General features: G+C 36.9%; 3 protein-coding genes, 1 non-coding gene and 1 pseudogene across 4 annotated transcripts; 2 read left to right on the top strand and 3 right to left on the bottom strand.

Moving 5' to 3' along the window:
* Positions 1 to 82,131: 82,131 nt before the first annotated feature.
* Positions 82,132 to 82,204, bottom strand: TRNAW-CCA (transfer RNA tryptophan (anticodon CCA)). Its single transcript has one exon. It is a non-coding gene; the product is annotated as a tRNA-Trp (tRNA).
* A 366,469-nt stretch (positions 82,205 to 448,673) lies between these two features.
* On the top strand, positions 448,674 to 952,252 carry IL1RAPL2 (interleukin 1 receptor accessory protein like 2). Its single transcript, XM_057717591.1, has 9 exons — positions 448,674 to 448,987; positions 492,578 to 492,764; positions 509,267 to 509,420; positions 686,409 to 686,483; positions 909,944 to 910,073; positions 925,303 to 925,448; positions 933,693 to 933,836; positions 939,556 to 939,726; positions 951,555 to 952,252. The coding sequence occupies exons 1-9, from the start codon at positions 448,674 to 448,676 to the stop codon at positions 952,250 to 952,252; spliced, it is 2,019 nt and encodes a 672-aa protein (XP_057573574.1).
* Positions 469,320 to 470,584, bottom strand: TEX13A (testis expressed 13A). Its single transcript, XM_057718841.1, has 2 exons — positions 470,126 to 470,584; positions 469,320 to 470,024 (listed from the first exon to the last, which is right to left on the bottom strand). The coding sequence occupies exons 1-2, from the start codon at positions 470,582 to 470,584 to the stop codon at positions 469,320 to 469,322; spliced, it is 1,164 nt and encodes a 387-aa protein (XP_057574824.1).
* On the bottom strand, positions 806,171 to 807,095 carry LOC130841815 (60S ribosomal protein L5-like; annotated as a pseudogene).
* A 58,498-nt stretch (positions 952,253 to 1,010,750) lies between the features above and the next one.
* NRK (Nik related kinase) lies at positions 1,010,751 to 1,153,066 on the top strand. The gene is made up of 29 exons (XM_057718596.1): positions 1,010,751 to 1,010,807; positions 1,017,872 to 1,017,937; positions 1,075,340 to 1,075,396; positions 1,076,721 to 1,076,792; positions 1,082,429 to 1,082,554; positions 1,089,327 to 1,089,437; positions 1,090,938 to 1,091,028; positions 1,093,940 to 1,094,070; positions 1,095,728 to 1,095,782; positions 1,100,138 to 1,100,216; positions 1,101,295 to 1,101,470; positions 1,106,259 to 1,106,322; positions 1,107,136 to 1,108,303; positions 1,110,272 to 1,110,379; positions 1,113,731 to 1,113,798; positions 1,115,626 to 1,115,720; positions 1,126,494 to 1,126,591; positions 1,127,611 to 1,127,972; positions 1,129,505 to 1,129,841; positions 1,132,868 to 1,133,054; positions 1,133,504 to 1,133,659; positions 1,135,725 to 1,135,868; positions 1,137,735 to 1,137,893; positions 1,142,492 to 1,142,596; positions 1,144,221 to 1,144,363; positions 1,144,655 to 1,144,804; positions 1,147,637 to 1,147,796; positions 1,151,168 to 1,151,307; positions 1,152,971 to 1,153,066. Exons 1-29 carry the CDS (start codon positions 1,010,751 to 1,010,753, stop codon positions 1,153,064 to 1,153,066), a joined length of 4,761 nt encoding a protein of 1,586 aa, XP_057574579.1.
* Positions 1,153,067 to 1,153,433: the final 367 nt, after the last annotated feature.

Raw genomic sequence — 1,153,433 nt, 5'->3', positions numbered from 1 at the left:
AAATATTATGACTTCTTCCTTTACAATGTTGATCAAAGGGTTTGTACAAAAGAAGAAGGCAGGCCTATCTATTTGTGAGTTCTTTTAAACTGAATTGAGCCAAGTTTGCTGAGAGTCCTAGAGAGAAGTAGCTGAGAAGTATTCTTAACTTAGTAAAAGGAGTTAGACCATTTATCTATAAAGTATATGTTAAGCAAAATCAATATACAAAATCCAAGCTTACAAAATAAATCAGGAGAGGGGTAGTATTTGTTCAGATACTCATTCAACAAACACATACTGAGTACCCATGGTACATGCAGTCTTAGATTTTGAAAAATGATTTACTTCAGAGTTAAGTCAAGGATCAGCAAACTTTTTCTGTAAAGGGCCCGATAGTGCCTATTTTAGCTTTGTGGGCCATATGGTCTCTGTCATAGCAACTTAATTGTGCCATTGTAGTGTGAAAGCAGCCACTGACAATAAAGAAATGAATGGGCATAACTATTCATAATAAAACTTTATTTACATAAATAGACAGTGAGCTGTAGTTTCCAACCCCAGCATTTAAATAGTGATACTTCCTGGTGAATAAGCAAGTTGAAAGACATCTATGTACCATGAGTTGAGCAAAGGCAAAGAAATTTCAAAACTGTCAGTGATGGTCCATTAGAAACAAAGACAAAACTACCCTCAAATGGTAAGTTAAGTCCATGGGAAAAAGGATTTGGTTAATTTATCATTTTTCACAAATGATTGACATTTTATAACAAATTATATCTGAGCCTGTCAGTTAGGATGCTTTTTGTTAAGGGAATAGAAAAAAAAACTCAAACTAGCTTATGTATAATTATGAGTGCATTGGCTTATGTGATTCAAAAATTCAGAAATTGTCTTCATGTGTAGTTTCATTAGAGCCCCGGTCCTATTTCTCTTTTGTTCTCTTGACTCTACCTTTTTGCCAATATCAGCTTTTTCCTTTGTCCCCTGGCTGGGTACTCTCATGATCACATGATGGTTTCCAGCATTAATTGGGGCTACTACTTTCATATTCACATTTCAAAGAGAGAATGGGCATCTCTCCTTTAGCCATTGGATGAAAACAGTGGACTTCCTCTGTTACCTATTCTTAAACCAATTAATATGGCAAGGGAATATAATTACTCTTAGACCCATCAGAGTGCATTGCTGAAGCTAGGGATAGGATCAAGCCCACTCAACTGAAAGACTGAATGAATATTGAAGAAGCAACCCTATTACCTTCCATATTGAATTCTCTTTACTTACCACTTCATCCTCTTGCAACTTATTGTAGCATACGTGTAAGAGAGGTAGGATGCCATTAAAGATTTTTTATTATCAGCAAGAACCTCAAGCCAGAGGTCTTTAAATGTAGGTATCATGTTGCAACTTTTGCTGAAAGCCATTTATATACAATGCAAGATGTCCCGAGTTGCCTCAGGGAAGATCAGATTTCTTGCTGGAGGGAATGGTGGTCACAAAGGTCATTGGCTATTTCTGTGTGATTCCTGCTGGGATAGCCAAACTGGGCATAATTAAGGTATACAAGAACTGCAAAGAAATAAATGTGTTATCAGGGGACTAAACAGAGAAGGGTAAGCTGATATCCAGTGCTACATCAAAATATCTCAATCTGAGCCCATTCTTACAGTATTTTATTTTACACTCCAGAATGCTTCATTCATTTTTGGTTGCCATGTCTCAAAAATGCATCAGAGTTGAAAAATGTCCAGAGAAAACTACAGTAGGCATGTCTCTCACAAAATCCAGAATTAGAGGCAAACCTACATCACTGGGTTTTATTAGCGATGTAACAGCATCTGAAAATTTCCAGTGTAATTTAGAATGAACTGAAATATTGATACTTTTAAATCTGGACAAATGAAGGCTGAAGTAACATGATTAAAACATGTAAAATAACAAACGAAACAAAGATGGTATGTGCAAACATTCACTAAATCCTAGTATATTCGAACCAAAAGACACATATTTTATCTCAACAACTGGAAGGCAAATGAAAAGATATCTCCTTTCATAAAATGAGAAATCGATTGAGAGAAGTCGTAACTCCCCCCACAAATTGCTACCAGCTGAGAACATACTGTCTAAAAACAAGTTTATATTAGTTTGACTGATCTTTCTGTAGTGAATGATGAAGGGAAATGATGTTTTCTAGACATCCTTAAACTTTGAGATTAGTGGCAGAGAGAACAGCTCTCATGGTACAAGGGCTATACCTTGTACCATGCCCCTCTATGGCTCATGTAGTAAGGCTTGTGTTTTCTTCTAAAAATCTACTGTTTTAGGCCTGCTGCACCTGTTTATGCACAGCCTCCAAGCAGGTCAATTTTAGAACACTCTCACCTTAACTCCCTGATGAACTGGGAAGAGTTTCAAAGAATGTGTAGAAATATAAGCGAGTGGAATACCGACACAAAGACATGACCAAAGAACTATACAATTTTACAAACACTCTTCTCTGAGACTTTGGAACTCATTCCCAGTAGAAGTTATTGACCATAATGCTGCAGCTATCAAAGTGTGGATTTTAAAAAAAGATAGGTTTGAATTCAGCCACGTATTTTGACAAGCATGATTATGTAGGAATTGGGGTGCGCTCTCATTCCTGGAGGCTTTTTTGTTCTCTGGACAACATACAAAACATGATATCATATTCTAATAGCTATTCTTGACTGGGCTCAGGCAATAGCATTTCCTTGCCTTGTTCATGGGTGCCTTGCTCAGTACCCTGCCAACATCAGCCCTCCCTATTCCTGATTCTGGTAAAAGGGGGTGAGTGTTCATAGCAGGGGTCAGAAAACATTTCAGCAAGGGGCCAAATAGTAAATACTTTAGATTTGCAGGCTGTACAGGCTTTATTACAACTGTTCAACTCTGCCACTGTAGCATGGAAACAACCATGGATAACATGTAAAGAAATGAGCGTAGTTATATTTCTATAAAGCTTTAAGAACACAAAATTTAAATTTCATGTCATTTTCATTTATCATGGAATAGTCTTCTTTTTTTTCTAGGTCATTTAAAATGTGGAAAACATTCTTAGCTCACGGGCCATACAAAAACATGGAGTGGCCTGGGTTTGGCCTGGGGTATAGTTTGCAGACCCCTAGATTATGGTGAGAGTATCAAGAGGGAGGAAGGGCTGATGTTTTGACTTTGCTCAACTTTCTTTACTTGCAGTGTTCCAGTATTGTGAATATCAGCCTTGTTTCATGCCAGAACATTTCCTTGGTTAAGGAGATAACTGTGTCCATGTGTTCAAAATATAAGTGGGCTTCAACTTAACCAGAGGTGGAAGTTCCTATTTTGTCTCTCATTACATTAATTTTGCACAGAGTATGTTTGGAAACTGTGTAGTAAAGCAGATCAGACAATTTCTCTGTGCATTGTTTTATGGTAAAAGCCTACAAGTAGCATCACCTGATATATATGGTATATATGGTAATGTAATGCATAGGGTGTATTCTAATGACATTTTATTGTCAGAAGGCTTATTACTGTTGATTACAAAATATAATTAAGTTTAATATTAATGGTAATAATATAGAAGGTAAATCATAGGGAACCTCTGAGAATGTAGATTCTTTTTCTATCATGCTATGATAGGATGGTCATTCTCCTCTCCCCAGGTTGGTATGCAGCCAGATTAAACAGGTACAGCTGTACCAGTTATTTATGACTGACATCCATTTTGATCAGGCCAGTACCCATTCTGATTGGTCAGTGCCTATGATCTATCCTTGAACTTAAATGTGTGTTAATTAAAACTACTAGATAGAGTCCTGGGAAGAAGCATAAAAACAAAGCTAAAGTGTGAAGTTTTGTCACCAATTGTAAAAAATTAATATGGTTCATTTCTAGAAGTATGGCAGATAAAATACAATTATGGTCAATTTTCAGAAATATTTCAGATCAACAGAAACATTTTATTACTAGCCCTTAGAAATTCTGGTAAAGTATAACATGATCAAGCAAGAAATTCCAACTTGCTAGAATGAAAAAAGAAAGAAAAACTATGACTGCCAGGGGTGGAGTGCAGCATGGTCAGATTGTGTAAACTAGGAATGTGGGTATTAATGGCCATGTAGCAAAGGAGATGAAGCCTTGGGTCATCGTAAAGTTAGGTTTTGGAGTTATAGACCCTTGAGGATAGCTGGTACCCTTGAATTTATGACCTTTTGTAAGATAAAAAAAAATTCTACCCACAGAGAAACAAGGAACTTGGCTCTTTGCCTGAGACTTGGATGGGAAAAAATCTCCTACGAAGGTTTGTAATCATGGGCTTAAAACTCACCCCAAACCTGAAAAGTAGCATAACAATTGGTTCTGAACTTGTGGCTCCTCTGGTAATCTAGGCAGAAGCAAAGTCAAAATAACTTTTGAGGAACATGCAATGCAGGATATAAGGTATTCTTACAGAAAACAAATAGTCTTCTAAAACATTAATTCACAATAAAAATGTGGCCAAACATATGAGGAAATAGTATACCATTATGAAAGTCAGTAGACATAACAAACAACAGGATTATATCTCCAAGAAACAGAGTTAAATAGAGATAAAAGAGAAACTCCAAAACTCAGAAACCCTAAAAACTGAATAAGAGTCTATGACCAGAAGAATCAAGATGGCAGAGTAGGAGGATGTGCGCTCACTCCCTCTTGCAAGAGCACCGGAATTACAACTAACTGCTGAACAACCATTGACAGAAAGACACTGGAACTCACCAAAAAAAAAAAAAAAAAAAAAAAACCACCCTGCATACAGAGACAAAGAAGAAGCCTCAATGAGACGGTAGGAGGGGCACAATCGCATTAAAATCAAATTGCATAAATGCTGGGTGGGTGACTCACAAGCTGGAGAGCAGTTATACTGCAGAAGTCCTAAGGGTTCTGAGCCCCACATCAGGCTTCCTAACCTGGCGGTCCAGCAATGGGAGGAGGAATCCCCAGAGAATCAGACTTTGAAAGCCAGTGGGATTTGATTTCAGGACCTCCACAGGACTGGGGGAAACGGAGACTCCACTCTTGCAGGGCACACAAAAAAGTGTGCTCAGCAAGACCCAGGGGAAGGAGCAGTGAGCCCATAGGAGACTGAACCAGACCTACCTGCTGGTGGTGGAGGGTTGCCTGCAGAGGTGGGAGGAAGCTGTGGCTCACCAAGGAGATGGGGCACTGACAGCAGGGGTTCTGAGAAGTGCTCATTGGCATGAGCACTTCCAGAGTCCACCATTAGCTCCACCAAAGAGTCTGTAAACTCCAGGGCTGGGTTGCCTCAGGCCAAACAACAGCCACGAGGGTGGGAACACAGCCCCACCCATTAGCAGACAAGCAGATTAAAGTGTCACTGAGCTCCACCCACCAAATCGGATTAAAGTTTTACTGAGCTCCACCCACCCAGCCCAACCCACCATGAGTCCCTCCCATCAGGAAGCAGCCACGAGCCTCCTAAACAGCTTCCTCCACAAGAGGGCAGACCACAGAATCAAGCAGTATCAGCAGTATTTCATCTTGTGGAACTAAAAATCACAGCCACAGAAAGACAGAGAAAATGAAAAGGCAAAAGACTTTGTACCAGATGAAGGGACAAGATAAAACACCAGAGAAACAACTAAATGAAGAGGAGATAGGCACCCTTCCGGAAAAAGAATTCAGAATAATGATGGTGAAGATGATCCAGGACTTTGAAAAAAGATTGGATGCAAAGATCGAAAAGTTGCAAGAAAAGTTTACCAAAGACCTAGAAGAATTAAAGAACAAACAAACAGAGATATGCAACACAATAACTGAAATGAAAAATACACTAGAAGGAACTAATAGCAGATGAACTGAGGCAGAAGGACGAATAAGTGACCTAGAAGACAGAATGGTGATAATCACTGATGCGGAAAAGAATAAAGAAAAAAGAATGAAAAGAACTGAACAGCCTAAGAGACCTCTGGGACAATGTTAAATGCACCAACATTCGCATTATAGAGGTCCCAGAAGGAGACGAGAGAGAGAAAGGACCCAAGAAAATAATGGAAGAGATTATAGTTGAAAACTTCCCTACCGTGGGAAGGGAAATAGCTACCCAAGTCCAGGAAGCGCAGAGAGTCCCAGGAAGGATAAAACCAAGGAGAAACACGCCAAGACATATAGTAGTCAAACTGACAAAAATTAAAGACAGAGAAAAGTTATTAAAAGCAACAAGGGAAAAACAACAAATAACATACAAGGGAACTCCCATCAGGGTAACAGCTGATGTCTCAGCAGAAACTCTGCAAGCCAGAAGGGAGTGGCATGATATATTTAAAGTGATGACCGAGAAGAATCTACAACCAAGACTACTCTACCCAGCAAGGATCTCATTCAGATTTGAGGGAGAAATCAAAAGCTTTACAGACAAGCAACAGCTAAGAGAATTCTGCATCACCAAACCAGCCTTACAACAAATGCTAAAGGAACTTCTCTAAGTGGGAAACATAAGAGAAGAAAAGGATCTACAAAAACAAACCCAAAACAATTAAGAAAATGGTAATAGGAACATACATCTCGATAATTACCTTGAATGTAAATGGACTAAATGCCCCAACCAAAAGACACAGACTGGCTGAATGGATACAAAAACAAGACCCATATATATGCTGTCTACAAGAGACCCACTTCAGACCTAGGGACACATACAGACTGAAAGTGAGGGGATGGAGAAAGATATTCCATGCAAATGGAAATCAAAAGAAAGCTGGAGTAGTGATAGTTATATCAGATAAAATAGATTTTAAAATAAAAAATGTTATAAGAGACAAGAAAGGACACTACATAAAGACTGAGGGATCCATCCAAGAAGAATAGATAACAATTATAAATATATATGCACCCAATATAGGAGCACCTCAATACATAAAGCAAATGATAACAACCATGAAAGAGGAATCTGACAGTAACACAATCATAGTGGGGGACTTTAACACCCCACTTACACCAATGGACAGATCATCCAGGCAGAAAATTAATAAGGAAACACAAGCTTTAAATGACACAATGTCAGCTGGATTTAAATGATATCTATAGGACATTACATCCCAAAACAGCAGATTACACGTTCTTCTCAAGTGCACGTGGGACATTCTCCAGGATAGATCACATGTTGGGTCATAAATCAAGCCTTGGTAAATTGAAGAAAATTGAAATCATATCAAGCATCTTTTCTGACCACAACACTATGAGATTAGAAATCAATTACAGGAAAAAAACTGTAAAAAACACAAACACATGGTGGCTAAACAGCATGCTACTAAATAACCAACAGATCACTGAAGAAGTCAAAGAGAGAATCAAAAAATACCTAGAGAAAAATGACAATGAAAACACAATGATCCAAAACCTATGGGATGCAGCAAAAGCAGTTCTAAGAGGGAAGTTTATAGCGATAGAATCCTACCTCAAGAAACAAGAAACATCCCAAACAAACAATCTAATCTTATACCTAAAGAAACTAGAGAAAGAAGAGCAAACACAAGCCAAAGTGAATAGAGGGAGAGAAATCATAAAGATCAGAGCAGAAATAAATGAAATAGAGACAAAGAAAACAATAGCAAAAATCAAACTAAAAGCTGGTTCTTTGAGAAGATAGATAAAATCAATAAACTTCTAGCAAACTCATCAAGCAAAAGAGGGAGAGGACTCAAATCAATAAAATTAGAAATGAAACAGGAGAACTTACAATGGACACCGCAGAAATAAAAAGCACCATAAGAGATTACTACAAGCAACTATATGCCAATAAAATGGACAACCTGGATGAAATGGACAGATTCTTAGAAAAGTATAACCTTCCAAGACTGAGTCAGGTAGAAATAGAAAATATGAACAGACCAATCACAAGTAATGAAATTGAAACTGTTTTTAATAATCTCCCAACAAACAAAAGTCCAGGACCAGATGGATTCACAGGTGAATTTTATCCAACAGTTAGGGAAGAGCTAACACCCATCCTTCTCAAACTCTTCCAAAAGATTGCAGAGGAAGGAACACTCCCAAACTCATTTTATGAAGCCACCATCACCCTGATACCAAAACCAGACAAGGATACTACAAAAAAAGAAAACTACAGACCAATATCACTGATGAATTTAGAGGCAAAAATCCTCAACAAAATACTAGCCAACAGAATCCAACAACATATTAAAAGGATCATCCACCATGACCAAGTGGGGTTTATCCCTGGAATGCAAAGATTCTTCAACATACGCACATCAATCAGTGTGATACACCACATTAACAAACTTGAAGGATAAAAACCACATGATCATCTCAATAGATGCAGAAAAAGCTTTTGACAAAATTCAACACCCATTTATGAAAAAAAACTCTCCAGAAGGTGGGCATAGAGGGAACCTACCTCAACATAATAAAGGCCATATATGACAAACCCACAGCAAACATCATTCTCAATGGTGAAAACCTGGAAGCATTCCCTCTAAGATCAGGAACAAGACAAGGATGTCCACTCTCGCCACTGCTATTCAACATAGTTTTGGAAGTCCTTGCCACAGCAATCAGAGAAGAAAAAGAAATAAAAGGAACCCAAATTGGAAAAGAAGAAGTCAAACTGTCACTGTTGGCAGATGACATGATACTATACATAGAAAATCCTAAAGATGTCACCAGAAAACTACTCGAGTGAATCAATGAATTTGGTAAAGTTGCAGGATACAAGATTAACACACAGAAATCTCTTGCATTTCTATACACCAACAATGAAAGATCAGACAGAGAAATTAAGGAAACAATCCCATTCACCATTGCAACAAAAAGAATAAAATACCTAGGAATAAACCTAACCAAGGAGGTACTCAGAAAACTATAAGACACTAATGAAAGAAATCAAAGAAGACACAAACAAATGGAGGGACATACCATGTTCTTGGATTGGAAGAATCAAATTTGTGAAAATGACTATACTACCAAAAGCAATTACAGATTCAATGCAATCCCAATCAAATTACTAAGGGCATTTTTCACAGAACTAGAACAAGAAATTTTACAATTTGTATGGAAATGCAAAAGACCCCGAATAGCCAAAGCAATCTTGAGGAGGAAAGACGGAGTTGGGGGAATCAGGCTTCCTGACTTCAGGCTATACTACAAGGCTACAGTGATCAAGACAGTATGGTACTGGCACAAAAACAGAAATATAGATCTATGGAACAGGATAGAAAGCCCAGAGATAAACTACAGTCAACTAATCTATGACAAAGGAGGCAAGGATATACAATGGAGAAAAGGCAGCCTCTTCAATAAGTGGTGCTGGGAAAACTGGACAGCTACATGTAAAAGAATGAAATTAGAACACTTGCTAACACCATACACAAAAATAAACTCAAAATGGATAAAAGACCTAAATGTAAGGCCAGACACTATAAAACTCCTGGAGGAAAACATAGGAAGAGCACTCTTCGACGTAAATAACAGCAAGATGTTTTTTGATCCACCCCCTAGAGTAATGGAAATAAAAACAAAAATAAATAAGTGGGACCTAATGAAACCTCAAAGCTTCTGCACAGCAAAGGAAAGTATAAGCAAGACGAAAAGACAACCCTCAGAATGGGAGAAAATATTTGCCAACGAATCAACAGACAAAGGATTGATCTCCAAAATATATAAACAATTTATCCAGCTCAATATCAAAAAAAATAAACAACCTAGTAAAAAAATGGGCAGAAGACCTAAATCGGCATTTCTGCAAAGAAGACATATGGATGGCCAAGAGGCACATGAAAAGCTGCTCAAGATCACTAATTATTAGAGAAATGCCAATCAAAACTACAATGAGGTATCACCTCACACCGGTGAGAATGGGCATCATCAGAAAATCTACAAACAGTAAATGCTGGAGAGGGTGTGGAGAAAAAGGAACTCTCTTGCATTGCTGGTGGGAATGTAAATTGATACAGCCACTATGGAAAACAGTATGGAGGTTCCTTACAAAACTACAAATAGACCTACCATATGACCCAGCAATCCCACTGCTGGGTATATACCCAGAGAACATCATCATTCAAAAAGACACATGCACTCCAATGTTCATTGCAGCACTATTTACAATAGCCAGGACATGGAAACAACCTAAATGTCCATCAACAGATGAATGGGTAAAGAAAATGTGGTACAGACATACAATGGAATATTACTCAGCTGCAAAAAGCAATGAAACTGGGACCTTTTTAGAGACATGGATGGACCTAGAGACTGTCATACAGAGTGAAGTGAGTCAGAAAGAGAAAAACAAATATTGTATATTAACACATATATGTGGACTATAGAAAAATGGTACAAATCAAGTGGTTTGCAAGGCAGAAATAGAGACACAGATGTAGAGAACAAACATATGGACACCAAGTGGGGAAAGCGGGGAGGGTTGGGGGGGAGAACGAATTGGGAGACTGGGATACCAAATTGTACACTCTAAATATATGCAGTTTAATATAAAAATAAAAAAATAAAAAGTTAAAAAAAGTCTATGAAAACAGGACTGGTGGATTTACAAAAGATGAAAATAAAGTTTTAGAATTGATAATTATTATTTGTGTGCTAATCATCTAATAACGTAAAGCTAGTAGAAATTAAGCTGTTAAATGGATTAAGGCAATCATTTATAATGCAACAGAGGGGGATAAAGACATAACAAAATATGAGGTTAAGAGACATGAGAATGAGAAAATTCAAAATATATCTAAAAGGGATTCTAAAAAGAGTAATTAAAGAAGATGGCAAAGAAGCAATTTAAAGAGATAATGGCTAATAATTTTTCAAGACTGATGAAAGATATGATATCGATTTAAGAAATTCAGCAAGCATCAAGCAGGACAAGTAAAAAATAAACTACATATAGAAATCTTGTAATGAAACTGGAGAACACCATAGAAAAATTTAAATGTTAAAAATCTACCAAAAGAAAGATTATCTGTAGAGAAGCAACAAATATACCAACTATGGTCTTCAGAACAAAAATAATTGAGACTGAAAGAGAAAAAACAAATACTGTATGCTAACTCATATATATGGAATCTAAAAAAATGTTACTGATGAACCCAGTGACAGGGCAAGAATAAAGATGAAGATGTAAAGAATGGACTTGAGGACACGTGGTGGGGGGTGAAGGGGAAGCTGGGACGAAGTGAGAGAATAGCATTGACATATATACACTACCAATTGTAAAATAGATAGTGGGAAGCTGCTGCATAACATAGGGAGATCAACTCGATGATGGGTGATGACTTAGAGCGGTGGGATAGGGAGGGTGGGAGGGAGCCACAAGAGGGAGGGGATATGGGGATACATGTATAAATATAGCTGATTCAGTTTGTTGTACAGCAAAAATTGGCACAACAGTGTAAAGCAATTATATTCCAAAAAAGAGCTTAAAGAAAATAATTGAGACCAAAAGAGAAAGGAATATCCTCAAAGTGCTGAGAAAAGTAACAATTTATCTAGAAGTTCCATACCTCGTAAATATCATAAGTGTATGAGCAAAATAAATGCAAACGGAGCTGAAGACTAAGCAAATATCCTACTCTTAGAGAGTGAAAGAACATATATATATATATATACCAGGTGAAAGAAAACAGAATCCAGAAAGAATGAGATGCACAAAGCAATGGTGAACAGTGAAATTAGTAATGGTAGCTAAATCCAAATAAGTACTGATTATAGAAAACAATAATAACATTAATGATTGAATGATAGATTGTAAGCATGATATGGGTTGAATTATATCCTCCACAGCCAAAATTCATATGCTGAGGTCCTAAGCCCCCCAGTACCTCACAATTTTACCTTATTTGGAAATAGGATCGTTGCAGATATAACTAGCTAAGATGAGGTCACACTGGAGTAGGGTGAGTCCCTAATACAATATGAGTGGCATCTTTATAGGAAGGGGAAATTTGGACACAGACACACATACACACACCAAATACTTCATCATGTGAAGAATGGAATTATGCTACCACAGCTCAGAAATACCAGGAATTAGGAGCAAGGCTGGGATGCAAATGCGTCCCTGGTGTCTTCAGAATGACCATGGCCCTGCCAGAACTGTGAGGCAAATTTCTGTTATTTAAGCCACTCAGTTTGTAGTACTTTGTTATGGCAGCTATAGGAAACTAATGTAGACTTCCCTGGTGGTCCAGCGGTTAGGGCGTGGTGCTTTAACTGCTGTGAGCCCACGTCTGATCCCTGGTCAGGGAAATAAGATCCCGCAAGTTGTGGCGTGCATCCAGAAAAAAGAAAAAGAAAACTAATATAAACTATGAAATAAATAAATTAAAACACTTGAAAACAAGAATAGTAGAGAAGTATATAATAATAATAGATAAGTATACGAGAGTTGTGTTTTTCTAAGTCTGTTGTATTATAGTCTGGGAGAAAGAGTAGAAATATAGATCAACTTTAGTCTTTAAGTCAGTATGCATGTTAGATATTTGAGGGCAATCAACAAAGAATTTAAATAGAAAGTTTAGAGCCAAACCAGTCAAGATTGACAGAAGGGAATTGTATTGATAAAAACTTAATAAATACATTATAAAGGAGGAAGGGGGGAGGAAGAAACAAAGTAAAAGTATGGTAAATAAAACAAAATAAAATGGTAGAAATAAATTCAAGTATATAATTAAATACAATAAATGTTAAGGACCTAAACTCATATGTTAAGGGCATAGAAGTTCATAATGAAAAAAAATTAATTAGTTATATTCTAAAGACAAGGGATAAATGGGAAGCAAACATGGTAGAGTTGGACACAAATGGATAAAAACAAAAGGTTGAGGCACAGAGTAAAGAAAGCTGGCACTGAGATGGTGATATAAGAAAAAGTATTTAAGTCAAAAGATTTTTAGTGATAATGAGGTTCACCTTTTAATGATACAGAGCAAAACTCACTAGGAAGATATATTTTTGAAACAACCTAGCTTCAAATATATATAGCAAGATTTGATAGAAATACAAGAAAACATTGACATATTCACATTCATATTTGAAGATTTTAACATACCTACCTCAGTAGTTAATAGAACAAGCAGGAAGAAAACAGTAGTACAGTTAAAGAGCAAACTTGACCTAGTGAACATAGCTAGAACTCTAGGTACAATAATTACAAATAATGCTTTTTCTTTTCAGTTATACATAAACTATTTCTAAAAATTCTATACAAGATTACAATGAAGTCTTGAAAATGCCCAAAAGTCTATATAAAATCTACTTTCTCTGATCACCCTGTAATAAAGGTATATGCCAATTTTAAGTGTGGGGGACTTCCCTGGTGGCATAGTGATTAAGAATCTGCCTGCCAATGCAGGGGACATGGATTCCATCCCTGGTCTGGGAAGATCCCACATGCTGTTGAGCAACTAAGCCTGTGCACCACAACTACTGAGCCTGCTCTCTAGAGCTGGAGAACCACAACTACTGAGCTCATGTGCCACAACCAATGAAGCCTGCACACCTAGAACCCATCCTCTGGAGAAGCCACCGCAATGAGAAGCCTGTGCACCACAATGAAGAGTAGCTCCCACATGCCACAACTAAAGAAAGCCTGCATGCAGCAATGAAGACCCAATGCAGCCCATAAAATAAACAAATAAATAAATAAATAAATATTTAAAAAATTAAGTGGCAAGAAGACATACATTTTGAAATTTAAAAATTATTCTTTAATCCATTGGTTAAGAAAATTATTGTAAATTATAAATCAATGAGACTTGAACAACAATGGTACTACATATTAAAACTTATGAGATGCTCCTAAAGCCACATTTAGAAAATTTCAGCTTCAGATGAATGTGTAAGAAGAGAAGGAAAACTAATATTAATGAACTGTGTCCACTTTAAGAAGTTACAAAATGAACAACAGAGTTGATATCGCCCCCTAAAAAGGAGGAAAATAAAGTTACAAATTAATAAAATAAGAAATGAAAAAACAATAAGATCAACAAAACCAAAATCTGGTCTTTGAATAGATTAGTAGACAAGACTAACAAAATAAACTTATTGTAATATTGATTTTACAAAGAAAATTGATAAGTGATCAGTAATAGGAATGAGAAAGAAAACACTATCATAGATACGGTTGAGTTTAAAATCATACTAACAATACCTTGAATACTTTGTAAATAAATCTGAGAATTATACAAATGGGCACTTTATCAAAAATAAAAATTATTAAAACTGTATCAGGAGGAATAAATGATCCAAATACATCTATAACCAGTAAAGAAATTCTATCAGTAGTCAAAAATCTGGTACAAAAATTATCCTCAGATCTAGAGGATTTCGTTAGTTTACCAAACTCTTTCAGAAAACAGAAAAAGGAAAACTCCTTTCAGCTAACTTTTAGAGAATAATATAATCTTGTCACCCAAATTAGACAGATATACTTTGAGAAATATGTTACAGGATTACCTCATTTATGTACATGGATGCAAAAAAAATCACAAATATCAGCAAATTAAATCCATTAATGGATTTGATTAATGAAATACTGCCTCATGCCAGTTTGGATTTATACCAGAAATATTAAAGAATGTTTTAACTTTTAAAAATGTATTAATGTCCTTCATCACCTTAAAAGTCATATAATCATTTCAATGGATTAAAAAAATATTTAATATAATTCAGTATCATTTTATGATTAAAAAACTGGCTAACTGGGAATACAATAGGACTTTTAAAATTGGGTAAATATTATTGACCAAGGAATATTTGCAATAAAATATTGTTGCCAACTATCATTACCTTCATGCAACAGGCAATAAGAAAAGAAAAATAAATAAAAATTACAGGTATTGGCAAAGAGAACCAAAACTATTAAGAAAATGATTGTCTTAATAGAAAAATGTAAATAATCTTCAGGTAAACTGTTAGAACTAAAAATAATTCAGCAAACTTTCTGGATAAGAATACAAAACATTACTGTAAAACTTCTAGAATAGTACATATGAATCTATCATCATGACCCAGAGTTCTTATGAAAAGAATTCTTCATCAGCATTATAAATTTCTGCTCTGCAATAGACACCATGAAGAGAATGAAGAGACAAGCCACAGACTGGGTGTTATATTTGCAAATCACATAGCTGATAAAGGACTTGTATCCAGAATATATTTAAATAATCTCAAAATGCAACAATAAGAAAAGCAACAAGCGAAGTAAAAATGGCAAACTATTTGAATAGCTACTTTACAAATAAGATGAACAGATGGCAAATAAATACATGAAAAGATGCTCAATGATATTAGCCATTAGGTAAATGCAAATTAAAGCCATAATGAGATACCACTACAAAACTATCAGAATGGCTAAAATAATAATTTTTTAAAATATAATACCAGTGTCAGTGAGAATGCAAAGCAATTGAAACTTTCATATGTTGCCAGTAAGAATGTAAAATGGTACAGTTACTCTGGAAAACAGTTGGTAGTTTCTTATATCCTTATATGTAATTCCAATACAACCCAGCAATTGCACTTCTAGGTATTTATCTCAGAGAAATGGAAACTTGTGTTCACATGCAAACCTGTATATGACTGTGTAGAGAGCTTTATTAATAATAAGCCGAGAGGGAGAAAGATGGCAGCAAAGTAGAAGGATGTGGAATGCATCCTTCTCCACAGATGCATCAGGAATACATCAAAAGATTCAATAATTCCCACAGAGAACCAGCTGAACATCAGCAGAAGACCTCGGACACCAGAAAGGACTGCAAAGATCCCGACATAACTGCGTAGGACAGAGAGAAAAAAAACAAAAGGGGAAAGAGGAGGAGAAGAAAGGATAGGGATGACTCCCACACCCTAGGGTGGGGGGATCTGAAACAGAGGGGAGATTGCCAAATTTGGGGAGACATCTCTTACCTGATGGGGAAACCCCTTCTCCAACAGGGAATTTCCCTGGGTCAAAAGGGAGACATTTGGGACTGTTCAAAGAGGGTGAAGCTGCTGATCTGTGGCAGACAGGAAAGTGTGAGAAACACACGGAGTGTCTGCACCACGGCTCAGCTTATCCAGACTGAGACGTTGGTTCACAGCTGAACAAGGGGTCTGGGAGCTGGAACGTGGGAACCGGAGAACTGGTTCAGGGTGAGAAACATTGTTGGCAGTGGGGAGACGGACTGAGAGGACAGGAGGGAAGAAATTTGCAGCAGAGAGTGCATACCATGGAAAGCTGGGTGGCTCAATACTGCTGACTCACAAGCAGGGGGGAGGAGTCACAGGTGTAGCTTCTCTCTCGGCACCTGTGATGGACAAAGGAAGGACCCCTCCAGGCCTGGCTAACACACTCAGGGATGACAAAGACCCCCTGGGTGGGCCTGGCATAGTGTGCCTGCAGCCAAGAGCCAAAAGTCCGCAGAGTGGCACAGCTCTGGAGACATTCTGTTTACACTTGAGCCATTGATGTCCCTCTGCAACAGGCACCACCACGGCCGACTGAGCCATCATGACTCAAACAGGGTGCCCCGGCGGTGTTGTAGCAGAGGGGAGGAGCCACGGTTGTAGTTGTTCTCTGGGCCTGAGCCACCCACGTCCCTCTGCAACTGGCACCGCCTGAGCCACCCAAGCCTCTGTGACCCAGGCAGGGCACCACTGCTCAATAACTCCCAGGGTAAGGAGCCACTATTGTACCCTCTCTATCCCCACACACCAGCACTTATAGACAAACAATAAAGGAAGCTCTGCTGGTCACAGAGTAACACAAAAAGCCCAAGGCAGATAGAAGGACACTTACAGCTGAGACCCCAAGGAAACAGAAATATTATTATTAATTCTATTGATCTGGTCCATTCTGGGTCAGTACTAGCTTTTCTTTTAATTAATTATGATCTTAGTCCTAAGGGATCTACATGTTTTATAACTTATTTTTTTCTATTTTTCTTCTATTTTTATTTTTATCCTTTTTATATATTTCTATTTCTAGCTGTTTTTTTGTAGTGCTGACTGTATCTCTCCTACCTTCTTTTCATCTCTTTTATACATTTCTATTTTTTTCTTTTTCTTTTCATATTTCCAGTCTCACTGCACTCTTCTGTTGCCCTGTCTTCTATCCTTTTTTAGGTTCTTTTATCTTATTATACTTACAATCAATATTATTAATTGTCTCTGTTTCCTTGCTTTATTCTCCAGATGACACACTGCTTTGGTTTTTATTATTAGGTTTGATCTTTACCTTAGTTCTGATTATAATTGTCTGACTTTGTTTGGGAATTTTCAGTCTGTTTGATTGTACTCTCACTCTTTATTTTATTTGATCCTAGCTTTCAAAATTTCCCTGGATATGTGTTTGTGTGTGTTTGTGTTTTAATTAATTACAGTCTTACTCCTAAGGGATCTACATGTATTACAACTTATATTTTTATTCTTTTCTTCTATTTTTACTTCTATTTTTATATTTAGACTTTTCACATATTTCTATACCTAGCTAAGGTTTCTGTAGTGCTAACTTTACCTCTCTGACCTTTCCTTCTCTATCTTTTATACATTTCTATTTTTATCTCTTTTATTTTTCTTTTCATGTTTTCAGTCACACTACACAATTCTGTTGCCCTGTCTTCTATCCTTCTTTAGTTTATTTTATCTTAATATAGTCATAAGCAATATTATCAGGCTGCACTGTTTCCTTGTATTATTCTCCAGATGACACACTGCTTTGGTATTTATTATTAGGTTTTGTCTTTATCTTAGTTCTAAGTATAATTGTCTGATTTCATTCTGAGAATCTTCAGTCTGTCTGGTGGTACTCTTTCTCTTTATTGTATATGGAAGGACACTACATAATGATCAAGGGATCCATCCAAGAAGAACATATCACAATGGTAAATATCTATGCACCCAACATAGGAGCACCTCAATACATAAGGCAAATGCTAACAGCCATAAAAGGAGAAATCGACAGTAACACAAAAATAGTAGGAGACTTGAACACCCCACTTACATCAATGGACAGATCATCCAAACAGAAAATAAATAAGGACACAAAAGCATTAAAGGACACATTAGACCATCTCGACTTAATTGATATTTATAGGACATTCCATCCAAAAAAGACAGAATACACTTTCTTCTCAAGTGCACACAGAACATTCTCCAGGATAGATCACATCTTGTGTCACAAATGAAGCCTCAGCAAATTCAAGGAAACTGAAATAATATCAGGCATTTTCTGTGACTACAACACCATGAAACTACATATCAATTACAGGAAAAAAACTGTAAAAAGTACAAACACGTGGAGGCTAAAAAATACAGTATTAAACAACCAAGAAATCACTAAAGAAATCAAAGAGGAAATCAAAAAATATCTAGAAAAAAATGACAATGAAAACAAAATGCCCCAAAACCTATGGGATGCAGCAAAAGCAGTTATAAGAGGGACGTTTATAGCAATATAATACTACTTCAAGAAACAAGAAAAATATTGAATAAACAACCTAACCTTACACCTAAAACAATTAGAGAAAGAACAACAACAACAAAAAACCCCAAAGTGAGCAGAAGGAAAGAAATCATAGAGATCAGATCAGAAATAAATGAAAGAGAAATGAAGGAAACAATAGCAAAGATCACTGAAACTAAAAGCTGGTTCTTTGAGAAGATAAACACAGTCGATAAACCATTAGCCAGACTCATCAGGAAAAAAAGGGAGAAGACGCAAATCAACAGAATTAGAAATGAAAAAGGAGAAGTAACAATGGACACCACAGAAATACAAAAGATCATGAGAGGCTACTACAAGCAACTATATGCCAATAAGTTGGATAACCTGGAAGAAATAGATAATTTCTTAGAAAAGTACAATCTTCCAAGACTGAACCAGGAAGAAATAGAAACTATGAGCAGACCAATCACAACTATGGAAATTGAGACTGTGATTAAAAATCTCCCAACAAACAAAAGCCCAGGGCCAGATGGCTACACAGGCGAGTTCTATCAAACATTTAAAGAAGAGCTAACACCTACCCTTCTCAAACTCTTCCAAAATATAGCAAGAGGAAGATTCCAAACTCATTCTTCAAGGTCACCACCACCCTGATACCAAAACCAGAAAAATATGTCACAAAAAAATAACGTTACAGGCCAATATCACTGATGAATATTGGTGCAAAAATCCTCAACAAAATGCTAGCAAACAGAATCCAACAGCACATTAAAAAAATCATCCACCATGATCAAGTGGGGTTTATCCCTGGAATGCAAGGATTCTTCAATATATGCAAATCAATCAATGTGATACATCATATCAACATATTGAAGAATAAAAACCATATGATCATTTCGATAGATGCAGAAAAAGCTTTTGACAAAATTCAACATCCATTTATGATAAAAACTCTCCAGCAAATGGGCATAGAAGGAAATTACCTCAACATAAGAAAAGCCATATATGAGAAACCAAAAGGCAACATTGTTCTAAATGGTGAAAAATTGAAAGCATTCCCTCTAAGAACAGAACAAGACAAGGTTGCCCACCCTCACCATTATTATTCGACATAATTTTGGAATTTTTAGCCACAGCAATCAGAGAAGAAAAAAAAAATGAATCCAAATTGGAAAAGAAGAAGTAAAATTGTCACTCTTTGCAACTGACATATTATACATAGAAAATCCTTAAATATTCAACCAGAAAGCTGCTAGCACTAATCAATGACTTTAGTAAAGTAGCAGGATACAAAATTAATGCACAGAAATCTCTTGCATTCCTATACACTAACAGCAAAAATGCAGAAAGAGAAATTAAGGAAACTCTCCCATTTACCACTGCAACAAAAAGAATAAAATACCTAGGAAGAAACCTGCCTAAGGAGGCAAAAGACCTGTATGCAGAAAACTATAAGACACTGATGAAAGAAATCAAAGACGATACAAACAGATGGAGAGAAATACCATGTTCTTGGATTGGAAGTATTAACATCGTGAAAATGACTGTACTACCCAAAACAATTTACAGATTCAGCGCAATCCCTATCAAATGACCACTGGCATTTTTCACAGAACAAGAACAAGAAATCTTACAATTTGTATGGAAATGCAAAAGACCCCAAATAACCAAAGCAATGCTGAGAAGGAAAGACAGATTTGGTGGAATTAGGCTTCCTGACTTTAAACTATACTACAAGGCCACAGTGATCAAGAAAGTATGGTACTGGCACAAAAATAGAAAGGAAGATCAATGGAACAGAGTAGAGAGTCCAGAGGTAAACCCAAGCACATATGGGCACCTTATCTTTGACAAAGGAGGCAGGAATATACAATGGAAAAAAGCCTCTTCAATAAGTGGTGCTGGGAGCAATGGACAGCAACATGTAAAAGAATGAAATTAGAGCACTTCCTAACACCATACACAAAAATAAACTCCAAATGGATTAAAGACCTACATGTAAGGCCAGACACTCTAAAACTCCTCGACAAAAACATAGGCAAGAACACTCTGTGAAATCCATCAAAGCAAGATCCTTTTGGACCCACCTCCTAGAATCATGGAAATAAAATCAAGAATAAACAAATGAGACCTCATGAAACAAAAGCTTTTGTACAGCAAAGGAAACCATAAACAAAACAGGAAGACCACCCTCAGAATGGGAGAAAATACTTGCCAGCAAAGCAATGGACAAAGGATTAATCTCCAAAATATACAAACATTTCATGCAACTTAATTCCAAATTAAAAAACCCAATCCACAAATGGGCAGAAGAGGTAAATAGTCATTTCTCCAAAGAAGACATACAGATGGCGAACAAACACATGAATGACCATCATTAAAAAATCTAGAAACTAAGTACTGGAGAGGGGGTGAAGAAAAGGGAAACCTCCTGCGCTGTTGGTGGGAATGTAAGTTGGTAAAGCCACTATGGAAAACAGTTTGGAGGTTCCTTAAAAAACTAAAAATAGAACTACCATATGATCCAGTAATCCCACTACTGGGCATATACCCAGAGAAAACCATAACCTAAAAAGAAACATGTACCGTAATGTTAATTGCAGCACTATTTACAATAGCCAGGATGTGGAAGCAACCTAAATACCCATCGACAGATGAATGGATAAAGAAGATGTGGCACATATATGCAATTGAATATTACTCAGCCATAAAAAGGAATGAAATTGAGCTATATATAATGAGATGGATAGACCTAGAGTGAAGTAAGCCAGAGTGAAGTAAGCCAGAAAGAGAAAAATATTTTATGCTAACTCATGTATATGGAATCTAAAAAAAAAAAAAGGTACCAATGAACCCAGTGACAGGGCAAGAATAAGGATGCAGATGCAGAGAATGGCCTGGAGGACATGGGGTTTGAGGGGGGGAGGGGGAGGGCAAAGGGGAAGCTGGGAAGATGTGAGAGAGTAGCATAGACATATATACACTACCAACTGTAAAGTAGATAGCCAGTGGGAAGTTGCTGTATAACAAAGGGAGATCAACTCGAGAATGGATGATGCCTTAGAGGGCCAGGACAGGGAGGGTGGGAGGGAGTCATGGGAGGGAGGGGATATATGTGTAATACAGCTGATTCACTTTGGTGTACCTCAAAAGCTGGTACAAGTGTGTAAAGCAATATATTCCAATAAAGAGATTTGACAAATAAAAAATAAAAATAAAAATCTTATTCTCGAAATGGAAGACAAGAAAGAGAAATATCAACAGCCCAGCAGAAAAGTGGCCAAATAACATGGACATTTCACTGAAATAAAAATGCAAATGTTTTCAAATATGGGAGAATATTTTCAATATCTCTCTTGAAAAGAATACAAAGTAAAGATACACAATGATATATTTTTCACTTTTGAGACTAGCAAAATTTTTAAACTATGATAGCAAACTTTGTGAGCGATATTTATGGGGAAATGAACACCACTATATATTTCAGATGGGAGTAAACACTGGGACTAGCTCTGTGTAGAGCAGTCTGGCAACAGGTCTGAACATGTGAAAACCTTTGACTCAGTAATGCCACTTTTAAGGAAGTCAGATACAGTATTTTGTAACATCAAATGTCTGAAAGCAATCTAAATGTTCACAGTGGGGGACTGAATAAATTATGGTACAATCATACAGTGGAATATAATGCAACTTTTTAAAAGAATTCAATAGATCTGTACGTTTTTTGTTTTTTTTATTATTTCTTTTGAGGTACACCAAGTTCAATCATCTGTATTTATACACATATCCCCGTATTCCAACCCTCCCTCCCTCAACTCCCCCCGACCCTCCCCGTTGCAGTCCTCTAAGGCATCATCCATCCTCGAGTTGAAATCCCTTTGTTATACAACAACTTCCCACTGGCTATATATTTTACAGTTGGTAGTATATATATGTCTATGCTACTCTCTCACTTCGTACCAGCTTCCCATTCACCCCCCACCCCCTGAAAGTTAGAGATCTCCAGTCCATTCTCTGCATCTGTGTCCTTGTTCTTGTCTTGTCACTGAGTTCATCAGTACCATTTTTAGATTCCATATATATGAGTTAGCATACAATATTTGTCTTTCTCTTTCTGACTTACTTCACTCTGTATGACAGACTCTAGGTCTATCCACCTCATTACATATAGCTCCACCTCTTTCCTTTTTATAGCTGAGTAATATTCCATTGCATATTTATGCCACATCTTCTTTATCCATTCATTTGTTGATGGGAATTTAGGTTGCTTCCATGTCCTGGCTATTATAAATAGTGCTGCAATAAACATTATGGTACATATTTCTTTTAGGATTATGGTTTTCTCTGGGTATATGCCCAGGAGTGGGATTACTGGGTCATATGGTAGTCCTATTTTTAGTTTTTAAGGAACCTCCAAACTGTTTTCCATAGTGGCTGTACCAACTTACATTCCCACCAACAGTGCAGGAGAATTCCCTTTTCTCCACACCCGCTCCAACATTTGTTGTTTCCAGATTTTGTGATGATAGCCATTCTGATCGGTGTGAGGTGATACCTCATTGTGGCTTTGACTTGCCTTTCTCTGATGATGAGTGATGTTGAGCATCTTTTCATGTGTTTGTTGGCCATCTCTATGTCTTCTTTGGAGAAATGTCTATTTAGGTCTCCGTCCATTTGTGGTTATTTGCTTTCTTTGGTATTAAGCTTCATGAGCTGCTTGTATATTTTGGAAGTTAATCCTTTGTCCATTGTTTTGTTGGCAACTATTTTTTTCCCATTCTGAGGGGTGCCTTCTTGTCTTGTTTATGGTTTCTTTCGCTGTGCAAAAGCCTTTAAGTTTCATGAGGTCCCATTTGTTTATTCTTGATTTTATTTCCATGATTCTAGGAGGTGGGTCCAAAAGGATCTTGCTTTGATGGATGTCATAGAGGCTTCTGCCTATTTTTTTGTCGAGGAGTTTTATAGTGTCTGGCCTTACATGTAGGTCTTTAATCCATTTGGAGTTTATTTTTGTGTATGGTGTTAGGAAGTGCTCTAATTTCATTCTTTTACATGTTGCTGTCCAATTTTCCCAGCACCACTTATTGAAGAGGCTGTCTTTTTTCCATTGTATATTCGTGCCTCCTTTGTCAAAGATAAGGTGCCCATATGTGTTTGGGTTTACCTCTGAGTTCTCTATTCTGTTCCATTGATCTTCCTTTCTATTTTTGTGCCAGTACCATACTTTTTTTTTTAAATTTTTTTATTTATTATTTTTTGCTGGTACACCAAGTTCAATCATCTGTTTTTATACACATATCCCCATATTCCCTCCCTCCCTCAACTCCCCCCCCACCCTCCCTCGAGTCCCCCCCACCCTCCCCGCCCCAGTCCTCTAAGGCGTCTTCCATCCTCAAGTTGGACTTCCTTTGTTATACAACAACTTCCCACTGGCTATCTATTTAACAGTTGGTACTATATATATGTCTGTGCTACTCTCTCACTTTGTCTCAGCTTCCCATTCACCCCCTGCCCCCCCAAACCTCGAGTTCTCCAGTCCATGCTCTGCATCTGCATCCTTGTTCTTGTCACTGAGTTCATCAGTACCATTTTTAGATTCTGTATATGTGAGTTAGCATACAATATTTGTCTTTCTCTTTCTGACTTACTCTGTATGACAGACTCTAGATCTGTCCACCTCATGACATATAGCTCCATCTCATCCCTTTTTATAGCTGAGTAATATCCATTGTATATATATATGCCACATCTTCTTTATCCATTCATTTGTTGATGGGCATTTCAGTTGCTTCCATGTCCTGGCTATTGTAAATAGTGCTGCAATAAACATTATGGTACATGTTTCTTTTGGGATTATGGTTTTCTTTGGGTATATGCCCAGAAGTGGGATTACTGGATCATATGGTAGTTCTAGTTTTGGTTTTTTAAGGAACCTCCAAATTGTTTTCCATAGTGGCTGTACCAACTTACATTCCCCCCAACAGTGCAGGAGAGTTCCCTTTTCTCCACACCCTCTCCAACATTTGTTGTTTCCAGATTTTGTGATGATGGCCGTTCTGATTGGTGTGAGGTGATACCTCATTGTGACTCTGACTTGCATTTCTCTGATGATGAGTGATGTTGAGCATCTTTTCATGTGTTTGTTGGCCATCTGTATGTCTTCTTTGGAGAAATGTCTATTTAGGTCTTCTGCCCATTTGTGGATTGGGTTATTTGCCTTTTTGGTATGAAGCTGCATGAGCTGCTTGTATATTTTGGAGATTAATCCTTTGTCTCTTGTAGCATAGGAAACTATTTTTCCCATACTGAGGGGTGCCTTCTAGTCTTATTTATGATTTCTTTTGCTGTGCAAAAGCTTTTAAGTTTCATGAGGTCCCATTTGTTTATTCTTGATTTTATTTCCATGATTCTAGGAGGTGGGTCCAAAAGGATCTTGCTTTGATGGATGTCATAGAGGCTTCTGCCTATTTTTTTGTCGAGGAGTTTTAGAATGTCTGGCCTTACATGTAGGTCTTTAATCCATTTGGAGTTTATTTTTGTGTATGGTGTTAGGAAGTGTTCTAATTTCCTTCTTTTCCATGTAGCTGTCCAATTTTCCCAGCACCACTTATTGAAGAGGCTGTCTTTTTTCCATTGTATATTCGTGCCTCCTTTGTCAAAGATAAGGTGCCCATATGTGTTTGGGCTTACTTCTGAGTTCTCTATTCCATTGATCTTCCTTTCTATTTTTGTGCCAGTACCATACTTTCTTGATCACTATGGCCTTGTAGTATAGTTTGAAGTCAGGAAGCCTGATTCCACCAACTCCGTTTTTCCTTCTCAGGATTTCTTTGGCTATTCGGGGTCTTTTGCGTTTCCATACAAATTGTAAGATTTCTTGTTCTAGTTCTGTGAAAAATGCCATTGGTAATTTGATCGGGATTGCATTGAATCTGTAAATTGCTTTGGGTAGTACAGCCATTTTCACGATGTTGATTCTTCCAATCCAGGAACATGGTATGTCCCTCCATCTGTTTGTGTCGTCTTTGATTTCTTTCATCAATATCTTAAAGTTTTATGCATACAGATCTTTTGCCTCCTTAGGCAGGTTTCTTCCTAGGTATTTTATTCTTTTTGTTGCAATGGTGAATGGGAGAGTTTCCTTAATTTCTCTCTCTGCTCTTCCATTGTTAGTGTATAGGAATGCAAGAGATTTCTGTGCATTAATTTTGTATCCTGCTACTTTACTAAACTCATCAATTAGTGCTAGAAGTTTTCTGGTAGAGTTTGTAGGGTTCTTTTTTTTTTTGGCACACGGGCTTAGTTGCTCTGTGGCATGTGGGATCTTCCTGGAGCTAGGATCAAACCCGTGACCTCTGCATTGGCAGGCGGACTCTTAACCACTGCACCACCTAGGAAACCCTGTAGGGTTCATTATGTATAATATCATGTCATCTGCAAAAAGTGACAATTTTACTTCTTCTTTTCCAATTTGGATTCCTTTTATTTCTTTTTCTTCTCTGATTGCTGTGGCTAAAAATTCCAAAACTATGTTGAATAATAGTGGTGAGAGTGGACACCCTTGTCTTGTTCCTGTTCTTAGAGGGAATTCTTCCAGTTTTTCCCCATTGAGAACGATGTTGGCTTTTGGATTTTCATATATGGCTTTTATGATGTTGAGGTAATTTCCTTCTATGCCCATTTTCTGGAGAGCTTTTATCATCAATGGATATTGAACTTTGTCAAAAGCTTTTTCTGCATCTATTGAGATGATCATATGGTTTTTATCCTTCCTTTTGTTGATATGATGTATCACATTGATTGATTTGCATATATTGAAGAATCCTTGCATCCCAGGGATAAACCCCACTTGATCATGGTGTACGATTTTTTTAATGTGCTTTTGGAGTCTGTTAGCTAGTATTTTGTTGAGGATTTTTGCATCTATATTCATCAGTGATATTGGTCTGTAATTTTCTTTTTTTGTGACATCCTTGCCTGGTTTTGGTATCAGGGTAATAGTGGCCTCATAGAATGTATTTGGGAGTGTTCCTCCTTCTGCAATATTTTGGAAGAGTTTGAGAAGGATAGGTGTTAGCTCTTCTGTAAATGTATGATAGAATTCACCCGTGAATCTATTTGGCCCTGGGCTTTTGTTTGTTGGGAGATTTTTAATCGCAGTCTCAATTTCCATACTTGTGATTGGTCTGTTCATATTTTCTGTTTCTTCCTGATTGAGTCTTGGAAGATTATTCTTTTCTAAGAATCTGTCCATTTCATCCAGGTTGTCCATTTTATTGGCATATAGTTGCTTGTAGTAATCTCTTATGGTGCTTTTTATTTCTGCAGTGTCCATTGTAAGTTCTCCTGTTTCATTTCTAACTTTATTGATTTGAGTCCTCTCCCTATTTTTCTTGATGAGTCTTGCTAGAGGTTTATCAATTTTATTTATCTTCTCAAAGAACCAGCTTTTAGTTTTATTGATTTTTGCTATTGTTTTCTTTGTCTCTATTTCATTTATTTCTGCTCTGATCTTTATGATTTCTCTCCCTCTACTCACTTTGGCTTTTGTTTGCTCTTCTTTCTCTAGTTTCCTTAGGTGTAAGGTTGGATTGTTTATTGAGATTTTTCTTGTTTCTTGAGGTAGGATTCTATTGCTATAAACTTCCCTCTTAGGACTGCCTTTGCTGTATCCCATAGGTTTTGGATCATTGTGTTTTTATTGTCATTTGTCTCCAGGTATTTTTTGATTTCCTCTTTGATTTCTTCAGTGATCTATTGGTTATTTAGTAGCATATTATTTAGCCTCCATGTGTTTGTATTTTTTGCAGTTTTTTTCCTGTAATTGATATCTAGTCTCCTGGTGTTGTGGTCTGAGAAGATGCTTGATATGATTTCAATTTTTTTGAATTTTTCAAGGTTTGATTTGTGACCCAAAATGTGATTTATCCTGGAAAATGTTCTGTATGCACTTGAGAAGAAAGTGTATTCTGTCGTTTTTGGATGGAATGTCCTATAAATATCAATTAAGTTGAGATGGTCTAATGTGTCCTTTAAAGCTTGTGTGTGCTTTTTTATTTTCTGTTTGGATGATCTGTCCATTGATGTCAGTGGGGTGTTCAAGTCTCCCACTATGATTGTGTTACTGTCGATGTCCCCTTTTATGGCTGTTAGCATTTGCCTTATGTATTGAGGTGCTCCTATGTTGGGGGCATAGATATTTACCATTGTGATATGTTCTTCTTGGATGGATCCCTTGATCATTATGTAGTGTCCTTCCTTGTCTCTTGTAATACTCTTTACTTTCAAGTCTAATTTGTCTGATATGGGTATTGCTACTCCAGCTTTCTTTTGACTTCTATTTGCATGGAATATCTTTTTCCATCCCTTTCCTTTCAGTCTATATGTATCCCTTGGTCTGAAGTGGGTTTCTTGTAGGCAGCATATAGAAGGGTCTTGTTTTTGTATCCATTCAGCCAGGCTGTGTCTTTTGGTTGGTGCATTTAATCCATTTAAATTTAAGGTGATTATTGACATGTGTGTTCCTATTACCATTTTCTTAATTGTTTTGGGTTTGTATTTGTAGGCGTTTTCCTTTTCTTGTGTTTCCTACTTAGAGAAGTTCCTTTAGCAATTGTTGTAAGGCTGGTTTGGTGGTGCTCAATTTTTTTAACTTCTGCTTGTCTGGAAAGCTTTTGATTTCTCCCTCAAATCTGAATGAGAGTCTTGCTGGGTAGAGTATTCTTGGCTGTAGGTTTTTCTCTTTCAGGACTTTCAGTATATCCTGCCATTCCCTTCTGGAACTGCAGAGTTTCTGCAGAAGGATCATCTGTTATCCTTATGGGTTTTCCCTTATATGTTGTTTGTTGCTTTTCTCTTGATGCTTTTACTATTTTTTCTTTGTGTTTAATTGTTTGTTTGATTATTATGTGCCTTGGTATATTTCTCCTTGTGTTTATTCTGTATGGGACTCTCTGTGCTTCTTGGACTTAGTTAATTATTTCCTTTCCCATGTTGGGGAAGTTTTCCACTATAACCTCTTCAAATAGTTTCCCAGACCCTTTCTTTTTTTCTTCTTCTTCTGGGATGCCTATAATGCGAATATTGGTATGCTTAATATTATCACTGAGGTCTCTGAGACTGTCTTCTATTTTTTTTATTCTTTTTTCTCCTTCCTGATCTATGGCAGTTATTTCCCCCATTCTATCTTCCAACTCACTTATTCTTCTTCTGCCTCAGTCATTCTGCTGGTTATATCATCTAGAGTATTTTTAATTTCATTTTTTTGTTATCCATTGCTGTTTGTTTTTCTGAGTTCTTATGAACTGTTTCTTGTGCTTTCTCTATTTTGTTATTAAGATTTTGTATCATTTTTACTATCATTACTCTGAATTCTTTTTCAGGCATTTTTCCTATTTCCTCTTCATGTATTTGTTCTTGTGGGTTTTTTTCCTGCTCCTTTGCCTGCATGGTGTTTCTTTGTTTCTTCATGGTAGTCCAAACTTCTGGGGTTGCTTGTCGTGGCAATAAAGGGGCTCATAGAAGACTGTTCAAGCCCCAGACTAATGTCCGAGTGTTTGGTTAAAGAAATACTAAGTCTAGAAAACACATATATGTATAAGACACACAATTATTGAATCCATTAGGACATAAGGCTCTGGAAAGACCTGACAGAAGAACCCCAGTATGCTATCGGATATTCAAAGAGAAAACCAACAGAAATTGAAAACCAAAACAGAACAAAAGAGAAACAAAAGCAAAAACCAACAAACAAACAAATAGTACCTTACACTTACAAACACTAATCCAGGGAGATACTGTAAGCTAGGATCAACTATAAAAAAGAGCTAGAGTACCACCAGACAGAATGGAGATTCTCAGAATGAAATTAGACAATTGTGCTAAGAACTAAGATGAAGACAAAAACCTAATATTAAATACCAAGGTGGTGTGTCATCTGGAGAATAGAGCAAGGGGTCTGAGTAGATCGATAGTGTTGCTTATAAGTATGTTAAGATAAAATAAACTAAAAATGGATGGAAGACAGGGGAACAGAGAATTATAGTGTGACTGAAAATATGCAAATAAAAAGAAAGGAATAGAAATGTATAAAAGATAGAGATGCAAGGAAAGTAGGAGAGATAAATAGTCTGTACTACCAAAAACTTAGCTAGAAATAGAAGTATATAAAAAGGCAAAAAAATAAAAATAGAATAAAAATACCATTAAAAATGTTTTAAAACTTGTAGATCCCTTAGGACTAAGATCATAATTAATAAAGGAAAAAAACACTGATCCCAAAATGGACCAGTTCAATAGAATTGATGCTAATATTTCTGTTTCCTTAGAGTCTCAGCTGTAAGTGTCCTTCTACTCGCCTTGGGTTTTTTTCATTATTCTGTGACCAGCAGAGCTTCCTTTATTGTTTGTCTATAAGCATTGGTGTATGGGGAGGGAGAGGGTACAATAGTGGCTCTTTCCCCTGGGAGTGAGTGAGCAGTGGCGCAGTGTTGTTTCAGTCGGGCTTGGAGGTGCCTGTTGCAGAGGGACACTGGTGGCTCAGGTGTAAACAGAAAGTCTCAGAGTTGGGCCTCTCTTGGGTTTTTTTTTTTTTTTCTCTGCTGCCTCCCTGTTGCCAGTGTTCCAAGTGGTTTTAATCTAGCCCCGCCCAAGGGCCTGAGGGTCCCAGTTATCCCTGAGCACCTTAGGTGGCCCACAGCGGGTCCCTCCACTGCCCCCTGCAGGCACGAAAGAGAGAGAGAAGCTATGCCCACAGCTCCTCCCCCCTGCCTGTGAGCCTGTAGCATCCAGCTGCCATCATGGCCGGGCAGCTCTCAGGGGCAGGCACTCCTCGCTGAGGACCTCTTCCCTCCTTTCCTCTCGGTCCGTCACCTTACTGGCAACAATTTTTCTCACCCTGAACCAGCTCTCCAGTTCCCACGCTCCCGCTCCCAGACCCTCTGTTCAGCTGTGAATCGACATCTCAATCCAGGAACACTGAGCTGTGGTGCGGACCCTCCGTGCATTTCTCACTCCCTCCCGCCTGCCACAGCTCAGCCACTTCACCCTCTTGGAGCCGTTGTAGATGCCTCCCTACTGGTTATGTTGGGATCCTTGCGGTCCTTTCTGGTGTCCGAAGTCATCTGATGGTGTCCAGTTGGTTCTCTGTGGGAATTATTGTGTCTTTTAGTGCATTCCCAATGCATCTGTGGAGAGGGATGCATTCCACATCCTTCTACTTCACCGCCATCTTTTCTCTCCTGTACGTTCTGATATGGAAAACTCTCCAAGATATATTGTCAAGTTAAGAAAAAAAGAAAAGGTCCACAAAAGTATTTTCCCATGCTACCACTTGCATATGAGAACATAAATACATAAATACAAAAATAAATGCTTGTACATGAGGAGAATATGTCTGGAAGCTGGCAGCAGTGATTACATGTAGAAAGGGAAAAACAGGTAGCCAAGAAACTGAAAACAGGGACTTCCCTGATTGTCCAGTGGTTAAGACTCCGTGCTTCCACTGCAGGTGGTGAGGTTTCCACCCTCCCATCCTTCCAGAAGTAAGAGCCTGCATGCCAGTGGTGCGGCCAAAGAAAGAAAAAGAAGAAAAAAGAAGCTAAAACAAGAGGCACATAAACCATTAAAAAGTGTGTGTGCGAGCATGTGTAAATAAAAGAAACATTAAAGTTCCCAGAAAAAAAAAAGTGTAAAGCAATTATATTCCAATAAAGAGTTTAAAAAGAAGAATAATAGAAAAAAAATAAAAACAGCGGCACTAGAAAAAAAAAAAAAGCCGAAATTGGAAGCAACCTAAATGTCCATTAACAACAGATGAATGGGTAAAATATATCAAGATATATTCACATAATGAAATACTCTTCAACAATAAGAAAAAAGTGATGTTTTGATACATGCATCAACTTTGATGAATCCCAAAGGCAGCACGCTCAAAGGAGCCAGTCTCAGAAGGTTATAATACTTTAAATTTTCGTTTATATAACATTCTCAAAAAGACAAAATTATAGTGACAGAATGGTTGTCATGGTTTAGGAGTGGAGGGAGAGTGTGACGACTGCAAAGAGGTAGCATGAAGTGGTGTTTTGGGATGATGGAACTGTTCTGTATCCTGATTGTGGTGTTTATTACATTTATACATGTATTAAAATTCTTAAAACTATACAGCAAAAACCCTCAATTTCCCTGTATTTCAATTTAGAAAATAAAATTAAGAAACTAAAAAATTGCTTTGTAAAAAAAAGGATATGTTCAGTGCCAGAAGGATGATCATTGGGCCTGGAACATTGGGCCTGGAACAGCTCCATTTCATACCTTTACCCTGGTGTACTTATTAATAGTGTCAGTCTCAAAATGTCTGGCTAGAATAGTACATTATACAGTCATCCTAATTATGAATCCATTTGTTTTCATTAAGTTATGCAAAGCAATAATAAAGAAAATATTGCCTTTTTTTTTTTACCATTCATATAACGAAGCACAGAACTTGCATGGCATATACATTTTCCTCTAGGGAGAGAGAAAGGAGAAAGGAATGGGGGCTTTAGCCAAAGTAAATATGACAAAATTTTTTTAAAAAGTGGCTCTCAATGGAAAGAAAACAAGGTATTTTTTTTCTTATTCTAGAACTTGATCAGTTTGACTAAAGTGGGTGATTGAAAATATTGGTGGTCCTCTCAGGTTGTTGAAATTGAAATGGTGGGTGCTGATGTCACCTCTCATCTAACTATTCTGACTGAAACTACCCCATTCTCTGATACCCATGAATGGTGTTTGTTAAAAAAAAAAAATGCCTGTGTTTGACAATTATATTAACAATAGCCATCTTGAGGAAGGGAACCACTATTACCCTAATGCAGAGAGAGAAATTACAGACACACTAGTTACCCGAAGACTAGAGTATATTATTGTCACCCACTGCTTTAATGGGTAAATAGAGTGTGTCATTAGCATCAAGTGCATCCTAGAATGAGTTCTCTTTAGAAGAATTATGCCATGCAATAATGTGACTTGCTGTTTGCCTTTGACTGGAAGAAGATAGAGGGTTTGATTAAATGCAAGTCTTATATGGTAACTTTAGGTAAACATTTGTTCTACAATCCATTTGCAGAAGTCCTTTAAAAGACAGATTTTTCACAGAACTAAGATTTATTTTGAAATTCCCACTTCAGTCAAGGCAATGCAGGGGAGGCCTTTCCCCTTTCCGCATATCTAAAAATGCCATCATAGACCATCAGCATTCTTCCTCTCAACCCACTCTATCTTAAAAAAGAGACATGGCTCTCATTTAGGTATTACAATAATCTCTCAATTGTTGCTTTCTTTTATTTGGTCCTCTTTTCCTAAAAACTCCTCTACTGAGATATAATTCATATACCACGCAATCCACCCACTTAAATTCTACAATCCAATGGGTTTTTAATATAGTCACATATATATGCACCCATCGCCACAATCAGTATTAGAATATTTCTGTCGTCTTACAGAGAAACCCTATACCCTTTAGCTATCATCTCCTACCTCCTCAACCCTCACGCTTGGCTCTAAGCCACCATTAATGTACTTTCTGTTTCTATAGATTTCCATATTCTTTATTTTCATATGAATGAGATCATATATTATGTGGGCTTTTGTGAATGGCTTCTTTCAGTTAGTATAATGTTTTTAATATTCATCTATATTGTGCCACATATCAGTACTTCATTCCTTTCTCTGGCTGAGTAATGTTCAGTTATATAGATATACCATATTTTGTTTATCCATTTGTCTCTTGAACATTTGCGTTGTTTTTATCTGCTCGCAAATTGTGAATAATCCTACTATAAACATTTGTGTACTAGTTTCTGTGCAGATGTAAGTTTTCAACTTTCTTGTTTGTATACCTAGGAATAGAATTATTGGGTCGTATGGTAACTCTATTTAATCACTTGAAGAATTGCCAGATTGTTTTCCAAAGATGCTGCACCTTTTTGCATTCCTATCAGCAGTGTATGAGTGTTCCAGTTTCTCCACATCCATGCCAACATTTGTTGTTTATCTGACTTTTTGATTCTAGCCATCCTAATGGATTTGAAGTGGTGTCTTATTGTGTTTTGATTTTATTTCCCTGTTGACTAATGATGTTGAGCATCTTTGCACAGACTTATTGGTTATTTGTATGTCTTCTTTGGAGAACATTTGTTTAAATCTTCTGCACATTTTAAAGTTGGATTATTTGTCTTTTATTTTTGACATGTAAGAATTCTATATATGTTATAGGTGCAAGTCCCTTATCAGGTATATGATTTGCACAAGTGTTTTCTCATTCTATGGGCTGTATTTTCACTTTATTTATGCTGCCTTTCAATTAGAAAAGTTTTAATTTTTTTAAAATTAATTTTTATTGGAGTATAGTAGTTGATGTAGAATGTTGTGTTAGTTTCTGCTGTGCAGGAAAATGAATCAGTTATACGTATACCTATATCCAATCTGTGACTCTATTTCTTTTTTGTAAACAAGTTCTTTTGTACCATTTTTTTAGTTTTCAATTGTAAGCAACATCATATGATATGTCTTTCTCTGACTTACTGCACTCAGTATGACAATCTCTAGATCCACCCATGTTGCTGTAAATGGGATTATTTCATTCTTTTTTATGATAGAGTAATGTTCCATTGTGTATATGTACCACATCTTCTTTATCCATTCCTCCATCGTTGGACATTTAGGTTGCTACCATGTCCTGGCTGTTGTAAATACTGCTGCAATGAACATTTGGTACATGTACCTTTTTGAACTATGGTTTTCTCCAGATATGTACCCAGGAGTGGGATTGCTAGATCATATGGTAGCTCTATTTTTAGTTGTTTATTTTTTTTTAAAGAACCTCCATACTGTTCTTCTTTAAATTTTGATGAAGTCCAATTTACCTATTTTTTTTTGTCACTCATGCTTTTGGTGTCATAGCTAAGAATCTTTGCCAAATACAACATCAGGAAGACTTTCCCCCTATGTTATCTTTCAAAAGTTTTATAGGTTTGCACTTACATTTACGTCTTTGATCCATCGTGAATTAATTTTTTATGTGATGTGAAGTAGGGATCCAACTTCATTGTTTTGCATATTTTTTTGCAGTTGTCCTAGCACCATTTGTGGAAAAAACTCTTCTTTACCTGCTGAATGGTCTTGGCACCCTTGTAAAAAAATCATTTAGTTATATACGTATGAGTTAATTTCCAGATTCTATGTTCTGTTCCATTGATCTGTTTGTCTATCTATGTGCCAGTAAAACAGTATCTTGACTATCCTTTTTTTGTAGTAAGTTTTGGAATTGGGAAGTATAAATCCTCCTACTTTATTCTTTTTTTCCAGGATGATTTTGGCTGTTCTGCTTCTCTTGCAATTTTCTATGAATTTTAGAATAATTTTGTCAGTTTATACAAAGAAACCATCAGAGATTGTGATAGGGATTGCACTTAATCTGTAGATCAGTTTGGTTAGTATTGCCATCTTAACAGCGTGTTCTAATCCATGAATATGGGATGTTTTTCCATTTATTTAGATCTTCTTTGATTTCTTTCAATAATATTTTGTAGTTTTCAATGTGTAAGTCTTGCACTTCTTTTGTTAAATTTATTCTGAAGTATTTTGTTCTTTTTTATGCTTTTGTTAATGGAATTGTTTTCTCAATTTCATTTTCACACTCTTCATAGATAGTATATAGAAATAATTAGTTTTTGTATATTGTTCCTGTGTCCTGTACTGTTGCTGAACTAATTTATGAGTACTAATAGTTTCCTAGTGGATTCGTTAGTATTTCCTTTCTGTATACAATATCTTCTATGAATAGAGATAAGTATCCAGATTGGAAAGGAAGAAGCAGAACTTTTATTTTTTTCTTGTGTAATTGCCCTGGCTAGAACCTCCAGTAACGATAATGGAGTGGTAAGAGAAGAAATACTTGTCTTGTTCCTGGTCTTGCTGGGAAAGCATCCAGTCTTTCACTATTAAATATAATGTTAGCTGTGACTTCTTCATAGATGCTTTTTATCAGATTGAGGAAGTTCTGTCCCATCCCTTATTTGCTGAGTATTTCTTATCATGAAAGACTGTTAGATTTTGTCAGATCTGAGTCTATTGAGAGGATCGTGTGATTTTTAAAAATTCTGTTGATATGATGTACTAAAATACTTGATTTTCAGATATTAAATCAACCTTGCATCCCTGGGATAAACCCCACGGGGTCATGGTATAGAATTGTTTTTATATATTGCTAGATTCAGTTTGCTAGCATTTTAGTTGTAGTTATTTGGTACTCTTTGTAACAGTTCTGCTCTTTTATACTCTAGGGAAACATTACCATAGTATATCATTTCTTTATTTCTCTCTTTATAATCTTGGTCTAATGGGATGCTTAATTCTGAACCTACTAGATAAATACAACGATTCATGCTAATAACCTGTTTCATTGTTATATTCCATTTGTAATCAAAATGCAAAGCTACTTGTAAAATATAAGATGGGAAAGTCTATTTTATTTATTTTTTGTTGAGATTAACTCACACGTGACACTAAATTAGTTTCAGATGTAGAACATAATGATTCAATACTTGTACATATTGTGAAATGATTACCGCAATACGTCTAGTTAGCATCTATCACCATAGCTACAAATTATTTTTGTGTGTGATGAAAGCTTTCAAGATCTACCCTCTTAGCAATTTTCGAATATATAATACAGTATTATTAACTATAGTCACCATGTTGTAAATTTCATCCCCAGGACTTACTTATTTTATAACTGGAAGTTTGTATCTTTTGATGCCCTTCACCCACCCACCCCCACCTCTGGCAATCACAATCACAATCTCTGTATTTATGGCTTTGGTTTAAAAAATCTATTTTAAAGTTTTGATTTTTCTCTAACGTTCATTCTATTTGTGAGCTGAATTGCAGCTACTGTTTCTTCCTCCTCTAACTTATCTTTTATTATGTTTTCATCTTTGATTCAAGAGTGAACTAGATAGTTCATTCTTTCTGACTGAAACTGAATTATTTAGTAACTATTGTAATAACATGGCACTGTGTTGAAGTATAAAGGGTTAAGGCAAGAACAAGTCTATAACCTACTCCTTCTGTTTCCTCAATCAGATTTAAATAGTTTATTCCCTATCTCTTAAAGCTGCTTTTCTTTTCCAGTTAATGTCAATAATGTTGTGCTTCATTACCCTTGACTGATTTATTCTTTCCTTTCTGTCTTCTGGGTATGCAGTACACATCTTTCAGTTAGCATGGTTTATAGAAACTTTTTGTGTATACTGACTTCTTGTGCCTGAAGTGACAATTTTAGCAAAAGTGCAAGGACTGCTGCATTTATATATCTCTGATTTTAAACATGATTCAATTGGAGTCAGTAGGTGTGAGCCTGTTGTTCAGGATAGGACTTTGCATAACTGGTAACTCAGGCATCTTTCCTAAACAGTGCTTTCATTGTGTCAGGTTCTTATCCTTAACATCTTCAGTGATTTGTTCCTCTTACAATAAGTCAGACTTCTTTAACTCAGCTAAGACCCTCCATAATTTGGTCCACTTTGTCTGTACAAGCTCACTTAGCATTGTTTTTCATCGCGCACAATTTGCTGTAGTTTGGCTAATTTCCTCATTGTCCTAGAAGCACAGTGAGTTCCCTTTTACCTTGTTTTCCTTAGATGGAATAATTATCCTCTCTTTCACACTAATCTAAACCCTGCAAGACCCAGTCCAAACCTTGCTGGTCCATGAAGCCGTTCTTGACTAGATCAGCCCTCACTGATCTCCTCTGAACTGTAGCACTTACAATTCTGATTCGAGATTTATAGTAATGACAATTTCCATTGTTAGCTGTTATTCCTCATGTGTTAGTATTCTCTTTCTCGGTATATTATATAGGCTCCTGGAAGGGAAGTGATCCTATCTCATAACTCTTTTCTCCTCCTTGTAGAACATGATAGGTGTTCAGTCAACTTTTCTAATTGACTAGAATACCCATTCCAAATTTCATTTAACGTTTTAAAAAACAAGAATTTGATCACTCTTATCATCAGTTTTTCCCAGAACTTATTTTCTCCTCTGTGCCTTTCACTCTTCAATTATTGAGTATATTTTAGCAATATGAGACTGAAACGATGTATGTACCGTGAAGGTACTGTGCAGTGCCAGGCCTCTATCTGAGCTTTCTTATGTTGCTCTCTATCTTATAAGAACAGCATGATACCAGAAGCAAAGGTAATTTCTTAAGGCAATTTAAAAAATAGCCTTTCCCCCTTAAAAACAGTTTAACCTCTGCTCAAGAACAAGCAAGTAAGTTCAGAATCTGACTAAATTTTGCCAAGAGCCTAAAGCTTCTTGGTGAATAGTATAATAATTATGCTGTTCTTGGTGGTGATTATGATATTAGCAATCTTAGCCTGGATAATATGTCACCATAAATATAGAACATAAACCTTGTGGCATGCAAAAATAGTGGATGATGATCTGTGGTGGAGGCAGAACAAGAGGTCAGAACCAAGAGAATTAAGGCTTTGGCTGAACCCAGAGGTCTGTGCAAAGGTTTGAGTCAGTATAACTAGGCATTCAAGATCCAGACAGTGCACAAGATCTGGTGGTTTGAACATAGCAGAAATCATAGAAGAATTCAAAAGAGCAACAAAGAGTTCTTTACGTTAAATCAGTGTTTATTCAGAACCATTTCATTTATCTCACATTCTGGCAAAAGTCAATCATAGTTCTAACCAGCTCAAAGCCTTGTAAAGCCACAAGTGTCTTAATCTGCTTTGAGTGAGGGATGTGGAGCCACAGAAAAAAGATGGTCCTTACAATCTAGCAAAAGAGAATTCCAATAACAGAATGTAAAGAAACTGAAGCAAGCAATGTGTGTATTTAGGATTTATTTGAGGTGTGGCCAAATACATTGTAAATTGGAATGCAAAACTTCTGCTTTATAGCAAATCCAGTGACTATTGATTTTGATACTGCTGAAATAAGAAGTTATTCATGCATATAGGTTCAGTCTGGTACAATTCACAGCCCAATTGATTAGCCTCCAATAAATCAGGAAAAAAGGAGGAAGGCAAACTCTGCTCTAAGTAACTGAGAACCATTATAGCTTATTAAGGTATTCTGGCATGAGGACTGAATCTGTCTTAGCATTTCTTCCAGCATAGAAAAGTGGGCCATCTGAATACTAAAGTCATGTTAGAGGAGGTGAATAGATGACCGTTGCTGTTCATGATGTCCTTCGTGTAGTATCTGGCAGAGTAGATACTCTGGACCTGTCATGACTTGGCCTTTCAGCTAGAGAGACGACTATTGATTCTCACAATTAGAGATGAGAAGTTTCTTATTATTCCTGGACATCAGGCAAAGTTTATGAGCTCATGAATCCTTTGGCTAGGCCTTGGTAGCCTTCTTTTCTTTCTTCTACCACTAGCATTGCTTATGTTGTTCTCCCTTCCCCATGCCAAATACTCTCTCACTTTCTAACTCCAAGTTCTATCCATCCTTGAAGGCTCAGCACAAATCTGACCTTCCTGCAAAGGCACCATATGTTATTCTTGTGCACATGGTTTTCCCTGCTTGCTCTGATCCTATAGCTTCCTTTGGCAGTAAAATACCCATCAACATTCAGTCATTGTGGTCACCTTTCTTGACTTACCTCATTCAAATACAATTTAAGTTGAATATTGAAGCTCACTCAGATATTTGTCTGGATGTGTCCTCAGTGGTTAGTACCATTCTAGGTACACAGCTACACATAGCACGCTTATTGTCTAAACCAGGATACTTTTGAGAGTAAAAGAGTGTTCCATTAATAATTATTGTGGGCTTCCTTTGAAATGCATAAAAAAATAGGATGGGCTGCTAGAAGGGTAGAGAGAGGAGGATAAATGAATAGATATGTTATAAAGCAAGTACAGCAAAATATTAATGGCAGATTTTATTTTACTTATTTTTATTTTTTTTGTCTGTGCCGCGCGGCTTATGGGATTTAGTTCCCTGATGGGGGGTTGAACCCAGGCCCTCGGCAGTGAGAGGATGGAGTCTTAACCACTGGACTGCCAGGGAATTCCCTATTGGCAGATTTTAGATGGTTATTACTATGAAATCACTTCAATTTTTCCTGTATGGTTAAAAGATTTCATAAGAAAATACTGAGAAAATATAATTATGCTGGGACCAAGAGAGTAAACCAAGATGAGTATGGTCACGCTAGCTTGGAGTTACTACAGAATTGATCTCAAAAAGAAAACCATGAGTACATAGAGGGATGAAAAGGAAGGAATAAGAAGCAATGTAGCTAGATAGGTAGCCATGGTATAAACTAATAGATGAATTTAAGACCTAGGATTAGGATCCTGGGTTTAACATCAAAAGTAACATTCCATTCTTTTGAAACTGACAGTGATGTAGAAGCTTTTGACCATTACATTTTAAAATGGATCATAGGAGGGAATAATGATATGACTAGGGAGGAGGACCAGATAGGAAAATATGTTACCTTAGCCTCCAATCTGGCACTATTTATGTAGCACCAAGCCAGGCTACACAGAGGCCAGGCCTCTATGAAGCACGTATCCTCAGGAAGCAGACCTTTTCGTTTGTTGACTTCAGTAACAGCAGTTGGCATATCAGGTGGTAAAGGTAGAAACACCTCATTGAAAATCCCCAGGAAATCTTGGCTCACTTGTTTGTTTCTTTACTTTACACAGAGATGTGTTTCTAAAAAGAAAATGTGGATTTTACTTATTTTTTTAAAACCAGGTTCTGTTTTCCTAGGTTCTATCCCAACGCTTCTCAAACTTGGCTTCACACTATAATCATCTGGGTAGTTAAAAAAAAATAACAGTGCCTGGGATCCACCCCCTAGAGCTTCTGATTTAATTGAATATACAGTGTGGACTGGGCATCAAGATTTTCAATATCTCCCCATATGATTCTGAAATTTGAGAGCCAGTGATCTTACTCTTAGAGATGTTGATAGATCTTTAATTCAAAGGAGCTCTTGACCATATGGATAGCTCTCAATCAGCTATGCGGGGGAGAGGGTTGGATGCATAGAGAGGGTTTTCCTGCTTCTGGGAAAGAAAAGCTAGGGCGAAAGAGAATTGTGTGAAATTTTGCTCCATGAACCAGAATTTAAGCTGCAGCACTGCTTCTAACAATTTACGTGTCTTATATTCTATACCCTACAATACATAAATAATCAAAAACTGAATAAATGTAGAATCATTTTATCATGATAATACACTCCTAATTTTTCCATTATGTATATTTGAATATTTATTCTTTTTTCTTTTTCCAGGTTGCAGCCCCCCTGTTGTTTTAGAGCATTATAAATCTAATTAGGCCAAGTAATGCAATACACCTTTATCTTGTCATGGCTAATAGTGAAGCGTGGCTAGATGGGGTAGTGAGGAACATTGTACTTTCCTGTTTCACCTGTTTGATAGAAGTGTCTTAGGAAGTGGATAAAAGTATTTTACTGGAAACTAGCAGCAGGAAACAGATTGTAAACAGTCTGTTTTGGGCACCTATATTTTTCTCCCTTCTTGGTCAATAAGACCAGTCACTACTTACGTTATCTATTGCCTATCTGTCATTGCCCGCACCAGTGACATATACATCCTCTTTGCAAAGTCCTGGTATATGGCTGCGGGTCATCAGCAACCTGTGACCTGAGTGGTTCAGTCACCTGTCAGGTAGAGATGTCACTGGTTAGACAGTGTGTTTGATTTGCTGGCCAGGATCTGGGGATTGTGGTTTCAAAAGTCATTACTCACTTCATGTGAAATATCTGCTGAAGTTGTATTATGACGATTTTTCAACTTTTATAGGACCTCAAACATTAGACCAGAAAATTGCTGTCTATTTTACATGTCCATTTCATATTATCTTTAATCTGCTTAGAAATGTCAGATCTTCTCTAAGTATATTTTCAAAGCAATAACCTGAGCTTTAATGGAATTAGAATTCATACTTTAGAAATTAAGGGCTTTGATATTATGAAAATCCATTTATTCTATCTACTTTTCCTTTTATTTTTTTTTCTTTTTACTTTTTACAGCTTGGTTTAGAGTTACTGCTCCAAACCTAGTTGAATATTTATCAGGGAAACCCAACTCTACTTTTAATTGGCCTTGGCTTTATTCAATCTAACTATAATAATTTGATTTTTATATAAAATATTCAATCATGCTTTACCATATGGTGAACATCATTTATACATAAAAGCTACTTGCTGTTCTACCTTTGGAAATTGTTAGAGAATCTCAGTACGGGTTTTCTAGCCATCTGCTTCTCTTTCAAAACTTGTGCTAATGTAGACATCTGCAGTGGTGACTTTAGGGTTATTAAACTGCAGTGTCCAGTTGAGTGCCCTTGTGCATAACTCTTTAGAAAGCAGGCCTGCATGAAAAGATCACTTCTCCTGCTTTGATCCTAATGTGTCCCGAGGTGGATTTCACTGCACAGGAAGGGTGTTTATACGAATCTCACATGTAGCTCTCCGTTCAAGTGTGGTAGCTCCCTTTAAGAAAGCCATTGCAGTCAGACCCAAATTTACCAAATAAATTGGTTGTGGTGCAAGTGATCACATTACGGAAGTCTTCTTCATTTTTTTGGAAATACTTTCCCATGGAATTTCTTTAAATTAGAGTTTCCCTAGTGTATTTAAATAGTTGTGTATAAATCTGTAATTGACAGAAAATGGAGGCAAGAAAAATTGGCAGTAGTTTATAGCACCTAAGCCCACCGAAGTCCAGAAATGGAAACAATCTCTAATACTGTAATATAAACCAATGGGGAAATGATTGCATTTACAAAAATTCATTTTAGACTCAAATTTTCTGGAGCACATTTATTGCACAGGGTGATGAATGTTTGTATTTGGATTAATAGTCTCACCATTTTTTAATGAAAGGCTACCTCCTTCAGCTATCTAATAATTTAACTATTTTATTTAAAGGAAAATGTGTAGCAGGATAGGAAGTGAGACCTATTGTCTCTAGCCACAGTATTCATTTGCAATAATATCTATAAATTTTTGTTTGCAGTATTCATAAACATTTCACATTTTGATGGGAATCAATTTAAATGAGATGTCAACCAGGGGGCAAAGAAACAAAATCAAGGGGAATTTTTTGTTTTTGTTGTTTCAGCACTGAGGATCAGCAAAATAACTTAACATCTACGGACTGATGACTAAATTATTCAGTTATGAGAGTAACCTTCAAGTACTGTAGCTAGGAGTATCAATTTTGAAATTCAATGTAGGAAAAATCACTTTTATATAATGAAATATTATGGCAGATAAATAGTGAGATTCCTGTAATCCTGTAATTCATGACACTGCACAGCTATTTTGATCTACTGAGTCAATTGGTAAGAAACGGTAAGAGGTAATTTTCTCATTATGTCCAGAGATTTTCCATTCTCTCTATCGTGAAACACAGATCTCTGAAATAAATTATAGGCACAGGGTAATATTCTGGGTGGATGAGGAGACCAAGCAATTTAATGACAGTTTGTGTGATTAAAAACTGGAGCAACGCTCCTGAGCCTGATAACCACAAAATCTGTTTATTGCCAGCATAATCTTGGCAATGTTATGTTCATATTAGTCAATGAGAAAAAGAAGGGTCAACTATTTTTTAAAAAACATTTTTCTTGCTTTATAAGCATTTGGAAGTTCTTGCTGCTGTTTCCCCAGGGCTTTCATTGACCTTACATTTGGGATATATTTTGAAGTATATAACTGTGAGGTTTAGTGGCCTAAAGGAAAGAAATCACGAGGCCTCTTAGACAATCTTTTCATTTCACTCAAGGTTGAATGTGTTTGTAAACCTGTAAATTAATTATGTTTCTTTGCCCAATTGTAAATGCCTGAAGGGCAAGGATCTCAGTTTTAGATTTATTTGGAATTTCACAGTAATACTAGATTGGCTCATAGTAGGCACTCAGTAAGCATCTATTTAATAACACTGAGAAAAGGAGCCTTGTGAGTGTCTAGGACAGTGCCAAGTTCACAGAACACAGAGTTGATTTTTTTTTTATAGTAAACCAAGTCATTCATTGCTTTGAGATTTTGGTTGACATTCCCAAGGCATGTGTTCAGGTTAACTGCTCACCGCTTCAGAAGGTGCACCTGATATTTTAATGCCAAACTGTTACTGCTTAACTATTTCTAACCTCCAAGGAAGAACTTTGACCCATGGTGATGGAGCATTCATGAAGCAAGGACAAATGTCTTTCAATATGACTACAGAATCTGGCAGAGAATTCATTCTAGATTTCAAAGGCAAGAAGGATATGTGGAAGTAACAGTTGAATTTCCAATAAAAAAAAATAATGTGACTTCAGTTTAACACATTTCAATGCCAGTTAGTTCTAAGTGTCTATTCTAAATCCAGCTGACCTGCTTGGCATATACCAGTTTAAATGAAGCCTGTTATTCTACTTATAAATTTTATAGAAATATAGACAAATTACTGTCTGCTTAGAATCTGCTTGAGACCAACTTAAAAGGTTGAGTAGTAGCTGGCATGGTTCATTAAAGGATTTAATTGACCTTGAAATGCAGTGAGTTGTGTGTGTGTGTATTTACTCTCAGTTTGAGGGGTTGTGTTTACTTTGGGTGCCTCTTTTCAGGGTTCTTAAATATACAGTAATATATATTTCAAAGTTATTATTGCTGTTATATTCCCTCTTTGAGGCCACTTGTTTGCTTCAGACTTTTCTCCTGCCTCTTCTGATTTTGGTTTCAAAATCTTTCTTTTTTTTTTTTTAACATTTTTATTATTCTTGCACAATGGTAATTGAAATTGGTTTAGAGAGCCTTTTAAAGAACACTTTTCGAGCTCAGAGTTTACCTCCCTCTGATTGAAAACCACAGTAGAGCAATGGAGAGAAAGTAAACACTTCGGCTTATATAGTAATAATCACCACTTTACAATTTTTAAAATTATCATTAATTCAAAGAAACTTCAAATGCTCTCTGGTTACACAGCATAAAATTTTAGGACTGGAAGAGAGTTCCTATGGTCATTTGGTTCTTCTCTGTGCCTTCTGGAAACTTAATAGCCTCTGAGCTTTCCTTTAGCCGGAGGCGCAAAAGGATCCTGCTGCTTGCTTCATTGGGCTTGAAAACTGTGGGCAAAAGAAAATCTTGTGCAAATACAGTATGCAAAGTCTTTCATATACAGATAACTTTACAGACTTCCTTTCTGTAGAAAGTGTGCTTCTTTTCCAATGACTGGGTAAATTTTGCTGAACCAATGGTACCCTCTTGTCTACTGCATCTTTAGACCCAGGGCACATATTTTTAAGATGGCTGATGACAGAAGTTCAGAGATTCAGATCCAGACTGGAGAGAGCAGCAGAGGAATCCAAGCCTACGCAGGAAGCAAACCAACAGCTTTGGCCTCATTAACACATACTTGCAGGCAGATAACAAAGTAAACTAACCATAGGGCAAGTGTATAGTTCTTGGGTTGGGGGATACTCTGTGTTGAGAACTAGAATGCAGGATACTGAATGAGTGAATGTGTTTGCTGTACACAGAAGGATCAGTGGCTGGGGTGGAGGTGGGGGTCAGGAGACAGAAAAGGGTGAAACTGGAAGATGTGGAAGGCAGAAATGTAGGCTGAATACATTTAAAGCAGTTGATTGTTTTGGGGAGAAAATAGCAAGAATGACTGTACTTTAGAAAGAAAGAATATTATGAACTACTGCTGGTTTTAAATGCATTTAAATATTTATAAAAATATTTTATTTAGATTATCTTTAGTATCATTCAGGAAATCAAAGGTGGTTTCAAATTTTATTTATATATTAATCTCTATGTCTGTTTATGCAAATTCCTCTTGGGAGGCTTTGGCATGCAGACAACACTAACAAGCTTCTCGATGCGTAGTAGGTTAATTCTCCTGTGGCCTTCATCAAGTAACTTATCTTTTTGTGGGTTTTTAATGGTGGATCTACCATTCTCAGACTATAAGACTAAACAATACATGCTGTTTGTTTATCCATGTGTTTACTTACTCATTCAGCAAGTATTGAGAACCTCATATGTGTGCCATGCACATCACAGTATAGTTTATTCATTCAGAACATTTATTGAGCAGTACTCTGTACTGTTAAAACCAGCAAGACTTTTTCAAGTCTTTCAACCTCTCTCTGCCTTTTAAAACTTTACTTTGTACTTCTTTACCTAGATTTAGCCATTCGAATTAATTTCAAAGTTTCCTTGGATGTAGGTGTCATCATTTACACATAAATAAATGAGACAATTTACGTGGAATCACTTTGAAAAGTATAAAGCAGTGTATACATGCAGAGTGGTGTTGCTGTTATTTGTAGTCACTTATCATCCTTGATGGGACTGTGGTGAACTGTTCACATAGAAGCAAAGAGTGACTGGATCCCCTCACACCAGAAAGTAGGATGGTAACAGCCAGATGGATCAGAAAAAATGTGAAAAATGGAAATTAAAAAAAAGGAAAGTTTCTCTTCTCTCTAGTCTCTCATTCCATTTTACCAAAGCTCATCTACTTTGGGACAGAGAGTGATTGTTAAGCCTCCCTGTGGGTTACAAGTATGCTCTTAACTGTGACTATTGATGCTGCTGCTACAGACCCCTCTGACTTTCTTTTGTGTGTTTTATTCTGTCAAGGGATTTTTAAAAAAAGATCCATCTCTAGCTCTCTCCCCATGAACAGGGTAGATCAGATTGGTTTTGCAGGGCTGAGTTTTCACTAGTACTTGAGCGGTACTGGAGTCAAATGCTTGCAGGGAACCCCCGCTGAATTGTAAATGTCCTGATCCCCAGAGTGTAGCTCAGTGTACCTCTGAAAGCAGTCAGTCGTTTTTCATTAAGCAGTGATTTGATTAGATAAAAATAAAAGTTGCTTGAGCATTCACTTTTGCAGCAGCGCATAACAAATTTATGTAAATTCCCATGCCACTAATCTGCATGCAAAATATAAAAGTGTGATCCCAAGCCATGTGCACCTGTATTGAAATTTAATCAGGTACAAATATTAATGGAAAGACTAAAGCTTTTAACAAAAGTCACAGCTGTTTGAGGTTTGTAAAATACTGCAAAGAAAGCTTTAATGTATTAATGATAATTTTGGTGTTTTCAGACCAAACAAAATTTTTTTTTTAGAAGGAAATCCCAAACAAGACAATTTTTTTTAGTGGCACTAGAGAAATACAGACAAACAAAGATTGGGCTAAATGACTTGGCTGATTTAATGAAAAGTTGCAACTGAGTTATTTGCAATGTGTCAACTAAGAAGGGGTCTTTATTAAGAATTTTATTTCTTACTCAAGGACAACTAGAATAGTTCTACACATGGAGTGGATATTTAACACCTAGAATGGTTCTTAGCATATGATAGATGCTTATAAATGTTAGTTAAAATTATTCTTAACTCATGTTGATTAATTGAATTTTAAATATTTGTAATTTATAAAGACATGGCATATCAACTTCCAAGTAAATGAAAACTGTGCATTATACTTCAAAATGGTAAGGAAAAGAAAAATAATATTTATTGAATGCTAGGAACTTTCATTAATTATCCTAACAATCCATGAAATAATAGTCCACTTTTACAAACAAAAGACTGAGCCTAAAATAAGTTGAATACATAACCAAAATTTGTGTAGCTTGTTTGACTCGAAGGTCCTGGTCTTTCCTCTGTATCACGGTGTCCATATTATTCCATTCAGTAACTCAGAGAATGTGTGGGTCCTTCCAGGAGGCCGACTGTGTTACTTTTGGCGACCAGTATCAAGTTTATCTGAGAACTTAAGAATTTAAATTAGAACCCCACAAATCTTTAGAACTAAAGTATGAACTTCCAAATGTAGAGAAGATACTGCAGTGGAAGATTAACCTCTGTCAATGCCTTTCTCTTAACATTATATTTTTAATTAATTTTGTCTGGTCTTCAGGATAGTGATCCAAAAACAATTGGGTAAGAGAGAGTCTAAAAGGTGATTTTATAAAGTCTCTGTTGCTCATAATTTGTGGTTATGTGAAATGAGTTAGAAGCTTATTTCTGAATTTGTTCTTTAAAATTGAACATGATACCACCTTCATTTGTGACAGGCCTGAAAATTAAAAGGTATGGTTTAATACTACAAGTTTTCTGTGCTGGTGAAAGATAGGGAGCAGGGGCCCCCAGCCCCATCCCTGTCCATTTTAAGAGGAAGAATAGAGTGATAAAGCAGGTAGTTTCTGGACTCAGATCTGATGTGACTTTCATACCTTGATAGAAAAAATCTACTGAAGTGGAAAGAAAGCGAGGGAGCCAGGATTAAGCCACTGTGATTCAGGTAATTTGGAAGACAAAAATTTTTCTCTTCTATACCAATGTCATTCTTTATCTCAAAAATACTGGCTACTTACTAGTCCTAACTCCTTATCCAAACATGTAAAGCTCTAATGATCTAGCTTGAGTTTACCCCTTTGGGGTAAATTCAGGGTTTGGTTATTCTTCTTTGCTCACACCTTTTCCCCCCCTTTTTTGGAATGTCCTCCCTCTACTCCTCTTCCATTCCTCACTCCATCTATATATGAATCTTTTCCTTTAAGGTCCAACTCAAATCTCATCTCCACAGACTCTTGCTTGAAACTTCAGCTGACAGCAAATTCTCTTTTCTATGTATTCCTGTAATATTGTATTTTTAATTACCTATGCCTTCACCCTCCTTCCCTCCCTCTCTTCTTCTTTCCTTCCCTCCCTTTCTCCTTCTCCCTCCCTTTCTCCTTCTCCCTCCCCCACCTCCCTCCCTCACTTGCTTGTTTGCTTCCATCCTTCCTTCAAGAATTATTTGCTGAGTGTCTGCAAATCAGTGCATATTTATTTCTGGGAACACAGTGTTTGTCTCTAGCAGACACAGGCCTTGCTCTTATAGAGGTCACACTTAAATAGAGCAGAAAACCACTGATAAAGAAAAAAACCTATAGCTGCTCTGAAGTAAAAGAACATGCATCCAATAGAATATATGATAAAGGGAAAACATAGATTAAGAAAATCAACTAGAGGGGGGTACAGAGAATGCCTCCTGAAGAATTGATTACTAAACTAAACTCTGAAGTTTGAGTGGTCATTAACAAGGTTGTGAGAGTAAAACCTGGGAAGAACATGGTAGGCATGGAAATTGCATATGGAAATGTCCTGTGGTGAGAGAAGGAGTGGAGCAAGTTCAAGGTAATAAAAGACCACTGTAGCTGGAATGTACTTATATGACTCATTTTTATTTTGCTCATGCTGTCTCCTCAAACATATTATATGATACTTTTAGACAGGGATGATCTGTTGTATTTATTTTTACCTAATTCTTTTGGAAGGACTTTAATGATCATTGAGTCCAAAGTCCAGTATGCCCTAAAAGGCTCATTGGTTTGCTGAAGGTCATAAACATAGAGTCATGGGTCTCCTGTACACCCCATCCCCACATCCAGTATTCTTTCATTGAAATGATTCTTTATAACCTCGTAAATAGTCAGTGCAGCTCTGGAATAAGCCTCTGCATGTGGGAGATGGCTGAGAAATGCTTTCATTTATAATTGGTGACTATGTGATCATCTTTAGAAGAGGGGAGAGCAGGAAGTATAGAATCAAATAGTGTTTCATAATCTTTCTCCTATAAAACTCTTCCATGAATAGTTCATGCTTAGGGCAGATAAGCGCATGTTTGGGAGGGAATCTACATTTGTAAAGGATCCTGATAACTAACCTTTGGAATACATAGAATAAGGACTCATATCTTCGAAGAAAATCTGTGAAATAAGAGATGAAGGACATTTTAATAGTGATAATTCAGAAAGCCTTGGATTTAATCCTATTCCAAATAAGCATCTTGAGACTGAAAGATAAAAAGATAAACAATGATTTAGTCCAGGCTGCATTGGTGTGACAATTTAAAAACATGGTCCTAAAATTACTTGATATTCTAACCATCTACAGGTGTGGATTTATGTCTCCCCCACTTGAATCTGGGCTCTCTGATGGCTTTGACCAATAGAATACAGTGCAAATGATACAATGTCAGCTTCTGAGCCTACTGTTTAAGAAACTGGCTGTGTTCACTTCCTTTCTACTCTTAGGAGGCTCATTCTTATAACCTGGCCATCATGCTGTGAGGAAGCCAAGCAGCTCATGGAAAGGCCCACATGGAAAAGAACCAAGACCTCTAGCTCACGGCCCTGAGTGAGCTTTCCACACCTACCTACCAGCCATGTGAATGAAACATCTTCAAAGTAGATCCTACAGCCTCCAGTTGAGCCACCTCAGCTGACACGTCATAGAGCAGAGCAAAGTAGTTCCTGCCAAGATCTGCCAAAAATTACAGATTTATGAGGAAAGTAAATAATTATAGTTGTTTGAAGCAGCTAAGTTGCAGAGTAGTTTATTAGATAGTAATTGATAATCAGTACATTTTGGAAAGATCTTTCAGACCTGCTGAGCACTGGACAAGTTCGAAAGACCTCAGTTCTCATAAAAGGGCCTTCAGTTTTAAAAGTGGAAGGCGAATTGGGGACGCTGAGAACAGCCTGGTAAATTGAAAGAACACCTAAACACATTCATCAGTTAGAGGGAGCAATTATGCGGTCCCAGGGAAATTGTAGCAGTAAGGATTTGATTTAGGATGAGTGTATGGAAAGTATAGAAGAACTAGAAACTGTTTTTAGGATTCCTGGAGAGTAAAGTTAGAATGGTGCAAGAAGGCAAATTACTTGTTTAAGTACATAGGTAAAATAGGATAGGGCCAAAGAGGGAGGTAGCAGGGAGGTGAGTGCCTGAGGTCCTTGAATATCTGGCTGCACCTTGGAAGTGTCTCTTCCTCAACCAGACTCTGGCTCACAATTTAGCCTTGCATGCCTAGCCCATCTGCTTTCCTACGGGGTCTTGACACATACTTTTCCAAGCACCCTAGGGGCACTGAGGGTTTCAGTTTGCACAACCTGGTTGAGATCTCTTTCAGTCCATGTATCTGAGTTTGTAAATTAACAAGACAAAGAACAGAGTTGATATATTTCAAAGTTGTATGTCAAATATAGGTTTGGAAATTTTGAAAGTAGGGTTTACTTATATGTGCATAAAATTCTCCTTCATTTACATGCAATGTCATTTTTGCCATGAACTGTTTGTGGAGTAAGGTTAAGTTGATGTAATTTAGAGTGAGAGTTGGGGATAAACCAGGTCCAGAAAAGAGTCATTCTTCATTTAGAAAAGGTGGAATATATATTCCTTTAAGGGATTTTGGGTCAAATTTTCATGACTAAAACCATGGAGTAAATATTTCATACCATGTCTGGTACCAATTAGTTCCTGCCTTTGATGAGTGTATTGATTTTAATAGGTGAATATATAGAATACATTAAGACAGTTGAGAAATGTATAGTACATAAATGCTGAACTATTACTAAAAATGGTTTCATGTTTAAGTTAGGTCTTGGGGAGTGCAATCACTTCATCTGCCATTAGTTCAGGAAAGCTTAGTGTTAGTTGGATAGGTGAAATGGCTGCCTGGCTAGGAAAAGGCAGTAGAAAGTACAATTTTTGAAAGTATTTTGGATCAACTGATGCTCCTGAGAAGTGAATGATATTTATCCTTTTCTGAGGCTCCCTCACCAGCTATTCTAAATGGAGTGCTTTACAGATTCCAGACATATGCCACATTCATTTTATCCAGATGATGAATGACTTATTGATAGTCCAGGCTTTGTACTATTTGTGACTCCAGTTCTTGTAATAGCTGTGATGTCATGGAGATGACTGTTACTGGGATAGATATTATTAATGGTCACTATTCAGTCTTTTATTGGCAATGAAGCCAAAGGGCAATTGGAGGGGCACAAGGTCAGCTTGAATAACAGATTCCTTGAAGTTATCTATGTGTTCCCATTTTAGGATCTTGTGAAAAAAACAGAAGCCAATTTGAACACTACCGCATTTTGGATGAATTTCCATTTGAGGAGCTTCAGAAAACTCCCACAAGTCAGATTCAGAGGAGTTTTCAGAAGATTGCCAAAGATTGTGCAGTGTTGCTGGCAGGAGGAGAAACAACAAGCAGATGTTTTAGCAGAGAGGAGCCCATTCTGGGAAACTATTCCTGGGCATTCAATGAGAGAGACTGGGAGGGAAGCTAGTTTAGGACAAAGATGAGAGAGCCTGACTTGGGCATACACCTGCCTAAAAATAGACTTAGACAGTTTTGACTTCCAAGCCCCTACAGTAACTTCAGACAGTTATAGTCATTAATTAGTCTCTTGAACTTTGTATGAAAACTGTCTGGCATTGTAACTAATCTTGTCACAACTTGCTGTTATTTTGGTAATGGTTGGCTTGGTTTACTTCTATTTTTTTAAACACTTCTCTCTACTTATCACATTTTTTGACAACCTGAATAGTTAGAAATTCATAGCTGCTTTCATCATAGACTTGTTGCATGACCTTTGGTAAGTCCTTCATCTCTCTAGCCTCACTTTCCTAATATAGAAGAGAAAGAAAATAAACTAGATGGTATATTAGCTCTATTCCAATTCTAGAATCAATGATTTATTTGACCCAAGCTATAAATCATGAGCCAGAGAGGCCAAAATTTATAAATTCTGTCTCCACCTCTGAATACTGATGAAAATGGGAGGAATGTAGAACTCATCACTTACTGGCAGAATAATCACTATAACAATAAGCCAGTGATCAGAGGGCATAATTTTCGTGTATATCACTGTTTGGATACATATTTGCTGAGTAAATATTAATTATAAACTATATACCAGGCACTGTGCTAAGTGCTGAAAATACCACAGTAAGCAAGTCGTACATGGTCCTTGCCCTCAGGGAGTTTAAAGACTAGTTGAAAAACCACAAATAATAAATAGTGTAATTATATAATTACAACTGAGATTAATTGGTAAGAAGGAGAATCAAGAAGGGTGAACCTAGCCTACTGAAAAATGGGGGTTAGTGTGAGGTCATGGGAAGGCTTCCTTGAAAAAGATATATTCCCAAGCATTATAGGACTCAGTAAGAAAGAAGTCCACACTGGAGGTTTGATTACTGAACTAGTGGTTTTTGCTCTGTTCCACAGCTCTAACTCCAGGCAACAAATTCCAAATCTTCACTGTTTGTCCAGATGGGTTTGGGATAGAACAAGTAAATGGCTCATAGAAAACCATATCTGTAATTAGAAACAAAATTCAGAAAGGTCACATTATAATGTAACATTCAAGGGACATTCTATATGCAAGGGTTAATGCGAAGGCATAGTAAATTTTTATTTTTCTCAAGGAGGATTTGTAAGATACATTAAAATTTTGTGGATGCATGTGGACTGAGCCCAAGAGTCCATATAGTGTAGTTATTTAAAGTTTGGACTATTGAATGAGATGACCTGGATTCAAATCTTGACTCCTCAAACTTTCTAGCTATGTAACCTTTGGTAAGTTATGTAATCTTTCTGGAAAACATGAGAGTTAAATGAGATAATCCATGGGAAGGGTTAACACAGTGCCTGGCACCAAGTGAAAGTCAATAAATGTTAACTGTTACTGCTGATAGTATTTAACAAAAACAATAATCATCTCCTCCATCTTTCTGGAAATAATACATAAGAAACATACCAAATAACCATTACCCCTTATACTTCCTACCCTGAAAAATGGATGTCAACTTGACCAAGAAAAAAGACGAAAGGGAGCTGCTAGGGGTTTTAGGAAAATGTCAGTGGAATAGGACAATTCTTGCTATAGTTGTGTGTGGAAAGAGGCTGAAGGCAATTCAGAGGCAAGTTTTAACTGTCATTGTAATCTAACTTTAGAAGCACTGAGGTTGCTTACTATTTAAAATAATGTTGTTTTGGTGGAGGTAGAAATGTGCGTGTGTGTATGCACACGCACACATGCACGTGAGAGGCAGGGATGGGGGGGAGAGAGAGAGTCAGTCTCTAATTGGTCTTTCTAAACATTTTTGGATTATCATTTATTGGAGTTGCTTAAAGTAGGATTAGCTTATTATGGCAAAGGTCCTGATATCCTTCCTTGGAATCGTGGCTATAATTTAACTGTCCTAGTACAAGCATTACACATATCACATTTTCAGTATATAATCACTTATGAGGAGAATAATGATCTATTGAGTCACATTATATGGCTTAATGGTGATAATTAATATTCAAGAAAATATTTACCGATTTTCTTGGTGTGGTTCTTGTTACATATTCTGTGGGTCTCTCTTAGGTATGTTATGGAGTAAAAAGGCAGAACTTAATTGCATTTTTTTCCCTCAAAGCAGGTATGGATGCATTTCCTTGCAATTTGTAGGCTCATAATCAGCTCTGTATCTTCGGCTTTGTTACCAATATGCTTCTCTTCAATGCTGGGTGAACATGGTTCTGTATTCCACTCTGAAACTCAGAGAGATCTTTCTTTTGGTACTAGTGCCCCAGTCCTTCAGACTTATGTCTCTCCTTTGCCGACACATACCTTTTGCTAAAGTCATGGCCTTCCACACAGATCTTGGTCATCCTCACTGTCACCTATACCTTTGCTCGTCTGCCCTATGTGCATGGAACAATTTCCCAAACCCCTTTAGCATAGATAATTCTATCCCATCAATCAAGTCCCTCTCCTGCTCAAAGTTCCTATCAACTATTCTTAGGCCACACTGGGCTTTTATGCTATAATATAAAATCCTAATAGAATATAAGGCTCCATAACACCCATTTTTTTGGAGAGCCCCTTGCTCTCCAGACCTAGCACATAACTGCTCTGCAGGGAGATGCTCAACAAATACATGATGGGTTGAATCCTGTCCTCTGAAGCAGTGCAACATAAGAAGACTTAATGCGAGATAAGAGGAAACAGTATACAGAGCATTTGCATCCTAATCTCTTCACAGTTATGTCTATTCAGGGAAAGGAGGAGGAGCACATTTCAAATCCTTACTAGTCATATGAAGAGAGAGCTGTCACTTTCTTCTGGTTAAAGGCAAGTGTGGGCCCTCATACAGCTGGATTTGAGAGGCTCTAACGTTATGGCGTTGGTACCAACATTGTTTAAAACATCTGAATCTTTCTCCTTGGTCATCATACCTCATGATTTTGCCTTAGTTTGTGTACTGATGAATCACAAGGCCAGAAAAATTGATTTGACATTGTTTTCCGGTAAGCTTACTTTTCGCAAAGTTAAGAGCAGCAGTTTGGAGTGTGAGTTTTCCTACAGAGTCTGCATTTCAGGACCTAAAGTCTTGGTTAGGAGTGCAGACAACGTGACTGTTTAAATTGTGTTTGTTTTCAAACCACTAGAATGGCTATAATGTGTCAATACAGGATCTAATTTAAATTCCTTCTGTTGGATTAGAGGCCCTTGAAAACAAAACTCATGCAGCTGTGGGATACTGAGATATTCCATATGCATGTATTTGCAGCCTATTTTCTGGAGAATTTTACATGTTAGCAAATCTAGCCAATCCCTTTTCAATTTCTAAGACTTTACCTTTTCTTGTTGTTGTTGTTCTGTTTAGGTTTTAAGACTATTTATTTCCCCAACTTGTATTTTAGCTTAAGGAATAAAAACAATGAGTAACTTTAAAGCCTTTGTGGATGCCTTGAGTAGCAGTGAATAAATGGAAAGTTAAATGACTGGCATAGGGCCCAGAAGAAAGTCAGCAGTGGGACTGAGACAGGACTCCTGTCCTATTTTGCCAGTTGTCTCTCAGATACACTCCACCAATGAATCTGCAATGGAGCAGTTTCTCCCAATGTTTTATAGTAGCCAAGTAACTCATCAAATAAAGGGAATGATCATGGTGATTTAAAATAAATGTCCATCTCTTTCGCATTTTTCTCCAAAATGTATTTTGAATGTGTAGATCAAGGAGGTGGTTTTTACAATTTAAATCTGATTGGCACCACTGCTATTAAATGAAAATGTGGCTACTGGGTATTGAAATATAATTTTTAAAATTGGAAATCAAAAAAGCTTGTTAGCATTTGTGCCAGTTTCCTGGGGAGTTTATAGTGCTTTAAAATTAACATTGATTAAATGATGAACTGATTGAAGAGAGGCCACTTATAAAATTGGGGATAGAGAGCAGGGGCAGTCACGGCAATTTTTCTGCCAGCCTACAGTATCATAAATGATTGCTCCTATTACAATGAAATTGGTAGGTCAGTGGACATTATAATATGGTATTTATGATTGTATCTGGTTATACTATTGTGGAAGCTAGGTCTTTTTACCATGGAAATAGTTTAGCACTTATAATGTGTTCTTTTAATCAGATGCCTATGTGCAATGGCATTTTATATGAATCGTAAATGTTAAACAGTAGACTAAATTGGACTACTTTCAAATTAAAAATTGTAGATTATCAAACATGAGTTTCATTAGCTAATTGGTAGTATAACGCACTTGTTTCCTTTGAGCATGAGTGTACCAGACTGTGATATAGAAATGTTTGGGCTTAAACCAGCATTGAGCTACTCCATAGTGGAGCCTGAGTGATTACAAGGGTTGGGATACCGGGACACAATCTAGAGCCTGCAACAAATCATTTAAAGTGACATTGCTAAAAGCTCACCTAATGTTTCGTAATTTTTTCCTTCCCACAATTTATGTGATTATTTCAAATCTAACCAAATCTCTGAAATGATCAACAGTGTCACATTCTGGGTATCTTATAACAGATGCCACAGTCTGGGCAGGGAGTATCACAACAATCTTTTCTGTCTGGAATAGCAGGGGAATGTAACGGGCAACTTTCCCAGAGGTTTATTTTTTCATTGATCTTAGGGCAGCCCTGGGATGAAGGCAAGGGCTATTATCCACAATTCGTAGGTTAGGATACTGAGGTGCCAAGAAGGTGTATGTAAATGACAAAGTGCGAACCTGGATGTTCAGCCCCTAAATTCTGTTTAATATCTATGATGCATGAATAACATGGAGCACAGAACTGTAGTTAAAATTCTCAACTCAAAGTTACATTACTACCTCAATTTAGTCTTTTTTATGTTTCTGTTCTTAAATATCTGAAAAATTCATAGCTTGAAAAATAGTGTCTGTCACCCTTAGTGCCCCCAACTAGTAAGAATTTTACCAAGAAAAACCACTGGACTAGAATTTACTGGGATTACTTTGCACTAAACCCAGAGCAGATAGGCCTTGATTTAAGTAAATGCAATATAACTAAACTCACATTTACAACCTAGATAATATACCAAAGAGTTGCTTTAAATAGAAGATTGCACTTGTATATTTTACATCAAATTATCCATCTCTAGAGACTTTGAGGGAAACACACGTTATATAAGGCAAAATTCATCAGTACTACCCAATAGTCATGCAAAAGTGATAAATGAGATTATTGTTCAAACTAAATCTTAACTCCTGCTTGTGTGATTTTTTGCATATCTATAGTGATGTAGCACTCTTCCCTAATATTTACCTACATGTGGCATCTACATGATGACAATTGATTGTAGATTTTTACAGCAAAACGGCATCAAACAGATTTACTTGTGTATCTTCATATTGGAGTGTACAGAGAAATGTGTAACTTAGAAGGAATGTGATGTGACGTGCCAGGTAATAAAGAGCTACTTTCTAGTGCTTTTCATCCAATTTGTTTCTTGTTTAGGGAAACTTTTATTTAAATAACCTCCAAATAAAGCCCTTAATATTATGTGACACAATGGAAAGACCCTCTTGTGAAGTGGTTGGATCTTTAGAATGATCTTGAAGGATATGGAGTCACTTTAGTAGTATTAGGGAGTTGGGCCTCATCCCAGAAAATGCCCAGATGATCATTTTTGGGGAAGATCGAGTACACCTTTATTTATTTATTCTACAAATATTTTCTGAGCATACATTATCTGCCTGGTACTGTTCTAGGTGCTGGGTATATAACCATTTTAAAAAATGGAGGAAAAAAACTCTGCCCTCATAGAGCTTACATTTCTGTGAGGAGACAGGCCATTATCAAGATAAATGAGTAAAATATGTGATAGAGAATGTTAGAAAAAATTAAGGAAGTAGGATATGAAGTGTATGGGTGAAATTAAAAAGTCCAGGGAAAGCCTCACTAAGAATGCCTTCTCTAAAGGATATGAGGGATCAAGTAATGAGGATACCTGGGGGAAGAATATTCCAAGCAGGGGGAACAGCAAGTGCAAAGATCCTGAGGTGGGAGCATACCTGCAGTATGGGTGGAATAGTAATGAGGCCAGTGTGTTCAGAGGCACAGAATGAATATAGACAAGTGGAAGACAAGAACAGGTAAGAGAGGTAACAGAGGTCCTGGGGGATAGATGGAGGTCTAGATTGAAGAGGGCCTTGTAGGTCCTGGTAAAGACTTCTATCCAAGAGAGAGAATGGAAGACAGAGTGTGAAGAGCTAACTTCGGTTTTAATGAGAACCTTCTAATTGCAATGATTGCAACAGACTAAAGAGTGCAGGGGCAGAAACAGACCAGTTAGGAGGCTTTGCAATAATCCTGGTGAGAAATGATTGGTGATTCCAGGTGGTAATAGTCAGGGGAGAGTTCTCAAGATTTTCTCACAGATCAGATGTGGGATATGAGAGAATGAAAGGAATCAAGGTTTTTGGAGGGCTAAATAACTAGAAGGATGGCTTTTAGTGTTAATGAGATAGGAAAAACAGAAGGAGGCTGGTTGGGGAGGGTGGCAAACATCAGAGCTCAGTTTTGAGCATGTGTGTCTTGAGATGCCTATCAAACAGCTAAGGGAAATGTTTAGGATGTTAATATATGAGTCTGAATTTGAGAGAGACACTATGCTGGTTATGTTAAATTGGAAGTCATCAGCAAGTAAATTGTATTTAAGACTATGAGGTTGGGTGAGTTTACCTAAGGAATATACAGAAAAAAGGAATAGGTCTGGTGACATGAGAAAAAAGATTACAAAATAGTATGCATAGGATAGTCTCTTTTCCTTGGGAAAGAGAAAAGAGTTTTTAGAAAGAATAGAAGAACGTATACCAAAGTCATCTCTGGGTACTTGGAATATTGGTGATTCTCATTTTACCCTATTATGTTTTTCCATATTTTCCACATTTTCTTTGATGAAAATGGATTGCTTTTATAACTAGAAAGCAGAATGGAAAAATAAACAGTATTAAGAAGACTTTTATCTAGAATTGTTCTGCAGTGTCTAAAGTAAAACATTTTATTTGTGTCAACACCCCCACACACTCACATACACATACACTCACAGAGAAAACAGGCTGAAAAAAGATTATTTGAATCAAAGTATATATGACATGATTGGGGCTTGCCATCAGATGCTTCTGTCCTTACACAGAGTTCAGTTAATCCAACTGGATAAAAATGTGCCTGGACAGTAAAGAATATGAAGACCTGGGGACAGCTCAGCCCAACAGGACTACATCCAACCAGAGTAGACTGGGACCCTTGGGGCTGAGTCAAAATCACATCCCTTGGGAAAAGAGAATTAATCGAACCCTTGTTCCACTCTCTTGTGACATTCTCTTCCCTGAAGGCCTTTTGCCTTCTTTCTCTAGCAGTTCCCATTCAGGGAACAGGGTATCTTATCTGCTAGTTCAGCAAGCCACTCTGAAATGTTTATAACTTATTCTTGGCCAATTTTTCACACATGGGAAAGTGTATCATCTTATCATTTTGAGTTTTAAGTTCAGATACTTCCTTTTTTTTCACTTTTGGACACAGAAACGCTAACAGTTCCCTTTACATTCTCTTCCTCTCCCCGTTTGATTATAATAAGGATCTACCCCACCTTTCCTGGGTGACTCAGACATAGCTAAAGGGGGCTCTTTTCACACTTCTTTCGGAAAAGGGAAAAAAGTCAGTTTTTGCCCTGAGGTCAAATAGAGAATATTTTAGCTAAGATTCAGGATGGTTGATGCAGTTATGAGTGACTGAAAAAGGAATTGTAATGGAAAAGGCATTTGCATTTTTGAGCTGTAGCATTTGCTACTGTGAGTGTTGGCACTTTGTGAAAAGTGTGTACATGCATGGTAAGATTTTTAAGCAGAAAGTTGGAAAATTGGTACAGAAATTTATTTTTGCATATGCCTGTCTTTCCATTAAGTGGTAAGTGTAATCCTTTCCCTGATGATCTGATGATCTACTTTACTTCTTCCTCTTCTTCCTAACAGTGCCCTGATCAGCTCTAAAAGCTTCATGGAACAAATGAGAAATTCCAAAAGTTAGACCAGGATCCCTCCAATATTCTATTAATTTTGGTGATTTTCATCAAAGTTAGAATAACAAAGAATGAATTTACATTCATTGCCAGTCTCTTGCTCTGAGATACCTAGCACGCGTGTGCGCACGTGCACACACACACGCACATACACACTTCTACCTTTACATTCAACTATTAACTACAGAGATTGAGTACCAAGAGGACCCACACATTGTTGAATGTAGATCAACAATGTAATCAAAGACATCAAGTTATCAACTTTTTTGCCTAAAACCAGAGTCAGGATCTTATAGAATGAGCACAGGTCTTGAGGTTTCAAGACCTAAGTGTAAACCCTGCATCTACCATGTACTAGCTGGGCAACCATTGGCGAATCACTTAAGCATTTATTTAATGCTAAAGCAGTGTAACACTTGTTCTGATGGTAACCAATATGATGGGCATTAAAGTCAGACTGACCTCGATTCAAATCTACTTCTTCAACAACTTGAGTTACATGGCTTATTGTTTTAGAGTGTATCCTTGCTGATGGTATTAGAGTAATACCCTGCTTTTTCAGGGATTTTTGTGAGGATTAAATAAGTCAATATTGACAATGCGTCTAGGACCAGTTTGAGACATATGATATATTACAATGTTTTATCTATTGTTACTATTGTTGTTCTGCTTCTTTGTAGTACAAGTATTCTCATACCTGTGACAACCAGTAGGCTTTTACTAAGTCAAGCCAAGCCTATAGCAGGAGAAAAAACGTTGGATTTTTAAGTCAGGTTGTCAGTTAAAGAATAGTTGTTACTTGAATGGATAGGAAGAAAAATTTGAGAGGGAGCTAGAAGAATCTCTTTCATTTATAGAGCACTTAAAAATCCTTTGTGTGAGTAGTAAGAGAGTAAAAGGTTAAATTTTGCCACTGAGAGAATGGGAGTGAAGCCACAGCTAAAATTTTTCTTGGGGCAAAATACAAGACCTTGTACATCACAAAGGTAATGGTAACTTGGCTCCATTTCTACAAGAAGCCTGAATATCCCACACTCATTTCCTCATTTTGTCTTCACTTTATGGACTGTGATGAGGTTGGGTAGCATAATGTTTAATAGCCCGTACTTTAAAGCCAGATAGCCTGGGTTCGAAGTCTGACTTTGCTAGCTACTAGCAATATGACCTTAGGAAAGCTACTTAATCTCTCTCCTTCATTTGTAAAATGGAGATGATAATAATACTGTCTGCCACATAGAGTTGTGATGATTAAATTAGTTAACTACAGTAAAGTGCTTTGAACAGTGTCTATCACACAGTACGTCCTATGGCAACATTTATTAAATAAAATTAGTGAAAGATATTTTTGAAAAGAGTTGATTTGTAGGCTCTACCTACTGTCGAAGGAGATAGGATTTCATGTGTCATGCCCCCATAAGTTTAGCAAATATCTTTAAAGTCAATTACCGATTTGTAGAGAGCTTATATATTTAGTGGATTGCCATTTATGTGTGTGCGTTTGTGCACATGTGTGTGAAACTGGATTCCCTCCCCTTTTCTTATTATAAATATCCATAGAAGTATAAATAAGGTCTTTGAGCACACTGGGAAAAACAAAAAAGCATCAGAAGACCTTTGAGTCTTTTAAATTAGGCTGGATTTTAAAAGAAAAATCAATTTGAGCTTTTGCGTGAGGAACTATTAATATGTTAATATTTCTAAAATGTTCCACTTTGTGCTTTTCTTGGTACAAAGTCACATTTATAGTGGTAAACACATGTAAAGGCCTCTGCCTCCTACTTCCCTAGTAGGGACACTGAACACATAAGAAACACACAGTGACCCTGCATATATTTTTACAACTTGTATTTTAGATTTTTTTCTGGTCTATGTAGCATGACTCTCACATGAAAAGTATTTGGGGAATGACCACTTATTTGCATTAGTGAGAACAAGACACCGTACTTTGTTTTGTGGATTTTTGCAGCTGCAGTCAAAGTAAAGTGTTTACAAGGTCTTGAGTAGAATTGAACACTGAAAATACTTGCATCAGGGGTATTGATCTTAGATACCTCCATTTCCCCCATGCTTTGCTAAAAATATTTGTCCTCTGTTTCTGAATAACTGGCAGGGATGCCCTACTGAAAAATGCTGCCCATTAAGTGACATATCATCTTGATGAATTATTTCAAAGCTCTAAACTCTTTCCAAATATCTAGCAACCTACTGAGGCCATTCAGGTCCTGATTTTCAGATAGGACTTGTTTTCTTGATAACAGTTGGGGAGGGTATACAGTGAGAACTGACCCTCTGCATTGACATGGTCAGAGGGATCTTGGCTCAGCAGTTATTTGTCAGTTAACTAGAAACCAAACAAATACAGCATTTTATGAGGTATTTGTAGTAGCTGCTGCAAATAAATGAACATTTCATTACAAAAAAGAGCTAAGGAAAGCGGTTGGCTCAATTTGCCCTACTGAGATGGGAAAGCCAGCCTTAGACAACCCCTTCCCAGATATCAGAGATTCTAAGGCCCATTTCAGTGCTTAAGGGATTTAAAGAAAGGGTAGAAATCCTAACATGTCCCCTTAGAATAATTTGTGGTCTTCCTTTCCTTCTTTCTCTCCTTCCTTTTAATTAATATCAGATAGAAAACTAAACTGTCCCTTCCAGATTCTATTTTCACTGATTTTTAGACACCTTTCCCATCGTATGATATCATCATCATCATGATTAACATTATTGGACACTTATTATGTACTACACACTGCTCTAAGTGCTTTGCATTGTATTGGCTAACCCTCACAATGCTATGAGCTAGATGTTATTGTTTTTCTCAGTGAGGAACAGAGACACAACATGCCTAAGCCCTCTCAGTGAGAAAATGGTGTAGCCAAGGTTCAAACCTAGGGAATGTGGCTCCAGAGTCCATCATGTTAACCATTGTGATACCAACCTCAAGTGATATGTATATGATGACACAAATTAACCATTATTTTCAGGCCAAGGTCCATTTTTATTTTTGTTTTGTTTTCTCATATTGGGGTTGATGTTGCACTAAACAACAGTCTCTCAGATGCTATTTAGTTGATTAAGGTTATACATTTGCAAGGTGACTGGCTAGTGCTAGGGGTATAGTCTGTTGCCTTGGGACTGATATGATGGGATGTCAAATGATCTTTGGATGGAGAATATTAGCTTGCTAGATGTACCCTGGTATGTTTTTTTTTTCTCCCCAGGATTCATCTAGAAGTTTCTGTAGTGTGAGATATATTTTCAATTTTTTTTTTTAACTAGTACATTTCAGAAAATTAGAACCGGTGGATTTCTGGGGCCCATCCATCAAGTACAACATCAGATGCTGATTTGTCACTGACTAGCAGGCTCTTTGCTTTGCCATTTCAAAACATGAGAGGGCTCCACAACTTTTTGTGGTTGGAGTGTGCCTGGAAGTTGATTCAGGTTCTCATTGCGATTTCTTTTACATGGCATCTTGGCATAATGTCTTTGACTAAAAGGGATATTTTTCTAATGTCTCTGCTTTAATTTAGAAACAACCAATCTGATGTTTTCCAACTTATCTCCAAAACTGAAAATACACGTGCTTAGGAAAACAGAGATTTCTAATGAAAATGCTGACAATCTCATTAACACTAAGGTTTTGCACAGCCTGCCATTCAGTAAAGTAGTATTTTTGTGTCCTATAAAATACCAAACATCTGCTTGCAATGAACATATTTAACACCTTTCGGCTTTCTTTTCAGCTAAACTGAATGCACCAGGGAACAAGTGAAATTTTAGATAACACAGGCAAAAAGTTTGAAACAAGGCATTTTTATTTGAAAACCATTTTGTAAGCATGTTGGAACCAAAGCTCAAGTTACAAACACCATTCAAAACAACACGGTGGGATGAAGTGAGCGAGTAGCATTGACATACATACGCTACCAAAGGTAAAATAGATAGCTAGTGGGAAGCTGCTGCATAGCACAGGGAGATCAACTCGATGATGGGTGATGACTTAGAGCGGTGGGATGGGGAGGGTGGGAAGGAGTCACAGGAGAGAGGGGATGTGGAGATATATGTATAAATACAGCTGATTTACTTTGGTGTACAGCAAAAGCTGGCACAAGGGTGTAAAGCCATTATATTCCAATAAAAAGCTTAAAAAAATAAACTGAGGGAAGAAAACAACATGGTGGCAAGATACCTTTGAATGGCAGAGCCTGCCCTCAGTTCTAAGAGCCAACAGTGGGGTTTGGAACTAAGGCTGGTTAATAAGAATAAAATAAGTGAGTGACAAAGAAATACGCTATTATTAAATCTAAGAAGCCAACTTCATATTCCAAAGCTCAAAACAGAGGCCAGAAGTCAGAATCCAAAGCAGACATCAAAGCCCAGGTAGACACAGTAGTAGGAGTGGCAAAAGGAAAGAAAGAAAAGCATGTGTTGTTGTTGGAATTAGCTAACTTGTTTGCCTGCCTTCATCTCTTACCCACCTTAATTATTTCCTACATTGCTACCAGAATCCTTCCTGAAGAACATATCAAATAATGCCTTGCCCCTACTATATTCAGTGTTTCCCTGTAGTCTTGAAAAATGTAAGAGCTTCTTTCAGGTTTTTCATTATCTGAACCCAACCTACTTTCAGCCTTCTCAAGTACTATTCCTATCCCTAGACACCCCATATTTATGCTCAGTGGTTCTAAACTGGGAGTGGTGACATTTGGAAATCTCTTGGGGTGTTTAGGGTTGTCACAATCAGTTAAGATGACATGAGTGTTCAGTGATCTGGAGCAAGGGATGCCAAGCATCTTGTGTTGAGTGAAACAGACCCTCACCATTTCAGAACTGTCCCACCAAAAAGGTCAATAGCACCCTTGTCATGAAACTGCAAGTTTCTACCTAAACTGGACTGTTTTCAGGTTTCCAGAAATGACTCATGCTTTCCCACTAATACACGCATGCTTTTGTTCTTCCTTTTCCTTGCTGTGTTTGCCCGTTCACCTTTACTTGTAATATTCTGAACAATCTTCAGATTGTAGCTTTTCCATTGCAGCTTTTCCAGATTTCTACTGAGAAGTAAATTCTACCCACTCCTTCCCAGAGTTGCTGAACATACTGTGATGTAGTAGAAAAAGTACCAATATGAGAATCAAGAGCCCTAAAATTTTGCCTTGGTAACTGCCATTAACCAAGTGTATAAAAAGGATCTTCGGTTTATTCATCAGTAAAATGAGGAAGTTAAAAAAATGAGGAGATTGAATTAGATATTCCTTAAGGTTTCTTCCACTGCTAACTTTCTATGGGCTGCTTATCACATATCTCATTTTATTTTAATAACTGAGTAGGACATCTTTAGATTCCTTAAGATGGAACCTTGCACATCATGTACCTCAAATAGCTGTTGATCTTACCAGTCCAGAGAACTTTATAGTCCTTGTATTTTGTTGAAGATGACACTGGCCATTGATGGTATAACTCTGTGGTACTTAATTCAGGAAATATGCATGTGTTGGTTAAGAAAAAGGCAAGAGCCCATTTTCTGTGGTCATTTAATAAGACAGGGAAAACCATGTTGGGTAATTATTTTGTTGGGTAATTATTACTATTCCTAAACCTATATAGAAAAGTTCACAGACATTTAATGAACGCTAAAAGATGTGATAGATTTCCTTTTCCTTTGGCAGTACAGAGCAAAGTCTTCTCTGACAAAATAGCAATAATTATAAAAGATATATCACACAGGTTTATAATCCTATTGTCTGAAACAGACTGTCTTAAAATTAGAAGTTTTGTAGGCTTCAAACATGTTCAACTGGCACTTGCCTTGATATAATAGTTCCCTTAGAGATTGGCTGGAATCACATCCATGCTCTCCAGATGTGTGTTCACAGCTGTGAGCATGCATTATGATGTATGGGCATAATGCAAAGTGCCTAGTTAACATAATCTTTGCCATATGCACAGTTTTTCTTAAGCCTTTCTAAAGTGTCGTCACTAAACCTGAGCATTGTCGCTTGGTTTCTGTTTGACTCTCAGAACTACCTCAGCTGTTAACTTGGTGAAGCCAATCATGTTATCAGCTGGTATTTGTCTCCTGTTGCCACTTCCATTGAAAGATTTGGACACATGCTGAGTCCTTGCTGACCAACGTTTTTCTATTTTCTTTTGTTTTTTCTTCTCTTCTCGTCTCTTTTCTTTTCTCTTCTTTTCGTAAGTCATATAAATGTATTACCTAATTGCCATGACATCCAGGATTATTTTTTGCCCAACACCAATCATCTACCTTGAGGCAAAAATGTGAGTTAGGCTTTGAGTACCTCTTCTTCCTAGCCCAGGTTTAATTAATGACCTTTTGAACTCATGGGGCTTCTGTTTTCTCCATTTCTACCTATTCTGAGAACAATCTTAGCCCTTTCTCCACGTTGTAACCTGTGTTTTAGAAAGGAAATGCTGGAGTCGGGATTTAATCTAGGCATTCTGCCTCTAGAGTATATGCTCTGGATCATCAATCTACGCTGGAATAACTGAGATTGGGGGTGGCCAAACAGGCAAGACTCTGGGCCTCTCAATCTCTTTCAACCACTGCACCTTCACTTTAATCTCTTTTATATATTAGATTTTAGTTTGAGTTATTAGATAAAGAAAGAATTCCTTTGCTAAAAATGTAGGAAACTATTAATGGGTATAGACTTTAGGGAGGTCTTAAACCTAGGCCTGCTGGGAGGGGAGTGTTTGTGAAAAACTGCATCTTGGAAATAGGTCTTTTATTTATTTATCCTTGCAGGAAGCATGCAGGTATGTACTTGAGCTGTTTTCAGTTGTTTGCAGCCTTATGGGTGTGCAGGCAAAGTAGCCAGAGTCTCTAGAATGATTAGGAGGGGCTAAGATAATACTGAAAATGGCAAAGGATGTCTTACATAAATGGCTATGGATTTCTCATCCCAATAAGTTGGTATCATTGACAGTAAGGTACTTTCAGGGGACTTGAAGATCGAGGAAGCTTACCCCTCTAACTGGGGTGGGGCTGTCTTGCTCTGTGTACCTGCCTTCTTTGTGTAATAGGTTGTATTTGTTATCTGCATCGTTGGAACTCATATCCTTTCCCTATTTGTGTTGGGCATCTTTCTGTTAACCCTGTTACCTCCCCATTTCAAGATAAGAGGTGCAAAAGTTGAGAAGCTATATGATGAGAAGATACCTGAAATTCAAAATGCTAACTTCAGTGTCAAGACCAAGAAGCAAAGAAGGCTTTTGATAGAGACAAAAATCCTAGGACACGCCATTGCAGCTGGAACTCTGTTCTAACCAGAGGAGTTGTCATGATACTCCTGGTCCTTGGATTTCACGGAATTACCATATTTCATCCCATAGAACACAGTCCTCCTCACCAGTTTTATGTTAATTGTAAACAGGGAGTTGGAAAAGATTGTCATACTTTTGTTTGTACGGTAAGTTGAAGTTCAGTCACTAATGTGGAAAATATGAAGCGAGAGTGCTGCCTTTCACAATCATAAGTGTGCAATAAAGAAGTCAAATGAGAGTCATTTCTTTGAAGGCAGGAGTCTGGTTTGATATGATTCTCTGCACAGGTCCTTACATGTTATACGCAGTGAGTGAAAAGGAAATGCTAAATAAGAATAACCCAAAAGAAAGATAGACCTTGGTCATCCTATATTTTAGATAGCAACTTAAATCATCAGGAAGCTTAATGTAATGCTCATCAATCTCCAACCACCACCACCATAGCAACTACAACTTATCAGGTACTCTGTCAGATACCATTTTTAAAATCATGTAATCATCACAGCAACCCAATTAGACTCTATTTTGATTTCCATTTTGTGGATGGGGAAACTGATATTTAGAGTAATTAAATAACTTGCCTATGGTCATATGACTAGTAAGTGTAAGACCCATGATTCAAAGTCAGAGAGTCTGACTTCCGAACCTGTCCCTTAACTATTGTGCTGTGCTGCATTCTGTTACAGGGAGGAGTGCATTGAGGAGGCTCACCTATTTTGGTCAGCATCCAGGGGAATGTAGACTTCTGAAATGCCCAAATAACTCATTTTAAGATTGTCCTGCACTATAAATTTTAAGGAAAGTGTTCTACAGAGGCTCATGTATATTTTGAGCTTCTTTTTAAAACCTAGGGAGAAAGAACAATATCCCCATGGTCACTGCTTCTTTCTACCATGTCTTGAGGTTTTTCCTTGTTGAAAATGCTGCATCCTGAAGGAACTCTGAGCTGTAGGATCTCCTAAATTTAACTTTTAAACTCAAGTTGTAATCAGTGTAGATATACTCCCCCACACTTTCTATTTTACCAACTATATCTCCCCTCCAGCAGAGTGTCAGTCCCAGGGTTGTTGGGCAGTAGCCCAGCAGAGGGTGGCCCCAGTGTTATTTATCAGTGTATAGGCTGCAGAATGAAGTATATGTGATAATTGATTCACTCTTCATCAGCCTTTGAGGACTTATAACTCAATTAGCATGTCACATACTGACTATACCTCTCTCAAAAAAGCCTCAAAGATGATTTTGTATTTTGTATTAGATGAGGTGTGAGAGGTATTTTGGTTGTTGTTTATATTTTATTAAAAGTTTTTATTTCCTTTGACTATTCATAGTGAAAGAAGCAGTGTTACCTTAATAGCTGCGTTTCTTTCTTCTTTTTAATCTGTGTGTTTTAAGAAAGAATGATGGTATTTTGAAACAGGCAGATATATAAGAATTTAAAAATCCTAGCTGAAATAATTTTGATTCCCAGTCCCCAGCTGACAAAGAGAATGTGCATTCAGTTGATTGGCAGAGTTGCACTGCTTGGTAGCAGGTATGTCTGGATTGGAGGAGGGGTCAGAAAGGTGATGAGGGAAAGTCTGGTCCAAGTCTGGGTTATAATTTTAAGACAGTGGTCTCTCTACAAAGAATTTTGAATGGGCATAATAATCAGAAAAATTTTTGAGTGCACATGCCTGTGCAAACATATACAAAGTAAAACTCACACACAAAATATTATGGACATTTAATATTTTTTCCTTTCCTCTGCAGATCTTTTATAACCACAAAGTAAACATGCTTTACTTTGAAAACCAGTGATTTAGGAGTTATACTTTGTGTGACCCTAGGCAAGTCTCTGATATGATCTGGACCTCAGTTTTTCACATGAGAGAGATAGACTAATTAAAGTGCAATTTCAAGTTTTATTTTATGCTTATTATTTGAAAACCTTTTTCCTAGGGTATTCCCATTGACTGTAGTCATTTTTCAGGATGATGTTTAAGCTGCTGCTTTGGTTGCATTTTGAGCCAGATTATTACTGAAGAATGAGGACCATATTGTTGTTCCAGTTAGAAGTCCTCCAATAACATTTTCACAATCATATTTATATGCCTGATTATTTTAATATGGCCAAAATACAATTTACTATGCTAAGTATCACAATTTGTTTGCCCTGTGGGCTATCTTTATTTTTACTCAATCTCTTCCCTCTGTTCTTTGTTAAACCACTTAGAGATGCTCATTAAATTTATTTTGGTCAGACTTAAAGCTCTTATATGAAAGACATTTGAATCACCAAAAATTCAAAAAAATAAAGCTATCAGTTACTCGATTAATTGGTTATTGGGTGAAGATAGATATTATCTTCTTAAAGATGACCTGGGCTTTAGCAGACCTGTTTGTAAGATCTATTTTTGCTACAATTTCCACATATTTAAAGCACAGAGAAATATAATTCTTACTTTATCTATAAAATACAAAATCCTATATAAATATGAAATTTTCTTCTCTAAGTTCATATGAAAACCATACTGTCTGGACTATAGAAAAATAAGCAATCTTGTGCATGTTTCAGTATTCAAGCCAAGGTAATTCCATTTATGTTTTTGAGTAAATTACTAGGTTATTTTATAGTAGCCTTTTGAGTTTGTAAAACCAGTCCCTGCCCTTCACATGCCCATTATGAAGGCATTGTAAAAACACTTGTGTACCGTGAGAGATACAGTTTTCCAGTCTTTGATGAGTGGGAGATATATGAGTTTAGAGAATCAAGAAAATGACTTAATATGTGTTTCTCCCCCTTCTCATATCCATAAAATAAAGTTGTTATAATGTATTTCTATTCAGCTATTTTAATTTGCAACCACATGTTTCCTTGATTGAATTCTTAGGTAATTTTTATTTGTGTATGTTAATTGGGCATTGTTTATTTTGTCATCCAGAATTTATTCACCTTTCTTTTTGAAATCATACTTTTATTTACTTTTTGTAGATCACTTCTTCCCATTCTCAGCCATGTGCTTACAGTAGGCACATGATCTAGGCCTAAGCCAATTAGAGCCTCGCATTCCCGTAAGCATCAAATATTAGTTCAGAAATGGGCATATGACCTGAATAGAGAAAAAGGGATGCAATGAGACTTTCATGGACACTTCTGGGAAAGAGGTTCATTCTCTTGTCAATGGACTTAGAATTGTGTGAATGTAAGTTCTGGAGCTGTTATATCCATTTTATGACCATGACAGACAAATCTGAAATGGATAATAGTCAGAGGATAAAGTCAAGGAATGAGGTATGGGATCTTGGATACTTGCTTGAGCCATCAGTACAGACCTGTGCACCTGGAATTTTTCATTATTTGATCCAATAAGTTTTTTAAATTTAAGCCGCTTAAGAGTTATATTTTCTGTCACTTGCACCTAAAAACATCTAGTTGACTGTTTACGTCCAATCCAAGTCCCAGGCTTTATTTTATATAGCCACTCACAATGCCAAATCTTTCAACATAAATTGAGAGGCGGGGAGGGGTAGAGGTGGGGGAGAGAAAGAAAAACATGTTTAAGCACTCTGGTCTGGATTAGCAGAATAGGTTAAAATGAGACACACTTTTTTCTCTTTACATGGTACTTTATTTCACAGTTATTTAGTGATGAACGATGCAAGGCACTGTGCTAGGCACTGGGTGTTGCGAGTTGAAAGATAATTCAACTCTGGAGTTTACAAAGTAGTGGGGAGATTAGCACATAAGCCACAAGCCAATGACTCTAACACAAGAAATACTTGCCAGGGTAAAATTTACTTGTAACATTGATATGTTACTGGATAGATACCTCATTTGCAAGTCATTAGTAAGTGTGTTGTGCAGAATGGAAAGCAAATAAAAGCGTAATTTGGATAGGGAAAGGGCGAGTATCTTCAAAGTTTTCTGGTGTAGAATATAGCAGTCAGCTAGCTTCCTCTTCTGATAAAATATGATGTCTTATCCCTCTCCCTTATCATGCTCTATTATATTTTTAAGGAACTAAAGAATGCCATTCCTCCTCATGGGGAAATATCATTGTTGTTGTTGTTGTTGTTTAATTAGCCATGCTAGGAATCTTACACACTTCCTACCCCTAACTGCCTGTCTTCCTAATCCATCACTGAATTGCTAGTTAAATGGCTTTTAACATGCACTGAGTGTCAGCAGTCTTCTAGGTGCCCTAGAGGAAGAAGAGCTCTGCCTGAGCATTCATTCTAAATTAAGCATAAAGGTTAGCGCTCAACTGTGAAAATATTCAAATATTTTTGAGCTACCTTACTATCTTAAAGCTACTTTCCAAAAGCTAAGTATTAAGACTACCCAGATTCTCATGTGCTTTGGTACAAACTGCCTACAATCAGGGTTGATAGTGCTTTAGAACAGACAAACAGCTCATAGCTGTAGATGATCAAGTGATATGTGGCAGTTAAAATACACAGGGGAGCTGTGTTTGGGAATTTTAAAATGTTTAAATCAAAGGGAACATAAAAATAGTAGTAGGGAAATATAGCTTGTTATGGCTCATAGGCTATATAGGTGTGCCTGCATTTTGGAAAATTTCCCATTTAAAGATCCAAATTTAATTTAAAAATGGGGTGATTAGTTGCATTACTGAAGAATTTATTTAAGGAAGAGTTGTTAAAATATGTAATGCATTTGCTGCTTTTAAGTGTTGCTTTTATAGATTGGAGATGGATAGCAAGGAAACGAGTCAGGTATTTAACACTAATATCAAATGAAAAATGAAGAAGGACATTCCTACAATGATAATTTATAAATGAGACAAATAATTCAATTTACAATGAGAAACGTATCTACACAGGAGGAGGCACTAGTATTTTGAAGGCCATAGAAGGGAATCTCTGTATGTATAATAGCAAAAGACATAATATGCTATTGTAATCACCCCACATAATTAGTTCAAAGAAGTGGCATAAGTGAAAGAGTTTATGAATACAGGGAGGGAGGGAGGGAAGGGGAGAGAGAGGGAAAGGGGGAGAGGGAGAGGGAAAGGGAAAGAGGGAGAAGGTGAGAGAGGAGGAGAGAGGTCTTAGAAAATAATTTGGTTGATTTCAATAAAGGGTATATGGGGGAGGGTTGGGTTGCTGAGAGGGAAGATGTGCCACTTTTTGGCTACCAGACAAACAGTGGCACATCTTGGACCAGGAGTTATTCTTACTAGGGTCCACTGATGTCCCTTGCCTTTTGACAATTTGTTCATTCACTCATTCATTCTTACGTGCATTCCTTTATTCATTCAGGGGATGTATGTTTGCTGAGCAATGATGATGTGGAGGCATACAGTAACTGGGGAAGAAAGGAGACTGTTGGGGGAAGTGAATCTTCAGGGCACAAATTTGGAGGACTCTTGCAGTAGTGAATCTGTGCTATTTAGAGAGGGAGAACCAAGCTTTGGTCACATTCTTGAAATCTTCTAATCGTACTCGTACATCCTGAAAGGCTCATTAGGGAACATGCCTTTGAATGCTAAACTGGGAAATGGGAACAATGGGATTACTCTCTTGACTTTGACATCAAGTTAGTTGACTGACCTTGGGCCAACCCATAAGCTTTCTGGGCCTCAGTCTCCATGTCAGAAAAAGAGGATGATTCTGTAATGCTGCTTGCCCTATCCGCACATGGATGAACTCGGGATTAATTAGATTAAAGGAGTGATCAGTGAAGCACATTAAAACTCCTCAGAGGGTGGAATCAAGTGAGAAGGACGAATAACAATTCAAATGTCAGCTATAGAGATGCAATTGCGGTTCGTTTTAAATGGGTCACTTTGTGAAAACCAGGGAAAGTGATATTTTAAAAAGTAAACTGTATATTTTATAATAGTTTAGGTTTTCAGAACAATTAAGATAGTATAGACAGTTCAGATATATCTCACATCCAATTTCTGTTTTTATCGACATCTTACATTGGTATGGTATATTTGATGAATCAATATTATATATGCATTGAAATTAAATAAATTCTGTATGTTATTCAGACTTCCTTAGTTTTTACTTAATGCCCCTTTTCTGTTTGAAGATACCACATCCAGTATATCATATTACAGTTAGTTGTGGTGTCTAGTTAGGCTCCTCTTGCTGTACTGGCTTCTGAAACTCTCCTTATTTTTGATAACCCTGGCATTCAAAAAATTGTGGTAAAGTGTGCATAACAAAAAACTTACCATGTTAACCATTTAAAAAAATTATTTATTTATTGGCTGAGTAGGGTATTCGTTGCTGTGCGTGGGTTTTCTTTTTCTTTTCCTTTTTTTTTTAGTGTTGGTGTAGTCCTTCAGGTGTATTTTGTTTTTGTTTTTTTTTTTTTAAGCTCTTTATTGGAATATAATTGCTTTACACTGTTGTACCAGTTTTTGAGGTACACCAAAGTCAATCAGCTGCATTTATACATATATCCCCATATTCCCTCCTTCCCGCGACTCCCCCCTACACTCCCCGTCCCAGTCCTCGGAGGCATCATCCATCATCGAGTTGATCTTCCTTTGTTATACAGCAACTTCCCACTGGCTATCTATTTTACAGTTGGTAGTATATATATGTCTATGTTACTCTCTCACTTGGTCCCAGCTTCCCCTTTGCCCCCCGCCCCCCCAACCTCATGTCTTCCAGTCCATTCTCTGCATCTGCATCCTTCTTCTGGTCTTGTCACTGGGTTCATCAGTACCATTTCTTTTTTCTTTTTTCTTTTGGAATCCGTATTTATGAGTTAGCATACAATATTTGTTTTTCTCTTTCTGGCTTACTTCACTCTGTATGACAGACTCTAGGTCTATCCACCTCCATTTCATTCCTTTTTATACCTGAGTAATATTCCATTGTGTGTATATATATATATATATATATATATATATATATATATATATGCCACATCTTCCTTATCCATTCATTTGTTGATGGGCATTTCGGTTGCTTCCATGTCCTGGCTATTGTAAATAGTGCTGCAATGAACATTATGGTACATGTTTCTTTTGGGATTATGGTTTTCCCTGGGTATATGCCCAGTAGTGGGATTACTGGATCATATGGTAGTTCTAGTTTTGGTTTTCTAAGGAACCTCCAAACTGTTTTCCATAGTGGCTGTACTGACTTACATTCCCACCAACAGTGCAGGAGAGTTCCCTTTTCTCCACACCCTCTCCAACATTTATTGTTTCTAGATTTTGTGATGATAGCCATTCTGATCGGTGTGAGGTGATACCTCATTGTGGCTTTGACTTGCCTTTCTCTGATGATGAGTGATGTTGAGCATCTTTTCATGTGTTTGTTGGCCATCTGTATGTCTTCTTTGGAGAAATGTCTATTTAGGTCTTCCACCCATTTGTGGATTGGGTTATTTGCTTTTTTGGTATTAAGCTGCGTGAGCTGCTTGTATATTTTGGAGATTAATCCTTTGTCCGTTGCTTTGTTGGCAAGTATTTTCTCCCATTCTGAGGGTTGCCTATTTGTCTTGTTTATGGTTTCTTTTGCTGTGCAAAAGCTTTTAAGTTTCATGAGGTCCCATTTGTTTATTCTTGATTTTATTTCCATGATTCTAGGAGGTGGGTCCAAAAGGATCTTGCTTTGATGGATGTCATAGAGGCTTCTGCCTATGTTTTCCTCTAGGAGTTTTATAGTGGCTGGCCTTACATGTAGGTCTTTAATCCATTTGGAGTTTATTTTTGTGTATGGTGTTAGGAAGTGTTCTAATTTTCTTCTTTTACATGTTGCTGTCCAATTTTCCCAGCACCACTTATTAAAGAGGCTGTCTTTTTTCCATTGTATACTCGTGCCTCCTTTGTCAAAGATAAGCTGCCCATATGTGCTTGGGTTTACCGCTGAGTTCTCTATTCTGTTCCATTGATCTTCCTTTCTGTTTTTGTGCCAGTACCATAGTGTCTTGATCACTGTGGCCTTGTAGTATATTTTGAAGTCAGGAAGCCTAACTCCACCAACTCCATTTTTCCTTCTCAAGATTGCTTTGGCTATTCGGGGTCTTTTGCATTTCCATACAAATTGTAAGATTTCTTGTTCTAGTTCTGTGAAAAATGCCATTGGTCATTTGATAGGGATTGTGTTGAATCTGTAAATTGCTTTGGGTAGTACAGTCATTTTCACAATGTTGATAATTCCAATCCAGGAACATGGTATGTCCCTCCATCTGTTTGTGTCGTCTTTGATTTCTTTCATCAGTGTCTTAAAGTTTTCTGCATGCAGATCTTTTGCCTCCTTAGGCAGGTTTATTCCTAGGTATTTTATTCTTTTTGCTGCAATGGTAAATGGGAGAGTTTCCTTAATTTTTCTTTCTGCTCTTTCGTTTTTAGTGTATAGGAATGCAAGAGATTTCTGCGCATTACTTTTGTATCCTGCTACTTTACTAAATTCATCCATCAGTGCTAATAGTTTTCTGGTAGCATCTTTAGGGTTTTCTTTGTATAATATCATGCAAAAAGTGACAATTTTACTTCTTTTCCAATTTGGATTCCTTTCATTTCATTTTCTTCTCTGATTCCTCTGGCTAAAACTTCCAAAATTATGTTGAATAATAATGGTGAGAGTGGACACCCTTGTCTTGTTCCTGTTCTTAGAGGGAATTCTTTCAGTTTTTCCCCATTGAGAATGATGTTGGCTTTTGGATTCTCATATATGGCTTTTATTATGTTGAGGTAATTTCCTTCTATGCCCATTTTCTGGAGAGTTTTTATCATAAATGGATATTGAATTTTGTCAAAAGCTTTTTCTGCATCTATGGAGATGATCATATGGTTTTTATCCTTCAATTTGTTGATATGATGTATCCCATTGATTGATTTGCATATGTTGAAGAATCCTTGCATACCAGGAATAAACCCCACTTGATCATGGTGTATGATTTTTTAATGTGCTGTTGGAGTCTGTTAGCTAGTATTTTGTTGAGGATTTTTGCATCTATATTCATCAGTGATATTGGTCTGTAATTTTCTTTTTTTGTGACATCCTTGCCTGGTTTTGGTATCAGGGTGATGGTGGCCTCGGAGAATGAGTTTGGGAGTGTTCCTCCTTCTGCTATATTGGGAAGAATTTGAGAAAGATAGGTGTTAGCTCTTCTCTAAATGTTTGATAGAATTTGCCCGTGAATCCATCTGGCCCTGGGCTTTTGTTTGTTGGGAGATTTTTAATCACAACCTCAGTTACCGTATTTGTGATTGGTCTGTTCCTGTTTTCTATTTCTTCCTGATTCAGTCTTGGAAGATTGTATTTTTCTAAGAATTTATCCATTTCTTCTAGGTTATCCAATTTATTGGCATACAGGTGCTTGTAGTAGACTCTCATGATCTCTTGTATTTCTCTGGTGTCTGTTGTTACTTCTCCTTTTTCATTTCTAATTCTGTTGATTTGCGTCTTCTTTTTTTTCCTAATGAGTCTGGCTAATGCTTTATCAATTTTGTTTATCTTCTCAAAGAAACAGCTTTTAGTTTCATTAATGTTTGCTATTGTTTCCTTCCTTTCTTTTTCATTAATTTGTCATCTAATCTTTATGATTTCTTTCCTTCTGCTCACTTTGGGGTTTCTTTGTTCTTTTTCTAATTATTTTTAGTGTAAGGTTAGGTTGTTTATTAGATAGTTTTCTTGTTTCTTAAGGTAGAACTGTATTGCTATAAACATCCCTCTTAGAACTGCTTTTGCTGCGTCCTATAGGTTTTGGGTTGTTGTGATTTCATTGTCATTTGTTTCTAGATATTTTTTGATTTCCTCTTTGATTTCTTTAATGATTTCTTGGTTGTTTAATAGTGTATTGTTTAGCCTCCATGTGTTTGTATTTTTTGTATTTTTTTTTCCTGTAATTGATATCTAGTCTCATGGCGTTGTTGTCGGAGAAGATGCTTGATATGATTTCAATTTTCTTGAATTTACCAAGGCTTGATTTGTGACCCAAGATGTGATCTATCCTAGAAAATGTTCCCTGTGCACTTGAGGAGAAAGTGTATTCTGTAGTTTCTGGATGGAATGTCCTATAAATATCCATTAAGACGAGATGGTCTAATGTGTCATTTAAAGCTTGTGTGTCCTTATTTATTTTCTGTTTGGATGATCTGTCCACTGATGTGAGTGGGGTGTTCAAGTCTCCCACTATTATTGTGTTACTGTCGATGTCCCCTTTTATGGCTGTTAGCATTTGCCTTATGTATTGAGGGGCTCCTATGTTGGGGGCATAGATATTTACCATTGTTATGTGTTCTTCTTGGATGGATCCCTTGATCATTATGTAGTGCCCTTCCTTGTCTCTTGTAATAGTCATTACTTTAAAGTCTAATTTGCCTAATATAAGTATTGCTACTTCAGCTTTCTTTTGACTTCCACTTGCATGGAATATCTTTTTCCATCCCTTTCCTTTCAGTCTATATGTATCCCTTGGTCTGAAGTGGGTTTCTTGTAGGCAGCATATGGAAGGGTCTTGTTTTTGTATCCATTCAGCCAGTCTGTGTCTTTTGGTTGGAGCATTTAATCCACTGACATTTAAGGTGATTATTGACATGTGTTTTCCTAGTACCATTTTCTTAATTGTTGCTGATTTGTTTTTGTAGGTCTTTTCCTTCTCTTGTGTTTCCTACTTAGAGAAGTTCCTTTAGCATTTGTTGTAAGGCTGGTTTGGTGGTGCTGAATTCTCTTAACTTTTGCTTGTCTGTAAATGTTTTGATTTCTCCATTGAATCTGAATGAGATTCTTGCTGAGTAGAGTATTCTTGGCTGTAGGTTTTTCTCTTTGAGGACTTTCAGTATATCCTGCCATTCCCTTTTGGCCTGCAGAGTTTCTGCAGAAAGGTCAGCTGTTATCCTTATGGGTTTTCCCTTTTATGTTATTTGTTGCTTTTCTCTTGCTGCTTTTAATATTTTTCTTTGTGTTTAATTGTCGTTAGCTTGATTAATATGTGCCTTGGTGTATTTCTCCTTGGGTTTCTTCTGTATGGGACTCTCTGTGCTTCTTGGATTTCATTAATTATTTCCTTTCCCATGTTGGGGAATTTTTCCACTATAACCTCTTGGAATATTTTCTCAGACCCTTTCTTGTTTTCTTCTTCTTCTGGGGTGCCTATGATTCAAATGTTGGTGTGCTTAATGTTGTCACCAAGGTCTCTGAGACTGGCTTCCATTCTTTTTATTCTTTTTTCTGTTTCCTGATATGTGGCAGTTATTTCCCCCATTCTAGCTTCCAACTCACTTATTCGTTCTTCTGCCTCAGTTATTCTGCTGTTTATACCATCTAGAGTATTTTTAATTTCAGTTATTTTGTTGTCCATTGCTGTTTGTTTTTTAGTTCTTCTGAGTTCTTATTAACTGTTTCTTTTATTTTCTGTATTTTTTTTTGTTGAGATTTTGTATCATCTTTACTATTCTTACTCTGAATTCTTTTTCAGGCATTTTTCCTATTTCCTCTTCATTTATTTGGTCTGGTGGGTTTTTTTTCCTGCTCCTTTGCCTGCATGGTATTTCTTTGTTTCCTCATGGTAGTCCAAACTTCAGAGGTTGCTTGTCCCAGCAATAAAGTGATTTAAAGAAGACTGTCCAAGCCCCAGACTAATGGCAGAGTGTTGAATCAAAGAAATACTAAGTCAAGGAAACACATGCCTGTATAAAACACACATATACTGATTCCAGTAGAACATAAGGCACTAGAAAGACCTGACAGAAGAACCCCAGTATGCTATCAGACATTCAAAGAGAAAACCAACAGAAATTCGAAACCAAAACAGAACAAAACAGAAACAAAAGCAAAAACAAACAAACAAACAAACACCACCACACACACACAAACACAAATCCAGGGAGGTATTGAAAGCTAAGATCAAATATAATAAAGAGCTAGAGTACCACCAGCCAGACTGAAGATTCTCAGAATGAAGTCAGACAATTATACTTAGAACTAAGATAAAGACAAAAACCTAATAACAAATATCAAAGCAGTGTGTCATCTGGAGAATAAAGCAAGGAAACAGAGCGGACCGATAATATTGCTTATAAATATATTAAGATAAAATAAACTAGAAGAGGATAGAAGACAGGGCAACAGAAGAGCATAGTGTGACTGGAAATATGAAAATAAAAAAGAAGAAATAGAAATGTGTAAAAGAGATGAAAAGAAGGTAGGAGTGATACAGTCAGCACTGCAAAAAACTTAGCTAGAAATAGAAATATATAAAAAGGCTAAAAATAAAAATAGAATAAAAAATAACATTAAAATATGTTATAAAACTTGTAGGTCCCTTAGGACTAAGATCACAATTAAAAGCAAACAAACAAAGAAAAAAAAACTAGAACTGACCCCAGAATGGACCAGTTCAATAGAATTAATACTAATATTTCTGTTTCCTTTGGGTCTCAGTTGTAAGTGTCCTCCTACCCGCCTTGGGTTTTCTGTATTATTCTGCAACCAGCAGAGCTTCCTTTTTTGTTCTTCTATAAGCGCAGGTGTATGGGGAGGGAGAAGGTACAATAGTGGCTCCTTCCACTGGGAGTGCGTGAGCAGTGGCGCCCTGTCTGTGTCAGGATGGTTCAGTCGGGTGTGGTGGTGCCTGTTGCAGAGGGCTGTCTGCAGCTCAGATGTAAACAGAATGTCTCAGATTTGGGCCATTCTGCGGGCTTTTGGCTCTTGGCTGCAGGCACTCTAAGCCAGCCCCACCCAGGGGCCTTTGTTATCCCTGAGTGCCTTAGCTTGGCCCACAGGGGTCCTTCCTCTGTCCAAAGCAGGTGGCAAGAGAGAGGCTACACTTGCGGCTCCTCCCCCCTGCTTGTGAGTCAGCAGTATCCAGCTGCCACTATGGCCTTGCAGCTTTCTGCGGTAGGCAGTCTTCACTGTGGATTTCTTCCCTCCTGTCCTCTCAGTCCATCCCCCCACTGCCAACAATGTATCTCACCCTGAACCAGTTCTCTGGTTCCCACGCTTCTGCTCCCAGACCCCTTGTTCAGCTGTGAATCGACGTCTCAGTCTGGGCATGCTGAGCCGTGGTGCGGACCCTCCGTGTGTTTCTCACTCCCTCCCGTCTGCCACAGCTCAGCCGCTTCACCCTCTTTGAGCTGTCGTAGATGCCTCCCTACTGACCCAAGGAAATTCCCTGTTGGAGAAGGGGTTTCCCCATCAGGTAAGGGACATTTCCCCAAATTCAGCAATCTCCCCTCTGTTTCATATCCCCCCACCCTAGGGTGTGGGACCCATCCCTTTCCTTTCTTCTCCTCTTTCTCCCTTTTTTTTTTCCCTCTCTGCTACCCAGTTATGTCAGGATCTTTGCAGTCCTTTCTGGTGTCTGAGGTCGTTTGCTGGTGTTCAGCTGGTTCTGTGTGGGAATTATTGCGTCTTTTGGTGTATTCCTAATGCATCTGTGGAGAGGGATGCATTCCATGTCCTTCTACTTTGCTGCCATCTTTCAGGCAAAAAACGTGTGCGTGGGTTTTCTCTAGTTGTGGCAAGAGGGGGCTACTCTTCGTTGTGGTGTGTGGGCTTCTCATTGTGGTGGCTTCTCTTGTTGCAGAGCACAGGCTCTAAGCCTGTGGGCTTCAATAGTTGTGGCACATGGGCTCAATAGTTGTGGCTCATGGGCTCTAGAGAGCAAGCTCAGTAGTTGTGTTGCACGGGCTTAGTTGCTCCATGGCATGTGGGATCTTCCCGGACTAGGAATCAAACCCTTGTCCCCTGAACTGGCAGGCAGATTCTTAACCACTGCACCAGCAGGGAAGTCCCCCATCCTAACCATTTTTAAATGTATAGTTCAGTGGCATTAAGTACATTTTCATTGTTGTACAACCATCATTACCATCCCTCTCCAGAACTCTTTTCATCTTGCACAACTGAAACTGTATTCATTGAACACTCCACACCCCATCCTCCCTCCCCCAATGCCTGGAAACCACCATTCTACTTTCTGTCTCTGATGGATTTGACTACTCTCAGTACCTCACATAAGTGTAATCATGCAGTATTTGTCCTTTTGTGATTGGCTTATTTCACTTAGCATAATGTCTTCAAGGTTCATCCATGTTGTAGAATATATAAGAATTTCTTTTCTTTTTATAGTGGAACAATATCCCATTGTGTGTGTATTCCACATTTTTTTAATCCATTTTTATGTCACTGGACATTTGAATTGTTTCTACTCATTAGCTATTGTGAATAATGCTGCTGTGAACATAGATGTACAAATATCTCTTTGAGTCCCTGCTTTCGGTTCTTTTGGGTGTATAGCAAGAAGTGAAATTGCCAGATCATGTGGTAATTCTATTTTTAATTTTTGAGGAACCTCTGTACTGTTTTCCACAACAGCTGCACTGTTTTACATTCCCACCATCAGTGCACAAGGGTTCCCTTTTCTCCACATCCTTGCCAACAATTGTTATTTTCTGTTTTTTTTTAAACAGTAGCCACCCTAATGGGTGTGAAGTAATATTTGATTTGCATTTCCCTAATTAGTGATGTTAAGCATCTTTTCATGTGCTTTTGACTATTTGTACATCTTTGAAGAAACATTTTTTTCAACTGTTTTGTCTGTTTTATAATCATGTTGTTTGTTATTGATGTTGACTTGCAGGATTTTTTAATTTAATCTGGATATTAACCCCTTATCAGATATGTGATTTCTAAATAGTTTCTCTCATTCTGTGGCTTGTTGAAAATGCCAACTTTAAAGAGACTTGCAAAGTATTTTGACGTAAGTACTCAATTAATCAGACATTTTAGTTTTTTGACCAGATCTTCAAGCCTATCACCTTATTGTTAGTGCCTCGTACTTGTTTACCCCCACACTCAACTTAGAATGACTTGGAGATCTTTGATGCAGAAAAGAATTGCTGTGCAATGAAAAGAGACAAAAATGAAGAATAAATGAATGAATCAAATGATAGTGTCTTCTGTCCAACAGACCTCTGATCCATACAGAGTATCCCTAAGATTTTTCTTGGATTTAAATTTTTTTCCTTTGTAAAATATAGCACTTTTACTCGCCAATTAAAATTGCTTTTATTCACTGAACAGGTAGCCTGTTGTTACCTTTCCTGAAAGTTATTCCCTGCTCCGTGAACAGAAGGGACCAGATGCCTTAAAAAAAATATTTATTTGGCTGTGCCTAGTCTTAGTAGCGGCACACGGGAACTGCATTGCTGTGTGCAGAATCTTCATTGTGGCATGTGGGATCTGTAGTTGGGGTATGCAGGGTCTAGTTCCCTGACCAGGGATTGAACCCAGGCCTCCTGCATTGGAAGCACGGAGTCTTAACCACTGGACCACCAGGGAAGTCCCAGGACTGGATGCCTTTAGACCAAGTTTCAAATTGCCCAAATGTCTTATTAGGAAAGAGGAATTTGTCCCTGTGAAGAAGGGGCAGGCAGCCCAGGGAACAGGTGAATGTCAGTGAGAGTCCCTAGAGGTGATCATTATAACCCTTCACCATTCCAACCCACACTACCTCTATTCTTTTTCTATGTCTTTTCTCAAACTGCTTACTCTTCTAGTTTCCATTGATTTCTTCTCCTCCCTTTTTAGAAGACGAAACTACCCCACTGACATATTAAAGCACTAGTTGGCAGAACTCAGCTTGGACCTGCAGCTCATAATTCCAATCTGCCAGTAGGCCTCCTTCCAAAGGATAGAAATGTGTTTTTTGACAGAATTTGAAGATCATGAAGAAAATTATCTAGGAACTTTCAGCTTTCCTCCTGGGAACCATTTATTGGTTCTGAGCACATGTACTTGGACACAGTGAGAAAAATATATCTACACTGATCAGGCTGATGTTTACACCATCCTCAGGTCACAATCAGTCTCTTCACCGCTGAGGGTTCCTATCAAATATAATTAGGACTAGCAGGGATAAGACACAGGGAAGAAAGGAAGGAATGGATAGGAAGGAGGTGCATAAAATGGAACATGACAGGGTTCCATTGGTGATGAGATTGGGGGTTCACCTAGTGTCTAGAGAACCCTGCTTGCTCAGAGTGTTTAGGAAGAGCGGAATGTTTAGAGTGATGAAACCAAACATAGTGCCTGGTGCTGTAGGTATATCTCATTTAATCTTCTGAACAACCCAGTGATGTAGGTACTGTTATTACCACCCTCATTTTACAAAGAAAGGAACTAGACATAGGGAGGTTGTGTGAGTTGCCGAAGTATACAGGAAAAGTTAGGGATCAGGCCAAATTTTCTGACCCCATAGCTCTTCCTAGTACTAACCCAAATGTTTTTTGTTTTTGTTTTGCTTAATGGTGGGCAGAGGGTAAAGCAAATTCATTGATAATATGAAGGCAAAAAAAAAAAAAAGTGTTCTGTGACATGAGAGAAAAAAAGTGGGTATGAGGACATATGGTACCAGAAAGAAAACCAGAATTCGTAAAGAAAGAGAAGAATTAGATGGCAGTTAAAGGGAAACTTGAAAGAAAATATTTGGTACCTGATGTCTTAGTGGCTCCTATATCTTCTGTAATATGAACAAAGACTAAATGAAAATGATAAAAAATGATTTTTCAATTCAAAATAAGAATTAATGTGTTTTTCTTCCTCCAGTGAACATAGGTTAAGGTACATGTAAAGAGTAGTTCTCTGGCCAAGAAACAAAGTCAGGTAGGATCATATAGGTAGAAATTAAAAAAAAAATGAACATCAAACATATTTCATGAAGAACAATATTCGCTCATGCTTTCCTAGCACATTCCAGGATTGCTTACTTTATGTTATTTCTGAGGACACCTAGACTATTTTATGTTTATCCAGCTGTTTGGACAATTGCCAATGACGGCTTCTGTAGTTTTGACAAGTCACTGACAGTTTGAGAAATTCAGGAATTATGCTCATGGGTATGCAATCATAGGACATCTCAAGCTAGAGATTGTCACCTTGATATCTCTCTGTGACCAAAACAAGGCACCATATGTAGAGACTTGGTAAGCCACTTCCCAGAATGACTAGGAAGAGGATGCCTATTTCAGGTTTGATCTTATTATAATATTGCTTAAACTTTGTGGGCTTGCTGTGGTCCAACAAGTCTCGCTGGGCCATGTTTTTGTATCTTTATTGCAATGTTTCTCTTAATACCATTTCATTTCTAAGAGCTGATATTCTTTATTTTTATTTTTAACTGAAGTATAATTGACGTACAGTAATATATTAGCTTCAAGTGTACAAGACAGTGATTCTAAATTTATATACATCAGGAATTGATCTACATAGTAAGCCTAGTAACCATCTGTCACCATACAAAGCTATTACAATATTACTGACTATATTCCCTATGCTGCACGATACATCCCATAACTTATTCATTTTACAACTAGAAGTTTGTACCTCTTAATCCCCTTCACTTATGTCACATAATTCCCCACTCCACCCCCAACCCTCAGTGACCACCAGTTTGTTCTTTGTACTTGAGTCTCTTTCTGCTTTGTTTTATTTTTAGATTTCAGGTATAAGTGAAATCATATGGTTTTTGTCTTTGTCTGATTTATTTTACATAGCAAAATACCCTCTAGGTTTATCCATGTTTTCACAAATGGCAAGATTTAATTCTTTTTTATGTCTGAGTAATGATTCTATCATATATATATATATGTCAATTACAAATACAATTTTACTTAATTCTTCTGTCAAACTGAGTTTGTGTGTGTGTGTGTGTGTGTGTGTACCTCTCACATCTTTATCCAGTCATTTATTGATAGACACTTAGGTTGTTTCTGTATCTCAGCTATTGTAAGTAATGCTTGTAAGTAATGCTGCAATAAACATAGGGGCACATATATCTTTTCAATTTAGTGTTTTCATTTTCTTCAGATAACTTTCCAGAAGTGGAATTGCTGGTAGTTCTATTTTTAATTTTTGGAGGAATCTCCATACTGTTTCCATAGTGGCTGCACCAATTTACATTCCCACCAACGGTTCATGAGGGTAAGACCTGAAACCATAAAACTCCTAGAAGAAAACATAGGCAGTACACTTATTGACATTGGCCTTAGCAATAATTTTGGATCTGTCTCTTTGGGCAAGGGCAACAAAAGCAAAAATAAACAAATGGGACTACATCAAACTGAAAAGCTTTTGCACAAACCGTCAAGATGAAAAGGCAACCTACTGAATGAGAAAAGATATTTGCAAATGATACATTTGATAAGGGATTAATATCCAAAACATATTAAAGACTTACACAACTCAATATAAAAAAACAATCTAATTAATGGGCAGAGGACCTGAATATACATTTTTCCAAGGAAGACATAACAGATGGCTAATAGATACGTGAAAAGATGCTCAACATCACTAATCATCAGGGAAATGAAGATCACAACCACAGTGAGATATCACCTCACACTGGCAGAATGTCTATTTTCAAAAAAGACAACAGAAAACAAGTGTTAGTAAGGATATGGAGAAAAGGGAACCCTAAGTCTTGGTATTCCTTCCCCCTCTTTGCTTCTAGGGAGCACCCTCTGGTGTTGGAAATTGGCAAAAAGAAAGAAAAAAGTGATGCAGCCATCCCAGTCCTAGCTGAACAATGTGTTACTTTTATTTTTTTTTCTATTGGCTGTGAATTTTGCATTCTGACAAGGGCTTGACCTTTGGAGAAGCAGACTTCTCTTGGGTTGCTCCTCTGGTAAATTTTTATCTCCCAGGTGTTTGGGAAGCCATTTGCCTGTGCTAATGATTGGCCATCTAAACAGGTCAGTTCTTCACTGACTTATTCTCATCTGCGTATTCTATGGACCCCTGTTTGGTTTGAACAGGATTACATATGCATTTGGAGTTCTTTTCCGAACAAATTTCTATGGAACAGGACTTCCACATCATTTGCAACATGTCACAATGAAAGGTAGTCTCTCAAGATGTTTCCTAATATTGGCACAAAAATGATAGGAAATTTTAAAGCAAAGCTGTCTCTACTTAGAGGTTCTTGTTAGCTAGAGTCCCATCTCCCATTTGTTAATTTAATCGACAGAATTTCTTTCATTTTTCCTTTTTATTGAACCACTGTTTATATAGCTATAGGTAACATTTATTGAACAGTTAAAGTGAGAAAGACATTGTGTTATGTGCTTTGCATTCATTATCTTTACAATACCCTTAGCACATCTTTAGCACCATTTTACAGATGAAGGAATTGAGGCTCAGAGTGTTTGAGACTCTCCTAAAGGTCTACAGCTGGTAATATGGAAGCCAAGATTCAGAATCAGCCTGACTCTAGAGCATTTTTTTAAACGATTCGCTGATGTTACTTAAGATATAAGCTAAAGTATTATAAAAAAGAGACCTCCAAATACAGTGGTTTAAGTGATATAGAAATATCTTTCTCTTTGATTTTGGGGGGATAAGGCACCTCTGCTCCATGGGATACGTTAGGGACCCAGCTTCCTCCCATCTTATGACTCCATTGTGACCTAGGAATGACCCCCATCTGCATAGTCACACCTAGATCACTGTTGCATCTGCATTCCAGCTCATGGGAAGGAGGAAAGAGAGGGTGTATAGGTCAAGTATTGTCATATCTAAGGATGTGAACTAGAAAATGCACACATGACTTTTGCTTGTATCCTTTTAGCTGCTCACGTAGCAATACCTAGTTGTAAGGGACACTGGGAAATACATCTCTGACTAGGTGGGCATATGTCTGTCCAGAACTGGGAGGGGTTATATCACTAAAATGAAGAAGGAAAGAGAAAATTTCAGGGGGCCACCAGCAGTCTGTCACAGCACCATAATGACTGGTGTTATTCATCATCATCGCCTTCCAGTGTATACTAAGTCAGGTAGATGGTGCCAATAGGAGACTCTCTTCTGCAGAGGAGAGAATAGCCTGAAGTCAGATACCCTGAATATTGTAGGTTCAAGGTTCAAGGATGGGGAGCTTTATATAGCAACTGTGTTGACTTGCATATTCATGCTAATATTCAGTGGTTTTTATAACCCTTCTTGAGAAGTTTAGTTCAGGGAACATCGATTATTTAGCTATTTATGTAGTAGTCAAAGTTTTGCTCTGTCTTTAGTAATTTTTCAGTTGTTTCTCTATTACAGTATTGACAACATGAATCATCAATTTAATCTCTTTCTTTAGACTCTTATTCTTACAAACATGTATTAGCTTCACATTTTTTTCTTTTTCTTTTTCTTTTTCCTGAGCATCTTACTCACTTGTAAAGGAGAACTTTGGCTCCTGGAATATTGTTAATGCTTTTGATAAGATCATTCTCAGATTTACTCATTTCTGTATCCCAGTGTGTGTAAGTGTACAGGCTGGCAGTTGCTAAGGTAAAGGATCAGGAATAGGTTCCATGGATTTATAGCAGTCCTGTTTGAGTCCCACATGTGAATGGCATATGGATGCCTTCCCATAATAGCCACTGAAGCTATGCATTCACAGGTAACAATTCATCTCACAGAAGAGCAGGTGATAAAGGGATTGCTAGGAGGAGGAGTAGCTCTTCTGGGCTTCCTTGAGGAAAATTTCACTCTGGGAATAAAAATTTCCTCCACAGCTTGGTACAAGTGCAAATATTTCTTCAAGAGAATTTTAAAAATCCATTCAGGAAGTGTGGATTATGTAAGAAAACAGATAATTAGCATAGAAGTAGTAGAAAATGTTTCTCTGTGTGAATTCTCATTTGAGTGTTAATGTGACTAGGTGAGCAGGTAGATGAGTTATAGATTCTGATATGAGGAGAAATGTGGAGTTGATAGATTTGGCAGGTATCCCTCTTGTTTTCCAGAACTTTCTATAACTTTTTCAAATTCAGTGAGAAGTTTTTTCTCTGGAAATAGATTGCTGAAAGTGGCTAGTCATTACATGGAGAAAGCAACTCAACTGTCCGGGTTTATAGCTTATAAACCAAAGTCAACTGACTTTTTTCTTTGCCCAAAGGGACCAGAAGGTATTCTGCTTACATGCTTCTTCATCCATATCAGTATTAATTTTTATTTATCACATTATAGCTTAAATGTCAAGGCTGCCTGTTTAATTGGCAATGATCCCTATTGAACTTTTCACTTATGCTGTAAACGTGGCTGCTGGTGGCTGTTTTTATGAGGTGTTTGGTGTTTTATTTTGGCTTAAATCTGTTTTTATTGTCAGAAGATGCATTATCTCTACCGGAATTTCTACTGCTCAACGTACAGGTTATCTCCACTATGACAGCTCTGTATCTGCAATGTCAGATACACTGCTCCCAAGTCATACTAGATTTACACATCCTATTATACTTCTATTGAATAGTTCTTAATCTGCTCCGAGGAAAACATGCTACAACCAGCAAATTTTATCCCCTTGCATTTAATGGGAACCTTTCTTGGCAAGGATAGACAATTGTATTGAGAAACATTCCAACTAGATCTGGCCAGTTTTGAGAAAAGATTTTGACCGGTTAACCGTGCAAGGGTCAAAATCTGGTTGATACTGTAATATTACCATAATACCTAAATTCTAACACTATTCTGCTTACTAATTTGCTCCTTCCTCCAACTGACAGTAATTCCTAGGAGCATTGCCAAATATAATCTCTGTTTTAGTTACTGGAAGGTGGATTTTATTTATAATGGAATTTCATGCTGAAATTAGGTGACAAGATACAAATGCACTTCCTAGCATAACTTTACTGCGTAATCGTATATATTTCAAAGGATGCGTTTTCAGTTGTGGTACTCTTGGATTCATGTAGTTATGGGCTATATTACCATGGGGTTGTTCAGAATTTATTGAATGATTTTATCTCTAGAGAGACATATTTGAAATGAGGTGGGCAGAGGGCAGTGTTTTCTTCTATAGCTTGCATTCTGAGGTAGGTAATGTCAGACAGCAAGATCAATTTGTTTTTCTCATTGCTGCTTCTCTTCTAAAGCAGTATGAATGTGAAGTAACAAGGTATGAGGACAGAGACTGTTGCTAGTCTACTCATTTGTACAAAGGGGATAATAGTAATGCCTGCCTTGTAGAGTTGTGGTAATGATGAAGTGAATATAAAGATTGTAAAACATGTTTAAAATGTGGTTAATGAGGAGCTTCCCTGGCAGTCCAGTGGTTAAGACCCTGTGCTCCACTGCAGGGGGCGTGGGTTTGGTCCTTGTTTGGGGAACCAAGATCCCACATGTCATGTGGCATAGCCAAAAAATTTTTAAAAAATGTGGTTAATGATAATAGAAGCCTCTGAGGAGAAAGTAGACTCTAGCTAACTCTGAATTATCCACACATCACCCTTCCTGTATTTTCTGATTTTCCTTTTCTCCTCTCCTCTCCTCCCTTCTCCTTTCCTCCCCTCCCCTGCTTTCTACTCCCCTTCTCTTTCTCCCTCCCTTCCCCACTCTCTCCCCCTCTCCCTGTCTCCCTCTCTCTCTCCCCCACCTCTCCTTGTCTTCCTCTCCTTCTGTCCCTCTTTCTCTCTCTCCTCTGTCCTCTGCATAGTATCTTTTCCCTTTGAGTACATGTGCTGGGGCATTAACTCTTCTCATCTTTTTCTGGAGTTATCTAGTACTTCTTTTATGTTTTCTTTGACATCTTTATCCAGTGGGCATCTCTAAAAATTTAGAATTGTGCTCAGCAATCCCTTATCCCTGAAAACCCCCAGGAGGGCTAAGCAGGTACCAAAGCAGAGGCAGAAGGAGAGATTGTGAGAAAGAGGAAAGAGACCAAAAATGGAAAATAAACATTTATATTGACAACACAACCTATTTATTAAGAATCTCTTCTATGTCTGGCACTGTAGTATAAATGGAGAAGTGCTCTGAACTTCAAGGCATATCTCTTTTTCTTGAAGTGGTGTTTTAGACTTAAAAAATTAAATAATAGCTACTGTGTAATATAAAACAAATCCTAAGACAAACCAGTTTCATTATAGTTATAAATGCCAGGTATGACATTCTTGCACTAATTTAGCCTATGTTGGTGTTTTCTCTGGGGTGGGAAGATGACTAGATTATTGTAATTACTATAAAATAGTTGGGCTTCAAATGTTGGGCTCTGAGTTCTGTCTTTCTCTCTCCTTATTCAGATTCTTCTTCCTTCTGCCCTCAGTGTCTGACCTTGCATCTGCCTTTAGTTTCACAGTCCTTACTCCTTTTTCTTCCTCTAACAAATCCCGACTGTTAGTGTTTTGAATGCCATTGACTTTACAAGATATCCATTCCTATAGCTCGGCAGTCCTACCTTGTTGCAGCAACTGTATCACTTACCTCTTATCTCTTTGAAAAGGAAAGATGAACCTAAGCAGCAATTCTGGCAAAGCAAACTACTCAGAAGCTAGCTTGATGTTATCTCTGAGAGAGCTTTGCTTAGTTTGCAGAAGCAAATGTCATACATGCCTCCATGTTGCTTATTATGATTTGTCACCTGGGATTCTCAAGCATTTTATATGAGGCCTTGACTGGCTTAGCTCCTCATCAGAATGCACTACAATTTGTCCACTTCAAACCCACCAGGAGCAGAGGGCATTTACTTTGATATCTGCTTTTTGGAAGCAGTCCATTAATACTGCACTTGATGTGTCAGGGTCTTAATGAAAAGCTTTTCTCTTAGGTCTTTTATCAACAATAAGATGGCCTGGTTCAAGGTCAGTAGCAACCCTAAGCTGTTTTTCTTTTTTCTTTTCTCTTTTGACAGTCACCATATGCCCTTGCCTATTTCTAACCCGCAGCGTTTCTCTCCTTAGGTACCTATAACTGTAGTGCAAAGATTGGGGTGGGGCCAACCCTATTGATCTCCCTGGACTTTGTCCATTTTCAGAGCTGCCTCACTAATCTCCCCAGTTATCTCATGTCCTCTGCTCCTTCTCATGCCAATATCTGTTCCAAAGTGCTTCCAAAGCCAAATAGATGCCATGGTATAGTTAAAACCCATCATATGCCAGATGCTATGTTAGCTACTGTGCATATATTTTATTATCTCACTCAATCCCAATACAACTACTGTGGGGAAGGTGGAAACTGAGGTTCTGAGGGATTGAGCAGCTTGCCTAAGGTCACATGGCTAGACTCGGTAGAATCTAGGGCTGATCGTAGCTTAAAATTTTAATCCTTCTTATTATTTTCAGGTCACACATTTTGAGCTTTATTTTGTGACTTCAACTATGCTAGACATTTGGGGTAAATATAAAACATAGTGCCTTTTCTTGTAAATATCAAATATGCTAGGGGAGGGAGACAAACATATACATGAAATGTCATAAAAATAAGTGTAAGAGTAGAGACATACAGATGGTGCTATGGAAGCCCAGAGATGGGGTACTTAACCCAGCCTAGATTAAATTATCTCACAGAATGAGAATATTCACTCAAATTTGTTCATTCTCTGCCCCCCACCCCCATTCTCTCACTCTCTTTCACACACACACACACCCTATATCTCTAGATTAGATAGGTCTTCTTTCTCCCTTTATAATTCCTTTGCATATCTCTGTCACAGCACTTTTTTGTTTTTTCGTTTTATCTGTTCACTTAACAACAGTTTATTGAGTACCCACTCTGTACGAGGCACTGTTTTAGGCACTGGAAACAGAGCAGTGAAAAAAGCAAAGTTCTACCCCTTTAGATTTTACCTTATAATCTGTATACAGACAAGAAACCAATATACAAAGGGCTATAGAATAAAATGTCAGGTGATGAAAAGGAGGGGTTTCATGCGAAGATGAAAGAGTGATCAAAGTCTTCTACCAATTAGGGTCTATGTAGGATTTTAGACATCAGTGTGCAGTTTGGAGTGTTTTACACAGAATGAAAGCCGGGACATCATAGTTTGTTTGGTAGATCTGAAATCGGGAAACTTCGGCAAAGTTAGCTATCTTCTCCACCTAGATGTACAACCAGCTTTGTGCTTAGGAGACAAAGACCCTAGTTCCATTTCTGCTTTTCAGAGAGACTTTGGGTAATTAGCTTCAGCAAACCTCTGTAAGATGGGCCTGTCTTTTGGACAAAAGATGTGGATAAAGCCTAGAGCATTTCTTTGAGAGGTTTTTTTTGGACCTAGTAGTGTACACAGCAACAAAAAAGAGCAATTGATTCTGCATCAATTATTTGCAAAGTGTTCTTATCCTACCTGCTGAGAAAGAAACGTTACTTTCTTCTAAAAGCAGATAGTGGGGAAAATAGCAGGCATTTGACAATGCTTTCTAAATATGTGAGGTTTTGTGGTATATTGACTCATGGTGGTTTTGAGGAGATTTCACTCAGTCTGAGATTTTCCCATAGGCAGGTGAGATCTCCCTGCACCCCCCCCCCCCCCCCGCCAAACCTACAGGCCCTACTTAAATAATGGAAGAGGTCTGTACATGGGTCTGTGATTTTTATTAATATTATCATCATCATTATTTACAGTCTTCGAAAGAGTCTGGGGTTTTAATGTTAGGAAGCCTGCATTTGATTTCTGGTCCTTGATACTTAGTGTTGTACCCCATTAGTCGAGGTAGGTGACTCATTTGGGTTTCAATCCCCTCCCCTATAAGTGGAGGATAATAATAGTTTCTGCACATCACTGTGCGGATTAAATGAGAGTGTATGTAAATTCACATGGCACATAGTAGGTGGCTCAATAAAGGTTGACTCTGTTCCCAGATCTTCTTTAGATGTCCTTCCTGTTCTCACTATTGCAAGTGAAATTATTTTTTAATTGTGTGATTCTAATTAATGTATTTACTAGTTGTTATTCTCAGTTAATGGGACACTTTTAGTCTCTAGCTTATATATGCATTTGTTATGTGCTTGTAGTAAAAAGTATTTGAAAGGAGAAACACCAAATGAAAACTAGACTATTGATTTCTGGAATGAAATGTGAGAAAAAAATAACCACTCAAGCTGCATTTTTCTGTTGTTTGCAAATATCCAAATGGTGACTATAAAGGAGAAATATACCTTGTGGTTTGCAATGTGATTTTGGCATATGACTCGGGTAATCTAATTTTTAAGACCCGCATGTAAAGTTAAACTCAGAAAGGTACCATTTCTAATTGCAATTAAAAACAAACAGAACTGAAATATCTAAATGCTTTCATTGTACGCTTATCTTTACTTGTCACTAGTTTATATGGCCAAGGGGACTTTTGTTTGCAAAGCCGTTCCCTTAAGAGCTGAGGTTAAACAAGTGAGTGGCATGAGTTATAAATGAATTGAAAATTGCCTTCTGTTCCAGCCCACTGCAATGGGCCGTGTTTTGTAATGAGCCCTAGTTGGCGAGGTAACTCATGTCACCAGGAGAAGCTCTCTACAGACTGCTCCATTTGTCACTGCTGTCTGAAGGACACAACAGGCTGGGGAAGCTGGCTTTCTACAAAATTTTTATGGTGCTGCATGCATGCAGTGATCTCCCTTATCAGACTGTAATTCAATAATAAATACAAAACCCCTAAGTTTAAATAATTCTAGGGTTGTGACACAACCTGACCAAAGCTAGGAGAGTTAATGCTGGCACTGGGATATTAACTTACCCAGGGAGCAGGTTGGTGAGGGGAAGGAAAGGATGGATGCTGGAAGAGAGTCTCTATTCATGATGGAGTGTTCATCTGCATGGCTATTTGTTTGGAATGCTTTGGTCTGTGCCATATGGCTCAATGCAGTTTTTTGTCCTTTGGTGTCTGTTTATTCTCCATGTTTTCACCTTCCTTTTAAAAGAGAGGCCACATTGAATAAAGAGTGAGCAGAATCATTACATGAATTTTGTTGCAATAAACAGGAACCAGCCTTATGGAAAAGGTTCTCCATTTGCCCTCCAGAATGGTGAATGGTTAAAAGGAAATCACTAGGACAGAGATCAGTTGGGGAATGGAAGGAGGCTTTGAACAGTTTTTCACAAGGAAAACTGCTTTATTGTTTTCTGTTATAAAAGTAATGTACCCATGCTAAAATCTTCAAACAGTACAGAAAGGTACAAAGAAGGCTTTAAAACTGTAAAAATCACCTATTATAATCCTTTTCTCCACACATCGGAGTTAACATCTGTTAACATTTTGATATATCTTCTTCTGTCTCTCTCTGTAATCTTGAAAAAGTGGTTTGTTTATTTTCATCAAGATAAATTTCTAGAAATGTAATTCATATTTTCAGAACTTGTGATTCCTCCATAAAAATGGCCCTTCACAAGACAGGGCTAATTTACACTGCAGTACCAGTGTGTGAAAGTGCAGAAGGAAACCAGTGGTCTCTATTTATTGAATAATTGCCATACGCCAGTCACTGCTCTAAGCCTTTTGTGTGCATTAACTCATCTAATCCTCACAATAACTGCACTAGATGGGTGTTATTAGCATCTCATGGAAATTGAGGTTTAGCAGAGTTGCAAGGCTAGTCATGAGGTTGAACCACAATGTTGAATCAGGCCTTAGTATAGGAGAAAGGAATAGCTTCCCTCCTCCACCTTCCCTGTCCCTGTCTCTCTCTCTCTTTTTTTAACAGCAAGACCTGGAGAGAAACAACCAATGAAGGAATGAATAAAGAGCCTAGTGGGTAAGCAAAGTGCCCAGCGAGTCCCAAACAGCTGTGAATCCTCACACTTAGGAGTTCTAGGGACAGATATCTTTGCATTTTGTTCATTACTAAATATACCGAACAGAACTTTCTCTCCAATGCTGAGCTTCATGAGCTGAAATTGAACCAATTAGAAGAAAAATAGAGACACTTATAGATACGCTTCTTCATGTGTGCAAATATGCACACACACAGACACACAGACACAGGCAGACACACACACACACACACACAGACATGTACCTGGAAAAGAGTAACCCCTTTTAGACTCTGAATCTTACTTTTTATTCTTCCTCAGGCCAGAATACCAGGAGAAATATCAATCTTTATCACATGAAGCACTCCCACAGTTTTCCAGCATTAAACTGGAGTGGGTGTTTAAATATAAACACAGTGCTGAATTGAAGGCCTTTCATCATATTCTGCCAGTACTTTTTATGAAGTAGCAGAACATGTGACTAACTTTCTGTGTGATCTTAGGCTAGTCACTTCCCCTTTCTGGGCCTCAGTTGCTTTTTCTCTAAAAGAGAGCTATGAGACTAAGTTAAATCTGAGGGTCTCTTGTGCTCTAAGAGCCTGTTTTTCTACCAGTTCCTAACTGGTCTGACTTTGGGTTTTTCTCCTGGATCTCGCTTATTTTTAATTTTTCATAACCTCTCAAGACTGCCTAACCTTGTCTAGTGTTGCTAGAAATTGTTCTGTGGAAGATTTTGCATGATAAAAAGGTGAATCACTTCATAGTCTATCAAATGGGAACCATGAGGCTCCTATGATCCTAGAAGAGAGCTTATCATGGTATTTTTTAATTTTCAGCATCACAAAGGACTTTCAATAAGATTGCTAGAGTTTCTCATTTTTACAAGACTGATTGGGGCACAGAGATATTAAGTGATTTTTTTTTTCCCAGTCACATATCTAATTAGTATCAGGGACAGGATAGAACCCAGATCTCTTAAACTCTAGATAGGGTTTCCCAAAGTCTATTCCTCTTGATACAAGTCTCTCAATATATTCTGGGTGGGAGTGGGAACATGGGAAGGAAGATTCTGAAGTCAAATAAGTTTGGGAAATGTAGCCCTGTCTAGGGAACTCGCATATGCATTGAAGACTCTGAGAAGTCCTACAGTATTGAATCCTTATAAGCTTTATTTTTCTAAGTTTCTCAAATACATGAATAACAATGATGAGGTGATACTAATAATAGTAGTTTCCATTTATTGAATATTTACTGTGTATGCCAGGTACTGTACTAAGTCCTCATATAAACTGACATGCTTAATACTCATGAAAACCCCATGAGAGTTTTCATCATCTTCATGTTTTTTTTTTTTGGAGGGGAAAACCAAGGTACTGAAAGATAAAGTAATTTGCTCAAGGTAACACACTAGTGTGGAACAGAGCTAGGATTTCAGCTGAAGCAGGTTGGTTCCAGAGCCTGGGCTATTAAATCAGTATGCTCAGCTTACCACAGAAATGTTTTTGCATGCAATACCCTATTAACATCTTGTGGAATCACTGTTCTTTAAGAGCATTCATCTTGGTCTGTTCAGGAAGAAGTCTGCTATAACAAAATATCACAGACTGAGTAGCTTATAAACAACAGAAATTTACTGCTCACAGTTCTGGAGGCTGGAGAGTTCAAGAGCAAGGTACCAGCCTGGTAGCATTTTAGTGAGGGCTCTCTTCTGGTTCATAGCTGGCACCTTCCTGTTATGTCCTCACTTAGTAGAAGGGGCAAGTAATCTCTCTGGAGCCTCAGTTACAAAGATACTAATCCTATTCATGATGTGTCCTCCTTAATAACCTAATCACCTCCTGAAGGCCTCACCTTCTAATACCATCACATTGGGCATTAGGATTTCAATGCATGAATTTTGGAGGGATACAAACATTCAGACCATAGCAACATGTGTTAGGAAATACTGCTCTAGAATTTCCAGCATGTACGGTGAAATGAAGTTGAATAAATATCATAGAGCTCTTGAATAGCAGAGCTGGAATGGACATTAGAGATCAGCTCGCTTGGCAGAGGAGGAGTCTGGGGCCAGGTGGGAGAGTTTCTGGCTCCAGGTGTGTGGCAGCTGGAACTAGGACCCAGAGCTCCTGATTCCTAATTCCCAATTCAATGGTATTTATTTACTAGGAATCTTTGGACAATAGAATAACAGAAGATTTAGGCTTCTTCCTTGAGGAAATTGAGGGCCACATATATTATCCCTCCTCTTCCCTGAGCTTATAGAAGGTGACACCAAGACACAAGGGGTACAGAGGAGCAGCTGGGTACCTAGGAGGGAAAGACAGTCATTTGTGCAAGATGATGTGAGGATCTGATTCCTAGTATCTCCAGCATAGATTAGGCACTAAACACATTTTTGTCTCATACAGGAATACACTGCTAACATTGTTATTGCATTTTATGGTTTCAGAGCACTTTCATAGCCATTTTTAGGGGTATAATAGGAGAAACAGATCAAAGATACATAGACAGTGGATCATGGGGCTGAAGTTGGGGGAAGTGTAGCAGTGAAAACAAACACAAAAAAGGAGTGGCTGATAGTTGTGGAAGTTAAGAGAATAGTCCTGGAGTTATTAGAATAAAATTGGTGATCTGGAGCATGGCCCTGGTAATCAGCTTGCTTATCTTCATTTTGTTTTAGTTTATTTAGAGGATACCTCTAAACTCCTGCAAAGAGAAAAGAAAAAATTTAAGGGACTTTAAGTATCAGGGACCTTTTAAATTGGTTTCCATCCATCAGTGAAGAGAATTTGCTTTAATAGATACCCAAGAGTATTTATTAAATACCCAAGAGTTTCTCCTGGTCAAAACTCATTAAAAATTTGAAAGCTCATTATCCCATTAAATGTTGGTATTGTTAAGACCTTGGTCCTTTATTCCGGGTGATTGGAAGTCATATTTTACATTTCAGCTTTTCCAGCTGGGGAACTGAGGCTATGTTGGGAGTAGCTGCTGTTAAGGCCACCTTCTGGATTCTCCAGTGGTTCAGGCTATGGCCTGTCATCTTTTTCATATGTAGATTTGCTTTTTATTGTTTATAATTCAGGTTGAGAGTGAACGTAATGGTATGTTTCCTCCATAAGGCCCATTGAAAGGCTGATAATCTGCTTTTCTGCCTCTAAACTCTAAATTCAGGAGGACAAAACAAAAACAAAAATGAAAGAAAAAATGAAAATAAATAAATAAATTCAGGACAGGAGGGCAGGGTCTGTGCCAGTTCACTCCATCATTGTATCACCAGCATACAGCACAGGGGCTGAAACATAATATGTGCTCAGTAAATTAGTGTTGAATAAGTAAGAGTTCTATAGTGAAAGGTAAATGGGTTATAGGCAGAAATTGCGTACCTCTTTGTAGCCTACTCAAAGTAGACAGTTGTTTGTTGATGATATTTGTCATGATAATTGGATCTAATTTGCAAAACCTAATCTCTAGAAGCTAATTAGCTGCTGTTTAGGTTCTATGATTGGGTAGGAGGCACAGCTGGATGGTAGGAATGATAGTTTTTCTAACGAGAATCTCTTAGTGACAACACATATTAGATCAGTGAATTTCTGTAGAATTGAAATAGAGAGAAAGTGATATTCTACATTTGGATTTTCAAAACAGCAGGTATTAATCACCCTCCTTCACCACCACCATTATACAGATGAGGAAATGCGTGGTCAGTGACTTACCAGGAGCATCAACTGGTTAATGTTACAGCTGCAACTCTAAGGTGAATCTGCTGTTTCCCAGTTCAGTGTTCTTGTCACAACCCCTTACTGTTGCCACTAATTAACAATGGGAAGATTTGCCTTGCAGCTGGCAACTTGATTTCAGTGCTGGAGAATATCTCAGGGACTCTGTAAAATGTGTGATGGGCCATCAGCCCTTGGCTAATTTACATGTATGCCAGAGCCAACTGTGTTCAAGAAAATCTCACCAAGTATAAAGGTTTGCATTCATTTCCAAGCTAATAAATATTAGAGGAGGAATATGATATTACCAGGTGTTTTCTGCCCACTTCTCATATAACAGGCGGCATAGAGGATAGGAGAGTGTAGAGCAACAGTCCATGCTTTTCAGCAGTTTGCAGTTTTCTCCTGGAGATAGCATGAAGTGCCTGACATCTTCAGAGAACAACACACTCTAATACAGAAATGCTGGGAATGTGGAGCAGTGTTTAAGTGGTGCTGGAGTTTAGGGGAGGGAGCTATCATTAAGTAAACTTCTTGTGATGACAAGATAGTGGCTTTTGAGAGCAGACTTCAGCATTTTCTTTCTAGTGCAACTCCCCCCCTTTCCCATTCACACCCCTTTTCAATAAGTTCGGTGGTGGTTAATTAGATAAGCAGAGCTCCTGTCTGTACTGCTAACTCATTTTGTTGATTTCCTACCCCGTGCCTCCTCAGGGAGGAAAACAGGTGATGGGGTTCAGAATGTGATAAATATTTGGATGCCTTCATCTTGGGGACAGAGATTTTTGTACATGATACTATGGAAATAGGCAGGCTCATATTGAGAACAGTTTCAAAAAAAGAGTAAACTCTGTTGTGATGTATGTGGAGGGAGTTATGCTGTCCTTGATATCAAAATTTTATGTTTTTGTAAATATTTGTCTCTTTGTAGGTAGTATTTCCATGAGGAAATAGGTGGATGGAAGTGCTGATAGTGCTGAAGGTTTCCCCAGTGATTAGAATTAATGTATATTTTCTCTTATAGCTCAAAACAGGCAAAGGACACTTGAAATAAGGTGTTTTTACTTGGCTTAAAGAGTAGCTTCTCTGTAATTGTATTCCCTTTCCTCTTCTCTTCCTTTGTGTTCTTTAGCATCTCCTGTATGAGGGCTCTGGCTCTGCTATAGGGTCATTTCTTTATGGACCTCCAAATGTTGCTGGATGTAGAATAATACTTTAGGGACTTGATGGAAACATCGCTTTTATATTCCCATTAGCCCTTATTCCAAATGAACCTACGCCTTGGGAAAGTATAAAGTGGTTTTGTGGGAGAGTATTTGGGAGTGAGTTTCCCTTCTTTGTAGGGAAATGTTTCACCATTTTGGCCTGGAGCATGGTGGGTAGAGAGGAAAATAAGTTCCTTTGTGCCTTCCCCAGACTGACTTACATCAGGGCTCCATAGCACTTGTTCTGGACAGATGTAATTGAGTAAAAATATTTATTTTGACCCCAGAACTAGGTTTAGGAGCAAGTCAACTCTGAGGAAAGAGCCAGTTTCAGCACCCTCATTGCTGAGCAGAGCTGAGAAGAAACTATTTGTTTTCACAGAAGAAAAAAAAATTCTTTGAAGAAAGACTTCTTCCCTTCTCCTTTTTTACTTCACAACTGCTTTTTCCTCACCAGTAAATCTTAGTTCTTCAAAATCTGAAGCTATGATTGCATGTGTTTTTTTCTTTCACAATGTACACATCTCGGCAATAAAATGTGATGGATTGAGTTATTAGAAAAGGGAGCAACTGTGGCTTTTTAGGGCCCCACCTTGAGGACCTGTTCTGTTATTTGGATATCTCCAGGAGTATGAATTCTCCCTTCGTGAACCATTAGGTGATGGGGTATGTATTCATTTGTCTGCTCTAAAGTTACTTTGGTTACACTGGGGACTCAGATAAACTTCTGCTCTTGCGGCTGGGACGTAGCAGTCTCTATGAATAATTTGTGTGAACACATTGCTCCTGTATGTATGGAACCTGCTAGAGCCTTGTCCTTCCTGACAAAAAGGGATGTCATCTTCAGGTCCTCACTGACTTAAGTGGACAAGTAACATTGAAACAGATAACAATCTGAAGTTCCTACGGTGGTTTCAATATCCAGGCAGATATTTTCCAAGAAAAAGACTAAGGAAGAAGTCTGCCCTGTATGAGAACCACGCCAGGGAAGACATTTGACTGAATTCCTACTTTTCTCTGTGTGCTGCTGACCTCAGCCAGAGATCTCACTTCCAGTAGAACAAGACTGATCTTGGTGGCATTTGCAGGGAGAACACTAGACTGGGAATCAAGAGACCCGGTTTCTAAATCCATCCCTGACATTAACTGGCTGAATAACCTTGAGAAACTTATTTTACTTGTTTTGCATTTTATTTTCCCTATGAAATGAAAGTAACAATACCTACCTTAGCTATTTCATAGGGATATGGTGAGAATGTAACAAGAAAATGGGCATCCTAGCGTCCTCTGAAAGATATAAACAAAAGTGATATTCAAACTAAAGGTATTATAGGGAAATTATTATTGTTTAATATTTTTAATAGCTTTTCGGAGAAAAGCTCTTTGGTGGCTTTGCCCTGAGAAAGGAGAAAAATTGATGTGAGGCAGCACCGTAGATGTTATGGAAAATAATAAGTAAGTAATAATACAAACAGAGAAGGGCTTAGAAAGACGCTAGACATTTCTGGAGGGGCTGAGCAGATGAAGGAAACAGAGCTGGTCCAAAGAGTAAAGAAGGCTACTGGGACCCTGACTGACACATTGTGCAGGGATGAGAAGTAAAGTGCTCCCAAGCTTCCAGGGAAGAAGGTTGCTTGCTACCAGAACCTCGTCATGGTGACTCCTCCTTCCCTGTCCTAGGCAGAAAGAGACAGCCAGGGAAGAAATCCTTGCAAAGGTGGCCAGTGCTTAGGATAAAGCCAGGAATGTAAGAGCTTGTGGGAAGAAGGTGGTTCTTCCCATTTTTTCTCTCCCCTACAAATATTTAAAATCTCTTCTTTTTCCATAAAGACCAAATCTTGCTACCTAGGTTGTAATTATCTCTTCAACCCCCAAAGTAATATTTCCTACAACAAAATTACAGGAGGTCCAGAGGAGTTTGGACTTCTCTATGACTTGGTACTTGGTACAAGGCAATGTAACTTATGTTATAAAGGGGGGATAGCTGACTTGTGAGAGCTCTGCCTCCTTGTATTTCCCCCTGTGTCACTGAAAGAAGGTATAGAATAATGAGGGCGATACTTCCCAAAGTGTGTTCTATGCAATACTAATCTCTGTAGGTGTTTTTTGTTTTTTTTGTTTTGTTTTGTTTTTTTTCAGAAAAGGTGTTACATGGTCAAAGACACTGGGAAATGCTTCCACAGTATGGTCCCCTCTAGGAAATTTACCACACATTAGGATAGTGAAAATCTTGAGAAATCTAATGATAAAGGTGTTTAACTTTGCTTAACCCAGCATTTCATAAACTTATTTCCTTTTGGTGGCCCCTTTTCATATAATACTGATCAGCATTTCTCTTGTTCAATAGAAGGCTTTTAAGAGGCAGATTCATTCTTTACTATGACCATAATTCAGGTTGCTGCACTAGATAGCAAAGCCTCAGGTGATAGAATTCAGTATTGTTCCTTAGCCTTCTCCAAAATTAAAATCCTTGCACTACGACAAAGGTACAATCAGACCAGTGATGTTTTCTGTCCAAAGAAGCTGTTAAAATACTAGAATAATTCGACAACCTCTCCATTATGAGATAACCCAACAGTGAAAGCAAATCACCATTTCTCATGTGTTCCTCTGAGCCAGCCACTAAGCTAAGCACTTTCTTTTGTTACTTCTCAGTCTAACAACAACCTTGGTTGAGTGATTCCTCACTTTATACCCAAGGTCACAGACCTAATCAGAGGCAGACCTGGGATATGAATGCTGGTCTGTCGAACGCCAGAGTCCATGATTTGGATTTAAGATATTTAAAGTCAGACCCTGACTCCTAAACAGAAAATGGTGTTCCCCAAAATTCACAATTCTATAACTGAACAATGTGTCAGCCAAGACTCTACAGCATTCAGGAGTCTTTCAGTTATGGGGACCTGCACCTGTATTGCCAGAGTCCACCTGAGTAGTACTATATGTATCATTGAACTGGAGAATAGCGGTCAGTTTAAAGTGCCCTGAGGATCACAGGCTTAGGTATCTTTAGATTTGCAAACTTCTTTTTGCCCACTTACTAACTTTTATGCTTTTTTCTAGCTTTTCTCCCCATCATTGCTGGAGGTCGTCTTTTTAAACCCTTTCTTTGGGTGATTATAAATATAACATTCCTCACGTGAGTGCTTTTAATAGTGTCCCTCCTCACTCTGACTAGAACCCTATCCATTCCTTTGTAATCACTCTAGAGAGGCAGCTTAAAGCCCCCTTTCCTGGACATAATGGGAACACCTCCATGTCTCTAGACAAAACTGGCTCCAACTTAACAAAGATGACATCTATTTAATTATAGCTTACCTTTATTGCACATTCATTATATGTCAGGCATGTCCTAAGTATTTTACTTGGATTAACTCATTTAATCCACAGGACAATCCTATGAAGGAGGTATTATTGCTATTGTCATTTTACAGAGGAGAGAACCGAGGTTCAGGCAGGTTGCTACTTGCTTAAGATTACACAGCTAATAAGCTAGGTATCAAGCCTATCAAACCCAAATCTGTATGACCCCAGAGCATATACTGTTTAATCACTGTATTATACTAGTCTTGATACACCTGGATTCTTCAACCAGAATCTTGCCTTTGTAGCGAGTATATTCATACCTTCCTTCCAGCTCTGTCACTCTGGTCAATAACTATCTAGTTCAACAGCTTTTGAACTTGCTTCAGTGTGCATCAGAATCACTAGAAGTCTTGTGAAAACATGGATTTCTGGGTGCCATCATCAGAGCTTCTGCTTTAGGAAGTAGGGTAGGGGCTATGGGTGTAGGGGGTGAAAAGCTGAGAATTTGCATTCCTGACAAATTCCCAGGTGCTGTTCCAAAGACTACATTGAGAACCACTGAGAAGCTGTAATCACTACTTGGACCCACTCTTTCTTTATAAGCTGGTTTTCTGTTGAGCAAGACTGCTTTTCACTGTTTATTAAAACAAAACCAAATCTTTCTATTTTGATCCATTTAAAACATCATATAAACATGTCCATCTCCAAGTTGTTTTTTTCAAAGCAGTTTCCCCATACTGTGTCTTGATCATACTCTTGAGCAGAAGTAGTCACACAGCTGTGATTTTGAGGATTCACCTCCAAGTAGCATCATCTCTTAAATTAGCATCATCTCTTAAATATTCTATGTGACATTTAACTTGATTAAGAAGATGATAAGTAGAAGCATATTTACTACAAGAATACTTAATGGGAGACAATATGGCTTAGGGATTAAGTGCATGGACTTTGTAATTAGATCTGGTTTTGAATCTCAAGTTTGCCACTTAACTAGTTGTGTAATTATGCTCCAGTAATGCAACTTCTCTGAACTCTGTTCTTTACCTGTACAATGGGGGATGATGATAGTATCAAATTCATGACGCTATAAATAGGATTATATGTAGATAACACAGTCAGTCTACAATGATAGGCGTGAAACAAATGCAATAAACAGTGCCTAGTTTATATTAGTGGTTGGCAACCTCTTATCTGCAGACCTGTGATGTGCCATAAAGTTGTTGCAAAGGGTCCATGACACTGTGTACACACTGGTGTCTGCAGATGGAATCAGTGAGAAATAGCACATATATATGTACAATTATTTTCCAATGTATGTAGATGCTGATTTAATTAATTCATAGATATTACTGAATTGGCAATAATTTTCTGTCTTTATGTAGTCTTTACATTTCTATCAGAGGGGAAAGGAGCAATTCTGTTTTATGTCTTTATTTCTATCAATAGCTGAATTCAGCAGATATTAAAAGATCAACTTTTTTTGACATTTAAGGAGGATCCTCACAGTTTAAAAAGTTATGAGGCAGTTGTTTATCTGAATAATAATTCACTATTCCCTAGCAAAAAGCAGGCCTCTGAAAGAGGGGAGTGCAAGTCAGTTTTGATGAGCAGAGGAGAAAGAGGAAGGTACAGAGCCTGGGGTATTGCTTAAGGACAGTACGATGTAGAGAGCTGCTGTAGTGCAGCACTCTGGGAAACAAAGGGCCAAGGTGAGGATATCAGTTAGGGAAGAAGAAGGATATCAATAGTTTTTGCCAAAATGGTCAGAGAATCCATTGACCAGCTTATCTATTCTTAGGTAATGGGGCATCTCAAGTGAAAAACCATCCACACCAATGGTATATCCAGCCTTCCAGAAGGACTCTGGAAATCCATTAGGATAGCAGCATCTCCCTGGGGGACTTTTATGCCTCTTGCAGGAAAATGCATTGTTGACTTATTCTGATTACATTATCCAGTCAAATCCCTCTAGAATGACCAGCAAACGGTCCCTGAAATAGGAAAGAATTGGTGGCAGGAGTGAAATTTCGAGTCGCTTTGATAAAATAATTATCTTCAGGGGTTCGGGCTCTGATCGGTTCTTAGGCTGTGTGAAAATATTGCTGAATAAGGTGCTGAGCAAGTTCAAGTTGTCATTAAGAGGACTGTGGTTGGTATCATTAAATTATATCCATTATTCAGATAAATGTTCCATGCCCTCTTAATTGTCTGCTTCCTCATTGACTTGAACATTCAGTTGGGTTTTCGTTTTGTTTTTTGTTTTCATGTCGGCGGAAGAGGGCAGGTGGTACTCATTATATCTTGCTGGCACTTCACAGATGCCATAAATATTTGTAAATCAGCATTAAGTTGTGTGTATTTTCCTAGTCTAGAAGTGCAAGGTTAAGTTTGTTTTCATTATTTGAGGTGGTTTGGTCATGATAATAGTATGTGATTTGGTAGCAGTTGATTCAGAGGGGAAAGGAGCAATTCTGTTTTATGTCTTTATTTCTAGCAATAGCTGAATTCAGGATCATGTAATTGGTACTCAAAACACAGCTATTCAACCATTTCTTTATAGTTTCCTCTTCCATGTTTTCATTTTCATTTCCACCCACTCATATATAGGCCATTTAAAAATGTATCTCCATAACCATTAAAAAATGTGTCTTCAAATTTTCCTCCCAATAGATTTTACAACAAATATTTACTCTCAAATAGCTTCCCCCCTGCAACCTAGAACACTCCTGAATTACTTTGCGGTCCTACCTACCCTTTCTACCATCCCTTAATGAGGGCTCAGAGAATGGAAACTCATATTAACAGCAGCCTAAAGAAACAGCATCAGAAAAGTAAGTTGTCTTCCAAAGGAAAGTTATATGTTATAAAGCTGGATAGAACCGATTTATACTTTATCTGTTTTTTGTAGTTAATATTTCTACTGTTAATGTAATTAATGTTATATGACTATAATCTACCGACCTAACATAATTATTTTCATTTTTGTGTATGCCTACATAATTTTATGTCATTTCAGCCATGTTATGCACAGAGGTTTGTGTTTTGCCTTTTCCATTTACCCATCGATAAACTTCCATCATGGTACTCAGGATTCTAATTTCTGATGGCTGCTTAATATTCCTTCTTGTTTATCTAGCATAATTTACTTAGTTATTTCCTTAGCTGTTGTGTTTTGTCTGTTGTGTTATGTATTCATTTTCTATTAGAGTAGCCGAGCAAAATTTGACTTTACAATCACTATTTTCTACAATAGCAATCCCTAGGTGTTTATGCTTGACTGTCCCATCTTTCCCACTTCTACCTGGCTTGGTCTGAACTCTGCCAGGTAAAGGATCGTCACCCAGTGAAAGATCTTTACATATAGTATAAGGTTGCAAGGGGACTCCTACAGTGTAGTAAGTGCTCTGTTTGGTGTTTGACGTTATCTCATTTAATTTTCTCAATATGTCTATGAGAAGGTAGAAGTATTTACAGACACTTGGGATAAAGGAAGATGATGGATGGGTAGGAAGAGTTGCCTGCTGGTGGGGAGGAAGAAAGGGAAGAATAATGGAGGTAATGCATTCACTAAACACTGAACAAGCTGTCCTTGTGGGAGGGTAAATGTGTTAGAATATCTTCTTTTCCTTCTCCCACTCTAGATTTGCCAGCTTCTCACTACTTGGGGCTCTCAATTGTGCACTATGGAGGCTAAGATTGGTCTGGGTAAAAACATATTTTTTCCCACTCTTGAAGTCAACATTCAAAGTGTTTCTACGTGGGAGAATTTCCCTCTGCTCATCCTGATTTTTCAGTCAGCTCAAACTCTGCCCCCTGTTTATAAGAAATGTAAGAATTTTTTCACCCTGCTTGAGCAGGATTATTCTGTTTCCCCAGGCCAACCAGCCTGAAGACTTCTTTGGGATGCTAACTAGAGAATGGCATCATAGTTTATCCATCCTTCGCAATTTCATCAGAATGCCTGATGCCTTTTTGAAAAGTGCAGGGACCAAGGGTAATTGGTCCACCCTTGTTGTTATCAGCAGTTTTGAGCAATGACTACCTAGGCTTAACTTCGAAATTCTTGTGATTTTGGTCAGTAAAAACAGAATAGAGTATTTAAATATGTAAAGAGCTGCTACCATGTGGGTATCTGCTAAACTTAGCATACCATAGTATTCTTCATTAGTGGGCATGCAGAAGGATCTCAAAGGACTCTTTTTGATGGTCATGACATGAACAATCAGGAGGAGAGAGGGAACAAACTTTCTCAGGAGGTTCTGGGAATGAGTAGTGAATTTCGGATATGTTCAGGATTATTCTGCTTTTCCCTGTTTACATCAACAAGTCAAAAACTATGCATGAAGGAGCCACTCTGTGTAAGACTACGTGCAAAGCACTGTGGAAAATATGGTGATCTATTAAGCTGGTTCTCCTTCCTTCAAGCTTAGATTCTAGGTGAGTTGACAAGACATGAAAAATTAGGTAACACAGGAGATAAATAGTTCAAGGCTATAATAGAAGCGGTGTCATGAGACAAAACATTATTATTTGACAAATGAATGGTACAGACAAGTGTAGGAGTCGCAAGAAGATAGAGCTGAAAGATGCTGATATAGTACCTTTTCTCCTGCTGTTCTCTGTGCCTGAAATGTCCATTTCGTAATCCCTCCTTACCTATAAAACCCCTGTTTATCTTTCGACATACTGTGCAGATGTAGCTTCCTCAGTTCAAACTTCATCAACCCACCCAGAGTTAATCACATTATCTTCCTTGAGCTCATGGAAACTTAAATTCACTGAGTCTATAAAAACACATTATATCGCTATAATTATTTGTTTACACGTTGTACTCCTCCATGAGATGGAAACTCTCAAGGGTGGGGTCAATTTGATATGAATTTACCTTTCTGTCCCAAGAACATACTGTAGAGTTGGATAGTCAGTGTTCAATACATTTGTTGAAAAGAAACAAAATGAATATAGTGGAAAGAGCACCAGATTTGGAGTCAATTACAACAGCGTCTGGCTTAGGAAATGTTTTTAGGAAATGTGTGTCATGTCACCTCTATGAACTAAATTAGAATGATCTCTAAAGTTCTTTATAACAGTTAAAACTGTGTAATCTTAGACTGGGAGTGGCTCTTAAATTTTCCCATAACTGCTGTTGACAAGAACAACAATAATGTCTAACGTTTACTGTGAACCTGCTATGTGCTAAGCAGAGATCAAAAATGATCTCCTTCAGTCCTCCAAATAAGCTTATGTGGTCAATGCTATTACACTCATTTTCCAGATGAAGAAACTGAGACTCCAAGAGGCAGGCTAATTTTGCCCAGAGTCACACAGCTGGAAAGTATTGAAATGGAGATTCTAGTTCAGATATTTTTGAAGCTAGAAGCCTATGGTCTTAACAACCACACTAGTCATTCTCAACCCTGAATGAACGTGAGTCATTAGTTTTTTGTTTGTTTGTTTGTCTTTAAATAGTGATGGACAGGCCCAACTCTTCTAGGATTCTGGTTCACTTAGTCTGAGGAGTGGGTTGAACCCTGGCTGTTTTAAAAGCTCCCGCAAGGGATTCTGTTGTGCCACAAAGTTTGAGAACCCCTGCATTATATTATTCAGCCTTTGAGATTGCAGCCGAACCTTGTGAAATGGTAGAGTTTAGATGGGTAAGAGAAAGGTGGACATTCTGGATAGGAAAATTTTTTTAAGGTTTGAGGTGATGCGCAACTATCTGTGTGTGTCTTATTTATATGAAGCAAGAGTCCTTTGTTGCATCAAAACTACTACGACCTGAGTGCATAGATCAGACCTCATCCCTGCTGCAAGTGGATTTGGAAACAGTTTCAATGCAATTTCCCAGTTTCAGAGAGAAATGGCTTCTGCACTGGCTTATATTGGGTCTCCTGCCACCATTTTTCCTGCCAGAGGTCAATGGGACAAGCTATTTCCTTGCATGGGGACAGTAGGTCCTCTTTGCCCCATACACTGGACTGCAAACCTATCCATTGCTACATGATGGTTTTCATTTGGAATTTGTGAATCGGATTATCTGGTTGAGAAAGCTGGAATGAAAAGGATTTGGAAAAAGACATGAAATGGCCTCTCCTTGCTTTATGGTACAACACTTGTCATGGGGCTGGCTTTACAGCACTCTTGAAAACCTTCCTCTCTGGCCAGTGCATTAAAACAAGCAGCTTATTTTGGGTTTTGGCAGCAGCTGCTGCTGATGTTGGGGGTGGCTTCCTAAGGACAGTATCCCTGAGGGGATAGGAGACTGGAAAGAAATTGGTAGTAAAGCAGCTGCTCAATAACTCCTGAGTGTTCTGGAAGACTCATTGCAGCGGAATTGTCACGAAAGGGACACCTTGATTAGGAACATTTCAGCGTGCTCCAAGTGTTTGCCTTTTATAAGCATACCACTTAAACTCTGTTGGAAATACACTTCCTGCTGATGACTTAATCTTTTGGCTAGATTAACTACTGGCTTAAAAATACAATTATCCAGCTGGGAAGGGCCATTTTGGGGTTTTCTGGAAACAGGCTCCAGAGGAGGACTGTGGGTCTCAGTAAGTTGTTGTGCAGCATCTTGGCTAGGTTGCCTCTAAATGTCTTAGCTGCAGACATTTATGGTGCTTAAAAAGGGAAGAAGATCACCTTGGGTCAAACCCAGATCCATAGAATTCAGTTCATTCCCTTTCAGTTTTGACTGCTTGCTTACATCAAAATAGACTGTGGTAAATGATGTTTGGATTTGGTAACTCTTTGCACCTTGCTAGAATTTACCTTGAAATGACTGACTCCAGTTTCTCCGCACCCATAGCATTGATAACTAGGTACTTGGCTGGAAAAGAGGGCAGGGTCTCAGAAGCAGAATATCTATACTCTTACCAACAAATGGTAAAACCTGTCCTGTGCAGTGAAAGATGGGATGGTCTGAATATTGCTAAGATGCTAAATATTAGGGAGTCATGACAATTATGAAAGACAAAATATCCACAGAGATTAGGCATTCTGGAATCAAGCATATCTGGAGTTTGAGTACTGGCTTTACCACTTGCTAACTTGGATGATCCACATTAGCTTTCTGAGCCATTGCCTCACCTGACTATATTGGGAGAATTTAATGAGATGCTGCATATGATTTATTTAGTAGGTAGTGAACACTCAATAAATATTGGCTGTTATTATTAGACTGTGATTTTTCATTACTTCCATCACTGCCACATGTTTTTGCCACCTTCATCCCAGATACTCCATGGCTGCCCATTGCCCCTCAGTGCAGTGTCCTACCTCTCCTCTAGAGTGAGTACCAAGATCCAGACCTTCTTTCTATCCTAAAACCTCACCAACCTTTGGTTCAATCCTTATGATTGAATCCTTATGATTATGCTCCCTATTACATGGCAGTTGACTCCATTATTCACCAATGAGGTGACCTCTGTGAGGCTTAGTTCTTCAACTATAAAATAAAAAATGGCTTTACCTTCCTCATGTGGCTGTTGAGAGGATTAAGTGAGATAAACCATGTAAAGGGCTTAACACAGTGCCTGGTCTATGGTAGTACTCTGTAAATATTGGCTGCTTTTACTTCTCTGTACTTGTCAAAACAGGGATAGTGGTGAGACTGACAGAAAGACACTAAAAACACAGGTTGAGATGAAATTTCTTTCATGGCAAAAGATCTAGAGACATAGAGGGATGGTTATGTATAGCTGTAGATGGGACATTATGTTGCCAGCTGAAAGCATGGTTCTCAGGTTCCCATAGTTCCCCCTAGGGATGTGCAGTTTTGAGCTACACCATCTGCATAGAGATCCTTTTGCTGTTCTTATTTTGTTTTTAATTCTCTCCTGGCCTCACCCAACTGTTCTGCAGATTCTGGCTACAAATCTACCTACCTACCCACCAGGGGCAAATAAATGATCACAACTCCTTCACATACCTACGTATGTATGGGAAGACTAGGTGAGGGTAAGGTCATTTTCCTGGAAACATCAGTTAGCAGGAAAAGGCTAAGGCCTGTTTGAGGTCTACTTCTGTTGGACTATGGTGATGCTTTGTAATAGGGTTTATTTTTATTCTGAAGTAGTAAGACCTTGGCTTCAAATTAGAGCAAGCATCTCTAAATAGGATTTTTTTCCTTGGAAAATGCTCAATATAAAATAATGCAAACTTGTAAAAAATTCTATTATTACGGCAGTATGTAGCGAAGTGAAAATACCTGCCCCTTAATCTACATGCTGACCCTCCCAATCTCTACCCCACAGATAACCACTGTTAACTCTTTGTTGTGTATCCTTCTAGATTTTTCCCATCTGTAAATAAACGTATATGTCCAAAAATTGGATTCTACCGTAAATATTGATCTGCTTCCCCATTTACATAACAGCATGTCATGGAGTTATTTCTGTGTCAATACATCAAACTCTTTTTCCTTTTTTAGCAAGTGCATAATATAGACAGATTTTTGGGTAGCTTCAATTTTTGTCTTTATGAACAAAATAGATTTTAGATGGTAATGCCATTTATAAGTTAAGTTTATCGAGTTCACAAAATTATTAAGTGGGAGAGTCAAGATTTGGATCCATGTTGGCTGACTCCAGAACACATGATATTAACTGCTAGGCATTTCTTTGTTTCTGTAACTTAATTACTTTTACCCTCAGTTTCTAATGTAAGCAGCAGTTATGAGGTATCAACAAAATTTCAGAGTTGGAATAGACCTTTGAGACAGGTTATCTATTCCAACCTCTGACTCTACAAACGAATCATTAGATGGTTCCTCTTTGGGAAAATCGTTTCTGAAACTTAATTTTGGTGATATAAAACTTCATTAAATTATTTGCATTTGCAGTGGTAGAAACTCTGCGTTGTTTAAGCAATAGTTTTTCTTACAACCTTTATATTTTATATCACCATTTTTTCATATGGTATGCTAACGCTCTGAAGTAGGTAGGGTAAATTGTTATTAAGTCCATTTCACAAGTGGGGCATTTAGGCTCAGGGAAATTAAACAACTTAAATTTTTTATTGAAGCTTAGTTGATTTACAATATTATGTTAGGTTCAGGTGTATAGCGTAGTGATTTGGTATTTTTGTAGCTTATACTGCATAATAGGTTCTTATAAGATAATGGGTATAACTCCCCATGCTATGCAGTATATCCTTTTTGCTTATCTATTTTATATATAGTGATTTGTATCTGTTAATTCCATACCGCTATCTTGCCCCTCCCCCATTCCCTCTCCCCTTTGGTAACCACTAGTTTGTTTTCTATATCTGTGAGTCTGTTTCTGCCTTGCATATATATCCATTTGTATTATTTTTTAGATTCCAAATTTAAGTGATATTATACAGTATTTGTCTTTGTCTAACTTATTTCACTAAGCATAATATTCTCTAAGCCCATCTGTGTTGCTTCAAATGACAGTATTTCATTCTTTTTTATAGCTAATATTTCATCATATATATACCACATTTTATTCCAGTAGTCTGTTGATGGGTACTTGGGTTGCTTCTTTTATTGTAAAAAGTGCTGCTATGAACATTGGGGTGCATGTATCTTTTCAAATTATTGTTTTTACTTTTTTTCCTGGATATATATCCAGGAGTGGAATTGCTGGATCATATGGTAGTTCTATTTTTAGTTTTTTGCAGAACCTCCATACTGTTTTCCACAGTAAACAGTGGGAATGAAACCAGTGAAAAGGGTTCCTTTTTCTCCACATCCTCCCCAACATTTATTATTTGTAAACTTTTTGATGGTATCCTTTCTGACTGGTGTGAGGTGATATTGCATTGTAGTTTTGGTTTGCATTTCTCTAATAATTAGTGATGTTGAGCATCATTTTATTAAACAGCTTAAAGTCATATAGTCCATTACTGAAGGCAACCTGAATGGCAGGTGAGGGAGTTTTGACCCTTAGCCTTTGACCTGAAGGCAGCAACGAGTTACTGAAGGCTTTGAATAGGGGTGAGATTATAGGAGTTAGGTGGATAGGGTACGTAGAAATGGGAGTGGCAAGAGCCAAGATAGTAAGCCAGGTCAGCTATTCAGGAATGAATAGATAAGAAGCACAGATATTATTGATAGCAATCAGACTGAAAAGGAAGGGATGCATGGAAGAAATATTAGGAAGGTAATATGTCTAGGGCTTCGGGACTAGCTGGAGATGGGGGACTAGAGAAATAAAAGAGATAAGGATGACTCCAAACGTATTAGTTGGATTGTTTTGATAGTGGAACCATTTACAAATAAGAAAATCAATGTTAGAGTGAAGAGCAGTTTGGAATAGGACTTGTTAGATGCTGGTGGTTGGATATGTAAGTAAAAGTGTGCAGCTATTTTTAGATAATGTAGTACTGGACTTGGATGAAAGCAGTTCTGGAGGTTCAGGCTCAATAGTTTTCTATCTTTACAGAGCTGTTCACACACTCAGTATAGTAGGTCTGTAAGGAGACCTTAAATGTCATCTACTCTGAGTCCCTCACTTTACAGATGAGACCAATTGGTGAAGTAACTTGACCAGGGTCCTGATTGGTGATGACAAATCATATTTCCTGAGTTTCTGTTTCCTGCTCTTTCTTGAACATTAGAGGTTGCAAACTGGTAATGGACCACTGATAGTTGTGTTTGGCCAGTAGAGTAGACTGTGTTGTTGATCACAAATATTTGCTGCCTCGCTCTAGGAGAAGATTAAACTCCTCCTTTCCATTGAAGCCGGCCTTGGCCGTGTGACTTATTTTGGTAAATGAAATGTGAGCAGAGGTGATGTGCAATATTTCGGAGAGGAACTATATGACATGTTTTAAGTACATAGTTTCAGTGCATGATTCACTAGGTTTTCTTTTTCTTCTTCTATGAGTTCATCAATATTCTAGATAGAAGTAGCTTTGTTGCCTGAGTCCTAGACGAAACATGATGTGCAGCAGAGATACAACTAACCTATGATGGGATTGTAATGTGGGTAAGGAACAACATTTTGTTGTAAGCTAAGAATCTGGGATCATGTGTAAATACAGTACAACCTAGCCAATCCTAACTGATACAATCTACATCATTAAAAAAAAAAAAACTGACTCAGTGACTAACATTTTAAAATTTTGAGAATTAACAGAAAGATCCAGACTTCAGATTTCTGATGAAAAATTGGAAGGGCTGACACATTTTGCCTACATGGCACACATTGGCTGGGGCTATATAGCATCTACCCCTTTAGAAATAGAAGCTAATGCTATAGTTTCCCCCCAGCATCCTATACTCCCTCATTGTATCTTACACCCATCCATCTTTTTCTTCACTTATTTACATTACTTGTCTGGCCCTTGTAAGCACTTGAATTTGCCACTCTGGCTTTATATCAAATTTTCCCACCCCTTAGCAAGAAAATGCTAGAGGCAAAAAGAACAGAGGACTGAAGACAGAACTTTAGTTAATACCCACCTGCATGGATGAGATAAAGAATCAGTGGGGAGACATTTAATAACTGGTTAGAAAAGGAAGAAGAAAACCCGAACTGGACAGTTACCAAAACAAACAAAAAACAAGGAAGAGATGAGTCAAGAAGAGGGATGGTCAACCTCAGGGAAAACTACAGAGTTCAAGAATAAAGACTGAAACAAAGCAGGTCAAATGTGACCTTTGAGAGAATAATTGCAGTGTTTTGTTGATTGTGAAAGACAGAAGATAAGAGATTAAGGAGCAAAGGGCTGCTGAGAAAATGGAGGTGTTGGGATAAATTTTTTCACAAGTTTGGCATTGAATGGAAGGAGAAAAATAATTAATTTCTAAAATGGCAGTGAAATCAAGCCAAATGTGTTTGTTTTTTCCCTTTTCTTGTTTTAGGGGTTGGGGGTGAGGGGCAGCACATGTTTGAAAAGCATTGGCAAAAGAGCCAGTAAAGAGGAACCAGGTAATCGAGGGAACAAAGTTTGGGAGGTGGCTAGGAGGCATGGATAGAGAACACAGGTAAAGCAGTTAGTTTGGGAAATAAGGGATAATAGACTTTCATCTAAGTTTGTTAACGTCCAATATGGGCTCTTAGTGAATCATCAGTAGTGACTCAGAAGAGAGCAGTATCTGGGCCCCATGGTGGGGGTGGGGTAGTGGAAGAATGATGACCTTGTCTAGTAGTTCAGAGAAGGTCTGCTCTCTCTGGTTACAGTCTTGAATGAGGAGCAGACAGGCAGTGAATGATCTGATAACTGAGAGACTGAATGCCATTTGCGGCCGGAACCCGAGCCATGTGCCCAGATACAATCTTGGTGCCTTTCTGGTCCCTTTTTTTGTCAGTTCTACAATTGCACTAATAAGAAACATCTCATCTCCCATAGGTTAATGAGTTTGAGAAGGAAAAATGCAGTTTATTATGATGGCAGGAAGGGTAATGCAAATGGCAACTGAGAAACTTGAAATTAACCTAAAGGCTTTAAACTTCATTTCAAGAGGCAACCATACCACTCAGCAAACAGTATCCTCTGAAGAAGGAATAAAGAATGACAAAATATGCTAAATTCAGTAGTTTTCAGCCTGTGCTTCTAGACCCCCAGGAGACCCTCTTGGTGGTCTGCATACTGGGCCCTTATACTATTAGTGTTCACAATATGTCAGTGTCTATATTTCTATCAATGACATAAAATAAGGATTTACTTATGCTATATTAGCATCTCATTCTCAGGCTTGAGTTTGGACAAAAAAAATGGCAACTGACCTATAGACCTTCCCTGTCACACAGCAAAAAGAGAGAAGCCACTGTTCATCACAATGTTCGTGGAGACCATGCTGTCATTCCCACTATAACCACAATGAGAGTATTACCAAGGAATGAATTTCTAGTGGAGTCTTAGTGGAGAATAAAGGCAAATAAGATAGTGCTTTTTTCCTGCCTTAACAAAAGCATCAGCATTTATGCTGCTATAGCTGGTAAACTCTTTTGTGAAGGCACGTTGATGGGGAGAGTGCTTTGGATAGATTCTGATAGTAGGTGGCCCATAGGTTCATTTGCCTTGGAAGAGACTGGAGGATTGAAACAAAATTATACTCATTGCTGCATTCTTCTGGGGTTTTAGTTACTTTTCCGCTACTTCAGCGGATTCATTTTTCTGAATTTCAGATGGGGCCAGAATATAGAAAGGAGATTGATAGTGTGGTGGTGGGAAATGTTCTGCTGCAGGAGGGAATGTGCAGGGAGGAAAGGGACTGATTCTTGGACTGTAGAATAAAAGATGAAGAGAATGACTAGTTCTCGATTCTGTTTAATTTACCTTTATTATATCTTTCTTTGTCACTAGGCTACACTAGGCACAAAATTTAAGAATTAGTACAATGTGCAAGACTCATGGTCTGATCAGCTTATTCTTCCCATTATGACAATGACACTAAGGGCATGCTATTATAGACCTCTCCTGACATCATTTTCCTCAATTACATGAATATTATAAATTACATACTGGTTCATACTTTTATAGCTGGCTTCAGATAGGAGATTGAAAAATCCAGGGACCTCAAGGATGAGTATGAGCTAGTCAGTGGTGGTGGCATGAGGAGAAGAGGTTGTATTCTGGACAGAGGAAAAAGCATATGCACTGCTCTGAGATGACAGAAAGCAGGGAACATCTGGGAATTTGAAAGAAGGTCAGTGAAGCCTGGTGAACAAGTGGGAGGGTGGTATCAGAGGAGACTGAGGCAAGAACTGGATGCCTAAGAATATTCTTTCTAGGACACAGTGGCCTAAGCCCTGTGAACGTTCATTTAAAGCAAGTTCATATTATTAGAGATATTACACTAGAAAGTCTCCATATTCTCAAGTTTATGTTGTATTCTACAGTCACCCGTTTGAGCATTCATTTGACAGGCATATATTGAACATCTACTGTATGCCACATACTTTGGGCCAGAGTTGTATACCTCCCAGAGTTTTGTAAATTACAGGCTGCCACTTCCAATGTGGTCCCTTTGTCAGTCCTGTCATGATAGGGTCAGATTTAGCTTCTTTTCATTATTATTATCTTGGGTATAGCATTGCTGGTTTGGAGAATGTCGGTGACTTCTGCTGCCAGTAATTTGGAATACATCTTCCAAGGGTGTCCTTAAGCTCCTGGTGGGCAAGATCAAGAGAGGAAAGAAACTAGAGCTGTGTCTTTGTGCCATTGAAACAGCATTTGGGGAGATGTTAGGCTTAGTTCTCACTACTGTCTTATCCTCAGTTCCATGAGCTTTGACGAGGAGCCTATAATTGTCATTTTGAAGGTTGATGGATGCCACACTTTTCTTTCTAGCCTTGCTTTATTTAGACTGTGTTTTATTTTCACCTACTGCCTCTTTCTATTTTTTTTCATCTCTTTTATTCCCTTATCCTAGCTGTCTCTCTGAGTGTGAGTGCCAGGAGTAAAAAGTGCTCTCAATAGCAGGGAAAGCAGAGTGACTCAGATGGGCTAGCCCTGACCTGGGAATGAACCTTTATAGATATCTTCATCTTCGTCCTCATTCACAAATAGTACTTGTGTTGAAGAAATTAAGTCAGTGGCAAATAAGTAGCTTTCTCCTATGGACACCTATATAAGAAGCTTTCTCCACATACTCTGGCCTTCATTGATCTCACCTTTTTCTGAGCTGTATACTACATTGAATAAGAATCGTAAGATTTAGTTCTTGATAATATATTATATTAGGCTAGTTTCTAATTCTTTAATAGACGCTGATTTTGCTACCCTAACAGAATAGGATTGTAAACTCCCACAGGGAAGAGAGTATGACCCTACTTTATTTTCTATCACCCTTAGAATTGAGCAAAATGACAGGCTTACAGTTTGGCTATTCAGTGGCACTTAGTTGAATTAATGAGACCTGTCACATTATTGTACATAGAGGAAGACCTTTGGATTCCTACCTGCCCCTCTTTGATTGTTAGAGGGTAATAGAATTTTTGATAATTCTTCCATTGTCACCCTCCCTCAGTTGTCTTTCTCTTTGTAAACCAGTAAGGAGGCAAGGATTTAGATGAGACATCCATTTCTTCTTCATGTCAAATTCTGCCCTTTTGTGTGGCAGTTTCCATTATACAAGTATGCCTTTGTTTTGTCTCTACATCAGGGCAAGTGAAAGCCAAGTAATGTTTTTAATGAGTGGCTATATCCCTTTTTTGTTCTTATACCCTCTGAAGCAGCCTAGGAGGAAGAGAGGACAATAATATAGGAGGACAATAACATGAGAAAGTTGGAATATGGTATAAATGAAGGGGACAGATGTCACTTGAGGCTACAAATTAATTGCATCAGATCTTTGTTGTTACTAAATGACAAGAGCTGAGAGAGGAGCAGTGTGTGAAGATGAAGATATTCCTTGGTTTTGGCAGCCTGTGCTTGGTAAACCAAGATAAGAGACTGAGTTGCTGATACTCCCATTGAAAATTTGCATGAGATTAGTAATGGAGAAAGAGAAAGGGCTTAGAAATCAAAGAAATGGGAAAGGAGATGTATTTGTTTCCTATCGCTATTGTAAGAAATTACAACAAACTTGGTGGCTTAAAACAACACCCATTTATTATCTTACAGTTCTTGAAGCCAGAAGTCCAAAATGAGTCTCACTGGAATAAAACAAGGTGTGTATAGGGCTGCATTCCTTTCTGGAGGCACTAGGGGAAAATCTGTTTCTTTGCTTTTTCCTGCTTCTTGAGGCTATCTGCATTCCTTGGCTTGTGGTCCCCTTCCATATGCAAAGAACCAAGTAACCATATGTGGACAAACTTGGGTGATAAGTATCTAGATTACATAGGAGACATGGGCCAGGAAACACTGAATAAGAGCCGATGCCTTTCTAAAGATGTAAAAACTATTGTGTAAATTTTATCAGAAACAGGCAGCTTAAGAGCCTAGTCATGCTATTTAAAATAATTTCATTATGATTTATAGTGCATATGAATACATTTTACTTTGCACATGCAATGTGTTTGCATTAGAGCAAAAGTAGTACTGAGTTCACTGACTTAAGATGTAGTATAAGATAAAGTCCATGTCAGCAATTTTGTACATATTTTTACATTTAGCTTTCTAATCCATAATCCTCTGTCCTTTGCTTCATGTCCTTCTGTTTCATTCTGGGCTCCCTTTCTCCCTCCCACTTTTCCATTTTTTTCTTATTGTTTTTGGTTACTATGCTTTTCCTTTTGTTCTTCTACTGACTTCATATAAGTTTTTAACTGAGCAATTAATAGAATAAATAGAGTCAAGACCAGTATATATACATTTTGGGGGCAGAATTTCTGTTTTGGGAAACCCCTTAAATTTAATCCCATGCTGGTTAGATTTCATGTTTATAGATGAAATTTTAATGGCTCCCTGTAGCCAATCTCCTAGATCCCCTCTATGTTTTTAATCTTTCAGTGCTTTGACATGTGGCCTGATTGGGAAAAATAGCTTTTGGGGGGATACTGTATAACTTGTATGACTTTTCTCTAACATGCTTTGGCCAGAGCTATGGATTTGATTTTCCCATGAACTGTAGTGTAATTCTAGTTCATTACTACAGTTGGTGCTCTTTATCCTGGAGGTGATTTTACAGAAGTAGTTCAGATGAACACCCAAAAAAGTGACTAGATGTATACCAGCTTTCCATGTCTGTTATTAGAGAAAGAATTCCTGAGTTTGTGCCCTACTGATGGTGGGTCAAGACTCTCATCTTTGTACATGAAGGAAGCTGCACAGCCAGCCCTGCAGACAAAGAGTGTTTTCATTTTTCATCTTAGTCTTCTACTAGTCCTTCTTTCCCAGGATGGCCTCATCTCTCTCAGAATGGCTTACAAAGAAACACAGCTTTAAAACTGTTAATAGCTGCTAATGACTTTATGATCCTAAGGAAAAGTCATCTTTGCACCATAAGAGCTTGGTTGTTATTCGAGAGTCTGAGGTGTGGAGATGAGGAAATGGATGATGGGCTGTTGGAATCTGTCTGTGTGCCAAAGTCAGCAAGGTTGAGTATAGCCTGGTGGTTAAATTTTTGGTCTCTGGAATCATGAAGAGTTGGATTAAGTTCTAACTCCAACACTTACTAGCTTTATATTGTTAAACAAGTTACTTTATCTTTTTGAGCTTAACTTTCTACATATGTAGTAATGTATATCTTAGAAGATTAACTGAATCATAGGAAGATTGTCATTGAAAGCTGTTTTCCTTAAGCAAGTGGGTAGCTGCCCATCCGAAAAATCTAATAAGTACAGAGGCGCATTGTACATCAGACTGAAATAGGGCAGCCTGGTGTAGTGGCTAAGAGGATGGATTCTGGAGCCCGATGCCTTGGATTCAAATCCCAGCTTTATCATTTAATAGATGTGTGGCTTTAGGAAAGTTATTTCATCTTTTGGTGCCAGTTTTCTCATTTATAAAGTGGGAATAATGATAGTACATACCTCAAAAGCTTGGTGTGAGGATTAAATGAATCAATACAGCTATAACACTTAGCACAGTGCCCGGTACATACTAGGTGTTCAAGAGGGCTATCGCCTCTTATTATTGAAACAAGTGTTGTTAATACTACTACTAATAAATAAATAATTGAAGATGACAGATGTAGAGACTGAGATAAAGGATGACACCTCAGTTTCTAGCTTAAGCAACTGCTTCTATAGTGGTGCCATTTATTGAGATGGAGGGAGAAAACTGGGAGAGGAGTAGATTTGGGCATAAGTTGTGGGAATGGCAAAGCTTTTTTTTTATAAATTTATTTTTTATTTATTTCTTTATTGACTGTGTTGGGTCTTAGTTGCTGCACGCAGGCTTTCTCTAGTTGTGGCGAGCAGGGGCTACTCTTCATTGTGGTGTGCAGGCTCCTCATTGTGGTGCTTCTCTTGTTGTGGAGCATGGGCTTTAGGCGTGTGGGCTTCAGTAGTTGTGGCACACAGGCTCAATAGTTGTGGCTCACGGGCTTAGTTGCTCCGTGGCATGTGGGATCTTCCCGGCCCAGGGATCGAACCTGTGTCCCCTGCATTGGCAGGTGGATCCTTAACCACGGTGCCACCAGGGAAGTCCCCAAAGTTAGGTTTTTGATGTAATTGTGAGGTACCTGTGGAATATGAATATGAAAGTTTCAAATTGGGCAGTTTTTCTACAAGTCTGGGGTTCACAGAATTGTGGACCACAAATATACTTTTGAGAGTAGTCAATATACTGTTTTTTTAAGATTATGATACTGGATGACATAACCAAAAGAGAGAATTCAGAAAGAGAAACAATGAGGGCCCAGGATCAGTCTCTGAGGGTATGGATAATGAAGAAGCAGCAAAGGAGACTAAGAGGTATGGCAAAAATAAAGGAAGGAACCCTACCTTTTATGGTAGTGAAGACAGAAGAGTGTTTCAAGAAGGAGGGTATGGTAAACTCTACAAAATGAGGACAGAAATATCCATTGAATTTGACCCTTTTGAAAAGTTTGGTTGTGAAGAAGCACAGATAACAAGGATGGTAGCTAGATGTATCATCAAGGAAGGATCTCTTTTTTAAAATATAGAAAATTCTAGCACATGTTTACATGCCAGCAGAGGTGATCCATTAGAGAAGGAGAGATCAGGGAAGAGAAAACAGGAGGAGATGGAAACCAGAGTATAAATGGAAGGGTTGGTCTTTGACAGGAGCAAGAACACTGCCTTTATTTGTATGAGATAAAGTGCATAGCGCAATGCTTGACATACAGTAAGTGCTCAGTAAGAAGTAGCTGTTATGCTTGTTGTTGTTGTTAACTCAAGAGCCTTGCCGACTCGGACATGGAAAAGACAGTTTGAATATGCTCAGAGCCTAAGCCTTAGTGGAAAGAAAGCCTGGGTAAGGAGTTGGCATTTAGGGTGTGCCATTCTAAACAAAGACCAAAAAAACCGTGATTTTGAGATATAAATGCATTTGGTTAGGTTGGCCCACATAACCCAGCCATACTTTTTATATCAGGGGTAGGTATGAGGCATCTCTGATGATGACATGCACAAAAGACAGTGTACTTTTACTTTATCAAGTATACTTCTAAGACGTGGCTCTGAGAAATGGGCAGATTGAGCTCCATTGAGATTTACTGATCAGCAGCTCTCACAGTGTGTGTTGTCCCTGTAACACATGTACTTAAGGAGAGAACGAAGCGTTCCCATTCATTATATTTACCTCAGCAAAATGTGCTTCCATATGATGACATTAAGCAGTAAGTGCTTTGTGATTTATGCTGTTTCTATGATGTCATTGTCTGTGCTCTCAATACAATGAGCTGAAGGCTTTTAGCTATTACTCCTTCAGAGACAAGCACCTTTTGTTAAGGGCCGATTTTTCCTAGCATCCTGAAATGCTTTTTGCCTAATCATCTCTGAGCATAAAGGCAAGCTTTGTGATTTTTCAAAAATGCTTCACAGTTTCCTATAACGTGTGTTTTTTAATTCTTTCCTCAGGTGGACTTTATGCAACCAATAGAAGTCTAAATGTTTGATCGTTTTTTCACCCTATGTTCTTTAGATTAAAAAAAAAGTTTGATTGGTATTAGATATGAAAGATGGACTATATTTTAAAACTTTCAAACTGTCATTTGAGATCAGTATTAGAGAGAGAGATACTACTAGGCTCTTTCAACAACTATCTCTTGTCCTGGTTAAAGTTTATAAGAAGCCACCTGGCCAGGAAATGGGCTGCATTGGTTTTGAACCTGCCTTATTGTTGGTACCATGTGTCTGTTCTCCTAAATACTGAGCCTGGCCCTTTGGTTTCTGTGAATTTCCAGATTCCTGAGTATTTGCATTAGTCTCTAGGATTTAGGCCTTTCTGGTTTGCATATCTTTGCTTGGTCTGGCCTGTCATGTTTTGTCCTATGTGTTTTCAGACATGTGTGTGCTTGCCTGGTTTTATTCACTAACTTTTCTCAAATGCTCAGTCGGGTATGCCTTCTGACTTTCGAGCCCAGGACTGATCTTTGTCCTAGAGTACTAGGCTTTTTACCCTTGCCTCCATGTTATACTGTGACTCCCAGCCCCAGCATTAAGAGCTGAATAAGTCACTGATCTGACACAGTATAGCATTTCTGATTTTCATAGCAGTAGTGGTAGATTATAAAGGATGCTCCGCTTGATGTTTGAATCTCTGGGGTTAAATTCTTGTACTACCGGAAACTCACTAAATGTCTATGAGAAAATTCCTTAGCTTCTCTGAATTTCAGTCTCCTCCTTTGTAAAACAGGAAAAAATTTTGCCTTATTCATTTTCGTGAGGATTAAGTAAGAAATAAAATATCATATGTAAAAAAAAATCCTAACATGATAACTAGCACGTTTGCTAAATCTGATAGTCTCATAGACAATTCTGTTTCATTAATTAGTTTCTTTTTACAGGCAAGTACTTAATTTATTTTCAGAGCAAATACTAGCCCATAAGTAAAAAAGTATTAGTGACAAAAGTTTCCTGCTCAAAGGTCAGTAAGAAATTACCACACAAGCTCATTTTAACAAGGTCCCAAGTTTCCCAATTAATTTGTCTTCAATTCTTATGTATTCTGATCACCCTGCATTATGTCCCTTCTGAAAACAATTAATATGACAACTTGTACATTTCTTGCAGAGAAACTGAATATCTAGAACTGAACAGAAACATGACAGTGATTATAATAACAAATATTTGTGTATTTGGTAGTGAAGCTTTTTGTTATTCAGGAAATAAGTTGATTCGAACTTTTATCCATTTATAAGATGTGATTTGCTTCTGATGTTCAATGTTCCATTCATTAAAACAACATAACATGACATTTTAATGTATATATTTTTGGCGAAGTCATGCTCTTGAAATACAACTTCATGTGATTAAAATGATTGCTGTCATATTATCTAACCATAAAGAAGATGGGAAAGTGAATCAGCTCTTTTAGAGTACTTAGTGCATAGACAGGTATTTAATATACAAAATTCTATTCAATGTTCAAGGAGGAAAATATCATTCCTGATTTACGGTTGTGAAAACTGAAGCTCAAGTTGAGTAACCTGTCTATGGTTATACAGCTAGTTCAGAGTGGAGCTGAGATTCAAAGTCATGTCTTCATTATTCCAGTCCCCTGTGTCCTTTTTTTTTTTTCTTTTTTTTTTTCTTTCAGTCTTTATTGGAATATAATAGCTTTACATTGTTGTGCCAGTTTCCGCTGTACAACAGAGTGTATCAGCTGTATTTATACATATATCCCCTTATCCCCTCCCTCTTGAGCATCACTCCTACCCTCCCTATCCCTCTAAGTCATCACCAATCATCGGGTTGATCTCCCTGTGTCCTTTTTACTACTTGAGGTAAACTTGTCCTGTCTTCTGATACCAGAATGGTAAGGGAGACCGTATGTACTTGGAGCTGTTCAACGGTTAATCTAGCTCCTGGCAGTGAACACACATAGCTGAGTATGAAAGGATAGGTTAGTAAAGGAATGCAGAATAGGCAAAGGCTGGGTAGCTCACATTCAGAGGCATGTTGTATTCAGGTAATTCAAAAACACTGCACATTGGACCTGCAGGTATGTAAAACTCAATGATTACCATCTGCCATCTTCAAAAATGGGAAGAGAAAAAGGGAAGGTCAGGTTAAGGAAGTACATCACTATCATACGTGGATTGGGATCTGTTAATCACTTTAATGTCATGTCATTCCTGTTACTATCTTACTAGGGGGTGGCAGCATGGTTTTTTACTCAATGTGTGCATATATGCTGTTTTCACTGGGAAATAAATCAGCGATGCTATAGTCTTATGCCCCTAAGAGAATTGTATAGGTTTTTAATGCATTTATCATGCATCCTACAGATAAATTTCCCCAGGACAATTCAGCCATCAGTTTCATTCTTGTTGTTAAGATATACAACATCTATAACGTTATAGTGTAGATCAGATTTCATATTTCAGCTCTTCCATTTATTATTTAAGTGTCCATGATCAATTTACTTAATCTCTCTGAATCTCAATTCCTTCTATCAAATAGGTCTGAGACTACATTATAGATCTATAATAAAGAGGAAATGATGAAAAATATATGTACACATTCCCTTATATTCTGTTAAAATGTCAAATGGAGGTGAATAAAAGCCAGTTCCATTGCTCATAATGACAGCACTCTTGTAGTAACTTAAGTTCCACTAGCTCTGCACCGCTTATGTGGCAGCTATTATGTGTGTATGCATGTGTTTTGTTTCCACATCTAGACTACTATTCTTTTGAGGATAGGGAGTGTCTAATAACAATTTTGTATCTCTAGGGCCTTTTATAAGTATTTAATACATGGTGGTTACTGATAATGATTAAAGAGTTTGTGCCTACAACAACAATGTTCAGATTACCTTTCTTTTTGTTCCACATTCCGTTCCATAAAGTGCCAGAGCTGATGCAGAGATGGAGCAGTATTCAGCTTCTTTAGGCCTTCTCATTTATTTACATAGCTTTTTGCAGTGACTATCCTAGAAAAGTTATATGGTTCTATGTTGAAGATACATTATTTTGAAGATGATTATTAAAATTTTTAAACTATTTTTACTAGGTATTTTGTTTGCAATTAATGAAAGCTATAGGTGGGAGTGACTTTCATTATGTTATGTGGTTCGACTAATAGTCTTTTACTGCAAAGGTAGTTTATTGAAGAAATATTTTTTTCCAAAGATGGAAATTCCTATTTAAATAGCTAAAATTAAAGATTCTTAGTAACCACAGTATTTTAAAACCAGCCAGCTGACAATTATCAAGTGGTAATCATGTGTCATATTCTATTCTAAGTCCTCTGTGCACATTAAATTAGTTAATCCTCACAATAACTTTATGAGGTAGAATATCATTGTGATCCCCATTTTACCAATAAAGAAACTAAGGCACAGAGTGGTTAAGTAACTTGCCCAAGCTCACACAGCTAACATGGGCAGAGATTCACACATAGATTATCCAATTCCAGAATCTGCTCCTAGTTTCAAAACTATGCTGCCTCTTACTATATCTTGGTGCTAGGTTTTTAAATGAAACGAACTCTGGCTGTCATTATCATTAATTCTGAAATATTATGCATTTATTCCAGTTCTTGGTCTCATTCATAGATTTTGATTAAGATTTTTCCTTTACAATTTGCTTTCTTCTCTTAGCTGGGAATCCAAAACTTTTTTTTCCACCAACTTTGCATCAAAATCCATTGCAGGGATGTTGAATGTTCTCATCACAAGAAAAAAATTGTAACTAAGTGTGGTGACAGATGCTAACTGGACTTACTGTGGTGATCACTTTGCAATATATACAAATATTGAGTCGTTGTACACTTGAAGCTAATATAATGTTATATCAATTATACCTCAGTGAAAAATCCATTGCAGGTACCTTTCATCATGTGCTGTCTAATTAAAATATTCCACTTTGACAGTTCCTATATTTTAAAGATATGTTTAACATACACTTATATATTTATCCATCTACATTTCTGATATCTTCTCACTCTTCTTCCTATGTGAAATTGAAGCTCACGGATGTCTGTTAGTCTCGTGTAAACTTGACATTGGCATGCAGTTAGATATGCAGTCAAAAGAGAGCAATTTTTAATTTTTTTCTTCAAGAGTATCACTTTGCCTGTCTTCCTGTATAGTAATCTGTCTGGTGTGTTCAATGTTATTTGAAGTTTCTATACAATGTGTTAGCAAGTGGACCTCATCTTTTATACCCTTGGCTACATACTATTTTAGAAATGCACTTGTCATATTAATTTAAAAACCAGCAGATATGTATTCCTCCCAGACAAAAGATATTTTGAGGATAAGTTAAAAGTATGTTCACCATAGCATTTGAGTGCTTCCTTCAGTTTCTAGACAGTAAAACAGTAAACATGTCTATTCAACTCCATTTGCCTCTTATTAATCATTATGATGTTTTCAAAAATATTATTTAAAGGTAGTTAATGTCTGAGATTTCAAGCCCCAGTTTTTAATTGTGGAATATTTCATTTTGTCTACTTTCACATTGGTTTTTCTGTTAAACCCCAGAGGCTCTGCTCTTTGTAGGTCTTTCTGAGCAGGAAGATTGAAAACAAAAAGGAAGCATTTTCTGAGAAGGTGGCACAGTTTCTTTTGAGAATTTGATGTATAGGATGGGTAGCTTTCTTCTCCCTACTTTATGAAGATTTTCATGAAGTAAATTGCTTCTTTCATAGCATAGGCTAGAGCTCCTGTTCTTTAGGTGTTCTGACTACAATGAAACCTTAAACTGGAACATTTCAGTTTGAAATGAATGCTATGGAAGAATTTCTTGAGGTTCACTAAAAAAGTACTTTCCCCCCCTTTCCTTTAAACACATAGAAGTAATTCATTTTCACCTCAATCTGATTTCTGTCTGCTAATCCAGCTCTGCCTTGGATTTCATTGCTTTAAAGGTGCATCTCTTTATATACATGGGCTCAACATCAGTTGAAAAGTTGATTTTGGTTCCCCAGACAATTTCACTTTGCTCTATTTGTATTCTGAATCTCATGGAAATTTTACATTTAGGGGTTTTTAATATATGAAATGAGAATTATAAGAATGGTAATTTGTATAGAAAATATATCATATATTCTTTATGAATACAAAATTACTCCTGCACATTTTTTCCTATTATTTCATCACATTGTTCATTGTCATCTAACTTCCTCCACTCACTTGCATTTTAATATACAACATAAGTGCTGTTCATTTTTGAATGGTGAAAGCAATTTTCAGAGTGACCACGAAGAAATCCTTTCACATTTAAATTATAAGCATGTTATGAAATTGTTTAAATTTATTTAATCTGAATCTGTCTGGTGTAAAATCATTTTGTTCTTGAAAACAATCAGCCTTCTGAGTTATGCACTCGAAGCTAAACTGACTGGGTTAATTAGGAACAGCTGAGGTGCATATGGTGCCATCAGAAGCCTCTACTGCAGGAGAAGGAGTCCCATTGGGGAGGTTTGGCCTAGGAGAAGCTTGAACTATTTGTGCCAAGACGATAGCAAGAGTCAGTTAAGGACAATTCAGTAAAGTTAGTTGGAATATAGAGACTTCTGTTGGTCAAAAGGATTGTAAGGAAGATTTTTAAACAGTGGGGCTTGACTTATCTAGTGAGGAAAAACTAATATTGGGAGAGAAAAATCAATATAAAAGTGACAAAAAATTCATGAAGTTAAGAATCAACACTGCATTCTCTCTTTGAAAATGTTTTCCTTTTTGTTCTTTGCTTTCTTTAATATTACACGGTATATTGATTGTTTTTTTTCTTTTGTTTGTTGGTTGGTTGGTTTTGGTAATCTAGTTGGTTTTCTTCACTCATAATCTACAAGGCTTTTAATTTGAACCTCTAAGTCTGCTTTGCTTCCCTGAATAGAGGAACCACTGGTCTTTGGTGACAGCAACTAAAGTAAATTTGGGCATTATCTTTGAATCTAAATGGTTCATTTACGATGCATCCTAACTGATCCCTAATACCAAGCCCAACTCTTAAGTAGTTGCAGACGTGTTCACTTAGAAGTGTTTTGATCCTATCTTGGTGCAAAATTTTTCCATCTATTTTTTTCTGTTTGTCATGCCACTTCCTGTCGTTTAATATGTTGCTGAAAATCTCTTTTATAAAATCTTCCTGATTTGATGGAATGAGAGACAGTGGAGCTACCATGGTTACTCAGTCCTTTCTGTATTTTATACAGAATCCTTGCCCCACTGGTCATTTATCCCCGTGATGGTTTTAATATTCTATTATCTAACTTGTCCTTTGGCTCTTTGTCTACATTGTTATTGACTTTCTAAAGTTTTTAGATGTTAGTAGAGCCTGTGGTTTTGTTTGGTTATCTCCTATTTACAGTGATGGATCACCTGTAATAACAAATAATTGAAAAATGGCTTCTGTTGGGTTTTGGAGGATGCATTATAATACATAATAATATTAAAGTCAATTTGCATTCCCTGAACACCCACCACTGAACATTAGAGAAAAATGGCCCCAAAGCTGTGTGGGGGAGATAAGAGGAAATCAGTTATAAATATTTTACACACAAACCAAATGATTCACTTGTAGTGACTGAGAGTTGTTATTCTCCTTCATAGCCTCTGATATAAACAAACACTTTACAGAGACTTACTGATGAATAAAAATATGAAGAATGCAAAGCTTTGGCAGAATTTCATGTTCATTAGTAACAGTTTTGCTCTTGGGTCTACAACATACGGGGTAATGCAACCTGGACTCTTCCTACTCACCATGACTATATTTCTGGGCTTAGTTGGGCTTGAAATCAAGCTGGAAGTGGTCAAAGGTAGTTTTTGCTACTAACCTGCCCCCCAACCAAGCTTCTTCTTTTGGTGTTTTTCCTTACTCCTTTTGAAACATGTATCTTCTGGTTCTTTTCGTATCTTTTTAGAACATGAAAGATGAGACTATCTTCAGTTTCCTTCAGACAGGGCCCTAGTATTTGCTCCTGAAAATGGGAAATTGGGGAGAAAATCAACCTCTGTCAATGTTTATGTGTATTTCTTTTTTTAAAAGCATATTGTTAGGATAATAGTTGATCACATTAGCCTCATCTAACTCTCTTGTTCTATAAATGTATTTTTCTAAAAGCCTAAAAATCGCTTTCTAATAAATCTGTTGCTGTCATTATTGCGGCATTGAGCTATAGTATGACTTTGGATTTTGATTGAATGCTGACTCAAAAACTTGTGTAATAACCACTAAATCTGAGATACAGAGAAGGACAGTGATTTTCTTAAAGCTATTTAAGTGTTACGTGAAACAGGTATATGGGAAGATTGTGATTCTCCTTGTACAGATATTTCCAGGTTAAACAAAAAGATTCCATAAATTGATCTTACAGGGAAAAGAGGAAATTTGAGCTTGGTATTTAAGTCTCTACAACTTGGCTCAACTTTATACGGCCAAGTTTATTTCTTCATTATATGTCCCATATAGTTCATATTAGTTATATTTCGGTTGTTTGATATGTTTTTGAAATGTCAAAATTTACATCTGAAATTTTTGGCTATGTCTTTTCTTTTTTTAAAAATCCCCAGTTCCCCACACTTGGTCTGAGGCTATGCATACTATACACTCAAAAAATTAAATTTAAAAACCCAGTTATCTCCCACTTGGGTATAGTAGAAATTTATGCAGCTAATACTGGCACCATTGATACAAAGACGTTATTAAACTGATGTTTTCTTTTCTCCCTCATCTGTCACAGTTGAAGCCTTACCTGATATGCTAACAATGCATTAGAAAAAGTCCTTCTGTGGATGAAACAAACCTTTAGCCACAGCTTCAAAACAGAAGAACTTGCCTTAAGTTACACTGATTTCAATCTCATTTCCCACAGCCAGACATCACACTGTAGTAGCAGTCATGTTTGGCTTCCTTACATCAAATGCTTGTTTCTGTTTTTCAAGCATTGACATTAAGGGATCAGGTGAAAGAGGCTAATGGGATAATCCATTATGTTTGATGGTGTTTATTACACACATCAAGAAACAACCACAGTGACCTGTAGGCTATGTTTAAAAATGAATACTGTATCTTACTTATATAATGGTTAGTAATTTATTATTATTATACAGAAAGAAAAGAACATATGAGTTGTAGCTATTTCTGATTTTGGTCATTCTGAGGAATGTGTGGGATATAATAACTCCAAATAAAATTTAACATGGTCATTTTCTCTGCTTAGTTTGCTTGAGCTATAATCTAGCCTTTACCATGTAGGCTTGATTTTATTATTTATTTATTTATTATTTTTTTGGCTGTGTTGCGCCTTCGTTGCTGCACACGGGCTTTCTCTAGTTGCGGAGAGCAGGGGCTACTCTGCCTTGCGGTGCGTGGGCTTCTCTGTGCAGTGGCTTCTCTTGTTGCAGAGCATGGGCTCTAGGTGCGTGGGCTTCAATAGTTGCGGCACGTGGGCTCAATAGTTGTGGTTCCCAGGCTTTAGAGCGTAGGCTCAGTAGTAGTGGCTCATGGGCTTAGTTTCTCCATGGCATGTGGGATCTTCCCAGACCAGGGATCGAACCCGTGTCCCCTGCATTGGTAAGCAGATCCTTAACCACTGCACCACCAGGGAAGTCCCATACCATGTAGGCTTGAAAAGGTATTTCCATTTACCTTTTATTTCTTCTTTTAAATGGTCTTGGGGCTTTTTACTTGTGGTAACCTAGTATTTAGGAGATTTCTATAGGTGCCCAAGTATTGGTGGGTTTTTAATGATAATATCAAGTGGTCGCTAATCTTCCATGAGTCTTCTGATCTATCCTCTTTCCTTTCCTTTTTGGGAATTAAAATCAAGGTGCTGACATTTTCCATTCTTTCTTTAAATGTTGAGAATAAGATGATTTTTATCAAGTGGCTCAGATAAATGTTCACAGTACTTAGCAACTCCCTAGGATAATCAGTTAGGTTGGGTTTTCCCAAAGTAAGTAACTTGAATCACCAGTTCTGAGGCATGTGGGTTAATAGGTACTATATGAAAGAAGAGGAAGTATCTGTGATTAAGTCAGTTTGGGAAACTTATATTTTAATGTATACTTTTTTCCAGAGTCTTTAATATGCTAATGTACTTTGTGAATTTCCAGGAAAGAATATATTAGGCAGTATTTGGAACTTTTTTTCACGTGGTACATCTCATAGACCTAATGACTAGTGTTCCACAAAGCACATTTTAGGAAATGCTACATTAATTAAATTATATACTGTGTATGTGGAGATATGAATTCTGGTTCCTGCTCTGGCACAATGTAGTTCTGTGATCTTGGAGAAGTTGCCTTCATGCTTCTTGTGTTTCCTGATTTGTAAAAAAAAAAAAAAACAAACCTTGAAGTTGAACTAGATCAGAGTTAGGGGTGGGGGTCATGTATCAGAATCAACTCTGAGGCTTTCCCGACCACCTAACCAAGATTTAACATACTCCTTTGACCTCTCCGAAGTTCAAAGGTAGTGCTACCTTGGGAGCGTGGAGTGTTACTTATCTGTGCTGAGATGGAGAACAGAGGTTGAGAACCACAGGACTTGATTCTCCTTGAGCTCACTTCCATTTCACACATACCACTTACATTACTGAAAGCCAGGCACCCCAAAATTTTGTACAGCTGTCTGAAAGGACAATGTTTTTTGTTGATGTTATATTCCATGATAACAGAGTTTGTCGAAGATTTTCTGCTACTTAGAAGCAGTTATAAACATCCACAACTTGTCTATTTTAGAGATACTTTTGTCTTAGGTGGTGTTTCCTAGAAGCTAAGCCTGAGATTAGGATTCTTATGCAAACTGTTTATTGAGAGAGTGAGCTCAAGAAAAATATGTAAAGGAGTAAGGGAAGCAGGATAGGGCAACAGAAGAAGCTGAGTAAGAGTGTGGTTTCAGAAGTATAGCCTGATCCCATTGAGGCCTTTGGAACATGAATTACATTGCAGAGTTTGTCCTGCCCAGAGGCAAAAGAGAATGGACTTTTGTACCCCTGCATCTGTCAGTCATTGGCTGTGAGTTGCCTCTGGGATGAGAGGGGTAACCTCCCTGGAATATGCAGGCGGGTCCTGAGAAGGGTGCAGCTGTACGCTATTAGCAGCCAACACTTATAGAAGCTGGGTGGTGGGTGCACTGGCCCTATAAGGGGGATCTGGTCGGGGCACTAACAGCATCTGCTATAACTTACTTGTAGAGAATTAAAATTCCCTTTGGTTTCACCTCTGCATGTAGGCACTTAACAGATACATTCCAAAGAAAAGGCAGTTGTTAAATATAATTCAAGTCAGGTGTATATTGAGTGCCTATTATTAGTCAACCTGCATAATGCTAGGTAATGTGGAGAATATTAAGAAAAATTGATCATTATTCTTGCTCTTAAAAAGCTTACGTTTTGTTGGTGTGATGAATACTGTGTACATAATATTGTAAAATATCAAAAATAAGGATACGATTATGTGTTACATAAATGGTATCAGCTGGTATTAGAGGATGCATCCTTAGGTGATCAGAGTAGAGTGACTTTGAGTAAAGATCCAAAGTGCCAAGGCACTCCTTAGTAGGGACAGTGGGTCATTATAGTGAGCAGGTGGAAGGCCAAGAGTCATGGAGGAAAGTGGGACTTAAGCTGAGTCCACAAGGACTAATGAGAAAGCATGTGGCAGTTATATGGGGGAAGAGATGTTTACAGAGTGAAAAACCTGTGTAAACTCTTTGGGACATTATACACTATATGTGTTATGAGGGAGCATTGAAGAGCATGGCTTAGCTGGACCAGAGGATTTGTGTTGCAAGGTAGTGGAAAGAACACAGTGAGATAGGAGGCACTGGATTGTGAAAGAAGTAGAGAACCAGTCAGAGGAATCTGAATTCATCTCTTAGGCAAAGGTGAGCTACCAAAAGTTCTTGAGCACAAGAATGGTCTAATTAAACGGTGTTTTAGGAAGGATCATCTGGGCAACATGAAGAAATTATTGGAGCTGTCTTTAATCTATGCTCAATTTTTAAAATGGATAGTCTTTAATATCTCAAGAGCTAGTTTATTTAAATCCTTCATGTTAGTGACTTGTATTTGGAATGCGGTTACCTAACTCAGATCTTCCATTTGATTACATTCAGGTTTTCAGAAACAGCTGTGTAGGTCATCGGGCAGCCCTGATTTTTTTTTAAAAGGTGTCATTAAGTGATGAGAAAGAAAAGAAGACTCATTCAAAACTTTGTTTGCCTTTCAAACCAAAGCCTAGGGATAATTATTCATAATCATTCCTAAGTGTGAAATGTGACATTGTTTCATGAGTCACCATCTAGGTTTTAACCACACATGCACAAAAAAAGCACAACATAATTCCTCACAGGCTATTTGGGAAAGCATTCAGAGAAATTGTCTGCCTTTTTATGTTGACTTCCTGTGTATAAATATGGAATTCTAACAGTCCAAGGACACTGCAGTAGGAGTACATTCAGTAAACAGCATGTGTTAAGCACCCACTGTACGCAGAAAACCTGAAATGGGGGCTGGTTACAAAGAAAGAAAATATTTTTTCCTTTGAGGATGATGCCGTGTAAAGTGGTCAATAGAATGTTTGAAAAATGTATGAGAACATTTGTAAAGCAATATCTCAAGGGGATAAATAAGACACAAACTGAGGGTCAACGCCAAAGAGCTGGAAGTCACAAAATAGGGTTGAGTCATGGAGGAGTCACAAGATTATAATTTTCTGACCTGAGCCATTTTCCCCTCACATGCTGTGGGTTAACAAGAGAAGGGAACGCTGTTTTCCTTCCTGGCCAGCACTTTCAGTTGCATCAGATTTGAAAATTTCCCTTCTATTAATGTGGTTCCTTAATAGCAAACCATCACATCTTTCTAGAAGAGCCAAAATCTTTTGTGAATGAGAAACAGTAGTCCCCCCTTATCTATGGGGGATATGTTCCAAGACCCCCAGTGCAAGCCTAAAATCTTGGATAGTACCAAACATATTGTTTTTTTTCCCTATGCATACCTATGATAAAGTTTAATTTAGAAATTAGGCACAGTAAAAGATTAACAACAGTAACTAATAGTAAAATGGAATCATTATAACACTATGCTATAATAAAAGTTATGTGAATGTGGTCTCTCTTCTTAATCAACTTCCTTAACTCTGCCAGAAGTAAGGCAGTGGCTTCTTCATCGTAAGACTCAGCCCCTTCAGTAATTTGTATAGTATTCAGTCCCAATCTATTCCTGAATCTGTGCAACCATCACTTACTTGCAGCAAACGACTTGGTGTCACTCATTTCATGGGATTCCTTGCTGAAGTCTTCATATAGGCTCCATGCACAACATGTTGCTGTCAGTGGGAACATGTTTTCTGTTCATGTTTTACACCCACAAATTTAATGTCTTTTCCACCTTAACTAAGCCCTTATCATGCACGGTGGCCGTACCTTTTGCAGTTTGAGGTGTGACAGCAAAAGTAGCATGAATTTCTTTTTCCTTCTTCGCAATTTCATGGATAGAAGATTCATCTGAAACATAGATCTTAGCAACCTCAACAAATGATTTTTTTCCCTTCCTTATTAAGTTTAGAATTTTCACCTTTTCATGAAAAGGAAGTGCTTTATGTCCTCTCTTTGGCATATCTAAATTGCCAGCATCACTACTCTTGCACTTTGGGACCATTATTAAGTAGCACAAGGGTTACTTGAGCACAAGCACTGCCATACGAGGACAGTCCATCTGATAACCTAGATGGCTACTAAGTGACTAATGGGCATGTTATACTGGACAAAGGGATGATTCACGTCCAGGGTGGGATGGAGTTGGGTAGTGTGAGATTTCATCACGCTATTCAGAATGGTACGCAATTTAAAACTCATGAATTGTTTACTTCTGGAATTGTCCATATAATATTTTTGGGCACAGGTTACCACAGATAATTGAAACCACAGAAAGCAAAACCACTGATAAGGGGGGGACTACTGTGTTTTACATAAGAGGCTTTTATAGGTGACTCTAGAATCACAGAGTGAGCCTCTGTTCCTCATGCTAACATGTCCATTCACTCTGGGCTAACTAAGGGACTGACCTCTGTCCTGGATTGTAAGCAAATCCCCATCTTCTGAACTCACAAATGGAGGTTCTTAGACTGAAGTCCATATGTGTGTCCAGAAAACAAGACAAGATGTAGGATGCCAGGGTGATGGATGGGATGGCAGGGCTTGGGGCTATTGAGTCAGACTGATCTTAGCTGAAGTTGGCAACTACTTACTCAAGTGGACTGCGGAGCAAGAATATGTAATCCAAGGGGAAGGGATGGGGTGAGGGAATGGCAATGTGGAACAGAATGGGCTGGAAACCAAGGCTAATGTGTGATGAGAAAATTGTGATTCAAAATGGGGAAAGTTAAAAGGTCAGTATAGCAGAGCTTAAGCCAAAGTTAGGGGCAATTGCCCAGATTTCTCTTAGCAAAGCGTCTCACAGATTTAAAGAGATTGTATCCTTTTTTTTTTTTTCCTTTTAAAAAGAATTTTATTGAGATATAATTGACATACTATAAACTGCATATATTTAAAGTGTACAATTTGATATTTTTTCTTATTAGTCATCTATTTTATACATAAAGAGCCTGTATCCTTGAGCACAGAGTTAACAGTTCAAGTTTTAGAATCAGATAGCCTGAACACCATTCTCAACTCTGCCACCCACCAGCTGTGGTACCCTGAGTAAATTTCTTAACTGTGGTAAGGCTCAGTTGTTGAAGATGAAAACAGCTATAGTATTTGACCACAGAGATTTGTCGTATGAGTTAAATGGAATAACATTTGTTAAATATCTGACTCAGTGCCTGGCACAGAGTGAGCTTTCAGTATAAAGTAGCTGGAATTACTATTGTTGATGCTTCCCTTCCTCCACCATAGGGTCATTAACACAATTTGGAGCAGCAAAACAACTGTATAAGGTAGTCCACAAAGATTGAACCAAATGATTTGGGATGTCTTTTTCTTTTGGGAACATTCTCTAGATTAGAGATTGTAAAATATTTGAGACAGAAAATTTCAGTTACCTGCTATTCAAATATTTATTATCTCAAAGCCCAAAGCCTTCTAAGTACTGAAATTCAGCTGCGTATTTGATATGTCAACAAGACAACTTTCACATTCACAACAAGAAATCAGGACAAACTCCGCAGAAGCTTATATGAAAAATGGATGACAGAAATTAGTCTCTAACCTAAAGGGGATGGCTTGATAAGAAGTTATTTTCCACATGACCTTGAAAGGTCATGAATGATTAAAATGCCTTTATAGGCCTACATTTGTTGTTGTGAATTCTTGCATGTCTAGAGAGTATGCACACTTAATTTTGGAATCATTTCTTATACTTTTTTAACTACCTCTACTCCTGCCACGCTTAATACCAGTGTTTTACACAGAATGGTAGTGGGCGCTCATACATAGATTGGTTCAGCTTATAGAAATTGGTAGCTTTGGGGCTTCCTAGGTGGTGCAGTGGTGAAGAATCCGCCTGCCAATGCAGGGGACATGGGTTCGATCCCTGCTCCAGGAAGATCCCATATGCTGCAGACCAACTAAGCCCATGTGCCACAGCTATTGAGCCTGCACTTTAGAGCCCATGAGTCACAGCTATTGAGCCCATGTGCCGTAACTACTGAAGCCCACACACCTAGAGCCCGTGCTCCACAAGAGAAGTCACCTCAATGAGGAGCCTGTGCACCACAACGAAGAGTAGCCCCCGTTTGCCGCAACCAGAGAAGACCCGTGTGCAGCAACGAAGACCCAACACAGCCAGTAAATAAATTAATTAATTAAAAAAAAGAAATTAGTAGCTTTTTTTGTCTTTGTAAAACTTATCCTCAAAAACTAAATTAATGTATGCATTTTGTAGTTATCAAGAAAAAGGATTTTAATAGCTTTGATTCACAGATTAAATTTATAGAGGAAATGCTTTCTGTAATACTATATAAAATGTATAATCTGTGGTTTAATTTATTCTAATCATAAAGTGAGATTTCAATATAAATCTGCTTTTAACTATTCCAGGGGCTTCAAAACAATTCTGTCAAGTTTTCACCTCTGCCCTTAAACCTTGCTTTCTCTATTTGAGTGAAGTGGGCTGTCTTATACTGTTCATAAGACAGGGTGAGAACATTCCCTTAATGGTGAACTATTTATTAGAACTTCTACGTGTGACAAGCCTCTGTTGTTCATTTTAGCACTCTTCAAAAATATTTTTTAAAAAAACTAGTTATCTTACAGGCAACTGAGAAAACACTTATTTGGCCTCTGGAGGCTAGAACTCCTACCCCGAGCCCAACTCCTAAATACTTGACAAGTTTATTGAATGTTTGTAAAGGTCATGGGCCTCCCTGGTGGTAAGAGAAAGTCAGACAGGTTGGGGCATATAGGTTTAGGACTTAAGATATTAGACCTGTGGGTGGCAGGGTGTTGAGGAATGACATTATCCTTTCTGTGTGTAAATTTCTTTGTCCTTTCTTGATGCTCCAAGGGCTGGAGGGTGAAGCATTATAAAGATGTACCAGATCACAGCAGGTTAGTAATTCTCAAACATTTTTTTTTGTTCACAGAAGCAACAAATCATCTCCCATAGTGTACATATTATCCCAAATCTGGCCCTCCACAAAGAAAACTTCCACCCCATAATTAATAGAAAGACTGGAACCACTTCTATGTGATTGCAATATAGTGAGAACTGTTTCTTTATTAAATGTTGCTATTACATTTTCTTGATGGAAAGTGGTATTGAGTGGCCTTATTATAAACATTAGGGGCCAGAGTGGATTTTCTATGGAGGACTCTTGTAGTCTACCAGCAGTCCTCAGGCCACAATTTTAGAGCTGAGAACAAGTGGTTATTGGATGGCTTTTAGAACACTATTGCCTGGGTAGTAGCTTTAAGTCCTCTCACTATTTGGGTTCATCAGGGTTGCCGTATGGAATGTCATTGCTTTCTTCACCCTGAATTTATGTTTTTATCCCTATAGTACCTGATGCCAGTAGCAATCCTACAGCCACACAGTACAGGCATACCTTGTTTTATTGTGCTTTGCTTTATTGCACTTCACAGGTAATGCGTTTTCTACAGATTGAAGGTTTGTGGCAACCCTGGATTAAGTGACCTTATTGTTGCCATTTTTCCAACAGCATTATTTTTAAATTAAGGTATATACATTGTTTTTTAGACATAATGGTATTTATAATTAACAGATTATAGTATAGTGTAAACACAACTTCGTATGCCCTGGGAAACCAAACAATTCGTGTGACATGATTTATTGCAATATTCACTTTATTTGGTGGTCTAGAACTGAACCTGCAGTATTTCCAAGGTATGCCTGTAATCAGGTATGCATCCTTTTAGATAATTTTTAGAATCCTGTAGTTTTAGGGGAAAATCAGGGGCATTGTATTTAGAATTCTCTCCTATATTGCAGGAGGCAATATTCTCAAAGTTTTTTTGTTCACCCAGTGCAAGTATTCTTTCCTCACTCAGATCCTGAGGCTGAAGGATGAATTTGGACTTTAACAAAGTTGTCAATAATGATTATAAAGGCATGTATTGGTACCATGATGAAAATATAAATCAAAATGCTCCTTGATTTAATTGCTGAATAATGCAGTGTCCAAGATTTGGGATTCCTTTGTTCCTTGAGTGTAGAGACTATATTTACTTGGTATTCCTAGTGTCTAGCAGTGAGTTTTGTACATGGTAGATATTCAGAAGAAATTTTAAAATGATTGTCATTCATATTAATTTAGCATTTTGGGGAGGTACCTACAGCACAGGCTTTACAGGATTTTCAGCAGAGGGACTTGACCTCAACTGTAGAGCTCCTATTGGTGCGAACTTCACCATTTTCCTAATTTAGACCAATTGCTGATTTTCTTGGTGAGCCATAAACCAAGGCAAAGTTAAACACAAACTTGTGAACAAATTTGTTTCAAAACAAAATGCAACTTCTGTATTTCATTAAAGCTAGTAATTAAAAGAGAATAAAACTCAAATTCACTTACCTGAAGCTTTCAGGAGCTCTTACCTCTTCCAAAGAATTCATAGATCAAGAGAAATGTAAACTTAAAATTTAAACCACCATCCATGCCACCTTCACTCATCTGTTTGATTTAGGTTAGGTGTGAAGTGTGTGTCTGGTCTAAAATAAAGGACTTTTGCATTTTATAGAGAACAGTTCATAAGAAAATGCTCAAATCAGAATAATATGAATGAAGTGGTATTACATATAGAGACAAGATCAAAAGCCAAGTTTTTCCCCAAAGGATCTGAAAATATTGTCAAGAGCCAATGACCTTTCATTTAGCCTTTGAATAGAAAGAGTCATTCTTTAGCTAGACAGCTGGCTGGAAATAAATAAAAATGGGACTGCAAGGAAGACCAGACATTAATCTCTTTCCCACATTGCTAAGACTGTGAAACAGTAATATGGTACTAAATTTATACAGATAATGGCTTGATTGACCTATCCTATTCAGCTCTTCTTCCATCGAGGTTTTGTTCAAATGGCTTTTAAATTTATTTCTAATGAGGCTACTAGGGTGTGTGCTCTGTTGTTAATATCTTTTCCCCTCCATATTGAATGCTGTGTCAATCTTAAAGAGTTCACTGTTTCTAGCTGCTCTACTGAAATATCCATGGGTGTCTTTACTTGTGGGCATTTATTTACCTATGAATCTTCTGGATGTGTGAAGGCCAAGAGTAAAGGGAGAGGATGAAGTAAAGGCTTTTAGTTTGCTGAAAGAGACATGAAACAACCTGAAAGTGACACGAAGACACTTCTAATCAAGTGCTAAATTATGTGCTAAAGCAAGGTCAGAGTGGGGGCAGCAAGGTGGAGTAGAAAGAGCACAGGCTTTGGAATCACACAAACCTGGGCTCAAACTCCAGCCCTATCTGTTAATGTCTCTAAGTCTCAGTCTCCTCAGCTGTAAAAAGTGCTTATATAATGAGACTTTCTTGATAAGATTTATGTATAGATCAAATGAAAAACATGTTAAAGTGCCTAATGCAGTCCCTGAATCCCAGTTAATGATGGGTGCTATGATTATCACAGACTGGTATTAGGGAGTCAGCCAAGGAGCTGTAATTTGGGGAAACAGTAAGTTATTGGATCTGGATAGGAAGGAGATTTATTTTAACTGGTGTAAGGTAACCACCTTCTCTATAATGAACATAACGGACCTCAGAAAATCACAGCCTATCACCTGCCTGCTCTGCACAACATATGTAATATAGTTTAATGACTGTAACTTCAGACAACAGCCTAAAACTACTTGGAGGTAATATTGCTTTGCGTTGCAGTTTCAGTGAAGTGGACAGGCAGAATGGAGTTCATTTTTACAGTCTGACCTCTTGGTCATTACTTAAAGCCACAGAGCTATTTTTAATCTTTGCATTTTCTTCTTTGCAAGTAGTTTCTAAGACAGACAACATGTCATGTGCTAACTAAATTTCAGCTTTTAAAAAGACATTTAGCTCTATAACTCCAGATGATAAAAAACCCATTTAATGGAAAATGTTCTTTTGCTGTCTGCTCAATCAATAAATTAAATAGATTAATTAAGTCAAGCTGTCGAGACCAAGGACTGTCACTAACTATAGCCAATGGAGCTGACCCATTTATCAGAGATGGAGGCTGGAGACAGGCAATGTTTGCCCTGTAATTCTATAATGAATATAAAGAAATAGCTCATGGTGAGAAAACTCTTTCTACCCCCTGCCTGTATCTCAGGGTAAAGTAGATATGGTGGGGAAAACCCCACCATTGTTATTTTCACTTGCTCAGTTGATTTGTTTTTTTCTATTTTTTTCTCTGTTTCTTTGTATCTACCTTTGTCCTTTGCATGCCATATGATGTTCCTTCTGAATTTCAAACTGTCAACAGCTATTCCCCTTGCTCATCTGAACCGGAACTCTATGGGGTATACGACACACCAAAGATGTATAAAACATCACTTTTGCCTTCATGGAGCATCAAGAAAAATGATATATGATTGGAAAATTTTAAAAAAATATCTCAGTGAAGGAGCAGATTGTCCAAGTGGGAGGAAGTTAGTTAAATTGGAATCCAGGATAAGAATGATGTGAGACTACTACCAACTGCTGTGAAGGATGTAAGGCCCCCAGGTGGTGCTCCCAGATCCTCAGACTCTAGCTTTCTCATTTCCTCCTTTTCTTTCCCTCTCCTTAGACTTTGGCCTTGGTGCATATCATCTCAGACTGACAAACCTTGACCTAGACTTATGCCTAGTATTTTCCACTTTTATCTCCAGGGCCTTACTCTTAACTGTATTACCTGGATTCCTCAAACACCTAGAAGGTTCAGAAAGAAATGCTAAAATCCCCCACCCCCCGACAAAACGCTATTACAAGTCAGATCAGTGGTTTGTCTTGTTAGTATTTTAACTGACAAAGATTCCAAAACTACTTCATGGAAAATCATTTTGGTTGTGCTTTATATCATTCAGTTTCATAAGCCTAAGAGTGACCCCTAAACAACTCTACTTCTTCCTTAATAACTGAATTATTTGTCTGTTTATTAAATATTTATTGAGTGTCCACTGTATGCTGGGCACCTGGGAGGAGAGGGGGCATAAATGCAAATAGAATACAATCAGCGGCCTCAAAGAGCTCTCTATATAGTAGAAGAGACATACTAAACAATAAGAGTGTGGTAAGTTCTATCAAACATAGATACAAGGAAAAGGGTAGCCAGAAAATAGATAAAGTTTGAGCTGGGTCTACAGGATAGATAAGAGTTTGTTAGACACACAAAGGGAGGGAAAGCATTCCAGGCATAGAACAGCCTACATAAATACTTTGCAGCATGAAACAGCAAGGTACAATTTGAATAAGACTGAAATTTAGTGTAAGAAGGAGAAATGAACGATGTTGCTGAAAAGGCTAACATAGACTTGAACATGGTAGCCCTTTTATGTTATATTAAAGATCTGTACTTTATCTCAAGCCTTTCTGGTGAACCACAATTTGTGACCCGCTTATATTGAACAACTTGTTGGTTATTGTTATGAGCTAAATCATGTCTCCCCCCAAATTCATATGTTGAATTTCTAACCCCCAGTACCTAAGATTGTGACTGAATTGGAACAGGGCCTTTAAAGAAGTAATTAAAGTAAAATGAAACAAGGTAAGGTCCAAATCCAATCTGTCATTACAAGAAGAGGAGTTTGGAACACAGACAGACACAGAAGGAAAACCAAGTGAAGACATAGGAGGAAGACCGCCATCTAAAAGCCAAGGAGAGGGGCCCTTAGCAGAAACCAATCTTGCCCAAACCTTGATCTGGAACTTCTATCCTCCAGAGCTGTGAGAAAATAAATTTCTGTTGTTCAAGCTACCTAGTTTGTGTTACTTTGTTATGGCAGTCTAGAAAATCAATACAATCACTAATAATAAAGTTGTAAACTTTATTAATAATTTACTTTTTAAAATAAGTAAAAATACATTCAACTTTATTTCTATAACAATAACATGATTCCCATTTACTTGTGGTATGCTTTATTAAGTATAAGAGAAATCAGTGAAGCCATCTTAATATTTCGAGCAAGGTAGTAACAAGGTCAGATGTGTGTTAGGAAGATTATTCTAGAAGCAGTGTGGAGGGAGGATTGGAGGACATTTTGACTAGAAACAGGAAAACCAGTTAGGAAAGTGTTGGGAGTCTTTATGGGGGCTAATAAATCCCATAGCACACCTTTTCCCTGCTTGTGTTCTGAACCAATTGAGAAATAAAACACAAAATTGGGAGATAGAGATGGAAATAACACCTTTAATATCATAAAAACAAGGTGGCTGGAGAATGTCATTGGGTGTGAGAATCAAATAGGCTTATTAATTTTCTCTGCTGCAGGCTGGAACTTGGAACAGCCCAGTCAAGGGAAGTTTTAATCTGTGAAAACAGAGTACACTTGCTCAGATCACTGCCACCCTCTGGTCTAGGTAGAAAGGAAGGCAAAAAAGACCAAATCTTCTATCCTACCCAGTTGAGAAATGTGGATCATTTAATCATCCATGAATTTCTATAAAAACTTCTTTTGGGACATGACAGAAAGGGGAATAGTTATTTAGATTTATTACAGTTTCCTGAGGGGTAACAAATTCCATTATTTATTTCTGCTACCCAAGGTAGGACTTTTCAAATGAGATGATAAATTAGAAATTTGCAACTCCCAATATCTTTTTCATTTCTCTCCTCCTCAAAAGTTTACAATGACAGATTATAGAGATAAATTGTAGGATTAAATTAAGAACCAGGGTGAAGGTAGTGACTCTTCTCAGACAACGGTGACCCTATGCTCTCTGAAATTGTATCACTATCTCAAACACCTTGGCTGTGGTCAGAAGCTCATGGAATAGTTGCCAATTCTCAAAGTATCCATCTAAGCTGTGAAGAATAGTTTCCCTTTGCCACTCGGCCCAGCTAATCAGGAACTGATTTCTAGAATGAAGACTTAGCTTCTGTCACCACATTTATTATGAAAATGGTTAGTTTCATACTATTTTAGGGGCATCTTTGGTCCCTCGGTTTAACTCCTCAATCAAGGAATAGTACAGTACATATTTTGAATTGAATAATATTGACCACTTCAATTCTACCTCTGAAACATGAAGGGATCATTTTTTTCAGCCATTTTCTCACTCTGGGTGGCGAGACTTGTCTTAACATGGAAGCCATCCTTCTTGAATGACTTTCTTTAGCTTTTGGGCCCCTAAAGGCTCCCACACTTGGGAGAGACTTGATGTGAAGCTGTCATTAAGAGCTCTTGTCAAAAGGCAGAGGGGATGTAAACCAAACAACCAATTACCTTCCTTGAGTCCTAGATATTGCCCTGCTACCTGGCATTCACTTAGCTTCTAGGCTGTATTATAAAGAGCCTTTGGATTTCCACAGTGTGCTTTTCTTTTCCTTTCAATTTTGTAGCTTGATCAATTAACTTAAGAGGCCAAGCAGAGAGAGAGAGAGTCCCTCAGGCTAAAGATAGTCCTCATTCAGAAACAATTATTGTCTCACATTCTTTGCTCTTGAGCTCTTAAAACTTCAAGGGGATTCACCATGTTTCTGGAACATATCCTAAGACAGCAATGCAGGAGGAAAGTGGCAGAGAAACTGCTTTAAGTTGGGAAAAGATGCAAAGCCAGAACATTCAAAGTGGCATATTTGAGTACTTATTCAGAGTGCCTCTGGAATCTTCACTCAGTTGAATTCAGAACCTGTATTGGCAGTAGCCTTCCTTCTACAGTGACCACCCAATTGGTCTATTAATTGTAATGGTGCTTTTCCATGTGACACAGTGTCTGTTTAATAAATGTGCACTGAATTTATGAATGAATGAAAGAATGAGTATTCGAATGCTAGTTACTTAAATATAAAGTAACTTCTGCTCTGTGACTCAGGCAATGAATAAGACAGTGAAATCCATGGGAACAGTATTTTGTAAGCTATACGTCACAACTCATTAGTGGGTTTTAGAATCAATTTAGTAGGTTAAAACCATCATTTTAAAGAAATAAAATGGAAGCAGATGGAAGATACTGGGGTACATTGCACATAGTAAGGATAATATTGTCTTTGTTAAATGTTGTTTTATATATGTGTGTGTAAATATATACTGGACGGGGATTAAAATGTATTTATTTATGTGAATCACAGTCAGAATAGTTTGAGGTCAGCAAACTATGGCCTACAAACCAAACTTAGCATACCACGTGTATCTTAGTCCCTTCAAGCTTCTATAACAGAATACCATAAATCAGGTTGCTCACAAACAACAGAAATTTAGTTGTCACAGTTCTGGAGGTTGAGAAGTCCAAGATCAGGCACCAGCAAAATCAATGTCTGGTGAGAGCCCCCTTTCTGGTTGATAAATGGCAATCTTTTTCTGTGGCCTCGCATCTCAAAGGGGGAAAGGAGTTCTCTGGAACCTTTTTTTTTTTTTTTTAAAGAAGGCTCATATTTTTTTCTTTGGATTTATTTATTTATTTATTTTTTATTGGCTGTGTTAGGTCTTCGTTGCTGCACATGGGCTTTCTCTAGTTGCTGCGAGCAGGGGCTACTCTTCATTGTGGTGCGTGGGCTCCTTATTGTGGTGGCTTCTCTTGTTGCAGAGCATGGGCTCTAGGCACGTGGGCTTCAGTAGTTGTAGCACATGGGCTCAATAGTTGTGGCACATGGGCTTAGTTGCTCCGCGGCATGTGGTATCTTCCTGGGGCAGGGCTCGAACCTGTGTCCTCTGCATTGGCAGGCAGATTCTTAACCACTGTGCCACCTAGGAAGTCCTCTGGGACCTTTTTTTAATAAGGGAATGCCCTTATAAATCCCAATCATGAAGGCTCCACCCTCATGATTTAACACCTCCCAAAGGTCCCACCTCCAAATACCGACATATGAATTTTGGGAGCAAACAGACATTGAACTTATAGCAGCCTCTGTTTGTAAATAGAGTTTTACTGGATCATAGCTATGTTCTTCATTTACATATTTCTAGGGCTTCTTTTGCATTACAATGGTAGAGCTAGATAGTTATGACCCTATGACCCACAAAAGCCTAAAATATGTACTCCTTGACTGTTTATGGTAGAAGTTTGCTGACAGTGATACTAGAGACCTTTTGGACTAGAGAACCTGGTTTTGTGGTTTTAGAAGAAAATAAAACTAATATAATCAATTTATACCTAGTTGGAAGTTTATTCATCTTGTTTCTTTGGACTTGGAGCAAAGGTTACTAGGATTTAAATGCTTGTAAGTGCATTTTAATTGAGCTAATGGAAGATAATTTTAAATTTGGGTCAAAAATTAATGTGTGTTTACTGAACATGGGCATGTTCTTGGATAGGGGGTTGAGACTATCTGGTATAGTGTAGTAAAGATTCCTCACCCTGTGTAAACTTTGCAACCACTACTCAAGAAGATTCTAGAAACCAATAATATGACCAGTCCAACTTACAACCTTTATGTATGCTTTCAAAACTGTATCACTGTACAAACAAAAACCCAAATAAAAATGCCATTTGGAGTTGGGGAACTAAAAACTGTACCACAGAGAGGTAGACATGAGGAATGTGTATGTGTAAGGAATAAAGCAGAGCAAGTAGCATCCAATTGCCTCTTCTATTTCCCCAAATCTTCACCAGCAATAGAGATTGTTTCTTATACTTCTTTGTGTTTGTTTAAAACTTCTGCCATATATCCATGAACTATGATGGATGCTGGTGAGTGTAACAGTCAGCATGGCTGAAGCATGGGTATGTGGATGGTGAGAGGATGAGACTGGAGAGGTTGATGCCCACATGTTACATGAGAGGGCAATGTTAACCAAGCTAATGAGGATTTGGCCTCTGCTCTGCAGCAAAGACAGAGCTGTGGGTGGCTTTTAACCATGGGAGATAATCTGAGGTAGATAGTCAGATTGGCGTTTTAGATGCACTCTTCATAGTCTGACTGGTAGACTGGAGGGGGTAGAGACTGGAGGAAGGGAGACCAGTTAGGAGGTTATTTTAAGCAATCTAGCTAAAAAGTAATAAAGGTCCATGGTGAGTGCAGTGAACACGTAGACCAAATCATGGGCATAGATTTGAAATATATTTAAGAGGGAGAATTACAACATTTGTAGAGAGAAATGTAAAGACAGTAATCTGGAAGTTAAGCTGGAGCAGCTAATAGAGGGCCATTTATGCCACATTTAAAATTTCAGACTTTGTCCTTAAAGGTACTAGGGAGTCACTGGTGGAAAATCAGTCTGCTGCAGTGTAAAAAACAGATTGAAAATAGACAAGCCCACAGGTAGGGAGACCCATCAGAGGCTACTTCCAGTAGACCTGGTTAGAAAATGTTTTTGAGTGAGACAATGAGTATGTTCATTACATTAAGTTACCCCTATCTTCTTCTGGATTCAAGTGTAGTAATCCAGTTGTAAGAGTATATACTTTAGCTACATTGTGAGATTGAGGAGAAGGTATTCTAGACATACCAGTAGTAGGTTATTGCACTGCTCTCTCATGCAAAACTCTGAAATTCTATATGTGGCCATGTATTTTGAGAGATACTCTTCTGCAGAAGTAGATTGTCATTTAGGAATACTTTCCCTCCCTTAGAGTATTAAATTACCCGTTTCTGCTCTAAAGAGAACTGGGGGAAAAAACAATGGTCCCATTCCTTCCTTTTCATTTTGTTTGAATACTAGTACCAGAGATATTTACAACAACAGCAACTTACTGCAGGAAAGAACTTGATGACTTGTCCCCAGTGGGGCATCTGACATTGTACCATCATCTTGTATATATATGTGTTATATATTTGATCCCTTAAAAAACATGAGTGCTGCTTCTGTAGCATCAGAAATTTGCATAGCCCAAGTCCTGTTAAGCTATACCTTTCCAATTAATCTTTTTTTTAATAGAGAAAAGGCTTTATTAATCTGGATAAATATTAGGCATGTATATATCTCATTTTCCTGAAGCATGGTAAGTAAATAATGCAGTTCTTTACTTTGCAAGGTTTATATATTATCTCCTGAGCACATGTAAATATAGTTTACAAGAAATGTAGTGTTTTGCTCAAAAGAGACTTTGGGGAGAAAAACCCACTTAAAAAAAATTTGGGGGGCTTCCTAGGTGGCGCAGTGGTTAAGAATCCGCCTGCCAATGCAGAGGTCACGGGTTCGATCCCAGCTCCAGGAAGATCCCACATGCCGCGGAGCAACTAAGCCCGTGTGCCAAAAAAAAAAAAAAAAATTTCGACCAACAAGAATTGATTCAGCTGCTTTAAAATCCACCTTGATGAAAATAACATTTTTTTTGTGACTAGTGAACCTACTGATAGAAAAAGAAATAGATAAGCAAGAGGAAGAAGGAGAAAATAAAATACTTGGAGGTGATAGATTACCTGGCTGCAACACACATGTTTAAGATGACAAGGGTGCTTCCAGTACTTTGGTTGATTTTCTATCCTTTTTTTTTCTTTTTTAATTTTAATTAATTTATTTTTTGCTGTATTTATACGTATATCCCCATATCCTCTCCCCCCACAACTCCCTCCCACCCTCCCTATCCTGGCCCTCTAAGGAATCACCCATCATCGAGTTGATCACCCTTTGTTATACAGCAACTTCCCACTACCTATCTATTTTACAGTTGGTAGTGTATACATGTCTGTGCTACTCTCTCACTTCATCCCAGCTTCCCCTTCGCCCCCATCCCCCCCAACCCTGTGTTCTCCAGTCCATTCTCTGCATCTGCATCCTTATTCTTGCCCTGTCACTGGGCTCATCAGTACCATTTTTTTAATTTCGTATATATGAGTTAAAATACAGTATTTGTTTTTCTCTTTCTGGCATATTTCATTCTGTATGACGGACTCTAGGTCTATCCACCTCACTACATATAGCTCCATTTCATTCCTTTTTATGGCTGAGTAATATTCCATTGTATATATCTGCCACATCTTTATCCATTCATCTGTTGATGGGCATTTAGGTTGCTTCCATGTCCTGGCTATTGTAAATAGTGCTGCAATGAACATTATGCTACATGTTTCTTTTTGGATTATGGTTTCCTCTGGGTATATGCCTAGGAATGGGATTACTGGATCATATGGTAGTTCTATTTTTAGTTTTCTAAGGAACCTCCAAACTGTTTTCCATAGTGGCTGTACTGACTTACATTCCCACCAACAGTGCAGGAGAGTTCCCTTTTCTCCACACCCTCTCCAACATTTATTGTTTCTAGATGTTTTGATGATGGCCATTCTGATGGGTGTGAGGTGATACCTCATTGTGGCTTTGACTTGCATTTCTCGAATGATTAGTGATGTTGAGCATCTTTTCATGTGTTTGTTGGCCATCTGTATGTCTTCTTTGGAGAAATGTCTATTTAGGTCTTCCGCCCATTTGTGGATTGGGTTATTTGCTTTATTGGAGATTAATCCTTTATCCATTGCTTTATTGGCAAGTATTTTCTCCCATTCTGAGGGTTACCTTCTTCTCTTGTTTATGGTTTCTTTCGCTGTGCAAAAACTTTTGCTTCATTACATACCATTTGTTTATCCTTGATTTTTTTTTCCATTTTTCTAGGAGGTGGGTCAAAAAGGATCTTGCTTTGATGGATGTCATGGAGTGTTCTGCCTATGTTTTCCTCTAGGAGCTTTATAGTGTCTGGCCTTACATTTAGGTCTTTAATCCATGTTGAGTTTTTTTTTGTGTATGGTGTTAGGAAGTGTTCTAATTTCATTCTTTTACATGTTGCTGTCCAATTTTCCCAGCACCACTTATTGAAGAGGCTGTCTTTTTCCATTGTATATTCGTGCCTCCTTTGTCAAAGATAAGGTGCCCATAGGTGCTTGGATTTACCTCTGGCTTCTCTATTCTGTTCCATTGATCTTCTTTTCTATTTTTGTGCCAGTACCATACTGTCTTGATCACTGTGGCCTCGTAGTATAGTTTGAAGTCAGGAAGCCTAATTCGACCAACTCCATCCTTCCTTCTCAAGATTGCTTTGGCTATTCAGGGCCTTTTGCGTTTCCATACAAATCATAAGATTTCTTGTTCTAGTTCTGTGAAAAATGCCATTCGTAATTTGATCGGGATTGCATTGAATCTGTAAATTACTTTGGGTAGTACAGTCATTTTCACAATGTTGATACTTCCAATCCAGGAACATGGTATGTCCCTCCATCTGTTTGTGTTCTCTTTGATTTCTTTAATCAGTGTCATAGTTTTCTGCATACAGGTCTTTTGCCTCCTTAGGCAGGTTTATTCCTAGGTATTTTATTCTTTTTGCTGCAATGGTAAATGGGAGAGTTCCCTTAATTTCTCTTTCTGTTTTGTCGTTAGTGTATAGGAACGCAAGAGATTTCTGAGCATTAATTTTGTATCCTGCTACTTTACTAAACTCATCAATTAGTGTTATCAGTTTTCTGGTAGCATCTTTAGGGTTTTCTATGTATAATATTATGTCATCTGCAAAGAGCGACAATTTTACTTCTTCTTTTCCAATTTGGATTCCTTTTATTTCCTTTTCTTCTCTGATTGCTGTGGCTAAAATTTCCAAAACTATGTTGAATAATAATGGTGAGAGTGGGCACCCTTGTCTTTTTCCTGTTCTTAGAGGGAATTCTTTCAATATTTCATCATTAAGAATGATGTTGGCTTTTGGTTTCCCATATATGACTTTCATTATGTTGAGGCAATTTTCTTCTATGCCCATTTTCTGGAGAGTGTTTATCATAAATGGATGCTGAATTTTGTCAAAAGCTCTCTCTGCATCTATTGAGATTATTATATGTTTTTTATCGTTCAGTTTGTTGATATGATGTATCACGTTGATTGATTTGCATATATTGAAGAATCCTTGCATACCAGGGGTAAACCCCACTTGATCATGGTGTATGATTTTTTTAATGTGCTGTAGGATTCTGATAGCTAGTATTTTGTTGAGGATTTTTGCATCTATATTCATCAGTGATATTGGCCTGTAATTTTCTTTTTTGTGACATCTTTGCCTGGTTTTGGTATCAGGGTGATGGTGGCCTTGTAGGATGAGTTTGGGAGTGTTCCTCCTCCTGCTATATTTTGGAAGAGTTTGAGAAGGATAGGTGTTAGCTCTTCTCTCAGTGTTTGACAGAATTCACCTGTGAATCCATCTGGCCCTGGGCTTTTGTTTGTTGGGAGATTTTTAATCACATTCTCAATTTCCGTACTTGTGATTGGTCTGTTCATATTTTGTATTTCTTCCTGGTTCAGTGTTGGAAGACTATACTTTTCTAAGAATTAATCTGTTTCTTCCAGGTTTTCCAATTTATTGGCATATAGTTGCTTGTAGTAGTGTTTCATGATCTTTTGTATTTCTGTGGTGTCTGTTGTTACTTCTCCTTTTTCATTTCGAATTCTGTTGATTTGCATCTTCTCCCTTTTTTTCCTGATGAGTCTGGCTAATGGTTTGTAAATTGTGCTTATCTTCTCAAAGAATCAGCTTTTAGTTTCATTGATCTTTGCTATTGTTTCCTTCATTTCCTTTTCATTTATTTCTGATATCATCTTCATGATTGCTTTCCTTCTGCTCACTTTGGGGTTCTTTTGTTCTTCTTTCTCGAGTTGTTTTAGGTATAAGGTTAGGTTGTTTATTCGATATTTTTCTTGTTTCTTGAGGTAGGATTGTATTCCTATAAACTTCCCTCTTAGAACTCCTTTTTCTGCGTCCCATAGGTTTTGGGTCATTGTGTTTTCATTGTCATTTGTTTCTAGATATTTTTTGGTTTCCTCTCTGATTTCTTCATTGATTTTTTGGTTAATTGCATATTTTTTAGCCTCCATGTGTTTGTATTTTTTACAGTTTTTTTCTTGTAATTGATATCTAGTCTCATGACGTTGTGGTCAGAGAAGATGCTTGATATGATTTCAATTTTCTTGACTTTTTAAGGAACCTCCAAATTGTTTTCCATAGTGGCTGTACCAACTTACAGTCCCACCAACAGTGCAGGAGAGTTCCCTTTTCTCCACACCCTCTCCAACATTTGTTGTTTCCAGATTTTGTGATGATGGCCATTCTGATTGGTGTGAGGTGATACCTCATTGTGGCTTTGACTTGCATTTCTCTGATGATGAGTGATGTTGAGCATCTTTTCATGTGTTTGTTGGCCATCTGTATGTCTTCTTTGGAGAAATGTCTATTTAGGTCTTCTGCCTATTTGTGGTTTGGGTTATTTGCTTTTTTGGTATTAAGCTTCATGAGCTGCTTGTATATTTTGGAGGTTAATCCTTTGTCCGTTGTTTCATAGGCAATTATATTTTCCCATTCTGAGGGTTGCCTTTTAGTCTTGTTTATGGTTTCTTTCGCTGTGCAAGAGCTTTTAAGTTTCATGAGGTCCCATTTGTTTATTCTTGATTTTCTTTCCATGATTCTAGGAGGTGGGCCCAAAAGGATCTTGCTTTGATGGATGTCATAGAGTTTTCTGCCTATGTTTTCCTCTAGGAGTTTTCTAGTGGCTGGCCTTACGTGTAGGTCTTTAATCCATTTCGAGTTTATTTTTGTGTATGGTGTTATGAAGTGTTCTAATTTCATTCTTTTACATGTAGCTGTCCAATTTTCCCAGCACCACTTATTGAAGAGGCTGTCTTTTTTCCATTGTATACTCATGCCTCCTTTGTCAAAGATAAGCTGCCCATATGTGTTTGGGCTTACTTCTGAGTTCTCTATTCTATTCCATTGATCGTCCTTTCTATTTTTGTGCCAGTACCATACTGTCTTGATCACTATGGCCTTGTAGTATAGTTTGAAGTCAGGAAGCCTGATTCCACCAACTCCATTTTCCCTCCTCAAGATTGCTTTGGCTATTCGGGTTCTTTTGCGTTTCCATACAAATTGTAAGATTTCTTGTTCTAGTTCTGTGAAAAATGCCATTGGTAATTTGATCGGGATTGCATTGAATCTGTAAATTACTTTGGGTAGTACAGTCATTTTCACTATGTTGATTCTTCCAATCCAGGAACATGGTATGTCCCTCCATCTGTTTGTGTCCTCTTTGATTTCTTTCATCAATGTCTTAAAGTTTTCTGCATGCAGATCTTTTGCCTCCTTAGCCAGGTTTATTCCTAGGTATTTTATTCTTTTTGTTGCAATGGTGAATGGGAGAGTTTCCTTAATTTCTCTTTCTGCTCTCCCGTTGTTAGTGTATAGGAATGCAAGATTTCTGTGCATTAATTTTGTGTCCTGCTACTTTACTAAACTCATCAATTAGTGTTAGCAGTTTTCTGGTAGAATCTTTAGGGTTTTCTATATATAATATCATGTCATCTGCAAAGAGGGACAATTTTACTTCTTCTTTTCCAATTTGTATTCCTTTTATTTCTTTTTGTTCTCTGATTGCTGTGGCTAAAACTTCCAAAACTATGTTGAATAATAATGGTGAGAGTGGACACCATTGTCTTGTTCCTGTTCTTAGAGGGAATGCTTCCAGTTTTTCCCCATTGAGAATGATGTTGCCTTTTGGTTTTTCATATATGGGTTTTATGATGTTGAGGTAATTTCCTTCTATGCCCATTTTCTGGAGAGCTTTTATCATAAATGGATGTTGAACTTTGTCCAAAGCTTTTTCTGCATCTATTGAGATGATCACATGGTTTTTATCCTTCAATTTGTTGATGTGATGTATCATGTTGATTGATTTGCGTATATTGAAGAATCCTTGCATCCCAGGGATAAACCCCACTTGATCATGGTGTATGATTTTTTTAATGTGCTGTTGGAGTCTGTTAGCTAGTATTTTGTTGAGGATTTTTGCATCTATATTCATCAGTGATATTGATCTGTAGTTTTCTTTTTTTGTGACATCTTTGCCTGGTTTTGGTATCAGGGTGATGGTAGCCTCGTAGAATGAGTTTGGGAGTCTTCCGCCTTCTGCAATATTTTGGGAGAGTTTGAGAAGGATAGGTGTTAGCTCTTCTCTAAATGTTTCATAGAATTCGCCCGTGAACCCATCTGGTCCTGGGCTTTTGTGTGTTGGGAGATTTTTAATCACTGCCTCAATTTCCGTACTTGTGATTGGTCTGTTCATGGTTTCTATTTCTTCCTGGTTCAGTCTTGGAAGATTGTATTTTTCTAAGAATTTATCCATTTCTTCCAGGTTATCCAATTTATTGGCATATAGGTGCTTGTAGTAGTCTCTCATGATGTTTTGTATTTCTGAGGTGTCTGTTGTTACTTCTCCTTTTTCATTTCGAATTCTGTTGATTTGCATCTTCTCCCTTTTTTTCTTGATGAGTTTGGCTAATGGTTTATCAATTTTGTTAATCTTCTCAAAGAACCAGCTTTTAGTTTTATTTATTTTTGCTCGGGTTTCCTTCCTTTCTTTTTCATTTATTTCTGCTCTGATCTTTATGATTTCTTTCCTTCTGCTCACTTTGGGGTTTCTTTGTTCTTCTTTCTCTAGTTGTTTTAGGTGTAAGGTTAGGTTGTTTATTCGATCATTTTCTTGTTTCTTAAGGTAGGACTATATTGCTGTAAACTTCCCTCTTAGAACTGCTTTTGCTGCATCCCATAGGTTTTGGGTTGTTGTGTTTTCCTTGTCATTTGTTTCTAGATATTTTTTGATTTCCTCTTTGATTTCTTTAGTGATTTCTTGGTTGTTTAAAAGTGAATTGTTTAGCCTCCATGTGGTTGTATTTTTTACAGATTTTTTCCCTGTAATTGATATCTAGTCTCATGGCATTGTGGTCTGAGAAGATGCTTGATATGATTTCATTTTTCTTGAACTTGCTGAGGTTTGATTTGTGACCCAAGATGTGATCTATCCTGGAAAATGTTCCGTGTGCACTTGAGAAGAAAGTGTAGTCTGTCGTTTTTGGATGGAATGTCTTATAAATATCAATTAAGTCAAGATGGTCTGATGTGTCATTTAAAGCTTGTGTGTCTTTATTTATTTTCTGTTTGGATGACCTGTCCATTGATGTAAGTGGGGTGTTCAAGTCTCCCACTATTATTGTGTTACGGTCGATGTCCCCTTTTATAGCTGTTAGCATTTGCCTTATGTATTGAGGGGCTCCTATATTGGGGACATAGATATTTACCATTGTGATATGTTCTTCTTGAATGGATCCCTTGATCATTATGTAGTGTCCTTCCTTGTCTCTTTTAATAGTCTTTACTTTCAAGTCTAATTTGTCTGATATGAGTGTTGCTACTCCAGCTTTCTTTTGACTTCCATTTGCATGGAATATCTTTTTCTATGCCTTTCCTTTCAGTCTATATGTATCCCTTGGTCTGAAGTGGGTTTCTTGTAGGCAGCATATAGAAGGGTCTTGTTTTTGTATCTATTCAGCCAGTCTGTGTCTTTTGGTTGGAGCATTTAATCCATGACATTTAAGGTGATTATTGACATGTGTGTTCCAATGACCATTTTCTGAATTGTTTTGGGTTTGTATTTGTAGGTCTTTTCCTTTTCTTGTGTTTCCTACTTAGAGAAGTTCCTTTAGCACTTGTTGTAAGGCTGGTTTGGTGGTGCTGAATTCTCTTCACTTTTGCTTATCTGGAAAGCTTTTGATTTCTCCCTCAAATCTGAATGAGATTCTTGCTGGGTAGAGTATTCTTGGCTGTAGGTTTCTCTCTTTCAGGACTTTCAGTATATCCTGCCATTCCCTTCTGGCCTGCAGAGTTTCTGTAGAAAGGTCAGCTGTTATCCTTATGGTTTTCCCTTATATATTGTTTGTTGCTTTTCTCTTGCTGCTTTTAATATTTTTCTTTGTGTTTCATTGTCATTAGTTTGATTAATATGTGTCTTGGTGTATTTCTCCTTGGGTTTATTCTGTATGGGACTCTCTGTGCTCCTTGGACTTGGTTAATTATTTCCTTTCCCATGTTGGAGAAGTTTTCCACTATAACCTCTTCAAATATTTTCTCAGACCCTTTCTTGTTTTCTTCTTCTTCTGGGATGCCTATAATTCGAATGTTGGTATGCTTAATGTTATCACTGAGGTCTCTGAGACTGTCTTCTAATCTTTTTATTCTTTTTTCTTTTTCCTGCTCTGTGGCGTTTATTTCCCCCATTCTATCTTCCAACTCACTTATTCGTTCTTCTGCCTCAGTCATTCTGCTGGTTATAGCATATAGAGTATTTTTAATTTCAGTTATTTTGTTATCCATTGCTGTTTGTTTTTCTGAGTTCTTATGAACTGTTTCTTGTACTTTCTCTATTTTGTTATTGAGATTTTGTATCATTTTTACTATCATTACTCTAAATTCTTTTTCAGGCATTTTTCCTATTTCCTCCTCATTTATTTGGTCTTGTGGGTTTTTTTCCTGCTCCTTTGCCTGCATGGTGTTTCTTTGTTTCCTCATGGTAGTCCAAGCTTTTGGGGTTGCTTGTCCTGGTGATAGAGGTGTTTATAGAAGACTGTCCAAGCCTCAGACTAATGTCCAAGTATTGGATTAAATGAATATTAAGTCTAGGAAACACATACATTTATAAGACACACGATTACTGAATGCATTAGGACATAAGGCTCTAGAAAGACCTGACAGAACCCCAGTGTGCTATCAGATATTCAGAGAGAAACCCAACAGAAATTGACAACTGAAACAGAACAAATCAGAGACAAAAGCAAAAGCAAACAAACAAACAAATAACACCTTACACATACAAACATTAATCCAGGGAGATTTTGTAAGCTAGGATCAAATATAGAAAAGAGCCAGAGTACCACCAGACAGAATGGAGATTCTCAGAATGAAATTAAACAATTGTACTAAGAACTAAGATAAATATAAAAACCTAATATTAAATACCAAGGTGGTGCATCATCTGGAGAATAGAGCAAGGAGTCTTAGCAGATCGATAGTGTTGCTTATAAGTATGTTAAGATAAAATAAACTTAAAATGGCTGGAAGAAAGGGGAACAGAAGGGTATAGTGTCGTTGGAAATATGGAAATAAAAAGAAAGGAATAGAAATGTATAAAAGATAGGGATGAAAGGAAAGTATGAGATATATATTGTCCATAGTACCAAAAACTTAGCTAGATATAGAAGTATATAAAAAGGCAAAAAAAAAAAGAATAAAAAATATCATTAAAAACTTATGTTATAAAACTTGTTGATCCCTTAGGGCTAAGATCGTATTTAATAAAGAAAAAACAAGAGAAAAAGAAAAAAAAATCCAGAACTGATCCCAGAATGGACCAATTCAATAGGAATTGATACTAATATTTCTGTTTCCTTAGCGTCTCAGCTGTAAGTGTCCTTCTACTCTCCTTACTTTTACTTGTCTGTAAAGCTTTTGAGTTCTCCGTTGAATCTGAATGAGATTTTTGCTGGGTAGAGTATTCTTGGCTGTAGATTTTTCTCTTTCAGGACTTTCAGTATATCCTGCCATTCCCTTTTGGCCTGCAGAGTTTCTGCAGAGAGGTCAGCTGTTATCCTTATGGGTTTTCCCTTTTATGTTATTTGTTGCTTTTCTCTTGCTGCTTTTAATATTTTTCTTTGTGTTTAATTGTCGTTAGCTTGATTAATATGTGCCTTGGTGTATTTCTCCTTGGGTTTATTCTGTATGGGACTCTCTGCACTTATTGGATTTCATTAATTATTTCCTTTCCCATGTTGGGGAATTTTTCCACTATAACCTCTTGGAATATTTTCTCAGACCCTTTCTTGTTTTCTTCTTCTTCTGGGATGCCTATGATTCGAATGTTGTTGCGCTTAATGTTGTCACCAAGGTCTCTGAGACCATCTTCCATTCTTTTTATTCTTTTTTCTCTTTCCTGCTCTGTGGCAGTTATTTCCCCCATTCTATCTTCCAACTCACTTATTCGTTCTTCTGCCTCAGTTATTCTGCTGTTTATACCGAGAGTATTTTTAAATTCAGTTCTTTTGTTTTCCATTACTGTTTGTTTGCTCTTTAGTTCTTCTAAGTCCTTATTAACTCTTTCTTGTATTTTATGTATTTTGTTATCGAGATTTTGGATCATCTTTACTATCATTACTCATTTCTTTTCAGGCAATTTTCCTATTTCCTCTACATTTTTTTGGTCTTGTGCGTTTTTTTCCTTCTCCTTTGCCTGCATGTTGTTTCTTTGTTTTCTCCTTTTGTCTAATTTATAGTATTTGCTGTCTCCTTTCCCTGTGCTGCTTAGTAGTAATTCCTCTTGTTTCTGCCCTCTGCCCCCTGTGGTGGGGTTTGTCCTGTGTCTTGAGTAGGCCTCCTGGTGAAGGAGTTTGGTGTCTTCTTTCCAGTGTATGGCTCTGTGTCTTTTCTGTCTAATGAGCAGGTCCATGTCAGGTGGTGTGTTTTAGGGTATCTGTGAGGTTAGTATGGCTTTAGGTAGTCTGGGTGCTGATGGGTGGGTTTGTGTTCCTGTCTTGTTTGTAGTTTGGTGTGAGGTGTCCAGCACTGGCAGTTGCGGACAGTCGGACGAAGCCAGGTCTGCTACAGGGCTCCATGAGAGTTCTCTGCAGTTAATCTTCCCTGTGTCTGAGGACTCCCTAGTAGTCTAGCATCCTGGCTTCAGTGCTCCCTCTCCAGATCCTCCTACTTGACTTCTGATGTAGTAGTCAAGACTTCATATGTTGCTTGACCCCCAATAAAGGGGTTTAAAGAAGACTGTCCAAGCCCCAGACTAATGGCAGAGTGTTGAGTCAAACAAATACTAAATCAAGGAAACACATACATGTATAAGACACACAAATACTGAATCCAGTAGAACATAAATCATTAGAAAGACCTGACAGAAGAACCCCCGTATGCAATTAGACAATCAAAGAGAAAACCAGCAGAAATTCAAAGAAAACAAACAAACAAACAAACAAAAAAACACATGCACACAAACACAAATCCAGGCAGATTTTGAAAGCTAAGATCAAATGTAATAAAGAGCAAGAGGACCACTAGACAGACTGAAGATATGCAAAGCAAAATCAGACAATTATACTTAGAACTAAGATAAAGACAAAACGTAATAATAAAAACAGAAGCAGGATGTCATCTGGAGAATAAAGCAAGGGAGCAGAGCAGACTGATAATATTGCTTAGCAGTATATTAAGATAATATAAACTAAAAAAACATAGAAGACATGGCAACAGAAGAGCATAGTGTGACTAGAAATATGAAAAGGAAAAGAAAAGATAAAAAATAGAAATTTATAAAAGATAGAGAAGGAAAGAAGGTAAGATACATAAGTTAGCATTACAAAAAGCTTAGCTAGAAATAGAAATATATAAAAAGTCTAAAAATAAATATAGAAGGAAAAATAGAATAAAAGAATAAAAAATATCTTATAATGTGTGTAGATCCCTTAGGACTAAGATAATAATTAATAAAAAAAAACCCACAAACACACACACATATCCAGGGAAATATTGAAAGCTAGGATCAAATATAATAAAGAGCAAAAGTACAACCAGACAGACTGAATATTCCCAAAACAAAATCAGACAATTATAATCAGAACTAAGATAAAGACCAAAGCTAATAATAAAAACCAAATCAGTGTGTCATCTGGAGAATAAAGCAAGGAAACAGCAGAGCGATAATATTGATTATAAGTATATTAAGATAAAAGAAACTAAAAAAGGATAGAAGACAGGGCAACAGAAGAGCATAGTGTTACTGGAAATATGAAAAGAAATAGAAAAAAATAGTAATGTATAAAAGAGAAGAAAAGAAGGTAGGAGAGTTACAGTCAGCACTACAAAAAACTTAGCTAGAAATAGAAATATATAAAAAGGCTAAAAATAAGAATAGAAGAAAAATAGAATAAAAAATGTTATTAAACATGTAGATCCCTTAGGACTAAAATTGTAATTAATTTTAAAAAAAGAAAAAAAATGCTAGAACTGACCCCAGAATGGACCAGATCATAAGAATTAATAATAATATTTCTGTTTCCTTGGGGTCTCAGCTGTAAGTGTCCTTCTACCTGCCTTGGGCTTTTTGTGTTACTGTATGACCAGCAGAGCTTCCTTTATTGTTCGTTTGTAAGTTCCAGTATGTGCATGGAGAGAGAGGATACAAGAGTGGCTCCTTCCCCTGGGAGTGAGTGAGCATTGGCACCCTGCCTGGGCTGCAGCAGCTTGGGTGACTCGGGCGGTGTCTGTTGCAGAGGGGCACCGGAGGCTCAGGCCGAGAGAGCGACTACGACTACAACTGCAGCTCCTTCCCCCGCTACAACTCCGCCAGAGCCTCCTGCCTGTGTCATGGTGGCTCAGTCGGCTGTGGTGGTGCCTGTTGCAAAGTGACGCCGATGGCTCAAGTGTAAACAAAATGTCTCCAGAGCTGTGCCACTCTGCAGACTTTTGGCTCTCGGCTGCAGGCACTCTAGGGCAGCCCCGCCCAGGGGTCTATGTTATCCCTGAGTGTATTAGCCAGGCCCAGATGGGTCCTTCCTTTGTCCGTTGCAGGTGCCGAGAGAGAGGCTACACCCGTGGCTCCTCCCCACTGCTTGTGAGTCAGCAGTATTGAGCCACCGCCATGGTCGTGCAGCTTTCTGTGGTAGGCATTTTCCGCTGTGGATTTCCTCTCTCCTGTCCTCTCAGTCCGTCTCCCCACTACCAACAATGTTTCTCACCCTGAACCAGTTCTCCAGGTCCCACGTTCCAGCTCCGAGACCCCCTGTTCTGCTGTGAACCGACATCTCAGTCCGGGTATTCTGGGCCATGGTGCAGACCCTCCGTTTGTTTCTCGCTTTTTCCCATCTGCCATAGGTCAGCCGCTTCACCCTCTTTGAACAGTCCCAAATGCCTCCCTTCTGACCCAGGGAAATTCCCCATTGGAGAAGGGGTTTCCCCATCAGATAAGGGACGTCTCCCCAAATTCGTCAATCTCCCCTCTGTTTCAGAGCCCCCCGCCCCAGGGTGTGGGACCCGTCCCTTTCCTTTCTTCTCCTCCTCTTTCTCCTTTTCTTTTTCCCCCTCTGTCCTACCCAGTTATGTCAGGATCTTTGCAGTCCTTTCTGGTGTCCAAGGCTGTCTCCGGATGTTAAGCTGGTTTTCTGTGGGAATTATCTTGTCTTTTGATATACTCCTGATGCATCTGTGGAGAGGGATGCATTCCACGTCCTTCTATTTCACCGCCATCTTTCTTCTCCTCCCCAATTAATCTTTGCAAAGGGAAGGGATTGTAGTCATCTATAAATTACACTGCTAATTAACTTTTACACAAATCAATTTCTTTTTGCCCATATATATGGATCAGCCTTGCACAGCTCTGAATACTATATACATCCATTGCCTTAAAAACTCTCCAATCAAATCTTTATCCCATTCTTTCTCACATAAGAAAGGAAACTCACTAGATTGCGAAATATTTCCTTACCCTCTGTATTAACTTTGATGTCTGAAGACGCCTTGAATGGTCTTTTCTCTGTTTACGAACATATGTTTAGTTTAACGTCAAATATTCATTCATTTCTTTTAATATCAAATATCCTACCTTGTGTTTTCTCTGTTGTCTTTGAGAAAAATATCAGCTTATCTTGGACCGCAGTGTAACTTTCTGGCCAGTTAATTATTACAGTGCTTTTAATGCAAGTTGTTGGTTTATTTGTTTGTGGAGGAGTATCTTGTGTATCTTTAGTGTCATTCACTCAAGCCTCTGAGAAACTACTGTAAATACATTTTAGTAAAAGACTCTTCCTTTTAAAATAATTTTCCCCTGAAATTCATGTGGCACTTCATGATTCCCTATAATTTTTTTTTTTTTTTTGCTCTTTCCCACTCTTGGGATAGTTCTAACCAAACTATATTATTGAGTTGAATTAGTGACCAGTTTCATGCAGAAGGAGCTAGAGCCAACCTTTATCTATAAATCTGCAGGAATATCAGTCAAATGCAGACATTCAAAGACAGAAAAGAGGAAGAAATTGTATTGGTGAGGTTTAGTTTCTATCCTTCCAATATCATTTCTCCTTTAAGATCTATTGCATCACTACTACCCTGTGGCACATTTCTGGTAATTGTTAGAAAAACATCTATTTCACTGGATGTAGAATGACTACTTTAAAAAAAATTATCTCTGTTTGAATGGGATTATTAAATAGAGTGTCTGTTTCTTATATGCATCCCATGGAGACCTCATGGTAACACATATTCCTGGGATGTTGCCTTTTCCATTATCACTACAATAATATATTGCCCTTGCAGCCATTTTACAATCACTTCTCTGAATAAGGCTACAGATCAAAGGTGTCTGGAGCCAGGAGTCAGTTCTGTGTATAAGAACAGCAGCTGCTTGAGTGCTTACAATGTACCAGGTGCTGTGCTAAGCACTTTATATGCATTATATCATTTTATCCTCACAACTGCATGAGGGGAATATTAAGAAAACTTACTTTATTTTAAAATATAATAGGTTTGTGATTACTCATGACTAAAGAGACATGGTGGTGGGATCAGTATACAGCTTCGAATTATGTTCTTATATTTAACTGTGAATGACAATAATGACTAGAATGTATTGAGTGCCTATTATGTGCCATTTGCTATAGTAAGCACCTTATTTGGATTATTACAAATGAGAGACTATAAATTTACACATGAGGGAGCTGAGAATCAGAGAAGTTAAGTAACTGGCTCAAGGCCACATCATAAATTGGGCAACTGGGATCCACTTCCTGTTTTGGCTGATTCTAAGTCCTTGCTCTTAACTCCTACCTGCCTTTACTTGCAGTCCTAGACGTCTCCCCACCATATCCTGCAATCGTTGTAACTGTCTCTTACAGTATTAAGGAAAATTGTCAAGGTGGCATTATGTTTTCTTTCTCTGTGATTTTTCTCAGGATGCCTTGTTTTATTGGCTCTCCTGGAACTGTTCTATTCTCTCCTCCTAAGAGAGAAAATTGTCTTCAGGAAAACTTAAGTCTTTTTTATTTTGTTTCCTGTCATTTCCAAATTGTCAGTTGTAAGCATGGAAGGCATTTTTATGCCTTATGGAGCACTTCCTTCCTCTCTGTGTAAATGACACCAAGGTCCTGAGTTCTCTGTGAAAGTACTCGAACTGTGATATTACCCCAATTGTGTAACCAGCCCCTTTGTGGACTTTCTCTTGAGACTCTGGGCAGCATTTTCAGATCCTCCAAATAGATAAACATATGGGGGAAAACTCAAACTGGAAACAAATATGACTTGCAAGAGTTTCAGAGTATGTAAAAATCCCCTAGAAAAGTGTGTCCCTATTCATATAAATCTCACTAAATCAGACTGTTTACTCAAAAATGTCAGTTTGTTTATAAATATTTTATACTCAAGTTGTCTACTAATTTTTTCCTTTGTAAGGAAGTTGCCTTTACAACTGTTTTAAAATGTAGAAAGAAACCTGCAGATAGTCTCTTCCATTTTTCCACATGATATATTTTTCTGCTGTCACTTTGTAATACAAACCTGGGACACAAAAGTAGAAATATAGAACCACATACTGCCATTTAGTTTCTTTTGTCCTTAATTTCTTCACCTATAAAATAAAGGGATTGTCTTGTTGACCTTTAAGATCCTTTCCAGCTCTGAAATCATTTTTTATCCTTACCATGGGTGATTTGGCTCTAAATAACGTTTTGCATTATTTCAAAATCCTAAGTGATTATAGTCATTCTGGCTTTTTTTCCTGAAAAAAAATTATATTTTTTACTAGTCTAATGTACCTAATTCTAAACTCCCCTGTGTAAAGAGGACAGGAAGGCCTTGGAAGGATTCCAAGTAAGACACACAAAGGTAATTAGAATGCAAACTGAGACATCTTAGATGTTAACAAAATATTGGTATGAATGATTCTTCTAGTTAATCCCCATTATACATCAGAAGTTCTTGACTTTTATGGCAGTTACCATCTTGAAGGAACACTTTTATTCACTTTAATGAAATTATTTTAAACTATTTTATGGGAGTTAAACTTATAGTCTGAATTAAATGATAAGTTCTTTAAGGACAGAAATCATGGCTTTTTCTTACATTGTATTCTCCACATGCCTGGCCTCCAAAAGAACTCATGGTGGGCATTCAGACCATTTTTAAGTTGTATCTGCTGTTGAGAAGTCCTGTATAATTTAGTGTCATGAATAAATTCTGGCCAAGATGGTGGACTGAGCAGAAAGGAAATACTCTACTACTACAAACAAACAAAATGCTAGATAAAAAATATTTTAAAATGGATTATAGCCAAACCTTAAAAAAAAAAGGGGAGTATCTATATATGTTGGAAATGAAGAGGAAACCACAGCTAAAGTGAGAAGTGATTGTTGAAGCTGCACAGAGTGTGAGGGACCTGCACTCTAAACATAGCTTACGTTAGGGGCTGAGAATTAAATGCTTCACAGGTTGGCAGCATGAATAATTTCAAGTTTTCTAGGACCTGAAAATGAATACAATTTTGAAAGCTCTCCTTAAAAATTATCTTTTCAATTTCACCAAAATCCATGGACACATCTCTAGGGCCATTCCTTGGACCATGGACAGAGCCCATAGTGAGGCCTTGAAGTGAGCTTCATTAGCTATGTGGTAAATCTGTCTCTGGCCTATTATCAAGATCACAAGTTCTTTAAAGGGAAAGGAACAGGAGTTCATTATTATACCTGTTTCCCAGAGCAAAAAAATCACTGTATCATTTATGAAGAGCTATCAGAAAATCTCTGCCGGCTGGCCTAGGGTAATTCACTAAGTACCCTAAGCTTCAGGTCGTGAGAGACTAGAAACTTATCCTTGAGTTTTAAAGAACTAGAGCTAATAAATGCATTAAAAATCTGGTTTGGAAATGGTGAAACTTTTAGTACTTAGGCAGAAGCATCTATGAAATCTTGAAAGAGGAGGCCATCACAACCCAACGTCTGTTTATGTCTGATACAGAAAATATGTTCACATCTCCATAGAAGTTAAGCTCAAAAATAAAAATTACAAAACATATTAGAGGGATTTCACTGGTGGCACAGTGGTTAAGAATCTGCCTGCCCATGCAGGGGAGATGGGTTCGATCCCTGATCTGGGAAGATCCTACATGCCACAGAGCAACTAAGCCTGTGTGCCACACCTACTGAGCCTGCACTCTAGAGCCTGCAAGCCAGAACTGCTGAAGCTCATGTGCCTGGAGCCTGTGCTCCACAACAAGAGAAGCCACCACAATGAAAAGCCCGAGCACTGAAAGGAAGAATAAGTAGCCCCCACTCGCCACTACTAGAGAAAGCTCACACATAGCAATGAAGACCCAAAGCAGGCAAAAAAAAAAAAAAAGTATTAGAAACTTTAACAGCAAAAAAGATATACCACAGAACTAACATATAGGTGAATTCACATCTAAGCAACTAGAGATAGTAAAGGAATATAAATGGGACTTCAAAGTAAGAAAATTTAAAATGTGTATGTGTGTATAGACACATATACATAATATATGGTTTTTAACAAAGCCCCTTTAAATTCAGGCATATATACTATTTTGCCTCATGGAAGTTATATTTGTTAGCTGCAGCTAAGTTATGCTGTGGTAGTAAACAACCCCCAAATCTCAGTGGCTTATGAAAAGAAAGATTCATTTATCACTTAGGAGTTTTTTACAGGTTGACTGCAGCTCTGCTCTGTGTTCTCTTCACTCTGGGATCTAGGCTCAAAAAATAATCTCTCTCTGGGATAGTGGCATCTAATTTGAGGGAAAAGAGCAAGGTGTTAGATCACTTGATCATTTTTAAAAGTTTCAGGAAGCAGCACACATTACTTCCACTCATGTTACATTGGCCAAAGCAAGTCATATGTCTAGGACAGAAGACAATAGGGTAAAGGTGTATGATATTCCTGTAGAAAGGGCAGTGAATATTTCAAAGTTATAAAACTTGATTTCACAAATAGAAAAATTTCTTTTTTTTTTTTTTTTTTGATATTGACAAGTGAGTCCTTCTGGTACATATAAGGAGGCTTGAAAATCATATGTTAAGTAGTTTTTTCCCTGTAATGTTAGATACTCTTAAAACCTCTTTTGGGCTTCCTAGGTGGTGCAGTGGTTAAGAATCCACCTGCCAATGCAGGGGACCAGGGTTCAATCCCTTCTCTAGGAAGATCCCACATGCCGTGGAGCAACTAAGCCCGTGCACCACAACTATTGAGCCTGCACTTTAGAGCCTGTGAGCCACAACTATTGAGCCCATGTGCTGCAGCTACTGAAGCCCATGCACCTAGAGCCCATGCTCCGCAACAAGAGAAGCCACGGCAATGAGGAGCCCACGCACCACAACGCACCACAACGAAGAGTAGCCTCCACTCGCCGCAACTAAAAGAAAGCCTGCGCACAGCAAAAAAGACCCAACACAGCCAATAAAATAAATAAATGAATAAATAATATAATTAATTTTAAAAAAACCCTCTTTATTGGTATGATAAGGATTATTATCACTGCTTTCAAATTAGCTGCATCCAAATATACAGACATAAATGTCATTCACTCAATTCTACTTCAAGTTCAACGTTCTTTCCTAATCTTTTACTTTGTCCATGTGCAGACCTCTAAAGTATGTTTAATATTTTTTAACTCTTTCTCTTAAACTTAGGATGTACACAGGATTATGAGCAGGGTAAATGGTGTGGAACATGTTTTTCTTTACACACTAGGGTAATCTGATTTTCACTAACCTTGCCATGAATGCCAGAGCAAGATGATTCCAATGGCAACACTGATCCTCTACCCGCAAATCAGTTACACTTCTCAGACTGGTTATTGATGCTGCCAGGATAGACAAAAGTGAATAAAAAGAAAAGGCATGTTAATTTCAAGCTCCATTTAGAAACACACTAGAAAAAACAATGGCTGGTAAATAGAAATTGCCAAAATTGGCAGGAAGAATTTTTATATTTAAGCATAGAAGGAGCCGGAATATAAATCTGCACCCTGACCAGAAAATAAATAAAATGATGACGGCATTAGAAAGGCACTTGCTAAGGTTCTTTCCTAATGTTTTAGTGCCCTGAGGAATGTCTGCCCCTCAGAGTCACTAAATCAGGAGTCTGTCACTTTAAATTTTGGAATTAAAGTTTGTCATTAAGTTTTTCTAGCCTCACTGATGTCACAGAGCTGATATAGGGAGATACAGGCTCCTGGAAGGAGTGACTAACCAAAAACTTTAGTGCTAAAGGGATTTAGGAAATCTGGATTCTAGTGGGTTTACTTATGGAGGACTCTCTTTTTCAGGCTTAAAGTTCATCTTCTGTGGTGAATTTAATCTCACAGTCACTAATTCTTCAATGTTACATCTGAAAAATGGAACACTGTCCTGAGACCTCTCTAGCCTATTATAAAATAAGAGGTTTTCCAACTTTGTGAGGCTGAAGGAGAGAATTATTTCTCCCATCTCAATTCACACCCACTCCCATTACTAATCTGAGGGGCATTTTCCTCCTTGAAGCCTATCTTCATAATTCCAGCTCTCGCTTATTTTTTTTTCATTTTCTGAACTTCTGAGGAATTTTATAACTTGAAAGATACTACTGCCCTATGCACTTCAGTATTGCTTCTTAAACTGATAAATTCTCATTAGTTTATTGAGCATCTAGTCTGTCAGATACTGTGATTATCAATGAAGACACAAAAAATGGATAAACCATGACTCCTGCCTCAAGATAGACAAGTAACTGGACTGTTAATACTATGTGAAAAGCACCAGGCATTAAGCATAGGGTACAATGGGAGCATTTAGTTATATGTATTTTTTTGTCCTACCCAACCAGATACTAAGTTTCTCTAGGACGAAATCCATGCTCTCTACTTTTCTCCCTTTCCCCATAATGCCTGGCTTATTCTACCCTTGGTCTGGAATCTTTCCCCCTAGTTATCTTCATTCTTTGCTGTCTCCATTCCTTCAAGCCTTTGCTCAAATATCAAGTTCTCAGAGACACTTGAGCTGACTATGTTATTCAAAATTGCATCGCCTCCCTCACATATAGTCATGTTCTATAAGTGCATATTGTTTTTCCTTGCTTTGTTTTTCTGCTTAGCACATATTCCATCTGATATACTGCATTACTTACTTATTTAATTTTATTTACTGTTTGTCTTGCCTTCTGGAATGTAAGCTGTATGAAGACAGGGATCATATCTGTCTCATTCACCATCTCACCTCTAGAGAGGCCTAGAACAGTGCAGGCACATCATACTAACTTAAAAGATATTTGTTGAATTAGTAGCTAAGTGGTAACAGCACAAGTTGGTACTCAAGATATACTAGTTTTTTTTAATTGGCTGAATGATTTCTCTTTTGAATCATACTAGACTACTACTACCTCTACTTTTGATTTGGCTTGATATTGAAGGGCCTGTTCAGCTACTCTTAGACGTTGAAGAGTTGGCACTTTTCTGGCTACACATCACAGTCCCCATAACTTTGAAGTAACAGTCACAACCAGCTGCCTTAACTAAGCTGGCTTTGATCCTCATTCAGTATATAAACCATGCTTTGAGAATCACTGATATAACTCATGAAAACTTTCTTCTAAGATTTTTGTTTATGATCATGATCATGATCATTTCATCTTATACATTTGTTTCTATTTAGGATCCTTCACAAGCTAGGGAAACTTCATATTTAGGAAGTCAGAGATTTTTGTTTCCTCTTGCTGCACTTAAAATCAAAATATGTTTCTTATTCCTGATGTCAGTTATTAAAACCTATTTAAAATATTTTATACTCTATAATATCACTTATATGTAGAATCTAAACAGGACAAACAGAGAAACAGAGAGTAGAGTGGTGCTTACTAGGGGCTGAGGAGCGGGGGAAATGGACAAGTATTGATCAAAAGGCACAAACCCCCAGTTATAAGATTAACAAGTTTGGTGCTCTAATGTATAGCATGGTGATTATAGTTAATAATACTGTATCATATACTTGATTGTTGCTAATAGAGTAGATCTTAAATATTCTCACCACAGAAAAGAATTGTTTTCTATAAATGTGATGGAGGTGTGGTAACTAATACTGTGATGGTAATCATTTTGCAATTTATAAACTTACACAATATTATGTGTCAACTGTATCTCAAAGTTGGGAAAATATTTGGCTAGTTCCAAGGCAGAGACTGGGCAGAGGTTGAAAAATGGCAAGTTTCTGTTCAAAGATTCTTGATTATTTTCCCCAGATAAAAAAATAATAATAAATGTGATTTGTAGGCACACACACACATACACAAATAAATCACTGTCATATATTTTGCTTTTTCCTTTCCAGCATCTAATTTCAGGTAAAGTTTCTTGTTAAGATCTCTGGATGCCTTTTTGGAAAAGATTTAAAATCAGCATTATTGAAGAATTTGCACAGGTAGCTATTTAAGAGAACCCAGAACCAACTTGGAAATAATGTCTTGAGTCAGATTTTCCTTTCTTGTCTTTTTTTTTTTAGAACTTTTATTGAGATACAGTTAACATACAATAAACTGCATATATTTAGAGTGTACAATTTGTTTTTCTTATTAGTAATGTATATATGGCAATCCTAATCTCCCAATTCATTCCCTCCCAACCCTCCCCGCTTTCCCCACTTGCTGTCCTTATGTTTGTTCTCTACATCTGTGTCTCTATTTCTGCCTTGCAAGCCGGTTGATTTGTACCATTTTTCTATATTCCACATATATGTGTTAATATACGATATTTGTTTTTCTCTTTCTGACTCACTTCGCTCTGTATGACAGTCTCTAGGTCCATCCATGTCTCTACAAATGTCCCAGTTTCATTCATTTTAACAGCTGAGTAATATTCCATTGTATATATATACCACATCTTTTTTATCCATTCCTCTGTTGATGGACATTTAGGTTGCTTCCATGTCCTGGCTATTGTAAATAGTGCTGCAGTGAACACTGGAGTGCATGTGTCTTTTTGAATGATGGTGTTCTCTGGGTATATGCCCAGTTTGAGTCAGATTTTCAATCAAATGTGTGCAACAGAGCCATCAACAACTTTAATCAGTTTAGCCATTTATGCATACAGGGCATTTTTTCTTGAGATATACCCCAAGGCAAAGGAGATGAAATAAGTATAATCTGTGAACAAACAACATTGTTTGCTGGAAGAGATGGGAACCAAACTTATAGAGAATTAATGGGCATGTACAAGACCTGGAAAAAAATGAAGTAAGACTCCCAAGAAATTTGGGAAATATTTAGTAAAAATCCGTGCCTCCATATTGTAGCATATCATTAGCTTGTGTTGGAGGTGGCTTATAGGAAACTTTGTGGACTAACACTCTTGGCTTTTATTACACAGGAATCTTTCTGCCAAATGTCTTTACACTGCCCTTACTGCTTTTTCAGCACATGTTTGTGTGCATGATCAGGCTGCATAGACTGATGTGTGGTACCTTGCCTCCGGACCATGATAAACACTTAGCATAGGCCCTGGGGCATTGGGTCAGTTAGAAGGATGGTTTCACTGTACTCTGTGCCAGGTTGTAATGACCTTCCTTTCAACCTGGTTTTCCATTAATACTTTACTATTTCTTGATATGACAATTTAGTGGTTCTCATGAATTTCTTATATGTGATTAAAATTATAATAATAAACATGATTAGTCCAGTGCTTCGTATCCTGCAGGCACTGTGCTTTGTGCTTTATGTATCACTATCTGTTTTAATCTTCACAGTGACGCAATGAAGTAGACGTTCTGATTACATGCATTTCAAGGATAAAGAAACTGAGGTGCAGTGAAGTTAAATAATTTGCTCAACCTCATTTATGTTCTTGTCTGCTATGCTAGCAACTGTACTATGATTTTCCCAAATGTAGGTGTCATAGGGTATGGAATTCTTTTCTGGAGCTTGGGTCTAAACTAAAACATAAACACTGTTATGTGCATCTAGGCAGTTAGTCATGGTTAATCTCAGGAGTATGCCAAGTAATTTTAGGGGCTCAAGGAGGTCTCTTTGCTCCCCAAATATCTTTCCTACTGGATTGCTAATGGCTAAAATCTTAAAATGTAGAAACACTTTATTTTGGCTTGAAGCTTCTTGTTCACTATTTAAAGGGCAGATATTTCTGGAAGTCTAATTATAACAAACATTACTGGGCATTAACATGCATGTGTTTTGTTGGTTCTCTTTTTGAAAGAGCAAATTTTGATGGGAGTAAGTTCAAAGAACGTGAGGGGTCTGCGTACCTGAAATTGGTAAGACAAGGCCAGTATCAAGGGAAATGTGACAGAGGAAGATGTTAAGTGAATCAAATGATTAACTGTATTCCCAGTTGAGCCAGCCCCACAGTTAATAAGAGCTTTTTATTGATGTGGTATACATTACGAGTTACTCACAAAGCAGTGTAAAATATACCATTCAAAAAGAATGGGATTCTTTGTGATTAATGTTTTGTTTGATTTTAGATTTCCTATTTTTATTGAGTCGTGGATAGTCAGTGTAAATAATTGTGTAACAATCCGTTGCTAGTTGAAATTTAGAGTGGGGATTGTCCTAAGGGCATATGGCTCCAAACCATTGAAAATTCTCCTTAGTGCCACCTTTTCTCTTTCTGTTTTTGAATGCAAAGTTGAAAAAACAAACACACACATTAATCTGTAAAGGAGACCAAGCAGAACTCGTGGAAAAAATACAGGAATGAACAAAATAGATTCTTGCTCCATACAATTGATTGCTCTTTTGCATGTGCATTTTCTTGCAATATTCATTAGAAAGTCAAGTATCACATTTGTGTCAATTGACAACTTGTTCAACACATAGCAGTTTCAAGTGTAGTATATTGATTTCTTTATTGAATTATTTGGCACTTTCTTTGTTGAGTGAACTTTATTTTCCCTTGCAATAGGATATACAACATTAAATTCTTGCCCGAAGCCTCCTTCTTGCAGATACTTCAAGCTCCCCAAATCTGGTGTAAATTATGGCATTAATTCTTGTTGGCATGATATGTTGTATTTTGTAAATGTAGCCATTTGACTTCATCCTCTAAGCAGGTATGAGTTTAGATATAATGAGTTGTTTTATGACAGCATCTTTTATTTTCTAGGTTACAGTCCTATGATTTGTGTGGGTTCTTTTTGGTTAGATGGGAACAAAGTAGAGAATTACAGTGAGAAATATTCAAAAGTACGAACATGCTCGTTCAAGACAGACTAAGTCTAGACTTAGTTACCTAAGGAATGGTTTCCAGGTAGCAGAGAATGATGGTGAAGTTGGCAATCAATTAGGATAATATAAAAAGTATAGTAGTAAGTGTGTAGAGTGAGTTGATTGCTTGATAATCAAACAATAGTACCTTTCATTTTTCCCTGCTGAGTCCATGCAATCTCTTTCGCAATATTTTCCTTTCCCTCTGCTACTCTTTACTTCTTCTTTAAGTAATTGTGGTCAGACACAAATATGCCAGTTATCTTCTCTGATAATTAGGATTGGGTTTCTCTTCAAAGAATGCCTGGAACAAACGATGAAGTAAAACCTTAGGATTGGGGACATATAGCCTTAGCCCAGTAAGTTGGATTCTCTCATGGCAAGCTACTGAGTAAAGCTTCTATAGGAAAGTCCTGCCAGAGATTGGCACACTTCCTAACCCCCCAAGATGTTAGTAGGAGTTAGGGGTTCTTCAGAGAAAAAGCATAGTCTCATTGAGTACATAACCTTTGCAGTGCTCTGCCATCCCATACATAGACCTTCCAGGAATTAGATAACATTCATTTTTTTCACTCACTTTTTACACCGACTTGGAATGCATTTCCTTGTCGAAACTCTGGACAAGTGAGACTGTTTCCTACATCCATTATTTTCCAAGAGGATGGTTTCTCCTCCAAATGTCTACTTATTTATTTCCATCATCCAAGTTTACCACTTAGAGCCATTTCCTAAGCAAGAAGACAGACCTTCATGACACATTTTACAAAAAAAGAGACTAAGTAACTAGTAAATCACAAAAATCAAAATTTCCTTTAGTTCGGATAGGTCTCTGTGACTCTTATAATGTAAACTATTAGAAATAATACTTTTTTATGGAAGTGTAGTATCTACAGATTAAACAATTACATCATAAAAGTATAGCTTTTTGTTTCCCCAAATCAAAGCCCCAATAAAATAAGCAATCCTTCAAAGTGCCTTCAACTTCTGGGTCCCATGATTGATTTTTATAGATTATTTATGATTTATATTTCACAATATTTGGTGACCTAGACTGATTTTGAGTCTTAAATGTTTCAATAATGACCTTATTTTACCTAATGGTTATTAATGTGTAATGTAGTTTAACAGCCCTATATCCTTTTAAAAGCTTTACACAAAGTGATTTTGGTCATTTCAACTTTATTCCACATAAGATGAGATTTTAGTAGACGTGAAGGGTTATCTTCTGAGGTTAAGATATTTTATTAATTAAAAGTAAACGTTAATTTTCCAGCTATTTCTCCCCTACTCAGGGAATATTTTAAATGAGTGAAAAATGAGATTTATCTTTCTTTATGATTATGTTCTTTGCCAGTGAACATGAGAGTATTCATTTCTCTTCTTAGAAATGCTGCTGGATTTAATTTATTAAAAAGAAGTAGTCATTGCTCATATTTATCTGTGAATTGCATTGAATCTTGTTGTAGTCACATTAGGAAGTAATGATTTATATGCTTTCTAATTATTTATCTGCTTATATAAGCACAGTTCTATTTTAGAAGTGCTATTGAATTACATGGAACAAAGATAAATAATTTCCATAGATTAAGGTTTGCTTTTCAGCAATCTGATCTTGTTTTGCATGCCCTGCTCTGTAACATAGGTGTATGCAGGTACCAAGCTGGTGATTTATTGTAAGATTTAAATAGACTCTAGGAAGAGTGTATGGAAAATGCTTGTCTACTGAAAAGTGGCTGTTTTCCTGAATAAACATGTAGTTAAAGTATCCATCTTATTTCAGAACTAGGGACGCAATACAACTTCAGGGAGTGTCGGTTGCTATTTCCCCATGCGGAGCTATTGAAATGAGAAGGTGAATGGCAGGTGTATGCTCGGGAAACCCTGTAATATAGACAAGGGAAGGAGGTGAGTCTCCTGTTAATTTTAGAGAAACTGAGAAATAAATGGCCTTAAAAAAATAAGAGGGACACAATAAAAACTATATATATATTTTTAAAAATGCCAGTTTTGTGAGAAACCCAAGCTTAACACTAAAGAAAAAATATTCTACCAGGTGTGAAGTCTTATTTTTTATATTCAGGTTTATATGCTTCCTTTATGGAATACTTGTTTTCCTTAAAAAAAATGAACATCTCATTTTGTAAAAGAACATTACTATTTGCAAGATGTAAATATGCTTACAGAAATATGCAAATATAATACACAAATACTGAGGATGCAGAATAATAATACAAAGGTAAGGCCTGGTGTCAGATACACACTTTTAAAACCTTTTTTAAGAGGAATTTGAAGAATGGAAGGGACATAGATTGGTGTGAGGAATATGAGAAAAACAAATTGATAAGGTGATTTTTTTTCTTCAAAATAAGTACCCATTTTCAATGGTCAATCAAGAAAAATAGTTCCCTTTATTTGGAAGCTGTTTGATTATTTATTGCTGAATAACAAAGCATCCCCAAACCTATGGCTTTAACAATAATTTATTATCTCTTATTGTTCTATACATTGACTAGTCATTGTTGATCACTTGTCACTTGGGATCTCATGCAATTACAAATGAGTCGGGCTGGAATCATCTGAAGGCTAAATATCAAGACAGCCTCTTCACTCATGTATCTAGAGCCTAGGTTGGGATAGCAGGAAAGCCAAAGGCAGGAACATTTCTCTTTCCATGTGGCCTCTCCACATTGTAGCATGGCCTTCATCACAGCATGGTGGTGGTCTCAGCCTAGTTGGAATTTTTTTTAAGATTTTTTTTTGATGTGGACCATTTTTAAACTCTTTATTGAATTTGTTACAATATTGCTTGTGTTTTATGTTTTGGATTTTTGGCCCCAAAGCATGTGAGATCTTAGTTCCTCAAAGAGAGATTGAACCCGCACCCTCTGAGAGATCTTAACCACTGAACTGCAAGGGAAGTCCCTAGTTGGAATTTTTATGCAATAGCTGCTTCCCTTAGAGCAAGTATTCCAAGATATAAGAAGTGTAAGCAGCCAATCTTTAAATTCCTGGGCTCAGAATCTGGCGCAGTCACTTCCTCATGTTATATTTGTCAAAATACTCATGGAGTCTGCCAAAACTCAAGGAAAAAGGACATGGACCCACCTCTCAATGGGAGATGTGTCAAAGAATTTGTAGCCATCATTAATCTACTATAAAAGTTATGCATGATAGGTTAGCTGGATGCTGCTTATGTTTTCTTTGTTGAAATAGCAGGGACAAGAAATTAAAGCCAGCAGATCTACTTCTGCATAGGCAAAGTCAACATTAAGTACATCAAAAGCAGTTCCAAGCATCACAGTGACTGTCACTTTGACATTAGAACCACCTTGCCCACAAAAAGTACCACAGACATCACTTTTATAAGTCATATTCTGTTTGTATTCACTGGGGTTGCTGGCTATTTAAAGAAGAACCTTTTTGAAAGTGAAGAAAAATTTAAAGACATTGACCACACAGGAGATGCAATGATAAATGTTAAGTTTATTTGGCCTGTGTCGTTCCATATGAGTTTTCTTAAAGCAAAATTGAGTTCATCTTAAGACTTAACTGGGCTAGTCTTAAGCCTTGAATATAAGCTCCAGTTCTTGGTTTTAGGATTTGAAAGTGATAGGTTGTGGTGGGGTTGGGTAGGGGAAGAGGTTGGCAAAGAAAATTCTGCAAGAGACAGGAGTCCTTAATTTTCGATAAGTGAGCTACTTGGTTTCCATGGAAACTGGTTTGAGTGGTGAATCTCACTGGGTGTGTGCTTGTGTGCCTCCATGCACAGATTTTTAGGAGAGGATAAAAATAAGAGTGGGATAGTGTTAATAAAAGTTGGAAAGATCAGTACAGGTCTGGTGGAACAAAAGAGATTCCTTGGGGTCACTGGTGTTGATTTTATGCTATGAGAACTACTCTGAGGCCCATACACCTCATGTAACATGCCTAATGAGAGACAAGTAAGTATGGGAATGCTAGCATTCCAATCCCAATTGCAAGTGATACCAAGCTAAACTGAATTTAAAAATGGAATAAAGGGTATATATTTTCTAATTTTTATTTCAAGTAAGAATTAGGAAAACAAAATTATGGGGTTGACCTTTTGCCGTATTGCCTTTCATGTACTGTGGCTGAAGCTTTGGGCTTTTGTCCTGAATTAATTTGAAAATTAGATTTAAAATATTGTGTTTCTCCACCTCTCCCTCATCCCTTTTCAAGCTGTCAAAAGGAAAATAAAGGATCATTTTAGATGTTTATGCTTGCATGATTGGAAGGAGTATAAATCAGGGGAGGACTTAATATATCCATATCCAGTTACTAAAATGACGTTAACAAAATGGCATAATATAATAGAAAAATTACTTCAGACATCACCTTTTGTCTATACAGCCAGTGCCAGAACCAAATGGTTTTAATCACACTCTAGATTTTCTCTCCATTATTTCTGTTAGTCTTATGATCTGTTGTTGCTTTGATACTATGGCAACAGCAGGAAAGAGAACAAATGGAAAATAAACAAAAGGGGATTCAAGTCTGAGATACATCTTTAAGTGGTCATTCTCAGCTTAATGCCAGACAAGCAAATATATCTTTTGTTAACTCAATTTCAGCAAAAGATTTTATTTAGGGGATTTTCCTAGAGAGTTTAAGCATCTAACTTCTAGGGTACTTGATGGATAATCAGATAAAATAAATATATCAGGGAGAGAGGAATAGATATCAGATCTGTATTTTTTTTAACTGGTTAACCCTCTCTTGAAAAAGCTAATTCATGGCTTCTTTGATAAATGTGTTAAAATTTGGCTGTTTGGCTTAAAATGGTGGATTTATGAAAAAACAATTATATTCCTGGAAATGCAAATATATTTGATGAACTAATGACTCTATGTGGCAACCTTTAAAAAATGCTGAATAGGTGCCTATTGCAAGAACTTTCTGTTGTTTTTTCCTATTTACTCATTGCTTACACGTACCTACTTCCATCAGATTTGGGATGAGGTATCAATACTAATAGATACAACTCAAATAAAAATTTTAGTGTAAAAGAGGCATCTGACTAGCTTATGATATCTACAAAGAGAATTCAGTATATATGAGTGGAAACACCCAATTTTTTTCTTCTGCAGTCATTCTGGAAGGATATACTTTTTCTCCATTTGAAAGAAATGTCCAACTCAAAATACTGTCTTACTCATGATCATAAGAAATCAATTTGGTTATTGGCAAAGGAGAATCCTTCTTTTGGATCAAAAGAGTTACAATATCATCATGGTTTGCCCAGAACAGTCCTGGATTATACCTTTTGTCCTAACATAATTAATAGTGTCCCCATTCACTCTCACAAGTGTCCCAGTTTGAATGGTCAACTACATGGTCACCCTAGTTATACACTAATCCCAAAGCATTAAGGCATTGATTAAGCACCTTGCTGTTCATGCTGCTTCGTGATATGTTAATTATACTAAGAAATAGCAGAGGAAGAAGCTCTGCTCTCTGGGAACTTCATGTCTAAGAGACATAATACTACTGTGAACACACATAAAGGAGATCAAGTGCATGAAAAACAGCAACTCAGAGACCAAAGCGTGTGTGCCATACTCTGCAGAAGCATTTATTTTCCGGCCAGGGGGAGGAGGAGGGCCCTGGTTGAGAGAATGTAGGAGCTCCATATAGGAATAATATGGTGAAGAGAGGCTCTCAACCTTTTCTTAGTTTATCTGGAATGGCCTGTTGAAAAAGGCTATTTGAAATCTTTCTGGCCGAAATGTGTTGCCTTCCATGAGTAAAAATGAAAGTTAGTCTGATCTCCACTGGATTGTTTTTGTCCACCTAGGGTACCACTGGAAACTGTCCACAAATCAGGACTGAGCTTCGCTATGTGAAGGATATAATCAACAACCGTTTTACTTTCTCACAGTGCATCTGAGGTAAAAAGACACACAGTCAGGAATGATAAACTTTATCCCAAAGGACTACGTTAGCAACATGATATTGCTTTGAACACATCTTTAAAAAAAAAGATCTTAAGTAGCTTAGTACCTTCTCACATTGACTGAAAAGTGAATGTTGAACTTGCTATATATTCTTTAGGACAAGACAACTCCAACAACCAGTGAATTATACAGTGGTTTGGAAAACAGCTAGGCTAAGAGGGTACTATTGTGAAGCTCTACACACTATTTGCTTGCCCCTGGCTCTAGAGCTACTGTAAGAAAGAAGTGATGACTTCACTTCCCTAACCGGAGAGGGAGAGAGAATTTCCAGGAACAGTGGCCCATGAGGCTTTTCATGTATGCACACAAGAAATAAATATCATTAAAATTAGATTGTGGAAACATTCCTCAGTTTCTATGAGAAGGCCTTAGTTGTAAGCCAGCAGAGGTCCTATAAGGAAGCTTTCACTCCTGAGCAGCCACTCCTATAGAGGGGAGTTGGAACCTCAGCCTTAACGTGGAAGGTTATCAGTAGCCTCTGGTCTTCAAGTCATAGGATCAGGACATATTTGAAGTTGGTTGAAGGTATTTATCCTTCTGTTTCTATTGCTCTTTAGTAAATCAATTTATTTATCTGTGATGCAATGTTGCATAGAAAGGACTTGGATATTGTAAAACCTTGTTTATTGAGAATTGACCAATATTAGGGCGTTTGGGTTGTATTGAATTTTTCAACGTAAATGAGGGTTTTGAATTAAGCCCAAGACCTATTAATTAGGCATAACTGCAGTTCTCCCAAAACACCATGACTGGTCATAATTCTAGGGTATTTTTATCTCTTCTACTTGGAATATCTTCTTCATGGCTGCCTGGAGAACCCTTATTTATCTTTCAAGACTTAACTCAAGCGTCCCTTTATCTTTGAAGATAATACTGACTTCATCTTAACTCTCCTCATCCCCGTCTTCTAGGATATGTGATCTCTCTTTACTTGCATAGCTGTCTACCCCACTAGAACGTAAGCTTTTTGAAGGAAGAGACCTAGCAGAGGCTGGCACATAGTAGGGAATCAATAAGTGGCTGGGTTTATGAATGAAATAACAAAAGAGATGGGTCTTAAAGGACTAAATCATATGTTGACGCGGAGACCACTGGGCCTCTTGGGGCTATGGACATCCCTGTAAAATTCAAGTTTGCTCCAAAAAACCACTTGATCTGTCCAAAATCTACCTCTGCTACCTCTGTGTCTAGGCAGAAAAGTCTGCACTTTGCTTAACTCTTAGCAAACTAGACATGAAGCCAGATCTCCTTATTCCCTGCTGATTTTGCATAATGACACTATATAATGAAATTTTAATATCAACTTTTTTCCTCCATGAAGGCTCTTAATGGTCAGACATCCACAAACCTTTTCTTGGATTCTTTGTTTTAATTTCTGAGCTGAACATTTTCTTTTGTTCCTTTTTCCCCCCGCTGTGGGCACTCCATTGATGATAATGTGGAAAATGCATTTAAGAAAATGATACTCTCGTATTAGCACTGTAGTCAAAGAATTATTTTATTTCTTTTTCTGCTGTTGATTTCTTTTTCAGTGGATTTTTTGTGTGATAAAAGATTAATAATCAGAATATACTTGTTTATTATCATATTTTGTTTTTTCCCTCCAGCGGGAGTATCAGCATAAATGCCAAGCAATCTGAATTAAATAGCTTAAGTAGTAGTATTGCTATTCCAATTGCTTGTCATTACACAGGGGGTTATGGTTACAGCTGACTCTACAGGACTACCTGAGCCATATATTTTACATTTGCAATCAGCCTATTATAGATGAACTGTGAAAATTGGAGAGGGCTTTTTTATGATAATTGGAAGATGTTTTCCTTGAGGTATGTAAGGCTCTTGGGAGAGCTTGAATTACTTGTCTGTAATATTGTTATAAGCTTTAATGCTATTTATTTAACTTGAAATTTATTGCTCCTGAGTATATTTTCCTATGTCTTTCTATTGAGTGACATAAATGCTATAATCTCAGTAATATTTTTATTTTGAATATCATTATACATTTTATTTTGCTTGTTCTCAGCTTCAAAGAATTATCTCCCCTTAGGGAATGATTCATAGAAAAAGGCAACTACCTCTGGATTTTAAATTAAGAGTATGAATGGAAATACAAAAGAAAGTCTCTTTTTGATTCCATCTGGTTCTTTCTGTGTTCTGAGCAAAACTAACCCAACATTTCAGGTACTGACTGTGAATCTGTAGGTGATGTGTACAACATTTTATGCCACACATAATTATATGTTCTTATAGCCTTCCTTCTTACCTTTACAATCTTTCTCTGGTTTGGCTGGTCCCCTCCCTGCTCACTGCATACCCCATGCTCATTCCTTCTTTTATGTCCTTGTGCAGACCATTTCTCTGCCTATAATGTCCTTCCTCCTCCTCACAACCTATCCAAATTCCCGTAGTCACACAATTAGTAGGTGACAGAGCTAGGACCAGAACCTATTTTATTTTTCTGCCAATTAAATTCCATAAATATAAATTGGGCATCTAAGTGCAATGGGCTCTACCAAACCATACCTTGTCTGTTTGGTTTTCTTTCTTCCTAGAAAGAAATGTAAACCAAAAATGGAGGATTCTCAGTCATATACCTTGACTTCTGTTGCAAGGATATTTACACAAACACTGCTCACACGGAGTGAGAGCCAAGTATCACACTAAATTTTCAGCAACCAAAATGGAACAAATAATATTATTTATTTTATATCAAGGTAAATACTGCACTTTGCCTAGAAGCAAGCTTGGTAATTTAGGTACCCTGCTTTCAGAGACCCAAGTCTCAAAAATTCAAACTTACCAAAGAGATAAATAAGGAGAAAATTGTTCCCACTACAGAAGGATTCTTCAGCTTACAAATGGATTCACTGCACGGTTCCTTTAAAGAGGTTTTCCCTTCATACTTTTAAGTTTATGTTTGTTGATCATTGAATACTCATCAGAAAAAAACTAAGGAGCAGAAAAACAAATAGCTGAAGCGTTAGGAACTGCTGCCAGGTGATGATCATTGAAATGAGACATTATTATAATGTAAGTTGGTGGGAAACATAGTGTTTGATTTGTATAAAATTGAATTCAGACACTGATTTTCAAGAATGTGTGTACAGCGTAGAGAAGCACACTGGACTTGCATAATAAAACATTCTAGAGCAGAGGTTCCTAGTTTATATAGACGTTGAAGGGGAGAGGTCCTATGAATGAGTGTAATAGTAAACCATTGCTGCAATAATACTGCAGTAAAAACCACTACAAAATTCACTGGCTTAACAACAACAATCATTTATTCTCATTTATGCATTTGTAAGTCAGCTGGAGGTTAGCTGATCTAGGCTGGGCTCAGCGGGGCTGAGCTCTAAGCTATAGGTTGAGCCCAGGTCTACTAGATATGTTTCTCATCTTTCTTGGAGCAAAAGGCTACCTTGGGCATTTTCTTCTCATGGTTATGGCAGGAATGCCAGAGGGATAAGCAGAAGCTTGCAGTGGCTCTTAAAGACTATAGTTGGAAGTGGCATTATGCCACTTACATTGACCAAAACAAATCAGATGGCCAAAGCCAATATCAATGGGCAAGGAAATTTTCTCTACCTCTAGCTGGGGGAGCTACAAAGTCCTATGGCAAAGGCCATGAATGTAGAGAAAGGAGAAGGATTGAGGGCAATGATTCAGTCTACCGCATAGGGCTTCAGGGAGACCAAAAAGTACCTAAAGTTGTTTTTTAAGATGTTGTATTATATAAGGCTGTTTTTCTAGGGAGAAATTTCTTCCTGTTCATCAGATTCTCAAGGAGGGAATGGATTCCACCCATTTCCATTTGAGAACCACTTACTGTAGAGCCTTTTGTTATTCATTTGTTTGTTCATTTCACTATGTTAATGTGCCCCAGTTAATGACCCAGGACTTATCTGAGTATATTCTCATTGTCAGGCGATAGGGGAGTTGGTTACTTTCCATCAGGCTATGTATTTTGAGAGCCCACTTGCTTTGGCAGGGCTCTATTCAGCACCTGGTAACTCTTCTTCGCCCAAAACTTAGTTGGAGCTTTGTCCCATAATGATATGTTAATGAATTCCTTATGCAAACAACATAACTGGAGTGGGGACATTGAAACAAGAAAGACCTAGTTTCAAATTGTAGGCCTGCCATTTATTACCTGTGTGATCTTAGGCAGGTAATTTAAATCCTATGCATCTTAGTTTCCTTACCTGTAACATAGGACTAACCATCCCCATGCTACAAGGTCATCGTGAGGATTAAATACCACAAAGTGTGTATAGTACGTGTCACATGTTAGGCACTCAACAAATGCTAGTCATTCTTATTCCCAAGATTGCCTATGTTGCATTGATACTTTTATCTTTGCTTTTTAATATAAATAGTATCTCCCTGTCCTATGAGATATTAATGAAGAAATTTCTGAATCCTATTCCTTCTTATTCTTTGACTCGTAAGAACAGCAATTAGCTGTCCCCTTCAATCATCAAATTCCAGACCCAGAATCAAGCTACTTTATACTAGCCATTTCCATGAATTTCTTTTCAACTTTTCTCTCCTGGTATGAATGTTATGGAAGTGAAGTAGCATCTTGTTTTCTGGAAGGGGACTGCCAAGGCCAAAAGGAAATTGAACTTTGTCTTCCTAGCCACCTTTGGCCTTTGATGTAACAGAGATGGGGGAGGTGAAAAGTAATTCTTAGAAGGTAAAGTACTTTTTGAGGCAGTAGATTAAGCAATAATGGAAAAAGTTCTGAGATGTTGTTTTTCACAAATTACCACTGTTAACCTCCAAATTACATCAACCGAGACATTTTTTGTTCTTTGAACTCTGACGCAGATTGGGTGAGTCCTCATAGGGAATGAGAAAAACATTTCTCTAAGTTAGTAGAAATTGATCTATTTTGAATCCTATTTCAGCCAGTAAAAATGCTTTTAACTTCAAAAAGTCTATCTAGATCTAAAATGAAGTACTCCAGTATCTAAGTATTTAATTATCTTTTAAAAATTCTTTCAGCTTCAAGTTAACAGGTTTTATATTATGCACTAAATGACATTGCAGTTCTGGAATGGTAGCTCTGTAACTAATGAATAATAACTTTTATGATATTTGCTGTCTATTCTAGAAATATTACTGATGTTATAGATGACAGTTCCTAGGTTGGCCAATGTAAATAAAAATGTCAGGTTAAAAATCTTAAATGCTTTTATATTTTATTCATTAAATTCTAGTGAGAAAGGCAATTAACAAATACAAAATAAAGGAAGAAAACAGATTATAAATTGTAGCAAATGTTCTGGAGGAGATAAGCTGATGATTAAGTATATACACTATCCAAAAGAAGTGAAAAGGCTACTCTTAAAAGAGCATCTGGAGAAAAAAGATGGCGGCGAAGTAGAGAGACGTGGAGTGCATCCCTCTCCACAGATGCATTGGGAATGCACGGAAGGACAGAGTCATTCCCACAGAGAACCAGCTGAACACCAGCAGACGGCCTCGGACACCGGAAAGGGCTGCGGAGAACCTGACATAGCCGACTGAATATTCGTCTACTCCAATACTTGGACATTAGTCTGAGGCTTGGACAGTCTTCTATAAACACCTCTATCACCAGGACAAGCAACCCCAAAAGCTTGGACAACCATGAGGAAACAAAGAAACACCATGCAGGCAAAGGAGCAGGAAAAAAACCCACAAGAACAAATAAATGAGGAGGAAATAGGAAAAATGCCTGAAAAAGAATTTAGAGTAATGATAGTAAAAATGATACAAAATCTCGATAACAAAATAGAGAAAGTACAAGAAACAGTTCATAAGAACTCAGAAAAACAAACAGCAATGGATAACAAAATAACTGAAATTAAAAATACTCTAGATGCTATAACCAGCAGAATGACTGAGGCAGAAGAACGAATAAGTGAGTTGGAAGATAGAATGGAAGAAATAAACGCCACAGAGCAGGAAAAAGATAAAAAAATAAAAAGACTAGAAGACAGCCTCAGAGACCTCAGTGATAACCTTAAACGTACCAACATTCGAATTATAGGCATCCCAGAAGAAGAAGAAAACAAGAAAGGGTCTGAGAAAATATTTGAAGAGGTTCTAGTGGAAAACTTCCCCAACATGGGAAAGGAAATAATTCACCAAGTCCAAGAAGCACAGAGAGTCCCATACAGAATAAACCCAAGGAGAAATACACCAAGACACATATTAATCAAACTAACGACAATTCAACACAAAGAAAAAATATTAAAAGCAGCAAGAGAAAAGCAACAAACAACATATAAGGGAAAACCCATCAGGATAACAGCTGACCTTTCTACAGAAACTCTGCAGGCCAGAAGGGAATGGCAGGATATACTGAAAGTCCTGAAAGAGAGAAACCTACAGCCAAGAATACTTTACCCAGCAAGAATCTCATTCAGATATGAGGGAGAAATCAAAAGCTTTCCAGACAAGCAAAAGTTAAGAGAATTCAGCACCACCAAACCAGCCTTACAACAAGTGCTAAAGGAACTTCTCTAAGTAGGAAACACAAGAAAAGGAAAACACCTACAAATACAAACCCAAAACAATTAAGAAAATGGGAATTGGAACACACATGTCAATAATCACTTTAAATGTAAATGGATTAAATGCTCCAACCAAAAGACACAGACTGGCTGAATGGATACAAAAACAAGACCCTTCTATATGCTGCCTACAAGAAACCCACTTCAGACCAAGGGATACATATAGACTGAAAGTCAAGGGATGGAAAAAGATATTCCATGCAAATGGAAGTCAAAAGAAAGCTGGAGTAGCAATACTCATATCAGACAAATTAGACTTGAAAGTAAAGACTATTAAAAGAGACAAGGAAGGGCACTACATAATGATCAAGGGATCCATCCAAGAAGAACATATCACAATGGTAAATATCTATGCCCCCAATATAGGAGCACCTCAATACATAAGGCAAATGCTAACAGCTATAAAAGGGGACATCGACAGGAACACAATAATAGTGGGAGACTTGAACACCCCACTTACATCAATGGACAGATCATCCAAACAGAAAATAAATAAAGACACACAAGCTTTAAATGACACATTAGACCATCTCGACTTAATTGATATTTATAGGACATTCCATCCAAAAACGACAGACTACACTTTCTTCTCAAGTGCACACGGAACATTTTCCAGGATAGATCACATCTTGGGTCACAAATCAAACCTCAGCAAATTCAAGAAAATTGAAATCATATCAAGCATCTTCTCAGACCACAACGCCATGAGACTAGATATCAATTACAGGAAAAAAACTGCAAAAAATACAAACACATGGAGGCTAAACAATTCACTATTAAACAACCAAGGAATCACTACAGAAATCAAAGAGGAAATCAAAAAGTATCTAGAAACAAATGACAACGAAAACACAACAACCCAAAACCTATGGGACGCAGCAAAAGCAGTTCTAAGAGGGAAGTTTATAGCAATACAGTCCTACCTTAAGAAACAAGAAAATGATCGAATAAACAACCTAACCTTACACCTCAAACAACTAGAGAAAGAAGAACAAAGAAACCCCAAAGTGAGCAGAAGGAAAGAAATCGTAAAGATCAGAGCAGAAATAAATGGAAAAGAAAGGAAAGAAACCATAGCAAAAATAAATAAAACTAAAAGCTGGTTCTTTGAGAAGATTAACAAAATTGATAAACCATTAGCCAGACTCATCAAGAAAAAAAGGGAGAAGATGCAAATCAACAGAATTAGAAATGAAAAAGGAGAAGTCACAACGGACACCTCAGAAATACAAAACATCATGAGAGACTACTACAAGCAACTATATGCCAATCAATTGGATAACCTGGAAGAAATGGATACATTCTTAGAAAAATACAATCTTCCAAGACTGAACCAGGAAGAAATAGAAACCATGAACAGACCAATCACAAGTACAGAAATTGAGGCAGTGATTAAAAATCTCCCAACACACAAAAGCCCAGGACCAGATGGATTCACAGGCGAATTCTATCAAACATTTCGAGAAGAGTTAACACCTATCCTTCTCAAACTCTTCCAAAATATTGCAGAAGGCGGAGCACTCCCAAACTCATTCTATGAGGCTACCATCACCCTGATACCAAAACCAGGCAAAGATGTCACAAAAAAAGAAAACTACAGACCAATATCACTGATGAATATAGATGCAAAAATCCTCAACAAAATACTAGCTAACAGACTGCAACAGCACATTAAAAAAATCATACACCACGATCAAGTGGGGTTTATCCCTGGGATGCAAGGATTCTTCAATATACGCAAATCAATCAACGTGATACATCATATCAACAAATTGAAGGATAAAAACCATATGATCATTTCAATAGATGCAGAAAAAGCTTTTGACAAAGTTCAACATCCATTTATGATAAAAGCTCTCCAGAAAATGGGCATAGAAGGAAATTACCTCAACATAATAAAAGCCATATATGACAAACCAAAAGCCAACATTGTTCTCAATGGAGAAAAACTGGAAGAATTCCCTCTAAGAACAGGAACAAGACAAGGGTGTCCACTCTCACCACTGTTATTCAACATAGTTTTGGAAGTGTTAGCCACAGCAATCAGAGAAGAAAAAGAAATTAAAGGAATCCAAATTGGAAAAGAAGAAGTAAAATTATCACTCTTTGCAGATGACATGATACTATATATAGAAAACCCTAAAGACTCTACCAGAAAACTGCTAGCACTCATTGATGAGTTTAGTCAAGTAGCAGGATACAAAATTAATGCACAGAAATCTCTTGCATTCCTATACACTAACAATGGAAGAGCAGAAAGAGAAATTAAGGAAACTCTCCCATTCACCATTGCAACCAAAAGAATAAAATACCTAGGAATAAACCTGCCTAAGGAGACAAAAGATCTGTATGCAGAAAACTTTAAGACATTGATGAAAGAAATCAAAGATGACATAAACAGATGGAGGGATTTACCATGTTCCTGGATTGGAAGAATCAACATCGTGAAAATGGCTGTACTACCCAAAGCAATTTACAGATTCAATGCAATCCCGATCAGATTACCAATGGCATTTTTCACAGAACTAGAGCAAGAAATCTTACGATTTGTATGGAAACGCAAAAGACCCCGAATAGCCAAAGCAATCTTGAGAAGGAAAAATGGAGTTGGTGGAATCAGGCTTCCTGACTTCAAACTATACTACAAGGCCATAGTGATCAAGACAGTATGGTACTGGCACAAAAATAGAAAGGAAGATCAATGGAACAGAATAGAGAACTCAGAAGTAAGCCCAAACACATATGGGCACCTTATCTTTGACAAAGGAGGCACGAGTATACAATGGAAAAAAGACAGCCTCTTCAATAAGTGGTGCTGGGAAAATTGGACAGCAACATGTAAAAGAATGAAATTAGAACACTTCCTAACACCATACACAAAAATAAACTCCAAATGGATTAAAGACCTACATATAAGGCCAAACACTATCAAACTCCTAGAGGAAAACATAGGCAGAACACTCTTTGACATACATCAAAGCAACATCCTTTTTGACCCACCTCCTAGAATCATGGAAATAAAATCAAGAATAAACGAATGGGACCTCATGAAACTTAAAAGCTTTTGCACAGCAAAAGAAACCATAAACAAGACTAAAAGGCAACCCTCAGAATGGGAAAAAATAATTGCCTATGAAACAACGGACAAAGGATTAACCTCCAAAATATACAAGCAGCTCATGCAGCTTCATACCAAAAAAGCAAATAACCCAATCCACAAATGGGCAGAAGACCTAAATAGACATTTCTCCAAAGAAGACATACAGATGGCCAACAAACACATGAAAAGATGCTCAACATCACTCATCATCAGAGAAATGCAAGTCAAAGCCACAATGAGGTATCACCTCACACCAATCAGAATGGCCATCATCACAAAGTCTGGAAACAACAAATGTTGGAGAGGGTGTGGAGAAAAGGGAACTCTCCTGCACTGTTGGTGGGACTGTAAGTTGGTACAGCCACTATGGAAAACAATTTGGAGGTTCCTTAAAAAACTACAAATAGAACTACCATATGATCCAGTCATCCCACTCCTGGGCATATACCCAAAGAAAACCATAATCCCAAAAGAAACTTGTACCATAATGTTTATTGCAGCACTCTTTACAATAGCCAGGACATGGAAGCAACCTAAATGCCCATCAACAAATGAATGGATACAGAAGATGTGGCATATATATACAATGGAATATTACTCAGCTATAAAAAGGGATGAGATGGAGCTATATGTAATGAGGTGGATAGAACTACAATCTGTCATACAGAGTGAAGTAAGTCAGAAAGAGAAAGACAAATATTGTATGCTAACTCACATATACGGAATCTAAAAATGGTACTGATGAACTCAGTGACAAGAACAGGGAAGCAGATACAGGGAATGGACTGGAGAACTCGAGGTATGGGAGGGGGCGGGGGGTGAAGGGGAAACTGAGAAGAAGCGGGAGAGTAGTACAGACATATATATACTACCAACTGTAAAATAGTCAGTGGGAAGTTGTTGTATAACAAAGGGATTCCAACTCGAGGATGGAAGATGCCTCAGAGGACTGGGGCAGGGAGGGTGGGGGGGAATCGAGGGGGGGGCGTCAAGGAAGGGAGGGAATATGGGGATATGTGTATAAAAACAGTTGATTGAACCTGGTGTACCCCCCAAAAAAATAAAATAAAATAAAAAAAAAAAAAAAAAAAAAAAGAGCATCAATACATTTTAAAATTGATGTGAGATAATTTATTTAAATACTATTCAATGGGAAATTAAATACTGCTCAGCAAGTTCATTGTTCTATTAGAGTCGTAGCTTCTTTGTCTGGGGAGGGGCCTTAAAGGTTGATGATATTTAGTACAATACCTCAAGTCTATTCCATTATGCATTTGCTACTAATTTGTGAATCTTTAAAGGGGAGAAGTGAGCTATTTTAAGGGCTCTTACTTAGAAAAGGCTAAGTAACCAATTGTGATAAAAATTTTTTTCATTAAATGTAGTCAGCTCAGTAACCAGCATACTAAATTGTCACCTGTATATATGTTGTTTAGATGTTATTACCTCTCCTTTCCCCAACAATTCTAGTTGTAGCAAAGATGAGTTCTTAAAAAAAACTTTCTAAGATAAATCTCTCTTAGGATTTCAATGGAAATGAACTCTGGAAACACTTAGAAATATAAACACCACAGTAAAAGCTAAAGAACTAACTCTCTCAGGAAGTGATTGAGCTGACTTGTAACAAAGAGCAAATAATGGGTGTCCTCTAGGATTCCTGGACTCAGTTATATTATCCCTATTTTACAGATATTGATAATGAAACACAGAAGGGATAAGTGGTGTTCTGCTTGAAGTCATACAACTAGCGAGTGTCAAAGCCAGGATTAAAACTCAGAACATTTGGACTCTAAACTTTCATCTGTTGTGTGGATTGTTTAGTCCAAGGAGAAGAAGACGGTTGGGTCAGAAAATAAGTCAAAACTTCCAGTGTAGTCTTGCCTTCAATTTGCAAATGCTCTTCTCTTTATATTTGTATACTATCCTATCACCAACTAATGGCCACTGTTGACAGTCACTGGGTAAATTGTTCCTCTGTTGACAGTTCTGCTGTAAATTGAAAAATGCTTCTCTGAATGTATTTTAAATATTTGAATTTCCCCTTTGTATGTGGTCAGCATAGCAAACTTGCATTATTAGAACCTGAAAAGTGATATCTTGGGGTTTTTTTGTTTCTCTTTTGTTCCTAAAGATTTTTTTTTTAATTTTATAACCCTCCCTACTCTCATAGCATCCCATCCTATATACCCACCCACACATCTAATTTATGAGCACACTACACAAAAAGAAAGAACAGGAATGACTGGGGGTGTTCTATTAAACTGATATATTTGCAGATCTTCTTTGAGTAATTTCATTGCAGCCTTCTACTTCTAAGACTGAATCATGCGGTTTATTGACCTAGGGAAGGGGAAAGAAGAGAGAAAGGCCCTTGCAAGTAATATTAGGAATGAAAATAGTAAGTAATACAATGATAGATAAAATAAAGATTTGAAAAAATCAGAAGAGAATATCATGGAGCAAGTTTAAAATTGAAAACAAATGAAATGGACATATTAATAGAATATAAAATTTATCAAAATTATCTCAGGAAAAATTAGAAAAACCTTCATAAATCAATATGCTTAAATATATTGAATTAGTAATAAAAATTAAGCACCCCCACCTCCAAAAAAATACTCCAGGTCCAGGTGATTAAATGATTTTACTGGCAAATTTCTCCTAACTTTCAAGGATAATACAATCCAAATTACATTAGCAGTTTCAGAAATGGAAAAAAGAAAGCAAGCCACTCAACTCACTTTATGACACTAGTATAACCTTGATCATAAAACTAGGAAAGGATAGAAGTAGAAAAGAAAAGCATAGTCAAATCTCACGTATGGACATAGGTGAAATGTCTGAAACAAGAACCATTAGACAATTATTGTTTGGGTCCAAACCTTAAGGGTCATCTTCAATTCCCCCTTTCCCTCCTCATATCCCACATCTAATGAATCAGTTGGCAAGTCCTATTGACTCAGCCTCAGTTAAACAAATCCCAAATCTGTTTTATTTTCTCTCTCTCTACTATCACGACCACAGGCCATGCCATATCTCACTGCAGTGGCCTCCTTACTCATCTTTCCATTCTTATCCTAACTATAATACATGTCCTTTATAAATATAAGTCAGATCATTTCATAACTGGATCAAAACACTGTGAAGATTTTCTGTGATGCATAGAATAAAATTCAAACCTCTCACCATATTCTAAAAGTCCCTGTATGAGCTGGCCTCTACCTACCTTTCATCTTCTACCAGTCTCCTTCTGGCTCACTCCACTCTAGATATGCAGACCTTCTTCCTATTATTTGAAAAGATCAAGGTCATTTCCCACTCAGAGGTTTTACATTTTTCTCTTCCCTCTGCCTGGAACACTCTTCCCTCTAGCTATTTGCACAGTCATCTTATTCTCTATTGTTCAAGCCTCTGTTCAAAAATCACCTAGAGAAGTCTTCCCCAATCTATCTTGCCATGTCTTCATTCTCTCTCCCTCCTCCCCTCCGGCTGTATCCCCTTAACTGTGTTCATTTTTCTTAATATCACTTGTCAGTATCAAAAATTATCATTTTCAAATCTTTTAGAAGCTCATTGTCTTTCTCCCTCACTAGAATGTAAGCTCCAGGAGGGCAGGGATTTTTTCCCCTTGTTCTCTGCTATGTTCCTAACACCTAGAAGAGGTCCTGGTAGGCACTAAATATATATTGAGTGAGTAAATCTAGGGCATAATTCAAACTGAAGCCCAGGGAGGTAATATGACTCATTCAAGGTCACTTGTCCATCCCTTTCTCTTGAGTCACAGTCCAGTACACTTTCTACTCTACCACGTCTCTGTCTACCTCTAGCCCCATAATTCTAGTTTTAAAAGATAACCCTGTCCTTTCTCTGGTGGACAAGTATAAGTGTTAATTTGTGGAAATGTTTATAAAGCATACTGCAGACAAATTAGTATGACCATGAGACTTAGATATGGATACTGTATTACTTTGTGGCTTTCCAGTCAGCTAGTAGCTAGGTTTCATTTCACAAGCACCTTCCTTTCAGAAGCAGGGAAAATACTTTTTGTCTATGTGTGTGTCTATTAGTAAATATGATAAAGCATGTTAGGGCCACGAATGCTGGGCTAATGAAATTAACTTATCCCAAATAAGTCATGAGTCCACTGGCTCAGATTAAAGTCTCATTATTCACCAGTATGCAAAGTAATTACACAGCTTAAAAAAAAACCAGAAAAGGTCGCAGAACAAGGGTGTGCATGCATACATTCATGTGTGGTACAATTTAATTTGTTCATTATGCGAGTACTATGTACCTGTGAATGTACCAATGGAGACACAAAAGAAGCGGCAGGCATAATCCTTATAATCGGAGATCTTCCAATATAGGATCTTGAAAGAACTAAAAAATTATTCTGACGCATTATTTAAGCAATGGGGGTAAGTAAGTGTAAGACTGCATCTACCAGGGCCAGTGTGATTCAGGATAAGAAAAAAATCAGTATAAGGTAGAGTTAACCTGTACAAGCAACACAGAGGCTATGTCTGTCTTATAAGAGTATGTGTGGGCTTTCCTTCTGCTTTCCGGGCAAGGCTCACAGTGTATCAATATATCATTAAAAAGAGTTTACTTTGTTTGCATTCAGGCTGAAAGTCATTGACCAGGGCAGACAGAGTTTTCTAGGGTTTTAACATAATTCTTAGAAGATAATAAGGTCTGGTAGTTGCCTTTGATTTTTCTAGGCAGAAGCACAGTGTTTAAGTACCCTTTGTCTCCCTTCAGAAGTGAGAGTAGGGATGTTGTCCTGCCACTGTGGAATATTTCACAAGGTTTCATCAAAGTTTCAGAATATCAATTTCTTCTTGGTTTGTCATTTCAGGCCTCTGAACAAAGTGGAAGGCATATGTTCTGTTTTGTTTGCTCTGAGCAGCCATGTTTCTGGATTGTCTGTTTCCTGTCAACTGCTACTTAGAGAGAGGCTGATTAACTGCATTTGAATTGTGGGTAGAAATTTAAACAATGTTGAGGGATTCTCACTGAAACTGCTCAGCCCTCACAGGCGTAATCCTATAAACCACAGCACCGAATAATGCCCATTAAAGCTAATGGACACCCTGTCTGATGAGGGCAGTTCAGCCGACAGAGCAGTCTGAGTTGGTGGCTACAGAGGTTATTCAAAGCTTTGCAAATGCCATCCATGTCTGAGGGAAATTAGGCCTTTAGACCAGCTGCAAAATAGAGCCTTCCGTTTTCAACAGGCAAAACACTAACCACATTTCTTCTTTAAAAATGTATTAGGGAAGAAATTATGTACTAGAATATTAGTTTTGTTATAATAAGAACTATAGGGACTTTAAAAATAGATTTTGTCTACTGGGAGCAGAAATTTGGTTCACAGTGATAAATTTTCTGCATTTATTTATTTCAGAGCATTTCCTTGAGCAGTGTGTGCAGGTAAATGAAAAATACTATTGAATTTATTTTAAACGTGACAGAAGGACCAGAACAGCATTTCTCAAAATAGGGACTGCCTACCATAGAATCACCTGGGGAGACTGTGATAAATGCAGATCCCTAGGCTCTATACCAGATTTGCTGAATCAGACTCTGAAGCTGAGGCCTAGAGATCTTCATTAATAACAAAAACATGTACAAAATTGACCAGATGTTTCCGATATTCTCTAAAGTTTGGTAGCACTGGAAGTTGAAATTGGAGAGAAATTACTCAGGAGTGAGGTTTGTTACAAAGGGATCGGCAGAAGGATAGTGTGTGGGTAGGGGGTGCTAGCCAAACTGGACAGCTTTTTACCTCATTTGCATCTCAATGTTGTTTATAAGAATGAAAATGTTGTGTCCAATAAAAGTGCGCTAGATATATTGTGGCGTGCCCCTGCAATACTATACAGCAATTTAACATGATTTTATACAATGATATATAAATGCTTGGAAAGATATTCATTCCATATTGTTAATCAAAAAAAGCAAGTCACAAAACATTATGTACATTGCAGTGGATTTCAAAAATAGTATATAGTTATAGGCAAGGAAAAGTATCTGGACAGACATATAAAAGGAATTAATGGTATAGGATTACAGGTAATTTTTATAGTCTTTTTGCTCATATGTATTTTCTCTATTTTCAATAGTGAATATTTACTACAAAATTAATACCGAAGTTGTTATAAGAAGAAGAAAGCGTCTACTTCTTATGACATAATATAATTTTAATATCTTAATTGAAGCCTCTTCAGATCCCTGTTCTCTAGTACTTTAGCACCTCAGATATTACTATTATTCAAATAAAAAGTGGTTATTTGTTATATAGTAATATAAATTTACAAAATATAAATCTATGGAAGAAGTTGAATATAAATTGCGTTTTGGTCATTGAATGCTATTTTTTTTGATGGAATGGAGGATAATTCTGTTTTTGCTTTGGTCTACGTTACCTTAGTTTAAAAGCAATACTTTTCATCATTGGGTATGTCTATTTTAAATATTTTTCTTGCAGGCCAGAATAAATTAAAATGTTTGATTTTGAACAATTTTTTTACATTTGTTTTTTATTGAGAACATTGGTTTATAGCATTATACAAGTTTCACGTGTACAGCATTATATGTCTACTTCTATATACCCTACAGTATGCTTACCACCAAAAATTTTAGATTCCATCTGTCACCATGCAGTTGATCCACTTTACCCATTTCACCCTCCCCACTGCCCCTTCTCCTTTGGTAACCACTACTCTGTTCTCTGTATCTACATGTTTGTTTCTGTTTGGTTTGTTTTCTTCATTTATTTGTAAATAAATTTTTAAAAGAGAGAGGTAGAAATGTAGCATCTAAAACTGCAATGTCCAATATGGTAGTGACTAGCTGCATGTGGCTATTGAGCACTTGGTATGTGGCTAGTCTGATTTCACATGTGCTTGAAGTGTAAAATTCACAACTTCTTTTAAAGACTTAGTTGGAAAAAATGTAAAATATCTCAAAAATATTGATATTACTTACACGTTGAAATGATAATATTTTGCATATATCAGATTAAATAAAATATATTTTTTAAATTGACTTTACCAGTTTCTTTTTACTTTTTTAATATGGTTTCTAGAAAAGTTTAAATGACACATGTGGCTTACTTTATTTGTCTATGAGACAGCACTTCTCAAGTCTAGACATCACATTTTTGAAGGAAACCTTATGGATGATCCAGCTTGCCTGGAGGCCTGACCTGAGACCAGATTTCATTTGCAGTTGGACTTCTTGAAGCTTGGTCCTTAGACCAGCAGCATCAACAGGAACTGACAACTTGTTAGAGATAAAATGGTTGGGCCCACTGAGTCAAAAACTTGGAGGCAAGGCCCAGGAATTTGTGTTTAACAATCTAAGACATGCTTAACTATAAACAGCTAAACTAGAAGTATAAATAAAGGGTTATAAAAATGCAGCTAAATTTTTCGAGGAGAAGTTGTAAATGTTTAGAGAATTTTTCACCAAGAAAGTAAATCAGATAGGAGTAAATAGGGTATCACTATTAGTTGTGTGCTTTTTCTCAGCTCTCTATTTTCTCTCCTGTTTTCTAGAATGCTAGGAAGTACATTTTCTGAGTTCCTGTGTAGATTTCTTCTTCTCTTGAGTCCTTTCCTCCCCACCACATATATTTGATACTTTGGAAGCATTTTTTTCTAAGGAGCCTTTGCTGAAGTATACACAAAGACCCATTTTGTTTGTATTGCAGTGAGAATAACTTGCATTCCTAGTTGTTAGTTTATTGTTTTGCTGAACTCTTGTATAGCCCATTGATTTCTCTTCAGATTTCTTTGGGATTGACACATAACCTCTTTGTAATTAAATTCATTTTTCATGCATGGACTATAAAATAATTCTCAAATTTATTACTTCTTCCAATTTTGTCCCAATATCTCCATGTGGTAGGTGGACTACCTGGTTTAACCAACTCTGATCCCTCTATAGTGTAGTTAATGCAACCCTTACCCTTGGTTTTCAGGTGTGAAGTCTCATTACGTTTCACACAAGCCTCCCTGTCTGGAATACCTGGTTAAAGATAAGGAAGTGAATGGGGGTGTCTAGAATAGTTTCTTAGTAGGCTTTTCACCAATTTTCTCTTGAGCACCACACTGTTTTCAGATACACTTAATATCTTCAATATCTCTGTGTTTCAGGAATTACATAGGGAGAATTGGCTTGTTTCGTATTGGTTTACTGACATGGTTTAAATTTTCCCTTTCTTCAGCATGCTAAGTTCATTACTACTCATTTAGTTGTTTTCCAGCTTCCAAAATTTTGTTGCCATTTCTTTTGCTATTATCTTCTATCCTGTTCTGTTTGTGCATGTTTATTTATTTAACGTCAATTTAGTGAGATTTTGGGGAGGAGTTCAGGAGAAGAGTACGTGTTCAATCTATCATGTTTACTGAGAAGTAGCTATTTGTATTTAATAAGTAGGTTTCAGTTTCATATCAGGCAGCCAGGTTTATCAATACTTTCATATATTAATGAGCAAAGCATAAATCATGCCTTAAATTACTATATAAGTTACACATGTATAAAGATAATTTGTGAATGTGTTCATTGTTTCTCTATTAGTCATAATGCACAGTCTTGTCTAAGACTGTCACCTTGAACTCAAAACTGGCAAGCTGGTGGCAAATGTTGAGTTTCGAGCAAATTGTATAAAGGTTTGGGAGTGGTTAATGAATCCAAAAAAATAACTTATTTGCTATTCCAGGATTTTTAATGCTCTTCAATTCCCTTTCCTACATCCTATTATAAGTTCCCCAGAAGGTAGATTAAGGTGTTTATGCCATCTTCAAGAAACAGACTAAAGAGTGAGAGGTTCAATAGTAGGCAGAATAGTATAGATCATAGCAGCTGGACTGAGCACTTAGAATTTTTGATCTATCATTATCAGTTCAATTCTAAAGAAAGAAAGTCACACTTTGGGGGCTTGTCTTTTCTGATCTTTTGACTTTTTCCTAACTCAATTAGGGAAACAAGTTTGGGAGAGGGAAATACATAATTGTAGAAAATTTCCCTAAGATTGCTTTGTGAATATTTGATATTTAAACAAGTTGCTTTTAAGTGAACTGCTTTGAAGCCACTTAGTGTGAATGCCCTGTTATCAGTTAAAGAGGAACGAAAGAGAAGCTATCATCTTGTCAGTGAGGAATTATCAAGAACTTGAAGATCATGAAAAGAAAAGCTAGGAGAAGAGCAAACTTTGGTCTGTAACCTTTTATTATAAGGGATCACATACTTAGGGAAGCTCCAGAATTGGAGTGGCTAGGAAACAGGTGAACAAGAAGACAAGATCTTCTTAGAAAGGAAAAGCCAGAGGCTGAGAAAGAGGACATGATTAATACATAAAAATCATGAAAGAGGTCAAGTAGATGAATACAGGTTCTTTCTCTAAGTCTATTGATTTCATTCTCAGTCCCAGATACATACTCTCAAATCTCAAAAGAATACATTTACAACAAATGGTCCTATACTTAGGAAGAAGCTGGCTGTAAATCAAGAAGAATCAATGCAACAACCAAATGTAAATCCATTCATTTAACAAACATTTATAGAGTCTCTACTCTAGGCATTAAGTTAGGCCAGTTGGGAATACAAAAATGAATTATATTCCTTGACCTCATGGAATGGATAAATGAGTAATGCCTGTAAACAACTGAGTACAATGCAGTGTGATAAATGCTAGAGTGGTATTTAAATAATAGCGATAGTGGTGGCCCAAAGGACGTCAAATGGGTCATGAAGTCTTCACAGTAGAAGCTTGAGCTGGATAATAAAACATGAGTGGAAGTCTTGCAGGCCAAAAAACTAAGAAAGGGCGTTTAATGGGAAAGGAACAATATTTATAAACACATGAATGTGTGAAATAGCATATCAAAGTCAGAGTAGTACTAGTGGTTCTCATTGGCTGGTACATGGGCTTTGAGGCCAAAAGTGGTGTATTAGTTTTCTGTGGCTGCATAACAAAACAACACAAAGTTAGCAGCTTAAAACAACACAACTTCATATGACTTCTGTAGGGCAGAAGTTTGGACACAGCCTACCTGGCGACTCTACTCAAGGTCTCACAAAGTTATAATCAATTTGTCGACCAGTTACATTCTCATCTGGATCTCGGGGTCTTTGCCAAGCTCAGATTGTTGGCAGAATTAATTCCTTGTGGTTGTAGAATTTATGGTAACTTGATTCTTCAGAGCCAACAACAAGGAGTCTTAGCTGCTTCACGTCTCTCACTTTAGAGAAGGCCTAAGTCCACTTCTATTTATTTATTTTTTTAAAATATTTATTTTTTAAGTATTTTGTTTAATTTTTTTGGCTGCATTGAGTCTTCGTTGCTGTGCGGGCTTTCTCTAGTTGTGGTGAGTGGGGGCTACTCTTTGTTGTGGTAGTTGTGGCGAGTGGGGGCTACTCTTTGTTGCGATGTGCGGGCTTCTCAGTACAGTGGCCTCTCTTGCTGCAGAGCACAGGCTTTAGGCACACGGGCCTCAGTAGTTGCAGAGTGTGGGCTCAGTAATTTTGGTTTGTGGACTTTGGATACGTGGGCTTCAGTAGTTGTGGCTCTCAGGCTCTAGAGCACAGGCTCAGTTGTTGTGATGCATGGGCTTAGTTGGCCCATGGCTTGTGGGATCTTCCCAGCCCAGGGATTGAACCCGTGTACCCTGCATTGGCAGGTGGATTCTTAACCACTGCACCACCAGGAAGTCCCTTAAGTCCTCTTTTAAAGAACTCATCTGCTTAGGTCATTCCCATCAAGAACACTCTTTTGATAAACTCAAGTTCAACTGATTTGGGATCTTAATTATATTTGCAAAATTCCTTCACCTCTGCCATATTTTGTAAATGGTCACAGTGGTGATATCTCTCACCTTTGCTATGTTTTATTTGTGAGAAGCAGGTCACAGGTTCTACCTGCAGTCAAGAGGAAGGGGTTACAGGGAAAAGATTTCACAAGTGACTGACTCACAGAGGAGGGGTCATTGTAGGGTGTGTCTCTCACAAATGGGAAGACCAGACAGTAGAAGTTATATGTATTATGCTTAAGAGTTTGATTTTTAATATTTAACCAGTGGGGGAGACTGATATAGTGTTTGAACCAAGGAAATAACATTGTCCCTGCATATGGGCAGCTTATGAGTTGGCAAACACCTAAAGGGGAAATTGCCTGAAGAATTTCTGGCTTACCTCTTTCTTGGATCATGACGCCTCGAGTCCCTGCCATCTTGGCAGTCCCAAACTCCCAACTTCTCTCTCCCTATTACAGTGAGACTGCTGCAAGCCTCAGACTGATGCTTCCTGACTCTCTTCTCTACATTGTTACTAGGTGAATGCCCAAGGAATAAAAGCAGAGATAAACATGGAGCTCACCTCAGTGTAATTCTTTTCTATCCAGAATCTTGGCACCTCTAAGTTATGGTTTCCTTGGTTGATAACTGATGCCTTCGAAGTACATATTTAAAACTTTTTATACAGCTTTTATAGTGTCCCCAGTCTGAAGTAAGCTACTCCATCATGTCCAGAAGCAGGAAACAGTCTTGGAAGTTTTAAAGTTTGCCAAGTTGGTGCACTAGATTTTTTAAACCAATGTCTTAGCTTAAGTCTGTTATCTTGCCTTATGTTCCCAGGATGGTGACCTTTTGCTTTAGTAGACCCATCCTTGTTCTTGGGGAGGAATACTGATTAGCTGTCAGCTTTGAAAAACCTAATAGGCCGCTCCCACTACTAGGGTGGCTATAGCCTTCTGACAGTGACCCAGTGGCATTCTCTTTGTATATGAAAGCTAAGAGATTGCTAAGAAGAAACAGACCAAAGTCCAGATATTAAGAATTTCGGCAGAACCTTGGGAGGGCACAGAAGCAGCAATGTAAATAGTTTCCCATGTGATTATTGACCCACTCTTGGGTCTCACTGAAAGCTTTCAGAAACTATTTGCAGCTATACTTTTAGCATATCTTTCATTTCAAACCTTTTAATATTTTTTTGTTTGCCACATTGTATAATTATATTTCAAGGCTTGGTTAGTCCTGAAAGGTTATTCTTGGGTTTTAACCTTGAATACTCCACCATGCAACAATGTAATAATTATATTTTCTTTATGCTAATACGCCTGTACTCATGAGAGTTTATAAAGTGGATTTTTCAAAGACTAAATACCACCAATTCACTTCATGAAGCTTTATTCAGAATGTAGGTTTGAATGAAGCAAAATGAATCATTCGTGCTATTAAGACTTGCAGAATGTAACTGAAAAGATGCACAAAATCATATTTTGCTGGTTCACCTTATTGGATTTATACCTCTCCTATTTATCTGCTGTAGTTACAAACGCTCATGTAATAAACTTTAAATTTTTCTCTCTCAAATAGTAGCTTCCTGACTAAAAATTTTTTATTTTCTTAGATTAGGTGAACAAAACTATGCAACACTCTGGGGTTTAAAGAATCCTTTTGCCCATAAATGGAAAATAAATTGAACATAATTTAAATTTATGTACTAATCTTCCTCCCTTCTTTTACTCCTTCTTTTTTCCTTTGTATCAGTTTCAAAGACTAGTACAGAAAACATGACTAGATTGACCCAAAATCGATTTCCAAATTCAGAGTTAGTTAATCCTATTTGGGAATTGGTCTTATATAGAACATTGTTGCAAATTGCCTAACATCAGGCAAGTCATCACCTACTTGCTGAAGGCAAGCAAATAGAGCATATTCAGAGCAAAGTCCTGAAATAATAAGTGAACTGGGCTCAATATATGGAGAACACATGAATAGACTGGATTTGTCTAGTCTGGAGAAAAGACTGAAGGAGAGGTAGGAACATGATAGCTATCTTTAAATATTTTAAAAGCTGTCATGTCAAAGAGGGATTAAACTCATTATAGAAGGTCACAAAGAGCAGACATTGGATGAACCATAAGAAGCTACCCAAAGAAAGATTTCAGCTGAAATATAAAAATGAACTTTCTAATACTCACTGAAAAAATAGCAGTATGTTTTTTTTGTTTGTTTGTTAATTTTCTTCTATTTGCTGTTTATAAATTACTTTTGTAATTGGAAATAAAAATATTTTTAAAAGTCAGGAGGCTTTTTGACTCCAACACCAGGATTCTCTCAGCACAAACTGTCGGTGTTTTTTTGTTTTTGTTTTTTTTCCCTAAGCCCCTTTTATCTCGCTTTTTCCACTAAAGCAGTCTTGTTTTCCTGTCCCATGTTGTGAGTAACCACCCATCCCATTCCACAGCATCTAAGACACAACCAAACTTTCCAATAAGGAGCCTCCTGCAAGGCTGCCAGATGATGTCTCTGATTCAGATTCACCTGCAGTCCTGTTCTAAGTAAAGACTAGAAACACACTTTGCCTTCCACCAGATAATAGTTAGCAGTATGTTTTTAATTTATGAGGAAAATATTCCTTAAAACTTAGTGTTGATTAGGTGTTCTCAGTTATTAGCTAAAGAAATAAATTTTTTATTCAAGAAACAATTATTTGAGAACTAATTGTTGAAAGTTCATTAAGTGATACCTTTAAAATACTGAAAAAAAGCAGTTAATCTAGAATTCTTTACTCAGTGAAAACATTCTCCAAAAATAAAGGCAAATTACATTTGTGTAAAAATTCATTTTTAAAAGAAGGTGAAATAAACACATTCTCAGACAAAAATATGTAAGAATTTGGAACTTGTGGACCTACACTAAAAGTTACATTTCCTACTTCCTCAGGCAGTAGGAAAATAATCCCAGAGGGAAGAATGGGAAGGTAGAAGGAATGAAGAGCACACGAAATGATAAATAAGTGAGGAAATAAAAAAGGATATTATAAATGAATATTTATTGTCTAAAATAATGATAATATCTCATGAGGCTTTAAATATATGTAGAATAAGATGCATAACAAAAGTAGCATAAATGACATGAGGAAAATAGGGTTAAAGTATTTTAAGGTCTTTACAGTATCTGGGAAGTGGTAAAATGTTCATTTATAATGGACTGTAATAGGTCAGGAGTGCATGCTGTAATTTCTAAGGTAATAAATGAAAAATACTACCTACCAAGTTAAAATAGGGAATAACCACAAGTTAAAAGTTGGATGAAACAGAATAATAAATAACAACAGCAACAAAACTTGTTTACTCCAAAAGAAAGAAGGGAGGAAGATAGAAATTTAAAAAAACAGATAACGAAGAGTAGATAGTTAATTTAAACCAAAATATATCATAATTGCATGAAATGTAAGTAGACAACACCAAATAAATGATAAAGATGATAAAACTGGATTTTTTTTTAAAAGCTACAGTCCATTCTCTGCATCTGCATCCTTATTCTTGTCCTGTCACTGGGTTCATCAGTACCATTTTTCTTTTTTTTTTAGATTCCGTATATATGAGTTAGCATACAATATTTGTTTTTCTCTTTCTGGCTTACTTCACTCTGTATGACAGACTCTAGGTCTATCCACCTCATTGCATATAGCTCCATTTCATTCCTTTCTATGGCTGAGTAATATGGGAGCGGGGGGCGAAGGGGAAGCTGGGACAAAGTGAGAGAGTAGCATATATATATATATATATATATATATATATATATATATATATATATATACTACAAACTGTAAAATAGATAGCCAGTGGGAATTTGCTGTATAACAAAGGGAGATCAACTCAATGATGGGTGATGCCTTGGAGGGCCAGGACAGGGAGGGTGGGGGAGGGAGTCGCAGGAGGGAGGGAATATGGGGATATGTGTATAAATACAGCTGATTGACTTTGGTGTACCTCATAAGCTGGTACAAGAGGGTAAAGCAATAATATTCCAATAAAGAGCTTAAAAAAAAGCTACAAACTGTTTACAAGAGACATAACTTGAAGCGAAGATAGAAAGATTCAAAGTAAATGTCCAGAAAGTATACCATGCAAATACTAGCCAAAAGAAAGCTGGTATAGTTATATTAATATCAAACCGAGTCAACTCTAAGGCAAGCTATATTACTATTAAAGATAAAGAAATATTTCATAATGATAAAAAAGAGGTCAACCCAGCAGGAAGAACAAAGAAAATGTCTTATTCTAAATAACCTAGTAGACTCAACAGGTGTAAAGCAAAAATAGGCAGAAGTAAAACCACGTGGTTTAAACTTTGAGATACTTCTCTCAGTAACTGACAAGAGAAACAGAAAAAAAATACATAGAACATCTGAGTGAAAATATGGCAGCTTGAACTAATTAAAGTGTAGTAAACTATATACAACAACTACAGAATGCATCTTATTTTTATCAAATGCATATTAATATTTACCAAAAGAGATCTTATGCTGGGATATAAGGGGAATCTTAACAAATTTCTAAGGATGAAAATTGTAAGCATGTTCTTTAACACAATGAAGTTAAACTAGAAAATTCCCAAATGTTTGGAAATTAAGTAAAACATTTAAAAATTAAACATAGAAAAAAATGACATTTTAGTACTTCAAAATAGGGCCAAAACAGTACTTAGAAGGAAATTTATAGCCTTAAAGATGCATTAGTAAAGAAGAAAGAACAAAATCAATGGCCTAATTATTCATCTCAATAACTCAAAGAAGAGTAGAAATCAGGAAATTTATAAAGTATAAGAGTTAAAGTAAATGAAAAAGAAAATAATCATAAAATAAAGAAAACCAATAAAGCTAAAAGTTGATTATCTGAAAAGATTAATAAAATTGATAAACCTCTATAAGGCTAGTCAAGGAGAAAAGGGAAATCCAATTTACAAATCAAGAATGAGATTCCTTGGAAAAATGTCTCTTCAGGTGTTCCATCCATTCTGTAATTGAGTTGTTTGTCTTTTGGATGTTGAATTCTTTGAGCTGTGTTAAATATTTTGGGTATTAACCCCTTATCAGTCATATCATTAGCAAACATTTTCTCCCTTTCAGTAGGTTGTCTTTCATTTTGTTGATGGTTTCCTTTGCTGTGCAAAAGCTTTTAAGTCTAATTAGGTTCCATTTATTTATTTTTGCTTTTATTTCTTTTGCTTTAGGAGGTAGATGCATACACACACATATATATACATTTATATATATATATATATATATATATATATATATATATATATATATATATATACAATTTATGCCAAACTGTGTTCTGCCTACATTTTCTTCTTGGTGTTTTATGGTTTCCAGTCTTACATTTAGACCTTTAATCCAGTTTGACTTTATTTTTATATATGGTGTGAGAAAATGTTCTAATTTCATTCTTTTACATGTAACTGTCCATTCTTCCCAGCATCACCTATTGAAGAGACTGCCTCCTTTTCTTCTTTGTATATTCTTGTCTCCTTTGTCATAGATTAATTGACTGTATTATGTGGTTTTATTTCTTCTGTCTTATTGAGCTATATACCATACTGTTTTGACTACCATAGCTTTGTGGTATAGTCTGAAGTCAGGGAGCATTATTCCTCCAGCTCCATTCTTCTTTCTCAAGATTGTTTTGGCTATTTGGAATCTTTTGTGTTTCTATACAAGTTTTAAAATTATTCTAGTTCTATGAAAAATGCCCTTGGTATTTTGATACGGATTGCATTGAATCTGTAGATTGCCTTGGGTAGTATGGTCATTTTAACAATAGTAATTCTTCCAGTCCGAGAACACAGTATATCTTTCCATCTGTTTGTATCATCTTCAGTTTCTTTCAATGGTATCTTATAGTTTTCTGAGTACAGGTCTTTGACCTCCTTAGGTAGGTTTATTCCTAGGTATTTTACTCTGTTTTGATGTAATGATAAATAGGATTGTTTCCTTAATTTCTCTTTATGATAGTTCATTGTTCATGTACAGAAATCTGCATTTATATACACTAATTTTGTATCTTGTAACTTTATCAAATTCATTGATAAGCTCTAGTAGATTTCTGGTGGTGTCTAGGATTTTCTATGTACAGTATCATGTCATCAGTCTTATCAGTATCAAGCAAACAGTGAGTTTTACTTCTTCCTTTCCAATTTGGATTTTTTATTTCTTTTTCTTGCCTGATTGCTGTGGCTGGGACTTACAGATGGCCAACAGTCACATGGAAAGATGCTCAATGTTGTTAATCATCAGAGAAATGCAAATTAAAACCACAATGAAATATCACCTCTCACCTGCCAGAATGGCTATCATCAAAAAGACCACAAATAACAAATGCTGGTGAGGATATGGAGAAAAGGGAACCCTTGTACACTGTTGGTGGAAATATAAATTGGTGCAACCACTGTGGAAAACAGTATGGAGGTTTCTCAAAAAACTAAATATAGAACTACCATATATATAACCCAGCCATTCCTTGGTGTACAATAAAAAAACTATTTTGAAAAGATATATGCACCCTAGTTTTCATAGCAGCCTTATTTACAATTGCCAAGACATGGAAGCAACCTAAGTGTCCATCAACAGATGACTGGGTAAAGAAGATGTGGGGTGTGTGTGTGTGTGTGTGTGTGTGTGTGTGTGTGTGTGTGAAATTTTGCCATTTGCAACAACATGGATGGATTTGGAAGGTATTATATTAAGTGAAATAAGTCAGACGAAGACATGCTGTATGATATAATTTATACATAGAATCTGAGAAACAAAACAAAGTAGTGAATATAAAAAAAGAAGCAGACTCACAGATATAGAGAACAAGCTAGTGTTTATCAGTGGGGGGAAGTGGGGAGGCACAAGATAGGAGTTAAGAGACTAAGAGGTAAAAACTATTATATATAAAACAAATACACTACAATGATATATTACAGCACAGGGAATATAGCCAATATTTTATAATAACTATAAATGGAGTATAATAACCTTTAAAATTGTGAATCACTATACACCTGTAACATATAATATTATATATCAACTATATCTCAATATAAAAAAATGAACTGCCTTATAGATAATTAAAAACATCATTAAAATATTATGAAGAACTTTATGCCCAAGATTTTGAAAATTTAGATGAAATGTACAAATTCCTTGAAAAACACAACCTAAAAAAAACTGTCATAGGAAGAAAGTTAAAAATTGAATTTGGTATCCTTATTTTAAAACAATAAGACATAATTTAAAACCTTACTTTAAAAACAAAAACAAAACAGACCCAGATGCTAAGCAGTCAATTCTTCTAAACATTTAAGAAGAAATATCACTCTTACACAAACTCAGAACACTGAGAAAGAAGAAATATTTCTCAATTTCTTTTATGCTATTAGCCTAATATTGACATGAAATCTGACAAGAACATTACAAGAGAATAATAAAAGCCATTTCTATCATAAACAGAAACAAAAATTCCTAAGTAATAATAGTAAATTAATTATAGCAATATATGTATAAAGGATAATCACATCACAACCAATTTGGGTTTATTTCTGGGATGGGAAATTTAGCTTAACATTTAAAAACTAATCAATGTAATTCACTGTCATAATGGAATAAAGAGGGTAAAAAACCTAAATGCTTTCAATAAATGCAGAAATAAATTCAATACAGATTCATGATAATTCTTAGCAGAGTAAGAATTGAAGACATTTTCTTTAATCTAATGAGGGACAACTATAATATACTATAATAAATATTGTTAATAGTGAAATATATGAAATATTTCCCCTGAGATTGGGAGAGAAGGATGTCCACTTTTCTTTCCCTATTGTACTGCTAAATTTCCTGTTAAATTTAACATTAAAATTTTATTTAACCTTACCTGAAGGTCTTCATTCGTGAAATAAGACAAAGAGAAGAAAAAAAGTAGCATTTATAGTTCCATCAAAAACTATCACATACTCATAAAAAAAAAAACTTTAGAAAATATCTCTACACAGAAAACTACAAAGCATTATTGAAAGTAATTACATATCTAAATAAATAGAAGGACATACCATCTTCATGATTTGGCAGTCTCAATATTGAAAAAATATATATTCTTTGAAAATTGATCTATAGACAAAAAAATAATAAAAGTCCCAGAAGGATTTTTTAGCAATAGCTAACTTACTAAATGGATACATAACTGAAAAAGGCCGAGAATAGATAAGCGACTCTTGAAGAAGGAGGAAAAGTTGGGAGGATTTACACTACAAAGTAGAAATATATATTATAAAGTTTAGGTGATTAAAACGGTGAGTTATCAGTGCAAAGATAGACAAAGAGATCAAATGAACAGAGTCCAGAAACAAACCCAAACATATAAGGCCACTCAGTTTATGACAAAGGTGACACTGAAATACAGAGGAGTAAGGAATGATCTTTTCAATAAACAGATCTGGGTCAATTTGGTATCCATGTTGAAAGAAAATGTTCCCTGCTCCCTACCTCACATCATATGAAAAAAATCAATTCTGAATGAATTTTAAATTTAAGTGGCAAACAATAAAGCTTAGAAGATTATAAATCATAAGTTAATAGCTTCATGATCTTGTGTTAGGCAACTGCTTAAATAGGACACAAAAAGCACCAATCATAAAATATTGCAAATTGCACTTCATTATATTTTTAAAACTTATGTTTATCACAAAACATTATTGAGTAAAAAGGCAAGGCACTGAGTAGGAGAAGATATTTACAATACATATGCCTGACAAAGGACTTTCACCATTATACATAAAGAATATATAAAGAACCCTTTCACATAAATAAGAAGAGAAAGCTCAACTTTTTAAAACTTCAATCAAAAATTTGAGTAGACACTTTACAAAGTATGACTTCAAATAAATAACCAACAATCATATGAAAAGGTATTCAATATTATTAGTTATTAGGGAATGCAAATTAAACTACACACACGCCAGAATAAATAAACTTTGAAAGACTGATAACATTATTACTGAGCCAAGGGTGGGTCCACACGCCCATGCACAGTAAAGCAAATCTACTGCCACTGGGTTGTGTTGAAGGAAAGTACAGCATTTATTGCAGGGTGCCAAGCAAGAAGAACAGGCAGCTCATGCTCAGAAGGCCTGAACTCCCTGATGGCTTTCAGGGAAGGGATTTTAAAGGCAGTGTGAGGGAGGGGACTGCAGGGTACATGATCAGCTTGTGCACAATTCTCTGATTGGTTGACATCAAGGTGAAGTTTCAAGCATCATCAACCTTCTAGTTTCAAATGATCTAGGATTTATGTGCTTGCAGTCAGCAGTTTTCATCTGGTGGGGGTCTCCTTCCTGTAAAAAACAGCTTAGGGATGTGTATCAGGCCTTTATCTGTATCTTTTGGGGAACTGGGATTTTGGTTATTCTGCTATGTGGCAGATTTATACTCTAAGTTTTTACCAGTTTCCCCACCCAACAGCTATTCTTTGTTTCCACATCTTCACATTTCCTAATCATTAAATTTTGAGCCAGCCTTTTGAGACTCAGGGGAGGCTTGGGAAACTAAAGCAAAAGTCTTTTACTTCAAAGGACAGGGGCTTGTATATGGTTTCAACACCAAGCATTGGCAAAATATTAAACAGATTGAACTCTCATATACTGTGAGTGGAAGTGTAAATTGGCATAACCACTGGCAAAATTTTTGAATTCTAGTCATACACATATCTCATGACCAAGCAGTATTATTCCAAGACAAGTAAAAAAAGCCCATACCTGAATCAAAAGTCAAAAATATAAATGCCAGTAGCATCTTTATTCATGATAGCACTACTTGCAATAGCCAAGACATGGAAGCAACGTAAATGTACATCAAAAGATGAATGGATAAAGATATGGTACATGTATATATATCAATACAATGGAATATTACTCAGCCATAAAAAAGAATGACATAATGCCGTTTGCAGCAACATGGATGGACCTAGAGATTATCATACTGAGTGAAGTAAGACAGAGAAACACAAATGTCATATGATAATCACTTGTATGTAGAATCTAAAAAATGATACAAATGAACTTATTTACAAAACAGAAACAGACTTGCAGACTTAGAAAACAAACTTATGGTCACCAAAGGATAGAGGTCGGGGGAGGGATAAATTAAGAGGTTGGGATCAACTACTATATATAAAATATATATAAAATAATCAACAAGGACCTACTGTATAGCATAGGGAACGCTACTCAATACTCTGTAATAATCTATATGGGGAAAGAATCTGAAATAAAAAGGTATATGTATACTAAATCATTTGCTGTACCCTTGAAACTAACACAGCATTGTAAGTCAGCTATACATACAAAAAAAAAAAACTTGGTTCAACAAATAATGAATAAATTGCAGTGTATCAAACCAAATGGAATAAAATATAATAATGAAAAAGAATAAACTACTTTTAACAATATGGGTGAATCTCACAGGCTTAAAATATAGGGCAAAAGAATCAAGACACAAGAGTACATCTTGTATGATAATATTTATATGAAGTTTAAAATAGATAAAAATTAATCTTGGTAATAGAAATCAGGATTTTGGTTACCTTGTAGGTGTACTGACTTGAAGGGTGCACAAGGAGCTCTTTGGAATGCTGGTAATATTCTGTATTTTCTTTTGGGTAGTAGTTATATTCATCAATGTCTATATTTCCCTGTCTATCTGTATGCTTAAGATTTGTGCACTTTCCTGAATATATGTTCTACTTCAACAAAAATGTTTACCAAAAAAGAAAAACCCCACCAAGACTCAAACCACTGAATGAAGAGAGGGAAGTGTTGACAACGTAATGGAGAGATAGAAAGGAAATGTGAATGTTTGTCTAGATATATATACTCACATTGCTAGAATAAATGTGGGGTTTTTTTAATGACAATTTCAATTCTGCAGACTGTTACTGACAGAGAATGAAAAACTGTCTTTGTGTTAACTGGAAATTTGGTGACTTTATCTGTGAACAGAATCCAGCTTCACATTTTAGAGTGGTATAATTGAAAATACTTCAGCTCCATAATGTGGGAAACCAATGCCCTTCTGTGTTATTTGTAACCTTCAATGTATGCTTATCATCTTTGCTTCTTTGTAAAGGTCTTTCTGGGTTTTAAGATGGTGATATGAATAACTTTTTTCCCCATCTGGGCTTACATCACCCTATTTCTCCAATCTAATCTTCCTCTTTCCCCAGTAATCTTTTGGCTTCGCATTGCTAAACCAGATTCTATCATTTGACATCCTGAACACTGAGAGTGTTGCAAATCCCCTCTAACTCACATGTAAAGGTTTCTTTATATCAAATGTTCTGGAATTGTCAGCAAGAGCATAAAAGTCTGTGGAGTGTTTGAAGTAAGTCATAGAAAATAAAAATGTGTCAACTATGTTATTTAATCTAGAATATTGAAATGGCAGTAAAAGAGAACGAGATTGACACCTTTTATTTTTATTTTTTAGACCTTTGGTCTAAAATATTCTTTGTTAATATTGTATAGGAGAGAACCGAGATATCTGATGAAGCAAAATAAGGCACTGTCCCTGATGAAAATAAGTAGCTGTTTTCTAGTTTATGGAAAGAGGGAGACAGAGAAGAAGAATATAAAATGCTCAAGGTCTTCCACGTTCTTCAGATATTAGGAAAATATTAACTTCTCATTAGATTTCTGATGTTGTAATATTCAAGAGAAGCAAACTAACTCATTGCAAAAGAAGATCCCTTAGGTCAAAAGTGGTCCTGAGTGAAAATGAAACTAGGAACCCCTTCATTTGATTATTGCCTATGGGTTTTTTTAGGATAGGGAAGCTCCCAAATTAGCTATGGGTTTTGAAGTGAGGACCTTGACTAGGCAAGTCCTAACAGGCAGGAGTGAAGTAAGTTCACCAGATGGACCAGGCAAATGCAGCCCCACCCCCGCCCCAGTTCCAAGAACTGGAATAGGTTACCTCATTGCCACTAAATGAAATGCCCATTTACCCTCTGGAGCTTTCTAACCCTATTTGCAAGATAAGAATTTAAATATCAGGATTTGCAAGTGAGTGTGCCCAGTCTAGCTGAGCCAGCAGCTAAAAATTGCCTGAAAGAAAAACTGGCTTTAAAATGTCCTAGAAACAGTTAATGGAAATCCGAATATTATGAGTTTCTGACTGAATTCTATACAACATGAAGCAACTTCTCAACTTAGCAGAGTAAGAAGAGTTCAGAAAGTCTCCTATTTTCTCTTTGCCTGATCTATGTTGATTTCTAGTAGCAGCGACTTCTGATTTCATTTGAACAGATCTATTATTACTACCCTAGGTAATAAGATCACTTTAGACTCCAAAAGAAAGTTTGTGTAACAGTTTTTTATGGCTGGCCATCTTGGCATCATAGAGCATGTTCTTAATCAAGCCAAGAGTCTAGGTGTGGTTTCCTATAATAGTGGCCTTGGCCTATGACCACAGATCACATCCTAGCCACAAATAACGTTCATAAGGGGGACTGAAAAACTACGTGTCTGCTCTACATTACCTCATTTATACAACAAATAATGGCTAAGCACATACCATAATCATGGCATGTTGCTTAGAAATACAAAAGAAAAATTGGGGGCGAGGTGTTGAAAAACTATACTGTTTATGATGGACCAATAGGAATATAATGACATGTGATATTTAGTACATTCATTTAACATTTGGTGAGTTGCATAACAAAGGATGTTTGCATAGATTGCATGCCTTAGCATTTGAATTCCACAACCTATGGTCTCCACTTCTGTTGGCAACAAATAACTCAGATTATTACTGTTCAAAGTACAAGTGAAATAATTTGATTACATGTTATGGATCATAAGACAGTATTCTGACCAGTACTTTTCAGTATTTAGGAAGACAAATGGACTAAAGAGGTAAAATCTCAGTTGAGTATCCTGCTGTGTTAGAAAGCTCAGTGGATCACAGTCTGGAAACCTGGATACTATTCCTAATTCTTTTTTTATTGATTTTCAAACTTATTTTTAAAGGCATAATGCCCTTTCAACAAAATAGCCTGTGGAACTCCTCGGTGGCCCCGAAGCTATATCCACAGAACTTGAGGGATTCAATGATCATGGTTTGAAAAGAACCAGACAACTGAAAAGAAGCTAAGTGTTTATTGAGAGGAAAATGGGTAGACTGTAATACTTGCCTAAGAGGAAATAACTTTAAGCAGTTAAAATGAATTAATTAGGTCCACATATATGAAACATGAATAAGCTTCAAGTATCATATTTAATTAAAAAATGTTACAAAAGGACAAATACCATAGGATACTACATTAGACAACTCATGTCACACTTCATGTCATACTTCAGATCCTCGCTGCCTTACAAGTCTCTAGGGGCTCTTTAGCACTTCCCCCATCCCAGTCAATGTTTTAGGGACTAATTCTGTTTGGACTCATACTGACTTTACAAGGGGTACAGGCTTGCTTCATGTCGGTGCAAAGTGACTCATATCTACCACCTTGAGTCCATCCTATTGCCTCTGAAGCATGAGATGCCAAGGGACTCACTCAGCACCTTTGTCTGCACAACCCAGAAGTGTGAGGGAAGTCATGGTCCATGAGGAGACTCTGACCAGTGGAGTCTGTTGCTGCCAGATAATTTCTTCTCCTCCCTCTCACCCAGATTTACCCTTCTGAGTCACAGTAGTTGGTATATTCTTTGAGTAAATGGTCCCTAGATATTAAGTAATTGGTTGTGCTTGACATCAAGCAGCAACCAAATCAACATCATACTCTCCTAGCTCTTGTTTTATTCCCCTGCTTCTCTCCCCCTTTCCCTTACTTCTGCTGCTTTGAGATTACACTACCAAATAGTAGTAGTGGCACATAAGATTTTGCCTCAGGCTGTGCTTTCTAAGGACACCAGACTAAAAGACCATCTATATAGTAGGTACCTCTAGGTAGAAGAAGGGATAAGGAAATGCTTTAACTATATTAATAATGTCCTATTTATATAAAGAGAAGGAGAAAAATCTGAAGTAAATATGGCAAAACTTTGTTTATATTTGTAAAATCTGAGTGATAGACACATTATATCTTACATTCTTATATGTTTTTCTTTGTGTTAAAGATATCATTCAAATTTATACTCCAAGATCCATTCCAAATCTAACTTTATTTTACCTGAAAAGGGAAGAATTTTTTCAATTTATATATAATGCACAGTACCATAAAATTTACCTTCCTAACATGTGTAATTTGGTGTGGTTTCTAGGATACTCACAATGTTGTATAACCATCACGACTTTCTAACTCCAGAATATTTTAACTACCTTAAAAGTAAACCTCTTAGCAGCCATTCCCCATACCCAGTCCCCACCTCCAGCACCCCTGCCCCTTACCTCCAGAAACCACTAATATACGCTGTCCTTTGTGAATTTGCCTATTCTGGATATTTCCCCCCAAAAATGGAATCATATGATATGTGGGCTTTTCTGTCTGTTTTTTAATTATAATATTTTCAGATTTTATCCATTTTGTAGCATATATCAGTATATCCTTTATTTAAGGCTGAATAATATTCTTTTGTATGGATATACCACATTTGTATATCCATTTAGGAGTTGATAGACATTTGGATTGTTTCTACATTTTGGCTATCATGAATCATGCTACTCTGAAGTTTCCTATATAAGTTTTTGTGTAGACTTATGTTTTCATTTCTTTTGGGTATATACCTAGGAGTATAATTGCTGAGTCATACGATAACTCCGTGTTTAACCATATCAGGCAATCCCAAGCTGTTTCCAAAGTGGCCACACTATTTTACATTCCCTTCAGTGATGTCTGAGGGTCCTAATTTCTCTACATTCTCACTAACACAATAACCGTCTTCCTTGATGATGGCCAAACTAGTGGGTTTGAACTTGTATCTCACTGTGTTTTTTTATTTTTATTTCCCTGATGACTAATGATGTTGAGCATCTTTTCATGTGCTTACTGGAGAAAGGTCTATTCAGATCCTTAGTCTATTTAAAAATTGGTTTCTTGGTCCTTTTATTTCTGAGTTATAAGTGTTCTTTATATATTCTCGATACGTCTCTTGTGAAAAAAATGATTTCTAAACATTTTTTTCCCGTTCTATTGGTTGTCTTTTAATTTTCTTGATAGTATCCTTGGAAGCACAAACGATTTTAATTTTGACAGTGTCTAATTTATTTTTCTTTGGTTGCTTATGCTTTTTGGTGTCATACCTAAGAAACCATTGCCTAATCCAAGATCATGAAGATTTACCCCTAGCTTTTCATTTTAAAATTTTATAATTTTAGCTCTTACATTGGATTCTTTGATCCCATTTAAGTTAACATTTTTGCATATGGTGTAAGGTAGTAGTCCAAATTCATTCTTTTGTGTGTGGATATCAAGTTGTCTTAGCCCCATTTGTTGAAAAGGCTATTCTTTCCCCATTAAATGATCTTGACATCCTTGTCTAAAAGCAATTGACCAGAGGTGGATGAATTTATTTTTGGAATATCAGTTCTATTCCACTGACCTATATATCTGTCTATCCTTATGCCAGTACCACACTGCTTTTTATTACTGTAGCTTTGTTGTAAGTTTTGATATAAGGAAGTGTGAATCCTCCTATTTATTCTTCTTTTCCAAGATTATTCTGGGTCCCTTGAAATTTCGTTTTTAGGGTCAGCTTACTTTTTCTGCTAGAAAAGTGAGCTAGCATTTTGATAGTTACTAAATTGAATCTATATACCAATTTCAGAAGTATTGACACCTTAACAATGTTAAAACTTGTAATTGATTTACAAAGGACTGCTGTCCATTTATTTAGGTCTTAATTTCTTTCAACAATGTTTTGTACTTTTTAGTGTACAACTATTACATTTATTTTGTTAAATTTATTCTTAACTATTTTATTATTTTTATGGGTTATTATAAGTGAAATTATTTTCTTAGTTGTATTTTTGAATTTTCATTGCCATTGTATAGGAATACAATTGAATTTTCTGTGTTGTTCTTCTATCCTGCAACCTTGCCTGACTAGTTTATTAATTCTAATCAGTTTCTAGTGGATTTCAAGAATTTTCTATATAAAGATGATGTCATATGCAAATAGAGATACTTTTACTTCTTCCTTTCCAGTCTGATTGCCTGTCATTAATTTTTGTGTCTACTTGCCATGGCCAGTTCCTCTAGCACAATGTTGAGTAGAATTGGTGAGGGCAAATATCCTTGTCTTATTTTTGATATTAGAGGGAAAGCCTTAAGTCTTTCACCATTAAATATGATGTAAGCTTGTTATTATGTCCATATATATTTATACTTGTTATATCTATTTGATAGATTTTCCATTTTATCATTTTTTTTACAGTTCAAATGTGGCATGTCTAGGTGTTGATCTCTGATTATATCATACTTAGAGTTCTTTCAGCCTCCTTGCATATGTATCTTATAGTTTTTAATCAAATTTAGGAAGTTCTTGGTCATTATTTCTTCAAATATCCTTCCTACTCTTTTCTTACTCTTCTCCTTCTGGGACTGTCACAGTGCCCATGATGGTATGCTTGTTTCCCACAGGTTCCTTAGGCTCTCATCATTTCTCTTCATTGTTATTTGATGGGTTAATTTCAAATTGATGTCTTAAAGTTTCCCGATTCTTTCTTCTGCCTACTCAAATCTGCTGTTTAGTGAAGTTTTCATTTCAGTTATTGTACTTTTCAGCTCCAAAATTTCTATTTGGTTCATTTCTATAATTTCTATATCTTTGTAGATCTTCTATAGTTAATGAGACATAATTATCATGGTTTCTTATTGTTAAATACTCTGGGAATTGGGCCATGAAGGAGTTCCAACTCATTCTTCTCCCTCCAGTGACTGCTAGGCTGCTCATTTTCACTGTGATTGTGTGTATGGGCTCTTGATTTCAAATCTACTGCAGACTTGGAGAGGTTGTGGGAATAGGACAAATTAAAATGCCACAAAGCTTATTGAGGTTCAGTCATTTTTCTTAAATGAAGCCTCTCCAGATTGCTGCAAGCCTTTGATTTATTTCTACATTTGTGAAAAAGTTGATTCTGAAAATTTTTGCTTATGTCCTCATTGTTTTATGGAGAAGATTTTTGGAGGTCCTTACTTTCTCTGATCCAACCCCAGGAGAACATTTTGACAAGCAGGGAAACTTCCATGGAATGCATTAAATAAGCAAATAATCAGTTACTATTGGAGGCTGGAGGATCTCCATTACCAAAGAGAGGAAGCTCCATCTCATGATCTTTATGGTCCTCCTCAGCTCTATAATTTCCACCAATATATGAAAATAGAATTCATCCCTCTCATTTCTCGATTTGCACAAACAAAATCAGAGGATCAAGACAGATGTTGGGATTTGAAAAATGTAGCTCTTCTACCAACCAACTTATCAGTGGTATCAAAGTTGAAGATGACTGCTCTTAATCCCTTATAAACAAGTGAGCAGCAAGTATTTCCTGACCATCTTCTGTGAAGTTAGCGCCATCAGAGGAGCATTGGGTGAGATATAAAGATGACACTCTGGTCATTACCTTGATATAAACATTTATATTCCTCTTGGAGAAACAGCTCCAATATCTGAAGCAAACCTGATAAAATTATAAGGGTTAACTGCTGAAATGCTCAAGGTGTACTGGATGTGTTATTGAGGTTCAGGTGTATTTCATGGCACATTTCTGGCATGGGTATTTCCAAATTCTCAAACTATAAAGAGATAAAGATATTAACTCTATGGAAATATCTTTTTGTTCATGGTCTCCACAAATAAAATATTTATTTTTTCTGGTCATTGCTTTTTAAAAATATATTTCAGCCCCAAGTTCACATTATCTCTTGTGTGTCAAACTGAAATGCAGTGTCGGTATTTGATTTGAAGATTGCATTGTCCTTAATTTGGCCAATCTGAGTCATGTATTAGAGTCACTGTGATCGGTTTTCACTTTAAAAGCACATCTTTTGAAATCATGGTGAAATGACCACTGTTGTTCTCTCCAAGTACCTTGCATCATAGTTGATGAGGGTATTTTCAGACATGTAGACATCATATTAGCATTTAATTTTACTTCGGTTTGGGACTTTTGCTTGGCACATTGTTCCCTCATTTACTTTTGAATTATTCCATTGCAAAAAGTTCTTTGTGGCAGGTAAACAACATTGCTTAGAGCTAACTAATATTATTGAGCTCAAACTCAGGGACTCAATTTGATGATTCTCACTTTTCAGTGTCTTTAGACTCTACCCTATATAACAAGCTGTTTTGGACAAGAAATCAACCTCTTCTTCACCTTGAGCTAGGTGTATGGCTTTGGGAAGATTACACAACCTTCTGGACCTCAATTTCATTAATTGTAAATGAAAATATTTGCACTAGGTGATCTTTTTTTTCCTGCTTTAGTCTCACTTTATGATTATTATTTTTTAATTAAGGTATAGTTGATTTACAATGTTGTGTTAGTTTCTGCTATACAACAAGGTGAATCAGCTATATGTATACATATATCCCCTCCTTCTTGGACCTCCCTTCCACCCCCCCATTCCACCCATCTAGGTCACCACAGAGCACTGAGCTGAGCTTCCTGAGCTATACAGCAGGTTCCAACCAGCTATCAATTTTACAATAGTAGTGTATTTATATCAAACATAATCTCCCAATTCATCCCACCTTTGCCTCCCCACCCTGTGTCCACACATCCGTTCTCTATGTCTACTTCTCTATTCCTGCCCTACAAATAGGTTCATCTGTACCATTTTTGTAGATTCCACATGCATGAGTTAATATATGATATTTGTTTTTCTCTTTCTGACTTACTTCACTCTGTGTGACAGACTCTAGGTCCATCCACATCTCTATAGATGACCCGATTTTATTCTTTTTTATAGCTGAGTAATATTCCATTGGATATATGTACCACATGTTCTTTATACATTTGTCTGTTGATGGACATTTAGGTTGCTTCCATGACCTGGCTATTTTAAATAGTGCTGCAGTGAACATTGGAGTGCATGTGTCTTTTTGAATTATGGCTTTCTCAGGGTATATGCTCAGTAGTGGGATTGCTGGGTCATATGGTAGTTCTATTTTTAGTTTTTTAAGGAACCTGCATACTGCTCTCCATAGTGACTGTATCAATTTACATTCCCACCGAAAGTATTAAAGGGTTCCCTTTTCTCCACACCCTCTCTAGCATTTACTGTTTGTAGATTTTGTGATGGTGGCCATTCTGACCAGTGTGAGGTGATACATTATAGTTTTGATCTGCATTTCTCTAATAATTAGTGATGTCGAGCATATTTTCATGTGTCTCTTGGCCATCTGTAGGTCTTCTTTGGAGAAATGTCTATTTAGGTCTTCTGCCCATTTGTTGATTGGGTTGTTCATTTTGTTTGTTTTTATATTGAGCTGCATGAGCTGTTTGTATATTTTGGAGATTAATCCCATGGCAGTTGCTTCATTTGCAGATATTTTCGCCCATTCTGAGTGTTGTATTTTTGACTTATTTATGGGGTTTTTTTTGCTGTGCAAAAGCTTTTGTTTAATTATATCCCCATTGTTTACTTTTGTTTTTATTTTCACTGCTCTAAGAGATGCGTCAAAAAAGATCTTGCTGTGATTTATGTCAAAGAGTTTTCTTCGTATGTTTTATTCTAAGTGTTTTATAGTGTCCAGTCTTACATTCAGGTCTTTAATCCATTTTGAATTTATTTTTGTGTGTGGTGTTAGGGAATGTTTTAATTTCATTCTTTTACATTTAGTTGTCCAGTTTTCCCAGCACCACTTATTGAAGAAACTGTCTTTTCTCCATTTTATATTCTTGCCTCCTTTGTCATAGATTAGGTGACCATAGGTGCATGGGTTTATCTCTGGGCTTTCTATCCTGTTCCATTGATCTATATTTCTGGTTTTGGGTCAGTACCATACTTTCTTGATTACTGTACCTTTGTAGTATAGTCTGAAATCAGGGAGCCTGTTTCCTCCAGCTCCATTTTTCTTTCTCAAGATTGCTTTGGCTATTCGGGGTCTTTTGTGTTTCCATACAAATTGTAAAAATTTTTGTTATAATTCTTTGAAAAATGCCATTGGTAACTTGATAGGGATTTCATTGAATCTGTAGATTGCTTTGGGTAGTATAGTCATTTTCATAGTATTGACTCTTCCAATCCAAGAACATGGTGTATCTCTCCATCTGTTTGTGTCATCTTTGATTTCTTTCAACAATGTCTTATAGTTTTCTGAGCACAGGTCTTTTACCTCCTTAGGTAGGTTTACTCCTAGGTATTTTTATTTTTTGTTGCAATGGTGAATGGGGTTGTTTCCTTAATTTCTCTTTCTGACCTTTCGTTGTTGGTATATAGGAATGTAAGAGATTTCTGAGCATTCATTTTGTATCCTGCAACTTTACCAAATTCATTGATTAGTTCAAGTAGTTTTCTGGTGGCATCTTTAGGATTTTCTATGTATAGTATCATGTCATCTGCAAACAGTGACAGTTTTACTCCTTCTTTTCCAATTTGGATTCCTTGCATTTCTTTTTTGTCTCTGATTGCCATGGCTAGGACTTCCAAAACTATGTTAAATAATAGTGGCAATGGTGGACATCCTTGTTCTATTCCTGATCTTAAAGGAAATACTTTCAGTTTTTCATCGTTGAGAATGATGTTTGCTGTGGGTTTGTCATATATGGCCTTTATTATGTTGAGGTAAGTTCCTCTATGCCCACTTTCTGGACAGCTTTTATCATAAATGGATTTTGAATTTTGTCAGAAGCTTTTTCTGCATATGTTGAGATGATCATATGGTTTTTATTCTTTAATTTGTTAATATGGTGTATCACATTGACAGATTTGCCTATATTGAAGAATTCTTGCATCTCTGTGATAAATCCCACTTGATCATGGTGCATGATCTTTTTAATGTGTTGTTGGATTCTGTTTGTTAGTATGTTGTTGAGGATTTTTGTGTCTATGTTCATCAGTGATATTGGTTTGTAAATTTTTTGTGTGTGATCTCTTTGTCTGGTTTTGCTATCAGGATGATGATGACCTTGTAGAATGAGCTTGGGAGTGTTCCTTCCTCTGCAATTTCTTGGAAGAGTTTGAGAAGGATGGGTGTTAGTTCCTCTCTAAATGTTTGATAGAATTCGCCTGTGAAGTCACCTGGTCCTGGACTTTTGTTTGTTGGACGATTTTTAATTGAAGTTTCAATTTCATTACTTGTGATTGGTCTGTTTATATTTTCTATTTCTTCCTGGTTCAGTCTGGGAAGATGGTACCTTTCTAAGAATTTGTCCATTTCGTCCAGGTTGTCTATTTTATTGGCATGTAGTTGCTTTTAATAGTCTCTTATGATCCTTTGTATTTTTGCAGTGTCAGTTGCAATTTCTCCTTTTTCATTTTTAATTTTATTAATTTGAGTACTCTCCCTTTTTTTCTTGATGAGTCTAGCTAAAGGATTATCAATTTTATTTATCTTCTCAAAGAACCAACCTTTAGTTTCATTGATTTTTGCTATTGTTTTCTTCATTTCTATTTCATTTATTTCTGCTCTGATTTTTATGATTTCTTTCTTTCTACTAACTTTGTGTTTTGTTTTTTCTTCTTTCTCTAGTTGCTTTAGGTGTAAGATTAGGTTGTTTGAGATTTTTTCTGTTTCTTGAGGTAGGATTGAATTGCTATAACTTTCCTCTTAGAACTGCTTTTGCTGCATCCCATGGGTTTGGGGTTGTCATGTTTTCATTGTCCTTTTTTTTATCTATTTTTTTCATTTCCTGTTTGATTTCTTTAGTGATCCCTTGGTTATTTAGTAGCATATTGTTTAGCCTCCATGTGTTTTTGTTTTTTACAGATTTTTCCCTGTAATTGTTTTCTGATCTCATAGCATTGTGGTTGGAAAAGATGGTTGATAAGCTTTAGACTCTACCCTATATACCAAGCTGCATTGGACCAGAAATCAACCTTTTCTTCACCTTGAACTAGATGTTGAGTTTGGAAAGATTACACAACCTTCTGGACTTTAGTTTCCTTAATTGTAAATGAAAATATTTGCACTAGGTGATCTTAACTCTAAGATTCTGTGACTCTAACAAGATGGAGCAAGTGAAAGAATTTGGTGAACTTAATGCAAGCTCATTTCTCCCATTGAAGACAAAGCTAAAGTATTACCATTCCCAAGTGCACTCCTCTTTCTACCTCTCTTGCAATTTAAATGTTACATATTTTTTTTGACAATAAACAGCATATATTTAGAGTGTACAATTTGTACAATCTCCCAATTCATTCCCCCCCAACCCTCCCTGCTTTCCCAACTTGGTGTCCATGTGTTTGTTCTCTACACCTGTGTCTCTATTTCTGCCTTGCATTTCCTCTTTCATAGTTGTTAGCATTTGCCTTATGTATTGAGGTACTCCTATACTGGGTTCATATATATTTATAATTATCTCCTCTTCTTGGATTGATCCCTTGATCTTTATGTAATATCCTTTCTTGTCTCTTGTAACATTTTTTATTTTAAAGTCTATTTTATCTGATATGAGTATTGCTACTCCAGCTTTCTTTTGATTTTCATTTGCATGGCATATCTTTTTCCATCCCCTCACTTTCCGTCTGTATGTGTGCCTAGGTCTGAAGTGCGTCTCTTGCAGACAGCATATATATGGGTTTTGTTTTTGTATCCATTCAGCCAGTCTGCGTCTTCTGGTTGGTGCATTTAGTCCATTTACATTCAAGGTAATTATCGATATGTATGTTCCTATTACCATTTTCTTAATCATTTTGTTTGTGTTTTTGTAGGTCCTTCTCTTCTCTTATGTTTCCCACTTAGAGAAGTTTCTTTAGCATTTGTTGTAGGGCTGGTTTGGTGGTGCTGAATTCTCTTAGCTGTTGCTTGTCTGTAAAGCTTTTGATTTCACCATCAAATCTGAATGAGATCCTTGCTGGGTAGAGTATTCTTGGTTGTAGGTTCTTCCCTTTCATCACTTGAAATATATCATGCCACTCCCTTCTGGCTTGCATATTTTCTGCTGAGAAATCAGCTGTTACCCTTATGGGAGTTCCCTTGTATGTTATTTGTCATTTTTCCCTTGTTGCTTTTAATAACTTTTCTCTGTCTTTAATTTTTGTCAGCTTGACTACTATATGTCTTGGCATGTTTCTCCTTGGATTTATCCTGCCTGGGACTGTCTGTGCTTCCTGGACTTGGGTAGCTATTTCCTTTCCCATGTTAGGGAAGTTTTCAACTATAATCTCTTCCAATATTTTCTCAGGTCCTTTCTCTCTCTTGTCTCCTTCTGGAACCCCTATAATGTGAATGTTGGTGCATTTAACATTGTCCCAGAGGTCTCTTAGGCTGTCTTCAGTTCTTTTCATTCTTTTCTCTTTATTCTTTTCCACATCAGTGATTTTCACCATTCCGTCTTCCAGCTCACTTATTTGCCCTTCTGCCTCCATTAATATGCTGTTGGTTCCTTCTAGTGTATTTTTCATTTCAGTTATTGTGTTGCATATCTCTGTTTATTTGCTCTTTAATTCTTCTAAGTCTTTGGTAAACTTTTCGATCTTTGCATCCAGTCTTTTTTCAAAGTCCTGGATCATCTTCACCATCATTATTCTGAATTCTTTTTCTGAAAGGGTGCCTATCTCCTCTTCATTTAGTTGTTTTTCTGGGGCTTTATCCTGTGACTTCATCTGGTACAAAGTCTTCTGCTTTTTCGTTTTCTCTATCTTTCTGTGGCTGTGGTTTTCAGTTCTGCAAGACAAAATACTGCTGATACTGCTTGATCCTGCTGTCTGCCCTCTTGTGGAGGAAGCTATCTAGGAGCCTCCTGTGTGCTTCCTGATGGGAGGGACTTATGGTGGGTAGGGCTGGGTGGGTGGAGCTCCGTAAAGCTTTAATTTGCTTTTCTGCTAATGGGTGGGGCTGTGTTCACACCTTGTTGGTTGTTTGGCCTGAGGCCACCTAGCGCTGGAGCCCACAGGCTCTTTGGTGGGGCTAATGGTGGACTCTGGGAGGGCTCACACCAATAAACACTTCCCAAAACCCCTGCTACCAGTGCCCCTGCCTCCTCGGTGAGCCACAGCTGCCGCCCACCTCTGCAGGCAACCCTCCAACACCAGCAGATAGGTCTGGTTCAGTCTCCTATGGGGTCACTTCTCCTTCCCCCGGGTCCTGGTGAGCACATTTTTTTGTGTGCCCTCCAAGAGTGGAGTCTCTGTTTCCCCCAGTCCTGTGGAGGTTCTGCAATCAAATCCTGCTGGCTTTCAGGGTCTGATTCTCTGGGGATTCCTCCTCCTGTTGCTGGAGTCCCAGGTTGGGAAGCCTGATGTGGGGCTCAGAACCCTCACTTTAGTGGGTGGCTTTCCACAGTATAACTGTTCTCCAGTTTGTGAGTCACCCACCCAGCATTTATGGGATTTGATTTTAACGTGATTGTGCCCCTCCTACCATCTCATTGCGGCTTCTCCTTTGTCTCTGGATGTGGGGTGTCTTTTTTGGTGAGTTCCAGTGTCTTTCTGTTGATGATTGTTCAGCAGTTAGTTGTAATTCTGGTGCTCTTGCAAGAGGGAGTGAGCACACGTCCTCCTACTCTGCCATCTTATTCCTATCTCTAAACGTTACATATTTTAGGAAGTTCAGTGCAGTCTCCATCATCTCCATGAAGACTTCCCTGACCCTGCCAGCAACTCCTAGTGATTTCTTCTTCTTCTTTTCTACTATAGTATTTATTATCGTTACTACATTCTTAGTCTTCTCTATCACTTTGTATTGTTGTTTAACTTTCATGTTTTTGAGGCTAGGGATGATAAATTATGAACATTTGTATTCCCAAAAGCATATTGCCCAGCATTGTGCATGCAAAATAGGTTCTAGATTTGTTGAATGAATGTTGAATTTATGAAGACCATTTAAAATACCTTCTGAAACTATAGTCCTAAATTCACAATGCAAAGTGTGACTGAATTTTCCCACCTTTCTTTCCCAACAAAAATATATATTTTTCAAGATATTAAAGGAAGTGTGAAATAGAATTTGGAGTTTATCTTAAATATGAACCCATTCCCTTCTAGTCTTCACATTTTTCATCTACATAAAGTTAAGAATACTTCCTTTTTGAATTTGAGTGCCCTGCCATGGCGCTTGTTTCCTTCTATATTCTTTAGAATACAACATGATTTAATCATCCAGGTATGACTGACACATTATTTTCTATTACCTTTCTAAGAAACATGACAAAGGATGTCATCACTTAAGGGAATGCTTGGTTAGTGGAAAGCACCAGTGCCAGATCTCTAGTGTTTGATGAAAATAGATGGTAACATTTAAACCACTAAGTGTATCTCCAGTCTACAGGTCTGGAGAGGTACGAAGTCAAACTCCATATTCGGGGCAACATTTGATTAGATTCATTATAGGTATTAGCCTGGCATGTCCCAGTTCCTTGAGGATTTTTCAATAAGTGTCTTGTCAATTTCTTCTCTTTTTTAGCCTGCATAGAGAGTTTGTTGAAACACAGTGCTTAGCAACTCAAAGTTCATCTGGCCCAGGAGACTTGAAGAAACCTTTCAGATTTAGTCATGCTGAGGGAGACATGTTGTTCCTCTATCAGGTTGGGGCTGTGCCACACTTAGAGAAATTAGTTATTCCAACAAAATGTTTTTTCTCTCCTTTTCTGTGCTAGAACCAGACTCTAAGGAATAAGCAAAGTTGATATTGTTTAAAGAAATTTCAAGGCTTCCCAACTCCCAGAACTCAAGTAGCCATGGAAATAAATACTGGCCAAAAATGTACTTGGACTTGGGAACCATGTGAGGAAAGGGAACTTAAATATGTGGTATGTGATGTTACAATGTAGAATTAGAAAGACTTGTGTTAAGTTGGTATTTTAAGAAATAATGGGCTTCTTTGTGTGGGTTTGTAAGGTAGGTGATAGTGATGGTGGTGAGAAGAATGGGTTTGCTTTGCTCTATCTAAGCAGGATTGATGGTAATAACATAGATTGTATATATTTCTGTAAAAGATATTTGAAAATTAAATAAACCAATCTTAGATTCATTTACATTTCGTTTCCTTAAGGAAACAGTAATGTTTCTAATTGGGGTGTCAAGACAAAAACAGATGATTTGTTCTTTTACCATTTTACTAGAAAAAAGGTGTGCCATGTGCCATGAACCGTGCTCCCAAGTTGGCTTATGTGCAAAAATCAAGGTTATCAAAAATTAATGCATCTTGTCCTTGTGCCCCCTTTGGCATGATTAAGGATTTCAGACTGTTACAAACAGATTTAATAAATGTGACATTGGCATAATTCATGGAATTTATGGCATTTTTTGTAGTTATGACAAATGTGAGTCCCATCAAAAAACTCCTTATTTAGCCTTCTATTTGTTCATGAGCTGATTTCTCTTGACTTAAGAGACTCAACACTATATTAAGTGCTATGCCCAAAAGGACCCTCTGCAATAACACTCCAGAAGGGCTCTTTCTATGCCACCTGCTCATATCTATGATTCATACTATTGGTGCTCACTGGCTCAGTTGGGCTCTCTCTAACAATACTAGCCCCAAGAGTTTGGCTTGCCAATGTCGGTATAATATTCTCAATTCCAGAATTCTAGCATAGTGCCTTAGGTGTCACTTGTGCTACCCAGGCTTTCTTATTGCAGTGTTTATTTCTGCTACTGATTCATCAACTTTTGTTTATCTGACTCAACTCTAGGTAGTTTTTGCTCAATCTCTGGCAGGTTGTTAACCAGCATATGTGTCTGGGGCAGCAATTCATTCATTCATCTTGACATTCACACCTGACATCTTTATTGATGCCAAGCACAAATTTCTCACATTCCAGATCTATTTGGTGTCTCTGTATTCCTTCTGCATCCAGCTCTTTGCCACAAAGTATATTTCATGTAAATGCCACTTTTTTCAAATGTTTCACATGTTCTACAGTGGAACCATATGCCTTATAGAAATGATGCCTTTTCAAGTCTGTATCCAGACATAGCTTGTCAGTGACCTCTCAGATTTTAAGTCAGCTTGTAAGCTTTTGCACTTCTGAAATGTTTTCTTTAGGGCTTGTAAACTTCTCATGTTATTGCCTGTATCTTGTACTCCTGTGTTCTTTTTTGGCATTAACTACAACTACCTTACCACATTTTTATTGTCCTTTCAATTAATCTCATTCAGCTGTGCTGTTGCCTCAGGAGAATGCTTTCTGTCTATGTTCATTGAGTTTAGAGCTATCTCTGTCACAGATATTCTTCTACTTAGGACGTTCTTCAATTCTGTGACCATTTCCTAAGCTTTTAATACATCAGCGGTGTTAAGTTATCAGAAACTTACAATGAAGAAGAGATAGTGTTGCTAATTTTAGGGAATTAATTTAAGGTTTATGTTCAGGCACTATGAGTTGCTTACTTGAAGATTGTCAGGGAATCTTGGGAGAGCCACATTGACGGATTAGTAGGTTGTGACCTGATCTGTAAATGTGACTTGAGAGCTATTGGTTTTCATTGTTTACATAGTTGTCACCATTGTTGCACAATTGTTAACATTTATTGACTGTTCATTCTGTGCTAGGCACTCTGCTAAGGGCTTTATGTGAAATTATCTTATTCGATATTCACAGTAGCCCTTCAAGGTAGGTTTTATTATTATCTCAGTTTTACAGATGAGAAAACAGAGACTCAGGAGGGTAAATGACTTGTTTGAAAACATACAACCAATAAGTGGTAAATCAGGTATTCAAACCTAGGTAGTATAACTTCAGGGTCCATATTTCTTTTATACTTCACATTGAACAGTCATTTTATAATGATGTTTATTGTGCAGTTATGATGATCCGGGCACACGGTATAGTTAGCCACCCTGTATTCAATAGTTTATTGAATTGTTTCACCAGCCCTTCAAGATAGGTTACATCATTATTTTTCTTCTACAAATGAAGAAACTGAGGTTTAGAGAAAATAAGTAGTGTCTCCAAAGTGACATAGCTAGGAAGTAGCAGAAAGGATTTGAACTCATGTCCATAACCACTCTGTTATATTGCATCAATATAGGATTAAAAACCAATAAATAGAAAAGCTGATCTATGGGTTTCTACAGCAAGAAGCAAAAATCATGTCTTTAATCCTGCTGCTTACAGCACCTAGTAAATGGAAAATATTGGGATATATAACCAATATCAATAATTTATGTATAGTTACTCCTGATGTTAAAAATGATAGGATTTCCCCCAAAGCATGGAATTGAAAGATTCCACTCAAGGTATTCCAAGAATACCTTTCTTCATTAAGGAATTTGGCTTACCAAAGAATTCCAGAACCATTTTGTCAGAAGTAGCAGTAAGGAGAGGTGGAGTAGTATGTGACATGTACCCCTAGGAAAAGTGAATATATATAAATGTGTATTACAGTGGAAACAGCAACGTAGCAAGAGAAAGTGTGAATCAAGGAGCTAAAGTCTTATAATACCCCACCCTTAAAAAACAACCTGCCAGTGAACTGCTAGAATCTATCTGTAACTGTCTATTTGGCAGGAGAAATTGGCACATTGAAGAAACAGGATATTTGATTGGAGAAGATAGAAAAGATGATTTAGGAATATGAGCTGTTGCCCAAGGAAGCAGGCCAGGGTGGATTTCCACAGTGGGAAGCATGAAAGCCCTGGGTAGTAGGGGAATGTGTGGCATTAATTGTGAGAAGCCCACAGAAAAGATATGAACATACTCAGAGACACATATTAACCACTTCAGAATTTTGATCTTGGCTAACATTAATCTTAGGTATTATTTATTTCTACTTATGAGAATCTTAAAATTATCTGAAAGAAATTAAAAGACTGTATTTTTAATTCTAGAGTTTGTGTTGGGAAATTTCTACTTCCTAACCTACTGATGTTAGCAGGGATTTAGAATTTGCTGCCAGGCTTCTCTTGGAAACTTTTCCCCCTGGCATAGCCCTAGAAATGCTAACTTGGAAAAATGGCATTTGGTTGGCAGTCCCTTAACACAGACACTCTTGAATTTTTGCTAAAGTATGTATGAAGACATGAAAAATGATGAGAACTCAAAATAATGCAAAAAATTTGGACTGGCAGTCAAATTATATCCAGAACTAGGAAGAAATTTCCACTAGCTAAAAGTCAGAAAGAAATGGATTGAAAAGAACAATCATTGGACCAATTACGCTATGCTGACAGAAATTTGGTAAGCCAATACATCGAGACTAGGTAGGAAAAAACTCCTCTTTGCTCCCATAGAGTCTAAATACTGGTTCCAAAATACAAATTCTATATCCGGCAAAATGAAGTAGTTGTCTTATTGACATAAAAGGTACTATTTTAGAGGCCTAGAAGGCTGGCCATCATCCCCTAAAATATTGTCATTCTTCCTATGTATACTTGGGAACTAAAACTACCAGAAAACCACGAAAGAAGATGGCAAATGATGGTGATGGCTTTGGAAGTTTGAGTATGAAGCAGTGGTGAATCGCATCCATAAAGATCAGTCCCCACAAACAAATTGCTGTAGGTAGAAACAGAGAAAAGATGAATTTTTGTAGGAGGGTATTCCAAGGATTACATTTTTGTTGTGTATTCCAACAATTCAGATTATCAGCAAGGCAGACAATTGGGTCAGGAAAGGATCTACTCTTTTTTTGGGGGAGCAGAGGGAATTTCTTTTAATAGAAAAATATTTGATTTACAAATATCATATTGGTTTCAGGTGTACAACATAGTGACTTAATATTTTTATAGATTACACACCATACAAAATTATTAAAATATTATTGACTACATTCTCTATGCTGAACATTACATCCTGTGACTTATTTATTTTATAAATAGTAGTTTTTACCTCTTAAATCGCTTCACCTGTTTCACCCATCCCCCACCCCTCCCCTCTGGCAACCACTAGTTTATCTGTATTGGTGAGTCTGTTTCTGTTTTGTTGTATTTGTTCATTTGTTTTGTTTTACATTCCACATATAAATGAAAACATATGGTATTTGTCTTTCTCTGACTTATTTCACTTTGCATGATACCCTTCAGATCCACCCATGTTGTTGCAAATGGAAGAGCTTCCTTCTTTCTCATAGCTGAGTAGTATTTCATTGTATATATGTATATACTCACTTCTTTTTTTATCCATTCATCTGTTGATAGACACTTGGTTGCTTCCATATCTTGGTTATTGTAAATAATGTTGCAATGAACATTGGGGTGCATATAATTTTTCAAATTAGTGTTTTTGTTTTCTTTGGATAAATACCCAGGAGTAGAATTGCTGGATCCAATCTTAGTTTAAAGATGATATGTTAGATGAAACGAATTTTGACATGAGAACAGACAGTTGAGAATAGGAGATAATATACATCAAACTATCATTCAGCTGTATATCTGAGAAAGGGATTTATATAGCACCTAGTTTGAGTGCAGCCTAAGGAAAATTATTGTCTTCTAACTATTGGCAAACATACAGACAAGACAGATTGCAACTTCTTTGAAAATTAGCAATAAAAGAAAAAAAATATAGAACATATGGAAAAAATTGTAAACAGGCTAAAGGCAAAATTATTTGTATATTCAAAGAAAGAGCACATTTTTGAAAATAAGTTTTTAAAGGAGTCACAAAAATATTAGAAAATATTTTATTATTTTAACTAAAATGAGAGATGACATAGCTACTACTATGAAGAAGCAGAGTATAAAATGGCAGGTATACAGAACCTTTGGTAGTGTCATGGACCACTCTGCAAATTTGATGAAATTTCTAAACCTTCTTTCCATATAAAACAAATTCATAAATATACTCATGTTTCCATACAGTTTCTGGGCTTTCACATAACCTCTGAAGTCTGTTTATGAACTTCCATTTAAGAACCTGTGCCATAATCAAAGAAGATAAGAAAACAGAATGAATTTATTAAAAATGGGAGATAAGATAAAGAAAGATTACAAGCAATTAAAACAAAGCCACAAATTTATATCATCAACGAAGTCTTGAAGAGAGCAGAGTTGACAGTGTTGACAATCAACTCAGTGAGAATGTCATACATACTTGAAAAATATTGTCAGAAAGCAGTGAAAAAGACAAAGATGAGACTGCTGAGGGAGAAGATGATAAATCTGAAGAATGGCTATCCATCCTAATAATTTTTGGGGGGAGATGTTTTATTTTTTTAAGCTCTTTATTGGAATATAATTGCTTTACACTCTTGTACCAGTTTTAATGTACACCAAAGTGAATCAGCTGCATTTATATATATATCGCCATATCCCCTCCCTCCTGCGACTCCCTCCCAACCTCCCTGTCCTGGCCCTCTAAAGCATCAACCATCATCGAGTTGATCTCCCTTTGTTATATAGCAACTTCCCACTAGCTCTCTATTTTACAGTTGGTAGTGTATATATGTCCATGCTACTCTCTCACTTCATCCCAGCTTCCCCTTCACCCCCCCCGCCCCCCAATCCTGTGTCCTGCAGTCCATTCTCTGCATCCTTATTCTTGCCCTGTCATTAGGTTCATCAGTACTTTTTTTTTTTTTTTTTTTTTAGATTCCATATGTATGAGTTAGCATACCGTATTTGTTTTTCTCTTTCTGGCTTACTTCACTCTGTGTGACAGACTCTAGGTCTATCCACCTCATTACATATAGCTCCATCTCATTCCTTTTTATGGCTGAGTAATATTCCATTGTATATATGTGCCACATCTTCTTTATCCATTCATCTGCTGATGGGCATTTAGGTTGCTTCCATGTCCTGGCTATTGTAGATAGTGCCTCAATGAACATTATGGTACATGTTTTCTTTTGGGATTATGGTTTCCTCTGGGTATATGCCCAGGAGTGGGATTACTGGATCATATGGTAGTTCTATTTGTAGTTTTTTAAGGAACCTCCAAACTGTTTTCCATAGTGGCTGTACCAACTTACATTCCCACCAACAATGCAGGAGAGTTCCCTTTTCTCCACACCCTCTCCAACATTTATTGTTTCTAGATTTTTCTGATGGCCATTCTGACTTGTATGAGGTGATACCTCATTTCATTGTGGCTTTGACTTGCATTTCTCTAATGATTAGTGATGTTGAGCATCTTTTCATGTGTTTGTTGGCCATCTGTATGTCTTCTTTGGAGAAATGTCTATTTAGGTCTTCTGCCCATTTGTGGATTGGGTTATTTGCTTTTTTGGTATTAAGCGGCATGAGCTGCTTAATTAATATTTATGAGATTAATCCTTTGTCAGTTGCTTCATTGGCAAGTATTTTCCCCCATTCTGAGGGTTGCCTTCTTGTTTATGGTTTCTTTCACTGTGCAAAACTTTTAAGTTTCATGAGGTCCCATTTGTTTTTTCTTGATTTTCTTTCCATGATTCTAGGAGGTGGGTCAAAAAGGATCTTGCTTTGATGGATGTCATAGAGTGTTGTGCTTATGTTTTCCTCTAGGAGTTTTATAGTGTCTGGACTCACATGTAGGTCTTTAATCCATTTGGAGTTTATTTTTGTGTATGGTGTTAGGAAGTGTTCTAATTTCATTCTTTTCCATGTTGCTGTCCAATTTTCCCAGCACCACTTATTGAAGAGGCTGTCTTTTTTCCATTGTATATTCGTGCCTCCTTTGTCAAAGATAAGGTGCCCATATGTGTGTGGGTTTATCTCTGAGTTCTCTATTCTGTTTCCTTGGTCTTCCTTTGTATTTTTGTGCCAGTACCATACTGTCTTGATCACTATGGCCTTGTAGTATAGTTTGAAGTCAGGAAGCCTAATTCGACCAACTCTGTCCTTCCTTCTCAGGATTGCTTTGGCTATTCAGGCTCTTTTGCATTTCTATACAAATCGTAAGACTTCTTGTTCTAGTTCTGTGAAAAATGCCATTGTTAATTTGATAGGGATTTCATTGAATCTGTAAATTGTTTTGGATAGTATAGTCATTTTCACAATGTTGATTCTTCAAATCCAAGAACATGGTATGTTCCTCCATCTTTTTGTATCGTCTTTGATTTCTTTCATCAATGTCTTATAGTTTTCTGCATACAGGTCTTTTGCCTCCTTAGGCAGGTTTATTCCTAGGTATTTTAGTGTTTTTGTTGCAGTGGTAAATGGGAGAGTTTCCTTAATTTCTCTTTCTGCTTTTTTGTTGTTAGTGTATAGGAATGCAAGAGATTTCTGTGCATTAATTTTGTATCCTGCTACTTTACTAAATTCCATCCTAATAATTTTAAGTATTCCTTTCAGGAAGAAAAAAAAAACTAAATCATTAATGATACATATGTAAAGAAAAAGAAAATGCTTTCTTATTTGAAAAGGATTTGAATAGGCCCATCACAGTCTAGGCAAAATTAGAGGAAAGAGAGAAGAGAGCCACACTTTCTAAAGATTTTCTTTTGAAACATTGATTATTTGGCATATAAAAATATATAGCCAAGAAGGACTGTAAATAATAATAAATAAAAAGAGAAAAATTCAGTGTAGTGCTTAAAACCTTGTGTTGTAGAGCCAGGCCAGTTCTACAGTTAGCAGTTGTGTGGATTTGGACAAGGTAATTAACTCTTCTGAATCTGTTTTCACATCTCTGAAACAGAAATATTCATAGTTACCTCATAGGACTATTGTGAAAATTAAATGAGATAATTTATGTAAAATGCTTAATAAAAGGTCTGGCACTTAGAAGGAACTCTCTGTGACTAACAGTATTGCTGTTATCATCATCATCATCATCATCAGTAGTAGCAGTTGTAGGATTATAGATGATATTTAGTTTATTACTTCTATATTTTCCAATTTTTTTTTGCAATAAGCATATATTTTTTGTAATCAGAAGAACATATTGTTTTAAAATAGCTATATAGAAATTGATATATAGAGTGCAGGGCAAACATAGAGGCATTGCAGAGCTGCAGAAAGTATAGCAATGTAAAATTTTAAAATTAATTTTGCTAATTTTAGGTAACAACCAAATATTAATTCTATAATAGGAAACTTTATTTTATTTTAAAAGCTTATTTTATTTAAACAGTATATGAGCTACATATGCTCACTGTAGATAGTTAGGACCCTGCAGATGAATACAAGAATCAATATTTGGTGTCCTTTCTACCAACAAATGACCACTGATGTTTTTTGTGTGTACATTTATGTGTTCATTTTGTATGTTTGTGTTTATCTATGTTTATTGTACTCTTGAGACCATACCAACTATGGCGTTCCATATCCTGCTTTTTCTAACCTAATATTTTATTGAGAGAATTTATCCATGCATTTGAAATCTCCCTAAACATAATTTTTAATAGTTGTTCAGATGATTCAGCTATTCTGTAATTGTGGTATATGTAGGTCATTCATGATTTTTTGTTGTTATATTTAATGCTGTAACAAACATACATGTGTATGACTCTTATTCTGACTTTCTGATCATCTTGCTAAAGGTGATTCCTAGAAGCAGAGATACTAGGCCAAAAGGGATGCGTATTTTTAAGACTCTTGATAAGTCTTGATGCTTTCTGGAAAGGTTGTAACAATTTATATTCCTCTTCCAACAACTCTCAACTTTCTAATCTTACCATTCCCTCAGTCAGTAACATTACTTTATATTTTAAATCTGTATTAATTTCATAAGCAAAACATCAGTTTTAGTTGTTTTAAGTTCCATTACATTGCTTACATATTCACTTGAACATTTATTTTCATATGTTTATTGGCCAGTTGTAGGTCCTCCTTTATGAATTGCCCATGTGTGATTTTTGTCAATTTTTTGTTTTATATCCTCAGCCATTTCTTTGTTATTTGTAATAACCCTATATATTCTGAAGATATTTGCAATTAAAAAACAAACATAAATTTATGGTAAAAACTCTCAGTAAACTAAGAATAGAGGGGAATGTCCTCAACCCAAAGAAGAATATTTATAAGAAACCTACAGGTAACATCATACTAATGGTAAGAAACTCAAAGAATTCTCAGCAAAGATCAGGTAGAAAGCAAGGATGGCCCCTCTCTACACTCCTTTTTCAACATCACACTGGAAGTTTTAGATAATGCAAGAAAACAATAAAATAAAATAAAAGGTACAAAGATTGGGAATAAGAAATAAAATTTGTTTGCAGATGACATGATAATTTATGTAGAAAATTCGAAAGAATCAACAAAAAGCCTCCTGGAACTAATAAGAAATTATAGCAAGGTTGAAGATATAAGGTTAATATACAAAAGTCAATTTATTTTCTATATACTAGCATGAATAGGTAGAATTTAAAATCTAAAATACAATGCCATTTACATTAGTACCCTTCAAAATGAAATACGTATAAATCTAACAAAATACGTATCAGATCTATATGGGGAAAAACTACAAAACTCTGATGAGTTAAATCAAAACATAAATGGACACTCCATTTTCATGGATAGGAACATGGAGTCAGTTCTTCCCAACTTGACCTATAGATTCAATGCAATCCCAACCAAAATACCAGCAAGTTATTTTGTGGGTATTGCCAAAGTCACTCCAAAATTTATATGGAGAGGCAAAAGACCCAGAATATCTAACACAGTCTTGAAGTAGAAGGACGAATTTGGAGGACTGACACTGCCTGACTTCAAGACTTAGTATAAACCTACAGCAATCAAGACAGTGTAGTATTGAAAGAATAAACAAATAGATCAATGGAACAACACAGACAGCCCAAAGGTAGACTCACATAAATATAGTCAACTGAACTTTGAGAAAGGTGCAAAGGCAATACAATGGAGCAAAGATATTCTTTTTGACAAATGATGCTGAAATAACTGGATATCCACATGCAAAACAAAACAAAACAAACAAACCTAGGCACAGATCTTATACATGCCGTAAAAATTAAAATAAATTACAGACCTAAGTATAAAATGCAAAACTCCAAAACTACTTGAAGATAACACAGGAGAAAACTTAGATGATCTTGTATATAGCAATGACTTTTTAGCTTCAATACCAAAGGCATGATCCATGAAAGAAATAATTGATAAGCTGACAGCATTAAAATTATAAACTCCTCCTCTGCGAAAGACAATGTCAAGAGAATGAGAAGACAAGCCATAGACAGGTAGAAACTATTTGCAGAAGACGTATCTGATAAAGGACTGTTATCTGAAGTATTAAAAGAACTCTTAAAACTCAATGATAAGAATACAAACAACCCAATTTAAAAATGAGCCAATGACCTTAATAGACACTTCACCAAAGAAGATATAAGATGGCAAATAAGCATATGAAAAGATGCCCCATCATATATTACCAGGGGAATTCAAATTAAAACAACAATGAGAAACCACTACATACTTATTAGAATGGCCAAAATCCAGAACACTGACAACACCAAGTACTGACAAGGATGTGGAGAAACAGGGACTCTCATTGATTTCTGATGAGAATACAAAATGGTACAGCCACTTTGGAAGATTGTTTGGCAGTTTCTTACAAAATTAACTTATTCTTACTATGACCTAGCAATTTTACTCCTTGGTTTTAACCAAAAGGAGTGGAAAACTTATGTCCACATAAAAACCTGTACACAAATATTTAAAGCAGCTCTGTTCATAATTTCTGAAACTTGGAAACAACCAAGATGTCCTGCCTAAGGTAATGGATAAATAAACTGGGGTATATTCAGACAGTGATATATTATTCAGCACTAAAAAGAATGAGCTATCAAGCCATGAAAAGACATAAAGGAAACTGAAATGCATAATACTAAGTGGAAGAAGCTAATTTGAAAAGGCTACATACTACATGATTCCAACTTCTGGAAAAAGCATAGACACAGTAAAAAGACCAGTCATTTTCAGGGATTGCAGGGAATTGAGAGGGATGAATAAGCAGAGCACAGAGTGTTTTTAAGGGCAGTGAAAATACTCTGTATGATTGTCTAGTGATGGGTGCATGTCATTACACTTTTCCAAATTCTTAGGATGTACAACACCAAGAGTGAACTCTAATATAAACTGTGGACTTTGGGTGATTATGATGTGTCAGTATAGGTTTATTAATTGTAACAAATGTACCACTTTGGTTGTTGATAATGGGGAAGCCTATATATGTTGTGGTAATAGTGTGTATATGGGAAATTTTTGTACCTTCCCCTCAATCTTGCTATGAACCTAAAAACGCTCTAAAAATACACTTAATAAAAAAGAGAACTTTATTGTAAAGTGTGTAAAAGTTGACAATATTTTTGATCAGTGTGACTAGAGACTACAATCTTTATGGCAAAAAGAAAATGGAAAGAGATTCATAGAATGATATATAAATGTTCCTCTGGAGAGAATTTATGACTTCTAGCCAACACTTTCTTTCTAAGCATGTGAAAATTAACATAACATATCATCTGTTTTAATCCATAAATATACTTTTAAGCAATCATTTTCACTTGAAGAGAGTGCCATACTTGCAGGGCCAAAGTGTTTTTTCATTTGTTCTGTTATCCTGTCTTGGTAGGCCAAGAATGGACTGGACACTTTCCAAAGCTGAAATTAAGTATGATCTTACAGGATCTCAGTTCTTGGAAATTTTGTGAATGTGTATGTAACTATTATGACAGAGCAAGAATGTAGTATAGTTAGAGTATAAAATTCTTATTTAGGATGTCCCTGGCTCTTTTTTCTCAAGCTTTTTCAATGTCTGTCTCTATATTTTCAGAAGTGAAACCTCTGGCGTTAATCATACCTGAGCAGTGTGTTTCTGTACTTCCACAAACTCTATGGTTTCTACTATAAACAGAACCCAAACTCGTTCATTGAACATATGTTCCACGCTGAACATAGCTAATGGTGTGTTGTGCATTCCTTGATACTGTGTGTTCCTTCCTTCCCTTTTCACAAATGCCATTATTTCTTCCTCTACTGCTCCCACCTTTGACCACTTTACCACACCTTTCTTCCTCCATTTCAGTCCCTGTTTGCATTTCTCTTTTCCCATTCCAAAAAATAAAGCCAAATACCAGTCAGAAGGTCCATCAAAGAGTGTTTTTCAAACTGTGCTATGACCCATTAGTGTATGTGAAATCAATTAGTAGGTTTCAACCACCACTTTAAAATGAAAAAAAAGGGAAAATATCAGAGAATATCATGTATAGAAAGGCAATTACTTTTTCATGAAACAAACATAGGCGGGTACTGGGTCCAGTGTAAAATGGATTTTATACTGTGACTCAAGCTCAAAAATGTTTGAGAAACATGACCATACTAAAAGGTGCAAGACATAGATTTAGAACCAGATTAAGTAGCCTATCAACTGGGCAGCTACCCTGGGTGCCAATCTATACATATAAAAATATTTCACAGGTACTATAAGCAGATAAAGAAAGTTGCATTTAGTGGGACTCTGGTGGGGGAGTAGTATATGTGAGTAGGGTCAATGAGTTTGTAGATAGGATTATATTGCTTAGAGCAGCAGGCAATACTGAGTGCTTTCTTTCATGTTCTCCCATCTCCACACACAGCTCAGACTGTCATTTTAATTCAGGTTGAACAAATATTTAAATGAATTTAATTTGAAGGGGCATCAAATCATTAGCCTGCTGAATTTGCATATGTGTCTTGACTCAAGTCTATGTAGACTCTTTTAAGAGAAAAAAAAAACTGTTGCAAAAATGTATTTACTAGTTAAGATAGTAATAGCTTCTATAATAATAAAACATAATTTCAGTGACTTAGCACAACAGAAGAATTCTTCTTATTCATGTAATTTACATTGCAGGTGTGGGCAAGTCAGTGGGTAGCTTTCCTCCAAATGGTGGTTCAGGAAGTCAGATTTCTTCCATGCTGTGGCTCTTCTGGCTTTCAGAGTCTTCTGCGCCCAGCCTGAAGATGGGGAAAGAGAGCGTGAAGAACATACACCCTTACTAAAAACTCTTACCTGGAAGTGATATCCATCACTTCTGTTCACATTCCGTTGGCAAAAAGTTGATACATAGCCACACCTGGGAAGGTGTGGGATCAGGAAGTGTAGTCCCTGACTAGGCACCTGCCTCTCAGTAACACCACTACACAGTAAAGAGGGGCATACATTTTTGGTGAACAACTTTCTCTTTCAGTCACAAGTTACAGTACTCAAAAAGATATCTCTGGAAATTGCCAGCACAGATTTTTGGAACATGTTGTTCCTCTTCTTACCATCCCCATGTTCTTTTGCATTGGGACAGGGTTGTGTTGATTATTGCCACTTATACTTTTCTGGATAAAAATAAACCATTTCATTTCTATCTTACTAAGGTAGTAATTTTGGCCTCTTCACATTTAGCTGCATATTACTGTTTGTTTAAATGAATGTAGTTAGCAAACATAAAGTGTATAAAATAGTAAATCCTAAATTGTAGGCAGCTACCTAATGTATTCAGCTGCTTGATTTCCATTTGGTTGACCAGGCAGAGCACTTTGCATTCTATGATTTGTGATATTTGGATGCAGTAGAATGGCTTTAAGTTTTGATTAAACAGAAAGCTTGAAAAGGTTTAAACAGTAAGCCAGTAATATTGAAAACATTACAATCTGGTTTAGATAAACAATCATCTGAATGAATTGGATGTAAACACATTTATTTTGGGCAGAAAGCACTTACTTAGAAATTGCTCTTATAATTTTTACTTAGGCTTCTTAATATCAAAATAGTTCATGATTATGGGTAACAATTGTTGGCAAAGGCATTATTGCTTTATTAGAATTCTTGCTCAATATCTGTATGGTACTATTATTTGATTATCACTTTATTTATTCTCCTCTGGTAATCAAACAAAATATTAAAATTTGAAATCTCCTAACAGCAGCTAGAGTTTTCTTCAAAGATACCTGTCAACAGTGTGACTATGGGAAATTATGTTGTCTGTGTCTGAAATGCAATGTGCAAATATTTTCAAAATAATGAATGCAATAGATTTGTTAAATTACTACTGATAATATGGCTTTGCCTTCACTGAAATGATTTGAACACTAAATTTATATAATGAGTTACTCTCTCTTTTTGTTTTCTTCTCTAGTTTAGTGAGCAGGTTAATTAAGTGCTAATATTAAATTCACTGGAGTATACAAAAAAAAGGAATAGCACCCACACTTGATTAAATGGCAAGGTAGAAGGCTGGCCACGATGTTTAATTGGAAACATGGGAGCTGTTGGTTTCTTTGTCTTATCTGGCCATTGGAATGTTGATTCTTTTCTAGCAAATGACCAAGGAAAAGAGGAAAATGGTGACATGGAGAAAAAAAGCATTTTCTCATTTCAAAAGTAATTGATAAATAACCATTATGAACTTAGTCATTACTTTACATCGTTTTGCAAGGCGAATTCCATTGAAATATTTGTCCTGTGAAACACTCCACAAAAGAAAGGCCTTTAGAAGAAAATAAATTAGGGAAACACTGAATCCTTTCTTACAGATAATCGCAATGCATGCTAGCATTTCGAAAGCTTTGACAAATCCTTTAGTTAGGAAGCCTATTTGACTTTTTAAACCTAGAGATCTCAATTTGTTTTAAGCCATTATTTTTGTTTAGTAAGTATTAACCCTAATCCCTGGATCTCTGTCCAGCCTTTTTCTTATAAGAAAAAGATGAAAAATAATGCTTGTAGTTTTTAAAGAGCAGAAATATTTTGGTTTTCAAAACCCAAGGTAAGATATATACTCAAAAGAATTGAAAACAGGTTTCCAAATAAAAACTTATACATGAATTTCCATAGCAGCAATATTCACAATAGCCAAAGGTGGAAACAATTCAAATGTCCATCAATCAATGAATGAACAAATAAATGAGGGAAATCCATATAATGGAATACTGTTTGACCATAAAAAGAAATGAAGTACTGTTACATACTACAATAAGAATGAGCTTTGAAAACGTGCTAAACAACAGAAGGCAGTCACATAAGACTACATATTATATGATTTTGTGTATATGAAATATCTAGAATAGAAAAATTTATAAAGATAAAGTAAATTAGTGGTTGCTTAGGGCTGGGGAGATGGGGATTGGGGAATGACAGCTAAAGGATATAGAGTATCTCTTTGTGGTGATGAAAATGTAAAATTGACCATGGTGATTGTTGCACATGTCTGTGAATATACTAAAAACTGTTGAGTTGCACACTTAAAATGAATGAATTTATGGTATGTGAATTATATCTCAATAAGGCTGTTAAAAATAAGTGGTAGTTATTAGTCAGTAAGTACTTAAATGTCCATAAATTCTTCTTAAATATAAAGAATATCTTGTAATAGATAGTTATCTTTTAAAAACTGCTAACCATTTTATTATTTTTTTCATTTAAATCATTAATAGAAATATTATACACTTCAAAACTGGTATGTCATATGATTATATAGGCTATATAGGGATATTTGTTCATGTGCAGATTATACATCTTTTCAATAACCTAGGTTAGGGTAATATGTAAAGGTATTCCCAGTCATATTATCAGCATACTTTAATTCAAACTCTAATTCAAAAAGATACATGTACCTCAGTGTTCAGAGCAGCACTATTTATAGTAGCCAAGATATGGAACTGTCCATCAACAGATGAATGTATGAAGATGATGTGGTATATTTATACATTGGAACACTATTCAGCCATAAAAAAGAATGAAATAATACCATTTGCAGCAACATGGATGGACCTAGAGATTATCATAATAAGTGAAGTATGTCAGACAGAGAAAGACAAATATCATATGGATCACTTATATGTGGAATCTAAAAAATAATGCAAAAAAAATTTGTTGACAAAACAGAAAAAACCTCGCAGATACAGAAAACAAATTTATGGTTACCAAAGGGGAAAGTGGGAGACAGAGAAATTAGGAGTATGGGATTAACAGATACACACACTACTCTACTATATATAATATAGATAAACAACAAGGTCCTACTATATAGCACAGGGAAATCTACTTAATATGTTGTAATAACCTATAATGAAAAAGAGTTGGAAAAAATATATGTATAACTGAATCACTTTGCTGTTTGCCTGAAACTAACACAATATTGTAAATCAACTATACTTCAATTTAAAAAAAGGAAATGCAAAACAGCATAAATATTATCCCTAATTTGTGGCAATTAAAAAAATGAACAACCCAGTAGAAAACACTTAGGAGAATACAGGCCTCAAGATTTTATTGTGAATATTAAAAAAAAAGGCAGACCAATTTAGCATTTTAGGGTTTGTTTATTCTGGTTCTGATCTCTCTGGCTCTTTTAATTTATTTTCTTTTGCTGGTTGCTCTTCTTTTCTCGGATTTCTTAACATTGGAATGCCCCAGTAGTCAGTCTTTGGACTCATTCTTTTCTCTGTCTGCACTGATTCCCTTGGTGATTTCATCCACTTTCATGGCTTTAAATATCTTTGTGTTGTTAACTCCATAGTTTATCCAAATCAGACTTCTCCCCTGAACTCCAGACTTGTATAACCAACTTGCCTACTCATCATCTCTATTTGGCTACTCCATCTTTCCTATTTCTCAGGTTTTAACCATTGAATCATCTTGATTGATCTCCTCCTCTCATATTTCAAGATGCTCTCCATTTTAGGGACTTTTGGACTGACTGTTCTCTCTGCCTGGAGTGTTCTTACCCTGAAATCCACATACTTGGATACACTTCCTCCTTCAATTATTTGTTCATACACCACTTCTTTCATCAGTGAGGGCCACACCAACCACACCACTGAAAATTGCAAACACTCAACACCACTCATTCCCCTGCCTACTCTGTTTTTCCGTGATATTTACCACTATCTAACATACTATAAAATTTACCTGCTTATTATGTTAATGTTTTACTGTCTCTCCCCACTAGAATGTAAACTCCATGAGGGCAGAAATTTTTGTCTATTTTGTTCACTTTATGTATCCACAGTGCCAGAAGCTGTGACCAGCACATGTAGCACCCAATAAATACTTGTTCAATGAAAGAATGGTATTTTCATTGAGAGACCAGCATGTGGCCTCTATTGTTTTTAATGACCCTAAAAGTAGTTCTTCATGTTTGGAAGTTACTGATGTGGATTCTCCAAAACACACAAGACACTTTCTTTCATAGGATACATGATGTGTTTTCTGACTTGACCAACATGCACAATTTTTAACAATCCAAGCAGCTGTTATTTAACCACATGTCTTCTCCACCTACAGCCCATCTCCAACTCAAATTGTCAGGTTGTGATCTTTGTCGCTTACTGAAAATACTTCCAATTGTCATGCTTTCTCTACTAGAAAGTCAGTAAGGGCCTTGATTTCTGGGTTTCCTCTTCTTTCTTTTCTAAACATCTCCCCTATGCAGCTTCAAAAGTAAAATCAAGGACATTTTCTATGAAATTTCATATTACGATAACATTTAATTATCACTCATATTTCACACTGAGTGTGTTTTTTGAAAGTTCTCAAGGCTTTGTTCTCTTATCAATATTAACTTGTCTCTAAAAGCAGGTAGTTTACAGCCTAGAAAATAAAGCAAAATAATGTATGTACACAATTAGCACAAAGTAATCTTGCTATGAGAGCTTTCATTTCAGATTTGGGGACTTAAATGACTCATATTTAAGTTGTCAACATCAGAGTCTCGTTAGTCTAAATTTTACATTTAATTGATGAAGACTCTATTGCCTCCATGAATTAGCACATTTAGTTTATAAGTTATATGATGTCCAGTAGGAAACACTGCTCTAGGATTCCTTTTCCTAGGTCTTAGTTCCAGCTATTTCATTAAATTACTATGTGATTTCAGACTGATTATTTAGTCTCTGTGCATGAGGGCTTTTTCTAACAATTCAGAGAGTTTTACAGGAGGAGACATTAATGTGTGCGAGACAGAGCACAAGTTTGGAAGTCATAAGGGCCTGTATTCAGATTCTGCCTCAGCCACTAACTAACTTTGTGGTTTTAGGGAAGTCAAGATCACTGAGCCTTATTTCTATCATCTCCAAAATGATGATAAGACCTACTTGGCAAGGTTGTGAGGATTAGGTAAGTAATTTGAAAAGTGCTTAGTGGCCAGCACAAATCTCAGCTCCCCTTTTTCTTCTTGCTTCTCCACCTGTTTCTGTCCTGGCAGTAGTATGAGGTTGTATCCCATTGGTTTGAGAATGCTCACCTTCCCAAATGCCTAAAATATCCAAAAACTAAAGTCTCTGCTGCATGGATGATCCCATTATCTAACAGCCCTACATTTTGGCAAACATTTTACAAGATATGTAATGTAGACTCATAACAAAGAGAAATGTTTAAATGATCAAATCCATCATTTTGTCCAACATGTTTAACAAACAGAGTATTATCTGCTGCTAATTGGATTCATATGTACAATAAACAGGGCTCATTGACATCCTTGGAAATAATAATCTTAGGTGAATGTGTGTCTTTATAAATAGGTACCATTTAATTTTAACAATTTCATGTATGTCTCCATTTATATGCTTCCCAAGTGAAATGTATGGTATATATGAATAATAAAGATGAACATTTGCTAATGTCTTGAGGAGGAAAGGCCATTAGCAAGTTCATTGATTATGGTTCTGTTGCAATGAGTATTTGTTTGTAATACATCTTGTCTTGATTTAATTCACTATTACTCATATGTAAGTGGTAATGTGTTCCAGCCTATATAGACTTTTTTTTGATCTTCATATAATTTACTTTCTCTTTTTTTCAGCTGCTTTTATTTTTTATATTTTCAAATAAGAATTTTATTTTCCTATAGTGGTTGCCAAACAATGATATTCTACTTCCATCATTCCTTTTACATTTACTATTTCCTATTAGATCTATTTTTATTGAAGTATAGTTGATGCATGATATTATATAAGTTACAGGTGTAATTACAACATAATAATTCACAATTTTATACACTGTACTCAACTTGTAGTTACTTTAGAATATTTGGTATAGTCCCTGTGTTGTATAATATATCCTTGTAGCTTAATTATTTTATACATAATAGTTTGTACCTCTTAATCCCATGCCTCTATCTTGCCCCTCCCCCCTTTGCTCTCTCCACTGGTAACTACTAGTTTTCTCTCTAAATCTGTGAGTCTATTTCTTTTTTGTTGTATTTAGTAGTTTGTCTTATTTTTAGAGTCTACATATACGTGATATTATATTTATCTTTCTCTGACTTATTTCACTTAACATAATACCCTCCAAATCTATCCATCTTGTTGCAAATGGCAAAAATTCATTATTTTTTAAGGCTGAGTAGTATTCCATTGTATACATATATACCACATCTTCTTTATCCATTCATCTGTTGATGGACACTTAGGTTGCTTCCACATCTTGGCAATTGTAAATAATGCTGATATGAACATTGGGGTTCATGTATCTTTTTCAATTAGTGGTTTTTTTTTCATATATATACCCAGGAGAGGAATTGCTGTGTTATATGGTAGTTCTATTTTTAGTTTTTTGAGAAACCTCCATCCTGTTTTCCATAGTACCTGCGATCAATTTACGTTCCCACCAATAGTGCACGAGGGTTTCCTTATTTCCACATCTTTACCAACACATTGTTATTTTGTCTTTTTGATAATAACCATTTTGATAGGTATCTTATTGTGGTTTTAATTTGCATTTCCTGATGATTAATGAAGTTAAGCATCTTTTCATGTGCCTGTTGGCCATCTGTATGTCTTTGTAAAAATATTCATGTCTTCTGCCTGTTTTTAATCAGTTTTTTTTATGTTGTTTTGTGTGAGCTGTTTATATATTTTGGATAGTAACCCCGTAATTGGTCCTATAATTTGTAAATATTGTCTCCCATTAAGTTGGTTGTCTTTTCATTTTGTTTCTGTTTCCCTAGCTGTGCAAAAGTTTTTCAGTCTAATTAGGTCTCATTTATTTACTTTTTGCTTTTATTTCCTTTGCTTTAGGAGACAGATCCAAAAATATTGCTGTGATTTATATCAAAGAGTATTCCACATATTTTTCTTGTAGGAGTTTTATGGTTTTTAGTCTTACATTCCATTTTGAGTTTATTTTTGTATATGGTGTTAGAGAATGTTCTAATTTCATTTATTTACATACAACTGTCCAGTTTTCCCAACCCATTTGATGGAGAGTCTGTCTTTTCTCCATTGTATATTTTTGCCTCCTTTGTTGTAGATTAATTGACCACAGGTGCATCGATCTATTTCTGGGCTCTCTATCCTGTTCCACTGATCTATGTGTCTATTTTTGAACCACTGTTTTGTTTTGAATACTGTAGCTTTTTCGTATAGTCAGCATGATTCCTCTAACTGTATTGTTCTTTCTCAAGATTATTTTGGCTATTAAAGGTCTTTTGTGTTTCCATATGAATTTTAAAATTATTTGTTCTGATTCTATGAAAAATGCCCTTGGTATTTTGATCTTCATATAGTTTAATTTGTCTTCTTTCAGCTTATTTTAGAATGAAATGGGTAATTTTTTTTCTATTTTAGGATCATAAGAGTAGTTGTATACCTCTGGGCTTTTAGAACGGTGAATAAGTATGGCTTAACTGTAAGACACATGCTGATTTTACTGTTTTTAACTGAGTTAAGTGTATGAGGTATGATGTATAATGACATAACATTTGCTACAATTCCAGATCTACAGGTGATGAGGTACTTATTTGTGAAAGTAAAATAACATGAAAAATGTTTAAAAACTCTTTACCAAAAATGGAATAAATAGGTGGGAAAATAACTAAACCAAATGGTCAGGGAGTGTAAGACCTAAAGTTTTAAGATGTGGGGTTTTTCTCCTTTAATTTTTTTTTTAAACCAGAAAAGCACAGTTCAAGGTGAATACAGAGCCATTTATATTCCACTGTCTGAGTGGAAGTTGCCAAAAATAATAAAAGTAACAAATTTTGGGCTTCAATTGGAAAACTCTAAATAAAACCCATGTCATGCAAGTGCCTAAGTTTTTCATATTCAGCTTAACAGTTGAGTTAAACGAACATTTACACTGAGCAGTCTACCATGGTGTTTAAGAGCATGGGTTTTACAATCAAATGACCTGGGATTGGTTTCCCAGATCACAGTTTACTGTCTGACTTTGAGTGAGTTACTACTGCTAATTGTCTTAGTTTCTTCAACTATGTGGGTGGGCTCTCCTACTTACTTTGCAAGGATGCAGCGAGGATTCAGCAGGAAAGTATGTGTGTGTGCTTGGCTATAGTAAGCACTCAATAAGTGATAAACACTAATACAAACTATGTGTCAGACTTTGTATGTTGTTTATACAAAGAGCGATAAGACATTATCTGTTATTTAACTTAGAGTAAACTATAAGCAGAGTATATATTGAGATATGCCTGAATGCAGCTGACTTGACTATTAATACATACCAAACAGGTACATTACTTAGTTGTCTATATTGTATATATTATAGGAAATATATTCTATATAAGCAATGCTAAATGAGTTCTCTGTGTATAAATATCAAAGAATATATGGATTCTCAAACCCTGATATAGAATGTCTTGTGGGGCATAAGTTGGCTATGGTATTACAATACAGAGTATGCTAGCTATAAAATGTGTTTGGGGGAAAATCATTATATCCTTAACATATTTAGAGTGAGGTCAGCATGCAAGAAAAGTGAAGTTTGCTTTGCTCTAAAATAACTCTGTTTAAAATGAAACTGACATTTTGGAAAATAGGTGTTTTTTGTTGCTTAGAAGCTTCACATGAAAAACTTCTATGAGGTCAAAAGAGCATGCCACAACCTTCTATACGTTTATTGGTCAATCTCTGTAGATTGCTTTATAGTTAAAAGAGCAAGCCCTCCAGAATGCAGTCAAATTTATAATAAATTACAAGAACACAACATGGTTTATTTTCATGCAAAGAATGCATTTATTTTAACAGAGGAAGCATCAATATACAAAACAATGTTGTAATTATCTCATTGAGAGTTATGTGTTAATTTCTCAGAAGGGAAGAGCTTTGGGGTGTGCCATGGGCCCTGATCATTCATGAGTTAAAAGTAACCTATATAGTAGATGAGTAAAAGATAGGTGTTTTCTACATCATTTTCTCCCCTTCTGCATCCATCAGCTGACAGAGCTACAAGAGTATTACTAGGATGATGACAAATCCTTCTTATGCCCAATTTACACAATTCAGTTTTCCAATTAATTTAACATTTTATTCAGACAGATCCCTCTGTCAACTGGCAATCCATACTTGCCAAATTCCAATCAGACCTCACAATAGTCACTCCCAAGGCTCATAAGTTTCTTCTGACTGAGAAGAAGGGGTTCATTAATGTCCAATGTAATATTTAAGTATGGATTATATTTTGATGTGTTCTCTAGTAATGCATCATTCCTAGGTGGCATGTTAGATGTGATTATAAACAATGTGACTGCTCCTCTTAGGTGGCTTATAAATGGATTCTGAAGGCAGTTGCATACATGTTATAGGAATATGTGCATACTTCCCACAGCTACTGCCATTGAAAGCTCACTTTTGTTATTTACTTTGTGCATGGCTGAGAGGTTACAGAGATGAGGAAGTCTTGGCCCTGCCCTCAAGGATGTTACTGTCTAGTTGAGGCAATTAAACAAGTCAATTGACATTTATAGTACAATGTGGTAAGTGCTCTTATAGAAGAAAACACAGGTGCTATGGGAGCCAGAGGTGGGAGAAAGAACCAAGTTAGTGAAGCCTTTATATATTGGTATGAAAATATATACTTGGATAGATTAAGTTCTGAGATATACATGTCATACGTCATATTTTGCCATCTTCTTTAGTGACAAAATTTTTAACAAAACATTCCAGATGGCAAAAGAGTTACATAATTATTTTATTTTCTCTATTCCAAGGAATTCACATACCCAGGCTCAGAAAGAAGGTTGAGGAACTTCATTTGGCTTCTCTGTTATGCCCTGAGGCCAAGCTAACTGGCTTAGTATAATAAGAACAATAAATCAAGAAAATAGAGTTAAGTTTCTAAATGGAACAGAGGTATTCATCATTATGGGTATAACTGTTTATTTTTCTCCTGTAAACTGCAGCCATAATATGTGTTTTAATGTTTTTCTGATTTTCTTGGTGATGTGAATCATAGATGCAATCATCCTAATCAATAGCCAAACAGCCAACCTGGACACTAGCACATTTAATACATGTTTTCTTAGCACAACTCATAATATCATTTTCTTCTCCCTCTCTATTTCTCTTCTTTGTACTTTCTGTAGAATGACTATTCTTGCTGGACAGTGAATTGAACAAGAGTGTGGAGGATGGGAGTTAGGCTGTGTTCCAAACTGACAAAATTAGTCTGTGGAAATCAAAATGTGTCCAGGGACAGTTACAGTGAAGAGAGAATTGAGGGGATATTCTTCCTTCCTGCCCTGGTCCAATAGGTCTAACTAAATTAATTCAGCTGGGAAACTATTTAAAAAAATACTGTGTGTGTAAAATGGATTCAAAGAAAAACAGTTGCCTCTAAAGCACTCTGTAGCTAAGCATATTGTTTCACATAGTGGACACTGGCTCTAGCGAAGAGGAAAACCACAGTGATTTTCAATCATGATAGGAATAAGTCTTCAGATCATAAATAAGCAGCATGAGGAAGTAATTTCCCCTTCTTGTCATCATGACCCACAAAAGTATGGAAGTTTCAAAGTATAGAGTCAATTCAATTCAATATATACTTCTTGGAGGCCTGCTAGGTGCTATGTGCTAGAAATATAGTGATACACAAGAAAGACATGAAGTTTGCAGTCTGGCAGGCAAGACAGATATTGCACAAGAAGTTACAGGTATGACTGTTATGAAAGAAGTTGACAAGATTATGGGAGTATAAGAGGGGACTTAATTTAGTCTTGGAGCAGGTAGATATGATCACAGTCTCACCTAGCCTGTATCTTGGAGATGGGACAAAGGAGAGAATAGTCAGCCTTTATTATTTGTCTGCAATTCTCACTATAGCTGAAACATGCTACAGAGTCATTGGGATACTTTCTCCAGGGATTTGGGTGAGTCTCTACCTGGTTCAGATGCTTCATATGCAGATATTTTCTCTCTAAGCAATGCTTGTTACTCTTTACATCCCCTGCAAAGATAATGGAACCATTTCAGCTCAGTGCTAAACTCCCCATGCTCTGTAACCCTTCTAGAAGGGTTAACCCTTACCCATCTTTTAGGAACTCTTTTAGGTATGTTTTCCAGGAATTCTATGAAAAATTCTCAGGCCCAGAGCAATGTCTTTACCCTTCTTCTATTTGGCCTCAGAAGCTTGTCTCTCAGGAGGAAATGTATGGAGTTAAATTTGGTTTTAGCCAGTTCTATCGTTTATTCACCAAGTCTTCTGGGCCAAGCAGTGCATTGTCAGTAGGAGTTAGTTTTCCCTACTAGTGAAAAACTACTAGAGAGCAAGAAAGTAATTTTTTAACAAAAAAGCAGTGTGTTGGGGGGACTGTGAAGACAACAGTATTTATTCTGGAACTTAAAGGATTCAAAGTTGCTTTATGGGGTGAAAGAGAGTGTATACAAAAAATTGGGGATCAATACTTTGCTCCACAAGTATTCCTCAGGAAGCATGGTAAGTTGTCTTTCTGAAAGTCTGTTTTGGCCTGAGTAAAGGGCATAGAGGGGAAAGTGCTGCTTTTCCTTCACACCCAGCTCTGGCTGACTTGGCAGATGAAAGGCACCCTTGGGATATGCTGAATCATGGTGGGAAATCTGGGTTCTAATAGTCCCAGCAGTGCTACTAACCCTGGGCAACTGACACTAACCTGGGAAATTCATTTCTCTTTTCTGGGACTCAGTTTCACCATCTGTAAAACTGAGAAAATTTAACTGTAATTCTGTGGCTTTCTTCGTAGCCACTGGCATTCCATGGAGATACCATTAGGGGGGATTCCAGTGGTCAAGGGTTTGCCACTGCACGCACGCACACACAGAAACACACACACACACCCCCTTGTTTTCAACAAGAGTAGCTCAACTTTTATCTCCTTTTGTGTTTTTATCTCCTCAAGATTCATATGTTGAAATTATAATCCCCAATGTGATGGTATAAGGAGGTAGGACCTTGGGAAGTAATTAGGTCATGAGGGTGAAGCTCACATGAATGGGATTAGTGAGTTCCAAGGTGATCATTTCATAATGTATACAAATATCAAATCACTGTGTTGTACACCTGAAATTAATATAGTATGTTAATTATAACTCAATTAAAATTTTAAAATTAAAGGATCCCTTAGAGCTCTTTTGCTCTCTTTCTGCCAAGAGAGGTTACAATAAGAGGCAGTCTACAACCCAGTAGAGAGCTCTCACCATAACCCAAACTTGCTGGCATTTTTAAAAATTAATTAATTAATTTTTATTTTTGGCTATGTTGGGTCTTCAGTGCTGCAAGCAGGCTTTCTCTAGTTGTGGAGAGCAGGGCTACTCTTCATTGCGGTGCATATGCTTCTCAGTGTGGTGGCTTCTCTTGTTGTGGAGCACGGGCTCTAGGCGTGTGGGCTTCAGTAGTTGTGGCACATGGGCTCAGTAGTTGTGATTCTCGGGCTTTAGAGCACAGGCTCAGTAGTTGTGGCACACGGGCTTCATTGCTCCGCCACATGTGGAATCTTCCCGGACCAGGGATGAAACCCATGTCCCCTACATTGGCAGGATTCTTAACCACTGCACCACTGGGAAGTCCCGTGTTGGCATCTTGATCTCGAACTTCCAACTTCCAGAACTGTGAGAAATACATTTCTGTTGTTTAAATGCCACCCACTCTATGTTACTTTGTTGTAGCAGCCTGAACTAAGACAATCATTTTAAGGGACTTCAAGGGGCTTTAAGATCCAAGGAAATATCCAAGTTGCTTTTATTTGGGATTTTTACAATCAGAAACTTGGACTTTGGAAATTTGACTTTCTACTATTTTTATTATTGTTATTATTTCCTTTGGTTTCCTCTACGTTTTCCTAAAGTTGCTTTTGAAAATGTCATATCTTAATTATGTTCCAAAGGAAATGTATTTCTTTAGGAACATCCTTGGCAGGGCTGACATCATGGATGTGTTGCTTTATTTACTGCTCTTCTGTTGCTTTCTTGAAATTCTTAATGACTTCTGAACAAGAGTTCCTGCATTTTCATACTGTACCAGGTTCCACAAATTATGTAACCAATCCTGTATTTGGTATCTATTTTATCCTACTTTTACTATATTATATGGTGCATGGATGGTCATGGTAGGGAGGAAAATGGACAGAAAGGGAGTAACGTGGTTTGTTCTAGGCTTCAGACGCCCAGAGTCTATCATCCAGTCTGATTACCAGGTTGAACTGGCTGGAAAATGAGTTGGCCCTAATTCTTGAGATTGGTAGGTGAAGTGTGAAGTTCCCTGAGGCCTAGGTGTCGTCATTTCTGTGTTGCTGCTGAGGTAATTCTTGTCTGTCATATATGAATTATTTTAAAGGTGGCTGATGTGAGCTCTCTTGTAAACTTGGCTACAGAGGTAGGGCAGATAGAGTGCTGGATGAGGAGGATTTATTGCTGCCATAAGATAAGAAAAGAGGACCCCACTAACAGCTTCCTATCACTCCGGAATGCTATATACAGTGCAGATTAATAAGTGAATGCTGGCACATGCCTTGGCCTCCCCCTTAGGAGAGGTGTTGAGGCATCATTGAGATTATTTATTGTTATTGTTTATGGCATTCTTATGAAGCCATTAGGATGAGGCCTAATATGATGGTTAACATTGCAGACCTGTAGGCATCAGAGAGATGATATATATCTCAGGTTTAGCAACCTGGAGGTAAGCTCCAAGTTAATAAGCATGACAGATTAAAAGCCTGTTTCACCTGGATATCATGGCACCAATAGAGTTGTTAGTTACTGACCCACCATCACTAGGATGCATACTCTGAGGGGTTCTCCATGAGAAACATTGGGTCTTTTTTCTTCTCGCAGGATCTTCCTGGAATTAGCAACAGAGATATGGTGGCTTTATGGGGGCAGTCTGTCGCTGTAGAAAGTTTTAAGACAAATTAATTTGCTAGTCAGTAACCAGGGATTTGCTGGTGCCTCTTCTGACCAGGTGAAGAATCATTTCTATTTTCTTGGTCTATTAAAAAAAAGTTCCATGGGACTTCCTTGGTGGCACAGTGGTTAAAAATCTGCGTGCCAATGCAGGGGACACAGGTTCAAGCCCTGGTCCAGGAAGATCCCACATGCTGTAGCACAACTAAGCCTGTGCACCACAACTACTGATCCTGCGCTCTAGGGCCTGGGAGCCACAACTGCTGAAGCTTAAGCACCTAGAGCCCATGCTCCACAACAAGGGAAGCCACCACATTAAGAAGCCCACACACCACAACTAGAGAAAGCCTGAAAACAGCGATGAAGACCCAACACAGTCAATAAATAAATAAATAAATAAATAAATAAAATTTAAAAGATTTAAAAAAAAATTAAAAATTCCAAATAAAGCATGTATACCCTAACTTCTCTCATGTTAGGGAAAGAGCTTTAAGAAGAATACATCAGCTTAGTGAAGTTTATTTGAATTAACTCTTGTTATTTGCAGCTTACATCACCCTGTTTGGAAATGGGCTGTCATGTGCCTTCTCATTTCTAAGCTAGTAGTTACATTTAGTATAGGCAGAGTAGGTATGTGGGTCTTCTACCAGCATGTACACTTGGTGTTCAAGGACTTATAGTGGTTCCTTGTAGTTTCTGAAGTCAATCTTGTTCTGAAATGGGGCCACCCAGTTTGCAGCTTCTCCCTCCTAGAGTCATTTAGAGTTATTGATTTACACTGAAAGAAATGGAAGTTGGAGCATGGGGGGGACTCGAGGTGGGGGTCAAGGAAGGGAGGGAATACAGGGATATGTGTAAAAAAACAGATGATTGAACTTGGTGTACCCCCCCTCCAAAAAAAAAAAGTCTCTTTTAAGGGTTTCCAGGAAGATTGGCCCCTTTTACAATATGATCTAGGCTTGTCTGACAGTGCCTCATTCTTGAGGTTTTCTTTGGCATTTGAAGGTACCGACTAGGGATTATGCCCCATGAGTACAGCTGACTACATGTGTGGGTACCGCCAGTAACCATCCATATCAAATGGCCCCACTCCTCTGCCTTAAGATTTCATTCTCTCTGGCCTGTTAGAATGCTTGGAAAGCCCATATTATGCCTTTCCTTTGCTTCTATTGCTCTCCTCGACTGACCAGAATGCTTTCTTCTGTTACCTCTCCTTGCCCAAACCCAACCTTCATGACTCTTTCTTGTGCCACCATCTCCATGAAGCCTTTTCTAAGTACTTCCTCTTAAGCCAAACATCCTGTCCTTGAAATTCAGATGATACTTGAGCTCTGTACCATAATGTTTTATACTTAGCTATCCTATATCTTAAGTTGCCTTTTCTTATTATTGTTTTAGGTCTCTTTAGCTATATAGCACCTATAGTGTACATGCTTATCTATTTGTTTTTGTTTTTTTATCCTGCAGAGCACTGGTGCAACTTAATAAGTACATGATTGATTATTGAGTCACTGGAAGGGTTAAATCCTCGATGGCTTCATTAAGCATGTAAATATTATCTGAAAAGGGCAGCCATTTACTCATCATCCAAAAAGAAATTCATTCCTGTTTGAAGATGAGGAAACTGAGGCACAGAGATATTAACTGACTTTCCCAGGATTACACATCTACTGTGAAACAGAACCAAAACTGGAACCCCATTCTCTGACTTTCAATGATTCTGAATTGCCTTTAGGATGAAATCAAAGCTCCTTAGTCTGGCATTCAATGCCCCTATTCAATTCTGCTTTGTTCACTGTTTGGGGTTTGCCTTTTTGTGTTTGCTGTTTTGGTTTTGTTTTGGTCTACTCAGGCAGCTTCCTTTCATTTTTGAAACATAGTTTCTCTTCCTCACTGTGAAACAGGATATCCTGGCAACCTTGGATGGGTAAGGGTCCTTCACTTTTTCTGGGTCTTCCTTAAAATGCAACACTCAGAAGAGTATGTGTGTGTATGGGGAAGGGGAATAGGGGAAAAAGAGAATAGCTATCAACTCACCTCTTAGAAATTTGAGTGCTGGCTAATTGCAGCATGTGAACTTTAAAACTGAAATGTTAATCTCTCTTCATCTTCCCCCTCATTCTTCTAACAACTCCTCCCCTCCCCCCATTTCACTCCTCTTCACATCCAACTTCCCTCCCCCCCTCCCCTCAAGCCTCTAATTACCGTTTTGCAAGAAAAATTACAGACTACATACTGCTATATTCACACCTGGAATTTTTATCGATTTTACTGAATCAAGCTCGAGAACCACTTTGCGTTGCATTCCCATAGCAACACCAAATCGTAGAATGGAGGGGGAGAAACTGAAAGCTCAGCAATGTGGCTCCTTGATCTTGTATATTTATGACTTTGCTCTTCCTTTATAAGTTGCCTAATTTTCTAACTTTGTTTTTGAAAAGGAGACACAAATTTGAATGATACCACTTCGTGTATTTGATTGCTTTGCATTTGAAAAATGCACAAAAGCACGTTGCTCTATAGTAACAGAAAATGAGTTTTGGATAAGAGACAGAGGGAGAAGGTATAAAAATTTTGTAAAAGCCTGTTGAGAACTCTAGTTTCTCTGACCTACTATAGTAATAATCAGAGCAATCTGGGGGCCTCTGACATATCCTTCTACCTGCAGTAGCCCTCCATGTGCCTATCATAGCCTCAGTGTCACCTGTGTTCAGAAGAAAGGAAAAAGAAACTATATGTTTCAAAAATCCAAGGAAGTTGCCTGAGTAGACCAAAACAAAACCAAAAGAGCAAACACAAAAAGGCAAACCTCAGTGAACAAAGCAGAATTGAATAGGGGCATTGAATGCCAGACTAAGGAGCTTTGATTTCATCCTAAAGGCAATTCAGAATCATTGAAAGTCTGGCAGGAAGAAATTAAACAAGGTCCCCAGGCTGTAATGGCCGATCCAGAGCTAATGTCAAAGTCCTTGACTTAGATTCCTGTATATTCAGTTATTTCTCTAAGTAACAACATTTAGGATAGAAATATTAAAGCACAGAGGTTGAGAGATTGGGTTCTAGACTCAAACTGCCTTTGTTCACATCTCAACTTTATTACCTTCCAACTGTGTGACCCTGGATCCCTGTTTCCACACCTGCACAATGGGGATAATAAGAGTACTTAGGTCATAAGATTTTTTGAGGATTAAATGAGATAATATATAAAGATTGAGCACAATGTCTAGTGCATAGTAAGTGCTTAATGGTGGTTGCTATTAAAAATTTTAAAAGGGAGTGAAAGGGAAAATGAAAGAAAAGAAAAAAGAAAAGAAAAGCAGTCAGAGGTCAAATATTGCTGCCTTGGAGTCATTTGGAAATTTCAACTGACCTTCTGAATCTGGAGCCCTTGCCTCATTTTTTAATATCTTCTTGGATCAAAGATATGAATTTCCTTTCAGCTTTTCTTGAGTTGCTGGATCTCTTGTCTCCATCCCCTCTGTGAGATGATGTCTGCTTTGATGCCAGCCGTGTGCTGATGCTAGAGGGCGCTGCCATTGTCATGACTTGGTTTCCCTTCCCACAGATAATATTTTTTCAAGTCTCCTTTCAGTCTCAGCTCCATTGTCATCTCATCCAAGAATTCTTCCCTGACCAACATATATAAAATAGCTCCCCCTACCTCATCCCTTCAAAAACTCTCAGTCACTATTTTGTTTTTTTTTCCATAGAACATATTATCCAGATTATCTAATGTGTTTACTCATTTATTGTCCAGTTTCCCCCACTGACATGTAAGCTGCTTTAAGAGCAGAGGCCCTATCTGCTTTATAGTCATCACTTTTTCTCAGTCTCCCAGCACAGTACCTGGCTCAGAGTAGGTGCTCGATAAATATTTGCTGGGTAGATGGATGGATAAATGAATTAATGAATTTGGCAGGTGCTTATAAAACTCCCATTATATACTTACCACCTCATTACCTGTTTTGGAGAAAAAACACTGCTGGCCTCCTGAAGAGTTTACCAACAGAAATGCCAGACTTTGAAAGGTTGATGTGTGCTGTGTTTCTTGTTGTTTCCTCTCACTGTGGCTTTCACAGCAGCAGCCATTTGGGACTGTTTCAGGCTTCATGAGACAAGCTATTTCCAAGGCACTCTTCAGAGCTGCAGAGTTTGATTTGACTTGCTTCAGGAACATTTCCAGCCACCTTGCTTCCTCCTAATTCACTGTTAGACCACTGAGTTCTAAAAATGTTAGCATGGTTAAGTATGTCTCCTAGCATATGCCCACACTGATTTTGAAGGTAAATAAATACACTTGGGAAGCTGATGTTTTGCCAAGATTTTTGTCATGTGCACCTAAAGGTAAATTACAGTAAGGCTAAGTTGGCCTTTTCATAGTGATTTAGGTATTTTACTAATTTTCTTTAGTCTTATTGACTTTTTTTCTATAAGGAAAGTTGTTAAGTCTTAAGAGGAAGCACTGGGAAGAACAAAAAGTATTTGCCCGAAGTGCAGAGGGTAGGAAACTCTAAATCAGCAGCCACTGCTAATGACAGTCACCCCCAAGGCCATTTGATGCATACCTTGCTCCAGTGGTCCCCAACCTTTTTGGTACCAGGGACCGGTTTCATGGAAGATTTTTTTCCATGGACCAGAGTGGGGGGGATGGTTCAGGCGATGATGCGAGCGATGGGGAGCAGCAGATGAAGCTTCGCTTGCTTGCCTGCTACTCACCTCCTGCTGTGTGGCCCAGTTCCTAACAGGCCAAGGGCCACTACTGGTCCACAGCCCAGGGGGTAGGGACCCCTGCCTTACTCTATACCAGGCACTATTCTCAGTGTTTTACATGTGTTTACTCTAAGGAAGAAAAGGGCACCTTAGGGCTGAAGCTGAGAGAACTTCATTATTGCTATATGTCATTACACCTTTTCTTTTACTGAGATAAGACATATTAACATCCTAGTTTAGGGATATTAGAAGGTGCTGTTTCAAAGACCTTAATTGTGCTTTTTAAGTTATTAGCTTACCTTCTCTGGGACTCTGCATCCCCTATGTGGACAGAGAGGTCGATGCTACATGCTCTAACCATCAAATAGGAGTGTTGAATGGCTGTTATCTAATTTTCTCTATATGGCAAAAAGATCATAAATATGGTATTGTTTGGTCATTTTAATGGTCATTATTACTTACTTGGGTTTCTTTATCCTGGAAAGGTACTAGTGGTAACCAGTTCTTCTCATTACATGTGGCTGCCTTCCAGAATTAAAACACCCACAATTCCTTGGGGTCCCAGCAATCACCAATATTGAGTGGTTGGTTAGTGGTAGCGATGGGATTTCAGAAATGAGATCTGGATTTAACTGAGCTATTATAGAGTTTTCCAGGTTTGAGTATGTGTATGTTAGGCTTTCTTTTCAAAAAGTTACAAAAATGTATTGTCTTCACATTATTTTGATTAAGAAAAACATTTTGAATCATCTTAAGGCAGTAGTTAACACATTTGCTCTTTCAACCGGGAGATTTCACTATAAATCTAATTATTCATATGTAATCTCATACATCTCATACAGTAAGGTTATTTGCATAACAAGAAATCATTTCCCTCAGGAATGCTGAGCATGTCCTATACACATCAGTTTGGCTTCATGGAAAACATTCTGAGTCTAGGTGTTTCTCATGGACTTTAATGGGGTTAATGCCCTCATCTGCCATTCCAAATTAGCAATCACCCCTGGATCCTGTTGTGCCCTTAGGGCTAGTAAATAGATTCCATGCCCCTGAACTCGAATAACGTATCAGCAGTGTCTTTTACCTTCCTTGGACCATCTCTGTAATTCCTGAAATAGGTGATGATTTTTAAGTTTAGAGTTTAAATTGGATCAGAAGAGAAATAAAATGTTTTCTTTTTTGACTCATCTATTCTTCCTCTGCTCCTCTTCTAATATTTTTGACACCAAGTTTCTCTCAATGCTGCTTTAAAAGTTTCTTTGTATAAGATTAAAAGTAAACGGTATCTTTGCAAATAATAAGACATAAATATATCTTTCAAGTATATAGGATTCATTTTCCACATATACCATAATGTAATGGTGGGATCTGTTTGTGCTTGTGTTTGTGTGTGTGTGTGTGTGTGTGTGTGTGTGTGTAACTATGCAATTAGATACTTTTTTATGGATCCATCATAGGTACACTGGTATTTTCAATGATCTATGAAATTTGATGGTGAGTGCATGTTACTCAAAATTCACTGATTAATTCAGGTTGGGTTTGAAAATTGCCCAATAACTGCTTTATAAAAGTAATATACTTTAGATTCATTCATTTCAACCAATTCCTAAACAAAACCTTCAGGGGGAAAAAAAGCTCCTTTGGCTTTCGCTGAGAAATATGCATAATGGTTGACTTGTCATTTTATATTGCATTACCTGTCTTTATCATAGTACTACATTGTGCCAGGGATTAATTTCTTGTGTATTCATGAAAAAGAAGAAATAACTCTTTATCCATCTCTACTTAAATCAATATCAAAGACATGCAGATATGATTCATGGATATTAGTTAGTTTGGATAATATGGCAGACTGGAATCAAGTAGGGTGCTCTAAAGAAAAAGCCTTCATGTATGGATCTCACCCTAGATATTCCATTTAAACGGAAGGTTATGGAACTCTGACATGCATATTTTTTAAAGTGCCCCACATGACTCTAGTGTTCAGCCAAGGCTGAATCATTGCTCTAGGTCAGGGTTGGTGAACATTTTCTGTAAAGGGCCACATCGTAAACATTTTAGGCTTTGCAAGTCAGACAATGTCTGTTGCAAGTACTCAACTTTTCCATTGTAGCTTTAAAGCAACTTTAGACAATATAGAAATGAATGAGTGTGGCTATATTTGAATAAACGTTTATTTACAAATATAGGAAGGGGAACCAGATTTGGCCTTAGGGCTGTAATTGCTCACCCCTGCTCTAGGTCAGTGGTACTCCAATTTTAGCATGCCTCAGATCACCTGGAGGGCTTGTTAAAGTACAGATTATTGAGCTCCTCTGATTCAGTAGATAAGGGAGGGCAGCAAGAATTTGTATTGCTAACAGGTTTCCAGGTGATGCTGCTGCTGCTGGTCTGGAAATCATACTTGTGGAACACCACTGGTGTAGACCCTTTTAGCTCTACCTACACTGCTTCATGATTAGTCTAATACAGCCCATTTTTAGACCTCCAGTTAAAGATAGTAGAAGAGCAGAATAATTCCTTATATGATAAAAATGTATTAATAAAATATCAATACAAAAAAGTAGCATTGTAGTTAGTCATTGTAGTTAACTAAGAGTATTCTCATTGAAGCTGGGAACAAGGCAATAAAACCACTGTTATTTGACTCATTTCTGGATGTATCAGCTAATAAAGTTAGATGAAGAAAAATGTAAAGTATTTAAAAATTGGGAAAAAAGAGGCAAAATGATCATCATTACAAATGATATGATTGTTAAACATGGAAAAATCCAAGTGTACTAACTGGAAATTATTAGAATTATACAACATATAAGTACATATCTATAAAAATATAGAATGTATGTAATGGATTCCCTGTATAAAAGCAGGGAATCCATTACATACATTTTTCTTGGCTAGGAAGACAATATTAAAAGATGTTAAAATTTAATGTGATCCCAACTAAAATACCAAGGGAACTTTGGGCTAGGCATAATGATTACAAAATACATGGAAAATATGAAAATAAATGGGAATATAGCTAGGAAAATTATGAAAAGTAGGAGTAATGAATAAAGATTAACTTTATAATATATATTATAAACTACAATAATTAAGGTACAGGAATAGGAAGACATGTCAAATAAGTAGATTTTTTATCCCAGAAATAGACCTAACACTAATGTATAGAGAGCCATATTAAAATACAGAGAAAGTTATGTTTAAACTGACTATCCATTTAAGGAGAGAAAGGCAAATAAAGGTGAGTCTCTATCTCCTTTATAGTGAAATTAATTCCAGAAAGATCATTAGTTTGAAAATAAAATAAGTGAAATTATAAAAGTATTGGAAGTGAACACTGGCCATGGAGAAGGAGGTAGGGGGTCTTGAAATATAAAAGGTCTAAAGCATAAAATATAGAAACACTAGTGAATAATATTAATAAATATCACTTTATAAATTTTAAAATTCTTCACAGGAGAAAAAATATAATGATCAAAGGGAAAATATTTTGCAATGCGTATGACAGATAAAAGCCTAATAATTGGCATTCTTATGAATCAGTACAAGATCACTATTTAAGACAAAAGTGATAACAAGCAATTCAGTTAAAGAGAAAGATAAATGGTTTATAAACATAGGAAATAAAATTCAGTTTCATGCATGAGTAAATGCAGATTAAAGTAAGTGGTAAATATTAATTTTTTATAATATGCAGTGTTGGCAAGTGAACAGATAATATAGAAGCAACTCTGTTACTAGAAATTTGTCCTACTGATTCTTACCCTGGGCGATTTGCCCCAAAGGGGACATTTGGCAATCTCTGGAGGCATTTTTGATTGTCACAACAGAGGTGGGGGTGCTACTGGAATCCAGTGAATAGAAGCCAGGGATATTTCTAAACATCCTACAATGCATTAAACAACAGCCTGCAACAAATAATTATCTGTCCAAAATTGTCAATTGTGCTGAGGTTGAGATATCCTAATATAGATATATATGCATACACAGATGTACGTTCAAGGATGTTCTTTTTAAAGAATAACCAAATACTAGTTTATTTTACATATATTTGTCAGTTCTTACAGAGAACCTGGGAAGTAGTCATTACCAAACCCATTTTTCTTATGAAAAAAACTGAAGTTCAAAGATATGAAATGATTTACCTACAGTCACATAGGTTCCAACCATGGAACCCAAGGTTGTAGGTCACCAGAGTCCATGCCGACATTTTTCTCAAGGGTGTTTGTTGCAGCATGATTTGTAAAGACAAAACACTGGAAGCAACCTACATGTCCATCAATAGAAGTCTGATCACATAAACTATGACATATTCACAAAGTGCTGTTATACAGTCTATAAAAATAATAAAGTAGATATATGCTGATAGGAAAATATTTACAAGATGTGCTAAATAAAAAATCAGGATACAGAACACATATGCAATATATGTCCCCATTTGTGAAATAGAAAAGGGGTATACATGAATATATATATATATATGTGCCTGTGTATACATGTGAAAATCTGCATGCATCACAAGAAGTTATTGAAAATCGTCACTTGAATGATGGGTCTAGGCTGGGACACTCACTTCTTATTGTGTTCTCTTTTGTTCCATTTGAAATTTTACCTTATTAAAGTGTTTTTATTTTCATATATTTTTTTTAAGAAATCCAGGCTATTACTCCATCTTACCTTCCCCAGCCTTCTTACTCATTTTCTCCCTAAACAGAGCTTACTTTCCAGGGAAGATAGACCAAGGTTTATTTGTGGTTTTTATCTGTTTGTTTTTGTTCTGTACCTTCTGCCAATGAAGTCTTTCTCCAGTTCCCTTTTATTTAAAAAAAAATTAAATCCCTGAAGGGAAGCCCCAACTCAAAGACCACTTTCTAAGCCCAGTCTTTCCTAGTATCCTCAGTTTTAGAGCACTCATATCCTGTGCTGTGGTGATTTATGAAATTTTGTTTTTCTTCTTGCCTCCACCCCAAGAACTTGCATTAGATTGTGAGCTTTTCAAGGGAAAAACCATGTGGTATTCATCTTTGAATGGGTTATAATGTGTACCAGAATGCCTAAGGTGTAATCATTGGTCAATAAATGGTTGTTAGCTTGAATTGAATTGAATTGAATAAGGGCTTATAATATATAGGGAACTATAAATAGGTAAGCAGAAAGCCAAAAGCAAATAGAAAAAAGTAACAAGATTTTCCCATCTGTTAGCAGCCTAAACTCTAGAGTTGTTTAGTAGTTTTAGAGCTTAATAGTTGAGTATATATTGCATTTTCTGAACAGAAACCAACCCTGTATAATAGAATATACCTAGGTAATATTTTTGTATTGTTTCCTTTAATAAAACTATTTCAATTCTTATAGTAGTTCTACTGAAATTGTAATTGCTACTTTTAAGTGTCAGTCATTTTTTGTATGTCTCACTGGGGAAAGTACTATTTGTTTTTATTTTACACATGACACATCAATTCTAGTAGTGAATGAGACACTTCTTTCAACCTCTCTAGCCTCTATGTTTCTTGACTGTTGTATGATTCTGCTGAAAAGCAGCATTTCAGGTATTCATGAGGATGAAACATGTCCATCATCATCACGCCTCCCATTTCTTTAGGAACAACATGATATATAGTAGAGAAATTTGTTAGGTTGTTTCTTAAGGAATGCTTCATCATCCATTTCATACATCCCATGATAAGGTCAAAGTATGGTAGGAATTTTTTTATGGAATTAGGAGTTCCTGGTCTCTTGAGCCATTTTGCATTCTCCAAAAAGTTTTCAAAATCAGATTTGGGTTTAGTTGGAAGGTGTGACACTACTGAGTCTTGCCATATCCTAGTCTTTCTGGGTGTCTTACTAGTCTCTCCACACATGAATACATTCATAAGTGTTTCCAAGTCAGAATTTGATATATTTATCACTATAGCTCTGATTTCTTTACTAGAGGAGGAAAATTATACTGCATTATCTAATATCCTATGTATATAGCATTATTTATTCCTAACAAAATTCTAGCATCTAATACAAATGGGCCATGGTTTTCCCCCTGTGAAGCATTATTACAGCCATTGACCACCCACTTAACAATGGTTACTATACTTCAGTGTATATGCCATTGTTTAACTACACCTTCATTCCTCAGTTCAACGTCATGCCAACTAGTGCAAAGTTAGTGAGCTCACCAGACAGAGAACAGATCTGTGGTTGCCAATAGGGAGGGGCAGATGGAGAGGGATGGATTGGGAGTTTGGGGTTAGTAGATGCAAACTATTATATATAGAATGGATAAACAACAAGGTCCTATTGTATTCCACAGGGAACTACATTCAATATCCTGTGATAAACCATAATAGAAAAGAATATTAGAAGAATATATATATATATATATATATATATATATATATATGAGGGTGAGTCAAAACTTATCCACACTCCAGTTATATTAAAACTTCTGTTGACCCCACTATCTTATCAGCGCTTTTTGTTCAAGGCTACTGTCCCCCCATCACTGCTGTGCAGGTGTGAATGTGTTACATCAGTTCATTTTTAACTGCAGTGTGAGCAAAAATGGATGCCCCACTTGTGATTTGCACAAAAGAGCGGCGTGCAGATTCATTTTTTGTGATCTGAGGGTGTGCACATCTCCACACTTCTGCCCACACTGTCGACACTCTGCAAAAACTTCGTTTTGAGGTGTTAAAGCATCCTCCTAATGTTGCTCCATCAGACTTTCACCTGTTTGGTCCCCTGACAGCAGCCCTATGAGGATTAAGATTCACTTCTGATGAAGAAGTGAAGACAGCAGTGCATTTGTGGCTCGCAGCTCAGCCTAAAACATTTTTTAATGAGGGAATATGAAAGCTTGTTGACAGAAGGACAAAGTGTATTGAAAAGCAAGAAGATTATGTCGAAAAATGATGTTTGTCTTTTCTAAAAGTTAATTAAAATAAATTCTATAGCCAGAGTGCGGATAATTTTTGACTCACCCTCATATATGTGTGTGTAATTTGACTCACTTCGCTATACAGCAGAAATTAACACAACATTGCAAAGCAACTATACTTCAATAAAAAAAAGTTAGTGAGCTTACTTTCTATTCTAACAGTATTCTGGCAGTACAGCAATTTCACTTGTTTTCAAATTTCAAATCAAATCATGTTAACAAGAGTAGATGTAGAAACTTAGGAACCTCTGGCCTTTCTACAGGTATTTTCCTTGTCAAGGACCCAATTGAGTTAGCCATTTAGCAACCTACAGTTTGGGCGCACATTAATAAAAAGTACACAAACATCTAGAACTAACTTTTAGCTTCTCTGGTAGAAGGAAATATGTAAGATCCAGGTGTTGCTGTTATTACCTTTATTATTTTAGAGAGTTGTAATGTTTATTGGATTTCAAACTTGGATAAATTGAAGGAGGCAGGGAAGAAATAATTAGTTTATTTTTTTAAGTGTAAAGCCAATGTAAGAAAATCTGCCATGGCTAATTATAGTGTCCAGACTAAGAACTTTGTCTCTTCCAGAATAGTTTATGAGCACAGAGTTAATCACACATGTGGCATTTTCAGAACATTTAATTAAGAAAAAAATATGAAAAGCACTTTTGAGAAAACAGGGCCCACAACAATTCCATTATCCCTGCTCTCAAACTTCCCTATTGGCAGCTATCTTACTTATCTGTTCCTACCTGTTACCTTGCTAGATGGTATGTAAGGGAGCCACAAAAGTAGAATAAGACCTGATCTTTGCCTTCAGGTTAGTTCTGGAGATAGTAATTAACATGGAAACAAGCACTGCATTGGGTGATTCAGACAAATATGATAGAAGCATAGAATTTCATAATGGACTGGGGTAATCGGAGCAGGTCATATGGTATAGGTGGGCCTTGTAGGATAGATTACAACATTACTATTTCAAAAATATTAGCGCAGAATAATGCTGATCATGGATTAGAGATTCCATTGTCCCTTGAGGTCAGAGGAATATTCTCAGATTACAGAAAATATGTTTTAAAATATTTCCTTAATACAAACACGTTGAGAAAGTATGTTTATTGTTTTGTTATTGGAAAGCAGCAGAGAGGAGAGATGAAAGTGATGTCTTAATATTTTTAACTTGTGGTTAAGGACCAAATAGAAAGAAAATGAGTAGGACTGACTGCAAGTAATAGGAATAAAAAGAAAAAATAATAAAACATATCAAAAATCAAATTCGTCTAGTTTATGTTTACAGAAGTTTCAATTAAATGACTTTTCAGCTTCAAAATCTGTAAATTTATTAAATCATCAGTGCTTATCTCTTTCTAGAATAGATTTGAGTGTTTTCAAATAATAGTGACTGAAGAGCAGAGCCCCATATCAAAATATTTTAATTACAAAAATAAACACTGAAAAGACCTCATTGATGTTTCACTGCTAAATTAAACGACCAAATGACTGATAACAGAGGTTATACATGCTTGAGAGGATAGGTGTTTTACTGCCACCTGTAACTGTCCTCACAGGTGTCAACATGTAATTACTGCCTCTTGTCAGAATTATCCTACCCACATGGATTTCCCAGAATTTAGCAAAAAGTGTCAGAATCGAGAAAATGAAGGAGCATTTGGTTTGGCGATAGAAAGACAGGTAATATATAACGTGCATTTTTTCTTATAAAAACATTTCTCAGCATAAATGAAACATTTAACAAATGTCTTTGGAGCTATCAAATATTTGTCTTTTCCTGAGATCCAGCTGCAGCATATTTACCTGTATTTCAGTGTTGGCATTTTATCTTAGAAAGTTGTGATATACAAAAGGAAGTGAAAATCTGGCAGTAGACTCCCTACGCCAGTTATATAAATTCAAACCAGTCCATTAATGTTATATGAGTCGATGTCACCCATTGGTCTTTGGCATCTTTTTTCACAATATTTTCTTCCCTTCTTGCTATTTGTCCTTTAAAATTCTGCTCACATCCCAAGCTTTTTCTTGATTGTTTATCTACATATTCTCTTTCCCCTTCTCTGAATGTCTCTGAAGCCCTAAAGACTCAAAATTGGTCTCTAGACATTCTTCCTGATGTGCCTCACCATAGTGCTTGCTCTTCCAGGACTTGGCACTTTGGCGAAACTATTTCTCTATCTATACAATGAGGGTGATAGTATAGCCACCTAAAGGCTTTTTTGGAGGATTAAATGAGATAAACCATGTTAATTGTATAGCACAGAGTCTGGCACACAGTAAGTATCCAATAAACTATAGCTATTATTATTATGTATGGTATACATGCTTAGTAATCGATAGTTTAATTAAGCTTCCTTTCAAGTCTGCATTCTAAGAGAATACGGTTATTTGACTGCTAGAGCCTTAGACCATGTCTATAGAAGTGAAGCAACTAGTTAAAAATTGAAAATACCATCAACTAGTTGCTTCCTTTACAATACCACTAATAAGCAGTTTAGCTGAATTATCTGAGCGAAATGGCTCTTTTGATGTCTTGGTATCAGAATGTATATAATACATAAATTTCCACAAAAATCATTGCTAAGTAAAGGAAGGTGAGGAGTAAAGCCATGCCTGTGAGGCATTTAGATACACTTGCCACTTAGTAAAACAACTATTTGACACTCATTTTTAAAAGTTTTCCTGATTTCATCAATTGATCTCTGATTAAATTGACCAGTTTTTTGTGTGTGGAAACAGCTTCAATCTCTTTTTCCTACCCTGATTTAAGTGCCAAATATAAGGACAATTACTTACTCTCCTTTTTCCTCTGCGGGGAATTTTCTTGTTGCAACAAAGCATTAAGAAATGGTATAAAAGGCATTTGTGGTGTCCATCAGCCTCACAGGCACTGTGTTAATATGATGTGTTTTGCTTGACAAACCAGCACTAAGCGAATAGGGACCTTGTTCCCCATATTGTTCCATATAGTGGTCTGTTCTATAGTCCCATCTCTTCTGGTAAGAAATACATTCCATTTTGAAGTGGACTTCTCTGACTGTTTAGACAATAAGCACACAATTGCCCCAGCCTGTGAGCAAATATCTTACTCAGCAGTCATTGCTATGCAGGAGAATGACCCTTTCAACACAGGAAATAGTACTCCAGGGATGTGAGTCAATGCAGCTTTTGAAAAGGCCAAGGGATATTACAGGCTTGTTGACAATGTGACTTAACGTGATATATGCTTCTGACAAATATGCAGGGTAGTGGCAGTAACTTATTTATTTGGAATTTATACCCTGATTTCTTTCAGAGGACTTTGAGGTAGTTTATAAGTTGAGCATAATGCAGAAAAACTGAACAATTATGAATTAAAACAGCACAGAGACCATACTCTTTATGAGTATAGCTATGCTACTCTCAACTATGGGAATGTACTGTTCCTTACTTATTTAATCAGTGAAAGTTGTTTTTTTTTCTTGCTCTGTGCCCTATATCAAATTAGGCCCTAAATGAAAATTTTCAGGCACTCTCATTGTTTGGTTAGGTCATTGGTGGTCTCATATTTTTGCCTCTCTCCTTTCCTACTGCTTAGAAACGTCACCCTCAGAGGTGGTCCACATTGTAGCTTCATCAGGAGCACAGTGCCTGGGGATCAAGGCAGCCCCCACTGAATGATGCAGAGCAGCCCTCAGCTGCTTTGTGACAGCAAGTACAAATGGGTATGGCTTGCGTGTGTGTTTCTCAGTATATCATTCATTACCTGCATGATGTGTCTCTCCCCGGGCAATAGGCATGATAGCACAGCCCCCGCAGTAAAGCGTATCTGATACATTTTGTAGACTGTTAGTGGAAAATTTCAGTGTTTTTCTTTCTAAATGCTTTAGTTTATCTTGCCAACCCAAGGCATAGTGCAAACACCTTTGCCAACATCCATAAGGCTCTAAGACCAAGCTCTGCTTTTAAGATTTGGGAAAATGATTTGTAGTAAGTCTTTCGTCTCCCAGAGTGAAGAGTTAAGGTTTCCACAGTTCTGGCTTTAATGGATTTCCCCTGACCACTGACCATCTGTTGTGGTGCAGAGACATTTCCTACAGGGACACGTGCCTTAGCAAATTTTTGTCATTACTGTCATATCAACTCAGCATTTTCTTGTCATCTTTCAGTTTCCATAAACTGCTTCTGAATTGACAGCTGTCACCAACATGCGTAGGTAGCAATTTTGAGGTTAATTTAATTGATCAAGGTTAAATTTTCTACTTGCTCACTAAACACTAAGAAATTGGGACTGGATTATAGTTAGCAGCTAATGTCTAGTTGTGTAAAGTTTTATAAATTAATTATAGACATAATAGTTTCTATGCACCCTAATAGTAATCTTTCATACAGAACTGGATATAATATTCTCTCTCTATATGCATCAAAGATTGAAGTCACGGGCATATTACAGCTCATTTTATTATAGCTTTATTGATAGCAAGGCATCAGGATAGATGCTTTGCCATCTTTTGTTAGCACATGATCTTTAATCTCATTCTAGTTAAGCCTTGAGAAGTTACCATGACAATACTACTGCTTAAAATATTTTTGTTTTACTTTTTATTGTGCTTCTATTGAAGCCTATTTTTTTACATTTAAAAGCATGCACTCCACACATACTAAAACGCTTTTGAGACGTTCAAAACTGTGCGTCCAACAACTTCACTGATCAAGGAAAGCTACCTTTTGTCCTCAGTTAGGTATGTGATTTTTTAGTGAGTATGAATATATATTTTTCTGATATACAAACCTACAGACTACATGGTGGTAAGGGAACTGCTGATACTTTTTGCACTACACTTAAGGTAATAGAGAATCTTATCCAGAGCTGACCACAGAGTGAGCTTTCATAAAGTGAATTCTATTTCTCCCATTTTATTACTTTATTGTTCTTCCTTTCCCACCTGGCTACAGAGGCAAGTGTCAACTACGTATATCTCCCCTCAGCCACAGTGACACAGTGAGAAGTTGGTGGAAAAATTGTATATACCTTTCCTTAGAAAATCCTAGTGACCTTCTGGAAATGTAGTGTATAAGAAAAGTATTCACGCTTTCACTCATTCCATTGTGGTTAATTTCACTGCAGGCATACTGGGGTGCACATCTTGAGCCCTGGTGGCAAATAAAATACAGGGTTTGGCCTTACTTGTTATACTTTGGGTACTGAATACTCTAACATTCGTATTATGTCCTCTAGAATGAGACATCTTTTAAATCTGCACTGCTAGTCCCAAAGAGGACTGGATGAGTGAGTGTGGATGGCCCAACCTACCATCATATCTGGGAGACTAACTCAGAATGCAGTTTGTACCTGATCCTGGGAATAAGCAGAATGTGAAAGAGAATGAAGAATCATATTATTGGCAAGGATACGTCTCATGTTTCTGAGACTCTGTTTTGTGCATCATGGGCAGCTTTTATTCCCTTGAATTATATCTTCCCATAGGACAGAATCATGGCTGTTATTTACTCTTGTATGATGCCTTTTACTGTCTAATATTTGAGATATTTCGAGTTTGGGAGTGAAATGCACATATGACCATATTCTCTCATCACAGAATTGTTTCCTGCATCAGCAAAATCTATATTTCTGCTTGACCGAAAACTCCATTTAAATATCCTTTCTCTAGTCTGGATTTCAGATGGAAACCCTAACATTAGTTTTAACCAAATCTATAACTATTTCTTGAATCATCTCAGACTAGATATTTGAACTCATTATGTCATGGCACCATTTTGCTCTCTTTCATTTTTTCCTTCATTTTCATTACCTCTTTCATTTTCTTACCTCTGATATCGGAAGCCACTGCCGAATTGTTTTGTTTTCTTATGTCCTTTTGCCCTTAAAGGAGCTAGAAGCATTGCCTAAGTTCCCCTGTCCTAGTTCATGTTTCAGGTAGTTAATTCATCACTCCTTGTCTTCTGTGCAGAAGTTAGAAACAATTTGGCTCTTGACCATCGTATGTGCTGTCTCTCAGTCACAATTGTTTTCTGCACTAGGCAGCTGGATGCTGTTGCTAAGGATGAATTCTATTGAAGTCTATTTCCTACATCTCCAAATCTATGTTATAGCTTGGCAGACTAAGACCAATGCATACCTCATCACTCAAAATAGGAAGTTTTGACGATTTTTCCATGTATAAGGAGTTACTAGAAAACACTATAAAATTATGCAGTCATATCTTTCCTTGTGTGGTTTAAAAGTCTCAGGAAAGTTATACTATTTTGCTTGGATGATGGGAGATTTAGAAGTTTCTTCCTCATTTTATCCATGCAAATAAAAACTCTGTAACATTTTACAAATGACTTATCCACCTCCAATGCCCCCCCCCCATGGGATAGATATATATTTTTACATGGTAACAATACGTAATGAGAGATTTCAAAATGACATGGAAATAGTCCTTCATCCATGTTTCTTTTTCTTTTTTTCTTTACAAGGCATATGAAAGGAAAATTATCAGTAATGCACTAATCTCCACAGCAAATCATGAGATACAGTGGATCTTGCAGATGAATATAAGGTGACTTAAGGATTATAAAAACATAGCAGACACTGAATACTCTTCAAAAGCACGGAAACATCAATGGCCCAAGAGACGGAGAAGACCTTTAAAGCATATTGCAAATTACTATTCAATAAGGCAAATGCATTATTTGATACCTTCTTTGGGGTCAATAGCAGTTGAAAGACCTGTGTTACAAAATTATATTTAAAGGTCAACAGCTGTTTTATTCCAGATGCATTCTATTTCTGAATCTGTTTAAACACATCTTTTTTTTTTTTTGGAATTATAATTACTGTAGGGATACTGGCCTACCCCTACAAGATGTTTAGGACCTAACAGAGAAAAAATATTTTAGTATGAATATTTGGCCTTATTAACTCCAGTGAAGCCTGGTGGAAAAAAAAAAAAAAAAAACATAAGTTGATTGACTGCATGGAAATTGACCTAAAATTCAGTTTACCGGTAGAGGACATTAAAACAGAACTTTCCCTTATAGGTTTAAGGAAGTGGTGTTACTGGGGAGTAATGAGTAGTGAGAGTGCTTGCTACCCGTGCTTTCATACACCCTCCCCCTAAGACCTTGAGATTTTATGGCTCCAGATATACTGTTACTCTTGGCTTTATTCAGTGTCTCATTTTTTGTTTTTGTTTTTTTACAAGATGTTAATATATTAGTGCATTTAAGTTATTAAGCAGTCTGAGCAAAGGAAGAGTTCATGCTACACACGCCTGGGGGACAGTGATCAAGGGACCAGACAAGTTGAGTTGGTCAAAGGGAGATGTGGAGGAGAGATCCACACAGTGACCAGAGGAAGGATAAGAGTCTTGGAATCAGGCCCCAACAGGAAATTGAGATGGTAAGCAGAACATGGACAGGAGGCTAGAAAGCCTTTCACAGAATTGACAGAATGCCAGAGGACAGCCTTCCAATAGGCAGGAAAACAGCAGGACTACCCAGAGGGTCACAGATGACAATGATTTAGGCTCAGTGTTCACATTGTGTTGACATTGATGGTTTATAGGTCAAAGCTATGTCTATTAAGAACTCAAAAAATGAGTGTATCAATTGGAATTTCAAGGGTTTTTTCTTCCCTTTGTTGCATTTTCAGACAACACTTATTGAACACCCACTTTGAGCCAGGCACTGGGACATGCTGTAAGGAATACAGAAACTTATAAAATAGTGTCCCTACCTCCCACAAGCTCACAGTATGGTGGGGAAGAGTACTGAGAAAATTCCACTATTATGAAAGCATTAAGTGCTATGATAATATTCTTCAGTAGCAGCTGAGGGAGAGCAAAGGAGAGACACCTGCATTTTATGTAGGTTTGAGCTGTTGGTCATATGTGAATAAAAACAAAGATGATCTTAGAAGAAAATGTCACTAGAGTTGAATCTTTAAAAATAAGGAGATTGGCTAGTTTGAACAGAGCCAGGGGAAAAACGTTTAAATTAACAGGAAAAGATATGTGCTAAGGCACTGAGAGATGGCATTGAGAGATGCAAGTATGGCTTCTTAAAGTATCTGCAGGTAGGCCAGTTGGGCTAACACTGTAGATGGAAGGGAAAAGATGGCAGGAGATGATGCTAGAAAGATAAACAAGGGCCAGATCAGGAAGGGCCTTTAGAGGCCAAAGTAAAAGAGTCTGGATGTTACTTTGGAAACAGCAGGAAAACACTGAAGAATACTAATCAGGGAGTGTCATAATGAGATTTGCATGCTAGAAAAAAATCAAACTGACAGCTGTGTGGTAAGTACTATAATAGAGGTAAGCAGTTGAGTTAAAGGAGTACAGGGGAGGTATACAGAAGGGTGCACTGAACTCAGTTAATAACTGAAAGGTTAAATAAGCCCATAAAACTGGTACAACCATTTGTGGAATACAGAGTTATTTAATTTGAGCTCTTTTTTTTTCCCTCCAGAATGTTGAGTGCTTTTTAGTTTATCGGAATTTGGGACATTGGCCAGGATGTGATGATTGAAGGACATAGTGATTTCCAACGCATCCATATGTTATAGCTGCAGAATGTAGTTAGAGGGCTACCAAGATGCTGTGAAGGGGGAGGACATTTTCTGACTCTTTGAGGATGACATCAAGAAAGATGTCAGAGTGAAGTGAGACAGAAAGAGAAAAGCAAATATCGTATATTAACACATATATGCAGAATATAGAAAAATGGTACAAATCAACCGGTTTGCAAGGCAGAAATAGAGAGATGGATACAGAGAACAAACGTATAGACACCAAGTGGGGAAAGCGGGGGCGCGGGGGGTGTTTGGGGTGGGATGAATTGGGAGATTGGGATTGCCATATATACATTACTAATAAGAAAAAAAATATCAAATTGTACACTTTAAATATATACAATTTATTGTATGTCAATTGTATCTCAATAAAAGTTCTTAAAAAACAAACAAGAAAAGAGAAAGATGTCAGTTCCAACATGGCCCTCATGGCTTTGTTTAGGGCAGAATACTGACATTTTGTATCACCAGCAATGTCATTAGGGAAAATCAAGAATTTGATATTTCTCTTTGCACCTTCTCTGTTCACTATGAGTATTTGCACTTTGGTTTTTCCATTCAAATAATGCAAAAGGCTACAAAAATTCAAACAACCTTTCAATTTCTCCTTAAAATGAATTTAATTTTATACCAATATCACAGCCACCCCTAGCTCAAGCAATATTGTTCAATGATTTAGCTTGAGAAATTTCTTAATTTTAGATTTTCAGTTTCTCTTGGGTTAGAATCCACAGCTGCATCAGTGATTACTGTTTCCTTTGGAAATGAAATCAAAGGTCATCATTACCTGTTTTGAGTTGTGACCCCGTCATTTGCTGCAGTTATGAAATCAAACAGCTGGGTACCTTAATATTGCAAACTTAACAGAGTCACTTGAAAGGAAAGAAAAGTTCCCCCGATATTCATACATTTGTGTTTTTCATCATCTAATGCTAGCTGACCAAAACTATATTCAGCAGAGTCAGGAAATTGATTTTATTGAAATTGATAAGTAAAACATATATAATTAGTAATTGCCAAGTCATAAAATGTTTCTTACAGTTTACTCATCTTTATGCTTGAGTCTGGCATTGATTGTCCCTAATGATGTTGCTGAATGAATCCTTATATTTTGCAAGTTCAGCTGTTATTATTGGCACCCCTGTGAATGTTAACAATTTACTCACAAGGAAGTGAGAACTTATTAGGCATGTGTATATATATACATGCCTAATATATATATATATGTGTGTGTGTGTGTGTATACACACACACACACATATATATATGCCAATATTATTTAATAAGAAAATACAGTGTTTCTGAAGATGAAGTTTCTCTGAAGTGTAAAGGTGAACGATTAATATTTAGTTATTCACTATTAAGGCCAATCATTTAACTTAAATTTGGTTTCTTATTAAGCTCCAAGTTTGGCCTTTCCTTGTGATTTAATTACTTTTTGGTATATGGTTGCCTTTCATTTTAATGTTATAGTCAATGAAGCATTCAGGCAAGTGCAGATAGGACTTAAGTTCCCCCAAGCCCCAAATCAATATTTATTGAAAACTTATGAAGTGCCCAAGCACTGTACTAACTACTTTTGTAGAGAATATCTCATTGAATTCTCACTACACAATCCTATGAAAAAAGTGTATTTTACGTATAAGGAATCCAAGGTCTATGATCATTAAATAATGTGCCCAAGGCCCTCACAACTTTAAGTAATAGGGCCGAGATGTGAACTTTGGAAGTCCAAGTCCACAAACCTTACTCATAACCACTCTGCTTTACTAAATACAGTGGTTTTTTCAGTCAGAATCAAGACTGTCACGCCTCAGAAGGGGTTTTATACCATTACCAACAGGTAGTCTGGCTTCAGAACCAAAATTTTATATATATTAAAATTCTTAATCCCTTCATACCCTATGATCCAACTTCCACTCTTAGATGCTTACTCCAGAAAAATGAAAACATATGTCCACAAAAAAACCCTTTCACAAATGTTCATAGCTGCTTTATTCATAATAGCCCCAAATTGGAAACAATCCAAACTTCTATCAATAGATGACTGCATTGTAATATATTCATAAAATAGAATACCACTGAACAAGTAAAGGAGGTGAATTGCTAATACATAGAACATGGATGAATTTCACAGGCATAAGGATGAGTGAAAGAATCCAGGCACAGGGGAGAATACATACTGTATGATTCCATTTATATAAAGTTCAAAGATAGGCAAAACTGAACTGTGGTGAAAAAAAATCAGAATAGTGGTCACCTCTGGAGAGGGGTTGACTAGAAAGAGTAGAAAGGAAATTTCTGGGATGATGAAAATACCATTTAACCTGATTGGGATGTGGGACACTTTATGAATTTGGAAAAACTCATTGAACTATATATGTAAGATGTGTGCATTTCACTCCTTAGAGATTATACCCCATAAAAACATAAAATAAGTAAACCAAAAGAGCAAAATTTAACCCTCAAAATAACTTTTACATAGCTCAAATGGGTAAATCATATCCAAATCCATTATCAGGCCAAGAATCCAGAATCAAGGCCATCTACTCTGAGGAGACTGGGATGAAGCTTTGAAGGTGCACAGTGGAATTGATGAAATGTTCCTAGCCAGGTGGTTCTAAGAGTTTTGGCCAAAAGGACTTAATAAAAGGGTATTACAGCCTAAGCCTATCCTCAAGGAAATGACTGCTGTCTTCCTGAAGGAAGATCCATGGATTGTCATCTCTGTAATACCAGTGCTTAATATACTAAGGTGAGAATAAGTAGGACCCAGTCATGTGGCTGGGATGCCAGATGACTTTCTTCTGGGTACCTGGCCTAGAGTGTGACCAAAAAAGCGTGGACATTTCAGACTTCCCAAGCATAAGAGGTACAGAAGCAGTCCAGAAGGCCCTCCAAAATACTTCTGAAAATAGTCCTAGAGCATTCAAGGCTTTAGCCTTGAGAAAAATGTCCATAGAAAAGCTTCTGTTTCCTCTAAAAACTTGCTGCCCCAGCTATTCCTTTGGCTTTCTTCTTCACTGTATTCAGGTCTCTGCTTAAATGGCACCTCCTTAGGAAGGCCTTCATATTATCTACAATAATTACCCCCTACCCTCACCATCACTCTCTGTCCTATTACCTTGCTTTACTCTTCTATATAGCCCTTATATTATGCTCCATAGTTATTGGTTTACCTAATTACTCTGTCTCTTTTAAACTATAAGCCTCCCTCAGGTCTCAGGCTTTGTATGTTTTTGCTCACTACTAGATCCTTGGTGTCTGGAAAAGTGTCTGGCACAAAGCGTGTGATTAATAAGTATTCGTTAAAAGTAACACATTAATTATAAAACCTGTTGATCAGAAGAAAACAGTGCAGTTTTATCCCAATGAGAGCAAGGCCTGCCTCTTATGTGGCATAAGAGTATGACTACCTATGCCTAGAGTTAGCGTATTATACGCAGAAACATTGGTCTATTTCATAACAAGTGCTTACTGTAACTAATTAATCAGCCAGTTATCAAGAAGAGGTAAGTAACAGGCAGTCTATCAAGCTGAATTGAGTAGTCTTCTCATTGTAATTTCTGCCACCTGGGCCATGGAGTTCAAATAGTCTCAAGAGCTAAGGCACTTGCTCCGATTTATTTTTATGATAGAAGCAGAAAGTGCTACTTTTCTATGTATTGACATCTGTCAGAACTAGTTTCCTTTCATACTGAAAGAGAGCAATCCTTCATGTGATAGAGGATTATCTTCTTTGCCACCCATAAACTGGCTTTGATCCTTCTTATCTCTCTTCCTGAAAGGGTGTCACCATTTTACCATTTCTCTAGCAACCTGCGGAGTTCCAAACAAGGCACTATTTTAACTTAAGTAGCGACATATCTACCCAACCACTCACATATATGGCAATTTTAGTGGTTTGAATCTTCTCAGATTTTCTAAAATGAAATGTCTGAATATCAGATTCTTAATTTAGGTTAATAAAAGAAGGGAAAGTTATGCTACCAGAGAAATACATGGTTTTATGCTTTAATTTTTTTCTCCTATCATAGAGTCATCCCACAAACATGACAGTTCAATTTTCTTTCATAATTGGAACCTAGATTCACTCAGTAAGAAAGTGTATGTTGAGGTTCAGACTTACTAGCCTCAATGCCAGTGTGAGCTAGGTCTGTTTAATTCAATCTGGCAAACATTTAATGAACTCTTGCTCCATGCTAGACACTGTACTAGATAAAGAGATTAAAAAAACATAACCTATGCCCTCATGGAGAATATAGTCCATAAGTATGTAACAAGTAATTACAGTTATGATGAATAATATAAAGGAGGATATACTGGGTAAAAACAGCGTGGAGAAAATAGTCTACAGTATCAGAAAATGCTTCCCTAAGGAGGCAGTGTTTGGGCTGGAAATGTTTAATTTCCACTTTAAGATAAGTGGAAATTAACCATGGACAGACTGAAAATGGTTATTATTTTTCACATTAAGTGACCACATATTTGATTCTAGCATACGTGTTGACAAGCAGTCATGCCAAAGTCCATTGGCTTTTTTCTTGAGTAGATAACAAAGAGTTGGATATGGAGAGAATGTCATGCCTTGAATGAATTTATTCAATAATTCAGTACACATTTATTGAGTGCCTACTATGTGCCAGACACTGCTCTAAGCTCTAGGAATATAATAGCTAATAAGGCAGACAATGTCTTCATTATCAAGGAGCTTATATCTAGTCGGAGGAGAAGGACAACAAGATAATAAGTGAGGAAATACCAGATACATAAATATTAAAAATTAAAAAGACTAGGGGGTTTCTTTTTGATTAGATAGGATGTGAATTTAAGCTGAGACATGAATTATAAGAATGAACCAGTCAAGTGAGAATTGGGGAAGGGACATCCCTGGAAGATGTAATAATATCAAGGGTAAAAGAAGGAGAATCCAGCAAAAAAGATAAGGAACATCTGGTGAGTTAAAAGAAAAAAAGTAGTAATGCAGAAGAAAGAACTATAGAAACTGTATACTAGAAAGAGGGAGTTGTCAACAGTGTTACATACTGTTGAGAAATCAATTCACGTGAAGACAGAGAAGTGATTCTATTTGGTAAGATGCAAGTCATTGATGACCTTGACTTAAGTAGCCTTGGTGAAGTGACGGTGGCAGAAGACCCATTGGAGTGGGTCAAGGGGAGAAGGTGGGTGAGGAGATGGAGACAGTGAATAAGACAACTCCTTTCAAGATTTGCCCTGAGGGGAAGCAGAGAAATGGGACAGTAGCTGGAGAAAAATATTAATAAGGGGAAATTTACTTGTGTGTTTTATTAAAACAAGCGGTACTAGAGTATTTTAAATGCAGAGGGGAATGATTACATAGAGAGGGCAGGGTTGATAATACAAGAGAAAAAAGGGACAATTGCAGTAGTGACATCTTGAGCAATCTAGATGAAACTTTAATGGAAACAGGGATGCATCATGCATTGTAGCAGTAGCAGGCTGAGAATGTGGTAAGATCATCAGCTGAGATTATATGTACATGAGGTGGGAGAATATGGAGGGGAGAGGAACAGTGAAATGAGCTGTTGCACGCAATCTGAGGAGAGTGGACAACGGGTGAAACTTTGTTAGTTTTTTTTTTCAAAGTGCAAAAGTAAATATACTAGGGAAGTATAGGAACACTTCTGGGTGGCAGTGTTTGTGACATTTGAGATTTATGGCCGTGCATTTAAAGTGAGACCAATCTGCACAGTTACAGAGTTTTCTGTAACAGCATTTTGGAACTGAAAGAAGGAACTAAAAGATGTTCTTAATAAATTCCATAGCTAAGGTCATAGAAACCTACCTGTTGCTTACTTTTTTTTTTAATATTGCTGGATGTTCACTTAGGCTAGCTTAAAAAGTTTTCCCCAAGCTTGCCTTAGTGCTAGAGTACATCTTGTCCTATGATGGTTATAATGCCAAATGACATGTTGCCCTATGTATAAGGCAAACATTTAATTTTATGTCTGGTATTCCCAATTTCCTACTAAGTTTTTACTAGTTAATCTTATACTTCAATGTTATTACCCCTCCCACTCATACCATTTCTTTTGCCTTTCCACACATTACTTTGGTCACATTTCTCTGCTGTCTCTCATTCCTTCAAGTATATCTATTTTCCTATGCTTCCTTCATCCTTCCTCAGCTCCTTCTTCCTCTTTCACTTCTTTCTAAAAACCTCTTAGTTGTAGATTCACTCCCTACCACATCATGCATTGGTATATTTTATTGTGCTCTTCCTTTCATGTGGAATATATTTTCTCAGCAAGGTACTTAATACTATTTCTTAAAAGTTCTTCTCTGAAGATTTTTTTCCTGACCTACTCTAAACTTCAGGAAAAGAGCACCTTTCATTACTATGGAATTACAATTAGAAATCTACTTTCCATGTATAGCTATACATTTTTTTGATCACTTGATTTTAGTAATTCACCTGAAAATAGAGAACTATTGTTGAAGACGCAGGACAGAATAAAAATAGGTACAAGCTGGAGATCTTTCATGGATGGCACTGGGAGACTGAGGTGTGTTTGCTCTCTGCTAGAGATAGATGTCAGGGTTCTTACCTGAGATGGTTCTGGTAATCTAAAAATATTGATCATACCATCATCAGTCTCTAGCCTCATTGTTGGTATAAATGTCCTTTTTTTAATGTTCAAAGTGATATGATGATTCCTTCATTAACCCTGGGTCTTTTTTAAAGAAACATTCTCACTAATCAATAACTACATCTACTGAAGTACAAAAATCAAATTAACTTTGAATTAAGAAACTTTTTATTGTGCCTTCAAGAAAGTCTACTTGTTGGTATTTTTAAATGCTCCAAATATTAAAGGTTGTATTAAAATGGCACCTGTTGCTGACAACCATTACACTAGTTCCGGTGTGCTATAAAAAGTCCAAAGAATGCAGGTTGATTATAATTAAATTATAGTTATTAACCATAAGAGTCAGTCACTGTTGAACTCCAACTGTAACGGCAAGCCTGCTTTGCTGCCTCTTTGCCTTCAGCCTCCGTGGCTGGGATATTTTAACCTCCAGCTTGCTCCAGCACCTGAAGGTCAACCTGACCCCTAATAAAAGGAAATATAAAGACCCATCGGAGCCCTTAGCTAGCCCAGCAGCAAGTCAGCCTTCATCTACTCTTGCCTGTTCCTTGTGACCAAGTCCTTGCCTGGTACCCCAGTTTAAGTAACTGGGTTCTTACCACTTGCTCTCCTGACCCTGTACCTGCCCCTTTCTGGCACTATCAACTAAATTGTTACTCAAATTATCCTAAAAATTGGCCCTAGCCACGGGTTGAGATGTCCTATGTTACCTAACATTGGATCTTCTTAATGCCAACTGCCTATCTGGTTAGACATCCTAACATTGCCTTCTGCTGTGATATACACAGAATACCTATACTACTCAGGTGAATACAGCTAGTCTCCAGGATACTGGACATCTCTTCTCTCATGTCTTCTATAGAAAGTCATTCTCTTTAGGCCCTTGGCAATAGTTACTCAATGTAATAATTTGCAAAGGAACTGAGTTCTTATACTTTGTTCACTAAACAATAAATTGATCAAGATAAAAAGTTGGCCATCAGGAGGCTCAACCTGTTTCATCATTAAGGTATGATTTTCTCATTTCTATTTGAGGCTTTCTAGATATACCTTTCTAACCAGAACTGTGAGGATGAAACTCGGTTTCAGCCCAAATCAAACAGACTCAAGAACATTTAAATAATTACTTCTGAAGAGGGAAAACCAAAAGCAAGGCATATGGAGAGTGTCGATTCTTAATAGAATGAACTTCATAGGAAAATTGTGCATCTTTTAAAGTGAGGTTTGGAGACGATATTTCTAAACATGGAATCTTAATAAATGGGTACACTAAGCAATGTGACATGGTAAAGGGCTTTCTTATTACACAGTAGGTAAACTCTGGAGAGAAAAAGTAGAAGCAATTCATAGGCTCAGGTTTGCATATCAAAAGAGTGAAAGATAATGTGAAAAAAGATTATGTGAAAAGTGGGGGTACTCCTGAAGTGAACAGAAATCAGAATCTAGTTAGGTTGGTAATTGGGCCCAAAGTGAAAGCAAAGGGGGTAAAAATAAAAGTGATGAGTTTCTGCAGAACGAATTTGGGAAGATTGCAGCAAGAGCTGTGTGAAATTGAATGAGTGCAAGCAGGAAACAGCACAGAATAGAAATGCAAAGTATTAAAGGTCCTTCAATAGAGTCCTAAGGGTTCTGCCTGTCATCCACCAATAACAATAATAGGAGCTAAGAGGCCTTCTGTGTCTGAACTGCTATATGCAAAAAGCATGGCAGGACAAAGGAAGGTCTATTCAAGGAATAAAACATCAAGTTTACAGGGAGAGAGGAAAATATCACAGAACGAATTTGAGTGTAAAATAAAGATAAGTGTATCAAAGGAAGAGAATGAAAAGAAGAGCTAACGTACATAAGATGCCTTGAAACTCCATCCATTTCACAGTTTTGGTTTTCTGAATCATAGGCAGACACAACCTCCACCTCCATAGCACCTTTTGTGATCTGAAAATCGTGTCTTATATATTTTGAAATTTCTCTTTGATTTGAGGAATGAAGTCTTGGAATCCTATTTGAAGTCACAGGAACTGAATGTTTTAAATCTTGTAGATGATGGCCCATGAACTCTCTGGGAGAGAAAAATCTTAAGCTTTGTTTTCATAATGGTGAAATTTGTGTTGTTTTTATATAAAACCTTCCTTCCTAGAGTGAAGAATGTCAGTAGCCATTACCCCAACCCTTGTAGTGCACGCACACACACACACCAACATCATTATGTATCAATACTACAGATTTTTTTTTCTAAAGTGAGTCTATGAGTTAAGTCCTTTTAAAACTGAGTATTTTTAAGGAGGGAAAATGGGTTAAAGAAAAATTTGGTCTATGATGTCAAGACACAATTTCAGATGATCTAGTTCTATAAACACCATCAAAATGTTATTCCATTCATAATGTTTTATTGAGCTGTTACGTTAGAGTTCTAAGGTTTTTCATAGTCCTGAGAGTTGCTGAGATAGGTAAAGAAATGGGGTGATTGTTTAAGACAATGGTATTACTCTGGATGGGAGGATATAATCAGTGGGGTTTCTAAATATTCTTTTTCTTCCCACCATTGTGCTGGTATTTATATATGATAAATTTGTTTTTATATCAGTGTTAAATAGGAAAATCACCCAGGATATGCTTAAATTATATTCCTGCTCCTTCTGTCTCTTCCCAATATACAATGCACAGCTGTTTTTAAATCACCATTCAGCATGTTATTTAATTTTTATTATTCTACATTACTGTAAGCATCTAGGGAGAGAGTAAAATCTGATATGGCCTCTAAAAATCAATGAACCATCAAAGAGTTGCCAATAATTTTGATAGAAGTTTAGAGTGCTTAATTATCACCAAAATATAGATGCTTCTTAAAATAGCAAATGTTTAGGCTCCACCACTTATAAATTTTGTGTTAAAGGTAGACATAACAAAGCCCTAACTTTCAGTGCTTACCAATTTTTCATATCCTATTTAGGTCATATTTATTCTCTCTCTCTCTCTCATCCGCATTCACACACAGATTTAAAGAAAGATAATTACTTTTTTATCCTCTGTGTATCTTTCCATAATTTTCTTCCCCATATTTCAACTCCTTCTCTGGAGAAGGTTTTTATTACTGCTGTCAGTCTGCAGCTGGGTCACTTGGTAAGGGTGAGAGAAGGAACCATTCTTCTTCACATCTTCCGTACCTGATTCTGTAGTTCTCTGCTCTACTCATCTCACCATTCACACATGTTACTATTATTACTTTCCCCTGTATCTCTGGCTCCCCAATTCTCCTCCCTCCATCACCATACACTCACATCTATACTTGCAGAAGTCATTCCTCCTCACTTCCAAGATGAAAAATAATAATTGACATTAAAGTAGCTAATGTTTATTGAGTGCTTACTATGTCCCAGGTACTATTCTAAGAGCTTTATAGATATTAATTCATCTAATCCTCATTATAACCCTACAGGATAGATACTATTATTTCTATTTTATTATTATCATTTTCATACTCATCAGATGAGGAAAGTGACTATGTAATTTTCTTAAGTTTGAGGTAGACTATATAAATTTCTTAAGTTTGCACAGTGGCAAAGACAGAAATCAAATTCCAAATAGTCTGGCTCCAGAAGGCACACTTTTAATCAACATGTTATATTGTGTTTAAGTGAAGAAACCTAAGATGTTGAGCTGTCTCAGATTCCCAACATGAAACACTAGGCTTTTCTCTAATTTTTTTCCAAAATTTCAAGAAAGTTTCAGAAACATTACAAAAAGGGGAAAAAAATCAGACTTCTCACTTTCTCCTTCAGGGCTTGAAGAATCTTTAGACAGGAGAGACTTTTAGAGTTCCAGATCATCTGTCTACCACCTGAAAGGGCTGTCCATTTACTATTCAGTTGGATGTCTTGATATCTGTTTTCAATATACATATCTCTCCCAGTGAGGTGGTTTTAATGCTCCAAGTCATCAAAAAAGGAAAGCAACTTGGATTTCAAGTGATGAATGACCAGGATAAACATCATGAAGAGTAAGTAAAAATAAAGTCGACAGGGAGAGGTTGAAACTGGCAACTGCATCTCAAAGTCAAAGTCTTTTAAGATGCTGATGTCACAAACATGGAAATAACTTATTTCTTATGTCTTTAAGACTTTTATAATCCTGGACCTAGACATTTTTTTTAAGCTCTTTATTGGAATATAATTACTTTACACTTTTGTACCAGCTTTTGAGGTACACCAAAATGAATCAGCTATATTTATACATATATCCCCATATCCCCTCCCTCCCGTGACTCCCTCCCACCCTCCCTGTCCTGGCCCTCTAAGGCATCACCCATCATCGAGTTGATCTCCCTTTGTTATACAGCAACTCCCCACTAGCTGTTTTACAGTTGGTAGTGTATATATGTCAATGCTACTCTCTCACTTCATCCCAGCTTCCCCTTCGCCCCCCACCGCCCCACCAACCCCGCGTCCTCCAGTCCATTCTCTGCATCTGCATCCTTATTGTTGCCCTGTCACTGGATTCATCAGTACCACTTTTTTTTTTTTTTTAGATTCCATATACATGAGTTAGCATACAATATTTGTTTTTCTCTTTACTCTGGCTTACTTCACTCTAGGTCTATCCACCTCATTACATATAGCTCCATTTCATTCCTTTTTATGGCTGAGTAATATTCCATTGTATATATGTGCCACATCTTCTTTATCCATACATCTGCTGATGGGCATTTAGGTTGCTTCCCTGTCCTGGCTATTGTAAATAATGCTTCAGTGAACATTATGGTACATGTTTTCTTTTTGGATTATGGTTTCCTCTGGGTATATGCCCAGGAGTGGGATTACTGGATCATATGGTAGTTCTATTTTTAGTTTTTTAAGGAACCTCCAAACTGTTGGTGGGAATGTAAGTTAGTACAGCCACTATGGAAAGCAGTTTGGACCTAGACTTTTAAAAATTTTTCAATATTGAGTTTTCAAAAGGTATGGGAAACATGCAGTTAGTGAAATGAGAACAGGTCGAATCTATGTTAAAAATCAGTGTCTCGCTCTCAGAGTTCAGCAATATAATTTCATTTTTATTAGAATCCTACCCATCTTTAACATTGAAAGTATACTATGGATGAAAATGTTGAGGAGCATGCACCTTTCAAGGTTCAGGAATATAATTTGATTTTCATCAAATTATGCTTACATATAATGTTAAAAATTCATTGAAGGATGAAAATGTTGAGAAGACCCTGTGTCCTCTTTCCACTAATTTTTAATAAGGCTCTTGTGGTACCCCAAGAGCCAGTGTATTACTACAAATTGTCTTAAAGTGGGGTTCACCATACCCCTCCTTTATGTGTTGTGAAGTTTCCTCTGTGGAATGTGAGATGATATTATCTAAATTCAATTCACACATTTGGTTCAAGGTTAAACTGTCCCCCTGCCCTCCATGAGGAGGGGTGGAGGAAAAATGTTTTGTTCAATGTTAATGGGAAAATTTCACCTGTGAAATAGCTTTAGACTGTAAAATTAGATCGCCTGTATTCTACATTCACACCCTCAGCCTTCCTTTCTCTACCCCGATCTCTGATTTCTTTGGATTCCCTCAAGAAAGTATTTAAATACCAATTTAAATACCATGTTGCACAGAGGATAAATTAACAGAGCTAAACATGAAGGATTATTTGTATGACCTTGGGGAAAACTAGTCCTTTTGAGTATTTCCTCTTGAACTAGAGTGTAAGATTAATAAGAACAGGGACAGATTTACTTTCACGTGGCCTCCTACAGTGCCTCATCTAGGAGAGGTACTTAACAAAGGTTTAAGGATGTTGATCTGAAATAACCAGTGTGCATGACGAGTAACACCCCAGACTACTCAACAACTTGGTTGTCTATGAACCTTTCTGTGTCTATGTTCATGTCTATGGTCCATGGGCCAACAACAAGAGCATCATCTGTGAGCTCTTAAGTAATGCAGACTCTCATGCCCCACCTTCGTCTTACTCAATTGCAATGTGCATTGGGAAAAGATCTCCACGTGCTTTGTATGCACATTAATGTCTTGAAGCATTGTTTCATTGCATTCGGTGCTGCACATGACTAATCCTACCGTGAACACCTCTTTCTTTCTCTTTATCTTGTTTCTTCTTGTGTGCCCCAGCTAATTTTTTCCCTCTTTCTTTCTCTTCTGCATACATTAGAAGCCTCCTAATTCCACCTTTCTAATTCGCCATATAATCCCAAATTTTTTAAGGGTTAGTCCTCACTGTAAAGCTTTGAACTCTTCATAAAAAGTAACATCTAATCAACTCTGCTTCCTCAAATAGGTTTGTTGAAATTATATGAACACAGGAGGTAATTTTCAGTTTTCTCAGTCGTATGCCTCCTAGACCAAAGCTGCTTGTCATTTCTCTCAAAAATCATGGATTATAATATTAGTCCCTTTAAATGATGAGCAGAGTTTTGGTAGGGAGATAATTTCCCCAAAAGGAATGATTTCTGATTCTCATAGCTATGGAATATTACTTAACATTTTATATAGATAAGGGGGAAGTCAACTAAAAGAAATTTATTTTGAGATTTCAGACACACAAGGGATTTTTATCTTTACCCAATGTGGATTTTTGCTGTTTTGTGTCTCTAAAAGCCATGATGTTTCAAAATTTAATGCAATTATATGATATATTACCATCATTTGTGAATACAGTTATCAGCTGCAATTAATCCTGGCCCTTCGGAGAAGCAGTATTGGGTGTTATTTTTCCCCTTCTTGTGGGTCTTTGTGTCACTCTTACTTTGTGAACTTTGACCAGAATTACTGCAGAAGGGAGGGGAAAGCAAATGGGTATTTGGAATAAGCCTTTTTATGACTGACTTTATGTGGGCCTTTATGAGAGCCTGGGAGGAAACAGCTCACTGAAATTCACATCATTTGGAGAGAAAACAGTTTAAATTTTCTTCGACAGGTATAATATACTAATTTGTAGAAGAAATATAATAATGGATATTTTCTGCTGAATTAAAACATATGTTTCCTTAAAGTAAAACAACATCAGCTCCTTGTACATGACTTTCTCAGGACCCCTATGTAGGTCTTACATTTCAAGGGAAAGATAGATGACTAGCTCTAGAGTTCCAAGATCTATCAAAGAGATCAAATGGCAACTCTCGGTCAACTCCTCTATGCATGTAAGCAATAAAATTTTATGTCTCCCCCAAATTCCAACCCAATTCAATTAAGCTCACCTGGAACCATGAGAATTATGGTCTCCAAGAATGAACCAAGGATGCATTTTGATATTGTATCACTGTTGAGTTCCAGTTGTATCATCTTACCACCACCACATAGGCAGGATAACTGAGGCCCTTGTTAGTTCCTTTCTCAAAGGAAGAAGGTAGATTTGCAAGGCTTAGAGTGAATAGGTTAGAACCAGGATACACAATTATTCAGTTTCAAGATACCAGTGGTTCTATAATTCTTACCTGGTCAATTGTAAAACAGAATTATTGCAATTACAGCTTTCTCTCAAGGGGGCTCTCTGCCAAGGAAAAAAAATCTAGCTGGCAGCTGCCTTTGTTATTTCCCATCTGTGCTTCACTCTCATAACTGCCTTTCACTCTGGCCAGCAACTTGTATATCTAACTCCCCTATAAGTGAAAGGCTTGGCTAGACACTGAAGCAGATACAAAGATGGATGAGAGGGATACTGCAACTGAAAGAAGTGAAGTGACTTGTCTTCAATTGTGAAAGATAATGGCAGAACTGATTAATGAGAGGTGCTCAGCTATTTGTTCAATTGAACACTTCTTCAAACTTTGGGGGAAATCAAAAAGAACAGTTCCTCATCAGGAGCAGCTTTGGAATGGTAATACTTAGTCCTACAACTTCATTTTGTAGATATGGAAACTGGCCCAGATAGCATGATTTGTCCAGAACTCAACTAAGCCTAGGTCATCTCATACAGGTTGGTACTGCTTTTCCTGTATGAGGAATGGTTATTATTTCATAGGCCAACTCATCTCTACTGCTATTTGGCTCAGGCTAGGAGGATACCTCCTGTTTGTGCTGAGGAAGGAAATTCTGTCCTAATTTAAATCCTAGTGACATAAAACAGGATTTAAGATTTGAACTGGGTGGCAGTATGGCCCGACAATCTATAAAGTCTCTTAAAAGATGCAGGGTCAAAAAATCTACCAGTGCTGAAGGTGAAAGTGATTCACACTAAGCACAGTGCCATGCACACTGTAGCACTCCCTCCTCCCTTTTCAAGAAGATGGAATGTTCAATTCTATCTAATCATGTTTTTGAAATGTTATTTTTAATAAGGGTAATCATGTTAGCATCACAGTGGGAATGTGAGCTGATAATATAGATAGGCTACAAAGATCTAATGCTGAAGTCAGAAATGATGCAGAGATTTGGAGAAGTGAGAAGATAAATGTCAAGAAGAGAAAAGTCCATGGGAAGAAGCTACAAAGGCAAAGGAGAAAAAGTCAGAAGCTTTTTGGGATCATAAACACTATACTTTGAACTGACTGGATGACTCACTATTGATAAACTGATTAATAAAGGCAATACTAATCTTTCAAAGTGACAACTGCAGTTTCTAATAAAAGAGAGAAAAATCTTCCCTGGTTCCACACACTAGTTTTAGGGTGGTGTTTTTCAACATATACAAGTTATAGGGTTATTCCTCCTATACTGAACTACCATGCCTTCTCAGATGGTTCTCTCTAGTTTTGGCGCTCATATTTTCTCCTCTGGGTCTTTATTTTCCATCATGTATTGTGCATTTATAAAATGGTTGTGGGTAGGGGTATGATGAAGTCTGTGGTCACCAAGTAAAGGAATATTAAGAGAATAGGGTTGGATATGTGGTCTTGGCTTAAGGAAAACCATCTTCATCCAGAATATGTGGAATAGGTAACCCACATATGGCACAATTTCAGGTATCTGGAAGGTTCAGGCATCTATCCTCCTTCCCTCACTCATAGTCCTCTCAATGAGAACATGAAATTCTACTGTCTAAATGTTATTCTGTTAGTTGAAGGCCTTAGTCTTTGCTACAATCCTCCTAGATCATGCATCAAATTGTCAGTAATCATTGGCAGCTTCATGTAAATGGAGTGTCTGAGCATCTATTTGTAAAGAGAAGAGGAGGAACAACAATGAGAATCCTAGGTTTCTAGTGGAGATGAAAGATCTACAGCATGGATGCTAGGGACGAGTAAACAGCCTACTTCACAGTTTTGTCTCAAGTGGTCCTGTCCGAGAGGCAAGTACCAATGTTTATCAGGCAAGTGAATGGATAATACTGATCCCTCCCATTCATTGGGTTTAGAAACTGAAGGTTAGTATCATATCATTAGATGCTGTAGGGGCAACAGAAGAAGCAGAAGACATTTTCATAGACTTTCAAAGCTAGAAGGAACTTCAGCAGATGTGACCAAGGCTGAAAGAAATAAAGCAGCTTGTCCAAGATTACAAAGGAGAGTGACAGAGCTCTGACTAATGAGACACTCAATATTGTTTGGTTTGAACAGATTTTCAATTAGAGAACAAATGTGATGAAAAGTCTTTTTATCTCTTTTTAATACTGTTTTGATTTGTGTACATTTCCAACACTGTGCTTTTAATGAAGTGTTTCCCTCTGAGCATGGGCGGATCCTTACCATCTTCTTCCAGAAACCTCTGCTTGTTACCTTAAATAAGCTTATCCTTGAGATCTATATACTCTTCAGAAATAACCTATGCACAATTTTTGAATTTATTTTTAAAAATTAACTGTGAATAGTATTTTAATCATTTAGCATTGTCAACAAGGGCTCTGTATTACCTTGCAAAGTGATTCCTATCTTCTGTAGAGGTATTTTGGGTTTTGTTTTGGGTTTTTAGTCAAACTATTTTAAGAGCAGGTGAGTCTCAAGAGTAAATAATGAATTGCATATCTGAATGGCTTCCCTGAAAGTTAGGGTACATTCTATTAACCCAGAAATGCCAGTCTGATGTAGTGCAAATAGTTTTTTCCCAAAATAGCACTTGGCACCTTGGCAGTGTGTGCATTTCAGCCTGTTTTATTACTTACCTTTTTACCATGGTGCAAGAGTTTTACTTTCATTCTGGGATGGACTTTGAGTGTTTCTTTTGCATGCCTATTATAGTTGTGATAGATTATATATTTTTAAGATACAGTTTTGCTTTTTATCATCATTTGTTTTTTTTTTTTTTCTACCAGGCTTATGAGTTTCCTTATTAGATCCACAAGGGAACTATCTGCTGTCTTTTAATGTTTATATTAGGAAGTTTAATGGAAGGGAGAGAATGTCACTGTGGTAACTGGACATTTTCCCTGTCTTAATTGCATTCCAGAGTGAAGTTTTTTCTTTCTTTTTTTTTTTTAGATAGCAATGTTCAGCAAAAGGCATTTGTGACGCTTCATCTTTTATTCACTCATTCCTATATTTCCATAAATGTTTTCAGGGCCTTCACCAAATAGGCTTACCAAAGACTCTAGGCCTGCTGTTTGACATTTGCTGCATGGCATGGGCCAGAAGAAGGGTGAACTAAAAAGAAATTAACAAACTCAATCAGAGAATTCTGGAGAACTCAGAATTAACAAGGGTTTATGATATTGGATGTCTCAGCTCCAAAGCAACTTTTGACCATAGCATTTAAATTACTTTTTAAAAATCTCTCAAATTATTTATGGCTCCATAGTAGAGACTGAAGAAGGTAGAGTGACTCAGGATAAATCACTTTCCTGCTGAAATGAGTGAGAAAAGGGCAGGGGAGGGGATTAAAGAGGTAAGCAATCTTGGAAACCTGAGGAAAGAATCTTGAATGGGAGTTAGGAGTAAGAAATTTACTTGAAAATTATAGCAAATGGTTAAGGAATTGGGCTTTGTCTTCAAATTTTAGTTCTGCCTCTTACTAGTTGTGTGACTTTGGAAAATTTACTTAAACTCTATGAGCCTGCCTCCTCATATGTGAAGGCGATACAACTTCATACTGTTTGAGGTTCTAGAAGATGATATATGTAAAGCAGTTCACAAAGTGACTGGCACATAGTAAGTGTTCAATAATGGAAAATGAATTAATATTTAATTCTCAGTGTTTATTGTGCCCCTTCCCCAAATTTCTCCTTTTATTGAAGTAGCTAAAGAATGCTGTTTCAGATTTTCCCTTGCTTTCTGAAATTGCTTTAAAAACTTACTGATGTATAAACTCACACACCATAAAAATCACCCATTTTAATTATATATTTAAATGAATTTTAGTAAATTTAACAAGCTTTGCAGCCATCACCATAATCCAGTTTAGTACATTTTCTTTTTTTTATATCATGTGAGCTACATATGTAATTTAAAATCTCTCAGTAGCCACATTAAAATTATCTAAAGCAACATGTATAATAAATATTTTTATTAGAGCATGTTATCAATATAAAAATATTAATGCAGTATTTTATACCCTTAGACTAACTCTTTGAAATCTCTTGTGTATTTTCTGCTGACAGCAGATCTCCGTTCAGGCTAGCACATTTCAAGTGTTCGATAGCCATGCTTGACTCGTGGCTGTCGTGTTGGATTGCACGGATCTAAACAGTTCACAAAAGAAGTGTAAATGGCCAACAGACTAAAATATTCTCCACCTCATTTATGGGAAGGAAATGCCAGTGGAAGGAACAAGGAGATTGCACATTTCACCCATCACATTGACAAACCTTGAAAGAAGGCGATTGCTAGAAAAGAAACTTGGGTATGAAGAAGTTTATTACAGAATTATTTGTAACAGCAAAAGGAAAAGAAGGAAAGGGGAAAAAATGGGACGGAAGAGAAATAACAGCTCAAGGAGCAGATTGAGTTAAGCACGTTAGATGGCTTCATGTAGTAGGAACTGCAGTGACTAAAGGGAATTATTTGAACTACAAGTGCTGGCATGGAAGGGTCTCTAAGAAATAACAGAAAGAAATGAACTTGTGGGAAATTTTATGTGATAAGATTTATATAACATAAGTCATTTTTAGGTTGGTTTGTATATATATGTATGTTTCTAAATGCATTGAAAACTATCTGAAAAGATATAAATGGAAGTATTAAAAACAATATTCTCTGGTGGGGGGGTGTGGTGGAGAGGATTGTTGATGGGAGTTGGGAGGGTGGAGTTCTCACTGAACAATGTGTAAATTTCTGTACTAAGCATGTAGTAGATTTGAAATTGGCAAAAGGTTTCTTATTGATTAATTTATGGCTGTGTTGGGCTTTCTCTAGTTGTGGCGAGCAGGGGCTACTCTTCACTGTGGTACTTGGGCTTCTCAGTGCAGTGGAGCATGGGCTCTAGGTGTGCGGGCTTCAGTAGTTGCAGCATGTGGGCTCAGTTGTTGTGGCGCGTGGGCTTAGTTGTTCCAAGGTATGTGGGATCTTCCGGGCCCAGGGATCGAACCTGTGTTCCCTTACATTGGCAGACTGATTCTTAAGCACTGCGCCATCGCACCAGAGATAAAACCCATTCTCCCTAGCACAGCTTAGAAGGACTTTCATCTTTGGCCCAGATTTACTTCTCTTTTCAGAAAATCCCTTAAGAGCTTGGGGCTCCTGAACACAAAATATACATATCAGTTAGTTATTTCCTTGGGCAGAGTCTTCTAGAACCAACAACTAGTTGGTTGACGATGATCATTTACCTATCCAGTCTTTGTTCTCAAATTCTCATTTATTTTTTAACTTTTTATTTTTTAATTTTTTTACAATAAACTGCATATATTTAGAGTGTACAATTTGGTATCCCAATCTCCTAATTCATTCCCTGCCCAGCCCTCCCTGCTTTCCCCACTTGGTGTCCATATGTTTGTTCTCTGCATCTGTGTCTCTATTTCTGCCTTGCAAACCGGTTGATTTGTACCATTTTTATATAGTCCACATATATGTGTTAATATACAATGTTTGTTTTTCACTTTCTGACTCACTTCACTCTGTATGACAGTCTCTAGGTCCATCCATGTCTCTAAAAATGTCCCAGTTTCATTGCTTTTTGCAGCTGAGTAGTATTCCATTGTATGTATGTACCACATTTTCTTTATCCATTCACCTGTTGATGGACATTTAGGTTGTTTCCATGTCCTGGCTATTGTAAATAGTGCTGCAATGAACATTGGAGTGTATGTGTCTTTTTGAATGATGGTGTTCTCTGGGTATATGCCCAGTAGGGGGATTGCTGGGTCATATGGTAGGTCTATTTTTAGTTTTGCAAGGAACCTCCATACTGTTTTCCATAGTGGCTGTATCAATTTACATTCCCACCAGCAATGCAAACCCTCTCCAGCATTTACTGTTTGTAGATTTTCTGATGATGCCCATTCTCACCGGTGTGAGGTGATACCTCATTGTAGTTTTGATTTGCATTTCTCTAATAATTAGTGATGTTGAGCAGCTTTCCATGTGCCTCTTGGCCATCCGTATGTCTTCTGTGGAAAAATGCCTATTGAGGTCTTCTGTTCATTTTTTGATTGGGTAGTTTGTTTTTTTCATATTGAGCTGGATAAACTGTTTATATATTTTGGAGATTAATCCTTTGTCTGTTGATTCGTTTGCAAATATTTTCTCCCATTCTGAGGGTTGTCTTTTCGTCTTGCTTATACTTTCCTTTGCTGTGCAGAAGCTTTGAGGTTTCATTAGGTCCCACTTATTTATTTTTGTTTTTATTTCCATTACTCTAGGGGGTGGATCAAAAAACATCTTGCTGTTATTTACGTCGAAGAGTGTTCTTCCTATGTTTTCCTCCAGGAGTTTTATAGTGTTTGGCCTTACATGTAGGTCTTTTATCCATTTTCAGTTTATTTTTGTGTATGGTGTTAGCAAGTGTTCTAATTTCATTCTTTTACACGTAGCTGTCCAGTTTTCCCAGCACCACTTATTGAAGAGGCTGCCTTTTCTCCCTTGTATATCCTTGCCTCCTTTGTCATAGATTAGTTGACCATAGTTTATCTCTGGGCTTTCTATCCTGTTCCATTGATCTATATTTCTGTTTTTGTGCCAGTACCATAGTGTCTTTTTTTTTTAATTTATTTATTTATTTATTATTTTTCAGGGGGTACACCAAGTTCAATCAACTGTTTTTATAAACATATCCCCATATTCCCTCCCTTCCTTGACTCCCCCACCCTCGAGTCCCCCCCAACCTCCCTGCTCCAGTCCTCTAAGGCATCTTCCATCCTCGAGTTGGACTCCCTTTGTTATACAACAACTTCCCACTGACTATCTATTTTACTGTTGGTAGTATATATATGTCTGTGCTACTCTCTCGCTTCGTCTCAGCTTCCCCTTCACCCCCCGCCCCCTCCCAAACCTCGAGTTCTCCAGTCCAATCTCTGTATCTGTGTCCTTGTTCTTGTCACTGAGTTCATCAGTACCATTTTTAGATTCCGTATATGTGAGTTAGCATACAATATTTGTCTTTCTCTTTCTGACTTACTTCACTCTGTATGACAGACTGTAGTTCTATCCACCTCATTACATATAGCTCTATCTCATCCCTTTTTATAGCTGAGTAATATTCCATTGTATATATATGCCACATCTTCTGTATCCATTCATTTGTTGATGGGCATTTAGGTTGCTTCCATGTCCTGGCTATTGTAAATAGCGCTGCAATAAACATTATGGTACAAGTTTCTTTTGGGATTATGGTTTTCTTTGGGTATATGCCCAGGAGTGGGATTACTGGATCATATGGTAATTCTATTTGTAGTTTTTTAAGGAACCTCCAAATTGTTTTCCATAGTGGCTGTACCAACTTACAGTCCCACCAACAGTGCAGGAGACTTCCCTTTTCTCCACACCCTCTCCAACATTTGTTGTTTCCAGATTTTGTGATGATGGCCATTCTGATTGGTATGAGGTGATACCTCATTGTGGCTTTGACATGCATTTCTCTGATGATGAGTGATGTTGAGCATCTTTTCATGTGTTTGTTGGCCATCTGTATGTCTTCTTTGGAGAAATGTCTATTTAGGTCTTCTGCCCATTTGTGGATTGGGTTATTTGCTTTTTTGGTATGAAGCTGCATGAGCTGCTTGTATATTTTGGAGGTTAATCCTTTGTCCGTTGTTTCATAGGCAATTATTTTTTCCCATTCTGAGGGTTACCTTTTAGTCTTGTTTATGGTTTCTTTCACTGTGCAAAAGCTTTTAAGTTTCATGAGGTCCCATTTGTTTATTCTTGATTTTCTTTCCATGATTCTAGGAGATGGGTCCAAAAGGATCTTGCTTTGATGGATGTCATAGAGTGTTCTGCCTATGTTTTCCTCTAGGAGTTTTATGGTGTCTGGCCTTACATGTAGGTCTTTAATCCATTTGGAGTTTATTTTTGTGTATGGTGTTAGGAAGTGTTCTAATTTCATTCTTTTACATGTTGCTGTCCAATTTTCCCAGCACCACTTATTGAAGAGGCTGTCTTTTTTCCATTGTATATTCGTGCCTCCTTTGTCAAAGATAAGGTGCTCATGTGTGTTTGGGCTTACTTCTGAGTTCTCTATTCTATTCCATTGATCTTCCTTTCTATTTTTGTGCCAGTACCATACTGTCTTGATCACTGTGGCCTTGTAGTATAGCCTGAAGTCAGGAAGCCTGATTCCCCCAACTCCGTCTTTCCTTCTCAAGATTGCTTTGGCTATTCAGGGTCTTTTGCGTTTCCATACAAATCGTAAAATTTCTTGCTCTAGTTCTGTGAAAAATGCCCTTGGTAATTTGATCGGGATTGCATTGAATCTGTAATTGCTTTCGGTAATATAGTCATTTTCACAATGTTGAATCTTCCAATCCAAGAACATTGTATCTCCCTCCACCTGTTTGTGTCTTCTTTGATTTCTTTCATTAGTGTCTTATAGTTTTCTGAGTACAGGTCTTTTACCTCCTTGGTTAGGTTTATTCCTAGGTATTTTATTCTTTTTTTTGCAATAGTGAATGGGATTGTTTCCTTAATTTCTCTGTCTGATCTTTCATTGTTAGTGTATAGAAATGCAAGAGATTTCTGTGTGTTAATCTTGTATCCTGCAACTTTACCAAATTCATTGATTCACTCGAGTAGTTTTCTGGTGACATCTTTAGGATTTTCTATGTATAGTATCATGTCATCTGCCAACAGTGACAGTTTGACTTCTTCTTTTCCAATTTGGGTTCCTTTGATTTCTTTTTCTTCTCTGATTGCTGTGGCAAGGACTTCCAAAACTATGTTGAATAGTAGTGGCGAGAGTGGGCATCCTTGTCCTGTTCCTGATCTTAGAGGGAATGCTTCCAGGTTTTCACCATTGAGAATGATGTTTGCTGTGGGTTTGTCATATATGGCCTTTATTATGTTGAGGTAGGTTCCCTCTATGCCCACCTTCTGGAGAGTTTTTTTCATAAATGGGTGTTGAATTTTGTCAAAAGCTTTTTCTGCATCTATTGAGATGATCATGTGGTTTTTATCCTTCAATTTGTTAACATGGTGTATCACGTTGATTGATGTGCGTATGTTGAAGAATCCTTGCATTCCAGGGATAAACCCCACTTGGTCATGGTGGATGATCCTTTTAATGTGTTGTTGGATTCTTTTGGCTAGTATTTTACTGAGGATTTTTGCCTCTAAATTCATCAGTGATATTGGTCTGTAGTTTTCTTTTTTTGTAGTATCTTTGTCTGGTTTTGGTATCAGGGTGATGGTGGCTTCATAAAATGAGTTTGGGAGTGTTCCTTCCTCTGCAATGTTTTGGAAGAGTTTGAGAAGGATGGGTGTTAGCTCTTCCCTAACTGTTGGATAAAATTCACCTGTGAATCCATCTCGTCCTGGACTTTTGTTTGTTGGGAGATTTTTAATCACAGTTTCAATTTCATTACTCGTGATTGGCCTGTTCATATTTTCTATTTCTTCCTGATTCAGTCTTGGAAGAGTATACCTTTCTAAGAATCTGTCCATTTCATCCAGGTTGTCCATTTTATTGGCAAATAGTTGCTTGTAGTAATCTCTTATGGTGATTTTTATTTCTGTGGTGTCCGTTGTAACTTCTCCTGTTTCATTTCTAATTTTATTGATTTGAGTCCTCTCCCTCTTTTGCTTGATGAGTCTTGATAGAGATTTATCAATTTTATTTATCTTCTCAAAGAACCAGCTTTTAGTTTTATTGATTTTTGCTATTGTTTTCTTTGTCTCTATTTCATTTATTTCTGCTCTGATCTTTATGATTTCTCTCCATCTACTCACTTTGGGTTTTGTTTGCTCTTCTTTCTCTAGTTTCTTTAGGTGTAAGGTTAGATTGTTTATTTGGGATGTTTCTTGTTTCTTGAGGTAGGATTGTATCACTATAAACTTCCCTCTTAGAACTGCTTTTGCTGCATCCCATAGGTTTTGGATCATTGTGTTTTCATTGTCATTTTTCTCTAGGTATTTTTTGATTTCCTCTTTGATTTCTTCAGTGATCTCTTGGTTATTTAGTAGCGTATTGTTTAGCCACCATGTGTTTGTGTTTTTTACAGTTTTTTTCCTGTAATTGATTTCTAATCTCATAGTGTTGTGGTCAGAAAAGATGCTTGATATGATTTCAGTTTTCTTGAACTTACCAAGGCTTGATTTATGACCCAAAATGTGATCTATCCTGGAGAATGTCCCATGTGCACTTGAGAAGAACGTGTAATCTGCTGTTTTTGGATGTAATGTCCTATAGATATCATTTAAATCCAGCTGATTTATTGTGTCATTTAAAGCTTGTGTTTCCTTATTAATTTTCTGTGTGGATGATCTGTCCATTGGTGTAAGTGGGGTGTTAAAGTCCCCCACTATGATTGTGTTACTGTCAGATTCCTCTTTCATAGTTGTTAGCATTTGCCTTATGTATTGAGGTACTCCTATATTGGGTTCATATATATTTATAATTGTTATCTCTTCTTCTTGGATTGATCCCTCAATCTTTATGTAGTGTCCTTTCTTGTCTCTTGTATCATTTTTTATTTTAAAGTCTATTTTATCTGATATAACTATCACTACTCCAACTTTCTTTTGATTTCCATTTGCATGGAATATCTTTTTCCATCCCCTCACTTTCAGTCTCTATGTGTCCCTAGGTCTGAAGTGGGTCTCTTGTAGACAGCATATATAAGGGTCTTGTTTTTGTATCCATTCAGCCAGTCTGTATCTTTTGGTTGGTGTATTTTTGTCCATTTACATTCAAGGTAATTATCGATATATATGTTCCTATTACCATTTTCTTAATTGTTTTGGGTTTGTTTTTGTAGCTCCTTTTCTTCTCTTATGTTTCCCACTTAGAGAAGTTCCTTTAGCATTTGTTGTAAGGCTGGTTTGGTGGTGCAGAATTCTCTTAGCTGTTGCTTGTCTGTAAAGCTTTTGATTTCTCCTTGGAATCTGAATGAGATCCTTGCTGGGTAGAGTATTCTTGGTTGTAGGTTCTTCCCTTTCATCGCTTGAAATATATCATGCCACTCCCTTCTGGCTTGCAGAGTTTCTGCTGAGAAATCAGCTGTTAACCTGATAGGAGTTCCCTTGTATGTTATTTGTCGTTTTTCCCTTGTTGCTTTTAATAACTTTTCTCTGTCTTTAATTTTTGTCAGTTTGACTACTATATGTCTTGGTGTGTTTCTCCTTGGTTTTGTCCTGCCTGGGACTGTCTGTGCTTCCTGGACTTGGGTAGCTATTTCCTTTCCCACGGTAGGGAAGTTTTCAACTATAATCTCTTCCATTATTTTCTTGGGTCCTTTCTCTCTTTCTTCTTCTTGTACCCCTATAATGTGAATGTTGGTGCATTTAACGTTGTCCCAGAGGTCTCTTAGGCTGTCTTCTGTTCTTTTCATTCTTTTTTCTTTATTCTTTTCTGCATCAGTGATTATCACCATTCTGCCTTCCAGGTCACTTATTTGTCCTTCTGCCTCAGTCAATCTGCTATTTGTTCCTTCTTGTGTATTTTTCATTTCAGTTATTGTGTTGCATATCTCTGTTTGTTTGTTCTTTAATTCTTCTAGGTCTTTGGTAAACTTTTCTTGCAACTTTTCGATCTTTGCATCCAATCTTTTTTCAAAGTCCTGGATCATCTTCACCATCATTATTCTGAATTCTTTTTCCAGAAGAGTGCCTATCTCCTCTTCATTTAGTTGTTTCTCTGGTGTTTTATCTTGTCCCTTCATCTGGTACAAAGTCTTTTGCCTTTTCATTTTCTCTGTCTTTCTGTGGCTGTGATTTTTAGTTCCACAAGATGAAATACTGCTGATACTGCTTGATTCTGCTGTCTGCCCTCTTGTGGAGGAAGCTGTTTAGGAGGCTTGTGGCTGCTTCCTGATGGGAGGGACTGATGGTGGGTTGGGCTGGGTGGGTGGAGCTCAGTAAAACTTTAATCCGATTTGGTGGGTGGAGCTCAGTGACACTTTAATCTGCTTGTCTGCCAGTGGGTGGGGCTGTGTTCCCACCCTCGTGGTCCTTTGGCCTGAGGCGACCCAGCCCTGGAATTTACAGGCTCTTTGGTGGAGCTAATGGTGGTCTCTGGAAGGGCTCACACCAATGAGCACTTCTCAGAACCCCTGCTGTCAGTGCCCCATCTCCTTGTGAGCCACAGCTTCCCCCCACCTCTGCAGGCAACCCTCCACCACCAGCAGGTAGGTCTGGTTCAGTCTCCTATGGGGTCACTGCTCCTTCTCCTGGGTCTTGCTGAGCACAATTTTTTGTGTGCCCTCCAAGAGTGGAGTCTCTGTTTCCCCCAGTCCTGTGGAGGTCCTGCAATCAAATCCCCCTGGCTTTCAAAGTCTGATTCTCTGGGGATTCCTCCTCCCATTGCTGGACCCCCAGGTTAGGAAGCTTGACATGGGACTCAGAACCCTCAGGACTTCTGTGGTATAACTGCTCTCCAGCTTGTGAGTCACCCACCCAGCATTTATGGGATTTGATTTTAACCCGATTGCATCCCTCCTACTGTCTCATTGTGGTTTCTCCTTTGTCTCTGGATGTGGGGTGTTTTTTTTTTTGGTGAGTTCCAGTGTCTTTCTGTCGATTGTTGTTCAGCAGTTAGTTGTAATTCCCGTGCTCTTGTGAGAGGGAGTGAGCGCACATACTCCTACTCTGCCATCTTGTTTCCCCATTCAGTACATTTTCATCACAGCCATCCCCAGGCAACCACTAACTTACTTTCTTTCTCTTTGGATTTGACTATTCTGGACAATTCACATAAGTGGAATCATAAAATGTGGCCTTTTGTGACTGGCTTCTTTCATTTATCATGATGTTTTCAAGGTTCATGTTGAAATATCCATGTTGTAGCATAAATAAGTACTTCCTTCCTTTCTGTGGCTGAATAATATTCCATTGTGTAGACATACCACATTTTTATCCATTCATCAGTTGATGGGCATGTGAGTTTATTTCCACTTTTTGGCTATGATGAATAATACTGCTATGAACATTTGTGTGCAAGTCTTTAATTGTGTTGGCATTACTATTAATATTAGCAGTAGTATTTACTATATCATAATTCACCTGACAGGTGCATTGATAACTACAGCAAAATAAAGTAACTAACTTCAGATGCCCCTTAAAGAAGCATCTCGAAAACAACAACAAAAAAACAAAAAGCAGTTGCCCTTAAATAAATAAAAAATTGAAAGATTCCTGTGGGAATCCAAGTTTAATCACAGAATGGATCATTTGAATACATTTTATTCACCTCAACTTTGGGCGAAATCTAAAGACAATGTTTTTGTTTTGTTTTTGTTTTTTAACATCTCAGGTTTTGTCTTATCTCCACTTTTGTAAGATAACCATCTGAATGTCAATAGGACGTATGATGTCTCAGGATGGTACAGATTTCCCAGTGATTAATGTGGGATATAAATAATGGTGTCTGAATCTGGGCATCAAAGCAAGAAAGATATATCTTGTGACATTCCTGCCTTTTTTCCCTCTGGGATCCACAAATCAGCCCTTAACAGAGAAATGCTTTCATACCATTCAGTGGAATGAAATACAATTCAATGGCAAGCAAGGCTACAGAATGGTTTGTCCACAGCAAAGGCATCAGGGCTTTCTAGTTTCCTAGCTTAGAGGTCATATTCACTTGCCTCTCAATTAAAGCAATAAGTGAGTTCCTGAAAAGTAAATGATGCTCATGTTGTGGGCCTACTATTGATATATATTGGTACCAACTATGTTGCAGCTTGTAGAACTAGTTCTTTAAACAGGGATGCAGAGCTAAATACACACACTCACACATGTGTGTGCATGTGTGCATACACACACACACACACACACTAATAGAGAATGATAAAATGCAGTGTTATTAAGTTCTAACTTATATGATACCATAGGATTTCAACAAAAGCAAGGTAGGTTGGAGTACCCAGGTTAAGTAGTCAATGAAGTCATATATTTACATTCTCTTTCATTATAGTTTCTTTGTTTGGTTCCTAGTCCTTGCCCTATTCACATCTTTTTAAAGAAGAAAATGAGTTATTTTTTTTCAATTGGGGTATAGTAGCTTTACAATGTTGTGTTGTTTCTGCTGTACAGTGAAGTGAATCAGCTATGTGTATACATACATCCCCTCCCTCCTGGACCTCCCACCCACCCCATCCCCCATGTGCACTGCCATGTGTAAAACAGCTAGTGGAAATGAGTTATTCTGATTTGAACTATGATAGTAAAACTCATTGAACAATGCGCCAAGTCAAAAGGATTCAGTCAGATTAGGTGACTGTGGAACAGGGATTCTCAAAGTGTGGTCCAAGGAAATTCCTTCAACCAAATAACCTGGAGTATATTGCTGAAAATGCGTGGAAGCTGGGCCCCAAAATAGTCATTTTGATCGCACTGTCCAGGTGATTGTGTAACACACTGGTTTGAGAACACTAAAATGGGGGCCTTGATATTATCTTTGCTTTATCTGCATCACTTGTGAGAAAGAAGCCTATAATGTGACTCAACAAATCTAGCGTAATATGCACTATCATATGGTAAACATTCAGTCACCTGAACTGAAATGCCTGGGTTGTTGATTTAGAAGGAGTTTTGAACATATCACCCCAAAATATGCTGCTTTGGTGTATTGATTATTTTCAGCTGAAGACACTTGAGAACTTGCAGATGCAGGAACAGGTCTCTGACCTCACCTTCTCTACCTAAAAGCAGGTCATTAAATTTCCCATGAGAAAGGTGCCCTCCCTATAGCAGGGAGAGAAGAACATTCTTATCACTGGAGACTGGAGTCAATACTAAAATGGATCTGTACAAACATACCTTCTGAAATAACCTTTATTTTCCAATAGTTTACCCTATGTATTTCTTATTCACTGTCCCGCAAATTACTGCCTTTAGCCTAAGTCTCTTAGTTTTGCCACATCCCCACAATTTATTCTTTGTTTCAGAAGGTATACAAGCTTTGGGGCCTAATGGGTTCTTTGGGTCATCATTTTCCTTTTGAAGACTCCTGTGTGCATGTAAAAATATTAAATAAAATGTGTATGCTTTTCTCATTTTATCCTGTCTTAGGTCAGTTTAATACTTAGGCTCAGCCAGAGAACTTAGGAGGGTAGCATGAATTTTTTTTCCCTACAGTTATTTATAATTCTATTCTTAGAATTGCATAGAGTATCTTCAAGGCTAATGTTCTATAGGGGAGGTAGGTAGGAAGAATGCCAGTAAAAAAATGGAAAACTCACATCAGGAAAAAAAGGAATTTTATTAAGTGAAAAGTAACTGTAAGTTTAATAAATTTGAAATCAGAGAAAACAAACTTTTGTGAGTCAGATTTTGTTTATAAGGGAGGGGGGTCCCTCAGAACCAAAGGAAAATAATTGAGCACTTGGCTCCCACTTTTAAGTTTCTGAATTTGTCTTTGAAAGTGCATAGCTTTTAAAAACACCAAGAACTCTAGCTATTAAGAGACAAACAACACAAAAAACAATTTCAGCATGTAATTAAAGTATTACTAAAAAAGAAGAAACCAAAGAGGTGGCACTGGTAGCATAACACAAAGTAGAGAGGGGTTAAGAACTGAGTATGGATAGAATGGAACTGGTGGGGGAGGGAGCAGAGCATTTCTAGCAATGAAAACAAAAAGAAAAGCATAGATGGAATAGAAAACAGAGGTAAAAGGACAACAGTTTGTAGTAGGAAGCTTGGAAGAAAGTGACTAAGAGGGAAACCATGGCAGAGCGCCAAGCATTTCATATGACCTAGCAAAAAAAAAAAAAAAAAAAAAGAAAAGCTACTCAGGAATGCAAGAAAGCAAGCGGACCCCCATCTGCTTTTAGGCAAGCTACTGAGTGTAGCACAAAGGCTTACCAAGAGAAGTCTCCTAGCCAAAAGTAGAAACAAACCCTATGATGTGCCTGAAATCCCCACCATTAAACTCATTATTTGAGTTAAGGTGTTGTATTTCCAGGTGTCATTCCTTAAAGGGCAATTTATTATTTTTTTTCTTTGAATCATCTTCAGTTTCCTTAAAGGGCAATTTAAATTGACTGGAAGAGTTAAAATACCTACAGCTTTGATATGGGACATGGACCCTTCACAGAAAGTCTTTCAGAATACTTTTAAATGTGCCCACTAAGAAGAACAAAGCATTTCATTATATGCCCTGCCCAGCCTCATCTCTTCCTAATCCCTACCTCCTTGCTCATTACACTCCAGCCATACAGAGCACATTCGTGCTCCTGTACCCTTTGTGTGTACCATTCCCTCTGCTGAGAATGCCTGCCTTCTACCTTTCTACCAACCTAAGCTCAAAAATGTCTCCTCTGTGAAGGCTTCCTTGTGTTGCCCTCTCCTGTACTTCCATTGTAATTTGCATATACCTAACTTTGAGCAATACCGTTAACGTATTATAATTAGTGGTTTCAGTATCTATGTTCCTCCCTAGACCATAGTTTCATGCTCCTAAACCAACTGATGCTTATTTCATAATCACATGTATCACATGGTAGAGGTGGTACTGTATTTAAAATCTGGGGCACTGGAGTCAGAGAAACTTGGATTAGAATTCCTGCTCTGGCATTTCCTAGCTAGGTGATCTTGGATAAGTTACATAACTTCTCCAAGCCTCAGTTCTGTTTAAAAACCAGGGTTAACAACAACAATAATATCTAATAGTATTATGGAGAGATTTAAAGAAAATATTGCATGTTCATGAAAGTCCTTAGTCTGCTTAGATGTTTTAAGCCTCCATTTATGGAAAAATACAAAAGAAACAGGACTAGGAGTCAAAAATATTGAGTGCTATTTTGAGTTTCTGCACCGACTCACTTTTTATTCCCAGCAAGTTACTCAAAGCTCCTTCTTTTCCTGTTTCCTACAGACATTATCAAGAGACTGGTCTCCCACCTTCCCTATGTGACCACTGAGTTTAAACAGAGGGAGTAAACTAGAAGGAGATTGGAGCTTCTCAGAAATGCCAGGTGTTGCTATGGCCATCTGAGAAATAGCCAATCATCTTAATCACAATTGTTACCATTTCTTGAGGGCTAAATTTTAATGTGCCCAGGTACTAGGCCAAGTGTTTTATTTATAGTTCTCTGTTTTTCATCATGTATAAGCCATGCATATAAGTTGGGCAGGCATGCAATGAGAGTATTCATGTATGGAATTGGGTAGCCTGAGGGTATATGACTCTCTTCTTCAGTAGCATCTTTTGCTTTCTTGTAGAATTATTTTTTTTTGTCTTTTCTTCTCTCACTGTTCCTCTAGACAGTTTTTTTCCCCTTTTTTCAAAGCAATTAAGAAGAGAACTATACCTTCAACCATTGTTTGAAGTCCTCTTCAAGTCTAGAAGCTAGTTCAGAGGGAAAGCTATAAAAGTTGAAATACCAGCTCTGTAAAAACAGCCATAAGTGCCTTCTCATTGGAGTGAGGTTACTATTAAGGTATAATTAGTAGTAACGCATATATTAGCAATTAGAAAGTCAGGGGAATCGAGACGTGAACAAAAGACCATCTGTTATGAGAGAAATATCCAACCCTCAAAATCAGTGGGTAATAGATGCTCTCTTCTTGAAACAAAATAAATAGTTAAAGAATAACAAAAGAATGTCTTGTTGCCTGCTAAAAATATTCTTGGGAATTCCCCCAAAAGAGCTTCACAATAATAATAAAAGTTCTGATTTTTTAAAAATTGAGCTAGAAATAAGAACTGGCAACAATTTTCTTCTGACCTTATTCCCATGTTCAGGGACTCCCTCAACTGTTAATTGTTAAAGAAAGCAGTTTCTGGTTATGATTACAACAGACTTTTAATTTAAAATATCTTTAACACATTTATGAAAATCACATGAAGGATATTTGGTTTACCTCCTGAATGTAGCAGACCATGAGGAGTCACAGGGGCCGCTGGAGAGCAGGGGAAAGGGCCCAGACTTTGGAGCCAGAAAAACCTGAGTGTTAAAGTTGTGTCTTCTCCACTTCATGTGGGACCCTGGGAAATTTCTTAATTTCATTAAACCTCAGTTTCCTTCTCAATAAAATGGAAGTAATATTTCCCAGCTCATAGTGTTATTGCAAGGATGAAAGGAAATAATGCAATCAAGCATTTAGCGCAGTGCTACTGCCGCTGTTGTTTTTGTTGTTTTGATGTTGTTGTTAATGGTGGTGGTGTTATCCCTGTGACAGAATTCTGGGCAGGACGGACCAAGGAGGTATTCTGAATGACAGTCTGATGTCTTTACCTAATGGAGGCAGATTGATCTGCGATCTGTAAAATGAGGATTCATAATATTAGTACTCACTGCACAGGTCTTTGTGAATGCAAGGAGCTGATGGAGGTAAAATAGCACCGTACCTGGCATGTAGTAAGCACTCAATAAACGTTACCTACTATTATTATTATTTAGCACAGTGACACATTGGCTTTTGAATGGTATTGGCTCTTATTGTTACTCCCAAGAATCCCCCTGTTCTCTGTTATCAGAGGGCAGAGATTCACCAGCATTGGCTAGTATCTAGGGAAAGCCTACACTGCTGCTGGACTTGAGCATTGACCCAGTGAGGTGGACAGAGCAAAGATAGAAGAAATGATACCTCTTATATAATGTAGATTAGATATGGAAGAATGAGGACTTTATGCTAAATTAAGGTGACCAGGCATTCATTTAAAGATATTCCATCCCTACCTTAGCATAGCCATTTTTTTCACACCATTTATCATGGTTATTAGAACAGTGTCAGCAGATTTCTAAGAGAGAGCCACACTGCAAAATAAGTTGATGTCCTATTCTCTTCAGTTTTAATCTGATTGTCAGATCTAACTTGGAGAGGTAGACTTGAATCATTTCCAGATAACCTATGTGTACATTCCATAAATCCCTTGAGATGTACTCAAGTCAAAGTCCCGGGTTGCATTCAATTCTAGTGCAAGGTCAGGTCCACCAGCACAGCTGTCATTCCAATCCTTTCATGCTTATTTTCTCCGCAAGACTGTTGATGTTATTCTAGGGTGCTGTGGCACCAGGACCCTCTGAGGGACTGGGTGGACCATGAAAAACTATACTGAGGAAGTGATCTTCACACTTTTATCCTCATAAATCAGGTTAAAAGAAAAATCAAAAGCAATCTGTGAGAATGGAGGGAAAGCCCATTCTTGGGTATGATGCTGAGAGTTTTTGGTGGCTGTGGGGCTTGTAAACACATGAGCTAGCTAAGGAACTGAGGAACTTGCCTCTGTCTGCCTTGTTGGGTTGCTGCTCAGTCCATCAGCAGTGTAGGGCTTCAAAAACACCAGCCAGGCCCGGGGTATCTCTGCCACTAGTACTTATTTAGTGAACAGGAGGACTCTCAGGAGATTATTTCAGGAGGCTCGAATATTTAAGATAGAGTTCATCTGTTTTCGTTTACTGCAACTGCCCCCATTCTGTTAAGTTTACTTGTTCTTTAGATGATTTTGGTCATGACTAGACTGGATTGCCCAAGGCAGTAAGTGAGCATTCTCCTGTGGTAATTAAACCTGAGCCTCCTTCTCCCCTTGATTCCTTCCTTTTGTCCCATTTATTCAAATAGTGAATAATACTTGAGCATATACCTACCGTATGACAGACAGAGGGTAGAGCTGGTGATACATTATGGCAATCAAAACATGAGGCATGGTCCTGGCCCTTGGTTAGTCAGTACAGTTAAGATATGAGCATTAATAGCGGTCATACAATTGTAGAAAGTGACCAGGGAATGGGGGGACTCCCTAATGCACATTTCTGAACACTCTACATGTTATTCTTATCCTTTGTGAGATTTATGTTCTCTTTTCTCATGAGGAACTTTTAAGAAATCTAAGTAACATATATTTAGATGAAGAATACTGTGTATAAATATATATATACACACACATACATACACATACATACATTTTATAGATTTGAAATATGTATAGTCCAAGGTTACTGAAACTCTTGTAAAGACAGGCACCCAGAATGTAGGGGGAAGAGGGGATTTAAGAAATGTGACTGGTTACAGTTTACTTATTCTTACTCTGATACAAGAGAAAATCAAGATGAACCAGATTATAATCTTTAATTTCTGAAGATACTACTGTTTTACTTTCTAAGTGACCCTTTTCTAAGGAGTTCCCAGTGACATGTGCTAAATGACTTACTGATACATCTTTCCCCTCTCTATCTTAATGAAGGGCTTGATGAAGAAGCAGATGAAATTTAGCACTTAAGTGATGTCCCCCCTCCACACTTCAGGTTACTGGGGAAATAAGAAAAGTCTTTTTATGGATAGCCCAGGCTCCCTGACTTTCATCTCTGTGATCCTTAATGGGTGCTAACACCCGTGGGTAGATGGCACAAGAGACTGCCTGTTACAGAGGATGTGAGAGACACTGAAAGTTTCAACAGCCAGCCTCCTCACAAATAGAAACCACCTCTCCCATTTCATTGACTTCTTTGAGGTCTATGGAAGCCTGTATTTGAATGTCAAATAGCTGCTCTGAGAGAGCAACACCACACAGTCTCATCCCTTGAAGGAGATGGTTAGTGGGTTAGTAGATTTTTCCCCTGTGGAGAAGGATTCAGAAAAGATCCAAAATATGAAATGCCTTCAGGTGGATTTCTAATGTTTAAAATCAGTAGATGCCAAGGTCACTGAATCTTGGTACCTCTTGATACCACCTGCAAGTTGAGTTGGCTATACATGAAAATGACAAAAAAATAGGGCACTAAATGAGAAGGAAGTGAACATAAAAAGGAGATAGAATGTGAGTGACCTAAGCCAACTTTTCTTATTTTATAATTTTGTTAGGGTGACACTGTCCTTTTTTTGTTTGTTTGTTTTTTGTTTGTTTCTCTTTTTGTTTTTTTTTTATTGGAATAAAATTGCTTTACAGTCTTGAACCAGTTTTTGAAGTATGCCAAAGTCAATCAGCTGTATTTATACACATATCCCCATATTCCCTGCCTCCCTCGACTCCCCCCACCCTCTCTGTCCCGGCCCTCTAAGGCATCATCCATCGAGTTGATCTCCCTTTGTTATACAGTAACTTCCCACTGGCTATTTTACAGTCAGTAGTATATATATGTCTATGCTACTCTCTCACTTCGTCCCAGCCTCCCCTTCACCCCTGCCCCCCCCCCCCCACCTCATGTCCTCCAGTCCATTCTCTGTCTCTGCATCTTTATTCTTGTCTTGTCACTGGGTTCATCAGTACCATTCATTTTTCTTTTTCAGATTTCATTTATATGAGTTAGCATATGATATTTGTTTCTCTCTTTCTGGCTTACTTCACCTTGTATGACAGACTCTAGGTCTATCCACCTCATTACATATAACTCCATCTCATTCCTTTTTATAGCTGAGTAATATTCCATTGTATATATGTGCCACATCTTCTTTATCGATTCATTTGTTGATGGGCATTTAGGTTGCTTCCATGTCCTGGCTATTGTAAATAGTGCTGCAATGAACATTGTGGTACATGTTTCTTTTTGGATTATGGTTTCCTCTGAGTATACGGCCAGGTGTGGGATTACTGGGTCATGTGGTAGTTCCATTTTTAGTTTTTTAAGGAACCTCCAAACTGTTTTCCATAGTGGCTGTACCAACTTACATTCCCACCAACAGTGCAGGAGAGTTCCCTTTTCTCCACACCCTCTCCAACATTTATTGTTTCTAGAGGTTTTGATGATGGCTAATCAGAGCGATGTAAGGTGATACCTCATTATGGTTTTGACTTGCATTTCTCTAATGATTAGTGATGTTGAGCATTTTTTCATGAGTTTGTTGGCCATCTGTATGTCTTCTATGGAGAAATATCTATTTAGGTCTTCTGCCCATTTGTGGATTGGGTTATGTGCTTTTTTGGTATTAAGCTGCATGAGCTGCTTGTATATTTTGGAGATTAAACCTTTATCCGGTGCTTCTTTGGCAAGTATTTTTTCCCATTCTGAGGGTTGTCTTCTTGTCATGTTTATGGTTTCTTTCGCTGTGCAAAAGCTTTTAAGTTTCATGAGGTCCCATTTGTTTATTCTTGATTTTATTTCCATGATTCTAGGAGGTGGGTCAAAAAGGATCTTGCTTTGATGTACGTCATAGAGTGTTCTGCCCATGTTTTCCTCTAGGAGTTTTATAGTGTATGGCCTTAGATGTAGGTCTTTAATCCACTTTGAATTTATTTTTGTGTATGATGTTAGGAAGTGTTCTAATTTCATTCTTTTACATGTTGCTGTCCAGTTTTCCCAGCACCACTTATTGAAGAGGCTGTCTTTTTTCCATTGTATATTCGTGCCTCCTTTGTCAAACATAAGGTGCCCGTAGGTGCTTGAATTTACCTCTGGGTTCTCTATTCTGTTCCATTGATCTTCCTTTCTATTTTTGTGCCAGTACCATACTGTCTTGATCACTGTGGCCTTGTAGTATAGTTTGAAGTCAGGAAGCCTAATTCCACCAACTCCATCTTTTCTTCAAAGATTGCTTTGGCTATTCAGGGTCTTTTGCGTTTCTATACAAATCGTAAGATTTCTTGTTCTAGTTCTGTGAAAAATGCCGTTGGTAATCTGATAGCGATTGCATTGAATCTGTAATTGCTTTCGGTAATATAGTCATTTTCACAATGTTGATTCTTCCAATCCAAGAACATGGTATGTCCCTCCAACTGTTTGTATCCCCTTTGATTTCTTTCATCAGTGTCTTATAGTTTTCTGCATACAGGTCTTTTGCCTCTTTAGGCAGGTTTATTCCTAGGTATTTTAGTGTTTTTGTTGCAGTGGTAAATGGGAGAGTTTCCTTAATTTCTCTTTCTGCTTTTTTGTTGTTAGTTTATAGGAATACAAGAGATTTCTGTGCATTAATTTTGTATCCTGCTACTTTACTAAATTCATCAATTAGTGCTAGCAGTTTTCTGGTAGCGTCTTTAGGGTTTTCTATGTAAAATATCATGTCATATGCAAAGAGGGACAATTTTACTTCTCTTTTTCCTAGTTGGATTCCTTTGATTTCATTTTCTTCTCTGATTGCTGTGGCTAAAACTTCCAAAACTATGTTGAATAATAATGGTAAGAGTGGACACCCTTGTCTTGTTCCTCTGCTTAGAGGGATTTCTTTCAGATTTTCACCACTTAGAACAATGTTGGCTTTTGGATTGTCATATATGGCTTTTATTATGTTGAGGTAATTTCCTTCTTTGCCCATTTTCTGAAGAGTGTTTATCACAAATGGATGTTGAATTTTGTTAAAAGCTCTTTCTGCATCTATTGAGATGATCATATGGTTTTTATCCTTCAATTTGTTGATATGATGTATCACGTTGATTGATTTGTGTATATTAAAGAATCCTTGTATCTGAGGGAGAAACCCCACTTGATCATGGTGTATGATTTTTTGAATGTGCTGTTGGAGTCTGTTAGCTAGTATTTTGTTGAGGATTTTTGCATCTATATTCATCAGTGATATTGGCCTGTAATTTTCTTTTTTGTGACATCTTTGTCTGGTTTTGGTATCAGGGTGATCGTGGCCTCGTAGAATGAGTTTGGGAGTGTTCTGCCTTCTGCTATATTTTGGAAGAATTTGAGAAGGATAGGTTTTAGTTCTTCTCTAAATGTTTCATAGAACTTGCCTGTGAATCCATCTGGCCCTGGGCTTTTGTTTGTTGGGAGATTTTTAATCACTGCCTCAATTTCCGTACTTGTGATTGGTCTGTTCATATTTTCTATTTCTTCCTGGTTCAGTCTTGGAAGATTGTAGTTTTCTAAGAATTTCTCCATTTCTTCCAGGTTATCAAATTTATTGGCATATAGTTGCTTGTAGTAGTGTTTCATGATCTTTTGTATTTCTGTGGTGTCTGTTGTTACTTCTCCTTTTTCATTTCTAATTCTGTTGATTTGCATCTTCTCCCTTTTTTTCCTGATGAGTCTGGCTAACGGTTTATCAATTTTGTTTATCTTCTCAAAGAACCAGCTGTTAGTTTCATTAATCTTTGCTATTGTTTCTTTCCTTTCTTTTTCATTTATTTCTGCTCTGATCTTTATGATTTCTTTCCTTCTACTCACATTGGGGATTCTTTGTTCTTTCTCTAATTGTTTTTGGTGTAAAGTTAGGTTGTTTCTTCGATGTTTTTCTTGTTTCCTAAGGTAGGACAGTATTGCTATAAACTTCCTTCTTAGAACTGCTTTTGCTGCATCCCATAGGTTTTGGGTTGTTGTGTTTTCATCATCACTTGTTTCTAGATATTTTTTGGTTTTCTCTTTGATTTCTTTAGTGATTTCTTGGTTGTTTAATAGTGTATTGTTTAGCCTCCATGTGTTTGTGTTTTTTACAGTTTTTTTTTTTCCTGTAATTGGTATCTAGTCTCATGCTGTTGTGGTCAGAGAAGATGCTTGTTATGATTTCAATTTTCTTGAATTTACCAAGGCTTGATTTGTAACCCAAGATGTGATCTATCCTGGAAAATGTTCCGTGTGCACTTGAGGAGAAAGTGTATTCTGCAGTTTTTGGATGGAATATCCTATAAATATTGATTGCGTCGAAATGGTCTAATGTGTCATTTAAAGCTTGTGTGTCCTTATTTATTTTCTGTTTAGATGATCTGTCCATTGATGTAAGTGGGGTGCTGAAGTCTCCTACTATTATTGTGTTACTGTCGATGTCCCCTTTTATGGCTGTTAGCATTTGCCTTATGTATTCAGGGGCTCCTATATTGGGTGCATAGATATTTACCATTGTGATATGTTCTTCTTGGATGGATCCCTTGATCATTATGTAGTGTCCTTCCTTGTCTCTTGTAATAGTCTTTACTTGAAAGTCTAATGTGGCTGATATGAGTATTGCTACTGCAGCTTTCTTTTGACTTCCATTTGCATGGAATATCTTTTGCCATCCCTTTACTTTCAGTCTATATGTATCCCTTGGTCTGAAGTGGGTTTCTTGTAGGCAGCATATGCAAGGGTCTTGTTTTTGTTTCCACTCAGCCAGTCTGTGTCTTTTGGTTGGAGCATTTAATCCATTTACATTTAAGGTGATTATTGACATATGTGTTCCTATTACCATTTTCTTAATTGTTATGAGCTTGTTTTTGTGTGTGTTTTCCTTCTCTTGTGTTTTCTACTTACAAAAGTTCCTTTAGCAATTGTTTTAAGGCTGGTTTGGTGGTGCTGAATTCTCTTAACTTTTGCTTGTCTGGAAAGCTTTTGATTTCTCCCTCAAATCTGAATGAGATTCTTGCTGGGTAGAGTATTCTTGGCTGCAGGTTTTTCTCTTTGAGGACTTTCAGTATATCCTGACATTCCCTTCTGGCCTCCAGAGTTTCTGTAGAAAGGTCAGCTATTATCCTTATGGGTTTTCCCTCATATGTTATTTGTTGCTGTCCTCTTGCTGCTTTTAATATTTTTTCTTTGTGTTTAATTTTTGTTAGTTTGATTATTATGTGCCTTGGTGTATTTCTCCTTGGGTTTATTCTGTATGGGACTCTCTGTGCTTCTTGGACTTGATTAATTATTTCCTTTCCCATGTTGGGGAAATTTTCCACTATAACCTCTTGGAATATTTTCTCAGACACTTTCTTTTTTCTTCTTCTTCTGGGATGCCTATGAATCGAATGTTGGTGATCTTAATGTTGTCACCAAGCTCTCTGAGACTGTCTTCCATTCTTTTTATTTTTTTCTCTTTCCTGCTCTGTGGCAGTTATTTCCCCTATTCTATCCTCCAACTCACTTATTTGTTCTTCTGCCTCAGTTATTCTGCTGTTTATACCATCTAGAGTATTTTTAATTTCAGTTATTATGTTGTCCACTACTGTTTGTTTGCTCTTTAGTTCTTCTGCATCCTTATTATCTGTTTCTTCTATTTTCTGTATTTTGTTATTGAGATTTTGTATCATCTTTACTATCATTACTCTGAATTCTTTTTTTAGGCAGCTTTCCTATTTCCTCTTCATTTATTTGGTCTTGTGGGTTTTTTCCTGCTCCTTTGCCTGTGTGGTGTTTCTTTGTTTTCTCATAGTAGTCCAAACTTCAGAGTTTGCTTGTCCCCACAAAAAGTGTTTTAAAGAAGCCTGTCCAAGCCCCAGACTAATGGTAGAGTGTTGAGTCAAGCAAATACTAAGTCAAGGAAACACATACTTGTATAAGACACACAAATACTGAATCCAATAGAACATAAGGCACTAGAAAGACCTGACAGAAGAACCCCAGTATGCTATCAGACAATCAAAGAGAAAACCAACAGAAATTCAAAACTAAAACAGAGCAAAACAAAAACAAAAAACAAACAAAACACCACACATACGCACAAACACAAATGCAGGGAGATTTTGAATGCTAGGATCAAATATAATAAAGACCTAGAGTACCACCAGACAGACTGAAGATTCTCAGCATGAAATCAGACAATCATACTTAGAACTAAGATAAAGACAAAACCTAATAATAGAAACCAAAGCAGTGTGTCATCTGGAGAATAAAGCAAGGAAACAGCAGTACGATAATATTGTTTATAAGTATTTTAAGATAAAAGAAAATAAAAAAGGATAGAAGACAGGGCAACAGAAGTGCATGGTGTGACTGGAAATATGAAAAGAGAAAGAAAGAAATAGAAATGTATAAAAGATAGAGATGAAAAGAAGCCAGGAGAGATACAGTCAGCACTACAAAAAAGTTAGCTAGAAATAGAAATATATGAAAAGGCTAAAAATAAAAGTAGAAGAAAAAATATGCTATAAAACATGAAGATCGCTTAGGACTAAGATCATAATTAATAAAAAACAAAACAAAACAAAAACTAGAACTGACCCCAGAATGGACCAGATCAATAGAATTAATACTAATATTTCTGTTTCCTTGGGGTCTCAACTGTAAGTGTCCTTGTACCCGCCTTGGGCTTTTTGTATTATTCTGTGACAAGGTGATCTTCTTTTATTGTTCATCTGTAAGCACTGGTTTGTGGGGTGAGAGAGGGTACAATATTGGCTCCTTCCCCTGGGAGTGAGTGAGCAGTTGCACCTGCCTGTGTCACGGCAGCTTGGGCGGCTCAGGCCGAGAGAGTGACTCCAACCACGGCTCCTGCCCACTGCTACGACTCCACCAGGGCGCCCTGCCTGGGTCACAGTGGCTCAGTCGGCCATGTTGGTGCCTGTTGCAGAGAGATGCCAGTGGCTCAGGTGTAAACAGAATGTCTCCAGAGCTGGGCCACTCTGTGGGCTTTTGGCTCTGGGCTGCAGGCACTCTAGGCCAGCCCCGCCCTGGGGCCTTTGTTATCCCTGAGTGGGTTAGCTAGGCCCACAGGGGTCCTTCCTCTGTCCATCATAGGCGCCGAGAGAGAGAGAGAGAGAGAGAGAGAGAGAGAGAGAGAGAGAGAGAGAGAGAGAGAGAGGCTACATCCACTGCTCCTCCCCCCTGCTTATGAGTCAGCAGTATCCAGCCGCCACTGTGTCCATGCAGCTTTCCATGGTAGACACTCTCCGCCGTGGATTTCTTCCCTCCTGTCCTCTCAGTCCGTCTCCCTACTTCCAACAATGTTTCTCACTCTGAACCAGTTCTCCAGGTCCCACGTTCCAGCTCCCAGATCCCCGTTCAGCTGTGAATTGACATCTCAGTCCGGATATTGCTGAGCCATGGTGCGGACCCTCTGTTTGTTTCTCGCTTTTTCCCATCTGCCACAGCTCAGCTGCTTCACCCTCTTTGAACAGTCCTAAATGCCTCCCTTGTGACCTAGGGAAATTCCCCACTGGAGAAGGGGTTTCCCCGTCAGATAAGGGACGTTTCTCCAAATTTGGCAATCTCCCCTCTGTTTCATATCCCCCTACCCTAGGGTGTGGGACCCTTCCCTTTCCTTTCTTCTCCTCCTCTTTCTCCTTTTTGTTTTTCCTCTGTCCTACCCAGTTATGTCGGAATTTTTGCAGTCCTTTCTGGTGTCCGAGGTTGTTTGCTGGTGTTCAGCTGTTTCTCTGTGGGAATTATTGCATCTTTTGGTGTATTCCTGATGCATCTGTGGAGAGGGACACATTCCACGTCCTTCTACTTCGCTGCCATCTTTCTTCCCCTGTTCAATAAATTTTGGATGACAAAAAATGTCATTTCAGGTTTCTGAAACTTTTGAATCTTCTCTCACATTCTTTATTCTGGTCAAATGTCTAACCAGATGTCTTCCCTGACCACCCTATCTAAAATTGTACCTTCATGCTCCAGCACTTTAACTTGCTTGCTGTACTTGCTTTATTTTGCTCTATAGCAATTTCACTCCCTGAAATTATATTATATGACTAATTCTTATTCTGTTTATTGTCTGTCTCCTCTGCCTGAATCTAATTTTCATAATGACAGGGACCTTGTTTGCTTATTCACTGCTATCTACAGTATTTAGAACAGAGTCTGACACAAAATAGCATCTCAAGAAATATTTGGTGAAGAATGTACCAGCAGCTCTAGGAATGGTCTCCCAAATAGTTTTACTCCATTAATTTTTGTTAAATTTGGATTCCAAAGGACATCAGATAAGTTTGGAATACAGTATTAAACACAGACCCTTAGGCAGAGAAAAATTTCTTCTAATTCCAGGTTTCATTACTTCGAATAGTCAAGAAAATGGTAAGAAGAATGAAAAAAATACAGCAGACATTGAGTAAGAAATCCTCTTGACAGCATCAGTATATTATGTTTTCATTTTATTAGGGGCAGGTAGTATTGGTAAGTGCTTATTTATTTCAGGAGCGGCATTATTTAAATTAATTTACTAGCTACAACCCTCAGTGCCTGAAAGTGATTTTTCCCATTTCAGTTATCTTCATTTTCTAAAATATTTTCAAGGGCATTGACTTCATGGTGAGAATAGAGAACATACTTGAGGAGCTGTATATAGCTCGTGATTAACTAAAACCATGCAGTGGGCCTCTTCATGTATCTGGCAATTATTATACTTCTTTAAAATAAGATCAAAGAACAGAAAGAGTATTTTACGACCAAAAGAAGAGTATTTGCCTTGTTTTATTGAATGCCCTGCATCTAACAGCTCCCTTAATGAGAATAGTGCCTTGTGTCAAATTCACATTCTCATTTAGCACATTTCCCTGTCAAATACCTTTCTACCTATCATAAAATTTTGCCTTGAAGCATCTTGGCAATGGACAGTATAGAGAGACTTAGAGTCAAATTCTGCTTTTAATCTAGAACTAGAAATAGTCCCTTCATCTTCCATGTTTGTCTTTACATGATATGTATGTTACACTTTTCAGAAGTCCACCCTCTAGATTTAGTTATGGACAGTATCAAGTACAGACAGATAAACTTATGCTTTTACAACGTTTCAAGTAGCACAAGATAAGATAGTAGTGTATGACAATGATGTGAACAGAAATAATAGCACAAAATTCTGTGTGGAATAGGACATGATTAAATAACAAAAAGTGATGTGAGAATCAAATTATTGCTTAGAGGTTTGGAAACAGGTAAGGAGTAAATTAATGTTGATAACAAAGGTTGGGAAAATTAGATGTTACTGGTTTTTTTGTTGTTTCGGGCAAGTGGTAGTTTCTGAAAGATTCACTGGTTGAGCAGAAGGGGTGTACTTCTACAAACAAAAGCAAAAAAGGAATCTTTATCATTAACTGAAAGCTTTTACAACTCCCTCTCCAATTTCCTTATAAGAACTTCTGGGAGGTGTGTTGGGTGGTGTTCAGTAAGAGAAGACAGCATATTGATGTTGACAGAGATGGAGCAGTTATAAACTTGGCAAGGGATTCTCATTAGTTGTTGTCTTTCTAACTTGTTTCCAACTTCTGATTTGTAAGTAGAGTTGCTGTGTTGTTTTTCATACTTTTCTTTTGCTTTTCTTTAGTAGCAGTGATGATGTCTTTTTTTTTTTTTTTTTTTGGATGAAAATGTGCTTTCTATACCTACTGCTATCATGTTAGGCTTTTTCTTTCTCAACCATTTTTCTCTGTGGTGACATTTGAAAATGAACTTGCAATGTTTTCCACTGTATATTGTAGGGGGATTATAGACAAAAATTCTTTTAAGAGATCTTGTTTTGTCCCTGCTTAGAACTGTTATCAGTTTCACACACTCTTTAGTCTTCCTATCTTTAAGTAGAATCCAGGAAGAAAATAGAGAAGGAGTCTCAAAACATATTTTTCTAGTTTTCCCTGTCTATTTATTATCCAAGGAGGAAGTCAAACTTACTTAAGACAAGTGAATCCTTTATGATGATTTTATTTGAAAACTTATAACTCCATTGCTCAGCCACGTCGTTAGGACCACTTTAAAAAACAAACAAACAAACAAACAAATTTCAAGTGGAAATCATTTCTTCTGCCCTCAAAGTAGCTGGGCTGCTATACTTTCCTTAACCAGTAAGCTGACCAGACTTTATCTTTGACTTCAGCATATTTCTGGCCTGCCCTTAAATGCTAAATGAGTCTTAAAAGCCCATGGAATTAATGTTGAAAATTGTTCCTTTTTTTTTCTATTAGCTCAGCAATAGTGCAATATTCCCTATACCCTTTTCCTCTTTTGGGGTAGAGGGGCTATAAATTCGTTTTTATTTCTTAGAGCACTAAAGAGTCACCTTGATCACAGCATGCAACTTATTAGATTATGTTACTTCAAAAGAAAACAGTAAAAGCAACATTGTGTAAGGATGTTCATAAGTTGTTTTACAGGCAAAGTCATTCACAAATGCTTGTCAGTATTTCTTATAGTCCCTCCCTTTTCACCTTTTTAGGAATCCATTATTAGCCACAAAGTTCTTTCATATTTGGCTAAAGGTATTTTATGAAAGAAAAGAGTGTTGTTTAAATAACTGCAGCTGGGACTTCCCTGGTGGTCTTGTGGTTGGGATTCTGCACTCCCAATGCAGGGAGCCAGGTTCCATCGCTGGTCAGGGAACTAGATCCTTTGTGCAGCAACTAAGACCTGGCACAGCTGAATGAATGAATGAATGAATGAATAAATACATAACTGCAGCTGTTTCTGTAATCAAGGTGGGAAGAACAAAGACAGTTGTTTTTTTGGGGAAACACATTAATGACCCTTTCATTTATGAAGGAAAAACTCTGAGCTGAAAGTAGAGGTTGAGATAAATAGGAGCTAAATTGCTCTCCTCTATAAGCATTTTGAATTTTCTATCTGACAGCCAAAGAGACAGGAGTAGAGGCCAGGAATCTGTGAAAAATAGTTGTTGGGAGAATGGGTTCCAGAATCATGGCAGATTGTCAGTAACAAAACATCACCATGATAGGAACTTATGCCTGATACTCAATTTTTACAAGTTGCTACCTGCTCTGTCCAGTAAACCCCCTTCGCTAGGCCAACTTTAGTAAAAGTCCATTACATACAAAAGCACTGTGTTAGTGATGCCTTGAGGGGTCATGAGTAGGTTATATCTACACGTGGAGTGAGTCAGTAAAGAGACAGAACTGTTATCAGTAATAATAATGCCAAGGTGGCCGAAGTAGATCAAGAATTGAACTAGAAGCTGGAATTCAGAATTAAAAGTGCTAACAACAGCTGGGAAAAACAAGTGACTATTGAGTGTTGGACTTCCTGCAATTGTATAAGAATAGGGACTTGAATATTTTTCATTTGATATTAAAAGAAAAAGTCCGGAAGGCTAGAGAACTAAGGACATTAAATATGTGAGGAAGTCTGATGGGGACATGGTAAATTTATGAATATTATATATTCAGATTTTATGTAATTTTCATTATTGTCCCTGGTCAGATTTGCTGTCTTTAAATAAAGTTGTTCAAGATCTGTTTGTAGTACCTTTATATTTTGAGTGCTCCATTTTGTATTTTAGATTTATGATGTTTATCTATCATTTTATGTCTTTGCTAAAGCCCTAGATATATATTGCTAGCTGTCTTTTATTTGAATTTTTGAATTAGTGATTATAATACTACCATGATTTGATGATAAGATCCCTATTAAGCACTGCATTCCCTAGCATGTTCTCTGACACACCTAATTTTCTTCGGAAAGGATATCATGTTAAAACAAATTTGGGAAACACTAAACCAGAATCTACCAAGAGCATATTCTCAATTCACTTCAATAAAGTAATGACTCTAAAAGGTATCACAGAGGGCAAAATATTTAATGTGGCTTTAAACAGCTTTATATGACTATTGAACTCACTTTTTACCAAATCCTTATTTATATCTTATGGATCTAATGTTCATTAATACAAAAGAATCCAATGTGTTTTTATATTCTCATTTATTCCCAGAAAAATAATATAAAAAAGGATTTATTCGTTAAAGGGAGAAAAAATTCACATAACTCCATTTGTGTTTATTGCATCTTTATACATAGATTATACCAAAAACAATTTGTCCTTTTTATTCCATGAGGAAATTAAATTCAATCTTTTCCCATCTTATATTCTTACTTACATTTACTGAGCATTTCTTGTCTATTCTCTTCAATCCAACGTTAACTATCTACTCTGTTCCACTGAACAGGTATTACCAAGTATTTCTATGATGCTTTAATATAGTAATATAGTTTCCCTTTTTGTGTATGAGTCCCTCATTTCTGAATCCAGTGTCTCATATAGTTTATATGGCTCCCTCTACTAACTATGGTCCCCATAGAAGTTCATGAGGCATCATTATCATTCTTTTGGTAATGAGGCAAAATCAAAAATAACTAAAAGGAATTTGACCAATGTCTATGAGAAAGGCACTTTACCTTATCTTAGAGCTTCTTATTTCTAAACCTCTGGTTAGCTCAATGACCTCTTGACTCCCAGCAGCCAATAATATGGGTTCCTGAAACACCTTGAAGCACAGACAACCATGGATCCAAACCAAATCCCCTCACTAAGATTGTAGGAAATGAGAGCACAGAAAGTTTAAGCTAATTAGCCAAGATCACACAGCTAGGTAGCAACATAGAAATGTTATTCAACCTAATCCTCGCTTTTCTTTCTTGTGGAACAATCCCAGATGTTTTAGAGTTTTCAAAACCAACAACTACCTACAATATACACACACATACACACAAGCCAAATAAATACCACTTTTGTAAAATGACATCACTGAGACATTTAGTTAGGCCATTTACTAAATTAAAAGAAAAATGGCAGAAACATTTTTCTTTGAAAAACCAAACACTGTACATTTTTTAAAATATGTAAGGTTTATTGGGAAGAGTTGCCTTTCTGTCTGGCACATTCCTTGACATCATAGCCCACCTAAAGAGTTGTTTAATGTCAAGAACTCATATGTTGAAAGATTCCTGAAACCTCATTAATGTAGTAGACAATAACACTTTTATGGTATGAATTTGAACTCTCAACTCTTATTCAGAAAAATTGGTCATGATCGTGCTTTTGGAGCTATTGCAGCTGAGCATGATAATAATATACAATATAAAGGGAGAAAAATGAAGGTCCGTGGATGTCTAAATGATGAGACCTTTTGTTCAGAGTTACTACATTTTCAATGGCTAACACATACGTGAAAAGGTGATCAACATCACTAATCATCAGGGAACAGCAAATCAGAACTACATGAGATATCACCTCACACCTCTCATAATGGCTATTATCAAATACACAAGAGATAAGTTGGCAAGGGTGTGGAGAAAGGTAATGCTTGTGCACAATTGGTAGGAATGCAAATTGGTACAGCCACTATGGAAAACTATATGAAGGTTCCTACAAAAATTTTAAATATAACTATATGATCCAGCATTCTCACTTCTGGGTATATACATAAAGAAAACGAAATCACTATCTTGAAGAGATATCTTCACTCCTTATTCTTTGTAGCATTATTCATAATAGCCAAGATATGGAAACAACCTAAGTGTCTAGCAGTGGATGAGTGGATAAAGGAAATGTGGTGTGTGTGTGTATATAAAATGAAGTATTATCTATTATATATAATATATATATATATATATAATGGAATATTATTCAGACATAAAAAGTAAGGAAATCCTGCCCTTTGTGACATATAGATGAACCTTGAGGGCATTATGCTAAAGGAAATAACTCAGACATAGAAAGACAAATAGTATATGATCTTCCTTATATATGGAATCTAAAAACATTGTACTTATAGAAACAGAAAGTAGAATGGTGTTTGCCAGAAGCTAAAGGGTGGGGGAAATGGGGAGCTCTTGGGTACATACTTTCAGATATAGGAGGAATGAGTTCTAGGAATCTAAGGTATATCATGGTGACTTCAGTTAACAGTACTGTGTTGTATACTTGAAAGTTGCTATGAAAATAGAGCTTTAGTGTTCTCACCATAACAACAACAACAACAAAATGGTAAGTATGTGAGGTTAAAGATGTGTTAACTAATCTCATTGTGGTAAACATTTCACAGTATATATGGATATAAAATCGTCACATTGTACACCTTAAACTTATAAAATGTTGTGTGTCAATTATATCTCAGTAAAGCTGAAAAAAAAATCAAGAATTACTACATTTTATCCTCATCATAGAGTCCTGTCAGAGATAATGGAGAATCTCCTTAACTCACAAGTTAACTTTGCATGTGCTTATGGGAAGCACAGTAATCTGGAAGATGGACTCATTCTTTTGTGGATACTAATATGTATAACTTTGCTGATGTATATTGCTTGCCAATTTCCTAGAAGACAGAAGGAGTAGGAAAAATTTGCAAGAGAAATAGGAGATGCACAAGTAGATAGTAACCAAAAATGGCTAAGTAAGAATTTATGGGATGATGCTCATTACTTTAATCTCAAAATTGATAGCTGAATTGGAAGGGAAGATAGAGAAATTGTGGGGAAGATGGTGATGTTACTTGAAAAAGGCTACAGGGAAATTCAGATGTAGTGTGATAGTAGCTTGTGAGGGAGCACTGAGTAAGATGTGTGGGGCTAATGTGGGGGATGGGCCTCAATAGAGTGAAGGATTCTTGTCAGTGAAGGGAGAGAGCAAAGTTTGGATGGTTACAGGGGCTCAGCAATTCCAGACTAGGGAGTGTGATCTGGATACAAGAGAGTATATAGAGATGGCAGGGTGAGCAGTGGGCAAAGGAAGTAGTATACATCAAGCATCTTCCATGTGCCAGTCAGTAGGCCAGGAGAGTCACATTTATTGTCTTACTGAAATCTTCCTAGTGGCCCTCTAAGGGATATTTATTCCTGAATCCATATCCATGCTCTGTTTTCCCTCATATTACAATGTCTGAAGAGTTCAAGCCCCTGTCAAAGGCCAGCCCTGCCATTTGTGCTCCAGATCCCATCACCTTAATCTCTCTTTTGACTGAAACATTTCCAGTGGCATTCAAACATGCTTTACTCTTTCCTATTTTAAAGAAATAAGCAAATGAAACTCCTCAACCTCCAATTCTCTGTCACCTACAGTGCTGCTTCTTTACTCCCTTTCATGGAAGAACTTGAAAGAGTTTTTCACAATCATTGACTCCATTTCCACATCTCTAATTGGATTTTGAACACAGCTAAGGGTGGAGCAAGGGCAACAAACTTTCCCCTTGAGGCAAATTCTGCAAAAGTAATACTTCATAATGGTTGTTAAGAATATGGTGAGGGCTTCCTAGGTGGTGCACTGGTTGAGAAGCTGCCTGCCAATGCAGGGGACATGGGTTCGATCCTTGCTCCAGGAAGATCCCACATGCCGCGGAGCAACTAAGCCCATGCACCACAACTACTGAGCCTGCGCTTTAGAACCTGTGAGCCAAGTATTGAGTCCGTGTGCTGCAACTACTAAAGCCCACGTGCCTAGAGCCTGTGCTCCGCAATAAGAGAAGCCACAGCAATGAGGAGCCCGTGCACCACAACGAAGAGTAGCCCCCACTCACCACAACTAAAAAGAAAGCCATGCACAGCAAAAAAAAAAAAAAAAAAAAAAAAAAGAAAAAAAGAAAGAAAGAAAGAAAATAATATGGTAAAAAACTATTAGAGTAGGCTCTGGGAAAGCATGACCATGAAGCAGAGTAATTAGTCCAAGGTTTTCCATCTTTTAAAAATGCACTTGATATCCCACCAATTGCCTAAAACCTGCCACTCTGGCCAGAACATGCACACAGCATCATGCTTACACTTCTGCTATTCAGTGCACTGCAATCTGGCCTCTGTCTATTCCAAACAACTGAAACAGCTTTTGGTGAAGTCACAGATGACCACCACGATGTAAAATCCACTGGTAACTTCTCTGTCTTCATCTTACTCACTCTCTTGGTTGTATCTGATCCTGTTAATCATATCTTCCTAAACCACTATTTCTCCTGGATTGCATGACATTATACTGCTCTGGTTTTTCTGCTACTTTACTGTCGTCATTCTCACTCTCCCAACCTTTAATTCCTAGACTGCAGGGCATTGGGGCAGAGCAAGCATGCATGGTGTTTGGTATCTCATCATACTACTTTTGTAGAAGAGCACAGTGGTTATAGAATCTTTTCTAGGTACATGATTAGTGGCTGAACCTTCACTGTCCTGCCTCCTGGTGCTAGAAGGTTAATTATCTACATCTCACATTAACTTCTAGTTCCTTCTTTGCACCTCTGCCTTCTGTCTGCATTTTGTGTCCCTATAAGAATGTGCCCTTTGAAACTTATTCTGAACCCACATCCTACTTAAGTAAAAGATTTCAAAAGGCAGAGAGGGAATATAAGATAGGATCAATGTCTGTAAACTACAATGTCATATCAGAGAAAAAATGCCATATTTCAATAGTATGAGGAAATGGGATTTCCTTGGCTTAAGGAATGAAAGTGGGTAATTTATAAAGATGATTAAAAGAATAAAATACATATAACTTGGCTTGGGAGATCTAAAGTTCTACATATGTCTCCAATTGTGCAAACATTAGCAAGAGAAAAGATCTATTTAGCTTAGTAAAAGATGCAAAGGGGCTGTAACTAAGAATAATGAAGTTACGTTTAAAGAAACCAGAGAGGATGCAATGGAAATATTAGAATAAACATGTGGAGTAAGCCATGGAATGTCCTTTAAAGGGAGCCTTTACTAATAAAGGGAGACTACCTCTATGCAATGAAACATGTGGCTATTTTGCAAGATCAGTGACATCCTCAACTCAAGTCTGCACAGCAGCAAAAAACACTACTTCTCTGTCTTGTGTGGCTTTAATGGGGATGACAGTACCTGTGCTTCCCAACATATCTATAAATGGGATCTAGGTCAACTTCTGCCTGTAATTATCCCTTGATCGTTTAAAGACAATGATTACCAACTTTTTTTTCCACATCAGAGCACATTGAAGAAAACAAAAATATGTGTGTGGCAGGTATCAGAGACCAGCAGGGACTCTGGCTGCCTCAGATTCTGCTCAACCACCCCAAGGACTGAGAAGATCAATATGTTGGCTAACCTGGAACCCATTCTTGGCAAACCAGTGTTCTTTAAAACATTGATTAGGGAGCACTGTCCTAAAACCTTTTGTTTAGACAAGGAAGGCAACCAGTCTCCAACTCTCAATCCCCTCTTCCATTTCCCCTCTCTCACTATCTTCTTATGAGTGCTGTGAAATAAGCCCTTCCTTCTTTTCCCTTCCCCCATTTTCTTCTCTACCCAGTTATTGCTTCAATATCATAGCCCAAATGATTTCTCCCCAAATCCTTACAATGTGGAATCAGAACCATAGTTAGTATATTCTTATGGAGGCTTTTTCAAGTTCTCTAGGAGACATCTGAGTTTACCACTACTCTTTATGCATTCAGATGGAGGGGAAGCTATTGCCATAAAGTTCTTAAACTGAGCAATGGGAGTTTGCCCGCATCATATTTAAGTTGTTCTTTTCATCCTGAAAAAGAGCCACCACAGTTTCCCAAATATCAGCCAAGAGTTATCATCTCTGAAATTGCCAAGTGTAATTAGTAATAATAAACTAAGATTCTAGAGTTGAGTCTAATTTTATGAATATCAACTACAGTACTTTAATTACATATTCCTCAACATACCTAGGGTTGAGTACTGTTTAAAAATTGGCAAAAGAAACCACTTGTAGAGCAATTAGTCAATCTGTAGTACACAGGCCTCTAAATGCATTAAACTCTGTACTCAGAATACTTGATAGAAAGCTCTGAACTCTTATTAGAATATCAAAACGGTGGAGAAGATAGTCTTTACATATGAGGGAGTCAGTGGGATAAATGGAAAGTGCACAGAACCAAGACTTAGGAATTCTGGGTTCTCTCTGGACCTGGTTCTGTCATTTGCAAATATTGTGGATTTAGACCTACTGGATCTTCGCAAGTCTTAACAGTACTTTAAATAGTATTTAAATAGTATTTTTAAGTGGATGAGCTTTACATGGTGAAATGAATGCAAGCATGTACCTCCATTTCATCTTTTAACCCTACTAAAATTATATTAAAGAAGTAAAAAAGGCATAACTTACCAAGGGAGAAAACAACCCCAACTGGCTAGGAGGTGAGAGCAGACAAGAGATGGCAAAATACAATTGGAAGTTGGAAAGCAGATGGACAAGTGTTATACTGATTCAACAGACCTTGACTAAGTGAAATCTAAGCCCGCAAAAGAGAGGGGTTGGAAAGCAGGAAGCAATCACATTTTTACCAGAGAATCCCAGAAAGTTTCAAAAACTAGAAATGTCAGATAGTTCTTCAGGCAGGGCATTGGGTGAGGCTGAAAACAGGTTGCCTGATGAAATGTCTTAAGACAAGGAGTTAGACACCCACCCCAAGTCCCTTTCCCATCCTGTCCCCCTAGACAGCAGCTTCTCCCATTCCCATTCTGGTTGGAGACTGAGAGTTTACTCTTTGGAGAGGCTTAACCACTCAGGCTCTGTACTCAGAGACATCAGGCCCAACCGAGGACAGAGGAGATGCTTTACACTGAAAACAGGGGAAATAAGTCTATGTATTGAACAGTAAAAGCTCCAATCCCTTTTCCATACTCAAGTCCAAGAAAATGGCAGCCAGGTTTCTAACCCAGTATACATTAGAGCAGGAGGACAGAGAGCTCTAAGAGGGATTCCTCCAAGAACATGGCATTGATAGCATACTGATATCTTTGAATGCGTATTCAGAGGAGGTTTTTTGATTCTTTGGAGAATTTGGGGATGAATTCATTTTGGTGCATAAAAAAACTAAGCAAATGAAGATATGAGCCAATTAATGAGCTGCAAAAAATTTTTATAAGTAGTACAAGAAAAGGAAGGTAATCATAAAATACTGAGCAGCTCAACTATAAATAATGTTATATCATCATAATTGTGTAAATATTGAACTGATTTAACCAGATATGGTGTATGTGTTGGATGAAGGGGGCATTTAGGAAAGCTGAATTCTCATCTTATAATAGGAAGTCAGCAGGTAGTTTCTGAAACTGAAAAGATATTAAAATAACAGTGTAAGTGTGTAATTTACATGGGGGAGGTAAACATCAGAAGAAACAGAGCAAAGGGTTGGATGTAGTTTACTTTTGGAGAGGATGGGGCATGGGCTGTTCTTGTCATTATAAGCCTAGTAGTACTAGTTGACTTTTTAAAGTTGGACATTTGTTACTGAGATTGAAATTAATTTTTAAAAAAGTATTAAGTTTGACTAAATAACCTTTGATGTTTCCTACTTTGAAAATTCAATGAGTATGAAAAACTTTAATACTTTCTTCTTGCAAAAGCTTGAGCCTCACTACCCTTTATTAGATTAGATGCTACGTAGGAAGAAGGTACATTAAGTCTTCCAGGCTCTCATAGACTCCATATTATATGAATCACTCAAGTTACTCATGTGGGTAGTTTACTCAGTACTCTATAATGGCCTATATGGGAAAAGAATCTAGAAAAGAGTGGATATATGTATATGTTTAACTGATTCACTTTACTGTACACCTGAAACTAATACAACATTGTAAATCAACTATACTCCAATAAAATTTTTTTAAAAAATCATTATGAACAAAAAAATTAAAATTTAAAAAAAAATCTGTGAATGTACTCCTTGTCACAGACATATGGCAATTTTTATTTTGGATATTGCATGACCACATATGTGCTTCTTCTGAAAAATTGATGGAGAGCAAATGTGAAAATAACCAACCAATAAGTAGTCTGACTATGGAAAGAATTTTTTATGTCCCACGACTGACCCTCACCCCATGTTCCAGAGTGTGATAAGAGGCGTCCTGGTCTTAATTTCTCCCTGGATTACAATTTGTGTGTCTTTCTCTTTACTTGGTTCTTGGTGTCTATTTAAAAAATTCAGTTACCAGTTCTTACAGGCATCACTGGCAGTGAGGCTGAAATTCCAGACTGAACCCATCTCTTTCCTCTTCGTAAATCCAAGTGCTGGTTCTTCTGTCTATCATTTATGTCTTTGTCCAGTCCCTGCATTGTATCTAGTGTATTCTAATAAGAAATAAATTATACTTGACTAAGAACTTCATTTATAATTTTAAAAACAACAGGTTGGTGACCATCAAAGTGGCGCGTAAGTCCTGTTTACCGGTAGGTTTGAACACAGTGTTATTTCTTTTTGTATTCTTTCTATTTGTTTCTCTGTTAAATGCCATCCATATTTCATTGTCCATTTTCCACTCTGCTTTATTTACCCTCATAAGCATTAAGTCATTTTGAGGGGTGCCAGACCTAGTAAAAGGCCAACACAAGGAATTTGTCTCTTGGTCATTTCTTCATCTTCCTTACAATTCTCCTTTTCTCCTGTCTCTCAAGTCAAATGTTTTCGTATGATCGTAATCCTCATCCTGTCCTCTCCCTTTACTCCTGAATATCTAGAGATTGCTGGTATGATTCCTTCCCCATGTGAGGAAGCATACTGTGTCCAGACCTACACTGCCCTCCTGTACCTAACAAAATGTAACTGTCTACATTTCAATCCAGTTTGGGCTATGTTCTTTGCTAGGGAATTAGAACTGAAAGCTTAATTCAAGTGGTAAGGGTTGAGATTCCTTTAATGTAATTCTTCTCCCGGGTAATAGCTGTACCTTAATGGGCTCCTTCATTCTACATTATCCAAAGATGGTACAGGTGTCTGTATGTATATGTGTGTCTGTGTTTAGTAGGGGATAGCAAGTATAGAAGGCAGGGAGAAAGGGGGATGAGAGGTATTTCTGGTGCCATTCACGCCTCACCATGTGTAGGGAGTTGTATACTTTCCTTATACAGAGAGTGCTTTTTTTTTTAATTTGCAGGTAGAACTTAATTTGAATATTAATTTTGGCTTGGAAGATGACATATTTATTTCATATCATCCATCATTATATCAGAATATTATCACAGTTTTGGTAACTTGTATTTTCTTCCGGCTTCTTTTTTTCTTTCAGATCTCCAATAATTTTGAATGCTTTTTGTATGTTTGGTGTGTCGTTTTACTCTGTGTAAGATTAGTGTGCTGTATTAGCCAATAATAACAGAAAATGGCTTTTATTTTATTCTAAATAATGTATTTATTTATTTTTGGCAAGAAGGGGAATTCAATTCCCTGAAATATTTCCTTCTGGTTGATAATTCTTGATATTAGCTTGGGTGTTATGGTTTTCAGTCCAGCTGCTAATGATGTGGATTCCTATGCTCTAAAGAGAAGATTTTAGAAGTAATTAAGTGTGAATAACTCCTCATCTGCTTGTCTTCTAACAAGAGATTTTCTTATTTAAAAGTGCCAGCTCTAGCCTAATTCTTTTCAGAGTGAACACTTTAGGATTTGTGAGCAGGCCATGGAGTCACCCCTGATTCAGTCATCGTACTTTGGAAAAAGAGACAATATGATGAAAAATGGGGATGCTAACTGCAAAAGAGGTGTTGTTGTCCTTCACCAATAACGATTGCATGCCATCACAGGAAATCTTTGGTGTCAAATCATGCCTAAAACATGCTTAATCTCAGAAAAAAACCTCTCTTTCTGAGAGTCAATAGATTGAAGGCAAAGAGAAGAGAGAAAAAGAGATGGCAGGTATATAGCAAACCCGATCAAAGAACGGTGACTCAACTGCCTGAAGGATCTGTTTTGGAAACAACTTCATCAACCACCATTAAAACCAAAGCTAAGCCTGAAATGAGGAAGTAAGGAGATAGCAAAGTGAGAGAAGAAGGAATAGAGACAGCACACCAGGAAGTGTATCCATTGGGACAGTCTAGGTACAGAAGACAGTGGAACCAAACCTGTGAGGGGACAAGTCAGTTTCCCATAAGATATCAATGAGATTTTCATGTTGTGTGTCATGAGGCACATGGTAAAGAAAGAGTTCATTTAACAATGGAGTGATCAGTCAAAGAATAGCAAAATTTTGCAATACTATTTCTTTTTTAAAAAATTTTTATTGAGTATAGTTGCAGTACTATTTCAATGCTTTTTCACTGATGATATATTTTCATGCTTAGTGAACTAAATCATTGGCCTGGTTTGTTTAGGGCAATACTGTCCAATAGAAATATAATGTGAGTTAAAGATGTTACTTAAATTTTCTATTAGCCAAATAAAAATATATAAAATAAAAGGTGAAGTTAAACTAATAATTTATCTAACATAATGCATTAAATATCATTTCACCAGGCAAACAATGTAAATGATTATTGATAAGATGTAGTACATTCTTTTTTTCATACAAATACATAGAAACCCAGTGCGTATTTTGCACTTACGGTGCATCTTAGTTTGCATTAGGCCCATTTCATGTTCTCAATAGTCACATGTGGCTAATGGCTGACATCTTGGACAGTACAGGTTTAGAGGAACCCGTCTTTTCATCACCACCTATGAGGCTGTCTTCAAAACAAAGCAAAACAAAATGGAATTTGATCAAGCTGCTAGATCTGTGGCTTGATCTGTGTGGCAATTTAAATTTAAATTAATAAAAATTAATTAAAACTAAAAATGTAGTACCTTGGTTGCATTAGCCACATTTCAAGTTCGCAGTAACCAGATGTTATTAAGCAAGTGGGTACCCTATTAGCCACCACATGTTTAGAGACTTAATGTTTCTATTATCTAAACTGAAAATTAGAGAAAAATATCTAAATTACAGGACATTTATATTATCCCTGATGAAAAAAAATTCTCTTTTTTCATTTCATTCCCAAATACTCTTTCACTTTGTGAAATTCTTCCCTCCTCTTCTGCTCAATAAAACCGTACTATGGCCTTGCCTACAGGATCCAAAATTGTTCAAGAGAATCTTCAACAATTCAGTTATGTTAATACCTCTTCTCTCTCAATAATTGCATTTTTTCAAGTTTCATAAGGATGTGTGGCATCCTGTGTTTAGAATATATGATACATCTGAAAAGAGTTGTGAGGAGTGAATTTCTGAGTGTGCTGACATAACTTAGAAAACATAATTTTAGTTGTTGCAATGACAATTGTAGAATGTACAATTTGGAAATTAGAAAGAAAGATGCAAACATTTAGCAATACTCTTTTTTCCCCCTCTTCTACATTTTAGGCATTTTTTTTTCTTGTCTATGCTCTGGGCAGTGTTCTAACTTCATATTTGCAAGTCAATGGTAAGGCCTGCTCTGCGCTGAGGGAAATACATAGTCACAGACAATTAGTCTTTTAAAAGGTCTGCTGCTTGGAAATTTGCCACTAAACTCAGTATAGCCTCAGCACATAATGTAAATTTTTAATGATTATAACTTTTCTAAATTCAGCCTTTAACAAATCTTATAGTAGTGTTTTGAAACTTTTAAATCAAACATAACCCAATTAGGTTGGTATTTGATTAAACTGAACTGCCACTTCACTGAAGTGTTTAAATAAATCAACATTAATATGCTTTTACTACAGTAAATAAAGTTACGTCTATATAGTTGAAATGTCAATACTCACACACGGCTCTTGCAAATTAAGTACTCCCTGCACTCTGAATAACGAATTCAGTATTAAATTTGGGGAACTATTGATTTCTTTTTATAGGCCTGTGGGAGTACTTTGTCCCCAAACTGTACAAGTTCTCAGTTCTTAAAAAATAATAAACCAAATAGCTGTTGAATTCTAAAACCACTGGGTTGTCCTAATAATGATTCTGATTAATGATCTTTTCTCCCTAAAATGCAATACTAATTGATCCTTCAAAGAATAGCTTAAAGGAATCTCTTTCATTCTAATAGGATAACATTGTTAGGAGACCTTTGACTGCTTTGCTTCCACAATCTACCACCAAGTACTTGCATTGTGTGCCCAGCAGAAGATTTTCTATAGTAAATAGTCCTCATCAAAGGTTCACTAGCATGACATGGCAGAAAAACAATCCTGTTTCTGTCTATAGGCACAACATGATAAATTTAAATATCTCATCTAAGTGTAAAGCAAGTTTTTTGGAAGCAGGACTTAGGTACATTGAAAAAAGTAGCTTTCACTTTTCCATTTCTCTTGCTATTCAACAGATAGATGCTATAAGATGGTGCTACATTTTCTGTGACATTCATAGTTCTGCGGTTCCTTGTTATCCCCTCTTTATGTGTCCTTTACCAGCCTATTTGATTTTTGACTGGTCCCCTGAACCCCGTAAGGATGTTTCAAATTATTATTTGAGTACCCCTTGTTAGTGTGAAAAAAAAAAGAAAAACGGTAAAACTTAAGTAAATCTGCCTTGGAACGCTTCTTTATCAGAAAGAGATGTTTATTAACAGTCTATGCCAGAACACCTATGATTAGTTAGACTTAGGTTTGCCTGAGAGGAATAGAAAACCTTAAATAAGAGTAGCTTAAACAAAATAGGTTGTTTCTCTCATGCGTTCAAGTGCAGAGTTACATAGGAAGGCTGATATGGTCTAGCCTGTTGATTTCAGAGCTCTTTCACGTCTGGCCTCCACTCTGAAGGATATCTCATGGTCAAAGAAGCCTTCCTCCAGCCATTCTAGCCAGCAAGAAGGAGGAAAGGGAAGAGAAGGAAAGACCTCTCCCTTTAAGGACATTTTCCAGAGTTTGTATACTCTACCTCCACTTATATCCCATTGATCAGGACTTCGTCTCCTGGCCACAAGTAACTTCAAGGACCACTGGGAAATCTTTATGCTGGGTAACCATAAGATCAGCTATAAATTTGGAATTCTGTCACTAGAGAACAAAGGGGATATTGGGGAAAAACCAGGTGTCTATGCTATATGTCTATACTCTTCTCTGGCATGGAATTCTTATTCAGCAAAAGACCATTTCATGGGCCTGACAGCTGCTGCTAGAAAAATAAAGTGACTAAGTTTCTGGTAGAACTTCCCCAAAGTATTACTTATAATGCCTTCCCCCTGTCCCTGACTCACTATATTTTCAGAGCCCCTCTCACCACAGCATATGAAAATTTCTGCTACTCTCATAGGTCTTAAAATCCTTTGGATTTCAACTGTTTCTTATTGAAACTTCCTACACGCTCATGATAAGAAGTAACTTTTAAATTTTGTGCTCTGTCATAATATGTCATGGGGAGAAAAAAACGTTGAATTTTTTTCTTATATGCCTTAACTTTTTATTCTTTTCCATTCTGCATTTTTTTTAGTTTCCATACATTGAAACACCTCTGCTGACATTAAAACTGTCTATATAACACAAAATTAATTGAAGTTTTGGAGCTGATCAAGTAATAATAATAACAGTCACTGTACTTTATGTGCTTACTCTATGCCAGGCATTGTGCTATGGATTTTACTTATCTTATTAAACCTTCAGGACAATCCTATGAGGTAGGACTATTATTATTGTCCTTTGGTTTTAAGTGGGGAAACTGAAGCTCATAGAGGGAACATAATTTGTCCTAATTCCCACAGCTAGTGAGTGATGGAATTCAGGATTCATACCTAGGAAAGCTGAATCCAGATTCCCCCTCACCCCCATCTTAAGCACAATATGCCATGATTAGTTGACATTATTCTATATGAAAAAAATCTAGATCTGTGCTGTTCAATATGGTAGCCACTAGCCACATATGGGTACTTACATTAAAATTGGAACTAATTAATTTAAACAAAATTAAAATTTCAGTTCTTCAGTCATACCAGCCACCTAACATGTGCTGCTTAGACACATGTGACTAGTGGCTACCATATAGAATGGTACAGATATAGTACATGCCAACCATCACAGAGAGTCTCTTGGAGAGAAATGATTTAGATAACTCAGGTCCTAACCTGGATTTCCTTACAGCCTGTATTATCTGTCTGTGTAGATATGGGCAAAGTGAAACAGGTATAACATCTTTAAGAAGATAGTGACTGAGTTTATCATTTTGCCTCATAAATTCCCATTTATAAACAAACATTTGAGGGAAAAATGTGACTATTCCTTGAATACCACCTCTGAAATCATCACCAATCCATTATCATGTCCTCTTTATAACATTACTTATTGTTATATAAATGGTGAAATCCTGTCAGACATATAATATCAGTTCTACATAGTCAATATCTGATACAGCACAGCTTTGCCCTACATGGCATCTATTAGTCCTTTCAGAATTATAATGGAATAACTTGCTTCTTACTCTTTTCAGTATTTTGCAGTGAATGTTTTGACAATGGTAAAAATAAAATGAGAAACACAAAGATGCATATCGGTGTGTAGGAGCCAAATACAGTTCCTTCTAATCTTTATCCTTAGCTATTTTATAAATTTATATTAAAGATTAAAAGGTGGGTACTTAGAAAAGAAACTGGAGTCATCTGTGGATTTGATATACAATCAAATGCAAAATCCTATTCTTTAGAATTGTCAATAATTACAACTTCAAAACCTTTGTGGTAAAACTGCTCAGTCTCACTAAATCATGCCAGCTTTTACTGAAAAAGCCCAGTGGGTTTGCCTATTTGAAAATGCTATATTAAAAGAGTACTCTGGTAGTTGGTGAGGGAAAGAGCACCAAAATGACTTAATATACTGCTGCCTACAATTAGGCCCATTTTTCTTTTTTCAAAGGTGAAAGGAGAAACTTTTAACTTTAAAAAGCAACATTTTCCTGTAATTTGAATATCTACTATTTGTGTGCCTAAGAAAACATATTCAGAAGATAAATTAGCAAACACCTTGGTTATTTTAATTTTGAAAGAAAAATGATGGGTTTCTTGTAATGAGCATCACAGTCAAACCAGTAATTTTCCTACCTGTATTCCTTTTGAATTAGAGAGCTCCAACTCAAAGTAATAAAAAGTCATATTAATGAAGCATATATTTTCACCTCTGTATACAAAAGTTCTTCTTAGCACTAACAGGTATTCTGGAAAAAAACAGATTTGCATTTCAGTCAAAGAACATCAGCCATGGGACAGAACAGACGTGATCTTTCAAAGTTCCATTTCAGTGCACCTCTGAGATAAAAGGGAGTTTCTGCCAATTTTCAGCACCCTGTCTTGCATTGTCTAGTTTCAGGTACTATAGAAAATCCAAAAATATGCTTTGTCATTATAATGCCCACACCTCTGAACTGGTTAAAAAAACAAAAAACAAACATTCTAAAGCAGGTATAGTAATTAGTCTTGATTTGAAGAAATCAGGAAATTTAGGGGTGGGAGAGACAATTAACATCATTAAGACCAATCCTTTTGAGAGAGAAGAAAACATAACCCCAGAGAACTTAGTATTGACTGTGGCTATATAGATCAAACCCTGAATTCTGAAAGAAGAAATCTGGATATAGATCTCAGCTCTAAGATTAATTGAGGGACTTTGGCTAAGTCAGTTTCACTTTCCCTGGACCTCTGTTTCCTTCTCTCTTAAAAGAAAAAAAGTTAAAACTCCTTTCAGATCTTACAGTCTATGTATGATTTCCTATTTGCCAAAGGTTAAACAGCTAGTTAGTATTTTAGCAGACTCTACTTTACTAAAACACTGAATTAGCCAGAATACTTTTTTTTTTTTTTTTTTGGCGCACGGGCTTAGCTGCTCCGCAGCATGTGGGATCTTCCTGGAGCAGGGATTGAACCCGTGTCCTCTGCATTGGCAGGCGGATTCTCAACCACTGCACCACCTAGGAAGCCCCAGAATACATTATTATTATTACTGCTGTTGTTGTTGTTAATTTAATTTGGGGGAAAACCCAAGCAAGCTAGTATCAGGAATTCATTTTAAAAATGGCTTCCAGGAAAAATTTTTAGGTCAAAGCACATCTTAGACATTCTAATTTTCCATATCTTGCTCTAGAGAGTGAGTGCTGATGTGCACAGTGATGTTCGTGAAATCCTGAATAATCATAATTGCCCAGTAAAAGTGCAACTCTGTATACTTAGATTTTACTCACATAAGCTGGAAATTTGCCTTGACCATTTTAAAATAATTTTCAACAAGGATTAAAAGCAACAAAAATGATTTCTGTTCAACTTTAAGTTAGAAAATTCAATTACTTACAATATCCTATTCCCCAAGCATACCAGTTAATCAAGATTTTACTGTGCATTCTTTAAACTAGCTAGTAAGTTAATTAATTGGAGCAAGTGAATTGTTTGGCCTGGCTAGATGTCTGCACTGATGTGATTGCCTGGGTTTTATTGTTCTGTTTAGTAAAGAGCAAATTGCATGAACAGTGACATGTAGATTTGGCTAAGGCAAAGACACTTTGTATATGATAAGCATGGTCAGGCCTTAGCAAAAGTAGTTGAAATTGCTGGTACCACAATTATTCGGTTTCCCAGCCAACTCAGTCAATGATACTGAGGCCCCTTACCTACTTCTAGGAACAATTGTTAGTCAGTTCTCTTCTCTGGCCTCATTTCCTATGCCAAGTCATAATCTAGCTCCCTCCATTTAGCAGCTTTCCCTTGCAGTGAACAGTAGGATCTCTCTATTGTGGGGAAGCAACTGGGGCTTTTCATCATTGCATCTCTAGCACAGAATCCAGAGTCTAGCACATAGTAGATGCTTCATAAATGACTAATGAACTAAACAATGGAACAGGAAGTGGGGATTATTTTTGACTAATAGGTTGCTCTTTCAGGGCCAGGTTTGTAGTTATTTTAAATTAGATCCCTCCGACCAATTTTAGCCGAGATGAAACAACAAGTTATCTGAATGCATTTGGAAACTTATTTCTTCCTTTCACTCCCCCTGCTATCAGTAAGAGAAAATTGGCCAAATCTTAGATAACAAATTCTGTCATATTTAGACATACGTAGTAGAGATTCAGTTAAATTTGTTGACTGAGTATATAGGAAACAAAGGCAGCTTACAAAACAAAGAGCCATTTTGCAGATTTCTTTCCTTTGTTTTAAAACAAAATACCAAATTTATAACTTAGAATTAACTCAATTTAGATGATGACATTGACAAAGTGGAGAAGGTGTGCCCGCAGAAAGGAAGAGTTGACACACTAAATGGATGGTTTTGTCTTAAATATGACCGTAACTCAGCACCAAGTGAGGGAGCTGCCATGTCAGTTTCCACGATGAAAGCCAAATATTTTAATGAGGGTAATCACACAGGCAGTTTTCTGCCTAATTACTTCAAAGCTTAAAAATGCAAGAGTAGGATCAAGTCCATTTTATATCCAAGTGTAATCCTGACAGTCAAGAGCAAAGATGTTTATAAATTGTTGGCAGATAATTATGAACATTTGTCTGCTTCAGAGGTAAATGCAAATAGGCATGCTAGGGACATACTTCATGACAGTCTGTTGATTGACCAAAAACTGAGGTGCTGAAAATGCTCTTCATGTTGGAAGAGCTTACTTTCTGCTTCTTCACTGAGAGGAGAAGAATCTGATTTAACATCAGCTACAGTGTTGATGGTTCACCCCCATGGTAAACAATGATAATAATCTCTGGCCTCCATCAGCAGTATACAAGCTCGGCCCTTTGGCCAGTAGAATTCAGAGCTGGTCTTTGAGGGCTTCATGCTTCCAACTTGATCTCAGTGCCAAAGCCTCTAATCAAGGAACTGGCTTTGTGTATCTTCATTTTATACTTACCAAGCCCATTGCAACTAAATTCTGAGAAACCTTCAGTTTATTTCATGGAAAGTGTTAAATAATGTTCTGCTTCAACTGTTTTGACAAAGATTTGGTGCCACCTGGTCTGAATGGCTACTAAATAAGTGTGAGCTTTCCTCATCAGTCACCTGTCAGCCACTTTCCTTTGAGTCAAAGGGAATGCAAACCTGTTGAGTTTCTAAAACCCGCTAGTTGTATGTACTGAAACTGTAAGTGAGGAAAGCATTTGAAATGATTTAGATATAGTCTTCTGGAAACAAAGCTATGAAGATGCAATAGGCAGCTCAATATGGTAATTGAATTTGATTGGAAAAAAATGAAACAAAACCAAAACTTGCTGGTAATGGAAAGACTGGCCCCTGAAGGGCATCAAGTCCAATTTAAAAAGTAAGAAAGGTCAACTAGAAAGGTAAGCATCTGAGGGTTCAAATGACACATACTTGGAGATAATACTACTTGCTTTCTATTTTGACATAAAATAGAACTCCTCAAATGGAGTTTGATGGAACAGGGGGGTTATAAACATGGCTCCTGGGTGGTTTGAGACCTGATTGCACGCTTACATGATTATTTATATTAATTTCTCTATCATACTCTATCTCTTATTGGCATCTTATCCTGAAAATACTAGTTTTGCACTCTGGTTTGGCATCCCTTTCTGTTTGTTGCTAGTCTAACAAGTGGGCAAGGTATGAAGGAGCAGGGAGTCAGGACTAAAGCTATTTGGGGAAAAATCAAAGACTGGGAATGTGGCCTCAAGAGAGTAACCTACTGTCAGTCTTGGAGAACAGCTAGAACTGATGAGTGTGAAGGACGTTGCAAAAAATATAAAAGACTCTCAGTGTTCAAATACAAAAAAAGCTATCCCTTTTACGTAGAATGCTGGCAGCAGGGTTGTGTTGCCATTGTTGTTTGAAGAAGTTTTTTCTTTTCCCTGTACTTTGTTTTAATTTAGTTGCTGTTTACAAGTTGCAGTGATTAAGGCCTACCGCATAGAATATTCCTTTAGGTAGGAGTTGTTAAATTTGGTAACCATGATAGGATACCTGGCTCCTGAGAGGTGATTCTTTTTTAGGTTAATCTGGTGTTTGTGTCTCCTTCTCCTACCCTCATCGTTGCTTCCCAACTCTGGAGAGAAGTTTCCTGAGGTGGTTTTCAGATTAATGTTGCATTTTCCCATGGGGTGAAAGGGAGGTTGGAATTAGCTGAATACTGCAAGTTATTGGTGGTGGTAGAGTCAGGGAACATAGATGAAGGGAGGTGTGGAAACTTTGAATGGGAGGCAGGCTGAAATGCTTTCACACAGAAACCTGAAAGGCTTTCTACTGAATATTGATTTCAAAATTTCCCCCTCTGTCCCCATTCTTAAAAGTTGATCTCTTCTTTTTTTCTCCCTAGTACTTCAGCGAGGCAGTGGCCTTTGTTCTGGTCCCAGAACATGTCTTCATCCGTTTCCCTAGCAATCTTGCCTGCTTACTACATCCAACCCTTGTTGCCTATTAATATTTAACCACTTTATATCCAAAATTACACTTGATTTCCTGTGTAACAGTTCCCTGAAGCAAAACCTAGTGGTACCAACTGTGATACTGACTAAACTCGAATGTGTCCTAAGAGCAGCTGCTGACATTTTGACTGAAAAATATGATGGTCGTAAGGGATACAGCAAGTAGATTTTGTCAGTTGCATAAATGCCTAGACTAACCAGCCCCATGAAAATGTATTTTTGATTGGTGTCTCAGGGTTGTGAAACTTATCAAGGACCAACATAGATTTAATAAATACTAATGTGGTTTATGGGAGGAACTTGAGAACTCTCAAGTCTGTATACTCAGATGATCAATGTTACAATGGTGGGCAGCCTTTCCTTTAGTACCATGGCTCCCTTTTTCACCTTCAAAACACATTTTTTTAAATTAATTAATTTATTTATTTATTGTCTGTGTTGGGTCTTTTTTGCTGTGTGCGGGCTTTCTTTTTAGTTGCAGTGAGTGGGGGCTACTCTTTGTTGTGGTGCAGGCTCCTCGTTGCCATGGCTTCTCTTGTTGCGGAGCTCCGGCTCCACGCTCATGGGCTTCAGTAGTTGCAGCACGTGGGCTCAATAATTGTGACTCACGGGCTCTAAAGCGCAGACTCAATAGTTGTGGCGCACGGGCTTAGTTGCTCCGCGGCATGTGGGATCTTCCTGGAGCAGGGATCGAACCCATGTCTCCTGCATTAGCAGGCGGATTCTCAACCACTGCGCCACCTAGGAAGCCCCCAAAACACATTTTTAATCAGCTTTTATTAAGTATGCTTCAGTGCAAAGAAGGCCAATTAGAGCAGGGTATAAAAATAGCACTGGCAATATTACATTGAACTTTGCTTGACAGCTAAGGCAGAGGAGACAATAGAGTTCTAAATGATATGCCAAAACTCTCCCTTCCCAAAATCCTCTTTGAAATACTGAGTCAGTGTGCTATTTTTTTAAATATAGACCACATTTAAACCATTTTCTAGACCAGAAGTGCTGTCAGGAGGGTGCTTTAATAATTTTGCACTTGGAGTAAGTTGGAAGGATTGGATGGTGCTGATGAATGAAAAAGAAGTACCAGTTTGGTAAGTTCAGGTTTTAGCATTCCATAGAAAGTTAGCAATTGCCTCACATCGTCACCAATGTCTAAAGTGATAGTTCTTAATAGGGGTATCTTGGAAATTTTTAAATGCAGGCAAATACATACACACATAGACACACACATGCACACACAGAGAGGGCAATTATAGAGACCCTTTCCATCCAAATTTTCTCTCCACTGGAGGTTCAGATTCCATAGATCTGGAGTACAGCCTAAGCATCTGCATTTTTAAATGCTCCATAGACATTCTGCTATAAAGCAAACATTGAAAAATCCCTGTCCCAGATGTTTAAATTTCATCTAAAGTTAGATGCCATGTAGGTGCTTTATTCTGTAACAGATTTATTTAACAAATATAATTTGCCAAGCACTGTTACAACTGCTTTAAAATATTAACTCATTTAATAGTCTCGTATCAACCCTATGAGTTGAGTACTGTTATCACCATCCCCATTTTGCAGATCAAGGTAAAGAGAGGCACTTAGCTTGTTCAAAATTCTACCAATAATATTCTATCATAAGTAAAAAGGCACAAAAAGTATATCCCACAGAAATGTATTGATTATTCTTAAGTTAATTGTATATCAAAATCCTGTGAACATTATAAGATAACTATATGATAACTTATGACATTAACCAGAGTGAGAGAAGACACCTGAATCTGGTGTATGAACATTAAGGAGCATATGAATCAACTTTACTCTCTCCTAAAACAAGATGAATAGCTGAAGAATAGGTTCCGTCATGAAACTTTATTCCAGAGGAAGGGAAGGGTAAAACAGGACACAAGTCAAACCCATTTGAGTGTTTACTACTATCATTTAAACATATGACCACAGTCTTCCCTTCTTGCATTTTTACAGATCAAGAAAAACCCTGGCCTTCTTGGTGACCTTGAAATGGACTCCAGTAATATCAATGTTTTGACCTGTTTCCACTAAATCTAGCAACCAGAACTTCAGAAACTAGTCCATAAGTTTAGTCTTCGGTGTTTGTTAATCCATTTTGCTGTGCTGACCTTTCAAAAACAGTCTTTTATCATTAAGTTAGATCAGTGAGTAATCTACATATAAAGGGACCTGGGTTCTAGTCTCAGCTCTGAGATGAATGAGCTCTATGTTCTCTCCCTTCTCAAAGCCTTGGTTTCTTCATCGGTAAGATGGATGGGTTCGCCTGGGATGATCTCTCCAAAGTCTCTATCAGTATTAACATTGTTAAGAGCTATTGTGACCGGAAGTTCATGACCTCTATTTCTTCAAAGTAATAATAGATTCCTGCCTAACTCCTGGATCTATGAGTGAGCATCAATTAAGAAGAATGTAGTACTCTGTGGTGGGCAGCTGACTTCTCTTACCGAGCAGAAATGAATCTGTCAGCTTTCATTAGATGTTGTCAGGTAACATCATGCTCAGTGATTGATTGCACCAGAAGTGTTAGGCTAGCATTCAATTACACCAGGGTTCGAAAGAGGCAGTACATTCTACTCTTTAAATTCCTGAGAATTAGGGATGCTGCAAAACATGTAAAATAGTTGATAGGATGCAAGAAGTTGTTCCCTTTGTATTTTAATGCTTCCATTTTGAGATTGTTGATGCTGCATCTGGTTTTACCATCTTTTAAAGTTTGTCAAGATCAAAAAAATAAAAAAGGTTTCTGGAAAGCCTTAATGTGGCAATCACTACTGAGCCTCTTTGTGCTTTTAGTCACATTGCTCCCCCAGGATAGAAGAAGGTGAAAACTTCTTCCTAGGGAAAATGATTCAAGAAAGAGCCAGGTAGGGTGGTGATTAGGAAGGAGGAGGCTTGAGGTAATCATTTTTTTCTTCCAACAGGAGTTGAACTGTCAGAGCCTTTGCATTATCAGCTTTTCTCCTTTAATCTAAAAGTTAAAAGCTATTGTTCTCATTGGAATTGATTTTCTGTTTCTTGCTTTACTTCTTCAACCTTTTGGTGAGGAGCCATGGAGTAATTCAGGATGTTCTCATTAAGGTATCAAACAAGTCAGCATGGTTAGCCCATGATCATTGGCCCCTTGCCTGGGTGAGGAAGGGCACACCATAACTTCTTTTGCTGAGCATACGATGGCTTGCAATTTTCTTGATGTGCTTGTTGCCTGATATTTTAAGAGTTGCTCTAAATGTGGCTTGGGAATCCAAGAGGACTGGCCAAGGCCAGGCTGAAGGGACTTTTTTGCCCCTTGTAGAATATTATCTTATAAAGGTTCCTTACTCTCTGGGCAAAAAGAAAAAATACACTCCTCTGCCCCTGGCTTCAACAGAGCCGTTTTCTAATTAATACTTTATTTGGCAGCAAATGTTTGCTGTGTGCCAGACACTGAGGAAACATCCAAGCAGAGTCCTTAGGTGAATATCCTCTACCATGAAGGGCACCTGCCCTTACCCCTTCAGGCTTTTCTCCTTTACTTAGGAAAGCCATCATTATCCTAAAATCTGAAAGCATTTTTCCCCCAAATTTGCTTACTTTTAAAGAGCGTTTTCGGGTTTCTTAGATTTCCAAAGTAATAATGAATATATTCACCTTTCAAACAATATGAAAGCACATAGAACAAAACATGAAGGTCCTCCTTAACTTCCTATCTCATCCTCAGTCTCATTTGCATCTTTCAAGTTTCCTTTCTATGTATTTACTTGCACATGTATACATAAGTCTATGTGATTTTTCTTTGTGTCCAATGAAACTTTCTGCCTCATGGAAAATGTTATAAATCTGCAGTAACCCATATGGTAGCTCTTAGCTACATGTGGCTGTTGAGTACTTGAAAGGTGTCTAGTGTGACTGAGGAACTGAGTTTTTAATTTTAAGTAATTTTAATTAGTCTGTTCAATTTTAATAGCTACATGTGGCCATTGGCTATTACTGGGCAGTGCAAATCCAAATATTAGGAACCAGGAACTCAGACAAGAAAACAACAACAGTGTAAGGGAATATACCTCTGGGAAGTGGGGTACCAGTGTTTTCCTGGAGATGCATCATTCTCACTTAATCTTCACAACCCCATGAGATAGGCTCTATTAACAGATATAAGAAGCAAGTCACAGAGAGATTAGGTACCTTATTCAAGTCAGAAAGCATTAAGGGTTGATTGAAACCTAAGCAATCTAGTTCCAGAAAGTACCTCCCTGAGCTTAAGCATGTGAAGAACCATGTGGTGAACTGGAAATGCCATGAGCTTTGGCATAGACAAAACTAGGTTTGAATCTTGATCCTTCCAATTATTGGGCTCCTTAACTGTGAGACTTTAGGCAAGTCACTTAGCCTCCTTGATTCTTGGACAAGTCTGTAAAATGAGACTTATATTCTTTCTTTCCCACCATCAATTGGACATTCACTAAGACAGAACAACATGCTTTCCCTTCTTCCATCCTCCTTAACAACAGTATTTATTTGCCTTTGGGTGATGACTACCTATAGTTGGGGATATGGTCAAGGGCCATGGAACAGATAAAAAATAAGTTAGTTTAAAATAGATTAAAATTAATATTTGCATTGGTCTTTGTGGGCCAGAGCTTATTAGCACAGAATTCTAGCCAGCTGAGATAACTGAAGATTTACCAGGGAGACAAGGGAGTCTCCTGAACTACCTCACTGAGTATAAGGCTAAAAGCAGGGAGCAGTTTGGTTTGCTGGAGAAGAATTTGTTAACACTTAGGATTTATAGTAGGACTGTGGATCAAGTCCCACTTCTAATGCTTACTACTCATGTGAACTTAAGAAGGTCATCTACCCTCTTTCTTTATCAGTTTCCTCATCTATAAAATGGGGGTAATAATAGTACCTACCTCCTACCTCATTGTATTGTGAGGATTCAGTGAAGAGTTCATGCTAAGTGCTTAGGGCCTAACACAAGGTACGCTGCTGCTCTCACTTTCACTTCTGTTAACAGCAGCAACTACAGTGGCTCATTCATCACCACCACTAACCAGGGCATGCAGATGCTGGGGACTTAGGTTCTGATCTCAACTCTGCAACACCCTCAGAGACAGAGGGCGGTTCTCCAAACCCTACCCTCTTCGGGTGTTTACTTTGTCCAAGCAGGATAATGAAAACTTCCTACACAGTTGCTATGATAATTAATTAGAACCATCTAGCAAATCTCTTGCATACCTAGGACATATGGATCCATCTACTTGAAAGTGTTTTTTTTAGAGTACCTGCAAAGGAGACAGTTTCTTTGATATACTGGGAATGTCCTGACTTTAGTCTAGACTTCATGAAATATCTAATTTCTTTACTGGGCCCTCTTTCCATTTAACCTCACCCCCAATTACATGATATCATATAACATTTGAGGAAAGAAAATATTTAAAGCCTATTTCCTTGAGATTCAGTGCTGGGATTACTTTTATATTCTTGAGTATTCACTTTCTTAGCTCTGAAAGAAAGGTAGGCATTTCTGATGATGTAGTTTACGAACCTTGTCACAGTTCATTTCGAGTAATGTATTTTTGTAACACATTTGAAACACATGCTTGTAACATACTCCATTGGGTGATTCTTTCTCCAAGATCTACTGCAAATGTCAGTCTGTTTAAAGGGAGGTGTTAAATTTTAACATAATGTTTATGAAGCTCTTCCAGGAAAGAATATTGTATAAATCATAACATCAATCCAAATGGTCAATCACTATTTTTAAAAATTTTTTATTGGAGTATAGTTGATTTACAATCTTATGTTAGTTGGTCCGTCACTATTAATTCAGGCTAATTGTAAGAGAAACCAGTCTGAACTGGTGATGAATCTAAACAGTAGAATATGTGAAAAGGAATGCTGGGTAGTTTGTGATGAGTAAGAATCATGCTGGGCCTGCTTTAATGAAAGATAAGATTCATTTGTAATTGTAATCGCTGTAATAATGGGATGGAATTAAAGTATTTGAAAGCACAGTTTGGTCTATTAAATAGTTTGAATATTCCTCCAGCATTTCTGTTTATACCGATAATTTGCTTAGCAAAGCCTTTCTTCACAGATAATACAAGGTCAACTTAAGCCCAACCTGTGTCCAAATGATCACAAAACTTGAGTTTATGAGGTCCACATTAATGAGGACTTATTATAATAATAAATCTAGGAAGAGCAAAACCTAAAGAAGGCTCTAGATTATACGGTCTTTTATTTTATTTAATTGCTTTTTTTTTTCTTATTATAAATTTCACCTTTAGTACCACTCTACATGTGTTGTTGGGATTAGAACAGTCCCCTGAAAACACCAGAATGAAATGTGTATTTTAAAATAGAGACCCACTTACCAGTGCCAGTTAATCTCCAATGAATGTAACATCAGTTAAGTAAGTAGATAATACAAAAATTTTAAATTCTATTGCTAATCTTAAATTCTGCTTTAAGGTAAAGAAAAACCTTAATATTATAGTTAAAGAGTCAAGTCACACTAGATTAGCATTCTTGTACATTAATAATGAAAATAGCTGAGTCCGATTAGTGTCAAGTAAAGTTTTGTGAATCAGAGATATGGCCTTACAAATTAAATGGTTTGAATACTGGATAAAGAGTCTAGGGAAATAATTCTTATTAAAAAGTTAAAACCTTCCCTTCTCTTCTAACAGAAAATTTATCATTGACATAGAATTACATACCATTCATTCTGTAGCATGAAAACGATGGAACTTTGTAGACCATAAAAGTGTAATAAAGGAGCCACTAAAATTGATTTTCATTTAAGTAGATTACCAGTGTTTTCTTCCTTAAATGGAGTGAGTGCTCTGTACTCCTCCTCCCTATTTTCAGCCATGATACTCTTTCTACACACACAGACACCTCCCCCCACCCCGCATTTGAGGATGCTTAAATGTCCCTTGTTTTTCCCATCCTCAATTCCAAAACCTTTTTCAGTCTAGCAAAAGAAGAGGAAGCATGTAGAAGTGAATGTGCCAAAATTTCCAATAAATGCACAGACAAACTAAATTGTAAGACAGGTGCAGTGGCTCCCCCATTGTCCTTCCAACTCTCTGCATGCTTCTCCTTCTCCAACCCTCCAAACTCTAATATGCCCAGTGATCTTCTCCCTAGCCCAGGTTCTTCTACTGTGTTGCCCCAGACAAGCCTGAACTCCTTTTCTGTCTCTGTTGCCACAAAACTTACTTGTTCTGAGTCTCTTTTATCAGACCCCTGCTGTTTGTCAAGAGTGTTATTAGTCGTAGTAATGACAGTAGAAGGAATCATAATGTAACAATGAAAACAATAGCCAGTGTTGAGTATAATGACTGTTTTATTGTGCTCCAGGCACTCTTTAAGCATTTTATATTCAGTACTTCATTTAATTCTCACTTTTACAGATGATAAAATTGAGACTTAGGAAGATTAAATGACTTGTCTAAGGTCCCACAGTGAGTAAGAAGACCCACTCTTGTTTGTTTAATTCCAAATGTCCAATCTCTTAACTGCTACTTCTCTAGACTGCCTTCTTAGATTTAGGAAAAACAATAAGAGTTAATATCCCTGAAAGTGTTTTGAAAAAAGTCTTCAATCGTTGTTACCTGTTAAGTATTTATAGTTTGTTATTAGAATTTGCTGCATTCTGTCTTATTGAAAAAGTACAGGAGGGGAGAGAGAGAGGGTAAGGTAAGTGAGGAAAAGAAGAGATGGAAGACAAAGAATAATTAGCTCTCACCCTGGATTGGATAGTTGGCCCTAGTCAAGCATCCACATGGATAACGTCTAGGCTTCTCATGCTCTTTGATGAGATGTGTGCCACCCAAAGCTGAAGTGATACAATGAAAATGACATAAATATTCCCCATCTCCTTTCTGCATTCATGCACAAATTCCTGCCCAAATCATTTGTGGCCAGGGTAACAGCGTTGGTTTTAGTCAACACATAGCAACTTAGTGAGAAAGAACTTTTCCAAGACACTTTCCTTAAAAGATCCGCAGGCACAGGCCTGGCAGGCCTCTGAGGTTACCTCAACTTCTCCTAGAGCCTACTGAGTATAAATCTGCATGATTTTCCTAGGGATAAATCAGGTGATGGACAATATAGACATTGGACACAGCTTCCAGATGATAGGAAGAGTGCCATCGTCCTGGGTATATGAGTTCTTCCAACCCCAAGACTATGCACCGATATGTGCTACTATACCTATGCTTATTCCCCAATTTCAAAACCACTACTCTCTCCCGGGTCCACTCTGGGTTCTTACGTGTTTCAACTCCCATTTCTAATTAGCCTTGCATGAGTCAGACTCCCTGAATGTAAAAAATTCTTTTGTCTTCTTTAATATGAACCATAAGAGCTCAGGATCAAGCTGGCCCGAGATACTTAAGGGAACTGTTCAGCCCTGCTTTAGTGGCAATTGCCTTTGCTGGTTGAAAGCTCTGTTTTCCTCCCCAACTGTGTTTGTGTGTGACTTATATAAATTAGCTAGTTTGGGAACTGCAGGTGATTTTAAGATACAAACTGTTACTTTAATAAAAATGTAAGTTAGGACTATATCTTCTGAAACTTACCTGAAGTATGTACTCTTGCATTTGCTTCCTGACCACACTCTAGTTTTCTTCTCTGACTGCAGCAGCCCTTCACCAGAGGTGGCTTGGGATTCATTGCAAAGACAGCCAGGTCTCAAAGATGTACCTGGCAGTGATTTTCCCATGAGTGATCTTTGAGGTTAACAATTTCTGGGTCATCTTTCTTCTGATTCTCTTCTGTTACTGACTTACTAGACATGATCTCTGACAAAGTCCGCACATACAGGAATTGGCCTTAGAATAGGAAAAACCAAGTCACTGGACACTAGACCTTTGAATATACCATCCTGGTTTGCCTAGGATTGTTCCAGGTTTAGCACTGAAAATCCTGTGTCAAGAGAAACTCCTACATACAAAGGAAACCAGGATGGTTGGTTACCCTGCTAGACTTGTCTTAGGCCATATACTACAATAGAAACCATGCTGGTCTTCAAAGATCTGGGTTCAGGTCCTACCAGTGTCACTTATTATATGTAACCATATCTTCTTCAGGTTCTTCATAGTATTTATCGAGATTTTAATTCTGTGTTATTCTCTATATTATTAGAGAGTAAACCCAATGAGTGCTAGTATCATGTCTTCTTTGTTCCCTGCTGCATCTCCAACACTTAGCACAATGCCTCACATGAAGTAGGCACTCGACACTTCCCTAATGAATGAATGAGTTAATAAGTAGTGTATTTGCACTAGCCCTCCATTTTCTCATCCATAATGGAATACTAATTATTTCCAAGAATCGAGACAATCTGTGAGACAATGTATATATTTCATAAGCCACACAAAAAGACCATTAATGTTGGTGATTATGGTGTGTGCTTGATAAAAAATACTTGCCTTTTACTGAAGAACATACTGAGTTCTAGGCCCTATCAATGTTTTATTTTGTTTCGTCCTTATAATTATCCTTCACATAGGAGCAGGTCAGTATTATACCCATTTTAGAAATGAGAAAACTAAGGTTGCAAAGAGTTATGTTCAACTACAAAGTTAGAGGGCATAGTCCTCAATATCACCCTCACTTGTGACACTAATTGCAACTTTGGATCGTTCCTAAAACCACCCTCATGTAAGATAATTCACTAGAACAACTCACAAAACTTACTGAAAGCTATCATATTCACAGTTATGGTTTATTACAGGGAAAGGACACAAATTAAAGTCAGCTAAGGGAAGAACATAGGGCAGAATCCAGGAGGCATACCAAATGTGAAGCTTCCATTATCCTTTCCCTGTGGATTCAGGACACATCACTCTCCTGGTATTGACGTGTGCCAATATGCATGGAGCACGGCCAAACCGGAAAGCTCACTCAAGCCTCAGTGCTCAGAGTTTTTATTGAAACTCTATTATATACACATGACTGATTGATTGCCCATATGGTTAATTTCAATTTCCAGGCCGACTGATACGAAAGCCCCTACTCTAAATCACATTGTTATTGTCTGGTTAGCCCAAAGGCCAAGGCAAAGAAAGATTATCTTCCAGGAGCTGAAGGAAAAGGCCAGACCTCTTTTTTGAACAAGTTTAGATTCTTCACTGTATAGAAGTGCAGAGATGTCAATCAACTTGCCAGAGGTCACAGAGCTAGTACATGTAAACTCTAGTCAGCCTCCCTCCGGTACCCATGCTTTTATTTTCTATTATTTTCCCTGTGTGTCTGTCAAATGATGCCATTTCAATGTACTAAAAAATGATGTGTGCTTTTATATATAGATCAAAGAAGGCCTTGACTAGAGGTAAAAAAAAATGGGCAGAAATCTTACTCCTCCCCCGTCTAACTTTTCCCTCCCACAGTTCTCCAACTTGAACCATTTTTATGCCTTGAACCCTAACCTAGGTCCACGCTGGGAAAAATGTAAAGTAGATGAAGGTGGATAGATAGCTTGTCTAGGATATACTCCTATTCCACTAAGCTCCTCTCTTGTGTACTTGGACTCATAAACACACTCACATACACACGGGCATATGCTCAAGCACATGCGCGTGCACACACACACTCACCTCTTCTCACAATGGGCTCTATTCTCCATGGCCTATTTGAGAAATTCCATCTTAAGTGTTAAATAAAAGTTGAAAATTCTTCCCAGGGCCATTTTTTTTAAAAAAAATATGAGGCTCTTGAACATAGAACAATCATTAAGGCAAATAAATTAATACCATTTGATGAGATTTAAAAGAGGGGTTTGTGAAGCTGTATTATCTTCCTGAATCTCCTCAAATCACAATACAGCCAGCCATTCCATTCACCTGTGTGGTGCTTGGGGCTGGAAAAAGGGGTGGGAAAATGGAAAGTTTTAAGAGGAGAGGGAAACAGGGAAGGAAGGCAGGAGAGACACTGAAGCTCTGAAATAATCTGCACATGTTCAGAAGTGGGGAAACAGAATTCAAAGGTCCATATCACGCAGAAAAGCATCCAAAGCTTAAATAAACCAGAGCAAGTTTAGGGTAGTTTTAACAAAATGAAGGTAAGGAGTTTGAAACAGCCCATTTTTTATTATATCTTTCTAATGGAAGGGGACAAGTAATGCAAAATTACAGCTAATTTATTAACAGAGGCTAGCAGTAGAAACAGCATTAGCCTTAGAGACAGGCACACTAGAGTTTAAATCCCAACTCTACTAATAGCTATGTGACCATAGGAAAATTATATACCTTCTCTAACCCTCAGTTTCCTCACCTGTACAACAAGTGCTAATAATAGAACAAATCTCATAGGACGTTTACAGTGATTAAATAAGTGTTTAGCACAGTGTTTGACACAAGGTAAACATTCAATAAATGTGAATTATAATAATGATGATGATATGTATTGTTTTCATCTATTAAATGGAGATAACTGTCCTGACTATATCATAGGGTTATAGGAGCATCTTTTGCTGTAGTGACTGTGAAAATGCTTTCCAAGAAGTGCATTACCAGGTCTTTGAGGTCAGTGTTGCCGCTAATCCTTATTTGGCAATGGGCAATAGTACATAAAAGGCTGATGACTGGAGTATGTACTGAGCAGTTTTCTCAAGTGTGACAAAAACATTAACAAAGATTGGTTATCCCTTTTGGTGCAATGGAAACATTTTGCATCATGGCGGGTCATACACATAAATTTGAATCCAGGATATGCCACTTTCAAGTTGTGTGACCTACACATTTTCCTAGAGGAAATAGAAAATGCTTAGAATTTCTGAGACTCAGTATTCTTACCTGTAAAATAGGGGTAATAGCATATACCTTGCAAGTTATGTAAAGGACCTATCACAATATATTACTTTCTTTTGCCCCTCAGTGTTTCCAGAGACTAAAGAATGAGCATTTTCTTTAACAGATAAACAATAGACACAATAAAATATTTTTATACAAATTACTTGTCACATATATACACAGAAACATTATGTGTATATATATATATATATATATATATATATACACACACAAACATACATATATACATTGAAAAGACTCTCTTTCCCCATTGAATGACCTTGGCCCCCCTAGTTAAAATCAATTTACCATAGATGTATGTGTTTTTTTCTAGACTCTCAATTTTATTCCCTTGATCTATGTGTCTATACTTATGCCACTATCACAACGTAGCTTTGTAGTATGTCTTAAAATCAGAAAGTGTGAATCCTCCAACTTTGTTCATCATTTACAAATTATTTTCATTATTTAGAGTCCCCTGTAATTCCACAAGAATTTTCAAATTAGCCTGTCCATTTTTTCCAAAAAAAAAAGGGGGGGGGGAGTTGGAATTTTGATAGGTAATGCATTGAGTCTGCACATCACCTTGGGGAGTATTGTTATCTTTTTTTTTAAATTTAATTTATTTATTATTTTTTGGGGGGTACACCAAGTTCAATCATCTGTTTTTATACACATATCCCCGTATTCCCTCCCTCCCTCGACTGCCCCCCACCCTCCCTCGAGTCCCCCCCACCCTCCCCGTCCCAGTCCTCTAAGGCATCTTCCATCCTTGAGTTCAACTCCCTTTGTTATACAACAGCTTCCCACTGGCTATCTATTTTACAGTTGGTAGTATATATATGTCTGTGCTACTCTCTCGCTTCGTCTCAGCTTCCCCTTCACCCCCCGCTTCTCCCGTCCATTCTCTGCATCTGCGTCCTTGTTCTTGTCACTGAGTTCATCAGTACCATTTTTAGATTCCGTATATGTGAGTTAGCATACAATATTTGTCTTTCACTTTCTGACTTACTTCACTCTGTATGACAGACTCTAGGTCTATCCACCTCATTACATATAGCTCCATCTCATCCCTTTTTATAGCAGAGTAATATAGCGGTAATGCATTGAGTCTGTACATCACCTTGGGGAATATTGTTATCTTAACAACATTAAGTATTCCAATCCATGAATACAGTATGTCTTTTCATTTATTTAGATCTTTTAAAATTTATTTAAATGATATTTTACAGCATTCAGTGTATAATTCTTATACTTTGGCTAAATCTATTTCTAAGGATTTTATTCTTTTTCATACTATTAATGGGATTTTTTCTTAATTTCATTTTCAGGTTATTCATTGCTATTGTATATTTTTGTAAATTGACCTTGTATCTTGCAGCCTTGATGAATAAATTATCTCTAATAGATTTTTGTGGATTCCTGAGCATTTTCTATATAGAAGATCATGTCATCTGAAAGTAGTTTTATTTCTTTACCAATCTGGATTATTTTAGTGCATTTTCTTGTGCAATTGCCTTGCTATTACCCTGTACCTCCAATATAATGTTCAGTAGAAGTAGAAAGAGTAGGCATTTTTACCTCATTCTTGACATTTAGGGAAAACCTTTCAGTCTTTCACCACAAAGTATTCTTCTAGCTCTGGGTTTTTCATAGATTACTTTTATCAGAATGAGGACATTCCTTTGTATTCGTAGTTTATTGAGTGTTTTTTTTTATCATGAAAGGGTATTGGGTTTTGTCAAATGTTTTTATATATACATATGAGATATATATATATATATATATATATATATATATATATATATATAAACTAAAACTATAAAACTCTTAGAAGAAAACATGGGTGTAAATCTTTTTTGACCTTGGATTAGGCAGTGGGTTTTAGATGTGAAAGCTAAAGCACAAGCAACCAAAGAAAAAAGTAGATAAATTAGACTTCATGGAAATGAACAACTTTTGTGCCCAAAGGATACAACGAAGTAAACAAGAAGACAACTCACATAATGGAAGAAAAAATTTGCAAGTCATATATCCAGAATATATCAAGAGCTCTTATAAATCAATAAAAGATAACCCATTTTTAAAAGGGAAAAGGGCTTGAATAGACATTTCTCCAAAGAAAATATACTAATGGCCAATAAGCACACAAAAAGATACTCAATATTATCAGTCATTAGGGAAATGCATATCAAAACCACTATGAGATACCATTTCACATCACTTAGAATGGCTATAATTAATTTTAAAAAAAGAAAAAGGGTGTTTGTGAGAATATGGAAAAATTAGAAACCTAATGCATTGCTGATGGGAAGGTAAAATGGTACAGCCATTATGGAAGATAGTTTGGCACTTCCTCAAAAAGCTAAACCTAGAATTACCATATGACCCAGAGATTATACTCCTAGATATATACTCAAAAGAAGTGAAAATGTATATCCATGCAAACACTCGTACATGAATATTCACAGCAGCATTATTCATAACAGTCAAAAAGTGGAAACAACCCAAATGTCCATCAACTGATGAATGGGAAAAAAAGTGTGTTATGTTCACACAGTGGAGTATTATTCAGTCATAAAAAGGAAAGAAATGCTGACACCAGCTACAACATGTGGATGAACCTTGAAAACATAATGCTAAGTAAAAGAAGGCACAAAAGGCCACATACTGCATGATTCCTTTTATATGACATGTTCAGAATAGTCAATGCGTGAGACAGAAAGTAGATTATTGGTTGTCAGGGGTTGGAAGGGAAAGGAAAAATAGGGAGTGACTGCTTAATGGGTATGGGGTTTCTTTTGGGGGTAATGAAAATGTTTTGGAATTAAATTGTGGTGAGGGTTGTGCAACCTAATGAATATACTAAAACTACTGAGTTTTACATTTTAAAGTGGTGCATTTTATAGTTTGTGAATTATAGATCAATAAAAGTTAGCTTTTTATCCTAACAGATATTTGAGAAAAAAAATTAAATCCTTCTCTAAGTCAGAAAACAAAATGTATATATATGCCCATACAAATAGTATAAAACTCTATCACATTCTCTACCTCCTGTCAGGTGTCTCTGTGATACTTCTAGCTGCCCAGCCAGTCATTCACAAGTTGTAGCAGCTTAAAGGTGCAAGGGTCCCCTGAGGATATTGGCCCAGGTCAGACTAATACAGATTATTGGAACTCTCTTTCCTCCTTGATGACAGAAAGAGGAAAGGATGTCTTATTTCCGGGAGGGGGCAGTAGGGAGCAGAATATGGTGGTTGCATACCTCCAAGGTGAACTGAGATGAAACCTTAGCCTCAAGGTTAAGCAATATTTGATTTCAGCTAGAACAGCTTATCTGTTTACCTCCACTTTATAAAATCCCCCCACTTAAGATGACACAAAAGCCTATATACTCAGTTGCACACACCATTAAAATTTGGAAGTTTGACATGCATATGTTGTTTGTTGTGTATCAGTAATTAGTTGTAATTGGAAAATACAGTAAAACCCATTTTATGGTTCTCTGAATTCTCAGTGATTTTTTCTTTCCCCTTACTCGACCTACTTTCCCTTAGCATAATCCTTCCCCTGTCTCACATACAAACTGCCTCAATAGAAATATAAGCCATGTAAGTAGGGTTTCTAGTATACATTTTAGTATTGATGAGTCTACTACAGTATCTCCTGGGCTGGGCTATGTTTGAGATATGTAACTAATATGCCTAGAACTGTGGGAAACAGAGCTGGGAAATGTACCCATCGTATAGAGAAAAAGGTTCACATTTTGTCCCTTTTACTTTCTCCAATAATGAAACACAATGCTCATTACAGAATATAAGTGAAAAATAGTTTCTAAGATATCATGTGGTAGAAGTGTCTACACCTTAATTGGGACCCCTGAGAAGAAAAATGTCCTTTATAAGGCTGGACAGCTCTGAGTTTTAATGTTATCTCCCTCCTTATAGTATAACACATCCAAATATCTTTTTTTTTTTTTTTGACTTGGGAGTTGTTTTTTTTTTAAGCTCTTTGTTGGAATATAATTGTTTTACACTCTTGTACCAGCTTTTGAGGTACACCAAAGTGAATCAGCTGTATTTATACATATATCCCCATATCCCCTCCCTCCCGCGACTCCCTCCCAATCTCCCTATCCCAGCTCTCTAAGTCATCACCCATCATCAAGTTGATCTCCCTATGTTATGCAGCAACTTCCCACTAGCTATTTTACATTTGGTAGTATATATATGTCATTGCTACTCTCTCACTTTGTCCCAGCTTCCACATCGGCCTCCACAACCCATGTCCACAAGTCCATTCTCTATATCTGCGTCTTTATACTTGCCTTGTCACTGGATTCATCAATACCATTTTTTTTTTTTTTTTTAGATTCCGGATATATGAGTTAGCATACAGTATTTGTTTTTCTCTTTCTGGCTTACTTCACTCTTTATGACAGTCTCTAGGTCTATCCACTTCATTACATATAGTTCAATTTCATTCCTTTTTATGGCTGAGTAATATTCCATTGTATATATGTGCTACATCTTCTTTATCCATTCATCTGTTGATGGGCATTTAGGTTGCTTCCATGTCCTGGCTATTGTAAATAGTGCTGCAATGAACATTATGGTACATGTTTCTTTTTGGATTACGGTTTTCTTTGAGTATATGCCCAGTAGTGGGATTACTGGGTCATATGGTAGTACCATTTTTAGTTTTATAAGGAACCTCCAAACTGTTTTCCATAGTGGCTGTACTGACTTACATTCCCACCAACAGTGCAGGAGAGTTCCCTTTTCTCCACACCCTCTCCAACATTGATTGTTTCTAGATTTTTTGATGATGGCCATTCTGACTGGTGTGAGGTGGTACCTCATTGTGGCTTTGACTTGCATTTCTCTAATGATTAGTGATGTTGAGCATCTTTTCATGTGTTTGTTGGCCATCTGTATGTCTTCTTTGGAGAAAGGTCTGTTTAGGTCTTCCACCCGTTTGTGGATTGGGTTATGTGCTTTTTGGGTATTAAGCTGCATGAGCTGACTATGTTTTTGAGATTAATCCTTTGTCCATTGCTTAATTGGCAAGTATTTTCTCCCATTCTGAGGGTTGTCTTCTTGTCTTGTTTATGGTCTCTTTCGCTGTGCAAAAGCTTTTGTTTCATTAGGTCCCATTTGTTTATTCTTGATTTTATTTCCATTATTCTAGGAGGTGGGTCAAAAAGGATCTTGCTTTAATGTCATAGAGTTTTCTGCCTATGTTTTCTTCTAAGAGTTTTATAGTGTCTGGCCTTATATTTAGGTCTTTAATCCATTTTGAGTTTATTTTTGTGTATGATGTTAGGAAGTGTTCTAATTTCCTTCTTTTACATGTAGCTGTCCAATTTTCCCAGCACCGCTTATTGAAGAGGCTGTCTTTTTTTCCATTGTGTATTCTTGCCTCCTTTGTCAAAGATAAGGTGCCCATATGTGTGTGAGCTTACCTCTGGGTTTTCTATTCTGTTCCATTGATCTACATTTCTGTTTTTGTGCCAGTACCATACTGTCTTGATCACTATAGCCTTGTAGTACAGTTTGAACTCAGGAAGCCTGATTCCACCAGCTCTGTCTTTCCTTCTCAAGATTTCTTTGGCTATTCGGGGTCTTTTGTGTTTCCATACAAATCGTAAGATTTCTTGTTCTAGTTCTGTGAAAAATGCCGTTGGTAATTTGATAGGGATTGCATTGAATCTGTAAATTGCTTTGGGTAGGATAGTCATTTTCACAATGTTGATTCTTCCAATCCAAGAACATGGTATATCTCTCCATCTGTTTGTATCATCTTTGGTTTCTTTCATCAGTGTCTTATAGTTTTCTGCATACAGGTCTTTTGCCTCCTTAGGCAGCTTTATTCCTAGGTATTTCATTCTTTTTGTTGCAGTAGTAAATGGGAGAGTTTCCTTAATTTCTCTTTCTGTTCTTTCGTTGTTAGTGTATAGGAATACAAGAGATTTCTGTGCATTACTTTTGTATCCTGCTACTTTACTAAATTCATCGATTAGTGCTAACAGTTTTCTGGTAGCATCTTTAGGGTTTTCTATGTATAATATCATGTCATCTGCAAATAGTGACAATTTTACTTATTCTCTTCCAATTGGGATCCTTTTATTTCATTTCTTTCTCTGATTGCTGTGGCTAAAACTTCCAAAATTATGTTGAATAATAATGGTGAGAATGGGCACCCTTGTCTTGTTGCTGTTCTTAGAAGGACTGCTTTCATTTTTTTCACCATTTAGAACGATGTTGGCTGTTGGTTTGTCATATATGGCTTTTATTATATTCAGGTAATTTCCTTCTATGACCATTTTCTGGACAATTTTTGTGATAAATGGATGTTGAATTTTGTGAAAAGCTCTTTCTGCATCTGTTGAGATTATCATATGGTTTTTATCCTTCCATTTGTTAATATGATGTATCACATTGATTGATTTGCATATATTGAAGAAATCTTGCATTCAAGAGATAAATCCCACTTGATCATGGTGTATGATCTTTTTAATATGCTGTTGGATTCTGTTAGCTAGTATTTTGTTGAGAATTTTTGCATCTATAGTCATCAGTGATATTGGCCTGTAATGTTCTTTTTTTGTGACGTCTTTTTCTGGTTTTGGTATCAGGGTGATGGTGGCCTCGTAGAAAGAGTTAGGGAGTGTTCTTCCTTCTGCTATATTTTGGAAGAATTTGAGAAAGATAGGTGTTAGCTCTTCTCTAAATGTTTCATAGAATTTGCCTGTGGTGCCATCTGGCCCTGGACTTTTGTGTATTGGGAGATTTTTAATCACAGTCTCAATTTCCGTACTTGTGACTGGCCTGTTCATAGTTTCTATTTCTTCCTGGTTCAGTCTTGGAAGATTGTACTTTTCTAAGAATTTATCCATTTCTTCCAGGTTATCCAATTTATTGGCATATAGTTGCTTGTAGTAATCTCTCATGATCTTTTGTATTTCTGTGGTGTCCATTGTTACTTCTCCTTTTTCATTTCTAATTCTGTTGATTTGCGTCTTCTCCCTTTTTTTCCTGATGAGTCTGGCTGATGGTTTATCAATTTTATTTATCTTCTCAAAAAACCAGCTTTTAGTTTTATTGATCTTTGCTATTGTTTCCTTCTTTTCTTTTTCATTTATTTCCAATCTGATCTTTATGATTTGTTTCCTTCTACTCACTTTGGGGTTTTTTTGTTCTTCTTTCTCTAATTGTTTTAGGTGTAAGGTTAGGTTGTTTATTCAAAATTTTTCTTGTTTCTTGAGGTAGAACTGTATTGCTATAAACTTCCCTCTTAGAACTGATTTGCTGTGTCCCATAGGTTTTGGGTTGTTGTGTTTTCATTGTCATTTATTTCTAGATATTTTTTGGTTTGCTCTTTGATTTCTTCAGTGATTTTTTGGTTGTTTAATAGCGTATTTTTTAGCCTCCACGTGTTTGTATTTTTTACAGTTTTTTTCCTGTAATTGATATCTAGTCTCATGGCATTGTGGTCAGAGAAGATGCTTGATAACATTTCAATTTTTTTTGAATTTACCGAGGCTTGATTTGTGACCCAAGATGTGATCTATCCTGGAAAATGTTCCGTGTGCCCTTGAGAAGAAAGCATATTCTGTAGTTTTTGGATGGAATGTCCTATAAATATCCATTAAATTGAGATGGTCTAATGTGTCATTTAAAGCTTGTGTGTCCTTATTTATTTTCTGTTTGGATGATCTGTCCATTGATGTAAGTGGGGTGTTAAAGTCTCCTAGTATTATTGTGTTACTGTCAGTTTCCCCTTTTAAGGTTGTTAGGATTTGCCTTATGTATTGAGGTGCTCCTGTGTTGGGTGCATAGATATTTACAATTGTTATGTTTTCTTCTTGGATTGATCCCTTGATGATTATGTAGTGTCCTTCTTTGTCTCTTGTGATAGTCTTTACTTTAAAGTCTGATTTGTCTGATGTGGGTATTGCTACTGTGGCTTTCTTTTGACTTCCATTTGCATGGAATGTCTTTTTCCATCCCCTTACTTTCAGTCTATATGTGTACCTTGCTCTGAAATGGGTTTCTTGTAGGCAGTATATATAAGGGTCTTGTTTTTGTATCCATTCAGCTAGTTTGTTTCTTTTGGTAGGAGCATTTAATCCATTTACATTTAAGGTGATTATTGACATGTATGTTCCTATTACCATTTTCTTAATTGTTTTGGCTGTGTTTTTGTAGGTCTTTTCCTTCTCCTGTGTTTCCTGCCTAGAGGAATTCCTTTAGCAAATGTTGTAAGGCTGGTTTGGTGGTGCTGAATTCTCTTAACTTTTGCTTGTCTGTAAAGCTTTTGATTTCTCCTTTGAATCTGAATGAGATTCTTGCTGGGTAGAGTATTCTTGGCTGTAGGTTTTTCTCTCTCAGGACTTTCAGTATATCCTGCCACTCCCTTCTGGCCTGCGGGAGTTTCTGCAGAAAGATCATCTGTTATCTTTATGGGTTTTCCCTTATATGTTATTTGTTGCTTTTCTCTTGCTGCTTTTAATATTTTTTCTTTGTGGTTAATTTTCGTTAGTTTGATTAATATGTGACTTGATGTATTTCTCCTTGGGTTTATTCTGTATGGGACTCTCTGTGCTTCTTGGACTTGATTAATTATTTCCTTTTTCCATGTTGGGGAAGTTTTCCACTATAACCTCTTCAAATATTTTCTCAGAGCCTTTCTTTTTTTCTTCTTTTTCTGGGATGCCTATGATTCGAATGTTGGTGTGCTTAATGTTGTCACCAAGCTCTCTGAGACTGTTTTCCATTCTTTTTATTCTTTTTTCTTTTTGCTGCTCTGTGGCAGTTATTTCCCCTATTCTATCTTCCAACTCACTTACTCGTTCTTCTGCCTCAGTTTTTCTGCTGTTTATACCATCAAGAGTATTTTTAATTTCAGTTATTTTGTTGTTCATTACTGTTTGCTCGTGCTTTAATTCATCTAAGTCCTTAATAAATGTTTCTTGTATTTTCTCTATTCTGTTATAAAGATTTTGGATCATCTTTACTATCATTACTCTGAATTCTTTTTCAGGCAGTTTTCCTATTTCCTCTTCATTTATTTGTTCTTGTGTATTTCTACCTTGTTCCTTTATCTGTGACATATTTTTTTGTCATCTCATTTCCCCACCCCTCCTTGAATAGGCAGGATTGTGTTCCTGTCCCACTGGGTGTTTGGCCTGAGGTTTCAAGCACTGGAGTTTGTAGGCTGTTGAGTATGGCTGGGTCTTGGTGTTGAGATGAGAACCTCTGGGAGACCTCACTCTGATGAATATTCCCTGGGGGCTGGGGTTCTCTCTTAGTCCAATATTTTGGACTTAGAGCTCCCATCTCAGGAGCTCAGGCCTGACCCTGTGCTTGTGAATCAGGATCCCACAAGCTGTGTGGAACAGGAAAACAAAAAAAAAAATTTAGGTGAACAGGAGAAGAATAACAAGATAAATAATATGATAAGGATAGGAAACTAACAGAAGTGTTAGAAAAAAAAATTTTAAAAAGTAGATGTAGCAACAACAACTGGAAGGTAAAACAACTGCAATAGCTGAAGTGAGGAGGTGAAAAAAAGAAAAAAAAAACAGAAAGGAAGATCAACTCGATGATGGGTGATGCCTTAGAGGGCTGGGATGGGGAGGGTGGGGGGGAGTCGCGAGAGGGAGGGAATATGGGGATATGTGCATTAATACAGCTGATTGACTTTGGTATACCTCGAAAACTGGTACAAGAGTGTAAAGCAATTATATTCCAATAAAGAGCCTAAAAAAAGCAAAAAAAGCAGGCTCTGTTAGACGGACAGAAAAAAAAAAACCAAACAGAAAAGGCCTTGGCTGTGCTGGTGGGGCTTAGACAAGTGTGTATGTGTGGCGGGGTGTGGGGGGGTTAGGCAGTAGGCTGGGCCTATGCTTAGAAAAGGCCCTGCAGCTGATGGGGAATGGGGCTTATGCCCAATGAGGCAGAGGGGCCCAGGAATGCCTCTGGTCCTGGGGGCAAAGGACCACAATGTACCCAGTGGGCTCCCTGGGCCCGAGTTGGTGGAAGAAATTCTAGGTACCTCCCCCAGTCCTCCAATCTCAGAGGGATCCCCCTTGGGTACTCTTCTTTCCCACCCCCTCCCTCCTATTCCCTTAGGACCCTCACAGCTGGAGGGGGCACTGGAAGGCAGGAGACCAGACTCTGATGCCCAACAGGCTTCCTAGGGCCAACTAGGCTAGGGAAACACCTGTGGCACTTCCCCAGATCTCCCAGTCTCATAAGGTCCCTGTCTGCCTCTCTTCCTGTCCCCCGCCCCCCACTCTCCTAGGTCCCAAGCAGCTGGAGGGGGCCCTGGAGTGTGAAAGACCAGGTCTGTGAGCCTAGCAGGCTTCCCAGGGCTAGTGAGCAGGGGAAATACCTTCCCTGCTTCCCTTGATCCTCCAATCCCAGAAGGCCCCCTCCTCTGCCCACCTCTCCTCTTCTCCCCTGCTTTCCTCCTACACCCCTAGGGGCCCCTGGAGGACTGAAGACCACGCCTGGGGGAACAACCAGCCTCCCAGTGCCAAGTGGGTAGGGAGATTTCCCTCAGCGTCTCCCCTGATCCTCTGGTCCTGCAAGGTCCCCCCCTACAACTGTCTGCCTTTCTTCCTCTTCCCGTCTCCTCCCTCCCTCACATGCCGTAGGACCCACACAGCCAGAGAGGGCCCCAGAGACCGAGGGACCAGACTCGGGAGCCCAGCAGGCCCACCGGGCCCAAGTGGGCAGGGGAAAGGCCCTCCACACCTCCCCTGGTCCTCTGATCCTGGAACATCCCACCACCGGTCTGCCTCTCTTCCTCTTCCCCTGCCATGCCCCTATACCCCCAGGACCAACGCATCTGGGAGGGGACTCTGGAGAGTTGGAGACCAGGCCCAGGAGCCCAGCAGACTTCCTGGGCCAGTGGGCAGCAGAAATGCCTTCCGCTCCTCCCCCGTGCTCTGATCCCAGAGGGTCCCTTCCCCTTCTGCCTCTCTTCTTCTCCCCCCACTACTTCCCTCCTATACCCCTAGGACCAATGGCCCTGAGGGGCCCTTGGAAGGTGGAGGACCCGCCGGGAAGAAATACCTGTAGGCGCCTCCCCTAATTTTCCAATCTTGAGAAGTTCCTTCCCACCCCCACTGTTTGCCTCTCTTCCTCTTCTCTCATCTCTCCCCCCCACGCCCCTAGGGCCCACGCCCCGGAGGGGGGCAGGGAGAGTGAAGGACCAGGCCCCAGGAGCCCAGTCAGCTTCCCTGGCCAAGAGGGCAAGCTAAACACCCTCCTGCCTACCTGTCCCCAATCTCAAAGCCCCCAACCGCACCAGTCCACCTCTCCACCTCTTCGCCCCTCCTCCCTCCCTCCTACACCCTTGGGACCAAGGCAGCCTGGAGGGGGCCTTGGAGGGTGGAGGACCCCGTTAGGGAGCCTAGCAGGCTCCCAGGCCCGGGAGTTCAGTAGGCCTCCTGGCCACCTGGGTGGGAGAAACCCAGATGCAGTCTCCCGATCCCCCTAGACCCCAAGGGTCTCTCCAGGCAGAAATCCCCCCTCACGCAGCCACCCCTGAGGGGTGCCGGTCCTGTCTGGCTTCCCCTTCTCTGGCCCCCTGACTTCCCCCAGGTCCTACCTGGTTGCACCGGGGTTCCTCCGGTCTCCTTCTGCCTCAGGTCCCCCACCAGCCTCTCGCAATTGATCTAGTTGTGGGGAGACACAATCTCCGTGTCATCCCACGCTGCCATCTTGACTCCTCCCTCCATATATCTCTTATAGAATTTTTGTCTTTTACTGGCCCATTCAATTTCCTCCTTCTGCCTCCTGCCCTTAATCCTTATTTTTAATTTCTCTTTGTCTCTTTGTGTCTTGTCTACTTGATTTCCTTTCATTTTTACTTTCTAGACAGGATTTTCATAACTATGTCTGCCTACTTCTCTTGATCAGTCCCTTCCTTTCTGGCCTCACTAATCTGCTCTCTGGTTCTATCTGTAATTCTTGGCTGGATTCCCCACTTGATCCTGCTACTGGTCACCTACCAGTAAAAATCCCCATGGAATATCTTTCACTTTGAAACATTTTTTTTCTTCCCTGTGAGTCACAGAAATTTGGTCACCTAAGTAAAGGAAATATATTTTCAAGTACAGGATATCTTCCTGGGCACAATTTGAAATGACTCCTAGGAAAATCTCTGATCATGTGTTCCCAAATATTTAGATATATTTTGATCTGCATGCCTTTCTTATGCTGTCCACACTTTGTTTGAAAGGAGTGTGCATCATAAAGCATCAGACTGAATACAAGAAAATCAATAAGCAATCTGTGTGGTAATTAATTAAGGTGCCAGAATGAATTACTGTCTCTTCCCCTCCTGATTTGGGTCAGAGTCGCATTTGATTTGGGAAGTTGTCCATTTTCAATTATGGTTTGTTCTGTGTTCTTTTGATGTGACTGGAATGAATGAGTGACAAGAAAAATTACATTATGGCAGAAAACTATGGGGTAAGTGTAACGTGGCTAAGGTGTAGTTTGAAAAAAGTTATTTCAAAGACAGAGCTGATATCAGGGCAAAGTAGTGGGGGAGAAAATTCTCTCTTCATATCTGTAGTCAAGACCATGATGAAGCCAGTTGTGTTCTCTACATGATTCTCAGTTTGTGCGTATTCATTCAGCAAACATTTAGTGAGCAAATACTTGGTCAGGCATTGTATAAAGCACTAGGGGTGCAGCTAGGTACAAGAATGTTGTGACGCCTGAGAGAATTTATAGCCTAAAAAAGGAGACCAACATTAAATAGTCACACACATAGTTCATTAATAATTTTAAGTGCTTCAATAAGTGCTTCAATGAAGTTCATCTAACTGGATTTTTCCACAACCTTAAGATCACTACTATTCAAATTAAAGCCAGGAAATATCTTGAAAGCTTTCTGTGCCCTTCTGTATATCATAAAGCCTTAAGACATAAGTAAATAATGGATAAAGGGATTCCTTCTCAGGGACGCAGTGATAGGTCTTAGGTGACCCTAGTTTGAAGTCTAGAGTATCAGACAACTTGTTCCAACCAAAGAAAATCTTTAATAGTATAATGCAGCTAATTTCCCACTCCCAATCTCTGCTTCCCTGATACTTATCTTACTTATTGAGACCAGTCCTCATTGAACAGGGCCTGAAGACTGACTGGTAATGATCAAGAACAGACTGTTTTGGTAGATAGAGAATGCTGGTGGGAGTGGTGGGGGTGATGACAGACCCTGTTCTCTGGCAGAGAAGCATTCTTAATAGGATCTTCTGGATTACCTGGTGTTAAAAATACCAAAAAGATTGAATGAAGGAGGCTGGAGAATTCAACAAGTGAATAGGTTCCTATTTATTCTGGATGGTGTAGGTATTAGCAGCCTGAAGGCAGGGGGCCTGGAGCAGATCTCTTCAGGCATAGGATTCTGTGAAGTTGACTTGCTGAGACACTAGAAGAATGGCTGAATGCCAACTCCACTTTCCTTAAATGTGCATTTAAAGAGCACTTGCTGGTGCCAATTTATTCTTAGCTCTGTGGGCCTTCCTATGTATATGTCACATAGACAGGGAAGTTACTTATATTTGATTCAAGGGTCCCAGCCTAAATGTGCTCACAGTTTTCATAACTCGATTTAGTGTAATTATACTCAACTTAGTGAATGAGTAACTGCCCCTTTCTTTCCCCTATGGGCATGCGATTAATTGGCTTTGTAGTAAAAATGTCTTCAACACAGACCTAAGCTCCAGTGGGCTCCCAGGTTAGGTTTTAAATGTAGATAGAGTTTATTTGGTGCTACCTCGTTAAACTTGGATAAGTCAAGTTTAAAAAACTAAGGTCTTTTCCTATCAGCAAGGGCAGGACAAGCCTAAAGTAAGCACAAGAGTTTAGCATCTATGCCAGACAGATGCCAAATGCTAGTTGACTAGCACAGCTTTATGCCTGAGAGTGCTACATTTTAATGGCTAGCCCTATTTTAGAATGAGTGGCATGTAGAGTCTTTCTGAGATCTTTTGGGAATAACATTTGGGGAGGGGGGTCATTCTGACTCCATTTGCCGATAAGCTGTCACCAGTATCTACTTGGTCTGTGCGATATTAAACATCTATGATGTGAAGCATATTCAGATATTTGCATAGCCAGTATAATCCATACGTAAATGTATCTGTGGTTATCTGAGCATGAATTTATTCTAATGGATGTCTTTTCCTCTAGTTCTGGCAGTGACTGTGTCATTCCAACAGCCTTAGTGATTATGACCATTTATCGAGTCTACCTGAAAATAATTAGGCATTACTGCTTAAGTGGTATGGTTAAGGGAAGGGGAGGTAGATGATTCAAATGACCAAATCAGGTTTTCTTTCTTTACTTTCTGAGACACTGTACTGTGGTCATTAGGAACACGGACTCATGTGACCTGGGTTTGAATTATGGAACCACAGGTTACTAAGCCTCCTTATGTCTCAGTATCCTCATCTGTAAAACGGAGATTAATGATGGTACCAATCTCCTAGGGTAGTTGTGAGGATTAGGGAAATCAATCCACGTAAAGTGCTTAGCACAGTACCTGAAACATAGATATCACTCAATGAATGTTAGTTCTTGTTATTATCCTTCAAATAAAGCCCCAAGCCCCCCTCCCACTTTTCACCCTCTTCACCACTGCTGTAATCCAAGATACTTTCACCTTTTGCCCACATTCATTCTCAGCAGTGTAACAAGTATAATCTTAAAACATAAATCCTATCAAGGTGTCTTCCTATTTAAAAGCTTCCAGCGGCTCCCCTTCACTTAGAATAAAACCTAAACTTCTTCCCCTGGTCTACAGAGCTTTAGGTGACCTGACCCATCCTCTCTCTTAGATCTCCCATTCTGCTGCTCCTCCCCTTTCTCACTGAGCTCCAGCTGTGCTTGCCTGTTTGCTGTTACTGAAATCATACAAACGTGTTCTGCCTTATAGCCTTTGTATAAGGTATTTCTTGTGCCTGAACAGTCTTCCCTCTGATCTTTATGTGTCTCGGCTCCTTGTCATTTTGCCTCATCAGAGAGGCATTCTGTGCCACCAACTCTGAAAGAACCACCTAGGCACTATCCATCCATCACCCTGTTTAAATTTTTTGCATGGTGCTTACCAATCTTATAGGTCTTTGTTCATTTGTTTGTTTCTTTATAGTCTCACTCCTCTTACCAGAATGTAATGTTTATGAGAACAGAGCTATTGTTCACCACTTTATTGATTGCACATTTATTTATTGAGGGCCTACTCTGTGCCAGGCACTGTTCTAGGGACCCTAGAGATATTACAGTATATCTATAGTATATAGAGAGGTAAAAATCACTGTTCTCTTGAAGCTTATTTTCCACTAGGTTTAGATAGGCAATAAGAAAATAAATTGTAAACTATATCTATACCAGAGGATGAAAAGCAGGAAAGAGAGGTAATGAATGCCCTATGTTGGTGGTGGTGGTGGTGATGGTGATGTGTATGTGTGTGTGTGGCAATTTTTAAAAAGATTGTTAGGAAAGGCCACACTGATGTGGGAACATTTGAGGAAAGGATGTGAGGGTTGAGGGTTGGAGCCATTTGTATTTTGGGGAGAAGGTCAAATAGAAATGCCCAGATATGGGACCCACTGAGTATATTGAAAGAATATCAAGGAGCCCAGCATGGCTGGAGTGGAGTAAGTGGATGAGGCTGGGAGTGATAGCCACATCATGTAAGGCATGGTAGGTCATGATACGGACTCTGGATTTTCTTCTGAATTACATGGAGTGCCAGTGGCCCAATTTGAATAGAGGACTGACGTGACATATTTTTAGAAGCATCATTCTGGCTTCTGGATGGAGAATAGACAGTAGGAGGGCAAGGGTAGAAGCAGAGAGACTAATTAACAGGCCATTGCAATAATACAGCATAGGAGTTGATGGGGATGTTGAATGAGTGGTAACAGTGGAGGTGGTGAGAAGTGGTTGGAGTAAGGTCTGAATGTGTGTAAAAACACAGGCAACAATATTTGCTGATGGATTGGAATGAGGAATGTGGGAGAAAGAGAATAAAGATGAGGACATTTTTTTTCCCCAAGCAAATGAAAGGGTGAAGTTGCTATTTTTTATGATGAGGAAGACTGTGAGAGGGTTCTGGGAATGGAGGAATTGTGAGTGCAGTCTTTTTTTTAAAATATATTTATTTATTTATTATTTATTTATTGGCTGCATTGAGTCTTCGTTGCTGCGTGCAGGCTTTCTCTATTTGCGGCGAGTGGGGGCTACTCTTAATTGTGGTGTGCCGGCTTCTCATTGCAGTGGCTTCTCTTGCTGCGGAGCACAAGTTCTAGGTGCATAGGCTTCAGTAGTTGTGGCACTCGGGCTCAGAAGTCGTGGCTCGCAGGCTCTGGAGCACTGGCTCAGCAGTTGTGGTGCACAGGCTTAGTTGCTCCATGGCATTTGGGATCTTCCCTGACCAGGGATCGAATCCTTGTCCCCTGCTTTGGAAGGCGGATTCTTAATCACTGCACCACCAGGGAAGTTCCTGTGAGTGCAGTCTTAAACATATGTGGTTCAATATCTTTTAGACATCATTTTGAGACATAAATTATATGTCTTTGATGCCTAGAACAGTGCAAGCATAGGGTCAGCACTCAAGAAAATATTTTTAACTGAATGAATGAATGCCCTTTAAGTTCCCTCTACCTCCTCTTAGTCACAACCACTTCATATTACCAAGTCACTCTACTCTCTCTCCATGGATTCTCACATTTGATGTCAAATGAGACATAAAAAATTTGATAATTTCCTTTGACCTATTTCTAAGGTATCTCTACTTAATATCACACATTCTGCTTTCTGGGAATATCAAGAAAGCCCTGTTTGCTCTGATTTCCCTTCTGTGGGGAAGGAAAGCAGCTAGGAAGCCTGTTATTAATCTTATTACATTGATACTTACATACAGGGTAAACTTATGCCATCTTCTTTGATTAGTCTACACTGACTAGACTAATGAACTCAGTATGCAAGTGTCCATGTAATGAGATGATCTGCCCAACTTTCCATTGCAATTGTTCAAATACCTTCCCAATCCAGATTTTATAGCGAAGCCAGAAAATCTCAGAATATCCGCACAGTTCACTAATGTTAATAAATGTGTATGTGTATACATGTGTGGACTTATAGGCTCTAGGTACATAAATATGTTCAACTGGGCATGTACACCCATCTTTGCAACTTGGTGGTGGACAAGGCAGAAGAAAGATACTTAATGAGAGTGAGTGTCTTCTAAGATTATATGACAGATTGTCTATACCAATTTTTTCAGAGTGCACATATATGTGTTAATATACGATATTTGTTTTTCTCTTTCTGACTTAGTTCACTCGGTATGACAATCTCTAGGTCCATCCATATTGCTGCAAATGGCATTATTTTGTTATTTTTATGGATGAGTAATATTTCATTGTATATATGTACCACATCTTCTTTATCCATTCATCTGTTGATGGACATTTAGGTTGCTTCCATATCCTAACTATTGTAAATAGTGCTGCAGTGAACATTAGGGTGCATGTGTCTTTTGGAATTATGGTTTTCTCTGGGTATATGCCCAGTAGTGGGATTGCTGGGTCACATGATAGTTCTATTTTAGTTTTTTAAGGAATCTCTATACTGTTCTCCATAGTGGCTGTATCAATTTACATTCCCACCAACAGTGCAGGATGGTTCCCTTTTCTCTGCACCCTCTCCAGCGTTTATTTTTTGTGGATTTTGTGACGATGGCCATTCTGACCAGATGATCTTATTTACAAAGCAGAAATAGAGACACAGACATAGAGAGCAAATGTATGAATACCAAGGGGGAAAGGGAGGGGGGCGTAGGATGAATTGGGAGTTTGGGATTGACATATATACACTACTATGTATAAAATAGACAACTAATGAGAACCTACTGTATAGCACAGGGAACTCTACTCAGTGCTCTGTGGTGACCTAAATGGGAAGGAAATCCAAAAAACAGGGGATATATGTATATGTATAGCTGATTCACTTTGCTGTACAGTAGAAACTAACACAATATTGTAAAGCAACTATACTCCAGTAATTTTTTTTTAAAAAAAGATTATATGAAAAGATTTACATACTAGCACCAGCACAGACAAGTCCTTTCAACCTGTGAGCTGGCAGCACGACCCAAGATTAATGCTGCCACCCTGAGGGTTAGCTGGAAGATTAAGAAAGTTACTGATTCCTTAATAAAAGACAAATGATAATTCTTTTGTGTAGGGTGGCTTTTAAATGCTTAGGTAGAAGTCTGCTGTGGTAGCTTCTTTTCCTGAAGGCATTGCCTTAATCACTAGAAGTTACCCAGAAGCTCCAGTAACTGGGGTGGCTATAGTGTTAAGTTGGCAAACAATATTTCTGTCAGAGAAGAGTCTGAGCTTCAGGGCCTCTCTCTCCATTGGTGGGTTCTAGTGCAGCTGAGAGCTGCAGGCTGAGCAGAAGCTCATTCTGAGACCTGCCCAATAGCACTAGCTCTGGGCCCAGAAAAGTGTCTTGTGCCATGAAAGATGAGTCATTAGCTGTAACAATTTTATTTCCACAAAGAGAAATAATTAGGGATCATCATCTCCTACTGATTATGGCACTCTGTTTTAGAGAAAAGTAAAAAAAAAAAAAAAAAAAAAAATCCCAGTGAGGAAGCATTATAGCAGATGTTGGAGGAGAGAGTTGTTTTGTTATTGCTGTGTGTGTGTGTGTGTGTGTGTGTGTGTGTGTGTGTGTGTGTTGGTATGGATGGTTTAAGATCTAAAAATTAAATTAGAAGAATGTAAGAATTAGGAAGCAAGGAGCAAATTTATTTTGAAATCTTGTGAGTATAGCTGAATGGACAGTGAACATAAATGTGAACATCCTTTCGTGATGAAAAAAGGGCTGAAGTTCTTAGTTGGACTCTGGAGCAGTCAGGGGACTAGAAGAGTTCATCGGTCCCTGGGCAATGGCCAATCTTGCTGGAGGTCCAGAAAGGGAAGATTTATTCATTCACTTATTCATTCAATCAACAAACATTCCTTCCCAAGTGCTTATTTGTTTTTTTGCATAACCAAAATATTATTTTGCCTTACGCTTGATTGAATATAATTCTAGGTTGAAAACAATTTTTCCTGATACAAATTAAGGCATTGCTACATCTGAGTACTGTCTTACTTATTTAGCAAAATTTTAAGTCTACAATATTATTCAATATTTATTTCAAATGGTGAAACTATTGAAAGGTCTGTGAGTAACATTTCTTTGATATGAAATTCTCACCGTGTATGATGTGGTATTTATTTTATAACAGATTTCCTAATGTTTTATTATATTTCTCCAGTGTTGCTAATGAGTTTGTTACCTTTTGCTTCTTGGAAGTTTTCTGAATCTTGCCTTATTCTTCATGTCCTAAAATTTCACCATATCCTTTTTAGTTTTGAGCATGCACCTACATATATGCATTTGTATATGTGTGAGTAAATGTGTACACATGTGCACGTGTGTCTTCAACAAACATTTATTTTATTGGAGTTATAATTGCTTTACAATGTTGTGTTAGTTTCTACTGCACAACAAAGTGAATCAGCTATATGTATACATATATCCTCTCCCTCTTGGACCTCCCTCCCATCACTCCATCCCACACATCTAGGTCATAACAGAACACTGAGCTGAGCTCCCTGGGCTATACCACAAGTTCCCACTAGATATCTATTTTACACATGGTAGTGTATTTATGTCAAACCTAATCTCCCAATTCATCCCACCCTCCACTTTCCCGGACTATGTCCACACGTCTGTTCTCTACATCTGAGTCTTTATTAGGGCCCTGGAAATATGTTCATCTGTACTGTTTTTCTTTTTTTTTTCTCTTTATTCTTTTTCTTTAAGAACTTTTATTGAGATACAATTGGCATACAATAAATTGTATATATTTAAAGTGTACAATTTGATATTTTTTTCTTATTAGTAATGTATATATGGCAATCCCAATCTCCCAATTCATCCCACCCCAAACCCCTCCCCACCCCGCCTTCCCTACTTGATTTCCATATGTTTGTTCTCTACATCTGTGTCTCTATTTCTGCCTTGCAAACCGGTTGATTTGTGTACTATTTTTCTATATTCCACATATATGCATTAATATATGATACTTGTTTTTCTCTTTCTGACTTACTTCACTGTATGACTGACTCTAGGTCCATTCACATCTCTACAAATGACCCAATTTCGTTCCTTTTTATGGCTGAGTAATATTCCGTTGTATATATGTACCATCTCTTCTTTATCCATTCATAGGTTGATGGACATTTAGGTTGTTTCCATGAGCTGGCTATTATAAATTGTGCTGTAGTGAACATTGGGGTACATGTGTCTTTTGAATTATAGTTTTCTCAGCTTATATAACCAATAGTGGGATTGGTGGGTCATATGGCAGTTCTCTTTTTAATTTTTTAAAGAAAGCTCCATACTGTTCTCCACAGTGGCTATATCAACTTACATTCCTACCAACAGTGCAAGAGGGTTCCCTTTTCTCCATACTCTCTCCAGCATTTATTGTTTGTAGATTTTTTTGATGATGGCCATTCTGACTGGTGTGAGATGATACTTCACTGTAGATTTAATTTGCATTTCTCTAATAATTAGTAATGCTGAGCATCTTTTCATGTGTTTGTTAGCCATCTGTATGTGTTCTTTGGAGAAATGTCTATCTAGGTCTTCTGTCCATGTTTTGATTGGGTTGTTTGTTTTCTATATTGAGCTGCATGAACTGTTTTTTATATTTTGGAGATTAATCCTTTGTCAGTTCCTTCATTTGCAAATATTTTCTCCCATTCTGAGGGTTTTCTTTTTGTCTTGTTTATGGTTTCCTTTGCTGTGCAAAAGCTTTTTTAAGTTCATTTAGGTCCCATTTGTTTATTTTTGTTTTTATTTTCATTACTCTAGGCAATGGGTCAAAAAAGATCTTGTCGTGAATTATGTGAAAGAGTGCTCTTCCTATCTTTTCCTCTAAGAGTTTTATAGTGTCTGGTCTTACATTTAGGTCTTTAATTCATTTTGAGCTTATTTTTGTGTATGATATTAGGTAGTGTTCTAATTTCATTATTTGTACATGTAGCTGTCCAGTTTTCCCAGCACTACTTCTTAAAGAGGCTGTCTTTTCTCCATTGTATATTCTTGCCTCCTTTGTCATAGATTAGGTGACCATAAGTGCGTGGGTTTATCTCTGGGAATTTTATCCTGTTACACTGATCTATATTTCTGTTTTTATGCCAGTACCATACTCTCTTGATTACCATAGCTTTGTAGTGTGGTCTGAAGTCAGGGAGCCTAATTCCTGCAGCTCCGTTTTTCTTTCTCAAGACTGCTTTTGCTATTCAGAGTCTTTCATGTTTCCAGACAAATTGTAAATTTTTTTGTTCTAATTCTGTGAAAAATGGCATTGGTAATTTGATAGGGATTGTACTGAATCTGTAGATTGCTTTGGGTAGTATATTTTCATAATATTTATTCTTCCAATCCAAGGACATGGTATATCTCTCCATCTGTTTGTGTCATCTCTGATTTCTTTCATCAGTGTTTTATAGTTTTCTGTGTACAGGTCTTTTGCCTTCTTAGGTAGATTTATTCCTAGGTTTTTATTCTTTTTGTTGTAATGGTAAATGGGATTGTTTTCTTAATTTCTCTTTCTGATCTTTTGATGTTATAGGGGTGCAAGAGATTTCTGTGCATTAATTTTGTATCCTGCAGCTTTACCAAATTCTTTGATTAGCTTTAAGAGTATTCTTGTGGCATCTTTAGGATTTTGTATGTATAGTATCATGTCATCTGCGAACAGTGACAATGTTACTTCTTCTTCTCCAATTTGTATTCTTTTTATTTCTTTTTCTTCTCTGATTGCCATGGCTAGGACTTCCAAAACTATGCTGAATAATAGTGGCAAGAGTGGACATCCTTGTCTTGTTCCTGATCTTAGAGGAAATGCTTCCAGTTTTTCACCATTGAGAATGATGTTTGCTGTGGGTTTGTCATATATAGCCTTTATTATGTTGAGGTAGGTTCCCTCTATACCCACTTTGTGGAAAATTTTTATGATAAACGGGTGTTGAATTTTGTCAAAAGCTTTTTCTGTATCTATTGAGATGATTATATGGTTTTTATTCTTTAATTTGTTAATATGGTGTATCACATTGATTTGCATACATTGAAGAATCCCTGCATCCCTGGGATAAATCCCACTTGATCGTGGTCCACAATCCTTTTACTGTGTTGAATTATGTTTGCTAGTGTTTCGATGAGGATTTTTGCATCTAAATTCATCTGTGATATTGCTCTGGGAGGCCTCACTCCGATTAATATTCCCTGAGGTCAGAGGTTCTGTGTTAGTCCAGTGGTTTGGACTCAGCACTCCCACCATAGGAGCTCAGGGCCAACCCCCGGCCCAGGAGCCAAGATCCCACAAACCACATGGAGTGGCAAGAAAAAAAAAAGGCAGAACAATAACAAATAATAAAAAATAAATAAAATTAGAAAAACTTAAAAAAAATTGGAGAACATAAAAATGTAAATGAAACCATAAGGTAACATGGAACCACTACAGCAGAAAAAAAAAGCCAAAAAAGACCTTGGCTGGGTGAGGGAGGTGGGGCTTAGGTGGGGGTAGGGCCTAGGCTAAGGACCTGAGGTCAGAAAAGGCCCTGTGTGGGGGGGGGGGGGCGGGGGGGTGAGGGGGCAATGCCGAGGCTCGGCACAGCTGGAGGGGGCCTCGGAGTGTGGAGGATCAGGCCCCAGACCTCAGCAGGCTCCCTGGGGCCCAAATGAGCAAGGGAAACACTAACCTGTTTTCTTCCAATCCTCCTATCCCCTAAGGATCTTCCTCTTTTCCCACTGACCTCCTCACTGTGGGTGGGCCTCTCCCAAGTGTGGGAATCCCTCCCCTCCCCTAGCCACCCCTCAGGGGCATGGTCTCATCTCACCTCTACTTTTCCTCCCAAATCTCTCCCTCCCATGCCCCCAGGACTCACATGGCTGGAAGGGGCCTCAGAGGGCATCAGGTCTGGGACCTCAGCAGGCTCCCTGGGGTCCAAGTGGGCAGGGGAAAAGCTGGCCACATTCCCTTCTGATCCTCTGATCCCCCGAGGGACTCTCCCCATCCCTGTTGATCCCCGCACTATGAGTGGGCCCCTCTGGACATGGGGACCCCTCTCCTCCCCAGCTGCCCTTCAGGGGTCCCGTCCAGCCTCCATTTCTCCTCTCCCCTCCCTCCACATCCTACCTGGTCGCTTGGGTGTTCCTCCAATCCCCTGAGGTGTCAAAGGCCCCCCACCAGTGCCTGATATGTGCCCTCATTGTGAGGAGATGTGAGCTCTGCATCCTCCTACTCCACCATCTGGACTCCACCCCCAAAAAAACATTTATTGATTAGTCACTCTGGGCTCTATTGGGGCCTTAGTTTACAATGATAAATCAGACAGACACAATACATTTTTCTGGAATTCACATCTCAGTGGTTGAGATTGACAAATATGCCAGGAAATAAATACAATAATAAAAAGTTGTGATAAATGCTATTGAATGTTGACCACAGACACTGTAGAGGTGATTTAATCTTCATACTTCAAGGCCTGGATGGATCCTGCCACACTCTAACACTTTTCATTACATGAAATGATCCTAATTCTTCATTTATATATTTATTTTCTGTTTCTTCTAACTGTACTCAAAGCTCCATGAGAGTAAGGGCTTTGACTGCCTTTTTTACAGCTATAGTTTCAGGGGCTTGCTTAATGTTCAGTAATTATTAGTTAGGTGACTGACTGGATGAATTTTTATCTTTATGTTATCTTCATGTTAGCCCTGTTAGGTGGGAAATACAGAAATTATTATACCCATCCTATAGATAAAGATATGAGGCTTTCGATTGATATAGACTTGGGAATCAGAATAAATTATAGGCTCTCCTACTACTAATAATTATTATAATGCTGTGTCAAATGCTTACTATACATAAGGCAATATACTAGATTCCTCATGTAGGTTATGTTGTTGAATTCTCAAAACAATTCTGTGAAGTAGGTGCTATTATTACCCCCTTTTTAAATATGAGGAGTCTGAAGTGAAGTGGCTCATTCAAGGTCATACATCCAGGAAGTGACAGAGTCCAGAGTTAATTCCAATGTCTGTTTTCAAGGCCTGTACTCTCTCTAGTGCACCAAGGTACTTGTCTGCGGTTGTGAGAGCTGCTTGAGCTATATCTCTGCTGTAGGAGAATGCCAAATAGTGTGTTTCTGACTTATTTCACTGCCATTTGGGCTCATTATTTTAGTTCGAGTACTGCAGAGAAAGAAACTAGGACCAGATAGAGAATGTTTGTTTCTCAAGTTTAACATGGTCTCTTTTTTGATAGAGCTAAGGCCAGAACTAGAGCTCCTGACTTGCAGTTCAATTTTCTTTGATACAACGATGTTATCTCCTCCCTTGTCTCAGTGGCTTTCAAATTTAATCCCTCCTAGAAAGATTTACTTTCTGAATGGGGCTACAAATATTAAAGGCTCCTTGAATTTTTGGCACCTTGACCATGATGATTGTATATATCCATATCCAGGTAGCTTCCAATTCTGTACTTTCTATTGAGGATAAGGGAAATGGCCTGAGCAAAGTAGAATGTAAGGTCTCCTTGCTTTGAAGACCTATCCTCAACTTTATAGTTATAAAAATTCATAGCTGATTTGTGGAAGAGATGTAGTCAATAAGATCCAAAATAAAAGCACATGGTGTATGGACTGCTAGATAGAATGTGTTCACTGAAGTTTGACCAGTACAGATATAGTGAATAAGCAGCCTCCTACTTGGTGCAGATTTCAGGGACCTCAAAGCATGGAAGTCCCATCATTTGCTCTTTAAAAGCATTTGTATATGACTTTTATTAAATTTGGAAATATAAGAATACCAAGAGTGAGGAAATATAGAAAGGTAATGGCACAAACCATTCATTACCAGTACATTTATCTGTGCAGCTATCACATAGAAAAGTATAAAGAATGTGACATAGAAAAGCTAAATTTAGATGAGAGTAAGTATTCACGGTTAAGAGCTTGGAGTCATTCTGCCTGCATTAAAGCCTGGCTCTTCTATCTGCTACCTTCGCAGCCATGGAGGAGTCACTTTTCCCTTCTGAGCCTCAGTTGCTCCATCCATAAAATGGGGCTAATTATAATATCTACAACCTAGGAGTTTTGTAAATACTAAATGAGATTGTATGAAGAAATGGCTTAGAACAGTGTCTGGCATAATGGTAAATGATAACAATAGCTGCTGTTGTTATAACAAAGGAAGGTCAGAAAATTAAAACTTGTTTCCTTATGCTATACCATGTGATTTAGTAAACATTTATTGTGCCCTCCCTCTGAGCCAAGCACTGTGCTAGTCACAGGAAAGAAGGCTGAGGTTCATCCCCTGCCCTCAGGAGATGTCCAGTCTAGGAGGATACAGACTAACTATAAAGCCATTTCTTTTCCCAGTGAACATTTCCAACCACAGGCATTATTTGCCACCATTTATCTCCTTCTCTTTATAACTTAGCTATTCAGCATACAAAATGTTAAAAACCAGATGGTGTTAAGCTGCCTATTTTAGGACTGGTTGTAAAAGTTCATTCTTTATCTTACATTTAACACAGTATCTTAATGAGAAAACCATTCACAAAGCATTTATAGAGTACTTATTCTTAGTGGGTACCTTGGGAAGGATATAAAAAGGAATGCAGCTATGGGGCTTTAGGGAAAGTATCAGCATTGAAATCAGAAAATTCGAGTTTGAGTCAGGGCTTTGCCATTGACCAGTTGAGTGACCTTGGATGAGTCATTTAACAACTGTATTGCTGAGAATATTAAATGAACTAGAAAATGGAAGGTAGCTGGCTTCAAGAATTGTCCCGTTATTCATTCTATCATTCATTCAGCAGAAGATGAAGGTATCTCTGCTTTAAATGAAGTCATTTTCTTTTAGGGGATGGAAAAAGGTATTCCATGCAAGTGGAAATCAAAAGAAAGCTGGAGTAGCAATATTTATATCAGAGAAAAATAACTTTAAAGTAAAGACTGTTACAAGAGACAAAGAAGGACATTACATAATGATCAAGGAATCAATCCAAGAAGAAGATGTAACAATTGTAAATACATATGCACACAACATAGGAGATCCTAAACGTATAAGGCAAATGAACTTAATTGATATATGTATATAGCATTCCATGTGAAAGCAGCAGAATACAATTTCTTCTCAAGTGCATGGCACATTCTCTAGGATAGTTCACATACTAGGCTACAAAACAAGCCTCAGTAAATTTAAGAAAACTGAAACTATATCAAGCATCTTTTCTGACCATAGAGCTATGAGACTAGAAATCAACTACAAGAAAAAAACTGCAAAGAACACAGACACACGGAAACTAAAAATTATGCTACGAAACAACCAATGGATCACTGAAGAAATCAAAGAGGATATAAAAAACTACCTAGAGACAAATGAAAATGAAAACATGATGATCCAAAACCTATGAGACACAGCAAAAGCAGTTCTAAAAGAGAAGTTTACAGCGATAGAAGCTCACCTCTGGAAATAAGAAAACTCTCAAACAACCTAACCTTACACCTAAAGGAACTAGAGAAAGAACAAACAAAACCCAAAGTTAGTAGAAGGAAAGAAATCATAAAGATCAGAGCATAAATAAATGAAACAGGATCCAAAAAAAAAAAAAGAACAATAGAAAAGATCAATGAAACTAAAAGTTGGTTCTTTGAAAAGAACTCATTTTCTTTGAGAAGATTTAGACATAAAAGCCATAACTTGCTTCCCATTCTCACACCCCCTACCATGTCACCAAAATTTTATTTTGCCAAGTTTATCATTGACTTTATTGTCAATAAATCCTATGGTTACTTCTAGATCCTCATTTTATGTGACTTTTCAACAGTATTCTCCATACTTGGCCAGTCTCTGACACAATGTTTTCCTTATGCTTCTGTGGCAGTCTTCTGGTTTCCTTTATAGCTTCTCTTTCTCAGACTCTGTTTTGAGCTCCTCCTCTATTATCTACAAATTATATGACAGAAGTCCTTAAGTTTCAGTCATATCTATACCTTCTTTTCTTCACACCAGTCTACCCTCCCTAGGCTTCAGTTACCATCTGTACATAAAGGGGACCCAGATCTACTTATCTTTAGCCCAGCTCTCCTGGGCTAAAGACTCACATAGCCAACTTCCTTGTTAACGTCTGCATCTGGATGTCCATATCCTACAAGCATCTCAAACTCAAAATGTCACAGATGAATTTGTCAACTAATCTCTCTTCTGCAACCCATTCAGCTACTTAATTTTTCCCATTTCAGTAAATAAGACCATCCACCCATTATGCCAGAAGTGTAGGTATCACCTTGAGAGCATTTTTCTTCATCCCTACCCAATCTAATCCATCAGCAAGTTCTGTTATTATTTACACTAAACTATACCTTGTCTATGTTAAAATCTCTTAAACATTCTCTACCACCACCCTTGTCTAAGCCTCAGTTCTGTTTGTGCTAGACCACTGAAGTAGTCTCTTAACCGAATCTAGCACATACACGCCTTCTTCACACCCAAAGTCCATTTGCCTGAATGATCTTTTACAAATGTAAATTGAGTAATTTCATGTCCTCATTTGAAATTCCTTAATAGATCTACATTGCCCTTAGGATAAAGCCCCCAAACCATCACCTTTCTCCAACTTTATCTTTTACCTTTCTCCCATTGCTCTCCCTTCCTCACTCTACAAACATATTCTGCTTCCTGTCTCAGTGCCTTCAGGCATGCTTTTCTCTTTCCCCTCCTCATATTTCAGGTTATATTAAGTATCAGTTCTACCAGGAAGTCTTCCCTAAACAACCCTTGACCCAGGGTAGGTTAGTCTACCTATTTTGTATAGAATCCAGCACTTTACCTTTGTTCCCACTCAGAACCCACTTCATTACTTATTCAATGTTTGTTTTCCATATTAGACAGTAAGTTCCTTGAGGGCAGGAACTGTGCCTATCTTATTCATCAAGCACAATACCTGGTATATAAGCAGATATTTGTTAAAAATTAATCTTACACAAATGTTCATAACAGCATCATTCATAATAGCCACAGAATAGAAATTACCCACATGTCCATCATCTTATGAATGGATAAAAAACTGTGGTATATCCATACCATGGAATATTATTTAGCCATACAAAGAATAAATTATAGATTCAAGTTATAGCACAAGTGAACCCTGAAAACATTATGATAAATGAAAGAAGCTTAAAGACCAATCAGAAGGGGATTCATGAGATATCAGCCTCTTCTCCATTCTAGACTGTACCATTTTTTTTATGTTTCCTAGGCAAAATTTTGAAATAATTTGCTTTCAGTCACTAATCTTATGTTCTTTGTTTTCTAATGGCTCATGCAACATTAAAAAGACTTTGAAATAAAGTTAAAAAAGTAAATAAATGAATGAAAGAAGCCAGTCACAAAAGACCACACAATGTATGGTTCTACTTAAGAAGAAATGTCCAAAATAGGCAAATCCATAGGGACAGAAAGTAGATCAGTGGTTGCCAGAGGCTAGGAAGAGTATGAGGTTACTTTTTGTTCTGAAATTTAGATAGTGATGAAGGACCTACAACTCTGTAAGTATAATAAACACCCCTGAAATTTACACTTTAAATGAGTAGATTTATGGCATGTGAATTACATCTTGACAAAGTTCTTAAAAGTGCATGCATGTCATGTATACCACATATCAATGTGAAACTGTGTAAACAATGTAAACTACTATTAATTTGCTGGTGGATAAAGAAAGAAAATAATAAAGGTTCTTCTTATAAGTTACACCCATTTCATGCATCTGTTTTTATCTCCTTGGGACTTTGCAACTGGGAAAGAGCAAACATCGGGACCTAACTTTGGAAAGGACCGCAGAGACTCCGTAATTCGACTGTTTCACTCTACATGTGAGTAAATGGAGGTACAAAGGGAAAGTGATTTACCAAGTTCACACAGCAAATTAGTAACCAAATCTATACTAAATCCCTTGTCTCCTGAGTCCCATTTCAGGGTTCTTTCCATTACACCCATCTGAGCTTTTCCCATAAGCCCTTCATAACAGCTTCTTCTTACAAATTATTGTTCACCTTCAAGGGAAGCTGAGAGATACAGTTTGGAACAAAGGAGGAATGGACTTTGAGGAGGCAACTTGTAGCTTCTGCCACAGATTCTTTTCCTGGAAATTTTGGATAGGCCAGCATTTAGACTTAGAAGAATCCAGTGTTCTCTGAGGTTACTTCTGAAGTCAGAATCAACATTTCCAGTGGAGTTGTGAACATAGTAGTCACACATTGAAACCTTTTCATGATAAACATCTCTAGCACCAGTTGACAGGCTCAGTAGTTCCTGAGTAAATTGCATTTGGCAGGGACTGGCTGCAAGGCATCACTGGCTCAAATGAATGCAACTTTACTTTAGAAACATATCAAGACAACACTCACTCTCCTGGAATAAAGAAACAGAAGGTGAAAGACCCTTTTTGAATGCAAATTGCAACCTGAAATGTAAAAATACTGAGAGATTTCTTGTTGTCTTTTTTAAAAAAATTAAAAGTTCAAAATGTTGTCTTACATGTTCTTCTTTGCTATGTCTAGTTACAGTAGCTTACAGAAAAGGGTTGACAGGAACAGATAATCTTTCTATTTAAAATTGTTCTAAAAAACAAACAATAATTGTTTTAGAATGTAACAAAAATTACAGGGGTTTAGGTATTTTTAATCATCCACTTTACTCTTGACCATAATAGTAGTCCTTCTAATAAGAAGTGATTAGCACAATGAGGTATCATCTCACACCAGTCAGAATGGCCATCATCAAAAAATCTAGGAACAATAAATGTTGGAGAGGCTGTAGAGAAAAGGGAACCCTCCTGCACTCTTGGTGGGAATGTAAAGTGATACAGTCACTATGGAAAACAGTATGGTGATTCCTTAGAAAACTAAAAATAGAGCTACCATATGACCCAGCAATCCCACTCCTGGGCATATACCCTGAGAAAACCATAATCCAAAAAAAACACGTACCACAATATTCATTGCAGCACTATTTACAATAGCCAGGACATGGAAGCAACCTAAATGCCCATCAATACATGAATGGATAAAGAAGATGTGGCACATATATACAATGGAATATTACTCATCCATAAAAAGAATGAAATTGAGTTATTTGTAGTGAGGTGGATGGACCTAGAGTCTGTCATACAGAGTGAAGTAAGTCAGAAAGAGAAAAACAAATACCATATGCTAACACATATATATGGACTCTAAATAAATGTTACTGATGAACTCAGTGGCAGGGGAAGAACAAAGATGCAGTTGTAGAGAGCACACTTGAGGACACGGGGAATAGGGGGAAAGAGAAGCTGGGACAAAGTGAGAGAGTAGTATTGACATTTATATACTACCAAATGTAAAATAGATGGCTAGTAGGAAGCAACTGCATAACATAGGAAGATCAACTCGATGATTGGTGATGACCTAGAGGGGTGGGATAGGGAGGGCGGGAGGGAGGCTCAAAAGGGAGGGGGATATGGGGATATATGTATAAATACAGCTAATTCACTTTGTTGTACAGCGGAAACTGACACAACAGTGTAAAGCAATTATACTCCAATAAAGATCTGGGAAAAAAAGTGATTGACAGCATTTTTCACGTTTTTTTCTATTTGTTTTTTCTATTCATTGGAGACAACCTCTCTAAAGTAGAATCGTATCAGGGAGGTCTAGGTTGCAGATGGTATAGCGGCCTCTTTTCTTTTGTAGTTTGCAACAGTTTTCCCCCAAGGAAATCAATGTCAATGCTGCTGAAAATACCTGGAAGCTTGAAGTCTAGAGGACAAAAAGGAAAGTGTAGCTAGTTCTCTCCTAGATGCTGTATTGTGATAAAGAAACCAGGTCTGCAGGATCCCTTTTACTTTCTTGACTTAGCTTCATATCAACCCCAAGAGTCATGTAATATTGTCCATTTGCAGGGAAGAATATGCAATGACAACAGTTCCTCCAGATAAGTTAATTATCTGCCCTGAAGAATGCTTCAAGTTTCTTGATCTATTAATGATATTAGACAGCATGGGTTGTTTTGAGGCATTTTAATGAGTACCCATGCAACAACAACAGTCTTCAGGAAAATATTTCTGACTTCTAATTAACTTATAAAGTTTCCTTGGGCATTTTTTTTTTTGGTTGTTGTTTTGAAACTGAGAATGAAAGAAGGAAATTATATGGTAGGTAGTTAATGCATTCTTTCTGAATCTCTCTCTAGATGACATAAATTAATGGCTGGTCTCATTTTTCATGCCCCCATGCATGAAAAGAAAGAAATTAAGACAGTGGTGATATTTAACTATTATAGGAGGAATTCATGTTTGATGAGAATTTTCTAGAGCTTTCCAAATCTGGCATCTACGTACTTTACTGAGCTACCTCCTGGGCGAATGAACCAACTCAGGCTCTGCCAAATGGAACTGTTTAAATTTTAGTGATTCTGGCCCCAAACCTTAATGTCTGTATCTACTACATGAAGAGGACACCCTTTTCTGAAGCATAAGGAATTCTATTACCCAGCAGCCTGGGACAAGTTAAATTAGTCTGTAGACAATTTAACTACAGGAGCACTTGCCTCTCGGAAAACCATTAATTTTGTTTAAAGTGACTATATTGCTGTTGTTGGGGACTTTCCAAAAATTTTTTTGTTGCCACAGAGCCTTGTTTAAAGAGAAGAATGTAAATTGACTATATGCTCTTTTCTTGCTCTTCTCCCCCATAAAAAAAAACATCACACATACAAATATGCAAATATTTACAGATACTTAGCTAAATTTTGTTTGAACTTTCTATGGGTTTTCTGGACAATTAAAGTAGGGCTTTTATAGGTTAAAAAGAAAAATAAGACTCTGGAACTGGACTTATACTATTCTCTGCACTAATTAAAATGTTTCACATAAGGGCATTATATACAAAAGTAAATGGAAAAGTATTTGAATAAGGCTTTTGGGGGAATGTAAGGTGTGTAGTCTATTAGTCAAAAGTACCGAATATATATTAGCTTACGTTTTTGAATATATGTGCCAACTTGCATTTTTTGTTAACATGAAACCCTCAAATGCAACGCAACTCTGTGTGGGTCAAGTCCCACATCTCTACTCCAACCTTTTGCAGATGCCGGCATCCTCTTCCATCAACATTGCTACCAAGAAAAGTGTTAAAAGAGATGAATTCTGCTTGTAGCTTTCTAGATGCCCTTAAGGGCAGCAAGTATTCCTTGAGGGAATTATGCAGGTTCATTCTTTACTGTTTTCCTCTTAAGTGATCATATTATCTGTAAAGGGCCCTACTGGTCTCAGGCCTACATTAGAAGTAGCGTTGAAAAAATTGCTAGGCCTGCCTAACAGGTAAAAAAAAAAAAAAAAAATCTGTCTGCACAGATCTCACCACTGATAACCAAAGGCAAGCATCTTGGAGCAAACCTTGCATCTGTTGCAATTGGTACAAGGGCAGATGGCTATAATTATGTGAGGGTGACACCAAATCTCTACTTAGAGCCCAGAGCTCTATTAGCAGTGCATTCTGCGGAGTCTGACTACCAGCAAATTGGAAATAAGCCTACCTACCTTGAAGAAGCGCAGCTATTTCCTTGGGGAGCTTCATTAGGGATAGCAGTAATGCTGCTGTGTGCTGCTGTTGGGCTCTACTCTGTGTAGCTCAGGCTAACTGGGAATGACATTATTCTCCTAGCCTCTCTCCTTACTTCCTCTACCATAAATGACAACAGAAAGTGTCTTTAAAATTTAAGGATGCTTTTGAAGATAATTTTTAAACATTTTTTTTTGCCAAAACATTTTTTTTTCCAATATAGAATTGATTTTTCTCTTTAATTTGTTTTTTGGTGAGAAATTAGAGTTGTAGAGCATAGGCATTAATACCTTTCACTCTTTCTCAGGCTCATGAAATATCCCCTATCTGGAACTCTGTTTGTTCTTGGCTAATTTAACATTGCTGACAAATGCAACTGTAGGACAACTTCAGGTTCACCTTGGTCCAGAGAATAATTGCCAAGATATTTCAGAAAACTCCTTTTTTAAAAATTAAGTATGTCCCTAAACAGTGATCTGATAAAATAATTATTTATTTATTTATTTATTTATTTATTTATTTATTTATTTATTTTGGCTGCATTGGGTCTTCACTGCTGCATGTAGGCTTTCTCTAGTTGTGGCTAGTGGGGGCTACTCTTTGTTGCAGTGCACAGGCTTCTCATTGTGGTGGCTTCTTTTGTTGCAGAGCACGGGCTCTAGGCACTCGGGCTTCAGTAGTTGTGGCATAAGGGCTCAGTAGTTGTGGCACATGGGCTTAATTGCTCCGTGACATGTGGGATCTTCCCGGACCAGGGATCGGACCCATGTCCCCTGCATTGGCAGGCAGATTCTTAACCACTGTGCCACCAGGGAAGTCCTAAAATGACATATTCTTGAAATAATTATTTGCAACTGTTTTAGGATTTCTAATTTGGTGAAATTTTTACTGTTATACGTCATTTCTGTGTAGCTCTGTTGTATCTTGTACATCAAAACCACTATTTAGAACATTTTGTGTTTTGAAAGTAAGGGATTTAAAAAAAAATATATGGCACTTTTCTTATAAATCAAGTACAAATGTAAAGATTCAGTATCTTAGAGTCAAGACTGGATTGCCCAGTTGTTTGTGAGAAACCAGTGGGTTTGATCAGGGGTAGGATGGGGAGACTGGTATGGTAGAGAGAATGCAGTATTTTGTTTGGGGATTTGGGGGTTTTCCGGGGGCGGGGGGCATCCTTAGAAACATTCTTTTCCTAACATCTTGATTCTAATGGAACAGTAGTAACCCTTTGAGTTCAACCCTTAAAAAGGAAAAGTTGCCTTCCCAGAGTTGACACAGTTAGGCACTCAGCACATGACTGAATAGGCACTGGCCTTGACATGGTACCATTCATTCCAACCAACTTATACTGCTCTCAAGAGGAACTGATGGAAAGTAAACCAGCCACACTACTGAATAAACAAGCCAAAGTTTAAAGATTTTGTTGTTGTTGTTGAGGTCACTTAACATCACTTAGGCACATGAAGTAAGTGACCCACTTTCTACCTTGTAGAGCTGTGTAAAGACAGAAATAAACTCTGCTTTTAAACTTTCTCTGTTCGTTTTTGCCTGCCAGCCTTAAGGTAAGTATTGGACCCATAAACCTCAGCAAATATTCAAATGGAAATTCTGAAATAGTTGTTGAATGTGACTGACTTCTCATGCTACTGTAGAAAACAAAAGAGTCTATCTATATGTACTGACTGATTCAAGAATATATTTGAGGTGGCTTTATCCAACAATTTAAATGGGCCCTTTGGTGATCCAGAACCAAAAGACCACCAGATGAGAACTTAACCTGTTATCACCAAAGGTCAAGGCCATCAATCCCAATAACTGAAGGAAGGCAATAGTGCAAATTGCCTCTGGCAACTGGGGCTGGTGAAATGAGAGGAGAGAATAGCCCCAGGCAGCTACTGGCCTCTTTTCTTGTCTCAGAGGCAGTTGGTAACACCAACTGAGTAACACACTTACTCCATTCACAAATGTGCAAGTAAATTGAAGCCAATTTGCGTTAGGACTAAATTTATTCCAAAGAGGTAGCTGAGCAGACCAGCTTTTTACTACTACAGCTCTGTGGGTAAGTTTAAAAGAGGAAAAAAAAAAGAATAGCAGTCTAACCATATAAAGAAACAATAAAAAAGAAAGAGAAAAACATATTACAAAAGCCTTAAAATCTCCATGGGCTTATACGCAATTTCTGTTGTTCTTCTGAAATATATTGCTTTTCATTTCTCCAGATTTGGTGTCTCAGTGACAGCTGACTATTCCTGTTTGGGGAACCTCACACACAGATAGCTATTCCTCTGTAAGCAGAGATGTTTGAGCATATTAGGAAATGTCCATCATGTGTGATAGTTCAAAAAAATGTGGTACAGAACACTAATAAAAATGAGATGCAAAAAATTAAAATGAGTTGGTGTGGTTTTTTTTTTGTTGTTATCAACAGCTATGTAAATTTAAAATTCATGCTTTTGTAGGTGAGTTACTGATACACTGGTTAGCCCAGACAGTGTCTTGGGGACAGACCTTATGGATGTCAGTCTTGCAGAGAAACCAAGCTCAGTGTGGTTGTTACATTTCATAGGACCCACTTTGACTTGTGATATAACCAAGGTTTTAGCCAAAAGCTCTGTCATAACAGAGTTCTGTTGTGTTTTACACAGTTCAGTAAATCAACTTGAACACCTATGTCTCATGTGTGGGAGAACTTAGGCCAGGTTTAAAAGAAATGAGGAAGCATGCAAGAAGAATTTTAATACAAATTGAGATATATCATTGTGTCTTTAGAAGTTATTTGATTGCAAGGAACAGAAACTGTCACAACCTCAGCTAAGTAAAGAAAAATGCATTTTAAAGGTAAAGGGAGTCTCATGGAACCCAGTCTCACAGACAGTTGGAAATTATCAGGCAGCTCATCTATCCATTCTCATTCTCTGTAGCCACACAGTCTTGTCACCTCTGCTTCTTTCGGCACTGCTGCTTCATCCTGCCTTTTGCAGAATGGCTTTCAGCAGTCTGATTCTTAATTTCTACTTTCCCATATCTCCAGCTCACCTGCGGCTTTACCTATTCTGCTCTCAATGTTTTTGACCTTACACTTCTGGTGTCCAGTAACTTCTGACCTATAACTTCTGACCTATTTAGTCTTCGTTTCTCTTTGTTCACTTTTTTCAGAGAGTTGGATTGGCTTTTCTGGTCAATGGATCAACTCACTCCCAGCATGTGTGTCCACCTAGGCAGTATTGGGGGGGAAAGTTTTTGAAAAAGAATGTACAGCTACGAACAATGCAGTTCAAGCTAAAAGAGTTAGTTGGATACTACAGACGAATTGACTAATGTGTCAGAAACAGACATTATTGTAATGATGATAAAAATGACTGTAGTCATTAAATTACCATAGTAATTAAAATCTACATTTACAGAGCTTTTGTCAAGTATATTATATGTGCTGTTATTTAATCTTCACAACAACCCTGTAAAGTAGATATTATTGGTATTATCCCAGTCTTTACTGGCAGGAAAATTTAGGCACAAAAAGTTAAGTGACATGTCCAAGATCATATGGTTAGTAAGTGTTTGGGCAAGACTTAAACCCAGACAGTCTGACACCAGAGTTTGTGCCCTTAACTACTATGTCCTTAATTATTTAACTGCTGATTCTGACACTGCCATGATGAATTTGTAAAATGTGGGCTGCAAAGTAGCTTCTTTGTGAAGAAAAGTAAAGTTCATTTTAACCAGCAAAACCTTTATAATATGTTAGTATGTACTGAATATCTATATGTATATCTGTGTATTCCTCCCAAGTTCTTATACAGGGAGGAAAATATTAGAACCTCAAAAAATGTTTATGTCCGTAAGGATTAAAGAGAATAAATATTCTCTCTCATTGGAGTTATTCTAGAGCTTTCAGATAAATGAAATAGCCTTTAAACATTCGTGATCAGAGCATTACCCATTTGTCTCAATGTCTTAATATTTATTTGAATTCAAATTAAATATGCCTCTTAGCAAAGACCAAGAGTAAGATCCAGCACTTTGGAGTGGAAGCCAAAGCTGGTGTGTGTGATGTTACTGCCCTCTTCCCGAGCTACCATTTCATTGCTCCTCTGGGAATCCAGTTAAATTATAGCTGCTGATATATTGTGGACTGTGGATCTAAATTCTGGCTTTGACCAAGTCAAGGGCTGGTTTCTTTGGGCAGTATTTCATCTGCTGTTTTATCTGTGCTGTCACCTAAATTTAGCACTTAGACTATACTCCCCTATGTCTGCAGAAGTTTTAAATTATTTTCCAGTGATGCATACCGTGTCCATTCAGAGCTGCGTGTGACAGATTTGCAGTAAAATCTTGGAGCTCTCTGACTCCTTTTTTAATAAATTAGATCAGTAGCTCCCACGGATTTGACTTTGGGATGGTTTGTAAGGTGATGTGTTTCCCACAAAACTGACTGAGTTCTCTTCAGTGTATTTTTGTCCTGCTGTGCATTTTACCATCTGGCAGACAACTCAGCTTCTTGAAAGCAAAAGATGGCTACTCTCCCCTGTACCTTAGAAGGAGTCAAATACATGGCACATTGAGACCCTTCCTCCTAATTGCAGGAATGACTGTGTGCAGAGCAGTAATTGTGTTCTAAATTGAGGAATCTTGAATAAGACATAAATCCAAATTCTATACCTTTTTTATATGGGCTTCAACAAGCATCAACTGTAATTGGTAGAACAACCTGACTTATTAATCCATAGATAAAAATGATTCAATTAAAGTGAAATATAAATATTGAAGGTAACGTAAAACCAAATGAGGCACATCACGGAATTTATGTGCAAATAAACTCACTGAATAAAGATTATCCAGTACATACAAAGTCCATATGCTGTCTTGGTAATGTTATAATTAAGTCAGAGAGTCATGTCATACTGGCCTTTTCCATCTGCTCTGTGATCTGTTAAGGGACCCATTCAAACAGAATGACAGCTGACCTCAAAATGATACATTCTGCTACTGCCCATTTTAATAGAGCTGTTGGTTATGCTCATTTTGTCTTCATTTATACTGGGCTATGAGTCGTTTTCCATTAAATCTAGTAAAATAGAGTGTCTGCTTTTCTATTAAGTGAGTTTATTTAAACCACTATTTTTTCCTGAATATTGTTTCAGTTTTTACAAGCAATAGATTGCATTGGAGAGTTTTTAAATATTTTGTTCTATAAATTTAGGTGGCATCAGAAAGAGACAGTGATAAAAACAGCAAAATAGAAGCACCAATGTTTTTTTCTTTCTAATTTTTGTTATCTGATCAAAGCAAGATGGTTCATACTTGGAGCCTCAAGATGTTGCGTGTATGTAATTTACATGAAAGACATGAATAAGGAACCAATACTTATAATACTAATTGGTTGCATTTATTTTATTTCCCTTGTGCAAGCCTTACTGTCATTCTTGCCATTATCTTAATGTTGTTGTTTCCAATAACACTCAGAGAAGTCATTTTAAAGGCAGGGGATCTGGAACACAGATGTGTCAGGTGTAAAGGCTCTCATCCACAGAGACATTCAAATTGGCTAAAGGAAACGCCACCAAATGGTGCAGCTAAAGATCCAGCATTTGTCCATCTGTTTGTATCTAGGTTATCTTGCGATAGTCTATTTAATTTCTGGTCCTTGGAGTGTCTCTATTTCAACAGTACATGTACTTCTGTTACTACAATTCTGCAAGGGAAAAATTGGTAACCCTTGAAACCAGGGTGACCTTTAGAAGATTATGGTTTTGTTCAGTTTTGAACAAACAATACAAATTCTAACAAGAGGGTCTGCTCTAGTCAAACTTCCAACTTCTTGGCGGGGGGCGGGGATGGTTAAACATCTCTTCTTTGGGTTTGGAAAATTAAAAAAAAAGGAAGAAAGAAATTACACTCATGTGATGTAATGGAGAGTGCTTGGAAACCTGAGGTTTAAAATATACACCAATTTTAAAACGTCTTAAATAAAATTTGAACCACAAACAGGGACAGGCAGTATCCATGAAGTGAGTCAGACTAACTCATATTAGAGGCTGGAGGATTTAAAAAGGATGATAATCAGGCAAATGCCCATTGCTCTCCGGGGAAGCATGACCTTGGCATAGCTGTTTCTGAATCAAGTCAGAGAGCTTAATTTGCTAACGTGAAAATTGTCACATTGTACGTAGGATCTTATTTACAAATAAACATCCAAATGGAATTTCCAGCCGAATGAATCTGAGTGTATCTACAAGAGGGAAGACTCATATTCATCCATTTATGCAGTGGGGAAACTTTTGCTGATCATCTAATATGTTCCCAGCATTGTTTTAGTCTCAGGGGATGTGTTAGTGAATAAAATGAAGTTTGTATTCTCATAAAGCAAATATTCCAGTGGGGGAGAAGCAGACAATAAGCAAATAAACCTGTTTCTGTTCTGTACAGTGCTCAGGACATGTTAATTAGTCTGACATTTGGATGTTGGTTCAAAGATAAATATTTATGATGCTTTCCTGAGATTCCAAAGAGCATGTTGATAAGCAAAATGCAATGGACCATATATACTCATTTCAATGAAATAATGTACATGTTAGCCATTTTACTTTGAAAAATTTCCTTTTGTTTTGCCCAATTCCATATAGTACTTGATTGTAGTGCATTGGGAAAGAATACAGTATTAGATTCTGACAAGACACCTTTACCTAAAGTATGTTTTTTGAATATAATTTGTTTATTTTTAAATTTTTATTGACACATAGTTGATTTACAATGTTGTATTAGTTTCAGGTGTACAGCAAAGTGATTCAGTTATACAAACATATATATATATATATATTCTTTTTTAGATTCTTTTCTATTGTAGGTTATTGTAATATATTGAGTACAGTTTCCTGTGGTATACAGTAGGCCATTGTTGGTTATCTATTTTATATATAGTGGTGTGTTTATATAACCCCAAACTCCTAATTTATTCCTCCCCCCCCTTTCCCCTTTGGTAACCATAAGTTTATTTTATATGTCTGTGAGTCTATTTCTGTTTTGTAAATAAGTTCATTTGTGTCTTTTCTTTTTTTAGATTCCACATCAAGCCATATTATATGATATTTGTCTTTCTCTTTCTGACTTACTTCACTTAATATGATAATCTCTAGGTCCATCCATGTTGCTATGAATGTAAGATACTTATACCCTGGTGGAGAAAAACAATGATCTCTAAAACAAGATAAAAATTAAAACAAGAGAGTAAGCCACAGAAAAAAAGATGAGGGGAGGGGGTCCGGAAAATTTTATTTTTGTAATCATATTTAAGGATTTATTTTAATATTGGGACAATCTCCAAGTAGCTTAGGTTAGTTGGTGGGAGCCCCATCTTAGGATGGCCTCATAGTTAAAGATTCAGTCTTTGAACCAGTTAGCTTAGATCTATCCCAAACTCTTACCCCAACAAGTCATCATACAAATGTAAGCCACAAGTCACAAGCAAGACTACACATTCCCCAGTACTGGAAAGAAGAATGGATCAACCATATCCCCTTTCTGTTTGATCAGCAATGCATGGGAATAATTGGTAGATAACATTATCTGAGATTTCGTTGGTGAATTAGAAGAATAGATACCAGACCTCTCAGAACAAAGAGAATACTGAAGGGAATTTCTTTGTGAGTGGTGATGGTTGTGGTAAGGTGGAAGGGGGTTATTACATACGTATTTAAACATTCAAAGCTAAAGCTATGCATTCTGGAATGTACGTGAACTAACATTTCTCTTTCCTTGTGTGACCTTGAGATAGGGCTACATTTATCAAAATTCTCATTTTTTCCTCTCTACAGTCCTTCAAAACCTACAGGCTTTTAAACAAAGACCCTCCATAACTAATCAACATATCTGTGCCTGGGTCTCTCCCAAGATGATTTAGAGATGAGTAGCCTCAAACCTGGCTTGGTTCAGTGCTATAATCATTTATAGTTTCTTTGTGGAGGCAGAAAATTCTCATCAACCTCACTCCTATTAATCATGTATCTAAATGTGGCATCATCAGGACAATTTTAAGTTTTTTTAAGGCACAACCTCGACTTCCCATCATTTGTAAATTGGCTCATAACAGCCTTGGCATTTTGCTAAAATGCTTAACTAGACATTGTTCCTCCCTGTACTACAAAGGCTTTATGCTGCCAATAGCCCATCTTGTGTTTCTGGGGGTCTCTAGCCATGCTACTTTTAAAACAGTGATTTTTCAGTTTTGCAGTGGATAGGGGTAGAGGAGGAGTAGAACAGGTGATAGGCCATTTTTGAGAATCTGGAGAAAATTGTGAAATCTTTCCACAGAAGAAAAATGCACATATACGCATGATTTTACACACATTTTCAGGGGAGTTATAGACTTGTGAAGCCCATCCATAGACCTCAGATTACAAGGTCTCGGTGTCAAGATGTTATGAGTCACAAACTTATTTATTTGAAGTAAACACTATCTATGCCTACTTATAGGGTCATTTATATAATCATGTTAAAATTATTTTATTGAACGGTGTGTCTATTTCTATTTTTCTCCTCTGAATTTCTCTTTGAATTTTCTCACCTACTTTCAAAGACTTGATTTTTCATTGTTAGTCAGGGTGACAAGTGTGTAAATTTTGAATAAAATGTTCAGTGTATGTTTTTATAACTCCTAAATGCATTATCTTGCTTTACTTGTTTATTCACTTATTTTTACTTAAAGAATAACTTTTTTATGTACCCCACACCTTAAGCAGTCACATGTCTGCCTAAGGACGGTCTCGATATTCTTTGTTCCAATGACATAGAGCTCATGTTACTTTCTCTTCCTATTGCTTGTCATTGATGTCCAAGCATTTAGAATAATGGATACTGTTTGTTAAATATATTTTTAATTTATTCATTTTTAAGAACTTTTATTGAGATAAAGTTAACAGACATTAAACTGCATATATTTAGAGTGTACAATTTGGTATCCCAATCTCCCAATTCACCCCCCCCCCAACTCTCCCCGCTTTCCCCACTTGGTGTCCATATGTTAGTTAAATATTGAGTAAATTTCCTCACTAAAGTTATAGTGGTTAATATTGTAAATTCCAAGAGGGAAGGGGTTGTGTCTGTTTTGTTTTGCTTTGCCTATTCCTAGAGTTTAGCACAGTGCCTGGCAGACAGAAGTTGCTCACGAAATGTGTGTGAAATGTATAATAAGGCACTAAGCTTGCTAATTTGGAAAAAAAAAGCTTTATGTTTTAAAAAGTAATTTAATCATTCTAATCCTACAAATTTATTCAATGCTCATCCATTTTTCTCAAAGTCATGTGCTAACTCTTCACTAATTCTGGCTGAATTGTGATTATAGTGACAGGTATCCATTCCATGGGAGGAAGGCCAGACAAAGTAACAAAATATTTTTGAAGGAATGCAATTTTATTTCACTCAAGCACAGAAATTCCAACTAAGCTAACAAAATCTGTTTCCACATAGATGTTCTATTATATTTAAGAAGTAGGTAATAATAATTTATTACTTTTTTTCTCAGGTATTTACAAGGTACTTAAAAATATTTCTTTCAAATAGTTAAATATAGTCCTACAAAGTACAATTTCAGGATTAGAAGGACCTTAGAAACTATGTAGTTCAAGCTCCCACCAGTATAGGAACTCTTTTGACAATATCCATTGCAATGACAGCAAGTGTGCTATTTTTAAAGGCAGTATATTCCATTGTTGAAAAGTTCTTCATCAATATTGACTCAAATCCTGCCTTCCTGTAATTGTTCTGTATTTGGTCCTAGTTAAGCCTCTGTAGCCACACAAAATAAGTTTCCTTTTTTTTCCACATGAAAATGCTTCATGTATTTGATGACATCAAGTGGAGCTGACAGACACCTATTGACCTAGTATGCAACTCTACACCAATTTATACTAGCTAGTAATCTAGGAAATTTTAAGCAAGGAATAAGTTATAAGAAGTCATTTGGAGAATAGAGATTATATCCACAATTTTCTCCCTAGTCTGCCCCCTCTCCATAGGGTATCAGTTCTCAAGATTCATTGATCATGAGAATGTGGATGTGGAATCATGCTGGTGAACATTCCTACATAGCTTATGACCACCATTCATTGGTTTAGTATATTCCTTTTTCTTCCCTACATATATTGAAAAGCAAACTTCATCAAGCTTCCTTTCTGAAATTTTGCAAGCTCCAAGCTAATGGTATCAATACTGTTTTATTGCGATACTTTTTTTTTTTTTTTTTTGTGGCTGGGGATTGAATAAGCTCCCCATCTAGCCCTTTGTTAAAGAGGTAAAAGCGTTATTCTTACTGGATGGAGTTGAGTATAGCAGATGCATCAAAGTGAATTAATATGCCTCTGAAATGGGCCAGAAATTTTAATTGTGGAAACTATTCTTTTCATTTTAGATCTCATTACAGATGACTAGGCAGGAAAAGTTTATGTCGTGATGTAGGTGTCAAGTGTATTAATCTTCTCTGAATACCAGCAGCATATTTTCTTATTAACAAACACAGCAAGGCAACATACCAGAGACTTGTTGATCAGGTATTGCTGTAAGGTTCTGCCAGAATGGCATCACCACATATAATAATGAGCATAAACCTCCCCTCTATGACCTTGGATATTTTGCCCAGAAATGTTGTTGAGAGTTGGAAATTAATTACAATATAGCAAAAAGCTATGAACATTAGCTAAGGCTTCATCTTTTTTAAAAAATATATTTATTTATTTATTTATTTATTGGCTGTGTTGGGTCTTCATTGCTGCACACGGACTTTCTGTAGTTGCAGCAAGCAGGGGCAACTCTTCTTTGTGGTGCACGGGCTCTTCATTGTGGTGCACGGGCTCCTCACTGTGGTGGCTTCTCTTGTTACAGAGCACAGGCTCTAGGCACGTGGGCTTCAGTAATTGCAGCACATGGGTTTAGTTGCTCCACGGCATGTGGGATCTTCCTGGGGCAGGGATCAAAACTGTGTCCCCTGCATTGGCAGGCAGATTCTTAACCACTGCGCCACCTAGGAAGTCCCAGCTAAAGCTTCATCTTTCCTCCTTTTTTATTTCTGAAAATTTGAGTCTGGTGATTTTCCTCCCATTTTTACATGTACGCTATAGAGACTCCTCAAAAAGCATGCAAGGAAAGGGATATAATTGCTAGATGCATTTGAGTAGATTTCAGATAAGGACAGGGTAATCTGTGAAGCTATAAAGCAGTTAGAAACCAATAACTTTTTTCCCAACCAATAGTTTCAATATTTGAAAGACTGACAGCCTTGGAGTTACATTTTTTAATTCCAGCAAAGGAAGAACTGTATTGCTAACTACTCTCCCCCCACAACTGTCAACTAAATATTTGTTCAACATATTTATCATGGTTTATTATTATTCTATGTGTAGATGTATACATTTTATCCTGAATAAGTTATGTGACTGAGGAGTATTAGTGCCTTAGTTTGAGCATGAGTTTAAGTTGTATGTGGTGATTTTTTTAGGACAATAGATTTTTAGAATTGAAAGAAACTAATATCTTTTGAGCTTCAGGCCAAATTAGAGTAAGAAAAATGATACACTTAGAGGAGTAGAGTGACTTGTCCAAAGCTGCGCAGTTGGTTCATGGGAAATAGTGATAGAACTCTATATGTGACCCTTTTTAGAAGTTGTTATACAAAAGATTGGAAAAAAGCCACCAAAATAATCCCTTCAGGATATATAACAAATTTGAGCCTTGCTAAATAAGTTGTATCAAGCTAAATACTTCTTATATGAAGGACATTCTCTGGTGCCTTAATAGCTATATTAACCTTTAAGTCATGAGAATACCACAAGGAGAGCTCAAACTAAAATATTTCATTCTGGAAAACAAATTTTTATTGATAATTTTAAACAAGTAAACAACAACTGCAAATGGAAAACAATCAACTTCCAGAGTGCACTGCTTACCTAAATATTCAGTCTAATCTCCTAGACGTCATTCCTTTTAGAGATATGGGGAATTTTATTTTATATGTATGTATAGGCAGTGATGAGAATGCATTGTGATTTGCTGTGTATACTTACAACTAAATCAAAATAATATCCAGCAGATTCTGCTCTCCATCTCCAGTTTCTTCTGCTTAAGGAACATATACAGCAGTGACTAAGAAAAGGATCCAGCAGAATTCTTCCTCCTTTTTGTGTCCCCAGTTTTCTTCCAGCCAGGCTTTAGTGAATTATCTCCTTTTTGCTTCAAGATTATTATTGCTAACTCTTAGTTTTTTGATTTTGGATTTTTTTTAATCACTTGCTCAAAAATTGGACTGTGTTATGTCTTTTGCTTACTCTTTCCCCTTCCTATTACCCTTTAGTACCCTGTACCATCAGAATCACCTACCTACCACTACCCTCAAACCAATTTTAACAAGCTGGTGTATATCCATACACAATTTTCTATACATAAGCAGACACACAGGAGATTTTGTTTGTTTTACACAAGTGAGATTGTGCTATATATTCTGTCTTCTCATTTAATGGTACATCTTGGAAATCGCTCTAAGTAAGCTGGTAAGCCTAACTCATTATTTTAAAAATTACTTTGTAGTGTTGTAAGGTGTGAGTATATCATAATTTATTCAACCATTCCTATAGTGTTTTCCTGACTCCATACATTTTATAATGTTGCTGACCCACCCTCTTTTTACTTCTGCTTTAGATTCAATGTATTTTCCAAGTCTCGCATCTCTTACTGCTATTGCCCTAAGCCACCTCTCTAGCACCTGCTTCTAGTCTGTCTTCCATTGCCCTCTAGTGATTTCTTGTATTTCGGCCTTAGTTTTATAAATGAATTGTAAGCTCCTTAAGGACATACGTGGATTTTTTTCTATCAGCCACAGTAAAAAAAAAAAAAAAAAAAGTATGTTCACAGAGCAAGAGTGTCAGTTGATAATTTGAAAATAGTGGAGTAGAAGTCTTAGAGCTCTGACTCTAGACTAGGAAAGGGTAGAAGAATCACAGAGTCTTTAAGTTTTCTTTGTACTGTTATTTCTGCCAGATATTTAATTCATCTGTATCTCTTCTATGATGATGGTTAGCTCTGTGCATTTTTCTGATCTGCATTGTTATGACTTCCAAAATTTTTCTTTTTGTCTTCATCCCTCTGCTGACTCTTAGTCAGTGTGATTGATTTATTGACAGAATAGAAAGACCTCGGGAGTTTTAGACCTAGGGGTCATTCCAAATCTCCGGTACCTCTGGAATTGCTGAGGAGGTATATCCAAGCCACACATCAGTTACTATCTAGCCTACATACTGAGGATGGCTACAAGTAGAGTTCTTACTATGCAAGTGAACACCACAAGCCTATTGAGAATTAAGGGCTCTTTCTTGACCTTTTTTGGTCTAGACTCCCTCAACATCCTCCAAAACCAAGTTCAGCAAAGCTTGGGTAATGCCTCTGCTTAAAAGCCTCAATGGCTCTCCAATATGTGCAGATTAAAGTACAAGTTTATTTGTATGGAAACAAGGCACCTGCATATTCAGCTTAACCTTTCACCACTCCTAATGATGGTAGTGGTAGTGTGACAATGACGATAATTTTTTTTTTTTCTTGGCCTCATGGCATGTGGGATCTTAGCTCCCTGATCAGGGTTCGAACCTGCGCCCCCCACATTGGAAGCACTGCATCTTAACCACTGGACTGCCAGGGAAGTCTCAATGATGATTTTGATGATAGTAGCTAATGTGCACTGAGTGCTTACTGTATGCCAGACACATTCACTCTCTAGTTAAATCTTCACAAAAGCCTATAAGGTAGGTATTTTTGTTACCCCTATTTTACAGATGACTAAATTGAGAATCAAATTGGCTAAGTAACATGATATTACAGAGCCATTAAGTGAGAAAACTAGGACTGTTCCACTAAAAACAAAAATTCACTTTCCTTAATCTGGTCTAGAGTCATATATACCTATAACACCTATAACTGTTTTTCCCTAAACTAGGACTGTTCCACTAAAAACAAAAAACCACTACTCCAGTGCTTCTCAAATATAATTATGCATAATAAACACCTGGAGTGCTTTAAAAGAAACTGATTTTCAGATATCATCTAAGAGATTCAGATTCAATAGGTCTAGTCAGGGCTGAACAACATGCACAGTTACTTAACACCCCCAGGTGATTCTGATGTATCACAGCCCACTGTTTGAGGAGTACTGTCCTACACCAATGCTTCTCAAAGTTTATTATGCATACAAATCACCTGGGGATCTTTTTAAACTGCAGATGCTGATTCAGAAAGTCTGGGGTGGGGCCTGACTTTCTGCATGTCTAACAAGCTCCCAGGGGATACACATATTGTTGGCTCAAAGATCAACATTACTACATGCTTGTCAGTGGACCAAGATACAATGTGAGTTTAGCTAAACATGGAATTAATTTTAGTTGAATGTTATACAATAGATATATCCCAGAAAACTCACATGCAAATCTAATTTCTGTTACTTGAATTCCTTTTTCACATTGACTTTCATGATCATTTCAGTTACTGCATTATTTATTTGTAATAGATCTCTAACAGTGTTCACTTCAACTTTATCAGTCAAGTACTTGGTAAGGAATGACCACTTACACAAATATTCAAGTACCTTAGAAGGAAGAGCTTACTAAATACAGAAACCCTCTGGTGCGTTCTCCAGTAAAGTGAATGATCTTTTTTATGTAAATAAGGAATTTAAAAAGAGGAGAAAATCTTAGATTCTGAGATCTGAAAAGGACCAGAGAAATCATTTTATTTGAACTTTTAGTTCTTAAAGATATGTAAAGAAAGGTAAGAAAGGGAAGGTAATGTGACTAAATTCACACAGGGAATTAGTGGCAGAGCTGGAACTCAAATGTTATTTTGAGTTTTATTTTTATTTTTATTTTTCCTTATTGAAATTTTTCTTTCCAAAAGTATCCTCAATTCTATCTTGGCCTAAGTGTTTGAGAGCTGTGTTTGTACTGCTTTATTTAAAGAGAAAGAGCTCAACACCTATAACTGTTTTTCCCTAATTAAATACGACTCTAGACCAGATTAAGGAAACTTTCATTCTGTGAAGGGCCAGGTAGTAAATATTTTAGCTTTGTGGGCCATGCCATCTCTGTTACAACTACTTAACTGCTACTGTAGCATGGAAACAGTTATATATGATATATGTGTACGTGTATGTATATATAAGGACCATGGCTATGGACACAGAATTTTGAATTTTCATGAAGTATTATTCTTTTGATTTTAAGACCATTTTAAATTAAACTGTAAAAACCATTCTTAGCTCATAAACCATTACAAAAAAAGACATCAGGCCATATTTGGCCCAAGGGCCATAATTTGCTGACCTCTTCTATAGATTAGTTTAGTTCTTCCAACCAAATGCTAATATACTCTTTCCTCAAATTGAGCAGGTATTTATTTCTTGAGTATCACATGGAAAATAAGTAGTCTTTCAACATTCACTTGCAGAGTTAGTGGCGTTGCAGGAATTTTATTACAGAAGAGAGCTAACAGTTAGAAAGAGGCACACAGTAGCTTATGAGTGGATATTTCTGTGTTGCTAAGTTATTTCTAATGTCCAGGAGGAAAAAAAGGGGGAGCCCAAATAGGTAGGCATGCTAAAAAGCAATTTGCTTCACCATAGCCATAGCAGTCTTTTTTAGCAAAAAGGACTTTGCAGTTCTTTTAAAGCACTCTAGGGTCTATGCTACTCACAATTTAGGGGATGGGAAATATACTGAAGTTTTAATGCAGTCTGTCCCTTTAAATCATGACAAGGAGGCAGGAAAATGACAATAGTTTGAAAGCAACTGATGTATAGGTGGCACTTGGTGAAATACCAAAGGTTTCAAAGAAAGTCCTCTTGGTTCATTGTCAGATCACACCAAAGTACCAAGAAAAAAAGGGAAAATGTCATATTAGCATAGTTGTTTTGCAAATGTCAGCTTTAACAATACTTAGGTGACAAAGTTGGTGCTCCACTATTTATTTATTTATTTATTTATTTTAATCAAAGGAAAATCACAGTTGGAAATCCAACCAGAAAGCTATCAAATGTCATTAGCCCTTGTATGCTTTATTCAAAATGGTGGGTAGGTTTCTTCTTCTTAAAAAGGTTCAATTAAGATAATTTTCAGCATTTAAAAGTCAGTTAAGGTCCTTATGATAATAATAATCAATGCGAAATTCAAGGTTCTTTAAAAAAAAAAACAGGTTTCAGGGAAAAAACACAAGCACGAATTTAACCATTCCAGCATGATATTTTTGCAGACTGCCCAGGCTTGGAATAACCAGCTGCAACAGGAAGATGGCCAAGGAAAGAGGATGATGTGCCTGGCTGGCTTCCCACTCTACCTCCTTTCCCAAACCCATGACTTACCTCATAAAAAGTTATCCCACAAGGAAACCTAGCAAAAAATTTGTGCCAGGGATATATGTAAAAGAAAGAATTAAACTCTTAATTAAAAATTAAACATATTTACTGAGAACAAGTCATGCTGTTTCTTGTATTCCCTGTATTGTGATTATAGCAGAGAGAGGACATTTTGGGCAAACTCATCAGGGGGAGAAGAGCACAATCTGAAGTTTCTTGCGTTCTCAGAGGTGAAACTTAATTGAAATCAATATGGGAAAAAAGCAATGAGTAAAAAATGCTGCTCTGAACATAGGAAACTTGAATCAGCTAAAAGCATGATATGTGTAGAGTCCCTTGTGGAGTTAAAGTTTGTTCAATAAAAATGTTTCTGTGAAGTTACGTTGCTCTCCCTAGTTCACCACCACTAGTTGAATCACCACCATTGCTTCTTTTCTTGTAAACATCCACAAGTTTACAAATCTAAAGATGTCTGTAATTGTCTAAAAATCTACTAAGATTGAAGTGGAGGTAGAATTAATTTTGGCCAGTAAAGATATTATTGGAAATATTGGATGTAAATAAAACCTCTGAACTAAATTTTTGTTTCCCCACTGATTTTCATGATTTTAGAGAGAAATTTAATGTTTTTTTATTGATCTTCAATAGACTGTGATTTCTAACAGTTTAGCATTGTATCTTTTCCCTCCTACTTCTAACATTTGTGAAATAGCAAGTTATAAGCAAATATTTAAATGTACTTGGGACTTAAGGCAATTCAACTTTAATATTTTCTGTATGGTGAAAACAATATTTATACAAATAGCCATCACATTTTATCAGCTCTTAATTTTAGGATTTTGTGTAATGGAGTCTACCTGTGTGTGTATATGAGTGTGTGTATGTGTGTGTGTGTATACACCCCAAGTGTCTTTCATATAAAGTTTCTCTCAGGACCAACAATCAAATAATTTCAAATGATATATTTATGTATACTCTACCACCACAGAAAGACCCCAATGTATTCTTATCAGAAAATGAGACATTCTGCCACTTTTCTGTGAGATATATTATTGCCTAGTGTTTGTAAAACTGTCTTGCTAATCTCCAACTGCATTTTATTTCCATTTTCTGATTGACTTCTTCAGCCTATGTGATTTCTGATGCTGCCGACAGATTCTATTAACTGTAAACATTTACCTGTGATGCAAGAATAATCCAAACTTGATTCAGTCATATTAGTTAATTACCTGATCAATCTAGTGAGCAAATTCAATTCAGCCTCTTTTCTGATGGAATTGGCCAACGGTTTGAATGAAATTTCTGGTTAAGTCAAAATTGTTGGAAAAGTAGTTTCACATAGACACAGCCATACTATGGGCTTCCATCCCCCAACTCCATGTCATTGAACCAGTGTAATGTGTTGCACATTCATTCATTCAGCAAATATTGATTTATTGCCTATTATGTGATGGACACTGCTCTAAATTCGAGAGATATAGTGAGGAAAAGGACATTGTCCCTCTCTTCAGTATGCTTATAGACAGAATTATTGAAAGGCAGCTGCGTGCTTAGTTTTTCCCACTCTGATATCAACACTGTGATTCTAATAGCCAAGTAGCATTCCCTAGATCAGGTATTTAATGCTATCTACTGGGGCTTTTTATCTGAGGAGTAGCAGGGGAGATTTTATGGACAATAAAATAAAGAGTTGACAATTATGAGGCCCCACACTCTAATGAGAACTATATACATTTTACAAGACTTTACAATGAATTCTAATGTCAGCCTCCATTTATTCTTCAGGAAGAATCTAGTGCTAGTCCTGGCCAAGTATGGTCTTCTTGTATGTGCCCTATATTTGTATATATCCCACTGAGTCTAATCTCTGCCTTTTTTTTTTCCTTGTAAGGCTGTTCATTCTAAGTCCATAACTTCAGAAATTACTGTAAAATTGCTATATTCCTGCATCTCCAATTGGAGTTTATCTCTCTAATCTTTCTACTAGAATTGTTCTGCTGGTCGGGGCCAACATGGGGCAGAAAAAATGAGGGGTGCTACTTTGGAGAAGTCATATCTTATTTGGATTCAGAGCTCAAAAGTGGAATCCTCTTAGTACTATTTGTGCTATTTGCCTATGCCATCTTCTGGGTAGCACAATTAAATATTTCCAGGTAATGGTTGTTACTATTTAATGTATTTAATACGTAAGCCTTGGCATACCCTGTGGGATACACTAGCATGAGGGGACTCCTCCTGGTGCTTTTACTGCAGTTCTTCTCATGAGCTTAACTGTTATATTTGGTGACTGGTGGTTCAGTGCTTAGAGCAGCCATTAAATGATTTGGTGTGCTTGTAGAACTCTCCTATAAACACTTTACTGTTATTACATTTCTTTCCTTCAAAAGCTAGCAAAACACCAAATTAGTTGGTTGTTTATCTAGATTAAAATAAAAGTAGAATTTTAAAAGCAAATATTTATGCCATGCAAGCATTTCATTATCCATTTGCAGACTTCATGACATGGAAAGCCTCATTTTGCAATAGTATAGATAATTGCTAAATAAATATTTTTGCCATTACTAATACATGATAGTAGAACTAGAGTGGAGAACTAAACTGTAAGGTCTTTGGAGATATGAGTTGTACCTTAAATCATATTTGTAATCTTTAGTAACTGCATAGTGATGGGCACACAAGTGCTCAAAAATGACTTGATAATCTTATAATATCAAAAAAGTTGGTAATGTGTTACTGCTGTAGCTTTGGGATTTCAGAGGAAGCTTGGAAAATATTTATCTTTCATAGTCTTCCACAAGAAGATATTTTATGCAGGTGGCCAGATCCTCCTAAAGACTACTGCCTTTGCACACTGTGTCAGGAGGGGTTTAGGCTTTTTAATTACTAGTTACTGTTCTGCTCTAGAGAAACCTTAAGCAGAGGTTCTAAAAACTCAAGCTGTGGATTTGGAACTAACTCCATACTTTAACATTTTCTTGGGATTGCCATCACAATGAGACCTGGGAGAGAGAGTGTCACAGTGGGTCTAGAAGGCAGTATCATCATCTTTAATGGAATCAGCTCCATGTGTGTCAAATAAAGCATGGAATTAAGACTAACCAAGGGCATCAGGGAGGATAGTGTTTTGTGACTTCGTGCATTATCGAATGTATTTAAGTGTTAACAAGATGATTATTCACTGCACCTGAATATGCAACCAGGTTAATGTTTTCTTATTGAAAGGAGATTTCATTAGGATATTCAATGTGTTCATTCACATTGATTGAGCTGACTTCAGCAGATGCTATAGATTTTTCTACAGCCAGCAACTGTTATAAGGACCAGGCTTATATTAGATTTTTCCCTAGTACTGATTTTGTTTACTTTGACCTTTATTGTTTGTTTCTCCTAAACCCTCCTTTTTGGGCAGTTGAAAATGGGTGCAGTAAATATTCACAGAGGCACGTGCAAATATGATCTGTGCTTTCTGTCACCCTCTGCTACATGCAGTGTGACAAATGCGATGAAATAAATGAGCACTTGAATAACTATAGTGAGACACTCGGTTAAGGAGGCTGTGCTCAAGTGTAGTGTTTATTGACATGTGCTAATTGACTCTAAAGAGTGTTATCATAATTTGCTCATGGTGTATGTATTCAGGTTATTTGGAAGAACTGAAGCTATCATCAGAAAATTACAGTATTATCTCAGTATTTTAGTTGACAGTAGGTTGTGACAACAACAAACTCCTATTTTCTTCTAACTCCTCCCCATTGCATCACTGTGCACACTGCATATGAAAATAGAGTAGCAAGAGGTTAGAGGAGGAGGAATAGAGAATGGGCAGGATTTGGTAGGGAAATTTTCTGCAGAAGTCAACTTCTAAGTTAACTTATGAGAGGGATATGAGTGAGAGGGCAGCAGAGCCAAATTACAATGTCCTGCTGGGTTTTCTTATGCCTGGGAATGGAGAGATCTTGGGCAGAGATAACACTATATAAACTCATATTGGATAGAGTCGTCCCCCCACCCTGACCTGTCCCCTGCCCTGCCAAGTAAACCAGGTTAGGAACGTGGTACCCATTTGAGTCATTGTGTACTTTCTAGTGACAGAATGGAGACTTACAGAGGAGGAGAACCATGATGAATGGAGAAGGAGGAATGTAAGATGGCAGGTAGTGAGAGTGGAGAGCCCTGTAAGAAGGAGGCTTTCTACACATTCTAGAGCCGTGCTGTCCAATGCAATAGCCACTAACCACGTGTCTATTTAAATGTAAATGAATGAAAATTCAATTCAATTAAAAAGTAACTTTCTTAGTTACACTAGCTACATTTCAAGTGCTCAATATGGCTAACCACTACTATATTGGAAAGCACAGATACAGAACATTTTTACCACCACAGAAAATTCTATTGGAAGCACTTTTCTAAAGCAATGGGCAGCAATAACTATTTGCCACCTTAAGTGATAGGAGGCCCTCAGAGACCTATGAGTGCCAGAGTGACCACTAAACGCATTTTTTTTGTGTGTGGGAGCAAGTGAGAGCACCAGTAGGTATCAAATGACAAAGCAAGAGACAAAAGCAAAAATCGGTATATATTTCCTGCTCCTGGAAAGTTCAAATGCAGGTCTGTGATGGTTTTCGCTGAAAGAATAAACCTGGCCATATATTTCAATCAAGGTGATCGAGGATTTGTTCTTTTCATTTTAGTTTGGGTTGATTTAGTCTGGCGCTTTTAATTAAAGGCATCTGGTGGACTTTCTGGTTAAAATCTTGCCTATTTTAGTCTCATTTAGGCCCAATCCCTAATCTGTATAGATCCATTGCTTTGATGTCAAGGCAATAACAAAGAAGAATTATTTATGTTCTTTCTACTGTACAGACTGTTACAGGCTTCAAATATGTGGGGAATGAGGAATTTTTTAATTGGCATTGAGTACTAATCAAAAATTAAAGTTCTATAGTTATACCCATAATACTTAAAGGGATACACACATTTTAATATTGAAAAGGTGTTTTCTTGCATTGTTTTCTATGTGAAACTTGTGGTATACCTCTCTCAAAATACAATCTCCTCATGGTTGGGGACAATGTGATACAGCCATTTGCAGTAAGTCCTTGTGGAATTAAAGGGTGAGTGTCTGCCTGTGCAGATGACAGCCACTACTATTGTCTTCCCTTGCACCCTTCCCTAAACCTTCCACTGACCAGCAAGAAAATCCATTTAGATAGTTCAACTATTATTTTGGATGAATTAAGTCATTCGTTTATGTTTTCGTTCTTTCATTCAAAAATGGAGCAACTACCATCTTTGAGGCACTATTAACAGAACTTGTGGAGTTTGTGAGGTTAAATTGGCACTAACTCCCCTCGAGCTATTTATAATCCAATGGGATAACTGTTAAAAAAAAAAAGAGAGAGAGAGAGAGAAAAGTGAAAATCACCAACAGAGTGGCATAGGCAAAGTGCTATGAAAAGTCAGAGGAAGAAAACTCCTTTGGGGCCAGGGAACTGGAAGGGTAGTTGCCATTTATTGTGTGGCAACCTAGTGTATGCCAGATTTTTAACCTGTGTAACCCTATGTTATACTCCACCATGTCTAAAAAGGTACATTCTCTTATAGAAATCGTACATTGTCAATAGTAGTTAAATATGAATATTCTTAGAGTCCACAGGATGGTATACATCATTTCTTGACTTTTTAGCCTATAGAAATTCAGCCTCTAATTAGCGCTTGGGAGTACCTTCCCTCTTCCCCTTTCCACTCCTCTGCCCTCTCCCCAGAGTCCTGGCTCCATCACGCTAGCGGCGCATATGGTGGAAGCCTGTGAGACTATCCTTCCTGGATCCATGCTGGTTCTTTTAGACTTCCACAGAAATAAGATTAAATGCTTTTGGATTATTGATGTTGGAGCAGTACAAAGACAAAGAAAACTCTTTCTTGCTAATACTGATAATTTTTGGTGTGTAACTTTGCCTATGGTGCTGAAAAGAACCCTTACTACACATAAGGGGTAAGACTGGAAAGCAGCTATAGGGGCATGATACTTCATCCTGTGCCCTATCTCAGTACTCACATTGTCTCACCTAATCAGAAAATACTTTACGGAAAACATAGAAGAATTTGGATATTGAATATGGTAAGAGGACACCATATGTACAGGGACAAATTCAAGTGCCAGGGTTTTTTGTTGTTGCCATTGCTTGTTTGTTTCTTTGTTTGCTTGAGCATATTACACAAAATAAATCATTTGCAGATTAAATTCATAACAGTGAGTAGTTCAGTTCAACAAACGGAATAGACTATAGAAGGGAGCAGTGGGACCTAAAGCAGGAGAGGATGGTAGAAAGATACTAGGTTGGGGAAGGTCTCAAATGCTAAGTAAGTGGCTGATATTTATTTGGTAGGGAAAAAAAGCCAAATCCTCATCTAATGTTACTCCAGCTGTTTAAAAATGATAAATATTTCTTGCTCTTTTTTTTATAGATTAACCTCATATTGATATAGACAAATGTCATCTAGCTAAGTGGTAGAAGAGGACGTCTGTTAGAGCTGCCTGCTTGGTTCATTAAGTTACCATTAAGCATGAAATGGTTTAAGTATGACAATGGGAGGAAGAAGATACAAAAGAAACACACTTAATTAATGACCTCTGATCTCGGAGTTTAGAGCTTAATTAGGCAATCAATTATAGTCACACAACATTACTGAAAAACACTGTAGCAGAAAATGCCACTGAAATCTGAATGGTCATTCTACTTTTTATCTTTTTAAGGACCCCGATTTTATTGTTGATAGCAATTTGCCTTCTCAGATTCACTTGCAGCTATGGTGGTTTGTGTGATAATTTCCTGCCAAATGACACATAGGCTGAGATTAGGAACTACCTCTTCCTGCTTTCCTTCCCTTTCTGACTAGAACACAGACATTATTAGGCTGGAGGTGAAGCAGACATCCTGGGACCAGGAAATGACAAGCACAAGGATGAAAATCAAATGTCAAGGATAAAGTGTAAGGATATAATGAACCTGGAATGTTGATGACATTGTGAAGGAGCTGTCGCTAGCCCTGAACTGCTTACCTGTGGCGTTTTTGTTAGGTGAGAGGGGAGAAAAACCCCACACATTTTTTTCAGCCGCTGAATTTGGGTTTTCTGTTACTACTCAAAGCCAAATGCAAACGCAATTGATACAATACCCATGGAGTAGACTATCCCAAAGTGCAAATGAATAGGTAATGCTAACACCCTAAGAGGCTTATGGAAGAGTTTTTAAGCTTAGGTGAAAGCTTTGAAGGATTAAAGGAGCAATTTCAGATCTTTGATAGCAAATGCTACTGTGGGGTTGTAGTATGAAATTATATATATTCATGAGAAGAAGGCATTTTAAAGAAATCCAATTGTGGAATACATTAATATTAGTGGTGTGAGAAGTGGATGTAGGTATGTAAAAAGGTGTAAGTGGTATAGAGGGGATATCAGATATCATGGGGCCCAAACAGTAACTAGAAAATCTTCCAACCTAATTGGCCCAAAAAGAGGTTGCTGGGGAGTGACCCGGCTAGAATGCAAAGCCCCTTCCCTGGGATCCACATCCTCATTTATTCTTATAAATGAATCTATGATGTATCTCAGGCCTAAATGAGTGCCATTCTTTTTCATTAGCAAGTTCTTTAAAATCAATAATATTTTCTTAAGGGAAAGCTTTAGCTGTTACTAATTTGTATCTCATTAACTTTTCACTTTGTTTTCCAGGGTTCCATCTAAGCTACATCTTTCATTAAGATTTTAAGCTACAGACTATATGTAATTTATTGAAATACCACATATAGACAGGAAGAAATATTTCAAACCCATAGGTGAACATTAGTTTAGAAGGCTTAGAGTGTTGCAAGACTTTGAATGATGAGGTTTATCTTTATAGGTCACTTAGGGGATGTCAAAGGAAATAACCAATGATACTGTAAGTTAGAGAGAGAGAGAAAGAGAAAGGTAGAGATAGAGAGACTGAGAGAGAGAGAGAGAGAGAGAGATTAAGAAAGAGATTCTTTTCCCATTTTAAGTTTGTAAGTCAAGATAAATTAAGTTACAATTTTTATGTAGAGTACCTAAGGCAAGCTACTATGTCTCAGAGAAAGGAAACTTCAGATCTCATCATTTTGGATGCCATATTTCAGGATATTTGGGTTTAAATAGGGCCCCAAAATGACATTATAAAGGGTTATATAGCCTAAGGCGGGCTGTCATAGAGACTAAAAATTTTGTACAGTTTTCCCCCAAAAGTAGTTGGCTGAAAGTATAACATCAGTACCCTATTATTTTCCTTGCATAAAATTAACACATCACAACCAATGGTTATTTTCAATTATGTGGCATCAAATGAGTCTTAAAAGAGATTAGAACAAGATCTCTGGTAGCTTTGGAGAATTCCTGCAATTGACAGTTTGACACAGCATGGTTTCAGATTATGTCAAATCCTACAAAACATGTGTAGCTTGCTTGGGAGGAGGGATTCTTTTCAATTCAGTCTTGTTGGAAATATTTGCCACGAAGTAATAATACTGCCTTTAATATGCAAATGATTATAATTGCATTTATTACACTGTCAAATGCAAACTCAAATACCGGTTCTTTGTTTTACAACTCATCACATCAGGCAAAATAAGAGAAATGACTGCTTTCATCACTGAGTTCATAAGAGGAATAACAAATTCTCTTTTCCCTGAAGTTGCTTGTTGGTTGCTTTTTCTCTCAGATGCATTCTTTCCTCCCAACCTCAAAAAAAAAAATAAATAAATATATAAAAGAAGAAGAACTGAGCTGATCACTGAAGAATTTTGACATTCAGATTTTCTCCTTAGTCTTCATTTATATCCCAGTAGTCCTATAGGCATGCAACTCTTTTGCTAAGACAATGCATCTTTGAAGAGGACTTTGCCATAAAGTACTCATATAACTACCTTTAGTCTTATCTACTAGTTGATCTTATCGCACTTTTTTATTTCCCAGGTGTCTCATTTTTTCCTCATCACTTAAATAGGAATAATGTTTTGTCCTGTTCATTTTTCCAGCAATTTCCACTTCATTCACCTGGACTCATTTCATCTTTCACTTCTTATTGGAGAGGCCCTTCCTAGGTGCTGTGTTTTTTCCACCATTAGGCACAAGGCGGGAAGAGAGGGGTGGTAGAGCGGAGGAGGAAATGGTCCCTCTGCAGCTTCAGTGAGGATTGTTTAAATCTGTAACTTTCAGAAGACATTTCCAGCATGTGCGACTTTTTTTTTTTTTTGCATAGAGATACCTTTATTCAGAATACTTAGTTCTCTTGGCATACCTCCTGTTCCCAAGAGCTTATAGCCAGAGTCTCCTTTGGACATACGGATGTGGAGTATGTGTGAATCTATTGTTGTCCTTCTGTTTATTTGCCTCCCTATTTGCTCCTGCCAACCAGTCCAGTGCACATGGCTCCCTCTCCTTCTCCCCTTGGTGTAAGTAACCACCAATGCTTCATCATTCGCAACACTTTCTTTCTCTGGGTTTTCACTTTTCTGTGTTCTTCTTTCCATCTACCTATGATAGGTAAATCAAAAGATTTACCATTAATATTGGGAGATTCTGGGCTAAAACATTTTTTTCTTTTCACTCCTTTGAGTCACAGACAGTTTAAGCTCTTAAGATGCAAATCTTTGGAGGGCTGCACATTAAACCACTGTCAGCTATTAACTCCTCTATACTAATTAGGTTGTTAGAGGTTAGCCTCACTATCAGCCAGACTCTAAGGAGTGAGGCCAAAGATAGATAAGCTTGGGTGCCAAGGGGGAAGGAAGGGGCCAGTGTATGGGGTCTTCTTGAGAAGGATATAATCTATCTCCTCACCCCACTGTCCTTATGCAAGTTCTTTTTCAGTAGCTTCGCAAGCATATATCCCTCACATTCATCATCTACTCTGCAGCCAGAATGTTAGTATTAAAATTCACACAATTTACTTAAACCTTTGGTGGCTCCCCCTTGTTTACAGGATAAAATTTTGGCTCCTTGGCATAGTTAAGATCCCCCAGGACTTGGTCCTATCACATCTTATCTATCTTTCGCTATCATGCACCATCTTGTCACTTTGCTTTCCAGTCCTGCAGAATGGTTTCTGCTTTCCGCATGAACCCTCCATGGTTTGGTTCCTCCCTGTCTTTGTTCACAGTGTTTCCTATACCAGGAACATTCTTTTTCTAATTCTTTGGCCAACTACCCATGGCCAGTGCCTACCACAGAGCCTGAAACATAGTAGCTGCTAAAATCATATTAGTCGAATGATTGAATGACTGAATGATTTCTATGTACCTCTTACGACTTTGCTCAGGGGTTCCTTCACTGACTACATCCACATAGCTACATGCACATACCTGCTCTACCAGACCAGGTTAGGCAGGAACCTCTCTATGCTCCCAAAGCATCCCATTCTTCCCCGCCCCCCATAACTTTCCTCTATGGAAAGGAAAGTTCCTGGCTGAGAAGGGTTTCTTGAACCCAAATCTTATTTTGGAGAATAAGTATCAGCAAATCCCTGGTCAAGTGAAACCTAATTTCTGCTCTTCTAACACCAAACCAGCCTCCTGAAGCTAGAAGAACTCTTAAGTCCTTTTAATAGTGATCACTATTGTGGATATTAAACTGAGATAGTGCTTTATAATATAAAGTTGCCTTATGAATCCTAAGGTATTAAACTGATGAGTTGCATTATTATTGTTTTTGTACCTGTCAAATGAGAGAAATGACTCAGAGCACTTCCAGTCAAAGCTAGAACCCTGCATTTTCCTACTTCAAACTTTCCTTGTTCCCTTTGGTTCCTAAAACCCCTAGAATTCTCCTGCAGTAGTTCAGTATGGAGAAGGAGGCATATTAGTGAGGGACTGCCAGAGTGGGGATTATTTGCAAAGAAGAACAGCATTAATTGTGCTCAACTTTCTTAGATTCACAACCATCCAGCTGCAGACATGGGCCTGCAGACTCAGATTTCAAACACTAAACAGATTCACTAGGTACACCCAGCATGGTTGCTTTCTTTCAATCTGCTTCTGAGTCTTTGAGAGGTATAGGGTATTCCCCTCTTTGTCTCTGTGGAAGTCTGGTCATTTCTTTTGGGGGCGCAAGTCTACCACAGTGATCCAGCCTGCACTGATGTCAGAGTCATCTCCTTTGTTACTAAGACTAGAGTACCTCTCACTCCTAAGAAATTCGTTCTGGTCTGTGTGTTCTGCCATTTCCTGCAAACTAGGCATATCCTGCTCTGCCTTTAATCTGTCCTGGTCCAAGCAGGTTCTGATCCCTTTTGTATTCATTTCATGCCCTATTCTGGTTCCAAATTTGCCCTCTAGGCCTTCATAGAGCTTCCCCTTCCTGTCTCTGCTCTACTAAGATTGGAAAGTCTGAGAAAGTTTCCTACAGCCCTAGTTTATGAGAGGGTGGGAGAAGAGTCTTGGACCTACCTACTCCTTCTATATGAGCAGTCTAGAATTTTCCAAATTATCTTATCTGGCTAATACAAATCTATATTTGTAAATTGTGTTTCAGAAACCACCCTTCCTGTCTTCTAATCCATTTATTTTTTAATATAACAGATATATTGAGATATAATTCACATACCACACAATTCAACCGTTTAAAGTGTACAACTCAGTGGTCTTTAGTGTATTCACAGAGTTGCGCAATCATTACCGCAATCAGTTTTGGAACATTTTAGAATAGTCAATCCCTCCCTACCCTCCAAATCAGCCGCTGGCAGCCACTAAATCTACTTTCTGTCTCTGAGACTATTCTGAACATTTCATACAAATGGAATCATATGTGGATTTTTGGGCCTTCTTTCAATTTAGTGTAATGTTTTCAAAGCTCATCCATGTTGTAGCATGTATCAGAACTTCATTCCTTTTTATGGTGTTAATATTCCATTGTGTGGATATGTCACATTTTGTTTATTTACTCATCTACTTATGGACATTTGGGTTGTTTCCACTTTTTGGCTATTTTGAATAAAACTGCTATGAATGTTCATATACACATTTTTGTGTGCACATATGCTTTTATTTCTCTTGGGCATATACCTTGGAGTAGAATTGCTAATTCACTGTTAATATTAAGACTCCAGACCTCTACAGAAACACAGATACCTACTATGTTCCCTTATGATGGTGGGAGGAGGAACACATTGCCACTCCCACCCTCTAAATGAGTAAACAAACCTAATTATTAAAGGAAAGTTGCAAGCAAAAAAGGAAGTTGCTTTTTTCCTGCTTGAAAATAATCAAAGCATGGAATTCTTATGTTTATAAACCCCAAGTAATGAGGTAATGGTAGGGTTTTTTTTGCTTATCAGAAGTCAATGATAAATTATAATGTGTTCTGTCTTCTCAGGACTCTCTACAAATTACAATTCTGATGAAAAAAATGTAATGTTTTAACTTTCAGCTCACACCTGAACAGCAACAGTGGTTTGAGAGTATACCAAGGAATTTATTTGAAAATGTACTATTTGGGTTTTATAAATAGTATGCTATGGATGTGTCACCTGATAGGTTTCATAAAACCTATTGTCTTCTTAATTTTACTTAACATTTTATTGGAATCTAGGAAACCTGTTTTGGCGCAAAGGATTCCACAATCCTGTGAGGGTGGAGAAGATAGTGATTTATAATTTCCCCTTAAAGAGAGTTCTGAGTTGCTATTTCATTTCTGCTAATGGGTTTGAGTTTCTTCCTGAATTTAAGACATTCTTCAAAGAAAGTTTCCTTGATTAGCGAGGAAATTCTCATAGGTCACTAGATATACATGCTCTTTGGCTCTGTCCGTGAGGTAGAAAAAAGAGCCAGAACAGTGTATTCATGAGGAATGAAAAGATGACAGCAACAGAAGCCAACTTCTCTGAGACAGAGGATTTAAAGACTGCAAACCACACTGTTCTTTTAGTCTGAAGCCCTTTTCTTTGATTTTTTTTTTGTGGTAGTATCTATGGAATCATTTTTTTAAAGACCAAACATGTGTTTAAGGTATATCTATATGCATGATCCCCATAGAGTGAAATTTCACTTGATGGACTTGAGGACCAGGAAAAAGGAACATAAGGAAAGCCCTTAAGTTAAACAACTGCAGATGCTGTAAAAAGTAGTAGGAAAAGGGGAGAAAGAGCAGTGGACTTAGCATCAGATTCAAGTCCTACTTCTGCCACTTTCTAGGTATATGACCTTGAGTATATTCCTTAACTATTCTGTGCTATAGTTTCCTCATCTATAAGATGGGGGTAAATAATAATGATACTTACCTTATAAGGTTGTGGAGATCAAATGGGAATATGTATATGAAAGCACTATGCAAATGGTAAATCACAATGCAAATATGCATTTAATTATTTAAAATCAATTTAAATTTTAATTAATAATGATAACACATCGTTCTTTGTAGAAAGGAGATCCTGTGGTATCTGGATGGGGTGACGGGGATGCCTAGGTTTACATGAATTTAAGTCTTTATCAGTTAATACACATTCCTTTCAAAATCTAGGCTTTTGTACTATTTCCTTTTACTTCACAGTAAAATATACGAAATGAAGACACTCAAGTATCAGTAGGCTCAACATCAATATAGAATCACCAGCCAAGCAGGGAGATCACTTCAAAACACAGTGAAATCAAATGGTATTTAATTAACAAAGCACTAAAACATCCAAATACTGTGATCGAAAGACACACTGTGCCCTCAGGACTTGATTTTATTCTCCTTGGTAACTGGGTCAGAGTTCAACATTTAACTCTCTTCTGCCCCTGTGACAGAGTGATAGATAGCAAGAAGGAGCAGCCTCTACCTTCAGGGTCCTGAATTACAAGCCCATTCCCAGCTGGATCTGTTTTCAGCAGACCCATTGAGGGTTAAAAATCCATCTGTTCAAATATTTCACTGGAGCTGGAAACCGCTTGTTTAAAGGGCCCCCAGGTGTCTTTCTTTCTCTACACAGTGCATTCTTTTTGACGTTCCTTTACCTCCTGATCTTGTTAAACATCTTCATTCCTTTGAGTAAATGAACAGCTGCCTCAGTAGAAAGGATATATGTTGTCTGTCTCAGACTGGACTGGGCTGACAGCTCAGGCTGCCTCAGCCTTTAGGGAAAGAACTAAGTGTTTTGTCTTCCGTGGAGGTTAATAAGCACTTCTGTTGGTTGATTCCTCTATAATGGCTCAGGCTTTAGCGCTCAATCTGTCATGGATCTTAATAAATTACCCTTTTGGTTATGCACTTAGAAACAACACTTATATTACTAATATAGCAACCAAATGTCGAAGCACATCACCATAGGTGACAAACAGAGCTTAAACCATTTGCCACAATATTTCCTTGACTGTCTTGAAAAGTGAGACAATGGCAAAAGAATCAAGTGATAGGAATGTCCTAAATTTATGGAGAAACAGAGAACATCACTGTATTTTTTAGGGGATTTACTATGTTTACTTTCCTGTCTTAATAAAAACTTGATCAATTTGAAAGAAACCTTTGTATAATGATGGGAACCCTTGCAGTGTCCTTGAGCAACTTTATTATGCAACTATGGTGCTCAGTGTGTCTGGACCACTGTTTTGACCACCAGTGAACAATGTCCAGTCATTGATGGAGATGGTTTAGGAGACTGAGCTGAAGTGCACTGAGTTCTTCATTCATTCCCTAGAAATATTTTTAATGAAATTACTGTCATGATTTTGGTCTCAATGTGACTTGCCACTTCTTTTTCTAAGTATTCAAATCATGAATTGAGTTCTCTTAATCGTGATCATTGTGATCTGGCTAATCAAGACTTTATTCTAGTAGAAAAATTAGGGGGAAAGGGAGAAGGAAGGAGGGAGGAGGAGGGAGAGAGAGATGTATATAGAGAGATCACAATAACCCAAATGGTGTACATTCTATGGGCACATTTATGATGTAGAAGGTTTTTGAAAGTCTGGAGATTTATCACTGTGGACAGGAGAGAATTCAACTAGAAGGAAAATTGTACTTCCTCTATTTTACTGACTACTGAGGATGGGGCTAAGATGATAAATATAAAATTGGAACAGTACCCAAAGCTTATGTTATTTCAAAGTATTATAAAATGGACTGTACGATTACATGACAAATTTTGACTCCTAGAGAAATTATTTTTTCAGGTATATAGTGCTGACTATGAGTGCATACAATTCATCTTGTAAAAGATAGAATTTTCATCTGGTTGACTATCATCCTATTCATAGTTCACTGAATGTGCTCTATGGCCCATAAAAATAACGAGGAACATGTTTATTATTAGATACAGCATTATTCTAAAGAGCCACTGCATAGCAACATCTAGTTCATTTGTTGTTTACTAACTTCTCTAATCAAGTTAAATGAGGCATTTTATGTACCCTGCAATTCATTTAAAACATCATACATGTTAGAGATTATATACAAAATCCTGACTATTCATAGGTAGCTTACATGGGCACAATTCAAGGACATTTAAAAGTCTAGATAGAAAATGTCTCAATTTCTGAACAGCACGAATAAAATTTAATCAGTTAATTGTTTTGTTTATTTAGCTCAGCTGAACTTGGAGATGACTTCTGTAGGTTAGTCCTCTTTCAACAGGCATTAAGTAACACTAGGTTGTTTTTTTAAGAATTCTTCCAAGTTGGAGTCCTTCTGAGCAAATGTGCAGGTATTTGCCAAGGGCCCCAGTATGAACTGGATCATGCTGAACTACCATTATGATATAGCTAACATGTATTGAACACGCTTTATATTCTAATCACATGATCTATATTACCTTATTTAATTCTGACAACAGCCCAATCAGGTAGTTTTTATTTTCATTATCCCCAATTTATGTATGAGGAAAGTGAATCATGAAGGGGGATGGTGTAAATAAATTGTCCAGTTTTGGAGGGTTAAAATTGGCAGACCTGGGATGTACTTGGCTAGTCTGACACTAGTATCTACACTTTTAATCACTAAACCATACAACTCAGCAATGTCTGCATGTGATATGGTAGAGTCCCATTACACCAAAATTACTGGTTTGCCCTTCTGTGCCCTTTTGCTTCTGTCCCATTTCTTTCTTCTCTTTATCTTGGTGCCAAACACCTATTGCCTTCATTTTCTTACCACTAGGGTATCCTACATCCAGTGCTGATGGCTTTGGTGCCTAAATCTGGCATCTTAGATGTTACTATTGATCTTCTAAGGATGAGAATTAAGGTTGTTGAATTTTTTGTTTTTTCTTCTTTGTTGTGTTCAAGCCCTTTGATTATTTAACTCCCCTATTTTTTTCTGTTATTGTTCCTGTGTCTCCTCCACTGGATTCTCTTCTCTTGCTCCCCCTTCTTTTTTCATTCTACATTTATTCTTGCTCTTTATAAATACGTTTATACTCATGGTTTCGGTCACTACCTCTTTGCAGTTTTCTCTCCAACCAGTATCACCAGCTCTAATCACTTTTACAAGCTCTTTTCTCCCTAACCATCTACTATAGCCTGACAGGAGCTCTATTAGCCTAAGAAGAAATTCATCACCTTCTTTACCAAACCAGGTTAACTCTCCTTTTTAAATTTTAATGATGTGATTCAGCCTCAAAACTCGTTATTCATTTTTCTGATTCCCTTATCTCCTCAATCTAGTCCTGCTGATCCTTTCTTCTTTTCTTTTCTTTCTTTCTTTCTTTTTTTTTTTTTTGGTAATGTATCTCACTATTAATCCTTTTGTGTTTCTGGGGCCTGAAGATTTTCCAGGCATCATTATCTCTTGCTTGCTAGAGTACAATAACTTTCTAACTGGTCTCCTGGCTTCTATGGTGCTTACCACCTGGTGTCTTTTCCGATTTCATATCCCCATCACCTGTGTGCTGAGATTAGGGGGGAGGAATACATCCATAATAAACTAGAGTTAAAATAAGTGCCAATAGAATAGTTTGAAGTCAGGGGACCAAGCTCTCATTGTTGGCCAGGGTAAGCAGGGAAAACTTTATGAACGAGATGGAATTTAGAATTTATATCGATAAAAAAGCCTGAGGGAGGCATTTAATATTGGGAAAAGTGTGTGAACAGAAGCTTGAGATAGAAATGTAAGGAAAGTGTGGGGACAGCAGTCCTGGCTGAACCAGAACGTTATTGTAGGAAAAATGAGGTGGGAAACGTAGCTTGGGCTATGATTGTAGGGAGTTTTGAATACTAGGCAAAGGAATTTAAAATGTGTCCTGCAGAAAATGCATAGAGACATGATGAATTTGGCATTTCAGGAAGATGAATCTGGCAGCTGTGTGCAGGATAGATTAGTGGGAGGAGAGACTGGAGAGAGGAGGCCTGGTTAGGAGGTTATAATAGAGTTCAGATGTGACTTAATGAAGGCTTTCAATAGGATGGCAGTAGAAACAGAACTGATGAGATGGGTGCAGATGTGAGAAACACTATGGCAGGAAATTTGATAAGGTTTTGTGAAAGGCTGAATTTGCCCGCTCCCCCCCCCCCCCCCCCGCCGAGTGGGGGCTGAGCGGGGAGAATGGGAGGGTTGGAATCCAGATGACCAGGAAAGTATCTAACAAAATGTTCCCATCCTTCAAGCTTCAGTGCTTCTTCCTGTAAGAGGGCTTGTCCTGAAAAAGCACTGGGAGCAAGACACCTTGTCCGTAATAGATGATCAAACAGGATTAAGTGAAAGCCCACTCCAGCTGACAGTGATTTTGCATGCTCTGAAGTTCTAGAGACCTTATGGTCGTACTTTTCGTTAGTACTTAGCATAAACTGCATGCCTTCTATTAAACTGGCTTTTGAGTATGCTTTACCTCTATGCTGAGAGCAATCAGGAGTCTCTTGAGGACAGAAACCATGTTTTGTTCCTTAGATCCCCATCCTACCTTGTCCAGTTCTAGACCCATAGTAGTTGTTAAAAGCATTTTCCTTGATTGTTTCCTTTTATTCTCTCAGGGGGCTTGAATCAGTAATTTTACAGGCATATTTCCCTGTCCATTATGCTGATGAGGATTGCAGTTTAACTATATTATCACATCCGAACCTCCGGTACTTACAGAGACTTTCAGTAGCTCTTCTTCTGTAGTCTCTTTTCTTCTTCCAGTGGTGTTTACGGAATGAAAGTACATATTTTATGTTTCATGGGGTGTTTGGTAAATGTTGATTGATTTTATTCCCACATTCCAGGCTGTGGTATGGGCTGTGCTTCATAGCTCATGCAGCTTTAACGCTATTTGCATACTTTAGCTACACTCCAAAAAGTGAATGTATTTGCACAAATGACATATTTAGTTCGTTTAATTTTGTAAACTGTTTAAAATTTCATTCATTTCTTTTCATTTTCAAAATATTTTTATTCAAATGAACTATATGGCTACTCATCTCTGAAGAGATTTGCTATTGCCTGAAAAATACGGTTTGCTTTATGAACCTAATATTATAAACCAACCAGGGAATGGACTATCTCTGTAAACAAAATATTTATTTCACCTTGAGACTCTTTTCCCAAGTAATTTTCCCTCATTTAGTGATTCCAATTTCTACAAACATACACATAAATGTTACCTTAAATTGATAAGATTTATACAATTTATATTGATAAGATTTAATGTATTTGACAGTAATTCCCGTTAGAGGAAATTGTTACAGGAACTTCTCTGTTATGGCTAAACTTGAGAGCCCTGCATTCTAGTGCCAGGTCGTCCCCTTAAGTGTTATGAGGTCTTAGACATGGTACTTGACTTTCCTGGGTCTCTTTTTTCCCCATCTACAAAGTCAGAATGTTCAACTAAATCACCTTCTATTTTAGCACTATTTTTGGCTTCAAGTTAGCTCAAGGGGGAAAAAAACACCTTTGGAAAAACATATAACATGGAAATTTCAGGGACTTGTAGGACTCTAAGAACAGGTTCTGCCCTGCACGTCCAGACTTCATGGAAATTGGAATGGGGACAGGAAAGCCATCAAGACTGGAAGTTACTTTCAGGATTTGGCTAATTACAAAGCTACTTTCTTCTCTCTCTCTCTGCCTTAATTTCCCCCCTCCCTTTTCTTCCTCCTTCCCTCTTTTTGTTCTTCTCTCCACATATCTGCAATATTCTTCTTATTGTTCTTGTCTTTGTACCACTTGTGGCTTTGGCTTACACATGACCCACTAAGGTTCTATCTTGAAGTCTCCCATAACCTTCTAACTCAGCCCCCACATTTATCAGGCTCATCCTCTCAATTTCCAGTTAGAAAATTCAAGAGAGAAAATGATTGATGAAGCTCATCTTTTCAAGCCAGAGCTCATAAGTCATACGTTGCTGCCCAGCCTATGGAATGAATGCTTTCGTGCTGTATCCACAATGTTCCAATTAGTTTTGGCTTTGAGGGTAGGAGGTTGGTTCATATGAAACCAAAATAGGAGTTAAGGACAGCAAAAGATATATTTTAGAAAAATGTATGAACAGGCAGACAGGTACCCTGAACTGTACCCAGTAAATCTTCCATCACTGAATTTGTATGAATCAGAAAGTAAGTATCATTTCTTTTTTTTTTTTTTATTTTATTTTTTTGGGGGTACACCAGGTTCAATCAACTGTTTTTATACACATATCCCCATATTCCCTCCCTTCCTTGACGCCCCCCCCCTTGAGAGTATCATTTCTTATTAAGCAATAAGAGATAGTGCTTAATGACTAACATTTCACAAACTAACCAGCAGGTGGGAGAGATTTTCATTGTTGTTACTGTTAAAATACAAATTTTGCGGTAAATGTAAGGTATATTTCAAGCTGTTATTAATTACTTATATTCAGGGTGGATGCGTTTTAGCTCCCTTCTTGTAAAAGAGGTTTTGTTTGAGAGGTAAGAATATGGACTCCTTGCGAGCTAGTATCAAGCACTAGTTTAAAAAAGGAGCAAAACTATGGGGGACTGACAAAAAAGTTTCATCTATGGTTAGGCCCTTTTTTACATCTTACTTTCAAAGTCTAGCCAAGGCACTCAATAATGCATCTCAGTCCTTACATATTCAAAACTGAATTCTTGGTTCTTACCTTTCCCTCATGTGCAACTTGCCACTTCTTTTCTCTCAATAAATGATAATCCCATTCATTTTGACTCAGGCATAAAACCTAAGGGCTTTTCTTGGTTCCTCTATTTCTACCATATCCAATCTATCACCCAGTTCCTCAGAATAGATTCCAAATTCTATCACCTTCTCCATTGCTATCTTGCTAGTCAAAGCCATCATCATCTCTTACTGAAACTATTGCAAGAGCCTGCGTGATTGCCTGCCTTTGGCTATGTAATGCAATAGGTAAAGTAGCTGTTTAGGAGGTGGTTTGACTAGGAAAGAGAACTGTAGAATGAGTCAGATGATATGGGCTCTTGTTCCATCTATACCATTAACTAGCTGTGCAAATTGGGGCAAGTCATTTCACCTCTCTGCAACATGAAGGGGTTTCTAAAGGATCTGTTTCCCTCCCAGCATTGTGTTTCCCCACCTTACTTGCCCTCGTCACCTTGCTTCTGGATCCCCTATGATCCTATCCTTTGGCTATCTGGAGGGACTCTCCCTTCACAACACCCAATGCTCCAGGCTGGTGGTTGTGGGAGAAGAAATTCCACTACTTAAGACACTTACTGTGTACCAAGATTTATACTGGGCACTTTACATACGTATCTTGTTTAAACTTCTCCACAACTCTGTGAAGTAGGTATTATTTTTTTCCCATTTTGGAGATGAAGAAACTAAGCTCTAGCGACATTAAATGACTTTCCCAACTTATAAAGCTAATAAGAGTTAGACCAGGCTTTTCCATGCTGTCTGTAAGAGGGAATATCTTTCCATTTCTCTACAGCCTAAAGTTTGGTGGGAAGTTTTATATTGAATGTCCAGAGTGGAAGTGGGAAAAATATCAAGTGCTGACATTATTCCATTTAGATTGAGAAGCCAAGCAAGTGAGAAATCCCCATCTCCTCCTAAAGATTGCTACTAAAGGTCTTTCTCTGCCTCCTCTACTACCAAAATAAATAAAATGTTAAGAAGAAAGGAAGGAAGGAGAGAGAATGGGAGAATGAGAGAATAAGATAGGGCAGTAGACTTGCCCTGTACCAAATCCCTTCAGGGATCTTTTTTTTTTCTTTAGGAATAAACTAATCTGCACTAACTTGGTGGCAGAGGGCTAAAAATTGCACCTCTCATTAATTTCCAAATTGGCCTCCTGGAAACACACTGCTTTCACACAAAGCCGTTACTGTCATAGAAGGGGAATTTTAAGTGCGAAGGCTGGGCAGTGGAAGAGCCATTTGTGGACAGACATGTGAAGTACTTCGGGCAGATCACTGTTCTTCATTCCACATAGACTGTAGTTTACTCTGCTTTCTGCAGGCCTTGTCATTCTCCCTGACATTTGGCTTAACCCAATACCTGAGGACAGGTGATTATTTTGCCCTCATCATAAAGTCACAGACTTTGAATTAAAAGAGCCCTTAAAGTTCATGGAGCCCAAGCCCCTCATTTTTTCATGAGAGGAAACAGACTACATGGGTTAAGTGACTTGCCTAAGGCTAGTCAGTTAAAAATTACACAGAGCTGGTTTAAAGAGCCAACATACTTGTTGTTTGTAATGTAAATGCTTACTTTCACAGAACATAATCTATTAGGGCCTGATTTAGTGATCCAACCTGAGGTCCGTGCTGCTTTGAACATTTACTATTATTCTAGAGCTTTACCAACTCTGTTGCCTGTGTTCCTCCTTTCCCACAGAAGTTGGCAATGAAGATCCATAGAACTGTTAAACTTTCTTGGCAGTCCATCTACAAATATGTGATTCAGTTCTAGGTTTCTCGTGGATGATTTTGAGTGAGTTTGTTTTAATGACTCATTGGTTCCTGCATTCATTCCACAGCCCAGTACAAGCAGATGTGGACATTGTTTTGGTATCCTGGATGTTGTCTACCACATTATTTCTGTTATACAATATGATGAAATAGTATAATTGTGTTTATGCCACATCCACGGATGACTGCACAATTTAGGGGAAGTACTACAACTCAAGATAAGAATTTGAGAATGGACTTGGAATGATATATATTTTAATTTCTGCTTATATCAATTCCCTATTTCAATTGTGCAAGTGTTTTGAAGTTTCTTTGAATATATATATGTATATATATATATATTCACACAGAAATATTCAAGGTATTTATATATGTTTGTATATATACACACAAACTGGTTTATCCATCTGCCCTTCATTTCATCCTCCCCAAAACTAGTCATCTGTTAACAAGTAAGCCATAGATCTAAGAGAGAAGAAGGAAGGGAGGGAGGGGTGGGGGGTATTGACTGAGATTGATCACTTGATTTTGATTTATCTGAGATCACCAAAAAGACATCAAGGTTTCCCATTTGCTTTGCTTTCCAACTGGAGAAGTCTACCGACTTAATTCATCCAAGTATAAGAAAGGAAACTCAACAGAATATCTAATTGAGAGTTTGTGCTCCTTGCCCAAGACATAAAAGTATTTGAAATGGCCCATTTGGATTGTAACCTCTGGTTGTTACTTGATAGATAGACTGAGCTCCCTTTGAATTGTGCGTAGTTAAAATAACTTGCTAGTTAAGTCGCTACCCTGTTTTAGACACTACATCAACAAATTACTGTGGTTTTCTCATTTACTTGAATTTAAAATTAGATTTTGGGTAATAAGATATAAGACAAATAGGTGTAACAATTGTACAGTATAAATTGCTCCAGGTGACGGTGCCATAGCAAGATTATTACAGGCGGATTCAAGATGCAAAAATTATTTGTTTGACAGCAAGCAGAAAGACAAATTACTCAGAGACTGTGTGCATGTGCTTCTTTAATTGCTCATAAATTATCGTGGTTCATGATAAAATTCACCCAGTTTGTCTATACCACATGTTTTTATTTTAAATAAGAAAAATGCAAATTGTTAGGAATTGGAAAATGTAATCTGCATTATAAAATGAATATTAACTTTGGAACATGGCAGTTTGTGTGCTACTTTTTCATTTGTTATCACCTATCTGTCAAAAATCTTCATTTCATGACAGCTTTTAGGACCGCATTACTTGCAAAACCACAACAGAAAAATCTGACACTTAAATCTCACTAAAATATTATTTGCCATAAATTAGAGTTCATTATAAGATAGGTATGCCTTGGACCCTCTCCAAGGGGATTTAGTTACTGGATGGCATACGGTACTTTCCCTTATAATGTGGTTTTCCTGGCTGTGGTCCTGAAAACTCTGTTACAGGAGGCTTCGGCAGGCTTATCTCTGCATAGCTTCTCGAACTGAGTTTTAGGATTGGAATAAATTTCCTTAACTCAAGAATAAATGTCTAGTTATTCAACCTAGCTTATGTCCATTCACCATTGTTAGATGATCCTGTAAGTCTAGAGTTGTATAATAATATAAACTATTTAATTGTCTTACTTATATTGCGGTGGCAACAGCACTGGCTGTGGAGTCAAAAATGGGGCTTTAACTTACGGCATGATATGAGTAAGTTGCACAGCTTCTCTGAGCCTCAGATCCCATGTAACTTGGAATAACCTTTGTACTCTGTCTACCACCAATGACTGTTGTAAGGAAGAAATACAAATTCGTGGGAAAATGCTTCATGAATGTAGAATGGAAAGTATTTCTTTTGCTGCTGAAATGAAGATCAATTGTTTTATGAGATTATTCAGTGTGTGTGTGGCCAGGGACAACTTTGGCATTTAGGAAGCACTCAAAGTCAGGCACAGAAATATTCCAGGACATGTTATGTATATAGTGGCCATAATTTTCTGAAGAGAAAATAAACACAAATCTCCTTAAACAATTATTTCTATGTTTTGAATGATAATATGACAAATGTTTCATCCATTATTTTATGTAACTGAATTATGTTTTAAAAAATACATAATGAGGGAAACAATGAATTCTCTTTTACAAACTCACACTTATGAAAACGTGGACACTACGCTTAATGCCATGTATGGTGATAGAATTAGGCAATTGTCTTGGATTTCCTTTAACCTCTAGATCAGGTGTAGGCAAACTATAACCAAGGGGCCAAACCTGGCACACCGCCTGTTTTTAAAAAGTTCCATTGGAACACAGCCATACTTAACTGTTTATATCCTGTCTCTGGCTGCTTTCATATTAAAGTGGAAGAGTTGAGTATTTCTGACAGACCTTATGACATACAAAAATGAAAAAAATTATTATCAGGCTCTCTACAGAAAAAGTTTGCTGACTCCTGCTCTATACCTTGCAGAAAAGGCTTCTCAAAAATTTTTCCCCCTTTTCACCTGAAATGCATCCCTTTCCCTTGCTGTGCACCCGCTTTTTTGAGGGCTTAATTTTACCCAATGAATGAAGCTATAAGAGTCAGCTGACAAGGCTCTTGCTTTTGCTTTTGGTTCCTTCCAATTCTCTTTCCAACTCTGCCTGTATAGCCAGTAAAAATAGTAGCTAATCTTCACTAACTGGAGTTCCCTAGCAAGTTTGGAAGATTTTACTTTTTGTACAAATATTGCAAGGGGATAATTCATGTTTTCTAGTACCTTTGATATATCTCTGCTAATATAGCATTCATGTTTCATGTCGAATTAGCTGGACCTGCAAGTGCAATACACAACAGATACCCTCTGTGCTTTCCTACCTTTGTGTGTGGGAGCTCTTATCATTTCTGGATCCCTAGATCTTGCGAGCGTCTGCATAACTCACATCCCATTCTTAAAATGCTGGCCATTTCAGGCTCAGGAAAGGGAAGAACTCTTCAGAGTAAGGCTTGGCCCAAGGTATGAAAAGACTGGTCCAAGGTCCTTTCCTCCTTGCACTTGTCCATCACATCACTGATCTCTATCTAAAGTCCTGACATTTGGTTAAGAAACCCCCATGCCCCACCTGAGGTCTGAAGAGGAGAGTTAAGAGAACTCTTCTGAAGGCATCAAAGTCTGTATAAGGTATCAGGCAAGCTGATGAACTAGACACTTGTAACAAGTTGAGGACATTCACGTGTTCTTGTCAACAGCTAAAAGTGGGGAAGAATAATCTAAAAGGATTTTAAATACTTTTGAAAAGCAAAACAGAAATCTTGTACTGTATTGGAATTCACCAATCCTTAGCTGACAGAAGATTGCCCAATAATCAGGCTGTGCGTCAGAAGTAGTGATTAATTGAGCTCTCATATCCTTCTTTGGAAGAGAGGTGTTGCTAAGATTGGAAATGGCCTGTGCTGGTCCCAAAGCTTCCCATTTTTTATTATGGGTAAATGTGTCCAGGGCAACCAATTAGTCCTGGTTTGCCCAGGACTGTTCTAGTTTTCAAAGTAGAAGTGCCATGTTCTGGGAAACCTTTTAGTCCCAAACAAACTGGGACAAGTTGGTCACCCTAGGTGTGACTATTGGAGAAAACAATAGTTCAACCCTAGATACTGTGTAAAGAAATGTAGAAAAAGGCGATCAAATGCCAGCTAGTGGCAGAAGTGAGATTGCTAACAAGCAAAGTGAACAGAGCAAAGATAAAAAGCTCTACTGGGTTACTGAAATGGGTCACATAACAGGGGCTCCCTGGCTTAACCACGTTCTCCTTTAAGTACTTTCAATTCACGTGCTATCTCTGCTATGGATTGCCAATATAGCACAGTGCTTAAAACCTCAGTCTTGGAAATCGGACAGTGTGGGTTTAAATCCTGGTCCTACCACTTATAAGCTGTGTGACTTTGAATGGTTTACTTAACCTTTCTGTTTCTGAATTCACTATCTATAAAAAAGGATACTAATAGTAAAAGCTATTAGTAATAGTGGGAATTAGGGAAATATTAAACAAGTCATTACAAAGCACTTAAAACAGTGTCTAGAACTTAGCATGTGTTAGGTGTTTACTATTATGATATCATCTATATCCATCTGTATTCTTTGCACATATCACCTCATGTGGGTGTCTTATAGGCACCTCCAACTTAATGTATTTAAACTTGAACTCGTCATCCTTGTCCCCAGCTGCTCCTCCTCTTGTGTTGCCTATCTCACTATCTCAGTGAAGGAAGAAAGTTAACTGAGCCAGAAACTTTTGACCATTTGTGACTCCTTCCTTTCCTTCAGCCCCAATATCCAGATAATGATATTTCATACTCCCTAAGTATCAAACACTGACCATTCATTCATTCGACTTAGATATTCTTCATTTATTATAAAACATTTATTGAGTGCCACTTATTGTGCTATACAATTTAGGAGCTTGGTCATACTGTCAACCAAGCAGAAACCTGGAAGCCACTACCCCCATGCTCTCCCCTCATTCTCCAAGGCCAGTATTTCTATCACCTTAGCATTGCTTACATCCTCTACTAATCTCTTTTCTACCATGTTCACATTTTTTTAACCTGAACTGTGGTAATTTCATAAACCACCTCTGTGCTTCCAGTCTTGACCTCTTCCAGTCTTTGCTCAATACTACTACCAAAATGATCGTTGTAGAAAAATACTCTAAAGATCTTTCAGTAACTCCACATAGCTTTCAGGATAATTGTCAACCTTCTTGGCTTACCATGCAAAGCACTTTTATGATCTGTCTCTTATTTACCTCACTGGAATCTTCTCCTGACACTTACCAATATGTTCCAACCATATGGAACTACTTGTAGTTTCCTGAACGTGTCACATTGTTTCAGGCCTCTGTGAACTCACAGGTGTGGTTTCCTCTGCTTGGAATGTCCTCTCCTCTGTATTCATTTAGCTATTGGCTCCTCATTCCTCAAAACTTAATTCAAGGGTCACCTCCTCTGCAAAGCTCTCCTTGACCTCCCAGTCTGGCTTAGCGGCTCCTGTGACACCTCTTTCATCTGCAGTATCACACTGAACAGGCAGTCTGTTTAACAGTTAAACACATAGCCTCAGGTGCAGTCTCCCTGGATTTGAATATTGGCTCTCACACATACCAGCCATGTAGCTTTGGGCAGGTTACCTAACTCTCAGTGTCTTTGTTTAAAAGTTGGGGAAATAAAAATAATTGAACTTATCTCAAGGGGTTGTTGTGAGGATTAGATGAGTTAATACATGTAAAATGCTTAGAATAGTGCCTGGGACATGGTAAGCACTTTGTGTCACTTATTGATACCATTATTGACATATATTTTTATTTAATAATCCCACTAGACTGTAAGCTTCCTGAGAGTAAGGACCATGTGTTACTTAAAGTGTAGCCCAGGGCCTACTCTAGTGTCTGCTAGATCGGTGCTCAATAAATGCTTGTTGAAAACTGATTGAGTGAATGAATGAATAAAAAATTAAGAAATGGAGAACTGAAATACCTTCCCCACAAAAAGCATTTAACATCTCAACTCACCAAGCCCCATTTAGCCTCATATACCTGAAGAGGCAGAGGCTAAAGTCTGCAGCTGGCCCGTTCTTTTTGCGTACACAATGTCTACTGTACTATTTGGGGGAAGGTATGCAGGCTTAGCTCCATTTTTTAGTGCTAGGAGTTTTTACCTTTGCTGTCACTTTAAGACTTGGGAAAATAATCAAAGGATGACACCATCTCCAATTCTAAAAGTGAAATCCTAGCAAATCGCTAAAGAAAAAAAAAGTGGAAAGACTTCTTAATCATGGAACTAGCTGTGCTCCATCCTGCTCATTCTAGACACTTGAAGAGATGATTTCGAGAATTTGCCAGATTCCAGATTAATCAGAAAGCACATGAACTGGGATGACTGACAGAACAGCAGGAAGAACATCTCTGCTTCGCATCAACAGAGACAGGCTGACCTAGATTTGAGACTATACAGTTACACAAAAGCCTGCTTGATGACACTGTTGATGGGGAATGGGGAGGAATCTTCTATTTGATTGGCAACACTTCTATAATTAAGACTTAGTCCAAACTCACTGCAAGACCATTTTAAAAATGCCATCAAATGTTACAAGCCTTATTATAAATTATTACCTTGCTTCTGTCCGATTCTCTTTGTCATTGTTACTATTCTGTGGGATTTGATATTGCCTTTCTTCAAGCAGATAACTAGGCAAGTTGGGCTTTGTGTTCCAACTTCTCTCACCTCTTATCTGAACCTACAATTAAGGCATCCCAGATCACTGACTGGAGCACTGAGATAGCTCTTTGAACTCTCATATTCCGAGATAATGAGGTGGGGAAAGGTTGGCCCAGTACTCTGTGATGAAGAGGTGGAAGTATTTATCTTTTATGACCAACAATTTTGCTAGCCCCCCACAGGGGCCTCTTCCTAAAGAATGATTCCCTAACTCTGTGAGCCAGCTGTATGGGCTGACACACAGTTTTCAGGAGATAAACATTACTTTTATTCAATCAGTTTTGTTTTTCCTCCTTTACATCTTTTCCTCATGAACTTGTTCTAGCTCCACCACCACACTCTTGGACTGTTGCCAATGATGGCAAAGCTCCTGGTTGATTTGGTTGATTCAATCCATCCACTGCTCAGTCACTTTAACAGGAGATGACAGACAGACACAATTATGTGAAAACAGCTTTGGGGTGTTTGCAGACAGAACTAAGAAAGCATAGCACTGTCCCATCCCATCCCATCCCCTGGATGCACACACATACCAACACAAAAGCTTCTAGAACAGCCTTGCCTCCAATAGAAGTGGGGCAGCTTTATCTCAAAGCTATAAAGCTGGGGATGTGTGTCTTCCAAAAAGGCAGTGAAAGAACAGCGAGATACTGTTTTCTATCTTATTATTATTGTTATTAGTAGTTACTGTTAGTAGTAGAAGTAGTAGTAGTAGTAGTAGTAGTAGTAGTAGTAATAGTAGTAGTATGTATAGAGTATTTACTAGGCACCAAAATCTATGCTGGGTGCTTTATATAATTTACATTTCATTCTCTAATGACCCAGGAGAAAGGTACTATTATAATCCCCATTTTATAGACGGGAAAACTAGAGACACAGAGAGGTTTTCCTAATTGCCCAAAGTCATACAGCCACAAAAAATAGCAGATTCTGAATTCAAACATAGGTATGTCTAATTCCATTTCCTAACTTCTTAACATTTTTCCTCTTCTGCTTCTCTAACAAACATGTGACCCTGGCCAAGTATTTAACCCTAAGCCTCCCAACCAGTATGCCATAGCTAAGCTACAGGGATGCCAGCACATTGATTCCTCAGCTCTTGGGTGGCCCATAAGGTCCGGGAGAGCCAGTTACTTCAAGCTGCTAGAAACCTTGTCATTTTATTCCAATGAACAAACACATTTTGTCATTTTCTATGTGTACAATGACATGAAAAAGTTTTGGCAGTGAATGTCAGTGTCCTCATCTGTATTGTGGGACTAATCATACTTATTTGTTAGGGTTTTGGTGAGTATTAAATGAGACACATAACTCACGTATTAGTCAGGACTCTTCAAAGACTATCTATCTATTCCCAGACTGTCTATATATATATATATATATATATATATATATATATATATATATATAAAGATATTTATTGTAAGGAATTGGCTCATGCAGTTATAGAGGCTGACAGGTTCCAAGATCAGCAGTCAGCAAGCTAGAGACCCAAGAGAGTCGATGGTGTAAGTTCTAGTCCTATTGCCGGCAGGCTTGACCTAGGAGGAGCTGATGTTTCAGTTTGAGTCTAAAGGCAGGAAAAAAAACAATGTCCCAGCTCAAAGCAATCAGCCAGGAGGAAATTCTCTATTACTCAGGGAAAGGTCAGCCTTTTAGTTCCATTCAGGCCTTCAACTGATTGGATGAGGTCTAGCCACATGAGGGAGGGCAATTTCCTTTTCTAAGTCTACTGATTCAAATATTAATCTTATCCAGAAACACCCTCACAGACACACACAGAATAATGTTTGACCATATGGCTGGGCACTCTGTGGCCCAGTTATAAAATTAACCATCACAGTCACCTAGCAATGATGTCTGACACCTAGTAAGGACTTAATAAAAGATTTTTCCCTTCAGGTCCACTTCCTGAATCTTTACAAGTCTATACAGTAAATAGAGCTAGTATCTCCATTTCACAGATAATAAAATGGGATCAAACCCAGATATCCTCAAGTGTTATGTCCTTTTGACTATACCATCTAAACTTCACACCACTCTTTGGTGAATGACATGACTTATTAAGGGCCAGACACCATCCAAAGCCCAAGTACCCCTTTCCTTTTTCCTTCTCCTATCTCTACTTAATCAAAACTATTCAGGGCCGTATTTTATCAATAGGTTTGTGCTGGGTGATGATAGGGAGTAATGGGTTAATCAGATTAAGGAATCTGTGCTCATATATAATATCTAATATCTCTGTTAGGAGGTTTGACACTACTCCTAGGGAGCAAGACATTCTAATTCAGTAACACTGCATGATTCCCAAACACTATAAAAAGTGACACAGAGGAGATAAACCCAGGTAAATCCCTTTGGGAAGCTTTTCAGTGCCTCTCAAACTGAACAAGACCTAATGGATGGAAGTTGTGGGGCAGCGGGGAGGGGGGTGGGGAGGGATTCTGCTTGTTCTTCCTATAAATTGAGTTGATTTCCAGGCACAGTTGGGAAGAGCTTTGAAAGTCAGCACATACAAAGGAGTCCACTTCTGGTCCCCATTCCCAGCCACATCGTAATATTGAAGTCAATGTCATAAAGGACATAGCCACAGCTTCTGCCTTGTTACAAATAGTTTCCATGCAGCTTGCTAATAATGACCCCATCCAAAGAGATGTATAACAAAGGGAGAGAGTCTTTTGAATCTTTTGTATAAGTACTGTGCAAATATCATAATAATAGAAATTACAAATGAGTATAAGAATTTATAACACCTTAAGGGGGGATTATCAGGATAATGAGTTGTTATGGTTGCAGTGAGAATTGAATTATCACTACTGATATTATATATTATTTCTAATAATATGAAGTGTCATTTCTAGCATTAAACATTTTGCAATATCATAAATTATATTACTGATAATCACCACTGCTATAGTTATAAATTAAATTATATTTATCATTACTATTAACCATCACTAATACTTATTGAGTGTTTACAAGTTGTTAGATACTGTGTGTTCTAAGTGTCTGATGTATTCATCTTTAAATTCTCATAATAACCCTATGAAGTAGGCACAGGTATTATCTCTGTTTTGCTGATATGGAAACTGAAACAGAGACATTAAAATGAAGCCCCCCCGCCAGCCCCAGGAAACACAGCTAGGGCATCGCAGGAGTGGTAACTAGACCTTGCTCTGAGGCCCAAATTCTTAACCTCATGCTATACTACCTATCTAGGAATTTCTTTTCTAGACTTTTCTAGTATCTCATTCCATTTGAGAATCTGTTGGAATTAGGTAAAGAATAGTGTAAAGGGTCCAAGAAAACCTAGCCTTTGTGAGGGTGTGGATGAAGCCCTGCTTCTTTAATTTTTTTTTTTTCAGTAATAGTTTAGAGAAGTCCAGATGCTGACCAGAAGTCATACGGCATTAAGCAAGGTACAGTCAGAGACTGGGGCCTGGGCCTGGAGTCCCCCATTTAACAAGGTGACAGGCAGGGGGAGAGGGTGATAGACTCCCCCTGGTGATGTTAAGCTCACATTCCTTTGGAAGAGGATGAGGTAGCTGGACTGAGATAAAAGAGACAGAAGGGTTTAAAGAAGAAAGTTGAAGTTTCAGAGGGGTCTAAGACTGTCTCTCAGGCTCCACCTCAGCTGAAGAAAGGATGTTCAGATCTCCTGGGAAATTACTCTTTTGACCTTGGAGTTCAAACAGAATGGCCCCATCTAATGATGGGAGCTGTGGTATCTCTGGAGGCAGACCACACACCCAGCAGGTATCCCTAGATGGTCCCTACAGAGCCTGTGACAGAGACCTCTGGGACCCATGGTGAGAGGAGGGTCCTGGGAGGATGGGGGCAGTCCTCTGGAATCACCCATATCTGATGTACAGTATGAAGTCTGTGCATGTGAATGCAGGAGACACACATGCCACTAAAGATGGTCACATACAGGGATAAAAGGAACAGAACTGCAGAACTCAGAAAGAAGGTGGGGCTCATGGTAGGTAGCAGAGACAACAGAGCTCCTCCCAGGCCAACTTGCTACTCATCTTCCCTTTACCCCCGCACTCCCTATCTCTCCGTAGCACAGAGGATAAGGCTAGATTTGTATTTTGAGGGGTAGTCTTTTTCCACTGCCCTGTATTTTGGGGAGTCTTTGGAAGAAGGTGATCTAGCCTCCATCATATGTTAGGGAGCATACCTGGGGACATTGGTTCCGATATCCCCATTTGTTTCTATGTAGGCTGCAAGCCTGCTAAGCTCCATGATAACTAAAGTAGTCAGCACCTCTGTGTGTGTGTGTATGTGTGAGTGTGGCCTGGGCAGACCCTGTTGAGCATGCTCCCTCTACTCTCTACCCCACTCTCCTGGCCTGCCTCTTTATGCCTGCCTGGCACATATGGATGCTGGGGAAATAGGGAATGCCCCTTCCTGGCTGCCACCACCACAGGTGATTCATGCTTCAGGAAATCTTTCCGCAGGCTTCACAGTGTGACAGTGTCCAGTCCCAGATCTCTCAGAATCCAGCCGTTTCACTAGCTTAGAGTTCATGCCCTGGATGAGTTGAGGAGAGAGAGAGCCATTTTGAAAAGGAATAGCACCAAGTGTGCGGGCAGTGGGTGAAAGAGAGAAGGAAGAAGGCAATGAGGAGTTGAAAGGAGAAGGAAGATTTGTTAATGGTGGGGGATGTTGTCAGTCAGGGTATTTTTTTTTTGGTAAATTTTATTGAAGGATAATTGTTGGGGGAGACTTTCATGCTCCCACACATCTTGCTGAGGATGCCAAGAATGCAAGGTGTCGAGGTCCTTTACCTGGACCATTTCTCAGTGCTATGTTTGCAGCACACCACCTTAAGGAATGTGGTAAAGTCTCTCTCAGGGCAAAGAGCAGGCTTGCTTGCTACATGCTACAAATTGGTGATTCCCCAAGCTCAGTGTCCCTCGACTCTGCTGCACAGCAGCCTCCTGGACTGTTCTATGTCATTCCTGTGGGACTTGAGGGACAAGGGAAACCTATGCAGCTATGCTGATGTCCATGCTATTTGCTGTCTTTCAAGTAATTAATAATAATAATAATAATATATGATCATTGTCGCCAAAGGAGCCAGTTATGGAGAGTCTTTAGTCAAGTGTGAAGCTGATAACTGGGATCTACGAAGATCTTGTCACATTTCCCAGGCCTCTTGGGTAGGCAGCTGAAGCATGTGGCGTTATTTAGCTGATGGGGTGGTTCATGCATGCACCTACCCGTAGGCAGCATGCTTCACTGGCTTTGGAGCATGAGATTGGGCAAGGCAGTCAGGTCAGCATCTGTGGGTGGAAGGCGCACAGCACTCCCCCTCCACTACCTTTTGTCCTTATTCTCTATCCCAAAACAACAGAGATCTAAAGAGAGCTAGAGGGATCAGGGCAGCTGGAAGTCACAGGGAGCAGCCCCTGAGGCTGCAGAAACACCTGGGAAGGTCACATTCACAGAATTGTCACGTCCTTTCCAGGAGACCCTATCTCAGATAAGCTCAAACAGAAGTATACCATATTGTGTTTTTGAGAATTGCATATTCCCAACCCCCAAGGACCCTGGAGAGGGGCAGAGACCATGCTGAGAGGGTCAGCACAGTGCGCCCCTGGACAAGAACACCCTGTGGTCTGCCAACCATCAGCACCAGGAGGCCGGAATGCCCTGGGGTGAGGAGAGCATCAGCTGTGCTTGGCAGTCCTGGGAGGACAGCTGGAGGAAACTCGGTGGGTGAAATGCATGTGGAAGGCCTGAAGGCAGAGTTTCAGCAGGGCAAGGCAGCGAGGGCAAGAAGCTGGGGACATTACTTTATGGACAAAACCAGTCATCCTCCTGGATGGACAAGGAGAGGAGCTGATGTGTGAGGCCTCCTCAGGGCCCTAATAATCTGTTAAGGGAAAAGGAAAGGGGTAGGGATTAAGAAGTTATGTTACCTTTCTACCACTGTCATCACAGATTACCACAAATTTAGCAGCTTAATACAACACCTATTTATTAGCTCAGTGTTTGGTAGGTCCAGCTGGGTTCATCTGAGTTTTCCGCTTAGGGTCTCATAAGGCTGAAATCACATGTCAGCTGAGCTGGGCTATTGGATGGAGGCTCATTCAGGGTGTTGACAGAATCCAGTTCTTGCTGACTGGAGGACTGAGCTGGCTGTCATTTGAGAGCTGCTTTTTGCTGCCGTCATTCCTTCTCAAGTGACCCCCACCATCTTTAAAGCCAGCAATCCTGCATCGTGTGCTTTTCACACTTCAAGTTTCTCTGACTCCCCCTTCTTCTACAGCTTGAGAAAACACTCTGCTTTTCAGCCCCCATGTGATTAGATCAGGTCCAACTGAATGATCTCTATTTTATGGTCAACTGTGCCATATAACATAACATTATCACATAAGTGATATTTCATCCTATTCACAGGTTCTGGGGATGAGGATGGGGCATCATTTTGGGGTTCATTGTACTATAAGAGTGCTTATGGGTTTTTGGGGCAGGGAATTTGGATTTCATTAGGAACATCAGGCTCCAAAGACCCTCAGCCAAAGCAGTGTCCCGGAGCTTATGTTTTGGTTGGGGAGCTGGGTGTAGGGAGAAGACGATAGGCATACCCTGACAATGGTTATCTCTTAACAACTTATGATCTAGTGATATTGATGGGTCCCAGAAATTGAGGTACAATGACTGGAGGTGAGCACTGAAAGAGGGAGAAATGGATCAGGAGGGCTCTTAGGGTTCTGGGACTTAAGATTCTCCTATTACCAAGTCTCCTAAAAAGAGCGGGAAAAACCCTGCTCCCCAACTAGCCACTTAAATTGGGGCATTCCTTGCCCCTCCGGAATTGCATGGTGAGACCTATGTGGTAGGGACATGTCTGGTGTCCAGGATCACACCTTTGTCTGAGTCACATTTAATGACCTAGAGATATGGTAGGTAAAAACTGCAGACTTATTCAGGAGTGGTTTGGGACAGAGCCAGAAGCAAAGCAGAGACTAACAAGAAAATGCGGTCTCTGGCATGTAACTCTGGTTTTCCAGGAGTTGTGCAGGAGGGGAAGTGGGTGGTCAGGCCTCCATGGTCTAGTGGAAGGAAGGGGCTCTGAATCTGGGGCTCTTTGTCCCAATTGTCCTAACCCTGGCAGGCGGGGCTTTGTTATTCTCAAAGTTTCTGTAAAATGCCCAAGCTCAGTGGCAGATAAATAATCATTAATAGGAAACCGTGGCCTGGTCTGGGTAGGCATGGCCATGTAAATCACACCCTTTCTGTTTTACCCTCTAGAGATCTTTTATCCAGCCTTCTACTAGTGTGTGGAACTGATGTTGGGGTGGTGTACCTTGGGTTCTAACTGCTTCTTAAGCAAACTTCCAACCTATCCTACTGGTAAGTCTCACAATCAACCTCCCACCACTCTTAGAGGGAACTCTTGCTGAAAAACCTCTATCCATTAACAAACCTCTCCTCCTCCTTCTCTCGATCCTCATTCACCCAGACACCATCATCATTCATCCCTTCAGCCCCCGAAGGAATAGAGACTCATTCCATTCCATCCATAGTCTTCCAAGCTATGTCAATTGAGCTGGACCATATCCAAGTACATATTGGACACATGCAGCCTAGAAGCCTTGTACCACATGTGATGTCAAATACTAGCTACATAAACAGCCATGAACAATAAATTGTTGATATGAGTCATCTTTTCAGCAGGGAGGGCAGGGCAGGTGGATAAAGGTGGAGAGGGTGGTGCCACAGATGGAGAGAGAAAAGAGCATTCACTGAGCACCAGGAGTATCTTTCCTTTGCATTTCTCCTCTTTTAAAATTTGCTCACTCTTTTTTACCTGGGCTACTACAGCTAAGCACCATAATGAAGGATTAACGAATTTTTGAGAAGCATTTATTGCACACCAACACTCTACCAGGCACTTTTGGCTTGAGCTACTTTAAATGAGTCTCCTGACAACATCAGGAAGGAGAAATTCAGTCCCTCTTTATACTGCCCATCCCACCCCTGCCTGGATCCTCAACATTAGAACCTCCAACACCAGCCACTGCCCGTGCCTTTGAGTTTTATGATGAAAAAGAAAGAAATCCTCATTCTTGTCTGATACATCATAATAACAAGATAATAACTTGGCTAAAATTATTAGTTACAGGTGATAATTATTTACATTAATACCCAAGAGAGTAATAGTCGTTAAGAGAATGGAACATGGACTCAAACTGGCTGTAAAATCTCAGGTAAGACATTTAACCTCTCTGAGTCCCAGTTTGCGTAGATGTAAACTGGCATATCTATAATACCTATCTTACTTATAAGGTTGTTGTGATGATTAAATGAGTCAATGCATGTAAAGTGCTTAAAGCAGTGCCTGAAGAGAAAGCCCACACGCAGCAATGAAGACCCAATGCAGCCAATAAATAAATAAAATTTATATATTAAAAAAATCACAGTAATGCAAGTAACTGCATTACTGCTCTACCTCAGTTATCCTGATTCTGATGAGACAAAAGTGTTCTTAGTAGTATGGGACGCCAGGATTTCTTAGTGGTATACAATTAATTTATTACGAATTATATTTATTAGTAAATTATTAAACTATGTTACACTTATTATAATACTACAATACTTGTAATACTTAAACAATTATGGTATACATGTAATGGTAATATAATTCTGATTGTATTACTATTAATATTAATCATTGTGATGATTAATGAAACAATCATTTAATTATAAGCTTAATTATGATAATGGATATTATAAAGATGAGATAATTAAAAAACGTAAGTAATTAACAATAATGTAAACAGAAATAATAATAATACACAATAATTATCCCCAGTTAACAACAAGTAAAGCATAACACAAGCCTCCCTGATCGTGCATTCTGGTTAATATTATAACATTATAATGTTATAGAATTATAAATAATAATGCAATAATTATGCCCCTTTTACCCTGGGTACAAATCAGTACCAGAACACTGAGACATATATTAATCCTCTAATATTAACCTAAATGCATATAGCAACATTGTGGGATGTCCTGTAACCATACCCATTTCTGGGAGGGGAAAAGGCAAAGACCAGCATCCTGGGTAGTGAAACTATGATAATGGCCCTAACACTTTGCAGATACAGTCTATACCCAGAAACCCAGAAAGTGCTTTGAGCTTGGCTATTTCCCTGGCAAGGAAGGCAGGGCCAGCTTCACAGTGGGTGGCACCCCCTTAAGCACCATCTAGGCCGTATCAGTGCTATAGGTAAGTACCTGCAATACACAGTACCTCCCAGTCACCTGGAGTGCGGGCACTGGCTTTGATGCCCAACCAGTGTCCCCCCCCAGCTCACAGTGCCCCTTTGCATCTCTCCCCAGAGAGTACTATTCTCTGGTGGTCACTAAGGAGTGACACTCCATGGAGCCAAAGCCATGGACATTTCCTCCTCAAGGCCACATGGACTAACCTACTAACGGACACTCCCAGGTGCCCCAAGGCTTCCACTGCCCCCAGCCATAGGGGTGGATTGGAGGACCAGACTGGGGGTAGGGAAAGGACTGCATAGAGACAGAGGGGAAAAACTGCTTCCCCCTTCCATTACCGCCCTTCCTCCTTTCCTGGACACCTAACTGAGGAAGGCGAGGTTCACAGTGCAGACCACAAACTCATTTGCAAGTGGATAGGGATTAGATGCACGTGGGCAAGGGGGAAGGAAAGGAAGTGCTCAGGGTCTGGAAGCTTCTTCTGGAGATGAAGTGAGTTGGAGGAGGTTATCAAGCTACACATTCATTTGTCTGATCAGTCCTGGAATCAGTAAATTCTCCTCACCCGCAAATTATTTGAACCAATAAATGAAGAAGGTTGGTAGCCAGTGAGCCATGTGGATGTCTGAGGGAACAGTGTACTAGGCATAGGGCACAGCCATTGCAAAGGCCTGGAGTTAGAAGAAGCTCTGCTGGTTTTATGAACTATCTGAAGGGCCCTAGCATGGACAGATTGTATTGACAAATTATAAAAATTTTTACCAATGAACAGCGTAGTTCTCAGCTCTGTCTGTTTCTACTCTCCCTTTTGAGGATAGCTGCAACTTTACATAACAAGTGTTCCTTTAAATTTATGACATCTTATATAAGATATATATTAGCATGAATCATATGAAGTTGTCAAAATTTGGTCTTTTTGACTTAAAAAGCAATTTCATATGAATCAACCTATTATAGTTAACATATAAATATAATTATATATATTTAGTTATAACTATTTTACATTATAAATACACATTATATAACTATATAAACAAAATAAACACATCATATAAATATAAGCAAATTTATAAACTATGATAAGCAATCTTTAATACAGTAAATGTGTATATAATATGTTGTCTTCAATGATATTGTAATATTATTATAATGTAGCATAGGAAGTATACATATTATAATAGTATAGAGTGATACACACATATTATTCTATACTATTATATACAATCAGTATTGAAACATATATATCATGCTAAAATATTTCTTAATGGCCCCTCACTGTCCTGAAATGAAATTTATAAGTAATGACTTACCTACGCCCCGAATTTGGGAAAAAAAAACAATTTAATTATAAAACAATTTAATGACCTAACTTTAATATAAAGGTGGTATAAAAGACAATTTTTATTGAAATAATGTATATTGTGATATGTAAAGACTTGAGAAGTACAATAGAATAATTTTTAAAATAGATATATAATCAAAAGAAGTAGTAGTAGTAGTTGAGGTAGTAAAGGAAAGATTTACTGGCCATTGTATGTGTGCCGGGCTCTGTTGATTCTAGTTCTAAGGACTTGAAATACATTAATGTGTTTAATTTTCACAGTCCCCTGATAGTCAGAGCCTGGAGAGGGCATTCATTGTTTGTTAAGAGAAGGGTTTCATGGTAGCTGAATGGTGTGCTAAACTTAGAAATGGAGAGGGAAGTAAGTTATCTAAAGAATAGGATTAAGCCCTATTGGGCACTTACTTTGGAGTCTTTAGATCCTAGCTGACCCAGAATTTGATTTAAAACAGAGGCAGCCAAATGTAGAACATAAGATGTGGACCCTGCCTCATGCCTGTAACTTCTAGAGACTGGCTATTTGATGAGTAACAATTGTGTCTCTGTCGTGAATCAGAACTCTCCCCATAATAGATCCGAACTCTGACAGGACCAGAGATCTCATCCTGAAATCTGTGTGGCTGCGCATGGTGTGGAAACAAGTAACTTCAGGTAGAAAACACATGTAAACTCTTAGGTTGGCCCCCACTCAGGATCTGGGTTAGAGAGGTGCAGGGGGGGCATGCATGGGGTGTGTGCGCAGCTGTAAGTATACTCTCCTAGACCTCAGTTGACTAGAACCAACCTCATTAGAGCCCTCTGTTAATTGGCTTTTATTCCAACCTCTACTCCCTATTGTGAGACAAACTTTTAATCACTACAACATTTTTTCTTCAGGGTATCCACCTCTGTATGTAAGAGTCTAAAAGTTGGAAGGCATAGTGGTTATATCCAGGCAGGGGTTTGAGATGAGAGTGGGACTGTGTGTGGTGGTTAAAGGGGACATTAGCGATATCTGCAATGTTTTATTTCTTCAATAAAACAAAGATACTGAAAGCAAATTGGAAAAAAGTTAACATTATTAAATATAGATGCTGAAAGAGATCATGGCAGTTTGTAATAGTACTCTTTATTTCTCTGTAACTTTGAAATTAAGAAAAAAAAGTGGGGACTTCCCTGGTGGCACAGTGGTTGGGGGTCCGCCTGTCAATGCAGGGGACACGCATGGGTTCAAGCCCTGGTCCGGGAGGATCCCACATGCTACAGAGTGGCTGGGCCCGTGCGCCACAACTGCTGAGCCTGCGCTCTGGAGCCTGCGAGGCACAGCTTCTGAATCCCCCACGCCTGGAGCCCATGCTCCACAGCAAGAGAAGCCACTGCATTGGGGGGCCCATGCACCATGGCGAGGAGTGGCCCCCGCTCACTGCAGCTGGAGAGGGCCCGCGTGTGGTGGTGAAGACCCAACGCAGCCAAAAAAAAAAATTAGAAATTAAAAAAAAAACCAAAAAAGAAAATTTATTAAAAAAAAAAGAAGAAGAAGATTGCCAGGGGGAGATTTTCCAATTTAGCACATATGCAGCTGGTCTTCTTGACCAAAGACCTCAGCAACCATCATATAATTTGTTTTCTTGGTGCTGGGTTAGAACTTGTCTAGTTAAATGCCTCCATTTTTTGGCTGAGTAGAAACTGACTTCCCAAAGTCACGTATCTCCTTGAGGAGGCAGAGGTGGAATGTGAACTCAGAATTTCAGATCCCCAGCTAGCTCTATGCTCTTTTCACAATGCCAGGCTCTATTCTTATACTGCCTTGGCATCAAGGTCTAGGGTAATGACCCCAGGACCTGACAAATCCTTAACCAATCCAGAAAATTTTACTCTCATTGCAACTCTACTTACTGAGACAGAAAAGTGGATTCAGACTTTTGAGAAAAAGATTTTCAACAATCCAGAGGTTAAACTTCAGCTAATGTGAAAATTAATTAGCCAAAGCAGTTCACTCTAATAGTACTTAATTAAGCGAAGTCACATGAGATGAGAATATATAAACCTATATTTAGTAAGACCTACTAAGTGTCTGGTCTGGAAGGTACTTAAGGAGAGATGAAAAGAAAAAAAGAAAAACAAGAGAAGTCTCTGACCTTGACTAATGTGCTGGTCAATACGGTAGGAAAACCAAGCTGCCATTTCTAACTTGACACCTAGGTAAGTTAAGCTCAGGACTTGACTAAGATTTGGTTTGGGAGAGGCATGGAAGGTGGAAGAAGTGGTATTAGGGTGGAGACAGGAAAGAATTCAATTGGCAATGGCCTATAACATAACTGCTCCCTGATAAGAAGGGTTAAGGTAGCACTGTGACGGAGGAGGTCCACTTCAAGAACATTTCTCTTGGAAAGTGATAGACAGCCATTTTGATAGGGTGGGGCCTGATTCGAAAGGGCTTGGGTGACAGACTTGGTGATCTTGATCGACTTACCATAGAATCATGAGTTCTGGAGCAGGGATATGGCAGTGAGTTTATTTAGTGATTCCTGTTTGTTGTGATGCTAGCTAATAGGAAAATAGCAATCATTTGTTGTTGTGAATACATTTTGTACATTGGAGCCTGGCTCCTAGCATTCCTATCAGAGTTTGGACACATCACTGCTCTGGTGCGTAGTGGTAAGAGGAATCTCAAGGTTTTCAACAAATGCAAATGACTTTTGATTATTAATGAATTTCGGGGGCGGAGGACTCCACATGATTTCATTCTATAAAGACTTAATGAGTGCCTACTATGTGCAATGCACTGGACCTTGTCCTAGAGAAACAAAGGAAATGAGGCACCATCTAACTGGGAAGCAGATCTGTAGACAAGCGTGGTTAGAGCACCACAGAGGAAAGAATTCACAGAGGGCAGCGAAGTGCAGTTTTTTGCAAGAAGTAGCATTTGAAGCTGGGTCTTGGAAGATAAGTAGGATCTCAATAGATAGGCACAGAGGCAAAGGGTATTCTAATGGAACGAACCAGAAGAACAAAGGCAGGGAAGTGAATGGCATGTCGGGGACTGGTAAGTATTTATTGAAGTGTAGGGTGTGTGAAGAGCTGTGGCTGGGGGCAGGAAAGACAGTCCCTGGTGAGGCAGGGGAGCTAGGCTTAGGGATTTGCATACCAGGAGCCACTGGAGGTTTTGAGCAGTAAAGGGACATAGTCTTATACATCAGAAAGATCACTTTGGTAGCAATTTAAAGAACATATTGGAACGGAAAAGTTGGAAGATCATTTAGAAGGGTATTGCAATAGTCCAAGCAAGATATGAGAAGGACCTGGACTTGAGAGGCTGAGAGGAGGGTAAGAATTTGAGTAACTTTTCAGAAATGTCTTATGGCCCAATCAAAAAATGGGCAGAAGACCTAAATAGGCATTTCTCCAAAGAAGATATATAGATGGCCAAGAGACACGTGAAAAGCTGCTCAACATCACTAATTATTAGAGAAATGCAAATCAAAACTACAATGAGGTATCACCTTATACTGGTTAGAATGGGCATCATCAGAAAATCTACCAACAATAAATGCTGGAGAGGGGGTGGAGAAAAGGGAACCCTCTTGCACTTGAGAATGTGAATTGATACAGCCACTATGGAGAACAGTATGGAGGTTCCTTAAAAAACTAAAAATAGAATTACCATATGACCCAGCAATCCCACTACTGGGCATATACCCAGAGAACACCATAATTCAAAAAGACACATGCACCCCAATGTTCATTGCAGCACTATTTACAATAGCCAGGTCATGGAAGCAACCTAAATGTCCATCAACAGATGAATGGATAAAGAAGATGTGGTACATATATACAATGGAATACTACTCAGCCATAAAAAGGAACAAAGTTGGGACATTTGTAGAGACATGGATGGACCTAGAGACTGTCATACAGAGTGAAGTAAGTCAAAAAGAGAAAAAAATATCGTATAGTAACGCATGTATGCGGAATCTAGAAAAATGGTTCAGATCAACCAGTTTGCAAGGCAGAAATAGAGACACAAATGTAGAGAAGAAACATGGACACCAAGCAGGGGAAGTGGTGGGGGTTGGGATGAGATGAATTGGGAGATTGGGATTGCCATATATACGTTGCTAATAAGAAAAAAATATCAAATTGTACCCTTTAAATATATGCAGTTTATTTTATGTCAATGATATCTCAATAAAAGTTCTTAAAAAAAACAAAGGAAAAGAAAAACAATGTCTTACGAGAGGAGCAGGGGGAGGTCAGTGGGAAGGGAAAGGCAAGATTCAGGGATCTCTTCCAAAATTTTTGGCTTGAATGACTGTGAACCTGAGAGGCAGAGACGATTTGGCACTGGAGATAAGCTCACTGCCAAGCATCCTGGATTTGAGAGAGTAGTAGAAAGCCTGCTAGAGGGGTTGAAGGGGAGTGCTGATATCCTGTCTCCCACAGGCACATTTGCTGCTGCAGCCTTCAAATTAATATCAGTGCATTTGAAAAGAGCTTCAGGCTAGTGAATTATGCCCAAGGAGGCTCATCAGGTCTCAGGTAATCAGGAGTTGAAGAGCTGGTTGTAATGCCTCACATGGCCTCACCTCCAGAACATAATTGAGGCTCATTTGTTGGATAAAGATTGAAGGAATGATCCTGACCAAAGCATAGCACAGATCCTGTAATGAAAGGGTAGTGAAGATGGTTGCCAGCCCATTATTAAGCGTAATAACTAGGTTGAAATGAAATGAAGGACTTCATTTAGGCAGAACTTTCCCATTGACGAATAGTGGGGGGTAAAAGTGTGAAAGGAAAGCATATAATCCAATTCATAAAAAATGTAGAAATGCTTTTTAAAACCTGAAGCAATAATCATTCATTGTATTTATGGAGCTGGAGTGGGGGATATTCTCTCCATTGATAGATACTGATGCACAGATGAAATTTTAAAAATCAAAAAAAGTTTTCCCACTGTCAGACCTTTATTTTAAAAATGACAAAACGACTCTGTCTGTATTTCCAAGCTGGAGGCAAGGAGGAATAAGTTCAGCAGCTGGGGCACAGGCCACTCACTTCTTGGAGAGTTTGACTTTTTGTGCTCAGAGGCTGCCCACTTGAGGCAGACAGCATCCACTGTGATGGGTTTAAATAAAAAGAATTTTGTCTTTAGGCATGTGTTTGGGGGAGAGCTGAGAGAGAAACTGGAGGTGTACAACTCCCACATTAAAATATTAAAAATAAGGAGGGTAACATTTTCAATAGGCATAATACATAATAAGTACAAACATTACTCATAGAACTCTATTTCCAGATTATAATGTTAGGAATTAGGTGATCTTCGTTAGATATTTAATTTTAAATAAACCAGTGTAAGTCAGATAAAATTTATCCAAGTTTTAGAACTGATCTTCAGAGGTTAAATCAAGTACACAGATTTTTAATAATTCATTACTTTGTAAATACTCTGTATAATTCAGAGATAAATAATTGGCATACATTATTTGATGGTTATTATTCCCACAGTGGTTATTATTTGGGGATAGACTATTACTCAGCTGGAAAGGTCCACTCTACTGAACAGTGGTGTGCTCTTTGGAATACATATGACAATTTGGATAACACCAAGCAAATTTTAATATTTTAATGGCTCGTGAGCTGGGATGAGGAGTATAGGAGGCAGTATATAGAACACACAGTGATTAAGAACATAGGTTTTGGAATCTAACTCATCTGCGTTGGGGTCCAAACTGCCATCACAACCTGAGTGATCTTGAGCAAATCACTTAATCTCTCTGAGCTTTTCTTTTCTCTTCCGTAAAATGGGAATAGCAAGAGTCCCTACCTCCCGGAGGAGTTGACATGATAATGAAATGAGAAAACTTCATGCAAAGCACCTATCACAGTGCTTAGTTGTTTTGTACTAAGGGCTCAATGAATGCCAGTAGCTGCTGTTGCACCTTGCTGGGTCATTTACCTGGTGTACGTAACCTGGTTATCCAATTTGAGCAATATCTTAGCTACATACTCAACAACTTTTGGCTCCCTCTATCACCCACCCCCAATGGTACATCCCCAGGGGTTTGCTGTGATTCCCTCCCCAGCAACCAGTGATTGGCAAATAGCAGATCCTTAGTTTTTGAGATTAGGTGGGGGAAATTTACCGCGCTACACAAAAACTTGGACAGCCCGCCCTCTAGTGGTCATTTGATGAATTGCCCCCAACAATTGCCCTGTTGATTCACAAACAGGAGAGCTGGCCGTAAAAGTGAATGGGTGATGATTTAAGAGGGCTGGGATAGGGAGGCTGGGAGGGAGGGGATATGGGGATATATGTATAAGTACAGCTGATTCAATTTGGTGTACAGCAAAAACTGGCACAACAGTGGAAAGCAATTATATTCCAATAAAGAGCTTTAAAAAAAATGAATGGGATATAGCTGATAGTTACCAGGTAACACCTGGTTTAACAAATCTATTAATCAAGAACACATAATAAACTAATATTGGATGTACATCCCAGGCAAAGGACTTAAGTTGTAGTGAACATTATCAAGATATCTGGAGCTTATATATTTTCATATGCTAATTAGCCATTTTAGCTAAAGAGATTTTCAGTTTGGGGCAAAAATCCAGAATTAGCAACTCTATGCATAGCTATACATCTTATCCCCCAATAAAAATTGTAATGTACGTAGCCATTAGAGTATGTAATTTTACTGCATGCAATATTCTTTTTTTTTCTAAAATAATATAATTGTTGTTGATAATAACATCTTATCCTCTTTTAGGGATTAAAAACTTTTCTCAGGACTTTTTCACAGCAGGCAGGTGTGACAGGATTTGCTTTTCCAGATATATTGAGGAGGAAGGCTTATCTATAAACAGGCTAAATAGGTTTGCTTTGGTCATCCAAGGCACTTTCCAGGATACTGCATTAGTTTTCACCCCTAGGAATCTCCTCTCAGCAAAATAAATTGCATGGACACTGGCATGTCCCTTTATATGTTTCATATGCTTCTTTTTTTTTTTTTTTTTTGAATCTTCATGTCAAACTCCTTAAGCACATACTTGTTTTGCAATTTGAAATGAAAATGATTAAAATACAGACCCGGGTTTTAAAGAAGTAGCTTTCTTTGTTCCATTGTAATTGTTTTGTATAGCTCAGATATTAAAGCATTTCTACCAACAAGACCAAACTAAGAGTAATGATCTTGTAAGCCTTACCAGAAACCTAAATCAAGGGAGCAGAGATGAGAATCTAGAGAAACACAATTGTTCTTTTAAATACTTGAATTGCTGTTCATAAGACTCAAGAGTAAACAGGGAATGGATAATTTAGAAAAAGGTATTTTTAATGCAATGATGGGAATATTTATAGCCATACTGAGAGATTGTGAAGCAGAGGACAGGCATACATTCACTGATGCTTTTGATGGGTTTGCTCTGTAGGAAACTTCAATCCAACTGCAGAATATTGCTGTCTTTGGGGGGAAAGTGTTTTCCTTCCTACAGTGCCTCTATTTACACTTATGGCTGGTTAGTGAAATGTAGTTATCAAACCACCTGTGGGAGAAGCCAATCTGTCCAAAAACCACTTCTCTTAGGAGATTTTTGGGGGCAAACCTACAGAGGTGCAACTGGAGTTGTGAACAGAATAGGGTTGGATCCCTCTGTGAATGAGAGGTCTTGCTGATAAGGTCAAGCTTGCAGGCGGGCTTCATCTGTGGGCTGCTCAGTTCCACTATGTCCCCAGTCTGGCCATAGTGTGCTCCCTTAGCTGCATCACAGATCTATTCATTCACCTATTTGGCTAAATGTATATTTGTCAATGTGCAAAGGGCTCTGAACACGTGGCATGTATTACAAACTCCTTCTCACGACAGAAAAGGGACTTGTACTAGTGACTTCTGATGGCACCATCTTTGATCCCTGGAATGGCCCTTGGCAAATTGAGTTTTATGTGAACTTTCTCCTCTTCCTGCCTTTTTGTGACCCTCTCATGCTTTTCTCTTAACCATCCCTCTTAACCTCAAGGTTTCAATCCCACCGTGTTCCCTTGCCACCTGAATTTCCAGGCCTCTTACCTCAGTAGGCCCTTGTTAGTTGTTTCACCAGTTCCAAACCTAAAGATAAATATACCATATAGTATTTCATCCCCTCTTACCCTCCTCTCTGTTGGTTTTCCTAAAAACAGCAATCCATTAAAAACAAGTCATAGCACCTATCTAGAATCTAGTAGTGATCCTATGCTCTAGACCTATATACTGATCTATATACTCTCTATATATAGTGGTCCTATGTACTCTAGATATAAGGCTACAAGGCCTTTACTCATGGGAATGGATTTCTCATGAGTAATGTTCAGTGTGGGCAAATATTTGGTGTCAGATGGGCTTTCATGGATCCCTGGTATCATACCCTTTGTCTACTTTTTTGGGGGAAATCACCTCAGGTCTCTTGAGATGCATTATATTGTAACCTGTATTGTGAAAACAGTCGCCCCCACCCCTGCCCATATTTGCAGGTTCTACATCCTTGGATTTAACCAACCATAGATGGAATATATATTTTAAAGCCTGAAGAAAGTTCCAAAAAGCAAAACTTGAATTTGCTGCACACTGGCAACTTTTACATTGCATTTACAACTACATCACACTGGCATTATATTAGCTACTGTAAGTAATCTAGAGATGATTTAAAGTATATCAGAAGGCATTTGTAGGTTCCATACAACTACTGTCATTTTCTATAAGGGACTTGAGCATTCACAGGTGTTGATATTCACGGGAGTCCTGAAACCAATCCCCTGCAGATACTGAGGTATGACTATACTAAGGAAAAAGAATAGGGAATAACATTTGGAAATTGTTGTCCTTATTATTGAATATCTATCCTCTGCCTATTGACTACTTTATAACTAGAGACTCCCTGTCTGCTGCCTAAAGCAAGGGAACAAAAGAAAAGGAACCATAAATCTATTAAATCAAATACATTTTGCTCAGCTCATACTTAAAAGGAAATGAATTCTCAGTGTACTCTCAAGGTCCATATGATAAATCTAGTTGTAATGGCAGTTAAATGTCTTCAACTGCCTTTGAGCATGATGGTTGTGTCCCAGAAGCAGATATTTTGATTATTTTCTATACCAACCATGTCCTGTCATCCTGTCACGAATGGGACAAACCAGCCTTTTAACATTGTACAGGTGTAGATTATGCAACAGATTGTTTAGAGGAAGTAACTAAAGGGATTTAGGGTGCAAATGAAAAATCATTCCAGGTTTTTTTTTTCTATTAAGTAGTTAATCATAAAGGCTTGAAACTACTTTACCAAGACAAATTTGTTAATTCAAAAACATTTGCTGTGCATCTAAGGGTTAGGAGAAAACAAAAACTGGAATATTAAGGAATTTAAAAAAAAACTTATCACCGTATTTTCTATGTTTCTATTAACCAACTTTTAAAATAAAGCTATGAGAAAAAATATATTTTCTAAAAAAACGTAGTTTCCTCTCAATTGTGTTAATGCATGGGAACAGTATCACAAATAGTCCATTAAAAGGAATAATATAAAATTCATTTAAAGACAAAACAATAAATATTAAAATTGCATTTAAAACAGAGATGTATCACCCAGTAATTTACCGTGACCCAGAAAGTTTAACTAACACAGATTTCCCCCTCTCTGTTCTTGACAGTTGTGGGAATGACAAATGACAGGTAAAGAACTGATACTTGGAAGTGAATAAAAAAGCTTCCCAAGGAATAGCCAGAGATCAGTATGTACTTAGTCCAATTCAGTTGTACCTTCTTGACTTCAACAGTGCACCATGATCATCAAAATTTATAGTGATGAATCTGGTGCCCTGTGAGTCCTCAAAGTTCAAATGCCCTTCATTATAAATTTAGGATGAGTTATTTATCTGCTTATTGATTTATTTCTAATGAATACTTCACATAATGTAAGAGGATTTGAGGCAACTTATAATAAAAGCTCATATGCAGCAAGGCAGTGAAAAATGAAGTCACAAAGAGACATCAGAAACCACAGAGTTCAAAAACTTTCTTGGACCATGGACCCCTTTGAAGATCTGGTAAAGAGCTGTGGAACATCTCCCCAGAAAAGTATAGCTATGCAAATAGACATAACCTTGAAGTCTATCCAGGCACTCTGCCCCTGGGTGTCCTTGAACCCCAGGTCAAGAACCCCTTATATAGAGAAAGCAAAATCCTGAAGTAAGATAGTTATTTCACTTGAGCATTGCATTTAGCTCTGAGCATCCTGTCAACTGAGGTTAAAAGATAAACACACTATAATCCCAAAAGAAACATGTACCATAATGTTTATTGCAGCACTATTTACAATAGCCAGGACATGGAAGCAACCTAAATGCCCATCAACAAATGAATGGATAAAGAAGATGTGGCATATATATACAATGGAATATTACTCAGCTATAAAAAGGGATGAGATGGAGCTATATGTAATGAGGTGGATAGACCTAGAGTCTATCATACAGGGTGAAGTAAGTCAGAAAGAGAAAGACAAATATTGTATGCTAACTCACATATACGGAATCTAAAAATGGTACTGATAAACTCAGTGACAAGACAAGAACAAGGACGCAGGTGCAGAGAATGGACTGGAGAACTCGAGGTTTGGGGGGGCGGGGGGTGAAGGGGAAGCTGAGACGAAGCGAGAGAGTAGCACAGACATATATATACTACCAACTGTAAAATAGATAGCCAGTGGGAAGTTGTTGTATAACAAAGGGAGTTCGAATCGAGGATGGAAGATACCTTAGAGGACTGGGACGGGGAGGGTGGGGGGGACTCAAGGGAGGGTGGGGGGAGAGTCGAGGGAGGGAGGGAATATGGGGATATGTGTATAAAAACAGATGATTGAATTTGGTGTACCCCCCAAAAAATAATAAATAAATAAATAAAATTAAAAAAAAATAAAAAATTAATAAAAGAATTTTCATTAGTAATATTTGAGAATGGAAGAGCTAGGACTCAATTTTTTTAGGATTGACTAGATTTTTTTGTAAGAAGAAATTTTTCTTTTGATTATCCCTTTAAATGGGGTTATTGTTCTCTAAAAATGTATGCAGAAAATAATGAGAAATTTTTACAAATTATTAATCTATATTGTATATCCAATAAAATTTTGTGAGCCTAAAAAAAAAAGATAAACACACTGGGTTACAGAGTTCTCAACATCTAAAAAAAGGAAGCAGATCAATTCACAAAATGATAAGCAAAACATATGATTTTAAAATGTCAGTGTTTATACAGTTTACGAAAGGATTATTTTATAAAGAGTAATCAAGTAATATAAAGGGATGTAGCATAATTTGATGAAATTCTTTGAAAATCAGCAATTGGAGGTAGAATAGCTATGCTAATTGTATTGATTAAGCTTATAAAATTAGCCACAGTGTCTCATTTCCAACCCTTCTGGAAAAGAGAGTATTTACTCTATAGGTCTTTCTTTAATGGTAGATTTACCCACCTAATATTATTTGATTAAACTTGACATTAATATAATATATTCCCATGAGCGCACACCAGCTGAGCAGCAAGGGAGGCCTAAGGGTTTAAAAAAAAATCGAACTGCGATTAAATATCTGCTATTAATAGATCATACTATGGAAAACTGGCATGTAGATAATGGCAAATAATCATTTTAGGTACCCACTGCTTCCAATCCAGGCATCTACTTTCTCAAAGGCAAATAAATAAAACAATGGCTCCTGTCATAATTATAGGCAGAGGCAGTATAAGATAGTGGTTAAGAACACAGTCTCTGGGATAAGAGACTGGTTTTCCACTACTTATTAGCTCTGTGTCCATAGGCAAAGTCGCTGAACTTTTCTCTGAGTCTCAGCTTTCTCATTTATAGAATAAGTATAATAAAAGTGTCAGTCTCAGGGCTGCTCCTAGGCTATATATGGGTGCTAGAGAAGTCTTTGTCTCGTGGGGTTCTTCTCTATATAAACAATTTGAGTCACCAAAATCAACATGTCAGTGTCACTGTAGCCATCCAATCTCACAAAATCCTGTTAAGCGGGTGCCTTGTGGCTGTCAGGAGTGATTCACTTGGCCAGCCACTCTACTGTAATTGGTACCTATTTGTGGGACCCCAGGAAAACCCTATAGCCATGAGTGCTGGAGATCCTTGGAGGATCTAGTCAACCCCAAGCAGGTTATTGTAGAGGAATGGAAATACCCCAATGGCACAGGGCTACAGCAGGAATCCTGCTTGCCTGAGTGTAAGGAGGATACTCATTTATCTCATAGGATCACTGGGAAGATTGAATGAGGTCATCTACGTAAAGCATGTGACTCAGTGTCTGGCTCATAGCAAGTACTCAGTACATGTTGGCAATGATTGTTGCTCTTATCACCATTATCAACAATGCTCACTGCATCTCATGCCCAATCTGGTTTTCTTTCAGTGGATGGCTGCATTGACTGGTCAGTGGATCTCAAGACATACATGGCTTTGGCAGGTGAACCAGTCCGAGTGAAATGTGCCCTTTTCTACAGTTACATTCGTACCAACTATAGCATGGCCCAGAGCACTGGGCTCAGACTGATGTGGTACAAAAACAAAGGTGATTTGGAAGAGCCCATCCTCTTTTCAGAAGTCAGGATGAGCAAAGAGGAAGATTCAATATGGTTTCACTCAGCTGAAGCACAAGACAGTGGATTCTACACTTGTGTTTTAAGGTGAGTGCTGTGTGCGAACATTGCTCAATGTCACGGGTGGTCATCTTGTTTGAGACGGGAGTGTGTATGGGTGTGTCTCATGTTATACAGTGGATATATTCTTGAAAGTCTGCAGTGTGTGTGGAGCTTCAGTAAATTCAATTCTAATTATTTATTGGAACAACATAGCAAGTTCTTATCACATTTTCATAAAATAAGATTCTCATTTACTATGTGTACTCATGTAATTCAGAAAATTTTAACACATTTATTTCCCAACTCCACCCCTGCCCCAGAGTCTTATATAGATGGTCCCTGACTTACAGTGGTTGGACTTAGAGTTTTTCAACCTTACTATGGTGTGAAAGTGATACACATTCAGTAGAAACTGCACTTTGAATTTTGCATTTTGAACTTTTTCCAGGCTAGCAATATGTGGTATGATGTGATTTCATAATGCTGGACAGTGGTAGGCAATAAGCTGCAGCTCCCAGTGAGCCATGTGATCATGAGGTAAACAACTGATATACTTAAAATCACTCTGTACCCATACAATCATTCCATTTTTCAGTTTTAGTATTCAATAAACTACATGAAATATGCACACTTCATTATAAAATAGGCTTTGTATTAGATAATTTTCCCCAACTGTAGGCTATTGTAAATGTTCTGAACATATTTAAGGTAGGCTAGGCTAAGCTATGATGTTCAGTAGGTTAGGTATATTGCATGCATTTTTTTTTATTATTATTATTTTGGGGGTACACCAAGTTCAATCATCTGCTTTTATACACATATCCCCGTATTCCCTCCCTTCCTTGACTCCCCCCCCCCGAGTCCCCCCCACCCTCCCCGCCCCAGTCCTCTAAGGCATCTTCCATCCTCGAGTTGGACTCCCTTTGTTATGCAACAACTTCCCACTGACTATCTATTTTACAGTTGGTAGTATATGCATTTTTGACTTAAGATATTATCAGCTTAGCATGGGTTTATCAGGATGTAATCCTAATGGTTAATACGGGAAAATCTGTATTAACAGTTGTTTTTATGTAGAGCCAGTTGGCTCAACGATCTTGATATCTGGCTATGAAGGTGACCTAAAATATCATTTAGGTCAGGGTCTCTCCTTTCTTATTGATGGAAAATAGCTTCAAATGCTTCTGGGAGATCTTTTAAAAAATGAGCTTCTGGTGAAATTGTTCATGGGATTTACAATGTGAATCTGAGTCTACTGTATCTAAATATTCAACATGGGACTCTATAAACACATGGTCATCCTGTGTTCCTATATACTATCCTGGGAAGATAGCACAGATACAGTTCTTGCTTGCAAGAAGTTTGCAATGAAAAGCAATCTGTTTTATCCTCAGGGATTCCACAATATGTCCTTCCTCTCCCCTCCACCCCAGTGTCAGGGTCTAGGATCTCAAATCTCAAATCGAGACTGCATTAGGTGTTGAAGTAGGTAGCTGAGGTAACCTTTAAACCACTTTTCAATACTGCCATTTTAGAAATGTCTGATCTTGCTCACCAGGGACCTGCACTCTATTGTTTCATTTTACCTTCTTGGAAATACAGACCCTTCAGTTTTTGGTTCCTGTGGACTTTGTCTGATGCCAAAGCTATGTCACCTCTTCATCAAAAGCACTTAGAAACCCCTGGTGTGGCCTCATTGTTCAAAAGGGCAGGAGAACAAGGTGGTAAATAGAGAACTTTCTTGATGCCCTAAGAATCACTTTGTATGTTGTTGTTGGGAGAAGTGTTGGGGAAGCAAGTTTAGTCTCTTTGTGGTGGGCAAAAGCCCCAGGATATTGGCAAAAATAGCAATCATTCTGATCATACCCTTAGCAATAATCAGTATTTTCACCTCCTTGGACAGTTCTTGGCAGAACTGAGAAGTGGGTGTAATTCTGCTCCACTGTCTGATGCTCTATTCTTTAGGATGCTGCTACTCTCTCCCTGATTACATCCTCTTCATTCGCACCCTCATTAAATCCTGCCAATCTAAAATAGATCTTTTTTCCTCCCCCTACTCTATTTGCTCTGTTTGTTTGTTTTGTTTTCACAAATTTAAAATTTTATTTTCAGAGCATCAGCCTACTATATACAGGTGCTATACTTATAATGAATTATTGAATTAATTACTGCTTATTTCCCCTGCCCTGATTATTTCCCCAATCTGGATTTTTTCCTTCCTCTCCTCTTACACATTCCACTATCCTGAGAAGTGCTAACAATCTAGTGTGTATCCTTGCATACCTTCTCCTTGTTCTTTTAATTATACAAGCATATCTACATGGGGATTTTCTCATTGTTTTACAAAATAAAAAGAGTTACATATTTCCATGCATTTTCTTTCCATATTAAAAATACATAGTAGAAATATTTACAAGTCAATTGATAGCTCACTCATCCTTTTAAGTATGTAATATTCTGTGTTGTTCAATAGTCTATGATATACCACAATTTAGTCAATCATTTCCCTATTGTTGTGCATATACTTTGTTTCCAGTGTTTTTGTCCCTGCAAAAGTGCTGCAATTAAAGCTCCCAATTTGCTTTTAAATACACCTCTAAATTTTAGAACAGTTTTAGATTAACAGAATTCTTGCAAAGATAGTACAGAAAGTTCCTGTATGCCCTATACCCATTTTCACTTAATATTAACATTTTCCATCAATATGGCACACTTGTTACAACTAACGAACCAATAGTAATATGCCATTTTTTTAAAATTTTAATTTTATTTATTTATTTATTATTCTGGGGGGATACACCAAGTTCAATCATCTGTTTTTATACACATATCCCCATATTCCCTCCCTCCCTTGACTCCCCCCCACCCTCCCTCGAGTCCCCCCCACCCTCCCCGTCCCAGTCCTCTAAGGCATCTTCCATCCTCGATTCGAACTCCCTTTGTTATACAACAACTTCCCACTGGCTATCTATTTTACAGTTGGTAGTATATATATGTCTGTGCTACTCTCTCGCTTCGTCTCAGCTTCCCCTTCACCCCCCGCCCCCTCCCAAACCTCGAGTTCTCCAGTCCATTCTCTGCACCTGCGTCCTTGTTCTTGTCACTGAGTTCATCAGTACCATTTTTAGATTCCGTATATGTGAGTTAGCATACAATATCTGTCTTTCTCTTTCTGACTTACTTCACTCTGTATGACAGACTCTAGGTCTATCCACCTCATTATATATAGCTCCATCTCATCCCTTTTTATAGCTGAGTAATATTCCATTGTATATATATGCCACATCTTCTTTATCCATTCATTTGTTGATGGGCATTTAGGTTGCTTCCATGTCCTGGCTATTGTAAAGAGTGCTGCAATAAACATTATGGTACATGTTTCTTTTGGGATTATGGTTTTCTTTGGGTATATGCCCAGGAGTGGGATTACTGGATCATACGGTAGTTCTATTTGTAGTTTTTTAAGGAACCTCCAAATTGTTTTCCATAGTGGCTGTACCAACTTACAGTCCCACCAACAGTGCAGGAGACTTCCCTTTTCTCCACACCCTCTCCAACATTTGTTGTTTCCAGATTTTGTGATGATAGCCATTCTGATCGGTGTGAGGTGATACCTCATTATGGCTTTGACTTGCCTTTCTCTGATGATGAGTGATGTTGAGCATCTTTTCATGTGTTTGTTGGCCATCTGTATGTCTTCTTTGGAGAAATGTCTATTTAGGTCTTCCACCCGTTTGTGGATTGGGTTATTTGCTTTTTTGGTATTAAGCTGCATGAGCTGCTTGTATATTTTGGAGGTTAATCCTTTGTCCGTTGTTTCATAGGCAACTATTTTTTCCCATTCTGAGGGTTGCCTTTTAGTCTTGTTTATGGTTTCTTTCACTGTGCAAAAGCTTTTAAGTTTCATGAGGTCCCATTTGTTTATTCTTGATTTTATTTCCATGACTCTAGGAGGCGGGTCCAAAAGGATGTTGCTTTGATGTATGTCATAGAGTGTTCTGCCTATGCTTTCCTCTAGGAGTTTTATAGTGTCTGGCCTTACATGTAGGTCTTTAATCCATTTGGAGTTTATTTTTGTGTATGGTGTTAAGAAGTGTTCTAATTTCCTTCTTTGACATGTAGCTGTCCAATTTTCCCAGCACCACTTATTGAAGAGGCTGTCTTTTTTCCATTGTATATTCGTGCCTCCTTTGTCAAAGATAAGCTGCCCATATGTGTTTGGGCTTACTTCTGAGTTCTCTATTCTATTCCATTGATCTTCCTTTCTATTTTTGTGCCAGTACCATACTGTCTTGATCACTGTGGCCTTGTAGTATAGTTTGAAGTCAGGAAGCCTGATTCCACCAACTCCATTTTTCCTTCTCAAGATTTCTTTGGCTATTCGGGGTCTTTTGCGTTTCCATACAAATCGTAAGATTTCTTGTTCTAGTTCTGTGAAAAATGCCATTGGTAATTTGATCGGGATTGCATTGAATCTGTAAATTGCTTTAGGTAGTACAGTCATTTTCACGATGTTGATTCTTCCAGTCCAGGAACATGGTATGTCCCTCCGTCTGTTTGTGTCGTCTTTGATTTCTTTCATCAATGTCTTAAAGTTTTCTGCATACAGATCTTTGGCCTCCTTAGGCAGGTTTATTCCTAGGTATTTTATTCTTTTTGTTGCAGTGGTGAATGGCAGAGTTTCCTTAATTTCTCTTTCTGCTCTTCCATTGTTAGTGTATAGGAATGCAAGAGATTTCTGTGCATTAATTTTGTATCCTGCTACTTTACTAAACTCATCAATTAGTGCTAGCAGTTTTCTGGTAGAGTCTTTAGGGTTTTCTATATATAATATCATGTCATCTGCAAAGAGTGACAATTTTACTTCTTCTTTTCCAACTTGGATTCCTTTGATTTCTTTTTCTTCTCTGATTGCTGTGGCTAAAACTTCCAAAACTATGTTGAATAATAATGGTGAGAGTGGACACCCTTGTCTTGTTCCTGTTCTTCGAGGGAATTCTTTCAGTTTTTCCCCACTGAGAACAATGTTGGCTTTTGGTTTGTCATATATGGCTTTTATGATGTTGAGGTAATTTCCTTCTATGCCCAATTTCTGAAGAGCTTTTATCATAAATGGATGTTGAACTTTGTCAAAAGCTTTTTCTGCATCTATTGAGATGATCATATGGTTTTTATCCTTCAATTTGTTGATATGATGTATCATGTTGATTGATTTGTGTATATTGAAGAATCCTTGCATCCCAGGGATAAACCCCACTTGATCATGGTGTATGATTTTTTTAACGTGCTGTTGGAGTCTGTTAGCTAGTATTTTGTTGAGGAGTTTTGCATTTATATTCATCAGTGATATTGGTCTGTAATTTTCTTTTTTTGTGACATCTTTGCCTGGTTTTGGTATCAGGGTGATGGTGGCCTCGTAGAATGAGTTTGGGAGTGTTCTGCCTTCTGCGATATTTTGGAAGAGTTTGAGAAGGATAGGTGTTAGCTCTTCTCGAAATGTTTGATAGAATTCGCCCGTGAACCCATCTGGTCCTGGGCTTTTGTTTTTTGGGAGATTTTTAATCACTGCCTCAATTTCCATACTTGTGATTGGTCTGTTCATGGTTTCTATTTCTTCCTGGTTCAGTCTTGGAAGATTGTATTTTTCTAAGAATTTATCCATTTCTTCCAGGTTATCCAATTGATTGGCATATAGTTGCTTGTAGTAGTCTCTCATGATCTTTTGTATTTCTGTGGTGTCTGTTGTTACTTCTCCTTTTTCATTTCTAATTCTGTTGATTTGCATCTTCTCCCTTTAGTAATATGTCATTATTAACTGAAGTCCATATTTTATTCAGATTTCCTCAGATTTTCCTTAATGCCCTTTTTCTATTCTAGGATGCCATCTGGGATACCACTTTACGTTTAGTTGTCGTGTCTCCTTAAGTTCCTTTTGGCTGTCATGGTTTCTTAGATTCTCCTTGTTTCTGATGACCTTGACAGTTTGAGTAGTACTATTCAGATATTTTGTAGAATGTCCCTCAATTGGGATTTATCTGATTTTTTTCTTGTTTATACTGGGGCAATATGTTTTGGGGGGAAGAACACAGGTAAAATACCATTCTCAGCATTTCATATAAAGGATATGGAGTATCAGTATGCTTTATCATTGTTGATATTGACCTTGATCATCTGGCTCAAGATAGTGTTTGTCTTTCTCCAACTGTAAAGTTGTTCTTTCTCCCCTCCCTTTTCAAATTGTCCTCTTTGGAAAAAAAAATAGTTATTCACAGTCCATACATAAGGAATGGTATTTATGCTCCACTTTATTAAGACCAAAGTATCTACATAAAATTATTTAGAATTCTTCTGCATGGAATATTTTTCTCCCATTTATTTATTTATTTCAATCATTTATATCACCATGGACTCATGGATATTTGTTTTATACATTGGGTAATAATCCTATGCTGTGTTTCCTGTGTCAAATTCATCCATCTTTGACCATTGGGAGCTCTTTCAGTTGGTGCATCTGTCCCTTTGACCTAACCTCCTCATTGTTTTTCATTGTTGTCTGCCTGTTTGTTTAGTATTTTTTCATATTTCAGCACTATAAGATGCTCCAGGCTTATCTTACATGTTTCCTGCCCCCAGTCCTAGGACCAGCCATTTTCCCAAAATGCCTTGATTCCTTTTAATGAAGAATGGTATTAGACATCAAGTTTTGGGTGCTAGGTGTGCTTGTTGCTCCTGGAGAGTTGTTGCTTCTAGGCCCTCTCAGCTGACAGCCTATTTGCTTTTAAACAAAGCCTTGTGCTATCTCATACACAAGGGGGATTTCCCAGTGCCCCTGACATCCTTTCCTATAGGTGGCCCCCTCTTTCAAGTATATATTAGATTGACCTTGTTTGTATTTATTGTAGATATCATCTAAGTCAATAATTCTCACCTCACATCTAGATCAGTAGAAGAGAAGGGAGTGGTATTCTACTGAGCAGAGGCTTGGATGCAAACATAGGTGGCAACCTCTTTTATTCATGCATCAGGTCTTAGGGAACAATTGGGACTGATGGGGTGGGTGAAATTTTGAATATTATCCCTCATATGTGCCTTGGTAGGGAGAAACAATGTTTGGGAACCACTGTTCTAAAGGATGCAACTGTCTTTTGTCAACTCAGAGGTATAGAAAGCGCCTTCAGAATGGCATAAGTGAAGTAGCTAGAATTTGGCTATGAATAGCAAACATTTTTCAGGTCTGCTAGTGGCCACTCACTCCAAATATGTGCCAAGTGAGAAATTCAGTCTATATAGGTGATTTTATGCCATTGCCAAGAGAGTGACATTGATAATGAAAAAGGCTGTGAATTTGGCAATGTCTATATCACCTAAAATTCCAAATTTGATACTACTTTAAGGTAATTATGGAATGATTTTTCTATGCTTTATCGACCTCATTAAAAGTTACTCTGTTGATTTCAGTGTGGTTAAAAATGCAGATATGAAATATTTAGTAATATTCTCCACCCATTTAAATCATAGCCAGAAAAGTTTACTGTTTGTGACCTTTGAGTAGCCAATTACTCATTTTTGTGTTTTTCCTTGGGCAGCCTCAAGAGTGATTACTTGAATTTCTCAGCATGTCAGTAGGTTAGTAATAGAGAAATAGTGGATAAGTGAGTCATATTTTGAGAGCTGTGCCAATCCAGGAGTTACTGTCTACTCCCCTTTCCACTCAAATCTTTTCAATGGAGGCACTTAGTAGAATAAAAATGATGAGAGTAATCTTATTTGACAAAATCCCACATATCACTTTCTCAACAACTTGGAACAGGGGGCGACTTAAGCTGTGGATGATGATAGATGTATTCATATAATCCTGAATTGAATTCACAGATATTGAAAAGAGTGATTAAATATAATTGAATATCTGTAGAAACCTGAGTGTTTGGGGATGACAACGGTCAAGTGTAGAGAATCAGTTATAAGTTCAAAACCATTATGACTATTTACCTCTCCGATGAAGTAAATGGAACATGGAGCCCTCTGCTTAAACAGGAAGATAATCCAACTGTTTTCGGTCTTTAGTAATCATTGAAATAAATGAGGTTCTCAAAATCTGACTGCCTCACAAACTCCTTCTAAAGGGTTCCTTAGTGCATTTATACAGTTCTGAGGTATGACATTTGCCCTGCTATTCTTAACATTTGAGCAATATTACCAGAAGAATTGAGGGGAGTTGGAGATATTTGAAACAAGAAATGTTGTATGTATCAATAGTTAATTTTTGAATCTGTACAATGAGTACATGAGGGTTCATTATATTTTTTTAGTTTTGAATATATTTGAAATGTTCCATAATTCAAAAGAACAAGAAATAAATACAAGTATACAGTAATTTTGCCTGATTTTGATGGCTCTTAAATGATCCTGGCTTAAAAGTACCTATGTAGCATATATTAATTTTATATTTCAGTCAACAAACACTCATGGGACTTGTTTTATGCCATATTGCAAGGAAGCTTATGCCTTTAGAAAGAAAATTAATTGTTCTAGTCTACCTAAGAAACTAAGAAATAGCTTTTATCACCCTCTACCCTCCTACCTTACTCCCCACCATGGTAACCAAGAGATTTTTCAAGGACTATGAACATTTCTCATAATTCAATTCCAACTTAATTATTGATCTTTGAAAAGTTAAATGTCAACAAGTTGGTTACCCAAGTAGCAATTTCCAAGAAAGCAGATAGTTTCTTGCAGGAAAAATGAGGGCCTGAATCTTAGAGAATTAATTGACTTCAGAAAAGATCAAGATTGTGCAGCAGGCTCTTGAGACAGGTAATGCCTCCTCTGGTCTATGTAGGCTAGAGTGTAATGCAGTTAGTTATTTTTTCCTCCTATTTTTGTTTATAAGTGGGAGTCCCTGGTTTAGTTATTTTTTGTGGCAATTATACATAAAGGAACACATATATAACCTGAAAATATTATTTTTTAACCTCCACAATTTGATAATCTACTTTTTTAGAAAATTATACATAACTTAAATACCAAAGTAGTATAAATTGTAATTTATTTTCATTGCATTAATAGTGAATTAGATGTGCTATAATGTTTAGAGGTATAACCGGATTGTTATACATTAGCTATGTAATACTCAGAAGTATAACCTTTCTATTGTATAATACCTATGTAATTTCAACTCCATTCAGTTTGTTTATTGGAGGGAAACAGATGTTTATAGTTTAGTCAGCAGGATTACCTGCTTTGTAAGAATTAATGGGTTATATTTGATAATTATAAAACAGTAATTAATTTCAAATAATCATTGATGAGTTAGTTAACACTAGTATTCATTTAGTTCCATCCCTTGTATCATTACACTAGTTCAGTGATTTTCTGTTTTACGGTTATTTTGTTCATACCAAGGTTTCAACCTATTTCAGGAGTTACAAATTCAAAATCTTTTCAGTGTCCAAGAAGGTGATCTGAAACATTTTGGAGTGCTAGAGGCTGTAGTAATCTCCTCTGTTATCTCATTTTCATGTATTCTACTCTTGCCACCACCTATAGCTCACTCTTTCTATACTACAATTCCAATAATCTATTAACCCTCCCAGAGCTGCAGCTCATTGGTGCCACAAGGTTTTCACTATCCACTGCTCTCTTCTCAACTAGCATAGTTTAAATTCTATGATCAGTCAGTTTAATCAATCTCATATATACCCTCTTGATTCCCTAGACCCTTTCTCCCTTTATCTTACTCACTTGTGAAAACCACAACACTGTGTAAATACAACTCTCCATCTATGCTTGTACCTGTATCCTTGCAACTGAACTTGCCTGAAGGAAAACATATAGTAATGTTGACTTACCTCACTTTAAATTCATCATCATGAACCTCAGATGGACTCTTTTTTTTTTTAAGCTCTTTATTGGAATATAATTGCTTTACACTCTTGTACCAGCTTATGAGGTACACCAAAGTGAATCAGCTGTATTTATACATATATCCCCATATCCCCTCCCTCCCGTGACTCCCCCCCACCCTCCCCGGCCCGACCCTCTAAGGCATCACCCATCATGGAGTTGATCTCCCTTTGTTATACAGCAACTTCCCACTAGCTATCTATTTTACAGTTGGTAGTATATATATGCTGCCAGGTAGTCTTATTATGTATTCTTGGACCATTAGGTCTCCTGTCCTCCTAGATGACTATTTCACATCTGCTCTTCTCAAGCCTCCAACATCTCCTCCCCTTGTTTCCCATTTTACTGAAAAAAATTGAGGCAGTTAGAAGAGAACTTCCAGTATATCTACCCACCTACTGGCATCTGTATCTACGTGCTCTGCCTTCAAGTTTTTTACCATCGATGGACTGACCTTGCTCCTATGGAAGGCCAGTCACTTCGCTTGTACACTAGAGTATATCCCTGTTTGCCTCCTCAAGGATATCACAGAAGCAATTTTCCCATCTTTCTCCTTTATCATGGAATTTTCTATTTCTACTGAATCATTTCCATCAGCATACACACAGGTCAATATCTATGCCTCTCAACTCTACTACCTCTGATAGCCACTGACCCTTGCTTCCATTTGCAGCAAAACTACTTCAAAGAAACTGTTGTCTGCACTCACACTCTTGAACTCCTATCCACTAATTCTCTATTAAACCCACTTCAATCAGAATTTTACCTTCACCACTCCACTAAAACTGCTCTTATCAAAGTCTCCAATGACTACAGTAATGCTAAATCCAATGGTCAGTTCATTTTTCACTCCTCTTTTTACATGATCATCCCTTCTTTTTAATATGTGTTCTTTACCTGAGTTCCAGAGAATCACACTCTCCTAGTTTTCCTGTTATTTCATCAGTTATCCTTTCTGAAGTTCCTTTGCTGACTCCTCATATTCCCCCTGACCTCTTAATGTTAGAGAGCCCTTAGGGCTTAGTCCTTAGGTTTTGTTCATCTCTATCCATGCTCCCTCCCTCCATCATCTGTTTATACAGTCTTATAGTTTTATATGCCATCTGTACAATGGTAACTCCAACATACATAACCTCCCAGCCCAGATCTCTCTGCAGACTTTTTATCTGACAGACTTTTCAGCATCGCCACTTGTGTCAAAACCAGTACGTCCAAAACTGAACTGATCTTTCTCCTATCTTACCATGGGTTCCTAGAAAGTAAACCCTGGGACAAAAAGCTAATATGTATCAGACAGTTTAATCCCAGAAAGACAGGAGTGAAGGAAAAGGAAAGTGAGGCAGGGGAGAAGGAAGAATATTTTGACATACTTGATCCAGGAGGAGAAATGGAGAACAATTTATCTCTCAGCTCCCATCTCCCATTTGTCAAGGGGTTATTCCATAGGGTCTTAACTACCTTGAATTTTGGGGATTGCATAATCTGTGCCTTCCATACCACTGCTTGTCCAAGCCAAGGTCTCTTATCTTTCTTGTTACAATAAACTCCTAATTAGTTTCTCTGCTTTCCCACATGTCTCCCTTCAATGTATTCTTTTTTTTTTAATCTTTATTGGAGTATAATTGCTTTACAGTGTTGTGTCAGTTTCTGCTGTACAGGAAAGTGAATCAGCCACATGTACACATATATCCCCATATCCCCTCCCTCTTGAGCCTCCCTCCCAACTTCCTTATCCCACCCCTTTAGGTCTTCACAAAGCATCAAGTTGATCTCCCTGTGCTCTGTAGTAGCTTCCCACTAGTCATCTATTTTACATTTGGTAGTGTGTATATGTCAGTGCTACTCTCTCACTACGTCCCAGCTTCCCCTCCCCCCAGTGTCCTCAAGTCGGTTCTCTACATCTGCATCTCTATTCCTACCCTGCCACTAGGTTGATCAGTACCTTTTTTCTAGATTCCATATATATGTGTTAGCATATGATATTTTTTTTTCTCTTTCTGATTTACTCCACTCTATATGACAGACTCCAGGTCCATCCACCTCACTACGAATAGCTCAATTTAATTCCTTTTTTATGGCTGAGTAATATTCCATTGGTTTTTAATTTAATTTTTATTTTATATTGGAGTATAGTTGATTTACAATGTTGTATTAGTTTGAAGTATACAGCAAAGTGATTGTTATACATATATCCATTCTTTTTCAGATTCTTTTCCCATATAGTTTATTATAGGATATTGAGTAGAGTTCCCTGTGCTATACAATAGGTCCCAGTGACAGGGCAGGAATAAAGATGAAGATGTAGAGAACAGACTTGAGGACACAGGGTGGGGTTGGGGGTGGGGCGAAGGGGAAGCCAGGACGAAGGGAGAGAGTAGCATTGACATATATACACTACCTTCAATCTATTCTTAACACCATAGTCAGAGTGGTCTTTTAAAAACATAAGTCACATATGTCTGTGTTCTGTTCTGCTCAGGACCTTCTGATGGCTTCCCATTTCATTTGAAATAAAAGCCAGGTCCTTACTAGGGCCCTGGAGGTGATCTAGTCGCTGGTACCACTCTAACTACTACATTCCCACTCTTATCTCCTTGCCTTACTCTACTTCAGCCACTCTGACCTCCTTGCTGTTTCTCAAACATGTCAGGTATACTTCAGCCTTAGGGTCTTTGCACTGGCTGTTCTCTCTGTCTGGAATGTTTTCCTCTCCTATACTTACATGATAAACTCCCTGATTTCCTTCAATTGTACAGTTTCTTCTATTCTAATCTTATCAGGGGGCCTTCCTTGACTACCTTATTTATAATATTAAGATTCTCTTTCACTCAATCCCCATCTTTTGTACTGATACTTACCTTGTGCTATTTTTTTCTGTTTCCATAGCAATTACCACCTTTTATTATATATATAAAATCTACGAGGGTGAGTCAAAAATTATCTGCACACTCTGGCTGTAGAATTTATTTTAATTAACTTTTAGAAAAGACAAATACATCATTTTTTGACATAATCTCCTTGCTTTTCAATACACTTTATTTATCTGTTGACAAGCTTTCATATTCCCTCCCAGTCAGAGTGAACAGCAAGTACAAAGGTCATGAAACAGGAACAGACTTTTTATATTCAAGGAAGCTAAAGAAGGCCACTCTGGATGGAGTGCAGCGAGCTGGAGGAAAATGGTACTGGATGAGGCTGGAGAGGCAGGCAGAGGCCAGATCCTATCGCATATTGTAGGCCAGGATAAAAATTGATTTTTATTAGTAATCAGGGAGAAAGGGAGAGTGTTGTATTTTGTCTTTTGTTTTAAGCTGGAGAGTAACACGATCAGATTTCCACTTTAAAAAGATCACTCTGGCTGCCCTGGTGAGAAGGGATTATAGAGAGACAAACAAGCAGACCAAGTTTGGATGGAATTGTGTTAGTTGAGCAGATATGTGATGGTAAGCTTGAATTGGGGTGGTAGCTTGCAAATGGGGAGAAGTGAATGCATTCTAGATATGTATTGAAGGATGAGAACCAGGACTAATGATGCACTAGATGTGAGAAATGAGAGAAATAGTTGAATAAAGTATGACTCCTGTGTTTTTGACCTAAGCAGTTGAGTGAATCATGGTGCTAGTAACTGAAAAAGAGAAGGCCTGGAGAGGAGCAAGGATAACAGTATCTACCTCAGGGAATGCTGACAAGCACTTAGCACTGATGCTGACATAAACACCCAACACATTATCTCTTATTTCTACTTTTACTACCACTACCATTATTACTATCTATGATTTTTCAGCCTTATTATATGGCAAACACTGTGCTAATCCTCAATAACCCTATAAGGTAGATCATATTATGGAAGATGATAAAACTGATACTCATAGAAATGAAAGAACTTGTCCAGTGATATATGGCTAGTAAATAATGGAGCTAAGACTTGAACCCAGGTCTACCTAGCTTATGAACATAATCAGTTTTCTCTACCATTTTTTGGTCATTACCTATGTTTACTATTCTTTGTAGGTACCTGTATCTATATATCACAACAAATGAGATGGTTAATTCCTGCTTGTAGAAAGTTCTGTGATTCTGTCTGTTTTTAGTTTCCATGGTGTACAGTATTGTCTGGAGATGAGGATGGAATTTTATTGATTAAAGATGGACAAAGGAAGACAGTGAAATAGAGATTCTAAATTCATGAAAAGTGAGGATCAAGTTAAAGCAGAAATTTCCAGAGATAAAATCAGACTACTTCTCTTACAAAGCTGAAACCTTTTGCAATCATTTATGTTTCCAAACATTACACAGACATGCTTAAAAGTTGTTTTCTACCAAAGAAAAGGGATGGAGGAAACTTGTTGGATGTATGTCCTTAACTGGCTCTTTCTTTTGTCTGTTTATTCTCACTCCCAAATCTCCAAGGTATAAGATTCATGATGAATCTATTAGAGAAGTATATACATCAGTCTATGACAAAGTGCTGCAATGGATATAATCAGGTGTATAAATGCATGGCTACGTTTTTCAAGAACTTATTGCATGTAACTGCTTCCCTCCATTCACCCTAAAGGTATTTCATAGAAGTAGAAATTTGAGAGCACAGTCCTTCCTAACTACAGTTTTATATTATTTTTTTATTTTTAATAGAAGGGATATTTTTCAGCTGATATCATTTCAGGTCTTCAGTATCTATTTTTCACTAAACAAATATTTACTGAGCACCTACTCTATAAGATGTACAAAGAAAAGCAAAATCAAATGACAGGGCTCCTGCCTTTTAACGGATTTAAAGGGGAATTAGGACATATATACAAATTACAACCAAACAGATATAACTCAAGTAAAAGAGAGGATCCCATATGGCTCATCATAGAATTGTATCCTAGGAAACAGTTCAGCAAATAAGCATAATTTTAAAAATTTGAATATTTAGGTATTTACTGTAGTCCTTTGAAAAGCATCAAGAGGAAACCAGCTTGTAACCCGCACCTCAGCAACGTTTGAAATCATCTTTTTCCATTACTTTCATTCTCAATATTTATTACATAAGGCAGCTGCCCAGAAACCTCTCTCATCACTCCTCATTCTCATTCCCAACTAAAAACTCACCTTGGAATTCATCCCCTGCAGGTTTTTCCTCTTGTTGTCCTTTTTCATATTCTATCACTTCTTATTTTCCTTGCAAGAAGTTCTTGTTGACCTTTATAATTTAATTAAACCAGCATTGCTCCTTGCAATTTTTTAGTTCTTTCTGCCCATTACACCTATTCTGCACATTAAAATCCCAGATACTGATGTGGCACATCAAGGATCTCCATAGAAGTTGCTAAATTTGGAGAGGCCCTTGCAGCCTAAAAGAGGATTCTCTTTGGAGGGCAGGGAGAAGGGGAAAACTGCCAACGCTAACTTAATGTCTTTTATTCTATCACACATGAAAGGAAGTGAAAAGTCCTATAAGAAAGATAGAGATAAAGCAGTAGTAGAGAGTAAGGAAAAATAGCTTTTGAGTTATAGAATCATGGTGTTTGAGATGGTTCTTGTTGATCTAAACAGGTGGCAACAGTAGAGGAATTACCAGCCATATGAAGCAGTGTTCAAGAGCAAGGAAGCAGTAAAACATGGGTTATGTGCAGAGAAAAACAGGGAGGCCAGTGTGGCTGGAACCTGCGTTTATCAAGGCCTTTTTTCTAAATATGGACATAACAATAACCCTTGCTTTATAGAGGTTTCTTATGTATTTTTGGAATGTGAGACTTTAAGACGTTGACCAATTCTTAGAAAATAAGATCAAGGACAGAACTAATGAGCACCTTAATATGCAGTCAGATAATAATGCATGTTTTTAACAGGTGATGTTTCCATTGGAGAAAAAATATTTAAAGGGAGTAAATTCCCTTCTGTGACTCTACCCTTATTAACAAAGGAGATGTTGCTGACCTCAGCATTAACAATCAGAACATGCACTCCAACTAGTTTTCTCAGGGATGGGAATGAATTTACATAGAGCCATCCCTACTCTCTCACCACTCTGAAGAGTGACCCCCTCCACCCTTGGCAAGATAGCTGGTTACAGTTCAGTGGGTACAGTCTCTATCTATGGCTATGAAACGGAGAAAAGCCAAGTAAGGTGGTGATGTGTAGTTCCACTCCAGGGCCTTGATCTCAATAAAACAAGATCCAGATTAACATGAATCTACGCACACTTATTTCCTGAGTGGATCGTACTCTTGATTACTAAGCCAATAAAGAGATGCCATATGCATTTTTTTTTAATTTTCCAGTCCCATTACCCTGTCCCCTCCCAACACCTTCCTCTGACTCCCTGTAAAGGAGAGTAGTTTGGCCAGATTTCATATTTACATTCATCTGTTTTACTCTCACGCAGGATCTCTCTCTCTCTCTCTCTCTCCCCCCCTCCCCCTCCCCCCTTTCTCTCTTTCCATTGGTTTCTCATCTCTTCCTTTTTAACTGGGTCCAAAACTTACCCCTGGACTACCTCCTTATACAGTTTCTACCCACATAGAGCAGGCTTTCCATACATGTAGGTTGCTGACTTACTGGCTGTAACCCTTAGATCACTAGGGTCTCGGGATTTTTAATTTGGTCGCATGAAATCTTTTCTAATATGTTACATTTTACCAATAGAAATGGATGTAGATAGCAGGAAGGCACTTATTATGAGATGACAGTGCAAAGAATGATGCTTGGAACACCAGTATTTTATAACATGGTGCAATGTCACAGAAAATTCTGAATTTTAAGGCATTTAGGGAAATTTCCTATTAGGTCGTATTGTTGTATTATATAAACACTCTGGCAAACTTTCGACTTGGATCCCACATGACATAAAATAAAGACTGAAAAGCATTGTCGTTTCTAAATAAAATATGACTTATTTTTACTTTCCATTGTTTAGAGACAGGTGTAGCCAAGTTTGACTGCCCAGTGTGTCAACATGCCATTTGAAGGAGAGTGGTCAACAGAAACAACTTTGCTAGTCATTTCCTTTCACTACTTTGCTTGCCATTATCTCAAGCCCAGAGAGGCTCACTACCATTTTTCGAGATATAAAAATCACTAACTTTGACCAAGATATTGGCCCCTATGAAATTTCCATTCCCTTCACTTGCCCACTGAAGCTGGGTCTTTCTTCCAGCAACATCGTTTTCACAGCTATCTTACTCTTGACCTGCTCATCTAAGCATGCTAGCCCAAGGGCTCAGAGGCCAAGTCATATCACCTCTGTTGAATTTGTTGAGGATATTTAGTGATAGAAGTGGAATTAACTTTAGTTTATTAAATCCTTTCCTCTGGATGTACGGAGGGAAAAAAAACTTTATACTGGATGTGATACACAAAATCATGAAAATGTCAATACCTTCCCTTAATCCTATCAAACCCAAGTCCAAACAAACTGAATCATTTACTGAAAAAAAAAGTTATGAAAACAATTTGTAACACAGAGATTTGTGCCTGGCGCCCCTCCTGGAACTACTCACCTTCCTTTCTAAGGCCACCTCCTAGGCTCCTGCTGCAGTGCCCTTTGGTTTTCTTTCAGTTGGGCCCAATTGGGCCCTCTGTGAAACTGGATGATCTTTTCTTTCCCCTTCCTCATTCCCCACTTATGGAAGTTATTCCTAAATGTGCCATTGTCCAGAAGCCCCCACCCCCACCCTGACCTCCTCTCCTTACTCTTAGGTCCCTAGTCTAAGGGACACATACGCAGGAGCTTGGTTTCCCATCCGTTTGTGTCAGTGATCAGTATCTGCTCTCTTCTCATCCTGTCCCAAAGGAAGAGGTGGCCTTTCCAAACCTACCCAAGCCAGTAAATTTAAGTTCCTTTTATTTTTTGTATATTTGTGAGTGTTTAATTATTTTACTTTCCTAACAAAGAAGTATATAAGGAAGTAAAAGCCCTCTATCCCACCGCCCTTATCCTACTCCATTTTTCTGCAAAAAAAAGTTTTTCCAGAATATTTCTATGCTTAAATAAATCCATAATATAAAGCTACACACACACACACACACACACACACACACACACACACACACACACACGATAATGAATAATTTGGGGAGTGATTTTGTTTCACAAAAAAACACAATTGGCCGTCATATTTTTCTTCATTGAACAGTACAGTGGACATGCTTCCAATAGAGTATGCAGGATCTGTTTCATTCTTTTACATATTTCTCGTGTTTTTCAAGATTTCTGCAGCTATCTCCTTCCCTATGGCCCAAGTTTCTCCCACATTCAAAAGTACTCTCTCTCAGTCTTGTAACCCTATTTCATTCCTTCCCTTCACAGTCAAGGGTCTTTGAAGAAGAGCCCCCCCTCACTGAGCACTTCCTCTCACTCCTCAGTCCTTGCACTTGGGCTTCTGTCCTCCCCCCACCCTGCTCAAAGATCAGACATGGCCAGGCCCAGTGAACACTTTTCACCTCCTGTCTCAGCACCCCACCCCTGCAGCCCTAGGCACTGCTGAACACACTCTCCATGCAACTCTCTTCCCCATTTTGACTACTCCTAGGTACCTCATTGCCTCCATGGTTCCCAATCAGGGGCTAATCTGTTCTCCAGTGGACATGTGGCAACATGTGAAGGCATTTTTGGTTGTCAGTTTTCTGGCAGTGTGGGTTGTGCTACTAGTTTCTAGTGGGTAGAGGCCAGGGATTCTGCCAAACATCCTACAATTCACAGGACAGCCTCTGGAAATGAGGTATCTAGCCCCAACTGTCAGGAGTGCTAAAGCTATGAAATCCTAATCTATAGGGATATAAACAAGCCCAAGAAGGTTTCTGTCAAGTGCAGGCTCTTTAATAACTAGCCAGGGATCTGGCCCCAAATAATGATAATAATTATGTACATTTTCCCCCAAAGGAAACAACCCAGAGTCACATCCAGCTGCTGCAGAAATGTCCCAGGATTAGGGTTAGGGTCAGTGTCAGGGCCATGAAAGTTTCAGTGTCTAGGTTCACAGTCCCCAGTCAATGTTCAGGGCGCCTCCAGTTGTGTCTCAGTCTGGTCCAGGTACGACTCCTCAACATCCTTCCACCTGTGGGCTAAGCCATACATTTAGTCCCCCTCAACACAGCTTAAAGTCAGCAGAGGGGGAGATGCAGACCATTCCTCCCCCCCTTCACCCCCTCCCTCTGGAAATTGATTTCCCATCGGGGTATGTTCTATTCCACATTTCTGAATTCACTAGGAGCTTTGTAGCCAGATTCCCCTCCCACTGTTATCCTGGTGATGGGGGAGAGAAAATCTCAGAATGGCACCATACTCTGGTCTTAGTCTAGAGCAGCAAACCCTCCAGGCACTATCAGTTGCTGACTCACCTCCTTGGCAGTGGCACGAGTTCCCTGTTCATATCTGACTGTCCCCAGTTCTGCCCACTGGGGACTGGGGAAGATTCTCCTGTCTTGGGGCTGAACAACAACGTAGTCCTCGTCTGCAGCTGGTGCTGGCATCCTCTGTACGCAGCCCTGAGGGATTCCCTTAGGGGTGGCAAATCTCTGCCCTGTTGTAAGCCCGGGGTTAACCCCAGGCCTGTTTTGATTGTTTCTCATGATATAACTCGCTCAGAACATGAATGAGCTTCCTGTCCAGTTCATTCCTGGAGATTTGGGCTTCAGGAATCCCCACTACCCATCACTCCCTGACGCACCTCCGCAGCCAGTTCCAACATTTTCTTTGATGGTTTGTGGTTTGCAGCTGCTCTTCTAGTGTAAATTTCTGGCTTGACAATAATCTGGTTGCCCAGAACAAGAACCTGCTCAAGTTAGCTTAAAGAAAAGAGGATCTGTGTAAAGTGGATTTTCATTCAGCACAATTGCAGGAAGTGGAAAAGCGGTCTGGCTGCCACTCTCCATCTCTGGAGTCACAGGATCAACTCCTCTCTGCTTCTCTGTGCCTCTCTGCTCCCCGGGGCCTCAGACTGTCATTCTCTAAAAGACACTTTGCCTCTCTAAAGCACACAGTTCTGTTCCTGCACAGCCAGTCTGTCCACGACTCTGATCTTGGCCCCCCCCCCCCAGCTCCCAATGACCCACTGCTTCGTTGCCCAACACCATCCTGACTATGGAATCTGCCTCTCTGTTCAGATTCTCTAGTGTGAGGATCTGTTTGGCTAAAGATGGGTCAAATGTCCACTCCTACAGCCTAGTTGTGTTGGCGGGGGGAGAAGCAGAGAGGCAGGTGTTATATGCCCAGGTCCACCAGACACTAGGGTTGGGGGGAGAGACACACACAAGCAGAAGCTGCAGCAGTTTTGGGGTATGGAATGCTAATGCTCTGGAACACAAAGGGGGTCATCAAAACACATCTCTCCCTGTCAATCTACACCCTCCCCACCCCCCACCCACTCCCCTAACATCACTTTCCCACTCTTCCCCTGCCCCTAACTCCACCCAGCCCCCCCCACCTCCCCCCCACCACCCCGCCCCAAATTGAGTTCCCACTGGGATATGCTTCACGTTTCTGAATTCACTGAGGGCTCTGCAGCGAGATACGCCTTCCACAGCGGAAGCAAGTTTCCCTCCGTGAAAAATTCACAGCTTTACACCAAGGGCAGTCCCAATCCCCGAGTCTGCGGAATACTGGTTTTCTCTGCTGATGGGGATAAGAGTCTCTCCTATCTCTTTGTGGGTCTTGAGGGTCTATTCCCTGGGCCCCCACATCAGACCTCAAGCTAAAATCAGAGGGCCCCCACTGGCGAGACGTCTGAAATGGAGCTCCTGCTGTGAATGTTGCTGCTGGTGGGGATGTGTCTGGGGATGGTGTGGGCGCACCTGGGAAGGGGAATAAGGGGCTTGAGTATGAGTATGTGAATGAGGCAGGGAGCTGGACAGTAAGAGGTTCTGGTGAGACTGTGGGCTCGGGCTTGGGGGTCCCAGGGAAATAAAGCCTGGCTATTTCCCCTGAACTGAGATCTCCCTCCCTCTGCCCGCCAGAGGTGTAATCTTCCTGGTCCACATGTGTGAGAAGCTTCATAAAGCCTCCACCCAGCTCCTGTGCTACTTCAGCAGCTTCCGCGCCCTCGGCATCCTCCTCCTGTGTTTCTCCTTCTCCTGTGGCGCCAGAAGCGGCAGCAGTAGCAGCAGCGGCCCCTGCCTCCTCTTCCTCCTCACCTGCTCCTTCTGTCCCAGCCCCACTGGCAGTGGCCAGGCTTGGCCCCTCTGCGACGGGCTGCTGGGGATACCCCAGCTCCTGGAGAGAAGTGAGCAAGAGTTGAGACCGGTTCTGGAGGCGGGGCGGGGGGCGGGGCAGGGCCTAAGTCGGGGTAAACTTACAGCGTGGAGGAGCTTGCGCCTCAGGAGGTCCCGCTCTTTCTGCACCGCCGCTAGCTCGGCCTGGAGCAGCCGCAGATGGAAGGCCGCCTCCTTGCGCTCCATCGCCTGCTGTACCGTGAGCAACTGCAGGTCTGAGGCCAAGGCCTGCGCGGCCGACCTGTGCAGCCCGGCGAAGTTACGCAGCCACTGAACCCTGTTCCCGTATAACTGGCTCTGCCTGTTGGCGAAGCGCAAGCCCAGGGCCAGGCTGCCCCAGGCACAGGCCTCTTTGGCCTCGTTGGGCACCTGACGGTCCTCCAGCATGGCCCTGAGCTTGTCCTCCACCTCTTCCCAGGACAAGGATAGATTCTCGAGGTAGAACTCAGGGCCTTTCGCGTGACTGGCCACCTTCTCGTTGATGAAGGCCATCACTGTGCCATGCAGGAACCCACTTCTGGGGTCCTCGGGGTTCAAGGCCATGATAGCTGAGGGCCTTTGGGGCTTGGCTGGTCCTGAGGGGATGAATCAACCAGTTGTCTCCTCCCCCTCCTCCCGCCTGTCCTCCTCTCCCCTCCCCCTCCGTGTCCGTCTCCTCATGTCCGTTTGCCCTGCTCCCTCCCAGCTCCCACCCTGACTGGCTTGCCCTGCCCCAGGACACCTCCCACCAAGCCTCACCTCCTAGCCAGTGGAGGAGAAGGCCAAAGACACACGTCTACCACGCCCAAAGGGAGCGTACCGAGCTCTCTCCTGGAGGGCTCTGAGGAAAGAAAGCCTACGGCCCTCGCCTCAGGCTTTTACCGTAGGACTGTTCCAACTTCCAGAAACAGCGGGGGTGGAAGGGGTGCGTGAGGAAGATTTCCCCCCTCCCTCAGGAGATAAGGGAACCCGCTACACTGTTGAAAGTCTCTGAAGGCGGAAAGAAACAGGGCTGGTCAGAAAAGATTCAGAACCAAGAACGTGAAGCGCTTGTAATCAAGTATGAAAAGTCTCAACCCCCCACCACAATGGTTTGTTCCGCTCAGGGGGCCCGCCCCTCCGAGAGATGGAATATTCTTGAACAGGAAACAGCCCTAACCTCTCAGTAACCTCTGGGTCCCCCATCCTTAGGAAGGTTGTGTAGCTCCTGTTCTAGACACAGCCAAATTCTTGTATTTGGTCAGGAAACTGTTTCTTCAAAGGGCCGCGTAGTAATTATTTGAGACTTTGTAAGCAAAGGACCTCTGTCCCAACTACTTGTAGCACAAAAGCAATCTTAAGCAATACTTGAAGAAGTAGCTATGTTTCAGCAAAACTTTATTTACAAGAACAGACAACTGGTAGGATTTGGCTTGTAGTTTGCCAACTCCTGATCTAGATTCATATTTCCTGTGTGTCCCAAAGATATTTCAAATCCAAATGTTTATAAGTCAAACTTTTCCCCAAGAAATGATTCCCCTCCTATATTCGTATGCTGTTCAGTATAGAAACCTCAAAGTCACCAACACAACCTCCCTTTAATAACAGTCAAATCAGTCACCAAGTCTTATTGCTAATACTTCAGGAACTTTTTTGAGAGCCATTCCCATTTAGGGAATGTCCCTGTTGCTTTTTAAATAATCTCCCTGACTTTAATTCCTTTCTAATTCCTAATATCTTCCTAACCTTTCATGTGATCATATTACTTTCTAGCTTAAAAAAAATATTTGATGGCTTCCTCTGACAAATTCCTTGGCGTGATGACAAGGTCTCATCTCAGGCTACCTCTCTAATTTAGCTCTATGCTATTCTCTGCCATTATTTATGCACCCAAGGGACTAGCCATGCAGAGATACACTCATGGGTTTTAGTTTATTTTTCCATCTGAAAGATCAGACATTCATTATTTGTTATATTCTATGAACTTCTTTGAAGAAGACAACATTTATTCTTTAAGGGTCTTATGTAAGATGGTGACAGAAGAAAAAAACTGATAAATTAGGCATTAAAGTATTACGGAAGAAGGTGGTTAAATACCAGAGGTATAAATCCCATTGTTTTAGCTCTTTTAAAATGTTATCTTGTGTCTTCTTTCCATTTTGATTTCTGTATTTTAATTATCAGCCCTTCCTGGGAAAGGCTTCATGTTTTTACTTGTTCTCCAGGGTCTGCTGCACAGTGAGCATTCAAAATGTAATGTAGAAATTGGAATGGTGAGGAAAGGGGAGATCTGGAGTCAGAGAGACCCATTAGAAGGATGCCACAGTAATTCAAGATGTAAACTAAGGGCAGTGGAATTTGAGATGGAGTGGTGCATGCACAGAGCTTTTTGTTAGGTAGAATGCATAGGAATGTCAGAGAGGGGCAGGGATGAGAGAATGAGTAGCATAATTTCGTGGTTTCTGGTACAGGGAACTACATAGATAGTGATGCCATATACTTACGTGGAGAATGAAGGTGAAACTGTTTGGGATGGGCTCACCTTGAGACATACTGAGAAACCTGTGGGACATCCCAGTGGAGATATCCTATAGGCAGTTACATGTCTGAGTCTAGAACTTAGAAGAGACATCAGGGCAGGAGATGTATTGAGAAGTGGAAGTTGGATTTGAAGCAGTGGTTAAAATAACCCAGGGAGAGAATATAGAACAAGAAAAACAGAGTGCCTAGGGCAGATCCCTGGCTTTCCTCCATCAACCTCTTCCTTTCTGCCGCTGTCCACTCTCATTGACATTTTGTAGCTTACCTGCTTACTTCTTTGTCGTCTCATCTTTTAGCCTCAGAGCGTCTTTTACCCTGCCTTTTTTATTCCTTCTATAACACTTTAAATGTGAACTTCAGCTTGTGATCACTTGTCTCTGTATGCTACCGTCCTTCCACTTCTGCTTGTAAACTCTTTTAGAAAATTAAATGTAAATCTTCTGGCCAAAGGATTGGAGAAGTGAGAGAATGAAGACAGAGAAACCTCTTAAGATCCTAATTTAGTAGTACAGGCAAGACACAATTAGGGCTTGAACTGTGGCAGGACCTAGGTGAAATATCAGATAAGGAGATAATTTTGAAATAGAATTAGCACAACTTGTTAACCAACTGTTTAAGGAAAATAAGTATGGAGGCATGGAGTGGAGGATGATTTTGAGGCATCTGACTTGAGCAGCTAGGTGGTGTGGTTAGTGGTGCCTCTAATCATGATAGATAATACAGGAGGAATAACATACAGTAGGGAAGAGGTACTAAGTTCAGTTTGGGACTGATAAGTGCCTTCATGACAGTAATGTGGAATCATAGTTAGATGGATGTACTAGGCTAGAACTTAAGAGAGAGGGCAGAACTAGAGAAGACTATTATAGACTTAAATGTCTTCAGCACTTAGTTTGTGGTTAGAATCTAGTGCTTGAACAAAATCTCAGGAGATGAAGTTTGGAGGGAGAGAAGAAAAACACAAGCAAGTAAGCAAAACAGAGGAAGGAATCCTGAGGCCTGGGGAAAGGTGGCTAACATCTCCACAAAGGTGGAGATAGCCCAGGGAAGGAAAGCCAGCATTAGAGTTATAAAGAGTGGTCAGAGAAGTAGAGAGTCCTAAGTGAGAGATATCTTAGAAGTAACAAGAAATTTAGAAAGTCGAAGGAGAGTTACAAGTTTCAAATAATGCATGGAGGTAAGATAGGATAAGGGTGAACAAGAGGTCATTAGATTTGGCTAGTAATATATCCTTGAGTCTAATGATAGAAATTCAAAAGAATTATGGGGCAGAAACCGAATGTTAGTGAGTCATAGAGTGAAGTTAGAGCAGCATGCAGAAATTTTGAATGTTGACCAGTCTTTTAAGACCTCTGACAGTGACAGTTATGGTGGGTAGGCAGGGATCAGAGAATAGATCATGGAGGCATAGGGTATGACAGATTAGTTGCAAAGACAACTAACTTTTACAATTATCCTAAAGATAGGATATTCTGGCTTTATACTGTATGGGGAGGAATATTACCACATATAAAGGAAACTTGGTGCTTTTGAAGTGTTTGCAATGTAACTTGGATGATAAAGCAAAACTTTTGTGAATATTATAAGAATAAATATAAAACTACTTACAGATGCAAAAATATCAGTGTAATATAAATAAGCAGTGAAGAAGTTAGAAATACAGTTGACCCTTGGACAATATGGGTTTGAACTGTATAGGTCCACTATTATGCCAATTTTTTTCAATAGTAAATACTACAGCATTACACGATCCACAGTTGGTTGAATCATGGATGCAGAACCACAGATGGAGGAATTATGTATACGGAGGGCTAAATATAAGTTATATGTGGGTTTTTGATTGAGGAAAGCATTGGCATCCCTAACCTCAACACTGTTCGATTGTAGTTATAGAGTCAGTGAAATAGCTTGTGGAAGGTTTTCTGGAGGAGACTTTCCTGTTTTCAACTCAAACATCAGCAGGTTCCACAGGTTTCTGAAAAGCTTTTTGGTTGTGGTCTGATATGTAGCAGATTGACTCTTTTAAAATTGTTGTCACGGGGTTGGGGGGCCGGGGGGCGAAGGGGAAGCTGGGACGAAGTGAGAGAGTAGCATAGACATATATATATACTACCAACTGTAAAATAGACAGCCAGTGGGAAGTTGCTGTATAACAAAGGGAGATCAACTCGATGATGGGTGATGTCTTGGAGGGCCGGGACGGGGAGGGTGGGGGGGAGTGGCGGGAGGGAGGGGATATGGGGATATATGTATAAATACAGCTGATTCACTTTGGTGTACCTCAAAAGCTGGTACAAGAGTGTAAAGCAATTATATTCCAATAAAGAGTTTAAAAAAAAACACACACACACAGAAAAAAAAATTGTCATCAATGAAACAAAAAAGCACAGGTCATTCATAACATGTTGTGGGTTATGATGATGGCAGGGAATCTTTTGAATTTCCCTTGATTATTCCCTTACCTTTACCTACATCTCGGTCAGTCATTGGCAACAAATTTCTAGCTAGCTACCTGCACCCCTAGGTAGCACATTACAATTGCTTTCCTTGAGAATGGTGACGAACTTACCACTGGAAAGATCCATAATTCTCAGTTATCTATGAGCGGTTTATTTTATACACACACACACACAACATTTTTATTGAGTAGGTATCTGACTTAACTACTCTACCCCCAGATAAATTATACTTTGTTTTGAGTTCAGAGTGAATGACATTTTGATAACAAAATTTTATCTTGAGTGAGTAGTTTTCAGAATATAGGTAATTTCTGTTGTAACCTGGTCCATTGGCTACTCTTTCTTTAAACAACAACAACAAAAAAACATCTAGATTTACTTTACAGTTTGGCTTGGGAGTCAGTGGATAATGTATTAATTATACAGTGATGATGATGTTAAAGGGGGTTACTTTCTATTGAGCACTTACCACATGTTAGGTACTGTGCTAAGTGCTTTAAGTGAGCTCATTGTTGACAGACAATTCCCTGTGGATCTCTTGCATTTCTGCATGACTTATGAGCAGGGACACTGTCCCTTGTCCCAGATTATCTTTTCAAGGATGTATGTATAGAAAACAGTCTTAAAGGGTAGAAATTGTGTTTCCCACAGGAGCAAATGACAGTTTTGCTTGCAGCCTTGGAAAATATAGATAGTATCTCCCACTGGAGCAAAAGATAGGCATGCCTATGTCCCATTATTAAAGACTTCTGCTTCCTAAGCTTGGGATTCTTCTCCTGTAATGCAGCCTACTGCTTGTACAAGTGTCATCTGGCCCTCTTTGTACTGCCTAATGAGAGTTGGGTTTGGGGACGCAACACAAATGCTGATACTCAGGCTATTTCTATTGCTGTGAATAATTAACTGTCCATTGCTTCTGACCAAAGAGTCTCTTGTCTTCTGCCAAAACCCATGAAATTTGGAAGTATGGTAAAATCTCAGACCCTACATGGTTTTTAATACTTGCATAACACAACAACCCTGTTAAGATAAATTTTATTATTCACATTTTACATATGCAAAAGTGAAGCTAAGTGACCTGTCCAAAGATCCATGGTTAGGGCATGATAGAGTTGGGATTTGAAACTAAGCCTCTCTGACTCTAGTGGCCACCTTCCCAAGCTGTAAGAATCTGAAATCCAGTTCAGTTCAAAGTCCCTGGGTTGACCTTTTCTCAGACTGCATCATGAACCATTAGGAAATTATGTTTGAATAGTCCTGGGTTTGGAGGTTATCAGTGTCATGCCAAAGACTGAGTGTTCATTTCAGCAGGGGAGAAGTTAATAAAGTAGTCTCTCTTCATACCTCCAATGAATCCTTGTTTATTAACCATTTTTGTGCCTAATAGAACAGATATACATACATTCAAACCTATTATATTGACATTATTATGGACTAGAGATATCACCTATGAAAGATGACATTCTTTATTTAAAAAAAATACAAAAAGCCCTGAACTCTTCACAACTATAAATAAGACTATTTGCTTACATACTGAAAAGTAGAAAAGTGAAATTCTCAAAAGATCTTGTATTCCACGAACTTATTATAGCACAGATTTTTTTTTGTTATTATATTGGGTTGGCCAAAAAGTTCGTTCGGATTTTTCCATAACCTCTTGCAGAGAAACCCGAACGAGCTTTTTGGCCAACCTAATATTAAGTTTACATCTGCTTTTTAATATATGCAAGCAGCATGACACATAGAAGGTTGTCAAAAATGACATTTGAATGCATCTAAAAGGTTGTGGCTCTTCATATAATGATAATATTAATAAATTGGTCAGAGCTTTGGTCCTCTTGATCTTCTTTTAAAAAAAAGACTATTTTTTCAGAGAAGTTTTACGTTCACAATAGAATTGAGAAGAAGGTACATAGATTTCCCAGATACCTCCTCCCCACACACATGCATACATCATTATCAAAATCTCCCATCAGAGTGGAACATTTGTTACAATTGATTAACCTACATTGATATATCACTATCACCCAAAGTCCATAGTTTTCATTGTGGTTCACTCTTGGTATTGTACATTCTATGGGATTGCACAAATGTATAGTAACATGTATTCACTGTTATAGTATCATTATACAGCATTTTCACTACCCTAAAAATCCTCAGTGCTTCACCTATTCATACCTTCCCCCAAATTTTGGCACCCACTTATCTTTTATTCTCTCCATAGATTTGCCTTTTCTACAAGTTCATATAGTTGGAATCCTGCAGTATGTAGCCTTTTTAGAGTGCCTTCTTTTTTTTTTTCATTTTTTTAAGCTCTTTATTGGAATATAATTATTTTACACTGTTGTGCCAGCTTTTGCTGCACACCAAAGTGAATCAGCTGTATTTATACATATATCCCCATATCCCCTCCCTCCCGCCACTCCCCCCCACCCTCCCCGTCCCGGCCCTCCAAGACATCACCCATCATCGAGATGATCTCCCTTTGTTATACAGCAACTTCCCACTGGCTACCTCTTTTACAGTTGGTAGTGTAAATATGTCTATGCTACTCTCTCATTTCGTCTCAGCTTCCTCTTCGCCCCTCACCCCATATCCTCAAGTCTGTTCTCTACATCTGCATCTTTATTCTTGCCCTGTCACTGGGTTCATCAGTACCACTTTTTTAGATTCCATATATATGGGTTAGCATATGGTATTTGTTTTTCTCTTTCTGGCTTACTTTGCTCTGTATGACAGATGCTAGGTCCATCCACCTCACTTCAAATAACTCAATTTCATTCCTTCTTTTGGCTGAGTAATATTGCATTGTATACATGTGCCACATCTTCTTTATCCATTCATTTGTTGGTGGGCATTTAGGTTGCTTCCCTGTCCTGGTTATTGTAAATAGTGCTGCAATGAACACTGTGGTACATGTTTCTTTTTGGATTATGGTTTTCTCTGGGTATAGGCCCAGGAGTGGGATTGCTGGGTCATATGGTAGTTCCATTTTTAGTTTTTTAAGGAACCTCCATACTGTTTTCCATAGTGGTTGTACCAATTTAAATTCCCACCAACAGTGCAGGAGGGTTCCCTTTTCTCCACACCCTCTCCAGCATTTATTGTTTCTAGATTTTTTGATGACTGGTGTGAGGTGATACCTTATTGTGGCTTTGACTTGCATTTCTCTAATGATTAGTGATGTTGAGCATCTTTTCATGTGTTTGTTAGCCACCTGCATGTCTTCTTTGGAGAAATGTCTATTTAGGTCTTCCACCCATTTGTGGCTTGGGTTATTTGCCTTTTTGGTATTAAGCTGCATGAGCTGCTTGTGTATTTTGGAGGTTAATCCTTTGTCAGTTGTTTTGATAGCAAATATTATCTCCCATGCTGGGGGTTGTCTTCTTGTTTATGGTTTCTTTCGCTGTGCAAAATCTTTTAAGTTTCATGAGGTCCCATTTGTTTATTCTTGATTTTATTTCCATGATTCTAGGAGGCGGGTCCAAAAGGATCTTGCTTTGATGTATGTCATAGAGTGTTCTGCCTATGTTTTCCTCTAAGGGTTTTACAGTGTCTGGTCTTACATTTAGGTCTTTAATACATGTTGAGTTTATTTTTGTATATGGTGTTAGGGAGTGTTCTAATTTCATTCTTTTACATGTAGCTGTCCAGTTTTCCCAGCACCACTTATTGAAGAGGCTGTCTTTTTTCCATTGTATATTCTTGCCAACTTTTTCAAAGATAAGATGCCCATATGTGTGTGGGTTTATCTCTGGGCTCTCTATTCTCTTCCATTGATCTACCTTTCTATTTTTGTGCCAGTACCATACTGTCTTGATCACTGTAGCCTTGTAGTATAGTTTGAAGACAGAGAGCATGATTCCTCCAGCTCTGTCTTTACTTCTCAGGATTGCTTTGGCTATATGAGGTCTTTTGCATTTCCATATAAATCATAAAATTTCTTTTTCTAGTTCTGTGAAAAATGCCATTGGTAATTTGATCGGGATTGTGTTGAATCTGTAAATTGCTTTGGGTAGTACAGTCATTTTCACATTGTTGATTTTTTTCAGTCCAAGAACATGGTATGCCCCACATCTGTTTGTATCACCTTTGATGTCTTTCATCAGTGTCTTATAGTTTTCTGTGTACAGTTCTTTTGCTTCCTTAGGCAGGTTTATTCCTAGGTATTTTATTCTTTTTGTTGCAATGGTAAATGGGAGAGTTTCCTTAATTTCTCTTTCCGTTCTTTCGTGGTCTGTGTATAGGAATGTAAGGGATTTCTGTGCATTAATTTTGTATCCTGCTATTTTACTAAATTCATCGATTAGTGCTAGCAGGTTTCTAGTAGCATATTTAGGGTTTTCTATGTATAATATCATGTCATCTGCAAAGACTGACAATTTTACTGATTCTTTTCCAATTTGGATTCCTTATACTTCGTTTTCTTCTCTGATTGCTGTGGCTAAAACTTCCAAAACTGTATTGAATTATAACAGAGTGGACACCCTTGTCTTGTTCCTGTTCTTAGAGGGAATGCTTTCAGTTTTTCACCATTTAAAATGATGGTGGCTGTTGGTTTGTCATATATGGCTTTTATTATGTTGAGGTAATTTCCTTCTATGCCCATTTTCTGGAGAATTTTTATCATAAGTGGATGTTGAATTTTGTCAAAAGGTTTTTTTTTCTGCATCTATTGAGATTATCATATGGATTTTATCCTTCAGTTTGTTAATATGATGTATCACATTGATTGATTTGCTTATATTGAAGAATCCTTGCATTCCAGGGATAAACCGCATTTGATCATGGTATACGATCTTTTCAATGTGCTATTGGATTCTGTTCGCTAGTATTTTGTTGAGGATTTTTGAATCTATATTCATCAGCGATATTGGCCTATAATGTTCTTTTTTTATGATATCTTTGCCTGGTTTTGGTATCAGGGTGATGGTGGCCTCATAGAATGAGTTTGGGACTGTTCCTCTTTCTGCTCTATTTCGGATGAGTTTGAAAAGGATAGGTGTTAGGTCTTCTCTAAATGTTAGAATTCACTTGTGAAACCATCTGGCCCTGGGCTTTTGTGTGTTGGGAAATGTTTAATCACAATTTCATTGCTTATGACTGGTCTGTTCATATGTTCTATTTCTTCCTTGTTCATTCTTGGAAGATTGCACTTTTCTAAAAATTTATCCATTTCTTCCATGTTATCCAATTTATTGGCATATAATTGTTTGTGGTAGTCTCTCATGATCTTTTGTATTTCTGTGGTTCAGTCGTTACTTCTCCTTTTTCATTTCTAATTCTGTTGATTTACATCTTCTCCCTTTTTTTGCTGATGAGACTGGCTAATGGTTTATCAATTTTGTTTATCTTCTCAAAGAACTAGCTTTTAGTTTTATCAATCTTTGTTATTGTTTCCTTCATTTCTTTTTCATTTATTTCTGGTCTGATCTTTATGATTTCTTTCTTTCTGCTCACTTTGAGGTTTTTTTGTTCTTCTTTCTCTAGTTGTTTAAGGTGTAAGGTTAGGTTGTTTTTTCAAGATTTTTCTTGTTTCTTGAGGTAGGATTGTATTGCTATAAACTTCCCTCTTAGAACTGCTTTTGCTGCATCCCATAGGTTTCGGGTCATTGTGTTTTCATTGTCATTTGTTTCTAGATATTTTTTTTATTTCCTCTGATTTCTTCAGTGATTTCTTGGTTGTTTAATTACATATTGTTTAGCCTCCATGTGTTTGTATTTTTTAGTTTTTTTTTTCCTATAAATGATAATCTATTCTCATGGCAGTGTGGTCGGAGATGATTGATATGATTTCAATTTTCTTGAATTTACTGAGGCTTGATTTATGCCTCAAGATGTGAGCTATCCTGGAGAATGTTCCATGTGCCCTTGAGAAGAAAGTGTATTGTGTAGTTTTTGAATGGAATGTCCTATAAAGATCAGTTAAGTCAAGATGGTCTAATGTGTCATTTAAAGCTTGGGTTTCCTTATTTATTTTCTGTTTGGGTAATCTGTCCATTGATGTAAGTGGGGTATTAAAGTCTCCTACTGTTATTGTGTTAGTGTCAATTTCCCCTTTTATGGCTGTTAGCATTTGCCTTATATATTGAGGGGCTCCTATGTTGGGTGCATAGATATTTACAATTGTTATGTCTTCTTCTTGGATTGATCTCTTGATCATTACATAGTGTCCTTCCTTGTCTCTTGTAATAGTCTTTACTTTAAAGTCTAATTTGTCTGATATGTTACTCCAGCTTTCTTTTGACTTCCATTTGCATGGAATATGTTTTTCCATCCACTTACTTTCAGTCTATATGTGTCTGGTTTTTGTAGGTGTTTTCCTTCTCTTGTGTTTCCTACCTAGAAAAGTTCCTTTAGCAATTGTTGTAAGGCTGGTTTGGTGGTGCTGAATTCTCTTAACTTTTGCTTGTCTGGAAAGCTTTTGATTTCTCCATTGAATCTGAATGAGATTCTTGTTGGGTAGAGTATTCCTGGCTGTAGATTTTTCTCTTTCAAGACTTAAATATCTCCTGCCACTCCCTTCTGGCCTGCAGAGTTTCTGCTCAAAGATCAGCTGTTATCCTTATGGGTTTTCCCTTATATGTTATTTGTTCCTTTTCTCTTGCTGCTGTTACTATTTTTTCTTTGTGTTTAATTTTTGTTAGCTTGATTAATATGTGCCTTTGTGTATTTCTCCTTGGGTTTATTCTGTATGGGACTCTCTGTGCTTCTTGGACTTGATCGACTATTTCCTTTTGTATGTTGGGGAAGTTTCGCACTATAACCTCTTCAAATATTTTCTCAGACCCTTTCTTTTTTTCTTCTTCTTCTGGGATGCCTATGATTCAAATGTTGGTGCACTTAATGTTGTCCCCAAGGTCTCTAAGACTGTCTTCCATTCTTTTTATTCTTTTTTCCTTTTTCCTGCTCTGTGGCAGTTATTTCCCCTTTTCTATCTTCCAACTTACTTACTCGTTCTTCTGCCTCAGTTATTCTGCTGTTTATACCACCTAGAGTACTTTTAATTTCAGTTATTGTGTTTTCCATTACTGTTTGTTTGCCCTTTAGTTCTTCTAGATTCTTATTAAATGTTTTTTTTTTTTTTCTGTTTTCCCTTTTTTGGTATTTTGGATCATCTTTACTATCATTTTTCTGAATTGTTTTTCAGGCAGTTTTCCTCTTTCCTCTTCATTTATTTGGTCTTGTGGGTTTTTTTCCTGCTCCTTTGCCTGCAAGGTGTTTCTTTGTTTTCTCATTTTGTCTAATTTATAGGATTTGCTATCTCCTTTCCCTATGCTGCCTATTAGTAATTCCTCTTGTTTCTGTTCTCTTTCCCCTGTGGTGGGGTTGTTCCAGTGTGTTGTGTAGGCTTCTAGATGAGAGGGTCTGGTGCCTGCTTTCTGGTGTGTGGATCTGAGTCTTTTCCCTCTGATGTGCAGGGCTGTGTCAGGTGGTGTGTTTTAGGGTATCTGTGAGCTTAGTTTGGCACTAGGTAGTCTGTGTGCTGATGGGTGGGTTTGTGTTCCTGTCTTGTTTATAGTTTGATGTGAGATATCCAGCCCTGGCAGTTACAGGCAGTCAGGTAAAGTCAGGTCTTAGACTCTGATAGAGTCCTGTGGGAGTTCTCTGTGGTTAATCTTCCCTGTGAGTGAGGAGTCTCTAGTTGTCTAGCATCTTGGATTCAGTGCTCCCTCCCCAGAGCCTCTGACTTGACTACTGGTCAAGGAATCCAGACTCCAGAGGTCACTCATCTTGGCAATAAAGGAGATTAAAAAGACTATCCAAGCCCCAGGCTAATGGTGAAAGGTAAGTCAAACAAACAAATACTGAATGAAGGAAACATGTACATGCATAAGAAACACAAAAACAGAGCTCAGTAGAACATAAAGCACTGAAACAACCTGACAGAAAAACCCCAGTACACAGACAATTAAAGAGAAAACCAACAAAAATTTAAAACAAAAATAATAATAAGAAAAAAGCAAACAAACACATAACCCAGGGTATTGTGAAAATGAGGCCCAAATATAACAGGGACCAAATAGAAACAAGGAGCAAATATAACAAAGAACTTAAGAACAGCCTGACATACTGAAGATCCCCAAAGCAAAATCAAACAATTATGATGAGAACTAAGATAAAGACAAAACCTCATAAGAAAAACCAAAGCAGTGTGCCATCTGAAGAATAAATGAGCAGACCAATATTATTGATTAAAGGTATAATAAGATAAAATAAAATAAAAGGGATAAAACCCAGAGTGAAAGAAAAGCATAGTATGACTGGAAATATAAAAAAGAAAAAGAAAAAAAAATAGAAATGTATTAAAGATAAAGAAGAAAAGAAGGTAGGGGAGATAAACTCAGCACTACAAAAATGCTAGCTAGAAATAGAAATAGGCTAAAGGTAAATATAAAAGTAAAAAATAGAGTGAAAAATATGTTAGAACCTGTGAAAATCCCTTAGGACTAAGATCGTTAAAAAAAAAAAAAGAAGTGACAACTGAATGGATCAGATCATTAGATTTAATAATAATAATTCTGTTTCCTTGGGGTCTCAGCTGTAAGTGTCCTTGTACACTCTTTGAGCCTCAGGCTACCGTCACCTCCCCAAGAGGTCATCCTCTGCCTCTGGGTTGGACTCTGGACCTGCTGTGGGTCCTATGGGGTCCACTTAGGCTCTGATATGGTGCAATTCCTGTGTGTGCTTGCTCCCACAGTCTACAGCTGTCAGAGCTAGACCTTTTTCTTTTGTGGAAACATTCATTGTCTACTCAGATATCCCAAAGACATAAGGACTACCTAGCTGATCACAGGGATTTAGTCTGCAGCATGTATACCTGATGGAAAGATTTTAGAACCTCTTCCTTAGTCCTCTATCTCTGGTGTTCAGCTTTGCTTTTGTCCCTGCTTCTTTGTGTGATCTAACTGCCAGAGTCTGGTTCTGAAGCTCCCTTGGAGCTCTTTGCGTCTGCCTCAGTGAGGGTTTCTTTTATTGTTCATCTGCAGACACAGGTGTGTGGGGAAAGAGAGGCTTTGATAGTGGTTCCTCTCCCTGTGTATGACTCAACAGTAGCTCCTTGCTTGGATTGTGGGTGCCCTGGGGGTGACATCAAATGCACAGGGATGCTGGCAGCCATGGGTTTAGGAAATCTGGCCTTAGTGTGGTTCTTTACTGGTGCCTGGCGCAAGGCACCTGATGGACAGCCCTCAGGGGTTTTTTGTATTACTCTGTGACCAGCAGAGCTTCCTTTATTGTTCATCGGTAGGTGCTAGTGTGTGGGGAGAGAGTGGGTACAATAATGGCTCCTTCCCCGTGTGTGAATCAGCAGTAGTGCCCGGCCTGGGTCGTGGGAGCCCTGGCAGTGGCGGCAGTGCCTATTGCACAGGGAAGCCAGGGGGCACAGGTGTAAGCGGAATGTCTCCAGAGCTGGCCCACTCTGTGGACTTCTGGCTCTTGGCATCAGGCACACCAGGCCAGCTCCCCCTGGGGGATTTTTCTATCCCTTGTTGACTGCAACAGTGAGGCCCGGAGTGGGCCTCCCTTTGTTCATTGCAGGCACTGAAAGAGAGGCTACAACAGTGACTCCTTCCCCTGTGTGTGACTCAGCAGTAGTGCCCTGCTTGGATCACAGGAGCCCGGATGGCAGCAGTGGTACAAGTTGCAGAGGGAAGCCAGCGGGCTCAAGTATAAGCAGGATGTCCCCAGAGGTGTCCTTCTCTGCAGACTTCTACTGTCTCTAGGCAGCAGGCACACCAGGGCAGCCCACCCAGGGGGCTTTTTCTATCCCTTGTCTACGGCAAGAGCCAGGCCCAGGGGAGGCCTCCCTTTGGTTGTTTCAGGCACTGAAAGAGAGGCTACAACAGTGGCTCCTCCCCACTGCTTGTGACTCAGCAGTAGAGCCCTGCCACCATGGCCGCCCAGCTTTCTGTGATAGGCATTCTCCACTGCAGATTTCTTCCCTCCGGTCCCCTCAGTCTGTCTCCCCACAGCCAACAATGCTTCTCACCCTGAACCAGTTCTCCAGTTCCCACGTTCCAGCTCCCAGACCACCTGTACTGCTGTGAACCAATGTCTCAGTCCAGGACACTCAGGGCCTTGGTACGGACCCTCTGTGTGTTTCTCACTCTTCCCTGTCTGCCAGATTGGCCGCTTCACCCTCTTTGGACAGTCCCAAATGCCTTCCTTCTGACTCAGTCAAATTCCCAATTGGAGAGGGGATTTCACTGTCAGATAAGGGGGGTTTCCCTGAATTCGACAATCTCTCCTCTGTTCCAGCTCCCCCCATCCCAGGGTGTAGGACCCACCCTTTCCCTTTCTTCTCTTCTTCTTTCTCCTTTTTTTCCTCTCCACCCTACCCAGTTATGTATGTCAGAATCTTTGCAGTCCTTTCTGGTGTCCAAGGTCTTCTGTTAGTGTTCAGCTGATTCTCTGTGGGAATTATTGCATCTTTTGATGTATTGCTGATGCATCTGTGGAGAGACATGCATTCCACATCCTTCTACTTCATCACCATCTTTTTCCTTCTCTTCTTTTTCTTAGTAACATGTATTTAAGGCTCCTCCATATCTTTCCTAGCCTGATAGCTCATTTCTTTTTACCACTAAATAATATGCCATTGTCTTGATGTACCACAGTTTATTTATCCACTCATGTAACTGAAAGACATCTTACTTGCTTCCAAATTTTGGTAATTATGAGCAAAACTGCTATAAACGTCTATGTGCAGGTTTTGTGTGGACGTAATTTCTTCATTCCTTTGGATAGATACCAGAGAATGTGAGTGCTAGATCATATGGTAAGAGTACATTTTGTTTTGTAAGAAACTGTCAAACTGTCTTGCAAAGTGCCTGTACAATTTTGCATTCTGAGCATTAATGAGAGAGTGTTCCTGTTGATTTGCATCCTCACCACCATTTGATGTTGTCACTTGTTCTGGATTTTGGTCATTCTGGTAGGTATACAGTAGTATCTCATTTTAATTTGCACTTCCCAGATGATATATAATGCACATCTTTCCAAATGCTTATTAGCCATCTGTGTACCTTCTTTGGGAGGTGTCTGTTAAGGTCTTTGGCTCAGTTTTACGTTAGGTTATTTGTTTCCTTATTGTTAAGTTTTTTTGTTTTTTGGGTTTTGGTTTTGGGTTTTTTTTTGGGGGTGGGGGCAGGTTTGCATGTGCACATGCACTTATTTCAGCACCATTTGCTGCAGACTGTCTTTGCTCCATTGCATTGCCTTTGCTTCTTTTTCAAAGATCAGTTGACTGTATTTATGTGAATTTATTTCCAGGCTCAACATTCTATTTCATTTTTCTATTTGTCTTTTCTTTTGCCAACATCTTAACTATTGTAGCTTTATAGTAGACCTTGAAGTCAGGTAGTGTCAGTCCTCCAACTTTGTTCTTCTCAGTGTTGTAGTTATCATCATATAGATGTTGTAAATATTTTGTTAAATATATATCTATGTGTTTCATTTAGGATTTCTTAAAATATAAGTGATATTGTGTTTTTAATTTCAAATTTAAAACTTGTTCATTGCTGGCATATAGGAAAGCAATTGACTTTTGTGTATTAATCTTATATCTTGCAACCTTGCTATAAATGCTTATTAGTTCCAGATGTTTCTTTGTCAATTCTTTCAGATTCTCTACATAGAAATTCACGTAACCTATGAATTCTTGTCTATTGTATTAACTAGGACCTCCAGTATAATGTTGAGAAGGAATGGTGAAAGGACATATTGCCTTATTCCTGATCATTGTGGGAAAGCTTCTAATTTCTTACCATTAAGTATGTTAGCTGTAGGGTTTTTTGTAGATATTCTTTATCAACTTGAGGAATTTCCCCTCTAGTCCTAGTTTACTGGGAGTTTTTATTATGAATGTGTTTGGATTTTGTCAAATGCTTTTTTTGTGTCTACTAATATGATCATGTGATTTTTCTGCTTTAGCCTGTTGATATGATGGATTACAATAATTGCTTTTTGAATGTTGAACCAGGATAAATATCACTTGGTTGTGGTGTATAATTCTTTTCATACATTACTGGATTTGATTTGCTTACATTTTGTTGAAGATTTTACATCTATGTTCATGAGAAATATTGGTCTGTAGTTTTAATGTCTCTGGTTTTTGGTATTAGGGTAATGATGGCCTCATAGAATGTGTTAGAAAGTGTTCCCTCTGCTTCTGTCTTCCAAAAGATATTATAGAGAATTGATATAATTTCTTTCTTAAATATTTGATAAAATTTACCAGTGAATCCATCTGGGCCTGGTGCTTTCTGTTTTGGAAGGTTATTAATTATCTATTGAATTACTTTAATAACTATAAGTCTATTCATATTGTCTGTTTCTTCTTGTATGACTTTTGGAAGATTGTGCCTTTCCAAAAAAATTGGTCCATTTCATCTATGTTATCAAATTTGTGGGCATAGAGTTGTTCATAGTATTCCATTATTATCCTTTTAGTATTCATGGGATTTGTATGTCCCCTCTTTTATTTCTGATATTAGTAATTTATATCCTCCCCCCTTTTTTTCTCCTCTTGGTCTTTGAAAGTATTAACATTGCATGTTTGCAGTTATATGTACTTACTTCTGCATGTATCTGAAAGTTTCCTTTTCCACACAAATATATTTTTCAGTAAAATCTTCTTATTTTATAATGATTCTCAAGAAATGGAATTCATGAAAGGGCCTAATATCCTATTTGTTTATTCATTTGTTTCCCTTCCCTGAATTTGGTATAATATCAGTTCATAGTTCTTTTGGTTTGAGGACAATATCATGTAACAGTGGCAGATTGATTAATTGATAGTTATGAGTAATGGTCAATTCACATTTCGAGAATATCAGAAAATAAATTTTGTTTTAGTTTACTAACCATTAGATGGTTCTGTGAATATCAAGGAAAGTATTTTGAAATGAGTATAAGACAATTGAAGGAACCATTTAGAAGAGTTTCAGCTGTATCTTGAGGCATTTTATATGGGCTTCTGCTTTTAGATATGAAAGAGTTCCATAATTTATTTAGTTTATTTTCAGTTATTTCACCAGGTTAGCCCTGGTGATACAACAAGTGCATTTAAACACAAATTCTGAAATACAACTTTAGATTTTATAATATTATCATGTTTTATAAATGGGAATTGGAAAGGGACACCTGTATTTTTCATGTATGTTTTAAATCCTAGGTCTTACTTTTCCCCTTAGGGAACCCAAGATGATCAACATTTTCCCTTAGAAATATTTTTGCAAAAAATGTATACATTATGACCTAAAGTAGCTAACATTAAACCTTTGGAATAGAAAACAAGGTTTATTTATAAATTTGCAAATTCTGTGCTGCGCATTTTAGTAACAGTGTTCTTTAAGTGTTATCTTTACACATCTGCATTTCTTTCCGTGAGCATGCCCAAGTTGGTATGGATAACCATGAGTTAGTTTGGCCGATAGCATCAAGTTTTGAGAGTGGCCGGGGCTAACGGTCAGAATCTTGGTTCTAATCCACTGAGCAGTTATATGATCTTGGCTAAGTTATTTATTCTGTGTCTCCGTTTTACTCCTATACAAAATATGGATGATACTTACCCTGCACCTTTTCCTGGATTATTGCCAGAATTAAGTAAGATAGGAGATATGGAAATACTTGAAAGATTACAAATGTATACAATTGTATGACATTGCTACAACATCACTGCAAAGGCCCTTTGCTCATGTTGAGCCTGAATGTGTCCCTTGTCTTCCTCAGGAGGTGAAGGGAGGACAGAAAAAAAAAGTACAATTCCCATTCTTGCACACTCGTCCGTCTGCCTCCTCAAACCTGCGCAGCCCTAATTGTACCTAATGAAAGAAAAGTAACATTTTCAGGTCCCCGTTGCCGGAAACATTTTAAATAGAACTGGCCTGTGGCATGTTTCAAAATAAAATCTAAATAATGTGAGATTGCTAGTGGGAACTGTGCCAGGGCTGGATTACACAACTAATAAAAATCAACCCGAGTCTCAGACTGTCAGGCATCCTTGACCATATCTCCCCCAGGTCAGCAATGGAGACAACAGGACTCACACCAGGCCTTGTCTTGAGTTCCAAAGAGCTTGGTCGTCACCAAGGACTTCATACTAGGATGTGTTTATGGGCTAACAAGCAATTTGTCAGCAGCCCTTTACATGCTAGAGACCAGAGCAAGAGTAAATTCACACAGAGCCCTGGTCAAGATTATTTGTGAGTAAGCGTTACAGAATGTTTTCTCCTTCAAGCTATCAGCCATTCCCAGGGTGGGTTCCCTGCCCTCATCCTCATCCCAAGTTAATGAAGGTGCTGCTGGCATGACCTACGTAGTATATACTTTGGACGACATGGAGAGAAACGTTGCCTAGGGGTCTGGGCTTTATTATAGAAGGTGTTCAGTTAAGAAACTTGCAGAAGGCTTAGTGGAACTCTTACTAACAATTTGACCTCCAAAATTCTGGCCTTTGCCTAGTAGCTAGTTTTCACAGTACCTGAAAGTGGCCTTCGTTGCTTTCTCTTCATTAATTTCTTTTTGTGCCTAGGTCAGTATATCGTTTTGATCCTTTCAGACCTTCATGGTGAACTGGTACTAGGCCTGTTGCCTAACTGACCTCTTCTAGACTCTTTTTCCCTCAAGTAGCACCCCAGGCCAGTGGTATATCTTAACCCATTGCTGCCAATGTATTGTTTTTATTAGGTTGGTGATTGTTCGTAACTACTACATAACATGTAAATTATAATTATTAATTTATTAACAATATATGTACCAACTAATACAAGCAGTAATAAAAATTCTAATGACAGTTTATTAAATATCTGCTATGGGCCAGATGCTGTGTTATACGTTTTATATTAGTTTAATAGTTATAGCAGCCTGGAAAGGTCAGATATTATAACCATTCCAACTGAAAACGGTAAACTTATTTTTGCTTAAGTTTGTATAATGAAATGGACTTCTTCCTCCAACCTCCAGTGAAGCCACCATAAAGGATTTCTTATCCTCATTTTTAAGCTGAGGAAGCTGAGACTGAGAGATGTTATATAACTTGCCCAAGGACACAGAGCTAGTTGAACCTGGTGGATCTTAGTTCAAAGCTGTCGCTTTGCTGTGAAACCACTATATTACATTGGTCCCTTACTTAGTCTACCCTATTTTCTCCTCAGGGCTAAATATATTTGGGATAGTAAGCTCCTTTCAGGGAACTGGACATTCTATCTAACAGTTCTGTTGTTGAGACTGCTGGTCAACACCTCTCTCTCCCTTGGTTTGTAACACAAAAATGGGAAGATATTTAACATGTAAGTCTCTTTCACTTGTATGGATGGACACCATGGAAGAGACATGACCAAAGTCTGTGACATTAAGAACTGTTCATAATATTTTACATACTCAGCAGAGGTGATTTTCTTTCTTCTTCATTTAATACTTTTCTTTAATTAATTAATTAATTTATTGTCTCTGTTGGGTCTTCCCTGCTGCACACGGCTTTCTCTAGTTGCGGTGAGTGGGGGCTACTCTTCCTTGTGGTGCACAGGCTTCTCATTGCAGTGGCCTCTCTTGTTGCAGAGCACGGGCTCTAGGTGCGTGGGCTTCAGTAGTTGTGGCACATGGACTCAATAGTTGTGGCTCACGGGCTCTAGAGCGCAGGCTCAGTAGTTGTGGCTCATGGGCTTAGTTGCTCCGCGACATGTAGAATCTTCCTGGGGCAGGGATTGAACCCGTGTCCCCTGCATTGGCAGGTGGATTCTTACCCACTGCACCACCTAGGAAGTCCCATTTAATACTTTTTAAAAACTGTGACCATTTATCTTCCTTCCATCCCCTGTACCTACCCTCGTCCTCCTTGTCTCCCAGATATAGTTATATTTTTTTTTCTTTGCGATGGCACCCTAATGAGTGGAGGACAGAATGTTACAATAGGCCATATCATGCAGGGTGTTAAAGAAAGTAAGGAGACATGGGCATGTCTAGCACTGAAGTATTAAAAATGGAGTTAAGAAGAGCCAAATTGATTGAACCAAATTTTACCTTATTGGCTGAGACTTAAAAAAAAAAAATTCTGGTGGCTTTAGTTTCATGGCTTTTAAAGAAGCTGTCAAACATCTCATAATAGAATTAAATGGTCTTACATTTGATCCCTGGTGGGCATGTATTATACCCTTTGGGTTCTAAGAACCTACACTGATGAAGAGAGAAAAGCAATAGCTCACAAACTACATTGTATAACGGGGTTACATCTGAACATCAGAATGGGAGTGCTTTGATAGCATCTTCAGATGACACAGGCATCACATAGTCAGGAGTACTTGCCAGTAATTAAATTCACTAGAAATCCAAGTAGCAGTCATTTTCGTTAACTTAGTTTGTAAACCCAGTGGGCGGCAGCCATCTGCACTCCTGTGTTTTGTATGGTGTTTGGCATATTGTGAAATTTCAATGAGTACTAAGTAGTACAAATAGTAACAATCATTTGAGGCCATCTTAAAATTGTTGGTTGGCATGCTACTCCCATTTATCAGGATTATTATTACTTAGTTGTAAAAATACTCGGTTCTGAAGTATCCCTGGCACTTGGTGTTTTTTAACAGCAGGTATCCCTTGAAGTTTAGAACAAATATGATTCTGAAATGTCTCACCAAGAGATTTACAGTTAACCTTCTTCTAAGTCTTACCAGACTGCTTCTGATCTCTTCCTCTTACTTTCCAGTTTTCTTTTGTGAGGTTGATGTCTTCTGGAGTCCAGGTGGTGTAGGCTAGGGAAACGTCATAGGGAAATGAAGCCAGAATTGAATTCCATAAATACCCTTGTATTATGGGTTAGCCAATTAATGCCCAACTTCTAAAGTGGCTTTATGGTAAATTTCAATGTTGAAATTCCTTTATAATTCTAGTTTTGGTGGATAAAATTAATCCATTCTACTAGGATTTGTTCTTTGTAGGAACCCAGAATATAACCCCTGTCATGTCTCAGTAAAACACCTTAAGAAGCTACGTGAGTTAACAGGTATCTTCTGTACGTTGTTCTGTTTTTATCTTTAATTTTTATTTTATATTGGAGTAGAGTTGATTAACAATGATGTGCTAGTTACAGGTGTACAGCAAAGTGATTCAGTTATACCTATACAAGTTATTGATCTGTATTTTGTATGTATCCTATAAAAAAATGTTGGCTTAGAAACCAATAGCAAAATTAATATCTTGGAATACCTGTTAAAGGACTGGCCATAAGGGCATACCAGAAATGGCTATAATCCTAGTTGTAGACTTTCTCATAAGTTTTTACTATCAGATTGTCAACATAGCAATGTTTACCACTGGGAAAGAAGTCTGATTTTCTTACATTTGCGAGGATCGGTACAGCTGATCTATGTGGCTATCTCATGGCCAGAGATGTCCACATTAACATTTGGTTTCATATCTTTGTGTCAGTTGAAGTAGAAAACTTTTCTGTGTTGCTTCAATGTTGTTTCTGATTTCTAGTCAAGGTCCTAAATGGAAAAGTCAATATTCTTGAAATATATAGAGTACAGATATAGTTGTAAACACCCAATAAAGCCATTTTGCTATTTTTCTATTCCTACAGAAACTCGACATATTGCATGAAGGTGTCAATGTCCTTGACTGTTGCAGAGAATGAATCAGGTCTGTGCTACAATAGCAGGATCCGCTATTTGGAAAAATCTGAAGTCACTAAAAGAAAGGAGATATCCTGCCCAGACATGGATGACTTTAAAAAGTCCGATCAGGAGCCTGATGTTGTGTGGTACAAGGTAACTCAGCATGATATCAAATAAATTTTTTCCCTTAAGTCAATAGGTGGCTTGGGGAGGAAAATAGGCAGATATTTCAAGTTTTTGGTATTTGATGTTTCACTGAGAAGCATCAGCAGATCCACAGCTAAATAAATCAGAGCTATGATTCCTATATATTACTGGTTTTCATGTATTTCCATCAGCAGGTGTCAGAAGCAATCCCAGCTTCTCCAATGACTAAAAATAATGAAAATATTCCTCTACCCCAACTCATGAGAGCAAATGGGAAGAAGAGTGAAGATTTAAATAACACAGGAAAGAAAGTATTTAAGGGGCATAGAAATATTATTTACTGTTAGGAATAAAGGCCCATCATTACAAGTAATAGTGCTTACAAAAAATAACCATTATCATGGACTATATTGTGAAAGCCACTGCAGTCAATGCAGAGGAGAGAAATGGGCCCAGTGCAGGATGTGTGAACACTGGAAATAACGTGTTTATCTGGAAATAAATCACACTCAAAGGTTGTACAGATGAGAGATGAATGAAGGAACGATTTTCAGAGGTGTGGTTAGGGTTAAGGGAATCAAAAAGGGAAGAAGCTGTAAATTACCCTTCCTAGGCCTACAGTGGCAAGGGAAATGAGCTATGTCTCTGGAACATGGCAAGAGCAGAGCAGGCCTGTCAAGAGCTGTGGCCTTAGAGGAACATATTAGCTATGGGAGACAGAGATGGAATGGAGAGGATGGAAACCCTAACCTCTCTTAACTACTGTATTCTGGTTTCTTCTAGTGTCTTTCCTCCCACCATGCGAATTCAAACAGAATTCAGAGGGCAAAGCCAGGTGATAGAATCAATAGTCTTCAGTTTCTCTGGGCATAGAGTAGGTCAGACAAGGGCAGAGCATGGATCAAGGGGAGGAAGCAGACAGATAAACACTCAACCTTCCAACTATGATATTCTGGCTGTGAGCCTGGGGCACCGTGGTTCTAAAAGAGGACTGAGCACCCTCTGCCACCTCTGAGCCACACTGGTTGGCACATGGTACAGTTTCATATATGATGGCCAGAGGTGACCAAGGAGGTTTTCTGCACAGGTGCTGTGCACATTATTGCAACCAAACACACATAAAAGGTGGAGCAGTTTGTTTCTATAGGATCTGACAGGCCCTCAGTTTCCAGGAAAGCCTAAACCCTAGTCCTGTAGTTGCCATGTTCTTTTACATTTGGAAGTCCCTCTATCTTTATACCTGGGGCAAGTCGACAAGAGACACCAAGAGCATGTCCTGAACTAGAAGCTCAAGTCTCTTTGTCCTCCTTTTTTTTTCTTAATATTCTGACAGATAAAAAGGAATGTGATGTTCATTGTGCATAAATATAGAATATCCATACTTAATGGAACCCTTCATGACATCATCAGCCTTTGTAGTATTTCTTTAAAATTTTTTTTTTGGCCACACTGCATGGTATGTGGGATCTTAGTTCCCTGACTAGGGATCGAACCCGTGCTCACTGCAGTGGAAGTGCGGAGTCTTAACCACCGGACCACCTGGGAAGCCTGAGCCTTGTTGGTATTTCTTAAGCACTTACTATGTGCCATTCACTGTGCTAAGCTTGGTCTCTGCATTATCTCACTTAAGTCTCAATGCAACTCTGTGTGATGGGCACTATTATCCTCATTTAATACGGAAAAAAACTTGCGTCTTACAGGAATGTAGAGATTTGTCCAAAGCTACTCAGCTGACAAAGCCTTGTTTTGTATTCAAGGCAGTGTGATTCCAGAGTCCATTTTCTTAATCACTACCCTCTCCTGCAATAGGCCTGGAGCTAAACTCAGCCTCCATCATAGGCATTTCTCTGAGATAGAGTAAAAAGATTTTATTTTAATTTTATGATTCAGGAAGAGAGGTTGACCAGCTCAAAGGTTAGCAGCTAGGAGTAAAATCCAGGTCATCAGCTTTCTCTTACAATGTTCATTCTATCTCATCTTTTTATCTTTTTGCTAAATTCTTTCTTCCCCTTTCTTCACATCTCTAGATGTCACCATCATCATTGTATACCAGAGCAATTTATTCCTTGGAAAATCTAACCCTCACTCTTTCTTAGAAATGGACCAATGATGGTGAAGCAAAGGGCTTTTCCAGCTCTGCCTGGATAATAACATTTAATATTTGTACATTTTACAATTGAGAAATAATAATTATAACAAATCAAACAAATGTCATATATTAATGCATTTATGTGTAATCTAGAAAAGTGGTACAGATAAACCTGTTTGCAGGACAGGGATAGAGACATAGACATAGAGAATGGACATGTGGACACAGAGAGGAAGGGGAGGGTGGGACAATTGGGAGATTAGGATTGACATATATACACTACCATGCGTAAAATAGATAGCTAGTGGGAACATGCTTTAAAGCACAGGAAGCTCAACTCAGTGGTCTTTGACGACCTAGATGGGAGGGATAGGGGGATGGGAGGGAGGTCCAAGAGGGAGAGGATATAGCTGATTCACTTCATTGTACAGCACTAACACAATATTGTAAGGCAATTATATAACAATAAAAAAATAAAACATATCACCATAATTAAAAAATCATAATGATAGGTATCATTTATTAAGTACTTACTAGATGCCAGACTCTATTTTAAGTGTTTTCAATGGATTAACTCAATTGCTTGATTCTCAATTTCAGTCTCTACTCTCTTAAGTAGATATTATTATTATCCCCATTTTACAAAAGAAGTAACTGGAGACTGAGACAAGTTAAGTGACTTAACAAATGTCACACAGCAGTTTGTGACTTGCAGTTTGGCTCCTGGGCCTTTCCACTTAGCCACTACACTATACAAATGGGTCAGGATAAAAAATTAAAATCTAAATTTAAAGAGCCTCTGAAGCTCCCAATTGCATTGTTAACTCCACTTTTCACATAGGGTTTTAAGTAAATCCTTGAAAAAAAGTATATTGATGTATTGGGAAAACACTTCCTTTTTAGCCAATAGTTCAATAATCTGCCTTGCTTGCTTTGCAGTCTGTGCATTTCCTACCAGCCTAAACATGAAATGATTTTACTCTGGCTACAGCAGTGAAAAGAGGAGGACACATTTGTCCAGAGTTAATTCTGGTGCATATCCAAAGTTAGACATGTACAATGTATTATCTCCAGTGTTTTAACAGTAAAAAGTATGTGTGTTACATGATCCTTTTCCCAGTCTTCTTTTCAAATATGTGTAATCTTTAAACTTGTTTCTTTTCCAACCATCCTGTTATGTCAGGCCTTTGAGGACGATTCTTCCATGCCTGCAGGTAATCACAGCTGAATAGGAGCATAAAGGTGGCTCAGGGGCGTGTTCATAAAGATGAATGAGTAAGCCTATCCTGGTTGTCCTTGGAATGTAAGAGATATGTGTAAGGGGGCTGTAACTCCTCTATATGAACTCTATTGGTTAGCAAAAGGAAGAGAGAAGAGGAGCTACACTTTCAGCGATTCCTCCTGAAGCTGTGAATGGGACTTAGACATTAGAACAAAATATGCAATGATATCAATGCTTTTAGAAACATTTTGAAATGAGAGATAAAGATTATTTTCTTTATTGAACTGAGAAAACTAGAACAACCTCATTATTCACTGAGAACACTTGACACAAGGGTGTAGATTCCCTTTATTCCATTTCTAAACAAAAGAATTCCCAAAGCTTAATAGGACATTAGCAATGAAAATACAAATGCATTCCTTGGGGTAAAACACACATCTATGTAATTAGTTACCTCAGTTGATAAAAGGCTGATGTTAATGAGGTCAAGACTACCAGTTTGAATCCTCCTTTTTCTTGCCACATTTATCTTAATTTCAGATGTTTGCCATTGGTTATAATGGGGTGGGTGAGGGCATAACGGATAGGTCAGTGCAAATTCTTTCATTCATTTAGTATATATTTACTGGGTACCAATTATGTGCATGTTGATTATAAATATCTACTTCATTTTTAATAGCTGTATCATAGTTCATAGGCTAGATATAACCTTGCTTTATTCAACCATTTTTCAGATGGATATTCAATTTTTTCTGTTTTTTTTTAAATAATCATAGTATTTCAATAAACATCTTTGTAAACATACTTATATCCATGGCTTAGAAGATAGGAATGATCTATGCCAGTACTATTATTCAGTATTGTTTTGGAGGTTCTAGCTGATGCCATAAGAAAATTAAATGAAATATGCTATATAAACATTGGAAAAGAAGAGACAAAATAATCTTATTTTTCAGATTGTATAATTGTATACCAAGGAAACCCAAGAGACTAAACAACAACAACAACAAAGTAGAACTAAGGAGATAATTTGATAAGGTAGCTTAAAAAATATACAAAATATTCAATTTTTATTTTTGCCAGTACTAATCAGTAAGACATGTAAAGGAAAAAATGAAAGTGTCCCATTTACAACAACAAAAAACTGTAAAACACTTAGGAATACATTTAACAAAGATGGGAGGAGACCTATATAAAAATATAATTTTATCAAAGGACATAAAATATAGTCTGAATCAATGAAGAGACAGAATATATTTCTGCATTGGAAGATCTCTTAGAAAAAAAAGATCAGTTATTCCCAATATCATATAAATAATTTTTAAAAATTAGACAACATGATAAACATTATAGTGTTCATAGGGATGAATGAATACATCAGCTTTGCAAGTGAAATTTTGGAAAAAATCATTAATGAGAAGGGACTTACTCTAACTGATACTGAAATTACTCAAAACAGTGGCAACTGAAAGCATTTCCTCTAAGATCAGGAACAAAACAAGAGTGTCCACTCTCACCACTATTATTCAACCTTGTTTTGGAAGTTTTAGCCACAGCAATCAGAGAAGAAAAGGAAATAAAAGGAATCCAAATTGGAAAAGAAGAATTAAAAATGTCACTGTTTGCAGGTGACGGTGACATGATACTATGTATAGAAAACCCCAAAGAGGCTACCAGAAAACTATTAATCACAGAATTTGGTAAAGTTGCAGGATACAAAATTAATGCACAGAAATCTCCTGCATTCCTATACACCAACAATGAAAAATCAGAAAGAGAAATTAAGAAAACACTCCCTTTTACCATTGCAACCAAAAGAATAAAATACCTAGGAATAAACCTCCCTAAGGAGGCAAAAGACCTGTATGCAGAAAATTATAAGACACTGATGAAAGAAATATATACAATGAAATATTACTCAGCCATAAAAAGGAATGAAATTGAGTTATTTGTAGTGAGGTGGATGGACCTAGAGTCTGTCATACAGAGTGAAGTAAGTCAGAAAGAGAAAAAGAAATACCATATGCTAACACATATATATGGAATCTAAAAAATGTGGTATTGATGAACTCAGTGGCAGAGAAAGAATAAAGATGAAGATGTGGAGAACAGACTCAAGGACATGGGGAGGTGGGGAAGGAGAAGCTGGAACAAAGTGAAAGAGTAGTATTGACATTTATACACTACGAAATGTAAAATAGATAGCTAGTGGGAAGCAACTGCCTAACACGGGGAGATCAACTCAATGATTGCTGATGGCCTAGAGGGGTGGGATAGGAAGGGTGGGAGGGAGGCTCAGGAGAGAGGCTCAAGAGGGAGGGGATATGGGGATATATGTATAAATACAGCTGATTCGCTTTGTTGTACAATGGAAACTAGCACAACAGTGTATAGCTATTATACACCAATAAAGATTGAAAAAAAATAGTAAGTTTAAGAAAGGATAAATAGATCAGTTGAATAGAATGGAGAATCCAGAAACAGATCAAATATGTATATATGAGAATTTAGTATATGATAACTTCATTTTAATGGGTGTGGAGGGGGGATAATGGCTTATTAAAAATGATGTGCACATAATTGTCTATTTACTTAGAAAAAATAGATATCTGACTCATACCGTGTGTAAGAAAATTCCAGATGGATGTGAGGAGTTAATTTCATCTACTAAATAATAGCCTAGGAACGACCATTTCTAAATGCTGTCACTCATTACGAGATAAGCTTACAAAGTTAAGAGCTTTACATTGATTCGTCTTACTATACATTCTGACAATTTTCTTTATTTTAAATGCTAAGTTGAGTAGTACAGAGTATTTTTTTTAATTTAATTTATATTTTATATTTGAGCATAGTTGATTAACAATGTTGTGTTAGTTTCAGTTGTATAGCAAAGTGATTCAGTTATACATATACATATATCCATTCTTTTTCAGATTATTTTCCCGTATAGGTTATTACAGAATATTGAGTAGAGTTCCCTGTGTTGATTATCTATTTTATATATACCAGTTGTACATGTTAATCCCAAACTCCTAATTTATGCCTCCCCCCACCTTTCCTTTTTGGTAACCATGAATTTGTTTTTGAAGTCTTTGAGTCTGTTTCTATTTTGTGAATATGTTCATTTCTGTTTCTGCTGAAACAACATTTGTTAACCTTATGGGCATTCCCTTGTGTGTTATTTGTTGCTTTTCCCCTGTTGCTTTTAATATTTTCTCTTTGTCTTTAAGCTTTGTCAATTTGATTAATAAGTGTCTTGTCATGTTCCTACTTGGGTTTACCCTGTATGGAACTCTGTGCTTCTTCGAATTGAGTGTTTCCTTTCCCATTTTAGGGATTTTTGTCTATTATCTCCTCAAATATTTTCTCAGGCCCTTCCTCTCTCTCTTCTCCTTCTGGGACCCCTGTAATGTGAATGTTGGTATGTTTAATATTGTTCCAGAGGTCTTTTAAACTGTCCTCATTTCTTTTCATTCTTTTTTCTTTATTCTGTTCTACAGCAGTGATTTCCACCACTCTGTCTTCCAGATCACCTATTCATTCTTCTGCCTTATTTATTCTGCTACTGACTCCTTCTGGTGTATTTTTCATTTCAGTTTTTGTATTGTTCATCATTTCATTGTTTGTTCTTTAAATCTTCTGGTTCTTTGTTAAACATTTCTTACATCTTCTCAGTCTGAGCCTCCATTCTTTTCCTGATATCTTGGATCATCTTTACTATCATTATTCTGAATTCCTTTTCAAGCAGTTTGCCTATCTCCACTTCACTTAGCTGTTCTTCTGGGGTTTTATCTTGTTCCTTCATCTGGAACATATTTCTCTGCCATCTCATTTTGTCTAATTTTTGTATTTGTGGTTACTGTTCCGCAGGCTGCAGGACTGTAGCTCTTCATCCTTCTGGTGTCTGACCCCTGGTGGGTGATGTTGGTCCATGGTGCCTGACCCCTTGGTGGGTGATGTTGGTCCAAGGCTCTATGAAGTCTTGCTGGGGAAAGGGGCTGATGCCTGCCCACTGGTGGGTGGAGCTGGGTCTTGTCCCTCTGATGGGCAGCGCTGTGTCAAGGGGCGTGTCTAGAGGTGATTGTGGGCTCTGGACAACTTTAGGCAGCCTGTCTGTTGATGGATGGGGCTATGTTCCCACCCTGTTGGTTGTTTGGCCTGAGAAGTCCCAGCACTGGAGCCTACAGGCTGTTGGAATCACCAGGTCTCAGTGCCAAAGACTTGAAAGAGAGCTCACACTGAAGAATATTGCCTGGGGTCTCTGCCACCAGTGTCCTTGCCCCTTTAGAGGGCCATAGCCCACCTTGCCTCCCCAGGAGACCCTCCAAGACCCATAGGTAGGTCTGACCCAGGCTCCTATGGAGTCACTGCTTTGTCCTGGGTCCCAGTGCACATGAAACCTTGTGTGCACACTGCAGGAGTGGAGTCTCTGTTTCCCTCAGTCCCAGTCCTGTGGAGCTCCTACACACAAGACCACTGGTTTTCAAAGCCAAATGCTCTGGGGGCTCCCCCTCCTGATGCCAGACCCCCAGTCTGACATGGGGCTCAGAACTCTTACTCCTGTGGGCAAACCTCTGCAATATAATTATTTTCCAGTTTGTGGGTCACCTACTCAGTGGTTATGACATTTGATTATATCATGAAAGTGCCCCTCCTACCATCTTGTTGTGGCTTCTTATTTGTCTTTGGATGTAGAATATCTTTTTTTGGTAGGTTCCAGTCTTTTTGTCAATGGTTGTTCAGCAGTAAGTTGTGATTTTGGTGTTTTCGTGAGAGGAGGTAAGCTCACGTCTTTCTACTCTGCTATCTCGTCCCCCAGAAAGTCCTGACAATTTTTTTAAAGAGGGAAAAAGAAGGTCATTGGAGACTTTATAATACCACAACCAAAATGACTAACACATTTTGGCTAAAAAATGGTTTGGCAAAATGCTTAGGGATTTTGAATCCCTTTTGAAAATGTAATGATATTAATATGTGCCTTATTTTATAACCACAAAATTACACTCCATCCTGAAAATCTTAATCTATTTAACTAAAATTTTCAAAGATACTTTTATGTAGAAGAAATGAACTAGGATTCCCATGAAGGCTTCAGTTTTGTGTACCCTAAAATCACAGTCAGTGACACAAGATTTAAAACCCATTTATTGTTTTTATTTTTAGGTATGACATTAGAAATGGGAAAATTTTTATTTACTATTTGCAAGTTATAAAGAAGATGGATTGCTGTTTGAGGCATCGATATTTGATATATGTAAGAAGCACTGGTCTTTGAGTCTGGGGACCTGGATTCTGCTCACCATTACACCATTAATGTGGATGAGTAATTGGATGCCACTAGACCTCTATTTCCCCACACATAAAATAGATGTAACAATGTCTGCCATATATCCCAGAAATGTTATAAAAATATAATGACTAAAGTCCTTGATATTTGCTGCTACTATAGAAAGGAAAAAGTTACATAGGAAGCTAGAAACAAACTTACCTAGGACATCTCAAACTCTAACTGAGAATTTAGGATTGAGGGTTTTTTAAGCCATGTTATTCTGCATAATCTACAAACACAAAATGCATCCTTTTTACTTGTACAGTTTGATGTGTTTTGGCAAATATACACACCACAAACAAGATATAAAACATTTTCATCATTCCAATTTTCTCCACGTCCTTTTGTATTCAATCCCTTCTTCACAGTCCCAGTCCTTGCCAAAAAGATATCTGTTTTCTATTCCTATGGTTTTGTATTTTCCAGAATGTCATATAAATGGAATAATATGATATGTAGCCTCTTGTGCCTGTCTTCGTTCACTTAGCATAATGCATTTGTCTATATTGTGGTATATATCAGTAGTTCATTCCTTTTATTGCTGAGTAATAGTCCAATATTCCACTGTAGAGATATACCACTGTTTAGTTATTCATCCGTTGATGACCATTTGCTGCTGGGTTTTGGTGATTAGGAATAAAGGTCTTATAAGGTTGAGTTTTGACTGTACAATTTCCGGATTTATCAAAATGATATGTTTTTGTCAACTTATATAAATTTTTGATGTTTTCATTTTTCTTAAATTTAACAAAAGTTTGCTGTTGATCGTTCCTAAATTATTATAAGAATCTAGGCTTTTAAAGAAGATGTGGCACATATATACAATGGAATATTACTCAGCCATAAAAAGGAATGAAATTGAGTTATTTGTAGTGAGGTGGATGGACCTAGAATCTGTCATACAGAGCCAAGTAAGCCAGAAAGAGAAAAACAAATGCCATATGCTAACACATATTTATGGAATCTAAAAAAATGGTACTGATGAACCCAGTGAGAGGGCAAGAATAAAGATGCGGATGTAGAGAACGGAATTGAGGACATGGCAGGAGGGTAGCAAAGGGGAAGCTGGGACAAAGTGAGAGAGTAGCATTGACAAATATACACTACCAAATGTAAAATAGATAGATAGTGGGAAGCTGCTGCATAACAGAGAGAGTTCAACTCGATGATGGGTGATGACTTAGAGGGCTGGGATATGGAAGGCAGGAAGGAGTTACGGGTGGGAGGGGATATAGGGATATATGTGTAGATGCAGCTGATTCACTTTGTTGTACAGCAAAAACTGGTACAACAGTGTAAAACAATTATATTCCAATAAAGGGCTTAAAAAAAAAAAGAATCCAGGCTTTAAAAGGTCTTCCTGTATATCCTTAATAACATTAATGACATTCAAGGGATAAAAAGAGATCAAAGTAAATTAAAGCCTTTTAAGCAAGGTATCTTTTTATCATCTGACTACCTTCTATATATCCATTAGAATGATCTTTTAGAAATGCACATCTGATCATAGTATGCCACTATTTAAAACACTCAAATGATTCTATAAAAACTTTTAGTTAGTAGTTCCTTTTTGTTGAGTATTTACAGGACCTGACACTGTGCCACACATGTTCATTTATTAGCTAATTCAATTTTTAGAACAGCCTTATGAGATAGGTTATACAGTGATGGAGCTGAGATTTGAAATCTGACAGTGTGCAAATACCATTGAATGGAATTTAAGGCTTTTAGTATCTGACCTCAGCCTACTCAGTGCCACTCTCAAGAGAGCAAAACTGCTCATAATTTTTTGGCCACTACATGTTTTTCACATCTGAGTGCTTCTACACACATTATTCCCTCTGTCCTGCATGTCCTGTTTGCCTGCCTAACTTTTATATATTGTTGAAAACTCAGCTCATTTGCTTATAGTAGCCTACCTGTACACCAAACCTCTCTGTTAATACCCAGTCTGCTGTAATCTTGGATGATCCGGCATTAGAATAACTTCAAATATTTCTTCTGTTACTTTCTTCCTTTCTTCTCCTTCTGGTAACCCCATTACATTTATGTTATATCTTTTGTACTCCTCTCACAGTTCTTGGATGTTCTGTTCAGTTTTTTTTCATTCTTTTTTCCCTTTGTTTTTCAGTTTGCTCCCAGACTAAAAACATATTGACATACCTTCAAACTCACTAATTCTTTCCTCAGCCACGTCCAGTCTATCAATGAGCTTATCAAAGACAGTCTTTATTGCTGTTACAGTGTTTTGATCTCTAGCATTTCCCTTTTGATTCTAAGAGTTTCCATCTCTCTTCTGTTCTTACATATTGTCCACTATTTCTGTTAGTATCATTAACATATTAATAATACTTATTTAAATTCCCAGGCTGGTAATTCCAAAATTTCTGCCATATTTGAATCTGGTTTGAATGCTTCCTCTTTCTCTTCAAAGTGTTTTTTTTTTTTCTGTATTTTAGTACGCCTTGCAAATTTTTGTTAAAAATCCACACATGGTTTACTGGGTAAAAGGAACTGAAGTAAATAGGCCTTTAGTGTGAGGTTTTTTATGCTTATCTGGCTAAGAATTAGGCTGTTGTTACTAATTGCTATAGGTGTTAGAGGCTAAAATTCTCTCTGGTGTCCTTGTTTTTCACTTCCCTGTTATCTTTCAGTTTTTCTAGAGACATTTTTTTTTAAATAAGGTCTGTCTTGTGCATTTCTTTCAACTGTAATATCCTGTTATTATACAAGAGCCCTATTGATGTGTCAGTAAGGTGTGGAGTAAGAGAAAGCATTCTATAATCCTGTGATTAGATTCAGTCTTTAGTGAACCTAGTCCCTGGCCTGTGACCATCATGTGTGCTTCTCAGCTTCCCTATTACCTTCCCTATAAACGCTTTTTTCCTGTAAGACAGGAAAGATAGAGAGGACTGGAGCTGGCTATTTCTTCCCCCACTTCAAAGGCTAGAGGAGGCTGGGGCTGTATATTTCCTGTACTCCAGGTCCTTTATGGGCAGGCTCTTTGGGTATATTTCAAAATGGTTTACTTTCCCCATCCTCAGTCAGAAGCAGGATTTTTCTCTGATCTTCACCATGAGAACCTGGCGAGGCTTGTGGACGTAAAACTTACAAAAGTGTGGGCCACCTTCCAAGATTGGGCCCCCGGGGATTTTTATTTCTCAAGCTAGTTCACATTTAGTCTCCAGATATTAGTCAATTATCCTTTAAGTGTTCCTACCAGTTGCTGGCTCCTGAGGTTGCTTCTGCTCCCAGTAAACTGTGCTTCTCTGTATCTACCTGTCTCTTCAGTTTCTAGGACAGTAGTTTTTACTGTGACCTCAATTACCTGATGAAAATAAAAGAAGTTATTGAGTTTCAGTTTGTTCAGCTTTTTTCTTGTTAAGATGGTAGTAACAACTTCCAAGTCCTTTGTATGTCAGATAAGAAACAGTAAATCAACCCCTTCATTGGAATGATAACTTTGGATTGTCTTCTGGATTGTCTCCAGAATCCTATAGAAATATGAGTCACATTAACTCATAATAGTTATTAACAATCAAGATAGATGTGTATGTAATCTGAAAGCTGGATACTGAGGGTAATAACAATAATAGAATAACAGTTAATATTTATTGAGTGGTTTTAGCACGTGGTGCTCTACATTATGGAGAATTTACATGCATTACCTCATTCAATCCTAATAGTTACCCCTATTTGGGTATATTATATTATTATATATATTATATATAATAATATAATATATTAAATTATATATATATATTATTATTATCACCAACTTTTTAAAAATAGGTGAAGCACTTAAGGCTTAGATTGGTTAAGTAGCATGCTCAAGAACATATAACTTGGGATTTCATCCCAAGTATTTGAATATGGGATTTATACTCAACTGCTGTGGGGGTACCAAATGCAACATTAGGACCGTGAAGATAAAAAGAGAAATAGAGCTAGGGAGGGGAAGGACTTCCTGTAGTGGGTTATCCTAGGCATTTGAAGTGGAAGTGCAAGATTAATACCCAATTCATAATTGTGCTTCTATCTCTTCCATCTTTAAAGTGAAGAAAGTTCAAGTTTCCTACAAATTGTTAGGCAGAAGCCTAGATCTCTGTAGAATAGTCCAATCTCTAGGAGAAAGGAGAGAAGTTGGGTCTGACAGAATGGGTGTTAGGTATTTGAAGAGGACCAGAGGTTATGTGATTGCCTTATGGTTGCACACCTGCTTTGTGTCTGAACTTCAGAATCACAATAAATATTTAAATGAATCTTCCTGGTGTTCTTGCCATGAGAAATGAGTCATGTGCTCTGAATAGCACTGAAGTAACCATGACTAACAAATCAAACTGATTGAAATACACCTGTGGGTGTGATGATGCTATCTCAGAAGTAGACTGAATGTAGTGCTGAATATTTCAGGGTGGAAAGTCGAACTCCAAGATCCAAATATGGCTGGCAGCTTCAAGGGGCTTAGTCAACAGATTTTCTGTTGAACATCCTACGCCCCCCACCTAGCAACTGCTGGCAAGTAACATCTGCCACTCAGGAAGGCTGGGAAGAAGGGAAGGAAGCTGGACTATAAAGGTTGTTTTTATTTTGACAGAGCAAGGATGTCCTACAGCAAACTGTTCTGTGAGGGGACAGCTGGGCCACGAACTGAAGCTATTTGTTAATCTTAGGTACCTCCAGTAAAACTGGTCCTCAGCGAAAGCTTCCAGTTGATTAAGTTCGATTTAATGGTCTCAGAGGCTTTAAATAATAGAGGAATTACACACTGAGGACAATATTAGGGGCCTGTTCACATTCGAGGTTCTGGTGGTTTGTTCTTGCCTCAGATAAACAACCATCTTGAGACTTGACCTATGTGCTTCAAACTTTGTTGCCCAAAAGGCTGTCAGAATTAAAGTAAACAGGTCTGAGGGGAGCAAAGTGTGGTAGTGTTGTCTGTCCAATGGGAAAGAGACAATGGGAAGATTGGGAGCAGGAGAGAAGCAGTGACAGTAGTAAGCCTAGCAGCCAGCAACTTAAGGCAGAAATTATGCAAATAATGGAATAAAAAACCTGGAAGACTTCTGAGGTTTGATAGAGGCACCCAGAGGTGGGTAGGATAGCCAATGAAGTAACTTTGTGACGGATGGGTGGTGGGAGCAGGATATCATCTACAAGGCTCTTTTGAACACAGTATAGTTTCTCTACCCACCTGCTAGGATTAGTGTCGGAGTGGCCTCTTAGGAGCTATACATTTTCAGTGGGTTAAGGTATTATGTTGCTGGGGGATGATTAATCACTTAGTGAAGATTTGTTTTTATCTGATTTGTCCATTAGCACCAGTTTTCACCAAGCAGAGCCAGAGGTTTGGAGGAGATATAATCCAGGCTTGCCAAAGTTTAGGGATGGAAAGAATTCTCTGTATTGGATGGCCACTAAATATAGTGCCTCCCAACAAGAGTGTAATAAATAAACTCTGCAAGCCTCTGGATTCTGGCTGCTCATATGGTAGTGTATAGTATCCCCACATGCAGAGTAAAAAACTGAGACCTAAAGAAGTTAAGCAAGTTTTCCCAAGATCACAGAACTTGGGTGAACCCCAGATTTTGACTGAGAGCTGTCTTGCTCTAAAGCCAGTTTGCCTTTTCATCTATACTACATTGTCCCAGAAGGATGGAGGTGACCTGAAGATTACATTTGCCTATGCCACAGTTAAAAAACAACTCTATTGGGTACAATGAATCCTTTATAAGACTAGATGACAACTTGAAAAGCACTTGAGACTATCTCTGTCTATCCCAAAGAACATGTGAAGATTCCAGGCTGTTCTTCATCAGGAGTTATTTTGTAATTCCTATACACTTTTTAGATTTTACTTCCTGGGAAAAAAAACAAAGCAGTGTGCAGAGAAAATGAAAATGGTCAGAGCTAATTGCATGTGGACTTTCCCCCCCAAAAAATGGTATTAGAAAATGATGCCATTTGTCTTTGAATGAAATGAATGTGTGGGCTCATTTGCCTGCCCCCAACACTGCTATGTGAAAGTGAAGCAGCTCAGTTTTCATTTTCCTTTCCGCTCAAAATGCCCAGAGGGACCATGTTTTTGTTTAATGACCTTCAGAATGATTCTTTAGAAATCTGAGGCTATCAGAGTTGGAAACAATGCGAAAATAATTGTGGATTATTATTATATGACGATAGTGGCAGCTGGGCTATTTTTTTTTCTTTCTGTTCAGTCTTTCTTCTTCATTTTCCCAGAAACCTTATATCCCAAGGTTTAGCTCAGAAGCAAATCTCATATAGGTGATAAACCTCGCCAGACATGGTACGTAATATAATTTCAGACAAACCCTTAACTGTTCTTTGGCAAGACCCTAGGGAGTGAAGCAGCCTTATATCTAGATGTCCTAGATAGTATTACTTTTATTTACTCTCTGACAATGTGCGTGGGTAGTTGTATTGGACATAAAGCAAGCATATCTCTTAAATGTTATACCTTAGAACTTGTGTCAGCTTTTGTGTTTTGTTGTCAAAACCTCTGCTATTATAACAGAAAAAAAATTGTGACAGTAAATACCTAATAAATGGGTACTTACTCTTCCAAATCATTTTACAAACGTGCACACACGTGTGCTTGTGGGCACACGCACTTACACACACATATACACACACTGAAGCATGCAGAGCTGGGGATTGAGAGGCAGCACCAATTTTACTTTTACATGAATATTTAGTATGTGTATGCAGAGGGTGGGAGTAAGGGTGGGAAGAAGGAGAGGTAGAAGTGATGTTGTGTACACTGTGAGGAAAGTGGAAAATGCCCTCAACTATTATTCAGGTCATCTCCCTCACGATCAATTTTGTAATTGCCTTAACTGACAGAATTTAAATGATAAAATACTTCATCACCCCCTCACAGCTATCCCCTACACCTTCACTGATGTTTGTACAGCCTTTGGCCACCACTTTTGTTGAACATGTGAGATGAGTGGTAGACAAACTGGAGCAATATATAAAAAGTAGTCTGAGAAAATTCCCGAAAGACAAAGCTACTTGGCTGAATATTCTTACATATTCTGCTATTATTGTATCTCTGTCAGTGTATGGAAGAGTGTTAATCATTCCTTTCTAGTAAAGTCCAATTCCATTAGCAACACATTCTTATCAGGAGAGTGAAAAAATTGACCTCAAAATCCAAAACTTATTCTCTGGTCACAGATCACTGAACTCAGAAAATAAGTGGACAGTTTCCCCATTACCTTACTACAACAAAGTGTGTCTTCTTTTTACCTAGCTATGTTTCTGGAGAATACCTCAAGCCTACTTTTCTTCACTTCCCCTTCCCACCCACCCCCGCCCCAACAACCTCCCCACAATAGATCTCTTGACTATGGAGAAAGAGACTCTTGAATATTATTGCTAGATTTTACTATAAGAAAATATTGCCAGTGTAAAAGCCAATTAGAATATCTTAATAATGCCTAAGACTCCCTTGTTGTATATTATGTTACTAAGTGAACACTATCCTCTTAAAACTCTTAGGACATATCCCTGTCACATAGAAAGAACCACAGCATTAAAATGCCATTTAGTGACTGCTCTAACTCTTTTGCATTTGGGAATTATGTATGTTTTTTCAGTTTTTGCAGAATGTCTCTAAGGACTTTCTGCTCTTGGGATCAGGCCTTTAAAGTGGTTCTTAGGATGATAGTTGTGATCTTTCAATTGGATACAAGATGCATTTGTGATGTTTTCTGGTCACTGATGTAACTCTTTAGCTACATATTTTGAAAACTAAAAGAGAAGCGTACAAAAAAGCCAGTACTAGGATTTAGTGATGTGCATTTTTATCTTTTGCTTACTTGAAAATATTTTCTCTGCAGGAATGCAAGCCAAAAATGTGGCGAAGCATCATAATACAGAAAGGAAATGCTCTTCTAATCCAGGAAGTTCAAGAAGAAGATGGGGGAAATTATACGTGTGAGCTTAAGTATGAAGGAAAACTTGTAAGAAGAACAACTGAATTGAAAGTTACAGGTAAGCATTTGTTTTACCAAATCATGGCAAATGAGATTTTAAGTATAATTTGGTACAGGAAGAAAAGGTTTCCAAACAAAGAGTAAACTTGCTGTGAACTTAGAATTAGCTAAAAATAAAATAGTTTTGAAGCCCACTATTAATAAGTTGTACTGATAAGCTATATGTGGAATATGGACAGTTAATTTAGGGAACATGGTACCAGTTCCTGCATATCTGTTCTCCGCTTTTATGAAAGGTTCTTAACTCTTCAAGGTATCATTGATTGTTACTAAGCATCTCAGAAAAGATATGCTGGAACCACTTTAGAATGTTGACTTAACCCATATGTGGAATCTCCTTGTAGGTGAAGGCTGCCTCAGAATGAGGTTCTATTGGGCTTTTGGAATGAAATCTTCTTGGACTGCATCCAAAATATAATTTATATAGAATTGCTCATAAATGAGTGATGTTATTGTGAAGTTCTAGTGATACTTAAATGGAGCAACTCCAAATGAATAGCATATACATATGTGTTTTACATAAGTACAGGTGAAGTGTAAATTAGTAATTCTACTCATCATGTAAGGGAAAGACTCAGAATATTCTTACCTGGTGGAGAATGTTAGAAAGTAATTTTCAGCAAAAATAGGACAGACCCTAATGCCATAAAAGTTATCCTTGACAATAGGTGTGATGGAACCTAAGAAACTGTGTGACAAAAAGTCCACCTACTATTTTTCCTGAGCAAATCTTGAATAATTTTATTCTTCTTATATATGTTTTAGATGTATGTGTATGTGTATAAGTATACACACATTTTGTATGGTGGATAAAATCTGAGCCATGGTAAAATTTGACATTATCCAGACAAGTGTAATATTGATTGCATTAATTAACTTGGCCATTACCCGTTTAACCATCTAATGTTGATATCAAATAATTGGTTAGTTACAACATACTCTCATTAATGTTAGGAATACAGGTTTTCTTCTATATTGTTTTTATTTATGTCTAGCTGGCCTTTTTGGGATAGTGTTAAAAGCAGTCTACTAATAATGACAACTTGCTTAGTAAGTTCATTTCTATAACATATATTTAAGTTTTTGATCTCTGAGAGTCAACTAGTTTCTTTTTTAATCTATTTCTAAATTCTAAATGTTAACAAAAGGAGTAAAAAATAAAAATTAATATATATACTTTAAAATTAATTAAAAAATAATACATATACTTTAGTTCATTCTCTATTCTGATACATAACAGTTCTACTTCTTAGTCTTCTGTGAAGGTTTCAATTATTTTGATTAGAATTGCATGTTGCTTCCCCATGAGAGATCTGCTTCTGTTTAATTTCTGATTTCCTTAGTATGAACTAGACTTCCTGTCTCATTCAAGTAGAAGAGTCAATCATAGACAGTTATACATCATTAATGAGTGACCTGACCATGCAGAAATCCTTGCGGCATCATCACTTTGACCACAATCACACAATCCTTATCTGATGCTTTTAGAACACTTCCATTTGAGAATCATTTATTAAAGTTTGTAACATTATAGTGTTTGGCTTATATTTTAAGCTGGACCAGAATAAAATAAATACCAAACCTCTTTTATGCTTCCATCTTTTGGGTTATGGTGACAACACATTTGTTTCTTTAGTTTATTTTTAGATTCTGGAAAAGTTGAGCTGATGATACTTATTTTGGGTGTCTTATAAGGCCTAAACTTTAAGAGGAGATGAACTAGGGATTTAAAATTTCACCTGGACTCTACCTCTCAGAGTTTCTCAGATTTTAATGTACATCAGAATCACATGGAAAAACCCAGGTATGGTAAAAATGAGGCTCCTTAAATATAGACTCCCATATCTCGCCTCCAGATTCTAATGTAGCACATCAGTAAGACTGGGAATTTATCTTTTTGTCCTGGGGAATATCTTGCATGCTTTTCAAGGATCATGCTTTGAGAAATACTAGCTGAGAGAATGGTGCCAAATTCAGTCACAGGTTTGATTCCCTTGTGAGCACGTTAGTTCACACACACACACACACACACACACACACACACACACACACACACAGCAAAACTAATTTTCATTAAGTCCCAAACTGTTTCACCTTAGCTCCTAAGAGCTGTCATGAAAATACAGAGTTTTGGTCACTAAGGGAAATCTGTCAAGGGAAGGTGAGGATAAAACCTCAGCCACTGAAACAGTAATTTATTCATTTGCTATTTAAATAAAAATATACTGTGTGTATTACATACTAGAAAAAATAATTCAAACATCCTTGAGTCATTATTCATATAAGAAGATATCAAGTTTATGTATTTATTCACACAGTTCAAATGTTATTCTTGGTGTAGAGACAAAATGGCTTCTTGGTATGGACGTTCAAGAGGTTGCTCTGTGAAGATTTATTTTCATTTGCAATATTGGCTACGTTATTCTTTGTTTCCTTGATTAAAGAGCAATTAACAGATTGTCCTCTCATATTTCAAAATATAAGGCTGAGATTATTTAAAGAGTAACCCACTCATACTTGTTTTGAGTTTAGCAATATGCAGGAGTGGGCTAGGAAATTTTAATACAAATTCATAGGATTGTTTAGTTACAAAATCATGATGATAGAGAATTTTAAGATTGTGTATTGCAAGTATGCAAGTTTTAAAACAATATTAAAATTTTAAAAGATTATTTTCTGACTGTTCTTTTAAATTTATAAGTCTGAGAAATGTTTCTTTGGTGAAACAAGTGTTCTCTTAAAGTGTATAGGTGTTACTTGCTTTAAATAGATCAGTTATAAAAAGATCCAGTAATTCAAAACTGATTAATTAGAAGGTAATCATTGGCTTTATGAAATTATTTTTTCAATGTAAAAGAATTTGTCATAAGATTTCTTTAAATAGCCAGCTATCCTACTGCATTTAAGTAGCATTTGACTTAAATGCAACTTTTCTGGAATACTTTTAATATTTAAATCATAGCAGACTTGTGTGATGTTACTGTAGACATTTCTTTTTTATTCTTTTAGAGGCTGCATATAAATAAGGAGTGGTTTAACAAAATGTAGACATGTACAATAGTGTATTTAGGTCATTTGCCAAAGGTGCCAACAACTAAGTTTTATTTCCCACAACATATTTCAGGTGGCCATTTGCTATTTTAAATATATTTTTTTCCTTTATTCTTACATTAGATTTTGTGCAGAGGGCTAGTCAAAGTGATAAGGAGAGAATGGAAGGTTGATTATATGAGAATGTAGAACAAGTGATAACACAAGAAGGTGGAGAAGAGGAGTGGGAGAGCATGGGTAAGATAATGGAATAGGGTCTCCTATTAAAATAGAGGAGAATGTCTGCCTTGAGAAGGTCAAAGACAGACATAAATTATAGGGGCTTTCAAAAATGAACCCAAGCAGGAAGCCAGTGCTAATTAACTATATTTAGAAGATAATTCACCCTTCACCTGACAAATCATTCACAAATACATGATTTTATGCAGCTTTTCAGAAATGCATCTTGACAATTTAGGAAAAAAATCACTAACCTGTTCTCTGGTGAATATGCAAATAATATCCCTACTCCTGATTATCTTAGGCAGCTCTAGAGTTCCTGATTTGAGACTCTTCACTTATTAGGGATAAGAGATTTCTTAACCCATTCATGTCTGAATATCATAGCTAGAAATAGAGGTTTATTTTATGGATAGATTGCAAAGATTTGCTGCTGGATTACTATAAGCAATAGCAGCAAATCTATCTGGTCATGCAAAGCTTGATTAAGTTGCAAACTGGAAGCTGGAATCAGTCTTTGGTGAAGATGTTCAAATGCATGGCTTCAGTAAGTGCTTTTAATTTGACTTTGCAATGTTAAAACCAACTGTAGTGTTTATTTGCAGGTGTCATTTGGACTATATAGCTTGTGAGGGTAACCTTCCCTTGGTATGGAGGATGGCATCTGTTTACACACAGAGGAAGCAATTTCCCATCAGATTTGAAAGCAGGCTTTTCCTGGCCCTGGCTCTTCATTATTTTATGCTTCTACTGTGAATCCTGAGATACTGGGGTGAGAGTGGGTTTAGGAAAAACAGTGGAATTTAGAGATATGGTGGAGAGTTGAGGGAATAAAATAAGTAGAGATTCTGACTGAGTGATAATAATGCAACAGGAAAAGTGATCTCTAAGCCACTAATTAAGTAATCATAATGGGAGCCCCCAGAGAGCTAATATATATTGACAGCTCACTGTGTAGCATACATTTTGCTTAGTGTATTTCATTCATTGTGTCATTTATTCTTCACAACAACCATATGAGAGTAGATACTATCATTGTCCCCATTTTGTAGAAGAAGAAACTAAAACTTACAGATGTGAAGTTATGTCCCAAGGTCACATACTTTGTAACTGGCCAAGCACGAATATGAATCTAGGTCTTTCTGACTCTCAAATATAACTTTTCAACCAAGCACCAACCGTACAATTTCACCCATGAAATATGTATTATGTACATTGAAAAAGATATCAAAATATTGATCACAGTGCACATCATTCCATAATGGCCTTTTTGGACAGTAACTATTTGGTCTTCAATAAGTCCCTGTTGGAATTTAGATAACCATAGAAAGAATACACTTGACATTTTTGAGCCTAGTCCTTAGCTCTCAGTGAGCCCCTTAAATGAGATCAGTAGTAATGGGGCACATAATTAAATCGGAGCTTAGGAGGGTGCCAGGAGAGAAACAAAGAACAGTGTGGTGCCAGGAAAAGCGAGAATGTATAGAAGATGGAATTTGCCAAGGTGCGTTTTGGTGCCATATGGCCCTATTAATAGAAAATCCGTATCAATAAAAAAATCAATTCCAGTAAGTTTCATTGCAGCTATGGCAACGATTTCCAGTTAGTAGAAGTGAAGCAATAGAAAACAGTCTAGTTAAGCAACATTGATTGAGTTGGTAAAGACCAATCATCACATAAATCAGTGCCTGCTCTGTGAGACCAGAAGCACAGAACCCAGGATTCCAATGTGGTTCTTGAAGGAGACAGGTAGAGACAGAATTATGTTCCCTTTGGAAACTGTGAAAATTTAAAATATGTTCCTTAGGACAAATAGTGTTTCCTCAACTGTGTTCTATGGAGCTTCAATTCTAAGAGATGTTATTAGTTATTTTTAGGAGAGAGAAAGGAAAGGAAAAGAGAATGGAGAGACGTTCTGTGGCAATGTGTTTATCTGTTTATCTCCTAGGTCAAAGTTATATGTCTTTCATTCTTTTTAAAAAATAATTAATTAATTTGTTTATTTATTTATTGGCTGCGTTGGGTCTTCGTTGCTGTGTGCAGGGGTTTCTCTAGTTGTTGCGGGCAGGGGCTACTCTTTGTTGCGGTGCGTGGGCTTCTCATTGCAGTGGTTTCTCTTGTTGTGGAGCCCGGGCTCTAGGCGTGTGGGCTTCAGTAGTTGTGGCACGTGGGCTCAATAGTTGTGGCTCATGGGCTCTAGAGTGCATGCTCAATAGTTGTGGCACACGGGCTTAGCAGCTCTGCCGCATGTGGGATCTTCCCTGCCCAGGGCTCAAACCCATGTCCCCTTCATTGGCAAGTGGATTCTTAACCACTGTGCTACTAGGGAAGTCTGCTTTCCTTCTTGCAAGGCATTTCAGGGCATCTTACTGTGTATAACCTATATATATTATAATTTTCTAAAAGGAAGATGGGCTATATTTTAGAACATTTCCTAAACTTGTATGACCACATAACACTTTTCCTCCTCGTTGAGAGTATCTGAGGATGCTGTTTCCACAGAGCAAACTGTTTAAAAAAAAAAAAAAAAAAGATAAGTGAGAACCTAGGTCTATGCCTGTATCTAACGGCTTCAGTAAGATACTTAGCAGGCATTAATTTTATGTTACAATTATAATCTTGTTTTCTGTTGTTTATCTTACTTTCTCAACTAGCCTATAAGCTCCTTAAGGACAAGGGTTTGTTGACCAATTCTTTTCCATCTCCCCAAGTACTGAGCATATAGTAAGTACTCAGACATTATGTGTAGCTTGGATTGGTTGGGTGTTGATTTCATTGGTGAGTGCTTCGATTAGGCACAAATAAGACAGCTTTGTATTTGTAGAGAACTTTATAATTTCAAAGCACTTTCACTTCTGAGATCACATTCTGTTTCTCACAGAGCTTTATAGAGCTGGCAGCAAAGATTATTGTTGTTGTTGTTGTATTTTTCAGCAGAGTAAACTATGGTTCAGAATGTTTAAACCCTGAGCCCATCTGCCCTGGGCTGGGAGCTAGCGAATGGCATAGCCAGGATTAGAACACATATCTGCTGATTCCCAACACAATACTTTCCTACTCTACCCCACTGTTACTCTGTCCACAGTCCCTTAATCCTGAGTTCTGGGCCAGAAGAAAAGGAGATGCAACCCAAGGAGGACTCCAAAGATGGTGACTCCAGAGCTCAGGTCTCCAGAGCTAAGGAACCCTGAAATAACCTGTTATTTTTTTCATCTTTAATAAGCATTCGTATTTAAAATGCTTATTTACCAGTCCACTGTTTTGGCTTTAAGAAGAAATAGCTCTGATTTGATTCCTTCTATAAAAGGAAAAGCGTTTACTACTGATGGCTGAAGCTAAGCCAGTGAAGGGGTAGTTCCCTAATCAATACTCAAATACTTCTAGAAGCCAGGCAGGTCATATACCTGAGTGAGTGTGTGAGGCCACAGAGAGGGGCAGGTTGGACAGTCCTAGCAGTACCAACTCAGCCCTAGCTGACTGCTGTTATATGAAACTAAGGATTCAATGCTGCTAGGTTCTGTAATTTTTGAAGAGATGCTAGAAGTCTGCATTTTTATGTGGCAATCCCTGGCTTGTTGAGCACTGTATGGACCAAATAAAACATACCTGTAGGCTAAATTCCACTTGGGGGCTGCCTATTTGTGACCTTTGCCTTAAAGAATTTGGTTCAGTAGCACTTTTAAGCAACTGGCTGTGTGGCTAGTGCAGACTCTGCTCCACAATTTCCATCTGCAGCAGCAAGTGGGAAAAAAAATCTTAAATTGGTCTGAAGAGCAGTTAATAGACAAACTAAGAAGAGCACTCAGAAGCTATCCTAATCACACCAGCCCATGGACTGGTTGATCCAAGTGGAGAGTGAAGGGCACAATTTATGGATGTAATACTATGGGAGGGGTATTGACAAATTGATCACCTTCCATAGAAGAGCGATTTAGATGATGAAGCATGTTGCTCTCAAATGTTACAGATAAATGAAGAGCCCTGGGGATAAAGCACCCGCCTTAGACCAGCCCTGAAGCAGTGCCATGTGAAGCACCGAGGGGAACAAATCATTGGTGTGTCTTCTCTCCTTCCTGTTCTCTCTGAGCAGCCAGTTAACATGATCTGAATGTCTGTGTCCTGATTATCACATGAGAATGTATCTCGTTTATACCTTTTGTGTGACTTAATGAGGAAAGACCTCAGCATTCCATGGTTCTTGGCTACATTAAGGGAACTTTCACATGACTGACTGTGCATTTCATAATTGGCTGTTCTTTTGCACAGTCGCAGGTACAGAAATCTTATGACCCAAACCGGCTTGCAGCAGCTACTTTGCCTTTCCTCCTAGGCCTCTCTTTTTCTGGGTCACCCTGGCCTTTCCTACCCTACCCAGCCCACCGTGAGTGACATCTTTGACCCTCTTCAGCTCTTTTAAGTGTCCTAATGTCCTGTCTTTTCTGTAGCCCATCTCCCCAGATCCTTGCTTTCTGGTGGGGCTAATATAATACCTCAATGAGATAAAGAATTCATGACTGATAGTGGCCATAATGTTTCCCTTCTAAGCTAACATATTTTCAATTTAATAGATATTTCAATTCTGTAACTCATAGGCGTGACTAATGGTGGGAATTTCTGGCATCTTTGCAGTGCCCGTGGGGGGCCTTTCCCAGAGTGTCACAATTCATAACCTGCAGGTGGCTGTTTGCTCCCTCTAGAAACAAGGTCAGCTCTACTCATGACCTTGAGGGACAAGGAGGGGAAAAAAAAGCCTAGTTAGAATTAGTGGGAAGGAGGGCCTTGAATTTCAGTCTAAAGGGTGATTTTTTTCCCTTCCTCTTCTGCCACTATTATTTTGTCTCTCTTTTCTCTCCCTTATTTCCCTCCCTTTGCCTCAACCTATGACACGGTGCTATCTCTTAACCCTATTAGTGACAGCCAGGGTCAAAGAGATTTCCAGTCTCTGTCTTAGGGAAATTTCTGTGTCACGTTTCTATGCCCTACAGGGAGATGAACAAACACTATTAAACTGTCCCATCAGCAGAAAGACACTCTTGTTTCCCTGCAAAGTCAGGGACTATGAGAACATTCATTCCTGTGGGATTATTTCGCAAGTAGCTGTGCAGGAGCCCAGCTTGGAGGGCTGGGGGTGAGCAAGTTAGAGCACGTGGCAGCAGGATATGGCAAACGTGCCCAACCTAGGCCAGTTCCGCTCCAGTAGCTCTCTTCCAGCACCTGAGGTGATCATTGACTCCTTGGCTGACTTTTCTGACTTGAGTTAAGGGTTTGTGGGGGGCGCTTCTTGGGAAGGAATTACATTATGACTCCTAGGTGTATAGGCACATGAGATCCATGGGCACAGATTTCCCTAGTCCATTATGTTCCATTATGCTCTCTGCTAACCTGAAAACAGTTGTTTGAGCAGGCTGAGAATGTTCTATCAAGCTGCCCTTGTAAAGGGATGAAAACTAGAAGCTTAACATGGTGGGAGATTAGCCATAAACTAGATCCAACACAATGGAGTAAATGCTCAGAGAATGCCCATTTAATGGGTCAGGCACTGTACTTTATAATCAAAGTTCACAACAACCTTGGAAGGTTGGTGATATTGTCATTATTTTATAAGGGATGAAATAGAGACCCAGGATAAGTTACTCGTCTATGATCACATAGCTAGTAAGTGGTGGGGCTAGGACTTGAACCCACCTTTGTCCTAAAACCTTGCTCTTAAAGCAACATGCTACAGACTACCTTCATGGCTCTTGCACACAACAGTGCTCCATAAATGCCATTAATGCCTTACCTTCCTGCTTGTTTGTCTACTTCATGCCTTTATACTCTTCTTTGCCAGGACACATTTGCACTTCTGGACTTCCTCCAGGAAGTCTTCTCAGATTAACTGTATTTTACAATCACCTGTTTCTTTCTCCTAAATTCCCTTGGAAATTTTGTAAAAGTTTTCACCACACTGTCTGATGCTAATTTATAATTAATTATCTTAGACATCTTTGTGTAGGTTTTGTCTCACCAATTAGGTTAATGTTCTCCAAGATTCTTTGTTCCCATACAAAGATTTATCTTGACATTTAGACACAAAATACAATTATGGAGCTAGGAGCTAGGCTCAGTGTTTTTACACACATGATCTCATTTAAGCATCGAAAAATCCTGTGAGGTATTGTCACCTTAGCCCCACTTTACAGATGCTGAAGTTGAAATTCGGGAATGTTAAGTAATTTCTCTCAGTGTTTTACAACAACTGAACAATGGTGCTGGAATGAAGCTTCAGGTGGCTATTGTTTCCTCAAAGCCTGAGTCTCTCCCACTAGTAAATGCTTCTAGAACCATGTATTGCTCATAGTACTATAATCTGATTTGAGTACAAAAATTTTCTTTTATGTAGATGGTTAAGACACACACACACACACACACACACACACACACACACAGGAATTTTAGCAAAACAAAGAGTATGATTCTAAGGAAAGACCCTTGGAAAACTCCACAAACTTGATTTGCTCCCTTGTGTTTTGATCCAGAACCAGAAAAATCTGATTCAAATCCTTAGTAGCTCTGTGACTCTGAGAACTTTAATTTACCCTTCTGAATTTCAGTTTTTTCTTCCACGCAAAATGGGGAGGTGTGGTAGCTGTGCTGAGTGAAGAAAATATATGAAAAACACAGTGGTGTCTGAGAAATAGTAGGTACTCAATAAATGATATTAATTATTATGATTAGTATCATTATCATCATCATTATTATTACTGCAACACTTGCAAAGATGACCTCACAGCCATTTTACCACAAGAAAACAGTCTGATAAATTGTCTAAGACAAATTGATATTTTTAATAGGGTGCTTCATTTACAGGGGATGAATTGTAAAAATTAGGAAGTTAACTAGGGGTTATGGCAAACTCAAGCAAAGGGCTGCATATGTTGGTATTTTAGGCAAAACTATTTCATTCAAGGGGATGCAATCATGTGGAATAATTTGTCAATTAAGGTGGTCAGAGCAAATATTGTTGTCTGTATAAATGAGCTTTTGCAGCCAGCAAGACATTTTAATGATGTGTGAGCCAAGAGCAAAGGCTGCTGAGACAAAGCTGAAGTAGAAATGAGTCCTGAGGACAAGCATGTTGTGGAGAGTGGCCTTTTCCTGTCTAGCAATTCCTTATGTCATTATGATTCATCACTGGTGGTTTATAAAAGGCAGTTAAATGGCCTCCTTTGGCTGTCAAATAGGAAAATAATTCATCGGTTCAAGTCCATAAATCATTTCTTGGTACCGGGAGAACTTTATATAGCTAGAAATCTCTCCGTGATTTGGCACCATTCTCCAGTGGGGATCCTGAGAAGCAATTGGGAAGCACCAGATGCAGAAGCCTAAGTGATGAGATGCATACATATGGGTCTGCAGGCAGAGGAGGTTGATTCATTTCTGGGGCACATTGCCTTCATCCTCTCTGGCTGGTTAAATGAAACACCCAATTGTGTATCTGGCTTATAGTAATCATTCGATATATTTGTTGGATGAGTGAATTTTAATATTTTGCATGTTTTGAATCCTTTGCATCAGACCCTACCTATCATTTCTGATAATTCTTTTCAGCTGTATTCTGGGAAAATGAGATGGAAAGGTAGTGATAGTAATGTTCAGAGATATTAGATCAATACCCTGAGTCATTTGCTCAATTTTGATATTTAGGGCATCATAGCTTCACTACAAACTTTCGCATAAAAGTTGCATGAGAAATATTTGGGCTTGAATTTTTTTCTGATAAAAGGTGTTTAATATCATAATTAAATCATCTAATCCCCCTTGCTTCTAAAGTTAGACATCCGTTAGTATCAATATCCTTATATTTTGTGGCAGTAAAATTATCTTCATAATTCTATTTAATTTACCTCATGTCTACAAAATGAGATGAAAGGTGAAAAGGACATTTTGGGACAAGTGAACAAGTATTTAGTATCTAATTCAGTGATTATCAGCCCTGGATCCACAATTAATATATTTGATTTTTTTTAACTTTCATCAAATATTCATTGTGCAGAGTGAGTAGAAGTGAACTAAAAGAGACATGTTCTGCCCTGATAGAGCTTGTAGTATAATGTGGGGTGGGAATAGATAAGAGACAAAACAAAAAACACATGTATAAGTGTATAATTAATAATTGCAGTAAGTGATGTAAAGGAAAATAACTGAGAAGTAGGTAGGCCCTTACTTTATATTGGATCATTGGAGAAGGTTTACTTGAAGCAAAATAACATTTAGGCTGGACCCTGAAGGTTAAGAAAAAGCCATCAAGGTGAAGAATGAACAAAAAAATATTTCAGAAAGAACAGCATGTGTTGGCTTTGAGGTGTCAAAGATCTCTGCATGCGTTAAGGAACAGAAAGAGAGTGGTGTGGCTGGATCACAGGGAGTAGTGGGGGTAGGGGGAATGGAACAAAAATGAGATTGGAAAGGTAGGCAAGGACCAGATAACACAGTGCCTTATAGGGTTTTGGTCTTTATCCTAAGAGTAGGAGCACACAATTTGATGATTTTAAGTAGAACAATGTCACATTCCTCTGACTTACATAAAAAAATCTTCCTCTGGATGCTCCATGGATAATAGGTGGAAGGAATCAGGGAGACAAGAGGCTATTACAGCACCCAAAAGAAAGATGGTGATGGCTTGGACTAGAGTGGTGGTGATAGAGATAGTAAAATGTAGACAGATTCAAGAGATGTTATACAGATAGAAATGACTGGACTTTCTCATGATGATTCCTAGGTTTTTGGTTTAAGTAATAGAGTAGACAGTAGTGGTATTTACTGAAATGAATAACAGTGGGGGAGGCAAGATTTTGTGGCAAGATTCAAGATTTCTGTTTTGGCCATCTTTTATTTGAGATACCCATTAGACATCCTGGAGGAGATGTTGAGTAGGCAGTGGATATGTAAGTCCTGCATTCAGGGATAAGTCTGGGATAGAGATATAAATTCTGGAACAGTCTACATAGTATATAGGGTAGAATACAATGAAATACTAAAGTGTGGGGCAACTGATGATTACTATAGGAGATCAATGAAAACTGCAGCTCCTAGGCCCTATGTTACATATTTTCTCCAGAATCAGAACAGTGTAATAAAGCTACTTGTCATGATTTTTCCAAACCTCATCAAATTGTTAAATATCAAGCATGATGTTTGTACTTGTATTTTTGCTGATATGTGGGGATGATATCCTGTATTTAGCTGACATTTGAATCCGTCAGAGCTAGAAGAATATAACTATTGCCATAATAACTACAGTCACTGTTTATTATATATTTCAGGTATCATATAAATCACTTCACATATATTTATTTCTAATTATTACCCCAGACCTTCAAAGTACAGGCTCCAATTTTTATGTAAAGAAACTCAGATTCAGTAAGTTACACGAATTGCTCAAGGCCACACAGCAAGTATGCAGCTGTCTATACCCTATTACGATCCCACACTTCAGGAAAAGTGATTCCAAATTTTTTTTCAGATTCATCCAGTTTCCTCTTTTACACCCTAGTGAAAATAAAGAAAAGGTTGATGTGTGCAAACTTACTGCTAAACCTCCTCAATTTTGCATAAAAGCCTGCTAATTTGGATTGTTGCATGGGGACTGGCCATTGATTCCTGGTGCATGCACATATCCTGCTGCTGGGATACTCATTGCTTGCTGGTCATTCTTCACCCTCCCAGGTTTGTTGAGATAAAATTGACACTTAAGCTTGCTGGACATTCTGAAGGTGACTGCCTGCCTAGACTAGCAGCTGCCTTTATAACTTCGGGATACCTTGTTCTGAATTCTTACTTTGATGTTTACTCCCAACTGGAGTACAATTCCCTAAGTGCAGTACAATGAAAGGAGCATAGAACCTGGTACATAATTGGTTCACAATAAATGATAGCTATTATGATAATAATTTTCACCACCTCATTAAATGATAACTTCACAAAAGCCCTATGAAATAGGTATTATTTTACTGGTAAGGAAATCAAAACTCTGAGGTTAAGTAACTTGACCAAGGTCACACAGCTATTAAGGTACTAAGTTGGAATTTGAAGGCCAATCTCTCTAATTTCTAAGCTCGTAATCCATATATTCTCAAGTTAAATGAGCAGGTGAAGCCAGGGGACTGCACTAGAGAACATTGGGAGGTAAGGTTAGATAGGTAAAGTAGACTTGATTTGGAGGGCCTTGAGTGCCAGGGAGAATAACTCATATTCTTGGAATATTTGGGAATATGCACAATGGAAGAGCTATGATTTTTTCTCACTGATAAACAGCTTCCAGCATTTGGATATTAGGTATCTCTTTCCCAACTAAAATCCCTCACAACTGCCCCTAAACCCTGCTCCTTAACCTGTGCCTGTTGGAGCACAGAAGCCTTGTCTTCCCTTGTGCTTTCTGGTTTGCACACCTTTCCTTCTTGTAGTTCCTCATTTTAACTCAATTCAAGGAAGATTTTTCTGAGTCTCTCTTCTCTGCAAAGGCACTATAGTAATTGCTGCTGCGCTGGTTGTTGGGAGCATGCAGATACATCATACCAACTGGCCTATGTAAGTCTGGGGATGGGGAGGACTATGAAGAAAGATATGGGAGAGAGAGCCAAAATAATTTCCTTAGAGCTTCTGCAAGAGAGAGCATACCTTTATACTGTCCTGTCAACCAAATATTCTCCAATTCTTGGAGGCCTTTTTTTCAATTGATTGATTTTTACTCCCTTGGAATTCTAGCTACACAGATTCTGATTTACCCAGTAACATTTGTGAAGTAAAAGTAGTTTCAGGTGGGAATTAGAGCTAGTAGGAACTTCGATGAGAATATGATCTGATCCCCTCATCCTTTTAGATGAGGTAGCAGAACCCAGAGAGGTTAATTTATGTACCGTAAAGACATAGTTTGGGAGTAGATAACCTGGGACTTGTCCTAATACAATGCTGCTTTCTATCACTCTCTACTACTGCACAGTGTGATTCTAACTTAGTCCTAAGTCTTGTCTCAGAGGCTTTTTTTATGGCAGATTTAATCGATATCTTCATTATAATTGAAATATTTAAGTCAGATTAATGTAAAGACTTCAGAAAGTTCTGCTGATCTGGTTTATAAAAGTCATTCAAGCAAAACTGTGGAAGTATATGGGATTTTTGACATTTTCCAGAAGCCATTAGCTTGTATTCTTCACGAACCCTTAGAATGTGTGCCAAAAGAGGACAATTTTCAAACCAGCCCTGACAACTCCATACTTATCCCTTTTTGGTTGGTCCACAAGTCAATTTTGTACTCCAAAGACTGTTTTGATCCTCAAAACCTTCTACCCTCCTTAGGGATTATATGCACTACAAAATCACCTCATGAACTACATGAACATTAAAGTCTATTAGCAGGGAGACACCAGGAAGCAGAAATGAGAAAATCACCCCAGCAGTCTCTCTTGCTCTAGAGAAAGTATGGTGAGTAGAAAGACAAGATTTAAAGTCAGAAAGATTTGGTTTCAAATTCTTTCTTTACCAGTAACCTTCTGAGAGACCCTGGACAAGTTATTGAACTTCTCTAACTCTGCATTTCTACATCTGTTTGTATACCTTTACCTTAAGTGTTCTTGGGAGAATTTGAGATAAAAGAGTAAATGACACCTATTTCTATCATTGCCGTTGTCATTATGATTATTATTTACTGGTCCCGTGACCGGTACTACTAGTACTAGTACTGCCACTGCTACTACTATTACTAACCTACTTAGTAGGCTGCAAAGGAGGAGACTGCCCCCATGTATAGTATATTGGCAAATGGAATCGGCTCAAGAGCAGAAAAGACTTGACACAGGGTAGAACACAACAGCTTCTAATAATACCTTATAAGTTAGAAAGTTCAAATAACCTACTAAGTAAAAATGGTACTTTAGTTGAGTTATAGAAAATATAAGTTTATAGCTAAAATTGTTAGAAAAATAACCCTCTCATTAAACTAGCAGGTAAGTTCCATTAGGATAGGAGTTATATCTATCTTGCTCCTTTGCATTCCTATCTCTTTAGCACGGTGCTTGACAGAGAGTAGATGAAAGAATATTTATTGAATAAGTGATAGAAATTCCTAAAAGTAAAAGTATGTATTCTTTAGTTTGCTGTTGTTTCTGTATAGTTATGTTTTGTAAATTTATTTAAAAATATATTTGAGATCCTACTACATGAAAGACAGGCACTGTGCAAAGCTCTGGGAATGCAGTGGGAAGCAAAGTCATACACAGTTATTACCTTTAAAAGCTTAAAATCTAGTGGGAGAAACAGATCTGAAGCAATCACAAAAATAAATATGAAGCGTTAATTGTGAAAATGGTATGAAGGAAAGAGGTACCTGTGTTAAAAGAACATGTATTAGGGGGATTTGACCTAATTAGAGAGTTCAAGAAAGGCTTTTTAGAGGAAGTGAAGCTTAAGCAGAGATACAAAGGGTAAATGGGCGTTAACTAGGAAAAGAAAGGAAGGAAGGACTTTTCTGGCAAAAGCATCAGCACGTGCAAGTGCACCCTGTGGAGAGATCATGGTACATACCAGCAGCTAAAATAAGGCCAACTCCAGCTGGCTGGAGAGAAGTGAGGGGGAAAGAGACTAGAACAAGCTGAGGCTAAGGTGGTGGTTAGGGGATAGACAATGAAGGGTCTTTGTGCCGCACTAAAGATTGCCTCTTTATCCTAACAGCAATGGAAAGCCATTAAACTGATTTTAAGGAAGGGTATGGCAATGACCCCATCAGATGGTTTCTGTATGGAGAATGGATTGGAGGGGAGCCAGAATAGATGGGATTGCTCTAGGCCAGGCTAGAGGTGATAGTAACTTAGACTAGGGTGGAAGTTGTGACTATGAAGATAAGCAGATGGACTTCAGGAAGTAGTTAGACTGTGAAATTAACAGGACTTGATGATAGATTAGATATGGAGTATTAGATGAATAGAAGGGTATCTCTTAAGTAATTCTTAGGTTTCTTGCTTGTTCAGCTGGATGGATATGACAAGTTTCATTCAATCACAGATCTTTCTATATGCTACCATGTGCTAGGTACCATGATAGGTATTGGAGATTCAGAGATGGATGTATTATGGTGCTTATCCTCAAGAATCTCACAATCTAATTGGGGAGGGGTACAGAAAATCAGAAAGTAGTTACAGTGAGTGCAACAGTGGGCTAAATATCTGATAGGAGTGTGCCAAGGGTGCTATGGAAGCCTAGAGGAGGGGAGTTGACTAGTGACTAGACAGAGTTGGGGAATTGTGTTGGGGGAGACCAAGGAAGAGAGGGGTCACTTCGGAGTTGGGTTATTTTGAATTTATACACACTCATTTATCAGACATGTTCACTAGACATTAAGCTTTGAAAAGGAAAAGACACCCTTTTACCCCTTCCTCCTTCTCTGTCCTCTGCTTAGTGCAATAAGCAAGCTGGCTGTATATTCTATGCCTATGAGTCAAGAGGCAATTTCTAGTGTCACTGACTGATTTCTCAATCTCTGGCAGACTATTAGGTGTTCCTCTCTCATTACAGGATACAACAGGCTTCTGAAAAGTGGTGTGTAAATCAAAGTGGGGTAAATTAAATCCTGCTTTAAATAAACTGGGTAGTTTGCTATTTACTTTTGTAAATTAAAACATCGTTTTCTAATTTTTTTCCATATACTCCCATTTGATTCCTCAACTTTGCTTAAGGCAGCACCTAATTTTTTATTTACTTCAGCTTTATTTAAATAACTTCTAAATAGATTTTTCTCACATTCATTTATTTTTAAATCAAGTTTATTGAGATAGAGTTTATATTCAATAAAATGTACCCATTAATGAGTTTTGACAAATACCTGTTACTATGTAACCCTAAAAAGTTGTAGTTAATCCTCTTCACTCTTGGTCCCAGGAAACCATCTATCTACTCTTTGTCACTTGATTAATTTTGACATGGCTCTCACATTTAATGTTTGGCATGGCTCTCATATTTAATGGCCTCTAGTAAATATTGTTCTGAGTATACACTAGGGAAAAAACCACTCCCCCCTTTTACTTACTTTAAATTAGAATTCTTATATCCTAAACTTATGGCTATATATGAGTGACTACATAGACTAGGGAAAAATGGTGATCACATCATGCTTGGTTTAGTATGCATCCTGGGGTCGTGGTGGTGGTACTGTTTGCAAAGAGGGAATTCTGGGGAAAATAATCTGTGGGGAGATGGCTACAAAATAGTGGGCCTTCATCACAGGCTGTCAGTCATTTCCACACAGACTAAGTTACTATTAGGTATTGGTACTGTCCTCTTTTTTTGTTATAACTGTCATTCTTAACCTTCATAGGTCAAGGGTAGTTTATTAGAGTGGGCACAAGACTTGCCATACAGACTAGAGTTTAATCCTTGTCCTACCCTTTTGCCAGCTATGTGAACCTGAACAAGGCATCTATCTTTTCTTTTTCTAAAAATGTTTTATAGCACATATTTATTTGTTTCGTATCTATTATCTATCTCTCTACTAGAACCTCATAAGGCCAGAGACATTTCCTTATCTGTGGGTTCTCTACTAGAGGTCGCAGTGCCCAAAGCAGTGCCTGCCTGGCACATGGTAGGCTTTCAGTAGTTTTTTTTTTTTTTAATAAACTACTATGATAACTATGAATTTATACTACATAATTTGCAGTATAATATTGAGTTTAGTGTAATAAAATTACTAGATGATCAACTTTTTGGTATTGTTTTTTACCTTAAAACCACATGTTTAAGCTCATATTGTCATTGTAGTAAATAAATAATGAGTGATTTGTATATATTCTGTTTTAATTCTTTGCAATCACTGAATTCTTTTCCACTAAGAACACATAGAAAAGGTGACTAGGGTTCCTTTGCAAAGTCCAAGTGGGCCCCAGCCAAATAAAGAACTGTGTTTTTCAATTCAAAAATTCAAAAATATTTTAAATGACCCAGCAGTTCCAGTTCTACATATATGCCCAAAAGAAATAAGTGGAGAAGTCCATCAAAAGACATGTACGAGAATGTTCATGACGGCTTTGTTTTCAATAGCTGAAAATTAGAAACAACCCAAATATCCATTATAGAAGAATAAATTAATGGCAGAATATTTATGCAATGGAATATTATGCAGCAATTATTAAAAAAACCAATATAAAGTAAAAATTAACTTAAAAAAATTAAAAATAAAAAAATAAACTACATAGTCTTACATGTAGCAACATGGATGAATCTCACAAAAAACAAAGATGAGCAAAAGAAGCCCGGTACCAAAGATAACACAGAGTATGATTCCTTTTTTTGTAAATTTTTTTTTGCTGCGCCACGTGACATGCAGGATCTTAGTTCTCTGACTAGGGATCAAACCCGCAACCCCTGCAATGGAAGTGTGGAGTCTCAACCACAGTACTGCCAAGGAAGCCCAGCATATGAATCCTTTTATATGAAGATTCAACTTATATGAATTTATATGAAGTATATTCATTATAGACAAAGCCACTCTGTGCATAAAGAAGTCAAAATAATGGTTATCTCTGTTGGGGGAATGTGAGGGTGTAAGACAAAGCCTTTTAAGATGTGGAAAATGTTCTATATTTTAATTTGGGGGCTAGTTAACAGGTGTGCATGTGTGTGTTGCTGTGTGTACATGTATAAATTTACTGAGTTGTACAGTTAAGATCTATGCACTAAAGTGCATAGACTATAAATAGTATGCATGTTATACGTGGATGTGTGTGTGTATGTATTTCTTTTAACACAGAGAATAATTTATGCTTGCCTGACATTTAGCTGGGCCTTAGAGACATCCTGATGGAAAACACAAGACTGGCCTTCCCTTCAGTACAGTGTATCTCTAGGCACCTAGCTTTTTTGAGCCTCAGTTTCCCCATCTGTAAAGTGGGACTAATAATATATTCTTTATAGGATTATCATGAAAATTAAAAGTCATACTGCATATAAGTCTGCCTAGCACAGAAGAGCTATTAAAGAATGCAGGTCATTCTAATCCCAATTCATAGAACATAAATAAGTATTTACGGAATATATACTTTTCCTGATAGTGTACTTAGGAGGCCTGAGATGATTCAGAAGTAGATTAAGTTATAAGTTCATAGACTGATGAAACTGGAAGAAGTTTTAGTCTAAAACTCTCATTTGATTGGAGATCACAAGAATCTAGAGGGTTGAAATGACTTTCTTGATGTTAACAGCCAGTGTGTTCATTCACCCATTCAATCAACAAATATTTATCATGCATCTACTATACTCTGGGTATTATTCTAGGGGATGAAGATTTAGCAGTGGCAAAAAACCCCAACTATCTTCATGGAGTGTACATTTTAGTGGGGGAAGATAAGAAGACTGACAAATAAATGAGCAGTATGTGTGTGTGAGAGAGAGAACAAGAGAGAGGGAGAGAGAGGTGGGCTGTGGAGAAAAATAAAGCAAGATGGTAGGGAGTTTTGACTATATTATACAGAATAGTCAGAGCTAGCCTCATTTGTAAGGTTGTATTTGAACAGAGACCTGGCAGAAGGGGGTGATTTCATTGTGTTGATATCTCAGGAATGATTGTTTTAGGCAGAGGGATAGCAAGTGCAAAGGCCCTTGGTGAGAGTCCTCAAGCTTCACTGAACAATAAGAAGCCAGAGTGGTTGGGGTAGAATGAGCAGTGGAAACTTAGAGAGGAATTAGAAGTTGATGTCTTGAGGTGGTAAGGTCAGATCATATAGGGCTATGTAGGCAATTGTAAGGATTTTGGTTTTTACTCACAGATGAAAAGCCTTTGGAGGGTTTCGAGCAGAGGCTTGGCATGGTATGGTGTATTTTACAGGGTGCATTCTGGATGCTGGGTGGAACTCAGACTTAACAGGCAAGGACTGGAGCAGGGAGACCAATTAAGAGACTATTACTATAGTCCAGAGGGAAGATGATGGTAGCTTGAATGAGGATGTTAGCAGCAAGGGGATTTAAAAGTGATAGAGTTCTGCTTATATTTTGAAGGTAGAGCCAACAGATTTTTTGGTTCTATTGAGTGTGGGGTGTGAGAGAAAGAGACAAGTCACAGATGATTCCAGATTTCTTGGCTTGTGTAACTATAAGTGGATTTGCTGATTATTGAGATGAGGAAGACTAGGGATCGGGAATTTGATTTGGTACATTTTTAACTTGAGCTATCTCTTAGACATCTGAAGAGAGATGTTGAGTATATGAGTTGAAGGGAGAAGTCCACCATAGAGAAATCAGTTTGGGAGTGAACAGCATAAAAATGGTAAGCAGATTCATGAGATCATTGAGGAATGTAGTTAGATAACAGAAGTCCAATTTCTGAACTGTGAATACATGCCAGCATTAGAGGCTGGGGATGTAAGAGGGAAACCACAGAGGAGACTGAAGAAGAGCATCCAATGAAGCAAGAGGAAAACCAAAAGGGAGTAAGTAAAGCTAGTGAATCAAGAAGAGGAGAGTGAAGTCTGTGTTCAGTGCTCTTGACTGGTCATGTAAGGTAGGGATCAGAATTGACCTTTTGATTTAGAAACATGGCTGTTGCTAGCTAACAAAAACCTTAATCCTTACATCTGTTTTCTTTTCACTATACCACACTGCCTTTCCATGTTCTTGTCCTTGAGTGTATTTCTTCATTCTTTTATTAGCATTTCCCTAAGAGCCTGTTGTGTGCCGGGCATTTGTTCTGTTGTGTGCCAGGCATTGTTCTGTTGTGTGCCAGGTGCTAAAACCTAAAGATAAATAAGCTTTGATCTCTGTCCCTAAGGAATCCATGGTATAGTAGATAAATGAGATGCTTTAACAATGATAATACAGCATGTTTAGTGCTGTAGTAGAAATATGAACAAAATATTATGGGAACCCAGAATTCACCTTGGGTAGAAGTGGAGCATGATGGAAGGCTTTGCAAAGGAGATGACTTTTGAGAAAGAGAATTCAGCGATGGGTAAAGGTCCAGTAACCATAAGCAAAATTTATCTAGAAATGCTTCATACGGTTGAAACATCTGTATGAAACATCAAAATATTGTTTTAAAAGATAGGTTGCAATTTATCAAGTGGACAAGTGAAGAAGGGCTGGAGAAATAGGCAAAGGACCAAATGATTCAGCGTCCTGGGTGCCACACTAAGGAATTTGGATTTTATCTTGCAGATGATTCATTGCCATTGAAGACTTTTAAGAGGGGGGAAATTTCTATATTAGAAGACATGGTGATGACAAATTGGGAAGGGGGAAGAGAAAAAAAGTTAAGTGAATAAGTTCCTCATTTTCTGCTTGGTTGATTGAGTTGATGGTTATGCCAAAGTCTCTGAGATCATGGAAGTTCCAGTGTTGAGTATGTCAGAAGGAGTAAAAATTTCTTGCTCAAATTTGATGAGAGTTGAGTATCCTTACACTAGACAAGTGAATACTGGAAAATCGGATGCTTTACTAATGCTTAACGGAGTTGGATTTTCCTCTAAGTGAAGCATCCAAGTTCATCGAACTTTACTTTTCTAATAGGAACATTTCTCTTTTGCTAAGACAAAAGTGGGTCAAGTGCTGGGACACATGGCTCTGAAGGGCCATCAAATGAGATCAACAGCTGGGCCCTTAGTCCCTCATAAAGACCATTTCTGCCTATTTAAAGCCTCTTCTAGGCTTGATCAAAATCAAAACCATTTAAAATATAATGAATTATTACATTTTGTGCTGAATTGCTGCTTGTCAAAGCCTCTTACATAGAACAGGATGTTTGAGAACTGACTTCACTAGGACCTTTGTACAGCCCCTTTGTGCTTTAGGAAAAAAAAGAAATGAGAATCTTATAGAACAGATATATTAGAGGTGTGTATTTTCAATGGCAAAAGTCCTTTAAGTATTTGTTTACTCTTCATTAACTGTTTGACAGAAAGGGGAAACAAGGGTGAAACTTTATTGTGAAGGCCTGTGTCCAACTAGTTCTAATGCTTTTCAAATTATCATGATGGATTTGTGGCATTTATGAAATGATCACAAAGTCATCAGAAATATAAGCCACAATTCTCAAACACGGGCCTTTTGTTCTGTTAAGAATTATTGGTGAAGTCACTTAGCTTTATTAAAGGAGCAAAGAGGATACCTCTGTCAGTCTTTATTTATTTTTGAATACGTAATACTTGCACACAGCAAAAAAATATATAAACTACAAATATGTGTACACTGAAAAATCTCCCTTGTACCTCCAACCTCTTACTTAAATGCAATCACTTTTTTCCAGTTTCTTGGATATCATCTACTCTTCAGTTGCATGTAACAGTGATTCTCAAAGTGTGGATCAGGTATTCTTAGGAGTCCCAAGACCCTTCTATGGGATCCATACAAGTTCAAGACTATTTTCATAATAATGCTGATAAAATGAAAGTTGATATTAACAAATATCCAGCAATTTCACTTCCAGGTGATTTATACATATGTATAATGACATCGACAGGTGTCTGAGAATACTCAATTCCCCAAAACCTTGTCAGCACAGTTTTTCCTCAAATATTTTGCTCTTCGCCAAGCATACAGCAGAAACATTATATCTCATTGTAGGTTTATTTGATTTATCTTATTATGATTGGGGTTAAACATGTTTTCATATATATCAAAACTATTACATTTTACTTTTCTGTGAACCGTATTTTGTCACTTCTTTAACGAGAACCTTGGCACCTTGGCTCGGGCAATCTTTAAATTTCTAAATGTAATTCCTAGAAAAATTAATGTAAACCTTCAATTTTCCCTTTAGGAATGAGCTCAGGACCTTAAACTTTAAGGACACTTTCAGTTCTGATATTCAGCTTCAAAACAGTAACAGATCCAAGTAAGCTATGTAAGAAGTTAGTTTAGCAGGCTTACATCATAGTGATTGAACTGTTTGTAATATGATATAGCTAAAACTGGAGAGCTGAGCAGAAGCAATTTGGAACAGTAGATCGTAATGTAATGAAAAACATTTTTTGCCTACATGTTAGTGATGTGCTGTTTCCTTTACCTGTCCTTTGTGGAAAACAATGGGTCACATTGTTCCTGGATCTGTCAGTATTTCCCAGTTCAGTGGACAAGTTCTTCAAGATCCAGCAGTTTTCATTCACCAGAGCTCTGTTTTCTTGGAACTAAGGCAAAAGGATATCTCCATAGACTTTTATGTAAAAAACCTAAAGTTTAATAATGACTGGAGTAATTTCAGAAATGAGCCTATTCCATGAGAGAATAGGATTGCATTAGAGTTACTATTTTTTTTTAATATGATGGAGCTTTTCGCCCAACACAGATATGAAAATTTTCTAACAAAGATCACAGGCAAATAATTGGCATGTCTGTTTTGAGTCCCCTGGTGCAGATCACACAACAAAGGAAACTGCTGAAGAGAGTAGAGGAAGAGAGTAGAGGAGGAGTCACAGCAACACAAAAGGTAATCAGGGAAAAGCACTGCTTTTTCAAAATCTATATGCTAGATTTATTTCTCAAAACATCTTTGGGAACCTCTCTTTGCTAATTTTCAACAAAAGTAAGCCAAATGAAAAAAATATGAAGATTTCTTGCTTCACTGTTTAGTTGGCTATACTGACTGTGTAAATTTTAATTTAGTTATATACAGTAGTCTCCCCTTATCTGTGGGGGATACATTCCAAGACCCCCAATGGATGCTTGAAACTGCCGATGGTACCAAACACTATATATACTATGTTTTTTCCTATACATACATACCTATGATAAAGTTTAATTTATAAGTTAGGCACAGTAAAACACTAACAATAATAACTAATAATAAAATAGAACAATTGTAACAATATACTATAATAAAAGTTACGTGAACGTGGTCTGTCTCTCATAATATCTTGTATAAATTTAATGCCTTTTTCATCTTAATTAAGCACTTACACATGTGGCTGTAACTTTTGCAGTGTAAGGTACAATAACAAAACAAGCATGGATTTCTTTTTTCCTTCTACACAATTTCGTGGATAAATGATTTATTCTTACTGTAGATCTTAGGAAACCTCAGCATATGTTCTTTTTTCTTTCCTAAATAAGTCAAGAACTTTTACCTTTTCACTTGAAGGACACACTTTACCATTACTAAGTAATATAGAGCTTATGTGAACACAAGCACTGTGATACTGTGACACTCAATTTGATAACCTGAATGGCTACTAAGTGATCAAAAGTCTGGACATGCCGGAAAAGGGATAATTTACATCCCTGATGGAATGGAGCAAGTTGACTCAAGATTTCATCATGCTACTCAGAATAGCACATAATTTAAAACTTATGAATTTTTTATTTATGTAATTTTCCATTTAATATTTTCAGACCACAGTTGACCTCAGGTAAATGAAACCATGGGAAGCAAAACCACAGATAAGGGGGGATTACTGTACAATGCTAGTGAAGGAGAGTGAATTCATTGATCAGTAAATAACCAGATTTTAGTAAGTGTCTACTATATACTCAACCCTGTGTTAGATACTGTATAAGACATGAAACCTCTTTTCAGTGAAAGAACATGCAAGGGAAAATAGTTGTTGAGTCATATCAGGCGTTATACTATTGATAGAGCCTTTATACATGCTATCTCATGTAAATGCTCAAAATAACCTTATGAAGTAGGCACTATTATTGGTACTTAATGGATATGTGGTTTAAGGCTTAGAGAAGTAAGTTGCCAAAGGAGGCAGGACTGGTAAATGGCAGATTCCAGATTTAAACTTAGGTCTGTCTGGCTCCAAAGTTTATACTCTTTCTGCTAATCATGTTTTCTCAGGTTATGGAGATAAATCTAATACAGTTGAAATAATTAGAGAGCACACGATGATAAAGTCAATCACCCCGTGGTTGTGTGTGTGTGTGTGTGTGTGTGTGTGAAAGCAATTCACTGTGAAGCAGAGTAATTAGCAGAATATCCCTCCTGACGTAGATGGGCTAGGGTAGGCATTTTTGTGATTGGTGGAGAAATAAGGGGGAAGACAGTCAAGGCAGAGGCAACAGTATGAGCACACTATAGAAGAAGGAACAAGCAGTACATGTTTGTGAGATTAATCAGTCTAACTTGAACATGAATAGCTGTAGAAGATGAAGTTGATTAGGAAGAGTGGAGATAAATTACAGAGGACCTTGAAAGCTATATCATATACTTTAGGCTTTTGGGACTAGGTAGTAGAGAACCATGGAAGATGTAGGCAGATTACTGTGGCAGTGGTATATTTGGTGGCAGAGTGAGTAGATCTGAGCTTATTGAAGTAGTCTGATGTGAGGTAGATGCATCTCTTTTCAAATGATAGCATTTGTAAGAGATAGATTTCAAAAAGCTTTGAATTATTTTTGCTTTAGGTCAAATTGATTAACTTTTGGTAGATAAGGAAAGCCCATGACCTGGGAGTATATGTAAGTTTGTGACATCTAAATCACTAGGACTAAATCTAGGGTAATATTTGTTCAAACTGTGGGATATGACCCACAATTGGTTATAAATCAGTGTCAAAGTTTGTGATTGATATTTTTAAATGAAATAAAAAATAGAATAGGAAAGCATTGCAGATGATAAGAGAAAGTATGTTTGTGAAATTTTATTTCTGTTGTGTATGTACATGTGTGCACACATTTGTATTGAGTCATGACATAAAATACATTTATTACTATGGCTTGAGGTTAAAAAAAAGTTTGAAAGTCTCTGATCTAGAGCAGAACACTGAATTAGTCTTTTTTCTTCACGTGGAAATTGTCAAAGTCTGCATGATTGATTTGAACATTAGTTGAAAAGTCCCATCATCACTTTCCTTTTTGGGACCTCTTTATCTCTTGCCTGGTCCATTTCTAACCACCAAATTGACCTGTATGCTTCCAGTATGTAAAGCATATAGTTTATGCCTAAAGTATATGCTTTAGCTTTCAAGGTCCTCTATAATTCATCTCCACCCTTCCTATTCAACTTCATTTTCTATAACTCCTCATGTTCAAGTTAGGTTGATTAATCTCACAAATATATACTCTTTGTCTTCCTCTATAGTGTGCTCAGATTGTTGCTTCACCTTGAATGCTCTCTGCTGATTTCTCCACTGATCACAAAACGGCCCTACAAATCCATCACATACCCAGCTTCCAGATCAATATTTCTAAAGCACTGCTCACATCATGTCATTCCCTTTTACCAAAAGAAAGAATGGTCCTCCCTTCATTTATTCATTCAGTAAGTGGTTGTTGAACCCCCAAGAAATGAAGCCCAAATGCTTGGTTTAGTCAGATATGGAAAGCCTTTTATATTATTGCCCCAAACTATCTTTCCAACTTTATTGATTACTGTAGCACCACAGAGACCCCATGGATCAGCTTAACTGTACTACTTGCTCTTTCCAGAATACATGTGTTTTCATTTTCCCATGTCTTTGTTCATGTCATTCAGCATTTGCTTGCCATTCTCATCCTTTAAGGCCCATGTCAAATATTACCTCTTCTATCAAGACTTTTATAATCCTGAATCAGCTATGCATAGTTAATTCCTTCTCTGGACTCACACAATACTTTTTACCACCCACGAGAGACTCATCACATTTTGTCTTGCAGTATACTAATTGGGTTTATTCTCTTTTTTAGAGTCGCTTCTTGTTTACTTCTGCAATGGAAATAGTGCCTTGCATATGGTAGATGGTCAATAAACAGCTGCTAAATAAATAAGAATACTGAATTCATGTCACAGTTCAGTATCTTTTTTTTTCATCTAAGCAGTATGACATTATATAGTTCAGCAAAGTATTTTCCCAGTATGTTTCTCAGTATTGCTGAGAGCATATGACAAAATGGACCAAAAGAAAGAGCACTGGGCTAGGAATCAGAAGATCTCAACACTAGTCTTGGCTCTGTCACCAGAAAACTCTGTCACCTTTAATATGCCATTTGATCTCTCTGAGGTTTTTTTGTGTTTTTTGTTTGTTTGTTTGTTTGTTTTTTGGCTTAAGGGACTGCTCCTATAAAAGTATGGGACTGGTCTAATTAAAGTGTTTTCTAATATTTAATCCTAGATTATTTACTGTGCAAATTTAATTCACTTAGCAAATATTTATTGGGTCCTCACTGGGGATAAAGCATTGAACAAAACTAACTATATACTTTCATGGACCTAACATTATGATAGTGAAGACAAACCATAAACAAATGTAATATAGAAAGATAGTGGTAAATGTTAAAAATAAAATAAGGCAAAGGGAAGGAGAATGACAGGCATGGTCTCTTTGGGGAGGTAATATTTGAACAGAGGTCTATATGAAAGTGAGAGATCTGGGTAGAAAAGCATACCAGACAGAGGGAACTGCTATGCAAAAGCCCTGAGGTCAGAACGTGCTTTGCTCTTTGGAGGAACACAATGAAAGCCAGTGTGGCTTGGCCATAGAGTGCAAACATTTGGGTTGTAGGAGGTGAGGTCAAAGAGTGCTATGCACTGAGTGTCTGCGTCCCTCCCAAAATTCATGTGCTGAAACTTAATGCTCCATGTGGTGGTACTAGGAGGGGGGGCTTTGGGGAGTTGATTAGGTCATGAGAGAGGAACGCTAAGTATGCCTTAAAACCTCAGAGAGATCAAAGTGCCCTTACGAAAGACTCCAGAGAACTCTCTTCCCTCTTTTGCCACTTGAGGACATGTGAGGGTATAGTGAGAAGACGGCCAATGTATGAATCAGGAAGTGGACCCTCACCAGACCGAATCTGCTAGCACCTTGATCTTGGATTTCCTAGCCTCTAGAACTGTTCTCATTTTTTAAATTGAAACATAGTTGATTTGAAATGTTGTGTTAATTTCTGCTGGACAAAGAAGTGACTCAGTTTTATATATATATATATATTTCTTTTTCATATTCTTTTCCATTATGGTTTATCATAGGATATTGAATATAGTTCCCTGTGCTATACAGTAGGACTTTTTTGTTTATCCATTCCATGTATAATAGCTTACATCTGCTAACCCCAACCTCCTACTCATCCCTCCCCCAACCCCCCAACCCCCTCCCCCTTGGCAACCACCAGTCTATTCTTTATGTCCGTGAGTCTGTTTCCGTTTGGTAGATAGGTTCATTTGTGCATTTTTTAGTTTTCACACAGAAGTAATATCATATGGTATTTGTCTCTCTTTTTTTTTAAGCTCTTTATTGGAATATAATTGCTTTACACTCTTGTACCAGCTTTTGAGGTACACCAAAGTGAATCAGCTGTATTTATACATATATCCCCATATCCCCTCCATCCCACAACTCTCTCCCACCCTCCCTGTCCTGGCCCTCTAAGGCATCACCCATCATCAAGGTCAAAGAGTGCTATGGACTGAGTATCTGTGTCCCTCTCTTTGGTATACAGCAACTTCTCACTAGCTATCTATTTTACAGTTGGTAGTGTATCTACCTCTATGCTACTCTCTCACTTCGTCCCAGCTTCCCCTTCATGTCTCCCCCCCACCCAACCCTGTGTCCTCAAGTCCATTCTCTACATCTGCATCCTTATTCTTGCCCTGTCACTGGGTTCATCAGTACCATTTTTTTGGATTCCATATATATGAGTTAGCATATGGTATTTGTTTTTCTCTTTCTGGCTTCCTTCGCTCTGCATGACAGTCTCTAGGTCTATCCACCTCATTACGTATAGATCAATTTCATTCCTTTTTTGGCTGAATAATATTCCATTGTATATGTGTGCCACATCTTCTTTATCCATTCATCTGTTGATGGGCATTTAGGATGCTTCCATGTTTCAGCTATCGTAAATAGTGCTGCAAACATTATGGTACATGTTTCTTTTTGATTATGGTTTTTTCTGGGTATATGCCCAGTAGTGGGATTCCTGGGTCATGTGGTAGTTTCATTTTTAGTTTTTTAAGGAACCTCCAAACTGTTTTCCATAGAGGTTGTACCAGCTTACATTCCCACCAACAGTGCAGGAGAGTTCCCTTTTCTCCACACCCTCTCCAACATTGATTGTTTCTAGATGTTTTGATGATGGCCATTCTGACTGGTGTGAGGTGGTACCTCATTGTGGCTTTGACTTGCATTTCTAGAATGATTAGTGATGTTGAGCATCTTTTCATGTGTTTGTTAGCCATCTGCATGTCTTCTTTGGAGAAATGTCTGTTTAGGTCTTCCACCCATTTGTGGATTGGGTTATTTGCTTTTTTGGTATTAAGCTGCATGAGCTGCTTATATATTTTGGAGATTAATCCCTTTTCAGTTGCTACGTTGGCAAGAATTTTCTCCCATTCTGAGGGTTATCTTCTTGTCTTGTTTATGGTCTCTTTTGCTGTGCAAAAGTTTTGAAGTTTCATTAGGTCCCATTTGTTTTTCTTGATTTTATTTCCATGATTCTAGGAGGTGGGTCAAAAAGGATCTTGCTTTGATGTATCTCATAGAGTGTTCTGCCTATGTTTTCCTCTAGGAGTTTTATAGTGTCTGGCCTTACATTTAGGTCTTTAATCCATGTTGAGTTTATTTTTGTGTGTGGTGTTAGGAAGTGTTCTAATTTCATTCTTTTACATGTAGCTGTCCAATTTTCCCAGCACCACTTATTGAAGAGGCTTTTTCCCACTGTATATTCTTGCCTCCTTTGTCAAAGATAAGGTGCCCATATGTGTGTGGGTTTACCTCTGGGTAACAAATTGAAAGATAAAAACCATATGATACACACAGAAAAAGCTTTTGACAAAATTCAACATCCATTTATGATAAAAACTCTCCAGAAAATGGGCACAGAAGGAATTTACCTCGACATAATAAAAGGCATATATGACAAACCAACAGCCAACATTGTTCTAAATGGTGAAAAACGGAAAGCAGTCCCTCTAAGAACAGGAACAAGACAAGGGCGCCCACTCTTACCATTATTATTCAACATAGTTTTGGAAGATTTAGCCACAGCAATCAGAGAAGAAAATGAAATAAAAGGAATCCGTATTGGAAGAGAAGTAAAGTTGTCACTCTTTGCAGATGACATGATATTATACATAGAAAACCCTAAAGATTCTACCAGAAAACTGCTGGCACTAAATATATGAATTTAGTAAAGTAGCAGGATACAAAATTAATGTCTTTCTTTTTCTGACTTACTTCATTTAGTTTGACAATCTCTAGTTGCATCCATGTTGCTGCAAATGGCTAGTCTCTAGAACTGAAAGAAATAAGATTCTGTTATTTATAAGCAATCTAGTCTAAGGTATTATGTTGTAGCAGCCTGGATGAACGAAAATAGAGAGGTAGTCAGGAACTAGGTCATGTGGAGCCTTTTCAACAGGGTAAAAAGTTAGAATGTTATTCTAAGCATAATGGGAAGCCATTGGAAGACTTTAAGCAGGGTAGTGACATGATCTGCCTTATGTTTTAAAATGATCATTTGGCTACCATCAGAGAATGGATGGCAAGAGTGGAGGCAGGGAGAATGATTAGAAAGCTATTACAGGACTTACCTGGTGGCGCAGTGGGTAAGAATCCGCCTGCCAATGCAGGGGACATGGGTTCAAGCCCTGCCCCAGGAAGATACCACATGCCACAGAGCAACTAAGCCCATGTGCCACAACTGTTGAGCCTGCGCTCTAGAGCCCGTGAGCCACAACTATTGAGCCCATGTGCCACAGCTACTGAAGCCCATGGGCCTAGAGCCCATGCTCCACAACAAGAAAGGCCACCGCAATGAGAAGCCCACACACCACAACAAGAGTAGCCCCTGCTCACCGCAACTAGAGAAAGCCCGTGTGCAGCAACAAAGACCCAACACAGCCAATAGAATAAATAAATAAATAAACAAATTTATATAAAAAAAGAAAGCTATTACAGTAGTCCTTTCAAGAGATGATAATTGATTAGACTAGTATGGTAGCAGTGGACATGGAAAGAAGTGGATATATTTGAGATATACTTTGGAAGGAGAATGGACAGGACTTATTCATGAATTGGTTATGGAGGAGTGAAGGAAAAGAGAGAATTAGAGGATGACTCTTAGGTTTCTTACTTAACCTACTGGGTGGGATGGTGATACCATTTACTAAAATGGGAAAAACAGAGTGGAAGAATAGATTGGAGGGTTGAGGCTAAAAGTTGAATGAAGAGTTCAGTTTGTGATATGATAAATTTTAAATATGTTTTAGATATTCAAATGCAGAAGTAAAAGATATAATTGGATATATGAATCTGGAGTTTGAAGAGAAGTCAGTACTAGAGATACTGGAGATGTAATTTCAAGGGCTATCACTATGTAAAGAGCACCTGGCAAGTCATCTTAGCTAGGAAATATATATCAATATACGCGCATATACACTGTAAGCTACTGTTGCTGGGAAATAAGATTGATCCTTTATTATGGCTGATATTCCACTCTGGGGGGGTAAATAATTTAATGTATAACATTTAGAGATAATTTATCAAGGCCTAGGATAAAAAATTAAGTGGGAGACTTGCAAGGGACTTCTGCTTGGGGCAGAGGACTGTTTTTTCCTTCTTTTTTTCTACCTTCACTGTATTTACCAAGACTGATGGGGAAGTAGTTATTTTGTTTGTTTTGTTTTGTTTTTAAATCCAGGGTTCATTTTTTTTTTTGGAATTTTTTTTTCATGCTTGAGCAATTATATAACATTCCTTATGGCTACGCAGGTTCAGTTCTTAACTCTTCAATTTTAACTACCTGGTATAGAGCTGAAAATTTCGAGAATGGTACAAGGAACTCCTATATACCATTTAACAGTATCATGTTCTTTTACACAGATGCACAATGTTTTGGGGTTTTTTTTTTGCCTTGTTTACTTTTTAATTCCTGATATCTCTAATATCTATATCTAATATGTAAATCCATGTCTAAATCTATAGATATCTAATTTATAACATATATTATAGTTACATAATTATATTTTTTTCTGAAAAATTTGAGAATAAGTTGCAGATATGCACATTTAACCATATAAACTTCAGTGTGTATTTGTTAAGAACAAGAGTATTCTATTATGTACACCAAGGTACAGTTATTAAAATCAGGAGATGTAACACTAATACATTAGTTTTATCTAACCTGCAGTCCATATTCAAATTTGTGTAATTGTCTTAATCATGTCTTTTATAGCTATTTTTTCCCAATTAAGGATCACACATTGCATTTAATTGTCATATCTCTTTAATCATCTTTAACTTTGAACAGTTTTTAAGACTTTGTGTTCCTTAACTTTGAAAATTTTGAAAAGTATATGCCAATTATTTTATGGAATGCCCCTCGATTTGAGATTGCCTGCTGTTTCCTCCTGTTTAGGTTCAGATTATGCATTTTTGGTAGGAATATCACTAAACAGAGATTGTGTCTTTTCCAGCACATGTTATTTGGTGGCATACGATGTAAGTTTGTCTCAATATTGGTGAGGTTAAGTTTGAAGCCTTGGTTAAGGTAGTGTCCTCCAGATTTCTCCACTATGGAGTTAGTATTTTTTTTCCCTTTGTAAGTGATTAGCAATTTGCGGGAAAACATTTTGAGGCCATGTGTATATCCTTGCCTTATCAAACTTTTCCTTACTAATTTTAGCATCTACTGATAATTTTCTAACTCCAGCATTTCTTTTGTATTTATTAGTTGGCATTTCACAAATAAAGAGGTTTCCTTTTTTCCCTACTTATTTCATTATTTAATCATCGTGAACTCATGGATTCTTATTTATTCAGAGACTTACAATCCTTTATACTTACTTTTTTGATGTTCAGGTTGTCCCAGAATTGGCCATTAGGAGCCCCTTCAAGCTGGCTCCAGTGACCTATTAGCACGTCTTATCTCTATTTGTTGAGCACTTTCTTACTTTAAGATGCCACAAGCTGTTCCTGGCTCTTATTGTTTCCCTGCTCCAGACAAAACCAGCCATTTCTTCATGAGATTCTGGTTCCTTTTTAGTAAGGAGAAGTATTTTAAAACCAAGATCTGGGCACTAGATATGCTCACTCCAATAAGCTGCATCATTGTTTCTAGTTCATCTCAGGGAACAGAGTTAGAAAGACATATCTGTATTAAAAACTGAGTTCATACTGATACCTCCAATTCCATTCCAACATCGCAGAGAACATTTTAGTCTTCTCCTTTTCCGTATTTATAACTAAGAGAAACATGGCTTCCACTATCCTCAACAGATTTGCTCGTTTTCTCAAGCCTAGGTTATACAGAATTTAGAATATACAGATTTTAGAATTGCTAACCCATTCCACTACAAGGGATATGGGGATATATGTATACATATAGCTGATTCACTTTGTTGCACAGCAGAAACTAACACAACATTGTAAAGCAATTATAGTCCATAAAGATGTATAAAAAAAGGATTCAATATTTGTCTACACTCCTTTTCATCCATGTAAGATTTGTATCCATTGAGATGCTTAAATGGTAAGTGTACAAAGGACTTTGACAAATGGATACAGCCATGTGATACACACCCCCAAAAGATTGAGAACATTTCAATCACTCCAGAAAGTTTTCTTGTGTCCCTTCCAAGTTAATCCCTCTCTCCTTTCTAGATGTACCCAATGTTCTGAGTTTTTTACCACATATTATTTTTTACTTTTCTAGAATTTCGTATAAATGGAAACATACACAAGGTAATTTTTTTTTTTAAATCAGGGAGATTTGTCCACATTGTTGCATATATCAGTGGTTCATTCTCCTTTGCTACTGAGTGACCATTCTCCTGTTGATACATATCCAGGTTGTTTCTATTTTTGGGCGATTATGAATAAAGCTGCTTATGAACATTCTTGTACAGATCTTTAGAGATATGTTTTCATTCTTCTTGGGTAAATACTTAGTAGTGGAATTGCTGGTTCAAAGAGTAGGTGAATGTTTATCTTGAAAAGAAAATGTCAAGTATTTTGCCAAAGTGATTGTATCATTTTATATCCCATCAGCAATGTGTGAGAATCCAGCAACTTTATATCCTTGGCCTCATTTGGTGTTCTCATTCTCATGCTTTCATTCTTTTTCATTCTAGTGCATGAGTTGGTATCTTATTGTGGTTTTAATTTATCTTTCCCCGATGACTAATTATTTGATTTTCTCTTGTAAATGTCCTTTTAATTTTTTCTCCCTATTATTGTCGTAAAAAGGTATTTTAAAATATATATATATATAAATAAAATACATATGTATATTCTGAAAAAAGCCCTATGTCAGATATATATTTTGCAAGTATTTTCTACTTGTCAAGTATATATATTTTTATACATTGCTGAATTCTGTTTGCTAATATTTTGATAAAGGCTTTTGCATCTATGTTCATGAGGCATATATTGTTCTACTCTTCTAATATCTTTGTCTGGTTTGAGTATCATGATTGTACTGGTCTTGTAAAATAAGTTGGGAGGTGGTCTCCCTTCTTCTGAAATTGTTTACATAAAATTGGTATTATTTCTTTTTAAAGTGTTTCATGGAATTCACAGTGAAACGATCTGGGCCTGGATATATCCTTTGTGGGAAGGTTTTGGGAGATGAAGTTAGTTTATTTCATAGATATAAGGCTATTTATATTTTCTATCATTATTTCATCTTTTTCAGTTTTGGTAACAATTTTTTAAGGAATTTGTATATTTCATCTAAATTTTGAACTGGTATAAAGTTGTTCTTAATTTTGTCTTATGCTTATCATATCTGTAAGATTTGTAATGCTATGTTATTGATAGTTTGTGTTTTTTCTTTTTATTGTTTGCCATCAGTCTTTCTAGAAGTTTACCACTTTTTATTATCTGTTTGGATAGTCAACTTTTGGGCTTTATTGATTTTTCTAATGTTTTTCTACCTTCAGTTTATTTCTGATTTTATCTTTATTGTTTTCTACCTTCTACTTACTTTAGGTTTAATTTTCTTGGCTTTTTATAGTTTCTTAAGTTAGAAATTTATATCATTGAATTACTTTTTTAGTATAAGCATTTGATTTACAAAATTTCCTCTGATAATTGCTTTAGTTGAATCCTACAAATTTTCATGTGCTATATTTTCATCATTATCCAGTTCAGAATATTTTCCACGTACTATAAAGATGATTTATTCCTGATTAAGAGTATATTTAGAAATATGTTGTTTAATTTCCAAATATTAGGACTTTTTTAGATACCTTACTATCTTATCGTCACTCATTTCTAAATGAATTCCACTGTGTTCAGAGAATATATTTGTAATATTTCAAATTTTGGAATTTATTGGAACACATTTTATAGTATATATCTATTTACTCCCCTTTAAAATATATATGTGTAACTCTCTTTTCTTTTAATGTACTTATTAATACACCTAAGTCTATACCTTCAATTTGGTATATATTTTCTATTTCTCCAATCTGGTTTCTTATTCTTCTATTCGTCCTTTCATGCTCTTATTTGGGAGGGAGTGTAATCAAATATATTTTTATTACATTTTAATTTCTTTATGGCCATGTAACTATATTTCTTTCCATTCATTTTAGATGTTTCTTTGCAGATTCAATATGTGTCTTAATTTTATCCCAGTTTACTAAGAGTTAATTTTCTACTTATAAAATATGGCAACTTTGCAACAGTATATTTTTATTTATCTACCTTCATCCTTTGTGAATGATTATATATATTTCATGTATATATTTATATATAATTTATATTTATAATTGTATTTATATTCCATTATATATATATTGTAACCCCAATAAAATGTTATAATTTTAAAATTTAAATATAAGAGCTAGGAGGCATCTCCAAGTAAGTGTACAGGAGCATCAGAAAGTGACAGTTAATAAACTGAGAGCTAGAGGGGAGATAGAAAAGTTGAGAAAAACAGACACAGGGACTAAAAATTGGTAGTCTAATGAGACCATGTAGTATTGAATAAAACTCTAAGATCACTGCAACATGACATAGCAATTACTGTTCTAAATGACAATGCACATAAAAAAGTGTTATTAAGTATTAATCAGTAAATATAGTTTTCAAAATCAGGTAAATATATAATAATATTTTAGAAATCTTTCAATTCTGAGGATTTATGTTGAAACTTCACTTAGGTGAATATATGTACTCCTTGATAAGTCAACATAATTCACTAATTACTATCAATGTGTATATATGTGTATATGCACATTTACATAGAGACACTAGAAGTATGCATATTGATTTATGTGACATTTTTCACAAGAAAATTGGGCAAGGGAGTTATCAATGCAAGTGTCTCTTCTACTGGTGGTCATGGTTGGGGGTAAGTGACCTCTTTTGTACCTCATTTAAATATTTTTTTTGCAAAATGACCATCTGAGACTTTGTTATTCCTTTAATACCTGGACAGAATGTGAAACAAAAGCCTTGTTTCAGGTTAGGACAAGACAACTTGACCCTAGTTGCAAAGAATGGGCAGTAATATTATACTCCCTCTAGGAAAAAATAAAATGAAATCCATAATTCACCTGAAGCAATGAAATGCATCAGTTTTCTTTTATTGAAAGTGTACATCATCTAATTCAGTATCTGGAGACTTTAAGAAGTCAGTTAAAGATGACTGTGAATTATGTGTTGCTACAGCAGTAATGTCAATGGCTCTAGTTCCATTATGGAAAATGGCCTTTAATTCCCAACCCTAAGTGATATAATCAGATAACTTATGTCCTACCATTGATCCTTGAGACAAGCTACTCTTTATTTTTTGTTTGGAAATCTATTTGGATACAGAAACAGTTGGCATGACATTTCCTGAAATTGTATAGCATTACACATGAAGAAGACTCAAAAATTAATATGAAATATTTGAATTGTAAAAGCATACTCAGGATGTTAAGAATTGCATAGATACTCTTAGAACTTTATCTATATATGGTAAATAATTAAGATAAAAGGCGACTTCAGACCTTTGTTCTTTTCCCATATAGCCAAGATATCTTTCCTAGATTCAAACCACAGTTGTCTCAATTAAATGAATAAGAGGTATAGAGTAATGAAAATTTAAAATTGTGAGAGTCCACTACGTCCATTGAACTACTTGACTTTGGAATACGTGTTCATACAGGTACTTTCATATTGTCAGAAACATTCTACATGCATTCTAAAAGTTCAGTATAAAGTTCTTTAATTCCCAGTTCTGACCCAGTACCCAGTCAATTCTGGGGAAATAATACTTGCCCTTTTCTATTTGCTGTCTCCCAGACTCATATATGGTAAACTGCCTTGAGTCAAACCTTACCTGTAAGAAGGTTTTAGAAATCTTACTTGGAACTTGCAAAAGTTAGAATAACTAATGATGTGAGATTTTAACAGATAAAATATTTACACAAAGTACCATAGGGCATTCCCTATCAATACACTTGAAACCCAGGAGATCGGAAATGATTTTAGGGCTCAGAATAATTTCAACAGAAACATAAGGACTTGGTTCTTTTTACCTTTCAGCCACGTGTCTTCTCCTGGTAGAAAGCAGAGAAAAGTTAGAATTATAAGGTCTACTGAGTAATCTTGGTAGGAACATTTGTAGTCAGTTTGCTAAGCTCCTGGAGTGGTATATCTCACTGTTAGACTTTTTTCACAATTTATTTATTCTCCCACGTCATGCAAGAGACAACTAGAACTGTTTACCAGTGAGTAACATTACATTGTAGTCAGATATTCTTTTGAAAAAATGGGCATTTAATAACTTTCAGGAATGATCTCTCTCAGAACTCTCATAGCCTTCCTTTTACCATAATGTTTGCAGATTTTGTTTGACTTGTGAATGCTGCTGATTTAGTATGCAGTTTAATAACATAAATGCTTTATTACTGATCAAATTTTAGGTAAATGCATTCATGGTGTGCGGGAGTAGGGAGTGGAAGGGTGGAGAGAACCAGAACCCACCAAGCATTCACATTTTCTGTGCTGTTTTTCACCTTTCTTTAGAAAACCCTTTGGAAGTGCACCTTTGTCCTTATGTCATCAACAAGGTTTATATAGTGATTCACTTACAAATGGGGATTTGGACCCAAGTAAATTCTAATCAAAACCTATGTAAGGCATTGTGCCTTCCTTTATCTAAAATGCCCTGTTAACTAGCTCTCTGAATACATTGAATCATAATCTTTTATGAATCATATGTCTTTGAAAGCCTTCAGAATTCCAATTAGATCTTTTTGGGTGAAGAATAATGTAAATGCCACAATGAATGTATTTCAATGTGGCAAGCAGACTGTTACCTCTGATGCTGGTATCTCCTTTACTGACCTCTTCTAGGATCAGGACCTACCTAATTTGCTCTTATTTACTTGAAAAAAATCACTAATATTGGTGATATTTGGGAGGGAACTTATCCTCTGGTGAATGATGATTAGCTTGATACATTCTGGGCTTTGAAAAGGGATCTCTTCTTTGTATGTATTCATATGAATATTTATTTACGTTGCTGAAGAGAACAGAGAAAACCAAAGATGCTCAGCCAAACTGTTTCAGGTCATACCACAAATTATAGGCAGATGCATTTTTGTCAATCTGGTGTTGTCGTTTGACTTATTAGGTCATTCATTATTTTCTCCCTTCTATTATTTCTTTTATCCCATCTCATTCCCCAAAAGACTGGAGCCAACTTGTGAAAATGCAGAAAATACATGGAAATGGGGGAAAAGAAAATTTAGAGTGAGTAACCTAAGAGGAAGCCAGGATAAGGTCAGTAAGCAAATGCAAGCCACACTGCTTGTTTGATTCAACTGCAGGTACAGAAGAACCTCTTTTAACATAGCCTGATGCAACTGGGGTCAGGATAGGGTAAGTGGGGGGGTACAAAAGCATCTAATGATTGCAACATTTCAGTGGTCATCTTAGTCTATTTCTGTAGGGAAGAGTATCTGTCTCTCTGGAAAAGTTGGGAAAAATTGGGAAGCAGAAAGGCTGTACATTCATTTAAAAATTGTCAAAGGAGTCTCCATGTTGGGACAAAATGAGTTTGGCAAATAGGCAATCAAAATGAAGTTCCCCAACCCCCTCACCCTTGAATATTAATGTATCAACTTGGAGTTATTTAGCTCTTCTATTGAGAGGCTACTGACTTATTTTAAATGACCAATGACCAAAATGACAATTGGAATTTCAACGTATATGGGCTTCCATTCACTTGTAGAAATATAAGATCTAAATGCTGATAAATATCAGTTCCTTGTTCCAGAGTGTTAGCCTCATTCTGTTCAGCTTTGGCAGGCAACTCAGCCATCAAACAGAAAACAACTTGACCTCAGATGCTGAGCCCTTCCACTATGCCAGAAGATGGTGGTGTTGTCTTGGCCCCTGCAGTTGACAGCCATTTTAACATGTACAACTCAAAGTCAGGAAGTAGCAATTTTGAATAGATAGCCCTCCAGATACCTTTGGGACCTCAGGACCTCTGCACATGCTATTCCCTCAATGTGGAGTGCTCTTCTACCTTATACCCAGGTGGATAGCTCCTTAACATCCTCAAGTCTTTACTTAAAGTTCATCTTTTCAATGAGGTCTTCTTTGACCACCCTATTTAAAACCACACCCACTTTCTTCAGTACAACCTTGTTTGATTTTACTCTTTGGCACTTAGCACCTTCAAAAATAGAATGTAATTCACTTTCTTATTTTGTTTATTGTCTGCTTTTTTCCCATTAGCATGTACATGTCATGTGGGTATGTAACTTTTTATATTACCTTTTAAAAACATTGTGGTGAAATTCACATGACATAAAAGTAGCCATTTTAACATTTTAAACTCAGTGCCCATTAGTATGTTCACAACTTTGTACAACCATTACCTCTATCTAGTTCCAAAACATTTTCATCACCCCCAAAGGAAACCCCATATCCATTAAGCAGCCATTCCTGATCTCCCCACCTCCCCTAACCCCTGGCAACCACTAATTTGCTTTCTGTTGCACATCCATTTTGACTGTATGCTATTTGATAAGGCTGGTGAAAAAAGATGGAACTAATGCTGGCAGAATTAGCCTGGTGCAATAACAAGTATATTAAAAAATAAATAAAGCTGGTGATGGGCCATCATAGAAAAATCAGCTTGTTAATCAACAAAAAAAAAGGCATGAAATGAGTGACGGCTAGGACCGTGTACTCATTAGTTATCTGCCTTTAACCAGAAGAGCAAAGCAAAGATATGTAGACAATTTGGTTACAATAAAAACACTGCCAAACAGTTATTGATGAAATTAGGCAGGAAAAAAGAGAATCGGGAAATTTGAGTATTTAAATATGTAGACTTCCCACCATAAGGAGGAAAGAATTGGTTACTGTATGATATAAACACTGTTCTATCCTGTAAAATAACTTGATGAAGACAAAATCAAAGATGAAACTTACTTATAAAAAGGAAGTTCAGCTTAATCCATATTCAAATGTTTGGGCATGTTGCTGAGAGGCAGAGGCTAATAGGAGTGACAATGTGTATAAACTGGAGGAGCCAATTTTGCATTCACTGCCTAATGGCACAATTCATCTTCTGCTATTCAGTGACTCTTGACTCTCTTGGAGCCAGATACACTGGAAACATTGGGAGGAAAATGTTGATCTAAGTGTTCAATTTTAACCCATGACTCAAGGGTGAAGGTCTCCAATATTTTTTTATGTAAAATACACATTATCTATACAAAGCCAAACTTGAGATAGTTGGATTAGGAATCACTAGAGGCTCTAATCTAGGCTTCACTAGTAATTAGCTTGGTGACCTTAGGCTAGTAATTTACCCTTTCTCATCTTATTTTCTCATCTTACCCTGCCTATCTCATAGTGATTTTTCAAAGTAAAAATAGGCTGTATGTTGAAAAAACTCTTTGAAATAGAACTCACAATTTATAGTTTAAATATTGACAAATATCTGTTTGCTGGACCTGTGAAAATAAGAAAAAAATGCTTCCTAGGAAACAAATATTTATTAAGGATTTAATTGCTAGTATTGAATTCCTCAGTAAAGTACAGTCATTAGTAGTTCAAACTTATTTTGGGGGGGTAGTTTGCAAATATGAAAAAGGCACTGATTACGTTTATTCATTGGTACAGGGTTTCCACTCTTTCTGCTCTGAGCTTCTGACTTAGTTTCTCTTAAAGCCCTTAGCAACTTCTTACATCCCTTCAGCCCAAGCCACAATGTTTTCTCTGCATGTCCTATGATTTCAGAGAGACCAAAGCATTTTTAAAGAATTGTAATTTTTTTTTTATTGTTGTAATCCACACTTGGGGGAAGGGTGTCCTTGCAAGAGATTAGTCTGGAGAAGTAAACGTAATCCAAATCGTGAAGTATCTTTTATGATATGAACCAGGTTACAAAGTTTAGATTTTTATTATTAAGACACCTGGGAGCCACTTATGGGTTTTATGCAACGTGTGATATTATCAGATTTCCATTTTTGAAAAATCACTCTAGCTGCCCTCTGGACTAGAAGAGGGAAAAGCTAGAGTCAGGAGACCAGTTAAGAGGCGAGAAAAGATGATAATGCCTAAACTAGAGTGGTCACTGTAGGAAAGAATAGAATAAATGGATTTGAGAGCTATTTGGGAGGTAGAATCAATAGGACTTGGTAAGCAGTTGGGTGTGGGAAGTCAGGGAGAAAATTAGGTAAAATTTCTGGTACCATTCATTTAAATTAAAAACCAACCAACAAACAGCCAATTCACCTATAACCATATTTATTTAGAAAACTTTATTTGGTTTCTTTTCCTTTCTTTTCTAAATATGCTGGAGTCTCAATGATAAAATGATTAGGAACACAGGTTGTACAGTCAGATAGACCTCAGTTCAAACCATGACTCCACTCCTTCCTTGCTGTGTAACTTTAAGGAGGTTGCTGAATCTTTCTGTGATTCAGCTTCTTCATCTATAAAATGAGAATAACCGTAATATCTACCCAATAACGTTCAGATGAGTGCAAAATGAGTTAATCTATGTAAATTAGTTAGAACAGTGCCTGGCACTTAATAAGTACTCAGGAAATGTCAGAAAAGTTTATTATTGTTGTTGCTATTACTACTACTACTACTACTACAGTACTACTAGTACTAATAGTACCACTAGTACCACTAGTACTCCTCCTCCTCCTCCTGCTACTACTATTAGTTTTAGATCACTTTCACAAATCTTTCACAAATACTATCTAAGGCTATGTTTCTTATTTTCAGCACCTTTCAAGAGCTCACATTTAGATTATGGTTATGGGTGGAAGGCAATGATCCCCTGCATCTCTATAGTCACTCAGAGGATGAGATTTGGGAACAAAGGGGAAAAAAAGGATGAAAACTTCCTATTTTCAGTCCCCTATTTAAAGTCAAAAATCATTTTTGGTGCTCATTCAACCCAGTGATTTGGGTCTGCCTTCAACAGCCTTCTTTACTTAGCAAGGTAGACCTTACTAAAGTGGCATTTCTATTTTTCATTTTTTTCCCTAAGAAATAAAAGCATTGATGTAACTTCATTAGCATAAATTAAATTTGAGAACAGAACAGAGTTATTACTGTGAGGTAGCTGTTATTATTTCCATTTCACAGATGAGAACACTGGAGTTTAGTAATGTGAATTACTTGCCTGGAGTCACACAGATAGGCATTAGAGTTGGGCTTCAATGGTCACACAACTAAACATTAAGTACTTTTACAAATTACTATGGGTTGAGCACTCTTAGGCACTATGGGGAATATAAGTCTTTGACTTCCAGGAGTTTTATGTTAGAGAACTATACAAGATAGTGTAGCTGCGCAGACCAGGCTATGTGGTACAGCCGGTAAGCTCTATAGAAATAAATAGAAAACAAACTTATGGTTACCAAAGGGGAAAGGGTGAGGAAGGATAAATAAGAAGCATGGGATTAACATATACACACTACTTTATGTAAAATAGATAACCAACAGGGACCTACTGTATAGCACAGGAAACTATATTCAATATTTTGTAACAACCTTTAAGGGAAAAGAATATATACAAAGGTGAGTCAAAAATTTTCTGCACTCAGGTTATATTAAAACCTCTGTTGGCTGCACCATCTTATCAGTGCTTTCCATTCAAGGCTACTGTCTCCCCAGTCACTGCTGTGCAGGTGTGAAAGTGTTACATCAGTTCATTTGTAACTGTGGTGAGAGCAAAAATGGATGCCCCTCTTGTGATTTGCATGAAAGAAGAACAGCATGCAGTGATTTGATTTTTGTGGTCTGAGGGTGTACCTGGTGCCATTATTTATCAAGGACTTTGTGCACGGTATGGAGAAAGTGTTTTGTCCTGAGGAATATTATGTATAGCCCTGATCTTGCTCCATTGGATTTTCATCTGTTTGATCCCCTGAAAGCAGCCCTACGAGGCCAAAGATTCACTTCTGATGAAAAAGTGAAGACAGTGGTGCATTCATGGCTCACAGCTCAGCGTAAAACATTTTTTAATGAGGGAATACAAAAGCTTGTTGATAGATGGACAAAGTGTGTTGAAAAGCAAGGAGATTAGGTTGGAAAATGATGTATTTGTCTTTTCTAAAAGTTAATTAAAATAAATTCTATAGCCAGAGTGCAGATAATTTTTTTGACTCACCCTCTTGTGTGTGTGTGTGTGTGTGTGTGTATCTGAATCATTGTACTGTATACCTCAAACTAATGCAACATTGTAAATCAACTAAACTTCAATTAAAAATAAGTAAATAAATATCATAACCTTTGATAATAATAATAAGGAAATAAATAAAAGGAAGACATCACTGGGGTTTGTCAAGTCGGGAGGACTTTTTGTAGGACATGGGACCTGAGGTAGCTCTCAAAGGAAAATGTAAGAAGTAGATTGTTTGAAGTTGTAGGTAGAAGAGAGAGGGTTACTTCAAGCAGAGTCACAAATAGAGTTAAGACACAGAGAAAGGAAGTATATAGTGTGTGCTAAAAGGATTCATGACATGTTCATAGTAGAGAGCAGTGGAATGAGGTCTGGTGTGGCAGGGTAATCTACGCAGATAGAAGGCCTTGAATGCCAACCTCTGGGGTTTCTCTCTGCCTTAGAGCTATTTATTGAATAAGCAAATTTCTGCTTGTCCCAAGCACTCTCACTATTGTTATCTATCAAGCAGAGCATGAGATACACTGGCTTTCCAAAGTGCTGTTATAGATTATGTTTGTAAGTAGAAATGTGACAAGATGAGCCAAAGTGGCCAAAGGGATTCATAACTATTGCCTTCAACGCAATACACAACTCCACTGAAGCTGCTAGGATTTTCATGCCTACCAGCAGCCCAGAGATACATTATTGAAAATTTCAAATTATATTTTTTTCTCCTTTCTGTAACAGGCCTGTGTTTCTTTCAATGCTCTGCCAGTTCTAGCAGCTCCAGCTGTTGCCGTTACACTTAATAAGGCCTTCGCAGAGTTTAGATATTGTGCCGCTGCACCAACTTTCTCACAGCCCAGAAAAGGAGCTTTGAGATGAGCTGTTCTTTCTGTATTGGTTGTTGTTTAGGTTTCAACCTGACAAAGTTCCCCAGGTTGACTTGCAACTTATTCTGCTATCAGTGAGAGGGTTAAGAATCAGTAAGCTTAGCTCCTTCTAATGCCGCAGCAAGGTCACTCACGAAGCTGGTAGCTTGTCGAATTGCATGAAATGATCCAAGCTAGTGCAAAACTCCCAATGTATTAAATGTCGGTACCCGCATTTGCAAAGTCAGGCATCTGAATTGTGCCTGGTAGGAAGCATTAGGCAGTGGTTCTAGGAAATTGAGCTCAAGGGTGGGAACATCATAACTTTGGAATTATTGGCATTGACATGGCTATTTTCACCCATTGTGATGGGAATATGTTCATAAAAGAAGCAAGATGATTCTGAAAAGTGCCATGCAATTATGAACTATTGGGGGATTTAAAAAGGGTGCTCTCATGTTTGTTTTCTTGCTACTGACAGTTTATCCCCTATTTTACTCTATGGTAGTCTATATGTCAGTCAAATCAAATATAATTGGTGCTGTTTACCATTTGGTGATTTTACTGCTGCTTGTATAACATATGCAGATCTTCTAAAATGTGTCAATAATGCCAGGATATCACAAATAAAATGCACATGTAGTGAAAATAACACTGTGCACACTTATACACACACAATCACATAGGAGTTTGATCTTAAAGAGACTCAGAGAACCCTTAACTGACAGTGTTAATGGGCTGTCATAGAAAAGAATGCAAGCAAAAAAGGGAGACCTCACATTTCAACTGACAAAATACCAGAATGGTTTATGTTCTCAAAAATGGAAGAGGACCAAAACTAAATCAAGGGATAGATCTCTGCCAGGGAAATCTTGCCCCATCTCTCCAGGTACAGTTCAGGTGCAGCCTCCTCTATGAAGCTCCCCTCCCCACCTGCCGATTTCATGTCCCCCACCCCCAAGGGTTCTGACCTCCCCTGTCCTTATGGGATGGGGGGTGGGACATTAGTGCTGGGGTGCAGGGGAGTGTTGGGGACATTGGCATGGGAGCAAGCTGACCAAAAGGATTAGAGGTTTGCACTCAGAATCTGTGCTTCCTAGTCATAACAACCACTCCTGGCGATTTTCATTGTCAGGTAAGTTTCAGAAGCTCTGACCCAGTCTTATCCCCTCAATTTATAGAAGAGACAACTGAGACAAGCATGTAGTCACAAACCCCTTTATATTATAGTCCCATTATGTACCCCTTTATGGTATGTTGCCATAGTAGGACTAGCTATGTAATTTGTAGAGCTCAGTGTAAAATGAAAATACAAGGCTGCTAGTTGAAAACTATTAGACATTTCAAGATGGCAAAAGCAGGGCATTAAACCAAGCACAGGGCCTTTCTACATATAGAGTCCTGTGCAACTGCACAGATCACAGCCTCATGAAGCTACCTCTGTCCCACAGAGAATGTTGACTGTATCTTGCATGTGATAGGTCATTATGTAAATACTTGTTGGATGAATGAATGGATTGAATTAACACCTCTCATCTGCCAGGAATAAATAAGAACAGGACACTAGACAAGTTTATTTTGATGCAAGCGTTGGAGAGAAGAAAAATAAGTCTGGAACATGAGACATGGAGTTACAAACACTTGTATTAGGATGTGTACATGAGTTTCACACATAAGCTGAGGTTGCTACAAGCGCTGTCCAGTATAAACACTTCTTAAGTAATCAACACAGGGTCTCTGACTTGTTAGAAGAATGACTATCAAATACTCAGCAACCATGACTGCAGAGAGGGCTTTACAGTCATATCAGGCCAAGGGGCTGGGAGGAAAAGGAAAACAAAATGACTGCTGGATAACTGTACATATTTAATAAGGACTGGTTTGGAGTACAGAAATAAATCTTCTGAATTTATTAGAGCTGATTTGCCTATAGAATTGATGTGTAGCTAGCTCCCTTAGTAAAGCTTAGACCTAAAGCATTATAAAAACTTTTTCTGAGATGTCTGAAATCACTTCCATCAGAACCTCTGAAAGTCACAACTGCTATGAATGTTGTCTGGGTGTTCCATATTATCCCTTTAGGTCTTTTTAAATTTATGTTCATATTAGCTTTTTATTGCTAGATAACACCACAAACTTAATGGCTTTTAAGCCACCTATTTTTATCCCACAGTTTCTTTTGGTCAGAAGTCCAGGCACGGTGTAGCTGATTTCTCTGATTAGAGTGTCACAAGGCTGAAATCAAGCTGATGTGTGGGCTGTGTTCTCATCTAGAGCTTGGGGTTCCTTTTTCAAGCTCATTTAGGTTGTTGGCAGAATTGTGTTCCTGTGGTTATAGGAACGAGGTCTCCATTTTCTTCTATACTGTCACCTGGGAGTCATTCTCAGCTTCCAGAGGCTGCCATCAGGTTCTACCTGCATGGCCCTCTACATAGGCAGTTTCTAAAATGATTATTTGCTTTCTTCCAGGCCAGCAGGAGAGCATCTCTATTGCTTAGAGTTTCTCTGACTTCTCCAGTCTTTTAAGGTTTCACCTGATTAGTTAGGCTTAATGAGGAAAATCTCCTTTTAATTAACTCAAAGACAGCTGATTAGGGACCTTAATCTCATCTGCAAAATTCTTTCACCTTTGCAATATAACATAACGTAATTATGAAAGTGATATCCTATCATATTCACAGAGAGGGTTGTACAAGGTATAGACACCAGGGGTCAGGATTCTTGGAGGCCATCTTAAAATTCTACCTACCACAATGTCCATGAATAAACTTTGAAGGCATGTCCAAAAATCATCTAAAATATCACGTAAAATTTTGTGATTGTGCATTTTCTCCCGAGCACAGCAACTACCAGCTTTCATCATTGGAGGTTCATGACCCAAATGCCATTAAGAACCACTGGTGGGCCAGATAATATGCATTGGGAAGAAATGACCTAGAACCAAATACTTATTTCCAAAAGAATTTTACCAATGTCTTATTGAGAACCAAATAATTCAAGTACAGTGTTTATTAAGATGAGACAGGAGATGGCTCAATTTTCACTTAAAACATATCTTTTATTGTACATCTTTGTTTTAAACCAGTTACTAGTGGACTTTTGAAACAGATTTTGTTATTAGTGTGTTTTAAAATTTACCATTGATGGCGCATCTGCTACTCTCTTCATCACATTTGCCTGTGTCTCCACTCTCCTCCTCCATCTGACTGTCTGTAACAGTTTGACTAATAGCAAGGTATTGTTAAATCAGATATATTTTACTGTTCCTGTTAGATATTAGCTGGGGCAGATAATCACCAGTGCTGAATACATTATATTTAATTTCCTATTGTTCTTTAAATTATTTCATATGTAGCTTGGAACCTTCTGGCTAGTCTGTAAGCAACTTGAGGGCAAGAGTCAAGTCCTATGCTATATTCCATATAGCATGATATTGAGCAGAGAATAAACCCTTAATAAATATTCTGTGAATTCACTTTGATTTGGTGAATGACCTTGAGAATATATTATGTGTAGAAACTGTAACAAAAAATATGACAAAATTCTGTACCTCAAGTTTACAGTTTAGAGAGGATAAGATAATCACAACCAAGAGGTTGTAATGTAATGCAGGGTTAGAACTGTGCCAAATGAGAAACATAGGCAAAGTATTGGGTCAGATCACATGTCCCATCTGATGGGGGGTATGGGGGCTGGGCAGAGTACTGAGTTAGAGAAGAATAAAGCAGAGGAGGTGAAATTTGAAGTATGTGAATAGAAGAGGAATATAGAGGGAGGAATCCTTTCAGGTGTAAGAAGGGATAAGGAAGCAAGAAAGCCATATTTCAGGTAAATGAATGTATTTTAGCTGCCCATGTGTGACCCACACTTCCCCTGATTTTTCTGACTGGATTCCTATATCCCTCCTCTACTTGCTCAAATACAAATATCCAGCATGGTCCAGTTTAAATGTCAGCATCTCCATGAAACTTTTCTGTTCATTCAGGCCAAAAAAGAATCCCTTCCTCCTTTGAAATCCCATAGTATATTATTTATCTCTCTCTCAGGTTACTTTCTGCTTTTTAGCATAGTTTATGTACATGTACATTTTATCTTCTCTACCATCACTAATAAAAAAACCATTTAATTTATATTGCAATTTCTGTATAAAAAGCAATTTAACATAGATTGTTCTAGTGTTCTCTTGGTTGCAGATGATAAAACCAAGGATCAGAAAGTCCCAAGCTTTACTCTTAGCAAGCAATAGAGTCAGGAGATGATACTGCAAATTATTTTCTCCCACCATGTGACTTGTCTTCATTTTCTTAATGGTGACCTTGAAACATAAATTATTTTTTTATTTTGATGAAGTCCAATTGATCTAGTTTTTATTCTGTCACTTGTGAGTTTGGTGTCATATCTAAGAAATATTTACCTAATCCAAGATCACAAAGATTCATGCCAATGTTTTCTTCTAAGAGCGTTATAGTTTTAGCTCTTACCCTTAGGTCTAAAGTCCACTTTTAGTAAATGTTTGTATATAGTGTGTGGTAGAGGTCTAAATTAATCTTTTTGTGTTGCTCCAGTACTATTTTTTGAAAAGACTATATTTTCCCCACTGAAATGCCTTTTCACCTTTGTCAGAAATCTATTGACCATAAATGTAAGCGTTTTTTAAGGAACCTCCATACTGTTCTCCATAGCGGCTGTATCAATTTACATTCTCACCAACAGTGCAAGAGGGGTCCCTTTTCTCCACACCCTCTCCAGCATTTATTGTTTCTAGATTTTTTGGTGATGGCCATTCTGACCTGTGTGAGGTGATACCTCATTGTGGTTTTGATTTGCATTTCTCTAATGATTAGTGATGTTGAGCATCTTTTCATGTATTTGTTAGCCATCTGTATGTCTTCTTTGGAGAAATGTCTATTTAGGTCTTCCACCTATTATTTTTTTTGATATTGAGCTGCATGAGCTGCTTGTATATTTTGGAGATTAATCCTTTGTCAGTTGCTTCGTTGGCAAGTATTTCAAAAATGTAATCAATCTTTTCTGAAAACCATGAGGAACTTCACCATTTTAAAGGAAATTCTGCTGTGCTTTGTATGATTTCAACTGTTCTGATTTCATTTTAGTTTAGTAGCTTTATTTTCATGGCTGTAATCCTTCCTAGTACACTTAGAGGGGGAAATAGATTGTATTAAGTAAAATTTTACCAAGTTGAAATGAAGAAATTTTAACTTGCTATGGTTTTTCCGTGAGAGTGGATGTAATCAGTATACTAATTTCTTCTGTTCCTTCTTGCTTTGTATCTGCTTGCTTCATTTTGGCCTTGGAATGACCTGATGCAAGTGGCAAAACCCTACAGAATTGAGCTAATTATGATTGAGTTATTGGGTGGTGTTTATCTAAGCTCTATTCCTGGCAGGTCGCTGCTGCCATGTGAAAGGCTATTTTTCTTTGTTGACTGACTATCTGTTCAGTCATTAGAAAACATTTGGCTATGGATTCTCATTCAAAGCTCATTTATCAACAGAATTGATATATTGTTGAAATGATTCAGGGCCTGAAAACGTTGCCTTGTGACCATTTGTTGCTCCAAGTGTTGACTTAGAATATGCTCAAAATGCATAGCATTAGATACAGATTAGTAGAAAATGAGAACTGAGAGGAACCTTAGAGATCATCTGGTCCAAACCACCCCCACCCCAACGCACACACATACACATTTTACCATGTAGGAAGCTATGAGGCCCAATTTATAAGCAAGTAAATGGGGACAAAACTCACTTGGGACTGCATTTATATCTCCAGACTTCTACTCTGGTGCTTATTCTACTACCTGTTCAATTTCTTAATTGACCTGGTTTGAAGTGAATTTATCACATATTTGGTAGCTACATGGAAATTGAAAATAAACATTGTCTGAGCTACGTAACTGTTGAACTTCACATTGAAGCGTAAGAGAGCAGATGGCTATGAACAGAGTGGGATGAAATTTTTCATATGCGTTGTGGAAAGTTGAGGCCTATTTTCATGGGGATGATTTCAGGTTGTTGATCATGGATTCAACACATGATACAAAACTGAATATCTGGGCCTGTGCTGTCCTTTGAATGTGACTTTTAAGCACTTGAAATGTGGCTAGTTCAAATTGAGATAGATGAGTGGTAAGTGTGAACTACACACTGGATTTCTAAATATTAATATTAGTACAAAAAAAGATTTAAAATATCTACTTAAGGTTTTAAATATTATATACATCTTATAATTATATTATTTGGACATACTGGATTAATTAAATTTATTATTAAAATTAATACCATGAGTTTCTTTTTACTTTTTTAATGTGGCTACTAGAAAATTTTACATTCAATATACGGCTAATATTATATTTCTATGGGCAGCACTTATCTAGATTGTTGCTACTCAAAGTATGGACCACCAACACTGGCATTTCCCAAGAGCTTGATATAAATGTAGAGTTCTATGTCCCATACCAAACCTACTGAATCCAAAATCTGCATTTTATCATGATTCTCAAAGTGATTTCTATGCATACTAAAGCTCGATAAATGCTGATCTAGCACATGCATTCTTATTCGTATGCTTCCTAGTCCCTCATGTAGAACATGTTAGACCTCTTCAGCCTCGACATGTGGCAGTTAGGGCCAGGTCAACCCAAGACATGCTGGCTCTGAGCTTTGGTATATTTTTAAGCCGCCTTTATGTGCCAAGTCTCCTCCTCTCAAAGAATCCTTACCCTCCTTTCACACCAACATGATTCTTACTAATAAATCATACAGCAGTGATGAAGGCAGGAACTCCAGAAGGCCAAATGTGAAAAGTGAAAATGCCATTGATACACAAATCTATCTTCTGTTCAGATATCTCTCCTGGTTCTACATCTGGACAGCAAACTGTCTGTTTTATATTTAGCCCTGGTGTACTACTGGCATCGCAATACAAGCTGTCCAAAATGAAATTTACTACCTTACCTATAAATTATGCTTTCTCTTGCATTTCCTGTCCTGATGAATGTTACCATCATGTACCTATACACCCAAGTGAGACTTGGAAGTTGTAATTAATAATTCTTCTCTCACTGTTCTCCCTAAACCTGAAATCCAGTTGGCTACTGAGTATGGTCAATTTGCCTCAGATCTCTCTCTTGAATATGTTCTTGATTTCCATTCTACTGTCCTTAATTCAATTTTCATTAAATCTTTTCTGAATTATTATACTAGCATCTTTTCTAATCTTCTACCTCTATTCTCTCCTTTCTAAGCATCTTCCATATTGAAGCCATAAATACCTGTCTTACATGCAAAGCTGATCATGCCTAAAACCTTTTCCTGACTTCTCAGTAGCTCAATCTCTTTGTAAAATGAGGCTAATAATAGTACCTATATCAAAGGTTTATTGTGACAATTAAGTTAATGTATGTAAAGCATTCAGAACAGTGCCTGGTCCAGAGTAAACATTATGTAGGTATTAGCTTATATTTTGATTATTGTTCAAGACCCTTTATAAAATATAACCTATCTACCATTCTAGTGAAACCAGTGTTCTATTTCTTACAATACACAAAGCATTTTATGGTTTATGCATGTTCCCTCATACTGTTTGCTCTGCCTGAAATATGCTTACTTTATTTTTGTGCCTGGAAAAATCCTACTTTGCATTTTTTTTTTTACTTGAGTTGGTTCCTGGCATTCAAGGCTTCTTCTCAATGGCAAAAATTTACCTAAATCCCATGCTTTTATATTGAAATACATCTGTGAACTGTAATTATCTAATGCTAGAAGCTTATATATTCCATTTGATAAATGTACGATTTTGTCCAAATGGAATATGTGGCAACCTTTCAGATTTCATTCCCATGAACATTCAAACCAAAGTAGCCAAAGCTCTCCCAGACGGTGAATTGAACAGCTAATTTTTATAAACAGAACAGCAGGTGGTCTCGTAATTTATCCAAACTCAGAGGAAAAAGAGTTGTTTTGTGACCTTCAAACAGACACTGACTAATTGAAAAAAATGATTGTGGTCAGCCTGTTTATGTATAAAATTTTGAAAAAAAAAATAATTCCAATTAGAATTACAGACAAAACTTGCTTTACAAAATATATCTATTATAGAAGACATATAGTTCAATGAAATTACTTCAAATGAAAATTTGTCATAATATCATTAAGTAAATTTGGAATTTAAAGGAACCTGATAGTGAGTCCAACCAGAATATCACCTCCTAACTTAATGTTTCCTAAAGTGTGGACTCTGACAACCTGTATCATCCTCCCTTGCAGGTGCTATTAAACTTCCAAATTCCTCACTGGTATCCCAGACCTATGAAGTAGAATCCCTGGGATTGGATCCAAAAATCTTCATTTTTAACAGGCCATCCCCCAAGTAATGCAGATGCATATAAATGTTTGAGAACCACTGAGCTATGGCTTCGATTTGGTTCATCTGCATTTGTTGCTGGTCCCCAACAGAAACCTCGTGTTGTAATTCATTTGGATTGCTTTGGTGATTCTTTGAACATGCATTGCTCCTTTTTGCCTGCCTGTCTTTTCTTATGCTAGTTCTTCTGCCTTTGATCCATTCTTTATCTTGCCATTGTCTCTTTTGTTAAATCTTTCACTATTTTGTTTTTCAAATGTTCTCTTCTTAAAGATGCTTTCTCTGGATGCCACTGTTGGGAACAATCTCTCTCTCCTGCTAAACATTTACTGTGTACCACTCATGAAATCATCCACATATTGACTCATGGTATGTGAATTAGCATCTTAGTCTTATCTCTCCTGGGATGAACCTCAGTGTCTTATCACCACTCAAATCCTGTGTATACATATGTGCTTACACACATACTATCCTTAATATAGCAAAAACATACAACTACACTTGAAAATTAGTTTAAGAAGAAAAAGAAAATCCATTTTCATACAGAGTTTTTTCCTAAAGTGAAGTATTGGCATAATCCAGCAGGGTAACTGGATGATAGGGTGAATCCTTGAAACAAAGGTATGACTTTCTGGCTCTTGGTATAGTAAAACCTAATGATACAATCTTCTAGACCTGTGTCTGCCCAGACTGCCCTTCTGCTCAGATCCTCTATTTCTTTGTTCCCTGTATTCCAAGGGATTCTATGTTGTTTATTTCAGTTTGGTGACCTCACATGTATGTCCCTATCAAGATTTTGGCCTTTGAGGTCCTCTTCCATGATCCTGGACATTCATTCTTACCCAGATTATCTGTACTGTAGCTGTTCAGTGGGCAGGGCCAGATTCCTTCTCTTAACAAGTATATGTATGTATGTATGTATTTGTGTATATGTATGTGTGTGTGTGTGTGTGTGTGTGTGTGTGTGTGTGTATATATATGAAGGTGCATTCTGCCAAGTGATGATTAAGCTAACTCAGAGCCAACTGGTGCCACAATATGGCACAGAGCTGTCATACAAAGAGCTCTTCTCAGTGGGTTTCTCTGAAACAAACAAAAAAGAGTGAGTACTTATTCCCAGTGCCTTTCATCTGTCAGCCACAGTCTTGCTTTAGCTCCTAGACCCTGGCCTAATTATTTCAAACTTAGTAAAAAAGCCATATTGAACCAGGACATAGTTCAGGCCCAGGGCAGAGGTTTTAAGTGAATGTCTGAGGTATCCAAGCATGTGAGAGCAGAGACACATGCATACAAAACCCATTTATACTGGATACAAAAACTTAGATGAAAATATTTCCAGCTAACTACCTCAAATAGTTGAATCCATTTTTAATAAATGTTGTGCTGTTTTGGGAAAACTACCCTTGAGTGGTGACCAGAAGGGATATATTGTGGTGAAAGGGCTGAAAACAGGATTTCCCTGGAAAACACAAACTGAGCTTTAATGTTGCCTTGCTCTAGCATACCTTTTATATTGAGAATTCTGGTCTCACTACACAATAGTGGAAACCATGGGTGGGCGAAGTTAATGTCCTTAGTTTTTCTCTGGAGACATTTTTTTTCCAGTAACACAGAAGAATGTTTGCCAATAAAAATGCACACCCAGATGAGTACAGTTATCGGTTGAGATTAAATGTTTCTCACTTAGAGCTTTCATAGCTGTTATGAAGAAAATTTCTGAAGCCCTTTACAAACCTTGAAACTGATTGAAACCAACTGAAACTGAGTTATAGTGCTGGTGAATAGCCACACATTTTCCACTCTGAAAATACAAGTGATCAGAGAGCCATTCAGCTCAAAAGAAAATGATTGTCATCCAAGCAGGAGGTGTGTTGAGCCGTACAGAATAGATCAGATAAAGTTGTAAAATGACAGCATCACTCACTTACACATTGCAGTTAGAATTGAGATGCCCAGCTGCTGTTGGTAGCTGAGATGCTTCTGTTCTGAAAAAGGCTCTGATGTGGCCTGATTTTCTTACCTTCTTTGCTGTAGATTCTCTCAGGCCTCATTCATTCATTCGTTAAATCTGTATTGCATGCCTACTATGTGCCAAACACTTTGGTACCCTTTCAACTCTATGCTGTTCCCTACAACATTTTTCTGCTTTGGGTTCTGAGATACCAGATTCTCTTTGTTCTGCTCCTTAGTCATAGATGCAATCTTCTCTTTCTCTTTTTATATATAACATGGTGTTGGGCTGTATCCCACAAGACTACAAGCCCTGTGCTTGCCCAGCTTCAAGACTGAAAAAGTGCCTAGAGTCAGTAAGAGAGACATCAATGGTTTAATGCATGGGAGAGCTAATGTGTCTGAAGCAAGGTTCTGGAGTGACACCCCACCGTGGGTAAAAGATGACAGGCAGGACATGACGGCAGGTGTTATTCCCAGGGGGAAGGGGAGATTACCAGTTATAGGGGAATTGACATCAGATGGGCTCATCAGTTATCAGGGAAGCCAGTAGAGGGGCACTCCCCTCATCACCCCTTTGATAAGCTATCATAGTGGAGATGCTCTGATCTAAAGTTAGAACAATCACTAGCTGGAGCCGGGGCAAGTACGTAGGAAGGTCAGTCATGTGAGCAGGCGCTGGTAGAGCAGGGGATGTACAGAGAGCAAGAGAACAGCCATCTTGAGTGTCCTTACCATACACATGTGTTACCCAGGGTTTTGTCCTTGTTTCTTTTCTTGTTCTACACTCTTTCTGAGTATCATCCCATATTCAGCATGACTCTTAAAATTTACATCTTGACCTCTGGCTTCTCTCCTGAATTCTAGATACAGACTTTCAGCTGCCCTACTGGCAGCATCATCATGGTTACTCTGTTGACACCTTCTTTATGGGATGAACCACACATATTATCTTCTACCTAATTCTTATATTTGATGCCATTTTTTCTTCCCATCAGAAATCGACTGAGCTTTCACAGCTTGCTAATTCTACCTTTCCTGTGTGCTTTCTCTTTTCCATCCCCACTTCCAACACCTTTGTTTAAGCCAGTATTTACAAACAGGCAGCCTTCAGGCCAGGTGTGTTTGTTTAAATAGCAAAACATTTATTTTTTAAATGTGACTGCCTCTAAGATGGACATATACTCTCTAGTTCACTATAATTCTGCTCTATTCCGCATGGCACTGACCCAGTACCTTGCATCTAATGAGTGGTCAAGCAATATCTTGGATTGAGTGCCTTGTCCTCAAAAAGCTTATAACATGACTGGAAAACATATACGTGTGTGAAATTATGTAGTAACAATCCAAAGCAGGAAATAGAAAAGTATCGTAGAAAAGTGGAGTAGGCAATAAGTTTTCCATGTAGTGGAAGAAAAGAGAGACCACTTTGGTTGGGAATACTAAGAGAAGGATTCAGAGGGGAGAAGGGATTTAATCTCAACCTTGAAGGATGGAGAAAGTATATAAAATATGAAATAGAATTGCTTTATTTTGATGTTTTACATCCTACATTGCAAATACTCTGTGTATAGAGAGGTTGAAGAGGGAAAATGGGTACTTATGTTACTCAAACTCCTAACAGTGGGACAAATGAAACAGAGTCCCTAGATGACTGAAAGCAGTAAATATAAAACTGATAAATGGGAATGTTACTTTAAACGGTGAGAAATACATTTCTGGAAGTATCAATAGCTTAAAATAAATGTAATACTTTGAATAAACAAACCCATTCTATACATTTATATATGTCAGAGCATGGACATTAAGAGAACCCAAACTGTTTCAGGAAAAGATGATTGGAAATTAATCATACCATCCCATCACGTACTTCTTTCTTCTCTGTTAAAGGTCAGCATATTGAGCTGGGTGGTGCATGTAGGTCTAGAAGCCCAGTTTTGATGTTCTTATTACCTTCACTCTACTTGCATAGGAAGAGATACAGTGGAATACTTGCCTTAGTTATGTTAGTACCAGGATTATAGCCATAGATACTCAGATATTCTTTGCTGATGAAGAGAGGTAAGCCTGCAAACAGCTTAGAGAGAAAGACTGTGCCTTACTTCTTTATCAGTCACAGCACCTAGAATAGTGCAACAAACATAGATACTATTCCTAAACTCTTTTTGATGGATTTCCTCTAGCTGAATTTAAAAGTTCAATGTTGTTCATTGCAGTCCAGACCTTTGTCAAGGCTCTGATACAGATTATACTGCCTTCTGCCTGTCTCTCTTCCACCATGCCCTCCTCCTCAAAGCCCTTGGTGCTCTGCTGTTTTTGAAAGTGCTCACAGTTCCATCATCACAACATTGCAGACAGGCTGTGCTATGGTGAAGCCAAGGGGAGCCAAACTGCAACAACGCTACTCCAGCTAGGCCCAGCAATAGTGCATCTGAAGAGTTACACTTCTGAAGGACAACCTTTTCCATTGTTGTTGTTGTTTTCCTCCCTCAGCATCTTTCACTACTCCCACCTCCCTCTACAACTGATTATCTGAAGCAGTTTAACTATCTTTTCATTTAGAAGAGCAGCATGGCAAACTGTTGGGCATGATGCCCCCCTCCGCCACTGGGAGGCTGTAGTACCATCTGGTCTGCTACTGCCAGCACAGATCCCAGTTTTTTAACACAGGAGGCTAGCATTGTTTTTGATGGTCTATCTTGGATGCTCTACTCTGTCATCTTCCATGTAGATTCCTTATTGGAAGGTCTAGGAGTTCCTCAATACATAAAGAGAACTGTTTGTTAATAAAGCCTCCAAAATAATAGCTGGTCTCAGATTTTACCTGTTGGAACTCTTTCACCAGATACATTTTTAGAATCTCATAATTAACAGTGTGTGGAGCATTTGGAAAGGACCTAAAGGTAGGGAGATGGTGGGGAAGTTGGGTCAATATATGGTAAGTATGTGCATGAGGATATGGGAAGTATTATTTTAAATGAAATCATCAAAACAAAAACTCATTTCTTAAAAATCAAAACTCCTAATTTTTTTCTAATCATAATCCAGTGTTATCCTTATGCTTATGCCAGGCTGGACACAGGGCAGATATGTTATCTCAGAAACCACCTGCCTGCTCAAAAGTTCAAAGGAAACCTTGTTAGGGAGGCTTCTAATTAGAATTAAGAGAAACAAATGCAGATAGCAATCAGATGCAAAACCGGTGGAGTATACACGTGCACAAAAGCCAGTTTGCTTAATTATTTCAGATTTTAAGCTAGAGTGTGCAAAACACGCTCAGTGGCATACTAAAGGTGAAACCATGGAAGCAGTCCACTCTGGGCGCAGGCAATAAAAGAATGTATTGTCTGTACAGAAATAAATAATTATAAGTCTAACTAAATGTTGGTCTGTTTATTATTATCACCATGTGTCAGCAATTCTAAACAATGTTAGTTACAAAAACTCCTCTGCTGCTAGAGTGGACTGCTGCCTAACACAGACACATACACATGGAGGAAAGGTGAGAATGAGAGAGACCACTGCACCACACGCTCTATCCACCTTACTTTGATCTAAGTTTTTCTTTTTCTGTATCATTTATGACTTTATAACAGTCTATGCAATTTACTTATTAGTTTTGCTTGTTTCTTGTCTGTCTTCCCTTGCTAGAATATAAGCATGAATTTTTGTCTCTTATTCAAATATTCCCATTGCCTGGAACAGTTCCTTTGTGAGAGAATGTATGTTCAATAAATTATTGAATGAATAATATTGAATGAATATTGAATGAATAAATGACTTTTATTTAACTACATCTATCTCACTGGTTATGAAAGTAACAACTGACTGGAGATAGAGAAATCCAGTCTTGTGACAGGTCTACATGTAATAACTGGGCTGTTCAATATAGACTTGCTTGCACTCTGAAGGATTGATGGATGCTTGTGTATTATCTTAGATTATAACCTCATTCTTAACAGAAATTGTAAATGCTTGTTCATACAAATTTGCAATCCCTTACTTTCTCTCAACCTAGATGAAAAATACATTGTAGGAAGAATTCCCCTGCTTCAGCAAATGTCAGTTACTCTAATTCCCTCCTACACGCTGGCATGTTCAGTCTGTGTGGCTTATATTGTCCTTTACTGAGGATTGTTTTGAAAGTAATTACACAAGACTTTTTTTCCTTCAGCATGATTGTTTACCTATCCTCTCATTCATACAGATATTTCCAGTAAGAACAAAGAAAGGTGAATGAGAGAAATCACCTAGAAAGTTACCTGAATTAACTCTTAACTGGCATTTTAAACTAACTCTGAGTCTCCAACTGACATGTAAGTGAGATATTATGTTACTGCCTTGATTTATGTATAAACCAACAGGGTTTATCATATAGCCTTATGAGATCTCCTACCAACCATGTGACAAATGTTAAGAATTGTTATTTCTACCTCACAGGTAAAGAACTCAATTCAGTAATTTCTTAGAGATTCCTATACTGAAATATTTCATTATAAACATTTCAATTATATGATCTTTATCTTTTCCATCATTACGTGTTTTTTCTCTCCAAATTTTCTTCACTTTCTCAAGGAAATCCTGCTGAAGCTTTTGGCCACATCTAGTGCAATTGTCGAAAAGACTTTTTGTTGAGAAGAGGGAAAGCGCACTAGCTAGCTTCATAGGGCAGAGAAGAATGGGATGAGAAATATAACCTCAGAGCAGATTCAGTACATTCTGTTTTAACCATCAATGAACCAGACGAGTCAGCTATATTTATGGAACTGAGCCAATGGTCAAAACAGACAGGATATAACTTTCTGAGACAAAATGTTGAAAATATCAATTCTGTAATAAGGTTAAGCCTGTTTTTCATTTATTTAATCTCAATTAAGGCACAGCAGACCATTTATTGATTTATTTAAAAAGAAACAAGAAGAAGCATGTTGCAATTAAATTGATCCTTTAAGTCAGGAGGCCCTGGCAATTTGGTCTGGCACTATATAACTTTGGAGGATAAATTTTGAAAATTCCTACTCTGCAATAAGGAAGACTTCATTTCTATCTTTTCAAGGTCTCATATATCATGTTTTATCTTAAAAGAAAACCAGGAAAGTATAGCAATTGGCTGCATACTGAAACCTAGGCAATAGATCTGACACAGCTACTCTGTCAAAAAAAAAATGAGGAATCCTCTAAAATAGAAAAGCTGGTCGGGTAGCTAAGTTGAAGAGTCATGGTCCTTGGAAGGCTTATTTATTCTCAGAAAATCATTAGACATAGCTAGTGAAGTTCTGAGTTTCTATCAAGCAAGGTAAGGCTAGCCTTATATGTAGTTTAATATGTTCTTTGCAGTATTTTTTCTTTCATGTCTTTAAAATAGAAAATAATTAGTTAAAAAACTATTGCAAATACTTATAAAATATATAATGAATTCTAAAAGATTTACCCCAATACAACTACACTTGCACAACTTCTGTTAACATTTTGGTGTATTTTATTTCAGTCTTTTTCCCTATACATAAAGGTTACATAGCTGCAATCAAACTGCCTTTACAATTTTGTATGCTGCTTTTTAAAACTTAATATTGTATCATAAGCATTTTCCAAACTGTTATGAAATTCTCAAATCATGATTTTAATGATTGCATAATGGTCCATTGAATAAAGGTACCATGATGATGGACATTTGAATTCTTTCCAATTTGGCCCATTGTAAACAACTATTTGGTGGGAGTGTATCCATGTCATTATTTCTCCATAACTGGATGTTTTTCTCTAGTATAGCCATCCACAAATCAAACCATTAGGTCAAAGGGTATACTTCTTTTATAAAATGATATTACAGTTTGATTTTGTTTTTGCAAAAGATGTGTGTGTATCTGGAAAGATACATGTATACTTAAATTTTAACAGTGATTATTTCTACTGGTAGGTTTGCAAATAAGTAACTGCTTTCATTTCTTTTTTACTTTTAGTTATTTTCAAAATTTTCTATAATGAATATGTATTAATTTTAAAATTAAGAAATGATAATAGAGCAAAATCAGAGCAAAGTTTAATGACTTAAAGCACAGGCCCTGGAGGCAAATTGCCTAGGTTTGATTTTCTGCTGAGCTACTTATTAGCTCTGTGATCTTAGACAAGTAACTTAATCTCTCTGTACCTCAGCTCAGCTTTCTTGTCTGTAAATTGGGATAATGATGGTGTATGGCTCATAAAGCTGTTGACCTCATATCTGTGTTTTAAGGATAAATGAGTTATTCCATGTAAACAGAACAATGTCCAGTATAATAAAGACTCCATAAATCTCAGCTATCATTATTATTTGGGACTAGAACAGCAGCTCAAACTCCTCACACTGATCACTCATTCTGAAATTCTAACATCAGCCTTTGAACCCAGTACAGTCCATTCACAGGACAAATTACTAAGGAGTTACAGTGATTAGGGGAGGCAGGATCTGAAGCCCCGATTCTTCTACCACTCCATTTGTATACACTGTCCTCTCTGATCACCAGAATAGTTTTAATGAAAGAGAGAGCAGAATATCCTGAGTGCCATGGGTGCTTGGATGAGAAAGAAATGGGAAACAAGCATTCAAAGACAATCTTCACATATCTTACAATTTTATCTGTGATTGGCACTGAACTTGAGTACAGTGAAATATAAATCTGAAAATTTGTACAAGTAGATGTGTCTTGGTACAAATCTCTATAATTCTCAAAGGTGGCTTTCTCCTAGAAGCAGAATTGATTTTTTTTTACTTCATCAAACATTGCAAAACTGAATATCATGTTTACTGGCCCATATACCAAAGATTTACAAGATACAGTCTATCAGTAAATATAAAAATGAGAACTGGGTTTCATTTATTTTATAATTTCAAGATGAATAATCCACCTAGAGACTCACACTTAATTCTGGGGAATTATTTATAAATTCTTGAATGGATATGTCACTACCCTTTGTCACAATCACCTCCATTTAAAAATCATTTACCAGATTCCCACTCAAATTACCTGCTTCCTGCCATTTTATTTCCCATAACAATATGAAAACAACAAATATAGTAGAGAAGCTCACTGGGTGAAGAATGACCAGTGAGATTAGTTCATGCAATGAATAATGGTTAGTGCATCTGTTAGTTAAGTGCAGGATTTTCATATATGTAACGTATAATGTACTTCTACTGTACCACATAGATGAGGTCTTTTTAACATGAGCCCTTTCTGAGACCCGTAGCAGTCTTTTTCAGTCTTATGATACCTTACTACTTTGAAGAAAGCAGAGAAAATAGACATCTCTTTATCTAGAAGGGTTTTTTTTTCTCTTTCAAAAGCTTTATAGCATATGTGAAATGAACTCCAAATTAATATATTCCAATTAGACTTATCTTGTTCTGGGCATGATAATGCCATTTTAGGCCATTAACCAAATATTGTGTTGTTCCTTATTCCTTCAGGTATTATCATCTTCTTTTCATGACCTGGGACATACCACAGAATGTATCCTCAGGAAGCAGTTAGGAATTTAATTTGCCTCCTCCCCTAACCCTGAAATCAAAAGACAGCAACTACTGGTATATACTAGTCATGGCATAAGCATAGGTATAAGTTTAACCTGTTTATATTTCTATTCCAGGCAGCAATATGAAAATCACACTGACACACAACGTAAAAAGGCATTTGATGCTCAAGGCACAACTCCTGTCTCCAGTGTGGTAGGCTCCAGACGGAAGTTATTACCTGGATTATCAAAGCAGGGAGTGTACCCAGTAACTGTGACATCACTCAAGCCTATACTCATCTTTTCTCAAACTCTCCCTCACTTAAGTGTGAAAGACTGTAAATTTAAAACACACACACACACACACACACACACACACACACACAGAAGATTTATCTTAAGCAGAAACCACTGAGTATAAAAGCCTACAAGGCTTTTGAACAAGCTGCCTCACTTAGGCCTAATAAATGCTGATTGTATTAGGAAATGCAGTTTAATAACTCTCATAAACCAGGAGTCAACGATTCCATGTCCCAGGAGAATAAAATGAAATGAAAAGACTTTGGTAATATTGAGAGCTTTGAGCACAGTATGCAGTGTGTGAACTCCAGGCGTTTCACTTTTGATTTCTATGAGCAGTGATTTTTTTGTTATAAAAATAAGAAAAAGGAAAACTACTGGAGTGCTCAGATACTTGCTTCACTATACTAGTATAACCCACAAGGAAACAAAAGCTCTGTCTATGAATAAGCTCTAAAATCTATCAGAAAAGAAAGTACCTTCATTTTTATCGTTGCCAGAGAGCCTTCTGCCAAATGCAGAAGTAGATGTCGTACTGACTGAGGCTTTAATTTGTGACAGCAGGAAAATAGGATCTGACTTGAAAGGCCCTAAAGAAGAATGTCAGGCCTTTGTAATGCTGGTTTTGGGGGACAGGACTAGCATCAGTGTCACAAGCTAGCTGGGATAGAGCTGGCTTTGAGTGAATGGGGCTGTTATATTTCCAAGATGCAGCCTGGCCTCTGGATATCATAAGCAGTTCAAGTATAAAGGGGGCCTACTCTAGTTTAAAAGGTTTTTTTTTTTTTAAGGACTTTATTGTGTAATAATTTAGCATTGAAAAGAATAGTAAATGTAGCTATTTTTCTCCAGGTGGAATTGTTGAAAGGGACAATTTTAGACAGCCTTCTCCACTTTTAGCAGAGATAATACACAGGTTGTCCTTGGCGCGAAAGAAGGCTGGCTGCCAAGTCCAGAAGAAATGTGAATGTTGAATCAAGTTTGAAATAAGCTGATTCCCGATGGTTACTTTCATAAAATGGCATACACACCTGCTTGTCAAGTGATGAAGAAACTTTTTGATAATTCATTGAATAATATCAGTGTTTTTTTCTCTCAGCCTCTTTCATAGCACCCTCCTCCTCCTACCCCCACCCCAGAACCTGGAAAGGGTTTATCTGTGTCCAGTTCTGGCTCCTGACTTTTGTGCCAAGTGTTAACCCTTAGCCAATTGTACACATACTGTAAAGTGTGTAATGTAGTGGTTTCTGGGGTCAGAGAGACTTGGATATGAATCCCGATGGAGTCACTCACTAGTTATGTGATCCTGGGCAAGGTGCTTAGTTCTCTGAGCCTCATTTTCCACATGTGGGAAGTTGGACTTATAATAGCACCTGTTTCATAGGTTTGCTTTGAGAATTAAGCAAGATAGTGTAATAAGGAGCTTTGGACAGTGTCTAGTAAGCACTCATAATGGTAGATTCTGCTCTTATTGTTTGTTGGGGTGCTTTAATTCATATTTCTTCATCATTACCAGCATCATAATCCTTGGTAAACATTGCCTATAAGGTCAGGGTTGGTCACAGAATCAAGCAGAAGCCTCTAGGCCAGAGTTTCTCATTAATGGCACCCTTGAAATTTTGTGATGGATAATTCTTGGTTAGGATGGAAAAAAGCTGTCCTGTGCATTGTAGGATATTTAGCAGCATCCCTGGCTTCTACCCACTAGATACCAGTAGCACACATTCCCTTCTCCAAACTCCAAGCTGTGCAACCAGAAATGTCTTCAGATGTTGTCATATGGCCTCTGGGGGGCAATATTGTCCCCAGTTGAAAACCACTGCTTTATGCATTCTTTGGCTTAATAATTTCCCTGAAAACTATCTGCCATTCTACCATTCATATACCTGTTACTCTTTATTAGCTTGACTCTGGTTTCATCTGGTAGCTTTGATTTTTTTTGTACTCTCTTTTTGGTTTCTTGAGGTTCCCTTGCTTTAGCCTTCATTTTGAAAACAAAAACATATTCTCTTCTTGCCTTATTCTAAACCTGAAACTTTGTGACAGCCAGTTCTGACCCTTAATACATCTCTGGACTAACAACTTACTGTTCCCTACTTTGGGCTTCCAGCCCTTATCTACCAATTCCTAGTGCTAGACCAATGGCCTCCTGCCAGAGCCTTTCCTTCAAATTTTTGTATAAACGGCAGTTGAAATGAGGACTTTGGAGACATACATCCTGGGTTGGAATCCCAGCTCTGCCAATTACTCACTTAGTGACCTTAACCTTAACTTCTCTATTTTCTTCCGTTTGTAAAACAAGGATATTAATAGTCAGTACTTCAAAGGGTTGTTGTAGAATTAGGTGGGTTAAAACATACTTAGAACACTGCCTGGTACAATGGCAAACACCATGTAAGTGTAAAGTATTATTATTACTACTTCCATAAAGACTCCTATGGGAGAACTATTAGCATAATGCAAGAGTTAACTAACCTCGGGACTTCCCTGGTGGCACAGTGGTTAAGAATCCTCCTGCCAATGCAGGGAACATGGATTCGATCCCTACTCCGAGAAGATCCCACATGCCGTGGAGCAACTAAGCCCATGTACCACAACTACTGAGCCTGTGCTTTAGAGCTTGCAAGTTGCAACTATTGAGCCCACATGCCACAACTACTGAAACCCGCGCACCTAGAGCCTGTGCTCTGCAACAAGAGAAGCCACCACACTGAGAAGCCCGTGTGCTGCAATGAAGAGTAGCCCCCACTCGCTGCCACTAGAGAAAGCCTGCGCAGCAACTAAGACCCAACACAGCCAATAAATAAATACATAAATTATTTAATTTTAAAAAAGAGTTAACTAACCTCCAGGCCCCATCGCAGTGCTCCAAAAAAGTTGCCAAATTTTTCATGTCATGGTGCATATTGAAAATGATAAATACTTGTCCAGCAAAGTGGAATAGAGAGAGGAGGCTCTGACAACGTGAGGGCTGAGGAGATCCATATCTCAGCCATGTGTAACCCATTTGTAACATGCAGTGGTCCACAGCACTCTGGTTGAAAGCTTTGTATCAGGCTCATCAAAATTGAAGGAGAAGGGGCTTCCTAGGTGGTGCAGTGGTTGAGAATCTGCCTGCCAATGCAGGGGACATGGGTTCAATCCCTGCTCCAGGAAGATCCCACATGCTGTGGGATCAACTAAACCCGTGTGCCACAACTATTGAGCCTGCACTTTAGAGCCCATGAGCCACAACTATTGAGCCCATGTGCTGCAACTACTGAAGCCCATGCACCTAGAGCCCGAGCTCCGCAACAAGAGAAGCCATGGCCATGAGGAGCCCACGCACCACAACGAAGAGTAGCCCCCACTCACCGCAACTAAAGAAAGCCTGCACACAGCAAAAAAGACCCAACACAGCCAATAAAATAAATAAATAAATAATAAATAAATAAATTAATTAATTAATTAAAATTAAAGGAGAAAAGTTCCAAATGGTGACCCAGTTAGAAATTCTGATTCATGGTTTTTGACACTTATACCACAGCACCTTCTAGGTCCACAGGCCTTACAAGGTCTATAGCTGTTCTGTAGTTTATTTGAACAAGTATAGATAAAATAAAACAAAGGTATGTTCCATTGAATACCATGAAGTTTTAAGCATGTATGCATTTTTTTTTCTCTAAGCCTCAGAACCTAGCAAATCCTACAAACATAGAGGTATGAGAATTTAACTCAATAATGTTAGAGAACAGGAGCTCTTCAGCCAGATTTTACATGATGACCTGCTCTTTCTATTTTGTAATTTTCTTTGGAAAGGGTTGGGGCAAAAATAGCTCAGGCTATAAAAGGGGCTGTTTTCTCTGATTTTCTGTTTGAGTCCTGTGGCTTTGATTTTATGGCATGATAGGACTGTTTTTCATTTGTGACCTCTCCAAGCACTGATTTTTTTAACCAACTCATTTGCATATGCTTCCTCTGCATGATTCACCCCATTCAACCAATTGATTCCTTGGTCCTTTCAGCACAATATGAATAATATACTATCTTCCTCCCAGAGACATTCTAAATTGTAGTTTAAATATGTTGAGCCAGAAAAAAATGATGTTTTTGCGTTAACTTCCTGAAAAGTCTCCTAAACAAAAGGATGGTACAAATGGACCTACTGAGATAAAGCCAACCCTTCTAATCAAGGTCTAACTTACATAGCAAGCTGTCAGCTCTATCAGACTCTTTGCCACTGGACACATTTATTCCATTTTTCCATTGCCATTGTCAATGCTTTAGTTTGTGCCTTTATTAATTTATACCTCAACTTTGGTGTTAGCCACATGATTAGACTGCTTGCTTTTCCTCTTCCAAGACCTCCCATATTAACTTCCTAAAACACAGCTTTCATAATATGATTTCAATGGTTTCCTACTGCTTGACGAATAAACTCTTAGGAATCATAGAAATCCTAGAATGTCAGCATTGGAATGAATCCTGGAGTATAATTCAGTGATTGCCAAACTCTGGTCTCTGGACCGGTGCCAGAAATTTGTACCAGTCCTCAATGGAAAAAGAAAAATAAAGACAATGAGGCAAACATTCCATAAATCTAAATGTATCCATTTTTAAAAGTCGTTGAAAGTACCTCTCTCTTCTTTGAAATATCCTTTATTTTATGAAGTGATGGTACTAGATGATAATTTTTTATACCTTTGCTTTTCTTAATGTCCATACTTGGTAAAATGATGTTGGCAACCCTTTGTTGCTTCATGGCCACCACTCTTCACAATTTTACTCATCCATGAAATCCAGAAGTCTGGGAGCCACTCATTTTATACATGAGAAAAATGAGGAAAGAAGGATTAAGTGACTTCCCTAAGGCCATACTGATAGCTGCAACCTTGGATGGCAAATCCTCATATTAGCTTCAACTCTTTACCATAATATTCAAAGCTCTGTGTATTTAGAGGATTAAGATGGCGGAGTAGGAGGACGTGTGCTCACTCCCTCTTGCAAGAACACCGGAATTACAACTAACTGCTGAACAATCATCGACAGAAAGGCACTGGAACTCACCAAAAAAGACACCCCACATCCAGAGACAAAGGAGAAGCCGCAATGAGACGGTAGGAGGGGCGCAATCACGTTAAAATCAAATCCCATAAATGCTGGGTGGGTGACTCACAAACTGGAGAACAGTTATACTGCAGAAGTCCATCAACTAAAGTGAAGATTCTGAACCCCACGTCAGGCTTCCCAACCTGGGAGTTCAGCAACGGGAGGAGGAATCCCCAGAGAATCAGACCCTGAAAGCCACTAGGATTTGATTGCAGGACCTCCACAGGACTGGGGGAAACAGAGACTCCACTCTTGGAGGACACACAAAAAAATGTGCTCACCAGGACCCAAGGGGAAGGAGCAGTGACCCGATAGGAGACTGAACCAGACGTACCTGCTGGTGTTGAAGGGTTGCCTGCAGAGGTGGGGGGCAGCTGTGACTCACCAAGGAGGCAGGGGCACTGGCAGCAGGGGTTTTGGGAAGTGCTTATTGGTGTGAGCCCTCCCAGAGTCCACCATTTGCCCCACCAAAGAGCCTGTGGGCTCCAGCGCTAGGTGGCCTCAGGCCAAACAACCAACAAAGTGTGAACACAGCCCTACCCATTAGCAGACAAGCAGATTAAAGTTTTTCAGAGCTCCACCCACCCAGCCCTACCCACCATCAGTCCCTCCCATGAGGAAGCACACAGGAGGCTCCTAGATAGCTTCCTCCACAATAGGGCAGACAGCAGGATCAAGCAGTATCAGCAGTATTTCATCTTACAGAACTGAAAACCACAGCCACAGAAAGATAGAGAAAACGAAAAAGCAGAGGACTTTGTATCAGATGAAGGGACAGGATAAAGCCCCAGAAAAACAACTGAATGAAGAGGAGATAGGCACCCTTACAGAAAAGGAATTCAGAATAATGATGGTGAAGATGATCCAGGACTTTGAAAAAAGCCTGGATGCAAAGATCGAAAAGTTTACCAAAGACCTAGAAGAATTAAAGAGCAAACAAACAGAGGTATGCAACACAATAACTGAAATGAAAAATACACTAGAAGAAACCAATAACAGATTAACGGAGGCAGAAGGGAGAATAAGTGACCTGGAAGACAGAATGGTGATCATCACTGATGCAGAAAAGAATAAAGAAAAAAGAATTAAAAGAACTGAACACAGCCTAAGAGACCTCTGGGACAATGTTAAAAGCACCAACATTCGCATTATAGGGGTCCCAGAAGGAGACAAGAGAGAGAAAGGACCTGAGAAAATATTGGAAGAGATTATAGTTGAAAACTTCCCTAACATGGGAAAGGAAATAGCCACCCAAGTCCAGGAAGCGCAGAGAGTCCCAGACAGGATAAATCCAAGGAGAAACACACCAAGACATATAGTAGTCAAATTGACAAAAATTAAAGACAGAGAAATGTTATTAAAAGCAACAAAGGAAAAATGACAAATGACATACAAGGGAACTCCCATAAGGTTAACAGCTGATTTCTCAGCAGAAACTCTGCAAGCCAGAAGGGAGTGGCATGATATATTTCAAGTGATGAAAGGGAAGAACCTACAACCAAGAGTACTCTACCCAACAAGGATCTCATTCAGATTCGATGGAGAAATCAAAAGCTTTACAGACAAGCAACAGCTAAGAGAATTCAACACCACCAAACCAGCCCTACAACAAATGCTAAAGGAACTTCTCTAAGCGAGAAACATAAGAGAAGGACCTACAAAAACAAAAACAAAACGATTAAGAAAATGGTAATAGGAACATACATCTCGATAATTACCTTGAATGTAAATGGACTAAATGCACCAACCAAAAGACACAGACTGGCTGAATGGATACAAAAACAAGACCCATATATATGCTGTCTCAAAGAGACCCACTTCAGACCTAGGCACACATACAGACGGAAAGTGAGGGGATGGAAAAAGATATGGCATGCAAATGAAAATCAAAAGAAAGCTGGAGTAGCAATACTCATATCAGATAAAATAGACTTTAAAATAAAAAATGTTATAAGAGACAAGAAAGGATATTACATAAAGATCAAGGGATCAATCCAAGAAGAGGAGATAATTATAAATATATATGCACCCAATATAGGAGCCCCTCAATACATAAGGCAAATGCTAACAACTATGCAAGAGGAAATGCAAGGCAGAAATAGACACAGGTGTAGAGGACAAACACATGGACACTAAGTGGGGAAAGCAGGGAGGGTTGCGGGGGGATGAATTGGGAGATTGGGATACCAAATTGTACACTCTAAATATATGCTGTTTATTGTCTGTTAACTGTATCTCAATAAAAGTTCTTAAAAAAAAAAAAAAAACGAAGTAATCCACGATGGACTTGGGTTTGTTTGTGCAAAGATGGGTACTGAAACAACTCACAGAAGAGCATAAACAGAAGTGTTTGTATACCTGCAAACAAAATTTGGTCCAATACTCTAAGGAAGGTGAAAGTTTCTTTAAGAGAATCATTACCAGTGACGAGACATGGATTCATCACTATGAGCCTGAGAGTAAACGGCAGAGTATGGAATGGAAACATCCTCAATTGCCAACGAAGAAAAAGTTCAAAAGTCAACCATCAGCTGCAAAATTGATGCTTACAGTTTTCTGGGATCCTCAAGGGCCAGTTCAACAATCAACAGTGCTCGTTACAGTGAGATGCTTATTGAAGAGCTGAAGCCTAAACTTCAGATTAAATGCAGAGGACTGCTATCCAAGGACATTGTGATCATGGCATGACAATGCACATCTGCACTCTTCTGCCCACACTGTCAACACTGCAAAAACTTCATTTTGAGGTGTTTAAGCATCCTCCCTATAGTCCTGATCTTGCTCCATCGGACTTTCACCTCTTTGGTCCCCTGAAAGCAGACCTACAAGGACGAAGACTCACTTCTGATGAAGAAGTGAAGACAGCGGGGCCTTCGTGGCTCACAGCTCAGCCTAAAACATTTTTTGATGAAGGAATATGAAAGCTTGTTGACAGATGGACAAAGTGTATTGAAAAGCAAGGAGATTATGTTGAAAAATGATGTATTTGTCTTTTCTAAAAGTTAATTAAAATAAATTCTACAGCCAAAAAAAAAAAAACACAACTCTGTGTATTTAGATTCCAGTATGCCTCTGCATCTTTATTGTTAGTGTGCCCTAAAAGAAACCTTATGCTCTGAACAGTCATTTGCCATTCCTTGAATATGGCTTGCATTCTTTCACTGCACTATTCTCCTAAAGTCCCACCCAATTCAAGTGTTGCCTCTTTTACAATAACTCAATGTCAGAAGGGATCCTTCTCTTTTCTGTGCTCCCCTCCTAAATTTATACCATTTATCAGCATATTGTATCTTGACCAGACTGTCATCATCTATGACCTATACCCCTTCCTATGTTCTCCATCTCAGTAAATGGCATCGCCATCTAACCAATTGCTCAAGCTGGAAACAAGTCATCCCTTACCACTGTCTACACCAATATCTAATTAATCATGAAGACCTGCTATCTTTACCTCTAAAGTTCATCTTCTATACGTCTACTTTAATCCTTTAGCTAGACTACTACACAGATCACTTTGTGTCTCCTTGCTCCGTCCTACAATCCATTTGTTACTTAGCAGCCAGTTTTGGGTCTGGCACCTCTCATTGTAAAGGCCTTCAGTGGTTTTCCATAGCCTTCAGGATAAAGTCTAGAATGTTGAACATGTTATACAAGATATAGTGTCCTTGTCTATTTCTCAAGCCTCGTCTCTTACTACTCTTTCATTTGCATGCTATCCTTCAGTCTTCCCAAACTTTCAACTCTTTGAAAGCATTTTTCTCTTTCATGTTCTTGCTTGCTAACTCTGACTCTTACCTCTCTGGACCTTCACATATGCTGTTTACATTGCCTGGAACACATCCTTTGGGAAATCTTCCTTAAGCCCTTAATTTTGATTGGATACCCCATGGCACAGTACCTTATGCCACACGTCACACCACATCGTGTTGTAATTGCTTAGCTGATTTCTTTTCTGGCTACACTATACTAACCATAAGGTCAAGGATCATCATATTGTGTTATAATTGTTTGTTTAATTGATTTCCTTTCTGGCTACGCTATATGAACATGAGGTCAGGGATCATATCTATTATGCTTACTATTCTATTCTAGCTCTTAGCTCTGGCATATAGTAGGAACTCCATAAACGCATTCTGTATGAATGAAAGTTTCAAATTATATTACTCTTACACCATTAAGACTTGCATACCTGTTTTATTACCTTGATTTGACTATAATTTCCTGAAAGTCAAAGAAGTCTTTTATAATTCGATGCCCTTTTATAGTACCATATATATCATAGATTGCTGATAAATATTTGGTAAATACATGATTAAGCTATTTTTTCTTAGTGGACCAGGAAATGTGGTACAGTCAAGGATAAGAATTATAGTGTAAACCTAGGTTACAACTCAACTCTGTACAATCCAGGGATTTTAGGCTGATACTAGCACTGATTGTTTATAACTTTGAATTTCAGGTGGTATTCCCACACCCCTCCGTAAAATATCCCTACCTCACCTGATTTAAATTGGGGAATACCCTGTAGCTTCACCAAGGTATTATATGACTGTTCAACTAGGGATTCTGCTGCAATTTACATAATAAAAGTTGTAAAACTCCTTTTAAATTTATTAATTTATTTATTTATTGGCTGCGTTGGGTCTTCGTTGTTGCACACAGGCTTTCTTTAGTTGTGGTGAGCAGGGGCTACTCTTGACTGCAGTGTGCAGGCTTCTCATTGTGGTGGCTTGTTTTGTTGTGGAGCAGGAGCTCTAGGTGTGTGAGCTTCAGTAGCTGTGGCACGCGAGCTCAGTAGTTGTGGTTCACAGGCTCTAGATCACAGGCTCAGTAGTTGTGGTGCACGGGCTTAGTTGCTCTGCGGCATGTGGGATCTTCCTGGACCAGAGATTGAACCCATGTCCCCTGCATTGGCAGGCGGATTCTTAACCACTGCTCCACCAGGGAAGTCCCAAAAATTGTAAAAATCTTAAAGTGACCTAGGATGCATAGGCCTTCATGTGTGTGTGTGTGTGTGTGTGTGCGTTTGTGTGTCTGTATGTGTGTTTCTTGGGGATTGAAGTCAGAGTGGGCTTTATGGGAAGCTGTGGTTAGGTTGATAGCTTCACATTGAAAGCAAATATTTTACTTTAATCATCATTCCAGATTTTTGTGGGGTACTTTATCTATTGAGAATTGCAGCACTATTTACAATAGCCAGTGTATGGAAGCAACCTAAATGCCCATCAACAGATGAATGGATAAAGAAGATGTGGCACATATATTCAATGGAATATTATTCAGCCATAAAAAGGAATGAAATTGAACTATATGTAATGAGGTGGATAGCCCTAGAGACTGTCATACAAAGGGAAGGAAGCCAGAAATAAAAAAACAAATACCGTATGCTAACTCATATATATGGAATCTAAAAACATGGTACTGATGAACCCAGTGACAGGGCAAGAATAAAGATGCAGATGTAGAGAATGGACTTGAGGACATGGGGCTGGTGGGGGGTGGGTATGAAGCGGAAGCTGGGACGAACTGAGAGAGTAGCATAGACATAGATACACTAACAAATGTAAAATAGACAGCTAGTGGGAAGTTGCTGTATAACAAAGGGAGATCAACTCTATGATGGGTGATGCTTTAGAGGGCCAGGACAGGGAGGGTGGGAGGGAGTCGCGGGCAGGAGGGCATATGGGGATACATGTATAAATACAGCTGATTCACTTTGGTGTACCTCAAAAGCTGGTACAAGAGTGTAAAGCAATTATATTCCAATAAAAAGCTTAAAAAAAATAAAGGGCCATAACAACAAAAGAAGATGTCATCAGTCACAGATGCTTCATATTGCAAATAATGGGCTCGGATCTTAGCCCTTTTGTATGCATCGTAGTACCTGAATTGTGTATCAAAATAACCTATAAAGACAGGAAGCTACTCTTTTGATTTTTGTTTGCAACAGACTCAACCCTAATGGCTAATTTTCTTTGTAAAAGATGAACCAAACATTAGCACTGGTGATATATATATTTTTTACAGGTTATGCCTGAAGCCTGACTCACTCATCTTGTGTATAAGCATTCTCCTTGCTCAGACCATTTGGATTTGTTGAGTCCAGAGCAAACAAACAGAATGATGAGAATACCATTAAACTTTTAAGTGAGCTCTCTGAATAACAGCCCATCTTACATGGCAGAAGACAGTGCCAAAATACACGATAGAGTCAGGAGTGGAAACTGTAACAAACTTCAGGGCCATCCTTTAAGAAGTCTTCTCTGACCTTCCGGTATAAGTCAGTGCCACCTTATCTCTCATTTATGACCCTATATTAAATTAAACAGGCCTGGCAATGGATAGGTGCTATGGATGAGAGAAAGGGAGGAAGAATCAACAATATCTTCACTACTATAACCCCAGCATTATTACCTTGCTCATGGTAGGCTCTAAATAAATATTTTTGAAAGAATGAATAGCTGGGAATAAAACACATTTTGGCACTCTCAGCTACAACACACAGACTATAAAAATAATGGTTATTTTTATCGCTAGGTGGCCATATGTAAGGTTAATAAGACCATAGTTTTGAAATTCAGGAAGACCTGAGTTCAAATCCTGACTTCACCATTCAAGTTACTTGACCTCTATGGGGCTTGCTTTCTCTGCTTATAAAATGGAAATCAGATCATACCAACCTCCTAGTGGTGAGGATTTTAGATACGACAATACATTTAATGTGCTTAGAATGATGCACGGCAGAGTATTTCATTGAGGTAACTATTATTATTATTGTTGTGTTATTAACATGTTACGCCCTTAGGTATCTGGGGAATAGTAAGTATTCAATAATTGTTAGCTATAAGTATTATAATTATCATTATTATAATAGTTTTATGTTATTTAAATTGAATTATTTTCAATGAACTGCTTATGGGGACAAAATTGCTCTTTTTAATATTGGGCACAGATTATTAGTCTTAATTGCAGTAATTCGTATCTTTTAAATTGTTTGGAATAGATGTGGGATATCTTTGCATTTAAAGCAATAAGGGTTATTGCTCTTATCATTCATGTATATTGTTCAGAAATGAGCAAATTGGAAGATTTGTTTGTTTTAACCCTGGAAGTATGCGAAAAACATCAGGACAGGATAAAATAGGATTTGGCCATAATGGCTACACGGTTTTTGCTTTCTTTTCTGACCGTATTTAAAATTCATTCAAGGACGTCCTTGTTTTTATGAACCTTGCATAACTTCTCCAGTTTCTAAAAGTGTGTATGTATATAGATGCATGCATAGTATACATATATGTTTATATACTATGTATATTAAAATGTTTCCTACCTAAGACCACTATGGAGAATAGTTGAAGGGAGTGTTGTTCAGATGCTTAAGCAAATGGTAATTACTATTGGTAGCCACAGTTTGACCCAATGTAAATTTGCAGGCTTTAGAAACATACCTCTGCTGTTCTCTAAGTTTATATTCTAATTTGACCTTACATGCTTTGCCGGGTTTTTTTAGCATTTTTTCCAGCTTTATTGAGGTACAATGGACAAAGAAAAGTTGTGTGTATTTAGGTTGTGCATCATGATTCTTTAAAAGGTGTACAATGTATGATTTAATATATATACACATTATGAAATGATTACCACAAGCAAGTTAATTAATATATCCATCACCTCACATATTTACCACTTTTTTGTCAAAAAAGATACCACTTCACACCTCTTAGGTTGGCCATTATCAAAAAGAAAAGTAGTAACAAGTGTTGGTAAGGGATTGGAGAAAAGGGAATCCTTGTGTACTATTAGTGGGAATTTATATTGCTACAACCATTATGGAAAAAAAGTATGGCGGTTCCTCAAAAATTTTAAACTAGGATTACCATATGACTTTACGTGTTTTATTTCTACACAGTAATTTTTCTTTCACTATTTCATTTCACTATCTCATTTATTTTATGTCAGTATACAGTGGTTATCTAGGAGAAAACAAACGGACATTATTGACAAACTCAGCCATTTTTTAATCGTGAAAACAAGTTGCTTTTTAAATATTATGGTTAACAAACCAATAAGAAATCTAGAATCTTCATTTAATACCTATGTGTCCCATTTATGTGTTCCTACTATGTGTCAATGGAGAAAGTAGGAAACTATGAAACTGTGTCTCTGCCTTCAAAGAACCTCAAATCTAGCTGGGGAAATGTGATATGCATACCTGGAAATACAGCTCATCACACAAGGCAGAATATACTATAATGACAAATGAGTGTGAGACCTCGTGGAAAAAGACCTCTTATAACCTCTAATGATCTTCAAAGGCTTCTGGAGGGTATCTTAGGTTGGGTTCCCTAAAAACAGTTTCTTAAACAAAGAGTTGCATGCTTAAGGTTTATTCTAGAGTGTCCTTGGGAAATGACACCTATAAAGAAGTAAGAAAGGCAAAGGGCAAGATTGGGCAGAGAGGAAAGTTGACCGATAATGTGGTTGCTACATGGTCTCAACAGATCTTACAGAGAGATCTGGAGCTAGGATGGGTCTTCAAAGTTATCCCAAATGGAGGCAAGGGGCCTGGGCTTTTGAATCTCTGCATCATCCAGTCTTTGGCCATGGACCACTCCATACAAGAGTGTTGGCCTTAGTAAAGGCAGCTCTTTGTAGTCAAAGGCAACTCCCAGTGTGGGTATAACTTTGAGGGTCAGCAGTATGATAGTCCCAGCAGCTGGGTGCATTGGCCTTAAGAGTCTGCCCTGAGCAGAGTACCAGAGCACCTACTACAAGGCATTACAATTTGAACTGGCCTTTGAAGGTTGACTAGGACTTAAATAAGTGTGCTAGAGGAGGGTTGACAGATATGCAGTCTTGGATGGGGAATGGTATGGGAATGGGCAAGTTATATTCCGGATACAACAAATTTGCCAAAACTATGTTAAACTTTCTTTCTCTCTCTCTCTTTCTCTGGATTAAAGCATTTATCCTCACAACAAACCAGAGGAAGGTAGTATTGTTCTTATTTTATGGATGAGGTATCTGAAACTCAGGCAGTATAATAAACTTGTCCAAGATAACAGAGCTCAACTGTGACAGAGCTGAGATTAGAATCCAAGTCCCTTTGACTCCCAAAGTCCATGATTTTAAGCAGTATACTTTAAGCCTTTCTTTTTTGTATCTTCTATAGTGTTTGGTACATCACCGGACACATTTTTGATACTTAGTGATTACTTATCACCTTAGCAACCTGGGATAAGTGGCTTTGCCTCTCTACTTAAGTGTCCACAGTTTTCACAAAGGTGGCTAACAAGAATATTACATGAGATCAGGGAGTGAACTGGTGAGCTCAAAGGAGTGAACTCGATTGCTTCCAGGTTTCAGGCTCTGTAGCCTATGTCAGTTGGGTTGACCTTATTCATCATTTCATGCCCACCATTCATCCATCCTTTATTATAACAAATATAATATGTCAAGTCTTATTGTGTGCTGGTCACTGTTTTAGATGTAAAAATAAATAAGGCAAAGTCCCTGTACTCATAGAGTTAATATTCTAGAGCCAGGAGACAAGTGAGACATAATTAGTTAAATATGTAATGTCTCAAGATGGTGATCAGTGCTCTTGAGAAAAATTAAAGCCTAGTAAGGAAGATTGGGAGTAGGTTAGGGTTGGGAAGAGGGTTAATATTTTAGATAGGGTAGCCAGGATGGGTTTTTTTTTTTGATAAGATGATATATAAACAGAGATCTGAAGGAAGAGAAGTGAGACATGCAGATATGCTGAGGAAGAGTGTTACAGGCAGAGGGAACAACAAATATCATTGCCTGGAGGCAGGAGCTTTCCTGGAGTGTTAGAGGAACACTGAAATACAATTAATGAGGTGTTATTATAATATTTGCCAAATGACTCACCAGTGATATAAAAGATTTAAAAGCCCTTTCCCAAAGTTGGCTATGTATTTCCCTCTAGAACAAATTTGGCATAAGATGAAAGGGACCGATGGGAAAAGATTAAAGTGTTTGAAGCCAACTCATCGAGAAGAAATAAAGATGGGCTATTTAATGACTATCTTTAGCAGTCCCATGCAGGGTTTTTATAAGGAGCTATGGAACAGCCTTGTGAGGACTAAGTTCTTCCCTTTCCTTTAGGAGGTAGGTACAAATTAGAAAATCAGTCAAGAGAGAATGTGGTGACTTTCTCTGGTGACAGGAGAATTATTTGTGGGTAGTAGGAGGCAGGAGGGTGATTGTATTCAGTCAACAGGTGAGAAATTTAGAAAAATAAAGACAAGAGTTTGAACTGAGCGATTTTGGAAGGGAATTAATTTCCATTCTCTTTTCAAGCTAAAAAATGTGTTTTGATATAAGGGGGGAAACTCTAAAAACCCAGCTTTATTAATATGTTCTGAGTGATTTGAGTGAGTAACATGATCCTAGAGACAAGTGTGAACTTGATATTAAGGTGAGTAAGCCTGAAAGTGGCTTCCTAGGGAGGATTGATTGGGGCATTCATTCAATTATTTATTTATGTACATATTTATGTCTTGTCTATCCGAAGAAGGATTTGAAACAGGCTACACAGCTATGTATATAATACACAAGATAAAAAGTAAGATAGGATACAAATCAACTGGTTTGCAAGGCAGAAATTGAGACACAGATATAGAAAACAAACATATGGACACCAAGTGGGGAAAGTGGCGGGGCAGAGGGGGGAGGTTGGGGGGGATGAATTGGGAGATTGGGATTGCCATATATACATTACTAATAAGAAAAAAAATGTCAAATTATACACTTTAAATATATGTAGTTTATTGTATGTCAATTATATTTCAATGAAAGTTCTTAAGAAAAAAAAGTAAGAGAGGAAATTAGGAGGAAATAATTACAGTAGGAGAAATAAGATATGATAAATTTTAGGGCAAAACTTCCTAAACCGCCAGCCACAAGATCCTGCATAGTTATCTAGGGGGAGGCCACATACATTTAGCTCTGATATTTCTAGAAAAAAATGGAAGGATCCCAGGAAATGATCAGTTCTTCGATACATAGTTCCCATAAGATGAAAACTAACTAGAAGTTCTGGAGAGGCAAGAGAGAAATTTTGTCCTCTCTGAGGCAGGCAAATCCTAAGGTAAACACCGCCCCCCCCCCCCAATGATTCCCCATATCCAAATGCTAATGCCTCTGTGTAATCCCATTTCCTTTAGTGTGGGCACACCTGTGACTTGCTTCTAACCAATAGAACATAGCAAAGCGATAGACACTCTGGATTGACACACATTGTTATATAAGATTCTGTCTCAGCAGGCTACACTAGGAGGCTCTTTCCATTGCTTTGAAGAAGCAAACAGCTGTGTTTTGAGAGGGCCTATTGAAAGGGGTCACATGACAAGGAACAGCTTGCAGCTTCTAGAAGCAGAGAGCAGCCCTTGAATGACAGCCATCAAGAAAATAGGACCTCAGTCCTACAACCACATGGGAATAAACTGTTCCAACAACACCAATGACCTTGGAAGGAGATACTTCCCTGATGAGACTGCAGCACCAGCCAACACCTGGATTGCACCATGGTGAGACATGGGAGCAGTGGATCTAGCTAAGCTGTGCCTGGACTCTCCATCCACGGAAACTATGATATGATGAACTTGTACTATTTTAAACTAGTAAGCTGTGCTTTAAACTATGCCTTAGGTCTCACTGTTTAAGTCTCCAAGGAAAGTTGGGAAAATAACTTCCATGAAACTTTTCACTTCTTACAGAGGGCTTAGCTGCAGTTCTACATAGAGGCAGGATAAATAGGATACATGACTCTTTAAGATCCCTGGAAGATCTTTCCTCATATATAGAACCCTACCTTGGCTTTTGAGATACCTGAATGTAGCAATCTAAATCTTCTGGAATAAGGTCTGTCACCCTCCACGTGAGACTCTCTTTTATATGATATCCCTCTACTCTTTTGCACGTTGAACACTTCAGGCTTTTACTGAGTATGTAATTACTGACTGCTAAACAATAATATCATTTGCTGAATTCCTTTATCACCAGACATGTAATCATCTGTTCAAAAACAATTATGTGAGATTCTCATTGATCTTCAGAATGTCTTTAAAGCTTTTTAACTTATAATTAACACATAAACGTGTCTTCTTTGCGTAAGCAAATGTGAAACAGAATCTTTTCCCTGCTGTAGCATTTTCATCATTCTCCATTCTTTGCTGGAATCCTTGAAAATGTGAAGGTGGATGGGTGCTTTTTGCTTTATAATTCAATGTGATAAAACCCACCGCTCCTGTTCAAGAGTTCCATTTAATTTAAAAGGGAAAGCAATTGTATTTATTCCAAACTAATATGTTTTCTCATGCAGGAGACTGATGGAATTATATAATTCTCTCAATTAAAGTAGATAATAAAGTTTTAAGACATATTTTACAACTTTTTTCTATTATAGACCATGTGGGAGTCTAGCTTTTTTTTTTCTTCACAGCCTGAAGGGGTAGGAAATTTTGCAAACTCTACCTCTCAAGAGACAGCAGGTTTTATCTTCAACAATAAACAACCCCACTGTGTCATCAGTGAAAGAAAATATTTTGAATAAACAGGTCTGCTATCTCACTAAAATCCCAACTCTCCAGCAAACATCTTGTGGAATCAGGAAAGCTATCACTCATAAACAAAAACAAAAATAAATCTAAATACATTATTTAGATTATAATCAATTTGATATATGGCACTGAGCTGGTTCTTTATTTTGCTCAGGATGAGTTACAGCTTAAAAGTCAGGACTAAACCAACATGAGGATTTGTAGGGTTTTACTTCTCACAAAGCTAATGGCTTTGCATTCAAATGCCACCAAGTTAGTGTAGGAAAGGAAAAACTTTTCATCTATTCTCTGTGTTCTGTGCCTGAGGCATGTGAATTAAACTGACAAAAGACAGATTAACAGGAGAAAAGGTTTATTTTGCATGCACAGAAAAGAAGTGAAAATCTAAAGAAATGATTAAGCTTGAGAACTTACTATTTTAACAAAGGGTGATATTTTGTGGAACAGTGGCAAGACAAAGGAAAAGGAGTTTGGGCTTCTAGGGGCAGTAAATTATGGAAAGGTAAACATACACAGAAGTTAATTGAAGATAAAGGTTATTTTGTAAGCTTTTTCTCAATGCAGACTCATCTTGGTACTGACTTTCCATCTCCTGTGATGTGTTGTTCCCTTCCTCCTGGTATGGGAGAGGGGAGGGAGACACTTTCACAAAGGGAAATTTATACTTTGCTTTCACGTGAAAGGGGGGAGAGAAGAGAGTTCTTCCTGTGTCTGCTGTTTCTTAATTACTTTTTTCTTTAGCTCAAAATAACCCTTATGCCAAAATGGCATGTTTTGGGGTGGCATATTCTGATCCTCTTTGTTATTAAAATCTTGATTAATCAATACCCAAAGCATTATGAATCTCAACCAGAACTTTTTCATCACTAAATCATTAGAAATAAAAACTGATTTCAGAGAAGTTAAGTAATTTGTCCAAACTCACATGGGTAGTAAGTAAGTCAGAGTTAGGACCAAAGGCCAGTTTTCCCGGCTCTAGCCTGTTGTGTTTTCCATTAAGTTTTCTTATCCATAAAGTGAGACTAATAAGATCATAAGCTTTGAAGATAGAATAATTTCATATATAATCCAAGCCTGTGGTACTAGATATAGAGTTTGCAGGATGTTAGTTAACCTTGCTAAAGTTGTTTCCTTATTTTGAGTTCTTAGCTATATCAACCTCATATGGTTGTTTATTGTAAGCATTAAATGAGATAATCCATGTAAAGTCTTTAGTACAATGTCTTATCCATAATCAGTGCTCAATATCAATTATCTACTATTATCATTAACAATAGTAACATTATTAGTTGTAGCAGTTTATTAGCATAATTATCATCATGATTGTTTCAGGATGATTGTTAATTATTTCCATAGGTCCAACATAACTTTTGAGCCAACTAGGCATGCCTGGTTAGAAATGCCTTGAGGGACATGAAAGACCTCCTCAAGCTTAAATGTCTTTCCACAGGCCTGGCATACAATTCCATCATTAACATTAACTTTTAAAGGCTTTTTGAATATGCATGCACACATATTGGCATGCTATTAACCCATTCCTAGTGGAAAGAAATGCCCTTTGGAGAATGAAAGTTAGGCTACTCAGTTTTAATGGGGGTGAGAATAAGAGGAAAAAACCACCATTGTCACTATATGTACACTAGAAAGCACTATTTTAAGTTCTTCACTTTTCATCCCCATAGCAAACTTTTGCAATAGGCACTGTTATTCTCTTCATTTTATTGATAAGAAAACTGAGAGACAAAGAGATTACTTGACTTCCCCACAGTAGGTCACTAGCACCAACTAGGATTCAAGTCCAAATTTGGCTGACTCCAGTGTCACCACTTTTAAGGACAGTTGTTTTTGCCACACAGTTTCAGTGGAGAAACTCAGCAGCCAAAGGTACCCAAGACTGACCTCTGCTGCAATCAATATCAACCCTTTACAGAAAATGAATCAAGACTTTTTCTAGGGGTCTACTATGTCTGGCTGTTGGAAAGTGAACAATATTTGTATCATGGTTACTAGTTTCACTTTTCAGTGAAAAGAAACACCATTTACACATTTCTTTTGGGGGTTTACAATAAATGAATGTTTATTATGGAGTAAGATTTTATTAGAAAATGACTTTTTTTTTCCAATTTTAAACCTTGCTGCTTTAATACCAGAGGGTTTTATATAGGAAAGAGTAATAGTGTTGAACTGGCAAACATAATTACTTTACTTAGATGATTTGAATAATCTGAATTTGAGTATCAGTGAGTCTCCGATACATTGTTCTGCAGTTGAAATAATAATTTTCTTTACCAGAAATACCTTCCAAAAGCTGGATGGTATGCATTCATTATTCCTCACTTTTTGCCTTCTCTCTTATTTATAAATGCTAGCCTAGGGCAATCAACTCCTTTTCATCCAATTAGCACATACCTAGAGCTTGAACTGTTCTCCCTATTCTTTGCTTCCAGCCTACCTGACTTCTCTCTTACCTAATCTGCTTTCCCAAGACATGCCAAATCTTCCTATGAAACCAAAATAGTAAATAACTTCCCATTGTTTCTTCCCTGTCAAAGTCAAATGTGTAAATCTCATGACACCCTCAATTACTCATTTTTAATTGTTCAGAGTATTTGTGTTTGTTGATCACACTATGTCACTGTGCTTTCCCAATGTATATTTAAGTCTCCTATGAAGGGTCTTTAGGTGTTCTCTGTGAAACTGGCTATAGAATCATGAACAGATTTTTTTTTTTTAGATTTGAGATATGTTTATTCATTTCAAAAGTGGTAAACTGATCAGCTGTGGGTCCACATATCTGTTTTATTTGATTTACAGTGTTTTCAAAATTTACATTAGTGGCCAACATTTAAACATCTGAAAATCACATAAAATATGTATTTCCAGACTCTCTTAAACTCCTTTATGTCAATCACAGCTAGAGCTGAGTAGCAGCCACCCCCTTTCAAAAGAATATATTCTCCAGGTTATACAAGTCACTACTCTTCCCTATTGTCTTACAACCTCGGCCCATTCATTCATTTATTTTGCCAGTCTGCCTCCTATAGCATGTAAATTTGGAAACCCTGATCATTGTGCAAGAAATAAATTTTTATTTTAGGAAAAGTAGAAGGTAACAATAATAACCATTTGTAGACCCACCATCCAGAGTCAGCCACGATTAATATTTGGTGTGTATTTTTCCAGACAATTCTCTCAAATGGGTGAGTTGGTAGGTAGATAGATATGTTTAGAATATGATTTTTATAGTAATGATAATATATCAATATTATTTATTATTTTTCCTTATTTCAGTGCAATACAGATAGACTGCTCAGGGACTGAAGGTTCAAGTTAGTTTTCTAGTAAACTGAGAGATGGGCATAAACGCCTTTTGTTTCAATATTTGGCATGTAAAATATACCCAGATATGCCATTCCAGTTTTTTGCTTAATAAACTAGCGATTAGGATTGAGATTATCTAATATAGACCAGGATATTTAAAAATTTTTATGATCCTCATTTGGTAATATCTGAGATGGTTGTTCAGGAAATGGATGTAAATGAGGAAGTTATAGTAGTTTGATGCTAAATTTAGCATATCCCCTAAATCTTGAGGCTTCACGTAAATTCTTTTCATATCTTCTGTGCTGGAATTTTTCTATAACATCATTGTTAGGGGTTGCTAAGTCTATATTTGAATATCTCCTACAACAGAAAACTCATTACCTCTTAAGCCACAACCTGACCTTTTTGCTCAGCTATTAAAAAGGCCTTCTTTTTAATAAGCTTAAATCTGTGTCCTTACAACTCCTATCTATTAAATTTAGTTCTACTCCTTGGGTCCACAGAGAATAAATTTACTTCCTTTTCTACACATCGATCCTCTTAATATCTTACTATCTTAATAAAAAATGAACATAATTTCCCCTGTACTGAAGCCCTTGCTCCTTCAATGATCTTTATATTGATGGCATGGTTTTCAGACCCTTTCATTACTTTTGGGGACCCTCTGAAGATGCTGTTATATACTAATATCCCAGATATTAGCACCCGTAAGAGAAAATATATACATACGTATAGTGTAAAAACTAAACCCCATTTTAATAAGAATTTAATTTCCTTGATGTTTAATTGGAACCAATTTTTGTGGCTATTGTTAGGACTCACAATGCTGAACCATACAAACAATAGCATCAACTTGTTATTGCATTCTACCTGTTGCAGACACAGTTTTGGTGCAATCGTCACCTTTAAATATTCCTTCAAATTTTAACAATCTCATCAACTCAATGTCAAATTAGCTATTTTTTAAGGACTTTTATTGAGATATAATTGACATACAATAAACTGCATATATTTAAAGTATACAATTGATTTTTTTTTCTTATTAGTAATGTATATATGGCAATCCCAATCTGCCAATTCATCCCATCCCAAGCCCCCACTCTGCTTTCCCCCCTTGGTGTCCACATGTTTGTTCTGTACATCTGTGTCTCTATTTCTGCATTGCAAACTAGTTGATCTGTACCATTTTTCTAGATTCCTCATATATGCATTAATATACGATATTTGTTTTTCTCTTTCTCACTTACTTCACTCTGTATGACAGTCTCTAGGTCCATCCATATCTCTACAAATGTCCCAATTTCATTCCTTTTTATGGCTGAGTAATGTTCCATTGTATACATGTACCATATCTTCTTTATCCATTCATCTGTTGATGGCCATTTAGGTTGCTTCCATGACCTGGCTATTGCAAATAGTGCTGCAGTGAACATTGGGGTGCATGTGTCTTTTTGAATTATGGTTTTATCTAGGTATATGCCCAGTAGTGGCATGGCTGAGTCATATGGTTATTCCATTTTTAAGTTTTTAAGGAACCTCCATACTGTTCTCCAGAGTGCCTCTATCAATTTATATTCCCACCAACAGTGCAAGAGTGTTCCCTTTTCTCCACACCCTCTCCAGCCTTTATTGTTTCTAGATTTTCTAATCATGCTCATTGTAGTTTTGTGAGGTGTGAGGTGATATCTCATTGTAGTTTTGATTTGCATTTTTCTAATAATTAATGTTGTTTAGCAGCTTTTCATGTGTCTCTTGGTCATCTGTATGTCTTCTTCTGCCCATTTTTTTGATTGGGTTGTTTTTTTGATATTGAACTATATGAACTGTTTATATATTTTGGACATTAATCCTCTGTCTGTTGATTCATTTGCAAATATTTTCTCCCATTCTGAGGGTTGTCTTTTCATCTCGTTTATAGAGTCCTTTGCACTGTAAAAGATTTTAAGGAAAAAAAGCTTTTGGTCCCACTTGTTTATTTTTGTTTTTATTTCCATCACTCTAGGAGGTGGGTCAAAAAAGATCTTGCTATGATTTATGTCAAAGAGTGTTCTTTGTATGTTTTCCTCTAGGAGTTTTATAGTGTCTGGTCTTACATTTACGTCTTTAATCCATTTTGAGTTTATTTTTGTGTATGGTGTTAGGAAGTGTTCTGATTTCATTCTTTTACATGTAGCTCTCCAGTTTTCCCAGCACCACTTATGGAAGAGGCTGTCTTTTCTCCATTGTATATCCTTGCCTCCTTTGTCATAGATTAGTTGACCATAGTTTATCTCTGGGCTTTCTATTCTGTTCCATTTATCTATATTTCTGTTTTTGTGCCAGTACCATATTGTCTTGATTAATGTAGCTTTGTTGTATAGTCTGAAGTCAGGGAGTCTGATTCCTCCAGTCAAATTAGCTATTTACCTCTTTTAAAATTAACAGTCTGTAGAGGTGAGATTCCTAATAACTTCTCTTACTAGAGCAGTCAGTATCAGAATATTTAAAGAGAGGAGGCCTGGTAAGTCATTCAGGGCACACTGTCCCCCAACCTCGTATATCCTAAGAGGGTCAGAATCTCAAAGTGCAATCAGGTTCGTGCCAAATGGCCTGAAGAACAACCCAAACTTGCTATATTTTGCAAGGTATTACAAAGAAAGGCAAAAGTCATCATTTATTATGTAGTGGAGGAAAAACTTTTCTTCTATCCTCAAATGTAATTTCTGGAGCCTGCAAATGAAACTGACAAAAGACAGATTAATAGAAGAAGATGTGTACAGATTTTATTAATATTTTTACATGCATTTGGGGCTTTTCAGAAAAAAAGTAAAAACCTAAAGGGGCAAACTAGGGAGCTTATATACCATTTTAACAAAGGGGGATAAACTGTGGAGAAGTGACTAGAAAAAGGTAAAAGAAGGTTTGGGCCTAGTGGTGGGAAAGGAAAAGGGAAGGGGACTAGGAAATATATGGTGGATATGAATTGCTTAGTGAGCTTTATCAGGCAAACTCAAGTTGTCTCTTGTGATAAGAATCTTTCTCCTCTTTCTGGTAAGGAGTGGCTGGGACTTGGCAGGGAGAGACCTTTAAAAAGGAAAATTTACACCCTGCTTTTAGGCAGGAAGAAGGAGGGCAGAGAGCTCATACTGGGTCTTCTGTTCTTCAGTTGCATTCAACTCAATCAATATGCCAAGGTAACATATTTTGCGGTAGCATATCTTGATCCCATTCAGTTATTCAAAACTAAACTTGGCATTCTTGGAGTTAGTCAACTTGTTCAAAGGAAATACGTTAACTGTTTATTGCCGTGTTGCTTGCTTTTGAGATAACTGGCATTTACCCTCATTTATGAGATGTTAGAAGCTAGCTCGGTTTCTTGACATAAATCACTATTTGAACTATAACATTTATAAACTTTTCTTTATAGCCCCATGCTTGGTTACATAATGACTTTTATTATTCTCTAGTTCATGTGCACAAGTCTTGCCAACTGTTTAATAAGCTTTTTGAAACCAAGGCTCATGTCTTCTTTTGCGGTTTGCACTCCTTCCCCCACAACGTCGAGTACAGTAAGAACTTAATAATTATTTCCTAACTAGACTAGATCTGCATGTGGGCTGTGTAGCTTAGCTCCATTCTAATATTCCAGTTGATGCCATTAACCCCACCAAGTTTTCCAGGAAGGCTTCAGTCACATGGGAACTGGGCAGGGAAGTTTAGAAGGCTTAGAGACCTCAGGCCTCAATGCTGAAGAAAAAACTAAAATTCCTAAGCTCAGATATCAGGCACCCCAGCTCATACAGATAGTGCAGTTATTAAGGCTAGCTGGTACTAGCAAGTTGAAGGCTCTACATGTGGCCTTAACATACTCTTTGTGGACCGTTGATAAAGAGTGTTCACAAATTAGGCCAAGTGTTCCCCCAAGTCATGCTTTACGTGTTTACTTTGAGAGATTTACTCTTCCTCCTGACAAGTATTCTTCCTTCTCCCTCTTGTAAGAAATATAAAATTTGTCTCCAGTCATGAAGATTTTATATTAACCTATTTTTCAATCTTTACTAAAGAAAATCCTTTTTTCTGCTGCTCTCGCTTCAATCAGCTGAAAAATGGCAGCCACCTTACTCTGATACTTCTAAGTCTGCTACTCAGCATTTCTCAGATTACCTGAGATTTTGTTGTTCTTCATGGTAGAAGATAAACCCTTAGATACATTTTTTCAAAAATTATCCCTACTCGCAAAGACTCACTGAGATGTTCCTAGTCTGGGTATTAAAAAATAAGTATTCTTTTCCAAGTCATATCAGCATAATAGAAGTAGGTGAAGGGGAAACTAGTTATTTTTTTTTCTTTATGATTAGGTTTTATTGCATAAACAAATTGACTCCACAGATGTACATATACACAAATGCACAGAGGGAAATGGAAAACTAGAGGTATTAGCCACATAATTGAGGCCAAATAAAAATACAGTTAATTATCTAGTTCTTTTATTTTTTATTTTTTAAGCTCTTTATTGGAATATAATTGCTTTATACTCTTGTACCAGTTTTTGAGGTACACCAAAGTCAATCAGCTGTATTTATACACATATCCCCATATTCCCTCACTCCCACGACTCCCTCCCACCCTCCCCATCCCAGCCCTCTAAGGCATCACCCATCATCCAGTTGATCTCCCTTTGTTATACAGCAACTTCCCACTATCTATTTTACAGTTGGTAGTATATATATGTCTATGCTACTCTCTCACTTCGTCCCAGCTTCCCCTTCGCCCCCTGCCCCCCCAACCTCATGTCCTCCAGTCCATTCTCTGCATCTGCATCTTATTCTTGCCCTGTCACTGGGTTCATCAGTACCATTTTTTTTTTTTTTTTAGATTCCATATATATGAGTTAGCGTACAATATTTGTTTTTCTCTTTCTGGCTTACTTCACTCTGTATGACAGACTCTAGGTCTATCCACCTCATTACATATAGCTCCATTTCATTCCTTTTTATAGCTGAGTAATATTCCATCGTATATATATGCCACATCTTCTTTATCCAGGGAAACTAGTTATTGATTAAAGACTTTTTTTAGTTCTAAATGTCCTGTTTTAGAACATCAACCGATAGAGAATTATTAAGGTAAAATTTGCAGTAAGTAATTTTGTCTTGTTGAACAAACTATATGTTGATTGTTAAAACAGTGAAGAAAAATGCCAAATCAGTTATGCATGTGTGTGTGTATCAGTCATTTGATACACTAATATACCAAAATGTTTAGTTAGCTTTATTAATTGAAAAATGAATGCATATGTAAAGCAAATAAAATTTTCAAGCAGTATAACATCGCAGGTAACAAAAGTAAGTCTATCTCCCACCTCACACCATCAGTCTTGCTTCTGAGAGGCAATACTCTTAACAGATTTTTTTTTTAACTTCCCGCAAATTTCTATAACAATATAAGATTATAGGGTATGTCTACGTTGCTATATATCCTTTTTCCCCCTTTTACACAAATGGGAGTAACTTGATATGAAGTTCTACACCTTGTGTCTCACCCCCCCACACACACTTCATAATGTCTTGGAGAGCATTTCATTTCAGCACATATTGATCTAATCATCCTTTTAAACTAATGCATGTAACAAGTCCTCACTTCCATCTAGGATATTTAGGGTGTGTGTGTGTGTGTGTGTGTGTGTGTTAGAGAGAGAGAGGAGGGGAGAGAAAGAAAGAGTGTGAGAGAGAGAAAGAGTGACTGATAGAGACAGAGAGACACAGATAGAGAATCTTAAATATTCAATTTATCAGTGGATGAATTTGCCAAACAGATTGGATTGACCATTTGTTAACATGATCTTTCTCTTAATATTTGACACTTATACCAGGTGGGGAAAAAATCTATCAGTTCAATTATTTAAGTATTTGTGAAGGCTTATTCTGTATCCAGGACTGTGCTAGACACTGTTGTATATATAAAAAGATTATACAGCAACTTCCCACTAGCTATCTATTTTATAGCTGGTAGTGTAAATATGTCTGTGCTACTCTCTCACCTTGTCCCAACTTCCCCTTTGCCCCTCACCCCAGCCCCATGTCCTCAAGTCCATTCTCTACTTCTGTATCTCCACTCTTGCCTGTCACTGGTTTCATCAGTACCATTTCTTCAGATTCCATATATATGTGTTAGCATACAGTATTTGTTTTTCTCTTTCTGGCTTACTTCACTCTGTATGACAGACTCTAGGTCTATCCACTTCATGACATATAGTTCAATTTCATTCCTTTTTATGGCTGAGTAATATTCCATTGTATATATGTGCCACATCTTTATCCATTCATCTGTTGATGGGCATCTAGGTTGCTTCCATGTCCTGGCTATTGTAAATAGTGCTGCAATGAACATCATGCTACTTGTTTCTTTTTGGATCATGGTTTTCTCTGGGTATATGCCCAGGAGTGGGATTACTGGGTCATATGGTGGGAAGTTGCTGTATAACAAAAGGAGATCAACTTCATGGGAGATACCTTGGAGGGCCAGGACGGGGAGGGTGGGGGGGAGTCGCGGGAGGGAGGGGATATGGGAATATGTGTGTAGATGCAGCTAATTCACTTTGGTGTACCTCAGAGACGGGTACAAGAGTGTAAAGCAAATATATTCCAATAAAGAGTTTTAAAAAAATTATAAGAGAAAATTCCTGCTCACACACATTTGCTTTGTTGTAAGACCAGACTTATACACATGAATTAATTAGAGAAGAGTATCAGATTGGATACAGTGGAAAGGAGCCCTAATGTGAACTCACTTAGGTGCTCTGTATAAACCAGGAGGCTCCCAGAATGGCAGCAGGCTGTGTGTATAGGCCAACTGAAGTGACTCCCTCCATCAGAAGAATTCCACATTGGGAACATGGGCCTGCACTTCTGGGACATCTGAGGTTTAACCTAATTACAAATTTGAAGATTGTGGACGAATTTTGAAGATCATGAGGCTACTTTCCTCACAAACAGCTTTATAAGAAGTAAGCAAATCTGACAAAAGCAAACTACAGATTGAAATGATATTTCTCTATATCAAGGCCACTTTGCCACAAGGAAAACTGAATACAAAGTGCACAGATATGAGCTTATCTACACTGTATAAATGTAGTGGCATAACTACTCTAATTCATTTTCAAAATGGCATTCATTCTACTTATTCGACTGAAAACTGCTGGTTGGAAAAAAAGATGTCCCCATTTTAGAGAAACAAAGGAGAAGAAATCATCAGAGAGGAGGTTGAAGTTGGTTTTAAGCTGCTAATCTTTGAGGTTTTCAGTGGAAGGTTCTTGAAGTTTAAAATACTGTACATGAAAATTGAGAGGGTAAAGGTTTGCGAGAAGACAGGAATCATAATTTTCACTTTAAGAAGAATGCTGTATTTTACCTGTGTCTCAGCTTGTATCTCAAAACTTGGAATTTAGGTACTTTTGAAAGATAGAAGAGGTACAAATTAGAATTCAATATTTTGGAGGGTCATAGGCTTCCGTGTGCTAATACAATCATTTGAGCAAAATGATATAGTGATAAAATGGGATAAGATATATTTGGATGAAACCATGCTGTACTGGGTATCCAAAATTTTAGAAAATGTGTTGTGATAACAGAATGAACAAGTAGCTTTCATAGAGTACATTTAGTTAAGATGAAAGCAGGAGATGGGAAAAAATGACTTTCCTGCAACAAATTTTGTATCTGAACATTAAAACATTTAGTGAAATTCTTTTTTTCATCCAAAGAAATATTTCAGCCAGCCATTTACCTCCTATTCCTTGAAACATGTTCACCACCTAGGAACATATACTCTAACATTTAATAAAGTAAAAAATATGTCAGCTTCTCAAAAATGTAATATTGTCCAATTTTTTTATTCTAGTCAACCAATATTTCTTGAATAGCTACTATGTGCAAAGCATCACAGTAGGCATTGTGCAGAATGCAAACTCAAAAGGCAGTCCATTGGTCTTAGAGTCAGGAGATTTGCCTTCTAATCCCAGCTCTGCCACTTAGTTATGCGATTTTGAGATTCACTTCCCGTTTTGTGGCCTAGGGGATGGATTTGATGAGGTCTGAGATTCCTTTCAGCTAGGATATGGTCCAATCCAGTGAGTAAAACAGTTTGTATCCCCATGAAGTTTACAATATTTTGTTGGGGTTGAAACTGTTACACACACAGAACAAAAAATATGAGAGAAAGCAGAATGATATCAATAATTTCAAAAGAGGGTTACAAAGAAAATGATACAGGGATTCAAAGGTAGGAGCTATCATTTCAATGGATGATGTCATTAAAATCTTCACAGAGGGGGTGGCCTTGAAGGATTAGGCTTTGATAGGCAGAAAAAAGGGGTCGCGGGAATGACTGTGCCTCTTTTGCCGACTTTTCCCGTCCTGGATATTACTCAGGATTTGTCGCTGACAAAGCGAAGATGGCAGAAAGTCAACCTTTGATGGCTTTTATTTTTAAAGTTAGCCAATAAGTATATATTGGAGTGTTAGACAGTGAAGCTAAAAGGGAGATGATAGGCTGGGAGCATAGGGAGGGGTTATAGGAATGGACTTCTTCCACGAATGCATATAGCAATTGTTCTTTATATTTGTATAATGTTTAATCTGCAAAGTGCTTTGATATCACTTATGCCTAGGATGTGAGAGTCTGACAGAGGTGTTAAGTGGATGGCTTTGGACTCAAACAAACCTGGAATTTATACTCCAGCTCTGCCATTTACAAGTGGTATAATCTTAGACATTCACTTGACTACTTATGCCTCAGTTTTATCATTTGTAAAATGGTGATAACATCATGAGATGACTGTAAGGTTTAAATAAGATTGCATATATAAAACACTTAGCAATGTGACTTACACATAGGATATACTCAAAAATGGTGGCTACATGGTAGTATGTGAGATATTGTTCTCTTTTAATAGAAAGTCAATACTGAGGCTTTGCGATTCTGTGTCATTTATTAGAATCAAGCATTCTTTCTATTATACCAGTGATTCCCGGCCTGAGTTTTCTGCCCATACACTCTCCCTGGGGGTATCTGTAATGGTAACAATGAGAATCCATGAGTCATTTTCAATATTTGAAAGGAGCCTAACAGAGAGCATTCATTTACTTATGATAAATTACACAACCTGACTAAAATGTCAAGTTTCTTTGCTTTTGCTTGAAAGTATATCAGCTCATTTCGGTAATACTGACTATCTCATGCTGATGGGAAACTGATTGGCAGCTATATATGTCTTTGATGAACAGAAATAGGGAAAGTGAATTTTATATCATAAATGCAGTTGATGTAGGTGATTTTTTAAAAAAAAACTTAGGAGAACATGAAAGAAAAATAAAATTCCCCAGTTGCTGAAACTCTTGAGAAGCAGTACAGTACACCATGCTTTCTTTTTGGCTCAGAAAGAGTAGGGAATAGGTGGGTACAAAAATAGGAAGTTGTGGTCAGAGAGAATTTCAGAGTTTAAGAACATAAAGTAATTTTTTTCACATAATAACTATGCCTAAAATGAGGACATGACTTGTGGTTTCCTCCTGTGAGAAGAAGATGAGGAAACTGAGGCCCAAGGAGGGGTAAAGAATTGGCAAGGCTGACAAATGAAGCTTGTGGCAGAGCCAATATTTCAACCCAGTCTCATGACTCCCAGTTCCATAGCTCTCTCCACTCCAAAACAAAGAAATACAGTCATTCTGCCTTGAGTTCATCACAGTGTCCACAATGGAATTTCCCTAGGCCTGATTTTAGTATTGACCTGTTCTAGTCAAAGAAAACACTTGTTAGAAGATGAATGAAAATGCAATTATAGAATTACAGACAGCTAACATACAAAAGTCTCCTTTGTATTGATTGGCTTCCTTATTGACTTGACAGTACGGATTACCATCTTCTGCTCTGAAACTGTACTAAGAATTCTCTGGTTCCACTTCATTTTTCAGATTTCATACACATGCAACAGGTACAGAGGTAGAAGGGGATGAATAATAATAGTAGTTATAATTTAATAAGCACCTATCACGTGCCAGGAACTTTACTCATGTATCTCTACTTATTGAGTGCCTACTGTGTTAAAAAAAAGATATAGCAATAAACAAGACAGACGAAAGTCTACCCTCATGGAGCTCACAGTTTATTTTCTAAGTGTTTTTATAGTGATTACCTCACGACAACTTTATAAGACTGGTAGTTATTATCCCTAATTTACAAATGAGGAAGTAAAGATAGAGTTGATAAGTGACTTACTCAAGATCACACAACCAGGAATATTAGGTTTGGAAGTTGAACCAAAATTTGTCTCTTACATTCGTGTTTTCCTATTGTGCTTTCATAGTTTTATTCCTAACTGTGCTACCTCAGCAGAGAATTTCTTTCTGCCATTAGTCTCAACTCCCACTGCCATTAGTCTCAACTCCCACTCCCACTTGTATCTCTCTTTGCTTTATGTCATGGTGCTGAAAACATGAAGGTCAGGAAACCAAAGATAGAAAGGCAAAATGAATTCATATTAATGAAGTAAGTTGTGCATAGGCTTGCTCACACACTAAAAAGAGAGGGTGATATGCAGAAGCTGTTGGATTTAGGGAGAGCAGATAGGAAACATTTTATGTTAATAGACAACATTTATTGACTACTTATTATGGGTCAGCCAGTACACTTTTTATACATTTTAATATGTCTAATTCTTACAGCAACCCTATAAGACAGGTTTTGTTGTTACTATCCTCCCTGTTATTTAGATGGAGAAAGTAAAACAGAGAGAGAGAAAATAACTTGCCAAGAACCCCCAGGTAATAAATAGCAGAATTTATGTGAGAGAGATTTAAATCGAGGCAGCCAGTTTCCAGAGTTTGTGGTCAGGATAGTATTTACAACACAGTACATAATAACACAGTCGAATGATTGTTTAAAATAATCCAGATGTGAGGAAATAAGGGTATAAACTAGGTCAGTAACAATGAGAACAGAAAGGAGGACATGAATGTAATAGCTATTTTGGAGAAAGAAACAATGGGATTTGCCAAGTCTCAGATTTGAGTGACAAGGAGAATGATTGTACCATTAATAGAGATTATTATTATTTTCTAATCTAAAGGGATCAAAAACTTGGGAGAAAAAAATACTATTTGGTTTCTGACATCCTGAGATTGAGTTGATGGTAAGATGTCCAAGTAGAAGGCTCTATTAAGCAGATGAAATATGGAACTGAAGCTCAAATGTAAAATCAGAACCAGGCTCTGGAGGCAAAAGAGAGATATGAGGAGACTATCCTAGTGGAAGCCAAGAGAATTGATAAGAACCTAGAAGGAGCAAAGGCTTACAACATGTAGACATTTTATCCTTCTCTTTCCCCATGATGTTAGTGTTCCAACAAGATTAGACCTCAGATTTAAAGTGTTCCAAGCTAGGATGTTCCTTTGCTTTCTCAGACCCCTCTGCACCAGTATGAAGCTACAGTAGAATGTAGACTCATTCAGGAAAGAAACTGGTTAACAAATTCGGCCTTTAAAGGAAGAAAACTTCCTGTGTACCCCTATGGTGATCTTAAATTATGTTCACTATACCTTTTATAAAATTGCAAACAGATATTGAGTTAGTTGTAAATCTTTAGTTGTATAATTTTTATTCAGAAATAAAATTACAAGTGAAATGTAAATAAAACCACAAAACCGATAAATTTAAAAGTCAGATTTTACTGAAATAAAATCATTACTTGAAATATGTACTGACTGACAAGTGCAGGTTCTTTTGAGTTGCACGTGGCTGGGTTACTGCGTGCTATGAGGTGCTTCAAATTCCCTACCATTATTTATTATTTGGACTATGGTGCACCGTGATATCCTTTGGTTCTCATTTAATATGAAAGCATCATTTATATACATTTATATGTATGTATTTATATATAGTACTAGTTGGTGCCAATATAATCATAAAAATGTGAAAGTTGGCACTAAAGCCATGTAGCAGTATCCAGTTTTGAGGTGATTACCTAGCACATTGTTGATTTAGTTTAGTTGAAACACGCATGAGTATTCTCATAAAAAGTTCTTTCCCCAAAAACTCTAGTTTGAGAAATACTGATCTGATGTGAGGGTAAGAGATACAAAAACAGTCTTGCTGTGACTTAAGATATTAGGACATTTCCCTAGCCCTATTAGACTTAATCCTACCTATATGATCACATAATAAAAGTGAGACTTAATCCTATCTATAAGATCATATAATAAAAGCAAGCTGGCTCTGCCACTATCTTGTTATGGGACCTTAATGAAAGTGCTTTACCTCTCTGACTCTCAGTTTTTTCATCTATAAAATGGGAGTTGGGGAGAATGAGACAGGATGAACAACATGATCTTTAAGATTCCTTCTGGCTTTCAAGTATATCATCCTTCTGAGGTTCAGAGTAGATGATATATATGTAGCTGTATAGTATATGTATATGCACACAAATATACGAGGGTGAGTCAAAAATTATCCGCACTTCATTTATATTAAAACTTCTGTTGACCGCACTGTCTTATCAGCGCTTTCTGTTCAAGGCTACTGTCTCCCCAGTCACTGCTGTGCAGGTGTGAAAGTGTTACATCAGTTCATTTGTAACTGTGGTGCAAGCAAAAATGGATGCCCCATTTGTGATTTGCACAAAAGCAGAGCAGCATGCAGTGATTCGTTTTTTGTGGTCTGAGGGTGTACCTGGTGCCATTAATTATCAAAGACTTTGTGTGCACTTTGGAGAAAGTGTTTTGTCACGAAGAAGTGTGTGTGAATGGATAGAGAAGTTCAAGGAAGTTTGCACAAGTGTTAGCCATCAAGAAGGAGCCAGATGCCCATCCAAGTCCACGACTGATGACAATATTGAACATACACGTGAAATGACTCTGTCGAATAGACGAGTGAGAGTGGATTATGTGGCAAATCATTTGCAAATCAGCCATGGCTCTGCCTATGAAATAATCCACGACAGACTGAGGTTTTGAAAAGCTTGTACTGAAGCCTAGACTTCTGATTAAACGCAGAAGACTGCTATCCAAGGGCGTTGTGATCTTGCATGACAATGTGTGTCTGCGCACTCCTGCCCACACTGTTGACACTCTGCATAAACTTCATTTTGAGGTGTTAAAGCATCCTCCCTATAGTCCTGATCTTGCTCCATCAGACTTTCACCTGTTTGGTCCCCTGAAAGCAGCACTGCCAGGATGAAGATTCACTTCCGATGAAGAAGTGAAGACAGAGGTGCACTCATGGCTTGAAACTCAACCTAAAACCTTTTTTAATGAGGGAATATGAAAGCTTGTTGACAGGTGGAAAAAGTGTATTGAAAAGCAAGGAGATTATGTCAAAAAATGATGTATTTGTATTTTCCAAAAGTTAATTAAAATAAATTCTATAGCAGAGTGTGGATAATTTTTGACTCACCCTTGTTTAATAGTTATTTAAGACTATGTATTTTGGATCATTTCTGAAAGCAGAGAACGACTCCAAATTCATTATGAAGAATATTCTTTTTGTTGCTGTTTTGAACCTGTGATCAGAAATCGTGTACTTATTTGTCAACCTTGTCACCTACATATATTTTTCATCACAACTTTCACTGTGTGCATTTTCTGTAAAAATGTATCTAACTTTATGATTGAGTGGACAGTTCTATTTTATTTTGTTTATGCCATTTCCTTACTATGAAACATATAAAACTACACTGTAAGTGAAATGTAATTACAATGTGAAATTAGTTCATCATAACATTTAATTTAATGAAGATCTCTTTGCAAATTAGGGAATAAAGGACTTGGCATTTGCAATACACTTAAATTAAGACCTCTTCAGCTCAGGTTAATTTAAAAAACAGAAAGTGATTGGTATATATTTATGCTTTGAGTCTCTAGCACATGAGTAATTGAATAAGCTGTTCCATAAAAGCATAAATTAGTAACTCTGACCATGTCAGCTGCCACAGTTTTGCCTGCCTAAACAAAAAGTTTAGAATACACATACTCATATTGAAACATACCACAAGAAGCTTTGGATCAAAACAAATACTTTACCAAAATAGAAAGGTTTTTTTCACTAATTGTGACTCAAACTTAGTACCATTAAGAAGACAAAATGAATTGTGACCACAGATTTTCTGCAAACATTATAAAAAAAATTGGGCAACTTTATACTTTTTAATTGAGAGATCTTCGTAATTTCTAGCTTAACAACCCCATGTTATAAGGACAAGCTAGTCTGACAACTGGAAAACAAGAAAGAGAAATAAGTACAGTCTATGAAGAGGCCGATTCAGTAATGGTCCAATTTACCACTGAAAATAGTGGAAGGCTTGCATCTCTCAATCTTGTAGCCAATGACTATATTGTTCTTGAAATCATCCATTAATTGGAATTTTTGTGTCTAGATTTGTCAGAATTTTTTGCGTAGAACATCTCTTTTATCCACAATTTAGTTTTATTTAATACATCCTGATTGCATCTTGTTATTTTGTCTTGATTTGATTTGCTTTGTGTCTTATTACATAAAAGGGGTACTAATCTTTGGAAATTAGTTCCTTATTAGAGTCATTCGAAATTTGCAACTTGAGTTGCAAGCTTGTATTTCTAATTATAAATAATTGACTGCAAAGGAATTCCTAGCATGATATATTATCAGCATAAATTATTATATTTTAATTTTAATGTGTTTTAAAAATATGCTCACAGGAGTCATTTTCTTCCTACTAGGTTTGGTAGAAGATTATTTTGTGCTTTCTTACGCCGTTCCTAGTGTGGATTCTAAGATATACCACTTGCTTGATAGTGTTATTTTGTTACTATTTGAAATTTATAGAATATTTTATTTGTAATTTTATAAGTTTCTTTGACCTAAAATGGAGCATCAGATTGAGTTGGATTCTGTTTATCTTGGATTCAAAGTATAATCTTATATACTGCCATTTGTTGGCCTCCTCACGTTCCTCTATAGCCAGGAGCTGGGCATAGGCATTAAATTGCCATTTTCCCTACAAGATGGTCCATTGAGTCTCTCTCTTAATTACCAGGTTCTACTGTTGTGATGACTTGAGCTTGACTATGCAGTTGTTAGGCAAGTACTATTCAGGAGCTGTGAATGTCTTAGGAAATTTCTTCAGGGTAATTGTTCTCAGTGTTTTCAGGATAGGAACTAGATGCTAGTCAGCCATAGGTTTGACAAATATCGCATTAGTCATCTCATGTTTTTCTTTTTTGGGATCACAAAGTTCTCCCCATTCATAAGCTGGCATTCTAATGATACAGAAACATTCATACTGATGAATCCTAGAAGTAAGGAGTGTGTGTATATATCAAAAATTGTCCCATCATCCAGCAGAATGCCTGAAGTATAATTGGTGTTTAACAGATTTTTTTGATGTTATTTGTTTGTTTTTTAATTTTATATTAGAGTATTTATTTTATATTAGAGTATAGTTGATTAATAATGTTGTGTTAGTTTCAGGTGTACAGCAAAATGATTCAGTTATACATATACATGTATCTATTCTTTTTCAAATTGTTTTCCCATTTAGATTGTTACATAATATTGAGCAGAGTTTCCTGTGCTATACAGCAGGTCCTTGTTGGTTATCCATTTTAAGTATAGCAATATGTACATGTCAATCCCAATAAATTTATTGAATAAAAGAATGAATGAAGAGGTAAATGATATAGGGGACTTTTATTTAAGGTAATCTATTTGTAATATAAATTGATATATAGCAACCATCATCCTCTTAATCTGCTTGTTTAAGAGTTTCCTGTATTTTAAAGCAAAGTACAGAGACATTGCTTTATAAAATAGTATTCCCCACTATCTTATGGGCCTTTAACATGCTTAAGGGAAGTTAATATGTTAGTAATAGCAAGGCAATTCCCAAGGCCTTAATTAACCACATTTCACTTGCAATTCTGTATGATGGAAATATCGTCACAGATAGTTACACTATCCATGGTACAGGTTTTTGTCTCTGGTGCATCCAGGATGAAAAGCTCATCTTGTAAATACGTGTTTAAGATGTCTTTCTTCAGATAAGTCTGGTGAGTAAAAGACCCATTGACAAAAAACTAAAGTTTTAAAATCAATTGTTAAGCAAACTATATGATGAAATAAGTTAAAGACCTGGAATTAGTATCACCAACCTCACAATAATGCTTTATATTATAGCATACAAAACATTTTCACAGATATTTTCTTCATTTAATCCTTGGGCTTAGGGGGTAAACTCTGTGAAGTAAGTAAAGCAAGGTAGTTATTATTATCCATTTCTTTACACATGAGAAAACTAGCTTGTGATATTTTTTTTCATTTATTTCAGCCAATGTAGTTAGGCTTCAATTATTTATGAGATTCCAGAGTGAATAATAATCATGTCATAGGACGCTCCAATAAATTAATGATACCTAAGGAGTCTCAGTCCTAGCATAACTATGGTTTATTTAAAATATGCTGTTCTGCAAAACCAGGCCACTAGGCTTAAAGAAGACTGTATCTGAAGATTAGAATGATAAAGATTAGCCAGTTTCTGTTGGCTACTTACTCTGAATACTTAAGAGGCATAATCAGAAACCACTGAGGTTTTATTCACTTGTCTATTTAGGAGCTCTCATCACAGCAGTTCACAGAGCTAGTTTGAAACATTCTCAGGAAGCAGAGATTGCATAGAAAAATCTTGTGTTACATTCCCCTCCCAAAAAACAAAATGAACAAACAAACAAAAGCAAACAAATAAATACATCAATCAATCAATCACTCAATCAATAAATAAATGGTGTCCTCTGATCTTGACCTCAGTTGATGAAAAATAAGTAGAGTTCTAGACTAGGTACAATCACCTGTCACTTCACCAGTATTTGACTTACTGAATTGTCACCAAAATGTATATCAAGTATTTTTCACATTTAAGATATTGTGCAGCATGCCACAAATCCCAGGAGATGAGGAATTTTGACAGTGACATATTTTTAAAGGTATAAATGGCATATTTTTGACTTATGAGCCTTATTCTCAGTAGTCCTAATAATACATTTATCCTTCTTAGTGAAAGGGCTTCATAAATCAGCCATGGCAACGTGCAATGTTCTCCAATTCATGCATGGAGACATATGTGTACTTTAGTATTCCCATTTGTTGTGCTGAATGTTTGAGTGAGTGTATATGTGTATCTATATGTTTCCTCCATGGTTCCTCCAGACTTTGACATTGATGCAAACATACAGAAGCTTGAATAGATCTCCTTTTCAAGTTAACAAATCTTAGTTCATTCCTGTTAGCTATACTCTTTAAGTCCTTGGTTCTTATTGGCATCCATTTTAAAATTGGAATACTTGATGAAAAATAGAATTAAAGCATGGTTATGAGGAATTTTCTAAGAATCTGTTGATCTCATGAAGATGTCAATTCAATATTTATTGAGTCAATTCAACAAATATTGCTCAAATATATCTATATCTATACCTGGCCTATACTAGACACTAAGACATACTACATCTCATTTAATTTTTGCAGCTACTTTCTGAGAGCATCTATTAAATAACTGAGGAAACTGAGGCTCAGAAAATTATAATGACCTGTCTCTGATCAAAAGGTCTTTGACAAATCATTTAATAATTTTGTGCTTTTCATTTCTTTAAAATGAAGATAAATAAGCAAGTTCACAGTATTGTCTGATAAAATGGGATGATGTTTGTAAAATGGCTTTTGTGTACTCTGAACCACCATGAGAGATTTTTTGTTGTTAGCTAATTTTACTTGCACTAGCGGTTTGCTTAATGGGCAGACAAATCTTGTCCTTATGGCATAACAGTGCAGAGATATCTAGAAATCTTGATGAATATTTTTAAAGTATAGAAGTAGCCATGAGAAAAAAGATCTTTTTGGATTTGCTGAAGCTTATATTTTAGAATTGTGTTTACTTTCAGTTACCTATATTTGGGGACATGATCTTTTCAGTACTGAAGACCTCTAAATGTCTTAATTTAATTCCTTGTTAAATATGTGGGACTTGGGAATTCTCTTATTCATCCAATCACTCATCATTTCCAAAATGTGCAAAGAACTATTGTTTCTTTCTGTCTAAAATTCTCAGAATATCATCCTTCTTTGATAGTCATCTCTCATACCTAGTTGCCTTTCTCCAGTTTCTCTCTTCTTCTAATCTTTTAAATTACTATTTATAAACTTACCTTACCAAAACTCTACTTCTTTAATTCAGGAACCTGTAAAGAATACACGTATACAGAAATAGAGTTACAGATGTAGAAAAGAAACTTACGGTTACCAGGGTGTAAGGGAGGGGGAGGGATAAATTGGAAGATAGCAATTGACATATATACACTACTAAATATATAAAATAGATAACTAATAAAGACCTACTGTATAACACAGGGAATTCTACTCAATATTCTGTAATGACTTATGTGGGAAACTAACCTAAAAAAAGAGTGGATATGTGTATATATATAACTGAATCACTTTGCTGTACACCTGAAACTAACACAACATTTGTTAATCAGCTATACTCCAATATAAAATAAAAAGTTTTAAAAAACTCCCCATTGCTTACCATATCAGGACCAATTGTCTCTGCATTATTTTCAGGATCTTTCAAATGCTGACCCTTGACCACAAATCTAGTCTCTGGTTTCACCTTGCCCCTAATATTCTGTTCTGGTTAACCTGATTTTCTCATTATCTTCTACATAGGCTATGCAAATTCCTACCTCCAAGATTTTGTTCTTGTTATTGTCCTGACACTCAATGTTTTTTCTCCTTCTTTCCATTTATCCAATTCTCACCAATTGCCAACATTCAGCTCAAGCTTCAAATCCTCTATGAAGTCTTCTCTATTACTTCTGGTGATACTCAGTTCCACTTTCTCTGATTATGCTATTATAATTGTAACACAATTGTAATTTTAGTACATAATTGCTCTCTAATTATTTGGTATATGTTGGTTTTGTCTCTATAACCAGACTATAACTCCCTGAAGAGTCTAGCAGAGTACTACACAGTATTTCAATGAAATTTTTTGTTTATTTTATGAGCTAGGAAGTATAGAGACTCCATGAATTTAAGATAATCTAATTTGACTAGATGGAATTAGGAATAGTGTATATGGTGATGCATATTGTTTTGTCATTGACAAATGTACGGGGTTTCTTCAAACATGCAAATCTTGACACTAAATGAAAATAGAAACCACTTCTCCAATCAGTCTTCCTCCTCTGGGGCTAAGGGTATCCTCATATAAGTCCTCATGTAACCGTCATAAAGAAAAAAGATATTCTTCTTAAGCTCATTTTAGAGATCAGAAAGTAGAGGCTGAGAAGGGACGACTAAAATGAGAAAGAGATGCTTAGGCTGGGTCATGGCAGATAAGTTGGATATTCATCAGAAAGAAGGGTGAGAGGTAAAGAAATTCCAGACATACAGACCATTAGAAGAGAGACATAATATCTTCAGTGCATTCAGTGACTTATAAATAGTACAGGGTGGCTGGAAATTAGAGTTGGTTCAAGGCAAGTAAGGGTGTGGAAATAGAGGGTACAGTCTGAAAAAGCACCTTAACATTTCAAAATTAAATCACATTTGCTGTCCTCTTCCCAGCTAACTTCTTATATCTTCCTTCTCAGTGATTGCACCAGCACCCACCCAATTTCTTAAGTTTCTGATGTCAGAAATTCAGCTGTCATCCTGAATTTTATTTTTCCTTCCCCTCCCTGCACATCCAAGTGATAAATTCTATTGGGTATACATCCAAATTAACCTGGAAAACTGTTAGAAATGTAAATTTTGAGACCCAACACCACACTTCCTGAATCAGAAACCCTGGGGATGGGGCCCAACACTCTGTGTATTAACAAATCCTCCCAAGTATAGTTATGCACAGGAAAGTTTAAGAGCCACAGCTGCAGACAATGAAGAATTTTTGAGAGGCTTGAAGCAGGCAAGTGACCTAGTAGGATATGCACTTTAGAAAAGTCATTCTGAAATTCATGTGGAATATGAAATGGAAGAGAGTAAAACTAAGGTAGAAGAACCAATTAGTAGAATACAAAAAAATCAAAAAATTAGAGAAGAGAGTATATAGTTATGAGATATTAAAGAGTTAGAATTGATTGATTGATGTTACCATTTGTATGCATAGGGAAAGAAGAGGGAGTAGTTAGGTTGAGTGATCTTATAACACTAAGTAAACATGATGGTCTGGGTTTGAAGAAAATAATTAATGCTTTGTTTTTTCTTCTCTTTCTGTTTTGTTTTGTTTTCTTTGATATATTGAGTTGTGTTAGGGTGCCAGGTGTCAATGTTTGATAAAAATTTTGATATTTGAGTCTGAACCTCATGGCCTACAGATAAAGATTTTGGTGTCAACAGTATACTAGATGGTAATAGATATTGTCTGAATGGGTTAAATAACCCAGAAGAATATTGAGGGTGAGAAGGGGACCAAAGATGAAGTTCTGGAGAACACCAATATTTAAGGGAGGACTTCAGAGAAAATAGGAATGGCTAGAGAGTAAGGGAGAGAGCCCTAAAGTTGATATCATGAGACAGGAGGATAGAATTTCAATGAGGTCAACAGTATCAAATGCCATAGACAGGTTAAGTAAGAAAAGAACTAATTAATTATATTTGTCATTTAGGGAGTCACTGATGTCCTCAGTAATCACAGCTTCAGGGAAATTTTGAGAGCAGAGGACAGCAATAAGTTGAGAAGTGTATTGGAATACATTAATTTGAAACTTTAAATATAAGTTGTATGTGAAAGGAAGGAAAGAAAGTGGCAGTGACAGATAGATTGAGAAACAACATCAGTGGAAGGTTTTGCTTTTGTTTTAACTGGGAAAATTTTGTGTGTTTACAATCCAAAAGAAAAAGAGTGAGCTAAGAAGGAAAGTTTGAAGATAGAGTAGAGTGGGGGCGAACTTGATGGAATAAGGTCTCAGAGGAGTGAAGAGATAAGATCCAGGGCACAAGAGGAGGTAGTAGCTTTGAATACCATGCTATTATTATCTATTAAATCATTTGCCTCTCTCAACTAAACTGAGAATCCTCAAGTGAATGGACAGGTTTTTTTCAGTCTTTAAATATACAAGGCTCCAGAAATGTTTGTTGAATGAATGAAGGCCATTTCTTTTGATACTTCCTCTCTCACCTACTTACTGTTGGTTGGTTTTTCCCTTATTTTTAATCCTCACCTCTCTTTTTGTTACTATATTCAGTCTCTTGAGCAGAGCTCACCCATGTCCAAAGTTTTCCTTTCTGAGACAGGCGAAGCTGAGTTGTAACTAGATCTTTTATACTCAGAGAAATACTGTCACTAGCTTCCTGTCTGCCTTCCCATTGAGTTATGGTAAGTAGAATTCAATTGTCTTTGAAAGTCATGTTCTAATATGTTGCAAATAGTTGATGGATATCATTTCACTTCTTAGTCTTCCTGCCAGGCTCCTTCCCAAACCCTCCAACCTCAGGAGCATTCCATTTTCATTCCCTGCTCTGTTCTTCCAATAGAAAGTAACCCTCATTGCATACATTCTTTGCCTGGAAAGAGCTTCAGAGAAGGTTTTTTTTATAGTGATTCTAAAATGCTTTAGAGTAAACCTGCCTATTCCAATAGACTTTGCTTTGACTTTCTTGATTTGTCATTTGCTGAAAAATGTTAAGTAGCTTCACAGTAAAAGAAGGAATATTATACCAAGGTTGAAGCAGGATAATTATTTTTGTCCTAAGAGAAAAATCTGATCTAAAGATATATTTGATTTTTTTTTGTGTGTGTAATTAGGAATGACCATTTGAAATAGAAGCAGAGATGCCCAAAAGCCCAATTTCCAAAGTAGTAATTTGCTATATTTATTTCAAAGTAAGGCTCTATGCCTAATTTTAGCAAATGCTTTGGAACTGAACCGATATGCTTTAGGAAGAATTGGATGTTTAGTTTTTAACTCTTCCATGTTTTCTTTAAAAATGCTAATGGTTGCCTGTGAATGAAATACATTATAAATATAAGGGCTATTTCCTTTTCAGTGCCTTTTCGTAGCAACTAAAAGGTGATTTCGAATGTCAGCTGTTATAAAGAACACATTAATCTTCCTCAGGGCAAGGATAATCTTCTCCTCCTCTCTTCTCCATAGTGCCTAGTATAGTGCAGGAGAAACAGAAAATCAGTCTGTACTTCTTGATTGGAAAGTTTACAGAAACAACATCTTGTCCTCTGCCTCCTCCTTGAGAATATCCCTGTCGACACTATATTTAGAAAATGGGCTCTTGTCTAAGTCTGGAGACAAGGTTATATCTGTGGAACAGATGCTCATTATAGTTCACACACATACAGAACAAAATTTCAGAACAGCGATGAGGTAATTTGTATAATCTTCAGAAATCCCCTCAAAAAGACCACAAGAATAGGAGGCTGGTAAACTCATCCTCCTAACTCATCTGCTCTGTCATTGGCCCCACTGATGCTCTGGGTTCCAATTCTCTGAACTATTTTTGTTCCTATTTATTTGAGGTGTTTTTTGTTTGTTTTTGTTTTTAATTTATAAACTTTAAAAGACATTCTGTTATTTACTAATGCTACTTTACTGGTTACTTTTTAGATTTGTTCTTATATTATAAGCAGAATAAAAGTCAAAAATCAATTTAAATATTACCAGTATCTACCAGGCAGTCTCCCCTTACCATCACTATCCTTTTTAGAAGTCTCTTCCTTGATGCTCCAAAAATACTATATTTCTATCCTAGTAGCATTGCTCACCCTACATTGTAAATGCCTGTTATTTTTATCCGTCTCCCTCAAATCAGATAGGCCACAGGCAAGAAGTTTCTTCCATTTTTGTATCTTCCGTACCTGGTACAAAGTCCAATGTATAATCATTATTCAATATATATTTGTTAGATCAGTGAATGTATGATGCTTCAATATAGCTACATTCGCTAGCCCACTGTAAAGGCCTTCACTAAGCTGGGCCTTTTTTAAGTATCCAACTCTATTCATGTATGAGCACCTATTATGCATCAGGCACTGTTAGGTACTGTGGATACAATGGTAAATGAAATCTATTCACGTATGAACACCTGTTATGCATCAGGCACTTTTAGATACTGTGGATATAATGGTAAATGAAAACAGAGATGATCCATACTCTTATAGAACTAATAGTCCAGTGGAGGAGGCACACTCGTAATTACACAAATAAATGTAAAATTCAACTGTGATAGGTGTCATTAAGGAGAGGTTCATAGTGCTATAACAACTAATAGCAGGACAGGATGGGAGGTTGACCTAATCCAAAAGAAAGTGATACTTGAACTGAGATCTGAAAGATGACTTGGCATGGCCTAGGTAAAAAGCAAAAGAAAATCTTCCAGGATATGAGAACAGTGCTGTGCAAGGCTTGATCAGAGGCAGCAAAATGGGGGGATGAGGCTGGAGAAGTAGGTAGATTCTAAATCATGTAGCAACTTAAAGGCCATGTTAAGGAGATTTTGTCTTTATCCTAAAAGCAATAGGAAATATAGCCTATAAAACTCTTGATCTTTCTGTTGTTTTCCAAAACTACAAAGCTTAGTCTACATAATTCTAACCACACTATCCTCCACTTGTATTCTAATTACCACTGCTTTCCACTAGTTCACTTCTTGTTAGACATTCAGATGTAGTTGAAGTCTTACGTCCTCCGAGATTACTCCTTGATTACTTTAATCCAGATAGAGTAACCTTTTGATTCTTATTACACTAAATTATAATATTCATACACTTATTATAATGCCTCACATATCATCCTGCCTTGTATTTTTATAGTAGTTTCACGCATGGTTTTTGGCTCCAGAGACTGTGTAATAATTGTTTTCTGAATCCATCTTAAATATCCATAGCCTAGTACTCTCCTCATACTGCATTCCCAACATACACTGAGCATGCAACCCATTACAAACCAATACCTGTAATAGATGAAGGAAAATAATTTTATACTAATGTTCTTTCTGATGATACAAGAGCGCCAATTTGAAAAATGAAAAAAAAAAAAACAATCACATCAACTGGTTTTATTGGTTACATCATGACAATTGTTTCACTAAGTTGTCTTTTCACTACATTTATCAATCAACACTTTACTCACTAAATAAGAATGTATTGAATGCATTTTATGGAACAGCCATTTTTCAGGTAGTACTGGGCATTAAAAGATGAATATGACATGATCTTGACCATCACAAAGCTCAAAGAGATGGTATCCATAGCTATTAAGAATAAGAACATTTCGATTCACCCAAAGAGTAATATGGATTGGTTAGCAGTCACAGTCCTTAAGCAATTTGTAAATGATGCATTTCATTTTCATAGGAAATATAGCCTCACTGTAAGACTGGGAATACAAAGTCTGGATATTGTAGGGTGTATTCAGTATTAAAGTAATGCACAAAATAATTTCCTCTGTGATTATTGTAGTTCTTGGTAGGCATTGAATGGGTAATGTGGAAAGCAGAGTTTTGTAGGGATAAAAATTTATCTACAGTTTTCAGTCTTCCAGTTGTGAAGCAGTGCAGTACCAGTATTCTTTGAGGTCTGTGATTCTTTTTGTTATGCCATTAACAAGTTATGGCGAAGTCCACAGATAGAGATCAACGATCAGCCGCTGATGATTAGCTTTTCCTTTTTCTTTATTTCTTTTTTTTTTTTTTTTTGCAAAAGATTTTGGCTAAGTACATAGAATACTGTTATTCAGATTAATTCCTGGATTTGACTAAAACCTGACTAAAATACTTGTCCTATTGGAGGAGACACAGCAAAACCAATTATTCTGCTAATCAGCATATATTTTTAAGCATCTTGAAGGTAACCAGCAGAGTTTAGGTGCTTGAAAAAAATTTCTGCATTCTGAATAGATATTTGAAGAAACATGCTCCTAAAATTAGACAATTTTAATTAACTGTTTAATTAATTAACCATTAATCAACTGCTTAATTCAGTGGAGCATGTCATGTCAGAATCTTGCTCAAATCTCATAGAGAAGCAGTCAACAAAATTGCAAAAATAAAAGTAAAATTTAAAAATAACCTCGTATCCATTGATAATCATTTTTTAAAATCTTCAGTTATTTCATCCAAAGAAATACAGTCTCAAGGCATTATTAAATTATAAGTATTTTTCAAATAAGGTATACCATCCTGTTATGATACAATCATTTCACAATATTAATGATTACAAGCCAGAGCCTCTGTAGACATACATCTCAACTTTGAATACTGGCAAGACTTTCGACAAGATAAGGGTAACAAGAAAACTACTTTCCTAGCCTGTTTTCTAAGTATGTATAAATATTAAAAAAGGCAGCAGGCTGTAAGAATGTATTATCATAGGTATTCCCTGAACGAATTTATTTTCGGTCCCTTTTTGTCCATATTGTTTACATCTTCATCTTACTGTACTCTTATATGGTGAAAATAGGATGAAACAAAACCTCTGAGAGTATCTACATTGTCTTTGTTGCTGGAGGACAGATGGTGACCTGAGTCATGGACTGCTTTGGCTTTGATTAAAATTAAAATCTTGTACAGATTCCAGTTCTGAACATATGTCTCAAACTCTATGTGCCCACATTATAGTGCATTCAAAATATTTTATGCTAACAGATTACAGTAGGTAACAATATGCCTTTGTTTCGTACAAAGGAATAAGTCAGTAAATTGTTCTACTTAGTAGTAAAAAGACCGGCTCAAGATGCAAATATGTCCCAATAGCTCTAAATCCCATTGTAATTCTTCCTAATTTAAGGCATTTATGAACTCATAGCAGAGGCTCAAGCTGTTCATATTTCTAGCTTATTTTATTTATTTTTCTCTTATTACCTTTTCCACTTAAAGCTTTGCAAATCTTGAAAATCCTGCACATGTTCAAGGAGAGACTTCATCAATTAAGGTGTACTGCAGCATAGTGGGAAGAACAGAACTATTGTGTGATTCATGGAGAACCGCATGATTTATACTAGTTTATTTTTCTTTTCCTGGTTTATTATAGTAGCCAACTTCACCTAGCCATGTAATTATCAGAAGGTTCTAAGTTCTTTAATTGGAACTTGTATTTCAAAGTATCTGTTCAGCTTAGGGAGGAGAATGCCATCTTTCTTTACAATGGGGGATTTGGTGAAACAGAGGTGAATATAACATTTTTCTTTCTAAATGCCTTCTAAGAACGAGTACAAATACACAGTTTATTAAAGAGACTCAACAGTGCTGTTATCCTGGAACTTCTCCACCAAGTAAATGACATTTTGAAATATTTTTTTTTTCTAAAGAATAAAAGACCCACCCAGCCATTATATAAAATGAGGAAACTCTTCTTGTTGTGTTAACATCTTGAATCTAGTCTCAGGGAAGCTGTGTTATGAGATTTACTGGTGCAATTTGGTTGCAGATGCTTGTGATTTATAGAGAAACTCATGGAAATAGACAGAATCTGTATAAAGAACCAAAACAAAAACAAAGGCATTAGGTAACTTACATGGAGTACATGTCACATTCATCATGTTTTTGTCATGTGCTTTAATGTTAATGTCTTGGGGAGTATTTGGGACTCACGCTCCATAACCTTCAGATGTCTGGGGAGTGGTTCAGGGTCAAACTTCCAGAAAGATCTCATGTGATAAGATTTGGGCTACTCCCCACCTCAGCCTGCGTGATTTGAGACTCTTCTCCGCATGCTGGCCCTAACCATTTTCTCTCAACCTCTAAAGGGTTACAAAGTTTTGCAGTCTTTCTTCTGTCAAGCTCTTTGTTCCTTACTTTGTTAATGGAATAATTTGACAGCTAATTTCTGTTTATGAGACAAAAATATATTGCTTCCTACTCTGGTATTTGCATGCAGTGTTTTAGATGACACACTTCTTACAGGTAGGTACATAGTTACATGCTTCTCTCTCCCATTGTGCCTCATACAGTGATAGTTATAAAACTGACGTTCAGCAAAGACTTATTAACTGATTGATTCTTGTGTTTTGTCACTCAACTAGTCTTAGACATTATGTTTAGAAGATAAATAGAGCAGGGAGTCTTTCACTCTACCTCATGGTTCCTTCAGCCACAGAGATATGTGCCACCTAGTGACAAAGCACCAGAAAAAAGATCAGACTTTGAGCTTCATCCTTGTCTATCAGGGCATGAGACTGGTCTAGAGGATTTTCTTAGTTGATGTTAACCATGTTTTCATTTCTCATGTTCAGCCTTACAGATCAACTAGACAGATTTCATGATGATATGTCCTCACCTTTTTCCCCAACCCCTAGTTTACCTCATGTCACTACCATGGGCTAGAATATTAATATTTGTTGCTTTTGTTGCAGATGATTTTAAATATGTAATTTGTTATCCCTGCAAGATTGTGCTTTCTTCTTCCCTGAAAATTTCTACTCTTTCTGGTTTTTTTAAAAAATAAATTTATTTATTTATTTATTTATTTATTGGCTGCGTGGGTCTTCATTGCTGCACACAGGACTTCTCTAGTTGCAGCAAGCGGGGGCTACTCTTCATTGTGGTGCACGGGCTTCTCATTGTGGTGGCTTCTCTTGTTGCGGAGCATGGGCTCTAGGCATGGCCTTCAGTAGTTGCAGCACATGGGCTCAATAGTTATGGCTCACGGGCTCTAGAGTGCAGGCTCAATAGTTGTGGTGCACGGGTTTAGTTGCTCCGCAGCATGTGGGATCTTCCTGGGGCAGGGATCAAACCTGTGTCCCCTGAATTGACAGGCGGATTTTAACCACTGTGCCACCTAGGCAGTCCCTCTGGGTTTTTTGTTTGTTTGTTTTTTGTTTGTTTGTTTGTTTTTTAACTTTTATTTCCTCTTCATGGGCAGGAAGGAGAACATTTTTATTTTTCCTGACAAAGAGAGCAGATATGGTGGTTAGTAGGGATAACTGGGTCTCCTCATTTTACAATTCTGTATTTTATGTATTTATATTCAAGTGGTTCAACAATTATACAGGCAATGATCCTACAGTTTCTGGCATTGATGATGTGTCATCTAATCAAGATATCTTTCCTCATAGCTTGAGAAGTTAAAGCAAGGCTCTCAGTATACATTCAGCCTATAGTACTGGAAAAGAAAAGATTCTTTTGGCTTACAGAATAAAATTAACACATATTAATATATTTTACTATAATTTCTTAAAATATTACTTACTACTGATACCTAGGTGAGATGTTACCCTAACCAATAAAAATTCCGTGAACAAATTTGTATATTTCTCATCCAAGCAGATTTTTTGTTTCTTTTGAAAACATTCTAAGCAAGCAGTTTTGAAATTTTATTGTCACACATAGTGATACATATATATATGTTTTTGATAAATGGTATGTGGTTCATGTAAGTATCATTATAATGTGTTGTATTTAGGTTAGTTTTTGTAGGTGTGTTTAGTTTGATTTTTGGAATTTCATAGCTGTGAAAATTGGTTTGGTTCAGAATAATAAAAAGTAAGATAATTGATAAAATCTACATGTATTTTCATATTTCTATACAGAATTTGCACTGAGCATATAAACACTCAAATATTCTTCTTTTATTTACTCCTAGGTTTCACTCTGATTTGATTTAGTAACATAAGAATAGTGGTGATATAAAGTTGAGATGCTCTTGAGAAAGAAATAATTGAGACCGCTAAAATTAAGAATTCTGCATTAATATCCTGTAATTGTATGAGAACTTTAAGGAGCTTCCAAATGTAAAAGATGATAAGACGCTTTTATCATATAGTGTAGTATTTACTTTGAAATTGGTCTGAAAGTTGAGTGATATAGCCTAGGTTTTAGATGTACTTCTACTACTTACTTGTTATATGACCTTGGACAAATTATTTTTCTTCCCTGGGCCTTAATGCCACTATCTATAAAGTTCAGTGTTACAACAGATCATTCTAACTCAGAGCGTAGTACCAAAATTTTTCTTACGGATGATACTAGGTTTATTTCCCACATCTCTCTCTCTTTTTAAATGCTTAGGTGTATCCACAAGTATATAGCTTAAAGTGTCAAGAAAGATATTCATATTTACATTTATTAACTTTTTATAACTATTTTTGAGTACCTATTCTTCTAAACCAGTAAATTAATTTCTGTGTATAATTAAGTTGTTAAAAGCATATGAAAAATTCAGGATAAATAAACATTGGCCCATGAAAAATGCCCATGAAAATGGCCCATGGAAAAGATAAGACATTCTTTAAAAATTCTACACATTTAACAACTATTTTTTGAGACTCTACTATGGTTTTAGGCATTGCTTTAAGGGGGAAGTGCTATAAAAATGATAAATAAGGTCTCTGCTTTTAGAGAGATTATATTCTTTGGGCGAGAGACATAAAATAGGTAGGAAAATAAATAAGAAAAAGCTAGCGCTAAGTGCCATCCGGAGAAACAACATATGTGATGTGGTTGAGATTGATAGGATGGGATGCATTACACAGTAAGGAAAGGCTAAGATCTGAATGCCACAAAGGAGTCAGCCATATGAAGATGAGTGGGGAAAGTATTCCAGGCTGATGATATGCAACGCTCCAAAGCAAAAATAAGCCCAGCATGTTTGAGGAATTGAAAGGAGATTAGACACTCTAATATTTAGAACGTAAATAGGGAAGGAGTAGTTAGCAAAGAGAAAGATTGGTCAGTGAGGTAGAAGGAAAACAGGGAGAGACTGTGGTATGAGGGAAACCAAAAGAAGGAAGGCATTTCAAGTGAGAGGGAGTAGTAAGTTATGTCAAATGTTCCTGAGAAGATAATTAGGATAAGAAGTGAGAGATGGCTATCAGAAGTGGCTGTATGGAGATCACTGAGTGGTGGTAAAGGAAGTCCAATTAATATTGATTGAGGAAAGAATATGAAATGCTGAAATGAACTCAGCTATTCCACACAACTCTCTCAAGAAGTTTTGCTGTGATGGAGATGGGATATAGTAGGCTGTAGCTGAAGGGACATATTATATGTCAAGGAAGGGTCTTTGTTTTATTTTTTTGCAAGACTGGACATACTAGAACTTGATGTTTATTGATGGAAAGAAATCAGTAGAGAGGAAAAAAAATTGCAAGAGTAGAGAAAGGGGATAATTGTAGGGGCAAAGTTCATGAAGAGGTGAAAGTGACAGTATCCATTTCACAAAGGAGTTGCCAGCCTTTAAAATAGGAGAAGCTTTTTATCCAAAGCTATAGCAAGGAAGATTCTGAGCATTCAAGTTCGGGAATTTCTGAGTACTCCCATTTTCTTAATGAAGCATGGTAAGGTCAACAACCAAAGATCCGGGGTAGCAGATGAACAAATGTAGAAACTTTGAGGAGAAAAGAGAAGGGATAAAATAGTATTAATGGACCATGGAAAAAAGAACCTACTAAGGAAAACAGAAGAATAATGTACTTTTTGATTTGGGGCAAGTCACTTGGGCTCTCTTAGCTTTAGTTTCTTTTCCCTTTAAGTGAGTATCAGAGGATATCGTTTAAACTTTAAAACATGGAATTTAAATGTGTAATGACTCCAAGCTCAATATTTTTTAATAATTTCTTTAAACCCCAGAGAGATATTTTAGGAATTAATATCTATTCTGGTGAAGAAAAATATATTTGAAGTTCAGTAATTTCATCTAATTCAGTTCAATTTATTTTTCTTCTGTTAAATTCAAGTAGAATTATTAAATGTAATACTTTTTATTCAAAATAGAATATAGAGTGTGAGCCTATTTTTGTGAAATTATTTTTCTCTCCAGCTTTCTACCTGTATCTGTACATAGAGAGGTGGCTGAAATGATGTTTAATAAACGTTAAGAAAAATGTTTTGAGTATTAAGATTTTGCATAGTAGTATTTTGTTTAATTTATTCTGATGTGCTTTTCTCTATTTTGTGAATTTTGTCGTAAGAAAGGATATTGTTTCTATAAAATGTTAAACATTATTTTTTTTTAAAATTGTTTTAGTGTAGATAACATGTTATCTTGCTGTGGTAGACAGAATCATTTCCTACCTGTCCACGCTAGACATCCACATCCTAATCCCTGGAACATGTGATTTTGTTTGGTTACATAGCAATGGGGAATTAAGGTTGCAGATGGAATTAACATTGTTAATCAACTAACCTTGAGATTAGGGAGATTATCTGAACTATCCAAGCAGGCCCATTGTAATCACAAGGGTCCTTACAAAAAGAAGAGAGAAGCAGAAGAGAGAACTAGAGAAGGTAGCATAAGAAGGGCACAACCCAAGGTTGTTAGCTTTGTAGATGGAGCAATGGGACCATGAGCCAAGGCATGTATGTGACTTTCAGGAGCTGAAAAATGCAAGGAAATCGATTCTGCCCTAAAGGTCACAGAAGGAATGCAACCCTGCCAACACCTTGATTTTAGCCCATAGAGACCCACGTTGGAATTCTGACTTATGATATTGTAAGATAATGCATCTGTGTTAAGACACTAAATTTGTGATAATTTGTAACAGCACCAGTCAAAAAACAAATATACTTGCTTTAACCCATTCCTCTCTAATTTATTCTCTATACAGCAGCCAGAGTAAACTTTACAACCTTATATTGTCCAGTACAGTAGCCACTAGCCACATGTGGCAAATGATCACCTAAAACGTGGCTGCTCTGAAATGTGGTGTGCTATATGTGTAAGTACACACCGGGTTTCAAAGACTTAGTATAAAAAAGGTAAAATATCTCATTAATGATTTCTTACATTGACTTCATATTGAAATGATAATTTGGAAATATTGGGTTAAACAAAATACAATATTAAAATTAAATTCACCTTTTTTATTTTACTTTTTTGAATGTGGCTACTAGAGAATTTAAAATTACATGAGTCACATTGTATTTCTTTTACATTAGCACTGATAAAAGGTTAATAGGATACTGTAATTTCCCTATTTAAAGGCCTTCACTGGCTTCCAACTGTACTTGGAATGTACTTCAAACTCTTGAAATTATAAGATCCTGCATCATCCGGCTTCTGGTCTGTGTCTAACTTCATGTTTTGCCTCTTCTACTCCATTCTAAGTCAAGCCTGTTTCTGCCTTAGGACCTTTGCACATGTTGTTCACTAGGCCTGGAAAACTTTTCATCCCACTCTTCATCTGACTGAAAACTTCTCATTCTTCCATCTCAATTTGAGTCTGCTCAGAGAGAACTTCTTTGGCTTCCCAGTGTAAACTCACCCATTGTGCCCTCTCATTCATAATACTCTGTTCTTTTTCTTAGTGGCACTTTTCACAAGTTGTAAGGATAAATTTGTTTGCTTATTTTTAAAATTCCCTTTGCAAATGATCAGCTCAATGTATACTTTTTTAAACTACTGTATACTTAACGCCAGGCAAGGTATAGCTGCTCAGTAAATGTTTATTAAATGGGTGTAGAATGATTAAATGAGGTAATGTCTATGTAAGCACTTTGTCAACTGTAATGTACTATATAGATGTGATAGCCTTATAGTAGTGATAGTAGTAGGAAGAGATGGAGAAAGATGAGAAGGAAGAGGAAGAAGAGAAGAAAATGAAGTAGTTTTAAAGTCTTTGTCTTGCATCAATTTTTTAATTCTTCATATCTTGGGTTATAACTTCAAATCATTAGGAATAAATAGCACAATAGGCAGCTATATTACATTGCCTTTTAAAAACACTTGTATTTTTCAAAGATATATTTCTCCTTAAAGGAGGTTCTTAAAGGAAATCCTTCTTAAATTTCTTCTTTTTTTCTTCTTTAAGAATTTCTTATTATAGGAAGTTCACAAAACTGTTGGCTGGTGACTCAGATTCCCTCTTGCATTCTCTAAGGCATACATCTCTATTTCCACAGTAGAGGATACCATAGAAATGGAGTGGGAGGGGTGAAGAAAGAAAAACAACAACAACATTGGGGATATTTTTGTAATAGTTGTCATATAGGAAATCAGAACACAAAAGGATCAATGAAAAAAACATTTCTACTTTCCATTGGTACTTTCAGGTTCCTATTTGTCCAGTCTCTCCTGTTTCTCTTATCCTATCACTTACTGGTCTTTTCAACAACTGACAACACCATTCACAAGATCTTTTTTTATTGAATTGAGTGGGAGCAGTTCATCTGGTAGCCTTGGGTAAATACACAGAGGGTGTGGGAAAGCCTCTATAAGCCATTGTGATGGGCAGTAGGCCATGAGTCACTATTTTCTGGGCTAAAAAGGAAATTGAATACTGGGGAAGATAAAGCTTTTGGGAGATTCAGAAAGCCCCAAATATATCTGAAGTTATTCTGCAACTACTGTATTAGGGCCTTGTGAAGTTCATCATGTTTAGGAGAGTAGGTACAGGGATAACGAATATTTGCACAGTCTGTCAATTCACTATTTGGACTGTAGATGACACTGTCCAGAGATGTTTGTCTACTTGAGACTGTTAGTTTTTGCAACACCAAAATGAAATAATGCGTCCCTTAGTGTAATGATCAGCAGTATTACTATAAACAAATATAATTGCACTGTGTTTCTTTATATTTTTTCCTAATAAGAAGTTCCTTTTTTCACTGGAAAAAGTCAGAGCTTAATCCTAGCCTTTCTTAAATTATCTTAAAATAAATTTTTCTACCTTTGTGCCTTTTCAACAGTAGTTTCTGACTTAAAGTTAACCTTCCCATTAGCATTTTAATAGCCAAAAAAGTTTACCTTATACTTAGTAGCACATTACAATCTGCATTTAAATGGGAATGTTGTAAAAGAGCAACATAAAAAATTACTTATGTTAGAAAAGTTGTTTTCCTGGGTTTTGTTTTTGTGTTTTCCTTATGGCATAACTTCTCTATATCTTAGACGAAGATTAAGGCCACTGTTTTTGAAGTCACTGAATTAATTCTTGAGAAACAGTTATCATAACCAACCCTCTACCTTTAATAAGAGCATCCCAATTTGACATTTGAAAGTAATACCTAGGAATTGATGATTTCAGAATCAAGGTTGATCTGCTCATTTCAGATTTGGAAAACCAAAGCAAACTAAAACCTTTTAGCTTCCATTAGATAGATAGATAGATAGATAAATAGATAGATAGATGATAGATAGATAGATATTATATATAGTCAGCAATATAAGTTTATAAATATGGATATAATTAGACTTGACAGTTTTAAAGAATGGGAATGTGTTATTATTACAAGATATCACTTAATAAAGCACAACCAGAGAAGTGATATTATATGATTCCTGGATACCTAACATTTTTTTCCTTAGATAAATCTCTCTCTCTCTTTTGCTACCACCTTCCCCTCCACCCGAGCACACATACCTACTTTGTCGCTATTACAATACCCCAAGTGTTCCCATCTTTGCCTCTGCACCTTCTCCAGTCATGGCATCTTGAATCAGACTGAATGAGTCCCAGTCTCTCTTCACCACTTACTAACCATATGGCCTTGGCAAGTCACCTGATATTTCTGTATTTCAGTATCTGTACCTGTAAAGTAGAAATAATAATGCTACTACTTCATATAATTGTTATGAAGATAAAAAGCAATGCATGTAAAGTGTTTTGACATAAGGCTCACAATAAATATGTTATTATTTTATTATTTTAAATTATGCTATTAATGATACTACTACTAATTTTGTACTAACCCTCTAAATACCCTACATTTATTAAACTAGTTCCTTAAAGCATCCTTCTCCTCGTAGCCTTCCTGTATTAAAGAAAAAAGATAGGGGCTATTCTCTCACCCCAACTTTGCCTTAGCCTCATTTGCTTCTCATCGTCAAGAGGAAGAGACTGACAAAGTTAAAAGACCAGATCTTTGACTAACATAACCGTAACCAAAAAAGCAACATATTAAGAAACAATGCAGAACATCAAAGCTGGTTCTTTGATGACTCCATTTTCCTCAACTTCCTGATACCTAGACCACAGTATTTCTTCATACTTTGCCTTTGTTCCCTATCCATGTCTTGCTGATGATCTAGCTTTGTAAATTGCAGCACTAGCTTTCTCCTTTCTTCTGTAGTTAGTACATTTCATTCAAGATCAAGTATTTAATGAGCACTTGGCCCTGTGTTAGGGAATTGAGAGGGGGCAGAGGAGTTTTTATTAAACATAAAAATTTCAGGCACCACTCTTCTTTTTACCAAACAGAAAATTATATTTGTATAAAATTTATATTAAATTGTTAGAGGCCTTTCTCACCTTCTGAGATGGCCCACACTCTGTCTGTGGAGTGTGTTTCTCTCTAAATAAATTCACTTCTTGCCTATCACTTTGTCTCACACTGAATTCTTTCTGCGATGAGACATCAAAAATCTGAGCTTCAGTTTAGGCAATATCCTTACCAGATGGAGAAATGCCATCACTTGGCGATCCTTGGTCCTCAGTTGGAGGCAGTGACTGAATGGGATTTTGGACTGTTTCTCTTGAGAAGGGATAAATAGTCTGTGTGGGAAGAAGAATGAAAGACTATGTAAAGCCCAGGAGAGTAGGCTCAGAGAAGTAAAGGAGGCTTTGATATCCTGCACAATTGGCTGGGGAGAGGAGCATGACTCATTAGGTACCTGGAACCCTGAAGGAGTGGCCTGCACTGGAAATATTTTGAAAGGTGTGTTGATGTACCAGCCCAGTCCTTCAGACACTGCCCCACACCAAGCCTGAGGCAGCTGATGATTCAAGAAATAGGACTTGAGAAAATCTTGTGCAAGGGAAACATAGACAGAGCCAATAATCTCTGCATTATGAACGTGTGAGTCAAGAGTTATGCTGGCTTACATATTATCCAGTGATCCCACTCCTGGGCACACACCTGGGCAAAACTCTAATTCAAAAAGACACATGCACCCCAATGTTTGTAGCAGCACTATTTACAACAGCCAGGACATGGAGTCAGCCTAAGTGTCCATTGACCGATGAATGGATAAAAAAGATGTGGTACATATAGGCAATGGAATATTACTCAGTCATAAAAAAAGAATGAAATAATGCCATTTGCAGCAACATGGAGATTATCATAAAAAGTGAAGTAAGTCGGACAGAGAGAAGCAAATGTCATATGATATCACTTATATGTGGAATCTAAAATATCACACAAGTGAACTTATCTATAAAAGAGAAACAGACTCACAGACATAAAGAACAGACTTGTGGTTGCCAAGCGGGAGGCAGGGATGGATGGACTGGGAGTTTGGGATTAGCAGATGCAAACTATTATATATAGAATAGATAGACATCAGGGTCCTACTGTGTTCAACATCCTGTGATGGGCTGTGGTGGGAAAGAGTGTGAAAGAGAATGTATGTGTATGTATATATAGCTGAATTACTTTGCTGTGCAGTGGAAGTTGACACAGCATTATAAATCAAATATACTTCAATAAAAAAATAAATAACAAAAAATTGTTAAAAAATCCTGCAAAAGAGGAATTTCGTTTGGCTAGCTTTTATCACATATACTACAATTATTTGTTTTTATGTTTTTCTCTATCACCATAATATGAGTTCCTTCAGAGCAAGGTCAATACCTTGGTAATGCTGTCTCCTGGCTCTAGTCTTTGTTTTATAGAGGACACTCAAAAGGTGTTTATAGAATGACCAGATAGAAGGATGAAAGGATGAGACCTGGATCTTAACCTCAAGAAGCCTTGCAGTCTAGCAGAAAGGACAACCCGTGTACATAAATAGCAGTAATCCTCATCTCAGCCTACCTTTCTGGCCCATTTTCTCTTCCAATCTCTCATGTACTTGGTCCACAGAGAATATGATCTGTACACTTATGTCTCTTTTCCACAATTTTTTTCTGCCTAGAATGCCCTTTTCCTCACTTTCTGCTTAGTGAAATGTTATTCATTAGTTGACGTATAACTCTAATAGTATCTTCTTAGAGAAGTCTTCTCTGAGCATCCTCCTTAAGCAGAACAAATACCTCTCTCCCCTGCCCACTTGTAGCCATTTTCATATAGCTCTCGTAGCACTTAGTACATTGAACCATTACCTATTTATCATCTCTTCAGCTTTAACATGAACTCCAAAAGGCATGGCAATTTATCTAGTTGATCTATGTAATTGTAGGGCTGATGAAAATGTCTGGCATATAGTTACTGCTCAACACATGGTTAAGTGAAAAAAATGAATCAATGACTCAATGAATAATTACCAAAAGTATGCTAAAAGAAGATTTAAAAATGAACAATTGTTATATTGTGTAATATGGTCCCAAATGTCAAGTTCAAATCCCCCTTTTCGTGGTTAAATTTCTCTTCCTCTCAATCTCACTCCTCCTTTACTTTCATCCATTCTTGTACCTTCTGTCTGTCCTTGACTTTTCCATCACCATTATTATGGTTAACTCTGTGAGCATCCAGCACAGAATATGTGTGGAAAAACAAACAAAATAAAACTAACTGTGGGTGAGATTACATCACCTGAAGCATAATGTTAACATGCATAACTAATTGAGAGAGTTTCTGGTTAATTGCATATTTTGATTAATTCTTTTGCAGAGAATAATCATTGACTAATTTTTATGAAATTAGGATGCAGAAATATATACTCACCATTACAATTATACTCAATATCGTTGAATGTTGATCTGGTATTTGTTCAAATTTCTGTGATCACTGAGTGGTAGATATGGCTGGTGGAGAAAATTGATTTGAATCTACACTAATCTCAAAATGAATATGGGGATTTATTCTTTAAAAAAATACCTGGCAAATTTCTTATTTCTCATTTACCTTCTTATAAAATTTAAAGCAGAAAATATCCTATTTACTTTTGCCATCCAGTTGTTAGGAGAGCTGAGAGAATGAGGCATTTTGAAACTGACTGGACCATAACTGACAAAAACCCATAACAGATATGCTTCATCATACTCAGTAGAACCACTGGATGGTTTTGCCGACATTAGCAGATTTCTTAATTTCTATATTCATTTGATTGAGAGTGAAAATATAGAATTCCCCAGAAGTATATCATCTAGTTACCCCCACAAAATTAGATTGCTTCTATTGATATGTATGAGTGCTTTAAAATTCAGAGTAACTCATGGCAAATTCCATTATAACAATTGCCGAGTAGACGTCCACAATGTGTGATAATTTTGTTAAAACTCATCATGAAACATATGGACCAGCAGCCACATCTTTAAAATCCATTTATTATAATGGAAAATTCCAGTGTTACAACAGTTGTTTTCATGGAGTTTGTCATGTATTATCAGTCCACTATTACTTTAGAAATATGACAATAATAACCTTTTGTTATTATTGTTTTTTATTTTGATTTTTTAAATATTGGAGGGGCTTGTGATAAAAATTTCATTCAGCATAACAAGCATTTTACAGTTATCACAATGTAGTATTTGCCTTCATTCTACATGTACCAAGGATTCCACTTCTGACTATTTCCATAAGCCTTCTTCAAAGCCAGAATTCTACTGAATTGAGAGTGGGGATGTTGTTTGTTGTTTTGCAGAAATAGACTTGCATGCTACTATATTTTGGGCAGATGATCGCAAACACATCCGCATGAGAAGGCAACAGATGTAAAGAAAAAAGTGCTATATTTATTTCAAACTCAGAGAGCAGTGCAAGTATCATAGAAAATTTGTGCCAACAATTATATATATTCTTTTGCTGACAGCTTGGTCTACAAAGCTGCTGGAGTGCAGCATCAGCAAGTGTAACCCAGAGGCAACTCCAAACTGATGGATAATATTTGATACAGTAAATGAAATCAAGTACGAATTTTAACACCAGTTACATCTCCTTTCATTAGACATTTCTTCATTTTATCATTTTTTTATGGTCTATATATTGGGATTAATACGAAATGTTATATGCAGGGATTCCCCACCTCCCTCGCCCTTTCCCTCTTGTTATAAGGCAAGGCCATTTGTTAAAGGAGGGAACAGTTACAAATGCATGTTTGTTACTGATAAATGATAATGTATATGATCCAGTGCTTCAGAGTCTCTTTCACATTAAAAAAAAATAGGTTTAAGATGAGAAAATTAAACCCAGGTTTTTGTTTTAAGTACAACAGATAAAAGGAAAATTGAATCTGAAAGGGATTTTCGAAGTCATTTGGGTCACCGAATCCCAAACCAACCTTCACATTATGAACCACCTACAGGCACTTTTTGAAAATACAGTCTTGGGCTCTATTCTGAGATTTCAATTCAGGAGCTCCAAAATGGGGCCTGAGAACCTGCATTATAAACAAGCCTACTGGTTACTTTCAGTATAACTGGCCTATATACTATTTTGAAACTATTGCTCTGTTCCAACTCCTTAGCCATTGTGGAATTCCCTTTACAAATCCTTAACATGTGGTCATTCCATTTTTGGACAATTATAATTGAGAGAAAGTTTTTGAATATTAAACCAAAGCCCTAGAAACTTCCCCCCAATAGTGTGTTTCCAGCAACCTCATAAAGAACCCTCCTCAGTCAGACATGTTTGGTCCATCGAAGACTCCTTGTTTTGCTTAGATAATTCTGTCTCAGGGACTAAGAAGTGTATGTATCAAGAAACCAAATTATAATGTAAGGTACATTTATATTGATAAAGCAAAAATATCCATAGATTTATGCCCCTTAGTTAATAGCTAAGCTTTCTTTAAATACTTTCCCAGCAATGGTTTCCAAAAACAACTTAAATCTTGTCTGAGTATTTAAGATTAAGATTTGTCACTTTGACAGTGCCAACTCAATCAGTATTGGGAAGTTTGAGAATTTTGATTGAAAAGCCCCACTAGCCTACTCAGAGATAGCAGGGTTACAATTGGATTCAACTCCAGCCCCTGGCTGCTCCTGGACAGAAAGACCTCCATCTATTTCTCCTGAACTTCCTCAAGAAATGCAAGCCTGGTAAACCTGTGCCAAGATAATCATACTGCTTAGGATAAGAATAGTACACAATTAGAGTAGGAAGTGGAATGATAAAAAAGATTTACATTGAAACTGAAGCAGAGTGGGTGGTGGGAAGCTAAACAGTGAACAAAGGGTCTGAGTGTGTAACTGACAAGGCTTTTTTTTTCCACCATGTCTTCCCTCCCAGGAAACTTGTCTCTTGCTTAGCTCAGCTCACAGCTCTGCCATGCCTCATGATCCTGTGTAACACCACCCAGGGGTGTCCTATTCAGGCAGCCAGCTGGGGCTGAAGGCATAGCTTGTTGATTCTCAGTCTCCATCCAACTGAGGCACCAGGACAGGGTCAGACTGAAAAGAAATTTAGGGCAGCTATGAGTCTGCCCTAACAGATAAACCAGCGTCTTCAGTTCCAGAGTGCAGCTAACCTGAAAGAGAAAAGATTAAATCTCACCCTGGAGAGGAGAGGCTGTCACAACCCAGACCCCTAACTGAGAACAACTTACTAAACCGTGGTAGGGTGTGGGCAAAATAGAAATTATTTGGGTTAGAGCTCAACAACTATCTTCACACTGAGTGCAACCAAGGAAGCAGATGTCACCTTCCAAGTAAACGCCTGGCTAACTTAAGGCAAAGATAGGCAGGGGAAGAGAGAGAAAAAAGAGGGTTCGAGAATAAAGAAGATGAGAGTAGGAAAGAGGCAGGAATAGGGAAACTGATGAAATGGGAAAAGGAAAGGGATATAATTAAGGTGATAACAGCATTCCCCTCAGGGATTGTAATACAGTCACTCTTTTAACTATTTTTTTTCTTGAAGCCAATTTCTATGGATAGGATTCAGCAAGTTTGAAATTAAATGACAATAACCAATTTTTTGACTCAATATATCTGTCAATATACCTGCTATTCTCTACCTTTCCTTTGTTGGTCTATGTGTGCAGGCCCATTATCAGGGAAAGGGAAGCTGAGAAAGTGTGATGAACTTGCCTCCTTCAACCCCTAATTATTCTCACAAGTTCTTTGTAGAAATGGAGTGAAGTTTTGAATTTCTTTTTTTTCTTTTTTCCCTCTAGCTTTATTGAAGTATGATTGACAAAACTTTTACATATTTAGGGTGTACAATGTAATTTTTAAGGTATATATTTTAAGTTGGAGAAATAGAGAGCTAAAGAGTGAATTTCTGCTTTCTCTGATGATACCAATCATTTTCCAGATTTAATTTAGCTTATTTCAATAAAAATGCTCAAACCCCCAATAGCAAAAAAACAATAACATAAACCCGACAAGTGCAAAGCTCTCCATCAGGAGATGAAATTGATTAAATGGGGTCCCCTCCCCCTGTTATTCTCTGTAATAGCACTTGTCTATTTCTGCCATAGCACATATCAAAATCTGTAATTATCTTGTTTATTTTTCCTATTTACTGTCTGTCTTCCTTTCAGTAGAATATCCGATCCCTCAGGGCAGAGAGTAACTGCTTTGTTCCCTAGTATATATATTCCCAGGACCTGGAAGAGGACATAGCAGGCACTCATTCAACATTTACTGAATGAATGGATGGATAGGTAGGTGGATGGATGGATGAATGGATGAATGAATGAATGAATGAATGGTGAGGTTCAGTGAGCAGGTAGAACAAATCCTCAGGAGAGACTCAGACCACTAGACTATAAAACCCTGTGTCCCCTAACCCCTACGTATGTCCCCAACCTCAATCTGTTCTCCTCCTGGTCTTTCAGTTCCTCTCATACACCATGCTCTTCCTACCACAGGGTATCGCACATGCCATTTCATTACCTATATGCTCTTCCCTGGCTTGGCGGTCCTTCAGTTCTCATTATAAAAAGTACCTAAGTGAGACTTCCTTGAACATCCCATCTAATTAGACTGCCTCCCCCCACCTTGTTGTTCTCTCTCACTGCACCCTGCTTATTTCCTTCAAGGTGCTTTTCACCTTGTAATTATAATAACTTGTAATTATAAATAATTTGTAATTATAAATCTATTTACCTCTTTATTATCTGCCTCCCCCATTGTGGTATCTATGAGGACTGGGACTGTATCTTTGTTTGCTCAACTCAGTATCCCCAGTACCTAACACAATCTTTGGTACACAGTTGACAAATATTTGCTGGTCGATTAACTGAGTAAGGAAACTAATAAATGCCTTACTAGTTTTCCTTCCCCCATCCCTCGATATGTATACATGCCCTCCTGAGGCCTGATATTCTAGATATGGCCATATACTCTCAGCCCACACTGGAGGAAACCTTGAGTTAGAAAAGTCTTGATAACCCCAATTATACTTCAATGATTTGTAATGAAATTACAAAAATAATTTATTTTGAAAGGATGAACTAAGAAGGACAAGATTCACTTTTTTAAAAATCTTTATTAAAATATAATCACTTTACAGTATTGTGTCAGTTTCTGCTGTACAGCAAAGTGAATCAGCCACATGTATACATATATCCCCATATCCCCTCCCTCTTGAGCCTCCCTTCCAACCTCCCTATCCCATCCCTTTAGTTCTTCGCAGAGCATCAAGCTGATCTCCCTGTGCTCTATAGTAGCTTCCCACTAGCCGTCTACCTTACATTTGGTAGTGTGTATATGTCAATGCTACTCTCTCACTGCGTCCCAGCTTCCCCTCCCCACCCAGTGTCCCCAAGTCCATTCTCTACGTCTGCATCTCTATCCCTACCCTACCACTAGGTTCATCAGTACCATTTTTCTAGATTCCATATATATATGTTAGCATACGTTATTTGTTTTTCTCTTTCTGATTTACTTCACTCTGTGTGACAGACTCTAGGTCCATCCACCTCACTGCGAATAGCTCAATTTAATTCCTTTTTATGGCTGAGTAATATTTCATTGTATATATGTGCCACATCTTCTTTATCCACTCATCTGTTGATGGGTATTTAGGTTGCTTCCATGTCCTGGCTATTGTAAATAATGCTGCAATGAACATTGTGGTGTGTGTGTCTTTTATCTCCATTTCTTATATACAAAATGGTTTGGCTCTAACGCTGGATTTTTTTTTTTAATTTATTTATTATTTTTTGGGGGTACACCAAGTTCAATCATCTGTTTTTATACACATATCCCCATATTCCCTCCCTCCCTCGAGTCCCCCCCACCCTCTCCGTCCCAGTCCTCTAAGGCATCTTCCATCCTCGAGTTGGACTCCCTTTGTTATACAACAACTTCCCACTGGCTATCTATTTAACAGTTGGTACTATATATATGTCTGTGCTACTCTCTCGCTTCGTATCAGCTTCCCCTTCACCCCCGCCCCCCCCAAACCTCGAGTTCTCCAGTCCATTCTCTGCATCTGCATCCTTGTTCTTGTCACTGAGTTCATCAGTACCATTTTTAGATTCCGTATATATGCTGGATTTTTTAATAAATATACCACACTTGCAGCAATACAACATACCATGTTATTTTTTCACAAGCAGCAAATTCCCAGTTGGGTGCTGCAGAGTCTTTTGGGAGTTTGACTAGCTGGGCCTAGTAAGGCATTTTAATCAGGTCACCTTGGATTAGTTGCTGTCCTGGGCTGGACTCCATTATTCCTCTTGCTGGGTTGGGGGCCAGGGCTTGTTCAGGCTGCTGGTCAGGCCTTCTGCTGCCACTACTAGCTGTCTCCCTGTCTCTCCAGATTCTTCATCCTCTCACCTGTTCTGGGACTCTCTAACATCCCATGATTTTGAGCAGCTGTTGTCTCTGTCTCTGAGTCAGTCATGTCTCCAACAGGGGGGTTTATATAACTAGGCCCTGGGAAGGATTTTTCCCAAATGGAGCCACCTCAAATATTTTATTTACTTTAGGATGTATCACTTCTGCCTTCCTATTCTTCCAGTAAGTGTTATTTCTCTAAACTTTCTGGAGTCATGTTTATAAATGCAGCAGATGTGTGTGCTACATATAGACCTTGCTGATTTGCTGCTCCTGGCACCACTCCTTGTCTTTACCAGACATTCAGTAAGTATTTGGATCAAACCTGAAAGCTTATTGGTGTAACTAGAGGATAGTCCAAAAGGACTATCTTTCACGGGAGGAAACATCTTCATTCCTTTGACATTTTGAGAACTACATTTGTGTAGGCAACGTGTGTAGGTGAGATCTAAGTTATGGTTTAAGACTAATCACTAACTGTTGGCTTCTATCAGTAACAGGAAGAGTCATTTTGCAAACCTGTAATTTAGTCAATATTGAAAATATATAAAATTTTATATATAAAGTCATCATAACTAGATATTGGAGGTTTGGAATATTACAACAAAGATTATGGTTTAAAATATTGAAAAATATGCTTTCAATATATACAAATTGAAAAAGTATATGAGAAAACTGAAAAGAAAATATCATAAACAAAATATTTTAATGTTATAATAGAAAGTGAAATTGAATCATATAGCAATGTCTTGGTTTCCCTATTTTCAAAAGTAGTATCAAAATGAAGGAAACAATAATATCTAAAGGAAAAAAACTATAAAATATTTGATACTCTAAATAAATTGAACTGTTAAGGATTACCAAAAGCCTAAAATTTCTTATCTACAGGCAGGAGTGGTCTAAAATTTGTGTGAGTTGTAAAAACTCCCCACTTCCAGACTCTAGGGATACAAATAAATGTGGCAGCTTTCCCTTTCTCTGTTGAAACTGAATTTAACTAACTCAGCTTTTTTTTCATTCCTGGGTCGTGACTTTGCTAACTCAGATTTACTTTGTCTAAATGCCATTTGCTTTGATAATCTCAGAAGCCATTTCCCTCAGAGTTCTTAACAGCAGCAGCCAGCTCTGTCTAAGACTCCTCCTAAATTGCTAGTGGTCATTTGACTCTACCTCCACCACACATCTCCTGCTCCTTTCATTAACCTCCACAAAGAAAAGAAGCTTTACTTACCTTATTTTTGCCTTTGGTAACTGATACCAACCAATAATTTTGTAATTTCTAACATACATAATTGAGAGATAATCAAAGCAGAAGGAATTTAAAGCAGACTTCCTAGATTTAGTCAATACTAACTCTGTCGTACATTTGTATAGTCTCCTGATCGGAGAATTTTAGGGAAGTAGTGTTCCTCTTATAGAACTAGCCGTTTGTGCCTAACCCTCATTTATTTCTTATTCCCAAGATCATCATGATTTATGTAAAATGAGTTCAGAAAGGTCAGTTGCCTTAAGAATTCAGATTTGGGTGAGAGACTTGGAAAATAGTTGGACTGTGCTTGTTTTTTTCCCTAATCTGAAAACCCTGTGATTTTCCCTAGAGGCAGTCTGCTGGATCAGACGGGGACACGTTCTGTCCCAAAGACAGAAACTCAAGAACATCCGGAAATGTCTTAATCTGAAAGGAAACCCATGCTAGACTTCACCAAAGAAAGCTTTAGAATATGAAAATAAGATTAGGATATGAATTCCAGAGTCTTAACCTAAATCATACTTTTTATCACAGAAATTGTTCACCACTTAGCACATAGTCTAATGCTATGCAGATTCTGCATAAAAATGGGACTATACAAATTAGTATATTGATCAAAATTTTTGAAAATGTGCTTCAAGTTATAAATGAGTTGTAACTGAACCTCAACATGGGCAGAATATCAAATGTTCAGGAGAGAAACAAATGGAATTTCTGTTATTTGGCTCTAGGAACACTATGAAAGTATTTAATCAATCTGGTAGATTAAAGATACTGTAGGCATCCCTCATTGTCAAGATATTTGATTCAGAGACTATACTTATAACATCTGTGACACAAAAGAATGGTTTTCAAACTTTTATATGCTTCAGAATAAACTGTCATGCTTTATAAAATGCAGATTTTTGGCCCCTTACCCAAGAGAGTTTCATTCAGTGGATTTGGTTTTCACCCAGAATCTGCATTTTATTGAACAAAGCAGGTTGACCATAAACTACCTTTGGCAACTAATGAAGTCTGTCGTTGTAGCATGAAAGCAGCCATAGACAATAAGTAAACAAGTGGGAGTGACTGTATTCCAGCAAAACTTTATTTACAAAAACAGGCGTAAACCTGAATTTGACCATGAGTCATATATAGTAAACATAGTTTTCATACCCTGGCGTAAAGAATTAACTCTTCTTACAAACCTACAACTTCCAGTCTCAGGAGGATTTCTTCTTCCCTCCTTCCCTTCCTTCCTTTCTTTCTTTCTTCCTTCCTTCCCTCCTTCCCTCATGTTTTATCTTCTCTCTCTCTTTTTTTGTAGCTGTACAGTTTATGTTAGAAACATCTACTGGCTAACTGTGGTATCGAAGCCTAGTCCATTAACTATTGTAAATACAAAATAAAAGGGAGAACAAATTTCCTTGAGTTGTGTACACAAAACGGAGAAGAATTCTTATCAACTATTTTCTCCAAAAATTGTCCTAGATTAACCAAGTCCAATCTCCAGTTACCCAACACATTCTCTTGCTTATGTTTTCTCTATAATTCACATTAATAATTCTGAATCCCTCTATGATAATAGTAGGGGGCAAAAGGATTGAACAAGGCCATTTTGATAGAGCAAGGATAGAATACACCTGGCATTTATGCTGCCATTTTCCATTTCTTATGTCCATGGCAGACTTTGCCAACCATTTATAGTACTCTTTCCTTCTGAGTATGTATATGGCCACAAAATCTTTCTCAGGAATTCCAGTTACTCATTACCAACCAATGAGAGTTGGCATATGAGATGAAACTTTCATGTTATACATTAATAAACTAGCCTTGCTATGTGGTGTTTTTATTATCTGTGGCTATTCTATTTGGGGTCACATAATATAATATTTCTTCTACTATATCTCAGTCAATGTAATTATAAGCCTTGCTTAGTGGTGTTCCATAATATATATTTTGATTAGATGCCATTGTTTTCCTGTTAGAACATAAGTATTTTAAATTCAGGGACTATGCCTAGGTTATCATGTTACTCAGTGAGATGCTCCAAAAACACTTGTTGCCAGGTTTATACAGCATCTTTTTTCATTAGAATACTAGTATAGTTATATTATACTATTAATATACTAATATTAATATTATATATTAGTATATTAGTATACTAATAGTATATGAATACTATAGTATTCATTAGTATACTAAAAACTCCTGCTAATAGTTAACTAATTAAAAAACATTTGAAACAATAAAAACTGATGTTATTGACAAATTGGAAATTAAAGTGACTTGTAGTCTGATTTTTGGTTGGATGTCTATAAACTATAGCATATGCTTTGAGATAACACTTTAGATCAATTAGGGTTAATACTGTTAAAGCATTGTTTAGCTACATAATCAAAATGTTTGTTTACTAAGTACAGTGTAGTTTATAGCATTAAATGGACTCAGTTGCATAGCATAATACTGACTCTGCAAACTCATTATGTCATATGCTAGCTATTTTAGTAAAACATGTATAGTAAAACTTGAAGAAAAATTACCGTTTAACGAAGCAAAACAGTTTTCAAGGCATTTTCAATTTTATCCTGGTATATAAAGTTCATGTGTAACATGACTGCATCTGAGTATTTACTGAATGGGTAGTAAGTGTTTTACTGGGTGGTAGGATTGGTTATGAAGAAGGGTTGACCAGAAACTCAATTCAGTAGTATTAGAAACTTAGTACAGGGGACTAATACAGTCCTACTAGGTAGTTTGCCCCAAAGTTTCTGAGGTATGACAGCTGATAAATGGGATTTTTCCATTGACATATGATCCAAGAGGTAATGTCCAACAGACACCCAGCTTCTGACTTAACAAATTTGATAGGAGCTCACACACCAAAATGAAAGAGATAAATAAGTGGCATCCCTTTATATCTACTATGTGCGTTTCAGCACCAAAATGAAAGAGATAAATAAGTGGCATCCCTTTATATCTACTATGTGTGTTTCAGCACCAAAATCTCCCTTACAGACAAACCACATTCTTCAGGCTTTTCCTTCAGGCCCATATTAGGCCTCAGGAAATATTATCTGACCTCTGATATTCCCAAAACTCCATAACAGGATCTAACTGTTTATTTTTAGCAATCTTGTTTCTCTAAAAATAGGGAAAATCTCTTCTTGCTACTCAACAAAACTGTCAACAGCTTTAGGCAAAGAGAGGGCATTTGTTAGAGACTCTAAGGAGAATCATCTCCTGAAATAACATGTTCCCCACCTTTCTAATGTCTGTCTTTGAGACAGATAACAACCTGTCTGCTCTTAATATTCTCTAGTCTTGACATTTACCAAGAGCATATAGGAAGAGTATGTAAGTGAATGTAGGAGAATGAAATACATTGAACTCGTGTGCAAATTACAGGGAGAGAAGAGACGGTGGAAAATAAATTTTGGTGAAAAGGGGACCTTGTAAGAGAAAGTAGGGTTAAGAAATCTGTGATGAGAGCTTTGAATATATTGCAGGAACTCAGATCCTGATGGTTTTTGGATATGCTGTGGCCAAACTTTGACCAGGCTTATAAACTGCTTATTGATAAGCTCAGTTTACCAAGCCAAGACACCTCATGTTCCAAGAATTAAGTAGACAGGACTAGCCCCCTGCAAATTTGAGTAGTAGCTTCAGTATCTTCAGTTTGCATTTTTTGTACTTTTCTCATTCTAGAATGCTCCCACTATAACTGTCATATTTGGTGCTCAGTATCCTCCCCAGGTGTTCAAACCTTCCCTCTGGAAATTACATCTGATAAAGATTTGGGGAGCTCATTCACTCTAAAGTGTTAATGATTGATGAGAGTGTTCAGTGTGTTTCCTTTCCAGGAGAATGTATCTTGGGTCCAATAAATGACCTATTTGAGAAATTTTGAATATCCCTCATTTACATGGAAGAGGTTTTGGTGATGTAGCTGGCCTTCTTACTGCTACTGAAATCACAGTACCTATAGGCAATTGATCACTTATAAAGTGTGCACTGTGGCTGGCCATGGGAATACATGTTGGGAAGTTGGGAGAAATTGGCTCTCCCAGTGTTTGACTCAGCACTATCACTAAGTACTTTTTTTTTTTTTTTTGCTTTTGTTTGATTCACTTTGAATTTAGTATTCTTGAAATGAAACTCTGGTAAGAATGCTAGAGAGCCCTGAAAGACTTATTTAAGACTTTCTAGAAAAACAATGCATATTTTATTTTTTGTACAAGATTATTTGGGGAGTTGGATGGGGGAGCATTCAGAGAGTTCAGGGCAAACTGTAGGATATAGATACCAATTATAAAGTGCCAGCCAGACCTTGGGGAAGCTACTTACCACACCCAGGGGGCTCATTGCTAAATCAAAGGGCCAATTTGTTGTTTTTAACCCAAAGTAATTTTTCATCAAGTCATTTTATCTATTCAAACAATTATCTGGCAGTGGGGTGTAATAATTGATTTTTTTTGTCTTGGTGACAGATGGGAGGCTAATACTTGTAATGTTATGAACCATGCCTGAGCATGAATCATTAGATCAACTAGAATTTTAATTTACAAAGCTCGTCTTGTCTTTAATACATGCTTTACACATTGGTATAGCAGATATATTTTTATTATTCTTTTTATTACTTTTCACATAGATCAAGGTTTAATATTCTAGTTCAAGTCATGCTTAGTTATGAAATTGACACACATGCCTGTTGCTGAGCACAATATAGTGACTACCAATATGTCCCCCCACCCCCTCGGCCATGGTGACCATATTTGTACCCAGTGAGAACTGAAAATCATCAACTATTTGGCTGGTCCCATTTCTCTTAGCTTATTAAAACCACTTTCCATTTGGTCGGGACCCCTAGTTCATTTTACTGGAGCAAAATAAACCAAACTAAATGAATAAAATGCTTCTATTAGTTGCTGCACCCACAAAATTATGAAATTGGTGGGATGAATAGAAAGTGCCATAGCTATATCCTCCAGTATTCCTTCAAGCACTAAACATCTATGAATCTATGTTTAGATTTGGTTCCATAACAATGATACATTACATCTGATAGCACTTTCTAATTTACTAACATGAGCTTAATCAATCCTTGCACTTACCCTATTTATTTACATATTTACTGAGTTCTTGCTAAATGTCGGCAGTGTCATTAGTCTCTTTGAGAATATAAAGCTAAGGTAGATAGACATTCCAGCGATTATTTTCCCCATTTTAGAGAGGGAGAATCAGAGATTCAATGAAATTTAGTGATTTACCAAAGGTTAAAGTTTTGGAGCTAGGGCAGAATAGCAAGTATTTTGTTAATCTTTTGGTACTTCCATTCTACCTCTTGTGTACAAGTACATAGACCAGCCTAAAATGGAAAAGTTAGTGATATAGATATGTCATCAAAAGCATGAAAATTGATTAAATTGGACTTCATCAAAATTTAAAACTCTTCCCTATGAAAGATAATGCTAAAATAATGAAAAGACAAGTCACAGAGTGGAAGCAAATATTTGCAGATCACATATATAACAAAGTATTGAATCCAGAATATATTTTTTTTAAAAAACTCTCAAAACTCAATAATGAGAAAAAAAATTCAATTAAAAAGAGGTTGGAGAGACACTTAAATAAAGAAGATATAAAGATGGGAAATAGACACATGAAAATAGGTTAAATATTATTTGTCATTAGGGGAATGTAAATTAAAAAAATCTTGAGCTACCATTACCTACCCATTAAAATAGCTAACATTAAAAGTAAAATACTGATAATACCAAGTGCTGACAAGGATGTGGCACAATTGAAACTTTCATATACTACTGGTAGGAACGGAAGATGGCATAGCCACTCTGGATAATGGCTTGGCACTTTCTTATAAACTTAAACATATACTTACCATGTGACCCAGCACTCTTTTTTTTTTAATTTAATTTTTTTTTATTGGGGTATAGTTGTTTTACAATGCTGTGTTAGTTTCTACTGTACAGCAAAGTGGAGTTCCCTGTGCTGTACAGCAGGTTCTTATTAGTGATCTGTTTTATACGTATTAGTATATATATGTCAATCCCAGTCTCCCAATTCATCCCCCTCCCCACTTACCCCCTTGGTGTCCATAAGTTTGTTCTCTACATCTGTGTCTCTATTTCTGCCTTGCAGACAGGTTCATCTGTATCATTTTTCCAGATTCCATGTATATGTGTTAATATACAATATTTGTTTTTCTTTTTCTGACTTACTTCACTCTGTATGACAATCTCTAGGTCTACCCACATTCCTACAAATGACCCAATTTCATTCCTTTTAATGGCTGAGTAATATCCCATTGTATATATGTACCACATCTTCTTTATCCATTCCTCCATTGATGGATATTTAAGTTGCTTCCTTGTCCTGGCTATGGTAAATAGTGCTGCAATGAACATTGAGGTACATGTATCTTTTTGAATTATGGTTTTCTCTGGGTATATGCCCAGTATAGGGATTGCTATGACCCAGCAATCTTAAAACTTATGTTTGCACAAAAAATCTATATACAATATTTATAGTAGCATGATTCATAATTGCCCAAGATGGAAAACAGCCCAAATATTCCTCAACAAGTGAATGGACAAAGAAATTGTAGAGCATCCACAAAATGAAATAGTAAAATGAACCACTGATACGCACAAGAGCATGAATGAATCTCAAATATATTATGCTTTGTGAAAGAAACAAGACACAAGAGATCACACACTATATAATTCCATTTAGACAACATTCTGGAAAAGGTGAAACTATATTGAGAGAGAAAAGTTCAGTGCTTACCAAGGGGTTAAGGATGGGGACAGAGATTTAAAAGGGACAGCACATCCTCGAGTTGGACTCCCTTTGTTATACAACTTCCCACTGACTATCTATTCTACAGTTGGTAGTATATATATGTCTGTGCTACTCTCTCGCTTCGTCTCAGCTTCCCCTTCACCCCCTGCCCCCTCCCAAACCTTGAGTTCTCCAGTCCATTCTCTGTATCTGCATCCTTGTTCTTGTCACTGACTTCATCAGTACCATTTTTAGATTCTGTATATGTAAGTTAGCATACAATATTTGTCTTTCTCTTTCTGACTTACTTCACTCTGTATGACAGACTGTAGTTCTATCCACCTCATTACATATAGCTCCATATAAAAACAGATGATTGAACTTGGTGTACCCCCCAAAAATAATAAATAAATAAATAAAATTAAAAAAAAAAAAGGGACAGCACATGGGAAATCTCTGGGGTTTTGGAACTGTTTTGTATCCTGTCAATGGTATTAGTTACGTAGTCTACTCATGTGTTAAAATTCATAGAACTGTATATGCAAGAATGTTAATGAAATATTTATCGCACATTAATACTTATAGTTAAAATTCACCCTAGCCAAAATTAAAAAATAAGTGAGGTTTGAATTCATCATTAAACACTTCTTTTATCTTATCAGCAATACTCCTTCTAGTCATCTAGTCTCTAATCTCTACTCAGTTCCTTCTCTCAGCTTTCAGGATATGAGGTGGTGAACTAATTCACATAAAAATTCAAATAACTACTGATAGTTACACATGTGTCTTCTACTAGAGTGATTTTCACTTGAACAGGTCACCAAAGTCTTAAGTTGAAGTAATGCATCTCAGTGAGTGGGATTCTAAGAATCGGCCACTGAGTAAAAGAACCATTTTAGTGGAGAAGAGCCAGGACAGCCTCCTATGCATTTTTGACACTGAAACATGGCTTTTCAAATTTTATTTTGGAAGCATAGCCTGGGTGGTACTGCAGATGAATATATAGATATGTAAATGACCTTCCCAAATACTGAATATACTCAGACCAGGAAAGGAATCATAGTTGGAATGAAAATAAATGTCTTGAAATCTTAACTTCCTAATAAAAGAAATCATTTAATTGATGAATTTATTACATCAAAATTCTGAAACTATGCAAGCTTATTACTTGCATATATATGTATATATGTGCATATATATAATTTTTATTGTCACTTTCTGAGTGCTGAGTAACTATAGTTGCATGTAAATTGCTTTTTAAAAGTTATCTGATAGTGAGAGTCCTTTTGTAAAATACAGAATGTTTAAAGTAAAAAATCACCCATAATTTATTTTTTAAAGCTAAATTTGCATGTCAGCTTTCCTTAAAGTGAGGTACACCTGTGCAAGAATTAGGAGGTTTTGAACACTACAGAATTTATTACTTCCTTTTTCCTTCTTATTGATATCAAATTCAGGTAATTCAGACTTTACAAGCCATGCTACAAAGAATATAGTGAGTGTCTGCACATCCATCATATAAATTCATGTTTATTAGATTTCAGTAAAAGTAACAAACTCTAAGTTAGACCTGCAGTTCTTCCCAAAATGACCCCAGTAACAATGTGTCTGAATTGGAATATTTTACCTATCTTGATTTTCATTTTCATGTCAACTTTGAAAAAATATTTCAAGTGTCCTTCCTATATGCATAAGGTATATGATCCTAATTGTGCTTTCTTTTGCTACTGTCCAAATCAGATAAACTGGAAAAACAGCAATTTCTAAAACTACCCATCTAGAGACAGGTACTAGGAACTCACAGTCTTGGATTGTATTTAACTGATCCCAATATCACTGATCAATTCCATTTAAAAGCACTCTAATCCAGAATCTTCCTTGAGGAGAATAACAGTGAAACACAAAACATTACAGTGGGTCAAGAAAACAGTTACATGGCTGAATATTTAGTCACATCTGTTAACTTTTAAGTTGAATGATTTGGATTGAGGATGAAAGTTTTGTTTTAAGCATGGCACTTGAATAATGGCTTGATCAAAGATTGCTATTAGAGTTTAAAATTATGACATAGATAATCTGGTATCAGAAAGGCCAATAAAGCTCCTGAACAAATTATTTTAACCCTAGAAAGAAAAGAGCTCATCCAAACTAACAGCCAGGACAAGCCTAAATATTCACATTTCATCAAAATAAATTGGTTGTGATACAGTGTTTGTAAATTATCGGCTCCTTGTCCTTCCAGGTATTCTAGGCCAGGTATTCTCCACCGTCCCGCATCTCCTCTAACTAGGGAAGTATCTAAGAGTAAATAAAGATTTGAGCAATGTCACAAAGATGGATTACTTGAGAAATACTGCCCTGGTTAAGCACAACATGTATATGCCAAGGATTAAGGAGAAGCTTTGTCTAGGGACAAGGGAAAGATTGAAATCACGTAAGACATAAGTTGCTGAAACAGTCAGCTCCAGATAAGGGAGTCAGGAATATTAAATCAGGAGAGAATTAGGGAAAAGAGGTAAAAGATCAAACTTGGTAACCCAAAGGAGTTACTATTAAAAACTCAGTTTGGGGTTGACTTAAGAAGTGGGTTAGGGATGGGGTATCTGTGTATATCAGAGAGAAGTGCTATGTTGGGAAAAATGAGTCCTAGAGATATAGAATCCTTTTTAGTGCCCATAGTTTGGACTAAGCTGACATCATACCAGCTTTTGCTCCTGTGAAATGGGCTGGTTTGTGGTGACCTGCAACAAAGTTGGCTTTATTTTAGGAGTCCTTCAACACATCAGAGTGGCAAGATTGTAGAGTATTGCTGTGGCATCCCTCCTCTCCCATTAGTCATCAAGACCTCAAAGAGAAGACAAATAACTGAGAATAAGGAAGTTATGCTGACCTCAGATTCATATAGAAAACGAGAAGCCACACAGTTCCCTCTATCCTGTCAGTTAGTGACCCGCTTTTTGTCCCAACCCTGTTGCTATTTGTAAGCTTGAACCATACCTCTTCTGTGATCTTGACTTGGCCATTGGCCCAGTTCTTGTATGTTTATGACCTCACTTCTTTTTTGCTGCATCTGCTTTACTTCAGATCCTGATAAGATCCTATGTTTCTGAGCCTAAAAGCCCAACCACAGTCTTAATTGCCCCCAGCCAGAATGTTTGGTTTTGGAATTTTTGCTTGGACTGTGCTATGATTCCTATTAATCCCACTACAGTGGCTCAGCCAAAAGTGCCCATGACCCTTCTCCTAGCAGTGTAACTTTGCTAAATGAGAAAAATGGGGTAATGAGGAGGATAGAAGGGAAATGACACTAAGGCATAGGGTAGCTCAGAGATTCTACTTAGCATATTGTATTTTATTTAACAGGGAACAAGAACCATCTCCTCCTTTAAAATGTTTCTTGGTACAGGTCATAGAAAAACATACTGCACAGGACGGATGATTGCTCTGGCCCAGAGTAGTGTTATGTAGGTCTGGGAAGGAGCCAGGCCCAATGAGGACAGAAATATCAATGAGAATGGGATAGGAAGTTGAAATCCAAGATTATCGTGCATAATGAAAAACATCTGGTGACCTTAGCGGACTACTAAATTAAACCTTACTTAAAAGATGGTTTGGGGCTTTAGGAACAAGAGTCTTTAGGTATTATTTCCCTTTTGATAACTATTTGTGACTGCAAAAACAAGGTGAGGACTGCCCGGGTGAATGTTTTCCACAGCTAAATTGAAACACACAGATTCATGTAGAAAAAAGTTGTGGAAGTTTACCTTTCAAAATTAATATATATACCAACCCAGAAAACATCCCCCAAAATGACAGCATGTGAAGGGTTGTCCCCTTGGAAAAGGAATTCAATTTTGAATTATCTATACTGTAGTCTTTGAAAGTCTTCAGTCACTTCGTCCATGAAAAATGGAGATATTTGACTTAGTGACAGATGATCTGCCCAACAGTGTTTTCTTTCTTCTATTGCTGCTTCAATTGTGTATTTAGTGAATTAGTTGTGATTGATGATAGCATTTTAAGCACTTGCTAGTTTTTCTAGTGAAAAGATGGAATATTTTAACTATCTTAATAGTTTTAGGTTTAAATGTGGCACAATATATTTTTATAATCCTTCAATAGCGAAGCCACAATTTACACAAATGGATTCATTCTGTCTTTATCCCTAGCAACTCTGACAAAAAGGTGTCATTTATAGTAGTTGCTCATCGTTCAGAGATGCAAAAGCTGAAGGCTTCATCAGTTTGATATGAAATACCTTTGTAGTTTTGAATACTAACAAAATCTATATATGCCACTAACAGTAGCTTAAGTAGTTTGTACTGCTGGAGCCAAACATGCTCCTGAGGGAAAAAATATCACCAGCAGTTGTAATATTAAAATAAAAAATAGGGCTATAGAAAGAGTTTTGTTCAGAAACAACAACTTACCCCCAAACTGGTTATGAACTATTTAAACAGTTTAAAGATTTATTAATACAACTGTGCACAGTGTAAAGTGTTAGTAATTACAATAGACTGTAGGGCTGCTGTCTTACCTTAGGCAGTATTATTTGGAGTCTAATGTCTATCAGATTTAGGGTGAGTACCCTAAAACTTTAGAAGAAATTGTATCTATTGAATATTGTTTTCTACTTGGTCTATTCCTCAGTGAAGAATAGTTTATACCCTTACTTAGTAAATATCACTGTGGGGGAGAAAATGCAAGGATTTGCCCATATCGTATCTTTCAATATAACTACCACATCAAGTATAGTATGGCACTAAGCTATGTGAATGTCAATAGCTAAGTTCTGTAAATGGAGAAGAAAGAGAATTTTGGAAATTAGTTGGTAAGAGATGGGGTTATCTCTCTGTAGTGCTGGATAATGAAGTATTCACTTAAGCCTGCAGGCCTTGAAGAGAAGTCTCAATATTTCTAATATCGAATGAACCTAGGCCTCTCCTAAAACATACCAGTTCATATGTATTATGTGTACAACATTCAAGCCATTTTTTCATACTGACAGCCTTGAACTGAGGTATACTTAGTTTATTAAAGTCAAACTGAGACATGACAGGTTCCTACAGTCATGTAAACCTGACCCTGACTAATGAACATGCTGAGAGCTGAAACTTATTTACAGGTAGTAGCCTCCATTCTGTTCTAGATCTCACAGTGCATAGGGAGATGTTTGTGTGTTTGTGTGTATGTGTGTGTGAAGTTGATTATATAAATGCGTAAACTTATCTGAATTTTTGTTATGTGTTTCTGTAGAGACTTTGGATGACGCCTCATCCAGTACAGGGAGATAACAGGGTACCTGGAAGTGAGAGACAGAGTTTCTTTGCAAGTGAAGTGTAGTAGTAACTTGGTTGATCCATGCTGACTTAGACTTCAACTATACTCTTTCTACTATAACTGTTTTCCACACAAAGTATTTGATTTATAGCGTTCATAAGTAACAACAACTACAAAAAAGCCTCATTATTATGAATTGGGTCCTTGTATACCTGACGTATAAGCATGTACCCCTGATCATAGACCCAGGCAAACAAATGCATGAGGAGCAAACCTTGTTTAATCCCTTCAGCATTACCCTGTATTGCTATTCACAAATGTTAACTCCCTAGTATCCCCAAACTTGGCAGCATATTTAAAATCTGTCTCTGGCCTCTGGAGGCCCCAAATGATACCAACCTTCCATATCCTACATGATTATAGTTTTCAGCTCTGACAGAAGCACACATAGAGCTCTGCCTACATTTTCATTGTTAATACCTCCATTTTTGCACTGTTTCTACCCCCTCATAATGTGCAGCAGATGCTGTCTAGACGGTCTTGGCATATGCCCATATACTGGGTCCCTTCTTCTTTAAGGGAGAGCAAAGTATCTTCAATTCAAAGGGTAGATCATAAACTATGAATACTTCTTATATAGTGTCTTCATTGGATTGGTAATTTAAACTTATTGGATGGTTTCTAATTCAGTCTGACAGCCAATCAGAAACCAGTTAAATCCATTAAACCAGCAATAAATTTGGACTTTGCTTGTCTGAAGTCTAGCCTCAGACTCTCAGTTTTACTCACAGAACACTTTATAAATACCCAGTGAAGAACTTTGAGAGGAGGAAGCAAAACTGCTTGTACTGAAGTTTTCAGTTTGTAGCTGGAGATTTTCAAAGAATGGATATTTGTGAGGAAAATCAACTTTGCATAATATGGAATAATAATCTCTTCTGTTTAAGTAAATCTTTATGTTTACAGGGCACATTCAAACACATTCGTGGATTTCATTTCTACAAAAACCTTATGAGGAAAGAAGGACAGGCCTCGTTCTTCCCATTTTACAAACTTTGTCAAAGATACACAGACATTAATGATGCAGGCCACAACTCAATCCTAAATCTCTTTTTTGTAGTTCTCTGTTAGAATTACAATAATCATTGTAGGTATTGGTTTTCTTACATTAGCTGGATTAATTAATAACAGTACTCATTTGTATCTTCTGTCCTTTCACATTTTGTTCTCTTGCCTAGGATGTCTCCTCCTGTTTCTCTTGGGACTAGTTCAAATCCTACTTCCTCCTTGAAGCCTTCTCTGATTATTCCTGAATCTTTCTCTTTTCAGAACTTCCACAGAACTTCTAGTTTATTCTCTAAAATAAAGCATTTAATTTCTCCTGTCTTACATTTTGTCCAGATTAAACTGTGGGAATGAAACAGGAACTGTTCTTTTTGTACAAATGGCCTTTAAACATCTCTATCCCTTAATTTCCCTGCTTTCTCCCATGGGCTTATCTGATGGCCTGTACCCAGAATTGTACTTTCAACAGTGAAGTGTCAGATTTATCTTTCTTTTAGTTTTCTTGCCTGACAGATGGGGATAATAATTTTATATGACTGCGACACTTGAATGAGAATGAATACAAAAGTGCCTGGCATTGTTTCCGGCACAGGGAAAGGCACTCAGTAAGTAGTAGCTACCAGAGTCTGATGTAGATATCAAGTTTTGAAAAGAGTGAGAGGAAGGAAAGACAGTATTTTAAGTCTTTTTTAAAGTCTTCTTAATGATTCCCTTTGGCTTTAGACATGCCTGCAGTTCCACAGTTCCCTCTATGAACATCTGTGCTTTGATTACATAAACATTCCTGTTTCCCAGATTAGTCTATCCATAATAACATCTGTGAAAAGATGAGGTATGTGTGTAAGCATAATATCTATAAAGATAGGTTAAAACCACTTCCTCATACTTATTGTCTGCAGGTACCCATGTCATCCAATTCAGTTTAATGCTGCCTTTGTGTGTATGCTGAATGAAAGGTACAAAGATATTTGGTGAATAACCCATTAGCCACATTCAATAAAGAGATGGGTAGAGTTTTTCCCCACTGATAATCATGAACTTATAGACATTGTTTCCTGATTGCCCTGTGAAATGTCCTCCAGTATATAATTACTAATCCAAATATAGTCATGTGGCCTTAAAAAAACCCTTTATAACACTTTTAGATACTTCCTGAGGCTACATTTTCAATTGTACTTTTTGACATAGGAGGTACTTAAAACTATGCTTCATCCTTGGCAAAATCTCCAGTGTTGAATCCTTCCTGTTATGATAAATAACACCACTGAAAGAATTTTGTGTCACCTTGCAATGATCTAAATTTGATGTGTACATTAAAATAAGGGGTAGAAAAAAAAGTTCATATCCAAAGAAGAAACCCCTGCAATTTTGGCCAATTTTAGAACCAGAGTGAAACTTTATCCTATTTTTGAGGCTGTTATTGATCTTTTTTAACTTTGTTTTTTTCTAATGATAAGGTGAAAAACAGAATACACTTATCAGAAATCATGGACTTCAGATTTAATAAAATTTAAGAAGTGATCACATCCATCTTCCTGCCCAAACTAGTGGGTAGAGTTATAAAATTAACTAATAATTTAGAAACACTGCTTATGGAAGCCCCAGTGAAACTTCTGTTTCTATGGAAGACTTGACTTTGTTAATGTATCTGAAATATCTTTCTTACTTTTATTGGACTCTGGCTTTATTGATCCTGGGATAGCAAGAACTGTGTTTCTTTTTGTATTTACATGTCATAGATATTAAAAGGGGCATTAGAGATGATCACTGTCATAGATAATGATATTAAGCTCTCAAAGGAGCAAAATTTTCAATCAAAGATTTTTCCAGACTCAACTGACATTGTCATATGTATCTGTATTTACCAATTTTCCATCCCACAAAAGAATGAAAACTGAGAATCCTGACATTTGGTGTTGGGTTTTAGGCTTTAATAACCTTAGCACTGCAATTGGACATTTTTATTGGCATTTTGAAAGTATTTTTAAAAACTTGTAAAACAGAGATTTGAAGTGACTTGACAAAGACTAAGATGCTGCATGGTGCACATCCACTACAAAAATACAAGTTGAATATTGTAGAAAGTCTTTAAATGGTTGATATATGCTTTTGAGGAGGAAAGCTGGGATATTCACCTTTCTCTGCCTCCACTGGGAAGTGAAATTGGCAAACAGCCTAAGTATGTTTTTAGGATCCCTACCTCCCACTCTCCATATCTGTTTTTTGGTGGCCTCGCATCCATCAAGGGTCTTAGGTCATCAAACTGACACACGAGCACACAAAGAATCTTCCACATCGAAAACATTAGGTAAACACCTGGTAACTATTGACTAATGATGAGGATGAAGGTCCCTTTGACTTCATTTTAGCTACTTTCCCCCATGCACAAGTCTGGTTTCATCAGGAGTTTTAGGTTTATGATTCCAAAATAATTCAGACTGAGGATACTCCATGTCAAATCAGTCATTTGAGTTCCACTCATTCTTTCTGACCATTGACACTGAATCTAATCCAAGCCACTTGTTCAGCCCTATTTACTCATTAAAGAAAATCACAAAACCGAGAAAAATTTTGTATCCTAGTAATTTTGTATGTCCAAAAAGTCAAATCAGATTGACTTTTTTGCAGTCTAATCAATGGCTGAATAGTTGACCTATAAATATCCAATTCAACCAGGAGTAAGGATGCAGCCTTATGCAGATTCATAAACAGCAAGTCCCTCTTCATCTTAGATCTTCTCAATTTCCTTCCCCTAGGGCAAGGAAAGAAGACTTAGTACATACATATTGTTCACCTCCATGTTATATCTGTATCTCTAGCTCTCTCCTCCTTCTCTTCTTCTCCCCGGTTCTCTCCCCCTCCTTTCCTTTCCCTTCCCCTTCCTCTCTGCTATATGTATCTGCCACTCCTTTAGTAATTGCTCTGAAGTGAGATTAGAGTGCCAAATCAGCAGGGAAGAAACAAACACCTAAAAATGTACAAGTTTTTTAGGATACCATGTCATAAAAATATCAAAAATCTGTATGTTTATTATATTTCTAGCATATGGAATGGAATGAGTCTAGGCAAGTTGTGGTCCCAATCCTTTTTAGTTAGATTGCAGCTATCTTAGCCTCTTTCAGCAACTTTAAAAAAGATACTTGTACTTTGAAATAATTGTAGATTCTCATGCAGCCGTAAGAAATAATACAGACATCCAAATACTCTTTATATGGTTTCCTCCAATGGTAACATCTTGCAAAACTGTAGCACAGTATCACAATAAGGATTTGACATTGATATGATCCACTAATTTTATTCAGATTTCCAATTTTACTTTTAATTATTTGTGCATGTGTGTGTATTTATTTCTATACAATTTTATTACCTCTGTGGGTATATGCAACTATCACCATAGTCAAGATACTGACCATTCTACCACCACAAGGATACATCGTGTTGCCCTTTTATAACTACATCATCTTCCCACTTGCTCCCTGTGCCACTTTCACTGGCACTGAATCTTGCCAGTCACTAATCTGTTCTCCATTTTAAAATTTTGTCATTTCAAAAATGTTACATAAATTAAATCATACAGTATGTAATCCTTTGGGATGGCTTTTTTCTTTTAGAATAATTCCCAGGATATTCATCCAAGTTGATGCATGTGTCAAAAGTTAATCATTTTTATTGCTGAGTAGTATTCTATGTTATAGACGTACCACAGTTTGTTTATTCATTCACCTGTTGAAGGATATCTGGGCTCTTTTCAGTTTTTGGCTATTATGAATAAAGCTACCATAAAAGTCTGTGTACAGGTTTTTGTGTGAAATACGTTTTCATTACTCTAGGATAAATGCCCAAAACTGAAATTGCTAGGTTATATGGTAGTAGAGTATTTAATTTTATAAGAAACTAACAAAGTGTTTTCCAGGGTGACTGTATCATTTTACATTCCTGACAGCAATTTATGAGCAACTCAGTTTCTTTGCATCCTTACCATCATTTGATATTGTCAGTTTTGTTTTATTTTAGGCATTCTGATAACTGTGTAGTGATGTTTCATCATGGTTTTAATTTGTATTTCCCTGATGACTTTTCATGTGCTTTTTCATGTGCTTATTTACCATCTGCATATCCTCTTTGGTGGAAGTCTCTCCATGTCTTCTGGTCATTTTCTAATTGAATTGTTCTTTTTTCACTGTTGCTTTTAGAGTTCTTTATACATTCTATATATTTTTCCTTTGTTGGATATTTGCTTTGCAGGTATTTTCTTCTACTATGTAACTTGTCTTTCCTCATTTAAAAGGGCTCTTTAACAGAGCAAATGTTTTTAATTTGATGATGTCTTAATTTACTATTTTTTCCTTTTCTTTATTGTGCTTTTATTGTCAAGTCTAACTCTTTGCCTAACTCTGGATTCTAAAGATATTCTCTTGTTTTTTTCCTAAAGGTTTTATAGTTTTAAATTTTATATTTAAGTCCATGATCCATTTTAGTTAACTTAGGTCAAGGTTCTTTTTTTTGTTGTTTTTTTGTTTCTTTGTCTGTTTGTTTTTTGGTTACAAATGTATGATCATTCTGGCATCGTTTGTTGAAAACGCTATACTCACCCCATTGAATCGCTTTTCACCTTTGTCAAAAATCTGTTTTGCATGATTCTGTGGGTTTCTTTCTGGGTTTTATATCTTTTCCATTGATCTGTGTCTGTCCCTCCACAAATACCACACTGTCTTGAAGATTGTAGCTATATAATAAGACTTATTTTAGGTAGCATGATTCCTCTCAATTAATTCTTCTTTGTGAAGATTGTTTTCACTATTCTAGGGCCTGTGCCTTTTCATATAAAGTTTAGAATAAGCTTGAATATGAAAAATACCTGGCTGAGATTAGGAAACAAATTGCATTATACTTAAATTTATTTGGGGAGAATTGATATATTTACTATGTTGAGTCTTTCAATCTATGAACAGGTGATTTATCTCCATTTATGTAGTGTTCTCTGATTTCCCTCATCAGTATTTTGTAGTAGTTTTCAACAAACAAATCCTGTACATGTTTTGTTAAGTTTGTGGCTATTTCATTTCCTTGCAGAGGTTATAAATGGTATTGTGTTTTAAATTTTGGTTTCTACATGTTTATTATTAGTATATAGAAATACAGTTGAGTTTTTGTGCATTTATCTTTTGTGTGTGTCCTGTGAAATTGCTGAATTAGTGCTACTGTTTGTTAGCAGGTTCCCTGGGATTTTCTATTTAGACAATCAAGTCATCTTCAAATATATTTCTTCCTTTAAAATCTGTGTGCTTCCCCACCACACACCCCCCCTTTTTTTAACTTATTGCAGTAACTATAACTTCTAGTACTGTGTTGAATAAATGTGGTAGCAGCAGACATCCTTGTCTTGTAGATGATATTCAAGGGAAAATATTGTCTTTCACTATTAAGTAAGATGTTAACTGTAGATTTTGGACACATGCTCTTTTTCATTTTGAGATAATTCCCTTCTATTCTTAACTTGCTGAGAGCTCTTATAGTAAATTGGTTTTGGAGTTTGTCAAATGCTTTTTATCAATCAATTGACATGTTCCTATCACTTTTCTTCTTTAACTTGTTAATATTGTAGATTACACTCATTGAATTCAAATCTTGAACCATCTTGGCATACTCGGTATAAATGCCACTTGGTCATGGTGTATAATTGTTTTTAAACATTGTTAAATCCTGTTGCTGATATTTTGCTCAGGATTTTTGCATCTAAGCTTGTGAGAGACATTGGTCTATAGTTTTCTGTTTTTGAACTGTTTTTTCTAGGTTTGTTAGCAGAGTAATACTGTCCTCAAATAATGAGTTGGTAAGTGTTCCTTCCTTTCTATATATTCGAAGACACTGTGTAAAACTGGTCTAGACTTAAAGATGTATTTTTTTCAGGAGATTTCTATTAACAAATTCAATTTATTTAATGGTTATAAGACTAATCAGATTATCTATTTTATCTTACTTGATTTTGGTATTTTTCAGGGAATTGGTCTCTTTCTTCTAAATTGTAGAACTTATAAGTATAATGTTGTTCATAATATTCCCCTATCATTCTTTTGGTGGCTGTACAATCTGTAGTAATATCCCTTATTTCAACCTGGTATGGGTAATTTATGTCTTCTCTCAATTTTCGTCTGTCTTGCTACACAATTATCCATTTCATTAATTTTTTCAAAGTACCAGATTTGTTTTACAAATATTCTCAATTTGTTTTCTCATTTCCAATTTTATTGATTTCTTCTGTTTATTCTTTCCTTCCTTCTTGCTTTGGACTTATTTTGTCCTTGTCTTTCTAGTTTCTTAAAGTAGGACCTTAGACTCTAGATTTCAGATATTTCCTTGTTTCCAATATAAGTGCTATAAATTTCCCTCTCAGAACTTCTTCAGCTACATCTCATATATTCCCATGTTGTAAATTTATTTACATTCAGTTTTGTGTATTTCTAAATTTATTTTGCGACTTCCTGTTTGACCCATGCATTATTTAGATGTGTGTTGTTTAATTTCCAAGTACTTGGAGATAGTTCCTGTGTTCATTCTGTCATTGCTTTCTAGTTTTATTCCACTATGATCAGAAAACATAATCTGTAAAATTTCAGTTATTTTTAATTTATTGATATTTTTATTATGATGCAAGATATGGGCTGTTTTGATGAATGTTCTTTGGACTCAAAATTTATGTAGTCTGATGTTGAGTGGAGTACTCTATTGATTTCAGTGAGATCGCATTGGTTGGTTGTATTTTCAGTTCTTCTATATAATTGCTGATTTTATGTCTATAATTCTATCAGTTGCTGAGATGGGGGTTGCTATAATTGTTGGTTTGTTGCTTCCTTTTTATAGTTCCGTCAGTTTTTGCTTCTTATATTTTGAGGCTGTGTTGTTTGGTGCATACACATTTTAGGATCATCGTGTCTTCTGATAGGTTACCATATCATTATGTAATGTACCTCTCTGTCTCTAGTTATTTTCTTTGCTCTGAAGTCTACTTTCTCTGATATTAACATAGACACTCCTGCTCTTTTCTGGATTAATTATTTCATAGTATATCTTTTTTCATCCTTTTATATTAAACATACCTATACTATTGAAATTCAAGGGAGTTATTGTAAACAGTATATATTTGGGTCCTGCTCTTTTATCCACTTTTTTTCCATGACACTTTTGATTGGTGCATTTAGACCATAAATTTATATTTAAGATAATAATTTTTATTATTTATTTATTTATTTATTTATTGTTTGCATTGGGTCTTCATTGCTGGGTGCAGGCTTTTTCTAGTGTGGCAAGTGGGTGCTACTCGTAATTGCAGTGCACGGGCTTCTCAGTGCAGTGGCTTCTCTTGTTGCTGAGCATGGGCTCTAGGTGTGTGGGCTTCAGTAGTGGCACACGGGCTCAGTAGTTGTGGTGCACAGGCTTAGCTGCTCCGTGGCATGTGGGATCTTCCTGGACCAGGTATCAAACCCGTGTCCCCTGCATTGGCAGGTGGGTTCTTAATCACTGTGCCACCAGGGAAGTCCCCACCTTCATTCTTCAGCATATAGATAACCAGTTTCTGAGTTGGTTGAAGATTGTCCATTCCCCATTGAATGATCTTGGTACCCTCGTTGAAAATCAGTTGTCTACCTATGTGAGGGCTTGGTTCTCGGTTCTATGTTGTATTTCATTGCTCTTTATGTCCTTGATTTTATTATTTATTACTGGTTTTATTTTTCAGTTTGTTTCTTCTAGTTCTTGTTCCTGTTTCTTTTTTAAGTTAATTAATTAATTAATTGGGTGCATTAGGTCTTCATTGCTGCTCATGGGCTTTCTCTAGCTGTAGTGAGCGGGGCCTACTCTTTGGTGTGGTGTGCGGGCTTCTCATTGTGGTGGTTTCTATTTCTGGAGAGCACGGGCTCTAGGTGTGCAGACTTCAGTAGTTGTGGCACGTGGGCTCAATAGTTGTGGGTCGTGGGCTCTAGAGCACAGGCTCAGTATTTGTGGCACATGGGCTTATGGGATTTTCACGGCATGTGGAATCTTCCTGGCCCAGGGCTTGAATCTGTGTCCCTTGCACTGGCAGGCGGATTCTTAATCACTGTGCCACCAAGGAAGCCCTATGTTTCTTTTTTCTTGTCTTCCTGTGGGTTACTTGAACACCTTTTAAGATTGCATTTTGATTTATTTACAGTTATTTTGAGTATATCTTTTTTGTATAACTTTTGTACAACTTTTGTACTGGTTGCTTTCCATATCATGATTATACACATGTGCTTGATGACAGTCTACTGGCGTCATTTTACTGCTTTGGTATCAGGGTGATGGTGCCCTCATAGAATGAGTTTGGGAGTGTTCCTCCTTCTGCTATATTTTGGAAGAATTTGAGAAGGATAGGTGTTAGCTCTTCTCTAAATGTTTCATAGAACTTGCCTGTGAATCCATCTGACCCTGGGCTTTTGTTTGTTGGGAGATTTTTAATCACAGTCTCAATTTCCGTACTTGTGATTGGTCTGTTCATAATTTCTATTTCTTCCTGGTTCAGTCTTGGAAGATTGTACTTTTCTAAGAATGTATCCATTTCTTCCAGGTTATCCAATTTATTGGCATATAGTTGCTTGCAGTAGTCTCTCACGATCTTTTGTATTTCTGCGGTGTCTGTTGTTACTTCTCCTTTTTCATTTCTAATTTTGTAGATTTGCAGTTTCTCCCTTTTCTTTCCTGATGAGTCTGGCTAATGGTTTGTCAATTTTGTTTATCTTCTCAAAGAACCATCTTTTAGAATCATTGATCTTTGCTATTGTTTCCTTCCTTTCTTTTTCATTTATTTCTGATCTGATCTTTATGATTTCTTTCCTTCTGCTTACTTTTGGGTTTTTTTGTTCATCTTTCTCTAATTGTTTGAGGTGTAAGGTTACGTTGTTTATTCAATATTTTTCTTGTTTCTCGAGGTAGGACTGTATTACTATAGACTTCCCTCTTAGAACTGCTTTTGCTGCATCCCATAGGTTTTGGGTTGTTGTGTTTTCATTGTCACTTGTTTCTAGATATTTTTTGGTTTTCTCTTTGATTTCTTTAGTGATTTCTTGGTTGTTTAATAGCATATTGTTTAGCCTCCATGTGTTTGTGTTTTTTACAGTTTTTTTTTTCCTGTAATTGGTATCTAGTCTCATGGTGTTGTGGTCAGAGAAGATGCTTGATATGATTTCAATTTTCTTGAATTTACTGAGGCTTGATTTGTGACCCAAGATGTGATCTATCCTGGAAAATGTTCCATGTACACTTGAGAAGAAAGTGTATTCTGTAGTTTTTGGATGAAATGTCCTATTAATATCAATTAAGTTGAGATGGTCCAATGTGTCGTTTAAAGCTTGCGTGTCCTTATTTATTTTCTGTTTGGATGATCTGTCCATTGGTGTAAGTGGGGTGTTAAAGTCTCCTACTATTATTGTGTTCCTGTCGATGTCCCCTTTTATGGCTGTTAGCATTTGCCTTATGTATTGAGGGGCTCCTATAATGGGTGCATAGATATTTACTATTGTTATATGTTCTTCTTGGATGGATCCCTTGATCATTATGTAGTGTCCTTCCTTGTCTCTTTTAATAGTCTTTACTTTAAAGTCTAATTTGTCTGATATGAGTATTGCTACTCCAGCTTTCTTTTGACTTCCATTTGCATGGAATATCTTTTTCTATCCCCTTACTTTCAGTCTATATGTGTCCCTTGGTCTGAAGTGGGTTTCTTGTAGGCAGCATATAGAAGGGTCTTGTTTTTGTATCCATTCAGCCAGTCTGTGTCTTTTGGGTGGAACATTTAATCCATTTACATTTAAGGTGATTATTGACATGTGTGTTCCTATTACCATTTTCTTAATTGTTTTGGGTTTGTTTTTGTAGGTCTTTTCCTTCTCTTGTGTTTCCTGCTTAGAAAAGTTCCTTAATCAATTGCTGTTAGGCTGGTTTGGTGGTGCTGAATTCTCTTAACTTTTGCTTGTTTGTAAAGCTTTTGAGTTCTCTGTGGAATCTGAATGAGATTCTTGCTGGTTAGAGTATTCTTGGCTGTAGATTTTTCTCTTTCAGGACTTTCAGTATATCCTGCCACTCCCTTCTGGCCTGCAGAGTTTGTGCAGAAAGATCAGCTGTTATCCTTATGGGTTTTCCTTTATATGTTATTTGTTGCTTTTCTCTTGCTGCTTTTAATATTTTTTCTTTGTGTTTAATTTTCGTTAGTTTGATTAATATGTGCCTTGGTGAATTTCTTCTTGGGTTTATTCTGTATGCGACTCTCTGCGCTTCTTGGACTTGATTAATTATTTCCTTTCCCATGTTGGAGAAGTCTTCCACTATAACCTCTTCAAATATTTTCTCAGACCCTTGCTTTTTTTCTTCTTCTTCTGGGATGCCTGTGATTCGAATGTTGGTGAGCTTAATGTTGTCACCAAAGTCTCTGAGACTGTCTTCCATTCTTTTTATTCTTTTATCTTTTTCCTGCTCTGTGGCAGTTGTTTCCCCCATTCTGTCTTCCAACTCACTTTTTCATTCTTCTGCCTCAGTTATTCTGCTGTTTATACCATCTAGAGTATTTTTTATTTGGTTCTTTTCTTGTCCATTACTGTTTGTTTGCTCTTTAGTTCTTCTGAGTCTTTATTAACTGTTTCTTGTATTTTCTCTATTTTGTTATCAAGATTTTGGATCATCTTTACTATCATTACTCTGAATTGTTTTTCAGGCAATTTTCCTATTTCCTCTTCATTTATTTGGTCTTGTGGGTTTTTTCCCTGCTCCTTTTCCTGCATGGTGTTTCTTTGTTTTCTCATTTTGTCTAATTCATAGGATTTGCTGTCTCCTTTCCCTATGCTGCCTAGTAGTAATTCCTCTTGTTTCTGCCCTCTGCCCCCTGTGGTAGGGTTTGTCCAGTGTCTTGAGTAGGCTTCCTTGGGGCGGGGGGTCTGGTGTCTGCTTTCTGGTGTAGGGCTCTGTGTCTTTTCTCTCTGATGAGCATGGCCATGTCAGGTGGTGTGTTTTAGGGTATCTGTGAGGTTAATATGGCTTTAGGTAGTCTGTGTGATGATGGATGGGTTTGTATTTCTGTCTTGTTTGTAGTTTGGTGTGAGATGTCCAGCACTGGCAGTTGCAGACAGTCCGACGAAGCTGGGTCTTAGATTCTGATACAGGGCTCTGTGAGAGTTCTCTGCAGTTAATCTTCTCTGTGTCTGAGGACTCCCTAGTAGTCTAGCATCCTGGATTCAGTGCTCCCTCCCCAGAGCCTCCTACTTGACTTCTGATGGAGTAGTCCAGACTTCAGAGGTTGCTTGTCATGGCAATAAAGGGGTTTAAAGAAGACTGTCCAAGCCCCAGACTAATGGCAGAGTGTTGTGTCGAACAAATACCATTGATGTCGGGATCTTTGCAGTCCTTTCTGGTGTCCGAGGTCGTCTGCTGCTGTTCAGCTGGTTCTCTGTTGGAATTATTGCGTCTTTTGATGTATTCCTGATGCATCTGTGAAGAGGGATGCATTCCACATCCTTCTACCTCGCCGCCATCTTTTTTCCTAGGTTACTTTTGTAGGCTGTGGTTTCAATAAGTATTTAATTTTCAGAACCTTTAGGAAGCTACTTTGGTCTCCTTAGTTTATCTGGTGCTGCTGAAATGAAAATGTATGTCTACATAAAATACTTTTGTGCACAAGTCCTCATAACAGCCAAAAGGTTGAAATAACCTCAATGTCTATCAAATGTTGAATGGAAAAATAAGATATGGTATAACCATACCATGGAGTATTACTTACTCACCAATAAAAAAAGGAATGATGCATTAATACATGAATAAACCATAAAACTTTATGCAAAGATAGTATGTGCAAGAAGTTGTAAAACCATAACCAAAATCAATTTTAGAATACTTTTATCACCCTAAAAACAAATACATACCCATCAGGAGATGTTTTCATGTCTTTTCCTGGGTTTGTGAACAGTGTTGCTCACGTGTGTGACCTTCAGATGTCCATGAATATCTCAGAGCTTTTCACAGCCCTCTGTGGACATTTCATTCCACAGTTTTTCCTTTTTACATTTTTCTGGTCAGCCTCTTGTTAATGCCAACTAGTAATGCCACCCCAGGCAGCAGCAGTGTTTAACAGTTGCCACTGATCATTTTTTATAAAGTCCCTGTGGACAAAACTCTTTGCACAGAGTAGGCTCTGTTTCTGGCCAAAGAAACCAAGACCTGAGAATGGCGCTTTTCATCAACCTTCCAGACCTCTCATGTAGTATCAGTTATCTGGGGATGAGGCTTTTGGATTGCTCCAAACCTGTTCTGATTTCTCCCATAGCAGCTACACTGGTGATTTTCAAGCTACCATAATTGTGAGACTGTTGGTTTTTAAGGCTAGCGTGGAGCTTGGGATTAGTGCAAGTAAAATGCCATGAAGCTCATTGTTATTAATGAGATTCAGCCATTTTTCTTTAATAAACACTGCTTGTATTGGTGTAAGCCCTAGTTAATTGCCAGTATTCTGAAAATTTTTACTTGACATTTTTTGCAATTTTGTCATTGCTTTTATGAAAGAGTAGATTTTAGAGGTCCTTACTCCACCCTTCCCGAAGTTCCTATCTTGATTGAATAGTTTTAAAATGTTTAATTCAACATAGAATGTGTGTGTGTGTGTGTGTATTTGTGTGTGTGCGCATACATATGTCTGTCTGTGTCTGGTGTGTTTTAATCTCATATATATGTAATTTTTAAATTCTATTTTTCTATTCAGGCTGTATACCTTCTAGCTGTGTGTTGGTTCTGGAATATTTATTTTAAAGATATGTTAGTTTTACAATTCTTTCAACTCTCCTTTAAAGGTCAGCCTCCTTTCCCTCTTATATCATCTATTTTGTGTTTGGCTTTTAGCAGCAGTGCAATATTCAAGACTTTATCTTTCAGGCTTGGGCACGTGAGCAGGACGCACAGGATAATAATACAACATGTCTTCAAGAGAGAAAGAAGTTTGCTGTAATAACAGAAAATTTATTTAAATATATTTAACAGCCTTTCATGTAGAAACTGAAGACAATCCAACACAAATAGTACGAGTGTTTGGGACATGTGTATGAGTGTATGTTTTCTGTTTAAAGAAAGAAATCTTTATTATAAATGTCCTCTAACTTTCTTTTTCCAATTTGCTCTGCTAACCCAGCCAGGAGCATGATCCAAACTAAGAACCCAAATTCACAGATATAAGCAAAAATAAATATACACTCATTAAATCCCCACAGAGAAAATCCAGTTGGCCAAAAAAATGATACTAACCTAAGTGTGAATATATCCAGTTTACCGATATAATCTTGTACTTCAGTTATTTTGGCCATCCTAAGTTGGAATGCCACTATTCCCCTTTGGAATATTAAAGGATCCTTTGCTATCAGATTGTCCAACAGCTAATCACATTTTTCAGTGCCTAGCCTGTGAAAATGGTGACTGTCTTCAGTGCCCACAAATCCCCAGATTGAGTTCCTTATTTCCTTGTTTTCCTTCTGTTGTAGTACGTGGGCAAGCAAGTAACCCTTCTCTATATAAGGCTCTCCAAATGACCACAAATATGTTTTAATAACAGGCATTCTCTTTTAAGAATTGAGATGTAAACAGCAAGAGGGAGTATATACCCAACCCTAACAATCTCACCAGGTATCTCCTTGTAAAACAAAGGCTGCTAATGCTCTGAAGTTTCTTTCCTTCTTCCCTCCCTCCCTACCTTCCCTCCTTTCTTCTTTCCTTCCCTCCTTCCTTCTTTCCTTCCTTCCTTCCTCTCTCCCTCCTCCCTTCCCTCCCTTCCTTTCTTTTCCCAGGCCTCCCTCCCTCTCTTCCTTCCAGTCACAGATGAAACACTTTTTTTTACATTATGGCTCTCAAATATGCAGTATTAATCACATAAGTGCATAAAAAAATGACACACTGCTCAACTGGGAATTTTTTCAAACAGTGGAGGATAGCAAGCTATATAATGGCAGGGTGTATGACTAGAATATTATGATGCTAAATAGACTAAAACATCTGATATTGTTTAGTTACGAATGGGCAAGAAGTGTTTCACTGGTCTCTTCTGTCTTCACATTTTTTAAAAAATTATCCTTTTAGGATACAACATGTATTCAGCATATTATGACAGTTTACACAGATGTGTACTAAAAATCACTTATCAGTCCGGACCAAATAACAGGCAGCAATTACCACATTTAGCCAGAATAATGCCATGTCTGTTCAAACAAAGTTATTTAAAATGGTTCATTTCAGTTTGTCTCTGAAAAGACAACATTGAAGGAATACAGGTATTTGAGTCAGACAGATGTAGGTTTAAATCTATGTTCTGCTATATATTTGCTCTTTTCCTTATATATAAAATATAAGACTTTCCTATGCCATATTGAGGGTAGAGATATTTGAAGTCAAGAGGATTAAATGCAGTAATATATGCACAGTGCCTAACAGTGTGCCCGGCACATAGTAGGCACTCTGATTATTGTTGGCTGTTGCCGACATTCAAAGAGAGTTTCCAGGGTCCCAAGACCTGTGGAGCCCATATGGAGTCACTTCATATTTTATACATTTTTTTCTGTAGTGTCAGTTGTCCTTAGCGCCTTCTAGCATGAGAAGACCATAGTCTACTTCAGGTTAACTGTGTAGAAGGAGATGATTAGGGACTGAGGCAAGAAGAAGCTTGTGCTAATGACTTTTTCCACCGTGGTTACTTGCCTTTATGTCTTTGAATCATTACCAAAGTCTATTTGAGTTAGAGTGTCCATCTTACTAAATGTCACCCTAGTGACTTGAAAGGGTTAATGCCACTTCCAAATGGAATATGTTAGGCCCTAAAAAGATCTGAACTCAAATCCCTACACTTCTGCATGAATTAATCTCAGTCTGTTTTTCTTTTCCCCTGAAGGCTCAGTCTGTCAAAAGGGTAAGTTTGTAGGTTCTCTTAAGCAATCTATATTTAAGAAAATCACTGAACCTTCCTTCATAAGTAGTTCCTTTCATTGTGGAGAGCAATCATATTCTGTCACAAATCCACTGCAATAGAAATGAAGTGAGTAATAATAGCAAAGTATAGTTGAAGAACAAGAAAGGAGGTGGAGGTGAACTGTAGGCAAGAGGTATGTGAATGCTTCACATACAGAAGAAGGAAGCTCATTCTAGGTATATTTGTGGTGTGTGTGTCTGTATAATTTATAAAGTGCAGCTCCTTAGCAAATAAGTATCTTATTAGAGATGTTGCTCTTTTGGTTCCTAAACAAACAGGACACTGTAAAACATCCACCTTGAACTGTACTCTTGGCTTGCATACTCCGTCCCCCGCCTCCCTCCTATACAAATCTTTCATAGGGCATCATTAATTCCTCCTGCCTGGGGATAGTTCCCAAATTATATTATTACCGGGCTGCTTAGTGCTATCGAAAGTCGGATTGTTAAGGAGCTGTGTGAGGCTTTGTTTCCTGATAATGAAAGCACAATGGCCATCTGAATGGAGATTAATATCTCACTTGGGGTTATGTAATATTTTCTTCATTCCATTCCAGTTGCAATCCCCCCTTCCTAATTTTTCAAAATGCCACTGAAGCCCATTTCATGAAATTGCAAAGTAATCTGACGGTGATAAATCACTGTTAGAAAGAGAAAATTTGCTGAAACTATGGATTTGCATTCCCCATGTCATTTTAGTTAAAATGAGGAATGCTTGGAATTGACACACAAACAACATTGTATTTTGGCCTTATTTATTAAAGAAGGCTCTTGAAATAGTGGTTTTAATTATACTTTGCCATTTGTGAAGAGAGAAAAAAATTGTTGTCTTGAACTTAGCTATTATCAGTTTAGGACTTTTAAGGAATAGTTTGTTAATATACTATTAAAAAAATAAGGTCAGAATGATTTTTCTCAGAGACAAATCTACAAATTCTCTTGCTACCTGGCAAGTCATCAAACCAGGGCCTCAGAGAAGCAGCCCAGTTGTTTTAGCATCCATGCCCTCCCTCAATTTCTTCCTACTCCTCTTTCCAATGTAATCTTTCAGACTTGCATCAAAATTCAGAGGGTAAATACTCCTGCCCCAACACACATGGCCTTTTGCCCAATTCAGTCAGTTCACACTACTCACCCTTAGATCACATCCCTAGGATACTCTCCTGATCCGCCATCTGCGGCCTGAACCCCATTTCCTCTTCCCTCTGGTAGACATTAGAAAGGTTCCATTTTCTGTCTCATGAAACCCCTATCTTGAAAACACTGGGTAATCCACTTAGCTGAATGGTTTACTTTGTGAAATGTGATTATTTGGTATAACAACAGATAAGAATCTTGTTAATTTGATGTTTTGGGGATAGCAGAAAGTATCACTAGCTTTTTCTTGAGCTATACCCTCTGGAACAGGCAAGTCCATGGATATTTTTCACAACTGTTGAATCAAGCCACAGTATTTTCCCTTGACTAGAAAAGCATCTATTGAGCACTCAGTGTGCTGTCCAACCAATAGTAAGGGGTGGTTGAGTAGGTGTAGGCAAAGGATGCTGAAAATGTGGATCCTGCTCTTAAAGACATCAGTAAGCTCTTGGCTTCCTTTGAAGGAACTGAGTCATTGATTTGATTATCCTCCCAGAGCCTAGAGAGGTGCTGGGTAGTTCTAGCTCAGGATTCTAATTCAGATTTTGCTAATAAATCGGTATTTGACTGTAGCCAAAGTCATTTTATCTCTTTGGGTTCCTGTTTATATAAAAATAGGGGATTGAACTAGATGCTTAATTTCTCCTCATGTGCATGCATGTGCTCAAATAAAACACAAGGTAAGCATTAAGTAGAGAGAATAATGTAAAAGAATGCTCCTTCTAGGATATGTCTTAAATTTTATTTTGTCTCTTAAGTATACAGAGTAATGGCTGTACTAAGAAATGTTGCCTTAACTAAAGTTTCAGGTTTATCTAAAATCTGTGAATAAATCACTTTTTACCATGATCTTAGTATCTGTTCTTCCACTTAAGCAGTCTAACCTAGTTTTATATTCTAGTCCTGGGCACTCACTATAGAGTAAGCATTCCTAGCATGTGCCAGAGACTCTGTCAAAACTAGATCATATACTCTAACTTTGACTCTACATTCCTTGAAGGCAGTGGCTGTAAAATCTTCTTCCTTATTCTTTACAGTATTTAGCGCAATGTCAGGTACATAACAGATACTCAGTAAATCCCTCCTGACACAGATATCTTTAGGAAATGACATTGAGATACAGCACCAATATTTGGACATTCCTTTTTGAATTTTTGGAAGATTATAAATTGGACCAACAGAATAAGACTGTGGTAATAATCAAAATCACATCAGCTCTAATTTATTAGGTGCTTACATTATCTCATTTAATCCTTATAACAACCCTATAATAAAAATTTGAATATTCTCATTTAGTTGTGGGGAAACTAAGGCATAGAGTGTTTACATAATTTTCATAATGTCTTATCACTAATAAGTAGTGGAGCTGGGATTTGAATTCATGTCTAGTTAGTAAGCCTTTAACCACTGTTGTATTTCCTTAGTTCCCATCCCATCTAGAAAGAAGAAAACATAGCATTCACTTCTTTTTAAGCTTCAATCCTGAGAGATATCCATGTTTTCCCTCTTTGAAACTGACTCTGTAGAAGGCTTTTTTTTCATAAGAAAGTAAAGTGGACTTGGTATCAAGGATTTCTTTGAATGGAAAAACACATTCTCATTTTATACTATCAAGTCATGGAAATGAAAAATTATAGAATTTGAGAACTGGTTCTTATTTTTCAAATAGATTATTAACTGTAAACTATAGTTGATTTATTTTCCTCTGTTATTACTTAAAGACAGACTTGCTTTTAAAGTTAAAGGTGTTAACATGAATGTACAAGGATGTTAATATTCTTCTCAAATTCAACTTTTTATAGAGATGGACCCTGCATTTATAGGCAACAAATCAATCCATCCTAATGAATACTACTTCACCTACTGCTGAATTTTAACCTGGCTCTGGATAGATAAAAGGGACCACCCATAGATATATTTGCAGATCTAAGGAGTAAGGAAACCATCCATTCTCCCACTTAGTAGATTGCTAGCCCAGCAAGGAAACTACTGTCAACATTTCAGAGTGGGAAAATTGACCTGCCTTTTCTGTGCAAGGGGCTTTCTCTTTTTGTTCAAGGACAATGGGCTTTTAAGCAAATACTTCTCTGACTCAGTCCAGCTTTAAAGCTGCTTGTGGCTGCTTGTTAGCTGTCAATAAGCCTGTTATCTTTGCTCTCTAGCTTTTCTCTCTTAAGGGCACAAGATCCCTTGAGCATGCTCAGTGGGCATACTTTATCCCTGACATTATTGATGTCACACATATATCTTCTTAGACCATCCAAATTGGTGTATTCCAAGGATTTGCAAGGGATGGAGGTAGCACCACAGAAAGCCAGAATTGATGGTCCAAGTCGCACAGCCAAGTGACGATTTTGTCTCCTGCATCAGAAAGCAGAACTCTGCATGTCCCTAGTCATGAATATTATCCTTAGGAAGCTGACCTTTGTGGGGCTGGAGTTCTTGGTGACATTACATTTCAGAACACCTAATCTCAAACAATTTAGGCCTTTTATTCAGCTTCTTTTTGTTGTCAAGGCATAGTCAAAATGTTTTTGAAAAATACATGCTTTTAGCATAAATGAATAATATATTGAGTAAAGTTGATTGGAAATCACAAGTTAAAACTGCTCTCTCTTCTGTAACTAATAATTTTTGGCATAGGGATTATGTTTTGGGATGGGAGAACAGTCTGCATGAGTGCCCTGATTGGTCATGGAATATTAATTGGCTGCAGACATTGTGTTTAGAGCTCCAACTTAAAGTTGACAAGAATGGGATAGCTTTCATTTGTATGCAAAAAATCCAACTGTTCCGTTAAGATGGATGATCAGATCCTGCTTCATCTGTCACTCCATCTTTACTTTTTAGTAGATAAAAGAAGAATGAAAGACAGAACCATCTGCATCCATGCTTTTCAAACTCATCTTGAACCAAAAGTGGTGCCTCGATCATCATGCTGCTCAAAAGCACACATTTCTTTTCATCAGATTAGAAGAGCATGAGCTATGTTTTAGTCTATTCGGGCTGCTATAACAAAGATAACACATAGACTGGGTGGCTTATTAACAACAGAAATTTATTTCTTACAATTGTGCAGGCTGGGAAGTTCAAGATCAAGTCATTGGCAGATTTGGTTTGATGAGAGCCTGATTCCTCATTGACAGTGGTTTTCTCACTTTAACTCCACATGGCAGAAGAGGCAAGGGCTCTCTCTGGGGTCTCTTTTATAAGGGCATTAATCCCATGGGCTTCCCTGGTGGTGCAGTGGTTGGGAGTCCGCCTGCCAGTGCAGGGGACACGGATTCGAGCCCTGGTCCAGGAAGATCCCACATGCCGTGGAGCAACTAGGCCTGTGAGCCACAACTATTGAGCCCACGTGCCACAACTACTGAAGCCTGCATGCCTAGAGCCCATGCTCTGCAACAAGAGAACCCACCACAATGAGAAGCCTGTGCACCACAATGAAGAGTAGCCTCCACTCACTGCAACTAGAGAAAGCCCACGCAGCAGCCATGAAGACCCAACACAGCCAATTAATTAATTACTTTAAAAAATCCCATTCATATGACTAACCTGCCAAATGCCCCACCTCTGAATATTATCATTTTGGGCATTAGGTTTCAACATATGAATTTTGAGGGGACACGTACATTCAGACCATAACAAGCTGGTATAAGGTAAATATTTCTTCATTGAAAAATATCATACACAGGATATTGTCTCTGAGATTTTTAAGATTTTAGCAGGAATCTCCAGCCTTGTAAGAGATATTTCTTGATGACTAAAGAGAAATACAATCTGATTTAAGATCATAGCGAAATAAAGTACGACTTCCGTTGCTTCCACCATGCTACTCAATTGCTTTGACAAGTTACTCAGGGAAGTCCTGGTTTTATATGAAGATAAAGAGCAACCATCAGCATAAGGAAATATATTTCATGGGCCCTGAAAAAACAACATATTCTAACATAATTCCCTGTGGATTAGGATTAGATTCTACTACATAGAATAGAAAACTACAAAACAGAAAACTCTACTGAGTAGTTTTTCAAACATGTAAGCATTCATTCTCTCAAAGCAAAAATAATCAGAAGTTAGACAGTCCAGAGTTGGTATGGAAACTTCAAGAAGTCATCAGGGATCTAGGATTTTGCTTTCTTTCTCCTCCTCCATTTGTTGCCTATAACTTCCATATTACAGGATGTCTGCTGGAGCTCCAGACATCAAAACTGTATTCCATGAAGTAGATTAATTAAATACATGAGGTAAACATCACCTGGGAAATAAGAACCAGGAGAAAATCACACATAGGATGGGGGTGTTGTAGTAGAGAAAATGGAAGGAAAAGCCTAGACAGTGGGTCTCCAAACTTGTCTTATCATCAGAATGAGCTGTGAGGAGTTGGTTAAGAACGCAGAGTTCCAGTCCCCACCTCAGACCCACTGGATTATATTCGCTAATAGGGAGACCCAGGAATCTGAATTTTAACTAGCCTTCTAGGTAATTCTGATATTCAGGCAATGTATTTTCTAGAGTGACATTAGCAGCTGTAAAAAGCAACCCCAAAGATGTAAAATGATTCAACCATAATAGAAATTAATTTTTCTCACACAAAATTCTAAAAAAATGTTCTTAATTCAAGTACATGGGTTCCTTTATTCTTGAAATTTTACTACCTCTAGTATGTGGCATCTGGGGTCTCCATTATCATCTGTATCAAGCTGATGAAAGAGGAAATGGTGTGAAAAAACTCGTGTGTGAAATTTTTATGAGCCATGTCTGGAATTGATATATGTCAGTTCCATTCACATTGTATTGGCTAGAATACAGACTAAGAGTCACACCTAACCGCAGTGGAGACCAGCACATATAGTCTAGGTATCTGCTTAGAAGGAAAAGAAAACAGATTTTGCAGAACAGCTAGCAGTCTCTGTCACAGGAAAGTTTGGGGATAGGGCTAGCTTCATGGGCACAAGACCTGTTGTAGTCATACAGGGTCCCATGTTTAGAAGGGCCCCACACTTGCTTTAATGATCTAATGTTACTGTCTTAAAATTCTTAACTTTTGAACAAGAGTCCCCACATTTTCATTTTGCACTGGCCTCCACAAAATACTTAGATTGTCCAGTTTGGAGAAGAATGGCTCAGAGCATGAGAGAGAGCCAGAGAAATGTGACACAGTGGGGAACTTTGGGCAGGCAGCAGGCACTATACTTCAGAAGTGTTGATTAGTGAATCAATGTTGTTGACCACCAGAGAGCCCTCTCTCAGGGTGCTGTCCAGTTCTGCATTTTTTATCAGTGACTTAGATGACATATAAATTATACTTATCACATTTGCAGATGAGAGGAAGTTGGGAGGGACAGTTAATTATTTGGAGAGCATAATTCTTATTCAAAAAGATCTCAGTAGTTTGGAATGATGGGTTGAAGCTAACCAGATGACATTTAATCAAAAAAATGTAAAGTTTTTCATTCAGGTCCAAAAATTCAACTGCAAAAGTACAGTCTCGGGATTTTATTTGGCTAAGAGCACAAGCAGGATGACTAGGTTGCCAAAAATGCTAATTTAGTCTTAGTCTACATCACAGGAAGGTAGGGTCCAGAACAATAGAAGTATTGGTTCCACTGCACTTTAGATGACATCTGAAATCGTGTGTTCAGTTTATTTTGCCTTATTTAAGAGGCCTATTGACAGACTACATTTTGCCAAAAAAGGATGTCTAGGATGGTAAAGGGTTTTGGAATACATGTCACCTAAAAGACAATGGACAATTGAAGGAACTGGGAGTGTTTAGTCTGGAAAGGGTAAGATTTTCAGAAGGGCAGGTGGGGTAAAAAAATCAAGAAATCTGTCTGCAAATATTTTAGGCATTGGTATACGAAAGGTGTGTTGGTTTATTCTGTGTTATTCCAAAGAGCAGAAATAGGACGAACAGATAAAACATATAAAGAGACAAACTTTAGATGAATGTAAAGAGTGTATTGTAATAGAATTATTTAAAATTAAATGATCAGACTTTTGAGGTAGCGAGCCTATTGCAGAAAAGTTATCAAGCCAAGACTAAATGCTGGGGACTCTTTACAGGGAATTTATGTGTTAGGAGGACTAGTGTATTTCTAATTATGATTTTGTAGGACTAAATGCTTCTTGAAGTGACAAACTGATGAGCATTCCATAAAGCTTATTCTTAGCAAGAACTCTGGAGCCAGACTGCCTAAATTGAAACCTCAGCTCTGTTTTTTACTAGATATGTTACCTCAGGTAGTTCACCTAATTTTTTTAATGCTTCAGTATGTACCTCAATCATAGAGTTATTGCAAGTTTTAAATGAATTAATATCTAAGTTCTTAGAATAGTACCTGACTTATAGTAAGTACCATATGAGTGTTATATGTTATTTTCCAGAAATATAGTTGATGATGATTCTTCTCCCTTCTCTTTAGTAAATATAGCCTTCATTGCAATTAGATAAATTTAGAGTGGTATGGTGGCAAAATCTTTTAAAACACTGAACAAGCAACCAAACTGGTCCTGTAGATTTCCTCCATGGGGACTTCTAAGAATGGCAGAAGACAGCTGTATCTCTGGAATGCGTTGTTGGAAGTTGTTACTTTAGGAGGCCATTTCCCACTTTATAGTTTGTATTTTTAGAGTTCTTTTTCTAAACTGCATAGGGCTTTTATATTTTTTTATTTCATTTGATCCTTGTATTAACCATACAAACTATACAGGGTGATTATCATCTCCATTTTGAAGCTGGGGAAACTAAGCAACTGAAAAGTTTTCTGAATTGTCCAAGGTCACACAGTAAATTATGAGCAGTCTGGATTAGAACTCAGGTCTCTGAAATTTCAGCCCAGGGCTTAAACAATATACCACATGGAGAGTTAGCTGCTTTTAGTCTATTTATTCTGTGGAAGACATTTCATTAAGCTGACGAAGTGGCTTCTATTATTGTGTCAATAATTTGCCTACCTATTTCGTAGCAAAATGGACATCAGCCTGAAACTCTAGCCAACAAGCACAATTTCCTTTTCATTTTGCAGGGGTAAGAGGAGTCAATAAAATTACTTACTTAAGTTCAGTGTATTATCCACACAGATACTATTGAAACACACCTGCCAGCTCATCTATTTCCTTATGCAATATTATAGATATTTTTTAAGCTTGTAAAGAAAAATCCAATCCCTTTACAAAGACAGAAGCTGGCCATGTGAGTTTTAGATCTGGATCTCTAAACACAAATACTGTGATTGCTCAAGGTATTGGAAAATGGGATCGTTAAAGTGAGTGAAAGTTGCTTTGGTGGTCCTGTTGCTCTGTCTCTACCCTACCCCCACTTCTTCCCTTCAGTACCCTACCCTTGTCCTTTCAACCTTCCTCTCCTTACCATACCTATTCTCAGTCAAACATTCATTTTGGGTTCTCTCCCTAGAAGTAGATACAGCTCAGTGTTTTCTTTAATTGGCAAATTAATAATAATTGCTACCATTGATTGAGAACTAACTATGAGCCAGTACTCTACTTTGCACTTCAGAAGCATGATCTCATTTAATCCTCATAACAATCCTAAAGAGTGGGTACAATTACCATCCACAGTTATGCGTTAAAGAAATGGAATCCTGGAGGATTAAGAAACATGATCAAAGTCACACAGTAGGTGGCAGGGCCCGATTCAAACTCAGGTATTCTTAACTCAGAGTCTGTGCTTTTAACAGCAATATTATAAGTTTTGTGACCTAGATAGTGGATGGCAGATGTTTTTGAAAGTTGGAAGAGGCTTTCCTTTTAAAATCATAACATATAAGCAGCCATCTGCTCTGAATTAGAGTGAGATCAGCCCAGTGCTGATGAACATCACAGACATTTCCAAGGTCTGGATACACATAAGACAGGCAAGGATGAGGAGCTTTTGCTGTCCCAGGAACTAAAATTCTCTTTTCCAGAAATGGACAGTGCCTTTTCTTCTTTCAGGCTCTCTGATACTAAATGGCTATATGCTAGTGAACTCCAGCTGTCAGGCTGAGGCTGAAGCACTGATGCGGCATCAGCTCATGGACAAAGATTCTGAAAGCCTGGGTTTTTAGTTAAACATGTAAGTAACATAGCAGGTTAAAAGCAGAGCAGTGGATACTGAGTCACCTAATGCAGCAAGATCTATCTGCAGTGTTGTAATTGGTTGGTAACCCCAGGTAATCACCCCTACAGAACAAAGTTTCCTGAAAAGCCTTTTGTTCTCTCACAAATGACCTGACCAATTCTTGACTAAAGACACTATTAGAGAAAGTGTGTGTTTGCTGTAGAAACATCCAATGGCACCAGATCAATGTGGCATAAGGCCAGAGCAGGCTTGAACACCTGGGTTTCAGCTGTACTGGAATGTTCTGCAGTGAAGCATTAGTCCAGATCAGTGGATGATGGGGTGGGGAGGGGGTACGTGCAGACCCTCAGGTGAATTAGATCACACTTGGAAGCGGCTTCATTTAAACAAGTATGAAGAAGACTGTAGTGTGGAGTGACAGGAAGTGACTATCCTGTCATAGCATTAGCCTGTCTTATGGTAATGAAAGACTTCTTATTCAGAGATGCAGATTCTCCTTCTGAGCACACAGTCCAATCTCTTGACAAAATTATATCAGGAGATGAATGATAATGACAGCTGAGGAAGTGCTTATCCTATCAGAAAATATGGGTCTATCATTAAAGTTCTACAGTTAGAGGGGAAGCTTATGAGATTGATTCAAAAAATCAAAGCATTCTGTTTTGGGAGACTTGGATCCTAATTTTAAAAATTTCTGAGATTTCATATCTCAGTTTCTGGAGATAGCAATCCTTGCCCTACTATCCTCCCAGTTGGATTTAATGAGATAGTAATTGAAAAGAGAAAATCCTTTGTAAATTCAGTTGATTTTTTTTCTCTTATTTTTGATTCTTCTGCATTCAATAATCATGTATTGAAATCACCAGCTTATATTTTCTCCTTGGAACTGTGAACAATCATAATTGGCTTTATTTGAAAATCAATTTCAACATCATACGTCATTAACTTATATTTGATTAATTAAATTAGTGCTCATCAGTGTTATAAAGACAGGGAACAAGCTTGGAAACTTCCCAGAGTGCTGCCATCATGAGGGAAATCAATCAAGATTTTGAAGGGGCAGGTTCCGAATTTAATGATGAAAATGGAAAGCAAAATGATTTTATTTTCAGATATATTTGTAGTAGGATTGAGTTGATTTGAAATACTATTATACATATTCATCCTAGAGAGTTTTAGGGGGAAAGATTCCAGCTTTAATGTCAGATAGTCATAGATTTGGGTAACAGTTCTGCCACTTTTGCTAGCTGGTTAGGTTACCCCCAACCTCTCTGAACCTTAATTTTCTCAACAATAAAACAGGAATTATAGCAGTACTCACCTCACAGGAATGTTGTGAGGATTAAATGAGACTAAGAGACTACAGAATAGGAGTCAGGGAATTGGATTTTAATTGGTTCTGTCCCTGAGTAGCTGGTATTTCTCACCTGCAAAGTCAAAATAATACTCTGAAATTTATAGGGTTTTTGATGACCATGCATGTGACTTGTGTTCATGCAAACAAATGGGTTAATCATGACCATGATCATGAAAATGCAAAGCTGACATGAAGGGATAATGCCTTATGATTGACACCAGCTGGTTTTTTCAACTTCAGACCCCAAACTAAGTCAGTCTTTATGTTAGAAATTTCTCCGCTTAGGAGGACAATTTATTCCTGAGTTCTAAATATCACATCATGTTTAATGTCCACCAAAAGATTATTCTGTGAATTAGAAAATTATTCTTGGCATGAAACTTTGATTCTAAAGCAATTCCTTGTTTAATATCTACAGTTGTAGTCCTCATTAAGGACTATAAGCATATCCAAATGGTTAAAATTGCTTAAGTGATATTTTGCTTTTTCTTATTCTTTTGCATTACAAAACATTATATTGATAGGCTATGGATGCCTAATCAGTTCAGTAGTTGTAAATAAATCATTAAGCTGAAAACAGAAGTATCAATACCAGCCCAATCTACTCAAACAATTAATTGTCTTGATAGACTTCTGTTTGAAAAACAAAGATTGTGTCCCTGTTCACAAACTGATTTGACTGAAATGAGACGAGTAAATAAAAGTTTATTTCAGTAAAATACAACGCATGCAACCTATGTTCTTGTTCCATATGACAGCCAAGATGTAAATTCCTTCTGTAAATTCCATTTGTATTTTATTTGATTACCTGTTGTGGCATTTTAGTAGGCAGAATAATGGCTCCCTAAAGATGTCCACATCTTAATCTATTAGGTTATATAGCAAAGGTGAATTAAGGTTTCAAATGGAATTATGGTTGTTAATCACGTGACTTTAAAATAGGAAGATTATTCTTAACTATCCAAATGACCCCAATGTGATCACAAGGGTCCTTAAAAGTGGAAGAGGGAGGCGGAAGAGAAGGTCAGTATGATGTAGTGTGAGAAGGACTCAATGTATCTATACCATTGCTGGCTTTGTAGATGGAAGAAGACCAAGCACCAAGGAATGTGGGCAGCCTCTATAAGCTAGAAAAGGAAAGAAAATAAATTGTCCCTTAGGGCCTCAGAAAAGGACACAGCCTTGCCAATACCTTAATTTTAGTCCAGTAAGATCCACATCAGAATTCTGACATCTCAAAATATAAGATAATAATAAATGTGTTGTTTTAAACCATTAAGTTTGTGGTAACGTGTTATAATGGTAGGAAAATTGAAATAGGCAATTTCTTCTTTTTTGTCAGCCATTTGTACATGCCTATCTTTCATACTAGATTAACCCTTTTGATAAGACTCCTCATATTCTTCAAAATTGTGCTTTACATCCCCAACCCCAGCACAGACACATACACTGTTTAGTAGAGTACCTTTCTATAACAGAACTATAAACATTTGTTAATTGATTGAAAGAATGAATGACACCAAATAATCCAAATTGAATTTTCATCCCACTCTTTGACCTGTAGAATTGTATATATACATAAGAGGTATTCAGTCAATTCATCCCCAAACTCCATCAATTAAATAAAATAAATATTTTGAGATGCTTATATGGAAATAGAATGTTTTGAATAAAAAAGAAACAGAGTCTTAAATCAAAAAACAAAGAAGAGAGTAACAATATAGAGTAGTATGAGCTCAGACTCAAGAGTCAAATAGACTTAGGTTGTTTCCTGGACCCATAATGTATTTATCAGCAAAATGACTTTAGGCAAGTCACTTAATCTCTTTGAGCCTCAATTATCTCATGTGTCAAATGTTGATAATGTTAGGACCTACTTCATATATTGTTGTGAGAATTTAATAACAGAATGAATGTAAAAGAGCTTGCCGTGGAATGCATGCCAAGTTAATGTTAGCCATGGTGCAGTGGCAAGAATATTGATTTTTAATTCAGGAAACATGGGTTTTAGTCTTCTGCTTTATCACTAATTTGCAACATGATGTTCAGCAAATCCTTTCCTTTTCTGCCTTTCAGTTTCTTCATCTGTCAAAATAGCCAGATGAATTAGACAAATAAGAGCCTGTCTAGCTCTAAAATTATCCGTTATGAGTATCTTATTATATTCTTAAGCATAACTATCAGGGCCAACTTTCTAGAATCTGACAGATTAGTAACCATAGAAGCCAATGAGGATCTTGATGCAAGTTGAAAATTAATCTATCTTATAAAGATATACAATGGGATAGTATTTACCTGTAAGAAAGAAGGAAATCCTGCCATTTGTGCCAGCATGGATGGACCTGGAGGGCACTGTGCCAAGTGAAATAAGTCAGACAAGGAAAATACTGCATGATATCACTTATACATGGAAGCTAAAAAAGTTGAACTATAGAAACAGAGACTAATACGGTGGTTACCAGGGGCTGGAAGGTGGGAAAAATGAGGAGATGTTGGCCAAAGAGTACAAACTTCTTGCTGGAAGATGAGTAAGTTCTAGCGATCTAATACACAGCATGCTGATTTACTGTAGTATATTCTTAAAAGTTGCTAAGAGAGTAGACCTTAAATGTTCTCACCACAAAAAAGAAATTATAATTGACCTGATGGAGATATTAGTTAACAATATGGTGGTAATTGTATTGCAATAGATAAGTGTGTCAAATCAACACAGTGTATACCGTAAACTTACACGGTTATATGCCAACTATGTCAATAAAGCTGAAAAAATTAAAACATCTATCTTCTATGTGTAACCTTTCATTATTTTAGTGCTAACTATATCCCAAAGTTCTGTGTATCTTATGTAATTTATTTGATAGTAACCACATTTGGAATGTGTTAGACATCAAACAATTTAAGTACCTAGGGAGCGCTGTTTTAAAGAGAGAAGGCAAAAATCTTTCTTGAGGGGGAAAAGGCAAAAATGAAGAAAAAGCATGTTCTGTGAAGATGGGAAAAAAAAAAAAACTACCGTCACAAACTCTGTTTAAGTTTCCATTTCCCCCAAGGTTGTTTTCTTTTCAAGTTTCAAGAAGTTGTTTTATGTCTGGGCAGATTTGTGCTGAATAAACATTGTTCTCTCCAGAGAAGGGCCCTGTGTCAAATGGCATCAAGAAGAAATTGCCCTGCCTTTATGCTCAAGCTTTCCCAAAGCTCATGCATTGCTCAAAACTCAAATATTAGTAGAAATAAATATGGAATCTAGAGGAAAGGGCACCTCAGGGCAACTTCACAGCAATCCTAACCATTCAGGACCCTCAAGGCACATCCATTGAATTGCAAGGCAGGACAGAGTCTTTGAGCCAGATGCTCAGAGCAGTGGCTAGTGGGGTCCTGAGCTGTGCAGAGGCAATGGCCTGGTAGGTTGCCCAGCCCTTCCCTGGCAACTTAGCATCTACCTGTTAAAGGATCACCTATTGATTCAAAGAAAATACCTGACTTTAAGTTTCAAAGACAAATACTTGGAATGGCTTTAAATGATGTCAGAAGTATTTTAATTCAACTAGAATGTGGTTGTATTAAAAAGCAATTTAATCCTATGAATATGGTCATCCTCCCGTCTCTTTGACTCTGTGGCTCTCAATACTTTTATCTTCCAAATACATTCATGAGGTACATGAGCCACAACCATCAATAATAGTGGCTTACTAGAGGAAATTATTCTTAGTCGGTAGTAGGGAGGTGTTGGAGACACTTATCTAAATATCTGAAGGTTGAGCCAACAATGGTTTGAAACGAATCTCTGAATGACTCTTGGAATCACTGGCTTGAATTTTTTTCCAGGCCACATCACAGCCTTTCCGCTATAGCTGGAACATCTAGAGAATACATATTCTTTTTGGATGGAATTAATAGACAAATAATATATGTCAGTCTGACCCCTCCTGTTTTAAATAAGGCAGAGATATTAGAGTTTTGGTGGAGAAAATATTTATAAAAATTAATTGCTATAGTGCTTAGTTGATGGAAGTAGTAACAGGCTGAATGAAAACAAGACTTGACTTTTAAAGAACATTGATGTATTTTTTAATATAAACTATGTTTGGGCTCTCTTTTCTAAGATAATGTCAAGAAGCGGAGAAATCACTCATAATAATGCTGGTTGGAATCTTGAGGAAAATAACTATACCTGTCTTCATTAACTTCTGCTGAAGCCCACCCTATCTGTTGGCCAACACCAATGTGAAGACAGGAATAAAGAGAAGGGTACTGGGGCCAATTATATGCCTGCTGTTTAACCCCCTCCTGAGGAATAAAGCCTCTCCTTCCACATTTCCATACAATCCTTCATAAGCAACCAGCCTTAAGAGAGGAGATTCAGATACCTTAAGTTCATACTAAGATTTAAATCACAGAGATTTCTTACAGCAAGTTTTGATTGGAGAGACACAACACTGGGTACCTAAAAGCAGGATGCAGAAGAAACACCTCTGAAGTAAGGTACACAAAATGAGGAAGCTTAGAGCAAAGGTGATACATTATATCTAAGACTGGTGCTGTTTGGGTTTATAGGTTTGGAGGATTACAGATGATATTAAATAATCATATTATTGTATATTTTTTCCTAAATGATCACCTAAATTAGGGGCTTCTTAGCTTAGTAATCCTAGAAATGAAATATTCACAGTATATGGGACTTTATATTCACTAAGTCGCCAGTAAAATATGTGCATCATAAGTCAGAATTAGGAAGTCTCTGAAGTTAATTCAGAAAGAGTCCTTTCCAAGAAATAATAACGCTTATGATGTTTCCAGAGCTCAGCAATTTCTGGATTCGTGCTGTGTTCAATTTATAAAATCTTAAAACTAGTCAACTACTTTGGCTAGACTTGGATAATCTCCCTTCATGATTACAGGAAACCTTTAAGGATATTAACAAGATCCCTGGCTCTCCCTAGATCTAATTTGCATAATAAGGACCTTCATTTTCTTTTCCCATGTGAAGACTATTCCCAAGTCTTCTTTCTGAAGATCTTCAATTATTTCAGAACATTAGAGAATCTAAGTTTCCTGTAGGACAGTGGTTCTCAACCTGGGGTGATTTTGCTCCCCAGGGGCATTTGCCAATATCTGGAGACATTTTTGGGTTTTACAACTGGGGGAGGATACTACTAGCATTTAGTGGGTAGAGGCCAAGGATGCTATTAAACATCCTACGATGTACAAGACAGCCACCTACAAGAGAGAATTATCTGGCACTGAAAATTAATATTGCTGAGATTGTGAAATCCTGCTTTAGGGAGATTCTTGTTTTCCTCGGGGTGTGCTTGCAATCTTGGCTAGGGCTGGAGTTAAAAACTTGTCCATTCAGCTTCTCTTTCCTGGGATTTTTAATCTTGATCAAAGTGACACAAGGACAGAAAATAAGAAACAGCACAACAAGACAAAGCAAATTTAAACACACACACACACACACACACACACACACACACACAAAACCAGTTGGAGTGAATTCAGTCCAGTGATGGGATCAATATGAAATTGTTGTGTAGTCCCTTTTGCCTGTACATCGAGACCTGGCCTGGTTTCTTTCCTGTATCTAAACTTAGTCCCCCAGACATCCTGTCCATCCTTGAGACATCCTTCAGATAAATTCCCTTTTTACTTAAATTAGCAAGACTGTGTTTCTGTTCCTTGTAACCTAAGAACCTTATTGGAGGCACCCATTTTTAGAGAAAGAATACAATAGGAAAATTAATTCGAAGATTGTGTTTATTTGTTCCACAGTGTCAGACACTACTTTAATTGTTGGGTTATGTGAGACATGATTCTTGTCATCTAGGAACTTCAAAATCTAGTTAGGGAGACTAGATATACCCATGTAAGGTGAAGTGTGTTTTGCTTTCAAAACACTGTATGTAGTGAACCAAACGAGTGGTTCAAAGAAATAGTAAATGCTTTAGGATTTCAGATAGACGAAAGGTTTGTTTGGGCTTTTATTAGGGAAGGCTTTCGGGAGGATGTTGGACTTTAACTTTTCGAAGATAGATAGGACTTGCGATGGCGAAAAGGAAGGGGAAGGTCTTAGAGAGGCATTATAGGCATGGTGAGATCAGACATAACTGAGTTCAGATCCCTCTTTTACAAGTCAAGAGTTCCTTGACTTTGGGAAAGTTATTTGTAAAATGTAATCTAAATGCCTTAGAATAGGGCCTAGCACACAGCAGATACTAAATAAATGATAATTATGGTTAACTATTATTATTTGTCTCTAAGCTTAGGGAAAGTGTTTAAGCCAAGATGCAGAGTGAGAAATTATTGCAATGTCTAAATGAGGAAAGTAACTTGGCCAAACAAAGCACAGATAAAGTAGAAGAGTGGGTAAGAATACAGGAAGGTTTTTTTTTTCTTTTTTTTTTTTAAGGTTATATCATGGCTGCCTTTATGTTCACACCTGATAGGTTCAGATTTTATCCTCTTGTAAATGTAGGGAACATTGGGAGATTTTGCATGGTTAAATGTTGTGCTGAAAATAATGATTTTTGGAATGTGATTTCAGTGCTGATATGATGAATGGATTTGGAGAGATCCATTTCATTGACCTTAGCATACACATTTCCTAATGTTTTCATTCATAGAAATTAGTTACTTTGTGATTCTAGTGGGTTCATACACTTAGTGTCCTTTGCATCAAGCTGTCTTTCTATTCCCTCCCACTTGGCTTGCTGGCAAGTCTAATTAAAGAGACAAACCAACAATAGGGGACAATGAAACCTGTAATAACTGTACGTAACACTTGGGCAATATAGTCAAATAAATTGACTTATTCAATCACACAATTAATTCTACTGATTTCTTATACTAAGTTCATGGAAATTTACCAATCATTTCAGTCAAATCAATTGATCTGGTTGTATAGGTAGACACACCTTTGCCTGCAATAGAAAAGAAAGAGCTAATTTGGACATTCTCCTCAGGAAAGTTAGTGTCAAACATATAAAACCTAGCTTTAGGGAGAAGCAGGCAGTAACAGTCGTAGCTTCACTAGTGCATTAAGACTAATACCATGGTGTACTCAGTAGAGCAATTATATTTAAGGATAATTAAACATAAGCAGCTACAGAGGGAAATGCAGGAAGGAATTGTGAACTGAAATGTTAGTACCAAACTGCATCCCTTGCTCCCATTCTTTCAATCAAAGCATGAAGCGTGAGCAGCAAATTCGAAGACTAGATCAGACCCCAATTAGTCCCTCTAGAGGTCCAGGATAAGTTTTCTAATAAAATTGTAAATCTCCACTGTGTTGTTCATGGGGTCTAGTATTGACAGTTCTCCTCTTCATTTCCCAAACAGTAACTTTGATTTTCCGATGAGATTTTTAAAAAAAGAAGGAAAAAGAAATGAGCTTGCCTACTCATGGCAGCATGTGCTCTAGCTGATCTGCAAATGCTATAATTACGCTGGGCGCTGATAGATTTGTCTCTGGGCTGGTGGTCAGGATCCAGATGAACTGCTGCAGTTGCTGCTTTATCATCACAAATGTTCTGCACTTCTTGACAATTCCCAGGCCTAGACATGATATTGGAATTTAATGAGGCTCCATGCCCATACATCCCCCTGGGATGCATTAGGATAAGTGCAAGTTCATCTCCTTTCATTCATGGGTTTAGGGGAAAAAAATGTATGTTCATGGAATGTTCTACAGAAACCGTGTTTCAGCTGGCTGTTTGCCACAATGCCACTCCCACTGGCCTGAGAACCTTAGCTTAATTAGTTTGTAGTCAAAGAGACTAAAACCATTGATTCAGTATTGAGCATTTTTACCTGTTTCCTGCCTACAACTTATATCTATCTTCCTATGCATTCTGCATATAGGGGCTTTTGGTCACAAGGGGGCAGCAAATGAGACAATTGAAGGTTCATTTAGCTTCATCTCTAAGGTGGCCATAATTGTAACTATCTTCCTTACCTTCCAAGGTCATTGTGTATATCACATGAACTAATGTATCTGAAAGCACTTTGAAAATTATGAACCACCTGTAAATGTATGGCACTTAAAATTATCATTAATATTAACAAATTTTAGTAATTGACATTTAACAATAATAAAATCAGAGTAAATATATCCATAGTTCATGGCAGGATCAACTTTTGTTTATCTCTTTCTCTCCTAAATATCTTTGCAAATATGAGATGAACTTCTCTCATGTCGGCATGGAATTCCTAAACCAGTCAATTAACAATGGGTTAATGATTATCTCTTATATGCCGAGCTGCATTCTAAGTCTCTTGTGAGTTACAAACATGTATAAAACATTTCACCTTGATAGGTAAGAGTCTAGTTGGATAGTTGAAGTAAGGCATAAATATGGGAACACTTAAAAGGAACTCAGGATATAAATAATAGCTTCATATAAGGTTTGTTGTAAAGCATCTTGTATCTGTGTGCCAACTCCTGACATTTCTTTCTTCTAGGTGCCTCTCAAATTTGCCTCATTTTTTAAAATTTCCCCAGACTTCAACCCTCTGACTCCTCATCCCTCTACTGCAGATTGTTACTGCACCCTCTTAGCTCATTTTGTTTTTTTTCCTAGCCCTTTGTATATACCTTTAGATAGCACTTCCCTTGAGTCTTTTGTTGCTGTTGTTCCAAAAGTCTGCAACAGCTTTCTAGTCTACTATATCATGTCCAAATTCCTCTGCTTATTTCTCAGGATCCTCCAGAATTGAGCTCAATTCTATCTATCTGGTGTCATTTCCAATTGCTCCACATCATGAGGAACTTGTTTTTAGCCCACCCCACTCAACCCCTTCTTAATAGATTTTTCTACTCTAGTCTCAGTTTGCTTGCTAAGTTCCACCTCTATTGCTCGATTTGTGTTATTAATTTTTCCTGCATTTCTTATTCTTTATTCTGCCTTTCCAAATCTTCTCCATTCCTTAAGGTCTGTGTGGAGACTCATTTCCTTCATAAAACTTTCCCCAACCCTGACAACAAATATTGACCTCATCTTTCTCCATTCCTTTACCACATATAGCCTCATAGCTCAAATGCTATAATATTTTTTACTAGATTGTATTTTTTGTTCTTTCATCTCTCTATTTTCATGTGCTAATTCTGTGTTCACAGTCCTAGATTATAAATAGAAGGCAAAGATAAAGATTTTACTTCTTTTCCCTTAGCACTTAGCACAGGACTTAGTAGACAAAAGATACTCAATCAGTATTTTTGATCCCTTATCCTAATGAAGGTAGCAGTGTTTTATTATATTGTTTTAGAGATTGAGGTGGGGAGTGAGGGATGATTCAGAGATAAAGAAGGTTCAATCCACCAGAAATGTTCATTAGGGTTATACTTCATTAAGAATATTTAGTACCACGAAGTGGGTATGAAGATTTAATGTTTATATGATTATACTTTTAAAATGTATATTTATTTATACTCACAAGCTTATAAAACCACTCAAAATAGACCATTCATTTGATCTTGTTGGAAAGTGTAGCTGTCAAAGTGGCCTATTTACAGTGAATCAATGGTGCTCTAAATGTGCTGGGAAACGGATGGTGTATGGATAGAATAACAACTCAAGTAGGAACACTGTCTAATAAATGTTTACATACTATGAAGTCTACAAACATTAAATATCATACATGATAGAATTTTTCTCATCCTGTAATTTATCTCAATTTTTCCATTACCTTCTTTCATTTTCTCTTCTAGCTTTACTCACAGACAAACCTCCCAAGCCATTGTTCCCCATGGAGAATCAGCCAAGTGTTATAGATGTCCAGCTGGGTAAGTCTCCTTCTGGGAATAATAGATCCTAAACTTGCTCTCTGTTAACAGATGGGGAAAATTGCATGAACCAGGAAAGGTTTATTGCTACTGTTATTACATGCAAATCAATTTGTGTCTTCTCATTTATAACCCTGGAGTTCATTGCAATAGCAGTTTAAGGAAATGAGTTTTTATTGCATCAAGGAATGGTAATACTAATTGGTTACACTGGGAATTAAGTGTGCTGTAGGACAGAGCTTTTTAACTCTGTGATTGATAGATTCCTGGGTGTCATGTGTTGGTGACTGGTACAGAAAACTTTTCATGCTTGTCAGTCCAAAATTTGTATTTAGAGAGCATTAAGTCCTGGAGAACAAGCACTTTTTTAAAAATAAAAGTGCCCCTCAGTACAGCCTTTAAAACAATCTGATAATATTATTTCTAATGACACAGTCCAGGACTATTTAAAACTTGTTTTTAGGTTGCAATCCTGAATATTTATGAATCATCTGATGTAGGAAAAAGTAACAAGTTGATTTATGGGTGCTACTGTCTTTTTACAGATTCAAAGATGCAAGGTATTGAGCCTCCATTTTGAGTCTCCTACCACTAAACCTTATATTTCAAGAACTTTAAGCTTGAAACTCAGAGGCCTGCTAGTGTCTCTTTCAAACCATTGTCTTTAAACTATATTCTTTAATATCTGTGAGCTTTCGTCTATCTTGGGGTTTTATTCTATTCTTCAGTTCTAATAATTTCTTCAATTCTAAACAAGGGAACTGGGTAAATATGCCGGCAATGTCTTAGTCTTACTTTGGGTATATGACATTGAAATATGTGACCACAGTGGTACCTATCAATTATATAGCCAGGGAAGATGAATTGACCCCAATATTTCACTCACTTTGGAAATTTTTGACTCAACTTTTGATCTTTCCAATACAATTTGGATCGTTAGAGGCTTATTTCTATCTCAAAAATAGGTGAGAGAAAATGACATTTCTAAGAGCTTGTTCATTTTTTAAAAATGAAACATAGCACGTTATAGTTAATGCAGCCTAACAGTATGACTACCAGACTTAAGTATTTTAAAACAAAAAGAAAATAATAAACATGTTGTCAAGAGTGGGCTGTGAAAATGGTGAATATTTTGTAGATAATGTTGAAGTATTAGGCTATGGCTCTCTCCCCACCACTTATATATTATTTCGTAGAGTCATCACATTTTGTTAAAGCTAAATCTAGATGTGTTGACACACTTTCTCAGCAAGTTTAATATACTTACATCTTTCTATCCACATTGGTATAAAATATCTCAAAGGGTAGTCTGTGGTTTGACAGAGGTTACATGAAGCCACAAGATGATCTTGTATCATTTGTAAGATTCAAGTGGATAAGTTATTTTTATATGAAACATAAATTAGGGAGTAGAAAGCAAAATTCACACAACTATTCCAAATAAAACATGACTAAATTTTGTGTTTGTGGCCCCTAGGAGTATACTTCTTCATTCTCCTCTGCCATTAAGTAAACTTCAGCAGAAAACTTTGAGGAGTGTTGCTTTAAAGTAAGGAGGGAGACCCTTGTAGGGAGTAAATTTCATTCAGATTCACTGAGTGTCACACTTGTCTATGCTATTCAGGACATTTCTAAGATGTGTGCTTTTTATAAATATGTATTCCAACATAGGTATATATGCCAAAATAACTCAGCAACACCACCCTGTAAAATCACTGAAGTAACTTGCTTCCAATTTACATTAGATGCAAGGCTGAACTTTTCAGTTTTTAGTTTGTTACACAATTTGGAAACAACTTTATTGACAGAAAGATGGAGACCTGCCCATTTTTCATTCCAGAAAGGCTGTTTCTCCAAGATGCTAAATCAACCATGTAATTCAGAGAAAGAAAAACAAAATCACTTAAACAAGATCTTTGGCATTTCAGGGAGCACATGACTGGTTAATTTTAAGTGACTTTAACTTTTCCACAGATTTATTTAGTACTGTTTATTCACAACTGGAAATAATTTTGTAATTTACTCATGCCTCAATAGTAAGGTGATGTTAGAAGCACTATAAATGTCAGAGAGCTCGTCAGTGTTGGTGGGGGCTCTTCAGTTAGAATGATGAGGGCTTAGAAACCCTAAGCATAAAAATGAGCTAGAGGAAGATAACCAGAGTGATTGAAAACTTTTAGAATTCAGTAAGACCTTGAAACGTCTAGAAATTATTTTCCTTCACTTTTTAAAGTTTACCAAGCACATGCAGCTTTAGACATCCTTAAACTAGAACTAAAACGAAAACTACCCAAAATGCAACCATCCAATCTAAATGGCTAAGCACATTACCAAGTTCAGTTTTGCCAAATCCCAATATTTGAAAATTTTGAGATAACATTGTAGTATATTAAAGTTAGCTCCAGATTTTCTCCTATTCCTACCATCTAAACATAGTTTTTCATTCACATCCCCTTGAATCTGGTTGGTCTAGGATATACTTGACCAATAGTGTATGGCAGAAATAATATTCTGGGATATTGGAGGCTGGGTCGAAAGAAATCTTGTAACTTCTCTTCAGCTCTCTTGATCTGGTCTGAAACTACCATGCTGTGAGAAACTCAAGCCACAGGTAGACACCCTAGAGGAAGAGACTCCATGTGGAGAAAAAAAGGTCAATAAAACACCAACGCACCAGACGTGAGTGTAAAAAGCCATGTTGGAACTGGATCCTCCAGTCCCAGATGCCCTGACTTATGCCATGTAGTTCAATGATAAACCATTGAGCTGAACTCTTCTTAGATTTCTGGCTCAGAAAGTAGTAAACAAACAAACAAAAAAGGGTTATGACTAGCCACTAAGCTAAGTATATTTTGTTAAAAAATAGTTACCCAGAATAAGCATTAATTTTCTCTAGAACATTTTGAATTCCATTTTCCCCATGAACAAGAGTCTCATACAGGCATTTTATGCAAAGTTAGAAATATTGTAGGAAATATTTGACTATCAGCTTCAAGGTAGTTTTAGAAAACATGGTCTCGAATTATTATTTATGTGTTTGTTTGAGGGTTGCATTCAGTTCTTAGTTCTACGTTTGTAAAGGCAATCCAGTAAATGAAAATTTTCAGTTGAAATGAATACTTTTTAGTGCATGGAGTTGGCATCAGTACACATATTTTGTTGTGTCTCTAGAGGAAAATAAACATATTGACTTTCTCCTATAGTGTAATCCATTAGTCATCCACAAGGTTCTAGAAATTTACATACTTTTTGCTGACATAGTGATGACAGTTTGGTTGTTCCTAAATTGTGTTCACACTGTAATGCTGAAAGAAGATTAATCTTAACCAAATAACTATATATTCTGAGACGATAAACATGTTCTTAACAAAATAATATTAAAACTATTGTTCTCACAAAGCAAGCCTATTCAGCTAAGGCTGCTTGTGGTAATGTATGAAATATAAAGGTAAAAGCAATATATAAAACACATACAAACACATCCAATTTGGTCCTATTATCTTCCATTTATTTTCTCTCTCCGAAGGTAAATTAAGCTTTAAATTTGACGAAGAAACCTTTGCTATACCAGGGCTACTTATGTTTCCGCCAGTTAAAAAGGAATATATTTTCAGTAGTTTTATAAGAAAAGATATCACTGCGTCACAGTATATTAATTTATATTGTACTTTAATACCAAATTATTAAAACATCATAGTGATATCTACCCCACCTGAAATGTGTTGATGCTAGGTAGACCCTCTTTTCGATACTGCTTTTTTTATAGACCCCAAATGCATGCTTTACAAACTGTAATGGACTCCTAGAAATTTTGAAAAAGCTATGAACAAATGTGGATGAAAAGATTTGAGATCTGACATTTCATTTCAATTAAGGGTGAATTTGGAAATGTGCCCTGTTCTTCTCATTGATGGTGATAACTATTTTTCCTGGAAGTTTCCTAAGACTTAAATTACCAGTTGAGGTTATGCATAAAATAAATATAAACACTGTTTATTTTCTCTTTTTGTGTTAAAGAGTCAAAAAGAAGGCCTGGGGGCCTAAATCATATAAGAAAAACTCAGACCAGTGGAATAGTTCCAAGCTAATTGAATACCAGATGAATCTGGTCCAGTATGAAAGATTCCCTTTATTTCTCTTCTATTCTCATTCAGAATTTATTTTATTTTTACAAGCTGTTTAAATTCACGTTTAATGACTGTGTTAGGTGCTACTGGCTCAAACTTTCTCTGTGTGTATAAGGAGTGTTAATCTTCGTCAGAAATCGATTTCACCAGCGTATCAGTTTCTAATGAAAATTATATTAGGTCCCCTAAGAGACCACTGTATACTACAAGAGAATAAGGGAAAATATAATGTTTAATGCAATACTGAGGACTACAAGGCAAAAATAAATACTTGAACTCTAAATTAGGAAATTAACTGTTCAGCCAAATCTATCTTTTTTTTTTAATGCGGTATACCTAAAACTGTTTTTTGAGTTCTTAGTTGATACCAAACTCTGTGCTAGATCCTGGTGATATAGGGTGAATAAAATGAGGGCCTTGGCCTTAAGGTGTTTCTCAGTCTAGTGGGGAAGAGAGATGTATAAGCAGAATTACAATGCAATATAACAGCCAAAAGAGAGATGGGAAAAGGGAGAGTGACTTTTTTTTGTGGCAAGACCTCATAAATTAACAGTTCTATACTCTTTGACTTCCATTCAATATAATGACAAATCTCTGTAACCTCAATCCAAGTACAAAATTTATTTGAAAATAATTAAAATTGCCAAGATGTAACCTTTTATAACAAATTATCCACCATTTCTTCAATATGGTAAATACTAAAAAAGGAAACATGATATGCTTGAGTCTCTTCAGTTTAGCAAAATTAGCCAACTATTTCTAAAGTTGTCATAGAACAAATAATCCAAAGCAGGTCACCAACAAATTGAGCTAAAATATCAAGCCATAATTAATATCAATATAAAAAGCAATGCATGATTATTCCATTAGCCTGAATCATGTGTATGAGTTGTGGTATATGCATCATGTATATAATGGTGGTACCAAGGCATTTTTCATTATTTTTGTTCTTGTGTACTCCTCCTATGCTTTTAACTTCAAATAACTCCTTGAAAACCTTCATTTAATCTTGAATAAGTGAAGACTTTGAAGAGGAAGAATAAGGGTATCATGAGTTCACTCAGCATTCTTGGCACACATAATTGGAGCTGGTTCATGGCAGCATTCACTGTCCCTTGTAGATATTCTAGGGTTAGTGAGCTGTTTCCAAAAGATCTATTTTTTTGCAGGATTACATGTACAAGCTTAGCCTAGACTACCCCAAACTGCAAACTATTCTATTCCTCAGATTGTAAAACGTGTGCATTATTTACAGCTTTGGAAATTCTGGGCCAAGCCTTTTCCTTAAGAGTTGGCTACAATATTAATTCTTGAGATTAAAACTGGTTTACTTACTTTGTCTAAGTTTATAAAACTTAATCATACTTGTTTTGAGTCACTTGACAATGAAAAAAAAAATAGTTAACACTTTATTTAAGATTTATCTGTAATGCAACGAGTTAATTATGAACGTCTCAGGAATAACATGATTGTTGACCAGATCTCTATTCCATATATTGCTCTTTTGGGGCATTGCTGAAGTTTATGCCTCATTGAGATATTAATATAAGCTTGAGGGTGCTTCATCATACTTTCATTAATGCCAATACCATGATTATATATATATATATATATATATATCAAAACAAAATTATTTGAGAATTTACTATGTGTAGACACTACAATAGGCATTTGTACATACACTGTCTTATTTATTCCTCACAAGAACCCAATGTAGTAGTAGGTATTGTTGAACCATTTTGCAGATGAGGAAACAGCCTCAGACAGATGAAATAACTTTCTGGAGGCTACATATTTAGTAAGTGGTAAAAATGAGATTTTGATCAGATTTGTTCGACTCCAAAGTTTGTTATTTTTATTGTGGCATGCTGAGTATGGTATCTTTATCTAGGCCCAGAATTATATCCTCAAAAAAAACTATCAGGCTAATAGAGACATTTTAATAATAACAACAACAACAATAATAATTGTATTATATGTATTATAACTATATTTGAAATAATGATTATCTAGCAATAGCTCTACTAGTAATAATAATAATTATAATAATATTTAGTATGATTGTTTAATAATAGCTCTATTAATACTAGTAGTTTTTATTGCCAGTGGTAGTGATAGTAGTAGTAGCAGTAGTAGTAAAGCTGTTATTTATTGATTGCTTACCATGTGCTGACACTGTATTCATACTCTATACGAATTATCTCATTTAATCCTCCCAATAATTCTATGAGATGGATGCAACTCTTTGTCCCATTTTTAAGAGAATCATTAAGATATTATTCATATACCATATGGTTGACCAACTTAAATCATACATTTCAATTATTTCTAATATATTCAAAGTTGTGTAATCCTCACCACAATCAATTTCAGAACATTTCAATGTCCCCAAAAGAAACTCCAAATCCATTAGCAGTCAATTTTCTGTCCCCCACCTTCACTCCCACCACCATCTCTAGGCAACTACTAATCAATTTTCTTTGTCTATAAATTTGCCATTCTTGACATTTAATATAAATGAAATCATACAACATGTGGTCTTTTGTGTTTGGCTTCTTATACTTAGCATATTGTTCTCAAGGTTCAAACATGTTGTAGCTTACATCAGTACTTCATCCCTTTTTAACTGCCAAATAATATTCCATTGTATGGATATACCACATATTATTTATCCATGCATCAATTTAAGGACATTTTTGTTGTTTCTATTCTTTAGCTATTATAAACAATGCTTCTATAAAAGTGTACACATTTTTGTGTGGACATATATTATCATTTCTCTTGGGTTATCATTTCTACATAGGAATAGAACTGTTGGGTCATTGGTCACTCTGTATTTAACCTTTTAAGGAACTGTCAGATTTTTTTCCTAAGTAACTACACCATTTTACATTCTCAGTAGAAATACACAAGCATTCCAATTTATCCACATCCTCACCAACACTTGTTATTTTCCATTTTTTAATAATATTTGTCCTAGTAGGTATTTAGTGGTATCTCATTTTAGTTTTGATTTACACTTCTGTAATGGTTAATTATGTTAAGCATCTTTTTTGTGTGTTTATTTGCCATTTGCATGTCTTTAGATAAATGTCTATGGCTCATTTTTAAAATGAGAAAATTTAGCCCAGAGAAGTCATATAACTTACCCAAGTTAGTAAGCAGTTTATAAATAGTGATGCCAAAGTTGACACTCTTAACACTTACTCATAATGTCCATTAGTGTTAGTACTGTTGTCCACTCAGTCTCTTTGCTTAGTTCTGTTCCTTTTTTTAAAATGGATTTTGGACAGAAGGCAAGTGATCCTATATGAATAAGTTAAAAGTGTATCCAGTGTGAATTGATTCAGTGGGAAGATAGAAATGAGTAAGAGAGCATTATTTTGAGTTTTGACCTCTGTAACATATGCCAAATGCATTTTCAAATGGCAAACTAATTCAGAAACTGCAAGCATACCTGAAAATGGGCTATGAAACACAAGGCAATATAGCAAAACTTTCCAAAGGGATGTACACTTAAGTGACCAGAAAGCTGCATGTATGCTTCATCATCTTAACCAATACCAGGAAATTCATCTGTGTCACTCAATGATAGGAAAGGTAAACTAGAAACTAAAAAATATATTAGGAAACTCTCTACTTTTGGAATTTATTAGGAATATGTGTCAACTAAGGACACTGTTCCCTAATAGCGTGTTCTGTCTGTATTAATATCAATATCATCAGCTTTATAATACTTTTCAGCAGTTCTGTCTTCTAACCCATTTTAACCAGTGGATAGTGTATGCTTTTTTAAATATCTGAAAAGGAAAAAAATAAGGCTACCTCTTTTGACTATGTCTTAACATCCAACATGAACTGGGGGGGGGGAGAATAATTTAGGCACCCCTTCCAACTCAAATAGCTTGTTTTATATAAATGAAAATGGACTTTATATTATACGTAAACTTGTAGAAAATTGAGGGAAATATCATCTGGCTGGTTCACCCATAAACCACTTTTAAGTGTCTTCAGAATTGAGGTGGAAGCATGGCTTTGCATCATTTAAATAAATCCCTTAATTATTTTCTACACTTTATTTGTACAGATATGGCTTAAACTTTGGAAGATCTTTTCCTTCTTTAGAAATAGTTTTTTCCAATATCAGGAGTGGTATATAATACCTGGTTTTGTTAATAGGCACATGTGTTTCTGTTAATTAGAGAACACCAGAACTCTTCCTGCTTTCCTTCCCATTCTTACCCTAATTATCTCCTATACAGTTATGGTGGACAACCATAGATCAGATTCAACACAAAATAAGGGCCAGGCAAGAGATCTGGAGGAAAAACTCAGAGGTTTCTGAAGCCATAGCTGTTACTCTAGAGTCAAGGTAACAACCTGAAGTCTGGAAGCTTACAGTGAGGTGGTGAGCAAATAGGTCAGGTCAAAGAACACGCCCATCTTGAGTTCCTAGCAAGGTGAGAAAGTCAAAGGCTGAGAAGCCATCCAAAATCAAGCAACAAATGGATACTGAAAGATCAAAGACAGCGGCATTAGACCTGTAAGAGTTGGCACTTTATTACCATAAGAGAAAGATATTTTCACTGGGCATGTTCTCTAAAAAAGAAAGTTGGAAAGAACTGGGGCTTAGAGTGATGCAGAGGAAGACACACTTGGCAATTAGGAGAAGTTTATGAACGCAGGGGTGAGAAAGGGAACTCCATCAAAAGGTGAAAGGCAAACTTATCCTGAGACCAGTTCTGATAGAAACAGTCTAGTCTTTGCCAATACCTGAATGTTTAAAACTGAATAGCTTATGAATCATGTCCAAAAATACATTTTGGTTTTCATTACAAATGCAGTATCAACCCCGGAGCTTCTATATATTGATATTTTGCATATGCTTTAGACTTTTGTTTTCCATGAACAGCAGCTTTGGTTAACTGAGGGCCTATAACATATAGTTTGTTTTCCTTAATTGCAAATGTGTTGAGAGTCCTCCCATCTCTATAATGATGATTTTCCAATTTAATAGTTAAGCTGTTTGATAAGATTTTTACTTGGTGAGATGATAACCATGGTGTGTCTCAAGGCTGATTGTGATGATGAGTCAGCCAAGGAACAAAAATATGTGAACATTTGGAGTGAGACCCTGCTATAGAGGAGAGGGAATTTTGGTTAAGGCACAAACTGAAAAACCCTTACCTCAATTATGTAAAAATGTTAAATTCTTTAGAGAGGAAAGACTGTTGATAATTTTAGATAAGAAAATTATGGAAGGGAAAGGATTAATTTTAATAATTATATCTCATATCTCTAAGTAACTCAACTGTTTACTTAATCTCTAATATTTTTGGAAAATAGGATGAATCATTATTAACCATTGGCATGTGTGGAGATTAAAGTTCTTTGTGACACCCACAGGCAGTTTAACTGAACATACTAGTGAGAATCAGCTGGATCACTAAATAAATTAATAACTGTTAATTTATTCATAAATAAGTGATTATGAGGCAGACCAATTATCAGATGGCTCAGAATTACTATTGACTCTGCTATTATATATGTACAAATGTATAGCAGGGATGATCTATTTACTCACTTCTGGATGTTTTGCTACTTCCAATCTGAGTCTAGTAATTAGCTTATTAACCTAGTAACAGCTGTTCTCATGAGTGACCACTTAGTATATCAAATTAGTAGGTCTTAATCTTTGCAGATTGGTAGCCTATGTTTGCATTTGATTCTTGGTATTTTAGTTTTAACATTCTTCTGATGTGCAAAGTATTCTTAAAGACGACAGGTGAAAAAGCAAATAAAGTGGTGATAGTAGTGGGTACCTGTTAAAATTTGCAAAGGATGAGAGGGACACCCTGTCTTCCTACAATATGTAGAAATAGCTCAGTAAGAATGGAACTTCTCATTTGTCAAAGCCAAGTCTGTGGTTCTATTAGGGCACTAGGCTATTGTTTCTTTTAAAGCTTCCATTTGACTTCTGTTATGTCTGTATACACAAAAGAATAATCCTATTAATCATCTTCAGCTGTCTTCTTCAAATGGATTGTTTTATTGTATTTAATTTACTCTTATCAGCATTTTAATTACATCCAAGTAGTCTTATTCATTGCAGAAGGAAACAGTGCAATTATTTTATTCTTCATATCTGGAAACCAGTGTCACATCCAAAGTCACTGAACAAAGAGACCATTTTATTCAATATAAGATGTCTCAAAATTTCCCCTTCTATTTCAAAATCTCTTAATTTTTATCTTCCCTCTTCCCCTATTCTAGAAAGATGAGGTGCTATGAATTCCTTCCAAATTTAAAGTGTCTACTCGTGCTCTTGTTTCCACCCCTTCCCATATCTTTTGTTATCCACCAATTATTCTTTCTTTCAACTGCATTTTTAAACTCTGTCTCAAAGTAAATATACTAATTTTTCTCCCATCCTAAACAAAATATATATTAGGAAAAAACCACTTTCTGTATCCTGCTTCTTCTTCAAGATACACTGTCCCATCTCTATTTTTCCTGTCCATGTTCAATTGTTTGATGCATAGATCATCTGTTTTACCATATATCATTCACTTCCTACCTTACTGAACCTGACTTCAACACAACAATTCTGTTGAAGCTCATCTCTCAGTTATTTAATTAATTATCTTCTTATACTTATCTAATTCTGCAGCCTCCTTTATTGCCTCTTCAATTTTAGGATCATTTTAGACCTCTTGGCACCATTGAACAAGTTCTTTTCCAGTACTTTGCTTGACATACACGTAGATATTTAGTGTGTGAATACCTCCTTTTCCTTCCAAATCTCCTTTTTACTCTTCCAGTTATTAACCTAATTATCTTCTTGTTTATTTTCAATTTCTCTTTCTGACCCCTCTTCCTACAACTGCTTAGTTACTAGGTGTTAGTGCGAAATAGGATCAGTACAAGTTTAAACCATAAGGATAATTTTTTAAATATTCACAGACTTACATTATGAGAATATGGGTTTGGCTAATATGTAGGCCTTTATTAAATAAGATAGAAGTGCCTGCTTTGCTTTATTTGGTAAAAAGGAATGCCTGTTCTTAATTATTGAAAGCTTTAAGAAGGGACTCTCATTTTGAACTAGGATTATTAATGAGTCATCCAGTCACTAAGATATTAATTCAACACCTACTGTGTGTAAGGTCCTATGGAGACACACAGATGGCTAAATGTAGACATAGTTCCTATGGAGACTAGAATTTAGATGATGAATTGGGATAAATAAACAATACAGGGTATAAGGTGACATCAGTAAGATGATAGAATAGGAAGCTTCAGATCTTGTCTCTCTACAGAAACACCAACTTAACAATAAGTGATCCAAAAAGCCTTTATGAAAACTCTAGAAATTAGATAGGAAGTTGCAGTACCCCAGACAAGCTCAAAGCCAAGAACAGTTACAATGAAAAGGTAAGAAAAATCACATTTCAACCATGTCACCTCCTCCCCCAAGCTGGCATAGCTTGCGGTTGGAAGGAAAAACCCAATTTACAGCTTCTCCCTTGGGATGGAAAGAAAAGAGTATAACACACATCCAGTGTTCCAGCTTTTGCAGGGGACTGAGCAAAGAACGGGTTCTGTTTCTGCTGACACAGGGTACTGATGGGAAATTAGCATGCCTGGGATGCCGAGGGGCCACAGAAAGTTAAAGAGAGCCCAGTGGCTTGAGGCAGTGCAAGACAGCCTACAGTATTGCAGACACCAGAGGGAGCAAGATACTACAAGCTCCAGAAAAACCAGTGGACATAGCTAGAGAAGATGCATTCCCAGAAAAGTTTTGAGAGGCTCTCACAATATCTAGACAGGTTAATTAGTGAAGGCATTTCCCTGTGTGAGGATTTTCTGTAAAGAGTGGGAGAGGTGGCTGTGTTTTAAAATTCATGGATCACAACACAAAGTTTCATGGCACACAAAGAAATAGGAAAACATGGCCTAACTGAAGGAACAAAATAAATCTCCAGAAATCAACCCTAAAGAAATGGAGGTATATGGATTATGTGACAAAGAATTAAAAATAAATATCATGAAGGTGTCCGACAAGCTCAGGAAAATGATACACGAACAAAGTGAAAATATCTACAAAGAATTAGAAAATTTTAAAAAAAGCCTGAAATTTTAGAGATGAAGAACACAAAACCTGAACTGAAAAATTTGCTACAGAAGTTCCACAGTAGACATGATCAAGCAGAAGAAAAATCAGTGACCTCAAGACAGGTCACTTCAAATTATCCACTTAAGGGAGCAAAAGAAAAAAGAATGAAAATGAGTAAAGAAAGCCTGAGACTTATGGGATACCAACAAGCAGATCAGTATATGCATTATGGGAGTCTCAAAGGGGAAGAAAGAGAAAAAAAGGAGAAATTTTATTTGAAGAAATAATTGGAGAAAACCCCAAATCTGAGAAAGGCAGTGGATATCCATATTCAAGAAGCCCAAAACATTCTAATGAAGATGAACACAGAGAGTTCACACGAAGACACATTAGAATAAATTGTCAAAAATCAGAGACAAGGAAATAATTTTGAAAGCTACAAGACAAAAGTGACTCATCATGTACAAGAGATAGCCATAAGACTACAAGTGAATTTCTCAGCAGAAACTTTGCAAGCCAGAAGAAAATGGAATGATATATTCAAAGTGCTAAAAGAAATACAAAATTTCCAACCAAGGATACTATATCCAGCAAAACTGTCCTTCAAAAACAAAGGAGAAATAAAGGCTTCCCCAGATTAACAAAAAACTGAGGGAGTCAGCTCAATATCAGAAAAAAACAAACGACCCAATCAAAAAATGGCCAGAAGACCTAAATAGGCATTTCTCCAAAGAAGACATACAGATGGCCAAGAAGCACATGAAAATCTGCTCAACATCACTAATTATTAGAGAAATGCAAATGAAAACTACAACAAAGTATCACCTCACACCAGTTAGAATGGGCATCACCAGAACATCTACAAGCAATAAATGCTGGAGAGGGTGTGGAGAAAAGGGAACCCTCCTGCACTGCTGGTGGGAATGTAAATTGGTACAGCCACTCTGGAGAACAGTATGGAGGTTCCTTAAAGAAACTAAAAATGGAATTACCATATGACCCAGCAATGTCACTACCAGGCATATACCCAGAGAAAACCATAATTCAAAAAGACACATGCACCCCAATGTTCATTGCAGCACTATTTACAATAGCCAGGTCATTAAAGCAACCTAAATGTCCATCAGCAGATGAATGGATAAAGAAGATGTGGCACATATATACACTGGAATATTACTCAGCCATAAAAAGGAACGAAAGTGGGACATTTGTAGAGACATGGATGGACCTAGAGACTGTCATACAGAGTAAAGTAAGCCAGAAAGAAAAAAGCAAATATCATATATTAACGCATATATAAGGAATCTAGAAAAATGGTACAAATCAACTGGTTTGCAAGTCAGAAATAGAGGCACAGATGTAGAGAAGAAACATATGGACACCAAGGGGGGAAAGTGGGGAGTGGAGTGGGGTGTGATGAATTGGCAGATTGGGATTGCCATATATACGTTACTAATAAGAAAAAAAATATCAAATTGTACAATTTAAATATATGAGTTTATTGTAGGTCAATTATATCTCAATAAAAGTACTTAAAAAAAAACAACTGAGGGAGTTTATTATCATTAGGCCTGTGTTATGGAAAATGCTAAAGGAAGTCCTTCAGTTTGAAATGAAAGGACAATAGGCAGCAACATGAAAACACTTGCAAGTATACAACTTGCTGTTAAAATTAACTATACAGACATATACAGGAAACTGTAATACTGTAATAGTGGTGCATAAATAGTTTTTAATTGTGGTATAGGAGTTAAAGAACAAAAGTATACAAATAAATATAACTATAAAATATGTTAATAGATAACAATATAAAAAAGATGTAATTTGTGACATCAATAAAACAAAATTTGTGGAGAAATATAGAAGAGTAGTTGTCACATACAATTGAAGTTATTATCAGCTAAAATTGATTGTTGTAACTACACAGTATTTTATGTTAGCCCCATGGTAACCCAAAAATGCCTGTAGTACATGTATAAAAGATACAGAAAAGTAAATCAAAGAATGTAACTACAAAAAAAAAATCAGCAAAACACAGTGGAAGATAGAAACCAAAGAGGGATGAAAAAGCTATAAGACAGACAGAAAACAACTAACAAAATGTCAAGAGTAAGTCCTGCACTATCACTAATTACATCAAATCAAAATGAATAGATAAAAGTAAAACCAACCAACCAACAAACAAAATACCAAGAGAAAACTATTTGGTGTCTCTACAGGAGCCTCATTTAGATTTTTTCTTCAGATTTTTATTGGAGTATAATTGTTTTACAATATTGTGCCACTTTCTGCTGTACAACAAAGTGAATCAGCTGTATTTATACATATATCCCCATATCCCCTCCCTCTTGAGCCTCCTTCCCACCCTCCCTATCCCACCCCTCTAGGTCATTACCAAATATTGAGTTGATCTCCCTGTGCTATGTAGCAGCTTCCTGCTAGCGTTCTATTTTACATTTGGTAGTGTATATATGTCAGTGCTACTCTTTCACTTTGTCCCAGCTTCCCCTTCCCCTCTGTGTCCTCATGTCTGTTCTCTACATCTGTGTCTTTATTCTTTCCCTGCCACTAGGTTCATCAGTACCATTTTTTTTTAGATTCCATATATATGCGTTAGCATATGGTATTAATTTTTCTCTTTCTGACTTACTTCATTCTGTATGACAGACTCTAGGTCCATCCACCTCACTACAAATAACTCATTTAGATTTAAGGGCACACATAGTTAGAAAGTAGAAGAATGGAAAATATGTTCTATGCAATGTTAACCAAAAGGGAGCAGGGGTGGCCATATATAGAGCAAACAAAACAAAGACTTCAAGAATGAAAACTGTCACAAGAGATTAAAAAATGACATTATGCAATGACAAAAGGCTCAATTTATCAGGAATATATAACAATTGTAAGTATATATGCACCCAACATCAGAGCACCCAAATATATAAAGCAATCATTGACAGACAACTTCAATACCCCCACTTTCAATAATGGATATAATATCCAGACAGATCAATAAGGAAACAAAGGACTTGGCCAATGCACTATAGACCAAAGCACCTAACAGACATATATAGAAAAATCCACCCAACATCAGCAGAATACACATTCTTCTGAAGCACACATAGAATATTTACCAGGATAAATCACATGGTAGGTCACAAAACAAGTCTTAACAAATTTTAGAAGATTGAAATCATACCAAGTATCTTTTCTGAGAGCAATGGAATGAAACTAGAAACAAATAGTAGAAGGAAAATTGGAAAATTCATAAGTATATAGAAATGAAATAACACAGCTTTTAACAAGTGGGCAAAAGAAGAAATCAAAAGGGCAATTTGAAAATATCTCAAGATAAACAAATTTAAAACACAATATGCCAAAATGTAAAGGATGCAGCAAAAGCAGTATTGAGAGCAGTTTATAGTGATAAACAACTACATTAAAGAGAAGAAAGTATTAAAATTAAAAAAACCTAACTGTACACCTCAAATAACTAGAAAAAGAGCAAATTGGTAGAAGGAAGGAAATAAGAATGATTAGAGGAGAAATTAATCGATTAGAGAATAGAAAAACAATAGAAATCTCAACAAAACTTTTTTCTGAAAAAAATCAATAAAATTGACAAACTAAATTAAGAAAAAATAAAGAAGATTCAAATAAGTAAAAAATAGATGAAAAAAAAAGAAAATACAACTGATTACACAGAAATAAAAAGGATTATGAGATTACTGTGAACAATTATCTACTAACAAATTGGATTACCTGGAGAAAGGATAAATTCCTAGAACCATACAACCTACCAAAACTGAATCCTAAAGAATTAGAACAACTGAACAGACCTATAACTAGTAAGCAGAATAAAGCAGTACCACTTTCCAACAAAGAAAAGCCCAGGAGTAAATGGCTTCACTGGAGTATTATATCAAAAATGTACATAAAACTTAATACCAATTCTTTCAAACTCTACCACAAATTTGAACTGGAGGGATCATTTCCAAACTCATTTTATGAGGACAGCATACCCTCATAACAAAGCTAAACAAGGACACTGCAAGGAAACAAAACTGCAGGCCAATATCCCTGATGAGTGTAGATGCAAGAATCCTCAACAAAATATTAGCAAACTGAATTCTACATCGCATTAAAATGATCATGCACCATGACCAAGTGGGATTTATCCCTGGCATGAGAGGATGGTTCAATATATGGAAATCAATCAATGTGATACACCACATTAACAGAACAAAAGATAGATATCAATATCACGTGATTATCTTAAGAGATGCAGAAAAGCATTTGGCAAAATTCAACACTCTTTTATGATAAAAACACTGAAAAACTAGGGACAGAAGCAATTTACCTCAATATAGTAACAGCCATATTTCAAAAGCCCACAGTTAACGTTACATTCAACAGTAAAAAACTGAAAGCTTTTCCTTTAAGATCAGGAACAAGTCAAGGACGCCTTCTCTTGCAATTTCTATTTAATATAGTACTAGAAGTCCTAGCCAGAGAAATTAGGCAAGAATAAGAAATTAGTCATCCAAATCAGAAAGGAAGTAGTAAAATTATCTCTGTTCATAGACGGTGTTATCTTATAGGTAGAAAACCTTAAGGATTCCAGAAAAATCCCTGTTATCTGATAAATGAGTTCAGCAAAGTTGCAGGACATAAATCAACACTTAAAATTCTGTTGCATTTTTATACACTAACAATGAGCAACCCAAAAAGGAAGTCTTTAAAATCCTATTTGAAGTAGCATTAAGACGAATAAAATACTTAGGAATAAACTTAACTAAGAAGGTGAAATACTTGTACACTGAATACTGTAAAATATTGCTGAAAGAAATTAAACACAAATAAGTGTCCATGGATAGGAAGACAATACTGTTAAAATATCCTTATAACCCAAAGCAATCTACAGATTCAGTGTGAAAAATTTCAATAGCATTTTCCACAGAAATAGTAAAAAAACAATGCTAAAATTCATATGGGACTACAATTGACCCAAATAGCCAGAACAATCTTGAAGAAGATTGTAAAGCTGGTGTCCTCATACTTCTTGACATATTATAAAACTACAGAAACCAACCAAAACAACATTGTACTGCCATAAGAATATACATATAGACCAACAGAATATTCTAGAAAACCCGGAAAAAAACCCATACACATGTGGTCAAATGATCTCATAAAAAGTTGTCAAGATCTCTCAATGGGGAAAGGATAATCTCTTCAACAAATGTTTTGGGGAAAATGAATAGCCAAATGCAAAAGAGTAAAATTAGATCCTTTCCTTACGCCATACACAAAAATCAGCTCAGAGTGGATTAGGGACTTAAACGAAGGCCTAAAACTATAAAAATTCTAGAAGAAAATGTGGGGAAAGCTTCATAACTTTGATCTTGGCAATAATTTCTTGGATATGATACCAAAGGACAGGCAACAAAAGTAAAAATAGATGTGTGACACAACATGCTAAAAAGCTTTCGCACATCAAAGGAAATAATCAGTAAAGACACAATCTACATAATGGGAAAAATATTTGTAAAACATATTTCTGGTAAGAGACTAATATCCAAAAATATAAGGAACTCCTACAATTCAGTAACAAGAAAAAAAGTTACTTGATTTTAAAAATTGGCAAAAGAATTGAATAGTCATTTCTCCCAAAAAGACATACAAATGGTCAGTAGGTTTATGAAAAGATCATCAGGAAAATACAAATCAAAACCCTAATGGGATATGACTTCACAGCTGTCAGGATGAGCATTAAAAACAATAAGCAAACAAGCAAACAAACAAACCCAGAAAATAACAAGTACTATTGAAGATGTAGAGAAATTGGAACCCTTATACACAGTTGATGGAAATGCAAAATGGTGCAGCTGCTATGAGAAACAGTGTGAATATTCCTCAAAAAATTAAGGATAGAACTAATATCTAATCCAGCACTCACACTTCTATTTATCCAAAAGAACTGAAATCAGTATCTTGAAGAAATATTTTTACTCCCACGTTTATTACAGCATTATTCACAATGGCCAAGGTATGGAAACAATCTAAAAGTCCATCAACAGATGAATGGATAATGAAAATGTGTTATATACATACAATGGAATATTATTCAACCTTAAAAATAGAAGCTTATGAATGACAGATCATATGCGACAGCATGGATGAAACTTGAAGACATTATGCAATATCAGTCACAGAAAGACAAATACTGCATGATTACACTTATATGAGGTAACTGAAAGAGTCAAACTTTTAGAAGCAGAAATTAGGATGGTAGTTGCCAGGGGCTGGGGAGAGGGAGAAAAGGGGATTTGCTGTTCAATAGGTGCAGAGTTTCAGTCATACAAGGTGGAAAATTTCCAGAGATCTGCTATACAACAACAGGCATATAATTAACAGTACTGTACTGTACACCTAAACCTTTGTTAAGAAGGTAGGTTATGTGTTATATGTTTGCTGCTAAAAAAAAAAAAAAATTACTAAGCTATTTATAAGAAGTATTCTAACTGAGATCTTCTAAACAAGAAACCTCAGGCTTGAAATGCACTCTTCCCTTTACCTCATCTTGCATCTCATGCCAACAGTGCTTAGGATTGTCCCTACTTAGAATATTTTGTATCATTGCTTAAACAGCTTCAGATCAGGCTCCCATATTTCTCACTGGGGCAGGTATTATAATCAATTCCAAACAGGTGTCTGTGCCTCCAGTCTTGCTTACCTTCAATCAATTCTCATCATCACTATAACCAGTAAAATGTAAAAATGTAAATTATATTTGCATCTTTGAATAAATAGCTTCAATAACTCTCCATTACTTATCTAGGAAATAAAACACATTTTTTGCCTTGATTACTGGCTGCCACCTACTTTTCCAGTCCTATCTTCTCCTTGCACCAGTTACTCCGAGTAACTTTCACTTGTGAAGAAACCCATGCCCTTCTCCACCCCCAGCCACCTGTCAAAGACTTTTTTTATATAGCAAAATTGATTTTGGCATTGCCTCCTAATGATGCCGTTACTGATCATCATCCATAATTCCAAGAAAAAGGTATGTCTCCTTTTTAAAAATATCCCTACTATAGCTTATGAATTTTATGCCCCTGCATATATAGCTCTTAATTATACCTTTATTTGTTGCTTTGTCAGTCTCTATTTACTAGACTGTGAACTTGATACTTAGATATTTTGTTCACTAACATTTTCCCCCAGAAATTAGCACAGTGCCTGATGGTCAGTGAATTTCACATATATATGAATGAATGAATAAACAAGTGAATGAATATTTGAGAAAACCAAATTCTATATGGCTGGCACTATCCCTCACAGTGACCCTCCCACTAACTTTTGTATACTTTCTAAAACTAAATTTACTTTAGAAGAGAACCTTGTGGTTGTATTTTACACTATCAAGAAACATAGAATCTTAGACTTAGAAGGAAACTTAGTGGTTTTATTAGTAAGGGTAAGTAACTCCAGCAAGTATAATAACCACAAAATCACAGTGGCTGAACATAATAAAAGTTTACTTTTTTCTAACACAAAGTCTAGCTGGGTGTTCAGATGATTTTCTATGGTAGTGGCTTCACCATTTCCTAGTGACCTTTCAGAGCCTTCTGGTGTATCCTCTTTGTTTATTTAGGGAAGGGAGGGAGGGAGAGAGAGGGAGAGAAAGGGAGAGAGAAGGAGAAGGAGAGGGAGGGAGGGAGGAAGGAAGGGAGGGAGGGAGGAAGGAAGGGAGGGAGGGGGGAAGGGAGGGAAGGAGGCAGATTGATTAATAGATATATATCACAAGAGTGTTTTTAGGTGCCAGAACAGAAAGTAGTGTATTTTACTTCCAACCACATTTTATTGTTCAGAGTTCAGCTACATGGCCAACCTAAAACTCAAGGGAGGCTGTAGAATGTAGAGGAATACATGATATGGGTGAGCGTTGACTGTCCCTATAGCAGTCATCTTGTCCTATGAGAGTATCCTTAAAAGAGGATTCTCTGGAAGAGAGAGTTCTATGATAGGGGAACACTTACTATCTTCACAAGACAACCTGTTCAATTATTATACAATTCTAGTCACTAGAAAGTTGTTTATTCTGTGCTGTGATCTCCCTCTTGTAATAAGACAGAACAAAACTATTTTTCTTCCATTAAGCCCTTTAAATATTTGAATAAACTGGCAGATTCCCCCAAGATCTTGTCTTCTTTAGGATAACTATTTCCAGTTTTTAGTAATTTCTTATAGGAACTTTCCACTATTATGGCTACCTTCCTCTTCCTCTGGATACACCCTAATGAACATTATCAGTGAACTTCTTAAAAATATGAGACCATACACTAAATGTGGCCAAACTCTTATAGAGAACAGGACACTGACTTCCTGTAATCTGGCCACTATGTAAAATGAGATTACCTGTATGAAAGCACTTTTCACAATGTAAAGCAGCATGCTCCTGGAAGGTATCATTATTATTATAAATGTAGCTTGAGATTGAGTTAGCTTATTCAGCAGCCACATCACACTGTTGGCCATTATTTTAAACTTGTGGTCAGCTAAATCACCAAACCTTTTTCACAGCAATTGCTACATGAAAGAGCCCCATAATCATTTGTTCTATGGTCTGTAATAAATACACCATTCATTTTTTGCCTTTGAGAAAATAGGCTTAATAGTGTCTAGATTTCCAGGGGTAACTACTGATTTAAAATTTTTGATAAGATTTAAGTCCTTATCAATCCATACAAACCACTTTGACCAAATTCATGTTGGTTTTTATTTCTAAGTACAAATTCAGTTAGCTAAGCATTTTTAAAAATTTTTCTTTGCATAACAACAAATACCTGATTTAAGGCTTCTTTCATCTATTTGTGGTTATGATGTGGGAACAGCCTTAAACTTTTGATTTCCTCTTTAGTAGCTAATGATTTTGTTTTCATTAACTGCTCTCTGTGATCCAGAACTGCACATTTTCTTGGAATTTGCAAACAGTATGACCAAGTTAAATTATGCAGAAGCACAGAAATCATAAATAATAGCAGCCTTGAAATCTCATGATTAGTATAGTTAAAGCAGAATTATGGAAAAACACCTTTTCCACCATATTCTTCTCACTCTCTAGGAATGTTCTGGATCATTTACTTTTCAAGCCCATAAATGAGAGCCATCTCTTAAATCCAAAGATTAACAGTCCATAGAGAAAGGATCAGAACTTTTTTAACGCTGTCATTTTAATTGCTTAGTCTATTTGTACTTCACCATAGGGAAAGTGATGGTGTTTTCAAATATTGAGCTTTTGAAATTGTTCCCAATGAATTAATTGGACTACTTCAATCTGTTAAAGGCAACTATGTTATGTGATGTTTGAAGTATATTAACTTTCTTCAGTCTTGGTAGACCAGAATTTCCAGTTTAATAAATAAAAGAGAAACAAATCAGCTTCCATATTGGATAGCGAAAAGTACATAGTGGTTTTAACTGAGCCTAAAAAATTAAGAGTATCTTTCTGACTATTTACCACAAGAATATAGTGGTATATCCTATGTAGGCGGGCTGGTTGAATTTTACTCTGACATACCCACCTTTAGCCTTTCCACATGCACTAATTTCCTGGGTCTGCTGTAACAAAGTGCCACAAACTGCATGTCTTAAAACAATAGATATTTATTGTCTCACAGTTCCGGAGACTAGAAATCTGAAATCAAAGTGTCAGCAGTATTGGTTCCCTTTTGAGGCTCTGAGGGAGAATCTGGTTCATGTCTCTCTCTCCTAGCTTCTGGAGCTGCCAGTAATGCTTGGTGTCCCTTGCCTTATGGATGCATCACTTCAATCTCTGTCTCTGTTACCACATTACTGTTCTTTCTCTGTCTGTGTCTCTTTGTGTCTAATTTTCCCTCTTTTTATAAGGGTACCAGTGATTGGATTATAGGTCTCACTGTACTCCAGTATACCCTGTCTCAACTCTGCAAAACCCTCATTTCCAAATAAGGTCACATTCACAGCTACCAGGGGTTAAAAGTACATAGCTTTGGGGGGCACAACTCAATCCATAACACCACAGCTGCTTGCATTGATATTCATATGACAGTGAACATCTGGATAAGTAAGATCTTCAATCCCAAAATAAGTTTGCTATGCTAAAATCTGATCATTTAGAAGCATGGACATTTCAGTTTTCATAAAATTGGAGGGCTCTAGAAAGATATACTATTAGATAAGCACATTGGCAGAACTTGTGCAGATCTTAAAATGGAAGTCTTATCTAAAAATAGGTTGTGGCCTCAGTGCTGAATCTACAAGTCTAGCTTACCAAGTCCAGGAGAGGAAATCCTTGCGTATACATGAAGCCCCTTTCAAAACTGGGCCTTATTTCAAGTATTGTTTTTTCTTCCTTGTCTGGGGCCATAAGGGCTTACTCATTTTAGCTGTCTCCCTTGATAGAAATATTTCTTCATTGCTGGGAAATTTGAGAGATCCTGCTGTGTTTATTGAGTTTGTATTTATGGAGCAATATCAGTTCATAGATCAGAAAAAACTGAATAAAAATCTTTCATTATAACATAGCACCGAGGAGAGCAAAATCTGACCAATTTAATCTAAGGGTATACATACATGATAGAAGTGTTTTCAGGGTTATGGTTTCAGGGTTGTGTTCATTTCTTATCTTAGCCCAAAAATGAGAGAGCAAAGGGGTGGCTTGGAAAATGGAGCAAAATAGGTGACACACATCGGTTATTTTCCTGTAAGTAAATTACAGATAATTATAAAGTGAATTTCTATATTATTGCTGTGTAGGAGTGGGATTTGTGTATTACTGTGTATCACTGGGACTTCTTTCAGTCCAAACATATGATGCAACCTGTGTCTTCCTCCTAGCACCGAGTACAGGGCAGTGTAAATGTCATATGTAGTCAGTGTAGACAATAGGCAGTTCACACAATAGATGATCAAAAAAGTTCTGAGTAAATAAATGTATTATTATTATGGTCTAGTAAATAAAGATGTAGCATTCACTTTTGTTGTGATCCCTAGGTCCTTTTAGTGCTGGTTTGGTCATATGGGATGGTTTGGTTTTTGTTCTGTCTAGAGCCGTAAAGTAACCTCTCACCTTCCCTTCCTAACCTGAGGGTGCTGTTCATGGCCACAGATGTGATCTTTGCCAATGCATTCTAATTTGCATATATTTTGATTAGTATTTGATACAAATAGGTAATTTAAGTGATGATCCATTAGATTTAACTCATTCAACAAAGAGTTATCGAATGCTGCTGATGTTCTAAACACTGTGAGCATAAGACAGATATGGTTTATTTTCTCATCATGATTATTGTCTAACAGGGGAGACAGAGGTTAAGTAAATTAACCTACTATTTTATGTGAATGTAAAATTTCTTATTGTGATTGTTATGAAAGGGAAGAAGAGAGTTCTACGAGAGACTATCAGTAAGATTATGGATGGGTAAAGCTGCATGGTTTCAGAAAGTTTAGAAGCTAAGACATAGGGTGAGAAGGAAGAACCATATGAAAATTGAGGGGCATGTGTTTCATGCAAAGGGAATTGCATGTGTTAAGGTCCTGCAGAGGGGAAAAGTTTGGAAATATTTAAGAGACTTAAATCCAGTGTAGCTTGAACATTGTAATCTGTGTCAATGGAAGTAGGGATGGCATGAATTGACATCAGAGAATTGAGTTGTCACGTTATGCATAACCTCATAGAAGGGTTCTAATCAAAGAAGTCTTCTATACAGAAGTCAAAATATAATATTCTATACATGAAATATATATGTTACAAGCAAAAAAAGGTCTCAGGATGCAATTTATATACATACATCTATATTTAACTTTTTATTTTGAAATAATTTTAGACTTACAGAAACATTGCAAAATTAGCAGAGTTCTTGTATACCATTCACCCAACTTCTTTTATTGCAGACTCCAGTTAAAAGGATATTGTAGTATTTTAGGCAAAAGATGAAGTTGCATCTGTTGGTGGAGATAAGATCGATAGCCCTTCCCTTAAATTAACCTACTGTGTCTCAGACATGTGTTAATTGCTGGAGATGCAGAAGTGAGCAAGAGAGACATGGTCCCTGTCTTCAAGAAGCTTGCAATTTAGTGGACTTGATAGTGGACTAGATATGAGGTGGTGAGAAATAAGGTCATGTAATGAAAGTCTTCCAAGTTTCTGACACTTGAGTGAGTAGAGATATAATTTACTAAGGTGGGCATTTCAATTATAAATTACTCTATAACAAATACCCCCCAAAATTTAGTGGCTTAAAAACAATTATTTTTTTACAGTATTATAGGCAGCTGGGTGGTTCTTTTGCTGCACTTGATTTTTGCTGTGGTCATTCATGAAGTTGCATTCAGCTGAGAGCTTGGCTGAGCCTAGAATACCCATCATGGCCTCACTCACATTTCTGGGGCCTTGGTGCTAACCTTTGTCAAAAGCACCTCATTTCTCCTCCATGTAGCTTCTTTCTTTCCACATGATATTTTATTATTCACCTTTTTAGTCCTTTACTTAGCAACTCACTACTAAGATAGGCAGACGATACGAGGCCTCTTAAAAACTAGGCCTGAAATGGGCGTCATTTTCACCATGTTCTATTGGTCAAAGCATGGCACAATGCAAGCCCAAATTCAAGGAGAAGGAAAATCGATCCCATCTCTGAAAAGGAGAAACTATTGATACATGCTCATAATTGTTGATGACAATCTTTGGAAATAATCTACTGCCATGGAAATGTCTGAAAGAAGATTTGGATTATGTCACAAAATCAAATGAAAGATCAGAATATTAGAGCTAGAGGGATCCTAAGAGAGCATCTGCTCTAATCACATTGTTTTTCATGTAAGGAAACTCAAGCCTAGAGAAGAAAAGTGACATTTTAAAGTCATACAGCTCATTAGAACATAATATCAGAGGTACAGTTATCTCAAGGCAGCCAGTGCTTTTTAAACTACATTCCTGCTATCTCTTTGTGTAACAAAATGTTGATCTACTCTCAAATTTTCCTTCAGCCAACATGTTTCAAGCTAACATTGGAAGGAAATACAACTTATTTTCTAGGGAACCTTGTGGAACCTAAGTGTCTGTGGAAGGATAAGTAAATGGAGCATCATCTTAGGAAACCAAGAAAGAAATTGGGCTCTGGCTCTGTTTCATTTCTTTTGCCTGTTTCCCAAATGTATTCATGTTGTTCCATTTTATGTTGTTCTTACTCTGTCTGTCAAGAGAATGAGTTATTTGAATTTGAATGCCTCATATATTCTGTAAATTACAAATAGCAACATTCGCCTCTACTATTTTGACCTTTTCAACAATGTATAATTTTCAGGATATGCCATTGTACATCTTCTCTTGTTTACAGCCTCAGTGAACTGTGGAAAAGAGGAGGAATGGCCCTCAAATCAAAATATACAGTACTGAGAAGGTCAAAATAATGTATCATGAGACTATTTTTCAAAGCAAGGATTTAAATCAGGATAAGTCTGTCTTATTACTCCCTCCCTTCCCCCTTCCCCCACCATACACATACAATGGGAATATCTGATTTAAAAGACTGTGCACATGATGATGGATGGTGTGGATGGTAGAAATGAATAATATAATAACTAAAGTTGCACTAATATTTGAGTCGATTTTGAAAAGGAATTTTACTGTGTATGGGCAGTCTTTAGATCCATTTCACAAATGGCTTTGATAGTGCTACACTTATCAAACCTAGTCTTAAAACTTCCTTAGAGATCTCTAATTATCTCAATTTTCTAAAATTTTGATTAGAAATTTAATTTTAATTTATTTTACTGTTAATATTGAAAAAAACATTTAGCACATATTTAAGAGAAGCATAGGGTATCAAGTCAAACTGGTATTGTTTGGACTTTACAAAAGTTAAAAATTATTATCTATTTCAGTAGAATTCCCCTGTTAGTAGTGGAACCATTTATAGAAAAAACAATTTAAAATTGAATCTCAGTATGAAAATATATTAAGGGGAAGCAGCTTCAGTGAAGAAGGAGATTCCTAATGAGGTCCCAATCCCACTGGGGCCCAGCCACTGTCATAGATCCCCTATGCTCTGAAGAGCGGCTTCTGAAAACCTCCGTTCTATTGCAGTGTGGTGCTGCCTGAAACAGCCACTGACCTTCTATAAAGCAAACTTTCATCATTTTGTCCGAAGGAAAGATGAGACTCAGAAACTCCCTACGTACAGGAGAGGGTTATTTTTATTTCTTCAAGACCCCATATAGCAACCTTGACAGTACTGGGCCCACAGATAGATTCTATTCAATATCTGGGACTATCGTCAACATTAGGGTCCTTTTCAGAAATCATATTGCTAAGATAAGCATAAGTAACTGATTTCTGAAACAGTTATGAAAGCTAATGGCAGCCGTAAGGCATAGACATAGGGCCACATTATTCACATCACTTTGCTTTATTCATTCAACCCTTTCTCTTTCATCAAAATTAATGCAAACCTGTGTTTGAATTTCACTTTACTACTTGCATATCATAAGTTTTACTTCAAGTGGCTAATGTTTGCCAGCTCTGAAAGAAAAAAAGATTCCTCGGTAGATGTTCTTAGGTTCCAGAAATTAGAAACAATTTTTATAGAGCCACCCACAGGAGGTCCCTCAGGAGCTTGCAGAAAAGAAAAAAGGGAAAGCATTTCTTTACTGATGGCTTCTAAAAAGGAAGAAATGTGAACTTTCCCATTCCTCTCTACCTATGTCCAACCCTGGGAGATTATTCACAGATTAAGCACTAGTGCTTACAGATTCATTCTCAAAGCAATGGAAGAAAGTATTGACTAGTAACTACCAACTAAATCACAGTAAATCTACAATAATTAGTAAATCAGTAATTAGCAAATCATGTTCTATAAAGCAAAGAACACTTCTCTAAGCATTAGCAGACAAGGGATATGGTCCTAGCTGTGTCACAAAGAGGTTTGGTGATATTAGGCAAATAATTTTGCCTCAGTAAACAGCTTATTCTTTCTAATACATATAATAGGGATTCTGTCATTCAATCATCATGTATTTATTGATCACTTGATTTGTGTCAGGCTCAATTCTAGGCACTGGAGATACAGCAGTTAACAAGACCAATAGAGTCCCTGCCCTTATGGAGCTCACATTTTCATTGGGGAAACAGAAAATTATTAGGTAAGAAAAAATATATATAAATTGTTCACAGATTCTGATAATTTCTATAAGGAAAAGAACAAGATAATATGATATAAGCTAACTGGGAGAGGCTGCTTCATATGGAGTAATCAAAAAAAGACCTCACTGAAGAAGTGACTTTTAGGCTAAAAGCCAAAGGAAATGAACGAGCCAACCATGGAAAATGTTTGAGGAACCTATGACAAGAATACAGGTTTTCATTGACCAACATGAGAATTATAGACTGGGACAATGACTGTGGACATAAACTGGAGAGAAGATGACTGGCCTTTATAAAACCTGGGCCTCATTTGTAGCCTCAGGCTGACAAAAATAACAGAATTTTCTCATGAGTTAACGTGTTTGAAATTACATAAATTATGTTTAATTTCATAAAGTAAGAGATATAAGCACATGTACATTTGTGTGTGCTATGCCTCCAATTTCTACTGACAGTGAGCAGTAAGCCAGTAACCAATGAAAACCAATGAATAAAAATTTCAAAGAGAAAGATCAATTAGTAAGTGTAGTTTGTAGTCACAGAATAGACCAATTGGACTGTTATCCAGTCACCTTAATTCCGTTCTCTATAAGCAAGGGTAGTATTTCCCAAAAGTCCAGCATGATACACTCACAAGCAAGAGTTTTATAATCAGTTAAGATTGGGAATGGCCTCATACCCTCTCCCCATCTTGGAGTTGTATAGTGAATATTGATTAGTCCATCAAAATCTCTGCAATATCATGTAATAAAGAAATCTATTGAATTTTGTTTAATGTATCATTTCCTTAACATATTTCACCATGCAATAATTTGCGTGGGAATGTGTGTGTTTGTGTATATATGTGTGGGTGTGATGCATGCATTTGTGTATGTGTGAACATTGCACCCACAAACATCCCACTGAACACACCTTAGAAAAATCTAAATATGTTTTGCATGAAAACCAAATGGATTCTGTTTGGTAGTGCTGAACTGTACCCCATGTGGTAGATAGAATAATGCTCCCTCAAAAGATGTACATATCCTTATCCCTTAAACCTGTGAGTGTGTTATTTTACATGACAAAGGGAAATTAAGTTTGTAGCTGGAATTATCCTATATTATCTGAGTGGGCTCAATGAAATTCCAAGAGTGGAAGAAGGAAGCAGAATAGGTCAGAGTGATGTGATGTAGTATGAGATGGGCTCAACTCACTGTTGTTGGTTTTTCAAAATGGAGAAAAAAGGCCACTAGCCAAGGAACATGACAGGTGCTAGAAACTAGAAAAGGCAAGGTGACAGAGTGTCCCCCATCGTATTAAGAAAGCAATGTGGGGTGGGGGGTGAAGGGGAAGCTGAGATGAAGCGAGAGAGTAGCACAGACATATATGTACTACCAACTGTAAAACAGATAGCCAGTGGGAAGTTGTTGTATAACAAAGGGAGTTCAACTCGAGGATGGAAGATGCCTTAGAGGACTGGGGCGGGGAGGGTGGTGGGGGACTCGAGGGAGGGTGGGGGGGGAGTCAAGGGAGGGAGGGAATATGGGGATATGTGTATAAAAACAGATGATTGAACTTGGTGTACCCCCCCAAAAATAATAAATAAATAAATAAATAAATAAAGCAAGCAATGTGGCCCTGCCAACATGTTGATTTTAGCCCAAGTGAGACCCATGTCAGACTTGTGAACTACAGAACTATAATATAATAAATTTGCAGCCTACAGAATAGGGGAAAATATTTGCAAACCATCGATCTGAAGATGAGTTAATGTCTAAAATATATAAGAACTGCCTATAACTAAATAGCAAAAACAAAAACAAAACCCTGATTTTAAAATTGAGCCAAGGACTTCAACAGACATTTCTCCAAACAAGACATACAAATGGCCGCCAGTATACGAAAAACTGTTCGACTTCACTAATTATCAGGGAAAAGGAGATCAAAACTACAATGAGATATCATCTCACACCTATTAGAATGGCTATTGTTATTAAAAAAAACTCAAACGATAACAGCAAGTGTTGGTAAGGGTGTGGAGAAATTGGACCCTTGTACACTGTCAGTGAGAATATAGGATGGTGTGACCATTATGGAAAACAATATGGGTGTTCCTCAAAAAATTAAAAATAGAACTACCATATGATCCAGTAATTCCTCTTCTGAGTGTATATTCAAAATCATTGTAATCATGATCTCAAATAGATACCTGCACCCTCATGTTCATTGCAACATTGTTCACAATAGCCAAGATATGGAAACAACCCAAATATCCATTGACAGATGAATAGATTTTTAAAATGTGGAAATACGTACAATGGAAGATTATTCAATATTAAAAAAGAAGGAAATCCTGCCATTTGCAACAACATGGATGAACCTAGAAGACTTTATGCTAAATAAAATAAGCCAGTCTTATAATGAAAATAATGTATGATTTCACTTATATTTAATATCTAAACCAGTCAAACTCATAAAAGCAGAGAATAAAATAGTGGTTGCCAGGGGATGGGGAAAGGAGAAATTGAGAAATTGTTGCTCAATGGGTATAAAGTTTCTGTTATGCAAGATGAATACATTCTAGAGATTAGCTGGCTATGTAACAAAGCACCTGTAGTTAACAACACAGTATTGTGAGTTTTAAAATATGTTAAGAGGAGAGATCTCATGTTAACTGTTCTTACCACAACAAACAAACAAAACACAAAGAACATAGGAAACTTTTGGAAGTGATGGATATGTTTAGTATCTTGTGTGGTGATAGTACCAAGAGTGTATGCATATGCCTAAACTCAACAAGATGTATACATTAAATATGATCAATTTTGTATACCAAATATACCTCAATAAAGCTAAAAAAATAATATTTTTTTTGTGATTTTAAGCCACCAAGTTAGCAATAACTTGTTACAGCAACAGTAGATAACAAATACACCGTAACTTAGGGTAAGATTGCACTGTGTTACCAATACCATAAAAAGGGCACCAACACCATATACAGGGAATATTTAATAGATTACTCTGTTGATATGACATAAAGAATGCAGTTCCTAAATCATTTTGCTGTACACCTGAAACTAACACAATGTTGTAAATCAACTATACTTCATTAAAAAATGCAGTTCCCTCAACTACACTGACTAGATACAGTACGGAAGTTGACCACTCACATGTACATAGAGAGTGGATGCAAATCAAGATCTGATTGAGCTTTATAAGGCATGCCAATCTTAGAGATCATTTCACTTATAAGCATTTTCATATTTTTCACTGGTTCTGTTTAACCAGCTCTTAAATATCTTAGAACAGATCATTGGGCATTTTGAGATAACTGTTTTTCATTGCACTACCTCCAGGTCCACAAGGGCATCATATTATAAGTATGAATGATGTCTATTTTTACTCATTTCATTTCTGCAGTAAGTACTCTTGAGTCCTGCTTCTTGAAAGCTGGAAGGAATTTTCTAGAAAAAATTTTTCAATAGGCTATTTTGTGCTGTCCTGTATACACAAAACAAGCTTTATGCACCTAGCCTCACTAGGGCATATGTTTTAAGTTGTTTTTCTAGCCATAAAGAATTTTCCTGAACCGTCTACCCACCTAACTACAAGTGTTCCTTCCAAAATAAATAGCCAGCATTTCATTGGCCAAGATAAAAATTACAGACTGAGACAATGATTTTGCAGATGAACTAGAAAGAAGCTGATTGGCCTTTATAACTGAACTCATGAACTTGTCTCATTAGTAGCCAGGTGAACTAACAGAAAAAAAAATATTTCAACTTTCACTTTGAGAATTATTATCTTAGCATCTTCTGTTTAGCACAGTATGGAGCAAAAGGCTATCTCTTTGTATCAAACATCTTGAAATAAACATCCAAGTGGATGAGACTGTTAATATCCCATGCTGAACTGAATGCTTTACAAAGGATATATTTTGTTTTTTAAATTGAACTCTTCTATATTTATATACTATATACCACATGTATACAAGTTCTTTTTTCAGGTGATTGGCTCCTACAGTAACAGCCAACAGAGGAACAGGAAATTTGATTGAAACCAAGTTTAAAATAATATATGTGATGCAAATACTTGAAGATTCTAATTCCAAAATTTTAAAGTTTTTCTCCTTAATTTCAGTGCAACCATATGGCATTTCTGGGTGAAAAAATTGTCACAGGCTGCTTTTGGTTTCATGGGTAATTAAATTTGCTTCAATCAAACAGTTCTCAAGGTAGATATTGTAGTTGGACACAGGGCTGTCACCTCTTCTTTGTGGCTTTTCCTTCCTTCCTTCCTTCCTTCCTTCCTTCCTTCCTTCCTTCCTTCCTTCCTTCCTTCCTTCCTTTCTTTCTTTCCTTCTTTCTTTCTTTTTCTTTCTTTCTTTCTTTCTTTCTTTCTTTCTTTCTTTCTTTCTTTCTTTCTTTCTTTCTTTCTTTCTTTCTTTTTTGCATGTGATATTAAACAAAAATTATTGAGGTATAATCAACAAATACAATTATAACATATTTAAAGTGTACAACGTGATGATTTGATATACATATACATTGTAAGAGAATTTTCCCCAAGTTAATTAATAGATCTGTCACCTCACATATTTACCTTTTTTTTTTTTTTTGGTTAAAACACTTAAGTTCTACTTTCTTAGCAATTATATAATATAGTGTTATCAACTATATATTATATCCTCAGTCTTTATACATCTTACAATTGAAAGTTTTTACTCTTTCACCAAACTCTTCTTATTTCCCCTAGCCTCCAGCCCCAGCAACCACTTTTTTCCTCTCTGTTTCTATGACTTCAACTTTTTATTAGGTTCCACATATGTGATAACATGCACTATTTGTCTTTCTCTGACTTATTTCACTTAGCATAATGCCCTCCAGTTTCATCTATATTGTCACAAATGACAGGATTTCCTTCTTTTTTAAAGCTGAATAATATTCCTGTTTGTGTGTGTGTGCGTGCGTTTGTGTTTGTGTGTATACACATTATATCAATTACATTTTCTTTATCCATTCATCTGTCCACAAACACTTAGGTTGTTTCTATACTTTGGCTAATGTGAGTAATGCTGAGATAAACATGTAAATACAGATGTCTCTCCAAGATAATGATTTCATTTCCTTTGGATATATACCCAGAATTGTAATTGTTGAATCCTATGGTAGTTCTATATTTAATTTCTTGAAGAACATCCATACTGTTTTTCATAGTGACTGTACCAGTTTACATGCACACCAACAGTGCACAAGGGTTTGCTTTTCTCCAATCCTTGCCAGCATATGTTATCTTTTTTTTTTTGAAAATATACATCCTAAGAGATGTGAGGTGGTATCTCTTTGTGATTTTGCACTTCCCCGATGATTAGTCATGTTGAGCACTTTTTCATGCACCTGATGGCTATTTGTATGTTTTCTTTGGAAAAATGTCTATTCAGATCCCTTGCCCATTTTTTAATTCAGTTATTTGATATTTTTGGTATTGAATTGTATGAGTTTCTTGAATATTTTGGATATTAACTTCTTATCAGATGTATAATTTGCAAATATTTCCTACCATTTCATAAGTTGCCTTTTCATTTCATTAGTAGTTTCCTTTGCTGTGTAGAAGCCTTTTGCTTTGATATAGTCCCACTTGATTATCTTTGCTTTTGTTTGCCCTTTCTTTTGTCAAGGCCAGTGTCAAGGAGCTTACCATTTATTTTTTCTTCTAGTTTTATGACTTCAGGTCTAACATTCAAGTCTTCAATCCACTTTGAGTTGATTTTTGTATATGATGTAAGATAGGGATCCAGTTTCATTCTTTTGCATGTGGCTCTACAGATTTCCTAGCACCATTTATTGAAGAAACTATTCTTTACTCATTGTATATTCTTGGTTCCTTTGTTGTAAATTAATTGATCATATATGCGTAGGTTTATTTCTGGGTTTCTCTATATTGTTCCATTGATCTATATGTCTTTTATGCCAGTGCAATACTGCTTTGATTATTATAGCTTTGTAATATAGTTTGAAATAAGCAATTGTGATGCCTCCAGCTTTGTTCTTCTTTCTCAAAACTATTTTGACTATTTGACTATTTTTCATTCTATTCAAATTTTAGGATTATTTACACTATTTCTGTAAAGAATGCTATTGGAATTTTGATAGGGATTGCATTGAATCTATAAATCATTTTGGGTAATATGGGCATTTTAACATTATTAATTCTTCCAGTCCACAAACAGAGGATATCCTTTCACTTATTTATGTATTCTTCAGTTCCTTTCATCAAAGTCTTATAGTTTTCAGTGCACAGATCTTTCACCTCTTTGGTTTATGTTATTTCTAAGTAGTTTATTTTTTTGATACTATCGTAAATGGAATTGTTTTCTTTCTGACCATGCATTGTTAGTGTATAGAAAGACAGTTACTTCTTGTATATTTATTTTGTACCCTGCAACTTTACTAAATTTTTATTAGCTTTTGTGATGGAGTCTTTAGGATTTTCTATGTATAATATCATATCATCTGCAAATAGAGACAATTTTGCTTCCTTCTTTCTGATTTGGTTGTCATTTACTTATTATTGTTGTTATTACTATTATTATTATTTGCCTAATTTGTCTGGCAAGGACTTCTAATAGTATATTGAATACAAGCGGTGAGAATGGGCATCCTTGTCTTGTTCTTGACCTTAGAGGAAAAGCTTTTAGTTTTTCACCATTAAGTACCATGTTAGCTGTGGGCATGTAATATATGGCCTTTATTTTGTTGAGGTGTGTTCCCTCTATGTCCACTTTCTGGGGAGTTGCTTTTTTTTTTTATATAATAAATGAATGTTGAATTTTGTCAAGTGCTTTCTCTACATCTATTGAGGTGATAATATGATTTTTATTCTTCATTTTCTTAATGTGGTGTATCACATTTATTGATTGATCTGTTGAACCAGCCTAGCACCCCTGGAATAAATCCTACTTGATTGTAGGATCTATGTGTATGTGTATGTCTTTTAATGTACTGTTGAATTCAGTTTGCATTATTCATCAGGGGTATTACCTGTAATTTTCTTTTCTTGTAACATTCTCCTCTGGCTTTGTTATTATGGTAATACTGGCCTCATAAAATGAGTTTTGAAGTGTTCCCTCCTTTTCTGTTTTTTTGGAAGAATTTGAGATGGATTGATTTTAGTTTTTCTTTAAATGTTTGGTAGACTTCACCAGTGAAGCCATCTGATCCCGGACTTTTCCTTGCCCTCTTGGTTGACTCTCCTGGTGGTTTCCTATTGACTTTAGGTCAGTGGTAAGAAGTAGCTCTACACTCTTTCAGTAGGTTCCATTACAACAGAGCTATCTTTCTGAGTCCACAAGATAATATTTTCCTGATGTTTTCCTACAAATAAGACACCTTTATCTGTATGTTTTGTCAACATGGAAGACAAAGTTTTATTTCAACTATGGCTTTTCTTCCTCTCATCCCGCCCAATGAAGTGTTAATAACCATATTTTCTGAACCAAAAAATAGATGCATTATCTAACATCATTTTTTTTCTGATTTGTGAATTTACTTATGTAGAAAGTCTTATAAAGGTGTAAAAATGAAATCACATTTGGTTATATATTTAACACACCAAGTTTACTGAAAAAAAATAAAATTCATGAGGTGAGAACAGTTTCAGAAAATTCAAGTAATAGTCTTTTTTCAAACTAGGGTCAGATAATATCCACAAACAAATCAGATTTTTAATAATTAAGCAGTTACAGATCTTTTTCTCTTTCTACTAACATATTGCCAAAGAAACAGATAACTGAATTTAAAGAAAAACTTTTTATCCAACCCTATACTGGTTTATAGGGCTTTTCTAAAAATATGTGGGCACAAAAAAAAAAACAAAACAGAGTACTTAATACTTTGTTTAACTTTTTAAAAAATCTACTAAATTCTATCAATTGCAAAAATTGGATTTTCCTGGAAAATTGCCCTTAGAGGAAGGCTTACCCAAGACTGAATATTATTCTTGACTGGGAATTGCTCTCCTCTGAAACTGCAGCATATCTTTTTTCCTAAACTGTTCTGTGAATAGTTTCTAAATTTACACGAATTCATTCAGGACCTGATGACACTATTTACCTTTAGCGTTTGGGTCAGTTGAAATGCAAGGTGAGATTATTACCTCTAAGTCTACTTCTTGCCAGAAGCACCAATCCAGTAATTTTCTAGTCTTTTCCCTCAAAGTTTCATTGAAGCATTTAGCTTCATAACAATTCTGTCATTGTTATTGGTTATTCTCTCAAAAATTCATGAAGATTTAAGAAGAAAATAAACAAAGATATCTGACTTTCCTGTTGACAGCAACAGATGATTATGGAATTAAGTAGAGGGGCAACAGAACAGCTGGCAGGCATGTGTATAAACTTTTAATATCTAGCTGTTCCCTAGACTGAAACCAGCAATGTTTAAAAGTTTAAGCTAATTCCATCAAATCTGATTTAGATTCTCTATCAAATCATATAAAATGACAATAGAATAGGGAAGGCTAGTGTTCACTAACTGCAAGTCTGTGGGTTGTCAGATAAGTGATGAGTCAAAAACAATCTGGCTTTAACAAACATCAATCTACTCTCAATGGGTATTTCCTAAGAAGAATTTGATGTCTGGTGAATTTTCTACTTTCAGTCTTTGACTAAATAACCAAAGATTCCCTCACCAGACAACACCATGAAATGTTGCCTATTCCAGTTTGTCATTTATAAGCAATAACCATTGGAACCCCTGTGCTTAATATTTCCACTGCAGGAGAAGCAATATGATCCAGTGTAATCTGGAGGCAGGTGGGGCAACAAGAGATTGTTTCTAACTCTGCTTCAGCAACTTCCCTTGTGACTTGGTTTATTCATTTACCAAATGAAAGGAAAGATGCCTGCCAGAGCACAGTAAAAAAAAAAAAAAATCACATACATAGGAAAACTTTGAAATAGATACTACAAAAGTCCAAAAACATAGAATGTTGTTAGTAATGGACATTGCGTTGTAACCCACAATACTAAGTGCAACTAAGAAATATGGGCAGAAATTTCCCAGAAGTATATAAGAAGTATACCAAGAATCAAAGTTGGTCAATAAAAGGCCAGTTTTGAGGAGACACTACTGTTGCGCAGTGGGATGGTGGTAGCCACAAAAGGGAAGAAAGAGTTAATAGAAGTTTTTCTATATAGTTCTGACTAACCGAGTTCCTTAAGGACCTGCCTCACCAGTAAGCCACTGTAAACAAAGGTTCTGCTTTCTTTAATTTGTTTAAAACATTAACCTTTGTCAGCCTCCAGGGCAGATTGTGCTAGAGCAAATCAGTCAAATCAAGGTAAGGAGAAGGAGAGGTGGGAGAAAGGACAGAGTTAGGTTAGGAATGGAGGTAGTACATGAAAAGAGCTTTGTAAATTGTCCAGCACTATGACCATCACAGGAAAAAAATAAATACTAATGATAATAATAATGCTACTCCTAGGCTCTGAGTACAGAGTTCTTTTCTTTAGGGGCATGTATAGATTTGTAGCCATTTCCTCTTTCACAGTCCCTGGGAAGTCAGAGAGGAAGTATGTTCACTGATCACAACATCCTTTCAGCTGAAGACAGAACCACAGACCAAGACTTTCCTGATAAGGCCACAAGACAAAACGCCCTATAGTCCTTAACTATTTGTCAATTACAGATCATTTTGAGAATCTAATGAAAACTGTACAAACTTTGCAGAGAAAATAATAAGCGATAAACTGAAAATTTTACATGTAATACCAGGAAGTTCATACTATCTTGGAACCCAGGTTTAGAGACCTCTATTTATCATTGGACTGCTCTAGGATCCTCCTGTATTCTCATTTGCCAGCTCTACTACTGAAAAGGAAAATCAGTGAGGTTATTAGAGTATTTTCTGACTTGGACATTTAGGTCTTAAAATTTTAATCAACTGACAGGTCAGGGATTAGCAGGGTGGAGCATGACTGGAATGTAATAACTGATAAGTGTTTTGGGAGTTCATTGCAGGCTTGAGTGATCAAGGGAAACTTCAGTGCATCCCAAGGATCTGAGCTGTCCTTGGAACACTTAAAGTAGGAGAGAGAGAAGAAAAGACTTGCTCAAGTTATTACACAAGACTGTCTTGACTGGGCAGAGATTACTGTTAGGGGTGTGGTCGAAAAGAAAATCAGGAATTTGTGACCAGGAGGAATGGAGGGTGGAACAGCTATGATATGAATCCCATGACATCTGCTTTGTGACCTGGCATCAGGGAAATATATCTAGCTTACCTGATAAAAGTAAATGGGAAAATATAATATAAACCTGTAAGAATTGCACCTTTATCTTGGTGACTTGTTTTAGTATATGTGACAACAGCAGTTTATGAGTTGTGCTTGGATTCACAGAAAATCTATTCCTAGAGAATTTGCTGCATTGCCAGTAGGATTTAGAAATTTGTAAGGTATAAGAATGTGTTTCTGAGAGGAGTTCAAAGCCCACAAGTCAGGGAAGGAGTCAGGAATGGATATGAATAAATATTATCACACATTCAAACATTTTCTTTTGAAGATGTGATTCAGGGTCTGGAGACAGCTGGTAGTGATGGTTTTCCCAAGCCAGACCATGTCCTCATCGAGGGCATATTGTTTATTTAGACAGCAAGTAACTCTTACAGCAGTGATTTGGCAAGACGGAACTTTATTCCTCTTGCAGTGGGCAGATATTTTTCATTTAATCCATCATTCTGAACTTACTGCACTATTTTCAAAAGTCACAACAAGTTACTCAGAGTTGACTTTGACAGCAGCCCCAGAGCACGGGGGAGACTTAGCCTATAATTACAAGATGGCATGACATCTGGAGAAGAAGTCAGGAATCATCCAGGTGTTGGGTATCCAGGATCTCAAACACCTGCTGTAATGAAAGACTTTTAGGGGGCAGTGAAAGCACCTGCTTGGAAATTGTTTAGTTGACCTTTGTGTGTGTGTGTGTGTGTGTGTGTATACACACATATATATAATGTATGTATATATATATTTATTTATTTATTTATGCAGGTCACATCTCCCCTAGTAGATGAAAAGCAATTTGAGGACAGAATTCATTTGATAACACATTATACTAATTGGAGTACCATGCATTTAGGAAGCAATAAATGCAATAAATTCAAGAATAAGTAGTGATATTTAAAAACGACTTTGGAACAACAATCATTCCTACATTCACTGAGTGCTATTTTTAGTATCCACTGTGTCCTAGGCACATGCCTGGTGATACAGAAGTAAAATACACAGTCCTTTTCTAGAAGGATCACACAGCCCAAGTGATGTGATAGAGATGTGCACACAGCCCTAAAATATTTCAGAAGAGGGGCACCTGACCCAGATTGGAGGGTTGAACAGGACTCCAGGCATAGAGGAGATACAGTGAAATTAGTTAGGATGGTATTAGTAGAACACTTTAAACTGGGCTCCAGATTTTCAGGCTAGAGTCCTTTCCACTAGACACAGTAAATATGTTGTGTTAGGTCATAAAATCAAAGATCAGGAGTGTTTTAAAAGGCAATGTTGCCAGTAATTAAGTAGGTATCATTTATTCCTTCATTAATTCCAAGATACCAACACTAAATGCTGATAATGGGGTAGGTAATCAGTAATCAAAATCTCTCAAGAAACTGAAAAACGACTAGGTATAATACTTTAAATGTAGGAGTGAATTTTCTTCCTATTTCCAGTTTCACCTGTCTAGCTCCTTACTGGATGATTCAACCTGGTGATCCTCTTAGTACATTAAGTTCAAATATAGTCAAAATCCCATGTCTGTCACTGAAGACCTCCCTCCAAATCTCAGCAAACATTAATTCTCACTACCGCATTCAATCATTTTATAATGCAAACTGAAATGCTTGCTGTTCCCCACACATGCTCTATTGTTTCCCAGCAATGTGCTTTTGTCCACCGTTTTCTCTATTGAAAAGCTTTTTCTACCATTCCTACTTATTCACATTTTACTCCAGACTTTAAGACCCCACTGAAAACCTGCATCCCCACCAGGAAATTTCTGATTCCCACTTTATCATCCCTTAAAAAACAAAATAAAATCTGGAAGTGACTTCTTTTTCAAGCTTTTATAGCATTTTATCTGCACTTCTCTCATACTAGAAAGAGAGATTTGGGTGTCATCCATACAGATATAATAATTGATGTCTTAAAGTAACACGAAATTGCTAAAGGGCAAGTTACAAAGACGTAATAGAAAAAGGTCAAAGTCAGAGTTTAGGGAAACACATTTTAGGGGACCTTAAGGGGAAGGGCACCAGAGAAGGAGACAGATAAGTAGCAAAAAAGTGAGAGAGAACAAAGTGAAATTGATGCTTAACAGTGTTGAATAAGGTAGAAAAATCAAGAAAGAGGAATGAACAGTGAATATCTGTTGAATGCATGGAAGGTTGAAAAAAACAATTGAAGAGGCCATTGGACTTAATAGGATTTTGGTGCGCAAAGAGTGATAATATGGAGAAATTTTGAGGGCAGGAGAAAAGATGAAAAATTGGAATTTGACTTATCTCCCTTAGCATAATGTGCTCAAGGTCCATCCATGTTGTCCCAAATGAGGTAATGTGATAAATATTGCTTCAATGGCAATTATATTACAATACATAAATGTATCAAAGTAATTATGCTGTACACTTTAAATTTATAAAATATAACATGTCAAATTTACTAAATAAAAAAGAGGAATACAAAGATTTATGTATGCCCCCAGTATGCCAGGTTCTGGTATTAATATGAGTAGTAAAAAGGAAAAAATATTTTGATGAAAAAAAAAGAAAGAAATGGAATCTGAAAATCTGTACTGGATCACTGGGTCTTCTACTGTGTAAACTTAAGCAAGTTAATTTCTGTGAAACTCCTACCTCATCTCCAAAGTGAGAGAAATAACCACCTCCTTCATCTACATCTCAGCTTTTCATATGGGCAATAAGAATGTAAGCAAAAGAGACCAGCAAAATGTAAGTAAAGTTCTATACAAATGTAAGATGATATAATTAGCATCATTTTAAAGTGCTCTACAAATGAGGAGGCACTCAGTCACCAGTCCAGAAAAATATTAGGGGCAATGAGTTTGCAGACCTCCAGTTAACAGTCGTCATGACTTGCTCTGCATCTCCTGGCATTGAGCTCAGTACCAGGTATTGTATGAACTGGATTGTATTTTCATCCTCCCGGTTACTATTTACTAGTGACATATTTCAAGTACTTGCTAACTAGTAAAAATTGTTAACAGACCCAAGTATAGCCCTATAATATAATATCACTCACTGGCTTACACTTCTATCTTAATTCTTGAATGGAAAGAAAGGCTAGTTTGATAGGAATTGTTTATAATCCACAACCTGCCTTATGCTACGACTCAGACGTCTGCATTTCTTTCACCATGAGTGCCCTGGTAGAACAAAAAGATTAATAATCAACCACATCTTGAGGGATCATTTATTCCTATCATTTCATTTACAGGTGAGGAAAGTCAAGGCCCATATAAGGGGAGGGATTTACCCAAAACCACAAGTATAGAAGCACGAACACAGATTTCCTGATATTAGTCCAAGATCCTTTCTACTACATCCGCCTTTCTCAAAATATATGAATATGCAAAGTGTTACATACACACATAGACACACGTGCACATGCACACACATTCATGTGCATGTACATGCATATATATGTTGAGGAGAGTCAAACAAGTTTAGAAAGTAATGTGCGCTATACCATACTCTTGAAGAGTCTCTTATGAAGTCTCCCAGAATATCACCAACACAACTTGTGAATAAGACAAAGTTGTGTTTATTTCTTAAATACCTTCACAGAACTTGGGCTGTACTTCAGAGTGGGGAAGGTAAGGACAGAATTTCTTAAGAACTGGAAATTTGGTTTATGGTGGGTATTTAAATGTGGAAGGTTGACTAGGATTGACTAAGAATCGTGATACAACAGTCCAGGATTGATGGAAGCAGCAAGGTAAGGATTTTGAAGGTAGGATTCAAAGAATCTCAGGGCTCAGACTGTTGGATGCTTGCCCCTGAAGAGTTAGTGAGTCTTTCAGGAATTTCCTGTAATAAATAATCAAATCATTTGCGTGGACAGGATAGTCCTGGAAGAGTGAAAAAATGCTAACAAAGACAATGAAATAGCAAAGTCACATTAATATAGACAGTAAGGTGTGGTTTTGATTCTCAGTGTGCAGACTCAATGTGAAGGTAGATAGTTTGGTTTTCAGTTCACAATGCATATTAAAGCCTCAAAGAAGTCCTGTATTAGTTAAAATCGTTTTACTTTATTTAACCCAGACTTTTTCAACATCTATCTGACTACAGAATCCTGGTTTTCACTTTAAGCACATTCTAGAAAACTGAATTCTATTTTGTTCTCCTAAAATTCATAGTTTTTGGAACTTATTCAGAAGTTGATCAGTTATGAATTGTCTAAAAACATTAAATGGAAGGTATCAAGTATCTTTATCCAGTATTAACAGTTGTTTTGATGTCTGATCTAATTGACTAGGCTCCTTCTGTTATATGCTACATAATGATTGCTCTCCATGATAAGAACTGCTTAAGTTGTAAAGCTTTTAATTGAGGACCCACTAGTGCTGCAAGAATTAAGTGTCTGGAATGGATCATTCCATTTACCTTTTCATCACAGTGGACCAGAATAATCTTTCTTTGTACCCATATAGCTTACACCTCATTAGTCAATGAGTTGGTGTCATCATTTGCATTTTGAGGTAGATGATCACACTCAGGTGATTTTCAGATGTTGCTTTTTGGCTGTGTTTTAATATAGTTTTATAAATTGTTTTCCAAGCCACTTTATTACTTATTAGAGATTAAACACCTGTCAAATTTGATTTATAAAAATGATACAATTTTGAGTTCTGTCAGCTGCATAAGAAAACTAATCCCAAAGCCCTAAATTCCTCTTTATTCAATTTTAAACCACAACAGAGTCTAGACTGTGTATTTTGCCTCTTTTTAACTTAAAATTATGCCATATTGTTTTCTTCTTGAAGCAACAGTTTATGACCAACCCATTTCCCTAAATTACTCCCTAATAGAGATATTTAGTTACAAAGTCATGCAGAACTTTAAGTGGGAAAAGACTCAATGAGTCCAAAGGTAATTGTGTGAACCCAAATGAATTGAAGGGAAACTCACAAATCAGAAATGTGGCTAGATTACTGTACTTGCTAAAACTGCAACTACTTAGATTACATTTAGCTGATCTCGTGATGTTAACCAGGTAGTTCCTGTATTAGAACTATTTCTAACAGAGCAAGGGAATTCAAGCTTGGAGCATCTGGGTTTTGCCAGCTGCATGGAGATTTGGACGGTAACAACAACAACAACAACAAAATGTGACCAGAGAAGAGCAAATAGACTGTGACTTACTCTTTAACTGCAGTTGTATGACACCAAGACACTTAAAGAGAACAGTCAGTCATCTGATGTTTAGATGCTCATCATGAAGCTGCATGTGTCTTGGTGATGTAAATCATCCTCACCACCAAGTAATATAAGAGGTCACTTAGTAGTAGTTGTATAGACAATGACAACCCACTGGCCTACAGAGTACATACATGGTTTACAAAAATTTCATTAAATTAGTTTTAATTTTTAACATTTTCTAGCACTTACTATTGACCAGCACTTTCACATATGTTATTTTAATTGATCCTCTCAAAAACTTGACTTGGCTGCTATCATGCAGCCTTAATATCATACATCCCTGATATATTGATATATATTAAATCAAGTATTTGGTACATGGTGCACCATCAATGAATTTTAATTGAATTCAAAACTAGGGTTTCAAGAGTCGGAAATTTGTTCTGTGACCATGGCAAGCTTGTAGATAGTGTCATCAAGCTTTGCAATATAGAATTATTTGGTTTGAAAGAGGTGATTTGATGAAGTGTATCTGAGTCTTAATGATAAATGTCACAGCTATATTAGTACTAATGTGTATCAACATAATGTGTATATACCAACACACTGGGTTAAAAAATTGCATTTTGTTTATTCATCAAGATAATTTTCTACATGATGTCAAGCATCTGGATATTCAGAACCAAACATCAATCAAATTTAGAACCATCTGGACATTTGGCATTATTTAGAAAGAAGTAACATGACATGTTTACCTGCGTATATTACCCTAACTTTGTGTTGAGACCAGTAATCACATAGCTGTAGGCTCAATCCTACCTCAGTTTCTGGGATAATTTATGTGTCTAGATAGGGGAAAATAAAGAGTTCTAGTTACTCCACGACTTTGTACCTAGTTTAGTGATTCTAATTCTTATCTGGATATTATAGTCAATGGGCAGCTTTGAAAAGTATTGATACCTGAGGTCACTCCCAGAGATTCTGATGTAGTTGGCCTGGAGTGTAGTCTAGGTATCAGGATGTTTTAGAAGTTTGCTAGGTAGTTTTAATTTAGAGGTAAGGTTAAGAACCACTGATCTAGTTCATTCACTTACTGGTTCTGTGTTGCCCTTGGTACTTCAATACTTCTCCAATAATCAATTTCCTATTTAATACATCAATTCTCCAGTGATTCTCAATGACTAGGTCCCTGAAACTTATCTCCCATTAATAACCTCCCTAATTGGACTCCTACCAAATTCCTTCCACTTAAAAGTCAATCACATGCTTGATCTGGCCCTGCTAGAAACGGTAGGTCTTGGAATCTGGTTCTTAGTTGACACATTTCCTATTTTCCAGAATATTGTGCCTTTTCTCCATGTTCTGACCCCTGATCGTTAATCAAATCTAGGGATCTTACTAGATTTTGAGTCCTGATCCTGTTCAGTCTGTCACAATTTACCATAGAAATTGATTTACATCAGTATTTAAATTATTATGAATTGTTTCTTCCTTTTTCCCCCAGATATTTTGGCATCATGCTGTCACAAGTGGTATAGCATGGTAGTGAATTTGGAGTTAGGCTGTCTGAAATTAAATCCTGGTTCCACCATTTTCTAACTAGATGACCTTGGATCACTAATGTAACATCTCCTAACCTCAGTTTTCACATCCGTACAATATAGATAATGATCATAATTATTAGGGTGGTGAAGAGTAAGTGAAATGATGGCCATAATATATTTTGATCAGAGCCCAGTACATATTAAGTGTTCAAATCCATGTTAGCAACTCTGTTTTCAAATGAAAATTTGACAGGTAATAATTAGATTTTGTTTAAAATTAACAATAATTTGGCAATTAAAACAAGTTACCTCACCCATCTTCTTTGCTATTCATACACTAGACCTCGCACATTTGCACATCTTTCAAAACAGTGACTTTGCCTTGGAAGTAATGAATTTCTCAGGAGAACAGTGAATAGAGGTCCACTTTACTTCTAATGCATGAAAAGTCCATTGCCTTTGATATCATAGATAAATGCTAGGATACTGACATGATAATTGCTTTATTGCCAGGAGTTTTCAATGAAGCCATAGAAGAAAAAAAAATGATCAGCCTAATTGCTTCAAGATGGATATGTAATGCATAAATCTCTTGTTTAATGGATCTAGTAATAGACCACCTGTTTCCCCTGCCTCCTTCCCAGTTCAATGTATGAACGGCTAGTGTTCCTGAAGTGAACAAGCCCAGACTTTGAAGTGCTATAAGGTTGTAATTTAATGACAGCTCATCTCAATTTTGCATTTTACATAATCAGATAATTCTAGGTTTTAAAAAAAGATCCATGTCCTGCTTATCACGTTTATTGCACAGTCATCATTGAGATATTCTCTAAATAGAAGTTCTAGGTTAAAGGCTCCACTTAGAGGGGTGAATAAGAAATAAATAGAGGAGAGGATATAGAGGTAAGTAGGTGGTAGGGTACTTGGTTGATTTGTTCAAGACCAAATTCACAGCATGCTATCATAACTGAATTTAACATTCAGTCAGGCTGCTCAGCAATCATTTCCCACCATTTGACTTCATTATTTAATATATCACAACAGTCAAAGACTGCCATACATGATCCTATCTAGAATAAGTATAAATTAAGTCTAAATGAGCCTTGCCAGTTTTAACGTTTCAGAGGTTTGGGCTCTAGTAATTCAGAATTTGTGATGAATCAGACTTCTCTGAAGAAAAAAGGGGGTGCAATTATTCTTGGCAGATTAACAGTGTTAGCAGATGGAGGGAGGTGTGCTTAAGCTACTTAAAACACATCACTTGTAAGTACCTAAGTCATTTGCTACAAATACTAGATAGGATAATAATAAATCATCATGACAAGCTTGATGAAACGTCATTGTGTTTACAGTAAAGATATTTTTTGAGGATGTTATTCATTATTTGCTCTACAAAAACTCATGGAATATGTTTCTCACTGGTTTCACTATTAGGAAAAGTTATACTTACCAGGAAAAGAGATAGTATTAATTAGAGATTAAAATGTGGGCTTTCTAGTCAAGGATAGCTGTGGTTAAATATTAACTCTGTCACTTCCTGGCTGTGTGAACTTTGACAAGTCACTTAACCTCTATGAGCCTCAATTTCCTCACCTATCAACTGGGAAAAAAGTAGGATTCAGTGAATTTATACATGAAAAGTGCTTAGAACTATGCCTGACATACATGGCAAATGCTCAGTGAATGTTAGCTCTAATAGTATCATAATGTTTTCTTAGTAACTAGTTTTTTTTTTTCAAATAAACATTATATTGAATATATTTCCCTCTTCATGTTGCTGCCAGACAGGTTAAAGTTCACTTTGTGGCCCACCTCACACATGGATAAAAACGTGCACGTTGTGATCCCTTCTTACATTTTTACTATTTTTTAAAATGTATTTGACTTTGTTAAATTGCTTGAACCTCTGTAATTCCTTTTTAAACAAGGCATATATAAGGGAAAACTACCTTAGCTTCAGCTACTATGAAGAATCAAAGTTAAAAATCTCTTTCAGGGACTTCCCTGGTGGCACAGGGGTTAAGAATCCACCTGCCAATGCAGGGGAAACGGGTTTGATTCCTGGTCCGGGAAGATCCCACATGCTGTGGAGCAACTAAGCCCGTGCGCCACAACTGTTGAGCCTGTGCTCTAGAGCTTGTGAGCCACAACCACTTAAGCCCTTGTGCCTAAGAGCCCGTGCTCCGCAACAAGAGAAACCACTGCAATGAGAAGCCCGCGCACCGCAAAAGAAGAGTACCCCAGCTCACCGCAACTAGAGAAAGCCTGCGTACAGCAATAAAGACCCAACGCAGCCTAAAAATAAATAAATTTGTTTTTTTTAAAAGTCTCTTCAAAAGTTGCTGTCGGGACTTCTCTGGAGGTCCGGTGGTTAAGACTCTACCCTTTCACTCCAGAGGGCGTGGATTTGATCCCTGGTCAGGGAACTAAGATCCTGCATACCATGCAGCGTGGCCAAAAAATTTTTCTTATGATTTAAATTGACTTTTCCCCATTAATCTGATTTGTAAAAAAAACAAAAAACAAAAACCTTTTATTATAAAAGTTTGAAGACATGCAGAAAAGCAAAGAAAATAATCTAATCCAGGTACAAATCAAGTACGTAGATTTTACAATTATTAACATTTTGCCACATTTGCCACCTCTTTATTTTTCCATATGTGTTTTATGGTAATTAAAAATACATGGTGTTTCACCCCTAAATACTTCATCATGCATGTCTAAAAAATTAAGGACATTTTCTTTTGTTGCTATAGCATTATAAAAACAACTGACACAATTAACAATATGAATTAGTGCATTTTACAAGACTGTGGACTCCTCGAAGGGCAGGGATAAGGGCTTCTACTATTTATCTCAGTGATTGACACAGATGTGGGTATATGTGCTCAGTGAATCCTTGTAAATTGCCTAGTCTTTTAATTGCTTCATGCAGTTTTATTGTATTTCCTCAGTTCTTTCCTCCAGAGCACAAAAGGTAGAAAACCCTTCTCTGCTGCTCTTGTTCCCTCAATCATGCCCCTTACCAAATCATCAAGAGAGAAAAGAATGGAGGGAAATTAAATTCCTCTGTAAATTCATACAAGTTGCCCCTCCCCATTGGCACCCTGCATCTGTAGGCAAGTTAACAACTCTCTTTCCCCACTGGCAAAAATCACTGACTTCTCAGGAACTGTGGAAGTTAATGTTTGTTAGATAATTTGCCATTCATAGCTGGAAGTTGCAATATATACCCTGAGCTATCTTAATCCCGTAGTTGAAATGAATTGTTAGTAATAATTAAAAAGTTACTCTATCAACTCTAGCAGCACTAAGACAAGCCACTTCAAACACTAGCCCCAATCTCTCCCCACCTTTCCCATAGAGAATATTTTTATCTCCTTGCTTTCTAGCTTTGTAAATTTCTTTCATCATTTTGGAAAATATTGAATAATTCTCTGCGTGCTAGTAATATGAAACCGCCTTGAATTTTATCAGATGTGATCAGTTTGTTGTCCGTTTGAGGCTTTGCCTGTTTTCTGTTTGTTTGTTTTGTTGTTGTTTTGTTTTTTTTAAAGAAATACACAATTAATCACATCATTCTTCTTTGGGGGGACTCAGGCCAAAATAATGCTATTGGAAAGATCAGACCCCTCAAAATGCTTCACCACATGGAAAATGCACCTAATTATTTAATAACATCCTTCATCAGTGTTTTCCTCAATTCATTCTTCCTTGATTGTGTTCTCCCATGTATTAGAGATTAAATCTTGAGTCAAATATTTAATCTTGGACAAAAGATCACATTTAGAAATAACATGGGTTCCATCATGCCTAGACAAGCACTGTGCAGCTCGTATTCCCATGCTGGTGGTTATTGACAGGACTGCTGTCACTCTTTGCTATTATGGGCTCCATTAATGCTGCCAGGAAAAAGGGACTCTGGCATTTTGGCAGTTGTTCTTTGCCAGGTTCTAAACTTTCTTCTAAGCTTGACAAGTTGGCTACACAGAGACTTTAGGAGTGCTATTTGACATCTTGGCTGTTGAATTAGTCACAACTGAAAAATATACTAAGTTGTCTTTGTGTTGTCTGGTTCTGTTTTCTGGTTTAGTGCTTTCTGGGCAGGAGGTACATATTTCACATGTCAAAATTTTATGCAAAGTGATATGTTCATGTTTGCTAGTACATATCACCTTAAATGCATTTCTGGATTTGATCATCATCAAAACACTAAGGTTGAGCAAGAACATGTTATAGGTGAGCATGTTTTTATTTTAATTTCCTGAGATCACAAAGGCCAGGAAGAGAGCCCAGCTCTCTTGAACTGTGGCCAAGTGTAATGTGCTGCCTCGTAATCTAACTTGTTTATCCTATTAATGAGAATTTGACAAAGGACACCTAACTATAAGCCAGGAGACTAGGTTCTAGAGTCAGTTATAAGAATCGAATGAATGGCAGCAGATATAATTTAGAGAAGATTGACTGGTAGCCTTTATTCATAAGATGGTATATTGAATGGACCTGTATTTCTAAGTCTCTATTATTTAGGTCCCCATGTTGATCAAGGTCTTTACCAAGTAAATAATGGCCAATTATGGGTCATAAGTCATAAATGTGACTTTCTTCCCAAAGCCTACAAGAGAAAGAGGACATTCAGTGAATGTGAGTGCATATGTCTGATTTTCCTTTCTGAAATAGTTTGAAGATCTTAATATTTTTTTTAACCAAAAGTTACCCTTAGATTATCTATGGTACATTTTGTATGGCAAGGATATTGAATAATTAATTAGGTGAAAAATGAGTCCTCCCTCATGTAATGATTAATTGAAAAAAATTAACTTGCATATTTCCAAATAATGTGAGTGAGATATTGACTTTTGGATAGCCTTCCCACCACTAACCATATGACAAATTTGTGAGCAGCAGTAAGTGATTGTTCTAGTGAAAATTACGAATACTGCGAGGAGATAGATACCTGTATATAACAGTGTCAAGGCTTTCTGGTCCTCTCCCTTAAAATGTACCAAGGAGTCTCTTCATGACACTACCACCTTTCCTTCCTCTTTCCTTCCACCAACCTCTCTTCTGTTCACCATCTTCTCTGGTTACACTTGATTTAACCAGAACTACTACCACTGACTCAAATGGAAAATATGCAGAACTGCTGCCCAGAAAGCAGGCATGTGGCAGAATCCTCTTGGATGCCAGTGGTGTCATTCAGTGCTAATGATAGCCTGCAAGGGCCATCAATCATTTTAGGGAATACCCATGTCATAGGTTACAGTAATTTCAAAAGCAAGGGGGTAACTGCACACCACCGAAAATGTGCAAATCAGTAGTTGTCAGTTTCCAGAAATGAATTTGGTAGTAGACAATGTAAAAATATTCTAAGATGACAATAACAGTGAGTGTTCTGAATTTGAATAGCACTTTTTCCCCTTGTCAGTGTACTTTCCCATCTGTTATCTCATTTAATCCTCACAACAGCCCTATAAAGTAGGCATGGCAAGGAGGTATTATCACCCCCTATTTGACCCATGAGAAAACCCAAGTGAAATGATGAGTTAATGACAGTACCTGGAATAGAATTTAGGGCATCTTACTCTATTTATCCAGCCATCCAGCCATTCCTTTCTTACTTCAAATACAGCAGCTTCAGCCTCAGCATATTAGATAACTTTAAGGAGAGAGTGAATATCTTTCTTAAAAGATTTTTATTTTATTTTTTATAGCTTTATTTATTTGGAAACATTTCAAAATGTTTATTTGAAACATTTCAAACGGGAAAATTGGGAGAAAATTACTTCTTATCTAAATTCACCAAATGTTAACATTGTGCCACATTTGTATTATTTCTATGTATACATATGTGCCTAAGTATGTTTTTATCTGAACCATTTGAAGGTTAGCCGCAGATATGATACCTCACTTCTAAATAATTTAGCATGTGCCTCATAAGAATAAGGATCTTCTCCTACATAGCTACAATACAATTATCACATTCAGTAAACTTAACTTTGATACAGTACTATATCTAATGAATATCCTATATTCAAATTTCCCCATTTGTCTGAATATTGTCCTTTACAGTATTTTTCTGATCCAGAATCCAATAGAAGATTATGCATTACATTTTTATCATGTCTTTCTCCTTTAATCTAGAACAGTTCCCTAGATTTTTTAATTTAAATTTATTTAAAATTGATTTCATGACATTATCTTTGAAGCAACTAGGCCAATTGTTTGTAGAATTATCTTCAATTTGAATGTCTAATTGTTTTCTCATGATTAGATTCACATTATACATTTTTGACTAGATTACGACTTGCATGATTTTTGTGTCCTTCTCTGTGTCTAACTTCAAGAGGTAAGTACATGATTTACTTTTGTCTCATCATTGATTATTCTGAGTTTGATCATTTGTTTGAGGATGTATCTGACAGATTAATCCACTGTAAAGGCAGCTTTTACCCTTTATAATTAATGGATAGTCTCTTGGGTGATACACTGTGCCAATTTAAATACACTGTTCCACAAAACTTTTCATTGATGATTCCTTCCTGAATCAGCTATTACAATGGTGGTGGACGACTGGTGATTTCTAAGTCCTTCTCTTCCCTCTTTTTTTAGTATTACTATGGATTCATAGACTCTTCTTCATCTAATCCTGTCCATTTTGAAATGCACAAATCTTCAGTGCATCTCAGAGAATTATTTTTATTACAATTTTAACCATATTTAAGTGTCCATTTCCGGGCATTTAGAACATTCACATTTTTTAATATTAAATATTATATTATATATTATATTTATATAAATATGAATATATATACATATTTGTGAGTGCCTTATTTCACTTAGCATAGTATCTTCATGATCTACCCATGCTGTTGTATGTATCAGAATTTCTTTTTTATAAGGATATATCTCATTTTGTTTATCCACTTATCTTTATGTGGACACTTGTATCACTTCCACTTTTCGGCTATTATAAATAATGTTTCTATGAATATTGGTGTACAAATATCTGTTTGAGTCCCTGCTTTTAATTTTTGGGGGTATGTGCCTAGAAGTAGAATTGGATTATATAGTACTTATATGTTTAATTTTAATTTTTGCAGAATTGCCACATCGTTTTCGGTAGTGGCTATACCATTTTACATTCCTACCAGTAATATGCAAGGGTTGCAATTTTTCCACATCCTTGCCACACACATGTTTCTGGTTTATTTTTAATATACATAATAGTCTTTCTAATGGATATGAAATGGTATCTCATTACGGTTTGATTTATGTTTCTCTGATGATTAGTGATGTTGAGCATGTTTTCAAGTACTTATTGGCCATTTGTATATCTTCTTCGCAGAAATTTCTACTCAAGTCCTTTGTCCATTTAAAAATTGAGTTTGTTTCTTTATTGTTGAGTTATAGGAGTTCTTTATATATTTTGGATATTAATCTCTTATCAGATATGTAATTTGCAAATATTTTCTCCTGTTCTGTGGGTTACATTTTCACTCTGTGGATAATGTTCATTGATGCACAAAAGTTTTAAGTTTTGATGAAATCCCAATTTATCTTTTTTGCCTTTCATTGCCTGTGCTTTCTGTACCCAAGAAATCATGGTCAAATTCAGTGTCATGAAATTTTCCACTGTACTTTCTTGTAAGAGTTTTATAGTTCTCCCTCTTACGTTTAGACTTTTTATTCTTTTTAGGTTAATTTTTGTATATGGTGTAAGGTAAAAGTCCATGGAGACTTTATTCTTTTTCATATGAATATCCAGTTTTCCCAATACCAGTTGTTCAAAAGATGGTCTTTTCCCCATTGTGTGGCCTTGGCACCCTTAACAAAAATAATTTGACTACATATGTGAAGTTTTATATCTGGACTCTATTCTATTCCATTAGTTTAAATGTCTCTCTCTATAATAGTACCATACTGTTTTGATTACTTGAGCTTTGTAGTAACTTTTGAAATCAGAAAGTATGAGGCTTTCAACTTTATTCTTTTTCAAGATTGCTTTAGCTATTCAGGGTTCCCTGAGATTCCCATATTCCATATGGGGTTTTAGGATGGGTTTTCCTATTTATGGAAAAAAACTCATGATTTTGATAGGGATTTCATTGAAAGCTGTAGATTACTTTGAGTACTATTGCCATATTAACAATATTATTCTTCCAATCCACAAATGCAGGATGTCTTTTTTTTTATTTGTGTATTTAATTTATTTCAGCAACATTTGTACTTTTCAGTGCACAACTCTTTCACCTCTTTGGTTAAGTTTATTCCTAAGTATTTTATTATTTTTGATCCTATTGGAAATGGAATTGTTTTCTTAATTTCCTTTTTGGATTGTTCATTGCTAATATGTAGAAACACAATTGATTTTTTGTTTTGATTTTTATCCAGCTTAGTGAATTTTTAAGTATATATGCACTCATGTAATCAACACACCAAGATTAAAACTTTTCCATCATCCTGGAAAATTCTTTCATGCCCCTTTCTAGTTGAAACTCCCTAAGCACTATTGTGGTGTCTATTACTATAGATTTAAGGCAAGTTTTTGAACTTCATATAATAGATACAAACAGTATACACCCTATTGCTCATTTTTTTAATGAACAGAAGTTTACTCAGTGCCTACATGCCAAGTAAACATGCCCAGAATACAAAGTAATATGACACAGAGTCCCTACCTTCAAGGAACTTAAGGTTTAATAAGAGAAAGTACTTACCACCACTAGAAGTGGTAGTATAGGGCAGATGCAAACTGAACTGAATGGACAGCCTTGGATCCTGGAAAGTTTCCTCCAAGAGGTGAGATGAGAAGGATGGGAGGATTTGTCAGGTGAAGGGAAGAAAGTGTGCAAGCACATGGACATGCTGGTCTTGTTTGGAGACTGTAAGGGTTTCAGTTTTACTAGCGTGTACCTGGATGTCTTTCAGTCCAGTAGTGGACAGGCAGGGGTATGTTGTGCTTAATACATTTTTGAGATGCATTCATATTATCCCTAGATCAGCAATTCATCATTTTATTGCTGTAGAGATTCTATTGCATGAATATGCCAAATTTTGTTTATCCATTCTCTTGTTAATGGGCATTTGGGTTATTTCCAGGTTTTTGCTTCTGTAAATAAAGCTAATATCAACATTCTTGTTAAGGTCTTTGGTAAACATATGGACTCATTTTTCTTGGATAAATACATAGGTGTGGAATAACTAGGTTGTATGGTAAGTATATGTTCAACTTTAAAAGGAATTGCCAAATCATTTTTCAAAGTAGTTGTAAGATCTTGGTGTTATAATTCTTTGTCATTTTGTCCTTTTTGGTGTGTGTGGTGGTATCTCTTGGTGGTTTTAATTTGCATTTCCTTGATTGCAAATGATATTGACCACTTTTTCATGTGCTTATTGGCTATTCAGATATCTGCTTTGGGGGCTGACTTTTCAGGACTTTTGACCAGTTTTTAAAATTATTTGTTTTCCTCATTGATTTTTAGGAGTTCTTTATACTTTCTGGATGAGAGAGAGAAAAATATAGAGAGACACTGAGATTGGATATTTTCACCCACTTTGTGGTTTGCCTTTTCACTTTCTTAATCATGTTGTCTTGATGAACAGAAGTTTTGAAATTTGATAAAGTCCGTATTATTCTTTATCAATACTCACCTTTTTCCTAAATTAAGCCAGTGAGATCCTCTTCAAGCTGGCTTATGTGTTCTTTTGAAATACCTCCATCAGTTCTTTAATATTTCCTTATGATCTGGCACACAGTGTTCCAGACTCATTTGTACTTTCCCTCTCCCAGCCCTGGAAGGAGCACTGATTCATTTTAGTAGGGCATGGCCTTTTGAAATCAAGATATCTAGACATCAGTTGTGCTCATTTCTATTGAGGTGTCATTGATTTTAGACATTTTCGGTGGGTAAATGAGTTGATACCAATACCTCTAATTCCATTCAAAACCACAGGTTTCATTTGCTCTTTCTTGCATTTCATCTTTGTACTCTCCACCCAAAGTGTGAACCCTGATTCCCTATTTGGAATTTCTACACCCATTGAAACATCCACAATAAATCTTATAATTAAAGTTCAGAATTTCTGTGCAGTTAATTTTGCCCTTTAATGGAAACAACTTCATTTATTTCTGTGTCATTATTACTTTATTTCATTTTGTAAAAACAAATATGTAATTATATATTTTTCTTTTTTCACATTTTCACCCTCTTTCTTTCATGAAATATAGTATATTATATATACATTCTCTTTTGTGTGTTTTTTCACTTAACAATATGTCCTGGAAAATATATATCCTGACAATACATCCTGGAAAACTACTCCATATATTTCAGCTCATATCAGCTCATGGAAAACCTCATTCTTTTTAAAATTTAGCTTTGAAATAATTATAGATTCACAGGTAGTTGCAAAGAATGTATAGGAAAGTCCTGTATATCCTTCCCCTGGCCTTGCTGTTAATATCTAACTGCAGTTCAACATCTATGTCAAGGAATTTGACGTTGGTGCAATCCACAGAGCTTATTCAGATTTTCACCACTTATATATATACTCATTTGTATTTGTGTGTGTTCAGGTTTTTTAAATTTTGTACATAGACTTGTATAACTAGCACCACAATCAAGATATTAAACTGTAATATCACAAGACTTCCCCAAAGCTGTGGAGAAAAGTGAACCCTTGTGCTGTTGGTGGGCATGTAAATTGGTAGAGACACTATGAAAAATAGTATGAAGTTTTCTCAAAAATTAAAAGTGGAAGTACCATATGATCTAGCAATTCTACTTCTGAGTATACATCCAAAGGATATGAAATCACTGTCTTAAAAAGATATCCACTTCCCCCATGTTCATTGTAGCATTATTCACAATACCCAAAACATGAAAACAGCCAGAGCATCTGTCAATGGGTGAGTGGACAAAAAAATTACATATATATGCAGTGGAATATTATTCAGCCATAAAAAGAAGAAACACTACCATTTTCAACATGGGTGACCCATGAGAACATTATGCTAAGTGAAATAAGTCAGAAAGAGGAAGACAAATACTGTGTGTTATCATCGTACAAACAGAGAGTAGAGTGGTGATTGCTAGGGGTAGTGTGGGGGGAGATGAGGAGATGTTAGTCAAAAGGTACATATTTTCAGTTATAAGATGGACAAGTTCTAGGTATCTGATGTGCACCATGGTGACTATAGTTAATAATACTGTATTATATACTTGAAAGTATATAAAGAAAGTAGATCTTAAATGTTCTCACTACACACACATACACGTTAACTGTGTGAGGTGATGGAAGTGTTAACTGACCTTGTAGTAATCATTTCACAATATATACATGTATCAAATCACCACATTGTACACTTTAAATTGATGCCATACTAATATCTCAATTAAATCTCAATAAAGCTGGAAGAAAAAAAGACTCCCTCATGTTACCTCTTTATAGACATACTCTTCCTCTCCGCCACTATCCTTAATGCTAGAGAACCACTAATCCATTTTTTGTCTCTATAATTATGCTATTTCACAAATGTTACGTGAATGGCATCATATGATATGTATCCTTTTGAGACTGGATATTTTCCTTCACTCAGCAAAATTTCCTTGAGTTTTATCCAAGTTATGTGTATTAGTAATTTGTTCTTTGTTATTGTTGAGCAGTATACTATGGAATAAATGTGCCACAGTTTAACTATTCACCCACTAAAGTATATTCGTGTAATTCCCCGTTTTTAGCTGTAATGAATAAATAAAGCTGCTTTGAACATTCATGTGTAGGTTGCTTCATCCTCATTCATTTTTACAGGCACATAAAACTTCACTGTGTGGATATCTAATGTATGGACGCATAGATTGTTTCCAAAATTTTTATATTATAAACAATCCTGCAGTGAATAATTTTGTACATATTCATTTTTGTATTGTCGAAGATATATTATCTTTGAGTAAATTCCTAGAAGTAGGACTGTTGTGTCAAAGGATAAATGTGTATTTAGCTTCTCAGCTATTTCAGTAGTGTGCTGAAGGTGATTCATGCTGGCTTTTCAGAATCAATTTTTACATTTTCAGGAATTTTGTGAGCCAGTTGTAAAACATAGCTATTAGTAAAAATTGAATCCTATAAACTCACCATTTAAAAATAATATTTAAAAGTAAGCAATGAATACTCTAAACTCATCACTAATCGTAATTCTTTTAAACTACATTTTGCTATTAGCAATGTTCTTTCAGATATTCATGTTAATTGTAACTATATGGTAGGAAATCCATATAAATGTATACTAATGTGCATCTCTTTCCAATTTGTGTTCAGTGACTTTACCTTGATAGCTTGAAACTGGCCATGGTGGGACTATTTTCACCAAGGAAATCAACAAGTGCTATACCTCAGAGCTTTCTGGTTAGGCTTTTGGTTTGTTTCCAGAGAATCAGCTGTCAAACATTTACTACCACACCATTGTGTGTTTTGAAATTCCCCTTGAATAACTAATACCATTCTGCACTTTTACCAGAAATATATGAGAGTGCCTGTTTCCCCACAGCATCACCAACAGTGTATTGTCAAACTTTTGAAGTTTTTCAAACTTATGGATTAGAAATTTTTTTCACATTGTAGTTTTGATTTGCATTTCTCTTTTACAAGTAAACTTGAGCTTCGTTTTTTTATATATTTAAGGATAATTGTGTGTGTATATATATATACTTTTGTGAACTGTTTGTCTGTGGTTTTTTTCCATATTTCTCACATAATTTTGATCTTTTGTTTTCATCTATTTTGAAGAATACATATCTCTATATAAGAGATATTTGCCCTTTTTTTGTGATGCATGTTGCAAGTAACATTTGAACTAGTTTGTAATTTGAAATTTTGCTTACTATGAATTTTTTGCCATGCAGAAAATTTTATGTAATCAAATTTTTCAATATTTTATTGCATCTGGACTTTGAATCATAGAGCAATTGTTTAACAATCCTCTCATATGATTTTAACTGGGAACAATAGATCAAACTCAATTAAATAGACATTAGGTACCTATTATTTGCAGGATGCTATTGTGAATATATAGACAAAAATAGCACATTCTTCATCTCAAGGAATCCATAATTTCTTGGGAAACATAGACCTATATATCACTTTCCTGAACTTGCTGTTAATTATAGCTGACTAGATTCTGTTTAAATTAAATCTGAAACCTAAAAAAGGCATGTAATACTACATAGTAATTCTACTATATTCCTCTTTATGCTCGCCTTTCCACTTATCAAAATGACTAACTCATATATTGTCCTCTTTCATCCAAGCTTTTCAACTTTTGCTTATATCTGATTACTTTATCTCTTACCTCACGGAAAAAGTAGCATATGGTTAAAAGCATGAACGTTGAATCTATACTGACTAGTCATGAATTGCAGTTGTATGTGAATACCAGCTGCATAACATTGAGCGGGTTTATTAACATTTCTGTGTTTGTTTCTTCATCTAAAAATAAAGATAATAATAGGAATCGCCTGATAGTTTTGATTAAGTGTGTGGAGGTGGGTGTGGATGCAGGTGTGTAATGCCTGGAAAATAATAAGTGTCTGTAAGTGTTTATCATCATCATCATCATCTAGACACTCTCTCATCTTCCCATGCCCAAATCTATACAATACAATACTACATTGTATTGTCTGCATTCATATCCCTCCCCTTTCCCATAGTTTCCAAAAGAGGATATATCCCTCCTTCTGTCACAGATAAATTCTTTTAACTGCTCTTCAGTTCCCATCCTTTTTCTCCTATTCAAAATTTTTGTTACTTCGGTTATTTTCTACCTTTTCTACATCATTAATTTTACCTTCTTTACTGGATCAACCCTAACAACATTAACATGCCTTCCTACTTCCCAGTCTCTCATTTTACGAAAGAAACAACCTTTCTTGACCCCACCTCTACTCTCTCTCTCTATTTCTCTGCTATTTATCCTAGTCAAACTCATTGGAAGATTTATCCTTTATTACTTTATTATTACTATATTTATTACTTTATTTAATTCATGAGCTTCCATTTACCCTTCAACCCACTCCATTCTGGCTTCTTTCTCTACAACTGAATTGAAAATACACCTGACACAGTCGCCAACAACTTCCATGGTGCAAAATCCAAATCACCTTTCTCTGTCATCATCTTACTTGACCTGAGTAGCACATGGCACAATTTACCTCACTATTTGTCTTGAAATATTCTTTGCTTTTATCAACATCATGCTCTGTCATGTTTTTTCTACCCCAATAGCTGCTTTAAATAAATATTATGTGTAGGCTTCTTCTTCTCTGCCTTTTAAATGGTAGAATGCTTCAGGACTGAATGTTTGGTCCTCTTTTCTCTCTGCATTCTCTCTAAGTAATAATAATGATAATGTAATAATAATTTTCTCCAGTTTATTCTGCTCTATTGAGTTCCTGCCTCATATCCAACTGCCCAGCTAATATTTTCATTCGTTGTCTAATAGGTATCTCAAAATGAAAATGTCCCAAATTGAGCTCTATGTGTCCTCTCCAAATCTACCTCCTATATTAGGGGTCTGCATCTTAGTAAAAGGCAGTACTTAGTTATTCATATCAGAAACTTATCACCTTGATTATTTCTTTTCTCCCACAGCAAAATTTTCAGTACCTCTTAATAATTTTATCTGCAAAATATATACTAAATCTGCTTTCTTTTCTCCACATACAGTATAATTTCCTTAGATCAAGTCACTATTATTTTTTCTTTGGACGAGTGCAATAGCTTCCAATCTGGTCTCTGTTCAACCATTCTTTTTTTTAAATATTTATTTATTTATTTGGCTGCACTGGGTCATAGTTGTTGCATGCAGGATCTTTGTTGCTGCATGCAGGATCTTCGTTATGGCATGTGGGATCTTTTTCATTGAGGCATGTAAGCTCTTAGTTGCGGTATGCGGGATCTAGTTCCCTGACCAGGAATCAAACCCAGGCCCCATGCATTGGTAGCGCGGAGTCTTATCCACTGGACCACCAGGGAAGTCCCCATTCAACCATTCTTATTCCTACATTATCCAATAGTCAGTAATAGTGATTATTTTTAAATTTAAATTAAATCATATTACTCTACTGTTTTAAACTCTTAAGTGAATTCTCAATAAACTTGAAGAAAAAGCTATACTCCTTATCATGTCTCACAAAGCCTCCAGCCTCATCTCATACCATTCACTGTGCTCAACCCCACATCAATTTTCTTTCAGTTCTTTGAATGTATTGTACCAAGGCCTTTTTTATCTCAGTGCCTTTGCATATGCTATCCCTTTTGCTTAGAATGCCCTTCTTCATACCCCCCACAAAACTTGCCCTTCCCTATCCTTTAGGTCTTAAATATTATATCCTCAGTCAAGTCGTTGTTGAAATAGGACTTTCTCTCAATCTTCATCATTCTCAATATCAGCCCCTTGAGCATGTCTTTTATATCACTGACTCTAAGTCTCAATCACTTTATATGTTTTTGCCTGCTTCTTCCAGTAGAATATGTGATCCATAAGCTTAAGCACTATATCTGTCTTCTTCCCTATCACATCTGCAGGGCTCAGCAAAGTGCCTGGCATAATTAAGTATGCAAATATTTTGGATGAATTAATTAGTGAATTAATCAATGACCAAATAAATACTTCTTTGTGTTAGAGACATTGGATGCCATGGTAAGGCTTTTAAACTTTATTCTCTTGTTGATAAAATATTGTGGACTGTATGTACAAAGTGGGGTGAATGCTAAACCAGAAGTAAAAATAAAATGCTAGGAAAGAATAGAAGTGGGAGTTAATTCTGGTTGAAGGAGAATCAGGAAGGATTGATGAAAGAGGTGACATTTGAACTGAACTTTCAAGGCTGGATAGAATTTATACATGTGTAGATAAGGAGAGTAAATGGATAATTGCAGGGTATGCTTTCATAAAGGAATGCAATCCACTACAGCTTGGAGAATGAGGCATGTGGCTTGCTTAGTGAAAGATAAATCTGAAGAAAGTAGTTGAACAGATTGTGGAGTGTATTGAATGCTGAGCTGTGACATAGCCTAACCAGGGGAGGGATGTGATCGATTGTCAAATCCTCATTTATGTTTTCTCCTGAAATTTCTCACTAATCTCTTTTCTCTCCTTTACATTACCCATTTCCTTTTCCCTGTTTCTAAGCCAAGTTACCTCTTGCCTGGCCTATTCAAACAACCTACTAATTAGATCCTCCTCTCCTTCTCCTTCTCTTAACCTTCTTACCAGCTTAATCTTTCTAATGCACAGCTCTAGTCATATCATTTCCTTATTCAGGGAACTTCTGTCATTTTGTGTTGGCCACAGGATAAAATCCAAACTCCATAGTAGTGTAGTTCAAGCTCTACTCCTCCAAACACCCTTTACACACATATTAGGCAATTTAAACTACATTTCCAGTCTTTGTATCCTTCACCGACACTCTTCATGAATCTTACCTCACACTGTCCTCTCTGCACATCCTGTTTTTCCCCTCTCTCCCTTTGCACATAGTTACCTCCCCTTATAGTACATTCCCTCAGCTTCTTTTCTCTCCAGCTGGACATGCCTGAATCCTGAGCAGCTTTAACACCTTTTCTACCAAGCTTTTACTGCTTTTCCACCCTCCCAAATTATTAGTAATTTCCCTCCTCTGAATCTCCATAACATTTCGCATGTACCTCTCTTGTAAAGAATATTGTATCAGCCATTGAGGATACAGAGGTGAATAAGACACAGTCTTACATTATTATTTATACTATACTACATTTTAAAGATCAAGAGTATAGGAGCATGTGTAATACAACCCATAGTAGTCAGTCAGTCTAGTTTGATTAACTCTCTCCAAAGAATATATTGATAGACGAAACCTCCCTCTTGCCATCTATGGAAAATAGGCTACACAAATAGCTTTCATTGGAGAAATTAGACTATATATCATCTCTATATCACTAATTAGCACTGTGTTCTTTTTTCCTCCTTTACTGGAGGTGTTGTGGAAGAGAAAGGATGGGGTCACCAACATTTATTGAATGATTCCTATGTGTTGTTTAATCCTCAAAACAATCCTATAAAATAGATACTATTATGTTCATTTTATATATGCAGTAACTGAAGCATAGAGTGAGTGAATAAATTAGGATTCAAGTTCAGTCTAGGAACTAGAGAGGCTGAGATTAAAATCCATACAGACTGGCCCCATAGTGTCTACTACTTAACCACCATGCTACACTACATGGGTACCACTGTTTAGCAGAAATAAATGTTAGTTTATTGGGGAGGCAACCTCTTCAGACTTCTGAGAAGAATTTGTAACATTGGTCTCTTTGTAAGAAAACACTGCTCTTTTATGGTACCATGAGACAATAAATCCTTATGTAAATATATCTCCAAGGAAGTAACCTGGCATCTTCTTTCATTAAAATCCTGTGAAAACAGTAGACTCACAAAGTTCAACCAATCAATCAATAGTAAATCTTGAGTACATACCATGTGGCCCAATCCTGTAAGGAATAGGAGAAAAGAAATATGATTACACAAAAATATTCAGCAACATCAGGAGCACTGCACTGAAAGGGTTAAACTTTTTTTGAATGAGTGCTGTAGAGTTGGAGAGAAACCCAAATACGAATACTTCTGGTCTTTTCCCATACGTCACACAGTGGATCCTTCTTCCCTGGATAGCACATTGGAGCTATGCAAATGCGCTAAGTGTAAGATACACTGAGTTTATTTGTAAGGTTTCTTCTGGATGGCATTGATGCTCACATAACATGAAGGGCTGGCTGAGGCTGAGACTATGAACATTCCTGGAGAATGAGACATCTGAAGACAACAAAGACCATAGCAGTGACTGACCACCTAGTATCAGTTAAGCATAGTTTACTTCCTATGGAATTATACAATGTATGGTCCCTTATGATCAGCTTTCTTCACTTAGTATACTATTTTTGATGATCATCCATATTGTAGCATGCATCAGTACTTTGTTCCTTTTCATGGCTGAATAGCATTCCCTTGTATGAATGTACCAGGTGTTTACCCATTCATCAATTGATGGACATTTGTGTGGTTTTCACTTTCTGAATACTGTAAATAATACCACCATGAACATTCACATACAACTTTTTATATGGACATGTTTTCATTTCTCTTGGGTATATATCTTGAAGTAGAATTGCTTGGTGGGTCATAAGGCAATGCTATGCATAACTGAGGAGTATGTCAGATTTTAAAATCCCACCAGTAATCCATGAGTCTTCCAATTTCTTCATATCCTTACTGACACATTATTATCTGACTTTTTTTTATTATAGTCATCCTAGTTTGCATATAGTGGTATCTCATTGTAGTTTTGGTTTCCGTTTCCCTAAGACAAATAGCATTGAGCATTTTTTTCATATGCTTATTGACCATTTCTATATCTTCTTTGGAGAAATGTCTATGCAAATCTTTTTTTCCTTAAAATTGCAACATTTATCTTTTTATTATTGAGTTGCAAGGGTCCTTTATATAACCTAGATACAAGTTATTTAACAGATGTATGATTTGCAAATATGTTCTCCCAGTATCTGTCTTGTCTTTTCACTTTATTAATGGTTTCTTTTGAAGTACAATTTAAATTTTTTTGATGAAGTCCAATTTATCAAAATTTTCTTTTATTGATTGCACTTTCTTTTCTAGAAATGCTTCTTTTCCTAAAGATGTTTTTCCCAAATGAGGATCACAAAATTTTCTTTTATGTTTTTGTGTAGAAAATTAATAGATTTACTTCTATGTTTACACTTAGAATCCATTTTGAGTGAATTTTAGTGTTTGTTGTGGCAGCTTAGTCAAAATTTAATTGATGATAAATGTAAGGCTTCATTTCTAGACTCCCATTTCTGTTCCATTGTGTGTGTGTGTATATATATATATATATATATATATATATATATATATTCATCATTGTGCTAATTACCACACTGATGGTTTATAATGTTTATAAATCAGGAAATGTGAGTACTCCATAATTACTCTTTTTCAAGACTGTGTTGACTATTCTGGGTCTCTAGCATTGCCCCATAAAATTTAGGATCAGCATGTTCATTTCTATAAAAAGTTTACTGGTGACTATTATTAATAACACTATTTATCTTGTAAACTTGAAATTTGCTCAAAGTACACCTTAAGTACCCTCACTAAGGGCAATAAAAGGTGAGATGTGAGGTGATAGATGTATTAACTTGATTGTGGTAAATATTTCACAACATATCAAATCATCACATTGTACACTTTAAATATATACAATTTTATTTGTCAATTATACCTCAATAAATCTGGGGGGGAGGAGAGAAAAAAAGAGCTAGCTGGAATATTAATACGGATTGCATTGAATTTATAGATCAATTTGGGGAGAATTGTCATCTTGGAAATATTGTCTTCCAACTCATGAACATAGAATGTGTCTCTATTTATTTATATTTTCCTTAATTTTTCTCAACAATGTTTTGTAGTTTTTTCATATATAAGAACTGTACTACATTTGATGAATTTATACCTGCATATTTTATTCTTTTTGATAATATTGTGAATTAAATTATTTTTTAAATTTTACTTTTAGATTTTTCATTGAAATTATTTAGATACAAATTTTTTCTGTATATTAATTTTGCATCTTGCAATTTTGCTACAGTTATTAGTTTTCATACATTTTTAATAGATCCCAAGTCTCTTATAGGTGTTTTATTTCCAGATTAAAGGCAGTTTAAGTTTTTCTTTTCTAACTTAGATGCCTTGCATTCTTTTCTTTTCTTTTCCTTTTTCTTTTTTTTTATTGTTGTTTGTTTCCTCTCATTGACCTAGCCAAAACCTCTTCTATAGTGTCAAATAGACATGACTAAAGCAAACAACTGCCTTGTTCTTGATCTAAGGGGGAAAACATTCAGTCCTTCACTATTAGTATTATGTTAGTCGTGTGTTATTTGTAGAGGTACTTTAGCAGTTTGAGGATGTTCCCTTATGTTCCTAGTCTGTTGAGTTCTATCACAAAAGGGTGTCAGATCTTGTCAGATGATTTTTCTGCATGTATTGAGATGATCATGTGGTTTTTATTCTTTACTGTATTAATTCACTTGGTATATGAATTGATTTTCAGATGTTAAGCTAAACCTTTCATTTATGGTATAAATCCCACTTATTTGTGGTGTATAATTCTTTTTACATATGTTGATGGATTGGATTTGATATCATTTTGTTGAGGATTTTTGTGCCTATATTCATAAGGGACATTATGGTCTGTAGTTTTCTGGTTATAACTACATCTTTAATGGTTACTGGAGGATATATTACTTATATACTCTGGTTACAAAATTTTACACCATTTCATTTTCCAAATTATTTTACTAAGTTATTTTGAGCTCTATTTTTTCCATATGTTGTGTCTTACCAAAAATCCTCAAAAAAAATACTAGCATGCTAACTAGAAAAATACATTAAAAGGATCATACACCATGATCAAGTGGGATTTATCCCAGGGATGCAAGGATTTTTCAAATATCTGCAAATCAACCAATGTGATGCACCACACTAACAAATTGAAGAATGAAAACCATATGATCATCTCAATACATGCAGAAAAATCTTTTTATAAAATTCAACATCCATTTATGATAAAAAAAAAATCTTCAGAAAGTGGGCATAGAGGGAACATACCTTAACATAATAAAGGCCATATATAATGAACCCACAGCTAACATTATACTCAACAGTGAAAAGCTAAAATCATTTCCTCTAAGATCAGGGGCAAAACAAGGATGCCGCTCTCACCACTTTTATTCAACATAGTTTTGAAGTGCTATCCATGGCAATCAGAGAGGAAAAAGAAATAAAAGGAGTCCAAATTGGAAAATATGAAGTAAAACTGTCACTGTTTGCAGATGACATGACAATCCTAAAGATGCCACCAGAAAACTGCTAGAGCTCATCAATGAATTTCGTAAACTTGCAGGATACAAAATTAATTCACAAAAATCTCTTGCATTCCTATACACTAATGATGAAAGCTCAGAAAGAGAAATTAAGGAAATGATTCCATTTACCATTGCAACAAAAAGAATAAAATACCTAGCATTAAGCCTATGTAAGGACTCAGAAAACTATACTGTACTCAGAAAACTATAAGATGCTGATGAAAGAAACTGAAGGTGATACAAACAGATGGAAAGATATACCATATTCTTGTATTGGAAGGATCAATACTGTTAAAATGAACCTACTATCCAAGGCAATCTACAGATTCAGCGCAATCCCTATCAAATTACCAATGGCATTTTTCACAGAACTAGAACAAGAAAATTTTACAATTTGTATGGAAACACAAAAGACCCCAAATAGCTAAAACAATCTTAAGAAAGAAGAATGAAGCTGGAGGAATCATGCTCCCTGACTTCAGACTATACTACAAAGCTACAGTCATCAAAACAGCATGGTACTGCAACAAAAACAGACATAGCTCAATGGAACAGAATAGAAAGCCCAGAAATATACCAATGCACTTATGGCCAATTAATCTATGACAAAGAAGGCAAGACTGTACAATGGAGAAAGACAGTCTCCTCAATAAGTGGTGCTGGGAAATTGAGTAGCCACATGTAAAAGAATGAAATTAGAACATCCTTTAACACCATATACAAAAATAAACTCAAAATGGATTAAAGACCTAAATGTAAGACCAGATACTCTAAAACTCCTAGAAAAAAACATAGGCAGAGCACTCTTTGACATAAACTGCAGCAATATTTTTTGGATCCGTCTCCTAGCATAATAGAAATAAAAACAAAGATAAACAAATGGGACCTAATTAAAATTAACAGCTTTTGCACAGCAAAGGAAACCATAAACAAAATGAAAAGACAACCTATGGGCTAGGAGAAAACATTTACAAACTATGCTACCAAAAAGGGATTAATTTCAAAAACATACAGATATTTTATACAGCTTAATATCAAAAAAACAAACAATCCAATCAAAAAAGGGGCAGAAGACCTAAATACACATTTCTCCAAAGAAGACATACAGATGGCTTAAAAGCACATGAAAAGATGCTTAACATCATTAACTATTAGAGAAATGCAAATCAAAACTACAATGAAATATCACCTCACACCAGTCAGAATTGCCATCATTAAAAAGTCTACAAATAATAAATGCTGGAAAGGGTGTGGAGAAAAAAGAATCCTCCTACACTGTTGATGGGAATGTAAATTGGTGTAGCCACTGTGGAGAACAATATGGAGGTTCCTTAGAAAAACTAAAAATAGTGTTACCATATGATCCTGCAATCCCACTCCTGGGCACATATCTGGAGAAAATTCTAATTCAAAAAGATACATACACCCCACTGTTCATAGCAGCACTAATTACAACATCCAAGACATGGAAACAACCTAAACAATGCCATTTGTAGCAACATGGATGGACCTAGAGGTTATCATATTAAGTGAGGTAAGTCAGACAGAGAAAGCCGGATGTCATATGATATCACTTATATGTGGAATCTAAAAAAAATGATGCAAATGAACTTATTTACAAAAAAGAAATAGACTAACAGACATAAAAAACAAATTTATGGTTACCAATGGAGATAGTGAATAGCGAGGCTGGGGTGAGAGAAATAAATTAGGAGTTTGGGATTAACATATACACAGTACTATATATAAGATATGTAGTTTTCTCCTGATGTCTTTGGTTTGGTATCAGGCTAGTTTAGGCTTTAGAAGATGAATTTGGAAGTATTTCCTCCTCTTCTATTTTTCCAAAACAGTTTTGAAGGGTTGATAATTCTTTAAGTATTTAATAGAATTTACCAAGGAAGCCATGTGGGGCTGTGCTTTTCTTTAATTCAGTTAAGTTCAGGAATATATTTTGTATGATTCTAATCTTTTGAAATTTGATTTGTTTTATAATCTATCCTGGAGAGTATTTCATGTATGCTTAAAAAGATTATGTATTTTGTAGTCATTGAGTATACAGTTCTATGTATGTCAGTTATGTTGAGTAATTTAATAGTGCTATTTACATCTTCTGTTTTCTTTTGATGTTCCATCTAGTTGTTTTCTACCTATTATTAAGATTAAGATACTGGAAACTCTCCAAGTCTTATTGAATTGTGATTTTTTTTTTTCAGTTTTTTCTGGTTTTGCTTTATGTGTTTGTGGCTCTATTGTTAGGTGCATATAAACTTGTTATTGTTGTATCTCCCTGATGTATTTCATCATAAAATATTCATCTTTGTCTCTTTTTTGGGGGGGCAGTATTAATGTAACCACCCCAACTATTTTATTACTACTGTTTTCATGGTATATATTTTCAAATCATTATACATTCTATTTATGTATTTGAATTAAGGTGTATCTCTTGTAAACACCAGATAATTCTATCCTGTCTCTTTTTTCTTAAATCCACTCTGAAAAGCTTTGCCTTTCAATTTGGATATTTAGAGAGTCCACATTTAAGATAATTATTGATTTGGTTGGATTAACATTTGTAATTTATCTCATTATTTTCTATGTCTTCTATCTTCTTATATTCTTTAGTTTCCCTTGACTTCTTCCTTTTAGGTTAATTTTTTTTTCATGTACTATCTTAATTTCTCTATATTTTTATCTAATTTTAAACGTATTTTCTTAGTGGTTCCTCTAGGCATTACAACATGCACCTTAAAAAATCTCCTTCAGATTAATACTAGTATGATTCCAGAAAAATATAGGAACTTAATAACTGTAAAGTTCCATTTCCTTCCTTCCTTGTGCTATTACTGTCATACATATTATATCTACTTATGATCAACATAGTGATATTGTTATAGTTATTGCTTCATGTAATATTGTCTTTTACAGAAATATAGAGTGTTTTATATTAACCTACCTAAAACTTTCACTGGTACTGTACATTTCCTCTTGTGGCTCTGGATCTACTGTCATTTCCTTTCAGCTTCAAATGTCTTCCTTTAGTATTTCTTATATGACATGCCAACTAGCAACTTGTTCCCTCAGTCTTTGTTAATCTAGGAACATCCTTATTTAGCCTTCATTTTTGAAGGATAGTTTCACTGGATATAGAATTATTTGTTGAGATACAGATATAGATACAGACATATTTAATTCTAGCACTTTTAATATGTCACTCTAGCCTTCATTCTTATGAAGTCAGCATTTATCATATTAATGATTCCCTATATGTAGTGAGTTATTTTCCCTTGCTGCTCTCAAGATTTTGTCTTTGTTTTTAACTTTTAATGGTTTGCTGGTGATATATATAGATGTGGATTGCTTTGTGTTTTTCCAAATTGTTGCTTTTTGAACTTCTCAGATATGTAGATTAACTATAATCACCATGCTGCACATTGCATCTCCAGGACTTGTTTATTTTATTTTATTTCATGGAAAGGCATTTTATTTTAAATATAGCAGTGTGTACATGTCAATCCTAAACTTCCAATTTATCCCTCCCCTCCACCCTTCCCCCCTGGTAGCCATAAATTCCTTCTCTAAATCCGTGAGTCTGTTTCTGTTTTGTAAATAAGTTTATTTGTATCATTTCTTTTTAGATTCCACATATAAGTGATATAATATGATATTTGTCTTCCTCTGTCTTACTTCACTTAGTATGATAATCTCCAGGGCTTATTTTATGACTGAAAGTTATACCTTTTGACTACTCTCATCCATTTTGCCCACCCATCCCCACCCCTGCCTCTGACAGCCACCAATCTGTCCTTTGTATCTATGAGTTCATTTTTTGTTTGTTTTTTTAGATTCCACATCTAAGTAAGATAATATAGTATTTGTCTTTATCTACCTGACATTTCATTTTTCACTTAGCATAAGGACCTCAAGGTCCATTCTTGTTGCAAATTCTTGTTGTCTTTTTTATGACTGATTAATATTCCATTGCATATTTATACCTTGTTTTCCTACTCCATTTATCCATCAATGGAAACATAGCTTGTTTCCATGTCTTGGCTATTGTAAATAATGCTGCAGTGAACATGGGTTTACAGATATCTTTTTACATTAGTATTTTAGTTTCCTTTGGATAAATACATAGAAGTGGAGTTGCTGGAACATATGATAGTTCTATTTTTTAATTTTTTGAAGAACCTCATGCTGTTTTCCATAGAGGCTGTACCAATTTACATTCCCACCAACTGTGCACAAGGGTTCCCTTTTCCCCACATCCTCGCTGACACCTGTCATTTTGATGATAGCCATTCTAACAGGTGTGAGGTGATATCTCGCTGTGGTTTTGATTGGCATTTACCTGATGATTAGTGATGGTGAACATCGTTTCCTCTAGGGGACAATTTTATCAGTTTTATTGACTTATATTGTTCCTGTGTTTAGGACATACTTTCATGTTCCTTTGCATGTTTTATATTTTGTTGTTGTTGCTGAAAACTGAGCATTCTAGATAACATATTGTAGCAACTCTGGGTTTTGATTTCTCCTCCACCACTGACTGTGGCTTATTGTAGTCGCTATTTTGTGTTTGTTTTTTTCTTTGTTTAGTGACTTGACTGAACTAAGTCCATGAAGTCTATTTTGCCACAGTTTGTGGCCTAGGAAATCACTGCTATGTTTTTCTTCCTTGTTCTTATTTTTAAGCCTGGTTTCATAGAGGTTGCTCCTGGGTCAGCATAGCTATGTTCTTAGCCAATGATTTCTCACAGGTTGTATTTAGCATCTCAAACTCATAACCCTGAGCTGATGCATCTGTGTGTGTGCAGTGAAGCACACTCAAAGTTTAGGCTTTGTAGATTTTACTTTCTTCTGGACTCTTTTACATCTTATCAGAATCTACTTCTGATAAGTATGTACATGTGTGCAGCCTCAGGGTTGGCCAGAAGTGTTTAACTAGCTTGGGCCCTCATTCAGGGATAGATTTGTCCAAGCCATGATTTCAACCTTGATTTAACAGAACTGTTGGTCCTTCTCACTCACCTGCCTCCAAGATTATCACTTCTGCTGACTACACTGTTATGCATGAGTGTTGACAGTGCTCACCTTTCCAAATCAAGTGAGCCACCATTGACAGTGGCAGAGAAATTGCCAGTTCTCATGGTCCACCACCCCCTGACAGATCTCTGCTTTGGCTATGTTGACAAGAGATGGTGAGGATGAGAGAAGCCTCACCGCAGATCCCCACTTTTCTTACCTGAAGTTCATCATTTTTTTCGTGGATAAATGTTGTATGCCTTTAGTCAATTCCCAGATTGCTTGAATGGTTATTTTTGTCAACTTGCCCATCATTATAGTTGCTTTTGGGGGGAGAGGATTTACCAGTCACTTTACTCAGTTGTAGCTGTAACTTGCATCTCCTGCATCGCCTATTTGCTTTTTAGGTGACTAAATTCTTACATGGAAGGTTGGATAATGTAAACAAGTAATGAACTAAAGAAATAAACAAAGCATCCCATGAATCTCAATGAATAAATGTACAGTACCTTGCTTTTCACAGAATATTCATTTACTGTAATTTGAATGTTCTAATTAGCATAGTATTTTAAATTCAATCACTTGTTCATTCAACAATTAATTTTTTGAGAACCTAATATGTGCCATATTTTATTTTATTTTATTTTATTTTATTATTATTTTATTTTATTTTTTTTGGGGGTACACCAGGTTCAATCAACTGTTTTTATACACATATCCCCATATTCCCTCCCTTCCTTGACGCCCCCCCCTCGATTCCCCCCCACCCTCCCTGCCCCAGTCCTCTAAGGCATCTTCCATCCTCGAGTTGGACTCCCTTTGTTATACAACAACTTCCCACTGACTATTTTACAGTTGGTAGTATATATATGTCTGTACTACTCTCCCGCTTCTTCTCAGCTTCCCCTTCACCCCCCGCCCCCTCCCATACCTCGAGTTCTCCAGTCCATTCCCTGTATCTGCTTCCCTGTTCTTGTCAATGAGTTCATCAGTACCATTTTTAGATTCCGTATATGTGAGTTAGCATACAATATTTGTCTTTCTCTTTCTGACTTACTTCACTCTGTATGACAGATTGTAGTTCTATCCACCTCATTACATATAGCTCCATCTCATCCCTTTTTATAGCTGAGTAATATTCCATTGTATATATATGCCACATCTTCTGTATCCATTCATTTGTTGATGGGCATTTAGGTTGCTTCCATGTCCTGGCTATTGTAAAGAGTGCTGCAATAAACATTATGGTGCAAGTTTCTTTTGGGATTATGGTTTTCTTTGGGTATATGCCCAGGAGTGGGATTACTGGATCATATGGTAGTTCTATTTGTAGTTTTTTAAGGAACCTCCAAATTGTTTTCCATAGTGGCTGTACCAACTTACAGTCCCACCAACAGTGCAGGAGAGTTCCCTTTTCTCCACACCCTCTCCAACATTTGTTGTTTCCAGATTTTGTGATGATGGCCATTCTGATTGGTGTGAGGTGATACCTCATTGTGGCTTTGACTTGCATTTCTCTGATGATGAGTGATGTTGAGCATCTTTTCATGTGTTTGTTGGCCATCTGTATGTCTTCTTTGGAGAAATGTCTATTTAGGTCTTCTGCCCATTTGTGGATTGGGTTATTTGCTTTTTTGGTATGAAGCTGCATGAGCTGCTTGTATATTTTGGAGGTTAATCCTTTGTCCGTTGTTTCATAGGCAATTATTTTTTCCCATTCTGAGGGTTGCCTTTTAGTCTTGTTTATGGTTTCTTTTGCTGTGCAAAAGCTTTTAAGTTTCATGAGGTCCCATTTGTTTATTCTTGATTTTATTTCCATGATTCTAGGAGGTGGGTCAAAAAGGATGTTGCTTTGATGTATGTCAAAGAGTGTTCTGCCTATGTTTTCCTCTAGGAGTTTGATAGTGTCTGGCCTTACATGTAGGTCTTTAATCCATTTGGAGTTTATTTCTGTGTATGGTGTTAGGAAGTGTTCTAATTTCATTCTTTTACATGTTGCTGTCCAATTTTCCCAGCACCACTTATTGAAGAGGCTGTCTTTTTTCCATTGTATACTCGTGCCTCCTTTGTCAAAGATAAGGTGCCCATATGTGTTTGGGCTTACTTCTGAGTTCTCTATTCTGTTCCATTGATCTTCCTTTCTATTTTTGTGCCAGTACCATACTGTCTTGATCACTATGGCCTTGTAGTATAGTTTGAAGTCAGGAAGCCTGATTCCACCAACTCCATTTTTCCTTCTCAAGATTGCTTTGGCTATTCGGGGTCTTTTGCTTTTCCATACAAATCGTAAGATTTCTTGCTCTAGTTCTGTGAAAAATGCCATTGGTAATCTGATCGGGATTGCATTGAATCTGTAAATTGCTTTGGGTAGTACAGTCATTTTCATGATGTTGATTCTTCCAATCCAGGAACATGGTATATCCCTCCATCTGTTTATGTCATCTTTGATTTCTTTCATCAATGTCTTAAAGTTTTCTGCATACAGATCTTTTGCCTCCTTAGGCAGGTTTATTCCTAGGTATTTTATTCTTTTGGTTGCAATGGTGAATGGGAGAGTTTCCTTAATTTCTCTTTCTGCTCTTCCGTTGTTAGTGTATAGGAATGCAAGAGATTTCTGTGCATTAATTTTGTATCCTGCTACTTTACTAAACTCATCAATGAGTGCTAGCAGTTTTCTGGTAGAGTCTTTAGGGTTTTCTATATATAGTATCATGTCATCTGCAAAGAGTGATAATTTTACTTCTTCTTTTCCAATTTGGATTCCTTTAATTTCTTTTTCTTCTCTGATTGCTGTGGCTAACACTTCCAAAACTATGTTGAATAACAGTGGTGAGAGTGGACACCCTTGTCTTGTTCCTGTTCTTAGAGGGAATTCTTCCAGTTTTTCTCCATTGAGAACAATGTTGGCTTTTGGTTTGTCATATATGGCTTTTATGATGTTGAGGTAATTTCCTTCTATGCCCATCTTCTGGAGAGCTTTTATCATAAATGGATGTTGAACTTTGTCAAAAGCTTTTTCTGCATCTATTGAAATGATCATATGGTTTTTATCCTTCAATTTGTTGATATGATGTATCACGTTGATTGATTTGCGTATATTGAAGAATCCTTGCATCCCAGGGATAAACCCCACTTGATCGTGGTGTATGGTTTTTTTAATGTGCTGTTGTAGTCTGTTAGCTAGTATTTTGTTGAGGATTTTGGCATCTATATTCATCAGTGATATTGGTCTATAGTTTTCTTTTTTTGTGACATCTTTGCCTGGTTTTGGTATCAGGGTGATGGTAGCCTCATAGAATGAGTTTGGGAGTGCTCCGCCTTCTGCAATATTTTGGAAGAGTTTGAGAAGGATAGGTGTTAACTCTTCTCGAAATGTTTGATAGAATTCGCCTGTGAATCCATCTGGTCCTGGGCTTTTGTGTGTTGGGAGATTTTTAATCACTGCCTCAATTTCTGTACTTGTGATTGGTCTGTTCATGGTTTCTATTTCTTCCTGGTTCAGTCTTGGAAGATTGTATTTTTCTAAGAATGTATCCATTTCTTCCAGGTTATCCAATTGATTGGCATATAGTTGCTTGTAGTAGTCTCTCATGATGTTTTGTATTTCTGAGGTGTCCGTTGTGACTTCTCCTTTTTCATTTCTAATTCTGTTGATTTGCATCTTCTCCCTTTTTTTCTTGATGAGTCTGGCTAATGGTTTATCAATTTTGTTAATCTTCTCAAAGAACCAGCTTTTAGTTTTATTTATTTTTCTTATGGTTTCTTTCCTTTCTTTTTCATTTATTTCTGCTCTGATCTTTACGATTTCTTTCCTTCTGCTCACTTTGGGGTTTCTTTGTTCTTCTTTCTCTAGTTGTTTGAGGTGTAAGGTTAGGTTGTTTATTCGATCGTTTTCTTGTTTCTTAAGGTAGGACTGTATTGCTATAAACTTCCCTCTTAGAACTGCTTTTGCTGCGTCCCATAGGTTTTGGGTTGTTGTGTTTTCGTCGTCATTTGTTTCTAGATACTTTTTGATTTCCTCTTTGATTTCTGTAGTGATTCCTTGGTTGTTTAATAGTGAATTGTTTAGCCTCCATGTGTTTGTCTTTTTTGCAGTTTTTTTCCTGTAATTGATATCTAGTCTCATGGCGTTGTGGTCTGAGAAGATGCTTGATATGATTTCAATTTTCTTGAATTTGCTGAGGTTTGATTTGTGACCCAAGATGTGATCTATCCTGGAAAATGTTCCGTGTGCACTTGAGAAGAACGTGTAGTCTGTCGTTTTTGGATGGAATGTCCTATAAATATCAATTAAGTCGAGATGGTCTAATGTGTCATTTAAAGCTTGTGTGTCTTTATTTATTTTCTGTTTGGATGATCTGTCCATTGATGTAAGTGGGGTGTTCAAGTCTCCCACTATAATTGTGTTACTGTCGATGTCCCCTTTTATAGCTGTTAGCATTTGCCTTATGTATTGAGGTGCTCCTATATTTGGGGCATAGATATTTACCATTGTGATATGTTCTTCTTGGATGGATCCCTTGATCATTATGTAGTGTCCTTCCTTGTCTCTTTTAATAGTCTTTACTTTCAAGTCTAATTTGTCTGATATGAGTATTGCTACTCCAGCTTTCTTTTGACTTCCATTTGCATGGAATATCTTTTTCCATCCCTTCACTTTCAGTCTATATGTATCCCTTGGTCTGAAGTGGGTTTCTTGTAGGCAGCATATAGAAGGGTCTTGTTTTTGTATCCATTCAGCCAGTCTGTGTCTTTTGGTTGGAGCATTTAATCCATTTACATTTAAAGTGATTATTGACATGTGTGTTCCAATTACCATTTTCTTAATTGTTTTGGGTTTGTATTTGTAGGTGTTTTCCTTTTCTTGTGTTTCCTACTTAGAGAAGTTCCTTTAGCACTTGTTGTAAGGCTGGTTTGGTGGTGCTGAATTCTCTTAACTTTTGCTTGTCTGGAAAGCTTTTGATTTCTCCCTCAAATCTGAATGAGATTCTTGCTGGGTAAAGTATTCTTGGCTGTAGGTTTCTCTCTTTCAGGACTTTCAGTATATCCTGCCATTCCCTTCTGGCCTGCAGAGTTTCTGTAGAAAGGTCAGCTGTTATCCTGATGGGTTTTCCCTTATATGTTTGTTGCTTTTCTCTTGCTGCTTTTAATATTTTTTCTTTGTGTTGAATTGTCGTTAGTTTGATTAATATGTGTCTTGGTGTATTTCTCCTTGGGTTTATTCTGTATGGGACTCTCTGTGCTTCTTGGACTTGGTTCATTATTTCCTTTCCCATGTTGGGGAAGTTTTCCACTAGAACCTCTTCAAATATTTTCACAGACCCTTTCTTGTTTTCTTCTTCTTCTGGGATGCCTATAATTCGAATGTTGGTACGTTTAAGGTTATCACTGAGGTCTCTGAGGCTGTCTTCTAGTCTTTTTATTTTTTTATCTTTTTCCTGCTCTGTGGCGTTTATTTCTTCCATTCTATCTTCCAACTCACTTATTCGTTCTTCTGCCTCAGTCATTCTGCTGGTTATAGCATCTAGAGTATTTTTAATTTCAGTTATTTTGTTATCCATTGCTGTTTGTTTTTCTGAGTTCTTATGAACTGTTTCTTGTACTTTCTCTAATTTGTTATCGAGATTTTGTATCATTTTTACTATCATTACTCTAAATTCTTTTTCAGGCATTTTTCCTATTTCCTCCTCATTTATTTGGTCTTGTGGGTTTTTTTCCTGCTCCTTTGCCTGCATGGGGTTTCTTTGTTTCCTCATGGTTGTCCAAGCTTTTGGGGTTGCTTGTCCTGGTGATAGAGGTGTTTATAGAAGACTGTCCAAGCCTCAGACTAATGTCCAAGTATTGGATTAGACGAATATTCAGTCGGCTATGTCAGGTTCTCCGCAGCCCTTTCCGGTGTCCGAGGCCGTCTGCTGGTGTTCAGCTGGTTCTCTGTGGGAATGACTGTGTCCTTCCGTGCATTCCCAATGCATCTGTGGAGAGGGATGCACTCCACGTCTCTCTACTTCGCCGCCATCTTTTTCTCTTCCATATTTTAATCCAATATTTCAAGTCACATAATTCACACATCTGCAAGGAACTTAATATTCAATTAGGAAAATAGACGTGCAAATAAAAACAATACAGTAAGATAAATGGAGAGAGGGAGAAGGGAAAATAAGAAAGTAGTACTAGGGGTTCCTGCTGCTTAAAGGAACCCTGTGGTGAGTTTTTGTAAAGCTAACAATATTCACTATCTACTAATAATATGTGTACAGACAAGTACAGAATTGGGCAGGTACAATGGGAAGGGGAAATCAGCATGAATTTTGTCACATTTGGAATGATGTCCCAAAAACTAGGAGCTTGGATCCTGACCTTTGAAGGAGGAGAAACTTGAGTTATGGCAAAAAAGAAGAAAAACATTCCCCATGAGTAATTAAGTTCATCTTTATCAAAGGTCTAGTTACCTCTAGACAAAAACTACATTTCTATAGATCCATGATATTTTCAAATGATTTGGAGTCTAACACCCAATATAATGAGTAGAATTATATTCTCTCCACTTCTATTTTCTAAAATATATTATAGTTGACTGTTGTCAGTGAAGTTGAGCATATGGTTCTAAAATGGCTCTAAATGATTTTATATGTTTTCTGTTTTATTATTATCCATCTGATACTTTGAATGAGGCAGCATATGGCAGTTAATTTTCTCCTCCAGTCTCTTGTGCACAATATTAAAACAACTCAAAGCAGTGCATATTTCAGCTGTCACTGATGGATGAATTATACCTCCTGCAGTCTGTACATAGAGACATAGAACAGGCCATGAGACGTATTTCAGCATAAATGTTATTTTGCTTGGTAGGAAGGATTTAGAGAATGTGTTTAAAATTATGTGAGCTTTAAGTACAAATCAAATGTTGAAATGCTTCTTTAATTATGGCATGTACGATAAATCCAAACAAATGTAAATAGCCTCTATGGTGCATTTTTATCACAAAGTGACTTTTTAGTTGTTTTGAATGACATTTAAGTATTTAAAAAAAAATTCAGTACAATTATAGATTCTTAAGATTGAAAGGGCCATTTAAGGTCATCTAGTAAACACGTCTACCTGTTATTGGAAAATCTTCTACAGCAGCCCCGGATTCAGCTATCTATTACTGTCCAACCAACCTCTCCAAAATCTAGTGACTAGCATATAGTTTTTTTGCTCATGATTCTGTAGGTCACCAATCTGGGGCAAGCTTAGCTATACAATTATTTTCCTGGTTTTATCTGGGTTCGCTTTTGTGACTGCAGTCATATGATGGCTTTATCATCTAGCAATGGTGTAATATGGCCTCGCTCATATGTCCAGTGGTTACTATTGGCTGTTGACTGCATCTCTCTCCAGTTGTTTGCTCATTCTCAAGGTTAGTTCAAACTCCAAATGGTGACGACCATGTTTCCAGAGAGGACAAGTTGCAATGGGTACACACTTCCCAAGTCTCTACTTATGTCACTTTGTTAATGTTCCATTGCTAAAGCAAATCATATGACCAAGCCTAGCTTCATGGGGTGGAGAAATAGACTATCCCTTCTTGCAAGAAGGAGGCAAGTCACAGTGCTTGCAAGCACGATATAACAAATTTGTGGCTATTAAGTGGTCTATGGATTCTGTTTTTGGGGCTATGTATCTTTTGCTTGATCATCTCCAATGGAAAGAAGTTAGTACCTTCCAAAATAGCTTCTTTTATTATAGTTCAGTTCTGATTCCCTGTAGCGTCTATTCATTGGTTGTAGTTTTTAACTACGCACACAGCTATCTAGACAGCCAGCCAGCAAACAAGCACCTAATATCCTAAGCGTAGAAAAATACAGTGAATAGATCAGATGTGATCCTTTCTGTCATGAAAGTTATATTTACTGTGAGGAGACAAACAATAAACAAGTAAACAGACAATAGTATTCTGAAAAAAGTGTATATGCCTTGAAGTAGTCAGGGAAACCATAAAAGCATGTAACAGGAGTATCTAAACTAGTCTGAGGGAGAGGGGGTCAGGAAAATCTTCCTTGAAGGAGTGACATAAAGATTAGACAGGTGAAGGGCAAGGGAAAGAATGTTTCAGGCAGAGTGTATATGCAAATACAAAGGCTGTGAGGTGGAAAGAACTTTACTTGTTCCAAACCAATATAGTTGGAGTAAAATGGAAAGTATACTCAAAATGGAAAGCACTCTTGGAGAAGTAGGCAGCAGACTGGTGGTGTAGAGTCTTGAGAAGTTTTGTCATTTTTTTCTTGGAGTCATAGAGAATAGTCAGATCCCTCTTTTATATGATAGCAGTTCAGGATAGTACTTAAGAGAATAGTCTTTAGAATCAGATTTTCTAGATAAGGACCCATACTCTGCCATTTACTGTGCGATCTTGAACCTGTAAAACGGAGATTACAATAGCTACCTCATGAGTTGTTGTGTGAATTAAGTAGAATAATTTATGTAAAGTGCTTAACACAATCTTTAACACATAGTAAATGGTGAATAAATGATAGTTGTTAGTATTATTCCTTTTTTGGTCCCTTCACCTTATTGGGCCATGATCCTCCAAATACATTCTTAACATGTGAGTTTTAATTGGGCTTCCTATTTTAACTATCCACAAGGATTTTTGGATAGGAAGATCATCAAAAAATCTAATCTGAGTCCTTCACTTATGATATAAAGTAAACTCAATGCCTTGGATTTGGCTCTTTCTGGGTATGAAGAACATGCAGTTAGTACACTACATTACAAACCCTGGCACAAAGCATCTTCTTACTTATTTCCTGACATGTGTATGTGCATGTTTGTGTATATATGTGCGTGTCTATCTTTAATTAGTCACAGTCACCAAGTTAATAGCAATGGCTGGAATCACTTTCTCTATAATATAGTGGTTATACTTTTCTCTTGACAGCAGTGATTGATTTTTTAAAATGACCCCAGTCTATTATGAAATATGTTATTATTCTTAAAACAATCAGTTTTTAGGGCTAAAAGAAACCTTAAGCTTCATCCAATCTAACTCTTTTTCACCTCACTCCCTTTTTGTGGTGGACAGAGATGTGCACTGCCCAGACTGCCCTTAAAAGAAGGACTTGTTGGCCCATCTATGGGAGTACAGTGAATAGTCTCCTCCTGCCACTTGCTTTAGGGTTTGTCTCAGCAACAGAGAGCAAATTCTCCTATGGGCACACCCTTCCTATCCAATGATGAATTACAGTCGGAGTAGAGAGGCCCAGCCTTCCAAGCCCAATGTGAAACATGCTGGGGAGCCATACGTACTCCAGAGTCCCCTGTGGGGTTGGTCGGCATGGCAGTTTTTCCTGATCCTGCTTCTTGCTCCTCTCTTCATTAGGTGTTGATCCATAATAAACTCCCAGCATGCCCTAATAAATTCCATCTCAGTATCTCTTTCCAGAGAACCCGACCTATAACATCTCTTGACTCCTATAGCTCACATCTGCTTGTGGCTCTGGACCTAGAATCCAGTTTTAATTCCAAATCTAGGCTCTAGATATTCTGGCCACCTTCTTTATTAAATCTTTCTTCATAGGCTACATTTCCAATTCTTTAATTCTTTTTTGTTGCTTTTCTGTATGCGCAGAAAAATGTAGCCTCCTCATGGGTTCCAAAGTCTATGAGATTTGATTGGATTTATCCTGAGATATATTTTTATATCAGAAACGATTTCTGGACCTGAAAATGGCACTGCTATATAAACCAACAGCTTTTACATAGCAACTCAGTTCCAGAAGGTAGGATCTGAGAACTCTGTCATTGATAAAGAGAGAGAGGCAGGGGAATAGGCAATAGTCAGAAATATGAGCAGATAATTCACTGGGGGCCACCTCCCTGTGTGTCCTCTACCTCAATTAGCTCAGCCATTATAAATTCCCTTATGTCTCATGTTCTGTATTGTCACCTGGATCTCCCTCACTATAATCTTTTCTCTGTGCCACTTATTAAAAATGCTGACTTTCAAAGAGCACTATAAATTTCTTTAAACATCCCCTGACTCAATAAAAAGGGATAGAATTGAACACTGAGGCTATATTCCATTGTCTATCTCCCAAGAGTGTTCAGATAAACTATGAAATAAATCTCTCTGTCCCATCCATGTCATTTCACTAGCTTTAGTATTATTTACAGCCTTATCCATACAATACCTGTTCCTTACCACAAAGTCATCAGCATATTCCCTTTTGTTGTGTTGCAAGCTCACAGGGTCTTTCAAACAGAAAATAGCTGATGCCTCTTACACTGATAATGGAAAAAATACTACCTTGGTTGCTTGCAGACTATTTCTGAAAAGAAGGGATTTGCTTCAGATATGCAAAGAAGAGAATATTTTAATGCAAGGTATGGTCTCAGGACATAAGAAGAGTGTCAAAGCTTCTGAGAAGTGTTGTTTACCAAAGGATGAAAAGTTTGGGAGTTTATTCCATAAACAAGAAACGTGGTTATCTCTGCATAGTGGGATTACAGATAATTTTTATGTGGATTAGCTATATTCCATATATTACAGTTATATCACTTTTGTAATGAATTTTATGCAAAATAACAAAGAAGCTTTTACATTCTAGAAAACCCTCGTGCTACATTTTCATACACACATACACAAACACACACACACACATACATACAACTAGCATTACTCATCATCCTTTGTACTTACAGACACTGAAGTGAAGCAAGGTGAAATGAAATGGCATTCTATCCAGGTTCTTGTAGTAAATGGTGGTAGAATGGGACTACAATTTTTTTCTTCTGACACCTACCCTAATTTTCTTTCCACAAGTTCACTCAAGTTTTAAAGAGAAGTGGAGAAGTTGCCTTAAAGATCATTCTTCTCAAAATTTCAGGATCCCATTATATCTCTGAACATGCTTATCATTAGCAGTATCCTAACAGCATCAATGCACTTGCCAAAAGAAATCACTCAGAATCAACACATTTTCCAGAGAAAAAGCATTGGTACTCAGTCCTCATAGATGTCCTTTTATTTTATGATGAAGGTAAAAGAGGCCTTTAAGAACCTCATATGTTCCATTCTTGATAAGAGCAATTCTGTTATATTCATGAAGTTCACTTTCATCTCTGGACATTTCTCTGAAACAACTCCCTACCTCCAATTGCCTTCATGTCCCTCAAAACAGCAGATCTGCAGGAAAGTAGGCCTCAATAGCTTTAAAAATTATCCTTTTATTCACTTAAAAATGTTGCTGAGGGGGGAGAAAGATGGCAGCAAAGCAGAAGGACATGGAATGCATCTCTCTCCACAGATGCATCAGGAATACATCAAAAGACACAATAATTCCCACAGAGAACCAGCTGAACACCATCAGTAGACCTCGGACACCAGAAAGGAGTGCAAAGATCCTGACATAACTGGGTAGGACAGAGGGGAAAAAAAGAGGAGAAAGAGGAAGAGAAGAAAGGAAAGGGACGGGTCCCACACCTGGGGGCGGGGGAATCTCAAACAGAGGGGAGATTGCCAAATTTGGAGAAACATCCCTTATCTGATGGGGAAACCCCTGCTCCAATAGGGAATTTCCCTGGGTTAGAAAGGAGGTATTTGGGACTGTTCAAAGAGGGTGAAGCAGCTGATCTGTGGCAGACAGGAAAGAGTGAGAAACACACAGAAGGTCTGCACCAGTGCTCAGCGTGTCCGGACTGAGATGTGGGTTCACAGCTGAACAGGGGGTCTGGGAGCCGGAACATGGGAATTGGAGAACTGGTTCAGGGTGAGAAACATTGTTGGCAGTGGGGAGATGGACTGAGAGGACAGGAGGGAAGAAATCCGCCGCAGAGAACACCTACTACGGAAAGCTGGGCAGCCATGGTGGCGGCTCCATACTGCTGACTCACAAGCAATGGCGTGGAGCCGCGGGTGTAGCCTCTCTCTCCACACCTGCGATGGACAAAGGAAGGACCCCTCTGGGCCTGGCTGTCACAGTCAGGGATAACAAAGGCCCCTGGGTGAGGCTGGCCTAGAGTGCCTGCAGCCAAGAGCCAAAAGTCTGCAGGGTGGCCCAGCTCTGGAGACATTGTGTTTACACCTGAGTCACAGTCTCCCCTCTGCAACAGACACCGCCAGCACCAACCGAGCTGCTGTGCCCCACGCAGGGCACCACAGTGGAGTTGTACGCAGAGGGGAGGAGCCGCAGTTGTAGTCACTCTCTCGGCCTGAGCCACCAGCGTCCCTCTGCAACAGGCACTGCCACCACAGCCCAGGCTCCCATGACCCAGGCAGGGTGCCACTGCTCACTCACACCCAGGGGAAGGAGCCACTATTGTACCCTCTCTCTCCCCACACACTGGGGCTTACAGATGAACAATAGGACAATAAAAGAAGCTCTGCTGGTCACAGAGTAATACAAAAAGCCCACGGCTGGTAGAAGGACACTTACAGCTGAGACCCCAAGGAAACAGAAATATTATTAATTCTAGTGGTATGGTCCATTCTGGGGTCAGTTCTAGCTTTTTTTTTTTATTATTAATTACGATCTTAGTCCTAAGGGATCAACATGTTTTATAACATATTTTTTATTCTATTTTTTCTTCTATTTTTATTTTTAGCCATTTTATATATTTCTTTTTCTAGCTAAGTTTTTTGTAGTGCTGATTGTATCTCTCCTACCTTCTTTTCTTCTCTCTTACATATTTCTATTTTTTTCTTTTTCTTTTCATATTTGCAGTCACACTACACTCTTCTGTTGCCCTGTCTTCTATCCTTTTTTAGTTTCTTTTATCTTAATATACTTATAATCAATATTATCACTCTGCTCTGTTTCCCTGCTGTATTCTCCAAATGACACACTGCTTTGGTTTTTATTATTAGGTTTTGTCTTTATCTTAGTTCTAATTATAATTGATTTTGTTTTGGGAATCTTCAGTCTGTTTGGTAGTACTTTTGCTCTTTATTATATTTGATCATAGCTTTCAAAATTTCCCTGGATTTGTGTTTGTGTGTGTGTGGTTTGTTTTTTTTTCTGTGTGTGTGTTTGTTAGTTTGTTTTTTGGTTTTGAATTTCTGTTGGTTTTCTCTTTGATTGTCTCATTGCATACTAGGGTTCTTCCATCGGGTCTTTCTAATGCCATATGTTCTATTGGATTCAGTATTTGTGTGTCTTATACATGTATGTGTATCCTTGATTTAGTATTTGTTTGATTCAACACTCTGCCATTAGTCTGGGGCTTGGACAATCTTTTTTAAACCCCTTTATTGCTGGGACAAGCAACCTCTGAAGTTGGACTACTCTATCAGAAGTCAAGTAGGTGGCTCTGGGGAGGGAGAATTGAATCCAGGATGCTAGACTGCTAGGGATGCCTCAGCCACAGGGAAGGTTAACTGCAGAGAACTCTTACAGAACCCTGTATCAGAGTCTAAGACCTGGCTTCATCGGACTGTCTGCAACTGCCAGTGCTGGACACCTCACACCAAACTACAAACAAGACAAGAACACAAACCCACCCATCATCACACAGACTACCTAAAGCCATATTAACCTCAAAGATACCCTAAAACACACCTCCTGACACGGCCCTGCTCATCAAAGAGAAAAGACACAGATCCACACACCAGGAAGCAGGCACCAGATTCCCCACCAGGAAGCCTACTCAAGACACTGGACAAACCCCACCACAGGGGTCAGAGAGCAGAAACAAGAGGAATTACTACTAGGCAGCATAGGGAAAGGAGACAGCAAATCCTGTAAATTAGACAAAATGAGAAAATAAAGAAACACCATGCAGGCAAAGGAGCAGGAAAAAACCCACAAGACCATAAATGAAGAGGAAATAGGAAAATTGCCTGAAAAAGAATTCAGAGTAATGATAGTAAAGATGATCCAAAATCTCAATAACAAAATAGAGAAAATACAAGAAACAGTTAATAAGGTCTTAGAGAAACTAAAGAGCAAACAAACAGTAATGGACAACAAAATAACTGAAATTAAAAATACTCTAGATGGTATAACAGCACAATAACTGAGACAGAAGAACGAATAAGTAAGTTGGAAGATAGAATGGGGGAAATAACTGCCACAGAGCAGGAAAGAGAAAAAAGAATTAAAAGAATGGAAGACAGTCTCAGAGGCCTTGGGGACAACATTAAGCACACCAATATTCAAATCATAGGCATCTAAGAAGAAGAAGAAAGAAAGAAAGGGCCTGAGAAAATATTTGAAGAGGTTATAGTGGAAAACTTCCCCAACATGGAAAAGGAAATAATTATCAAGTCCAAGAAGTGCAGAGAGACCCATACAGAATAAACGCAAGAAGAAATTCACCAAGGCACATATTAATCAAACTAATGAAAATTAAACACAAAGAAAAAATATTAAAAGCAGCAAGAGAAGAGCAACAAATAACATATAAGGGAAAACCCATAAGGATAACAGCTGATCTCCCTGCAGAAACTCCACAGGCCAGAAGGGAGTGGCAGGATATACTGAAAGTCCTGAAACAAATCTACAGCCAAGAATACTCTACCCAGCAAGAATCTCATTCAGATTCAATGGAGAAATCAAAAGCATTACAGACAAGCAAAAGTTAGAGAATACAGCACCACCAAACCAACCTTACAACAATTGCTAAAGGAAGTTTTCTAAGTAGGAAACACAAGAGAAGGAAAACACCAACAAATACAAACCCAAAACAATTAAGAAAATGGTAATAGGAACACACATGTCAATAATCACCTTAAATGTAAATGGATTAAATGCTCCAGCCAAAAGACACAGACTGGCTGAATGGACACAAAAACAAGACCCTTCTATATGCTGCCTACAAGAAACCCACTTCAGACCAAGGGACACATATAGACTGAAAGTAAAGGGATGGAAAAAAGATATTCCATGCAAATGGAAGTCAAAAGAAAGCTGGAGTAGCAATACTCATATCAGACAAATTAGACTTTAAAGTAAAGACTATTACAAGAGATAAGGAAGGACACTACATAATGATCAAGGGATCCATCCAAGAAGAACATATCACAATTGTAAATATCTATCCCCCAACATAGGAGCCCCTCAATACATAAGGCAAATGCTAACAGCCATAAAAGGGGAAATCAACAGTAACACAATAATAGTGGGAGACTTGAACACCCCACTTACATCAATGGACAGATCATCCAAACAGAAAATAAATAATGACACACAAGTTTTAAATGACACGTTAGACCTTCTCGTCTTAATGAATATTTATAGGACATTCCATCCCAAAACTACAGAATACACTTTCTTCTCTAGTGTACACGGAACATTTTCCAGGATAGATCACATCTTGGTCACAAATCAAGCCTCGGTAAATTCAAGAAAACTGAAGTCATATCTAGCATCTTCTCTGACCACAATGCCATGAGACTCGATATCAATTACAGGAAAAACAAACTGTAAAAAACACAAACACATGGAGGGTAAACAATATGCTATTAAACAACCAAGAAATCAGTGCAGAAATCAAAGAGAAAATCAGAAAAATCTAGAAACAAATGACAATGAAAGCACAATGACCCGAAACCTATGAGATGTAGAAAAGCAGTCCTAAGAGGGAAGTTTATAGCAATACAGTCCTACCTCAAGAAACAAGAAAAATATCGAATAAACAACGTAACCTTACACCTAAAACAATTAGAGAAAGAAGAACAGAAAAATCCAAAAGTGCGCAGAAGGAAAGAAATCATAAAGATCAGATCAGAAATATAAAGAAAGGAAGGAAACAATAGCAAAGATCAATGATTCTAAAAGTTGGTTCTTTGAGAAGATTAACAAAATTGACAAACCATTAGCCAGACTCATCAGGAAAAATAAAAGGGAGAAACTGCAAATCAACAGAATTAGAAATGAAAAAGAAGTAACAAAAGACACTGCAGAAATACAAAAGATCATGAGAGACTACTACAAGCAACTATATGCCAATAAATTGCATAACCTGGAAGAAATGGACAAATTCTTAGAAAAGTAAAATCTTCCAACACTGACCCAGGAAGAAATAGAAAATATGAACAGAAGAATCCCAAGTACTAAAATTGAGACTCCCAACAAATTAAAGCCCAGGGTCAGATGGCTTCACAGTGGAATTCTGTCAAACTTTTAGAGAAGAGCTAACACCTTTCCTTTTCAAACTCTTCCAAAATAGAGCAGAAGGGGGAATATTCCCAAACTCATTCCACGAGGCCACCATCACCCTGATCCCAAAACCAGGCAAAGATGTCACAAAAAAAGAACATTACAGGCCAACATCACCAATGACTATAGATGCAAAAATCCTCAACAAAATACTAGCTAACAGACTCCAACAGCACATTAAAAAAATCATACACCATGATCAGCTGGGGTTTATCCCTGGAATGCAAGGATTCTTCAATATATGCAAATTAATCAATGTGATACATCATATCAACAATCTGAAGGATAAAAACCATATGATAATCTCAGTAGATGCGGAAAAAGCTTTTGACAAAATTCAACATCCATTTATGACAAGAACTCTCCAGAAAATGGGCATAGAAGGAAATTACCTCAACATAATAAAAGGCATATATGAGAAACCAAAAGCCAACATCATTCTAAATGGTGAAAAACTGAAAGAATTCCCCCTAAGAATAAGAACAAGACAAGGGTGTTCACTCTCACCATTATTAGTCAACATAGTTTTGGAAGTGTTAGCCACAGCAATCAGAGAAGAAAACAAAATAAAAGGAATCCAAATTGGAAAAGAAGAAGTAAAATTGTCACTCTTGACAGATGACATAATATTATACATAGAAAACCCTAGAGACTCTACCAGAAAACTGCTAGCACTAATCGATGAATTTAGTAAAGTATCAGGATACAAAATTAATGCACAGAAATCTCTTGCATTCCTATACACTAACAACGAAGAGCAGAAAGAGAAATTAAGGAAACTCTCCCATTTACCACTGCAACAAAAAGAATAAAATACCTAGGAAGAAACCTGCCTAAGGAGGCAAAAGACCTGTATGTAGAAAACTATAAGACACTGATGAAAGAAATCAAAGACGTTACAAACAGATGGAGGGACATACCATGTTCTTGGATTGGAAGAATCAACATTGTGAAAATGACTATACTACTCAAAGCAATTTACAGATTCAACACAATCCCTATCAAATTACCAAAGGCATGTTTCACAGAACTAGAACAAGAAACCTTATGATTTGTATGGAAACGCAAAAGACCCCAATAGCCAAAGCGATCTTGAGAAGGAAAGACGGAGTTGGTGGAATTAGGAAACTATACTACAAACTATGCTACAAACTATACTACAAGGCCTCTGTGATCAAGACAGTATGGTACTGGCAAAAAAAAAGAAAGGAAGATCAATGGAACAGAATAGAGAACTCAGAGGTAAACCCATGCACATATGGGCACCTTATCTTTGACAAAGGAGCCAAGAATATACAATGGAAAAAAGACAGCCTCTTCAATAAGTGGTGCTGGGAAAATTGGACAGCAACATGTAAAAGAATGAAATTAGAACACTTCCTTACACCATACAAAAATAAACTCAACATGGATTAAAGACCTAAATGTAAGGCCAGACACTCTAAAACTCCTTGAGGAAAACATAGGCAGAACACTCTATGCCATACATCAAAGCAAGATCCTTTTTGACCCACCTCCTAGAAACGGAAGTAAAATCAAGAATAAATAAATGGGACCTCATGAAACTTAAAAGCTTTTGCACAGCGAAAGAAACCATAAACAAGACAAGAAAACACCCCTCAGAATGAGAGAAAATATTTGCCAATGAAGCAACAAAGGATTAATCTCCAAAATATACAAGCAGCTCATGCAGCTTAATACCTAAAAAGCAAATAACCCAATCCACAAATGGATGGAAGACCTAAATAGACATTTCTCCAAAGAAGACATGCAGATGGCTAACAAACACATGAAAAGATGCTCAACATCACTAGTCATTAGAGAAATGCAAGTCAAAGCCACAATGAGGTATCACCTCACACCAGTCAGCATGGCCATCATCAAAAACTCTAGAAAGAATAAATGTTGGAGAGGGTGTGGAGAAAAGGGAACTCTCCTGCACTGTTGGTGAGAATGTAAGCTGGTACAGCCACTATGGAAAACAGTTTGGAGGTTCCTTAAAAAAGTAAAAATGGAACTACTATATGACCCAGTAATCCCAGTGCTGGGCATATACCCTGAGAAAACCATAATCCAAAAAGAAACATGTACCCTAATGTTCATTGCAGCACTATTTACAATAGCCAGGACATGGAAGCAACCTAAATGCCCATCAACGGATGAATGGATAAAGAAGATGTGGCATATATATACAATGGAATATTACTCAGCCATGAAAAGGAATGAAATTGAGCTATATGTAATGAGGTGAATAGACCTAGAGACTATAATACAGAGAGAAGTAAGCCAGAAAGAGAAAAACAAATATCGTATGCTAACTCATATATATGGAATCTTTAAAAAATGGTCTTAATGAACCCAGTGACAGGGTAAGAATAAGGATGCAGATGCAGAGAATGGACTGGAGGACATGGGGCTGGGCAGGTGAAGAAAGGAAGCTGGGATAAAGTGAGAGAGTAGTATAGACATATATACACTACCAACTGTAAAATAGGTAGCTAGTGAGAAGTTGCTGTATAACAAAGGGAGATCAACTCAATGATGGGTGATGCCTTAGAGGGCCAGGATAGGGAGGGTAGGAGGGAGTCACGGGAGGGAGGGGATATAGGGATATATGTATAAATACAGCTGATTCACTTTGGTGTACCTCAAAAACTGGTACAAGAGTGTAAAGCAATTATATTCCAATAAAGAGCTTAAAAAAAACGTTGCTAAGGCATATAAGGCAGAATGTTTAGTGAATGTTAAATAAGCAAGAATTTAGCTCCATAAAGTGTATGTAATTTCTAGACTGCAAATAAAAATGTCCACAATGCAGCAAGGAAGTAATAAAAGCTATGACTTCTCTTCTTCGTAATTACGCAGCTCATACTCCCTTAATATGCAGGGGAAAATGTCATCTCTCCTGAGCTATAGGGTAGATAAATGGTAAAAGAGAAGAATTCACTTGAGACAAGATTTTTTTAAGACACAAGATTTTTGATTCCCTCTATTTACTTCCCCCATAACATTTATTACTCTGCGTGACAAAAATCAGTTTACATGTGTTTTCCTTCACTGTACCTGCACCATGAATAAACGAAGTATAGTAAGTACATTCTAGTTTTTCTTTAATTGTGATGCTTAGACAGTGCCTAGCTCATAATAGGGACTCAATAAATATTTGTTAAGTGGTATTCTTAAACCTGTGACAAGGATTACTTGGTAACCAATACCACTTCCATTTTCCCCAAGATTATTGAATTTGTTTCCATTTCTTCCTTGGCACATAGTTAGAATATACTCACGGCTCTCCTTCACTTAGATATGGCCATTTCACTGGATTTCTGGCCAGTGGCATGTGAATGCATATGATGCAAATTACATCTAGGCCTGGCACATTACTTCCCATGCAATTCTGTCCTCTCTCTCAATTCTCCCATCTGCTGGCTAGATGTTGGATCCCTAAGTAACTTTGGAATACATGTATTGAAGTTGGCAGAGCCTGGGTCTCTGAATAAGTGAAAAATTTTTATTGTGCTGAGCAGTTGAGATTTCTTGGTTTAATTGCTGCTGCAGCTAATGTTACTTTAACTAATACATGTCTCTAATGCTTAATTTTGGTATGTTATTGTACTTGTTCAATGTCAGTGAAATTTTCAGTTAGAGTTCACACCATTTGTTGGAATACTATTGAATTTAAACTTTGTTCTGTTAAGTTTAAATGTGGTGAAGTATTCTTTGTACTTGAATTGGTTTTATTTTCACATAAATCATATGAAAATATGTATCACAATGCTTTGATATCTGGCATATTGTTTTCTCAAAAATTCATAGGAAGAAAAATAGCCTTCACTCTTAAGAAGCAGTTTTAACCAGAATTTCCTAGTAGACATTCCTGGATGTCTACAGCAGAGCTTAGTGAATAGGTTACCTTTAGCTATTGTGTGGGAAAGATCTTTCACTCAATCTGAGCTTCCTTAGTAAGGAAATATACCATAGTGGGATGGTTGGAAAAAAAAAAAGAAAAACAGGGCCTAGAAAATTATGAATGACTGTATGTTTTAGGAGCTTTTTTTTTTTGATCAGTGGGCAGTGATCTTGAAGCAAAGAACCATCTGTATCAGGCCACAGAAACTACCTGAAGGGAGACATATTGGAATGTGCAGGAAGCAAACCAAGAGGAAACTCTCACTAGGATAACTAAGACTAGCAAAAGGAGAAAGTTGCTAAAAGGAATTTTAACTCCACAGCTACAAATGACTTAGAGAGGGTTGAGCCAATACCTAGGGATTTTTTAAAAGTTATATATTTTCCTAATAGTATATCTAAGAAAGCCCCAATTTAGTCAAGGTAATTAATAATCACTCTGTGTTTAAATAATAAACCTAGGTAACATTTATCTTCAAGTTTTCCTTTTTTTTCTTTTTAAATTATTCTATGTGATAAATGAGGGGTTTAGTTAACCAATAGTTGTGCTATTATTTTAATAATTTGTTCTTAAAAAAAGTCAAGTATAAAATATTTACATTTTATTGCTCTCTCAATCATTAACTGTTGAAGCAACCCCAAACACATGGTTTATATACTATTACCCAAGGTGCCACTGATCACTTGGGGGCAAGACCTGGTAATCTTAGGCTTAGTGCCTAAGAAAAAATAGGCTAATTCTATAGCGACTGGCCATAGAAATCTAACTCCATAAGGTTACAAGGCTTTCCCCGGTTTTGAAAACTTTCATCTTCAACACCAAGTTCCCCAACCAGGATCCTTAGTCTGAAGCCACAATCATCCTAAGTTCAAATTTCAAAGTTGATAAAATTTGTCTGCTGTGTCTTTTCACTTCCCTTCTAAGTAAAACATCATCTGGGGTTGCTTCACATACCAGGACTTATTCACATTTATTTAACCTGTTCCCCATTGCCTAAAGGCCCTAGCCTTCAACAGATGCCCTATTCCAAAATAATTCTGAAACTCCTCCACAGGATAGTTTGAATTGTATAATGTATTCTCTCCTTAACAGTATTTATATTTAGTAATACTGTATTATATACTTGAAAGTTGCTAAGACGGTAGATCTTAAATGTTGTCACCAAAAAAGAAAAGGAAAGGAAAGAAAAAATATGATAGTTATGACACCTGATTGAGGTGTTAGCTAATGCTATGACTATAATCAATTTGTAGTATATATGTATATCAAATCAACATGTTGTTTGGTAAACAGAATGTTTATCAAACTTAAACTTACACAATGTTATATGTCAGTTGTATTTCAGTAAATCTCGGGGATGGGGGGAAATATTTACAGTTTAACCAAGGCTTCTAGAAAGATAGTGCCCTTTGAGATCTAGGAACTGTTTTGTCCCTTTGGCTGCTTAAAATTTTTTCTCATTGATGCTGATTTTCAGTAATTTGATAATCTGTCTTGGTGTAGTATTCTTTGTGTTTATTCTACATGGATTCACTGACCTTCTCAAATTTATGGTTGCTATTTTTAATTCAGTTTTGAGAACTTTCAGGCAGTATTTCTCCACATAGTTTTTCTGCCCAACCCCTTTCTAGACATTTACACATATATTAGATTGTGATATTGCTTCATATCTGTTTAATTTTTTTCAGCTTTTTTCTTCAATGTCCTTTAGTTATGATAGTTTCCATTACTTAATCTGAAAGTTCATTTTTCTTTGCTTCTGCAATGTTTAATTTTCTATTAAGCCCAACTATTGAATTTTCAATCTTTTGATGTCTATTTGTATTAAGTTATTTTAAAATATTTTTCATTTCTATTTTCATTGTTTATATTTTCCTTTAAATCCTTAATCATATTTATAATAACTGTTTGAAAATCCTTGTATGATAATTTTATCACTCTATCATTTTGGAGCCTGTTTCTATTGACTGATTTTTCCTAGTTAGGCATGACATTTTGCTGTTAAGTCTAGACCCTTCTACATTCTCTACTGATTGGCCTAGGCATTCGATGAGATTTCTCCACTCTGTAAGATCAGGACTCAAACGTTTCATAACCCTGTGTGAGTTTTGGGAATTGTTCAGCTTACAGCTCTCTGGCAGTTGTTCTTTGATTAGCCTTATAGAGTTTCACTGTCTATTTCCTCAACTTAGGAAGACTACCATCTTCTACTTGAGTTCCCTTTCCCTACCCTGCAGTTGAAAACATTCCCCTAGGCAGAAAACCAGGGTATCAGACACCTGTGCTGCCCATCATCCAATACTTGAAAACAGTTATTCTGTATCTTCTGTACACTTCCCTACTTTTCTATGGTGAGAGAGTAAGTCAAGTACCAGTTATTCCTTCAGGGCCAAAAGCATAAGTCCCAAGGAATCCTTTTAAAAGCTCTCAGTCATAATTCAAAGATGGCTTCCCTCTATGGTTTAGCATAACATCTGGTCTCTTGATATTCCCAGTTTGATCAAAGGATATTGCAGACAATAATATTTTCTTATTAGCTGAAATACAGATGAACTCTTAGTGTGTCATAATATTTTGTTTTTACACACTCCTTCCCTCGTACAACCAAACCTACACAATATTATGAGGTTACGTTGAATCTTTGGCTTTGGAGAAAAGCTTTTTGAGAGTAAAGCTTCAAATTAGAGGTATATTCAGTTGTCCTTATTCAGTACCTAGACATTTGAGAGTTGTTCTTTTGTCTGAAAGATTGTTTAGGAGTTCCAGATGGAGAATAAAAACTTTTTATCCTCTTTTAAAGAGCAAGCCTTAGACCTTTGTGAACTGGAAATGCAGGTCTTATTTTATTCTTTTCTCATTTATATCATGTATCGTTAGTAGTCAGTGATCAGTAAAATAAATTAGACTTCAGAGTCGTTTGCAAACAAGTGAGCAAACAGGCCAAGATTATGTTAGTCATGTAGTTTGTTCTTCTTTAAACTAGAGGCATTATCCACCATTCACCCCACCACAATTTAGTATTTTGCTTTACAGAAAGAAACAAATGAAATTAACGACTATTGTGTCTATATTGTCAAATTTTGCCATGTCATAGGGGAACATTTCCAGGAGCTTTGTACACGTGCTTTTTCTCTTGGCCTATCTGAAATTGTTTTGTTAAGCTTTTGCTGCATGGTTGTGAAGAGATTTTTAAAAATAATTTTAAATAATGACGTATCCACAGCTACTTGTTAGAACCACCATTAGATCCCCCTCTCCCAACAGGGAAGTTGAGAGCCAAGAGATAAGACATTTATTCAAGGTCATCTACAAATCAATAAATGGAAAATTAGAACACAAAACTCCATCTCTTGATGAGTCTTTAAGCCAAGCTGCTCTTTACTCCTGAGATTTTTGATGAAAATTATGCAACCTGCCTTCAACCCCATCACAGCATCCCAAACACCATCATCCCATCCCCAATACTATCATTCTATTCAAGTTGTGTATGAATTACTACATCCCCTTAAACCCCTCATTTCATTGTTTGCACAGTAATCTCTATTAATAAAACTATGATACATGCAAAAAAATTAATAATAATCTCAAATATTGTTTACATTTAAGGACATATATGTAACTGGCCTTGTAATTAGCATTTCCTAGAAAAGGTTCAGTCCTTTCTTTAGTTTTTACTTTTGTTTGCCACATTATTAATGTTTAATGGAAGATTTGCTCAGCTCTTTTTAGCCATCAAAATAAAATTTGAAATAATTAATTTGCTAACTAAATATTATGTAAATAAATACAGAAAGTAAGTTAGGTAATAAGGAATTATGAGACAGCAAAAATCTCTCTTTACTACTAAATCACTCTTTAGAAAATATGGGAAATACATAAGATAGTGGTCTGCTTCATATAACCTTTCTACCAAATTGCGACAAAACATAGTGACGGAGCAAGAGTGGAGATGCAGATATAGAGAATGGACTGGAAGACACGGGGCTGGGGTGGGGGAGTGGGGGGCGAAGGGGAAGCTGGGATGAAGTGAGAGAGTAGCATAGACATAGATACACTACCAAATGTAAAATAGCTAGTGGGAAGTTGCTGTATAACAAGGGGAGATCAACTCTATGATGGGTGACACTTTAGAGGGCCAGGACAGGGAGGGTGGGAGGGTGGGAGGGAGTCACAGGAGGGAGGGGATATGGGGATATATGTATAGATACAGCTGATTCACTTTGGTGTACCTCAAAAACTGGTACAAGAGTGTAAAGCAATTATATTCCAATAAAGAGCTTAAAAAAAAAACATAGGGTTATATAAAATTTCCTTTTGATCTCTCACATGGGGATATATTTGTTTATTATCTGGTTGTTTGAAGTTTAAAGCCTTTTTGTAGCATTTTAGAAAAAGGAATTATATCACACTGTGTACTGTGGCTTAGAGAAGATTTAGAAAGAGGCCCTGCAGATGTTCTAACTCCTCCTCTTCCCTATCATTGCTGTTAGTGGTGAGCTGTCATATTTCCAAAGAGATGAGAGACCATTGCCCCAAAGCCTCTTAAATGAAATAAAGACAGACAGTGGAATAATGCAATGTAATCCTAGCCAGCAACTCTTTTTTTATTATTCTGGAGAACCTAAAAGAAGCAATATTTTCTGATGCAAATATTGCATTCTGCCAGATCCTGAAAGAAATACGAGAAGTCTACATATTTTTTAGTAAATACAAATGTTAGCAGCTTTATAGGGAACAGAAACAAGTTCTTGATGCTTATGTCTTCATTAATTCAAAAATATGTCTTGTGAATACAATTTAATTTGGGCAACAAATTATTCTGTTCCTTTGCAGTTTTCACGCTACCCCCTTTCCCTGAAATAGAAGAGGGCCAATAAAAGGGCTCCCTTTCTAATTCCATCCCTCAAGCACAAGTACAAACGCTGACATAATTTCCCATTTTCATGTCATTGAAGCTTATAGAAGTATTTAAATGCTGTGTAAGAGTAAGGAACAGTAACCCTCTCACCAACTTTGCAACAAAAGATTCTAGTTGGAAATTCACATAGGTTTGAACAGTTCAGGACCCTGGAAAAGTATGTGTTATGCTTTCATAGGAATTTGCTGTGCACTCTATGAAACTGTTGACTTGCTAATAATCTGCACTACATACATTTATTTATTTATTTATTTAGGAAGTTAAGGAAGCATGCATACTATGCCTTTGGAATGTTTTCTCTTTTATTTAATATGTTTTTCTTATCAAAGGTATTTGCTTATTTAAAGTAGTAAAGTAAGTCTGAATACTTAAAGATTCACAACCCAAATACTTCCAGCACCTGTACTGAGAGGCAGCATGGGGTGATGGTGAAGAGTGTGGACTGTAGGATCAAACTGCCAGGAGTCAAGTCTCAGTTTTACCACTTACAGGTCTTATGACCTTGGGCAAGTTTTGTCACATCTTTTTATCTTAGTTTATTTTAGTATAAAATGGGGATATGGTAGTACCTGCCTCATAGAGTTGTGGTAGCAAGTGAACATATGCAAGGTACATAGTATGCCTGGCCCATGATAAACTCTACTCAGGTACTCAGGTGTTAGCTATAAATAGGAAGTACCTCATAGCAAAAAAGACATATCTCACAATTTTCCTTCCATACTACCTTCATTTCAAAATGTTATCTAAGTGAAACAACTTCTGGATTGGCCAGAAGGGAATAATGCCCTCCACTCCACTTTTTTGCCCTCTTTATTCTTTAAGGCAAAGGCGAGCTTTGTTAAATAGTTATTTTCATATTCTAAAGGCTGTGCACATATTTACACTCAATGAATATTTGTCTATCTGAATAAAAGGGACAACTTCAATTTGGTTTGATAATTTCCCAGAAAGTGACTCAAGGTTTGACTCAAACTTTATGTACTTTCAGAATTCTAAAGTAAAATTTTCCTTCTAAATCAAGTAGGAAGTAGTTAGCAGTATCTTGCAGAAATGTTCTAATCATGGTCTTCTATGTACTGAACACATTTTACATGTTTAATGAGATTTGTGTATTAGTGACATCTGCTACTGCTTAATCAGCTCCTAAGAATAATAACAAATAATCACAGAAAATGGATTTAGGAAGTCTGTGTTTTAATTAAATCTGTTTACCTCAAGTTTCTTTACATTTTTTTAATTCCCTGGGTATAGGTTCCACTCTATCTCTTGGTGCAGTTTTTAATCCCTGCCCAAAGCAGACATTTATCTTTATTTTACATTGCTTCTTCTAAGCCTAAGGCCATTGACTCAGAGAATCTTCTAATTTTTACTCATGACCCAACTTATCTTTACCACGTTACCGAAACTATTGAGTTTCTAGAGTTCAGAAGAAAAACATTTCCCAGGCTCACGGCCAGTTAACTCAGATGGTTGGAACATACTAATGAGATCAAGGCTGTGAATTTGATTCTTATAAGGGCCATTTAGCTTTATTCTTTTCCACCAGGATAACTCTGATATAGAGGTGTACTCTTGACCAAAAAGGAGATTCATTGAGAGGTTGTAGATTCTTTAGCAGAAAGCCATAGTCATTGCTTTAAAAAAGAAGAAAACTCAGATGCACACCTGACAAGTTCTGAATCAGTAGAGTCATCCTTTTTCATGCAGTGTGAATACCTCAGACCTCTCCAACCAGTGGTTATGAATGAGATCACACTAACTATAATATCAGTGCCAATATTGCTCTCTTATTATTTCTATTTGCATATTTCAGGATTCCTTGACTCTCTCCCCAGAGGTGTCACCCACTTATACAGGAGACTCTCTAGAGATTTCTCACCTTGCTCACAAACAGTATTTTCATATTGATCCACTTCAGGCCTTTTGACAATATCTGTTCCCCAAAAGGACACTTGAAAATGTCAACTTACTGCTATCACTGCTGGCATGCCATCTCGTGGGACCATGATTTCTTGCTTAGAATAATCTCTTCTTGTGCTCTTCAAAGTAGCAAACCTTGTGAAGAACCAAGATAACACTTAAGGTCTTTTCAGGTCTCACTGTGTCAATGTCACTCTGGGTAAGATGGAGAAAGTGTTACTCTGCTCCCAATTTATAGCATTTTTTCACTTGGGCATTGAAGCACTATTGCTTGTTTTGTTATCTTTCCCTATTGCTATTGTAAAAATAGCTCATTTGGATTCAGTCTGAAGTCTTGTTCTCCATGGGGCTCAGATAGCAATCCTTGAGACTGGGTGGAACACCAGAGATCATATTGCCTCTCCATTTCCCTTTATTTCCTCAATAGTCTGTACAAAAAATGGACAAAACACTCCATCTTCCTTCAGCCCTCATACAAATTAACTCTACTTGTTCACCTTAATCATCCCAACTTGCCTGAACTCTAGCAGTGGACATAACAAGTCTCAAGCTGAGGTCTCTACCACATGTTTAAAGAAGGAAATCTCCTCAAGAGTCTGTATGAAGACTGTTTTTTCTGAGCTAGGGCAGCTTAGAGTTAAATATACTCTTCGGTAGGATTTCAAGGTAACAAGGAGGATACTGATATCCACTTGTGGTTCACACACCTCTCAGTCTTTCCTCAGCTTTTGATTAGATGCCTGGACTTTACTCCCAGAGATTCCTCCCTTCACTTAAGTCCTTTGATCTTTACACAGTGGTCTCCCTGGAAAAGGGAACATGCTACAATGTTATCAGTCATCTACAGCTGAGTGAAAATGAAGGTGCTGACCAAGTTTTGATAGGAAGAGATCAGGATAGAGTCAAGCTCAGAGACAGAAGATGGAGTATGAACTGCAGAAAGAGAAAAAAAGGTGAAAGACAGTCACGCTGTCAGTATGAAGACAAACCTTCCTGGGTTCCTAGTGCTTTCTGAGGACCACACATTTGACGAAGTACACTGCCTGAAAATCAAAACTCTGACATTGCATTCTCCATCCTACTCTATAGAGAGAAACGCCTTTTCTTTTCCAAATGTTATTTTGATGTCCTGTGAAAAAAAGAAGATGCTATTTTGTCTGTCTCTCTTGTTTATGGGCATTTTACCCATTCTTTCTTTACCCTCCTCTATTGCAATATTCTACTGCAATCACAAAATGACCAACACCAACAAAAGAAAATAGAGAAAAGACCCTAACATAAACCTATTCTCCATGAAATCAAACGAGAAGCAGAAATAGAGAGCAAAAATGGAGTCTAGAGGTAAGCGGCCCAGTTTTCATTAGCAGATACTTCTTAGGGCTCCACAATTTTATTTCTTTTCAGGCTTGTTCTAAGTAGGCTGCTTTTTATTTTTACAGCTGATCTATTACATTATGGGGGTTAGCTCATCATAATTCACTTGAGCCAGAGAATCCATAAACCCCAAGCCAGGTCAGTCTTAAACCTACAAAGAGATGTTATTCTCCAGAAAAATGTCAGCAGGAGAATGTTTTACCTCTAAAATGACCCACAGCATGGACCCTTAGAATGGGGTATTACAGTACTCAGATTGATGGGACACACTTGTAGCATATGCTCACTATGCTCACTATAAGATATAGTTGCTGACAGTTAATAAGGATGTGGCAAAATAAACAGCAATGGGCACAGCTCACCTTCAGAAACAGTTAAGATTCAGCTTCACCTTTGGAGTCATGTCTAAAGGGAAGAAGTGCTGGCAGAAATATTATTTGATCCATATTTGCTTTGTAAGCCCTGACCTAAAATTGGTAGGTGGGTAAAAACAGGAGTTACCCAAGCAGTCAAACATACTGAGGGGCATGTAGCCTCTTAGTAAGTCACAGCTGGTAGTTATCAAGTCCAAATGGTCTTGAGATTCCTACCAGCACAGAGTAATCAATATTTACCAACAGGAAAAGTGATATTCATTACTGCCATTTGAAGGTCATGCATTTAAAGCATATATGAGTAATGCTAAGGCTCAGGGCTATTTCCTCTCACAATTTGGTAAATAGAGTGCCTCTGCCTCATTTTGCCACTGCACAATAGTCTGGCTTCTCCCTGAGCTAATGCCTAATCCCCTCTTCTCTCCTGCCTTTGCTACAGTATATTTCTTTTTTTAAAAAATAAATTTATTTATTTATTTATTTATTTATTTATTTATTTATTTATTTATTGGCTGCATTGGGTCTTCGTTGCTATGCACGGGCTTTCCCTAGTTGCTGCAAGTGGGGGTGCATGGGCTTCTCATTGAGGTGGCTTCTCTTGCTGCGGAACACGGGCTCTAGGGGCACAGGCTTCAGTTATTGTGGCACATGGGCTCAGTGGCTGCGGTACACAGGCTTAGTTGCTCCGTGGCATGTGGGATCTTCCCAGGGATCGAACCCATGTCCCCTGCATTGGCAGGCAGATTCTAAACCACTGCACCAGCAGGAAAGTCCCTACAGTATATTTCTTAAAAATAATACTGCTATGCAGAAATAAGCAGAAGGGAAGTTTGGGGACAATGCAGAGTTTCACATCAAAAGAGGGAAAAGATTCACAGACACCAGGTGGACAACAACCACCCAGGTATAACATCAACAGAAGATATCAGGGTTAAAGTAGAAACCAAGCTAACTATGCAGAGTAGCATTTCAATGTTCCTATGATTTACATGTAGACATGGGCAATGGAGACGACTGCAGGCACTTGGCTTGAACCACTTGTCTTGAACCTCTCTTGCTCCTCACTCCCACTGTGTACAGAGTTGCTCTCACTCTCACTGACCTGTCATATCTGCTTTGGTAGTATACTGCTAAAAAGGAAAAGGCAGGATTTGAGATCCAGGGTTAATCTATTAAGGTAATAAACCACTTAAAAATCTTTTATGACCTGGGAAGAAATTTAAAGGAAGCAGAATATTTTTTAAAAAGCCACGTAATACAAGGTGTCTTAGTAAACTTAATTATACGCCTCATCTCCAGGCTGCCAGGTAAGCAGGAGTTTATGCCTGCGCTTAAGAGAGGTAATCAAGTGTTCCAATCACCCAGAGAGCTTAGCTCGGCTTTCCGGATGCTCTTCCTAGGAGGAGGATCGATAGACAATAGGAAGGATCCCACACTCAACTTATGGCCACCCTCATCCTGAAAGAGCTGAGATTCTCCTCTTATTGGAATACCTTAGGTAGAATACATTCATCCAGTCAGTGGATATTTATTTAGTACCTACTATGTTCCAGGTACTGTTTTAGGTGTTGGGGATTAAAGAAAATAAAGAGCTTGCTTTCATGGAGGTAATGTTCTAGTAGTAGAGGGAGCAAGATAAAAATAAGCAAATACATAAACAGACAAATATATATTTAGTCAGAGGGTTATAATTGTTAAGAATAAAAATGAAGCAGGATGAAGTAAAAGAGAGTAAGAGTAATGGCTACAATTTTGAATAGGTAGTCAAGGAAACCCTTGCTGAGAAGGTAACATTTGATTTTTAACAATGTACATTTATTGAACGCCTATTATGTGCCATGAATTAACTCATTACATCTTTACTGAAATCCTATGGGGTTAGAGTATTATTATTCTTGTTTTACAAATGGGAAAACTGAGCCTGAGAGAACTTAAATAACTTGCCCAAGGAGACACAGTTAGTAACAGAACTGGGGTTTGAACTCAGGCAGTCTGGCACCAAACCCCATGCTTGGAATCACTGTGGTACTTGGCATTTTGGACTCTGTGTAAAGGCAGAGGAATGTGCACAGTGTGTCAGTAACCCTGTGAGGTACCACCAGGACTATGCAAAAAGAAGCAGAGTAAGGGTGATTCCTGACAGAGAAAGCAGCGAAAGAGAAGGGGAAATAAAATGACTAATATTCAAGAGTTTTCTATGTATGTGTAAGCTATTTTACTCATACAGTCTTCTTTAATCCTTCCAACAAACCCGTAAGGTAGTTATAAGCATACCTGTTTTTCAGATAAGAAAACAGCAGTACAGAGTGTGTAAACAAATTGTCCAAGGTCTCACAGCCACAAAGGAACAAGATTATAAATTTGGGTAAGTCTGTCACCAAAGTCCATGCCATCTCCTGAGAGAAAATAAAGTCAAAGAAATACAGAGTGAAATACATGGAAACAAAGTGAGAAAGAGAGAGAGAGAGAGACAGCAAAATAATGACTTAATAGGTTTGGAGGGCCAGAGTCGACAGTGGCTTAAGGAATTTTTAATGACATCTTCATCTTCAACCTCTTCTCCCATACCAACTTAGGTGCATTCTTGAAAGTTTCGATGATTTGGGGATTTTAAGAATTGACATGTCTAGTTTCTCACCAAGACCTGGTATTTACATGTGAACTAGGCCTTAGGCAGTGCATCATTTTCTGTAACTGCTGCCATTGAATCAGATGCTCCAGGAAGACATGGTACGTAAACTTGGTAAAGCCATGAAGGAAAATTTAAGACCCATTGGTTATTTGAGGACTAGCATGTAGTTGTTTGATACCTATCTTTTTTTTCCCCCCAGAAGCACATTTTAAAGCTGTCAGCTTTAATGAAATAACTTTAGATATGTCTTGCCTGCCAACCTTTCCCTTTCTAATAGTACAGTAGTAACAATGTGGAAATGTCAGAATAATAGGCTGATGGGCAGTGTTAGCAAAGAAAGCCAAGTGGAGCACTGCCCGTCTTGTGTCATAGCCTTTGTGTGGTATGGAGAAGCCGGGATGTGGTAAGATCACTTCTGGAATGGGGCCGACTCACCCATTCATTATTCTGGACAAGCAGCAAGTCTCCCTCTGACCCCATTCCTGCTCTGCCTTGCTTTGCCTTTCTCTTCCCTCTCCTTTTCCCACACACAGTCGAAGGCTTTGATTTTTGCTGAATATTATACAAACAAATAAAGCAGCAAAGAAACTTGCCTGTTCTATCTTTAAGGGGCCTTAGGTGACTCCCCACAAAGGGAAGCTGAGGGAGGCCCAGTGTGGGAGACTAGCCAGCTCTATCATTTGTATTCTTCAGGTAAATCTTTAAGCCTCCATGTTTTTTCAGCTATAAAATGCTGTTAGTGACTATTGCTTCCTGAAAACTTTCTAGAATTCATTACACATCCTTGAGAACTAGATGTTTGTGAATTCATTAAGTGTCGGGAAAATTGGTATTTTAAAAGGAAAATGTAGTAGTTCATTTTAGGATATACCCAGGGAACCAGAGAATCCATTGAAATTCACATTTGGCTCTACAGAGCCAGAAAATGGGCTTATAACCTATTTTCTGTTGAAAATGAAATTAGAACTGGAAGTTTAATATAAATAAATTTTGAATGAAGTTGATTTTGAGATTTGGCAAGTACACAGGCTCTGAGGACAAAGAAACCAATGGATTCTATTCTGGTATGTATTTTCCAATTTTGCTATGACAGAGGAGATGCTGTGACATCTCCTCTCACCAGTGGCCCATCTGTAAAATGGGTGCAGTGCCATTTTAACTATAAATATTCTGGGCCAGTATTTTCCAGGAATTTTAATCTCATTTTATAAACAAAGTACGGAGAAGTCAAGTTGAATTTTAATGGACTGACATGCCGTGGTTGTAAATCTGGATTTTGCTGTCTCTGTACCACTTCCCCACATTACACCTCCACCCTCAGCCCTGGACATCTACACAGTCAGTATGGAAAAGCCTAGTCTCCCATCAAAGTCTATACTTGGCAAATGACAGTTAATTGAATCACAGCTTCTGTTGCTTTGGGTTGAATTGCTGTCAGGTTCTCTTTCCAACACACCACTGACCACCTGCTGTCAGCAAGGGAAATGAAATGAGGCAAAGACATACGGAGAAGAAGAGTTTGTAGGGTAGTCAGGAGAAAAATGTGATTATGGAACATGTTCCACAAATTAAGCAATCTATGGAGAGTAATTTGGTTGGTGAAGATCTTCAGAGTGTCATGTCAGCTTCAGAATCTGAGAGCTGCCATCCTAACCTGGCCTATAGTGTTTCATGCAGGAATGGTGGGGGCAGGGGGAAGCCAGTATGGGTGGTGGCCAGACAAGAGGAAAACAAAGCAAAGTGCTTTGCTTACAGAAGTCTCAGAAATACAACCATTGCCAGCTCCACAACTGAAACATGTATCTTCTTAATGGCAGCAACCCAGGAAAAGCCAGGCATCTAAATCTAGTATGAAGATCCAGAGGGAAGGTTGCTTGGAAGTAGTGGGACGGGAAGAAGGGCCCTGGAAATGGGTACCTGCACATAACCATCTCTCTCATTGTGCTTCTTGGCCATAGTTTTTAAGTACCTTTAAGTTTCTGCCTTTGGCTACCTAGCTACTCATCCAGTGGATCCTGGCCTTTACATTCTTTCCTAATCAGTCAGAATGAAAAACTTGACCATAGTATCTATTTCTGGTTAAACTGGAAGAGTATTGACGCATTTTGATTGTGTTAGGAACTTCAAAACTCAAGTTCTCTATTTCTTAAACTGACGTAAGCCAGCCTTCCAAACAAAGGTACAGATACCAACTACGGGAGGTGCTCCTGTTTGACCATCTGTCTATCACAACTCCCTCTCTTCATCCTCAAATATTTTCACCCATTCACCTGGCCTAAAAAGTTTTTCAGAGCACTAAATCTACAGTAGACACTGTACTAGGCATTGGAAATACAAAGTGAATAAGATAGAGTCCCTCTCAATCTATTGGTAGAGTTATAAGCATAAAAAATTGTTGAAATATTAGGTAGGAGTTAAAAAGAGGCATATGAAAAACTATGCCTGGGAGATTGGAGACTGTTCCACAGAGATGATAATGTTTTAGCAGGTTAAAGACAGAGACATGATAGAAAAATATTGTACACAGAGAACAACAAGTGAAAAGGCACAAAGGCATAAAAGTATGTGGCCTGTTTAAGAAACCACAATTACCGAGTACAATGGGGGGACATATGGTATGAGTGGAGAAATGCCATTTATTGAAGCCAAACAGGTAAGCTAGACCAAGCTCATGTAGAATCTCCTAGGATTAGATTAAAAACAAAAATAGATTTCATTCTTAAGTAATAGTGACTATCTGACAATTTTGAACGGAAGAAATCATGTTCAGATTTACATTTTAGGAATATAGTTTTGTGGTATTGTCTGGAAGATGAATTGGATGGCAAACTGAAAATAGACTGGTTAGGAGCTATTGCAGTGATGCCCTTTCAAACTGCTGAAGGGTAGATCTTGAGTGGTTTGTGCATTGGCGGGTAGGGTGGGGGTAAGTTAGCAAGAGATGGTGGAAGAGGAGTAAAGGGCTTGGTTTTAGAGATAGGAGTAGAAATGTCAAAACTTGGTAACTGATTGTATGCGTAGCATGCAGGAGAGGAAGGAGTGGGGGGTTGATATCTAGGTTTCCAATTTTGATGAATGGGTGAATACCATACTTGGAAATTATATGCCTGCCTAAACTATCTGCTCTTTTTCTTTATTCACCTTTCCTTTTTTCAGTATTGGCTGCCCTTCCTCTCTTACCTCAGATAATCTCTTGACAAGAAGTTTTCAAAGAGGTTTGAGAAATCCAGAACACAACACATTGAGGACATCTGAAAACCCACACATCCTGAGAAGTTGTGACTTTGAAGAGTGACCAAAATAATGTTTGCATATATAAGAAATATTTTTAGAGGAGATTTTTAACCGTTTGATTTCTATCTATTCAATATGTAGAAGAGTAAACAAGGAAGTGGGATAAAATTATAGTTAAAAATCTTTCTGTAGGATATAAGGAAGATGGTTTTTAGCTATTCTAGTGAAACAGACTAGAATGAGACACCTGGATGGAAACTATGTAGATCTTCAAGGGGAGATACAATAATCCTGAGACCTAAATAATTTGACAGCAGCCTGAAGGCAGGGGCCTGGATTAGATGATCTCTCCAAGCATCCTTTGTGCAAATGTCCTTCTATTCTACCCCAGGAGTTTCCAGAGGAATTATCTTCCCATTGATCTGGCAGTGTATATGCATTGAGGGAAAGGGTGCAGCAAATACTAGAAATTATCTAATTTGATAACTCTAGAAATGAAGAGAGAGATGAGAGAGGGAGAAAATTGCTTACTTCAATTTTGAAAGTATTTTTTTAATTTTTTTTTAAAATTTATTTTATTATTTAATTTATTTTTGGTTGTGTTGGGTCTTCGTTGCTGCACGCAGGCTTTCTCTAGTTGTGATGTGCAGGGACTACTCTTCATTGCGGTACGCGGGTTTCTTATTGCAGTGGCTTCTCTTGTTGCAGAGCACAGGCTCTAGGCACGTGGGCTTCAGTAGTTGTGGCACATGAGCTCAGTAGTTGTGGCTCGCAGGCTCAGTAGTTGTGGTGCAGGGCCTTAGTTGCTCCACAGCATGTGGGATCTTCCCGGCCCAGGGATCGAACCCATGTCCCCTGCATTGGCAGGTGGATTCTTAACCACTGTGCCATCAGGGAAGCCCCTTGAAAGTATTTTTGAAGTGGAATCTTTAAAGCCAGCTCATGTTAGGGGGGAAAATGCACCTAAGATCCAGACCTTAAAACATACTAGCTATCCAAGACAAAGTAGGGGATTGAGTAGAGTTGTACAGATAGAGAGATGAAAAACAATGAATCAAACACTTCACTAAGCATGAAACCAGAGCAGAACACTCCCTGAAGGCTAAAGCTGTAGATTTATGGGGAAAGTAGCTTAGATATGAGGTCCATGGGACTATGAAAGGCATGAGCATTATCCACACTCTGACACACAGGCAGGGAACATTCATACACAAACAGTGCACATATGTAAACCATGGTTCTAGCAGAAAATCAGAGTAATTTATTTTAAGGATTAGAGATGAGCCATAATTGTGCCAAGAATATAAGAGGACCAGTGGACTTCCAGATAAATAACATAGTGTCTTAGCAAAGGTATAGATCTCTGAGTAATAGGTTATCTTTTTTCCCTTTCTTCTTAAGAGTTCATTTACATTTGAATCATTAATTCCATTGCAAAGGATTATGTCATTATGAATTATTTGGTATCTTCTACTATACCATTATTTGTGGGTGAATCTGGAAGACTGATATATAAAATCTCATTTGTCAATTTGTCTTGGATTTTCTCAGCCTGAAAAGTTTTACAGACTTTGTTAAATATAACATTATTGATGCATTAGAAATTTCATACTTTTTCCCCAGGGAACTTTTGCTAAATATCTATAGCATTTGGCATTTATCCAGGGATTTGTGGAGCGTTTTCTTAAAAGGAAGATAAAGTCCTTAAAAAGAAAAAAATCAGAAATTTGCCCTTATGGAGTCACTTCTCTTTAGTACTTTCACTCATTTGTTAGATTTTTACAAAGGGTACCCTCTGCTACCAGGAACTCTGTGTATGTGTGTGTGTGTGTGTGTGTGTGTGTGTGTGGGTGGGTGTGTGTGTAAGAGAGACAGGGAGAGAGTCAGAGTCAGAGACACAGAGAAACAGCCAAAGACAAAAATTAAAATAAAAACCATAAACACAGTAGTCACCACATTGTTTTATGTTATTGCTGCCTGCTCAGAAAGAACAATCTTGCTCAAGAAGATGAATCATGAGTGGTGATACATGCCTTCCTTCTTTAAGCAGCATCCCCTATAACCCTAACTTTGGTTTGTTGACATTCTTAGACACTCCTTAATGTGCCATTTAGCATTGATTTATTAAGAAGAAAAATAGGTATATTAGTTATATCTCACTAAAGCTGTTGTTTAAAAACATAAAATCAGAATATAGTTAAAATCCCTTTACTTGAACATTCTTATTAGAATCTTATGATACCTTTTGAGGTGAGTCAAAACACCCTTGGTGCAGGTGACGGAAAAAAGGAGAGGTATCATTAAACTCAGGTTAGGCTGTCCTGGCATAGTATGTGACTGACATGTATTTGAGAAAACATTTAGACATCCTTGAAGTTTAGCATATTTGAAACACTAATGGTTATTTGGCTCCTTCAGAGAAGCAACAAGGGAATTTTTGGTTACCGCCTTGTTAGACTCCTAACCTCTTTCCCTACACATGTCAGTCCAGGAACTATCAACTGGGTGAATTTCAGTTAAGGCCATTTTAATTGCAGCAATTCATTCAGTTAATACTTTCCATTTCAGCATTGCATGGTATGCTGGCTTTTAAAAAAAGAATCTATCTGTATGTGAGAGTGGTTGCAACCTTTGTTAAATGTATAAAATAATTGGCATTGCATCCAGCCCTCTCTCAACACAGACCCTGATCTCTGGAGTATGCCACTCACCCCAGGGCTACATTGGCAGCATTTTAATTTTTTATACAGAGTTAAATCCCATACCATTTCAAGTAAGTAGTTGTGTATATACTTTTCATAAGTAGTAATTTATTGCTGAATGGTTGCTGTTATTTGATTGCCATTCCGAATTCCCACAAATTGAGATTTTACACTCTGTCTACAGAAGAAGCATTCATGCCCATATTTTTAGATAAAATAATTCATCATAAAATTATGTATAATTAAAAATTATATTTGATTAATAACTTATACTTTTCATTTTCTATTACCTCTTTGATCCTCACAACAAACCAGTGTGGAAAATGATGAAGCCCATTGAGTTTAAAAGCTGTAGCTCACATATCTAACAATATAACTAAATCTGAAATTCTGGTCACATTATTTACAGTCTTATACTCTGTGGCAGTCAGTAAGGCTGTCAGAAATATTTCAGTCCTTCTAGCCATATGGTAGGAATGCACTTTCCTGCCCAGCTGAAATTAGGTGTGGCCAACATGACTTACTTTGGTCATTGAAATGTGAGCAGAAGTGACACATGTCATTTCTTGGTGGAAGCATTTAATTGCCAGTGCTTAGCTTCAGCCTTTCAATTATCTGTCTTTGCTGATTGTGGAAGTGCTTTTTAAGATGGATCCTCCATCAGTCTGGGTCGTTTAATGATTACCTTGGACAGAGCCTCCACCCCATCAACCTACATTGTACATGAAACCTAAATAAGAAATAAAGTTTTGCTGTTTTAAGATAATGATATTTGGATGATTGTTTGTTTTTGAGGCATGACTTATTTTATCCTGACTTAAAGATATAATTTTTCAGTGGAAATGACCAGTATATTCTCACTTAAGTATATCTTCATAACAGCTTCATATCTGTTGAAACTTGCTTCTTTGGGGCCAGCAATATTTTTGCACAGCTACATTAGCAACATTTTATAACCACTCTCAGGTTAAAGAATTTCGGATTTGGTAGGCATACTGGAATGAGAGTCAATGCCCTATTGTTTTTAAGTGTAATGATGATAGATTAATCACAGATTAAGAACTTAAAGGAATTTCATGAGTCCAGCAATTCTATCTCCCACTTTCAAGCTGTTGAGCACTTTCTCTTTTTCCATTATACATACTTTGCATCAACAAGGAAGATATTTGACATGAAAGGGGAAGACTATGAATAGTAGAGAAGAACATGGCAGCAATCACAATACCATGAACTTGGAAACTTTTTGCCCTATTGAGCTGAAGTGCACTTCAGATATTATCTATGAAAGAGGAAAAAGGAAGAGAATGTATAGGAACTGAGGAGGAAGGATAGTTATCTTTAGCATCACTTTGAACCAATATTCCCTTCTGTCAAGATAGAAGTAGATTTCTCTGAATATAATGGATCATTTTTGAGAGTGCAGATGTTAGATGTTGTTTCCACAGCATTAAAAAAAATTAACAGTCAACTTCCTGAAGCCATAATTCAGGCTTAAATATAGCTTTCCTCTCACCATGTTCAAAATCCCATTCTCTTTCCTTGATTGAACTTACCAAGTCACTCACAAGGAAAAATGATGTAGAGTTTATAGACTCTTAGAATCGTAACTTTTATAAGTGGAAGAAGCCTTAGAGATGATGTGGTTCAACTCTCTCTCTTATATATGAGGAAACTGAGACCCAGAAAAAAGAGACTTGGCTCACTTCATACACAGCTATCTACATTTCCTGGATATATACATATGACTGTCAGGATTTATAATATATATATAATGAAATCGTAAGCATATCTAACTGTTCTGTATACAATTTTGGTAGCCTGAGACATAAACTAGATCCTCTGTGTATTGGTAAATGATGGTATCAATGGTGATGGTCATGATGATGATGGTAAGTCATTCGAATTAGTTGTATAAGAAGTGCTGCTGTAACAACAACAACAAAACAACTAAATACCCACTGTCTTAACCACGATTGAAGTGGTTTGTTTGTTTTCTCCTTCACATGTAAGTAGTCCAGGGCTGATGTGGTAGATCAGCCCTGGATCTACCAGGGTCCAGGCTCCTTCTCTCTTTTCTCTTGTGACTCCACTATCCTCTGTTGCCCTCATCTACAAGGTCAAAGATGATTATCTCAATACTATGGTCATAGTGGGTAATAATTGCTTCATGATGTGTTATTCCTTTTGATAACACTTTATTTCTACTTGATTTATTCTTAAAGAGCATTGTCTTAATTCAAATGGAATTTTGCCTAGAATAATTAAAACACTAAGCTTAACAGATTTTTCTCTGGAAAGGAGAACACTAAAAGAGGACATGATAGTACATGTTTACTAATGCTTGATAATTTGACAATATGGTAAGCAAGACTTGGGGGAGGCTCACAAGAACTAGACCACAGAAGATAACTACCCACTCTGCTTACATATAGGACTAAACCCTTGCTTTACCCCAAATTTTCCCTCTTCTACTAAGGAGGAAATTACCATAGCTTTCCTTAATTATCAGTCCCTTGGTCAAACTTCAAAATCAGATTTTTAAAACTTTACCTAGAAATTAATACATCCCAATTATTTCTAATTTCACTTTTCCTTCAGAGTAAGGACACACAGTGTGCATGCCCAGTGATATAATCGGTCATAGGAGCATTTGGTGACATCAGTCTTTCCCTAACATGCCCAATATTTATCAGACTAGACTTCCCACTACTCTGGAGGCACAAACATGTACAAATGAGAAGTGATTTACAAGAAATTTTAGCATTAGGAAAAAGTAAAATGAACCACAAGGATAAGTTAATATGTCAAATAATTCTTAGAATACTGTTTATTTTCCAAGTGAAAACGTACACTTATGGAATACTTAGGAAAGTTTAAGTTTGTATTATGGCCTGGAATATAGTTCATGGATGGAAATTAATTACTTTTTTGCCCTAGATTTCTCTGAGGTTAATGTGTCTTAACTACAGGTGTACCTTGTTTTAAGTAAACCTAACACTTGAAAATCGCAATTGGCACAAAAATCAAAATTAGTTTTTAGCTCTATAAAAGGATTCAAGATAGGATATCTTTATATATGGTCCTCTAGTTCTAGAGTCAGCAAACTATGACCCAAGGACCAAATTTTACCAGCTCTTATTTTTGTAAATAAACATTTACTAGGACACAGTCATGCCCATTCATTAAGTTTAGGGATTTTTTATGGCTGTTTTTACACACACTACATCAGCAAAGTTGTTGCAACAGAAACTCTGACTGGCAAAGCATGAATTATTTACTATTTGGCCCTTTACAGAAAAAGCTTGATAACTCCTACTCTAGGGTATTCAAATTAATCTAGTGTTATTCAAATTGTACGAATGTGATTTATTTGGAGGAATTAAACATATTTTGATATGGCTGGAGAAAAGTGCATATGTACAAAAGTGATAGAGATAAAGCTAGTGGAGTGGAAAGAGGTCATGAAGAACTTTGTGTATTTAGGTAAAGAGTTTAAACTTTATCCTGAAAATAGTGGTAAACCATGGAAGGCATTTATTTTAGTGGACTGACATGATTTGGAACGAAATCAATTACGAAAGTATTGTTAACCAGTCAAAAAATGATGAATACTTGAATTTATGTGGTAAAGAATGAAGTCCAAATGAAGTTGAAGGAAACAGATGCTAGTGTTACTAACAAGACAGAAGCAATGTGATTTTGTGAATGGGTGAATGGATGTTAGTAGTAAGGAAAAGGGAGGAATGTGGGATGACTTACAGTTTACTGACTTACAAAACTACATGCATGTTAATACCATAGGATGGAGGAAAATTTCAGGGAAATAAAATGAGTTTGACTTTGTACATGTTGAATATTATATGCTTATGAGACTTCCAGGTGGAAATAGTCTTTAAGCAAGTTGCAACATGAGTCTGGAACACAATTAAGAGTTCTGAGATACAGACTCAAAGTCATCAGATATAACTGGAAATATAGGTCATGGTTTGGAATAAATCATTCAAAGAAATCTACAGAGTAAAAACAGAATCTGGGGTAACACCAGTATCTAAATGATTATGGAGGAAGCCTATGAAGAAGAATGGAAAGACCATGAAGGACGTTGAGAATGAGCTTGCAATTGGTAAGGAGAGAAATAAAAGGAATATCATGAAAGCCACGAGAAAATGAAAATTTAAGAGAGAATGTCAAATACCTAATAGAGATCAAGTAATCAAGTAATACCATGGCAGAAGATTATTCATTGGGTTTTTAAATATGGAGGTCACTGGTGACCATAGTGAAAGTAGTGACTGGGAAGGAAGGAAAAAGAAGCAGTTAATGTAAGCTAATCTTTCAAGCAATTTTTCTGTAGAATACTGGAGAAGCCGGTAACTAGAAGGATTCTTAAATCAAGGAAGTGTGTCTTGAGGACGGGAAAGCCTTGAGTGCATTTATTATGCTGTGGGGATGGAGTTTCCAGAGAGGAGGGAGAAGATACAAGAAATGTCCACTGGATCTGCAGGCTACCTTGCCAAGCAAGGTCTGTACATGACAGTTCCATCTTCTAGTTCCTTAGGTCACTGTCATACAGGCTAATCAAAAAAAGAGCTGACATTTAAACTTTGGATGATAATCACAAGTCTCAAAATATGATTCATAGCTCAATGACACTTGCTTTCTCAGATTTTTCTTTAGTAGGATCAACTAAGAGGAACATGTTTTAATTCCTTTTTCTATCAGGCAGGAATCACTGGAAGCTCCAGAAGGAGGCTAGAGAGTAAGTTGGGTGTGTGGATTGTTGACTGGTCCCTTTGCTGTCATAGTACATGAATGTGCAATCAGCTCTATGTTAATACTGTGTTTAAAGAAGTAAAATAGTAGTGTTAAGTATACTTGGGAGAAACCTGAGCTCGCTCTGCTCTGTGGTAAATGGTACATTTTTGTGAGACTGCAGCAGTGTACATTGCTGGATGTGTGGTGGGAAAAAGAAGCATTCAATACAACATGCTAATAGGTACAATTTATTAAAACATCCCCTGAATCTTACAGACATTAACCAAATCACTTATTGGTGCAAAATTAGAATTGAAGATACAAAAGTTAATGAGGGATCAGTCTAGCGTTACTAAGCCTTCTGAATATATGTGCCAAGTTCCAGTAGGTCAGTAGGCCAGCAGGATACAGTGTGTTCATGCTCTATATGCAGACTCCAGAAGTCACCTTGGAGGTATTCAGAAAGCTTAGCCCAGTCATTTCTTTGGAGGAACTTATGTTCTGTTAGGACACTGAGACATAGTTATGTGATAGAATACTTATGTGCAACACCTACATGACCTTATTACCTTGTTAGTGTTATGTAGACTTAATGGGGGAAACTGCAAAATGTCCCAGAAGTAGCAGATGCCATTAGAGTATTGTAGTGAGTAATATAAACCAGCTATATGATTAATTATTTTAGAAAAGTCAATTACCAAAAATTCATTTATTCAACAAAATTTCATCAAGTATCAATACCTACTATGGGCAAAGGATTTCTTTGATAATGGAGATGAAGACTGAAAAATCCCATCATCTTTTTTGATGGGCCTATGTAACATTAGCTAACATTAGTGGAAAGTTACTTCTACAAAAATTGCAAAAAAAAAAAGGATGCTTAAACTTACTTTAATATTCCCGTTGAATATTGCTGGAGCAATCTGTGAAAGGTTGAGCCAGAGAATTTCTTCCCTATAACTCTGAAGCCACATCTTTGCCCTCATGCTAAATGCTAATGGCACTAACACAGTGAAACATGATTTACGAAAATCTATGTATGTTTTGTCACCTTAACTAGGTTTTAGTTGTATCAAAGGTAGTATATCTCTTCTGCTTCCCTTTTCCTCCCATATAGTAGGCACTAGGTACATACTATTGTGATTGATTTGATTGATTTTTTAAAAAATATTAAATATCTCTCTCCTCAGCTAAAATTAAGGCACATTTTCCAGACTACACTCATCCATGAGAAAGCATGTACTCACCCCCTACCTCCACCCATAACTCTATATTGAAGAAGATTAAAGTGCCAGACTGTAATATTTTCCCCTCTGCTGACCACACTTTTCTACTCCCCCAACCAAACCCCATCTCTTTTTCCATTCTGTGGTAAGACCTAGGATGCAGTCATAAATGTGGTTTCCATTGCTCTGAAGTTATGTCAGCCTTTTAGAGTTCAAGATGTTTCCAGTTGTAGGAAAATTTTCACTTTCTTTGTACAAGTCTTACTTTATAATCATGTGTAACAGCAGAAAAGCTGTAAGTACTTTTGACCAGCTTCCATGAATATGCTTGTAGATTAGTAAATATATATGATTGTCTCACACTGCGGTTAGGTCCTGAAGCAAACTATTTTTCAAGGGAGGAGTAGCCTACTATGTTTAAGGTTAAGTGGTATGTCAAACATTGGGGTTATATAAGACATAGACCATACCTGCTAAGCTTGGTTTGATATTTTATTATGTACATTTGACATTTTTCCTACAAGTACCTTTAATTATGTTTTGAATCACTTTAAATCACAGTGACTAATACGTTTTCTGAAGTAATACAGTCTGCATCACTGGAATTGGAATATTTCCTTTTTAGTTTAACCTTCCAAATACCAAAGGTAAGGAGACAGAGAAGCCAAGAAAACCCTGATGCAAGTGTTATTGGGACACAGTGTGGGGTGAGATACTTTCAAAGCTGTTGGCCCTTGAAAGTACACCACTAATAATTACAAAGGGTACCGAAGCCAAACTCTACTCCCAATACTTTTCAGACAAATTCATCCTGTTCCTATCACTAGGAGACACTGAAAGTCTATCAGTGATTTCTAAGGTCTGTATAATGGACCCTTTCTTTAACGACTTCCCAGAGCTGTGTGATCAATAAATGTTTGTTGAATAAATGAATAATGAGTCTGTGTTGCTCTTAAGGTCCAGGTTGTAGGGCTGCATTGTAATTAAGATCTATTTTATATTGAGAGCTATCTGCTTCTTCAGAAATTGAATCCCACTGCATAGACTCCAGATAGTGTAGTATCCCAGCCCTCTCCCCTCAGGAATAATGTTAGAAGTAGACTCTCAATATTTTCCAACTACATGACTTTTGCTTGACTTGCAGGTCTTGAGGATAAGCTTTCCACTGGGAGAAAAAAGTTCTACTGGCTAGTTACATTTACACTTGGCTTTTGGGAATATTGGTGCTAAAATAGAGTAATTGTTTTTCCTCCAATTAACTTTTCATGTGTATCTTGTCATACTAATGACTTTAGCTTCACTTTCATGGGAAAAAAGTACAAACCCTATGGTGATTTTTCTTTTTTTTTAAGATAATTTTATTGAACCAGTTCATGTTCTTCATATAATTTAATCCTCACAACACCTCCACTTAGACAAGGAAAGTGGCTTCTTTTTTTGTTAATTTATTTTTGGCTGCGTTGGGTCTTCGTAGCTGCACGTGGACTTTCTCTAGTTGTGGTGAGTGGGGACTAGTTCTTCATAATTAATCTGTAAAGTGTGTGTTAATACTCCACTTAATAGATGAGGAGCTAAGGCTCAAAGAGGAACATTAATTTGCTTAAGATCACATAAATATGAAGATATGAAAGCCAATACTCAATTCTACTCTAACTGGCTGTTATTATCCATTAGTCCATATTGCCTCAGATCATCAATAGGTTGGTAATAATGCTGCAAATCAAAAAATTGGATACCCTTCCTAATCCCAAAATAAATTATTTGGGATGGTCGTAGTGTCCTGACAGACCATTACCTTGATAGCTAAGAGACCAAGATAGTCTTCGAAGCCCAGGTCTTATTCTTTTTCCTTACCTGTATTGTATTCTCTCTCTCTCTCTCTCTCTCTCTCTTTCTCTCTCTCTGACACTGTAATGAAGATTGCTTGTACAGCTTATTTGCTGCAAGTAAATTGTTCAGATAAAACCAACTTTGCACACCACACTTCACAGATATGTGTTGGTAAATAAATCTATTATATTATTAAGACTATTCAATGGAGCATTGTTGAGAAATCATGTTATGTGCTTTCCTGCCCCAAGTTCATATTTGTATCCTGTGAAATCAGGCTAAAATAACCCAAACCGGAAAAGAGCTTTTAAATAGGCAGGCTCAGTTATATAGAGAGAAATAAAACTGGAGAAGGATATTCCTAGGTAATCTTTATGCCTTGGTGCTGGTGGGAGGAGGATGGCTAAGAATTAATATTAAGTGAGCCTCGTGTTTTTGGCATACTCTGGCAAAGGCCACTTTCTTTGTATCCACCAGCTGAATAACTGTACAGCTGCCAGTAGTATGTATCCCCCATTTCCCCTAACAAGGGGCCTAGGGCAATCACCTGGACTCACCCACTCTAGGGACAACTGGAGATTCTGCTCATGTAGGACCTTTGAGAACAGTAGCAGAATAGCATGAATTCTGAGAGAGAAGAGCCAGCAGCCAGACAGATTTCATAACGTAGGTAACCTAAAGGTTGCTGGATAGGGCAGGGAAACAAATTTGTCAAACCAAAACATTATGAAGCCAAGATTTTGAAGCTCTACCAGGAAAGGCTTCTCAGAGAGTAAGGCAGAGAAATATCCCTAGGATAAACCCTTAAAGGGAAAGGGTTTGTCAGCCCTTTTGATTGTTTAGAATGAATTCTGCTAAGCCTAATGAGACCCATTTTGTACAACTTAAAGCATTTTATGGAAATTTTAAAAATAAATTTCAAAAATATCTTAAATTTCCATGATGCTAAGAGGGAGAAGAGTAATATAATTTAAAAGGGGGGAGAGGAGAGAGATAATCTTAAATCACTAACATTTGGTTCAGAAATGCATTCTGGGAATTTTTTTTCTTTTGTGGACTCACCTTAGCTTTTGTTCAGACTATTATCTAAAGTAGTTGAAAGTCCCTGGACCCACCAACTGGCATAGAATAGGGAACGAAGAAGCAAAAGCTTAACCTAGAATCTGGGATGTACCATCTGTTATAGAAGAGATTAACTATGCAAAATTAATCTGGACTTGACAGTACTGCTATCATCATGCAATTTCTCTTTCCATAGCCAAAAAGTAACATTTAAAATTTGATTTGTTTCTGTACTTTCAAAATGTTGACAGTTTTTTATTTGCTGATTATAAAAGTTACAAATGTTCATTATAGAAAATTTGGAAAGTATAGGAATAATAAAGAAAATAATGGTCTATAATCCCACCATTTGAAGATAATTGCTTTTAATATTTCAGTATATTTCTGGCCAGTTTTCATATAAAATTATAAATATAGAGAAATTATGAACTTGAGATCTAACTATATTTAAGTTTTTATCCCTCTTTTATTTAATATTTTATTATGAACGTTCCCATGTAGTTAAATATTCTTCACAAGCAAATTGAATTGTGTTATGATTTTTTTTTACCGCTTGGATATACCATAATTTATTTAATCATACTACTCTTCTTGAACATTTAGGCTGTGTCCAATTTTTCACCAGTATAGTGAATATTATTGTTAATAATTTTTAAATTATTGTCTATGCTTATTTTCTTGAGATAGGGTCCTAGATATGGAGATTATTATATCAAAGAGAATACATATTTTTGAGGCTCTTTAACTATGATTAACATAAACTGCTTTCCAGAAATATTGTATATATTTACAACCATACTCGCAGTATATATGTGTCCATTTTGCCATACCCTCAAAGGTCTAGAATACACAAATACATGTATATTTTATGTAGGAAAATAGTATTTCAATTACTAGTATTTGTATTACTTTCGAGTTAGGTTTTCAGTTTATAAGCTGTTTGTAGTTTTTCTTGAGTTATCTATTCATGTACTTTGGCAAATTTTTACTTGGATGTTAATCTTTTTATCTATCTATCTATCTACATATGTATACATATATTCCTATATATATCAAAGATATAAACCCTTCATCTGCCATATTTGCTTCAAATTTTGTCCCAGTTTCTTTGAGGAATAATTTAAATAAAATAAAATTAACCAGTTTTGAGTGTACAGTTTAATGAGTTTTGGTAATGGTCAATTGTGTAACCATCACAACAAACAAGACATAGGATATTTCCATCACCCCCAAAATTCCCTTGTTCCAATTTACAGTCAACCGCCCCACCCGTCTAGCCCCAGGCAACCAGTGACCTGCTTTATAGTATTATAGTTTTGCCTTTTCTAGAATTTCATAAAAATGAGAGTATACAGTAAAATGGTATTTTGTGTGCGGCATGTTTCACTTAGCATAATTCTTTTGAGATTATCCATGCTATTATATGTATTGGTAGTTCCAACCATTTTTTATTGCATGGATATACCACAATTGTTTATGCATTCCCTAGTTACTGGACATCTGAGTTTTTCCTAGTTTGGGGCTATTATGAAAAAGAGCTGCTATGAGCATTCTTTGTGAGGACATATGTTTTTACTGCCCTTGAATACAATTACTTGTCCATACAGTAAGTGTAAGTTTGAAAGAAACAACCAAACTGTTTTCTAAAGTCCTGTGCTCTCTTGTATTCTCTCAAGCATTCCAGTTGCCGCACATCCTTGTTAACATATGGTATTGTCAATGTTTTTAATTTTAGCCATTCTACTGCATGTGAAGTAGCATCTCAATGTGATGTTAATTTGCGTTTTCTTAATGACTAATAATGATATTTTTCATGTACTTATTTGTCACTCATATATCATCTTCCTTTTAATTGAAGTGCAGTTGATTTACAATATTAGTTTTAGGTGTACAGCATAGTGATCTAATATTTTTATAGATTATACTTATTAAAGTTATAAAATATTGGCTATATTTCCTGTACTGTACGATATATACTTATAGCTTATTTATTTTATGTGTAGTAGTTTGTGCCTCTTAATCCCCTACCCCTGTCTTGCCCCTCCCCCAATCCCTTTCCCCACTGGCAACCACTCTCTATATCTGTGAATCTGTTTCCCTTTTGTTATATTTACTAGTTTGTTTTACTTTTTAGATTCCATATATAAATGATAATGTATAGTATTTGTCTTTCTCTGTCTGATTGATTTCACTAAGCATAATGCCCTCCCAGCACATCCATGTTGCTACAAATGACAAAATTTCATTCTTTGTTATGGCTGAGTAATATTCCATTGTGTGTGTGTATGTTTGTGTGTGTGTATGTGCCCGCGTGTGTGCACATCTTTATCCATTCGTGTGTTGATGGTCACTTATGTTGTTTCCATATCTTGGCTATTATAAATAATGCTGCTATGAACATTGGGGTACATGTATCTTTTCAAATTCATATTTTTGTTTTCTTTGGATATATACCCAGGAATGGAATTGCTGAATCATATGATATTTCTATTTTTAGTTTTTTGAGGAACATTTATACTGTATTCCTTAGTGGCTGCTGCAATTTACATTCCCACCAACAGTGTACTAGGATTCTCTTTTCTCCACATTCTCACCAACATTTGTTATTTGTAGACTTTTCGATGGTAGCCATTCTGACAGATGTGAGGTGGTATCTCATTTTGGTTTTGATTTGCATTTCTCTGATGATTAGTGATGTTGAGCCATCTTTTCACGTGCCTGTTTGCCATCTGCATATCTTCTTTGGAAAAATGTCTATTCAGGTTTTCTGCCCATTTTTCGATTAGGATTGTTTGCTTTTTTTGATATAAGTTTTTTGAACCATATATCATCTTTGGTGAAATATGTATTCAGATATTTTGCCCATTTTTTTTTTAAATCAGGGAACTTGCCTTCTTATTGTTGAGTTGTAAGAGTTCTTTACATATTTGAGGCCCACACTATCAGATATTTTGCAAATCTTCTCTTCTAGTCTGGGACTTACCTTTCATTTCCTTAATAGTAAAATATAAGGAGCAAAAGTTTTATATTTCGATAAAAGACAATTCATTTTTTTTAAATTTCAGAGTTCATGTTTTTTCATGTCACATTTAAGATACAAGGGTGAGTCAAAAATTATCCACACTCCAGTTGTATTATTATAATAATTTTTTTTTTACTTAGTCAATGTTTATTATTTTCTTTATCTGAAAAATCTTCATAGAAATTTTGGTTTGGTTTATTAACTCTCAGTAGCCCGTTCCTGAGCTCTAAGGAAGCTTGCCTTCTTCTGAGCTACCTGATCTTTCTTCTGGGCAAGTGACATTTTGGGACAGTTCCACCTCTTTTTAACTTCTTTCTTAGGCTTCTCCTCGTACACTGGATTCTCTCATATTGCAGCATAAGCTTTCTTATACATCTCCTCCATCATGTCTGGAGTTACATTGTTCTTTATGTATTGAGAGAATTGTTTTTTTGTAAGCATCTTCATCTTCTTCAATCAGGTAATGCATATAATCTGCAACATTCTGCCCCATGATGTGCTTTCAGTATACCTCAGCATTGAATTCGTTGCTTTCTGAATCATAACCAGGGAACCCTTTGGTACTGTGAGGGATAGACAAGCCTCTATCGCCAGCTCCTTCAGGGCCCCAAAACCTTTATTCCCAGTAGTAGTCCTGGCAAGCCCTGCATCCAAGTAACAGGTGAAGGTACCAGGTTGACCATCAATGCTTTCCACATTGTATTCATCTCCAGTCACCTCGACTTGGCCTTCATAAGTTTTGCCCTTACCAAACCTATTAATAAGCCTATGGGCTAGCAGCAGGCCAGTACAACACACTGCAGCATAGTTTATCAGGCCAACCTTAACACCATACTTTGGGAGTTCATGAGCATAAGCTGCACAAACTATCATATCTCCTTCAATACGGGCATAGGCAATTTGACAAATGATATCTCTGTTGGTTACCCAAACTATCACTCTGTATTTGGGTGTATTGTACTTATTTTTATCTTGGATTACCAATCGTTTCCAAGCATAGTAGTCAGTTTTGCCCTCTTGCCGTCTTCTAAATTTCACTTGATATCTTTTGAAGTAGGCATTATTCTTGACAACTTTAACAAACCCCATCCTGTGGAAGAGAGGACTTAGCCACCACTGAGCTGCCTGCACTCTGGTTATATTAAAACTTCTGTTGGCCACACTGTCTTATTAGCACTTTGCGTTCAAGGCTACTGTCTCCCCAGTCACTGCTGTGCAGGTGTGAACGTGTTACATCAGTTCATTTGTAACTGTGGTGTGAGCAAAAATTGATGCTCCACTTTTGATTTGCAAAAAAAGAAGAGCAGCATGCAGTGATCATTTTTTGTGATCTGAGGGTGTACCTGGTGCCGTTATTTGTCGAAGACTTGGTGCACAGTATGGAGAAAGCGTTTTGACACAAAGAAGTGTGTGAATGGATAGAGAAGTTCAAGGAAGGTTACACAAGTGTTAACAATCAAGAAGGAGCCGGATGCCCGTCCACATCTATGGCTGATGACAACATTGAGCGTACACATGAAATGATTCTATTTTCTGGGATTTTCAAGGGCCAGTATTGGAACATTATCAGGAAAAAGGTTCAACAATCAACATTGCTTGTTACAGTGAGATGCTTATTGAAGAGCTGAAGCCTAAACTTTGGATTAAATGCAAAGGAATGCTATCCAAGGGCATTCTGATCTTGCATGACAATGCGTGTCCACACACTTCTGCCCACACTGTCGACACTCTGTAAAAACTTCATTCTGAGGTGTTAAAGCATCCTCGCTATAGTCCTGATCTTGCTTCATTGGACTTTCACCATTTGGTCCCCTGAAAGCAGCTCTATGAGGATGAAGATTCACTTCTGATGAAGAGGTGATGACGGTGGTACATTCGTGGCTTGCAGCTCAGCCCAAAATATTCTTTAATGAGGGAATACGAAAGCTTGTTGACAGATGGACAAAGTGTATTGGAAAGCAAGGAGATTATGTTGGAAAATGATGTATTTTTCTTTTCTAAAAGTTAATTAAATTCTACAGCCAGAATGCGGATAATTTTTGACTCACTCTCGTATATTTGCCTAATCCAAGGTTACTTGGTTTCTTTCAGAAGTTCTATAGTTTCAGTTCTTACATTTAGATATAAGATCCAGCTTGACTTAATTTTTGTGTGTGATGTCAGAAAAGGTTTGAGGTTAATTTTTCGCCCTTAGATATCCAACTCTTCCAGAACAATTTGTTGAAAATTTTCTTTTTTCCCCCTTGAATTGCCTTGGCACCTCTCACAGAAATCAATTGATCATGCATGCACGTGTGGTTCTATTTCTGAACTCTAATCTCTTTTATTGATCTACACGTCTGTCTTCACATGAATACCATACTGTCTTGATTAATATAACTTTGTAGTATATCTTATAACCTGGAGGTTTAGGTATTTCAGATTTGTTCTTTTGTCCAATTTTTTTTGCTCTTCTACGTCCTTTACATTTCATATAAATTTTAGATCAGATTTTCGGTTTCTACAGTAAAAAAATCTACTAGAAAGTTGATTGGAATTGCATTTGATGTGCATATAAATTTGAGGATATTGACATATTAACAGTTTTAAGTCTTTTACTCCAAGAACATGGTATATTTCTCCATTTATTTAGATATTCTTCAATTTCTTTCAACAGGGTTTTATAGTGTTCATTATGCAAACTAGTACGTTTTGTTAAATGTATCCCTAATTACTCACTATTTTTATGCTGTCAATATCATTTCTTAGGGAGAAAGTCTTCTGTATAGTTTGTCAGACTGTTCAATAAAACAACTTTTACTTTTGTTGAGGCTCCTTATTGTTTGTTTTCTATTTATTTTTGTTATCTTTACTATATTTTTACTATATTTATTACTTTCTTCTAATATTATTACTATTGTCCTTCTTTCTTTGAATTTATTCTGTTGTTTCTTTTCTATCTTCTTAGTTGGACATTTGCCTTATTAATTTTCTGCCACTATTCTTTTTGTAGTATAGGCATTTAAGACTACAAATTTCTCTTGGATCATGGCTTTCACCACATCCCACTTTTTTTTTTAATAGCTTTTTTCTTTTTTTTTTTTAAATTTTATTTTATTCTATTTTTTTATTTTTTGGGGGGTACACCAAGTTCAATCATCTGTTTTTATACACATCCCCGTATTCCCTCCCTCCCTTGACTCCCCCCCACCCTCCCTCGAGTCCCCCCCACCCTCCCCGCCCCAGTCCTCTAAGGCATCTTCCATTCTCGATTCGAACTCCCTTTGTTATACAACAACTTCCCACTGGCTATCTATTTTACAGTTGGTAGTATATATATGTCTGTGCTACTCTCTCGCTTCGTCTCAGCTTCCCCTTCACCCCCCGCCCCCTCCCAAACCTCGAGTTCTCCAGTCCATTCTCTGCATCTGCGTCCTTGTTCTTGTCACTGAGTTCATCAGTACCATTTTTAGATTCCGTATATGTGAGTTAGCATACAATATTTGTCTTTCTCTTTCTGACTTACTTCACTCTGTATGACAGACTCTAGGTCTATCCACCTCATGACATATAGCACCATCTCATCCCTTTTTATAGCTGAGTAATATTCCATTGTATATATATGCCACATCTTCTTTATCCCTTCATTTGTTGATGGGCATTTAGGTTGCTTCCATGTCCTGGCTATTGTAAATAGTGCTGCAATAAACATTATGGTACAAGTTTCTTTTGGATTATGGTTTTCTTTGGCTATATGCCCAGTAGTGGGATTACTGGATCATATGGTAGTTCTATTTGTAGTTTTTAAAGGAACCTCCAAATTGTATTCCATAGTGGCTGTACCAACTTACATTCCCACCAACAGTGCAGGAGAGTTCCCTTTTTTCCACACCCTCTCCAACATTTGTTGTTTCCAGATTTTGTGATGATGGCCATTCTGATCGGTGTGAGGTGATACCTCATTGTGGCTTTGACTTGCATTTCTCTGATGATGAGTGATGTTGAGCATCTTTTCATGTGTTTGTTGGCCATCTGTATGTCTTCTTTGGAGAAATGTCTATTTAGGTCTTCCGCCCATTTGACATCCCACATATTTTGATGTACTATGTTGTTGTTATCACTGAGTTTTTTTTTTTTTAATTCCATTATATCTTCTTTGACTCTAAAGTGTGATTTTTAAATTTGCACATTCATTATTTATTTTAATATTTTATTTATTAGTTAAATAAAGGAAGGTCACACAAGTGTTAACCATCAAGAAGGAGCCTTAGTTTTTTTTTTAATTCACTTTATTCTTATTACTAGTATCCAACTGAAACCTATTATGGAAGAGAATATTGTTTATATGATACCTGTTCTTCAAACTTTGTTAAGACTTGCTTGATGGCCTGGTACATGATCAATGTATTTGAAAAATGTGTGCTTGAGAACAATTTGTGTTATCTAATTGCAGATTGGGGTTTTAAACCACTGACAGTTTTAATAAAAGCATGAAATACATTAAACCTTTTTTGTTTTCCCAATGATTTTATGCTGATAAAGTTACATCTTTCAGCATAATTTTATAAACATTCACCTATATTTTTCGAGTTTTCTATGTGTTATCTTCATTTAGCATTTCCAAGCCATCTGGCATTTATTTCAGTATGAAGTGTAGGGTTAGAATCTAACTTTTCGATTTCTATATATTTAAATGACAACCCTACAGCCATTAATAGAATAACTTTTATGACCATATCTTACTGATTTATCCTGCTATCTTCAGCATAAACCAATTCTTAAACACATGTTGGTAAGTCTCTGAGTTATCTATTCTGATCCACTGATACTTTTCAAGGTAATACCATATTGTTTTGTTTACTTTGCCTTTATACTTCATTTTAGCATTTGGTAAGATCTGTCTTTTTCTTTTTAAATATGGTATGAACTATTCATTTATTTTATTCCCATAGATGAAATATGGAATGACTGTCAAATAATAAAATCATGCTGGGATATATTAATTAATGAGGTACAATTATTTGAAGAAATTTTGATCAAATCATGTTACTTCTTTGTCATTATATCACCATAATAATAGCACAGAGCATTTTGTGATGTTGTAAAAGGAAAGACTTTCTTTGATGACTAAAAATGGCAAATTATGTTTCAGATTAATATCTTCCTTTCCATTTGCCCTGAAACCAGCTTAATTCTCCATTATCTACAAAGTTTGCCCGAACATGTTCATTTGAAACCCTGATATAGAGAGAAGTTTATTGATAAAATTTTTTTCCACCAAATAAGTTAGAATTTGGGTTAAACAATATTAAACAGGCATTTTTTTTTTTTTACCACTGGAATGTCTCTCAGTCTTTAAATGCTGAAGAGAATATTATTGAGGCTATCCAGTATAGAAATATAGTAAGTGGAAGGTTTAGTCTGACAAAGAGTTCTCTAACATCTTATCCTAATCTCACAGAATTGCTAATCTCATAAAATTGCTGTGAGGAATGAGTTAAAACCTATAAAACACTTAGAACAGTTCCTGGCATATAGTGAGTAGTGAATAGTAGTCAGCAGTAGTGTATAGTAGTTAGTACATGTTAATTGCTCAAGATCTTCCCTCTGTCTGGAATGCTTCCCCCCCATATCTAAATATGCCAAACACTTACTTGCAATAAAACCTCCATAAAGTCTTTCCTGGCTCCCCAGATTTTCTCCCCACCTCCACCACCAGACATTTAATCTCTCCTTTTTTTGAGTTTATGTCAAATAATCCTTTCCAACTTGTCATTTGGGCAACCAGAATACATCTTTACACATTTCCAAATTCCCATGTGGGGGCTCTACTGCTCCTGGTTGAGAACCACTGAGAGGGGAAATAAGTGAGTATTCAATAAATACCTGTTCATCGTCTGTTTCCCAAAATAGATATGAAAATTCACAACGAGCCATCAGTGATTTAACTTTCAAGTACCCCTTTATCAAAATAAGGTGGAACCCATAAATCTGCCTTCAAGTCTACATACATTTATGGTTATTCTCTTGAAGAGCATGGGTAAAACCGCTCCACTATTGCATAATTCATATTCTATTACTGATAAGACTTTTTTCCATATCTCTTTGACAGATGGTAAGCAATGCAAAGTACAGAGTGCTCCCAAGAATTGTGTGTCAAATCTAAAACTAAATTGACAAAAAGGATGTGAAGCACAGCTACATGGGAGATATATAAAGTACATCATCATTGGGAATTAACATAGGTCTGTTGAACTAATGAACAAAACAAAGTAAAATTGTACAAAAACTTTGAATGGGTGTTTAGTCTAATGGGCCTGAGAATGAATCCTGGCTCTATTATTTACTAGCTTACTAGCTGTGTGGCCTTAGGCCAACGTCCTCACCTGTAAAATGGATATAATGATACCAGACTCACAGTGTTGTTACATAGGGTTTGCGCTGTGGAAAGTTTAGTAAGGCACTCACCTTGGGTGAAAAATATAGGTGATGCCAAAAAAGTCAGTAATCAAAATAAATAATACTTAATGTAATCTTTTAAAAATCAAAATGAATGCAAAATCTGTAATGAACGAAATGTCATTTTTTTAAAATGAAGGCAGAATCCAGTCCTGTACTTATGTGTCTTGGGCTCAGTCACCTCTCCCTAATCTTGGCCCTGGTTGTTCGGTAAGCTAACCGAGATAATGATGTAGAGCCCTATCTTTGGTATAGTCCCTGCCTTGAATAGTCTGTTATAAACTCTAAGATTTAGGAAATGGCCTTTTAGTCTTACAAAAACAATAATTTCTTACTGTTTTTAATTCTTAATTATATAAGTAGCACATAAATATATTATAGGTAAGGTTAGCATCCCCTTAAGACAGAACTTTTTCTGAGTACTAACATACATAGATATGTAGTGTTAGAAAATATACAGTGTTATTTTTGTTTCCTATTTTTATGAAATTGGCATTTTCCTGTACTAAAATATTTGCAAGTTTGCTTCTGCTTCATTTAGCACTATGCCTTATCAGTACCACATCCTTGTAAATTATTGCATAGTGTTCCATAGTATAGACATACTACAGTTTGTTCATTCAGTCCCCCTACTGATATTCATTTAGGGTTTCTAATCTATCACTACTACAAACAGTACTGCAGTGAACATTTTCATACACACACGTAAGTGTTTTTCTAGTTTAGATACTGAGAAATAGAATTGCTGGATTTTATGGTATCATCAAACTAATTCGTTATTTGTCAATCTGACGGTTTAAAATGGTATCTCATTACTGTTCTTTTAACATTTTCATATTTACTTGTTGAGACTGAGCATCTCTTCATATGTTTGTTAACATTTGTGTTTCCTATTCTGTGACCTTTTCATATTTTCTGCTCATGTTTGTTCTTTTGGGGGAGTTTGTTCTTTTCTAATTGAATTTCTGGAGCTCTTTGTATATTCTGGATACAGATACCATATCATATATTGTAAATAATTCAAATAATTATACCTGGACTACTGCTTTTTTGTTTAAACTTGTTTAGAATATCTTGTCACAGAGAAGTTTTTAATTTGATGAAGTTAAATTTAGCAATTATTTTATTGAGGTACTTTCTTTACTTTTTTAAAAGATTATTTCCTTACTAAAAATCCATACAAATAGTCCCCATATTGACTTATATTTTATATAATAGTATTTTATGGTTCATTGTAAAAGATAAGTTTGACTTTTTTAATGCTAAGTGATATGAATCTTTTTTTCTCTTTGTTCTTTCAAAACAAATGGCCTATTTTGCCATCATTATTTATTTGGAATGCCTCCTTTATCTTAACCTCAATTCTCAGGTATATATGGGTCTGTTTTGGAGCTCTGTTATGTTTCATTTATATATTTGTCTATTTTGATACCAGCACCATACTCTTTTTTTTTTTTTTTTTTTATGGCTGTGTTGGGTCTTGGTTGCTGCACATGGGCTTTCTCTAGTTGCTGCGAATGGGGGCTACTCTTCATTGTGGTACACGGGCTCCTCATTGCGGTGGCTTCTCTTGTTGCAGAGCATGGGCTCTAGGTGTGTGGGCTTCAAGAGTTGCGGAACATGGGCTCAACAATTGTAGCTCACAGGTTCTAGAGTGCAGACTCAATAGTTGTGGCACACAGGCTTAGCTGCTCCGTGGCATGTGGAATCTTCCCAGAGCAGGGCTCGAACCCGTGTCCCCTGCATTGGCAGGCAGATTCTTAACCACTGTGCCACCTAGGAAGTCCTACTCTTTTAATTATGAAAACTTTACAATATGTTAGTTTGGCCCATGAGAGTCAGAGAAGTTTTCATAAAGGAAGTTACTCTTGACCAGGTATTAAAAGATGCATAGGGATAAAACAGGCAATGAAAAGGAAACAGTCTATTCCAGTTGGAAGGAATATGTGACAATATACAAAGGTAGGATATCTTATTGCATATTTAAGAATTCTCAATCGTGCGGTATCGCTGAAGGATGGTACTTATAGTTCAGAAAGTGTTTTGAGACCAGAGAAGAAGACTGGGGCCAGGTTATAAAGGGTTTTAATTGTTCTGTTAAAGATTTTGTAATTATCCTCAAGGCATTGTAGACCTAATAGAAGCTTTTGAACAGGGGAAAAATATGATCAGCTGTCTCTTGCAGAAGCGTGAGGATGGTTTAAAAGAGAAAGAGCCCTGTAACTGCTGTAGGAATTCAGAGAAATAAGAGATCCTTGCAAACTGGATTAGTCAAATAAAGCTTTATAAGGGAACTGTTAAGCTGTGAAGGAATAATAGGATGTGGTTAATTTAAGGACCGCACTTTGATCCTTAAGTTAGGTTCAGGAGGAGAAGCCTATTATACATTTATTTAATTTATATTTGTATTATTTTCATCCTATACCCTTTAGAATAAGGTAAATTATAAAATAAATAAATCCAATATATTGGGTGTGGATATCTTCCCATGTAATTTAACTTAAGCCAACTTTGTCTTTGTTAAAAAATGGTGCAGTATGGCTCCTTTAAGTAATCAAGCTTTAAAATGGCAAATAAAATTTTTCATTCACCAAAAGATTGCAGTCCTGAGAGAATTTTTGAAACAACTAAGAACAGACATGTCTCCAGTTTAAAAGGCAGCTTGGAAAGGGGAATGAAGGAAAGAGTGAGTAGGCAAATAAAATAGAACTTCAAATTGAAGGCTAAGCAGAAATGAGTTATTTTAGCAGGCAGGAAACTGAAAGGCTAGAGAATTAATGTTTCTGACTTGACTATTTCTGATTTCTAGTGCAGAGCAAGAAAGTGTTAATAGGACATTTAAACTTTGAAATATAATTGTTTTAAAAACATATTAATCTGGGATAGATTAGAGTTATTTTTTTTTAATTTTTTGGGGGGTTCACCAAGTTCAATTATCTGTTTTTTTTTTCTTTTTTTTATTATTTTTTGGGGGTACACCAAGTTCAATCATCTGTTTTTATACACATATCCCCGTATTCCCTCCCTTCCTTGACTCCCCCCCCTTCGAGTCCCCCCCCCACCCTCCCCGCCCCAGTCCTCTAAGGCATCTTCCATCCTCGAGTTGGACTCCCTTTGTTATACAACAACTTCCCACTGACTATCTATTTTACAGTTGGTAGTATATATATGTCTGTGCTACTCTCTCGCTTCGTCTCAGTTTCCCCTTCACCCCCCGCCCCCTCCCATACCTCGAGTTCTCCAGTCCATTCTCTGTATCTGCATCCTTGTTCTTGTCACTGAGTTCATCAGTACCATTTTTAGATTCCGTATATGTTTTTATACACATATCCCCATATTCCCTCCCTCCCTCAAAGATTAGAGTTATTTTTAAGGTCAGAGTTATTTTAAAAAATACTGAAACCTGTTCATAGAGGTAGGAAACCAAAGCAAACATTAGAAAACTCTCATAGACTTCCATAATTTTCCTACTTGTTCCATGTGGAATTACAAGGCTAATTAATTATTTATGATTATAGCTAATTTACTATATTAATTTTAAAGATAGCTATAAGTGAGCCTATAGTATGGACTATACTAGTTTTTTTCTATGTCTAAGACAATAAAAGCTTCCATAACCTGCTATTCTAACCTAACGATTCACCACAAATTACGCAGTGGCAACTTCCTGAATTAAAGGCAGAGTTCAATAGGGAGAAACTCAACTCCTCTCTAGGATCTGCTCTGAAACCTCATCTTCTGAATCATGGGAGAATGTCACACCCCTTGTGCCATAATCTCTCTGTGAGTAACTGCTATTCTGAGCAACTGCGTAAAAATGATTTGATTCTGTATGTTCAAAATATTTTAAAAGTTCTAGAAAGAAAAAAAGAGGGGGAAGCAAGACCTGATGGATAACTCTTCAAAAGCCAGTTAATTGTAGACAACAAATTAACTGGTCAGAAATTAGAGGTTTTTAAGCAAGGAGATCAATATTAATATTATCATTTATTAAAAGAGAGAGAGTTTGGGATACAAAAAAAGTTCTTGAAATGGATAGTGGTGATAAGTGCACAACACTATGAATGTACTTAATACCACTGAATTGTACACTTAAATGGTTAAACTAATAAATTTTGTTATGCATATTTTACCACAATTAAAATTTTTAAATGCAAGAGACAGAGAGAGAGAGTGAATGAATGAATGAATGAAGGGTAATCATAAAGAGTTCTCCAAAAGGAGCTTTTTGTTCTGGTAGAGGAAAAATCACTCGATATATTGCTGCCTTTTGAAAGTTTTAGATTTTTCTTTTTTAAGCACATGGAACCTGAGAAGAGTGAAGATGTTCTTTGTCTATCCTCTGTCCAGGAAGAATACCAGAAGTTTAAACTGCAGTGAGAACAGCCTGTGAGTCAGGAATAGATAAGGTCTTAGCAGAGAGTAATTATAGTTAGCAAGTGATTAAGAAGTTTCAGTGCCCAAAGCGACCAGCCTCATGCCAAGCCTTGATGCCCCACAGCCTCTATCAGAGCCAACGGTTTAGCCAGGCGGCAAACAGCACTTGTGCCCAGGCCAAGACCTAGGGAAGATTTCAAAGCTGGAATGATTCAAAGTGAGTTCTAATTAGATTGGGGGGTTAGTAGGATTTGATTAAGCTAATTAGAATTGATAACAGTCATTGTTAATGTGTGGTAGGTGTTCTTTTTACTTCAGGTATTTTGCTTACGATAATTGTTGATAGATTCATGCCATCTAACCATCAGACTCATAGAGTTATTTTTAATAAAGAATATATATAAACAGAAAAGAATAATGAGATATGGTTATCTATAGCTTATCTTAGAGATCCATGTCTGCAAAGAAGTGAAAACAAGAATTAGTTGGATAACCCATGTCTATACCACCATATGACAGCAGCTACCTGAATTGTAGGTTTTTTCAGCTAAGCTAAAACAACCCAAACCTTAAGGACATGACTAATATGTAGAATGTTTGAAAATTCTGGAAACATAAGAGATCTTTATTTTTAAACAATATGTTAGTTTTCCTTAAACCTCCAAATGTTTTGCTGGCAAAGTGCCACTAAAGTAAGTCATGGAAATAACTACTAATGTGAAAAAATACAATACAGAAATGAAATGTTTTTCCTATGTTTCTTTACCTTTCAGATACCTTGTATATGCCCAGACCTTACATGTCATACTGCATGCAATGGACATTCTAGTCTGGTTGCCTTTGTGAGTAATAAGGAGAAAGAACAATGCCCTTTTATTGATCAATACCACTGAACTCCTGTTATGCCTTTTTTTTAAAAAAAATCGTGATAACATTGGTTTATAACATTACATAAGTTTCATGTGTACATTTTATTTTAACTTCTGCATACACTACAATGTACACACCACTAAAAGTTTAGTTTCCATCTGTCACCATTCAGTTGATCTCCTTTACCCATTTCAGCTTCTCCCGACTACACTTACCTTCTGGTAACCAATACTCCATTCTCTTTATCTCTATGTTTGCTTTGCTTTGGTTTGGTTTGGTTTGTTCATCATTTTTTTATATTCCACATTTGAATGAAGTCATGTGGTATTTTGGTATTTGTCTTTCTGCATATGACTTATTTCACTTAGCATAGTACCCTCAAGGTCTGACTACCAAAACACTAATTCGAAAAGATATCTGTACCCCTATGTTCATTGAAGCGCTATTTACAATAGCCAAGATATGGAAACAACCTAAGTGCCTGTTGTCAGATGAATGGATAAAGAATACACGTGCGCGCACACACACATATACACACAAAATAGAATACTACTCAGCTATAAAAAGCAGATGAAATCTGATTATGTCTTTTACCAAGGGTTTCTTTTATCCTTCAAGGACTGTGAACTTGAAATTAAGACCATAATTGAAGTTCAGTTTGTATGTCAAATTTTCAAAATGGTAGGATATCTGTGACTGTGCCAGGAGAGATTAATGGGTTCCATGCTTAAAATCCTAAGAGCACCATCTCAGAGAGCTTTTGGGTTCATCCTGAACCAAGAAAGTTAGAAGCCCAATTCCCTGCCTCTGGGTACAGACTAAAATAAACAACGCTGTATGGATAATCAAGGTTGTTGGCCTAATGCAAGACCAAGGGTTCTTTCCATGTGTTCTTTAATTTCTGCACGACTAGTGCCTTCTGTGGGCCAGAAGGGACCTGATTATGTGCTTGAGATCTGTGCCTAGAGAGACACTGATCTTTCCAACTTCCAGAGTACCTCTGAGCTCTTCAAGAAATAAGATGGACAATGGGGGAGACATTGTATATCCTATGAGAGCTGGTGACAGGATAAATTGCTAGGCTGTCTATCTGTGGCTACTTTTGGTAACAGCTCCCAGTAGAAACAGTGAAGCCACCATCCATGGGAGTACAGACAAGAATAGGATCTATCGCATAACCATCTTTATGTAACAAGTACTTCTCCCTAGCTAGTGGGTTGGATTTGGTTATTAGAATAGAAGACTGATTCTGGGACACCATCTTAACAACAGTGACTTATTTTGTTGACTTATTGAGCAAAATTTTCTTTTAATCAGGTGTCTTATAAGACAGTTTTCCTTTAAAATAATTCTTAAATTTTTCTTTATTAAATTTATATATAAGAAAATTTACACGTTTTAAATGTACACATTGATGATGTTTGACAAATATAAACACCTATGTATCAACCATTCCAATTAAGGTGGAAAACATTTCTATGTCCTTCAAAATTTCCTTTGTGCTCCTTTGTAGTAAATCTCCAACACCTCCCCCATCCTTGCCCCAGACAATCATTGATATTTATTCTTTTTTCTTTGTAAACTATAGATTCATTTCTACATGTCCTAGAACTTCCTGTAAATGGAACCATGTAGAATATATTCCTTTGTGTTTGTCTTCTTTTGCTTAGCATAAGGTCTATGAACTCTATCCAAGTTTTTGTGTGTATCAGCAGCTTTTCTTTATTATTATTATTATTGTTATTTTACATGAACATAACAGATTTTATAAGTTCAACAGCTTATGGGCATTTAAGTTCTTTCTAGTATTATGATTTATGCTCCTATGGACCTTTACATACAAGTCTTTCTGTGAACATACATTTTTTTTTTTGGGGGGGTACACCAGGTTCAATCTGTGAACATACATTTTTATTTCTCTTAGGTAAATACATGAGTGGAATTTTTAGATCATGTGATAAATGTATATTTACCTTTATAAGAAACAATAAAATTGTTTTAAAAAGTAGTTGTACCAGGGGCTTCCTAGGTGGCGCAGTGGTTAAGAATCCGCCTGCCAATGCAGGGGAAAAGTGTCCGATCCCTGCTCCAGGAGGATCCCACATGCTGCGGAGCAACTAAGCCCATGAGCCACAACTATTGAGCCCATGTGCTGCAACTACTGAAGCCCACGTGCCTAGAGCCCGTGCTCCGCAGCAAGAGAAGCCACAGCAATGAGGAGCCTGCGCACCACAACGAAGAGTAGCCCCCACTCACTGCAACTAAAGGAAGCCCGCGCACAACAAAAAAAGACCTAACACAGCCAATAAAATTAATTAATTAATTAATTAAAAAAAATAGTTGTACCATTTTACAATTCAACCAGCAGTAGATGAGAATTGCAATTGCTCCACTTTCCTACCAACACTTGGTAATATCAGTCTCTTAAATTATAGCTATTATAGTAGGTGTGAAGTGGTAACTCATTGTGGTTTCAATTTGCATTTTGTGATGACTTAGGATGTTGAGCTTCTTTTTATGTACTTATTCATTATTGATGTATTTTGTAAAAGAACTGTTCCAGTCTTTTGCACATTTTTATTGGGTGATTTGTCTGTTATTGAGTGGGAGTTCTTTACATAAACTGAATAACAGTCCTTTGTCAGATACAGGTGTTGCAAATATTTTATCCTGACCTATGGATTGCCTTTTCATTTTCTTAATAGTGTATTTTAAGAGTAGACATTTTTACTTTTTATGAAGTCCAATTTAACAGTTTTCTTTTTATAATTCATATCTTTTGGTCCTATGAAATAAATCATTATAAGTATTAATAATAACAATAATTACTATTGTTATTGTTATTATTATGTTAAGAATTATTAAGGGCATGGACTTTGGAGTTACATAGACCTGGGTTCCAGTGGCACTGCCACTTACTCTGCGACCCTGAACAAGTGACCTAACCTCTCCATTTCTCAGTTTCCTCATTCATAAAATGGGGGTAATTCTATTATTACCTTCCAAGACTGTTATGACGATTAAAATAGATATCCTGTGTAAAATACTTGATGCACTTCCTGGAATAGCAAGCACTTGTTAAAGGGTATCAGTTATAATTTGCAAATGTGTGTCTTTGGGACTTTGTCATAATCTTTTTAACACCCCTCTTCTCCTCCCCTATCCAAGGCAAGCAGCCAAGAAAATTTCTCTACACATGTTGAATAGCCAACTCTGTAAGAGTATAGTATTTTAACTAAAAGTGGCTCTAGCACACTTCGGCTCTTAATGAAGGAGTCAAGATGATACTCCCCTGGAAACAAGAAGATCATAGGGGACAGTGAGCAGGGCCCTGAATAGCCATTGACCACCTCAAGAAACAGCCAGCCAATTCTGAATACTTGCTTCTTTGGGCCTAGGGCATCATATATCTCATAGGAGACCATCAAGCTCCCTTCTTCAGACGTGGTTTCCCATATTTGTTTTTTTGATCTCGTTCTACTCTAAGACATTTTCCTTTTCCTAATGTACTCTCAAATTCAGAAAGATATTACTGTCCTAACCTTGTCATAATTAACAATAGCGATTTCTTTCTAATGAGCTATTACCTGCAACTCCACATAATTCTTCTGACAGATGCACAGGCTGACTAACAAGGTTTGAACACTATCTCAAATCAGCTGGCAAGGCTTTGGGCATTGACACTGAAAAAGTTCTTTGAAGCTTACTTACCAATCTTACCTACTATATGTGAATAATAAATACAGGGTTGCTGAATATGGAAGTTTGTCTTCAGCATGTGCTTAGCATACAAAACCACTTTAAAGCTCTCTTTAATGGATTATCTGATAGGGATTAGATGCAGTCTTTACTACTTCCCCATGGATAAACACCTACTTAGAATATTATCATTAAATAATTTTCATAAAGAACAATTGATTTTTTTTAAAGATACCATCCAAAAATATTATTAACCAGACAAGTCTTTCCAAGAAATCCTTAACCTGATCACTTTGGAGATTGACTTTTCTTCATGTATGTGTCAGTTTTACCTACACTTCTCGTGAAATAATCACACTCACACACACACACACACACACCTACACAGAAAGAACAAATAGCGAAACAGAGTACAAAAGGCCTTAGCTAAGAAGCATGATAGAAAATGAAGTTTTCTGCTCAACTAAACTCTCTGGTTAGGGAGGTAGTGAAGCATGGTAGAAAGAATGATGGAGTTTAGAATCAAAGTAAGAATTTAAATCCCCTTTCCACCAATTATTACCTGTGTGACTTTGAGTCACAACCTCTCTGATCCACAGTTTCTTTATGTGGAAAAATTGGGATAGAATTGCTTATGTTACAGAGCCATTAAGAAAATTCAAATTTAGGTATACAAATTTTGTAAAATCTAAAAGTAAGATAAGGGAAGAGCAGAGAGTTACCCATTTATATCCTGAAACCACCCAGGTAAGGGCTTTCAACTAGGATATCCATTGTGATGAACACAGAATTGCACTGTCCAGATTTCTCTTCAACAAGGGGCTTGTTGCCCCAACTACTGGAAATGTGTCCATACACAGCCTTCAGCTTTTAACCCATTAATGAACTGCATCACCTGCACAGAGCTGCCTCATTCAATAAATGATTAAGGCCAAGATATGAAAGCCCAGCATAGAAGCAGAAAAATCAATTAAGACACTTCATAGTTTTCCAGGTGAGAGATAATGGAGCCTTGGCCAAGAGCTGTGGCAGTTGAGATAGAGAGTAACATATATATTAAAGATATGCTTTGGAGGAGATTTAAAAAGACTCAGAAGTGAGAGGAAGAATGGAGTAATGGGTACACTATAGATTTTTGGCTAAGTATGAAGTTTTGTATCTAAAGCCATATTAATTTTGAGATCCTTAGTAGATCTCCGGGTGGAGATGTAAAGGACATAGGCAAATATATGATTTTGGAACTCAGAGGAGAAATCAGGGCAGGAAATATAGATTTAGGAGTCATCGGCATAAGGTCATGGGACTAAATGTGATTATCTCCCTAGCATATGGGAACCTAGGACTCTATATCATTTAGATATGGAGAAAAGGGTTTGTTGATCTCACAGATATATTGTAGAAATACAGCACTTAATCAACTGTATGACTTAAATCTACTCACTTAAATGAAGAGGTTTTTGGTTTTGCTGTTGTTTTCCTTAAGCTAATTATTACAGAGCTCCTACTATGTGCTTAGTGGTTTGTATTCATCATCTCCTTTAATCCTCACAACAGATCTAGGTGAGTGCTGCTCTTATCCTGATGTTACAGGTGAAGAAAGCAAGGTTCAGAGAAGTAAAGCTATTTGGACAAGATCACACAGTTAGTAAATGATGGAGGAGGTCTAATGGCTTTTTAGCCTCCACATGCAGTGCATTATAATAACAAAAGTAATAGCAGCCTTTAATGGACTACCTAGTATGCCCAGGTCCAGTGGTAAATTACGTTGCATGGCTTATCTCATTCTCATAAAAAACCCTACTTACTATCTTCATTTTACCGATGATGAAACTTAGGCTTAGAGATGCTTAAGTAACTTGGCCAAAATCTTACAGCTAGTAAATGGGGCTTCAGATATGCTTTTGTATGATTCCATAACTCATACTCTTAACCACTATGTTATACTGCCTTTCATCTCCCATGACCTTAGGTAAATAGAAGGGAATTTGTTTTTCTTCATAATGGAACATACCTATCCCCAAATGTCAAGCCAATTTGGTAGCGTAGGATTAAAAATGATGGGTATTTCAAAAAATTAATTTTATTAGAAATAAACTGAAGTTAACTATTAAAAATCAACAAGATATTTGCAAAGTATCTGTTTAAGCCTTTTCTAAAGCTATCATCTTTAAATATGCAATGGTGAAAATGTGAATCTGATTTTTCTTCTGAAACTAAATTGTTTGTGGCCATGAAACCAAATAAATGTCACTAAATGACAGGGGATTGAACCCATGGCCTTGGCTTGTGAGGACACTGTTTTCAAACACTTAGTGGACTTGTTCTATTAGCCATTTTGGAAAGACCAGGCGATGTCCTAAAGGCAAGAATTTGATTGGGTCCAAAATCCCTCAATGTGACCTCAACATAAAGGTATTACTGCAGTTTTTCTTCTCCTGTCACTGATTTTTAGCTCCCAAGGAAAAGGTTTCTAAACATGTCATAAGTATATCTACCTCAACAGGTATTTAATGAAAACATGCAGTATCCATAGCACATATATAATTGCTCTGAGGATGCCAAATTGTTTTTGAACGTTTTAGATGGGGCTTGTCTAGAGACCTAGTGATAGACAGATTTGTCTCTGGAGGTTCTTTACTAGACACAAGTATTCATTTCAAAACCTCAAGCCAAAGTACTGTTCAGTGGTGTGAATTTAAAGTATGATGGCAAGCCCATTGTTTTTTTAACTAAGTATGTCTCCTCTAAGTAGTTAGGCTTTCCTCTGGAATAAGGCTCAAGCTCAAGGTAAAATGGACGCCTTGTTGCCTGTGATCCTTTCAGAAACAAAGTTCTGGAGGGCTCAGTAAAGGATTTGGTGAATATTGAATTGATGAAACTAAAGTCTAAAGCTTTCCACAAGACAGAGACATGCTAGTCAACAGTGAAGGAAAGTGTAGAATCTGTATCTTGTGTTTTTTGTTTGCTTGTTTTGTTTTGTTTTAAAAACCATTGTCAATCTTTCATGGCAATCACTGATTGTAGGTGTTTGGCTTAAAATAATTGTAAGTGAAATGTGAATATTGGTCAACAGTTACATCCCCAGAGAAGAGGAAGTCTATTCTCTGGTTCTCTGAATCTACTGGCATGCACACATATCCTCAGGCACTGCTGATGGAGGCATTAAGCTGATTCATCTATATAGCTTACCACATTCACTCAGGCCAGTGCTCCAGAGTGGCATCCAAATATTCCCTCTGGCCTAAATATGTGTGAATGTGGGGAGAGAGGAGAGTAATGATGGCTCAGTTCAGTGGCTCTCACTCCTCTGTCATCACTACCAAGGAAGTTTAAATGCTCCTAGTAAGTATTCTTTGAGGGTGCTCCAGATTGGAAGATTCCACTTGATTAATTTCAAGTCCTCTGCCTTTTTAATTATATCACAATTATACTAAATTTGATAATGGCCTGACAACTAAATGTTTTAAAATATTCATTTAGGAGCTTATATATATTTACTATATGTATTCAGCAGAAGCACAGTAAATTATGTCTTTTTTCATGAGCTGAATTAAAAATAATAATTACAACAATAACTAACAATAATAGAAGCATAGAGACTGCTTTGGATTTTCAAAATACCAGTTCTTCCAAGCATCCTATCCTGTGGACAAATCCACAGCTAAATATATAGCAGCTGTCATACACCAGCTAGAACAGCAGGAGTGTGTTTCTCAGCAGGAATTTTTCTGTGTTCCAATATTTTGTTCTGGATATTGTAAATGGGATGTGTTGTTCTATTTCTGTTATTATCTTTCAATTATAGAATGAGTACATAGGATTATTTGAGGTAATCTCTTTCCACTTCTTTTTCAATGAAATTATTCTTTCTCTAACACTTACGGCAGATGGCCACTTTGACTTTCTTTGAATGTGTCCAATGACAAGGAACTTACTTTATCCAAAACAAACAAAAAAAAAAGCAGTCTTTTCTGTTGTTGAAGAGTTCTGACTTTTAGAAAAGTCCCTTTCTGTGTTGATTATAACCCTAACCATCACAACAACTTTTACTCCCTTGAATAAGATTTAATAAGCCTAATCCTTTTCTACATGACAGTTGTTTACATTTTTAACACGTTATTGACCAGAGACATAGTAATACGTCTTTTGTTACTTGAACATTATTGACCGGAGACATATCAATCAGTTTTTAGAGAGTGATACAATTAACATCACCGAGCGGAGTTGTTAGAGCTTAAAATTGATCAAGGGTTCATTATACAACTTATGATTGTCGTTATCATTCACATTTTGCTCTGGTAGGTTTTTGTTCCAACCTTACATATGTTATAAATGCAAGTTTATTACTATAAAATTTTCAAAAATGACACATTGCAAAATTTTGAGTGAAGAATTTTTCGGTGAATTTTATGCAGATACCCTCTGTCTGAGCGACACATATACTAATGTCTCAGAGATGATAGTTCTTCAGAATATAGTTCTGATTCAGACGATGTAAATATTAGACCAACAAAACAACAACAAAAAAAAACTTAGTGATGGATTCTCATAAGGAAAGTGAAAATGAAACTCACAGTGCTGGAGAATACTCCTTTGCTTCTACAGAAGCAACATTTCACGAAAATTAGAAGACTTTACAGGTGTGTCAGGTGTAACCATTGAATGTAATAACCTGCAAAGTGTTAGTGAAATAACAGAATTAATTTTTGGTAACCACTTTTTCAAGTTGGCTGCTTCTCAAACAAACTTATATCACCAACAGAATGAAAAATTCATATAGAAAGTATGATAAGGCTTTAAAATGGACTGATGTAACCAATAGTGACATGACGAAGTTTCTTGGATTAATAATTTTTATGGGACAAATAAGAAAGTCATACTGGAAAGAATACTGGTTGACTTATCCCTTACTTGAAACATCTATCTTTCCAAATACTATGACGAGAAGAAGGTTTGAACAAACAATGACATTTCTCCACTTTAACGATAACTCAGAAACTCCTCTTCCTGCAGACAGAATTTCAAAAGTTAAACCTCTTTTGGATTATTTTCTACCAAAATTTCAATCTATATACCGAAACAAGAGCTATCACTTGAGGAGGCAATGATAAAGTGGAGAGGACAACTCAGATTCAAAACCTATAATCCCGGAAAACTTACAAAATATGGAATTTTGGTCAGGATGGTTAGTGAAAGTGAAACTGGATATATATGCAACCATGAGATTTACATGGGTGAAGGGAAGAAACTGCAAGAAACAATATCATCAGTTCTACAAGCTTATCTTGGTTCATGGCACCATATTTACCAAGACAATTATTACAACAGTGTGTCCACATCTGAAATATTGTTGAAAAATAAAACCAGAGTTTGTGGGACTATAAGAGAGAATCATTGTCTACCAAAATACTTAAAGAGAAATCTAAAAATGTACAGAGGGGAGATATGACATTCTTATGGAAGGGAGAAATGATTCTTCTTATATGGAAAGACAAGAGGCTAGTCCGCATGTTGACAACTATTCATGATGCCTCCATAGCATCTACAGAAAAGGAAGACAGGAGGACTGGCCATCAGATAACTAAGCCCAGTTGTATATTAGAGTATAATAAATATATGAAAGGAGTCGATTGATCCAATCAATATCTGGCAAACTTCAATATCCTCTGGAAAACAGGAAAATGGTATAAGAAAGTGGGTTTCTATTTGAGTAATTGCATTTTATTCAATACATTTAAAATTTATTGTAGCCTTAGTGCACAGAATAAAATGACTTACAAGCAATTTTTGTTAACAGTAGCTAAAGAATGGATAACTGACCATTCTGGTGAATGTAGTGGTAGTCCCATACCCTGTCCCTCTTGTGGTGTTTCTAAAAGAGAGCCCCACAAAGATCCACCTTGTCGACTATCAGGTAAAAAAAAGAACATTTTCTAGAGGAAATAATACCCACAGGACTATAAAGAAAAAAAATGCTGCCAGAACATGTAGAGTCTGCTCTTCCAGGGGAAAGCACAGTGAAACACGGTATACAGTATTTGTAATAGATGTTCTGTTCCCTTGCACAGAGGTGCCTGCTATACTGCCTATCACACTCTAAGGAAATATTAGAATGCTTTAGTAAGACATGCACAAAGTTTCAAATAAATACATTAAGTGCAAAAAAAAGTTGTTGATATTTACTCAAACATGGGTGATTTAATATTCACTTACATAACAAATCATCGGCCACAGGCGTTAGTTTCTGCAAAAATCCCCTGGTCAATAATGTGTTGATACGGATACCATTGCCCAACCACCTATGAAAATCCCACACCCAGTAAACTCTTCTTGAGTTTGAAAACCCATATTTTCCACATTTGTTTGTTCTTCATCTGAGTTCATCTTAAAACCTGTCCCCTTTCCTTTGAAACTATGAGACCTCAGTTCAAATACTGGCCTGTTATGCAAATTATGAAATGGAGGAAATGGTTACCACAAGAGATTTTGTATGAATTAAATTGACAGGAAATATTTATTTAACATTATTTGTTAAGCATTATTTTACCTGTTACACATGTTAACTCATTTAATTGTAATAACAAATCTGTGAGATAGTTACTATTATTAGTTCCCTATTTTACATAGAAGAATGTTGCAACAATAAACTCTTGTCCAAGGTCACCTAATTTTGGCAGTGTGAGGGTTTGAACATGGGCAATCTGATTCTAGAGCCTTCACCTTTAACCATCATGATTTACTGTCTTTACTAAATGAGGATGGGTGGATAGATAGATGATAGATGATAGATAGATAGATGATAGATGATAGATAGATAGATAGATAGATAGATAGATAGATAGATAGATAGACAGATAGATAGATGATAGATAGATGATAGATGATAGAGGTAGATAGAACCTAGTATAGTGTCTGATATAGTAGTAGCTTGATAAATTTTTATTTTCTTTCCTACTCACCGTTATGATACCTCTCTTCTGAGTACTCTTCAGTTTTTCAAAATCCCAAATGTGAGCCTGATACTCCAGATGTAATCTAATAAACAGAGGGGCAATTCTTCCAGTTCTAGGAACAGATCTCATTTGGTCACTCTTTAGATTAGATGAATCTAAGTAAATTATCCTCTCTCTGTTTGCTACACGAAGATCTTTCCCTAAGTTGTGGTGACTCATTTATTTATTCAACAAACATTTATTGAGCATCTGTCACAAATTAAGCACAGAATCATCTGTTAAGGATACAATAGATGATGAACAAATAGATGTAATCCCTGCCTCCGTGGAGCTTAGAGTCTAGTTTTAAAGACAGACATTAAACAAATAAACATATGATGACTAATAGTAAGAAGTCATGAAGGAAAATAATAGGGTGCTATAAGAAGATTATTAAGGAAATATATTCTAAATTAGGCCAATGGCTGTCTAAGGAAAGGTCTTTATATGGAAGGAAATTTAAAGGGTGTGTTGGAATTAGCCAAGGAATATATGGGGAAAGAGCATTCCAGGAAGGATTTAAAAACAGATTGAATGCCTGAAGAGGGAAGGAGCTTAGCCTGGTCAAAGACCTAAAATAAGGCCAGTGTGGTGGGGAAGAGCAAAGAAGAACGAGAATGGCTCCAAATGAAGTTGGAAAGGTAGTCAGGGACTATATCATGCCAGGTGATTGTTCTGATCTAACGCTGCCAGTGGTATTAGGTAGGACAGTGTTGCAGAGTCACAGTCAGTGTTTGGAGAGGTATCTCAAAAGGTTGTAGTGAGGAAACCCTACAAGTTGTTCTTATAACTCACCTGAGACTTACGCACAAACACGCAATCAGCCCATTAATACTGGTGAATCCTCCTCATTAATATGTCCACAAATGCATCACCTGAATCTATAACCCCACTTCAAGTTTCCCTTTTGTGCCTAATTTTTGCCCTTCAGTCCTCCTCAGATCTTCCTTCCAATCAGAGATCACCTATATATATGTTGAAGGAAATATTATTCAAGGTGATTTGCACAAGTATCATTCATCCCTAGATATGGGGCTAGAGCCTATATACTAAAAGGGTTAAGGTTAGCCATCTGCCAGCTCATCTTGCCAATAGCAATAACATCAAGTCCCAAAGTTAGGCTCTGGAGTCACACTGACATTGTGTGAATTCATAACCATGGATTAGCTCTGCCAATAATTTTCTGTGTGAACTTGAACAAATAAGTTAACCCCTCTGAGCTTTAGTTTCCTGATTGACATATAGGACTAATGATACTTATTTAGGAGGGTGGTTGTGAGAAATAAATAAGATAATGTATGTGAAAATACCTGCCATAATGTCTGATGTACAGTAGACACGATAAATGATAACTTCATTTCTTTATGAGATGAAGGAGAATAAGTCTCTTCTATGAAGTCACCATAAGGTGATCCTTCACATCCAAATCATAAAACTTTATTCATGTCTTATTTTATTTGGACATAGAGGTTTTATTTGGGTTTTGCTAACTTCAATTTATACAGTATTTTTTAAAATTGAAGTATAGTAGATTTACAGTGTTGTGTTAGTTTCTGGTGTATAGCAAACTGATTCAGATATATATGTATACAAACACACATGTTTACACACACACACACACACACACATATATTCTTTTTCAGATTCTTTTCCACTATAGTTTATTACAAGATATTGAATGTAGTTCCCAGTGCTATACAGTAGCACCTTGTTGTTTATTTTATATATAGTAGTTTGTATCTGCTAATCCCAAACTCCTATTTATCCCTCCCCCCCACCTATCCCCTTTGGTAACCATAAGTTTGTTTTCTATGTCTGTGAGTCTGTTTCTGTTTTGTAAATATGTCCGTTTGTATCATATTTTTAGATTCCACATGTAAGTGATGTCATATATTTGTCTTTGTATGACTTTACTTATTACGATAATTTCCATCCATGTTGCTGCAAACAGCATTATTTCCTTCTTTTTATGGCTGAGTAATATTCCATTGTGTGTGTGTGCATGCACGCATGCACATGCGTGCACGCACCATATCTTCTTTATCCTTTCCTCTGTCAATGGACATTTAGGTTGCTTCCATATCTTGGCTATTGTAAATACTGCTGCTATGAACATTGGGGTTCACGTATCTTTTCAAATTAGTTTTTTCTGGATATATGCCCAGGAGTGAGATTGCTGGATCATATGATAACTCTATTTTTAGTTTTTTAAGGAATCTACATACTGTTTTCCATAGTGGCTGTGCCAATTTACATTCCCACCAACAGTTCCTACATTATTTTTATGAAACCATAGTACTAGCATCTGAAAGGAGCCTTAGGAAACCATTGGCATCCTCATCTTTTAGTGAAAATAGTGATGAAGAGTCCTAATTCTGAATCATACACAACACATGCATACATACGTATCACAGAATACTACTTGACTATTTTCTTTTTGCCAGCTTCTGTGCTAGGTCCCAGAGATGTTAAAGATTAAGCATAATCCATACCCTCAAGAGGTTCATAGTGAAATGGATATGACAGATCTGTTTGGAACTAACTATATTACAAGGCAGGATCAAACAAGTGTTACTTAAATACATTCTGTGGGTGCACAGAGGAAGGGGCAATGAATTCTGTCTATGGATGTGGCCACAGGGACTAGACCTCTTATTATATATATCTGACTTCAATACACATGCTGACATCTCTGTACTCACTTGCTTCACAGCAACTTAAAAATTGCATTTTATCTTGTAACTACTGAACACATTATGATTTGGAGTGTATTTTCCTCAGATCAATTGACAAGTCTTTCCTGACTGTTCACTCTGTGCTAGGGGGCTTGGGGGGTAGAGAAACAGATTATTTGATCCCTACCCTCAAGTGCCTACAGGCCACAGAGTTGGGAGTGAAAAGAACCTCAAGATGGCAATTAGAGAACAATAAACTACTATTCACTGTGGAGCTGCCTCAGAGTGTATACAGAGTTCAGGTTGAGTTGGAATACTTAGGAAAAAACAGAAATCATTGTTCTTGCAGATTCAAACATCAGTTCAGACTTCTAGAGACTACCTACAGATGTTTAGAGAGCCATACAAATATTCTCTACTCTATAATAACTCAAAAGAGAAAAATAAGTTTAGTGTATCAGAATCTCTCTCAATGCTTGTTAATCTGAATTTACAGCACATTGCTTTAGGAGTGCTTTATTTAAATTCTGTTAAAAGCCTTAGCTGTAATATTCTTAGCTGGTCCAAAGACAGGTAGGTTAAGCATGTATTAGCAAAAAAAAATAGACTTACAGGCTCTCAGAGCTGTATACATTTCAGAATAGGAGCAACCTGACATAAGAAAAAAGCAGGGATACAATGAAATGCTTTCAAATCCTGCTTTGTGTCAGATGAGCCTTTGAAAAGGGTGTTTTGAATTTTTGAGGTGCACATGCATCCCTTTGTCAGTGAAATGCCACAAGAAGGTGTGTTTGGAAAGAAGCTGACAGGGAGTGAGAAATGAGGAGAGCTGCCGAAAGGCATTAATGAGTTGGAAGAAGGTCAACAACCCATTTCAAGCTCATTAAATCTATTACCTGAGTTCAGAGTGGTCCCAGGTGGAACTTGTGCTGACATACGCAGAACTCCCTCTTCAGCCCAGAGCAATGTAAAAAGAGGAAAGTATTTAAATATGATGGTGGTTTCCAGGCTACCCTTTACTTCTAAGTATGATGAATGGAAATTTCAGACTCCTTGGTTTGGGGGGGGAAGATTTTAAATATAAACATGGTCAATGGCAACTGTGCTTAAGAGATGAAAATTTTTATTAGGTGTTGAAATAAAAACACAAAAAATTGAAAAGTTCACACTAGTCATTTAAAATCCATTGAAATATTATTCTCTCTATCTGTGTTTAAAATCACTCCTATCTTCTAAGCCAAGCATTTCTCAAAGTTCAGTGTAAATTGGAAACACTTCCAGAAATTATATAGAATTCAGTCTCTGCTCCCTCTCTCACCACATATCCTCATTTATTAAGTCTGAGGTTTGGCCTGGGAATCTGCAGGACTAGTGACAAGAAAACATAAAGTTATAGTAAGAGGGAAACAGCTTTTCAGTTCATCTTAGAAACTGTCTTTATATTTATCTCTTATTGTTTTTAATGGAATTGAAGAGCGAGCTTGTCTTGTACTTTAAAAGGCTTCCTTTAGTAAGGGCTGATATGGCCTTTTAAAAAAATTAATTTTCTAAATTAAGACTGCACCTTGTGCCAGACTGACACTTACTGCTTTATTTAAAAAAAGAAACAACTTATTGTCATATCATCCATAATGACTTGTATTTAAACATTATCTTCTAATGATCATGCTCTTTTTAAGACTATGAATTTTTCCAATTCAGAGCAAACATTATCTGTTTTACACTTACAGCTCTAGTTTACAAGTAAAAACCATCAAAACTGCAAAGAAGCTAGGTGACTAGCCTAAAATCACACAGTAACCACTGGCAGAGAAGGAGAGAATCTCTGTTTTCTGAATCTCAAGGCAATAGTCTGTCAGGTAGTACTGCTATTAGCTAGAAAATATGGATAGAAGTCCAGGAGTTGACATCTGAGCCATGGATACTAAAATGTTTCCCTGCCCCACCTGGTCAACCCACATCCCATTACCCTTACCACATCTCATCTACCTTCAACTTGAAGTTCTTTTTTCATTTTTGAGAATTAATTGTTACTTGAAACACTTGGAAAGTCAGAAAGTTCTTCTCTTGATGACATGAAATTGTGCTGATCACCATTTGAAATCAGATCTATCCCTAAGCCCTGATGAAAACGGTTTTATCACATCATTTTGTGGCTAGGGTGTGAATAGGCCCAAAGGTGTCTGCTGAGTACACGTCCCAGAATCCCATTCAATAATTAAGGAAGCTAGTTGGCTTCACAAAGTCAGCTCTCCTCAGCCATTCTACATATGGCAGGTTCAGGAACGGCACCTAAGTTACTGAAATCATTGGCTACAGAATCTCTGTGAAAGTTTACTTTCTCTGTTCAGGCAAGACTGTGTTAGCAGAATCCCTTTATTTGCTGGAGCTGTGTGTCTGGGGATGGAGTGGGTGGAGTAGGGTTTAGAGGAGCATTTCCTGGTGCTGACTGTGCCTTTTGCTTCTTTTGCAAAAAGGCTTGCAGGCCTTCCCTGGGGGAGCTGCTTTGATGCCACGGTGCATTGGTCTTGCTGCCCATTTCAAAAGTGAAAAGACCCAGCTTGCTTACTCTAGCTCAACAAAGATTAGTCTACCAAACACGAGGAAATCACGACTTGCCAATAACTACATCTGAAGGGTCTGAATTATTAGCCAAATCCTTCCTTATTAAAAATCTGCTATCTGCTGTATATGTTGTCTAGATACCCAAGGGATAGGGGACCTTTATAACTTTGGCTGTTGTTAAAAGATAATTTTACAAAGAAATGTAAAATCATGACACCCATACAACTGTAAAAATGAACAAATGTTAAAGACTTTCCCTAACTCATAACTGTTGAGGCGTTAAACAACCAATATGGCGGGGGGAGGGGGGAGAGGGGGGATTCAAGAAAAAAGAAGGACATCATAGGTCAGGAATATTGAAATGGATGTGTAAATGGGGGCGAACCGGCCTCTTTCAAAGTGTGGGTGTGTGTGTGTGGTGGGGGGACCATTGGGCATCCAGTGGATAAGAATTTACATGTCTATGGACAGGAATTATTTTACACTGCGATCAGTTTTCTACAGTTGACAGAGTTATAAAATTGCTCAAACACAGCAAAAGATTAGAATCAGATATAGTGGAAAGGTGTGATCTAAACAATGCATAGTTTTCCATTCAAAGATAATTTTTTTTTCATGCACTGTTTTGAGGGAAATGGCCCAGTCCTTGGTAAGATTAACCAGTGGGCTAAAAGCCATAGGCTCCCAGCTGCCAGGTCTCCTTGATCCTGAACTGACCAATCTGCAAAAACATTTCTTGAAACTTGTTTTAGGATGGCTTTAGCCTGCTGCTGAGTTCTTTTTTCCCCCCTCTGTTCCTTTAAAGTGGCACAATTTGTTCACAGGACAGTTGCAGTGTCATGGCAAGGAAAGAGAAGAAGAGATTACCCACTTCACAGAAAAAGTCAGAGGCTAAAAAGCCACACTTTGGCATTCAGTTTCCACTCCAGATTCCCTTTCCCCAAAGAAAGAGAATACCCCAAGGTGCTACTCTCTTCCATACCATAAAGCCCAGCTTGCCACAGCAGTTTGCTTTTGACTTGGTAAACTTGCTTTGTCTTCCATTTGACAGATTCTCTTTTTCTTTTCTGTATATTTCATTCACCAGATTATATGCAGGGATGCTTGGTACACACACACACACACACCCCATATGCACACCCTTTAGGAATTAAATCTTCAAGTTTACCCCCAGATTATGTTATTGTCCATTGGATTATTCATATTAAAGAAGAGAAGCAGAGGCATGGTTAATTCAAAATGCTAGCTAAGACCCAAATCACGTGATATGGCTTTGAAGTATATTTTTGTGCTGATGTTGGAAATCAGATATGACTTATGGAAGCAGGCATTATAGAGAAAATGTTCTGGAAAGAAACACTTTAAAACTCAAAGTATGGTCCTACCTCAACTAGGTTTGTGGCTAATTGAATTCAGTTTACCTTTCAGCCTCACTTTGCAACTCTACAAAGTGATAGATTTTTTTTTTATAGTTTGTTTTTTTTTTTAAAGTGATAGGTTTGAACAAAATGATCTCTAAATCCCCCTTTTGCTCTGACAATTTCAGAATAGTCTAGGGATCAGTTTTAAATGAACAGTAAAGCAAAAATCAATCCAAATTCTAACTCAAGGGGGCGCTGGCAGGCTATTCAATCTCTCCTCTTGACCCTCTGTTTAGCTCTACCCTGTGACTGTCCTGTTGAGAGTAGATCTGTCTCACTTTCACTCAGCGCTTCATTAAGTAATACAAATGGCTACCATTTATTGTGTACTAAGTGCAGACACTCTATATGAATCATCTCAATTGTCACAACAAACCATGATGTAGGTACCATTATTAGTTCCATTTTATAGATGCGGAAATGAGGCTCCAATATAGCACATAACTTACTCAAGTCCTCATAGCTGATAGGCATCAGTGCTGAGATGAAAATTAGGTTTGTCCGGCTTCAAATTCAGGGCTCTTTTTGCTACACTATACCGCTTCCCCATATATTTATCAAATGAGTTATGTGCCAGAACTGTGAAAGGCACTATAAAGAATAAAAATTATACAAAATTCAACAACTGCCCTTAACGGTTTCAATCCCAAAGTGGAAAATTGATTATTCATTTGGGTTTTGGGAAAAAAAGAAAGGAAACCCTCTAGAAAATAAGCATTAAGTGAATTAAATGTCAATAAATTTAAAAATGAAATATTAGAAGAGTAAATCATCTAAAAAAGGAAAGCAGAGATATTAAATATGAAATTTCTTATGACTCCATTTATTTACTCCTGTCCAAGTCAAAGGTCCCAGCTCTACCATAAATTGTTGTGTGAATGTGGGTAAATCCCATTTCCTCTCTGGGTCTTGATTTCCTCACTTCTTAAGTTATGAGTATAACTAAATGGTCTCTAGTTCCCTCTGGCTGAGATTCTTTGATTATATGCTAACATGGACTCTTTTGCCTATATCATCTGGATTGAAGAATGGAGACTAATGAAGATTTCATGCAGGGATCTGATTCAGTTATGGAGTAAGAATTCTTTTTTTTTTTAACATTTTGAACAACTTAAGTAGCATTGTGCTTTTTTTTTAAGCTCTTTATTGGAATATAATTGCTTTACACTTTTGTACCAGCTTCTGAGGTACACCAAAGTGAATCAGCTGTATTTATACATATATCCTCATATCCCCTCCCTCCCACGACTCCCTCCCACCCTCCCTGTCCTGGCCCTCTGTAACAAAGGGAGATCAACTCGATGATGGGTGATGCCTTAGAGGGGTAAGAATTCTTGAAAGGAAATGTTTATCTCCAAAAAAGCAGCCCAGAGAACTTACATAGCCTTTTTGTACAAAAACCTAATTGTGATGGGGGGGGGGGGGGAAGTGGTGTGTTCCATAACTATACGTTGAAATGTGTCCATGGCATCTTTTTAAATAGAACACATTGTATCTGAGGGAAAGAGTTCAGGCAGATAAGAGGTGCCAGAGAGGTAAAGACAGATTTAGTCAGTGCTTGTGCTGCATCTGGCGAAATATATAGTCCAGCCAAAGGGTTAAAGCTGAATAGCCCTAATTGCCGAGAATTCAGATTAGGCATATTCGAGAGCCATGAACGCCCCAACTATCCATCATCCCATCTGGTCCTTCTTCACAGCAAATGGAGAGGGATGGTGAGGGCATGCTGCCCTGACAGAGTCTCTAATTTCCTCAGAAAACAATCCCCCTTTCTCCAGCATCCGGAATCCAATTTCAGGAGTGAATAAAAAAACTCAGACCTACTTCTCTGGGGTGCAATATAGTAGCCCAGTCATTTACTGACTGGAAATTTAGTCTCCCTAGAAGAGACAAGATGGTCTGGCACTATTCAAGCTTCGGTATCTTATGCAATGAGAAGGCAAGATTCACTCTCAGTGCAAGTTTAGAAACTTCCGACACCTTGACATTGTGATAGGCAGATGAAGGGATTCAAGCATGTCAAAGGCCCCTGTCCTTTTTCCTTCCTTCAACATCCTTCAGTACAAAATCACAGCTAACCCAACTGTGCATGCTGAATTTTGACTTAAGGATTCCAGCACTTTTAAAGTTGGTGTGGATATTAATTAAAGATGGGAGGTAGCCTAAACTTTAGGTTCCTCAGTTTGTCTTCCCTCTTGCTAACTATTGCTCTCTTTTCCACTCCCTATCTTTATATCATTCTTTTTCAGTCTCACAAATCTTTCCTTGTCTTCTCATACTCTCCCAGGTCCTCTTTTATTCCTCTCCCTTTCTTTTTCATTTCTGCCTGTGCTTAAAGCCTGTCTGAACTCACTGGGGCTTAACTCTGCTGACAGCCACACAGAACTAAAGAAGTCACTGACCCCTGGACTTCAGGATGTTCAGGTGTGGTCTTCATAAACTCCTTGAGATTAAAGGCCCTGCCATATACTTTTTCATTCTCCACCACATGTTGGGGCAGGATGTTGAGGAAATGGTCAATAAATCCTTTATAGTTAAATGTAATGGGTGAATCATTCCTCTAAGGTTCCATATATTTCTGGGAATAAGACATTTTGGCTTTTGACAGCTGACAGAATTTGACGTCAATATGAGGTCTCAGAATTTGGCCTGTTGGAGAGACCATAGATTTTTTAATATTCATATGCCATCAATATCGAATAAGATTTGTTAACAGCCCTATGAGGAAAGTCAAAGTTGTCATTTTTTTATTGAAGGTAGTGGAGGAATGGGTTGGAGAAACTTCTTTATAACATTTCTTGGCAACAATCATGCTTCTGTTTTACCCCCAAACAGACATCTCACTTTTAGGAAATGATTTCAAACCATGTGAGATGTTAGCTCAGTTTTATTTCTGCTGAATAGAAGTTTTAACCCCTGAATTCTAATAAGCTATGGGCTCTTCCACCTTTCCATTTATAGTATGCCTTCGCTGAGGCCATATAATTCGTGTAAAAAACTTGTCATTATTGAGGAAATAATTCCAAATACAACAAATCAAAATGGTTAACATTCTCACTTAGGAAAGCCACAGTCTGACAGATATAATCACACAGGCCAGTTCTCCCTGAGAGGAGTTTCAGCCACACCCAGCTGTGCAAGTTTTACACAAAACTAAGTTTCTCTTCATTGCTGCGTTGAGGAAAGGAATTTGGCACTGAACTTTCTTAGTCCTCAAGTGTGAAGGTGCACCATCAACGTATTCATTCATTTCATTCTCTTCCCAGTCAAGGAAACTTCTCTCACCTCTTAGAGAGAAAAGAGAAATATGGGTTACAGGCCAAGCATGAAGATAGATGAAGTAGACTGAGCCTTACAATGCTGTTTCTTGGCCAACATTTTTTTTACTATTTCATTCCTTGCTAAAGATTTTTTCACTGTCATGTAGTCATTAAGACCAAGAGACTTTGTAGATAAAAGGGACAGCCAAGAACTGTCAGCTAGATTTTCATTCAGCATGTTATGGACATAAGAGAGAACTAACACATTTATACATTCATAAGTCCTCACTTAAGATGTTTTTTGATAATCATTCTTTGCTTTATTTTTCCCCCAGGGATATATGATAAACCCAAAGTAACCCTTAGTTATTATCTTAGCTGGGCTTATCTGACTGCATACTAATTTCTTCTTTGTATTTAATCTTCAAGTAATATGAACACAGGAACAACTGCTTACCTTGAGTCTTGAAATTTTCAAATAAAAGGGAAAAACTAATAATTTTGTTATTGAGCCTGTACCAACTTGACAGCAAGTTTGTAGTGACCTTCTGTGTGTGTAGGCAGAGAAGGTGACCTATGTGATGTGGACTCAAAAGCCCTAGGAAAGTTTCTCTGTACCCTCAGAGTTTCTACCACCACTTCTATTCAATATCTGTTGACTAATGTTTAAAATACAACCATCGAAGTGACATCTTTTTCTTTTTCTTTTTCTTTTAAGAACTTTTATTGAGATACAGTTAACATACAATAAACTGCATATATTTAGAGCATACAATTTGGTATCCCAATCTCCATTCATTCCCCCCCAATCCTCCCCGCTTTCCCCACTTGGTATCCATTTGTTTGTTCTCTGCATCTGTGTCTCTATTTCCGCCTTGCAAACCAGTTGATTTGTACCATTTTTCTATAGTCCGCATATATGTGTTAATATACGGTATTTGTTTTTCTCTTTCTGACTCACTTCACTCTGTATGACAGTCTCCAGGTCCATCTATGTCTCTACAAATGAGTGACATCTTTTAGACTTAAAGTTTTTATTTCTGTTTAAAATGTAATATATGCATGCACACACACATGCAGTGAAACTCCATAAGCTGTTCTCAGAAATTTATACTTAAGTATAAATGAGAGCTGGATAATTGATTTTGAATTTGAGTTTATGGAGAAAACATTTGGTGCTCCACACCTGAAAAAGGCACCAGAAGGGGTTAAATAGAGGGACCAGGGTACAAGGACATAAATGACTTTGTTTCATGATTTTGCCTATATATTACACTAATAATGCTCCCAATGCTTCAATTTTACTCCTTCCTTTCCTTCATCTTTTAGCGTTCTGTGTGACAGCTCAGGAAAGAAACTACAGGGCTAAACTGAGCTCTTCTTAGAATGGAGTGTCTTCTGCTTTTCTTATATGCTTTTGGGTGCCTAAGGGTATGTACACCAAAATAAGTCAATAAATAATATTGACTAGCTTTCCTAGTTCAAAAAGAACATAAATGATAGTGTCTGAAAGGTATATAGAAAAGAAAGATAAACTTTCCCCTCCTTATAATCAGGGCTACAATTTATCCCATTAATTCCATAGCTAAGTCCCCTGCCCACTTACTCCCAGTCACCACAATCCCTAAGTAAACAATTTGCCATGAGAGACCAAGCAAAGGAAAGTAAGACTCTATTCAAAGGTAGAAGGAAAATATTACATTGTCTTACATTCTTACACTAATCACTACTGCTTCCTTTGGAACTTAACAAAAGAGGAGGGAAAAAGGGACTAGAAAGAAATAGGATTCAATTTACTTAAATTCAACAAAAGCATATTGAGCCCCGACACAGTAAGAAAAGGAAGACATGGATCTTGTCCTTATAGTGTAATAGTTGGAGGGGGTTAATGACAGATGTCAACCATGTAGATAAATAGCCCTAACAAAAGTTAGAATTAGAAAAATTCAATAGAAGAGGCAGAACTCAATTGCTCTGGAGTTCCAAATGAAGATATGGTAATATCAATAGTAATAGTAGTAGTAGTAGTGGTGGCGGTGGTAATAGTAGTACTAGTGGTAGTAGTCAAAGAAGAAGGAGAAAAAGGAGAAGGAGAAGAAGAAACAACAGTAACTATTAGCATCTTTTGAGGTTATTATATGCGAGATGCTATACAAAGCACTTTTGTAGAAATTTTTCACATTTTATCTAATCCTCATGTCAACTTGATCAATTAGGGATCATGATTATCCTCTATTCTGAATGAAGAAATTGAAGCTGCGTGATTTAGTAACTTTCCCCTCATCATGCAACTAAAAAGCAGAATGAGAATTATTCCAGAATGCATATTGATAGGAAACATTTCACAGAAGAGAGAATATTTAAAACAGTCTTTGAGAAATGGATTGGACTTTAACAAATAAGCCAATACAAGCAAAATTGTGGAGGCTGTAAAGCATATATGCCATATTTAGAGGGTTGCAAATGGTACAGTTTAGCTGCAGCAAAGCCAAATCTGTGATGCTAGTGACAAAAAAGCCAAGTCAGGAGGAAATCCAGTTTAGAAGATGGTGAGTGTTGTTGTGGGCTTGCAATAACTTTGCTCCTGCATCCAAGACCCATATTTCCATCTTCATTGAGGGAGAGATTGAGAAAGAAAAAAAAAGAGTTAACAGAATCTTAGGACACGATCACACTGATGGGGTAGGAGGAGGAAGAGCCATCAGCAATATGGATTGAAACAAAGCACTTAGACTAGTAAGAGGAAATCCAGAGGTTTCAAATATGGTAGCTGCCATGGAAGGTCAGGCTTCCAGAAGAAAGTGTCAAGTCCCATGTCAAATACCATAAAAACTGAAGAGAATCAGGACTTATAGGAGGCAAAATTGCTACTACTTCTGGTCACTTCTTATGCTCCAGTTACTGCACTAAGCACTTTACAGGAAAACTCCCCATTTAATCCTCAGAAACATTTGTGAGTTAAGGACTGTTATTTACCCCCATTTTAAAGATGAGGAAACTGAAGTTTAGAGAGGGTAAGAAACTTGATCAAGGTCTCATAGCTAGTTAAGAGGTACAGCCTGGACATAAACACAAATCTGTTTAACTCTGAAGCCCATGTTCTTAATTTCTAAGATCTACTGCCATTGAATTTATGGTCACCTTTGAGAGAGAGGTTTCAGCAGAGTAATAAGGATAGGAATCAAATAGCAAAGATTGAAAAGGAGAGGACAGATGTGAGAATGATTGTGGAATGACTGGGTGGTAAGACAGTGGAAGTTATAGGTTATCAGCTTATTCTGTTTACAATTTAGAAGGGTTCACAAAGGAAGGTAAACAGTAGGAGGGTAGCCTAAGGGAATAGAAGATCCAAGGAAAGTTTCTTTTAGGATAGGGGAGGACTGAACTGATCACTGGCTGAAGAGTAGCCAGCTGAGAGGAAGAAAGAGAGCATGATTTATGGAACAGGAATGTGGCAGAGAAGGGAGGGGTAAGATTAAGAGGATAAGGGGAAAGGTTCAATTTAGAAAGAAGAAAGAAATTTATTAGGTAACCCATTTTCTTAACTTTTTGTCCTCTCTTTGATCCTATCAAAATATGACTTCCCTGTGTCTGATTCAGTTAACACCTTACTTGGTTAAGTATAATTACTTATTAATTATAATTGGTATGTATTATATGAACCTTTATTTATATAACTATAATAATTAAAATGTTTAATATGAAATACTAAATACAATTAATTAGAAATTATAAGTAATCAATAAATTAGAGGTATAAATGTGTTAGTTAATAACATAATATGTTAAACTTATGATAGTTGAATTTTTGTAGAAATGTTGGAAACAGGGAAGAAATTCACACACACACACACACACACACACACACACACCTGCCCGTGATGCTCAGATACAGACCATGTTAGAGTAAACCTGGCATTCATTCAGGAAACATTTATTGAAAGTTTTTGTGCCACACTCTATGTCAGGCTTTGGAGATACAGAGATAAAAGAGCTTACATCCCTAAAGATCTCACACAGCCTAGTAGAGGAGGCAGAGAAATCAACAGAGTATAGTGTAGCATGATGAATGCTGTGATAGAGGTGAAAACCATGAAACCCTGGAGCACTGGGTAAGGAGACAGGGGGTGGGGTGCTGGGAAGAGTTCCCAAAGGAGGTGATATTTGAGATGAGTTTTGACCTTGTACTGTTGCTTTTATAGGGACCTACACAAGGGGCCAGGCATTCCCCTAAGGGATCACATTACAGGCAACAGCTGCAACTCACCACCCTGGCTTCATCCTCAGTGTCTGACATCAAGGTCACTGAGCTGAAAGTTTAAGGGGGATGGTATATAAAACAGCTCTAAATCTAACCGCCGGACTATTGGGTAGTAGGAGACGACGAGGGCTATTAGTTCCAAATTACAATCTAAATGGATAGCTTTCCCTTTTCTAGGGTTGGGATGGTGAGAAAGCAGAAAAGGAAAGTGGAGAGGGGCTACAAGAAGAAAGAAGGAAGGCAGTAACTGCTACCTCACTATTAGATCTTTCTGCCTACTGGAAAGAAAGCATTCTCTCTGCATATATACCACTTGCCTTGTTTCAGGCTTTATCCTTGCACCTTTGTCACATGAAAAGGAAGTACATATATCTTACCTCAGTGCAGAGACATTTAGAAATGAAAAACAACCTCAACTAAGCCCCACTTCCCCTTCCCTCAAAACTAGAGAGTGATTGTAGGTCAGTTTCTATTTTATCTGAACCACTTGGACCATCTGGAATAGTCACTCTAGGAAACTAAAAACTAAATTTAAATTTTATAAAGAGGAAATTCTGAAATGACTCCCTCAATCTGATCAGACACACTTCATTGCATCCCTCTGTCCTGGCATGTTGCTGAGCCTCTGAAGAAACTCTGAATGTCAATTGTCTGTTTTTTAGTATTAAATTATTTGGCACTGCCCCCTATATTCATTCATTTGCAGATGATATAGAGAAGACTCAGCTTGAACAGTTTGCCTTTTAAATTTGCCTCTCATTTTCCTTTTCTTAGCAAAAGGTAATACCCATAAATTGAAGCAGGAAAGACTATAGTTAGACCTAAGGAAGAACACCATGTAAATAAAATAATGGGTTTGGCAGTATTGGAAGACATTATGGATTTTGTACTCCTGAAAATTTTTAAAGGTTCTTGGTTTTGTTTTATTTATTTGATATTGCTATTCTTGCTGTTTTGGTGAAGGAGTTTTTAATACAAGAAAACATCCTTACTAAAGACAGTTTGAAGTAACAAAGAGATAGTCATATATCCTGGATGGTTTGCCAGTCTGAAAGGGGAAGAAGGAGATCTTTCACCCTGAAAATTTTAAGATTCTGCTCTATCATTTGCAGGTGACTTACAGATTCATTAGCCCAGCAACATTGACAATTTTATCTTGTACCTGAGAAGATTTCCTGCTTTAGAAGCCCCTCTCATGGTATGGAAGAAGCATAATTCTAATCAATACAAAGGCACTTGAAATGAACCACTGCTTCAAATAGGGCTCTTCAAGAGGAAAGGGGGAAAAAGCAATATAATTCTAAATAATTAAAACTGTTGGAAGAAATTGAATTGCAATTGAGTTAAATCCTATTAAAAATAAAATATTTCCATTTTGGTAGCGGGGATTTGTGCATAGTGGGCACCGTGTATGGTGCTGGGTAGACATTCTTTTGAAAAGTACAGAGTTTTTAATTCATATCCTGGGATCCCTCTGATCTGGCTCAGTCTTTTATGTTGACCTGGTTTATACAATTCTCTATTCTTTGTCCAGAAATGTCCAGAAGCTATGCCTCTTGGAAAAGTAATAGAGAAGAAAATTGCATTAATGATCAAATCAGTATTTGATTTCTAAACCTGAATTAGCACATAGAATGCTTAATAATTTAGCCATAGAGGGAATTTAAGTAGAAATACAGGTTCTGTTTGGGGAGGCTTATTTTTCTTGTATTTTCAGTTAGTATTAAGTTGTAGGCAATTTACTATGGATTTCGTTAGATTTGTGCTTAGGAGAAAAGTCAGTAATTATTTCAAATGTAAACTCATGTTGGATATCCCCATGCTATATCAATTTACGATTTCAAAACACTTCTTTCTTAAATAAATCTAATATCATGATTATAACCTTATTAATCCCCACATAAGGACCATCGGGAACTTAGTGCATTGCATGGGATACAACCTACCATAAATTTGGGCATTTTCCATACACAGCCAAGTTAAATCCTTGCTCTTGTGAAATCCAGCACAGGGAAGATGTGAACATTTGTGCAGCAGTCAGAATGTTACCATTAAGATACTGAAAATAGAAATTCTAGAAGTGTGAGTTATAGAAGATCTAGAACACATCTGAAAGCAGAGGAGCTCTGTTCTTGGAATTAAAGATAATATCTTTTAGAACTAGAGAGTCTTAAAAAAAAGGGTGAACCCTCATAGAAAACTAGAATTAATTTTTCTCCCTATACAAGGTTTTTAATTTTACAGTTTACTCTCCCTTCACACCAGTAATCATCACTGCTCATCTTTATTGTAGAAAATTCAGTCCCAGCTCCATTTTTTCCAACTAAAATCTCCTGGTCATCTATTCCCCTCACCTCTCCCTTTCACTGCCCACCACCCCACACACACACACACAAAGAGAAAGAGAGAAAAAAAGGAAAAAAAAAACCCCACAGACTCATACCAAAAAAAAAAAAAAAAAGCCATGAGTTTAAAGTACCCAAGATATGAAGCCTATTGGCAGAAGTGACAGCTACCGCATGGTATTCTATCTTTCATGGTCCTCTGCAGAGTCATTGGTTTCTCATTATAGCCAGTTAAGTCATGTCAAACTTAGAGTCTTCCCTTTGCCATCATTTATATCTGCTAAAGCTCCAAAGAGAATCTATGAAAAACTACAACCATATCTATCCATCTATCTATGCATATCTGTCATGTTTTTTATCTGGCTGAAGACTATAAGAATCACTTAAGTTTTGTGAAATACATAGGAGGAGCTTTTAGTAGTTGTTACTATTGATATAACTCATGTCTAAATTCATTCAGGTTTATGTTAGATATTTGAATTAGGGCCAAGAACTAACTTGAAAGAATGAATTTGCAGAAAACTTTTAGTGGCCTAGCTGCTCAGGAATGCCTAGCACCAACATGGAGCAGTCACAGACCTACTGCAAGACACCTTCCCCAAGTACCCCTGCCTCTGTATCAGCCACGAAAGGAATCCTCTTGCTATTTCAGTCTATTCTATCTTGTGCAGTAAACTACAAATAATGTTGCAGTAGGCTCAAAATACCCAAATCCACTGAGGATCCAAGAGGATCATATCAGCCAGATTTTTGTCTTAAGAGATTAAACTGCTGGTAGTGTTTGCTTTCATTGTGCACAATTTTGACCAAAAAGACTGGCGTGGACTAACATGCTATTTGCCTAAAAGCCCCAAACCATTTCAAAAGTTCTAAAAAATAATGTAAGGATTGGTCATTAACGTAAACAAAGCTTTTTAAAAAAAAAAATATTAAGACAGCCAAACAGGTTTGACTATTTGTTTTTCTTCCCCTCCCTTAAACCCTGGCTCTTGTGCTTCCCAACTAATCTGTTAATGGCTGAAACTGATTGACAGGTGCAACAATGCCAGTGTAAGTGCTGTGGGAGTCCTAATTGGGTAGTTTTCTATAAAGGGAATTGATGGATGGGTAAATACAGTATTGAAAATAGATGGTAAACTCATGAAAATTAAGCACAAATTAGCTAGACTTAGGCTTTAAATACTTAAGATGGGAGAACTCTAGGCTAATATCTCAAGTTCTGCAATTTATTCAGCCTATAAAGTTGTGAAGCCATTGGGAAAGAGATTTTCTTGAGTTGATATGTCTACCCACAAAAATTCTTAATTTGCACTTTAAAACATTTTTTGCTAGCTAGAATATGAGATCCAACAATTTATTTTAAAATAAATTCCTTAAGTTCCTTTGTTCATTCATATATTCAGCAAGCATTTACTGAACACCAACTCTATGCCAGGTAGTCTACTAGGTAGGGGACATAGAGATGAATAAAATGTAGTCTTTGTCTGAGGAGCTCACAAGGTAGTTGAAAGACCAGAAAAATAACTAAAATTCTTAATACCATAGCAATGACTATAGCAAAGCTAAGCATAAGATTCTGTGAGAACACAGTGGAAGCATACCTCAACTATTGCAGGGATAGAGAGGGCAGAGATATAGGCTTCCTGATACCTGAATAAGTCCTAAAGGGTGAGAAGTGAGCTAGCTCAAAATGGGTGATGGATAGAGGAGTTTGCAAATTCAAAGGCACATGGACATGAATTAGCCTTGCAAGTTTGGGAAAAGATAAGTAGTAATTTTTTAAGCTCTTTATTGGAATATAATTGCTTTACACTGTTGTGCCAGTTTTTGCTGTACAATTTGATGCAAGTTAAAAGAAAGATGTAGGGAAGTGATGGGTGACAAGAGTAGAGAAGTAGATAAATGCCAAACCATGCCTTATAAGCCATGTAGTGGAGAGTGGGGTTTATTCTTTAGGCAAATGGAAGCCAGTGATGACTTGCAAAGGTGTGACATGATTAGAATTATAGCTTAGATTATTCTGACAACATTATGGAGCATCTTACAGCATTATCATGGGAGAAGGCTGAATACAGGCAGATCAGTTAAGAGGCTGTTGCAGTCAAGCAGGCATTAAGCAAGGTGGGCTTGAGCTAAGGCAGTGACAGAGAATAGAGAGGAGGTAACAATTATTTAAATTGTTTAAAACAAAAAACTTGGATCTAAGGGCTTGGTGATGGTTGAAAGGATGAGGAAAAGAAAAGATTCTGGAAGAAATTCTGAACTTCTGACTTGGATGTCAGAGTAATTAGAAGGTGGTTTCATCAACCAAGATGCAAAATACAGAATTTTTATGGATGACAATGATACCTTCTATTGTGGTCATGTTTTGTTTTTGTGGTGCTTGGCGGGACACCTAGATGTGGATGTCCATTATATAATTGAATACATGGGTGTGGAGCTCAGGAGAAAGACTTGAATCTTTATGTTTGTTTATGTGCCTATAATTGCTATTTAGAAAGCTTGTGCCTCTGCTTTCACTTTCTGATCCTTTCTGTGTATTGTTCACTCTCTAAAGCCACAAGGTTTCTTCAGGTTAATTATATCCTCATAGTATTCAGACTGCCTAGGGATCCCTACTAGGGAAGAAAAGCAGGATGTGTTACCATATCTCTATCCTACATAGTACCCCACATTCTGGATCCCTTTCGCCTTCATACCCAGACTCCTGCCCTCCATTCCCCACCACCTCTGCTCCCATCAATATTTACTGATCTTGCGACATTCCCCAGGCTCCTGGGCAAGTGTTCACACACCTCAAGGGCAACCCTACTCTTCTTCAAAATACAGCCACTAAGTTAGAATAATGTAGCAGTTAGCAGATGAAAACCATGCTTTACTAAAAGAAAGGAAGCGAAAAGTAAAAAAAAAAAAAAAATTACTGATCTTGCATCCCATGCCCTCAGAGCCCTGCTAAGTGATTGGCTAATCTGAAGAAATTAGGTTGTGCTCAGGTGTAAATGATCAATTCTAGACTCATGCCATACTCCCCTAGTAATATATTTGCTTTTTAACAGACACCAAAAAAGTGGGAATTACAAAGTAATGGTAGAATAGCAGAGAAGAAGGCATTAGACATCAGCTTAGCCCCTTCAATTCCTTAAACACCATCACTTAAACATCATTACTCACATATATTCCAGCTTCATTAAAAATCCCATTTCTGGACTATTAGTCTACCAGAAGTCTTTGTTCCACATAAATTATTCCTCACCAACTGTACTCTCTTGCCCTGGACCCACACATTACAACCAATATCCAATTCCTGATCTCTCTTATGCAGTTTTTCAATTTAGTGCTTTTATTTTCCAACAATAAAGCTGCTTCATTGGCAATCAGACTTCAGGGCATCCACAAAGAATAAATTCTGCCCTCTTCACTTGCCTATTAAGCAACCAATTAGTCCTAGATGGTGAGATGTGGAATTGACCCCAGAAGGTCATTTAATTGGGTACTTTCTTTATTAGATAAGAAAACCAAGGCTCAGAGAGTGGACAGGACTGACCTAAGTTCACACAACTATTCATAGTTGATTTTGGCGAGAATCCAGGTCTCCTGACACCTAGGCTAGTTTTCTTTCCACTATATCACAACTGTCTCTGTGGGCATGCTGCCATCACCCACTCTGCTTGAAACACAATCCCCTTTTACACCTTAGAATTAATCATCTTGACTGACAAGGCTCTGTCCCCCCTAATTCCCCTTTGGGCCTTTAAACACCTGAGCATGCCACCAAATATAATTTTGGATTTTTTAAACTGCCTTTTCAATGGAGAAATATTTCTCTATGCCAGGTGTCCCATCTCCTATCTTGGCAAGGATTCCAAACAAGCTGGCATAACTAGTGTGGGCCCTACAGGGCTGGGGTGGGTGGCACGACTGTCTCTTGCCCACACCTGCAGGTGCTTGTGACATTCATGGTGTGTACAAAGTTGAAAGTTGAAAATATATACAGAGAGCTGATGTAAATAAACCAGGAAAATAAGTCTAAATAGACTGTCAGAGAAGAGGGCAGACAGGAGCATCAAGCAGTATCAGCAGTATTTCGTCTTGTGGAACTGAAAACCACAGCCACAGAAAGACAGAGAGATGAAAAAGCAGAGGACTTTGTACCAGATGAAGGGACAGGATAAAGCCCCAGAAAAACAACTAAATCAAGAGGAGATAGGCACCCTTCCAGAAAAAGAATTCAGAATAATGATAGTGAAGATGATCCAGGACTTTGAAAAAAGACTGGATGCAAAGATCGAAAAGTTTACCAAAGACCTAGAAGAATTAAAGAGCAGACAAACAGAGATATGCAAGACAATAACTGAAATGAAAAATACACTAGAAGGAACCAATAGCAGATTGACTGAGGCAGAAGGGCGAATAAGTGACCTGGAAGACAGAATGGTGAAAATCTCTGATGCGGAAGAGAATAAAGAAAAAAGAATGAAAAGAACTGAAGACAGCCTAAGAGACCTCTGGGACAATGTTAAACGCACCAACATTCGCATTATAGGGGTCCCAGAAGGAGAAGAGAGAGAGAAAGGGCCCGAGAAAATGTTGGAAGAGATTACAGTTGAAAACTTCCCTAACATGGGAAAGGAAATAGCTACCCAAGTCCAGGAAGCGCAGAGAGTCCCAGGTAGGATAAACCCACGGAGAAACACGCCAAGACATATAGTAGTCAAATTGACAAAAATTAAAGACAGAGAAAAATTATTAAAAGCAACAAGGGAAAAATGACAAATAACATACAAGGGAACTCCCATAAGGGTAACAGCTGATTTCTCAGCAGAAACTCTGCAAGCCAGAAGGGAGTGGCACGATATATTTCAAGTGATGAAAGGGAAGAACCTACAACCAAGAATATTCTACCCAGCAAGGATCTCATTCAGATTCGACAGAGAAATCAAAAGCTTTCCAGACAAGCAACAGCTAAGAGAATTCAGCACCACCAAACCAGCCCTACAACAAATGCTAAAGGAATTTCTCTAAGTGGGAAACATAAGAGAAGAAAAGGACCTACAAAAAACACAAACAAAACAATTAAGAAAATGGTAATAGGAACATACATCTCAATAATTACCTTGAATGTAAATGGACTAAATACCCCAACCAAAAGACAAAGACTGGCTGAATGGATACAAAAACAAGACCCTTCTATATGCTGTCTGCAAGAGACCCACTTCAGACCTAGGGACACATACAGATGGAAAGTGAGGGGATGGAAAAAGATATTTCATGCAAATGGAAATCAAAAGAAAGCTGGAGTAGCAATACTCATATCAGATAAAATAGACTTTAAAATAAAAAATGTTACAAGAGACAAGAAAGGACATTACATAAAGATCAAGGGATCCATCCAAGAAGAGGAGATAACAATTATAAATATGTATGTACCCAATATAGGAGCACCTCAATACATAAGGCAAATGATAACAACTATGAAAGAGGAAATGCAAGGCAGAAATAGAGACACAGATGTACAGAACAAACACATGGACACCAAGTGGGGAAAGCGGGGAGGGTTGGGGGGGAATGAATTGGGAGATTGGGATACCAGATTGTACACTCTAAATATATGCTGTTTATTGTCTGTTAACTGTATCTCAATAAAAGTTCTTTAAAAAAAAAATAAATAAATAAATAGATTGTCAGAGTGAGGAGAACCTAAGGACACATCAGTAGCCAGAGAATAGGGCCATTTGGGTCTGAGAGTCAGGAAAAAGGAGATCTGGTTGAAACATGCAAGCAGGAAAGTGAGAGGATAAAGACCTGAGGCAGAGGGCTGCTGCCTATACCCGGGCTTCTACATGTTCCTTTTAGTAAATTACAGAGATGGGCCAAATCCATGTAAAGGACCAAGGACAGAGGACAGAAACACTACCACAGGCTGATAGAAAACAGCTCAAATATGTGCTCTCCCTAGGTCATGCTTCTGGCTCTTTGCTTCTTTGCAGGAAAACTGGATTCAAGTTGATGATCCCAGAATTCCACCTACTCTGGCCCAGAAAAAAGTTTCACAGCTGGACAAAGTTTTACACAATGTCAGCAGCTGGGCAAGCTCCTTTTCAGCACTGTCCATCTGCCACCTTTCATGCCCAGTCAGCCTTTGGCTTCTTGGCTGAAACTGCTCAAGAGGGTGCCATTTGTGCCGGTGATTTGATCCCACCCAGTGGTAACACTTTCTGATGATGACCCGTCTGGCTCATATTGACAATGTTGTCCTATGGTACAATAATATACTCAAGCAAGCTTTTCCATCATACCTCTTGTTCAGAAACAAGTTTGCAGGCCTAATGCCTGAGTTTTCAGCAATTCTTTTCCAGGTAGCCGTGCAGCAAGTTCTGCGTCATTTATTCTCATAAAACAATAGCAGATTTCTATCCTAAACATCAAACCATGCTGTATTTTCTTCCCTCTTTGATTGAGTGGCATAAGGTTGCCACATCCTCAGGAAGCTTTGGCCAATAGACCCAGCCCAGTCTCCAAACTGCCATAATGATTCCCTTCTCTCAATATACTTTTGTCATTTTTGGAATCCTTGGTTGCTTTTGTGTGTTCGTTTTGAGGGGTCGAGTGTACTTTCTTTAATCAGATGAAAAATTTGTGGTCTTTGATAGGAGGGACCATATCTAATCTTAGCTAAGGACCCAAAGTCTCAAATACAATGTAATATAAATAGTCTTGATAGTCTAAATAGTCTTGATAGGTGAGAAAGTAAAGTAGTGTAGAGGGTAAATACATCTGACAGAACAGGGTTCCCATCTGAGCACTGCCATTTATTAACTGTGTGACCTTCCTCAAGGTAGTTAATATCTTTGCAGATTTAATTGCTTCATCTGAAAATGGGAGCATATTAGTATCTACTTCACAGGGTTGTATTAAAATAATTATTTGAGATAACTCAGGTAAAGTGCTTAGCACAGAGCCTGGCACATGAGTGTTCAACACATAGTCACTAATACTACACTTGGTGTTTTCAGGTTAATTGCCTAAACAACTGAATTCCTGGGCCTACAGTCCCTGGCCAGGGTAATCTGCAGCCTGGGCCTGCCCTGCCAACCCCAAGATCATTACCGCAGATGTGTTAACGTTCTCCAGCATAAGTTCATCTTTCTTTTCCTTCCCTCCCCTCTTTTGTTCTCTCTCTTGCCCTTCTCTACTTCAATTCTCCCAAATGCCTTACTTCTTTCTCACTTCCATTTTTTCATCCTAGCCTGCCCATGACATAGACTTGATTTCACCCTGGATACCCAAGAGTTTTCCTCTTGGAAAGCTCTCTCCCTCTCTCTTGCTTTAATGGTGACCCTGGGGGTAACAGAAGCTCTTCTATGCAACCAGAGCTGCTCTGCACTCCAGAGTGAAGGCATGACTGTATTATATAAAGTTGAACTTAGATCACAGCTCTGGAAGGGTGAGTGTTTGTGCACATGTAGGTATCTGTCTGGGTTTGTGTGCATTGGTTTATCAGTGATTTTGTGAGGCTTTGTCCAATAGTTCAAATCTTGAGGCTTTGCATCCTGTAAAGAGGGACTAGATTAGGAAGGGCAAAGAATTATAATTACTGCTCTTATTCTTAATCATTGTAATCATAATTAGCAGTATTTGTCAGCTTTGCTTTTTTACAGCTATTCATTTTAAGATACATTTAAGGACATTATCATTCAATTTTTGCAGTGTCATCAAATCATTTTTATTACCCTGCAAGAGGGCAGACTGCTACTGGCCAAGTCATGCTCAGTCCATGTCAATCACCAAGCACCTATTTTGCACCTAACCAGGTGCTGTGAAAGACACAGAAATGAGAAAGACAAAACCCCTATCCTCGATAGTCTATTAGGTAAATAGACTTTCAAAGGCCTCTAATAGTCCCCTGAATCTAGGCCAGTCTATCTCCCCATGGCAACAATAAAAATCTGCTTCTCAGGGAATGTAATTGACAGATAGCCTCAGCTGCTGTGCTCTGAATCTACCACTGTGTTTGGAACCACACTTCTCACAGGCTGCCTCCAGCCAGTGACTAAGCATGGCGAGGACACTAGGGCTGACCTGTTCCTGGGAGATGCAGAATTCCTTGGATGGATGGCTTTAGCTCAAGGATTCCCCATTGGCTTTGCCAAAACTTTCTTAGAATTTCTCTGCAATTTAAAACTCTTATTAACTAACCCTCCTTCCTTCCCTCTATCCTCCACAAGGGTCAGAACTATATTGCAGTTTATTGGCTCTCCCAGCCTCCTTTGTCTTCTATTTTCCCTCACAGGTCGCTCCCTACCCCAGTGAAGCTCTGGCATGTCTCATCCTGCCATGGCATCTGCTTCTCAGAGGACCTGAACCAACACATCCCACAGTTCTGTCAGCTGACTTCATAAGTAGCTAGGTCACAAGCTAGACCGAATGAACATTCCAGTGCTTCAGTAGCGTAGCATAGAGTGTAAGAAAAAGAACATAAACTTTTAATTTAAGTTCTCTGATCCTGTTGCCATATCTATGAAATAGGGTTCATGATACAACCTTGCAGGGTTCTTGGGGAGAATCGTGATAATAAACACAGACTCTCTATAATATGGTAAAAACTTGATATACTTATTCATATTAATGAGAAAATAAGTTTCCTACTAATAGCAGATTTTATGCAGCAGCTTTGTAAATGACAGCACTTTCTCATTAGGAAAAAAATAGATAATCTTCAAAGGGGAATCAGGAATTTTTCTGGTGCTCAGAATTGTACTCTTTGTTCTTTCCTAGTAGAAATGGTAAGAGGTAGAAAATGTTCAGTATGGGGGTCTGGGCTCCTGGAAACTGCCTATGGCCTGAAATGCTGGGAACATGTCCTGCTTGCTTCATGCAGGTTATCTCAGGCTGGGAGGGGACAAGAAAAGAACGAAAAGTGAAAAAAAAAAAGAAACGAAAAGCAGGAAAGTGAATTTCGAGTTCTAAGATGCAAATTGATAATCAGATGTGCAGATATGGCTATGTTTATCTTCAACAACTTCACCAGGTATGTGATACTATAGAGAATATGTAGAGCAATGAAGTGCTCTGCAAGAAGAAAAAAAAGGGGGGGGGAAGGGCGAATTCTGATTCCCTAAAGGCTGCATCTCTCTGACCTCGTAGCATTCGCTGGACTGAGGGTGAAGCTGTTAGGTGTTTAACATAAGTGGCACCTCAGTATTAGTGTATTCTGTTTTCCAAGCAAACAATATACAATTGTGATCTTTCCTTTGGCAAAAGGCACAGGCAAGCTGATCACTAAGTTCCTGTACTTGCCTAAGTGTAGAGACTGCCTGTGAAGTCTGAGAAAGGGTCACGGAAAGCATAACATGGTGAAGCTTCCAGTGCAGTCAGTCCTATATTACAAGTCGTCTCAGAGCCCTAGGCTGAAGGAAAAACAGAATAAGGTACACCTAGTAACAGCAGTGGATGAGGAAAGTCAGTAGGTTATTTAAATAAAGCTAGGGTTAAAGCCTTTCACATTGCAAAAGTACCATTTTTCTGAGTTACTGGTAGATGATAATAGGAAATTATGACTGAGAGATCCAATATGCAACTGAGGGTAGCATTCACTTTTAGCTCTCTGCTTTCTATGATTTTTTATGTTTCTAGATTTTTTTTTAAAAAACTGTCAAGATTTAGGCAATAGATTTCCACAATGGGGTAGTCTCTATCCACTTGCATTAGTATGCCAATAATATTTCCTGAGGGCCCAATTCTGTTTCCCAGAATTCCTTAATTGAACTAATTCCTCTACCAAGCATCAGTTAAGCGAATGAGACAAAGAGAGAGAGGATTCTAATAATGACCGTAAGGCAATAAAAGATCCTAATGAGTCATTTAAATTGTCAAGTAAAGATTAAATGATGTTCTCTATGGTTTTAATGTTTAGTGTATTTGGTCTCTTTCCAACTCCTTGATAAAACAATCAGTGGTTCTGGCATGGTATCTCCGATGACTTTCAGTTAACCAGAGTCTTTGATTAACCAGAGTGACTCATGTTGCTTCCAGTACTAAATTATAGTCATTAGGAACTTGAAAACAAATTAGCCAGTCTTAAATCACTATATAGGTAACTTCCCAACAAATACTTGTGTTGAGTGCATACAAGTGTAGCCAGAAACTACAAAGAGGTAGCAGCCAAACATAGGAACATAGGGGGACATAGGAAATCTGCCTGAGGGTAGAAATGGAAGTATTCAAGGAATTGGGCAGAGCAGCTTGTCCCTCTGTGAACTCCAGAGGAGCATTCCTTTCATCTCATAGGGGAAAGGGCATATGCTCCCTCTGGAATTTTCCACAAGACTAGAGATTGGAGAATAGGCGACAGAAAGTACACAGCCCTTAGGGGTAGAACTTGGCACTGTCTTACCAGAGAGATAAGGAAAGATATCTTGTCTTCTCAGGTATTCCCATCCTTCAGAAAGTAAGGAGGAGGAGAGAGAGAGCAGGGACAAGAATGCAGCTCATTGGTAGGGAAGCAACACCCTGGGTAAGGCAGACTGTGACATAGGGTCCAGACTGCAACAAGAGTTGTCCTCCCTATGTGGTGTAAGTCAGGAGACTAAGCCAGAATTTTTTTTTGAGCTTTTTATTGGAGTATAATTGCTTTACACTGCTGTGCCAGTTTCTGCTGTACACCAAAGTGAATCAGCTGCATCTATACATATATCCCCATATCAACCCCACTCCCTCGACTCCCTCCCACCATCCCTATCTCAGCCCTCTAAGTCATCACCCACCATCGAGTTGATCTCCCTGTGTTATACAGCAGCTTCCCACTAGCTATCTATTTTACATTTGGTAGTGTACATATGTCAACCTACTCTCTCACTTCATCCAGGCTTCCCCTTACCCCCCACCCCACCCTGTGTACTCAAATCCATTCTCTACACCTGCATCTTTATTCTTGTCCTGTCACTGGGTTCATCAGTACCATTTTTTTAGATTCCATATATATGAGTTAGCATACGGTATTTGTTTTTCTCTTTCTGGCTTACTTCGCTCTGTATGACAATCTCTAAGTCCATCCACCTCGCTACAAATAACTCAGTTTTATTCCTTTTTATGGCTGAGTAGTATTCCATTGCATGCATCTAGCACATCTTCTTTATCCATTCATCTGTTGATGGGCATTTAGGTTGCTTCCATGTCCTGGCTATTGTAAATAGTGCTGCAGTGAACATTGTGGTACATGTTTCTTTTTGGATTATGGTTTTCTCAGGGTATATTCCCAGGAGTGGGATTGCTGGGTCATATGGTAGTTCTGTTTTTAGTTTTGTAAGGAACCTCCATACTGTTCTCCATAATGGCTGTACCAATTTACATTCCCACCAACAGTGCAGGAGGGTTCCCTTTTTTCCGCACCCTCTCCAGCATTTATTGTTTCTAGATGTTTTGATGATGGCCATTCTGACCAGTGTGAGTTGATACCTCATTGTGTAAGTCAGGATATTTTAACCTCAGCGTTCTTGATATTTCAGGCTGTGTATTTCTTTGCTGTGCACTAAAGGATGTTGAGCAGCATTCTCAGCCTCAATCTACTGGATACCAGTAGCCCTAGCCCCGCGAGTGGTGACAACCAAAAACTACTCCAGACTGCCAAATGTTCCCTGGGAGGCAAAATTGCCCCCTAGTTGAGAGCAGCTGGTTTACGGGATCATTTTGAGGGACACCTCATGGTAATGGAGGGCAACGTCACTCTCACAGGGTGGTTGAGTTCCAGCTATTACCCTATTAGGGGATAAGGCCAAAGATCCTTATATGTTTTTCTTTGTTTGTTTGTGACCAATGTTATTGGGAACTCAAATTCTTCATATTTTTACTAAATCAAACTGATGGGGCATGGAGAAAATGTCTGCTATTTGTTGAAAATATGACATTTTCCCCAAATCTTCTCTTTATAGAAAATACTGTACTGCCCTTAGAGAAAGATAGCATTTTCCCCTGAATAGAATTCCTTGCAAACCTCTTCTCTAAACAGCAGCACTTTTGTACATCCCTTGGTCCGTATTATGAAATCACGATGTTGCCAGTGCCCACATAACAGAATAATGTCAAAAAGCTCACATAGAAATCAAGTTACAATCTTAACCTCTTTAGTATGAAACTTATACCTAAATTCTAGCAGAAGCTCAGGGACTCAGCTTCCAAATGAAGAGACAAATCACCAAGACTTTGTAAATGACACAATGTACAATTAAGTTGGTAAATTATATTGCCTTAGAAACAATACCTAAAACTTTCATCTGAAATGAAGAAGTGAGATAGCATTTCAGAGTTGTCTTTTGTGGGTCAAATGTTTCTAAAATTGGTTATGACTTTATCAACCTTCTGACAGTACTTTTCTCTTAGATTTGGGGAAAGTGTTACTTTATCATTTGAAGGCCTGAAGATTTTTCTCTATCATTATCTCTGTTGGGTTACTGAGGAAAACTAGGAAAGGTGGGTTCAGAGTTCGGGAGCATAACCCTTGCCTGAGGCTATGTAAGTTGGTAAAATTCCCTATGTCAGTGGCACTTTGAGTAATTTTTCCTTTTATGTAACTACACAATTTACCCATGAAGACAAGGGAAAAAAAAGGTTGATCTCTGTCCAGAGCAGAAATAATTCTTCTGCACAGTTCAACTCCTTAGAGAAATACTGTTTTTTAGGTTAAGTAAGATTTTCCACTGGCACTTGTCATTGAGAAAAGGAAAAGAGGCTAATTTTTAAAATATTCTTGGCCTAGGAGCCGAGGCAGATATAGGCTCTTTTTTTTTTTTAAGTTAGCGCTTTAATTGTATGATTATTTGGCATGAAAGGCAGCAAGATTGTTGTTCTTATTATAAAGCTATCCCAGAGCATAGATGATAAACAGCAGGAAAATAAACTGAAGAAAAGAAAACCAAAGGGAATTGAAATTGTTCAGCTCATAGAAAAGCTGGCTAAGAGGTGATTTAATGATTATCTTCTAGGATCTGAAGGGCAGTCATTAGGACCAGATGCTCCACATCTGCAGTGAGGGCGGAGCCAATGGAAATGACACTACAGTATGAGAAAGAATTTACTGGCAGTGAAGGCTGTCAAACATCAGAATACATTACTGTGGAGGTTATGAAATTACCTCTGGACTCTTTTACATTTTGGTTTCAAACAGCATAGTTTCTCTCTTGTCTGAAATGATTGAGGTGAGGTTTTACTTGAAGATCAGGGGAAGGTATTTCAAGATTTTTCTTAAATTCTATGATTATATGAAGTATGTATATTTATTTACACCATGTCTCCTAAGGTGCTGGTTTTACAATATGCTTTTTGCAATATATTTTCTCCTTATGGAGATTCAATTTCTCAGTTATTCCCAGTTATGAAAGTTTATTATGTAACTTTCAATAATCCTCTTGGATTATTGAAAGCTATGACTCTGCCTCATCTCTTCCTCTCTTTTCTGTCTCTTTTCCCCTTTTCCTAATTCTTCCAGTTTTACGTTGTGTGTTCACTCTCCTTCAAAGACCTCCTGGGAGCATGTGCAGGCTTTGCACATCATTTAACACATTGAGTGTTTGAAGTCAATTTAATAGCCAATCATTGTTTTATAATTTCAGGATGTGATTCAATATGAGAGAATGGAATATCATACAATGATAATCATTTCACTTGGGCTCCAGTGAGTATATGTCTTTGGAGCCATATTTGCTGTGTCTGCTTCAAAAAAGCCATTTGATTTGATCATTCTAAGATGGAGTGAGAGGCTAGAGTTAGAAAGAGAAACCGTCAATCCACTTAATAGACAACTTTAGATAAAAAATTTTTATTTGATTGCCTGAATCCTTCTTTGTACTAGGTCGTGTTGGGGAAACATAGGTACGTGGTATTGCAATCTTAGTGAAAAGACCTCAAAATCCAATAGACTGCAACAAGAATCTTTCAAATGCCAATGGTTCCTCACTGCCTATAGAAAATTGTCTTAATGCATCAACCTGACACCCAAAGTTCTCTTCAATCTTAATATGGACCTTCCTCTCTGTTATTTTTTTAAGCTCTTTATTGGAATATAATTGCTTTACACTCTTATACCAGCTTTTGAGGTACACCAAAGTGAATCAGCTGTATTTATACATATATTCCCATATCCCCTCCCTCCCACGATGCCCTCCCACCCTCCCTGTCCTGGCCCTCTAAGGCATCACCCATCATTGAGTTGATCTCCCTTTGTTATACAGCACCTCTCTGTTATTTTTTGATTCCTCAGAATGAGTCCTCTCTTTCAACTTAACTATTCCCATCTTACCATGTTTATCCTAAAGTCTACTGTTTGCTTAGATGCTTTCTACCACCTGAAAACTGCCAGCCTCTCCATCTATACAGTTCTCCTTCTCCTCATCTTTCTCCCATCATCATCATTGTCATCACAGATACTATTTGTTGATTATTAACCATGTTTAATACACTGTGTTAAACCTTCAAATTTATCAAGCTCTTAGTATTTGCAAAAACATTATGAGATAGGCATCATTGTTCAGAGCTCATTTCTAATAGCATCTCTTTTAGGAGATCTCCTTTAATCAATTGAACGATAGTAATGCCCCCTTCTCTGAATTTATAATACCCATTGTTGTTACCATTTATTGTGGCACTAAATCTTATTTAACAATTTCTCATGTACATATTATTTCCTGATAAAACTGTAAGCTCATTGAAGGGAAAAACTGTGGCTTATACAAGTTTATGCCATTATAATGCAAAACACATAGTAGGCCCACAATAAATATAGTACTCTAAGAAAGGAAAGGAAAGGAAAGAAAAGGAAAGGAAAGGAGAAGGAAGGAGAGGAAAGGAAAAATAAAGGAAAGAGGGGATGAAGGAAGGAAGGAAGCAAAGGATGGGGTGATCAGGATTTGGTGAAGTTGTATCCTGTGTCACCAACTGTAGGTTATCACTTCATTAACCAATATTTATTGAGCATCTACTGTATACCCAATACCATGTTGTGATCTATGAAAAATAAAAGAGAAGTAGAAATTTTACCTCTACTCACAACCTAGATGGGAAGATAATAATAAATGCACACCTACAAAGGACAATATAATAAAGCTCAGTAAACAAAATAAGAGCCAAGCAAATCAAAAGACACAATACCAATATGGTGCTGAACTCAGTAAGTACCATGTAGTACTGAAATGGGGAAAGAATACCCTTGGGATCCCAGAAAATACCCTCCTTTTGAATTTTAGGTTTTTTTTTTTAACAATTTGGATTTCCTCTTTTTCCTTATGCCTGGCATGTGCATCCATACATGCACCCCAGTGTTCACTGCAGCACTATTTACAATAGTCAGGACATGGAAGCACCTAAGTGTTGATTGACAGATGAATGGATAAAGAAGATATGGTACATATATACAATGGAATATTACTCAGCCATTAAAAAGAACAAAATAATGCCATTTGCAGCAACATGGATGGAGCTAGAGGTTGTCATACTCAGTGAAGTCAGACAAAGACAAATACCATATGATATCACTTATATGTGGAATCTAAAAAAAATGGTACAAATGAACTTATTTACAAAACAAAAATAGAGTCATAGATGTAGAAAACAAACTTATGGTTACCAGAGGGGAAGGGAGGAGGGATAAATTGAGAGGTTTGGATTGATATATATACAATACTATATATAAAATAGATAACTAATAAGGACCTACTGCACAGAGATCTCTACTCAATACACTGTAATGACCTATATGGGAAAAGAATCTTAAGAGTGGATATATGTATATGTATAACTGATTCACTTTGCTGTACACCTGAAAATAACACATTGTAAATCAACTATACTCCAATAAAAATTTTAAGAAAGAAAAAAAATAGTACATGAGAATGTGACACAACAGAATAATAGAAATAATTTGTGATACTCAAAAGAAGAACCTCTACCCATCTTTTGACAAAGTAATGGCATATCATAGATGCAGTATAAAGTGGAAAATTTTTGAAACTCGAGTTTATGGATCTAGGCAAAGAGATTCAAACCATATCTGATATAACAATGATATTTTATATTTCTCCAGCTATGGGTTATTTTATTTTCCTCCCTCCTTCCCTTACTTCTTCCTCCTTCCTTCCTTCCTTTTCATTAAGAATTTTTTCTTTTAATGAGGTAGACATGCTATTATATCCCCTACAGAAGTAAAGCAATTTAAGAACTTAGAAAGAGAGAAATGTGTTCCCTTCCTCACCTTCAAATAAATATTATCCATATAAAGTTTATCTTGAGGGTATGTCTTCAGAATTTCTCAAGATAAATATTAGTTTCTCTCTGAGATTTAATGTTTTAGTTTAAGAGAACAAGGCCATCCAGCACATTGCAGGTATATGTGTGTTTGCCTGCACATATATTTGGGGAAAAGACTCATGAGGCTGAATATCAATCTCCTTTATAAATTGATTGTGGGGCCTTACTTTTAAATTCCCATAATATGTATGTATACAATATTTATGTACACACAGAGATATACACATACTCCTTCAGTTAGAGAATTGGAGGGTTACAGTTAACATCCTCTGGACATGCCCAACTAGATTCAGGGGTGAAAAATAAGCCACAGAAATGTCAAAAGCAAGTCCTGGAGATTCCAGTGAGTTAGACATCCTTTGACCTTTGAGGTGATGGCTGAAGCTGGATGCTCAAATCTTTCGAACTCTTTACTCCAGAAGAACTTTGTGAAGTATGAACTTTTGGCTATATCTCTAGAGGCCAGTGGAAAACAGAAATTAGGTCTCCCTCTACCCAAATGGGGAAGCAAGATTTAATTTTCCTTTTAGGCCACTTATTTCCTCTCTAGGTCAACACTTCATAGGCTCAAATTCCATTTTTCTTTTACCTCATGTAATCTCTTCCCTAAGCTTATGAGACATGAAGATTTAAACTTGGAATGAAGAGAACTTTTTCTTTGATATTTTGAATAGAGTTCATATTCAATATCCAATATTAATCTGGAGTATGTCTATATTAATTCAAGGAGAAACGGATAAGTGGTTTGCCTTGCAAACTATATTTTAAAAGGTCTTTTTAAACTATTTTGAGTAAGAATATTTTCTTATTAAACAATTAAAAAGCCCCAGCCTTCCTTTCTTGTCTTCCTTCATTGCTTGTGTACCAATGTACCGTCTATTCTCAAACAGACTAAAGGTTTCTTATTTTGGCTTCTTATTTTGTTTGTTCTTCTGCAAATAAGCAAGCTTCATTTTAATACTATAATCCCAAGGCCATGTTTCCAGCATTTATCGACTTCCCACTTTCGAATATTCTTTGCTTTTCAGCATATGCTACTATGGCTCTCAGAAACACATCAACTTCTTTTCCTGTCATCAGAATTTGGACTGAAAGAAAATGACCTTGGACAGTCCATGAAACCTAGGTACAGGCTACTCTTCGGTTGAATTCTCACTTCCTGTCCTGCCCACCTAACCCACAGACAGACTATCGCTGGAGTAGAGGGTGGGCAGAAGCCCCAGGGAAATGTAGAAATTTAAAGCAATTTTAGAAATGATTGAAATGAGGGAAAACTTTCATGTTGTTTTGAGAGTGAAGCTTTTTCTGTTAGGACCATGTAGGCTGACTTCTTCTCATTAGAGGTTTATTTGCATGTTTCTTACTTCTGCAAGCCCAACATAAGGCAAATAACATTATGTCATACCCCTAACCTATTAAGCCAGAGATTCTGTTCCTAACAAGTGTCCAAGTATTACATTTCTGTACTGAAGACAAAACATGTATCTTGGATTCTAAGCCAGGACCCAGTCACCAAGCACCAAAGTTTGGTCTGTCACAGTTCTAACTCAGGGGACATCCCATCTGACCTACCATATTATATCTCATTCTAACCTATCCTGTTCTGTTTACATATATAACATTTTTAATTACAAAATAAGGAATTCTCTTCTAATTCTGAAATTGTCTTCTTTATTGCCAATTGCTTGGTAACTTTTGGCTTGTTGGACTTTATAATATTGTCTAGGCCATGTTGCTCTTCTTGTGTTCCAATGGACATGTTTGGCTGCAAAATGTTATGAATAGACTGATCCTATTTCGTAACTATCTGTATTACTTCAATGTCAGGGTACAAAATAGAACACATTTTTGTTGGAGAGAATCCATTTACCATTTCAGCCATAAACCTGGGTCTTTGAAAAAAAACATGAATCAAACAATAGAATAAGTAGCAATGAGATCACTATTTTCTGATTTTTATTCTTCGGACAACTTTATTTTGTTGATTAAGGAATCAGATCATTCGTATCAACATGTCAATCTTTCAGAAGCTTCTCCTCATCGTTATAATTATAAGGTTATTGTCTGAGTTGAAATATTGGGAGAATGACCTATGTATTTGACTTTTTTGGTCCTCATTTCTAAATTTTTGTTGTGGAAAGGAACAGGTAGAGAGAGAAGAAAAAAGCAAGTGACCTGCGCACATATGTGTCCCCATTATTTGTTTCTTTGTTTTGGGGTGGAGAGTAGACAGATGGGAGAAAAAGAATCAGCATGACTTAATAGGAAGTCTTCATATGACAACCTATTTTTCTACTATTAATCAACAGAAAAGACAGAACATATTTATTGAGTACCTGTTTTGTACAAATAACTTCATGAAGTGCTCTAGGAGACCCAAAATGACTAAGATATGGATACATATCTCCAAAAAGTATATTGTCCAGTGGTTGTTTCATTTTTTTCTCTTTGTTTCCCTGAAAGGTGGAGACCATGAGACCTAAACCATCACATTTTGGGGTCCCTGTCATTGAGTGGTACCTTGGTTTCTACTAGGCTTTTGTGGCAATATCTTTTGCTCATGAGGTTTTTAGGATTTTTTTTCCCTCTCCTTTCACGGGGTGCATAGTCGAAAGGTCTTGCAAAGGATATCACTGATTCTTCTGTCTCTCAAACCAGCAGTCCTGGATTTAATTCCCAAGAAGCACATTGTATGTTCTAAAGAAAGCAACAATTCACTATTCAGAATGTTGTTTATTCTACTTCTGACTTGCCCCAGACTCATGGATCACATATATGTTATACATAACTTTCCATTAATATCCTTAACCATGAAAAACAATTTTACATTTTTTTCAACTTTTGCAATTAGAGCCAATTTCCTCCTCACATATATAGGCCTTACAAAATTTACTATCACCCCTACTACTGCTATTGCTACTGCACACAGACACACCATTCTTGACAAGAACATCAAGATAAATGGTTATGGTATGATGATTCTATCCATGATGTCAACCTTAAACAGTTAAAGCCATCCCTATATATTTCTATCTGTCCTTAATTTATGAGGAGTCTATCATATAGGAATTCATTTTAAATTCTCCTTGAACAAATTATATTTTGAGACAGCTCTACCCCTTGGTATAACAAGCTCTATGCATCTACTATTCACTGTGGGAAATGTAAGTGTTCTGTTTAATTGTCCAAAAATTATTTATGAAACTATTCTTCTCTTTTGAGTTGTCTTGAATGGTTTGGTCACCAATTCTGTGTTTTCTCCTCCATCCCTGTCATGATATCGTAAACATCTACCCTAATCAAAGCTATCTTGGACTTAAGAGATACGTCTTACTTTGCTTCCAGTTTCCAATAGAGTTCAGCATGTAATGATGTATTAAAAGATTTAAATATTTCATCATCATCATCATTCTAAAGGCCTTGTATAGTGGAGATCTATTATGTTTTAGTGGATTAAAAGTAAGACTCTTACTTTCATCAAGTAAGAAAATGGACTTTCTAGAATCTTCTAAAACAGATGTAAGTCCAATTAATAAGATTATTATAATTTGCTTGGCCAAGGAGATGTTAGAGTATAAAACTATTAGCCTATGTAAACTATTAAAGAGTTAATAATGCATAAGATCCACTCTTCTCACAGAAAGCTACCCGGGCTAAGAATTCAGAAAGGAATCCACTCCAGATAAAGAAAATGTGATGTAAGTAAGTAAATAGGTAGGTGGGAAAAGTGAGTAAATAAGTAAATAAGTGAGTAAATAAGTTCAAAGTAAAGAACTTATTTACTGCATATATATATGTGTATATATATATGTTAGCCATATATATATAAACTTTCAGTTCTAAGATGAATAAGTTCTGAGGATCTAATGTACAGCATGGTAACTATAGTTAATTATATGTTACTGTATACTTCAAATTTGCTTAGAGTAGATCTTAAGCATTCCATCACATACACACAAAAAGAGTTAACTATATGAGGTGGTGGCTATGTTAATTATCTTTGTCTTGGTAATCATTTCACAGTGTATATGTATATCAAATCATCATGTTGTACACTTTAAATATATACAATTGTATTAGTCAATTATTCCTCAATAAAGCTGGAGAAAAAAAGGAAATGCAGATTATCAGGCCAATCCCAAACCTACTGAATCAGAATCTACATTTTAACAAAATTCCCAGGTAAGTCATATATACATTAAAATCTGAGAAGCAATACACATGAAACTGTTAACCATGGGCTTCTTCTGGAAAAAGAACCAGGATTAGGTGTAGTGGCCAACTTCTGAGCTTCTTACCAGATTCATATGTAGTGTCAGAGTTTTTACAATGAATATTTCTTAATGTAATACTTCTCATTTATTGTATTTTTTTAAAAAATGGAAAAAATAATCCATTCAAGCTCTTGTTTATTTACATTATCTTCAGCCCAGTTTCCCTAGTATGGTTAATATACTAGTGAGATGTTGCTACTTCAAATGTTAGTTTTGGTGTCAGTAACAGCCTGTAGACAATGAGACTGTTTTTTCTGCATGCACATCAAAAACTCTTCTGAGATACTTGTAGAACTCCCATGCTTATGACTGGGGATTTCCATCTGGGAAGCCACTGTTAGCATGCTATCTCTTTCCAAGGTGATTCTACACCTTAGGCAGAACTCTCAGAAGTTTCAGTTTAAAATCCCAGACTTACTTTTACATTTTTGTAAAAAATAAGTAGGGCCTATTTTTGTGAGTCTATTTCTGGGTTTTGTGTTCTGTTGTTGTATGTCTCTCATCAGCAGCACATAGTCTTGATGACTGTAGCTATATAGTACATCTTGAAATCACATAGACTAATTCCTTGCACTTTTCTTTTTCAGTATTGTTTTAGTTATGCTACATCCTTTGCCTTTGCACATAGATTTAGAATAGTGTTGTCTATACATACAAAAAGTCTTGCTGGAATTTTGATAAGAATGAATTAAACCTTTATATCAATTTGTGGAGAACTAACATCTTTACTGTGTTGAATCTTCTGATCCATGAACACAGTGTTTGTCCATCTACTTAGATCCTCTTTTTAGATTTATATCTTCAGTACTCTGTGGTTTTTTCTCAGAGTCACCAATTTTTAATAGTGTGTTTGTGTGTGTGTACACACACAGTTGTTTTCTGAATTATACTAGAGTGGACTACATATTTCATGTCCCTTTATACTTTAGACCTATAATTCTTCAGTGTATTTCCTAAGAACAAGGATTTTTTTTTTACTTCGGATCTTTATTGGAGTATAATTGCTTTAAAATGTTTGCCAGTTTTTGCTGTACAACAATGTGAGTCAGCTGTTTTTATATATATATCCCCCAATCGCCTCCCTCCCTCCCACCCCTCTAGGTCACTGCCAAGCATCGATCTGATCTCCCTGTATTATGCAGCAGCTTCCCACTAGCTATCTATTTTACATTTGGTAGTGTATATATGTCAGTGCTACTTTCTCACTTCTTGTACACGATTTCTTAGATTTATACCGAAGCATTTAATGATTGAAATTATATTGTATTTTTATCCACATTTTATTTTCATTTGGTATTTTTAATTTTTATATCCGTGGATTCATGATAGTTTACAGAAATACAATTGATCCTTGAACATTTATATGTTTTTAAAATTAACTTTATTGGAGTATAGTTGATTTACAATCTTGTGTTTGTTTCTGCTGTATAGCAAAGTGAATCACTTATACATATACATATATCCATTCTTTTTTAGATACTTTCCCCATTTAGGCCATTACAGAGTTTTGAGTAGATTTCCCTGTGCTATACAGTAGATTCTTATTAGTTCTCTATTTTATGTAATGTAGTGTGTATATGTCAATCCCAATCTTCCATTTATCCCTCCCCCCCCTTCCCCCTTGGTAATCATAAATTTGTTTTCTACATCTGCAACTCTCTGTTTTGTAAATAAGTTCATTTGTACCATTTTTTTTAGATTCTACATATAAGCAATTTCATATGATGTTTGTCTTTCTCTGTCTGACTTACCTCACTAGGTATGACAACCTCTAGGTCTGTCCATGTCACTTCAAATGGTATTGTTCTTTTTCATGGCTGAGTAATATTCTATTGTATATATGTATCAAATCTTTATCCATTCATCTGTCAATCAACACTTAGGTGCTTCCATGTCCTGGCTATTGTAAATAGTTCTGCAATGAACATTGGGATGTATGCATCTTTTCAAATTGTGGTTTTCTCCAGATATATGCCCAGGAGTGGGATTGCTGGGTTATATGGTAGTTCTATTTTTAGTTTTTTAAGGAACCTCCATAGTGTTCTACATAGTGGCTAGTACCAATTTACATTCCAACCAACAGTGTAGGAGGGTTCCCTTTTCTCTATATCTTTTCCAGCATTTATTGTTTGTAGATTTTTTGATGATGGCCATTCTGACTGGTGTGAGGTGATACCTCATTGTAGTTTTGATTTGCATTTCTATAATAATTAGTGATATTGAGTATCTTTTCATGTGCTTTTTGGCCATCTGTATGTCTTCTTTGGAGAAATGTCTATTTAGATCTTTTGCCCATTTTTTTAATTGAGTGGTTTGTTTTTTTGATTAAAAACTTTATTAGAGTATAGTTGATTTACAATCTTGTGTTAGTTTCAGTTGTACAGCAAAGTGATTTCTTTATATTGAGCTGCATGAGCTATTTATATATTTTGGAGATTAATCCCTTGTCAGTTGCTTTGTTTGCAAATATTTTCTCCCATTCCGTGGGTTGTCTTTTCATTTTGTTTATGGTTTCCTTTGCTGTGCAAAAACTTTTAAGTTTAATTAGGCCCCATTTGTTTATTTGTGTTTTTATTTTCTTACTCTTGGGGGTGGATCAAAAAACATCTTGCTGTGATTTATGTCAGACAGTGTTCTGCCTATGTTTTCCTCTGAGAGTTTTATAGTATCTGGTCATACATTTAGGTCTTTAACCCATTTTGAGTTTATTTTTGTGTATGGTGTTAGGGAGTGTTCTAATCTCATTCTTTTACATATATACCTTCCAGTTTTTCCAGCACCACTTATTGAGGAGACTGTCTTTTCTCCATTGCGTATTCTTGCCTCCTTTGTCATATATCAGGTAACCATAGGCGCATGGGTTTATCTCTGGATTTTCTATCCTGTTCCATTGATCTGTATTTCTGTTTTTGTGCCAGTACCATACTGTTTTAATTATTTAGCTTTGCAGTAGTTTGAAGATGGGGAGCCTGATTCCTCCAGCTCCATTTTTGTTTCTCAAGATTGCTTAGGCTATTTGGGGTCTTTTGTGTTTCCATACATATTTTTTTGTTCTAATTCTGTGAGAAGTGCTATTGGTAATTTGATAGGGATTGCATTGAATCTTTAGACTACTTTGAGAAAATTACAGGCCAGTATCACTGATGAACATAGACACAAAAGTCTTCAACAAAATATTAGCAAACCAAATCCAACAACACATTATAAGGATCATACACCATGATCAAGTGGGATTTATCACAGGGATGCAAGGATTCTTCAATATACGTAAATCAATCAATGATACACCACATTAACAAACTGAAGAATAAAAACTATATGACCATCTCAATAGATGCAGAAAGCTTTTGACAAACTTCAACACCCATTTATGATAAAAAAAAATACTCTCCAGGAAGGGGCCATAGAGGGAAAATACCTCAACATAATAAAGGCCATATATGATAAACCCACAGCAAACATCATTCTCAATGGTGAAGAACTGAAAGCATTTCCTCTAAGATCAGGAACAAGACATAGACAAAGGCTCTCTTCCTGTTGTGTAGAAGAGTAACCCCAAAGCCTGGGTTACACAGGCCATTTTTCAGGACTGGCTTTTCCACCACTTTATCCTAGAGGTAGAGAAATATTGCTTGGAGAAGGATGTCCCATTCAACATTCTTTTGCTGCTCGACAATAATCTGTGCCATCCCCCATTCATGGACGATGTTCATCCCAATGTCAAAGTAGTGCATCTGGGACTTCCCTGGTGGCACAGTGGTTAAGAATCCACCTGCCAATGCAGGGGACATGGGTTCCATTCCTGAACTGGGAAGATCTCACATGCTATGGAGCAACTAAGCCCGTGCACCACAACTGCTGAGCCCATGTGCTGCAGCTACTGAATCCTGCATGCCTAGAGCCCATGCTCCGCAACAAGAGAAGCCACCACAATTAGAAGCATGCGCACTGCAATGAAGACTAGTTCCCACTAGCCACAACTAGAGAAAGTCTGCACGCAGCAACGAAGACCCAATGCAGCCAAAACAAACAAATACATACACACATACATACATACATACATAAAATAAAATAAAATAAAAATAAAATAAAATAAAAATTGTTTTTTAAATAGTGCATCTGCCACTAAATGCTACATCACTCATCCAACATATGGACCAGGGAGTTATAGCAACTTTCAAGAAATATTATTTATGTCACACTTTTCATCAAGCAGTAAAGGCAAGTGATGTATCAGGAACAACATTGTGACAATTTTGGAAGGACTATAACATCTGCAAGGCCATAAAAAAACATTGACTTTGTTTGGCGTGGGGTTAAGGCCATCACTATAAATGCAGTTTGGAAGAACTTTGCCAGCAGTTTCTTCATGATTTTTGTGGATTTAAGAAGGTGGATGAGGAGTCCAAAGACATCTTCACCAACTTAGTGACCCTCATTGAGAAGCTGGAACTAGATCTGCAAGAGGACGACTTCATCGATCTCCTTGCTGTGCAACATAAGGATCTTATTAATGAAGACCTGATGGAACTGGAGGCCCGGAGAAAAGACAAAGAGAGACAAGAGGAAGAAGTAAATGAAGAACCGAAAAGATTCACAACCCAGGAAATGGCAAGGGGATTTTCTTTATTTGAGGAGGCGCTGTTAGTTTTTGAGGCACAGGACCTGAACTCAGAAAGGTACACGAAGGTTGCAGCAGCTGTTCAGAATTCAATCTAGTGCTACTGTGTCATCTATGATGAGAAACAAAGAGCTACTACCCAGACATCAACTGGAACGTTTTTTCAAGAGGGTAGATAGAATTGAATCCAGGAAGGAACCAGAACCTGTGTCATCAACATCAGGATGAGTGAAATTGCAGCTTGCCCTCCATCTCCCATTGCTGACAATCCTTCAGCTCTAACGTCTCCCACCTCCTCTCCTTCCTCCAGTCAGTAACTCTTTTTGCCTGTTCACTAGATTGCCAGCCCCTGTATGCCAGCTATTGTACTATACTAGTGTACTTTGCAAGGTACTGTACTGTAAGATTAAAAATGCTTTCTTTATTTTTTGTTTTTTATGTATTATTTGTGTGAAAAGTATTATAAACCTATTACAGTACAGTACTACATAGCTGATTGTTAGTTGGCTACCTAGGCTAACTTAGTTGGACTTACGAACAAATTTGACTTACGAACATGCTCTCGGAACAGAACTTGTTCATGTGTAAGGGACTTACTGTATTGATGTCTATTGACCAGATTTTTTCATTTAGTTGAGATTTTCTTAGTTTTCAATTTAAATCTGGACATTTTCTCTTATGTTCTTATTTAAACCTTTCATTTTAGATAGCTTTCTCTGACATTGCTTTTTCAGAGGAAAGGGGGAGTCATCTCATTATTGCCTGGCAAAGGTAGAAGTCTGAGTTCACTACTCAGCTTCCATTAACACCCAAAGTGAGGAGCTCCTCACTACTGCTACATGGGTGGAAGTTCCAGGTTCTCCCATGGTGTCCTTTGACACCATGGTGTGAGTGGCCTCATTGTCACTTAATTGTGAAAGTCCTCTTCTGACAGCAACCCAGTGGAAAAGTGGAGGAGTGCCTCATTATAGCTGGGTGGGGGCAGAAGTTCAGACTCCTCACACGGTGTCCATTTACACCACAGAAGGAGGGGAGCAGGGTCATCATTGTTATCAGATGGTGAGGGTGAAAATCTTGACTTCCTATTTGACTATCTCTGGTACCACCCCAGTTGGAATGTTAGGGCAATTTATTACAGCATCCTTGAGATTGGATGTCTAGGCTCCCCAATCAGCCTTTGCTATGTGGGAGTGGGGCCATAGTTTTCTTCTGTGATGTATGGCTAGAGCAGGGTGATTATTGTCTAAAAGTTTTCTCTTTGTAGACTTCCCTTTTCCTTCTCCTTTAGCTAGAGAGAGCAAGTCTTCATTGAACTTCTCTCTATGCCTGTCGATTTTTCTAGGTTGCTGGCTTGTCAACAATAAGTCTGGGATATGTGAGACACAAAGACAACCCAGAGAATGCACCACCATGTCATTCCATGGATCCTGAGATCCCTATTATGTCTGTCACCTTTAAGAGTCTTCCTATGTATGCTTTATACATAATATCCAGAGCTGAGTTGTACTTAGGAGGAGGAATCGGGGATAGCACATCTACTCCATCTTCCCAGAAGCAGAAGCCTCCTAAAGCAATTTTAAAAAATAAACATTGTGTCCGCCTGGGTACCTCTCCCATTGGTAAAAGATAATGAGCTCTTTCAAGATCCCTGAAACATCACAGGCCAGACTAGAGTTCATTCACATTAACATTCACCATCTCATGGTAGTTTAATATAGGCTGTTGTTGGTGATAAATATTCTCTTAGACACAATTGCTCTTTTATTGGTCAGTTGGAAGGCAGGAGGACTGTTTAGAACCAGCACAGGTGTTCAGAGTTGATTACGAAGAGTCCATACAGAAAATTGTCTTTCTCTAGATGGCATTAGGCTCACTAGAATCCACTTAGTAACTACTCAAAGGCTAGCAAGACAGGGCTAACTAAAGCAATGGAGGAGAAAGGTATTCCCTTGTAACCAAAGACTCCACTTCTGGCCAAAAGGAATTTCTATCACTTGAAAATCTACATCACTGGAGGGAGTTGCTTTTTTAAAGATTACTACTACAAATCTTGGGAGATTTGTTTCACCATTAGACTCTGCTTGGTACCATATTGCAGGGGCTGCCACCAAGGCACAAAAAATGTTAGATGAATGGCCTCCTCAGTAATTACATAGCAACAACTGAATGTGTAACTACATGGCACCTTGTCAAAACTGGATAATAATTACATGGTAGTTTTCATTTCCCTCAACTAATGCTATCGTATCAGGAAAACAGCAAGATACTAAGTCATAATGCTTTAGTGACTATGTATTTATTTACTAAATAACCAGGTAGGACATAAAATTCTATTCTTAAATAGTATTTGACAAGACACACAGTAATTTCATTATTTTCTGCTGTTTGCTATATAAAGTATATCTCCCAGTTTTTTAAAGTTTAAAATATCTCTTGGGGTTATTATTGTTTTTGTTTTGATTATTACCGCTTTTTATTGACTTGCGTTGCATTAAAGAGGCACTTTACTCTGTAATTGAATAATGTAAATAATTTAATATTGTTTCCATCTTGTAGTTTCCAGTTTCGTGCACTGGAGATTTTTAAAGTCAATAATTTAGATTACTAGGGAAAATTACCACTGAACAGTGCCAGATAAAAGAAAATGTCATCAGTTATAACAGTTCCTGATAAATTCCTCCTGTTAGTATTAAGTATAAATATTGGATCTCATAGGATAAGTAAAACCTGCTTAACTTTATAGAAGGATTTTTTTCACTAAGCATCTATATGTATTACACATTCCCAAACTCATACTACTTCCCTCATTCTGTATTATTTAAGCTTGTGTAATTTCCCCACTCCTTATCATGAAGCCCTAAAACAAGAAAAGAGAAATACTTGGGTTAAGTTGCAGACAACATTAATAGTCTTATTCTAAGAAAGTCAGAAAAGTGTTTTTTCAGGGTAGTCCTTATTTGAAATATAAGCAGTTCAATATCAGGCAGATAACATTGTTGGAACACTAAGCCAAGGTTTCCCAATATGAGCACTGTTGACTTTTAGGACCAGAAAATTCTTTGCTGGTGGAGGGGGCTGTCCTGTGCTTTTAGTAGCACCCCCTAGTTTCTACCAGCTAATGGCCAGTAGCACTCGTTATCAGTTGCAAATACTCAAAATGGCTCCAGACATCACGTAACATCCCCAGGGGAACAAAATCACCCCCAGTACTATGGTACTACAGATACTCTCTGAGAAGTTCAAATGGAAGTTGAAAAATATTGTGCTCATGGAGAGTGCAGAATAGTCTAATTCTACAACACATGACAACTTATTAGGGAAGTGAAGCCATTCTAGGAGAATTTACTGAGAGAGAAACTATACCCCCTGCCCTTTACTAGTGAAGTGCAAACTGGGAGAGTTTGTCTATCTGGAAGCTCTGATTCATTACCTAATATAAAAATTATGTATCCATTATTTTCTGACTTATGACCCAAACCAAGAGATGTCAAAAACATATATGGAATAGAGGTGGACAACTGATGTAAAGAGGATAAGTGCAAATACTACATAGACTCTGTAATCTGTAATATTCAGTGCTGTCATGATGCATGGGTAACAGATGAGCAATAGGCATGATGGAGGTAGGAGATAATAACCCCACATTTTATAGGAAGACCTAGAGTTGGTAGCTACCCTTCAGGTTATAGAGTCAATCACCACTGACTTCCTTGTCTTTTCCTGTTTTCTGAATAGCTCATACTAGGAGTCAACAGGGTAATAACCACAGTGGCAAGAGTAAAATCAAGAGTCTCCAACATTACTTCACATACACACACACACACACACACACACAATCCCTATATAGGGCCCTACAGAGATACCCAAGTTTTATCAAAAAGCAACAGCTCTGTTAAGTCTTTAACAAACTAGAAGGTAATGAAAGTTAATTTATATTGCATATGGCTAAAAAAAAGAAAATAATTTTCTCTAAACCAACAAGAAGAAACATTAGTTTTAAAATATATATACACAACCAGAAAAAGAGGGAATGAAGCATAAATGAAGAAGGTAAGATATGATTTGATTAGGGAATGAATTACATCCTCCAAATATGTCAATAGATGGCTTCTGAAAAAGTCTGTCTTCTTTTACTAGCATTTAGTGGACAAAGTCATTATTTACTCTCCATAGCTTCTGATCCCCTAAACTTGTTTGCTATATGGAATCACAGTGAAAATGGATGAAGAACAGACTATGAAACTAAAACAACACTTGGGTTCTACTTAAGTTGTCACTTAGGTTATAAGTTATGACAGGTCAAGCATTTCTTTTCATGAATCCTTTTTGTTAAATCATGCAGAGAACATAGTGAACTCTATAATCTAAACTCAGAAAGGTAACCAAGAATTAAATGCAAGTTTCTTGAAAAATAGTTTTCATAACAAGGTAAAACCATGACTTTCCTACAGACATAAAAATAAATGCGGGTGAAAGTTTTATTTTACTGATATCATATGAGGGAAACAAGCAAATATTATAATTGGTTAAAGAGTCAAAAGGGCAAATATTTTTATGGAGTAAAGGAATGTTGAAATGAATTGCAAATGGAGACAAAACTGGTTTTTCCAGGGTGAGGTTTAGGAGTCAACGAAATTTCTACCAGATAGGCCTGAAGGGTGTGCTCTAGATGATACATAGTTTTCCACTGAAAAACATTTTTTTTTGGTTAGAATTACCCCCTTCTTTGATCAAAAACAATCTCAAAAAAGATTATCTTGATCACAAAATATGATGTGTGTCATTAGATTTGACCTGATGACTTACATAGGTGCAGCAGCAAGTATGTTCATTTGCCATGTGACTGTCTGAAGTTTGTTTTGATGGAAATTTTCATGAGGCATCTCAGATTGGACTTTCACAAGCCTCTTATTATTTGCAGTCCTGAAGCTAAGAGGCAAGCCAGATTTCACCTGTTGTACACATACTTTTATGTGAATTCCTCTCTTCTTAAGGTCTTCAAAATATCCTAGGTTCCTGGTCTACCAGGAAATGACCTTCCTTACTCATCTGTAAGACTAAGAACACTGGAAGCCAGATTCCAGGCTAGGTTTCCTGAAAAAGTGCGTTTTATGATTTGGCTCTATAAAGTCAGCCTTAGTTCTTTAAAAGCATCTGGTCACACCTGATTAAATGAGCATAATTCTCAAATATAACAATAACATCCCAGGCAAGTCCTTTAGTTGTATAGCCAATGTTTCTAATTATGTCCTTTTAAAATGAGAACAGATTCTTATTGAATCCATGCAAATAACTACAATATGAAAATAAGAATATTCAATAAGACTTTCTGAAATCTGAGGATCAGATAAGAATAAAATATCATTTACAAATGTTTAATTTGGGTTTACAAAAGTAGAGTCTACTAAACTGTCCAGGGTGATAGAAAGCTTAAGAGGAAAGAGAAAGGACTTCCCTATTCCCTATGTATCCAGAAAATAGAACATTAAAATATCAAAGTATTTTTAATTACATCATTTCATTGAGTCTTAAATAATTAATTCTTGTTCTACAGGATCTTGTATTAGCAGAAGCCTGTATCCAAGAATACTTGGCATAATCCTTTCCCTTGGGGCTCTGAGACAGTCTTTCTTTTGTTGATAATGAAGCACTCAGGCCTGTAGGTTATTGCAAGTCCTTTCAATGAAGCATCAGAGTAAAACAAACAAACAAAAACATCTATGCATGACAAAAGACTTAAATTGGCTGTGCTTAATTTATTACAGATAACTTTCAAAAGTGAAAGATCCGATTTGAGTTTATTACAAAAATAGTGCAACTATCAAGGAAATTCAGTTGCTTCTTTGACAAGCAAGCAAGATAGTAAAGTCCAAAAATGTTTTAGACAAAATAATTATAGACATGGTGGTTACCCCTATTTTCAAAAAAGACAGTGACCATTACATCTAATTTTTTAAATGGATGAACATAATTTTAGTGAGAAACAAACCTTGAGATGAAATAATCATGACATAGTATACAATGAATATTCCAAGCATAGAGTAAGAATATACCAAGAATATATCAATATCAAGTAAAGAGGTAAAGTGATTCAGTGTGTAGTACATCCTAAACATCTATATGTTAATAAAACTCCATAGATCAGTGATATGATCCCCATTTGAAAACCCTGGCCTAAAAGATGCTAGAATCCAATTAAAGAATCAAAGTTGTGACAGTGGGTTTTGTTTTGTTTTGTTTTAAGATTTTTTTTGATGTGGACCATTTTTAAAATCTCTATTGAATTTTTTACAGGATTGCTTCTGTTTTATGTTTTGGTTTTTGGCCGTGAGTCATGTAGGATCTTAGCTCCTTGACCAGGGATCGAACCTGCTCCCCCTGCATTGAAAGGCAAAGTCTTAACCACTGGACCATGAGAAAAGTTCCTGTTAATGTTTCTTAAATAACTGAAATTATGACTGATAACACTCTACTGCTATCATCTAACATCAGGCAAAGCACCAAAGGATTTGACAAATCTCTTGGAACTTCCCACACTGTATACAATTTCTGAAATATTTATACTAATAACATCTTACCCACACAAATTTAACTTAGAGAAGTCTGAGCATCTCTTCTGATCTGAAAACTCTCCCCATGAAACATACCAAATAAACCTAGTTACTTCTATAACCTTTCTTTTTACCAAAAACAAATCTGTGTGCCTTTCCAGGAAGCTTAAAAGATAGTTTTAGGTGTAAAAGATAACTTAGAAGTTTTATTTTATTTTTATTCTGCATCTAAGATTTGTTTTTGTGAAGGCAAAATCAGTGGAGGGAAGGAGGGAAAGAGGGAAGGAGGGAGGGAGAAAAAGAGAGAGATCTTTCTCTTCCTCTTCTTAAAAGACCACAGTTTTATCAAATTAGGACCTCACCCTTATGACCCCATTTAACCTTAATTACCTCTTAGTGACCCTATCTAGGGTCACATTGGAGATTAGGACATCCACATGAGTTTTGGAGGGATACATTTCAATCCATAGCACACTCTCACACAGAACTTACAGCTTCAATTCCAAAATTTCAGCTGAGTGAAAAGTAAACAAACACATATAACTCTCTGCTCCATTTCAAAGAGCTATTCTCCTCTCAGTGGGTAAAATAACTGACTTGAGTTCAAAATAGATGGTCAGGACTTCCTAGGTGGCGCAGTGGTAAAGAATCTGCTTGCCAATGCAGGGGACACGGGTTCGAGCCCTGCCCTGGGAAGATTCCACGTGCCACGGAGCAACTAAGCCCATGCGCCACAACTATTGAACCTGTGCTCTAGAGCCCATGAGCCACAACTACTGAGCCCATGTGCCGCAACTATTGAAGCTCACGCACCTAGGGCCTGTGTTCCACAACAAGAGAAGCCACTGCAATGAGGAGCTTGCGCACTGCAATGAAGAGTAGTCCCCGCTCGCAGCAAGTAGAGAAAGCCCATGTGTAGCAACAAAGACCCAATGCAGCCAATAAATAAATAAAATAAATTAATTAATTAAAAAAATAGATGGTCAGAAAATATTAATAAACCAGATTCTGTATTATCTCTCACCAAACAGACACAAGGTCTCTGTACAACTATTAATCAATTTACAGGGCTCATCAAATGATCAAACCATAAAACCAAATTCCCAATCAAAAAGGCTAACAAGATATATTCTCTGTAGTCGTTCACCTAACAAAGAATAGGTTTCTGTAAACAATCCATTTCCAGAAATCACCAAATGGTCAGACCATAAAACCATATTCTCAATGGGGAATAACTTGTTGGCTGTAAACAAACCAAAAACAAGATTAGTGGAGAGCAAACTTCAAATTAGAAAAACAGTCAGCATATTTCTATTGCCAGTCTAGAGTCACCTCTGGGAACCAAAAGAAGACATGACTAGGCTAAAACTGTTAAAATATAATTTTTAGAAAAAAGTAAAAATCACGATTCTCATATAGATATAAAATAAACACATGCTAAAGATTTTACTTTTATGATACAAGGGGACCAAACAGATATTATAACCTGTTTAAAGGAAAAGACAGAAGAGCATGAATGTATATGGAATATAGTATTGGTATGAATTGTAAATGGAGATAAAATTGGTTTTTCCATGAGGGTGAAGGGAGAGAAATCAATTAAACCTCTACCAGGAAGACAGAATTTACAATTTACATATGGTTGCAAAATAGCTCAGAGAAAATGAACAGTTCTGAATAAGATAGGCCACAAGTTCTCTACTGAAACACAGATTTCCACTGATACACAGTATTTTTCCTTACATATAGGAATAATTGAGAACTGATATTTTTAGAATGTGTTTTGTGATTTGTTTTGTTGGGAATATTACAGATTACATTTCTAACCTAATTTTGTTCCAGCTAATCTTCAACTGAGTTCACATACTCTCATAGACTGTGGGGTTAACAACCACCACCATCACTACCACCATGACAATCATCATAATGATTCTTGATACTTACACAGCACTTACTCTGTGCCAAGCATACTTCTAAGCACTTTACATACACCAATTTATTCCCCACAACAACTCTATGAAGTAGGCACTAATATTACTAATATTATAACTAATATTATCCCTACTTTACAGGTGAAGAAACTAAGACAGAAAATTGAAATAATATTTGTATGGTTCCACAGCTAGCAAGTGCCAGTAAGTAGGCCACCGAGATATGCACAAGTTAGTATTTGCATAAACATTTTAATGAGATGTTTCGTATGATCTACAAAATGCCAGAAAAGAGAACTTTCCTAAAAACAGAACTTTCCTAAAAACAGAATGACCCTTTATTTTCTCATCAGTTCATTGGATAATTTTTTTTTATGTTTCTTTTTTTTTTAATTTTATTTATTTATTTATTATTTTTTGGGGGGTACACCAAGTTCAATCATCTGTTTTTATACACATATCCCCGTATTCCCTCCCTCCCTTGACTCCCCCCCTCGAGTCCCCCCCACCCTCCCCCCCCAGTCCTCTAAGGCATCTTCCATCCTCGAGTTGGACTCCCTTTGTTATACAACTTCCCACTGACTATCTATTTTACAGTTGGTAGTATATATATGTCTGTGCTACTCTCTCGCTTCGTCTCAGCTTCCCCTTCACCACCTGCCCCCTCCCAAACCTTGAGTTCTTCAGTCCATTCTCTGTATCTGCGTCCTTGTTCTTGTCACTGAGTTCATCAGTACCATTTTTAGATTATTGATCGTTACTACATTCCAGATGCTGTGCCAAGTGCTTCAAGTACATAATGATGGGGTTTAGGGCACACTAACCCAAAACATGGCACCTTGGCATATTGATTATTTTAAGCTGAAGGAGTTTGAGAAAGTGGCAGAAGCAGGAAAATCACCCTGACCTCCTCCCCACCCCTACCCTTCTTCGCAGAAGTAGGTCATAAAACCCTCAAGTGAGAGGTTCTCTCCCTATACCTGGAAGAATGGAACATCCTTATCTCTAAAAACAAAATGATGCCAAGAGGAATCTGAACAAACAGGCCTTGCTAAATTTCCAGTTTACTGTATTACCTCATACTCCTTAACCTATCATATTCTATACAACTACCCACTTTTCATCAAACCTAGCATAAAATACTCAGCTCTGTTTCTTCAGGTCTTTATTTTCTGATGAAGTTTCCCATGTCACAAAAAAAATTATATTAAATTTTCATGCTTCTTGCCTGTTAATCTGTCTTTGCAGTTTAATTTTCAGACCCAGCCAGGGACCCTAAGAGGGTCAAGGAAAATCCTCTTCTCCCCCTACAATACATAAGTAAAGCAATATCCATGGCTTTGTATTCCCACACAAGGAAGGGAGATAGACATATACTCACACAATTATAATGTAAAGCAACACAAGCTAACAGTTCACTGATGCAGGAATACACATTTCTAAGAAACAAATACTGAGTGAAAGAAAAGGTTGACGATATGGGCAGGGATGAGGTTTCGGGAGAGCCTTGAATATCATGCAAAGTAACTTAAAGTTACCCTGAAGGCCAATGGGAGCAATTGTAAGTTTTTAAGCAAGAATTGCGTTTTAGAAAGATCCCTTCAGCAGCAGAATGGAAAAGGAATTAATACAGTAAGCCCGGATCCAGAGAGAATGATGCATCTGTTGTTTTATTTAAAAAAAAAAAAAAAAAAACAACCCTCAAAATTTAGTGGACTATTTATTTGCTCAAGATTCTGTCCATCAGCAGTTTGGGCTGTGCTCAGCTGTGCTGTTCTTCTGTAGATCTCTCCTGGGGCCTCATCCATACATCTGATTATTTGTGCTGTTTCCTGGAACTCCCTATCCCTGTGATTTTTCATCTTCAAGAAGGATAGCCCATGCTCCTTTACATGGTGTGGTAGGCAGAATAATGCCCCCCACCACCAAAGGTACCCATGTCCTAATCTTCAGAAGCTAAGTGGAGAAAGAGACAATGCAGATAGGAGAGAACTGGAGTGAATTTGAAAGTGCAACACTGCTGGCTTTGAAGCCGGAAAAAGAGCCTTGAGCCAAGGAATGCAGGCAGTCTATAGCAGCTGGAAAACACAGGGAAACAGATTCTCCCTCAGAGCCTCCAGAAGGTACCAGACCTGGTGATACCTTTACTTTAATTCACTGAGACTGATTTTGGACTTCTGACCTTCAGAACTATATGGTAAATTTGTGTTACTTCAAGCTACCAAATTTGTGGTAATTTGTTGCAGCAGCTATAGGAAACTAATACACATGGCACTCTCAAAGAGGCAAGAGATTAAGTAAAAACAGAAGCTAAAAGGCCTCCTGAGACCTAGCTCAGAAGTTGCACAATGCTACTTTTGTCCCATTCTATTGGTCAAAGCAAGTCACAAGGCCAGCCCAGATTCAAGGGTAGGGAAATATAATTCATCTGTTGATGGGAAGAACTATAAGAAATGTATTGCCTTTTAAAATCCACCACAACTGGTTAGGAGTCAGAGTAATCTGGGTAAGAAGTGAAAAGAACTTTAAGTTGCTATAGGAGAGATGGAAAAGAAGGGAGAGGTTCAAAAGATATTTAGCAGATAAAACCATCAAAATCTCATGATTAAATGAATATAGAAGGTAAGGGAAATTAAACATATTTGATTATCACCTACCTTTAGTGCATGAAGAAACATTATTGCCTATATTTAGCCCAGAAAGATTAAACAATTTGTCTGATGTCCCATAGCTTGAACTAGAACACAAGACTACTGACCCCCTGATCTTTTCTCCTGGCTGGACTATGTTGCTTACATATCCCAATAACCCTACCTTTACCTCATTCTTTCCTGAGATCCTAAATTAATGGAAATATGTCCCTAGTTACTCTTTCATCTGGAATGGATACCCAGGTTTACTTTCACTCTTGGGATTTTATATAACTGGTACAACAACATGAACACATTTCCAGCCAGATAATGTGCAAATCAATAGAGAATCTAATAATGAAAATGCAGATCCAAATAAAGCCATCTGTTAGTAATCATACTAATAGGACAGTAGGTGTAAGATGCGGAGTTGACTAAGATTTAATTTGGGGAGCGGTGTGGTTTATAAAGGAAGAGATGTCCTTTATGGCTTCTTTCCCTGGAAATGAGATTTTTTTTCCTCCCTCTCTTTCCTTGGGAATCATTATTGGACCAAGGAACTAATGAACACCCAAAGTTGAGGAAGGTTAGCTTCATGTCTTAAGAGCAATTATATCATATAGCTAGTTTCCTTAGCAACTGTGTACATATCTCCTCACATAGTATCTTGAAAATTGCAAAGATAAATATGGTAAATGGTGTTCTTAAAGTTATCAAAAACTGTTTTTAAATATTTTTATTTCTAATTTCTATGTAAAAAGCTACCTTTTAGCTTTTAATCTCAATCCCAGTAGACAATTACTCTAACATTATTTTACAAATCAATAGATAAATGAAGTAGTCAATAAAAAATTTACAATATTTTACAGAAAAACATGTCAGATACAAAGTAAACTTTCATATTAAAAATCACTATGCCACCGAATACAGAGTGTTATGTATTATAGAGTGTCCGTATTACTTCCATGAGTCTTACAGCTAAATGGTAGTAGCCTTTTTCTATGGCAGGAAGTCGAACCAGTAGAGGATAAGTATTCAATAAATGCTAGATGCTATTATTATTGTTATTAGAAGTTTGTAGAAAACAATCTAAGATGAGATATGCAGATGCCTCCTTGATATGTATTGTGTGTGTGTAAAAAGTCATAGCCTTATTTAGGCCTAAAGTTACAAAGTAAGTAGCTATAGTAACAATAAAAAGAGCTACCCTTATTGAGCATTACTTTGTGTCAGGCACTGTGCTAGGCATTTTAGTGACTCATTTAGTCATCATAAAAGCGTTATATAGTAAGCAATATTATCTTCACAATTTTATAAATGAGGAAGTTGAAGTGAAAAGAATAAGTGATTTGACCAAATACCCACAACTGACTCCAAAGCCATGTACTTAATTGCTCTTTTACATGTGCTGTAGTTTCTGCATATAATCTTCTCTAATAAGTCCAGGAGGAGAATTAGAGAACTGGGATGGGATCCCCACTTAACTACCACTTCTATCCCAATTCTTTTACCTCACCAACTGATGTATCTTCACTCTGTTTTGAAAAATTCAAACACAATACTCATTATATAGCCAGGAGCATGGAAATATATAAGCATATGGCATAGTTCCTTTCCTCAAGGAGTTCATAATCTAGTTAGAGAGATAAGGCTGCCAAATGAAATAACTAGAGAATCATAGATGATTGAATAAAAGCAAGTGTCAGTTGGTCATGCTTTATCTAAGGCAGGTGGGTCTTCAGCTACATATGTAGGTGAAGAAGGAAGGATAGGCCAGCCCAGGACAAAGGTTAATGGGACTTACACAGCTGGACAGCTTGATTCTAGATGATTGGCTGTCATCCCAATGTGTCATATCTAAAGAGATATACTATCTAAAGGGAAGCATTCCATCCAGACTATGGTTAATAAACAATTAAGGAGCCCCAATCTGGTGTTTAGGACTAGTAATACTTCAAAGCAGATGAAGTGCTAACAGTACAATTCTTGATGATGAGTAATTATGGGATACCATATCTAGACCCCATCAAGCAAGAGTTGAGGGACCAGCAAAAATTAGGCAGAAGATCATGGTTCTGGCCAAATGGACTAGAATTCAAGGTCAGTCACTAATCTCATGAGGGAATTTGTAAGAACTGGGTAAACATGACAGGGATACAGAGAAGACCATGACTTGGGGCACATGTAAATACCTAGGGCTGACCTTAAAGATACCATATACTAGTCCTATTATCCAGTTTCCACTCATAGGAGAAGAGAAAACTTAGGGACCTCAGGATAGGAGTTCCTGGGAGACAGACATAGCCAAAACAGGATGTTTATTTTGGGTGGCCTAAGGCAACATGGCTGAAAAAGAAAACCAAGATGTCAGTCAAGGAGGGAAGATAAGAACTTAAGTAACAATGCAGTGTCAAAGGCCAAATCTGAAGGTTGAATCAGGACCATCAATGGAAGAAAGAATAATATTGGGGGTGGGGGCAAAGGAATCAGCAATTAGGAGGCAGTGCTCAGAATAGGTAGTGGCAAGCTGTTTAGGGCTGCAGTTGTGTATGGTGAGAGATTGATTGAGCCTGTGTTTATATGGTGCCAGCTGAGTGGCTGGGATTTACATTGGACATGGTGGCTTAAAGAATATCAAGACAGAAGGATGAATTCCAGACTTCACCTATTTATGAGATGGATCAACAGTCCTAACACATGCTCCTCCCAGGTCAGAAATGGCTTAGAAACTGTAGGGGTTACGAAGAAGCCATATACACACATAATACCTGAAGACTGAATCATTATTATTTCTTATTCATTTATTTATACCACTGACATTTTTGAGTTGTGTATAAATGCTGTTGTGATGAATAAAATGGCAGTTTATTTCAAAGCATTCATAAATTAGTAGATATTTTCTGTCATTAGATATTTTTCAAAAAATGCATACTAAAAATAAAAGGGGGTGATCCTGGGAATTTTTGACATTGTTGGGGCTAGGTTCTGGAGCCCCCTTTTAAAGGAATCACTGCATGAATGACATACAAGCCAATAATTTTCCTTCCGCTTCCTGTGATTCAGGTTAGACAATCAGGATATGGTTTCTACCAGGGATTTTCAGGGAGTAGAGTACACATAGCATGAACTTACCCTTAAAGAGACCAGTATGGCTTCTCCCATAACTTGTTACTTTCTACAAATGTCACTAGGCTACACATTTTGTAATACAATCATCATCACCATCATCAGTATTTTTATTATACTCTGCACTTTACAAAGTACACTCATATCCACGGAGGTTGGTTTGTTGTGAAGTTAATGAAGCATAAGCCTTATAGGCCCCCTCCAAACCTCTGAGAATAGCCTTAGCAATGCTTTTGTCTGGTCATATGTTTTTGTAAAATTTGTAGGAGGTATTTTAACGGAATTCAGGTAAGACATTTTTCCTCTTATCTGATGGCATTAGAGTAAACATGGGCATTTTAGGGATAGCTGAGAAGACAGTTAAACTAGCAAAAAACTTAATTTGGGTTTGGTAGGACATAGGATTCACAGTCATAGACTAGTTTTGTTATGCTAGCTAGTGTGGAATGGCTTCCAAGAAATCGTTCTACCACCCCCTGTGCTGACTCACCCAGTGACCTGAAGCTGCAGTACCAGAAGTCCTGTTACAACAATAACATGTCCTAAAGTGTTTGGCAACAGAAGTATAAGTGAATGTAAGAGAAATAAGCTTTGACATATACAAGGCTAGAACCAGTCTACGGAAAATTATTCTATATCTGCAAGAAAATTGATAGAAAATTGATTTTAAAATTGGTACATGCTTCCCCCAAATTTGACAGCAATTCTCAAACTTTACATGACATTAATAATAAGTTCTGAAGCTGAAGGAAACTTCTGAACTTATCAATAATAAAAAGCAAATTTCAATCAACTGTGCTAGAGGAAAGATTGGATTATCTTTCTGTTCTGTCTAAAGAAAATATTATAAAATTGTTGTCATATGAGGAGGAAAGCAGGGTATGTGCGGTTAAAAATGTAAGGAATAAAAATATAGCAGTGTGTCATAAAATTGATTCATGGAACTATTTTTTTTTTTGATTCTATGATGTTTGTGGCATTTATCAGCTTTTCAAAATGTGTCACATAAAGTGGTTTGTTTTCTCATTCTAAAAATACATTCACTTTCATACCTAATTCTGTACTTATAATTTTGTATTCTTTTTCTTAAAGGTACCCTCTCGAACTGGGTGAACTTTAGGCCCACAAAACCTGGATTGATACCTATATGTGCATTCAGCTACCTAACATTCACAATATTCCTAGATATATACATTTTACTTGTTATATATACAGATTAAAGAGATGCCCTCATTCATTCAGTCTTTCAGCAAATATTTATTGAGGACATACTATGTGTCAATTATTCTTCTAGGCTCTGGAAATATAGCAATGAATATCACAGATTAAAATTTCTGCCCTCATAGACCATACATTATAGTGAACTTAAAACAAGTTATACAGATATTTATTCTGTGTCATAGAATTTTAAAATGAGTAAATAATTTTGGCCCTGAAGCCACATATTCTCCCTCCAGTTTATCTCTATTTGATTAGCTTAACCTACCATGGTTCTTTTTTCTTCTTCCACATTCCTCTGTGGGATGGGGTTTGGAATCAATCCTCTTCAAGTTTTAGACAAATCTCTGCTTTCCCTGTGAACTTCTCAAGGGTCCTAGAATTGAAGTGAGATGTTTTTCTTAGTGAAGCTTACTTATTTTTAACATGGCTTTATTTTATCTCTTTTGGATGAAACACACCATGAACATAAACTTGTTGGGGCTTTTTGTCCTTTTCTCTAGCTCACTGCTTAGATTTTTTGAGTTTCCAAGTTCAGGCGGCTCTTATGTTGCAGGGAATAGATTATTAGCCATCAATTTTTACTTTCTAGGTAAAAGGAATCAGAGGTTAGTCCTTAAAATGTCTTCCAGCAGCCACTGAATTTTTCTCAGTAGTATATTATATATTTTTCCTACTTTTTGGTTTTCATTTACCAACAGAATTTTTCTAACAATTTCTCCCACTTTTCACCCACTGTGGAAGTGGTTGGTGCTAATAAGAAAAGGTAAATTCTCCCAAGGTTATGAAGTACAGTAAAAGTAGCAATATAAATTGGCATGGGATAAATTTTTCAGTAAGAGTCACTTTTTTGTGCACTGCCTTTGCCTCCAACAGTCCATTCAGAGAAAAGTAATCTCTGAAGTCAATTTCCTGGACAGATTTGGCAGGGAACTAAATCTGAAACTGAGGCAAGAGTGGGCTATTTTGGGCTTGAATTATTGAGATAACTGAGTCATGTAACCACTTTATTCCCCATGTTTAGACAGAACCTTATACATCATCTGATTTTCTTCAAAGGTGTACATTGTAAAGAGAATTTCCCTAAATGACTCACCTCCTCTTCTGGACTCAAATCCTATAATTTGATTTCCCTTATTCCAGCATAGCTGCCTATCATTCTCCTAGGCACTTGAGGTTGATGTCCTTGTAAAGTGCTTAAATCTCAGTGGAGCTTTATGGAGACATTTTGCTAATGTGCTTTGGTAACAAAACATTCTAGGTCTTGAAACCAAAGCCCCATTTCTATGGCTTCGTTTTTGTTTTACACATGCCATTAAGAAACAGAATATGTTCGATATATCAAACTTACTGCATCAGTATTCCTTTGATTTATTACTGGTCTAGTATGAATATATTAGAGTCTATTTAATAATATTATTCATTATTTATCCCTTTCTTTCATGGAGAAAAATAAAAATGTTTTCTTCATACTTGTATTGATTTAATTTGCAGATGAAAGTCCAGATTTTTAAATCTCTCTCATACTACTAGCTTGATAAAATTTGAAATATTTATTATCTCATTTTTTTTCAATACTCCCCTCCCTTCTTAAGTGATCCCCAGTGGTGCCTCATGTTTGCCACCCATACCTGTCTTACCTCTTCTCTGAACCACATCAATATTTCCTCCTGTGCCACATGTCCTATCTTCTTTTGGACTTTATTGCCAGGTTCCTAAATGAGAATCTACCTTAAAAATGAGGTTCAAATGATGGTAATAACTTTATCTCTTATCCCTCTTCTTCTTCCAGAAGTTTTTGGATTTCAATAAGGGACAAATGAAAGTAAACTGCATTTACTTGAGGAAGGAATGGTAGCTGGAATTTCAGGCACTGTGCAGGCCTATTAAGTTTGCAGCAGGGATGAAGGCATGGAGAAGCAAGAGAAGAGTTTGAGCCTTTCCCTCATAAAATACGTAGTGGTCTGTTATGTACAAATATGTGCCTAGCCCTTAAGACAACTCATAGGATGATTCTAATCTACTCACTTAGACATTTGACATATGTTTAAGAAATGAACTTTCACAATAAAAACTACTTTTCTTTAGAAAGCCAGGAACAGAGAATAGTTATTCTTTGCTATATTGCTGAATTGAATTCCTGCAATTCCTCTTACCAACAACTCAGTTTAAAATGTGTATGTCATTCCAGTCTAGTTAGATCTGTATCAAGCTGATCACTTCAGTGCAGCTGTGGGTTGATGTCCCAAGTCATGGAAGAACAGGCTGTTTACCTGCCTGCCTGCCAGGTAGAGCAATTGTTATTTTTTAGCTCTCTGCTGCACTCAATAATAACTGTCCATCACATTACCAATTCATTTGATCATTTTAAAAGCATCCTCATAGATTTCAAATGAAAAACTATGTCCTCAATTTTTGCATTTATGTCATGTCTGTGTTATGTTGTTGTTGTTGATGGGTGTTTGCTTTTTGTTTTGTTTTGCTGTGTTTTATTTTCAGAATTTTGTTCTTAGATTGCAAGAGTGACCTCTAGTGTGAAACATCTGTATAGTTATGATCTCAAGCTCCAGGACTTCTTATCCAGCCCTAATTTCCATAGGTATTAGTGTTATACAAAATTTAGATAGCCAGGCCTCCACAAATATGACAAAGTATCATCCAAGAATAAAACCATTTCAGGTTTCTTCTTATTATCATATATTTTATTCCCAAACTTTGGCTACCAAAGGACACTTGCATTCTGGGGATTATGAAATAGCAAGGACAACACTTCCAGAAATGCCCTTGCAAGTAACTGGAAGTAAATTATGACTTTCTTTATGAGTTGGATGTATTTGACTGCAGAAAAATTGTTTTGCAGGTCTCTTGTTGCCCCTGGCAATCCTGTTGTGAATAATTGGCTGGTGAACTCACCTGTTCTCTTTCTTCTCCAGAGAAAGGAAGTGTTTTCCTTACCACCACCCTGGGTAGATACGAGTCATAAAGAACATACTGTACTCCTCATGGGGATATTAGACTTAAGCATATTCCCAGCCCTCACACAAGGTCAGCCAGAAAACTTGCAGTATGGTCAATGGCATTTTTTATTCCCTACACAAGGTTAAATGCAAGCTTTACCTGCCTTTCAAGGGCTAACTCCCCTTGCAATAAAAATAACAATCCCTCATGTTGGCATAGTGGTTTAAAACTTAAAAAGCACTTTCCTTTATACAATTTTGCTTCCTCCTCTCACCACCTTTAGGAAGTAGGCATTATTTGTCCCATTTTAGTGATGAAAAATTTGAAACCCAGTGAGATTAAATGGCATGTCCAAGATCAAACACACTTAATAAATGGTGGAGTCATAAGTCTTTGGACTCCAAACTTAGTGTACTTTTTCTCACAGCTGCTTCATAGTCTAACAGCCAGACTTTCCAAAAATAATGTATATATTTTTAAATAGCCTACATACAAATTTCTATGAGACTTGAGAAGAGAAAATGATGATCTAGTTGTAGCGATGAAGGAAGACTTTTTATGGAGGAAGTCACATATAGTTTAGTCTTTAACAAATAGAAAGAATGTGGAAAGATGAGAAAAAAACATTTCAAGTTAAGCAAAACAAAAGCAATGAGAAAGTATGGAACATATATAAGAAATAAGAAGTAGTTTATATTTTCTGAGTTGTCAGAAGCTAGTGGAAAATAAGGTTAGAAAAGAAAGTTGATATCAGGACATGAAAGTTCTGTAAATCTAGAACAGGGTTTCTCAATCTTAGCACTTATTGACAGTTGGCGCCACAGAATTCTTTGTTGTGGGAGCCTGTCCTATGTATTGCAGGATATTTAGCGATTTTAGATTTTGAAGCAGAGGAATGTCATGACTGAATCTATGCTTAGGGAAGAAAAACATGCATAAGTCTACAAGACAAGTTGGAAAGGGGAAGATGTTGAAGGCAAAGAGGTCTGGCTGGAAGATATAGCAATGGTCTCAGTGTAAGAATCAGAGGTAGCTGCTGTATTGGAAAGAGCATTCAGCTTATAGGCAGGACACTTGGATTATACTGCAAGCTCTGCCAACAGTTAGTATGTGTTCTTGAACAAGTTATTTACCTTTGTGCCCTCCATTTCTCATCTATACAGGGAGAGAGTGAGATGATGATCTCAAAGCTCCCTTCTAGTTCCATATACTGTGAGTCTGTTAGATATGCAAAGATAGATATGCAAATAACATTAACCACATCTACTCTTCTCCATATGTCTTTTAAAAGAATCTTGGTGATACCAAATGTGTGTCTGACTTTGCTGTGTAAAGATAAAAAGTATGACCTCACTTTTTAGATTAAGTTGGGTGAAAAGGCAAGTCAGAAATAGTGAAAAATCTGAATTAGGAAATGCATTTTAAAGACACATCCATGTGTTACATAAAGTACCTGGAACGCAGAGATTGAAGTACTGCCTAGGTGAGATGTTTTGAAATCTAGTTTTGTTAATTAATTTAGTATTTGCTGAAAGCACAGTAAGTGCAAGACACTGTGCTGGGCTTCACAGGGGTTAAAAAGATGAATTAGTTATGGGGCCTGTCAAGAAGCTTGTAGTACAGTAAGGGAGGTCAGCAATATACACAACTGTAACACAGAGCAGAATATAATACCTTCCAGACAAACTGTACATGCAAGTCTCATGCTCATCAACAGGCTTATTTTCAAATTGTTAAATAGTGTAGAATACAACTTAATCCCAGGGTTAAAATATAAATCAACTTTTAAAAATAAATACAACTTTTTCATTGAGCCTAAAAATTTTAAGAAAAATACATGGCAAACAAACATCTGTCAACTCAATTATGCCTGAGTAATATATAACTTAATTGTAATTCGTCCACACATAGGCTGACCTCATTTGCCAGTGGAGCTTTAACAATTAGACAAGAATGTTTGGAAACTAGCAAATTGTTTATATGTAAATGGCTGTTTTAAATAACTTGAAATCATTCTCTTTTTTTTAAGATTGTGATACATTAAATATCCTTCTTAAAATCTTATCTACACTATTTTGTTTCTTGCTTTAGCAATCTTTATTCTAAATTAGCAGAGTTTTTTCATGTTAAGGTTTTCTATATGCCATGAAACTAAGTGCAAATTTTGTGTGAACACTTTTCCTGTTGAGCTATTTTCTATTATTTTCTTTCTTGCCCTCTCTTCAGGCTATCAGCAGAGCTGTGTACATAGCAGATGTATTACTTTGGTTAATACATGGTCCTACTTGAAATCATTTTTGAGGTACAAACAAACTTATGTGCATACATCCACAGTATGAAGGGAATGTGGTGGAGACAGATGTAATTAACTCAGGGAGAAAATGCCACGTCATAGATGGAGAGATAGAGAGAGATCATAGTAAATAACAATATCTTCATAAGTGGATATATGTGAGTAAATAGGTGTGTACATGTATGTATCTGTATGTCTAGGCCAAAGAGGAAAAATATAGACAACTGACAACTATTCAGGAATTAGTTACACCATTTGAATGCCTTATGTTCCTTCCTTTTACTTGCTAAGTTACTGCACTGCTTTTCTTTCCTTATTTAGTAAACTGGCAGAGAATGTAATTAACAGCCAAGTCAGTTTGGCTCCTTTAGCTATCTTTGGAGGGAAAAAACTATAAAGAGAATTTCAAACTAATATACAAAACATGGTTTCATACCATTTATGGATTTTGATAAACTTTGTTTTCCCTGTTGCCTCTTTGTAGGTAACCATGGGTAATTATGTTCAGGTAATTTTGACCTTTAAAAGACAACATCTGGAATGATGCATATAGATCTTGTAACACATACAGGAAGAGTGGGGATAAACAGAAGAAAATCTGAAATATAAAGTACAAAAAGAGAAAGCAAGAATGTTCTAAGGAAATACTCATGAAGGGAAAGAAGTTGCTAAGTACAAGACGCTATTCTTCAATGTATATTCAAGGTAATAATATAAACACAGGAAGGAAATTATTCACAGAACTTGGGATTGCTAAGGCTAGTCATTTGTAGATAAGAAAAGAAAGGTTTAGGATAAATATTAGGGATAAGGAAATAAAAGGAAGTGCAACTGAAAGTAGACTACTAAAGGAAAACCTAGAAGTTGTAGTTGCTTCTGATACTAAAAAAAAGAATGATAATAGTGAAAATGAAACCGTGGTCTAAAGCACAGTCTCCTGAAAGAGGAAAATGAAACGGGATTTAATTACAAGTATACCTTTCTTTTCTGTATGCAATCTTCTGTGTGCCTAAAAATGTGCAAGCTACTAAAGAGGGTGCGGAAAAAGAAATCCATTTCTCTATCCTCAAGGAGCTCAATGTCTGCCCTCTTGAGAAAATCATATGCAGAAAACCTAGATCTTTGTTGAGTGGTTGTGATGATAAATACAAGGAATAGAGATAAGAAGATTATTGGGTCTTTTACATGACCATCTGTACTGCTAGTTGCAGAGGCAATTTGACATTGTCAGCTCGAGTATTTCTTCCAAACGCTCTATCCCTGTTTCCTCTGTATACAGACTGCCTTCCTAGCCCACTTCTAGCTGGCAAATTGGACTCCTTTCCTCAGTCAAAACTGACATTCCTTCTTACAAATAGATAGGCTGCCTCTTCCATCAGATGGTCATGAATGTTAGTATGGCAGAGGGCCAGTCCATGTGCATAAGGTATAACTCACATTAACCAGTTTCCTGCCCAAATGCACTGGGAAAATGGATTTCCTTCATTTTCTGAGTTGGATGGTTAAGGAAAATTATCTTTGAGTATCTACTTGAGAGCTGGAGAGGAAAGAGGTTGTTTTCAATCAGGTGTTGACTACAAGGAGTAAGTGAAAGAGGGTGTAGGGAATGGGCCAGGGTGGAATGATGTTGCGAGGCCCCTGCTGGCTCCAGTCAAATAGAGAGGAGGGTGTGACAGAAACAACTGGCTTTGAGATTTTTTTCCAACTACGTCACTCCTGGCCTACTGCTTGTGTAATATTCACACTGTGGGAAATATGGGACAGCATAAGACATGATCCTGGTCTAGCAAGAATGTGAATAATACTGAACAGAATAATACTGAACAGAAAAAGGTGAGAGGAAAACTACCAATCTAAGAAATGCCATGAAATTATCTTTGATAAAGAATTCTTAGTGACACCATGAAATCTTTGAAGGCAGAGACCAACCGTGTATTATTTAATTTTATATCCTCTCAGCACCAAGGAAAAAGACCTTGCCCATAGTAGGCACTTGTTATACGTTTGTTGAAATGAAGTGGCATACTTGTACAAGAAACCATAGAAGGTATGAAAATTCAAAATCTTAGGAGATCATTGTTTCCAGAAGCCTACTTATAAGATACTTATAAAGCAATTAACAGTGTAATTGGAAGGTGGCAGTGTGTGACCATATTGGGAAAATAGGGGATTTTGATTTAAAAAAAAATTGTGCACTATTGAATTTTATAAGCATTTATTATTTTATACTAAAAAATCACAACTTTATAGAGAATTTATAAAGGAAGTGGCAGGGAAAGGAAAGAGAGGGAAGATAGGACTAGATCCAGAGGGCAGAAAGAGTGGGGATGATTGAGGAGACAGGAAAGTTTCCTATGTATTTGGGAAAGAATCTTAGAGGAGGGGGAGAAAAGATTGTGAGCAGCTGGTTTGAGAACTTTGAGTCAATAGATGAGTAGAGAGGAATTTTAGAAAGCTCTGCTGTGTTAAGCAAATATTATATTGGCCTGCTCTTTGAAAAACTTTACTGAAGATATATATTAATTTTCAAAGAAAAAAACACATTATGTGGAAGAGTATGGAGAACCCCCTTCTTCAGCTTTACCCCATATTAGCAAATTATCATGGATTATTTTATAAAATTAGTCAATTTTTTCACTATGGAAGGTACAAAGAGTTTGTAGTGGAGAGTTACTTTGGGGAAGAGTTATTTAAGCTATCAAGTCTGAGCGGCTAGGAGCAGTGCAGGATACTATTAGGGAAGGGGAGAGGAATGATGGGGTGGGGAATCCATCTCCAGCAGGGTGGCTGGCTCATTGTTATTGCAGGAGAAACAAAGTGAGAACCCAGAACTGAGGATTATATGGCTCAAGGGTTGGGGATAAATCATTGGAAGGTGCACGAAATCCCCAAAATATACTTCAGTGACTTTCAGAATTTCATTTCATGTTGTCCGTGGCATAAGACTCAGAACTTGATTTCTGACTTTAATGATGGGTCTTTGTTTCTTTTCATCTTCATACCTTTCAGCAAAGGCATAAAGAGGAGGTAACTTCTTGTGTATTATGATATTGCTAATTATAATAATTACCTTTAAAATCCTTTATCTTCTGTTGTTCATGTATCCTTCTGTCTAAAGAATATAAAATTTATTTGAACTTATTAAATGAAAGGAATGTAATTGTGCTATTCTCCCTTTTTTGATTCATTGAACCAACTCTCTTTTCTCTTCTGGAATTTATGGACATGGGCAGAGAAAGATTCCATGCACAGGTGGACTTGATAGCTTAAATAACTCTTCCCCAAAGTAACTCTCCACTACAAACATTTCAAAAAATATCCAAAAATCCAAAGCGAAAAGTGATAGTTGCCCTTTTTAACTGGTATTGCCTGACACAGCACATTGGCTGATTTTCACAGGCATATAACCATTGAAGTTTCCTCTCATTTTCTTGTTGACCATGCCTTGATGGAATTTTTCAAAAGGCAACATGGCTGGATCATGTCTGTTCCTCTTCCCTTTCCTTTGTTCCCTCCCCCCACTTTAAGAGAGTCGGGGAAAGAAAGGAAAAATTTGAACTGCAGAGCATTCAATTATTATCTGTACCCTGCTTTATTCCAAAATGGACGGATTTTTGATGGCTTACAAAGATACATTTAATACCATAAGATAATATTTTAAAAATAAGAAAAGTTGAAATTCAAGCAAAGATATTGAGAATCAAGCAAGTACTGTTGGGAACGACTGTATGCCTTGCACTATGCTAGTCTCTCTATGGAAATGAAAGTGAAATATAAGGTATGGTTTCCACTTTTAAAGACTACAACACTTAATTGGGGAATGAGACAAACATCTGAGAAAAGGCAGCATGGAAGAGTGGTTAGGATCTTTGGCTGTGGAGCTAAACTGTCTGGTTTTACATCTTTCCCACTTAGAATATCTGTGACTTTGGACAAGATGGTTAACTTCTCTCTGATTCTGTTTTCTCATTTGTAAACTGAGAATATTAATACCTCACTCACTGGGTGTCCTTGGGGATTATCTTAGAACATATTAGGTACTTAGCTTATTTTTGTTGTGATAATTTATGAAGTGGAGCACAACTAGATGTTTAACTCCCTATAAACATATGCAAATGGATTTTAGAGAAAAAGAGATAAGTCAGTGTGCACTTAGGGTAGTCAGGGCTGGCTTCATGGTATAGATTACACTTGAGCTAGACCTTGAAGGGTGAGGCTTTAAATGGGCAAAAGAGGAATGTAGAGACATGTCAATCAAGTAGGCAGCAATATAGAATATAATGAATGGCAAGACTGGGGGGATTTGTTGTCAAAGGAAATTAATAGTCCAAAGGAACCCTTGTGGGACTTCAAAAAATCAATAGTGTGACATGAATCTGATCAGAAATCTGTGGATAGCTTCAGGTTTCATTTTCTCAACTGGCATTAAACCTTGATATTTCCATTTTCTGAAGTATTAAAGGATCCTCGTGGGATTATTTTAAACATGAACTCTAGAGTCACAGCCTGCAAACAGCCAGCAAGGCTTATCAAAGTGAATGGCACCTATGTTAAAACTACAGCCACGTTTTATTTTTATTTTTATTTTGTTGAAGATTTTTAAGCTTTCCACAACAACATTTTAAATCACACTATTATGCCCAGAAAACGGATCAGCATTTTCTTCAGTCACCATATAATACCTGGATCAATCTTCAGGTACACAGTAAGAATTACCATGGTTGTATTGATGCATTTCTCCTCTGAACTAGTACAGCAGGATTTGACTAGCCAGTAATTCCTAGTACCAGAAGTTGTGATCTTATCAGTAAGGGATTCAAAAGTACTTTTGATGATGCAGAAGGGGAGAAAGTGAAAAAGATTTGTTTCCATTCAGATGCTCTCAAATGACAAAGGTGACCTCCTTTACAGAAAGTAATGGTTACCCTGTGTTTTGTACTCTCCTGCCTGGTTCCTAGAATAGACATAACATTATAAACCTTAACATTTAATTCCATATAGTTGCAAACCAAGTAAATAACTTTGAAACAAATGAAAATAACTTTAAACATGAATCTCACATGGATTTAAACCATTTTTCAATGGATATGATTACACAGGTTGGCTACTCTACAAATCTAGATTTCTAGATCAATAGGGAATTTTTTAAAAATGAAGTTATTTAATATTAAAGGATTAAAAGAGTTGTCTGCTTATTCTTCCACCTAACAAATTATAGAGAATCGTGTATTTAATTTGAACTATTAATTTAATCCAAATGGATTCTTTTGCAACTATATGTACACTTGCATGCATGCACACAGTTAAGAGTATTTTCTTACTTCAACTCTCTTGACAGCTCAATTTGCTGAGTATGAATTGGACTTGCTAGTGTAGTGAGTTAATACCCAAGGTCTTTGTCTTTTCCCATAGAGGACTTTTTAAAATCCCTTTGTCAAGCTGAGATATGGAAAGCACTGGGTCAAGGAAAGCAGGGCCATAAGCCAAGATCAGCAGAGCCAACATAAGCAGCTAAGGGCCAGTGGGACAGAGAGGAACTAGGGTTCAAGGCAAGTTAGGGTTCACAGACAGGAAACTCACTCTGCAGTAAATAGTCAGAGGTTAGGGGGGATACACAGGAACTAGGACTCCAGGCACAGCAGGCAGGCAGACTCAGACATAAAACAGCAGAGCCAAGGGACCTTGGAGCTAAAGCCAAAACCTACCCAAGGCAGAGGGACTCACATCCTCTTCCTTTTACAGAGAGAACTAATGATTGCTACTCCAGGGCTTGTACTCCAATGGAAGAAATTCTTCCCACCTGGAAAATCCTAACACTCACTATTGTAGACTAGCTTCTTGAAATATGAGAATATCAGACCTGAAAGGGTCCTTAGAAATTATCTTAGTTGACTATCATTTTTTTGAAGAAGGAACTGAGGCTATCTGGGAGAATGAACTTATTAAAAAAACAAACAAACAAACAACAAAACAGGCCTATAATTTCAATACTCTTCCTATGCTGTGTTTCTGCCTTGCCTACACCTTGTGTCCTTGAATCAGAAATATAAATGAGAAAACAAGTATTTTCAGACTATGAGCCAACCAATCCCTGTTCCAAGGAGATGAAAGAGGTAAAGTAAGTAAGGTTTATGGGCATGCTATGTAGTCACAAAGGGAGTTCGGTTTATTTACCCTTGATGAAATTCAGTAAAAGAAACTTCTGTTGGGATTGAGGCTACTTGATGAGACAGCTTGGTAAGTCCTGTAACTCTAAACATTTCATTTTCCACTGGACTTTGTGCCACTTATTCCTAAGAGCCAACTGTAGACCAAAGCAACCTCATTGCTTATAATTTTAGTCATGAAAACAGTGCTCTGTCTCATATTTGAGCCTGCTGCTATGATACTTGTCTCTAGTATAGACAAATAGCTGTGGGCATCATCCATAAAAAGATTTCCTGGCTTTGCATGCATTGTAAAACAAGAAACAGTAGGAAGCCTCTCTCTCTCTCCCTCTCTCTCTCTCTCTCTCTCTCTCTCTCTCTCTCACACACACACACAGAGACATTTTTCACCATTTCCAAATAATTAGTATAAGGGTACTCAAGGATTTTCTCCAAGTCTTCTTCCTTCCCCAGTCAATTGTCAGTTAGCTTTGGTATACACTTTACTTTCTCACAAAGTCTTAATCTCTTCTAGGTAGAAAATCCTACATTGCTGCAGTTTCCACCATCTGGGACAGCCATCTCCTCTTGAATCTTACTGGAAGAAATACATTCTTTCTTCCTGCCTTTAGCTTCATAATAGCTTGCTCCCAACTATAAATTATAATTCACTCCAGTGGCTGTATCAATTAATTTAGAAAATGATGGCAAGAGGGTTCTTCTTTAGAAAGAAGTGGGGGAAAGCTGCACAAAACCACCATGGAATATCAAGGCTACTTTATTTTCCAGAGATAGAAATGGGAAGACAACATTGTATATAGTATATTGAACACTGTATTAACATATTAGAAGACTTAAATTATTTTTTTCAGTATTAATGCTAGATCATTATTTTACCTCAGGGAAGTCGGTTTATTTCTGTCTGAGCCTGTGTCTAAATCTCAATGATCCATTCAATTTGAGTCTGTAATCTCAGTGAAAGCAAGGACCCTAGAGTTTTCACCAGTATAGTTTAGGCTACAAATGGTTACTTAGCATATTAGATGATTGATAGGAAAGGACAGTGTGAGCAATGAAAAACTATCTTGTGATTCAACCACACCTGTGCTATTCTGCTGTGTGTGTGTGTGTGTGTGTGTGTGTGTGTAATTTTTCAAAGTGAGAGAATATATGTTTCTCTTCAACTCAAGAAAACCACACCACTGGTTCAGTGGTTTTCAACTTTTTCCCTCTTTGACACACTGGACAGATGACTTTCACTATCAGACAGACTCATAATGGGCATTCCCCATATGCAAGTTATGGCTCCACCCTTTATCTTTCACTCAAGAAAAGGCATATTCAAATGCATGTAAGAGTGACATCAATATAATGATAACCTCAGCTCTGCTATAAATTTTTGAGGAATTAATGTACAAACTTCAGTGCCTTATTAGAACAAACTTCTTAAAATGTGTCTCACAACTGAAAGTATGAGACACATGCCACTAGTGTTTCATGTGTCCTAACATTAACCAACTAGACTGAAGCATGTGGCCCAGGACACTCTCAGCATCTCATGTGCAAATAAGCAAAAGGTGTGTGCCCTAATTATGCATTCTCTTCTGAAGGAATAAAGCTCTTGAAAGTTGAAACTACAAACTTAAGTACATAAAGCACAGCAGGAAGGTGAATGGCTTTTACATCGGCATCACAAACATCCACTCCTCTTTTCATCTCATCTTGTAAAGGTCAAATCTAAGTGTGAGCCCAGGGAAGAAAGAAGAACCTTCGTTTATGTTAGCAGTAACAGGAATAGAAATTCTACCTTTAACTCCTTAGATGAAAGTAAAATTAACTTGATCATTCAGGCCTAAGATGTACTGCTTACAGATTTTGGTGGTGGAACTTTATACAACTAGTTAATATGATAGACTGAATTGATATGGTAAAGAATCATCTCGTTCTAAACACAGAGAAATGCTGGTCAAAATAAAGATTATACATGCTTAGCTCAGCATGAAAGCAAGTAAGGGAAATTCTCAAGCTTCAGAAATGAAAAGGGAACTCAAACCCAGAGAAGGGAGCATAAACTGAAGCTAAATACCTCCTGAGGATATCAGAATCAGATAAGGATCTTAGGAGTCTAAGGGCTTGAGCTCAGGGTCAGACCATAGAGCCACATATCTGTGTGAAGTGTGGAGCTAAAACTGAGATCCCAGCAAAAATCTAGAAGCCTGAATAATCTATGAAGCCTGAAACGCTATGAAACAGGAACTAGAAAACTCTGCCCACTGGTCTAGGAAAGTAGCCAGGAAATTCACATTCTGTCCAGGGTCATGGTCATGAATGAAAAGACACTCCAGAGAAATTGGAACTCTAAACTTCTATCAAGCATGGATGTGGACTTTAAATTCACACAACCCACATGTGGTACAAACCCTCAAGCTAAGAAATTAACAGAAAAACTGTTTCCAAACCAGTGAAACTTGTAAAGATTTGGCAGAGGCAAACTCGTAACCACTCTGAGGGAATGCCTCCACAGCCCTCGCCACCCAGGATTCCCAGAGAAAACAATCCCTACTGTAGATAAAAACACAGTAATCAAATTACAAACCTCACAAGAAAATTAACCACCATATATGTGCTTCCACTGACACAAATAGAAAAATATTGCATCCCAAGAAATAGAGATAATAGGACAATTTAAAAGAGGTTTGTTGAAAACTGTTTAAAGAGAAAAACAAAGAATGAAGAACAACTGTGTGGCAAGAGTAGAGACTTGCTGGTTATCTGTGGCCTTTAGAAAATCCATAGCCCATCACGGGATGCTGGGAGGGGCCCATCTATCTAGATAAAGAAACTGAAAGTCAAATTTTTGCCCTTGAGAAATTCTTAGAAAGCCCAGGTACAGGGGGAGATTAAGATGTGTGGCCAAAATTAAATAGATTTTATCATTCCACTCTTACCTGCAATTCTCTCACATTAGATAATTCAGCCTCTGGTGTTTTTAAAGTTGTCCCAGAGCAATTATATGGATCTGAAATGCAAAACAGAGTCTCTTTGGGCTAGCAGGAGACTTAAGCATAGACAATTCAGTGACTTGGGTGATGACTTTAGCTTTTAAAACACAAGCATTGAGATCTCATAGAACATGTATACAACTTACATTGTATTTAATTTATTTTGTGTATTGTCCTCACCTCTTCCTCTTTCCTCTCCTAGATATAAACTTCCTGAGGATATGGATTTTTTTTAACTTTTAACAGCTTTATTGAGCTGAAATTTACATATCATACAATTTACCCATGTAAGTGTACCATTCAATGGCTCTTAGTATATTTACACATTTGTGCAGCCATCATCACAATGCAGCTTTAAAACACTGCCATAATTTCCTACGAGTTTCCTCCTTCAGGTTTTCAGTCAATCCCTGACCCCAGCCATAACTAATTATTGATCTGCCTCTGTTTTTATAATCATGTGTTCTCTAAAAATTTAATATAAATGGAATCATACAATATGTAGTCTTTTGTATCTGGCTTCTTTCACTCAGCATAATGATTTTGTGTTTTGGTCATGTTGTAGGATGTATCAATAATCATCCACATGTTGATTGAAATTTGAGTTGTTTTGGGCTATTACAAACAAAGCTGATATAGAGAAGTGGTTCAAGATGAGGTAGAAAGATCCTGAATTCGTCTCCTCCCATAGACACACCAAATCAACAGCTACGTATGGAATAATCTCTGAAAAAGTCGTGGAAATTAGCTAAGAAACTCCTTCACATTAGGCAAATGAGAAAAAGGCAGGTAGGAGAGGCTGAGATACAAACTCACCGTAAATACCACCCCACGTGTGGTAACTCACAGTAGGGAGAGAACTCACCAACCTGGAACTTCTTCCTGAGGATTGAAGGATTCGTACCCCACATTGGTCACCCCAACTTTCAAGGCCTGCATCTAAGAGATGAGTCCCCAAAACATCTGACTTTGAAAACCATCAGGGCTTATGTCCCCAAGACCCAAAGTGCGGTAGCAAACTGAGAAACAGCTCTTAAAGTGCTCACATGTGGACTCACTCACCCAGGGCCCAGCAGAGAAGCAGCTATTTGGAAAGCACCCAGCCTTTATGTGAAAGAGGTTAATTTGCTAATCTTAAAGTACCAGTCTTCTAGGGACAGAGACTGTTGAGTGCCATTTTCACACTCTCCTTCTTCCTTGCTAAAGCTGACAGGCACCATCTTTTCTCTCTTTTTTTTTTTTTTTTTCTTTTCTCAGTGGGCACCATCTTTGCACTTTCCCACTCTGTGCTCCAGAATACCAGTGTCTCCCAGAAGGAAGTTTTTACATGTGTATGGTACCCCAGCTTTTATATCTGGTGTCTTCCTTTTTGCAGCTGCTTCCAGTGGACACCTCTATATCATCTGGCTCTGAGGGTCAGTGGGGCTTACGCTTGCAGGTCCCAAAAGACTATAACCAATAGAGAAAGAGCTCTTAAACAGCTACCACTCTCAGGGCACAAGAAGAGACAATAGACCCAGGAGCTCAATCTTTCCATGAAACAGGCCTGTTAGCTTATCATTATGGCTGCAGTCTGAGGGGCAGGCTTCTAATTAAACACATCTAAAGGCTGACTATAAACCTTTCCAGAGACCTTAGAGGGCAGACGCTGTCTTTGTGCTCTCCCTCTGTCACACCCCAGAGCACCAGTATCTTTCAGGAGGGAACCCTTACTTGAGTCTGGTACCCCAGATTTTACATCTGGTGCCTCAGTTTTTGCAGCTGCTGCCCAGGAAATGCCCCTTGATCATCTGGCTCTGGGAGTCAGGAGGCTTGCGTTCCTGAGTCCCATGGGACTGTAACAATTTCAGAGAGAGTTCTTGGCAGTCTACCACCCCCAGGGCACTGCACAGACAGCAGAATGGAATACATCCCCAGTTTTCCAGTGAAAGAGGCCTACTTGCTAGTCCTAAAGCCTCAGCCTGTGGCAAGAGCTTCAGGTTTGGCTCACACCTGGATACTATGGAGGTACTCTCAAGGAATGGCTAGGGTACATCATCTTTATACTCTCCCTCTTCCTCACTCCAGCTCACCTGTGTCTCCAACTAAGGAGCTCATAGACTCATCTGGAGCCCCAAGTTTGCCAGAACACCACCAGATTGCCTGATTCTGGTGGCTAGCAAGGATTACACATGTGGATCCACAGGGCTATTATATACGCATACTTTAAAAGCTGCTGCCTGTGGGTCTGAGTTCTAGTCAGCCTGAATCTGAGTGCTGAGATCCTCCCCTTTAGGACACTGACAAGTCTTAGCACACCCTAAATTACTGGGTGCTATGAAAAATATAATAGGCTGCTTGGACAATCACAATGGTTTGAGAGATAATCAAAAACTAGGGTGAGTTGAACAACAAGGTTAATCTCCTATGAGGCCACCACTTCAAGACTGGAAAAGGTGGTTGTTCTAATTCACAGAAGTCAACACAGAGGGTAAAGGAAAATAAACAGAGTAATCTGTTTTAAGCAATAGAACAAAATAAAATCTCAGAAAGAAACCATAATAAGATGCAGATAAGTAATTTATTTGATAAAGAGTGCAAAGTAATGGTCATAAAAATACTCACCAAATTTGGGAGAAGAATGCATGAACACAGGATGAGAACTTCAACAAAGAGGTAAAAAATGTAAGAAAGTACCAAACAGAAGTCACAGAGCTGAAGAATACAATAACAGAACTGAAAAATACACTAGAGGGGTTCAACATCAGACTAGATGAAGCAAAGAAATGTTAAGTGAACCTGAAGACAAGACAGGAGAACTCACCCAATCAGAGCAGAAAAAAGAAAAAGAATGGAAAAAAAAAGTGAAGATAACAAGAGATTTATGAGACAACATCAAGCAGACTACCATTTGCATTATAGGAAGTCTCAGAAGAAAAGGGAGAGAAAAGGCCATACAACTTATTTGAAGAAAAAATGGGTGAAAACTTGCCTAACCTGGGGAAGGAGATAGACATCCAAATCCAGGAAGCCCAGAGAGTTCCTTGTAAAAGGAACCCAAAGAGACCTACACCAAGACACATAACTGTATACAGTCAGCCCTTCATATTTAAGGGTTCTATATTCATGGATTCAACCAACAAAAAAATCAAACTTCATTATGTAATCAAAAGGCATTACATAAGCAGCAGCATACACATTTTTTTCTCAAGCACACATGGAATAGCCTCCAGAATAGATCATATGTTAGGCCACAGAACAAGTCTTAATAAGTTTAAGAAGATCAAAATCATATCAAGCATTGTTTCAACAATAATACTATCAAACTAGAAATTAAAAGAAGAAAACTGTAAAATACACAAATATATAAACATTAAACATGCTGCCCAACAACTAATGCATCAACAAAGAAATCAAAAGAGAAATTTTAAAATAGCAACAAATGGAAATAAAACATACCAAAATTTATGTGATGCAGCAAAAGTAGTTCTAAAAGTGAAGTTCATAGCAATAAATGCTTATCTCAAGAAACAAGAAAATCTCAAATACGTAACCTAACTACACTTCAAGGTACTAGGAAATAAAAACAAATGAAGCCCAAAGTTAGTAGAAGGAAGGAAATAACAAAGATCAGAGTGGAAATAAATGCAATAAAGACTAAAAAGACAATAGAAAAAATTAGTGAAACTAAGGGTTGGTCCTTTGAAAAGCTAAACAAAATTGATAAACCTTTATTAGAATCACCAAGAAAAAGAGAGGGCTCACAAAAATAAAATAAAAAATGAAAGAGGAGGCATTACAAATGATACCACAGATAAAAGGATCTTAAGAGGCTACTATGAAAATTATATGCCACCAAACTGGATAACCTAGAAGAAATGGGTAAATTTTCTAAGACTGAATCATGAAGAAAGGAAATCTGAACAGACTGATTACTAGTAAGGAGATTGAATCAGTAATCAAAAACTTCCCAAGAAACAAAAGTCCATAACCAGATGTCTTCACTGATGAATTCTACCCATCATTGAAAGGAATAATACTGATTCTTCTCAAAGTCTTCCAAAAACCTGAAGAGGAGGGGACACTTTCAGTTTCATTTTTACAAGGCTAGCATTACCATGAAACCAAAAGCAGACTAGGACACCACAAGAAAATAAAATTATAGGCCAATATCCCAAATGAAAATAGATGCAAAAATCCTAAACAAAACATTATCAAGCCAAATTCAACAATTTATGAAAAGGATTGTACCCCATAATCAAGTGGGATTTATTCCAGGCATGCAAGAGGGCTAAACAACTGCAAATCAATGTGATACATCACATTAAAAAAATAAAGCCTAAAAATGATATGATCATCTCAATAGATGTAGAACAAGCATTTGACAGAATTTAACTTCCATGTATGATAAAAACTCTCAACAAAGTGGTTACACAGGGAACATCTCTCAACATAATAAAGGCCATGTATGACAAGCCCACAGCTAACATCATACTGAATGGTGAAAACCTAAAAGCTTTTCTTCTAAGATTGGGAACAAGACAAGAATGTCTACTTTCACCATTTTTATTCAACAAAGTATAAGAAGTCCTAACCAGAGCAATTGGGCAAGAAAAAGAAATAAAAGGACCAAAGTGAACAGGAATAATTAAAAGTGTTACTATTTGCAGATGACATAATATTATGTATAGAAAACCATAAAGACTCCACACACACACACACACACACACACACACACACAAAACTGTTAGGACTAGTAAATGAATTCACTAAAGTTGCAGGATACAAAATCAATATACCAAAATCTGTTGCATTTCTATACACTAATAACAAACTATCATTAAGAGAAATTGACTAAAACTCCATTTACAATTGCATCAAAAAGAATAAAATACCTGGGAATAAATTTAATCAAGGAAATGAAAGACCTGTACACTGAACAGTATAAGACATCATGAAACAAATGGAAGAAGACAAAAATAAATGGAAAAATATCCTATGCATATGGATTGGAAGAAATAATATTGTTAAAATGTCTATAAAACCCAAGACAACCTGCAGATTTAATGCAATCCCTATCAAAATTGCAATGGCATTTTTTTTCACATAAATAGAATAAACAATCCTAAAATTTGTATGGGACCATAAAAGACATGGATAGCCAAAACTTTTTGAGAAAGAAGAACAAATATGGAGGCATCACACTCCCTGATTTCAAATGTATTACAAAGCAACAGCAATCAAAACAGTATGGTACTGGCTAAAAACAGACACATAGATCAATGGAACAGAATATAAAGCCCAGAAATAAACCCACACATATATGGTCAATTAATTTATGACACAGGAGTCAGAAATATACAATGGGGAAAGGCCAATATCTTCAATAAATGTTGTTGGGGAAACTGGACAACCACATGCAAAAGAATGAAACTGGATGACTATCCTATACCATACACAGAAATTAACTCAAAATGGATTAAAGAGTAGAATGAAATACCTGAAACTATAAAACTCCTAGAACAAAACATAGGCAGTAAACTCCTTGATATCAGTTAGTGTAGAGATGATTTTTTAAATGTGACTCCAAACCAAAAGCAACAAAAACAAAAATAAACAAATGGGATTACATCAAACAAAAAACCTTTTGCACAGTAAAGGAAACCATGAATAATGAAAAGGCAACTGAGTGAATAAGAGAAATATTTGCACATCATATATATGATAGGTGGTTAATATCTAAAATATATAAAGAACACATATAACTCAATAGCAAAACAAACAAAGCAAAAAAAATTGATTTAGAATTGGGCAGAAGATTTGAACAAACATATTTCCAAAAAGACGTACAGTGGCCAACAGGTACATGAAATGATAATCAACAGATGGCCAACAGGTACATAAAATAATCATCACAGAAATGCAAATCAAAACCACAATGAGATCACCTCACTCCTGTTAGAATGGCTATTATCAAAAGGACAACAGATAACAAGTCTTGGTGAGGATATGGAAAATGGGAAACCTTGTGCATTGTTGGTAGGAATGTACATTAGTGCAGCCACTATGGGAAACATTATGGAGTTTTCTCAAAATTAAAAATAGAACTATCATATGATTCAGTAATTCCACTCTGAGTATTTATCCAAAGAAAAATGAAAACACTAACTTGAAAATATATCTGCACCCCCATGTTCATTGGAGCACTATTTACAATAGCCAAGATATGGAAACAACCTAAGTGTCCATCAATGGATGAATGTGTAAAGAAAATGTGATGTGACGTGTGTGTGTGTGTGTGTGTGTGTGTGTGTGTAATGAAATATTCACCCATGAAAAAGAATGAAATCTCGCCATTTGAAACAACATGGGCAGACGCTGAGGGCATTATGCTAAGTGAAATAAGTCATATGAAGAAAAATACTGTATGACTTCAATTATATGTAGAATCTAAAATTAACAAATAAGTAAACGAAAAAAAGTTCATAGATAAAAATAGATTCATGGTTGCCAGAGATGAAGTTTATGGTGGGTGGGCAAAATGAGGAATCAATAGGTACAAATTTCCAGTTATAAAATAAATACGTCATGGTGATATAATGTACAGCATGGTGACTATAGTTAATACTGTATTGCATTTTGAAAGTTGCTAAGAGAGTAGATCTTAAAAGCCTTCATCACAAGAAAAAATAAATTCATGACTGTGTGGGTGACAGATGTTAATTAGACGTATTTTGGTTATTTTGCAATATATACAAATATCAAATCATTTTGTTGTATACCTAAAACTAATATAATACTATATGTCAATTATACCTCAATTGCAAAAATAAAGCTGATATGAATATTTTTGTACAAGTCTTTATATAGACAGCTTTCATATGGAATGGTTGGATCACATTGCAAATGTTCAACTTTTTAAGAAACTGTAGATTTTTAACTTTCTAGAATTTTATATAAATTGGATCATAAAGCATGTACTCTTTTGTTTGGCCTTTTTAACTTAGTTTAATTGTTTTAAACCTCAAAAATCATACGTTGTGGTGTGTATCAGTACTTCATCATTTTCATACCTGATGAATATTTTTTTGTATGGATGTACCAAAGTATTCCTTCACCTGTTGATGAACATTTGGACTATTTCCAGTTTTTGGCTATTACAAATAAAGCTGCTATGAACACTCATGTAGAAGTCTTTGTATGAACATATGTTTTGTTGACTGGTCTAGACTTAACAAAGTGATAGAGAAATTGCTAGTAATACAGACTGAAACTAAAGGGGAGTTATGTCTAAAGCCATTACCTTGTGAACAGCACAAAACACAGAAACTCACAAAGTTATTATTTTGATAGTCTTCAACCTACTGTACAATCCTTTTTAGATACAAATACGAGTTGGTCATCTCTACTAGTAGGGTATACAGTAGCATAGGAATGACTTTGAAAACATCTGGAGGCAAAACAATACAGTAGCAAACAGATGCAAATGGTAGATAGAGGTTTGCACACATACGTAAGCCAGATTTTAGAAAAGCCTGGAGAGACTCTGTTTCAGGTTATTTGCTGAATCAGTGCTGAGATCCCTCCAAGGCCTTTTGAAAGTAGAGATGCCCACAACCTGGCACACATTGATTCTCACTATCTGGCACAAGAGCTGATCATTTTGGGACTCTCCTCAGAGTATTGCGTATGATGATTGGACCATTTTCCTGTTTTGGCCGTTGACAAAGGCTTCAGGGTATTTGTTCAGCATTTGTAGAAAATAGACCGATAAAATATATGTCTTGCATTTTTTTAACAAAACCTGTCTAATGGGAGAGTAAAAACTTTCCCAGGAGAAATCACTGCAATAGTTAGTACCCATTGTGTAGTGCCAAGGAAAGGGCAGATGCTGTCATTTTTGATATACCGCCTCAAGGAGACACCTTTTTGCACATTGCTATAATTGTCTTTTTCCATTAAAATCAAACCAGGCCTGAGTACCCACATGCTAGGAATAACTAAAAGGTATTTTATTTGATATATTCTTTCAGCAAAGCCCAAAGGAATGATAACCAGAATTTATTTGTATAAATGTATATACTGGCAGTTTTAGCAACTGGGATCCTTATAATAATGTTTATCACAGTCTCTGGATCTTTTGCCATCTAGTTTGATGTTCCATAATGCCTTCAATTTCATGGGAAAGAAGAGCAGTAAGGCATAAAAGGACCCTGTGTTCAGGTTTAGAGAACACAGGGCCTGATTCGATGAATCACACCTACTTAGAATCCAGAAAATTTTTAATAGAGCATTGATAAGAAAAGGATATTACCCCATAGGAGCTCATAAATAAAAGAAGGGCATAAGATTGTCAGGGTCAAAATGAACACTTATCTATCTCATTATACATATAGAATTATGCCTCAAACTTGACTTTTCAAAAGATCAAGCCTTGGAAAGAAACCACAACCATGCTAAATTTGGATGGGACTTTTGAGTTCACCAAGCACTTTTGTAGACATTGTCTTATCTGAGCATCCAAAGTATTATTACCATCCTTATTACATATATGAGAAATCAGTTTGTAAATGGTTAGGTAATCTACCCGGAGCCAGATAGTCTACTTTTTAATGATAGATCCAAAATAAGGATCAAAAGTCTCTTAACTATACAAGGCTGTCTTCCATTTTTCACACAATCTTGTATCACAAAACACAAGTTCAAAGCAACGATGAATAACCTTGTTTCAGACTTGTGTTAGACATATATGAAAGACTGTTGCTATCAAAGCTTTTGACAATAATTGAATGATTCCAAAGGGTCATGACAAGTCATTTTGCTGAGAAAGAAATTTGCACTATGAAAAGACCAATATTTGGTAACAGTCACTTATTATGGTTAAGCCCAGCCTATCACCCAGCATCCATATGTCTATGAGGTTTTCTTAATTTCCACTTTGTCTCAATGTAGACCCTAACTCCAATTAAAATTGTTTCTTGGTAAAAATGGTCCTCAAAGCAAGCCATCTGCTAGTTATGGTGATTAAATAGAAAGGTTCCCAGAAAGTAATGGTTCTTAGAACATGGAAGTTTTGGATCAATTTAAGAATACAAAGGAGAAATTGTCCACAACTCAGAGTGATTATGGGAACAACTTCACCATTTGCTCTACAAGGAAAAAAATTTTTGAAATTGCTTTATCTAGTGCTCCAAACAGGACAAAAATTGCATGTTATAGAGGAAATATGTTATATTACGATTTATGAACTGGGGAATTCCTTTGTCAGAAATGTCAAGATTGTGCTTTCTACACCATTCTTTCCTTACTGATCTATTTTGTAAGAAGAAAATAAAATCAATCCCAGCAAAAAAAGTTGCTTATATATTTGATTATAAATTTATAATTAAAACAAAGTTTTTAGCTATAATCACAAAGATGCATAGTAAAAAGCTGAAGTATTGCCTAGAATTATTTAAGTACTATAGATGACATAAAGAATATTGAAAATATGGTTAGACTGAGTTTTCACTCCATCTACTTTCTATAGATATTTTTGTAATTATAAAATTCTTCCTTGATTTGTATTATGAAATTTTTCTTAGAATATACAATAATCAGAATTAACAAAATTTCCCTATGCAATCTTATTAATAGTGGATAGTCTATTATATGTTTTCTCACAAATCAAAAATTAACTTATACTTTGATTAATGTTAACTTCAAAGGCAAGTCCAAGTAAGCAGTTAATATTCTCAAAAAAAAAAAAAAAAGAGGGTTCCTTCCATTTAATTTTTCATATGAGTTCCTAAGAAGGAGGCAGTAAAATAAGCAGTTCTATAAACTTAGTAACTTTCTTTACATCATTTGATAATATATTGAATTTTAAAATTTCCCAGACGCCCTTATAACTATTTAAAATTTTTTCTCATTTGCAGTGATGATTGGAAGAAGAGTTGAAAATGGGTCACTTCTGAATTTTCCTTTGGATGTTAAATGGTCCTTTTCTGTCTCCCAATGATAACCAGAGCCATTCGCTTATTTTTTTTCTCTGTCATTCTCAGGTAAGCCACTGAACATCCCTTGCAAAGCATTCTTTGGATTCAGTGGAGAGTCTGGACCAATGATCTACTGGATGAAAGGGGAGAAGTTTATTGAGGAACTGGCAGGTCACATTAGAGAAGGTGAAATAAGGTACAGAAGTTGAATTGCTTACTTTTCTTTGCTGTCTTTGCAGTTAAGCGATGGAGCATCCTAGAAGAGCTTCTGCCTGGGATTTTAATTGCAACTCCAAACCATTCCATTTTCTAAAGGCTGATCTGGTGGAGAGAGTAAGGCTGACTGCCTTAAGAAATGCAAATGTATAAGCTTCCAATATAAAGAAGTTTTCTCAGGTTCTAAGAATATACCATGGGATATAATGATTCCCTCAGAGCTGCCTAAGCAAATTCCTTTAAGTTTTCAAAGCTTAGGCGACTGTTTCTCCAGCCCCAGCAAAGATCGAAATTTTGTAGGTAACTCTTCAGACCACAGGGCAAATGCTCATTTACTCCCTGGGAACAGACAACTTTCATATGTCACAGGTATAAAGCCGTGGTGGCAGTAGTAAGCTAGTACTCGCCAAAATAACTGTTGACTCTTGTTGAACAGTGTTTCTTTTCCCCAGTACCCACTGCTCATCCTGAAAGTGACTTTCAGGCTAGCACCTCCCTAGACCTCTTTTCACTCTCCTGTTACACAGATGCCTCACTAATATATAGACATCTAATCTATTGAGTTTCTAATCCTATGTATATGATCATATTTGTACAAATAAGAGATAGGTAATTTTTTTCTGCCTCAGTCTATGGAATTACCCTTTGATTTCAGAAATGGTGATATATAATGTACTTTTCTCACTCCAATAGGAATTGGGACCCCCTCCCCCTCTACCCCAATTAAGAATCATGAAATGGAAAGCAAACCAATATTTCAGTGCAACTAATGTTAAAATGTGTTCTTTTACTTTTCTTATTGAATATATAGCTGTATAAAAGAAAAAAGTACACATTATATTATTTACTATGATTAAGTATGATTTATAACTACCATGACAATTTCTCTTTATGTGTCCACCCAATAACTCCCCTCTAAGGGTTCATAAATTTGAGGGTGTATGAATCCCCTGAGAGTCTATGCAAAATATTGTCTATATGAGCATATTTCTAGGGAAAAAAGTACATGAAAATGTACCTAACACCATTAATCATAAGGGAAAGGTAAATCAAAACCATGTGGTAATACTTCATATTCACTAGGATGGCTATAATCAAAAAGTCAGATTACAACAAGTTCTGGCGAGGATACAGAAAAATTGGAACCCTCATACACTGCTGGTGGGAATGTAAAATAACGCAGCTACTTTCTGCAATTCCTCAAATGGTTAAACAAAGAGTTATCAGCAATTCTCTTCCTAGATATATAACCAAGAGAAATCAAAACATATATCCACACAAAAACTTGTATATAAATGTTCACAATAGTATTATTTATGATAGACAATTGGTGGAAACAGCGTAAATGACCATTAACTGATGCACGGATAAATAAAATATGATATATTTGTACAATGGAATAGTGTTCAGCCATATAAAGGAATGAATGAAGTGGTGATACACACTACAACATGGATGAACCTTGAAAACATTCTCACTGAAAGAAGTCAGTGACAAAAGACCACATAGGATGATTTCATTTATATGAAATATCTAGAATAGTCCAACCTATAGAGACAAAAATATATTAGTGTTTGCTTAGGGCTGGGGGAATGGAACGATAGGGGTAAATACCTAAACTATGTGAGTTTATCTGGTATGGAGTGGGTTTTGGTGTGATAGATACAATATTGTAACCTAAAATGCACTATTTTAAAGTGTAAATTCAGTGACTTTTAATGCATTCACAATGATGTGCAACCACCACCACTATCTAGTTCCAGAAATTTTTCATCACCCCAAGAGGAATCTCTGTACCCTTGGAGTCTGAGGCTTCTTTTTGAGGTGATAAAAATGTTACAAAATTGACTGTGCTGATGGTTGCACATATCTGTTATATACTAAAAAAATGGTGAATTGTACATTTTAAATGGATGAATTGTATGGTATGTAAATGATATCTCAATAAAGCTGTTTTTTAAAAAAATTTCTAATTGATTGCCTGACACAAAACAGATATTCAGAAAAAAATAATCAATATACTACTTACAAATAGTTCTTAACTATTAATTCTTATTTAATCTTTAAGTTTACAAATAACTATCACTTTATTAGCCAATTTCAAGTTAAGGTTTATGAAATTAATGCAAATGAATTTATTTTAAATTATTTCAGAAGATATATGTTTAGAATTATTCTCAATATATCTGCCTGTAAAAGACTTTAAGGGTCACTCTTCATTTTTCAGAGAAAGAAACTGGTCCCCAAAGAGCCAGTGGTAGGTACAATGGTACAAATAAGCAAAATTTCCACTACTGAAAAAGCTCAGAGCTATGTTTCATGATCAATGGTAGTAGTTATATAGCCTGAGATAATTATTTCCCTTTTCCTATACATGACTAATCGGATTTTTAAAAAAAATAAATAGATTTACTGGCACATAATTGACATACAATGAACACAATTTAGAGTGTATAATCTGTATGATCTGACATATATGTTTCTACCTATGAAACCATCACCATAATGAAGATAATGAACATATAAATTACCCACAAGTTTCCTGGTGCTCCTTGGTAATGCCCCCCCTCTTGCACTTCTTTCATAACAATACTTATCTTTCTGTCACTATAAATCAGTTTGCATTTTATAGCATTTTATATAAACAGAATCATGTAGTATGTACTCTTTTTTTGTCTGGATTATTTCACTAAACAAAATTGTTTTAAGATTCATCTGTCTTGTTACATGTATCAATAGTTCATTCTTTTTTTATTGTTCAGTAGTATTCCATTATATGGATATAAACAATTTGGTTATCCATTCACTTGTTGATGGACATTTGAGTTGTTTCCAGTTTGAGGGCTATTACAGATAAAGCTGCCATTAACATACATGTATATATCTTTGTTTGCATATATATTTCCTTTATTCTTGGATAAATATCTCGACATGGAGTAGATGAATTAGATAGTAGGTGTACATTTAACTGTTTTGTTCCTTTTTAAGCTTTTTTAAAAAATCTTTATTTTTTAGAATAATTTTAGATTTACAGAAAAATTGTAAAGATAGTGTCTTTTTTAAAAAAAATACATTTATTTTGGCTGTACCAGGTCTTACTTGCAGCATGCTTATGGGATCTAGTTCCCTGACCAGGAATCGAACCCAGGCCCCCTGCATAGGGAGTGCAGAGTCTTACCCACTGGACCACCAGGGAAGTCCCAAAGATAGTGTCTTACTCTGTTCGGCTGCTATAAATTTCATAGACTGGGTGCGTTAAACAGCAAATATTTATTTCTCACAGTTCTAGAGACTGTGAAGTCCAAAATCAATGCACCAGCAGACTCAATGGCTGATGAGGGCCCACTTCCTGGTTGATAGATGTCCATTTTTTTTTTACTGTACCCTCACATGTCCTCACGTGGTAAAAGAAGCCAGAGAGCTCTCTGGTGTCTCTTTTATAAGTGCACTAATCCCATTCATCAGAGTGCCTTTCTCATGATCTAATCACCTCTCCAGAGCCCCACCTTCTAATACCATCTCATTAGGGGGTTAGGATTTCAACAAATGAGTTGGGGGAGGGGGAATAAACATTCAGTACATAGCAGATAGTATAGAAAGTTTCTATATACCCCCATACCCAGTTTTTGTTGTTATTAACATCTTAAGTTAATATGGAGCATTTGTTACAATTAAAGAACCAAAATTGATTATTAACTAAAGTCAATACTTCATTCAAATGTCCTTAATTTTTACTTACTATCCTTTTTTTTTCCTCCAGGATTAACTTTTTAATAATCTGCCAAACTATACTCCAAAGTTGTTATACCATTTTACAAAAGAAAAGTTAGTTAGGCCGTGGCTGCTCTAGCAGCAAATGATTAGAGTGGTGGGAGACAAACCACACATATGTGAAACAGTTTAATCCAGTCCCAGCCACTATATTAGGTGCCAAATGAGTCACCCAGATATTAAGTGCTATAGGAAGTCAAACGTTCAGCATTTGCAAAACATCATTGTTTATTTGATTCTTTTACATCTTCCTTCTCCACCATCTGCAACACTTCCAGTTACAAAGGGTACATACCTATATTTGCAGAGGAGGAAAGTAACATGGAATTTGTTTTGAAAATTTCACAAAACCTTACTAGCTAACTAGAGACACCTTCAGAGAAGTGCAAACAAAGAGGCAGGAACTTCTGGCCAAGAGAAACACACAGTCAGCCATTTTGTAATATTAATTGTATGATCTACGATCTATTTGGGACCCTGTGTGTGGGGGGGAATTCCTTCAGGCTATGGCCATTTATGCTAACACACGAGTTAATTACTAGACTCTGTCTTCTAACTTCCAAAACCAATGTCCTTGAAACAAGATTTTTGCACAGCGTGGTGGATTGGAACAAATCTGGTAGTTTTATCAAAAAAAAAGTTGCTAATCATACCATTAGTTCAATCAAGAAAAGATCTGCATTCTTTCAAGGCCACATATATTCTCCAAAGGGAACAGTTCTGACAGCAGAATGCTGAAGATGTTAAGTAGAGGATTCCTCTCAAAAGCATTTCTGGAAACAAAATTTCCTTCTGAATGCATGGCTCTCCCTCAGGGTATTGTATTTGCTTCATGTTTTAATTGAATCACAGCTCTTGTGTTGTGCACATATGTCAGAAGTGCACTGCCCAGTAGATCTAAGAAGTGGGGAGGCAAATCAATTGCTCTTAAGCAGTTAATTTATGGAGAAGTTGCCACAGTGGCAAAGGGTCTGGAAGGAGGACTGACCATGCTGCCTAGGTTCTCCATTTCCTGGGTAGCAGCTTGATCCTAGTAGTATGTGTTGTACCTTTTTATCTCTTAGTATTGCCCCAGAGAAATAGAAGACTTTGAAGAAAAAATCTACCGAAGGGAAAAGCTTGGATATTTACCAAAGGCTTGATGAAATAATGTCACTCAGACTATAGTCAGTGTAGCCTCTGTATTCAGCAGTTCCCTTGCAATTTGACTAGCATATTTGATCAAATCTTGACCAGGGTTTTGGAGTTCTCATGTGTTTGTTCCCTGGGTTACTTTCACCACCATGGTTCCTTGTATCTCCTTACTTGCAGCCTGTTGCCAAAGTACTCAAACTCCACTCTGGGCACACAGATTCCCCTCTATCTCCTCTTAGGCAGAAATTGGCATAGCCCTACCAAAGTCTATGCTGTTGCTAAGAGACTGAGTCCTAAGAAAATTTGAACCCAAATGTAGTATCCAATCACAACTGCCAGCTTATCCCATACAACTGCATCACGGCCTTTCCACTGACTCCAAAATGTGTCATCTGTAGGGATGTTAAGGGAATTTTGCATGTGTAGCAGCATAAGCTGCAATTGTGCAAATTTGGTTATTTTTATCTACCATTTTAAAGTCCTTGCGACAAGCTACTCTCTACAATCTCTACCATGTCTATTCAGAGAAGTCAAATAATTATTTGGAGGAGACCCAGGGGAAACTATCATTAGGAAAGGACTTCCTAATTTCTGTCGCTCTGTTTAAACTTAATGGGAATGGCTTGCAAAGTGGGATAAGAGAGTTCATGAAAAGGAGTAGTCTTTTGGTATGAACATTCTAGCAAGGCCAACCCAGTTCCACGCCTTTACAGACCTTCCCTTTTATTAATCTTACCAGAGGCTTGAGAATTTTAAAAAAAATCAGTGAGGTATATATTCCACAGTGGTAATAAAAAATGCCAGAGAAATTGAACTAATCCTATTGAACAAGAAATAATAGTCTTTAAGCTTCCGTGCAGGGTTGCGAATTGTATCTGATTGTCGATGGAGACTGCATGAATTTCAGTGCAATTGCTTTGCCCCAATGGAGAGTAATTTTGATTATAAATTTCACTTAAAATTAAAAATCTCCCTATCAATAGCTAATGTTTTTCCCCTAGGCAATACCATAAAGCAAGTTTACCAAATCTTTTATAATTCTTGACCTGAAAACCATATTCAATTTATCTTAAGGTTTTTCAGACAAGCTTCTTAAAATGCAAACAATTTAATTTACTTTCAGTTCCTAAAAGGCTACAAGTTGAATATGGGCTTTTTTTGTTTGTAAGTTTTATTTTTTTCACTCCTGCTTCTACCACTTTCCAGCCTTCTGTTTCCATCCCTTTACCTTAATTTTACATAATTTTCTTGAGTGAGTGAAATGCTCTTAACAAAGAAGGGAATGTGATACAGGTATGAAAAGATTTTATTCTTAAAATAAGGTGAGTTTATGTTAAAGACCCAAAATAACCTATTAATATCTCACCAATTTAAACAAATAATATGGAGCTGTGAATATTAATTTTTCCCCAGGCAGCCTAAGGCAAAATGATGGGCTCTGTTTTGGCAACTTCCCACCATGCTTTTTCAGTGCCTTGAAACATCCCACCTGCTCCGGCTGCCCCAAAATTAAGCTAAAAACATAACAAAACAACCCCGCAACACACACATAATCTGTTCTTTTCTCCTGCTCTTAGGTCATCCCACTGGAAGAAGGAATATTGATTGATCACTTTGCCTTTGATTTAAATGTTTCAAATCTCATCATACTTATATGTAAGTGTAGATTTTGTAAGTCATGAGGAGATGTCAATGGAAAAGTAAAATTTATAAGCAGCATAGTTTTACCTAAAGGCAGCCTTAATGGCCGTTTATCTGAAGGATGATTTTTGGAGTTGTGACTCTACTATCCACAGTTCTACTTTCACAGTGGGTCTTAGCCTTGACTTATGCATAAAATATTTAAAGCCTACCTAAGGCATATTTGTTATCTTTCTTCATTTATTGAGCAGATATAGATGCCTAGTCTAAAATATGGTGTTTTCTGTTGTAGGCTGCTTTAGATGAGAGCCTATAATTAATAAATAACAATAATTCCTCCATGTTTTTATACTACATAGTACATTACAAAAACATTTGACATCCTAAATTACATTGGATTTTTAGGATAACCATCTGAGATAAACCGTATCAGTTTATTCTACAGATAAAAAACCTGAGGTTTAGAGACTGAGGAAGAACTGTCCTCAGGCAGTTGATTCACAGTTCCAGTGGAGCTAGATTGACTTTATCAGAACACAGCTAGCAAGAATCCTCAATTGTTCAGAATGATCTGTTGTAGTCCACCTTTAGGATATAAAGAGTCAAAACCTACCTGGGACTGAAAGAGTAAAAATCAGTTGGGACTGAGAATAAGCATCCCAGCTATTAATCAGGCTGGGAGGACAGACAGATAAAACCAGCTGCAAAGTTAACAGAAAACACTGTTTCTCCCAAGGTCATGCAGCAGTTAAATAATGCCATAACGACCCCCACCTCTTTTGAGTGACTACTGCTTTCTTACCAGTGATGCCCAGACCTTCTTTGCTATTTTCACATTACTGGGAATACCCAATTAGTAAACCACCTCCGCCTCATGACAGTACACAATTCTTAGTCCACAGGAATCCTCACCGCCCCCATCCCCACCAACTGCCTCAGAAGCAGCAATCGATCCAGAACTTATCCCTGCTTCTTTAGACCATCCTCAGAATCTTTAGTGGGAACCCAAATGTTACAAAAGATGCTTTCTTCTCCTCTTCAATCAAGAAACAATCCACAGTTCCTCTGGAGCGTTCCTTCCACAGTGTATTCAGCCTATAAATCTGCTTGTGTCAGCCTACGGGCTTAATCCTGGTCTTTGACTAATGAGGCTTTAACAGGAAATTTTTTAAAAAGCAAATGATACTAAAATAAAGATTTTGTTTATTTAAGAGGGTTTTTTTAAAAACTATTTCCTATTATTGATATTCTCAATCATTATTCCTGGATAATGATTACTGCTGCTCAGAATGAAGACCCAGAGACTTGCAAGATACCTAGTCATCAAAGGAGAGTTCAATTAGGTTTAAGGGATTATTACCAATTAATGGAAACTGGAACAGCATATACAACTTAATACCAAAAAAAAACAAAGAACCCAATTAGAAAATGAGCAGAAGCACTGAGTAGACATTTTTCCGAAGAGGAAATGCAGAAGGCCAACAGGCACATGAAAAGATGCTAAATGTCGATAATCATCAGGGAAATGCAAATAAAAACCACAGTGAGATATTACCTCACACCTGTCAGAATGGTTCTCATCAAAAAGAACATAAATGACAAATGTTGGCAAGGATGTGGAGAAAAGGGCACCCTAGTACACTGTTGGTGGGATTGTAAATTGGTGCAACCACTATGGAAACAGTATGGCGGGCCCTCAAAAATTAAAAATAGAACTACCATATGTTCCAAAAATTACAAGCGTTATTTTATTTTATTTTATTTTATTTTATTTTATTTTATTTTAGGGGGAATCAAATCTCCTTCCTCTATTTCATTTGATTTTTTTTAATTCCAGCTTTATTGAGGTGTGACTGACAAATAAAAACTGTATATATTTAAGGTACACAATGTGATGTTTTGGTATATGTATACATTGTGAAATGATTACCACAATCAACTAACATATCCATCACCACACAGTTATCATTTTTGTGTGTATATGGTGGAAACACTTGAGATTTACTCTCCTCTCAAATTTCAAGGATACAGTACAGTATTGTTAACTATAGTCACCATGCTGTACATTAGGTCTCCAGAACTTACTCTTCTTATAATTGAAAGTTTGTACTCTTTGACCAGCAACTCCCCATTTCATCCACCGACCAGCATCTCCCTATTTTTTTCACCCTCCAGTTCCTAATAACCATCATTCTGTTACTATTAGTTTGGCTTTTCTAGAGTTCATATATAAGTATTTTTCAGTATTTTTCATTCTCTGTATGACTTATTTCACTTAGCATAGTATTCTCCAGGTTCCCCTATGTTGTCACAAATTGCAAGATTTTCTTTTTTTTTTTTGAGACTGAATAATATTCCATTGTACATATAAACCACATATTCTTTTCCCATTCATTTACTGATGGATACTTAAGTTGTTTCCATATCTTGCCTATTATGAATAATGCTAAACTGAACATGAGAGTGCAAATATCTGTTTGAGATCTTGATTTCATTTCCTTTCATACATACCCAGAAGTGGGATTTCTGGATCATATGGTAGTTCCATTTTTAGTTTTTAGAGGAATCTCGGTACTGTTTTCCATAATGGCTGCACCAATTTACATTCCCACCATCAGTATACAGTTTTCCCTTTTCTCCACATTCTTGCCAACAATTCTTATCTTTTGTCTTTCTGGTAATAGCCATTCTATTGAGATTTGAGATGACATCACATTGTGATTTCGATTTGCATATCCCTGATGATAGCGAAGTTGAGCACCTTTTCATACACTTGTTGGCCACTTGTATACCTTCTTTGGAGAAATGTCTGTTCAGGTCCTTAGCCCAATTTTTTTTTTATCACGTTGTTTGTTTGGATGTTGTTTGTTGTTTTTATATTGAGTTGTAAAATTTCCTTATATATTTTGGATCTTAACCCTTTATCAGATATATGGTTTGCAAATATTTTCTCCCATTATGTAGGTTATATTTTCACTCTCATTTTATTTTATTGAGGTATAATTGACATACACCATTATATGAGTTAAGCTCACATAGTTAACATATTAACTCTTTTTTGAATGTGGTGAGAATGTTTAAGATCTAATCCCAGCAATGTTCAAGTATACAATACCATGTTATTGACTATAGTCACCGTGCTATATATTAGACCCTCAGAACTTCTTAGAACTGCTTTTATTGCTACTATTCTTTTAAACAAACTGGTACCTGTTAGATCAATTATGAATAGGAAAAATAAGATATTTTATCTTTATTTATTCCTTCTCCAACACTCTTCCTTTCATTATGTAGATCCAAATTTCTGACCTATATCATTTTTATTTTCTCTTAAGAACGTTTAACATTTCTTGCAAAACAGGTCTACTGGCAACAAATTTCCTCAGTTTTTATTTGTCTGAAAAAGACTTTATTTCTCCTTCAGATTTGAAGGATAAATGGATACAATATTCTAGGTTGATAGCAATTTTCTTTCAATACTTTCAATATTTCACTCCAGTCTCTTCTTGTTTATGTAATTTCTAAAGAGACATCTGATGTATTTCTCGTTCTTCTTCCACTATAGGTAAGTTTTTTCCTTTGAATTCTTTCAAGATTTTCTCTCATTTTTTTTTTTTACTTTATATGGTTAGAATACGATGCGTCAAAGTGTAACATTTTTAATATTCGCTCTGCTTGGTATTCTCCGATCTTCTGCATCTGTAGCCTGATATCTTTGGAAAATTCTCAGTTACTATCACTTCAAATATTTCTATTGCTCCTTTCTCTTTCTTCTTTTGGTATTTAGATTACATGTATGTTACTCCTTTTGTAGTTATAACTCAGGGGTTCAATATTTTGTTCTTTTTTTGCCATGCTCTTGTCTTTGTGTTTCAATTTAGGAGATTTCTGTTGATTGTCTTCGAGATCATTGATTCTTTCTTTGGCCACATACAATATATTAATGGCCCATGAAAGGCACTCTTTATTTCTGTTACAGTGTTTTGATTTCTAGCATTTCCTTTTGATTCTTTCTTAGAATGTCCATCTCTTTGGTTATGATACTAAGCTATTGATTTACGTTGTTCACTTTTTCCATTTGAGCCTTTAATGTATTAGTCATGGTTATTTTATATTCCCATTCTGATAATTCTCTGCCATACCTGAATATGGTTCTGATGTTTGCATTGTCTTTTCAGACTTTTTTTCTTTTTAACATGCCTTATCATTTTTTGATTGAAAGCCAGATGTGATGTATCAGATAAAAGGAACTAAAGTAAGCAGGTCTTTAATGTGAGATTTTATGTTTATGTGGCTAGGAGTTAGGCTGTGTTTACTGTTTTCTGTAGCTGTAGGTGTAAGAGGCTAAAATTTCCTATAATGTGCTTGTTTATGTCTCCACTGTTTCTTTCGGTTTTCCTAGAGACTGCTTCTTAAATAGGGTCTGAGTTTTGCAAACCTTTGTAATCATACAGGAGCTTGCACTGGTGTGGTGGTAAGTATTCTATAATCCTATGATAAAGTCTTAGTCTTTCAATGAGCCTGTGCCTTTGGGCTGTGACCTTTACAAGTGTTTCTTAGCTTTCCTCCTTTTCTTAGGTGAAACAGGAAGGCTTGAGGAGGCTGGAGTTGGGTATTTCTCTTCCCTCCAGTTTCGCTAAAACCCAAGTAATTTAGGCTCTGCTAAAAGAGTTTCCCTTGAGGGCATGCCTTTGTTAAGAAGAAAGAGTGCTCTGGGCTCATTTCAAGATAGTTGCTTTACCCCTTCCTCTGCCCAAAGCATAAAGGAACATTTCTCTGATCTTCACCCTGAAACTCTGGCCAGGCTCTTGGAAGCAAAACTCATGAAAGTATGGGGCACCCCTAAGATTAGGTCCCATGGAGTTTTGTTTTTGTTTTTGTTTTTAACTCTCTAGCTAGTCCATACTGGGCCTACAGTGACTCATCAATTACATTTTGAGTGTTGTTATTCATACTGGTTCCTGCTCCTCGGTTTCTGCTTCCAGTACACTGTGATTCTCAGTATTTGCCTAGCTACCTCAAATTTGGGGGGCAGGAGTTTGCCCTGTTACCTCAATTCTCTGATGGATCTGAGAAGAGTTGGTGGCTCTCATTTTGTTCATTTTTTTCTTGTTGTAAGGATGAGCGTGACAACGTCCAAGCTTTTTCTATTATTACTTTTAAATAATAGATCTTAACAATAAAACTTCTTAAAGTAGTGATTTCTGTCACCTGAATTTAGTATTTTTTATTTTGTCACTGTTCACTGCTGCCTATAACTTGCCTTCAATATTAATCCTCGGAATGAGATACTTCTGAAGTTTTTGAAGTATACCCCAAGATCCCCTCATTTGTATCCTCCATTCCAAAACCAGTCCCTTCAGTGTCTCTCTTTCAAACATTCTGCAAAAATCTGTTCTTCCCTTCCCTCCCAGAAAATGCTTCTTCTTCCTTTTGTTTGGGCAGAGTCTTCTCAAGCCTTCTCCAGCTAATTTAGTAAATAATAGTCTCTGCCTTTTTTGAAATTCCATTGTAAGCATGATTGTACCACCCTGATTTACCTCATTCTGCCTATAATTTTTTCAGCTGTGTAGATTTTGTCTGCTTGTTTAAATTTTAATGCTTACTAGGAGCAGGCACCTGGTCTTTTAATGCTTATATTTCTGTTACACCAAATATCTATCCCAGAGCTAGGCACAAAGGGGAATGACAAAGAATCATTGATAGATTGTTATATATCAGTATTTTCTAGGAAATTGTGACTGCTCTGCAGAGTGATTTATAGACATAAACACCAACTTGCTCTTTAATTCCAAAAAAGCAAGTCCCCTCTAGATTTTCAAGAGCTGATAATTAAGACACCTCATATATATTAATAGACAGATGAAGGATCATTTTTCAAATCCTCTCTCCAGATTCTTTCTGCAGCCTGTGAAGAGCTGTTTTTGGAAACTGCATTAGAAGTGAAGAGGGAAAGGCTTGGTCTGGAGGGACAGGATCAGCTTTCTGCCCCATGCCTGGCAAAGGCTGTGGCTGCCCTACACGTGAAGCTTTAAATCAAACTTAATTTGTAGTGCTTAAGCAGCTTCTGGCACTAAAGGGGGTTATCTCATAGCAGGTCACTCAGAACTAAAAGAATTGAGTATAGTGCGATTTACACATAGGGAAAAAATAGAGCAAAATTCAACATAAACCGTGAGGAGAGTAAATTCCTATTTTTTCCTTGTTTGGGTATATTTTGGGACAGGAGAAAGAGAGGAAAACAGCAAGTTTAGCCAGGAAGAAAAAAATTAATAGACTACCAGTAAAATATGGTTAAGAAAATTCTTATACTAAGGAGACTTAGGTTACAAATGCCAGTATTGTCAACTTTCTGATATGTATATCATTAGAAGGTAACAGAAATAGGGTTAATTTTAAAAGCATGTCTATTTGGGATATAATCTGGATTTAGGATTTCAGTATGGGAGAATCTCAGATTCGAAGAACTCCCTTCCACCAACCCAACTTTAAGCCTTTCCTTCTCTTAAAAGGGAGCCAGAAGGGATTAATCCAAAACAAATTTAAACATCAGTAAGTATAAATACAAATATGTTTCAAGGAGCCAAAATTTAAACAGTTTGCCTTTGGATGATGAAATGTTGGTGTTTATTAACATTAATTTTCATTTGCATATGCTATTTAATCTTTTTTAAGCTCTTTATTGGAATATAATTGCTTTACACTGTTGTGCCAGTTTTTGACTTACACCAAAGTGAATCAGCTGTATTTATACATATATCCCCACATCCCCTCCCTCCCGTAACTCCCTCCCACCCTCCCTATCCTAGCCCTCTAAGTCATCACCCATCATCGAGTTGATATCCCTATGTTATGCAGCAACTTCCCACTAGCTATCTATTTTGCATTTGGTAGTGTATATATGTCAATGCTACTCTCTCACTTCATCCCAGCTTCCCCTTCACTCCCCTCCAACCTGTGTCCTCAAGTCCGTTCTCTGCATCTGCATCTTTATTCTTGCCCTGTCACTGGGTTCATCAATACCATTTTTTTTTAGATTCCATATATATGAGTTTCTATTTAATCTTGAAATCACTTTTCCCATTTTACCCCCAAAACAAAGTATGGTAGGTATTTTTTCCAACTTAAAGATGAGTTATATTAAGGTGCTATTGAGTTAATTACTTTGTAAGAATCCAGCTTGAGCTTGTAAGTGGGAGGCCCATATTTATAACTCAGTTTTTTCTGAGTACAGTTGTTTTTTCCAACTTTATGCTAAATGCCGGTAAATCTGAATGTTCTTCTCTGCATTCATAACCAGGTGTCCAAAAATGAGATAATTACTTTAAGTGCCTCAAATATTCCATCTTGCAAATTCATGTATTTAACAACCTTACCTCAGAACTTAATGGAAGTCTTTCTACTATTTAGACTCATAATTTGCTCTTTCTTTGGTCAAAACCAGGAGATAGAAAGTAAAAGTCGACTTTCACCTCACCCAGGAGGCAGCTGGCCATTGGCAAGAATATAACTCAAAAGAAACAATGCAGAGAATGGACTGGAGAACTCGAGGTTTGGGGGGGGGGGCGGGGGGTGAAGGGGAAGCTGAGACGAAGTGAGAGAGTAGCACAGACATATATATAGTACCAACTGTTAAATAGATAGCCAGTGGGAAGTTGTTGTATAACAAAGGGAGTCCAACTCGAGGATGGAAGATGCCTTAGAGGATGGGGACGGGGAGGGTGGGGGGGACTCGAGGGAGGGTGGGGGGGAGTTCAGAGAGGGAGGGAATATGGGGATATGTGTATAAAAACAGATGATTGAACTTGGTGTACCCCCCAAAAAATAATAAAAAAAAAAGAAAGAAACAAGAGGCGCACTCCTCAGGAAAGATTCCTGGCAACTCAGCTCCTCTGTGAAGAACAACTGTTACTGGCCATTCAAGACCCTTTGCAACTTGATTTGAGAAAGCAAAAGGCAGGGCTATGAGAAAATGTCACATAGGGCAGTTTCTCCTGCGAGAGGGATGTGGGAGGGTGTGGAGGGAAGGAGAAAGGCAAACAGCGAGCAACATCGAGCAACATCGGGAGAAAGGAGGGCCGTGGTAGGTCATTGGAGGATTAGGGGTATATGCCTGCTTTGAACAAAAGGCAGGAGAAAGTAGAGAACAGGCGTCTCACCGATATTTGGGAATAGAAGGCCACTAAACACCCTTAGTTTACTTCTCATAAGGCAACCATTTTCTAGGCCCCTTTCCGTACCGTCTTACCCCCTGTTGTCAAAACTCTAACCTCTAACACAAACCCTACATTTCTACAGGCTTCTTCCCTTCATGCCATGATGCAAAAATCCAATTTGTTTTCATAAGCTCAGCTTAGAATATGGAGCTCAATGTCTCTTCCTGTTTGCCACACAAATCATATTGGCTTCATTTATCAAAGCCTAGTAGCATGTTAATATTTATTTTTGCTGAGTGAACTCCTCACTTTTTTCCTCTCCCATCTGATCTTCACATTAAGAGTCACTTTTTGTGTTTTCTTTTTGAAGTTTCTGCACACACACCTCAGGACTCTCCAGCCCACTGGAGACTTTAGTGAGAGCTACATAACCATCTTTAGTCTTTACACGGCTTGGCTCTACCCAAATCAAATCAATTCAGCCAAGAATACTTTCCTTTATTTCAGGCTCCTCAAAGAGCATCTTGGAGAAAAAGAAGTTGAGTTGGCACTCATCTTTGATTCAGTGGTGGAGGCTGACCTTGCGAATTATACCTGCCATGTGGAAAACCGAAATGGACGAAAACATGCCAGTGTTCTGCTGCGTAAAAAGGGTATTTTTTTATAACTGTTCCTATAGTTTATTTATCTACCAAGTAACTATTGAAGTTAGGTATGTTTCCTGGTCTGATTTTTATCATTTAGTATAAATTTCTATTAAACATTTTGTCTTTTAAAGGAAAAATCTTTCTCTTTCTGTGGATATTAGCATAAAATGCCTATGATCTTCCATACCATTAGGAAGTGGATAAATGAAATGAAATATTATTTGTTAAATCCAGTGAGATGAAATATACCTTGGTTATAAGTGTTACATAAAATTTGATAGGCACTGATATTCAACATTTTATCTATATTTCACCTTCATCTTATATTGCTTAAATGAAATACTAGGGGTTTTATTATTGTATTAGAAACAAAGTCACTTCTTTATTCCCTGACTAAACTATAAATAAATAATGAATAGTATCATATAATTTTTACAATTATAATAAAGATTATGAACAGTATTTCATGATACAACCTGGTGTTGAAGGCCTTCTTTAGCAGGTACATATAATTTTAAATAGTTTGGCATTTATGTAGATCCTTCTCTAGAGTTGATTCCATACGGGGTGGAAATTGTACATAATGAGCAAAGAAAAAACTATAAATTTACAAATAAAAGAGATAAAAGCAGATGTAGGAACAAAAATCCCAGCTGCTGGAGCAGCTTCTGAGAGTGGCTCTTATCCTCACAACTCCTGATTACTGCAAAAGGCAGTAATGCACTTTCTGTATATGTGCATCTGGCAAAGGTTTTGTAAATGTAACAGAACAAATGTTCTCAATCAGTGTTCTTTTTTTCTAGGCTATAGAGCAATAGAACAGATTCAATCAGCAAGGTCGCTAGTTGTACCTTGTAGCCAAGATGGAATTTCTATTTTCCAGCCAGCCCTAATACTTAACCTTGACCAGCAGCTCTAGGAGAAGCAGGGAAATGTCATTATTCTGAGAATAATGCTTTTATCATCTCTCGAGCAGAATTTCTTACTCTGTTGGACTTGATTTCATCTTAAAATAATGGAGTATTTAAGTATAGAGGAGTTTAATATGGAAAGTGAAACTAGGAGACCCTGCTTCAGGAGATCCTAGTTCAGCCACTGACTCAGCTACCTACTTCAGTAGGAGTAATTTGCCTGATTAGACATCCTAAACCTTAGTTTCCTCATCTAGAAAATAGGGGTAATAATAACTACCTTGTAGAGTCACTTTGAGATTCAAATAATAATGATATACTGTGAAATATACCATGCTCAAACAAGATTCATTATTAAATGGAACTTGGATAATTTGTATGCACTAGGCAACCACTTGTCCACCTATATAAAGGGCAGACATTGATCATGTCCAGGTACCTTGTTGCAAAGATCGCTTTGTTCCTATCCATCTCAGTCTTATTTTAGGCTTAGAGATCTCCAAACTAGACTCTGCTGCACCTCTGTATCCTAAGCAACTTGGGCAGTATCTGGCCACTAATAGGCACTTAGAACCCATTCTGGTTAATGAATGAATAATGTTCTCTTTTATTGTTGAGGATCATGTATAGCAAGTATCTTGTTAGGTACTAGGGAACAGACATCCTCAAGTCTGTGTGAGGCTTATAGTCTTTAGGGCAGTGGGGTGCAAAGAAAGACAAACCTCAAACATGAAACAAAAGATTTCACAAAATATGTATAGTGTTACAATTAAAAACTTGCTCTGAGAAAAAATATTGGGGAGGTCTTATCATATAGTCAGTCAGTAGAGACAGAAATAGCCTTTGAGTTTTAAAATGAATCCATTTCTCTTTAATAAGTAAAGCAACCACTAGCAGCGCTTCAAATTTCTAATAATCTGACGCTAGAAACCAAGGTCCACTGTAAAACTGCTGCCTCCTGTGGCTTCTGCAAGGAAATGTGTCTAAATCATGAACAACTGAGAATATTAATTCTTATCTTCCTGATCTCTAGATATTAGAGTTCCCCAGAGTTCAGATCCCCTCTTTTCATTCACTCCCTAGATGATTTCATTCCATCTTCACCTCAGTTTGCTTACGATTTATTTGCTTGCACCTTCCAAATTTATAGCTCTATCTTGGACTTCTCACCTAAACTCCAGAGTTGTATTCCTAACTGCCTATTCAGCAACTATTCAAAAACTCCACTAGTAGACATATCTAGTAGGCATATCAAGCTTCACTTGTCCCACACAGGATTCCTGATTTCTCCTCCCTATAAACTTGATCCCCCAGTTGCCTTCTCCGTCTCCATCACCATCCTTCCAGTTGCTCAGGCCAAAAATCCTTAGAGTCATCCTTGACTTTTTCTTTTCTCTGCTCACACGCGATATCTAGTCTACCAGCAAATTCCATGGCTCTATTTTTTAAACATATCTATACTGAGCACTTTCCCCATCTTCGCTGTTACCATTTGCGTCTAAGCAACCAGCATCAATTACCTGACTTACTGCAATAGCCCCATAACTGGTCTCCCTGCTTCCCGCTGTCCCCTTACAGTCAATTCTCATCACAGCATCTGGAGCGATCCTTTTAATATGTAGGTCAGATCATATTATTTCTCTAATTAGAACCATCCAATTACAGAACCCTCGCTGCTACACTTAGAATAAAACCCCAAATATTTGCCATGGCCTTCAAGACATTTCTGAACTCATTTTCTACCATAATCTGCCTCAAATCTTACACACACTAGCCTCCTTTTTATTTCTTATGCTCACCAAGCACAGTCCTGGCTCATGATCTTTGCATTTGCTATTTCCTCTGCCTGGAACACTCTTCCCACCCCCCTGCCCCCAGCTGTTCCCATGACTCACTCACTCTTTTCATACAGGTCTCTGCTTAGATATTATCTACTCAATAGGCCTTTCCCTGGCCACCCTTTATAAAATAGTACTACCCAATCATTTTCTTTTTAAAAAAAATTTAGCTTTATTGAGGTAAAACTGACAAAATTGTAAGATATTTTGAGTGTACAACGTAATGATTTGATATATATGTACATTGTGAAATGACTCCCCCCATTGAGTTAATTAACACATCAATCACCTCACACACCTACCTTTTATTTCTCTGTAGAAAAATAAGAACATTTTTCTATCTTCCTAGCACATTTCAATTATACAATACAGTGTTACCCACTATTGTCAACATGTTATACATTAGATCCTTAGACCAGATTCATCTACCTGAAAGTTTGTACCATTTTACTAACCTCTCCCTATTTCCTCCTCAACCCTCCACCCCTGACAATCACGTTTCTCCTCTCTGTTTCTATGACTTCAACTTTTTTTAAAGATTCCACATGTAAGTGATACCATGCACTATAATATTTATCTTTCTCTGTCTGGCTTATTTCACTTAGCATAATGCCCTACAGGTTCAGCCTTGTTGTAGCAAATGACAGAATCTCCTTTTTTAAGGCTGAATAATATACCATTGTATATATATGCCATGTTTTCTGGAACCATTCATCCATTGATGGACTACCCATCACCTTTTTTCCCTCTTACTTTGCTCTATTTCTGTTTATTGTAGTTACTACTCTCTACCATATTATACATTTTTCTTCTTGTCTCCCCCCCCCCACCCAACACACACTAGAATGTAAACTTCATAAGAACAGGGACTTTTTCTTGCTTTATTTACTGTTGTGTCCCTAGCGCAGAGAATATAGTAAGTGCTCAAAAATATTTACTAGGTGAAAATGGTCCTCCTAGAGGACAGGCACAATAGGATAAAGGATGGATAACAGGGATGGGTAAAGAGAGGATTTCTTTGAGATCTAGTCTTGATAGTGTCTATTCTGGGTTATCTGAATGCGTTTCTCTTTTCAAAACATTCAATTTCCAGATTGGGGGATAAAAACTCAGACTTCCATAGCCAGGTAGATATTGAAACTAAAAGAAAAAGAGAGCTGGATATTAAACACAGGCTAGAGGAAACATGCCATGCTTTAAAGGGCAGTCACTACTCTTTTCTAGAAGATTATTGTCATGCTTACTGAAATGTGAACCTAAGGATATGAGAGCTTCAGAGTTTTCAAGTAAAGTTGAAAGATTGGATATGCAATATTTTGATTTTAAAATATTAGTGTCCACTTTTGGGGAAACATATAGACCAACCAAAACCTTTCATCTGAGCCATGGTATACCAGTTTGTACTCTCTGTTTTAGGTAGCAGTTAAATTTTTTCACTGTGCTTTGCAAAAGGATGCAGTTCATCTTCCCTTACTCCATTTTCTTTAGGAGATCTCGACAATACCATAGAGTTCCAGAAAAGAACAAGAAACCCTATGGTCCTGATCCAACATATTAAATCAGACTGAACTCTGGCTTGTATTGCAAAATTTCAGTTATTTCCTTTGGAGCTGAACCTTTCAGGCTTTATCACAACATAGCCAGGCATCAGTAGCCACAGTGTTTCCACCTGGAATATGAGTATGGCTCATTTTATGGAACAATAACTTCCTGATGATCTATAAGTCAAATATCAAAAATGCTCTAAGTGATCATAATAGAGAAGAAATATTTCATGAATCCTTTTGCAAAGTGAAAAGGCCTTTCATAAAATGAAAACTTATGTCTAAGATATGCAATTAACAGGGTCAGGCTTTCTCAAATCAAGATGTCTCTTACCTATGCATCTTCTACCTGCATTTACTAACCTACTACTTCCTCACTCTCCGATGAACTATTTGCCAATAAGTACAACTAACATTTTAGTAAGAAATTCATTCTATTTTTCTGTTTTTTTTTTTTTTTTTTTTTGGTGAACCAAGACTCTGAACTTAATGCTAGGGAGATTCTGATAATTATGTCTTCTCTGCACATACTCCCTTTCCCACAAACAAAGACATATCAATGAATCTCTCTTTCTCTTCATTCCTAGTGATACTGCCCTACCCTGAACTCCCAACCTGTATAGGAAACCCTCATGTGGGATCTCCTAACCTGCTTCCCAACTTATGAACAAGATCAGAACATTTCCAGTCTTCCTGCTCTCCAGTCCCTTGACTTCAGCTACTATTCATCCTGTTCTATACTGTCTAATCTTCATGATCAACGTGAAGAACTAGTTGGGTTCAAACTAAGATGGTTAAAAGAACTACACTTGTATTTTGGGTGCCTAGAAAAAGTTACAATCCCATAAATATTTGCTGTTCTATCTCTATCCCTGTGAAGTCTATACACGACACAGCCCAAATAAAATGACTTGCACCTTCTCAGTCAGGAAATGTCCCTAGAAGTATAGATCCTGCTGAGATGGAAAATGGCAGTTGAAAACAGAAGACAAAAGCCAGGTGTCATCTAGGTGAGAGCAATTCTGCTCTCTGATTATAGGATACATGTTTCCCTTTTAATGTGACTGCCTGGGCTGAATCAAAGAATATTGGTTGAGTCTCAGGGACTAGGTCCACAGTTTTCAATGTAAACATCCATCATTAGGTAATATCTTTGAAAGATATTTTTATAAAATGGACCCCAAAACCACAAAGTTACTTTCCACACCACAGTTTTCTTCCATAAATTTACTGCTGAAAAAGGTGTCTGCTACTTGGGAGCACAGATTGTTCCTGCTGCTGAAGTTTTCTATCTACCTAATAGCAACTCAACTCCATAAATAACATAGAAATTGCTGAAAAAAAATCCCATTCAGTGACTTTGAAAACAGTTGAAAGCTCTTCTGACCAGAGAGTGAGACAGAAGGAGAGAGACAGAGTCTGAGAGTTAAAAAAAATTATAACGTTAAATGAACATTTTACAACAGGAAAAACATGTTGAATCAAGTCAATCGACCTGATATCAAAGAGAATTCAATTTTCAGAGTAAACAAAAAAAATCATATTGCTCTGTCAATTCAACACTGGCTATTAAGAATGCATAATTGATGTAACACAATAAGAAAATAAGCAAAGATTGTGATACTGCAGCCCCACAGAAGTCTCATAAGCAAGCCTGCCTTACCGCCCACATAGAGGCAGACAGTGGTTCCTGGGGAGTCACTTTCTATAGAGAGGGCAGGAGGCAGAACTAATATGAGGTAGGATTATTTTTTACCTGAAATTTTGTGCCTTAATTTTCAAAATGACCACCTCTTGCAGCTGGCAGGACAGAGATAGATTCCAACTTCCTATTCCTACTCATTATGTGGTCCCTCATAATGCTCCTTATTAACATATTTTGTCTCTCACAACAGCTTTACTCCTTTCTTTTTTCCATCCTTTTTTCTCTCTACTTACTCAAAAAAAATAACATTTATATTTCTTACATTTCTACTCAGTGACTCTCCTGATTGGCCATGCTGTCTCTGGCCACTACCATCTTCTCTTTTACTCCACCTCCTTTAAAATGCCAAATTCTCTATCTCCCTACGAAATCTAAAACTTTTTCTCATACGCTGGACTCCAAAGAGCCCCTCCTTCCTCCCTGGTATAGCTACATAATTCCTCAAAACCCTCCAATAAACTGTCTGAGATCTGTTCAGTACTATCATTCTGCCTGGCAACTGTAGTTTAGCTTCTTTCCTTGGTATTGAAAGGGCAGAAGGAGCCAAAATTCACCGCAGGTCACATATTCTCAAGAAGCATTACCAACAGTCCTAGGGAAGAACAGGAAGAAGATTTTCATTGCCACTTTCCAGGATGGGAACTTACAAAACTGTGATGTAATGAAAAGAACCTTAAATGTGAAGTTAGAATATCTGGGCTCAAGTGCCATATTGGCCACTTCTTAGGAATATGGCCTTGGGTAAGTGAATTAAACTACTGAGTCTTAGATTCTTCATCGATGAATTTGGACCAATAATTCTTGCCCTAAAGGATTACTCAGAGAATAAATAGTAGACTGGTAGAAAATTTTATCTATAATATACATAACTTGTAGTATATATTACTTATGTTTATCTTTTTTCTCAATCTTAATTATATTGTGCCTAATTTATCTTAAGCAATAAGCCTGTTTAGAGACAAGAGACAACCCCGGGGAAAGGCTCATGATCTTATTGTCGAGACCTTCAAGAATGGCAGTCTGTCATGGTCATCAATTTGATTTTGGCAGTACCCCAGACTTGATGCACTCAGGGAGGCTGATTGATGCCAAGCAAACTCATAAGCAACTGATGTACCAACTAAAATGCCACTCCCTTTTTCAGTTTGTAGTTACATCGTAAGCTGAATTAATAATAAAAGCGCCACTTGGTAATTACGGAATTAGATTAAAGGGAGCTTAGCTAATTTTTAAGGTAGTTTTTTCTGTACTATGTTGAAACCAATGAATTTCCCTGTCCCATAGTGGAAAATGTCTCTGATCTGGTGTCTTTCCAATTCAGCATTTATCCTCTGGATATTGCTGAATTCATAGTCTAAATTCTTCTCTGACTCCCCCTTTCTCTAAATTCCATGATACTATCCCCTCTTTTGATGATACACCCTAGATTTGTTAATATCACTAATTAACCTACAGGTAAGTCACTATTCCCTGAGCCTGGGATATACTATGTCTCCTTCCATTATGTGTTGATTTAATTGTTCCAGCTCTCAGAGTTCTAGGGGGTGCCCCACTGGAACAGCCTAAGGCTGCTTTCAGGTAGCCTGGTGTTGGCTGAATAGGCCAAGTGATTAGCCTGGATTTCTCATTCTCTTTTAGCCCCATTGGGCATATTATATCACATACAAATTATAGTCATTTATTCAAATAAGTAGGGGAAATGGATAAGCTAATTCTCCCACCTACCTTCTATTGGATTATGTTCTACTGAGGTTAAATGAAACAGTTAAATCCTGCAAGCTCATTAGATTTTATTTGATTCTGAGAATAACTTTATGATGCTGTTCTCCTGTAGAAGAATAAGACCTGTGGCCTAAGAAGTATTAGATGGTAATCTTGCTAAGCCAAAAGATAATTTAACAGAAACAACAAAATATTGGATCTGAACCCAGTAAAAGGCAGCTCTAATTGTTTCCTGAAATACACTTAAAGCAAAAGTATACATGTAAGATCTAGGTGTGTTCAAAACAAAGTGGGAGAGAATATTCTTTTTCAGATAGACATCACTTTCAACAGTAAATTTTTTCAAATATTTAGAAGAGAGTTAATTTAACAAAAATTGATTTACACAAATGTATCAAGAACACATCTACTTACTGCATTAAGCAAGAATCTTCTGTAAAGAAAAACAGAATGGGTTGTACATCTTAGAGACTAGAATCCCCAGTGTTGCTGATTTAATTACCTTTTCCTGTTTATTTTATTTGTTCCAGATTTAATCTACAAAATTGAGCTTGCAGGAGGCCTGGGAGCAATCTTCCTCCTCCTTGTACTGCTCGTGGTCATCTATAAATGCTACAATATTGAATTGATGCTCTTCTACCGACAGCATTTTGGAGGTGATGAAACTGCAGATGGTAAGCTATCTCCTATTGTTCAAATTCAATTAAAAAGCATGAATTTGTGATTATGTAAGAGAATAATATCCCTACTCTTCGGAGATACATGATGAAAAATTTAAAGTTAGAAGACTATGACTAATGCAACTTACCCTCAAATAGTTCAGAAAAAAATGGTATTAATCTATCAAGAAAAACAGCAAAGGGAAAAAAATATTAATAGATGAACCTGAGTAAAGGATGTATGGGTGTTCTTTAAAATAGTTTTATTTCTTGAATTTATTTTCAAAAAAATAGTTTAACAAGGAGATATTAGTTGGTCAGGATATCAAACAATTGCTATCAAGACCCTTTCCCTTACTAAGAAACAAATTAAGAATCAATTTTTGTTTTCTCCAGAAAATTTAAATTTAGGAACAGATCATATTTAGCTCTTCCTGGCATAAAAGAAAACAAACAAATTTTTCAAGAAACATATTAAAAGCTAAGATGATACTCATTTTAAAACTCATAATACATCTGGACCCACATATTTTGGATGATTGTAGCACAATTCTCAAAGGTGACCTCAAAGGAAAAAAATTCAGAATCTGGCATATAATTTTCTTTTGTTTGCCATTTATGGCCCTTGGAAATCTTATGTATGTAATATCAAGAAAACGTTGTATTGAGCCTTGTTTCTTTGAACATTCAAAAATGATTTAATTTTTCAAGAGAACAAATTACCATGTTTCCAATCAATACCAATAAGAAATCATGACATATCGCTCCTTATGCATACAGTCCTCACCCACAAACTACTATAAGCCTTGGAAACATGTCTGGAATGCCTTAGGTAAGCCAAGATAAAAAAGAAGTTCAATTGTAAGTCATTACTTTAAAAAGCCAGATTTAAATCTTAGTTTTCATCGTATTGGAATAATGAAAGTTAGAGTTTTTGTTTGTTTTAAGATCCTCAAAGGAGAGCAGTTTATGATTTTTTTTAAATTTTTATAGTGATAGGAGAAAGGCAGAGTGGTGAATGTAACATCAAAATTTTTGAGGAATATTTGACTTTGGTCTTATTCTTACTATTATATGAACAATGATATGAGTATGTTTTAATTGACTTTTATGTTTTCACAGTGAATTAGAGAAATGCTGTTTGATGAATACATATGCATGCTCATTATCAAAGCAGTATATTTACCTAATGATTATAGCGGCCTATTTAAAAGTATCAAAGACCCTTATTCAGATATCTTCAATATGAGAAATTAGGGCCTGTTCTGACCATAATTACCTGCTCCAACAATACGTATGAAAATGTAGTCAATTACCTTCAGTTTCTGTATAAAATAGTTAATATTGAAAAATCTGACTTCTTAACCTGTACACATAAAATAATGAGATGAAATATGCTACTGAGGAAAATTTCACTGGTTCCCAAGTGCCAACAAATGACTAAGTATCCAGTTGAGAATGTTAAAGATGCATTGTCTATGTGAAAGTACATGAAAGGGAGTCTACTGTGATTCGTTTGCTTTGGGTCATGATTACAAGCAATTTGTTAATACTTTCTATAAGAGGTGATATAATTTATGAAGTTAATCAGAAATAATTACTCTCATCACCCATATCCAATAATCTAGACTAACTGATAAGTTGTAGTACATATTTGTAAGATTAAATTCATGCTAATATCATAGGATATTTTGCGTCTATATCTCCAATTTGGCCCATGTAACAAAAGATGACAAGTAATCTAGAGCATTTTGGTTAGAGAATTGTATGCATTGATTCCGAAACCAATTATTTTAGGGAGAAAATTCAATTGGGGAGGACTTGAAGAATTTTCATCAGGAAGGAAAATTAAAGTTCCATGTAGTTTTTATTTCTACATGGTAACTTGGACTTTAAACACAATCTCTGTACTAGCTGAATGAAATACTAAAAAGTCAGCAGGTATGTAGTGAGGATGAATAAATGAATATTAAAGCCCTTCTAGAAATATCCAGTTTTATGATGTCAAATGTCAGCTAGATAGCCTATTGAATTTTCATTTCTTTAAATATTTTGACATCTCATATGCACACCATAGTTTTACCCATGTACATTTTGTTCATGTTTTCTCTTTGATTCATATCTACAGTAGCATTTCCTGAAAGTTCTTATAAAAATGCCATATTTTTAAATTAATTAATTAATTAATTTATTGGCTGCATTGGGTCTTCGTTGCTGCATGGGCTTTCTCTAGTTGCGGTGAGCAGAGGTTACTCTTCCTTGCAGTGCGCAGGCTTCTCATTGTGGTGGCTTCTCTTGTTGAGGTGCACAGGCTCTAGGTGTGTGGGCTTCAGTAGTTGCAGCACGTGGGCTCAATAGTTGTGGCTCATGGGCTCTAGAGCACAGGATCAGTAGTTGTGGCGCACAGGCTTAGTTGCTGTGCGACATGTGGGGTCCTCCCGGACCAGGGCTCAAACCCATGTCCCCTGCATTGGCAGGTGGATTCTTAACCACTGCACCACCAGGGAAGTCCCCAATGCCATATTTTTTACAAAATAAAATCTATCAAACTTTGACTTCTTAAACATTTTTGAAATAATTCGTTTCATTTCAATTCATCAATGATTGCTTCATTTATTTGACCTTTGAATTATGCAGTCATTAAGTACTTATTGTCTACTCTGTGCCAAGCACTATGAATGATGTATTTACTTATATATATTCCTCATCCAGATTAACACTACACACACACACACACACACACTCACAAACACTGGTAGTATAGCAGGCATTGGGGACATAATAATCCACAAAGATACACAGCCTTTGCACTTTAGAAGATAAGGATTTAGCACTGTGTTTAGCAGAGCCCCAGAAGAACTACATTGTAAACAGGAGCAGCTTCCTGATGGTGAACAAGATTACAATGAGATTTTTAAATGGGAAGGACAGTATGTAAACAGGAAAATTCTCCCACAGAGAGTTTGGCTCCCTTGGCATAATTTCTTTCTTCATTGGGAACAGCATACCTATGGTGACCACTGTGCAAGCCCTCTTCCTTATAATGCTCTGTCTCCATTGTGCTGTTTTCTGGTTCCTCAGATGAGCTTAGTCAGCATGATTTAACACAGAGGAAGGCTCATTAGCCTTGCCTAGCAAAGTGATGTTGCTGAATTGCCATTCGGTTTTGAAACAATTTTCAGGACTTGCTGTTAACCTTTATTTGCATCATATTGTGGATATTGCTCTATCCATCTTGCTCCTCTTTGTGAGCAACAGCTGTGGCTATTCATGAGGGTTTCTTGGCTGTCTACATAGAGCTGAAGTGCATTTTTTAAACTATGGCATCTGTGTCACTGCTTGCTTACTAGCTGGCATCCTAGACCTTCTGGGACATCTGACACGGTGGCTTTGAGAGCTCTCTTCCTGCTCTGGCCAGCTACCATAAGCTCTTCACCTTTAGTTCATCTTAAAGGGACATGACTGAAACCAGAAGCAACCATTTTCCAAAGCATAATATGTTGCTAGAATGTTACATGCAATTTATTATCCAGATGTGTTAGGTGTTATCACATATCAAAGACATCCATGTTCTTTGTCATAACTTGACTTGAGATATACAAATATAGCACTAATTTTCTGGAAAAAAGTCCTTGTAGCACCACCTATATTAGAGTATAGGTGAAGCAAGTAAGGATAGGACCAGGAATATGTGAGATTAGGCATGGTTGGAGGGCAAATAGTCATAGTCAGGAGAAGCAATGGGGCAAGAGTCTAGAAGTTCTGGCCAGATGGGTGAAAGAGTCAGGTAGTCATTTCAGATGGCTAACTAATAGTAGATGCTCAACAAATCATTGTTGAATGAATGAATAAGTCGTCGAATTTCGGGAGGTTTGTGAGACAGAGTTATCAAAGTCAGAGGAAACTAGAGTTTGGTCTGACATTATGGAGTTTGAGGCGGCAACACCATCCATCAAGAGCAATGAAATACATTCTGCTCATGGAAGTGGATCTGTTTGTCCTTTGGCCTATTTTATTCTTCCAGCTGTGTATCACCGGCAGCTCTCAGTCCCAGGTGAGTAATTATAGCTGGAGAAAGTCAAGGGCCTGCAGGTGCATCCTGGGCTTGATTGGAACAGGGGCAGAGGTGCTAGGATTACCAGGAGGTTCTTACATTAGCATTGCTTATGAACATTCTCACTTCCAAGTGGCATTTTATGCATAACAGCAGAATGTGCCCCATTTGTAAGCCAAATGATCTCAACTATTGGGGCAGTCTTTCATGTGCATCTGCTTCTAGGCAATCAAGTACCCAAACTAAGGTTCACAGAAGTCTTTTCCACTTAAAGGACAGGCTAAAGAGAAGCCTCCTGGCTGCAGGCACCATCTCTTAACATAAATAAGCTGAGTTCCTTTCATGTAGGGGTAGTTAAGCCTGGAATCTTACTAGACTTAGAACAATATAATCCTGCCTCAGTTATCACTAGATAGTCAGGGGGTCCTGTGTACTCCTACCACAGGGTATTTATATCTCTTTATATGACTATCACATATTCCTCTTTCATCAGGTAGAACCAAATTATTAACGGTATAGGAAAGTGAGTGAATGGCTGCTTCATTCTGTAAATTACCTTTTGGTCAGGTTTTAGCTATATTCTAATCAGGTCTGTTTTAATAGAAAAATATTTCTGTGCTTTAGAAAAAAATCCTGAAATGTTTGCTGGTCTTTTAAAATTATAATTTGTAAGTAACTAGGTTTAATAAACATTAATAGTTCCATATGAGACTAGGTTCACTACATTAACTTTTAAATTCTTTTTCTATAAATAAGGGAATGTTGAAAACCACTATAACTTTTCCAGCGTGTCCCTTCTAAAACCAGTGGGGACTAGTACTTTGAGTAGCTGTATTCATTAATATTTTCAGGAAAAAAACTGCATACACACACACACACACACACACACATATTTTCTCTTTGGGGAGACTGGCTCTGAGCCAATACAGCAAAGGAATAAAAAAATACATTCTCAAAGCACAGTTAACTCTCTGACTAAATGTGTGAAGGGAAAACCTAATTTGGCAATATTGGAAGGATGTATATTTTGAAACAAAGGCTTCTTTTCGAAACTTGTGTCAAATTAGTTGGCCATGGGTTGAACAAGAATAACAGGCAATGCACGTGTATAAAACCCAGCTGCTGTCTCTAATATTTGGTAATGAACTGCATTTTGTATATGAGGATGACGACACTAACCAACTGGAAGTATGGCATGTGCTGCAAGTAGTGTCTCCAGGAGTGAGGCTGGATTATTTCGATCTTCCACACTCTAGGGCCCAGCCCCTCTTGGATCTCTTACACATATTTGTGCAAACAAAGTATAGTCTGTGACCAAGTAACAGAGCCAAGCCAACTGGCACAGAAAGAGTTCAATCCATGACTCTATTTAGTCCTGCATTCAAACACACTGAGCTAATCATCACACCAAAAGTCACAAATAATAATTCTCTTTTATTCTGTCCTGACTATATGTTGCCCATTGCATAACAGTTTCAGTTCATATCCTATGACTATAACTAGGTTATGTTAACATGTACTAGATTACTTATAGCCTTGCTTGTGACTTCTTTTTTCCAATTATTAATGACAGTTACTAATTATAGTGCTTATTCCAGCCTGTTAATGATTATAGACGTTTAGCACTTAACGAGAACCTAATAATACATATAATCCTTTCATTTTTTTTTGGTATTTAAGACAACAAGGAATATGATGCCTATCTCTCTTACACAAAAGTTGACCAAGATACTTTAGACTGTGACAACCCTGAAGAAGAGCAGTTTGCTCTTGAAATACTGCCAGATGTGCTGGAAAAACACTATGGATATAAACTCTTCATCCCAGAAAGGGACCTAATTCCAAGTGGAAGTAAGTACTTTCAAGGTTTGTATTTTAAAAGTTTGGCTTCACTTAAGAAGTTATATGGAGACTTCAAATGTCAGAGCCAAGTATTTAGATAGTTTTTCTTACAGGAGATTTTATTAAATTCAAATTTTTCCCCAGTGCCTGTGTTCTGACTTTCTAGCATCCAAATTTTTTAAAAGGCACTCATTTATATTTTAGTTATGGTTTTAAAATTGTACTTTAATGGTACGTTTTATTATATTGCCTTAGTGTTCTGAGAAAATGATGATCCTTAAAAAAGTCTGTATGTCGGGGTTATGTGGGTTTTTTGCATTTCAGATTTTTTGCATTTCAGATTTTCAATGCATTTCAGTCCCAAAGCTGGTCTTCTGTCACTGTGCTTCTATTTATACCTACAATTATTGTCACTAATAACTCTGAATTTATGCCTTGATACTCATTTCCAGATTTACAGAAAAAACATCCACTTCAAAATGTATGTGAGGCCATGGGTTATGGCACCCTCACTGTGTACTTATATTCTTTTTAAGAAGTTCTAAAACAACAACAACAACAACAACAAAAACCAAAAAAAAAGAAGTTCTAGACTATGTGGGCTTGAATGCTGCTTTTAAATTTTGCTACACATTGAAAGCTATATTTGAGCTTCCAGAATAAATTCAGGTTCAAGTAAAAATATATACCTTTTTGCTGTTACTGTTCATAGTACTGTACACAGTAAAGTGTAAGGTAGATACATAAAAGATATTGTCCCTGCCCTCAAAGAGCTTGAAATGCCATTGAGGGAAAATAAAAGTGCTAGAATTAGTTTGTATATGTTAACGTTCTTAAGAGGGGAAGGTTAAGCTGTGACCGCAAATCAGAATATGGTAATTTCTACCCATGGGCTAACAAAATTAAAAAGCTTATATTTTCAGTACTTCACAGTATACAGAATATTTTCACGTACATTATTTCATTTCATCTTTACAATAACTCAGTGTGGAGAAAGAGCAGGTACTTCATCTCACAGATGAGGAAATAAGGCCTGAAAGAAGTCCAAGACGGTCAGCTGGCAAATAGTAGAGATGGAATTAGAACCTAGATCTGTTTGGTTCTCACGTCTCTAGGTCATGCTATTTATTCCTCAAGTAACATTTATTCAGATTATCAGAAGTCCACTGCGGTCACTAAGCTGACAGGAAACAAATTGAAACAACTGAGTTTTGGTTGTTCATCTCTTTTGTCAGAGTGCATATGTTTGTGTATATGTTTGGGTTTGTGCATGAGTATGCCCACTCACACATGCATCAAAAGAAATCAGACAATATTTTCTGGTACATTACTTTCTACAAACGTAATATTTCTCCAAATTTCTTCCCATGGTCCTTTCCTCTTTGCTTTCTGTAATTTCCTTTATTTTCATGACTTGAAATACCATTTCTACATTGATCGAGCCCCAAGGAACATGCAGATACTTCAGAGTCATTTTTGATTCTTTTGTATCACTCTCCCAAATCCAGTGTCCATTGCATCTTTTCCATCACAACTTCCACCATTCTAGTATAGGCCCTAATCACCTGATTCCTGAATGTCAATTATACTTTGCTTTCCCTATTTTTCCTCCCATCCATCTAGTCCCACTAATACGTATACCTCCTTGATCATGTCTCTCCCCTATTCAACAACTTTAAATTCTTCACCATTTCTTATAGGATAAAATCCATTAACCCTTAGCTAAACACTGCTACGGTCTGGTGCCAACCCAAACTGATCTCCTAAGTTTGTCTCCTACCATTTCCCTTACTCATACCTTCTACTCTAGCCAAACTGTGCCTTTCACGTACATTGTGTGTCCCTGCAATGCTTTTGTTCATGTTAGTCTTCTATACCTTTACAAATCCTATTTATCCTCTGCATATCGCTGCCTCTGTGAAAAGTCCATAATAATTTCTCTAGCCCTAGAGTATGTAGTATGTAATCACTTGTTCGACTATAAGTTTTGTACTCCTGTGATATTTTGTATTATTTTATTTTTTATATAGCTTTCCAGCTGTTTATGTCATCTTCTCAGCAAGATTGTAAGCTCCGTGAGGGCAAGGGCTGTCTCTCACTCATCTTCATACCCCTGTTATCATCTACCAGAATACTTGAACTCAGGAGATGCTTCATAGATGCTTGTTGATTTTGTTTTAATACTGTTGGTTTAAGATAAAAAGAAATAATAAGAATGAAATAAGTAAAATTTTAATTTTTTCATGACAGTATCTGAAAGACTTCTTTTAACAAAGTGAATGTGCAAGCTAAAAGGGAGCTTTCTGCTGAAAGAAAAGAAATGTAATTCATAGGAATAGTCTCAGTCCTAATGTGTACATTGCTTTTATTTTTTTCAGATATTACAAAGAATACCTACAAGAGGTTGATCAATCATTAATGAAATATCAAAAATATCCCTTTACTATTTTTTGGTTTAATTCATTAGATTACTATGTATTTTTGCATTTTTGCCAAGAGCATCTTGTTAATTATCAAAATTCTGCAACATTAATTTTTAGAGTGATAGCATACTAAATTGTATTAAAGTAATATCATTATCAAAGTGGAATTTATATTCTATGTCGTCATCTTCAGTAGGATTCAATGTGGATTCAATTTCTGCCTTATTGCATTACAAAATTATTGGCACCACAATAGACAGTCTTTATTAACCCCACCGAGTGACCCTTCATGTCTGAACATGTCAACTTTGATTATCTTTCTTCTGACCTGGAAAGCAATGCTTCAACATTGTGCACATCAGAAAAGGAAATAGGGACAACATAGAACACAGGCAAGCCACTTTACCTGAGACTCAGTAGATGACACTTGCTTATTGCCTAAAGAAGCAGCTATTGTGCGTGGGTGAGAGTGAGACCCAGAGAGCGTGAGAGCAAGAGAGATGCACCCCCAAATTGTGTTCTCTTACTTCTCTCACATAGCCTATTTTGATGACTTGACAGGTCAGTTGAATCAATCTGCTGTGTCAATTTAGCTAAACAGGTGGTAGAATATTTTACACCTCATTGAGTCAGCTTGTTGATTGGCTAAATTGATTGAAATCGATTAGTTGTTTTGCTGTATCACAGACAGGTCTGAATGTCCTCCTTGACCATGGGGTATGAGACTTACACAAGCCATATGTCCTAGCACAAAACTACAAAAGTTTAGTTGAGGACTATAACACCCTACATAAGAGCTACTAGGAGATTGTCACCTCGTATACCCTAGCATTTAAAGAACAACATAAGAATACCCAAGATGATGTTATTAGGGTGAAGAGACATTTTGTAGTCCATAGAAGATCATTTTAATTTTTTAAGATTATACAACTATTAGACTGAGCAGGGATTTAGATCCTGGATACTCAGTGGTGCACAGGAAGACTCCTTTTTACCTAAGCCATTTGGGACAACTATGCAGTTTTTAGATGCAACCACTGGAGGGTGTTTGATTTTAATCCTTCCTTCCTGAACGAGGAAATTCATGTTCTCTGAATTCCGATTTGCGAGTATAACCTGTATAAGTTCTTAAAAAGGCCCTTTGACAATTTTTCTTTTCCATCAACATTTCAGAGCTGGCTGAGCAGTCACCATGTCACGATTAACGAGTTTTTCCTTGGCATTTTTAGCACGCATTCAGGAAGTCGATGAAGTATATGAATAATATACTTGATTTACACATGAATGACAGAGCAGAACATTTTGGACTTGGTGTATGTGTGTTATTAAAGAAGCTTCTGTGGTCTGTAGTTGCAGCCATTGGTACAGATTTAACAGGTTATGCTATATAAATATAGACACATTCCTGCAGGGGGGGAACTAGTTACAATATTATAAGCTGTGTTTGTCCCTCACATCTCATTTAAAACATGTTGACCCAAGACTGCTCCTTCCTCTAAAAACTAGCAATGAGGCCTTTGAGGATTGTAAAAGCAGACTTCATAATATCAGTCTTGACTACAACAATAATTTTCTATGGATCAAACTAATGAAGTCTATGACATAGATCCATTCATGTTTAATGCCTTCACCTTTGATGTATCTTCAGTTTCTTTTGCACCACTCTTATGGTATTCCAACTCAACTTCATCAACACGCAAATCTTTCCATCGCATACAGTTTCAAAAGTATAAGAATTGGTCTCCCCCCCACCCCCATGCACACATGACCATGAGTTCTCAAAAAGCTTCAATATAAAGATGTTACTTTCCAAAGTGAGGTGTAGGTAACTGTACCCTTCTCATATGCCCTGCTAGAGAAGTGTCCTTTGGCCATCATGAACCAGCACAGATGGGAAGATTTAACACAAATATTTTTCCTAAATGCTAAAACTAAAAGTCTTCAGATCTTGACATTATTTTCTTGGCAGTGACCTACCTTTCCATTCTTGAACCTGTGGCCAGGATCTTCCTTATGTTTTCTCAGGTTTGGTGCCTGAATGTGGCAAGAATTCCTACTTTCCAGTAAAAGTTTGGTCTGTCTCTTCCCAGGCTAGAAACATCTGTAGTAGACTAGCAAAAGCAACTTTGTTGCCAACAGGCATCTGAATGTCAGAAGTGACAGGCAACCAAAAGAAAGCCAGATAGCAAATACCCTACTCAAACTGCCTAGAGACACAAACTTGAGAAGTAGAGATTTTCTCACCCATGCAGCTGCTGGGTTTTGTGGTGTAAAATACTCTACACAGAGCACATTGTGTTCATAGGGCCTAGTGGATCCTTTAGGAATGAACAGATGTGCTCTGAAGCTGACATGTGACCAACAGAACCCAGCTGTGCAGTTGAGATCCTGAGATTGGGGACATTTTTGGATGAGTACCATTTAGGCTTTTGAGCCCATCTTATCTCTGTTTCTGCAGAGGTTTAAAAACATAAAAATATAAAAGTTATTCAACTGGTCAGATGGAGAAAATAGCACTCCAAGACTAAAAGTAGAAACAACCCAATCCTGTAGCTTTTGTTTGCCTTTAGGAGAAAGCAAGCAAGTTGCTTAAAAGTGCATGTGCAACACTTATTAACAATTATAAATTGAGCTAGTTGTGGCTGAAGCTTTAGAAAAACCTATAGATGATTAAGTGGACATTAAAGAGGAGAAAGATCTTTCAAAGACTTTTAGCTCAGTTTCCTCTTCTACGCATAGAAAGGCAGTGGGAATCTCTGAGTTATTCCTGCATTATTGCACCAGAGAAAGACACTAGTGAGCAAAAAATATTATCATGTGTATGGTTGATCAGCCATGTTTGTTGAAATTATATTTATGAATTTGGCCTCAAATATCAAATTGTCTTTCCATTTGTTTTCGTGCTCAATTTTCTGTGAGTTTCTCCCACTCAAGAATCCTAGGACTCCTTCAGTAATTTAAGGGAAAAATTATAATGTCTGATTACATTCTTGCATTTGCTAGACTTTCCTCACTATTCTAATCTTCAGTTCTTTAATGGCCATGTGATTGTGCTGACATTGAAATGACAAATGACTGGAGAATACATCTGGTGTCAGATGATCCCTAGTCACTTCTGAAGTGAGGCATGCAAAAAACATTTTTGTACATGGATCTGTACTCATTGCCAATAGTTCCTCTAATAGCTGGACATACTGGACACCATTCAAGTAAATTGTCCTTGGGGAGTAATAAAATCCTTTTCCAGGCAATCTGACGTCTGTAACCTAAAAAGTGTGAGGCAAGGGTGACATGCACAGTCATGGAAATTTAACACATTGCATACAATTTACTCACATGGAATAAAATTAGATATGCCCAACATCCCCTTCATGTTAGAGTCAAGAGAGAGGGAACTGTATCCAATATACCCAGCAAAGTACTGCAGTCAATAGACTGAGGTTTCTCATCAAAATCTGAGGTAAAGAAAGAATCCATTGTGTAGGATTTCAATCAGGAAATCTAATTTTGGGGTAGCACAGAGAAGAGACACCTTACAAAAAAAAAAGATTAGAAGACCAGGATAAAATTGTCTTAAGTACCAAAGAAACCACAGAAAAGACTATATATGGAGCAAGTAGTCGTGTTCCATATTTATCAAGACTGAACTGATTAGAATTAGTTATATCTACAAATTTTTAGGGCATAAGGTTAAGGGATAAAAGAGGCGGGGCAGGACATTTTATACGCTCTCTTTGTTTGCTACTCTCCACATTTTCTTTTTTCAGTATTCTCAGAATGTGTTCCATTACCTACCTCTATTCTCACTGAAGAGGTAAAGAGAAAAGAGAAAGAATTTAGAGATGTGGACATTTCGGAGTAGATTCTGCCCACCATCATGCTTCCCTGTCCATCCACTGGTGAAATGCTATAGCAAAAGTAAAGGATTCATTACCAGAGTTATAGCCTCCAAAGTAAAAACTGTAAATAAATTGTGGTTTCCTGCACTCACAAGGAGTCAACAAATCCATGTTAACTGTTGATCAACTTACTAATCAGAATCAATTAGAACCCTTACACTAGTCAATAGAAAACAAAAACCCTGCGAAAAAAATTTAGCCCAGTGAGCTATGAATCATCAAGCCAGGAACTTGGAGGAGGGGGCAGGGAAGGTTTTTGTCAGGCAAGTAATATCACACAGTGTTTAGAAAGCCCCTACGCCCCTCACACACACGGCTAAATAAAAAATTTTGTAACCTTAATCTCTGTGGCAGACAACACAGATTCTTATATCTGCCAGAAGCAGAAGCAAGACCCAAAAGCTTTAGCGAAATCGGCTAAGATAAAGAGTGAGGTTGTTAACCTGTATAACTCTTTCAATTGGTTAGTATTAAGCATCATTAATTTAAATGCAGGTAGTATTTTCAGTGAGACTACATTATAAAGTACCTCACTGTATGCCTCTATTTATACTGGAGGTCTAATAATTTTTCCCAAATATATAGTGCTGAATAATACATTGATACATGTGAAACCTGTATTATTTTTGCTGGTTCCGCCTCACCAGTCACAGGAGTGGATTCATCTCAATCACTGTCAGAAAATGTCTTGATTTTGAGTATTGATATATTAACCTATATGTTTAATAAATATCACTGTTGATAGCTACTAATTAACTAACATTCACTAAAATTAGAGGGGTATTATCAGTTTTGATGCATCCTATCTCGCCCTAATGATTTGCCTGTTTGATATTGGATGTACATAACTGAGTATAAGTGTACCAAGATTCTATTATTTGAACCTGGCAAAGTAATAAATTATGCTTTTGTTTACAGACTATTTGTATTTTAATTTTTAATATGCTAACTAACCTTAATAATGATCCTGACATAAGTGGACGTGTCAACACAAAAATAACTTGTAAGTAGCTAATTGATTAGTTCGATAAATTAGATGGTTAGTAGGTAGTAGCAAGACCACATAGAAATTCATGAATAAGAGTGTTTTCCCCTTGTCCTTCTGCCTACATCTGCAGTAGATTCAAAGCCTGACATTTAGGACTACTGAATTCTTTTGGAAAAGTATATACACCCCATTAGAAGCAATTTCTGGGGGCTGCCATTGTATTCTTTTGGCTTCTATTTTGTCCTTTATTTCCTCCTTCAGTTTTTTTTTTTGCTTTATTAATAAGAGGCCTATTTTCAACTTACTTTTGCAGATTTAACTCTACTTTTCTAAATACACTGGAATTTTGGTTTATACAACTGCCCCCCCCTTTTTTTTTTACAAAATTGCGAAGATCACAAATAGGTTAAGTGTAATAGCTTTGTTTCATGGCTGATAATCTAGTGTGGTTTCATAACCTTGTTTAGAGAAGAAGAAGGCTGTCAGACACAACCCTCTCTAGTTTTTTCTGTCATCATTAAGTTACTTCAAACCAAAATTTGCAAAGAAATAACTTAATGACCTTTCATTTAAGGGATATTTTATATTTTTATGTAGAAAAAAGTCTTTTTAAGGGATTCCTGTTACTCAGTTGCTAAATTTGCCTGAACAAGTCAGGGCAAGGTTTAGCAAGTATTCATATGTGCTGTGGATTTAGGGATTTTTTTTTTAAAGAACATTTCTTTATTATCTCTTCGTGGTAAGAAACTTTTTAAAACGATTTCTGAAGGTTTCTAACATGTCTCCCACAAAACCACAGCCCTACCATGGCAAACATCACTGCCTGTCAGGGCCTACACCAGCTATGGACCAGCAGTGCCTTAACTTGATACCTGTTTCTGCTTAGTTTGTTTGGAACTTTTCTAAACCTTAACATCCTGACTGGTCTCTAATTCAAAGGTGGCAACTTTTCTCTGTAAAGGTCCAGAGAATAAATATTTTAGGCTTTATAGGTCATATATGGTCTCTGTTGCATCATAGACTTATTTTTTACAACCATTTAAAAATGTTTAAAAAATCATTCTTAGCTCACAGGCCATACAAAAACAGGACATGTTCCTAATGGATCAGGCTCCAATTCGCAGTCATTGGATGCAGACATGCAACCCCACGGTAAGGGGAAAATTATTTTGGACACTTGCTACATAGGAGCCAGCAACAACTCCCTGGCTAAAGATTAGCAAGTAAAAAATATTAACTCTATCTGTTGGGTCCCTTGCTAATTTATTTATACTTCTCACGATGTCTATGTCCTTGCTTTTCCCCAAAGATAAAGAGACAGGAAGAAAAGATTTAGGAAGGGACGGAGAAAGGGGGCAAAGGGAGATAGGCAAAAGAGGGAGAGTAAGACAGGGGAAGGGAGAAAGAAAGCAAAGAGGGAGGTAAAAGGACAAGAGAGACAGGACAGGAAAAAAAGAAAAAAGAAAGGCAGAAAGAAATAGGAGCAAAGAGAGTGAGAAAAAGAAAAAACATAGAAAAACAGAGCAAGCCAGGATATGGAAGCTAGGGCACAGTCTCTCCTTCTTTTCCTTACAGCCAGGCAGCTCTTAGAGGCACCTCCCCAGCTGCTTTCAAACATTGACGTTGCTGCCCAGCCACTGATCACCATCCCAAGAAGTGAAATGTGGGCTTCACATCTGAAAACTTCCACTTGGTTTTTCACCAAGTGAAATGGAACATGAAATTCAGGGCCCAAGAAAATGGCTCATGTTTTCTTTGGGACACTTTGGGAAATTTTAAATGTACTGACTGACTCCAGTGCATATGATTAATGTATATATAGGGCAAACCAGGATAATTCAGACCTTTTTTTCTTCCAGAGCAGGTTTTCAGCCGGAATTATCTGGATGGGTGCCTCAACTCTCCACTACGCTTTGCCAGGATAAGCACAGCCAGTGTAGTATGCAGGAGACAGGGACCACTCCCTCTCTCCAAGGTTCCCTTCAATACCCACACCCTGTGCAGCTGAGTGTAGTGGGATACGTCCTGACAGGCATTCCTTCTGGGGGCAAATGAAAATTCTGTCTAATGAATCTCTAAGAAGCCCCCTTACCCTAAAATTTGCATTCTGCTTAGCTGTCAAATGGCAAATTATAATAGACAGGTGAAGGGGGAGAACCATATTAATGGGGAAAAAATTTTACCCTGTTCCCTTCCCCAATCAAGAAAGAGGATACTAAAACCAAACCTATGACATCCCAATAAAATTCATTAGTGTGTATGTGTATAGTTTCTCTTATGACTGAACACTTGAATTGTAATTTTCTTTAAGTAGATAGAGATATGTATAGCTATTCCTTTTGTTTTTAAAAGTATAGTTTAAAAGTAAATTAAACTATATCCCAAAACATAGAAATAGTGTTGTTTCATAGAGATACAGTTTCTGTGACAAATGTGCTCCTGACAAGGTTTGTACAGATCAATTTTTAAAAGTTAAATGTAAAGCTACAATTCATGAAGGAAGAATACTACTCGGAATAACCCCTCGGTAAATCATTTTGTAAAGAATTCTTCTGTAAAAATAACAATTAACTCATACATAACCTGGTAAAATTATGTTTTCATGCGCTATTGCACTTATACCATGATGCTGGTTTGGGGTTTTGTTTGGTTTGGTTTGGTTTGGAGGAAAGGTGAAAAGAATAATGGGAAAGATGCATGATAGTTTATTTTACTATATCTTACAGATCCAACTTCTAATGATGAAGCTTCCCACATAACTTCTTTCTTTTTGGGAGCAGAAAGAAAGGAAGAAAATGAAGAGTCAGAGCTGTTGATACATTGCGATAATATTTTTCCACTCTATTGAAACTTTCTACCTTTCCTTCCATTCTGTTTCACCAGTTCTCTAAATGACAGTTACAGAGTGATAACTTCCCCATTGATACTTGTGTGGTGTTTTCGTTTTGGTTTTTTGTTTTTGTTTTTATTTTTTGCAGATTTCAATGCTGATTTTTTTCCCTTGAAAACGTAATCTCTAAAATAAGATGCATAAAATTCTTAATGGGTTCCCCTCCCCACTTAGAAGTTGCCTTATTATCCCCTCAGATACAGTCTCTGTAACTACTGCATGAGAAAGTCCTGAAATGTATTAAGTAAAAACCAAAACAACAGTAACAACAAACTGTTAAATGGACAATTCTCTGTGTATCTCTCAAAAAGTTTTTTGTCTATCTGTAGGGTATGTAGAAAGTTTGCTCTTTTTCACTTGTGAAAGTGTTCTTGCTGCCAAATGGTAGAAATAAAACCCTGGAAAAGAGAGATCATCTGTAAAATATGCATCTGTAAAATAAGTTTCTCTTTTCAAATGGCTTGTACTGGGCTGTTTGGTGGCCCGCACTATGTACTGGACGTGACTCCTTGAAAGCAGTCTGTAACCTTGGGCAGATTTGCAGTGACAAATGTTGCTATGCTTCTGTAAGCACTGCTTCTGCTAGAGGGCACTGTACATTAGACAAGGCCTTGTGCTCTGCTTAGTAAAGACAGCTCTCTGTTTCAGCACCTGTGTCCAAGTCTCCATTTGTTAACATATGTGTGTGTTTCCCTTTCTGGCGGATAAGACTTTGGGAAGCATGGTGGCAAAAGGATTATTTCATGGGATGAACAAATCTAGAGTTAGTTGAGTGTTTTTCTACTAGGAAAAGGCCATACTTATTCACCTCCCTTTCAGAGTTATTCCACAAACTAGAGCAAAAACTTCTCAGATGATAGACTCCTCCTCCTTTACTGTTCATTTCACACCATCCCCCACCTCCGGCTCCACCCCTCACTCCTCCTCTGAACAAAGAGCAGCTGGTTCAAATTAAACTCATGGGCGCACACACACACCACTTCCATATCTCCGGGTTTGAAGGGCAAAATGGACAACCTAAGGTTGCAAATAACAGAAGGTATTCTGAGAGACAAGCTATGATTATAGAAGAGATTTTCTACCATCTACCTATATCATATTATTTATTATCTTTGAAGTATATATATATACTCTCTCTATATATATAAATATATATATATATATATATATATATATATATATATACATAACCCCCCCACTTGTTTAGTAGTTGGAAACTGGGGGAAAAGCAAACCAAAACCATAAATACAGTGACCTTCATTAAAGGGCTCCATTTCTCTTTTCATCAACCCACTGATTGCTTGTTCACGCAGAGTACTAGCCTAGAAGCCTGCCTTGAATTAAATGATTAAGTAAATAAAAATAACTGAAATACACCTAAGCTCTGAAGAAGTCAGAGTTTATATAGCTAACAGAACACTGTAAGTAATGATGAGGGTAAAGAAAAGTATTAGTTTTTTTGTTTTTGTTTGTTTGTTTGTTTTAAGGCAATGAGCTTTCTGAGTGCAATACAAGAAAAGAAAATGTGATGTACCTTAGTGAAAGACTGGATCTTTGCTATACTAGAGTGCAAACCTAATGCTTTAAAGACTGGAAATGTCTTTGTTTTACTCTTTCTCTCTTTCTGTGATTTGTAGCCTACATTGAAGATCTCACAAGATGTGTTGAGCAAAGCAGAAGACTTATTATCGTGCTAACTCCAGACTATATTCTCAGACGAGGATGGAGTATTTTCGAACTGGAAAGCAGACTCCATAACATGCTAGTCAGTGGAGAAATCAAAGTGATTTTGATTGAATGTACAGAATTAAAAGGGAAGGTGAATTGCCAGGAAGTGGAATCACTAAAACGCAGCATCAAACTTCTGTCCCTGATCAAGTGGAAGGGACCCAAGAGCAGCAAATTAAATTCTAAGTTTTGGAAGCACTTAGTATATGAAATGCCCACCAAGAAAAAAGAAATGCTTTCTCGGTGCCATGTTCTGGACTCCGCAGAACAAGGACTTTTTGGAGAACTCCAGCCTATACCCTCTATTGCCATGACCAGTACCTCGGCCTCTCTGGTGTCATCTCAAGCTGATCTCCCAGATTTCCACCATTCAGATTCGATGCAAATGAGGCACTGTTGCAGAGGTTATAAACACGAGATGCCAACCACCACCTTGCCAGTACCTTCCTTAGGCAACCACCACACTTATTGTAACCTGCCCCTGACACTGCTCAATGGACAGCTATCCCTTAATAATGCCCTGAAAAATAACCAGGAATTTCAAAGGAACAGTTCCCTGCTACCTTTATCATCCAAAGAGCTTAGCTTCACCAGTGATATTTGGTAGTGGAAAATTTAAAGTCCTCTGAACAGCTATGTGAGCATATAAAATTTCAGCTATACCAAGCAAAAAGTACACCTAATAACACTGAGGTGCTGAAAAGGTTTTCAAGGAAAAAGGCACAGAAATCACTTTTGTATCTAATTTTTTTGTTTACATTTCCAAATAGTGGAGGATAGAAGGACCTGCTTTTTTAGTATAGTACCTTGTTCCAATGTACAGTTTTGATTTCTTCCTTAAAACAATTTTAAATTCTATTCTTTTAGAGTAGGGTTTATGGTACCACTTAGACTGCAAGTTTGGTAGGTAAGCTATGTTCCGTGTAGTTTATGAATATTTCAGTATTTACATGGTACTTGAAAGAAGGAAACTTAAAGACTTTAATTGAATTTGAAAATTCTGAACTAAGTCTAAGAGGAAAAGAGAACTTCTATAGAATAACTAAAAATCAGGAATGATCAAGTGTTGAGGCACCCCAATTGGAAGATTGTTTGTAGAGGAAGATCAATTAAGAAAAAATATGATTGAAATGTTTAGAACTTCTTCAACATAATGGACAACTTCTGTATACTAAATCAACAGCTCATAATGACAGCTTTTAGTTTTATTAGGCAAGCACATCTTCTGTAGGCAAACTGGTAGGTAGATAAACAATGTGCATTTCTTAAGCAAATGAATAGATAGGCTGTTAGTGCTTTTAGGGTGATGTTGAGCAAATCTTATGGTTTTTTAGCCTGTTAAAAAAGTTTTACAAATTTGAAAACACATTTTAAGTTATGCATTTTATTGTTTGCTAACAAATTCAGATTTGGATTTTTTCCAAATGATCTCTTGACCTGATATAAGCTTTATATGAAGATGCTCACATCTTCCTACTTTTTTTTTCAACATTGTTGGAGTTTGCATTTAAATGAATATTGACTGCAAGTGTCAGCAGTAGAAAAGAAACGAAACAACAGTATTCACAGATGAAGTGCTAAATGATTCAAGTTTACTAGTGGTAGAGCAGCAATTGCAGTGATTCTCATCTGAAATGTAGTTGTGAAACAGACTATTCTGTACATACACAATATCTGCTTGGCCAAGTGTGCAAGGCTCCTTCAGAAGTATCTCTATTCCTGGTGCTTCAAAGAGTATATTTTATAGACTAAACTTCTGCACCCTCACATTGTGACTGTGACTGTACCATATCAGAAAATCCCTGTGAATAATCTAAAATATTACGAATTTGCTGTGAGGAATGTGCCCCTCTTTCAGTATTTATTGTGAATTACTACTTTATGTTCTTTCCAAGTAATTTTGATGTGCTCTCCACAAAGATACCTGTGGGGGTCAACTGTTAAGTTTCATTCTGGCATTTTGCATATGGTTCTTAAATCATGTTTTGGGGGCAAATATAAACAAGGACAAATGTACACAGTGTGTAAAAATTAAGAGTTTTCCCAGTCCTTGTAATTGTGAAGCTCAAATGTATAAGAGAACATTAGGTAACATGTTTTGATTATTTCTTTGAACCTCTTTACATGATTGATTCCCTATAATCCATGGTTTTGTTCAAAGTACTTGTTTTTCTGCTGCTTTTCTATAGCCAGCTGCTCAGAAAATGCATTATGCACTAACAGTATGTGAAATCTTAGCAGTGATACATGTTCATTTCACATTGGGACAATTAGTTGCTTCTTTAAAAAGTGCTGTTCAACACATAGGTGTTTCATAGATTTTTTTTTTCCACTGAGAAAGGTGATTTTGCTTCTGTAGAAACTATAGGTATTTCAAAATGGAAATTTATCAATTCTGAACTGTTTTCCAAGTGTTACAAAGTTGTATTTACACTCATTGTTCTTTAATGATATGTTTAATTACTAAGTTAATAACCTGCATGAAATTAGTATATGTTTAAGTGACCAATTGTACTTTTTATTATTTTGTTTTTCACAGAAGTCTAGATTAATTCAAGTAGAATGTTCAGTGGTATTTTTAAACTAATAGTTCTGTATTGAGCATGCCAGTTATGAAAATATAACATGGGTCTCTCTGCTTCCTTTATTTACAATGATTAAATGTGGGTAGCAATTTGAGTTGGCTGGCCACAATGTGTCCTTTCACTACTAGTAGGTACTCAAAAAACAGAGCATTCACACTTGTGTTGGGGAACTTGACAAGAAACCTTTTCTACCATTTTCAGGAACCAATGTGTACACTATCTATAAAAATTTATTTCTAGATGGCAATTCAAAACTCAATTTTCATCTGAGATTTTTTAAAAGATATAGCCCATATGAGCATAATAAGTATTTAGTCTAGAACATGATACATTCTCCCAGTTGCTTTCACAGTGGGAAAATTTTTTCTTCTCAGTTATTCGCTGAAATGGATTTTGGAAATTTAGAAAAATACTGATGCAACTAGTTCCCATACATTCATAACAAATTTATATAGCTCATCCATCAATAGTATACTTACTTTTTTAAATTGAGGCTATTTTAAGGCAAAATATTCTGAAAAGGTCAGAAATTATGAGACAAATGAGAAATGCACAAAAGCAATAGATACATAGGAAATGAAAACTACATTAAGAATAAACAACGCTCAGGGAGATGGACAACCATGTACACGGTTTTAATTTGGCAAAGTATGAAATCTGGCAGGTTTGGAAATCTATGGGCTCCAATCTAACTATGGAGATTGTGAAAGGTAGTTGAGTGGTTCTTGAAAAGAAGATATCTCTCCTCATCCCCTCTAAGCCTTAATTAAATGAGATCCAAATATGTTCTGCTTTCAATCACTCTCATTAAAAAATGGGTAAAATGACACTTGTGGACTTCTGATAAGACTTGAATCCAAGGTAACCTCATGTGAAAAGTTGATATTTTGTTGATCTGTGGCTGTAGGGTTTAAAAGTAGGAAATAGGCTTCAGTGAGAGGAGAAACAGTTCAGATATGAAAGAAATTTATAGAGGAGTTTCAAGAGGATATGGAAATGAGTAGTAGCCTATGGAGTACCTCTGTAACAAGTTGGAAAATGGCTGGTGTGAGAAAGAAGGAAATTATGGCAAGTAAAAGAAGGAGACTCCCTGACGCACTTGGTGGTTGAAGGGTTTACAAGTATATAGAACCACTGGTTTCAAGCATTTACTGTCCTTTGGCATTTTATTTTTTAAATAAATTAGTTGGTTTGCACCAAGTGTTTTCTAGAAAATTAAATAATGACCAAGGGAAATATCCTGAAAATCGCAAATGTAAATCTTTGCACTCTTTGTATTCGTTTCCCAAGGTGAGGTAGTGATCTGATAAAACCAGTGTGAAGTTAAGACAGGAAATAGTTCCATAGTGTCCAGTTCAGTATGAACACTTAACAATTGATGCTTTTTTCTGAGAGAGAATTTAATGTTGAAAATTGTCTGGCTCAAATTTCTCTGTTACTCATGCATTTTTATTCTAAGATGTTTGATAGGAGGTCACAGTGTTGAACATTAAGGCACTCTGATGAATGTATGGGGCTGTTTGATAAACGATAATTCATGTCAAACTCTCATATCAAATTTGGTTTTTTTTAGAACTAAAATCAACCATAGGCAATTTAAGAAAGTTATTCAGCACTCTATTTAATTACTGTGAAATCAGAACTTGTAAAATCTACACCCATCAAAACTTATCTTCCCAAATGCTCACTGCTAGTTAATCAACCACATTTCTCCAGATATTACCAAAGTCAGTTGTGAATATTAGGTGCCCATTGTGTACTGTCCAGTACAAAAAGTATAATAGAAATATTTTTTAAAAATTGGAATTCCCTGTTCTCAAGTATTTTACATATCAACTGTAAGAAGAAAGGGGTATTTGCAAAACACAGTCCAGTGTAGAAAAATTAATATTGTACACATAGAGCTGATAAATGAGGTGGGGTGATTCAGTCCTGAAGTGAGCAAGAGGTAAGTTTGGAATAGAGGGAACTAGTGGTGAAAAAAGGCAATTTCCCAAATGTGGAGAATAGCACATATAAAGACTGAGGGGAAAATAAGTAAGTCCTATTTAACTGATGAGCAAATTTGGCTAGCAAGAGCAGAAATCTGTGTGAGCGCATAATAAAAAATAAGACTAGGAACATCTCTGGAACATGTATCTGGTAAGAAGAACTAGATGGAAACAATGGTGTCAGGGAGACCAGCTGGGGGCTGTTGTCATAGTCCACATGTGGGGGTGATGAGATGAAGGGTGGTGGCCTGGATACTCTCAAAAAAAGGCAGATCTGAGGATGAAGAAGAATGGGCAGGATGTAGAATGTGAAAAATGGAAAATGAAGAAAAAGACACAGTCAATAAAGACTCCAATGATCAGAAAATTAGTTGTATCAAAGGAATTATTTTAGAGTATTTAACTTCCCTTCTTAACTGAACACCCTGACACTATAAGGACAAGAATAGAGACAACAGAACAATAGGTGTATGTGCTACAGGAGCAAACCTGAAGTGTTTACATGAGAATATTTGAAAGGAAAGACAAAGCATTTCAGCAAATCTGATTTAGAAACAATTACATTTACTCCACTGAGTATAACCACAAAATCTTAAAGAAGGAATTGATGGAATTTGATCATTTATATCTCATCTTATGATTCTATTCAAATTCTTCACCTCACTTTGGAGTAAAGAATTATGATCTTAAAGACATTGAAGTTACTCAATCAGAGGAAACTCTAGGAGGCAGAGATTGGGGGTGTTTGTCATGGATTTTAAAACAGAAAAAGCACCAATATCTTTGATAAATATAGATGCAAAAATCCTCCACAAAATATTAACAAACCAAATCCAACAACACATAAAAAGGATCATAAACCATGATCAAGTTGGATCCATTCCAGGGTCACAAGAATTGTTCAACATATGCAAATCAATGTGATATACCACATCAACAAAAGACAAAAACCACATAGATGCAGAAAAAGCATTTGATAAAATTCAACATCAGTTCATAATAAAAACTCTTGGCAAATTGGGTAGAGAGGGAACACATCTCAACATAATAAAAGCCATTTATGGCAAACCCAGAGGCAACATAATACTAAATGGTGAAAAGCTGAAAGCCTTCCCACTAGATACTGGAATAAGACAAGGATGCACACTATCACCAGTTCTATTCAACGCAGTATTGGAAGACCCAACCACAGCAGTCAGACAAGAAAAAGAAATAAAAGGTATCCAAATAGGAAGAGAAGAGGTAAAATTGTCATTATGTGCTGATGACATGATACTCCTATATAGAAAACCCTAAATACTCCACACAAAATCTATTAGAACTGATAAAAATTCAGCAAGGTAGCAAGATACAAGATTAATATACAGAAATGTGTTGCACTTCTTTACACTAACAATGAAATATCAGAAGGAGAAAGTTAGAAAAAAATCCCATTTAAAATCACATCAAAAAATAAAATACCTAAGAATAAACCTAACCAAGGAGATGAAAGACATATGCTAACTACAAAACATTGATAAAAGAAATTGAAGATGATTCAAGGAAATGAAAATATACGCCATACTCTTGGATTGGAAGAATTAATATGGTTAATATGGCCATAGTACCCAAAGCAATCTACATATTTAATGCAATCCCTATCAAATTACCCATGATATTTTTGGGGGGTACACCAAGTTCAATCATCTGCTTTTATACACATATCCCCATATTCCCTCCCTCCCTTGACTCCCCCCCCACCCTCCCTCGAGTCCCCCCCACCCTCCCCGTCCCAGTCCTCTAAGGCATCTTCCATTCTCGAGTTGAACTCCCTTTGTTATACAACAACTTCCCACTGGCTATCTATTTTACAGTTGGTAGTATATATATGTTTGTGCTACTCTCTCGCTTCATCTCAGCTTCCCCTTCACCCCCCACTCCCTCCCAAACCTCGAGTTCTCCAGTCCATTCTCTGCACCTGCATCCTAGCAGAACTACAATAACCCTAAAATTTATATGGAACCATGAAAGACCCAGAATTGCCTGAAGAAAATGAACAAAGCTGGAGGCATAACCCTTCCAGACTTCAGACAATACTACAAAGCTACAGTAATCAAAACAGTGTGGTATTGGCACAAAAACAGAAAAACATATAGATCAATAGAACAGAATAACCCAGAAATAAACTCAAAATGGCTTAAAGACTTAAATATAAGGCATGACACCATAAAACTCCTAGAAAAGAACATAGGCAAAACATTCTCTGACATAAATCATAGCAATGTTTTCTTAGGCCAGTCTCCCAAGGCAATAGGAATAAAAGCAAAAATAAATAAATGGGCCCTAACCAAACTTATAAGCTTCTGCACAGGAAAGGAAACCATAAACAAAAAGGCAACCTATAGACTGGGAGAAAATATTTGCAAACATTGCAAATGACAAAGGCTTAATTTCCAATATATACAAACAGCTCATACAACTCAATAACAAAACAAACAACAACCTAATCAAAAAATGGGCAAAGACCTAAACAGACATTTCTCCAAAGAAGACATACAGATGGCCAACAGGCATATGAAAAGATACTCAACATTGCTAATTATTAGAGAAATGCAAATCAAAACTACAATGAGGTATCATCTCACATGGGTCAAAATGGCTATCATCAAAATGTCTTCAAATAATAAATTCTGGAGAGGGTGTGGAGAAAAGGGAACCCTCCTACATTGTTGGTGGGAATATAAATTGGTGCAGCCACTATGGAGAACAGTATGGAGGTTTCTTAAAAAAACTAAAAATAAAATCACCATGTGATCCAGCAATCCCACTCCTGGGCATATATATAGAAAAGTTGAAAGCTATAATCAGAAAAGACACATACACTCCAATGTTCATTGCAGCACTATTTACAATAGGCAAGACATGGAAGCAACCTAAATGCCCATCAACAGATGAATGGATAAAGAAGCTGTGGTGTGTGTGTGTATATACATATGCACACATTCATACATACATACAATAGAATATTACTCAGCCATAAAAAAGAATGAAATAATGCCATTTGCAGCAACATGGATGGACCTAGAGATTAGCATACTAAGCAAAGTCAGACAAAGATAAATATTATATGATATTACTTATATGTGGAATCTAAAAAATAGTACAAATGAACTTATTTACAAAGCAGATTCACAGAAATACAAAACAAACTTATGGTCACCAAAGGGGAAGGTGGGGGGAGAAATAAATTGGGAGTATGGGATTAACAGATGCATGGTACCATATGTAAAATGGATAAACAAGAAGGATCTACTGTATAGCACAGGGAACTATATTTAGTATCCTGTGATAAACCATAATGGAAAAGAAAATGAAAAAGAATATATCTATATGTATAACTGAATCACTATGCTATACACCTGAAACTAACACAATATTGTAAATCAACTATACTTCAATTAAAAAATATAGTAAATGAAAGAAGAGAAACAGAGAAAGTGGACAATGTTCACAAAGAGCAAAAAGGGACATGTTGAAGTATGTTGCAGTAGTGGGAGGGGGTGCAGAGTGTGGATCTGTGACAAACAATAAAGAACTGATAACTACATAAGTATTGAATATAAGGAACCAAAAAAATTTTCACTGAAATTGAAGGCAGAGTGATTACCATCTCTCAAATTATAAAGAATTTTTATAAAGGACATTGTATTAGAATAGATAACTGTTGTTAAGGATAGCAACCCAAATCCTGCATGTATTGTTTTCTCAAATCAGTCCAATGAGTATTAGATGGGGTTATGAGGAGAGGCTCTGCTCCACAGTCAGAGATAGGGTTTTTCCATTTTGTTTCTCTGATCTCCTCCAGGTCCAAGGAATCCTCTCCATTCAGACAGTAGATTGGTAAAGAAAGAGGACACGGAACCTGGTGCAAAATGGCCCATAAAAACCACTCAAATAACAAGAAGGGGAGGGGGGAGAAAGTTTAGAGCATAGGAAATGTAGTCTAGCCATTTGCCCAGAAGGAAAAGGAAATGTAGTTTAATGAGCACAGTATCCATTAGTAAGATGTTGAGCAATTGTTTTTCATAATGCTAGAAGATGAAACAAAAAACAAGCAGGAAATTTATAGGAAGGAGAGCCTTTACTTTCTAACGGAGAAAACACCAGACTAGATGAAGAGTTTCTGAAGATCAATGGTCATGTCTTATTCTTTGTTATAATCCAAACACATATAACAGTGCTGGTCACAGAGTAGCACATCACATTTCTTGATAAATGCACGAATAAATTTGAGAGCATCTGTGAACTTTCAATTCCTGGAGTTCTTAAAAATATGAGGATTTTTTTTCACTTGCTTATTTCAGCAAGTAATTTATTTTTTCCAATTAAAAAGAATAGATTATCTGTTAACGTCCTGTCTAGGTCTAGAATTTTAGGATTCTAAGTCAATTTGTGGTTGGAGATTAAAGTTTCTTAAGCATTTGCCAGTCAAACAAATCATTCTTCCTCAGAGCATTCAGACAATTTAGTTCTGAGGCCACCCAATGTAGTTCATAGCTCCTAACCACATAGTCCTGTTTCCTAAATATATACTTTATATACTGACTCACTGCCAACAAAAACATTGCCTTTCTTTTTTGCAAAGGGTACTTTTATGCCTATAATTATCTTATTGGGTGGAAGAATAGGAATTAGATTAACCTTTACTGGACCTTGCCACAATAGCAGGTCCACCAATGAATTCACTATGCAGAAATATCCAAGTTTCTCTCTTCTTTTGACATATTTTCTAGACAGTCAATACATTGTGAGTTCCCTCCCAAACTTCTTGACAGAGGAATTATGGGAAAATGAACAGAATAATGAGAATGTCATCCATTTTCATCTTGAGCAAATTACTTAACCTTCTGTGCCCCTATTTCCTCACCTGTAAAATGAGAATAATAATAATGCACACAGGGTTGTTGTGAACATTGTGATTTAGTGCATGTAAAGTGCTAAGAACAGTGTTTGACATAAAAGAGGCACTATATAAGAGTTAATATTATAATAATTATAATTATGTTTATACAAAAATGGCACCGCTGACCCACCATCCATGAGAAATGCATTTTTATTTTACTTTCCAATTGGTGGAGATCGGCTTTTCAGTTTCTTGCTTGACTGCCTGTAGGACCAAGGACACTCATTTTCCAGACAGCTGGCTGAAGCTAGAGGTGCATTCTGTGGTCATGGAACAAATCAGAGCTAACTGGCCCATACAAGGAACAAAACTACAGTAACTTTGACCTCATTAGTAATGTGTTCTGAGCTAGACAAAAAACAGGACTCTCAGAACATGGATTATTCAGATTTGCTGTCCATGTTAATCAAAGTCCCCAGATGATTGCTTGATATTCTCCTTCACTTTAGCTAGGTTTACATAAGACCAAAACATTTGGATGAGAAGTGAAAAAATGCAGATGTTTAAGCCACATGATGGGAAACACCCAGATGTCTCAAATTTTGGATTTGTCATTTTGTTCTTTGTTTTAAAAAAAGAGAAGCCAAAAGAAAAAAAATCCACCTTGGTTTGTCTATTTCCTTAACCTAGGTAAAACTGAACAAGTTTCTTGTCATAGAAATTTAAAATGCCCCAAAACTTATTAGGAATCTTGTTCATAATATTACTAGATGAGCTGTTTTTCAAGAGGAGTTTTTTTAAAAAACTTAAAAAAGACATCTGATCCATGAGTAGCATTTGTGAGAAGTGATTGCTTTTTAAAGTGAGACAATATTTTGGAAGAGTTGAGCATAATGAACTATCTGGGAAAGTGTGGCTGGGATGATACCAACAGTAAAGGAAAATTTGCTAAAGAAACTCCTCAGAAATATTGTTTATATCACTAAGAGGATCTGAACTCAATAAAAAAAGGAAGGATTTAAGTCCAATGGAGTACATATAAATCCTTTCTTCTGCTTATGAAATGACTGGATTTTTGCTACCTGAAAACCAACAAAAAGAGTTGACTATAGACATAAAATAAGTAGCCATTTATAGAATGTGATTTTAAAAACACAAAAGCGACAAAGAAGTCCCTGAAATGCCTAGCATTAGTTTTCTAAAATAATTTTAACTAGGTTAAATCATAATATTCCCAGGGAGTTGCCACAATCTGGCCTTTATGATTCCACAAAACTCCCCTATCAGGAAGTAAAGCACATTTACTAGATACTACATTAACGCAGGTATTAACTCATGCAATTTTAGAGCTGAATGGGGGCCTTCAAAGTCATCTATTTCAACCCCTTTATTTTACTTATGGGAAAATTGAGGCCTAGAAACTAAGTGACTTGCTCAAGTGACATTGAATACAAAAGCCTATAATTACGAGGCAATTAATTGATATATTTTCATAAAGGTGGAAGAAGAGAGAGACAGAAAATAGAAAGGATTCTGGAATTCGTGAAAGCACTGGGTACATAGGAAATGCTGGGATTATGAAGATAGGAGTAGGATTTGGTGGACATCAAGCAGAGGACCCAACATAAGTAAGCTTCACCTGTGAATAATTTTGTCAATATAAACAACACTGCTTAACACAAATAGCAGCATTTTCTCCATATTCCACAGTGGTTAAAAACCATTGAGCATAATGTTGTTTGGGGGTTTGGATCAGCTCATTTGACAGATGAAGATGTAAAGGTTTAAGCCTTCTGTCAAAGATTCAAGTAAGGCATCAAAGGACTAGGCGCAAAGGACCAACATTTGGGGAGTTGGTTTTGATTATCAGGTAGTGCTCAATTGCGTAAGCACATAGCAAAAATTAAAAAAAATTAAAACAAAAAAACAAGAAACAAACAGAAAAATCTTGCTTCAGATCAAAATGTGTCTTTCTAAGGTCCCTAGCACTGTCTTTGAAATATGTGTGGAGAAAATACAAACGAACTGTTCTCAAATGCTTTGAAAGTCACAGATTAAAAAAAAGTTTACAAAAATATTCTGCACACCTGGGTTTCCCCAAGTAGAAAAACCAAAAAGGAACTTTCAGAGTTCCCTGGTCTACTCGCATATAATGAAAAAAAAAAAAAAGCCTAAAGTAAGACATAACCTCAAGTATTAGGACCAAAATACATATAACTGTGCACTGATTACAATTATCACACGATGGCCATTTTGTCTAACACAGTTGAAACCTACTTGGGAATTAAAATGTATTCATTAAAGAGAAATATAGAATATCAGTATAGAATTCAGAGTTCAACCATTGCACCATACCCGACCATTTATCATTTCAATTTAAAAACAGTAATGCTGCCAGTGGAAACAGAAAACAAGTTGTCAGCATTTTTCCTTGAGCACGATGGAACCACAAAGCCGTAGACCAGGCAGTAAAATTTGTTTAAAAAGCTCAACGTTTTAAGACAAGCCAGATTATTATGGGAGATATACTGTAAACTACTCATCTAATTTGTTTTGCACTGATGCCAATTCACAAGAAATTCGCTCTATTAGGTTGAAATATTTGTTTTTTCCTTTCCTTCCCTTTCCTTCCCTTTCCTTTAATGTGAGCAAACCCAGTTCTGAGCCACATTGTGGAAGATGAGGGTCATTGATCTCCTTCTTTGTTTTCCAATTCCAGTCACAACCCAGGATGATTAAATCTGGTGAGACCAAGGCTAGGTTTTATTTCTTCATTCATGGCAGTTCTCTAAACATTTTTTCTACTTCTCTACCATTGGTTTCCTTTAATCTTTTAAAACATGGAAGTTAGGATTGGAAGAGTCCTGAGAGATCATCTAATCCTCTTATTTTAAAGATGGGGGAAACTGAGACTCAGAAAGGTTAAGTGACTTATCCAAAGCCAGAGAGCTAATTAGTGACAGAAGCAAAAGTAAAATCCAATATTTCTATTTGACCTCTCTTTCCACTATTCCAATCATGCTCTCAGCGATTCATAAACTGGATCCTTAAGGTATTTATCCATCCATCCACCTTTTCAGGTGGAGGGTAGCCAATATCTTGCCAATTCATATAACTTTAAATCTTTTCAAACATCTTTATGTCACGTGGATTCATCTGTGAGATTTTAAAATGTTTAATCAAATATACTACATATGCAAAGGGACCAGAATCAATTGTGAAATTTCCTCCCCCACAACCACCACCACCACCACTTGCATGAGAGAAGATACATTAGTCTGGAGTACAGAAACTTATTTAAATTGGTCTTCTTAATCCAAGCAAGTTGGGGACATTTTCTAGATACTGTAAATCATTATTTGGATTCTACTATTTTGATTGAGATGAATGATTGTATATGAGAAATACTATGAGCACCAACTCTGCAGCCAGACCATCTGGATTCAAATTCCATATCTGAAATTACTGGCTTTGCAGAAGTTACTTAAATTCTCAGTACCTCAGTTTCCTCAGCTGTAAAACAGAGATGAGCAAGTGGTTATAACAGTGCTCACATTATGGAATCATTGAGAAATTTAGATGAACATGTAAAGTGCTTAGAAGAGAGTTTCACACATAGTAGTTGATATAAAAGTGTTAGCTATTACTTGTATTTTCCTCTCTGCTGTATAGGGAAAAAATGTTGGCTCATCAAATTAATGGCCAACATTGAGCATTACAGGGATAATTTTAAAGGATTTTAACCATGAAATGTGCATAAGATAGGGTACTGTTAATTACTAGTCATGTCTGTTATTCAAAGATGGCTAACACATCCTTTCCTTGAAAATATCAAAACCTTTATTCCAACTACAATTTTCATTTCAAATATCATTTTTTCATATTAGAAAGTGATTCAGACTTTTCACTGATTCAGTAGATAGATCTTCCAACTACTCTTGAATTACTGAGTTGTAACTGTACCTCAACGCTTCCTTCTCCCCGCAAATAACAACAACCCTAGACATTTTTAAGAAAGAGTAGTTTTTCAACCCGCCTAGTCCCCTGGATTTTCTACTCACAAGATATCAACAGGTTTGAAAGGCCAAAATAGTAAAGAGCAAGTTCACCAGGTCAACAAGCCATTACATAGTTGTGGCTTTTAGGCAATCAGAAGTTGAAATGAGTCAACAGTGTGATGTAGCTTCTTAGAAAGCAAATGCAGTGTTAGAACAGAGAAATACAAATAGAATGCCCAGTTCAAGGGAGGAACTCAGCACTAGTCAGACCACATCTGGTAGGCTGTGTTCATTTCTGGGCATCCACGTTCTAATAGGAACTATATCAGTCTAAAGAGATTTCAGAATAAGATAGTCCAGATGGTGACGTTTCTAAAATCATGCCAGGGATGGATGATTGAAGAAACTGGAAATGTTTTTTCCTGAAAGGGGGAAAATTTGGCCAGAATATGATGTGGAAACAAAATTAGATATATTCAGTGTAGTCCCAAGGGGAGAACCAAGATAATGAGTAGAAGTCATGAGGAGGCAATTTTAGGCTTAGGATCAGAAAGATCTAAAGATACAAAATACCCATGAAAGGAATAGACTGCCTTGCAAAACAGTAAACTCTGTCACTACAAACTGTCAGAGACTGGGAGAATGCAGAAAGAACTTCTACTTTAAGTATGAGGTTAAATTCTTGATATCTAAGAATATTTTCCACTGGGATCTATGATTGTAGCCCCATGACTATATGCTCAGATAGCGAAATACCCATCTAGCTAATCTGTCTTCTAATCCACCTTGAACACTACTATTACTACACTATTGTCAAACTAATCTTTTCACTCAGTTTTTACTTACTACCTTCCATCTCCCACCCCTCTCTTCTATTTCACACACATGCACATAATTGTTTAGACATAGGTAGAGTTCACTGTGTGCCAGGCACTGTTCTAAGCATTATATGTACACACATAAAAACACACTTTATATATGACAGATTCTTATCTCCTGAATTGGGTCCAAGTCTCTATTCTGACACTTTGCACCTCCTACTGCATGAACTTCTCCCTCTTTGCAATCTTATTCCTCCCTCATGAACTTCTCCCTCTTTGCAATCTTATTCCTCCCTCTTCTCCAAAATACATTCTCAACTATTGAAGACATTCTAGCTAAGTCAAACAAATTTTATTCCATGCCTTTATATGTACTGTATTTCTTCCTGAAATTCTTTTAATCCTTCCCTCCACAAAATTAAATGATATTCATCTATCAGGGCCAAGTTCTAGCCCATCTTTTACCTGACACTTTCTTTGGCTGTTACAACCCACTGTGTCTCTTGCTTCTCTGAATTTGTAAATAGAGCACTGTCTTATTTTCAATCTCTAATTTTATGTAATCCACAATTTTCCAAATAAGGAAATGATATTGCCCCCAAATAAAGTGACTTGCCCAAGCTAACCAAGCATATTAGTGGCAGAGCCATAAAGAGAACCCAAACATCTGTTTGGTCTGTGTGCTTTAGCAGGTAATTGTTTTTATATCTGTTTATTTAATCTTCTCAGGTGGATTCTAAATTTATGGAAGATAAGGAGGGCTTCATATTTAAATTTCTCTTTGTATCTTCAGAGAAATTACCACTTTGCTAGGCATATAATTACTGCTTACTAAGCTCTTGTTGATTGAATCTACTTGGAAAGTTTTATTGAGTGCTCTCTCTGCCAGGCACTGTTCTAGTTACTAGGTTACTGAAGTGAACAAAAAAAACATAAATGCCTGCCCCAACAGCGCTTACATTTTAATGGATGGCCAATAAACTCCCAGAAAAGAAGGATTTGTTGAAACAATAGTTCATCTGACTTGCCCTTCTATAAAACTTCCTTGCACATCACCAAATTGGCTTGAACTAAACAACACAGATCTTACCATGTAGAACAATTTTGGAAACTGGATTCTTTTCCCTATATTTTAATATACCTATTAGAAGGGTCATCTGTCATGCTTATATGAATAAAAGTAAGCCCTGGAAGCTTCCAGTCTTGTCCAGCCTAACTAGTTATATCCAATCTAACTAGATCCAAACCAAGTTGACCACCACTAAGAAAAGAATACCTGAATTTGGTGATCTCTGTTCTTTGGCTTTATACCTTTAAATGCAAGTCCAACCACCTTATCTTTAAGAGTCAGAGATATCATTTTAAGTCACTAAATGTCATAAATTACTAGTCAACATGAAAATTGAAATCAATCAGTAGATGTTGAGTATTATATGATGAACATTGTTCATGCAGAGTTTAAATCATGGTCCTTGCTTTAATGTTAGACAAGAAATAAAATGTACCAAGTATGAAATGTAAGCACTTCATATGTAACCATCCCCCATCTGGCCAAGGCAAACATATGCATAGTGTATAGTATTGGGGAAGGGGATGATTTAAGGGCAGAAATTAGAGCTCCAAGTTGAAAAAACCTGAAATATCATAATTCTGATGTTGTGCCTCAATGGATGAAACTGCTTCTGAGAGAGTAGCCTAAGAATTTGAAGAAACTCTTTTTCTCCCCACTTTTCACTTCCCCCACAGACCAATGCAGACTATGGAATGTAAGTCCACAAACCGCCACATCTCTACTCTTTACCTTGTGAGGAGGCCAAAAATGTTTAGCTATGTCAGTGGGTCCAATAGCCAAACCTCATATTTTTATGCATAAATAATTGGGAGTATGTGTAACACTCTGTCCTCAGGGTTTTCAGGGACTGGGAGGGTGTAAATCATCTTAGAGTGCTGAATAAATGCAGATTGATAAAGAAATGTACACAGGTTTACACATATAAATTCACAGATATTAATATGCTGGAACATTTTCCCCAGCAACCTACAAATAACAACTGGACCTCAAATATTTGAAAAAGATTTATAAGTCCAGCAACAGTTCCTTTGCTGTTTCTCCTTTAGGAGCTACAACTGGTGATTTTTATGTGACTTCTAACAACTGAGCTAGTAGTCTGTAAATTCCAGCAGCTTGAACAAGGAGATTCAATCTCTAGGTGTAAGGCTGCAATTCCAAAACAACTTTTTTACAATCCAGAAAGTTCTAGTCTCATTTCATGAGAACACCCCAAAGAAAGAGAAAGCTTCTCTTGAGAAGAAGCTCCTTTTCAGACCAGAGACACTTTATTCTCTGAAGAAGTCTCTTAAGGCAAATTTGTCTAGGTTTGTATACAGTGATAGGAATCTGGTGAAATTTATGGATTCTATTCCTCAAAAAAATGCACACATATACAAATATACATAATTTTGCTCAGCTCACAAATCTGAGAGGGTTCATGTATTTCCAGAAGCCCATCTATGTGTGCCATTAAGGGCCAGTGATCCCCGAATTGAGTACCTCCTCTAGAAGTTGAAAATTAAACATGGGAGGGATGGGATGCATAATAAGAGAAAAGGTAGGGAGTATAGCATAACACTTTCAAGTAAAACAAAAATGCAAAGAATATAAGCAATCTAGAATTGGAGCTATGATAGTCTTATCCCAGGAACAAAACAAAACAAAAAAGAATGCAAGGAGTTGTCACAAAAAATGAGCTTTTTACTTTACAAAAATAAAAGCAGAATATGCTTAAAGATATTCTTGCAGAATGTAGAAACTGTGACCCTTGGCTGCTATCATTTTTCTCTATTTTTCTTGCCAAACAAATGTTATGAAAGAATATCTCCAGGCATTCACTCTACCCTGAGGGTTAAAAACATGTACAGGATGGAAACTGGCAGAGTGCTGAGGTTGGCGGACTCATCTGCCTTGCTAAAGCTTCTAGAGACCTTCAAGGGCTCTAGGGATGAGGGAGTTGTCTTTTTTAGAGAAAATCAGGTCACAAAAGAAGTGTCCAAGTCTTGAGAACAATTGAGCTATGGCAGCAGATACTAGTAGAAAAAAAGTTCTTCAGTGTAGATCCCATGATCTCAGAATGCTGTATTTTACATTAAGAGCATCTACAGGAAATACTCTTGCCAGCACAAATAATCAGGAACCTTTCTGAACTGGAGAAACTGGGAACAAACAGCAGAGACATTATATCTTGGGAGCAGATAGATTATTAAGGCTTTGAGACAGGATTCCTTGAAGCTAAAATTCTCAAAAAGAATTCTATGGCAACTGAGATCACTCTCAGATATTATTAGATTTCCAAGGGTCTTTTCATTATCTTCCTGCCTCCAAGAAAAACAACATTATACTGTCTTTTGCATAATTGAATGACAACATACATTTATGAATTCCTCTTACAGGCCCTGCAATTTACCAGGCAGAAGAAACATAGCAGAGAGCATAGTGGATAAGGTTCCTGTTCTTAAGAAACTCAGTCTAGTGGGGAAGTTAGAAATTCAAGTATGTAATTATAATTACCTGTCCTAACTGGACTAATAGAAGTATGTACAAGATGTTAGTTTCTCCTTCTACCTAAATCTTCTTGAGGAAGTGGCACTTTGACTTAGTTCTAAAAAGAAGAGTAAAAGTTTTCTAGGTGACCAAGGAGAAGAAAGGCATTCCAAAGAAAATGTATAGAAAGTATAAAGAGAACAAGAAATGAAATAACATTCATGTCTGGAGAAGTGCAAACAGGATATTGTTGCTGGGCCATAACATGCAACAGGTTAAACAGAGGAAAGTTAGTGTTTCAGTTAGACTCATTGATTTTCAATAGCCATGATCTATGACACCCAAGAAAGTTACAATCAGATATTAGGTTGACCCAGATGACTTTAAGAGCCTTTTAACTGGACGTTGGGGCTCTCAACTGTCTAATACTGTTTTTTAAAAATATATACCTTTATTTCAAATAGGTTTTTTTTCTGTATCTTCTGCCCTCTACAACCCAATTCATTTCAGAGTGCCAAACATGAACCTCACTGCTATAACACACATTTCCACAAAAGCAACGTGATTGTGACACCCTACTGCCTTCTAAAGAAGCCAGTAGATTTCCTTGATAAACCAATAAGATAAAACTTTTTTTTAACATTTTTGACATTAAATTGTTGTAACATAAAATTAACCATTTAAAGTGTACGATTAAGTGGCACTTGGTACATTTAGAATGTTGCATGTGTGACCAATACCTCTATCTAGTTCCAGAACATTTTCATCACACCAAAAGAAAACTCCATACCCATTAAGCAATCACTACTTCTTCCCTCCTCTCCCCAGCCCTTGGCAACCACCAATCTGCTTCCTGGCTCTATGTATTTGCCTATTCTGGATATTTAATATAAATAGAATCATTCAATATGTGACTTTTTTTTGTCTGGCATAATTCAGTTAGCACCACTTATTCAACGTTCATCAATATTGTAGCATGTATCAGTACTTCACTTCTTTTTATGGCTGAATAATATTCAGTTATATGAATATATCACATTTTGTTTATTTCCTCATAAGATGATGGACACTTGGGTTGGGTTGTTTCCGCCTTTTGGTTATTGTGACTAGTGCTGCTATGCACATTCATGTATAGGCTTTTCTTTTAAACACCCACTTTCAATTATTTTGGGTATATACCTAGGAGTGGAATTGCTGAGTTATATGTTAATTCTATGATTAACTTTTTGAGGAACTGCTAAACTTTTCCTGCAGCTGCATCACCTTACATTCCTACCAGCAATGTATGAAGGTTCCAATTTCACCACATCCTCACCAATATGTATTATTTTCAGTTTTTTTTTAAAGTTATGGCCATCCAAGTGGGTATGAATAAGGTAGGATTTGCCACGATACAAGACGGGGAGAGAAAATCAATTCCAAGTACACTTTGGTGGGCTATCACATCAACTAGCGGAAAATTTCACTGGGCTCTGGCCTAGAGCATTAAAACCTGTGGACAGCTAGCACCACTGGTTAAAAACCATGAACATCAATAAGTCACAAGTATCACGCTTCTTTAAAAGAAAATCTCTTTACTTCATTCTGGAGATAAGAGTATACATGTGTGTGTATATATATATATATATATATATACATTCTTCACCCAAATACTCAAAAGGAGAGTAAAGTATATAACCATATCTAGCTACACAGCTAGAAAAAGAAAGTAAAGCACACTGAAATCTCATGATGACAAGTTAAAACATCTTTATCCTCTATGAAGAATGTACTTCTTCATTAACAATAAAGCCTATAGATGCTATTTGCTCTGTCAAAATCTAATTTTTATAAAATATCTGATTCTGTTAAACCCTGGGGCCAGCTCAAGATTTCTTTATCATCAATTAGAGCTACAATAATTTTCCAGTGATTTCAATTCTGAGCACACTCCTGAGGGAACTAAACTGCTTGGGTGGGGTGGAGAGCAAAGAACTTTGTATGAAAATTTTAGATTTGAGGAGTTGCTGGCAAGCCAAAGCAGCTGGATGAGCAGCATAGAGAAATTCATAAGAACCTGGGACCAGATTACATGACGATCTCTTACTTCCAGAAAACCAGGCCAGCAAATATTTGCCAAAATTAATTATCCCTCAGATGAGCCCCACAGCCAAAAGCACATGAAATCCAGAGAGATCAAAATTTGAGCACCATTTTGTCCTTAAATATATACATTGTATAAATTGTAAATGATACCAAAGGTCAGCTAGCGAAGAAACCTCTAGGTATTTAGGTCTTTACATGAGTCCAGGTATATAAATCAAGACCTAAGGAAGAGCTTCTTGAACCGCTAAGAGACAGGAAAACATAGTGAAATACTGAATAAAGATGAGGTAGGGTGAATAAAATTTTCACCTGTGAAGTTCTTCAACAAAACAATACAAAACAAAGGTAATTATTTGTTGTTCTTATTGGACCTGCCATAGACGTAAGAATAGATGGTGCCTTCCTTCGTGGAGAGGAATTTGATGGATGCTTTGGAAAGTCACCCCCTGACCAAAAAAGAAAATCCACTCTATTAGTCTGCCTTAGTACCTGAGTGTTTCAACATCAGACTCATTCTTTCAGGTTTGGGCATTGTCTCCTGAGGACCTCAGAGCCAACATATTAATTTTAAAAAGGCCACGATCAACTCAAAAATTTTTCCCTAGAGAAATATATTTATAATAACACTTTAAATAATGTGGTACTTGGATTTATATAGTGTTTACTTGTTTGGAGCACTATGATAGATATTTTAGGTGCATTATCTAATTTAGTCTACACTATGAGGAGGGTAACATAATTATTTTTCTCTTGCCAATGGGGAGTCTGAGGCTCCAAGATGGTAAGGGACTTGGGTAAGTTAATATGATTTGCCAGTCATAAAACCAGAACTCATTATATATGTAAAGATTCCTATTTAAGTAAGAAGAAAAATATAGAAAGCTCCATTTTTTTAACCAATGGATAGAATTAGGGGTGAATACTGCTATCACAAAACAAATTTTTCCCATTACAAAAAAGATCCAGCATTCTTTAGAGAACCTAGCATATTTAAATGTTAAGAGGCAGAGACTTTTGGGAATAGAGTTTAGTGAGAAAAATTTGGCTAAACCATTAAAACCATTTTGAAATTAGAATGTACGTTCCTGAAAGACAAGAACTTAGCCATAAGGTATATTGTATTCATTCTTCCATGACACTTGGGGTAGAAAGAAAACTAGAATTTCTTTTTCTAAATTATTGAGGGTATAATTGGCATATAACATTTTATTAATTTCAGGTGTACATGATTTGATATTTGTATATGTTCAATATACAAATATGCAAAATGACCACAAGTCTAGTAAATATCTGTCACTGTACATAGTTTCATCATTTTCCTTGTGATGAGAAATTTTAGAATCTTCTCTCTTAGCAACTTTAAAATATACAATACAGTGTTATTAAGTATAGTCACCATTATGTATATTAAATCCACATGACTGACATTTTTAACTGGAATTTGAACCTTTCGACCCCCTTTATCCTTTAACCCATGCTCCATGCCAGGCCTCTGGCAACCACCAATCTGTTGTCTGTATCTTTGAGTTTTTGTTTTTTGGGTTTTTTGTTTGCTTTTTGTTTTTTTAGGTTTCACATATAAGTGGGATTATATGATATTTGTCTTTCTCTATCTGACTTATTTCACGTAGCATTATGCCCTCAAGGTCCATCCATGTTGATACAAACGGCAAGATTTCATTCTTTTTATGGCTGAATAATATTCCATTGTATATATGTGTGAGTAACATTTTCTTCATCCATTCATCTATCCATGGACATTTGTTTCCATATCTTTACTATTGTAAATAATGCTGCAGTGAACATGAGGGTGAAAATATCTTTTGAGTTAATGTTTTCATTTTCTCCTGATAAATACCCAGAAGTGGAATTTCTGGAGCATATGGTAGTTCTACTTTTAATTTTTTGAGGAATGTCCATACTGTTTTCTATGACAGCTGCACCAATTTAAGTTCCCATCTTCAGTGCACAAGAAAACTTCCCTTTTCTCCACATCATGGCCAACACTTATTATTTGTTGTCTTTTTGATGATAGTCATTGTAACAGGCGTGAGGTGATATCTCATTGTGGTTTCGATTTGCATTTCTCTGATGAGTGATGTTGAGCATCTTTTCATGTACCTGTTGGCCATCTGAAAGTCTTCTTTGGTAAAATGTTTATCCAGATCCTCTGCCCATTTTAAAATCAGATTGTTTTGAGTTTTTGCTATTGAGTTGTATGACTTCTTTATATATTTTGGATATTAACCCCTTATCAGATTTATGAATTACAAATATTTTCTCCCATTTAATAGGTTGCCTTTTTGTTGATTATTCCTTTGCTGTACAAAAGCTTTTTAGTTTGATGTAGTCCTACCTGTTTATTTTTTGATGTCGTTCCCTTTAGTTTTGTTGTCAGTTCCAAAAAATCATCACCAAGACTGATGTCAAGGAGCTTACTGCCTATGCTTTCTTCTAGGAGTTTAATGGTGTAAGGTCTTATATTCAAGTCTTCAATCCATTTCAAGTTAATTTTTGTATATGGTACTGTGTAGTGGTCCAGTTTTATTCTTTTGCATGCGGCTCTCCAGTTTTCCTAACTCCATTTAAGAGACTGTCATTTTCCCATTGTATGTTTCTGGCTCCTTTGTCATAAATTGGCTGTATATATGTGGGCTTTTTTTTTTTCTTAGCTCTCTATTCTGTCCCACTGATCTATAAGTCTGTTTTTATGCTAAAACCATACTGTTTTAATTACTGTAGCTTTGTAATACAGCTTGAAATCAGGGAGCGTGTACCTCTAGCTCTGTTCTTTCTTAAGATGGCTTTAGCTATTTGGGGCCTTCTGCGGTTCCATAAAAATTTTACAATTGCTTTTTTCCATTTCTGTGAAAAATGCCAATGGGATGTTGATAGGCATTGCATTGAATCTGTAGATCGGGTAGTATAGATATTTTAACAATATTAATTCCTCCAACCCATGAGCATAGAATATATTTCCATTTATTTATGTCTTCTTAAACTTCCTTCATTAAGTGTACAGATCTTTTGCCTCATTGGTTAAATATATTCCAAGGTATTTTATTCTTTTTGATGCAAAGAAACAAAAATAGTATTTATTTAATATTTATCAGGTGTTAAGAGTAGTATTAGACACCACTGTTAGTTAGGACTAGATTTGTCTTCAAGTGACAGAAGACCCAAGAATAAACTCAAAATAAACAAAAAGTTGATATTTTTCTCTCTGTTGTTTAGGTGTATATAGGTGATCTAGAGTATATTTTACATAACAATCGCAGGAATCCAGATTCCTATTTACTTGTTGCTCTGCTCTGTTCTCACTTCATTGTTCAAAATAGCTTTATAGCTCCAATCATTGTATACTTCTTCCAGATATCAAGACAAAAAGCAGAAGAAGGGCACACTCTCTCTCCTTAAGGACACTTTCTGGAATTCACATATACCACTCACAATTTATTCCTGTCTCAATTACCTACTGCTGCATTATAAATTATCCCAACATCTAGAAATTTAAAATGACTCAGTTCTGTGGGTCAAGAATCTGGGCATGGCTTAATTGCAACTTCTGTCTCACATTCTCTCACAAGGTTGCAATCAAGGTGTTGGCTGAGGCTGTGTTTCATGTGAAGGCTTGACTGGGGACAAATCTGATTCCAAGCTTCCTCACAGTTGGCAGAATTCAGTTCTTTGCTGGCAGCTGGCTGGAGTTTGCTCCTTGTTCCTTGCCCAAATCCCAATGCAACACCCTGCTTAGTTTTATCTTGACATTTTCTCCATTTTTGCCTTCTTTGTTCCCCTACACACACTTTTCCCTTACTTTATTTCTCTCCCACTCTTTTTTTTTCCCCTCTGCACGAGCCTTCTATGAGAGTGGGGAACAAACATGTCTGTGTGATAGAAGGAAAGGAAAATGGACAAAACCTACTCACATTCCTTTTACCCCCATGTCATTTCCAGTCTCAACCTGGAATATGTCCATCGTTGTACCCACTGAGCTGGGGTCCAAATAATTCCTTGGGTTTGGTTAAACTTGACAGGATCCTTTTTAGGGATTAAGAGTCTCTGAATTCCTTGGGATATTTAAGGGGAAATATTCCAAAGACCTCATAATCCATCTTTCTGTATACGTCTGCATGTTAAGTTTTCCACCTCCACTTAGATGCTTTGTAGAAGCCCTTGGATCTATGTTTAAAAGGTGGATAGACATGTAAGTCACTAATGTTTATAGGCATCACAGAAAAATGTTTATAACTGGGGCTGCAATGTAGGAAGGCTAAGCTTTGGCTATAACATCTATGATATGTTCTTTACCCTTTGCCCTACATGCTTGTAATAGAACTTTGACAGCCTCTTAATTCTGGCAGAGCTTCAAGACACAAGAAATCTAGAGCATATGGAATACTTGGAATATAATGCCTACTTTGAAAGTCAAGAAAATCATTGAGACATGAAAGCCTCATTTTTGAATTATAATGACAGATGAGGTTGATATCTGTAAATTTATGTGCCTGTCAAGCATTCTAAAGGCAAATCTTGGAAGATAATTGATATATTAAGGTCCACATACGGAAACCACCAGGCTCTGTTGTAGCTAAGTCCTACTTTGCGAGGAAATGGCCTATCAACTTTGCCTAAACATATTAAAATATTAAGGGCTATTCAAAGGCAATAGAAACGTCAACCCAGAGAGAAAAGGTTATCAGAGGTGGCAAGGCATTTATTTGGAGCCTTTTCACAGGAGTGTACAGCTGTTCCTGTAACCTTAACCAAAGAACATACTCCTCTCTCTGTGAAGGTTAGTTTCTTCCAACAAGTTTGAGTCTCTCATGGGACTGCACAAGGACGACTGAGCAATGCTGTAGACTGATCGTTCCAGATTTCACTGTAAACCTGCCTTGGTAATTATCATCTTAAACAAACCGCAAATCCAGAAGAAGGTATTTAGGGGATCTTATTTTGAAAAGCTGGGATTCAACAAGTAAGACAAAATAGAGGTTCTACATTCACAGTTTCCTTCATGCTTTTAATGGCTACTTACAATGGTACCAGTGGGAAGGGACCTACAACGTATTAAGTACTTACTGTGTTCCAAGCACTGTGCATGCACTTTTCATATTATCATATTTAATCCTCTCAATATTTATGCTAGGTAGATATTATTTTTGTTTTATAGAAGAAGAAATCAAGGCCCATAGAAGTTAAGTGACTGGTCCAATGATAATACAGCTAGAAAGTGAGAGAAAATAGAACCAAGATAGCCTGATTCCAGGACTAATGCTCATTCAGAGATTCTCAGCCAAACGAAAAAGAACCATAAAGGATTTTTCTGGCTTCTTTTGAGGCAGGGTTGTGAGGGTGAGGGAGACTGGCAGGTTGACTTTCAGAATTACATTTCTGTGATTACAAAATGCTTTCACATACATTATCTCCTTTAATTCTCACAATAACCCCATGAGGCGGGTGTTAGTATTCCCAACAATAAACGCAAGTCTAAATATAAAATCCTTTAGAATATATTTCCGGACTGTCCATATCATTCCCTCTTTCTGTTATACTACCTTCTATTACTTGTGAAAAGTACCCATCCCAATTAATACTCCTTGGTTCAACTTGCTTCTTCCTTTCTCTTTTGGCCACTTACTTTCATTACTTAACTATCATTAAAAGTGCCACCCAGGGACTTCCCTGGGGGTCCAGGGGTTAAGATTCACGCTTCCAAAGCAAGGGTGTGGGTTTGATCCCTAGCTGGGGAACTAAGATACCACATGTCATGTGGCATGGCAAAAAAAAAAAAAAAAGATTAAAAAAAAAGCACCACTCAGGAGTGGGATTGCTGAGTCATATGGTAGTTCTATTTTTAGTATTTTAAGTAACCTCTATACTGTTCTCCATAGTGGCTGTACCAATTTACATTCCCACCAACAGTCCACACCCTCTCCAACATTTATTGTTTGTAGATTTTTTGATGATGGCCATTCTGACCAGTGTGAGGTGATACCTCATTTTAGTTTTGATTCCATTTCTCTAATAATTAGTGATGTTGAATATCTTTTCATGTGCTTTTTTGGCCATCTGTGTGTCTTCTTTGGAGACGTATAATTTAGATCTCCTACCCATTTTTGATTGGGTTATTTATTTTTTTGATATTGAGCTGTATGAACTGGTTATATTCTTTGGAAATTAATCCCTTGTCGGTTGCTTCGTTTGCAAATATTTTCTCCCATTCTAAGGGTTGTCTTTTAATTTTGTCAACCTCAATGTTCATCAACAGAGGAATGGATAAAGATGTGGTACATATATACAATGGAATATTACTCAGCCATAAAAGAGAATGAAATAATGCCATTTGCAGCAATATGGATGGACCTAGACATTGTCATACTGATTGAAGTAAGTCATACACAGAAAGACAAATATCACATGATATTGCTTACATGTAGAATCTAAAAATATAGGGTATAAATGAACTTATTTACAAAACAGAAGTAGGGTCATAGAGGTAGAAAACACACTTATGATTACCAGGGGATAAGGAGGGGCGAATAAATTGGGAGATTGGGATTGACATATACACACTACTATATATAAAATAGATAACTAATAAGAACCTACTGTATAGCACAGGGAACTCTACTCAATACTCTGCAATGGTCTATATGGGGAAAGAATCTTTTAAAAAAAGAGTGGATATATGTATATGCATAACTGATTCACTTTATTGTACACCTGAAATTAACGGAACATTGTAAATCAACTATACATTTTTTAAATCAACTTTAAATTTGTTTTAAAAGTGCCACCCAAAAAGCTTTAGAAGCTGAAAGGTGAGAAATTGGAAACTACAATGAAAGCCTGATTATCGTGAGTTCTGTTGATTAGAGGAAAGATGTTATTCTTGGAGCAGAGATAGTTAATATCTCCTGTAGCTTTTCTCGTCAGTAAATTAAAAAGAATAGCAGACAGAATGCCCTTTGTTTGGAAGTAAAAGAGAAAATTAAGAAAATTCACTGTTAGTCCTTGAATGCTTTAAAAATTGCAAAAAGGTAGTGTTTTTTTTTAAGCTCTTTATTGGAAAATAATTGCTTTACACTCTTGTACCAGCTTTTGAGGTAAACCAAAGTGAATCAGCTGTATTTATACATATATCCCCATATCCCCTCCCTCCCGCGACTTCCTCCCACCCTCCCTGTCCTGGCCCTCTAAGGCATCACCCATCATCGAGTTGATCTCCCTTTGTTATACAGCAACTTCCCGCTAGCTATTTTACAGTTGGTAGCATAAATATGTCTATGCTACTCTCTCACTTCGTCCCAGCTTCCCCTTTGCCCCCCCAACCCCGTGTCCTCCAGTCCATTCTCTACATCTGAATCCTTATTCTTGCCCTGTCACTGAGTTCATCAGTACCATGCAAAAAGGTAGCTAAAACAAAAAAACAGAATAAAGTAATTTTCTCAGTTTTTATCTGAATGTCTTAACCTATCAGTAAACAAGTTCCAACCTCATGTCTCTATTTAGTTAGAAACCATTTAGAAAGAAGAGGAATTTAACATATTTAAACAGCCCTCAAACGAGAATTCAAATGAGTCTTTGAAAAGCAGAGAGACTAAGACAAACCTCTAGTATGGTTTGCAAAGTGGGAAAAGGGAGGAAAAACAAGGTAAATAAGAACAAACAACAACAGCAACAATAACAATGTAGAAACCATTGAGATAAACATTGAGGCAATGTTTAATGCAATATACTGCTATACAGGTAGGGTTAGGCTACTTGAAGTACCTTTAATTGGGATCAACAGGCAAAGCTGTTCATTTAATCTAAACTGGCTGTCCAATTTCCAGAAATATTCAAAATATTTGCTCCCTCATTTCTTTCTATTTAAACTTCCCTGTCCTGTGTCATATTCCTCTAGCAGCCTGTTTTCTACTAGATATAATCTGGTAAATTCATATAAGCTAAGGAATTAAAGGCTCAGGGTGATTTATTAACTCCCATGTATCTACACATTTTAGCAGGAGACTTCAACAAAGACTTGATTCAAGGGATGAAAGGATACTCTAAAGTTGGGAATTTCAGGCACTGGCACAGGCGGACTATAGGGACAGTGGGGAGCAGGGATGGATTTTAGCATCTTTCAACTTATACCATGGAATCTACATATAGTGAATATACAAATTTCTGAGAAACAGGGCCATTTTAAAGTTGCTAAACTACATTAGACAACAAATACAACACTATAATAGCGTTAAAAGTATTGCATTAAGCAATAACATAAATTCAATACTAATCAGGTGTTGGGGGGGTAATGTATCTCCCAATAACATACATTTCCAACCTGCTGTCCCCAACACTACACATAAGCAACATGTTTTGGGGGGTTTTTGGCATTTGGAAAGAAAAAAGAGCAAAAGGAGTGTCTGGGAGGGTGGAACTATTAGTAGGCAGTTTCCAGGTCAAAGACCAGACCTAATGTCACCAAACACAGCAATAATGTTCTTCCTGCTCTACTCTTGTCAACCTATACTCACTCCAACTGATCTATCACTGAAAAAATATAGTATGAGTTTCTTATTTAAAAAAACAAAACTAATGATGACATTTCTTCATAATAGGGCAAGATATTGAATCAAGGATGAATCAATCAGGGAGCCCTGAGAATTAAGACAATTTTTTCGCCCAAGAGGAGCAGGGTGTTAAACAACTGTAGCAAACACATAATAATCATTTACATAAAGCTACTCATCCTTAAATGGGTGTCCCCAGTGATACCAAGTACAGAGTTAAGCCTCTCATTTCACCTTCTAAGGCCATCTAGCTAACGACATACAGGTATCTATATGGTGGGGGTTAGCAGGACCCTTCCTTTCCTCATAAAAGGGTTGTCATCACACTGCTAACAGCCAAGTGACCCAATAGTTCATATAGAAATTGGCGCTGGCAGCAAAAAATAAATAAATAAATAAATAAAATGAAGATGTTAAAATCCCTCAATTCAAGTTGAAAATAAAAAAAATAGAATGACATTTTTTTCCCATCAGAATTTCTGTAAACATTTAGACACCAGGGTGATATATTTCAAATATGTGTTTAGAGAAAAACAAAGACATAATTAAGGAGCACATTCCTTTCACTACAACCTAGTTTATTCTGATCCTATAACAATACATACATCCTATAACAATATAAACAGCTATATGTCAGAGTGAAACTGCATTAAATGAACCAGAAAGTAGTTTTTTGTCCTTTAGAAATCCATAAAATATAGTATTTGTGTTGATGACCTTGAGGGTTTCTTCTTACAGCAAAGTAGTTTGTTTTAAAGACACTTTAAAAAATAAATAATATTACTTAAAATTTTATCTTAATCTATAAATTTAAAAACTTAATATTTGAAGAATATTCATCCCAAACAAAAAAGCTGTCATTAGTTGGGGTCCTCATTTGCACAGATGAGATTACATTCCAAGCCAAGGGCATAGACCCAAGGAAACCAAATCCAAGCTCTGTAAGCAAAAAAAATTAAAAAAGGAATTTGGTAGCCAGAAAGGCCTGTACAAATACTGCTGAAATGTTCTCCAAAGGAAATTGTAAATGTAAATAGAAAACCTCTAATAACCAGAGTTACTTGAGAAATCATGTCATGATATTATAGGACAGATTTCAGCATAGAGGCTAAAATTGTGAGAAATATATATATATAATGTCCTGAGAAACCAGGAAACATTGCTGAAAATGCTACTTTGCACAAATTTAATGGGTGGTATTTTTTAAATAAAGCATTAAGGAGTACCTTTTCGAGTGACTAAAGGATGGTGTGAGTGAGACTTGGGACTCAAGTTTAGCTAAGGGGATTAAGGGATTAACATACTAAGGCCCTCTTCCAATTTACCTCCTTCAATAGGAAATACTTGGGGGAAGGGAGAAACAGAACTTGTTAAATTTGGGGGGGGGGGATCGAAATCCATTGAAATAAACTCAGAAGTTTGAGAGAAAGACCAATAGAATTTAAGATCCCAAAATTAATGGCTATACCACCCAACTCAGAATTCAACATATTCTGGGAGTTGGGACTATTTCATTCACCTGCAAACTGATCATGGCACAATGGTCACAGTGAGAAGAACCTACAAGTCAAGGAAAGTAAACTTTAGTACACCTTTGGATTCTCTTGTACCAACTGAACAATGTTTATTCATTCTCAAAAGGTGCTAACAAATCAAAGGTTAGTATCAAGTAGTATATAGATTTAAACCCCTTGGGAAATATGCTAACAATTCTCTAGAGAAAAATTTCTTTTTCCCTTTTCTCCAAAAGGGTATGATCTAATATTAGAACCAGCTTGCAATATTCATGCATAGGATCAAAAAAATAACATTTTCACCCATTCAGTAATGATACAGACTGAGAAACACTGGGCTTGAAAGAGCTGTTCTTCATCATTATGAGCAGTGAGTGGAATAGGCAGCCTAAATCATGGTGTTATTATAAGGATACCATGAAGACACTTTGTCTCCTTCCCTTTTCCTCATTACCCCACAAATACCTCCCTCATCTAGTTTGCTGATACCTAAATTTCAGTTACTGCTTTATCTTTTTGACTTAAGGCACTGTAGTATTGATTAAGAACACAGACTTAAGATTCAGTCAGACATATTCCAATCATATCTGTACTGCTTATTAGCTGGGTGGCCTTGGGGAAATTATTCAATCTCTCTGAGCCCATTTCCCTAAATTTATAAAATGAGGGTGGTACTAATAATAACAATACCTACCTTATTGGATTATCACAGATTAAATTTAATTAAATTTATTAAATTTAATATTTAGCTCAGTGTCAGGAAGAGTCTATAATGCACGTTAAATTATAAAAACTCAACCACCCTCCTTAGGAAGAGAAAACGTTTAGCTTTATCCATAATTTTCTGATGAATTTAGCAGCTCCTTTCCTCAGAGCAGTTCATGAGGAGATAAAAACACAGAAAGGACACCAGGTTATAGAGAAGGCTATGTGTGATGGGGAGAGCACCATCACTCTAGGTGAGGTGAGGGGATGCATGAACAGCAATGCGGAAACTAAGGTATACCCTCAATGTCACAAGTTTTTTAGGCTCCAGCTCCTCTCCCTTCTGCTTCGGATATTTTCCAGCTGCTTAGAAAAATCAGGTTTGTGAGCATTGGTTTTTTTAGCAGAACAACAAAACGTCTGTCCTCATAATAAAAATGTTCAAAAACATCTAAAAAACAGTAGTTATGTATTGAAAACTATATTTAAAAGGAAGGGTTGCTCACAGGCAAGCATTTTACTTCTGGCAGTAGGCTGAATTGACTCTCTTGCTGAGCCTCCCTTGTGACTTCTGGCGTTTTTTTATTTCCTAGGGGAAATGGCATTTCTTTGGCAAAGGAAAATACCAACAGTATTCTCTGTCTTATTCCATTTGTCTTGCATTTGAAGAATGATCTTGTTTTACTGCCTCACTTTGGTCCCAGAGAATCTGGACTTGGACTGAAGAAATGTGAGGACCCAACTGAATGATTAGCATTTCCTTCGACCTGACTTTAAGACAAAGCCACTTTGGGAACATCAAACTGGTCCAGTCATAAGTGTAAAGCTTAACAAGAAGAGCAGCTCCTGAAAAATTATCAGGTGGTGAAAGTAGGTGTCTGTAATTGACTAGCTATGTGACTTGAGCAACTTGCTTAAGCCTCCTAGGCCATGCTTAATTTTTTCATGTATAGAATGTTAGTAGTTCCTGCCGGAATTAATTGTGGGTCAAGTGAAAGAATGTCCTAAAGCTGTTAATGTAGTACCTCCCCCAAAATGGTAGCAATGAGTATTCTTGGTGAATTAACTCACACTGCCAGGTAGTATCATGGTATAATGACAATAATACAGATTTCAGAGGCAACGCAATCTTAATTTTGAAACCCAGATTCCTATGTTACTTTGGGCTAGTTATTTTACCTTCTCGAGTCTCAGTCTGTTCATCCTCAAAATGGAAATAATAATGCAGACTGCCTGGACCTCTTTTAGGAAATAAATGTAATGAAATAGTATGTGAGATATCTGGTTGAGTGCAAATGCTCAATAAATGTCAGTTATTTTCCTTTATGCACAGAACCTAAAATGTTCTCAGGAATTCCCTGGCAGTCCAGTGGTTAGGACTCCATCCTTTCACTGCAGAGGGAGCAAGTTCCATCCCTAGTTGGGGAACTAAGATCCCGCAAGCTGCATGGCGTGGACAAAAAAAAAAAAAGAAAAAGAAAAACTAAAGAAAATATTCTCCCCAATACAATAAAGCAGTTGGACTTAGAGCAAAATGAGGCATGAAACATATATAGCAGGTAGCATGCTCAGCTAAATGTCACCTCTTCATTGAGGCTGTAATTTTACTACCTTGTATAAGGACAGTCCCCTTATTATTTTCTTCTATCCTTTTTATTATTTTCCTAGCAATTGTTAAAAGACACTTTTTTTTGTCTATTTGACACATAATAGGTACCCCATAAATATTCTTTAAATGAATGAATCCCACTTATCTCCAAGAAAGTCTAGTCAGTACCTAGAGATATGGCAGATAGTTTCCCTATATTGCACACTGAAATAATAATCTTCCATCACTCCCCACTTACTTTTATTTCCCTTTGGAAATCTTTTCCAGGGTGACAGACACTTCTGACCCACTACCACTAGTAAGACATAGGCTATGAACTTATTTTAAGGTAGTAGAGGGAGGTTTTTTATTAAGTTATTCACATACGCACTCTGCCCATCTTATGATGAAAACCGTAAGTTACACCATAGAATTGACAATTGTTAGTGTTGGGGTCTACAGTTCTGGAACACAGCAAAAACTAAAAGGCCCATGTGAAAAGTATACCCACAATTCTGATCTTATTAACCTTTTATCCTCATATTTATTCAGATAACAGAGCATACAAATCATAAAGCCAAGCCTACAGGCACCAAGAATTAACTTTGCAATTCCCCTTGCCAGACAGTAACTCTGGCCCATGTGATGATCTTCAAGGTATAGAATAGGAAGTTCCCTGGCAATCCAGTGGTTAGGAGTTGGCACTTTCACTGCCGCTGCCCCAGGTTCAATCCATGGTCGGGGAACTAAGATCCCACAAGCTGCATGGTGTGGCCAAAGAAAAATTTTTTTTAAAAAAAGGCATAGAATAACTTAGGGGATTCTCTATCCCATTAATCACCAGAAGTTGTAGAAGAGGAGGCAGTACCATTCTAAAGTAGTGTTCTGACCTACCAAGGAATCCTCTGACAAAGAAAAAGCCTTGAAAACATCTCCCATTTTTCTTCCTCCCAAAGCTTTAGAATATCTCTGACCTGCCATTATTTTGGGGACCAATAAATCCTTTTGAAGAGACTAACTACCTTATGCTGTATCTCATCAAAATCATCAAAGCCCATGATCCGATCAGTGTGGGAATTTTCCAGCTAACCTTGGACACAATGATTCAGTCATTTAACAAGTGAGCACCTACTATGTGACAGTCACTGTGCTAGGCACCAGTGAGCAAGACATTTGCTGTCATTGATCTCATTATCTCTTGGTATTGAGTGAGAGAGTGCAAAAGAGTAATGTTTAAAGGAATCAGGAAAGAAAAAAAAAACATTTCTTGGAATTTACTGCAATGTCCAAGAACTTTTTAGTAAGGCTCTCTATTGTTGAAATCATTGACAATAGTATAACCCTTCAATCACTCTTAATACTTAAAAAGTTACATATTTGTTATTTTTATGAGAGTCATTAATTGCTGTGTAGAAGATGCCCCTAAGCTGTTGGAGGATGAATATGTTATAGAACAAATGCTGGCACGGTGGGCAAATATTTGGCATGGTATATGAAATAAAGAAGAGCCAGTTTAAAAAAATAAAAGAATCCAATAAATACAGGATTGTTCAGTGAATGCTAGAATATTTGAATAGATTCTTAGAAGAGGATTGCTTTGTACCAGATAAAATCAGTACATATATGGTACTGAAAAGACAAACATCTCCAAAAAAGGCTTAGATGTGGGCATGAATGACTGACCCATATTGAGTTATTAAGAGAAAGTTAATGGCTGATGAAGTCTCTCAATTAATGTGCTCAATAAGGTCTGCAACCCTTGAGATGCCATAGATTAGAGATCAGCAAACTATGGCCCCACAAGCCAAATCTGGACCACCACCTGTTTTTGGATGACCCATGATCTAAGAATGGGCTTTACATTTTTAAATGGTTGAAAGAAAAAGGAAAATGATATGTCATGACACGTGAAAATTATGTGACATTCAAATTTCAGTATGTGTAAATATTCATTTGTTTATATATTGTCTATGGCTACTTTCATGCAACAATGGCAGAGTGAATTAGTTGAAGAGACTGTATTTTCTGCAAAGCCAGAAATATTTACTATATGACCACTTATAGAAAAAGTTTGCTGACCCCTGCCATGGACCATAGTAGCTTTAAAGTTTCACAGAATTGGGTTCAAGTTCTCACTCTGCCTTGAGCAAATTTCTTAACTTCTATGAGCTTCAATTTTCTTATGCAAAAGTGGAAATATTAATATCATCCTTATAGAACTCATATGAGATAATTAATGTAAAACAGCACAGTGCTTTCTTGACTTAAGCATTCAATAAATCAAAGGTATTACAAATAATCTTCTGTGGGTCTGAGACAAAATGCTGGGCTGTATGGCCATGAAAGAGCCCTAGGTGGCAGTTTTGATGTTTTTACTGAGATAGCTGATCAAGAAGCTCTAAGCTGCAATCTGGAAAACCAATATTTGATATTCTTTTTCTTACCCCAAATTAAGCATCAGAACCTTCTTTTTAAAAAGTTGCTAATCTGCTAGATAATCTCCATAAAAACATACTACTACAGTGATAACTTAATTCTTCAGTGAAATGATGATTATTATGCTAGTCTGGCCGGGAAGTGTGCAAAAATATTGACTCTAAATTTTAGCTGGCACATTGGCAGTGTTATTTGAAAGTCTCCTCATCAGTCTACCAGATAGGCTAAGGTCAGATGCCAAAGAACGAGCTGAGAATTCTGTAGAATTAGATAAAATGACATGAATGATAGGAGGCCTGAATGTAATAATACTTTCTGCTATATTTAAACACTTTTCCCCACTACTATCACCCCTGCCACAAACCCATACCCTTGGAAGAAAAAAATCAAAAGATTCAAGACCCTGTTCTGTATGTAAGGCATTTGGAAATCACCACTTTAGCAAACAAGCAAAAAGCTGAACAGACTGAAATACATCAACAACCATAAGAGAAGGGAGGACACAGTTCAAATCACTGCTGCCAAAATTGGAGAGACAGACAGGGGAATACAGACATTTGCAGTTTATAGGAATGGAAACTAACGAGCAGAAACTGATGTGGGAACCAGTGCCTGGGTAGAAAAACCTGAACTGTAAATGAGGAATTGCTGGAGGCTCAGCACGGGCAAGTTTGAGAGTAAAAACTTCAGGGGGACCCAGTCAGAGGGGCCCCAATGATATTGTGAAACTTACCTCCAGGTGTTGAACATGTTCTCACAGTAAATACTGGAGAAAAATCCTTTTGTGCTTGCAGCAGGGAGAAAGGTAAAGGAACCATTCTGAAATATCAGTGCCTCAGAGTACTCTGTTCTTCTTAATGCCCACCCTAATGGTTCTGTTAACCAGAACTTAACTTTCCAGGGTATAATCAGAGCTTAGCTGACCTGGGCGAAGTGAAATATGCAGCTCCAGACTACTCTGACCATTCTATCCCAACTAAGAGGGCAGGAGAAAAAAACAGGCAATAAAAGAAAAATCACATGAAAATTCTAATAAAACACATAAAAAACATTGTATCTAAAAAGTCATCATAATTGGCAAAATCCAACACCTGTTTGTGATTAAAAAACTCTTAGGAAGTAGAAATAAATGGGAGATTTTTCACTTTGATAAAGAATAACTACAACAAACCTACAGCTAACATAATTCATAATGAGAAACTAGATTTTCCACTAAGATCAGGAACAAGGCAAGGATGTCCTCTCTTACCACACTGTTGGGTTGAAAGCCTTGAAGTTGTTCAGCCTTGAGACCGAGGAAAGAACCCAGATACAGCGACAGAGACATCAATGGCTTATTGGGCAGGGCATTTTACAAGTCCAAAACAAAGTTTCTGGAGATACACCCCACCACAAATGGCAGGCAGCAGGCAGGACCTGACAGCCATCTTTGCTACTCAGGGGAGAAAGAGGCTACCATTTACAGGAGGGAATTGACATCAGGTTGGCCCATCAGTAACCAGGGAAATCAGCAGCTGGGGCAAAGGACAAGTATTAAATACTAATTAAGTCCTATAATTAAGAGTATTAGATAGCCATCTGAGAGAAGCAGGTACTGGTTGAGCATAGGGATGTATAGAGAGCAAGACAACAGCCATCTTGAGTGGACTGATCATACACTCAACCCCTACACACGCTGCATGACCCTTACTGTCTTGGTCTGCCCCTCCTCCACGATATCCTTGGGGTCAGGTATGTAGAGGTGCACTGCAACCAAATAACCACAAGTGCAATAAAGACAGCAACTAAAGAGTATCGAGAGTCTTGGAGGTAGGCAAATTTTGGAGCCAAGCGCTGGTTGGGTCAGCTTTTCATCAAAGTTCAGAGGAGAACAACAATGGCCTCTCACTGCAAACCCAACAATCAAACCCATTTCACAGTGAAACCACTGTTTTAGCTCAATCCATGAACAGATTTCCTCTACTCAGACTAGGGACTAAAGTAAGATATTTAACAGGCACAATACAGATAATATTGTGACCATTAAGCAAAATAAAAGCAATAACAGCATTCTGAGATAATACCACCCCTGCCTTTGGTTTTTGTCCTGGCCTGCAGTACCACACTGAGGTCCACCTTAAGCCGGTGCCAAATACTGAAGATGCAGTATAACAATAGACCACATGGTTAATAGAGTGGTGCCCTTCTGCAGTAGGGGGCCCAGATTAATTACCTTAGTGGGGCCGGGTAGAACACAGGTGAAATCTGTAAATCCCTTTCTAATCCTATTCCCCATGGGATGGCAAACCCAAACCAAGGGGAATTACCTGCCAATCCTAGGGCCATTTTATAATGTGTTCCCCTGGGGGTAGATCCTGTAGCAAGGGCAAAAGTAAGTTATTGTCCTGATCAATAGTTAGCAAAGGCCCTTCAGTGGTCAACAGTTGAACTTGGATGGTGTTGACTAGTTTTGCTTCTGGACTAACATAGCATAAGCACTGGGATGATTGCTCCTGTGTTGTTCAGTTATAGTTCATAGGGCTTGAGTTAGCCTCTGGTCCACATGCTGAGAGAGGGTTTCCAGTCTCAACTGCTGTTTAAGTAGTCCATCATCCCTCTGGTTAGCATTGCAGCAGTGCGGTTGTAAGGCAGGTGAAAACACCAGTGTATGTCATTTTTATTGGCCCATTTGTGAACTTTATGGCTGGTAAAGCAGATTCCTTGGTCACTATCGATGTCCATGGGGATCCTCTATGTCATGCACAGTTGTACTAGACCCCAAATCGTGTTTTTTGCATTGATCAATGACTCTGGTAGGCCTTTTGTAATGTCTTCCACCTGTTGTAATCCACTGTAGACTGCATATAGCAGTTATTCCACCACACTATAGTGTTGCTCTGCCCCTTTCCATAGCTGGGACTAGAAGTCGAAGGGTATGCTTTTATCATTTTTCCATTTCCGCAGGCCCAAACCAAACCCTTCCAGGTAACTGGCCACATCCAATTCATAAGTCTGTCCCTGAGTTAATAGCCCTAAATCCTGTATCTGTTATTGTTTATGTGTAGAAGTTCAGCGGTATGCTTGTATTTTGTAGGTAATCCAGGTCTAGATTTTGTCTGTATTCACCAGCCATCCATATGCCGTCAGAGGAACTATGAGCACAGGGCTGCTACTTTTAAACTGGAAAGAGACTCTGAGGTCAACAGAATATCATCACTATAATGGAACAGAAAGACATCTCTCATGGTAGTCAGCTGCCACAGGGGCCCACATGCTAATGGATAGCCATCTCAGGATTTCCCCCACAACTTTCCATTCCCTGTCCTTAATTCCCAACATCTCAGCACTTGCAGGAGTTTCATTGGCCTCCTGGCTGCCTTGTCAATTGTTGGGCTATACCCCAAGGGCCCGCAAGCCTTGTAGTTGCCCAGCCTTGAGACTGAGGGAAAAGCCCGGAGACAGTGACAGAGAAATCAAGGGCTTGTTGGACAGGGGAATCCTATATGTCTCAAACTAAGGTCCTAGAGCAACACCCCACCATGGATGGCAGATGGCAAACAGAACATGGCAGCAATCTTCACTACCCAGTGAAGAAGGAGGCTATCATTAATAGGAGGAATTGACATCAGTTTGGCTCATCAGTTACCAGGAAAATCAGCAGCTTGGGAAGAGGGCAAGTTCATAGGTAGTTACTAATTAAGCCCTATAATTAAGAGGATTGGATAGTCATGTGAGAGAAGCAGAGCTGGTTGAGCAGGGGATGTAGAGAGAGCAAGAAAACAGCCATGTTGAATGGCTTAACCATACACACGCCTTTTCAGCATCACATTGAAGTCCTAGCTAATGCAATAAGACAAAAAGGGAAATAAAAGGTATGCAGATTGAGAAAGAAAAATTAAAACTGTATTTGTTTGCAGAAGATATGATTGCCTAAGTAGAAAATCTGAATCAACAGAGAAGCTCCTGGGGCTAAAAAGCAATTATAGCCAGGATGGAGGACACAAAGTTAATATACAAAATCAATCACTTTCCTATATACCAGCAACGAATAAGTGGAATTTGAAATTTAAAACACAATATAATTTACATTAGGACACCCTCCAAAATGAAATACTTAGGCATAAATCTAAAAAAAAAAAAGTGTAAGATCTACATGAGAAAAACTACACAAATCTGATAAATGAAATCAAAGAACTAAATAAATAGAGAGATGTTCCATGTTCATGGATAGGAAGACCATATTGTCAAGATGTCAGTTCTTCCCAACTTGATCTATAGATTCCATGCAATCCCAATCAAAATCCCAGCAAATAATTTTGTGAATTTTGACAAACTAACTCTAAAGTTTACATGGAGTGGCAGAAGACCCAGAATAACCAACACAACATTGAAGAAGAAGAACAAAGTTGAAAGACTGACACTACCAGACTTCAAGACTTAATATAAAGCTCCAATAATCGAGACAGTGTGATATTAGTGAAAGAGCAGACAAATAAATCAAGGTAACAGAACACAAAGCTAAAAAAATAAACCCACATAAATATAGTCAACTGATCTTTGACAAAGGAGCACAAGCAATACAAGGGCACAAAATAGTCTTTTCAACAAATGGTGCTAGAATAGTTGGATGTCCATATGTAAAAATAAATAAAACAAAAAAGAATCTAGATACAGACTTTATACCTATTACAAAAATTAATCCAAATAGGTCAGACTTAATTGTAAAATACCAAAACTACAAAACTCCTAGGAGAAAACATAGGAGAAAGCCTAGAAAACCTTGGATATGCTGATGACTTTATAGATACAACACCAAAGGCACACCCCATGAAAAAAATAATTGATAAGCTAGACTTCATTAATATTAAGAAATTCTGCTCTGTGAAAGATAATGTCAAGAGAATAAAACAAAGCACAGAATAGGAGAAAATATTTACAAAAGAAACATCTGATAAAAGCCTGGCTATACAAATACAAAAAAAACCTCTCAAAATTCAACAACAAGGAAACAAATCCAATTTAAAAATGGTCCAAAAATTTTAATGGAAATCTCACCAAAGAATATATAGTGATGGCAAATAAGCTTATGAAAAGATGTCCCACATTATATGTCATCAGGGAAATGCAAATTAAAACAACAATTAGATACCACCACACATTTACTAGGATGGCCAAAATACAGAACACTGGAAACACAATGCTGGCAAAGGTATGGAGCAAGAGAGGCTCTCCTTCATTACTGGAGTGAATGAAAAATGGTATAAACATTTTGGAAGATTGTTGGTTTCCTATATAACTAAACATACTCTCACCAAATAATCCAGCAATCATGTTCTTTGGTATTTACCCAAGGGAATTAAAATCTTATGTCCACATAAAAACCTGCGCACAGATATTTATAGCAAGTTCATTAATAATTGCTAAAATACGAAAGCACCCAAGATTTTCTTCAGTAGGTGAATGGGCAAATAAACTGTGGTACATCCAAACAATGGAACATTATGCAGCACTAGAAAAAAATGAGATACCAAGCTGTGGAAAGACATAGAGGAAGCTTAAGTGTATATTACTAAGTGAAAAAGCCAATCTCAAAAGACTATATACTGTATAATTCCAACCACATGACTTTACCTTTACTAAAAAAGGTAAAAATTTATAGGTAGCAAGATCAGTGGTTGCCAGAAGTGGGGAGGGAGGAATAAATAGGCAGAGCACAGAGGATTTTTAGGGCGGCGAAAATACTCTGTATGATACCATAATGATACATACATGTCATTATACATTTGTCCAAATCCATAGAATGTACACCAAGAGTGAACTGTAATATTAAACTATGGACTTTAGTCATTATAATGTGTCAGTGTGGGTTCATTAATTGTAACAAACACACGACTCTTATGGAAGATGTTGATAATGGGGGAGACTATGCATGTGTGAGGACAGGGGTATCTGGAAAAACTCTGTACCTTCCCCTCAATTTTGCTGTGAACTAAAAAGCAATAAAAAATATAAAGTCTTAATTTTAAAAAATCAAGGTCCCACAAAATAATTTAGGCACACAGAGCTGAATAGCATATACCTTTTATTTTATATGAAGTATATGTATATGCATTATATTTGTTTAAAAATCATAATAATTATTGATATGCATGAATACGTGTAGGCTTCTATTTTGTCATGAACCAAGCAGCATGGGAAAACCATTGTTATCTTAAAATACAAAGAGAGAGAAAAAAAGAAAAAATATTGGAATCACCTATTGGAGCAAATGTGTGAAATATGAGAACCCTTGTAAACTGCTGGTAGGAATGTGTTTACCACTGAAAATTTGGAAAGTAATGTGACAATATTATTAAAAATTTAAAATGCACATAACTTTTGTGACAGAAATTTCAGTTCTAGAAATTTATAATAGATAATATAAGCATCATCACATAAGATATATCCATACTGATATTTATTAAGGATTATTTATAAGGGAATAAAATCTGGAAACTACTTGAAAGTCCACCAACAGGTTGAATAAATTGTGATAGATCTAACCTATAGAATATTATGGGCTGAGTCTTTGCACATTGACCAGAGAGATAGCCATGAAAATCGTTAAATGAAAAAAAAAAAAAAAACAAAAAAACCCCAAAAAAACAGGTTTCAAGGTACTATACTTAGGAGATCACAATTTTATTTAAAATAGCTTTTGTTGGTCTGGATCAAGATGGGTTGGTAGGAAGATCCTGAGTTCATCTCCTCCCATGGATGCACCAAAACTACAACTACTTATAGAACAACTATCTCCAAGAATGCCATGAAGACAAGCAGAACAGATGTTCCACAACAAAGGATATAAACAAAAGGGCACATCAAGATAGGTAGGAGAGGCAAAGAGGCAATCTGGTCAGAATTCACCCTCCTGGTGCAGCAACCCACAAGCAGGAAGAATATCAAAACTACAAAGTTCTGCTCTAAGTAGCAAGGGGTCTGAGTCCTATGTCAGACTCCCCAACCCAGAGGACTGCATTGGAAAGTTAAGTTCCCATATTGTGTGGCTTTGAAAACCAGCCAGGCTTATGTCTGGAAGAGCCAGGTGGCTGTGGGAAACAGAGACTGTACTCTTTAAGTGTTCATGTACTTATTCATTTACGCTAAGGCCCAATAGCAGAAGCAGCAGCTTACAGAGTCCCTGTGTCATATGAGAAAGAGATAAATTGCCAAATTTTAGGGCATGTGATAGAGGGAAATCTGGTGGAAATTTCTCTGCATATGGAAGTGCAGATAGGCACCATTAAAAAAAGATCCTCCACCTAGCTGGCCCAGCACTTATGGGTGCCATTTCTGTCACTCTCCATCAACCTAGCTCACACCATGACCCCACCCCACAGGCACCTACTCCAAAGCAGCTCTGCCCTGCCCCACTCAGTGGGCCACCTTGGCCAGCACCAGTTCCCCTCCAAAAGTGCTCTCATTCTAGGTGGTCAGCCCCATACACCAGCTTGCTAACAGCAGTCATAGCCAGGCCTCATAGTCATCAGAGCCAGAGGCAAGCCACATCCATCAAGGTATCCATGGCAATCATGACTAACCCACATAGCCAGCATTGCCAGGAACCAGCCCCATACACCAGCACACCCACAGACGTATCAGCCAAGCCTCACAGCCAACCAGTCTGGGGACCAACCCTGCCCACCAGTGTACCCACAGCAACCACAGCCCAACCACAACACACCTGGAACAGCTGGCTTTGGTGACTGGAGAGATTGTACCACTGGGCCCTACAGGACATCTTCCACATAATGCCACTCTTTCAAGATGGGGAGAGATAGCTGATATACCTAATATATAGAAACAAACACAGAGAGTTAGTTAAAATAAAGGAGACAAAGGAATACCTTCCAAAGAAGAAGACAAAACCTCACAAAACAGAACTTAAGGAAAGGCAGATAAGCAGTTTATCAAAAAAAAAAAGAATTCAAAGCAATAGCCATAAACACGCTTACCAAATTCAGGAGAAGAATGGATGAACTCAGTGAGAACTTCAACAAAGAGATAGAAAATATAAAAAAAGAACCAAGTGGATCTAAAGAATACAATAACGGAAGTGAAAAATACAATAGAGGGAATCAACAGCAGATTAGAGTATGCAGAAGACTGGACCAGTGATCTGGAAGACAAGGTAGTGGAAATCACTCAATCAGACCAGCAAAAAGGAAAAGGATTTAGAAATGAAGATAGCTTAAGGGACCTCTGGAACAATATCAAGTAACATTCACATTGTAAGGGTCCAGGAAGGAAAAGAGAGAGAGAAAAGTACAGAAAACCTATTTGAAGAAATAATGGCTGAAAACTTCCCTAACCTGGTGAAAGAAACAGACATTTAAGTCCAGGAAGCACATAGAGTCCCAAACAAGATGAACCCAAAGAGACCCACACCAAGAAAAATTATATTTAAACTGTCAAAAGTTAAATATAAATATAGAATCTTAAAAGCAACAAGAGAAAAACAACTAGTTATGTACAGAAGAACCAACTGAAGACTACCAGCTGATTTTTCAGCACAAGCCAGAAGGTACTGGCATGACATATTCAAAGTGCTGAAAGGAATAAAAACTTATAACCAAAAATACTCTATTCAGCAAAATTGTTCATAATTGAAGGAGAGATCAGGGGTTTCCCAGACAAGCAAAAGCTAAAGGAGTTCATCACCACTAAACTGGTCTTACAAGAAACATTTTAGGGAATTCTTTAAACAGAAAGGCTAAAGAAAGAAGAGGAGAGGAGGGGAGGGGAGGGGAGGGGAGGGGAAGAGAAGGGAATAGAAGAGAGAAGAGAAAAGTAAAAAGAAAAGAAAAGAAAAGAAAAGAAAAGGAAAAGCCATATATAGAAATAAGAAAATTATGAAAGACAAACTCTCACTGGTAAATGTAAACATATAGTAAAAGTAGTGGATCAATCACCTATAAAGCTAGTGTGAAGGTTAAAAGACAAAAATAGTAAAATCATCTATATCTAAAATAATTAAACAATACACAGCATTAAAATATGTAAAGTATGATGTCAAAACATAAAATGTGATAGGGAGAGTAAAAATGTAGTGCTTTTAAAATACACTAGAATGTAAGCAACCATCAAATTAAAGTAGAACGCTATATACATAAGTTTTTATATATGAACCTCATGGTAATACAAATCAAAAACCTATAACAGATACACAAAACAATAAAAAGAAAGGAACACAAACATATCACTAAAGAAAGTCATTGAATCACAGGGGAAAAAATGAGAGAAGAAAGAAACAGAGAAGAACTAGAAAAATGAAAAGAAATATAAAAACAATCAGGAAGCAGTTAACAAGATGGCAATAAGTACATAACTATCAATGATTACTTTAAATGTAAATGGACTAATTGCTCCAATTAAAAGACATAGGGTGGCTGAATGGATAAAAACAAGACCCATATATATGCTTCCAACAAGAGGCTCACATCAGAGCTAAAGACATATAGTGAAAATGAGGGGATGGAAAAAAGATATTCCATGCAAATGAAAACCAAAAAAAACTGGGGTAGCAATACTTATATCAGACAAAATAATCTTTTAAACAAAGACTGCAACAAAAGACAAAGCCATTATATAATGATAAAGGTATCAATCCAACAAGAGGATATAACACTTGTAAATATCTATGCACCCAACATAGGAGCACTGAAATCTATAAAGCAAATACATAAAGAGAGAAATGGACAGTAAAACAATAATATTAGGGAATTTTAACACCCTGCTTAAAAACATCAATGGATAGATCATCCAAACAAAAAAAATCAATAAGGAAACACTGGCCTTAAATGATACATTAGAGCAGATAAACTTAATAGATATATAGATAAATATAAAATGTTTCACCCAAAAATAGAAGAATACACATTATTTTCAAGTGTACATGAAACATTCTCCAGGATAGATCACATGTGAGGTCACAAAACAAGTCTCAACAAATGTAAGAATATTGAAATCATATCATGCATTTTTTCCATCCACAATGGCATAAGACTAGAAATTAATTACAAGAAAAAAACTGCAAAAACACAAACACCTGGAGTCTAAACAGCATGCTACTAAATGACCAACGTGTCGTTGAAGATATCAAAGAGGAAATCAATAAATACTATAGACAAATGAAAATGGAAACACAGTGTTCCAAAAGCTATGGGACACAGCAAAAGCAGTTCTAAGAGGGAAGTTTACAGTGATACAGGCCTACCTCAGAAAAATCTCAAATAAACAATCTAAGTTTACACTTGAACTAGGAAAAGAAGACCAAACAAAGCCCAATGTTAGTATAAGGAAGGAAATGACAAAGATCATAGTGGAAATAAAATGGAGATTAAAAAAAATAGAAAAGATCAATGAAACTTATGGCTGCTTCTTTGAAAAAATAAACAAAATTGATAAACCCTTAGTTAGACTCATCAAGAAAAAAAGAGAAAGGGCCCAAGTAAATGATCTCAAAAATTAAAAAGAAGTTACAACACATACCACAGAAAAACCAAGTATCATGAGAGAGGACTATGAACAACTATACACCAACAAATTAGACAACCAATAATAAATGGATAAAGTCCTATAAACACAAAATCTTCAAGACTGAATAAGGAAGAAGTAGAAAATATGAACAGAGTGATTACTAGTAATGCAATTGAATCAGTAATCAAAAAACTCCCGGCGAACAGAAGTCCAGGGCATCACAGGTGAATTCTACCAAATATTTAAAGAGTTAATACCTATCCTCAAATTATTCCAAAAAAGTAAACAGGAAGAAATGTTTCCAAACTTATTTTATGAGGTTAGCATTACCCTGAAACAAAAGCCATATACAGACATTAAAAAGAAGAAAATTACAGGCAAATATCCCTGATGAATATAGATGCAAAAGTCCTCAACAAATTATTAGCAAATCAAATTCAACAATACATTAAAAGGATCATACGCCATGTGCGAGTGGGATTTATTGCAGGGATACAAGGATGTTTCAATATCCATATATCAGTGAACATGATACAATATGTTAACAATGTATAAATATCATATGATTATCTCAATAGATGCAGAAAAAGCATTTGACAAAATTCAACATCCATGTATGTTAAAAACTTTAAACAAAAGGGTATAGAGGGAACATCCCTCAGTACAGTAAAGGCCATAAATGATCAATCCACAGTTAACATAATACTCAACGTTGATAAGCTGAAAAATTTTCCTCTAAAATCAGCAAGAAGTCAAGGATTCACACTTTTGCCACTTTTATTCAACTTGGTATTGCAAGTCCTAGCCACAGTAATCAGACCAAAAAAAAAAAAAAAGATATAAAGCCATCCAAATTGGAAAGGAAGAAGTAAAACTGTCACTACTTGCACATGACACGGTACTATATGAGAAAACTCTAAAGACTCCACCAAAAACTATTAGATCCTATAAATAAATTCAATAAAGTTGTAGTTACAAAGTCAATATACAAAATCTTTTGCATTTCTATACATTAATAGCAAACTATCAGAAAGAGAAAGTAAGAAAACAATCCCATTTACAATTGCATTAAAAAGAATAAACTACCTAGGAATAAATTTAATCTAGGAAGTGAAAGACCTGTGCCCTGGAAACCATAAGGCATTGGTGGAGAAAATAGATGACACAAATAAATGCAAATATACACTGTGCTCATGGATTTTAAGAATTAATATTGTTAAAATATGCATACTATGCAAAGCAATCTACAGATTCAATGCAATCTATCAAAATCTCAATGGCATTTTTTACTGAACTGAAAAAATCTTAAAATTTGTAAGGAACCACAAAAATACCAAATAGCCCATGCAGTCTTAAGAAGAATAAAGATGGAGGTTTAATGTTACCTGATTTCAAACTTTACTACAAAGGTATAGTGATCAAAACTGTATGGTACTGGCACCAAAACAAAAACAAATACACAGATCAATTGAACAGAATAGAGAGCCCAGAAACAAACCTGTGCCTACAAGGTTAATTAATTTATGACAAAAGAGCTATGAATATATAGTGCAAAAAAGACAGTCTCTTCAATAAATGGTGCTGGGAAAACTAGACAGCTACCTGCAAAAGAATGAAAGTGGACCACTTTTTTTTGGACCACTTTCTTACTCCCTAAACAAAGAAACAAACAAAAACCACCCCGAAATGGATTAAAGACTTAAATATAAGACCTGAAACTATAAATCCCATTAAATAAAGCATAGGCAATATGCTCTTTGACATCCATCTTAGCAATAATTTTTTGGATCTGTCTCCTCAGGCAAGAGGAACAAAAGCAAAAATAAACAAATGGGATTATATAAAACTAAAAACCTTTTTTCACAGCAAAGTAAGCAATCAACAAAATTTAAAGGCAACCTATGAAATGGGAGAAAATATTTGCACATCATATATCTGGTGAGGTGATAATATCCAAAACATATAACAAACTCATACAACTCAATATAAAAAAAAAACAATCTGATTAAAAATGGGCAAAAGGTCTCTATTTTTCCAAAGAGACATACAGATGGCTAACAGGTACATGAAAAGATGCTGAACATCAAAAATCATCAGAGAAATGCAAATCAAACCACCATGAAATAGCACCTCATACCTGTCAGAATGGTTATTATCACAAAGGCTAGAACTAACAAGTGTTGGTGCAGATGGGGGAACTCATGTGCACCGTTGGTAGGAATGAAATTTGTGCAACCACTGTGGAAAAGAGCATGAAGTTTCTTCATAAAATTAAAAATAGAACTGCCATATGATCCAGCAATTCCACTTGTGGGCATTTATTAGAAGAAAATGAAAACACTAATTAGAATATATATATACACACACACACACACACACACCCTATGTTCACTCCAGCATTATTTACAATAGCCAAAATATGGATGCAACCTAAGTGTCCATCAATGGATGAATGGATAAAGAAGATGTGATACATATGTGTATGTATATGTATGTATATACATATATATAGTGTATATATATATAATGGAATATTATTCAGCCATAAAAAATAATAAAACTGTGCCATTTGTAAAAACATGGAGAGACCTAAGGCATGTTATGCTAAGTCAAATAGTCAGAGAAAGAAAAATACCATATTACTTAACTTATATGTGGAATCTAAAAAACAAAACAAATGAACAAACAAAACAATACAGAAACAAACCAATAGAAACAGAGGAAAAAACTGATGGTCCTTAGAGAGAAGGGGTTCAAGGGGTTTAGTGAAATAGATGAAACAGATTAAGTACAAACTTCCAGTCATAAAATAAGTCACTGGGATGTAAAATACAGCATAGAGAACGTAGTCAATAATATTGTATTAACTTTGTGTGGTGACAGATAGCTACTAGACATTGTGGTGATCAATTCATATTGTATATAAATGTCTAATCACTATGTTGTACACCTGAAACTAAAATAGTATTGTAAGTCAACTATGCTTCAATTTTAAAAATTTAAAAAGAAAAAAAAATGTAAAAGAATAGCCTTCATCATGGGTTTGTTTAGGTTTGTAAGAGAATGGAGAATTCTGTGGTAAATAGTAAATACTATTAACTCATGGAAAGTGAGACTGCAAAGCTGAAGATGGAACTATTATGCTTTACTTTATATACCTCTGTTTCATAGTTTTACTGTTACCCTCTTTTTTACAATAAGGTTTTATTAGTTTCATAATTTTAATGAAATATGTTTTTTCTCTGGATTTACATTTCCCTGACTACTATGAAGTTGAGCAAGTTTTTATATATTTGTTAGTTACTTGTATTTCTTCTCTTGTGAATTGCCTATTCATAGCTTTTGCCCATTTTTCCATTGGGGAGATATTTTCTCTACCAAATTTTAGTAGCTCCTTGCCTATTAGTGAAATTAAGAATTTGTTGGTCATATATATTGCAAATATCTTTCCAGGTCCATTGAATTATTTTAGTTTTTATGTGATCAAAGCTATCAGTCTTTTCTTGAAGCTCTTAAAACAGTAAGTTAGATCTATATGATTTGATGTGTATAAAATATTAAGTGAAATAAAACAAGTTGCTGAGCGATATGCATGGTATGATCTTTTCTCATTTAAAAAATAGAGGAAAATATGTTTGCATATTTTTATGAGCAAAGATAAAAGTATGGAAAGATAAAACCCAGCCTATTAACATGGATTATCTCAACGGTGTGAGATGGGAGAAGAAGCAATTATTAACTTTTTCTTTACACATCTATATATGACTTGACTTGTTACAACAAGTATGTATGGTTATTGTAAATGGAAAAATATTAAAGAATACTATCACTGTGCTTTTAGTATCCTCCTTGGATGAGAATGTATATCATGTAGGGCATGTACCACTCTCACAGATTCCTCTTGGAAGCACTATAAGAGGAATAATTGATTGGATTTGTTCCCCAAATTATGGATGGGAGAGTAGTATAGTCACACATTCCCAAAGGTAACACACTACTTCCCTAACACACACACACACACACACACACACACACACACACACCCTGACCTTAAAGATTTTCTTTAATGTTTGAATACTACAAAGAGAAAAACAGAAGAAATGGAAGTAGATATTTGCAGATTGTGATGAGAGTGCACTTTGTGTGGTAATGCCCAGGATCAGGAGGTTAAAGGGAGAGGGAAGGAGTGGTGACAATGTTTGCATTGCTTGGCACTTGCTCCACATATAAAAATAGCTAGTTATGTCTTTGCATTCTAATCAAGTGTAGCATTTGTTCTGTGACTTTATATAAAATGTAGTTTCATGGGTGTGACTTAAGGATAGTACATGTCCCTAAGTTGGAAGCAGAATAGCAATGCCTTCTGAATGAATACCCAGAGACCACAATACATAGAAGAAAAGAACAGTAGTTTCACAGTTTCTCAGAACTGGGAACGATTTAGAGTTGCTTTAGTTTTATCTGTCTTCTAATCCATGAGTTCTTTGTACAAATCCAGGGCAGATGATCATGAAGTCTCCTCTTGAAATATTTCCAGTTAGAGAGAGTTCTTTCTTTTATAAAGCAGCTAATTCTTTATAATGATAACTATTAGAATGTTCTTCTTTAAATTGCTATGTTTTTTTATCTTTTTGGAACATCGATCCATTGATCCTTCCTTATTATGACTTCCCATTAAAAATATGTGAAGATAGCTATTCCATCTGCCTAAGCCTGCTCCTCAAAAGGCTGTACGACACCAGTCCATCAACATTTCCAAATGTCATAATTTCTAAGTTATTCACCATTATTCACTTTCCCTAGTTTGGAGACTATTTAATTTGTTTAAAATGTAATATTCTGAAATAATCAGCCTTCTTCAGATATCTTTACCTGGGTACAGTTAAGAAAATTGTCCTTGATTTGGTTATCTTACTGGTCTTTCTGGTATCATTACAATACCAGATTAACATTACCTTTTAAAGTTAAGCTTCTCCCCTTCTTGTTCTTATGGAATTGATTATTTTTTTCAAACCAAGATGCAAAAATGCACACTTATATCTGTAAAATGTCATCTGGTTGGTTTAAGCCAATAATTCTAGTTTCTTGCACAGTCTGATTCTCTACAGAATGCCCCTGCTACTTTATTGTTCTAGCCCATGCCCAGAGGGAATGCAAAATGCCACAAGCAAAAACAACCAGAGGAACAAGGCAGCCAAAAGCCAGCAGAATGGGCCTTCATTTGTGCTTAGTCTGCTCCATTTCAGTTTGCCCCCTGCCTCCCTTTCCTAACCCCCTGCTCATTCATCATTCTAGCTTGCTGGCAGTTCCAGTCTCATCTCTAGTTTTATCTTCTCAGCTTGTCTGCTTCACTGCCTCCCAAACCTATGCCCAATTTATTGCTTGTCTTCTCTACCCTATTCTGACCTTGGGACCCTTTCCTTTGAATTAACCCTAAAGACTACCTTATGTCTCAGCCCAATCACTTCCTTAGCTCCACTCTGTTCTTTCTTGACCTTGGAGTGGTCAACATATATATCAATAATTCTTCACAGTTTGGGTTCATCAACAAAAGTTATATGCATGTCTTTCATGTTGTCACCTAAAACACTAATAAATAAGTTGAAAACCAAGACAAGGACAGAAAATCTATACCATATTCCATTTAGAGTTTCTTTCCTTAGGATTCTATTTTTCCAATAAAGTTTAACAAGCTTTATTTCTTAAATCATAGAGAGTTGCACTGTCCAGTATAGCGGTCTCTAGCCATTGTATAATTTTAAACTATACACTGTATAAAATATGCACTGTATAAATAAATTTAGTTAACTTAATTGAAATTAAATAAAATTTAAAATTCAGTTCCTAAGTTATAATAGTCACATTTCAACTAATCAGCCACATGTTTCTAGAGGCTATCATACTTAACAGTGCAGATATAGAACATTTTTACCACCACAGAAGTTCTATTGGACAGTGCTACTCCAGAACATATATTTCATTATGCTCAGCATAACCTTATATCAATATCACAAGTTCTCTTCAATTTGCCATTGATTCATTAGTCAACTGTTTTGTTTATCTAATCATGCCTTTCTGTGCTTTTGCCATCCCACATTCATCTATTTAGTCTAAGAGGATATTATAAGATTCTTTGCTAAAATAAAAATACATTGACTACAGTAGTATCCTGGTCTACTTGGTGAGCAGCTCATTTGGTTAGTTACTTATTGCTTTGCAACAATTCATCCCAAAATTTAATGGTGTAAAAATATCATCTTCTTATCTCTCATGTTTTCTATGGGTTAGGAATTTAGGAGCGGCTTAGCCCATGGTCTGTTATAACATTGCAATCAGATGTTACCTGTGAGTGCTATCATCTTAAGCAGGGGTCCCCAACCCCTAGGCCCAGACATTTACCAGTTCAGTGGCCTGTTAGGAACCCAGCCGCACAGCAGGAGGTGAGCAGCAGGTGAGGGAGGGAAGCTCCATCTGCCACTCCCCATAGCTTCCCGTGGCTTGCATTACTGCCTGAACCACACCCCCACCCCCACCCCCACCCCCACCCCGTCTGTGGATAATTGTCTTCCACGAAACGGGCCCTTGCTGCCAAAAAGGTTGGGGACCGCAGATATTAAGCCTTGAATAAGACTGGGAAATTCACTTCCAAAGTGACTCATTACATAATTGGCAAAATGGTATTGGATGTTGTCCACATGTCTCAGTTCTTCTCCATGTAGGTTTCACCACAAGGCTGCTTCAATGTCTTCAAACTCTGGCAAATGGCTTCCACCAGATCAAGCAATCTGAGTGACCTAGTAGAAGCTTCGATGTCTTTTATGACCTAGCTTTATAAGTCATACATTATCAGTTCATCCATATTCTATTAGCCACACAGGCCAGCCCTCATTAATTGTGGGGGGATACCACACAAGGTCATGTCATGAATGACAAGACGTCTGGTTCACTGGGGGTACCTTGAAGGTTGATGTCACATCATTCAAAATAGAATATGAGCTGGTTTGTCATGGTACCTTATTAATGTATCCCTGCTTGCTCCTGGGAAGTACCACCTAGGAGCCAACTATATAATATTCTGTGAGAATTCCCCTGGAACCAACATCAAGTTTACTGGCCTATAGTCTCTGGAATCTACCATTTTGTTCTGTTTTGAAAATTGGAATTTTGCCTGTTTTCAAATTCGCAGTACTTCTATTATATTCCAAAAATCACCACAATCACATATGCAGGGTGTTTTTTTTTTTTAAACTTTGTCTGTCATTTTTCTGAGCCTAGAGATTTGCCCCTAAGCACGACAGCTGAGTACTATCAATTTTCTCTCTTCCCCAACACTATTGCATAGTGTATCACAATATTTTTTTGTTGAAGTAATGTTCTCTCAGAACATTCTTGATTCTGTGTGTATTTGTTCATGTATGTGCTGCTCTCTACAAGATAAAACCATGAACAAGAATCCTACTTCTTGAGATATAAATTAAAAAATAAAGGAACAGGGGCTTCCTAGGTGGTGCAGTGGTTGAGAATCTGCCTGCCAATGCAGGGGACACGGGTTCCATCCCTGCTCCAGGAAGATCCCACATGCCGTGGAGCAACTAAGCCCTTGCGCCACAATTACTGAGCCTGTGCTTTAGAGCCCGTGAGCCACAACTATTGAGCCCATGTGCTGCAACTACTGAAGCCCACACGCCTAGAGCCTGTGCTCCGCAACAAGAGAAACCATGGCAATGACGAGCCTGTGCACCACAACGAAGAGTAGCCCCCACTCACCTCAGCTAAAAAGAAAGCCCACACACCGCAAAAAAGACCCAACACAGCCAATAAAATAAATAAATAAAATTTTAAAAAAACATTAAAAAAATAAGGGAACAAAAGAATAAGGAAAGAATATCATGTGTGTGTGTTTTCCTAAAGTTTATTTTCGTAAGAATGGTGCACACCAAATTAACAACTTGGGGAAGGGGGTTGTGGTGGTAGTATGTGATTGGATGGAGAAGGTAGAGACTGTTACCTTTTTCTTCATTCAACTTTGAGTTGTTTGACATTACAATGAGTTGATATTTTCTAATGCAAAAATATGACATTAACAATATGCTCTCTATTATTATTACTTCTTCCCCCAGTGGCAGTGCTGTGACCTAGATTTAGGAAAGCATTGCCCGTATATTTCCTGTCATCAGTCTGTAGTGTACTCTCATAACAATACCACTTCTGTTTTCTTTCCTTTTAATCCTCAATCAAAAGGACATCCATCCTACTTATGTAAGGTATTCCCTTGTAAGTTAATATTTAATTTCTTAAACTTCAGTGCTGTTTCTCTTTTCCTTCTTTTATTTTTCTCTCTTTTCAAAATACACACACTCTAGTTGTGGATTGCTGGTTGCAACTCACTTTGTTAAGTCTCAGTAATATTATGGAGACTACACACTCACATACACACACACGCACACACACACACACACACACTTCAACTTTACTATGCTCTCTATACATTATGTATTCAGGGCCAAACCCAGGTTCTGTTAGATCTGAAGCTTTTATAATTTGGGGAGCCCACTACAAAACAGAATATAAAATTACCGATACAGAATTACTAGTACCACTCCCAGGCCCTTAGAAGTGCAAGTGAGGTATCTTGAAGTATGTTTCATTACCATTGTGGTAGATGAGTTCCTGTGTGTGTTTGTGCTGAGTGAGGGAGGATGGCTAGCCTGAAGTTGCTGGGTTGCGAATTCCAGGACTAGGATGGTATCGCGTTCAAAGAGGGAAAAGAGTGAGAAAAAAAGGAAGCCCCATGGTTAACTTCAGAAATTCATCTGACTTTTGGTTTTAATTTCCCTGTTTTAGTTCTCTTTATAAAACAATTGTCTTTTTTTAGAGTAGCATTCCAGTTTTCAATAGCGACAAGACCCATGTTCAGCCAGGATCAGATTTCCAGGGCCCCATTTTAGAAACAAGCATAGCTCAAATCATGCCGAGCTTAAGAGCATTCCATGACAAGTGACAGAAGCTTTGCAAACCATGGTCAGAAGGCACATTTCATGACCTTTAGCCTGAGAAACATCAGGTGTTTTTTTTTTTTTTTTTTTGTTTTGTCCCCGGAGTAGTGACACATAGGAAAAATCCAAAGAATCAGTGGCAAGAGTGTTGGGGACTGTGGCAGAAATCCTACAGTTTCAAAGTTGTCTCCGAAAAGAAGAATGAAAACCTTAAGAAGGTCCTTTAGCCCAGTGGTTCCCAAAGGAGGTTCCTTCCTCAAAGATGAATCCCTGAGACTCTTAAAGATAGGTTGCACCAGCCACTCACAAGTATACAGGGAGATATTAGACCTTAAGTATTTATAATCAAAAATGTGCAAAGTATCTTTTGAAGAAGATTGCTATGTAACCTATTCCACTATTGCCACTCAGGATCAGTAATGTAGACAGCAAACTTGTCCTAACAGAAATTTACAAGACACTCATTTTCGTAAGCAAGGTGTCAGAGTAGAGGAGAAACAATAAACGGCAGACCATTTTGTGTGTTTAAATGCTTAATAAATGCGTAATAAAGCATTTTATGAAATTCATTTTTAAAGTGTCTATTAAGATATATATTGTCAGTTATAAATGTATAAATGAAAAAAGAAAAAGCAATCTAGAATCTTTTGAATCTGTATTTTCATAACACACACATCCTCTTACAGTATAATTTTTCCAGATTATGGTAATTAGCAATTTATATGAAAAAATAAATATGCAGTTCTTTGCACACAAAGATGAAAGTATTGATTTTGGAGTTGTTTTTTCCAAACGGCATCACTGGCTGGCCAGAGGTGAGGCGCTATCAAGGGCCAAAGAGTAGAGAGATGCACACTGGCCCTCTGGAGGATCAAACCCATACCCTTGGCACCATGTCTGCAGTACTCTTACCAACTGAGCTAACTGGCTGTAACCTTGCCATTTAGCAACTCAGGTCTGCTAAGCACGATTGCTCACAAACACAGCCTCCTTCAAGTCTCCACTGAATAAGGTTTGTTTTCAGCCAAAAAACTCTCTGGAAGGAATAGGAATGGATTTTAATATTTTCTAAGCATTGAAAATTGTTGGGTTTTTTCTCTGGAAGTTTCTTAAGCTTGAAATCCATGATTTTTTTCCTGTGAGGTGATCCACTTGGTAATCTCTGCTCAGGCAGGTCACTGGCTACTCTTGGGCTATAGCTGGGTTCCATCACTTTTTATAAAGCCCTTGTTATTTCTGTTAGGAGGGCTTGAAGGCTGAAAGGGGGAAAAGGGGAACTGGATAGCTCAGGGGCCTAGCTAATGTCATCTGATCTCACTTACTCTGAAGCTTTTTTGAATTTGGCTCCTCTTCACACAGTCTCAAAATATGCACCAGCCCTTCAACAGTCATTGACAAGTGGGTTCTGGAGTCAGACTGCCCAAATTGGAAGCCACGCTCCTCCAATTACTAGCTGTGAGGCTTTAGGAAAGTTACTTCATCTCTCTGTGCCTCAATTTCCTTGCCTATGAAACAGAGATAATTTAAAAGCTGGAAAGGGACATCCCTGGTGGCGCAGTGGTTAAATATCCGCCTGCCAATGCAGGCGACATGGGTTCAAATCCCTGGTCTGGGAAGATCACACTTGCTGCAGAGATCTCACACGCTGTGGAGCAACTGAGCCCATGTGCCACAACTACTGAGCCTACACTCTAGAGCCCATGAGCCACAACTATTGAGCCTGCGTGCCATAACTACTGAAGCCTGTGCGCCTAGAGCCTATGCTCCACGAGAGAAGCCACAGCAATGAGAAGCCTTCTTACTGCAACAAAGAGTATCCCCTGCTCACTACAACTAGAGAAAGCCCCTGTGCAGTACCAAAGACCCAAGGCAGCCAATAAATAAATATTTTTTTTAAAAAGCTGGAAGAATTTTTGGCAAAATTAAATAAGAAAATATATACAAAACACAGTCCAGAACATATAGCAAGTACTCAATAAATTTTAGCTATTAAAAAAGTAACAATCAAAAGTTACAAAGTGCACAGGGCCTTAAGATAACAGAATGGATTGGAGGAGAAAGGGATGGAATAAATATGGGAGATAAAGTATTGGCAGAGAAGTTACTTCTGAGTAAAATACAATCTCACAAGTTCCTAGACTCCGGATTGACTAGGGTTATTTTTATGCAGTTTGAGGTCAGGAAAGAAAGAGAGAAAAAAAGAACACTTTGGAAGGGAGAAGGGGAAATGATGGTTGTGGGGTGAGGGGAAAAGAAGTCCTGAAGTTGGAAAACAAGTGCGCTACTTCAGGGTTTGTCTCAGCTTCATGCTTGCGGGCCATCTATTTGCCTTCTGGTCAGCTAGCCGGGCTGACCTTCCCCAAGCTGGCCACAAAAATCCCCATAATGCCAGCTTACAAGGCAAAGTTTCCATGCTGTTCCATGACTCCATTTTCCTTGAAAATAATAACTTAAAAAATGTGTAGGTTCTCTGTCAAGTTCTGGTCAAACACCTAGCTTCCCCTCCCCCCACTATGGGGGTTCCACTTGGCCTGTGGCTAATCCCCATGGAGTCGTGAAGCCGCTAGCCTCCCACGGAGCCTTGCAACTAGAGAGCCCAATGATCTAGCCTGGATTCTTTTGCCTGGTCTGGACTTGTCCCCTTAGGCTAAAACAGTCTCTGCCATTGGGGGCCACGGGGCATTTCCCCACACCCTACCGTCAGCAAACCGCATTGTTAAAAAAGTCTCAACACTTCTTCCCTTTAGCAAAGATTCTCTTCAGATTTCCTCTAAATGTTATTTCTTGACTCTCCTGATTTCTAAAAACTAGATATGTATAAAAAAGTGTAACTTTCTATTAACTAGCTCACCTGCCCAGCTCTTGCTATGAAATGTTATTTTCAGATTAATATTTAGCAAGATCTAGAAGAGTTTTACTGATCATTCAGGAACTCTTATTAAACTGTGTTTTAAAAGGGCAAGATTTTGTGCGGTGGAGTTGTCAAGATTTGAATTCTTGGAAAACATAATTTGTTTGGTTTACATCACATTTGAATTAACACGAAAATTCGATCCAGAACACCCGAGTCTCTTTTTGGGGGGAGACGGTAGTTGGTTTTCCCCGCACCCGTCCACAGAGAATTTTCTTTATTTAGCGAGACCGGGTTCCTCAGACAAACTATGGAGATTACAGAACTCACGGAGGCTCTGAGGTTAAGGAATGTGAAGGGGTCAAATTCGGAAGTTGAAACAGACACGAAATAAACAAAATCCACCAATATATAAAGAAAATAATAACAAAAGTTAGAAGTGTGGGTCACAAATGGTGAGCTCCAGGTCTGTGGGAAGAATTATTCCTGTAAATCTTCGTAGAGGAGGTAGAAATATTTTACTTAAAAAAGAAAGAAACCGGAAACAAACCCCCCACATCGCGTTCCGACCCCGGAGTGCGGGTGCGCGAATGCAGTCGATGAGCTCCAGGGAAAGTAAGCAGCTTTGGGACGTTTTGTAAAGTGTTCTTCGCAGTGCAAGAGCTTAGAATGCGGTTGGTATTACACACCGACTCCCTTTCCCATAAACTCTTCAAGAGGCGCCTTACTTCTCTAGGTTAAATCGCCGTTGTCAGATTCTTTTAAACCTTGTATCGGACCTCCTGCGCTTTGTGGGGAAACAGAGGCGAACGGCATGGGCTCCCAGAAACGTTCTGCAACGAAGGGGCGAATGAATGAAACCCAGGCCAAGAGCTGGAGACTGGGAAGGACGCAGAAACTTTCTCCGCGCTTTGCGAACGCGGCGAACTGCAAACTTAGGACCCGGGGTAACCAGGGCTTCAGAGACTCGGTCTCTCTTAACTCCCAGCACCTGTGAACAGGTGCGGTTCCGAGTGGGCACCCCGGGCCTGGTACCAACTATCCGGGGCTAGAAGAGATGTAGCACGCCTCGAGGGGACTTCGCAGCGGTCCTGTCCATGCTGCGCTGCCCTAGGCTAGTGGTTTCGAAGGCCAAGCTGTGGTAGCCCTGCGGCAAACTTGGTATTTTCTCCCCGCCCCGCCCGCACAGGGGCTCGCCTAGGTCTGATCCCTAAGCCAGTGGTAAGTCAGTTCCTTATCTAACTTGATGAGTCTTTGCAATAAATGGAGCAATAAAATTAGAGGAGCAGAAAGAGAAAATAGACAACTAGAAAAGTCACAAGTGTTTCGTGGAGAGGTGAGGGCGCGGGCTGTTTGGACTGCGGCAGAGCTGTGGGGCCCAGACTGGGAGCGGCGCGGAGCGGGACCGGTTTTCCGGGGCTGGCAGCTGCCTCGAAAAAGTTTCCTGTGGAACACTCGCCAGCGGGGGCGGGGGCGACGGGCGCAGTGGTGGACGTGGGAGGGGGCGAGAGGGCGGGGTGGGGGGGCGGCCGCCGGGAGCCGGCTTGCAAACCGTTATAGTCCTTCAGCACCTCCCTCGGCCAGTGGCCCCCTCGCCCGCCTCCCCGCGGCGGGGCTGCCCACCTGGCGACGTGACGCTGCACCAATCCCCTTCGAGCTGCTCCCGGGCCCCCCCCCTCCTTGCACCGCCCCCCTCCCCACCCTGAAAGAGGCGCACCCTGCCGGGACAGACGCTGTGCTCTCTCTCCCTCGGAGCACCCTTCCTACTCCTTGGTCTCCGGACGGACGCTCAGATTCTTCTCTCGCCTTAACCAGACTCGCTTTCCCGCCTCTCAAACTCCGACTTCCCTCCACTCCTTGCCCTTTTCCCTCCACTTTCCCCTCCTCTTTCTCCCACGCCGCAAACCTTGGTCCCCGTTCTTTTCCCCGGCCCTTTCCCTTCCCCTCTCCTCTTAGCCCTTTCCCTTCCCCTCTCCTCCTCCGACTTCTGTCCGCTTCCACCTCAGACTCCTGGAGCGTGCCTAACTCAGTCGCCCGCTCAGGTTCCGCTCGAAGCCATGGCGGGACCTGGGGGTTGGAGGGACAAGGAGGTCACGGATCTGGGCCACTTGCCGGTGAGTAGAGGACGCCCGTTGCCCCCGAAGTGCTCTCTTCTTCAAGTTCTGAGCATCGAGGGAGGGGACAGGCGTCTGAAAGCCTGGCTAGGTCAGGACTTCGATGAGCCTGCGGGTGCCGGAGGGGACCCCGGGAGTGGGTTTACGGGTAAGGCGCCCCCTGGACACCCGGGTCGCTCCAAACTCACGGAAAGGCAAAGGGTCGGGGGAAGAGGGGTGATGGGAAGACGTGGCAGTGGGGTGGTGCGGGACACAAACAGCGGAACCTTTTCTAAATGTGGCCCCTTTGGTCTAGCGGCACTCCGGTACTTGTCCTAGCGGGGATCAAGGAGAGGCCAAAGAGCGCAACGACGCGTGGCTTCCTGAGAGCAATCCTCTGTCACCCCACCGCCCCGTCGTTTGCTTCTGCTTTTGCCAGAAGAGATGCCCATTCTCGGCGTGACCCTTCCTTATAGATGACAGCGGGCCAGAAAATTAAAGCATTGGAGTCTCACTTTCTAATAGCACTTTCTAAAACCTTCCTATTCTGCCAGGACACTGGTCCGGATTTAGTATTGCACGAGCTAAAGAACTCGACGCCGCTTGGGGAAGAAGTGAATTCTGCACACCCCAATTTTTTTTTTTAAGTATTGCGCTCATTTGCTAACCAGATTTAGTTTTTTCTTGTGGTTTTCGTTTGTGGGTTCTCCTTTTCCCAAATGCCCAGCTTTCCTCCAGAGTGGTAATTGATTGGTGAGCTATTATCACCGTAGTTATTAGTAGACTTATTATTTTAGCAGCGCCGTTTATTTCATTGGCATCTGGTTTCTGGCAGATATTGGATCCCACCCAAATCCGTTTTTCAAGTTCTCTTTTTAGATTGGCATTTCACTCGCACCCTCTCGTGAATGCAAAGGGCCCCTGGACTCTCTGAAAGGGAATAAGCATGCACCGTGCTGGAAAGATCTCCAGGCAACTGTAGTACAGGGCAGTGGCCTGCTTGCTTTGGGAAAAGCTAAATATTAACCTTGAGGTTATGGAACTATTCGAAGTAGCAGTGCCTTAATTTTATACATATTTACATTTAAATATTGCCTTCTTGATGATGGCAGCCCCCTGTCCCCCTCAAAAATGGGGCATTCTGCAAGGCTCACCTATATAATTTTACACTAGAACAGTGTGGAGGAGGAGGTGATGCACATGGGTAACATTTTAGCAAATTGTTCTCAGCCTTTTTAAAAAGGAGCCTCAATATTAACATGTTGAATTACAGATAATTAGCATTGTGGTTATTGATGCAGCTTCATACAATAAAGTCACAGAATTTTTAAAAGTTAAATATTTTCCCACTCGGTATATACATGAGATTTCTGGAATATGGAGGCCTCAATTGGTGGTTTCCTTTCTGAACAGCACTTTCACATTCTGACTAGATTTGCTCCCAAGTGTAAAACCAACAAATGAAATGTTACCCTCCTCCAACATTCTCTGTGTATAGTGGGGGAAAGTGAAAAAAGGAAACTAGGGCAAATATGGAAACCACACATAGACAAACTGAAATAAACTCTTTTTTAAATTGACTAAAGTGAGGAATGGGAAAGACCTCCTAGAAATGATAGAGCAATGAATCGCAAAAGCAAGTAGAAAAGGTTTGGTTGCTGCAAAAAAGTGGGGGGGAAATGGCCCAAACTAACTGACCCGGTCATGGTCCTGGACATAAGAACTTAGTGAGAGCCAAGAAGATAAGGGGAAAGGCTGCAGTCTTTACATTGCAGTTCACTGAAATATTAGTTTTCTGGGTGTTGGTGGGGGTGTGGAGGGGAGAAAGATGAGGTTAGTTTTTAATATAGGGGTAGGGAGAAGACACAAAATCTCAGGGCATTGATATTTGTCCTCATTTTACAGGCTTCATGAAAGTCTCATAAAGTCCTCAGCTTCTAACAATTTCTAAATTTCTGTTATATAGGAGCCATTTTATATCATGGAGATCTTCACCATGTGAACAAATTATTCATGTCTCCCCTCTCCCTGAACACCCATCTGGGTCTAAACCCTAAGAAATCAAGTGAAAGAAGAGCACCCCCTTTAGAATTTTGGTTTTTACATCAAGTTTTTAGAGATGCAAAAAGTTCACAGTTGCTTTGGTCACTGAGGTATAGATTAGTGAATTTGAATTTCTTTGCATTTGACTTATTTCCTAAGTTGCTGAAAAATAAGAGTAAATGAAAACGTCAGGAAATATCTGTTAGCTGTTTGGAGGTTTGCATTTTGATGCAAAGTAGAGATAATAAAACAAGCAAAGAAACCTGCATGTGGTGAGATCCCTTGTGAAAATTATCCTCAATAGGTTATATATGAGGTCAGAGCATTGGCATCTGTCAAATCCAAGTATACCAACTTGGCAATAACCAGATAATGAGTGGGAATTCAGGCTTTAGAGTTTCACGTTGAGCAAAAAAAAGAATCTTGCAGAGTATAGAATAATTAAATTTGGGTCTAGTTTAACATTGATATATTATGTCCGTTCTAGGGCTGGCTAGCTAAATGACCGCAAGACAAGGACCTTTGAGAGAGGCCAGGCTGGCTGTGCAAATTGTAATTTAAAGAAAATGGTAGAAGGTTATTTGCATTTTTGTTATTAGATGGATATTTTTTAAAACCTAAAATTTTAAGCATTAGCGAGAGCTGGGGAAGCAGGGGGCAGGGAGGGGATTGTACTTTTTTTGCATAATTCCTTAAAGACATAAAATAAGAGCATAAACATAATAACCAGAGACCGACAGGTGGGTAAGCTACGTTTTCTTTGTTAATGAATGGGTTACTGCCATTTTTCCATTTTCCCTGACTTACTATTGAGTAAATATTTCCTATAGGTGACAAAACAGAAAAGAAAGTACAGAGATTTGTGGTTTGTGGTTACTTTTTGAAAAAAGAATTGCAAAAACCATATATATATATATAATATAAATAAATATATATATATATATATAAAATCTGTGTTTCACATTGCCTGCCAGCAGCAATACCTGAGGATATACACACACACACACACACACACACACACACACACACACACACACATATATATAAGTTTTTTTCCCTACTATGCGTGTGTCACTCAATCCTTGGGGCTGGAAACTATTTCTTCATCTCCAAATCTGGCATGTCTTTCACTATGATAGTCCCCCAGTATGGTAATGACATTCCTCAGGACTCTGGCCTTGGTATTTGACACTGCCATGTGTAGTCCTAATCTATATTGGGGTCAGGATTAGACAAGCCTGGAGGACAGTAGTGGCAGAGGTGATCTGAAATAGTACATGATCCAAAAAACTATATTTGAATTACATTAGGTTTATATTTAAATATAACTGCCAGCTCTCCCAGTCTTCCACACTCAGTTATGAGAACCTTTCATTTTCTCAAGTCCCTTAGCCCACTATTTTGAATCAGTTTTACCTTCTAGTCCACAAGGAGTGAAATATTCAGCATATCCTCCATTAGGTATTTTAGAGCATCACCTCAAAACGACATTGTACTTCAGTCGATTTTCTCAGTCTTTTTCCCCTCAATATCTAGAGCAGTGGGTTTTATGTTAGTGCATCGGAACAGTGCCCAAGAATTATCTTCGATCTTGGGACCCATCCACAGAAATTCTGATTTCATAATTCCATGGTTGGGACAAGGAATCTGTATTTTAAACAAGATTCTCCAGATAAGTCTCATGTAGGGAGAGTATGCAGTCCAAAGTTTGAGAAACACTGGTCTAGAAGAAGAGATTGTCCTTTTTATATTTTCCACTTGAATTGTGAAGCCCATCCCTCCAAATATCTCTGAAACTTACTTTGACACTTATTTTATCTGCCATTTTCAGGTTCTCTCTCCATAAACTATTTTCATAAAATCACTATTTCTAATATTTAAAACAAAAGAACAATAGCCTCTGCTATTCCTTCTAGGTACTGTGCAATCTCTTTTCTTCCTTTAACTGTCTAACTATTGGAATGTGTTCTATGGTTTTCTTTTACTGCCCTAAATCTGAAATGTATTACTACCTACTTTGACCATTTATCATTTCCCCTTTGTTCTTAATTTCTGCAGTATTTGGTTCTGTAGATCAGCCTCTGCTTTTGCATCTCTTTAATGACCAGCAAACACTGCCTTCTAGTGGTTCTTTTTCTTCCTGTTACCCACCCCCCCACCCCACCCTCTGCCTTTAATAAAATTACCCATCAAGGTGTTCATTTTCCCCCCCCTTCTTGAATTCAGAAGACATAAACAACTCCTCAAATTCTGGATTTCAGGGGGCAAACAGACTAGGACTTTTAAATTGCAGGAGTTAATTTAGATACATAGAAAAATATAGCGAAGTATAGAGTATTGCCCAACACTTTATGATTCAGAAATGTTTTAAAACAGACTTTTAGTAATACCTTTTGAGAAAAACTTTCACAAATTAAGGTTTCTTGTTAACTGACCATTCTTTTAACCAAGTGGAACACCGAAGCATACTGAACCACCAAATATTCTCTAAATTGATATAGCAGTCATTATAAAGATCTATCCTTTTCTCATTTTCTTATCTCTGAGTAACAGGGTAGAGGAGAGGACCAAGTAATCAAAGAGACCGCTCTGGTGAGGACCTTTAAATTTCACAGTGCCCAAAAAGTTGATTTTTCAATATTCCTTCTTTGGGAGCCCAGAATAAGCTTTCTCTGACTATAATTCAGTGGAAAATCTGATATAAGAAATTGAGTAATATTACCATAATAATTAGCATAATTCCCTTCCTCTTTTTGCCCAGTTTGACAATCATTTAGTTTTGAAAGATATTAGTGTGGAGTGGGGATAAAAAATGTTGCATAAAACTAATGAAAAAATAGTAAATTAGAATAGATGAATACTAAAATGAGCTGCCTTCAAGAACAAAAAAAAAACAAGTTTTTAAAACCTTCTTTTATTAAATGTGAGCATGAGGAGAATTAAGATGTTTTGGTCATTTGTGAGCAGGGAAAATTTTCCAAACAACATGAATATAGATAAAATAAGGCCTACAAGACTTCCACAGGCATTTTATTGTCCTGTTTGTTTCCTTAGTGTCTTTTTTGAGTGAGTAGATACCTGAGTTCAAATATGAGTAAGATACTTACATTATTGAGGGCTAGAAAAAGGATTAAAGAAATTAAAGACCATACTCAAAGATTCAGAAATAAACTTATTGAGATAATACAGTAATTCTCTGATATATGGTATTTTTTTTTTTTTTAGCTAAAATGCAGTCTCAGCTATAACAAAGTGTGGTTTACCAGTAGGAATCAGCTAACATATTTGATTCTTTTGACAGATGACCAGAGGCTGTTTCTCCAGAATTAATAATGTCTCATATAAATTCTTCAAAGATCTCCTTTAAAGAATATGCTAAATTATAAACTCTTCAAGCCAAACCTTAGGCACTTCTTTGTTAGCTAACTTTTTCCCATACATTTTTCAATGAGTTATAACAGCAATGATATGCTTATTATCAAAGTCCACTATAACAATCTATTTTTACTTTTCTTGAGTCCTCAAAATTATCATTTTAAAAAACTTTGTATTTTGTTGCGAGTATGTTCCCTGAACTATTTTCCTACAATGATACTGTGCACATTCTAACACTGATTTTAATTATAATTTTAAGAATGTAGGCTGCTAACAGTTGTCATATCAATGCATTGGAAACATCTGGATTTTAGAATGTCAGAATATGATTTTTTTCTAAAGAATTTTAGAGCTAGGAATCACCTAACACAGCACCTTTATTTTATATATGTGAAAACTGAGTCCCAGAGAGAGTAAATAACTTACACAAAGTCATATAGTTAATTAATGGCAGAACTGGGGCTAAAACTTCAGTCTCCTGACTCTGTCCAGTTGAATACTTGTTGACTGAAGTAATCCCAGAGCTGTGTCATTTTCCTATGACACTTTTGCTAGATTACACAAATATCACACCGGTTTAAAGGAGTCTATAATTTCAGTCATATACATTGCATTTGCTCAATAGTTTTTCTGTTTAGCTCACATTTGTGACAGTGATAAAAATATTTTCAAACAAGGTTATACAAAGTTTTTGTATATAAAATGTGCTTTATATGAAGCATGTGAATTTCTGAGAATTTGCCAATGCTCCTATTAATTTATGTATAAATTGGCATCTACTCATACCTCATATCTGTTTTGCTAAAATAGCAAAATAAGATACTAGAGTAAAAATTTAAATAGTGATAAAATTCAAGAAACCATGTTTTGTGTTGAACAAGAAATGAATAACCATGTTTTAAGGTAAGGAAACAATGTTTAAGGATGAATATGGAAGGCTTAAGAATCTGTTGATAAACATGTTATATTTTGTCTCCTGTGATGCTACATTTAGGGTTAAGACACAGACAATATCACCAATGAATTTGTGCCATGAAAAAGTATTCAGCTGATGTAAAGATTAACTTAAAAACAAACAAAAACAAGTGTCTACTTTTAAAAAAAAACAATGCTCTTTTAATGCTATGATCTTGTTTTGTTATTCATATTTAGAGGCAATATTCTTTCTTAAGAATTACTATTAAAATAAACAATCTAGACTTTGTAGCCAATATCTACTCATCTTTACATATCTACTCAATATTACCATTGCTGTATGGTAAACTTTTTGCGTGTCTAGTTAGCACTCAAAAGATGGATATCAAAAGTATTGCAATTGCAAATAAATTTATTTTTACTTTTAAAAGTCTTTTAATTTAAACATTACTTTTAATAGTCTTTCTAATTAACTTATGACTATGCCTCAACTAGATATAATTGTATGCATTTTACAGTTTTGTGATAGTTAATTATCATAAATACTGTTCACACTATTGCTTCTTTTTGTGTAAATGACTACACTCAGTCCAGGGAGACTGTGACAACTCTATTCTTTAGGTTAATAACACTTAGGTTCTTCCCATGGAAATTCTAAGGGAACAAGGCAGTTTGGAAATACCTCTTTAGATAGTTTAATGCTTGGCTGTTTTTCCAAGAAAATTGAAAAGTTTTATTCTACATTTTTGCAGGATCCAACTGGAATATTCTCACTGGATAAAACCATTGGCCTTGGTACTTACGGCAGAATCTATTTGGTAAGTGGAGTTACGTTATGTATTCATTCTACGTTTTCTAATAATAATGATTGTAAGTTGAAACCCCACACTGCAAATCAAATAATGGCAAAACACATTTTACTTTGAGTGAACAGTCAAATTAAGATAGCTCAGTGACAGCTGTGAAAATTATTACCAAAAAATGGATTGGAAAGCTAGAATGAAACAACCAACAAAACGTAAGATCTAAACATTATTAAGAGAAAATTAATAAAATCCCAAAGGAAAAGAGAATTAATTCAAATAATATGTTCCCAAATAAAAATATCACTTGTTTGATATCTGTCCATACCATTCTAATTACATTCGATTTTTAAGCTGAGTGTTACAAAAAGTTTCCATAGCATTCTATATCATACTATGTACATGAATGTGCACATGTATGTAATAGTTTCCCAAATAATCCAACAAGAAAATCTCTGCATTTGTTTAATGATTTTTATTAAGCACAAGGTATATGCCAGGAACTGTGATAGTCTTTGGAGATAAAGTGATAAAGAAAACACTCCCTGCTCTTCCAGGGTTTATGGTCTAGAAATGTGTAAGTGATTAAATGTGTGTAATTGTGCACGTGTTGGGGGGGGTGGGGGCTTGGAGGAGGCAAATATATAAGTAAGCACATGAATAGCTATATAATTGCAATTGTAATATATTTCTGTAAGAAAATTCCTAGTGATATAAAAGTAAAGAATAGGGGGACTTAATTTAGATTGAAGGGTCAGGCTCCCTAGGGGAATCACTGGCAAACTGACATCAGGAGGACAAATATGAGATAACCAAGCAAAGACATGGTTGTAAAGGATGATGTTGATTCATTCTAGGTAGAGCAGGGGCAGTGTTAAGGGCTGGATTGGAGATGGAGGGTGCTTTAGTGGCCCTATCACCTAGGTCAGCCTTGTAACCTTAGGGCTGCCCAGAAGGAGCTTCTTTTTAAAATTCATCTACCCAGGTAGGGTGGGAAGATCTTTAAAATTTGCACAAAGGTAACTAAAGCACAGATGTTGGGTAGTAGAAATAACATTAAATAACATTTTATGAAGGATCCTAAAAGCAGAAAGAACCTTGGTGAGTATAAGGAACAGAGAGAATGCCAATATTCATGATAAAAGTTTTTTCAAGCCATTTTGACCTGACCTATTAACAGAAACAATAAGCTATAGACAGGGATGTGATGCAGACACAAATATATTGTTTATGTTACCTCAATTGCATTCCAGACTGAATGATTAGTTAACCTTTGTGTGATCTAAGCAAATTTTGCCACCTTGTGCATAGATACCTACATCTTAAACACAGAAATTTCTCTTCTTTATGGTACATTTATAATCTCCATGGCTGCGTACACATTTTAATTCCTGAGGGGTGTGTATTTAACTGTATGTGTATGTGTGTGTGTATGTGTACTTGCTTTGATTTGAAGGTATAGAGCTCTCTCCACCATCAGATATTAGGAATAAAAACCTCAGTTACATAAGGCAAAAAGCAAAGGTAAGGCTAGATAACACAAAAAGATGATTTCTCATCAGTAGTCATCAGAATTGTGATGCCATAAAAAAAGAAAAGTCAAAAGGGTAAAAAGGTGAGTTGTACCTAAGTCTTTTTTTTTTTTAAACTAGGGCTCAGGGGACTTCCCTAGCAGTCCAGTGGTTAGGACTTCACCTTCCAATGCAGGGACTGTGAGTACGATCCCTGGTCAGGGAGCTAAGCTCCCATGTGCCTCATGGCCAAAGACAACCAAAAAACAAAAAAATAAACAAAAAACCCAAAACAACCCCCCCCAAAAAAACCCATGAAACAGAAGTGATATTGTAACAAATTCAATAAAGACTTTAAAACTGGTCCACATCAAAAAAATCTTAAAAAATAATAAACTAGGGCTTATTTAGGTATAGTTTACACTTGGTAAAATTCATCCTTTTAAGTGTAGAATTTTATGAATTTGAACAAACATGTCCAGTCATGTAACTACCACCACAATCAAAATTTTTCAATATACATCTTAAATTACACAGTATACCTTTAAGTAATATTCTAGCACTTCACTGTTTGGTGTCCCAGCTTATTATTATGCTTATCATGGTTGTTATACGTTTTGCTCTTACGTGTGATATAAACCCATACTACTACTACTTTGTTCCCTCTACTCAATACTACTACTTTTTATTTAGTCAGTTATCTTTTAGAGCAGTTTAAAAAGAAGAAAAATGTATATTTATACTCATTTAAGCTATTTCTGGAATCTTCATTTCTTTGGGTAAATCCAAGTTTCTATCTGGGTATGATACTCCTTAAACCTAAAGAACTTCCTCTAACATTTCTTATGGTGCAGGGCTTCTGGTAATAGTCTGTGCCTTTGTGAGAGAAATCCTTATTTCTCCTTCATATTTGAAAGATATTTACACTCGATATAGAATTTGGGGTTGACAGTTACTGTTTTTTCTTTCAGCACTTTATTTTTTTGTTTGTTTATTTTTAAAAGAGCTTAAAGATTTTTTTTTAAATTTTATTTATTTTGGCTGCATTGGGTCTTTGCTGCTGTGTGCAGGTTTTCTGTAGTTGCGGAGAGTGGGGGCTACTCTTCATTGTGGCGCGGGCTTCTCATTATGGTGGCTTCTCTTGTTGCCGAGCACGGGCTCTAGGCACGCAGGCTTCAGTAATTGTGGCACATGGGCTCAGTAGTTGTGGCTCGTGGGCTCTAGAGCACAGGTTCAGTAGTTGTGGTGCATGGGCTTAGTTGCTCCATGTCATGTGGGATCTTCCTGGATCAGGATTGAACCTATGTCCCCTGTATTGGCAGGCGGATTCTTAACCACTGCACCACCAGGGAAGTCCTCTTTTAGCACTTTAAAGATAACATTATTGTCTTCTGAAGTCTGCTGTCATTCTTACCCTTGTTCCTTTGTGTTTTTCTTTTGGCTGCCTTTAAGATTTTTCTCGTTATCTTTGTTTTTCAGCAGTTTAAATGTGAAATATCTAAGGGTTTTGTTTTTATTTTTGATGTGTGTGTGTGTGTGTGTGTGTGTGTGTGTGTGTGTTTGGTGGGGTATTTACCATCCTTGGGGTTCTCTGAGCTTCTGGGATATGAGCTTTAGTTCTTCCTTGTGCTTCTGTGCTTCAAAGATTCTCGCTCAATGCTCTCATGCCTCCCCTAGTGGTATACTGCTACCGCTTCTTTAAGGGCTTGTTAGCCCAATGGTGTGGAGCAGGGAGGAGTTCTCTGTGGTTCAACCCCAGTCTTAGGCAGATCCTGTGCTTCTAGGTCATGAATGTGGGACTTTCTTACTTATCCTGCCCCCCTTAGTGGTAGACACTTCTAAATGTTTTGGACCCAGGCCTAATTCCTATGCTTCCCCCAGAAGTAGAGGACTGAATTTTTTTTTTTTTTACATTTCCCTCAGCAATATCAGGTCTTCATCTGTACTCTGAGGGGAACAGGGTTTGATGCTCTTCCCCTAAGGCTTAGGGCTTTTATTCCATAAGTGGGGGGAGAGAGATTGGGTATGGTTTCACGCTTTTACTACTGCAAGGGCTTCTTCTCTCCACCACGTCAGAACTATAGATCTGTGGAGAAAAACGCATGACTGTGTGTAAATTCCTCTTGTATCTGTGGCTCATGAGAGTGGCTTATGCTAGCCCATACTTGGCCTTTAGCAGTTCATTAAAAATTCAGCAGAATTCTTTTTTTTTTATTTTTATTTTATATTGAAGCATAGTTGATCAACAATGCTGTGTTAGTTTCAGGTGTACAGCAGTGATTCAGTTATACAAATACATGTATCTATTCTTTTTCAAATTCTTTTCCCATTTAGGTTATTACGCAATAGCCTAAATTGAGCAGCTTGCCCTGTGCTATACAGTAGGTCCTTGTTGGTTATCTGTTCTAAGTATAGCAATGTGTACATGTCAATCCCAAACTCCCAATCTATCCTTCCCTCCCACTCTTCCCTCCTGGTAACCATAAATTCATTATCTAAGTCTGTGAGTCTATTTCTGTTTTGTAAATAAGTTCATTTGTATCATTTTTTTTAGATTCCACATATAAGTGATATGTGATATTTGTCTTTGTCTGGCTTACTGCACTTAGTATGGTATTCTCCAGGTCCATCCATGTTCAGCAGAATTCTGTATACCAGCTTCTATGGTGATTCTGTCTTTATTCTGTAGCCACAGGTGAGCCAGTGCTCATGTCCCATCACTCCCTGCAAGTGCTTGTCTTTTCGCAGACTTCAGGCTGGTTGGTTGCCTTGAGACTTCTCTCTGGGTTCAAGTTATAATTTCTTAGGTTATTCACTTTTTGATTGTTATTAGGGTGGAGGTGGCACACTTTCTAGCTTTTCACATCTTTATCAGGAGCCAGAAGTCCATGTCAATTTCTTTTAACTGAATCTTCATGAGGCATCTACTATATACTAGGTCATGTACGCATTTATAATTCCTAAGAAATTTATATGTACCTATTCACATCCAGAGAAAGAGGACACTTTCTACCATCATCTTCGAAGTAGAAACCTCTGTGTTACAGAAGGTGAATGACTACAGGTGCTTTATTTACATTAGTCAGATTTTCCTTTGTCACTCATTGATGTGACTTCCTTTATCTACCTCAAATTTGTTTCTTTCTGTAAAAGGTTTGGGGATGGTGACACTTTATATCAATACCTCCTTCATGGAAAACAACCTTGAGTATGTAGTAAACGCTTTTAAAATATTCTTACTCTTTACACCAATAATTCCACTTCTGGAAATCTATGATAAACACAAAAATATAGAAAAAGCATAAAGATATTCATTTTAGCAGAAAGATAGCATTTTGTGGTGAAAAGTAGGCCTGCCTTGGAACAAGACAGACCTAATTCGGTGCTTACTTGACCATTAATTAGCTATGACCTTGAGCAAGTCACTTAACCTCTGAGTATAAATTTCCTTATTTATAAAATGGAGCTAATAATACCTACCTTGCTAGATTTTATAAAATTTAGAAAAAATGCATATAAAGTACTTGGCACATGGTAGCTATCTTTAGAAGATAGCTACTGATATCATTATTACTGTTTCTATTACTTATATAGAAAGACAAATTCAACAAAATCCTAAATAATAAAAAATAAGATGAAGTAAATTATCTTAATTCAGTTACTATATCATTGCTCTGAAAAGCAATGTTTATGAAGATATCTAGCAGCATAGAACTTTGTTTATGATGTTAAGTAAAGTATTGCATATTTGTATACTCTAGTACAATTATGTTAAAACTTGCACATAAAAATGGTGAATTAAATGGTTAGAATAGTGAGATACTGGATGTACTTTTCTACTCTCTGTATTTTTTTAATGTATATGTAAAGCCCTTACACAGTATTCAGTTAAGGCAAGCCATGAGTTTAACATTTTTTTTTTTATTTAACCTTTTTTTTTTAAACTTTATTTGCTGTGTTGGGTCTTCATTGCTGTGCACGGGCTTTCTGTTGTTGTGGCGAGCAGGGGCTACTTTTCGTTGTGGTGTGCAGGTTTCTCATTGCGTGGCTTCTCTTGTTGCGGAGTACATGCTCTAGGTGCACGGGCTTCAGTAGTTGTGGCACAAGGGCTCAATAGTTGTGGCTCGTGGACTCTAGAGCACAGGCTCAGTAGTTGTGGTGCATGGCTTTAGTTGCTCCACGGCATGTGGGATCTTCCCGACCCAGGGCTCGAACCTGTGTCCTTTGCATTGGCAGGCAGATTCTTAACCACTGTGCCACCAGGGAAGTCCTATTCTATATTTTTTAATTGTATGTTTCTAATGACTGTAATGTCATATGTTCTTTATCTAAATAATATACACATATATGTGTGTGTGTGTGTGTGTGTGTATATATATTTATATATATATATATATATATAAAATGCTGTATAAATATCCCGTACAACAAAATGGAAGCATAATACCATTCAAAATTAATGTTGGAGTGACTCATAGAGTCCTTTGCTTTTTCAGCTCTGCCAACCACATCCCTTGCTGGTGTTTGTTTTGGTTAAAGTCTCTCCAGTGTCTTCCAGCTTGTTTCCAAGGCCTCGTTCTCTGGCAGGTTTCCAGCTGTCTACTGAGGTCTGTGCACATTGAAATGAAGGCTGAGTTGCACACTCCACGTTGTAACCTTTTTCCTTTCCTTCTTTTTCTTCTAATTAAATGCTTGTCTTTCTACCCTCTCCCACCTCCTGCCAGTACAAACCTTATTTAAAATTGTGGGTTTTATTTCTCTCTCTTTTTTTTCGGAGAAAGTACCGATCTTTTTTTGTCCCTCTAGTAGAGTTATAAAACAGTTTCCTCTTCACCTTTAGATGCTAGTCTCATAGATTAAGAATTGTCATTTGAATTGGAAGAATATTTAGAATTTGTCCATGTGAGAGCATATCAACAAAAAGAAAATAGTTTGAAACTTGGTTTTTAATGGTACTGTTAAAAAGATAAACAATTTCCCAAAAAAGCAATATACACAGAGAGACCACAATTATTTTATGAGATATTAAGAAAGAGACCAAGGCCCTTTAAGATTGCTCAGTGGGTAGCAACCTGACTCTCCCATTAACTGACACAATACTTGTAAATTGACTTTTCTGGGTCTGTTTCCTCAAGTATAAAATAAATGTGTTTGGCTAGGTAATCTCCAGCATTTCTTCTGGCTCTTCAACAGTACACCTAGCACAGTGCCTGGAAATCATTAAAATGTAAACTATTCTTATTCTTACTGTCATCAGCATAATAATAACTATCTTATAGTTCTTTCACCACCCTGCAAAATAAAAGTTGATTATTTGCTATCAGGCAAAGTAGTTCCTCATTTCACCAAATAAAATGATTCTCATCATGTTTTTCCATTCTTTCTTCCACTTTACTACCTGATAGCAAGACCTAATATTTAGCTCAGTAACTACTATGATACACAATGCAAAAGCAAAACTGTGTTACTGTTATCTAATAGCATTTTCTTAAGCAGAATATTATTGGAGTAAGACAATGAACTGAATTGCCAGAGTGAACCACTTCACAAAGTCTTGACTGTACTTCTGACCTTAATCACCTATTCTCATGTTGCCGTTTGCAGGTGGTGAGGGTAAAAAAAAGGAGTGGGAAAAGCTTCAAGGCAGCTATTTCAAGCTAAGGAAACATTCACCTGAAATAGGGTAAAACTTTACAATTGGGTCTAGAACTTAATTTTCACATGTCCCTGATGCCTAGTTGGAACTCAGTTAATGCTAGTGGAAGGAAGGGACTGAGCCAAATATCTTATTGTTATAAAACTTAAAAACATACCCTGGGCATAAGCATCTATCCTTGAGATATATTAGAGCAGTCATCTGCCCCTACTCAGCAGATTTAAGTCAGATATAGAAGGTGTGGCATTACAATGATGAACAAATTCCTAAATCCATTGCTTTCTGGAAGTACACTGTTGAATATGGTAATTTCTTTTTAAAACACTGTCCAGTGCATCCCTGTTAAATTTGATTTTTTTTTTTAAATCACGGCTTGACACATTGCTTTTACTTGGAAATCTTACCAGACAGGTGATATTTAGGTTTACTAGTTACATTTTTCTGGATTGGAAGTTAGGAGAGGGAGTGGGAACAGAAAGGCAGGAAAGAAACGTCTTCAAAGTTGATGACATGCAATTTTTGATATTTTAAATTAAGTTTCAGAAACATGGTGCTGACATTTGGGTTGCCTAGCCACTAGGCTTATTGGATAGGGGTTTGAGTATTTTTCCTTTTAGGCTGAAATTATACTGTTTATTTGCCTACCAAATGTCTAGCACTGTGAATGCTTTCTTTTTAGGTAGGAAAGTTTCCTCACATCCTTGCCATTTTGCAAATATAGCTCAATTAAGTCAGCCAACAAATATTGCTTGAGCACCCGTAAAGTGCATAACACTGTACATTTCATTATACGTTGCAAGCCTCAGGAGTAGGAACTGAAGCTGAAGCTGAGTTGAGGCCACAGGCTTACTTGGCTATTTTGCCTCCCTGGTACCTCAAGACCAGAGCCCTCTCTTGGTTCCTCCTTCTTCCTGTGACATCGCCCCCTTGTGATTATATGCCTCAAAAGTAGGGATTGGTGTTTCTTAAATAACCCTCAGCCGTCTCTAGCATTGGAAACATAAATTTATCCATTAAATAAAAACATTGCTTTGAATGTTTAATTTTCCATAATACAATTAAAAATATTTATTGAATGTTCACTGTGTCCCAAGCACTATGTTAGGTGCTAGTTAGAATTACCAGAAACCATTTTCTCGCAGCAGGGGTGGGGGGTAGTGATCATTTTTATTGATTTAGTTTTGGTAGACATAAATAAGGAGGTTATTTTCCTTATGACTGTAGCTCTACATTGAGGAGGGAGTGATGAGTAACAGAAAGAAAAGGGAGTGCTAGGGTGAGATTGGGCAAAAGGAGGGAGAAAATAGGGATGTCCCCTGCCCGGATATGGAAAGGCTAATGAACCTTCTAACTCAGACTCCAGGAGCAAATTTTTCCTCAATAAGAGAACTGAGTTTGAATATTTGCAATGGGGGTGAAAGAACCAACATACACTAAATAAATTGAGACTCAGGGGACCAAATTAGTGGCAAGTGCTGAGGCCTAGAGGCCGTGGAGAAAATGGAATATTGCTATCTTGGCCATGACATCTCTCAAACTGTGGAATATAACCCAGTCTCTGAGTTGTAGCCTTGTCTTTTTCTTTTTGTGTTACACCAAAATTTACTTCTGCCTCCTGATAAAACTTGAGGGAGGAAGAAGCAATAGCATGATAGAAATGAAAGGTGAAAATAAAAGACATATGTAGAATTTGTGCTCTCAAGAGGCCACAGTTAAGTTCACAGATATATATGGGGAGAAATTGAAATTCTATATTTGGTGTGTTGGAGTAATGCAAAAATCATGGTCTCTTGTCTTCATATACTTAATCCAGTTGATTTTATAAATAGGCTCTATGAGCAAAAAAGACAAATTTAAATGGATGGAGACAAATACAATTTCTAAACAAAAGCCAAGACTAATAAACCATAGCATGGTGGCTTTGTTCAATCAGATTCTTTTTAAGATTTATTTTATTATTTATTTTATTTTTGGCTGCTTTGGGTCTTCATTGCTGTGCATGGGCTTTCTCTAGTTGTGGCAAGCAGGGGCTTCTCTTGTTGCGGAGCATGGGCTCTAGGTGTGTGGGCTTCAGTAGCTGCGGCGCATTGGCTCAGTAGTTGCGGCTCACAGGCTCTAGAGCGCAGGCCCAGTAGTTGTGGTGCACGGGCTTAGTTGCTCCGCGGCATGTAGGATCTTCCCCGCCCAGGGCTCAAACCCGTGTCCCCTACATTGGCAGGTGGATTCTTAGCCACTGTGCCACCAGGGAAGCCCCCAATTATAGATTTTTAATAAAATATAAATCTCTGTGTGTAGGGGAAAAATTGACATACAAAATTGCAAAATTAATGCTTAGCTTATATACTTAAATATGTTTTAAATTTATCAGTCCTAGGAAAATTTATGTGAAAAAAACCCATTTTAAAGAGTGGTGGAAGTACTGCTAAAAGCACCAATGCACTCTTTGTCTAATATGTTGAAAATCAAATTTTGTTTTATTTTGCGTATATATTTATATATACTATATATGTACATTAATGTGTAGAAATATACATATAAACATATATATGTTTGTATACACATATATACACAAAATGCATGTATATGTATATACATACCATATATTTATATATACTATATAGAATATTATATATGTATATAGGTGTGCGTGTATATATATGTGTATATATATGACACTGTGGTCAGATTCTCAGTAAATTCAATGAAGGTGGTTGAAGTATCAAAAGTTCTTTCTTTCCTTGATCCTCTAAAGTTGACCAGTGTAAACTAGTTAGCCAGGTCCTCACCACATTTCATGAAACAGACACTTTGGAAAAGAGCATTTAGGCATTTCTAACTCTTGAAAATAACAATGAGCCCTAACTTGATTTTAGAACTCTTCAACATTCTACTCTATTTGTGTATCTGTATCTGAGGTAGTTTTGTGGATGATGCCAAAATAGCATTTAGAAATTAATGTGCCACTGTAGCTCTCCAGAGGTGCCAAAGCAAAAGTGGAAGCTCTTAAACTTTTATGTTGCTGGGGCTACATTAAAGGCAGGCTCTTAAAAACAGGCCTATGAGTAAAATAATGCTAAAATATCAAAGAATGTCAGAATATTAAGCAGTTATTTAACCAGCACTGTTTTTTCTTTCTGCTCAGCTACACTCAGGAATTTGTATTCCTCCTCCACCAGAGCATGAAGAAAGAGAGGAACAATGAGGCATAAATTGTGTGTCTTTTCAATTGGAGAAATAATAATATGGAGGTGATTTATGTGTAATTCGTGCTGGAAAAATAATAAAGCTCCTTTTAGGTATGTCATTTATAGGCAGAGTCTCCTTATGACTAGAAAAAGTAGGTTGGGTTATTCAGGTTCCCCTGAGGGAAAAGAAGATTGATTATATTCTAAGCACTGCCAGTAACACTTTGTATAAATCATTAACTCTGAAGAGAAACAAAACAAAACAAAAACACCACCACAATCAACAAGGACACTTCTGAGAGTCCTCAGAGAAGGACAGCTTTCCGTAACTCTGAGAAAAAAATGAAAATTAAATGAAAGATTATTCAGTACACAAATTGAGTGAGAAAAAAAGATGGAAAATGAAATGTTTGGTCACTTTAGAGATAGTGAGCTCAGTGTCCTAAAAATTAACATTAAAAGAAAATGGGTAAGCAATTATATTCCAATAAAAAAATAAAAATAAAAAAATAAATGAAAAGCCAAACTCATAGAAAAAAAGAGGAAAAAAAAGAAAATGGGTAATATTCACTGAGTGCTTACATTGTGCCTAGTGCTTAATTTACACCATATCATTTATATCTCATAAAAGTGTTTTGAGGTAGGCACTATTGTTATCATCATCTCCCCCATCTCATAAATGAAGAAATTAAGGATCTAAAATTTGAGTTACTAAACAATGCTATTAAGTTGCAAAGTCAAGAGTCAAACCAAAATTTGCCTGACCACTAGGTCTGTGTTCTTAACTTTACTACATTATATTCAGATCAACAGGTACAAGCCACAGTCAAAAAGTACTAAACTAAGGGCTTCCCTGGTGGCGCAGTGGTTAAGAATCCACCTGCCAATGCGGGGGACACAGGTTCAATCCCTGATCCAGGAAGATCCCACATGACATGGAGCAACCAAGCCTGTGCACCCCAACTACTGAGCCTGTGCTCTAGAGCCCTCGAGCCACAACTACTGAGCCTGAGTGCCACAACTACTGAAGCCCATGTGCCTAGAGCCTGAGCTTCACAACGAGTGAAGCCACCACAATGAGAAGCCTGTGCACTGCAACAAAGAGTAGCCCCCACTCACCACAACTAGAGAAGGCCCACACACAGCAACAAAGACCCAACGCAGCCAATACATTAATTAATTAATTTTTATAAATAAATTAATTAATTTTTGAAAAGTACTAAACTGGACCAGCCAGTTGAAAAATATGTCTTCCCATATATAAAAATTTATAGGAAACTGGTGAGCTGAGGTCAGTGATGAAGATTATTTATGATATGTCCCTCTGGCCTATTTGTTTCCTTCATGATAAGCACTAAGGCACACTCTAGTCCAAGGGACTTAATAGAATTCCAGAAGTGGACTGGAGCAAGCAGATGGGCTTTATAGGACACTTGAAGCTCATGACTAAAAAGTTCATGACTAAATCCCTACTCAAAGCCTTAGAAGCCCTAGGAAAGCAAAGAAGTGCTTGCTAATGCTTTACTCTCTTCTAGTGAGCAGGGCCAGAGGTATTTTGCCTCAGTTACTGCTACTACTGGGAGCCCCAGGGAGGAGGAAGGCAACAAATGATCATTGAAAATTAGTGTCTCTCAAAGATGAAACAGAACCTCAGGATCTCCTTCGTGGATGATTGGTTTCTGATTGGTGGGGATTTTTAAAATTAACAAATTAAAAATAATTTGTGTATTTTCTAACACATGCATTTCTAGGAATAATTGTTTGTTTTTTGCTTAAGAACACAACTTCTCTGACAGTCTAGGCTTGGAATAAAGTACCTTTAGGGACGGGCTAAGTGGCTATAGCTTGGAAGGTTAGAGGCTGGCAGAGGAAGAGAGTTGAACAGGTAGATGGGGGCAGGTTTGGCGTTGAGATGAGGAGGTGTATACCAGGTGTGCTACTTAAGTAAAATTCTTCTTATGTTATCCCTTCAGATGGAGATGCAGGTTTCAACAGAACTTACAACTTGAGGCTTTCCTGGTGGTTAACCTCTACAAGAATTTTGCAGGTAGCCAAATTCCTCCCACCTTGTCACATAATAATATATTGCAATGACAGTAGAAAACCAGCTACGAATCTTGGAGTGGATGCCTAAGAATTCCTTAGTTTCTAAAAGTAGTTCAAAATAAATAATAAATAAATAAATAAATAAATAAATAAAACTAGTTCACAAATTTCTTCAGAGGCAGAAACCAGGACATTTTCATTTTGGCTACATTTCCAGAGCACCTCATAAAGTACCTTGCACATACTAGGCACAACAAGCATCAGGGATATATGCCAAGCAAAAAATTCAATGTAAATGTCTTATTCTATTAAGTAGGCACTATGAAAAAATTAGGTGTTGAGAAAATCTATCTGAATCACCTTTATAATCTCTTTGGTACTAGTGGAATACCTTCTATATGTGGGTGCTTGGCACAATTTCTTGTGGGACTAAAAAAGATGTGTACAAATGTGACCCCCTCCCAAATGACATATTTTAATAGGAGCTCTCTGCAGATGTGCCTTGATGGAAAGGATTGACTAATGACACCCTATTAAGCCAGTGCTGGAGACAGGTTGGCCTTTAAAAATTATGCCACCTAAGTAACTTTCTACTCTATTAAAAAAAAGGTGGCACTGTGTAGAGATAAATATTTCCAAAGGATGGAAATATTAGCCTTACTTTTTTTTTTTTTTTTACTTTCTGCTGAATGAGTCATTTAGGAAGCTTGAAAGAGTATATTTTTTCTAGGGTTACTGTAGTTTGCTGTAGTGTTGTTGGCACAGCCAAGTCTAAGGATGGTTTCAAGAGAGCCTCATACCTTCAGGAAGATGTCTAGAACATGTGCAAATATTTCCTGACTTAGAAGATTGGCAGCCATTAGAAAGAAAAACACATAAATAAGAGCCTACAAATGTCTTTGCTTCTCTCAGCCTTCTACCCACGCTTGCCAGTTGCTGTAATGGGTTTTTAAACTACCTTAAATTTTAGTGAATTTCAAAAAAAATTAAATGCTCCTAAATGTTAAACTCTAAAAGTTTTAGTAATGTGGATTTTGCAAGGTCCTACACTGATATATATATATATATATATATATATATATATATACACACACACCTTGGTTGTTGGGTTACATTTCTAGTCCCATGTCTTGGGAAACTTCCATCAGTCAGGGACACCATACGTATATGCTTAATTTAAGCCTTTTCATACTTGAGCAACATATTGTACTGAGTAAGAGGTAGTTGTATCCTCCCCTCAATAGGACTCAGGGCAGAACTAACAGATGGGAATAGAAAGGTGCAAAGTAGTTAAAGAGAAGTGAAAAACAGAGTGGTGATATTTGTAGGGAGCAGAGTCTTTGTTTACCGCAGCCAGCACAATGTGAAAATTGGTTTGACTGATTTCTTCACCACCACTCCTTCCAAAAATAAATTGACAGAATTAATTGACTGATTATTTGACAGAAATTACCAAAATGTTTGTTGGCATCTAGTATGCATAGCCTTACTAAAATGGAAGGTGGATGTTTTATATTGTGTCCAAAATGGTTTTCAAAAGGCACTTCTCAGAGAGATCTTAATGCTTGGACATCAAGTGAGGGAGATTAGAGAAGCATAACTCACTGTCAACCTACCTCCTTGAGGCCCTTCAGATGGGCCAGTTAATTTATAAGGATAATTAATTTAAAGATCTGAATATCAAAGTTACTATTTACATGACTCCATTGAGACTGAGTTGTAAAGCCTTTCTAACTCTCTACAAATCAGGAGAGTTTGTATTTTTTTAAAAAAATAGGCAAATGACGGCCTTTCTACAGTATTGGTAAATATAGTAATGTGCTCTCTCGACTCCTTTATAAATACTTATCTCTTCTGAGTTCTGTTGGTCTTGCAAATTATCTTGCTATTTGTTTGCAATTAACATATCAGTATGTACTTAGTAAAGAACTGCAATGCAGTTTGAATGAGTTACAGAAACAGAGGTTTAATGCCTAAGGTTGTATCTCAGGTTTACATAGAAGCAAAAGTCACTTGAGTCTTCAAGGATGCAACTTGCCCTTTATTTGCATTAAAACCTGCAGAGTAAAATGTGAGCCCAAGCAACTTCACATGGTCCCAATCAAACTTTTCATTGTAAAAAGGCTATGAGGGCAGGAACTAGATAATATGCATTGCTTCTTTAATATCCCCTGAAGTAGCACTATGCTAAATGAAATTTCATTGGTTAATTCTATATTTTGTGGTTTTCTTTATTCAAATCTTATGTTCCAGGGCCCTGATGATCAGATAGGGGAGTGGGGGAAATGGAGAGGAAAAAATTAACATATATACACTACTATATACAAAATATATAATCAACAAGGACCTACTCCGTAGCACAGGGAACTCTACTCAATACTCCATAATAACCTATGTGAGAAAAGAATCTGAAAAAGAATAGATATATGTTTATGTATAACTGCTTCACTTTGCTCTACACTTCAAACTAACACAACATTGGAAATCAACTATACTCCAATATAAAATAAAAATTAAAATAAACAGAAGGGTAAGAGAGAACTTACAATAAGGGCTGCCAGATTTTACAAATAAAAATACAGGATGCCCAGTTAAACTGGAATTTTGATAAAGAACAGAATTTTTTTTTAGTGTCAGTGTGTCCCAATAGTATGTATTTACACTAAAAAAATATTTGTTTCTTTGAAATTCGGATTTAACTGGGCCTGTCTTATAGTTTACCTGCCAACTTTATCTAGAACAGCTTTCCCCTGGTCACAGATCTGCCATCCGCCAAGCCCGTGTTAAGAAATTAGAGGGAGATTATCTTGCTCACCTGCTGTGGTATGGTGGAGAATGCTGGTTCAGCCTACCTAAGAAGCTTCCAAAGGGTGGATAGGAGTGGTCTTCTGGTCCTAGAACAGCTGCTACTCCTCCCTGCTTCTTCTGACAAATGTTGTTTGATGCTGCTGTCATGCTCCATAGCAAAGCTGCTTTGCTGGTAGCTGTAGGGCCCACCAAGTACAAGTGTGTAATTTTCTCTTTTTTGAGAGGCTGAGTAGAAGAGAGTTTTCTCTTTGACATGTCAAGGAGAACATTTTGCCTGCTCAGTCCCCTGGGCTGGAAAAGAAAATCAGTATCACGTTTTTTTTTTTCTTAATCTAAAAGTGGAAGAGTACCAGGCTGGTGACTTATTAGTCACTCTCCAGTTTTATTGTGCCTGATATGGACCTGAGCACCTAATGTGATTGCAGCCAATATCAGTCAATGATGTTTGTTTGTTCGCTTGTTTTGTTTTGTCTTTCGGTGAACAATCTTTTCACAGGCCAGGATACCGCTGGCTTCAATTTACAGAGTTGTTTCTTCATAGGAAGACCATTTATGTTGTTTAGAACCCCATTTTATGTGGTCCATTTCTTCTTAGAGTTGTGAGTTAAATCATTTTGCCTGTGATACTGGGAGCATTATCTTAAAGAAGGATACATAGGGCATGACTGATCTACAGTGCAAAATAGAGACAGATTGCCAAGAAGAACTGTCTAAATCCAGCCACCATCTTGCTATGCTCCTAATTCCCCCAGGATGGCCCAGAGAATGTCCCCAAGGACAACTGATAATCACACAGGAAAAATGCTTCTGTAGATTTTAAGAAGATTCCAGGGGCAGTGATATACTGGAGGTCTACTTGATGTGACATTGTTAGTCATGCCCTCTCTGGATTTGCTAAGAGTCCCCAGTAGAGAGATAAATAGAGCCTGAAACAATGTCACCATCTCCCAGTTCTCTCAGTGACTTCATTCGTTAGACCTGCTGCCATCATCAACTCTTTCTACTGCTTCAGGAAAAAGTAGTTCCTAAACTATAAGTGGGGAAGGCCATGCACTGTAGTGTATAGATACAAAGTAAATTAGTCTTGAACCCTGGCCCAGAACAATTCGTTACCGTTAAGTACTTACTATATAGCAGACACTATTCTGAATTCTTCATAGGCATTAACTGACTTGAGCCTCATAGAAATCCCATGAGGTAGATTTTATAAATCTTATTCTCATTTTGTATATTAAACTGAGGCATAGAAAAGTTAAATAACCTGTCTAAAGTCATGCAGTAAGTGGCCAAGCCAGGTTTGAAACCAGATCTCTCTGGCCTGCAAAGCCCTCACTTTTAACTATGCTATATAAAACTACAAGAAGATTGGTAAGTACAAAAAGTAACACCTTTCTATTGATACATGATATAGTTGGATCAGTGAGAACCTGGAAGGTGTTTCCACCAAGCCCCTAAGGAGTATTTGGATAAGATTCCAGTGTGTATAATTCTCCCAGTTTCAAGCATTACTGTTTTCTTCCAGTCAGTCTCAGAGAGCCTTGCTAATGAAGACAGAGAGAATTAGAGAATTATCTTTTCAGTCAATTGACAAAGCCAAATTACGTGGTATATTTTATGGGGAACATTAGAAGCTACATGAGAAGTTAATTTGGCATTCATGAAGTGCCTATTCTGAACAGTAAATATTTAAGAAGGATTCAATTAAATTTTCTCACTGAGAACTGGCTTTTATTTTTACGAATAAATTTTATGTAAAATCTTTCAACAGCACAATATAGGTTTTGGTACCAGCCAGAACAGAAGTAAATTAGACATGCTATCGATATTGTGCTATACAATTTCAAGAGGAAAAGCTCTTCTCTCAAAAGAACTAGACAGTAGACACATACTGTTTAAAAATTAATCCCTTTGATGAGAGCCCTGGCCATGAAGGTTTCAGTCTAGATTCATAGAATAGATTCTAAGCAGTTAGCTAAAAATTCATGTAGGGACTTATTTTGACACAAGTGTGAAGTATACAGCTTCCATCCTTGGATAATCAAGTCTGTCTAGTCCCCTGCCATACCACAGTGGGAGCATATGTTTTGGTGTCACACAGATCTGAATTTAACTCCGTGAGGTGAGTGACCAGGAGGTGGGTCACTTAACATCTCTAAACAGCATTTTCACAAAAATAATGGGGATAATAAACCCATTATGCAGTGCATCTGTTATTATCCCCAGGAGAGAACATGCAAAAAGCCTTTCATCAAGACTGAAAGCATTATAAAAACGTTATTACCACACAGAGTGCAGGAATTGATGGAAGGATGCCTTTCTTTAACATAAAAGTCGTTTTAGTATTCGCTAGTCAGAAAGATGAGACAAGTGAGGAAGAATCAAACTTGACTGCAGGACAGAGCTGGAAGGACTCTCTTGAGGTCAGATTATTTACAGATGATGAAACTCAAACCCTGAGAGGAGCTGTGACTTGCTTAAGGTCAAATATCTAAAGGTGTAAAGCCTCATTTTGTTAAAATACCATGTTCCTAACCCTTGCTAACTCATACTCAGTTGTTCAAGGCTTCTCAAATATTAGCTAATGCTCTAATTTCCAGATAGTCATCCCCTAAGTATGCTACTTCGTCACAGGGAGCTGAGATAAAATATCTCATTTTCCCTCTCATACCAGATTGTGACTCATTTTTTTTTCTTTATTATTTTTTGGGGGGTACACCAAGTTCAATCATCTGTTTTTATACACATATCCCCGTATTCCCTCCCTCCCTTGACTCCCCCCCCACCCTCCCCGTCCCAGTCCTCTAAGGCATCTTCCATCCTCGAGTTGAACTCCCTTTGTTATACAACTTCCCACTGGCTATCTATTTTACAGTTGGTAGTATATGTATGTCTGTGCTACTCTCTCGCTTCGTCTCAGCTTCCCCTTCACCCCCCGCGCCCTCCCAAACCTCGAGTTCTCCAGTCCATTCTCTGCACCTGCGTCCTTGTTCTTGTCACTGAGTTCATCAGTACCATTTTTAGATTCCATATATGTGAGTTAGCGTACAATATTTGTCTTTCTCTTTCTGACTTACTTCACTCTGTATGACAGACTCTAGGTCTATCCACCTCATGACATATAGCTCCATCTCATCCCTTTTTATAGCTGAGTAATATTCCATTGTATATATATGCCACTACAAATAGAACTACCATATGATCCAGTAATCCCACTACTGGGCATATACCCAAAGAAAACCATAATCCCAAAAGAAACATGTACCATAATGTTTACTGCAGCACTATTTACAATAGGCAGGACATGGAAGCAACCTAAATGCCCATCAACAAACGAATGGATAAAGAAGATTATGACTCATTAAAATTGTGATAATTCAAGTTTATAGTTATAACTATTCTCTTATTATACCAGTGAAACTATAATTTTTGAAATCAGAATGATGATTTAAATGTACCTTCAGACTCTTCTGAGTGACAGCTAGGAGTAAAGGATATTATTCAGTTTACATTAAGGAGACTTATTGGTACTTATCAAAATGCAAGGAGATAAAAATCAGGCTTTAGTTACTCCAGCTTCTGAAAAATGCATCCTCTATCTTCAGCTCACATCAGCCCCACTTCACATCTCTTTGCCTTAAGTTCTTTTATTTTTGTTTTATATCCCCTCTCATTTTTTCTTTAGATACTGACAATTCTAAGTGTGGTAACAGACCTTGACTGCTATATGCCTCTTTAATTTTTTTGGACAGAATCTGGAGAAGTGTAAAAGTGACTTATTAGTTGACTTTGCAGAGTCACTTTGCAGCATGCTTATCTCCATATGTTTTGTATTATTATGTAAAGTTTTGAGTAATTTGTCCCAGATACATTAAATGTCGATGAACACTTGGAAGCGCTGAAATCAAGTGAAGTCCTGGCCTGCCTCATCTTAAAATGTCTCTCTGTATTTTCCATATGGCTCTGTAGCAGGTCAAATAACCACTGAGAGTAGATAAGGGGGGAGAGACGGTGAGAGGCAGTGAGGGAGAGAGAATGAATGAAAGAATATATACTCATGGATTTCAATGTTGCATTTTTTCCAGAGCAAGCCACAATTTGACATGAATTGAGAAACTGTGTTTAAGCAGCACTGTGAGCAAAGGCAGTATCAGGCCTGGAATTGATGCCTTCTGATGGAGCAGAATGCCCTTACTTCTGTATTTCCATGGTTCTCAAGCAGGAGTGCATATCAAAATCCTATGGAGGAATCATTTTAAAATGCAAATGTTCAAGACCCACTCTAAGAGATTCTGATTGGGAACCACCGCCTAGGTGAACTTGAGATTCTACATATAAACTAGAAATCTCAGAGAGGGTTTATTACTTTTTTATAAGTGTAAAAAATTAAACATGTGCTGGGAGGGTAGAGATTTGACTCAAGTATGGTATGAGTTTCAGGAAAGATATCCCAGACCAAATATAGATCCCAAAGACAAACCTACGCCATTCCTTGAAATTCCCATTATTAAAGGGTCATTTCTTTGGACTTCTTACTGGAAATCACCTATTTACATGCATATTGTAAATTAAGTAATGCATTTAACTACTAATTAACACTTTAGCACAGATAAGATTTGGTCTCACCCTAATCCCAAGGGAAATGAAGCACAAGGCAGGTAAATTATTTTTGATGGCTATGAGAGAGGGGAGAGGGAGAGTTTTGTAACAGGGGGTTTGTTCCCAAGGAAAGTAAAGCCAAATGTAGCACCTCTGTAAGACAGAGCCTTAAGGATGACATGGGAGGAGCCAGTGAAAGCGGGGCAGGGGATGAAGGCAAAATACACTTTGCCAGAGGTTATCCATTTGCCCTTGATGGAGAGAACCTGTTTCACTCTCACAGGCTCAAGTCTTGCTTAGAATGACCCTCCATTGACCCTGGTTCATTAAAATGCAAAGCAACAAAAGGAGAAAGGCTGGAGGGACTTAACCTACCATTTAGGTTACATAGTATTTAACAGCTGATTGATTTGGCCTATTCAGTGAACAGAAACACACACACACACACACACACACACACACACACACGCATGCACGCACAAACATATGTTCCAAGCAACTTTAAGTTTATTTGTCGATTCAGGGAAATTAGTTAAACTATGTTATATCATTTTGAAATGCCATCTTTTGTTTGTTCACATGAACCTCAGCCAGAGTTGTGTGTCCTACTATGTCCTCTGGCAGATAGAGGAACTGACTCTTATGGGAAAGAAACCTTTCAGAAGACCTGTCAGAACCTTTCAATATGCTGAAAATGCAAGCACAGGGATCTTGGCTGAATGCTGAATAGAGGGGATGCAGAAAATGGTCATGTAGATTTGGCTGTTTTAAATTAAATGAAAAATAGTGAAATGGTGAAAGTTCTGGTTTGGTTAAAAAGAAGTCTTGGAACATTGGTAATCCTGAATTCTGCTGTGACTTTTATCTTTCTTTCCAGATATCAGTAAAGCCCATTTGTCCAGATGTCCTGAGCAGCATAAGTTAAGAGACTATGTTCCATTTAAAAATGTGGTTTTGATTCATCTGCTCTTGGATCTTCTCGTTACTCTTTGGTCAAAGGACTTGAGTCTTGGACTTTTTAGTATTTTTTTCTTTTTAATATTTGGCCATTTAAAAGAGGGATTAAAGCACATATCAAATCTAAGCAGCAGGATTTAAACCAAGTCAAGCACACGAACTCTTTTTACTCCCCCAGCTCCCAAGTTAGCGTCTATTCCCTAAAGCAGCATTAATGTTTTTAATTAAGGAAGCCAGCTGAAGTGGCATGAGTGGGGACCACTATCTTAAGGGGAGCCCAGAAGGCAGTAGTGAAGTCTTGGCAGATCATATAGTGGAATTAAAATCTAGTCAATATGGATTTACTGGAAATATCCTCAACTGCCCCAAACCCCCAAGACTTCAACAGCCTTGGTGGCAAGGGAAGGTGGGATATAGTGACTTAAAAGTTTTTTAAATACCCTATTACACCTTTGTGAACTTCACATTTATCAACTGAGTAATGAAATTAGTTTTTTTCCTCCTCTGATTTACCAGTTTCTTCCTGTAAAGTTCAGTGCAGTGTCCCAGTGGCCCTTGGAATGACTCTTTAGTTTTTATTTTTATGACCTTTTGGAGAGGTTGATTCACAGATTCTACTTTCACATGTTAATACCCTTATACAGTGGATCCCAAAGTTTGGCATCTGGACCAGCAGCATCAGTATCACTCAGGAACTTGCTAGAAGCACAAATTCTTGGCTACCACCTCAGAACTACTAAATCAGAAACTCAAACTCTGTGGAAGGAGTGATGGTTGTGGGGACAGGCAATTTGTTTTAACAGATTAAGTAATCCTGATGCATGCACCAACCTGGCGAGCCACTGCCTTAGTACATTCCTTAGTTATGTGCCATCCTGGTAGGTGCTCTTTTGTCCCTCTATTGCACATACTATATGTCCCCATATCAAGCATGTGCATTTATATAGGTTATCCTTCAGAGTAAGTTCTTAGAGGATATAGACTTGAGGAAGGTATTTAAGACTCTCTTTCACAGTAAAAAAAAAAAAAGCTATAATCTATGAAAGCATGTCCTTGGGCATTGATAAAAGCAAATCTCCTGACTCTACTCCCACACCACAAATGCCTAAAAGTTTAGAAATACATGTAGCCCTGGTTCTGATTATAGAATTACTTTTCCTTGCTTTGCATATGTATCCCGTTAGTGCATTGGAAACTTAAACAATTTGTTCCTTACATCTTAATACACAGTCGAGGAGCATTTTGGGGCTGTCTTCACAAAGTTCTTTCTTGGCAAGTTGATGGTGGCAGCTTAGTGCCATGGTTTGGAGTACTGTAACAGCATTCTGCAGTAAATTTCCCTGTGATGATGGGCTAGAATTCGCTAAATGTTTCTGCAGAACTTTCAGATCTGGAAACCAGGGCAAGATTTCTCAGAAAGGGCAGAATTTGAGGATGGTAATGAAGAGAGGTGTGTGATCCCCTCCCCTGGTAAGATTTACAGAGTGAGATAATTTGCAAATGATTTTAGGACTTTTGTTGTTTTGTCACCAAATTGGTCTATTTCAGTCAACTTAATTTAATAATGAAAAAGAAACATTCTCAAACCAATTGTTTGACTGAATTAATTCTTGATTCACTATATGGCTGGCTATTTCATTCAATACACAGCCTAAGTTTGATATATTCCCAGAAAGAAACTGAGGAAACACTAACATCTGCAAGCCACATGAATATAATTTTATATTTGGTTGATGGGCTTCAGATGAAACTTAAACATTTGAGTCACAGGAAGCACCAAACCTTTTATAGTAAAGTACACTTCACCTACGTTTCTTTTAACCTGCACCCAAGTTGACTAAATCCAGATTCACTCTAGTCTGGTATCATAAGTGCATATGTCAGATGATAAATATTCTGCTCTCTCTGATACTGAGTTTCGGTATTTGCAAGGGAATCCCCAGTTGTATTAGCCCTCTTTATTCTCATTTTAAATAAATAAAACCTGGATTGCCTTCAAGAGCTGCATAGTGTATTGCAGAAAGCATGAGCTTTGGAGTCACTCAGACCTGGGTTTTAAGCCTAACTCTGCCACTTTCTGTGTGACCTGAGGCAAATTCCTTAACTAATCTGAACCTCAGGTTTCCTCATCTGTAAAATTAAGGATAATAATACTTACCTTACAAGATACAGTACCTGATACTTAAGAAGTACTCAGTAAATGTTAGTTACCACCTTTCAGGACAGAGGAATCTACACTTGAGAACATAATCTTAATTAAGAGGCGTAAACACTGAGTTGTCCTAGTGACCTGGAGGGAGTATACTGTTTGTCTTCCTGACAGAATCAATCATGAAGTGTGCACATGGTAATATATAAGCTGTTGAACAAAGGGAAAGAGAAGGGAAAAGGGCCTGAGGTTGGCATCTCTGTACTTTGATTCAATAACAAGGATAAAAATGAGTTTTGATTCAACAGAAGAAACAATATTGAATGGTAAAATGAAAGTACAGATCTCAGGGAAGAAGCAAAAACTAGAATTAGGAGGAGGAGGGGAAATGTATCTTCATAATTGAACAAGGAGAGAATTCAGAAATAATTGTAATAAGTGCATATTGTAGTAAATACTATAAAGGGAACTATGAATGACAGTGGGGGTTTGTGGGAGAGGAGGGTAAGACATTGAAACCATTCTGATTGAGAAGATTGAAAGTAGGGGAGTTTCTGGAAGCTTTCTCCTCATGCCCTCTCACTGGGAGACAAGTCTGCATTTGCAGCATACATAATTGATTATCTCCTCAGGTGACAATCTCCTAAATGATGATCTTTATCTTATAAAACAAAAGAATGAAGGAAAATTATTGGCAATAGAGACCCATAGATATTCATGCCTCACTTTTTATTGAGACAGTAATATTTTTTAATTGTGCCTTGACTCTGACAGAAAGAAGGTAACATGAAATCCACTAAACCACTGTAGATACTGTATTTTTGTGGAAGATAAAATAGGTAATTAAGGTACCAACTTAGGCCTCACTTCTTTGTTTATGCCTCACTTTTTAACACCACTCTAATATATCTAACATTAAGGCAACAACAAATTTAATAAATAAACTAGGGGTCATTAGAATGAGTAGTCACTCTATAGCTATTAGTCAATTAACACTCATTATATTGATAGCTTTCCTCCGAGCCATTTGATTCATGAAAGTAATTTTTACCTAATTTTTACCATTTTTCTTCAAGTTTTATGTTTATCAACCCCACTCAAAAGAAAAATTTGGGATAGTAACTTTTTTTTTTGTTGCTTCTATTGATCTAGTTGCTCTAATCATTCCTTCTTTAATTAAAAAGAAATCTTTTGGGACAGTTTGTCAAAGCTTTGAACTGATACCTTATGAAAATATATCTAATTATTTTATTTAGATACATTACTAGTTGCTTACAAAAAATTTGAAAATCAAGAAATTGATGAGAAAGCTTTGCTGAGAAAATACCTAGGTATCTAACAACTCTCACTAGAATTCTTGTTCTTAAAGGAATTCCAAATTCTTGGACTGTGTTTATTTTTCATTTTTGCCACTTGATCTTCAATGGTATGTAAACAGTCTGTAATAAAGTAACACTAATGCTCCTGGAATGCCATGAGAAGTCTCATTTTAGTCCACTATGTCATAGGGTTAGTGCTCATGTACATAAGATGCTAAACATCTGGATGTTTGATTACAGCATCACATCAATATTGCCAACGTGCGTGATCCTTATTTAAGACTGTTAATGGATGCAACAGCAGTAGAAAACAACATCAATGTTTATTATGCCTGTAGGCAATTCCAAGTAGAAAAAACGATATACCAAGCTAAATATACCACCACTATAGGATCACTGACTATGTAGGGACTGGAATAGACCACTAATAGAGATAAAAAGGCCTGGTTTTCTTAGATACACTAGTATCTAAACTTAACTATCCATGTATATGAGGCTGTTTCAAATAGATGCTAAATCCAATAGGTTTGATCAGTAAGTGGGTTGTTGCGTTCAGTTAAGAAAATTATTTGCCTCAATGAATAGTGAAAGGCAGTATTATATATTCATTCAAAACATAGGATCTGGATTTTTGAATTTGTATCCTTGCTCTGCCACTTAAGTACCTATGTTATCTTGGGTATGTGACCTCTTAATTTTCTCATCTTCACAGTGGGTATAATAATAATACTCATCCCATAAGTTAGTAGTGAGGATTAACTGAGTTTATATATGTAACAATTCTTAGAACAAAACCATAGAGAGCCATATAAAATTTTAATTTTTGTCATTGTCATTAGCTTTTGAGTCTAATGGCTCTTTGTCCTGCAGTAATAGTGAAACAATAACCAGCATGTTGAAGAAATTGAGATTGATTTATTTCCTTTTTAAAGCAATCGTTATTTTTTATTGCTCTAATCTACTATTAAGAAAATAGTATTGCTCTGTAATCTTTGATTAGAATCACACTCCTCATAAAATATGGGCTGTCAGTTAAGAAGCAAAAGGTTGGTATAGATTTAGGTTCCACATTACTCTTTTTAGCCAGTTACCAAGCAACCAGATGTAAATAATATATAAATTAAACCTCACCTTTTTCAGAGAAAAAGGTAACATAATATTGAGGTAATTTATAATGTTAATACACATTTGTTAAGATCAAGGTGAGAGATCAGAAACCAATTAGGAGAAGAATAAAGATAATTATCCCAGTAATCTAACATAAGAAAGTGAGTTCAGTTGAATAGTAAAGATCTGGATTTCTTGGCATCTGAGGCCAAGAAAACAAACAAACGAAAATCCTGATGACATTTATATCAATTTGTCAAAAACTGTATTTTAAGAAAAAGAACACTAATTTTTTTTACAACTCTATCTTGATTGGTTAAGCCCAACCTAAGGGAGCCTTAATTTACTGGGGTTTTATTACATAAATAACTTGTGGGACAAGGAGGAAAATAACAAAACAAGCATAAAAAGCTATTTCCAGGCATTTGCTGGCAAGCAAGCACACGTTCCCCAGGGTTTTACAAATTTTCTGTCTATATCAACCTTCAAGACTGTCTGCAAAATATATGAATAAGCAAAATTTCCTTTGCCACCGCCTCTTCCTCTTTTGTTGCTCCTTCCTTCCTTCCTTCCTTCCTTCCTTCCTTCCTTCCTTCCACTTGGTAGAATCGCTCCCAGGCTTGTCATCTGAGGAATCCTACTTGATCAAGTAAATTGGTCTATATGTTCTGCCCTTCTCTTTTCTACACAATAAGACAGCAAATGAACTTGGCATTTTAGAAAGCTTTTCAGCAAAAGTGAAACCAAAAGTGTTTTTGGTTACCTCACAGGTAAGCTAAACACTTAGTCAAATAGAACTTTCTATTAACTTCTAAGTTCATTACCAGCACTGTCAATATAGTAAGAATAAATTGCTACCCAAGGAAATTTTCCAGGATACTGAGACTACTCTGTATCTTGAGTGTGGTGGTGGTTACATGACTGCTTGTCAAAACACATAGAAATATACACTAAAACAGGTAAATTTTACTCATGTAAATTACACTTTAATAAACCTGACCCCCCAAAATGTGCTCATCTCCAATTTTTTTTCTCCTTGGAATTTGAAAGGGAAGGATTTAAAAGATAAGTGGATGGATGAATGGATAGCTATCCAAAATGCTATAGAGATAAAGTTATATAGTTATAGAAAAGCACTGAGACAGAAACCCCAGAGGCATAATTTCAGGCTCAGCCACACCACTGGCTACACCCCTCCTCCAAGTGACACCACTAAGTTTACTTATACTTTCTGGAGGTTGTTTCTGCCTCTTATAAGCTTAAGGGGTTGGACTAGAACCTCATTAAGGTCAGGCAATTCTCTGTTGAGGTGACCTGATTTGGCGGGAGGGCGGGAGGAGGGGAGATTTGTTTAAGTATCAGAAAGTAAATCATCTGCCACAAAAACAGGTGGGATGGATAATGTCACGTGAAATTTGAGAAACATCTGTTAGCCTATAGCAGTGTCTGGGTCAAGATGGAGCCACCTGGGTCGAAGTGATGTATCAAGTTGCCGAAATCAGAATCTAGTTGACCCAAGACATTTTGGCCAATGTAAAAAAGACTATTATTAGTTTTATAGTTTTTAGGATTAATTTCACTTTCATTGGAAATTGTTGTTGGGGTTTTGTTGGTGTTTTTTTTTTTTCTCTTTTGAGCTATGGGGGTAGAGGGAAAGTGAATTAATGAACAGTTACTCTCAGTGTAAGAGAATTATACTCATCTTAGAAGAGTAAAGATTGCCTCTAAGAGGAGTGGGTATTATTTTATGAATGTTTTACTGTCTTGCTTTCCTGTAATTGCTTGCTCAAAAAGATCTCTTTCAGTTAGAGAAATAAGAAAAACCTGTATCATTGATTGTACTAGTATTGAATGTGAAAGAGTAATTCATTGAGCAATATTGTTATGTGCTGTAATACAACCTAATTATGTTTGGGAAACCTGATTCCCATTTCCAAGCACAAATAGACCTATTAAAATAGTAAACTTGATAAGATGATGATTTCAAAAAAGAAATAAGAAGAGCCAAGGCAAACTATGTTCTTTGGTTGAACTTGGTTGTCTTCAACCTATAAAGAGCATCTATAATGAAACCTTATGAGACAAGATTCCCCAGTGATATATTAGAGTACTTTTATGTCAGTGACTTGTCAAACAATTATATATAGCCAGTATCAGCAATATCTTAGTTACTCATAACCAAGCAAAGGTGTAGTTAAGATAACATGTGGCTTGAACCTAGAGAACGGCAGTGACTGAGAAGTCTCTGAAATACACTGGAATGTATTCCTCAGCAGAGTGCATGGAAGCCAGTCTTCTATTGTATACTACTTTTAAAAAATATACTATAGATATCCCCAGTGAGAAATAACTGCTTTATAGTGTTCACTTAACAACAACATGCACAAGTAGAATTCTTTGCACTAAATTACCTGATGTTTCCATAGTCATGTGTGTGATAGTGGGGGGTAGGAGGGTACAGAAATATTCTGAGGGAGTAAGTGGGTAATTGAGTAGCCCTTGCTACACAGAAAGCTTGGAAAGAACAATAAACCTGGCTTATGGTAATTTTTAATAGCCTAGTTGACCCTGAACTTCTTGAAGGTGAAGTCCTTGACTTAATTTGTTTTTAAAGCTCAAGCCCAGCACCTTGCATTGAATGAATTAGTTCTGTTTGGTTTCTTTCTTTCTTTCTTTTCTTTCTTTCTTTCTTTCTTTCTTTCTTTCTTTCTTTCTTTCTTTCTTTCTTTCTTTTTTTTTTTTTTCCGCTTACTTTGTGTCAGGCACTATGCTACTTTTTCATGTATGTTTCTTTTGATCTCCAAAACATTGCTGTTAGAAAGGTATCATCATTCCTATTTTACATATGACGAAACTGAGATTCAGAGAGGTCAAGTAACTTGCCTAATAGTTGGTCACATAATTATGTAATGGTAAACATCTGAAATTCAAAGACCAACATACTCTTTCTACCATATCAGAGCTTGCTTCTCTGTCCAAAGAGATTAAACATATATTTCTGTGTCCCTCTATTATATTAGCAATTATTATTAAGCTATTTTTTGCTACATTGTTCTAAGACTAGAGGAGATTCATACCTAATGTTCCCACAGTAATTATTTAACTTATTTTCACTTTTAAATAACAACTTTATTGAGATAAAATTAACATAACTTTCACTTTTTAAAGGTGTGTAATTCAGTGTTTTTTAGTATCGATATATTCACAAATTGGTGCAACCATGAGTACTGATTCCACAACCTTTTCATCACCTACAAAAGAAACCCTGTACCCATTAACAATCATTCCCCATTCCGCCTTCCTCCAACCACTGATAATCACTAATATACTGCCTAAAAATATTTGCATATTCTAGAAATTTTACATAAATGTAATAGGATCATACAAAATGTGACCTTTTGTGACCAGATACTTTCACTTAGCATACTATTTTCAGGGTTCATCATGTTGTAGTGTGAATCAGTGCATCATTCTTTTTTAGTGGCTGACTAATATTTCATTGTATGGCTGTACCACATTTTGTTTATCCATTCTTCAGTTTTGATAGAAATTTGGGTTGTTTCAACATTTTTGACTATTATGAATAATGTTGCTATGATGATTCATGTACAAGTTTTTGCATGGATGTGTGTCTCCTATCCTATTGGGTATACACCTTGGGATGGAATTGCTGGATCACATGATAAGTATGTGACTTTTTTTTAAGAAGTTTTATTGAGATACAGTTAACATACAATAAACTGCAAATATTTAGAGTGTACAATTTGGTGTTTTTTTCTTATTAGTAATGTATATATGGCAATCCCAATCTCCCAATTCATTCCCCCGCAATCCTCCCCGCTTTCCACACTTGGTGTCCATATGTTTGTTCTCTACATCTGTGAGTATGTGACTTTTTGAGGAACTGCAAGACTGTTTTCCACAATGACTGCACCATTTTATATTCTCATTAAAAGTGTATGAAATTTCTGCTTTCTTTCCAACCTTGCAACACATTTTTTCGTTTAAAAAAATATAACCATCCTTGTGGATATGGAGTAGTATCTCATTGTGACTTTGATTTGCATTACCCTAATGACCAGTGTTGTTGAGTATATTTTAATGTTCTTACTGACCACTTGTGCATCTTCCTTGTGTAAATGTCTACTGAAATCCTTTGCTGATATAAGTCCCTGATCAGTTATATGATTTGCAAATATTTTTTCCCATTCTGTGGGTTTTCTTTTCATTTAATTTTGATGAACTCCAATTTATCTATATTTTCTTTAGTTGTTCTAAGAAACCATCACCTGAGCCAGTCACAAAGATTTACTCCTATGTTCTCTTCTAAGAGTTTTATAGTTTTGGCTCTTATATTTAGGTAGCTGATCCATTTCAGATTAATTTTTGTATATGGTATGAGTGAGGGGTACAACTTTATTCCTTTTCAGGTTATCCCAACACCATTCATTAAAAAAACTTATTACTTCTCCACAATTGTCGACACTCTTGTCAACAACCATTTGACCATAAATATAGACGTAAAGGTTTATTTAAATTATTTTCATATAATTATCAAATTTTTATGATCTCTGCCATGAATTTAATTTAGATATTTGAGCTTCACACAAATGAAACAGTGATAAGATACAAACTTATTTGCTCTAAAATAGTTATTGAAAGAATTTTGTCATCAAGGAAGAAAAAGTGAGTGGTTTCTAATTTTGAAAATAATTATACTTGGGTCTTTGTTACAGTAAATTATTCTCTACTGTAGTTTCACCTTAGCTGTGAAATGAATTACTCAAGAGCTAATTTTGAATATGGTAATATGTAAATGTCATCATTGACTGCCTTCTATTAAATGCAAGAAGAATTTTTTACTAGTTAGCCACTAAAAGTTCAAAGGGGAAAAGAAAAAACAGCCAGATAATTATCCTATACAAGTCAAATATAATCCTAAGACACTAAAAAGTCAGAATAAAAGGAAAGTTGTCACACATCTCCAAAATGAAGAAGAAATATATTTTATAGTCTCTGAAGTGCTTTCCGTAGAACTTGCTTTTGGCTAAGATTATTCATAGATTTTTTTCAAAAGATAGCAATGGATGACAGAATATTTTGGTATTATGATATGGATCATTTGATGTACAAAGTATACAGAGAAAAAGTTGGTTTTAAAATGCATGTGTTTGTAGCTTTAACTTTCCTAAGTCAACATTTATGATGAAAACAATTAGTGGCAGATGTTAAAACCAGGGTGGAGGGCTTGTGCTTACTGTGCTCTTAAGGCATCACACCAAGTTGATTAAATTTGTTTCCAGTGGTCAATACATTTGTATGAGAGAGGCCCTGCATTGTACTTAGCAAATTCATAATTTAACTATACTTAAATCTTCCGAATGGTGAGTGGCTGATTTGAGAATTAGAAATTGAATTTACTAAAACATTAGAAAGTAGCAAGAGAGTTTATATTCCATTTATCCTGCGTGATAGGCCTGAGAAAAACAAAAACAATATTGTATAAATGGTGGACAAGGGATAATAGTTAAACTGTGGGATGCTATGATATATGATTTTCATGAAACCTTAGCCCAGTCTTTTGTACTACATTGATTACATTTCCTGAAAGGCAAGAAGGAAAGCCACTATGAAAACTGAAAACACTAGGGATGACTCTAAGGATGCTGAAGTCACAAAAGATAGGAAGGCAGTTGTATTATTGAATACTATTAATATCAAGGAATAGAGAGTTTTGTTCCAATACCAACACCCTCTATTTAGACTGACCAAACTTCAAACTTTCAAGTTAGTTACACACACACACACACACACACACAGAATTTTTAAAAGTCTCTATGAAAAGAAATTAACCTTTCCCATGTATTATCATTCTAATTGTCAAAAAATTCTTGCTGCTATTTAGTCAAAATCTTTCCTGGTTTAATTAGAGCCTATTTCCTTTTTACCACTTTCCGGTAGTGTATATATATATATATAGACTTGAAGACAATCTTCCAGGTTACCATTGAACCTTCTCTTCCCTCTGCATTACAACATTAATACCTCTAAACTTTCCTGGAAAGATTCACTTACTATCACTTCAGTGATTTCTGTTATTCTTCATAAAAGAGTATTCTTCTCTTTACAAAATGATAATGCTCAAATTGGCTTAAGTAGACTCTCTTCAGGAGGGTCTGCACTTTCTGTACTTTTTCAAATGAAAGAGGGAGTCTAACAATCTCAGAATTCTATTTAGGAGACTTTCATTTCTCACCTTGACATTTCTCAAACTGTTGTTTCTCACCATGTGTGGTCATATCTGAAAACTATATACGAAAAGCTTATGCCAAAACATCTCTCAAAGGCTTCTGCCTTTGGAGTCAATTTGGTCATTAACGCAGGAGAATAATGTGTTTAAACCAAATCGAGTCACTTTTTGCAAGAGGATGATCCTCTAAGCTCTCCTTTATCCATGGTCATTCAATCTCATGCATAACAATATAAAGCTGTAATTTGGATAGAAACTTTTTAAAAAGGATTAAAAAGGGTTTTCTCTATTATTATAACTATATTTAAAGTGCATACTGCAAGGACATGCTGAGTTTAATTTGTATATCTGAAGGGGCAGAGCATAGAGTTGCAAATCCCTAAAGAAAAGATCCCACAGTTCTTGGGTACTGCTTAATTTCAAAAATCTAAATGGGACACAGACAAAAGACAGATATTTATTCTGTAACATTGTGTAGTACATCTTATTACCTTGTAAGTATAGGGGAGATCTTAACATATCTAAGGGCCACTGCCCAGTTGTATCTGGCCAATTTTGTAAATTTATTCACCCTATTGATTAGAAAAATCTCTCCCTATTGTTTGAGCTAGACGTTTCTAAATCCTTTAAAATTAAAAGGAATAAAATAAGTATTAGTGGGAAAACTCTGAAACCATCAAATGTACCAAGTAGAGGAAGAAATCTGATCTTTATAGAAAACTGTCATTCATTTTAGCTGGTAGCAAACATTCCAAGCCATCCAAAGTTTAATGAATATATACCTATTAAGTGAAACCCATATATGTATGGTTCTCAATACCTGAATAATTTTATTTATGTAATTTGGTAGTTAAATTTGTCAGGGTAGGAAAACTAGTTTCCATTTGGCTTTCTGGAAGGCAAGAGTTGGTTAGGCCAGAGTTAATTTGAGAGAATAAAGCTAGGTCATTTAGGGTGTCAGAATTTTGCTGCAAGACTAGGAAACTTCACAGATGCTAAGCAGAAAGGACTAGTAAAATGAATTGCTTTGCTTGCACCCTTTGTCCACTCTCAAAGAGAGTCAGTCTTTCTCATCCCCTCCCCTCCTCTTCTCTTCATCCTTCTTCTCTACTTTCTCTTGCTCCTTCTGCACCTCTTTTCCTTCCTTCATCATCTTCCTCCTCCCCCTCCCCCTTCTTCTCCTTCTTTTCCCTCTCTCTCTCTCTTCTTTCTTCCCTTCCTCCCCTTCCCTGCTTCCTCCAGTTTCCCACCTTCACCCAGTCAAAGTGGATGGGTCTACCCCATTCTTCTACACAGCTCCTCTTCAGGGTCCTCTTCAAAAATATTTTTCCCCTTCATGATTGCCTCTGATGTTTATTTTAATTTTTTAATCCCCCCTGAACTTAAATGTTGTTGCATTCCTTAACAGCTGCTGAAACATATTACAGGGGTTCCATTTCAGCAAGACAATTATAAAACAATCTCACTATTTCTCTAAGCTTATGCCTGGAGTGGTAGGTAGCGGTGGATAGGAGGAGAGGTAATGGAAGATAGCAGTTTATTCCTTGGAGGGAAGGCTCAGTTTTTGCAGTTAGTGTCCTTCCTGAGGAGGCCTCTGAGTTCGTACTCTTTCAGGTACTGCCCCACAAAGATAAGGAATTTTCTGACTTTTCATAATTCACAGTGGAATAAAGGTACACTATATGATAAATAAGAACAACTTCTATATTACCTCATTGACAGTGACTTATGACCGTATCACCAGCAAAGACCCTTGGAACCAGAGTAATTTGGTTTTGTGAAATCCCAGCTGTGGACTTAGAGGGATAGTGGAATCTTTTTTTTAAATAATTGTCTTGCTGAAGTGGAAACCCTGCAGTATGTTGCAGCCTCTGTTAAGGGGTATGACAAACATTTAAGCCCACACAAGTGATGAGGGCTGCTGAGCTACTATTTATGTAAATATTGTAATTTAGGCCTGAAATGAATTGGATTTTGTGTATTAATAAGTAAAATTGGAAAAAAGGAAAAAATCTGCCTTTGCTACACTTCTTTGCAGGTCTCTAGCTCTATTTCTATATCTGTTGAACACTTATTTAAGGAAAAGATATTGGTCTTACAGCCTTGTAGGCATTACTATGGCAAGATAATCTTTTCTTCTTTTAGATTCTGCCAACACAGCCATTTGTCAGTCAATTCAGGGAAAAACCAGTTCAGTCAGTTATTTTGTTTTCAAAGTTTAGCCCAAGGAACACTGCTTAGCCTGGGAAGTACTCTAGGTGGCATAGCTCTCAAAAAATGTGTCAGGTGCTTAAAACAAACCAAAACAAAAAAGTAAGTAATACAAGCGGGGTTTTTTTCATGATAGATTTTAATTTATGTTATGAACTCAAGTGGATTTTTTCCCAGTTTAAGTATATTTTTATTAAAAGAAGTTTATTGCATAATGATGAAATTTAAAATGTATTGATATTAGAAGAAACTGGTTAAAGGGTCCATAGGATCTCTCTATATTATTTCTTACATTGCATGTGAATCTACAGTTCTTTCTTTTATCAGATGTCTTTCTGTTTTGAGAATGTTCTTTAGCCATTTTTTAATGGTAGGCCTATTGGTGACATTTTCTGTTAGTTTTCCTTCATCACACATTGTTTTTATTTCTCCTTTATTTCTGAAGGCCTAGAATATGAAGTACTAATTAAATGTTTGTTGAATAACCTCAAAAAATAAAATAAAATATATTGGTAAAATATTAAAATATCAGAAGTAAGTGAAGCTAAACTGATAGAATTAAAAGGAGAAATTGGTCTATTCCCAATCACAATTGAAGACTTTGACCGCTATCTCAGAATTTTACAGACCAAGTTGACAAAAGCAAAATTAATGAAAATAAAATTAGCAAGTTTGATTTCTTAGAAAAAAGAAGAATTCTTCAACCAGCTGTTAGGGAATAAGCATTCTTTTCCAGCACATGAGAGGCATTTTGAAAAAGTGGTTATGTGCTTGGCTATAAAGAAAATCTTAAATATTAAAAAAATCTACATCCTACAGAGCATACTCTCTGACCAAAATTCACTACAATTTAGAAAGCAACAACAAAATGGCAACAAAAATCCTCATGTACTTAGAAATCAAAAACTTGTATATATAAATAATTCATAGAGAAATTAATATTTTAATATATGCTCAAAAATATTTACTCAGATATTTATCCAATCCAACAATAATTTTGATTAAATAGGAAAGGGATATTTTGAACCTCCCATACATATAAAGTAATAGTAGTAAACACATTGCATAATAATTCATAATTCTTATTGGTTGACTGGAAAAAAATGTTAAGCAAATTAATATAATAGACAATAGTAAGAAGATTATTTAATCTGTTTAGAATAACAATTTTTTTCAAGTCCTTTGGCAGCACTAGGTTTTCTATCACATACTTCCTAGCAAAATGCTTTGCAAACAGGCATTCAGTTCATTTTTGTTAGATTGTATGCAGTAAAAAATAGTGAAAAAATATCCTTGGTATAGTCTTGATGAGTTAATTGAAAATCATTCTTACCCAATCATTAGATTCCCTAAGATTGCCTATTTGGCAGCCTAGATCAATGTACAGAAGTTATTTCAATTTAGATTTTGAAATAATTTAGATTGGCTTTTCTGAAAAATCTTCTAAACTAATCTTTTGAAAAGGCAAAATGACAACCAAAGCTATGTCCTACAGACGCTCTTTTGCCCAGCTGATGTATGGGTGAAGTATATTTTCTGGACTCCATACTCTAATCCCATGCTAGGTGTGATATATGTTTTTGAAAGGTCTGATGATTAGCCAAGCTGAGCTTGCTAAGGTTACAGATAGGCGATCTAAACATAGTGGCCTAATTCCACACTAAGAATTAGGTCACAGTCTCTGACTTACACAAACCCACCCTGAAAATAAATCTCAGCAAACATGTTTCTATTATTTAATGTCTCAGCATTGTCAGAGAAACACTTAGCTGGTTAAAATAATATTTAAACAGCACATTTGTGCCTGCATTTGAATTCACAAGGATCTTTACAGGTGAAACTCTTCCTTCCATTATAAATAAAAATTAAAACATAAAAAAATCAGTTTGGAGGTTCCTTCAAAAACTAAAAATAGAACTACCATATGATCCAGGAATCCCACTACTGAGCACATACCCAGAGAAAACCATAATCCAAAAAGAAACATGTACCATAATGTTCATTGCAGCACTATTTACAATAGCCAGGACATGGAAGCAACTTAAATGCCCATCAACAGATGAACAGATAAAGAAGACGTGGCACATATATGCAATGGAATATTACTCAGCCATAAAAAGGAATGAAATGGAGCTATATGTAATGAGGTGGATAGACCTAGAGTCTGTCATACAGAGTGAAGTAAGCCAGAAAGAGAAAAACAAAACAAATACTGTATGCTAACTCATACATACGGAATCTAAAAAAAAAAAAAAAAAGGTACTGATGAACCCAGTGACAGGGCAAGGATAAGGATGCAGATGCAGAGAATGGATTGGAGGACACAGGGTTGAGGGGGGCGGGGGGCGAAGGGGAAGCTGGGACGAAGTGAGAGAGTAGCATAGACATATATACGCTACCAACTATAAAAGAGATAGCTAGTGGGAAGTTGCTGTATAACAAAGGGAGATCAACTCGATGATGGGTGATGCCTTAGAGGGCCAGGGCAGGGAGGGTGGGAGGGAGTCGCAGGAGGGAGGGGATGTGGGGGTATATGTATAAATACAGCTGATTCACTTTGGTGTACCTCAAAAGCTGGTACAAGAGTGTAAAGCAATTATATTCCAATAAAGAGCTTAAAAAATCATATAGTGTGTAATATCAGTTTTTTTCCTTATATCCTCTAAATATTAGCAGCTTGGCAGTCCCTCCCATCAGGAAGCACACAGGAGGCTCCTAGATAGCTTCCTCCACAAGAGGGCAGACAGCAGTATCAAGCAGTATCAGCAGTATTTCATCTTGCAGAACTGAAAACCACAGCCACAGAAAGATAGAGAAAATGAAAAAGCAGAGGACTTTGTACCAGACGAAGGGATGGGATAAAGCCCCAGAAAAACAACTAAATGAAGAGGAGATAGGCACCCTTCCAGAAAAAGAATTCAGAATAATGATAGTGAAGATGATCCAGGACTTTGAAAAAAGACTGGATGCAAAGATTGAAAAGTTTACCAAAGACCTAGAAGAATTAAAGAGCAAACAAACAGAGATATGCAAGACAATAACTGAAATGAAAAATACACTAGAAGGAACCAACAGCAGATTAACGGAGGCAGAAGTTTTGAATAAGTGGCCTGGAAGACAGAATGGTGATAATCACAGATGCGGAAAAGAATAAAGAAAAAAGAATGAAAAGAACTGAAGACAGCCTAAGATACCTCTGGGACAATGTTAAATGCACCAACATTCGCATTATAGGGGTCCCAGAAGGAGAAGAGAGAGAGAAAGGACCCGAGAACATATTGGAAGAGATTATAGTTGAAAACTTCCCTAACATGGGAAAGGAAATAGTGACCCAAGTGCAGGAAGCGCAGAGTCCCAGGCAGGATAAACCCAAGGAGAAACACGCCAAGACATATAGTAATCAAGCTGACAAAAATTAAAGACAGAGAAATGTTATTAAAAGCAACAAAGGAAAAACAACAAGTAACATACAAGGGAACTCCCATAAGGTTAACAGCTGATTTCTCAGCAGAAACTCTGCAAGCCAGAAGGGAGTGGCACAATATATTTCAAGTGATGAAAGTGAAGAACCTACAACCAAGAATACTCTACCCAGCAAGGATCTCATTCAGATTCGATGGAGAAATCAAAAGCTTTCCAGACAAGCAACAGCTAAGAGAATTCAGCACCACCAAACCAGCCCTACAACAAATGCTAAAGGAACTTCTCTAAGCGGGAAACTTAAGAGAAGAAAAGGACCTACAAAAACAAAAACAAAACGATTAAGAACATGGTAATAGGAACATACATCTCGATAATTACCAACATGGTAATAGGAACATACATCTCGATAATTACCTTGAATGTAAATGGACTAAATGCACCAACCAAAAGACACAGACTGGCTGAATGGATACAAAAACAAGACCCATATATATGCTGTCTTGAAGAGACCCACTTCAGACCTAGGCACACATACAGAAAGTGAGGGGATGGAAAAAGATATTCCATGCAAATGAAAATCAAAAGAAAGCTGGAGTAGCAATACTCATATCAGATAAAATAGACTTTAAAATAAAGAATGTTACAAGAGACAAGAAAGGATATTACATAAAGATCAAGGAATCAACCCAAGAAGAGGAGATAACAATTATAAATATATATGAACCCAATATAGGAACACCTCAATACATAAGGCAAATGCTAACAACTATGAAAGAGGAAATGCAAGGCAGAAATAGAGACACAGGTGTAGAGAGCAAACACATGGACACCAAGTGGGGAAAGCGGGGAGGGTTGGGGGGGAATGAATTGGGAGATTGGGATACCAAATTGTATACTCTAAATATATGCTGTTTATTGCCTGTTAACTGTATTTCAATAAAAGTTCTTAAAAAATAAATATTACAAGTTTGCTCCATTGGATTTAATCATGAATCCACCCTGAAGCTTATAATTATAACAGTAATATGTGGCATTGCCATCAATATGAGACCATATAGAACATATGATGTAAGAAAATGTAGCTGTTATATGTGATTTCAGTAATATACTAGGAATTTGAAAACAGTTAAATATATAGGATCTCACTGATTTATAGGAATTCTGGTCTGGATTTGTGAAATATTTTCAATAGGAAAATCTTAAATATAATTCTGATACTTTCAAGAGCCTTGTAAGTTTTCATGTGCACCCTTATAAAAAATTGCCACTTTGCCTCCTTCACTTTGGTAGTTTGTGTACCTTTATTACTATTTAGAAAAACTCTTAAAAGTGGAAACTATAATTTTTATAACATCTTGCCTGGTGTCTATCACATAGGTGGGAATTAATAAATATTTCTTAATTATGGAGGTTGTGTGAAGGAGTGAAAGGAGCACCAAACTGGGAAGGGAGTCTTGGGCTTGTGGCTCTGATGCTAGTCTAGGGGACTAGTGGTAAAGACTACAGGAGGAAAAAATGGCAAAACTATTTGAAGGCGGAAAGAAAAAAGTCAAAATTGTGTAAAAGGCAAAGTTGATTTCTATATGCCCCCATGCTTTAGATCTCTTTTGTTCCTTTCCTCCACATTTGGGAATCATCATTGGTACACACACACACACACACACACACACACTGTTCCCCAATAATGCTCCTCCCACGTGTATGAATACACACAGAGAGATATTTTATTGAAATAATGAGGTATTTGGTATAAATATATGTTTTCAGCCTTATTATTCAGCCTTATTATTGCCTTAGTCTCTTAATCTTCCATATTGCCTTGCTAGATTTGACTTGCCTCAGTGACTTTCCTTTTTTGGTTAGCCTTATCTAAGATCTTCCTGTACTTTTATTTCCCTGTGTACTAACATCATTCTCCTTTTATCTTGTTACAGTTTTCAGCTCAGCATTTTTTGGGAGGCTATATCCCACTATCCTTTGTCCCCACCCACTTCTGTCTGCCACACAACTATGAGGGATACACTGAGGGGGTTAACTTTGAGCCTTTTAGTTGATTTCACACTCTTCAGATTTCATTTCTGCAGACTTGATGCAAACAGCCTGTTATTGGCAAATCCAGCATTATAGTTGCCAAAATGTACTGAAATTCCCTTTGCCTAGATAATTTCTTAGAGTTAAAAAGGCCCTCCAAAAAGCAGACAGCTCTAGTTAAAATGCACATGTAATTTCTTGGTGAGAAGGAAGGTCACTAGACAAGACATTCCCAATACATAAGTAAGAGAAGGTTAGCTAATGCTTTGATTTTGAAAAAGCCAGAGCAAGATCCAGAAGGAATGGGGTAGCAGAGTGGAGCAGTAAGGTAGTAAACATCTAGGGCATGGAACATGGCCCACAAAGGTCAATTTAAGGTCAGGTCAATGAGATAGGTTTAAGTCATCTTAGGGGCTAGAATGAAGACTCCCAAACTTTTTGAGGCTGGCAGGGACTGGGAATTAGTGGTAAATAATCAAATTAATATTTGTGGAAAATCTCCTTTAATTTATTCACATTTGTGCTTTAGAGCATTGATTAGACCCTGAAGGCTGTTGGTATTTCTTGGCCTATCTTCTGTGGAAGCCACTTTTCTGTCTTCATCTCCTTTCTCAATCTTTTCTATGCCCTGCCTGTAGTCTCACTTCCCCCATTACTCCTTCTTTTTCCATTTTCCCTTCTCCTTAGCATTTCCTGAAGCCTTAGTGTCCATTCCACTCAAATATAGGTGCTCCGAAAGTGCCTTTGAGAACTGCTAATCACTGCTGTAGATTATGGAGATAATTAGGTTTTTAAGGACTTTTTTCTTTAAGATATCAACATTCTCTCCACCTTAGCTTCATACTGAGGGCGTTGTGTTTGTACCTCTGTGGACAGACCTGGGAGAGTTGAGGATCCTGTTTTGATTGAGTAGATATTGAGGCAAAGTTGCTTCTTTTAGTTGAGTCTCTTTCCTTACCCATCTGTCTTTTTCTTTCAACTAGTTGTGTTATTTGATGGAATTGAAAACACTGCAGCTTACATCTGTCTGAGCAGATGGAATGCATTTTGCATGAGTGTTAACTGATTCATGCATTGCATAAAGAAAGCAATCTGTGTTAAAACATTGTGACATTGCAAGGAAGCATTATCTGGTGTATGCTGACTCCCGTTTGCTTATAGCGGGTTTGATTCTTTGCCATTGCTCGTCATGCCCTCAACCAACTACCCCATGATCAAGCCCAGACAAACCTTAAAGATACTATCTATGACAATGGAAGAAAATGGAAACTTAGAGGAAAAAAATCTGAATACAAAATTGGTTTCTGATAGCTGAGTTCCTTCTTTATTTTTTTTAATTTTATTTACTTATTTTATTTATTGGCTGCGTTGGGTCTTCATTGCTGCACGTGGGCTTTCTGTAGTTGCGGAGAGTGGAGGCTACTCTTCATTGCAATGAGCTGGCTTCTCATTGCGGTGGCTTCTCTTGTATAGCACAGGCTCTAGGTGCACAGGCTTCAGTAGTTGCAGTGCATGGGCTCAGTAGTTGTGGCGCACAGGCTTAGTTGCTCCGTGACATGTGGGATCTTCCGGACCGGAGCTTGAACCTGTGTCCCCTGCATTGGCAGGTGGATTCTTAGCCACTGCACTGCCAGGGAAGCCCCCATTCTTTATTTTTGTGGTGTATGGGCCTTCAGGGGGCAAAAATATCATTGTGGGGAAGATTCACACATGGAGAACTGAATCATCATCTCTCACTTGATCATTATTTCACTATATATTATAGACAAAGTTGTTTGAAAGTGTTTTCAGAGCATTTGACATAGTGTGGTCCCTAGTCTCACAGAGTTCCTACACAGTTTCCTCAACCTGAGCATAGTCATAGCCTGTGACTTTAAACCCGAGTTTGAGACCAACATCAAAGTTTTTATGATGTCACCCATTTGTAGCACAAATACTCAATGGCTTTGTACTTTTGTCCCCTGTGAATGCTGATGTGATTGCTACATAGCAGTGCACTGAGATCCCCCTTTAGTTGCCTACTAGTAGCTATTCATTTATTTCTAGCAAATATGTGTATCCTGCAGCCAAGAACATTGGACTTTATTGTCCATTTTGAGCAATTTGCTCTTTGAATGCTGTAGCGCAATAGAGAGCAGCTCCATTTGCAAATAATGTTACTACATATCTTGACCTTTTTTTCCCTGCAGGAGTAATAACAAGGGTAATAAAACTCAGCTGAAGCTGCTGTATAAGCACACATAACTGCCTCAAATTACAGGGCAGTTTCTAAGCTACATAGCCACTGAAACCACGAAGGCCCTCTTCCGACTCCTTTCACAGTTCTAATAAGCATGACCATGACTGTCCCAGATTTCTGGATGAGGAAAAACATTATTCTGTTGGATTATGCTGGTGGTTAGTAGCTTTTTAGCTACAAAATTTCTGTTTCAGTACATATTCTTTGGCTCCATTTAGCCAGGGTTTGGGTAATTTGGGGGTTTGCTAACAACAAAAAAAAAAGAGGTGAGGAACTTGGAACTTTCACCGTCTCATGTACTTGTAGTAGATATAGCCACAAGAGGTATAAACAGAAGATCTTTACTGAAGAAGCTTTGGGAGTACTAGCCATGGGTTAAGGGAAGCATGGGTAAGAGTTAGGTAATTTCACCTGATAAACCAAACTTGCACCAATTTGGCAAGAGCCTTGATACTTCCATTATTTATGTAGGATCATGCCCCCTGACTAGCACATATCGTGTCCCTTGAGGATCTCTGACTGAAGAGAATTGTGAGGAACTTTAAGTGGCTTCAAAATGCAACCAGAAATATGATTATAGGGTCAAAAAGTGAAATTCACCTATGGACAAATGATTTTTGAGTTCCTGGAGTACCCTGCTGCACTGTAGCATTTCAGTCTTTGTCAGAAAACCCCAGTGTATCATAGGGCATATTGGACTCTGGGCTCCCTCCAAATCTTCTCCCACATAATTGGCAAAAAAATCATCTCTGCACACCCCCCCACCATCACACACACGTATCCTTACAGACCTTTTCCCATGCATGCCCTCCCTTATTTAGAGCTCTATATGGAGCTCAACTTGGTTTAGTTTAATACATATTTTCTGTGTGATGGTGACATGCCAGGCTTTGTACTAGACTATAAAGATATGCAGAGAGGAAATTTGCCCTTAGAGAGCTGCCAGTCTAATAATGGAGATGGATAGGCAAATAAACTAATTAGGTAAAAGGAATTTATGAAGCCTCAGAAATATAAAGTACCAACTTATGTTTCATTTATGTTGTTGAAATGACATGAATGCAAATTAAATCTCATGCTATATTTATAAGGATATGATACTTCTTCATAGGGACCTAAAGTGACAACTATGTCATAAAAATATAAAGTCCAGCAACAATCTGTTTGTTACTCTTCTTGAAGGAAGTGTAGCTCCTGTTTCCCCCAAATTACAAGTTCTGCAAGTTGTAGCAACTTGATTATAGAAGTCTTCGATCCCAAGGTGTCAAGGTTAAAATAGTATTTATTCAACTCCAGGCTCCATCTGCTCAAAGCCAGAAATATCTGCTCCTGCTTATTCTGAATTCTCTGCAAAAGGAGAAATTCACACCCAAAAAAGAATTTTCCAACTTTGATACATTTGGTTGTATCAAGACTTTTGTGACAATGGGGTGCTCATGCAAATAGCAAATCAGAAAGTCTTTTTAGTGCCCCTTGTCAGTTAAATAACTATTTCCCCTCAATCAAATTTAATGAACAAAGTTTTTGTGTCCTAGCACTGTACTAGGCTTTGTGGGGGTTATAAAAATTGTGAGTCGTAGTAATTTTGCCAATTATCAAATAGCATTTTTCAAATATCTACACATCTGTGAGTTCCTTACAACATTTTAAAACAAATCTAAGGTTAAAGTCTATGGAATTCCTTTAAGGAGCTCCCCAAACAGGCTGCATCTCTTCCTTTGGCAATCTTTAGAATAAATAAATCTTCCTAATAGATAAGCAGTGAGATGTAGGGTGATTAACATGTTCCCTTATACATCCCCCAACTCTACCCACTCCCTGCTACTGCCAGTCTGTGCTAGATCCTCTCCAATCTTGGCCACACCTCCAAACTCTGACTGCTTCAAATTCATCTGTTCCTTTGGCATTGTTGAGTTTGTTGGTAGTGATGAAGACTAAAAAGGGAAGCAAAGGAAAAGACTTTCAAACAAGAACGAAACCACAATTACTTCCCATCTCAAACATTGGCTAAGGAAAGTCTCTGCTTGGAGGCAGGATTATGGGCTTGCTAACCTTTGGAAGTTCTCTTGGGCCCCATGTCTCTGTTTTTCTGTACAGACACGATGCTGACGAAAGCTATCCTGTTAGCCATGTTGTCTTATCCCTCCACAGCACAACACGAAGTACTTGGTCAATGCTCTTTAGGGCTTCACTCTTGGTGGCCTTGAAGCCTTACTTGGTTTGTTTGCTAGGAGAAAGCTGGCACCCAAACAAATGACTAGAAGGACAAAACTGTGTGAATGAAAAACAAGGTTACCAAATGGACATGAGTGCAGTGAGTGCCTTGTGGCCTTCTGCCACCACAAAACCAATTGAAAAGAAAGAAAGAATGCCCTGGGGATTATGTGGTTTAGATTTGCCAACAGAAGGCAAAGCAAATAACTAGAAGAACTATGTAGGAATTGCCGAATAGTTGGCAGTCTTTCCACAACAGTTTCCTTAACTGCGTTATTAAAAATAAAGTTTTTAGCCTAATCAAAATTACAAGGCCATCAAGGACTGTCTTGTGTTCTTTCCGGGGGAAAAGCGTGCTAATTAACTGCTGCAGAATGATGGATTTTTCCAACACAGCTGTCACAACTGCTATTTTAAATCATTTGTTATGGTTTAAAATGTGTAATCCCCAAGAAATTGATCATTACTGCAATTCAGTGCTGGTTTTTCAGTGCCTTAACCACCCTGAGCTTTGCATTAGACCATTAACTAACAAAAGCCAGTCATAAAGTACTGTACTACTAATGGCTAATTTCTCAATGATCACTTCTGTCTTATTTTAAACACAATTTTATTTTTTAAAAATTTACACTGAAATTTCTGGCATGACAAGAGCATTTGCACTCTCATATTCTCTCCTTTTCATCTCTCCTCTGTTTATGGCCACTCCCACTTTTGCATTTTCTTTTTTTCTTCAGTGGCTGTGCCTTCATAAACAGCATTACCTCATAGCCTTTGCTTATGGTATGTTACTCACTGGGTCCATTCGGCCCTTCAGAATCTGTTCAAATGCTGTGCCATCTTCATGGTCCAATTGGTATTCTACCTCTTCCAGGAACCCTTCCCAGTTACTCTGTTTATCTCAACTAGGATTTGTTAAATGGGTCTTATGTACCAGCCATTGTGTTAGGCACTAGAGATACCAAAATGTAAGACATATCCCCAGATTTCAAGAACTTTTAGTTTTCACCTGAGTTTATCAATGGAGTGACTGAATCCTTGATATGAATATGTGCTTGAGAACTAGACTTTATTGCTTTAATTTACTTTTCTATTGTAATCATCTGCATGTAATTAATTTACCCATATGTCTTGCTAATCATTGTCAATGTAGTTCTGTATTTATAAAAGTTTTGAGAAGATTGGGCCTTGCCTAGGGCCATCACCTGTGCCCTGCTCTACTACTGTCCTTCTCCCTACTCTTCCTTCCACATCTACATCTATCTTCTAGATTTCCTAACAGAAATCATAATGAATAAATTGAATAGCTATTTTTCTCCATCTGAATAGGTCCAAAGGCAGAGGATAGGCCTATCAAACAAAAATGGAAATCTTGAGATGCTGTGGACCAAAAGAAAGTATGATGGACTGGTTGGTCTGCTAGAAGTCAGTAAGGCTAAGTTTCAAGTGACCAGGATACTGACAATTTGTAATTTTCTTCTGTAACCATTGGGTAATCTATAGTTTGATTCCAGATTCCCAATCTATAAGTTGACCTTACTTTATTACTTTTGATATATTCCCTCAAATTGGAAATAATCCAAAATGTGGTAATTTGACTTTCTGAAAATAAATTTGAGGACTTTGGTGTTTAATGAAAGCTAATATAAGTTCATTTGTAAACCAGAGAGTTCTTTTATGGCCATCCCTTCATTTATTTTGTTATGTATGTAGAGATTTTCCTTCAATGTTTTTTGTTTAAAGCAGACACATACACCTTTTAACAATGTTTTATGTGTAACTAGTGTCCTAAACTCATGGACATGTCACATTTTCTTTTCATAGGACAGATTCACAAAGCTTATATTCAGCTTGGAGCCACTGAAGAGCAACAGCACAGTAATAAACTCTGATTTTCCTGGGTGAAGCAAATTAAATAATGCTGCTTATTTGATTACCTAAATTAATTTATAAGAATACAAATCATTGCCAAATTGAAATCAACACATTGAGAAATTTATGTTCTTTCTTGGATAATTTCAAATGGTCCTGGAAAAAGAATACAAGTCAGGGAAGTTTCTTAGGATTTTATTTAAGATCTTCTTGTGGTATCATATATTTATTCTCTTGAACCCTCTAAACTGTATTTAGACTGTATTTGGGACCCACGAATTCATGCTGTTAACTAATCTTTGCATTTGGTTTCATTCTCTAATTGTTTCAGGCATACACATCTTAAACACTGTAAATTCCTCCAGTAAAACTGTGATTTGGCATATTTTGTCTCTTCACCTCCCTACCCCACCCCCCTGTTTTTTTTTACTCCCTTCACATTTTGAGACTCCCTTCTTAGCCACCTTTACCATGCTCCCCATTCTAGGCATCTACTACCTTTATTGTGGCTGAGAATCAATCTCTTCTGGAACTCCTCAGACTGTAGCCCTTTCCTTCCTCCATCAACACTTAACTTTTCATTACTATTCTTGCAGTTATCTAATCTGATCCTCTAACTCATGATAAAGTGTTAATGACAAATGACAAATGTGTCTTTTTCTCAGCTAACATTTGAATAATCAGAGAGTTTCATTCCTTTAATAAAAGTGAGGCCATAATAATGATTTTTATACTTTGTAGTGGGTTACAGGGTGGGTTGGAGGGGGAGATTTTTTGAGTATTTGACCTTCTGTTGCCCCTAAAAATCATATCATATGAGCTGCATCTATTAATAACTAAACTTAAATAAGTTAAATGAGCTTATTGACAAGACAAACAGTTGCCTGAGGTGAAAATATAGGTGATGTGATTCCAGATTCCAGTAGGCTTGAGCCTAGAGTCAGGAATGGCTACAAAACATGGTTACTACATATCTTCTGTTACTCAGATATGAGAGGGCAAAACTCGGATCTGAGATATAACCCAGACGCCAGGCGCCATCTGAGCCCCCTAACACTAAGCTCTGGAGCTGTGACAGAGCCCGCCAGGCCTATGAACCCAGAGCCCCACATGGCTAAGGCTCGATGTCTGACCCTCAAATGACTGTACCTGGTGGAGGAGCCAGTGACAGGACAGCCACCCCTCAGGTGTCTCGGTGACAAGACGGCCACTCAGACAGCTCCAGTGCTGGATACCTCACGCCAAACAACCAGCAAGACAGGAACACAGCCTCACACATCAGCAGACAGGCTGCCTAAAGTTGTACTAAGCTCACAGACACCCCAAAACACATCACTTGAAGTGGCCTGCTCATTAGAGGGACAAGACTCAGCTCCACCAACCAGAGCATAGCCACCAGTCCCTCGCACCAGGAAGCCTGCCTAAGCCTCAGAACCAACCTCAGCCACCAGAGGACAGACACCAGAAGCAAGAGGAACTACAAACCTGTAGCCTGTGGAGAGGAGACCTCGAACACAGTATGTTAGACAAAATGAGAAGACAGACAGAGAAGTATGTAGCAGATGAAGGAGCAAGGTAAAAACCCACAAGACCCAACAAACAAAGAGGAAATAGGCAATCTACCTGAAAAGAATTCAGAGTAATGATAGTAAAGATGATCCAAGATCTCAGAAATAGAACAGAGGCACAGATCAAGAAGATACAAGAAAGTTTAACAAGTACCTAGACAAATTAAAGAACAAACAGTGATCAACAACACAATAACTGAAATGAAAAATACACTAGAAAGAATCAATAGCAGAATAACTGAGGCATAAGAACAGTTAAGGCAGCTGGAAGATAAAATGGTGGAAATAACTGCCACAGAGCAGAATGAAAAAGAAAAGAATGAAAAGAAATAAGGACAGTTTCAGAGACCTCTTGGACAATATTAAATGCACCAACATTCAAAATGTAGGGGTCCCAAAAGAAGAAGAGAAAGAGAAAAGGTCTGAGAAAATATTTGAAGAGATTATAGTCAAAAACTTCCCTAACATGGGAAAGTCACCCAATTCCAGGAAGCACAGAGAGTACCATACAGGATAAACCCAAGGAGAAACACACCAAGACACACATTAATCAAACTAACAAAAATAAAAAGAAAAAATATTAAAAGGAGCAAGGGAAACACAACAAATGATATACAAGGGAATCTCCATAAGATTATCAGCTGATTTTTCAGCAGAGACTCTGCAGGCCAGAAGGGAGTGGCAAGATATATGATATACTTAAAGTAATTAAGGGGAAAAAACCTACAACCAATATTACTCTACCCAGCAAGGATCTCATTCAGATTTGATGGTGAAATCAAAAGCTTTACAGATAAGCAAAAGCTAAGAGAATTCAGCACCACCAAACCAGCTTTACAACAAATGCTAAAGAAGCTCCTCTAGGCAGGAAACACAAGAGAAGAAAAAGACCTACACAAACAAACAAACACAAAACAGTTAAGAAAATGGTAGTAGGAACATGCATGTTAATAATTACCTTAAATGTAAATGAATTAAATGCTCTAACCAAAAGACACAAACTGCCTGAATGTATACAAAATCAAGACATGTATATATGCTGTCTACAAGAGACCCACTTCAGACCTAGGGACATATACAGACTGAATCTGAGGGGATAGAAAAAGATATTCCATGCAAATAGAAATCGAAAGAAAGCAGGAGTAACAATACACATGTCAGACAAAATAGACTTCAAAATAAAGACTATTATGAGACAAGACACTACATAATGATCAAGGGATCTATCCAAGAAGAAGATATAACAATGGTAAATATTTATGCCCCCAACATAGGTGCATAGGTGCACCTCAACACATAAGGCAAATGCTAACAGCCACAAAAGGGAAATCAACAGTAACACAAAAATAGTGAAGGGCTTTAACACTCCACTTATACCAGTGGACAGATCATCCAGACAGAAAAGGAAACACAAGCCTTAAATGACACATTAGACCAGATAGACTTAATTGATATTTATAGGACATTCCACCCGAAAGCAGAAGAATACACTTTCTTCTCAAGTGCACACAGAATATTCTCCAGGATAGATAATATCTTGGGTCACAAATCAAGCCTTGGTAAATTTAAGAAAATTGAAATCTTATCAGGCAGCTTTTCTGACCACAATGCTATGATATTAGAAATCAATTACAGAAAAAAGCTAAAAAAAAAAACAAACACATGGAGACTTAACAATATGCTACTAAATAACCAAGAGATCACTGAAGAAATCAAAGAGGAAATAAAAAAATACTTAAAAACAAATGACAGTGAAAACATGATGACCCAAAACCTATGGGATGCAGCAAAAGCAGTTCTAAGAGGGAAGTTTATAGCAATACAATCCTACCTCAAAAAACAAAAATCTCAAATAATCTAACCTTATACCTAAAGGAACTAGAGAAAGAAGAACAAACAAAACCCAAAGTTAGTAGAAGGAAAGAAATCATAAAGGTCAGAGCAGAAATAAATGAAATAGAAATGAAGAAAACAACAGCAGAAATCAATAAAACTAGAAGTTGGTTCTTTGAGAAAATAAACCAAATGGATAAACCTTTAGCCAGACTCATCAGGAAAAAAAGGAGAGGACTCAAATCAATAAAATTAGAAATGAAAAAGAAGTTACAACTGACACCACAGAAATACAAAGGATGACAAGAGACTACTAGAAGCAACTATATGCCAAAAAAATGGACAACCTGGAAGAAATGGACAAATTTTTAGAAAGGTACAACCTTCCAAGGCTGAACCAGGAAGAAATAGAAAATATGAACAGACCAATCACAAGTAATGAAATTGAAACTGTGATTAAAAATCTTCCAGCAAGCAGAAGTCCAGGACCAGATGACTTCACAGGTGAATTCTATCAAATAGTTAGAGAAGAGCTAATACCTGTCCTTCTCAAACTCTTCCAAAAAATTGCAGAGGGAGGAACACTCCCAAGCTCACTCTACGAGGCCACCATCACTCTGATGTCAAAACCAGGCAAAGATATTACAAAAAAGAAAGCTGCAGGCCAGTATCACTGATGAACATAGATGTAAAAATCCTCAACAAAATATTAGCAAACCGAATCCAACAACGCTTTACAAGGATCATACACCATGATCAAGTGGGATTTATCCCAGGGATGCAAGGATTCTTCAATATATGCAAATCAATCAATGTGATACACCATATTAACAAATTGAAGAATAAAATCCATATGATCATCTCAATAGATACAGAAAAAACTTTTGACAAAATTCAACACCGATTTATGATGAAAACACTCCAAAAAGTGGACATAGATGGAACCTACCTCAACATAATAAAGGCCATATACAACAAACCCACAGGAAACATCATTCTCAATGGTGAAAAACTGAAAGCATTTCCTCTAAGATTAGGAACAAGACAAGGATATCTACTCTTGCCACTTTTATTCAACATAGTTTTGGAAGTCCTAGCCACAGCAACTGGAGAAGAAAAAGAAATAAAAGAAGTCCAAATTGGAAAATAAGAAGTAAAACTGTCACTGTTCACAGATGACATGGTATACTATACATAGAAAATTCTAAAAATGTCACCAGAAAACTACTAGAGCTCATCAATGAATTTGGTAAAGTTGCAAGATACAAAATTAATACACAGAAATCTCTTGCGTTCCTATACAGTAACAACAAAAGATCAGAAAGAGAAATTAAGGAAACACTCCCATTTACCATTGCAACAAAAAGAATAAAATACCTAGGAATAAACCTACCTAAAGAGGCAAAAGACCTGTTTGCAGAAAACTGTAAGATACTGATGAAAGAAATTGAAGACAACACAAACAGATGGAGAGATATACCATGTTCTTGGATTGGAAGAATCATTATTGTGAAAATGACTATACTACCCAAAGCAATCTACAGATTCAACGCAATCCCTATCAAATTACCAAGGGCATTTTTCACAGTATTAGAACAAAAATTTTTACAATTTGTATGGAAACACAAAAGACACCAAATAGCCAAAGCAATCTTGAGAAAGAAAAACAGAGCTGGAGGAATCAGGCTCCCTGACTTCAAACTATACTACAAAGCTACAGTCATCAAGACAGTATGATACTGGCACAAAAATAGAAATATAGATCAATGGAACAGGACAGAAAGCCCAGAGATAAACCCATACACCTATGGTCACCAAAACTATGAAAAAGGAGGCAAGAATATACAATGGAGAAAAGACAACCTCTTCAATAAGTGGTTCTGGGAAAACTGGACAGCTACATGAAAAACAATGAAATTAGAACACTCCCTAACACCATACACATAACTAAACTCCAAATGGATTAAAGACGTAAAGGTAAGGCCAGACACTATAAAACTCCTAGAGGAAAACATAGGATGAACACTCTTTGACATAAATCGCAGCAAGATCTTTTTTGACCCACTGCCTAGAGTAATGAAAATAAAAACAAAAATAAACAAATGGGACCTAATTAAACTTAAAAGCTTTTGCACAGCAAAGTAAGCCATAAACAAGATGAAAAAACAGCCCTCAGAATGGGATAAAATATTTGGAAATTAAGCAACTGACAAAGGATTAATCTCTAGAATATACGAACAGCTCATGCAGCTCAATATCAAAAAAATAAACAACCCAATCCAAAAATGGGTGGAAGACCTGAATAGACATTTCACCAAAGAAGACATACAGATGACCAAGAGGCACACGAAAAAATGCTCAACATCATTAATTATTAGAGAAATGCAAATCAAAACTACAATGAGGTATCACCTGACACCAGTCAGAATGACCATCATCAAAAAATCTATAAACAATAAATGCTGGAAAGGATGTGAAGAAAAGGGAACTCTCCTACACTGTTGATGGGAATGTAAATTGGTACAGCCACTATGTAGAACAGTATGGAGGTTCCTTAAAAAACTAAAAATAGAACTACCATATGATCCAGCAATCCAACTCTTGAACATATACCCAGAGAAAACCATAATTCAAAAAGATACATGCACCCCAATGTTCATTGCAGCACTATTTACAATAGCCAGAACGTGGAAGCAACCTAAATGTCCATCAACAGAGGAATGGATAAAGAAGATGTGGTACATATATACACAATGGAATATTACTCAGCCATAAAATGGAACAAAAGCGTGCCATTTGTAGAGACGTGGATGTACCTAGAGACTGTCATATAGAGTGAAGTAAGTCAGAAAGAGAAAAGCAAATATCCTACATTAACGCATATATGTGGAATCTAGAAAAATGGTATAGATGATCTTATTTGCAAAGTAGAAATAGAGACACAGACATAGAGAACAAACATATGGATACGAAGGGGGAAGGGGGGTGGGATGAATTGGGAGTTTGGGATTGACATATATACACTAATATGTATTAAATAGATAACTAATAAGAACCTACTTTATAGCATGGGGAACTCTACTCAGTGCTCTGTGGTGACCTAAATGGGAAGGAAATCCAAAAAAGGGGGGATATATGTATACATATAGCTGATTCAGAAACTAACTGCTAACTGTACTAACTGTACAGCAGAACCTAACACAATATTGTAAAGCAACTATACTCCAATAAAAATTAATAAAAAATATGAGTGGGCTTCTTTTCTTATAATAGGAATGAGAGCTAGGAGAATTTTCTTCTTGCTCTGTGATGCTTGAGAATTAAAAGGTCATTCTTGGCACACAAACTGTATTTAAGGGAGCATTGTTCATCCAGTGCAGTTAGTAGCTCCTGTATGATATTATTGGAATTACTGATGGTAGGAACATCAGACCCAAAAATCCCCACATTTATAGTTTAAGGTTTTCCTTGTGATTTTCCTGTATAATATTCACTAAGAGCAGTGGGAAATATGAGATTATTTAACATTCAATCTAGAATTCAAAGCCAAACTGCTTTCTTAGCATTCTCTAGGTGTGTTTTCAACAAACGGTGTCTTAAATTAGATTTTCATAAAACATACATTGTAACTGAAAAAAGGCACATTCTAGAAATTGAATTTGCTAGTCCTGGTTCAACATCTCATTTGGGAGACAATCTGTTTATGACAGCATGACCTTCAGCTGAGATCACAAAACAGCTTCTATATAGTCAGTGAACCACAAGATGGCACCACTGAACAAATATTAGTTTATCTCAAAATGACTTCTAGGTTCTTTAGACAAATGCTCAAGAATAGTGTTATCCCTCTTCAAAATCAACATCACTCCTGATTGATAGAGTGAATAGAGTATGAAAGGGGAAAATGGTAACTTTACAGTGACGAAACCTGGCAGATGTCACTAGGTTAACATCATCAGTGATTAGTCATGGTCATACCATGTACCCCTGACATAATGTGATGAAAAGGGCACTTCACCTCTGTGGCATTCTTTCCTCAAACCCATGACCTCAGTCTAGTCATGAGAAAACATCAGACAAACCTTAAGTGAGTGATATTCTGCAGAATACTTGACCAGTACTCCTGAAAAGTGTCAAGTTCATGGAAAACAGAAAAGAAAACTGAGGAACTGTCACAGATTGCAAGAGCCTAAGGAGATATGACAGCTAAATAGAATGCAGGGTCCCAATTTGGGTCCTACAAGAAGGACGTTAGTGAAAAAACTGAGGAAATCCTAATAAATACTATAATGCAGTTAAGAGTATTAGACATATTAATTTCTTAGTTTTGACAATTGTGCCATGGTCATATAAGATGTTGACATTAAAAGAAGCTAGGTGAAGGATATACAGGAACACTCTGTATTATCTTTGAAACTGTTCTCTAAGTCTGAAGTTATTGTTTAAAATAAAAATAGTTTAAAAGTCAAGATACAGAGGTTAACAAGCAGCAATTTTCCATTTATCTATTATCTGGATATTTTAAACTTCTATGGAAGCTTACATAATGGTTAGGCATATTAACCCCATATATGGTTCCAAGATCTGGGGTTTAATTCCTTTATAGACACAGTGAGCATGGTTTTTAAACCCCACATTAAAATACCTTGTCTGACAAAATAATTTTGTGCAGTTTTCAAGTGAGAGACTAAATCCCAGATGATGAGGATGGAACCAAGTTGATTTTCTCTGTTCTATGGCAATTGGTGGCACCTTTTAAAGACATTCAGTTATCTCACTAATATATGTCATGAGTATGATGGCTGTGTATTCAAAACTTAAAATTTTTGTGGTTTACTAACCATAGATCAAATAAAGCAATATATGGCTAATATCTTTGCTAACATGCCGAATATTTGTGTTGCACAGTATAGTAATTTGGCCCACAAAAACCTCTTAGAATCAAGGAAGTAAATATTTTAACTCGTCTAAAAGGTGTGTGAGAACCAGTTTCCAACATGCTGTATTTGTGCACACAGATGTGAGTAAAATCTGACTAGAAAGTGTTTATGGGAATAATTAGAAAAACAATACGTTCTATGTCATGATAAGGGCTAAATAGATAAAAATATTAATATATATTTTCTCCCAGAGCTGTAAATAAACGTGGGATTCTCCAACATATTTAAATTTCTGCATGCAAGAGGATGAAATCGGACCCCTATTTTACACCACTTACAAAAATTAACACAAAATGGTTAAACACTTAACCCGAAGTTGTAAGACTCCTAAGAAGAGAACATAAGAGAAAAAACTTCTTGACATTGATCTTGGAAAGGATTTTTTGGGTATAACACCAAAAGCACAAGCAAGAAAAGCAAAAACATTTAAGTGGGACTACATCAAACAGAAAACCTTCTGCACAGCAAAAGAAACAATCAGCAAAATGAAGAGGCTACTTGCAGAATGAGAGAAAATATTTGCAAATCATCTATCTGATAAGGGGTTAATATCTAAAATATTAACTACTTTTCTCTGACCAGTCAATAACCTACAACATTTTACTTTCTTTTAAAAATTCTGGTCTATGGTAGCTGTCATGCTCCACCCCAAAACTGCTCACCTGATCCTAGACGCTTCCTTATACTTTGATCATTAGTTTCTGAACCTGTCACAAGCCCAGGCCTATTCCCTTGCTTAGTTTCTATCCTGCTAGCCTTGTGTACTAGTTTCCTAGGTCTTCTGTAACAAATTACCACAAACTGGATGGCTTAAAAGAAAAGAAATTTATTCCCTCACAATTCTGGAGGCTAGAATTCCAAAATCAAAGTATCTGTAGGGCCGTTCTCCCTCTGAATGCACTAGGGAGGAAGCTTTCCTTGCCTCCTCTAGCTATGCGTGATTGCCAGCAATCCTTGGTTTTCCTTGACTTGTAGACACACCAGTCCAATCTGCCTCTGTCATCACATGGCATTCTCCCTGGGTATCTGTGTCTAAATTTTTCTTTTCTTATAAGGCCACTAGTTGTTGGTTTTAGGGCCATCCCTAATTCAGTATGACTTCATCTTAAGTTGATTACATCTGCAAAGACTCTATTTCCAAAAAAGGTCATGTTCACAGGTACCAGTGTTTAAAACATCAGAATTTTCTTTTGGAGGATGCATTTGAACACAAAACATCTTGACCCGACTCTCAAAGGCCTGACTCCATAAACTGAAACCAATATTCCACACCACATCTGATCTGTGCTACAACCGTCTAACCAGTATAGTTGTTTAATGCCTAGTTCTTTGGCGTGAACTGGAGTTAAGTCAAAGTGCTGCTGTTTCTAGAGCTGCTATATTTCCTTGAAAGTCTTCTGATGCATTTATGACACATGGCTTCATTTAAAAACAGTGGTTTGGGCTTCTCTGGTGGCGCAGTGGTTAAGAATCCGCCTGCCAATGCAGGGGACACGGGTTCGAACCCTGGTCTGGGAAGATCCCACGTGCCGCGGAGCAACTAAGCCCATGCACCACAACTACTGAGCCTGTGCTCTAGAGCCCGTGCTCCACAACAAGAGAAAACACCGCAACAAGAAGCCCGCGCACCGCAACAAAGAGTAGCCCCCACTCACCGCAACTAGAGAAAGCCCATGCACAGCAATCAAGACCCAATGCAGCCAAAAATAAAATAAATAAAAAATAAATTAATTAATTAAAAAAAAACAGCGGCTTGCTCAATAGGATTGAAGTAACCTTAAATGTATGGGATTAAATACTCTCAATCATATCAATGGAGAAAATGGAGCTTTGACACTCATGTATCATGTAACATTGATAGTAATGGTAGAGTGGGGTTCTTTTTCTTTTGAGCTTCTTTGATAAGTTGGCTTTATTTTGATGAGGAAACTTGTAGGAATCGTCTAAAAACAGTATTCATATACTTCAAAGCATATGTTTTATAGGAGAGGTTTAACAAGAAACAAGCAATATATTTAAGTATTACTGTCCTGATATCAAGGAATCTCAATCTTTTGCATAGTTACTCATTTAACAGGTTACCCAAGATATTTAAAATATCATACAGAAACACCACCCCTCATTTGATCATTCTATAAGTTAAAAAGTGTGGCTGTCTTTCACATGAGATCTGTGACTAGTGGCAGTCCTTTGTTTTGCCCCTGGATTAGTTTACTACAGTTGCAGTAACAAATCCACAAATTAGGTGGCTTTAAACAACAGAAATTTATGCTATCATAGTTCTCTAAGCTATACATTTGCAGAGCCTTTCTCCCTCTGAAGGCTCTAGGGAAGAATACTTCCTTCCTTCTTCCTAGCTTCTAGTAGTTGCCAGCAATCCTTGGCATCCCTTGGCTTGTAGCTGCATCACTCCACTTTTCTTCCTGTCTTCATATGGCCATCTTCCCTTTGTATGTGTGTGTGTGTGTGTGTGTGTGTGTGTGTGTGTGTGTCCAAATATCCCTCCCCTTTCTCTTATAAACATACCAGTCATTGACCACTGTAATTCAGTATGACCTCATTTAACTTGATTACATCTGCACAGACCCTATTTTCAAGGACGGTCACAATCTGAGATTATGGGTGAAACCGAATTCTGTGGAGATAATGTCTAACCCAGTACAGCCAAAGAATCAAATCTGCTGAAGAACTATCAGAAAAGGCATTCTCTTTCAAGTTAAAGCCTTACTCATATCAATATCAGACTGATTTTTTTTCTATGACTACAGCTTGAAATATTTTAAAAGGCACCAGCCACAAAATAAGAACTCTTATTCCTAACCTCTATGTTCATTTTTGAAAATTATAAATCTGTAACTTGTACTCACATTGTGTCTAAGTTCTTAGAACTCAGAGTGTTTTCAATAAGAAAGAATCTTTCAGAACTTCTGTTCATAAAAATCTTTGGTTCATATGATTGAGGGCACACTAAATGGTTCAAAGGCCATTGAATTAATTATGTATCACTTTTATCTGTGATCATTATAGAAAAAAACTTTTTTAGTTTATGAAGAAGGGTTCAATAGAAATATCTGTCTGCAGAGAACCACATAATCAGTTGGAGAAATGTTCAATAAAACATTTCTTTTCCCCCCATCTTCAGTCTGAAATTTTTACTTTTCATCTGAATGCTTTGGTGCCATGTAAACCTAGATTAAAGATACTAAGAAAGCAATGCCTTCAAGTGGCCAATCATGTCCACTACTCAAATCAAACATAAAAAAGCAAAACTGCATAAACTTCCTTGATTTTTTTGAGTGAAATGGTTAGGGTTTCTTTAAAATGTTCATAATTTAATATTTCTGTTCTCTATAAAATACTTTATAGTTCATCTCTATATAATTCATATTTAATAATAGTCTACAATGTTAAACCTTATTTACTATTAATATTCTTTACTTTGTTTCTCGATCGCTAGATTATATAGCCAGCATTTGATGTTTATTACTATCCTGTGTTTCAGGGACTCCATGAAAAGACTGGTGCATTTACAGCTGTTAAAGTGATGAATGCTCGTAAGGTAATATTACATCCTGTCTATATTCTGTTCCCTTAGTGAACTATGGTCTTGTGATAAACAGCTCAGAAAATATTGTATTTATTCTTGCATCATTGTTATATGTAATTACCTTAATCTGCATTTATTATATTTATCATTTAATATTATTTCTGTCATTAGTATATTATTTTTATTTTTGATCTATTACATTTATACATAAAAACTTTTACTTATAGCAAAAGTGCTATATATTTTAGTATTCTATAAAAATGAAAAAATATCTGTACTCCTGTCTATTTCTAGTTGGTTATCTGTTTCCAGGGATAGTAAAGAGTAGATTTCCTCTAATGTTGTGTTAATCCTCTGTGTTTCATCATATTTCTTTCCCTCCCCAACCATTCCTTTTGAGAATTGAGGCCATTAGATTTTCAATGACAGGTAGAAGGAAAAGAACTGGTCTGCAATGCACATTTTTCATGTATTTTCTGACAGATGCACAAGAGAGACAGTTTAATTGGCACTGTTCCTGCTAACATTCATAAAGCTGTGTCATGGTTCATAACATATTGTCATAGAATTTGCTAAGCCCTGATTTCTATCCTCTTTCTGTAGCATGAGTGCTTCACTTTCTCAAGATAGTATTAGCATTAGCATAGCAAAGGTCAAAACATTTTCACTTCACAATACCCTAAAGGAAAATTCTCAAATATTATATTTGAAAAGCGGTGCATATTCACTGAATTGTTATCAATGCCATAAACTGTTCTTTTCCAATTTGTGCAGGAAGTGAATCGTTGTAACTATTTAAAGAGGTGCATGTTTTTTGCTTTGCCAGTGAATGTCAAATGTTGCAAACCAATTTGAGTTTCAATGAATTTTGAGGTTTTGTGGATTTATTTTACCCTATAAACCATGACTTCCAAATAATCAGCCTGGTACTTTTTGAGTGAGTCTCTAAAATACCTATTTCATTTTTTTAACTTGAGAGATTTTGACCCACATTTAATCTACATTTTAGCTACTCTCACTTGAAATAGTTAAAAATTATGTTCAGCACATAGATAGTGTCAATTACCTTGGGTTTTTTTTAGGGGAAATAGCACTTTACTAACATCAAATTGTAATATCCTATTAATGGCAGTTAAATCTATTACTTTGAATTTGGTCCCAAGTTTCTGTATATATATAAGAATCTGATTTTTTATTAAAACTATTAGTGAAAATTGAGAGAGGAATGATATTGTTACTCTTCCATTTAATACTAAAAGAGCACAAAGAACTTAAGAATAAATCATTATCTGAGTGTACCAGTGCATTTAATAACATTTTGTTCTTGGCTTTTCAGACTCCTTTACCTGAAATAGGGAGGCGAGTGAGAGTGAATAAATATCAAAAGTCTGTCGGGTGGAGATACAGTGTGAGTACCGAAAGTCTTCATTAGCCCCCAAGCCATCTTTCCTTTAATTTTCAAGTTTAAACTAATCCCTTTGTGTTGTATCATTATCTTTAGAAGGCCACCACTAAAATGTTCTTGCCTAAAAGTGATAACATATTTATGTTGTTAACATATTCACATTCATTATATTTGAACACTAGCATCTATCAGAAAACAGGGCCTAGAAGAAATGGTTCCCCGAACAGGTAAGTGTTGACTGCAGATGAAGGACTGAGTAAATTCACAGTGCGAAGAGCCCTCTAGCTGAGTAATAACAAAAGAGATCATGGGAACAAGAGAGAATTTTGCCTGAAATTGGCCTTGGCAAGGTCCTTTTCACACCTTTTACATGGTATTCCGGACTGACTGGCTTTTCCCCTATTATGATTCTAAGAAACACTGCCATCATATGTGAGCCCAAAGAGGACTACTCTTTTTGTGTGTGAGAGAACAGTAGCAGACAGAAAACCAGCAAGCTACCCAGCCTAAGAGTGTTCAGACATCTGGCACAGTACTCGAATACATGAAGGAGTGTGAAGGTGCTTTCTACTTGAAGCTTTTTAACTACATTATAAAGCAGTCTCTACTACTCTGATAATTTTCTGGCTCTAGAATAAGCTCTGGCAAAGGAAATTCTTTTTCACTAGATGTTGATGATCTAGATGTTAGTTATCTATCAAAATATTCTGTGGGCCTAAATGTAGAATTTTGCTCTTACAATATAATTGATATATTTTTTTCCTGTCTCCCTTGCAGTTGACTATCTAGTATTCAAATATTTTCAACCTTTTGTGTCTTAATAAATATGCCTTCAGTCTCATTTAAAATAACCTTTTCCATTAACAATCACACCCAGAAGAACTTTCTAGTTACATTAGGAAGGTATTGGTAAACAGTTTCATGATTGGTTTAGTAAGTACTGGGCTCCTGTTTTGTTTACAGTGTATCTTGGGAGACAAAGCATATCCAAATGTAACAGGTAGTACTGATCAATAACATGCTTTGGTTGAGGAAGAAGCTGTGAAAGGTAAGGTATGAAAATTATAATTGTTTGACCAATTCCGGTTTCATCAAACATTTGTGTTAATAAATTCATTTAAAATCGCCTCCAAACCCTCTCTGATATTCTTTCCATAGGGAAAAAGATTTTAATCCTAGAATTGGGTAAAATTGCAAAACAAGTTTTGGCATCCTCGAGCTGCTGCTTCTTGACAAAAAGCAGGATATTCAGGCCACTCTGGGATCAACTGGCCCTGAGCCAGGAAATGCTATAGCATCATATTACTGGGATATGTGTGAGAGTTTTAAGTTACCCACTTGGCCTGATGGATATAATGTACTTATGTGTTTCTCACAAGCTCAGCTTCCTGTTAATTGAGAATGGCAAACATACTAATGCTTTCCAAACATATCTGATCTTGGTTTATTGGTTTTGGGGAAGTTTACATTTATGTGGGAAACCCACTCTTAAAAGCTTTTCTAGTTGGGAACTTTGAATTCTCTGATTATATACTTTAGTAAGAAAAATAACTGATTGGCCAGTTAGCATCTCTAAATCATCCTGAATCCTTTGGGGTAAAAAATTTGTGACTTGCACACACGTTTTATTAAGTCAGGGGTTTATGGAAATAGCAATAATGTGGAAGTCCAGAAACATGAGTTCAAATGCCAAGTCTACCACTAAATAGCCAAGAAGTGCTTAGAAAAGTTCTCTTACCTCTCTAGGCTTCAGGTTTCTCACAGGTAAAATGGCACCAGAATATTTGTCCTACCTATAACAAGGGTAAAAGTATGGTTAAATGTAGCTACGTAGCTGCCTAGAGCCTAGCCATTCTCTTCTTCCTGCTTGAGGACATGAGAATTCTAACCCAGAAAGAAAAGGAAGCTCTTTGATATCAAACTAGCAAATGAGTTAAATTAGGGCTCAATCTGGCCTGTGCTTCTTTTTAACCTGTTCTTTGTGTTCTTATCCTCACACCATCATCTCATTCTTAATTACTGTACGCTTTATGAGTTCATATTTTTCTCTGCAAAACTTTGGTGCCTTGCCAGGTACTGAGAGTGCCCCTATACATACAGAATTGCTAGTTTCTGAGGTTCATTTCAATATGATGGCAGATATTGTTACCATTTCAAAAAAGAACACCACCACAAGAGAAGCGGAAAGTTTAAGGATCCTACATGGTAAGAATGAAAGCCACAGGGATCAGCTTTTAGCTTTGTAGAAAACAAGTTAAGGGAATTCGAAGGAAACAGTAACTGAGCTTCCTTGGGAGGCTGGAATGAAACTGGAACCTGAACTTCCATATAATTCTCATGGTACAAGTGACTGTTTTATTTTTCTATACCTTTATTAGACAACAAATACAAAGAGAGCCTGTGGTTGGGTTTTCCAACTAGAGAAGTAAGGCTCCATCCCGTCCCTCAAAGATATACAGGTGCCTAGAATTGTTTTATAGTAGTTGAATGTATATGGATAAATCTACTGGAAATTCCTAGGGAAATGCTAAAAAATGTTCTACAGATGTATTTTCCCCTACCTCCAGGTCATCAAGTTAAGGTAATTGAGGGAAATGCTGAGGAGAACTAAAGATAGTTAGAGGTTCACCCATTAATTTCTCTTAATGTCAATTGGTCCTGTTCTAATTCGTTGCCAAAAATAAGTCAAAGACATCCTTTTTCACTAGATTTAAGAACAGGAGCTTAACTGTATCTTTAATTTAAAAGTCTTCTTTTCTTTACGTACTACAAATATATTTCACTTTGTACAATAAAAGTATTCCTGAAAAGGTTGTATAAATTGAGCTTTTACAGATGCTATAGGAGAGCTTTTTTTATTTACAATGAAATGAAATTTATAGCTAGTAGGAATTCAGACCACTTATCTCTATAGATAGACATAGCTAGATAGCTAGATAGCTAGCTAGCTAGATGATGATGATAGATAGATAGATAGATAGATAGATAGATGATAGATAGATGATAGATAGATAGATAGATAGATAGATAGATAGATAGATAGATAGAGATAGATGACAGATGATAGCATTTTTTACATATTTACCACTGTAGTGATTAGGAAAATAATGAACTTAAGCACATCTTTTAAAAAGATAGGAGTAACCAAACCAGTACCTTTAAAATTCGATTAATCACGAATTAGTCAAGGCAGTGTGATATAAGCATAAGTATAGACATATAGATCAGTGAAATAGAACTATTTTCATATATCTGTGGTCAACTATTTTTTTACATGGGTGAAAAGACGATTCATAAGGAAAGACTAGTCTTTTCAACAAATAATGCTGTGACAACTGGATATCCACATGTAAAAGAATGAAGTTAGTCCCCTACTTTATATGAAAATTAACTCAAAATGAATAAAAAACCTAAATGTAAGAGCTAAAACTATAAAATGTTTGGAAGAAAAAAATTGGAGTTCATGACCTTGGATTTGGCAATGGATCCTTAGATACGACACCAAAAGTACAAACAACACAACAAGAAATTGATAAATTGGACTTCATCAAAATTAAAAATTCTGTGCCTCAAAAGACACCATCAAGAAAGTGAAACGAACACCTGCAGAATGGGAGAAAATATTTGCAAATCATATATCTTATAAAGTACTTATATATACAACATATAAATAGATTTTACAATTTAATAATAAAAAGACAATTAACCCAATTTAAAAACACTGGCAAAGTAAGTCAAAGCCACAATGAGGTATCACCTCACACCAGTCAGAATGGCCATCATCAAAAACATCATCTAGAAACAATAATTGCTGGAGAGGGTGGGGAGAAAAGGGAACCCTCCTGCACTGTTGGTGGGAATGTAAATTGATACAGCCACTATGGAAAACAGTATGAAGGTTCCTTAAAAAAGTAAAAATAGAACTACCATATGACCCATCAATCCCACTCCTGGGCATATACCCTGAGAAAACCATAATCCAAAAAGAAACACGTACCACAATGTTCATTGCAGCACTATTTACAATACCCAGGACATAGAAGCAACCTAAATGCCCATCAACAGATGAATGGATAAAGATGTGGCACATATATACAATGGAATATTACTCAGCCATAAGAAGGAATGAAATTGAGTTTTTTGTAGTGAGGTGGATGGACCTAGAGTCTGTCATACAGAGTGAAGTAAGCCAGAAAGAGAAAAACGAATACCACATGCTAACTCATATATATATGAAATCTAAAAATAATGGTACTGATGAATCCAGTGACAGGGCAAGAATAAAGATGCAGATGTAGAGAACGGACTTGAGGACACGGCTGAAGGGGAAGCTGGGACGAAGTGAGAGATAAGCATTGACATATATACACTACCAAATGTAAAATAGATAGCTAGTGGGAAGCTGCTGCATATCACAGGGAGATCAACTCGATGATAAGTGATGACTTAGAGGGCTGGGATAGGAAAGCAGGGAAGGAGTAGCGGGAGGGAGGGGATGTGGGGATATATGTATAAATACAGCTGATTCACTTTGTTGTACAGCAAAAACTGACACAACAATGTAAAGCAATTATATTCCAATAAAAGGCTTAAAAAAAACAACAGGGGCAAAGATATTCTATTAGACATGCCTCTGATGATCATAAAGTGGCCAATAAGCCCATGAAAATATCCTTAACACCATGAGTCTTCAGGGAATTGCAAATCAAAACCACAATGAAATACCACTTTATACCCACTATGATGGTTATAATAATAAAACAGAAAATAATAAGTGTTGGTGAGAGTATAGAGAAATGAGAACCATCATTGATTTGGGAATATAAAATTTTATAGCCACTGTGGAAAACAGTCTGGCATTTCTTCAAAATGTTAAATATAGCATTACCATTTGACCTAACAATTTCACTCCTAGGTATATACCAAAGAGAAATGAAAACATATATCCTCACAAAAAATTGATATGAATGCTCATAGTAGCATTATCCATAATAGCCAAAAGGTAGAAATAACTCATTCAGTTGATAAATGGTAAATGAAAAGGAATGAAATACTGATATGCATCACAACATAAATGAATCCTGGGGAAAAAAAGCTAGGCATAGAAGTCCACATACTATATGATTTTCATTTATATAAAATGTTATGGATAGATAAATCTATAGAGAGCGAAAATATATTTATGGTTGCTTAAAGCTGGGATGTGTGTGGCAGAATTTGGGGGTGATAGTTAAAAGGTATGTGGTTTCCTTTTGGGGTGATAAAAATGTTCTAAAACTGATTGTGGTAATGGTTGAATAATTTTGTAAATATACTAAAAACCAGTGAATTTTACGCTTTAATTGGGTGATTCCATTTAGTGAAAACTTTATACAGTGGCCATTGCTGCTGGTCCAGGGATCACACTTTGAGAACCATTGAATTAAAAGACATGTAATTAACCTCTATTTTCTCCCAAATTCCCAGTTAACCCCAGATCTCCATTCTGACAATTCTAGTTGAGATTTTTTTATTATAAATTGCTGTGGGATATGATGGGCTGCCATAGGATTCTCCTTCTTTGATCTACTATAGTTTAGGGTCCCATAGTCATTGAGTGGCATAGCTTAGGAATTTTGCTGTTTATTCTTATTCTACAGGATGAAGAGGAGGATCTCAGGACTGAACTCAACCTTTTAAAGAAGTACTCTTTCCACAAGAACATTGTGTCCTTCTACGGTGCATTTTTCAAGCTGAGTCCCCCTGGCCAGAGACACCAACTTTGGGTGTGTATTTAGTTACCTTGATCTTATTGCATAAGACTGTCTCACTTGAGGACATATACTTTCATAAGCTGAGATGTCATTTTTGTGCAAATACAGGAAAACTTAAGCCTTCAACTGTTCAAAGTAGTATGAAAAAAAAATGTGCTCTGATTCCTGGAAATGGGAATGATAAAATATGGAAAAATAAATTAAGTGCCTAGAAAGGGGCTTAGGGGTAGGATGGGAGAAAATTCAAATGAACACTGGAAATATCTAACATAATTCTTTTCAAATAGATTTTTGATGCTTTTAATTTTATGTAGTTACTTGTAAGTTAAAGGTATAGTTAAGGAGACTACCTGATGGACTTGGGAATAATGACTGGATAAATATCAATTCTAATTTACATTTGGGATGAGCATATGAGTGCAATTTAAGTGTTTGCTAAGTATATGCACTTATATTTAAACATAATTCCTAAAACTGTTTTCTAAATGGTTAGTTGACTTATCCTTTTCTTAGGCTTCATGCCTATATTATCATGAATTACAAATCAGTGAGATATAAATTTAGAGGCTAACTGAAACCCATGCTACAGCTACCAGAATTGTTGCTGTCTCCCCCTATAGGAGACAAAAATCAAATCACAAGAACATGAGCTTTGATCAAGGATTTCTTTATTTAAAAATGAATATTTAGAACATAATCTGGGGTCGGTGTATACTTTCTCGCGTTTCAATTTCTAGTCCAAGTCAAGAGTAGTATTTTTTAAAAAATAGGGACTGAGACTTTTCAGGATCTTCAAGAGTCAAAGAAAGGTTGTTATATTTTATATGTGAACTTTAGGAAGCAGCATAGTGAACATTATAGAAAGGTTTACAACAAGGGATTGAATTGAAACAGTGGTTCTCAAACTTTAGCCTGCATCAGAATTTCACGGAGATCCTGATAAAACACAGATTGCTGGGCCCCACCTATAGAGTTACTGACTCAGTTGGTCTGGGGTGTGGGTCCACAAGTTTGCACTTTTTAATAAGTTTACAGGTTATGTTGTTGCTACCCTTCTGGGGACCACACTTCGAGAACGCTCAAATTTACAGATCTTCAATTTAACCCTGTTTTCTCCCAAATGTCAAATTAACTAAATGCTCTATTCTCTGACAATTCCAGTTCAGATTTTATTAAATATCACTGCACATTTTTCATGGCTACTGTTTTTTTTTTTTTTCTTTTGGGGGTCATATAACATTTGTCTTTTAATATATTTTTACTTACAAGTTTTTTTCCTCTTGACTGTATGGCAGTCTATTTATTAGATATGTTTCTTAGTGCTCAATTTGTTCAGTCATTCAGCACCTATTCATTTGAAACCCATCTATTTGCCAGGCTTTGCTAAATGCTAGGGATAGCATGATAAGCTGAATTGACATGGCCCTGGCCCATTTGAGCTTACAGTCTATTTGCAAAGACAAATATCAATCAAATAATCACACAAATAAATGTATAATTTGTAAGAAGGGAAATACCTTCCTTCTGTGTGGGCAAATAACAAGGGAATCTAAATTAGGGCGTGGGAAACTTTTTTTTTAGAACTTTTATTGTGATACAGTTAACACAATAAACCATATATTTAGAGTGTACAATTTGGTATCTTTTTTCTTATTAGTAATGTATATATGGCAATCCTAATCTCCCAATTCATTCCCCCCCGACCCTCCCTGCTTTCCCTACTTGCTGTCCATATGTTCGTTCTCTATATCTGTGTCTCTGTTTCTGCCTTGCAAACTGGTTAATCTGTACCATTTTTCTGTATGCTGCATATATGAGTTACTATACGATATTTGTTTTTCTCTTTCTGACTCACTTCACTCTGTATGACAGTCTCTAGGTCCATCTATGTCTCTACAAATGTCCCAATTTCGTTCCTTTTACACATCAGTGATATTCCATTGTATATATGTACAACATCTTCTTTATCCATTCATCTGTTGATGGACATTTAGGTTGCTTCCATGTCCCGGCTATTGTAAATAGTGCTGCAATGAACATTGGAGTGCATGTGTCTTTTTGAATTATGGTGTTCTCTGGGTATAAGCCCAGTAGTGGGATTGCTGGGTCATATGGTAATTCTATTTTTAGTTTTTCAAGGAACCTCCATACTGTTTTCCATAGTGGCTGTATCAATTTACATTCCCACCAACAGTGCAAGAGCATTCCCTTTTCTCCACACCCTCTCCAGCATTTACTGTTTGTACATTTTCTGCTGATGCCCATTCTGACCGGTGTGAGGTGATACCTTATTGTAGTTTTGATTTGCATTTCTCTAATAATTAATGATGTTGAGCAGCTTTTCCTGTGCCTCTTGGCCATCTGTATGTCATCTTTGGAGAAATGCTTATTTAGGTCTTCTGCCCTTTTTTGATTGGGTTATTTGTTTTTTTGATATTGAGCTGGATGAACTGTTTATATATTTTGGAGATTAATCCTTTGTCTGTTGATTCGTTTGCAAATATTTTCTCCCATTCTGAGGGTTGTCTTTTTGTCTTGTTTATAGTTTCCTTTGCTGTGTAGAAGCTTTGAAGTTTCATTAGGTCCCACTTAATATTTTTGTTTTTATTTCCATCACTCTAGGGGGTGTATCAAAAAAGATCTTGCTGTGATTTAAGTCGAAGAGTGTTCTTCCTATGTTTTCCTCTAGGAGTTTTATAGTGTCTGGCCTTACCTTTACGTCTTTAATCCATTTTCAGTTTATTTTTGTGTATGGTGTTAGGGAGTGTTCTAATTTCATTCTTTTACATGTAGCTGTCCAGTTTTCCCAGCACCACTTACTGAAGAGGCTGCCTTTTCTCCATTGCATATCCTTGCCTCCTTTGTCATAGATTAGTTGACCATAGTTTATCTCTGGGCTTTCTATCCTGTTCCATTGATTTATATTTCTATTTTTGTGCCAGTATCATACTGTCTTGATCACTGTAGCTTTGTAGTATAGTTTGAAGTCAGGAAGCCTGATTCCACCAACTCCGTCTTTCCTTCTCAAAATTGCTTTGGCTATTCAGGGTCTTTTGCGTTTACATACAAATCGTAAAATTTCTTGTTCTAATATTGTAAAAAATGCCCTTGGTAATTTGATAGGGATTGCATTGAATCTGTAAATTGCTTTGGGTAGTATAGTCATTTTCACAATGTTGATTCTTCCAATCCAAGAGCATGGTATATCTCTCCATCTGTTTGTGTCGTCTTTGATTTCTTTCATTAGTGTCCTATAGTTTTCTGAGTACAGGTATTTTACCTTCTTAGTTAGATTTATTCCTAGGTATTTTTTTCTTTTTGTTGCAATGGTGAATGGGATTGTTTCCTTAATTTCTCTTTCTGATCTTTCGTTGTTAGTGTATAGAAATGCAAGAGATTTCTGCCCATTAATTTTGTATCCTGCAACTTTACCAAATTCATTAATTAGCTCAAAGTAGTTTTCTGGTGGCATCTTTAGGATTTTCTATGTATATAATATCGTGTCATCTGCAAACAGTGACAGTTTTACTTCTTCTTCTCCAAGTTGGATTCCTTTTATTTCTTTTTCTTCTCTGATTGCTGTGGCAAGGACCTCCAAAACTATGTTGAATAGTAGTGGAGAGAGTGGACATCCTTGTCTTGTTCCTGATCATAGAGGGAATGCTTTCAGTTTTTCACCATTGAGAATGATGTTTGCTGTGGGTTTGTTGTATATAGCCTTTATTATGTTGAGGTAGGTTCCCTCTATGCCCATCTTCTGGAGAGTTTTTATCATAAATGGATGTTGAACTTTGTCAAAAGCTTTTTCTGTATCTATTGAGATGATCATGTGATTTTTATCCTTCAATTTGTTAATATGGTGTATCACATTGATTGATTTGCATATATTGAAGACTCCTTGCATTCCAGGGATAAACCCCACTGGATCATGGTGTATGATCCTTTTAATGTGCTGTTGGATTCTGTTGGCTAGTATTTTGTTGAGGATTTTTGCATCTAAATTCATCAGTGATATTGGTCTGTAATTTTCTTTTTTTGTGGTATCTTTGTCTGGTTTTGGTATCAGGGTGGTGGTGGCCTCATAGAATGAGTTCGGGAGTGTTCCTTCCTCTGAAATTTTTTGGAAGAGCTTGAGAAGGATGGGTGTTAGCTCTTCTCTAAATGTTGGATAAAATTCACCTGTGAAGCCTTCTGGTCTTGGACGTTTGTTTGTTGTAAGATTTTTAATTACAGTTTCAATTTCATTACTTGTGATTGGTCTGTTCATATTTTCTATTTCTTCCTGATTCAGTCTTGGAAGATTATGCCTTTCTAAGAATCTGTCCATTTCTTCCAGGTTGTCCATTTTTTTTGGCATGTAGGTGCTTATAGTAGTCTCTTATGGTGCTTTTTATTTCTGCAGTGTCCATTGTAACTTCTCCTGTTTCATTTCTAATTTTATTGAATTGAGTCCCCTCCCTCTTTTTCTTGATGAGTCTTGCTAGAAGTTTATCAATTTTATTTATCTTCTCAAAGAACCAGCTTTCAGTTTTATTGATATTTGCTATTGTTTTCTTCATTTCTATTTCATTTATTTCTTTTTTTTTACTCTTTAAATTTTATTTACTTATTATTTTTGGGGGGTACACCAAGTTCAATCATCTGTTTTTATACACATATCCCCAAATTCCCTACCTCCCTTGACTCCCCCCCCACCCTCCATCGAGTCCCCCCCCACCCTCCCCGTCCCAGTCCTCTAAGGCATCTTCCATCCTCGAGTTGAACTCCCTTTGTTATACAACAACTTCCCACTGGCTATCTACTTTACAGTTGGTAATATATATATGTCTGTGCTACTCTCTCGCTTCGTCTCAGCTTCCCCTTCACCCCCCGCCCCCTCCCAAACCTTGAGTTCTCCAGTCCATTCTCTGCACCTGATGTTTACTGCAGCACTATTTACAATAGCCAGGACATGGAAGCAACCTAAATGCCCATCAACAAACGAATGGATAAAGAAGATGTGGCATATATATACAATGGAATATTACTCAGCTATAAAAAGGGATGAGATGGAGCTATATGTCATGAGGTGGATAGACCTAGAGTCTGTCATACAGAGTGAAGTAAGTCAGAAAGAGAAAGACAAATATTTCATTTATTTCTGCTCTGATCTTTATGATTTCTTTCCTTCTACTAACTTTAGGTTTTGCTTGCTCTTCTTTCTCTAGTTTCTTTAGGTGTAAGGTTAGATTGTTTATTTTGGATGGGAAACTGTTTCTTGAGAAACTTTTTCTTGCACTGAGATCTGAAGAATGAATAGGCACTGTGTGCAAAAGTTATTTATTGAGGTAAGAATTTTCATGGGACCAATCACACTTTCTTTCCCATGTTAATCAGAACACATAGGAAGTAAATGACTAAATAATTAACATTTTTAAAATATATGTGCCAGGCACTGTGCTTGCAAAGCCGGGAAAATGAGAATGCCTTGCAATTCCTTTCACAGTAGAGCTCTTCTGACTCTGGTAATACTAGCAAGATTTTCCAGTGTTCATCTTAGTGAATGGCTTTAATTCATGTTTGTCATAATTCAAAACGAGCCCCTTTTCTTCCATTACTACAGTGTATGTTGTGTCCGTTCGATATAGTTGACATGAAAATTAACGTTTTGTGGTTTATCTGTATCATTGGTTTTGTTAGGCTGTTTTTCTTCTCTTCTTTTTTGGGAGCGTGTACTCAGGCAAAAGACGTGATATATCAGTTGTGAACAAATTTAAAATAAGGGAGTAATCTTCTGAAAAGAAAATCTTAGTATTCCAAAAGGAAATAAGGTAGACTTTTTGAATATTCATGATTTGGGGTTTATCCTCTTGCTTCCCTTCATCTATGGCAATAATTAACTTACCTACAGTTTTAAAAAAAAGACATGCCTTGTTCTACTGACAAGGTAGTATTGACGTTGGGCACTAATGCATAAACTTGTGCTTAAAGAAAAGTTTGTGAAGTTGATTATAGTAGTTACATTCTCCTTCACAATGGTCTTCTAGTTAGTTAATATATGGAAGCAAATTTACTAGTTGGTCATCTGATTCGTTAGTGGCAAAAATAAATTTCCTGAGAAATTGCATTTATTAACAAAGTAAAATCTGAATGAGACAGTGTCAAAGTTTTAGCCTTAAAATAGATTTTCCTTAGCAGTAAAGTTATTTGGAAAAAAATGCCCTATAGTAATGGAACTGACAGTTTCCCCCTTAAAGTTGTATTTTGCCAGTATCTTGGGGAAAATATTCTAGAATTTGAAAATAAAAATAAAACAACAATAAAAAACAAATCTAGTTTTAATGTTTGTGTAAGTTGTTTGGAGATCCTCCATATCCTGCTTCTCTACCCACAAACTATTCCCTCAACTGTCTTTTTCATTCTATTCCAATCATCACTCAGGCTTGTCCCTGTACAAGCTTCTTTCTAAAGGCAAGTACTCATTCTGTTTTCAGTAAACTGAATATTCTTCTTTCTTAGCATATCCAAAACACTACCTATCTTTCAAGGCTTAGCTCAAATCCCACCACCTGGTTAAAAATCCCTGGTATGGTACTTGCTTTCTCTTCCTTCAGAGAGAAGATCTTTGGATTTTTTCCCAGTTCTTTCTAATTCCACTAGCTTTTTACCAGACCGTTGAGCCAGTCTTTGCAGTGTCTTAATGTCTAAGCATTACATATAAATACAAGCCATATGAATTAGAATTCTCCAGATATTTTCAGAGAATTACTTTATAAATCTTGATACTTTGCTGGCTTCCCTGCAGATGGTGATGGAGTTATGCGCAGCAGGCTCAGTCACTGATGTAGTGAGAATGACCAGAAATCAGAGTTTGAAAGAAGATTGGATTGCTTACATCTCCCGAGAAATCCTCCAGGTGAGCATTCATATAGTTATTCTCCCCTGGCCTTGAAAAAACCTAGGGGAACAATATATATAATGTACCTTATACCTGCTCATATAGGATGATTTAAGAATTCTAAACATAACTTCTGGATCGGGATACTGAAAAAGGCTTTAGAGAAAACAGATTTTCAGGTGATGTCCTTAAACTTTAAGGTACACTACCAGATGGATAACCGGGTCCCTCCAAATCATGGCCTTTAATGGCTCTGTCAGACTATAGCGTTCAGTGGATCAGGGATATAACAACTTGTAGTATTTATTATGTTGTTATGATTTTTAGAGTTCTTTAAAAAAAAAAAGAATAGCACTGTCATTAGAGTTTGAGATAAGTTGAGAAGTCAGTGTTTTACTCAACAGCTCCAAACCATCTACAACTGTTTTGCAGACAGATATTCTCTCTAAATAATGGCTTACTTTTAAAACGTTCCTTATTTTGAGCACAAGACTGGATGAAGGCACCAGTCTTCTTGATCTACCAAAGTCAAGTTTTTCTTCGTGTCTTAAGTGCTTAGGGAGTGCTTAACCCAAGAAGGATATTAACAGAACTGAACAGCACTGCTGATAGAACATTAGAATGTCTTTCCTGACGTCTTAATTGGATTCACTTGTGGTAATAGTGTAAACAGTTAAGAGTAAAGACTCTGGACTGAGTTTAAGTTCTGGTTCATCATGTGTTAGCTGTGTGTCCTTGAGCCAATTACTTCATTTCTCCAAATCTCATTTTCCTCATCTGTAATTTGGGGTGGTGTTAGCACCGTCCTTGAAGGATTGCTGTGAGGATTTAATAATTTACTCCACATAAAGCACTTAGCAAAGTGCTTGGCAAAGAATAAGGATTCAGTAAATATTAGCTGTTTTTACTGTTACTTCTATTATTAATCCCCAGTTAGTATCTAGAGCAATCTCACTGAAGCCAGGGCACAGGTTAGCCAGGTCATGGGTTAGTTTTAGTAATGAATGGTCTGAAGACAGGATGGTAAGCCAATACAAATGGCAAATACTTTAAAATGAATTTCCACATTCCCCCACATTCTCAGCCTACAAGGCTGACTAAAAAATATTTTGGACTAAACAAATGGTTGGATGAGGAATAGAGTAAAACAATGGCGAGCTATAATATTTAAGATACCCAGGTCTAACTCATATGGTTAGTTGGAAAAATGGAGGCTAGAAAGGAAGGTAAATGGCCCAATGTATACAAACATTAATTTTTGGTGTTCTTTTTCTTTCATGGGTGTCCTGATTTATTTTCCTTTCCTTATAGCCAGAAGTAGTATTTCTGGGAACTGGTTGTAGTAATTCCAGCCTAAAGAAAGAATTTTGTCTGAAAAATGCAAACCTGGGCCATTTTTCTTACCAAAAGTTTTCCAAAAATACTAAGAAGAGTACCAGAAAAAAGAAAAAAAATATATACTGATGTTGCTTTTTAATATAAATGTATATATATATATATATATGTATATATATGCAGGGCTTAGCTCATCTTCATGCACACCGTGTAATTCACCGGGACATCAAAGGTCAGAATGTGCTACTGACTCATAATGCTGAAGTAAAACTAGGTAAGTTTATTCTTGTAATACTTTAAGCGAGGCCCAAAATATCTTAATAGAGAAAAATCCTTTAAGATTATTGTGTTTTCTATCGTGTAACTAACAATCCCCTCTACTTATTTAGGCTGTGTCTTCTCTGCCTGCAAAATAAGTCGGAATTTGAAAATGTGTTTGGGAAGGGAGGTGGGACAAGAAAAAGATGCACCCAACTGCTTCTCTGAAATCATGTAGATAAAAACAACTTTTAAAGTATAATGGGAGTTTTACATTTTGGTCATTGCTTTACCTTCTATTAGATTCAGCTATTGTATTTATTTTAACAACTGAATTGAGTATTTACCATGTGCAAGTTTCTGTGCCGTAGACAAGGATTAAACAAAAAAGACAATTCTTCCACATCATACAGCCATATTTTCCAAAGAATACCAAAGCACCAAGCCCATCTCCCTGTGCTATGCAGCAGCTTCCCCCTAGCTACCTATTTTACAATTGTTAGTGTATATATGTCAATGCTGCCGAGATGGGCAGGGTGGGAGGAAGGCTCAAGAGGGAGGGGACATGAGGATATATGTATAAATATAGCTGATTCACTTTGTTGTACAGCAGAAATTAACACAACATTGTAAAGCAATTATACTCCAGTAAAGATGTATTAAAAGTATTAATAAAAAATAAAAATAAAACCGCTCACCTGTTAGTGAAAAAGAAAAATTACTTAGGCACAAATTGCTTCATTGGAATTTTTCCCCAAATATTTAAAGAACTGATATCAGTTAGAAATGATGCTCCAGTAATATCCAAATCGAATTCAGAATTAGGAATCAAGATACCAAAAAGTTCCTGGCTTTCTATTCCAGGGTTCAGAATGGCATAATTTATTTGAAAATAACTACACATAATGTCTCACAGGCACACAGGGAACAATATATTGCACCTTTTAATGTTTAAAATAAATATGATTGGTTGGTTTTTAAATAATACCATATGAGTGATGTCAGTACTATGTAATGGCAGATGACCTCATTGATATATACAATAGAACATAAAATCACTGGTATCAAATCCTGTATTATTTTTTAATTATATCAATTCTTGCCTACCATGTCTCTAGCATGACCTTATGATCATTCCCATTTTCCTGCTAAATAAATATAACCAAAGTAGAGATTTTGTTCATTCACTGAGAATGCTTTTCATTGAATATTTGTGGAAGGAGCATGAGGTAATAATTGTTCTTGAAATAAGTGAAAAGTGATTTCAAGAAAATGTATTGTATCTTTTGTGTCTAAAAGCTACAAAGCTAGAAACAGAATTTTAAGACACTGTGTTAAAATATATAATGGTCATTTGGATCTCACATTCAAGTGTGCAGGGTAGATAGTATGTAACATGGCTATACTCTGCGTTCCCGTGCCAGCACTACCATATATCTGGGTCAAGTTGCTGGCCAACCCTACCATTTGCAACGCAGAAGAGAAATTGTAAGTAAGTGAAAAGCCACTGAAAAATCTGTCACAAAGTCTATGCACTAAAGAACATGTACTTGACTCTAGGAGAGACCTTTTAGCACTGGATTAAAATTTAATCAGGTTTATTATATACATAATCCCTACATTTGGTTTTAGATTTCTTAGATCCCAGCATATTTTTAAACAACATGTTATAATGAGAAAGTTGCAGAAGCCAAACTCAATGACAGCCAAAGGTAGTGACAGAAAGGAAAGAGACTGGACAATGATTCTGTTGCAATTGCAGTTGATCAATAATCCTCATATTCTGGTCCCTAGATCATTAAACAAAAGGTGAATGATGCCACTGTTGGGGACTCATCTCTACTTTTAATTTCAGCTTTTCTTTTTTCCCTTTTCTTCCATTCATCACTCTTTCTTCCAGTCTTTTCTCCTTTCATTTTCTTCTCTGAATGTCATATATCAGTTTATGGCCTTCATAGGTGTTTCTTGGCCCTTAAAGTTGGCCCTCAGGGATAGTGAGAATGCTGAGTACTGATGTAATCTATTCTCAAAAAAATATCTAAATAATGAGATTGTGCAACACCCAATGATGATTTTCATATATTATGGACATTTTGTTGTTATTGTTCTTGTTAGTTCTTCCTTTAACATGCCTCAAACTCTTAACTTTTTAATTTTTCTTTTCTTTTCCTAAATTCTTTAAGCTACTTTTCAGTCAAGGTTGTTAGCCATCCTCTAGATTCCTGGAAACCATTCTAAATTAGAAAATCTACTTCATTTTTCATCTCTGTCTTATTTTTTCTGGACTAAATAACACCAGTCTACTTTAGCCTTTTTTCTGTCTGTTTCTGAGGATACCATACTAAATATTTTCATATAATATATCCCACAGATGAATAGAAGACTGAACTTTAATAGTCTAAGCTAAGATATGGATACCACAATAAATATTTGCATCTGATTCAGAAGATCTGTAGAAGAACTTAAACTAAATTTTAGCATAAAATTCCTTTTTCTTTATCAGTGTGGTAGGGCTTTCTAATATCATAAGTGAGACTTCCTAATAAAGTACTAATAAGTTTTAGATTTCTTAGATGTTGCTTATAGTGCTGGTCTTCCTCCAGCTTGGTGGCAGGTCCAAACACTACATATGTTATCACTTCAGAGGTTCAGAGCGTACTGATGGAACTTTATTTTTAATATTCATGGTAAACATTCAGCCAAACCTACTGTAGATTTATAATAGCACTGCTGAGTCTCTTTCCAACATAAATACCAGCAAAAGCCTATTTCCCAGCGTTCCTGGAGTAGACTTCATGGTAAAGTTTGCTGGGCTGGAGTGAAAATCTGTTATCCATTGTGGCTTTTGTATTGGCTTTCCAAGTTAAAGCAATAACTTATTGAGCTTTTTGTTACTGATTAATTATTTTGACAAATGAATTTTGCAGTGGATTTTGGAGTGAGTGCCCAGGTGAGCAGAACTAATGGGAGGAGAAATAGCTTCATTGGCACACCATACTGGATGGCACCTGAGGTGATTGACTGTGACGAGGACCCCAGACGCTCCTATGATTACAGAGTAAGTATAAGGATTCAGATAGTAGGAATCAAAATTTGGAAAGGACTTTTGACTTTTTATTTTAAATTATAAAATAAAAGAATAAAAAGCAGGCAGCTCCTTCTTTCATATAGACTCTAATAAGAAATGCTAGCCACTATTCCTATATGTGGTTTAATGATGTGCATAATATAATATTTTCTAAGAATGTAGACAAAGTAGACCATTGGGAGTTATCCATATTTGAGGGAAAATGTCTAGTTCATATTGCTTGCAACTTCTTGGTAAAAATGTTATATTATGTGGCTTTATATGGAAATTTAACTTCCAGGGACAGAGTGCTTTGTAAACTTAAAAATGAATAAATGTAAAGCCAATTATTAATCCCCACAGTAACTTAGTTCCAGAGAGAAAAAAATAATAATTTGATTCCTCAGGGTAATGGAGAAAATCTTTGGCATGGTTCACCTCCAAACCACAGAAAATCAGTGGAATAGACAAATTAAGTAACAATTCATGCTATTTATTAAAATTTCCACTGAAGCTGCAATTTGGACAGTATACATCTATGTACACATTTCAAAAAGCTGATGTGGAAAGAAAACTCTCCATTTGCTATAGACTGGAAAAACCACACTCACTCTCCACATCATAAGTCATCCAAACAATTCATTGTGGTTTCGTGGTGTGGAACCTAGGACTCAATACTTGAAGTTGATTAATTCAAGTTTCATCTCTTTTCCTTTTCCCTTAAATGCCCTCTGCTTGATCTACAAGCAGACCTGCTGAGAGCTTATTATAGTCCAGTACTATTAGGAGCTATGGAGATAATGGAAGCATAATATTCTGTAAGTGGCTTGCTATAAAAATAATGCTTTATACCTGTGCAATTTTTGGCAGTCTTCCAAGGACTTTAACCCATATTAATTATATATTTTTAATTTTTGGTCCCATGTAACTTAAAGAAAGCTTTAACTTAAACCATTACAACAACTCTTTGAAGTTAAGACATCTACAAACAGGTGTTTTAACAATTCAGTTAACTTGTTTAGGAATCATTAAGCCAAACAGTGCACCCCTAGCCCTGTTCCTGTTCCACATTCTAAAAAGCAAAGTACAGTTAATAGTTGTGAGAGTCATTTCCTAGAGCCCCCTAGAATATGATTTCTTAGAGTTATAATAATTCTATCTTCAATTTACTATATTCAAGAAACTGCTGAAAGTGCTTCTATATAGTATTTCATTTAATACTTATACTAGTTCTATGATGTGTATACCATTATCATCTCTACATAGGGTGAAATTGAGGTACAGAGAGTTAATTCAGTTACCTAAGATCTGACTTCTTTACAGCTAGCAGTATGTGATAGGACTTCTTTAAAGCAAATTCCTTTTGGCACTTCAGTTAAGGTAATAATAGCAATACATCCAAGATGAATTTTCATTACACTGAATCCTATCCCATGTCAACTTGTTGTTGTGTAGTGCAGTACTGGCTGGTCACAAAGTCAGATAAAATCTTCCTATAACATCAGTCTATAATGAAGCCTCATTATAGAAAACCCATAAAATGGCTGTGGCATTGACACCTCGCCTCAGCCAAAGATTGTTTTGAGATTCTAAATACTACCAGTTTCCCATTCTTAAGTGACATATTTTTTGGCCTTTTCCTTTGTAGAGTGATGTGTGGTCCGTGGGAATCACTGCTATTGAAATGGCTGAAGGGGCTCCTCGTGAGTAAAAATGTTTGATGTTTGTTAAAAGTTAGGGAAATATGCTATACAAATCTGCCATTCGTACTAGTCAGCTTTACTGGCCACACAGGTGACACACTATGTGCCCAACTATAAATGGTAGCCTTTTCCTGATTACCAAACACTGCAGTCAGAATGGCCAGATAAGTCTATAAGAAGAGTCTGTATTTTTCTCTCTTAAGATATCTTATTTTAGGCTGATTGAGTGTTGTTTCAATTTAGCCTCAATGATATTTGGTCATGATAGTCCTGACCAAACAGAATCTAAAGGCATTCCAGTACATATTCACTGATGGAATATTTAGGTTCTCGAACATACACAGTCATACGCTGCTACTACTTCAAACTGTGACAGTTGAGAAAATCCTCCAGTAGTTCCTTTTAATTGAGCCAGTCCTCAGCAATGTTGAGAAGTGAGTTTTTTTTTTCCTTTGGAGTCAGTCTAGCTCGTCTTTGGTGCCTTCCTTGCTCCTATCAGCTGCTTCGTTGCCCCTAACTGTTCAGAAGGTTCCATTTCCTCTTGTTTCCCCCTCCTTCCCATCATTTAAATGACCTGTCATCATTCTGTTCTCTCAGGACACTGCTTTCTGGTAGGAAAGTGAAAATGGAATGTGAACTTGGGCATAAATGATTAATAACAGTCTAATGTATGACCCCATAAGCAGAGCATATTTGCTGTCCTCAATACCTAAATCCAAGGATATAAATGATAAACACATTACTAGTATTGATGAGAAGTGAGAGAAATGCCTGGAGTATGTATGTTAGGGGGCAGGGGTTAGAATTGCTTTGCTTCTCCCTCTCCAAGTAGATCTTGTAGGTTCCCATGTTCCTACATGCTTCATCTACACAGTATCTACTATTTTAGCACTGTGTTTCAAGGCTAATGGGAGTAATTTCAAGGAGTAAAAAGTAGTGATAACATAATTGTTAAGAATTCCTGGTGTCCCTTGGAATATCACATATCATAGAATGGGCCTGGATTAAAGCTGAGCCAGATGTGGAGATCAGGTCACTACTGTGTCTCTGCTAGTGCCCAAAAAACTACAAAGTACTTATATTGGGTGAGTTTGAAAATGATGGGAAAATTGTTTACTCCACATATATAAAATTGAGATGAGACTGGGAAGGTGCATGTTATTCCTCATTATCTCATGATTATTTCTCTTTATGAAGCATGCTTAGCTTATGTTAAATTGAACTCCTCCTCTTCCTCCTCCTCCTCTGCTTCCTCATCCTTCTTTCCTCCTCTTTTCCTCTTCCTCCCCCTTCTCTTGCTCTCTTTAAATACACAATATTGTATTCATGAGTACTGATGCATGTACTTGGTAAGGATGAATGACTTCATCAAGTAATATGTTATTTCTATTGTCTTTCCAAAAAGACTAGCTTTCTACATTTTTCAGATTTGTACTTATTGGTTCACCTTTTTTTGTTTCACTTTTTCATTCTAAAATATTAAATCATTGAAGAAAAGGGGGGTAATGAGCAAACTCACGGAAGAAGTACAAAGAAGGAGTTTTTCATAGAATACACAAATGGCAACTTTTTGCAAAAGACAGGTGAGGATCAAGAGATTCTTAACTCACCAGAGAAAACAAGACCAACATGCGTGGATAAGTAGTCATTGGAATGGTGTGACTTTGGTCATGAACAACTTGAAATAGCCATACCGCTAAAACATTTGTCTCTCACCAGCCTCCTTTATTGCCTGGAGTATTAATTTGGATGGGAATGGCTGTCATCAATTTAAATACAGAAATCCTCCAGGTTGTGATATTTATTATCTCAGAAAGTATGGCCTTCCAAAGTGACAATTATGTGATAATTGTCTCTGAGGTCCAGATAACAAAATCCCCTTCTGTCTTTGGTGGGTCTCTCTCAGGGAAGTAAAAAGAGAGGGAGAATACCTCACTAAAAGGGTGCTTTAGGGGCTCTCGGAGAAGAAAGGAGCAGGACCCTTGCACATCAGGACTTTAAGTCCTTGGGTTCTGAATAGAAATTCAAACTTGATGTACAAACCTTTAAACCAAGGCCAGAATATTGCTAGTAGTTATTCAAACATCAGAATATCATAGGTCAATTAATATTGAATATGTGTGGTCCTTAGTTTCTCTGTTTTTTTATAGAAAGGTGAATCATTGTCTGGAGAAGCAGGATAGGATTGACAGTTTACTCCAGTTCTCCTTCTTTGTCAAGAATCTACACCAACCAATTTACCTTAATCAGAACTGTATCTTTCCCTATGTTAGCATTCTCCTTGGTGTTGTAGAGATTATTTTAATACTGTCAGCCGTGTTTGTTTATAGTCTACTTCTATTCCTTGTAGTGTCCTCTACTTACACCTTATATCAATCTTTACCTGAGTATCTTGTGACTCAAATTTACCCTGTCCCATTGAGACCAATTTCTTCAGTATTCAAAAGATTCCTTCAGATCTCAATATATTATAGGAATAAGCCACATTATTTAAAATAATTCAGACTACACCCAGTTTAATGCTTCTAACCTATCGAGAGATGTGTTTTTAAAGTAGATTTACTTTAGAGGGATGGAATAGGGAGGGTGGGAAGGAGTCATGGGAGGAGGGATATGGGGATATATGTATAAATACAGCTGATTCACTTTGTTGTACAGCAAAAACTGGCACAACAGTGTAAAGCAATTATACTCCAATAAAGAGCTTAAAAAAACAGATTTACTACTTCAAAGGAATGAGCCTCTAATGGTGAAGATTTAGGCAATGTTAGGATATATAGGGTGAAGGGGACATTAACTGGAATTCCTAAAATTAGACAATATAGGAAACCTCTACAACTGCTATTTGACATAGTTCTTGTACCCAGCCTATGCTTCATTACTTTGTGGACTTCTCTTTTCCTTTAATGAAAACTTACCCATCCTATGCATTAACTCTTGACACTGAAGATGTTGTTAGTTGACTGAGATGCTCAGATGTTAATAAATGACAATTGTTTAATATTGTACAAATTTACTTACAATATGTTTAAAGAAAGGAATCTGGTGACTGGACACAGTAAAGGAAAGAAGAGAATCAAATATGATCCAGATGTTTTGATCTTAGGGCTAATTTTGCCCTCAATTATATACGTGCACCTTCTATTAATTTATACCCATGTAATTGAAACAAAATCTTGACCTTTGAGCAATTGCCTTTGTATTACTCTAATGAAATTACCCTGGAGAGTTTCTTTCTACTACTATGAGAGGCCAGTCCGGCATTGTAGTTTTTCTGGAGATGTATTTTGGGAGAGGAGGGATGCCTCTGGAGAGTGATTAATATCAAATTGTCCTCACATGAATGATACACTTACAGTGTTAGATGAAATTTACACTATGGCTTTCCTTTGGGGAATTATTTCACTGCCAGTTTTCTTTAATCAAAACACAAGGGGAAATAAGTGAAGTGAGACACATATTTAAACACTTACAGAAAAGCCCAGAATTCCCAAGCCAATGAGGTAATGAATTTATATAGCACGTATTGGAATAGGCTTTTCTTTGTATGGCTGTGTGTCTAAAAAGGAGAATGAAAGTCTAGTAATTTGGCACAGAATTGAGGTGCCAGATAGTTAAAATATTTCTTATAATATCAATAGCTAATATTTATTAAATGCTTACTCTGTGCCAGACACTTTTATATGTAGGTTGCCATTTAATCCTCATAGCAACTCTTTGAAGGAATTCTTGATATATTTATTGTTTTTAAGATGAAGAAACCAAGGCACAGAGAAGTTAAATAATTTGCCCAAGGTCACAAAGGTAGAATTAGGATTTGAACACAGGTGATCTTACTCTAGAGGATGTGTTCTTAATAGTTACACTGTATCTACCTCTTTTCCTAGGACTGCCAGCTTCTAAAACAGAATATTCTCCTCTTTTAGACTACTGAATCTTGGTTTATATATTATTGTGCATAGTTAATAATCTGGTTGACTTTTTCAGCCTATAATTACATATTCCAATTTTACAACTGTAGATACCTGCAATACAAAAACATAGAAGAGTGCTTGTCTCCACCTGTATTGCTTACTTCTCTAGATATAAATCATCAATCACACATTTCAAAATTTCTATCTAGTGTAATTTATTATTATTTGTCACGCCTGCCAATGGTGAAGCGTTAGGATCTTTTATGATGGACTGTTTGCGTTAAAATCAGCTTTTCCTCTAACTACATTCTTTTGTGTCTATTCCTTAATATCTGTTCAACATGATATGTGAAAGAACACTGAGAATCCCCTCTGGAATAAGGAGTGTGTTCAGTAGTTACCCTTCTTACTCATTCTAAATTTATCTATTTTCCTTTACAGCCCTGTGTAACCTTCAGCCTTTGGAAGCCCTATTTGTTATTTTGCGAGAATCTGCTCCCAAAGTCAAATCCAGCGGATGGTAAAGATGAATGACTTAATCTCTTAAACACATTAGCTTGACTTTTTTTTAATGTAGCAAAGAAGTTTTAATTCACTTGATCAGTCCTGCTTCAACATCCTTATTGGACAATATTCCCTAAAAACCAATACCTTAAGTAAAGAGGTCTAAAATTAAGAGCTAGCTAACCAATTAGAAACAACTAAGAGTATTATTTCTCCATGGCATATTATGATGACATTACTGTCCTGGCATTAGTGACATATTCAGTTATTTCTCCAGTAATGTGATGGACCAATGGAAGCCATTTGAGAAGTTTCTCAATGAGCCTAGATAGGCACTCAGTGATTGTGATATACAGCCCAGTTGTTTGACCCGTTAAACTAAACATCCACAGACCTAGAGAAGAGGACTTGTTCTCTCAGCATGCTACAGCCCATTTAAACTTGGGAGTCTTTCTTCCTGAAGCTTTTTGATCTAATACCTGAAGCTCTTGCTTATTCTTAGTATTTATTGCTTGCCCTGGTAGTAGTGGTTACTATGATTTGATTGCTGACATTCTTCCTTGTGATTAAATATACCCCTTCCCACAGATTCAGGCTTTTTGGTCACATCTGTTTCTGCGGGCCATTTTATGAGATTAATTAGTCCTTGTGCTATTAACACCCTTTTCTGGATCATTACATTGACACCTTTATAGCTTAAAGTGCATATAGTTGAGTGAAACACTCAGGCTTCAAAGTATGACTACTGTGGGATGACCAATCTGGTCTCATGGTCTACATAAATCACATCAACCATTTAATTGCCATCCCACCACTTGACTTTTTATCACGTACATTCTTCCAGACTCAGTGAAGTTTCTACTATTATTTGGATAGGAAATGCCATGGACTCTGGCCTATTCTGAGGTATGAATGGCATTGCTGTGTAATGTATATTGTCACGCTGCAGGATATTTGGCTATTGAAAAGACTATTAATAACTAGAGACAACTCTCTTCAAAAATACAACCTTCAGAGTGGCATTTGGGTGGAGGTGGGAGGAGGTATGGTAGGCCTGAGAATGCTGTTTTATCTCTTTGACTCATTTCTTTTAGGTCCCGCAAGTTCCATAATTTCATGGAAAAGTGCATGATAAAAAATTTCCTATTTCGTCCTACTTCGGCAAACATGCTTCATCACCCATTTGTTCGGAATATAAAAAATGAAGGACATGTTGTTGAGTCATTAAAGAAGCATCTTACTGGAATCATTAAAAAGAGACAGAAAAAAGGTAGAATATGTGAATCTTCATTTTACTAGAGTAAATATTCAAATGAGAGAAAAATTTATTAATTTATTTTTTTCAGGAAAAAATTTGTTTAAGAATTAGGTGGAAAGTAAAAATTCTGAGGCCTTCTATATTTAGTATTTCCACTAATATGCCATGTGCACTTAATTCATTATCTCTTACCTGATCATCTATACATACATAATATTATAAATTTTTGCTAGTTACAACTGGCACATGTTCATATTTACAAAGACTTTGAAGGCTTCAAGAAGAATTTTTTGATGTGCCAATTTTATTTTAAGAAAACTCCTAACTGAAGAAATAAACAAAAAGATAACAAAATCTATATCTTGTACTTTTTTGGCTGATATGTTAACTCCAATGAGAGAAATGGATTTGTAATTAACCATTTACTGACTACTAATTTTGAAGTAATATCAGTGTACCATACAAAGTTGATTTTATGTATGAATTTCCAACTTTAAGATGTAATTGAAGGAACACATTTATGCAAATAAAAATAAGCTTCTAGATATTAATATCAAAAATAGCAGGACGGATGTTCATCAAACCCAGAGGAAACTACTTAGGAAGTTCTGACTTTATAGGTTATACACCATATTCCGCATTTAATTTAGGGCACCATAGGCAGGGTTGAGTGCTAATGGAATGGGCAAGGGGGAGCTTGAAAAAGATAGCAGGCAGTCTCAGATTCACTACAAGATTGATTGCAGCTGGGCTTCCTCCATCTGCATAACTATACATAACGTATTTTGGAGTGAGAAGCAGAAGGAATTAATTTATTTAACCATGGTGGAGAACTTATTGGACCAGCATCACAGAAGCCACCCAATCTCAAATGGATACAGGAAGACCCCACGTCTAGTTGAGAATTCGCTAATTTCAGAGTTGCAAGATTTCTAAAATGTAACCTGCAGGAAAAGTCACATTTACATGGAGATTACGTGGAAGATGTAAATATAGTTGTCCTAAACTCTTTATATAGGAAACTCAAAAGAAAACTCTTTTGTTTTTAAGCTTCTATGTTTCAGTACAGAACAGCTGACAGGAAAGATGCCAAACACTTTCAACGTGTTAAAACCCAGAATTTAGATTTTTTTACCTTCTCACTGAAATAACCAAAGACCTGGATCCTCATTTTCTTTTTATTTTAAGTTCTTTATTGAAATATAGTTGCTTTACACTGTTATGCCAGTTTTTGCTGTACACCAAAGTGAATCAGCTGTATTTATACATATATCCCCATATCCCCTCCCTCCCGTGACTCCTTTCCACCTTCCCTATCCCAGCCCTTTAATTCATCACCCATCATCCAGTTGATCTCCCTGTGTTATGCAGCAGCTTCCCACTAGCTATTTTACATTCGGTAGTGTATATGTGTCAAAGCTACTCTCCACTTCGTCCCGGCTTCCCCTTCCCCCTCCCCCGTCCCCACCCCCCCACCCCCCCGACCATGTCCTCAGCTCCATTCTCTACATCTGCATCCTTATTCTTGCCCTGTCACTGGATTCATCAGTACCGTTTGTTTAGATTCCATATATGTGAGTTAGCATACGGTATTTGTTTTACTCTTTCTGGCTTAGTTTGCTCTGTATGACAGAGTCTAGGTCCATCCACCTCACTACAAAAAACTCAATTTCAATCCTTTTTATGCCTGAGTAATATTCCATTGTATATATGTGCCACATCTTCTTCATCCATTCATCTGTTGATGGGCATTTAGGTTGCTTCCATGTCCCGGCTATTATAAATAGTGCTACAATGAACATTGTGGTACATGTTTCTTTTGGGATTACGGCTTTCTCAAGGTATATGCCCAAGAGTGGGATTCCTGGGTCATATGGTACTTCTATGTTTAGATTTTGAAGGAACCTCCATACTGTTTTCCATAGTGGCTGTACCAATTTACATTCCCATCAACAGTGCAAGAGGGTTCCCTTTTCTCTGCACCCTCTCCAGCATTTACTGTTTCTAGATGTTTTGATGATGGCCATTCTGAGCGGTGTGAGGTGATACCTCACTATGGCTTTGACTTGCATTTCTCTAATGATTAGTGATGCTGAGCATCTTTTCATGTGTTTATTAGCCATCTGCATGTCTTCTTTGGAGAAATGTCTATTTAGATCTTCTGCCCATTTGTGGATTGGGTTATTTACTTTTTTGGTATCAAGCTGCATGAGCTGCTTGTATATTTTGGAGATTAATCCTTTGCCCGTTGCTTCATTGATAAATATTTTCCCCCATTCTGAGGGTTGTCTTCCTGTCTTGCTTATGATTTCTTTTGCTGTGCAAAAGCTTTTAAGTTTCATTAGGTCCCATTTGTTTATTTTTGATTTTATTTCCATTATTCTAGGAGGTGGGTCACAAAGGATCTTGCTTTGATGTATGTCATAGAGTGTTCTGCCTATGTTTTCCTCTAAAAGTTACATAGTGTCAGGCCTTACATTTAGGTCTTTAATCCATGTTGAGTTTATTTTTGTGTATGGTGTTAGGAAGTGTTCTAATTTCATTCTTTTACATGTAGCTGTCTGATTTTCCCAGCACCATTTATTGAAGAGGCTGTCTTTTTTCCATTGTATATTCTTGCCTCCTTTGTCAGAGATAAGGGGCCCATATGTGCGTGGGTTTATCTCTGCGCTCTCTACTCTGTTCCATTGATCTGTATTTCTATTTTTGTGCCAGTACCATACTGTACTTGATCACTGTAGCCTTATAGTATAGTTTGAAGTCAGGGAGCCTGATTCCACCAGCTCCATCTTTCCTTCTCAAGATTGGTTTGGCTCTTCAGGGTCTTTTGCATTTCCATACAAATCGTAAAATTTCTTGTGCTAGTTCTGTGAAAAATGCCATTGGTAATTTGATGGGGATTGCATTGAATCTGTAAATGGCTTTGGGTAGTATAGTCATTTTCACAATGTTGATTCTTCCAATCCAAGAACATGGTATGTCCCTCCATCTGTTTGTATCATCTTCGATTTCTTTCGTCCGTATCTCATAGTTTTCTCTGTACAGTTCTTTTGCCTCCTTAGGCAGGTTTATTCCTAGGTATTATTCTTTTTGTTGTAATGGTAAATGGGACTGTTTCCTTAATTTCTCTTTCTGCTCTTTCATTGTTAGTGTATAGGAATGCAAGAGATTTCTCCCCATTAATTTTGTATCCTGCTACTTTATTAAATTCATCGATTAGTGCTAGCAGGTTTCTGGTAGCGTTTTTAGGGTTTTCTATATATGATATCATGTCACCTGCAAAGAGTGACAATTTTACTTCTTCTTTTCCAATTTGGATTCCTTTTATTTTGTTTTCGTCTCTGATTGCTGTCACTAACACTTCCAAAACTGTGTTGAATACTAGTGGTGAGAGTGGGCACCCTTGTCTTGCTCCTGTTCTTAGAGGGAATGCTTTCAGTTTTTCACCATTTAGCATGATGTTGGCTGTTGGTTTGTCATATATGGCTTTTATTATGTTGAGTTAAGTTCCTTCTATGCCCACTTTCTGGAGAGTTTTTATCACAAATGGATGTTGAATTTTGTCAAAAACTTTTTCTGCATCTATTGAGATGGTCATATGGATTTTATCCTTCAATTTGTTAATATGATGTATCACATTGATTGATTTGCATATATTGAAGAAGCCTTGCATTTCCAGTGATAAACCCCACTTGATCATGGTATATGATCATTTTAATGTGCTGTTGGATTCTATTTGTTATTATTTTGTTAAGGACTTTTACATTCTGTATTCATCAGGGATATTGACCTGTAATTTTCTTTTTTTGTGACATCTTTTTCTGGTTTTGGTATCAGGGTGATGGTGGCCTCATAGAATGAGTTTGGGAGTATTCCTCTTTCTATATTTTGGAAGAGTTTGAGAAGGATTGGTATTAGCTCTTCTCTAAATGTTTGATAGAATTCACCTGTGAAACCATCTGGCCCTGGGCTTTTGTCTGTTGGGAGATTTTTAATCACACTCTTAATTTCAGTACTTGTGATGGGTATGTTCATATCTTCTATTTCTTCCTGATTCATTCTTGGAAGATTGTACTTTTCTAAGAATTTATCCGTTTCTTCCATGTTATCCAGTTTATTGGCATATAGTTGCTTGTAGTAGTCTCTCATGATCTTTTGTATTTCTGTGGTGTTCATTGTTACTTCTTTTTCATTTCTAATTCTGTTGCTTTGCGTCTTTTCCCTTTTTCTTCTGATGAGTCTGACTAATGGTTTATCAATTTTTTTTATCTTCTCAAATAACTAGATTTTAGTTTTATTGATCTTTGCTATTGTTTCCTTCCTTTCTTTTTCATTTATTTCTGATCTGATCTTTATGATTTCTTTCCTTCTACTCACTTTGGTGTTTTTCTGATCCTCATTTTCAAAGATCCTCATGAAAGGACCAAAGATAGGTGTGGGCCCAAGCCATAACATCCTTACATCCAGAGTGTACACCTGTAAGCCATGCTCACCAAGCATCTAGTTTCTCTTGGCCCTTTCTCCTTTTGCCTTTCTCAATTTTTTCTCTTTAGAACTACAGTAATCAGATTGCTAATATTTTTCCCTAGGCTGAGGGAAATTAGTCTCTATGGAATAGCTGCACTATGCTGCAAAAGTAGGCCTAAGAATAAGGATATTGTCGACATTACCAACTGAGTGTGATGTGAAGGGTTACAGCCCTCTTGTCCTTGTAAATTCACTCAGTGTACATAGACTAAGGTGGATTATCTTAATCTCTGTTTATTGTTGTGCATTATTTTTTTTCTATTTCATAAAAAGGAATACCTCTGATCTTTGAAAGAGAAGAAGCTGTTAAGGAGCAGTATACCATGAGAAGATTCAGGTGCGTTAGACAAATTGCATATATAATTTGATGTTAGTAATTCATGTAAGACAGTTGATTCCATACTGTTGTATTTTACTCAGAAAAACTTAATCCTTTCTGATAAAATAAAAACTGATCTCTATTTTCAAGATATAGTTGAGTGGAAATGTTGAGGAAAATTTTTTATTACCCCCAGAGTCCTTAACTTCTGGCAATTAAATGATCAAGTAGATTATCAGACCATTAATATTGAATATATTAGTAATGCAAAGACTTTCAGACATTACAGGAATGATTCAAGAAAGATTTACTGAAAATATCTTTATTGCAGAAAATGTTCATCTTTTTTTTAAGAACTTTAATTGAGATACAGTTAACATACAATAAACTGCATATATTTAGAGTGTACAATTTGGTATCCCAATCTCCCAGTTCATTCCCCCCCAACCCTCCCCGCTTTCCCCATTTGGTGTCCATATGTTCGTTCTCTACATCTGTGTCTCTATTTCTGCCTTGCAAACTGGTTGATTTGTACCATTTTTCTATATTCCGCATATATGTGTTAATATACGATATCTGAGAAAATGTACATCTTTTAAAATAAAAGCATTTCTGGGAGATTGGGATTGCCATATATACATTACTAATAAGAAAAAAAATACCAAATTGTACACTCTAAATATATGCAGTTTATTGTCTGTTAACTGTATCTCAATAAAAGTTCTTAAAATAAATAAATAAAATAAAATAAAATAAAAGCATTTTCCCTGAATGACTTCACTCTACTGACAACTCTAATTGTATGGCAATCATTTATATGTTTATTTCTAGGGGACCTTCTTGTACTCATGAGCTTCTGAGATTGCCTACCAGCAGTCGATGCAGACCACTTAGAGTCCTACATGGAGAACCCTCTCAGCCAAGGTGGTTACCTGATCGAGAAGAGCCACAGGTTCGGGCACTTCAACATCTCCAGGGAGCAGCCAGGGTGTTCATGCCACTACAGGCCCAGGGCAGTGCACCTAGGCCTCTACAGGGGCAAACCCAGGCACCTCAGCGACTACAGGGGGCAGCTCGGGTGTTTATGCCACTACAGGCTCAGGTTAAGGCTAAGGCATCTAGGCCCCTACAGATGCAGATTAAGGCACCTCCACGACTACGGAGGACGGCCTGGGTGCTTATGCCACTACAGACTCAGGTTAAAGCTCCTAGGCCTCTACAGGCACCAGCCCAGGTACTCAAAGAGCAGCAGGCTCAGGCCCAGCCTCAGGCATCAGGAGAGCTGCAGGATCTGGACCAGGTACCAGAGGAATTTCAGGGGCAAGATCAGGTGCCTGAACAACAGCAAAGGCAGGGCCAGATCCCTGAACAACAGCAGAGGCAGAACCAGGTACCTGAACAGCAGCTGGAGCAGAACGGGGCACCCCAACAGCCAGAGGTACAGGAACAGGCTGCTGTGCCTACACAGGTGAGGACAGAGGCAGAGGAATCTGAGTCATTACGAGTACATGCCCAGGTGTTCCTGCCCCTGCTGTCACAAAACCACCACGTGCTGTTGCCACTACATTTGGATACTCAGGTGCTCATTCCAGTAGAGGGGCAAACTGAAGGGTCACCTCAAGCACAAGCCTGGGCACTAGAGCCCACGCAGGCAGTTGGCTCTGTTCAAGCACTGATAGAGGGACTATCAAGAGACTTACTTCAAGCACCAAACTCACATAACTCAAAGCCGCTTGGTCCACTGCAAACCCTGATGGAAAACCTGTCATCAGACGTGTTTTACTCTCAACCAGAACAAGCACGGAAGAAAAAATCAAAAGTTTCTAGTCTAAGGCAGGCATTGGCAAAAAGGCTATCACCAAAGAGGTTCCGGGCAAAGTTGTCACGGAGACCTGAAGAGTTTGAGCTCTCAGATTTAGAAGCCCGCAGGCGAAGGCGCCAACGCAGATGGGAGGATATCTTTAATCAGCATGAGGAAGAATTGAGACAAGTTGCAAATGTAAGAGTTTCTGATATTTTTCCTAAGTCAGATATACAGAGAAAGTATGCAAGTTCATACTCAGGTGTTCCCTCTGTAAAACCAAATGAAATAAATATTCCTTGTGTCCCAGAGAAGATTAACTAAATAATTTGTGCTTCAAATAAATTGTCCTGAAATTTCCAGATAATTGTGACTAAATGAGAAAGAAAAATTTGCTTGATGATCCAGGTAATTGCTTAATATCTCTGTAGAGATATAGCTTTAATTATTAGTTAATTTCCTACCTATTATTCCCTTAACCAATAAAGGGACAACATATGCACATTTAAAGGTACTATTTTGGATCCTTAGAAATTACTTTCATAGGTCAAAATTTCAAATATAACTGATTAAAAATAAACACAAAAACAAATTGGGTTTTGCTCCTCTGGGTTCTGTTTATTTTGCTCTTTCCATAAAATGCTGAACATACTATTTAAGAGAATTGCACTAATTTTTGTAAATCAGAAGGTTAAAGGTTAAACTGAGAAGGAAAAGCATTTTCTAAAACATTTTGTTCATGGTTACCATAAGTATGACTTGTTTCACTTCTCTTCCACTCGTTTTACATAATCAGTGAAGTACCTACATAGAGCATGACACATTACAAATTCATCTCTTCACTCTTTTGAAATGTGGGGTGCAATATGCTAATGTCTTTATGTTAGTTTAGTCAATAAAACTTCATTCTTTCAAAATTCTCTAATATAAATGGGTATAATTTGGCTGGAGTTGATGGATTCAATCTGCCAAGTCTAATCTGATACTAAAGGGTTTGTGGACTTCATAAGCAAATTATAGAGGTCAAAAAGACCAGGAGAGCAGTTGTTTTCTAATACTTCACAGCATCCATTTACATAAAAGGAATCATTGTGAGAATCCTAAATTAAACCCTGGTATCAACATCCATTTATCTAATAATAATTACTGTAGTTATTACAAATGAACCTTGTCTGAATGTCTGAGTAAGGGAATCTTTTGGATTGTGTCAATTGTGTTAATTGAGCAAATGCTATTTCACTGACATGTTTAACGTGAGAAAAGGTAAAGGCAACAAGAGAAGAAAGGCCCCAAAAGGGAAATGAATGTCTAGTCCCCCCAAAACTGGAAGATAAGAAGCGAAAGAAACCAAATAGAGAGGAGATGGCATGAGTCTAGAATGCTGATATTTGCCTGACATTAGGGCGTTTAAAATACTGATGACTATTCCCAGTGAGCCTTTGTAACAATTGGATCAATGGGTTTTGCATTTTTTAAAAAGACTTTTATGCATTCCAGCAAGACTCATAGTATTAGTAGCAGACACATACTTATTGTCATTCAATGTTTTAAATATTTATGTGAGAAGCCATTCTAAAATGGAAGAAAAAGTCACTATATAATAGTTACTAATCCCATGACCCTAGGATCTTGTATAAGCATTCCTGCCTTTATGTGTAACTCTTAAAGAAAACATAAAGAAAAAGAAAATTATTGATGTTCTGGTCAAAGTCATAGGTCTTTTGAAATACCTGAAAATTTATTAGAGTTTAAAGACATATGTGAGTGCTTCAACTCACTAGAGGGAAAGAAAACATTTCCATTATTCTCTTTGAGTTGAAGAAATATCAATTGGCTCAAATGGGAAAACAGAAGCTTTCCTAAACTACTAGGACTCAACCAAGGAGAAATATCTGCACTGCTGTATTACAGATCAGCACAGGAGGACCAAACTTTGTAGTTACAACCACTTATTAAATGCGACAGGTTTGGGGTTATGAGTTAAGCTTTAGGCCAGAGATTTTTAACCTTGGTCTGATAGGTGAGCTGCAGGTGGTCAATGATCCCTCTTAAAATATGTGCAGAATCTTGTGTTTGTCTATATGCAGTTTTCTACAGAGAATCTGTAGCATTACTCAGATCCTGAAAGGGATCCAGTAAAATACTTATTTTGCTTTTTGTTTCAAGGAAAAAGAAGACGAATCATCAGATAATGATGAAGTATTTCATTCTATTCAGGCTGAAGTCCAAATAGAACCATTGCAGCCATACATTCCAAATCCTAAAGAAAATGAGGTAAGTTTCTTGATATGAGTTTCTGTGACACTAATAACTGCCTGGAATGGTGGTTCTTTTTTTTTTCTTTTAATAAATTCCATTTATTTATTTATTTATTTATTGGCTGCATTGGGTCTTCGTTGCTGCATGTTGGCTTTCTCTAGTTGTGGCAAGCAGGGGCTACTCTTTGTTGCAGTGCACGGACTTCTCAGTGTGGTGGCTTCTCTTGTCGCAGAGCATGGGCTCTAGGTGCGTGGGCTTCAATAGTTGTGGCTCACGGGCTCTAGAGTGCAGGCTCGGTAGTTGTGGCACACAGCTCAGTTGCTCCTCGGCATGTGGAACCTTCCCAGACCAGGGATCGAACTCATGTCCCTTGCATTGCCAGGTGTATTCTTAACCACTGTGCCACCAGGGAAGTCCCGGGAACAGTAGTTCTTAAACATTTTGGTTTCAGGATGTCTTAAACATTAAAGACTCTTAAACATTGAAGACCCCAAAAGCTTTTGCTTACTTGGATTGTGTCATTCAATGTATAATGTATGAGATTAAAACCAAAAAAAAATTTAAAAATTTATTACTTCATTTAAAAAGTAATGAAACTATTAGATGTTAATATAAGAAACAAATTTTAATGAAAATAACCATTTTCCATCTTGCTTAATGAAAAACAGCTGGATTCTTATATCTGCTTCTGCATTCAATCTGTTGCCATATGTTGTTTAGGTTGAAGTTTATGAGTAAAAGCTGGCTTCTCACATATAGGTGGTTGGAAAAAGAGAATTCCCATAGATTTTTCATATTATTGTGGATATTCTTTGATAAAACACCACAACTAGAGAAGTGGAGTCCAAAACCATATCAGTGAAATTTTGAATATTCAGTAATATTAAAATTCATAAATCTGTTGTGTGCTATGATTAGATGTTTTGCTCATATACAATTTTGTATCTTCATGCATTGGTCAGTTGGAAAATTTTGATTCACTGTGTGTGTAGATCTTTCCAAATATTTATACATTTTATTTTACAACACCAAAAAATGGCACATGTTAATACCATCAATTTCATCATAAAAATGATTGTATTGATAAGCTGTCAAATGCACAGTAATAGGTGAGTTTAAAATTCTAATTTTCAATTGCAAGCTCAATTTTATCATTGCTAACAAGTAACACAAGTTGTTTTTTCCTTGAATTGACAGGCTTACTTTATTAATTTTAAATAAAATGCCTGCCAGATACCTAAGTTGAATAATCACAGTTTGTCTCATCAGTCATTCTTTTAAGTATAAATATTGCCTGTGAAAAATTTGGTAGTTCAGCTTGTAACACAATCACACATACCTTTTCCCTTGATCATTTCTGTTCTGAGATGTAGTTTTGACAGGGTTTGGGTCATTTACTCTGTCGTTTATTTTCTTAGATTTATGGGAATAATCAAGTCAGTCCTGGTGTCCACAAGTTTATTAATAGCTATTTAGTACATGGTATTGGTGAGGACCAAATGGCAGTTTCAATTCCTATGTGGACAAGACAGTGTCATTATAGACAGCATTCCTTACAGCTAGCTATCTAAAATATTTCTGGTCACTAAGGACAGATAGGTGGATGGGTGAAGAACTCAGAAATTCTTGCCTCATTCATAGTGAGTCGGGAGTCTCATTGTTGTTCTTAATCAGGACAAAGGCCCAAGATCACTATATTTCTTCTTTCAAGATGCTTCACAGTAGTCTATTATGATGTATATCATGGACAGTCATCCTTTTAAAATATGTTCTTTCTGATACTAACAGTCCTCTGAAAATGAATAACAAAGTATTGCTTTATAAAGACTAATTATTTTACTGGCAGAAGGAACATATGCTGGATTGTATTATTTAATTATAAGAGGCAATATGTCCCCCTCTCTGCCTTATTAAGTGATGACTTTACTCTTACTCCCAGATAATAATTATTACCTTAAGCATGATACCTTAAGCCCAAAATACAATGAGCTGTGTCTGGTTGATTTGGAATACATCATTTGCCTTAGTATATGCTATTCTTACCTATCGTTTTCTTCTCCCCAATTTTCAGAACAAATACAGTCAATTCATATTAGGCATTAGCCTTTCTTATGTTTGGCCTTTATCTCTTCTGAATAATTTTGGCCTCTGGTTAACTAATTTCAGTAAACTTTCTGAGATCAGCTTCATGAACCAAGTGGCCTAGACTGGGTCAATATGATGCCAGTTATCTGAATCAAAAGTGGAGTCAGTCAGATGCTTATCCTGCATACTGCCAAACATCTGGTTGTATTTGGAAACATTCATTAGCAAAACATGTGAATGATTGACAACATTTTTTATTTCTTATCTGTCTGTTGGAGTATAAAGACAATCTTGATAAGTCACTACATAAGAGGAAAACAAGTATAGTAAGGTTAGTATGGTTTGTACAAACTGTAGAGTGATTTTATCAGCATGAAAATGCTAAATTTATTTTTTATTATAACATGTTGAATTTTCCTTTCTAAAGAATCTAGTGTGACTGCCTTGTTGAATGTCAGAATGACCTATTTTGGGGGGTAGCTAAAAACTATTTTGAGTAGAAACCTAGAGATATAAAACTAAATGAGGCAAGGCAACACTCCATGGCTCTATATACTAATGTTGGCAGAAAGTAAATCTGCACAGCTGATGGAAGCTGTCTCATTATATGTGTTCTTTCTTGAGTCTTTTGCTGTATTAGATGGATGAATAATTAATGAAATAAAAATTAATTTATTTACAATTGAAAAGTATTTGGATCACTGATTATGACATTATGGTCAAGTTGTTAAGTGAAAAAGACATACTTTCTTAAAGATGGAACAATTTAGACTCGAGCAATTTTAATGTGTATGTGTGTTACAATTTTTGAAAATCTAGTATTAGTTTAAAAAGGGTGAGTGAGAAGTTTGAATTTCAATCGAGTGAGAAGTTTGAACTTGATATAAAAAGATAATATGAAAACATGAAAAGAACATTAAAGTAGCAGGTGGCAGACCTATAGTCTAATTAAAGATATTCTTTGACTTGTAAAGTTCTTAGAAAGGTCATTTTCCATCTCTGAGATACAGATTCCTCAATAACAAAATGAGGATATTGGATTGTATGATTTCCAGAATCTGTTGTTTTACTAAAGTTCAAGGATATTTTCAAAAATTGTGGTTAAGCAGTTCTAATGATATAAGTAATTATGAAAATACAATCTATTTTTGAAAATCAGATTTTATAAGTTGGATTTTTAAGAAAATATCTCTATGTGAAGACTGACATTGTCCCATGAATTAATAACTCAAAAAATGTATAACTGAGAATTCTACCAAAGTATCGTGTTGTATCTTTAAGGTCCAGGAGAGATCTACTTCTATGCCTTACAACCAGGATCGTGTACACCGTGTCAAGTTCTCTTCAAGGTATGTATCTCTGATTTTTATATTCAAATTACTCTGATTTACTATCATGTGAGAAGTTAAGGCTTATTTATTTGACTCTAAGTTTTGTGTGAATTCAAAACTAAACTATTAATGACAACATAGTCACCAATGATATATCACTGGCCCATATTTAAAACCTAAAAACTGCAACAATCCATTAACTAGATCTTTCACATTTGGACATACTGCAATCTCAGTGTTATTTAGTTTGATGATTAGCTGGTAAGATTTACAGTTCAATAAAAGAAACAAGTGAATTCTTGGACAGCTTTCAATTAGTAATTTACGATAAAAATATGTGAAATTTCATGTGTATCATGTACATTTCAATTTACATGCTTTATCACGTAGTACATCATGAATACCGTGTACTACATGATAAAACACACAGAAACAATTGCTTACCTCAGAGGCTAGTGCCACGGAATGGGCAAACGTGAAATGACCTATAGGGGAAATCAAATCTAAAACTCAATATTACATCAATATTTTATACCAGTCACTATAATTTTTAACTCTGTAATATTGATAATCTTCAGTTATTTTCAAAGGTCGTTTCATATTTTAGATGTTGTATGCAGTGTGTTGTATTTGAATGCTAAATTTTAATGTAGATGTTCCTTGAAAATCATACCCCTTCCAACTCCAACTCATAATGGAGAGAACTTAACCTATAGTCATTCACTCAGTCGTATAGTAAGTACTTATTGAGTACTTACTATATTCAAGATTCTGGACAGTATGGTCAGATGGCATAAAGCTGGTAGTATTTAGTATGTATACTCTTATGTTATTATTTTTTAAAACCTTCATATATCTATGTCCTTAGATTTAACTGGTATGCAGAAATCTTGGAAAATTTTAAAGCAACATTGGGAACTTTCTCTTACTATGTGTTCAATGAATGAGTTGTCATGATCCTTCTGACAACAGAGGGGGAGAAATCAGCTTAGTTTTCTGTATCTGTTCTGGTATCATAGGGTATGATATAAAATCAATATAACTGTTAAACTATTAAACATGGGGTATATAAAAATCAGTATTGCTGTTAAACTGTAATTGGTTGTTCTTGTTACAGAATGGTTTTTCAATTTATGAATAACAAATATATTTACTATAAAAATGGTTACATTTATGAAATCACTTTTACTGAAACTTAAGTCTTTCATGAAATTCAGGGTCATAGAAAAGACTCTAGTCTGTTCCAGGCCTAAATCAACAACCCAACTCCTTCCTATATAGAAATTCCAAACCAATTATAAAATTTAGCAGCACTGGTCCAAAGAAACTTTCTAAATATTCCCTGAATTTGAATAGTGAAAACTAAAGTGTCATATCTATTTACAAATATATCTAACTCAGGAACAGGACATTAAAAAACTTGAATTCCAAGTATTTGAAATCAGGATTATAATAGTGGAATATTTAACATAACAATAACTTAACTTTTTATCATGTTAAAATCCTCACATACCCTATAAATTTATGTTTATTGCTGTTTTACCCAGGTAATAATAATGCCTGAATATTAACTTAAAGAAAGTTACAGGAATTTTTAAAAACAAATATGATGTGTGAAGGAAACATATACTTGTACAGAGACAATTTTTTATATTTTGGAAATTGTTTCTCTCTTCTAGATAAAATAGCAGATTTGGGGAAATTGGAAAATATTACTTAAGCTCTACTTCTTTTCAGTTTGATATATACCCATATACTTAAAACTTTTGTTGGTCTTGGTGTTGAGCTCTACATTCCCTTTGTGAATGTTAGGACGTGGCACATGCTTTTCTGTCTTTTCATTAGTGTTCCTCAGCGGTCTCTTTTGGAACAAGCTCAGAAGCCCATTGACATCAGACAAAGAAGTTCGCAAAATCCTCAGAATTGCCCAGCAGCATCAGGTGATTCAAAGCACAAAGTTTAAACAGTCAAAATGGAGTTAATGTTTAATAGTTTATTTTGCAAAATTTAAGAAAGAATTTCAAGAAGGAATGAATCAATAGTATCAGGGAAGCCAAGTAGGATTAAGACCAGGAGGCCACTGGATTTGGCAACTGGGTGGTCAGTGATGACCTTTGAGAAATGGAAAATAATTTTTCCAAAGTTTCTTCTTTCAGTTGGGTAGTAGTTAAGAATGTGTCTAGCGATGTAAGAGCCAGGGGTTCAGCTTTAGTTGCTATACCATGTGTGAAAAATATGGGAAAGATACTTGAGAGAGGCCTCTCCAACAGGCTAAAATTTATAGGCAATCTTTAGAATATTGAAATATTAGATGGAGTAGTTGTGGGCATGTGTTTTATTTATCAGTTTATTTCACATCCCCAAAGTAAGATGTATACAGTATCTACTAAATGTTAAAAATTAATGTAGTTACTCGAAATAAAAAATTAATCAATAAAATCATAGAAAATAACTTCACAAACTGTGATATGACTTTCAAATAAGTATTTTATTTTATGATGTACTTTTGAGAGAGTTTAAATGAATTATAGATTTGTGAAATATCAGGATAAACGAAATCAAAAGTTATGCTTTGGGTCATAATATCTGGCACTATCTTCTCGTAAGGAATTCAAGTAAGTTAAGCAAGGGAAAAATGCCTGACTGAGTCCCCAAGTCATCTGTAAAAATATACCAAGTAGATTTTATTAAAATGTCAATAATTAAATGGATATATAGGTGCAGTGCATGAAAATCTTGAAGACCTAAATTTTAAAATCCCATTCTTCTTAGGAAACTCAGATAATGGTGTAATTCTTTTAAATAGTAGTGTCCCCTTGTGCAGAAATATTACCTTGTGAGAAATACGATAGGCCTGCGTGAAGAGAAACTTTAGAAATTTTTTCCCCAGGATTTTTCTTGTTTGACTAGGGTTAATTTTGCTAATACTGAAGAAACAGCTAAAACTTTAAGATTTATTCATATTGTATAATTTGAAATAAGGAAATTCTGAAGTAGGCCCCAAAGCAGTTATGAACAGTGGTGGGAAGAAGAAAGGGAAAGTATCTGTGTAGATAATAGCTAAAGTTTTCAGCTCTAAAATTCTATGATTTTATTGTGTGTACTACATAGATGATTTGAAGTTCCCATGAGATTGCATACTTCATGATGCAGGAAATCAGAACACCTTACTATAAATTTGCCTCAAAATCTCAGACATTCACCCAATCTTCTTACTTAGCCTAATGACACACCAAAAGACTTGAGAGAAAATAGTTTCCTACAGAAAGATAATAAAATGCAAAAGTACAACAGTGTCAGAAGATGTGGACACAAATTGTAAGATGTGTTCAGTACAATATTCTCAAATGATAGCAATGTTTTCAAATAAATGCTTTTTGGAGTTGTAGTGTCAATACTTTGGCTATATATATCAAGGTTGCAAATAAAAGAGGGATAGTACTATTGATCTTCAAAATCCAAGCACACAAAAACAATAAACAGGGACTTGAGAGACCCCTTAGTGAAGCTTTTCTAAGTAAATTCACCCAGATCTACTGATCTTTGAGCCTAAATATTCTCATTGCATTTTTACCAGAGATGTTATTTACTATACCACAAATCAAATAAAAAATCTAGACTTCTAATCAGGGAAATTAGCATTATATTTTATTTTTTTAAGTTCTCTATTGGAATATAATTGCTTTACACTCCTGTGGCAGTTTTTGCAGTACAACAAAGTGAATCAACTGTATTTATACATATATCCCCACATCCCCTCCCTCCCATGACTCCCTCCCACCCTCCTTAAGTCATCACCCATCATCCAGTTGATCTCTCTGTGTTATGAAGCAGCTTCCCACTAGCTGTCTGTTTTACATTTGGTAATGTATGTATGTCAATGCTTATCTCTCACTTCATCCCAGGTTCCCCTTCGACCCCCACCACTGTGTCCTCAAGTCCATTCTCTACATTTGCATTTTTACTCCTGCCTTGTCACTGCATTCATCAGTACCACTTTTTTACATTCAATATATATGTTAGCATATGGTATTTGTTTTTCTCTTTCTGGCTTACTTCACTCTGTATGACAGAGTCTAGGTCCATCCACCTCACTACAAAAAATTCAATTTCATTCCTTCTTATGGCTGAGTAATATTCCATTGTATATATGTGCCACATCTTTATCCATTCATCTGTTCATGGGCATTTAGGTCACTACCATGTCCTGGCTATTGTAAATAATGCTACAATGAACATTGTGGTACATGTTTCTTTTTGGATTACGGTTTTCTCAGGGTATATGCCCAGGAGTGGGATTGCTGGGTCATATGGTAGTTCTATTTTTACTTTTTGAAGGAACCTCTGTACTGTTTTCCATAGTGGCTGTACCAAATTACATTCCCACCAACAGTGCAGGAGCATTCCCTTTTCTCCCCACCCTCTCCAGCATTTATTGTTTCTAGATGTTTTGATGATGGCCATTCTGACTGGTGTGAGGTGATACCTTATTGTAGCTTTGACCTACATTTCTCTAATGATTAGTGATGTTGAGCAATTTTTCATGTGTTTATTAGCCGTTTGCATGTCTTCTCTGGAGAAATGTCTAAGTCTTCTGCACATTTTTGGATTTGGTTATTTGCTTTTTTGGTGTCAAGGTGCATGAGCTGCTTATATATTTTGGAGATTAATCCTTTGTCTGTTGCTTCATTGACAAATATTTTCTCCCATTCTGAGGGTTGTCTTCTTGTCTTGCTTATGATTTCTTTTGCTGTGCAAAAGCTTTTAAGTTTCATTAGGTCCCATTTGTTTATTTTTGATTTTATTTCCATTATTCTAGGAGGTGGGTCACAAAGGATCTTGCTTTGATGTATGTCATAGAGTGTTCTGCCTATGTTTTCCTCTAAAAGTTACATAGTGTCAGGCCTTACATTTAGGTCTTTAATCCATGTTGAGTTTATTTTTGTGTATGGTGTTAGGAAGTGTTCTAATTTCATTCTTTTACATGTAGCTGTCTGATTTTCCCAGCACCATTTATTGAAGAGGCTGTCTTTTTTCCATTGTATATTCTTGCCTCCTTTGTCAGAGATAAGGGGCCCATATGTGCGTGGGTTTATCTCTGCGCTCTCTACTCTGTTCCATTGATCTGTATTTCTATTTTTGTGCCAGTACCATACTGTACTTGATCACTGTAGCCTTATAGTATAGTTTGAAGTCAGGGAGCCTGATTCCACCAGCTCCATCTTTCCTTCTCAAGATTGGTTTGGCTCTTCAGGGTCTTTTGCATTTCCATACAAATCGTAAAATTTCTTGTGCTAGTTCTGTGAAAAATGCCATTGGTAATTTGATGGGGATTGCATTGAATCTGTAAATGGCTTTGGGTAGTATAGTCATTTTCACAATGTTGATTCTTCCAATCCAAGAACATGGTATGTCCCTCCATCTGTTTGTATCATCTTCGATTTCTTTCGTCCGTGTCTCATAGTTTTCTCTGTACAGTTCTTTTGCCTCCTTAGGCAGGTTTATTCCTAGGTATTATTCTTTTTGTTGTAATGGTAAATGGGACTGTTTCCTTAATTTCTCTTTCTGCTCTTTCATTGTTAGTGTATAGGAATGCAAGAGATTTCTCCCCATTAATTTTGTATCCTGCTACTTTATTAAATTCATCGATTAGTGCTAGCAGGTTTCTGGTAGCGTTTTTAGGGTTTTCTATATATGATATCATGTCACCTGCAAAGAGTGACAATTTTACTTCTTCTTTTCCAATTTGGATTCCTTTTATTTTTGTTTTCGTCTCTGATTGCTGTCACTAACACTTCCAAAACTGTGTTGAATACTAGTGGTGAGAGTGGGCACCCTTGTCTTGCTCCTGTTCTTAGAGGGAATGCTTTCAGTTTTTCACCATTTAGCATGATGTTGGCTGTTGGTTTGTCATATATGGCTTTTATTATGTTGAGTTAAGTTCCTTCTATGCCCACTTTCTGGAGAGTTTTTATCATAAATGGATGTTGAATTTTGTCAAAAACTTTTTCTGCATCTATTGAGATGGTCATATGGTTTTTATCCTTCAATTTGTTAATATGATGTATCACATTGATTGATTTGCATATATTGAAGAAGCCTTGCATTTCCAGTGATAAACCCCACTTGATCATGGTATATGATTATTTTAATGTGCTGTTGGATTCTGTTTGCTATTATTTTGTTGAGGATTTTTGCATCTGTATTCATCAGCAATATTGACCTGTAATTTTCTTTTTTTTTTGTGACATCTTTTTCTGGTTTTGGTATCAGGGTGATGGTGGCCTCATAGAATGAGTTTGGGAGTGTTCTTCCTTCTGCTATATTTTGGAAGAGTTTGAGAAGGATTGGTATTAGCTCTTCTCTTAATGTTTGATAGAATTCACCTGTGAAACCATCTGGCCCTGGGCTTTTGTCTGTTGGGAGATTTTTAACCACAGTCTCAATTTCAGTACTTGTGATTGGTCTGTTCATATCTTCTACTTCTTCCTGATTCATTCTTGGAAGATTGTACTTTTCTAAGAATTTATCCATTTCTTCCATGTTATCCAATTTATTGGCATATAGTTGCTTGTAGTAGTGTTTCATGATCTTTTGTATTTCTGTGGTGTCGGTTGTTACTTCTCCTTTTTCATTTCGAATTCTGTTGATTTGCATCTTCTCCCTTTTTTTCTTGATGAGTCTGGCTAATGGTTTATCAATTTTGCTTATCTTCTGAAATAACCAGCTCTTAGTTTTATCGATCTTTGCTATTGTTTCCTTCATTTCTTTTTCATTTATTCCTGATCTGATCTTTATGATTTCTTTCCCTCTGCTCACTTTTGGGTTTTTTGTTCTTCTTTCTCTAATTGTTTTAGGTATAAGGTTAGGCTGTTTATTCGATATTTTTCTTGTTTCTTGAGGTTGGATTGTTTTGCTATAAACTTCCCTCTTAGAACTGCTTTTGCTGCATCCCATAGGTTTTGGGTCATTGTGTCTTCATTGTCATTTGTTTCTAGGTATTTTTAGTTTTCCTCTTTGATTTCTTTAGGGATTGCTTGATTGTTTTATAACATATTGTTTTGCCTCCACGTTTTTGTATTTTTTTTACAGTTTTTCTCCTGCAATTGATATCTAGTCTCATGGTGTTGTGGTTAGAGAAGATGCATTATATGATTTCAATTTTCTTGAATTTACCAAGGCTTGATTTCTGCCCCAAGATGTGATCTATCTTGGAAAATGTTCCATGGGCCCTTAAGAAGAAGGTGTATTCTGTAATTTTTGGATGGCATCGCCTATAAATGTCAATTAAGTCGAGATGGTCTAATGTGTCATTTAAAGCTTGTGTGTCCTTATTTATATCCTGTTTGGATGATCTGTCCATTGGTGAAAGTGGGGTGTTCAAGTCTCCTACTATTAATTTGTTACTGTCAATGTCCCCTTTTATGGCTGTTCGCATTTGCCTTATGTATTGAGGTGTTCTTATGTTGGGTGCATAGATATTTACAACTGTTATATGTTCTTCTTGGATTGTTCCCTTGATCATTATGTGGTGTCCTTCCTTGTCTCTTGTAATAGTCTTTATAGTCTAATTTGTCTGATATGATTATTGCTACTCCAGCTTTCTTTTGACTTCCATTTGCATGGAATGTCTTTTTCCATCCCCTTACTTTCAGTCTGTGTGTGTCCCTAGGTCTGAAGTGGGTTTCTTGTAGACTGCATATATAAGGGTATTGTTTTTGCATCCATTCAGCCAGTCTGTGTCTTTTGGTTGGAGCATTTAATCCATTTACCTTTAAGGTAATTATTGACATGTATGTTCCTATTTCCATCTTCTTAATTCTTTTTGGTTTGTTTTTGTAGGTCTTTTCCTTGTCTTGTGTTTCCTGCCTAGAGAATTTCCTTTAGCAGTTGTAAGGCTGATTTGGTGGTGCTAAATTCTCTTAACTTTTACTTGTCTGTAAAGCTTTTGAGTTCTCTGTTGAATCTGAATGAGATTCTTGCTGGGTAGAGTTGTCTTGGCTGTAGGTTCTTCTCTTTCAAGACTTTAATTATCTCCTGCGACTCCCTTCTGGCTTGCAGATTTTCTGCAGAGAGATCAGTTGTTATCCTTATGGGTTTTCCCTTATATATTATTTGTTGCTTTTCTCTTGCTGCTTTTAATATTTTTTCTTTGTGTTTAATTTTCTTTACTTTGATTAATATGTGTCTTGGTGTGTTTCTCCTTGGGTTTATTCTGTATGAGACTCTCTGTACTTCTTGGAGTTGATCAACTATTTCCTTTCCCATGTTAGGGAAGTTTTCCAGTATAACCTCTTCGAATATTTTCTCAGACCCTTTCCTTTTTTCTTCTTCTGGGACACCTATGATTCGAATGTTTGTGTGCTTAACGTTGTCACCGAGGTCTCTGAGACTGTCTTCCATTCTTTTTTTTTTTTCTTTTTTCTTTTTCCTGCTCTTGGCAGTTATTTCCACTGCTCTATCTTCCAAGTCACTTACTCATTCTTCTGCCTTAGTTATTCTGCTGTTTATACCATCTAGAGTATTTTTAATTTCAGTTATTGTGTTGTTCATTACTGTTTGTTTGCTCTTTAGTTCTTCAAGGTCCTTATTAAATTTCTTGTATTTCCTCTTTTTTTAATCAAGATTTTAGATCATCCTTACTATCATTACTCTGAATTTTTTTTCAGGCAATTTGCCTATTTCCTCTTCATTTATTTGGTCTTGTGGGTTTTTATCTTGCTCTTTGCCTGAAAGTTGTTTCTTTGTTTTCTCATCTTGTCTAATTCATAGTATTTGCTGTCTCCTTTCTCTATGCTGTCTAGTAGTAATTCCTCTTGTTTCTGTTCTTTGCCCTCTATGGTGGGCTTGGTCCAGTGTCTTGAGTAGGCTTCCTGATGGGAGGGTGTGGTGCCTTCTTTATGGTGTGTGGCTTTGAGTCTTTTCCCTCTGATGAGCAGGGCCATGTCAGGTGGTGTGTTGTAGGGTATCTGTGAGGTTAATATGGCTTTAGGTAGTCTGTGTGCTGATGGATGGGTTTGTGTTCCTGTCTTGTTTGTAGTTTCGTGTGAGGTCTCCAGCACTGGCAGTTGCAGGCAGTCAGGTGAAGCTGGGGCTTAAACTCTGATAGAGGCCTCCATGAGAATTCTCTGCAGTTAATTTTCCCTGTGGCTGAAGACTCTCTAGTGGTCTAGTGTCCTGGACTTAGTGCTCCCTCCCCAGAGTCTCCAACTTGACTTCTGGTCAAGGAATCCAGACTCCAGAGGTCACTAGTCCCAGGAATAAAGGGGATTAAAAAAGACTATCCAAGTCCCAGAATAATGGTTAAAGGTGAAGTCAAACAAACAAATACTGAATCAAGGAAACACGTACATGCACAAGAAACACAAAAGCAGAACCCGATAGAACATAAAGCACTAGAACAACCTGACTGAAGAACCCCAGAACGCATTCAGACAATTAAAGAGAAAACCAACAAAAATTCAAAACCAAGAAAAAACAAAAAACAAAAACAAACAAACAAACAAAAAACACACAGGGAAATTGTGAAAACGAGGACCAAATATAACAGGGAGCAAATAGAATCAGGGAGCAAATATAACAAAGAGCAAGAGCACAACCAGTTAGACTGAGGATCCCCAAAATGAAATCAAACAATTGTAATTAGAACTAAGATAAAGACAAAACCTAATAACAAAAACCAAAATGGTTTGTCATCTGAAGATTAAAGCAAGGAAACAAAGCAGACCAATAATGTTGATTAAAAGTAAAATAAGATAAAATAAAATAAAAAGAGATAAAACAGAGAGCAATGGAAGAGCATAGTATGATTGGAAACATAAAAAGAAAAAAATACAAATGTATTAAAGATAAAGAAGAAAAGAAGATAGGGGAGATAAATTCAGCACTACAAAAAAGCTAGCTAGAAATAGAAATATATAAAAAGGCTAAAAGTAAAATTAGAATAAGAAATATGTTATAAAACATGAAAATCCCTTCAGACTATGATGGTAATTTAAAAAAAAAAAGCTAGAACTGACTACAGAATGGACCAGATCAATAGAATTAATAATAATAATTCTGTTTCCTTGAGGTCTCAGTTGTACGTGTCCTTGTACACGCCTTGAGCCTCAGTCCACCTTCACCTCTCTAAGAGGCCCTCTTCTGCCTCTGGGTTGGACTCTGGACCTGCTGTGGATCCTATGGGGTCCACTTAGGCTCTGATCTGGCTCAGTTCCTGTGTGTACTTGCTCCCACAGTACACAGTTGCCAGAGCTAGACCTTTTTCATTTGTGGGAACATTCATTGTCTATTCAGATATTCCAAAGTCATAGGGTCTACCTAGCTGATCATGGGGATTTAGTCTGCAGCGTGTATATCTGATGGAAATATTTTAGAACCTCTTCCTTAATCCCCCTATCCCTGGTGTTCAGCTTTGGTTTTTCCCCTGCTTTTGCATGTGGTCTAACTGCCAGAGTCTGGTCCTGAGGCTGCCTTGGAGCTGTTTGGGTCTGCCTCAGTGAGAGTTTCCTTTATTGTTCATCTGCAAATGCAGATGTGTGGGGAGAGAGAAGCTTTCATAGTGGCACCTCTCCCTGAGTGTGACTAAACAGTAGTGGGTTGCAGGAGCCCCTGGGATGATGCCAAATGTGCAAGGCTGCTGATGGCCACGGGTATAGGAAATCTGGCCTTAGTGTGGTTCTTTAACTGTGCCCAGCGCAAGGTGCCTGATGGGCAGCCCTCGAGGGTTTTTTGTGTTACTCTGCAACCAGCAAAGTTTCCTTTGTTGTTCATCAGTAGGCCCCAGTATGTGGGGAGAAGGAGGATACAGTAGTGGCTCCTTCCCCTGCATGTGAGTCAGCAGTAGTGCCCCTCCTGAGTCCCAGGAACCCTGGCAGTGGTGGCAGTGCCTATTGCACAGGGAAGCCCGCAGACTCAGGTATAAGTGGAATGTCTCCAGAGCTGGTCCACTCTGCAGACTTCTTCTCGTTCTCAGCAGGAGGCCAGCCCCCCTGGGGGGCTTTTTCTATCCCTTGTTGACTGTGACAGCCAGGCCCAGAGGGGAGCTCCCTTTGTTTGCCGCAGGCGCCGAAAGAGAGGCTACAACAGCGGCTAATTCCCCAGCAAGTGAGTCAGCAATAGTGCCCTGCTTGGCTTGTGGGAGCCCTGGCAGCAGAAGTGCCAATTACAGAGGGAAGCCGGTGGGCTCAGGTATAAGCAGAATGTCTCCAGAGATATCCTTCTCTGCAGACTTCTTCTGGCTCTTCTGAAAGAGAGGCTACAACAGTGGCTTCTCCCCACTGCTTGTGAGTCAGCAGTAGTGCACCATCGCCATGGCTGCCCAGCTTTCTGCAATAGGCATTCTCCACTGCGGATTTCTTCCCTCCTGTCCCCTCAGTCTGTCTCCCCACAGCCAACAATGTTTCCCACCCTGAACCAGTTCTCCAGTTCCCACATTCCAGCTCCCAGACCCCCTGTACAGCTGTGAACCCACGTCTCAGTCTGGGACATGCAGAGCCATGGTTTCTCACTCTTTCCCTTCTGCCATGCTTCACCCTCTTTGGAGAGTCCCAAATGCCTCCCTCCTGACCCAATCAAATTCCCTGTTGGAGTGAGGGTTTCCCATCAGATAAGGGGGGTTTTCCCGAATTCGGCAATCTCTCTTCTGTTTCAGCTCCCCCCACCCCAGGGTGTAGGACCCATCCCTTTCCTTTCTTCTACTCTCCTTTTTTTCCCCCTCTGTCCTACCCAGTTATGTCAGGATCTTTGCAGTCCTTTCTGGTGTCCAAGGTCTTCTGCTAGTGTTCACCTGGTTTTCTATCGGAATTATTGCACCTTTTGATGTATTCCTGATGAATCTGTGGAGAGAGATGCACTCCATGTCCTACTTCACCGCCATCTTCCAGCCCCAAATTTGCATTTTAAATGGAAATATTTACACTATAGAATTGAGCTGTGCTATGTGATACAGCTAGCAAAATGTGGCTATTAAAATTAAAACTAAAACTAAAATGAAAATGTAGTTAAATTTAAAATTCAACCTCTCGGACACACTGACCACATTTTAAATCCTTAATAGCCATGTGTGGATAGTGGTACTGTATTGGACAATGCAGATACAGAACATTTCTATTACTGCAGAAAGTTCTATTGCAGAGCGCTTCTATAGAGAGGTTCCCAGCTTTGTACAAAAGGCTAAGATTTGCCATTTTTCTGTTGTTCAGTTCTCAACTGTATTGAAATACTTCAGGATATATCATTGAGTGTAAATTAGGGGATTAAGATTCAGGAATCAACTCTTCTCTTGAAAGTTTTGTCTAATCTATCATTTTCTAATATATTGTTGGGCTCTTTTTCTACTGGTTAGTATAGGAGGCCAGAAATACCACACAGCCCTTCCTATTCTTGATACATTCTCTTTTTTTTTTCTCATGAGACTATCTGTATACCAGTCTTACTGTGTACCTTTTTACACAGATAGAAGTATTTAGCAAGTGTACACTTAATATTCAAAACAAAAAAGCCATGTAGATCTAACAGAACAAATCTTGAGCTTGTCACTACCTGTGAAAACAGAACATAGGATCTTGGCCCCATAAGGATTTATCAAATGATATCTCCTGAATGAAAAGAAGCTACAAGAAAAATACCAAGGGATTGAACTGGTACACTATAAAAATGAAGTCGATAGTTGTGATCACCATTGTTACTAATGTCTTTTTCACATTCTACAGAATCTTCTTCTGAGGAAGAGAGTCCGGTGACAAGGAGGAGGTCCCAGTCATCACCACCTTATTCTACTATTGATCAGAGGTTGTTGGTTGACATCCATGTAGGTTTCCATCTTAATTCTTAACGTATTTATATCGGTTCTTTTTAATTTTCAATTTCTTTTGACATATATATTTTCATCTTCATTTGAGGGAAAAGTTAAAGTGTTCAGTTTTTAAATTAATCTTTCAAATATAGATTTCTATTGCTATGTCAGTATAAAGAATATGAAATCTAGAAATTAAATTTGAAGTGTAAAAACATTTAATTGATCATAAAATATTCTACTTTCACATTCTTGTTCTGAATATATTCAAGAGAGGCGTGATAAAAACCTGCTTGTAGGAGCTAATCTCAAATTAAGGAGTAAAGTTTAGATGCTCAATTTTTATCTAATATCATTTCTCGGATGATGAGGCAATGCATAAAGATAAAACATTTAGTGAAAAATAAAATGCTTTCTAATTTCACAAATAAAAAGGTCTTATTATTTTTGCTGTGTGCTTTCAGATCATTCTATTTTACTTTTGTAATTACCTCCACCCTACTGCACATACACCCCTTTCATATTGCCCAGAGGTTGCTTATAGGACCTATACCATACTTAAAGGTGGATTTATATTAATTTGCTTCTTAGAATTGTTTGCATTACTTTATTACAACCTATTTTGTATAAAACTGGAGCTGGGAAATTAACATATTTTAAGAGCTATGTGTTAATCCCAATATGAAAGGATAAAACAAAAGGGAAAAAGTGACTGTCTTCTGTAGAGTGTCAAATCATCTGTTCTCTTCTCCAGCACCAAAACCAAATGTCTAGTTCTCAGCAAATAAGTAGGGCTAATAAAAAAAAAATGAGTAAATTTTGCCCTGTGTGATCCAGAAAGGCCATTAATGATCACAGCCCGAGGTTTGGCTTTTGGCAGCTCATCCTCACAAAAATGTTGGCTCTATCTAGTGAGTGAACATCTTCATTTGAATTGAAAATATATTTAAAAATATTGTCAGCTTGGAAACTTTCCAATCTAGAAGAAAATGAAAGGCTACTAGAGACTACATTAACCTTTCTTGTGCACACAGGTTCCAGATGGATTTAAAGTAGGAAAAATATCACCCCCCGTTTACTTGACAAATGAATGGGTAGGCTATAATGCACTCTCTGAAATCTTCCGGAATGATTGGTTAACTCCTGCACCTGTCATTCAGCCACCTGAAGAGGATGGTGATTATGTTGAACTCTATGATGCTGGTGCTGTTACTGATGGTGATGATGATGATTCTAATGATGCTTATGAAGATACTTATGACCATGACAATGGCAGTGATGAGGTGGATAACCAGATTGATCAGGCTAATGATGTTGGTGAAGACCATGGTGATGATGACAATGATGAGGTTGTTAACAAAGGCAATAATCATGATGATGCTCCTTGTTGGCCAAGGTTGGTTTTTCTGGATTACTTGCATTATCCATGTTTTATAATTTCAAAACTATTTGCATCTTTGGTTTACTTTCAAAATGTATTACCAAGAGGGTGAATGAATTGTATTTGCATATTGGTAAATAGTTGATTTTAAATAATAGATTTTAAATTATTTTAATGCAAAACAATTTTGCATTTCTTGGAATACTGTATTTTATTAGCATTCAGCTATTTATTAGGTTCTTTATAACTGAAATTGTCTGTTTCCATTAAAATTAATGTTACTGAATCATTCTACCTTATAAAATACAATGAGTGTGAGAAATGGGGTGACAAACTAAGTAGTGTACCTCTTAATAATTGTAAGGTGAAGCCCTGATGTTTGTGAACAAAATCTCTAAATTTGCTGAGAAAAATGAAATGCAAATATGATACTCACTTGATAGTTTTAAGCTCTAACTTGCTAACATAGCATTATCCTTGGGATTCTGAAAACGACTGTGACTAAACTGAGTGCTCGTTCAATTTTATCTTCTTATAGAGTAGCTGATCAAAGTGATAATATTTACTGAAGTAGTGTTTTTGGCATACCACCAGTTCTTTGCTATATATATAGTTACTTGCTTCTGTTCTATAAACAGCCAGTGTGTTCTTATTTACATATGCTTATGGTTTGTATTTAAACTGCTCTCAAAGATGATTCATTAATATAGTCTATTTTATATTTTTAGAAAAATAATTAACAGTGGGAGAAATGTTTGCTTTATAATATTGAAATCCATATTTTGTTTTGTTAATTTTCAGATGTTACTGGGGATATACATGACAGAAGAGACTACAGATTATTCAACATTTTTTCTTTTTTGCCAACTAAAAAACTAGCAGGAATTCTGTTCTCAAATTCGTTTGCTTTTATAATTATCATAGATGCATATTTATGTTGTCTCATGCAAAAGATCATTGAGACATTTTGCTAAGCTTGGTGTTCTTAGCAAATAATTAAGTGACTATCTTAATGAGATCTCTATTACTGAAGTTCCTGGTGATAGTAGTAGAACAATCAATGGAAATCTGCTGCAAAGTGGACAATACACATGTTTTAAAATCAAGGCATGTGTTTAAATTAACATAAATTACATATATTACAAGAATTATTTAAATATGCTGTGGTTGAACCAAAAATATGGGCTTGATCATTCATGTGGCTGTGAAGTTGCTAATGCATGAAGTAGTCTATGGTTTAAGAAAAAAACATATTATTGCTACTAACCTAACACATGTTCCTAATAAAGGATGCAAGTTCTCTTCCATCTGCCATCCAAATGCAGCCAGGGAATTGATAATGTCTGTGGTATTAATTCAGTATTTAAGATTAACAGGATTTAGGGGCATTTTTCATATCTATATCATACCAGTAGTGTTCACATAGAGCAAAAACATGCCTGGAGGTGGAATATATGTGTAAGGCATCCTAATTTTGTTTCATTTGTTGACTTTCATATATGTTTTTGTTGGGTGGTTTTCTATCATTAACTGGATCTTGTTATCAGGCTAAGCTGTGGCAGAGGTGGAAGCTACAAGCAAGATGGTAAAGATGGAAGTGATGGAGGAGAAGGAACTTTCAGCAGCAATGGAAGCCAGAGAGCTAGTGGAAGCCACGGAGGAAGCACAGCCAGTGGGGACAGTGCAGCCACTGGAGATCATGAAGGACATAGAGCCAATACAGGCAGTGGAAGAAGAGGCAAAGAGGGTAATGGAAATGAGGGAGTCAGTGGAACCAGTGAAAAGAGAGAAGCCCTTGAACTCAATGGAGAAGAAAATTGCTCAGAGACAGAAGATCCAGTATTGGAGAGACCAGCATCCCATGAATTTCAACATCAACCAGAGGTAATGTATCATTTGAAAAGGAGAATGAATTCCTCTCCTTGTGAATGTGGTTCTTCATGTGATATGTCATAGTTTCAGTCATTACAAATATATTTTAAACTTCTATCCCAAAGCCGTAAACATTTTTAATTATAGCTGTAGATAGATCTTTATTTCTTCTAATTTTGGTGGTTCTTATTTTCTTCCAGGGACAAAAATATCTTCTTTGTTTACCTCTTTACTCAGGTCGCATACTTGGGAAAGGGTCTCTTAACACATACATTTTTCTCTGGGAGGTTTTACTGTGATAAAATACACATAACATAAAAGTTTACGTTTTAACCATTTTAAGTGTACAATTCAGTGGAATTAAGTACAATCACAGTGTTTTACAACCATTACTACTATTCATTTCTGCAGACTTTTTATCATCTCAAGCAAACAATTAATTCCCCATTATCCCTCCCCCAGTTCTTTTTGTTGTTGTTGTTCTTTTTCTTTTAAGCTCTTTATTGGAATATAATTGCTTTACACTCCTGTACTCCCCCAGTTCTTAATAACCGCTATTCTACTTTCTATCTAGGTACCTTATATAAGCAGAATCATACAATATTCGTCCTTTTGTGTGTGTCTATTTCACTTAGTATAGTACTTTCAAGGTTCATCCATTTTGTAGCATGTATCAGAATTTCCTTCCTTTTTAAGGCTGAATGATATTCCATAGTATGAATATATCACATTTTGTTTATCCATTCATCTGTTCATAGACACTTGGGTCATTTTCACTTTTGGCTGCTGTGAACATTGGTGTACAAGTATCTGTTGTTGGAGCCCCTGTTTTTAATTCTTTGAGCTATATACCCAGGAATAGAATTGTTAGCGTCTATTTTAACTTTTTGAGGAACTGTTAACACATACACTTTAAAAGAGAAGTATATATACTACCAACTGTAAAATAGATAGTCAGTGGGAAGTTGTTGTATAACAAAGGGAGTCCAACTCGAGGATGGAAGATGCCTTAGAGGACTGGGGCGGGGAGGGTGGGGGGGACTCGAGGGGGGGAGTCAAGGAAGGGAGGGAATACGGGGATATGTGTATAAAAACAGATGATTGAACTTGGTGTACCCCCAAAAAAATAATTAAAAAAAAGAGAAGTAGTGTACTGTGTTTATACAATTATTTTGTCATTCACAAAACATTTACAGACTTTATAGATAGGTTTAAAAATACTCAAGTAGCTTCACCTATGCTAGATAAATAGGAATTATCACAAAGATTTCCTGGTATACGTGGTATTCGAGCTAATTCTTGACAGATGGGGAGTATTGGATATCTGAAAACAGAGATGAGATTACAATAGAGGAAGGATCATGCCAATTTACTTTTCCAGCCTATTGTCCTATCATACAAACTAGCTTACAAGATACCATGCTCTTTCATGAATAAGTGACCTTGTGCAAGCACTTCCCTCTGTCTATAAGGCTTCCTCTTACCTCTTCTCTGTTTGTGAACTAGTCTTCCTTCATGATCCAACTCATATATCATCTCTGACTTCTCAAGGCAGAAATATACACCCCTTCATCTGTGCTTGCAAGCATTTTGCCCATCGTTTTATTACTTATGACATAATTTATTTATTTGTTTACTTGCTCTTCTGTCATGATAGATTGTAAACTCTTAAAAGGCAGGAACTATGTTTAATCCATCCTTGATTATTTTTCTTTACCTACTCCCACAATCCCAGGTTCTAACCTAGGACTTGGTCTGTGTTAGGCATACAATAATTATGGAAGAAATCAAGGAAGGAAGGAAACAAAGAAAACAAGGAAGGAGGAAACTCCCTAGATGGTTTCCAATGGGAAAGCAACATCAGTGGGAAAGTCTGCCTCTCTGTCTGTCTATCTGTCTGTTTATGTATCTGTCTATCATCTATCTATCTATCTATCTATCTATCATCTATCTATCTATGTTTCTATCCATCCATCTATCCATCCATCTATATTAACTACCTACTGCTTACCTACCTACCTGCCTACGTACTTATCTTAATTAAAGACATTAAAACAGGATGTTCCAGCACAGTTTTCATAGCACTCCTGGGTATCTCCAGTTATCTTAAAAAATGTTTTTGACATTTACAGAGTGAGTGGATCTTCTTCTCATTTTAATTTTAAAAGGATAGGTTGCCATAAAACACTTTTGTGGCAGGAAAGTCATAAATACAAGTCTTTGATAGGGCAGCATAACTGTATCAATGCCAAGAATCACTGTTTGGACACAAAGAAATGCTTATCAGCAAACAGGCTTACCAAAAACAGTTGGTATGTTTTTCTACAGGATATGGCATCCCACATAAATTCTGTCACATTTGTGACTTTTATCCTTGAATTTCTCCTCTGTAAGTTAATGGAATCTGGCTAAATTTTCACTGAAGCATGTTCACATTCTTGAATCTGTGTTAGTTGATTTTCCATCATTAGCTTTGTCATCAGACAAAATGGAACTGAATCTACCACAATGGTACTTTTTATTTGTTCATGTAGCTATTTGACATAGCATAGCTGAATATAAGCTTTGGAATCAAACAGAAGTTGGCTTCAAACTCTGGTCCTCCTAATTATCTATATGACCTTGAGTGACTTATTTAACTTCACTAAACTTTAGCTTCCTTGTAAGTAAAATGGAGATAATCATACTTACTTTTGCAGTTGTTGCAAGGATTCACAACAACGCGTAAATAAGGTGCCTAGCAAGGTATCTGATGCATAGTAAAAATTCCACAAATTTTAGTTCCCCAAATTATACAGCTAAGGATTTCATGCTCCTTGAATTTCTACTTTGGCATCAGTTGTCTCAATATAGATTAGTTCTTTCTTTTCTGATAACATTGGTGAGTTCTACTGGTAAATGTGGATTTTATAAAGATAATGAATTATAAGATGTTACAAATTTTGCATTCTCTTTTTCAAATAACCCCTAGGCATATTATATTTCTCTCACTGTTAATTTCCTAATAAAGTCAAAATCAATTTTTAATCATCTTTTAGGAGTTGGGTGGTAGACGTGAGGCCTCAAATGCCATTGCCTCAGGCCCTGCACCTGCAGGACCTGATGATGAAAATGACACTATGGACATATCAGAAGTATCAGCAGAATCAGGTTTTTCTGCCAGCCACTCATCTCCTTCCAACGGTTCTGAAAGGGCTACAAATGCTGACTTTGCCAGTGCCATCTGTAAGTGTATTTAATATAATCTCCAAATGCTGCACTGTTCACATATTAAATACAGTGTTGACCACTGGTTCATTATCAGAAAAGAATCAAATCATTCTGATACTCAGTCAACATAAATTCAGATGGATATATATATTTTGTAAATCTACTCTTCACTTAATCTTTATGGCACATAAATTTGAACCACAATTGAGAAATTAGATCCCTTATCTGGATTTTACTTGCAATCTAATCACAATAACTTGAAATACATTCATATTCAGAATGTATTCTGACCGCCTTGATTGGTGTTATCTGATGGTTTAGGAGTTAAAGAAATGATAGCTCCAATAAAAAATAAAATGCAATAAATGAAAAGGAATTTTTCTAAGCTGTGTCTCATTTGTGGAAACACTCAGGTGCATATGGTGTATACATGGCTATGTTCTCTCAATATCTTCTCCTCACAGTATATGCTGGATTAGTGGAAGTACCTGAGAAATCATCTAAGCGACCCTCTGAAGTCAATGTTAACCCACTATATGCCTCTCCTGAATGTAAAAAACCACTAATCCATATGTATGAAAAGGAATTCACTTCTGAGATCTGCTGTGGGTCTTTGTGGGGTGAGTTTGGTTTCCTAAAACTGAGTTGTTCTATTTTAAAGAATATATTTTTATCTATATAGCAAACTTGTGAAAAATCATTGATGTAAAACAAGTGTTTGCTATTGAAAAACCACTTCCAAGTGTGTGTGTGCGTGTTTGAATTACTTACTCCCCTTTTTATTCTGTTTTTCTTTATAACCTGAATTAACCTTGCTAAAATGTAAAATTGGACTAGGTTATGATTGTCTGAAACTTCAAGCTTAGTATTTTTAATCTGGGGTAGAATGCAACATATAATACCTAATGAGATATTACAAGAAATTTCTTCAGGTTCTTGTTTTTAAAATATCTTGAGTATTTGTAGAGAAATTTCCTTGTGTAATATCTTAACTTTGATAGACTTTTTCAACCCTTTGTTCCAGAAGAATTATAACCACGTTGGTAATGCTGAGACAATATTTTACCTCAAACCAGTCTGAATCATAAATGAAACAGAATAAATGAATGCAAGGAAGGGAAAAATCCAAAATAAATGCCAACATCCAGCCTGCAGTTTCATAGATTTTGCTTAATGTATGACTGAACAGGGGACAGAATGTTAAATTAAAAATGGAACAGTGTAGCAAACATTATAGTTATGTGGATTAAACAGCTTAGAAAAAAGCAAGCCATCCTCAAAGTTCTACTAATATAATGTGTCAGATAACAAGAAAGCAAAGTTAACTTCATTATCATTTCAGTCAGGCAACTACCCAGAGATGAAGCTAATAATGTCTAGTAACTCATTTTTATGACTTGTGGTTTTATATTTTGAAAAATAAAAGATTATAGTATGTGTCAGTGCGGAGGAACAAGATCCCCAAAATGGCTGCTGCCAGTGTCTCAGTCCTCAAGGGGGTCCCAGCTGCCTCCTGCCTCTCCAGGGGGATTCTCCAAGATCAACAAGTGGGTTTGACCCAGGCACCTGTCAAACTACTACATCTGCCCTGAAACTTGGAGCATGTGAGATTTTGTGCATGCCCTTTAAGAATGGAATTTACTTTTCTTATAGCCCTCCAGCTCTCCTGAACATAAGCCCCACTTGATTTTCAAAGGCAGATGTTCTAGGAGCTCATCTTCCCAGTGCCAGACCCCCAGGCTGGGGAACCCAAAGTGGATCTCGAACCCCTTGCTCCTTGGGGAGAACCTCTGTGGTTATAATATCCCTCTTGTTTATAAGTCATCGACCCTGGGGTGTGAGTCTTTACTAAACCATATCTTTGCCACTCCTTCCCATCTTGTTGTGGCTCCTTCTTTATGTCTTTAGTTTTGGAAAATCTTTTCTGCTAGTCTTCTGGTCATTCTCATAGACATTTGCTCTGTAAATAGTTGTAATTTTTGTGTGCCCATAGAAAGAGGTGTATTCGGGGTCTTTCTATTCCACCATCTTGATCTTGACTCCCATTTGAAGTATAATCTAACTTTAGTTCAATCTGCTATTTTAGTCTTATTCAGTCTTTAAACAGTGCTTCTATTTGAATGAATAGAGCCAGCACACAACTAACAGAGTGTAGAAGTGTAAATACATGAAAGTAGGAACTAATTTTATAGGCATTTAGCAATATAAGTTTTTTTTAATATGTGTGAGCACAGAATCACTCAATTTAAAAACAATTTACATATAATTATTTTTAAAGCTTTAAAACCCTGTTACAGTTAGCAATGGGAAATCAACTGAAGACTTTATATATACTAGGCATCTTTAATAATTAATGGTAACTTTCAAAAGGGTTGATCGATTTTTATAAAGTTTGGGACACTAGTAAAAGGTGCTGAGATGTGCATAAAGTTCTATTTATGTGGTGGCACACAAGACACCAGCCAATAGAATATTGCCAGAGGGTATTATCTTCAAATAAATAACAAATAAATTTGTTCTGTTAGGAAAGAGTTCATTTTTACATGGAATGAAGTTACCATTAGCCTGAAATGATGTCACCTTTACATAGATTAGCACACTTGAGTAGCAAAAATACCAATATAAATTCAATTATAAAAATGTTATCTGAGCTAATATAGCACTTTTCTTTTTATATACGAACAGGAGTGAATTTGCTGTTGGGAACTCGATCGAATCTATATCTGATGGACAGAAGCGGAAAGGCAGACATTACTAAACTTATAAAACGAAGACCATTCCGTCAAATTCAAGTTGTAGAGCCACTCAATTTGCTGATTACCATCTCCGGTTTGTTTAAGAACTAAAATTAGCTGAGTAATTATGCAGATTAATTAGGTTGCAAACTGGGCTAAAGACATTCATTCTCAAGTGAAAGTGTTCATTGGAAAGCACTTTAAATATAACCTTTAATTGGGACACCAGGCTTTCTTACTTATATTTTCTTATATATATATTTACAGTTTAAACTTCTGACTCTCCTTTGGTGTTTGGATATTTGATTGTACTGTACCTACCCTAGGTCAGTGTTAAGAAAAACCATGCCATTTGCACCCTTTCAGGTCTTTTCTGAGTAGCCACCCACAGCTTCACAATTCACAGCTTCACCCACCCATGCACACATGACCACACTAACCTCCACTATATACCTTTCTTGTGATGTGTTAGAAGCAACAAAGAACAAAGAGGACAATAATTGGATAAAAATGAGACCCTGTTGTCCCTTCCACAGCCCTATAATAAGGGCCTACAGTTAGGGCTAGTAACAAAAATGGATTCCCTAAGACCTCTCCATTCTTCCCACATAGTAGCTGAACTTCTTAATTTTGATCAGTCAACGCCTGAACCTTGGAACATGAGAGACTAAGTATATGGATGTTAATAATTATTGTGATTATTAAACAGTACTTGGTATCAGGAAAGCACTAACATTAATGTTTACTTTTGGCAAAAAAAGACTGTTTAAAGATTAGGAAAGAAATTTTAAATGGTTTGACTCTAGAATAAAATGCTAATCACAGTAATTTTTGTGTGTTTATATACTTCCTGTCTGTACCTAATAATGATATTGCACATTAATGAATGATTGTTTATGGTCCTAAATATGGTTAACTTTGCTTTAAGTTTTGGTTAGAGAAAATCCTCTACAGATATACTAAAGTGTCATGATTTTTTGGTCACTCATTTGTAATCGCTTGAGGCACACAGAAGCAACATTTAGTTTTTGAAAACAGCTGGGTGGTTTATAGACTGCACATCTGGTTAACAGATTTCTTTACTTTTTATCCAGCTTTCTCTAACCCAAATGTTCTCTTTTTAATGCTTAAGTTTCTCTTAAATGTAGACTATTTTTGCATCAAATAGTACTGAAAACGTTAGTATAGAATAGTTTGGAGCTCAATTTTATTTTACCATTTGAGAATAGAATGGCAATAGATATAGATGCTTGAATTTTAACACTGCTCAAAAAATGTGTAAAACTATATTTATGATTAAATTCATAAATAAGAATCTTATTGTTGGGCCTAGAAATCTTATAATCATAAACCCTAAAAATGAGTATAAAGTTACTATATAGGAAAAGAAATGTGTAATTTTAATGGCTTGTTTTTCTGAAGGAATTGTAAAAATTAGATGGGACTTACAATTAGAACATTAACATTAAAAATAGATTAAGCTGAGAAAAAATAATAAAACTGTTCAATTACTTTGTAAGTATGCTGGAATGAAAGATTACAGTGACCCATCTCTGTGGTCCAGAATGCCTAACTATCAATACATTAGACATCCTTCTCACATATACACACTACCAGAGATAGCTTCTGGGTCTCTGAATCACAGAAAGGTCATGACTTAGATAAGAAGCCAAGGTGCAAATGAATAGATGGTGATTCTGTTGCCCACACAGTGGCAGTCTTAACCTGTCTCAATGAAGTATTACATTCACTTCTACATAAATAGCTGATAGACACTTCAGCTATCTCTTGGAAGTGAGAGACTAAGCGAGACTTTGCTATCACATTTCCAAACTCTAAAGGGAAGACTGCAGCATAGTTTTTTAAAAGTGCTTTTTACTTTAATGAAAACATTTGGTTAAAAATACAAGAATACTTTTACCTTTTAGACTGAATTGAAACATTATATCTTTTCTATCAGGTCGGAAGAACAGACTTCGGGTGTATCATTTGACCTGGCTGAGAAACAAGATTTTGAATGATGATCCAGAAAGTAAAAGAAGACAAGAGGAAATGCTCAAGACAGAGGAAGCCTGCAAAGCTATTGATAAGTTGACAGGCTGTGAGCATTTCAGTGTCCGTAAGTCTCATTTCGTGTTTACTATAGCTATATAAATTTTGCTTCCCTTCATTTGGTGAGGTACATTATTGTGAAAGGCAAAGTAAAGAAAGGAAAGAATTTGCAACTTCAAGTACAAAAATGAATGAATTTCATTATGATATCTTTCCCGTCTTTTATGTCACAATCATGGCTGTTATTGAGAAAATTTGATTGAAATAGCTATTGAAGTTAAGTTTGGTTCACTTTCTCATCTTTTTTCCCTAGCCAGTGATTCTAATTAGTTCATATGAACTGATATTTCTTCCTGCTTCTATTTAACTTCAATTATATAAATGGTGTCGATATATCTTCAGTAACCTGCAAAAAGATTTATATGACATTATCTTTCCTTGGAACATCAATAAAATAGGATTACATAATAATTCCTTTTTTCAAAATCAGAAAATCCCTCTTATTGGGTCAGGAAACTGCTGATGAAACAACTTATCTATTCCAAGTTCTTGGAAAATGTGCTTTTTTAAATGAATTTTCAATAATTTCTCATGAAAATATTGCTAAAATTTATTATTTAATGTCTCACCTCTTATTTTGTATTATTCCATTTGTTTTACCTTTGCTGTTTTTCCTATGTAATGTGTTTATTATTTTTAAGTGACCATTATAAAAAAATGAAGAAAGAAAAAATCTCCATAATTCTTCCCCTTATTGTTTGTTGTGTATCCTTCAGATATTTTTATGCATATACTTGTATCTATATATCAACAAAAGAAAAACATACTGTCATAAATTTCTTTGTCATCTCATACTGTATCTAGGGCATCTTTTCATGTTGGTATATATAGGTCTGTCTCATTCTATTGATGGACATTTAGGTTATTTCTAGAGTTTTACTATTACAAACAATGCATAAGTAAGCATCTTTGAACAGATATTTTGAGCACTTACAAGAAAGTTTCTGTTGGACAACTTTTGGGAAGAATTTCTGGATCAAAGCATTTACATATTTTTAAAGGTTTTTTTTTTTTTTTTTTTTTTTAATGTGTTTGTTTTGGCCACACTGCATGGCTTGTGGGATCTTAGTTTCCTGACCAGGAATCAAACCCAGCCCACAGCAGTGAAAGTGTGAAGTTCTAACCACTGGACCACCATGGAATTCCCTAAAGTTTTAATTTGGTTATTGCCAAATCGCTCTCCACCTGTTTCCTGGAAACACAAAAGTAAATTTCTCATGAAGACTTAGCAGCAAACACTATGCTACTATGTGCCTAGCACATAGTAGCTGTTCATTAATTGCTGATTAGCTTAAAGCATCATAAATATTACTTATTGTTCTGGCTGTGACACTACTGAAGTGCATTGCCTGCCTCACTCTTAATTATCCCAAACAGCTGAAGTATTTTTCTGTATTTTTTGCTTTTTATTTTTTTTAGAACTTTTAGTGAGATATAATTGACATAAAATAAACTGCATATATTTAAAGTGAAAAAAAAAGAAAGAAAATCCCTCTTAATACTGACCAGGAAACTTTACCATGAGTCAAAAAGAAAATTCATCAACTGTCTGCTGATTCTCATTCCCACTGTTGATATTCATGAGTTATTATTGCTAAATACTTCATATCTGATTACTATATTTTCATATCCCCTGTCTCTTTACAACCCTCCACTGTGAAATGGAGTAATAAATCCAGGGTCTCAGAGTCCTGCTCTCATCTGTCAACAACTTGGAAGTAATGTTATCCCATTCTTTGTATTTCTGAAGCAAATCACCTCTGCTCTCAGCCTTTGTTTTTTTTTCTTTCCTCTTTACTAATTGCCCATCAGGCAGAACAAGGGGCATAGATAAGAGATAGCTGGAATCACATGAGTTGCGGCAGGATATTTCTATCCTGACTGACCATTTCTGTTCTGCATACAAAGAGCCTTTCCTAGGATAAGTTTCCATATGTGTGTACATATGTACACATACACCAATAAAGACAGAAATGAGTACCCAGAGACAACTTAGGGATCAAATAAATATACTACTTTGTTCTAGTTTTATGTATCACTACTTTCCTCCAAATCATATTATGTAAGTGTGGTAGCCAGAGGTGAAAGATATTCTCAGATGCTAACACAAAAATTTATATAGCAGAACTGCCTCTTACTAACTTATCAAGTTTTTAGTTCAATAAGTGAGAGTTTGCAAAGATAGTCATTTTGCAAATCTGTGCTTTTGTTAAACAGATGAACTAGTTTAGTCTAGTTTTCCTGGCTGACCGCATTCCAACCCATCCCAGCTCTCATAACAACCAATAACACTTTTCCTACTACAGGTGAAACAGTAGAACCTTTACATAGGTGGACAGCAACATAACCATACTTGCGTGGTATTTTCATAGCCTTCCAAGGTCCACAAAATAATGGACCAACACCAATTACCACCATATATTAAAATTATCGAAAGTATTTGCTTAACAGAGAATTCCTTTGCTTGTTGAGGGTTTATTAATCATGCTTCTTTGACCTATTTCTGAACAGTTTTTTTTTTAAAGGAAGCAAAGCTAGACTCAGGGAAACAGAGACAGAGTGAGAGAGAAAGGGAGAAGGGGAGAGGAAGGGAAGAGAGAGGAGAGAGAAAATTCTTATATATTAGTCTCAGATGAAGTCTGGCTAGAGAAGACAGAAGCCATGTCTGCCAAAGAAGCAGGGTTTTAGCACAAATATAAGTCTAGAAGTAGGACAACATATTTCATAAGAGCCAGAAGGTCTAGCCAAAAGCAAACATATACTTTTTTACATTTTCTCTTTTTTAATAAAAAACCTCTATTGAAATAATTTACATTCCATAAAATACCCAATTAAAGTGTACGATTAAATGATTTGGGATATGTTTATAGAATTGTGTAACCATCACCATGATCTAATTTTCATCATTCCAAAAAGAAACCTCATGGGCATTAGCAGTCATTCCATATTTCATTCCTCTTACCATAGTCCTAAGTAGCTACTAATCTACTTTCTTTGCTATAGATTTGTCTTTTCTCCACAATGTATTTAAATGGAATTGTACATTATATGGTCTTTTATGACAAGCTTCTGTCACTTAGCATAATGTTTTCAAGGTTCATCCATGCTGTAACCTGTACAACATGTATCAGTATTCCTTTTTATTATTGAATAGTATTGCATTGTATAGATATATCACCTTTTGTTTATCCAATTTTATACATCCATTGTTTATATGTTTGCACTTTTTCCACTTTTTGGCTATTAGAAATAATTATCCTGTGAATGTTTTCATACATGTCTTTGTACATTGGCGTGAATATTTTCTCTTCTCTTAGATAGTAAGGCCGGAATGTTTTTAAAAGTGACTGACTGCACTGTTTTACATTGACATAAGCATGAAAGCTCCACTTTTCTCTTCATTCTTGCCAGCACTTGTAAATGTCAGTCTTGATTCTAGCCATCCAAGTGGGGTGTAAAGTGGCATCACATTATACTTTTGATTAGCACTTCCCTGATGAATAATGTTGTTGAGCATCTTTTCAAGTGTTTATTGATCATTTGTATATCTTCCTTGAGTTATTTATCTTTTCGTGTTGAGTTGTAAGTATTCTTTATATATTCTGGATACTAGACCTTTATCAGATATATGACTTGCAAATATTTATTCTTGTTCCATAATTTGTCTTTTCACTTTCTTGATAGTGTCCTTTGATACATAGAAGTATCAATTTTAATGAAACCTAATTTATCTGTTTCTTCCTTTTGTTGCTTATGCTTTTGGTGGCAAATATAAGAATCTATTGTCATGAAGGTTTATTCCTATACTTACTTCTAAGAGTTTTATAGTTTTAGCTCTTACACTTAGGTCTTTGATCTATTTCAAGTTAATTTTTGTACATGGATTGAGGTAAGAGGTTCACTTCATTTTTTTGTACGTGGATATTCAGTTGTACCAGTACCATTTGATGAAGAGATTTTTCTTTCCCTGTTGAATAGTCTTGGCACCATTGACCATAAATGTACGGCTTTATTTATAGACTTTCAATTCTACTCTATTGATCTATATGCCTATCTTTATGTCAGTACTACACAGTTTTGATTACTGTAGCTTGTAGTAAGTTTAGAGAGAGGAATTGTGAGTCCTCCAACTTTGTTTTTCATTTGCAAGATTGTTTTGGCTGTTTGCTACCTCTTCCAATTCCATGTGAATTTTAATCAGCATTTCTGTTTATGCATAAGGGGCCATTGAGATTTTAATAGAGATTGCAGTAAATCTGTAGATCACTTTGCATAGTATTGACCTCTTAACAATGTTAAGTCTACCCATCCATGAACAGAGGACGTATTTCCATTTATCTAGGTCTTCTTTAGTTTCTTTCAGTAATGTTCTGTAGTTTTGAGTGTACGATTTAGAGTGTTCTTGAAGGCTAATGCATACACTCCATAAAACTATACAGTGTTTTTGTCACCTTCCTTTGGGCATCAAATGTAACCAAATAACTTTTCTAAAATATATGATCTATGCTCTTACATTGTTGTTATGACATTTGCAACAACAAATACAAATACTTGATTGTTCTTAACTCTGTGGCATTGTTACTTCTTTGTATTTTATCATTGTAGTCCAACATGAAGAAACAACATATATTGCAATTGCTTTGAAATCATCAGTTCACCTGTATGCATGGGCACCAAAGTCCTTTGATGAAAGCACTGCCATTAAAGTGAGTGGTCTCCTTTTCCTTTGGTTTTTCTTTTAAGAAATTGTAAACAGAACAGTATTTGGAATATAGCAGCAGAAATGTATACCATTCTTCTACAGTTAATGTAATTTGAATATACCATGTCAATAATTATCATTTAACCCTTTTTTAGACAATTCACAGGCACCACACCAAGGGAGAGTGTGAGGGAAATCCCTGACCCCTCCCCTTACAGGACCTCCCCACCAGCACCTCACTCCCAATTCCTGTAGTCAACATGAAGATCTTCTCTTCTAAAGCCACAAACATAAGCTTTGGGTGCCACCCCCATGACTTGAAGCTGAGAAAGTCCCTGTTCTCTCTTAGTGGGGGGTGGAGAGCAGAGGGAAGGTAAGGAAAGGTGTGACAGTGGTAGAGGGGGGAAACCTCTACCATTGTAGAGGAATGAATCTGGAAGAGGAATGAAGGAAGAGAAAACCTTTGTTCTAATTACCAGGGCTATAATAGATGGGCGTGGGGAGGAAAAGGTGGCTCTATATTGCTTCCAAGCTGGATCTCTAAACACATTTTTCTCTAGAACTAATACAAGGAATGGTGGTTAGGCTTATTTGGATTACGAGTATTGTTTCCACCCTTATTAAGGTTTAACTGAACTTCTATGGATTAGCCTCTTAAGGTAACCATTTAGTGTCCCAAACAATTAAGTTGCTGATGATTCTTAATCGCATCTCATAAACTGGGGACTATTTTTATCTTCATGATCTTTTTATAATGCTCCAGAATTCAACATAAATAAGATTATTTTGTATTTATTTTATAGTAGTAAGAACTGATTAATGAACTGGCAGCATCACATAGACTCCAGTAGCTCCTAATCTGGGATATACATAAGAATCATCTGGAGCATTTGTTAAAAGTTTAGATCTCAGACCCAACTGCAGGCCAAATTAGTAAGTCTGGAGTAGGGCCTGGGAATCTATATTTTCAGCAAACATCCCAGGAGATTTTGAACTGGTTGGTCCATGGGCAAATTTTTACAGAGTACTGTTAGGGACACATCATGATAGACCCCAACAAGGTATTCATGAAATACTATTGTATCTTAGGTCAGGATCTGTTTACATGGTATATTTTATAGGCCAAAACATCACATGTGTACAATAAAGATGGGTTAATGTTTATGACTGCTCCTACATGTCTATTTGCACAATAAATATGTTCTTTTATAAATAGCACAGACTACTATATAGACAGTCTGGGTCTGTCCTGACCCAGATCACATCCCTGATCTGATCTCCCTAAATTGGGCCTTGGGTCAGCTGTCAGTATTTGGATATGGGTTTGTTCTTGGGTGTCTGCTGATTGGTCAGAGCTGCCTGGTATGGAGCTGGAAAGCAAAGAAGGTAAGTACCAACAGTCTGTTTAGCCTGACACACAGTTCCTGGTCCAAGCCCTCACTCCAGTTCTTGAATCCCACCTCATGACTACAGTGTGGTGAAACCTGTGATTCCCGGTCCTCTACCGTGACCTGAACTTGGCAATGAATCCTGTTTGGCTTTTTGTTTCCTTGGACTAGGAACCATAAGAGCCTAGAGTACATCCAGTCTATGGTAGGTTAACATGTCTGGCCTTTCTCATTCCCTACCAAGTGTGCATTGATCAATCAGCAGACTCCGAAGGAGACTACATGTCCTACGAAGCCTATATACGAATACTGGCAAAAATACAGGCAGCTGATCCAGCAAACCGGTTTAAGAGACCAGATGAGCTCCTTCATTTGCTGAAGCTCAAGGCAAGGAATTTAAAGACAGCAAACAGAGTACAGGGCAATACGAGGCTCTTATGATTTTTGGAGATTTGACCTTCGAAGGAAAACTCAATATTTAGAACCTGAATATAATTGTTCTTATTATAATAACAGACCTAAGAAAAGTTGTATTACATAGGTCTCTAAGTAGATTATGTAACTTAAAAAATCATTCTGGGTTCTATAAACCTGTTAAGCAAAAAAGGCAGGGGAATTTTCATCTTATACAGAGTGTCATTTTTGGCCTTTTGGCCATATTTGGTTTTATATCTACAGGTGTTTCCAACACTTGGTCATAAGCCAGTGACAGTTGACCTGGCTATTGGTTCTGAAAAGAGACTAAAGATTTTCTTCAGCTCAGCAGATGGATATCACATCATTGATGCAGAATCTGAGGTTATGTCTGATGTGATCCTGCCAAATAACGTAAGATCCCTAGAAATTATTGTATAACACAATTTGAGTACTTCCAACTGTCAAAACTCTTAAAGGTTTCAAAATATAAGTATCAATATCTATACTAGAACTGAGACCTAAAAGGTAAGTATAAAATGCCAGGAAATAGTAATGGATAAACAAAAATCACTGATGGCTTATGAGTCCAGACAGCTACGTCTGTTCTGCAGATAGACTTTGTCTGGCACAGCGATTTTTGTTTGTTTTTAAATGAATATCGTTTACACTTAAAATCTGAATTTCTATTGAAAAACCAATGATCTGACAATATCAGGCCAATATTACTACCTGGCCATAATCAACTGGAACCAATTTGTGCCTGCCCACTTTTATATGGAACATATGCCATACATTCTCTACCCATCCACCTTCACGTATTTATAAATGGCCCTTGTAACCATATGAGTTTGCAACCCTTGCTTTAGTCCTCTGCACCTCATAATGCATTAACAGATTTTTAAAAATTACAACACCAATATTGTAGCATTATTATGTGTATGCCCTTTCTTTATCTAGATTGTAGTACTTTAACTGTGATATATAGCAAATTACCATAAAGATTCTCCTACAGTATAAATTAGAATTTCTGATGAACAGATTCAGCATTTTAAAAGCTAATGCACATCAACTCAACTTTTAAATAATTATAAATATGAAAATATGGCACAGCATCTAAAATATGGATAGTTGTAAAAATACTATACACATCATTTGTATAAAGGGCTTGAATATAATATAATACCCCTCACACACACACACACACACACACACACACACACACACACACACACCATACATAATATAATTCACCTGTCTCTCAAATTGGATGGTAGAAATGATATTTGTCCTATTGAAAATTATATTAAAAAGGAAGGGCTGAACCAATAAATCTCTGCTTCACCCATTTTGAATTTCCCATCTTGCAAATCACTAATGTTTCAGCAGCTTAGCATTATACAAAATTCCAGGAGAAAACTTTTATGTACTCCTTTTATGTACTTCTCAGTCACTGTAGTAATGTGATATTTTGCACAGCTTTCAGAATTATCTCATGTATCTCTGACAAATTACATATAGCAATTGTCAGATCATTAGTGTAGACTTTTTAAAGTTTTGGTCATATTTAAGAATCTAATTAGCTAATCATTCTGTCGTCACCTATGACTATAAGAAATCACTGTTTATAATGTAGAAAATACTGAACCAAGCCCAGCCAAAGCCATTTATATATGAGTTCAGTTTAATTTTAGTATAAATATTGCAGTACTCTTTACTTGGAATGTCTTCCATCACTTTCTGCATCTTATTTTTCATGTCATGTTAGATAGCCTTTATTTTGAAGGTAGTGCTTTATTGAACACCACAGTATTGGTCCAAGTTTATACTTATTTAAAAAGTCATTTAGGAAGATTGAATTCTGTGTTCCACTTGACTACTAAGCAAGGAGAATTATTTTCTTTTGAAACGATCAGTTAATTATTATGGAAACAAGAATGAGAGAAGATGAGTTTTTTTAAAAATCATTTTCTGGCCTAATTAGGATACCTTAAGTGTATTCGAAAATAGAATTTTTAGCTAAATGCCCTAGTGTCTTGACCCATTAAAGGAGAAAGGACTCTAATATAAAGGAGGAGAGAGTGTCTTCTGTACTAAAAATAATACTTTTCCAAGAGTGCTAGACTACACAAGCTGTAAAGCTACAAGGGAGCCATGTGTGCTAGAGAATATCTGGTTACTTCAGGAATCATCTGAGAAGCAAGAGAATTACCTCTGAGGCTTTCTGGATTTACAGCAGCCCAGCTCTATTCTGAACAAATTTTTTGAAACAACCTTTCTTCTTCCAATTTCTTTTTCTCTCTTCCTTCATCTCTTTTCTGATTCAATTGCTCATGCGAGTGCCCAGGGAACGCATTAAAATTGCTTTTCGCCTCTGGATCCCCATTTTAGTTTTAAGAATTGTTGTTGCTGAGACAGAGACATGGCCTCAAGCACTTGGCCTGAGTACACTGGGTTTGGCAAGTATAGTTTCTGACATTTTTTCCTTTAACTTGCTAAATTGGAAAAATGATAGAGGAATTAATTGTTCATTTTAGGGAAATGTGATTAATGTGACAATATCTGTAGTTTAGGCAAGTTTTGTCACATTGTTTTATTCATCATGAAATTTAGAAATTCATAGATATTTCTTAGTATTTCATCTTCTTTCACCTAATACATCTCTGAATTGAATATATTTTAAGATTATATAAATGGGATAAGAAACTCTATATTTTTTGTGAAGGGAGGATGACTTACATTGCAAACAGTGAAAAATATTATAAGGCTACACTTTGTGAATATTTAAGCTCAAGCTATATTAAAGTTAATTTTCTATTTCTGATTTGAATGAATTGATTGATAACCATTAATTCTGTATTTGTTACTTGCTTCACACATTCCTTATTAAAGTATTCATTAATGTGCTGAAATGAATCTGAAATCAAACAAGTAATGTTTCTTCTATCATTATACATAATACTTTGTGAAATTTCAATGAATTTCTCTGTGTTGGAAATATATCTCTGCTTTTTACCAAGCTTTCTCCTAAATATAAAGGAGAATATTAAACTGTGACAAATTTATGACATAGGGAAGGCTCTTTTCAAGTGTTGGATAGCATGCTGTTTAGTACCGAAATAGAAATTTCTCTCCTCCCTGCACTTTGAACCCCTTTTTGGTCTTTATTGCTCAACCAAGCTGCTTCAATGAAAGTAGTAGTGATAAAATGTTGGACATATAAATCCTTATGAAACATAATTCCAGCCCCTGGAAATCATTATACCACAGAATATCATCATTTTACCTGATTCCTTGGGAATTGGAATGATGCTCACCTTCAATGCTGAAGCCCTTTCCATGGAAGCAAATGAACAACTCTTCAAGAAGATCCTTGAAGTGTGGAAAGACATACCATCTTCAGTAGGTATGTATAAAATTTTTCTCCTTTCAGATGATCCCAGAGAAGCTTCTATTTCCTGAAGTACCACTTTTTCTCAAGGCACATAGGGTTAATTTGGGATACTGCATACTTATTCCCTTGTAAGGCAATGTGTATGTTTGTCTTATGATTAATGAATTCACAAGGCTACCACAAAGAGGCTGATTTTGACTGTCTTAGTTGTTCATTTTCAATAAATACATAATTAAAATAGAAAAGTAATTCTTTTCCACAATAATCTATAATTTTATTTTAAATCCCTTTGCTTGCAGATTTTACACAGATGTTGAAAATGGTTTTTTTCCCATCACATTGATTTTTGGGGTTTACTTTTATCTTAGGAGACTACCAAATAGTCATAAGAGAAGAGCAAAATATTTTCATTTTATATAGTCAATAGTGTTCTGTTTAGCAAGTAATATTTCTGTGAAGAATAAAGTACGAACCGAATATGTGACATATTGGTTGTCACTAAGATTTCATCATCCTTCATTTACAAAAGAGATAAATATGACTGACTGGAGTGCCTATTAGGTACTCCTCAGATGGCAACATAAAGAAAACTGCCTTTTCATCTTCATTAGACCAGGACATTTTTTTTTCTTCCTGACCAGCGCAGGACTGCTGATCTGGGACATCTGAATAACTTGAAACTCTCATGTATGTCTCCGAGTCTTGGTGTCTACAGAGGCGATTCTAGATAGGGAACAGAATAATGCATATGAACAGTAAAAATATTAGTGTAGAATGATTTGGTTGAAGATAAGTGTTCCTGGAAGGAGGATAAGTTTAATGAGGCAAATAAAGGAGAAGGGAGGAGAGGGAGGGAGTAAGGGAGAGAGAGAGAGTGAGAGAGAGAGGGAAGGAAGGAAGGAAAGGGAAGGGAAGGAAGGAAGGGAGGGAGGAAGGAAGGAAGGAAGATGAGAGACAGGGAGAAAAATAGTTTATCAAAAATAGAGAAGCCAGTGACAAGAACAAGGATGCAGATACAAAGAATGGACTGGAGAACTCGAGGTATGGGAGGGGGCGGGGGGTGAAGGGGAAACTGAGATGAAGCGAGAGAGTAGCACAGACATATATATACTACCAACTGTAAAATAGTCAGTGGGAAGTTGTTGTATAACAAAGGGAGTCCAACTCGAGGATGGAAGATGCCTTAGAGGACTGGGGCGGGGAGGGTGGGGGGGACTCGAGGGGGGGGAGTCAAGGAAGGGAGGGAATACGGGGATATGTGTATAAAAACAGATAATTGAACCTGGTGTACCCCCCAAAAAAGTAATAAAAAAAAATAAAAAAATAAATAAAATAAAAAAACAAAAACAAAAACAAAAAAAAAATAGAGACGCCAGAAGCTTCTGAATCTCTATAAAATGGCTAAATGTGATCCACATGTGGCCTTAAAGACCAGTTTGAAAGTCTTCTTTTTAATGGACATTTTTTTCATTATGGGATGATGGCACTTTGCATTGCATCTGCAGAATCCTTTCTTTTTGCATACATAGTGTTGAGGATTGTCCTGAAAACCTACTTCAATTTCTTCAAACGTTAAGAACTCAAAGAGGATATAAAACCATTTTGTGACAAGAGGTAAATGTTTACAATATAACTGACAGATCTGGGGCAAAAAAGAAATAAGGAAATTCAAGTTCAAATGGGAAACAGAACCCCTATACTTATGCCATATTTATGCCATATTTAGACAATGCTAGGACTCAAAGAGATCTTAAAAAGCCATCTGGTACAGTTCTTGTCCTTAGGTAGGGCAACGTTTGACCTAAAACAAAGAGCTATATTAAGTCACTAAAATTGAAAAGCATCTCTCTATATGTAAAACAAATTATAGCACTATAAGGACATTATATTTTGGTCTGTGTATTAAGGGTATTTTGAGAGTATATAAAGACTGTGTTATAACACTAATATTAAGGAAATCACTCTCTTTTTCTGCCAAAAACAATGGCTTTGTTATTTAAAACTAACCTAGATCCAGATTTCCCCAATTTAAATTTTACATTTCCTTTAGATATAATGCATGTTTTTACTAATAAGATCATTGCTTTGGATTTTCAAACAAATATATAGAGACTTAGCAATCACAGCAAGTATCATTAAGCATTCCCAACTAAATCATTGGATTCTATCTCATGCAAAAGGAAGCTCAGTAGCTAGGTTAAGTGGCAGATTAATGTGTTTTAGAATTAAGGTAGAAATTATGTAATGCCATATGAACTGTGTACTTGGACTTAGCAAGTACATTGTACATTAAGTTTAGAAAATTTTGCTCTATGCAGTTGTTGAAAATATACTGCTCCCCGTGTCAGAAAATACCTTACAGTGTCAGCTGACTATATGGCTATTTACATAATTAGGTTTTCTGCTTTAAAGCAATTATCATAATCTTTATTGTCACTGAGTAATATAAAACAGGATCCAAAAGTTTAAATCTTAATAAAAATTTCCTAAGCAAGAGAAAGGCTTAGCAGTATCAAATTAGCTTTAGTTCTGTTTATAACATGGTAATTACTTGAATTATATTAGAGTTGCTAAAGTCATTATTTAAGCAAGTCTGTTTTTTAACAGTTTTAACTTTGAAAAGTTATTCAGGCTTCCATGTATGTCACTTAAGCACAAGTACAAACCCTTATAGGATATTGTACCTCAACTAGATTATAAAATAAAGAATGACTGTGGCTAGATTTGACTTTCTACAAACAGGGTAAGATTAACCCTTAGCTATTTCTGTGGTATTGGAGAATATGAATACAAAAATTAACTGAGATCTAGTTATTCACAATGGAATATTTGGTCACAATGGTGACAGTGCATAGCTGGTTTGAACACCACTGTTGAGCAGCATAGTGGCCAAACAACTGACTTAAAAGGAGGAAAAAAGAATGTATTTACTGGGACTTCCCTGGTGGCACAGTGGTTAAGAATCTGCCTGCCAATGCAGGGGACACAGGTTCGAGCATGAAGATCCCACATGCCACGGAGCAACTACAGAGCCTTCACTCTAGAGCCCATGAGCCATAACTATTGAGCACATGTGCTGCAACTACTGAAGCCTGCATGCCTAGAGCCCATGCTCCACAATAAGAGAAGCCACCACAATGAGAAGCCTGTGCACCACAAAGAAGAGTAGCCCCCACTCGCCACAACTAGAGAAAGCTCACGCGCAGCAACGAAGACCCAATGCAGCCAAAAAAATAATAATAAATAGTCTTAAAAACATAGAATGTATTTACCTGAATTGTAATAATGTTCCTCTTAATAGTCAAACATTGACTGTGTTTATAATTTTCTATCACTGACAGAAAGATATTGTGTTTTTCTGATTTTTTTAATTTTTATTGTAGCTTATGAGTGCTCACAGCGAACCACAGGATGGGGCCAAAAGGCCATTGAAGTCCGCTCTTTTCAGTCAAGAGTTCTGGAAAGTGAACTGAAGCGCAGGTCAATTAAGAAGCTGAGATTTCTGTGTACCCGAGGTGACAAGGTATAGTTTACATCCCTCAGTTAGAGCAAAAATAAAGCAAGCGATGAAAATTAAGGAAATTTATATATTTAAGCTATATTTCCCAAATTGGCATACTCTTAATAGTATAATAAACTAATAAAAATAATTTTGTGATTTGCATTAGAAACATTAATTTGGTAAATGATGAAATTTGATTTCAAAAGAAATCATTTTCAAAATGTAAAAATTCTACTTGTATCCAAAGCAAAGCTTAGCTTTTATTTCTCACAAATTCCATTATTGTCTTTGATGTGTCGTTTCTCGTGTTCATATTAATATGATATTTGAAAAAGAATGCTTGAGTAAATCTGCTTTTTGTAGTTTTCAACATAATCCCATAACAGAAGAAGGAAAAAGTTACTTATGTTTGCCAAACACCTAATTATGTGTGCTGAATACTTTAGAAGCTATCACAGTTAATCGTCACAAGTGGACATTATGTCCACTTTACAGGAAAGAAAAATAAAATTGAGATTTGGCAATTATTTATGTAATGTGATCAATTTTAACCAATTCAGATCATTTAGATGGAGAAATGAGTTTCATGACATCATTACAGTCACTACATGTCATGAGAAATAATAGTGTGAAGAAATAATTCTAGTAGGACTAGGAAACATTCACATTTGGAAGGAATTGCAGAGGATTTGAATTAATATCAGAACAAACAGGATAAAGCATTGGGCATCAAGAAAACGTATTGACTTATAAAGGCATATAATGGCAAGAACCAGTAACTGAGATCAGACAGACCTAGGATGCTGTCCCAGCTCTGCCATCTAACTACATGTAAGAACCTGGAAGTTTGAATAGTCTTTCTGAACCTTAGTTTTTTCATCTCAAAAATGGGAATATTAATAAATACTTTGGGAACAATTCTGAAAATTACCAATAATGTATATATAGTAAGCATCTCACAGATCACCTGGCACATAAAAGTGTCAAGTCAAGGGTAGCTAGTATCATCATCATCATCATCATCATCGTTATGTTACACACCCTCATAAGTATATCCATTGTGGATGTTTAAAACCTTAGTCCTAACAAGGATACCTTTGTTTGCTATTTATATTCTTGTACTGTCCTAATTTTCTTTATGGCACAAACCATATTTATACATGTTCCTCTCTAAGCCAATTGGTTTAGCTCATAATATCAGTCCATTGATGTCAGTCTGTTCCACTGAAATAGAAAATTGCACCAAGCAGAAAATTTCGGTGACCACTTAAATACCAGCAACAATGTGAACAACATCTAAATAATATATTTTCCATATATTAAAAGAAAAAGGAAAGTCAGCTTGAGTAAAAGTAGATTTTAAACAAATAGCAAAGGAGAATTGTTAACCAAACCAATCAAGAACTTTAGCAGATGAATTCCACCTACAAAAACCTAATTTTATTTAAACTATATGAAGTACAATTATATAGGATATGGTAAAAGGTTATTTTTAATTATAATTTAGACTCTATACTAATTTAAATTCATATTCTTTAATCTGAGGAAATCCCTTTCTGAAAAACAGTATGGCTTAATATTTTATTGGATGATGCAGATAAATTGACATTATAGTTGTACCTATCAAATATCAGTTTGCAATATGTTAAATATTTACTGATGGTGTCTCTTTCTCTTTTTAAAGCTGTTCTTTACCTCTATCCTGCGCAATCGCCACAGCCGGGTTTATTTCATGACCCTTGGAAAACTTGAAGAGCTCCAAAGCAATTATGGTGTTTAAAAGGTCCTAATGATTTATTGTAACAATTACAAACATCATAAATATGCAATATGCATTTTTAAATTTCTGGGATCAAATGAGCACTCAGTTTTACTGGTAGGGAAAAATTAAATCAGATACTTTACTTTTAATGTAGCACAGAATAGTTTTAATGAGAAATTCAGCTTTATATATAAAATTAACTATAGCAAGCTCTATGTACTCCAATGGTGTACAATATCTTTTGCACAAACTTTGTAACTTTTGTTACTGTGAATTCAAACATTACTCTTTGGACAGTTTGGACAGTATCTATATTCAGATTTTACAACATGGGGTTAAGAAACCTGTAATGAGTTAGATTCCAAACAGCTTTCAAAAGAGTTGG

Source organism: Hippopotamus amphibius, chromosome X (genome assembly GCF_030028045.1).
Source record: "Hippopotamus amphibius kiboko isolate mHipAmp2 chromosome X, mHipAmp2.hap2, whole genome shotgun sequence".
Lineage (NCBI taxonomy): Eukaryota > Metazoa > Chordata > Mammalia > Artiodactyla > Hippopotamidae > Hippopotamus > Hippopotamus amphibius.
The sequence above is the reverse complement of the archived record's forward strand: the minus strand, read 5'-3'. Positions and strand labels throughout refer to the sequence as shown.

Bases quoted from the DNA above. Each gene is read 5' to 3' on its own strand.
- IL1RAPL2 (XM_057717591.1), top strand. From the start codon at position 448,674: ATGCTCACTGCATCTCATGCCCAATCTGGTTTTCTTTCAGTGGATGGC. The intron at 925,449-933,692 runs GTATTTTTTTAT...TATTTGTTCCAG, and splicing joins TGTTCTGCTGCGTAAAAAGG to ATTTAATCTACAAAATTGAG. The intron at 933,837-939,555 runs GTAAGCTATCTC...TTGGTATTTAAG, and splicing joins AGGTGATGAAACTGCAGATG to ACAACAAGGAATATGATGCC.
- NRK (XM_057718596.1), top strand. From the start codon at position 1,010,751: ATGGCGGGACCTGGGGGTTGGAGGGACAAGGAGGTCACGGATCTGGGC. The intron at 1,075,397-1,076,720 runs GTAATATTACAT...TTGGCTTTTCAG, and splicing joins AAGTGATGAATGCTCGTAAG to ACTCCTTTACCTGAAATAGG. The intron at 1,106,323-1,107,135 runs GTGCGTTAGACA...GTTTATTTCTAG, and splicing joins TATACCATGAGAAGATTCAG to GGGACCTTCTTGTACTCATG.
- TEX13A (XM_057718841.1), bottom strand. From the start codon at position 470,584: ATGGCCTTGAACCCCGAGGACCCCAGAAGTGGGTTCCTGCATGGCACA. The intron at 470,025-470,125 runs GTAAGTTTACCC...GGGTATCCCCAG, and splicing joins GGCGCAAGCTCCTCCACGCT to CAGCCCGTCGCAGAGGGGCC.